Source organism: Pipistrellus hanaki (genome assembly GCF_964339955.1).
Source record: "Pipistrellus hanaki genome assembly, chromosome: 16".
Classification (NCBI taxonomy): Eukaryota; Metazoa; Chordata; class Mammalia; order Chiroptera; family Vespertilionidae; genus Pipistrellus; species Pipistrellus hanaki.
Window position 1 is genome coordinate 23,593,043 of NC_140518.1, and position 1,153,433 is coordinate 24,746,475.

General features: G+C 44.1%; 11 protein-coding genes, 1 long non-coding RNA gene and 1 pseudogene across 17 annotated transcripts; 6 read left to right on the plus strand and 7 right to left on the minus strand.

Moving 5' to 3' along the window:
* Positions 1-38,247: 38,247 nt before the first annotated feature.
* AKAP1 (A-kinase anchoring protein 1) lies at positions 38,248-69,348 on the minus strand. 2 transcript variants are annotated; one of them, XM_084862557.1, is made up of 11 exons: positions 69,200-69,348; positions 50,206-51,898; positions 47,498-47,631; positions 45,752-45,878; positions 45,467-45,594; positions 43,321-43,498; positions 42,452-42,602; positions 41,936-42,003; positions 40,400-40,473; positions 40,098-40,160; positions 38,248-39,609 (listed from the first exon to the last, which is right to left on the minus strand). In XM_084862557.1, the coding sequence occupies exons 2-11, from the start codon at positions 51,872-51,874 to the stop codon at positions 39,535-39,537; spliced, it is 2,667 nt and encodes an 888-aa protein (XP_084718683.1). In that variant the 5' UTR covers positions 51,875-51,898; positions 69,200-69,348; the 3' UTR covers positions 38,248-39,534. The 2 variants fall into 2 exon arrangements, with proteins under 2 accessions (XP_084718683.1, XP_084718684.1); XM_084862558.1 differs by lacking the exon at positions 69,200-69,348 and adding an exon at positions 68,635-68,654.
* A 30,801-nt stretch (positions 69,349-100,149) lies between these two features.
* Positions 100,150-128,352, minus strand: SCPEP1 (serine carboxypeptidase 1). The gene is made up of 13 exons (XM_084862591.1): positions 128,219-128,352; positions 126,263-126,411; positions 122,500-122,589; positions 120,244-120,399; positions 119,823-119,897; positions 118,113-118,185; positions 113,429-113,466; positions 111,963-112,091; positions 111,248-111,341; positions 109,815-109,928; positions 107,330-107,467; positions 104,887-105,050; positions 100,150-100,748 (listed from the first exon to the last, which is right to left on the minus strand). The coding sequence occupies exons 1-13, from the start codon at positions 128,283-128,285 to the stop codon at positions 100,686-100,688; spliced, it is 1,350 nt and encodes a 449-aa protein (XP_084718717.1). The 5' UTR covers positions 128,286-128,352; the 3' UTR covers positions 100,150-100,685.
* Positions 128,353-131,212: 2,860 nt separating this feature from the next.
* COIL (coilin) lies at positions 131,213-145,986 on the plus strand. 2 transcript variants are annotated; one of them, XM_084862562.1, is made up of 7 exons: positions 131,213-131,498; positions 133,992-135,051; positions 135,178-135,261; positions 135,982-136,029; positions 139,012-139,081; positions 142,424-142,518; positions 145,017-145,986. In XM_084862562.1, exons 1-7 carry the CDS (start codon positions 131,254-131,256, stop codon positions 145,101-145,103), a joined length of 1,689 nt encoding a protein of 562 aa, XP_084718688.1. In that variant the 5' UTR covers positions 131,213-131,253; the 3' UTR covers positions 145,104-145,986. The 2 variants fall into 2 exon arrangements, with proteins under 2 accessions (XP_084718688.1, XP_084718687.1); XM_084862561.1 differs by having other exon boundaries at positions 131,217-131,498; positions 133,914-135,051.
* A 5,113-nt stretch (positions 145,987-151,099) lies between these two features.
* TRIM25 (tripartite motif containing 25) lies at positions 151,100-173,370 on the plus strand. Its single transcript, XM_084862560.1, has 9 exons — positions 151,100-151,786; positions 157,451-157,546; positions 161,229-161,462; positions 163,872-164,028; positions 164,634-164,699; positions 165,425-165,451; positions 166,165-166,248; positions 166,328-166,426; positions 167,026-173,370. The coding sequence occupies exons 1-9, from the start codon at positions 151,196-151,198 to the stop codon at positions 167,556-167,558; spliced, it is 1,887 nt and encodes a 628-aa protein (XP_084718686.1). The 5' UTR covers positions 151,100-151,195; the 3' UTR covers positions 167,559-173,370.
* LOC311610973 lies at positions 151,832-152,858 on the plus strand. The gene is made up of 2 exons (XR_014793045.1): positions 151,832-152,760; positions 152,815-152,858. It is a non-coding gene; the product is annotated as an uncharacterized lncRNA (long non-coding RNA).
* A 4,756-nt stretch (positions 173,371-178,126) lies between the features above and the next one.
* LOC311610971 (uncharacterized protein C17orf67 homolog) lies at positions 178,127-233,176 on the plus strand. 2 transcript variants are annotated; one of them, XM_084862622.1, is made up of 4 exons: positions 178,127-178,448; positions 222,249-222,349; positions 230,684-230,820; positions 232,746-233,176. In XM_084862622.1, exons 1-3 carry the CDS (start codon positions 178,376-178,378, stop codon positions 230,798-230,800), a joined length of 291 nt encoding a protein of 96 aa, XP_084718748.1. In that variant the 5' UTR covers positions 178,127-178,375; the 3' UTR covers positions 230,801-230,820; positions 232,746-233,176. The 2 variants fall into 2 exon arrangements, with proteins under 2 accessions (XP_084718748.1, XP_084718749.1); XM_084862623.1 differs by lacking the exon at positions 178,127-178,448 and adding an exon at positions 220,729-221,395.
* DGKE (diacylglycerol kinase epsilon) lies at positions 182,340-205,907 on the minus strand. The gene is made up of 11 exons (XM_084862564.1): positions 205,435-205,907; positions 197,759-197,918; positions 195,533-195,652; positions 194,157-194,300; positions 193,922-194,079; positions 193,261-193,312; positions 190,748-190,861; positions 188,845-188,916; positions 187,305-187,432; positions 186,942-187,053; positions 182,340-186,370 (listed from the first exon to the last, which is right to left on the minus strand). The coding sequence occupies exons 1-11, from the start codon at positions 205,887-205,889 to the stop codon at positions 186,191-186,193; spliced, it is 1,695 nt and encodes a 564-aa protein (XP_084718690.1). The 5' UTR covers positions 205,890-205,907; the 3' UTR covers positions 182,340-186,190.
* On the minus strand, positions 190,879-471,961 carry LOC311610962 (RNA transcription, translation and transport factor protein-like; annotated as a pseudogene). The gene is made up of 2 exons (XR_014797098.1): positions 471,921-471,961; positions 190,879-192,666 (listed from the first exon to the last, which is right to left on the minus strand). The product of XR_014797098.1 is annotated as an RNA transcription, translation and transport factor protein-like (transcript).
* On the minus strand, positions 388,999-389,878 carry NOG (noggin; the record flags this gene model as incomplete). The annotated part of the gene is made up of 1 exon (XM_084863126.1): positions 388,999-389,878. One exon carries the CDS (start codon positions 389,876-389,878, stop codon positions 389,165-389,167), a length of 714 nt encoding a protein of 237 aa, XP_084719252.1. The 3' UTR covers positions 388,999-389,164.
* On the minus strand, positions 460,184-847,802 carry ANKFN1 (ankyrin repeat and fibronectin type III domain containing 1). The gene is made up of 21 exons (XM_084862549.1): positions 847,761-847,802; positions 800,200-800,471; positions 679,976-680,016; positions 606,120-606,254; positions 589,116-589,317; positions 586,462-586,672; positions 572,470-572,664; positions 570,664-570,777; positions 525,213-525,310; positions 522,723-522,813; positions 516,068-516,175; positions 510,826-510,925; positions 509,987-510,119; positions 509,403-509,519; positions 502,314-502,529; positions 491,694-491,860; positions 488,927-489,077; positions 487,230-487,398; positions 477,074-477,240; positions 470,386-470,599; positions 460,184-461,126 (listed from the first exon to the last, which is right to left on the minus strand). Exons 1-21 carry the CDS (start codon positions 847,792-847,794, stop codon positions 460,291-460,293), a joined length of 3,771 nt encoding a protein of 1,256 aa, XP_084718675.1. The 5' UTR covers positions 847,795-847,802; the 3' UTR covers positions 460,184-460,290.
* A 115,322-nt stretch (positions 847,803-963,124) lies between these two features.
* PCTP (phosphatidylcholine transfer protein) lies at positions 963,125-984,731 on the minus strand. The gene is made up of 6 exons (XM_084862619.1): positions 984,521-984,731; positions 973,019-973,136; positions 969,999-970,078; positions 967,301-967,472; positions 966,154-966,221; positions 963,125-964,496 (listed from the first exon to the last, which is right to left on the minus strand). The coding sequence occupies exons 1-6, from the start codon at positions 984,662-984,664 to the stop codon at positions 964,431-964,433; spliced, it is 648 nt and encodes a 215-aa protein (XP_084718745.1). The 5' UTR covers positions 984,665-984,731; the 3' UTR covers positions 963,125-964,430.
* Positions 984,732-1,008,458: 23,727 nt separating this feature from the next.
* TMEM100 (transmembrane protein 100) lies at positions 1,008,459-1,014,295 on the plus strand. Of its 2 annotated transcripts, none has more exons than XM_084863084.1 (3): positions 1,008,459-1,008,727; positions 1,011,425-1,011,596; positions 1,013,221-1,014,295. In XM_084863084.1, the coding sequence occupies exon 3, from the start codon at positions 1,013,286-1,013,288 to the stop codon at positions 1,013,691-1,013,693; it is 408 nt and encodes a 135-aa protein (XP_084719210.1). In that variant the 5' UTR covers positions 1,008,459-1,008,727; positions 1,011,425-1,011,596; positions 1,013,221-1,013,285; the 3' UTR covers positions 1,013,694-1,014,295. The 2 variants fall into 2 exon arrangements, with proteins under 2 accessions (XP_084719210.1, XP_084719211.1); XM_084863085.1 differs by lacking the exon at positions 1,008,459-1,008,727 and adding an exon at positions 1,010,763-1,010,978.
* Positions 1,014,296-1,138,591: 124,296 nt separating this feature from the next.
* Positions 1,138,592-1,138,873, plus strand: SMIM36 (small integral membrane protein 36; the record flags this gene model as incomplete). The annotated part of the gene is made up of 1 exon (XM_084861780.1): positions 1,138,592-1,138,873. One exon carries the CDS (start codon positions 1,138,592-1,138,594, stop codon positions 1,138,871-1,138,873), a length of 282 nt encoding a protein of 93 aa, XP_084717906.1.
* Positions 1,138,874-1,153,433: the final 14,560 nt, after the last annotated feature.

The following is a 1,153,433-nucleotide window of genomic DNA, read 5'->3' on the forward strand; positions in this document are numbered from 1 at the left end:
GGGTATCCCACTTACAGAACACTTTTTTTTTCTTCCAAATCAACCTCACAACTTAGTATCCCAGGAGCAGGTGTTATTATCCCCACTTTACAGATGGGGGAAATGGAGTCCAGAGAGATAAGTGCCTTGCCCAAGGTCATACCCAAGGTCATACCCATCGTGCGGATGGGGCCAGGAGGAAACCTTCCCCTGGGCCGCTTCACTCCAAGTCTAGCACTCCTTCCACCCCGTGGCCTTGAGGTGGGCACCGCTGGCAACATCCTCTCACTGAGCCGAGCTCTCTGCAGAAGGAATTATTACCACCTCATTTCAGAGGGGAGGAGGCCAGGGACCAGACAAGGAAGGTAACTGGCCGAAGGTCACATGGCAGAGCCAGGAGTCAAACCCAGGCAGGCGGACTCCAAAGCCAGACCTCTTTCCAATAATCTACACAGGTATTCCTGCGAATGACGCTGCTATGAGCATTGGTTTACAAAGACCCATTCGAGTCTCTATTCTCCATTCTTTTGGATACATATACTCAGAATTGTGTGTTTTTATTTTTTATTTTTTTAAATATATTTTATTGATTTTTTACAGAGAGGGATAGAGAGTTAGAAACATGGATGAGAGAGAATCATCTATCAGCTGCCTCTTGCACACCCCCTACTAGGGATGTGCCCGCAACTAAGTCATGCCCTTTATAGGAATCGAACCTGGGACCTTTCAGTCCACAGGCTGACGCTCCATCCACTGAGCCAAACCGGTTTCAGCTTGTGTGAGTTTTTAAAGACAAATCAAAACTCTACTTAAATACCCTCTGTTTCCAGCTTTTCAAGGGGACAGGGACAGGCAGGTAAGCACTACCAGGAGTGGGTGGGTGAGAGAAAACATTTGGAAGTCATATATCTGAGAAGGGCTCTGCATCCCAAATACATAAAGAATGCTCACCACTCAAGAATAAAATGACATGAGAGATGCAAATCAAAACAACAATGTGGTACCATCTCACACCTGTCAGAATAGCCAACATCAACAAACCAACAAACGATAAATGTTGGCGAGGTTGCGGAGAAAAAGGAACCCTCGTGCACTGTTGGTGGGAATGCAGACTGGTGCAACCACTGTGGAGAACAGTATGGAGTTCCCTCAAAAAACTGAAAATGGTTGTAATAATATGAACAATAAAGATTGATTTAATAAATAAATAAATAAAATATCACAGAAACAAACAAACAAACAAACAAACAAAAACTGAAAATGGAACTCCCATTTGACCCAGTAATCCCACTTCTAGGAATATATCCCAAGAAACTAGAAACACCAATCAGAAAGAATATATGCACCCATATGTTCATAGCAGCACAATCTACAATAGCTAGAATCTGGAAACAGCCTAGGTGTCCGTCAGCAGATGATTGGATCAAAAAACTATGGTACATTTACACAATGGAATACTATGCTGCCATAAAAAATAAGGAATTCTCATCATTTGCAGCAACCTGGATAGAACTAGAGAACATCATGCTGAGTGAAATAAGCCAGTCAATGAAAGAGAAATACCACATGACCTCACTCATTTATGGATATTAAAGAATATTATAAACTGATGAACCAAAAGTCAGATAAAAAGACAGTAAAGCAACAAGCAGTCTGTCAAATTACAGCCGGGAGGGTAGGGAGATCTGGGGGAGATAAGAGATCAACGGAAGGACTTGTATACATGCATATAAGTACAACCAATGGACACAAAACTCTGGGGAGGGAGGGTATGTATGGGAGGGGGGACAATGTTAAAATATGTACACATATAATAATTTAATAAAAAAATTAAGAAAATAAATAAATAAATAAAAATTAAAAATAAATTTTAAAAAAAAGAATAAAAAGACAACCCAATTTTTTTTTTTTTTAATGGGCAAAGGACCTGAAGAGACATTTCCCCAAGGAAGGCATGTACACAAAGGACCCATAAGCACATGCGATGCTCGGCATCATCAGCCACCGGGGACCCGCAAAACAAAACCGCAGCTACCACTTCACACTAGCATGACGATGGCTAGAATGGGGGAGGGGGGAAAAGTGTTTAAGCCAGCCCCAGCCTAAACCGTGTGCTCACCATTCCCGGGTGTTAGTAACAGTGTTTTTACCACAGGTGTGTAAACATGCACAATACGGTGCTTAGGCTTTCCCCCCACCCCACCCCCTTTTTTTTTTTCTATTAAGAATTAATAGCCGGGACCGGTTTGGCTCAGTGGTAGAGCGTCGGCCTGCGGACTGTAAAGGTCCCAGGTTCGATTCCGGTCAAGGGCATGTACCTTGGTTGCGGGCACATCCCCAGTGGGGGTGTGCAGGAGGCAGCTAATCGATGACTCTCTCTCATCGATGTTTCTAACTCTCTATCTCTCTCCCTTCCTCTCTGTACAAAATCAATAAAATATATTTTTTAAAAGAATTAATAAACTTTAAAAAGCAAATATTAAGTTCTACACTCTCCCTCCCCCCCCCCCCCCCCAAAAAAAAAATTTTTTTTTTGAATGGTTTAACACTTCTCACCTTGCTGGAGAGAAGCTCCCGTTCAGCACCGATGAGGTGGGGGGTCCTCGTGGGGCCTGGGCCTGACACCCCCTCGAAGCCTCGAAGCCACGAGTGCGCGGGGCCTCTGGGGGCTCCCCTGCTCCTCGTCAGGGGTCCCGGCCCGGTGGCCTCACCGTTTGGTATTCCCGGAAGTCCTCCGCCACAGGCCGAGGCTGGTACGACCGGCTCCAGCGAGGCGTCGAGAGGCACCGGACCTCGCCGTCAGCGGACCTTCCGGTCAGCGGCTCTTCCGGTCAGCGGCCGCTCAGCCCCCCGGCTGGCACGACGCTGGCTGCCGTCGCTGCTTTCCGGCCTGTCGCAAAAGGCAGGTGCAGAATTATACTATTGATAGATACATGCACCCATCATGATGTGCATATTTTGCTCAAGAAGAGGTTTTCTTAGACATGGGCATGTGGGTGTCTGTTGTACTCATCCCTTCCTTTTCAGAGTTGAATAGAATTCCAAAGCATGAATCTATCACAACTTAAAAAAAAAAAAAAGTCAAACTAGAACAGGTGTTGATGATGCAGAGAAATCAGAACCACCATACACTGCTGGTGGGAAGGTGACATGGTTCAGTCACTTTGGAAAACAGCTGTCATTTCCTTAAAATGATTCAACATGGAGTTACCATGTGACCCAGCAATTCCTCCTTTAGGTATCTACCCAATAGAACTCAAAACAGGTGTTTAATCAAAAACAGGAACAGGAATATTTATAGCAGTATTATTCACAGTAGCCAAAAAGGTGGAAACAACCCAAATGTCCATCAACTGATGAAAGGATACACAAAACATACTTTGGAATATTACTTAACCGTAAACAGGAAGGACATCTTTGCAGCCTTTATTCATAAGCTTTGGTTCATAAGCCTTATTCATAAGCTCTTGTCCAGACGTGGAGGCAACTAAGATGTCCTCCAATAAGTGAATGGGTAAATAAGCTATACCTCCAGACAATCAAATATCATTCAACCATAAAAGGAATAACTCTCAAGTCATGAAAAGATGTGCTACTGCTGGGACCAGTTTGGCTCAATGGATAGAGCCTCGGCTTGGGAACTGAAGGGTCCCAGATTCGACTCCGGTCAAGGGCATGTACCTTGGTTGCGGGCATGTCCCCAGTGGGGGGTGTGCAAGAGGCAGCTGATCGTTGACTCTCTCTCATCGATGTTTCTAACTCTCTATCTCTCTCCCTTCCTCTCTGTATAAAATCAATAAAATATATTAAAAAAAAAAGACATGCTACTATGATAAGTGAAAGAAGCCAATCTGATAAGGATACACACTGTATGATTCCACCTACAAGACATCCTAGAAAAGGCAAAACCATGGAGACAATACAAAAACCAGTGATTGCCAAGGGCTGGTGGTGGAGGAGAAATGAATAGGTGGAGCACAGAGGATTTAGAGAAGTGAAACTATTCATATGACTCTATCAAGGTGGATGAATATCATTATACAATATATTTGTCAAAATCCACAGGAGGTCAACACCAAGAGTGAACCCTAATGTAAACTATGGACTTTGGTTGGTAATGAGGTATCACTGTAAGTTCAACTATTGTAACAAATGTACCATTCTGATGCCAGATGTTTATAGTGGGGAAGGTTGTGGGTGCAAGAGGGGTGAGCCAGGAGGGTATATGGAAACTCTATACTTTCAGCTCATTATTTTCAGTGAACCTAAAATTGCTCTTTAAAAAATGAATGAAGTACTAACACATTACAACATGGTTGAACCTTGAAAACGTTAATGCTAGTTGAAAGAAGCCTGTTGCAAAAGACCACGTATTATATTTATATAAAATGGCCAGAATAGGCTAATTTATCCAGACAGAAAGTAAATTAGTGGTTATTTAGCACTTTAACTGATAAAAAGTTCTTTCATAGGTCTAGCTGAATCTCCCTCCCTATATGTTCACCCCTTGATCTCATACAGATACTTTAGAGTCACGAGGAGCAGACCTAAATCTTCTGACATGTTTCTTTTCAATCTTCTCTTCTCCAGATAAGTATCCTGTCTGTCAATCATGCCTCAAATAAGTCCTCACCATCTTGCTTACATTGGCCAACTATGGCCAGAATAATGCTGTATAACAAACGTATCCAAAAATTCAAAGGCAAAACAAAAAGCTTAATGACGTACTGCTTCAGGCTTGGCAAGTCTTTGCTCCAGGCTTCAGGGTGGATTCAGGTCTGCTTTTCATCTCTCTCCTCTTCCTTGGACTTCACAACACTTTGTTTGTTTGTTTGTTTGTTTGTTTGTTTTTAATGACAAAAGGCAAAAGTGCAAGGGATTGTACTCACCTGTGCAAGCATATTCCTATTTTTCTCCCTTAGGTCCATGGCCTTTGCCACCACTGCTTGACTACTTTTTTATAAAGATTTGCTTTCATGACTTGTTTTGCTTAGATTCTTACTGAGAGGAATTCACACTCTCTGAACACATGCTCACTGTCCAGATAGCTGACCAGATGTGCACCAGGTGTCTTGGGATCAAAAGCATGCCACCAATAATTCACTGGGGAAATAACTGACAAGGGTCATCCTAGGGGAACTTCAGTTAAATGGGGGTCCATGATGCACATCGCTGCTTGAGAGGCAACGATATTTGGCCCAATGGCAGTATTGCTCTAAGTGCTAAAAGTGTCCATGCCAGTTCCCTCTTTGAAATCCTTCTCTCTCCTCCCACACAGCCTTTCAGTCAGACTTTGCCTTCATCACCCCCACACATCACTGAACCAAGGAGAAGCCTTTGTCTTTTCTGTCTGTGGCCTTTTGTCCAATGAAGCCACCCATTACTGGAGAAACAAGCACAACATGAGCCAGAAAGCCAAGTTTCTGAGCCCCACTCTCTGCCCCTCAGCAGATGGGTGGTACATACAGGTGATTTAACTTACTCCCTGAACCTCAGTTTCCCCACCTGACCTATGGGCATGGCCAAAACTACTTGCTGTGCAGTGATGAGGACTGGTTGAGACAAGATAACATCCAAGTGATTCCTAGACTGTGAAAGACCATTTAAATGTTAGTGGTATTATTTACCTTCTCCCATCAAGTACGGCTGTGTTGTGGAGCGTAGAGGGTTAAGGATTCAGGAACCAAAAAGTCTTTCTACAACAAAAAAGAAAAATAACACCCACTCCTGGATGCACTTGAAGGACAGATTGCTTAGGATGGGATTGCAATTGGCTCTCCAAGTGGGAGAAAATGATTGCCATCTTCATCAATATTACTGCCGGCAAAGACTACATGCAACTCCATCAGGTAATTGAGGTCCCGAATTTAGTTTCTATCCGTCACCAAGATGAATAGGAATGGCTTCTGGGGATTAACTCTTTGTAGCTTTCTAATGCACAATGAATGCACGGAAGACACACATTCACGTTTTAGACAGGGACATTTGCAAGGTAAAGGTCTCTTGTCTAGTTTGGCTAGTTCAAATGTTAAAAAGGTCAAGGACATAGGATTCCTGTAGAGTTGTCAGTTCTGGTTTGACTGGAAGAGTTTCAACTGTCTGAACCCTTACACAGCCAGTTCCAAGAGGTTTTTGTTGGTCAAAAGGACTGCTGGGACCAAGAGCAGTGATGACTGGGGCAATTCACCTTAGTTACTATAGAAACAACAACAACAACCCACAACACAGGCACACACAACTAAGACACATAACAGTACCACTTTGTTGTTGTTAGGGTTGTGGCATTTATTTCATTAATTCAATAAATATTTACTGAATTCATATCCTGTGTCAGTACCATAGTAATAGAAAAAGGGGGAAAACTTACCTGTATCTCAACAGATACAGACAAACCATTGGAAAAAATATCCCAACACCCTTTTATTTATTTTTTAAAGTATATTTTATTGATTTTTTTTTAGAGAGAGAAAGGGGGAGGAATAGAGAGCCAGAAACATCGATGAGAGAGAAACATCAATCAGCTGCCTCCTGTATACCTCCTACAGGGGATGTGCCTGCAACCAAGGTATATGCCCTTGACCAGAATCGAACCCGGGGCCCTTGAGTCCGCAGGCCAATGCTCCATTCACTGAGCCAAACCGGCCAGAGCCCAACACCCTTTTAAAATAAGAACACTCAACAATCTAAGAATAGAAGAAAACCTTCCTCTACCTTTATAAGAGCACCTATGAAAAACTGTCTGCTAACATCATACTTAATGGTGAAAGACTAAATGATTTTCCCCCTAAGACTGGGAGGTAGACAAGGAAATCCACTCTTGACACTTCTGTTCAATTTTGTACTAGAAGTTCTAATCGGGGTGATTAAGCAAGGGGATGAGTGGAGAGGAAAGAAATGCAGATTGGAGAAAGAAGTAAGCCTATCTCTATTTACAGATGACATGATCATACATACTGAAAACACTAAAGAATTCACACACACCGAAAGAATGTATTAGAGCGAATAAAAGAGCTATAAGATTAATATACAAAAATCAGTTATATTTTTATACATTAGCAATGAACATTCCAAAAAGAAATTTAGAAAACAATTCCAGCCCTGGATGGATGGCTAAGTTGATTGGAGTAGGTTTGATTCCAGTCAGGACATATTGTAGTTAGGTTTGGGGTTCAATTCCTTATCAGAGCACATACAAGAGGCAACTGATTGATGTTTCTCTCTCACATCTATGTTTCTCTCTTTTCCTCTATAAAATTAATTTTTTAAAGGGCATACCATCTGGTAAGGATTAAAAAAAAACACAATTCCATTCACAATAGCATCAAAAATAATAAAATATTGGGAATAAATTTCACCAAGGAAGTGTAAGATTTGTACACTGAAAACTGCAAAAGTTTTATTGAAATAAATTAAAGAAAATTAAATAAAATGGAAAGACATCTTGGGTTCATGGATTGGAAGACTTAATATAGTTAAGATGGCAATACTCTCCAAATTGATGTACAGTTTCAATGCAAACTATCAAAACTCCCATTGGCTTCTTTGTAGTAATGAATAAATTTATCCTAAAATTCATATAGAACTGCAAGGGATTATAAATAACCTAAATGGCTTGAAGAAGAACAAAGTTGGAGTTCTCACAGTTCTCAAGTTCAAATTTTACTACAAAGCTACACTAATCCAAATTGTGGTACTGGCATAATATAAGTACATAGGTCAATGAAATCAACTTAGGAATCCAGAAATAAGCCCATTTGCATATGACCAATTAATTTTTGACAAGGGTACCAAGATCATTTGATGATAAAATAAGGAAGGGTCTTTTCAACAAATATTTCTGGGACATTTGGGTATGCATATGCAAAAGAAAGAAGTTAGACCCCTATGTCATACCATAAGGAAAAATTAATTCAAAATGAATTGAAGACCCAAATGTAAAAGCTAAAACTATTGAACTCTTAGAAAAAAACATAGGTGTAAATTTTAGCTTTTTAAATGTAACAGCAAAAGCACAAGCAATAAAATAAAACATAGATAAATTAAACTTCATCAGAATTTTTAAACTTTACATATCAAAAGACACTATCAAGAAAGTTTAGTTTAGTGGATAGAGCGTCAACCTTCAGACTGATTCCAGTCAAGGGCACTTACCACAGTTGCCCCGCCCAGGCCCTGGTTGTGGCTCATGCAAGAGGCAACTATTTGATGTGTTTCTTTCACATCAATATTTTTCTCTAGATTTCCCTCTCTCTAAAAAAAAAAAAAAAAAAAAAAAAATGGAAAAATATCCTCAGGTGAGGATTAAAAAGAAAAGAAAGTGAGTGAAAAGATAACCACAGAATAGGAGAAAATATTTGTAAGTCATATATCTGATAAGAGTCTGGTATCCAGAATATATACTGAGTGGCCAGATTATTATGCTCTAATAATCTGGCCACTCAGTGTATATCCTATATAATAAAAGGCTAATATGCAAATTGTCCCCTCGACCAGGAGTTCCACCAGCAGGCAGGCCAGCCAACGGCCCATGTCCCCTCCCCCTGGACAGGCTGGCTGGACCCCACCCATGCACAAATCCATGCACTGGGCATATATATATATATATATATATATATATATATATATATATACTGAGTGGCCAGATTATTATGCATTCAGAGATCATAATAATCTGGCCACTCAGTGTATAAGTCACCCTTATAACTCAACAACAACAAAAATAACACAATTTAAAGATAAACAAGAGACCTGAATATACATTTCTAAAACACACACACACAAAAAAAACAAAAACATACAAATAGCCAACAAGCACATTAAAACATACTCAACATCAATTAGTCATTAAGAAAATTAAAATCAAAATCACAATGATTTTATCACTTCATACACACTAGAATGGATATAATAAAAAAGACAAATAATAACAGTGTTGATGAGGATGTGGAGAAATTGAAACTCTCATAATTTGCTAATGGGAATGTAAAATGATTCAGCCACTGTGGAAAATAGTTTGGCAGTTCCTCAAAAAGTTAAACATAGAATTACCATATGTCCCAGCAATTCCACTCCTTGGTCTATACCCAAAAGAATTGAAAACAAATGTTCAAACAAAAATTTCTACACAAATGTTCATAGCAGCTCTATTCACAGTAGCCAAAAGGTAGAAACAACCCATATGTCCATCAACTGATAAATGGATAATCAAAATGTAGTACATTCATACAATGGAATATTATTTCACCATAAAAAGCAATGAAGTGTTAACATACACTGCAACATAGATAAAACTTGAAAATTGCTAAGTGAAAGAAGGCAGACAGAAAAGGATACATGTTGTGTGATTCCATTAATATGAAATGTCCACAATGGGTAAATCCATGGAGACAGAAAGTATATTAGTGTTTGCCAGGGATTGGGAAAAGGGAAGTGGGGAGGTGACTGTTTAATGAGTATGGGCTTTCTTTGGAGGCTAATGATTATGTTCTAGAATGAGATAGTGGTGATGGCTGCATAACATGTATACTAAAAATCACTGAATTGTATACTTCAAAGTGTTGTAAATGGTGAATTTTATGTAATGTGAATTTTATCTCAATTTCTTTTTTTAATGTAAGATAAAAAGTTAATGGCAGGTCATGATGTTTGCTGGTGGAATCAGTTTTGCCAACAATAAAGGGAATCAAATTCTTCATTGTATATCACAAGGGCCCTGTTATTAACCCTGTCATGACTTGATCACACACAGCTCTCTCCATAAGACGGTAAGCTTTATGAGGGCAGGGATTGTCTGGACCCCAGAAGTCTATGACAATGCCAACAAAATGCTGAACACTGTGGGGCCTCAACACTCAGAGAAGCCACATAGACAGCCAATCAACAGTTGATGAAGGGGAAGGGGGGTTCATCCCAAATACATGATTTGTCTACGGCCATACCACCTGGAACGCGCCCGGTCTCGTCTGATCTGGGTAGCTAAGCAGGGTCTGGCCTGGTTAGTATTTGGATGGGAGACCAAATACCGTATTTTCCGGTGTATAAGACGACCCCCTAATTTTACAGTTAAAACATAGGTTTAGGCCTATATTCGCTGTATAAGACTACCCCTCACTTCCGAGGCAACACCAGTTCTTTTTTAATTAAATTTTTAATGAATGACATTTTTCGAACATACCATAATATACCATACATTGATACGCTAAATGGAAGGTCTCTTCACAAATGGCAATGCCATGAACTTGACCGAGAAATAAGAAATCCAAAAGAGAACATTAACAATAATGGCATCATCTGGAAAGAAAATTACATGAAGAACTTGCAGAAAACGCTTGTTTGTGACTGACTGGGATGATAAGAGGTTTTTCTAGGCAGAGGAGCATTGTGAGCTTAAAATCCTTCAAAATCCTCATCATGTTCTTCTTCTGACATCATAATTTCATCAATGACCTCTTGTGGTACATTTGTAAGACAGTCATCATATGGATCAAATTCCGAATCAGATGGTGTGGCTTCAGCTTCGGCTTCCCCTTCATCTTGCCACAAGAAGTCATCCTCCATACAGTCCAAAGAATTTGATATGCCACACTTCTTGAAAGACCTGATTACTGTTTCTTCAGTAATATCATTCCAGGCTTTTATGACAAAGTTACACAAAACATCCAATTGTGGCGCACGCATGTTTCCTCCTTTTGTGAATAACTTTTCGCCACTAACCATCCACTCATTCCACTGTTCTCTAATGCGATCTTTAAATGGCTTGTTTAGGCACACACCCAGTGGCTGTACCAATGATGTCAATCCTCCAGGAATAACTGCCACATCTGTGTTTATTCTTGCCAGCCTGTCTTTGTGCTGATAGTTAAATGAGCCCTGAACATATCCCACACCAGTAGGCTACGTTCTTGACGAAGTCCACCTGGTTGCCTACTCCATACATTATCAAGCCATAGCTTTACCCCTTCTTCATCCATCCATCCTTTTTCATTCATATGTACAAAAACTCCAACAGGGAACTTGATTTTCAGCATTGTTTTTCTTTTAAAAATAATCATTGGTCTTAGTTTGGCACCATCAGCTATACATGCTAGTACCACTATAAAACTGGACTTCTCATGTCCTGTTGTTTTAATTAACACTGTTTTTGGATTAACAGTTTTATTTCCAACCATATTGAAATTCATAGGAGTTTCATCCATATTTCTGATCTGACTTAATGCATAGCCATGTTTTTTGCGCTGTTGTATTACATATTGATGGAAAAGACTTACTTTGCCGTCAAGATCTGCAGGTAATTTTTGTGCAATTTTGGTCTTTTGCCTCAGTACCAGATTGTGCCTTTCCAAGAACCTAGTACTCAAGGATACAGTGGCCTTAAATCCTTTGCTGATATCTGGGTTAGATTTGGCCCACTGAAGTGCAAACATACGTATTTTGTTTCGTGTCACTACATAACCATTTTGATGATGCTCAAGAACCATGTCTGCTACATGCTTTTTGAGTTCTGGCCAATAAGGGGTGCCTCTTCTTAATGCACACTTACTCCTTGGCATACTCTTTAATGCATCTTCATTTGCTTTCCAGTCTCGGACCATCTTTTCTGTTACTCCATATTGTCTTGCTGCAGCACAGTTATTGTGTTCTTTGGCAAAGTTTACAACTTTCAGTTTGAAACTGGCTTCAAATTTCCTTCTTCTTGCTGGAGCCATGATGGGTTCTTTTCTACCAGCCATTTGTTGTACACCCACTAATCTTTTAGGCCGGGGTTATACAGTATGGTAGCTTCAGCTACACACAGAATGTTCTATTACAGTACCTTTTAACTCACTGTATGTGTCCTGATACAGCAGCTTTGGCTACACAGAATGTTCCTGTCCTGCAACTGTATGTACCACGGTGAGCCAATCACAACAACCAAAGGTTCAAAGGTTATAATAGACCGCCTCTCTGACTCTGGCCAATCTGAGCAGGCTTTTTACTAGAACACAGTGTAGCTTCGGGTACAGAACATGTATAATTTGCATGCATAAAAAGCCTGCTTGGATTGGCTGAGTTAGAGAGGCGGTCCGAGCAGCCTTGCAGTGATTGGTGCGGGATCGAGTTGGAAAATTCGTTTAGCGGCATATCCAGATGATTTTCGGGATCGAGATGGAAAATTCATTTAGCGGCATATCGAGATCTTTTCGGGATATACTCAGCGTATAAGACGACCACCGATTTTCGGTTGATTTTTTTTTTTCTTCCGTTTTAAAGGTCGTCTTATACACCGGAAAATACGGTACATGATTTCACAGAGAAGCAACCGAATTACTTCTTTCTCCTCCCATCCTCCAAGCTAAAGCATCAGGAGTGAAAAAAACAACTCCTCCCTAGTCACCCAAATGAATGCCAAGGTTACCGAAGGGAAATCAGGTTGATGATTGAAATGTGAAGAACCATCCACTCCACGCAGTGGGAGCTGGGAAAAGCAGGGTCAGCCATTTCCATGGAGGAATCAGGCAGCTTTTCAGAGGTTATGATGACAGAGCTTGGAATGCTCATTTCAGAGCAAGTTTGAAAAAAAATAAATAAATAAAAAGCCAAAACTGTATCTCATCACCTGACATTGTCAACCTTTTCTCCTCCGGGCTTGGCGAAGCTCCCCTCTCAGATTCTCAGACACTTAACTCACCTTTTCCTGCACCACCGTGAAGATACACCACCCTGGGGTGTGGGCTAGAGTTTCAGCCACGTGGAAATCTCCCTGTTTCTCGCTCAGCCGGGGAGCCTTCGGGTTCTGTACCTGGTTCGGTCCCACAGCCTCTGCAGTTCTCCAACCACACCTGTCCCCGGGGCCTTGTCTGAAGCTGTGCCTTCTTCCAGCATCACCGGTCCAGCGGCTGACCGTTACTCCTCTGCGACTCCGTGAGGATTCCTCTCTGGAGGGATGTCCTGCCGGGTCCCAGGCTGAGTGAGACCACGCCTTGTCCGCGCTCACAGCCTCCTGTGGTCAATGTCATAACCCACCCACTTCCTGTGGTCAATGTCATAACCCACCCATAGTTCCCTCACCAGACTATGAGCGCCATGGAAGGAAAAGAGCTCTGAGTGAACTGCCTTAATTTAAATTGATAACGAGTAAACCCTAGAGTATGTTTCCTCTTCCGTAAAACGATGGGGTTGGGTCAGATCATTGATGTGGTTTGAATGCAGCCCGCAGACCTCCTTGGTGCGCCCATTATTTGTTGTATTTAAGCAATAATTTTTAAGTCTGGAACATTTATCTTAAAATCTGGGTTTCTGTACTTCTGAAAACTCAGGCAACTTGGCGGCCTTGGGCCCGCAGTTGTGGATGGAGCAATCAGCCCCTCTCTGTAGGTGGGGCACGTGCTGGGCCTTCACTCATTTCGGCTTCTGTAGGCAGTGGACCTGCGCCTGATGGTCTATATGCCTCCTCCAGCTCCTAGGTGAGTCTCTGCCGATCCATGATACAATTTATTTTCCTCTCCTCCATCCAGTCCACATCATCACCATTGTTGTGATATTTCTTTATTGATTTTTAGAGAGAGTGGAAGGGAGGGACACAGAAACACTGATGTGAGAGAGACACATTGATTAGTTGCCTCCTACAAACGCCCTGACAGGGGCCAGGGATCGAGCCTGCAACCAAGGTACATGCCCTTGACCGGAATCAAGCTCACAGCCCTTCAGTCCACAGGCCAACGTTCCATTCACTGAGCCAAACTGGTTAGGACTCCTTATGTTTGCCTCTGCCCCACTCCCCATCCCTTTTGTCTTTCCTTGTATTTTAAGGCAGCTACCACAAGCCTACCCGGTTATTTCTGAAACAATTAATCACCAGATACAATTGAGCCATCCTTAGAAATAATTTATGCCCGCTCTATAAAAAGCCCTGCCACTTTTAGGGTAACAGAGCACCCTCCTCTTTCTCATCCTGGAACGAGGAGCAGCGAACTCCGATTTCAAAAGCGCATTTCTAAGGTAATCCAACTGAACACAGGCTTCTTAAACGCACATCAAATGCTTGAGCAAACCCTACCTATATATAACCATTTAGGCAATTTCAAACACACTTCCATTGCATAATTGCGCGAGGACTTGGGTCATAAAACATGCTGCTGCAAACTTAAGCAAAATCACCGCAGATGATCATGTGTAAGAAAAAGGCCTGTTGTAAGGTAGACCTGTCATCCGCTTCTCCATGGATTTCCACCTGGTCATTTCCCACCAACCGGGAAAACACCCAGCCATCTAGCTGGGCCTGAGCAGAGTGGCTCGTAATGCTGAAGAGCCTGAGCTTAGTCCAAGCAGAAATCATTATCTGTCTTATATTAGTGAAAAGGGGCCATTGTTTTCCTCTGGAAACTTGCTATTTGGCCTGTATTCCCTACTGACAGAGTTTAGAACGGTGGTTCCCATCCCTGGTTGCACATGAAAAACACCCAGAGGTTTTTATTATTTTTAAAAATATATGTCTATTAATTTCAGAGAGGAAGGGAAAGGGGGAGAGAGAGAAACATTAATGAGAGAGGAACATTGATAAGCTGCATTTTGCAAGCCCCACACAGAATAGAGCCTACAACCCCGGCATATGCCCTGACTGGGGATTGAACTGTGACCTCCTGGTTCATACCGTGTTTCCCCGAAAATAAGACATCCTCCGAAAATAAGACCTACTTACAGGTTTCCTTCTGAGTGAAATATAAGGCATCCCCCAAAAATAAGGCCCCCCCCTAGGCTAAACATGAGAGATTTGGTCCACTGATTCTGAAAGAAATGGAGTCACAAGAAATTCACCAGGAAATTCAGGAATTGGATTGTTATGATGATGTTCCAGAAGATGATGACATGATTGTCATTGAATAAATGAGTAAATTCTTGATACTGTAGGATTCACAGTTTGTCTGGTTTGTGTTGACAACAACCGTACTACCGTACTGTATACAGGTAATAAATTTCCTTTATTTTGATTTAACAATAAATGTGTACCGTATTCTTCTTCATGGAAAAATAAGACATCCCTGAAAATAAGACCTAGCGCATCTTTGGGAGCAAAAATTAATATAAGACACTGTCTTATTTTCGAGGAAACAGGGTAGGTAGATGCTCAACCCCCGAGCCAAGCCAGACACACCCAGAGGTATTTTTTTTCCCCCCACCCTGAAAGTTTTAAAGAAAATGCCAAAGTCCAGACAACACTGCAGACTAATACAGTTAGACTTCTAGAGAGGAAGAGATTAGCATTTGAATCGGTAGGCTGAATAAAGACTGCCCTCGACAAATTTAGGTGGGCATGATCTAACTTACCAATGGCCTGCATCGAACAAAAAGGCTGAGGAAAAGTGAATTTGCTCTCCTTGCTTGAGCTGGGTTATCCATCTTTTAAAAAATATATATTTTATTGATTTTGAGGGGAAGGGAGAGGGATAGAGGGAAACATTGATCTGTTGCCTCCTGCACACCCCCCTACTGGGGATGTGCCCACAACCAAGGTACATGCCCTTGACTGGAATTGAACCTGGAACCCTTCAGTCCGTAGGCCAATGATGCTCTATCCACTGAGCCAAACCGGTTAGGGCTGGGTCATCCATCTTTACCTGCCCATAGACATTGATGCTTCCACTTCTCAGTTCTTTAGGCTCAGATTGGGTCTCTAGCTTGCAGAGAATGGATCCTAGTTCACATGTGACAATTCCTATTAAAAAATGTCCTATTTTATGTATAGGTTTATATATATCCTATTGGCTCTGTTTCTTTGGAGAACCCTGACTAATACAGGCAGTTCCTAAGACAGAGCAGAGCCTCTGTGGAGTTTGTTATCAGATATAGACACAGTGGGGCACCAGGAAGCTGCCCAGACCTCAAGGTTCCCTACTTAAACGATGACATCGCTCCAAAACACTGCATTCACAGAGAGACACTAAAAGGATGGAGGAAGATGCCATTAGCCCCCATCCCTACACGTAGATGCCACACCCTCCTGCGCTGCTGGGAGTGATCATTGGCATAACCATTTAGGAACACTGTGGCAGGATTTTCTAAAACGGAACCCACCTCTGCCCTATCCAAAAGAAGTGAGGGAATATGGCCACCAAAAAAGCGCATACAGGAATGTCTTCGCCTGTTTGGGCTGCTCTAACAGAAAAGCCATAGACTGGGTGGCTTATAAGCAACGGAAATGTATCTCACAGTTCTGGAAGCTGGAAAGTTCAAGATCAAGGTGCCAACAGATTGGGTGTCTGGTGAGAATCTGCTTCCTGCTTCATAGGCAGCTGTCTTCTCGCTGTGTCCTTCTATGGTGGAAGGGGCCGAGGATCTCTCTGGGGTCTCTTTTATTAGTTTATACGTATTTTTTTGATTTCAGAGAAGAAGGGAGAGAGATAGAAATATCAATGATGAGAGAAAATCATTGATTAACTGCCTTCTGCACACCTCCTACTGGGGATCAAGCCCAAAGCCTGGCCATGTGCCCTGACCTGGAATCTAACAGTGACCTTCCAGTTCATAGGTCAACGCTGAACCACTGAGCCATGCTGGCTGGGATGGGGTTTCTTTTATAAGGGCACTAATTTCATTAATGAGGGCTCCACCCTCGTGACTTAATTATTTCCAAAGACCCCCACCTCCAAATATCACCACATTGGGGATTAGATTTCCACATAGAATTTGGTGGTGGGGGCATAAACATTTAGACTATAGTAAACAGTCACACCAGTTTATTCATAATAGCTCCAAATAACTGAAAATAACCCAGGTGCCTGTCAGCAAGAGAACGGGTAAATAAATTGTGCGTATTCGCATAATGGAATGCCACATAACAATAAAAATAAACCACTGCTACAAGCAACAACATGGATGAATTCAGATATTACATTCAAGAAAAGAAGCCAGACACAAAAGAATATATACACTGTACTTATGCCATTATATGAAATTCAAGAACAGCAAAGCCAACCAATGGTGATAGAAGTCATAATGGTGGTTACCTCTGTGTGGGTATTGACGTCCAAAGCATATGAGAGAATCTTCCAGATGCTGTAGAAATCCAGATGTGGGTGGTGGTTACAGAGGGGTATACATATGTAAAAATCATCAAGTTGTATACATAGGATAGTGCACATTCGCTCAATAAAAAAACGAGAAAATTATTCTATTCCTTTATCAGATTCTACTGTCTGAGTGAGCTATGAATGAATACATCAAGCAACTGTCTTGGGAAAAGCACACACATTGCATCTTATTATTTTTTGTGCTAATGGCCTTAATTTTAAACACGTATGCATTTGAAATGCACCAGAGTTGACATTTCTTTATGGTTTAATAAAGCAAAGCTTCAAGAAAGGGCGAAGGTCTGGCCCTCCCCAGACCTCTGGGAGGCCCCGTCGTGGACAAAGCCGCAGGACGAGTGAAGATGGCAGGAGTGCGCTCGGGACTCCCGGCGTTCCGCCTGGCAATGGGCAGGGTTTGGCCAAGTAGGGCAGGAAGGCAGCCTCAGGGTGACCAGTCTGGGCACTGAACCCTGTCTGCCTCCTGCCTGGAAGGAAGCTGCAGCTGCCCAAGGCCTTCTAACACCCAGGGGCACCGCTTCTTGACAAGGCTCCCAGGGTGCCCAAGGCCCAGGCGGTTTTGTCAGGGTGAGAACAGTTTCAGCAAAGAGGCCCGGGGAGCTGGAGAGCACCAGGAAAATGCCCAAACCAGGTAATCAGTGCATGTGTCCCAAGCAGTCACACTCGGAAGGAAGGGCCCCACAATCAGTTAATACTCCGCTGTCATCGCCTTGAAATTCTTTATTGTTGAGCAAGGGGTCCACATTTCCATTTCCCTCCATAAAGCTGATAGCTGGTCCTGGAAGTAGCAGAGTCTGGTGTTAACAGCTCAGTGTGCAGACTCAGGGTTCCAGTCCCAGGTTGGCCCCCAGCTTGGGTAAGCTGTTTTACCGCGGTACCTCCATTCCCTGTCTTTAGGGGATGTGGCAATACCTCTTGATAAGGTGTTAGAAGAATGAAATCAGTCTTCAGTAGCAGGCCTGGTGCAATATAAGCACTCAATAAAATTTCGTGATGAACGTCCAGGTGATTGAAGGATGATTGAGGCAGAAGTCTCGCCCGGCCCTGCCTCCAAAACGCCTGTTGTAAAGGCAGGAGCCAGAGAAAGAAGCTTGAAGCTTAACTCTCCCGAAACAGCATTAGGTCAAATGGCAGCTGCTCCCTCTATTACACCTCAGGAGAAACGCGTCCTCATCAAGTCACGAAAGCCTGGTTTCAACCACAGAGGGAACGAAAAATAGTCTGCAATCCTGAAAAAGCCCTCAGCATCGGGCACACCTCTGATTGGGGGCTTCCCAGGAGCATGGCCAACAGGGGTGGCTCTCTGGGGTCCTCTTTGTGGCTTCTGCAAATAGACTTTTGTTTTTAAAAACAATCGACTGATGTGGAAAAACGAAAAGAAACTCGAGGAGGGGCAAGAATACTTTTTCCTCTCCATTCCTTCCCACGAAGTGGTCAGGCCTGAGACATTCCAGGACCCCGCTGTTCACACATTCATTCGCCAGTGGCGGTCTCGGTTTCTGCCCGTGTGGAAGGGGAGTCCACAGCGGGGATCAGGGACGCAGATGCTGGAGTGAGACTCCAGGTGTGTCTCAACCCCACCACTTGCCAGTTGTGTGGCCGGGGACCAGCTGCTGGGCCTCTCTGTGCACACTTCCTCATGCACACGTGGGGAAAATAAATGGTACCGACCCCCCTGGATTCTTGTGAGGATGAAGCGAGATCATATATGCAGGGCATATAGAATAGTGCCTAGCACGTAGGAAGTGCTCAGTAAGTGTGAGCTGCGGACCTGGAGCCTACAGCAGCCAGTCATGCGGAATCACAGGGAGTCATCACAGTAGTAGCTGCTGTTATGGCTGCTCAGACTGCCCAGGCCCTCTGGGCTTGTGAAGGGTCCCTCTTGAAGCCTCCAGAAGGTATAAGGCTCATGTAGAACACCGGTGATTGTTCGAGGCCTAGGAACGGCTTCAACCTAACATCTTTTCAGCCTCCTGAGGGCAGCAACAACAGAGCTCAGAGTCCTGTTCGTGTCAGAGTGGGGAAAGCTGACCTTAGAGGTGAGTCCACATTCCTCGTTGATATATGAAGAACCAAGGCTCAGGGGACGCCAATGACCTGCCCAAGGTCACACAGAAAAGCAGGGGCTGAGCTGGGAAGTCAGCTCAGGGTTCATGTTTTCCTGCAGCCCTACCCTGCTCCTACGGCTCGTTCTGCCAAACTTGCGGCTCCTCACACAGCCCACCCCACCTCTCCATCTCCCCGGTGAGCTTTCTATCAGGTTACGGGCTCATCTAATTCTTGGCCACATCCTGCTGAAGACCCATTTTTCTTACTGAATCAGGCCGCCAGTAGGTCCTGAAAGCCCCATAAGTCTTCTATGGATGAGCAGATCCTTTAATCTATTATTCTACAGTCCTATTTATATATATTTATCCATATGGCTATATAAATAGGGCTCTGAGACATATACGTGGCAGGTTATTGCTGTAGCATAGTTGTTCTCCCCAAGAGGAAAACAAAAATGATGTATGGCTGAGGCTCTTTTCCATGCAGAAGGCTCCGGTCTGATTTATGAAGAGCGAGGTTGCAGCCACACGCTCTGAGGGTAGAGAATCTATTGCAAAGTTATCTAAGAACAGGACACTCTCAGCTCCAGATGCCAACAGGCAATGGAGGGTGTGGCGGGAATGCAGAATCTTAGAGCAGTTGTTTGTAGGGACTTGCCCTATCCCATTCTATTAAGTGGGATTCCTTTGGTGGCAAATTTAAGTAAAAAAAGGGGAGCTTGTGCCAAAACCAGTTTGGCTCAGTGGATAGAGCGTTGGCCTGCAGACTGAAAGGTCCCAGGTTCGATTCTGGTCAAGGGCATGTACCTTGGTTGCCAGTAGGGGGTGTGCAAGAGGCAGCTGATAGATGATTCTCTCTCATCGATGTATCTATCCCTCTCTCTTCCTCTCTGTAAAAAAATCAATAAAATATATTTAAAAATTAAAAAATAATAATAATAAAGGGGAGTTTGTTGAAAGGATCCTGGGTGTCTCCAGGAACTGAAATAAGAATGTGTCTGGACCACCAGCATCTCTCATTCTCTCTCCACCCCTCTTTTCCTCCCCCCACCATCTCTGTTTCTCTCTGCCTTGGCTCTTCTCCTCTCTCCCTCCAGCGTTTGACCCTCTCCATATGGAAGAAAACATGGCCGCCAACAGCTTCCAATTTTGCCTCTTAGGGCTTCCACTCACGGACTTGGTTCCAAGCACAGAAAACCATGAATCGGAACCCACGTGCCCTGCGTGGCCCAAGGGTCATGAGCAAGATCATGGGAGACCAGAGCAGCTGCTGCAGGAGGACCGTATGGAGGGACCGGGCATAGGAACTTGTCCTGTGCCTTTGGCCTAGTCACTGTGTGAACTCAGAAAAGGCCCTCCAGCATCCTTAGTGCAAAATGGGGCTAGTGAGCAACTCCATAATGCAGAGACCTGAGGTTGTCTTATTCCCTGACGCAGCCCCAGGACTGAGTCAACGTTGTGCACATGGTTGTGCTCCATGGATATCTATGGAATCCATAAGTGAATATAGAGCTCCCTCGAAAGATAGTGAGATAGTGAGAGCTAACATTCAGAGAGCACTTAGGTACGAGGCACTGTGCTAAGCATACTAGTACACGTTCATATACAAAGTGCATTTAGAATCATGCCTGAGGTGTGTGCACACGTAGGAGAAAACTGGGGTCCCAGAAGTTAAACAACTCGCCCAAGGTCAGTAAATGGCAAAAGCAGGATGGATGCAAAGCCACGGTTCTGTGAAGCCACGATGTTGCCCTGCCTGTCACGGACACCCTCTAGTCCTGCCATTTCCGTGGGTGGAGAATGGAGCCCTGTGAACACATCTGGGCTATGGAGCGTGCGTCCACTCGTGTAGAAAGCACCGTGAATGCTTCATACACTGAGTAACTATGCTGATCACCAATGCATGCACGGCCACAGCAAAATGCATTCTGTGTCCCGGCACTTAACGAAATACAAACTCCTTGTAAATCATCCCTAAACTCACAGTGGCCCAGGATCATGTCGTATTTTCTCAATCACCCAATGCTGCAAGAACATCTGTTTTTAGGGGTCGTGAAAATTTAGTTTTGAGTGGAAACACTCAGATTAGGAACCTGATTGAGGCCCACCTCCTCATGTCACAGATGAGATCCGGGCTGGGGGTTGGGGAGCGGGGAGTCACTGGCCCAAGGCCACAGAGATGGGGTACACTGCCTCCTTCCTTCCTGACCATACCAGGTACTGGTGATTCTGGGGAGCCGCAGGGAGCCACACTGCTGCAGAGGGGATACACTTCTTATGAGAGTAAGTTGGCATTTCTAAGTGATGTGGAGGGGGTGCACACCGATCACCCAGCAACTGCACTGAGAGGATTATGCCCTAGAGAAGCAACATACATGAATAAGGAGCCATATTCGAGATAGTTCACTGGAGCTTTAAAAAAATGGAAAGAACGTAAAGAAATAATTTTTAAAGTTTTAAGGAATGAAAATAGCATAAGTGACCATCAAGAAGAGAAGAAAGCCTGGCCAGTGTGGCTTTGTGATTGAGTGTCAACGTATGAACCAGGAGGTCATGGTTCAATTCCTGGTCAGGGCACATGCCCAGGTTGAGGCGTGCAGGAGGCAGGAGGCAGCCGATCAATGATTCTCTCTCATCATTGATATTTCTATCTCTGTCTCTCTCTTCCCTTTCTCTCTGATATCAACAAAAAATATATTTTAAAAAAAAGAAGAAGAGAAGAGAGAAACTGAAGCACTCAATGACTTTCGATTCACGGTTAGAAAGAATAACCCATGCCCTGATTGGTTTGGCTTAGTGGATAGAGCATCGGCCTACAGACACAAAGGGCCCAAGTTCAATTCCGGTCAAGGGCATGTTCCTTGGTTGTGGGCACATCCCCAGTAGGGAGTGTGCAGGAGGCAGCTGATTGATGTTTCTCTCTCATCGATGTTTCTAGCTCTCTATTCCTCTCCCTTCCTCTCTGTAAAAAAAATCAATAAAATATATTTTTTAAAAGAAAATAAAAGAATAACCCAGTTGCATCCATCTATAGGAATGAGTCTTGTGATGGGAAAAACAAGGTTGTCTTGTGGTAAGACCTTAGTCTCATCCCCTCTCTAGGCCTCAGTTTCTTCATCTGTAAAATGGGAACTGTGACTAGACCCGTGGTTTTCAAGTTGTGTGTGGCGAAGCCCCAGCAAAGCTTCACGGGTTCTCCAAAAGCGTTTGATTCCCGTGTCACCTTCCAAATGTATTTTAAACTCCTTGACAACTGCAGGGGCTGCATGCGCATACACTCCAGTGGGCTCCGTGGAAAAGGTTAACCCCCTGCACCCCAGCATGGCGCCAACTGGACCGCCTGCTTCCCTCGTTTCCCACGAGCCCCAAGCTTTCCCGGTTTAATTGGAGCGCATCCTGAGACCACAAGGCGAGCAGCTGGTAAAATCCTTTGCCATTTTCAACTGTTTAGCTGAGAGCGTCAAGGTTTTTGTTTTGTTTTGTTTTTTTCCAATATTGGGTAACCCAAGCAAAACAGTGATCATTTGTATGTTCTGGAAGATGTTCCTTGTCATCCATAATTACAAAGGCGTGGGCGTGTGTTTTTCGGTTTGCTTTTCAAACGGCATTGTGTAACGCAGCACAAAATTTTAAATAAACTCTTTCTGTTGGTAAATTTGCATTCACAGGAAAGTCATGAAGATAGTCCCGAAGCCTGGCGGGTGTGGCTCAGTGGTGGAGCACTGACCTGTGAACTCGAGGTCAGGGTTCGATTCCCGGTCAGGGCACATGCACGGGTTGCAACCTTGATCCCCCAGGGTGGGGTGTGCGGGAGGCAGCCCATCAACGATCCTCTCTCTTTGAAGCTTCTATCTCTCTCTTCCTCTCTGGAATCAATAAAAATGTATTAAACAAACAAGCAAACCAAAAAAAAGTCCCGAGATTTCCTGAATACCCTTGACCCTGTGTCAGTTTCTCCTAAAAGCTGCCGCTGTGCATGACCATGGCATGTTTATCAAGACGAAGCAACGAAAGGGGTGTGTTACTGTGACATAAGCGCCACATTTCACGAAGCTCTCGACTAATAAAATACCCATTTAATCTATTCTGCATGGTGGAATTACAGGAAGACCCTGGGGAGCGGGGCCGGGGGCGGGGGAGTTGGAGGGGAGAGGAGGAATACCCTGGGTTTTTTTGGGGTTTTTTTTTTTTTTAAAGTTTGCAAACTGGAGGAGCTGTTCTTTTAGGCCCCAAAGCTCAGCCTTGGGGACATAGGGGGTTGGTCCTGCCAGGACTTGCCAAAGAGCTCAGTGCCCTCAGTTCTCAGTAGGGGAGCATCCCGCCCATTTTAGGTTATTCATCCTGGACAGATGGGATGCTCTTCTCCAGCACAAGGAGCCAGGTGTCTGTTTATTCATTCATCCTTTTGACAACTACGGAAGCACCTGCTATGGGCCGGGCGCTCTAGGACAGGGGTCTTCAAACTACGGCCCGCGGGCCACATGCGGCCCGCAGAGGAGTCTGATCTGGCCCGCCAGGTTTTTTGGGTAGTGAGCGCAGCCGAGGTGTTACAGTGGGAATTAGTAGTTCATATAGTCCGGCCCTCCAGCTCTCTGAGGGACCGTGATCTGGCCCCCACTTTAAAAAGTTTGAGGACCCCTGCTCTAGGAGCTGAGAATACGGATGAGCATAGTAGACAAATCACTGCCCTCGGGGAGCTTCTGTTCTGGTGGGGAGACATGTAACTAAGAGAGAGGAGTAAACTGTATGGCGCACTAGAGGGTGGTGCATATAAAAACACACATGAAGTGCTGGGTGGGATTGTGGGTAAGAAAGGAGAAGTCGTCTGGGGGAAGAGTGTTCCAGGCAGAGGGAACAGCAAGTGCGAAGCCCCTGAGGCGCTCCTGTGGCTGGAGGATCAGCAAGGGGGCCAGGGTGGCTGTGGGGCACTGAGCGGAAAGGAGAGGCCAGGCAGGAGGCTGGAGGGAACACGGAGGGCTGCTCCTAAGAAAGCCCAGAGCCTTCCAGAAGTGACAGCTGGGGACCGTGGGCAGCACAGAGGCTCTAGGCCAGCAGTGGGGCTGAGCTTCTGTAGAGAGAGCTTTCACGTGAGTGTGAGCACACGGGCACCCCGGGAGGCCTGGAGGACACCCGGCAGAGTCTTTGTCCTGGAGCGGGGCGGGGCTGGCCTGGACACTGCGTGGTGGCTCTGGGACTTCTGCCCCAGGTCCCCAAGGAGCCACAGACACAGGCGGGCATGTTGGCCTGCCCCACATGCCCAGGCTGCCTGTGCTGAGGGGGCGAGGGGGTGTGGGTGAGGCAGCACGCAGCCCAGGGCAGGGCGCCATGCTGCCAGCGGGTGCCGATCCAGGGAACAGTGAACCCTGCAGCCTTGGGACTCTGGAGAAAGGAGGGGAAACCTGGAGGAGGGAAGAACTTCCTGCACTTCATGGCCTGGGGGGCGTGGAGATGTTGTCATTTGAATATTAAACCCAAATATCCTCCAACAGGTGTCTGGGTAAACAAAGTGAGGTACATCCATTCAATGCAGCTCAGCGACACAAAGGAGAGACCACAGATACGTGCAACCACACGGATGAGTCTCAAAAAAAATGTGCTGCGAGAAACCAGGCGGAAGAGAATACACACTGTACGGTTCCATCTACAGGATTCCAGAAAACACAATGATAGGAAGCAGGTTATTGGTTGCCTGGGCCGGGGAGTGAGGCGGGGCTGGGACAGGAGGCAACACAAGGGGATCGGCTAAACTTTGGGGGGAGCAGGATGCGCTCGTTACCCTGGCTGTGGGAATGGGGTCACAGGTGTGTACGTGGGTCACAGTGTACCAGTTGTTCACCTTAAACATGTGCAACTTTACTGTATGCCAATTACATATCAGTAATGTTAAACATGTAAATACATACGCCCCATAAAGGTAGGTTGTCAGAAAGAAAAAAAAATGAAAGATGTGACTAAATTTTGTAGCACAAGATTTTTTTCTATTCTATTTTGTAGATAGTCTATAGCTATATATTTAAAACATGATGGCATCTCTATTTTATGCATATTATCACCTCACTAGTGGCCTGGTGCTCAAAATTCGTGCAGTGGGGTGGGTATCTCTCAGCCCAGACTGCATCTTCTCCAATCTGGGACCCATTGGGGAATGTCCCAGGGATTGGGCCTAAACCGTCAGTCTAACATCCCTCTCGCAATCTGAGACCACTGGCTCCTAACCTTCACCTGCCTGCCAGCCTGCTTGTCCCCAACTGCCCCCACTTGCCAGCCTGATCACCCCCAACTGTCTTACCCCCCTGCCACGGCAGCCTGCTAGGCCCCAACTGACCCCCTCTGCCAGCCTGCTCAACCCCACTACCCTCCTGGCCTGATCGCCCCTAACCACCTCTGCCTCGGCCCCACCGCCTTAGCTTTGTCCGGAAGGACATCCAGGTCTCCCGGTCTAATTAGCATATTATCCTTTTATTAGTATAGAAGTATAGATACATGGTTATGTACTATAAGTATACTCTTCGTATTGTACTTATATTACATATGTGTTTGATTTTATGTATTTTCTATTTTATCTTACATGATGGTTATGCCTTTATAACTCTATTTAACACACTGTACATAGTTTATGCATATTTGTTATGTATGATTTTGCACTGACACATTTTACATGAAAGCACACGTGTGCGTGTTTATGTAGATAACACCAGATGCTGGCTGGGGTCCCCTGGCTCCCAATTGTGGGGTGACCCTGATTCCAGCCCCCATTCCATAGGTCAAAGCTCTGGCCCAGTGTCCTCCCACCCCCAATAACTGGGAGCTCTAGATCCCCAGCCTCCTCCTAATCTGCTCTCAGCCCTGTCTCCTGGCATCAGTTCACTAACCAAACACACTTCTCTCCCGTCCCCACACTCCTAGCAACTTCAGAGACAAGGCTGGTGCCTAAAAGCCACAGTATCTGTGAACACTGACGAGAGCAAGCAGCACCTCATAGCAGACACAGCGGCACAGTGCTCCTCGGGCCACCAGCCTCCCTCCGGCTCCCGCCTTCCCGTCCCTCCTCTTTGTCCCCTCCCTGTTGGACCGTCTTCTCTGCCCCCCATTCTTCTCTTCAGAGAAGGGCATTTCCTTCTCTCACACTCTCAGCTGCTTTGCAGAACAAAAGGCTGACAGCTTTCTCCTGCCTCCTGCACATATGTATATACAGGTTTGCCACTCCACGGACACATGCACGCGTACTTACATGGTAAAGAACTGGACCAAACTGCTAACCCAAAAAGCAGAGCCTGGCCGGCCCCACCCCCACCCCCACCCCACCATCCTCCCTCCCCAGGGGCCCTCCAGATTCCTCCCTCCCCCCCCCCCCCCCCCTCTGAAGTGTCTTTCCTTCCTGTCCTAACTGTTGCTCTGTGTCCCCTGCTCTCTCCCTCTGGGGGCTGCACTTCCTGAGTAAGTAGCAAGCCAGCCGGTTTCAAAGGCTGGATAAACAGTCAGTAGAAATTAGCGGGAACGTTCAGAGAGAGGAACAAACACTTCCGACGTGAGCTGGGGATGGAATCGTAATTGCCCGAGAGGAGCCGCCGGGCGCCAGGCTGCAGGAGACACAGAAGCGGGGATGTTGACAGTGGCGGAGACGGGCAGGTGCGCCGCGGGTTTGATAAGTGGAAGGGCGAGAATTCTAATGGGAGGAAGAAGGTGAGGGAGAGGGGAACTGGCACTGGGAGAGGACAGCGCACGAGGAGTCCTGACGGCAGCCAGCGGAGGACATGCCTGGATAGGGAGTCCCAGCCTCACCCGCACCCCCCAGCCCAGCTCAGAAGGAAAGGGCCCCTGGAGGCAGAGGCCTGGCCAGCAGGTGTTTGGCTGGTAGTCTCACCCTGGAGCCGTAATGACAGCCCAGGAGGCGTTCCCTGGTGGCTCCAGGGGATGAACAGAGGGGAGACCAGCAGTTGGGTCTTCAATGTGGAGGAAAGGATGGGGCTCCCTGGTCCAGGAGGAGGTAGACCCCACCCTGGAAGAGCCCCCAAAAGCAGACTTTTACAGAGAAACATCCAGCACATGCTCCTGTCCTCACCCCCACCCAAGCAGCAGCTGAAGGACATAAACAAAATACTTACCCAGCGCCCGCTGCCAGAAACTTCACACGTAATTCCTCCCACATTTGAGGCGGCACCATTGCTACTGACCCTAGGTTACAGATGCACAGACGGAGGCCCAGAGGGTTAAGTAACTTCCCTGAGAGCCTGGAGCTCTTAGCTGATATGCCGACCGCGTCGTCCCTGTGGACTGCCTTCGCAAGTTGGAAGGGTTCAGCCTTGGTGGTCAGATGCCTTGGTGTTCAACGGTCTAAAACCCTGCAGGATACGGCCTTTCCTCCATATGAGCTCACACCACGTCCTACCAGACCCAGCATGGATTCCCCGGAGTCTGAGCCGGGATGGGCCCCACACGTCCAGACCTCCTCACCATGGTGGGTGGGCGGTCAAGGGCTCGGCCCGTGTTTCCTCATTTAACCTCCTCCCGCTCGGCCTGGACACACCTCCCCCAGGCTTAACGGAGATCTGAGGTGGGCCTTCCTGGCACAGCGCTGTGAGGGGCTGGAACCCCGAGAACAAGGAAATGGCCATGGAGTGACTTCCTGGGCGTTTCCTCCTGTTCACTGAGTTTTCACTGACCAAATATTTTTGAGGGCCTATGATGTGTCATATGCCAGTTTCAGAAACTTAAAAAAACTTACGTCTTGCTTTCAAGGGACTCAATAACCAAGAGGTGATGTCACGGCAAAAGGATAGGCGGAGGCTGAAGGTGTGGTTTTGGAAATACTTTCTGGAGCGGGGACCTCGCCATGAGTTAGGGAAAGAAGGAAGAGCCAACAGTGGAGAGAGTCCTGGGAGGCACAGAGGTCAGAGACCTTAAACTTTCTTCTTAAAAAAAAAATTATATATATTGTATATAATATATATGTGTGTGTGTGTGTGTGTGTATAGATATATATATATATATATATATATATTTGTATGTGTATATATATATATTTATTTCAGAGAAGAAGAGAGAGGGAGAGACAGAAACATAAATGATGAGAGAGAATCATGGATCGGCTGCCTCCTGCATGCCCCCCACTGAGTGGGGATCGAGCCCACAACCTGGGCATATACCCTGACCAGGAATCGAACCATGACTTCCTGGTTCATAGGCCGATGCTCAACCACTGAGCCACACAGGTGCAGCAGGACCTTAAACTTTGTGCGGTTTGGAAGGACTGGCCCAGAAGGCCGAGGGTGGGGTAAGCACGGAGGCCCACCCGGGGCTCCCCCGCCTTTCAGGACGCATCAGTGGTCTCCCCTGGTGATGAAGCCGACTGTTACCCGCATCAAACCTGGAAATGAGATGAAAGAAACCTCCCAGAGCGGTTTCCCTGAAAGAAATGGAGACGCCCTGCCTCCCCCAGGAGCCTGCGCCTTCCTGTCGCTAAGTGGCTCTGTGTTCTGTGCGTTCTCAGGTCCGCGGACACCTCATAAATATTCATGGCCAGGAAGTCAAGGGGAGGCCCACCTGCCCCAGGAGGAGACATCTGAGGCTCCTGACTTCATCCTCCTGCCTTTAAATGTAAGTCAAAGCCCAGGCAGGGCTACTCCTTCTAAAACCCCCGCTTTCCTAATTTGTTTAACAAAAGACATGTCCATGCTCTGTGGCCTCTTAATTTCTGTAGATGTTAAAGTGCAGAGAATTAAAGAATCAATGGGCAATTAAGGAGGCACTGGCAGGTTCTGGCCAAGAGCATATTATTTATTTATTCAGCCAGCCGCGCTCATTTTTAAAGCCTTAACTTTCCGTTTTGTTTCTGACATCAAAAATAAATCAAACTAAACCGTACACGTAGCAGGAAAAAAAAAAAATATTTGCATGATGCATTGCCCCTATGAAGGCTCGGGAGCCACCTGCGAAAGGGATTTTTGTCTGTCAGGGGGGGAAAAATAAAAGGATGCGAGTTCATTCTGGCACTGGCCACCCCTCAGAACACAGATTGGATTGGAAAGATAGAAATAAGGTTTTAATTCGCTAGTGATTTTTCCACCTGGTCTCAAGCTTCTTTTTTTTTCAGTTCTGAGCATCCATTTTCCTGGATCGTCTTGAGAGGGTTGCGAGATTTTAGTCCATTAACACAGCGGTGCTTTGGTGAAATTTCAAAACCGGCAGAAATAAACAGCCATTAGAGGGCACAGAGGCTGCCCAAAGGCTCCTGGACTGGGACCTCTGCCCTAAAGTGGGGGTTCGCCAGTGGCACCATCTGACATCCCTTATCTAAAAAGAAAAGTACAAACCCACCAAGTCTCTTGTTCCTTAACTGCTCCCTGATTTGTAGTTCTGCCCACATGTGGACAATTTGGAATTGTTCCTTCACTCTCCCCTCCCCCACTGTCCCCCCTGCCCCTCCAGCAAGCCCTCTGTGTGCATCCTACTCGCTCACCCAAGCTACAGCGATTCTCAAACTTCAGTGTGCAGTAGAACCACATGGGCGGGCGTTACAACCCTGTTTCTGATGCAGGGGGTCTGGGGTGTGGCCTGAGAATGTGCATTTCAGGTAAGATCTGAGAAGGAGAGAACCCTTTGGAGAACCTGTGCTAAAGCAGGGAATGTTTCCAGAAACTTGTGTTATGGCGCCATCTAGTGGTTCGAGACCAGAGAAGTTCAGGGCTAGTGTGGAGTGTGTTTGCTTGTATCTGGTTATTTTTTTAGGTTAAGTTTTTTATTGAAACGAAAGGATCTCTTTTCACCCTCTGAACCACCACAGGGCAGCACTAAGACTGGAGGACAGATCTTTTGAGGCCATAAACTCTCCACAGAGCCCCCCAATTCGAGAAACGCTATCTGAAAGGGTGTGACCTCTAAATGGTGTTCCCTTACCCAGCCTTGCCACTTTTTAGAAAAAAAACCAGTGTGACTGCATTTCATTTAACCTGCTATATAGCCACAGTATTCTTCTAACATGTAACCATTCGTCTTCTCATAAAGTATGTATTTCCCATTGACAACACGGCTCATCTTGGACGAGAAACATTTCAAGAGCTCGACAGCCCCGGTGGCCAGTGCCTGGTTTACTGAACGTGTTCTCTCCACGTGGTGTGCAGTCCCCCCGAACTCAGCGGCGAAGGAAGCGTCCAGTGATCTGCATGTCAGCATCACTTCTGAGCTCCTTCCACCAGGGCCCTTACTAAGTGCTTGACGTGCTTTGTGCCGGTTCAGCCTCAGGTCAACCCTGCTGTGCTCTCAGAACTGAGGATGCTGTAGATCGACCGCTTCCACGTCCACATGTCCACATGGCCCGGAGGACACAGAAGGAAGAAATGGGGCCAGCGTCCGAGCTGGGTTGCTGCAGGCGGTGAGGCTCCGGCAGGGGAGACAGAGACTGGAAGCTGACACCCAGTCCACAGAGACGATGGGGATGAGAATTTAACGCTGAAGCAGATTCGGAGTGAGGATAGGAGTTAGACTGGAACTACACGTCTGGTTGGACAGGGCTCACTGGTGGCAAGCAACAGACACCGTTTAGGGATTTCCCGGAGGGGGACTGGGCAGCCTGGCAGAACTCACAGGCCCTGGGAGGGGAGCTAACTGGGCAGCAGGCGTTTAGAGCTGTCTCTCTGGACTGGGGTTCTCCCTCCCAGAAGCACATCGGAGTCACCTGGTGAGCCTTTTAATGTCTCAATATGCAAATAACTACTGAAGCTGAACATATTCCTACCCCGTGGGCCAGCAGTGCCAGGTGCAGGCCCAAGAGAAATGAAAACAAATCCACCAAAAACACAAGAATGAATCATAACAGCTTCATTCATTTCGGCCCCAAAAGAGGCCTAAGTGAACATCCAAGAATGGATAAATAAGTCGCAGTGCATTCATACAGCGGAATGCACACAGCCAGACACCATGGTGAGCAGAAGCAGCTAGCATCCTTAGTGGATGAGTCCATTCACACGACAGAACAGACAAAACTAATCTGAGCGATAAAAGAACCCTGGTCGCCCTGGCCAGTGTGGCTAATGGTTGGAGAGTCATCCTGTACACCAAAAGGTTCGATTCCCAGTCGGGGCATATTCCTAGGTTGCGGGTTCAGTCCCCAGTTGGGGCGTGTAGGAGAGACAACCATATCCTCAAGTGAGGATATAAAAATTTTTTAAATAAAAGAATACTGGTCATTGGGGAGAGGGTAAGACTAGAGAAGGGCATGAGAGAAGTCCTGGGGTCCAGGAAATATTCCTCTATCTTCATCTGCTGATTACCCATTATGAGTAAAAATGCATCTCATTCCATACTCAAGATCTGTGCACTTTATGCAATTCAATGTGTATATATTATACGACAAAGCTAATTTTTAAAAAATATACCTCACTGCTTCCTATACCACGTCACTGGTTGGCTGCATCTCTGTTCTAGTCTTCACACTGGGACCCAGGTGCATGGTCTAGTCTGGACCTGAATGTGGCTGACGCTGGGCACATGAGCCACACGCTGCCTCTTGCAGTGTCTGCCTTGGGACGCACGCCACCTCTACCCACCTGTCCTTGACCATGCCCAAGCTCAACAGCACTAAGACGTACAATCCTCCTATGGGGTGGGAAGGCGGAAGTCTGGCAAGGAGACAGGCACTCCAGCAGGGATGCTCAGCTAACAGCTGCTGCAGTGTCAGGGCAGAAAGGACGGTTCACATGTGCAAGGATGCATGTGTGTTCTGAGAACAAAAAATTCAGAGAGACACTCCAAAAACATTAGAAGCGAATCATAATTACGAACTCAGGAACAGGTACACAGCAAACAGATGAGCAAGGAAGCTGGTGAAAAAGAAGGTTGGGCCAAAACATTTTTTGATAGCATGACTCAAGTTTAATGTCACCATTAGAAGATCCTTGAGAGAAAGGTTTATGTGAGAAGTTTGGAATTCTGAACTGTATTCTATATGTTCCAACAAAACCCAGGAGACAGAGTATGTGTGTGTGTGTGTGTGTGTGTGTGCATACTTATAGGAAGGACAGAAATCTGGCATTCTGTTGAGTTTCTTAATGTTTAAGGAGGAAGGACACTTTAAGTGAAACTGAGAAGTATAAGTCAGAGTTATCAGAGTTATTGGCACAGAAATAAGATGTTAAATGATAAATTTACTAGAGGGGAAATTTTTAATCAAGCAAATAAAAAGAAAAAAATTAGAAAATAATAGGAAAATAAACTAAATGGCAAATAATACAATAGTGATCACAATAACAAGTTAAACTCACCTATGGACTTCGCAGATTTCACTTAAAAAATAATCCTAGCCCTAGATGGTTTGGCTCAGTGGATAGAGCATTGGCCTGCAGACTGAAGGGTCCTGGGTTCAATTCCAATTGAGGGCATGTACCTTGATTGCAAACTTCTCCTGAGGGCCCTCCCTGGTCGGGGCTTATGGAAGAGGTAACCAATCAATGTGTTTCTCTCACATTGATATTTCGAATTCTCTCTCTCTCTTCCATTCTCTAAAAATCAATGGAGAAATATCCTCGGGTGAGGATTAAAAATAATAATAATAATAATCCTAGCCCTGGCCAGGTAGCTCAGCTGGTTAGAGCATCATCCAACACACCAACACTGTGGGTGTATCACAATGATTTGGTGTATGGGGACGTAACTCAATTGATTTCAGAGAGGAAGGGAGAGGGAGAGAGAGAGAAACATCAATGATGAGAATCATTAATTGGCCACCTCCTGCACGATTGAGACTGCAACTGGGCACATGCCCCAGACCGGAACTGAACCAGGACCCTTCAGTCCAAAGGCCAACTCCCTAGCCACTGAGCCAAGCCAGCTAGGGCAACAAAAACATTTTAAAAATAAAAAAGTAATCCTAGCAAAATGTTTACAAACCCCTCAACTAAAGTGACAAAGAAAAAGGATATAAAATTCAAAACAAAGCACCAAACAGGATACCAAAGCTATTTTAATGCTGATGAGGAAATACCTTTCATGAGCCCTTTCACAAAAGAAGCTGGAAAGAGTAACTGGAAAACATGACAATAGCAGAATCATTTAATTTTCTTACAAATGAACAAATAGTACAGCCCCTCCAAATGCCCCCCTCCCCCAAAAAAATAAAATAGTGAGAGAGAATCCAAGATGGCTGCACAGGTAAACACCTAGCCACAGCCACACACAACAATTTCAATAAAATACAACTAAATTATAAAATGGACATTACCCAGAACTACAGGAAAGTCGACTGACTGGAAATTCTACAACGAGAAGCAAGGAGAAAACCAGAAGGAAGGACGGAGGAGCTGTAAAAGCCTAAGGTACGGAGACACACAGCGCTCGGAGAGGACGGAGCTGGAGAGGAGGGGCGGCTGAGTGCCTGGCTGGTGTTCCCTAGTGGGAAGGAGACAAAAGCTCCGGACTGTGCTGAACCCCAATTACGACTGCTCTGAACCCCAGTTCTAGGCCAGACCCCAGGGACCCAGGCTCAAACAGAGGGAGCTGGGCTGTAAGGTGGAACCCCGGGGGAGCGGTGAAAGGCAGAGCCCCCGTAGGCGCGCACATTGCACACAGAGAAGGGATGGTTAGCTGTGCCGTGGGATTGCCCTGACGGGAAGGAGACAAAAACTCCAGACTGCTCTGAACGCCACCTCCAACTCCACTTCCAACTGAACTGAACCCCAGTTCCAGGCTCATTGGGGGAGAGCCTAGACTGTTTGGGTAGCAGGCAAAAATCAAGGGCACCTTTCTCTCAGAGGTGCTTGCAATGAGTACTGAAGGACCCTGGGGATTACTGAGACTCAGGAACCTCATAGGGCGGGGCTGATGGAAGCCAAGGCTGTAGGCTCCACCCTGAAACCCCGCCCCATCAGGGAAGCTGCGAAAATGCCGAGACAACGAAATAGATCACAAACAAAAGAAATGGAGGACAAAAAGCAACTGGATATAGAGTTCAAATCTACGCTTATAAGGTTTTTCAAGAATTTCCTAGAAAAGGTTGATAAGACCTATGAGGATATGAAAAGGGATCAATTAGAATTAATAAGGAATCAACAAGAAATGATAAGGGATCAACAAGAAATAAAGAATACATTGTCTAAAATAAAAAATATTATAGAGTCCTAAAAACAGAATGGAAGATCGCAAGAATCAAGTCAAAGATTTGGAACATAAAGAGCCAGAAGACACTCCTCTGCAGAAGCAAGAAGGCAAGAGAATCCAGAAAGTTGAAGATAATGTAAGAAACCTCTGGGACAACTTCAAGCGAACCAACATCAGAATTATGGGGGTCCCAGAAGATGAGAGAGAGCAAGATATTGAAAACATACTGAAAGAATAGTGACAGAAAACTTCCCCCACCTGGTGAAAGAATTAGACTTACAAGTCCAGGAAGCGCACAGAACTCCAAACAAAAGGAATCCAAAGAGGACCACACCAAGACAAATCATAATTAAAATTCCAAGAGCAAAAGACAAAGAGAGAATATTAAAAGCAGCAAGAGCAAAGCAGGTAGTTACCTAAAAAGGAGCACCCATACGATTGTCAGCTGATTTCTCAACAGAAACCATGCAGGCCAAATGGGAATGGCAAGAAATATTCAAGGTTATGAATAGTAAGAACCTATAGCCAAAGATAATCTACCCAGCAAAGCTATCACTCAGAATCGAAGGCCAAATAAAGAGCTTCACTAATAAAAAAAAAGCTAAAGGAGTTCATCACCACCAAACCAGAATTATATGAATTGCTGAAGGGGGGGCTTCTTTCGGAAGAGAAAGTAAATAAAGATAAAAATTATGAACAACAAATACGTAACTATCAACAAGTGAATTTATAAACCAAGAAATTTTTTTAAAAAATCTGATGAACAATATTAACTGTTGAATATAATAGAATCAGAGGTATGGAAGGGGAGTGAACTGACGATTCTTGGGGAAAAGGGGAGAGGAGGATGTGGGAAGAGACTGAACATAAACTGTGCACCTATGGATGAGGACAGTGGGGAGTGGGGAAAGGGCAGAGGGTGGGGTGGGAACCTGGTGGAGAGCAATGCGGGGGGGGGGGGGGGGAGAGAAACAGGAACATTTGTAATAATATAAACAATAAAAATTTATTTAAAAAAATAAGAGGATGGAGGGGAAGGACAAAAAACAATAAATTTGAATAATTTACATGCCCAATTTCATAGATTACATAAAACTTTATACCAAACCAACATGCATTATTCTTCAGAACACTAGCCATGATCCCCTTCCCCAAATTATTCTGAAATTCATCTGGGAAAATGTGAGAACCCAGCACTTCTTCAATGACGTAAGAACATGCAGAAAGAAGGCTGTTAGCATTTGTGTGCCTGCAATCAGAGGACTATACTAGTTTTAGGATGGTTGTCTCAAGCCACCTGTGGCTACTGAGCACCTGAGCTGTGGTTAGTCTGGACAGAAGGCTGGAAGTGGGACATATGCACACCAATTTCAAAGACTGAGTAAAGGAACTCATTAATATTCTTAATGTCCATTACATATTGAAATGAGATAGAGGGTCACACTATTATTAATTCCAGCTGCTTCTTTTTCCTTTGTATTATGGCTCCTAGAAACATTTAAATTACACTGGAGGCTCTTATATTTCCATTGGACAGCGCTGGTCTAGAAATACCCTGATTCTCCATCTTCTTGCCCAAATGTGTCCACACTTCCCAATGGAGACTATGCTTTCCCTTGAGACCAGCATCATCCATTAGAAGGCTCACCCTGTTGGCCTTGATGCTACAGGTGTTTTCTGATCTGGTTTACATTACTAAGATTTTAATTTTTCATATAAGCAAAATGACTGATCTCTCCTGTTGTAATGTTTTGGGGTTTTTTTCATTCAAAGTTTCAAAACTTTCCCATGAGCCAATCATGTACCCACAGTGGCATTTATCTGGGGAGACGGGCAAGCACTGTCCTCCTCCTGAGGCTTCAGAGGAGCCATGGCTGAGGGAACCCGGCAGGGCAAAGCCTGGCTCTGCGCCTCAGCTCAGCTCCTTCCAAAACCCACTTTCTACCGTCACCACCTTCCACCTCCAGGCCAGTCTGCCTTGCTGGGTTGTCATGAGGACCAAGTCTACCTATAAAACAGCAGTGTCCGAAACAGTGAGCACTTCATAACTCTGGCTATTAACTTGTTTTATCCTAAGCCTGTGATGGTTAGAAATCCCGCTATGTGGCATAACTGAGGCTGTTTGAGGTGTACCAGCACCCTAGAACCAGCCCCCCCATTTCTAGCAGGGCCCCGAGGGGAGGCCGCTTACACAAGTATCTGAAGGGAGAACAGGCTGAGAACTGGAGCCTCCTCAGGCCAGCATCCCACTTCCCTCCGCCAGCCCAGGCCACCAACCTCTCTCCAGCAATGGCTTTTCCCGGGAGTTTTCAAACACACTTAAGCTGTCCCCTGGGTGGTACACAGGTCATTGATTCAAAGAACAAGTCTAAAAAGTATGTGCCAGAATGGCGGAGCTGGGCCTCTAGAAATCTGTTCCTCCGTAAAAGTGACCAGATTGTCCTAGCCAGTTTGGTTCAATGGATAGAGATCAACTGAAAGGTCCCGGGTTTGATTCCAGTCAAGGCAGGTACCTCAGTTGCAGCTCCCACCCCTGGTCGGGGGCATGTGAGAGGCAACCAACTGATGTGTCTCTCTCACCTTGGTGTTTCTATCTCTCCCTCTCCCTTCTACTCTCCAAAAATCAATGGAAAAAATATCCCCGGGTGAGGAGCAAAAAAAAAAAAAAAAAAGCGACAAGATTACTGGCAAAATGGTCAAAATCAACTTTTCTAGAACCATAGAAAGTAATAAAAGGCCCACATAATCGGAGAAGTGTTTTTTCAGAGTACAGGCCTTCAGCAACCTCCAGCATGTTCAATAAACCGTCCCCGGAAGGCTCAGCTGAAAGTACCTGAGACACATGGCAGCCCACCTCCTGTGCCCACTGCTTTCCCCTCTCCATGGGGCCTTTATCCGGGGATGCCGACTCCATCGCTTGTCACCCAGGAGACATCCCAGAGGAAGCCCCTGGCTTTAGTCTCTGTTCATCCACACACCCCCCTCCCCGCCCATCTTCCTCCCTGCACCCAAACTGTGTGGTTCCCTCCATTAAAACCCCTCCACGGCTCCCGAATATAAGTCCAAACCTGCACACCAGGCTTTACAAGCTCTCCCCAAACTAGCTTGAGGTCTCCCATAGTTCCTCGCTGCTCCAGTGGTGAGGGCTGCACGGAAAAGGCCAGGGCCTGCTGTCACACGACTTGGCTGAAGCACTCCGATCACCGCCGGGGCTGGGAGCTCCTGCGGCCCCTCTGCACGGCAGGCCCAGGTCCGTGATTTCACCTCACTGGCACCATTCACCGCCTCTTCCTCAGAGGAGGGAAACTGGCTTTAACCACGGGTTATCGAAGCTCGGCAGAGTTCCTTCAGTGTGAAGGGCCCTGGGGCTATATCAGCTCCCCAGAGACCCCAGGGGCCTGAGCCTGCCTTTGAGGAGAGACTAGTAAGTCAAGATTTATCATCTGCTCTCGACATGTATGTATATTTTATATCATTCTTAGCACTACATGGTAATAACTTAGTAGACCTTTAAGAATGTATAACTAGCTCTGGCTGGTGTTTCTCAGTGGTTAGAGCATCAGCCTACACATAGATGGATTGTGAATTTGATTCCCAGTCAAGGGCATACACTAGGGTTGCGAGTATGCTTCCCTTCCACCCCCACCTCACCCCCACTCCCTGTCAGGGCACATGTGGGAAGCAACCCGTTGATATATCTCTCTTACACTGATCTTTCTCTCTGCCCCCCTTTCTTTCTCCCTCCCTCCCACTCTTTGAAAAGCAATGGAAAAAGTATCCTCTAGTGTGGAATAACAAAAGAAGAAAAGGGAAAAAAAAAAAGCATAACCAAAGAATTCTGGAAACCAGCACTTTAAACTCAAACTCGGCTGTTTGAGATACTCACTGGGGAAGCCCAGGACGCTTGCTGCCACCTTGTGGGGCATGGAGGGAAAAGGTCAGGTGGAAATTTCTGGCTAACACGTCTTCAAAGAACCATAGCTCTCCAGCCCCACCACCCTGCAACCACCCTCTTTACTCCCCAACCTTTTTCACCATGGAACAAACGAACTCAAAGCTCTAGGGTATACAATTCAAGATTTATATAAGCTTAAGTTACTTATTTAAAATTGCACAACGCGGGAGAACAGTTTAAAAAAGAATCAAACACACCACTGCAAGGTAATTCAATGAGCTGCTTTTTTTTTTTCTTTCTTTTTTTCTTTTTTAAACAAATTTGTACAGAAAAAAAAATCCCCGGATCACAATCTGTATCATACAGTCACCCTGTTCAGTGTTCGGGGCACCACGGGAGCCCCAGCGGAGGAGCTGATGGGAAGCTGGACTGCGGAAGTGGAAAAACTTTGAGTTCCCTTTGTTCTCCAGTGTATCTTGTATAAAATATTACATTTTTAAACACATATTTACATTGCACAAATAGAAAATGGTTACAAATCACAACCAGGCTTGGCCAGGTAACAAACACTTCCCTTCTCCCAAGGACCAAGGCCGGAGAGAGGTCTGATTGCTTTGTATTTACATATGCATTAAAAAGTCTGCCTTCTTACACACGTAGGTGAAGTTTATAAAAACTGGGTTAACATCATAAATTCATTTATGTCAGCTGTACAAATAATCAATACCAATTAGTCAGTTCATGTCCTGCTCCCTGAAGAAAGATTTTGAAGCAAAAGAAACCCTCTCAAACAAGCAACACATCCCTTGGCCTGTCTGCTCCAATCAGTTTGGCTTGGGGGTGATGGGGAGTGGGAAGGAAGAGGAGAGGAATGGGGGAGAGGGGGAGTGGGAAGGAAGAGGAGAGGAATGGGGGGAGAGGGGGAGTGGGAAGGAAGAGGAGAGGAATGGGGGAGAGGGGGAGTGGGAAGGAAGAGGAGAGGAATGGGGGAGAAGGGGAGTGGGAAGGAAGAGGAGAGGAATGGGGGTGACGGGAGTGGGAAGGAAGAGGAGAGGAATGGGGGAGAGGGGGAGTGGGAAGGAAGAGGAGAGGAGTGGGGGAGGGGGGAGAATGGGAAGGAAGAGGAGAGGAATGGGGGAGAGGGGGAGTGGGAAGGGGGGAGAATGGGATAACTGGTTGAGACAGTTTTCCTTCCACATTTTTTTTAACAGCTTAGAACCAGGTTAACCCGATTGGCCTGTTAAACACCATCCTATGGCTTTAAAAAGAACCCACAGCTCCTTCCTTGTCTCAGAGACAAAACACCTTTCTCAACATGACTATCGTATAATATTTTTTTAAAGAAAAAAAAAGAACTGTCTGAGGAAGACAACATTTGTTATTTTGATGTAAAGTCTTTGCCTTGAGTGTCAAGCCCAATTTCAACAGTGCAAAAAAGACTCGAGCGGCTGCGGCAGGGTCAGAGGCTTGTGTAGTAGCTGTCTACCCACTGAGCAAGTCCTCGCTCCACCAGCGACCGGTTTATCAACACCACCTGGAAAAGAAAGTCCCCTTGAGATCTCTGCCCCCGGCACCCAGGGGCCATGCTCCCTCTGACAGGTCCAGGCGGCCACCACAGGCAACACGTGCACTAGTAATGGCGGTGGGGTGTGACTCCTTTTCTGGGCCAAAGGGGGTGTTTACTTCTGTATCCTACTGGCATGAGGACAGGCTTTCCAATGCATGGAGAAACCTAAGCTTTAATACCATGTGATGAGGAGAGGAAAACGCGATGGGCAGAAGGTCTAGCAAGGCCCACTGACATTTTGGGCCAAATACTTCTCTGTGGGAGCTCTCCTGTGCACTGTAAAATGTTTAGCAGCATCCCTGCCCTTGACCCACTCCCAACTGTGTCAACCACCAAGGTCTCCAGACATCGCTAAATGCCCCTGGGAGACCTTGGTCTGTAGCTACATCCTCTGACTAGCTCCACGTTGATCATCACTGCTGGCCAGTGATGCAGGGAAATAGGACAGAACTTACGTCATCTCCTACCACGCTCCACAGCTGGATCAGAGGAATGCCAGTCGGACTGTAATTCGTCACCTGAAAACAAACAGAAAAACGAGTCTGTTTTGAAGTGACCCCATGTGCCTCTCTGTGAAGACAGCTGGAGCCCAGGGCAGGGACCACAGGAAGGCAGGCAACTGAAAGGCCGGCTCTCAGGAGGCCCAGATGCTGGATGAGTGATGCCGGTGGGTTCTGCAGAAGCTGGGAGGTTCCTCAGACAGAGCCTGCGTGCCTGCCCCGCGCCCCCCCCCGCCAATGCCCCACCAGCCACACACCTGAGCCAGCAGAGCAGTGTTTCCAGTCATCTCGCTCACAGCTGCATCCGCCTCGGGCGAGAAGTGCTCATCGTCTTTAGAAGGAAAAGCAGCATTTAGACTCTCACTGAGGCCAGGTGCTCTTGTCACCTACACACGTCTAGGTGTGTTCCAAGTAAAAGGCCTCACATACTGCCACGGAGCCTGAGACCTTCTGGTGTCAAGAAAGCCCAGGTCTCTGTACACACTCAAGGTCCCTGCTAGGTGCTACCCACATACAGAGGACCAGATGGACAGGAACTCTGCCTTCAGTGGAAACACCACCACCGCCGCTTATCTGGGGGCCGACTGGGCCGAGCATGTTGGATACGTCCTCCCACTGGATCAGTTAACACCTTACGAGATGGCAGGTGCTACCCTACTTTATAGGTGGGTACATGGAAGACAAAGGCAGAAGGTCAACCAGCTCTGAGAGTGGTGCAGGTGGAATTCAAACCCAGGCAGTGGCCACACAGCCCAATATGGGCAGTAACTATAGAACAGCAGGCAGGACACTGAGGCAGCTTTCTTCGTCAGATTATAGAAGTTAGTCAAATTATAGAAGTTACATGCAAAAACACACCCAAGGCAAGAGATGGTGAGGAAGTGAGAGGCAGGTTTACGAAGGTCTGGGAATATCTTATGGAGGAGGGAGCCTTTCGGCTGGGCCTGGATAAGCCCTGAGACGGACAGAAATGGAGAAGAAGGCTGGGCGTGGGCAAAGTAATAAAGAGAAATAAAACTGAAGACCCTGCCCAGCATTCTGGCCAACAAGACCACAGCCAGACTGTAGTGCTTCTAAAGCATTTCACTGATTTAAACAAGAACAAGATTAGATGGGGCAAACCTGGAAGGGAGGAGCATGAAATCAAGGGACTAGAAAATATAAAACTCCTGGTCATACGTAACTGCTACCTGACCAGAGTCCACATCTCAGTTTCTAGATTCATGTAACTTCCTTGGACACTCCCATTTTCCAGAGGGGGGACGAAGGAATCGAGGCTAAGTAACCTGCCCAGGATCACACTGCCAGTCCCCTTCCCTCAGGCAATGTGATCAGTCAAAGACTCCACAGGGGACAGGTGTGTGGCAGTGTGATCCTCACAGTGCCCGCAGAAACTGAGGCCCAGCTGAGGAGTGCCAATGGCCTCAATGCCTGTCCTCAACCCCAGGTGCCAGGACTCTGGGTCTGGACTGCATCTGGAAGGCATCTGCAGCAGAAGCCTCTCTAAGCTGGAGGCCCAGGTAAAGTCTAGAGCAGTGGACCTGGAAGGGTGGTCCATGGACCAGCAGTATTAGCCTCATCTGAGAATTCAGAAATACAAGTACTGAGGTCTCGGCCCAAAGCTATCAATTGATCAGAAACTGACAGTGCCAGCAATCCATGTTTGCATAAGCCCTCCAGGTGAAAATGAGGCTCTCAAATTAAAAGACATACTTGCAACTTGGCGTGCCCCCCCCCCCCCCCCCCCCCCCCCCGCACACAAACACACCCTGCCAGAAGCCCACACCTGTTACCTGACAGGGGCATCACGCTATCCAGAAGGACTTCTGCTCCCTGGAAAGGCAGGGTCACAAAGTCAGACCTAGAGCAACAAGAAAGGAACATGTTGAGCACGTCCCTGAAGGCTGACTCCACTCCAGGCTGGTAGTTACCTTGTTAGTGCCATGAGCCCAGCCGCCCAGGGGGAAGCAGAGCAGACATACCTATGATGGTTCAGCCCCCACACACCTGAATGCAGGCTGCCAGTTCTGCCACAAGCCTGACCTCAGAGGGTCTTCTTGCATTTAGCTCCTAAAAAGAAGCTGCTTTGCTTTTGCCATATGATACTCAGGGAAATTCTTCTAAGATAGGCCTACCTGGTTTAGTTTGGCTGAGGTGAGCAGTGGAGTTTGTTTATATCAGACTGCTGAAGCAGAGCAGATAGCAAGAAAAAGTAACCCGTGTCCCAGGCTTAGTAGAACTGAGCCAACCAACAGAAATCCGTCCCCTCCTAAGCAGGGTGTGCGCCTGAGCAAGGAGCCTGGACTCACCGGATTTGCCGGAGCACGTCCACTTTCACTCTCTTATATCCCCCGTAGTCCACGTAGCGAATTTCGACTTCGTTTGTGTCCTCGTAGGAGGCCACCACTTGTGCTCGCCACCAAGCACCATCCGCACCAGGGGCTGCACAGATGACTGTTACTGCAGGAAAGGAGAGAGCTGTGGGCAAGCCTGGGCCATGCCAGGGCACCAAGGGCTGCCCAGTCAATGCTACCCGCCTGCCCACATTGCTTCCCAGAGGCCTGCCCTTCCAAGTACCAGGGAACCTGAAGAGCAAGGAGTCCCTGAAGCCTCCCCAGAGCTAAGACTGGCCTACAAAAGCACCTGGATGTGGGACATTCAGCCTAGCAGGGTGTCATCCAAAAATCATCCAGACCAAAAGCATTCACCTACATCCATGTACTCTGAAACTTACTGGAGCCTCACATGGACACAGATGAACCAGAATAAAAAGCAAAATACAGCCCATCCAGTGTGGCTCAGCGATTGAGCATCGACCTATGAACCAGGAGGTCACAGTTCGATTCCCGGTCAGGGCATATGCCCCAGTTGTGGGCTCGATCCCCAATGTGGGAAGTGCAGAAGGCAGCTCATCAATGGTTCTCTCTCATCATTGATGTTTCTATCTCTCTCTTCCTCTCCCATCCTCTCTGAAATCAACAGAAATATATTTTAAGAAAAACAAAACAAAAACGCCACTCCACACCATGGCTCCATCAACCAGTACAAACAGCAGCTTGTGCTAGCCAAGCAACTGAGCCTACATCATGAAGTCAGAAATGCTGGTCCATGAAAGATCCAAGGAGAAGAATAAGCCACCCCAAAAACCTTTCCCCGGCCTGAAGCCTGCAGCACTTACTTTCTACCGGGGTGGGCAGGGTGGGGATTCCAGGCTGAGAGTAGCAGAGGTACATTTGCTGGTCCAGGCTGCGCAGTGCATGGAAGGTAGGGTGCGTGTGTTGCTGCACAAACAGGTGCCCTGCATTGACCTGGTTGACCACGATCACTTCCACAGTGATGCCATCTGGGAGCATGAGCTGTGGAGAGGAGAGGGGTAGCAGGCACTTCAGTAATCCTTCTCATGTTTGGGTTAAGCCATGAGGTCCCAGGACAAGTCTCTGAACTGGCATCTCTTTGAAAAAAGCATGGCAATCCAAAGCACATGGCACACAGCTGGCAGGGGTTCGAGGAAAACTACTTGAGCATGCAAGTGCTTAGACGCCACTATGGCCCTTGTCCTGCTGTGCCATGAATAACCACTAGAGGCGACCTCACACAGGGCTGGGCAGGGAGGCTCCCAGGAGCAGGCTCTGGAGGCCGTGCTAGGTTTCCCCCTAACTGACCAAGGTCCATGGACCAAAGCTTCCCCAGCCCCCACCTCTAGCATTCTTGAATCTCTAAGACCCCAGGAAGGCCAAAGGGAATGAGGCAACCACTGAGAGCAAGGTGTCAAGGTGGACAGGCTCTCAGGCCCTGCAGCTAGCTCCTCAGGGCCTACAGCTGACCCCAGGAGCTTATGGTTTGACAGCATCTCTCTATGCTACCTTTCTGTCAACAAGGGTCCACTGTCAAAGTCTTCAACAGTCTGAGTCATATTTGCTCTTCTCTAGGCTCCACAGACATCCTCCCAACTCATTCCCACGCTGGGATTTAGAAGGTAGGTTTGCTCTGTGGCCAGGCCCCACCTTAAAGGCCCTGAAGAGGCCAAGACTAGTCTCTGAAAGAACTGTCCACACGTACTAGCTTTCCCGATGCTAAGCTACAGAAACCATCCTGGTGCTGTGGACACAGCAGTGCATCTGGTCCATCCTCCACCCAGGTGGCACAAGAGGCGTGACTAAGAGTCCTGACCTCCACCCCTCCAGTCCCACTGAGCCACCTAGAGAAAAAGGGAAGGAAGCCACACCAACCACTCAATTATCTAAAAATAAAGAGTGGGTCTGGGGCCAAGCCTCCTAAGGAAAACACTGATTCAGAAGTCAAGGGTGGAGGTTCAGCCCACTCCCAAATATCCATGGGAAAGAAAAGGGCAGCACACTTCTCCCAAGGCACAAGGGTCTCTGGAGGGGGCAAGATACAGAACCAAGAAGTCCACTGTCCGAAACAAAAGCCAGGCAGGAAATTTTCTTGAGGCAGCATGTTCAGCTCATGTGTGAAATGCAGTCCAGCCACGCGCGTCACAGTGACGGGCTGGTCAGTGAGAACTGTATAGACAATGCTGGTGTCTCACACAGCCCAGGTGTAGTAGGCTGTACCATCTAGGTTTGTGTGGTTATTACTCCGTGTTCACGCCAACAATAACACACCTTTCTTGGACAAATCCCTGTCACTAGGTGGCACACGACTGTAGCCTCAGTAAGATGAGGCCCATATAGGGGGGAGGTACACTGTAGGACATGATGACAAGCCCCAGAGATGCTTCAATTGCCCAGGACACAGGGACCCTTGAGATGTCAGCTCCTTCTCTTGCCCAACTCTCAGGGCAACCTCCAAAGAGCCACATGGCTCTCTGGGCCTGGGGGGTGGGGGGATTACTGCTTCTCCTTTATTCTCTAGGTACCTCCTGGGAAGCGGGATGGGGAAGGGACTCCTTCCTCGGGGCCACCGCTAGATTTGCCTTACCTAAGGGAAAGCCCATCTTGAGCCCTCAGCAGGGGCCTCATCCAGACACTGCTCCAGCTCCAAGGAGTTCCACACCAGCCTGGACCCGCCTAGTCTCCTGGGTGGACTAGTCCTTTCTAGGCAAATGCCTTGAACATAAAGGGTGCCCAGGTGGCAGAGCCAGGGGAGAGTGGTCCTTCCAATCAGGGACTAAGAGGCCCCTGGCTAAGAGGCACTCCAGCTCCTAAGCCTTCCCCAGAGGACACAGGCTAGAAGCAGAACAGACCAATGGAGGCTAGAAGTGAGAGGGCAGAGGCATCAAGGAGCTCTTGGCCATGGTCTTGGGAGTTTCTTGTTGGGGGAAAGGGATGCAAGAGGTCCTGGTCCCCCAGGAGCATGCTCACCCAGGAAGTCATTGGAAGAGAAGGCAGTGCCAGCGAAGGCAGGGGGGGAGCATAGATATTGGTGAGGTTCAGTTCCTTGAACTTCTTCCCAATCAAGTTCAGCGCCTTGTCTACATGATGCTGAGAGCCTAAGAGAAGGAGGAAGGAGGAGTCACAGCAGGTAAGACAAACAAAGCAAAACCACCCCCCATTCCACAGGAATTCTCCTAGAGTTCACGTGTGCCTTTAAGGTGTTAACTTTTGCCTCAGAAAAAAAGGCAGCTAAAGGGCTTGAAACCCACTGACCTTCTATGTGGCAGATCTGGACATTCTGGGTGTAAGGCAGGGCGGAGATGTAGATCTTGGCACCAGATGTTTGCTTCAAAAAACTCACATACCGCCCCTGCTTGCCAATTAGCCGACCGACTAAGTGCTGAGAAAAAGAGTTAGTTAATGGGAAACCAATTCCTCCAAAACCACTTCCAAAGACCTACCTTTGTTTTTCACAAGGTCAAACTCAAACATATTATCTGTTAACATGTCAGCACTCCTTTCCCTGGCACTATTCTAAGCACTGGCATTTACTCACAATACCAATGAAATGGATACCTTTTTAATCTCCATTTTACAGATGAGGAAAACAAGCCCAGAGAGGCTAAGTGACTCACCCAACATCACACAGCTACTAAACAGCTGCATTGCAAGTCTGGCTCCAGGACTCAGCAGTTCCCATTGCATCCCCGACAATGTGGTCTGAATCCAGAAAGCTGCAAAGGCAGCATTTTCTTCTTCCAGATCCAGACTAAGAGATGTTTCAGCACAGGGTGCATTTACAACTCTTCCACCTCCTCAGGTCTACTCAGGACCAAAGATAAAGAGTCTCGATTTGAAAATAAAGGTCTAAGAAAGATCCTTTGGGCTCCTGCTGCCAACTGACAGCAGGCTGGCGCCTTCAGAGCCTGTAGCTCACCGAATGCCCAGCACACCAGAGTTCAAGGCAGAAACAAGCAGGCAAACTTAGCCATGACATAAGAAGCTCTGAATCACTCCCAAACGACCCCACCCCCATGGAGCTACTAGGGGCCTGGTCCCTCAGCACCCAGAGCTGCTCTGGTATGCCTTTTGCAGCCAATGAAGGAGAAGAGGGCACGGTGGTTATCAGGATCACTGGGGGAGCAAACAACCGAGAGAGCCAGTACCATGACTCTGAGCTGCCCACCTGACCCCAAGTTCAAAGCCAGCAAAGTCTCCACATGGCAGGAAGCTACATGCCCCCGGAAAATAAAGTGGGTCAATTATTTCTGAGCCCAGAGATAAACATCAAGACCGAGCTAGTAAGTTATAAATCAGAATAGCAAGAAGCTAGAAACCACTTAAGCACCCCGGAATTGGGAGTAGTGAAGTAAATTGACATTCACACAATGAATAATGCAGTTAAAATTTCATTTTCAAAGAGTAGCACAGAAAAATTAAATTGTTAAATATTTAAAAGCATTAATTAAAGCAACATAATCTCAGTTGTGTTTAAAAACCACAGGGCACAAACAAGACGAGAAGGAAATAAGCCTTTCCAGTCATTCTCGGGGGTAGGATTAGAGCTGATTGTTTTCTTTATACATTTCTATACTTCTCAAGTTTTCTAAAATATGGATTTATGCTGTTCTCAATTACAAAATACTTTGCAGTGGAAAGCTTGGGCAGAGCACAGTGAAGGACTCCTTGCTGGTCCATGTCCTCTACCTGGTTTTGCTAGCCATCTCCAAGCAGATCAGAGCCCCGAGACACACACACACACACACACACACACACACACACACACACACACAAAACCAGGGGAGGTTAGAGGCCTGGAGTTAGAAGAGGATAAGAATAGGATACTCACAAGGCAGCTGGAGAAATTCCATTTTGCAGGAAGTTCTTTGAACCGTGGCAAAACAGCACTCCCTTTCCCCTAAGCCTTGGGCTCAGCTGCCACTCCAGGTTGACTGTCCCTCCCCTGAACCCCACACCCAAGCCCAAGGAACCTGGGAACTTTGAGCTTGCAACCCTTACCTTTGGCACCTCAATCTCCCAGATGATGAGGTCGACCTTCTTAGGATTAGAGCCTGCCTGGGCATTCTGGAAACCGTCAGTCTTCCTGGGTCCACAGCAGCCGTCCACTGAATCCATGCTGTTCCCGTCCGAGCCTGCAGGGGAGGAAGCAGCATGCACAGACACCCAGACACCAGCTCAGAGCAATTAATAACGCACAACTCCCAAACTCACATTCCTGGGAGGCCCAAGGCCCCCATCCCCCGCCCCCTCCTCAAGCTTGGCAGGTGACTGTCAACTGGAAGTCTAGAAGGCTCAGAACAACCCCAATGAAAGGAGGGCTGGGGGTGTAGATACACCTAATTTTAGCTTGTCATTTACAGTCCAACTTGCTTAATTGGCAGCCACACCCAGCCACAGCTGCTGGAGCAGACAAGTGGTGAACTGGGAAGAAAGACACTGGCTCAGGAAGGGGGGAGTCCTGAGGGTGGGGGAAGGGATGGGCCAACAGCTTCACATGTTTCCAGGAGCCAGATATTAGATGCAGGCCTCCTCCGAGACCAACTGGTCACAGCCAGTCCACACCCTTCTGAAAATGCCAGCCCCTCAGACCAAGGGTCCCTAGGTCCCAAGGCCCCTGGCCTAGGCTTACAGTCAGTGGCCTTTAGCCAAGTAGAGCTAGAAAAACTCCCCTGTGGCTGGTATGTCTGAAGGCCCCATTCTTATTCCCTATCAGAGCCCTGCCAAAAGTGGACACAGAAATGAGGCCCTCCTTTTCCCCTGCTTAGGCCTGACTTGTGCGACTCTGAATGCTCTTCTGAGCTCATGGCGGGTCTCTAATGCCCTTGTTCAAAGACTGAACTAAAGTTCACTCCTAAGAGGAGAGGGTGGGCAGCAGGAGCCTAGCACTGACTTGGGCTGCTCCACTCTTGACCAACAGTGTGCCAAAGGGACCATCAAAGAAAAACAGAGGGCCGGCCTCACTTAAGTGGCTCTCATTTAAATATGGACAACTCTATTGCCAGAAATAGAGGACCCCTGAGATTCTACTAATTAGGTTATCTCGCACTGGTTTCTCCAGACCCCGGGCATAATCCCATGTACTGTCTGAATGCAAAGGAGTAAAGCTTAGGAGATTCACTCCCAGCTAAGTCACCATCAAACTGACCTCCTCCTCCCTTAACACAGGGTGGGGAAGGTGATGGGCCAACAGGTCCACATGGCCCCTGGAGCCAGACAGGAGATGCAGGCCTACCCGGAGAACAATTGGTCACAGCCAGTCCATACCCTTCTGATAATGCCAGCCCCAGGCTCTACCTGACAGAGCAGGACTGGATAGTTCCTTCCACCCCATAACACTCAGAGGTGGCTCAGACCACACCAGGATTCTAGCAGGCTTCACTCAAAGGCCAGCTTACAGCTTTCTCATGCTCAAGGCAGGGCTACCATGAGAATGGGGGTGGGTCGGTAAGACACAGCCTGGTACTTGGCACAACTGAGTGCTCAGTGATTGGCACTACCAGGCTTTTATCTACCATCGACAACGTCCCCAGGCATCACCATTCTCAGTCATAGCCTCCTCTTCCACGAGGCCTAAACTTGGAAGCCTTCTGCATAGCTGTTATCAATCTAGAATTGGCATGACAAGGCCAGAGGGCTTGTTAATTAACCTGAGGGGCAAGAGGCAAAGGGAAACCCCTTTATTCTTAAAACTTTCCACCCATTTTAAAATGCCTTAAAAAACAAACAACTTTTAACATCCCTAAAGTTAGAGTGCATCTTACAGTCTCTGGCCTTCCAAATTCATGATCCGCAGCATTTTGATTTTTTTCCAAGGTACATAAAAAACAGTAGTGTCATAATCAATAGCACCTCAGAGGTGGTAAAATGTAATGTGTGGAACACTCCTGAATTCCAAAGAAAGAGTCCCAACCTGCCTCAAGGTGAAATGATAGGAAAAGGTTTCAGGGCAAGACAGTCAGAGACCCTGAGGGGAATGCCTCTTCCCAAGAGATCAATGAAAATGCCCCAGGGTGGATGAAAAAACAGGGTCAGGAGCTGCTGACCTGGAAGTTAGCGGTCTGAACTGTCTACGCTGGGGTCAGCACTCGAAAAACCCAGTGGGCACTTCATTACCCGAGTGCCCTTCTTTCCTGGGGATGGACCTGCAGCTGCACAGAAAGAAAATGGCTGAGGCGTTCTGCACAGAGTGACAGCAACACGCAGCAGAGTGCGAGCCTCCCACAAGTATGCAAAGCTGGGGCCAGTCACTGGGCACTTACCAGGAAAGAGCTTCTGGAGAAGGAAAGCAGGTGAAGACATGGGAACAAGCATAAGGTTAAAAGGAAATAAACCATTTTTAAAAAGCTCACACCTACTCTCGGTACTCAAGGGAATTAAAGCTAAGGAGGACTCTCTCCGTTAAAAAATAAGACAAAAAAACATTAACAAGTTAGGGTTTAAAAGAGAAAAAGAGGCAAGGCACACTTAGGTTAATCGGTCAACCCAACCTAACTTTGACTGATTTTGTCAGATGGGCTAGGGAAACAAGTTACAACTCCCATGGCTTTGGGTTTAAGGCAGCCTGAATTTTCAGTTAACCACCAGCTCTCCACTGTGCCCTTTTGCACGCTGATTGGGACACAGAAGTAGCAGAGAGAGGCAGGCTTTCCTACTATATAAAGGGAGAACCCCCATCCTCCGAGTGAGGAACACCCAAGACCTCCTACCTCCCGAATGATCTGCTTCCGCATCCATGGTCCATCCATCCTCAGTCCCCACGTCTGACAACTCCTCCTTCAGCACCCCATTGCTGAAGGGCACAGTACTTTGTGGCAGTGGGGAGGTGGTAGCCTTGTCCCTAGGGCTTGAGTTGGTCTCTGTACAAGAGTCTTCGAGCCCTGACGTGCTGATGGAATCTGAGCACTGCCCGGAGGAGGACTCTGAAGGGACACCCTGGCTATTGTCAGACATGCAGGTGACATAGCCAGCATCTTCCACCAGGACGGTTTTGTTGTCCAACGACTCTCCGAGGGGGGCGGCTGGTGGTGGGCAGGGGGCCAGGGCGATGTGGTGCACAGAGTTCTTTGGCTTTGTGTCCTTGGTGGGGCTAGACAGAGGGCTGGTCAGGCAGCTCACATAAGTCTTTGGTGGTGGTGGCAGGTCCTCTGCTGGCAGGCCTGGCAAGGGGAAGGCAGTATCTGACGGACCCAAGGCTGACTTCAACGGGTCCAAAGCTGACTCCAGTGGGTCTAAGACTGCCTTCGCTGTGGTCACCTCCATTGTGGCCTGTGTGGACTCCAAGGCATCTTGCCCAAGGGCAGTTTTCTGGCAGATTGGGGCACACCTCTCCTCCTCCTGCTCTTGGAGCTGACCGGCTGAGGCCTGATACATGCAACCTGCCATCTTGCCCACAGTGGTGACCAGCACTTCTTCAGTTGCATCCAAGATCACTTTGGAGATGATCTGGTAGGCAGCTTGCTCAATCTCTTCATTTTTATCCAAGGTCTCCTTATTTTTATCCAAGGGCTCCTCTTTGCTCAATTTTCCATCCCAGACTTGGCCACCTCGGACACGGGGTGCCAGTGTTTCATCCTCCTTGGCCTGCTCCACATGAGCCAATTCATTAAAGCTACTCATCAACTTCCCTGCTGTGTCCCCCTCGACCTGAGGCGGGCTACTCTTCCTTTCCTCTCCCCCTCCTCCTAAGGAAGTCATGCTGGGCGCCTTGATGCTCTGTAATGCAGAGGCATGCTCCAGGGACAACACACCTTCTTCTAGCCCACTTTCTCCCAACACTGCATCGCCAGTGCCTTCAGCCCCCATTTCTCTTGCCTTCTCCACAGGGCCATGCTTCTCTGTGGGAGCTGCAGACTGACCTTGCTGGCCCCACCCTGCCTCGTTCCTGCACACCTCCGTGGCTTCGTGGGGGAACTGAATAGCCTTTGGGGATGCCAGGGCACGCTCCAGAGGAACAAGCTTGGCTTCATCACCTGTTTGGGCTGGTTCCACCCTTGCACTATCATCTCTGCATGCTCCTGGTTGAACTCTCGTGTCCGTAGTGTTAGACAGGCTGCCTGAGGACTCTGATCTACGACAGGCTGGATGTGACCGCAGCAAGGCCGGGGGCTCTGTGGAAGGTTTGTACACAGTGGCCAGCTCCTCTTCTGCTGGTTGTGTGACACTGGGGGGTGTGGTCACTACCGCAAGACAGGCATCTTCCACAGGGGCCAGTTCCTCGATGGCAGGGCCGGCCCTCAGCTCCACAGGACTAGCCTCCCCCTGTTTGTCATGGCTACTAGCGTGTTCTTTTTTACGAGAGAAAAACCACCACCAGCCAAGGAGTGCTAGCATTCCAGGCAATGCCAAAGGGAAAAGTGAACGGAATTGGATGGCCATCCTGGAGGCTTGTAGTAGTCACACCTGGGAACAGAAGGAGAAAGAGATGCCATGAGAACCAGGTAAGAGGTTCCTGATGTGACTGCACAGGAAAGACAATAGACAGGCTACACCAGAGCTGTTGGCTCTCCCTTTCCCTGCCTCTGAAGGGATCACCATCTCTTCACACCATGACTCTGGGTGAGCCGCTGGAAGTGGGTGGGCAAGAAGAGACACCCTCTTCTGCTCCCTCATCCACACACACTCCCTTGAAAGCTACTGCAGAGTCTTGATCCTGAAGACAACAGAACCAGCATAGGTGGAAAAGGCAGACATACCAAGCTGTGTTTGCAGGTGATTTGGGGAGCAGGGGAAACAGTATATGGAGCAAAGGGGACGTGGAGACCTAGGTCAGTTAGAGCCAGAAGAGGAGAAATGATCATGGCCTAGAAGAAGGCTGCAGAAGATGACAAGTATGAGGATTAGTTTAGATATATAGTAAGTGCTTTGTAGAGCAGGGTGAGCTCTCATTAGAGGTATGTAACAGACTTATTGAGAATGCTTGCATTCAGTGCCTCCCATGCCAGCAAATTTTATTCTGTATGCAAAAATTTTAAGTCTTCTTAAACCCTCAAATCCTTCATTGATATGGTGAATTACACCTTAATTTGGATTTGTGCTTAATTGTAAATGCTTTACCAACTCTTACTGGTTGTATCTACTTATCTAAATGTTTTCTGGCAAAAGCAGAGCAAACAGCTCCCCAAGTGAGCCTGATGATCAGCAGAGGCTGGAAACACCGCTCCAGGACTTTGCATCTCAGAGCACAGTCTGGACCAGAAGCATTGAGCATAACCAGGGAACCTACTGGAAATACAGTATCTCAGTCCCTTTCCGACCCACAGTACCGCAAACTGCATAACAAGCCTCCAAGAAGATTTACAAGCACATTAGAAAAGGTGATAGGAAAAGTGTTTCTCTAAATTACAGGGGTGGGCAGGTCATCTCCAGAAAGTCCCTTATCTTTAAGGATAAACCTTCCTGCTAATACAGTATGTGAAGATGAAGCAATGAGACTGGAAAGTACAAAGCAGAAGCCTCGTTCAGAAGGCACTGTAATATACCCTCCAGGTGAAAAGCTTCAATAATGCTGTCTAACAGCTTAATATTCAAATGAGGAACCTCACTAGATACTTGTCTTATCTAATCACCTAATCTTCAATACCTGGTTTGGAATATATTACCATCTTAAAGGTTTAAAGAACTCAAGGTTATACAGTTAAGGGAATGGGACTCAAGTTCTTCTCCACATTAAATCCAGAATCCACTGATTAATGGATCTGTGGTGATAAGACATTTTATGGGCCAAGGAAAGGGAAAGTTTGTACTGCTCTTAAAACTTTATGACCGTACCCTAAGACCCCCAAATTCTCACACTTGAAATATTTTCTTAAAAAAAAAAAAAAAAAAATTAGCCAAAACCAATTTGGCTCAGTGGATAGAGTGTCGGCCTGCGGACTGAAAGGTCCCAGGTTGATTCCGGTCAAGGGCATGTACCTTGGTTGTGAGCACATCCCCAGTGAAGGATGTGCAAGAGGCAGCTGATGGATGATTCTCTCTCATCAATGTTTCTAACTCTCTATCTCTTTCTCTTCCTCTCTGTAAAAAAATCAATAAAATATATATTTTTTTAAAAATTAAAAATCTGCATAGGCAGAAGTCTGTTAGGAATATTCACTGGAGTATTATTTGAAAAAAAAACTCATAGAAAAAATTGCTAAATATATTGTAGAATCTAGGGACAAATCATTGTTAGAGAAGGAAGCTGACTGTGTACTGACTTGGAAAAACTGCTGTGATGCCAAAAATAATAAAAGCTGTAGACTACCATATGTGTGAGGTCTGTGTCCATATAATTATCCCATGCAAAAAAAACTGGGATTCTATTGAAAAAATGGATAGTCTTCCTTCTTTTTGTGAAGAGGTTTGTTGTTGTTGTTTTTTTAATAATTTCTCAGTGGTTCTCCAATTTAGCTGCGCATTAGCACCACTTGGGATGCTTTTAAAATCCCAAGTTGGCACCCAAATCAATTAGATCAGAATCTCTGAGGGAAAGATCCAGGCACCAAGTTTGTTAACCGAGGTGACTCCAACATGCAGCCAAGTTGGAAAATCACTGTTTTATAACAACTTGCACACACCCAAAAAGTGTTAGATTATGGGATATTTGCTTTGTGTCTGTTGTTCATATAAAAATAAATATTTAAGAAGGAAAAGAGGCTATGGGGGAAGGGTGCTCTCAGGAAAAAGTAGTATACAGGAGATATAGCCTATTGTCGGGAGATTAAGTCCCACCCAACAGGTCACATGCAACAGGAAGTAGGGCTGGGATCTGAACTCAGATTTTCTTCGTCAGTAAATTTAAATATCTGACTCCTTATTAACTAGACAATCCTATTTCAGCAGGCTGTATACTTATGAGTCCCATAGTGTTCTAGCAATTCTCTGATCTCAGAAAAAAAGATTAAATGGAAAAGAGCAGATAGGAAGAAGAATCCTATGTCTTAACAACCCATAGGTGGCAGTCTCCCATTTTACACAGGAAGGGCCCAAGGCCATAAACTCAAATTGGGGTGTGTGTAAGGGAGGCAGTTGTTATCCAAGACACAGACTGCCTCTCAAAACACTGGGATACACCCACACACACACACATTGGAACTAAAAGTTGAACCAAGGGGCCCAGCAGTTGATCCACCCCACCACTGGAGATTGAAGAAACTGGCTGTAAAACATACATACATAACAGCCTGGCTTTGGTCCTGAATCCCAGGAGACCAATACCGCATTCCAGACAGACCCTGGCCTGCCATGTCACTGGCCTCCCACCACTTCACGTGTTCTGCTCCTAATCCTGATTCACACTCAACACAGAACCAGCCGCCTGGGGCCACTATACATACTTCCTGCCTGCTGCTCTGTAGCTGAGACACCGCTACCACTCACCCACCTACTCTTCCCTGCCCAGCTTGTTCCTAGAGACTGAGGCTCTAAGCCCCCAGACCTACCATGTACAGCCCCCCTGCTAACAGGCAGCTGTAGCTACTCTGCTAATTACAGCTTAAGAAACTTTCTGTACCATTTCCAAGCCAGACACCCCTGTTATTGTGCCAGGAGGGCCTCCTAGAAAGCATTTAATACTGCTATCCTAGTGCCATGTTGCCCAACCCACAGATTTCTGACAAGGTCCTACATGGGTCCCCAGTGCCCACCATTCACATGCTGGACTAGAGCTGAGAGACCTTCCCTCTGCTGAGGAACCAGAAGCCAGTTGCCACCATTCTTCCAAGCAAAGCCCTTCTCTCCACGACTGCCTCTGGGGACAGAAACTGCCCACGAAAGGAATTGAAGTACTCTGGGCACTTGAGATAAGAGGTAAGAGATCAAGGAGGGGATGAAATGGTTTATTTTTCCCTTGCCACTAGGGGATTGTGATTAGATATGAGCTTCTCCACCAAACACAGAGCCAAGAGCCCTTGGAATAAGTAGCCCACACCACCCAAAGGTGATGTGAGAGCCTCGTTGAGTTTCACTGAAGGCACCTCACAGGGAGCTCCTGGTGACTGAAGCCCTACTTCCTGCCCGTCAAATAAAGTTCCTCACTTCCTTCCCCCCCCCCCTTTCAATTCCTAGAGTCCTACCCTAGCCAATCTCATCTCACTCAAACAGACCTCTCTGAATTGGTAAGGTGCCATTTTCCTTGACTTATGTGAACACTGAGTCCTGGACTTGTGGTGCAGGATGTACCAACCTTTCCTGAATTCTCAGACAGGGCTGCCCCTTGTGCACGCACACGTTTCAGCCGAACGAGGCTCTCTGGTACCTTCCTTCCCGAAAAGACTCTTGAGTTCCTCTCTCTGCCCTCTCTCTTTTTTAAACCTGTACTTCTCAAAAATGTAAGTGGCATTTGAAAGTAAAAATCTAAAAGCCTTCACACTCACAAGTAAACTGAATGAAGGTGACTGCCTCCCTCCCCCACTCCGGAGGCCCAGGCCTCTCAGGAAGGCCGGGCCCCCAGTCAGGGAAAAGGATGCAGAGCCTGGGCTTAAGGTTGGTGGGGAGGAGACTTGGCTAGTTTGAATCTGATGGAATGAAATAGCTGCCTGCTTATTTTTAGCAGGCCCATTTGCCCGCAAATAGATGCACACTGGCTGGCTGCCCAGTGGTCACACAGAGCTGAGGACAGGCATGTGTCACAGCCCCATAAGACCTTAGTGCCCACCTACTCACTCCAGGTTCTGAAAGGATTCCTTCTTTGTCCCAGAGGAACCTGCAGCTTCTCAAAACAGCTTACCTCTGGAGAAGAAATTGCTTCACTCCCAACCCCAATGACCAGCTGGGGCATTGCAATCTAGGGCCTTCTACTAAACAAGAAAACAAATCTCTGGGAATGGTACAAAGAGTGTTGGTTCCAGTGAGTCAGCCTATTTGTCTGCAGCTATTATGGAAAAAAAAAGCTGCAAGTAATTAATCAATGGGAAAGTCTATCATAAAAATAAGAACTTGGTACAAAGAGTCTCATAAGTCCAGTCTGAACTTGGGCCTGGTCAGTGAAGTCACATCCATTGTGTGTTCTAAATGGACTTTTACACAGGGGTGGGCAAAGGTAAGCTTGCATAGAAAATAATACAGTAATAAATGAATAATAACACAAGAATAAGCTCTGTGTTTTGCATACTCACAAGTGTAAACCTACTTTTGCCAACCCCATCTGGTTGAAATTCGAACATTTCTTCCATTATTCCAGGGTTATGTGTTCACCAACAAAAGGAAGCTCAAGACATTCCATCTCCTGAGAGCTTCTTGCCAATGGAGGTAGGCGCTTTTCCCCTTGAAGGGGGTCTTCTAAAGACAGGGAATGATCCAGAACCTGAAGCCCAGCACTTGCTGCCACTGCATTGTGAGAATAACATCAGGCTACGGACGAGACCAAGGCTCCTCCATCCCTTCCCACAACCCTAATACTATGCCCCTCACTTGCAACCCTCAAGTTTGCTGGAGGAAGACAAGAGTGCCTTTTGGGTTGAGTATATGCACATAAATGTGTTTAAGTTTCAGCAAGAAAAAGCTTCTGACCACTAGAAGCTCACAATCCAGATGGAAGAGCCAGTGTCTCACTCACACATACACACATATCAGTACCACGCTGAGCCCAGGTGCAGAAACAGGCAAAGAGAACCCAAGGAAGGTTGTCTCAAAGGCCAGAATTCCCTTAGGTTGCAATGGGGGGTTAATGACATCAATTAAGGTTCTAAACCCAATGTATCTTTGGGAGTGAGAGCAGAACAAGTCCTGGGAGCAGAGGCTTAAGAGCTGGCCGGGGGCCAGACAAAGGGAGTCTGACCTTTACTGTCAACGCAAGGGGCAGTTGCGACATGGCCAAAGCAGAGCAGGTCACAAGAGGCAAAGGCCTGGCTAATCCCCAAGTGGCAACTGAAGTCCAATATTGGCAGCCACTTAGTCACAGGGAGCTACTGAGCACTTGAAATGTGACCAGTGTGACTGAAGAACTGAATTTTATATTATATTTAGTGTCAATTTACTTTAAATAGCTATATACAACTGGTGCTACCTAGTGGACAACATAGTGCTAGAGGGTGTTCCCAGAAGACCTGAAGGAAACACAAGGGCTGCAAAAATACTGAGAAAGCTAGTGCCTACCTTGCTGGGCAATGTTTGGTCCTGCCACTGAGGGTGGGGAATGATGGCAGGCTGGGCCACTCACCCTCAGCAGCATGGCTGGGGGCCCAGGAATCAGAGTGCTGGAGCCATGCCTCAGGTGTGTTGGTCTCAGCCCAGTCTCGGTGTTCACAGGGTTGTTACCTTCATCCTTAGGGTGTGTGAGTGAGCTGTGATTCATGTTGGCACCCTAAAAATTCCAAATTAGCTCACAGTGGGGCTGTGAGGTCCTCCTGCCAGGGCTATCCCCCACACCCTTCATTGTGATGGCCCCACAGAGCAGCCTGGTCAGCCACCCTCCCGGTCCTGGATCACAGAACACTCCATGGCCTATTCTCCAAGAGACTGGAGGCTTCACACAACCATGTCTGGATGGGCGGGCCTACTCAATAAAGCCTTTTCCAACCAAAATGGAAACCAGAGCCTGGTACCAAGAATTCCAAGTAAGTAGAGTCAAAAGTGAAAAATCCCATCTCTGAAGATAGTCTTCAATTAAGAGCCCCTCCTCCTCCAGTTCAATTAAAAATCAAACTCCCAGTTTGGAAAAGTTGGTTAAAGAGGAAACACACAAGGGTGAACTTCCCAGCCTCCCTCCTTCTCTGCTGACCACCCAGGGCAGGTCCAATCTCATTAGGCTTCAAATGATAAAGGGAAAAATCAGCACCTCCTACAAAGGTCTTTCCATTTCTTCATTTGGGGGCTAGGGTTAAGCTTTTTTTTTTTTTTTTTTTTTTTTTTTTTTTTTTTTTTTTTACTATGGTGATAAAGCAGGTGCCACCAGTGTTCCTGGGTACACAGAGTTCCCGCCCATGACCACAGAGCACTACACAAGACTACCAAAAAGATATGACATTCTGATCAGACAATAAGCTTATCTAAAAGCTAATAAAGATGACATATGACTTCAAAAGGAATCAGAAAAGATGGTGTGAGGCAAAAACCCTTCATAGCACCATCTCAGGGGACAAAGCAAAGAGGTAGACACTGATTTTACAAACAGCAAACAGTGCACTATAACCAATTCAGATCACATAAAGGCATAAGGAATTTCTATTCACCAAATATGTATTGGTACCTACCGGGTACAAAGCACAGTGGGACACAGGAATGAGTCAAACAAACACACTACTTTTGAGGCACTTACAAGTCCTTTTGAGGCAAAAAAAATACCAATGACTTCTCCTCTGGGTAAGCTTATTACTGCCACTGACCAACTGACAAGTTTGGTCCAAGAGTCAGGCAAGTGTCCTGGTCAGATTGGGGAACAAACATGAACCAGGCTGCCAGTTTCTCCAGATTAAGATGTTCTAATAATGCCGTGGGATGGGAGATGAGAGGAAGCCAAGGGAGATTTGGTTGGTCCATTCAATATGCAGACTTTCATTCAATACCCATTTTCACTTCTACCTGCCTCCCCAATCCACATCCCTTCTCCTTTAAACTCTCCATAAAATAAAGCCAGATCTACTGGCATGCCAGAGGGTTATGAGGGCCTAGTTGTCCTTGCCAACTTTCTAGCAACCTTCCTGTCTCTGGCCACACCTCAATCCAAGCCTTCAAAGACTTGTCCTTGTGTATAAACCAGCACACTTTCTCAGCAAGCTACTAGAAGACAGGCTCCACAAAAACAAGGGGGTAAATCAAGAAAAGCTAATAAAGATGACACATAACTCCAAAAGGAATCAGAAAAGGGAGGGATAGGCATGGATCCAAGAAGCAACACAAGAGAAAGGGAGAAGGAATTTCCAGGATGAAGGGGAAGCAGAGCTAGGGATGGTGGTACATCCCAGGAGCAATATGGAATGCTAGTACCTGGTATGTTTAAGCAAATGAGAGGAGCTTGACAGCAATGGCTAAGGCTCAGGGAAGAGTCAGAGAACCAATGTGAAAGACACAGAAAACAAAGCCAAGCAAATTAAGAGGGAAGAGGATGGCAAGAAAGGAAATATGGAAAACTAAGAACTTTTCAGCTATAAGCAGTATCTATACTAATAAAAGGATAATATGCTAATTAGACCAGGAGACTGGCCATCTTTCTACTGTCCAAGTTCCTTCCAGACAAAGCCACGGTGGTGGGGGCAGAGGCAGAAGCGGTTAGGGGCAATCAGGCCAACAGGGAAGGGCAGTTGGGGGCCAAGAGGCCAGCAGAGAAGCAGTTAGGAAACAATCAAGCCAGTAGGCAGGCAAATGGTTAGGAGCAAGCAGTCCCAATTGTGAGAGGGATGTCCAACTGCTGGTTTAGGCCCCATCCCCTAAATCAGCAATTGGATATCCCCCAAGGGGTTCCAGAATGGAGAGGGTCCAGCCAGGCTGAGGGACACACATCACTACCACCACCACCCCTGCACGATTTTATGAACCCGGCCTCTAGTTTATATCATAACAATGCATACAACCTCTATACTGAGGATGAGGGAAGAAAAATGTAGGAATGAGCCAAGTCCTTACCTTTCAAAGTAGAAAAGCAAATCAGATAAATAAAAAGGAAGATGGAAAGAAAGGAAGAAGTATACTATTTAGAAATACAGAGATAGGGAGGACAACCAGATGAAAGCAGCTGCTTCTAGAAGAGAACAGGACAGGAAGGAGAACACTCAGGACAAATGGCTGTTCTTTCAAACCTGTGAATAGTCAAAACTTCTTACAAGCAATACTTTCATATAAAATTAACCCTTTGCACTCCGAACCATTCTGGACATCGGCTACCAGCTACTCGACGCTAACGGCGGAAACGTGCGTTGAAATAACTCAATTCCCCATAATCACTAATAAACTGCAATGTCCCCTGAGAGGGGACATCTGAGTGATATGCTAGAATTCCGATGTCCCCTGAGAGGGGACAGCGGAGTGCAAAGGGTTAATATATTCTTAAGTATTAAGTAGCAATGGATATTCTATTACCATACAGCTTTTAAGTTTCTTTAACCATCATAATAAATATATATATATCATCTCATCTATATATAAATTTATAATGCTTTATTCCCCATAATAACTGGTGCAAATTTTGCACCTCCCCTCCCCCAACTGCCCTAACAACAGTAATAATCACAAAGAGAATAGGCTTATTAATAGACCCTTTGGAGCAAGGCATCTGGTTCCCACACCAATGAGGCCTAGCCAGCATCAGGTAGCAGGGCCCCCTGGGCCTAGTCATCTCATAAAGATCTGAATACCCAGTGTGAGCCAGGTTCTGCTGAAGATGCAAAAGCCTCATGCAAAGGTGGAGGGAGGGGTGGTAGATAGGGAGTCACATTTCAGATCTCAAGATACTACAAAGATGCAGCAAGCAAACGTGATAAACCTGCAGCCTCTCAAGCTGCTTCTGAGAACTGAGCCCTAGGCATCCCTTGTACATGATGAATTAACTATACTCCTGGGCGTGTAGTACTGTACTAGTTGGGAGAGTTGAGAAACAGTCACTTGGCCATCTTCTGTGTTCTGCGGTTTAGACGAGGAACCAAGGTGGAGAAAAGCTGGATAAAGAGCATGTGGGAGAGGGGAAGCTTTAGACAGAGAATGCCCCTCCAAAGAGGTGGCAGCAGAGCTGGAACAGTAAGGGGCAGCCATGCCAAGCTCTGGGAGGACAGGGAAAGGAGAGGGGAAGAAAGTTCCAGGCAGGGAGAACATGTGCCAAAGTCCTAAAGCAGGAACAAGCTTGGCTGACTCAAGAGGCAGCAAGAAAGGGAGGTGAAGATGAGGTGGGAGGGCTACTGACAGAGAAACTGCTCCCCAGCCTCACTGGGCAGACGCAGTGCTGAAGGTCAAGAACCCAGAGGTACAGGGTCACCAAACTTCCTCCAGAGAGGGAAACCAACTTGCCGCAACAGCCAAGTTTAGTTTCTAGACTAATAATCAGAGGCTGATTCCAAATCTATGCCAGAAACAGGGTGCCTCTGTGGCTGGTAGCACAGCAGGTGCACCCTGGGTGAGTAAACAGGCCCACTTTTTACTTCAAGTTCTCAGAAAATACATTTGTATGAAGCCCTGGGGTCATACCACTTATTAGCCTGGTGCATGGGAACAGGGATACACACACACACACACACACACACACACACACACACACAGCCTCACATAAGCCCTTGCCACTTCTTTGAAATACATTTTGCAAAAACAACCTCGCTCTCCAGCCAACATAAACCATAGGCAACAGAAGGGGCCTTATATGGCTTGAAGCTTTCTTAATCAGAAACAGATAGATGGGCTGGACTTGGCAGCTCCAAGTTAGAAGAAAGGAGGAGCCAAAAAAACAGGGCGGGGAAAGAAAGGATTGCAGTGTGGAGCAGAACTCATTTGTCAAACTCCTTTTTCATATCTCATCACTCTCCTTCTAACTGGCTCCCTGTAAGAATTCCTCCTGAGGGACATTTGCCTCCTTTCATGCTCTTATTTTGGTTACAACAGTACTCAAGCTGCCAGCACATCCAGTTTTACAGAATTTTTTAGTGTAAGTTTGGTGTCCTGCCCTTGGGTTGGGTGACTTCCATGAAAATAGGTTGATTTCCTTTAGAAATTGGCTGCTGGGGCAACAAGTGGTGTCATTCCCCTGGACAGCAGTCCTGAGTTCCCCCGCTCACTGGGCTGCCTCGGTCACATGCCTGCCTGGCCCAGGAGGCAAGGCTGGGCCCCAGCCAAAGATCCAAAATAGAAAAGGCAGCCCCAGGGACCTCTTCAGCCTACCTCTCCCCCACCGCCACCAACACCCCATGATAGTTTCTAGGGTGGCTTTATTCTCTTTTCTCCGGATTAGAAAGCAGCAGCACTCAGGACCTGCTCTATACAATGAAGCCACATGCACTTGGCCCTCCTAAAGGATACCAGCTGCCCAAAATAGCATGACAGCACAGCTTGGCCAGGTGGGCCTCAGCAAACTCAAAGGACAAAGCAAGGAGGTTTTTTCTCAGCACAGCCTTTTCTCACCAGAAACAGAGCTCAAGGCACATCAGACTGCAGGCCTCCTTCCAAGGCAGCTTGGGGCAAATCCCTCCTGCTCCTTTCTCCTTGGAAGGCAGGAAGGAGGGGCAAGAAGATTTACAGAAGACTGGACTGAGTGCCTTCAGAAGGTTCAAGGAGAGGGGAGTGGGAGTAGCAATGGAGAGTGGGGCTAGGGTTGGGCTTGAACAAATCCTGCTGCCTCCTCCAACAGGACCAAGCTACTGACAGGTAACAGCCTGTTGAGGGCCAGAGGATGGTCTCCTGTCCTCCATGTGAGGTCTGAGAGGCCACATTATTATTAGCCAGAGAATGATGAGTGACTTCAAGGTTGTCTTCTCAACCAGAGAACCAAACTAAATCAAAGTCTTCAGAGCATTTTCCAAGCCTTTAGGCATAGCTACTGTCTACAAGGCTGTCTTAGTCACAGTCATCATTTGTGCAGCTCAAAGGCACGGGATGGTTGCATAATTCTGATGATAAAACATGGCTTTGGAAAGAAAAAGCATAAAAGAGCAGGATCCTGAACATCAGTTTCCTGACAAATGAAAATGTCCTGTAAAATGGGATACAAATATCTCCATCATGGGGCTGAAATGTGGCTGAAATGACTCAAAATACTTCCTAACAGTCTGACTCAGACTGTGGGACGAATAATTGTAATCTTTTAAAAATCCAGTTTCGTTTTCTGGATGAGGCTAAAGGGTTAAGGGGGCAGTAAATAAAAAACAGCCTCTATGCATGGTCCAAAGCCAGCTCAGCCCTGTATCCTGGGATTGCACCCCCCTCCCCCAACTGCCTTGCTGATAACAGTAATAATCACAAAGAGAATATGCTTATTAATAGACCCTTGGGGCCTCAGCTTCCTCATACACAAAGTAGAAATACCTAACTTCACAGGGTTGAGAAACAATAAGAAGGGAACAGTTCAGAGAAAAACCTTCTATGATGCCAGGTATACAGTAAATGCTCAATAAGTGTGTAATGCATCTTATGCTGTCTGGCTCAAAGAAAAGAGTGTTTCTCGTATTATATACCAAAGGTCGGTCTGTAAGGGTTCAAACTAAGTATGTCCAATACGAGAGAAGGGGGCATCTGAAACTAAAGCCCACTCCCCAGAACTGGCCCCACACCAACATTTCAGGATTCCTACCCTACCGCAGCTTTCCCACCACCTTCTGTAAAAACAGGCCTCCTAACACTGGCATGGGTTGGAGGGATGGAAGGAAAATGAGTTTGTAAGGTCTCTGAAAACTGTTTAGCAAAGGACCCACACTGCTATCCTACAGGAAGCATTCAGGTGGGTGAAGGACAAATAGGTCAGTTGAGATCTGAGGACAAGCCTAAGAGACCCAGCAAAGACCGTTATGATAATAAGCAGGCTCTCAAACCAAAATGGCTTTCCAACAGCTTAGCACTTGGCTCTTTGCTTCATACATTCCCAGATCCCTCACTACACTCCTCAAACTGTTTCATAATTGATCACTGCCCTCCAAACTGGCAGATCATAACTTCACGACTTGCCATGGAGAGAGCTGATAAATAATTTGTCACCAAAGCTGTTTGGTTTGTGGATTATGAAAAAGAACTAAGCCGGGACCGGTTTGGCTCAATGGATAGAGCGTCGGCTTGGGGACTGAAGGGTCCCGGGTTCGATTCCGGTCAAGGGCATGTACCTTGGTTGCGGGCATATCCCCAGTGGGGGGTGTGCAAGAGGCAGCTGATCGATGACTCTCTCTCATCGATGTTTCTGGCTCTCTATCTCTCTCCCTTCCTCTCTGTACAAAATCAATAAAATATATTAAAAAAAAAAAAGAAAAAGAAAAAGAGCTAAGACCAGTGCTGTCCAATAGAAACTTCTGGGATGATGAAAATGTCCAATAATGCAGCCCCTGGCCACATGAAGCTACTGAACACTTGAAATCTGACTAATATCACCAAGAAATTAATTGTTAAATTTTATTTTATGCTTAAAGCTTAAATTTAACTAGCTACACATGACTAGTTAATAACACCCTAAAGACAAAGGCAGTTCTAGACCCTCTCCTCAAAGGATCAATTAAGATGAGACTAGGAAGAGTGTAAAATATAAATATAAAAACATTTAGCACAGTAATACCTTAAAGTTAAGAGAACTTAAAATGCACCTAAAACTGGATTGGTTTTTATTAAGTCTTTGACTTGTGCTATCCACTAAAGCAAGCATCCTAGCCCAAAACCACTCCTCCCCATAAAACAACCCTGCAGGCCACTCTATTCTTCCAGGAGCCCCCAGGCACTTTAGTCTAACAAGGTCCCAAAGAACATAATCTGAATGCCTTTAATGCTGACCAACCCTGCCTAAAATCACATCCAGGTTTCCCCCCCTGAAAGCTGTACCAAGCCCTCACCCCTCCAATCCAGGGCTCTTGCCAGCTACACCTAGTGGTGATACAAGCCTCATCAGCCTGCAGCACTGTATACTTTTACTTCCAGAACTCACTTGGGGCCCCACTTTGTTCCTAAGTGCATGGGCCTCAGTGGCACCTGGTTCGAAGAAGTCAGCCAACCAGTATTACCGGATGGGGACAGAATGTTTACTATCGACTGTTGTAAACTATCAAACCGAGTTATAGAAACATCCAAATGGTGGGGACTGGACAGAACAAAGACTATTAGGAGGAGGAGGAAAGGAAAGCAAAGGAATAGGACATCTTGAAGGTTGCTTATTGCTAAAAGCCAGTCCTCAGAAGGCTGGATGACAGACACACTCCTTCACTCTAATAATCTGCTTGGAAAGCAACAGAAAGATTAGGAGTAACGCCCATGGTTTGGACTATGCCTTGGTTCTTCTCACAAAAGCCCTCTAAGGGCCCTCCCTAGCTTAAGTCCAAACCCACACTTACCAGTTTCTCTACGCCTCAATTCACCCACCTCACTTGTATTCAGAGGAATGAGGATGAAAGGAATAGGGAGGTGTTTGCTCACAACTCCCCCGACACAGTAGCTACCAAGGAAAAGGCATCCTCTAAATTTTAGTTTCCACATCCCCAACCAATTACTTCTCCAGCCAGACTCTGTCCAACTCAAAACACTGTCATTGACCATGTTTTCCACTGTCTAGGTTTTAAATTAGGTAGGAGGGCCAGCAGGTTTGCTACATACGATGGATACGTAATGTTAAATGATCATAAAAGTGAAACCTGAGTGAGGCACGACCAGAAAGGGATGTGGAAAAAGCAGAACTTGCCCTAGGAAGCAAACATAAGGATTAAAGTGCTTCCCATATAGATAAGCAATTCAAACAGTATAACTTGATTTAAACAGTCAAGCAGCCTTAACTTCAAGTAGGGGAAAGACAGGTAGTTTAATCTAATTGCTTTGCCCATGCACTCTACCCGCTTGAGAGGCCTCCACTCACACCTTAAATGGGACAAGAGCCAAGACCGGTTTGGCTCAGTGGATAGAGCGTTAGCCTGGGCACTGAAAGGTCCCGGGTTCGATTCTGGTCAAGGGCATGTACCTTGGTTGCGGGCACATCCCCGGCAGGGGGTGTGCAGGAGGCAGCTGGTCAATGTTTCTCTCTCATCGATGTTTCTAACTCTCTATCCCTCTCTCTTCCTCTCTGTAAAATATCAATAAAATATATCTTTAAATGGGACAAGAGTCCCATAGGATTCAGCACCACCCAGAGCAGAGGAATACTCCTCAGAATGGCAAGCTGAAAGTATTAATTTGTACACAAAACTGTCGACTTCCCCACAGTAGCATAACAGACCAAGCTGCAGAGAAACCCTTCCATTCTAGACTCACAGGGAAGATTACGAAGGAGTTGCCTGGGAGAATGAGCTGGAAGGCACCAGCTCACCACGCACAAGGGGTGCCCACTCCTTAAAGCCCTGAAAGGAGTATTCAATCAAGTCATATTTGTGGTAGGCTAGAGCCAGGAGGCTGGCTGACAATGTGGGGAAACCAATTTGTTTTCCTTTTCCTTCCAACCAAGTTTCCAGGCCAGAAGCCGGGGGAGGGTTCTTTTAATAAAATTCAAATCACTCAAGTGATTCAAGAGAAAATGTCACTCTCGGAGATTCTTCAAGAGGGAATAAAAAAAAGGCTTGAGAACCCATCATACACAGTGTTGGATTTCACAAATATTTCAACTTGTCTTTAGGGTGAGGAGAGAGAACACTGTAAAGGCCAAAACTAGCCTTCACCCAAGCTAGGACACGAGTCCAAAGCCCACCAATAATTTGGGTTACCAGGTAGAACAAAACAAATTGCTTTAAAATATTGATGCTCAGCAACCTTACACTGGGGACACATCCACTTGGCACCTGAGCAGGTCACTTACAACAGACACTCTCACTGGCACCCTGCAGTGTCCACGTGTCAATGTATTTCCTAGATACAGCTGGAAAGGAGGAACTGATAGTCACAAGACTCCAGCAAGACACAAATCCATTAGACCTCTCACTCACATGCTTGAATGGGATCAGTTACCTGAAAATTCTAGGCCATCATCTAACAATACTCATGACAATAGGGCCCATTTAATTCAGGTTGGCACTGAAGCTTCAGTGATTTGCATACCTGTAGGATCCAGAGGACCTCACCGGGCCAAGTGACAACTTCATCTGCGAATACACAAAGGAACCACTACCCAGAACCCACAAAACTAGTTAAGAGGTGAAAGAGGAAAGATTCAACACAAGTCAGAAAGCTCCCAAAGCATAACTTCACGAGCTTCCAGTGCTCAGAAAGTCTTAAATAAGCTGCTAAACCCCTTGAATGCCAAGAACAGAGGAACCTAATATATGGCCCTACATGCATGCTGCTGCTCTTCTCTTCGTTTCAAAGATGCTCTGTACTTTTAAGAGCAAAGAATATGGGATGTTGCTTATTAAAGTCCAAGTTTTGCTTTCTAAATAGTTTTTAATTTGGGAAGGATTTAGTTACCAGAGCACGCTAAGATTACTGTTTGCCAGAATTAATGGCTTACTGTGAACAGTTACTTCATCAGTAATTGCAACAAAAATTGGGGGGAGGGGCTAACAGCAAACCAATGAACAGATAGAACTGCACCGTATCCAGCAGCCCAGATTTCCCTGCAGCAGATACATTTTTTTTACATTTTTTATTAAATTATTATCTGTGTACATATTTTAACATTGCCCCCCCATACATACCCTCCCTCCCCAGAGTTTTGTGTCCATTGGTTGTATTTATATGCATGCATACAAGACCTTCGGTTGATCTATTATCTCCCCCAGATCTCCCTACCCTCCCCGCTGTAATTCGACAGTCTCCTGCAGCAGATACATTTAAACACCAAGCAGCATGAACTTCAAGTAGGGGAAAGACAGTTTAATCTAATTGCTTTGTCCATGCACTCTACCCGGCTTGAGAAGCCTCCACTCACACCTGGAATGAAGTGCACCGGGTTTGTGTTAGCAGCGGCCAACCGGAGCATCACCGCTGGACAGGAAAATCGCGAAAGGCCCAGGGCTTGCTCGCAGTCCGGGGTCGATTCCGCACCGCCCACCACCAACTGCTCCCTTCTTCCCGTGCCTCCTGGGGGGGGGGGGGGAGCAAATGGAAGGAAGCGTACCCTAGAGCACAAAAGAGTTGAACAGGAGAAAGGGTGCCCCCTGAGTGGGTTAAGGGCCTCTCCAAGCATATTGAGACCGGGATCCACGAAACTCGCTCGGTCCCTCCAGGGGAGCGCGACACGTGACCTATGTGCCCGCGGGGCAAGAAGTCGGCGGGCGCAGCGGGCGGGACCCGACGGCCTCCGCCCCTCCGGACACCCTTTAAAGGTGTTGCAAATGCTAATAATCCTCTCGAGACACACCACGCTTTAGACTTCAGGACCCTAACTCAGTTCTAACGGTCCCTCCGCCCAAAACAGGGATCCGATCACAACCGGTCCCAGAGAGCCCATCTTCCCGCTTTAGCAAACAGAACCCCTGCCCTGGGCTCCCCACACTGAACTCCCAGGGCCTTCAGGAGGGGAGCAACCCAGAACCAAGCCAAAGGGCCCAGAAGTTGGATGAGTGAGGATCCTGAAGTGACCGATTCCACTCCAAGCCCTCAGGAGGGAGAAAGGGGTTGCCCGCGGGCCTTGGGGTTACCTCTTCGCCCTTGTGAGCACCTGGCCCTGCCCACAGCCCGCTGTGCCACCGCCTCTCCCAGCTCAGACTGGGTACACACGACCTTTGAAAAGTAAACGCGTGTGAGTTAGGCGACCTTGGGTGGGACACGCTCCGTCTCCCAGGAAAGGCGTGCGCGTTCGGGGAAAGTTAAGCTACAAAAGCGGTGGTGGCCCCGGGCATCGCGACCTCACTCGCCCCCGCCCCCGAGGAGGGAGGGTGACGTGCGTGGGGGACCCCGCGCGGCCACAGAGCGCCGCCCGGACCACGCACACGCGACCTGTCAGCGGGAGCCGACGGGCTAGACAACCCGGACCGGGGAGCTGAGGGGGCGCGCATGCGGCAGAAAGGAAAGAAGGGCCTGCTTGACAGCAGGCTGCGGGCCGGAGCCTCCCCGTCCGCACTCAGGGTCCGGGGCCTCCGGCAAGCAGAGCACCTGGAAGCGCATCTGCACCCCAGGTTCCCCATCACCCCGACGGCGACGGCGTCGTCCTCCCGCCCCGGTGGGTGATCCCCGGAACAGCCGCCCTCCTCGGCTCCAACTCACCAGCTCCACGGCCACCGTAGGGATACAGAGTCCTCGCCCGCCGCCGCCCCCCCAACCCCCGCCTCAACCCTGAGGCCCGGCCCCACAGAGCTGCGCTCCGGCCGCTCCCCCACGTGCTCGCCCAGGCCGTTGGAACACAGAGACATTAAATACTGAGGACGCGCAGCGACGTGCCCGCGGCGCAACGCAAGGCCCCGCCTCCCGCCCTCCGCCCTCCGCCCTCAAAGCCCCAGCTCCGGCCCCGCTCACCTGCGCGTGCGCGCCGCGGGCCACTCCGGCCTGAGCCTCTCCCAGCGGCGCCAGAGGGGGCGCGGTCTGGAGCGCTCCGCCGACATCCCGCGGACGCCACCCGCGCAGCCGGGACTTGCTCGAGCTCTCGCGAGATTTTCTGTAATAGCGGCTGAGCTCGGGATGCGGGCCGGGCCGTAACCTTAGGAACCCTGAGAGCCTTCGAAGCTCTGCTTCGCAATCCCAGCGCGGATTCTCCTGAAAGGAACACTCTATGGCCTCTAAGCAGTCTGGAGGGGTCAGTTAGGCCATTTATTTGCCTGCCTCGGCACCGAGAGCCCCCTGGAAAAGGCGGAGGAGCTGAGCTCCCGGTGCTTCTTCCCCTTAGCCATCATTACCTTGCAATACATAATCAGGTGACCTTAATAATTGCTGAATTGCATAATGGGAGTACCTGGTACCACTCTAATGCAACTTCCTTGCCCATGTTCACAACTTGGCAATGTCGAAGTGAAACAAACACTTTCCTCTAAATGGGTTTGGGTTTGGGAATACTTCCTGCAAAGAAATAGTCACCGGGAGTCACTGAATTCTTCAGGAAACTTGAAGAAAATACATTGCCCCTGACAAATCCACAGGGTGGGGTTCTGCTGGCCAGGCCTGCTCTTAGTCCTAAGATTAGGGACTTTAAGTGAACATTTATTGAATAAAATATAAAAAAAGAAATCATGCTAAAAAAAAATAAACCATTACTTGGGAGAAATGCTTAATTTTTACTAGTGGTTAAATGCAGATTTAAATGACAGATATCATTTATTGCGTTTTAAGTATAAATTCATATATATATAAATTCACATATATAAATTCATATATATAAATTCTTATATATATAAATATATATTGCAATTGCAGGGTGTAATTTATATATATATATATAAATTCATATATATAAATTCATATATATATATAAATTCATATATATAAATATATATATATATATATTGCAATTGCAAGGTGTAATTAGTGCCATGAAGGAAACAAATAGGAAACTGAAATAGAAAAATAACAAGAGGAGACCTTTTTTAGGTCCTGAGGTTTGAAATGGCCTTTGGTGAAATTTAAACCTACTGGATGAGAAGATGCTGGCCTTGCAAATTGTGCACTTGGCTCTGTCTACCTACTATATACTTCATTTATTTCATGACAGTAGGCAGAATTGAGGGCATGGCACACACAGGGCACTCAGTAAAAAAATATGATTAGTGAATAAATGGGAAGACATTCAAGAAGGTTTAGTAAAGACTGGCACAACATAATTTCTGTTTTTAAAAGGAATCTGTAGCTACTGTGGAAATAAAGAACTAGAGGAAGACAGGCGTAGAGTCAGGGAGAACAGTTGGAAGGCTGCTGCAGTGGTCCGGGAAAGAAAAGATGCTGACCTGAGCTCAGATCCATGGCAGTGGGCATGAAGAGACTGCTTTGGACTAAAATATATTTTTTAAATAGTAGCAACAAGGCTCGCTCATGTTGTTGTAGGTAACAAGAACAATGCTTCCTCCGGCTTGAGTTACTATGTGAAATGGAAAGCTTTTAAGTTTATTGAGATGGGGGAGACAGTGTCAGGGAATTATTAGTTTCATTTTGGACCCATTAAAATTGGTACCGTTTTGTGACATCCAAGTGCAAGTAGTAATTAAGTTGGATATGCAAGACGAACTCAGAGAAGTGGTCTGGGTGGGAAATAAATATGAATATGTATTTAAAATCATGTAAAAAGTGAATATTTTTTAAAAGACAATGTCCTGATGGTGGTGGAGGTAAGACATGTCTAAAGAAGAAACTGAGAAAAAGGTGTATATTTGTGAGGGGGCAAGCGGAGAGACAGGTAAAGTCCTAGAAGCCTTGGTAGGAAAAAATGGGGAGAGAGAGGTAGAAGAAAGAGGGAGTTGAGGCAAGGATGTGGTTATGAGAAGGAGGGACAGAAAACAGGGGACAAATGAGATCAATATGTCAGGAATATCTTATGTGTGAGGACATGGGCAAACCCTGCCAGGATAAAAGGGATGAGGGGACAATGAAGATGTGGAATACTAGGTAAAATACAAGGCACAAATCAGCCCAGCCAGTGTGGCTCAGTGGTTGAACATCCACCCATGAACCAGGAGGTCACAGTTCAATTCCTGGTCAGGGCACATGCCTAGGTTTCGGGCTCTATCCCCAGTAGGGGCGTGCAGGATGTAGACAATTGATTATTCTCTCTCATCATTGATGTTTCTATCTTTCCCTCTCCCTTCCTATCTCTAAAATCAATAACATATTTTTTAAAGTTTAAAACAACTAAACCTGGCCAAAACCGGTTTGGCTCAGTGGATAGAGAGTCGGCCTGCGGACTGGAGGGTCCTGGGTTCGATTCCAGTCAAGGGCACGTACCTTGGTTGCGGGCACATCCCCAGTAGGGAATGTGCGGGAGGCAGCTGATTGATGTTTCTCTCTCATCGATGTTTCTAATTCTCTATCCTTCTCTCTTCCTCTCTGTAAAAAATTAATAAAAAATATATATTTTTAAATATATTTTATTGATTTTGAATCTAAGGGAGAAGGTACCCACGTCTATATAATCAAGAAGCTCCCTCCCTGATGAGTGGAAATGGTCAGATCAGAACCCAACACTATTATTCCTCTAAACCCTATAACTCACAGCGCCATTCTGACTCTTTACCCGCCAAGAAACTTGCTGATAATTCTCTCCAAGGCGAGAGGCTGTGATTGATGTATGGGAGGCACTGGTCCACCCAACAGGTTGATTTTTATGTAACTGGCTTTTCCGTTTTTTACGTCTTGAACATCTTGTGAATGTTTTTCATTTAAGTGAACTTTCAGTTCTAACAACTCAAACATGAGGAAATCTCTGAACCTGTCATGAAGCTGAGGGAGGGCTTGATATAGGACCCTGAAGGAATTTCACGGAAGCATCATGTTGGGATGTTTTAAAACGTTGTCTTCTCTTGGAAGCCCCTTCAACTTCAGGGGGTACATACTTGAGAAATATCCCACTTTTCCTACCAGAAGCATCCATAGAAAGAACTTATTTTTAGTGCTAACAAACATGACCTGCCTTTACTCCTGCTTAACTGAGTAAACAAATGGAACTAAACCCTTCTCTCTCTACCCACTCCCTGTTCCCTAAACTGAAGAGGCATTTGGTTCCGGCCCAAGAACATGGGTGTCTACAGGAAAGAATAAATGATCTACTCCTAGAAAAGTCAGTGGAAAGAGTTGGGGAATAACGACACTAATGGCTAATACTTAATAAGCAGTTAATGCCCAGCACTGTGCAAAGTACTTCATCCTAATCCTTCACCAATCTCAAAAACCAGATACTCTTGTTATGCTATATTCCTATTTTATAATGCTTAGTTACACACCAGTAGTGGCAAGAGTTGAACCCAAGAAATCATGGATTAACCAACTTACCATACTGCTGCTCGAGGCAGACCTAGAGATCTGGTCCCTCCCAACTACCCTCCCTTGCAGACCTGGTCTCTCCCAACTGCCCTCCCTTTCTGGCCTGATCACCCACAACTGCCCTCCCCTGCCGGCCATCTTGTGGTGGCCATCTTGTGTCCACATGGGGCGGCCATCTTATGTGTTGGAGTGATGGCCAATTTGCATATTACTCTTTTATTAGACAGGATACGCCAAGAAACACCAAAGATTGCTGGCAAACCACCAGAATCCAGGAAGAGGCAAGGAAAGAGTCCCCTCAGGTCTCAGAGGGAGCAGGACCCTGATGACATCTTATGCTAATTTGTTATAGTAGCCCTAAGAAACTGATACAGCACCCTTCTCTCTTGAACCCATAGATACCAGTTAGTAAACAGAAATGTAAAGTCACTCAGCAGGTGATCAAAGGGGGCTGTCCCCTTCCTGCCCTCTGGACCCAAGATGATATGGCTCCACCAGGCAGAGGCCCTATGGCATTGGTGAAGGGCCTCAAATAGGTACTACCATCACCACCACATATTTCTTAGGAATTTTTCAGCTATATAGTATATTTAATATCTTAATTTCAGTTCTGCTCAGTGGGTGCTGCCATTTCCCAGAGCCCCCTCCACTCTTCCCAGCTTCTTCCAATGGCCTTTCAGTTTGGAAGTGGAGCCTAAGAAAATCTGTAAACTACTTCAGGCGGGGTGCATGGAGTTCTACCCAAAACCAGTGTTGATCCTTCAACTATAGCCAAGCTCATGGATGAATAGAAACAATGAAATAATCAGAGATTGTTACCTTCCTCAGTTGGCTCCGTGGGAGATATCTCCTGGTCCAACTCTTGGGATCCTCCCAGGGGGCCCCTGGACCATGCTGGATGCTTGGCTCTGGATGTTTGAATTGCTTGGACCCTATGAGAAAACTGCAGCTGGAACCGGTTTGGCTCAGTGGATAGAGCGTCAGCCTGCGGACTGAAAGGTCCCAGGTTCAGTTAAGGGCATGTACCTTGGTTGCGGGCACATCCCCAGTAGGGGGTGTGCAAGAGGCAGCCGATCAATGATTCTACTTCATCGATGTTTCTAACTCTCTATCCCTCTCTCTTCCTCTCTGTAAAAAATGAATAAAATATTTAAAAAAAAAAAAAGAAAGAAAGAAAGAAAGAAAGAAAAGAAAACTGCAGTGAGCCCTCTCTGGCAGGGTTTATAATTTGCTCTGCACTTATTTTGTTAGTTTGCATACGTTTCAGTGCGTCATTGCAGGTGAGGTGGCCTGAAACAGCAAGATCTAGAAGTCTCAGATAACTGCAAGGAGATAGTCACTTCCCTGGGGATGGGGCTCAGCTACTGCACCCAAATTTTCCATCTTCCCCACCCTCCACCCATCCCTGCCCTCTCTCTGGAACCATTTTCTTGCTCTATCCATTCTAAAATATGGCATATTTCTTAGTAATCTCTTTCTTTTTGTGATGAGGCACTCCAGTTTCCCACAGACTGAGGGTTCCACTCAGGTCTGCCACTGCTCAGAGTGGCATTGTGCAAACTGGGCAATAGGCAGACAGAGGTCTGTGCCCAGCTTCATGGTGAGCAGAGTGCAAAAGCACAGTCTAGATTTCAGTCCCTCCATGCCCTTGGACTGGATGTCCTTGAACAAGACATGACCTGCACCACCCTCCATGACATTCCTGCAATTCAGAGTTTGTCCTAACAAAGCTGGTGCTACCATGGCACAATCAGCCAACCAGGCCTCTGGGGGTTTTGTGCACCACGCTGCATTGGCTTCATTCATTTAATTGCTGCCAAAGCCTAAGGTCTTGCCATGCTCGGCACAGATCCTTAAAAAAAAAAAAAAAAAAAAAAAAAAAAAAAAAAAAAAAACACTTGTAGCCTCAAGTAACTTTACCTAGCCTCTCAGTTTCCCTGTCTCTAAATAAAAATAGTAATAGGACCTATTCGTGGGGTGTGGAGATTAAATGAAATAATCCATATAAAGTATTTTACACAGTGCTGAGCTCAACAAATAAAAGCTATATTCTATTTTAAGGGCTTTTATCAATCCATCAAGAGCAAGTCAAGATTCATTTAACCAATATGTATTAGCAGCTATTTTGTGCCAGGCCTTGTGGTTACCAAGGCGAGTGCTCCCAACCTCGTAGGAAAGGCAGATGTGAACACAGGTAAAGGCCATGTGCAGCGGGGCCAGTGCTGTGACAGGGGTGAGTACAGAGAAAGGATGAGAAGGGATAAATGTCAGTGAGTTTCACTCTGCTTGTGCCAAGCTTGAGTGTATAACTCACTGGTACTCTTTCTGCATTTGACATTCACCAAAATAAAATGCCTTGCTCCAGTGATATAGTGTTGCACAGCAAAACACCCCCACACTGAAAATGGTTTAACACACTCGCTGGTTATTAGCTCATCAGGATGTGTTTTTTGTTTTTGTTTTTTAATATATTTTATTGTTTGTTTTTGGTTTGTTTGTTTTTTACAGAGGGGAAGAGAGAGTGATAGAGAGTTAGAAACATCGATGAGAGAAACATCAATCAGCTGCCTCCTGCACATTCCCCACCGGGGACCTGCCCGCAACAAAGGTACATGCCCTTGACCAGAATCGAACCCGGGACCCCTGAGTCCGCAGACCGACGCTCTATCCACTGAGCCAAACTAGTCAGGGCCATCAGGATGTTTTGTTTCAGCTCCATATATTGTTGGCTGGGTGATTTGACTGAGATTGGAGGATCCAAGATGGTGTCACATGTCTAATGCTTTAGCTTCAGTTGTAGGAACAGCTGAGCTGGTCAGGCATTTATTTCCCTCTTCTTTTGGCCTCTCCAGCAAGAAAGCTGGGCCTCTCTTCATAGGCCCAGACCTAGGCTGCATGACTCAGGTTGCATTCTATTGGTTAAAAGAAGTCACCCGATCAGCCCAGATTCAAGGGAAGCAGGCTCCATCCGCTTCCAGATGGCAGAAGAGGCAGGGGGTTGTGGGCATGGTTAACCTACCTCATCTGTGCTATCATGTTCCATTTACAGCCAGCTTATGACTTAGAAGGCATCCAATTGGTGAGACTCTGTGGCTGCTTCAGAATCAATGATGTAAAAATGCAGTGTGGTGTGTGTATATATAGCAGTGGTCAAACATAGGGTTCAAACCCTTATTTCAGTTCTAACTTGCTGTATAACCCTTGGGCAAGTAATTCAACCTCTCTTCCCACCCTTTCCTCATCTGTAAAATGAGGGGCAGTAAGATCTAACTTGCCAGGGTTATTTTGAGGATTAGAATTCGAGGACCGTGCTGGCTCATGGTAGGTGAGATATTTGAGCAGTGCTGTAACACGGCTGCTGATATCGGGTTTCTCCCCTTTCTTCTGAACACTGGTATATTTGGACATGTTGCTTCCACCTGTCATGGGAGCATCCAGAAGAGCTCAAGTATTGTCAGTCCTTCCCTGGAAACCTCAGCAGTTATACCATGGACTTGGGGCTTGGCTTTGTGAATTTGTTCAAGCGTTTGGAAAGCAATTTAGTAATTATTAACGAGAGTCATAAAAAACGTTCATATCCTTTGACCCAGATTTCCAGAAATAAAAACCACATTTTCAGAAAATTATCCCCATGGAATTGACTCAAAAGAAAAGCAAAATCCATACACATCAAGTCCTTCATTGCCATTTTCTCTAGAACAACTAAAAATAGTGAAACAGCTTAAATGTTCAATTGTATGGAAATGGTTAGCTAAATTACAATACAAATAAATACTTGCTGGAATATTATATAATTCCTACAATGGCAATTATTATCACTACAGGATAGCATGAAAATTTTTTAAAATAAAATGCTAAGTGACAAATTCAGAATCCAAAGATTTCTTTACATGGACAAGGACTAGAGCCAGAGATGGCAAAACAACATTTATTAGTGTTTGGGAATTAATTTATTTTCTTTAAAAATATTCTTTGTGCCAAGACCGGTTTGGCTCAATGGATAGAGCGTTGGCTTGGGGACTGAAGGGTCCCGGGTTCGATTCCGGTCAAGGGCATGTACCTTGGTTGGGGGCATATCCCCAGTGGGGGGTGTGCAAGAGGCAGCTGATCGATGACTCTCTCTCATCGATGTTTCTGACTCTCTATCTCTCTCTCTTCCTCTCTGTACAAAATCAATAAAATATATTTTAAAAAAATATATTCTTTGTGCCGAAACCGGTTTGGCTCAGTGGTAGAGCGTCGTTCTGCGGACTGAAAGGTCCCAGGTTCGATTCCGGTCAGGGGCATGTGCGTTGGTTGCGGGCACATCCCTGTAGGGGGTGTGCAAGAGGCAGCTGGTCGGTGTTTCTCTCTCATCGACGTTTCTAGCTCTCTATCTCTCTCCCTTCCTCTCTGTAGAAAATCAATAAAATATATTTTAAAAAATATTATTTGTTATTTTAAATTAAAATCAGAAGAAATATTTAGACGAGGCCATCTGGGGAAATTGTTTATTAAAAAAGAAAGGCCACACACACACACCTGAAACCCATAGGATTTTATTAACCAATGTCATCTCAATAAATCCAATTAAAAATAATAAAAATAAAAAAGAAAGGCCACAACATAAATGCCAGAGAATAAACTGCAAAGCTTTTAAGAGTACATGTGGTTGGCCCAGCCAACGTGGCTCAGTGGTTGAGTGTCGACCTATGAACCGGGAGGTCACGGTTTGATTCCTGGTCAGGGCACATGACAGGGTTGCGGGCTCAATCTCCAGTTGGGAGCATGTAAAAGACAGCTGATTGATGATACTCTCTCATCATTGATGTTTCTATCTCTTTCTCCCTCTCACTTCCTTCCTCTGAAATCAATAGAAATATATATATTTTTAAAAAGAATACATGCACTTAAGCTTCTCCCTGGAGGTTCTAATTCAGAGTCCCAGATAGGGCCCAATTATTTATAGTTTTTCAGAGCTCTGCAAGTTAGTTTCATGTACACCAGGGTGAGACCCACTGAGATAGACACTCGTTATCCTTTCAAATGATCTAGTAAATACTCTGTCTGATCAGAAATAGCAATACAAGGAAAATGTACATAATTAGAATGTTTTCCCTCCAATAAAATATGTTCCTACTGGTAGGCCTCTTCCATTTTCCATGTATTTAGTTGTACTCTGATAAATTTCTAGCCAGCGTACATAATCCAGAACACAGAATAGACAGCTTTCGGTAAACATGTGTGGTTCTGTACAACGTAAGGGGGAAACATGGCATAAGAGCTGGTGGCCTGCCAAAACTGGTTTGGCTCAGTGGATAGAGTGTCGGCCTGTGGGCTGAAAGGTCCCAGGTTCGATTCTGGTCAAGGGCGTGTACCTTGGTTGCAGGCACATCCTCTGGTGGGGATATGCAGGAGGCAGCTGGTCGATGTTTCTCTCTCATCGATGTTTCTAGCTCTCTATCCTTCCCCCTTCCTCTCTGTACAAAAATCAATAAAATATATGAATGCTGGCATTAATTGTAGAGAGTTATTGTTAAGGAAGATGAGAAACAGAAAAAGCCAAATACAGCTTGTTCTACCCAGCTTAGCTTCCATAGAATATAGTGAGACAGTAGATTCTTGGAGGAAATCCTGGAATTAACCAGTTTTCATGAGGAGTATGTTTCCTGAGACCATCATTTCCCAAAGTGTGCTCTTTGTAAAAAGTAGCTCCTCAGAAGGCTGGAAGGTATTGCTTGAAAAAAGAGTTCCATGATGTCAAATCACTATATTGTACACCAGAAATTAACATCACTAATGTAGCCCAGCCACTGTGGCTCAGTGAGTGAGAGTCAAACCATGAATCAATAGGTCACTGGTTTGATTCCTGGTCAGGGCACATACCTGGGTTGCAGGCTCAATCCCCAGTAGGGGGTATGCAGCAGACAGCCAACTATGACGTTTCTCTCTCATTGATGTTTCTATCTCTCTATCTCTCTCCCTTTCTCTCTTTCTAAAAATCAATAAAAACATGTTTTTAAAAAATATCACTGCCCTAGCCAGTTTGGTTCAGTGGATAGAACATCGGCCTGCGGACTGAAGGGTTCCAGGTTCCATTCTGGTCAAAGGCACATGCCTGGCTTGTGGGCTCCATCCCAACTAGGGGGCATGCAGGAGGCAGCCAATCAATGATTCTCTCTCATCGTTGATGTTTCTATCTCCCTCTCCTTCTCCCTTCCTCTCTGAAATCAATAAAAATATGTTTCTTAAAATAAATAAAATGGAATTCTCCCTTGATGACCAGTGTTTGTGTCATACTCAGCTGCTTACATTTCTTTTCTTTTTGTTAGAGTCCAGCATATCTGAGTTCAACATTCAATTATATTTCATTTTCTGAACTGAATTTCTCTTCCACTTAATAGCAGCATCAGCCAAAACCGGTTTGGCTCAGCGGTAGAGGGTCGGTCTGTGGACTGAAAGGTCCCAGGTTTGATTCCTGTCAAGGGCAGGTACATTGGTTGTGGGCACATCCCCAGTGGGTGGTGTGCAAGAGGCAGCTGGTCAATATTTCTCTGTCATTGACGTTTCTAGCTCTCTATCTCTCTCCCTTCCTCTCTGTAAAAAATCAATAAAATATACTTAATAAAAAAAAATAGCAGCATCAGCAGCTGACTTTCTTTTCCAAAGGAAAAAAAGCACTGTGGTTACTGTTATTCTTGTTTAAATCACCCAAGAAAAGGTTCTGCATGCCCAACCACGAACAAAGAACCACAGTCACGGTGAGATGGAATATTGGTCATTCATCCAACTATTATTCACACACTCAGGTCTTTAAGGTGTTTGTCCCGGCAAAATGACAAGTGACTGCATGTCATGAATCTTCAGAGTCACTCAGAAGTATTTTAAGTGGTGCCTGGGGCACTGACAACGCCAAGGTTGGTAATTCATTACCTGTTCTGTTGCCATCCTTTAGCCACCCCTTGTCCCTCATGCCTTTTATTTTACTAAACCACTGCTTATCGTCATTGCCTTGCTCCACGGCTTTCGTGTGCCAAACTGGACACTTGTGGGCTGCCTTTCCAGGGCATATTCTGAGTGGGTGTGTCAAGTTCCAGGTCCCCACCCCTTCCAGTGCTCCTTGTGTCTTCAATACTCTGCACCAAGTTAGCTAGGATGACCGCATTAACCATAAGGCATTGAGCATTGGATGTACTGACTCATGGAAGCAGTTTTACATACCTCTGCTTGCGCCAGGGAACTACACCAGGAGAAAATAAAGGCATCTGTGAGATAGCTTGCATTATTAAATGATCTCAGATGAGCCGTCCTAAACTCTAACAAGTTGAGCAAGGTTTGACCACATTATGGCCATCAGATGAAGCTGTGGTTCAAATGTTTGATTCAATGGCACTTTCATGCTCGCTTCAACTCATTAGACCCCTTGCCTATCATTGTGTAGAGTGCATTTAAATCTGTTTTAAATTTTTTAAAAATATATTTTATTGATTTTTTACAGAGAGGAAGGGAGAGAAATAGAGAGCTAGAAACGTTGATGAGAGAGAAACATCAACCAGCTGCCTCTTGCACAACCCCTATCGGGGATGTGCCCATAACCAACGTACATGCCCCTGACCGGAATCGAACCTGGGACCTTTCAGTCTGCAGACTGACACTCTACTGCTGAGCCAAACCGGTTTCAGCTAACTGTTTTATAGAAGCAGGAGCAGCACACTTTTGTTGTTCTGGGTGATTACGGGTTTTATCATCTCTCCTCTGAGGATCTATTTTGACCAGTTCTCTGACTTATTCTGTGTTGAGTTCTTGATTGGGAGCCCACTGTTCCATTGTAATAGTATTCCTTTTTGAAAATGAAATATATGTTTATTTTTCATTCAATAAATGTCTTAACTTTTAAATGGTCCACTCTACCACTGAGGACGTCATGAGAGTTCTGCCCAGATTTGTACACTGAGGTGAGTGTGTGTGTTACAGATACTGAGGGACGAGGTGTGTGGAACAGATATGATCCTTGGAGAGAATAAAGAAAGCAGGCACAAATTTAGGCATAGGCCTTGGAGCAACCTGTGCAAATGAGGGACCTTAAAGCTGAGCTTCATTAGCCTAATGGGAAATCTGCCTCTGCTCTCTCTCCCAAATCTCTCCTGGGGTGGCTCCTTTCTCTCAGTCTTTAGTATCGATATGTCAGGAATCCCACTCACCCTGGATCTCTCCCTGGTTCCTCAAACAGCATCCAAATTGGCCACCACTGCCCTAGACCCAAACAGAAGAGGCCCAGGCCTTGAGCGTTGGAGGACCGCACACATCATGAACACAACAGATAAGGAACGTAAGGATGCCCATCAGCTGGGATTTGGCCCCCAGTGTAAACTAGTACAAACCCAAGAATTTGCTTTGTTACATTTTTAGTCCTATGTCCTTGAAACAGAAAGGGACTGAGACCAAATGCCATGAAGATTTGTAGGTTGTGCTGCTGCTAACGAGCTAGACACGGCTTCAGAGTGTGAGGAGGAGGAAGCACTTAAGAATAAAAGACAAACCAATTAACATGTCAAATCCTTCCTCTCAGATGGCATGAATAGACTCTTGTATAACAAGGTATTACCCAGCTGTACATGGTTCTGCTGTTGGCAACTGTTGCAAGTGACAGCCAAAAATATTTTATGACATTAAATAATTCATATTACTCTTAAATTTGTGTGTCTGCAGGTCTAGATGGAATAATCATGAAACATTATATGAATTGGCAACTGGATGGACAAATATGGCAACTAGATGCATATCGAAGGCTAGAATTATGAATTTTAATTAAAAAATGTAATAAGATGTGAGTTTCCCAAAAATGTAGATCTAAATATCAGCTTCATTTAAATAATTTTGAAAATGAGTACAAGTCAAGATCATCACAGAGACAGAAAATTCAAAAGTGGAGCTCAGAGAAGAAATAGAAAGCAGACTGCTTACATTTCAGAAAAATGGAAACAATGAAAGTGAGCAGACTTCTGCTGAGCATGACCCACATAAAATTTGCAGACAGGACTTTCAAATTATTTAATAAAGATTTCATCACTAATCAAATGAAAATGAACCAAAAAAACTCTTCCGACCCACAATGTGAGAACCCTGACACTACATATTCTTCAAAAACCAAAGGCCGAATTATTGATTAAATCAATGAGGACCATTTAAAAAAATTATTTATAACAAAGTTATGACTCAGAAAGCCAAATGCAATTCTGACCTGAAGAAAATTGCATTTATAACAGCTGCCCCGGAATGTGAAGACTAAAAACCTCTGAGCTGCACGATGCTTATTGGATTGTGATCCTGACAAGTGGCCGTCACATCCTCCTAACGGTGGAAACAGGTCCCTAGAGAATGCAATCCAACTCAGATGAATGATTACCGTTTTCCCATGGCAGGAGCATGGCAGAAAATTTAACATTTAATTTTGCAGCAAAATGATTTTAGATGGAGAAAGAAATTGTAGAAATGGCTTTTATATGTTTTTTTATATCCTAAGTCCAAAGACATATATTTTGTTACTGCTGTGACATCTTTACCATGAATCCTTAAGATCAGTTTTAGTCAATTAAGTTATTGGTGTCTGAAAACCCTTCCGTTCTTGCTTCAGTGAAACATCTGTGGCTCAGTGGTTGAGCATCGACCTATGAACCAAGAAGTCATGGTTTGATTCCTGGTCAGGGCACATGCCTGGGTTACAGGCTTGATTCCCAATGTGGGGGCATGCAGGAGGCAGCCGATCAATGTTTCTCTCTCATCATTAACATTTCTATCTCTCTTCCTTCCTCTCTGAAGTCAATAAAAATATATTTAAAAATAAAATAAAGTGAAACATCGTATGCACACAAAAAATTCACATACTATTACTAGAATTCATTTTTAAGAGATTGAATAAGCAGCAAAACAATAGTATTCAAAAAGGCAAACAATGTTCTTATATGATGTATGGTGTCCTTATAAAATAATATTAGTGTGCAATTAAATATATATATATATATATATATATATATATATATATATATATATATATATATATATTGATTGATTTCAGAGAGAAAGGGGAAGGGAGAGAGAGATATTTGAAACATCAATAATAAGAGAGATTATTGATTGGCTGCCTCCTGCACGCCCCACACTGGGGATGGAGCCTGCAACCCGGGCACGTGCCAATGGCCAAAATCGAACCCAGACCCCTTCAGTCCACAGGCTGATGCTCTATCCACCGAGCCAGACCAGCTAGGGAATGGTCAAGCATAATGATGCATATGTTCTAAGCTCCTGGTGTCCCCTGTGATGCTGGCAAATCCCGCCGCCGGTGGAAGTTACAATCAAGGCCTGTGTGTCCAGTGCTGATACTTGCATACTTACAGTTTGGCTCACACATCTCGCCTCTCTCCTTAGGGGACCATTGCTGGTCCACAGCCACTTGGGAGCACCCTCGAGTTAAGCGCCACCTGTTCTTCCTCCTAACAGTTCCCGGCCAGCGAGTTCAGTCAGAACCTTTCACTTTCACATCCAGCCCGAGCCAGGGAGCTGGGTGTGTCCCCCAGACACTTGGCGGGAAAGCTGGTTCCCAACCGTTAAGAAGCAATTAAAGCAGAGGCCACCCCTGTGGAGAGAGGAGGCGGGGGGGGGGAGGGGGGGGCGCTTTCTAACAGCATAGCATCCCAACCACCACCACGCAGGGCCTGGCCAGAGCAGCGGTGGTTGTAACTATGGCTTGATCAGTATTTCGAAGTTCTGCTTCACCAAATTTCCAGAGGGCTTCTTGCACACCCCACTCTTTGCAATGATGAGTCAGCCTCCCTTGAAACCAGAAAACAGGTGGCAAATACAGGCCTATTACATTAAAAAATGCAGCTGGACTCAACCAAGAAAAATTGAAAGAACAGTAAATGATCCTGTGCTTTTGTCTGACATATTCACTTTTTTAGGGCTTCAATTTTGCTCATTAATGTGCAATGAGAACTTTGAGTCAGAGGAAATACAAATGTAAAATTCTTCTAGATGGTAACCATTTTCTTCCAGTCATTCATAGTTATCTCACCTAAATCTCATAGCAATGAATTTTTTTTTTTTTTAAGCAACTCGCCCCTATTGAAAAATTCCAAAACATCTAATTTGGAATTTTTTTATTTTTTCTTTTATTGTCTTATATGTCTTATCTTTTGAAAAACTTTTTTTTAAAATTGATTTCAGAGAAGAAGGAAGAGGGAGAGAGAGAAATATCAATAATGAGAAAGAATCATTGATTGGCTGCCTTCTGCACAACCCACACTGGGGATCTAGTCCACAACCTGAGCATATGCCCTTGACTAGAATCGAACCTGTGATCCTTCAGTTCACAGGCTGATGCTCTAGCCACTGAGCAAAACTGGCCGGGGCTGGAAAACTTTTTGTTATGGGAAAATTTAAACATAGATAGTTCAAAGAGCAGATGGTTAATGTAGTGAACTTTATGCATAAGCATCATCCGCCAAACCAACCAGGAGTTGTGGCTAACCCTGTCTAATCCACATGCTCATCCACTTCTTCCATATTTTAGTTGTTTAACTAGTACTTTTATTAAGGTATGTCTTTATTAAATGTATACCTTTATTATGGTAAAATTTATGTACAATAAGCTGGATTCATTTTAACATACAACTTGATGAGATGTTTAACATACAATAGATAAAAAACACCTTGAAGCCATCACCATTATCAAAATAAAAAACATTTCTATCATCCTCCAAATTGTTTTGTGCCCCTCTGCAGTCCATCCCTCCCTCTGTTTCCAGTCTTAGGCAACCATGATCTGCCTTTTGTTGTTGTTGGTGTTGTTAATCCTCACCCAAGGATATTTTGTGTATTGATTTAAAATATATATATACTTTTATTGATTTCAGAGAGGAAGGGAGAGACAGATAGAAACATCAATGATGAGAGAGAATCATTGATTGGCTGCCTCCACTGGGGATTGAGCCCACTACCTGGGCATGTGCCCTAACTGGGAATCAAGCTGTGACCTCTGGGTCATAGGTGGACTCTCAACTACTGAGCCATGCCAGCTGGGCCATTGATTTATTTTTATTTTTTAGAGATAGTGGAAGAGTGGGAAGAGAAAGAGAGATTGAGGGGAGGGGACACAGAGAGAGAGTCATCAATATGAGAGAGACACATCAATTGGTTGCCTCCTGAATGCACTCCAAACAGATACGTGCCCTTGACTGGGAATCAAATCCAAAATCCTTTGTTGGTGCATGGGCTGATGCTCTACCACTGAGCCACACCGGCCAAACATGATCTGCTTCTATTCTGACAGTATGTATTCCCTCCTGATATTATTTTGAAGCAAATGTCAGATAGCTTATTTTATCTATAAATATTTTAGTATTCATCTCTAAGAGATAAAACCTCCTTTTAAAAAGGATGATAATGCTATTATGATACAGCATAATCAACAGTAATTCCTTAAAATAAATTATCTGGTGCAGAGCAGGTGCGTAACCTGCACTCTAGGCAGACGTCCCTAAGGGCTGTGGAAAGGGAGAGAAGGGGAGATGGTGAGCAGATCAAACAAGCTTATCAGCTGCTAGCTGCTCAGGAGCGGTCTCCCCATACTCAGTTGTGTCCTTTGCTACAAGCTGAGTACCCTCCGCCAAGGTTGCCAAATTTAGGAAATAAAAATACTGGGCACCAGCTCTGCGCACTGAAAGAGGACCTTCTCCGCACCAGGGAAGCCCACCCACCTGAAACCAAGATGTTCCGTAAGCGAGTCAAGGCCAAGATAATCAAGAAGCAGCCATAGCGGGCCATATCCAATGTCTTTGCTTTTTTTTGTTTTGTTTTGTTTTTTTATTTTTTTTTAAATATATATTTTATTGATTTTTTACAGAGAGGAAGAGAGAGGGACAGAGAGTTAGAAACATCGATGAGAGAGAATCATCGATCAGCTGCCTCTTGCACACCCCCCACTGGGGATGTGCCCGCAACCAAGGTACATGCCCCTGACCCGGGACCTTTCAGTTCACAGGCCAACACTCTATCCATTGAGCCAAACCGGTTTTGGCTCTTTGCATTGTTTGACCAGTCCCAGATCCAGGAGTTTAAGGAGGCTTCCAAAATGATCGACCAGAATCGAGATGGCTTCATTGTCAAGGAGGTCTTGCATGATATGCTGGCCTCTCTGGGGAAGAACCCCACGGAGGAGTACTCGGAGGGCATGATGAGCGAGGTCCCTGGGCCCATCAACTTCACCATGTTCCTGGCCATGTTTGGGGAGACGCTGAATGGCACGGAGCCCTAGGACGTGATCCTGCCTCAGGCCCTGGTACTCCTCCTCCCCCAAAGTCTAGATATAGAACTGTCATGAGCTAGGGGTGTCTAGAGGGCTGGTAACTCGAAAAGCAACGCTCCTTCTGACCCAGGTGGGACTGGGTATAATGAACTCCAAGTCCCCAGAGAGGTAGGACTTCCCGCATTCCCCACCCCTCGTACACCCCATCCTATTCTGCCCAGTGGACAGAGACTGGCTTCTGAATCTCTCTCATGCATTTCCACCTGGTCTGGCTTTGCAGAACCCAAGCTACAAGTCCAAGTCCCCTCTGCTTTTGTGACAGGTTCTGAAAGGGAACAGGAGAAAGCCTAATTAATCTGAGAGACCCAGGAGTGAGCTTTTCCTGACGCTTCGATACGAAGTTGTTCTTTGGGTTGAGAGATCCAAATGGCTGTTGTGACAATGTGAATCGGGTTTCATTCTTCAGCCACCGTCTCAGGAATGGGAAAAACAAAAGCCAACTCGCTCTGACGCGTTGTATCAGATGTCAACATGATCTCACCCAGCACTGTCTTCATCGGAGTTTATTTTGGGTGTAACACACCTTAAGAACATGTTGATGAGCCAAAATGCAAACCCAGCTGTCTGGGAGGCAAGAAGACCTGATGCTCTTTGAGTCTGAAAAAAAGGAGCCCTCTAACCTGCTGTCACAGGCGCCTGCACCTGGCAAACGGCATCCCATTGGATACAGATGCTGTCATTGTAATTGTATTTATTTGTTTGTTTGTTTGTTTGTTTGTTTTAAAATATATTTTATTGCAGAGACCGGTTTGGCTCAGTGGATAGAGCGTCGGCCTGCGGACTGAAGGGTCCCGGGTTCGATTCCGGTCAAGGCATGTGCCTTGGTTGCGGGCACATCCCCAGTGGGGGGTGTGCAAGAGGCAGCTGGTCTATGTTTCTCTCTCATCGACGTTTCTAACTCTCTGTCCCTCTCAATTCCTTTCTGTGTAAAATCAATAAAATATATATATTTTTAAAGATATATATATATTTTATTGATTTTTTACAAAGAAGAGAGAGGGATAGAGAACTAGAAACATTGATGAGAGAGAATCATCAATCAGCTGCCTCCTGCACTCCCCCCACTGGGGATGCACCAGCAACCAAGGTACATGCCCTTGACCGGAATCGAACCTGGGACCCCTCAGTCACAGGCTGACGCTCTATCCACTGAACCAAACCGGTCTCAGCTGTAATTGTATTTATTGTGACCTATGTCGTACATCCAGAGGAGTAAAAAACATCCTACATATGTACAGTTTAATGCAGCATTATGCATTGGATACCCCATAACCAGCAACCCCTGTGGACCTCCCCTCCTCCATCACATCTCGCTCCACCTCCAGACATGGTCACTATCCTGACTTGTAGAATAACTTTCCTGCTTTTCTCTTTTTTGTTAATGCTGTCTGTGCACTGCCAAGCAAGCCTCTGTTTTTAAACTTCATATGCATGAAAGTATATTGCATGTGTTCTTTGTGATTTGTTCCTTCCTCACAGCGGTTCTCAGGCTAGCGATGGGTCCAGGATGGAGGATTCAGGAGTATGCTGTCTTCAGGAAAATCACTGGCCTTGGAGTCTCACGGACCAGCTCTGGCCTCCTAGCTCCACCCCAAAGGCTGTCCGTTAACTCTGCCTCTTGTCCTTTCCTCCTTTGCAAAACTGAAACAAACTGAACCTCGGACATGAGCACCTCGAGAGCAGGAGAGGACTTTGTTTGTCATCCTGTTCTCCGCAGCTCTGAACCTTGGGTGAATAAAGGAGTTGTGGTGAGATGGTGCATGGAAGGACCCACTAATACAGTACCTGATTCAGAGCAAGTAAAGCTAATGTCATTATTGTTATCAGTGATGTTTGAATAGGCATCCATAGAAACTGTGAGATAACAAATGTTTGTTGCGTTCAGCTGATGTGTTTGGGGACAATTTGTTACACAGCAGCGGGTAAGGAACACTAACTCGCTGTCTCTTCTGGGATGAGACATGCTGGCAGTTTGCAGAGCGTGGCAGGCAGGTGAGAAGATGCACTGTTCAGATCCCCTTGAGGAATGGGCTCAGGCCCAAATGCAAGGAACACAATTAACTGACAGCCTTTGGGGTTCGGCCCAGCTTTCAAGATGTAATCAAGCTCTTCCCGGAGTGCTCTTCCCAGCCAATGGGTGAGCTGAGATAGTGGGGCAAGGACCCACCAGCCAGAAACCAATCATTGTCCCACAATAGAGAGAGATGGACAGGGAGTCCGGAAGGCTGGTCAACTTTAATTGCTCTGAAAGGTCGGAGCTAATCACTCATTGTTTAGTTGGTAGCTGAAGCAGCCTCCACCTGTTAGTCTTATGTAAATTCTTGCTGATTGGCTATTATTGGAATTTCTTGCCTAAAGGATATGGGTGTATCCCATAATGTTAAAAAAAAGGGATAGCAAGGCCAGAGCGGGGTGTAATCCCCCCTAGAGGTGGGCTCCCGCCTCGCCCCCAATATTCCCAAATTAATACTTTACTAGTCTCTTTCATTTGTGTGCAGCCTTCTTCAGAAACCGAACCCTGAACCTGAACCCTGAACCACATGGGACGTGAAAAGGTGTTCCCACATCTACCCATTTCTGCCCAAAACACGCCCCCTAGGTGGTCTTTGCTTCAGGGCTTCGTGTTGGGCTGGCAGAAACTTGGACAGGTCTGCATGGAGTCTCATGTGTCCATGAACATCACTCCCCAATAAACCTTTCCATTCTCAACTCCATCTTAACGTGTGCTTCCCAGATACCCCTGCTGTAACCAAGGACCACACCGGCTTCATAGAAACCCAAGCGTCCTCATTGGCCCAGACATATACAGACCTCGCTCCTTGCTAGCTCTGTGACCCTGGACAAGGTACTCACCCCCTCTGAGCCTTTTTTTCTCACATGTAAGATGGATGATAAAAAATGTGGGGCTCGCCGAAACCGGTTTGGCTTAGTGGATAGAGCGTCGGCCTGCGGACTGAAAGGTCCCGGGTTTGATTCCGGTCAAGGGCATGTACCTTGGTTGCGGGCACATCCCCCCAGTGGGGGGTGTGCAAGAGGCAGCTAATCAATGACTCTCCCTCATTGATGTTTCTAATTCTCTGTCTCTCTCTCTTCCTCTCTGTAAAAAATCAATAAAATATATTTTTTAAAATGTGGGGCTCAAGTGAGATATTTATAGAGTATTTATAGAGTATGTCACAAAATGCACAGTATGCAGTGCTAGAAAAAAGATTGCATACCAACTAGTGGCTTTACATTGTCCATAAAGTTTTATTGGAAATTAGTTCAATACATTGTCTGTTGTATCTATAGTAGACCTTTGACATTCATGAGGACTATACCCTGTTATCTTTATGAAACCCCAAACTACCAAGTGCCACCATAGCACATACTGCCACCCATAAAAAAAAGTACAACTCGAAATTCTACATGACTCTTTTAGACCCTTAACAGTTCTATAAATAAGGAGTTAACAAAAAGAAAAAAGAAAAAAAAAAAAAAAACAAGAAAAGGAGTTAAAACTTTATAAAGCTGTCAAGTTATGCCAAAGCAACTTGGTGAACTATTCCTCTTGATTGCCTAAGACTTGATCACATCAGAGGGCCAAGCCGCCTCTGAGCACCACCCTTTTAATAAACCCAGACATCTGAAATGTAACCTGTCCAAACCGGTTCCTCCCAGTCTGCCTCACCTCGCGAAATAATTCCAAGCCAGAAAACGGGAAGCCATCCATGACACCTCCCTGTGTCTTAGTCCCCACTTTTAATCCAATGTCATGTTTTATCTCTTTGTTCTCCCTTCAAATAAATACCCTAAACCCACCCGCTTCCCATCTCCACCCAGTCTTTTCTCTCCCAAAGGCCTCCTAATTGGCTTCCTTTTCTTTCTTCTTTTTATTGATTGGTTGATTTGAATGAGAGATAGCAAGAGAGAGGGAAACATTGATTTGTTGTTCCACTTATTTATGCATTCATTGGTCAGTTCTCATATGTGCCCTGATACCCTGACCGAGAATCAAACCCACAACCTTGGTGCATTGGGACGATGCTCTACCCACTGAGCTACTTCCTCTTGCAGTGAGAACAAATACCAAACGACTTGTCAAGGCTTAGAGGCTCTGCTCCTACCCACTGTACAATCTCACCTCCTCTTCCCAAACACTTCCTCCCATTTCAAGCTCGCTCTTGTCTTAGGACCATCCCCGGGCGCTTTCTGTGTTTAGAACTCTCCTCACCAATTCTTTGCGTTGCAGGCTTCTTGGCCTCCTTAAGATCTGAGCCTGAACGTCACCTGCTAACTGCTGTCTATATTAGGTTCCATCCCTCACAGCCTCCTCCAATTTCTCTCAGCCACACAGCCAGTCATTTCTTTTGCTGCATGCATCTCTGTTTGTCAGGACGTATTTGTCTTGAAAATACGTTTCCCTCGGTTTCTTTGAATGCAGGGGTCTTGTCTCTCTTGTGCATTTAGTGCCAAGTCCACTGCTGGCCACAGTACAGGCTTGGTGAGTATCCGGTGGATGAATTTTCTAAGTCAAAATATCATTTTTATTTTTAACAATGATTCCCTCCTCCCCCCCCCCCCCATTGCAAAAGCCATACCTTGTCATTGTAGAAAAGATTAGGAAGTACAGATTAAAAAAATAATACATGCCCGGCTGGTGTTGCTCAGTTGGTTAGACATCGTCTGATGCACCAAAAGGTTGCTGGTTCGATTCTCAGTTAGGACACATGCCTGGGTTTCGGGCTCCATCCCTGGTGGGGGATGTGCAGGACATAGCTCATCATTATCCTGCTCTCACATTAATGTTTTTCTCTTTCTTTCTCTCCCCCTTCATCTCTCTCTTTTAAAAAATAAATTTAAAAAATAATAATAAAGTGCCACCTTTATCCAGGCTGTACTATCTCCTGTGTCCAACAGTAGTGAAGATTTCAAAGCAGAGCTGAGGAAGGGGATCACAAGCCATAACCCCCAAAAAACAACAATTCCATTTTATTCTTCATTGCTTTTTTTTTTTTTTTTAATATATTTTATTGATTTTGTACAGAGAGAAAGGGAGAGAGATAGAGAGCTAGAAACATTGATGAGAGAGAGAGTCATCAACCAGCTGCCTCTTGCACACCCCCCACCGGGGATATGCCCGCAACCAAGGTACATGCCCTTGACCGGAATCGAACCCGGGACCCTTCAGTCCCCAAGCCGACGCTCCATCCATTGAGCCAAACCGGTCTCGGCGCTTTTTTTTTTTTTTTTTTTTTTAATATATTTTATTGATTTTTTACAGAGAGGAAGAAAGAGGAATAGAGTTAGAAACATCGATGAGAGAGAATCATCGATCAGCTGCCTCCTGCACACCTCCTCCAGGGGATGTGCCCGCAACCAAGGTACATGCCCTTGACCGGAATCGAACCTGGGACCCTTCAGTCCGCAGGCCTATGCTCTATGGACTGAGCCAAACCGGTTTCAGCTCTTTGCTTTTTTTCTGGCCAGCCCCCCATTTGTTTGTCACCCCCTCCCCTTTTCCCTTTCCCCCACATTCCTCACCTGGGTGGCAGGTGGTGGCCCAAAGAGGACTTCCCTCTTCCCTGGGTCTTTTCCTCTCACTCCCCACTCACCCCTGGACACACACCAATTGCTCTTGGAGTCTTGCCCAGGTGAGCCACCCTCTTTTCTTACCCAGCCCTGTCTCTGCTGCCTCCCTTCAGCCCAGGTGTCATCTTAGGTTTTTTATTCCAAACCAGTGCCATCCTCCCCCTGCTTTGAATCATGGTTGATATATGAGCTCCCTCTACCAACACACCCCGTCATGGAAGCTCCTTAGGAAAAGAAGGACAATGGGAAAGTCTAAGCTAGAGCTGCGGTGCCCGTGGGAGTGGGGGTTGGGGAGGGTTCGGCAGCCTTTGCCTGCCCTGGCCTTTCCCCCACTTTCTCCCCTTCTCAAGGTCACTGCTTTCAAAGGTCTCGGCAAGCCTGTCCCGGGTTCCCATTTTTCCTTCTGTGGGTTTCCAGCTCCTTTACAGCAAAAGGGATTCGTCTCTGGTGAAGGTTGCCAGAGGTGGGGGCTGGAATCTCTGAGAAAGCAATTACCTTGAAGAGCCTTCCCTGGAGAACAGGCTCTTTCTCTTCCAAATGAGAAAACTCGCACTTCGCACTTCGTGCCAATTAGTCCAGAGGGCACTTGGAACTGTACCAGCTGAAATGCTAAAGGCTCTTAAAGGGAAAGTGAGCAAGGAACAAGGGCAGACTTCTGGGGGCTGTGGCAGCAGATCGGTGGCTTTTAAAGAAAAAGCACAAGGCAATAATGAGCCATTACCCTGGTGCTGTGGTCGGCAAGCTCCTTAGTCAACAGAGCCAAATATCAGCAGTACTACGATTGAAATTTCTTTGGAGAGCCAAATTTTTTAAACTTAAACTTCTAACACCACTTCCTCAAAATAGACTCGCCCAGGCCGTGGTATTTTGTGGAAGAGCCACACTCAAGGGGCCAAAGAGCCGCATGTGGCTCGAGAGCTGCCGTTTGCCAACCACTGCCCTGGTAGAACACACTGGAATACGTTGTCAAAACCCACCACCAATGGAAGTTAAATATACAGAACTCCCCCTGCCATGAGTGTAGATTTCATTGTCAAGTTCTACAACCAGCCGAAACCGGTTTGGCTCAATGGATAGAGCATCAGCCTGCGGACTGAAAGGTCCCAGGTTCGATTCCGGTCAAGGGCATGTACCTTGGTTGTGCAAGAGGCAGCTAGTCGATGTTTCTCTCTCATCGATGTTTCTAACTCTCTATCCTATCCCTTCCTCTCTGTAAAAAATCAATAATAAAAATATATATATATTAAAAAGTTCTACAACCATCTCATTTACCCTAGAGATGAAATCAGCTATTCTGAAACAGACTCGTAACTGTTCTAAAAAAAGACTCCACCTCAGAAACCTACTAATATCCATATGTAAATGGCTAATTTGATAAGATTAGTTATGTCTCCTAATAAAAGAACGGCTGAGGGTGGTTGCATGTTTCTTAATCGCATTGGTTTGGACTGCACTACAGGATTTCCTTTGAGCCAGGTCTGCAACCTCTGTTTGGCTTTGCCAAAAACAGCACTGCACTTGGCTTGCTTTGCCCAGGTGAACAACTGGAGAAGTCCAGAGGTGTCAGACTGGAAGGAGGAAGCTTGCTTGAGTTAACATCTTGTCATGTGCAAGCACGAACTGTGGATGGCCTCTCCAGCTTCCTTGAGGATGGTTGTGAACGCACCTGAAGCTTCAGTCCCCAGTGAGTTAGGAGAATTGGGGGGGGGGGGGGTTGGGGGGGGGGGGGAGAAGGAACTTGCAGAAACTGGCCAGGCCCATGGTTTGGCAGAGAAGACGGTGAGGAGGCAAATCTGGTCCCGGGAGAGTTCAATACACCAAAGGACATCAAACTAAACTATGTCATTGATGATGATATTTCATTCTGGAGAAAGACACCTGGAATCAGCTATTTGCTTTTGAGTCTGCCCCTGACGCTGAGTGCTGACAAATTCTAATGCCAGGATTGCAGGTAAACGTCACAGCAACATAGTGCACTCCCTTTGCTGCCCTCTGAGATGGCCAGTTTGAGGAACAAAATAAAACCTGATTCCCCAGGCCTAACATTTTGTAGGTCTGAGACCCAAAGTATCTGTGTTTCACCAGATTTGATTCACTGTAACCAAAGAATATTCTAACAGTCTTGACTGGGCACTTTGCTTTTTCCTTTTTAGATTGGCATTTTTATTTTATTTTATTTTATTTTATTTATTTTATTTTAAATATTTTTTATTGATTTCAGATAGTAAGGGAGAGGGAGAGAGATAGAAACATCATGATGAGAATCATTGATTGGCTGCCTCCTGCATGCCTCTTACTGGGATCAAGCATGTAACCCAGAGATGTGCCCTTGACCAGAATCGAACCCAGGACCCTTCAGTCTGCAGGTTGATGCGCTACCACTGAGCCAAACCAGCTAGGACAGCATTTTAAAAAATATATATTTTATTGATTTTTTACAGAGAGGAAGGAAGAGGGATAGGGAGCTAGAAGCATCAATGAGAGATGTGCCCACAACCAATGACATGCCCTCGACCGGATTCGAACCTAGGACCCTTCAGTCCGCAGACCGATGCTCTATCCACTGAGCCAAACTGGTTTTGGCCAGCTAGGGCAGCATTTATATTTTAAAATATTCTCTCAGTTGTTTCTTACTCAGGGCTTGACTTGATCTTTAGCAAATTAAAGAAAACTGGTTATTCTTCTTGGAGCAAAGTGAAGTGTTTTCCCAGAGAGATGCCAAATGCCACTTTATTTTTGGTAGCAGTTTTCTCAAGAGTGCCTTTTAATCGTTCTTGGAGTAGGGCTGGCAATCTCTGGAAACAAGATAAACTGGGAGACCTTTACCCTGCCCCAACTCCTCCTTTTCCTTTACACTTGAGGCAACTAAATTGGACGCTGGGTGTCATGAATCCTAAAGTTTTACTTGGAGTTTCCAGCTGCTGACATTGAAGTTTTCTTTGGTGTTGGGATCAGGGATGCTTAGGAAGCCAAGCCTAAGGACATGGTCTCAAGGTACACTTGAAATGCTTTTCCCCATGGCAGCAATTCTCCCTGGGTTTATGAAAGAGTGTAACAATGCCATTCCTAGTTTCTAAAACCACTCTGTATTTAGTTAGCATTCGGTTTGTCTGTACGTGGTCGAAAACCCAAACCACCAGGGGCTGAAGATAGAAGTTGGTCTTGAGATGATGGAAAACTGGTGGCTCCGCTTTTTAATGTTCTCAGGGACCATGGCTTCTTCTAGCTTCTCTCCTCAACACTTCTATGCTTAGATCCTTATGCTCTTTACTCTTAATGGTGGCATTCACATTCTAACCAGTAAAATGGAATTGGGGGAGGGGGGGAGTGTTAAAGAGAAAGGTATCCATTGGAGGTACTGTATCTAGTTGCTGCCAGGGGAAGACATCTGCTTATATCCCATTGGTTAGAACTTAATCACATGCTCATACTTAGCTACAAAGCCAAAGGAGACTGGGAAATGTAGTCCTTTTCCCCTAGGTGGCCATGTGCCCAGTTAAAAAATTTATTTCTAGCCCTGGCTGGGTAGCTCAGCTGGTTAGAGCATTGTCCCAATATCTCAACGTTGTGTGTTCAATTCCCAGTCAGAGCACATGCAAGAATCTACCAATGAATGAATAAATATGTGGACCAACAAATAGAAGTTTCTCTCTCTCTCTCTCAAAATCAATTAATAAATTTTTTTCCAGACCTAGCTGATTTGGCTCAGTGGATAGAGCGTCAGTCGGTGGACTAAAGGGTCCGGGGTTCAATTCCAGCCAAGGGCACATGCCCAATTGCAGGCTGGGTCTCCAGTGGGAGGTGTGCAGGAAGCAGCCAATCAGTGATTCTCTTCATATCATTGATGTTTCTCCCCCCCCCCCCTTCTTCTTTGAAATCAATAAAAATATTTTAAAAGCATTTTTTTTTTTTTCTCCAAACAGAATAAAAAAGAACCTTGTTTGGAGCCCAACAGGAGGTCCCTTTGCTCCACCAACCTTCCATAGTGCTATATTAAAACCTTCCTTTCAATCCTGCCCATGTCCAGTCTTATTGATCTTCATTCCTAAAGATTTCCCCCCTGCCGGGATCAGTTCCTTGGCCCTCCCACTTCCCTTTCCTCATTCTCATTCTCATTCATTAATCTAATGTCTTTATTAGAATCTGTAAAACCCAGGAGGGGAAGCTGAGACAGCAATTCCAATATGCTTCTGGGATTATTGCTGATTTTGCAGCGTTAAGATTACATTGGGTACCCATGAAAAAGGGGTCACCTCAACCACAGCATTTAACATGACCAGAGTAGCAGGCATATTCAGCAAGTGACTATCCCAGTCATTATAAAGCCAACCCCACATGGCTTACTTACAGAATGTATCAGCTGCTTCACATGAGGTGTTGACCAGGCATTTATAGGGCGAGTCAGACAGGCCCCTTGGCAGAGTAAACAGACCTGACAGTGGCTTTCACCCAGTCCACCAGGCTGGCTGTTTCCTCAGGAATAGCATGCTATGTGTCTGGGTATTACACAGCTAATTAAAGAAGTAATTACACTGCATACGTTTGAAGATCTGATCAGCTTTATTGAACGATCCAAGAATCTTGAGCCGCATCCCATTTAGCAAGTAGAGGGGCATTCTAAAGTAGAGGAACTGTACACTAGGGGAGGGTTTTGTCCACCGAAACTGAGGAGGACAAGAAAGTTATTAGCAAAACAAAAGAAAGGATTATTTCAGGCAAGGTTACCTTCCCCTAGGGGAAGGCAGGGATCTTATCAGGCAGATTACCTCAAGTTCCTTTAGGGAAAATTACTGGCTGACCACTAAGATTATTGTCCTGGCCCAGCTGGGGTGGCTCAGTGGTTGAGCGTTGATCTGTGAACCAGGAGCCTGGGTTGTGGGCTCGACCCCCAGTAGGGGGCCTGGGTTGTGGGCTCGACCCCCAGTAGGGGGCGTGCAGGAGGCAGCCGGTTCATGATCCTCTCTCATCACTGATGTTTCTATCTCTCTCTCTTCCTCTTCCTTTCTCTCTGTAATCAGTACCGAAATAAATAAATGAATAAATAAATAAATAAATAAATAAATAAATAAATAAAAAAGATTACTGTCCTGAAGATGGTGGAATCTGCAGTGAGGTAACTATAGAGTTTAGGGTCAATGTCTTGGGCTTCAGCACAAGTGACTAAATTGGGGCCTGTGGTTTTCTCTTTAACAACCATCTGTGATTGTCCAGTAGTGAGTTGTGGGTCCTACATCAACCCAACTATGTCCTTCCACTCCGAAGCACTCAAAACCAAAGACACTGCCCCTACGTTAGTCACTTTCACAGTCCGTTTTAGTAAAGGGCTCATCCCTTTACTAAAGGGTCCACAGTCCATCCCTTTCCAACGTGGCACCTACACATGTTGCCTTAAACCACACTTAATCTCCAAACAAAGACAAGACCAAAATGATGCATCTGCTTGACAGGGCACAACTATCCCTCTTACAACCCAAATCACTCTAACAGAGCATCGAGGCCCTTTCCTGTCTCTGGAAGATGTTCCTAGCTGACTCATACTCCCCTTCTGACATCTTGCACTTCAATGCTTACATATAAAATTATTTACTACAAGCACATCTTAAATTAGATGATAAAAGGATGAGGTTAAATTTTTGGTTAACATTTATTAAAATACATTCATATCAAAGAAGAAAGAAATGCTCATAACTAATGCAATCCTCCTTTCTATAACTGGTCTCAAGGTCACAGCTAGCAGGTATAGCTACCATCATCCACTACTTTTTCCGTATTTCTTTTGCCCTCAGCTAGTACCTCAGTGGGTCATAGTTCCTTGCAACGAAGAATGACCCATACCTTTTGTGAAGTATCTGGGAAATTAGCAGTTTAAATTGTGGTGTCATTTTCTATTAACCTTAATCAGAGGATGTGGGAGTTCTAAAGTGGTACCCCAAAGGATCTCTTAGATTTTCCTCCTTACCCCAATTGAGTAGCAGCAACCCAATTTTTCCTTGATAGTCAGGCTCAATCACCCAGCCAGTACTTTGTCTGTTGATTCAATGCCCAGAGGCCAGATGGCAGCTTCAAGTTCCAATTCAAGGCAATCTTTGCTGTCTCCCTGGTAAAAGCATTGCTCCCTCTGTAACTAAGACCTCTAGACCAGCAAAGGCTGAAGTTACAGGGATGGGAAGCAAACATTTGACTATTGGATCCCTAGGGTGAATAGGGAGGGAAATGACTTTGTTATCCCTTGATTCCTGGACTCCTGAATCCAGGCTTTAGGAGAAGCATGATGCTGATTTAGAGCATGTACCACACACCGGAGGACACGGCCCAGCCCTGCAAGGTGTCACTGCCCAGCTGGCACTGCAACTGAATCTTTGGAAAAGCATTCCATCACCTGTCAAGGCAGTTGCTTCATGTTGACGGGTGATGTGTAAGACCAGGGAATGCCAAGAGCATGAGCCCATGGCTGTATCTCATTGGCCCCGAATACCATGATGGTGGGTGAGCCCTTCGGTAAGGCCACAGATGGTAGTTTTAGCAGAAGCGCTGAGGGCAGGGAAGACAAATCCCTGTCCAGAGCAAGTGTCAGTTCCAATAAGAACAACTTGCTGCCTCTCCCATAATGAAAGTGGTCCAGGGTTATCAACCTAGCGCCAGGGAGCTGGCTGAGCCCTTCGGGCAATGGTGCCATATCAGGGGCTCATAGCTGTCTCTCCCGTTGGCAGACTGGGCACTTGGCAGTCGTTTCAGCCAGGTCAGTCTTGGTGAGCACTGGTCCATGTTGCTGAGCTCATGCACAACCCCTATCACTGTCCCCATGGCCGCTTTGTACATGAGTCCACAGGAGCCGGTGGGGAAGGAGACTGTCTGATGGCTACAGAGCGGCTCATCTTCCTCTGCCCTTTGGTGAGCATTCAGATAGAACACAATATCTCTAACTCTGCCATTCAGAATGGTCTGCTCTTTTACCTCTTCCTTATACCTTCTGACTTTCCAGTTGCGTTCTTTCCCAGTCCAACTGCCTAGCTGAACCATGATTTGGTGCGGACTCTTTCTTCTGGCCATCTCTCCTCCCAGGCAAATGAACAAACAGGTGCATTGCTCCAAGTTCTGTCCACTGGGAGGATTTCCCTTCATCGCCATCATTCAGGACTGTCCCAGAGAGGGGCTTTAGTGCTTTGGCTGTCCACTTGCAGGTGCTGCATACGGCTCAGGCGGCACTCTCTGTAAACCAAGCCCAAGCCTCTTCTTTCTCAATCAGCTGATCATAGGGAATTTCTATGAAGCCACGGGTGTGAGCTGGAGGATGCAATGTAGTAGGAAGAGGCGCCTTGGGCAGGTCTGGGAATTGGTTACAGGATCTTAGAGCAAGAGATTAACCTCAGGCTGAAACAGGTTTGGCTCAGTGGGTAGAGCGTTGGCCTGCAGACTGAAAGGTCCCAGGTTCGATTCCGGTCAAGGGCATGTACCTTGGTTGCGGGCACATCCCTGGTGGGGGATGTGCAGGAGGCAGCTGGTCGATGTTTCTCTCCCATCGATGTTTCTAACTCTCTATCCCTCTCTCTTCCTCTCTGTTAAAAATCAAAATATATTTTTTTTTAACAAGAGCGAGATTAACCTCAGGAAGGCATGGAAGGGCTGCCTCTTGGGGAAAGAAAGTTTGAGGTCCCTCACTCCATTGGGATGAGCCCATATGAACCATCCTAATGCTCAAATTTGCATTCCTTCCCAACCAATACCCTACCTAGTAACAAAAGAGCCCCTTTGAGGTTGGGAATTCAATTTGTGTTGCAAATCAATACCAGAAGGACTCACAAGACTCAGTAACTAGTTACACTCATAGCCAATGTGGTTTCCAGCAAAAGATACTCAGCAGCAACAGCATAGGTGAGTCCGCGAGTGCCTGCACCTCTGCCCCAGGAAGCCCCTTTTAGTCTCAGATCCGAAAGAGTGGCTCACGGAGGTATAAGTTGCTTTTACCACATTCTACAGGAATGACTTGGTTTGGTTTTCAAAATCTCAGCCCCTCATCCGTAGGAGGCAGTGTTCCTCAGGGCATCACAGACATGATAGATTCCTTATGGGGACCTGGAGCCACAGATGAAAACTTCCAAGTCCCAAAGGCATTGCCTTAATTTTAAAGAAATGTTGGGACCCTTTGACTACACAATCATGCTTTTAGGGGATTTACTGTAAGAAAATAGTAAGGATGTGCATAAAAATATAACTGCCAGGGTGAACCACCAGAAGCACTGTTTAGAGTAGCAACAAACTTAAAAACTGCTTATAGAAAAACAAGTGGGCATTTGGTACAGAAATTACGATGCATCCGTAAAATGGAATTCTCAGCAGCCATTAGAACAGTTGTAGGATGACATTTATTGACATGAAATGGTGTTTATGACATTCTGATTTGTGAACAAAGTAGACAGTAAACTGACTTAATTTTTGAAAAAAAAAAAAATGTATATATAGCAACAACAAAAAAACACTGCCAAGGATATACACTAAAGTGCGTACCCCAGAGAAGGGAGTATAAGGGTGTTCATTTTGTTCTTTGTTTGCCTGAATCCCCCACTCTACTTTTTAAAAAAATAAATTGCACAGCTTGCTTTTATAATAAGCAAAAGTGAATGCGGCTCAACACCTTCATTCTGATTACAACAAACCCATTTAGAAAATCTTAAAAATCTGCTGTTGATTTCTGAAGCAAAAATTACTTCCAAGCTGCCACAGAGGCGGTGAGGTTATTCTCTGCAGAAAGAAGCTGGCAGGAGCCTTCACAATCACAGCCCAGGTCGGAGTCGAGGGGACCATGGTGCTCCCACAGCTTCGGGGTGCTCGCTTCAACTCCCGTGCCCTGAGGCCACGCCGCTCACCTGCAGCCAGTCCATCCTACTCTTGCCCCGTCACCAGCTTCATCATCTTCAGAGCTGTGTCCCCTTGGTCAGAAGGCACCTAGAACCAAGCAGGATCAGAGTTAGTGCGACCAGCTCTTTTTTATTTTTATTGATTGCTTACAGAGAGGAAGAGAGAGGGATAGTCAGAAATATCAATGAGAGAGAATCATCGATTAGTTGCCTCCTGCACCCCCCCCCCCCCCCCACTGGGGATGTGCCCGCAACCAAGGTACATGTCCTTGACCGGAATCGAACCTGGGACCTTTCAGTCCGCAGGCCGACACTCTATCCAATGAGCCAAACTGGTTTCGGCGCGCGACTGGGTTGTTCCTGGGGCCAGCTTCAGGGGTGACATCCTGAGACCCGGCTCCCAGGAAGAGCGCCCTGCTGCTCTCTGACAGCAGCCTGGAAGGACGGCTGCACCCCTTCACAAGAGGGTCGTTTCTGTGAAAGGACGGCTGTGCCTGACGAAAGCTCTTCAGGGCCTCAACCTGTTCGGTGGCAGGTGCCCGAAGTCTGTGTTTAGGAAAGAACTTTGTCCATGTGAGACTGAGCTGTTGATTTGCTGTTCATAAAGGCTGTGCTTATGGTACTAACAGCCCCAGCCTGTTCAAAGGAGAGGGAGGATTCTAAACATTTTACAGGATTCTCTGGGTAGGACACATCCCAGAATGGGAAGAGAGTAGAAACATGGCCCCAGAGGGAAGCGAACAGCAAAACCCACACAAAGCAAAGGAGACCCTTTGCATGGGTGGTATACCCGCTTTTATATGATATTCCACCTTGTTTTGTTTTTCCCTTAGAGTTTTTGAATAATTTCTGTTTAAAAAAAAAAAAAAAGTCTTCCCGCCCTGGCCAGTATGACTGGATTGGGCATCATCCCCATGCACTGGAAGGTTGCCAGTGCGATTCCTGGTCAGGGCACATGCCCAGGTTTTGGAAGGCTGGGTCGTGTAGGAGGCAGCTGATAGATGTTTCACTCTCATGTCGATGTTTCTCACTATCCCAACTTCCCTCTCTAAAAATCAATCAAGAAAAATGTATTTTTAATCTCCTTCCCACACACCACCAAAAGGGGGAGGGGCAGAGGCCTAGGGTAGAGAGTAGATGGTTCCACGATTCTCTATGCCACATCACCGTCCCCGACAATCCTGCCAAGCAAGGCCATGGAGGCATGGTGGAATTTACCAAAATGACATTCAATCAACCAAAGGGGAGGCGGTTGGGGGACGATTTAATAACAGTCTCCGAGAGCTATTTTAAGGCTGCCCCCAACTGATCTCTTGTTCCTTTTGTTCCAAACCAAGAGGAAATGCATCTGAACGCCAGCTCAGAGCAAGCCTGTGGTTAGCTCCTCCTCCCTTCCCCCCCTACCTGCCTCTGCGGGGACCCCTCTCTCAATAGCGTTGTTCTCTAAGTCACAATGTGTGCTCAACACTGAAGGCACGCAGGCACTCAGAGCCTTTCACAAAATGCCCTCTTAACCCGAGCCTTGTTAATGCTCGCTTCAGATGGTTTCTTCCTTCTGGTTTCTTTTTTTTTTCCTCTCAAATATATTTTATTGATTTTACACAGAGAGGAATTGAGAGGGATAGAGAGTTAGAAATGTCGATGAGAGAGAAACACCGACCAGCTGCCTCCTGCACACCCCCCACTGGGGATGTGCCCGCAACCAAGGTACATGCCCTTGACCGGAATCGAACCCGGGACCTTTCAGTCCGCAGGTCGACGCTCCATCCACTGAACCAAACCGGTCCCAGGTCCTTCTGGTTTCTTAAGGAAGTTGCTGTCTCTTTCCCTCGCCGCTCAGTCGTTTGCTCCAACCTCTCCCCTCTTCAGAGCCTGCCACTCACTATCAAGGATGACACCCATCATTGGCCCAACTCGTTCCATACATGTCAGTCCTTTATCTGTCTCAGCAGCAGGAGACATCACTGGCTCCTCTCGATTTTGAGGATGCCACATGTCCCTGGCTCCCTCTTACTTTTCTGGTTGCTTCTTTCTCAGGCCTCATTTGTGGATCCTTCTTTTGCCTCCTATCTCTTTTTCTTTTTAATTTATAAAAATTTATTTTTTAATGTGAGAGAGAAACATTGACTTCTTGTTCCACTTATTTATGCATTCATTGGTTGACTCTTGCATGTGCTCTAACTGGGAATCGAACCCATAACAGAGCTGAGCTACCCAGCAAGGGCCTTGCCTCCCATCTCTTAAGTACGGGTGCACCCAGGGCCCTGCCTCTCGCCTTTTCCATATTGGATTCCAAAATCTCTGTCTTCAAGGACAGACATCTGACTCCAGATGCACACGTATACAGGCAGTTACCAAGACCTGCCCATTCTCCCTTAAATTCCTCCACATCGCTCCCTTCTGGCTGACCAGAAAAGCCTCCTAGATTGGTGAGCTTCCTTAGTCTTGTCCCATGCCCTCGGCTGCTGGGATGTTATTTTGTAGACAAACCTAGTAATTTCATGCCTTGGCTTAAAACCCCTCGATGGCATCCCATCGCTTTCCGGAAAGGTCTGAGGTCCTTGCCGGGGTGCGCAGTCTCCCTCCCCAGTCTCATCTCTGCCCAGTGTCCCTCCCGAGGCCTCGGCTGTCAGAAGGCTCCTCTGGACCTGCACACGCTGCTCTCCTTGCCCCCACATTCTCCTTTGCCTAGCTAACTCCTGCCCATTGTTTAGGGGCCGGGCTCCCAGGACCCCCAAGCCTGGGCTGGGCCCCTTTCCCTGGGCCAACCCCCATCTTAGCATTTCACCCCATGTCAGGAGGGTCTCAGCCCTCGACCAACTCCTTCCCTCTATTCACAGAGGGTCTCTGCCTGCCGGACCTGCATGCCCACAAGCTCCTTGAGGACGGAGATGGTGTGCCATCCATGCACTCGCGGTGCCTGGCAGTTCAGTGGATAAAGGAAAGCAAAGAGAAACTTCCGTTTCTCTTAGAACTTTCAGCATTTTCACTTCTGGAAAGTTCTTAAGAGGAAACTAAAGGTCAGAGAGGTTAAGAATATGTTGTCTGTGCAAATACCATGTAATTCAGTTATATGTGGAAAATAAGGAACAAAATAAACAAGCAAAACGGAAACGGACTCAGAGACAGAGAGCAGATTGGTAGTTGCCAGAGGGAAAGGGGTCAGGAGACGGGGTTAAAAAGGTGAAGGGACTAACAAGTACAGATTGGTAGTTACAGAATAGTCATGAGGATGTGAAGTACAGCACGGGGAATATAGCCAATAATATCGTAATAACTCTGCATGGTGCCTGGTGAGGACTGGAAATTTGGGGGGGGGGAGGGCGGCAAGATAGCTTGTAAAGTACGTGATTGTCTAACCACTACGCCGAACACCTGAAACCAATACAAAATAATATTGAAAGTAAACTGTAATTGGAAAAAAGTAAAAAGACTACGTTGTCTGTGGTCAAATATGTAAATAAATAAAGTATTGTGGGACCGAGTCTAGCAGATACCCCTGCTCCCCTTCCTCCGTATCAGGCTTTCTCAGCCTTGGCACTGACACTGGGCTGCACAGTTCTTAGGTGTGGGGGCGTCCTATGCATGGTGGGATGTTGACCAGGGTCCTGACTTCTACCCACCAGGTGCCAGCAGCTCCCTCCCCCTAACTGTGACAACCAAAAATGTCTCCGGTCATTGCCAAAGTCTGTGGGGACAAAACTGACCCCAGGTGAGGACCAGTAATGTCCCTAAGGAGTAGCTTGTGGGAAGGGGTCTTTGTCCCCACTCCCGCCCCAATCTTTCTCTCTCTCTCTCTCTCTCTAATATATATTTTATTGATTTTTTTTACAGAGAGGAAGGGAGAGGGATAGAGAGTTAGAAACATCCATGAGAGAGAAACATTGATCGGTTGCCTCCTGCACGCACCCTACTGGGGATGTTCCTGCAACCAAGGTACATGCCCTTGACCGGAATCGAACCTGGGACCCTTCAGTCCGCAGGCCGATGCTCTATCCACTGAGCCAAACCAGTTTCGGCGGGAGGATTTACTCTTTTAAATGAAAATTTCCAGGCTTCAATGAATGAAGCGCTAAGGGCAGAATTTTGTTACAGACCTTGAAACACTTCCTAGCCCAAAGTGCTTCGTGTAAGACCAACGCAGGCAGAGCACCCAGGCACAATCAACCGCCCATGGCGTCCCTCAGAAGGATTGAAATCTGGAACAAAAGCAGCCTCTCTCTCACCATGTGTCCAGCTTTGAGAATCCAGTAGAAAGCCAGGTTCTTGTGGCTCTTGACAAAAGCAGACGTTTCCGAAGATGTAGGGTTAGTGTACAGGGGCTTCCACTTCAGCTGATTGAACTTGGGCAGTTCCGTCCACTTAAGTTTCCTTAGCCAGGCCTCCTGACCTGATAGGAGAGACAGAGAAGGGCCAGGCATTGGCTGTGGGGTGGAGTTGAAAAAAATCTAGGTCCTAGTCCCAGCCCAGCCTACAATGACAACTTCCCTATTCCTGTAATCCCTACCTCCCCATGTAATCTAGTCCTACTATAATATATAAGCAGCTGGCTTATGGGGGGCTGCAGAGCTGATTTTTGTGAATGACCTGCTGCTCTCCCACACTGCCGGCAGAACTGGAATAAACACTCACGTATGATTAAAAAAAAAAAAAATCTAGTTCGTATAACTTGGCTTTTCCCAAAGCATAATAATGTAAAATGCAAATCAAAACCACAAAGAGCCTGGCCAGCGTAGCTCAGTGGTTGAGTGTCCACCTATGAATCAGGAGATCATGGTTCAATTCCTGGTCAGGGCACATGCCCAGATTGTGGGCTCAAACCCCAGTGTGGGGCATGCAGGAGGCAGCCGATTGATGATTCTGTCTTGTCATTGATGTCTCTATCTCTCTCCTTTTCCCTTCCTCTCTGAAATCAATAAAACATATTTTAAAAAAAACAAAACACAATGAGATACCATGTCACAGCTGTTAGAATGGATATCATCAAAAAGACAAGCAATAACAAATGTTGGAGAGGTTGTGGAGAAAAAGGAATCCTCATTCCTTGCTAGTGGTAATGTAATCTGGTACAGCCACTATGGAAAACCATATGGAAGTCTCTCAAAATATTAGAATAGAGCTACCGTATCACCCAGCAATCCCTCTTCTGGATATCTAGCTGAAAAGTTTGAAAACATTTATTCATAAAGATATATGCACCCCCATGTGCACTGCAGCATTATTGAAAATGGCCAAGACATGGAAACAACCTAAGCATACTTTAGTAGAGGACTGAATATGTGGTACATATATACAATGGAATACTCAGCCACAACAAAAGAGGAAATACTGTCCTTTCTGAGAACATGGATGGATCTTGAGAATATCATACTAATCCAAATAAGTCAGATGGGAAAAGTCAAGAACCATATGATTTCACTTCTATATGGGACATAAAACTAAAAGCAACAAACAAAAATTCATAGACACAGACCACAATATGGTGATGATCAGAAGGAAAGGGGGTGAGAGGGGGTAGAAAAGGGTGAAGGGGGCATAAATGGTAAGAGAAGACTTGACTTTGGGTGGTGAACATACCATGCGATATACAGATGATGTACTATAGAAGTGTACACTTGAAACCTATGTAATCCTATTAACCAATGCCATCCCAATAAATTTATTTTTGGGGGTGCTTTTTTTTTTTGTTGTTGTTGTTCTTTTTGACTTATTTATTTATTTATTGTTTAAAGTATTACATGTCTCCATTTTTCCCGATTGACACCCCTCATCCCAATAAATTTAATAAGTTGTTTTTTAAAAGGGGAAAAAAAAACTTAACCTTGTAAAAATGCAAGTTCTGACTCAGTAGGTGTGGGTGGGGCCTGAGAGTCTGCATTTTTAGCAAGTTCCAGGGATACCCCGGCCTATGGAGAAACCAAACTGCTGCGGAGCCCGGCCAGTTTTTCCTTTCCCTCTCCTGCCGCTGGATGCTCTGGAGGGAGGCCATCAGGGACCTCTGGAGGTGGCAGCTGTCAGGAGGACTGAGAAGTCTCGGGTGAGACAGAAATGTGGGAAGAAACACAGAACCTTTTCATGTTGTCCTTAGCGCCCTTGGCTCACAAGTCACAGGAAGATTCGGTCCTGCTGACGCTAAGAAACATAGCACATCCAGCAGACCCCACGCCTGGCTGGCCTGCTGGTTCCGAGCACCTGCCCCTGTGCTTCTACTGGCCCTGCTGACCCCAGAAGTGGGCACACGGGGACAGCCAGTGCGACAGTGGCTCTGCAAAGACCACTTCCCCCGGATCCTCATTTTACAGAGTCCTTAGGGTTTAATCTTAAATCACCCTGCAAGGTTTTCCCTCAGTGAAATAGTCCATCTGCTCTAGAGCTCAGAAAAAAGTCTTCTTTTTTATTTTTGTGGTAGGGATAGGTGCTGTGTTTTTCTTTAACTATAACTGAAGAGCCTCAACAGTTGGATGGGCCTACACTTCTCAGAGGGGTCACAGGTGGCTCCAACCACTTCCAAGAATCAAGGTTGGGGGTGGGTGGATGGATAAAACAGGAAATGGCCTTCTTCCTAGAACCTCCATGTCACCAGCCCCAAGACGGATGTTCCTGAGACCAGTTCCCTTCCGGCTCAACCTGAAACACCGCCTCCACGTGCCCCTCAAATTGGGTTCCTACCCATGGTGTCCACGATGAGGTCAAGCTGTCCGTTATACACGGTCACGTTGACCCCGGCTTCCAGCAACTCGTCCACCACGCTGATGGCTGGCTTCATGAAGTCCCCCTCCATGTTCAGGAAGACGTTGGTGGCCTGGCCTGCACATGAGGAAAGAGAAAAAAGCAGCGGCTTGAATCCACCAGAATAGGAGGGACCTTCTAGCCCCAGAGCATTCTGGGCCCTGGCACCTAAATGTCAGCCTGTGCAGCACCCAAAAGACTGAACACACAATGCTTCTTCACCCACAGGGACCAACCGGCCTGGGTCTCCCTGCCCTGAGCTGGATGTATAGAAGGCAAGCATGAACAACACATGCATGCTCTGGTCTCTCAAGTGTGGTGATGACAGCAATGGCATTTTTGTTTGTTTGTTTGTTACTCCTCATTCAAGGATATTTATTCCATTGATTTTCAGAGAGAGAGAGTGGGAGGGAGGGGGAAAGAGAGAGAGAGAGAGAGAACACTGATTGGTTGCCTTCCGCATGGGTCCTGACCAGCGCCAGGGATGCAGCCTGCCTTGACCGGAATCGATCCTGGAACCCTCCAGTCCCTGGGCTGACGCTCTAACCATTGAGCAAACCAATTAGGGCTAAGTTCTAATTTCTGAACAAGGGAGGCTACCCTAGTGAGAAACCAAATCAGACCCAGACCCATTTAGAGCTCGCCCTCAGTAATCCCTGTGGAGGAAGAATCCCAGGCAAGAGGAGAAGGTGACCACATGGAGGACTAGCCCCCAGCCAGAGGAGCTGGTCAGTGCAGATTCCCAGTGGACTCCTGACCACCACTAGCTCCTCCATCATCAGAATACTGAGCAATAACAATAGCGTATGTATATGTTTATTTTTATTCGCTAGTCACTGTACTTTATAAGCAACATCTCATTTCCTCTTCACCACCACCCTGGGAGGTAAGGTCTCTTGACTTGTACCAAGGTTAAAGAAAACGAGGCTCAGAGAGGCTACAACATGTGTCTGGGTTGAAACAGCCACCCAGTGGCAAACTGGGATAGGAAAGTAGGCCTGGCTGATTCCAGAGTATGTAGGCTTCACCACAAACCAGAACTCAAAGAAACTGGGAGTACTGGGCAAGGTCACTCTGTCCTTTCCAAACCATACATAGACACGCCGGAGCCAAAGAGAGTTTGGCTGAAAAAACAGTAGTCACTGGGCCCGTCCACCCGACGGCCCACCCTCCCACCATAAATGAAGATAAAATGAAAGGCTGGGCCGAAACCGGTTTGGCTCAGTGGATAGAGCGTAGGCCTGTGGACTGAGGGGTCCCGGGTTCGATTCCGGTCAAGGGCATGTGCCTTGGTTGCGGGCACATCCCCAGTGGGGGCGTGCAGGAGGCAGCTGGTCGATGCTCCTCTCTCATTGATGTTTTTAACTCTCTATCCTTCTCTCTTCCTCTCTGTAAAAAAATCAATAAAAATATATTTAAAAAAAAAAAAAAAAAAAGAAAGAAAAAAAGAAAAGAAAGGCTGGGGCTGCAAACAGGCGCTCACAGGAATCTGAGCTGGACCTAGCCCCCTGTGGTTGCTCAGGTTTTCTTCCCAGTGCCATACAGCTCCCCACAGCTGTCCTCATCCCTTGTGGCACTGACACCACATTCTTTTTGTTTGATCACATTAACGTCTTTCTTCATTTCTAGAAAACTCTGAGGAGATGAGAACACCTGGTCTAGGATGAGCCTTCAGCTCTCTGCAGGTGGGGAGGATGGCCCGTGTCCCCTGAGGACGTCAGGCCAGCGCCCCCGAGCCTCAGCAGCTGTCACAGGGCCACCCTGGAAAACCTCCAGACCATCACTTTGGGGGATCAACGAAACTCTCCCCAGCACGGAGTGTTTCCTCTCCAGGACCTAGGGCGTTCCACTTCTCCCGGCCTTTCCACAGGACTAAACAGGTCCTTACCAAGATTTCCACCTGGCCTGGTCTCTGAGGACCCCAATATCTCCTTACTATGGCCTTCAGGCCAGAAGGCAGTACACACCTGGACCACATCTGGCACCAGGAGGAGGCTGGCCAGAGAACTGGTCACACCCATCCAAAAGGACCTTTGTCTAGAAGTCACACCTGTAACCAACTGTGGCCTCGGGCATGGCTTTTCTAAATCTCAACGTGCTATTACGGGAAAATTCCAAACTGATAGGAAAGGGAAGGAAAGAGCGTACTCACACCTGGCTTCAACCGTCATCACCTCATAACCAACCATGGCGTTTCTCTCCCAACCCGCCCCTGACTTTGAATCAAATCTGGCATGTCATTTGCTGGTTTTTGGGGTTTTTTTTGCTCCTCTACAAAATGTGGACAATAACACCGTCCTACCTGCAACATACGATCATCACCACCAACGAAACCCACTCTACCAAGGAAGGCCTTCGAATGTGCACCTTTCTTCCCCTCCTCCCCAACTCCACAGGTGGCGCCCAATTAGGTCACATAAGTTACCTCCCCAGGAGCAGTCCTTGGGGATAATTTTGAGCTTCGTCCTGATGGGCCCGTTCATGAGCTGGTTCAAGTTGTCCCGATTTAGGTGTCTCACGTGGCGCTGGTAAAGCTGAACTGAAACAGACGTACACGGTGAGTCAAATGGGGTGGAAATGGGACCGAGAGGACCTTCCCAAGCTGCTGTGCGAGGAGGGAGGCTTTCGGCTGGAACATGAAAAGTGTCACCTTGATCCACCCCAGATGGAGGAAGAAGGCAGAAACACATTGAAACTGGAGAGGATTCGTTAGTGTTGGTTGCTGCGTGTCAAATACTTTGGGGCCTCGGAGAGTAGCCAGCGTGGACAGAAGAAACCAGCAAGCAGTGGCATCTAGAGGACTCCTGCAGCCTTGATCCACCTCTTTCAGAGGAGGATGCCACATAGGGCACCCCCCCCACCCTGACGCTGGGGCAGCTGAAAGACAGCGCAACCCAGCCTGCAGGAGGACTGGCATTGCCATCCGGGGTGCAGAAGCTGGTGTTCGAACTTCAAACATACTACGTGAGAGAAGCCGATGTTTTATAGACTACCCGTAGCACGAAGCCACTTCTACGAGAGGCCATGAAAAGGCAAGTCTAGACGAACAGAGAGCAGAGGAGGGGATGCCTGGTGGTGAGTCAGCCGCACACAGACATGTGGGATCTTTCTGGGAAACGGTCTGGAACTGGATTGTGGTGGTGATTGCACAACTCTGTGAATGCACTAAAAACCACAGGATATACACTTAAAACAGGTGAATTTTATGGCATGTGAAATATATATATATATATATATATATATATATATATATATATATTCCTTTCTATATTTTATTGATTTTTTTTTAGAGAGAGGAAAGGAGAAGGATAGAGAATAAGAAACATTGATTCAGCTGCCTATTGCACACTCCCCACTGGGGATGTGCCTGCAACCAAGGTACATGCCCTTGACCGGAATCAAACCTGGGACCTTTCAATCCCGCAGGCCGACGCTCTATCCACTGAGCCAAACCGGTTAGGGCTGAAGTATATATTATTGAAGCGTTACAGTCCAGTGATAGATGGTGACTAGCCTTACTGTGGCAATCGCTTTCTAAGGTGTACAGATGTTGAATCACTGTGCTGTACACCTGAAACTAATGTAACAGTGTAAGCCAACTATAATTTAAAATTAATAAATAAGTAGGTGGGAAGAGAACTTGTATGCACATATACATAACCCATGGACACAGACAATAGGGTGGTGAAAGCCTGGGGCGGGGAGTGGGGGTGAGGGTGGGCTAGAAGGGGTCAATGGGGGAAGAAGGGGACATAAACGATACCTTCAACAATAAAAATGTAATTTAAAAAATAAAAACAAAAGGGTAAAATAAAGCTATGAGAAGAAACTGGGCCAGCAGCTTCCAGGCTCACTCACCTAGGTGGCTCTGGGTGAATTCCAGGCTTGACTTCATGGTGGACATGGGCGCAGTTTTAGTTAGGATGTTATAGAAGTTCACCCCGTCCGTGTTCTGAAATACAGAAGTACATTTGGCTGTTTGCTCTTTATTTCTCCATTGTCAACGCTGTAGAACAGAAAGGCACCTGGCCCTCCATTGTATCCAGGGCCAGCTTTCTCTGAATCTGCCTGGACCAGAAAGAAATGCAGCTCAGGAGGCTCCGTCAGCCCAGCCTTGGACGGGGGGTGAGGGGGAGACTGAGGTTGGGGGTGGAATAGCTCATAGGAGCCAAGCAAAGATGCTGCAGGATAAACATCATTAGCTGTGTCTTTTTTCCCCCCCAAGAAATATATTTTATTGATTTTTCCATAGAGAGAAAGGGAGAGGGATAGAGAGCTAGAAACATCGATGAGAGAGAAACATTGACCAGCTGCCTCCTGCACACCCCCTACCGGGGATGTGCCCACAACCAAGGTACATGCTCTTGACCGGAATCGAACCCGGGACCCTTCAGCCCGCAGACCGACGCTCTATCCACTGAGCCAAACCGGTTTTGGCATGAGCCGTGTCTTAATGTATAGGCAGCACGAGCTAATTTTTGGAGCGCCTCAGGACAGACCTCCCAATCCTCCCCACACCAGCCAAGGGCCCTTTATTCCTGGGAAAGACACCCCCGAACGTGTGCCCTGTTACCTGTTCAACGACCATTTCCGCTTTTCCCCACAGCTGGGTGGCCTCCTTGTAGAGCCCCTTATCCACGGCATCCAGGACCTGCTCTGCCACCTGTGACACCTCCGCCAGGCCTTGGTCATCGAGAAGAGACTGCAAGGCAAATGAATAGCACAAGGGCCCACTTGGCTTAGAAACGCAAGTCTGGCGTTGCTCCAGTTAGGGCTGGGTAACAGAAAGAGTGGGGAGGAGAAAGGGGAGCTTCTACACCCGAAAGTGTCCAAGTCACATATCTATTATGGAAGAAACACAACAAAATCTTAACTGAGTCTAGATGGTGGGTATATGGGCGATCGCAGTGAACTTTTCACTTTCCTGCATATTTGAACATTTAAAAATATATTTTTTATTGATTTCAGAGAGGAAAAGAGAAGAAGAGATAGAAGCATCAATCAAACCTGCGCCCTTGACTGGAATGGAACCATGGACCGCCGAGGCTCTATCCACTGAGCCAAACCAGTGAGGGTTGAACATTTTTATAATAGTTGAGGGGAGCCTTAACCGGTTTGCTCAGTGGGTAGAGCGACGGCTTGCAGACTGAAAGGTCCCAGATTCGATTCCTGTCAAGGGCATGTACCTTGTTTGCCGGCACATCCCCAGTAGGAGTTATGCAGGAGGCAGCTGATTGATGTTTCTCTCTCATTGATGTTTCTAACTCTCTATCCCTCTCCCTTTCCTCTCTGTAAAAAAAAAAAAAAGAAGAAAGAAATCAATAAAAAACATATTTTAAAAATTAAAAAAAAAAAAAAAGTTGAGGGGATTTAAAAAGCTGTGTTTCTTGTACCTGAAGAAATGGGATATCTGTGCTGATATATATATTTTTTAATATATTTTATTGATTTTACATAGAGAGGAATTGAGAGAGTTAGAGAGCCAGAAACGTCGACCAGCTGCCTCTTGCACACCCCCCACTGGAGATGTGCCCGCAACCAAGGTACATGCCCTTGACCGGAATCGAACCTGGGACTTTTCAGTCCGCAGACCGAGGCTCTATCCACTGAGCCAAACCGGTTTTGGCATGTGCTAATACTTCTTTAAATTTGTCACCAAGGCCAGCTATAGCTTAAGGCAGTGTTTCCCAAAGTGTGGTATGCGTTCCCCCAGGGGTACGGGAAGAGTTTGGTGGGGGTTGCACCGGAGTTTGGTGGGGATATGCACTGCACCGTGCTTAGCTGCGCCTAATTCTACGTTCTCATGAGTACGAGGGGTACTCAGCGTTACGAAAATTATAGAAGGGGTACACCTATGTCAAAGGTTTGGGAAACACTGGCTTACGGTATCCTATTTGATATGGACCAGAAGTCCCTAGGGAGCAGTGTCAACCACACAGGCGCACTCCGCTAGCTCTGTCCTTCCTGAGGACAGAGCCAGAAGAGGCCTGCTGGGCCGCTGACGATGGAGGGTGCAGAGGTGAGGCCCCACCTACTTACCATGCTGTACAGGTACGGTCCCCAGGAGAGCACCGAATCTAAAGGAAACCACACGACACAAAATAAGTCAGTCATGGCTCCACACTTCCAAAAAAAATAAACCTAACTAGCCTTCTTTCCAAAGCTGAAGGAGCCAGAAGAAAGAAACCATGGCTGTACATCCCAGAGGCCCTTCGCGCACCAGGGCCCGTGCAGGAGAGGAGCTGAAGTCTCGGTGGCTGGGAGGAGGGACGAGGGTGCGGGGGCCCGTGTTGGCACATTCATTTGGCCTGATCCTGGGCCAGTGAGTGAGTCAGCCAGAGATGGCACCCCCACGGGCAGGCTGTTGATGCAGCGGAGGCTCTTATCTGCACACTTCAAAGCCGTTGGACAGCTTAAAATATTCCCCCGCCCTCACATTCCTGCTCTGCTTCCTGCTTGCTCCTCCAATTTGGGGACACTTGCTTCTGCCAAGATGCTAATTAAGGAAGAAGACTAATGATTTCGTAATTCCAGTGTCTGTGTGCTATACTGCCGATCCATTCATCTCTGTCCCACAAATGTATGGAGGACTGACAAAGGGCCTGAAGCCAGGAAGGAGCGTTATAAGATATAAATATGAGTAAGACTTTCAAAGAGAACAGGGGGGCTTGGTTTAGACCAGTTCACTATCGCCACGATGCTAGGTTAGGCCGGTGCCATTGAGACATGTGCCAGCCAACAAAGCACCAAGGATCACACATTGTACAGTCCATTTAAATATGTCACTCCTTTGCTTGAAAGCCCTCTGCGGTACCTTAAGGCTAAGCATCTCCATCTCAAAGTATGTTTCAAAGAACCTCCGTTCCACAGAATTTTAATCTAGGTGTTAAAAGAAAGCATTCTTTGGTGAAGTAGCTTTGGGGTTATGCAAAATAGAACACATTTCTTTAATGCATGGCTTCTCAGAGCCTTTGATGCGCTCCCGAAACTGAAGGAGGCGGAGCCAGAACTTATTTGGCCACAGAGTCCTTTGGATAGCACCTCATCGGTCTGGTATTCTTGAGTACACCCTGAGAAATGCAGGCATGCCAGGCCCTCCTGAACCTACCATTGACCTCTCCGGTCAACCTTTAAGCTAGTTAGTGCCTTAGTTTCCTGAAATGCAAAATTGTCTGCCGTTTTCCAATGCGTCCCACTCCCTGCTTGATCTAGGCCAAGAATTGAGAAACTTTTTCTCTGAAGGGACAGATAGTCAATATTCTTGGCTTTGCAGGTCGCTGTTGCAATTACTCAACTTTGCTGATGCAGCATCCAAACAGTATGTAAACAAATGGGCGTGACTGTCCCGATAAAAAACCTATCCACCACAGCAGGGTGGCAAGGCAGACCTGACCTCCAGGTCATAGTCCGCTGACCTCCGCTGCAGACCTGAGATGTCCAAGAGGGTTTTCTGCAATGATGGAAATGCTGTGTCTGGGCGGTGCAACACCATAGCCACCAGCCACACGTGACTACTGGGCACTGGAAATGTATATAGTGCAACTGAACAATTAAGACTTTTATTGTGGCCCAGTGGGTCTGGCGCAGTGGTTGAGCACTAACCTAAGAACTAGGAGATCACGGTTTGATTCTTGGTCAGGGCACGTGCCCAGATTGCGGGCTCAATCCCCAGTGTGTTGCGTGCAGAGGCAGCTGACCGATGATTCTCTATCATAGTTGATGTTTCTCTCTTTCTCTCTCTCTCTCTCTCTTCCTCTCCCTTCCTCTCTGAAATAAATTTTAAAAAAATAAAAAAGAAGGAAAAAAATTTCATTGTATTTTAATTAATTTAAATTTAAATAGTCATGCCGAAACCGGTTTGGCTCAGTGGATAGAGTGTCAGTCTGTGGACTGAAGGGTCCCAGGTTCAGTTCCGGTCAGGGCCATCTACCTTGGTTGCGGGCACATTCCCGGTGGGGGGGCGGGGGGGGGTGCAGGAGGCAGCTGATCGATGTCTCTCTCACATTGATGTTTCTAGCTCTCTATCCTTCTCTCTTCCTTTCTGTAAAAAATCAATAAAAAAAATTTAAAAAAAAATAAATTTAGCCAAAACCGGTTTGGCTCAGTGGTAGAGTGTCGGTCTGCGGACTTTGAACGGTCACAGGTTCGATTCCGGTTAGGGGCATGTACATTGGTTGCAGGCACATCCCCGGTAGGGGGTGTGCAAGAGGCAGCTGGTCGATGTTCCTCTCTCATCGATGTTTCTAGCTCCCTATCTCTCTCCCTTCCTCTCTGTAAAAAATCAATAAAATATATTTTAAAAAATAAATAATAAAAATAAATAAATAAATAAATTTAAATAATCACAAGTAGTTCTATGGCTCCAACACTGAACCGAGGACATGGAACACACCTGTATGTCTTTCCCAGCACCTGACACAATACCTACTACCCAGCAAGCCAGTCATGATTGTTTGTGAAATTAACAGCACTTCTCCCTCAACAGGGGAGTACTTCTGGGATGAAGGGGTGATACTTAACGTGGTCTGGAAGGAGGGACTAAGAGCTGGACAGGAAGAGTCATAAGGGGAGGTGGGACATGGCAAGGTGGAAGGATTTTGGACAAGATGAATAGCACTTGTAAGGCCATGGTCTACGGGAGGAAATGTAGTGCAATGGTTAAGTGCAAGGATTCCAGGGCCTGCTGCCTGGATTTGAGTCCTGGCTTTAGCTGTGTGACTCGAGAAAAATTGCTTAACCTCTCTGAGTTTCATCATCTCTAAAATCGGGATAATAACAGCATCGATCCCATGGAGCTGTTGTAAGGATTACACGAAGTAAACACTTGCAAAGTGCTTAGTGTTGTTGTGAAACTGATGAGACCCCAGAGGAAGTACGGGCTGTAATTTTGAGTGAGGCATCTGGCAAGAATCCTGCTAGATTCTTGGGCTTCCGATCAAGGTATCCGCTGCTTCCTTGATGTCCTAGGAGGTCCATCCAGGAAGGACCAACAAGCAGCAGCCCTCCTCTCAATGCTGACTCACATCTCGGTTATGCCATTGTTCCCTGGAGATGCCAGAATGAGGGCAAGAAATAACCATTCTAAGTGGCATCAGGATGTCCTGAGTCCATTAGGGACGTGGCTCTGTAAACGCATTTACTCCCATGTAACGACCACCTCAGTCAAGAGATGGAGCACAAACAGCCTGGAAAGGTCCCTCATGTCCCTTTCTAGCTTATTCCCTTCCCTCCTCCACGGGCAACTCTCTCCTGATTCCTAACTTTACAATTTGGTTTTGCCTGTGAAAAGTCAGTTTTTGGTAGTTCTCCACCAGGGATAATTCTGTCCCCTAGGGGGTATTTGATAATATCTGGAAATACTTTTGATTGCCATACTGGAGTGGAAACACTGGCATCCAGAGGGCAGAGAGGGTCTTACACTGCACAAGAACTCTCCCCACAAAGAATTATATGACCCAAATGTCTACAGGACTGAGATTTTGAATCCTATTTTTAGGGTAAACCCACTCAGGTTTATATATGATTCTACTGATTTCAGAGAGAGGGAGGGAGAAGGAGAGAAAAATAGAAATATCAATGATGAGAGAGAATCACTGAGTGGCTGCCTCCTGAATGCCTCCTTCTAGGGGAGCGAGCCCACAGCCTGGGCATGTGCCCTGACCAGGCATGTGCCCTGCCCATGACCTGGTTCATTGGTCGACACTCAACCACAGAGCCACACCGGCCAGGCAAGGTGACTATTTTAGATGTCTGAAGCCACACCCCGGATGTCTGCAACATAAGCAACTTTTATTTGTGCTCCCTACAAGGATGCGGATGCTCAAGTTGTGAAACTGTGCACCTGAGTTGCAGCACCCGATGCTAACCTTGTCTCATCAACATGAGCAACAGGTGAGACGTTCGCCCCAATGCTCATGCTCACATCGGGGGACAAGATGATAAACAGGCCCGGGGTTTGATTCCTGACCACGCCCCTCATTCTGTGTGTCAGAATTCCATCCCCCCCCCTCGGGCCTTTAGAACAAGCGTGTCAAACTCAAAGGCTAACGCGGGCCAAATAAACAAGGGTTAAGTTTATATGGGCCACAAAAAAACAAAAGCTTCAATTTTCATAGAAATGTAGGTTTATTTTGAAAAGTATAGAAAAAAATAAATAAAAAAAAAAGAACAAGAGCCATGATCAAATTAAAGTTTTCTCCCTGGCACTTGGCATCTCTCCTTGCTGCTATCTTTCCTACTTCGGGGGAAATCTCGTTCTCAGTGATTACTTTCAAAACTGACCCAAGGTGATTGTCAGTAATTCTAGATCTGACAGGAGACTTACTTCCTCTCATAATTGTAAATAACTGCTCACACCGTTATAGTGGCTGGGTTGCAAAAATACTCGTCATGGGCCGCATGGGGACCGCGGGCTGTGAGTATGACATGCTCGCTTTAGAATGTCTCCAAACTGTAAAGTTGGACTCTTTTGTTATAAGAATCAAATAAGAGTTAGATTAAGTTCAGTCCATAGCAGTCCCAGGTGGATGCTAGGTAAAGGAGTTCACCTCCCCAAATTTCTTGGATGGCCCTGGGGCATACACACATATTCTGTGTTCACTTCTCCGAGGACTTAGAGAAATTCCGTTGCCTTGTTCTTTTATTGGGATAACACAGCCAGCCCAAAGTTCCAGGGAAGGGTGGGGAAAGGAAGTAAAGGAATGTCTACAAATTCCATGCTTACCTACAGGGGAGATCCAGGAGTCGCCCAGAGCAACCCCAGAAAAGTTGCACTTGATGGTCCCTTGCTGAATGGCCTGCAAGAGGAGGAGCGAAGAAACATTCTTGCCAAAGGGACTCCACAGGAGGGGGCCCCGTCTTCCCGCACCGCCTTCCTGAGCCCAGAAAACGTCTGCCCGCCCTTCCCGAGCGTCCCAGTCCCCGAAGACCTCCGACACCCTCCAGAGGACCAGAGCAACCCCTTCCTGACAACCTTTGCAAAGTGAGTGGGAACTGTTGAGTTTCTCTCTGCGCGTTTCACAAGGGCGTTGGCAGGGGGTGTGCGCGGGTCTGGCGCATCCCCTATCATTTTAGGAGGGACACTGCCCCAAGGTCCGATTTCTCAGAGGGCTCCTTGGGCACAATCCTCACTGCCCATGCTACAGTCACGGAAGGGCTGGGAGAAGACCTTAAGACTAGGAGCTCATCCTCCTTTGCCCTGCGCCCCCCACCCCCCATTTTTCATTTAACAGTAATACAGTAGCAGGAAATTGGAAACAATCTGCATATCATAGGATAGGCTAAATGAATTATGACCATTTCCATGGTATATGATGTGATTTAAAAAAACAACAACGAAGCCCTGGCCAGTTGCTCCGTGGTTAGAGCACTGGTCTTGGGTTCAATTCCCAGTCAAGGGCATGTACTTAGGTTGCAGGTTCCCCAGCCCTGGTTGGGGTGCGTGGAGGCAACTAATCAATGTGTCTCTCTCACGTCAATGTTTCTCTCTCTGTGTGTCTCTCTCCCTGTCCTCCCTCACTTCCACTCTCTCTAGAAATCAATGGGAAAAATATTCTTGGATGAGGATAAAAACAAATAAACAAAAAAAATAGTTCTTTATAAACTGATATGAAGACATCTCTAAGCTTATTGTTGAAGTAAAAAGAGACATAGTATAGTATATAGTGTGTACTATCATTTGTACAGAAATAGGAAAAAATAATACATGTGAATTAGCTTTCACAGGCATGACATACCTCTGGAAAAGTACAGAAGAAACTAATGACAGAGGTTGCCTTAGGGAAGGGGGACAGAGGCAAGGGAGAGAGTGTTACATTACCCCTTGTATAGTTTTGGAATTTTGCTGTTGTTTTTTAAATATATTATTATTATTATTATTATTATTATTTACAGAAAGAAAGGAAGACAGATAGAGAATTAGAAACATCAGATGAGAGAGAAACATCAATCAGCTGCCTCCTGCACCCCCCTTCCCCCCCCACTAGAGATGTGCCCACAACCAAGGTACATGCCCTTGATTGGAATTGAACCTGGGACCCTTCAGTCCACAGGCCGACGCTCTATCCACTGAGCCAAACTGGTTAGGGCTAGTTTTTGAATTTTGAATGTGACTGCACAAGATATTCAGATATCTAAAAATAAGAGAACAATGAATATCCTGACTTTGAACATTGGTCATGAAAGTGAAAGAATTAGCATTTTTTTCTGGTTTTTCCAGAAGGAACTTATTTCAATTTACTAACTTGTCCCTGATGATGAGGACAAGTTCCACTTCCTGGGGAACAGCAGCTACCAGAAGTGACAGAACCACAGGAGAAAAGCATCATTTGAAAACTCCTAAGGAAATTACTGACCTCCGTGAGCATTAAAAACGGATGTTAAAACAATCCGTTTCTGTGTGAAACCAAGACGACAATGTCATCTTCCTTGTTACCTTATGAAGTTCCAGAGCAATGCCAGCAGCCATTTTTCCTCCGTAAGACTCTGAGAAGATGTAGAACGGGATCGTCTAGCAAGAAAAGCAATTGACAGAGAACGGAACATCTTCCTGAATATCTTCTTACGCACAAGAATTAATTTCAAATTTCTAATGCACGTCACGGCCTGACAAATCCGCTTTGCGTTGTCCCTCTCCCTCCCCACCTCTGATTACTCTGTTTGCTTAGAATACTGGCCCCAGGGTCACCCCTTCAAGCTAGAAACCACCTTGAGTGAAGAGAGAAACCAAAGCCCACAACCCGATCTGGGGCGTAGAAATGAAGGAGCCGGGGGCTGTGCTGGGAGAAGGTGGTTCTGGTGGGCACAGTGTCACTACCACTAGCCCCTTGCTCGGCTGTTCCCGAGGCTCAGCTCACCTGGAACTCCGGGCGGCAACTGAAGAAGGACTGCAGGAGAACCATCATGTCCGATGCCACCATGGAGAGGTCTTTGGCATATTCGCCGTCCTTGCTCACGTAACTGAACCCGGTGCCCACGGGGTTGTCCACGAACAGGAGATTGGCAGACTGGAGCTGCGTGCCACAGAGGGAAAGCAAATGCTCGTCAGGCAGGCAGTCACCAACGATCTTTTGTGTCGTTGTTGTTGTTCATCTTCCCCCTAGGATATTTTTCCATTGGAAGGGAGGGGGAGAGACAGAAACATCGATGTGAGAGAGACCCATCGATGAGATGCCTCCTGGACGCGCCCCAACCAGGGCTGGGGATGGATGAGCCTGCAACTGAGGTGCGTGCCCTTGACCAGAATCGAACCCGGGCCCTTCAGTCTGAGCTATGCTCTATCCACTGAGCCAAACTGGCTAGGGTACCGATTATCTTTTGATCATTCTGCATGAGCTCATCAAAAACAGGAGCGAGGAGATCAGTGTGCTTCTGATCCTCTTGCTAAAAGGGATTTTTAAAAAAATAAAGGACAGGAACATAGACAACTGTGGCCAAGAAAAGGAAAGGCAAGAAGGAAAGATTAGCGTATACCTGGGATCAGAGCATCTAAGCTGTCACGTTTCACACCATATACACATGTCCTAAATGTAACACATTAGTGCAGGTGGAATCGAGCAGCAAGTCTGAGCAATAGCTAACAATACATCCAAGGTCTGAACACCACACACCCGTTTTCTTCAAGACAGAGCCAACTTCCACACTGGCCTGGAGTCCCTGTATACTATGAGAAGAAAACGTATCCTAATATCCTCTCTAAAGAGTCTTAGAGATATAGAATGTTACATCCGGAAGGATCCTTAGTGATGACACAGACCAGCCATGTCCTTTACTGATCAGGAAATGAAAGTGCAGAAAAGGCCCAGGACTTGTCCGAGGTCACCCACTTGGACAGCATCAGGACTGAGATCCAGGCCTCCTAGTTCCTCATTCAGGCTCTCTGCCCCAGTCATGCTACCCTCTTAGTTATGGGAGGCTTGGGGAGGACAAGCCAGTAGGCACTCTGCTACTGCAAGTAGAAGTGGAATTTCAGTTGGAAGTGAGTATAGGATATTCCAGGCTGAGGGAACAGCATGTGCAAAGACCCTAAGGCAAGAGTAAGTAAAAGGAAGGCCAGTGTGGAGACAAACAAGAGAATCAAAGGACTCAGAGGAAATATCAAGGAAGAGGGGATCCTGCATTGAGTCTTAAAGAACAGTAGATGTGGACATGGTGAGCTAGGTTGCGAATGGATGGCCACAGGACTGAAGTCCAAGCCATGCAGAGGTAGAGTACATGTGGACAGATGCTGAGAGATGTGGCTGGAGATAAGCAGAAGCCAGCTTATGCCCACCAATCTGGATCTAATCTCCGGGGTAACCAAAAGATGGTAAACGAAGAAACAATTTGCATTGGAGAATTTCACTCAGGCAGCATGTGAAAAGTAGACTGGGTGGGGAGAGGAGGGACACTTTGAAAGCAGCCACGTAGCAGGGAGACAACATTGCAGCATCTGGGTGGTAAGCTCTGGGTAAAGAACAGCAAATACAGCCGAAACTGGTTTGGCTCAGTGGATAGAGCGTAGGCCTGCGGACTGAAGGGTACCAGGTGTGATTCTGGTCAAGGGCATGTACCTTGGTTTCGGGCACATCCCCAGTAGGGGGCATGCAGGAGGTAGCTGATCGATGACTCTCACCAATGTTTCTAACTATCTCTCTCCCTTCCTCTCTGTAAAAAATCAATATAATATGTTAAAAAAAAAAAAAAAAAAAAAGGAACAGCAAATACAAACAATTCTGGTAAGAATATTAGCAACATTTGGGTATTAAACATAGTGCTACTCCATGACCTGTCAATTCTACTCTTAGGTAGATTCCCAGAAAATTGAACATAGGAGCTCAAATAAATATTTGACTTAAAGAAGTCAAGAGGCAGGGGTGGAGGAGAGGAGACAGGGGAAAGGATGAGAGCTTGTAGCCAGAGGGTGGGACCCCGAGTCAGACTGCAGAGACAGCCAAGGTGTGGGTGGCTAGAGTGGCTTCTGTGGGCAAGTGGAGAGAAAGGTCATGAAAACAAGAAAGATAGGGGGTAGGAGGGGGGTGGAGGTGGGGGTGCAGAGGGACAGGGCTGCTAAACCTGTGACTCGGCCCAGCATGGGGTGAGCCCGGGGTGAGGCCAGGCCATGCTCACAGTACCCAGGTAGTCTTTCGTGGTTTGAGATCACAGTCAAGCGGTCCGATTTCCTCAAAGTTACCAAACCCAGTGCTGGATCCGCCCGGACCACCCTGAGGAAGAGAAAAGAAACAAACATTAATCCTGAGAAAAGGTTAGTAAAATCGTAATCATGATGACGACGACGCCCACACTCCCTATGAACGATTTTTATGATTCAGCGATGGCTGCGCCGACCCTGCACGAAGGCACAATTTACCTGGCGAACCAGGCACTTCCGCACGAACTGAGCCCCGGGGAGCGGCTGACATCTTTCAGAAAGGGACACACCCGGGGCGTGCGGGAGGCGGCCGATCAATGACTCTCTCCCATCATTGATATCTCCAATCAATGATTCTCTCCCATCATCGGTATCTCCCTCTCCCTTCCTCTCTGAAATCAATAAAAATACGCTTTAAACGGTACAGACCCGGGCCAAGAGCCCCCACAGGGAACTTTCCTACCTCTGATCCCCCAAACGTGAATCCTGGCCAGCCATGGACTCACTGACGTTCGGGCACTTTGCCTGGCTCTTCCCTCAAAGACGAGCACTAAGGCCCAAGAAGGGGACATGGCAATGACAGGGGCTCTACCAGGACTGGACTCCGGGACTTGTGACCCTCGAATAAAGGAGAACTGCCCATACCCCCACTCTGCTTTGGATGCTCTATTGTGGCGTTGGGAGGTGACCACCCCAGCCAAGGGCACGGGAGGCTGGCTGGAGGACATGCTGCTCTGTGTGAGCACACCTGACTGCCAGACCTTCGTCTGGAACTCTGAGGCGGGGTGCTGTCGCGGCCAGGGACACCCCAGGGCGCCGAAACACGGTAAATGTGTCAGTGAGCCAAGTGACATGCTGAATGGAACAGCTCACGGCTCCACTCAGACGGCGTGACCCGGATTCTCAGAGACCTGCCCAGAGCAGTCGGCGCACGATGCCACAGTGGGTGGCGAAAATAGATCTTTTCATCTGAACTAGTAATTTATTTGTTCTTTAATCATAACCTTTTCCCTCTCCCTGGGGCCTCTGAGGAAATGAAGGGGAGATCAGTTACTTGGCCGGGGGATATCCCTCCAATAGCATCTCAGTTCCCGGGGTCATGCTAACCAAAGGGCACAGAGAGGACGCACATAGGGCAGGGGTCCCGGGGGAAACAAAGGCAGGCAGAACATAGACAGGGCCGAAACCGTTTGGCTCAGTGGCTAGTAGGGGTGTCGAACTCAATCAGAGAAGGGGCCAAAATCTAAAATCCAGCCTAAATCGCGGGCTGAATGGTTTACTGAACAGTCATAAACTGACAATGTCATAAACTGACAGCGGAGTGCAGTGATGACAGCGCGGTGCGGGCCACATTGCAAGGCCTGCGTCGGCCTGCAGACTGAAAGGTCCCAGGTTCGATTCCGGTCAAGGGCATGTACGTTGGTTGCGGGCACATCCCCAGTAGGGGGTGTGCAGGAGGCAGCTTGTTGATGTTTCTCTCTCATCGATGTTTCTAGCTCTCTATCCTTCTCCCTTCCTCTCTCTAAAAAATTAATAAAATATATTAAAAAAAAAAAAAAAAAAAAAAAAAAAGAACATAGACAGGGGCAGACTCGGCAGTTCGAGCAAGCCTAGGAACAGAAACCAACCAAGCTGAAAACGAAAATGAAGTGTTTCTGAATACAGAGCGGAAGGCGTGGGAGACCCAGGGAGGGCCCGCAATAAACAATGTGTACGTGCACACCGAAACGGAGAAGGTTCAGGTTGCTGGGCACAAACAATGAGGAAATCCATCAGATAGGGACAGGCATAGCTATGACGCAGGCTTGTAGCACACAGATACTCCTAGGACAACTTGCCTTACTGTAAGGTGACCACATGTCCCGATTTTTAACAATTTGTCTCGCGTCCCTCAGCGTTTTAAAAAAGTCCCGATTTTTGGAAAGATTCTTTTAAACCTTCTGGACTTTTTTAAAACGCCGCAGGACATGGGACAATTTGTTAAAAATTGGGGCTGTCCTGCCAAAAGCGGGATGTCTGGTCACCTTACTTATTGGCAACCTATTCTTTATGCCCCCTCCCCGTGGGGGGGGAGGGGGCCTGAATCTGCTTTGTAATAAATTACTTTTACTTAAATCCTCTGGTCCGTGGAGCTCATTCTTGGGCGTCACCAGACAGGACCCCGGGAACACAGCTCGGCTCGCCGTTCTGGTTTATCAGTCACAAACTGGACCATGGACCATGAGGAGAAATCAGGTGCCAGCGAGGGCTCCCTCCTCCGGGAGCTCCTGCCCTCCCTGAAAGGGGACCCCTGCTTTAGGGACAGGGAGTTCAGGCCCCCAAGCTGCTGCTACAACTCCTGACTTTTTACACGTTGGCAAGTTAGTCAGATAAAACAAGGACCCTGCTCCGCCATCAACCACAGGGAAGGTTTGCACCTTCTAAGCTCAGTGGTTTTCAAATTGCAATTCCAGAAACCCCCAGGAAGTGCCTGAGGGCAGCGCGTGACCGAGGGGAGGTCCAGAGGGTGGGGCTCAGCCCTGGCTCCACCCCAGCCTCCGCACTTCCGCTTTTGCTCCTAAGCAAGCTTTCACTCGGGGATGGGGAAGTTCTGCTAAATTAATGAAAAGTTGTAACAAAATACCCCGGATTAGACAGCAAAGCCCAGAAAAGGGAAGTGTTTTTCTTGCCATCGCTCTAAGCGGCAGGAAGGCATCGGGTACCCGGGTCCCGTGAATGGCGGGCCTGGGCTTGGCAACGGCAGGGCTCTCCCCAACAACCTGCCACCGGGGTGGCCAGAAGTTCACATATGGGTGCTTCTGTGGCATTTTCATAGCTGCACCCTTGGCTGAGCCTCACCTCCAGCTCATCCAAGGAGCTGCTTGGGTAATCATGAGAGAAAGGCCCCTCCTGGCACACTGTTCATCTTTGCTCTATCTCACCAGGCCAGCATGGGCCTGGGGCACTGGGAGGCTGCTTATGATGACTGGCATTTTTTTTTGCAAGAAGTGACATTTTCATCCTACGCAATTGAGGACCAGGGTGCCCTATTTCGTGGTGAGCAACCTGGAGCCCCCGCTGGGCCAGGCCTACAGTTTCCAGAGCCTGAGCGAGACCATGTTCCTCCACGCCTCCCGGGAGACTGGTCTTCCAGGTGGGTGTGGGCCACCTCTGGGCAGATGTTTTAGGAACGCAGGGAAGAATCCTCTGCCTGCCTCCCAATGCCTCTTAGCCAGCTCCATGCCTTCCATCCTGCAAGCAAAGCTCGGGATCAGAACGCAGACAACATCCAGGGAGAAGGAAAAGGCCCAACGTTCAATGCTAAGATACGAGAGGCTGAGTGCTTTCAAAAGACGTGTTTTTCTGGGGGCAAGAAGTTAGGGTCTGGAAAAGGATTGGGAAACAGGGATGGGAGGAGCCGGTCAGGGGACCTCAGCCTTTGTTTTGGAACTGCTCAAAACACTTTCTATCAGTGTATAGTCAAATCTGTCTTCAGAAGCTTCTGGTAAAGGTTTCTGCCACTGCCTGGGCTCAAACAAACAAACAAATATGGTAATAGAACCCCTCACTCTGATTTGCCCTCCTTGGAATACCACGGCCTTTGCCTACTTGAGAAGGGTACCGAACCCCTGACCCGAGGAGACCCCTGGCTGGCTGCTGGATCAGTCCTTGATCACCGGCTGAGCTGTGAGCCCTTAAGAGCAAGCAACATGTTAAGTGAGGGAAACGTGGCCTCAAACCTGGCCAAGCAGCGAAGCCACTTTTACCTGAAGCCACATAACCAGGGGCAGTTCTGTGAAGTTCTTGCAGGGGCTGGTGGCATAATAGAGCCACCAGAACATGTGGGCATCCTTCCGGACCGTCACGTAATCCCATACTTCTTTGCCTTCGTCTGGGGGCAGGTCGACGGTGGCTCCTGAAACAGAAGCACAATTTGATTTTTCCTGAAGGATGTCTAACGTCCGGATAAATTCCAAGTCCAGTAAAGGTGGCCATGCCAGACTAGAGACGACTTGGTTTATATTTTATTTTATTTTTTTTAATATTTATTTTATTTTATTTTTTTTACAGAGAGGAAGGGAGAGGGACAGAGAGTTAGAAACATCGATGAGAGAGAAACATCAATCAGCTGCCTCCTGCACAACCCTCACTGGAGATGTGCCCGCAACCAAGGTACGTGCCCTTGACCGGAATCAAACCTGGAACCCTTCAGTCCACAGGCTGATGCTCTATCCACTGAGCCAAACCGGTTTTGGCTTGGTTTATATTTTAGGCAATGTACTTCAATATATTATGAAAATAAGGGGGGAAAACCTTCAGTTACGGAAAAAAACAAAACAAAACCCAATTCCTGGCCAGGTAGGTAATTCAGTTGGTTAGATAATTCAGTTGGTGTCAACCCAATATGTCAATGTTGCAGGTTCGATCCCCAGTTGGGGCACATACAAGAATCAACCAATGAATGCATCAATGAGGAGGAAAAGGCTGACTTGGGGATTACCCTTGGTGACTGGAATTTTCTACCTTTTACTTCTTCCTTGCTTAAATTTCAAGCCTCTGTAGCAAGTAAAAGAACAAAAAACTGGTCTTGAGAAGAGAAAGAAGTAGATGAGGAGACAATGCTCTTTGAACTGATAAGGCTAGAGATTAAGAAAAGCAAAAAGTGTCTTGAGGAGAAAAATTGAACTGCTAGGATATTACAGATATGGCTATAAAAGTCTATGTACAAATAACATAATAATTCAGTCTCCCCAAAACCAGTTTGGCTCAATGGATAGAGCGTCGGCCTGCGGACTGAAAAGTCCCAGGTTCGATTCCCGACAGAAGCGTTTGCCTTGGTTGCGGGCACATCCCCAGTGGGAGGTGTGCAGGAGGCAGCTGGTCAATATTTCTCTCTGTAAAAAATCAATAAAATATAAGAAAAGAAAAAAAAAAGAATTCGGTCTCTTTGAAAATGACAGATAGATAAAGGTGGGGTCCCTTTTGACCTATGCCCTCTCTGACCTGATCACTGTTAACATTTGGGGTTCAACATACTTGACAACATTTCCCAGACACAAACTGAAGGGCATATGATCCCCATATTACAAAAAAAAAAAGGAAAAAAACAGTTGTTAAGCAACTTGCCTAAGATCATAAGGCAAGTTTGTGGCCAGTAGAATTCTGTTGATTCAGATCAGGAAACATTTTTTTTGTTGTTGGGCGGGGGAGAGAGAGACTAAAAATCTGTTTGCAAGTCACCCTTTAAACACGAATTTGTTTTTGCCAAAAAGGGCCTTGATCAGAGCAGACATTATTTTGTCTGCTCTGATCAAGTAGAGCGGAAAAGGCCTTCTCTCAATGAAACGGCCCATTCGGGGTAGGATTTTTCAGTCTTTTTGAACAGCCAGTGACGGTGGCGAGGAGGTGGGTGGCGTTAAGATCGCGGAAACCTCATTTGATCAGCAGTTTCTCCAAATCATACATTTCCCACAACCGTTTCTATCTAGGATAGAAGGGAGGATCAGACCACCCAGAGCCAAAAAAGGGGGGGAGGGGAGGAGGGAAAAGGGGGGTAGAAAAGTACTTTCAATTAGAAAACAAACCAACAGAACTAGTCGAGAGGTTCAAAAGCACAGAGGAAAAAGAGATTTGCTTTCAAAGGCACAAACGTACTAGCAGACGCTCATCCCTGGGGAGAGAAGAAGGCACCGGTCCCTGAGACATCCTGTGCCCGAACCTACCAGCGCTCAGGCCCAGAAGCAGCAGCAGCGGAAGGGACAGGAGACAGACCCGCGGTGCCAGCTCCATGACGAATACCGCGCTGCAGCAGCAGCAATAGGCTGGACCTGGTGCCCCGGCACGTGACTGCGGTGGGCGGGGCCTGGACTGGGTCGGGGGCGGGGCCTGAGTGGGGGCGGAGATTCGGTGGTCTGGGGGCGGGGCGGGGCGGGGCCTGAGCAGCGAGGCGACTGGCAGTGTCCGGGGCGCCCTCTGCAGAACAAGACAAGCCCTGGCATGGTTCTGGGTGGCATGTTCTGCCTGCCCCTCCACATGGTTCTTTGCCATGTTGGGAGGACAGAGCAGAGAGGAAGAGACGTTGAGTGCATTTGACCTCAGTTGTGCGGCAGAACTGAGACGCTACAGGAAAATACCCATGAAGACCGTCCTTCCCGCCCTGCCCATCTCTTAGTTTCCCTATAAAAGCCCTGGCATTTCAAAAACTGCTGCGTCTGCCTCAAATCAGATGAAGCTGATGTGGGATTCCATTTTCAGAGATTTTTAAAAATTATTTTTTCTTATGAAGTTATGTATATTATGAACATTTTGGAAAGCTGAGGAAAAAATGTTAGATCCTACATAACCATTGTTGGCATCTGTGATATTGTTTTCTCCAGTGTTTTTAAAATACAATAATAGCCCTAACCGGTTTGGCTCAGTGGATAGAGTGTTGGCCTGCGGACTGAAGGGTCCCAGGTTTGATTTCGGTCAAGGGCATGTACCTTAGCTGATTTATGTTTCTAACTCTCTATCCCTCTCCCATCCTCTCTGTAAAAAAATCAATAAAATATATAAAAAATATAAAATACGATAAGTTATTTGTTTATTTTCTCTTAATAATTTGTCATCAGCATTATTCTGTGTTAACATCATCTTCACAACAGTTAATTAATTAATTTATTTATTTATTTATTTGTTTTAGAACAATAAGACTTAGTGCAGTATATTCTGCTAACCCAGAAGCACTGTTGACGTGGCTTTGGGTAAAGATGCACATGTAAAACTGCTTACATTAAATTTCAAAACAAAACAAAACTTGGTCTGTTTTGGTTGAGAACAATAGGAATCCAAAAAGACCTTTGATTCCTGGAGCTTCCAATTGAAGAAAGGGCCGGATGCTGTTCTTCCCATACTTCCACATCCAAGTCGCTTTCATTGGAAGAACTCAGAAAACACTGCATTCCACATTGTATCCTTTCTGAGAATTCTATAAAACGTAGGTTTGATATCCTAGCATAAGGGTGTGTGCTATAGAGTAGCTAAAAGCCGTAAAAGGGAGACCACCACTACACAAAACAAGTGTCCAAGTGCCCAAGGCGAGGGCTTCAAAGGGTATCATGTCCTTCCCCGAAGCTTGGTTTGCTCCAGCAATGACTGCACTTGTCAAGAGTCCAGCAGCAGTGGGTCCCACACTGCTCAACAGGATGCTTGCAGACATGAACCTGCCATCTTTGCGATGCCCAGGGGTGAAGAGGGCCAGTAATCCAGTGGGGACATGAAAGAAGAGGGGCGATGCCAGTGCCATGGTGCCACGCCACAGCACATCTCCGGGGAAGGAGCGGAAAGGAGAGTTGGGGCACAGGGTTCCTTTGCCCCTGGAGCGGGAGGTTCAGCTGAGGACCTGCTGCCGGAGCCCAGCCAGCCTCCACTGCTGCTGTTCCCCCTCTGCTCTGCTCTCCTTCACAGCAGTCATTTTAAAGAGGGTGTTGGAGGTTTGGGAGGGGGAAAAGAGAAAAAGAGTGCTAGGGATGTTTTCATATGTGTGTGTGTGTGTGTGTGTGTGTGTGTGTGTGTAAAGGTCATGTTTATCTTAGGGTGTGCTGAATAACTCATCCACTGAGCTAGGAAACAAGAATATGCCGGGGCTGTAAGATGGTCAGGTTATACTTCTAAGTACTGGTTCTAAAGTGCACGATGAAAAAAATAAATAAACTGCACGATAAAAAACACAAAACAGAAAAACAAAGTACAAGTGACAAGGCCTCTCTCTGTCCTGTTCCTGTCCTTCCCCTCTGCCTCTCTTAAATGGACAGATGTTTTTATCTGAAGCTCTGTGAAATGGCAGAGTCTTGCCGGTGAAGGGAGAGGGCACTGAGATTTGGGCCAGAGAAAAGAAATAGGTAACCATCTTAACATAGGTGGTCCTTTACTAGTCCAGTGACCTTGGTACTTAACTATTCTGAACTTTTAATCTTCAAAATGGGAATAGTAATAATAATAATAATAATTCATAACTTTTTCATGAAAACTAAAGGAGTTAATATGTAGGAAAATGAAATGGAATTGAATGATGTAAAATTTCTGATTACAGGTTAATAAGAGGGCCTATTTTTATATATTTTAAAAATATATTTTATTGATTTTTTTACAGAGAGGAAGGAAGTATAGAGAGCTAGAAACATCGATCAGCTGCCTCCTGCACACCTCCCACTGGGGATGTGCCTGCAATCAAAGTATGTGCCCTTGACCAGAATCGAACCTCTATCAACTGAGCCAAACCGGTTAGGGCTTATATTTTAATGTTAATGGTGGTAGGAATTAAGCTGCTAAGGACTTTAAATTCCACTTTTAAGAGGGTGATTAATTTTTTTAATGTTAATATTCACAATACACTAGGAACGCCATCTATGACGAAAAGTTTGTCAACCGAATGTATTTGGGAGTTTAAAAACATTCTTTGCGTAGACTAGCTAATATCTTAGAAGACAACTGCTGAGAATTGCTTTATCAGAGAATTTACACGGAGAGATGCCCAAACTGACACTCTACATAGCACTCGGTAGGAAAGGATAAGGGGATTTTATTTATTGGTCTGCTTAGCCTGGACTGAACTGAATTGAATCCACACCGCTCGGCGGCGTTGCCATTCACGAAGGCTGTAATAGCCACTTGCCTCCCATAGGTGGCGCCCGGCGGGCGGCTGCGGGGGGCGGGCCGCCCGAGCACGCCTCCGGGGAGCGCAGGGGCGCGTCTCGGCTTCCGTAGAGCACCGAGCAAGATGGCAGCCTCCGAGACTGTTAGGCTACGGCTCCGATTTGATTACCCGCCGCCAGCCACCCCGCACTGCATGGACTTCTGGCTTCTGGTCGACTTGAACCGGTGCCGGGTAGTCACGGATCTCATTAGTCTCATCCGCCAGCGCTTCGGCTTCAGTTCCGGGGCCCTCCTCAGCCTCTACCTGGAGGGGGGGCTCCTGCCCCACGGCGAGAGCGCGCGCCTGGTCCGCGACAACGATTGCCTCAGGTGCGCGCGGCGGCCCAGCGGCGCCGCCGGCTCTGCAGGCCGCGCGCGGATCGGGGTGGGTGAGGGGTGGGCATGGGGACGGGGTGAGACCCTGAAACCGCGCACTCCTGGCCCGCAGAGATTCTGATGAGTCGGGGAGAAGGAGGGTCAGGAAGGCGCCTGGTAACGGGCATCCCTCCCGAGGCGTGGGATGCGGCTGGATGGTGGAGCGAGCTGGGAAAGCTCTGATGCCGCCTAGGGGCAGGGCGCGGGTTCCTTCCCGCCGTGGTCTGCTAGCGCTCTTTTTATTTTTATTTATTTATTTATTTATTTATTTATTTATCTTTATTTATTTATTTTTAATGTATATTTTATTGATTTTTTTTTTTATAAAGAAGGGAGAGGGATAGAGATAGAGAGAGAGATAGAAACATCGATGGGAAACACCGATCAGCTGCCTCCTGCACACCCCCCACTGGGGATGTGCCTACAACTAAGATACATGCCCTTGACCAGAATCGAACTTGGGACCTTTCAGTCTGCAGGCCCACGCTCTATCCACTGAGCCAAACCGGTCCCGGCTAGCGCTCTTTTAAAAATATATATATATATATTTTTATTGATTTTTTAGAGAGGAAGGGAAGGGATAGAGTTAGAAACATCCATGAGAGAGAAACATTGACCAGCTGCCTCCTGCACACACCCCCACTGGGGATGTGCCCGCAACCAAGGTACATGCCCTTGACCAGAATGGAACCTGGGACCTTTCAGGCCAACGCTCTGTCCACTGAGCCAAACCGGCTGGGGCTCACTAGCACTCTTATTCAGCTGGGCACCGCATTAGGTGCTCCCGGTGCAGACCTGCCTGAGGCCAGCCATCCCCTGGCGGCTGGGTGCGAGAGCGCCAAGCAGAGGGAGGGACCAGCCGTGTTCTCTTCCTAACGTGCAGCCTGTGCAGCCCCCCAGACTCCTGATGGGAGTCATTCTGGGTCTCCCTGGCCGTGCTGTGGCTCACTTAGGTGTGTGGACCTTCTGGGTTGTGAATAAGAAAACAAACGGTTTAAATATGCCTTGGGAAATTAAAAAAAAAAAAAATGCTGCTTTGGTACTCGCTGCAAGCACCTCTGAGAGAAAGGTGCCCTCAAGTTTTGCCCACTACCAGACAGTCTAGTCTCTCCCCCAATGAGCCCAGAACTGGGGTTCAGTGCAGTTGGAAGTGGGGTTCAGTGCAGTCTTGAGCTTTTGTCTCCTTCCCACTAGGGCAATCCAGTGGCACAGTCAACAGTCTGTTCTCTGTGCACAATGTGCGCGACTCTGGCGCCCTGTTTTTCGCCGCTCCCCTGAGTATCTGCCTTATAGCCCAGATTCCTTCCGTATGAGCTTGGGTCCCCAGGGTCTGGTCTAGAATTGGGGTTCAGTGCAGTTGGAACTGGGGCTCAGCACAGGAGCTTTTGTCTCCTTCCCGCTAGGGCAATCTGGCAGCACAGTCAACAGTCCGTCCTCTGTGCGCAATGTGTGCGCCTCCGGGACTGCCTTTCGCTGCTCGGCCTTACAGCCTAAATTCCCTCTGTATGAGCCTGGGTCTCACCCAGAACTGGGGTTCAGCACAGTCCGGAGCTTTTATCTCCTTCCTGCTAGGGAATGCCAACCAGGCACTCAGCCGCCCCTCCTCTCCAGCTCAGTCTTCTCCCCACGTGCGCACAGTGTCTCCGTATCTTAGGCTTTTACAGTTCCTCTGATTTTCTTTCTGGTTTTCTCTTTCCTTCTAGTTGTAGAATTTCCAGTCAGTCAACTTTCCTGTAGTTCTGGATGATGTCCACTTTATATTTTAGTTGTATTTTTTGAAATTGTGTGAGGCTGCAGTTAGGCGTTTACCTATGCCGCCATCTTGGTTTCTCTCCTCAGATACATATAATATATTTTAAATGTTTTTATTTCAGGGAGAGGAATGAGAGGGAGAGAGAGAGAGACATTGATGATGAGAGAAACATGGATCGGCTGCCTCCTGCAAGTCTCCTGTTGGGGACTGAACCTGCAACCTGGGCATGTGCTCTGATCGGGAATCGAACCAGCCACCTCCTTGTGCATGGGACGACATTTAACCAACTGAACCACAAAGGCTGGGCTATATTTTTTATGATAGAATCCTAGAAATGAAATTGCAGATTTAAAGGGAATACCTTGCATTTTGATAATACTACCCAGTTTAGCAAATGTTAGGGACACAGTAGGTAGTCAATAAATAAAAGCAGTCTTTTGAAAGATGACCATAAGTGATGCCATATAAACCATTTTGTCAAAAGAGTCTTTGTTCTTCAGCGATTTGATGATCTTTCATTGACTGATGGCAGTGACAGTTTGCAGTCATCTCAGTATATATTACAACGTCCTGGAGACATAGTTACTCACTTGTTTTCTCTCTTGTTCTTTTGATAGAGTTAAATTAGAAGAGAGAGAAGTCGCTGAGAATCCTGTAATAGTCAGTAATGGTGATAGTACTCATTTCTTACCTAGAAAAGCAAAGAAGCGGTCACTTAAGTTGGAGGAGGATGAAGAAACTGGTGACAGAAACTCAAAGAAGCATTGGAAGAGGCGAGAGGACAACAACAACGAGGACACTTTGGATCCAGAGCCAAAAGCTGTCACAGATCAGAATGGGAGGGGGAAAAACAAAAGGAAATACAAAGCCACACCTGATGTAGTAGATGAGGATGACAAAGAGACCAAGAGAAAATCACCAAAGAAACGTGCATGTAGAAAACGGACGCAGAATCCCAGGTCTTCTAAGGCACAGACAGTGAAAGAGCGAACAGCAAAGAAGTGTAGTCCTCCGAAAGGTTCTCCTGCTCGAAGCAGTCTTGTGAAAGCCAAGAGGAAAGGTGGTGTCGACGAGAGGAAAGGTGGTGTCGACGAGAGGAAAGGTGGCGTCAACGTCCCTACAAAAGATAGTCCCAGTTCCTCCTCAGAGTCTGAGTCTTGTCATGATTCATCCAGCGAACTTTTGAGCAATGTCATCATGGAGGTCAGAAAGTCCTCAGAGAAAGTATCAACTGCATTATCAAAGGAAGGGCCCTCTGTAAAAAACACAACTACAAACAAAGTAGCTACAACAATTGCCTTTAACTCTGCCACCGTCGAGGACAAGACAACCAGAGCCTCGGACTCCAGCTCAGGCTCGAGTTCAGATTCAGATGACCTTAGTGACGCATCCAAGAGCTCCCTGGAGAAGACTGCAGGGCTCTTGAAGCCAGGGGGCCTGCTTGCAGGCAGGGGTCGTCCGGGGCCGGGGCCTGCAGCACAGACTCTGAACGCTCCTGGATGCAAGAACTCTGACTCAAATGGTGGCAGACAGACCCCTCCGGGTCCTCCCAGCGCGACTGTTCCTACCAGTTTGGGAAGAGGTTGGGGTAGAGGAGAGGACCTTCTTTCTTGGAAGGGAATTCGGGGTCGGGGCATGCGGGGGAGAGGTCGAGGACGAGGACTTGCTGTTCCCCTTGTTTTAAATAAAGACGCCGAATATGAGAAGCAGCAGCATTTAAATGAAACAGTAACAAACTCTTCTACTATCATCCAGGCAAGTAGTCTTTATTGTGTTTACCACTTCCCCGTTCCCCACAGAGCATGTCTGGAGTTGATGTCATGGGTTCACACTTTCTCACCAGTAACCAAGTCACATAACTAATAAGTACTGTTTTTTCAGAATCCAGTACGGACACAAAAGGACTACAGTCTGTTACCACTCCTAGCAGCTGCCCCCCAGGTTGGAGAAAAGATTGCATTTAAGGTATGTTTTAAAACAACAGTTACAACAAAAATATTATTTTCCCTCCAAGAAAAATTACTCATTAGAGTATATTATATATATATAAATAAACACACACACATATATATGTATATATATATATATATATATACACACACATATACATATGTATGTACACACGTGTATGTGTGTGAGTGTGTGTGTACATACACACGCTTCCTGCCAGATCATATCTTTCATGTTCTCATGCCTAGTATGTAATAGTGCCAGTAATTGTTTCTTATTTTTTATTTTATTTATTTATTTATTTTTAATATATTTTATTGATTTTGTACAGAGAGGAAGGGAGAGGGATAGAGAGTTAGAAACATCGATGATAAAGAGTCATCGATCAGCTGCCTCTTGCACACCCCCCACTGGGGATATGCTCGCAACCAAGGTACATGCCCTTGACCAGAATCGAACCCAGGACCTTTCAGTCCCCAAGCCGACGCTCTATCTACTGAGCCAAACCGGTTTCAGCGCCAGTAATTGTTTTTTAAATGAATAAAAATGGCTTAGGTTAGTGTCTAGAATATAGCAAGTGTTCGATAAAAGAAAGCCATACGTATCACCCCTTTCCCCAAACCACTGGAATCCCTGTTTTGCTACAGATTTGTGGTCAGGCTCTGTGTGTTTTCTCAGGGATAGGGACCATGGGACTTATGTATTTATGGACTTTTTTGTTTGTTTGTTTGTTAGCTTTTGGAATTAACAGCCGATTATTCTCCTGATATCTCTGACTACAAGGTAGGACTTTTTATTTAAGAACTAGAGGCCCAGTGCATGAATTTGTGCATCAATGGGGTCCCTCAGCCTGGCCTGTGGGATTGGGCCAAAACTGGCGCTCAGACATCCCCCGAGGAGTCCCAGATTGCGAGAGGGCACCCCACCAAGTGCACGATTGGGTCTGGGAGGGACATGGAAGGTTGGCCAGCAGGGGGTGGGGGATGGGGAGAAGGGGTAGGGAGAGGAGGAGACTGTGAGAGGGCTTCAGGGTATGTCTGGCCCATCTTGCTCAGTCCCGATTGGCCAGACCCCAGCAGCAAGCTAATCTATCAGTCGAAGCATCTGCCCCCTGGTAGTCAGTGCACATCATAGCAACTGGTTGGCTGGTTGGCTGTCTGCCCCCTGGTGGTCAGTGCACATCCATAGTGAGCAGCTGAGTGGCCATAGTATATCATTAGCATATTACGCTTTGATTGGTTGAATGGATGCCGGACACTTAGCATTTTAGGCTTTTATCATATAGGATAATTGTCAGTATATTAAAGAAGCCAAAGTCATATTTAATACTAGAGGCTCCATGCGTGAAATTTGTACACAGAAGCAGAGGTCCCTCAGTCAGGTCTACACCCTCTCGCAATCTTGGACCCCTTAGGGGATGTCCTACTGCCGGTTTAGGCCCAATCTCTGCAATCTGGGACTGCTCACCTACCTGCCTGCCTGCCTGATTACCCCAACTACTCTGCCTGCCTGCCTGATACCACCTAACCACTCTGCCTGCCTGCCTGATCACCCCTAACCACTCGCCTGCTTACCTGATCACCCCTAACTGCTCACCTGCCTGCCTGATTGGTCCTAACTGCCTCTGCCTGATCGCCCCTTACTGCTTGTGCCTTGGCCCCTGCTGCAGCTACTTCTTCCAAAAGGATGTTCAGAATGATATCCAGAAGGTCGGTCAGCTGTCCGATCTAATTAGCATATTACGCTTTTATTATTATAGATTGCCAGTATGAATAATGCAGTTTTATTTTTTTGAGTAAACAATGCTGTAAAGTAAAAAATAAAAATATTACCGAACTGTAAACTTTTTAATAACATCACTGTGAAGTCTCCTAGTGTTGTTTTCCTTACACTTGGGAAGAATATAGAATGAGAATAACAAATTTAATTTTTTTATTCATTTCTTAAAAATTATCTTAGACACACAGATTTATTTGAGTACTCTTCTCCCATATCCTAAACATTGAAAGAAAATAATAAATAGCTCTCAGCCAGAAAATTGGATTGTTTTCATCATAGGAATATATTTTACATATTTGTGAATTATTGGAAGAAAATGTAAACAAACCTGTCTTGGGCAAATCAAAATGTTTTGTCTCCCTACATAAGTAACTAATTTAATTCTGTGATATATGAGGAAATGGGAATAAATATAGAATCAAGACATTTCATAACTCTGCAAACTGATTCTAGGTGGTATTAAAATTTACATTAAGTGGTTGTTAGTCATCATAGTTATTACCATAGAAAGCTATTTACTTTATTTCCTAGTAGTTTTAGAACTTTTTTGAAATTGCTTTCAAAACCATTTTGAGAGAGAAAATTAGTCCCACTTTTTTGCTTTGACCATAAGTTCTATTACCTGCTTGATCACTGGCTTTATTATTTTATATATTTTTTAAATCCTCACTGGAGGATATTTGAGAGAGAGAGAGAGAGAGAGAGAGAGAGAGAGAGAGAAAGAGAAACTTCAGTAGGAGAGAGACATATCAACTGTTGCTTCCTGCACGATCTCTGACCAGCTGGGGTTGAAATCTGTAACCAAGGTACTGCCCTTGACTGGGAATTGAACCCAAGACCCTTCAGTTCGCTGGCTGATGCTTCAGCCACTGAGCCAAACTGACCAGGGCACATCGCTGGCTTATTTATTAAGCTTCTCTTCAAAGCTCAAATCTCCCTGCCGCATTTGTACCCATGGGATTTGAATTTATGAAGGTGGCTGAGGGAGAGCCAGAGAAGCCAATGCTAATGAAAGAGGAATTTATTTACATTTCCCAAGAGAAGGGGCAGTGCCACACCTTGCAGTGACACAGAGGAAAGCGCCTGGGGGTGGTCAGGAGGCAGAAGCAGGAGTGAGGAGAAAGCCTAGGCCAGAGCCTCAGTGGTGTCTCCTGGGGATAGACAGGCAGGGTGCAGGATACAGTCTAGGATTGGCTCATTTCAGTAATGAGCAGGCTTTGGTCTGTAGGGCTATTCCTCGTGTGATACCTGACCCTGGGGTGATTAAGATTAGGGAAAATAGCCGAGGCCGGTTTGGCTCAGTAGAGCGTCGGTATGGAGACTGAGGGGTCCCAGGTTCGATTCCAGTCAAGGGCGTGTGCATTGGTTGTGGGCGCGTCCCCTGTGGGGGGTGTGCAGGAGGCAGCTGGTCAATGTTTCTAGCTCTCTATCCCTCTTTCCCTTCCTCTCTGTAAAAAATCAATAAGATATATTAAAAAAAAAAAAAAAGATTAGGGAAAATAGGGGTTTGGTGTGTGGGGGTATCATTTCCCCTACATGGTGATTTAACAATTTTTTTTATTGAGATAAAATTCACATAACATAAAAATCCACAGTGTATTTTTTATTTTTATTTTTTAAATATATTTTATTGATTTTTTACAGAGATGAAGAGGGATAGAAAGTCAGAAACATCGATGAGAGAGAATCATCAATCAGCTGCCTCTTGCACATCCCCCACTGGGGATGTGCCTGCAACCAAGGTACATGCCCTTGACCGGAATCGAGCCCAGGACCCTTCAGTCCAAAGGTTGACGCTCTATCCACTGAGCCAAACCGGTTTCGGCAAAATCCACAGTTTAAGCCAGCGGTTGGCAACAGGTGGTGAGGTCTAAAAGGTTGGCAACCCCTGGCTTAAACCATTTTAAAGTATACAATTCAGTGGTTCTAATATATTCGTAATGTTTTGTGTGTTGATCTTTCAACTTCAACTTTTATTTTTGAAAGGAAGGAAAAATCTTGAGCCATAATCCAGAAACCCAGCAAGTAGATATAGAAATCCTTTCATCCAGACATGGTGAGTCTTCTAGAAAAGTATTTGAAAATGTAGGCTTTCCACATCTCATTGGTTTCTAAGTAGCTGTTTGCACGGAAGCTGCTGTCTTTATTGGCCTCATCCATGATCAGCTGGTGCTCTCCACCTCCTCTGTCAGCACAGAACGGCCCGGGCTTGAGCCCCACTGGTGGAATAGAGCACATGTGTCAAACACAAGGCCCGCGGGCCAAATCCAGCCCGCTAGGCCTTGCAATGTGGCCCGCACCGCGCTGTCATCACTGCACTCCGCTGTCAGTTTATGACAGTGTCAGTTTATGACTGTTCAGTACAGTAAACCATTCGGCCCACGATTTAGGCTGGATTTTAGATTTTGGCCCCTTCTCTGATTGAGTTCGACACCCCTAGAGTAGAGTGTCCGCTAAGAGTTATTGGATTTTTTCCCCAAAGCTCTTAGGCAAGTTGTTCTTATTACTGTAATTATATAATTTCATAAAAATTACATACACCGATGAAAATTGATGTCAGAAAATCCTTTTTTTAAAACCTAAGTTGAATGCTGATGTAGAAGTGTTGCTAAAGAAAACTTGCCGTTAAGTTTTGTGTGGTTGGGTCAGCTATATAAGAGATTGAGAGGAATTCGGTAAAAATCTGGGAAGCTTTTGCACTTAAATTGCCTTGATAGTTTTTGCACTTTTGCATCACTATAAAAAAACTCAAAACTGGAAATTATGCAAATTGCAGGCATACATTAAGGATATGACTTATAAAAGAAAGACGCTCTAGTTGGTGGGCTCCTAAGATCTGTTCAGCTCTATTTCAAAAGATTGGCAAATGAACACATTTGTGTTATGAAATCAAAATCAAGTATCTAAAATATTTGCATATACACAGTCCACACATTATTCTGCCTTATCCCTGATTCACCCTGTTCATTATTGGTTCTGAAATCGTGGAATGACAGAGCTTATACTGTATATGGCTCAACTTGTGTTGTGTTGTAGGGTCCCTGACCAGAGACCAGGGGAGATCCCTTTTCTTTAGCAGACCCTAAGGCAGTTAGTTTCTATTTGTGTTTAAATAAGATAATAATGTAATCAAAACTCCAGTACACAGAAGTTAGTCAAAAGGGTTTTGTTAATCCTCACCCGAGGACATTTTTTTCCTTTGCTTTTCAGAGAGAGTGGGAGACAAGATGGAGGAGGGGGAGAAAGAGAGAGGAGAGAGAAAGTAATATCTATGTGAGAGAGACACATTGATTGGTTGCCTCCTGCACGCTCCCTGCCTGGAGCCGAGGATCAAACCTGCAACCCAGCCTTGCTGGTGTTTCTCAGTGGTTGAGCCTAGACTTATGAACCAGGTCACAGTTCTATTCCTGGTTGTGGGCTCGATCCCCAGTAGGGGGCATACAAGGAGGAAGCCAGTCAATGATTCTCATCATTGAAGTTTCTGTCTGTTTGTCTGCTGTCTCTCTCTCCCCATTCCTCACTGAAATTGATAATTAAAACAAAGAAGCAAAAAAACACCCTGTAACATAGTTATTGTCCTGGACCAGGAATCAAACCTGTGACCTTTAGGTGTGCAGGCTGACAGTCTAACAATGGAGTGACACCAGCCAAAGCCAAAAGGGTTTTTCAACAAAGTCTCTTTAGGCTATTAAGTAAATGATTAGATGTAACCTACACTGGTTTCCCAGCTTCATTCTGATAAGGTTTCATTTGAAGAAATCCCTCTTCTTAGGAATGGTGGACAAAGCAATTTGTCCATGGTCAAATTCCAAGGCCTTGGTTGGATCATTGCTTCTCAGGTGATTGACAGTGATGACATCTAAATAGAACTTTTCTTCTGGGGAATAAGGAATGCCTTTATCTTTTCCAATAGAAATACTGGTAGTCCTTGCTTTGCATAGTTCTGATATCCATGCACTTCAGTTACCCTGGTTTAGTTACTACCACCAGTCCCTCAGTGACATTGAGTGTGTGTGTGTGTGTGTGTGTGTGTGTGTATATTATTGTATTTTATTGTTTAAGTATTACAAATAGTAGTACATATATCTCCTTTTTTTTCCCCGTTGACCTTCCCCCAGTCTTACCTACCCCCTGTCACATGCTCTCATCCCATCCCCCGACATTGAGTATATTAATGAGAGTAATTGCATAAGGTGCTGCCAGCTCTTTAGTCCACAAGTCACTACATAATAACAGATGCTCATCATAATCAGTGACTAGCCACTTTTTTCAGTCTTGATGATCGATCACTGTGCTTCTGTTACTCGTTTCCCGTACACACAGCAAGGTGTGTGCCTTTGCTGCTCCCTGTCCCTCAGTGATAAACCCACACGACACTTACAAAATGGGTAGTTGAAATAAGGGGTTGGTCAACAAAGATGAAAGCACAACAAAGAAACAAACAGTGACATCCAAAGCAAGTTTGAGATTATAGAAGAAACAGCTAACCATAGGAATAGTGATACTGTGGTTTATATGAACTTCTTGACTTAAATGAGGAGGGTATTGGTGATGAAGGTGTCCCAGAAGTGATATCGACCAAAAATTTCCCAAACTTCTCAAATTTCTCAGAGCTATTTCATGACATTAAAAACTCAAGGAATAAAGTATTGAAAGCTGAAGTGAGTATGACAGTTCTGCAAGTAATACAAAAGATTCTCTCTATCATTGTTGCCTGACAAGAAGGTAAGTTCTATTCAACTACCCTTGATAAGAATCTTACAAAGAAGCCATGCACTTTAATTCTCAGTGTTTCTAATGTTTTAAATTACAATGTGCTACATAAATAGTAGTATTACTTTTAATTTCCTCATATAGCGAAGATTTTAATGTTTTGACAGAATTTTGTAAAAATTGTGGATCAATCGTATGGTAATTTTCCCCATGGATTACTTTATTGTTTTGCGTGATTTCAGCCTTTTTTTAGGGTCCCACACTACCATGCAAAGTGAGGACTGCTGTATTACTAAGTAGTAAGCATGTGTAATTTCTGAGGACATAGCAAGATAGAAGTATTTGCAGAATTCAGATTACATTCCCTTGTTGAAACATAACAGTTACTTTTTGGGATTATCTTGTGGTTGTACATTCTTTACTGGGAATACTAGTGATAGTGTATCAAGCTCGTCCTCCCACTTTCCTTTGATGAAGGAAATACTATCCTCGAAAGGAGCTCCCGTCTGCTGGTGCGGGGTTTTCTCAGACTCCTGTCATGGAACACTCCATGTTGCATGTGCGTACCCAGCCTCCACATCAATGCAGTTTGTTTGCGATGGTTTTTCTAATGATGTATGTTGCCTGTAGAAGAATATTTTCACTACTGCGGAGTGACTTACTGTCTCTTTTTCCTAACATCTAGTTTCAACTATGAAAGAACCCGGGAAATTCGATTTAGTTTATCACAATGAAAATGGATCTGAGGTCGTGGAATACGCTGTGACACAGGAGAGAAAGGTAGGCGTGCTTCTCTTCTTGGGATTGTCGAGTCATCTATTCTCTCTCAATTGATTACTGGTGGTCTGTCTGGAAGACTTTGCAGCTTGCTGAACTGCCTATATTAAAATCATGAAGGAGACCCGGCTAGTGTTGCTCAGCAGTTGAGCATGGACCAGGAGGTCAGAATTCGATTCTCAGTCAGGGCACATGCCTGGGTTGCAGGCTTGATCCCCAGTGTGGGGTGTGCAGAAGGCAGCCAATTGATGATTCTCATAATTGATGTTTCTATCTCCCTCTCCCTCTCCCTTCCTCTCTCTGAAATAAATAAAAACCTTTTTTTAAATTAAAAAAATAAAATCATAAAGGATCTGGGTCTTTAGGATGTCTGTCCTGCCTATAAGATGGCATATTAATGCCAAGTGTTCAGTTAGGGCATCATTTTGGACCTTAAAGAGCCTTTATGACAAGATGCACAGAGTCTAGATGTGCATAGTCATCCTAATAAAAGAGTAATATGCAAATTGACCACACCTATGCTATACCCACAGTCCATGCCCACCACCCAATCAGGAGTGAATATGCAAATAAACCCAACCAAGATGACTTCAGCCACACAGAGCAGGAGAGAGGCTTGGATTTCCCCAACAATGGAGGAAGCCAAGCTTTCTGCCAGCCTCGGCCTCCACTCAATACTACAAAGTTTCAATGATAGAAGATAAATAAATCCCAACAAAAATGACAGCAGCCACAGAGCTTAAGAGAGCAGGAGGCTTGAGTTGCCCCCAGAGATGGAGGAAGCCAAGCTTTCCGCCTGTCCTGGCCGGCCCAGGTCTCCACTCCAGGCTACAAAGTTTCAATGATAGAGGATAAATCCCAGATACCAGGGCCTCTGCTTGGGTCACCAGGAGGCATGGCAGGCCTGCAAACCACCACAGGCACCTGGCCCAGGCCACCCATGCCCCAAGGGAATCCCCACCCTGATCCGGGACACCCTTCAGGGCAAACCAACTGACCCCCACCCATGCACCAGGCCTTTATCCTATCTAATAAAAGAATAATATGCAAATTGACTATCACTTCAACACAGAAGATGGCTGCTCCCATGTGGTCAAAGATGACTACCCCCATGTGGACACAAGATGGTCACCACAAAATGGCCAGCAGGGGAGAGCAATTAGGGGCAAGATCAGGCCAGCAGGGGAGGGCAGTTAGGGGCAATCAGGCTTGCAGCCCTGGGGGGCTCTGGAGGCAGGCCTGTGGAGCTGCTGGACCCACCTGGGTGCGGGCCTGTCTGTGCCAAGCACCTGCCACCCCAGTGGGGCTGAGGGGACTGGGCACTGTCATCTTGTGGCTGTGGGCATTGCCATCTTTAAGGGCATGGCAGTCAATTAGCATATTTTCTCATTTGCTGTGGGCATTGCCATCTTTTGTGAGAGTGTGATGGTCAATTAGCATATTCCCTCTTTATCAGATAGGATGCTACAGATATTGCCTTGTAAGTTTCAGTATTGCAAACTCATAATTTATCTGACATATAGAAACACTAGCCAGACTTTACTCTTTGATTTGTCTCTAAGATAGATGATACTCTTAGAGATTTATTCCAAAAACATATTTTTTGGGTCTGTGGTAGGATCATCAGATTTGGCCCAGTCAGTCTTCTGTACTTCTTCATTTGCAATATACTCAGCCCCATTTTTGGGGTTGAAATGTATTCTTGGAAACTGTTGGAAAGTTAAGCCTTAGAAACTTGCTTCTCCATGCCTTTTTAGAGGTCTAAAGCAGAGCCTGTAATTAACTTTTTTGGACACTAGATGGCTCTCATCATTCATCCACATGGCCAAGTGCTCAAATTTGCTTTCTATTAGTAAAATGTGAAATACCTCCTGTTTTTGGCAGCATAGCAGAACTACAGAGCTGCACAAAACGGCATCAACAGTCTATTGATAACCTGTCCACAGAAGCTTGTTAGGCAAATCCTCGTGACTCTTTGTAACCAGCTACTCCTCACTCCGTGCCAACCCCCACAACCCCTGCTCTAAATGAAAGAGGGTTGAAATGTGCTTAATGTAAAATTTAGCTGCTTTTGAGGTAAACAGGTTTATGCACTAAATAAACTCAGTTTATTAGGACTCAAATTATTTCAGGACTTCAAACATTCTGCATAAATGGAAATTTACTTGACTAATGTTTTTATTTATTTATTTTTAATTTTTATTTTTTTTAATATATTTTATTGATTTTTTACAGAGAGGAAGGGAGAGAGATAGAGAGCTAGAAACGTCAATGAGAGAGAAACATCGACCAGCTGCCTCTTGCACACCCCCTACCGGGGATGTGCCTGCAACCAATGTACATGCCCTTGACCAGAATCGAACCTGGGACCTTTCAGTCCGCAGACCGACGCTCTACCACTGAGCCAAACCGGCTTCGGCTGACTAATGTTTTTAATTGACTAGAACCTATATGATCTCATAATGAAATCTCTAAACTGAATATTTTGTATTTTTCTTCAGATCACTGTGTTTTGGAGACAGTTGATTGATCCAAGACTGATAGTTGAATCTTCGAGTAACAACACATCAAGCACAGAGCTTGCCTGACTCTGACCTCTCCACCTTGTAGTGTATAAATGCCTTGTTTGTGAAAGTGACTATAACCTGAACTTTAAAAAAAAAAAAAAAAAAGATTTGAAAGTTATTTCAGTTTTCTGTCTTTGCTTTACTGCATAGGACAGAATACCTACCTCATCATTGAAAATAACATGGATGTGTTGCTTTCTAGTCTTTTTTTTTTTTTTTTTTCAGGTTTAATTTTAGTAACAAAAATTTTTAAAAATGACATTCCCTATAGGCATTGTTACATTCCGATATGTATTGTTTCTTCTCTTTTTTATTTTATTTTTTGACCATCAAGTAGCCATTGTCAGAAGCAGTTGATAATATCACGCATAAGAAAGTGCTGCACATCTTGTCTCAGTAAGTTTTATTAAGTAACATTTTAAAACGTGAAAGCATGTTACTTGAACTAATTTTTTACATTTGAGTTCTATTAAATGTGGAACCTCTTAAAAATTTCAAGTATTTTATCCTTATAATTGTCAAGAATTAATAAGTAGCTGGGTTTGTTGCAGGCAGTAAGTTAAGAAATCCTTTCACATTTTTCTCAACTTTAAAGTGGAGGATTTCCAGCGCCCCATGGACAGCAGGAAAGTAAGACCTGCAGTGTGTGCCTGGGCAGAACTGTGCCAGCTGGGTGAGGGTTTACTAGGGGCTCAGACCAGGAATGTGTTACCTTGCTGCAAGATCCCGGCACCTGGCTGAGTGCGCTGCAGTGAGGACCGTGAACAGAAACTTCCTCTCCTATCGCTGTTCCACACAAAGCTATAACGACTAAATATATACTGTGAAACTGCTTTCTTTTAATAAAAGATCAGAACCCTCCTTCAGCTTCGTGGATTTTGAAATAAAACCATATTGAACTAAATGTTCACGCTGAGTCATCACATTTAATTGAGTATTGCAAATCTCAGTTTGCTTGTTTTTTACGACAATGCAAGAGGTTAAAGTTTTCCAGAACAAGAAGGGTTGCCTTGAGTGAAGAGGCCGATGTTGCAAAGTTTGGTCAAACAGTCTGCTGTATCTGGGAGCTATTGGACAGTGAAGCTGCTGTCCAATTTTATTTATTCATTCATTCATTCATTCATTTATTTGCTGTCCAATTTTAATATGCATGACATTGATGTGCGTCTAAATGTGGTTACTGATTTGTGATAAGTGTTACGTACTCCAGAATAATGGGACCTTGACATTGGGGTTCTTGTGTAGCATACTTTCCAGAATTCGGGGAAACAAGGTTTCTAGTAAACGCCAAAAGGTACATGAACAAATGCCCTGCTTGTGGGCTCAATCCCCAGTGTGGGGTGTGCAGGAGACAGCCAGTCGATGATTCTCTCTCATCATTGATGTTTCTCTCTTTCCTCCCTCTCTGAAATAAAAAATATATTTAATTAAAATGCATGTGAAGCCGAGACCGGTTTGGCTCAATGGATAGAGCGTCGGCTTGGGGCCTGAAGGGTCCCGGGTTCGATTCCGGTCAAGGGCATGTACCTTGGTTGCGGGCACATCCCCAGTAGGGGGTGTGCAAGAGGCAGCTGATCGATGACTCTCTCATCGATGTTTCTAACTCTCTATCTCTCTCCCTTCTCTCTCTGTACAAAATCAATAAAATATATTAAAGAAAGAAAAAAAAGGAAAAATGAACAGAGCCTCAAAAACCTGTGAGACACCAACAAGCATACTAACATTACAGAGTTCCTACAGGAGAGGAGAGAGAGAATATTTGAAGAAACAACAAAGGAATAAAAATAGAAGGCAATAATGGAGAGAGAAGAACAGAAAAGATGTAAGGCAAAAATATATAGCAAATGGCAGATGTAAATCCTTATCAGTAATTTAATGTAAATGTTCCAATTAAAGGCAGGAATCGGTAGAATGCATCAAAAACATGATCTGACTACATGCTGTCTGTAAGAGCCACACTTTAGATGCAAAGCCACAAATAAGTTGGAAATAAAAGGATGGAGCCCCGGCTGGTATGGCTCAGTTTGTTGGGCCTGGTCCCACACACCAAAAGTTTGCCAGTTGATTCTGGTCAGGGCACATTCCCAGGTTGAGGACTCGATCCAGTAGGGAGCGTGAAGGAGGCAGCTGATCCATGTTTTGTTCTCTCTCTCTCTCTCTTTCTCTCTCTCTCTCTCTCTCTCTCACACACAGACACACACACACATACACACACACACACACACACACACACAAAATATCTTGAGAAAATAAAAGGATGGAAAAAGAGATGCCTGCAGGCAGTAGTCAGTAACAAGATAGACCACATTCAGGTAATAAAACAAGTCTTCACAAATTTTAAAAGCTTGATAAAACAAAGCATATGCTTTAACCACCGAGGGATGAATTTAGTCTACTACCGTGTTTCCCCCGAAAATAAGACATCCTCTGAAAATAAGACTTAGTGCAACTTTGGGAGAAAAAATTAATATAAGACACTGTCTTATTTTCGGGGAAACAGGGTAGGTCTTAGTAAATATCTACTGCGTGGAATTTGAAAGACATAAAATATGTCCCTCCTAGTAATTTTTACTGTTTAATCAGCCCTTCTAAACATCTGGAAACAAAAATTCACAAACATTCTTTTTGTTCTTGCTGTTAATCCTCACCCAAGGATATTTTCCCCATTGTTTTTTAGAGAGAGTGGAAGGGAAGGGGGGAGACGAAGGGAGAGAAACATCAATGTGAGACAGTCACATCACTTGGTTGCTTGCCCCGGACACCTTGACCTGGGCTGGGAATCAAACCTGCAATCGAGGTGAATGCCCTTGGCCCGAATCGAACCTGCGATCCTTCCAGTCCACAGGTCAATACTCTAATGGTTAGAAAAAACTGAGAAAAACTGGCCAGGGCCATTTTTTAAACAATACAGTATAATGCTTAGAATTTTAGTAAAGAAGATACATTTAAAAAGTCATAACATGCAGAAATAGAGACCAAATGGAATAACATAACTCACATTTCATCAGCTTCTAACTTTATAATTTCCCTTAGTTTTATAATTTTCCTTGATTTTAATTTTTGCAAAATTATAACCTCTGGGGTCTTAAGTGATTTTTGAAATTAAACAAAATGTGTATGTGTACACAAAAGTAAGACTTTCGGGTAATGCAGAACACTTGTCAAGAAAAACCATGACCGAGTTTAACTTTACTCAGAGCTTCCTTGGTTTAGAGTTGAACAGGTTGATAAAACCCTATGAAGGCTTAGCATTCTTAGCCTCCAGTGCTTGGAATAACCCGTATTTTTAGCTTGTGCATCTCTTTTATCTAGTAAGGCTAAAGTTAATGCAACAGATAACCTTCTGTGGGCTCTGCTTCATTTTGCATGCCATGCAGGCCAACAAGATATTGCTAAGTGCCCTGGCTGGGTGCCCTGGTTAGTTGAAGTGTCATCCCGTACATCAAGAGGTTGCGAGTTCGATTTCCAGTTAGGGCACATACCTAGGTTGCAGGTATGGTCCCAGGTCAGGACAAGTAAGGGAGGCAACTGATCAATGTCTCTCTCTCTCAAAAAACAAAAACAAAAACCAAACAAACAAAAAACCACAAAAAAACAAAGCCCAACCAGCACATATCCTCGAGTGACAATTTAAAAAGAAAGGATAGCCGAAACCGGTTTGGCTCAGTGGATGGAGCATCGGCCTGCGGACTGGAAGGTCCCAGGTTCAATTCCGGTCAGAGGCATGTGCCTTGGTTGCGGGCACATCCCCTGTGGGGGGTGTACAGGGGGCGGCTGATCGATGGTTCTCTCTCATCAATGTTTCTAGCTCTCTCTTCCTCTGTAAAAAAATCAATAAAATATATTTTAAAAATAAATAAATAAAAAGAAAGGATATTGTTGAGCTTCTAGTTAAATCTGGAGCCATGATGGATGCAGTTTCAATCAACAACTCAACTTTAAGTAGAGCCATTGAGAGCTGTAGACTGGATACTGTCAAATAATTGATATTGATGCTAAATTCCAGCTGCTCTGGATGTGGTTGTTTGTGTAAGACCTGGAGACTGGAAGCCACAATGATTATGTGGAGGGGGAGGCTCAGTTAGAGGTAGACTTCCAAGACTTCGCGATGGCTTTTCAGAAGAACAGAGAAAGCTCACGCATTGGAAGCTGCTTTTAAGACATGGCTGAGGGGGCTGGTGGAGCAGGCTGTCAGGAAGGACAGGCTAAAAACTGATGGACAGGAGATGTCCAAGTGGAATTTCTTCTTTCCACAAACATTCTGGCATGAGTCAGCAGGCTGCCTCACCCAAGAGAGCCGGTTCAGAGGGATTTTATGCTGTTTATTTCCTGGAAACTGCTCCATCCCTCCCCTTGAGGGACAGCATTTCATAGGAGAAAATGCTTGCCTTCTGGAGTCAGATAGTCTGGATGCCAATCTCCATGGTCTCAGGTTAAGTTATTTAGTGTCCCTAAGCCTCAGGTTTCTCATCTGTATTGAGATAATTATACCCACCTCAAAGATTTGTGAGAATTAAATGAGACACCATGTATATACATCTTCATTTCCTACACACCTCACCTTCTGTCTTCCTCTTCCCTATACAAGCAGCAATGTGATATGAAAAAAGAACAAGTGGGCTCAAGGGGCCTGGAGGAATAGATGTAGGGGAACTAGGAATTAGGATGTGGAGTAAGCAATCCTGAGCCAGAATCCCAGTCCTATTTTATATAAAATTCATGACCCTCGCCTGTAAAATGTATGGATATAAGGACTTCTGTCTTGTGGGGTTTAGAAAGTCTAGAAGAGATTATAAGGATTTTAGAAACTAACATATGTGACTTTTCTACCACACAGCATGTGCCCCATAAGTGATATATATTACTTTAGCAGTAGTCTATGACATTGACATTTTTGTTTTTGCTGCTCACCCTGTCTCCAATGCGAATTCCAGCTAACTCCTCTTTAAACACGCACCCTCCCTCCCCCCCGCCCAATCCCCTCTCTGGAACACTTCCATTTCTTGCCTCCTGTACACCCACTTTCCTACTCCCTGGCCAGAGTGGGGGCGGGGGGGGGGGGGGGCAAAACAGAGTTAGAAGAATGGAAATAAATCTAAGCAAACAATTAAAAAAAAGTGTTTAAATTCCAACATTATTGTTATTTGAGTGTATGTGAGAGAAAAACCTCTGTGAAACTGGGATGTCTCCAAACCCTAGTCAAGTTGAACTGGAAGTTAAAAAAAAATAAAATCATGTTATATCGCGGTGGCATGGAAAGAAGTCACCCAGTTTAAGCATGAGCGTGTAACTATGGGCTCCAGCCTTCAGGGATCCAAGGAATGCAAAGCGCAGGACCAGGGAAGAGGAAGGAAGGATTAAAAAAAAAAAAAAAAAAAAAAAAAGGAAAAGGAAAAGGGGCAGTCGTTTAACCGATCCTACAGTTGTTTCATTTATTTTATTTTATTATTTATTAAATATATTTTATTGATTTTTTTTTTTTTTCACAGAGAAGAAGAGAGGAATAATCAGTTAGAAACATCTATGGGAGAGAAACATTGATCAGCTGCCTCCTGCACAACCCCCACCGGGGATGTGCCTGCAACCCATGTACATGCCCTTGACCGAAACCAAACCTGGGACCTTTCAGTCCTCAGGCCGACGCTCTACCCACTGAACCAAACCGGTTTCGGCTACAGTTATTTTTTAAAAAGTCCTGTCCTGATAAAGCCCCCTGGCTCGCGGAGCGCTGGGGACGTCGCAGGTCCAGGCAGGTCCTCGAAGGAAAGAAGTCGTGGCGAGCGCTCCGGGGCAGGAGCCGGACTAGCTCTGGGCTGGGCTCTGGGCGACCGGGGGTTCTCCACCCGACGCCGCGGTTTCTCCATCAGATACCTGGAAGCCCCGAGCGTGCACACCCGCTATTCCCCATCGGTCCGCAGCGACCCCAAACCCCCTCTACCCTCCGCCCCCTACCCTACCCCCGGCCCCGCCCCCCCCGCCCCACGTGACTTCTGGAAAGGCCGCGGGCCCGCCTCCCACCGCTCAGTTTCATTTCCCGGGCCGCCTCGGGGAGACCGTGCCGCACTCCCTCCCGGTCCCCGCACGGCCCCTCAGGCCCCCCGAGCAGCGAGGCCATGGCGGACCTGTCCCTGGCCGAGGAGCTGACGTGCTCCATCTGTCTGGAGCTCTTCAAGGTGCCGGTCACCACGCCGTGCGGCCACAACTTCTGCGGGTCTTGCCTGGACGAGACGTGGGCCGTGCAGGGCGCGCCGTTCCAGTGCCCGCAGTGCCGCTCGGCGTTCCCGGTCCGGCCGCAGCTCCGCAAGAACACGGTGCTGTGCACGGTGGTGGAGCAGTTCGCGCAGGCCGAGCTGGCCCGCGCCAAGCCGCCCGACGGCTGGGCGCCGCCCTCCCGCGCCGCCGCCGCCCCCGCCGGCCAGGTAGCCTGCGACCACTGCCTGAAGGCGGCCGCCGTCCAGACGTGCCTCGTGTGCATGGCCTCCTTCTGCCGGGAGCACCTGCGGCCGCACCTCGACAGCCCCGCCTTCAAGGACCACCCGCTGCAGCCGCCCGTCCCGGACCTGCTGCAGCGCAAGTGCCCGCAGCACAACCGGCTCCGCGACTTCTTCTGCCCCGAGCACGGCGAGTGCATCTGCCACATCTGCCTGGTGGAGCACAAGACCTGCTCGCCGGTGCCCCTGAGCCAGGCCAGCGCCGACCTGGAGGTAGGGGCGGGGGGGGGGGTGGCCGCAGAGGGGAGGCCTGCTGGGGCTGCCTGCAGGGGGATGCCCAGGGCGCCCCCCCTTGGGCATCTCCACCTTCGCTGGGTCACACGGGCTTTGCTGAGCCTGAGATCTGGGGCAGCAGACACAGGTGATGGTGCCTGCCTTAAGTGTAGTTTAGACCTTGTCTGATGGTGTTCATAGAAGGGGTTGAACCCTCTCAAACAGAAACCCGGGAGGGTTGCCTCTGTTCCCTCATGAAATCCTGGCAACAGCCAGGAGGGGGTGTTATGCTTAGTTCCATTTTTCAGAGGAGATGGAGCTCCACGGACGTTAGTTTAGCCCGAGGAACACAGTAAGGGGCCAACCCAACAGTGTGACAACGGTTCTTCCTCAGGTACCAGCCTCCTAACCGAGTCTACAGAGTCCAGGGCATGGGACTCGCGCGGAGGGTTGAGGTCATGTGAGCAAGAGTCACGGAAGAGCTGGAGAGCTGCAGGGACGGGAGGATCCCTGCGAGTGGGAGGGCTTGGACAGGACGCGGCAGACCTGTGGGAGGCAGACCTGTGGGAGGGAGAGCCGGCTCTGGCAGCACAGTACCTTCCATTCTGGCCGTGTGACTGGGAGGCAGGATTTGGCCCCGGGGCCTGACTCCGCAGTCAAGTGAGGAGGTGGGGCCAGGTTGACTTCTCAGGGGTTTTCCAGGTTTGGGATGATTTTAGTGGCTCCGGAGGGCCTGTCAGAGGAAAAGGTGTCACCAGACCACCTTCGGTTATGTCAGTCTAAGCTCCCAAGCGTGCCTCGATGTCCTTTCCTTCTCCCAGCACTGTCACGGAGAACACGGACTGTCTTCGCGTTGTCCAAGCAGACCTGAGCCTTGGGGAGGTGTGTAGCGGCACCAGGACCTGGGTGCAGGCTCTCACTATTTCTCTGGCCACAGCCCTTCCCCCACCTGGCCTGCTCCTCCCAAATCTGGAGTCAGACGCGCTACCGTTGCGCCTCGAGGTCGACATGCTTCTTCCAAATCTGAGCTGGGTTCTCAGAAGCTGGACCTCCAGGCCTTGCCGGGGGAGTTCACCCTCCGAGGCCCAGCCACCTGGGTCTTCTCTGTTCCTCACAGGAGTCTGCTTGGCCCGTATCGGCTGTGGTTTAGGGCAAGTCTCCGCAGTTCTCCGTTCAGTGGGATCGGTGGCATTCCGTGGCTGGGAGGCCGCGGAGAGCGGAGAGGAGCTGTGCGGGAAGTGCTTTGTGGGCCAGGTGGGCGTGGCTGGTTGACGGGGCTCCGGGCAGAGCTGGATGCGGAGACCCGGGTTTGAATGCTGGCTGCGTCCTAGCCGGGAACCGGTAAAAGGGGATAATGACAGTACTCATCCCAGAAGGTTGTCGGGAGGATTAAATGAAGCGGCCTCTCCGCAGGGTGTTACATTGAACGCTCATTTCTGTTACTGCCCCACCCAGCCGGGAGGAGAGCTCGCTGGGCAGAGTGTCAGGTTGCCCAGATCTGTGCCTCGGGAGGGTGCCTGGGCCTGCCCCTGGAGACTGGGACGGCCGGGCTCCTCCTGGCCAAGGGCCCTTCTAGAAGTTCTTATCTATCTAGGGAGGCAGAAGGCAAGTAGGGGCAGGAGGGCCCTTCTTCTTCTTCTTCTTCTTCTTCTTCTTCTTCTTCTTCTTCTTCCTCTTCTTCTTTTTTTTTAATATATTTTATTGATTTTTCACAGAGAGGAAGGGAGAGAAATAGAGCTAGAAACATCGATGAGAAGAGAAACATCGATCAGCTGCCTCCTGCACACCCCCTACTGGGGATGTGCCCACAACCAAGGTACATGCCCTTGACCGGAATCGAACCTGGGACCCTTGAGTCCGCAGGCCTAAGCTCTATTCACTGAGCCACACCGGTTTCAGCAGGAGGGCCCTTCTTAGTCTGCCTCCGACCTACCCCTCTCAACTTCCAGGGCCCAGAGCTGGAGTTTATTTGTATTCCATACACGTTTTCATTTAAAAATATATATATTTATGTTGATTTTTAGAGAGAGGAAGGGAGAGGGATAGAGAGATAGAAACATCAATGAGAGAGGAACATCATCAATCAGCTGCCTCTGACAGGCACCCCTACTGGGGATCAAACCCGCCACTGGGGCATGTGCCCTGACATGGCGGCCTCTTGGTTCCTGGGTCAATGCTCAACTGCTGAACCACACAGCTGGACACATTTTGCTTCATTTTATTTTAAAAATATTTTTATTTTTATTGATTTCATAGAGGAAGGGAGAGGGAGAAAGAGAAACATCAATGGTGAGAGAGAATCATTGATTGGCTGCCTCCTATACACCCCCTACTGGGGATTGAGCCCACAACTCAAGCAAATGTCCTTGACTGGAATTGAACCCGGGACCCTTCAGTCCGAACGCTGTGGCTCTATCCACTGAGCCAAACCAGTTAGGGCATGGGTTTTGTTTTTGTTTTTTATGATATATTTTATTGATTTTTTTTTTTTTTTTTTTAACAGAGAGGAAGGGAGAGGGATAGAGTAGAAACATCTATGAGAGACAAACATAGATCAGCTGCCTCCTGCACACACCCTACTGGGGATGTGCCTGCAAACAAGGTACATGCCCTTGACCGGAATTGAACCTCGGGCCCTGCAGGCCCTACAGTCCTCAGGCCGATGCTCTATCCACTGAGCCAAACCGGTTAGGGCATGGTTTGCTTTTTGATTCTTGTAATAGGCCTGTCCCCACCACCTCCACTCTCCCCCCATTGTCCTGGCTGAGTCCTTTAACCACTCTCCTTTTTTTTTTTTTTTTAAATACATTTTATTGGTTTTTCACAGAGGAAGGGAGAGGGATAGAGAGTTAGAAACATCGATGAGAGAGAAACATCGACCAGCTGCCTCCTGCACACCCCCCACCAGGGATGTACCCACAAGCAACGTACATGCCCTTGACCGGAATCGAACCTGAGACCCTTCAGTCCGCAGGCCGACGCTCTATCCACTGAGCCAAACTGGTTTCAGCAACCATGCTCCTTTTCCAGCCCTGCTGCTCTGCTCACTGCTGGGGGCAGAGCCAGCCTAGACAAGAGTAGTGCCACAGCCTTGGGCAACTGGCTTGTCTCCCTCACTCACACGGGGCGGTCTCAGGATTCCGGTACCTCCCACGTGGAGGATCAAGTCCCCAGGCTGCGAAGGGATCCTTAGAATTTCCTTGAATTAGGGAATTGTTGTGGCTCTTACAGTCCTTGGGCCGCTTTCCTTTTGTCTGGGGCGGTGTGGGCCCCTATCCTCCAACAGGGGACTGTTAGGTCTGTGTGACTCATGGTGGATAAAACCTTTCAAAATACAGAGTTTGGGAGTTCGCTACTCAGCGTGGCTCTGGCTCTCAGAGGCAAAACGGCTGGAGGCCTCTCTCCCCCGCGGCTAGAGGTTTCTTCCAGCTCTGAGACCTGCTGGGCGTGGTCTGCGGGGGCCTGGCCTTCAGCCTTTGGCCCGGTTAGTCTCGGCCACTCTGAGAGGCCAGCTCAAAGGGCATTGTCTCAGAGGTCGAGCCTGAAACATCATTAGGGACTGGGGCTTTCAGGTCGAGTTAGTGTGGCCTTGGACTCTTTCAAGGTCAGGTTCAGCCCCGAATATCTCTAGTGGAGTGGGAGAGGCAGGAAAGAGGAAGGGAGGGTCAGAGTGTGTTGAACCAGCTAATTAGGGGAAGTAAAATGTCCCCTCCCTTCCCCCACACCTTCACTCCCCTTCTCCCCCCTAGACATTGTGTGTGCTCGGTTTGGACGCATGTCTGTAATTGAAACACTAGGATCTTGTAACACCAGTTAATAGCGACGTAATGTCAGTCAAGCCACCTAATTACTCTGTGCTTCAGTGGCCTCGGGCAGGTAACTGCAACTTCACGGTTTTGCACTTAGCTTCAATACAGGCAAAGCACTAGAACCATGGTCGGCAAACTGCGGCTCCCGAGCCACACGCGGCTCTTTGGCCCCTTGAGCGTGGCTCTTCCACAAAATACCACGGCCTGGGCGAGTCTATTTTGAAGAAGTGGCGTCAGAAGAAGTTTAAGTTTAAAAAACGTGACTCTCAAAAGAAATATCAATTGTCGTACTGTTGATATTTGGCTCTGTTGACTAATGAGTTTGCCGACCACTGGCCTGGAGCAAGTCTTGCAGCAGGCACATAATAAACACTACCTGTGATTGTGACGGAGGTGGTGGCTATTTTGCTCCCCCTTTTTATGCCCCAACATTTCACCTGAGCAGGGAGGTAGGGACTAAGATATGAAAATTTATAGAAATAGTAAGAGGCCGCCGAAACCAGTTTGGCTCAGTGGATAGAGCGTCGGTCTGTGGACTGAAAAGTCCCACGTTGGATTCCGGTCAAGGGCATGTACATTGGTTGCGGGCACATCCACTGTGGGGGGTGTGCAGGAGGCATCTGGTCGATGTTTCTCATTGATTGTTTCTAGCTCTCTATCCCTCTCCCTTCCTCTCTGTAAAAAAATAAATAAAATATATTAAAGAAAAAAAAAAGAAATAGTAAGAGGCCTTGGATAATATTATCTTCCTTTGTGTGCAATTTATCTTTGTTTCTGCTGGTGGCTAGGGGCCTAGCAATTCTGAATCCCCTTAATTCAGTGTCAGGGACTGAGCTGGCAATGGGCTGGTCTACGGCTGGCTTATTCTTTATTCTTAGGGTGTGGCCCTTGCAGGTCCCCACCTGTGGGGTTTACCGAGTGAGCTCTGGACTCTGATTTTGTTCCCATGCCTCCCTGAGCTGACAGGCCCTCCCAGCTGCCTTCTGGAACTGGCAGGTGCCAGGCTTATCTCTGGGTGTTTTTTCCTCCTGGATCTTGGCTCTGTAACCCTCCCCTGTCTGCTTTCCTGGTTGCTTGCAGCGGGGAGGGCTGCTTTGAATGACCTCATCTGCCTGAAGCTGAATCAGCTGTCCCAGCTCGCTCTGTCCCTCTTTGTGAGCCTGACCGCCCCGCGGTCTTCCTTGCCGTAGTTTCGTCACCTGTAAAGCGGGTGCTGGGGACACAGCTCATCATCACCCAAGCTGACATGCAGTTTACACCTCACTAGTGGGCTGAGGACTCCTGTTGTTTCTGTGTCGTTCACGTTACTCCCACCAGCCCTGCGAGGCGGGAACAGTTGTATCTCGTTAGTGGCCAAGGAGACCGAGGTGAGAGGCAGTTGGACAGCTGGGAACTGGAACCCTGACCTGTCTGGCTCCAAATCCTGTATTTACAGCACCGTCTCCCTAAAGCGATGAAGCAAGGTAGTAAATATGACAATGCTTAAAAGAGCTAACAAGCCGAAACCGGTTTGGCTCAGTGGATAGAGCGTCGGTCTGGGGTCCCAGGTTCGATTCCCGTCAAGGGCATGTACCTTGGTTGTGGGCACATCCCCAGTAGGGGGTGTGCAAGAGGCAGCTGGTCGATGTTTCTCTCTCATTGATGTTTCTAGCTCTCTATCCCTCTCCCTTCCTCTCTGTAAAAAATCAATAAAATATATTTAAAAAATAAAAAAATAAAAGAGCTAACAAGCAGGCAAGACGTGGGGTGGCGGAAACACCGCCTGAGAGAGGCTCAGGGGATGGTTCGGGGTGGGGGCTGGTGGGGGCTGGGCCCAGGGGTTCGGTTCTCTCACCCTGTGTTGTTTTCTCCGCAGGCCAAGCTGAAGTATAAACTGACGGTCATGTACGGCCAGATCAACGGTGCGGTGAGAGCGCTGGAGGATGTGAGAGCCAGGCAGAAGGATGTGCGGGTGAGTGACAGGGCTCTCCACCACCAGCCCCGGCCCTGGGCCTCCCTCCGCCTCCAGGAAGGACAGGCTCAGTTGTGATCTCCACGAGGCTCATGGTGGGTTCATTCTCGGCGTCAGAATTAAACGTCCACCTTGTAAAACATGCCAGAAACTGTGTGTCCAGGAGAGAGCCTTCACAGACCCAAACAGGAGACTAGCTACAAGCCCAAGGTTGGGGGATTCATTAAAAATTCGTGTTGAGCCCTGACCAGTGTGCTCAGTGGTTTGAGCATCAGCCCACACAATGAAGGGCTGTTGGTTTGATTCCTGGTCCAAGGCACATACGTGGGTTGCCGATTCGATCCCTGGTCTGGTTGGGGCATGTGCGGGAGGCAACCAAGTGATATGTTTCTCTCACACTGATACTAGGGTGAGGATTAACAACAACAAAAATAATAATAAAAATTAGTGTTGAAAACGAGTAATGTAGACAGAGATTATGATTTATTTTATTTTTTGTTAATCCTCAACAGAGGATATTTTTCCCATTGCTTTTCAGAGAGAATGGAAAGGAGGGAGGGCAAGGGAAAGAGACAGAAGAGAGTAAGAGAAACATCAATTTGTTGCCTCTTGAATGCACCCCAGTTGGGGCCAGGGATGGAACCTGTAAGCCAGGGATGTGCCCTTGACTGGAAATCTTACCCGTGAACCTTGGGTGCGTGGGCCAATGCTCTAACCAATGAGCAATGCTGGTCAAGGCGAGATTATGATTTAAGTGGGAGAAAAACAGGGAGCAAAAAAGTGTAGGCCCACTGGCGTTGATCTCTTTGTAAGAAGGGAGTGCCTTTGTTTTTCAGGACTGGTGTCGCAAATTGCAGCAGACTGAGCTTACAGCAGTGGTTCTCAACCTTTCTAATGCCTCGACCCTTTAATGCAGTTCCTCATGTCGTGATGACCCCCAAGCATAAAATTATTTTCGTTGCTACTTCATAACTGTAATTTTGCTACTGTTAATGAATTGTAATGTAAGTATCTGTGTTTTCCAATGGTCTTAGGTCTTAGATCTCAATCTGTGGGTTGAGAACTGCTGCTGTAGAGCCTAAGATCGTCAGAAAACACAGATATTTTCGTTACAATTCATTACTCCAACCTCTGCCTCTGTCTTCACATGGACTTTTCCTCCCTTGGTGACTTCTCTTCATTCTCTAACAAGGACATTTGTCATTGGATTTAGGACCCACCTGGTTAATCCAGGATGATCTCATCTCAAGAGTCCTACCTTAATTACATCTGTAAAGAATTTTTTCAAAATAAGAAGTCTAGGGAAAGGATAGTTGGGTAAGTGTTGGAGTGATAGACTCAGGGATAATTTTTTCCCCTTCTAATTTCCACAATTTTTATAAGGCTGCATTGCGTTTATGTCAAAAGAAGATTTGATTTTTATTTATTTATTTTATTCTCATATTTAAAAAAATATTTTTATGGATTTCAGAGAGGAAGGGAGAGAGAGAGAGAAAAAAAAAATTAATGATGAGAGATAACCACCGATTGGCTGCTTCCTGCACGCCTCTTACCTGGGACTGAGCCCACAACCCGGGCATGCTCCCTTGACTGGAATCGAACCCAGGACTTTACAGTCCACAGGCTAATGCTCTATCCACTGAGCCAAACCAGCCAGGGGGAGGATTTGATTTTTAAATACCCTGACCTGGAGCTGCAGCATCCAGTTATTGTGGCAGCTGTGGTTTAGGGAGACAGGGCCTGGGTAAGAATATCAGCTCTGTTACACATTAGCCTGCGATACGTTGGTCCAGTCGGCAGATCCGTGAGCCTTTGTTTTCCCATCTGCATAATGGAACCATGACTTTCTGAAGGGGAGTGTGAGGCTTAGGTGAAAGGAAGCACATGAAAAACCTGTATGGGTTTGGGGGGGGGGCAGGCTAACCTGCTGTAACAAAGATACCCCCAAAATCCAGAGGTTTAAATAAGATAGAAGTTTATTTTGCTCACTGGGATAGTTCAAGGCTGGACACAGCCACTCAGGCTGGTGGGTGTGTCTGCTCCACGGGATCATTCAGGGACTCACGGTCTTTCCTTCCTGTTGCGTCACAATTCCTTAGGGTGTTTTCCACATCTGTTTGGTGGAAGCTGAGTCACCATTCCTTCTCTGTTCTAGCCTGCTAGAACGGCCACAAGTAAGAGGAGTGTTGCATCTATCACTTCTGCTCATACACAATTAGGAGCAGCTTAGTCACGTGACCAAGCCTCACCACAGGGAGGCTGGGAAATGTAGTCTGTGGCTTCGCAGCCATGTACCCTCCTGAGACTCCAGGATGCTCTCTTACTGAGACTGAGCACTGGGGGCCATTCGCGGCCACATTGGAGATGGCAGGGTAAGGGAGTGGGTAATGAAATAACTGAATTTCAATTCCCCATCTCGTGTACATTTCTGTTTCATGTTGAGTCTGAGCTAGAGCACTGCTGTGCCATAGAAATACAACGTGAGCCTTTTCTGTAACGTCAGATTAATTTTTACGTCGCGAGAAATTCATTTTGATAATATATTTTATTTTTAACTTAGCACATCCAAAAAAATGATTATTTCAACACAGAGTCAGTGAAGTGTACTAAGGAGATATTTCGCAGTCCTTTTGTACTCAGTCTTTGAAAGCCAATGTGCGTTTCACACTCACAGCACATCTTAATTGGGACGTTTCAAGTGCTTTATAGCCACACCCGGCAAGTGGCTATGGAATTGGGCAGTCAGTTCCTGAAGGTGATACTCTCTAGAAATTTTCTAGAGCAGCTTCATATCCTCTCTTTAAAAAAGAAAAATTACCCAGGAGCTGCTCCCCAGCTTAAGAAAAAAGAAAAATGTCACCGATGCAGCTGAAGCCCTCACTCCACACCCCTCCCTTTTTATATCCCCCTTCCTCCCTTCCGGAAGTAACCACGATCCTGGATTTATTTGCATGGATTTCTTTATACTGCTTTATGTTGGTGTGCCTCCCTTTGGCAATAAACGCTACTGTCCTGTTCGCCTCTAAGCTTTCTGTGAAGAGCATCCGTACTGTGTGTCTTTTTCTACAAGTTGATTTTCCCTCATGAAATGTAACGAATGTATGAAATGCATCGCCCCACTTCATTAATTCTCATTGCTGTTTGATCGTGCATCCAGTGTACATGCAGCCTGTATAGTCAGCCTCCTCTTGCCAGGGTTCTGCTAATTCAAACAGTGCTGCGTGTGAGTGTTCTCGTGTGCTTCTGTGGGGATTTTTCTGGAGTATATTCCTTGAGTCAGCCATTGGGTCACAGGGTCCGAGCATATTCAAATGCATTAGAACAGTGGTTCTCAACCTTTCTAATGCCGAGACCTTTTATGGTGACCCCCAACCATAAAATTATTTTCGTTGCTACTTCACAACTGTAATTTTGCTACTGTTAGGAATCGTAATGTAAATGTTGGTGTTTTCCGATGGTCTTAGGCTCTACAGCAGCGGTTCTCAGTCTGTGGGTCGCAACCCACAGGTTGAGAACCACTAGCAGGGTCGCCTAGCGGTTGGTTCTCAAGGAAGGTTGAGAACCACCGCACTACACATTGCCACATTGCTCTCCAAAGTGGTCGTGCCCCTTTGTGCTCCGCGTGGTCCCACGGGCGTAGCTTTGCCGGCCTGATGGATGTCTTCTTGTCTCGGCATCTTAGGACGCTGCGCAGAAGAAGATGGAACAGCTTCGACAAGAATACCTGGAAATGAAGGCGCTCATTGACGCCTCCGAGGCCAGCTCCACGCGGAAAATAAAGGAAGAGGAGAAGAGGGTCAGCAGCAAGTTCGACACCATTTACCAGATCCTCCTCAAGAAGAAGACGGAGATCCAGACCGTGAAGGAGGAGATTGAGGCTGCCCTGACCAAGGGGGGCGAGTTTGAGTTTCTGGAGGTGGGTCTGGATGAGGCCATTGCTGAACCCTCTTCCTGCCCCGCCTGATGGTGTTGATTATAGGGGCAATGGGGCCTCAGGGAGTGGGGGTCTGTGAGAGGTCATTGAAAGCATCCCTGACACACAGGCTGTATTCGTTTTATTTGTTATTTTTATTTATTTTAAAAAATATATATTATTGATTTTTTTACAGAGAGAAAGGGAGAGGGAGAGTGAGTTAGAAACATCGATGAGAGAGAAACATCGACCAGCTGCCTCTTGCACACCCCCTACTGGGGATGTGCCCGCAACCAAGGTACATGCCCTTGACCGGAATCGAACCTGGGACCCTTGAGTCTGCAGGCCGATTCTCTTTCCATTGAGCCAAACCAGATAGGGCTGCTGTATTCGTTTTAGATGCTGTGTGACAACTCACCACAAGCACAGTGGCTCAGATCATACGTGGACTGTGTCACACTTCCCGTGGCTCAGGAGGCTGGGCATGGCTGAGGGGGCTGTCTTCTGAGGGTCTCTCACAGGCTGCGTTCCGTTTGGAGCTTCCTTGGTGGTTGGGAAACCCGGTTCCTCACGGTGCAGGACCAAGGTCCCCGCTTTCTTGCTGGCTGTGCGCGCTCAGCTCCTAGAGGCTGCCGCAGTTCCTTGCCACATGGCCCTCTTCCAACTTGGCAGCTTCCTTCAAAGCTTGTGGGAAATTCTCCCTCTCGGAAGGCCCAGTCCCCCCTGATTAAGTGGCCCATCAAGGAGACTCATCTATTTTTTTTAAAATATATTTTATTGATTTTTTACAGAGAGGAAGAGAGAGGGATAGAGAGCTAGAAACGTCGATGAGAGAGAAACATCGACCAGCTGCCTCTTGCACACCCCCTACTGGGGATGTGCCCGCAACCAAGGTACATGCCCCTGACCGGAATCGAACCCGGGACCTTTCAGTCCGCAGACCGACGCTCTACCACTGAGCCAAACCGGCTTCGGCACATTTTTTTTTTTTTCTTTTCTTTTTTTTGGTATTGCCCTTACCCAGAAGTTTTGGCTTCCAGTTAAAGACATTAGTACATTATTAAAATGTTTTTTGTTTTTTTGTTTTTAAAAAATATATATATTTTATTGATTTTTTACAGAGAGGAAGGGAGAGAGATAGAGAGCTAGAAACATCGATGAGAGAGAAACATCGACCAGCTGCCTCTTGCACACCCCCTACCGGGGATGTGCCTGCAACCAAGGTACATGCCCTTGACTAGAATCGAACCTAGGACCAAGTGTTTTTCCCTAAGGCAGTGGTCGGCAAACTCATTAGTCAACAGAGTGGCAAACCGCAGCTCGTGAGCTGCACGTGACTCTCGAGCCGCAGTTTGCCGACCACTGGTTAGGCTGTTGGCTCCGTTCAGTGTGGCCCATCCTGTATGGCCACCTTGCTTCCGGGCATGTCCAGCCCTTGCAGAATGCCTGGCATGCAGTGGGCGTTCTGGTGAGCCCATTGATTGGGTGACGTGCTCCGACCCCTCCTAGGCCCAGCTTCCTGGTTCAGGTCGGGGGAGGGTAGGGAGTGACTGGAGGATGTTGGTTTCTTCTCATTCCGGTGTGTTGGAGTAGCTGCCTCGAGCTCTCTGAGACGGGTTCTGAATCCACATTTAGGCCTCTTGATATTCTGAGACCTGACTCTTATCTCAAAGTTTGGGATAGCCCGGAAGTCCCTTCCTTTTCATCTGATGTGCCCTCGCTGAGTCCTGCACCTTGAGACCTCCCTGTCCATCCCAGAACCTGTGTTTACAGCTGGTCCTGAATCTCCCGCGCTGGCCCAGCCACAGCTGGAGGAGTAGAGGGAGCATTTTCTTTTTCTTTTTCTTTTTTTTTTTTAAATATATATTTTATTGATTTTACACAGAGAGGAATTGAGAGGGACAGAGAGTTAGAAACGTCAATGAGAGAGTAACATTGACCAGCTGCCTCTTGCACACCCCCTATTGGGGATGTGCCCTCAACCAAGGTACATGCCTTTGACCGGAATCGAACCCGGGACCTTTCAGTCCGCAGGCCGACGCTCTATCCACTGAGCCAAACCAGTCCAGGCGGAGGGAGCATTTTCCATGGCCGTCAGGAGACCTAGGTCCCAGTTTTGCCCCTGCCACTGATTGGTAGAGTTCCTGGCAGGTCACGTGTCACCTCTAGACTTCCGTTTCCCCATCTGTCAGGGGAGCAACCTCTGAGGGCCCTTCCTGTTCCAGATCACTGTCTTAAAAGTGGCACTTGAACGCCCAGCGACCTCAGGCCTATAACTGGGAAGGCTGATGGGACTCCCCACTGCGGGGTGGGTGGGGGTTGGCGCAGGGCAGCTCCCCCTGGGGTTCTGGAGGCTGAGCCCAGGGCCTGGCTTCCCGGAGCCACCTGCGCTGACCCCCTGGCTTGTTCCAGAAAGCGGCAAAGCTGCAGGCTGTCTCAACGAAGCCAGTCTACGTCCCCAAGGTGGAGCTGAATCAGGAGCTGATAAAGGGCGTTTACCAGAGCACTGTGGACATCAAAAACGACCTGAAGCGCTGCCTCAGGAAGTCCGAGGAGCCCATCACCTCAGGTAACCATCAGCACCCGCCCCCCACGGAGCCCCACGGAGACCCCTGAATCTGGATGGGTCCCCTCGGCATTTTGGGGTACAAGAGAGGGCCTTGATCCCGAGCATTGGGACTTAGTTTCAGGGGGCCTGCCAGGAAGACTCCCAGTTCCTCCTCAGGGCAGGCTTGGTCCCATGGAGGAGCATAATCGGTGGATGAATTAGCCACCCCTGCTACCTCCGTGGTGCCTGGTCTGGGGAGCGGGAGGGGCGGAAACCCAGAGGGAAGGAGCTCCAGGCACCTCTGAGTCATCACGATGAGCAGGGGCCTCCTCCCGCTGTGCGCTGGCAGACGCTGCAGCTCAGAGAGGGGGCAGAGGTCACAGAGCTGGGTGCTGGTGGGAAAAGACTGGACCCCAGCTACATGTGAAGCCAGAGGAAAGAGGGGACGCCCCAGACTGGTCCTCCTATGACCCGTCTTCTAGCCCTTGTAAAGGATGGGAGGCGAGAGGGGATGGGATGTGGGGGTTGCTGTCTTTGTAAACCAGCTGCCGCCCGCCTGTGGCAAAGCTGGCTTTTGGGGTGTTTTGGAGGAGCCCCATCAATGAGCACCTTCTTTGTTGGCACAGGGGAGCCTGCAGAGCACGCCACGGCGCCCACGCCAAAGCCCACACGCCCCGTGAAGAAGGCCCCGAGTAAGTAGCCCCACGTCCCTGTGGCAGCAGCACGGCTGTGGCTGGCGGGGCCGGCTGGGACAGTCGCCGGTGTCGCCGCTCCTGGCCGATGGGCACAGCCCCGCACAAATCACTGCGGAGCCTGGGTGCTGGGAGGGGCTGTGTGTGCCATCTGACCCGTGAGCACTGGATATTCGAGTGGCCTGGAACAGCAGCTCCGGAGTGGGGCCCGAGAATGTGCATTTCCTATGGGCTCCCCGGGAGGCTGCTGCTGCTGGCTGGGCCGACACTCGGAGGACCGCTGTCGTCTTTGCTAAGACGGTTTCCAAGGTGGTTCTTAAGGACTGTTGCGATACTTGGCCAGCACATTGTTTTTGCTGACTCTATTTTTGCTTTTTTGCATTTTTCCTTTTACGGAGATACAATTTACGTCCAGTAAAATGCGCAGATCTTAAATACAGTTAGAGGAATGTTGACCAGTGAATTCGTGTATGGTACTGTGACCTACATCAAGATAAGTATTTCCGTTACCCCGGAAAATTCCATCATGCTCTTCAAGCGCCAGTCCCTCCCCCACACCAACCACCATGGAGTTATTGGCCTGTTATCTTTGTCAAGTTAAACCATCCTAGCTTTATCAGGATGGGTCACATTCACGCAAATGAATGTTAGTATGGTCTTTTGAAAGTGTCATTGTGTTGTGCTTTACAGTGCCTTAATTCTGGAATTTTTTTTTTTTTTTCCAGAAGAAGAAAAGAAACCCAAGAAAGTTCGTAAGTTATGCGTTTCTGCTCTGTTTCTTTCTTTTTTAAAAATAAACTTTATAAACCAAAACACAAGGGGTTCAGTCTTTTAAAAAAAAATATTTTATTGATTTTTTTTTTTTTTACAGAGAGAAAGGGAGAGGGATAGAGAGTTAAAAACATCGATGAGAGAGAAACATTAATCAGCTGCCTCCTGCATACCCCCCACTGGGGATGTGCCCTCAACCAAGGTACATGTTCTTGACCAGAATCAAACCTGGGAATCTTGTGAGTCCGCAGGCCGATGCTCTGTCCACTGAGCCAGGGCTTCTTTTTTTTTTTTTTTTTTTTTTTAATAAATCTTTATTGTTGAAAGTATTACATATGTCCCTTTTCTTCCCCCATTACCCTCTCACCCCTCCCCAAGCCTTCACCATTTTTAAGTTTTTAAAAAATATATATTTTTATTGATTTCATAGAGGAAGGGAGAGAGAGAGGTATCAATGATGAAAGAGAATCATCAATCAGTTACCTCTTGCACGCCTCCCACTCGGGATTGAGCCTGCAATCCGGGCATGTGCCCTGGCCGGGAATCTAACTGCAGCTCATAGGTGGACACTCAGCCATTGGGCCACACTGGCTGGGCAGAAGTGACTCTTGAAAATCAGCTTAGAAGGGAGTAGAGGCCATCAGGTCACTCTGTGCCAGGTCCCCAACATATGTTCCTCCTCCCTCATCCCCAGCCGCTGCTGCTGTCTCACCCAGCAAGCTTCCCACCTTTGAGTCCTCGGAGCAGTTAGAGGATTTAAAACAAGCTGGCTCGGAGGGTGAGTTCTTGTGGACAAGGGGCAGTGGGAGGTCTACTCTGAATTTGTTCTGAAAATGGCTCTCTGTTTCCTCACCCAGCTGCAGCCAAACCCACCACAGCGCAGCCAAACTCGGCGGCTCTCAAGGCCAAGGTGCTGGAGAACTTCTTAGCCAAGTCCAGACCTGAGCTCCTGGCGTGTGAGTAGTACCTGCCGGCAGTGGCTGTTGCCGGAACCCAACCGGTCCCGCTGCCAGCTCTCTCCTTGGTTTTCCTTTTGACTCCCTGCCATTCCAAAGCCTTGCCACCTGCCGTAACTTCTCCCTCTCCCGCCCAGCTTCTGCCTCACAGAGAAGAGCTCAGAAGGGGCCTCCCTCATCCTCTCACTGCCGTCTCACGTGACTCCATATTCTTTCTCCTTTCTCTATTCACTTCCTCAAGGCCGGTTCCTCGGCCAGGACTCTGGATCTTACCCCTCTTGCTCTCTCCGGAACTTGATGTTCTTAGTTAGACCTCAATAATGGATGGATGGATGGATGGATGGATGGATAGATGGGTGGATGGAAGGATGGATGGACAGATGGATAAATGGATGGATGTGTGGCTAAATGGATGAATGGATGGATGGATGGGTGGGTGCATGGATGGATACATTAGTAAATAGATGGATAGATGGGTAGATGGATGGATTTGGGAATGGATAAAACAAATGAATACTACTACCAGTTTGAGGAAAGGTTTAAAAGTGAGAGCACCTGGGCCCCTTGTAACTGATTGCTTGGGGTGATGGCTCTTATAGATGCTGTTAAGGTCATCCTGGACTACAACACCGCCTACAGCAAGGTGGCTCTGTCGGAGAACTACACTGTGGCCTCTGTGGCCGAAACACCCCAGTCGTACCGGCCACATCCCCAGAGGTTCACCTACTGTTCTCAGGTGCTGGGCCTGCACTGCTACAAGAAAGGGATCCACTACTGGGAGGTGGAGCTGCAGAAGAACAACTTCTGCGGGATGGGCGTCTGCTACGGCAGCATGGCGCGCCAGGGCCCCGAGAGCCGGCTCGGCCGCAACAGCGCCTCCTGGTGCGTGGAGTGGTTCAACACCAAGATCTCCGCCTGGCACAACAACGTGGAGAAAGTCCTGCCCACCACCAAGGCCACGCGGGTTGGCGTGCTTCTCAACTGCGACCACGGCTTCGTCATTTTCTTTGCTGTTGCTGCCGACAAGATCCACCTGATGTACAAGTACAAGGAGGACTTTACGGAAGCTCTGTACCCGGCCTTCTGGGTGTTCTCTGTGGGCGCCACGCTCACCATCTGCTCCAACAAGTAGGCAGGCCCTGGACACTCTGGCCGACTGCCCGGGCGGTGCCCAGGACTCCAGTGAAAAGGCTGCAGAGTGGACTCTGGGAGATCTTCCCTGACAGTCCCCAGGGGTTGCCAGGATGGGAGGGGAGTTGGTGGGAGGGTGGGGAGATGGGATAAGGGAGGAATTGGGCCAGGGAAAGGCGTGGGGGTGATTGTCTTGTGGGCAAGGAAGCGTTTCTACGTCCTGTTGCCCCTCAAGGCAGGCTCACCCCCTCCCCTGGTTCTGGTCGATCCCCAGGCTGCTGGGTGGCTGGACAGGGCTTTGGGGGTAAAATCCTCAGAGCCCCTTTCCTTTCGGAGAACAGCTCAGGCCACTGCAGTCCTTTCTGGGGCCCCTTGGTGGATGCCCCTATGCTATCTTCTGATCTTGGTGTTTTGATTACTCTCTTTAGGGCTACTCAACTCTCTAGAGTAGCGACTTTCAATCTTTTTCATCTCATGGCACATAAGTTAATTGCTAAAATTCTGCCGCCCACCAAAAAATATTTTTTGCCAATCTGACAAAAAAAAAGATATAATTTTGATTCATTCACACCGAACAGTTACTGTTCTATTGGCTGTTGTCATTTTTTTAATTTGACAATCTCAGGGAAAGAGGTCCGTGCTCCTGACTAAATAGTCAGGTATTGCAACTGTTTTAAAAAGTTTTAAAACAGTCTCGTGGCACAGCAGTGTGCTGCAGCACGCCTGTTGGAAATCGCTGCAGTAGATTGAAAAAAAAAAAAAAATTCCAAGTATTTGAGTTGCAATATTATTCACCCTCCTTTCCCGCCAGTACCCACAAGTGAGGACTGGGGGTGAACGCTCAGGTTCCTGGTTATATTTTGTGCTTGAGGGCAGGTCTCCACCCAGGACCAGAGTTTCCCCCCAAAAGTGGGTCTCCTTCCTCCACTGCAAAATAGCCTCCCCTCCCTTCCTGTTCGTGTCACCCCTTTGAGATGTTTTAAATGTTTACTCCCAACAGGAACCTTTTCTGTCTCCAGCCATGATCTGAATCAGCTGATGTTGAATTTCTTCTTTTCCTTTTTTTTTTAATCCTCACCCAAAGACATGCTTTGAGAGAGGAAAAGAGACATATCGATGTTAGAGAAAAACATCGATTGGTTGCCTTCCAAAATGTGCCCCAACCTGGGACCGAACCCACAACCCAGGTTGTGTGCCCTGACTGGGAATCGAACTGGCAACCTCTTGGTGCACGGGACCACACTCGACCAACTGAGCCGCTCCGGCTGGGCCTACGGTATAGAATTTCTAATTCAAGGTCAAGGTGACCCAGGTGCCGTGTGAATGGAAACCTCTCCCAGTCCCAAGTATTATGAGAGGCATCTCATGGCTGTAGCCACAGAACCTTGCTGGAAGCCTTCTCCCCACAGCTGAGGCTTTGAGGCAGGGATTCCTGACATCCTTGCCAGAAGTGTGTGGCTTTGGTCTTGTGAGAGTGCCTTCTTATTGGCACCTCTCCTTGGGATAGCTGCCTCTTCCCAGGACTGCGGGATACAGAGCTGGCATAGTTGAGCAGCTAGCTAAGCGCCATCTCTGAAACCTGTTCTTATAGGAGAGGTTGTATGTAGCCGCCTCAGGGACCATACTAGCTCATCTGGGGTGACTACCTACAGCTGGGATGATCTTCTAGCAGATCCCATGGGGAACACAACTTCCTGTTCATCCCCGCCACAGGCTGCTGGCCCGCCGCGGGCTCTTGCACGAGTCGGAGGCCTGTCGCTGGCCCTCGCCCCTTTCGACGTCTTCTTCCTTTGAGCCAGTCCTAGATGCGGGCACGGACCAGGCTAGGGCTCAGGAAGACTGTCAGGGTCCGAGCTGCAGACTCTAGCAGGAGGGGCTGTTTTGCTGCAGTGTCTCTGTGCAGTGAAAACAACCCTGGTCCATGAAGGGGCTGGAGGGAATGGCCGGCTGGAACTTCTGTACGTCCTCATGTCAGGATGTGAGTGGGAGGAATTTCACCCCTTGTGGTGAAATAAGTCCTGCTCTGGGTTTGCCCCACAGAAGAGCTTAGGCCAGGCTCTTTGTGTGAGGTGACCAGACGTCCCGATTTTTAACAATTTGTCCCGCGGGAAAAATCGGGACTTTTAAAACGCTGCGGGACGCAGGGCAAATTGTTAAAAATCGGGGCGTCTGGTCACCTTATCTTTGTGGTATGAAAAAGCGGTCACCATTAGGGTCTGGGGACCCCAAGCCTTTTCGTGTGGCTCTTTGAGAAGGTAAAGCCTCTCTGGCCTTGTGCTGGCACTCCCTCGTCAGGCCCAGAGCACGGGGTGTTCATGACAGAAGTGTGCATCTGTGTCATCTCCCACCAAGGACTGTCACTTCCTTGAGGGAGAGACTGTCTCTATAGGGGAGGCTTCCCTGCAGTAGCTGACATGTGGGTATCCGAGGTTTTCTTCCCTTGCTCCCGGGAAGAAAGGTTCTCTGATGATTCTTCTCTGCTCTCCGAGATGGCCAAACGCATCTTCATTGACCTTCTGAAACTGTAGCCTTGTCTGGAGCCAAGTCATACTCGGGGATCAGCGGGGCTGAGAGGAGAATGCCCAGGATGAACCCAGGGTCCTCCTGTGGCTCCCGCCCGCAGAAATGAGGGCCACAGAGAGGGCTTTCCCCGGCCATTGACGGGGGAAGGATAGGGAAGCACACGTCCCTCTGGTTATAAGAGAGGCAAGAAGGTAACTCAAGCTCTGGGCAAGGGGCTTTGGAGATGTGAGTGAGGCGCACACCTCGCTGTCTCCAACCTTCCATCCCCTCGCCTTGTGGGGCTACTGCCTGACCCTGGAGTCCCAGGGTTGGAGGAACCTTTGCATTCATCTGACTTCTCGCTTTGCAGAGTAAGTCAAATGGGGAGGTATGGGTGACGCTTACTGTTCTCGCCAACCCATCCTGGAGGAGATGCCTCCTGCCCGCGTCCTGGCACCCCAGGGAAGTGTCAGAAATTTCCAGAGACACGCACGTAAAAAATACATCCCAGACGTGGGTGTCAGGGACTGTCTCGGCCACTCTGGCATGACAAAGCAAAGGTGTCAGGGTCAAGTTTCTGTACTCTTCAAGACCGGTTGGCTAGTTCCTCCTGTCTTAACGACTCTGAAATCGATAATGGATAGGTTACCGCTTAGCTTATGCTGACCCCCATTGATTTTTTTTGTTACCTGAGCTGTTATTTCTTGAGCTTATTTTATTTTAGCTTTGATTCTTTACGAGATCATCAGGACTATAGGCATGGGTCTTTGGAAACTTGCAAGAAATACGAGGACCATCGCTGGCTGACTTGCCTTAGAAGCTTGGGATGTAGGAAACCTGTGTTTGGTGTTCTTTCTTGCAGCTCCGTGTGTGTAGACAGGGTTACCCATCACACTGGCGTGAGTGAATGAGATGCCCAGGGGCCTCTGTTACCCAGGCCCCACCCTGCTGCTCCCAGATGTTGAGATGTCAGCAGACCTATAGCCCATTTGAGACTGGCCGTGGGTGAGAATTCCTGATAGGATGTCTCTCTGGGCTTTGCTTCAGGATAACCCGAGGATGGGTGTAGGGAGAAGGGGTGGGGTATGAATGGATGGGTGAGCCACAAGCCGGTAATCAATGAAACGGTTACGGGATGGGATAGTTCATGAAGATATTCTTTCCACTGTTGCATATTTTGAAAATTTTCATGATAAAAAGTTTTAAGAATGAAATAAAGCATAGCTCAGGCCAGTGATAGGGCCCTGTCGGGTGATTTTTATCCTAGTTCGCAGGGGTATGAGTTGTGGGTTTGAGGTTGTTATATCAAGTCATCCCCTCTTATCTGTGGGGTATATACATACTTATGATAAAGTTTCATTTATAAAATTAGGCGCAGTAAGGGATTAGCAATAATAACATAATGAAAGAGGCCAGTTATAACAATATTCTGTGATGAAAATTATATGAATGTGCTTTCCCTCTCTCTTAAGTATCTATCTGATAACCAATCTGGTAACTGAGAAGGCTACTAAGTGGTGAAGGGATGGCTTACCTACCCAGGCGGGATGGGGTGGGACTTCATCATGCTACTCAGAACTGTGCACAATGTAATACTTATGAATTGGTTGTTTCTGGAATTTTCCATTTAATATTTTCAGATCACCACTGACCATGGGTAACTGAAGCTGTGGAAGTGAAACCATGGATAAGGGGAGACTATTATAATAAAGAATTTGACTGGCCTTTGTCCCTGGTTTCCAGAGGGGAAATTCTGAATCCTTGGCATTTCCCCAGGAAGAGGTGTAGGAGCCCCTTTCACGTCCCTCGTGGTTCAGGGTTCCGGTTCAGGATTCGGGTTCTGGAGAAGGCCGCACACAATGAAAGAGACTAGAAAGTTATTAATTTGGGGACTGGAGGGCCAGGTGGGAGCCTACCTCTATGGGGAGGACTACTACTCTGTTTCCCCGAAAATAAGACAGTGTCTTATGTTAATTTTTTTCTCCCAAAGTTGCGTTAGGTCTTATTTTCAGGGGATGTCTTATCTTTCCATGTGCTATGTCTTGTTTTCGGAGGATGTCTTATTTTCGGGGAAACACGGTACCTTGCTTTGGCCTTGCTATCCTTTTTATTTAGGTTATAAGATACACCCATATCCTTTAGGCAGGAAATTCCAATAATAGCCATTCGGCAAGAATTTACATAAGAGGAACAGGTGGAGGCTGCTTTAACTAAACAAGTGTCTCAACTGAACAATGAGTGATTAGCTCCAACCTTTCAGAGCAATTAAGGTTGACCAGCCTTTCCGGCACATCTCTTTTTATTAGTAACAATGATTGCGGTTTCCAGCAAAGAGGAGTGTCTGTCATTCACGAGCTCCTTGGGTCACGCCTGTGTTTATGCTAGTTGAGATGACCCGGGATGGGGCCTGGTCATCAGAAAGGCCAACCATGAGTTTAGAAGGTTGGGACTTGGAGCCAGCCTGACCTCCACGAGGCGAGAGGGCCAGGAGATGGATTCAATCAGTTATGCCTTTGTAATGAAACTCCGAAAAAAAACCTCTGGTGACTGAAGCTCTGCCGAACACAGCCATGCATCCCGATTCCACGGCCGTGGGGAGGGTGGAGGGTTCAGAAGCTCTGCACTTGGGTCCCTCCGAGACGTCACTCTGGGTCTCTTCCTTTGTCTGGTCTTGATTTGTATTGTTAATAAGCAAACTAATCGTTAAGTGGAGCCCTTTTCTGAGCTCTGTGAGTCCCAGTGAATCATCCAACCTGAAGGAGGTCGTGTGCTATACACGGGATGCTTGTGTAGCCCCAAGAGCCAGATGTTGAAACCTAACCCCCAATGTGATGGAAATGGAGGTGATTAGGTCCTGAGGGTGGGGCCCTCTTGGCTGGGATTAGTGCCCTTCATACAGGAGCCTGCAGAGCCCCCTTGTCCCTTCGGCCGTGTGAGGACACAGGAAGAGACACCAGATACAAAACCTGCCAGCACGTGCAGCTTGGGTTTCCAGCCTCCAGAACTGTGAGAAATAAATGTTTGTTGTGTAAGCCACCCAGTGCATGGTGTTTCTGTGATAGCAGCCTGGACCAAGACGTCATGGGGACCTTCTGGGTTTGTGGCCAGTCAGTCAGCAGTGCGGGCGGCCTGGAGACCACTGAAGTGCGGCTGGTGTCTGAAGTGAAGACAGTCTTGTTGGGACTATGACCATCCGCCTGTGGAGCCTGTCTCCGGGCCCAGGAGGTTCAGAATGGGGCGGGGTGGGGGACTTGCCACCTTGAATAGGTCCTTCGTGGCCCACCCGTCAGAATAAAACACTGTTCTTCAAAGGAGCTTCCCGTGTTTTCTCTCCTGTGTCAAGTCTCCAGGGTTTTGTTCCCTTCCACCCACACCGCTGGCAGTTGTTTCTCCCTCACTGTCCCTGTATCCACAAACATATTTGGTATGTCAGTTATAGGCTGGCCTTCCCACTCAGAGATTCTACTTAAATTGTCATGGGATATTCTTCCGTTCCAATAAAAAGCTCAGGACAGGAACTGTGACTCCTCAGTAGAAGTAGCAAAGCTACGAGTGCAGGTGCGTCTGAGGGGCTAATCGTTTCTGCTGTTGCCGATCCTTTCTTCCATTGTTTTTCAGAGAGAGTGGAAGGGAGGGAGGGGGAGAAAGAGAAAGAAACGAATGTGAGAGAGACGTCAATTGGTTGCCCCCATACCTGCCTTGACGCAGGCCAGGAATCGAACCTGCAACCCAGGAACGTGCCCGTGACTGGGAATCCAACCCATGACTCTTCAGAGCTGGAGTCAACACACTAAGCAAGGAACAACACTGGCCAGGGCAATGAGGGGCTATTTTTTTTTTTTTTTAATGTTATTGATTTCAGGGAGGAAGGAAAAGGGAGACTCATTAATTGGATGCCTCCTACTGGGGATTGAGCCCACAACCTGGGTATGTGCCCTGACCTGGAATCGAACCATGATCTGGTTCATAGGTTGATGCTCAACCACTGAGCCACACTGGCTGGGCATATTGTGGAACAATCTTAATTACTAGAAGCAGACTTTTTAAAAATATATATATATGTTTTATTGATATAACACAGAGAGGAATTGAGAGGAACAGAGAGTTAGAAACGTCGATGAGAGAAACATCGACCAGCCGCCTCTTGCACACCCCCCACAGGGAATGTGCCCGCAACCAAGGTACATGCCCTTGACCGGAATCGAACCCGGGACCTTTCAGTCCGCAGGCCGACGCTCTATCCACTGAGCCAAACCGGTCCCGGCTATAAGCAGACTCTTAAAAAGGCAGGTCTAGCCCTGGCCGGATTGGCCCAGTGGATAGAACGTCATCCTGTGGACTTAGAGGCCCCAGGTTCGATTCCGGTCAAGGACACAGGCCCGGGTTGTGGTCTCGATCCCCAGTGGGGGCATGCAGGAGGCAGCCGATCAATGATTCTCTCTCATCATGGATGTTCCTATCTCTCCCTCTCCCTTCCTCTCTGAAATCAATAAAAATATATATATTTAAAAAGGCAGGTCTCAGAGGACGGGTAGACACATATGTGATAGGATTCTAGGTCCCTTTCAGGTGGCTGCCTCTATAGGGATTCCTCAGGAGGTTTATGTCCTAGCACTTTAATGTATGGATGGAATGTGAGTCTAGGATGTGAGAAGGTGCTTCACTGCTAACTTGCTCTCACACACCATTTTCTTTTTCTTTTAAAAAAATATATATATTTTATTGATTTTTTACAGAGAGAGGGATAGTTAGAAACATCGATGAGAAAGAATCATCAATCAGTTGCCTCTTGCACACCCCCCACTGGGGATGTGCCCACAACCAAGTACATGCCCTTGACTGGAATCGAACCTGGGACCTTTCAGTCTGCAGTCTGATGCTCTATCCACTGAGCCAAACCGGTTTCGGCTCACACACCATTTTCGAATGTTGTTTCCAACGATGTGTCCAGGTTTCCATTGCACCGGCTTAGCAAAGCATCGGTGAAGGCCCCCTTTGTCCTCATCTCACCTGTCTTCCCCGAGTGTCCCATGGCCTTGAAGGGTCCCATGCCAACTCCGCTTTCTCAGAGGTGTCTCCATGAAAGGGAGGTTTCTCACTCTTGTACCCGGGCCCGTGGCTTCTTCTCACTGGGCCCTGGCAGCGTACCACTGTGCCCACACTCAGGCTGGTCCAGCCTTGACACCAGTTCTTCCCAGTAGGCCTTGCCCAGGCCAATTCTGGGGCTAGGAGCCCAGTAGACAGATGACCAGGCGTCCGAATGCTCTGTCCGTGTTTGCTCACCACCAGGATCCACCCCTTGCTGGCTGGACTGGCCCGTTCTGGGACTGGATCTCGGTGTTTTATTTATTTTTTTAATTAAAAAAATATATTTTAGCCGGGGCCGGTTTGGCTCAGTGGTAGAGCCTCGGTCTGTGGACTGAAGGGTCCCGGCTTCGATTCCGGTCAAGGGCATGTGCATTGGTTGCGGGCACATCCCCGGTAGGTGTGCAAGAGGCAGCTGGTCGATGTTTCTCATCGACGTTTCTAGCTCTCTATCCCTCTCTCCTCCTCTCTGTAAAAAAATCAATAAAAAATATATTTAAAAAATATATTTTATTGATTTTTTTACAGAGAGGAGGAGAGAGAGATAGTTAGAAACATCGGATGAGAGAGAAATATCGGTCAGCTGCCTCTTGCACACCCACTACTGAGGATGTGCCCGCAACCAAGGTACATGCCCTTCACCGCAATCTAACCCGGGACCTTTCAGTCCGCAGGTTGACGCTCTATCCACTGAGCCAAACCGGTTTTGGCATAGACCTCAGTGTTTTAGAAGCCTCGGTGGCTGGAAGCAGGGTCAGAAGGTCTATCCTAAAATCACCTGAAAAACAGGTCCGATGGCAAAGAGTGGAATCCTAGACTTTTTCTTCTGGGCAGATACTCCCCTTGTCTGAGGCCAGAGAGCCTGGGTGAACTCGGGTCATCGATGAAATAATCCAAGTGCAAACACGTCAGACTGGGCTGCTCAGTGGTTATCAAATGTGTGGGCATGGAATTGTTCATCGTCTTCCATTGTTTACATTGATTTATTTTTTTTAATATATTTTTATTGATTTCAGAGAGGAAGGAAGAGGGAGAGAGAGATAAAAACATCAATGATGAGAGAGAATCATTGATTGGCTGCCTCCTGCACCCGAGGGAAGGAACCCTTGATTGGGATCGAACCTGGGACCCTTCAGTCCAAAGGCCGACACTCGATCCTCCGAGCCAAACCGGACAGGGCCATTGTTTACATTTTAAAGTCCACGGGATCAGTGGTGATGTCTCTGCTTTCATTTTTGATGTTAGTTATTTGTGTCCTCTCTCTTTTTTTCCCCCTTAGGTTAGCTAGGAGTTAACTGATTTTATTTATTTATTTATTCATTTTGAAGAATTGGTTTTTGAATCATTGATTTTCTCCATTGATTTCCTGTTTTTCAAATTCACTGATTTCTGCGCTGCTTCTTAGTGCTGCTTTTCTTTTGCTTCTTTTGGATTTAATTGGCCTCCTTTTACTAGTTCCCTAAAGTGGGCCCTTAGGTTATTGACTTTAGATCTTTCTTCTCTCTTTTCTTTCTTCTCTTTTAATATATGCATTCAATGCTATACATTTTCCTCTAAGCTCTGTTTTCACTGTATCCCACAATTTTTCAAAAAATGTTTTTAACTGATTTTTTTTTTTAAGAGAGAGAGGAAGGCAGGAGAGGGGGAGAGAGAGAGAGAGAGAGAGAGAGAGAGAGAGAGAGAGAGAGAGAGAGAGAGAGAGAGAGAGAGAGAAAGAAACATTTTGCCTCCCACACCCACCCCGACCAGGGATCAAACCAGTAAGCTGGGCATGTACCCTGATCAGGAATCGAAAGGGCAGCCTCTACCTCTTGGTACAGGGAATGACACTCAGTCAACTGAGCCACACTGGCCAGGGCCACACATTGTGATAGGTTGTATTTTCACTTTAATTTAGTTAAAAATATTTAAAAATTTCTCTGGAGATTTCTCTTGACTCATGTGTTCTTTTGAATGATGCTGTTAAATCTCCACATTGTTTTGGGGGGTGGTGGTGGTGGTTTCAGTTATCTTTCTGTTACTGATTTCTAGTTTAAGTCTACTGTAGTCTGAGAGCAGCCGTTGTATGATTTCTGTTAAATTTGTTAAGGTGGCCCTGGCCAGCTTGCTCAGTGGTTAGAGCGTTGGCCCTAGGACCGAAGGGTCGAAGTTCGATTCCCAATCAAGGACACATAGCTGGGTTGTGGGTTTGATCCCTCCTCCCCCTGTAGCGATGAGTGTGGGAGGCATCCAGTTGATGAGTCTCTCACATTGATGTTTCTCTCTCTCTCTCTCTCTCTCTCTCTCTCTCTCTCTTCCTCTCTCTCTGAAAAAAAATAATGGAAAAAATATCCTCTGGTGAGGATTAACAACAACTGGTTAAGGTGTGTTCTCTGGCTGGAATGTGGTCTATGGTGAATGTTTCACATGCGTTTGCTGCTGTTGGAGGAAGCAGTCTTTAGATGTTTGGTTCTGAGGTTTGGTCTGTCCTTCGTCTGGGGTTTCCTGCCTGTTGGTAAGCCTTGTACTTTCTCTTCTTAGTCAGAGGTGACAGGCTGGGCCGAAGGAACTGCTGTCCGTAGGCCTTGGCCGTGTGGCTGGGAGGTAGGGGTGGGGGTGGGGAGGTCAGGGCGGGCCCTGTAGCCCTGGGATTAGTCCTCAGGCTTTAAGTCTCCATGCTTGAGTGTAGCTTTCCCAGTGTTTCTCAGCTTTCCCCTTTCCTCCCCCAAGTGGGACAGGAAGGCTGGGGTGGGCTGGCATCAGGCATTCCTTTACCCGGGTCCCTCGGGCTCTGATAAAAACCCAGCCAAAACCTGTTTGGCTCAGCGGATAGAGTGTTGGTCTACGGACTGAAAGGTCCCAGGTTCGATTCCGGTCAGGGGCATGTACATTGGTTGCGAGCACGTCCCCGGTGCGGGGTGTGCAGGAGGCAGCTGGTCGATGTTTCTCTTTCATCGATGTTTCTAGCTCTCTATCCCTCTCCCTTCCTCTCTGCAAAAAAAAATCAATAAAATATATTAAAAAACAACAACAAAAAAACAGCAAGCTGGCACCGCTCACTAGCTCCTCTTGCAAGCAGGCCTCATTAAGAATGGAAAGCGCTGGGCATTTCAGAAGCGTTTCTCTCCCTCCTCCCACCGGAAGCTGGAGGGGAAGCTGGAGGGGATTTCCTCCGGATATGGACTGTGGGAACCTGGCGGAGCTCTTGGAGGTAAATCTCACATCAGGGTGGGACCCCCCTGGGAGTTTGTAATGCTGAGTGGTTCGCCCGGAGCCTCTGCAATGCGTCCGGGGTTCCTACTCCAGGCCTTGGCTCTCGTCTCCGGTGAGTCTCCGCTCTGGGAAGCCGGATTCCCTCCATTTGTCTGTCTGTCCATCCAATCTCGGGAGCGGCAGCTTGCCTGTGCCCTCCTCTCTCTCACAAATCGAAGGAGAGCTGTGGAATTTTTCAGTCTGTCCCGCTTTTTGCTGATTGGTAGGAGAGAGCTTCTATGCTCAGCTGGAAACCGGATCTCCGTGATTTCATGGTCATTCAGTTCAAAAGGCTTTCCGCTGCCTTCCCTCCTGCTTTGACCCTTTGGTTGTTCACTTATTTACTTCATTTTTTCAATGACAGTTTATTTTTTTACTTTATTTTTATTTTTCAATAAAAGTTTAGAGTCAATATTGTTTTATTTTAGTTTGAGGTGTGCAGCATGGTTAGACAGTTATATAATTTATGAAGCGATCCCCCTGATAATTCTAGTGCCCACCTGGCACCATACATAGTTACTACACCACTGGAGGCCTGGTGCACAAATTTGTGCTTAGGTGGCGTCCCTCTGCCTGGCCTGCCCTGCCCTGATCAAGGCCTGGGGCTGGGCAGCCTCAGGAGGTTGGCTGTGGGAGCACACTGACCACTATGGGGTAGCTCCTGCATGGAGCATATGCCCCCTGGTGGTCAGTGCATGTCATAGCGACTGGTCTACCAACTGTTCAGTCATTTAGTCATTGGGTCACTTAGGCTTATATATATATATACACACTGAGTGGCCAGATTATTATGATCTCTGAACACATAATATTCTGGCCATTCAGTATATATAGAGTATTGACTCTATTCCCTATGCTGTAATTTACACCCCCACTCATTAATATATATATATTAGAGGCCCGGTGCATGAATTCATGCATTGATAGGGTCCAGCCAGCCTGGCCAGGGGGAGGGGACATGGGTGGTGGGCCAACCTGCCAGCTGGTCGAATTCCTGGTTGAGGGGACAATTTGCATATTAGCCTTTTATTATATAGGATATACACTGAGTGGCCAGATTATTATGCATTCAGAGATCATAATAATCTGGCCACTCAGTGTATATAGATTATTGACTATATTCCCTGCATTGTACTTTACACCCCCACTCACTGGTTATTTAGAAGTGGTTTGTTTTTCACATATTTGGGGGATATCCAGATATCTTTCTGTTATTGGTTTTAAACTTGATTTCATTGTGGTCTGAGGATATACTTTGCATGGTTTGAGTTTTAAGTGTATCAAGTTTTGTTTTGTGACTCAGAATGTGACCTAGCTTGGAAAATGTCATACATGCACTTGAAAAAAAATGTGTATGCTGCTGTTATTGGGTGAAATGTTCTATGTCAGTTGGTCAAGTTGGTTGATAGTGTTGTTCAAGGCCTTTATAGCTTTACTGATTTATGTCTACTTGGATCAGCTCTTGTGAGAACAGTGTTTAAATCTCTGACCAAAACTTGAACTTTTACCAGTCTTTATTTTAGGTAATTGGAAGCTTTCTTAATATTAAGTGCATAAATATTTAGGATATTTATGTCCTTTTGGCAAATTGACCTCTTTATCATTATGAAGTGACCCTTTTTATCTCTGGTAATATTCTTTGCTCTGAAAACTACCTTGTCTGATATTACTATAGACATAGTAGCTTTCTTTTGATTTTCATGTATGTTCCCATATGTACATATGAAATTAAATTTGGTTATTTTCTCTTTTTTAATTTTAAAATATATTTTATTGATTTTTTTACAGAGAGGAAGGGAGAAGGATAGAAAGTTAGAAACATTGATGAGAGAGAAACATCAATCAGCTGCCCTGCAACCAAGGTACATGCCCTTGACCGGAATCGAACCTGAGACCCTTGAATCCCCAGGCTGACGCTCTATCCACTGAGCCAAACCAGTTAGGGCTGGTTATTTTCTCTTGTTAATCTGCCTCACATCAATTTGATAATTCGATTGGTTGAAAAAAAGGAAAAGGTTTTCATCTTGTGCATAGCTTAGTACAGTGGTTGGCAAACCGCGGCTTGCGAGCCACATGCGGCTCTTTGGCCCCTTGAATGTGGCTCTTCCACAAAATACCACGGCCTGGATGAGTCTATGTTGAAGAAGTGGCGTTAGAAGAAGTTTAAGTTTAAAAAAAAATTTGGCTCTCAAAAGAAATTTCAATCGTTGTGCTGTTGATATTTGGCTCTGTTGACTAATGAGTTTGCCCACCACTGGTTAACTTGTAGAATAGCAAATAATACTATGCTAACATTTGAAAAAAAGAAACACCATAGCTCTCTCAGTTCATTTACTGTTGTTCTGTGAAGTTACTGGTGTTCCACTCTTGAGGATAAGGGAATGTTCATATGAAAAAAAAGCTACTCAGTTTGAAATTTTATATTCATCTCTGTCTATGTGAAAAGATTCCTGACGTAGGTAATAGCATTTGAACTGCAGTGCCCATATCTATGAATAACATTGGATTACTTACCACCTGATGCTACTGGGACGACCAGATGCAATAACCCTTTAAAAGGCACAGAGAGCAGTGCCACTTGTTTAGAGAACAGAAACTCAGTTCTTAAAATACCCAACCACATCAGGGTTTCTTTAACATAAGTGGCTTCTTTTTTGTTTGTTTGTTTGTTTGTTAATCCTCATCCGATGATATTTTTTCCATTGATTTTTACAGAGTGGAGGAGAGAGACGAGGGGGAGAGAGAGAAACATCAATCCAAGAGAGACACATCGACTGGTTGCCTCCCACACATGCCCCTAATTGGGGGCCGGGAATTGAGCTCACAATCGAAGTGTGTGCCCTTGACCAAGAATTGAACCCAAGACCTGCGGTCCGAGAATTGACGCTCAAACCGCTGAGCAAAACCAGCCAAGGCTTCTTAAAAAAAAAAAAAAAATCTCAGAAACTTACTTACACTTTATAAAGCTCTCATTGCTTATTTGTAATAAGTGATGCCTCTTTATACCTAAAGAAAAGGCTAAAAAATAAAAAAAGGCTGAATGCAATTCATGCTGTTTCCTTTCAAAAAGTTTTAAAATCTAAATCTAAATTGAATGCTGATATAGGAAGTGTCAGCTCTCTTTAGTTAGAAATAGATGCCAGCAAAGAAATCGTAAAAACGTCTATGAAATGTAAACAAGCTTCTGCATGTATTTCCCCGCTGTGGGTCCCTGCACGTCTGTTCTATTCCAGGAAAGGCCCTTTGCTCTATTACGGAAGCCGCACCTGGTAGGTGGGGTGTTTCTGTTTTGGTTTCCATTTCTTAATGAGTCACAATGAGATACTAATCGTTGTGTCTAACTGCTTACTATAGTTCAAGTCAGAGATCTCTGCCCATTCCAGCAAGGCACCCAGTGGCCTTGCATCTATCACCTCTCAGAAGGTAGCCGATCACCAGAAAGGAAACACAGCAGGCCCAGCTTGCACACGTTTAGATGACAAAGGAAGATGAGTTTTGTTTTCATGCTGCCAGCAGCTGGTCTCTGGCTTACTGCGGTCCCCCGCCCAGGCTCCTGCCCTGGTCAGCTGCCTTGTTCTCTAAGCATTTGAGTTTATATCCCCGAGGTGGGCATGAACTCCAAGCTTATAAAGAAAATTGAGGCAGGCTGAACAAGGAACAGGTCCAATGTTAAATAGTGGCAGAAGCTGGGTTTTTAACCTGGATATTTCAATAAATTCTATACTCCTTCCACTGTACCAACTGAAAATGAGATAAATGCACCTCACTTATATGTTTCTCCTGTGTGTCATTCATGTGAGTATATACTCTGCGGCCTTAGGCTACAGAGCCATCCAAAATAAACTATTTTTTTGTCCACAAGTGAACCAGCATTTGCCACACATCATGTTTGTGCAAGGACCCTCTTCCGTGAAATTAATTCAGAGCCACTTTTCTCATTGTGGTGTCAAAAAACATAGGATCATATTTTTTAAAAAAGTTTTTATTTTAGAGAGAGAAGAGGGGAGAGGGAGAGAAACACCGATGGGTTGCTCTCTGTATGCCCCCTACTGGCAACACGGGCATCGAACTAGCAACCTCTTGGTGCATGGGACAACGCTCACCCAGCTGAACCACACAGGCCAGGGCAGGATCATACTTTTTAAGAGTTGCACTTTTCATTTTATTGAAAAACAAACATCTTCAACATTTCAAATGCTTTAATTCACATTTCTGTCTGTAGGCAATGACCACAATGCAGACCCAAACACAACAAAGGCAATTAGCACAGGGAGTTACGCGATAGGTACACAGCATGTGGCCGGGATGTGCACGAGGCCAGCTGGTGGCTGACTTGGGGCCGCACAAGCGTCTCATACTGATGTTCAGAGATCAATTCAGTCAGTTCTCCTGCAAGAGCGATCAGGCCGGGGGCCCAGGCTGCTCTAACTGTGCATGAAACAGAATTACAGGTGAGTGCCCATTTGCCTGCAGATCAAAGTAAAGAGAAAGAGCCCAGAGCTGGAGAAATGAGAGCAAAGTCCTATGAGTCATTGTCAGCCAAGGCACAGAGGCCTTTTCTTATTCCAGGAATTTTCTCCCAATCTCCTCATCTGACCTGGATGCCAGCTTGCCTGGACAATGCTGGAGGAACAAGAAAAGCAACCTAACTACTATGCTTTCTTTTCAAATTTCTAAATTTTTAAAAGAAATCTACCTATATCTCACTGTCCACAATTAGGCAGAATTAAAAAAAAACAAAACACCTGAATATAAAGTGCTGGTTCTTGCTTCAATATTATAATTTCAAGGGAAAACCACCCAAAACTCTCACCCATTCTATTGAGCTTTTCAGCTGAACAATGCAGATTATGTATTCGGATCCACAGGATTCTGTAAATTAATATAACCTTCAAAGTTTAGTTGGTGCCAATTTAAAATTCCGAAATGTACCTTAAATACAATTTCACTTTATATTACAAATGCAAACTATCTTTGCTTCGACATGCTGGTTGTATTAATTTTTACAGTGCAAAAAGGACTTTACAATTTCTGAGTCACAGTATATTTTACAACTCTTAAGTAGGCAAACACGTTTCAAAAGCAAATACTATACATGTTTCTGACACACCTTAAAAGATAAAAATAAATACTTCTGACTATAAACTTTTTATAAACATTAGTGACATGAAGGTTCACAGCTAATAGTTGCAGAAAACCTAAAACGCACTTAAGGTCATGTACTCTTCCCATTCGACACGTCAGTCTAGTTTCTATTAAACGTAACCAAGCATGGAAATGATCACCATTTACTTATATAAGGGATCCATAAGAGCTGCCAGGTATTCAGTATTTAAGCCACTACGTTTACCAGGAGTTAATGGGTGAGGATAATAAAAGATGAGAGAAGTCAAGACAGACATGGAGATATGCTTTACTTCATAAATTTCTTCCTGAGAATATAGAAGCTATTTAAAAAAAAAAAAAAAAAAAATCAAGCCCAGCCAGTGTGGCTCAGTGGTTGAGAATCAACCTATGAACCATGAAGTCGCAGTTCGATTCCTGGTCGGGGCACAGGCCTGGGTTGTGGGCTTGATCCCAGTGTGGGGTGTGCAGGAGGCAGCCAGTCAGTGATTCTCTGTCATCATTGATGTTTCTATCTTTCTCCCCCACTCTCTTCCTTGCTGGAAAAAAAAAAAAAAAAAATCAAGACAATTTCAAATGGAACAGGAAAATCTTGGGGCAGATTATCTTTTGCAATGTGTAGAATTAACTGGTAATGTAAATAATCGCTACCCTAATATATAACTTGCAAACATGAGTCTTGTAAATAGTAGATTATTTAAAACAAGACACATTCCTATATGTGTATTTGAAAGTGAATTTAATAGCGTACAGGGGTGGACAAAAGTACGTTTGCACTAGTTTATATGGAAAATAATACAATAATTAATAAATAATACAAGAATAAAGTTTTACCAACTCGCAACTATAAGCTTACTTTACTTTTGCTCACCCATATTTGTAAAAGGTAATATGTGTAACAATTCTGATTATGAATTAAAGAATAAAACTCATTATACTCCAACATGATGTATGAATAAAGTGAGACCAGATCCGCTCACAGAAATCTCTCAGTCCTAGACTTTAACATTTCTGATGAGATTTGGGAGTTAATGCGAGCAGAATGAAGTATTTTACATAATGTACTAACTATTGTTTCAGCACTAGGTTGTTCTTGGGCCTCACCTTAGGTGACTGAAATTTAAGTTGAGAGTAATTCATGGTGAGAGATTCATAATAGATCCTTAGGGAGAGCTAATGGTGTTTTGGGGGACACATTTTAATCTTTCAGAGATTAATGTTCTGAAAGACCAGTAAGATAGGCCATTTGTTAGAGAACACCAGGCTGGAGGCTCAGTGGGACGGCTGAACCCCAGAAGGAGGGAGCAGGTTGGTTGGCAACAGAAGAGCACCCCCTAATGGATAACCATGGGACTAGCCCTTCAGTAAGGTTTTGGCAATTGAGGGTCAAATAAAACAGTGAAACAAAACATTCAGTTTTCCAAGAGTAGTTTGTCAGTGCTTTCCCCACCCCTTTTAAATTGTAGAATATTTCTGAAGAATGAGAATATCTGTCAGGAGAATTAATTTATGGGTTTTAGTTACTTAGTCAATAGGCTATATTTCTGATTGTGACTAGAATTTATGTGATCAATAAACTTATTAAATAAAGCTATATACTATAAACACTAAACACAGGTTACCACAATAAAGAAAATAAATAAGTAAAAAAAATACATCTCTCTCTTAAAAATAAATACAATAGAAACATTTTTAGCAGAGGATTCTGTCATTGCCCCGAGGGGAAATTCTGTTAAGTACTTTGGCTACAAAAGGCTACTGTAAGACGACCACTTATTACTCATTATTAAATAGGTTTTGAGAAATGAACGTGACTAGTAAATTTTCTACATTTTTCTTGGATTACATCGTCTTTTAATCAAAAGAGAAGTGAGTGGGTGAACTGTCCAGCTTGGAAACCATAACTTTGAATCCGAAGTACGTATCTGATGTTAGTTTTTATCAATTTGCCTGTGTGGTCCTCTCTTGGCTGCCTTGGGTTCTAACAAGATGCTGAATTTCAGCAGCTCAATGTGGTCATTACGGGGGTTAACCAAACATTTGGGGTCTGAAAGTGCTCCTGAAATACAAGTTATAACAAAAATTTCAAGTATAGTCTTTCCTTTCCTTTCCATTTCTCTTTTTAGGGTTTCCTGGAAATAAACACTGTGGACCCACTAGATGCTAGGCTCTAGGAAATCTTAGGAGGCACACGCTGCCTGAGGGCCCAGCCTAACACACTGGCTGGAAACCACCCATTTCCTTTCAAAAAAGCAAGTTAACTTGGAACAAGTTATGGTGTCACCACATTAAAAATTAAGATGGAAGTGGTTTTCCCACCCACATCTTGTTGGATGTATACTATGTCCATCAAACGCGTGGTTCAAGAGTAAAGAAGGAGAGATACCCCTTCCGTGAGCCTCGCTCTCAAGCATAAAGCCACGAAAAAGACACGTCACCTTCATGTACAGTTCTGTGACTTTTTAAATGAGAACCATACGATCAAAGTGTCTGCTAAGAACAAAAACAAAAAATAGGCATTAGTAAACAAGTGGAAGCTTGGCTGTTTTTGGAATGATATTTACAGAAGTGCATACTCATACTACTGGTGAAATGAAGACTTAACAGTTGATGGAGAATGTCTACTTTTGGATGAATATGTTTTTACTTGTCTGTGAGCATTCTATGGTAAGTTTTCGTTTCCTCATCCAGCTACTCAGTATCCTTGATATCCTCTTGATCCGAGTTACTAGAGATGTCATCATCTGTCTGTTCCCCGGAGAAATACAACATCAGCGCGTGTGTCTTGTGAGTGATGGTGACGGTGCAGGGCCCTTGGGCCCACGGCTCCCCATCCACCTGCATTGGCATCATCGAGCACTTCAGAATCAGCTGGTATCAGGGAACGAAGAATTAGAATTAGTCCCCAAAAAGCTCAGAAAGGTCTTCCTTAAAACATCATCCATAGTCCTTAAACCTCCTTAGCATTTTATATATATATATATATATATATATATATATATATATATATATATATATATATAATTGATTTTAGAGAGGAAAGGAGAGGGAGAGATAGAAACATCAATTATGAAAAAGAATCAATGATTGGCTGCCTTCTGCATGCCCTCTACTGGGGATCCAGCCTGCAACCTAGGCATGTGCCCTTCGCCAGAATCAAACCTGGGACCCTTCAGTCCGCAGGCCAATGCTCTATTCACTGAGCCAAACCAGCTAGGCTGGATATATTTTTATTCCTTGCTTGTTTAAAGGATTCTTTTCCCATGAAGACTTTATTTCTTCAACTGGACTGAAGGCCCTATTTCCTGTTTCTTCCCCATCCCAGTCAAGCCCCTCAAGGAGGACTAAACAGCACAGGAGTAAAGCACTGCTTAAGGAAAGCTACAGATCCGGGGCTTAGAAATGGACGGACCGATTAGCCTGTCAGTGCACTTTCACCTACCCGCACTGTGTGTGCCTGTCCTATCCGAAAAGGGTTTGCCAATTTCACTTGAATCTGAGCACAATGGAAAGACCCATACACTCCAACGACTTCCAGTAAACCATCGTCATGCCTACAATTAGGAAAAGGAAATATGGATTATACGATGCAATAAAACAAAATCAGCCATGTTAGGACAATTATTTTTTTTTAACATAGGTGGACCATCAACTTATTAAATATTTGTATTAATGAGGTATACAAGAAAGAAAATCTAAAAAAAAAAAAAGAAAAAAAAATCTGAGGAAAAGAAAGTCTATGAAGAACAGACTGCTTAAAAGCAGAAAACAGTGGCATAAAACAGCAGATCGCAAATGTACATACCTGGCTAGGGGGTAGGTCTCATCTCCCATCCCTTCCCATAATCTGCAGCCACCGCCCCAGTATCCAATGTTCAGAACAATAATACCTTCCAGATTAGGCAGTTCTACTCGCTCACCATCCAGTTCTAGCTTTAAAGAAATCCAAGCAGTTAGTTACTACAGGGCACACGATTTGCAGACATATCCACCTAGAATTCACGTCCACTTTCATATACATGAGATGTGAGAGATGCATGTGTAAGAGAAGACTACTTCCTCACTCACGGTAACCTGGCCTCCCACATCTGTCCAATGTTTACTATGATAAACGAATGATAACAAATGGATTTTCCCCACAAGGTCATCAATCACATCCTTTTTGTGAAACCCCATTCTTTTACTGTTTTGCAATGTGGCTTGCATGTCTTTCTTCTCTCTAGACCAGCAGTTGCCAACCTTTTGCACCTCACGGATCACCAGTGGCCCTCAGACCAAGGGTTGGTGACCTCTGCTCTAGACTATAAGTTAGCGACAACAAGGGGTTTATCACTGTATTCCCAGTAGCTAGGACAGTGCATTTTGTAGGTGGCTTCACTAATATTTTTGTATAAATAAAGGATCAGACAAGAAAAATAAAGTGCTACCTCCTGTGCTTCACTCTACCAACGCTATCACAGCCTAAGACAAAGGAAATATGATAAAGCAGAAGGAAGCTTTTTTAACGGGCAATCCTGCCCTTCCTCTGTGCTGTGGCTGCAAAGGCTGTGAGCTCTTCCCTTTTTACTTATTTTACTAGTTGTTGGTTTTCTGTATTAATGTCTTTGTCAGTGCTGTTAACCATTACAAATTCTTTTTGGAAGCAAGCAAGGAATATATACGAGTCTTTGCCATATTATGATATTAGGGATATTGTAGCAGTAAGCAACTGTTAATATCCTATTTTTACTGCTCATATATTTTTATTTTGTAAGAGAGATGCATTACCACCATAATATGAATTAAAATTTGGGTTAAACCTCCCCCGAGAGTCCATGATGAGTCAGGTACTATGTTAAATAACTTCACAATTGTCATCATGTATGAATGGAAACTGTTTAGCATAGAGTTAAACAGACTCTGGAGTTATATAAACCCGGGGTCAAATCCTGATTTTACATGTATCTTTGTAATTATTTTATTTAGTGGGATAATGTGTATAAAGCAGTTAATAAAGTGTCTGGCACACAGTAAATATTCCGTATATATTAGCAAAATATGTCAAAAATTCAGCATTTCTGCCGGGACCGGTTTGGCTCAATGGATAGAGCGTCGGCTTGGGGACTGAAAGGTCCCGGGTTCGATTCCGGTCAAGGGCATGTACCTTGGTTGCCGGCATATCCCCAGTGGGGGGTGTGCAAGAGGCAGCTGATCGATGACTCTCTCTCATCGATGTTTCTAACTCTCTATCTCTCTCCCTTCCTCTCTGTATAAAATCAATAAAATATATTTAAAAAAAAAAAATTCAGCATTTCTGTTAAAAAAATGTTCATTATCCAGATAGCATCTAAACTTTAAAAGCTTACCTCAACTTTTTTATTCAGATCTTTACATTCTTGCACTAAACAATCTTTGGTTCCATAGAATAAGTAAACAGCCTATGAGAAATAAACAGAAAATATGATAGTAAAGCAATCTAATAAGTCCTGTAAGCAAGAAAAAGACACAGAACCAAAGCTCCCTGCCCTGAATGCTGAGTCATGTTTCCTCAGAGTGGATTAGCCACTGTGGGAAGAGGGGCACCATGACATGCCTGCCCTGAGTGCTGAGTCATGTTTCCTCAGAGTGGATTAGCCACTGTGGGGAGAGGGGCACCATGACATGCCTGCCCTGAGTGCTGAGTCATGTTTCCTCAGAGTGGATTAGCCACTGTGGGGAGAGGGGCACCATGACATGCCTGCTCTGAGTGCTGAGTCATGTTTCCTCAGAGTGGATTAGCCACTGTGGGGAGAGGGGCACCATGACATGCCTGCCCTGAGTGCTGGGTCATGTTTCCTCAGAGTGGATTAGACACTGTGGGGAGACGGGCATCATTACTTTTGGGTTCAGCCCGTTTTTCAGGGGGAATATGAGATAGAGGTGGCGTGTGCCTAAATAGTGTTTTCTCCTGGCTTATTAAAAAACAAAACAAAAAAACCCCTAAAATTTCACCCTGGCTGGTGTTGCTTAGTGATTAGAATGTTGGCCCATGCACCTAAGTGTCTTGGGGCTTTTTTAAAAAACATTTTTTTTTGGGATAATCCTCACCTGCGGATATTTTTCCATTGATTTTTAGAGAGTGGAAGGGGTCGGGGAGATACATCAATGTGAGAGACACATCAATTCGTCGCCTCTTGCATGCTCCCTGACTGGCCTGTAATCAAGCCAGCAACCAAGTCATGTGCCGTTGACCAGAATCAAATCTGAGGCCCTTCAATCCACAGGCCAAATCAGCTAGGGCAGTGTCTCGGGTGTGATTTCTGGTGAAGGGCACATACCTGGGTTGCAAGTTTGATTCCCGGCCCTGGTTGGGGCATGTGGAAGGCAACCAATCAATGTCTCTCTCTCACGCCAATATTTCTTTCTCACTCTCCCCCCTCCCTCCTTCCCTTTCATTTTCTCTAAAAAAAAAAAAATCAATGGAAAAAATATACTTGGGTGAGTAAGGATTACCAACAACATCAAAGCTACATTTTATGAAGAAATACTCCATTAAAATTAAAAAATTCCACCTTTCCCAGGAATTTCAGATTACTTAAGGAAAGTAATACAGATAAATCCAGGAGCATTTTGTTATCGCTTTTGAATATAAAAAGGGTGCAAAGTTGATTGGAGGCACTGAAAATGTTAATTACCAATGATATAAACAGCAGTACTTACTTTGTACCTTCTTTAATAAAAGGAAACCATTTGTAAAAAAGAACCAGGAACAAAATTGTTTTGCATTTATTTTTCCTATCCTATTGCTCAATCACCAATAGTCATGAAAAAACTCCAAGACCAAACTTCCACCAAAGGAACCACCTGTACTAGGAACTGGAGCGACGCCGGTGGCTAAAAGCATGGCACTCAGACTGCTCCCTCTCTTACCTTTCCTGCCTTTCCCAGTTTTTTCCATTAACAACTTCACCTAAAATGTATCCTGCCTAAAATTTCTTTCCAGTATCAGTTGCTATTTAAGTAAGATAAGCTATTGTATACTCCACTTAGTTGCCTCCAAGAAAAATATGCTGTAAGACATTCCAACTTTAAATACAATTTTTTTTTTCCATAATGATAAAATACTTTAATCAAATACACTTAAGGATATAATTTGACAAAAGAGAGCGGGCCAGTGTTTCCCTAAGTTAGTTCTGTCTGAATCTACTTGAAAGAGTGCAGGATATAAGGAACTATTGATTTTTACTGTACCTTCGGTGTAAGCAGGAAATGTTATTTTATCCAACACACCTTATTAAGAATTCTGCTAGAAAACAGAGATGGCGCCTTCTCGCGATGAGCGTGAAAATTGAGAGCCATCAGAGCGTCAGGTCCGATAGAAAAGTAGTTGTTCATGGTGAATTCCTGTGGAAAAGGGTTAAGACTTAGCAAGAGATTTGCTTCAGTCTAAGCCTGTGTCATGTCTTCAAGATGTAAATCTGTTTCTATACTCTTTATGACAACACTTTCTGCATTTCCTGCCCACATAGAGCTATTTTATGCCATCCAGTATGTTTAAAAAGAAAGCTTCAGTTCAAAGGCTGATAATTATAGATGCGAGTTTCCCTTCCCATGTCTGTTTAATATGCCACATCTCAGATCTCATCATCAGAGTGACTCTACTTTGCCCCTGGGCTTTTTCCACTCCTATGTTCGTTCCTGTTACATTTGCTTCTATTAATCTCAACCCAGGCTCCTAGCAAGCATCCCTTAGTTTATCTGACCTCCCGGCCCAGCCTGGACTCCTCAGCCTACATCTCCAGCTCTGTCTCGTTCCTGAGAATAAGCCAGAAGGTCCAACTTGGTGTTCAGTGCACCATAACCTCAAGGTTAAGAAGCTAAAAATCTAATTCATTTTCTTCCTACGCAAACCTGTTATTTTTTCTATCTTAATGTGATTTCCATGAACCCAATCATGAAAACTAGAAACCTGGTAGTAAATATGTACTTTTTCTCTTTCCCTAGTACCAGTCAGATGCCAAAGTCTTGATCAATTCTACCTCAAAAGAGTCGATTTTCTGGGATTCTTCCATTGAAAATGTGGCATTTGATTTTGAAAGACATACTAGGCCATACATAGTTGCCAACTATATACTAAGTAGGTGAGAGGCTGAAACCTTAAAACGTTCCTCTTTCACTTCCCCCAGTCTGTGGTCTGTCTTTGGATCGGCAATAATTGCCCAAACAGCTACTATGGCTCCATTGATTCGTGTCTGTGGCTCTTTGAGCTCTTCTCTATGTAGCAATCGAATTAAGAACTGCATCTCCTGTGTCAAAACCAAGAATATGCTTGTCTAAAGCGACAGGCACCCCCCCCCACCCCCCACCCCCCCTTTGTCTGATGCTGAGCAGCAGCATCCTGTGTCAGGCTCCTGGGCCAGAATGAGTGTGACATTAAACATTGCCAGGTAATCATCAAGATACTGAATCTGGTCAGCCAACATCGTTCCACCAGCTGTCAAATCAGGATTGTTTACACCCCAACTGGTCAATGGCTCTGCATTTTTAGCCGAATTTCTGTATTTTTTGTATTATCAGGAACTGGGTCCCTGTGTTTTGCAGCATTATCTCCACATTCAGTCTAACAGCTAAACCAAGAAGCCAGCCAACTGCTTCTTATCAGTCTTGAATCTTGAAAGGACAGCTAACATCTGAGATGCTTTTCTAAGAACTTGGGTCAGTCACTGCTGTGGATGTCTCTTAAGTTACCTGTCTTCAGTCTTGTAGTATTTGATTTTCTGGTCTTCAAGCCAAACAATAAAGTTTCTACATTCTGTTTCATCTTTGTAATTGAAGCCGCAGGGTTTTGGTAGTCGAGAGCCATTAGCTTGTGTGGGAACACGGTCCTGGCTCTCGCTCTGCTCCCCAGAAGGAGAGGTGAGGAACGGCCCATGAACCGGGGATGCGGTGAGAGCCAGAGCATCTTTTTAAAAAGACACATCTGCTCTCTCCGTATGATTTGCTATTTGCTAACCATGATTTGTACCCTCTGGTCTCTATTCTTCTGTCTGGAAAGTACTGATCCTTTCTCTGTTGATCTAAATTGTATTTACCTTTTTAAAAAAAAATATATATATATTTTATTGATTTTTTACAGAGAGGAAGAGAGAGGGATAGAAAGCTAGAAACATCGATGAGAGAGGAACATCAATCAGCTGCCTCCTGCACACCTCTTACTGGGGATGTGCCTGCAACCAAGGTACATGCCCTTGACCGGAATCAAACCTGGGACCTTTCAGTCCAAAGGCCAATGCTCTATCCACTGAGCCAAACTGGTTTCAGCTGTATTTACCTTTTAAGGATCAACTCACATGTGGCTTCCCCTGTCTGAGCTTCCAGGGCAGAACCAAGCACCTTGCACTCCTTCCGCCCACAGCGCTGTACTGTCCAGCCTGGGAGCTGTGCCTGACTCCCAAGCACGCGGGTCTCTTCTGCTCCATAAGCAGCTCCCTACAGAGCGGCCCTCCGTCCCTGTGCCCCGCCAGTGCCACATCGCACGCTGTGGAGACTCTCTGTCATGCTTGCTGAAAGTACTCCCAACTGAAGCCCTAAAAATATACCTTGAGTTGCCTGGCCGGTGTCGCTCAGTGGTTGAGCATCGACCTATGAACCAGGAGGTCACGGTTCGATTCCGGTCAGAGCACATGCCCAGGGGTGTTGGAGGCAGACATGGATGATTCTCATCACAGGAGTTTCTATCTCTCTCTTGCTTCCTTTCTGAAATCAATAAAAAACAACAAAACAAAACAAACACCCCCACATACCTTGGGTTTTCTCAAGTTGTAGTATCCTTTATTTGTTACTTGAACTTTCCATCTGAAAAACAGAGAAGTTAAAAAAATTCATTATTATTTCCAAATGAACTGCCAATTAACTACAATTATAGCAATCAACTCTGTATGCCTGGGAGATGAGGTCCTTCTATTAAAACAGCATTTGAGACCTAGCTGCTTTGGCTCAGTGAACAGAGCATTGCACTGCGGACTGGAAGGTCCTAGGTTTGATTCTGGTCAAAGGCACATGCTTGGGCTGTGGGCTCACTCCCTAGTAGGGGGCATGCAGGAGACAGCCAATCAATGATTCTCTCTCATCGTTGATGTTTCTATCTCTCCCTCTCCCTTTCTCTCTGAAATCAATAGGAATATTTAAAAAATAAATAAAATAGCATTTGAAAAATTAAGCACATCTGTGCATATGCAAATTTTGAGGTAAGTATTCAGCCTAACTTGTGACTTCTGTTCTTATAAATATTATAAGCAACAAAATAAAATACCATCATCTATGAGTAAGTACAACTAACATAATCTTTCACTTTTAAATTACATTTAACTTAATAGCTTATACAAGACTTCATTTATAAACCAAACAAAATTCTCAAAGCTCAAAATTCTATTTTTTTTTGGGGGGGGGGGGAGTGTAACTTACCTGTCCAGTTTAATTCCATCCGCTTCCATCACATTTCTTAAGACCTGGGCGACTGGGATTTCGCCCGTGTAACTTGTGCCCCAGCCCAAAGTGTTGGATAGATCGTTGCCTGTTCCCAGAGGCAAGACGGCAACTTGCGGGATGTACTTTTCCTGCCCCTGGAATATGGAAGACAGAGTTTAGATTTTCCTCTTCTATTTGCACAGCAATAACATTTGTTGTTTGAGACTGGTACCTTAATCTTCATTTCATCAACTGCATCGAGGACCCAGCCCACAGTCCCATCCCCTCCACAAACAAGCACTCGAGCTGAGTGATACGGAAGAAGAGTACAAAGTTGCAGGGCTTTGATGGGGGGAGTTTTAGTTACATCGAAAACCTAAAAATGAAAGAAAAGAAAACAATTATTTTTATCCCACACTGTCCTCCACTCATCAGATGGTATAGACACAGTTAGATAAAAGACTGGCTGCAATGCACTGATCTGACGTAATATGCCAGACTTTTCTTTTCCTTCACATCCTTTTTACTGAATGTATAATGTTGAAAGGGAAAAATACACATTGGAAGGAAAAACAGTGCATGTCTGATGGTTGCACAATTGGGTTGTTTAGTTTTTCAAAGCAGAAGCTGCTAGCACGAAACCTCAGTTTCAATGGCGCAATCCTTTTATCCTTATTTTTTAATTAAGGTATAATTTGCATTTAATGAAATTCCCCATTTCAAGTGACCAAGTCAATGATAGTTAGGAAGTTTACTGAGCTGTGCATCAGCACTTTAGAACTTTTGTCGCTCTGATAAGATCCCTCATTGTCCACGTGCAGTCACTTCTGATTTCCTATCTCGGTGACCAGGAATGTACTGTTTCTACAGATTTGCCTTTTCCGGGTAGATAATAAACCAAATCAAACAGTGTGGGCCCCTTGCATCCGACTTCTTGGACAGTTGGGCTGTTTCTACTTTTTGGCTATAGTGCTGCTATGAATATTTGCATAAAAGTCTTTGTGAAACATGTTTTCATTTCCCTTGGGTAGACTGAAGCCAGGCATGTGCTCTGACTGGGATTCAAATCAAGACCTCCTGCCGGGACCAGTTTGGCTCAATGGATAGAGCGTCGGCTTGGGGACTGAAGGGTCCCGGGTTCGATTCCGGTCAAGGGCATGTTCCTTGGTTGCGGGCATATCCCCAGTAGGGGGTGTGTAAGAGGCAGCTGATCGATGACTCTCTCTCATCGATGTTTCTAACTCTCTATCTCTCTCCCTTCCTCTCTGTATAAAATCAATAAAATATATATTTTTTAAAAAAAAAACAAACAACAAAAAAAAACAAATCAAGACCTCCTGGTTCATAGGCCAATGCTCAACCACTGAGCAACACCGGCCAGGCTATATGTTTAATTTTTTAAGAAACCTCCAAACTGTTATCTAATATGGCTGTACCATTTTATATTTTCACCATGAGTTCCTTTCTCAATGTACTAGAATAGTTTGATACTTTTATAATTATTCTTTCCTACAATCAGGTGAATACTGGTTGAAAGAATTAATAACCATTACAATTTAGGGAAAATGAAAAGATTAACACAGAAAGGAAGGTTTTCTCTTTAGATACCTGGACTGGGTTTAGAAGAATCCTGAATTCTCCCAAGAGTCCATCTCCCATGTTAGTTCCACTACGAGAGTTGGCCAGGACTATTAATGGAGTCCATTGCTTCCCAAGCTTAGAGGCTAACTAAAAAAAATTAAGGCGAATGAAAGGGTTAAATATCTCATCTGTACATTGTATTGTGTTCAAGTCAAGTCTCCTTCCATTACCACTTATCCTTTCTATAGTTTCCCCCACCTACCCTATTTCCCAATTTTTCATTTCTTGGAAATAACAGTACTGTAATCTGCTGAGAGAAAAACAACTATCCCAGAACAATAAATACAATATAAAAATCAAAGAACGGGACAGGACCTTAAAGATGAACTAATTTAACTTCCACTTAACATACAATTCTCTTCTACATTATTCTAGCTAAGTCCTCCGGTGTATGCTTAGATACGCATATAAGAACTCACTAACAAGGCAGCCCATTCTACTGCTAAATTATTAGACAGTCTTGACTTAGATAGAGTTAAAAATCTGTCTTCCCATAATTTATTTATTATTCTAATTTTATTTGTTTTCCCTAAAATGCTGTGCTCAAACATCTGAAGCATATTATCTTTCATTAGTCTTGTCTCCTAGACAATGCATTTCAAGTTCTTTTAACCATTCATAGAATGGACAATGACTTTCTCTGCTCTTTTACCTTGACTGTCCTTTTCTGGATAAAGTCTAATATATTTTAGTCTGCAAGTTTGTTTTTTTCAAATGGGTACTCCGATAGATGAAAGAATCCAGATTTGTATAATGCCCAAAGTCAAATGAAAATAATGTTTTTCTAACTTAACCATTTATTTCCTCTCCCCTTCTCCTTGTGGATGAAAAAACAAATGGAGATGTTTTGTGGTTTTTCTTAGCGATTCTCACTCCTTATGATCTCAGAGTGAATTCAAATACATAGGGGTTGTATATTTATTTACTAAAATCCTCACCTGAGGATATATATATATTTTTTTATTGATTCCAGAGAGAGAGGGAGAGGACAAAGAGAGAAAAAACATCAATATGAGAGAAAAACAGTCATTAGTTGCCTTCTGTACATACCCAGACTGAGATTGAAGCTGTAACCTCGGTATGTTCCTTGATTGGGAATCAAACCAGTGACCCTTCAATGTATGGGAGACACTCCAACCAACTGAGCCATGCAGTTGGGCACTTAAAAATATGTATCCCAGCCTGGCCACTATGGCTCAGTGGTTGAGCATCAACCCATGAGCTAGGAGGTTCAAGTTCAATTCTTAGTCAGGGCACATGCCTGTGTGTGTGGGGGACATGCAGAAGGCTCGATCTCCAGTGGGGGACATGCAGAAGGCAGCAGATCAATGCTTCTCTCTCTGTTCCCCTCCCTCTCTATCTAAAAAAGAAATCAGTAAAAACGTATTTTAAAAAATGTACCACAACATTAAACATAATATTTTTAAATTTTCAAATTCCCTTTTCTTTTGCAGTAATATTGACAAAGATGACATTTAAGATATAAAATCCTAACTTGGAAAAGATACAATTTAATTTTAAAATAAAATAGTTTAATCATTTTGGCATATTTATGTAGAAAATCAATGCCAATATTTATAGTTATTCCTTCAGAGCTACATAACGACTGATACATTTACATCAGTTTTCATACACATACTGTAAAGTGCTATTAGCAGCTTCAATGTTCAACATAATTCGTGAGACCATATAATGAGCAATGTAAATGCATCTCTAGACACCCTGTGTAAAGTTCTCAATGGAAAAATTCTTCTAGAACAATATGTGAGGAAATCTACATTTTCTTTTCACTGGCAATAATCATGAATCCCAATCCTAGCTGTTCATCAGAATCACCGGAGAAACTTAAAAATACATGGATGGATTCCTGGGACCTACTTACTAAATCAGACATGGTCAGGAAGTGGGTTCAGGAACCTGTATATTTAGAAAGCTCCCCAAGTGATCCAGAAGCAGTGGATGATTTAGAAACCACTTGCATCACTGATGATTTAGAAACCACTAATATAACATTTCCTTTTAGACATGAAAGAACTCAAGAGCCCAAATTTGTGGCACACGTGTAGGATCTGGGTGGGGATTTATGGCTTACCATAATGATCCTTCTCACGTACACATAGTTGTAATGGTCACACAATGACTTAAACCACTTCCTGGAAATCAATTACATAAGGACAAATGAACTCTGATTACCATTGCATAATCTGTTTTTTTGTCTTTACGCATCTGATTAATAGAGGTTAAGTAACTGGGTGGAATGATGAGGTTTCTGAATTCTCCAAAATCACACTCTTCGTTCTTTAGGCTACTTCTCATACATTCGTCATGGACAGTTTTCTGACACCAAATGCACCTGAGGGACGGAAGAAACAAAGAGAATAATAAATAACGTAAAACCATAGTGTACTGATCTGCAGACCAATCATTTTTGTCAAAAAACCTAAAACAGTAATTCCATCCCTTTTGAGCATAAAATCTGGCAAGTGAAAGATTTATAGTTGTACCTACATAGTGAAAATACAGCAATAACGTTTGAACATACTTGGCAGTTTAACAGTGGTTTTTAAAAGACGGTTTAGGGCCCCTAATTTCCCTTCAGGGTGTCTGTGAGGTTAAAATTATTTAAATAATAATAATAATAATATGTTATTTTTACCCTCATTCTCTCAAAAGTGGAGTTTTCCAGAAGCTGTATAACAGATGCTATGTCAATAAACTGATGCAGAAATAGATAGGAGACTCTGAGCTGACTTCTAAGCCAAAGAGATGTACCCATAACTAACATCACTCTTCTCTTTTGATTTTCATTTATTTTATTTTGATAAAAATGCAGTTTTTAGCCTGGCCAATGGCTCACTGGTTGAGTGACCTATGTTGACCTATGAACCAGGAGGTCACAGTTCTATTTCCATCAGGGCACATGTCCGGGTTGTGGGCTTGATCCCCAGTGTGGGGCGTGCATAAGACACCTGATGGATGATTTTTTCTCATCACTGATGTTTCTCTCTCTTTCTCTCTCCCTCTCCCTTCCTCTCTAAAATTAAAAAAAACAAAAACAGTATTTGTTATCATGATCAATCTTTTAAAAATGAATATTGAAACAAGTTCTCAGTTTTCATTTATAACATGGTAAATATCAGATCTGATCCACATAAACAAAAGCCGATCTAGAACAACTGTTCTGTGCATTATTCATTTGTGCTTTGACTGAAGCGAGTTCATGAGGCCTACAGTCCTTAGTGCTTGAATGCCCCACTGGCCTGGGTCCTTGAAGCATTCCTCAGGGTCCAGTGTGAAAATATCTTTACTTATATAACCATCTGTGAATATTACAACTACAGTAAAACAATCCATTTCTTGGTGGCTGTTAATATAAAATGAATCTATATGTTTGCATTTGAAATACAGACAGAAGACATGCACATTCAGATGTGTCTTTGTTTGCACCAGTGAATAGTGCCCATCAAGGCCCCGGGCTCCTGTCATTAATCCGCTCAGCAGTTAATCCTCCCCCAGAGATGGCAGCTCTGGCTGTCCAGATGACTGCAGGCTGGCTGAAAATAGACGTCATAGTTAAATGAATAATTTAAAAAAGGACAATTACCCTTTCACCCCAGATCAACAATTTAGCCTTCTATTTTAAGATGTTGTTTTTTTCTCGGATGTTCAGATTTGCCAAGTAATTACCGCTATTTACTGCTGAAAGAAGAGTGATCTGCATGACCTGTTAGAGAAAACTGTACAATAACTTGTCTGATAACCTTGGTTGATGCTCGCTTTCAAACTAGAAAAGATGGTTTTTGCAGCTGAGGTACTGTACCTCCGCCCACTTTCTGTTAACTTTAAAAGAGTATGTTATCATTGAAAATAGCAATCTAAAAGGACACTCACTGATCTATTTCACAGTGGTTTCCTCTGGGAAGGAAAGTGGGACTGAAGGATGACAACATTCACTTTTTACTCTATATTTTTTTGTAAATTGCCTGAGTTTCTAAAAACCAGAATATCTTCGTGTACTGGTATACATTTTAAAATTAGATGATATCAGCTTTTTCTTGAAAAAGACATAAAATAAAACTCATCCAGAGATAGTCACTCTTAACTTTTAGATGTGCTTACTCTCGATTTTTACAGTGCATAAATGTTTGGTGCTCAGGTTAGGGACATGCTGCATATAGGTTTGGATAGTACTTTTTTCCTTCCCACATTGTATCATGAATATGGCCTATGCCATGAAATATTTTTTTTAAAAACATGGTTTGCAAAGAATGAGTAATATCACATGGACATATATTATTTATATGATATCATATGACATAATTTATTCAACCCCTTTTCTGTTTTCCCTCCCAAACAGTTTATTTTTCTAAGTATAAATAACATGATGAATACAATGAGGCTTAAATATAAATGAAGCTATTTTTCTGGACTCTTGAAGTCAAGTTACAGAGTCACAAGCCACGCATTTTCCTAAGGTTCCTGTGTGTCTGCCCAATATGCTTACCAATGCACGAAGGTGCCCATCATATCTAACACTTGCTAATACTGCTCATTAGGACTTAATATTGGGTCGGCAGCTAAGTAATTGCGGGTTTCACACATATATGGCTTCAGTTGAATTTTAGGTTTGCAGACGTAGTACAAATGTAAAACACATTTTGTTATTTGATAGTTGGCTATTCAGCTGTTAATCAGTAAAAAAAGTTTTTTGATCTGTTTTGTAGTTTTCGTTTGGCGTTCGTTGAAAAATGGAAAATCAAAAGGAACATTTTCGTTATATTTTGCTTTTTTATTTCCGCAAAGGGAAAACGCATCGCAAGCTCATAAAAAGTTATGTGCTGTTTATGGTGACGAAGCCTTAAAAGAACGGCAGTGTCAAAATTGGTTTGCCAAATTTCGTTCTGGTGATTTTTCACTCAAAGATGAAAAACGCTCTGGTCGTCCAGTTGAAGTTGATGACGCCCTAATCAAAGCAATAATCAATTCAGACTGTCACAGTACAACACGTGAGATCGCAGAGAAGCTTCATGTATCACATACATGCATTGAAAATCACTTAAAACAACTTGGCTATGTTCAAAAACTCGATACATGGGTTCCTCACGAACTGAAAGAATCACAGTTAATGCAACGCATTAGCAGCTGCGATTTGCTAAAGAAACGTAATGAAAATGATCCATTTTTAAAACGACTGATAACTGGCGATGAAAAATGGGTTGTTTACAACAATATCAAGCGGAAAAGATCGTGGAGCAGGCCAGGTGAACCAACTCAAACAACATCAAAAGCTGATATTCATCAAAAGAAGGTTTTGTTATCAGTTTGGTGGGATTACAAAGGAATTGTCTACTTTGAACTCTTACCACCCAACCGAACGATCAATTCTGATGTCTACATTGAACAACTAACGAAATTAAACAATGCAGTTGAAGAAAAGCGGCCCGAATTGACAAATCGAAAAGGTGTTGTATTCCATCATGACAATGCAAGGCCACACACATCTTTGGTCACTCGGCAAAAATTAATGGAGCTTGGTTGGGATGTTTTGCCACATCCACCATATAGTCCTGACCTTGCACCATCTGATTACTTTTTGTTTCGATCTTTACAAAACTCCTTGAATGGTAAAAATTTCAATAATGATGATGATGTCAAATCGTACCTGATTCAGTTTTTTGCTAATAAAAACCAGAAGTTTTTTGAACGTGGGATTATGATGCTGCCTGAAAGATGGCAAAAGGTCATTGATCAAAATGGGCAATACATTACAGAATAAAGTTATTTAGTTCCATGAAAAAATTGTCTTTGATTTTCTTTAAAAAATCCGCAATTACTTAGTTGCCGACCCAATATGTTTTGTTTTGTTTTTTTATAATTTGATAGACAAGGAAAGTACTTTGTTGTTTTCATTTGGATGTCTTTGATCACCAGGTGAAGTTGAATTGTTATTTTTGGCCTTTTGTTAGTTGATTCATGCCCTATAGTTTAATAAATGCATGCATTTTTTATGTGTGTAGGATAAACATTTTCCTATCATATTTATTGCAAACTAGTTTGCTTTCTTTTAAAATTACTTTTTAATGTACGTAAGTTTATTTTTTGATAGATCTATATTTCTTTTTGTGGTTTATTCAAATGTTTTTATGCTGTGAAGACCTATACCCCTGCCACCTGATTTTGTGAAAACAACTATACCCAGTGATTTATGTATTGTCCACGGCTGGCTTTGTTCTACATCAGATAGTAGAGTTAAGTAATTTTGACAGACCATATGATCTGCAAAACCTAAAATAATGTAGTTTTGGCTCTTAACAGAAAAAGTTTGCCTACTTCTGTTCTAGAAGATGATTTGCTATTTTTCACTGTTTCAGTTAATTAATAAAATGCATAAACACATACCAATAGAACATAGAAATATAAAGGGATGTAATGAAGAAAGACCTTATAAATAAAAAGGCACCTTACATTTTCTTAATGAGACAGAACACAAAAGGAACAAAGGTTCATTTAATAACTGTAATGAATACTTAAAAATATAAACTAATTTTCTATTTAGTTTAGAAGAGAGGTGAAAAGATTTAAAGGAAGTAGAAGCAGGAAAAAAAAAAAAGGGGGGGGGGGGAGGAAAAAATCTACAGGAAAGTAAGAATCCAGCACAATGTGTGGCAAGAAACAGATGCTTACTATGTGAAAACTGAATAATGACTGAGCATAAATTAAAGGGCCTTTGTCATTGGTCTGCGGAGTTTAACTGGGCTGCAGGCATCACTTGTCATTACTGCCCTTTGAAACGCTAACTTGTTATACCGCCTTCACAGTTCATTTAACATTGCAGCTATCCCAATAGGAGCCCCCAGCAGTACTTGATAAAATCCAGAGACAGGCACAGTCTGGCCTGTGTTTAAAAGTTCTCAATAGCCCTGGCTGGTTTAGTCAGTGGATAGAGCATCAGCCAGGGTAGGGTCCCAGGTTTGATTCCAGTTGGGGGCACAGGCCCAGGTTGTGGGCTTGATCGGTAGGGGGGGGCGGGCATGCAGGGAGGCAGCTGATCGATGATTTTTCTCTCATCATTGATATTTCTATCTCTCTCCCTCTTCGGGGGAAAAAAAAAAAGTTCTAAATAGATATTTATCTTGTTTTTCTTTCTCAAATATTTCATTCCCACAGAAGGTCATAGCTGACTGGAATCCTGAATAAAATCACTGGCTGAAATAAGTCAGAACATGGCAGAACATGCACCACTTTGAGGCACTGTGCTCTTTTCTCCTGTGAACAATAGACCCTTCCTAAGTGACAGAGACCATTTCTCCCACGGGTGAAGGGTTCTGCATGCTTGGACAGACTGCTCAGTGCCAGTAAGAACAAGGTAATGAGGCAAAGGAGATTTATCAGCAGAAACATTCACTGTGCTCAAGGGAGTGTGGGGAGGGGACACAAGATTTAAGGATAGAGGCTCATGATTAAAAAAGCTACATAAATATACAAGTGGTTCTCCAACTTTAGAGTTACCTGCAGAGCCTGTTAAAGCCAAGAATGCTGGTCCCCAGCCCCAGTTTCTGATTCAGTGGGTTGCCAGGAAAAATAGAGGTTTCTCAGTTAAATGTGAATTTCAAGTAAGTAATTTTTAGGAATAAGTATGTTCCAAATACAGCAAAAATTTTTATTTTGTTCACTAAATCTGGCAACTCTAGAATTTGCATTTCCAACGAGTTTCTAAGTAATGCTGCTGCTCGTGGTTGTGGGGACTTGACTTTGAGAACCAGGATATTATGTTATCATCCAGAGGGAAAAATTCGAGGGCAAGGATTCCGAGCGAAAAGGGCTCAAGGTGAGTCTTTAAGGATGCATAGAAGCTAGCCAGGAGAAGGATACTTAAGACTGAGAGGAAAGAAAGCCTTGAGAGAAAAACAAAAAGGGCAGGACAAAAAAGGACAGCCTGCCTGATGTTGCTTACTATACAGAAAAGTTGAATGCAGGCGGTGGTAGTAAGGTTAAAAGGGCGGACAGGGTCCGGAGAATAGGCAGGGCTGTGTTAAGCACTTCGAGTTTAGACCGAAAGACCTTCAGTGCACGTGATGGGAGCAATGGAAGAGTTTTAAACAGAGCAGGTACTCCGTCTGCTCCTTCACAGATCAACACAGTGCTCTGATCCTCCACCCTGATGATCTTTCTAAAAACACAGTTAAGATACTTATGGCAGCCACTTTTATCTAATTCTGTACCAACACAAAGGAGGGAAGGAAATAAAACAATACTAAGTTCATGTCTTCTTTCCAGTTAATCTCAGCTCTTGAAGACTGAGGGAGAACCATAAAATGTAAAGGGAGAACCATAAAATGTAAAGACATCGGTAACCTAGCTAACATGGATGCCAAAAGGACAAGAGACCAAATAAAAATGAGTGGTAACAAAACTCTAGTTGTTTAAAATATATTTTTGGGGAAGTTAATTCTTAAGTCTAAATCTGATGGGTAAAACTAAAAAAATAAGATTTAAAAAATAGGTGTTGAATACTGCCAGTGTGGCTCAGTAGTTGAGCTTTGACCTATGAACCAGGAGGTCATGATTCAATTTCTGGTTAGGGCACAGGCCCGGGTTGCAGGCTCAATCCCCAGTTGGGGGATGTGCAGGAGGCATCTCTTTCTTTCTTTTTAAAAAAATATGTTATCAATTTTTTACAGAGAGGAAGGGAGAGGAATAGAGAGTTATAAACATCGATGAGACAGAAACATCGATCAGCTGCCTCCTGCACATCTCCTACTGGGGATGTGACCGCAACCAAGGTACATGCCCTTGACCGGAATCGAACCTGGGACTCTTTGAGTCTGCAGGCCGAAGCTCTAACCACTGAACAAAACCGGCTAGGGCAGGAGGCATCTTTCAGTTCTCCCTCCCTCTTTCTTTCTGAAATCAATAAAAATATATTTAAGAAAAATAGGTGTTGACCTAACAATGCTCACACTAATAAAGAAAAAAAAAAGGATTAGAAAATAACAACAGATATCAAAAGTCACTTGTTGTTTAGTGCCACCTTTCTATATCAGTTCTTAAACATGGTTAGGGGCCTTTCTGCGTGTCAGAAATGAAACCCATCACAATCAATGAAGATGTCCATATTTAAGGCTGAGACAAGACCTTAAACCCTGTCCAGGGGATTAGAATTCTGTTTTTCTACTGACTACAATTCTCTCAACCGTATAATAAGTAATGATCTGCAAAGTACCATCCCCTTTTATTACCAATCCCTAACACGACCTTTACCTAGTTTCAGACAATATTTGAGAACAAAAGTACTATGTTGTTCCGTGTGTATTTAAAGCCATTAAAATATTTCTGGCCTCGTCAAAGCCACTCCTCTGAGACACTACATGTCCTGAAAGACCACCAGCAAAAGGAGTACACCTTTAAGTGTTATGTGTCACCATAGCACCGATACCTACATTCGAACAAGGAAGCTGAAGTGCTGCTTTGGAATGACACTTGTCTTCCTTGTTACATTCGTAATACAACACTGAGAATGAATCCCTTTTACGACTCTAGGGAAAAGTTCACTTACCCGTACTTCATTGTTTCCCCCTTACGTAAAGTGGAAATAATAGCAACAAAAGCTAAACTCAGGCCACAGCTCTTAGAGACCTCTGGATGGAAGTTGAGAGCTTACAAAACGGCAGACAAAAGCTGGCTGAGGCGTGAGGCGCTATAGCATCATCATCTCAGCATGTGACTATGGCAAAGCTGCCCTCAATGTTTATTAGCGTCGTGCTTCCTCCCGGTGGGCACTCTCAGGCCATTTGCAGAGATCAAATCAGGCCTCTTCATCCACGCCCTAAACCCTGACTCCCATCTATCTGTACCCACAAAGGCCATACCTGTAATCGCAGAGCTTGGGCTGGCTGCCGCACTGCTGCGTGCACACCACACAGCAGCTGCACAGGGGCACGTTGCCCCGTATCCAGTGGTGGGGCATGGCGTCCAGGGCCTTGGCGTCCGGCTTGAGCACGATCTCCTTGCACGGGAAGCGCCGGTCGGCCTTCCGGAGGCAGCCCTCGTCGGCGCGCAGCCCGCAGCAGTTGCAGAAGGCGCCCCGCAGGATGTGCTGCGCGCACACGCAGCAGTAGGTGGGGTGGCCGAACAGGTCCGTGTCGTGCCAGCCGTGCTTGCTCTTGCGGAAGATGTCCCTGCGGTGCAGCTGCCGGCGCGACCGCTGCAGGCTGCACCACAAGGTGATGCACACGGGCAGCAGCACCGAGCACAGCGTCCACAGCACCAGGTGCCCGTCCGCCAGCAGGCCCGAGGAGGGCTCCGGCCGCTCCTCGCCTTCCATCGTCTCCCGGGGCGATTCCTAAGGAGAGAGATGCGGGCGGTGCGCTTCGGGCTCCGGTGCCCGCCCGCCCTCCTCCTCCTCCCGGCTTCCAGGCGGCACCCGAGGAGGGGGACGCGCACCTTCCTCCCCCGTGCGCGGCCCGGCCCCAGCGCAGGAGCCCCGGTTCTCCAGGCCCCGCGGACCGGCCCGCCGAGGGGGCGGCGCCCGCGCGGTCACGCTCCGCCCCGGCCTCGCCCTGCGGCCCGCGGCCTCCCCTCCCCTCCCCGGGCACGGGCGGCGCGATGGCGCACGTGGGCCGCGAGTCCGTAACCGTCAGGTTACCCCGCGCCCCGCCCGCCCCGCGCCGCCCGCCCGGCCTCTGGGCCGGCTCCCCACGCACCCAGCGGCTCCAGGCCCCGCTGGGCTCCCCGCCGCCCCGGCCCGCCCGCCTGCCGCGGGCCCCGCGCCCCCGCCCCTTCGACCCCGGCCTCCGCCCTCCCGCCCTCGGGCTCTACCTCGCGGGGGCCGGGGGCCAGGCCTTGGGCGCCCTCCCGCCCTCGCGCGGCCCCGCGCAGGAGCCCTTTTCCGGGCTGCCCGGGGCGCCGGCGTCAGCGGAGAGGCCGAGGCGGTCCCCCGCACCCGGAGGAAGGTGGGCAGGGGCCGCGGCGGGGGCACAGGGCGGGGCGGGGGTGTGAGGGATGACGCACAGCCTGACAGGCCGGAGGGGGCGGGGCCTCGGGGAGGGGCGGGGCCTTGAGAAGGGGGCGGGGTTGAGCAGAAGGGGCGGGTCACTGGGGGCGTGGCTTAGGGAGAACTTTGGGTGGAGTAGCAAGAAGTGGGAGGCCTTAAAGAGGATGGATGGTGATTGAGCCCTGTTAAGTCTGCAACCATAGAAAGTTCTAGTAGGAATGATTTACAGTATGAGTCAAGCTTATCTCAGACCTTCAACCTCCCCTCTCTCTATCTGGTGGAGGTGGGAGGTTGGCACAGTTTTGATTGCTGGGAGAAAACTGGCAGTTTTTAAATATATATATATTGATTTTTTTACAGAGAGGAAGAGAGGGATAGAGAGCTAGAAACATGGATGAGAGAGAATCATCAATCAGCTGCCTCTTGCACACCACCTATTGGGGATGTGCCTGCAACCAAGGTACATACCCTTGACTGGAAATCAACTTGGGACTTTTCAGTCTGAAGCCGAGGCTCTATCCACTGAGCCAAATGGGTTTCGGCAAAACTGACAGTTTTGAAAGTGTCATCCTCCTATCTTATATAATGAAAAGGTAATATGCAAATTAACTCCAACAGTGGATCAACCAGAATGACCCTCGACCAGTCACTATGAAGCATACTGACCAACTTTAGGTCCCTTTCCCCAGCTGGCAGGCTCCAGTCGCCTAATGGCGAACAGGGACCTGGAGGTGGGTGGCTTCAGGGGACAGGGCCGGCTGTGGGCAGCCATGGATGATGGCCCTGATCACAGGCCAGGCTTAGGGACCATATACGTGCATGAATTTTTTGCACTAGGTCTCTAGTATAATAAAAGGATAATATGCAAATAGACCGAACGGCAGAAAGACCAGTTTCTATGATTCACACTGACCACCAGGGGGCAGATGCTCAATGCAGGAGCTGTCCCCTGGTGGTCATTGTGCTCCCACAAGGGAAGTGCCACTCAGCCAGAAGCCAGGCTCACAGCTGGTGAGCGTAGCGGCAGTGCTAAGGACCCCTCGAGGGATGTCCGCCTGCTGGCTTAGGTCTGCTCCCTGGCCTGCAGGTGGACCTCCCCTGAGAGGTCCTGGATTGTGGGAGGGCAGAGGCCAGGTTGAGAAGACCCCCTTCCCAGGGCTCTAATGTTGTGTACCAGACCTCTAATATACTAATAAAATGGGATGATCCAAGTCAAACATGGAGAGAGGTCACCTGAGCTCTTATTTGTTAAACTCATACTGGCAGAAGGCTTCCTGTGTGCCAAGCGAGCACTGACTGAGGGGCTCCAGCTCTCACAGAGTGCCAGGCCTGTGGAAACGTGTCTAACAAGCATGTATCAGCCCTGTGTATAAAGCCCCGCTTCCATCTTGGCACTTGCTTAGCTCCTGGCTGAGTTTATCATCCCCACTTTACAGATGAGGAAAACCAAGGCACAGAGTGGTTGAGAAACGTGCCTGATGGTCACAAAGTCCGTGGGTGTTGGAACTGAGATCACTTTGTTTGAACTTGGCCACCCAAGTTACCTTCCATTTAAATTAAGCCATCCAGCTGGGACCGGTTTGGCTCAGTGGATAGAGCGTCGGCCTGCGGACTGAAAGGTCCCGGGTTCGATTCCGGTTAAGGGCATGTACCTTGGTTGCGGGCACATCCCCAGTAGGGGGTGTGCAAGAGGCAGCTGATCAATGATTCTCTCTCATCGATGTTTCTAACTCTCTATCCCTCTCTCTTCCTCTCTGAAAAATCAGTAAAATACATATTTAAAAAAAAAAAATTAAGCCATCCAAGTGAGACTTCCTTTATTTGGTTATTTCTCTCAGACACTTGCCCCAGGGTTCTTGTTAAAGTGCAGATTTTGATTCACTTTTTTGCGGGGAAGAGGCCTGAGGGTCTGCATTCTGAACAGGTGCTGCTGGTTTTGCTGGTAGAGTGTGTAACAGTCTGGATTGTGGAGGCTGAGGGGAGAGTGCGGAGACATGGGAAAAGTGTTAGGTGGCCCGGTAAGGCCCTCACGTGTCTCCGTCCTCTTGTGCTGGTCAGTTCACTTCTCTGGGCCTCAGGCTGTTCACTGGTAACGTGGGAGGTTGACTGAGTTCTCCGAAGCCTACCTCTGTTCTGACAGCCTGCACTGTAAATGGAAATGCCATTGTCTTTTATGAATCCTAGTGGAGGCAGAGGCTTTAAGTTGGTTTGGACTTGAAAAGATAACAAAAGAATGCACTTTTTAAGAGTGAGATTTAAAAAAAAGTCCTGTTATAAAACATTTGGAGAATATAGAAAAGTAAAAAGGAAGAGAAACACAATCATTCGTCTCTCAGCCCAAAGACAACCTATGTTTGAACATTTTGGCCTATTTTCTTCCATTGTTTTCTATGGAAACATTGGTTTGCTTTGTTGCATGTGTACTATTGATCACATCGTAGATATATTCTCTGCCTGGCTCTTTTTAAATTTAAACATTACAAAATGACTTTTACACATTTTTATAAATTTGTATTTAATGGTTGCATAATATTCCATTCTATGATAGTACATAGTGTATGTTAACCTTACCTCTATTATCGACTATGTAAGTGGTTTCTAACATTTTGCTATTATATATAACTCCTCTGTTTGGGGGTTTTCTTTAGAGTCTCACATTTTGCTAAAGGTATGAAACGTTTAAAGCTTATGGAAAAGTTTTTAACAAAATAGTCTCTGTTTGCCAAGAGAAAATCATCAGGGAAATTTATGTGTATAAGGACAGATTAATAGAGATTACCGCATGTGGGGAAAACACTCTTATTCCACACTGAATTACTATTATTAAAGGCAATAGTAATAATAATTCTTATTATAGCCATGCAGATCCTAGGCTCTGTGCAAAGTTTATCATCCTCATTTTACAGATGAAGAAGACTTGCTTGATGTCACACAGCCAGGAGTCATCTGAGTTGGGGCTTTGAACCCAGCCAGTGAGATGCCAAAACCCATGATGCTCATGACCCAGGAGGTATCGGAAGGTGGTCTTGGATCACCGGCACCAGCATCATCTAACCAGGTCTTGACCAGGTGTCCCCAATTAGAATTGTGATGGAGCCAGGAACCTATCTGCCTTCTTAATAGTTCCCCCAGGTAATTCTCTTATGTATTTATTAAAACTTTTTTTTTGTTTAAATTGTGAACTATACCACATATACAACAGATTTTTAAAAAATATATATTTTATTGATTTTTTTACAGAGAGGAAGGGAGAGAGAGAGCGAGCTAGAAACATTGATGTGAGAGAAACATCGATCAGCTGCCTCCTACACACCCCCAACTGGGAATGTGCCCGCAGTCAAGGTACATGCCCCTAACCGGAATCAAACCCAGGACCCTTCAGTCCGAAGGATGACACTTCATCCACTGAGCCAAACCGGTTTCGGTCACATATATAACAGATTTCATAAAACATATGCATAGTTAAAAAATAATAAAATAAACACCCGCGGACCCATCACGGAGGTTAACCTATTGGACATTGGGAGAGGAGGAAGAGGAGGGGACAGGATGGGGGGGCTGGGGAGAAGTGGGCTGGGAGGAGAACAGAGACCAGGGGTGCCCTGGTATTGCCTGCTGCAGGGGGCGCTGAGGAGCCCTGGCTCTGGGAAGAGAGGGCACACAGCAGGAAGGGGCCTCCAGAACAAGGCCTGACAGCGGGCACGCTAGCAAGGAGGGGGCCATTCACACAGCTGCTGCCACTCCGTCTGTGAAAACACTGGCTCCAATTCAAAGGGAAAGGGGAAACTTGCTCAGAAAAACACAACAGACACTCACACACCGAGTGATTGTCAACATGCTCAACTCCTGCACTTGCCCGAAGGGCGATGCCATTGGTGTCTGTGTCCCAGGCTCCTTCAGTGGCTCAATCTTATCTCTGCTTTGCAAGGCCGCTGGGACCGAAAGAGGAACAATCTGCTTCACTCAAGACAGGGGAGGACCGCGATGCTTGACTTTTCCTGGCAGCCTCGGCCCCCGGAGGATTGCCCCGGGAACATCCTGAAGCTTATTCGCGAGCCATCAAGGCACCATCGAGTCACCCTACCTTCTCAGTTACTTGGAAAGCAGTGTCCCATTTTAAAGGTGCAATTTGATAAGTTTTGGCAAATAGGTACACACCTGTCTGATCAGACAGACTTAACGTCTCCCAAATACATGCTTTCTGCTGGTTTTGATCCTGGGAGTTGAAAACATAATATTGCAGTGCATTCCAACGGGGGAGGGAGCCACCAAGGGGACGGCCAGACGGTCACTGAAACCTTTGCTCAGTGGGACGGAGCTGGAAAGGGAGCCGTGACTTAGCGAGGCCCGTTCTCCTTGTGGGTCCACATCGCTTTCCGAAGGGCCTTTTTGGGGATCAAAACCATGCAACCCAGTATAAACAGAAAACTCAGATCCAGGCTTCTGAATTGCTGCATCACAAAGTGTTAATCGAGGTTTTTAAAAAGAATGAAGCATGTTTAATCACATTGCCACTCATACTTAATATGTGGGTAACAGCAAAATGATGATGGTTGTGAATAAATAAGTTATTATTATTTTTAAAAAGAACATTGGGCACCAAAACTGGTTTGGCTCAGTGGATAGAGCATTGGCCTGCGGACTGAAGGGTCCCGGGTTCGATTCCGGTCAAGGGCATGTAACTTGGTTGCGGGCACATCCCCGGTAGGGGGTGTGCAGGAGGCAGCTTGTTGATGTTTCTCTCTCATCGATGTTTCTAGCTTTCTATCTCTCTCCCTTCCTCTCTGTAAAATATCAATAAAATATATTAAAAAAAAAAAAGAATGAAGCATGTTTAATCACATTGCCACTCACTAGGAATATCATACTTAATATGCGGGTAACAGCAAAATGATGGTTGTTGTGAATAAATAAGTTATTATTTTTAAAAAGAACATTGGGAGCCTCTCCTGGGCCCACCTGATGGGCTACCCTTCCTCCCCCGGCAGGAAACAGCTGTCCTCATTTGTGTGCTCTTCATTCCATGGTTTTTCTTAATATTTCCCCACCCCTGAAAGTATCCCTAAAAAATATGGTTTTGTTTAGAATAAACCCAGACTCACCCCAGCAGGAAGTAGCCGTGAAGCCTTGCATACTAGGAAGGCTCTCGGAGGAGGTAAGCTGAGTGGGGTCTGGGTCAGAGTCTGAATCCAGCTTCCCTGACAAGATCCCACCTGGGAAAACAAAAACCAGTGGGCAGGTCCTGGGACAAGTGGGCAGGTCTGTGGTTGGAATGCCAGATAAAAACATGGCTGGGAGAGCTCCCTGGGACCTCCCTCCAGTTCTCACAGAAAGGTTAGCATGGCCTGCTCTCGGGGAGAAATGAGGATCTTCCGCTGATCCCGGGGTTAGGGAAGTGGAACCGCACCAGCTCATGGTTGTCAAGATAAACAAAACCTGTAATCGGCCCCAGGCTCACCTTATGGAATTACTATTATTAAAAACTATAAAGGAATTATATGTCGACAGTCTGTGCTCAGTGTGTCTGCACCCTATGGTGCCCCAGCCCATGGCGCCTTGTGCCTGTCTGGACCACCCGTTCTTTATGTCAGAGCACAGTGGTCATCCTCGGGTTTCCCTTCACCACTCGCCTGTTTGTACCTTCTGTTTCCTGGGCCTCGTGGCTTCTCCTTTCTTGGTGAATTCTCTCTCTCTCTTTCTCTCTCTCTCTCTCTCTCTCTCTCTCTCTCTCTCTCTCTCTCTCTTTGTGGGGCACATCTGTCAGTAACTTTTAGAGTGAGGGCACACGGGAGGCATCATTTGAGGCCCTGCCTGTCTATACATTTCTTTATTCCGCCCTCCACACCTGATTGTTTATCTGGTATAGAATTCTGGGTTGGCAATGATTATAATACTGCATGACATTGAACGTTCTCATTGTTCCATTTCTGCTGCTCTTGGTGTTGCTGAAGAGATGTCTGAGGTTATTTCTTATCCCTGGTCCCTTGAGTGGGACTGGTTTTCGCTCTCTGGAAGCTTGTAGAATCTTCTCTTTTCCTCTGGTGTACTGACAGTCCAGAACACCTCCTCTGCGTTGCCAGGTTTGCTGGGTCCTCCCGGTCCAGCAGATCACGCCCTTCAGTTCTACAATTCTTTGTTGACTCCCTCCTTGCTGTTGTCTGTGTTCCTCTTTTTTGATACTTCTATTGTTGGAACATGAAACCTAGACAGCCCTCTCTACTTCTCCCTTTTTTAAAAATATAAACTTTATTTTCAGAGCAGTTTTAGGTTCACAGAAAAATGGAGTAGAAAGTACAGAGTTCCCGTACATTCCCTGTCCCCACAATGCACAGCCTCTCCGCCATCACCTCGGGGCACCACAGGCACAGTGCCACAGCTGCGGAACCTTCCTGGACCCCCAATCGTCACCCAAAGTCCCTCGTGCCCACTCTTAGCTCTGTGTGTTCTGTGGATTTGGACAAATGCACCCACCAGCCCAGTGCGATACAGAGGGATTCACTGCCCTAAACACCCTCTGAGCTCCACCTCCCCACCTCCCTTCTAACCCCTGGCAACCGCTGGTCTTTTTACTGTCTCACTCGTTTTGTCTTTTCCAGCGTATCGTCTCGTTGAAATCACACAGGATGTAGCCTTCTCAGATGGGCTTCTCTCACTGAGTAATATGTATGTAAGGTTCCGCCATGCCTTTTCAGGGGTTGGTAGCTCATTTCCTTTTAAGTGCCGAATACTATTCCATTGTCTGGATTTGCCTGTTGATCTATCCACCTACCGAGGGACATCTTGGTTGCTGCTGAGTTTTGGCAATTATGAATAAACTGCTGTAGACATCTGTGTGCAGAGTTTTTGGGTGGACATAAGTTTTCAACTCATTTGGATAAAGGTACTCTTTAAAAATTTTTTTTCCTTATTTCTTTTTTTGTTGTTGTTTTTTTTGTTTTGTTTAACAGCTCTCTCTTGTTCTCCCCTTTGCTCTATTTTCCTAAAAAATTTCCATGAATCTTTTAATTTAGTTTTTAATTTATATTATGGCTTCTAATTTTGAAAAAATTCTGTGTTGATTTGTTTTGTGAATATTCCTTTTTACAGCATCCTGTTTACATTTTATGAAAGCAAAAAAAAAGATCCCTCAGAGGATATTGGTGGTGGTGGTGGTTGTTTGCCTGTCGGCCTGCATCATCTCTGCCCCAGTTTGCTTTTTTCTTTGGTCCCTTTTGTCTTCATTCTCCGCTTCCAAGGCTTTCTCAGATGTCTCGTGAGCCTCCAGGTGGCTCTGATGCCCCTGAAGGTTTGAGGGCCGTTGCTAGACTTTCTCTTATCTCACGGGAGCTTATCGCAACTGAGCTCCCACAGAGAAAAACAACACACATTTCAGTACTTTTCCCCTGAAGAACCAGAGCTGTTCTCTCCCACTTAAAGGCCCAGCACTCCCGCCCCCCCCCCCAATGAAATGCAATATGACAGTAGCCTTAGGGGTGATTTCACCAATGATTCCGCCCAGGCCCCCCTCCCCTAGGGTGTGTATGTGTGCCTGTTTAGGTTGGAGGGCCGCCTGGCACCGGCGTCAGGAGCCTGCCGTTGACCTTGGCTCTCCTTACCTGCTGGGCAGGCTCAAGTTGAGGCCAATGTCCTGGCCCTGAGCAGAAATGATAGCCCCCTGGGGAAGCACGCCGCAGGCGGAAAGGCCCCCGTGCGAGGCCAAACCATCTTGCCATTGTGTCTCTGCTCCAAACAGGAAAGTGCGTGTTTGTGTAGCACGCTGAGGGCACGGAAAGGGAAAGAGAACCGAAGGGCACGGGGTGTGGACACCAAGGGGGGGTGGGGGAGGGGAAACCCACTCCTATTCAGAAGGGCCCGCACTTTCTTTGCAAATACAGATGCATTTTTATTTCAGCAACATGTGAAATTATATATCTTAATATGTATGCGATTAATCATTTGGTCATTACAAAGATGTTTACGGACTTTCTGTCACGTGTCTGAGAATGGGGTGGGTATGCACGTATACATAAGGATGATTTCACCAAGAGAAGAAGGAATGGTAATAATAGCAACAACAAGAGTGGTTTCCAAGGGTTAGACCCTTACCAATTCTGTCAAATGCTTCACGCATGCTTTCTCTCTTTTAAGTCTCAGAATCCCATGGGGTAAGTTTTATGAGGATTACTATTCTTTTCTTTATAGATGAGAAAACAGTGATTCGGACAGTTTGCCCAATGTCACGGCTTCCGTGTAACACAGGTAATAAATATCAGAGCCGGAATGCAAGCAAGCCCAGGTCCATTGGTGACTCAGTAGCCCATAACCTTGACCATTATACCACACGACCTCTGGGGTAGATGTGTATTCACTTAAAAAATATATATATTATCGATTTTTTACAGAGAGGAAGGGAGGGATATATATATATATATATATATATATATATATATATATATAGAGAGAGAGAGAGAGAGAGAGAGAGAGAGAGAAACATCTATGGGAGAGAAACATTGATCAGTTGCCTCCTGTGCACCCCCCACTGGGGATGTGCCTGAAACCAAGGTACATGCCCCTGACCGGAATCGAACCCGCAACCCGTCAGTCCCAGGCTGACGCTCTATCCACTGAGCCAAACCGGTCAGGGCGTGTACTCCCTTTTGAAGGAAGCTTCCCTCAGGACCCTGTGATTAACGTAGATGCCATAGCTCCAGATTTGGACACACTCACCATCCCAGCAGAACCCCCTGTGTCAGTTAGCTGTGGTCAGGGTATTGCTGTGTAACAAACCACTCCTAGACCCAGTGGCTTAGAATAACAATCTTTGAATCTCCAGGATCTGCAGGCTGGTGGTCGCTCTACTTCAGGCTGTGGTAGTCAGGGGTCCACTGAGCTGGGCAGGGCTGGCTTGAGAGGGTCTCCTGTCAGCTGCACGTTGTGTAGACCTGGTTCCTTGCTTAGGTGCTTTCCTTGTGAGTCAATTCTGAGGCTCAGCTGAAACCGGTTTGGCTTAGTGGATAGAACGTCGGTCTGTGGACTAAAAAGTCCCACGTTTGATTCCGGTCAAGGGCATGTGCCTTGGTTGCGGGCACATCCCCAGTGGGGGTTGTGCAGGAGGCAACTGATCGATGTTTCTCTCTCATCAATGTTTCTAACTCTCTATTCCTCTCTCTTTCTCTCTGTAAAGAATCAATAAAATATAAAAAAATTAAAAAAATTCTGAGGCTCAGCTCGAAGGAGCAGTAGCTACCTGGGGGAGCTCTTTGGGTATCAATGGCAGCGCTATAGGAGGGCAGATAGACTTCATACCCCTTCATCAGACTGTCTGTGCCAGTCTGCTACCCTCCCATTATCCAAAGCAAGTCACTTGGTGGAGCCCAAGGTCAAGGGGCAGGACTGCCAAGTCATGTGGCAGACAGCATGGGTATGCAGAGGTGGTGGTGAATGGATGCTAATGATTCAATCTACCATAGCTGCCCACACAGTATGCTTGTAAATTAATGGGTGTAGGTGTGAGCATGCAATTTATGGAGGTACTATTATTAAAAACTATAAAGAAATTAGATGTACCTTATAAACATATAGAGTTTCTATGCTCGTGGGAGAGTCAGACAATTAAAAAAAAAAAAGACAAAAACAACTACGTAAAGGGATGTTAGAATTGATTTCATTGACTCTGGACACATTATAAGTCTCTTGGGACAGATTCAACATCTTTCTCTTGTTAAAAAAAGATGTTCCCTTGTCCTTGAAGTTTATTTAGCTCACAGAATTTGAAATCATGCCGAAACCAATTGGCTCAGTGGATAGAGTATCGGCCTGCGGACTGAAAGGTCCCGGGTTCGATTCCGGTCAAGGGCATGTACCTTGGTTGCGGGCACATCCCCGGTAGCGGGTGTGCAAGAGGCAGCTGGTCCATGTTTCTCTCTCATTGCTGTTTCTAGGTCTCTATCCCTCTCCCTTTCTCTCTGTAAAAAATCAATTTTATATATATATATATATATATATATATATATATATATATATATATATATATGAAGAATTTGAAATCACATCTTATTCTTCTAAAACGGTATTCAGTCCAGCAACGCCACGAGCTTGATGTCAGCTCTATCACTGTTTAGGATAGTTAAAAAAGATGGGAAACCACACAAGGGAAGAGATTAGTTATGTTAGGGTGCTGTGAATACGGATGGTAGCATTCTTCCTTTACCTTTTCTGAAGTGTCACGTGGGTAGTGCAGCTCTCCTAGGCCTGAGCATCTGACGACGACGATCTTCAAGTTAATTAAAATCATAGGAAAATAGTCTTAGGCACCGTAGCACTCTCTCTTTCTACATCCAGTAGATTCTCAGGGATTTTGCTGGCAACTTTGAGAACAGTTAACCTTAGGGGCCTTGAGTTTCCTGGCCTTGGTTGTGCCTGGTTCTGCTCTTTTACTCTGCCACCTTGTGGATTTTTTGGGAAATTGCATCTTCTGCTGTGAGCCCTACTGACTCCCCTGATTGATCTGGCTGCTGCTGCTCTTCCTGGGAGAGAGAGGAGGGGTGGAAGAGAATTCTCCCCACCAGAGGGACATCACAACAAGGTGACTTTGCTTTTTCAGTTTTTCCATAGCACTCCCCTCCCCCTTTGGAGCGGTGTCCCTCAGGGGCCCGGCTGATGGGCATTTGAATGGCCCTGCCAGTACCACACCTGAAGGGCCGTTCCCCTGGAGACCTTGATCCATAATCCCAGGGTGGGATACAGGCCCCTGACTTTCTCCAGTTCTGCCTCTCCAGTGCACGAGAGGTTCCTCCTTTTTTTCAAATTAGGAAAGTCATTGAATCTTACTTAGAGCTTACAGTCCAGTCAAAGAGACAGGTTTTAAAAAATATACAAATAAAGACAATATTTACACATTGTGGTGAGTGCTGTGAGATAGTAATGGTGGTGGGGTAGGGTAGGGAACTTTCATTGAGTTGGCTGGTAAAGGTAAGCTTGCCTGAGCAAGAGACATTTCTTTCTTTCTTTTTTTTTTTTTTTAAATCAATCTTTATTGTTCAAATTATTACAAAGGTTCCTCATTTCTTCCCCCCTCCACCAGGTTCCCACCCCACCCTCCGCCCCCTCCCCATCCCCCATTGTCCTCATCCATAGGTGCAGTTTATGTTGTCTCTTCCTCCCTCCCTTTCCCCGATAGTAAATCCCTTTTCAGATAGTAAATTAGTTACTTAGCATTTTCTCATATCAATGATACCTCCACATGCCCAATGATACATTTCACACAAAAGACATTTCCAAATAGGTCAACCAGCCTCATCCAGGCCCCACCCAAGGCACTCACAGATCAACACCCCAGCCCTATACTAACTCAACACATCCAGATCTAAGCCTTCATCACTTGATTCAGCAGACCCTCAAGTTCCCATAAAAGTTTCCAGCCATGTCTGAGAGGCAGCGTGGGGCAGGGGCAGGCGAGGAGTGAGCTGTTCCGGGCCTGGATGCTCTGGGCCTGGCCTCTGTTGCTCTGGTTCGTTCCACAACCAGCTGCTCCGGGTCTGGTCACTGCCGCTCCCGACCTAGTTGCTCTGGACTTGGCTGCTGCTGATCCGGGCCTGGCCACACCCGACCCGGCTGCTCTGGGCCCGGCTGCTCCGGGCCTGGTCGAGCAAGAGACATTTCAAACTGAAACCTGAAGGATGAGACGGATCCAGAGGGAGGAAGAGCATGTGCAAAGGTCCTGAGGTGGAAAAGAACTTGTTAGGTTGAGAGTAACTAAGTGTGACTAGATTGGCGTGAGCTGGAGGGGAGTTATCTGAATGGGGTTGGGAAAGGCAGCAGGCACAGGTGACACAGCTCCTTTTTTTTTTTTTTTTTTTTTTTTAATAATTTATTGGGGTGACATTGGTTTGTAAAACCATACAGGTTTCAGGTGTACAACTCAACAAAACATCATCTGCACACACCATCTTGCACCCATTGCCCAAAGCAGGGTCTCTTTCAATACAGGGTCTTGTGGGGCTCAGTAAGGATTCTGATTTTGTGAGAAAATAAAGAAGGATTCTTTTCTATCTCTTCAAAATAGTTTTTATTCAACAAATGTAAGTAAATGTCATATACAAAAAAGATTGACTAGTAAACCTCATTCTGACAAATAAGGCATTTCAAACTTTAACAAAAAACAACAACAAACATCTTTTGTCCATTTGACTACACTTTGGTTCCTGTTGCCTTCAGTAGGTTTACTCATAAAATTAGTACAATACTGCCCCCTTATTGGCAGTTTTACTTTCTGAAGTTTGTTACCTATGACCAATAGTGGTCCCGATATGTTAACTGGAAAATTCCAAGATTAACTAATTCATAACTTTTATTTTCTTATTTAAAAAAAATATTTTTTAATTGATTTCAGAGAGTAAGGGAGAGGGATAGAGAGATAGAAATATCAATGATGAGAGAGAATCATTGATCGGCTGCCTCCTGCACGCCCCCTATTGGGGATCGAGCCCACAACCCAGGCATGTGCCCTTGGCCGGAATTGAATCTGGGATCCCTCAGTCCACAGGCCGACGCTCTATCCACTGAGCCAAACCGGCTAGGGCTATTTTCTTATTTTTTAAACATGTAAGATCAATTTTTCTCATTAAAACTTTTATTTTATTTTTCAATTATAGTTTGCATTTAACATTCTTTTATGTTAGTTTCAGTAGTACAGCACAGCAGACATTCATAGAGGTTACAAAGTCTAGACCCATGCTGGTTAGTGTGGTAGCAATGAGCCACATGTGGCCACTGAGCATGTGAAATATGTAAGTGTGGAATACATACCAGATTATGAAGACATGCTACAAAAAAAAAAAAAAGAAAGTAAAATAACTCATTTATAATTTGTTGATCTTAATTGCATGTTGAAATAAGAATATTTTGGATATTTCATGTGAAATAAAACATAATAGAAAAAGTTTCATGTGTTATTTTACTTAAAAAAAATGTGGCTACTAGAAAAATGTGAACTACACATGTGGCTTCCATCTGATCACATTATGTTTTTATTGGACCGCGTTGATATAAACAAAAGTTACTGAGTGAAAAAAAACACTTTGTAGTAAAATTACATTGGACACTAGAAATTTCTAGTTTCATCTAAGCTGTTTTTTTTCTGGTTTACAAAAGATTATGTTTATTTGATAAGACGATCCAGTTGGTGTTTGATCCAATCAAAAGGAGGGGAAAAAAAAAAACCCCAACAAGTTGACAATGTACATTAAAAAAACCAAGATGTTTAATGTGACAAATATGTTTCTAAAATAATGCCCCTAAAATTCCTCAGTTTTTGAAAACTGTGTAAACACAGAAAAACATTAATAGCCACAGAATACATAAAACCAAACATCTAATTTTGGGCAAATTAACATACGAGGCAACTTGGCTAACAATGTATGATTTTTTTTTTCTTGCTTCCAAGCCCTTCAGACTACCTCTATATCAACAGAGTGGGCAGAACATTTGGATTTCATATCAGTTACACAGCATTAGCATAAACTCAGACAATACCGAGAGAGGATTGTTTTCTTTTGAGCTGGCAAAGTAACCACGGAACCGTCAGATCCCTGCTGTGAATTAAGAATTTTATCCCCCCAAAAGTCACATACTGTCCAGGCATAGTTTTGTAATACATTTAATAATTCTTTTATGTGATATTGTTAGGCAATTTATTTATTTTTTAAAAAAATGTTTTATTGATTTTTAGAGAAAGAGGAAGGAAGAGGGATAGAGAGAAACATCGATGAAAGAGAAACATCATCGATTGGCTGCCTTCTGCAAACCCCTCTCTAACCCCCACTGAGGATTGAGGCCATAACCCTGTATGTGCCCTAACCAGGAATCAAACCAGTGACCTCTTGGTTCATGGGTTGACGTTCAACCACTGAGCCACACTGGTTGGGTAGTAGGCAATTTAAATTGAAAGGACTTTAGCTAATTGACATTTTATTGTCTTTGAAAAAATAAATGGCATGGTATATGGCTACTTACAGTTTTATGACAGAATATTGCACGAGGCTCTATTTCAGCATCCATAATGTGCGCACCTGGATATGGTTTCACCTGTCTGAACCTCACTTCCTTTATGTGAAAGGGAGATGGAGAATGGTGAGTAGTACTAGCTGCCATGTGGTTCATCTCCCTCCTAATCGCATCCCACAAGATAGGTACCGTCACTCCTTTTTACTGGAGGGGAAACACGTTCAGGAAAGGTGACTTACCGAAGGGTACATTTCAAGAGAGAGAGGTGAGGCCAGGACACGCATCTTGGTCTTTCTGGCTCCAAAGTCAGCAAAAACAATTTTCATCCTCATGGCGCCCCTTGCTAATGTCCCTGCCTGCCTCTGAAATGACTGGGAAAATCAAATTAGATTGGCCAAGGGGCTTTGGAAAAAATGCCCTAAGATACGCAGATGTCAGAGATGCTTCATTCTCTGTGAAACAGGCACATACCCTGAAGCTGCAGGTGAAAACTCAAAACTCCTGGATGAGGAACACAGATCTGTGGAAGTGACACGCGTGTCGCATGCTGCTTTCTCGAATTCAAGCCCTGCAAGTCCTATTACGGACGGATAACTTCCTGCCTCAGGATGAGCATTCAGAGGAGGATATTTTCGTGGTCATATTATCATAAAAACTCAGGGTCAGATGCACTTAGCATCACACTGGTCAGCGCTGCCAGTCAAAGCATAAACAAGCCTGGGGCCGGACCCGGCTTCCTTCAAATAGGCTGGCTAGCGGGGTGCGACTCATTCTGAGCAGGCGGAGCGGGGAACGAGGCAGGATGAAGACATTCTTTGTGTTGGCGCTCTTGCTCACCTTCCTGACCTCCTCAGGTGAGCATTCACTGCAGACACTCAGTCTATTTCTAGGCGGGTGTGATAAACTGAAAAAAGTCTAGTTTATGTTTTTCAGGTATTTTTTTCTTCTTCATTTCAAATAAGATGTGTATTGTTTGTATAAGTACATATTAATGGATAGTAACTCAATGTTTTTTTTTTTGTTTGTTTGTTTTTAAGAGCAGGCTCCCAGAATTGGTATCCTTAGGGATACATTTTATTTTAAATATTTAGATGTGTTTGAATACTGATTCTCAAGAAAGCTGATAAATCTTTGAGTATGCCTTCTTTTAGAGTTCATATGAGATCACAGAATTCGGTAACTTTTATTTGATGATGCCCTTTAGAGTTTGTGTGTGTTTACGAAAACATAATATAATAATTTTTATTATCATAATATCTTCTTTGAGAGACCATGCCTGATGACTAAGTTGAACATAATCTTGTTGTCACGGGGTATTTTCCAATAATAGCTTTAACTTGGTTTAGTGTATTGAGGATAAAAAAAAAAAAAAAAATCCCACAAGGCAAACCTACGGGACGAGAAACACATTGACTGGAGAACTGGAGAGAAGACGTCTTAAAAACCATGTCATTAACACCACTTACGAAGGAACGGGCCGTTGCAATCGGTAAAGATGCCCAAGCTTGCAGGGCTGGCTCTGAGGCAGCCGTATTGGAAACCGTTTAGAATTCCGCTCCGAGCCGCCCGGAATGCCGCGTCCCCTGGGACAGGCCCCGGTGAAAGAACTTTTGTGTTTTGCCTGACACTGAACTTGCTAATCGTTTGCCTTGCACTGTGAACTCGTGTGCCCCGAGAGTCCCTAAGGCCCTGTCCTGACTCTTCCAGGGGCCTCCCCGATTCTGCCGGAAAAGGAGGCCAAGCAGCTTCTGCGGTCCAGGCGCCAGGACCGGCCGAGCAAGCCCGGCTTCCCGGACGAGCCCATGCGGGTGAGTGCTGGGCTCGGGCTGCGCGGAGGGAGAGTGCCATCCATCCATCTGTACGTTCCTTCAGTAGGAAACCAGAATGGGTGCTGGCCCCAGCCCAGCGGGGTCTGCAGGAGGCAGGTTCTGTTTGACCCAGAGTCAGGTGTCGGGTGGCCTCACCTCCCACTCTCGCCCCCTCTCCTCCGGAGGGGCCAGCTTCCGTGCTTCCTGTTCACACAGTATTCAGAATGCAATCAGTCGCCCTAATCAGTTCGATTCCCGTCAAGGGCGCGTTGGACTTTGTCTTGTGTTCAGTGGAGGATTTTCCAGGAGGGGATGCGCCCACAACCAAGGCACATGCTCCTGACCGGAATCGAACCCGGGACCCTTCAGTCCGAAGACCGACACTCTATCCACTGAGCCAAACCAGCTTTGGCCAGATTGGGGCTTTAGACAGAGGCTTTGGGAAGCAATTAGAAGAGAGGACTCTGGATTGAAGTCTGAGGACACGGTGCTCAGAGGTGGACAGGGTGAGAGGAACCTGAAGGGGCTGCGAAGGAATGCGGGGAGATTTAGGAGGAACCAAGAGAGGGTGGGGGTCAAGCATGGGGAAGAGGGTTCGGAGGGGGGCGGACCTGGGGGTGAGCAGGATGCCTGGCGTGGGGGTCCTTGGGGCTCCACCTGGCAAAGGCAGGAAGAGGTGGTTCCCCGTGAATCACGGGGCCTTAGGCTCCTAACTCCTTGGTCCCCGTGTCTTAGGACATGAGCCCTCGTGGCAGTTCTACCTGCCAGCCCCACCTCCCCTGTCTTCCACTTTGACCTTGACTCTGGTATCTGGGCTACGTGGAAGGTGGCCACAGAGGTCCTCTGAGAGCCAGGTTGGAAGGCCTGATTGGCACAGGGGACCTGTCCAAGGGCTCTGAGTGGAGGGTGATATGATTGGAGCTGGTTTTCCGGAGCCCGTTAGAGTCTCAGGACACAGCCTGGCCTTCGCGTGCCCATTCAGGGAAATGGGGCATGACGTTTTTGGACCAGCGATTGCACCTCCTTGCCATGGTGCCCAGGAGACAGACAGGTGGGCCGGGACAAACCCACAGAGGTAGTGATCTCTGGGGACGGCGTGTGCCCTTGGGAGCTGAGCCCGGAGACTCGTGTGCTCACCGCTAACTTTGAAATACCGAGAGATGACGAGCTGGGTAATTTAATTTTGCTGCTTCCCTCTGAGGGACTGTGCAAAAACAAAGGCCTTCTTGAGAGGAAGAGGCCACAGATGAGGGTGAACGCACGGTGCTCTGGGGAGGTATCAGGAACTAATTCAAAAGGAAGACAAGTGTGAAGATTCGCAGTAGTCTCACCCCAAGAGCATCTGCTAAGCCGTGTTCAGCATGTTGACACTTGGTTTAAATGTGGGCAGGTAGCCGAAACCGGTTTGGCTCAGTGGATAGAGCGTCGGCCTGTGGACTGAAAGGTCCCGGGTTCGATTCCGGTCAAGGGCATGTACCTTGGTTGCAGGCACATCCCCAGTAGGGGGTGTGCAAGAGGCAGCTGATGGATGATTCTCATCAATGTTTCTAACTCCCCATCCCTCTCTCTTCCTCTCTGTAAAAAATCAATAAAATATATGAAAAAATATAAAAAAATAAAAATAAATGCTGGCAGGTGCTGGCCTCTGAGGGGTGGTAGGGTTTCCAGAAGTAGGTTCAGGGCTGGGACTGGCTGGACCAGATGTATTTCGCTGATGCACGGCATCAGGTGCTCTTTTCTGAGCACGTGGTGGGAAGGTCAGAACGCTATGGGGAAGGGCAGGGGCTGCCCTGCATTTGGGAAGAAGGGCTGGCTTGCACCCAGAGGAGTATGAGCATCTGGTTGGCACCCTTGATGGAGGAAGGGAAGGCCACAGTGGGGATGGGGAGAGAAACCAAAGGGGAGACGTGATCTGGGGAAGAAAGCAGCTGAGAGGAAGAGGCTGGGAGGTCCAGTGGTGGGGGACGAGAAGAGGGGTCAGAGAGAGAAAGAGGCAGGTGGGAGAGTAGGGGCTCAGAGGCACACTCCTGAGAAATTCCGGGTGGTAGGAAGCAGCTGATCCATTGACTTTATGGCAACGCCTGACATTGAGTTTGAGGTTGTTTTCTGCAACCCGCAAATCTGAGGAAAAGTGTGCTAGATGCAGCAACCTGTGTTAGTGGTTCTTCGGAGGAATGAGAGGTGGTTGGTGTGTGTGGGTGAAGGTGGCTGAAGAAAATTGAAGGAAAGCACTCGAGTTGGAAGCTGTGGTGGTGGATAAACGAGCTATGAGACGAATTCAGGAGAAACATGGCCCCCAAGTCTTCAGAGATTTTGGGGACTAGGGGACTGGACATCGTAGGAATGGGATGGGCCCTCCCGGAAGACTGGGATATTCCATCGGGACATCCCAGCTGGGGACATGTAGGGTTCAGCTCAGTTAGCTTCAGGTTCTGATTTAGGACTCACTACACTGGTTTCATGAAGACATCATGTGTAACGAAGCCTGAAGATCCTAATGGAGGGAAAAACATTGCCGGGGAAAAATTGATGGAGACAGAGCTGCATGGAAAGAAGGGCTGGCTGTGTGTTTAGAGGGAGGAAGGTGGAAAATTATTCTGAGCGTTCCCTGAACATTTTCTCAGTCATGACTGTGCTTATGTTTAATTTTCAGAATTTTAGTTTAAACTCTTGCTGTTTCAAATGTGGGCCCAGCCCAGAACTCTGGGAAATTTATGCTCCAACCACCCAGAACTTCTCACTGGTTTTCAACTAGGCCCTCCTCTCTGCGCTCAGCATCTTCTATCTCTGATCTCAGCATCTTTTCACAAATGATTCCCTTTAAAAAATATTTTTTGATTGATTTCAGAGAGGAAAGGAGAGGGCGAGAGAGACAGAAACATCAATGATGAGAGGGTATCATTGATTGGCTGCCTCTTGCACACCCCACACTGGAGATCAAGCCCGAAACCCAGGCATGAGCCCCGACCGGGAATCGAACTGTGACCTCCTGGTTCATAGATTGACGCTCAACCACTGCACCATGCTAGCCGGCCGGGCCACAAATGATTCTCTTTGCTTGCAATACTTTTTTCCATTAGTTCTTCCTCTTTATATTCTCAATGTCACCTCCTCTCTCTCTCCCCTGGCCTCCTAATACTCACACATAAAACAATACTATGTATTTTATAGGTACATCTGCATAGTTGTACATGTCTAGAAAAAGGTCTAGAAATACAATTAGTTGAATGTTAAGTATATTATCACATTGAGGAAACTAGGTGTGTTTGGAGTGCTTCGCTTTGCAAACCTGCCTTAGTGCTCGTTTCTTCCGCTCCTGTTTACCTGGCTCACTCTTCTTCATTTGTAGAAACTCACCTTCAATAATGCCTTTTTTGAGAGGCCTTCATGATGCCCCCGCCCTCCTGCCGTGAATCAGAGCATCCCTGTGGCATCAACTCACAGCACAAGATTGCTGCTTTTCACTTTGAAAAAAATCTGTCTCTCCTCCTCGTCTCCTCTAAACTACTTGAGCAGATGGACTGTTTCTCGCACTTCTGGGTCCCCAGCACCAAGCACAATATTTGACATTTACTAAATGCTCATTATACTTATTTCCATTCCTTTCCTTGCTTCCCTCCTGGGGAGACGTTTGACAGGACATAACTCTACTGCAGAACCTGGAGACTGTTTCCTAGAAATCTCTTCTATCGCCTCCCTCAAATTCATTACATTTCTCATAACCGTCTCAAATTTTTAGGGAAGAAATTATTTGCCAACTGCTGGGGTGAAGCATGGAAATTCTTCAAAAGGATGACATCTCAGCTAAAATTATGTCTTTCGTAAGCACTTGTGCGTCCTGGGAATAGGCTTTCCATTTTGGCCTGTCTTCCTTTAAGGAATGTTCTCGTTGGGCAAGTATAAATCATATTAGCTTTATTGTGCGGAGCCTTTGTGAATTACTCTTTCATGTTCAGCCCTTGACACATGTGTGCAGTCACTCCATTACCCTTTTGTTCCCCGTGATCTCAAAGACCAGATCGGAGTGACTGAGATCAGTAGGTTGCGCGCATCACTGACCTGCCTCCTTTCAGGGCTGAGCAGGCCTGCAAGTGTCGCGGTGAGGGTAACTTCAGAGCCACCCTTCTGTCCCAGCGAGCACCTGCTTTCCCCGATGAGCAGAATAACTCATCCACACGCTGCTGGGCCTTCAGTTCCATGCAAACGCCTGAGGAAGGATTTTGTCTTCTTGAGAACCGTTTGCTCTTTATTTATTTATTTTTTAAAATATATTTTATTGATTTTTTACAGAGAGGAAGGGAGAGAGGGATAGAGAGCTAGAAACATCGATGAGAGAGAAACATCAACCAGCTGCCTCCTGCACACCTCCTACTGGAGATGGGCCCACAACCAATGTACATGCCCTTGACAGGAATCGAACCTGGGATCTTTCTGTCCGAAGGCCGACGCTCTATCCACTAAGCCAAACCGGTTTTCTCTTTAATAGATGAACTGTTTATGATTCTCAGCTTAGGTCAGGTTCTGGTGGATATTTTATTTTATTTTAAAATATATTTTTATTTAATTCAGAGAGGAACGGAGAGGGAGAGATAGAAACATCAATGATGAGAGAGAATCTTTGATTGGCTGCCTCCTGCATAGCCCCCAGCTGGGAATTGAGCCCACCATTCAGGCATGTGCCCTGACTGGGAATCAAACAGTGACCTCTTGGTTCATAGCTTGACGTTCAACCACTGAGCAATACCAGCCGGGCAAGTATATAATTTCATTATCACACCACTCCAGTGCCATAAAAAGGGACCACTTTCAATCTCTGCTTTAATTATGGTTAAATTACTTACTTCCATTATTACCCTTGGCATTGACCACGAGAGACAGATATTGGTTTTTGCTTTGTTTTCAAAATTTTTTTCCCCTCGAAGAAAGGAATCTAAGAAGAAATTAAAATTTATTTTCCATCTAGCTCTTCTTTCTTGATCCAGGAACATTTGAGATGATCATTAATGTCGGGTCATTTCTAACTCAGCCAACACAATTGTTGAATTTGTGGTTTTCAGCAGATTTGCAGTTGGGCTTTTCATCTTTGACTAATGATTGCTTGTAGGCCTTTGTGGCATATTTATTTTCCTAACATTTTAAATAAATAGTGAACTGTCATGGAAACCAGTGCTCGTTTCTCTCTCTCTTCCTCTCTCTCTCTGTGTGTTTTGGTTGTTTTTCTGCAACTATGATTTCAGCTGCTACTCAGGAGTGTGAAATACATAAGTACATTTGGACTGAGCTATTGCAATGTGCCGATTGACACAGATGTTGGGGGGTCCTTCCAAAGAGGATTTGCTAAGATTATGGAGAAAGAACAGTCAATTAATTAATTCACTCACTCACTTTTTTTTTTTTTTTTTTTTTTTTTTAATATTTCTCCAGTAAGTTTTATTGAGGTCCTATTATGTGCCACCCACTAGGTACTTTGGTCATTGCTATAAAAAAGACAGGTGGATGTGGGCCGAGTGGGACCAGAATTAAATGAGTAAGAAGGCAAATGAAGGTATACTTACAAAAAGTGTATAGCCCAATTGGCATGGCTCAGTGATTGAGCATTGACCTATGAACCAGGAGGTGACGGTTCGATTCCTGGTCAGGGCACATGCCCAGGTTGTGGCTCAGTCCCTAATAGGGAGTGTGCTGGAGGCAGCCGACTGATGATTCTCTCTCATCATTGATGTTTCTTTCTTCCTCTCTGAAATCAATAAAAGTATATTAAAAAATAAAATAAAAGGTGTATCCATGCTTATCATTTTGTGATAAGTCCTGTCTATAGCTTTTCTTGAAGGAACAATCTCACTTTCTTCATTTTCGAGAAGATGTCTGCCAAACAAGCACACAAAACACTGCTAGTTCAATCCTTGACACCAACAATCATCCAAGTGCTTTTCCCCACGAAGACCATTGTACTTGGCTATGCAGCCTGCATGCTTCCTGCTGTGTCATGACTTGGTTCAGTGAAACTGACATTTGAAGAACATTTTACATTTATTTATCTACTAGAGGCTTGGTGCACGAATTTGTGCACGGGTGGGGTCCCTCAGCCTGGCCGGTGATTGAGATGTATTGGAGGGCTGGCTGGCTGGTGGGGAGGGACCACAGGAAGTTGGCGGCTGGGGAGAGGGACCACAGGAGGTTGGCTGGCCACCCCCCCAATTGGGGCCTCTGTGGAGGGGGCAGCTGCTCGAAGGAGAGGCCGTGGGAGGTTGGCCAGTGGACCCCCGATTGGGGCTGGGAGGTTGGCTATGGGAGCACACTGACCACCACAGGGCAGCTCCTGCATTGAGTGTCTGCCCCCTGGTGGTCAATGTGCATCATAGCAACTGGTAACTTGTCACTTGCAGGTTTAGAGGGGCAAAAAGGGGTATTTGGTACAGAACTTTATAATTTAATTGAATCCTGGCAACTCGGTGAAATAAGTGCTAGTGTCTCCAGATGGACAAATTGAGTCTGGAGTAAAGCAACGTTGGCAGAGTCTGGCTTTGAACCAGACGCTGACCCAGACCTCTTAGCCTCTCCACCACATTGCCCAGCAACCGGGTAACATGGGTTCCTTCAGCCCACTGCTTACAGGGAATAGCTGAATAAGCAAGGCTATGTGTTGGGAAGTCTTTGTTCCTTATTTACAAGACTCCACAGTGCCTTCCTGTTCCTCCCACTTATTATTCTTCTGGCCAAACACTCCCCAGAGAGGGCAGGACAGGGCAGAATCCAGTCCAAAACTCACAACCTCATTCAGCAAGCTCCCGGGGTATCAGTGCTGGGTTCCGCGAGGAGCCTTCTCACCATCCACTCCCACCTTGGCTGCCCCAGAGGTGTCCTGCCCACAGGACATGGGGTGCATTTCAACGAGTTAAATAAAAACATCCATGATAACCAAAACAATTCAAACTGCATGGGTCCTAGGGGAAGGAAAAAACAATTCAGGAAAATTGGACACCTTATCAATCATTTATTTGCACCGTAATTAAACAGTTCTTATTTATTTTTCTTTTCTAAAAATATTTTAAAAATATATTTTAAACGATTTTTCGAGAGAGGAAGAGAGAGAGAGGGAGAGAGAGAGAAACATCGATGTGCAGAGCGAAATATTAATCAGCTGCCTCCTACACGCCCTCTACAGGGGATTGAACCCGAAACCCAGGCAAGTGCCCTGACTGGGAATTGAACCGGCAACCTTTCGATGTACACAGGACGACACCCAACCAACTGAGCCACACCAATGAGGGCAAAGCCTGTTTTATTTGATAATAAAGTACCCCGTTTCCCCGAAAATAAGTGTCTTATATTAATTTTTTCTCCCAAAGTTGCGCTAGGTCTTATTTTCAGGGGATGTCTTATCTTTCTATGCGCTAGGTCTTATTTTTGGAGAAGGTCTTATTTTCGGGAAAACACGGCAGTACAGCAAATTCAGCTTCCTTGTGGTTATCCCTTGCGTTAAAAAAAAAAAAGATGATTTTTATCACAAATGCATGCAGCCATAACTAATCTATTATTGTGCATGTCTTGAGGTTTATAAAAATGGTGCCACATTATAAATGCCTTACTGGATTTGCTTTGTGTGTGTGTGTGTGTTTTTTTTTTTCTCAATGTGCTATTTCGAGGACTCATCTATGTTGTTGTATGTAGCTAAATGGATTTCTAGGTATATACAACACTGCTGAACAATATTCCATGGTGAAACCCTACTTTAATTTATTTATCCATTCTCCCGTCAGTGGTATTTGGCATGTTTCCAGTGTTTTGCTGCTACAGACTTACTGCTGCTGTGCACAACCTTCTGCACAGCTCTTGATTTAAGAGTTTCTCTGGCCTCGAAGTGATCAGCGGCATCAGCACAGGCTTGGAACTTGTGAGAAATGCAAATTCTGGGGCCTCAGACCCTCTGAAATAGAATCTCTGGGGGCGAAGCCCAGCAGCCCGTGTTTTCACAAGCCCTCCAGGTCATCTTGACGACAGATAGCGTCTGAGGAGCACAGGGCCGGGGTGTGAACGGGGAGTGAAGTTTCTGGATCTCAGGCAGCCATTTGTTTTCCACAGTGGCTGGTCCATGTTACCCGCCATCAGTGTAGACGTGTTCCCACGGATGCACACCCTCTCAGCACTTAGGGCTGTCAGATTTCCTCCTTTTGCCCACCGAGTGGGTCTGTGGTCTCCACAGAGGCCTGGGCGTGGCGGTTTCTCCTCCCTCGGCCTGGCGGCTTCCTGTCTCAGGACCACAGCCGCCCTGAGCATCCGCAGCTCGCGGTCACCTGGATAAAGGCTCTCTTCCCGGGGGGTTTGTTCTGACAGGAGTACATGCACCACCTGCTCCGCCTGGAGCACCGCGCCGAGGAGCAGTTCCTGGAGCACTGGCTGAACCCGCACTGCAAGCCGCACTGCGACAGGAACCTGGTCCACCCCGTGTAAGGGGCTCGGCGTCCGCTCCGGTAGGTGGGTTCCCTCAGGCCTTCTGTTTCAGGGCGGCTGCCGTGCACGGGCTCAGAGGCCCCCCAGAACACGCACCAGGGAAACAGCCGTTAGCCGGTCATGTTGAAAGAGCGGGGCCGGGGAGATAGGGGGCAGCCAGGGTGCAAGGGGCTCTGGGAGACACACAAGGGACCCTGACCCTGATCAGCTCACCAAGAGATCCCAAATAGGGGAGGGACGTGACCCTATTTGCTGTCCAGAAAAGGCCATTCTGGAATACAAATCGGACAGGCGTGGTTTGTTGGGGCCTGGGTCTGTCCAGGTGGGGGCAGCATCCTTGGGCTCAGCCAGTGACACCCATCGTCAGCATCCCCGCTGTCACCAGGATCAGCAATTTTTTTCCTGCCTTCCCATGGTCCTCCAGGCTGGGACTGTGCCTGGCCCGTCTTCCCTCTTCCTCTGGGCTTAGTCTTCCGTCCCCCTGAGCAGGCCTGCTCCCACCTCTGCCTCCCCCCCCGCCCCCCCCATCCTGTACCGGGTTCCTACTGAGCCTGTGGTTTCTTCCCTCACTGTCTACATCCATCCCCTTCCCCCTCTCCGAATCCTATTAGATAAAGTAGCAAATCCCTTCGGAGGTTAAGCCTGGTGAATGTCATTCCTCCTCGGTCACTTGTGCGGACAGAGCCGGGCAGGGTGCAGTCGGGCAGACCGCCCCCTCTGGCTAAGAGAGGTCCTGTGTCTTTGTGGTAATTTTGTGCTACTGGGAACGGGCTCGGGGACACGCCCCTCTGAGCATCGCTCTCTGTAATTGTGGGGGTGCTCTCACCCACGTTCTCTCATTTGATCCCCTTAAGACTCCTGTGTCCTTTTAGGGTGTGCATTTTAATCTGGTTTTATAGAGGGGCTCACTGAGCCTGATTAAGCTACTGCCTGGTGCTGGGCGGTGGTTGGTATGCCAACCTTCTGACCACTCCAGTTCTGTGCACTTATATGGACGGCAGTGAGGGGTCCTGTGTGTGTGTGTGTGTGTGTGTGGTGGGGGGACATGGAGTCCCTCTGAGGGGCTTTAACAGACAGAGGAGCATCTGCTGGGAATGGCACAGAGGTTCTGCTTTTGAGGTGCCGGTGGAGGCCTCCCTGTTCCGGCTCCTACAGCCTCTGGAGCCTGCTCCTCCCCTTGCACAGAGACCCTGGGCCTCCGGCACCCGAAGTCCGAGCTTGGCTTCTTCCAGAGAACACAGCCGGGAGCAGTTAGGAGCTCAGACTCTGGAACCGGGCAGGCTTGGGTGCCGCTTTCCGTGTTTCCGCTCTGTGGCCTTGGGCAAGTGGCCTAACCTCTCTGAGCCTCCATTTCTGCACCTGTAAATGGGGGCAATGACGATATCTATGGGGCCTGGCGCATAGTCAGTGCCTCCAATCATTACCGCTGCACAGGCCAGGCAAGAGGAGGGGTTTGGGGGTGAGTGAGCACCAGGGCAGCACCCTCGGAGGGGCCACTGAGACCTCTGCCTCTGGGTAGGACAGGCCGTGCTGGTGAGCTGGAGTGAGGGTGGGGTGGCTCCTGAAAACAGGATTCTGCAGAGGCCCCCCTCCTAACAGCTCCATTGACGCGAGGATGCTGGAGGCACCGGTCAGCTTGGAATCAGGAGGCCCAGAGCATTCAGATCGAGACTCCACTTGGGGAAAACTGCCCCGAGGCTCTCTCAGGCTCCTCACCTGTGAAACGAGGACAGTGAGAGCTCCTCCCTCACGTGGCGGATCTGGTTCTGAGCCTGAGAAAGTCAGTGCCTGGAAAGCAGGCTGCCTGGCATGTCCCAGGAGGGGCTCAGGAAGTGACAGCCATCCCCCCTCCTTCTAAATCCCGCTCTCTCTTCCTCCTCCCGGCCCCTCCTCGCCCTCCATCTTCATCAGCATCATGCTCACTGTGTCTTCCCGTTCTTTCCAGGGAGCCCTCTGATAACGCGGACCTGGAGAATGGAGGAACAGGAGGCGGCTCCTCCTTGCATTTATTTCTTTCAGCTGCGGAAACGGATGTCGATCAGACCTTACGACCTGTGGCAGAGATGGCTGTGGGGGTCGATGGCAAACGCGCATGCTGCTTCATTTTATTAATCTGCATTACTCACCGAGACCACTGCTTAGAGTAGAGTGATCCCTCCCCCTACGCCCCCCCCCCAGGGGCTTCCTCCCCGCTGCAAGGGTGGGCAGCACCAGGGTCTCCCTGGGGCAGAGGGAGCTGGGCCTGCAGAGCCCGGGGCCTTCGGGAGGTCTAGTTTGGCAGCGTGGAGCACCGACTGGGGCCCTGGAGGTGTGTGGTCACCTATTTCCTCCTTCTCTTCTGCTCTAATAAACATCCGTGTTCAACCAGCTTTCTGTGTGTGGTGTCTCCTTTTCTCCCTCCCACTCCCCCACCCATTGTTTATCCTTGCGAATCCAGAATCAGAAAACTCACCGTTCTCGGAATACACGAGTGGATGAAAACACAAACACCCAGCAATTTTTCACAAGAGCAATCTTTTTTTTGGAGTGTCAATCCTCACCTAGGATATTTTTTCCCCATTGCTTTTTAGAGAGGGTGGAAGGGGAAGGAGGGAAAGAGCGAGAGAAACATTGATGGGAGAGAGAAACATGGATTGGTTGCCTGCTGTACATGCCCCAAGCAGGATCGAACCCATAACCTAGGTATGTGCCCTGGCCAGGAATAGAATCTGGGACCTTTTTGGTGTACGACAGGACGATGCTCCAACCAACCAATGAGTGTCTCTCCCCCCCCCCCCCCCCAGGCCAGGCAGCTTTTTTCCCCCCTGCAAAAAGCTTTATTGTTTCTATTTGGGCCAATGCAGGGGAGAGGGCTCCGGGAAGGTTACAAGGCTGCCCCCTGGTTTCAGGGAGAGGCTCAGGCAAAAGCCAGACCCCAGGGGGATGCAGAGGGTCCCCTCAGAGGCCTGGGCTCCTAAGGGTCCTGGTGGTGCTGGAGGGTGAGCCTTTTGAAGGGACACTCGCCCAGCCCCGCCTGGGGGCCGGCAGCCTGGGAGGTGTCCAGTGTCGCCCATCTTGATGCATTTCACCTGCTCACCCCGGAAGTGGTTCTGCAGGAAGTCACGGAGCTGAGGGGCTGTCACGGGTCTGCAGCTCCCAAAGGTCAGGCTCCTCTCCTAGGCCAGGGCGGCTTCCATTTCGCCCTGAGTTTTGCCCACTCCTCCTAAGAGGCCTCGGCACGTCCTGGAAGAGAGTTTGCAGCGTTAAGAGACTCCAGTGCCCTTTCGAGGCCCACAAACGGGAGAGGCACATCCTGGCGGTGGCCATGAAGCCCAGAGAGAGGTAGGTGCCGGAGGCCCCGGATGCCGGCTGGCCGGTCGGTGAGCGGCAGCCCTCACCTCGGGGGAATCATTCTGGCCAGTTTGGGAGCTCACGGTTGTTTGGCAATAAGGAATCAAGGTCAGAAAACGGTGTCTGGTCTCGGAGGCTGAGGATGGTGACAAGGTTCCGGAGGTGGTGACTGGAAAAGAGGTGGAGGGAGGTCAGAGGTGGAAGAAGGAGCGTCCCTGGCTCTGCTCCGTCCAAACGTGGCTGAAGCGAGAGACAGATGGGGGGTGAGGGTGTGGGGGGGGCACGGCTGGCATATGTCTTTCAGTGTCGTCCATTTTGTAGTGTGGGTCAGTCCCTGGGTCCATTTGTGGTGACTAATAGCACCACACTGGGCTCATCCATTCGTAATTGGATGGACATTTGCATTCCTGTCACCTGTCGGCTATTGTGAATGGTGCTGCTGTGAACATTCGGGTACACATTTGGGTTTTGAGTCTCTGTTTTCCGGAGTGTATCTAGGAGTGGGATTGCAGGTCATAGGGCAATTCTGTGTTTAACTTTCCGAGGAACCACCAAACCGTCTACGACAGGGGCTGCCCCATGTTACATCCCCACCAGCATTGTCCGAGGGTTCCAAGTTCTCCTCGTCCTTGCCAACACTTGTTATCTTTGTAAATTATGGCCATCCGGCCCTACCCGGTTTGGGTGAGTGGATAGAGCTTCTGTCTGCGCACTGAAGGGTCCCAGGTTCAATTCCGGTCAAGGGCACATGCCCAGGTTGGGTGCTTGATCCCCAGTAGGGGGCATGAAGGAGGCAGGCAATCAATGATTCTCTCATCATTGATGTTTCGATCTCTCCCTCTCCCTTCCTCTATGAAATAAAAAAAAATATATAAAAAAAATAAATTACAGCCATCTGAGGGGGTGTGAAAGGGGTATCTTATTGTGGTTTTGATCGCACTTTCCTAATGACCAATGATATCGACCACCTTTTCACAGGTTTATTGGCCACTTATGTATCTTTGGAGAAATGTCTATTTAAATCCTTTACCCATTTAAAAATTCAATTGTTGCCTTTTTTTGTGGTTGAAGGGGCTGGTGCTTTTGTGGTGGCCAGGAGCAGAGCCTACTTGAAGGTGGAATCTTGGACAAGTAGCTGGAACTGTCCGGTCTCAGTTCCCCCTCCTGTAACACGAGGACAATAATAGAGCTTACGATGAGGGACGGTTGTGGAGATGAAATGACTGACTGTGTGTAAAGCGCTTGGAACTTGGCCCTGGCGCAGAGTCGGTTCGTGCTATGCAACTGATAGCCCCTGTTACACAGGACATGAGACTAACAATAGTAACTCACCAAGAAATCACCAGATCCATAGCTGCTGGGAAGAAAACACGCGGGTGATGCAAGAGAGTGACTGGAAGGCTATTTTGGGTTGGGTGGACAAGGAAGGCTTTTCGGAGGAGGTGACACTTGAGCCGACACCGGAATGACAGGAAGGAGCCAACTGCGTGAAGATCCACGCACAGGAAGAGCATTCCCGGCGGAGGGAACGGCTCGGGCCCAGGTCTTAAGACAGGAACAGGCCTGGCCAGTTCGAGCAACTGCTGGAAGGAAGGACGGGGCCTCTGGGGTGGCGGTGGGGGCTGGGCTCTCCTGCGTGGGGATCCTGGATGGCAGTGACAACAGGAGAGCCGTGAGCTTTGGTGTCAGGAGGCCTGGGTGCCATGTCTCTGCATATGAGCTGGGGAACTTGGGACAAGTTACTTGGGAAGGCCCTGTTGCCTCATGGGTAAAGTTGCCCGGCCGGTGTGGCTGGGTGGTTGAACATCGACCTGTGAACCCGGAGGTCACAATTTGACTCCCGGTCAGGGCACATGCCCAGGTTGGTGGGCTCCATCCCCAGAGTGGGGCGTGCAGGAGGCAGCCCATCCATGATTCTCTCTCAAGGATGTTTCTGTCTCTTTCCTCTCCCTCTCCCTCTTCCTTCTTCTCTGAAATCCATAATATATATATATATATATATATAAAAGTGGGGCTGGCTATACTTACCTCATGGGGCTGCTCTGTAGCTCACATGAGATAGTATACAAAGAGGGGGCACACATTTGTGATGTAGTAATCACAGGAGTGTGGCATAGAGTATGCTCAATGACAGTTTAGCTAGTCACCGTGTATTGAACCCCCCCCCCCCCAAAAAAAAAAAAAAAAAAAAAAGAGTGTGGGTGTGTTTGAAAATACCTGCTCACGGGGTGGTAGTAGAGTATGAGCTAGCACTGTGGTTTATGCAGCCCTCTCAGCCTCCCTCCCTCCTTCCCCTTTCCCTTGAGCCTTCCTTCCTGAAGTTGCCTGGCTGGTGTGGCTCGGTGGTTGAGGCTCTGAAGGTGAATGGCACTGTCTGTGACATCAATACCACCTCTTTCACAGGCTTCTTCCTTCCTGGGCAGTTAAAATGGCTGCTCCCTCTCCCGCCGCAGCCCCTTGTCCCCGGGGGAGGTGAGGAGGGATAGAGAAGAGGGTCTGGAGCCCTGGAGAGATACACGAAGAACACGCCAAAGCCAGACGGCCTGGGCTCTATGCTGGATCCACCATCCAGCAGCCACGTAACCTCTCTGTGCCTCTGCTTTCTCATCTGTGAAATGGACGTACTTACCTCCTCTGGTTGTAATGGGGGATTCAGTAGAGGTCATTTTAATATAGGCGAAGTGCTAGAAGAATGCCTGGCCGATAAGCGCTGGGTAAATACGTGCTTATTAAAATCAGTACAATCCATAAAAACATTAGCTTCGAGACTTGGACAAGCCATTGGGCAGCCAGAGCCTCAGTTTCCAATTCTCATACATTGGGGCTATTTTAAGGCTGCAGAGGGTTAACATGTGCCACTATGGTGCCTGGCCCAAAGGAGTCTCTCCACAAAAGCCGGTTCCCTTCCTCTCTCTCAGCTGTATGTCCTGCTGGGACCCTGCCTGCCTTTCTTCACAACTTCTTACGACCAAAGTAAAAGGCCTTATCTAAAGAAAAAGGCCTTTGCCGAAACCGGTTTGGCTCAATGGATAGAGCGTCGACCTGTGGACTCAAGGGTCCCTGGTTTGATTCCGGTTAAGGGCATGTACCTTGGTTACGGGCACATCCCCAGTGGGGAGTGTGCAGGAGGCAGCTGATCGATGTTCCTCTCTCATCGATGTTTCTAGCTCTCTATCCCTCTCCCTCCTCTCTGTGAAAAATCAATAAAATATGTTAAAAAGAAAGAAAGGAAGAAAGAAAAAGGCCTATTTGTAGGCCAGGGCTAGCACCCTGAGGGTTCAGAAAATCTATGCTCTGTGGCATTGGAAAAGGAGAGAAGCAATTGGACATGGTGTGTGCGCGCGTGTCTTTGCGTGTTTGTATGTGCACGTATGTGCGTGTTTGTGCGCGCACGTGTGTGCGTGCCTTGGGGCAGGCGGTGGAGACCCAGCCCCCGCCACGCCCCTGGCCCACGCGGAGTTGCTGATCTGAGAGCCACGTTCTCCCACCCCGTGAGGGCGGGGCGCGGGCGCTGCGAGGGCCCGGCCGGCCACTAGGGGTCAGTGTGTCTCCGCCGCAGGCGCCGCCAGCCGCTTACCTGACTGGGGCCCGCGCCACTGACAGTTCCTGACAGTTTGCAACCGAGTCTCCTGCTGCCCAACATTTAAAAAAATAAAAATTAATTAATGTATCTTTGTCCGTAGCAGAGAAGGGATCCCAGACAACCGAAATAACAAGCGGAGACTCTCTCTGCAGGAAAATGCAGAAGGTGGTTAAGCTGTCCCGCCCTTCGGCATTCCTGGGCCGAAGGAATAAGAATCCAATTGTGGTTTCGGCTCTGGTTATCTTGGTGCCACCGAGGGTGCCACGGGGGAAATCTGCTGAATTCTTCCTTTTCTATTTTCTGCCTCGGCGGCGAGGAGGAGGGCGTTAATGCCGGCTGGCAGCGACATGAAACTGAGATGGATGGTAATGGGGTGTGTTCACAAACAAGGGCAGGAAATAAAGTGTCATATTTTCTGGAGGGCGAACCGCTCCCCGGAGACAGAGCGGCAGGATTCTACCGAGGAGACAGAGGAGGAAAAAAAAAAAAAAACACAAAAAACCCAACAACCTCTGCATAATTTTCTCTGTCTGTCTCTGTGTCTCTCTCCTTCCCTTTCTGGTGCCTCTTTGGTGAGACATAAATTCAGTCTCATCTCCGGGTTGGCTAACGGGCAAATAACTGGGCCCCAGAAAGGAAGAAAAATAACCCACTTAGATTCCTGCTTCAATGCTTCGTTATTCCTCTGTCGCAGGCCTGAGTCTGGAGATAAGGTTTTGGGATTTGGAGGCAGACTTCCTACGATCAGAGTGGCCTGCCTGGACCCAGTCCCTGTCCATCCTCAAGCCCACCACCTTGCCAACTGCATGCCCTGAAGTGGGCCCTCACTATTTCCCATACCCTGCACGGCACCACACCACCTTCTCTGATTCCTTCTGCAAGGACCAGAGACTCCCTCCAGCCTCACACACCTCCTCCCCTGCTGTCCCTTGGGAAGACTTATATCATGGCCTCTCCCAACAATTCTCTCTCTCTCTCTCTCTCTCTCTCTCTCTCTCTCTCTCTCTCTCTCTCTGACAGTAATAATAATAATATCTAACATTTATATAAAACTTACTATATGTCAAACACTACCCTATTCCATATTACCCTCTAAGTTACCCCATAAGAGAGGAAATTCCCTATAATGCTTGCTCTCTTGGAAGGCCTGGCTGCTGTCTCATTCTTTATATGCCTAGCACCTGGGGCGGAGTGCCTGGTACATTGATTGCATGGAGGTGCTTGGTATATGTTTGTGAAGGAATAAACGATGATGCCCGGACCTTTCTGCTAGAAATGCTAATGGCTAATGTGTACAGAACACATTCCCTTGTCCTAAATGCTTTGTATGCTTCCTCTCATCTAATCCCGGCAGCATCCCTGTGAGATTCGAACTAGCATGTTGTCATCATCCTCGTTCCCATGTCACAGATTTGGAAGTTGATTTTCAGACGAGAAAACGGGTTTGCCCGCAGACACAGAACCTGGCAACCACAAGGCAGGGATGTACCCCGTGACCGGTGCTTCGGGCTCTCTGCCTGCTTGGATGGCCCACTCCCTGGCCCCTGGGTCCCTAGGATGCGCTTCACACTTGCTGACTTGTGCTCTTCTTAACCAGGGGTGCTCCTTGAGGCTGGGGCTGTGCTGGCAGCTGCTCTGTAGCCTTCAGGAGAGAAAAATACCAAGTGTGTGAGGGAGGGGCTCGAGTCTTCTGGAAGAGGGTCCTTCGGTTTGGATTTGGTTGGACTGAATGAGTCCCCATGGAGCCTGACTACTTCTGGACTCTGAAGCCAGGCTGCCTGGCTTCACATTCCATCTCTGCTGCCTACTTAACTGGGCCCATCAGCCAACCTCTGGTCCTCAGTTTCTTTACCTGCAAAATGGGGATAATAGTAGCACCTGCCTCTTAGAGTTGTTGTGAGGATTACATGAGTTAACGACTTAGGTTGAGTGGTGCTTGGTACCAGTATCTACTCCTCGTTTGAGACACGTGGTTACAGAATCGGCATTCTTTGCTGCCACTTCTGAACGATACGTCTGTCCCACGCAGCTCACCAGAGGTCCGTGGGCCTCAGAGCTCCCTCTCTTCGTCTACAAAGTAGTCCCTTATGAAAAACAAACATGACCTCACACCAACAACCTTGCGCCTTGGAGATGACAAGGGGGGAAGGCGAGCATTTGGCATGCTGCCTTAGCTATCCACTTCATGTCACTTATTAACAACATATGAATCGACAAGGGATGCCCATATAAGGCCTGGTATTCAATACGTTCGGTGTATGGCTGCGTTGGGTGGACATACGCTCACAATTAATGCAGCCAGCCGCTTCTCCGGATGGCTATAAATACTCTAGGAAGAGAAACCCAAGACCAAAGGCCCGGGACAGCCCGCGCCGTCGGCACCAGCTCATGCCCTTCCTGTGCGGGATGCAGCATGACTTGATCCTGGCTCCTTCCTGAGAGCGGGTGACCCCACTACGGCCACATTCTTGTCAGCGTGCCCAGTGGTGTCACCAGACACCGCGTTTGCTCAGACCGGAATGCCTGCCATTGAGCTTTCTTCAGGAGGTGCACCCAGAGGAGTGTGGGTGGGGTCCTCAGCCTGCTTTGGGGGGGTGGGGGGGGGAGGGGACTCTCATAGTGACCACGCAGTCTGCTAATACGTAGGCAGCACTTGCTGTACGCTGGGACCCTGTGCCAGGTGTGGGGATATTGGTGGGTCCATGCGGGGGTGCAGCCTAATGGGGGACAACTAGTAACAAGAAGGGCCGTGAGCCGAAACCGGTTTGGCTCAGTGGATAGAGCATTGGCCTGCAGACTGAAAGGTCCCAGGTTCGATTCCGGTCAAGGGCATGTACCTTGGTTGCGGGCACATCCCCAGTAGGGGGTGTGCAAAAGGCAGCTGATTAGTGACTCTCTCATTGATGTTTCTAATTCTCTATCCCTCTCTCTTCCTCTCTGTAAAAAAATCAATAAAATATATTAAAAAAAGAAAAGAAAAAAAAAGAAGGGCTGCGATGTTGAGCGTTGCCAAGCAGAAGGCCAGGGTGCTAAGGACTTTCCATGAGGCTCGGGGTGTGGGTGTGGGGTGGGGTGTGGTATGTGCTTACTTTGGTCTGGAGATCAGGGAAGGCTTCCCAGAGGAAGTGCTGTTTAAGCTGAGTGGCGAGGCAGGAGCAGGAGGTGGCTAGGCAGGCAGAGGCGATAGCCTGTTCCAAGCTCGTGCAAGACCCCAAAGTTGAGGAGAACACAGCAGGAAGCCTTGTGGGGCTGGAGAAAAGAGAGCAGCAGAGCAGGGATTGAGGTGGACGGTCAGAGTCCATTGTGGAAGGGTAGGTCATACAGAGCTCTGGTAGCCATGGCCAGGGGGTTGAGGATTTATTACAAGAACAATAGGGGACCGTCGAAGGGGTTACTCTCTCTCAGGGTGACTCTCTAAGATTTGAGCATTTAAATGCATGACCTGGCCTTTGCCCTTCCACCTTTACATTCTGTCTTTCTCAGTGTCTGTAGTGTTCTTTGCTGGTTGCAAGTGACTGCTTTCTGTTCGCTGATTCTTATTTTTCTTCCTCTTTATGGCACACGATGCTGGGTTGCTTGTACAGTTACAGCGCCGTTTCCTGTATATTTCCAGCTCTCCGTTTTGTGGGGTTATTTGTCATCTCAGCTAACTTGGCTTTTCCTGACTATTGCAGCCATAATGTAAAATATTTGTTCAGAATATTTGAGTAATTTTATATTTGAAACACGGTAATGGTAAACATATGAAGGCGATAACATGAGTGTTGAAGTCAGGAAAAGGATGAACAAGATCATAATTGAATTTTTTTTAGATGCTGACCTAATTAGGGTCATCAGCTGTCCTTGTTTTCCTGGGATTGTGTTCCTGGGATGCAAAACTTTCAGTTTTAGGACCAAGAAAGTCCCAGGCAAACTGGGACGAGTTGGTTTGCCTTGCCAGAATGCAACTAGTTCATTAGCCGGTCTTATCAAAGTTGACTGCCGGATCTGACTCTGAATCTTGGCTCCAGTAGTCACTCACCAGTAAAATGCCTGGGACTCATGTAAAATTAGAAAATAATAGTAATAAATAATAGACCCGTTTTTTTTCTCTCTCTGATAGGTTGTTATAGAGATCACACACACGTAAGTCTGTAACAGGACTTTGGGAACAGTAAGTACAAAACAGAGGTAGTTAGTTCTGTGAGACAGACAGTGGCTTAATGAGCCTCATGTGGAAGGCATGGTGATGATGGGAAAGCCCACTGTGGAAAGCCAATGGATGGGCTCATTAAAAAGGTCCGGGTGGCCGAAACCAGTTTGGCTCAGTGGATAGAGCGTCGGCTTTCGGACCGAAGGGTCCCGGGTTCGATTCCGGTCAAGGGCATGTACCTTGGTTGCGGGCACATCCCCAGTGGGGGTGTGTGCAGGAGGCAGCTGATCGATGTTTCTCTCTCATCGATTTTTCTAACTCTCTATTCCTCTCCTTTCCTCTCTGTAAAAAAATCAATAAAATATGTTAAAAAAAAAAAAAGAAGGTCCTGGTGAAAAGTCTGGGTGGCAGGGACATGCATAGCAAGTGCTCAGTAACATTTGCTGAACGGACAAGTTAATGATGAACGTTGGAATTGAGAGCCATGACCAAAATAAAGCACACAGGCCCGGCCTAAGCAGGTTAATAGCAACAACAACAGTTTGATACTCAGGTGAGGGGTTCCAGTGAAGAGGCCCCGGGAGACATGTGTGGGACCGCACCAGCACGCCTTGCCTGGCTGTAGACTCCCGGCTGGTCTGTGACCTCTCATTTCCCTCCTCTCGCCTTCAGGATGAGATGAAATAACACCGCCAAGTGCTCAGCACAGAGCCGGGCACCTGGGAATCCCTCAGTCAATATTAGCTATTATTATTAGCGGTGGAAGTCCCTAGTTGAAAGCAAACCAACGGTGGCTACACGGAAGATGGTGATTTGTGTTTCTTCATCTCCACGGAGACACTGGGAAGATCGGGAAAGGAGGTCTTGAAAGCTCCCTCGGATCCCAGAGCCCCTGGGTCCTCTCTGGGGGTGGAGGGATGCCTGTCGAGACCCCTGGCTGCCTTGTCTTTGACTCCTCTGGGTCGGAGTCTCTGTTTCAGCCGATCCTTTAGCATCTTCATGTTTTAGGGAAGGGCTAGCAGGGACAGGAATGAGTGTTCCCCCAGGAGCTTGCTCTTTCCCTCCAGAATCTAAATGCTTGTTGCTAACAAAGTGTCTTTCAGACACAGAGGCACCGCATGCCCAGGGCCGTCCAGCTCGGACTTCACGTTCCCCACCCCCCAGCATGTTATCGACGGCGATTGGAAAACATTATCAAAACAGGCCCCCTCTGTGCCTGAGGTCGTGGAAGACTATCTGTGTGATACGTTTGCAGGGTCACTGGAAGACCCTCTAATTTTCTGGGAAATGACAAGGCGTCTGTGGCCACGCTGTGTAAAATTTCCTCTTTTTATACCCCCGGTGACATGCCTTGGACTATTTACTCGGAGTCCGAGGGGTATATTTACCACTCAGGCAGCATCACAAGCCGTCAAAGAAATCTACTCAGAGTAGGATGTGTTGGGTGTCTCGCCTTTCTAAAAATGACACTCACCTCCTCTTTTTTTTTTTTTTTTTCCCCTCCTTTTTTTTTCTCTCTTCAAAATAAATCTTTTTAGGCGCTATGTTCCCAGTGCAAACAGCTCAGGAAAGACACTGGTAGGGAGTCAAAGTTTAAGTCAGGGCAGACGCCTTGCGTGGAAACAGGACGCAGCCCCACAGCTTTGCCAAGAAGGGAAGCTGGCTGTGTACTGGGTTCCCTCCCAAAGCAGGGCCCTGATCTATCGATCTGCTGAGTCAGCACCGCGTGTGCTGGGGCCTCGGCGTGTTATTCCCAGCAAACCTGGGACAGCCACACGATACAGAGCCGTGGCCTCCAAAGTCAATAGCCGAAGGAATGCTTTGGGGAGAGATGGGAGAGCGTGTTTTTCCAAATTTAGAGCGCACTCCCATTTCGTGGGTTCTGCCATGGGTATTGAACTTGAACATGAAGTCCTGGCAACAGACAATTTCCTGATTCAGAACGAGACACTCTCTCGGGGAGCCTGGGAAGGTGTCTTGGAAGTCCTTGGTCTCTTACAAAACAGCCTGTTTGAGGATTCAAGTGTGAACCAACCAGGACCTTCCATTTCCCTTGAAATTCATGTGGCTTTGAGAATCAAGCAGCAGTGTGTGTGTGTGTGTGGGGGGGGGGGGGTGGGGGGGTGGTGGTGGTGGTGGTGGGGTGGCTGTAGAGGGATGGGGGGGGCGGTGGTGGGGGAAGGTTGTGGGGGTGAGAGTAGAAAAGAGCTCTGGAAAAAGTGCATTTGAGGTTTCTTTGACCTGAAGACATTTGAACATTAGTTGGAATCTGCCAGCTCCCAACAGTCCACGAATCTTGCAGACTTTGTTTTGGGTCGGATAACAAATCCCCAAGAGGAGTTCTCGGAGAACAGAGTGGGTATGAGGCCGCTTCCCCAGGGACACAAGGACAGCCACCCAGGGCTCTGCCTGCCTGTGCTCATCCAGGCCCGGTCCCCAGGCCTGACTCTGTCTGGTCTCAGACTTGCTCCCTGGGAGGGAGCTACTGCGGGCTTGCAGTGATGTGGGGCATGAGGCAGAGTAGCATAGCGGTTGAATGACCCCTTTCCCAGCCCCTGTAATCTTCCTAAACCCTCTAATCATGTCACTTTTAGGCTTACGATCGCTTAGCGGCTGCTCTGCAGTGATAGCTTCAAGGACGTTGTACTCAGCATGCCTTGTCCAGTCCTGTGTGGCCTCGCCCCGCCTCCCTTCCAGTGGCTCCCCATGCTGGCTTCTTTAGCCCAGCTCAACCAATTTTGCCACTCAGAAAGCACCATGCCCTCTCTGACTTCTTTGACCCAGTCATTTGTTCTGCTTGAAACATCTTCTGATCTCCCTCTCCACCCAGGATCCTTTCCAGAGCCCACTTCCAGGTACCTGGCGTGGGCACCCTGAACTTACCCCGTGGTAGTGTTCACCATTCTATGCACTGCAGGGGTCCATGTATGCCAGTGGGAGCATGTTTTATTCACCAGAGTCTGGGGACAGCCAGTGGTCCTGGGGGACATGTCAGGTGGGGAGTGAAGACTAGATGACACGCCCTAGGGGCTGTGCACCGGGGTGGGTTCCATGTACCATATTTTTCTGTGTCTAAGATGCACCCCCCCAACTTTTCCAACCCTAAATTAAAAAATCAATAATCTTAAACATGTTGCTGGTTTTCCTCTTAAGGCCTTCTTCTTTTTTGGCATCTTAAGGAGTTGTTCTTCCTGCAGTGGGAGGAGGTCCACATTGTCTCTCTGCAGCTCTATTTCCATGCTCTTTTGCATAGCTGATCATATTCAGTTTGAATTTTGCAGAGTAAGACAACAGCTTACCGGTATCTATCTTTTTATTTTTGACACCTTTATGGGCTCAGTACGCTTCAGTCCCTGTTGCATCTGAGCACTCTTTACCTCCACCTCCTATTATGGCATCAGCTGACATCAGTAACAGTGAGGCTTGTGATTGGAGGAAGCCTGTCTGACTAGGTATGGGCAGCGAGGCATCCAGCAGTCTTTCTCCTCGGCTGACATCTGTGTATAAGCTGCCCCTCGATTTTAGAAAAAAATAGTGTCTTTATTCATAAAAAAATACAGTAAATCGCTTGGGCTTTGGGGAAGTAGAGGATTATTATTGGGAAATGAGCAAGATGATGGGAGGCTATAGAGGGTAGGAAGGACATAATCCTTCACGTGAACCCTTCGGGTCTATAGTAAAGTCATCAAATTCACAAAATCACCACTGGGTTTGTATTTCTTGTGGAAAAATGCTCAAGGGACCTAAGGCTTTGTCCCAGTTGGCTCAAGGTCATACTGATGATACCGTGGACATAAATGAAGACAGGATTCAAATTGTGGGGAGAAAGTCTGGATTCACGTAGATTATAAAATTGGGGGTTTGAGCTATGGCAATACTTGTTTGTCTTTCCACTGGTCTGTGAGCTTCTTGGGGGTGGGGTGGGGGAAGAGTATGGCTCATTCATCTATGATTCCCCAGCGCCTAACTTAATACCTGGCATGTAGTACGAAGATCTCAGTAAACAGTTGTTGGATGGATGGATGGATTGATAGGTGGATGAATTGGTAGAAGGATGGATAAGAGTATGGAAGGATGGATAGATGGAAGGGTAGATGAATGGAAGGATGAATAGATGGATGGAAGGAATAGAGGAATGGACAAATGGATGGATGACAATTCCTAGGATGTAGCTAAACTAGTCATGATTTTCCTTCTGCCTCAGATGCCTTTCCTCATCCTTCTCTCCTCCCTTCCCCATCTGGCTAACTTGATTATGGAATATTTCTCCTTACATACAAATATCCAACCATTGTGTTGTACACCGAAAACTAATACAACATATGTCAATTATACCCCAATTAAAAAATAAACATGAGGACACAAGTGAGAAAAAAAGAGTGATTTAGGCAGAGCTTAATATTTGCTGCCTTCACCTGCATTCTGAACCAAACATCCAACCAGAAAAGCGAGAAAGAACTCGGTTCTTAGGCTGCAAAGTGCCCCCTGGGGTTTGAGAATTCATCTGTACCTGCCCCTGGGCTGGCCCTCAATCCCCGGCTCCGAAGAAACAAGAATCTAAAAACGTGGAGAGAGGGCGATTTCACAGTCTCCCTGGGAGTCCCCTTTCATGGCCCAATAAGCCCTTACAGTCAGGAAGTCGTTTCTTGGTCTGATCTACGGCTCTTCTGCTGCATTAAACCGTGCTGGTCTTAAAGGCCCCGGGCTTCCTGGATGGCACCTGGCTCCGGCTTTCCTGGGGCCCAGGAAGGTAAATGAGCCGCCTTTAAAGGCCTGATTCAGGGCAGATCTGTCTTCCACTGTCTGATGTCTGGAGTGCTCCTGCTGTTGGAGTCTTTGATGATTTCCTTGCTGGCCGGGGCTGCCTGCCCCACAGCGGGAAGGCCGCCCGAGCCCGCGGGGGCCTGGGGATGGTCTCTGATGAGGCTCTCTGCGGCGTGCTCCAATCCTTCTCCCTCCTCGGAGGCCAGTGCTGGGAGTGTCCGTCATTTTGTTCTTTAATTGCTTTACTAGCCCACCGGCTCCAGCTCATTCTTCACGCCCCTCTTTAGGATGCTCCGGCTGGAGGGGGGCTCAATAGAGACCTCGCCTCCAGGTCAGAGACTGAATGCGCTTTCCCTTATCTAACCACTCTGACCGCCATCGCCCTCCCCCGCACCCCTTCCAGTTTTGAATGAAGCGCCTAGACCCGAGAGCCCTTGTGATATTTGTGAATGGAGGTATGAATGAATGAATGAATGAATGAGATAGGGCATTATGGTGTACCAGACCAGACGATGGCATTTTGGCTTTTCAGTTGCTTCCCTGTTTAGCAGTGGGTTTTCTGGCTCCCACTAACCGGGATCTCAAAGCACCGTTAATAAGCAGAGAATATGCCAGTCACCCAGCACAGGGGAGCCCCTGCTGGGTCTGGGGAAGAGTTTGGGCCAAATTTTGGGGTCAGCACTTAGCCACGAACCTGGCAGGACACAGATCTGAGGGGACTTTTATGATTAATTTGTGATTCTCCTCTGCTTTTTTGCAGCTTACCAAACAAAATGAAATACACTTAGGCAAATCTTGAGTTTCTTCTTTTTTGTAAGGTGCTTTCAACTCCTTGGCTTTTCCCACCCTGATCTCCTCTCTCTCGGAAAAAGGAAGCTGTCTTTAGATATGATGCCCTTTCTTGAAATTCACATGAGCTCCTACAGGCCTTCCTTTGTAAACTCAAGGTCATGATTGAGTTTTCAGGCTGATGGAAAGTTGCCTTCGCTGTAGGAAGTTTTCTCCATCTGAGTTTTTTAAAATTTTATTTCTTTTTAAAATATATTTTTATTGATTTCAAAGAGGAAGGGAGAGAGAGAGGGAGAGACAGAAACATCAATGATGAGAGAGAATCATTGATCGGCTGCCTCCTGCCCATCCCACACTGGGGAATCGAGCCTGCAACCCAGGCATGTGCCCTTGACTGGAATCAAAACCGGGACCCTTCAGTCTGCAGGCCGATGCTCTATCCACTGAGCAAAACTGGTGAGAGCTCCATCTGCGTTTTATCCTTCTTCCTATACTTGATGGTGCCGAGGAAAAAAGACGACCTTCCCTAACAAAACATGCATCTTTCAACGGCACTCATCATCCTCTTTTCCTTCGTGCCTTCGTCGCCAAGCATCTCAGCGAAATCTCTGGCCCAATGGTGTTAGTTTTCCTTAGTGTAAGCTTTTTGATTCTGGATCTTCTGCCCAAGATTTAATCATTCTCTATTTGTTGAAGGTCTGACTTGAATCCACTGAAATCCAGGGAATTCCCAGGCAACTTGGGGGTGGGGATCCGGGACGGTTGGTTCGTGTGAGAGCTGTTCACTGAGGAAGTGTGAGGAAGTCACACAGTGGCCGAGCTGAGGCAGTTCTCTTGATGGCTTTGAGATCTCACCCTGAGTAGTGAGCTCTGGGAAAGGTGGGAGGCCATACAGAAGCCCTAGCTGATTTGGCTCAGTGGATAGAACGTAGGCCCGAGGACTGAAGGGTGGCAGGTTCGATTCTGGTCAAGGCCATGTACTTCAGCTGCAGCTCAATCCCTGGTCCCAGTCGGGGCACATGCAGGAGGCAACCAATCTATGTGTCTCTATCACATCGATGTTTCTCTTTCTCTCCCTTCCACTCTCTCTAAAAATCAATCAATGGAAAAAAATATCTTCGGGTGAGGATTAAAAAAAAGAAAAGTGAGAGAATCAAGTGATTCTCAAAGTCTCCCATGCTGGTCAAAGGGAAGGAATAAAGAGCCGGTTGAGGTTGTGGGTGAGGTGAGTGGGTTTATAGACTGAGGTTGCCCAGGAATTCTCAGTGTATATATACAGTGTACATACCTCATGTTTGATATATTTGTTATACAGTCATTTTCTGATAATTAAACTTCTTAATATAACCTTGTGGTAAGAGTGCTTTTCCCACATTCCAGAGATTACCAGGAGTCTGACTCGGCCCGGCCCCCCCCCCCCAAAAAAAAAATCTTGTTGTATTGTATATATTTTTAGAAGGAGGTAGAGTAAAAATAAATAGATTAACCAGGAGTGTTGGAAAAGGGGGTTGGGTGGGAAAGGAAAAAAAAATACCATTCAGAAATAGACCATGAGACTCATTACCTGGATAAACCAACGTGAGACAAACTTATTATTTAAGACAGGGGTCATACACTGCTCTACCGTAGGGGCCAGGCAGGTGACACACACAGGCGAAGCAGGCCGGCTGGGGACTGTGGTGACACGGAGAGTGCGTGCCCTATCCAAGGAGGGCAGCTGTGACTTGGCCGCCTCGGATCGCTGGCATGTGGGATCGTTGGTGCGACTCAGGGCTGCCAAGTCTGCTGAGCTTTTCTGAGAAGCAGGGCTGCCACGTATGCTTGCGTAGGTTGTACCCTGCACAAGGGAGCTCAGCTGATGGGGCAACTGGAGACTGAAATACAGTCCAGGCTCCGCTCGCCAAGCGCCGGGCCAGGACACATGCCTCTGGGAGTGGAGTGGGGCTGGATTTCAGTCCCTCCCCCCCCCACCTCCTTCAGCCTACCTTGGGGTAGTGCACCGTCAACTGGGGTGACCTGGGATGGAGAACCCCACTCACATCGTGAAACTCCTGCTTCTCTGTGCCCTTGGCGGCCCGGACAGAGGTGCGCTTCCTAGACTCAGCCCATTACGTGCTCCTCCCCAGGAACTGAGTGACAGCAGCCCAGAGAAGGAGAGAGGAGGGGAGTGGGGGTGGCACCCGCTGTGCTTAGGTGTGTTTGAATGGCGATTGATTTAGCACGTTTGAACACACGGGGCCGCCCACCCGAACTCGTTGGCATGCTGATGTGGTCTCCAGCTATCCACCCTGATTACTACTTCCTCCAAGTACAGGAGGGGGACTATGAGATACTCACCTGCTCTAGGAACCTTCGCAGGAGCGTAGGTTTCCACTTCCTGAAGGTCCGTCCCTAAACCGTGTTTCCCCACAGTGGGCACCAGAGCACAGGGCAGTGAAAGCTCTCTTTCCCAGGAGGTCTGCACTCGTTCCCGGTTCTACCGGAGTCTGGTCTTGGAGGGAGCGTGCCGGCCCTGTGATCAGGGCCAAGTTTTTATCATGCAGACCCTCCGCTTCCTCACCTAAACAACGGGAATTTGGGTGCTGGTCCTCCTTGTCTCTCAGAGATGCTGTAAGGACCCAATCCAATGAGATGATGGGTGAGGAAGCACTTGGCAAGCTCTGCACGCCATATAGCCTTAAGGCACATGTGTCAAACACAAGGCCCGAGGGCCAAATCCAGCCCGCCAGGCCTTGCAATGTGGCCCGCACCGCGCTGTCATCACTGCACTCCGCTGTCAGTTTATGACATTGTCAGTTTATGACTGTTCAGTAAACCATTCGGCCCACGATTTAGGCTGGATTTTAGATTTTGGCCCCTTCTCTGATTGAGTTCGACACCCCTACTTAAGGTATTATTATTATTATTATTTTAATGTTTAATTGATGTTTTACAGAGAGGAAGAGAGAGAGATAGAGAGCCAGAAACATCGATGAGAGAGAATCATCAGTCAGCTGCCTCCTGCACACCCCCCATTGAGGATGCGCCTGCAACCAAGGTATATGGCCTTGACGGGAATCGAACCCAGGACCCCTAAGTCCGCAGGCCGATGCTCTATCCACTGAGCCAAACCGGTTTTGGCAACATAAGGGATTACTGATACAGTGGCTGAGACATGGGAGGTCGCTGCTGATATTTCAACCAGAGATGGAAGAATCTGGCACAGAGCAGGCCCTTGATTATTGTGGAAATGCCGATAAAAGGACTTTGTCAGCCACTGCCTCCCCACTCTGTCCACTGCCCTTTCTGTGATAAGAAAATATTTGTGTTGCACCTTAACATTATTCTATTGGACCCTCACAGCAGTCCTATGGGGGATGGATTATTGTTTCCATCTGCCTGACGAGAAAACCGAGGCTCGGGAATTGCTGTGTCATGCCATTTGGATGTCTTCAGTTTGACCGAATGTTGTTGATATTATAAATTGCCCTTCGAGATGGCTGTCAATTCATCCTCCCACCAGTGGTGTATCAGTATCTCCCCACTTCCTCATCAACACTCAGTGTAGACAGATGTATTAATTTTTGCAATCTGTTGGGTGACTCGTTGTTTTAATTGGCATTTCCACCGATCATTAGTGCTGTTGACCGCATTTCATATGCTAATTGCTCACTTGGGGTTTTCATTTTGGAGATCATGATTCCTATTCTTTGCCTCTCCCCTTATTATTTTAGTCTTTTTTTCTCTTGTTTAATTTCTTAGTGATGTGTAGGTGATACATATTCTGGGTACCAGTCCATTTTTAGTCATGTGAATTGAGCATCTATTATGCAACTTGCTGTTTAACTTTTTTAAAATTTGCTGTACAGAACTTTATAATTTTGCTTTGGTCAAATGTTTTAACCTTTTTGGATTATCTTTTCCCATCTTGCTTTAAGGATATTTCCACATGCCAATATGTTAAAGATATGTCCCTCTATTATTATTATTATTATTATTTTTAATAGAAAGGTTTTCTAAATATCTAGTCTTTAATACATCTGGGATTTTTCTATTCATGGAGTGTGTCAGAAATCTCCTTTTCATTTTTCCATAGGGTAGCTAGTTGGCCCAGGCCCAGTTATTGAACAACCCATCTTCTTCCCATTGATCTTGTAAGGTCACCGTTGCATGTAGTGAGTCTCCATTTATTTGTGGGTCTGTTTCTGGGCTCTCCATTCAGTACTGTTGGTCTGCTTGTCCACACTGATTATGACACTGGCCCAGAAGGGGGGCCCAGGAAGTGTTAATTTCCCATCCCTCCTCCTTAGGGTTCCTTGTTGTTACCACCGGGAATGTACACTTGTTGGTGTAGTTCAGCCTCTGCCTTGTGTCCTAAACAAGACAACAGAATTGCTGTACTGAGTTCTGGGATCCATTTTGTCACAAGTAGAGTCTCTGTCCACATGTTACCCCAGCTCCGGACATACAATAGCAGTCAGTAAATATTTAGAAAATAAATGAAATAGTAGAAACTGGATGAAAATGCATCGACAGACCAAATGCCCCAAGCAGGGCCTGTCTGTGACCTTCTTGCAGAAATAGCACCATGCTTATCCATGCAACATGTGTTTGTGCAGCTCCTACTATGTTCCTGGCAAGCCAGCGCGATATGGCTTCAGCCTTCGTTGAGACAGACATTCAATAAGTTGGTTTGTAACTACACACTGCAGAAGTGCCATAGAAAAGAAACCTGGACTCTTAATAGAGAATGATGTTATTAGCGGGTCAAGAGGGCCTTTTCTGGGGAAGCAACGTATGCATTTAGAATAAGTAGGACCACATCAGTCCAAAATAAAAGAGGATTGTGCTAGACAGAGGGAAGAGCACATGCAAAGGTCCTGAGGTGGAAAAGCGAGATGTGTAACAGTGATGCTTCTCATGTTTTCATTCGCACCTGGGGGCCTTATTAAAAGGCAGATTCTGATCAGTAGGCCTGGGATGGGGCTGGACTCCCGATTTTCCAACCAGCTTCCAGGTGCCGCTGGTGCTGCTGGTCCAAGCTTGCGGCTCACACTCAGGGGAGTGCCGTGTTGGAGGAACTGAGATTTCTTCTCAAGGTGCGACAGAGTATGGTGAGCAAGGATGAAGGTCAGGAGATGGGACCAGGACCAGGTCATGTAAGATCATGGGGACCACCTTCTAAATGTAAGCAGGAGAGTCACACAGTCTGATCTGGCCATTGATAAGATGCTTCTGAAAACTCGTTTAATGCTCTGTAACGTTGCTGAGAGTGGTGAATGCTCACACACCATTGCTGAGGGTGAATTTGACACACCCTTAGGAGGTGACAATCCTGGACTTGTTCCTTGACCCAGAGACCCCTAAGAACTAAGAGGCTGCTAGATAGAGGGGTTTAAAGTAGTGACTGGTAAACCACATGGCGGGAGGCCACCCTCCTGCCCATCTTCTAACCTGTCCACCCTCAGATCTGCTGCTATGTTTCCAAAGGAGGCAGTGAGGTATGCTGGGAGGGGAGCCTAAAGACCCATGGGGAAAGCTCGGCCCTACTCCTTGCCACTTGGGTATCTGTCCAACCTTGGGCACGCCCTCAATGGCCTGAACCTCAGTTTCCACACCTGTAAAATGGAGATGCATAAACCTCCCGGGCAGGCAGGGCTCTTGGGGAGACTGGAGATAATATGTGATAAGCGTGACCATTCAGCAAACATGATATGTTTTTCCTGATAGCTGTTCCCCCAAATCCTGAATGTAGGAAACGCTCCCAACATGCCTCCTTCTGCACCAAGTTCAAGGACTTGAGGCAGCCAGGACCTTCTTTATCTTGCAGTTCGACTCACAGAGGATTCTCTTGTCTTAAGTAAGCCAGTAGGATCCTGGGTTAGACTGGCAGAATATGGGCAAAAAAAAAAAAAAAAAAAAAAAAAAGGAAATATTTTCTTTTTGAAAGAGAAAATTCTCCATTGGGAGGGGGGGAGGGGGGGAAATCAGCTGGTTCCCTGCTCAGGTCTGTGCTGACCTTTTCCTCCCTGTCTTCTGTCTGTGTGTCTGTCTGTCCCTGTGTCTCTACTCAACAACAGGATGTCCTCCTTCTCCCCCTCCTCTCCCTGCAAACAACCCGGAGCCGCTCTGTCTGCCGCGCTGTGCTCTGTTTAAAGGGACAGACACCCATTTCTCACAGGAGAACCGTTAGGTAAACAATAATATATTTTTTTAAGCCCAGAAAGTGGCTGAGCTTACTCAGTGCAGAGTGAACGTCTCCCACGTTCCCCAGCTCACGTCAGGACAAAGGTCTCTGGAGGAAGGAGGCTTCCTTTCTTTTCTTTGAAAGAGTAAAAGAGGACAACAGGAAACCTTGGCGGGGAGGGGCTGGGAGGCCTGCGGCTGGCAGGCAGGAGCCTCATCTTGGCCTAGAGAACCTCGGGCGGCACCCCTGGCCAGAGTGGGCAGGACAGGACGCTCTCACTTCCATACACCCTGTCCCCAAATGCCCCTCCCATTTGCTGAGCACTCCAGCACTGTGGAAACGTCCCCGTGACGTGACCTCATAGCACCCTCTAATGACACCTGGGGGTAGGCATGATTACCCCCACTCTCCAGATGAGAAAACTGAGGCCCGGAGCATGAATTTGCCCAAGGTCAAGGTACATGCTAGGACTCATAGCCAAGACCCCAAAGTTCATTGCCGAACCACCCTCTACATTGACTTCCTGGCTCCAATCGTTTGAAGGGACTTGACTTCATCCCATGGCCTTGTGAGAGAGAAAAGGACCCCTTCTTTAGGTTTTGGGGGCAGGATCTGGAGGAACGAGCAGCTCTAGGTCGGTGGTCGGCAAACTCATTCGTCAACAGAGCCAAATATTAACCGATTGAAATTTCTTTTGAGAGCCAAATTTTTAAAACTTCTTCTAACGCCACTTCTTCAAAATAGATTCGCCCAGGCCGTGGTAGTTTGTGGAAAAGCCACACTCAAGGGGCCAAAGAGCCGCATGTGGCTCTCAAGCCGGCTTCTGACTCCACCAATAACCACGGCTCTAGGTTATTGGTGGGGTCAGGAATAGGGCTGAGGTTTCTAAGACTCTGACTCAATTACCCAATGTTGCTACTTTCCATCAAGGAAAATTCCAAGAACAAGATGCGGGTGGCACCACCATTCTCTCGTGTGGATGCTCCACTCCGCGTGAACTCTCTCTCCTGCTGCCCCTGCCGTTCAGCACCGTCTCCATCCATGGAGGTCCTTGGCTGCGCCCCATGTTTCCGTCTGTCTGTAACAACAAAGGAGTAATTACCAGAGAAAGAAAGCCACGGAATGTGCTCTCAAACCAAGCAGAAGGGGAATGATTCTGGCCTCTTGAAAACATAGGGACTGTCTCCTGAAGGGGATACGTAAGCGGGGAGAGGAGGTGTGGGGAGGGGAGTAGAACGCCTCTGGCCGTGGGCAAAGGCAGCCCTGGATTTAGACCAACTTGCTGGTGTGGGTCCATGAGCAAACCCATCCCTGGTTACCATCATGGTTTCTTCATCTGCCACCCTGGCTCTCCAGGGCTGATGCGAGGAAGAAGAGCTTATAGAAGGCTCCTGTGCCCTGTCTTCTCCATGGAAGGGCAGCATTGCTATTTTCACAGGGAAGAAAGTGAGGCTCGGAGAAGTCCACCAGCTTGCCTGGGCTCGGCCTGGCCCCCAAGTGAATGTGCTTCACCAAACCGCTAAGTGACACGGGGTAGGTGACTAGAATGTACTGGGCACGCGGTGTGGGCTCAATCAATTTGACCCATTGCCTTGATTCCTAGTCTCCAGGGGACAAAGAACACATGAACACGTTAACGATGGAAGCCCTGGCCATCGCCCTTCAGGAGGGGTCTAAAGCTCGGGGAAGGCAAGGGAGGTTTTGGGACTCCGCCGCCCTGTAAATTGAGGCCTTGCGTGAAATCTGGTCTCAGAATGGAGCTGCATATTATCATCGTATCAACTATTTACTCCCTAAGAAGCCCAGGGAAGGGATAGAATCGAGCAGAGGGCATGATCCCAGAAGACTAGTGCATTGATAGTGATGCCCACAGGGACTGGAGTGCAACCGTGCTTGCTGCGGGCAGGCCCGGGGCCAAGCCTCTCACAGCCCTTTGCTTCTTCCAAGGTAAAGTGAGGCTGTGAGTGTGATGTCTGCTTCCCCTGCAGGCCCATTCTTTGCCCTTCTCTCTATGCCTGGAGGCTGGATCCCTACTGATAGCATTACCTGAGCTTGTTAGAGATGCTAACAGGACATCAGAGGCCCAGAGAGCGGAGAGGCCCCCCCCCCCCCCCCCCCCCCCCCCCCGCCCGCAGCTCAAAGTCCCTTGGCAGCAATGGCCCCTATGATGGGCTCCTCCCTCGTCTCTAGCTTTTACCTGGGCCTTGGAGCTGGGGGAGGTAACAGCTTCCTTCCGTCACTAAGTTCCCTTCAAATCTCCCTGCCCAGTATGCCCTCTGCTCCTCGTAGCCCCTGCAGGGATGCTGCCAAGGGCTTCTGTCTCCATTTCACAGAGGAGGGGGCGGGGCCCGGATTCACAGATCTTGCCAAAGCCACAGGGCTTGTGAGGGGCAGAGGGAGGAGCCAAACTCAAGTCTTCCCAAATTCACCACCCAAAGAGGCTGGCAAGCGGGATGGACCCATCTGGACCTGCCTGGGCACCTCATATGTTGCTTCTGAAGCCAACTCCTGGGGTGGGGGTTGGGGAGCACGTGGGGTGGGAGGTCAGCCAAAATGGCCGTGCATCCTTACCCTGTGTGACCTGTGCGGAGACCAGATCAGGTCACTCTGCCTGGCGCATGGATTCCTGCATGAACTGACCCACCAGCTGTCTACTTCCTTCCTGCATGAAGCAGCAGGGTTACTGGGAGCGGGGAGAGCGATCAGATGCCAGGCTCTGCTGCCCAAAGCCATTGCTGCTATTGCTCACGTTCTTAAATGATTTTTATTTTTAAAATTTTTTCTTTATTGTTGAAAGAATTGCATATGCATCTCCTTTCCCCCCCACATTGACCCCTTTTCAGCCTGCCCCAGCCCCCTTGCCCATCCCAGGCCTTCAGCACCTTCTTGCCTGTGTCCATGGATTATGCATATATGCAGCGTTTCACAGTTACAAAGAGTTTCCCTCTTGCTCCCCTGTCCCCCACCCTCCTCTTCTCTTCCTTGTGGCTAACTGCGAGACCGATGGGCCCTGTTCCCACACCCCACTTTCCAGATGGGGATACCGAGGCCCTGAGAGATGCTGAGCTGGCCTGGAGGGCAGCGGGTGATTCGGGGGTGTGGCTGCTCTGAGGGGCTTAGCACCAAGGGGCCGGTGATGCCTGCTCCAAGAGCCACTAGCCTGGAGGAGCAATGGCGCTGGCACGGAAGACCTAAAGCTTGGGCAAGGTCAAGAAGATGGGAAAGAGGAAGGAGGGGAGAATCAGCATTTTTTTTTGTGTGTGTGGGGGGGAAGCAAATATAATATACCTCCAATAACTGACCCCTAGATATTAATATACCCATTGTCCAGATGAGAACACAGAGCCTTGGATGGGTTAAGTGCCTTGGGACTGGTATATAGTATTTACTGGGATATATGCATTTGCTGAATAAACATGTGCTGACTGACTAGAGTAAGTAACGTCGCCCGGCTAATCAGAGTGAAGCTGGAATTGGAATCTACGGCTGCCTGCCCCCAAAGCCTGTGTGTACATCAGTAACACTGTCTGTGCCAGAAAGAAAGAAAAAGGGAGGAAGGATGGAGGACTAAGGAAAGCCAGAGAGAGACAGGAGGTGCTAGGCCGGGGGCTCGAGGGAAGGTGCTCGAGCATTGCGGTTGAGGTGGTGGGTTCCAATCCCCGCCGCTACTTTTTAGCTGTGTGATGTTGGGCAAGTAGCTTAGCTTTTCCGTGCCTTATTGCTTCATACACAGCTGGCGGGAACAGTGGTCCCTAAGCTGGTGTGGGCCTATTTGCGGGGACTGTCACCCTCTCTGTCTGCATCAGGGCGGGGCTGGCCCTTGCAGACCATTGGTCAGGCTCCTGTGACATCAGGTTTCTCCCGCAGGGCTTAGCCAATGGGAGGCACTGGCACAAGGTTGGATAGGGCTAGAGAGAAGCCAGAGGGCTCCTGCCCCCCTCTCTGTCTTTGGGCCTGGCCTCCTCGGTCATGGCTTTCTCTCCTGCTGGACAGGGCCGCTGTGACCCCAGCTTCTGATGACCCAGAGGCCACACCACCCTCCTCTGTCTGCTCATCCCTCTCCGGGCTGTCTCACCGGCCTTGTTTGGCTTCTCTCCTTGTATGTCCATCACCAAGAAAGCCAGTCCTCTCACTAAGGCCCCCTCCCACCCCTTTGAAGGACACAGCGTGGTTTCCCTTATTTATTTATAAATATATTTTATTGTTTTTTTTACAGAGGAGAGCTAGAAACATCGATGAGAGAGAAACATCGATCAGCTGCCTCCCACACACCCCCTACTAGGGATGTGCCCACAACCAAGGTACATGCCCTTGACCGGAATCGAACCCGAGACCTTTCAGTCCGCAGGCCGAGGCTCCATCCACTGAGCCAAACCGGTTTTGGCTGCTTTCCCTTTTTTAAATTGGTGCCTCCTGTGGTTTATGTGAGAATTAAACAAGTTAATCAACACCTGAGTGCTCAGCCCAGGCTGGCTTCTATTCTCGTCATCACTGACGCCGCAGGTTGTCCAGCCTAACTCCCAGGTTCCCGAGTGGTCCGCTCCTCTGTGGCTTTTTCCACGTGGGGCGGAGCCTCCACATCCACAACAGTGACACGACTGCGGCCGCTGCGGTCGCCAGTCCTCACCTGAGCACCCATGCCAGAGGGTCCCCGCGCTGGGTCTGGCCCTTCAACGACCCCGCAAGGCAGCCGTTGTCATTCCCCAGGTGGGGATGGGGGCTCAGCCTCGGTGCTGCTGGCTCCAGGTCCAGGAGTGAAAAGGAGCTGGTGGGCGGGGGAGGGGCGAATGCAGTCAAGTTTTCTGTACTAGAGGAGGGGGCTTGGGCCGTGTCCATGGGACCTCCTGCTTTCAGAGTTTCTTTCTAGATGCTGCTGGTACTAGTAGCCAGCTATGTATGTGTATGAGCCTGTGAGTGTATGTTTGGCGTGTGTGTGTGTGTGTGTGTGTGTGTGTGTGTCTGTATGTTGGGGGGCTGCTCTCCTCCCCCACGAGCTACCTTTCCTGGGTCCTGCTGGCACTGGTGTGACCTTTGCCACCCTGTATAGTGAGGGAAATACCTTGTCTTAACCTATGTCTTTATGGGTTAGTGGAGGGTGCCCCTCCCTGAGGTGGGGGTACAGGAGGTGCTGTCCTCGGAAGGAGAAATTAGCAAGGAGTTTCTCTTTTACTGATTCGGGCAGAATTGGGGGGTGGGGGGTGGGGGAAGGATAAATAGCAAATAAAGTGCCCCATCATAGAGACTGTCGAGCACATTGTGGTAAGTCCATTCCGCAGGGCGCCAGCAGGCATCAATGGCCGACAACCCTATTTGCTGACGCGGAGAGACACCCACAGCCTGCTGGGCAGCGAGGACAGCAGGTTGGAGGTCTGTACATCAACTATGACCCTCTCTGTGCTAAGCTGGACACGGGTCCGTGTCTGCGAATAGAAAGCCAGGTGGCCGGGGGGAAGTGTAGCAATAATAGACTAACCTGAGTTCTCTCTGGCAGAAGAGATTTCAACTTTGGTTTTTCAATGTTCCTGCATGATTTGGCTCTTACAAATACACAGTGAACAAAACACTCTTATTTTTTTCCCTCTTTATCATTAAAAAAAAAAGTTCTTTATTGGTTAATGTATCACATATTTGTCCTCAACCCCCCATTCCAATCCCTCACCCCTCCCCACTCATGCCCCCACCCCCCTATTGTCCTTGACCACTGGTTAGGCTCATATGTGTGCACATAAGTCCTTTGGTTGATCTCTCCCTTTTATCCCCACCCTCCCTTTGAGGTCCAACAGTCTGACCCATGGCTCCTTATCTCTGGGTCTGTTCTTGTTCATCAGTCTATGTTGTTCACCGTCTCCCCCAGATGAGTGAGATCATGTCCTACTGGAAATATAAGAATAAAAAATTAAACAAGCTATAATCGTTATGCTGAAAGGCATATGAACCAGTCTGTAGTGAGTTTCTTTCTGGGCCACCAGCTCTTTTGAGACCCCTTCTTATTAACCGAAAGAAATACACTCAACAATTTTCACTTTTAAAATCCACGCGTGGAGAACAAGGAAAAAGCCACAGACTTGTGCCTGCTTTCGGGTTTCTCAGCCAGCATGGTGGAGGTGGGGGGCGCTAAGCTGTCTCCGAAGGCAAGGACAGAGTCCTGGGCTTTCTCTTCCTGCCGAAGGAGAGACGTGGTCAGGCAGGTGCCCCGGTGGGAAGCAGACAGAGGGTGCAGGCGGGGGTGGTGCTTCTCGGTGGGACAAGGCCTTGGCTGGGAGGTGGGGTGGGGCGGGATCTGGCACGGGCGGTGGGATTAGCCCGGGACAGGTGGAGGAGCACCGCGTTCATGCAACAGGAAGGGCAGCCAAGTGTGCAGAGCTCGTAGGTGGGGTGGCAGGAAGGTGAGGGCGGCCTTTCCTGGTCGCCTCTATTTTCTCCGCTCAGTAGGAGGCGAGGCCATCCCATGAGGGTGAGAGGTCAGCTTCCCGGGGCCGGGCCTCGAGGGGCCTGGGGGCATTTGGGAGGTGCCATGGGGGATGAAGACAGGCAGGTGGGGACCAGGGGAGGGATGGCCAATCTCTTGAGGCCACCTGCTGTTCCAGGCCTTTCCTTTGGCGCCTGTCCATGCAGCGGAGTGCCTTTCTCTAGTGGAATTCTGGTGTCCGGAGCTGGGATGGAAACAGCATGTTGTTGGGTTGACTGCAAAGCCGAAAGGCTTTATGGCTGAAGTGTGACCAAGGGACAAGAGGATGGGGGGCTGGCGGTGACAGCAGGGGAGTGGGTTACGTGAGGAATCATGACCCTCAGGGCGACTAGGGAAGGAAGGGTGTCAGCACGCGGGAGAGGGGGGTCTCAGAGAGAACACAGGTGGGCACTGCAGGGGTCAATGAAGAGGAGGGTGGCTCCCATGGCTGAGAAGGAGATGTTGATGGGGAGACATCAGGGGCGGGTGTTGGAAGGTTCCTGTGGTGATCATGGGGGGAGGGGGCCGAAACAGAGAAGAGTCAAGGTCCCTGGGTTGAGGCCAGGGTGGTGAATGGGGAGGTGGAATGAGGGATGGAGGGGAAAAGGGGGAGCTAGGGGCCCTCGGGGTGAATAAGTGTGGGGGAAGTCTGGGTGGTAGTGAGATCAAAGCAGTGAGGAGAAATGGGGAGGGGCAGGATGGCGAGGAGGAGATGTTTTTTTGCTCAAGGTGGGAAGGTCAAGAACAAATGAAAAGGGAAAAAGAGCAGGTTCTGGTTTCTGGAATGCCCGAGGGGAGCCTGGAGACCATGAAGCACATTTCATAGTGGGGGCAACTGAGGCTGGGAGAGGTGACGAGAGAGGCTCATGGCTGATGAGTAGCAGACGCCATCGCCAGGACACCAGGCTGGTGCTTCTTCACGGGCCTGAGATCGGGAACCGCGAGCCTTTGGGGGCTACATTGCTGCTTGTGGGTGACTTCCACTCAGCGCTGAGATGTGGATGAGATGTTTTATTTAACTTTATTGATTTTAGAGATAGAGGAGGAAAACACCAGTGATGAAAATTTATTGCTCAACTGCCTCCTGCATGCCCCCTGGAGTCCGAGCCCATAACCCCGGCATGTGCCCTGACCAGGAATCTAGCTGTGACCTCCTGGTTCACAGGTTTAAGCTCAACCACTGAACCACACTGGCCAGGGGTGGATTAGATGTTTTAGCAGCCTCATGCTCAAGAAAAAGGAGGAGAAAGAAGAGGAGGAGGATAAGAAGAGGAAAAATATCGTTTGTAACCAGAAATACTCTCTCTACCTTGACCGCATGAATGTGGGGAGCTCAAGTTGAGATGAGAGTTTTTCCTCTTCGGGAAGAAAGACGCTTAAGCAGCCATAATGCTTCCCTCAGTCTGAGGTTCTGTCAGCACTACACTCAGCATCAAAGCCATGGCTTTAACCCTTCTCGGCTTGTGCTGTCCAATCACCTAGCCATGAGCCACAGTGAAGTGAGAATGTGCTCAAAGTGCAAAACACATTCTCGATCGCAAATACTTAGTATGAAAACAAAGACCAAATGTCATGTTAATAATTTTTGCATCAAACACATGTTGAAATGATAATATTTTGGATGTATTGGGTTATGTAACACATATTATTTTTAAAACCCTCACCCGAGGATATATTTCCCATTGATTTTTTTTTTAGAGAGAGAGTGGAAGGGAGGGAGGAGAGAGAGAACGAGAGAGAGGAACATCCATGTGAGGGAGACACGTCGACTGGTTGCCTTTCGCACACCCCCCTGCTGGGGCCAGGCAGGGAGCCTGTAACCGAGATATGTGCCCTTGACCTGGAATTGAAGCCTGGACCCTTAGGTCTGAGGGCCGACATTCTAACCACTGAGCAAACCCAGCCAGGGCTATACTATACATTGTTAAAGTCAATTTCACCTGTTTCTTTTTAGTTTAAAAAAAAAATGTGGCAATTAGCCAAAACCGGTTTGGCTCAGTGGATAGAGCATCAGCCTGTGGACTGAAAGGTCCCGGGTTCGATTCCGGTCAAGGGCATGTATCTTGGTTGTGGGCACATCCCCAATAGGGGTTGTGTAACAGGCAGCTGATTGATGATTCTCTCTCATCGATGTTTCTAACTCTCTATCCCTCTCTCTTTCTCTTTATAAAAAATCAATAAAATATATTTTAAAAAACGTGGCAATTAGAAAATGTCAAAGAAAAGATGTGGCTTTTGTCTTTCTGTTGGGCAGTGCCGTTTGGAGTCCAAAGCAGCATGGCCTAAGGCCTGTGTGCTGGGCTTGAATCCTGGTGTTGTTACTGGCAAACTGTGTGCTCTCATTTGAGACACTTTGTCTCTCTGGCCTTCGTTCTCCTCTTCTATGAAATGGGTGTCACGTGACCGTGATTCCTGCCCCTCACCATGAACGCAGGAGGATCTGATGTATGTGGAGGGGCTTCGTGACTGGGAAGTGCAGCCCAAATGCGTTTTGATCAGCATTAGCTGCAGCGGCAGCAGCAACGTCTGCATCACGTCTGCATCACCACCACCATCACCATCACCACCACCACCACACAACCACCATCTCCATCACCACTATCTCTATCACCACCACCATCACCATCATCTCCATCAGTGTTGCCTCCTCTCTCAGCCGAGAAGATGAGGCCACCAGGGCAGGAGACTCATCCCAGACCCAGGGTTGAACACAGCCCACAAGAATGTCAGCTTTCAGCTCTTTCCAAACCCTGTGGCTGGATTGGAAGTGACTTACCCTCTGCCGGCTGCCAACAGCGCTTTTGTCTGCTCAGAGCGAGCAGGGTGGGGCGGGTCCCTGAGAAAAATGTGCCGTCCACCTAGGACTCCTCCGTCAATACCACGCTTATGCGTGCTCTCAGAACAGAATAAGACATCCAGCCTTTCATTCCCCACTTCCCCCAGAAAAGCATTTCTGTTGCATCAGACCACCAAAGCATTTCCCCTCTCTTTTTTTGGCCACCAAATATTTTTATGATTTTCCACATAAACAGCGGGGGAAAATGCTAGCAGCCACTCAGGCGGCAGTGGCAGGCACACTGTGTCTCCCGGGGGAGTCAGGTATTAAAAAACAACAACACAAGACGAATGCCCAGGGTGTGTGTGTGTGAGGGGGCAAAGGAGGGGTAATGAGCCTGAGATACAAGGATTTCTATGAATTCTTCTTGGGAATGCTGGGGTAATTATCTAGCATTCGCCCTGTGGCTTCAGGCAGCCGGCGCTCACTTTGGAAAGATTCAAACATTTGCAGATGAAATTAGCCATCGGTGAGGTTAGGAGGTGGGTGTGGAGCACCCCACCCATCCGAGGGCTAACCCTGGGGCCTGCGGAGCTGCCCGGTTCCGGCTCCTTCTCTGGCCCCCCCGCCAGCCTGACTTTCTGCCCCCTCCCCCGGGAGCGAGACTCACCATACAATCGGCGACCTGCCTCCTGAAGGGTACCGTGTGGCCAAGAAGAGCTCGAGGTGACTCTCGGTGATTTGCTCTCTCTTTCATTCTTCCTGATTTCCATCCCTGGTCAGCTTTCCCAGAGACATAGCGGGGCCTCTCGTAGCCAGCCAGCTGCTCTGTGCTGAGAGATTTAAAATCCTTCAATTGATGCTGACTGTGTCCAGAACAATAGGCGTCTGAACCTGATTTATGAATCTTCTGGGGAGTGAGGGAGACAGGCTTCCTGTCCGGGCTGCTGACTGCGATGACAACGGGCTGGCGTGGACCTGGGTTCTCTCTGGGCGGAGAGGCCTGGGAGTGGCGGGCGGAGGACACTTCCAACCTGCGCGAGGCAGGGAGGACTCCATTGCAGAACGGGGGGAGAGGTGCTGAAAGAGGACTCGGAGGGATGAGGGTTGATTTAGGGAAGAACCCACGATGGGTGATGGCAAGAGACATAACAGAGACAGCGGGTGAGACTCCTGGTGGATGCTCAGCACGGTTTATTCCGTTATCCTTGCTTTGTGGGCGGAGCTCTCAGGTTTCCGAAGGATGGCAGCCATACATGCAGGGCTAAGCATTCCTGCACAGAGGGCTGGATGGAGTAGGTTGTGGGGAAAGGCCTGGACTCAGCTCTAGAAAGTCCGGGTCAGGAGGACAGAGCTTCATGGCAGCATGGGGAACTAGACTGAGGGGCAGGACGCGTGGCAGTGCGCGGCCTCAAAGCCAAGCACCCTGCTCCGTGGGGAAGAGGAGAGTCCGTTAGTACAGTGGTCAGCAAACTCATTAGTCAGCAGGGCCAAATATCAATAGTACAGCGATTGAAATTTCTTTTGAGAGCCAAAAACCGACTTCTGTGCACGGGCCACGAAGTTTCAGTCCCACTGTACGTGGTATTTTGTGGAAGAGTCACACTCAAGGGGCCAAAGAACCACATGTGGCTCGCGAGCTGCAATTTGCCTACCACTGCTGCGTTAGTATTGGAAGGTTGCAAATGGAAGACAGAAGAGAAACCCATGTAGCCCGGTGCTTCTGAGAACTGGCTTTCGCAATCAGATTGTCTGAGCCCAGATCTGAATTCTGTTCCCTGTTGGCTGTGAAATGTGGGGCGAGTTACCTAATCTCTTGAAGTCTTGGTTTCCTCGTCTCTGAAGTGAGACCTATTCTGTGGGGTTGCCATGAGGATTAAGCGGGAAAAGATGCATGCCAAGTTCTTAGTGCAAAATAAGAGCTGAATAACATTTGACGTCTTCCTCGGTGTCACCCTCATCCTCGTCTTTTTTAAAAAAAATAATTTCTTTATTGATTAAGGTATCACATATTTGTCCTCAACCCCCCATTCTAGTCCCCCATCCCCTCCACTCGTGCCCCCACCCCCCTATTGTCCTTGACCACTGGTTAGGCTCATATGTATGCACGTAAGTCCTTTGGTTGATCTCTCCCTTTTATCTCCACCCTTTATTGATTGTTGATGGATTCTGCACAGCCCCAGAGGGCAGAGGAGCAAATGGTCGAAATTGTGGGGAGGCCGATAGTGGTTCAGCTCAGAAAAGAACAGTCTGACTGTTAGAATTGTAGATAAAGGGAATAGGAAGGAGGGAGGGAGGGAGGAAAGAAAGAAAGGAGGTAAGGGTGAAGGAAGGGAGTTCACACCTGTGGACGTTAGTGGGCAAATATGCCGTGAACAGTGATGTGCCCAATGAAGGCAGAAAAGTCTGGGGTCAGCCCAGCCCTGTCAGGGGTATCAGAGAGCAAGGTTCCCAGGCCACCAGTTGTTGAGAACAAGACTACGTTATCGCCTCCTCCCCCTCCCCTCTCCCGGGGTGGCTGGCTCTTACCCCAGGGCTGGCCTGGAAAGCCGGTAAAGAAATACGAGCTTGGCTTCAACAAAAAAGATAAATTAAAAAAAGGAAAGAAAAAGAAACTGTCTCCTGCCCGAGGATCAAATACAACAGGGGGAAAAACTGGTACAACATATTGAATAAAATATATTTACGTTGCCCTTTTAAATAGCTTTTGATTCAGATTCAATGAAAACAATATATTCAGCATAAAAGAAAGAAAGAAGGCATTCTTTAAAAAAATATGTTTAAATTGATTGTAATAGAGAGAGGAAGGGAGAGGCGGGAAGAGAGAAACATTGATGTGAGAGCAAAGCACCTATCATCTGCCCCTGACTGGGGAATGAACCTGCAACCCGGGCATGTGCCCTGACAGGGAATCTACCAGCAACCCCTTGGTGCTGAGGACAGTGCCCAACCAAAGGAGCCTCGCTGCTCAGGGCAGGTAGGCATCCTTGAAGGATGGTCCCTTGAAACTGCTCTCAGTTCAGATCCCTTGGGTAACTGAGCCCGGCACTTCCAGCAAGGGAAGGCCCTGCCCAGCCAGGAGCAGCCCGGGAGGGCAGGGGCACCTTCCTCCTACAGCCTCCTGGATGGCCTGTGCCCTACCCTTGCTTGCAAACCTGCCTGCCCCTTTATACATCCCTCTTTCCCTCTAGTTTGGAGGCACGGATCTCTTCAACTTCCTTCTCCCTCCTCTCTCAAAGGCTACCTGGTTGATTCTGAATCTATCCCAACCATCTCCTTCTTCTGCTTGTGCCATCACTGCCCCATCCTGGCCTCCCTCCTCCCCCCTCCCAGCTCCTGCAGCAGCCCTCCCAGCCTGATGTGCTGGCCTGGGACTCGCTGTGCACACACAGCCCCAGACCCCTGGGCCAGCCTTGACCTCTTCAGCCTCTGGTCTCCTCACTGAACAGCCCCCTGACAGCCTTAGGTTTCTTATTTGCAGAATCAGGTGTCTATATAAATCCAGCGGGGCCTAGCACAGTCAGTGGAAGGGCTGATTATAGGGTTATTATTATTATTGTCGTCAGATAGGGGCCCGGGGAATGGAGCCAAGCCCTCCGTGCAAGCTTGAGGATAAGCCTTGCAAGAGACACCACAAACTGTGATTGTAAGACAGGGCAGGGGAGGAGAGGGATTGGAGGGGGTGAGGGGGGCGGGGGGAGGCGGGCCATGTTAACGAAGTTCATGCTAAAGATACTTGGCGGCAGTGAAGCCACAGGCCTGTGGCCGGGCGCCAGGCCCAACCACGGGCCTCATTTCCATACGCGGGTCAGCCTGTGGCATGTTTATAGCCCTCGTCTCCGCAGAGCTGTGTCAGGGAGGCCCGGCCCCCCAGGGCCGAGGGAGGGAGGGAGGGAGGCAGGCGCTGGCTGTGGCAGGTGGGCTGCGTGCCTTTGGCCGGGCCAGCACGGTTCCCATCAGAGTCAATTACCGCGGCCGGCCCCTGACGTGAGGTCAGGAAGCAGGCCCGGGCACCTGGGGGATGTGTGAAATGATGTAGGTGAGATCTATATGGGGGGCTGTCCACACATCGCCGTGTGGTTATAAATACACACGGCTCCGCTCCGCACGCAGCTATATATGAGATGTAAACACGCCTGCGGCGCAGGGACTGTGGCTGCAGGGAAAGCCTGGGGCCTCCTCGGGTGATCTTAGCAAGTGCTTCCCTCGCTCCTCCGCTGCGCAGGGCGGCCTCACCTCCTTGCCCTGCTTATTAACCGGGGCTATTGGCGAGGAGGCACGCGGAGGAGGTGCAGAGCTAAGCAATGGGACTGGGGGGCTTCTTTATTTATTTTTTAAAATTTATATTTAAAAAACACATGTTTTTAAAAACAATATATTTTATTGTTTTTTTGACAGAGACGAAGGTAGAGGGATAGAGAGTTAGAAACATCCATGAGAGAGAGATATCAATCAGCTGCCTCCTGCACGCCCCCCCCCCTGGGGATTGAGTCTGCAACCCAACTTGAGCATGTGCCCTGATGGGGAATTGAACCATGACCTCCTTGTTCCTATAGCTCCAGGCTCAACCACTGAGCCGTGTTGGTGGGCAGGGCTTCTTTATAGATAGCTCTTTCTCCCGCTAGGAGGCATCCTTCTCTTCCTTGTCTTCCTCCCTCATCCCTCTAGAGCTACCTGCTTGAGTAGATTCTAATGCAGCCATCACCTCCTCTTCACTTAGGCTATCAGCACAACTCCCCCGCTCCCTGTCAGGGTGCAGGGTGAGGTGCAGGTTAAGGGAGGTCAGACAGGTTTTGGGGTAAAGGTGAGAGGCATCCAGTTTGGGACCAGCTGAGTGTCAACGTGTGGCACACATTAACTTGTGAAATGAGTGAGAGAAGGAACCGAGGTCAGACTCTGAGTGTGGCTCCTGGCCTGACCCAACCTCCAGCGACTTGCATTAAGCTGGACACTTTATAGTCACAGCTGCCAGGATGCTCCCCTCTGCCCGGCAGGGCAGGTGCTGTGAAAAACCCAGAGTTGGTAGGGGAGGGCTTTTGCTTGGGGTGACTTTTAAAAATAAACTTTAAAAAAATATATATATTTTATTGATTTTTTACAGAGAGGAAGAGAGAAGGATAGAGAGTTAGAAACATCGACGAGACAGAATCATTGATCAGCTGCCTCCTGCACACTCCCTACTGGGGATGTGCCTGCAACCAAGGCACATGCCCTTGACCGGAATCGAACCTGGGACCTTTCAGTCCGCAGGCCGACGTTCTATCCATTGAGCCAAACCGGTTTCGGCTAAAAATAAACTTTTAATGGAAGTATACCGTAAATGCAGAAAACTGCAAATGCTACACACACAGCCAGAGGCCCTCTCTGCATGCAAGGTCACCCCACCTTTGCAATAGCACTCGGATCAAGAGCAGACATTGCCAGCGCCCTGGAACCTGGCTCTGTGATGGAGGGTGGACGGCGTCCTGGTCGCTTCCTCTCCTGCTCTGGCTGAGAGCCCCTGACCTTCCTTCTCTGTGAATGGTCTTGCCCTCAACAAGCCTGGTGTGGGTCAAAGACCAGACTCCCAGCCCAAGGATCTGGGCTGGGTCAGCAGTCATGAATGGGAGTAGGCGCCCCTCCCCTGAACCATGTCTGCCCTTCTCTGTCCCCAGCATTTCCCCAACTCTCGAGAACCCTGCTCTTCGCAGGGACAGGGGACTCTGGCCTCTGCCATGGGACTGAGTGAGAATTCATTGAGTGGCCTGTGGCTGGCCGGCCAGGCATCTGCAGCACCAGGCCCTGCCTGAGTGGAGAAAATCCGAGGCCCGAGAAAGTCGCTTTTAATCTCCATGATGTTTGAGGCACAGTCATTATCAACTTCATTGTGATAAAAATAGGAATAATTGCAGTGACTTATTGAGCACTCACTCTCAGCCAGGATAAGTACCGGGGATCCATCATGCCTTTAATCCGCCTGTCCACCTTCTGAGGTTGCTGCTTGCGTGTTTCCAACGGGGGGTGTAAGTTTCCTCACACTCTAATCTACAGGCAGTGAAATTATACATCAAAGACAATTCTTGATAATGGATTTAGTCTTCCTTGTGAGCTTTCTCTTCTCCAGGAAGGTGGAAAGGAAAAATATCTCTTAAATTTTGGTTCAATCAGATAACTTAAGTCCAAGCCAGTAGCTAACAGTCTTTTTTTTTTTTTTTAATATATTTTATTGATTTTTTTTTTATAGAGAGGAAGGAAGAGGGATAGAGAGCTAGAAACATCGATGAGAGAGAATCATCGACCAGCTGCCTCCTGCACGCCCCCACCAGGGATATGCCCGTAACCAATGTACATGTCCTGACCGGAATCAAACCTGGGACCTTTCAGTCCACAAACCGACGCTCTATCCACTGAGCCAAACCGGTTTCGGCACTAACAGTCTTTTATGCAACTATCCTTCAGCTCAGATTATTCAGATACCTGGTGCATCTTCCACGATGCTTCTCCCTCTCTCTGCTTCTCTCCAAGATGGCACTGGGGGAAGGTAGAGGGCCTGGCGTTGATGTCTTTGCAAGGGGAGTGGGCATGCTTATCACTGAGATGGGCTCCAGGCCAAATTTGATGGAAGTGATTCCAGAGCAAGTCTGCCCTGTAAAATGCATCTTTTCCTGGAACCAGTATCCAGGAGAGGGCAGCACTGAGGCATGGGGCATGGGTTTCCCAGGAGAAGGTTGGATCTGGGCCTCTAGGCAAGAGAGACCAGTGACTGAAGGGTAAAGTGAGCTGCAGGTGACAGGCATCATCAGCCTCTGGACTGTGCTTCTCAGACACTCTGTAGGGAGAACCCATGGGACCAAGCTACCCTACCCCCGCCCAGGGGTGCCTGTGGTCAGTGTCCATCTGCACAGACCTGATCTTCAGGCAGGTGGAGAGCTGGGGCTTTTACTTTGGATCTATAGTTGCTAATCTAGAAGTAGATCCTACCATCCAGAACCCTGCTGAAATGTGGGCCATTCTCTCCTGAAACTGAGGCTTGAGATATAAAGAAAGACAAAGGCCAGTTGATGCCTCCACAGCCTAAATAGGACCTCATCATTTGTCCCGATTTTGGGAAAGAAGTCACGTCCATCTTTCCACCTTCCCCACCAGGTATAAAGCAAGGAGGATGACATGCATTAGCCCTTGAGAACCTGGTCCTGAATTTCTCTTGATACCACTGCATCTGTAAGAGAGAGAGAGAGAGAGAGAGAGAGAGAGAGAGAGAGAGAGAGAGAGAGAGAGACAAAATCTCCAAGGTATCAGTTAATTTTTCCTCTGATGAAGGAGAGACCAGGAGCTGTCATGGTATTTGTGGTACATGAGTGCTGGACAGGCAGCCCTGAACTCAGAGAAACCAGCTGCACCTGGATGGGATTACAGCCGGAGGGCTGCTTTGCCCCCTCTGGAAAATGCAGTGGCTGAGGCTCCTGTACACTGCTGGAGGCTGGGCTCTCTCTTTACCTCTAGCCACTACCAAGGGAGGGCGACAGAGCCTTAGGCTGGGCTTTCTCCTGCTCCTGAGTAGGCAGAGCACAGATCACTTAAGGCTGTGCATGAAACAACCTCAGTGCATGACTGGAGTCTGGCCATGGAATGTCAAGATACACAGGCCCCACTGTTCCAGGCCAGGTCTCTAGGGACAGGGGCTCCAGGGAATGAATGCTGCACATTACCTCCTCCCCAACAACCTGGAGCACTGTGCACAGGCTGGGGTTGTGGAGGGTACAACTGGGAACTGGGATGGAGTTAGCCCCTCGGCTACAGAGTGTGACTCCAAAAGACACTGTTCCAAGGTGAAGCCAGAGTCAAGAACTACCAGATAGTGGAACAATGCATTACTGTGAAGGGGCTGAACAGAGAGGCAACAAGGAGATATCTGGCAAGATGAGCTGTAGGTTTTGGAAGAGTGGGGAGGAGTCAAAGACTTCAGTGTTCCCTGATGTGTTGAAATGAGACATGCACTGAGGTGTGGTGGAACTTTTTATAAGGAACTGACCTGTTTACATCATCCATCCATCCATCCACCCACCCACCCACCCACCCACCAATTTATCCATCAATCCACTCACCATCCATATATCCATCCATCCATCCATCCATCCATCCATCCATCCATCATCCATCCATCCACCCATCCATATATCCATCCATCTATCCATCCATCCATCAATCCATCCATCCATCCATCCATCCATCCATCATCCACCCATTCACTCATCCATATATCCATCCATCCATCCATCCATCCATCCATCCATCCATCCATCCATATATCCATCCACCCATCCATCCATCCATCCATCCATCCATATATCCATCCATCCATCCATCCATCCATCCACCCATCCATATATCCATCCATCTATCCATCTATCCATCCATCCATCCATTCATCCATCCATCATCCACCCATTCACCCATCCATATATCCATCCATCCATCCATCCATCCATCCATCCATCCATATATCCATCCATCCATCCATCCATCCATCCATCCATCCATCCACCCATCCATCCATCCACCCACTAAAGTACTTATCCATTCAACAGCACTTACAATGTGCATGGCAATGTGCTGACAGCACTGTGGATATAAGTAAAATAAGGCCAGCCCCTCCATGGTCTCTATCCCTAAAATACATCCAGTCTAGGGCTCACGGAATAGCTCAGAATGGCACCACATCTTGCATTAATACCCTACAACATGCTGCCTCTTGTATCCAACTGGGTAAGAATAAGTCACTGTACTTTTCAATACCTACCACAGATGCTGCATTAACTGTTTTGCATACATTATTCCCTTTAATGTTCACGACAGCTCTATGAGTGAAGCTATATCTGGGAAGTTTAAGGGCTTTGCTGAAATTACTTCCCATGTTAGTGAGGGATGGAGCTGGGATATAAACTGAGATCTGACTCTGTAGGACATGCTCAGTCTACCCTGCCCTGCTGCCTCGATAATCAAAGGACCCGGACAGCGGCTTTTAAACTCCTAGGAGGCATGGGTCAGTGTCTGTAAAGCAGAGTCTTTTTATCCCAACCTGGAGTTTCTACAGTCAGATCTGTGGGGTAAAGCAAATATACCCTCTCATCGATGAAAGAAACTATACTCTTTATCCGGTTCACATACTGGATTTTCAAATAAATTACTTCATATTTTATAAATTTGCTTATCTAGAGTAACTTAGAGGGTTGCTGTGAGGATTAAGTGAATTAACACATGTGACACACTTAGGCCTGTGCCTCTTATGCAGTAAGTGCTCAATAAGTGTGAGCCGTGAGCATGTCCACAATTTTGTTTCCACAAAGGTTTCCATGGCTAGCATACTTGCAAAACGAATGGTGCAGCTCTTTCTTGTTAGAGATGAGGAAACCTCTTAGAGACGCAGACCCCACCCCTGGTTGCTCAGTGAGCTCTGTGGCCACGGGCCTCAGCCGTCTGCAGTGTCAGGCATGCTTCTGGCCGGGGAAGCCAGGCTTGCTGGGCGGATGATGGCCTCTGGTGTGGAGTTACTGCCAGGAGCTGCCCCCTTCCTTCCAGCTCGCCTTGGAACGACACCTGGAACAACGGCCAGCTCCCCTTCTCCTGGAATAGGTGTCCACTTTGTGCCTGAGCTGTGGTCCCCATTCCCTTCCACCCTCCTCTGGGCCCTGGCTGAACTCCTTCAGAGCAAGGATACTGTCTCGGTGTCTCTGAGTCCACAGGGCCTGGCCCCTAGTAGGTCTACAGTAGGTCTTCTTGGGGGATAAGAGGAAGTTGCTCTGGCACTAAAGAAGCAACTATGTGGCCTGTGATGCCGGTATAAGACAAAATCAAAGGGAATGAATCGGCGTGCATCTAATACTTAGGATTCTCCTTCATCAGAGTGAATAGCCAGAGATAGTTGCTCAATGACTTAACAACAGAAGGCAGGGTGGGACAAGGGTGTGGAGACCCCACAAGAACCCCAAGATCATTCGATTTGAACGGCTTCTGTTAGCTTCTCTTTCCCCCAGAATTTGAGGTTCTTGAGGTCAGAGAGCATCACATGCTTGTCTCTGTGTCTTAGCAGCATAGCATGGGGACAGGCACGCGATGGGCAAGTCCATACATAGCTGTATTCTGGAAGGCTGCCGGTGGGATCAGCCTTGGATCCCACCAAACAGACCTGTTTTCCAAGCTCATCCCTGGCCACTTCATTATCTTCCAAGTCCTGTCCCCACTCACCAACCCCAACCCCTAATAGAAACGCAGGGAGTCAGGGCTCTGGAGAAGGGGTGGCCTGCCCAGATTTGATCAAGACACAAGTGAGAGGCAATGATTTGTGAAGAAATCCTGGTCTCGTCTAATGGAATTTTCCCAAAATAAATTCATGTAAACAACTTCCCACAAAGAGGCAGTCAGGGGAGCTGGGTGTGTAAACAGCGTGAACAGTCCCAAGTACTATGGGCTCCAGGGGTGCCGTGTCGTCTGGAGGGGGCGGGGGGCTGTGGGGAGACTCCCTTTAGCAAAACACCTTTGGCTCCAGGCCTTCTGACATCATAATGTCAGCCAATTCATTAACTTAAAAAAAAAAAAAGTCCTTATTTTACTATCATGCCCAAAACATAGCAGAGCCACTTTGTAGCGAAAAAGGACTGCAGAATGGATTTTGCTTCAACACTCTCATCCCACTTCAAAACCAGTCAAACTGGGCAGGAGAGGATCTTTGTGCCTGGAGGAGGTGGGGGCAGGAGTGGGGCGGGTGGAGGAGATGGCAGGGGAAAAGTCCCCGGAGAAATAGAAAATGACGTCTCTCTGGTGCTCAGTGATGGAGATGAATAAACTCACACAGTTCCTAGAATTAAGATGAAAATCTGCTCTGAAGACACTCAGAAGGACACTGAAGTCTTGTGGCCTGGGCATTTCTGGCCACGTCCAAATGGAGGATGGCTTTGAGCTGGGCCGTGTGCATGGCTGTGTAGACCATGCTTCCGGAGGGAAGTGTGTGCAGGGAATGTGTGCGGGACACACCTTTCCCCAGACATTTTCCCCATCGAGCCTGACTGTTCCAAACCCCGGCTGTTTTTGGGTTCTTGGTTTGGAGACTTTCCCTCCCTCCCATTCCTGAGGCCTGGAGAGAGAAGACCTGTATTCAAGTTCAGGCTTGGGCACCGCTGTTAGGCTACCATGAGATTTTTAGCAAATCACATTGCTTTTCTGAGCCCTCAATTTTCCCATCTACTCAGTGGGAACCTGGGTGGCACTCCCAGCCCTGTGAATCTCAGGCAGTTGTGAAGTTCAAGGCAGGAAATGGTTGTGATGAATCCTATCTAGTAAAAGGGCAATATGCAAATTAACTGTCACTCAGTCACAAAAGATGGCGGCACCCAGTCCTCTCAGCCCCACCAGAGTCCCCCAGTCCCAGGGAGGGTGGGTGGCCGCTGAGAGTGGGCAGTGTGAGTGGCCTGGCAGAATGTTTGCTGCATCACTGCACCGACGAGGCAAGTGTTCTGCTCCCAGCTACAGATGGTCCTCTGGCCAGGCCGGGGGGCGGAATGCTTGCATGAGAAGGAACTGGCGAACTGAACAGAGTCGAGTGGACCCTGACTCCTGGGCAAGGTCAACTCCAGGCAGCCAGAGGGTGGAAGGGGTGGAGGATAGTGTGACAGGAGGGGCTGGTGGTGGAGGCACAGGGGTGAAAGTTGGCTGAAAAAGAGAAAAGAAGCCCTTTATCGGGAGTTCCTGAGAACAGGGAGGAAAGTTGTTTGCATTTCCCAGCCACGGATGGGCCTCTGGGCCACAGAGAGCCTCTGGGCAGTGGGTGCGGAGTGGCCAGGCCCCGCAGAGAGCTACTGGCACACAGATTCATGTGCAGAGCTACTAGTTTGTTATAATGAATTTGATTCTGATTTTTGCTTTAGCCCCATCTTGGTGCAACTGGATGTTCATGAGAACCTGACTGTCTTTGCAGTAGTTGAGAGATAGTGGGAGGAACCAGGATGCCACTGGGAGGCAGGAAGGGGCAGAGGGAAGGGGATACCAGCAGCCATCTGCTGGGCTGATGTGCACCGTTCCAGAGAGTCTCAGGACTCTGCCAACCTGCTCTTGTAACCAAGTTAGTAACCTGCTGGTCATGGTGAAGGTGCTCACTGTGGCCGACTGGTTTTGGGTCTTAATTTTTCACCCCCTGGAAAGGATTGTACTTCCCTACTCTGTATAATGCTCTCCCACTGTGGAGAGGGGTCACTTCACTTGATCATCTGACTTGTTTTGGCCAACGAGAAACTAAAAGGGTGTTCAGAGGCTTTATATGTGCTTGTGTAACTTGGCCTCTTTTGCCTTGAGAAGAACATGTCTCAGTAGCTGCTGGGGCAAGAAGGCTATGTGGCCACATGGATAGATCTACATGTAACCCAGAGTCTGGAGTTCAAGCGCAGCTGACCCCCAGCCCCAGCCCATGTACAGACCTGAGAGTGCCACAAAGAAATGCTTGTTGAAGGTCATGAAGTTTTGGGGAGGTTTGTTATGCAGCATTATCTGACACACTCATACTGGGACAACACAGCCCTCACTCTGTACAGTTCCAAGGCAGCTGAGATTTATAAGTGAGGACCTGGTTCTGCTCTCTGTGAGTTTCAGTCAACACAGGACCATGCAGAGTGAGGATGGCCTGTAATAATTTATAATAATACATTTTCCTGTCAATAAGGTGTTCACCCTAAAGAACACCAGATGCCTGTGACAATGTAGGCAGGACACAGGATGCTGTGGAACTCGACCAGCGAGAGCTTGGCCTCTGAAGTCAGGCAGACTCATTTTTAACCTGACTTTGCCACATTTAAGCTTTGTGACCTAGGACAAGTTTCTCCTTGAGTCTTGGGAGCTTCATCTTTGAAATTCGGATAATATTTTTTTGGGGGGAAGGGACATGAAACATGGTATTAATATTTTCAAGACAGTGTCTGCCATCTGGTGAATGCTCAGTAAACATACTGATCAATTTTAGCTGTTATTCTGAAGGCGACATTATGTTTGTTGGCTTCCATAAAGCAGTGACTCCATCAGGGCCAAGCATAGTGAAGGATGCAGGTGACCGTAGGGAGATGTTGAGACCATCTGCTGGGAGCATTCTCTGAGGGGAAGGTCATCTTGTCCCTGCACCGGGATGCGGGGTGGGTGTGAGCTCCAGGCCGTGGGCTCAGCTCTGGCACCTGGGTGAGGTGATGATACCCCTCAGCTTTCGTGAGTTCTAGTCCTCCATCGAACACTCCATGTCTCACCTGTCACCTGATGCAGGGCGAGCCCCACTGCCCCCTGAAGGGCCTCTAGGAAATAGGGATCCTTCTGCTGAAAGGAGGAGAGGAGGGCTGAGGAAAGGAGCAATTTCTTCTGGGTTAGGCCTGTGGATTGGAGGCCCACAGGGCTGAGATTATGCCTCAGCCATTGAGTGGACACTCCTTTTTTTCCCCTGGGCAGGGAGAGTGCATGGCCTTCTGGCTACAAACGCTCCTGGATATGGATGCTTTGGGCCACAGCTAACGATGACAATGACGATGACAATAATGATGTGTCCTATTTCAGAGCGATGCAGTTTCCTGTGAAGTGCATCATCTGATTTTGGGTCCTCCAGCTCTGAGGAAGGCAGGATAGGATTTTAGTCCCAGGATCACAAAGGCAGCAAGGAAAAAAAAAAAAAAATCTCCGTCCACAGACTCAGGTGTGCGGATACACCACTTCAATGTCGACTTGAAGCTCCCCTTGTGTTGTGGGGGAGTACAGTTCAATTCCTGGTCCATTCTATTTCCCTGTGAACCCCTGTACCGCCCTGCAGAATTTCCCTTGGGTTTTGTCCAAGTTCCATGGGGCAGGTCTCCACTGAGTTGTCCCTTGTTCTCTCTGGCCCTTGGTCAGTGAGGTCACCATTGTGTCTGCCATTCCTTATTCTCAGTTGCAAGAGTCTTGGCTCCCTCTCAGCTACCTTCTGGGCCTCTCTCGGCTCCGCAGGGAACAGGCATTTGCTCCCTTGCCACTCTGGTGATTCTGAGCTCAGCGTGGCCACATTGGTCCTTTTCGCAACACGCCACCCAGCCACTCCACTGTGGGTTGGCCACCACCTCCTCCTGGGCTCCATCTAGGAAATGAGGCACAAGTCTTCTCTATTCTCAGATCCCACAAACCTAAAGAGAAAGAGCCTGTTATTTCCCCATCTCACCCCCACCGCAACCAAGGGCTCATTCATCATCGGTTTCTTCTCCAATTGTATTAACGAAGGCAAGGTGAGATGCGGATCCCTAAAATGTATGCTCGTTCACAAGTGTATTTCTCGGTCACAAGAGATCAAAGATGAGTGTTGTTCATCTCTAGGTACCTACCATCTGCAACTCCCTCATCCTCAACCTGTGGCTCCCAGACTTGCTGGATGTGTTGGCATCAAGCTAGGGGACCACGCAAGCGCACAGAAGACTTGAGCTTGGAAGGTGTTCCTGGGCCATGTCCGGAAGTGCCACGTATCCTTGCTTATCATATTTCTGTTTGCGAGAGCTCAGTTGCGTGGCTGCTGAGGTGTCTGGCAAATGTAGTCTTACCTTGCCCGGGACCAAGGTGAATGGGTTTGGTAAACAGGTGTGACCTGACCTGTCTCTGCCATATGGCTACTTCTTTTTATGGTGTTGGGGGGGTCCTTCAGTCAATCTTGGGCCAAGCAACCCGATTCTGACTCATCATGTAGTTTCTGTGTCTATCTATTTTTGAAACTCAAAAGCCTTTTCTTTGCTTCTGCTGTAGCTTTCCTTCCCCGAAGAAATAGATGCTGCAAAGTCCAGTTTTGTAATGGACTAAGGGAGCTAGAAACAGGAACTGCCAGAGGAAAACACATCAATAAATATTTCGCAATCTTAGGGGAAAGTGACTTGTTGACGAGACTGCACAGCCAGTTAAGTGATGGATCTGGGTTTTGATCCAGAACCCAGAGCCTCAACCTCTTTGTTGGGGGATCCCCAACCATCTGGCAAGCCAAGAATCCAAGAGAACCCCAGTTCACCCATACTCTGGTGTGTGCTGCCTGGACCAAAGACTTGATGGAGTAGGGATGAAACAGGTGAGCTCAGAGACCGGAGGACTTCCGGGAGCCTCATGTGGGCATCTGCCTCCCAGTGGATTGATGCTGATCTTACCTGCCCTTCATCCTCAATTTCATCTGAGCTTACTTGCTCCTTTCTAAGTAACCTCCTTCCCCCCGCCTTTAGCAACCCCTCCTTGCTCCCCTGAGCTCCATCTCTGTAATGAGCACTGTTTTGTGAGCTTTTCATGGTGAAGGGCAAAAGGTACAGTCTTTGGTTTGGACAAACTAGAATTTGAATCCTGGTATGGCTACTCAAGAATAGGGTGGGTGATGGGCCAAGCAATTAACTTTCCTGGGATTCATTCCCCTCATTTGTAAAGTGGGGAAATAAAACCAACTTCCCAGGATTTGTGTTGAGAATTAAGTGTGGAAGGGCCTCTGGGTCCTCACTGTCCTACAGCCAATGTCCAGACTATTCTTCACGTGTCCCCACCTTCTCCTTCATCTCCGAGTGTCTCATTTTCCCACAGAGGCTCTGGGCCCCAGCCCCCAGGACTATTTTAGGGCACCTCTCTCTCTTTATTTTCTTTCCTGACTGGGTTGTCCTTTTGCCAGCTCTATTGGATTATTCCAATCAGCACTCTAACAACTGCTTAATTTCTTCCACTTTTTAAGGGAAGGAAAAACATCTCTTGACTCCTTCCCCTAATCCTGCTCCAGCTACTGAACTTGTCATACTCACCTGCTGCCCCTGAATTCCCTCCCAGTTCAATATGACGTTTGTCCCACTATTCTATGAGGCTGTCTTGCCAAACTCACCAATGGCTGACATAATGCCATCCATCATGGCTCTTTCTCTGTCTTCATCTTAGCTATAGACCCTGAGGATAAATCCGGCCTTTTAAAATCATTAGTTTCTCCTGGTTTTCCTCCCACTTTGTGCTGTTCCGTCTCAACCTCTTTTGCAGGCTCTAGTTGGGGACTCTGGTCCCGAGCTCTCCTCTCTTCTCTCTCTACAATCTCTCCCTAAGTGCTTTTGTTCATTCTCATGACTTGATGCATCTATGTGCTCTACCAGATGAATAGCTCCTAAATTCTATTTCTTCGGAATTCCAGATTTCCATAGGAAACTGGTGCCTGTCGTCTCAAAAGAGGGCTCTGTTTTGTGAGAGTTTCTCCATCTCAGTTAAATGTTATCTTCATCCTCTTTCTCCCTCACCTTTCACATCCATTCCATCACCCCAAGTCTTGTTGATTATATTTGCCAGTGTATCTCCAATGTGCCCACGCCAACCCCAGCCACCTCTTACTTATAATCACTTCCAGCAAAGTGAGCGTTTGAACATGTAAATAAATAATATCTGGACAATATGCTGGCTCCCAAAGCAGTTCAGTGGCCTCTGCCTGCCTTTCCAACATTAGCTCAGGGCCCTTTCTCTCATCTCCTGGCACTGCAGCCACCCCGGCCTTCTTCTTCTTTCACTTCCTGATGGCAGCGTTCTTGGCCACCTCAGGGCCTTGGCACGCTATCTCAGCTCATCACCTCATTCCTGCACATCCCTTCAGTCTCGCCTTAAATGTCACCACCCCCAATCTAATCCCAGTGTCTCCTCTTAGTTCTTTTATTCTCTCCATTCACACTCTCCATTTTCTCCATCGTATTCATCACTGTCGATGATTATGTAATTATTTTTATTTTGACTTAGTATTAGCAGTTTGCCTCCCCAGCAGACTGTGAACTCTGTGGGTCAGGGACCGAGTCTCCTCAGTTCCCAGCTGCAGCTCCAATCATGGCACACAGTAGAAACTCAGTAAATAGTTATTGTTGGATAATAGTTCCTAGTGGATGAGCCCTTTCTCTGTGTCAGGCAGTCTTCGAAGCACTTTGCTGAATTGTTTTATTTAATCCTCACAATACCCTATGACATAGGTCTTATTTGCCACTTTATCGATAAAGAAATTGGTAATTTGTCCAAAGCTGCCCAGCTAGGAATTATTGCACCTTGGGTGTGAGCTCCAGGCCCCAAGTTCTTCATTGCTTTGCTCTGCCACCACCGAAGAATGAATGAGCACAGTAGGCACTTGGGAATTGGAGCTGCCTAGGCGGTGAGTTCCACTTGCTTCTCTTAGACTGAAGAGGAGGAGAACTTGGGACCTGTGGCTCCTCACCCTATGCCAAAGCACCCCTATCATACCTACCTCCCAGTCTCCTCCAGTTAGTAGGTCAGAGCATGCTGGACCCTCAGGCAGGTTGGGGTTGGGAGAGGCCCTGGACTTCAAGGCACTGGAGAAGATGGGCCAGGTTGTTGTTGAGAAGGTTGCCTTGGAGATGAGGATGTTCTCGATGTTAATGCAAAATGGAAGGGGGTGGGGTGAAGGGGGGTGGGGAGGTTGCCTGGCATGTTCCGGATACTGTGGTGCAATGCTCCGCTATCTGGGACCCTTGGAGAATGGACCATAGTGGGAGGATGAGCAGGTTTTTAAAATGGCAATGAATGAAAAAGTGACATTTGCACATCCTGAATCCCAGCGCAGGGAAAGCAGCTGAGAAGTTGCTCAGTGGTTGCAGTAGGTGGGGGTGGAGAAGCCACTGGCTATTCTGCTCTGCCCACCCTTAAGCCTCTCTTTGCTCAGGCTGTATCCTTTGTTTCAAGTTCCCTGAGCCCACACCCCCTGCAGCCCCAAACCACATGCAGAGTCCTCTCTGCACCCTTTCTGTACCCCAGCCCACCACAGCCTCTTTGGGGCAGGGGTTGAATTTATTCATCTTGTGTCTCCAGGTTCTCAAATGCGCGTGGTGCTCAGTAGGTAACTTGAATCCATTAGACTCCTCCTGCAGGTCGACTTGGCTACTTTCTCCTCTGTGTTACCTTCCTAAACAGAACACACCTTTATCACAATACCTTGCCCAATGCACTTAAATATTTCTTTAAAAAAAGTTATTTATTGATTTTAGAGAGAGGAAGACAAAGAGAGAGAGAAGGGAGGATGAAGAAGAGTGGAAAGATGGGTGGGGGAGGGGAGAGAGAGAGAGAAGGAGATGGATTTGTTGTTTATGCATTCATTCTGATTGAACTGGCCAGGGCCTTAACAATTTCTTTATTTTTCTGCCTCCGCAGTTAAAATGCAAGCTCCTTGGAGTCAGGAGCCATGCAAAGATCATTTTTGTATGTCCAGTGTTCAGCACTTCTGTTAAACAAATCTATAAATGAATGAACAAGTCTTCCTTTTCCAGTTCCCATGAAACCCAACTTCTGATGAGCACTTCCCAAGCAGGTCTGACTTTGAGGCAGTGCCCCCTAGAGGTGGGGAGGTGAAAAAGCAAGTGAAAAGCAGGAGGACTGGCACAGGAGAGGATTTCTCCTTGGAAACCTCAGACACACATCCCAGTTGGTGTCTGAAGACCAGGTACAGCTTTAGAGGATCAGACACATGCAGTTGCTGCCTACATATAAAAAATTGCGTTGAGTGTCCAGTCACTGGATTATATTTATTTCACTTAAAAATAATTCTTTATTATTGAAAGAATTACATATGTCCCTTTTTTTCTTCCATTGACTTTCTCCAGCCCACTCCCAGTCTCTACCCCAGGCCCTCACCACCCCATTGTCTGTGTCCGTGGGCCATGCATATATGCATACAAGGTCCTTATTTGGTTACCTCGCACCCACCCACCCTATTTCATTTTGATGCGTACAAATAGGCATTGCTTTCATTGCACAGATGGAGATCCAGAGGCTCAAAAGTGAAATATCTTGCCTGTCTTGTCTTTTAAAGTGGACGGAATCAGTTTTTTTTCCATCAGGGAAGAATGACAAATAGATCAGGTTATGTTCTCTTCCTGACTGCCGGGCTTCTTATAACCAAGTCCTTTTTTAAAGGCAGTATTCTTTTTTTGTGTTGCAAGCCTACCTATGACCAAGCTATAATACAAAGTCCAAAGACAGAGGTGAGGTTTGCTAGATCCTGTAGCTGACCACCAGGTGGTGCTGTTGGCCCAACATATAGTCTTACAATATTGGGTTTTGGGGGAGTGCTGAAGTTCCGCAAGGAAAAAGCTTCCACTGTTGTAGTAAGTGCCACCAGTTCTTGAGCTCTGCCATTTACCCAAACTGTGTCACTTCAGTTGAGACCCCAAAACTGCCTAAGGAAATTGTCATCCCATTCATTGGAGCTTTAGAGAATTTGAATAATTGGAATGAAGTTCCCAGAGTTACACATCGAAGAGCCTGGATTTGAAACCAGGTCTGCTTGATCCCAAATCTTCAGATTCTTGGGGTACAAAGGAAGCGTGTCCTGACCTCTGTCTTAGCTAGCACAGGCAGAGATGGATTGTCTGGGGAATGCCTGTGCAATGCCAGGTCCCTGGGCTAAATTTTAAGGGACCAGAGCCCACTAAGGGCTCTTGGGGGTTTGTGGACTCCACCACCATAGAGCACGGTGCCATTTCTGTTTTTTCAGAAAAGATGCTATTCATGGCCTTTCCCCTCCTCAGGGGATTCTCTAGGTAGAAATAGCAAGCTTACCTCAGAGTCATGTGATCATCCATTGTCACCCTCTGGAGAGTACCCTTTGCATCTTCTGGTTTCTGAATTTATGAGTCAGCTTTCCTTTTCATCCCCCTCATTTTTCAAGGAAATACATATTGATCTATATGACAGTTGTACTTGCGTAAACTGATAAATTCAATAAGTGATGGGGCTTCACAGACAAAGGGAGATCCAGTAGATGCACATACCATTTATCAGTATAAGAATATTAGTACCTCATTCAAAAAGTGACTGCTCAGCCGTCAACATCCTGCAAGATCAGTGGGGCTCTGGCCTGGGAACAGTCACATTGGCCATGATGCACACTTTTGTGAATGGCCTTGGATGTGCTAGCGATGGTGAGTTTGTTATTTCTAATTCTCAAAATAGCCTGTGAGGAAAGTATTCTTATCTTTATGTTATAGATGAGGAGGCAACACACAACTTCTTGGTTCAGAGCATGGGTTCTGGAGTTGAGTACCTGGATAGAAAATTGTCTCTTACGCCCAGCTGGTGTGGTTCAGTGGTTGAGCATGGACCTATGAACCAGGAGGACACAGTTCCATTCTTGGACAGACCACATGCTAGGGTGTGGGCTCAATCCTAAGTAGGGGATATGTAGGAGACAGCCAATCAATCATTCTCTCTCCCTCTCCCTTCCTCTCTGAAATCAATTAAAAAATATATTAAAAAAAGAGGAAACAAAGAAACTTAACCTCTTCCACTGACCTACAGGCCCAGGTCAGCCTGACACATCTCTGTACTTTCCGGGGCCTTACCCAGCCTCCTCTTCCTGCAGCCGCCAACCCTGGGCCCACAGGAGCCACCTGGGTACTTGGGAGGGGAGGGCCTGGCAAAGATTAGCCTTGAGCCAACCGTTTCAGGGTGCCTTTGGGATTGGGACATTGAGCTCCTGTTTCTCACCCTTCACATTTCCTCTTTTCTCTGGAGCTCCCAAGCTAAGGTTGGGGCCAAGGAGAGTGGAAGCTTAAGGGACATAAGCTTTCACTCATGAGAAATAAGAATGTTCAAGTAAGTCAGAATGAATGGAGGTGTCCCGTGTCCCAGGTGGAAGCAGCGAGTTCCCATCGCTGGAGGTGAGCAGGGAGAGGCTGCATTCGGGCTCATTTCCCATGTGGCATGATGGGCACAGGGCAGATAGCACTTTCAAGGGCCTATGCACATGTTTTAATTTCTTTTAAAATCAGAAAAAAGATAACCTTTAGGTTGAATAAAATGTTATATTATACTAGAGGCCTGCTGCATGAAGATTTGTGCAATAGGCCTTCCTTCCCCTGGCTGCCAGCACCGGTTTTCCTCCGGCACCCGGGACCCAGGCCTTTGCTCTGGCCACTGCCTTCCATCTTTGCTCCAGTCAGAGCACCGCACCTGTAGCTCCCTCTGTCCCCTGCCCTCCCCCTCATAGCAGGTGTCCTGCCATGCCTGGCTGCTCCGTGCCTGCATGGGTGCTTCCCAGAGGCCCGGAGCTGCTGGGGGGTGGGGCTGCTGCCATATTTGTCATGCTAATTTGCATACACACTCTTGATTGGCCACTGGGCTTTGTGAAGTGACAGTCAATTTGCACATTTCTCTTTTGTTAGTGTAGATAATCATATACCATGTTTCCCCGAAAATAAGACATCCTCTGAAAATAAGACCTACTTAGAGGTTTCCTTCTGAGTGAAATATAAGGCATACCCCGAAAATAAGGCCCCCTCTAGGCTAAACATGAGAGATTTGGTTCACTGATTCTGAAAGAAATGGAGTCACAAGAAATTCACCAGGAAATTCAGGAATTGGATTGTTATGATGATGTTCCAGAAGATGATAACATGATTGTCATTGAATAAATGAGTAAATTCTTGATACTGTAGGATTCACAGTTTGTTTGGTTTGTGTTGACAACTACTATACCGTATACAGGTAATAAATTTCCTTTATTTTCATTTAACAATAAATGTGTACCGTATTCTTCTTCATGGAAAAATAAGGCATCCCCTGAAAATAAGACCTAGCGCATCTTTGGGAGCAAAAATTAATATAAGACACTGTCTTATTTTCGGGGAAACAGGGTATTTGTCTCTTTACCAAATGCAGTGGACAAATATGGCTTCTTTATTTTTCAATTACAGTTGATCTCCAATTTGATTTTGCATTGGTTTCACGTGTATAGCATAGTGGTTAGACAATCACATACTTTATAAAGTGATCCTCCCCGATAGTGCCAGAACCCACCTGGCCCCACACACAGTTGTCACAATATTATTAACTCTATCCTGGGCTGTACCTTATATCCCTATGACTGTTTTGTAACTACCAGTTTGGACTTCTCAATCCCTTTACCCTTTTCACTCAGTTCCCCAACCCCCCTTCCCTCGGGCAACTGTCAGTCTGTTCTCTGCATCTATGAGTCTGTTTCTATTTTGTTTATTTATTTGTTCTTTCGATTCCACATATAAGTGAAATCCTGTGGTGGCAAATATGACTTTTAATACTTGTTTGATAAAGGAAGAGGTTCATGAAAGCAAAATGGCTCCAGCCCATGAAAGTCCTCCCGTGGCTCTGGCTGGACTCAGTAGGGGGACAGGGATAGGGAGAAAGGACCTGACTGTTGGAAGAGGGCTGTCACCGTCCCCAGCTCCTTCACTCACACATTGACACTGGCCTCAGTGTCTCCTCACCCTGGGATACGTGTCCTTCAGAGGACGAGGTCCTCTTGCAAGAACCCCCGGGCAGCTTGTCACTGATGGCACCTGAACCCCGCGCACCATTTTTGGGCATTTGTTGAAGACTCAATCACTATAATAAGGCCTAAACCCCTTGCGAGAAAAGAAAGGGGCCCAGCATTTCCTGAGAATCACTTTCTTTTGGGCACTTTGCAAAGGCCTTTTATTTCCACATTTTACAGGTGAGGAAAGCGAGGCTCTGAGAGGGTAAGCACCTTCCCAGGTTTGCTGGCTAATCAGAAGCTGACACAGGCCTCTGGGAGCCCGTGCGGTCTGATTCACAGCTGGGTATCTTTCCACTCACGGCCCTGCCTCCAAGTTCCTGGATAGTATGTTGTTGCCGAAGGAGAAAAAATACACAGATGGGAGTCCGTGTGGGGAGGGCGGGCCAGCGTTGGGCTGGAGCTTCTCATCCTGGGTTTTCAGATGCCAGGGCCCCAGTGTGGCTGGATTGAAAGGAAGCCGACTGGGAGGTCGGCATGCCCAAAGCCTTCATTCATGCTGAAAGGGGAGAGGGCCGTGGCCTCAGGAGGCAGGCACGGGGCTCTCCTGTTGCCTCTGCAGCCGGCCGCTCCGTGGCCGGGAGAGGTCACTTCCTCACTCTGGTTGTGGCATTCTGGGAGTGACATGGAGGAGGTGGACGTGATCTCCGACATTCCCTGATAGGATTCGCCTGCTCCTTAGCCTTGCTGCTGCCTATCTCCCCAGCTAGCTTGGAATTCCCCTCAAAGGCAGGGAATCTATTATTATTATTTTTTAAAAGTACATTTTTTATTGAGATCAGAGAGGAAGGGAGAAGGAAAGAGATAGAAACATCAATGATGAGAGCGAATCATTGATTGGCTGCCTCCTGCATGCCCCCTACTATTGGATGCCTAAGGGGTGGCAGGCTCTTCTAGATGTCAGGGACACAGAAAGACAAAAGCCGGCCGAGTCTCTCTCTCCCTGTGGAGAGGCCATTCTCCACAGATGGAGGATAAATGCAGTGTCCCTCGGTCTCTGCAGGGGATTGGTTCTGGGATCCCCCGCAGATACCAACATTTGTGGATGCTCAAGCCCCTCATATAAAATGCGTAGTATTTGCATATAAACATACACATTCTCCCGTATCCTTTACATCATCTCTAGATTACCTATAACACCGAATGCAGTGTAAATGCTGTGTAAACAGTTGTCCTAGTGTGCTATTTAAAGAAAGCAGCAAGAAAAAGTCTGTACATGTTTAGTGCAGACACAACCATAGTAGGCATAACTATTAGGACATATTAGCAATAACATAACATTTTCTTGGGGAATATATATATATATATATATATATATATATATATATTTTTTTTTTTTTTAAGAAGTTAATGTCATATTATTTTTTTTGATTTTTTAAAACTTTTTTAATTAAATTATCTGTGTACATATTTTAACATTGCCATATATATATATATATATATATATATATATATATATATAAAATATATTTTTTATTGAGTTTTTACAGAGAGGAAGGAAGAGGGATAGAGAGTTAGAAGCATCAATGAGAGAGAAACATCGATCAGCTGCCTCCTGCACATACTGGGGATGTGCCTGCAACCAAGGCACATGCCCCCGACTGGAATCCAACCTGGTAACCTTCAGTCCACAGGGTAGGCTGGGTGCTCTATCCACTGAGCCAAACCAGTCAGGGCCTTGGGGAATATTTTTTATCTGTGGTTGGCTAAATCTGCGGATATGGAGCCCAGGGATACAAAGGGCTGATTGTACATATATATGTAAGAAAATTTCAGTCAATGATAATGAACATTTGGCAGGGTGATATATTAGATAAAAAATTTTGATCCCGTAGTCAGGAAGTGATTCTATACTGCAACCCAACATACATACAACACACACACACACAAAAGATGCCTTGAGAAATATGTTGAGAAACGGTACTTACCTTTGCTGCACGTGAGGTGCTCTATGTTTTTTTTCTGTTTCGGTTTTAATTATGCTGATTATGAGCCACTAAAGACTGATTTAAAAAAAATGTATTTTATTGATTTTTTACAGAGAGAAGGGGAGAGGGATAGAGAGCTAGAAACATCGATGAGAGAGAAACATCGATCAGCTGCCTCCTGCACACTCCCTACTGGGGATGTGCCTGCAACCAATGTACATGTCCTTGACCGGAATTGAACCTGGGACCTTTCAGTCTGCAGACTGAGGCTCTATCCATTGAGCCAAACCGGTTTCGGCCTAAAGATTGATCTTTTGATCTGTGAGTGGACTGCAGTCCGCAGTTTGAAAAACCCTGGGACGTTGGGGGGCTGGTGGTGGGACACCCGGCACTGTTTTAGAAAGGGCGGCCAGAGAAGGAGCCTCAGGGGAAGTGAAGCTTGAGCTAACGGAGCTGAGAAGGCGAGAGCTAAGTGAAGAGCGAGGGGGGAGCATTCCTGGCAGAGGGGAGAGCCAGTGCAAAGACCTCGAGGTAGGATGGAGTTTGGGATAGATGTTCTTGCACTGTGTGTGTGTGTGTGTGTGTGTGTGTGTGTGTGTTTTACATGGCCCATGTATGCTAGTACCAATGAAAATATCGGTCTGCCCTAGCTGATTTGACTCAATTGGCTTGTGGACAGGAGGGTCCAGTCAAGGGCATCTACCTTGGTTGTGGACACATCCCCAGTGGGGCATGTGGAGGAGGCAGCTGAATCAATGTTTCTCTCTCATCCATGTTTCTAACTGTCCATCTCCCTTCCTCTCTGTAAAAAAAATTAATAAAATATATTTTAAAAGAAAAGAAAAGATCAATCTAAGAGTCTACGTAGAAAATTTCCTCTGTGAACTGCGCCTCTTCGCCTCCTATTGCTTCTGCAGCAGATCACCCCGAGCTCAGTAGCTTAAAACAACACAGACTTATGCTCTTACAGCTCCACAGGTCAGAAGCCCAAAAGGGCTTGGCAGGGCTGGGCTCCCTCTGGAGCTGCGAGGGGAGAACCCATTTCCTTGCCTTTTCCAGCCTCAAGAAGTGGCCCCCACTCCTTGTCCCATGGCCCCAGCTCACTCCAACCTCTGCTTCCATCATCACAACTCCTCCTCTGACGCCGGCCCTCCTCTTCCCTCTTACAAGGACCCCAGTGAGCACCTGGGGTTCAGCAGGAAAACCCAGGATGACTGCTTGTGAACTTTAATCACACCCACAGAGTCCCCTTTGCTGTGAAAAGTAACATAGACACTGGCTCTGGGGATTAGCACATGGGCACCTTTGAGGGCAGGGGGCACATTATTCAGCTCCCCACACCATGTGAAGCCATCTCGGGTGGGCGATTGGGGAACCCACCACTGTTAGGAGACTCCTGCTTTGTCCAACCTGCTATACGCCCTGGAAGCCTGACCCATGTTTGCCAAAGGGTGGAATAAGTGAAAGTGTCTCCTTCCTCATGTCCTCCTGCCACCCTTCTTCTCATTACCCCTCCTTCCCTGCTCTTCTGGAAACATATCTGCTCACAGGAGCCACTGGGGCAAGAGATGGAGGGGCCAGGGCTCGTTGACTCGCAGTGGTCTAGAAAACACCCATCCTGCCTGGTCTAGGTGGCTCAGTGCATTGACCTATGAACCAGGAGGTCGCAGTTCGATTCCCAGTCAGGGCACATGCCTGGGTTGCAGGCTCGATTCTGATTGGGGAAGGCAGCCTGTCAGTGATTCTCTCTCACCATGGATGTTTCTATCTCTCTCTCTCCCTCCCCCTTCATCTCTGAAATCAATAAAGATATGTTGAAAGAAAAGAAAACGCCCATCCTGTTCTGCTCCCATTCTCGCGAGACTTCTTGCACATCGGCTGCATCTGGAGGGACTCTGGAAATGGCAGATCCGACCCTCTCTGTCAGTAGAGGAGGAAAAGCATCCCAACCCCTTCACTTCTGTGGCGTCATTGAGTGTTTTTAGTCATAACTCACTTTGATAGGATTCAGAGTACACGATCCTCTTTTCTTAGCTTATCCTCACTCTGTTGGAAAAGGGCATCAGCCCTCCCATTTCACAGATGAGAAAATGGAGGCCCTGGAAATCAGGAAGGAAAAGTGGGCCTGGAATACTAGTGTTCTGATTTTTCACCCCAAATCCCGTCCTTAGGCGATCCAGCTTACTTTTTATTTATTTATTATTATTTAAAAAAAAATATTTTTATTGATTTTTTACAGAGAGGAAGAAGGGAGAGAGATAGAGAGTTAGAAACATCGATGAGAAAGAAACACCGATCAGTTGCCTTTGCACACCCCCCCCCCCCCCCCGGGATGTGCCCGCAACCAAGGTACATTACCTTGACCGGAATCGAACCCGGGACCCTAGAGTCCACAGGCCGATGCTCTATCCACTGAGCCAAACCGGTTTTGGCTACTTTTTATTTTGACGGGTGCCAAGTGTTTGTAACCCCAGAGGGCTCTGGAAGGGCTGGCTCCAGGGAAGAAGGACCCATTGCGTCTTGTGTAGTGCCCAAGAGCAGCGGTGAGCATCACAGGGACAAAACTTAGTTCCACATGTGGGGGGACACTCTAAGAATCAGACTCTCCAAACTAGTGGCATTGGCTGCCTGAGGAGAAACAGGGACCCCATCCTGGGAGCTTCTGAGCAGGGACTAGACTTGGAAACTCTTAACCTTATTTAGGTAATCTTTACCTTAAAGGGTTAGCCACAGGCCTTGGAGGCCCCAAGAGAGCAGACCCCAGCACTGAACTCTCCAGGATTTTTCTCATCCATCTTGTGCTTTGGAAAAGGAGGAGTGGGGAGAGCGTGTGTCTGTACAAAAATGGGTCTTACAATGCGGGGACGGATGTAAAAGGAAACCTCCAACAGGGGCCCTCCCTCACAGGAGATAACCATCGAGTTACATACATTTTAAATGGCATTCTCTGCATCTTAGTGATTTTCACAGAAAGACGCAGCTTGGAGTCCTTGGCATCTGTTTCTCCTTTTAGGACAGAAACCAGGAGACTATTTACATATTCGTAGGGCCCTATCGCCAATTAAATAATTTCGGAACCTCAGGCCTCCCTGACCCCACCCCACCCCATCTCCCACCCCCTACCAGCCCTCTCGACATTTGGGATTAAATTTCTTGGCAGACGGCGCTTGCTGCTCTCTTTGGTGATTTATTTATTCAGTTGGATTATTTTTCATCTATAGCCTGGGCATTTCAGGCCTCGGCGTCTCCACCTTCCGATCACCCGGAATTGACCCTGCGTGGGGACCTTCCCCAAACTGGGCCGTGGGGCTGTGGGGCCATGAGGGGAAGGCATTCCTGCAGGGCGCCTGGAGGCTGCCCATATTGTGTCATCCCTCCACACTCCTGCTGCCTCCCCCTCCTCCCCAACTGTGACAGAGCTTCCCCTGGGAGATGAGGGAGCACAGCTGGGTGATGTCACTAGGAATGCACAGGGGCCTGGGTAGCGGCCAGAAGGTGCAGAAATAAGATGTCATTGTGAGCCATTGGATGGCCCATTTCATCATTTGCCTCAGGGACAGGCTGGTCCTATGGGGGCTTAGGGCGCTGGCTGAAATGTCTGAGAAAACTGCCTCTGTTGGAATGCGCCTCACAGGCCTCCCTCCTCACTGCCCACCTGGCTCACTCCTCTGCCCACGGGGTTTCTGTTCCCGAGATGCAGCTACTGAGGGGCTGGGAGCAAGCCCTCTGAGCCTGCTCCAGTTCTGTGACCTTGGGCAGGGCCCACAACCTCTCGGAGCCGCCTGTGAGACATCCAAACAATGGGGAACACACTGGGATCTGCCTCGTGGGGCTTGGGGCATGAGTGAATCAGCACCTGTGGAGCCCCGGCACCTTTCCCGGCACATCACAGGGATGTAATGGCTGTCGGTCATTAGTAGTAATTTGTAATCTTTGAACTCAAGGGTGGAGTCAATTTAGCTTAACAGATCACTGAGTCTTTTTTTTTTTCTTATTTGTTTTATTAAATTATTATCTGTGTACATATCTTACCATTGCCCTCCCCGCTCCCATACAGACCCTCCCTCCCCAGAGCTTTGTGTTCATTGGTTGTACTTATATGCATGTATACAAGTCCTTCGGTTGATCTCTTATCTCCCCCATATCTCCCTCCCCTCCCCCCTGTAATTTGACAATCTGCTTGTTGCTTTACTGTCTCTATATCTATCTTTTGGTTCATCAGTTTATAATGTTCTTTATTATCCATAAGTGAGTGAGGTCATGTGGTGTTTCTCTTTCATTGACTGGCTTATTTCACTCAGCATGATGTTCTCCAATTCCATCCAGGTTGCTGCAAATGATGAGAATTCCTTCTTTTTTATGGCAGCACAATATTCCATTGTGTAGATGTACCATACCACCCTGAACGCACCCGATCTCATCTGATCTCGGAAGCTAAGCAGAGTGGGGCCTGGTTAGTACTTGGATGGGAGATCACTGAGTCTTGCCTTTGTGTCCTGACCAGGCACCAGGAAGGGGGAGCAAGGCTAGAGGCAGGGGTAACCTTGGACTTTAACCTCACAGGGCCTCCTGGATAAATCCGATGACTTGTCTAGAAAGTGAGGATGATGCACATCTCAGGGTAGCTGTTGAGTAGAGAAGAGAACATAGGGGAAGCTCAGGCAACAGAGCAAAGACGCCATACAGTAGAGCTGTTGTTATTATTTCTATTAATATAGTAGTCTACTAGTAATAATAATCATAATGATGACAATAAAACAACACTTATCATAACGAAACCCAATTCCTACATGTGACGAGCTCAGCGTCAAGTGGGAAAGATGGACCTGCAGACAGAGAAACAGAAGAGGGCACAGTGGCGGTTTCTAGCGCAGTGGACGCTGGAGTCACCTGAATTCAGTGCCTTCTTCTCACCCAGCAGCCATGTGATCTGGGCAAGCTCCTGCCTGTCTCCCTGCCTCTGTGTTCTCATGTGCAAAACGTGGATGATGAGAATATTTACCTTGAAGGGATGGGAGAAGGTGAAATACGTTAGGGAATGCAAACCCATCGTAACGTACTGTGCTTATGCCATGGTTAGCACCATTGAAATATTGGCTTCAACTATCATCAGGAAGCAATTAGTCCTGTGTATGGGGGGGTGGGGAGTCTCCTGAGGAGAGGTAACATTGATGTTGGGTTTTGAAGGTTAAAAACAAGTTAAAAAAAAAAAAAAGTTTCCAGGTGTGAGTGGGAGGCACTCCAGGAAGGCCTAGGCATTCCAGGCAAAAGGAAGAGTCTGAGCTCAAACATTGGCTTGTTTAGAACACGAAGAGCCCAGCCAATGACTAGAGTGTAAGGGAGAGTGAAAAAAGGTGGGGCAGGATGAGGAGGATGGAGTCAGATGATGAAGAAGCTGGTTCCCCAGGGGAAGGGGTTGGGATCCCTGTTCTTGGAGATGGCAGCGGATCCGTGTTTTACAGAGAGCAGTCGGGCTGCAGTGTGAAGGATGGATTATAGCTGGGGCTCTCCATCCTGGCTGCTCATTCACCTGGGGTGCTTTAAAAAAAAAAAACACAACCCAACAAAACAAAACAATGTCAAGGTTCTGTTCCTGACCAAGTAAATAAGATGGGATGGGACCTGAGCAAGATCCAGCTGTTCAGCCCAAGGTGGGGGAATCCCTGGATCAAAGGGAGAGCATCTATGTTTTATTACGTTTTAACACTTCTCAGAAGCGCTAGGACCTGAACCAGAATAGCAGGGTGGAGCCAGAGCCAGAGCCAGAGATACAGGAGGTGGTGGTGGTGGTGGTGGTGGCTGGGAACCCACCTGTCTTTCCTCAGAGCCATTGGCCTCATCTCTGGGACTTGGGACCCTATTCTGGTGCAGAAGGCAAGATCCAGCAGTTGTGGGCGCATGCATTTTGACAAGCAATCAGGAACATGAGCTAAGCCAGGGGAGATTCCCCAATTCTCCCCAATTGGTTGTAACTCCATCCTCCTCTGTAGATAGTGCTAATTCACCAGACTCTCACCCTGGGGCAGGCTCTGATGTCCCGGGTTAGTTGTCCTGGTAGGGTGGGCTGGGTCTGGATGGGTGCTGGCTCAGGGGTGGGCCTGCTAGCCTTTGAAATCAGAACTGATTGTTTTTAATAATATCAAGTTTTAAAATTCATTTCTCATGTTGGTGCTTTGGAAAACATTTCTCAGGCAGGCCAGGGGGGTCTGCTTTTGGGCTCCAGGGCTGGCCTGCCGAGCCCAGAAAACTGGCCTAATCCCCTTTCACTTTCAAGGAGCACAGACACACGCCATTCATATGATGTCATGGCTAGAGGCTCCCTTTCTTTAATGACTCTTGTTATGGCTAAGCCGGGACTGGGCCCTGCCAGGCGGCCAACCATGGGTCTGCTTGCTGCTGTTCTCCCACTGTTTCTGAGTATTGTCCTTTCCAGTTTGTCTCAAGTCCCTTCCTATAAGCCTTCCCGGGGATAGTTCTGGGAGCAGAGTTGTATGTACGTGTGTGTGAGCATGTTCGTGTGTGTGTGTGTGTGTGTGTGTGTGTGTGCACGCACTCGCGCACACACGTGCATGTATTTGATAGTTCAGAGAAAGGGAAACTCAAGTGGAGAAATCTACTGAAGACTGAAAGCAGATCAAGTGTGGCATAAATGCTGGACTGGAAATCAGGAAAGGCAAAGTCTTTAAAAAATAAATTTGTGATGAAAAGCTTCATTCTTTTTTTAAAAAAATGTATATATTTTTATTGACTCCAGAGAGGAAGAGAGAAGAAGAAGAAGAAGAAACAGAAACATCAATGATGAGAGAAAATTATTGATTGGCTGTCTCCTGTACACCCCCCACGAGGGATCAAGCCTACAACCCATGCATGTGCCCTGACTGGGAATCGAACCGTGACCTTAACCACTTAGCCATACTGGCTGGGCAGGAAAGGCAAAGTCTTATTTCTGGATTGGTCACTCTTTCATTTGGACCTATCGCCTCTCGTCTTTGGGCCTCAGTTTCCCTCATCTAGAAACTATGAAGTCATCTGGTCTCCAAGATTCTGTTCTGTTCCACTATCTTATGGCTTCCCGAGGATGAGTTTTTAGCCAATGATTGGATGTAGTTCCAGAGGGCTGAGCAATTTATAGAATGCTCCTAGAGTTATGATGTAGGTAGGAAACTGGCTTCTTAGGGTAACACTCCAGAAACACGCATAAAGAATGAGGGAGAGGAGGCGGACCAGCGTTGGGTGATAGCTGGTATCTGCTGGTTAAGATCTTTGCCTCCCTGACACACTCCTTGCACCATTCCTGTGAGGGAGCTGTTAGAAATCTCTCGGCATAGATGGAGAAATTGGGGCTTGGGGAGATAAGAAACTTTCCCAAGTGAAGGAAATGGGATATGAGCCACACCTACCCTACTCTGGAGAGGAGTAGCAGCCGTGGCAATAAAGATGACTGTGTGTGCTGCGTGTTTACTACATTTCAGGCTCTGTCCTAATTATCTTATTTACTCTGCGTTACAACCAAATGAAGCTGGTGCTCTCATGATCATGACTTACAGAAAAAAATTAGAGGCTCTGAGAACTCCTTGCTCAACACAGAGCAGCCAGTCTAGTGGCAGGACTGGGATTCATGTCCCAGGCTTTCTAACGCTATCACCTCTGGGCAAAGAATCATTCCCCTTTGAGACCACAGGAAGGAACTAATTGGAAAGTGTCAGAGTGTCCCCACACGCTAACTACGGGGCCTGCTTTCACGGAAAACTGTATCTCTCATAGCCCCCGCTCAAGGGACAGGTAGGTAGGTGGCTAATGTATTCTGGATCCCAACTCCCATCCCAACACTTCAGCCTCACAGGATCAGACCAGAGGGTGGGTCATTGACACCCAATCTAGAACTTCCCAGGGCCCTGGGAGGTGGCTTAGCCAGATTCCTCCTTGGAAATGCTGAGCAAATGAGGCAGCTGGCAGAGGGAGCTGAAAGTCTGTGATATACAGAGAAGGTGGTGAAGCTCACCGGGCCTTCTAGGAACAGAAGTTACGGGATGGGGAAGAAGCACACAGAATCGAAGGAGAGTGCTGGTTAGCTGAGAGCAAGAGAACAGCACATGCAGGAAAACCTGGGTCCCTGGGGTGCCCACGTGCCCACCAGAGGGAAATGGTCAGTGGCTAACAAAAGGAAGACAAGCTCTCCTTTCCCAGAAGTGACCACTTCAGTTCTGAGGGGGCCCAATTCTTGCATTCCAAATAAGAGTTCTCCTTACAGCACCCATACCCCTCCCCACCCCCCACACCTTCCTAATATTTAGGAGATTTTTCTGATCCTGCAATCAAAGAAGCTTGACACAAGTCAGCCTAGCTGTGGAGTCTGGGCAAAACAGACTAGAGTCCTCATTTTAGTATTATACTTACTTGGGTTTTTAAATCTGCTCTGCTCTATAATATTGAGGTAGATTACAACTCTGTCCCACAAAGCAAAACAAAACAAAATAAAACAAAACTCTTGTATATATGGTATGTGCCTGACACATAATAGGTGCTCAATAAATATTATATACATGCTCAATAAGTTATTTATAATTCTATACATTCTCTACAACTGTCCTATAAGGCAAGATGGCCATTAATCACATTACAGATGAGGAAATTGAGGCTCATGGCGTTAAAGTGACTTGCCCAAGGTCCCATGGCCTGAAGAAAAGATGCAAAATTAGCTCTGAGCATTGTTAGTGGCTAACACGCAAAAAAAAAAAAAAGAAAAAAAAAGAAAAAAAAAGAAAAAAAAAGAAGACGTGATCTGTTAGGACCTATGTTCAATCACTTTGGGCCCCTGTGGAGGTGCTACTTCGGAAGTCTCTTGGACCCTGGCTTGGCGGTGGTGATAGAGGGCGCTCTTCCCCGTGAATACCAGGAGAGGGGAGGCTGTGGTGTGAATGCTGGCCTCCTCCCTCCCTCCTTTCTTCCCGAGGGCAAATTACAGGAGAAAATAACAAAAATTATGGGCCACCTTTTATTGTCTGTGTAAAACAAAATAGCTCTGTCAAGTTCCACGAGGGGATAAACAGTGAATTACTCTTGGGACTTAGACCACCTGCTTAAGGGAAAAACGTTCACAAGTGAAAGAGCATCAATTTTAACAAAGAAATGATCGTTGCCGGCATTTTTGGGGGAGCAGCACTCCCCGATGATGTCCTTGCACCATTCATCCTGAAATTCAATGCCAAGCCAAGGACGTTCAAACAGGTGGGCCCACGGGTGGGTTGCTCACCACAGCCTTACATGTTTTGGGTGGAATTCACTTAGTGACTTGGTGCTGAGTCCCTGGGAGCACCCGCCCCACCTAGCTGTTGGGAACGTGAGAAACAAGCCCATCTACAGACAGTTGGTGGCCTCATTCTCTCTTCCCACCAAACAAGCAGATTCTGACTTCTAAGGGCACCTGTGCCCACTGCCCCTCTGTGAGCGCATTGGAGCCAACTGCCCAGGGCCCAGGCACCTGCCCGGGGGCTTCCCCTGCTCCTCCAGCCTGCACTCAGTGTCCGAGCCCTGGCTCCGGGCTCCAGGCTCTGTGTCTGCTCTGGCCCTTTGCCTCTGGCTGGCAGCCTGTCCCTCCCTCCCCTTCTGGCTGGTTGACTGGCACCCGGCCCTGAGCACTGCCTTGATCTTACCGTCACTTGTGGCTTCTGATAAGAGACGTGCTCCCGCCCGATGCGGGCCCAGCCAGGGAGCCACCAGCACCGGATTCAGGACGTGAGCTTCAGAGTCAGCGCAAGCCAGGCTCCAGGGCTAACGTACCAATTTTTAGCTCCGTGACCTTGGGCCACCCGAGCCGCATCCGTTTCCTTGCCTGTAGAGCGAGGGCGATGAGATCTACGTCTCGGAGGTGTGGAGAGGGTTAACGCTGGCTTGGTTGTTAATGCAATGTGACATTTTGAGTGTGTGTGTGTGTCCATGGGGCGCCAGGAGTAATACACAAACACCGTGTCTCTATGGCGCCGTGCGGTCTCTGTGCTTTTCCCCCAAGGCACAGCCTCATCATAATCATTCTGCGAGTTACGATACTTTTCGGTTACAGATGAGGAAACTGAGGCATAGAGGGAGGAATGAGGACACCTCCTGTCACCGCCAGCTACGGGGAAGGCTGGATTTGAACCCAGGCCTTCTGACTCCCCTTCAGGGAAGCAGCACCGGCGGCCGCTTTGATCTCCCTGAGCTGCTGTCCAACAATATGCCAACAGGAAGGGAAGACAGGCGGCGAGGAGCTGCTCCCCGGGGCCCCCTCCCAGGCCGGCTGGCGGCCGCGGGAGGAATCCGAGCGCCTGGCTTGCGCTCATGCTTGAGGAATGTCTTGAGAAGTCGGCCTAAGCCCTCTGTATCTGACTCATCATCTCCCCGTCTCCAGGAGTGTCAGAGAAGAGCTCCCTTAATCCCTCCTGTCCTCGGTCCCAGGCTTTCATTTGTCAAACTAAAAATATTCCCTCCGGGAACCTCCTTTTGCCAGAGGCCGAGGAGATATAAGGGGGATGGCGGTTCGGTGTCACTTCCTGACAGCGCCTCCTTCTTGTCCCTCCGCCAGGGGAACAGGGAAGCGGAGACGGGCAGGGGCAGCAGGAGCAAAGGGGCCTCTGTCATTCTTGGGCTGGGACCAGCCTATCCACCTTCCTCCTGCAAACTGGCTTCCCTTTGCCCTCCTGTCTCAGGCTCCAGACAATAGCCCGTCAGCCTGACAGCCGGCCCTGGCCCCGTCCCTCGGGCTGTGGGCTGCGTTGTGATTCATGCCAGGTGAGGACCGCAGCGTGCCAAGTTCATTTCCTTTGCAGCCCCAGGGGAGGGTGGCTGGCACATACTTGTCTGTAAGGTTCGTTTACCGATAAAGGGATGTAGAGCTTGACGCTAAAGGAAAATATACTGTCCTGGCTCCTCAGGTAAAGCAGACAGAACGGAAACTCTGAACAACTCCGTGTGGGACAATGGCTCTTTTGGAATGCCATCGAGGTTTATCTCCTGTTTCTCTTCCTCCTTTCTTTTCTTCATTTTGTCACTCCTGGCAGCCTCTTGGTCCTCAGGGCTGATCCTGAGTGCCCATGACCTTGACTTGGCTCCCAACCTTGGCTCTAAGCCATTGAGCTGCCTCCCTGAGCCCCTCCCTGCCCCAGGGTGCCCACCTGCTCTCTAGAGATAGAAGATGCAACCAGAGGAGCAGGGCCTCGGGATCCAGGCTGGGGTTCAAACTCTGGCAACACTCAGCAGCTAGCCCGAGGAAGGTACCTCACCTCTGAGCCTCAGTTTCCTCATCTGCATTAGTGAAGAGTCATGCCTACGATACTGGACTGTTGTGAAGATCAGTAAGATGGCACAGAGAAAGTGAGTCATACAATGCCTGCCACACAGTAGGGACTCAAATCATTGTCATCAGCATCACCCAGCAACAAATACCATTGGAATCAGACTTGGTCCTTTTTCTTCTATTACTGTTTTTTTTAAAAATGATCTTATTGGTTTCACAGAGAGGAAGGGAGAAGGGGAGGGAGAGAGAGAGAAACACTGATGAGAGAACACTCGCTTGGCTATATCCTGCATGCCCCCTACTGGGGATGGAGCCTGCAACCTGAGCATGTGCCTTGACTGGGAATCCAGCCAGCGACCTCCTGGTGCATGGGACAACGCTCAACCAACTGAGCCACACTGGCCCGAAGCCCTGCTTCTAATCTCAGCTCTGGCATTAACTAGCTGTTTGGCCCCAGGCAGGCCCCTAACATTTCTGAGCCACATGCGCTCACTTGTGAAATGGGGAGTTTGGGCTTGATTTCCTCTGGGATTCTTCTCAGATCTCAAATGCTGGGGTCCTGAAGGTGCCTGAAAGTAGATGCTCATGGGAATTTTTGTTCTGTAAAGAACAGGAGAATAATGTAACTGCTTGCTGTGGGTTCTGCCTTCCCACCCAATTTATACACTGAAGCCCTAACTCCCAATCTGATTATCTGGAGATTCTGAAGATAAATGCTTACAAGGTAATTTAGGCTAAGTAAGGTTGTAAGGGTGGGGCTCCAATCTGATAAAATTGTGGCCTTATAAGAAGAGGGAGAAAGAAATCTTTCTCCCTTTTCTTCTCTTCTTCCTTCCCCTCCTCTCCCCTCCTTCCCTCCTCTCCCCTCCTCTCCCCTCCTCTCCCCTCCTCTCCCCTCCTCTCCCCTCCTTCCCTCCTCTCCCCTCCTCTCCCCTCCTCTCCCCTCCTCTCCCCTCCTCTCCCCTCCTTCCCTCCTCTCCCCTCCTCTCCCCTCCTCTCCCCTCCTCTCCCCTCCTCTCCCCTCCTCTCCCCTCCTCTCCCCTCCTCTCCCCTTCCCTCCCCTTCCCTCCCCTTCCCTCCCCTTCCCTCCTCTTCCCTTCCCGCCTCGCCCCGCCCGCCCCGCCCCGCCCCGCCTCGCCTCGCCTCGCCTCTCTCCCTTTCTTTCATGTGAAGCACAGAAAGGCAGCCATCTGCAAACCAGGAAGAGAGCTTTCACCAGAAACCAAACCCTGCCGGCACCCTGATTTTGGGCTTTCCAGCCCCAAGAACTGTGAGCAAAGCAATGTCTGTTATTTTAGCCACACAGTGTGTAGTATTTTGTTGTGGCGCCTGAGCTAAGACATTGCAAAAGGAGGAGCATCTGGGAGAAGAGCATGAGGCAGACAGCAAGCCCTGGATGAAATTTATTGAGCCCCAGAGGAGTGGTGACCTGCTGCTGGCAGAGGGAGAAGCCACACCCAGCCAACCATCCAACTTCACAGCAACCGGAACACTATCATTAAAAAAAGCAGCTCCCCTCTCCATCATAAACAGTGGTTAACCCAGGCTCTGGAGTCAGGCATGTCCAATTTGAGCCTGAGCTCTGCTGCATGCCAGCTGTGTGACCATAGGAAAGTGTACTGCTCTCTCTGGTCTCATTTTCTTTTCTGCCAAATGAATCGCTGCAGCCACCCCTCAGCTGTGTAGAGTAAATGTGGTCATGTATCATGGTGCATGGCTCAGTGCTTTGCCTTCCCATCCAATTTATACACTGAAGCCCTAACTCCCAATCTGATTATCTTGTTACATGTTGGCTGCTGCTAGTAATAAGGTCATAGGATCAATAACTAATGAATAATAATTTTGCTCACATGACTCGCTTTACCTGCTTGAGCTAAAAATAAGGCCATGCTTCTCTTGTTATTAGAATTAAAACTGATCATAGGCCCTGTCTCCCCTATCAGAACACACTCCTCTCCTTCCTTGTGTCTACCCTCTCTCATACGCTGCAATTCCCCGATGCTTTGTGTGAGACCCAGCTCTTCTATCAGATGCAGGCGTGGCCCCTGGAGGCCGGTGGCATCCTGGCTGCCCTAAGCTCACCTCTTTCCCATAAGGTGCTAGAGCAACTTGTCCGCCTGTCATAGTCTCAGTTCTGGCTCTGGTTGGGGTAACAGCCCCCCTCTCCTCTCCCACTGCAGGTCTCCTTCTTGGAAGGCTCTTCGTGTCCTTCCTGCTCAGGTGACCTCACTGCACTGTCTTAATTCTTCAGATGTTTGAGTAGCCTTGAGTAACAAAAACACCAAAAAGACATCTCGCTCCATTGGGAGCTGCTGGTCACCTATGCAGAGTTGCCTGTTCCCTCACCAGAAGCTTTTTGAGTTCCACACACAGCACGGCCTTTGACAAGCCTCCCAAAGCCCTTTCTCAGCGGCAGGGAGGTGCCTACTTGCTCTATATGTCTCTGTGCCTCCAGACTACTCAAGCGGTCCTGTTCACAATAGGGAGATCTGCTCTAATGACAATAGTAATTCCACATTTCATTGTATCTAAGATGGTACAGAGTGTTAAAAAAAAAAAAAATCCTTAGTAAACACATCATGAAAGAGAAAAAGAAGCTTCCAATTCTCTATAACGTGCCATCCCTGAAAGACCTGTTGGATTTCAGAGATGTTAAAAATGTGAAATTGGGTGCATCTTGGAATCAGTGAAATTATTGACAATAATATTAGGTGATATTTCTTGAATATTTACCATGTGCTGGGCACTTGTTTTAAGAGTTTTCAATGAATTAATTCATTTAGTCCTCAAAACAGGTCTATGAAGTAGAGTCTATTGTAATCTCCATTTACAGATGAGAAATATGAGGCACATGTAGGTTATCTACCTAATAAAAGAGTAACATGCTAATTGACCATACATTCATGATGCCCACTAGCAAATCAGGAGTGAGTATGCAAATTAACACAACAAAGATGGTGGGTTAGTTTGCATAAACAGGCGCTGAGCAGCTGGGAGGTGGGGTGGGATGTTTGCATTGTCACCATGAAGACGATGCAGGTGTTCCACACCACCCCAGCCGTTCCAGGCCTCTGGGCAGTGTGGGAAGGTGGAAAGGCAGCTCTGGCCAGAGCCAAGGCACTACTGGCAGCCAGGGGAAGGAAGATTCTTGCATGAATCTTCATGCATCGGGCCTCTAGTGTAACATAATGCCACACAGCTAGGGAGTTGTGAGATTTAAGCTCAGGCAATTGAATGCCCTTTTATTAGACTTGAAGCAATAGCAACTTTAAAATAGGATCTCCCTCTGCCCAGCCAGTTTGGCTCAGTGGTTGATGTCGGCCTAGGAACCAAGAAGTTGCTGGTTTGATTCCCGGTCAGGGCACATACCTGGTCCTGAACACTACACATTAGGTCCCCAGTGTGTGGTGTGCAGGAGACAGCCTATAGATATTCCTGTTTCATCAGTGTTTCTATTTCTTTACACCTCTCACTCTCTCTCTAAAAATCAATAAAAAACATATATTTTAAAAAAGAATCTCTCTCTCTCTCTCTCTCTCTCTCTCTCTCTCTCTCTCTCTCTCTCTCTCTGTCACACACACACACACACACACACACACACACACACACACAACTAAAAGTCCTTTCTTACTGGTTCCTCCAAGGGCAATTGTAATACTAATTTACATTGAAGAGTAAGAGCAAGAAATTGGGGTTTGAATGGTCTGCTAAGTGCTCTTTAGAGAGGATTTCGGTGCTGAAATCCATCCAGGGAGATGAGATGGTCCCCCAGCGTACATACGCTCAGCACCTAGTAGAGTACAGGCTGTCAGAAGACCAAGTTGCTGAAAAAAGAAGTGCAGTTGAACTCCTCACTCCCTGGCTCTGCCCAGTGGCCTTTTCGGGGGCCGGGATCCATTCATCCTTCACGACGTGGCTCGTTACTGGAAGCCGTCCTCTCGGACCCTGTTGGAAGGCCCTCGGTTGCTAGTAACAGGAAACCCAATTAAAAGCAGCTTCAACAAATAGGGCTCTTTTGTGTTCTCCCGTGATGAGTGCCTGGAGGAAGGCAGTCCAGCTCTGTGCGCCGTGGTGGCTCAGTGGTGCCAACTGCTACTCAAGTTCTTTCAGTGCTGTCATCTTAGCTTGTCGACATGCTGCCTTATGGTTTTAAAAGGGTGTCTACACCTCTAGGCACTTTGTCTGCGTGCCAGGAAGAAGCAGGGGGGAGGGCAGAAGGGTATTGTCTTTTTACTTGGGAAGGAAACCCTCCCCAGGAGAGTTCTTGCCACTATTTGGCAGGAATTGGGTCACAGGTCCAAATGCTTAGGTCAGTTCCTGGCCAAAGGTGATGGGATGACCGTGACTGGCTTCGACCTGTAATGATGTACCCCTTGGAAGTGGTGAGGGTGTTTCCCCTGTCCAAGATCAAGAGATCCGGGACTGCTATCTGAGCAACAGCGAAGTCAGCAAGTACGGATGGTGGATGGGCAGGCAGTCCCCAGTCTGCCACCTACTCCTTTCCCCTTACTCTCCTATAACAATCTCTTCCCAAACCCACCCCCACTCTTCTCTACTTACTTAGGCTCAGGAAAAGAGGGTTCTGGGCTTGCACTCCCATTGGCTCTGTAGCCCACCGGGATGTAAGAACTGTGAAGGGAGGGACCAACTCTGCTGTGCTCCCACGTCATCCCCAGGACTTATCACATGCCTGATGCATACGTAGTAGGCGCTTGGTCAATACTGGAGTGAATGGATGAATGAATACTGGCCGGGAGCCTGTGTGCCCCGGGCATTCACTCTCTCAGTAACCAACACAGACAGATCAGGCCTCCTACTTGTCCCTCCAGTGGTGTGGGAAGGCAGTGTGTGTGTGTGTGTGTGTGTGTGTGTGTGTGTGCATGCGTGCACACTCACGGCTCCTCCCTGCCTCAGATTGAATTACTTATAAACAGGCCTACGCCAACCTGGCAGAGGCTGCGTTTCAGCACAGCAGTTCTCATAATTTCCCCAATTCTTTTGATTTGGCAAAATCCAAAAATAAAACAAAGCCCCCACCCGCCCCCACCCCACCCCGTCTTCCGCTCAGCATGTCTCTGGAGCCTGGTGCCCCGCCTGGAGCAATGGGATCCGGATGCTGGGATGTATCTCCAGAGCCTGTGAGTCTGCTTTTCCTCTCTCCACTCACTCCTGCCCTGGCCTCGGCTTCCTCCTGGCCTCTCCCGGGGGCTGGTGTGCGGGGCTGGCACTCAGAGTTCCCAGGGCTCCGGCCCCGTTCTGCAGGGGCTCTCTCCCCATTCTGCATCCTGGGTTTCTCCTCCCAGGATGTCTATTGGACAAAGGATGGAGAGCATTTCCCCCTCTGATTTTAAGAGTCTCATTGACCCCAATGTCTCCAACCTCTAGACTCTTAAAATGTCTCCAACTTCTAGACTCTTAGTAAGCAGTGTGTGGCTGGCTAATTTCATTCAACTTGATTCTTAGACACCAGACTGTGGGAAGTTCCTTATACTGTTATCTCACACGTGTCTAGGATTTGATTCAGATGAATTTGTGAGCTCCTCATCTATCAATTTAGGGTTAGATTAGATTCTCTTTGCGGTTTCTTCCAACACTGACTAGGTAGAATAGTGAGTGTTATTATTTTTCTATAACAGAGGAAACAGGCTCAGAGAGGTTAAGGGAAAGACTCAAGGTCACACAGCAAGTCAATAGCAGCACCAGGGCTAGAACTGAATTTCAGTTTGATGGGCTTTTCATCATACCACCCAGCCTTTCATGTTAGCTTCCAATGAGTTCCCGCTGGACGTAGGCACAGAACTCAGTCTCTCTCTCCAGGAAGTTCCCAACCCTCTCCCAGCCCCTAAAATGTTGGCCAGACTGGGTATGTTCTCCAGCCAATGCCGTGGTGACAGATGTCGTGTGGATGGGCCCTATGACAAACAGCATCTGGAACGTGGAGCTGGCATAGGCAGTGGCCTGGAACTACTCCCTCACCACCCACCCCATCCATGCCTCCTCTGTGTTAATTAAAGCGATCCCATTCCCAGTGCCTTCTTTTCTTTTTTTCTTTTTTTCTTTTTTTCTTTTTTTAATGCCTGGGCAAACACCAAGTATAGTACTCTACTGCTAAGAAGGAAAGAATGAAAGGCTGGGAGTTGAGAGAACAGGGTTTGAGGCCTGGCATGGCTACTCACGAGAAGTGCTTTCTCACATCCTTTAATCTTCAAGATCTCAATGTTCTCTTCTATAACATGGGTGTGTGTGAGCGGAGGGGACTAGATGGGCTCCAGGATCCTTTCTATCCCTAATATGCTTCAGTATGCCTTTGTGATGCCATTGAACATAGAAATGGCACTGACATACGTGGAATGAGGAGCAGACCATTATATATGCTGTTTACTTCTATTGAGTCTGGAAACCTGGGAAACCAGAAGGAGTCTATGAGGTGCACCCTAATATCAGTTGTTTAAAACAATGCATGATGTTCATGATCAGCATTGGCAGAGAGTGTGGATGCTAAGGGAACTACATGGAGTGCTTCCTATATGCTGGGCACGACACATCTTTTTATCTGATTTAATCCTCACAATAACCTCACACGGTGGAACAGGCTCTCTCTAATTCCTCATTGCATGTTCCTTTTGTAACACCACACTGCTATTAATGGCATCTACATTGACCAAACATTTATGGATGTGTCCAACACCAATTTAAATATATGATTTCATTGGATCCTTACAATAATCCTAAGTAAGTTAATAATAGTTCACTATTCTCTGGATGTAGAAATGGAGGCACAGAAAAATAAAGCCACTCGCTCAGCGTCCCGCAGTTAATGAGTGGCAGAGCCTGAATTCTCACCCAGTTCTGCTTGGTGGCAACCCCCATGCTGGGTTCTTTTGCCTCCACTTTGCCTTACTGGTAGCTAATACCCCTCAGCAGGATGTCCGCTATATATCCTTGTGCAGAGTTTTTCAACGTGTGGTCTGAAGACCAATTACATCAGAACCTCCTGGTGCTCTTATTAAAATTGCAGATTCTTAAGTCTCTCTCCAGACCTCCTGAAGCTCTCTCTGGAGGTGGAACCTGGGACTGCATAATACCAAACTCTCAGTACGTCTCATTCCCATTAAAGTTTGAGAAACACTCAGTTGGGGAGTGCATAAGTCCTACTTTCATTAAACAAAGTTTTCCATGAGCATAGGAGATCCAGGGTGTTGTGAATGTTTCCAGCATGGAGCTAAGCAGTATTATTACCTTACCGAGACACACATAATCGGGGCACTTTGCAGTGGTTTTCTGGAAATGGGCTTTCATTGTGCATGAGGCAAAGTCTAGTGTTTCAGTTAACCAAGACTAGGTTATGCTTCAGTTACAAGCTGCCTCCAAATATCAGTTGTTTAAAAACAATAAAGATTTCTTTCTTTCTCATACTACATGTCCAGGATGGGTCTGTAGGGTGGGAGATGAGGGGCTGTGGTCATCATTTATTGTCTCACAGTGTCTGTGGGTGAGGAACTCAGGAGTGACTCAGCTGGGTAATTCTGGCCCAGCTTCTCTCATGAGTTTGCAGTCAGGGTATGAGTGGGCAATGTAGTCATCTGAAGGCTTGACTGGGGCTGGAGTATACATTTAAAAAATGGCCCACTCACATGAGTGTTTGCAGGAAGCCTTAGTTCCTGTCATGTGGGCATCTCCACAGGTTGCTTTTGAGTGTCCTCATGACGATGTACCTGGTTTCCCTCAGAACAAAGGTTCTGAAGGGGAATGAGCAAGCAGGAAGCTGTGGTGTATTTCATGACCTCATATTCAAAGTTGTGCACCATGACTTCCACTTCATTCATTAAAATGGAGTCGTTAAGTCCAGCCTTCACTCCAGAGGAGGGAAATTAGTTTCCAACTATTGAGGGAAGCTGAAGCAATCTGTGGTCATTTAAAAACAAGCCCAGGCCGAAACCAGTTTGGCTCAGTGGATAGAGCGTCAGCCTGCGGACTGAAAGGTCCCAGGTGCGATTCCGGTCAAGGGCATGTACCTTGGTTGCGGGGACATCCCTAGTAGGGGATGTGCAAGAGGCAGCTGATTGATGATTCTCTCTCATCGATGTTTCTAACTCTCCCTTTCTCTTCCTCTCTGTAAGAAATCAATAAAATATATTTAAAAAATGTATTAAAAAATAAAATAAAATAAAAACAAGCCCAGTCTACCTCTGGCCACAAATGATTTACATTCTTCTCACATGCAAAATATACTCACTCCTGCCCAAGGCCCCAAAGTATCATTTCATCAGAGCATCCATTTGAATTCTAGAATTTTGTCATCTAAGTCAGGAGCTGATAAGGATACTCAGATGTAATTTCTTAAATTCAGCTCCTCAAGAATAAGAAGACCTGTGAATACACGCAATGTATAGTGATGGGACAGGTGTAGGATAACCACTATAGTCATTTCTGTCTAAAAATGGGGAAAATAGAAGACACAAAGACTTATGACTCCAGGGTGAGTCTGAAATATAGCTGGACAAGTGTTGAATATTCTTTGATTAAGACTTGGGCTTATTCCTGACTGGGAATCATTCTCCATGGCTATGTGCCCTGCCCTCTGGGGTCTTGGTTCTTCCTCTGAGTCATCCTTCCTTTTCCATGAAAGGTTGTTTTGTTTGCAGCTGTGTAGTTTTCTCAGCCTGTTTCCTGCTAGAATTTTGGGATAGAGGTTCAAAGATCATTTTTTTAAAAAAAATCTTCACCTGAGGATATGTTTTAAAAATTGATTTTAGGGAGAGAGGAAGGAAGAGAGAAACATCGATGTGAGAGAGAAACATGGATTGGTTTCCTCCTGCATGCACCCCAACCAGGGATAGAGCCTGCAACCTAGGTATGTGCTCTGTCTGGAAATCAAATCTGCAACGTTATGGTATATGGGAAGACACTCCAATCAATTGAGCCACATAATTTTTACTTTGTACTATTTTTGTCCCTTCCAGTTTAAATTGTCTGTGTTCCTACAAATAGAATTTTCTTAAAAATGTTTTGAGTCCCCTGAAAATATTGGGTTCACTCCATTAGACGAAGGCCACATCTAGAAATCTCTTTGTGATAAGCCCACGTGTGTCTGCTGAAATGCTGAGGGACATTCTTAAACGTCTTAGAAACTATTGCTCAACTGAGAGTATCTGCAGGCACATATTTAAACTTAGAATGATTTTTTGTTTGATTGAACAGCCCTCTGAGTTGCCACCTTAGAGCTTTTTTTTACTGTCTTAACAACGGCTTTATTGCCACTTCCTTGGCTTCATCTTCTGTATGTTTGCCTTGCAGGGCTCCGGAATTGATTATTTATGGAAGACAGTTCTTAATTTTATCATTGTTTGCCATCTTGAGAGGTTAAAAATTTAAAGATTATCAAATCCTGTCTCTTTCATGCTTAATACTTCTTCTTTTAGCCTATCTGTCTCCTTTCACATTTTGGTATAAGCAGAAGCCAGGTGGCACTTTTAACACATGGCTTAGAAATCCCCTGAGCTAAACCCAGTTCCTTAGGTACATTTGCTTTTCATATAACTGCAGGTGACAGTGTTGCTAAACTTTCTATTCCTATAGAAGAAGACCCCACCTCCCTATTCCTACACTTTCTAATAAGATTTTTCTCATTCTCCTTTGCCCCGCATCTGCAGTCTCCTCAAAGGTTATCATGCCTCTGCAAACAGTACTGACAAAGCTTTTCAAGCTTTCACCAACACTCATATTTCTTCCATCTCTGCTTACTGCTTGATTCTAAAGCCTCTCTTACAGTTTTAGATATTTATTATGGCAACATCTTATTTTTGGTACCAAAATCTATGTTAGTTATCCTTTGCTGTATAGCTAATGACTCTAAAACTTCACCAGGAATCCAAAAACGACTTTGCCGGATGGTTCTGGTCCAGGGCCTCTCATGAACGAGGCTGCAATCTCTTGGGGCTGGGGGAACCACATCCAAGATGGCTCATTCACATGGCTCTTGGTGGGAGGCCTCCGTTCCTCATCGCATGAACTTCTCCATGGGCTTCCCCCAGGTTGAATGATCAGAGAGCGAGTTAGGGAGTGAGCACTGAGGAAACTGCACTGCCTTGTAGCTTTGGAAGTGACTTTTGCCGCATTCTGATAGAGACCAACCCTGATACAAGGTGGGAGAGGACTACTCAAAGGTGAGAGTGTCAGGAAGCAGGCCATCATTAGGAACCATCTTGAAGCTGGCTACCATATGACTCCATTGAATCATCTCTTTGGCTTTGCAAAAATACTTCTGTGTGTTGCACTCTGAGGAAGGGAGGGACATCTATTTTTGTTATGTTTTGTGACAGGAACCTTGGTTTCATATACAATTTCAGCAGCATTAGTTCTTTTTATTTTTACGCAGAGGCTGTCATTTTCTAGGATCTAGGCATGAGACTATGAGGGAGGCTGGCCAGGAGACACATCCAAGAGGCAGATGCTATGTTAGTCAGAACCACGCTTCCTCTGAGCATGAGGATTTGCTTAAGCTGCTCTTCTGCCCAACTCCTTGTTCTCTGAGGGTAAGTTATTTCTTCGGAGTTCCCCTAAGCTTCTCGTGTGAATAAGTAAACCCTTGATGAGACTCCAGAATATTCTAGAGAACTATCTGAGTTCAGGATAGTGTGCTAAGGTAACCTAGGGAAGAAAGAAAAATAGAAACTGCCCTGGAAATTATCTACGCAGACCCATAATCCTCTGCTGACAGGGGCTCTGGGGTACATCCTGTGAGTACAGAAGCCGTGGCATTCACAGTTAGCCAGTAAGAGTCCATTCTGGCAGCAACTAAGAGTTGACTAAGATTCTGGGCTGCCTGTACCGGTATCCAATCCTTAGATCCTCATGCCTTTGGGACCTCCTCCTCCAGACTTAAGGTTTCTGATTTATTTCCAAGCCCAACCATCTTTTTCTGGAAAGATCCTAGGTACTCTGTGTGAATGAATACACCTGTTAATGACCCTATGACCCTCTTTTGGTGCTGTTTTTTTTTTTTTTTAACCTGACCCAATTTTACTATTTACGATGATGAAATCTGATTATGCTTTACTAGTTCAGCCTTAGATTGCCCTCTACCAGAGCCTGTATAGCACCAACAAGGGAAAAACTCTAAGTGTTCTGAAGAAATTCCAACTCAAAGCTTACCCACCAATACACAGACAGGTATAAGCAAGTAGAAGGAGGCTACTCACCTCTCCAAGGAGGGAGAGATGAGCACTGCACTTCTGAGACATGACAAGGAACTCTGTGAGCAGGGCTGACATGACTTAATTGGTAAGTATTCTGTCTAGACATGTGCATCAAGTGTGATGAAGAACCCGCCAACAGTCATCAGAACTACCAGTCAGTACCAACTTTAATTGAGTCCCCTAGAAAGTACTGATGGAGTGAGCAGATGTTTGGGCCATCATAACTAGTTGGACTTTTAGTACTGTAAATAAGAAATGGAATGACTTGAAGGCATAGGAGGCACACTCATCTCTATTTCTCTCATTTTCTTTTCTCTCCTGAAATTAGGGCTTTCAACTAGAAGGAATCAGGGTTCTTTACCATTCATGAAATGAGACAAGATTTGGTATCTGGGACCAGGGTTTGTGATAATAGGATGCCTAGGTGTGGAATGCCTGCCATAACAAACAAGATTAATATATAATATATGAAGAAGGATTGCCTATCTGATCAAAATAAATTGAGGGAGAAAAATCCTCAGATAAAATGATATAAATTAAATGAATGAAGCAAAAAACCTTATGACAGAAGTTCTTTTAAGAAAATAATTATTTTATTCAGGAAAATGTATAGATAAGTAGTTTGGGACTGAAGATAGACCCCCATAGAAATAATATAACATGAGTCAAGGGGAGGAAATCAGTGAAAAACTCCTGCTTGTCAGTAAAGAACAAAAATATGGAGCAGGCAGGAGAGAGTTGGGAAGAGTAGGAGGTAAAGAGAAGACACTATGGCAGGTAGGTGAAGGAGGGGTGAGCCATGCTCATTTGGAGTTGTGTTTCTGCTGTGCTCATAAATGCCTCATGCTAGTGCTTTCCTCTAGAAAACAAGGATAAGAGCTTGACTTTAAACTTGGGTCAAGGTGATGTGGGAGGGAAAAATGCAAACAAGAAAGCCAGATGATCCTGGCCTGAGACATGAGTGAAAGCTCAGAGCCAGCCACTCAGGCAAAGGTAACAGGAAACTGAGGTGCAAAGAGGGAAGCAGAGATGCTCAGGAGCCTGTGCACCAACACATGGAGTAGAGAAACAAGACACCTGGTGGGATGGTGCTTATCTGGCAGGATGTGGCTGGTTTAAAAGACAGTTCTTTTTCTTTTTTCTTTTTTTAAAATATTTTTTTTTATTGATTTTTTACAGAGAGGAAGGGAGAGGGAGAGGGAGAGTTAGAAATATTCATGAGCTGAAACCGGTTTGGCTCAGTGGTAGAGCATCGGTCTGCGGACTGAAAGGTCCCAGGTTCAATTACGGTCAGGGCCATGTACGTTTGTTGTGGGCACATCCTCGGTAGGGGGTGTGCAAGAGGCAGCAGGTCGATGTTTCTCTCTCATTGACGTTTCTAGCTTTCTATCTCTGTCCTCCCTCCCTTCCTCTCTGTAAAAAAAAGAAAAAAAAAGAAAAAAGAAAAATTGATGAGATAGAAACATCGGTCAGCTGCTTCCTGAACACCGCCCCCACTGGGGATGTGCCCGGAACCACGGTACATGCCCTTGACCAGAATCGAACCTGGGACCTTTCAGTCCTCAGGCCAACGCTCTATCCACTGAGCCAAACCAGTTAGGGCTAAAAGACAGTTCTAATAAAGGCAGAGAGGAGTGACCCAATATATACAAGGAGTGTGAAAATGGATTAATTTGGAGATGTACAGAGTAGAAAATTTTGGTGATGAAAAAAGAAAAACTATAATGATTTCTGCTAATATTTATTCACATTCTTTTTCTATTGATAGGCATCATCACAGCACTTTGCATGTCCTATTTCATTTAATTTTCAGAATGATCTTAAAAGGCAAGACTAGCATCACTTCCATATTTTGGATGGGTAAAGCAATAATCATAAAGGTCATGCAAGTTGTTCAAGGCTACCCAGATAGAAGATGGAGTGAGACTAAGACCCAAGAAGACTGCAGAGTCTCAGCTCTTATAGATGTGAAACTAACTTGGAGTAACAGGAGATATAGGTATTTTTTGTTGTTGTTGCTTGTTAATTAAAAAAAAAAATCTAATTCTCAAGTACAGACACAGGGCAAAGAAATCATGAGAACTCCCAACTTTTCAGTCATCTGCTGGGGTGGAGGTTTTATTATCTTCAAAGTCCAGTGCTTTGCAAAAGCCTTTTCACTTGCCCAGCAAATAATATTGTCTCTGAACAGTTGAAGGAGACAAGGAAGAGAACTGTCCCTTTGAGTTTTGTTCACTGAGGGATGATTTTACTGTTCCTGTGGGGATCATGGGAAGCTTGGGAGGGAAGTTTTGTCATCTTGGAGGCTGTGGTAGCAAAGAGAGAGGACACTGGCTGCAGTTAAATATGTGCTCCAGACATTAGGAGCATAAACATATCAGTTTTGCTGGCATTTGAAAGAAGAGAATAAATCTGCCTTAGTGACTGGGAAGACCAAGGGTGATTGGTTTCAGACAGTGCTGTCATCAGAAGCTCAAACCAGGCAATCAGGGCTACTTTTCTCTCTCTTGCTTTATCCCTTGACTCCATATGGGAAAGGCAGTTGCCTACAATTTCAGATTTATAACTCAGGTGGGAATCTCTTAACCCTTATCTCTCTCAACCTCAAATTTTCCACCCATGCCAGATCTCTTTAGTTGGCCTTGCTGGGTCTTGTGCCCACCTTTAGACTAATCACTATTGCAAGGTGGATCCCATACTGTGATGTGACCTAGCCTGGGCCACAGTTTCACCCTCTGATGGAGGTTGGGTTAGGGATGATGGGTAAGGAGAAGTTCCACAAAGGAAATAGGGTCCCTGGGCCAACATAGTGATGTTCATCATAACACATTTTGAATGTTCATAGAGAAGTCTGGTCCAGTAGCCAATGACCTCACAAAGGAAGGTAGACTGTTTCTAGAAAAAAAAACACACACACACATTATAACACTATAGTCAGAGTTAATCCCTATGAGGAGAAAAGTGACTAAAGCCACACTGGAGCCATGCAGGTTGCTTTATGATGAATTTTAACTTTATAAAACTCATGGCTTAAAGGACCCTAAAGATGGGCACCAGAGTAGAATGGGTCTGCAGGAATAGTGACAACGAGGCTAAGGCTCAGAGCAAACTCAGATTTGAAGAGGGAGATATTCTGAGGACAGTAAAAGGTCTTTGGGGCTCTGTTTAGTGAAGGAAAAATAATGCAAGTGTAAATTCATTGCTTGGGCAAGGGGAAATATGTTAGCTAAAAAGACAGAGAAAGTAAAATAGAAGTTGAATATATAATTTTCCCATCAAGGATGTCAAACTAGAAAGTGAAGAACAAACACTAAGTAGAGACAGTGATAGCCCACCCAGTGGTCACTTCCTCCCTCCTTGTTGGCAGATGGCTGATTTTTTTTTCCCCGTCAGCTCCTCCCCACCACATATGAGGGATACATTTCGTGTAAGTCCAAGACAGTTTTTGTTTCATTCTCCCCATCATTGGCTGCTTAAGGATAGGCAAGAGATTTACTTCTTATCAATGAGATGTGAGAACTGGTCTGCCAGGGTTTCTGAAAATGTGTCCTTGCTTCTAAGAAGAGAGATGGAACCACCGGTCCTTCTTTTACTACTGGACTTTGTCAGGTCTGCCTGAGGTTGTTGGGAATGTAACACATCTTGCAACTATGAGAGAATTCAGTTGACAACCTGAGGATGGCAGAGTGGAAAGGTAGAGAGGTATCCTTGAAGATGTAATTGAAATATTGAAGTAACCAATCCTGAAGTCCCCCTACTCAGCACTTGTAATTTTATGAAAGAATCCATTTTGTTTATTGTTTTAGCCAGTTGAACCTGGGATTTCTGCTCCCTGCAGCCCAAGACCTTTTGACTGGCTCAGAGCTCAAGAAAGGTGAGGAGATTAGATAAGAAGGGGCTAAAGCTGATTCAAATGGATCCAAGTATCTGACCCAATGACTCACATCCCGAGGTGTAGAAAGAACTTTCCGGTGGGATTGGGAAGTCACTGTCAGTAACTTTCAAGTAATTGTGGAGAAAGAAGGTGGTGCCAGAAGCAGGAACTGGGCAGAGATTACACTGATATTCATAAAAGGGAAAAAAAAGATTGTTACTGGAAACTCCAGACAAGTGAATTTGAGGTAGATCCTTAACAACAGGGAAGCAGAATGGATAAAGAAGCAGATGGTGGGTGAGCATTTAGGAAGGAATGCAGTGGTCAGTTGAACGCAAAATGACTTCATTGAGTACAAGTTATTCCAAACTAACCTCATTTCCTCTTTTGATAAGGTTACTATGTTTGCGAATCAGGTGTATGCCATAAACATTGCAGGTCTTGATTTCAGCTTAGGGTTAACAGTTCCTCTCATGGTTTCCTTGTGGCTAAGATGGTGAAATGTGGGTTGGATGCGAGCAGTGGTTTTATGTATTTGCAGCTGGCTCAACAGCTGAATTCAAAGAGTGTTGAGTATTGGATGGATGTCACAGCCCATGTGCTAAACTCAGTCAGGGTGGTGGAGAGAGAAGTCACACGTTGGCCTGAGCTTGGCTGGGAGTGAAAGTCTGACACTCTGGGTGAGACAGCTCTGGGACGGGCAGGACAAGTGCCAGCAAACCTTCAGCTTGTTGCTCAGAGGCCCCGAGTAAAGCTGGGAGGATCAAGTAGATACAGGAAGGGGGCAGACATGGGAAGGGTCATCAGGAAGACCTAGAGAGGGGGAAGCAGACAAAGAGGCAGGTTTCAGGAGGGAGGAACAAGAAGGCAGAAGCAGCTGAGCAGACAGAGGGAGAGTCAGGCAGTACCATGGGTGGGTGTGTAGTGAGCCCTGCTCTGTGTTCCACTTCCTCACTTCTTAGAGGGGCCGTTTCCAACTCATGACAATGGGTGTCAACCTTCAGAGCGTGTTTTTGCTGAGTTCTTAGGGCCCCATCCTTGATCATGTCTGATTTATCACTAGATGAAAACTCAGGAGGCATACTGATCAAAGGTGTAGATGTCACAAATCTGGGAGGGAGAGTTAATACTAGAGGTGACAGAATGAGGACCCAGAGTGATCCTGACAGGTTGGAATGCTGGGTCAAAAACAATAAGATACAACTTAGCAGGCTTAAATTTAAAGTCTGGCATTTCCGTGCAAAAATACAAATGGCAAAAACATAGAGTGGGAGAGATTGCTTTGGCAGGAAATCGTGTGAAAAATATCTGAAGCTTTTAAATGACCACCGGCTCAGAGTAAGCCAACAGTGTGACGTGATTGCTAACAATCCAACACAACGTGTAGTAGAAGAATGGATAGAAATCCAGGGCTCTTGTGGAGGAGCGGTCTCATTCTATACTTGGTCAGGTGACATCTAAGGTATCATGTTCAGTTTTGGGCACCAGATTTTGAGGAGGGCATGGAAAAATTAAAATGTACCCAGAGATGGGCTGTTTAAGATAGAGCAAGTCTCAGAAATTGTTTGATGGGAGGAGAGGTTGCAAGATCAGGAAGTTGGTCCAGTCTCTGAGGTAGGACTGAACCAAATGGTAGAAGCTATAGGTCAGCTAATGCACATACATAAAAAGAAAACTTTTCTGATCATTAGAATCAAGAGAAAGAATGTCAGCTATATAATTTCACGTGTGAGTTTAAAAACCATGAGCTTGTTTGTGAGGTGAGCCATTGCTTCCATGCCAGTGATACAGTAATTATTTGAAATGATCATAAAATTATATACTAATATGTCTATCCCCAGTGCCTAGAACATTTCCTGATAAATATTCGTTGGATGAGTGGGATGTGAGAGAAGCTGAGTGTCTTTCCCGAGGTCACATGGATGGATTTCCAACTCCATGACATGCCTTGGAGCACGCTCAGATGCCATAGGCTTTTATGGAAAGCCAGGGTGTCCCTGTCGACAGAGACCATGTGACCACTAGCAGGCACGCACCAGAGGACTTTCTGACATGGGGTAATAGGGTGGGGCTAGGGGGCAGGGGACATCAAAAGCCCTTTCAATGCAAAGGTTTCACCCGGAGTATTCCTAACCCAAAGAACTCTAAATTGTTCTTGAGAGCACACGCAGGATGAGGAATCTGTCGTCACACACGCCCAGCCAGCCTCTGTGGTCGATGGTATCTTCCCCTGGAATCCTTTCTCCCTGCAGATCCCTATCTTGGGCGTGGGAGTGTATATCTAGGGCCTCTATGCGGACACTCAAGGTAAAATGTGCACATGCAAAGGCTCGGGGAAGATGGAATTGCAGTCCTCTAGATGCCCAAGGTGTGCTTTTGAATTCCGTTGCCAACCTCTATGGAGCAAGCAAGTCCTCTATCCTGGTTTGGGGTGGGAGGGAAGTCCTTTTGTGCAGGTGACTGCAGAAATAGAGGCCCTCGATCATCTTAAGTGAAGTCAGAGATGGGCTCTTTCTGGACAGACCCCCAGGATGGACCCAGGAAGCTTCTGCTTGTTCTCTTCCTCTTCCTCTTCCTCTCAGTATAAATCAGGACCAACCTAAAGGTCCTCACCCCCTTTTATTGTGCTGGGGATAAGGTGATTGGGCCGAAGGTCATAAAATCAAGGTTCAGCTTATCCTTGTGCTCAGTTCTTGCTTCCTCTCCAAGACACATACAAAGCAGGCCTCCGGTTAATGGGGATCTAGGGGACCCTCTCTTCCGGTTGGTGCAGGCTTTGCTGCCTGTCTCCTGCTCTCCCCCCACCCCCCCCCATCGTGGTGTCCACCGTCTCTACTAGGTGGAGAAAAAGAGCGGTTACAAAATGTACGAAGCCCCAAATCAAAAACACAGGCCGAAAGAGAGCACAATCCAATTCTAAATGGAACTCGAAAACTTGAGAAGTAATTGAAAGGGAACCACATTAAATACTAGAATGTCTAATGGGGCCCATGTGTTTTGCGCAGAGAGAGAGCGCGCGAGAAGGGGAACAGAGGAAACCAGGGAGACAATAAGTCTGTGCGACTTGTTCTCATTAGGGGCGCAGCGCTGTGGAGCATCATTCGTTATAATCTGGTTAAATCTCCAGCCCGGCCCGGGCACCTCGGCCTGCCGAGGGGTGTAAAACAAAGGGCTCCGTCGTGATAAACGGGGGTGGGGGGTGGGGTAGAGGGTGGTCTCTCCCTTGGAGGTTCACGCCAGTCACTCGTGAGGGTCAGGGGTGTCCATCACTCTCCTGCCAGCTCTTCTTTATGAGCCCAGCGCTGGGCTCCAGCTAGCAGATGTCTGCACATTTCGGGGAGGAGAAAGGAGGGGGATCGAGGGAGGGAGGGAGACTCCTCCCCCGCCCCCCCCAACCCCTCATTGTCTCCAACTTGTCTGTCGCCTAATTCAGTATCTCTGTCTGCCGCCGAGCTGGATGGGGAGAGTTCAAAAGAGGAAATAAAAACAATCCACAGATCAGAGCTCGGGAGAGATCCGCGTGGCACCCAGAAATCACTGGCACCCCTCCCGCTCCCCTTTGAAATGTGGACGCCCCGGGATGATGGAGTGGGTTGTGCTGGCGCTCCTACATACCCGCAGCGCGTGGAACACGCACTGGGGGCTATTTTTAAAAAAGGAGAAGGCAGCCAGAGGTTGGAAGGGGTGTGGATGGGAAGGGGTCAGGTTCAGGTTTTCCCTAGCTGCTTCGGAGTTTAAGGTGATGTGGGGGGTGATGGGAAGGCCCCGAGGTGAGGCCAATGGACACTGAGGGCCAGCCCATTTGTTATGGGTGCCTCACCCAGGCCTCTGGCCAAGCTCTCTAACGTGAGAGGGCGTCCTTTATCTGTTTTGTGTTCTTTCCTTGTACCCCACTGCCCAGCCAACCAGCTGGCCTGCTGGAGCCCGGGCAGGGCGACTGTGGTCTATAGAGCACCTTGAAGAGCACGGTGCCCCCCGGAGATAAAGGCTGAGGGTAGCCAGGCCAATGACACTGTCCTTTGGCCAAACGCAACTTGGAGCTGGGCACTCAGCTTGTTCATTAAAAGCCAAGTTGAATTCCTCCTCCTGCTTGACCCTCCTGCCAGGTGTCTTTGTGCAAAACACGAACCACACATCCTTAGGCTCTAGCTCGGGCATGGACACACCAGTAGCCTTATCCCTCTGTGCTGGTGGGGTTGAGCCCCAGTTAATTCTGCAAACAAACATTCCTTGTGTCAGGTCCGAGGTTGGCCATCTGCTGGGCCTGTTTCATTCTGGTGAGAAGGAGCTGTATTTCCTGGCTTCGTCTCCAGCCTCAGGTGGCCACATGCCATTGGATGCTATTGGCCAGGGTGGTGACCAAGGGAGGGACTGGGTGAGTCTAGGTGACCTGCCCCGTGACTAATAAACAACAAAGGCACCATAACTCCTAAAGTAAAATAAACGCTTCACTCCATGTTTCCAACTCTCTATTGGACTAGATGCCTGTGCTCTGTGTGGTATATTCGCCTGTTGACTTGTCCGACTAGATGCTTCCTCTACACTAAATGGTTAATTCTGTTCACTTTTATATCCAGGTGCCCTATACCAGGCCAGACTCAATAAATCCTTGCCTCTTTGCATGCAAAGCAAAGTACATCCTGCTGCTTTGGCTCCGATTTAGCTGAGTAATTGTAACTTAATTCATTGATCATTTTTATTGAGCATCTGCTATGCTGGCACAGTGTGATGTGCTAGGGATGTAAAGATGATTAAAATCAGTGCCTGACCTTAAAGCATTCACACTCAGGGGTCAAGTGAGATGAGGGCTGCATAGGGCGAACAGATAAGGAGCCTACCCTGCGGCAATGTGGTAAATCCAAGATTTCTTATGCACTAGTTACAGCGGGGTCCCAAACGAGGGGCCTGTCCAGGTTGAGACAATCCTAACAGCAGCCCTGGAAGGTCTATCCTGGTGTTCGAGCATAGAGAGGCAGCCTGCTTGGAAAATTGCTCTGAATATCATATGCAACAATCAGACCAGTGCTCTGCTAAGATAGGACTTGTGTGCTTTCTCCGAAGACTCTCAGAGTTCCCTCTCAGTTTGGATTTTTTAAATCCAAAAAGCCACCGTGCTTCTTGAAAGGCAGCACCAGGACATAGACCACCGGGCACTTCATTAGTTAGAAAGCCTGATACACAGATGTCTTTAGGTCAGAACAGGTGAGTGTTTTCCTGCTGAGAGGTCAACATAAAGACATGGACTGTAACATCTTTCACATCTCTAAGGCCTCCAGATGGCCCAGCCTCGGGCTTCTGCTCAATGAAGGAACATGAGAATAAGGAACTGACAAGCAGTATATGCTCCCATAAGACTGCACACTGAGCTGCAAAGAGGCTAAGGAACAGAGGTTTTCTCTTCTGCAGAATGAAGTGGTTTAAAGAGATGAGGTGGGTCAACCAGGAAAATTTTCCTGGAGGAAGTGGGTGCTGACCTGTGTCCTTTTTATAAAAAAAATATTTTTATTGATTTCAGAGAAGAAGGGAGAGGGAGAGAGAGATAGAAACATCAATGATGGGAGAGAATCATTGATCGGCTGCCTCCTGCATGCCCCCAACTGAGGACCGAGCCCGCAACTTGGGCATGTGCCCTGACCGGGAATTGAACTGTGACCTCCTGGTTTATAGATCGACGCTCAACCAGTGAGTCACACCAGCTGGGCCTGACCTGTGTCTTGATTGATAAGATTCTGGCTTTGAAGAGCAAGGAACGTCTCCTGTAGGGGGGTCTCATATACAAACCTTCATTTGTACCATGTGTATATACACACCTAATCAGAGTTTTTATTGACTCACATGCTGGTTGCAAGTCATCATGATCAGCCTCACCTTGTCTGACTTCCTTTCTTACACCTTTGGGTGTAAGGATTCAGCCATATCGTCTTCTAACCTTTATGTAGCACCTACTGTATGCCGAGCACAAAGATGAGAAAGATGTGGTCTCTCCTGTACAAACCCAGAGACTTGGGAATGAGCCACTCAGGAGAGAAACAAGAGCTTTCACATTTTTAATTTTACTGGCTGCATCTCACTGATAATTTCTCAAGGATAGATAAGGTTTAGCAGAGTTGAGAGCACCAGCTCTAAAGTCAGGTTATCTGGCTCCATATCCCAGCATCACCCCTTGTTGCTGAATGAGCTTGGGCAACATACATTTGTCTCCAAGCTTTGGGGCTCATCAGGTGGGGCTAATAACATGCCCTCCTCAAAGGGTTGATAGGAAATAATGCATGCATGATGCGTCCTATGCAATAAATGCTCAATAAATGTTAGTAAATATTTTTCTGTTTTACAGTATCTTCAACAGTTCTCTGAGTTAAATACTAGAAAGATTATTTCTGAAGTAAAGATTAGTTTAAGAGGCACAAAGTCCTGTGATTCTTTTTTTTTGCGCCTTATTTATTTATTTATTTATTTACTTACTTACTAGAAATTATACTCCAATATGTGTAGTAATTCTATAAACATTGATTGAGCACCTACTCAGGCCCTATATTAAATAATGGAGATGCAGAGAAGGGAAAACCCCCAAGACATGTGGTCCTTGCTCTTAAAGAACACAAAGTTCCAAAGGGAAGGCAGAGGAGCAGAGATTCAATGTCCTATGGTAGAGATCCATGTAGCAAGGATGGGGACACCAAAGCGGGTGGCCAATGAGGTGGAGTGGGCAGAGGGGGCTTCCCCATGCAGGAGCTGCTGAGCTGCATGCGGAGGAAGGAGGAGGAGTTGTTTTATGCCCAGATTCATCCATAGGGTTGGAAGCACCCACTTCTCATGTCCATCTTTCAGCCATGCTGGCCGGGAGGCAGTGCACAGCAGCATAAAGAGCCAAGAGAACTGCATTCCACTGCAGCTCTGAGAGTGACTTGCTGTGGGACTTTGAGTAAACCACTCCCCTCTCTGAGACTGAGTAGCTTGTTGGCATAAGTATCAGGAGCCTCTCAGGTTGGACTCATTCGTTTGATCCAATAAGTATTTATTAAGTGCCCACCATGTGCCAGACATGGTTAGGTACCAGGGAATCAGTAGTGGGCTGGCCCCATTCAGGAGTGCCATTTCTGCTCCAGCCTCATTCATTCATGCTGAGCTCAGGGTGCCCTGGGCATGCCATGATGAATAAGTCCCGTGAGCTCTGCCCTCACTGAGCTTCCAGTGCCGGGAGAGGACAGGAAGCTACCAGTCAGGTAATTACAGTTACCCCAGCAGAGAGTTATGTGAGGGAAGTGCAGCATGCAAAGAAAATGTACAACAGAGCCCGGTTGGTTGGTGTGGCTCAGTGGTTGAGCATCAACCTATGAACCAGGAGGTCAGGGTTCGATTCCTGATCGGAGCATATGCCAGGTTGTGGGCTTGATCCCCAGCGTGCAGGAGGCAGCCGATCAATGAGTCTCTCATCATTGATGTTTTTTTTTCTCTCTCTCTCCCTCCCCCCCCCACCTCTCTCTCTCTCTCTCTCTCTCTCTCTCTCTCTCTCTCTCTCTCTCTCTCTCTCTCCCTTCCTCTTCTCTCTGAACGAAATAAAAATACGTTAAAAAAAGGAAATGTGTAACATAGATAACTAGCATCATCTAAGATTCAAGAGAGGCTGCCCTGAAACATGCCTTCTAAACTGTGAGCTGCAAGTCGAGGAGGAAGGGAGAATGTTGTGGGTGGAGGGAAATGTGTGAACGGTGGCTGCGCAAGAGAACACAGAGCATTTAAGGAATGGAAGGAAGCTCAGCCTGTCTTGATATAAAAGGGAGGGTTGCTAGAGTTGAAGCTGGATACTGGATACCCAGAAGTGCAACCTCAGAGACCTTCATAAGTCAGGTTAAGGAGTGGAGGCTTTATCCTGAAGAAGTCAAAGGGGCGAGAGCGAGAGAAAGAGCGAGAGAGAGAGAACACGCACAGGAGAGGCGCTCTCCCTGAGGCTGCCCTTTGAACTCTGTGGTATAAGATGGACACTCCTAGCCAGGGGGAACATTATAAAAACATAAAGAGGCTGATATTTCTTCATCATCGCGGGAGACAATTAAGGACAACACAGACCTAATGAGTCAGAGAACAAACGCGGTGAATCAGAGGGACGTGCGGAAAACAACATGCTTTGGGACCAGAGGGTTAATGTTCTCCGGGTGGTTCCCGCAGAGGACTGGTTTGCTTATTGAACACTTGATCTTTAAGTGGCCTTTGGGGACTCCTCACCATGGCCCAGGTCCCCCTCACCAGTCTCTGGAACCATGGTGGACTAATAATGCCAGGTTCATAACAAATTAATTCAGGCCAGAGGGTTACCCTTCTAAGCCTGGGGCCTTACCCATCACCAAATGTCAAGCAGAGGGACGTGGCAGGGAACAGAGTGCAGGGAGAAGGAGTGGATGGTGTGGGTGGAAAGGATTTCAACTCTGCAAGGGCCAGGTGGCTGACTGGGCTGAAGCCTGAGAAAGGCTTGCCAATCACCCACACCACCACCTGCTCCCCACCCCAGATCTGGTCCACCCCGCACTTGAAGGTTCCCAGGGGTGGACTTTCTGGGTATGTTAGCTATAGAAGAGGGGTAGCCCTCTACAACCTAAGAGAAGGTCTCCAGCTAAGCCAGTTCCAGGAATTAGTTTATTCATCTATTATCCCCATTCTTCTTTTTGCAAAACATTAGTTTAGATAGATTGAGATGAGGGTGCATAAATTTTAATTGAGGCAGCAAGTTAGGAAAGATCTACAGCCTGAGGCTGAGCCATGGGAAGCTTGAGTAATGCTGAAAGGAACTAAGGAAAGGTTCATTCAGTCAAGAAATGTATCAAGGACAATGGCAAGTGGTATTCTCCAAAAATGGCCACAGCAGTGTTTCCAGGCCCACATAGCCTTCCAGAACATTGTACTTCCCATTAAAAGGCAGAGACTGTTTCCCCTACCCATGAGCCTTTGCCAGTGCTTAATTAATAGACGATTGAGGAAGGGATGCCACAAGGTTGGGTCTTAAAAGGCACTATGGCCTCGCCTGGCTGTCTCTAGGGTGCTCCATATTAGCATCCAGTCACCTTGCTGTAAGAAGCCCAGAACCAATGGGGAAGCCACGTGGGGGTGGTGTGACTGACAGCCACACGGAGATCTCAGCTGCAAGTGAGCAAGGCTCTGTGGACCAAGGAGTGAGACAGCTTTGGAGCTGCCCCACTGAACACTGAGTGGAGCAGAGATGAGCTACCTGTGTCGAGTCTTGATTGACTGCAGGCTCGAGAGCAAAATGATTTCATTATTGGTTTGAGACACTACGTTTTGGGGGTAATTTCCAATAACTGAAAAAAGCCCAGCTACAAAACACTGGAGAATGACCGCTAACATTTGTACAGCACTTTAGAGTTTACAAAAGGCACTCACATCACCATCTCAGCCAGACCTCCGAAGGGCCCTGTGAATTGGGGGCTATGTCAGCTTCACAGAAGGGGAGCAGAGGCTTATAGGGACTGACTGGAAGGCTAAGAGGCAGTTGGCTAGTAACTAGCAAAGGAGCCAAGTGGAGCCTTCGTTCTCAACTTCTCCAAGTTCACCTGACCAAGGCCCAGGCAGAGAGCTGGGCGGGCTGTCTATCTAGAAACAGCAGACAAGAGCCTGCATAAAAGCCTCTTCCAGATAGTGGAGGTGAGTTATGCCTAGAAATAACCATCACACTACAGGGTACACCAATAGGCTACCAAGAGATTAATTAATTAATATAATAGTTATTGAGCCCCTGTCATGTACCAGACGTAAGTCCCCGCCCTCCTGGATTTTCATTCCAGTAATTTAGGTAAAACGAGGTCATATGGGTGGATCCTTGTACAACACGACTGATAACCTTATAAAAAGGGGAGATTAGGACACAGACACACACAAAAGGAAGCCTGTGTGAAGATACAGGGGAAAGATGGCTGTCTACAAGCTAAGGAGAGAGGCCTCTGAGGAAACCCATCCTGCTGTCATCTTGGTCTCAGATTTCCAGCCTCCAGAACTGTGAGGAAACAGATTTCTGTTGTTTAAGGGACATTGTTACGGCCATCCTCGTAAGTGCATCAATTGCCGAGGCAGTTTGTGGTGGGTCTAGACTACTTCTTCCAGGGCAATGGCAGGGGTGACATTTGAACTGGTTTTAAAGGGATGAGTCTGGAGATACGAGGCTTGGGTAAATGCAGGGTTGGGGGAGTTAACTATGGGGGGGTGCAGTTTACAGGATTAAGGGCATCACAAGCCACGGTGTTATATATCCCTGTTGTATAACCCTGTTAAGGTAGAGGTGAGGGTACTTACCAGTGGAGGCCAGCCTGTCCCAAATCTACTTTTAGATTCTGCAGATCACCTTGGCTTAGCCCATCACTATTTAGGGGATAGGCACTTGAAAGTCCCTACTCCCCATCTATACAAATATTAATAAGTGGATTTGTTCCAGGATAAGGGCATAATAAGACCTGGAGTTTCTTTGCATGCAGATCTGATTGCTGGGAGAAGAGAGATCCATTTCCTAAGAAGTCCATGGCCTTCTGAGAGGAAAAACAGTGATGCCATCCTAATTCCCCTAGTGCAAAGTAAAGTGCTCCCAACCAAGTTCCAGTGGCCAAAGAGGTGGCCAGCTCCCTGCAAATAAGACTATTTTAGGAAATGGCAAGTCTTTCCTGAAGCCCCGAGTCACCACATGGTTTCGGGATTCCCATGGAGGTCTGGTCCCGCAAAGCTTGTGGTTGGCACTGATGAAGGCACCTCTGGCCCTGTGTTCCCAACACAGTGGTAGGCTCTGCAGGCTGGAGAGGGAGTATGACCTGCAAAGAATTATCTTGGAGGTCACCCTGGACATGACAGTGGTGTGGGCAGGGACCTAGAACACCAAGGACATCCTGTTAACTATGGACCCATCCTCAACAATCCTGCTATGGTACCAAGGAAACTGACAGCGACAGTGCACTGGCCAAATTCCACAGCTCTGCTTGCTCATGTAGACGGGGCCTGGGCCCTCTGGGCTGAGTGAGTCCCAGGGCACTCGGACAAATGGGGGCTGGGGTTTCCAGAAAGCGATCCAAGATCCCTGTTGTTGAGACATGGGGTGCTTGAGCTATTAATTGAAAAACAACACAAAATAAAACAAAACAAATGAATATGAGCTGTATTCTCATATGTAACCTTCAGCATGTGGACCAAGACATTAGTCATACACAGATCAGGGCTGGGAGGGATCGTTGGCTCTCCCAGTCCCTGAAAACCTCTGTCCTTCCACTACCCACCATTATGTGCAGAAAACATTGGAGTTGGACTCCGGTGTTGCTTACCGGAGTGGGAGTTTCTGGAGCAGGGTGATGTATGGCTCACGTGGACCACCCCTAGAGCCAGTGCAGGCAGTAGGGGCTGGGGCACGCTGTCCAAGTGACATTGATCAGCACCCGCTGTCTCCAGTCGTGTTGCTTTATCTTCAAATGGCTACTCTCCTGCCACCAAAAGCTGAGCCCCAGGATCACCTTACAGAGTGGTTCTCAGAATCTCCCAGTCAGGGATAGCCTTTCCTGGACACTCTCTCCCCACTGTCCAGATGGCAGGGGCTCTGGGACAGAAAGCCAGGTGGTGCGGCACTCTGCTCCATGTGTGTGTGTGTGTGTGTGTGTGTGTGTGTGTGTGTGTACTTCCGTGTTTACTTAAACTCCTTTTTTTTTTTTTTTTTTTTTTTTTTGCCACTGCCTGATTCCTTTGTTGGCAAGTCCCTCTGTCCCCCAGAACCAGGTGAGGCTTCTGCTTGGGGGAGCTGGGGGGAGGGGAGCTGTGTGCTTGCTCCCTTGGCTGGGTTAGGATACTGGCTTTGGGTTAGGACACTTGGCAGGGGTTAGGATACTAGGAATCACCTTCCCATTTCCCAGAGCTCAGGGCTTATTCAAAGGAAACCGGGCCCTGCCAGGACAGAGGTCAAGAAGGAAGGAAAGAAATGGTCAGGGGGTGGGATGGCCCCCTGAGATGATCTGGCCCTATGAGTAACTGTTCTTGCTATGGGCGGGCATTTGTTATCTCAGTTTTCCATGAATTTCATGTGCTTTCCTGAGTGGAGTTTTGTGATTTTAACCAGCTCGGCATCAAAAGAGTGGCGAAGCTCACCTACTTTTGATAAATCTTGTGTCATCTCTTACAGTAACCATTTTCTCCCTCTGGACGTTACATTGCGATGTTGAGGCTTTGCGGGCCCCTCAGCCCCCTCCCCCACCTCTTTACTCAGCTGTCTCCCCCGCCTCTATCTAGTCTGGATGGAGCTGGGAAAATGGGTGTCTATCTGGCAGGGATGACAACACATCTTAGCCCCATGCTGGCTACCCTACGTTCTATGTGCATCACCTCATCAAATCCTCCAAGCAGCTTACGTGAGGTGTGGGACTTTGCAGAGGAGACTGAGGGCAGTTAAATAACATGTCCAAGGTCATGTAGGGTAGACCACATCCATCTATGAGCCTAGATTCATGCTGTGGTGACTGCAACTCCAGTGCCATGTTCTTAACCCATCAACTCCACAGCTTGGCCAGGCATCAGGTATGGCAGGAGGTGCCCGCAGTGGGGGCCATCGGGGGTGTGGTGTTGTGGGAGGGATACAGAAGGTACAGTGCTGGGGTCTTTGTGTCTGAAGAGACTGAACCCACATCTCTGCAAAGGGAACCTGATTTCTCTTGTAGCCTTTACACTGGGCCTGACCCAGGCCCTGTTCACCAGTACGGATGCCCTGGTTGTCCAAGTGTACACAGGAGGCAAGAGTGAGTCACCACTATCTTCCCCCCATCCCCCTTCTCCCCCCTCCCCCCTGCACAATCCCAGCACCTTGAGCAGCTTGGGCATCCCTCTGCCTACACAGAGCCTTAACTTTAAGTACTCCCCACTCCCCCCACCTTCCTTCTCTCCTGTGGTCTTCTCTCCATTCCCCATGCTCACCTTCCTGGCTGAGGCTGTGGGATGGGAAGCCGAGACAGAGGTTGGATGGTTAGAAACCTCACAATCGCGTCTCCCTCTTCTTTGGAAATCGATGTGTTTTCATTGGAGCCAAGCTGGGCGCTCAATCACGTCTCATGTGTGTGGGTTCTCAAATGCAGGGTAGGTGAGCTGGGCAGATGCACAACCTTCCCTCTTGCAGGCTGGCCTGGAGGCCAAGAGCTGTTCCCTGCTCCCACCTGCTTGTGGGCTAGGTTGCAGCAAGAGGAAGGTCAACGTGCAAAGCCACCTTGGAGAGCAGCCGCTGGGAGTGGTGACCCTGGCCTCCGTCCCTGGCCTCGCCTCTCAGGAGCTCTAATAGCTAGTGGGGTGTAACCATTTACTCTGCACACCTCGGGGCGGTTCAGAGGGCGGGGCCTGGCTTCTGTGGGGCGATGGCACCGCTGAGATCCAGAGAGGGGAATGACTTTGCCAAGGCCACTCCAGGCCCCAGCGTGCCTGGCTCAGCACTGGGCTCTGCACCCCTCGCTGCCAGCTGGCCCCTGCCCAAGGAGGCAGTCCCCTTGGCCTCCAGGCCAGCCTGTCAGGCTCCATGGAGGAACCAGGAGCTGGGCGCTCTGGAGATGTGCCAGATACAGGGGGAGTCCCTGCCCTGCAGGGCGTGTCAGGCTCCCAGGCTGCTGGGATCTGCATGGAAAAAAAAAGCCACAAATCACTTACCAAGTACCTGGGTGACCGGGAAATAGTTTATGTAGGCCACGTCAGCGCAGTGCCCCAGCTGGGTCAGTGCTGCAGCCAAATCTGAAATTAGGCCAAGGATTTACCTGGTTTCACAGCTGCGGCAAACTGCCCTCAGTACATTTCATGTTCTGGCAACACGTTGTGGGAAGTCGCAGGACAAGTGGGGCCTTGGCGCTGGCTTCTTGGGCAAGTGGCTGCCCTTCGCAAGCCTTGCTTTCCTCTTCTGGAAAACGAGGGCCCAAGTGCTCCCTCAGGGGTAATCTACGCAAAGTGCTTAGCAACAGGCCTGTGTATAGTAAGGTCCCCACGTGATTGTTGGTATTTCCTATCGGGACCCTGGAAGGATAAAGTGAAATAGAAGACAGGGCCCTAGCTAGTTTGGCTCAGTGGACAGAGCGTTGGCCTGCAGACCAAAGGGTTCTGGGTTTGATTCCTGTCAAGGGCATATACCTTGGTTGCAGCCAGGTTCCTCCCTGGCCCGGGCCTTGGTCAGACTGAGCTCATGCAGGAGGCAAACAATTGATGTGTTTCTCTCACATCGATGTTTCTCTCTGTCTTGCCCTCTCTCTTCCACTCTCCCTAAAAATCAATAGAAAAATATCCTTGGTGAGGGTTAACAAAACAAACAACAAACACAAAACAAAACAAAAAAGAAGAAGAAAAGAAATAGAAGACAGGTGCAGTAGAGTGATACAGTGCATGGAACTCCCCTTACTTCCCTTCCCTTTCCAGCCCCCCTTTTCCTGCCCTGCCCCCTTTCCCATCCTCAGCTTGCCACCCCACCCACCTTGCTCTGTCTTACCAGGCTTGTGGAATGCAGAGGCCTGTAGGACTGATCCTGCCTGGGAAGGAGACACTTTCGTAGGACACATGAAAGCCTAAAAGACCACCTACCCCAGAGATTAAATGACCAGTCCTTGGTCTCAAAGGGGGAGGGCTTCCTGCACCCTCACTTCCTACCCCAGATCCAGGAAAAGCTCTGGCTAGACCAGCAGGTCCTAACCAGAGGTGATTTTACTGTCCCCCTATGCCCACTCCCTGAGGACATTTAGTCATGTGTGAAGACATTTTTGATTGTCACAATAGGAGGGTTGCGACTGGCATCTGAAGAGTCGAGACCAGGAAAGCTGCTAAATATCCTACAATGTGCAGGACAGACTCCCCGCAAGAGAGGATGATCTGGGCCTAAATGTCAGAGGTGCTGAGGGTAAGAGACACTCAGACTGAGGATGCTCACCCACAGGCACAGAACCTCTACCAGAAGCCAGTACCAGGTAACATTGGGGTGAGGGGAAGAGGACTGAGCGCAAAGTGTCATTTCTACTGGGAGAAGGGCTGGTGGTGGCAGGGAGAGGTGGCAATGATGAGAGGAGAGGCAGGAGCTGAATTTTGAGTGTTATAGGCTCTCCTGCGGAGAAGGCTGGGGTCACGGGGTAAGGAGGGTCCCCCTTCCAGCTTGGGCCAATGCAATGGGTTCCTGGGGAAGTGTTCCCTGTTCTTGGCAACGATTGGCGCCAAACAGCCAGGGCACCCGTCAGGATGCAGAAGCCGTGCTTGGCTGGGTGACTGGCTTCGCTGCATGGCATCTCTTTGGCATGGAGATTCTGTGGACGCAGCGAATTAATCGCTCATTGTTCTGTGCGGGTGTGACTCTGCTCCTGTGCTTTGTTGTTTTTAAGAGTCCACTAGAGGGCATATCAATGCTGAGGTCTTCTGGCAGGTTGGACAAATGACATTTTGTGTGAGCTTAGCCCGCTAAGGCTGCTGGCCCTGGGTGGTGACGGGAGTGAGAGGGGGTGGGTGACAGAAAATGGGGTTATTGATTCCTGCCCCTCCCTACACCCCCTGCCCTGCCAAGCGAAGACAGGAAGGTGATTTGTGAATTCATGGAGACAGCGAGCTGCGATCCTCCCAGTGATGACAGACACCGTTCTCAGGGAAGTTGAGCTGGGAAGGAGGACCGGGAAGGCGGGAGCAGAGGCCAGGAAAGGAATCTGACAATGGTGTGACCCTCTGGGAAGGGGGCTCCACCCTTCCCGGCCCCGCCTCCCCAGGAGCTAACTGGTCACCAGAGCCTGGCCTGGTGTGGTCAGGAGGCCTTCACCCCCTGGACTGACAGAGCCGACTGTGGCTGCGCAGCCCCTGGAGGTGTCCAAGAGCTCTGAGCGCAGGAGCCAAGAGCGCTTCTGAAAACCCTCATTTTGCATGGCCGACCGACCCAGCCCCAGCCTTCTTTTGTGTGCATACCAGCCTAGAGCCTGGGCAGAAAAGCCCAGAGCAAGGAGTGATGGACCCAAAGCAGGCTAGGGGGAAGGTGGACAGAACGGTGTCTTTCTGTTGTCCTCCTTGGATGGCAGGCAGGCGAAGGGGATGTCGTCTAGGTGGGGTTGAATGGTGTGGGGAGCTGGGAGCGTGGGGGGGTGGGGTGGAGAGAGGGAGGGCAGTGGTCTGCCTTCAGGAGAGCGAATCGGAGGTTTCTGGGGCTCAGGCAGGAGAACAAATATCCCTTCAGGCAATAGCTCTGGGCTAAGTCAAGATCCAAACTTGCTGTTTTTAGTGAATATGATAGTCAGGTAGGGAATGTAAGGGAGCATTTGCCCTTGGACTTGTATTCAGGGCTAGCAGGCTCATTCATTTTTCTCACTGATACTGCCCAGAGGGATGTAAGCAGTGGACCATATATTTGTACATGAAGAAACCCGGGTCCAAAGCCCAGCTCAGCTACCAGCTTGCTCTGTGACCTTGGGCAAATCACTGAACCTCTCTGAGCTTTGGTTTCTCATCAGTGCACCTCAAAAGATGATTATGCAGAAACAGTGCATGAAAGTGCCCAGCCCAGGACACAGTTCAAAATAAGTGCCCAGTAAATGTTCATTTCCTCCTGTTAGTAGTCTTTTATTTTTTAAAAATATATTTTATTGATTTTTTACAGAGAGGAAGGGAGAGAGATAGAGAGCTAGAAATGTCGATGAGAGAGAAACATCGACCAGCCGCCTCTTGCACACCCCCTACTGGGGATGTGCCCGCAACCAATGTACATGCCCTTGCCCGGAATCGAACCTGGGACCCCTCAGTCTGCAGAACAACACTCTACCACTGAGCCAAACCAACTTCAGCTTGTTAGTAGTCTTGAGTCTTGAGTCTATACAGAAGTCACTTGGTCACCAGGAAAAAGGTAAGAGACCAATCCGGGTTCAAGGATAAAAGTAGAACCAGCAACCCGCAACCAGTCAGGTTGCCTTGGTGCCTAATAAGAGCACTAGTGCCAGTACTAGTCTAGGTGGTGGTAAGATACTTATCGAAAATCCACTATTTTACACATTTTATTTCATTTAATCTTTGACAACTCAGAGAAGTCCAGCAATCTTTCCAGAGTTGCACAGAAGGGATTTTAAGGGTGTGTGTGCATGTGTGTCTAAGAGTCTCTCAGACCTGCTCAAAATGAAAAAAAAGCAACCACTGCCCTGGGCTGTTCTGAAATGCAATTGAAGCCCAAGGCAAACGGAGAAATCAGCAATCCTGACCCTGTGTCTATCTGAAATTTCGATATTCTGTTCATCATGGGTTCTTTGCATTCATTTTGATTTTTAAAAATGTCGAATTCAGTCTTATTCATCTTAATGGCTGAGTGTTTGGCACCTCTGAGGCAAGTGCCTCAGTCTCTGACCCCAGTTCTGTACACTGCCTTTTCACTCCAATACTTCTGGGTGATATGACTTGGGCATTATGACTCAAATATGCAGTGCAGTATAACGTTTCCATCATGATATCATACAGAGTATTTTCATTGCCCTAAAAATCCTCTGTGCTTTATCTAATCATCTCTTCCTGACCACACCCACCACTGGTGACCTGATCTTTTTATAATCTCCATAGTTTTTGCCTTTCCCAGCACTTGGAATCCTAGGGTATGGCACCTTCTCAGATGGGCTTCTTTCACTTAGCACTATGCATGTAAAGTTCCTCCATGTCTCTTCATGATTTGATCGTTCAGTTCTTTTTAGTGCTTAATAATCCTTTGTTTTGATGTACCACACTGTATTCACCCATTGCTTACATCTGTTTTTAAAGGAAGAAAGAGCATAATCTGTTTTCTTGGCAGTCCTTTTTGGACGTGACAGAGCAGATAGGAAAAAAGGGTACACACCTCTTGCCATCTGTGGTCAGTCTGTGGTCAGCCTGTGGGAGCCTCCAAAGGAGGCCATGGAGTCTCTGTCCCTCCTCCGGGAGCAGTAAGTTTGCTCTCACAATAGAAAGAGGATTGACATCTTCTGAGGTTTGTGGACTGCAAATGACTCTGATGAGCTGCCTCTAAGTCTGTCACTGACTTCACCCACTCTAAAATCTTTCCACTACACCCACATCAAACATTACCATCCTCTGTGTACTGTGTAGCTCTTTCAAAATTTTAGGCAAGAAAGCTCAGTTGTGGTAACAAATAAAGCCCCAAATTCAGTGCTTAAATCAAGATTTATCTCACACATCCCCCTTACATCCCAATGTGAGTTGTGCGAAACTCCACACCCCATTAGTCAGAACTGGTCACGTGGCCCCTATTGAACTGCAAGGGAATCTGGGAAAGATGGGAGAGCACATGGCTACTTAGTGAGAATTTAACATCTCTGTCACAGGGGCAGAAAATGAAAAGTAAGAATCAGGCAGTCAAGGAAGCATTATCTGTTTAAAAGCAGCCAATTTAAAAGACTGTTCAGTAGCTCATGTGTTATGAGCTTGAGAACAGGAATTCTCTTGTTAATTTTTATCTGCATTTCAGTCCTGTTTTTTATTTTATTTATTTATTTTTTAAAAATATATATTTTATTGATTTTAGAGAGGGATAGAGAGTTAGAAACATTGATGAGAGAGAATCACCGATCAGCTGCCTCTTGCACACCCTCCACTGGGGATGTGCCCGCAACCAAGGTACATGCCCTTGACCGGAATCGAACCTGGGACCTTTCAGTCCGCAGGCCGACGCTCTATCCACTGAGCCAAACCGGTTTCGGCTGCATTTCAGTCCTGTTGATGAAAACAATGACATATCTTTGCAGAGAGTCTTTACTTAATGTTAGTCAAATGGAGCGACTACCCTTACTCAAAACCTTTTTTTTTGCAACTTCTCTCTGAAAATTTCCTTTTCATCCAGTTAACAAATTACACAAGAAGACCAATTGCATTTTTTTTCCTTGTCCCTTGTCCCTCCAAGTTAGATTTTTGAGGAGACTTGAAAGTAAGACAAACTGGCAATATGGGCCAGAACAAGATGACCAAAGGCACAAATAAATAATATGGGAGAATATCTGCACATCACACTGTACATATACAGAGGTTCAAAAGATAGTAAGAAAATACTCTCACTTAATTTCAGTTTATTCCTTTAAAGTTTCACCTGTTTTGTTTGTTTTTGTTCATTTTAACCCAAAGAACCATTACCCAGCTTGAGTGATCTCTACCAGACTTGACGTGTGACCTTTTTAAAAAAAGAAATTAATTACATGATTGAAAGAAGATACTGGTGTGTTTAAAAAGAATTTATTCCGTACTATGCAGGCAGTCCCAAAGAAGTATGGGGACTTGGTTATTTGGTATGTTCTTGAAATGTGGCCTCCTTGGAGTTTAATTTTGAAAGATGATCCTACTCTTTGGAGGCTTAAGGACCCATAGGTTTGCTTAAAAATATTTCTTATTCCCAATAATCTTTGATGAAACCTTGAACAACCTTAGATTTAACCCACCCTCTTTCCTAACCTGATAACATGGACTTATAGAAGCTGGAAAGGAAGTTGAAGACGGCCTTCTGATCCAAGAGGAGATCATTACAAAGAAATAGCTTAGAGATACCACTGTGCCGAAGATGGGAAGCCTGGCCCTAAAACCTGGGCCCTGATGCATGCATGTGCTATCTTCCTTTAGAAATGTCTTTCATATGGGAACAGCCCATCAAATCCTCCTGCCTCCCTCTCATTCAGGTGCTCCTTCCCTCACAGGTTCATGGCTACGACAGCTCCTCGCTGCTGTCCTTGTCTCCATCCTCAGACACCTATTCCAGATAAATCATCCTAAAACTCCTACCTGATCATGCCACTCTTGGAGGAAAAACCCTTAGAAGTTCTCTGTTGCCTGACAATTCGAGTCCAAACGCCTCAGCTTAGCTTTCAAAGCTGCCAAATGGCCCTACCGTACCTGGTCAATTTTATTTTATTCTGCTTTCACACACACACACACACACACACACACACACACACACGACTCTCTTCTCCTCCACATCCTACAAACATGTCATCCTTGTTTCGTTGTGTTTATGCTACTCCTGAGGCCTGGAACACAGCCTCAGGTCCTTGTTATAGAAATACTTGTTTTTGCACAGTGAATGGATTTCTGGTTTGTCATTTAATGTCTCTGTGCCTGTTGGTAAGCAAATTCTGCTTCCATAGTTCTGGATGTTCCAGCCTCAGACGTTTGTTTTGATTTGTGAGTGGTCTCTCATGGCCTGTAGGCCCGATCCTTAGTTTTATATGTATTTTTTGCCTCTTAGTTGCTGCCAATAAACCAACACATAAATCCATCAAAATAGTGCCTTTAATATAGGTATCATCTTTGATAGAAAGTGTGCTTCTGCATTTTTAAAATTTGTTGTAGACTTCAGATGATTGCCAACTGAGTTTTCTTAAAATCAGGCCTACTTGTATGTGTCAAACAACTCCTTGGACTTCCAGAGTGATATATACCAAAGCCCTCTTTAGGGTTTTATATCACACATCCTCAGGGATTTTTTTTCTTCTTCTCATTTAACTACTATTGTATAGGTTTAAGCTTCAGCCAGTTTATATACACCTGAATATATATGTTCATATACACCTGAATATATATGTTTTGTTCTGATGAGAAAGGTTATGCGACTAAATGTTTTGGCTTGACAATTAGTCTTTGGACAAAGACATCTTGGCTAGTTAAATAAGGTCACCTTGTTCTCCTAAACCGTTATACTAGATGTGGAGAAGGAGAGCAGTCTGGTCGGACAGGATGTCCTAACTGGATGTGCAGATGATTCTCAGAAACAGTTCACGGAATGTTAGGGCTACTCATGCATCTGGCTTGATTCCCTTGGAACAAGTTAGTCTGGTTCACTTCTCATGATAGCAGGGGCTGCAAGATAGCTATGTCTTGTGACTCGGCATAGAATGTAACTCTGTTGAAAAGGCCCATCTTATTGATTCCAGTGGAAAAGGAGAGTGTGGCAAATTGAATTCTCCCAAAATGGTTGCATATCCCATCTCCCATGCTTGTCTTGTAATGTGACTGACACTTCTCCCATGTAGAGGCACTGTTTATGGACCCTCCCTTTGAGGTGGGAGTGTTGTGACTAAGACATAAATAATACCCTGTTTCCCCGAAAAGAAGACAGAGTCTTATATTAATTTTTTCTCCCAAAGTTGAGCTAGGTCTTATTTTCAAGGGATGTCTTATCTTTCTATGCACTAGGTCTTATTTTCAGAGGATATCTTATTTTCGGGGAAACACTAGTATGTGGCTTTCAAGGCTTGGTTCTTTATATATATATGCACTAGAGGCCTAGTGCACAAAGTTCATGCACTTGGGTGGTGGTGGGGGACGCGTTCCCTAAGCCCAGCCTGCCCCTCTCACAGTCCAGGAGCCTTCAGGGGATGTCCTACTGATGGCTTAGGTCCGCTGCCCCCATCACACCACTGCTGGTTGCAGCTGCTGCGAGGCCTGAGCCTTGGGCCTTAAAGCCGCTGGGGCTCATGGCTGCCCGAGCCCTGGGCCTCGCAGCCACTGTGGCTTTGTCCAGATGGGTGTCCCAAAGATGTCTGCCCTAACTAGCATATTATCTTTTTATTAGTCTATATATATGTAATTGATTTCGAGAGGAAGGAAGAAGAAGAGATAGAAACATCGATGATGAGAGAGAATCATTAATTAGCTGCCTCCTGCATGTGGGATTGAGCCCGCATCCCAGGCATGTACCCTGACTGGGAATGGAACCATAACCTCCTGGTTCATAGGTCGATGCTCAACCACTGAGCAACGTCTGCTGGGCAAGACTTGGTTCTTTTGGAAGGCTCACTCTTGGAACCCAGCCACCATGATGAGAGGAAGCCCAAGCAGCCACATGTAGAGACTACACGTAGATGTTTCTGCTGACAGGCATTGCTGAGGTCCCAGCCTCCAGACTACCTTAACTATCAGACCTCGGAGTGAGTGAGCTTTAGGATGATTCCAGCCCCTAGTCATTAAGTCAGCTCCAGCATAATCTTTCCCAGCTGAGGCCCTAGACATCATGGAGTAGAATCAGGCACTCCGCTGTGCCCATTTAAAATTTCTGGCTAAGAGAACCCATGGGTATAATAAAATGACTGAAATTTCTTATACCACTAATGTTACTTATGTAGCAATAGTAACTGGAACAGAGAGCTACTGCTCTGAGTGCACAGAAAGGATTTGGGGAGAAAGAGCTCACCAGGGAATGAGACTAGCAGTTACAATGACATCTGGATTCTTCCAGCACCCCAAATTGTCCGGGTCCTACCCTTATGACCTTGAAACATACAGATTCAATGAAAAATAGAAGAAAACTAGGGAATTCATGAGACTTCTTTGACCCTAACCTATCGAGGGGAATTGGTTGAGGCTGTAAGGTTACTAAAATATATATATTTTAAAAATTGATTTCAGAGAGGAAAGGAGAGTGAGAGAGAGATAGAAACATCAGTGATGAGAGATGGAAACATCAATGATGAGAGAGAATCATTGATCAGCACCTCCTGCATTCCCCTCCCCTCACCCCTCCAAGGGAATCAAGCCCTGCCCGGAAATGGAACCATGACCTCCTAGTTCATAGGTCAATGTTCAACCACTGAGCCACACCAGCTGGGCCAGGCTGCAGTTTCAATGGCCTCCCTCATGAGCAAGAGCCAGGGAGAGTGTTCTGGCTCAATGACCTCCATGTATTCCAGGCTGGAGACCTCGTGTACACTAGCTGAATCTGTTCATTTAGGGTACAAAGAGGCTCGCAGTGCTCTCCTTATTGCTAGCATAGCCAGGGGAATAAGACCTTGCTAACTATGTAAAACTTGGGTTGACATTTGGGATTGTCTCTGGAAAATTCTAAGTAGCTAATATAGTGAAAGAAAAGAAATAGCCTCAAGTCAGTCATGTGGTGCTGACTTGACACGTCACTGTCTCTGCCTCTTCTAGGCTGGAAGGACTGAGGGTTCTGCGGGACTCAATGGGGTGTGGATGCAGCCAAAGCCAGTGTACTTTGTCTCCACTGTCCTCCTCTCAGCTCCCCTCCTCAACCACCTTTGAATGCCTCACTTACGGTGAATTTGGGTGAGTGTCACGAGATTAAATTCCACGAAATAAGTCACCACTGCTCTTAGAAGGCTGAGGAAAAAGTAGTCTTCAAGAGCCAGCTCAGGTACAGTGCCTCCCAGGGAACCCTTCCTGAGTCCTCCGCGCCCTGCCCCCCTGCCCTGCCACCTTTCCTCCTCTGTCTGTGCAGCCTGTTGACTTAACTGTCTCGCCCAGTGGACTGTGAGATCCTTAGGGTGCTTTCTTTAATCTTTAGATCTCCAATGCAATCTCAGTTCTGAGCACACCCTACTCAAGAACTATTTGCTGAGAAAAGAAAGGTGCGAAGGGGGATATTGTCAACATTTAGTTGATGTATATCTTTCAGAATTTTTCTCCCTATGCATGTTCCTCCCCCCCCCCTTTTTTTTTGCATAAATGCAATCATAGTGAATATACAATGTAGGCATCCTGCTTTTTTTCATACCATGAGTTCAGATGCATTCCCCCTCTTGTAATATGTCAAACCTCCATACAACTAATAATAACAATACCAACTCCGTTGATTGCATATCCTGCTGTGAGCCAAACATGGCGTCAGGCGCTCCATACACAGTCCCTCATCTCTTCCTTCCAGTTTGCAGGTTGGCTGTCATCAGCTCCATTTTACAGATTAAGAAACTGAGGCTCAGGGAGCTTAAGCAGCTTGTTAACAATAACTGGACTGATGGAGACTATATTGGCCCCTCTGATTTCAGTATTCATATTTCTGCTATTTTACCATCCCTCTTCCCATCATTTTAAGTGACTTCATAGTACTGACTCATTTGTATGGACGGGCTATAATTTGCTTAACCATTTCCTTATTTTTCGGCCATTTAGGATAGTTACTAATTTTATATATTATAAACAATGGGCACTGAACATCATTGTATAACAGACTTCCTCCCTGTTTTGGGTTATCTCCTTGGAACAGAGCCCCGGAAGTGGAATTGCTAGGTTAAAGGATAGGATTGTGTTTATGGCGTTTGATACTTGCTGCTGGATTGCCTTCCCAGAGGACTATGTTTAGAGTAACGGGCTCACTTTATAGGCCCAGGGGACGCTCCTCCCTTCCCCAGGATGTCAGGTTGCCCTCTAACCACTAGAGGGTGTGAAAGGATATTGCTCAAGTGAGAAGAGCCTGCCCCTTCTAGTAAATCCCCCAAATTTGCTTGAGGAGCCCTCAGAGTTGCCTGGGAGAGAGGAATCAGGGATTGGGGGGGAAGGGGGGGAGGGGTGGTGCTTAGTTAGTAGCTCATTGCTGTAAGGATTGACTTTCCAGGGTTTGCACTGAAGACAGGATGGTTTTTGATGGGACTCCGAGGAGGGAGCAGTAAGCAGCGCTGCAAAGGCCCAGGGTTTGAGGTTGGCCATGCTTCCTTCTGCTCAGAAACATTGGACGATTGACCTCCCCTCCACTCCATGAACCTCCCCTCCCCTCTGTTGACTTTGAGCCTCAAATCTCAGTGTCAATTAGTCTGGCAGCAGCTCACTGACAGTGGAGAGAGTGTGCTCTACTCACCTTTGTAAGGTCCCCAACAGCCAGCACTTAATAAGAGCACAGTCAATGGTGACTGCATGAATGGATGAAATGAGACCAGAAATTAGGAATGGACATGGGGAGGTTGGCACCGACTATGGCGCTGGCTCCCAGTTCCCACAGATGGTTTATTGAAGGAGGAGTGTTGGCTGCTGCTTAACTCTAAGACAGGGGTCTTCAAACTACGGCCCGCGGGCCACATGCGGCCCGCAGAGGAGTCTGATCCGGCCCGCCAGGTTTTTTGGGCAGTGAGCGCAGCCGAGGTGTTACAGTAGGAATTAGTAGTTCATATAGTCCGGCCCTCCAGCTCCCTGAGGGACCGTGATCTGGCCCCCACTTTAAAAAGTTTGAGGACCCCTGCTCTAAGATGTTGATGATGACATACTTAGAGATCATCCTGCCCACAGTGCAGGGAGAAGAGATGTCTATATTAAGCTCCTGACAAAGGGTGTGCACAGTGGGGCTAAGGTAAGCACAGAAAGGTGGGAAAGCTGGCTTGCCTCAGATGTTCCTGGAGAAGCAGTTCTTAAAACATATTCCGTGGAACATTAATTAATTTGGACATTTCACAGATGCCAGCTAAGAAATGGTTTGGTAGTTATATCAGTCAGCTTCTGCTGCACGAATGCTGAGTAACACACCAACTCCAAACTCAGTTGCTAAAAATATGTTTCTGGTAAGCCTGTGGAGTTGCTAGGGTGCCTCTGCTCCACAAGTCTCTTACTTATCTGAGACCAGAAGGCTACCCACGGCATGTTCTCCTTATGGTGATGGGAGAAACAGGGAACAAGCTTAGCTCCATAAGCGTATTTCAGGCCTTTTTCTCCATCATGTCCATTAACATCCCATTGGCCAGATCAAGTCACATGGTCAAACCCAGCGCTAGCGAGGCAAGGAAATACAGTCCACCTATAGAGGCAGGAAATGTAAAGTCACAGTGAAGAGTGTGGACATTGGGAGGGGTGAAGAACTGGGAGCAATAATGCAATCTACCACTGTGGTCATCTTTAGATTTAGGAAGCTCTGATGGATCTGTGTTGTTGTTGCTGGTGTTTTACTGCAGGACTTCTCAGAATCTATACAGATGATCCAACCTAAAGCCTTCACTTTAAAAGAAGGAAACGTACGCCCAGAGAGAAAAGAAATAGACCAGAAATTACAGCCACTTAGTAGCATCTCCTCAGTGAGACCCCAGATCTTGTCACCATCAAATTAGGGCTCCCTCCCTTGCCCCATGGTACTGGGGTGGCTTGGCCATACTGGGTAGGCAGAGAGGAGGCAGCAGGTGCAAGAAGGAGAGCTAAGAAACCACACAGACAGGAGGACAAAGCAGTGCTCCAGGAACCCTCAGAAACATCACTCTGAGAGGGACAGGGGAGCCACAGTCAGTCCTAGTCTTGAGGAAAACTGTCCAGTGGACAGAAGGTACTGGGGAGTTAGGTTGTTTGTTTGGGGAACATTAGGCAAGTTATTTAGTAGCTTTCCTAAGCCCCAATTTCCTTATTTGTGAAACAGGGCCCATAGACATATCTGCCTCATGGGGTGGTTAAGTTAATACTTACAAACAGGACAAAGAATATAATAAGTACTGAATACAGGTCAGCTCTTATTATTCATTACTATTATTACTAATTAATATTATTATTATTTAGCCCATTTCCTTTACCCTGAGTTTCCCTATTCCTGAATTTTCCACCCAATTCCCCTTCTCAATATCCCACTCTTGATAATAGCCAGCTACAGCTAGTCTCCACTAAGATACATCAGGATAATAAGTATTATTTAATTCTAGAGGCCTGGTGCATGAAGTTTGTGAATGGGTAGGGTCCCTAGGCCTGGCTGGCGATCAGGGCCAATATGTGGGGCAATCAGGGGGCCTCCACTGGCACCCACCTTCGCTGGCCTGGGGCCTGTAGGCTGGAGGCAGCTCCTACATTGAGTGTCTGCTCCGTATTGGTCAGTGCACATCATAGTGAGCAGTCATTCTGCTGTGTGGTCTATTTGCATATTAGGCTTTTATTATATAGGATTAAAACCGGGGACACTGGAAAAGTTCAAGGTCCCAAGGAGTGGCAGGGGATTGGGTTACATTTTAGAAATAGGACTCCTGTCTGCTGCCATATCAAATCTCATTCCCTGACTGAGCATCTGTCTCTTCAGATATTTGGGTGGAAATAGGTTCAGCTTGACTAGGATGAATAATTCACCTAAATTATGGTTCTTAACTCTGGGTGGAGATTAGAATCACCAGAATGATGCAAAACAACAACAAAACCCCTGGTGCTGGGACCCACCCTAGACCAATTAGATCTGAATCTCTGGAATGAGGCTCAGATCAACAGGAGTTTAAAGCTCCACAGGTGATTCTAACATGCACCCAGTTTTGACAACCACTAACCTGAGGCTTTGGATGGGCCCACGGAGACTTTGGAGTGAGACAGTAACGAGTTTGCATCAAAGCCCTGTCATCCATTAACTGCATGATGTTGAGCAAACAACTTAGCCTCTCTGAGCCTCAGTTTCCCTCCCTATAAAATGGGAATAATAATGATCTTTCTGAGATTTTATGAGAAGCCAATGAAAACGTATGCCATGCACCGCATGCAGTTAGCATGTAGAAGGGGCTCTAAGTATTTGTTAATCCAATGACTGAGAGCTAGAGCCTCGCTGGGGAGCAGAGTGGGTGATACCTAATCCTGGGCCAGGGCCATCTGCCTTCTTCCTTGTTGCGGTTGCTGACTCCCATGCTCTCAGGCCTGCATCCTCTGGAGAAGGACTGAGACCTGGGGGGTGGGGGCCTCGCTCCAGGCCTCCTCAGTCTATTTACTGATCAGAAAGCACCACGTCTGTGGGAGAGCAGGGCTGAAACCCAGTCCATCTTCTGATGGCCAAGACTTGTGCCCACAGAGCTGGGCCAGCTCAGGGAAACCACCTTTCGTAGTCATTCCTCCTAGAAGGGGCATCTTATCCTCAGTCACACAACATGCTGGACAGGCTAGCGGTGGTCCTGCTGCTCCCTCTCACGCTGGGACAAAGATGACAGGAGGAGCTCACGCTGTCTGCTGTGCCAACCGGTCATTCTAGCCCTGACTGTGATTGCCAACAGCCCACTGGGCGGAAGGCAGGATCAGTGAACAAAGATGGGGTAGCTGTTTTGAGCCCAAGTGTCAGGCTGTAGCTGAGTGGTGGTCTAGTAGGAGTGGATTCTGGCTAGGTTCATGCTTAGCCTGTGCCAGCATCCATGCTTTTGTTCTCAGAATTTCTGAACAAATTAGGGTATTTGATTAAGCAACTGAGTTTTTCTGCTCTCATAGCCTTCCATTCAAAGGTATGAGCATTAGGATAGACACTTTCTTTTTTAATTTTATAAATTAATTTTTTTTTCAAGTATTCAATTGAATATTCCTCTCAAGATAAAGGCTACTTATTAAAATTATTAAATGTTGCTAGGCTTGTGTGGCTCAGTGGTTCAGCATTGACTTACGAATCAGGAGATTACTGTTCAATTCCTGGTCAGGGACACATGCCCAGGTTGTGGGCTGGATCCCCAAAAGGGGGTGTGCAGGAGGCAGCCAATTGATGAGTCTCTCTCATCATGGATGTTTCTACCTCTTCCTCTCCCTCCTCTCTGGGGGGGGGGAAATATATATATATATATATATATATATATATATATATATATATATATATATATATAAATAAAATTATTAAATGTCTTAAAAACAATTTCAGGTGTATAAAAAGTTACAAAGAGAGGTCGCCAGAGAGTTTCCCAATATCCCAATACCTTTTTTCCAGTCTCGACTCATGCCAGCATCTTACATAACCGTGGTGCATCTGTCAAAGCCAAGACGCTAACATTGGTAAAATGCTCCTCCATAAACCACTGGCTTTATTCTGATTTTGCCAGATACCCACTGTCTATTCTTCCTTCCAAACCAGAGTAGCAGGAGTCCAGTTGTGTTTCATCACCATGTCTCCTTAATCTTCCCGGGATAGACACCAGTTTGAATCATTTTTATCTCAGCAGTTAAGAAACCCCAAGAGAGCCCTCCTGCTACCTGCAACACTTGTTCTCTCTATCTTCTGCTCCGCGCCACCCGTCTAGAAGATTTTGTAGGTTGGACTCTTTGTCGTTTGTATTATGGAAACAATAGGTCTGCTGCAATGTGTTCCGAGATATTGATACGTCCCACTGGGGGGTGTGGCTCAGACGAGAATCCTGGCGTGACTCATGTAATCCTCTGGACCAGTGTGAGGTAGGTGTTGCCATGCCCCTTCTTCAGATGACAAAGCCACGGCTCAGAGACATGACTTGGGAACAGCTGGGGAAGGCGGCGGTGAGATTCTGGCCCAGGCCTTTTGAATTCAGTCTGTGATCTTTCCATTTCATTGGGGAGGGGAGGGAGGGGGGGAGAAAAAGAGGAATTAATGTTAACAAATTAGCTTTGAAAGCATAACAATTAGAATTTAAATTTTCAGAGTTCAGTTTCCCACCAGGAGTAGCTGAAAATCAAGATTTGAGAGCAGAAAGTCAAAATATATTTCTTGTAAGCTAGGTTGGCAATAAATACATTTCTTTTTTTGTTGGCATGAGAGTGAAATGGGTACCTGCCTTGCTAAGTTGTCTAGAGAAAGACTTGAAAATGCTCTGTATATCAGAGGGCCATATAAGTGTTTGTTACTTAGCTCAGAGACACTTAAACTGGGAAACCCATGGATGAGTAACTCACCGTGTGAACCGCTTATATTTGTAAGGAAAATTTTGCATGTGTGCACATATCTGATTTTCTCAAGGGAGCGAGCACATAGCTTTCATCAGATTCTCAAAGATGTGTGTGACTCAAAAATGATTAAAACCACTATTCCAGCCCAGCCCTTATGAGAAGAAGAACAAAGTAATAATTTCAGAATCTGAAGTGCCACCTACATTCACTCTCTGCAAGAATCTTTCTATGTCATGGAACACCAAGGAAGAGGTAATAGGAAAATTTCCAGAGGAAGGATGACTAAGTAAAGATCCCCTCTTCCCAGTGGCCATGGACTCACTCTGGGGTTCATATATCAAGCTGAAGGAGAAACTGAGAGAGAGAGAGAGAGAGAGAGAGAGAGAGAGAGAGAGAGAGAGAGAGAGAGAGAGAGAGACTGACTCTCATTCTATCTAACCGCTCTGAGTCCCATAGTCTTTTCATGAAGGCATTGCTGCTTGAGCAGATGGCAGAAACTCCATCCCTTTCAGAGTGATGAAGTGAGATTGCTCAGACAAATGCTTTCAAAGTCTTGAACCTGTGAGGTTTTGCTCCGAGTTCAGGAAATAACAGGATATAAATCTGCCTGAATCATCTCAGCTCACGCAGATTCAATGCCTGGGCCACAGTGGCTCTGGCAACATCTTGTTCTTTTTGTGTAATGACTTTTGATGCTGCGGATTTAGACGGATTAGGCCATTTGGGGCAAAGAGGGGGAATATTAATATACAAAATTGTTAAATGTCAAATAAAATCCCTTAATAATGTGTGTATTTAAGATGAGTATGCAGGCACTTTGAAAACACTGCTAGCACCAGCTCAAACATTTGAGAAATCCATTTTGCAAGTTCAAACAAATAATCCTCTACCAATTATGCTGTACCTGTGCGAGTCTGATGGGAAATTCTGCACAGTCTCAGTCGGGAGTGAAGGCCCATTCTCTTATTGTTGTCAGTGGCATGGGCACACCTAATTCTTCACCCAACTGGCTGATGCTTAAATCCCACAGATCAGTGTACAGCTCACAAGCAAGAGTTGGTGTTCATATCTCCCTCACATAGATTACCTTCTAGTTGATCTTACTTGTTCTAAAGGCCAACGTGTGTCAGAAGATCTGGGCAGTTCCCACCCTGAAGGTCCTACGTTTTGGTCTTATAAATGCTTGCCAGTAATTACCTGGGATTTGGAATGACTCGGTGGGGTGAGGTGGAAATAGAGAGGGATCACATAAAAAGTTGTAAGTAATGAGAATGCCATGATTTATTCTATATCATATCATTATCATATAATAACATTATATATTCTAATAAGTGCAGGTTGAAAACATAACCTTTGTTTCATTTATTGTACAATATTATAGACTACAATAGGGGAGTTTTTTTCTTTTCTTTTTTTTTCATTTATTAAAAAATAATGTCCTTTTATCATAAAGCCAAAGACAGGCACGTACAGAAAAGTCTATGAATCAGTATAGATCCTGATAACTCCTCTGATAGAGGCAATATTGAAAGACTAAGGGTCTCAGAGGGGTTAGATATGCATAGTGTCTTGTGGGGACAATGGGGGTAGATAGTCAGGGAAGGCATTTTTGGAGGTGATAACATTTGAACTGAATTGTGATAAAGGTGTAAGGTTTAAAAGTAGCTTAATTCCCATCCTATAGTAGATGTTGGCTCAATAATAATCCTATATAATAAAAGGCTATTATGCAAATTGTCTCTTCGACCGGGAGTTTGACCAAGATTTCAACCAGGAGATCGACCAGGGGGCAAGGCTGGCCGGCCAACTGCCCTCAGCCCCTCCCCCCTGCTGGCTGGCTGATCGGCCCTGATTGGGGGGGGGGGGGCAGACCCTACCTTTGCATGAATTCATGCATCGGGCCTCCTGTCTTGTTATAAGGACAATAGAACTATGTTAAAAAACATTTAGGGGCCCTGGCCAGTGTGCCTCAGTTGGTTAGAGCGCCATCTCATGCACTGAGTCTCAGGTTCAATTCCCAGTCAGGGCACATGACCAGGGGGCAGGTTTGATCCCCAGTTAGGGTGCATAAAGGAGGCAGCTAATCAATGTTTCTCTTTCTTTCTCTCTCTCTCCCTACCTCTCTCTAGTAGAATCAATAAAAAAGAAAAAAAAAAAAAAGAAAAAAAAAAAAAGGAGAAAACTCCCCCCATTATTTAGTAAATAGAGGAAAGAAGAAATAGCTTTCACACCGTCCGTACTACCACCATAAATTTTGCATGCATTTTGCTGCATTTCTTTGTCAACCTTTCCCCCTGGGTACAGCGTCTCCGTAGCTGCTGTTATGATGTCATACCCACTTGTATTCATTGTGAAAAATGAGTCAGTAATAAGAAGCATTTTCCCATATTCTCACAAGAATGGGCAGATGTGAAGTAGGTGGAGATGGGGAATGAGAGGTCTTAGGGAAGGAAGAATGAGGGCAAAGTTTAAGTGCCCAGTGGTATGTTTGCTGGGAGTCCGCTGTGGCTGCGCCTTGGACTTCGTGGCATGTCTGAAATGGTCTGCTAAGAAGCTGGAGTTCCATCATGTGGCTGATGGAGAGCCATTGGAGGTTCTGGGCGAGATGGTGACATAAGAGTTTGACCCTCTTGGTATGAGTAGGGGGACAATGGGGGTTAAGGACACATATGTAATACCTTAATCAATAAAGAAAAAAAAAGAGTTTGACCCTCTCTAAGCTGGCTTTGGAAATTCTACGATTTCCTGGGGTCCTTGAGAATTTCGGGGGCTTCTGTGGAGATGAGTAAACAATTCATCAACCAATACATAGAGCAAAATCATCGCCTAGCATCTGAGTGAAAATGTTAATGTATTTGTAAGTACTGCTTCTTATCAATTACAATAGGACAGGCCTGTTCATCATAAGACTTTGTTTTAGAAGCTTTGCACATCACTATTTGATATCAATGATCTGTTGAAATCTAACCCCAGCTTCTTCTTGCCACGCTTGATCTTCTGGTTCATGGATGGCGAATAAGCTTACATGCTAACATCTCCAGTGGTTGGCTGCAAATATCCTAGAAACGATGTTGAGAAGAACTCTGAAGGAGTGTCTGATCTTAGTGGAAAAGTGTGTGCGAGTGAGAAGTATGTCATAAATTTGCCATCATTATTCTCTCCTTCAAATGTACCCTTTAGATGTCTAATATTTATTTTCAAAGATCTTTTAAAATTATAGTTGACATTCAATATGTTAGTTTCAGGTGTACAGCAGAGTGGTTAGATGTCTTATATTTAATTTTAGTATGGTCCAAGTTGCTATAATATAAGGGAGCCAAACCAAATTGGGTTCAAAGAAATAAGCAGGTGGAAGGAAATCCCTATTAGTGAACATTTCCATAAATTACTTAACCCATTGATCTAAATCCATCCATCCATCCATCCACTTATTCAACAAATCTTTATTCTGCTTCTGCAATGGGCTAGCAATGTGCAAAGTTCTGTGATAAGAAATGATTCTTGTCTCCAGAATTCAGAATCGACTAGTGAAGCAACTGAAGAGATGGGTAAATACCTTACGGCATGTTTCAAACCAGGCCTGAACACAATGCCATAGCACAGAGGTGGAACCTACTGACCCCCATTGGAGTAGGCAAGATGGTGGGGGCAAAGGTGGGACTGTGGCTTACTCACTGAGGTCAGACCTCCATGAGGACAGGGGCCAAATAGTCATCATTGCGTCCCAGTACCTAGCATAACGCCTGGCACGTAGTAGGTGCTCAGCATATTTTTGTTGAATGAATGAGGTATCCCAGGAGTAGAAGGAACTCCCCAAAGTCGTCTAGTCCATCCACCTGCCTCGGGGCTGAGCCACACCCAAATCACCCCAAGTGCTATTTCGGGTGCAGTTATTCTTAGCTGGCCTCTGACAGCTGGAAGGAGTCAGAGAAGCAGCCTCTCCTTTGAGGCTTCAGGGGGAGCTCTGTCTGATTGAAACAAGAGCTGGGAAGAGAGGGAGGCCAGTGGGTCCCAAGCCTGGAGGTTGTCTGGAGGTGGGCAGTCTTTTCTTCCTGGGCCATCGTGAGGTTGACCCAAGAAGCTCATCTCCAGGAGAGGCTTGGAGACCTGATCATCGAGGTTCCTGAGGACCTGGGGCAATCTTGGGCTCTTGCCTGGGGACCTACCAAAGAAAAGGGGAAATTTTTAAGGGCTTCATCAGAAATACCTCACTCGCAGCCTCCCCTGAGGACAGAGGTCTCCTGAAACATGCAGATCCTTCTCCTTCCATGACCACTCAGTTCCCGGATTCCCTGCCCCCCGCCTCCACCAAGTACTTCAGTGAGAGGGGAGTTTGAGGCTGCGGCTCCTTAAAGAGGTCTTTTCTCCCAGGACCTGTTTTTCCCCCCCAGATATTTCACAGTGGCTGGGGAGTGTCGGAGCCTAACACAGTCAGGCTGTACCAGGAGCCAGAGCCCAGAGCATTCTAATCTCATGGGAGATAGGAAGAAATGATTAGGGCGCATTGAATGGCCCTGCTGTGAGCATTCTGAGCTGGACTGGTCCTGGGGCAAAATCAAGGGCAAGTTCTAATCTCATTTTCAGGTAGGGGAAGGGTAGAGAAGTGACTTTCTGGGGCAGTCTCTTGGAAAACAAGCATAAACAGGGAACAATGGTACCATTCCTTTCTGACCTACTCAACCTGGTGCCAGATACGAAATGAGTGCGTGCTGTGCGTGTGTGGGTGTGTGAGAGAGAGAAGGGGAGAGGGAGGGAGAGAGAGAGATTAAGTATAACCTTGTGAACCTTCTTAGGAGGCTAATGCTTGCTGTCAAATGCCCCCTTCCCAATAGGGATAAATCTGCCCTCTTTTCCTTTGTAAAAACCTGTCTTCTCAATGCAATACAAAAAGGGGCTCAGTGAGCTCATGTCTCCCTCACATAGATAACCTACACGATTCCTAACCTCTGCCCCACCCCCGGCACCCAAAGCTCTTTAACTAAAAATGAAAGTCACAGAACAAGATCTGGAGACCTCTTCTGCCCCTGGGGGAGTAGGGACAGAGGGGTGACCATTGGCTGAAGGCGAAGTCAGATGCACCTGCTTCAGTGACCATAGTCTTGAAAGGCGAAGTCAGATGCACCTGCTTCAGTGACAATGACACTAATGTTAAATACTTTATTTACTACTAGAGGCCCAGTGCACAGATTTGTTCACCGGTGAGATCCCTCGGCCTTGCCTGTGCCCTCTCAAAATCCGGGACCCCTTGGGGGATGTTGGAGAGCCGGTTTTGGCTTGATTCCCGCAGGCCAGGCTGAGGGACCCCACTGGTGCACGAATCAGTGCACTGGGCCTCTAGTATGCATATAAGATCTTACATTAATCTCTCCCTCCCCTCCCCCTTCCCTCTGAGATTCATCAGTCTGTTCCCTGTTTTCATGCTAGTGGTTTCCACTCCTGCATTCAGCTTCTGCCCCCTGGTGGTCAGTGTGCGTCATAGCTATCGGATGGTCAGATGGTCGGACAGTTGCTTAGGCTTATATTTATATAGATGAGCCTGAAGTGTACCTCAAGCATGTCAAACTCACGGCCCATGGGCCACATGTGGCCCACAACAAATATTTTTGCAGCCCAGCCAATATAATGGTATGTAAGAAATGTTTTAATAAAAAATTTGTAACTTAATTTTTACAATATTCTGTTACATATAATTATTAATAATGAACTACAACGTTCGCTAATGACTGATTTTTATAATCATGTTGCATTCATTTCCCTTATGTGCCTTATGCACAGGCACACCATTTCTCTCCACTAATACTAGCAGCAAATGTTTTAGCAGCCGATTGCCAAGTCATTAGTCTTGTACTGACTTGTTTGGTGTACTCAACAGGAAATATTTCATTTTTGGAGAAGAAGAAAAATAGGTTTATTTATGTTATGCTTATTAATTTGTGCAGTTATTCAGTGTCTGGTAAGTTAACGTTCAAGAAAAAATATTAATTTTTATTAAAATGTTCTATTATTTTACGTTAACGATTACTCATTTATTTCAGCCCTTTGCATTCAGCAAGTCTCAATCGAAATAAACCTCTGTTTCTATGAAAATCGAAGCTTTGTTTTTTTGTGCCCCACATAAACTTAAACCTTGTTTATTTGGCCCATGCTAGCTTTGAGTTTGACATGCTTGGTGTACATACAGTAAACCCTCCAAGGTCAGCGTTTCTGAAGATCTAAAATGCTCATTGCCAAACCCTCCCTTGTCAGACCTACTCACAGAAGAACCTTAATATCCTTGCCTTTGTCCTTTCTTTGCTCTTGAAATGGCACTGGGCACGTCTGCCACTGACAGACTCTGTGCCTGTGGGAGGAGCACGCTCCCTCTTTGGGGTCAGATCTCCTCTTCATATTAGGTTGAATCATATGAAATTGCTATTAAAAAATTAAAAAAAAACCCAAAAACAAACTTAAACCCAACCAGCATGGCTTCAGTGATTGAGTATCAACCTATGAACCAGGAACTCAGGGTTCAATTCCGAGTCAGGGCACATGCCCAAGTTGTGGGCTCGATCTCCAGTTGGGGTGTGCAAGAGGCAGCCAGTCAATGATTCTCTCTCATCATGGGTGTTTCTATCTCCCTCTCCCTTCCTCTCAGTAAAAAGTGAATAAAAATATTAAAAGTCCTTGACAGTGATAAAGAGAAAAGAGAGGAGAATTAACCACTTTGAACCATTCACATACTAGCTCTGGGGAGAAGAGTTGACACACAAAAGAGTGAATTCCACAAAACAATGGATTTTTCAATGGGAGTCTGTGTATACATCGTTTTATGTTTATGTGCGTTTGGGGCGTGGGGTAGAATATGTTAGCTTTCATTGAATTCTCTTAGAGTTCCTGACCTCCAAAAGGGCACCACTACCCTTGAGAGTTGAAATAAAGGGTGGGGTGGAGCAGGGTGGGGGAGGTAGGTGTCAGACTCCAAGTGCAAAGGCAGGATCAGGCTGCAGAAAGCTAACAACTCACTGGGGCATTGCCCTTGTGTGGTCTGGTTTCATCAGAAGGACTTCATGCCCTGCATGACCCAGCCGGGTCAATTAATCTCTAAGAGGTGTTGGTTGGAATATTCCAGAAAAACAAAACAAAACAAAACAAAACAAAACAAAACAAAACACGCCATGTGATGCACCAAGGAGCCTGAATAAATCAGAAAACATTCTAATGCAGGAGCAGGGGATGGGGCCCAGAGGTTCAGGGCTAAGTGTAAGCGGAAAATGCTACAGCAAATGTGTACCCCGGGGAGTGGTCAGCCTCTTCATTTGCCTCCCTTCTGTCCTCCATCCTATTCGCTCTTCCTCCCTCCTTTCTTCTTCAGGTCCAGTTTGAGGGAAGAATTGACTCCATCATGACTTTGCAGGGAAAAGCCGAAGTCAGGGTGAGCCTAGTCTCCGGCACAGAGACCCTTAGCCTTGATGGAGAATGCAATGGTCAGTTGCTTCAGTGAGCCCCCTACGATGAAAATTAAGTACTGGTTTGAGCCACTGGGAGAGGCTAGGAGGAAACCCTAAGATCCAGCACCAAGTCTCTCTATGCATTGTCCTTCTGGGATTGGCCTGGCCCATAGGTGGGCAGGAAAATACCTTCTTCCTTCTGTCCTCAGCCCCCAACCCCCCCGCCCCTCCACTCTTTTATGTCTGGAAGGCCAGCAAGCGTTTCTTGAGCTTAAAGCTTTGATCCTTGTGAAAATGAAAATCTCTGTGGGAGGGTCACAGTTTAAACTGATAACTGGTTATTTACACTTAGTTGTGAATGAGTATCATTTTTTCCCCTCCAATGGAATTAAACCAACACGTATTCATTCATCCTGCTTGAGATTGGATTTGGGTGGGAGCTGCCAGCAGCAATGGTGTATTCGAAGAGAGGCCTGGCGGGCCACTTAGGGGCTCCTGAGCCTTGTCTGGGCAGGTCTCCCCTGGGCTTCGGGATCTAGATCTCTAAGGCTGCTCCCAGTACAGAAAGGAGTGACTGACAGCCGGCTTCATGGGCATGCGCCCCGAGCCCGCGCACAGGGCCCTGAGTTGGTTTAGTGCTCTCCTGTTGCTGTCTTATGAAGGATAACTTTTGAACACAGGGCCCACGTTTTCATTTTGCGCTGTGCTGGCAAAACATGTAGCTGGTCTTGGTGGGGAGGTGGGACTCAGGGAAGGGACGTGAGGACAACAGTGCTTCAGTAGAAGCTGCTCCCCGCCCTCCACAGGCCTGCTCAGGACTTGCCTCCTGCGAAGGCCATTTCTGAATGAGCCCACCTGCCCAGATCACTCAACTCCGGCACAAGTCTGCAGACAACAGGCCTGCTTGGCACGTCTTTGGCTTGATGATGCTTAGGGAGGAGTCGGGTGGCTTCAAGTGTGTGTACCCACTTCCCTGCTCGCCCCTCTTGGGGTGCCTCTCTTTTCAACCCGCCTGGTGGGAAAAAATGACTTTGAAATCACACAGTCCTGGGCTTGAGTTCCGCCGACCTCATCACTTATAAGGTGTGATGAAGGGAAGATGCCCTATGAGGGTGCCTGCCTCCCACCCGCCTCCCTGGGTTGCTGAGAGGGCACAGTGAGATCAGATGAAAGGCAGGCAGCAAATAAATGAAGGGGTCTTTCTTCTTGATTCTTAGAGCCTCATCTCCTCACCTCTAAAGTGGAGAAATCACCCCTAACCTCTAAGTGGTCAGGCACAGGGCATTTAGATACCTTATCAGCTGAAAATACGCAGCCCCCACCCCTGTCCCAGGAAGCAGTCCCCTCCTGGCAGACCAAGAGTCATGCCCAGCGGGAGTCGCACAGGTGGAGTGGGCAACTCCAGGGGATGAAGCCTTGTGAGTGTCTAGCTTCTATTGAGCCATTTGGGGTGGAGTTACACTTTCACTTGGCAGTCTAGTAATTGGGAAGGACAGAGAGAGAGAGAGAGAGAGAGAGAGAGAGAGAGAGAGAGAGAGAGAGAGAGAGAGAGGAGAGGAGAGGAGGGAAGGGAAGGGAAGGGAAGGGAAGGGAAGAGAAGAGAAGAGAAGAGAAGAGAAGAGAAGAGAAGAGAAGAGAAGAGGGGGAGGGGGTATAAAAAAACAACAACAAAAAGGCTCCCAGGGATCTTTGGACTTGGAGTGGCTCTGTGGAGACCAGGGGGATGCACACAAATCGGAAACACGTGCACCAGGCTTCCCTCTCAGCATGCACAGCTCCAGAATGAAGGCACCAAACCCTCAGCATGCTGTTTCAGGCCTGGCCAGGCTTGGGCTGGGGAGGATATGAAGACAGAGCTGCACCTGTGCCCTCTTGTCCGATCCTGGGTGAAAGGGGAGACGATGGGAACAGTGGCTGGTTCTACAGACTCTTGGGCTCCGGAAGGTCTCGAGACCTTGAGTCCCTCGGGATCAGGAGGCCAGGAGAAGCCTCATGGGGCAGCGGAAAGGGCACCAGCTTTAAAGTCAGGCAGACTTGGGTTGGCATCCTGGCTATGCCTCTCAGCAGCTGTGTGACTTTGGGTAAGTTACTTAAGCCCTCTGTGCCTGAATTTTATCATCTGTCATATGAGGACCAAGATCACTATCCCAACGGGCTTCTGTGAGGATGAGATCAAACTGGGCATTTTGTTTATTTATTTAATGACGAATGGATTGGGTCCCCTATACATCTTTTCTTTCCAGAAAAGATATGACAGCTTTCTAAAAGAGATTCAGGGACTTGTATGCATGCATATAAGCACACCAATGGACACAAGACACTGGACGTGATGAGGGCATGCGACAGGGGGTAGGGGAAGGTCAATGGAGGGGAAAAAAGGAGATATATGTACTAATATATGTAATACTTTAAACAATAAAAATATATAAAAAAGGTTCAGTACATTAAAAAAAATCAAGGCAAAAAGGCAGTAAGAGTTGGACAGAAATATGGATCTAGGAGTGGGCAGCTCAGAGCCTTGCACAATGATTAAAGTCATTTCGTACATTTGTCTGGGGGCTTCTGGTTGGTCACAGTGAAGCAGAAAGCATCATTTATAAGATTCATGTTGTTTATTTGAAAAATGGTTTCTCGGGAAAGCAGCTTTCTTTGGCACAGAGGCCTCAGTCATTTTTCCCAGGGGCCCTCTTAAAGGATCCTGGGTTGGGAATAAATGGACAGCAGCTCGTTGTTGCATTAGGCATTCGTGGAAGGTGTGGGAAAGAAGACAGGGCACCTGCCTTGGGTCTCAGCACATAGTAGGTGCACTCTCGGATGGTCTGCACCTTGTGTTTGAGGGAGATTGTCTCATTGCAGGAGAAGGACTAGTGATCTAAGTGACACTTTTACCCCACTTCCCTGTTATCTGTGGTTTGGTTTCACCTCTTGCAAACCCAGCCTGCCCCTCCTCTTTGGCTGCCAGTCTGATGCCTTTGTGGGGGCACCTCCTGGTGCCTCTGAGATGGGGGACGATGCAGACCCAGCAGGCTGCTCTCAGGAAACCCGAACCCTGCTCCTGGTACTCGGCGTGAGTGGCTTAGTGACATTCCATGTCTCTGGGTTGTGTCCCTGGGAGGAAACATGTGGCCATTCTCTAATAGCTCAGTCCCAGCTCCCTCCTGCCTCCTTCTCTTTGTCTTTCCTTCCTGAGCCAATGAAAGGCCGAGTGAATAAAGCTTTCCCTTCTGATGGGAAAACTCGCTCCGGCCCTGTAATGAGCTAGAATAATTGACTTGTCGATGAAAACCGAAGCTGTGGAATTGATGCGTAGTGTCAAAACAGCCCCGACCACTTTGGTACCAATTCATCGCTGCTGGAGGGGAGCCGTTAGACGGGAGCCCAGTGAGAGAGGAGCAGACAAGGGTGGACACATAAAAAGGTTTGATTGTGCTCAAGCTCCCCAGCAGGGCTCTCTACCCCATTGGGATCTGATTTCTATGCTCCAGATCGAAGGGCCTGGCTAATAGTTGCTTTCCCCACTTTCTCATGAGGGTAGAAATAACCTGGCAATTGCCACATCGTGGTTACTATTTGAACGTGGATGTTAGTTTAATCCGGAGTTACATTACTCTTTAAATACGTAGGGACTTGGCTGAGGCCTTTGGGTACTTAGGATGCCATGGACAGAGAAAAATGGAATTAGAAAAGAAAAAGGATTCTCGGCCTCCCTTTCCCTACCTAACCCTCCCACGTCCATTCCTTCACCTTCTGACTGCAGCTTCTGATGAGCAGGAAGTATTTTGACACATATGGACGGGCGCCATGGGGTGGAGGAGAAAGCGCAGGGAGTTCAGAATCAGATCCACAGAGGATGTTCAAACCCTGGCTTCTTCTCCAGGAGCCATGCAAAGTTGGCTGATTGTTTTAAGAACTCCATCTTCTCTTCTGTGAAATGGAGCTGTGGACACCTTCTCCATAGAACTGATATAACGATGAGATGAGATATGGTGTATGTGTAAGGCTTCTGTCATAATACTATCAGTATTTTATGAAAATACCACTAGCCTTTTCTCAAATATATTCCTAAAGAATTCTGAACGGGTCTATTTCCTGTAGGATGATTCTGGGTCCTTTTATCTTGATCAGTTTCTTGCAGAACTAGAGCAGACGGAGTTGGGCTCTGCCCTGTTGTCCGGAGGAGAAGGGTGCTTGAACCGTTGTATGGGCCAAATGCCACTGCTTAACTCTGCAATTGGTTTTATCCCTCCAAGGACTCAAGGTGGCAGAGAGCACATTTTCATTTGAAAGATTAGGACGCAAACTCAGCTATAGGGAGCCACTTGTCCTGGGTCACACAATGACTCAGAGCCCAGTTCCCACCTCGTGGCTTCCATATTCCCAGATGCCACTTACTTCTGGCGATAGCAGGACACGTGGCATCTCTCTCCATCGCCACTCGGAGGCCTGTACTTGGGACTCCCATTGTGTCATTGTTGACTTGTTTCTCAGCTATTTATTAAGTGTTTACTTCGTGCCATTCACTCTGGGAAGTGAAAAGGAGCAAGGCAGGCCCCTGTTCTCAAGAAGCTGACGGTTTATTTGGAAAGACAGGGCCCAGCTGTCGTGGCTCAGTGGTTGAGTGCCGACCTATGAACGAGGAGGTCACGGTTCGATTCCCGGACAGGGCACATGCCTGGGTTGTGGGCTAGTCCCCAGTGTGGGGCATACAGGAGGCAGTCGATCAATGATTCTCTCTCATGATTGATGTTTTTATATCCCTTCCTCCCTGAAATCAATTATATATATATATATATATATATATATATATATATATATATATATATATATATATATATATATATATATATTTTAGAGGCCTGGTACATGAAATTCGTGCACTTGGGGAGGGGGGATCCCTCAGCCTGGCCTGCACCCTCTTGCAGTCCGGAAGCCCTCAGGGGATGTCTGACTGCAGCTTAGGTCCCACTCCCTAAGGGCCTAAGCCATCAGTTGGACATCCTTAGCACTGCTTCGGAGGCAGGAGAGGCTCCCACCACTGCCGTTGCATGTGCTAGCTGTAAACCAGGCTTCTGGCTGAGTGGCACACCCTCGTGGGAGCACATTGACCACAGGGAGGAAGGGGCAACTTCTGTGGTGAGTGTCTGCCCCCTGGTGGTCAGTGCATGTCATAGCAATGGGTTGTTCCACCACTCGGTCAATTTGCATATTAGCCTTTTATTATATAGGATAAAAAAAAGACATACAGGAACCTAAACATTTTTCCCTCAATAAAGAAGAACAAAGAGGAAACATTTGGGAAGGAGTGTTGCATGCATCTCTTTTGTCCCTTAGCTGTCAGGGCACTGCCACGCACATGGATGGGACTATGCACAGAGTAGGTGTGCAGAAAATGTCATCTGAATGAATATAATCTCTCTCCCCCGAGTCGTTCACCAAATGCCAGAATTCCCACACTTGGTTTCCCTGAATGTAAGACATCATGTCATCAGTGTACAGTCAGCCCCGGATTGATGGTCCGGGAGCCTGCTCCAGAGTCAAAGCTGTGGCTGTGGGAGCCAGAATCCAGCCTTGGTCACAAGAACAACCACAGCCAGGAGCTGTAGAGGCTGACTCAGGGCCAGGACGTGTCTGCAGTCACTGAAGCCTCATGACTACTGAGGAGGTGGGCATTCACACTCTGCTTATCTATAGATGGGGAAACTGAGACACAGTGAGGTTGTGGGTCCACATCTCCATGCACACAAGAGGGGGGGAGGGCAGACTCAGGCCAGCCCCCAAGGACAGCCTGATGATGCATGGACACCTGCCCAGGAGGCCACTGGGGACTTGGGTTAGATGGTCCCCTGAGCAGTTTCAGGATGGGAGGAAGGAGCAGGAAAGTGCCCAGAGTTCTCAGGGATGGCCCTGTCACACCCAACACTCCAGCAGCCCCATGCCTGCCTGCCCTTTCCACATCCTCTCTGATGGGCACCAGTCAGGACTCATAGTGTGGCCTCCAAGACAAGACAGGCTCGGAGGAGCCCTCTCTGGCTAAGTGTGCACTTCCTAGGTCCAGGAGCACTCTGAGAATTTCTGGCAAGTGAATGGCCTCAGAGTGGCTTGCTGTTTACTTTGCTGAGAAGAGATGTCTTCATCTTTCTTTCTCTGTTTCATTTCCCTGCGCTTCCTCTTTTGATTTCTCAGACTTTTCTACCTCATTTCCCCCTTCATATCCTATCTCTCTTCCTCTTTCCCAGACTCTGCTCTTTTTTCCTCCTTCTCTTCTCATGGATTTGGAAGCATTGTCTTTTATACACACATATAGATTCATCTATAAACACATATATGTAGTCATATGTATATATGATGTAAAATTGCTTCACTATGTATTATATACTAGAGGCCCGGTGCACAGATTCATGCACTGGTGGGGTCCCTCAGCCTGGCCTGTGGGGATCAGACCAAAACAGGCATTCTGACATCCTCCGAGGGATCCCGGATTGCAAGAGGGCACAGGCCAGGCCAAGGGACCCCACCAGTGCAGGAATCCATACACTGGACCTTCAGTATGCATATAAGATCTTTGGTTAATCTCTTCCTGCCCTCCCTCCTGCTTCCCTCTGAGATTCATCAGTCTGTTCCATGTTTCCATGCCTGTGCATTGAGTGTCTGCCCCCTAGTGGTCAGTGTGCATCATAGGTACCAGTCAAATGGTCAGACACTTAGCATATTGGCCTTTTATATATATATATAGATGTGTGTACAAACGTGATATATGTATGCGTGTATGTGTGTGTGTGTGTGTGTGTGTGTGTGTGTGTGTAACCATATACACAGATACATGTATAAAACCAGTGTAATTACACTTTTGAATATATTCCTGTGTTAAGAAAGTAGGAATTACAAAAGGTCTGGGAATCAAAGTCTGGCTAGGGAAGTTCAAGGGTAGGCAGCACAATGGTTGGGGAGAGGACAACTCCACAAAAGCGTGGGCTTTTAGTGTTAGAGATGGCTTGGGCTAGTTTCTTCTTGCAGATACAAAGGAGCTGTATGGCCCTGAGAAAATTACCTTATCTCTCTGTTTCTTCTTCATGTGGAAAATAAAACCTACAGTATTATACAGGAATATATTGATGCTCAAATGAGAAAAATATATTAGGAGAAAAACAAATGTGAGCCATCATTTCAGTGATGAGTTTTTATTTTTCACTCCTCTCCAGTTTGAAATAATTGTGTGTGTGAGGGAGAGACAGAGAGAGAAGAGGAGAGGATGGGAAACCTTCCCTTCATAAAAAAAAAAAAAAAAAAAAAAAAGAGAGTGGTTTTCCATAATTCCGGTTGGATTGCTCACTCTCACTGTCTAAGGGAATAATTTCTTAATTTTCTTTTAACTCATGCCCAGCTGAACATTTGTCTAAATTTCAGTAATTTGTATAACTAAAACAAAACCTGGTTCTCTTTTTCCGGAGTATAATTTTTTTTTGCAACACCCAGTATGCCTTCTCAAACTCCCCGTCCTGGAATGTGGAATAGCCCGGGCCTTGAGGGTAGAGAATTTATCCTGAATGGTCCTGAGACCTTGGCTCAGTTGCTCATCTCCCTTCTGGGAGATGCGTGTCAGCGATGCCTCCTGGGCACCTACAAGGCCCGCGTGGAGGAGCTGAGGTGGCCAGAGTCAAGCATCTGTCATCCAGAAGGGGGTTTCTGGCCCGGCTCAGGTCAGCCCCACAGCACAAGCAGGCATCCCTTGGTGAGAACAGCTTCTCCCTGGGGACTGTCTCCTGGAGATTTAGTGTGATATTTTTTCTCACCCTCAGGAATCTGGCCAAACTCCAGGGCCGCCTATCATGAGCAGTCTTGTTTGCTTGCAATTTACGGACTTGTGAGGGGTAAAGGACTGGCTTTGACTATTCAATCAGACGGGTGGGGGCGGGGAGCTGCCTTAGGCCAGAGGCTGGACTTTTCCCTCTCCTCAGGAACCAGGGCCTTTGCCTATGGGATTCAGTGGGAGTGTGGGAGTATGTCAGGGGGGAAAGGGGAGTGTGTGTTACTTTTCTGGGTGACTATTTAGTGCCAGCCGCTGTCTTATTCAAAGTTCTATCATGCTGTGTGGAGGCACAATTAGCCCCATTTTACAGATGGGGCCATTGAGGCTCTGAGAGGGTATATAATTGAGCCCAGCCATGTGCTTAGCAAGATTTGCACCTAGATCTGTGGCCTCTGAAGCACAGGTGGGAATAAGGGAGGGAGAGATGGAAGGAGGGAGGGAGAGAGGAATGTTTCCAGGGGGTAACAGAGCAAATTTCTGAGGGTCTAAGGCCCTTCTTCCCTGTTCACCTATTTTCTTGAGTAGAATGAATTTGAGGAGATGGTGATAGTAGCGGCCTGACTCCTGATTGTGCCAGGTGTCCTGGGGTTTTGGAGCCTGTGATTCCGGGGCCGGCCATGCAGGATGGGCCTTTCTCTCCCCACACTGCAGATGGTCATCCCTGCTAAGGGTTTGGAGAGGGGGGTTATGTCCCCGCTGGTCTCCTTTCTGACGTTCACAGGCCTTTGTCCCTTGTTCTGGGATGCCCGGCACAATGGCCATAAGGTAAAGCGAGAGGAGGCAAGAAGAAGGAGTAAAAAAGAGTGTGGCTTCTAGAATCTCACCTCTCTGGGCTTAACTCGTGTCTTGCCATCTCCCAATTATGTGGCTTCTGCCAAAACATGTTAGACTTTGGAGCTTCCGTTTACCCCTCTGTAAAATGGGGGCGATAAGTCTTCTCCGCCTAAGAGGAAAGAGATGGGGAGTGGAGGAAGAGCCTGGGGTGGAGTCCAGCTCAGGGGAGAGACTCAGCAAATGCTGGAGATTTATTTATTTATTTATTATTTATTTTTTTGGGGGTGGGGAGAGAAGACGTGAGCTCTGGAGATCCATTAGCAAAGCGAAGTCTCACCCTTCCCCACCCCCCAGCTTTCCAGACTTAATAGCAAGAGCCACACATCTCACAAACACTAAACTCCATTTGGAGAGAGAGAAGGACAAGAAAGGGGAAGAGGAGGGGAAGAGGAAGCTCTGCAAACAGTCATCACCAGAGTGATGCTCAGAGTCATCCTCTCGAAATGGCTTCTGGGTGAGGAGATGAGGCCTCAGTCATAGATCACTCCCAGAGGCTCCTCCCAGCTCCGCGCTGGCTGCAGGGACCCAGTTCGGATGCGGGGAGGGGATGCGAGGCCTCTGCGTCACTGGTCACTGGCTGCAGGGGCAGGAAGAGCTACTAGGTGGGGGGAGGGGGGGCTCCCCACACTGTCTGGAGTCCAGGGGCGTTCCAGAGCCAACGAAACAGAAACTCTCCAAGTTCACAACTGTGGAGAAACACTTACCCAGTTTGTTTTTAATCAAACTCCCCACGCTGACACTTGGGCTCCATTCAACCATTTAAAAAGTTCCACTAGCAAATAAACACTTAGCCAAATATTTGCCCTTATGTGTTTTCAATAGTAAATACCAGCTATATTGCTCATCTCCTTATATCACCCTGACTGGGCCCGCCCCTCGTTGCTCTGAGCCCAGTGGCCTCTCCGAGGATGGGTGGGAACCCCCTGCTGACCTCCCACCATGGACCCAAGATCAGTCGCCTTGGGCCCCAGTGAAAAAATGCACCCCCCTTCCCCTCCCCACCACCACCCAATCCAGTAGGACAGACCTGTTTAAGTTCTTGTGTGGAATTTGTACCAATGTGTGGCATAGCTCCCAGGCCCTAAATGTAGTCCTGTTCCCCTCCTCTTGTTGGCCCTGCTCTCACCTTCCACAGCGCCCAGCTGCTGGCCGGCAATCATCAGCATCCCTCTGAGGAGTGGGCTTAGGAATTGGAAGAGCAGAATGGGAGTGAGAGCGAGGGAACAGGGAAAGGGCTTCAGTGTTCATGGCTGCAAAGGGTATTTGGGACTTTAGTTACACAAAATACAATGCCACACTGATGCACACACAAACACACACAAAGACACCATCCCACACAGCCACCATGGTATTGGGTAGCATCCCTTGGCTGCAAGCAACGGATTCTTCTATTAAAATAAGTGAGAGGCGATCCTAAGAGAAAAGGCTAAAAACCCAGGTTGGGGAAGGACAGTGCTGCTCCTGCGAAGAATGTCCTCCTGTTGTTTTCAGTCTCTGACACTTTGCTTATGAGTCAAGTTCCAGAAAGGAACTTGCTGGTTGGTCTTGCTAGGGTCCTGTATCGCTCTGTTGACCAGGGAAGGACATGACACCTTTATCAACAGTCCCCCAAGGCTCCATGGCATGGCTTCTCAACTCTTTCACATCCCAACACACATAATGAGTGATATTTGTAAGACATGATGGGATGAAATGATAAGGCCACTTAGGGCTGGATGTCCCTGCTGGGCTGAGAGACTCGGCATCTCAGCACACCTGTACCCATTCACAACAATTGTTGGGAAACTCATCTGTTTCGTAGAAGGAGAGGCAATTCCTCAAAAGGCAATCGGAATGCTGTCAGCAAGAGCAAATGGCAAGGAGGCTGAGCACCCACCCCCTCGCCAACATGCTCCAAGACCTTGGTCATCATCCGTAAAGCAATCGGAGCTGCTCTTCTGCCTCGGCCTATGCCATAGGTCCTCTTCATCTCATTCCAGCCACAGCGCATTCAATTTCCCCACCTACCTCCTCTTTCAGTAAAGGGATAGCAAACAAATGCATTTGTACCTCTGCTCACATACCACAAACCTGTCCTTCAAAAGACGGTGGGCACTTGAGGGCCCAGTCTCTGATTCACTGGTTTTCATTGGCACCTAGGACATAAATCAGTCTCCAAAACGGACCCCACACTTAGCTGAATCCTGGGCTCCAGGCAGACCACTCCCAGAGCTCCAAACACACTCTGCTGTTTACAGGTCTATTTGGGGTCGGTCCTTCTTCACTGATAAGAACTCTACTGAAGGAGACTCTTGATGCATATTAATAAAATGAGTGGCCCGGATGGTGTGGCTTAATGGTTGGGCATCACCCTATGAACCAGGAGGTCATGGTTCAATTCCCAGTCAGGGTACATACCCAGGTTGCAGGTTCAATCCTCTATGGGGGATATGTGGGAGGTTGCTGATGAATGATTCTCATCATTGATGTTTCTGTCTCTCACTCGCTCTCCCATCCTCTCTGAAATCAATAAAAGAAATATATATACAGTATATGTGTATTTTTAAAAATAAAATGGATGAAGAGAGAGCTACGGTGGATTCTCCCCAAGCAGTAATCAGGCCTAAGCACCAGATAATCCAAAAAGGTTCATAGTATTCCTTGTTTCTCAAGTCTTGACATCTGGAATCTCTTATGAAAACTTGATCTAGTCTGCCATATTCTTGGGCTGGCAAAACCATAATGTTGAGGGTTTCTGCCAACTGATAACCTGTGAGAAATTCAGGAAGAACTACTCTGAGATGGCCAGATGCATAGATATAGGAAAGGGACTTGCTTTATGAGACATTCTAATGAAGTCTCAAGAATGGAGAAGACTGACTGAGGGAGAGTTTACCAGTATTAGGTAATTGCACTTTGCATTATTTTGTTGAATCTTTTCAGCAAACCATTGAGGTCATGTAATAATTCCCATTTTGCAAGTGAAAACACTGAGGAGTGATTTAGAACTATACCTGAGTTTGTTTTAAAATAACAGGTGTGAGGCAGAGCTGGGACTCAATCTTAGATTTTTTATGCTCTCTATACCCCCTTGGTCTGTCCTTTCCATAGGATCAGTGATTTTTTATTTTTATTTTTTTGGGGGGGCGGGGGGAAGAGACAATTTTGCATGTTGGTTGGTAACAAAATTAATTGACATGCCATCACACTTCTTGCTACATGAGAAAAAGAAGCTCCTATTTGGTTAAACTGCTGTTATGTATGGCTATGATAATCCCATATCCTATATAATCCTATATAATAAAAGCCTAATATGCTAAGTGTCTAGTCGTCATTCAACCAATCAAAACATAATATCCTAATGATATGCTAAAGCTGCTCAACCATTCTCTATGATTTGCACTGACCAGCAGGGGGCAGACACTCTGACTGGTAGGTTAGCTTGCTGTTGGAGTCTGGCTGATCAGGACTGAGCCAGATGGGCTGGACACACCCTGGAGCCCTACATTGGTCCCTCCCCATCTGGCTAACTTCTCGCATCCCTCCTCAGCCCCAATTGTGCACTGGTGGGGTCCCTCTGCCTGGCTTGCACCCTCTTGAAATCTGGAACCCCTCGGGGGGTGTCAGAGAGCTGGTTTTGGCCTGACAGCAGAACAACCAGTTGCTATGATGCACACTTACCACCAGGGGGCAGACTCTCAATGCAGGAGCTGCCCTCAGGTGGTCTGTTTGCTCCCACAAGGGGAGCCCACTCAGCCAGAAGCTGGACTCATGGCTGGCGAGTGCAGTGGCAGTGGCAGGAGCCTCTCACACCTCCACAGCAGCACTAGGATGATGGACTGCTGGTTTAGACCTGCAGTCAGACATCCCCCAAGGGCCCCTGGACTGTGAGAGGGCACAGGCTGGGCTGAGGGACTCCCCACCCCCTTGAGTGCATGAATTTTGTACACTGGGCCTCTAGTAATATAATAAAAGTAATGGGTACATTTGCACTATATACATAAATGGTAGTTATTAGGGTAACATACAAATGCACTTTTAAAAAGCACTCAACATTAAAAAACCTATATTTATCGATGAGATAAAGGAATATTTTAAAAAGGAAATTCCGCATTGTTAATCACCTAATTAATTAATTAATGTGTATGTGTTTTTATAGAAGACATTGGGCATTGTAAAAGGGTATAAAGTAAAAAGTAAAGATTTCCCACCGCCATCCCTTTAATACTTTTCTCCAGAGATAACATGTGCATTAGCCCCCCAATTTTTTTTATGCATGCATAGAGGTTGGAACTAGGATAAGGCAAGGAAGTGCCTAGGATGCAAAATTTAAGGAGGTACCCACTCTTAGGTTTCTGCAAGTTCAGAGACAATACTTCTATGAACCTGGAGGGAGCGCCTCCTTAAATTTTGCTCACTAGAGACCTCACTTGAATCATTCTAGTCCTGTCCCTGCTATGCATTGCATATATTTATGTGGGTGCTTGAATAGTTTTTTGTTGTTGTTGTTGTGACTTGTTTTTACTCAACAATTTGTCAGGACCTATTAGTATCAATTCCTATAAATCTATCTCAAACTTTTAACAGTTGTGTAGTATGAATGAACCATAGCTCAGCCATTTCCCTACTGATGAACATTTAAATTTAAATTTTGCTATTACAATATGTATTAATCAGCTTGCGCTTCTATAACACCGTATCATATTGACTGGGTGGCTTAAAGAAGACATTTACTTTCTCACGTTCTGGAGGCTGGGAAGTCCAATATGAAGGTGCTGGAAAATTTGGTTCTTGGTGAGGGCTCTCTTCCTGGCTTATAGACAGCCACCTTCTCCCTGTGTGCTCACATGGCTTTCCTCAGTGTGCACTCATGGAGAGAGCAAGAGCTCTCATATCTTCTTCTTTTCTTATAAGGGAACTAATCCCATCATAAGGGCCCCATCCTCATGACCTCATCTAAACCTAATTACTTTCCAAAGGTCCCACCTTCAAATACCAATACTTTAGGGGTTAGGGTTTTAGCATATAATTTTGGGGAGACACAAACATTCAGTTCATAACATAACGAATGCTGTGAAATAGATAACCTAGGCCATAAATACTTGCAAGTGTTCCTAGGTGATATATTCCTAGAAGTGAAAATACTGCATAAAGGGGCCATTTTGAACTTTGAAAGCTGTAACCAAAGTTTTGCACCAATTCACATTCCCACCGACAGTGCAGAAGGATATAATGGGAGGCACCTTACATTGGAATTATCTGCAGTGTTTCTTCCAATAGCCAGATTTCTTGGTACTTATGATTTCCTCGCGTTAGACTGATGTGCCGTTTTCCAGCAGTTTACTGATTAGACCCAGTAATTAGACCCAGGGGCACATGTACTGCTTTCTGGGTCGGTCCTTTCCCTGCTGTGGAACTCAGCTGGGCATTGATTGCTCTGGGTTTTCCTACAGGCCTGGAGGGGGGGGGTAGGTTGGAAATGGGGAGCCAGGCACTCTAACAGGCTATGCCATGGGTTAAGATCTCATCGTTGCTCTCCAACCTCTCCAAAGGTCACTGCAGGGTCACGTGAATCCTATGGTACACTGGGAGGTGACAGTTATAAGTACCAGCTTCTTGAATGCAGAGGAGATTGTTGAATCTCAGTTTTTATATGTTGGAAGTAAATAACTTAATGTGGAATCGTTACTAGGTCACCTTGATGAAGAGGCAGCGTGCTGGACCCGATGACTGAGATTCTTGAAATTCTCCTCCTTCCCCCTCCTCTCACACTTTCCCTACAATTCTGGATGTCAGTTCCTGTCCATCCACCTTCCAAATCAGGAGTTGGCAAACTCTGGCCCATGAGTCATGTCTGGCCTGCAACCTCCTTTTGTAATAAAGTTTTATTGGAACACGGCCACGCTCATTTTCAGATCGTCTGTGGCTGCTTTTGCAACTGCAGTAGTTGCAACAGATTGCATGGCCCGCAAAACCTGAAATATTTACAATCTGGCCTTTTACAGACAAAGCATGCCGACTTCTGCTCTAAATGTCTTTAGAGTTTGTTCCCTCTTCTTCCCTATGAGCTCATCACATCTCGCCTGGACTTCTGTAGTAGCCACTAAGCTCATCATAGACGAAATGAGCTTCCTTAAACGCAACTGTAAGGGTGGCAGGCCCTCAAATACTTCCATTTCTCTTAAGTGTCTATGGGTTGAGGGTCTTGCCATATAAGGCCCAGTGAGTCTGCAGGCTGTTTGTGGTCATCTCTCCACTCTCATTTACTTATGTGCCCTACAAATGCCCAATGCTCAGTTAGTTCCTCTGGAGAATGGAGCAAGTAACACCTCCCTGGTGTCTCAATCCCTATGGGTTATTGAGTTTCCCAAGCATCCCACTCACTGTCTGAGCCCATTGCCTTTTACCCATGCTGGTCCCCTTGCACAGAGGGTCCCTTCTTGTGCAGCTTGTCAACTGCTACTTCTTCAGTGATGCATTTTTGACTCCCTCATTAGCAAAGATATTTGCTCCTTCTTCTTTGCTCCCAATAAACCACTCAGGGCGGCCTCCACTGTAGCACTTACACGCGTCATTTGTAACTTTGTGTGTCCCTGTCCCTCCCACTGATCTGTGAACTCCAGTGGAGTTCACAGATCAGTGGGAGGGACAGGGACACACATAATTACAAATGCCTGGCCCCTACAGCTGCTAACGAAATGTTTGTTGAATGAACAAACACCAATACTCATTGAGCTCTTGCTCTGTGTCAATGTGTCTTACAGAGTCTCTACAAAAGCCCTCTGACATAGATACTGTTATATCCCCACTTTATAGTTGTGGCAACTGGGGGCATAGAGAAATCACATGCCAAGGTCACAGAGCTTGCCAGGATTGGAACCTGGCAGTTGGGCTCCAGAGCTCAAGCTCCAACTCCTGTGTAACAGTAAGCCAATGAATGAATGAGCCTGGCTGGTGTGGCTCAGTAGTTGAGCCTCTACCTATGAATCAGAAGGTCACTGTTCAATTCCAGGTCTGAGAGAGCAAGTTGGAAGTGGCCAGGTGTTATGTGGCCTAGCCTTGGCAGTCATTTCCACAATAGCCTATGGCAGTGGTTCTCAACCTTTCTAATGCTGCGACCCTTTAATACAGTTCCTCATGTTGTGGTGTCCCCCAACCATAAAATTATCTTCGTTGCTACTTCATAGCTATAATTTTGCTACTGTTATGAATCATAATGTAAATATCTGTGTTTTCTGACGGTCTTGGGCTCTACAGCAGCGGTTCTCAACCTGTGGGTTGGGTCGCGACCCACAGATTGAGAACTGCTAGCAGGGTCATCTAGAACATAAGGCTCGTCATCACTTCCTGGTGGGTAGCAGTGAAGGTCATTTGGGAGAAGGTTTGTAAAATGCTTCTTTGAACTCACAAAGCACTGTGGTACAGGGTTGTGGAAAATGACCACCCAATAGAAGAGATCAATGGGAAGTTCTCTATTTCTTTCTTTCTTTCTTTTTTTTAATCCTTACCCGAGGATATTCCCCCCGCCCCCCCATTGATTTTTGTACAGAGAGTCGGGGGAGGGGATGGGGAGAGAAACATCAATGTGAGAGAGATAATTGGTTGTCTCCTTGCCTGCAAACGGGCCAAGGCAAAGTTCACTATTTCATCAGGAAATATAGTCTCGATGAATCTAGGCGGACTTCATGAAAGACACTTCATCCTTTATTTCTGGGGCTGTCAAACTCCAATAAATAACACTTGTTGAGCTTCTACTACATCTGTATGTCAGGAGAGGCACAATCCTTTCATTGCAGTCTTTCAACCATGCTGGGAAGTGGGATCCATACACCACACTGTAGGGAGAGGAAACTGAGGCTTGGTGAGGCTAAAGAGCTTGCTATGAAAATGGGGGAGGTGGGGTGCAACCCTGAAGGATGACAACAAGGAAGGCAAGTGAGAGGCGGGCTTGTAGGACTTGAGCCATGTCCCCACCCTTCCCATCCATATCTGGAACCTGAGTTGTCCTTGGGGCTGGGTTTTGCAGGCCTGTGGCAAGGGGAGGGTGTCGGGGAAGGAACAGGGCCTCTCCTACCTTGCACATCCCCACACCCTTAGCCCTCAGTTGACGAGGGGTCTTCCAGTGCGTGTGTGAGTGTGTGTGCATGTGTGACCAGCCCGGCAGCTGCTGCCATCCTAAAGCTGGGGATTAGGGTGACGAGGCCCACAGAGCCCTCCGGGGCTGGCTGCAGGCCAGAGCCACACGGGGCCGTGGGCTCCTGGGAGTTTGGATCCCAGGCCATTCTCGGAAAAGCATTTGCAGTGAGGCCACTCCAGGTGCCAGGCCTGGCCATCAATCCCTCACTCTTTGGAGCAGCGAGTTTATAAAGTAGCAATTAAATAAGAGCTCTGTAAGTGCTTCTGGGAACTGCCCCGAATGCATTTTCCAAACATAAATAACGGGGACCTCCGCTCCGCGAGGAGCACATGCCCAGCGGAGAGGCAGCCGCGCCAGAAAGAAGGGAGCCCTGTTGTGCCGGCAGCCAGGCTACGTGTCCCGGTGTGCATGCGTGCGCCGTGTAGGTGGCAAGCTCATTTGTCTTGCCTGTCTGGGTGGCATGTCAGCCTGCCTGGACGTGTCGTGGTGAGAGGCTGGTGGCCGTGACTCACTTTGCTAGGGGAGGCGAGAGATCACCGGGCTGCTCCAGAGATAGTGGTAATGATCGCAGAAGCAGCAGCGATGACAGCGTATATTCACTGAGCACTTATTACCCGCCAGGAGCCCTCAGCTCCTGCATTACTGACAGGCGGGAGATGTCCTAGGTGACAGAGCCTGTAACATCTTACATCTCTCAGGCCCTCATTATATGATGAGCTCTGTTCCAGTTGTACGTGAATGAATTGACTTAGTCTCCCAATAAAAGTGGAAAGTACGTATTCTTCTTCTTCTTCTTCTTTTTCTTCTTCTTTTTTTTTTTTTTTTTTTTTTAAAAAAAAATATATATTATTGATTTTTTACAGAGAGGAAGGGAGAGAGATAGAGAGCTAGAAACGTCCATGAGAGAGAAACATCGACCCCCTACCGGGGATGTGCCCGCAACCAACGTACATGCCCCTGACCGGAATCGAACCTGGGACCTTTCAGTCCGCAGACCGATGCTCTACTACTGAGCCAAACCGGTTTCGGCCGTATTCCTTTTTTTATTTTTAATTTATTGTATTGATTTTTTATAGGAAGGGAGAGAGATAGAGAGTTAGAAACATCGATCAGCTGCCTCCTGCATACCCCCCACAGGGGATGTGCCCACAACCAAGGTCCATGCCCTTGACCGTAATCGAACCTGGGACCGTTCAGTCCGCAGGCCGAGGCTCTATTCACAGAGCCAAACCAGTTTCGGCAGAAGTACGTATTCTTATTATCCTGCTTTGTAGGGGAGAAACGGAGGCACAGGGAAGTTAAGTCTCTTGCTCAGAGCCAGCATTCGGGCTCTTCACCCCTCCTTGGGCCGCATTCTAGCACCATACCTGAACCCTGGTACCACACACCACTCTGTCTTCTCAGTTCAGGGTTGATGACTGTCAACTGTCCCAGTCCAAGGCCTGAGCAGCTCAATCTGGTTCAGAGAACAGCATGGGACTAAGTCCTCCCCACCTGCTCCTTCCCCTCAGTGGGCCCTCCTGGTCCCATCTCTCATGATTCGTGATGCATGGATAGGGGACTAGGGAGCCTCCACCCTCTGCATCCTCCCATCCACATTGCTGGCGCCCCTACCACCACGCCAGCTCTGCTCTCTGACCTTCATGCCTTTGCTGGTGCTAGCCAGTCCTCCTGATGCCCTTTCCCCACCTGTCCACTAGGAAATTAAAAAATGCCAAGGCATTTTAAGTCACAGAGGAAGGGACACCTGATCTTAGGAGAATTGTGACCATCAAATTCCCCCACTCCAGCCAGATGAGTACATTGCATATGCTTCTTCTTTTTTAAAAAATTATTTTTTATTATTGATTTCAGAGAGGAAAGGAGAGGGTGAGAAAGACAGAAACATCAATGATGAGAGAGAATCATCAATTGGCTGACTCCTGCACGCCCCCTACTGGAGATCGAGTCTGCAACCTGTGTGTATGCCCTGATTGGGAATTGAACCGGTGACCTCTTGGTTCCTGGGTCGACACTCAAATTCTGAACTACACCTGGCTGGGAACACAATCTTATTCTTGTTCTTTTAGATGTTGGTGGGTGGATGAGTGGAGCTAATTTCCAGCAAAGGAGGATATTCCAATCATGCCTGGTCCTGGGTCCCCCAGGGCTCCAGCCATGACTAATCCTGCCCCATTAGAGAAGCGAAAGCAAGATGACTGATTGGAAATGACGTCAGCTCTGCTGTGTGACCTTGGCCAAGTCTCTCTACTTCTAAGGGCCTTAGTTTTCTCATCTATAAAACAAGAACAATGATATATTCGTGGCAGGGTTCTTCAGAAAGTTCAATAAGGGATGGAAAGCAGAGGCACCCAGCACACAATGGGCAATTAATCCCTAGTGCTGAAATGGGCTCTCAGGATAGCAGAGGGTGGGGGTTACCAGGATGGCACCACGGATAGCCCTTTGCAGTGCCTGTCTCTGTAGGTTTATGAGTTTTGCTCATAGTTGCGGCCCATTGCTCTCTGCAGAAGCCTCTCACCACCCTAAGCCCCTTCCCCTGCCTCTGTCGGTGATAAAAGAGACTTCGCCCTCAACTCCCAGTCACGTCACCACGAAAGGTGGCATTTCGTGAATGCCGTCTTCCCGGCCGTCTCTCACCCGAGGATCCCATCATAAAAACCCCCATCAAGAATCTGGCCCCTGTTCATTCTTGAGCGGGCAGTCAGTGATTTCCCTGTCTTGGACTGCATCGGAGTTGCCAGTGATTAAGAAACTCATATATTTTCACACTCATTAAAAGAAACATGATATTCACTTTTCCAAGAAAAGCCATCCTTGTTTGTAGACCCTGTAATATATTGGGAACGCCTCTTAATTGGCTTCTAGGACTCAGTGTCAGAAGTCAGACCCAAGTTTGTTTATTGACACAAGGAAAAAAATAAAACGTCGTATAATTAGTTGAGTGACTGACTCTAAATTCAGTAACTCCCATCGGTATGTGGCCTTGTCAGGGTTTAAGATTCCATTTTGGGTTATGAAAGAGGCCGGGTCCGAGGCAGTCCAGACGCGGCTGCACTGCACCATAGCTATTGTACAAATGGGCTCAGTGTGCTGTTTGTGTTAAGATGGAAAACTTTTACATGTTTGATTTTTATGCAAGTCAATTAACTTGTTTTTTATAACTGTAAGGGCTTGCTTTGCAAATAAGATTACTTACCACTATAAATTATGGGAACATAGGGGCCTATTCAGACAAAATGTTACACACCCCTCACCCGTGCACCAGGCTGCATGCCGGCTTCTGCAGGGGGGACAGCTGAGGCAAATGGACAGGGAGGTGAAGGAGGAGGGAGGGGTTATTTTGGTGCATTCTAAGGGGCCCTTCCAAGAGGGATGCAAAGAGGGAGTGAGTGTGTGTCGGGGGCCGGGGGGGGGGGGGGGTCTTGGGGCGGGGACTAGGGAGCGAACCAGAATACACTTCTCTGTGCTTCTTCCCCCACCTCAACTCTGCCTGGTTGCAGAGATCTGGCCAAGGCTGTCCCTTACATGGCAACAGAAGAATCAATCTCTCTCTCTCTCTCTCTCTCTCTCTCTCTCTCTCTCTTTCTCTCTCTCTCTCTCTTTCTCTTTCTCTCAGTGTTTGCTTCTTGATGACAGTACATCCTCTGAAGTTTAAGTTTAGTGCAGGGCTATGTCCAGGCTTTATCCTCACGGTCATCTTGTCACCCCTCCTGCAATGGTGGCCCTTGCCTATCCGGGTATCCAGTGAGCAACCCACCCCCTCCCACGATGCAGATGGAAGGGGCCAGGCCAGGGCAGGGCAGAGGTAGGGAGAGGAGCAGGCATTCCTGCAGGCCATGCTCAGGGGTGGGGAAGGGGTGAGGAAGGTCCAGGCAGGCTTGAGAAAGAGAAGACTCAGTCCTGGGGGCCTGGTATGGACTCCCTGCCTGCATCTCCTTGGTGGAGGGCAGCGTAGGTCTACGCAGGAGGCTTTTTGGGAAGTGATGCTGGGCCTCTTAGTTCTTAGGCTCCTTTGTGAGCCTGGATGGATTCCTTCTTGCTCTGAGTCAGGTTCTTTCTCATCTCTCCATGCAGGCAGAAACCCAGGCCTGGCCTGCCTCATGGGGTGGGGCTTGTCATAGTTGATTCTCAATGGGGAATTTTGCACCCAAAGCCTCATGGACATTTAGCAATTTATGGAGATGTTTTGATTGCTACAATGGAGGTGGTGGTGGTGGTACTTACAACTAAACAGGGATGCTACTAAACATCTTATAAGCACAGGGTAGTCCTCACAACAAATAATTGTCTGGTCCAAAATGTCCATAGTGTCAAGTTTGAAAGAGCCTGAATACTGGAATTTTCCTGCTTCTCTGAGGCACATGAGGAATCGGAGACCTTTTGGAGGCTGACCAGTCTTTGGGACAGGATATAAGTTGTGGAAGAGTCAATGCAGAGTATCTCGTCGCTCAGGAAAAAAAGAGGACAGGATTTCCTCAGAAGCAACAACAATATTATCCTTTACAACACATAGGAGGTTGCAGTGGACTTGGTGTTTTGGGGTGTATGTTATGCCATGAGGGCCCCATGGAAATCTATGGGAGTAGCTCGGAAAATGACAATAATTAGAGTATCCTAAAAAGGACCAGAATTTTCATTATTCCTATTCTGCTGATAAACAAAACAAAACAAAACACAAAAATATCTGGGGCTTAAACATATGAAGTCACTGGTCTAAAACCACATAGACACGCCTCCCGTGCCGGACCTTTCTCACATCTTGATGAAGGAATCAGGACGCATATTATCATATTATGAAACCATGGACTTGAGCAACAGTCAAGTGTCATTGTCAAATGTCATTGTCAGGCATGACTTCACCGCATTGGCAAACACTTCCCAAGGGGAGGCCTTCCTTCTTAAGATAATCTCACGGTCCTCCACACACCTTGAGTACTTTGTACCCACTCGCATTGGGTTGTAGGTCGTGGCCTCCATGTCTGTCACCTCTATTGAAGCGGGGCTCTTTGAGGTTAGGGACTATATCTTAATCGTCTTGACAGACGTCTTTTAGCTGTAGTTTCCTCTTCCGGAATGTAGGAACAATGGCTCCTACCTCACCAGGTAGCAGACCTTCATTAAATGTTTGTGGAACACCTGGATGAAATAAGAACACTGAGTTTCCACCCGCCACCCACCTCACCCACCCACTCACCACCACCACCACTACCACCACTTCATCCTTCCCCCTGCTGTCTTGATGTCACATTTGGGAGTTAAAAAGCAGAGGAAGCAAAAGACTTGGGAGAGTGTGAGAAGCATTATTGGACTCTGAGGATTTTACCTTATTTTTTTTTTTTTTTAAAGCCCAGCTGATGGAAAACCGAGGATCACTGGTATGAAGGGGCATTAGCCTTTGGGTGTCCACTGTTCATAATAAATGGAAACCAGGGGAGACATTTCAGTTTTCAAATGAATTTCTGCTCTGGATCTTCAGATTATAAAAGAAGTGGCTGTCCTCACAGAGATGAACATTTAAGTGGCCACTTGGTAGACCTGGAACCCACAGATCTCTTAGTACCTGCCCTCTACACTTGTAGATGGCAAGCTTCACATCTGGCCTGATGTGCTCTGCTCAGTGCCACTCATGATGCATGTCCACTGGATAGAGACTTCAGAAAACTCTTCTGACATCTTGGCTGTAGTCTGTGCCTGATGTAATTAGGCAATCATTTTTATTCTAGATGCTGTGGGATCATATCATAAAAGATACGTTCTTCATATTATCAGTGTTTTTGAGGACATCCCACTCATTCATTCATTTCTACCAAAAACTTTTTAGTGTCTTCCATGCAAACAGCTGTGTCCCCCTGGGCAAATTAACCTCTGTGAGTCTTAGATTTTTTTTTCTTTAAGATAGCAGGAATAATAAAACACTCATCATAAAGTACCCAGTTTCAGGCATGTGGTAGGTACTCAGGAAATAATAGGTATTACTAGACTCCAAAAAAGCTGTGAATCTCATAGTATCAGCAAGGCATAAAGATACTGAAATCAATCTAATCAGTAGCACACAAATCAGTGTTAACTGATGCCTTAGTGCATATTGAGGATTCTAAACACAGTCTCTGAATGATCTTGGAAGGCTCACCAGAGAAGGCGAGACACAAGTCTCAAGGTAAACAGCATCTTAGATCTTAGAACATCCAAGATTAAGTACCTCTTGCCTCCAGTCTGCCACATAAAATTATTATTTTTCTCAATTTTGAGTTGAAGGAACTGGAAGTAAGTGAGAGTCTTATACCCATGAGTCAGATACTATTCATATGATCTTTTCACAAATGAAGAAACTGAGACATAGAGAAGATAAGTCTTTCCTAATGACACACATCAATCAGTAGTGGACCTCAAATGGAAGTGACCAGCTCCACAGACTAGGATCATAACCTCCACATTCAATGGGAACAGAGGCTATTGTGGGAAGAATATTGGATTTGGAGCAAGTCCAACCTGGCTTCTGGTCTGTGCTCCAGCATGTGCTATCTTGTCAATCCGGGAAAGACACTGACTTCCTGGCCCCTGTTTTCCTTATCCAGGAGCTGGAAATGATGATGATATCTACTCTGTGGGATACTCAGAATGATAAATATGTATTTGAAGAGTTTGTCATGGTTCCTTAGAAAGAGTAACTTATACTTTGGATCTCCATAAGTTCTCAAAGTTCATGAGAACTTTTGCAAACATGACTGTGGAATTTGCTCAGGTGCGCACTGAGTTATGCAAGGGAGAGTTTATTTATTTATTTATTTATTCATTTATTTATTTATTATTTTTTTTTTATCTCCTTTCCATAGATGAGAAAAGTGAGCGGGAGAGGGGGGAAAGGGTGATGGGAGCTCTTTTAAATTCTCCATTTATTTAACACTTACCAGCTTAGCAACTGTTATGTTTCAGCATCACGTTTTATTGAGGAGGTATAAGGCTTGTCTCCATTTTTTTCTGTATGAAGAACTGAAGCTCAAAGAGACTATAACTTGCGAATGTCATAGAACAAATCATAAGCAGTGTTGGGATTTAGAACTAGGTACGTGTGGACCCCAGACATGCCCATGGTAGAGTGATTTACCCCAGGGCCACAAGGCAGTAGAAGGCACAGCCAAGGGAGGCTCCAACTCTAGTCTTTCAAGTTCAGATCCAGTTCTTTCTCACCCCAACATGTGAGTTAGGCCTTCAAATAAGTTTGAATTCCAAATTCTAAGCAAGTGATGACTTATGCAAAAGGTTAAAAAACCAGAACCTCTGAGCCAGGAAAGATCACCTTCCTTGAATAAACGTGGGAAATCTCTCCATGATAATATTTGCTGTCTGTAGGAAACCTTCCCAGACAGAAACTGATCCTATCTTCTAGCTAAAGTGATTTGGAGATGCCCTAACTACAGAGATTTAGGAAGTAGACCCACCTACAAGGGAGTCAATGAAAAGGGATCACTGACTTTGGCAAGTACAATCTACCACGAAAGTCTGAGACTGATGGGTGTGGCTCTGGGATAAGAACCATCAGAAGGTCTATTGGGATTTTGGAATAGAGAGGATGACCTGAAGCCAGAGACACAGGATTCAAGTCTTGGTTTCTCCACTGTTGGCTGAATCACTCAGCTTCTTTGTGTCTAACTATCTTCCTCTGTAAAATGGGGACAATAGTGTCTTATTTTTTTAATTGCTACGGCAGGACTATTTGAGACTCTAAAGACATAAAAGGATGATTAAATTGTATTGTATAATATAGCTGATTTTTTTTCGTTAAAGAAAAAGTCATGGAAAATAGTGAAATGAATTGGAGAGTAAAAGTATTTTCTGTACTACTAGAGAACATACAAAACCCAATGGATTTGAACAACCTGGTCATTAAGAAAGTTCAGCCCTAGCTGGTTTGGTTCAGTGGATAGAGTGTCAGCCTGCAGACTGAAGGGTCCCATGTTCAATTCTAGCCAAGGGCACATGCCTGGGTTGCAGACTCAATCCTCAGTGGGGGACGTGCAGGAGACAGCTGATCAATGGTTCTCTGACATCATTGATGTTTCTATCTCTCTCTCTCTCTCTCTATCCTCTCCCTCCCTCTCTAAAATCAATAAAAATATATTTTAAAAAAAGGAAGTTCAGTGCATCCTGCTTGAGGTACTACCTTATGAATATGATGATGATATTAATAATAAAAGTATAGTATGTTGCTGTTTGTAACACACTTCCACATATGGTTCTTATTTTTAATTCTCTGAGTGATCATGCACTTTCTACTTTCTGACCTTTTTCAGTGTTGTTACTGCTGCCTGGAATCTCTCTTCCCTCTCTTTGCCAGATTAGCTATTTATCCTTCAATATCAATTTAAGTATCTCATTCTCAGAAAAACAGTTTCTGACCCACTCTACTCCCAAGCTGGGCGAAGAGGCTTTCTGGGTGTCTTCTGATTCTATGTAACTCATGTTGTAACTGTCTGTTACGTGTATCTTCCCATCCTTTTTCCGTAAGCTGGTGTTGTTGCTTGCATATCTCTGGATTCCCAATCTAGAACAGGGCTAGGCACTTGGATTCCACTCAATGGATATTGCTGAATGAATGAATCAATGAATGAATGAATTTGGTCTCTATGACAATTGCATGAGGAAGGTAGATAGGGCTGGAAGGCACCTAAGAGCTGGTCCAAGCCAACACTCCCCCTCAGATAAAGGAACCAAAGCTCCCATACTAAAATAACAGTTCTGAAGTCACCCCTCTATTGGTGGCAGAGTCACACTGGACACAGCGCTTTCACTGGTTCAAGAGTGTTCTTTCTGCTCAGCTGGGTGTGGCTCAGCGGTTGAGAGTTGACCTAGGAACCAAGAAGTCACCGATTCCATTCCCGGTCAGGGCATATGCCCTGAATATTAAATTAGACTCTACAAGGAGTTAAGATAGGTGTCTTAATCCTATCCTGTTACTAGCTGTCATCTTGAGCAGATCACTTCCCCTGTTAGGACCTAAATAGATATATAGTATAACTACGATTTGTATACATGATATAAGGTTCAATTTCAGGATGATGGAGAATTACTTTATATAATCTTTAAGGTCTCCTCAAATTCTAAATGACATAGTTCCCACATCAGTTCCAGTGGCATAATATTACTTTATTGTAATATGGTATCATATGCAAACTATGGCTTTGTGGAAAGATCAGTTGTAGCATGGTAGTCAAGAGGTCATATTTGCCCTGGCCAGTGTTCTCAGTGGTTAGAGCATCGGCCTGTGTACTGAAGGGTTGCAAGTTCAATTCCTGGTCAACGGCATTGCAGGTTCAAACCCCGGCCCTGGTCGGGGAAAGTGTAGAAGGATCTCTCTCATCTCTCTCTCTCTCCCCCCCCCCCCCCCTCTCTCTCTCCTTCTTTCCCTTCCAGGGACTGAGAAGGACTGACGGGATGATGGCGAGCTTCTCTGAGGGGGCTGCCAGTCCAGACCTTTCTCCTCTATACCTTGAGCTCTTTCTACCCTCTGTGTCCACCTGACCCAGCAGGTGGGCCTCCTTTCCCAACCTGAGGAGTGTGGTGCCTGTGGAGAAGTTCCAGGGTGGGCGTGGCAGTGCCTATCTCTGAGAGCCGGCTGGGCTCGGGCCTGCAGGGGGGACATGACTGATGCCAGGCCCGCGCTGGGTCCCTCTCACACACTGTCAGAGCTTTGGAGACTGTGGAAGTGACACAGTGGGATATCACAGAGAGAGAGAGAGAGAGAGAGAGAGAGAGAGAGAGAGAGAGAGAGAGAGAGAGAGAGATATGAGAGAGATCCTTCTACACTCTCCCAGACCAGGGCCGGGGTTTGAACCTGCAATGTCCTTGACCAGGAATTGAACTAATAGTTTTTTGAATAAAGCTGCATTGAGGAACACAATGTTGTTAGAAAGTGGTTTTCATCTTGGGGAGGGGGGGCCATCTGGTGTTGAGGGGGTGTTGCTAGGATCTGGTGCCAGCTCCAGTGCTAATCAGCTTTGTTACTTGGGGCAAGTTTCTGCCCCTCTCTGGGCCTTGGTTCCTCACTTCAGAGGTGAGAGAGCAGGAAGGATGGGCAGACACGCTGCTCTGATGTCCCTTTCACTGGTCTTGTCTAACTCCATCCCCGGTTCCTCTTGGTTTGAGTAGGCCACAATCCCTCTCTGTCCCACCTGCTCCTCACAAGACAGCAGCATTTATGAAAGAGCATCCCTACCTGGAGTTCACAGTCCTTTCCAGCAAGACTCCGTGATCTCTGCCGTTATCTCTCCCTGCTCTCCCTCTGTGTCTGGGCGGGGACAGCCTGCGCGCTCTTTGGAGTGGCCCACGTTATTAATAACAGTGACTTCTGTTTGCTCAGGGCTTTAGAGCTTACAGAGGCATGAATATTATCAGTCACACAGCTGGAATGGGGTAGAGCAGAGAGCTCAGGTTCAACTTCAAAGTCTCTACTTTTAAAACCCCCACATTACCTGTGTCTTCAAAAGGCCTCCTTACGTTGAAGTTGGAATTAAGTGATGTTCATTAAACAAACCAACACATTCTTGTGGATCGGGCTTAAAAGAGAAAAAAACACGAAGCCATACCCAGTCACACAGTCACTCATTCGCCACATATTTTTTTTGAATGCCTACTTAGTATTAGGCACTATTCTGGATAATATTCCTGGAAGTCAGAATCAAATACAGTAGCTGCCCTCAAGGGGCTTTGAAATTTAGAGACAGCCAGATATGGGTTTGTACAAATTTAGGGCAATGTTGTAAGCTCTGGACAAAGGTTCAGTACGCGAGATTGGAAAGAGTATGAACCCTGTTTTTGAGTCCTGGCTTTGCCACTAACTTTTTAAGAGTCCTTGGGTAAGTTACCAAATCTCTCTGAACCTATTACATAGCAAATGTCATACCACATGGATTGGTTATTGTTGGAGTTTAAATGATCTAATGCACATAAAGTACCTAGGACAATGCCTGTCATATATGGGCAGTTAAGATCTATCATTTATTATTATTAATAATCATTAGCACTGTGGGAGCACAAAACATGGCTTGATTAATTTCACTTTGGCCACCGGCTAAGGAGGTATCATGTGAACTGGACCCTGAAGTATGAGTAGGTTTCCCCCAGGTGGAATCCTGATTTGGGGTGATGGGGCAAAGGTGGGGCAGGGGGCATTTCAGGTAGAGCAAACAGTGTCAGCAAAAGCATCGAAGGACTGGCGAGTTTAGGCAGCCATGAGCAAGTTGATGTGACTGATTGGCGAGGGTGAGGTAGAGCTCAAAATGATGGCAGATTATAGTGGAAGGCATGTTAGGGTCATAGATGGTGGGCGACCTTGGGTGCCATGCTAAGGAAGTTAGTCATGATTCGATAGCAAAGAGGAGACTGGAAGTTTGGAGTATATGCTAGGGAAATGGCAACGCTATATGCTATATGCTAGGGAAATGGAGATGGGACAGGCTAGCGGTGAAGACATGGCCTATCAGGCTATTCAAAGGCCAAGACAAGAGATGATGAGGCCTGAGCTAAAGCACATGGTGATGATGGGGATGAGAGGTCACTCAGGCTAAGAGGTAATCAGGAGGTGTGGGTAGGCATTTTGTTAGTAAGGAGAGGATACTCACGAGAGGTAGACCAGGTATTTGGGTGGGGAGGGGGCTGTCTGAAAAGCTGGGTGAATGGTTAGGCCATTGCACAAGAATGCAAAAACTGAAAGCAGTCAGATGGGAACGTTTAGGAATAGGGTTAGGATTCAACTTTGAACTTGTGTTTGATACGGTGAAGTCCAGACGGCAGTTGACTCCGCAGGTGTGGAGCTCAGGACAGATGTCTGGCCCAGAGCAGAGATTTGGGTGCTGGCTCTTCAGGCAGGCTAGCTCCCACTGTGGGAGGCCCAGAGTTTTCCCTCAGGCAGAGAATATGAAAGGAAAAGAGGGGACCTGACCAGAATCCTGGGAAGCATCAATCTCCAAGGGTCCAGCCAGAAAGTGGAATCACACTGCACTGTCCCCAGGGATCTGAGTGGACAGGAGACACAGCACAGGGACACGCAAGGTGCTTGCTTTTGAAGGGAAGAGGAAAGGCAGCGGCAGAGCCCTGGGCACTTGGGCAACCTGTCGTGGAATGTGGCTTTGGGGGAAGTTGTTCAATCTTGGTTTGAGGAGCACTTGAGCCCACAGGTGAGTTCTCAGCAGCCCTAAACTCCCATCAAACTGTCTCTATTAATCTTGGTCTCTAACTTGACCTTTGACATTGCCCCGGCCACTTCCCCTCTGTGGGCCTCAGTTTCTCATTTTTCATGGTGGTGGCCCTGAGTAGACAGATGCCCTTTAAAGCTCTCCATCACTGATAGTGCATGCAGGCACTCATGGGGCCTTAGACCAACCTGGATATGATTGTCTCTCTCTTAACAAGTTCTCTGCCGCTGAAGTGAGATGAGAATGATACCACTCAAGACTGTTTTTGGAAGGTAGTCACTTCTGACAGATTCCTGATAAAGGACCAATAACTAACTTGTCCAGTGTGGTTGCTCATCAAACTATGAATCCAGTGGTTAAGCATCAAACTATGAATCAGGAAGTCACGGTTTGATTCCCCAATGTGGCCTGTATGTGGGTTGTAGGTTCAATCCCCAATGGGGGGCATGCAGGAGGCAGCTTATCAATGATTCTCTCTCATCATTGATGTTTCCATCTCTCTTCCCTCTCCCTTCCTTTTTAAAAGATCAATAAAATAACATATATTTTAAGGACCAATAACTAGAATGAGGAATTTATGGAATTGGAACAAATTAGGGCTAATTATCTAGGCTGGATTCCAGTGTAAGACCAACTCCCCTGGCTTCCCACTTTCCTTCCATCCTGAATCAACCTTAGCTTGCCTTTAGTTATTGGCATCCATTTTCTGGCTTATAATTTAAACAATAGCAACAACAAACCTCCCCCCAAAGCCCAAACAAAGACAACTGGCACTGAAAAAAACACACACCCTTTTTGTCAGCCAAGACTATCATAATATAAAATCCTTCCCCAGTGGAAGAGTTTTTACCTCCAGGGTAAATTATCCTTCAAGCCTCAGTTTCCTTATCTTATCTTTAAAACGATGATCAAAATTCTGGCTATGGGCTCTTATGTGGGTTTGAAAGAGATGATGGATGTGAAAGTGGTTTTAAACCATAAAGCGTTAGGCATGAGTTAGTCATTGTTTGATTTTATTATTCCCTGGATCAAGTCTTAACTGTTCAGCAGATAAGCTGTCTCCTCTTTTTAAGGATTTCAGATGAGGGAAAAGCAAACCCTCCACCTACACATGGAAAGTCTTCTCCGAGTGTTCTCCATGGATTTATTCAATGCTATCTAGCTTTGGATGGGAAATCTTTCCTAAATATTCCCTTCCTTGATTTGCTAAAAAGAGTTTATCTCAGTTTAATTCAAGCCCCCCCACCGCCTTCCCCAGGAGACAGGCACCTTCAAAGTCAGTAACCTCATAGTCAGTAATCCCCAGAACTGAGAGTCACTTTAGGGTTATTGGAACAGCCCAGGCTCTGTGTGCTGTGTCATATATTCTTAAATTTCTGAGCATGTTCTTAAATTTCCCCCAGATCACTGTTTAACGGGGACTGGACTCTGAACTCCTAGGATCCTCAGAGCTCCAGAGAGAACCTGGCTGATCCCAGAAAAGTGATCAATTACTATTCATTTGTGCAGTCATCTCTCTATAAAACTAGTGTCTATCTGTGCCCAAAATTGTACCAGTGCCCAGGGATACCATGCTGAGCAAAATGGAGAGAGGTGACAATCCATTGGAAGAGTCAGAACAAAGAAATACCTGAAAATTAAAAATGCCAATTACGAACGGATACATCCTGTGAGGAAAAGTCCTGAGAGCTGAGAGAGCATGGATCAGAGGGGGTCTGGCCTGATTTCCCCAGGAACAGCATCTAAAGACAGGGGAGAACATTCAAAGGGGAAGGGACAACACGCCAGCCTAAAGGTATAGCCTGTGCAAAGGCCCTTAAGGGTGGGAGTGGGGGAGGGGAACTGGGTGGGGGTGGTGAGCTTGGTGCTGGAGAGAACCTTAACTGTGTGGCTTGAACTCAGAGGCAGGCGAAGGGAGGCCTCAGTCTGGTAAGGATTCTGGCCTTTATCCTCGGAGCCATGGGAAGCCATTGAGAAATTTTATGCGGGGAGTGACAAGACCACATGTGTGTCTTAAGGTCACTCAGGCTATAGCGTGGATAATGGATTGGAGCTGGAGCCAGCATGGAATCAAGGAGACTGGCTGGGATTATCAACTCAAGGAGCACTAAACCCTTCTGCTTTTCCCAACATCTCTCCTGGGTTCTTTTGCTGTCCCTTCCACCCATCCACCCACTGTCCCATCCATCCATCCATCCATCCATCCATCCATCCATCCATCCATCCATCCATCCAATCATCCATCTACTCACCCACCCACCCACCCATCCATCCATCTCAATGATAAACTGAAATCTTCTCCAAACCTGTTTGCATCTTGGCTCCACCATCAGTTAGCTGTGAGCTCTTGGGCGAGTCACTTAAGCTTACTGTTTCCACATCTGTAAATGGGAGGGGGAGGTGGGAAGAGGGATTATTAACCTTGCTTGACTAATCTTTCCCCCTTAATTTAATAAGTTGAACACCAGTCAGGAGTTCTTAATAACACGGGCCAGGAAAGAGGCTGCCAAAACCAGCGACTGTAGGGCCTATTTGTTAGTGCGGACTACCACTATCTTCTTATTCTTATCCCATAGACTCTCTGAGCAGTCTCCAGATGTGTGGTGGGTTTCTAGAGCCCAATCCTGACCACAGAGAAAAGTGACAGCGCTGGAACTGCCATTACTGATGCCACCAGCTACTGCTGCCTCACCATCTGGTAGGAGCTCTGTGACATTGTCCTCTGTTCAACTTCTGTGAGCTTCCGATTTGTTTTCCTAGCTGTGAAACACACCTACGTACCTTAATCCTTCCAGTCAATATTTGTTGAGTGATCCTATGGGTCAGGCACTGTGCTAGTCTCAGGGGACACACGACAGACCTGTTTCCTTTCCTTGTGAATTTTCACATCTCATTGCATGTAAAATTATGCTCATGAAAGTGCCTTTCGAATCCTAACACTGCTTACACTTATAACAACTGTAAAGGGAGGATTGAACTGAAAATCTGGAAACGTTGCTTTTGGTGCCAATTCTGTCCCAAAGTAACTAGAACGGAGGCAAGTCACTTGGCCTTGACAAGCTTAGTTTTTGCAGTCAAATGTGAAGAATTTTAAAACCATCCCAGTTTAAATGTTGTAATTCTATCATCTTTTCCTCGAAATCAGCATCCCCTTCTCAAATTTTGTTTATGGCTTCCCTTCCTTTTCTCTCATTTCAGAGAATCAAATTTTTCTGTTTACTTTCAGGCCCTTCCTTATATATAATCCCAGGACCCCAACTGCAAATGCCTATGAGAGTTCCAGTAGGTCATATAACGAGTGAAGCGTACAATAGGGAGAGGTAGGCACTGTGGCAAAGTAAAGGGGGCATGTTTGATTTAAAGGGGACAGCTTCTTCTCAGCGCCAGCAAATTATTGCTTTATATAAAAAAAATGCAGGCTGGATCTAACTTCTGCTTCCCTTTAAAACATCTTAGTTGTGTCCTTTCCTCTCCCTTCCCCTTGATCACACTGTCCTTCAAAACTAGATGACAGTTGCGCTCTCTTATGTGGCCTTCCAGCCTACAGTTTTCCCTTTCAGATTTTTTTTTTACACAAATATAACCCAGAAGAAGCTTTCTAACACATCCCTTCCTCGTGAACCTACAATGAGTCACTTTACTAGTATTTACTAAACACCCTGTCAAACATTGTACTGTGTGCTGTGAAGATGTAACAAATGAATTACAATTTTAAAAAATCTGTCATTTAAAAATTCCCAGAGCCTAGGAGAGGGTTTAATCATTGTGTTACAGACCTTAGATTGATGCCTATGGCAGGCTCTCTTCCCACAAAACACACACACACACACACACACACACACACACACACACAAACACATTTCAGACACACTCTGCAGAACCCTTTCCTAAGCATAGCAGGTTAAGGAGTTCCTTCCCAGAGAAACTGCAATCCTTAGGGCTCAGGTGATGAAGCACCGAGAAGGGAGAGGAGTCATTCCAGCCAGGGAGAGGTCTCTATGGAGGAGGTCTACATCACACTGGCCTGGGTTTGAGTCCAGGTGCTTCTGCTTACCAAATGTGTGTCCTTGGGCCAGTTATTGACCTCATTTCCCTCGGGTGTATGATGGTGAATAATGAGTAATGGCTCTTCGTTCCACAGTGAGGTCCCAAATATGAAACACCAGCTGGTAGCATCTTGCGGGCAGTGTCAGCATCTTCTCTGCCCCTCGGCCTCTCCCAGGTTTCCTTGCACACCTTACTTCAGACCTCCCCCTTACTTCACGCCCCCATGCAAATATATCTGTAGAGACAATATTGTGGGGCTTTTGAGGTGATGTCAGGGCCTTCTGGTCTGCTGGGGGAAATCTTACTGCACTCCAAGAGTGCTTGATTATCCCTGCCTACTTCTTTTTGCTGTCTCTACGATCCATCCATCCATCCATCCATCCATCTCAATTATAAATTAAAATTTTCTGCAGGATTCTCAGATTCCTCCCTCTTCTGGACAAGCCTAGAACCTGTGTGTGTGTGTGTGTGTGTGTGTGTGTGTGTGTGTGTGGAGTAGTGGGTGGTGAAGGATGCTCTTTTGTAAGAGATTCCTCTTCTGTGCATGGTCCCTTGCAGGCCTGAAACATCAGGGACCTTTCTGACCTCTCCTTCAGCCCCCACACCCAATCAATCACCAGGTCCTTTCCAGGCTCCTGGCAAATGATCTTTGTATTCATGGGCATTGATGTTCCTCAAGTATTCATCTTACTGCCTCTTCCTGGACCACAGCCAGGTCCTCCTCACCTAACATCCCAGGAGCCACTATCTATTTCCAATCCATCCTGGACACTGGCACCAAACTTGAATGGAAAAAAGAGTGTATCTGCTCATTTTTGGGGCCTGGGTATAAAATACAGGGTCTGGCCTGTAGAAAGTGCTTGTGATAGATTAAAGGTGGTCTCTGATGCTGTGTGCTTCCATTGAGAGGTGATGTCTAACTCCCTTTCCTTGAGTTTGGACTGGTCGTAGATAGTGGCTTACCCTATAGACTGAAGTAGAGACAATATTGTGGGGCTTTTGAGGCGATGTCACAGGTCCTGGGGGGTAGGTATGGTGTGAAGGGGGTCAATGGGGGGAAAAAAAGAGGACATCTGTAATGCTTTCAACAATAAAGATAAATGAGAAAAACACTTTAACATAGGATGAACCCAAGTTAAGTGAAAGCAGGCGGTAAGATCTGAAAAGCAGGCTGAAGCCAAATTACGGAAGCCAACTAATGGCACCAAACTTTATATTTCAGGCAATAGGGAGCCATTGAGAGCTCTTGAAGAGGGCAGGAACACCATTTGAGCACTACTGCCAAGGAATTATTTCTTTATCCCATGGTTTTTGAGCATTGTCCTGGTTATCTAGTAGGCCTGGGTCCATCCTATGTTCAAGTTTGCTTGAGCTGTTTTCCAAGGACCCACATTCTTTACCTCTTCTGCTTCTTCCCTCTAAAGGCCCTTTCCTCTCACATCCCCACCACCATAGGCTGACATTCAACTTGTTCTTTGCGACTTGAGTCAGATGCCTTTCCTGGCTGCCCAGACCAACAGTGAGCCCTCCCCATATGGCCCAGGTTTGTTTATCTTCTCTTTCGTCACTTACCTTGCTCTTCATGTCTTACCTCCTCCATTCCATTATAAACTCCTTATGTGTGTGTTGCGGAGGGGGTGGGGTGGGGTGGGGAGTCAGAGGGACATGGGGGAGAAGGGTCCTGGCACATAACGGAGTGTTCAGAAATGTTCTGTGTGGCTCCCCAATGGGGATCTCTACAGAGCTACAGAAAAAGCAGAGGTGGTAGCATCGGCTCCAATTTTGAATGATAACTCTATCACTTACTGTGTGGCTTTGGGTAAGGTGCTTACTGTCTCTGAGCTCCAGCTCCCTTCTTTGGAAACTTAGAGACCTTGGATGAGGATGGGTGTAAAGGGCTTACCTCAGCGCTTGGCAGACCAGACACCCTTAAGAGCTGGCTTGTGACTAGAGATAGCAGGACGGTTGATCAACTCCCCCGATGATCAATGGTCATTGTGTCAATTATGGAAAGAACTCTCCCCGGCCAAAGTAATAATAGTAACAATACCAAGATAAACAAAAGAATATAGAAAAAGCTAGCCGTGCAGAGGCACGACGGAGACCCCTCAGAGAACCACAGCCACATTAATCAGCGGGATCTTCAGCAAATCCCTCCTGAGGCCTCAGTCTTCTCATCTGTAAATGGAGGGGTGGGCATTGGAATCTAAGCTCCCCTTCCAGCTCTGGCATTCCAAGAGCATTAAAGAAAAAGGATGAATCACTCCTTCAAAATACCAATATGGGCTGGGCCCTCCCCCTGCTGTCCCCATTCCGCCCCGCTAAGAGCTCTTAATACAGGGCCAGCCCCCTCCTGCAGCTGCCACCAAACTTCAACCCTCTTTCCCAGGAGTCTCACCAGCAAGACTGATAATGGACCCCTGGCCTTCTCCATCTCAACAGGCAACCAGATCCCATTCCCAGACTCCCCTCCCCCTGGGGGCTGGCTCTCCGTGGACATTTGGCCTCAGTATGCTTGTGCATGAAGTGTGGGGCCTGTGGGAAGAGCGGAAGGAAGGAACAAAAGGAAGAGCCACAAGCAGAGGGTTGATGAGTGAATTCTTGCAGTCAGGGCTGGAGGGCGGGGAAGGTGGGCACCTTTCTACTCTCCTCCAGGATTTTGAACAAGCGGATGTGTCTGCACCAGGAAAGAGTTATAAATCTCCATCCCGAGGAGGCAGGGTCCCGGCAGCTGCAGACATTCATGGACACAGGCTGTCAAAGCCTCAGAAGACACCAAGATCCGTTTTCCTTCTCCTCACAGGAGGAGATGGGCACTAGGTGACCGCAAAGGACAGTGTTCTTGCCTCTCTGCCCAGAGCTCTCCACTCCTTTCCGTGTGGATGCTATTATTAGTATTATCAACATTAATAATGATAGAGACGGAACCGGCTGTGCATTAGTCACAGTGTTGGGGGAACCAGCACCTCCTGGGCTCTCTCCCGGGACCGCCTGGGTCCGGCTGGACCCCCCTCTCCCCCCCGCCTCCCTCCACAGTCTGGAGTGGCTCCGCTCGCTCGCTGGCCTTGGAGTCTGTCTGTCCGGTGGTCTGTCTATGGCAGGGTCACCTCTGCAGCCAGCCGGGTCCTCCTAGCTCACACCGGCTCCTGATCTGAAAGCCGAGAAGCTGGCCGGCTGCGAGCAAGCGGGTTTTCCAAGTGGGCAGGGGTGGGGAGGAGGGGCGGGAGGGCGGAGGGCGGAGGGAGGGGGCGTCGCGGAGGGGGAAGACCTCGCATTGTAATCCAATGACATTGCCAACGTGGGGGCGGGGGCGCTGGCCTCGGCTCGCTCTCGGAGTTTTGGCTGCCCGCCCAGCTGGGAATAACTCTCTTCGCATAATTCGCGTGTTTACCAGGCATGAAAATTCTTGCTTTTCGGCCCCCCCCAACCACCCCCCCCCGCCAAACCCCCTCCTCCCCCCTCCCCGCTCCCCACCACCACCTCCACCTCCACCTCTCGCAAAAGTGAAACTCTTGTCTAAAAAAATATTGGCCCGGGGCACAGAAAGTTTTGCATAAATTCATAAGTGATGAATGGCTGATTTTTTTTTAACGTTATTTGGGTATTTGTCAGGCCTTCACAAATATACATGGAGGGGGGACGGCTGGTTCGTAAACTTAAACATCTCAATATCCCCTTTCTTCTGGAAATAAATTACGTTTGTTTGCCCCGGCTCGGAGTCTTAAGGTAGCCGACATTGGGAATATTTTAAAAGCCATCATCCATCGAGCATGTCTCCCAGGCGCCAGGAAGATTAAATGAAAGAATCATAAGATGGAGGTCTTTAACTTTTAATCCTTTTACAATGAAGCCTCAGATAGCGGCGGGGGCAGGGTGCCCTCTCCGGGGGGAATAATGCCGTTATTCCCCGGCTCCCGGTTAATGAATACCCTCACGTCTGTCCCGAGGCTCAGGACGGAGGCAGCGCCGCCGGGGAGGGGGCTGCGGCTCGCGGGCCAGGCTATTGAAATGAGGAGCCGCCGAGGCTGCCTCGGGAGGGAAGAAAGCGCCAGGGCTGCGGGGACCGGGCGGGCGGGCGGGGCGGGGGCACCGAAGCTGCGCTGGGGACAGGGCGCAGGTCTGAAATAATTAGCGCAGCTTCGCCTGGACTCCGAGGTGGGTGGGGGGGAGGGGGGAAAGAAGGAGGGGGGGTGGAGAGGTAGCAAAGGAGAGCCACTTTGGAGTCCAAGATAAATACAGGGAGCCCCAGCGGTGTCAGGCCCACGTGGAGCCGCGCGGATGGGCGCCGCCGCGGACTCAGGCGGAGGGACGCGCGCAGTCGAGCGCCCGCCCCAGGAGTTGGCTTCCTTTAGGGAGGGGGTGTGGTGGGGGTGCGGGGGGATGCTCTGCAGGTCCCTTTAAGAGGTAACACGTCTTTTGCCCCAATCTAACCCAGAAGCTCAAAGACCTGGGTTCTGATTTCTCCTCCCTCCCCACCCTCCAAGTGGAGTCAGCATCCAGAGCTGGGGTGCGGGGGGGGGGGGGGGGGGGGAAGGAGAAGGGTGCACCCCGTTCCCCATGGCAGGACCTAGTGATGGCTTTCCCCCCCGCCAATCCAATTGGGACCTTTCCGAAACCCTGAGTCTTCCTTAGGTCCTGCGGGGGGGGTGGGGGGGGGAGAAGGGAGTGTCAAATCTCCCAGACATTAAGGCTGAGGGCCTGGGATTTTGGGGGTGGGGTGGGGAGGAGGAGGAGGCTGTGAGTGTGGATTCCTCATCTTGGAATTACCATCGTAATTTCCGAGCGTGCAAAGGGTTAACCTGGGCTGAATATTGAGGTGGGCGGGGGGGGGGGGGGGGGTGCGCGAGGCAGGACGGGTGGTGGGATCTGGGTGGGCGCGCTCTGATCTCTCCCCCCATTCCTCGGGGGTCAAGTTTCAGCGGCACTCCGCCCCTAGGGTAGGTGTGAAAGACACGTGTCCCCATTGTGAAGGGCCTGTCAGGCAGGACAAAGCGGCCGCCCACCCTCCCCCCTCCCCCGGCCCAGCCTGGGGTCAGCTCCAGGGGGCCGGCTGGGTGTCGAGGTCACGACAGGCCCAGGCTTCGGTGATACAGGGAGAAAAAGCTGGGAGACTGGGCAGAGGCCACGTGATGCTCTAGTGAGGGGCCGGGAACACCCCCCCCCCCACCATGAAAAATTGAGTGGTCACCTCCATCACACCCCGAGAGGGAATGAGCCCGTTCCCCTCACAGGCGTCATAAGCACAGCGGCACCCCCTGCCCGCCGCCCCCCCCCCCCTTACCCCCCACCCTCCCATCAATCACCAACACAGAGAATCGCAGTGTGGAGCCAGTCGATTTTAGTGGTTTTCTTTAATCCTGCTCTGCACTTCTTTCTCATTTTACTACACGGGATATTATAAAGAATAAATAGCAGATACTCTTAATTTACAATGATTAGTCATTCCATTTGTTCTCTATATTTACAATAACTGTAAAATAACATTGAACTCTATAGCTTCTCCGAGGTCCAAGGAAAACCAAAAACACTTTCCGAAGAATGGAAAATAGCTTTTTTTTCAAAGTCCTTCTACAAAAGTTCTCCCCTCTCTTTGTACTTTAAGAAAAAAAAAAAAAATAACTTTCCCCCCCTCCCTGCTTCGCCATGCGAAGGGCCCTGGAATATAAATAGCAGGTTAACATTATTAGCAACAACCAGAATAAGTCTCTCTCTTTTCTCTCTGTTCTTTTTTTTTTCTCCTTTTGCTTAATTATTTTTTTTAAAAATACAGTAGAAGCCGGTAACTTTTGAACGTATAATACTGACCTTTTAATAAGTAAATTAAAACTGGGACCGTATATATACACACAGATATACATTCCTACACAGTTAAACAGTGCATTACATGAACCAGAAAGCTAGGTCTCTGTAGCCAAAAAAAAAAAAAAAAAAAAAAAAAAAAAAGTTCATTGAATCTCCCTCCTGAGAGGGTGGTGGTGGTGGAACTGGTTGTAACGGTGCGGAAGGGGGAGGGGGGGAGAAAGGGGGGCGTCGGTGGGGATCGATCAAGTGTCTGGGTGCGGGCTGGGGGGGCCCCCCCGAGTTCTAGCACGAGCACTTGCACTCGGAGATGATGGGGTACTGGATGGGGATCCAGCCGCAGCGCTGGCCCCCGCGCCGCTGACAGCGCCACCGCAGCACCGTGAGGTGCACGGACTTGGCCGGCTTGCACACCATGCCCTCGGGCACGGAGCACGAGCGCTTGCTGAAGCAGCTGCCCACCTTCACGTAGCGCGGCCAGAAGCGGCTGCCCAGGTCGTTCCAGGCGTACAGCACCGGGCAGAAGGTCTGCGACCACAGCCACATCTGCAGCTTCCTCCGCAGCTTCTTGCTCAGGCGCTGCTTCTTGCCCGGGGCCAAGCCCTCGGAGAACTCCAGCCCTTTGATCTCGCTCGGCATGGCCCCCGACGGCCGCTGCCTCAGCAGCTGGTCCAGCTCGGCCAGGTCCTCGGCGCTCCCGGCCGACGACCCCCCGCCGCCCCCGCCCCCGCCGCCGGGCCGGTCCTCGGGGGGCGAGGTGGCCATGAAGCCCGGGTCGTAGTGGCCCCCGAGCAGCGAGCGCAGCAGCGTCTCGTTCAGATCCTTCTCCTTGGGGTCAAAGATAGGGTCCGGGTGCTCGATGAGGTCCACCAGGGGCAGGTTGTCGCTGGGCGCCGGGCGGATGTGCAGATAGTGCTGGCCGCCGGCCGGGGCCGCCCGCAGCCCCAGGACCACCACCAGGGCGTAGAGGGTGACCCCCAGGCTGGGGCAGCGCTCCATGCCGCCGGGGCGGCCGCCGCTGCGTTCCGCGTCCCCGGAGGAGAGCACGCCGAGCCCGCGGCGGAGGCGGCGCCGCGCTCCCCGGCCTCCGGCCGCCGCTCACCCGAGGCTGGGCAGGCGCAGGGCCGGCAGCATGAGGCGCCGGGAGAGCCCTTCGCGCGGCGCCGGCAGCTCCCGCCCGGGCGGGAAGAAGGCACACAAGTTGGCCGCCGCAGCAACTCCTCTCCCGGCGGGTCTATTCGGGCCGGCGGCCGCGGCGGGGCATCCGAAATCCCTCCAGGGCGACCGCGGGCGCAGGGGCGCCGGCTCCTCGCTGCTGCTTCCCCGAGCCGGCGGCGGCGGCGCTGGGCGCGTGGACGAGCCGCTCTCCCCTCCTCCTCCTCCTTCTCCTCCTCCTCCTCCTCCTCCTCCTCCTCTCGCTGCCCCTCGCTCCGCTGCTGCTCGGTGCGGCGCCGCTGGCCGAGCGGGTCCTGGGGGCACGTCCCTCCGGCTGCTCCGGGCTCCGCGGCCGGCTCTGCCCGGCGGACTCCAGCGGCGGCGGCGGCGGCGGCGTCCGCGCACGTTGGCACCGGTTTGTCTGTCTCGCTGGGTCCAAGCCTTTAAATTTCCTGCACTTTCAGCTCCATCACCATGGAAACCACGGACTCTCTCGGCGTTGCCCCCTCCCCCTGCTCCCCCCCCAACAACAACCCCACCCCCCACTCCTCCACCCCCGCCGAGGAGCCGGAGCGGCACAGGCTCCCGGGGAAGCCGCCTGCACTCGCGTCGGCGGCGGCGGCGGCTACGGCAGCGCCCAGGGCTGTGCCCCGTTGGACCGAGATGTCCCGGGAAGCCGACAGGCCGGCTGCCCGCCCGCCCGAGCTCACAGGCGGCGGCGGCGGCGGTGGCGGCGGCGGCGGCGGCGGCGGCGGCGACGGCGGCGGCGGCGGCGGCGGCGGCGGCAGCGGCGGCGGCGGCAGCGGCGCTTGGCAGGTCTCCGCGCAATTTTCTCTCTCCCCCACCACCCACCCCCCTTCTCCTCCTCCTGCAAATGCACCGCCCCCCTCCTTTCTCCTGGAGCAATGCAACTGGGGCTCTAGGCGCCCCGCCAGGGCCAGTCCTAGGGAAAGCTCACGGCCGCTGCTGGAGCGGGGCTGGAGGGTGCAGGGCCGGGGTTAGGGGGTCCACTCGGAGGGTTCGCACTAGCCGGGCGCTCTGCGGAGGGCGGGGAGGTGCTGGGGGCTCGCGTCTCGGTGCAGTTCGGTGCAAAGGATCTCTCCATGTGCCCGGAGCTTTATACCTGGGCGCGTCTCGCTTTTCCTCTCTCCCGGGCTCCTTCAAACTCCCCTCCCCCAGCACACACACACACACACACACACACACACACACACACACACGAGCGCGAGCACGCGCGCACGCACACACACACACACACACACACACGCACGCACGCACACACCACCACCACCACCACCACCACCACCACCACCACCCCGCCCTCGCCCTCCCCCTCACACACACATTTTGCTCTGGGGGAGTCAGGGAGCGCAATTCCTAGGAAGCACTCCTGCCCTTCTGTTACCCAGGCCCTCGATGGGGGTCCGCTCCTCCTCCTCCTCCTCCTCCTCCTCCTCCTCCTCCTCCTCCTCCTCCTCCTCCTCCTCCTCCTCCTCCTCCTCTCCCCCCCCCCCCCCTGGCCGGGTCCTGCACCCTGAGTGGCCGAACTGTAGGGGCGCGACAGGCTTGTCTGCAGCTCCCCGAACACGCCGGGCTCAGCGCGGCCGCCGCTCGGCTCCCTGGGGGCGGCGCGCCCTCTGCTGGCATGGCGCAAGTCCTGCACCTGGCGCGCTGGCATGGGGGGGGGGGGGGGGGGTGGTGGCCCTGCGAGGTGGGTTTGAGGGCTACCCATCTGATCAGCTCTGTGCCCTTGTCAGTGCTTGCGTGTCTATCCCGGTGCCTGCTTTTCTCTCATAGCTCGCCAGGACCTCAGTGTAAATAAACCCTGAGATTGCTCCCCCCACCCCCCGGGGTCCCTCAAATGCCACAAGAATAGTACTGCGCTACATGGGCATCCATGGGCAAGAGTGCAGATGAGAAACTTCAAAGGCGAACTGGTAGTAAGGGGACCTGAGTCCTGGCGAGGCTCCAGCCTGATAGGAGTATGTGGACCTTAGACAAGTCACTTTTGTGGCATCACATCCCTTACTGTCTGCATTAGTGACAACTACATTACTCGTATCGTCCTGCCTTTCTGTGATTCTAAATAAACCCACCTGATGCTTTCCCTTCTAGAAGCAGTTTCTCTCATGGGAGACGGATACGGAAGTGACACTTCTGGTTAATTTTCCCTTGGATGAAGAACAGAACCCAAGCTTCAAAACTCAAATTCATTTTTCCTTTGTGGTGGATGTGATTGGAGTCTGGAAAAAAGCTGGAGAAGAGAGATTAGGAGTGAATGACTCAGTATTCACCAGTATTCCATGGAGTAGAGTTAGGAGGTCTCCTTGGGACAGCGCAAAAACACTCTCCTCTCTTTCCCCAAGGATCTCGTTTTTCCTCTCAACCTGTGCTGTCCTACACGTCCCTCCAGAAGTTTGTCATCTGTCTATGGAAGAAAACACATTGTTTCACAGTCTTTCTGCAAAACTTCAGCAGTTGGGAGGTTTGGCCAGTTTCAGCTGAAAACATTCTCTTAAACGTTCAAGTCTAGACACTATCTAGAATTAGACTATGAAGGTACTGCCTTAGAAGGAAATCTCGCTTTGATGGAAATACGAACACCTCGTTGGTTGTTTGAATTGAATGGATTCTGAAATAATGTGTGACTGCAACTGGGAGCATAGTAGGCGCTTACACAATGCTCCTTTCTTTTTTGATGTGCTTTAGGGGGCTGGCACTGGTTTGTTTTCTTAGGAAGATTAAATGTTCCAGAGCAATTTTGTCACTGCCGTGAATTCACTAAAGAAAATAATTTTTCAGTAACGAGTTCAAAGGCTAATGTCTAGCCCGGCCCTCCCGAGATGGTAGGTTCCAATTAGGGATGTTTTATTGTGCTGGTCTCTGGTCCATCAGTCTCCTCTCTCTCCCTCCTACTGCAAACCACCCATTCTTGTTTGAAAACCAACCCAGATCCTTCAGCCCTTTATTTAGGTTGGCTAGATTTGACTGAACAGAATAAAAAAGCCCCCCCTTGGGGGATGAAAAACAAACCATGTTAGACAAAAGTTTGGGTAACCTGTTTATAGAATGTCCATGGGGTGAAGACCAGGGAGAAAAACACAAAGAAGAAAGGACTCACTGTCGATCACCGCCCTCCATGACTGTTGTAGTCTAGTTAAGGGGGATATGACAAGCTCACGAAGAAAACATTAAAAAAGCGCCAGGAAAAAAGTCTATTCTCTTAACAGTGTAGACTAGTGTTTCACAACCTTTGAAGAACCCATGCCCACTTTTGAGAAACATTACAGTGTCATGCTATGCTCCGAATGCTGTTGGAAATTTGATAGTACATGATGATGACCCTCCCAAAGTCAAAACATTATAAAAGCTATCCCATGTTCATACTGCACTTACCCTTCTTCACTGTGGGGTTCTGAAATGGCCCACTTGGGGGACCTTACTGTCGGTCCCCCACTCTATCTATGCCCATTATACTTAGGTACTGGGTGAATTGGGGTATGCTGTTAGCAGAGACAAAGTAATTGTCTCTAACATTACTAATACGAATAGTAATACTAATGGTAGAGCTGAGCTTCAGCTGGGCCTCATGAAGAAAAAGGGTAGATGTATCTGCGAAGGGAGAGGAGGAGATGAACAATTTGAGTCTGCGTGCAGCTCAGCCACTCAGGGTGCAGGTCCCAGGCAAGGAGGAGGATGAGGGTAAGGAGCAGGCACCACTTCCTCCTCGATCCCGGAGTAACAGATGGGAACACTGTATCAAGGATACAAGGATCTGGATACAGAAGATCTGGATGGAGGAGGAAATACCACAATCAGGGAAATTCAACACAAAGACCACCTCTGGGTCCCGTGGCTCTCAGTGGGAATGTTGGCCCTGCCACTCCCCAGCTGGGTTACCTGCGTAGCAGCATCTTAACCCCAACGTCCCATTTCCTCATCTGTCCGAAGGGATTGGCACACACCTCTCAGAACGGTGCTCTGGAAAGGGGAGGGAGGGCATGTTTAGCTCAGCACAGCACAGCACCCGGAGCAGAGGGTAGAGCGGGCAGCAGCCTTTCAGCAACTGTTAGTTCTTCAGGGGACCCCACTGCCCTCAACAGGCCAACCACCATCTCAGGTCCAGGCCACAGAGGCCTGGAGGGGCTGGGGTGCTGTTGAAATCAACTGCCACACCTCCGGGCCTGCTTTCTGTCCACTCTGCATAGGCAGCTGAACTGTTCCCCACCTCTGCGGGCCCTCGGGTTTGGGGGAGGGGCACTGGCATTTCTTGGGGGGACTCAACAGCCGACCCATTGCAATGCTTCTGCGGCTCCATTGAAGAGGGAGCTTGACAAGCAGGACAAAGAGGGCTGTATTTCTTCAAAAGGGAGCTGTGGGGTGGGAGATGGACCAAGGGAAGGATGGCTATCAGCTCAGCTTTCGGATCAGGCCCTCGCTGTGGAGGGCTGTTTGGACTTTAGGGGAGATGGGCTAGGGGCTTGGGCCTTGGCAACCTGTGTAGGAAGAATCTAGTGAACCAGGTGAGTGTTCTTATCCCAGGACTTCTGTCCCTCTCCCTGTAAATGCTCTGGGCAAGGGACACGGAAACACTCCTCTGAACAACTGCTTCGGCAACTCCAGGTCAAGGCAAGAGGACCCAGGATGCTTTTATGCTGGTTCTAAGAGCAATTCAACACTCTCCCTGCCTTTTTTTTTTTTTTTTTTTTTTTTTTTTTGCCTTTTTCTTTCTTTTTTTGTTTTTGTTCTGGAAACATAAACTTGAGGCAGCCTGGGTGATGTACAAAGAACATGAGGCTGGACGTTGGAAAACCTGCAAACTACCGCTGTGTGACCTTGGGCAAGTCACCTTATCTCTCTGGTGCTCCCCCGACACAGAGAAGACAGGATAGCTGCCATCCTTTAGGCCTGGCATCACCCCAGGCCCATGAAAACCACCACCCTCTGATTCTGACTGTCTCTCAGGTCTCATCAAAGTTGAATCGGATGGTTTTTTTTTCCTCACGGAGACCCAAGGTAGCACTTTTTGAAACTGACCCAACTTGGCAGAGTGAGGAGAAGTCAGCCACAAGGCTCGCCACTTTCCTCTCCTGACTGGTGGAAGGATGAGGGAGTGGAGGGGACTTCTGAGGCCAGACAGAGGGTGCTGGATGCCCCATGGCCTGCCGGGGACCAGGGGAACACCGGCTGGGTCAGCTTCACCATACGTTCCAATTGTGTGTGTGTGTGTCCTGTTGGTGATGGGATTCTAGTTAAAACAGTGAAGTTCTGACTAGCATAGGCATTTGAGGGGTGCGGGGTGCAGAAAGGAGGAGAGAAAGAAGGGAGAGGGGAGGCCGGTAACTCCCAACCTTAGGCTGGGGTGGGGAAATGGGGAAAGAGATGTGAAATGCAGCTCCAGGAACAGAGACAGAGCTAAAGGCCAAAAGGAGGAAAGGCGCTGGTTCCAGCCCCGCAGCCCAGCAGCCCAGCCGCCCAGCCGCCCAGCCCTGTTCCTTCCCCAGCCTGGCTCCCCGCTCGCTCCGCCCGTGGCCCCCTCCCCGCCGGCTCCACGCTGGGGAAGGGGAGCCGACTCTGGAGCCTGGTGGCTCATTCATCTCCTGATAAACTGTTTATCTGAGTTTTAACGAGGGCGCCTCTCTTCCAGCCCTGGAGACAGGAGCCTCCTCATGTTTAGCCGGCCCTGATGTGGGGGGCCCAGGCGGGTGTGGGGGCGACGCCAGCAGGCCTGGCGTCTGCCCTTTCGGAGGAGCCTGCAAGCCCTGCCTCTGCGCCCGGCCCTCCGCTCTCAGGCTCCGCGAGCTGTTTGCTCCGCTGGAGTCTGGGGCTCGGATGGACCCGAGGCTTTCCTCTGGAGAGGAAATCTTTGTGCAGTCCGGCTCTCTCCAGACACACACACAAGCACACAAACACGCGCACGCACACGCACACGCACACGCACACACACACACACACACAGCTTGGTTCTGAGTTGTGGACCCTGGGGCCCAGTATTGCAAAAGGAAAATGAACCACATGATGCTCCCCCATTGCCCACAGGCATGCTGAAGGGTTCCCATGGTGGGCCGCTCTGTGCAATGAGGACTGTCTCCAAATTAACAGAAATATAAACCCTAGGTGCTCTAGGGCTGCGCCCCACCGCCCCTTGCCCTTAAGGACCCACATAAGTGCCCACTTGTGCGGATCCTGATGCATTTCTTTTCTTTCTTTTCTTTTCTTTCTTTTTTTTTTTTTTTAAAAAAATATATTTTATTGATTTTTTACAGAGAGGAAGGGAGAGGGATTGAGAGCTAGAAACATTGATAAGAGAGAAACATCGACCAGCTGCCTCTTGCACACCCCTTGCCGGGGATGTGCCTGCAACCAACGTACATGCCCTTGACCGGAATCGAACCTGGGACCTTTCAGTCGCAGACTGACGCTCTACAGCTGAGCCAAACAGGTTTCGGCCTGATGCATTTCTTGACACATACAGGAATAGTGAGCACAAACACACTGGGGTGCACACCAACACACACTGTGCACACACTCCCTATGCTCCCCCCCACACTTTTATGCTCTCCCCCCCACACCCCCTATGCTCTCCTCCCCCCTTCACACACACACACACACACACACACACACACACACACACACACACACACAGAGTGCCCTTCTGCCTCTCCCTTTGTCGTCTGGGCTATAAAGGTTTCTGGAGACCACCCCCCTTAGCCACCTGCTCTGAGGAATTACACAGCCTCCCTCCTCTCCTCTTCAAATACACAAGCACCCATCTGAACATGGGCTCACATTCCCCCCACATCCCCTCATCCTTCTGCCTCAGATAGATGTTTATTGAGATCACATGGTCTGGTCTCCTTTATCCCCTCCGAGACTCAAGATAACAAGGAGATAGGAGCTCAATGGAATGAAAAATAAAGTTAAAAGCCACCCCCATTCCAAGTGGTTGGGGTGATTCACAGGTTCCAGCCACCGAATCCATCCAATGCCACTTTCTTCTGCCCCTGAATTTTTTTCTAGTCCCTAACTCTGTCTCCCCACCACCCACCCATTGGTGCAGGCTTGGAAATCTCTCACTGTGACTGCCTACTGTCATCCATCAGTCTAATTCACCCACCTCTTCACCAGGCCTGTGCCCCGAGGAAGCCTTCATCTGCTTGCTAAGGAGTAAATACAGTCCCTTCTCTCTTTGAGGTAAAAAGGAGAAAATAAATCAAAGATGACAATTCAGGATGTCAATTGCCATGACGAAGCATAGGAAGGTAGAGTAGGATGGAGGATCCAAGAAGGCTCACCAGGGAATTCACTGTCCAAGTTGGGTTTTGAAAGACCAGTGAGAGCCCAGCTGGTATGGCTCAGTGGTTGAGCATTGGCCTTTGAACCAGGAAGTCTGGTTCAATTCCAGGTCAGGACACATGGCAGGGTTTCAGGCTGGATCCTCAGGAAGGGGCATCAGCCGATCAATGATTCTCATTATTGATGTTTCTATCTCCCTCTCCCTTCCTTTCTGAAAGCAGTAAAAATATATTAAAAAAAAAAAAAAGGAAGACCAATAGGAGGTCACAGGCTAGACAGGTGAGGATGGGGGGTTGGCTGGATCACATCTAGGGCATTGGAGTGGGCTTCCACATAATACAAATTCTGGGGCCAATTTGGCAGTGCTAAGTGTTGAAGCTGGAGGACTGGAGTGTGGAAGACGAGGGGCCTTGTATGGAGGGCCATTGAGGGCCTGAAGCAGTTTGAAATCCAATTCAAATTTAGACTTGAATTTAGAAATACTTGAAAGAAACCTTGGAAGCTGTATTAATATGGTGATTAGAGGTCCTAAATATTTTATGACAGTCACTATTCCAAGACAAACTTGATTTTGATCAAAATCTAGGCTGCTCAGTCCTAGAATCCCTGCTTCTCATCTCTATGTCAGGGATATTTTGTGTGTGCGGAAAAATTCCTAAAAATATGTTTATAAATCATTCATTGTAACGATTACCCCTAAAGAATGGGATACACGAGTGGGATGAGGAAGGGAGAGAAACTCACTTTTTTCTTTGTTTTATCTTCATATAAATCTGTTTTTAAAACAAAGAGGAAGTGTGATCGTTACTTTTGTATTTAAGGAAAAAACCAACAAAAGATTAAAATCTGTGAATTTAGAGGAAATAACTTGCCCTAAAGTTATTATCAGGCATACTTTAGTAAAAGATGGAAATGGTATTTAAAGTTGTATGTGTTGAAGAGTTTTGAAGCCAGCACGAGGCTACAGGTCAGGGCCAACTGGTGTACTTGCATGATCTCTGTTTCAGGTTTGGTTACATGGTTCAGTGCTCATGTAGACGGTGAAGTGAGAGAGAAGCCTGTGTGAGGGGCTTTTGTGTGCAAGTGTGTGTGTGTGTGCCCATGCATCTAAGTAGGTGACAGACACCGTTTTGTCTCAGGCATGGACAGAGAAATCAGATTGCCTTCAAAAGTAATACCCATGTCAAAACCACCACTGGGCTGAGAAACAAAACAAAACTGAAATGCACCAAGAACCAATCTCATGCTTGATCAAAACTCTGCAGCCAGGAATGAGCTTGGAGTGGGGGCTGGGTATTGGAAGTACTAGGTGTACCGGTTAATAATGCGGATTTTTTTTTTCAATAGATGGAGTTACACATATGTTGATATATATGCGGTTTGATATGTATGCTATTTTGTTATATTGCTCCTTCAGATGACCACTTGTTCCAAGCGATGGCACACGCACTTTCTGAGCAGCACTTCAAAACATACGAAGTGGAAAATTGGGTCTCTAAATGGTCTGCCTCAAAACAAGAAAAGTTCTATTGGGATGGTATCCACAAATTACATCAAAAGTGTTTTATTCTTTGAATAAAACACTTTTGATGTTTCTCTTGAAATTATTGTGTTTTCTTTGATTACAAAATCCTCATTATTACAGTTAATAATGCAGATTAACTATTAATGGGTTAATGCAGATTAACTATTAACTGACTAATAATTTGGATTAAACATTAACCAGTTAATAGTGTATATTAATTATTAACTGTTTAATAATTTGGATTAGCCATGACAGGTTTGGCTCAGTGGATAGAAGTTGGCTTGTGGACTGAAGGGTCCCGGGTTTGATTTCAGTCAAGGGCATGTATTTTGGTTGCAGGCATATCCCCAGTGGTGGGTGTGCAGGAGGCAGCTGGTCGATGATTCTCTCTCATCAATGTTTCTAACTCTCTATCCCTCTTTCTTCCTCTCTGTAAAAAAAAAAAAAAAATGCAGATTAACTGTTAACGGGTTAATAATGCGGATTAACTATTAACCAGTTAATCATGTGGATTAACCATTAATCAGTTAATAATGCAAATTTTGTAATAAAAAAAACACAATAATTTCAAGAGAAACATCAAAAGTGCTTTATTCAAAGTAATGTCCATCACTAGCTACACATTTCCCCATCTTTCAGGTGATTTGTGGATACTGTCCCAATAGGACTTTTCTTGTTTTGAGGCAGACCATTCAGAGACTCAATTTTCCACTTCTTCGTATGTTTTGAAGTGTTGCTCAGAAAGTTCGTGTGCCATCGATCGGTACAAGTTGTCATCTGAAAGAGCAAGGTCTGGTGAATACAGTGAGTAGGTTAATAGTTCTCAGGCAAGATCTTTTAACGTGCCCTTAACTGGTTTTGAAGTGTATGATGGTGCGTCATCATGAAGCAAAATTACTTTGCTGTGTCTTCTGGCCCATTCTGGTTGTTTTATGATCAAAGTGTGGTTAAAATGGATTATTTGTTGTCGGTAGTGATCAGTATTAATGGTTTCACCTGGTTTTAGAAGCCCGTAATATACCATACCTTCCTGATCCCACCAAATGCACAGAGCATTGTCTTCTTTCCGAAGCGATTTGGCCTTGCAGTCAATGTTGATATTTGACCTGGATCAACCCATGATTTTGTGCATTTGGGATTCTCAGAATAAATCCACTTTTCATTGCCAGTCACAATTTGATGCAAAAAAGACTTTCTTTCGTGCCAATGAAGCAACATTTTACTGATGACTTTTCGGTTTTCCATTTGTCTTTCTTTCAGTTGATGTGGCACCCATTTTCCTTCTTTTAAGATCTTTCCCATTGGTTGTTAATGATCAGAAATCGTTTGCTGAGCAACATTTAATCTTTCTGCAAGTTGTTTTTGAGTTTGACATACATCTTCATCCAATAATGCTTGTAATTATTGGTCTTCAAATTTTTTTGGTTGACCTGGACATTCTTTGTCTTTCACATTGAAATCATCACTTTTGAAGCATTTAGACCAGCGGTTCACTAGTATGTTGAGATGGAGCATGTTCACCACAAGCTTCCCTAATATATGATAACTTTCAGCAGCACTTTTCTTCAAAATAAAGTAATGAATTGAAACTTCCCACAAATGCTCTTTTTTTTCTTCATGAAATTTGACATTTTTAAGTGTAAAAATATCTATGATGTTAACATGTTCAGCAAATTTGACAGATGAAGTTTTGAAGCTTGTTGTCAATACAACAAAATAGAATACATATCAAATCACATATTCACTGAGTGGCCAGATTACTATGATCTCTGTACTCATAATAATCTGGCCACTCAGTATGTGTGTGTGTGTGTGTGTGTGTGTGTGTGTATATATATATATATATATATATATATATATATATATAGCCTGGTGCATGAATTCATGCATGGGTGGGGTCCAGCCAGCCTGGCTATGGGGAGGGGACATGGGTGGTGGGCCAGCCTGCCTGCTGGTTGAACTCCTGGTTGAGGGGACAATTTGTATATTAGCCTTTTATTATATAGGATATACACTGAGTGGCCAAATTATTACTCATTCAGAGATCACAATAATCTGGCCACAGTATATATCAACATATGTTTAACTCCATCTACTGAAAAAAAATCTGTATTATTAACAAGTACACTCAGTAAATCACCTAAGTTGAGGGTTTTCTCTCTCAGTTTTATAAACAAGAATGCAAGTTTAATAGTTAGGAAGTTACCACCTGACTTACAAACATTAACTTCTCTGCATCACACAGAAGGAGCTTCTGAAGTAGGGACAGCTATCTACCCATTTTTTAGATTGGGAAATTGAGGCCCAGAGAGGCGAGGGAGCTTCCCAAGGCCATATTTGCCTCAAAGACCATCTCAAGAGGCAGGGCAAGACTTCTTAGCTCAGAGTTACGGGCCCAGAGGTCTTCCTAAGGTATTGATCTTTGATCTTCATTGGTTTATTACTGCTCTGTTGATCTGAATCCATATTTGACTTATTTCCAAGGTCATCCTCACCAGCCAGCAATAGGGAGACTCGCTTTGGGCAACCTGGTCAAGTCAGGGTGAGGGTTCATTTCATCTTCCCCTCCCCCACCCCGCCCTCAGTCCCACCCTCCATAATGGAGCATGACTGTAGTAAAACGAGGCTTTTGATCAAGCTTCTTCACACCACTTTCAAGACAAACAATGTCTCTGAAACCCCCAACTGCTTTTATTTTTCTTATATCTAAGGTTTCACCTTAGTGCCTTTGCCAAGCTTCATTAAAAAATGTCCTCCATTAAGAAAAAAACAAAACCATGGCATTTCATTATAGTAATTTACAAAACAAACCTACAGAAAATGAAAGAGAGGCTTCAGAGTTATATAAACCTCCTTACATTTCTCAAAGGGGTTCCATAGATGAAAATAATATCATTAGTTTCTATATAGAAAAAGTTAACTTTCATAATGAACAAGGGATATTGATCCTGTCTGAAATAAATAAATAAATAAATAAATAAATAAATAAATAAATAAATAAATAAAAATCAAAATAAAAGGGGTTCCTATAGTCCTCTAACTCATCAGGCATTCTCCACCTACCACAAAAATTTCCCATCTTTTCTCTGGCATAGTAAATTAAGATCTTAAGTAAATGTATTAGGTAAAATACAAATAAAACTAAATAAAACAGTGACTGGTTTTTTACCAGCAGGTGTTAGGATCCATCCTCAGGTTTTCAATGCAGGATATTTCCAAGGTATGATCCCTTACGTATAGGATTTTAGAAAAAAATAATTTTGTAAATTATTTGTATACATAAACTTTTAAAGAAATGTTTCCACCCAGGATAGAGAGAATGGATAAGGTTAGAGAAGAGTCCAATGCCTGGGCCCTTGGGTCTCCTCCCCACAAAATGAATCCATCACACTACAATTTCAGACAAAGGTTTCTCTCCTCACACAAAGGCTTAACCATATTATTAACTAGTTAATGTAAAGCTTGATTAAACTCGCAAAGATAATCCCCAAAATGCTGGGAGAAGGGCCCTTGCAGTGCCTGGAGGTGGCAGGGAGGGCGGTGGGCCTGTAACGAGGAAAGGTTGTGGTTCCAACCTCATTTTCACTTTGCATTGTTTCAGAAGTGAATTGCTGAGGTGGGTCAGCAAAATACATTGAGGAAAATGCAAAGCTGCCTCCCTCACCTCCAGGATTTTAGTCACCACAGATGAGCCTTTAGATGTAGTAAGAGGTACCCTTATTATCATGCCACAGCCGGGAGGTGGAGAGAAAATCCTGGCAGATCACATTTTATAAAACTTTGCTTTTCTTTCAGGCCCTGGCCTGGGAGGCTAGGCAGCAACATTGGAGGCTAAATGTTTATGGCTCAAGCTTCCTCAATAGTATGAACGTTTACATCGGAAGTAGTCTCGTTGTTCTGTGTGTGATTCCCATAGGCTTCTTCTAAACATTTTGACAGTCAGGGAAGCCTCGGGACACTTGTCCTCTCTTAGGGACTACAGGGTCACGATTGGTTGTGGGGTGGGGGTTTGGTGAGGGTCCCGAGCGAAGTCCTCACGTGTCATGAACATTTCTCCAGATCTACTACTGAGAAGTAGGACTTGCAGATAGGACGATTCCGAAGGCAAGATAGCTTCCTGCCGAAGTGCACCAAATAGCCCTCTCATTTTCCCCCAAGTCTTAGGATTCCTGAAGGAGGAACAGGCTAAAGCAATCTTGTATATAGAAAGGGAATTTCTTATGACTCTCAGGAGTCTCCTGCTTGCTCTCACGATAGAATGATGACATCGGCTGCCTTTTCCAATCTGATCACAGTCTACCTTTTCCCCATCACCTCTTTCCACTCTGCTGTTCACCTTAGAGTTAGCTTGTATAGAACTCTTTGGAGGGCTCTACACATTACTTAACCCTTTTGAAAATTTGTCTGCAACCTTTTGGATTCTGCTCAAACATCGCCTCCTCTGTTCTCGATTCCTTCGGGGTGAAATTAGTCCCTCCCTCCCTCAGATTCCACACCAAGCATGTCACACTCGCAGCCTGTGGGCCGCATGCCTCGTTTGTTTGGCCCATGTTAGCCTTTGAGTTGGACATGGTTGTTCTACACCATTCTATGCCCTCCTCTAGTTTACTGGTGACCAGTTTGCATTCTTGGAAGTTGTTTGTCTTGAGTGCCAGACAGGGAGCTCTTTATATGGGAGTTCATCTCTGTATTCTCAGTACCTAGCCTTGTGTTTGCTATGTAGTAGGTGCCTAGTAAGTGAATGAATCTCTGGATTTGTTGAATGGCTTTTGGGGACCATGATGGATCCTGGTAGTGGATGGAAGGAAATCCTGGTGGTGAAAACTAATGTCCATGTCTTAGTTAATGCAGCAAATCTAGGCAGTCATAGCTTATAATGTGTGATCTTTTCTTAGACATCATATCCCTTCTAGATATCTGGAAGATAAAAGACCAATTTGACTAAAATAGATGCTTTGTTATTTAACTGGTACACACCGATGGTGTGCCCATGCCGAACTGGGCATGGCCTTGTTGCTGTACCAACACCCTCAGTAGCCTGAATGCTCTTTGGCAGCAGAAGCAAGCCAGGGCAGGGGTTGGGGTGAAGGGTGGCTGGCTCTGTCCCAGGAAGCTGCAGCTTGGGATGGGGGTCGGAGCATGGTTGAATGATCCCAGCTCATTCTGGGGAGGCACAGCTGCTGTGGCATGTCAGGCTAAACCCAGCCTACGCCCTTGGAAAGAAAGATGGTGGAGTCCCCACCCCCATCCCTGAGACCCCCAGGACCCAGTGGGCATTGCAACTCTTTTCTCTCCCTTCTACTCCACCTCTCCCAGTCCCTACTATCTTCTCGGAGAGGTGGCTTCAGAAGCTCTTCCCAAAAGGGCCAAAGAGCACTGATCTTTTTGAAGACAAGGCTCCTCTGGGTGTCCGACTCCTCTTTGTGTAGCCAAAGAGCCTCGCACACCATATGGCACAGTGAGCACTCCCTGGGGGTGCCTGGATCAATGGCCAGGTTCACTGTCAACACCGCTGAGGTGCGACTCCCTAGACATCCTTTAGGTACTCTGAGCTGTCATTCTGCGGCCGCAATTGTCCAGATCACCAGGCCAAAAATGCCCCTCTGGGTATGCTTTCCCCAGCCGGCATGACGCAGCCCAATGCAAGAGCTTCTCGGGCGGGCTCCACACCACTGGGGTTCCATCCACCTGGCAGGAACGGCAGCGCTTTGAAGAAGAAGTGGATTAAGGTATTGGATTACAGTTTCTGTAGCCAGGCTCAGGGCCTGAGCTGAATGTCCTGCCCCAAGTAGAGTGACTTGGCAGAACAGTTCAGGCTTTCCTTCGTCCTTCCTTGCTTGCTTCCAGTCTCCATAGCCCTCAGGGCGGGGGGAGGGCTGGCAGAAGGGGGACCCTCACTCCCGATGATGACCTAGATCAGCATTTTAGCAACGCGTAAATGGGGCCACATTTCTTATCTTATGCTTCTGCCCCTGTTCTGTGCTACCCTATGGCAATGGGAAGAGGTGGGTAAGAATAGCCAGCTGGTATTATGAGTGAGTGACAGCTGGGGAGAGGCAGCAGCTCAATAAGAAAATTGATGTTAATCTCTTTCTTCTCTACCTCTTCTTCCTTACCAGTTACTGAGTTCTAGCCATGTGGTTAGTAGAGTGCATTATATATATATTTTTATCTCATTTAGATGTTTTTGAGGAAAACATAAGTTAGGATGCTAAAATTCAGGGAAGTCAAATATTATAGAAAGTGGCACAGCTTAAGTCTCTGCCTAAGCTCAAAGCTGTGATCTATTTTGATGGCTTCTTTTTGTTTAGTCTGGAATTCTGCTTCGGTACTCCTCATACAACTAACTAATATAGGGTGGTGGTGGGAGAGATAAAAGTAGAAACAAATGTGACTCATAGAATGGTAGTATAAATTATTATTATTATTATTATTATTATTATTATTATTATTCCTCACCTGAGGATATTTTTCCATTGATTTTTAGAGAGTGGAAGAGAGAGAAAGACAGAGAGAAATATCGATGTGAGAGAAGCACATTGATTGGTTACCTCCTGCATGTGCCCCAACCAGGGCCTGGGCCAAAGAGGAACCTGCAACTGATGTATGTGCCCTTGACCAGAATCAAACCCAGTACCCTTTAATCTGGCTAGGGCTAAATTATTAATAGCTGCAAGTAGAGATGGTCAAGCTTACAACTAGTGGGACTTATACACACTAATTTGGATACGGTGATTGTATTCTGGGGAGAGCAGGTGAGATACTTGGTGGGTATTTGTAACGTATTATTTAAAAGGAACTATCAAAGCAAACATGAAATAAATAAAATCTTTGCTGCCCCAATCACAATGAGATACCACTGCATACCCATTAGGATGGAAAATGAGAGTTGGCAAGGATATGGAAAATTGTTAACTGTGCACTGCAGGTGGGAATGTAAAATGATGCGGTTGCTATATAAATCAGCGCGGCAATTCCTTAAAAAACAAAACTAAACCATGTGACCGAGTAATTCCATCTCTGGATAGACACCCGAAGAACTGAAAGCAGGGACTTGAGCAGATACCGGTATACCCACGTTCAGAGCAGCATTCTTCACAATAGCCAGAAGGTGGAAATAATGAGAGTTTTCCTCAACAGAGGATCGGACACACAGAATGTGGTAGGCACATACATCCAACGGAATATTAGCCAGCCTTCAACAGGAAGGAAATTCAGACCCATGTTGCAACATGGGTGCACCTCGAGGACACTATGCCAAGTGAAATAAGCCAGCCACAAGAGGACAAAAGTTGTATGACTCCACTTATAGGAGGAACCTGAAGTATTCCTGTCCATACAGACAGGAAGTAGCATGGTGGCTGCCACGAGGAGGGGGAGCGGGAAGAGGAAGTTAGTTTTGAAGAGGGATGACCGAGTTTCAGTTTGGGAAGATGAAAACATTCTGGAGACGGACAACAATGGAACTGTACTTAATGCCACTGAGCGGCACATCTGCAAATGGTAAAAATGGTACAGTTTACAATGTAAGCTGTACATTATGCATATTTGACCACTATATATATATATATAAACCCTTTGGTGTCCAGCATTACAAACAGACCCCCTCAGGTGCCACCTTTCCTTGGCTTGACCCCCATCAGGGACAATAGATGCCGAGTGAAAGGAGAAACCCCCCTCCCCTGGGCACGCTCAGTGGGCAGCTTTCTGGACTCAGGTGGGCAGGGGGGCTCCGTGCCAAGCGAGTCTCTCCATCCTTTCTGCTGTGGCTCAGCCGAGCACTGGATGCACTCAGGCTCCGGGGAAGGTCATCTGAAACTCAAAGCAGGCCTTCCGGGGGCCACACAGGTTGAAGGATGCTTTCCTGGTCGGTGCCGAGGCCGTAGCTGACTGCAGCCAGCCCCCTGGGCATAGTAACAGCCCTGTCCGCTGAGGCCAATCTGCCCACCTCAGAATCCCAAATTAGCACCTGGCCCCTGATAGGGCAGCCGTTGGTTGAACGTTTAAGTGAAACCTTGACAGTCCCAGGGAGTTGAGGGAAGGCCCCGGGCGGCGCTCATAGGATGCTCTTTCTTCAGAGGAATTCGATGGTGTGTACAGTGTGGTGTCTGCAGTCCAATCCCGCGACTGCAATTAGGGGCCTTTCAATGGAGGTGTCAGCCACACTCCGAGTCTGAACGGGCTCACCCATGAAATTCATAATGGGATAAAAGTTCCATTCTGGGACTGACAACTTCAAATGGAACTGGTTGTAATCTTTTATTTATTTACAGGGTTGTGGGAGTGTGTGTGTGGGGGGTGGTTGTAAAAATCCCACCTCCCCCTGCACTCCCCCTGTCCTCCCCCGTCCCCGCCCCCAAACTTCCAAGGATAAAAAAACCGAGGCTCGGGATTACATTCGGAGGGAAGTGAGGCTATATTTAAAGATGCTTTGGAAAGTGTGGCTCCACGTCTGAGGCAGGCAGTTCTGAGCGACGGCTTCATGCTGCCGCCTGGCCCGGGACATTCCAAAGGATCTTATGGAGAGACCTTGTGCTAATGGGTTGCAATTGATCAGTTCCAATTTCTCGCATACCGGGGCCAGGTCAGAATCCCCGGGGCTCTCAGAGAGCAGTGGTGCCCTGGATGGGCTCCAGCAGGCAGAGTCACCGTGTCCGCAACTCAGCCTGGTTCTCCCCCAGGAGGAGGGCTGTCCAATCCATTCCCCAGTGCCCCTTCTTTTTCATCTAAGTTTACCTAAGTCATGATTCCATCAGCTGCCCCTGGGTGGATCTTTCAGTAAGTTCAGTTTGTGTCTTATTTACACAAAAGCCTCTGCCTTTTCTTTCTTTCTCTCCCCCACCCTGGCTCCCTGCGGAATGAATGGAGCCAGGAGAGCCAGGGGTGGTGGTGGGAGCGGGACACGGATTTATTTGTAATTACAGTAGGGTACTCTCACTCCCGACCCGTCCCACCGTTCTATCCATTCACAGGCTCAGGCCAGGGCTGGCGCCAAGATCTCCAAGTTGCCCTGTGTTTATGTCATTGAGACGAGGACAATATTTCAGTGTGGAGCCAAGCCACAGGGATCCACTCTATAAAACCCGCACTAAAAATAGACGCTCCAACCCCTGCCCAGCCCCCTCCCCGCCTCGGTGACTCCCCCACGCCTGCCCCCAGCGCTCCTGCACCCAGCTTCAATCCGCAGGGAGACAGGCGTGCCAAATCGGCCAAATCTCGCAGCTCTGGGGGCCTGGCGAGCTCCTTTCTTCCCCAGGAGTTTTAAAGCAGAATAAAAGGCGTCAATTAGCAGCCTTTAGAGCTGACAGGGCAATTAAAGCTAAATTGCAAGACAGAGGGAGAGAAGGAGAGAGGGAGGGAGGGAGAGAGAGAGAGAAGAGAGAAGAGAGAAGAAAGAGAGATTTCGAATGTATTTTTGGTGACAGCTGCGTTTTTGAGGAAGGGTGAACCTCTCTGGCCACAACTGGCCGTTTGGATACACTTTCACTTGTGACGTGATAGTTTCAGGGAACACCGATATGCTCAGTTTATTGCACTTTTCATGTTAGATCTGAGTTGCTTGGGAAAATTAAAACAAACACAAAGCCCAAAAAAGATCTTGCCTTTGCGAACTCTCCCAACTGGCCTGGGTCCCAACACACACCTTTCTTTGCAAGGTACTCTTAAACTGCCACATGAAATTGTGAGGGTGGGTGCTTGGGGGATGGGTGGGTGGAGCCACTGCAATAGTCAAGGGTGCATCCCCCTTGGGGGCTGTCTCCCAGAGCTTAGAGCTGGTGACTTGATCATAACACCTTTGCATGCCTTCTGTTGTCAGGCCAAGAGTCCAAAGTTATAACACTTCTGGGAAGGAGTCTTTTCTTTTCTTTTTTTTCCTACTCCCCAGTGACCTTCCTTCACAGTCAGGCTTTGGTTTGGGATCTGGGAAGGCCTGAAGCTGTCTTATGCGGATGGGACTTGTAACAAGGGCAGTATTGATTTTGATTCACTGTCACAACACAGCAGCTAGGGGAATAGATTCAAGAGGTGCTGTGCACCGGGATGGGCACAGGAGAACTACAACATAACGAGAGAAGCCAGCCTGGGGAAGCTAAGAGCACCAAGGACACTTCTCAAGCATCTCCTCCACCCTCCTCCTCCCCCATCCCACGGAGGAAATAGTAAATACAGTTCCCAAGAGAATGGTCTCAAAATCAGCCTTGCCTTGCTGAACTTCCAACTTCAGTCTCCCATCCTATCCCTGTTATCCCTTTCTCTGTACCCGCCCTTAACTCATTACAAAGAACAACACTGACTGGGTTCCTGCCATGTGTTAAGGACTTCCCGTGCACCCAGTGTGAGGCCGGTGCTGTCACTGTGCCCATTTCATGTAAGAGGAGACTGAGGCTGAGAGAACTTCAGTAACCTGTTCAAGGTCATCCAGCTGGTGAGTGGTGAAGCTGGGATTGGAACCTGATCTGCGTCTTAAGACGAAGCTCTTCATCTTTAAGATATAGAACGTCTGTACAGGGCTCCCATGGATCTTAGGGAAAACTTGTTAGCTTGGGATCCGGGCTCCTTTGAATGGGGCTAAGCTTTGAAGCCCGGAGTAATGGGGACTTGTTCTTAGGGCACCGGTGATCCTATCAGGACCAAGTTCAAGACGCTTGGATTGGCAGTTTTCAGTGGAAGGGAACTGAGAGTGGCATTTAGTGGAGGGTGTCTCAAGCTAGGAACTCCTGGAGTTGTGAGAGTGTTCTCAGGAGCATATCCACATTATTTATTTGAGACAGTATCTGGCTCAAGTCAAGCCCCACCATTTGTATTGAGCAAGGTGAAAGGACAAGGAGGGTCACAAGCAGGGGAAGTCAGACCATCTCTGCTTGGGACTGCTTCTGCTAGCTGGTAGAATTTTTTAGCTGGATTTATAGGTCCACTTGCACAACTTGATTGAAGCCCCTTAGGGCAAGGGCTGAGTCTAGGGGCTTTATTAAATATTTGATAAGTAAAGATGTAAAACCAATTTAGGAGTGGTTACAGGTAAATAAACCCTTGATATGCTAATTACAGACCACAGTTACCTACACTCAGTAGTATTAATATTTGGCCACAGTTCAGTCTCCTAATTGCAATTGCTTAAATCAAATAAAATTGCCTTTCTGTGTGTATCCCGAGTTCTTCTCTATTCGTTCCACATTCAGTAATTTTTTAATGGGGTCTGGGCTAGGCACAGTTCCAGATTTGAAACAAAACAGACTAATTCCCCATTCCTGCCCTATGAACCTGCTCTGTTCCGATGCTGTATTGCTGTGTAATTGGGGTTTGATTTGGGGACATTTGGATGGTGAGAGGCCCAGTTTTGTTTCTCCAATTCGGAGGCAATTTCTGCATCTAATTTTTTTGGTCTTTTTTTTTTTTTTTTTTTCTATTATGCCTAAATAAATCTTTTTACCTTAACATTTTTTTAAATTTAAAATTTGCAAGATAATACATTGTAAGAAATAAAATACTAGTAATGCAGAAGTATAAGAAACTCACTACAGACTGATTCATATGCCTTTCAGCATAACGATTATTGCTTGTCTCATTTTTGACTCTTATAAGTACATTTCCAGTAGGACGTGATCTCACTCATCTAGGGGAAATGGTGAACAACATAGACTGATGAACAAGAACAGACCCAGAGATAAGGAGCCATGGGTCAGATTGTTGGACCTCAAAGGGAGGGTTGGGATAAAAGGGAGAGATCAACCAAAGGACTTATGTGCATACATATGAGCCTAACCAGTGGTCAAGGACAATAGGGGGGTGGGGGCATGAGTGGGGAGGGGTGGTGGATTGGAATGGGGGGTTGAGGACAAATATGTGATACCTTAATCAATAAAGAAATTTAAAAAAAGAATAAAAAAGTAAAAGCATGAAAGTCTCCCCATCCCTCTCTAGTGGCCAGTGTTAATGCTTTGATGGTTTATATTCTTCCCCCATAGTGAGGATTTGTTTTTCTTAGGAATATATAAATATATATATGAGAGTCATACAATATGTAAATATATTCATATATACACTTGGAGGGTACAGGACTGGGGCAATTCAGTCAGGGGGCACAATACCCATCACTGTAATTTTATGATCTGCACTGTCATCATCTTTTATAGGCCCCATAAGATATCATTATGAATAGATATTTCAAAATAAAATTTTAATAACTTTCAGAAAAGAAGAGTCAAGCACCTCACAGCCCTCTCTCCTTCCCTGAAATCACGGGCCCAGGACAGCCTTGAACTCTGTTTGAAGACCTCCATTGATGTTCTTTTTTATTTTTCTATTCTTTTTCTTTTTTACTGTTTTTTAAACAAAAGTGTTTGACCCTATTATTCATGTTATTTTGCAACTTTATTTAACAACATGGATTATGTGTCCATGGCAGTGCAAATGAAACAGCTTATTCTTTTTAATGGATGCATGCTGTTTCATAGCATGAAGATATCATGGTGTGTGTGTGTGTGTGTGTGTGTGTGTGTGTGTGTGTGTGTTTTAACAGTTTTACTAATGAGTTTAAATTTAAAATTCACATACTCTTCAAACCTTACAGAGTTGCTGTGAAGATAACATGTCCCCCATCCTCAGTGTAATATGGGAAAGTGTTTTGTAAAAGATATGTTGATTTGAAAATTGAAGATTCAATAGATCTCTGTAGGGAGGACCACTGCTTCAATACAGAGGTGAGAGCAGCTTGTACAGTATTTAATTCTATGCATTAGTAATGAACGTTTTGTTTTTCTCCACTTTTTTTTTTTGTTATTGACAGAGCTGCAATGGAACAGCTTTGATACACGTTATCGGCTCATTCATGTGAATATTTCTTTTAAGAAAGATTCCTAGAAATTAATTGTTGGATCATAATTGTAATCATGATACTGCCAACTTCCCTGAAAAAGTGTTCCAATTTGTACACCAACCTTCCGGTGCCATTTACCTATGTTACAGCGGACATGCTTTGCGGGAATTAACCAGTGCGATAGGATCACTGACAGAACCACTAGCCATGTAGGAACGACAAAGCAAGACTTCCTAAGGATTCAGCCTTGGTTAGGTCTCCCTAAACAATCATTCCCAGCAAAAGTAGAGCTGAGCTCATAATGTTACACATGGCGATTTCTCAACCTCTATGGAGATGCTTCAGAGGAGGTGTCCTTGGCTTTTGACAGGTAGTCTACTTCAGGAGAAAGGGCACTGGGCTGAGAAGGAGGGATTAGAGGATTAGATCCCACTTGGTCTTTGCTCCCTATTGACTGTATCACCTGGAGCAGGTCACTGCCTAGGAGTTCATGAACCCCCATTCCCTAACCTGCCACAAAGCATCACAGCACATACTCTTCAAACCTTACAGAGTTGCTGTGAAGATAACATGTCCCCCAACCCCAGTGTAATATGGGAAAGTGTTTTGTAAAAGGTATGTCATTTTGATCATTGAAGATTCAATGGATCTCTGTAGGAAGGACCACTGCTTCAATACAGAGGCAGAGAGCAGCTTGGATAGTAGTTAACTCTATGCATAGGTATTACATGGTAATAAAAAGAGACCCTGATATCCAAGTGCTTTGGAAGAGAGGATCTTGGGTTGAGTATCTAAATCATGCTTCTTCGGGCTTCAGAGAAGCTTTTGAGGACTGTGATGAGTACTGAGGAGCTTCTGGGGATGTTTTGTAATAGGGCGAGGCGGGTGGGGCAGGATGACAGGATGGTGTGTAATCACCCAAGACCATTAGGTTAACTTTTCTATCTGCTGGGCTTGGTACATAGTAGAAGCTTTAGATACATTGGGTGGATGCATGAATAGTGCTCACACTTATAACCCAACAGCTTGAGTGTCCTCTTTGACAAATGGAAGCCCCTTACATGTTGCTCTCTGATTTAATGGCAAGATGCAAGCTAATGCATACCACTGCATGCTTGACTTATGGTTAGGTGACATTAATGCTTCCATTTTGCTTAATCCACCCTCTGTGTCCTGATCTTCCCTTTGTGACACAGTTCATTCCCCATCTTCCCCCCGATTTTTAAAAAATGTTTGCATAAGGGAGGATCATGCATCATCTTTGCAGTAAGGCACAATTATGTCCTGAATGCAATTTCGCCGTGTAGTGGTTGTATGATATTGGACACAGTGTTTAACCTAGCTCAGCCTCAATTTCCCCATCTGCAGAACAGGGATGCTAGTGACGGTCTAGAACTCCTGTGAGGCTTAGATGAAATGATGCAGGGTGCTATTCTGGTGTTCACGGCCTAACAGAAAGATGCATTTTTAGATCGTTATCCTTTACATTATTTTAGTTGAGCATCAATAACAATAACAAAGTAATCTTCTGGTGGTTGTTGCTTCCAAACTCCTGTAACTTCTTACTCAAATTCCCTTCTTACAAGATGTCATGAAACTCTCAGGAGGGGAGGTAGCTTCTCCAACAGCCCAGCCTGAAAATGGTGGACCTACACCAGGCTGCATCCCTCAGGCTAATTCCATCCTGCTTCTCTGACTTGGCTTCTGTTCCGCCTTCAGAGGCCCACGGGCATTTGTCAGGTTCTGAAGTAAATGCTCCCCCTCACCTGGGATGGTACAAGAAGACATGGCCTCTTTGCTGGCCCTATTCCTGCTGAGTTCTGCCTGGATTCTTCCCTCGGAGCCCTGGGGACAACCAGGGAGTGGGGAGGGTGTGAAGCTCTTAAGTTAATAAAGAGGAGTGAGCCTACATTTTTGAAGTCTGTGCTGGGAGATGATCTCATGGGGGACAAGTCCCTGGGGAGGAGTGAGGTTAAAGACAGCCAGACTAGGAGTGACCTCTGGACACTGGCCTCTCCCTTCTGGCCTCCATCCATCAGGGCTCCTCTCTCCCAGCGTCTCCAGTCTCCTGGGGGACGGCTGTCTCCTTCTTTCTTTTTTTTTCTTTAGCATCAGAGAAGATGACTCAAACATTGCCTGAGGGCACAAAGGCGTCCACAAATTGGTCCCAACCCCAGCTAATGAGGAAGGCAAGAGAGGAGACTGGCAGGCTGTGTCCTGTGGCTTTGGGCTGTGAGAGGGTGGGAGAAGGCGGCAGCTGGGCCCTCCTCTGACCCCACACAGCTCCAGGGCCCAAGGCCTCCTGCCCTGGGCCTGCGGATTGGGCTTTTCTAAAATCTCTTCTGTTCCAAGCCAGTAAATAAACAGATCTCTCTCCAACCTCCCTCCCTCTTTTCCATACACACACTTTCCCATATTAGATCGAGCCGTGTAGTGGAGAGGTTAGCAGCACAGACTCCAGGGCCTCAAAGATATTAGTTTCCATCCCAGCTTGTCCACATAGAGCTGTGGGACCTGGCGTAAACCACTGGATGACTCTTAGCTTCAGTTTTCTCATTTGTGAAATGGACAAACTTCCGCTCATCTTGGAGAGGTGTGACCAGGAGGTGAGTAGGTTCAGACAGGTGAATGGCCCGGAACACGATCCTTTAGGAAGTTGTGTCTTTTATTATTTTAAAAACCTTCTTCTCCTGACTCCCTTTCCCCAACAACCTCCCACCCTCAACACATACATATGAGAGAAAGCAACCACAGCATGGATGTAGACCCAAGACCCTTTCTTTTAAAACTGATCCTTATATGACTTCTCACAGTGTAGGAATCCTGCCCGAATTGCAACATTAGCATCTCTCACTGATTGAATGCTTACTGTCAGATTGGCTCAGCCATTCCCACCCATTACATGAGTGTCGGGGAGGGGAAATAGAAGCCAAATAATGGCCAAGAGCCCCGTGAAGCCTTCTAAGTTAATCCCTTTCCCCATTGCCCCACAATCTCTTCTAATTTAAGGTGGTTTCCTCCGTTGATAAACTCAGCTGACTTCCTTGTTTTTCACGCCCGGCTTGAAGTCGGAAATTATATTGGTAAGACTCGTGATGGTGGATGTTATTAATGTGCTTAATGGGCACTCAAGGCAGTTTAAAGATCTTAGCCTTTGCACTGTGCCTTTATCCCACCCTGGGGGTAAATAATGGAGATGCTAACACAGTCTGTAAAGGGGAGAGAACAGAGGTGGCCTGCCTGCTTCCCAGGCCGGGATGCTTTGATGGCCTGTCTGCAGGCAGGGTGATGAAATCAGCTTTCCTCGTTTTTACATCCCTTTCAAAAGGCCAAGTCTCCCAACACAATGCACATTTCCAAGTCATTTTTAATTTGGCATGAAAATGTCTCCTTTACCCTAGACCACAGCCAGCAGAGTTAATGGGAAACACACATCTGGGCAGCTGTGCTTTCCCAAGTGGGGAGGTGAGCCGTGGGGGCAGGCGTGTGGAGGTGATTAAAGATAGCGCCTCCAGGCGTGTGGAGGTGATTAAAGATAGCGCCTCTCAGCCCCCAGCAGACTGTGGGGATTTAACCCATCGCACTAGGATTGTTCATTTTCATCCCTCTCTATGGCTCCTAGGAGTGGTCATAGGGTTCCCTTCTTTTCCCCTCTGGAGTAATGGGGGTTCAGTTAACCTTCCGGTGGTTCTTCGTTTCTGGTCCCAGGTGAGCAGGGGGCAGGGTGGGAGGGACATTCTCTCTGTGTTCTCTACTAAGCCAGTCTAAGCTATTCCTGGCTGGTCTCTCTTCTGCTGCAGGCACTCCTCAGGCCTGACCCTCTCTGCACGAGTGCAGAGGATGGGGCATTTGGCAGAGGATAATGGCGTAAGCTTTGAGCACATTTATGCCAAGCTTTCAGGATTCTTTGTGGCTTGTTCCCTCCCCTGACCAGATTCTTGGTGTGTGAATTCAATCAGAATGAATTTGTATCTAAGACCAGGACACAGAGATCCTGATATATGTCAATAGTGACTCTGTCTATGAATGTCTAGTGTGCCAGAGAAGGGTTCTCTTACTTCAGTTCATCCCATCTTTACTTTGGCCTCAAGTTTTAGGCATATATATATATATATATATATATATATATATATATTACCATTACCATACTATAGTTTGCATATTCTTCTTCTTAGTTAATCTTTCAGGGATTAGGTGTAACCTGAGGAACAGCGAGGTCTGTGAATTCCTTGGGATTGTCTGCAAAAAAATGTGTATGCTCATGGCTTTCATCAGATTCTCAAAAATGATGTCTCCAACACTAAAATTAAGGTGATTATACCATATAGTCTAATTTGCCTGGGACAGTTCCAGCTTACACCAGTTGTCCCGGTGTAATTGTTAATAGCAACTCTTTTCACTCATAAAAGTGTCTTGGTGTGGCTGATAAAATATAGTGCATCCTCATTAAGTGGAGATTCTGTATTTGCAATTCACCTACTTGCTAAAATTCATTTGAACTCCCAAAGCAATGCACACGTCACTTTTGCAGTCATTCGTGGCCATGCAGAGAGTGGTAAGAGATTGAGTCGCCTGGTGTGCCCATTTTAGCTGAGGTCAAAGAAGGTAATACTTAGCCTTTTTGTTTCAGCTCTCAAATTGTGTTCTTTCTAGGGTCTATTTAGGGCTACCTTTTTTACATCTGCACCTTTCGTTGGGGATTTTACTGTTTAAAATGGCCCCCGAGTCCATTGCTGAGGTGCTATCTAGTGCTCCTAAGTGCCAGAAGGCTGGGATGTGCCTTATAGAGAAATCACATGTACCAGATACGCCTCCTCCACGTGTGGGTTATGCATATAGTGCTGTTGGGTGTGAGTTCAATGTTACTGAGTCAACAACATATATTGAATAGGATGTCTTAAACAGAAACACACATAAAACAGAGTTATGGGTTGATTGGTTGACAGAAAACAGGCTCACAGGAGCCTAACCCTGTCTGTGTTTCCCCAAGGAGCAATGGTTCTGTCTTTGATAATTCAGGTTTCTTTACAAATCATAACTGCCGTGAATAATAAGAATCAATTGCACGTGGTCACCCTTGCTAAAATTCATTGTTTTATGATGATAACCAGACAAGCAAGACTTGGCTCCAAAACCTTGCTGTGCTTGTTACCAGCTATGACACCTTGAGTAGTCACTCTCCTCCACCCCCCCCCCCCAACCCGCCCCCCTGGCAAGCATCAGTTTCCTCTCAGTAGGATGAGAATGGCCACTTGGGTGTCCTTCCCTCTTTACCTTAAGTTGAAGAGCCTGTCAGTGCCTTGGAGAAGCAGGCCTTCTGTGGAAGGCAGTTCCAGATGACAGTGGCAGGTCCCTTCCTGTGTCTGAGACAGACCGACCTCTCTGTGACAATAACTGGAGGGAACCTCTCCTGGGGCCTCTTTGATGGGGAAGGAGGTGGTCATGGCACACCGCAGTGGGATCCATCCCCTTCTTTATGGCCGCCTCCTTGCAAGGACCATCCACCAATTTGCAAGGAGCCCAACCAATAGTCCTTCTATCCCGGGAACATCCTGGTCTAGTTTACAGGTACACTACCAAGCCAAGTGAGGAGCACCTAAACGAGCCAATAAAAACCAGGGGGACAAAAGGGTGGGAACTCTCATGTGCTGAGAGCCCACAAAGAGCTGGCCATTGACCTGTATACTTCAACCAAGGACCTATTTCCCACGACAGTGTTCCTGGTTAGGTATTATTATGTCTGTTTGAAAGTGGATGTGGAAACTGAAGCAAAAAGAAGACTTCGGCCCAAGAACACTCAGTAAGTCAGTGGCAGCGTGAGCAATTCAAACACCAGTCTTTCAAACCTCATCATTTTCACTTCTCCTTTTATTTTCCAGTAAAGCCTGCCTGCTCTTAGAGGGGAGGGGCTAGCTTTCAAAATGTCAGGACCTCATTCTCCGAGGGAATTTTCAGAAAGAAAGCAGATCCTATTGTATAATGGAAATCCCAACAGTTGACCCTTAAACAACATGGTTTGAACTGCACTGTCCACTTACACATGGATTTTTCAATAAATGTTGCGACTGTGTTTTCACTTCCTCATGATTTTCTTAATAACATCTTCTCTCTAGCTTAATTTACTGTAAGAATACAGTCTATAACACATATAACAGACAAAATATGTGTTAATTGACTTTATGTTATTGGTCAAGAGTAGGCTATTACTAGTTAAGTTGCAGGGAGTCAGAAGTTATATGTGGATTTTTAAAAATATATTTTTATTGATTTCAGAGAGGAAGGGAGGGGGAGAAAGAGAAAGAAACATAAATGTGAGAGAGAATTATTGATAGGCTGCCTCCTGCACACCCCCCACCAGAGATGTGCCCGCAACCAACATACATGCCTTTGAATGGAATCAAACCTGGGACCACTGAGTCCGCAGGCTGACGCTCCAACCATTGAGCCAAACCGGTTAGGGCATGAGAGAGAATTATTGATTGGCTGCCTCCTGCCTGCCCCACACTGGAGATTGAGTCCTCAACTGGGGCATGAGCCTTTGACCAGAATCAAACCTGAGACCCTTCAGTGTACAGGCCAATGCTTTATCCACTGAGCCAAACTGGCCAGGGCAATTATACATGGATTTTTGACAGTATGGAGAGTTGCTGCTTATAACCCCTGTGTTGTTCAAGAGTGAACTGCAATTTCTCAGGAGCCCTGGTTTCCAGCATCCCCTTTGCAAACCTTCCTGTAAGAGCAATAGTGAACCTCCAAATTCATCATTTCCCTGCCTGGCACTAGGACCTGCTGGCTGCTGTCTGGTGAAGGTCATCCTCTTAGCCCTGCTTGCTTTTCGCTGCTTTCGAGCACCCTTTTTCAGAACAGGAGTTCAGTTGCAACTCTCTCTTTTGCTTGGCCCCAGGACAACTTTTCCACTGTCACCACCCTGTAGCCTCAGCTGGCACAGAAATTCCAAAATAAATGAACGTGTTGTAAATGGGGAGAAAATATTGTGTCCTTGCGGTGTTGATGTTGATTGCAGCTCGGCGGCTCAGGCAGCGATGACCACAGCTCAAGCTGCATATTTCTTTACCCAAACACGCAGAGGGCCAGCCGAAGCCAGGAGCTCTGCAGACGACTCCATTCAGTATGCACTTTAGCGTCTAGAAGGTGTGCCTGTCGGGGCTGACAAAGTGCCATTGATCCGCAGCCCCTAGCCAGGCCAGGGACCCGGCCCGTCAAAGTCAGGCTGAGACCAGCCTTCCAGCCATGATGCCCGATGATAACACTTTGGCAGGAGACGGCCCCCTGGAGCAGTGTGGTGCTGGCCTTTGGAATGGCCCTCAAGTCTGGGTGTGATTGGGGCTGGCACAGCACAGGCTGTAGCTCACTGAAGCCCTGTGGTAAGAGGCTTCTCGTACTATGGGTGAGGCCTGAGGTTGCTTGTTGGGGTCTGGCTGCAGACTCCCAGGGGGGCTTGCAAGTTTGACCACCCAGTGTCAATTTGGTAAGGACGTGAATAAGAGGAAAACAAAACCTCCTTTGAAGGGGACCATGGGTAGGCAGAGGGAGAAAGTGATTTGTTACAAGGATTTAGTTTTTCCTCTCTGTCCAAAGATTAGGCTTGAATTTTCCAGGGAACAATGGGGATTTCTTGTGTAGGTCACATTCCAGAGAGTTTTGAAGAAGACAACTGTTAATACTTTCTGTCTGTTCTTTAAGACATTGCTTCCGCTTCCTAATCCTGTGATTTGGTGGTCCAGCCAATCACAGTTTCTCCTATCCCTGGATGCAGGGGCAGGACATATTCTTGATCTGCCAATCACAGAACTCCGTTTCCCTCAGAGGAATAGACATTCGACCCAAGCTGGACCCATCAGAATCCTCTGTAACTTTTTCTTTTTTTCTCCCTAGGTCTTTGGATTTGGAGAAGGTAGTTTGGTTTTAGGTCAGAGAGCTAAAAGGATATGAACTGAGGCTGGCTGGTGGGCATCTTCTTTACAATTTGGGAACACCCATTTGTAAACTAGGAGAGAATGAGACAATACACAGGAAGTTGGTACCAAGTAGTGGGAAGGAGTGAGAGAGGGTCCTGAGGTTCATGTTTGAGTTCCTGGATCTAGCTATTCTTGAAGCTTCTTAGATTTCTGGTTAAATGGGTCAATTAGTCCTTCTTTTAATTCAAAAAGTAGGACAAATAAAAATCCTTCTGAGGGGGCCTAGATGGGAGCCAGGAGAGACATGATGAACAATCATTTTATAAAAATAATTCATGGCAATGGTCTTTAGTCATCTATGCCTTCCCATTGATTTGTTCAACATACATTTATTGAATGGCCTCTATGTGCCAGTCTTGTGCCAAGACTGAGACTATTAAAATGAATAAGGTAAAATATCTTCCATCAAGGAGCTTGCAGTCCAGTTGGAAAAACAAACAATGATGATACAGTGTGAGATAATACAGTGCAAAGATTACAGTACAATGCTAGGGTGAAAGATTGGTGCTCTGGGAATACAAAGGAAGCCAGTTCACCCAGGAGGAAAGGGAGATCAGGACAGACTTCCCAGGTGAGTCAGCACCTAAGCTGCAATAGATGCAGGTGGGAAACGGATGAGCAGTAGCTAATCCTTGGCCTGCAGCTCTTATTCTGGGGTTGGGCCTGGAGGGATAGGGGATGAGACCAGCACAGACATTATAGCAACACATGACTAGGTCATGAAGCCCTAATTGATGACTAATCAGGAGCTCTAGACATTCATAGGAGGTTCATATACTCTTATCAGGAGAATTATGATGAGCTTTGCAGGCTCATCCTAATTAATCTGCTCGCTTCTCAATCCTCCACTACATTCTCTCCATTTCTTTTGGCCACTAAATTTGCTATCTGCTCTTTCTAACTATGCTTTTGAAATATTTTAAATCATGCCCCTTATCAGTCAAATAATGTTGACGAGGCACTCACAATATTTGTAAATAACTCTAAATTATATATATAGCTGTTATGGAAATATATTAATCAATGATAAAATATATTCAGCAATAGGAAATCTAAAAGAATAAACATCAAATGAACAGTATATTAAATGTCTTGTTAACAGTACTAGCTAAATATATTAACCACTATACCTTCGAGTTGAGGGCCATGGTAAATGAAGGTGAATTTATAGCCACCCATTTTGCAAAAAGTCTTGTTAATTTGATAATTTTCTTATCAGATTTGGTGGTGCAGCTGTTGGAGAACTCCGACTAGACGCAGGAAAAGGGGGAAGTGTCCTTGCCCATGTTCTCATTGGTTGCTGTACTTGTTCCATCAGTGTTGTCCCGCACTCACACTTTCTTTGCAAGAATTGTTTTAAGCCATTTGTCTATTTTGTGAAGATGAGTTTGGTTAAGATCAGGGAATTGTCTTATTCCTTTTGGTCTGCTGTAACAAAATACCACAGACTGGGTGGCTTATATAAACAATAGAATTTCTTTATTTTTAAAAATATATATTTTTATTGATTTCAGAGAGGAAGGTATAGGGAGAGAGAGTTAGAAATGCCAATGATGTGAAAGAATCATTGATTGGCTGCCTTCTGCACACCCCCAACTGGGGATTGAGCCCGAAACCTGGGCATGTGCCTGACTGGGAATTGAACCATGATTTCTTGACTCAGAGGTCAGTGCTAAGCCACTGAGCCACGCTGGCTGGGAAGAATTCATTTCTAACAGTTCTGGAAGCTGGATGTCTGAGATCAAGGTGCTAACATGGTCTGGTTCTGGGAAAGGCTCTCTTCCGGGCTGCAGACTGCTGGCTTCGGGCTGCATCCTCACATGGTGCAAGGGAAGAGGGAGCTCTCTGGGGTCCCTTAACAAGGGCACTCATTCCATCTTCATGGCCCAATCACCTCCCAAAGGTTCCACCTCCAAATGCCTTCAAGCAGGTTGTTCTAACTTTAGCTGTGCCATTGGGACCAAACTGAAAAACCTGACACATAATTCCAAATTCAAAAATTTTGGTGGGCTACTTTGAAACGTAGCCATGTTCAGCATCCTGCTCCGCCTGTCTCATTTCCTCCCTCCCTGTATTGGTTAGGTTCTCTGAGATGCAGATGCTAAGAAGGTTTAGATCAGCCATTTTCAACCTTTTTCATTTCATGGCACACACAAACTAATTACTAAAATATCACGGTACACCAAAAATATATGTATTTTGACTATCTGATGAAAATATTGGTGTAATTTTGATTCATTCATCCTGGACAGTTATGGTTATGTGGGCTGCTGCTGTTTTTAAAATTTGACAATTTAAGGGAAAAGAGGTCAGTGCCCTTGACTAAATAGTCAGGTTTTGCATGTTTTAAAAATTCTTGCGGCATGTTGGCTGAAAATCGATGGTTTAGATTTATGGGGAGAAATAACCGTGAAGAGAAAAGAAATGTTGGAAGATCTGTTAGACCATGAGGCAGTCTGACAACACCTGTGAAGAGGAAGGAGAGTTGGATAGGTTGGGTTTCAGACTGTAGTTTTAGTTCCGACAATGTTTAAGCTAGGTCAATGAGCAGTCCTTGACCAAAGTCTGCATCACAGGAGTCCTATGTTTTACAGGAATTATCTGCCTTGGTACCCCAGCCATGCATACTCTTTGGCTGAGAGTCCCTGTGGGATGTATGCATGGTTTTAGTACACACGCAGGGATGCATTCAGAACTCAGCAGCTGGAGCCATCAGTCAATTATGCCTTGAGTAACAGAAGATCTGAGAGGCACACTTCACGGTTTCCACCCTTCTTCCCTTCTCTTTCTCCCTTTCTTCATTTCTTTCTTCTTCCAGATAATATTTTTGGAGTGCTGTTCAGGTTCCAGGCTAAGTGCTAGGTACTGGCAATATATAATGAATAAGACAGACGCTATCTCTACTCTTATGGAGCTTCATTAGTCATTCTTCTTTATGATTATTTGTATGGTTCTGTTGAGAATGAACTCAACTGAAAAGTCTTTTGAGTGGTGGGCGGGAGACTAATCTAGCTCTCCACCCTGTAACCCACAGAGTTTAGACAATTGCTTGGCACATCGTTAAGATAACTATCTATTTCCTAAGCTCCAAACCAGGCCATTATTATTTGTGAATTTATTTACAAAGAAAGTCATAAAAAAAACCCCAAAACCTGTGAAAGTTAAATCACATTTGCCCAGTTGGCATGGCTCATTGGTTGAGCATCGACCCGTAAACCAAAAGATCACAGTTTTATCCAGCCAGGGACACATGCCTGGGTTGCAGGCTCAATCCCAGAAGGAGGCGTGCAGGAGGCAGCCAATCAATGATTTTCATCATTGATGTTTCTATCTCTCTTCCTCTCCCTTCTTCCCTGAAATCAATAAAAACTTATTTTTTAAAAAATCACATTTCGTTATAGTTTTAATCAACCCCTTTTTAAGAACAAGGGCAAATTCATGAAATTAGACTGATCCCAGGAAAGCCAGGACTTATGTTAAATATAGCAGGCAGGTTGATTTAATCAGATTTGTTTGGGTGCAAAAACAAAGATTCATTCAAATTATTCATAGGTTTGTCATAAAATTACGTGTGTATGGGAACTCAGGAAAAGTTCTTCAGTTGGCCTTGGGAAGGTCAAGAACTCCAGCAGAATTTGGGCCACACAAGGACTGAGTGTGGAATTGTAAGATCATTTGGAATCCTGGGAGGTTCCAGGAATGTTGGACTCAGCAGAGCATGGATCATGACTGATGTTCCATCATTTTCATGACTCATCTCTTCTTCATGGGATGTTCTCCTCTTCCTACAGACAGATTTCCTCAACCTCTCTCTTTTGTATTGTCTTGACTTCCTAGTTTCTGGACTCTCATAACTTCATCTGGCTCATGCATTATGGTCCCTCTGGTTTATTTCTCTCAAGACTTATCTTCTGCTGCTAAAGACTCCACTCTCCTGCCATTTCTCAGTTCAAATTCTAAAGAGGAAAAATCTGGTTGGCTCAGGTCTTGTTTTATGACAGTCTGAGATGATCAGTACTGAACTTGGGACCCTTGTTCAGAAGTCCACTTATGGTCCAATCAATTGGGAAGGTTGGATTGAGTTTCATATGACTCCACATATACTGCCCAAGGCTTTCTCTTTTCCCAGAAAATTGGCATTCCAGTTTCCCTTGGAAAAGAACCATTACTTTTGGTAGAAGATATGCCATTTAAAAAGTCTTGTATTAGTTCGCATGTAGTCACGATGAATGAAATAATGTTATTATATACCTGCCAATCCTAGTCCTTTTCATATAAACTAATCCACCGTTTCTATTTCCCAGACTGATGGAGGAGGAGTGGATGCAAGATTGATAAAGTCCACACCATCTGCCTCGCATTCATTATTTCATTTGATGATGACAATAGGCCTAATGAGGTAAGTACTATCCACATTTTACAGATGGCAAAACAGACTCAGAGAGTTTAAATAACTTGCCAGAATTAGCAAGTAGTTGACCTAGGATTCAAATCCAAGTGTTCAACTCTATGTCTGTACTATTTTTTTTTTTTTTTTACAACAACCTACTTTCATGTCCTCCCATGTTCAACTACGTCCAGCTCAGAAAGCACTCAGAACACTCCCTTTTCTACCTTGCTTGGCCTGGAAACGTGGGGTCCAAGAGCGTGTGTGTGTGTGTGTGTGTGTGTGTGTGTGTGTGTGCTGTCTGCTCCCCTCTTCACGTTGTGTTGGTTTCTACTACACACCTCCCTCTGGCTGATAGAAATAATTTTTGATCAGAGGCTGTCAGAGACCTGAGTTCAAGCCTTGGCTCTGCTACTAATGAGGTGGATGATTGGGGGCTAGTTTCCCCCCCATCCCCCAGGGGACAAACAAGGACATTTAAGCTTCTTTCAGTCTTGATAGTCCATGCCCAAAGGACATCTTTTAACTCTGTCCACTTCTGAAAGCTCATTGACTTTGGCTCATGGTCCCTTTGAAAACTCAGTCCTTCAAGGTGGATCAAAGCTCTCTCCCTGCTTCCTGGTGGTATGAACCGCCATATATGGTATCAGGAAACCTGGAGGATGCTGGCCTGGAGCTAAAAGGGCTTGAATTTTGAGTAAATGTTACTTTCCATCTGATTCAGGTCCTTTCAACGTGGGAGGAATGTGAAATATAACTGAGTGGGAGAGAATAATTCTCCACAGTCTGAATTCATTTTCTCCAGCTGTTTTTCAGGACCATGCTTTTGATTCACCAAAACCCCACAGTTTCACACATATCATCTTAGCCTCATCACATACCCCTAACCCCCGGATGCAGAAGTCTACTCAGTGGGAGTCCATCATCCATTGCTTTCATTCATTAAACATTGAGTGCCACCATATAATTCTGGATGCTAGGTCTGTAACAGTGAACAAAACAGATATGGCTCCTTCTTGCCTACTGTTTGCCACCTGGAAGGAAAAATAATCAATAAACAAGTGATAAATAGATGATTCTAACTTCTCAGGCAATTCTTCTTTAGAAATCTCATAGGGAGTAAATCACATGGTGCTTGTATCTTTTTAAAAAACTGCCTTTTAGTGTTACGCATTACAAATAACATCTCATTGTAGAGAATTCTGCAAACATCCCAATGGATTTCTCACAGTCAAATTCAGTTATAGTGAGATCTAAAATATTCGGCATATAGTATATGTTCATTCAATATCAACCCTTTTACTAAGAGTGAATAAATAAGTGACAATTTGGATCTTGAATTAAACAGTGGAAGAAGGAAACTGTTATATAGACAGTTTTGAAATAAGTCTTTTGCTCCATTCAATTATTAGATTATTTTTGTATTATTCCAATTATTCATTAAATACTTAATTAAAGACTTACTATGTACCAGGGCTGCCGGGTTATAAGGGTATATGGTAACCAGGACAAACATAGTCATTGCCCCTGAGGAGCTGTTTTTAAATTTTTTTTGCTCTTCCTTTCTTCCCTCTCCCTCTCCCTCCTTCCCTCCTTCCTTTATGTATCCCCCTTTCTCTCTCTCCACCAGTGAACTTTCGATGTGGAATCATGCTTTAGTAAGCATGATTTCAATGATGCTTAAAATGGTGTGGGGAAATAATAAACAGAGACAGAGAAAATCATGGCAAAATTAAGGGGGAGGAAGCATAGTTTTCCTTTCTTTCCCCCTTTTCCCCTGTGTGATGAAGAGCCCATAATTAGAATACTATTATTGAAGTGACTCTTACATAGAAAGGATAGAGAGAGTACTTGTTGTATTGGAGCATTAATTACAACCACGTGGGCCAACAGCCTGCCATGGAAATAATTCTGTTATTTACGTAGCTCTTTGCAGCCATGGATGTGCCGTCCTGGACACTGACCTGCTCTCCCTTGTGCAGGGATGGTGGCCAGGGACTATTTACAAGTCTCTATATCCTACGGCTGCTCTAAACAACTGGTAACCGAGGCGATGAAGGGGCAGGGGCTTTGCATAAATAGAAAAGCAAATGTATATTTGTCGGTATTGCTCTCCTCTCCTTTCTTTTATCCTCTTTCCAAAAATAAAGTGCATTGTTCCCAGGGAGTGGAATTTGAAGTGGCAGCTGTCTGCCTGGCTGACTCCTTCCCAAAGAGCCGAGCTCAAGGAAGTAACCAGGGTTAACTCGAGTTTGTTCCGTCCTCTACCGACACAGGGATCCAAGCTGCCAAAATAGCTGCATTCACAGGGTGTGTCGTGCACAGAGCCAAGTATGCCCATCGCTCACACGCTTACGAGTGACGCACAAGCTGTGAGGGTACCTGTGTCCTTGAGCTCCACACAAGGGTTGTTCATTGGAAACCTCCCCCCGCCCCCATAGTACCATTTGTAAGGAATGGTCTAGCACAGTGCTTCCATCCACTGCTCTCTCCACATGGGCTGGAAATCATTTCTCTGGGTCTGGCTCCACAACAGTTCCAATGAGGTTTGACTTTGATTTTATGTGCCCGTGAACTTGGGGGAGAGGGGCAGCCCGAAGGAGGAACGTGGGCATGCACACTGTGCTATGCGGGAGGGCTGGCTTTAAGAATGACTTACAATTCACTGGATGACAGCTGATTGTCCAGGAGAGGGGACATGTTATTCAGGAGAATTCTGTAGGCAAAATACAGGTGCATAATCTGGTATTAAGTTAAATTGATATGACCCGATTCAACAAACCCTGAGTAAACCCTTTGATATCATTAGTATACCAAGAGATCTTTGTAAAAGAACCTATCATTTCTTCCAATGGCTGGTTCAGTGTTTTATATGAGCAGGAGTGCCTTCGAGGAATATGATGTCTGCAATCCAAGGAGCATCAGTCTTTGGTGGGGGGAGAACTATTTCCTAGAGACAGCATTATAGCGTGGGAGAAACCATTCCAAGCATACTCTATAACAGGCACTACCTAATGTGCTAGGGGTTGGGGATGCTGGGGCAAAATGGCAATAAGATAGGTTTCTACCATGAAAAGGCACTTACTTGGTTGAATGGCAACCTCCCATTCAACCTAATATATATCTCCTAATCCCCAGAACTGGTGAACGTGATCTCATTTGGAGAAAGCGTCTTTGCATATGTAGTTAAAGATCTTCAGATGACATCATTCTGCATTATCTGAGTGGGCCCCAAATCCAATGACAGGTGTCCCTAGACAAGACACACAACGGGGAGACACCCAGAGAGGAGAAAAAAGCATATGAAGACAGAGGCAGAGGTTAGACCTATGTAGCCACAAACCAAGGAATGCTCGGAGCCAGCAGAAGCTGGAAGAGGCAAGGAGAAAGTCTCTCCTAGGGCTTTTGGAGGGAACGTGGCCCTGCCAACCCATTGATTTTAGACTCCAGGCCTCCAGAAGGGGGAGGGAATACATTTCTGTAGATTTAAGCCACCCAGTTTGTAAACATTTGTTACACTAGTCCTAGAGAACTACTGCAGGGAATAAGCTAATCACTTATTCTGGAAATGTGTAGTTGGAAGCTAGTTTCTTCTAAAGGCTCAGAGGCCTTTCTAGTTCATTCATTCATTCATTCATTCATTCATTCATTCATTCCCTCCACAAACACTCAGCTCAGGGCTACTAGATGCTGGCCTCTGTTCTTGGTGCTGAGTAAACAAAGACAAGTGAGGCTTAGCTTGGCCTTGCTGGGAGCTCAGGGAAGCCAACAAGGACCCAAGAGAGAGAAAGGCTCTCAGAGGTGTGCATGATGGGAACACAAAACTAGGCTGGGTTCCTCTGTGCTTTTACAGGGAGATAGGCAGTTTACACAACAATGGCCTGTGCCCTAAGGTCTGGATGTGCCCCAAACCAGGGGAAATCTGCTCCCACAGAAAGCACTTCCGCAGGGTGAGCAAAGATTTCTGTACACTAACCTTAGACTCAGTTAAAAACAAAAAGAAAGGAAGAAAGACGGTGGCTCATAATTTATGGGGCCCATGGGGAAGAAAACAAAAGGGTCCTTTCTGGAGCAGACTGATGTGTGTGGAGTTTATGTACAAAGCTCCCTCCGCCATTGCCAGCCTTGGTTTGGAATCCTTTTGAGCTGGAGATGGGAAGTGGTGGTGGTGGACAGAGGTGGAGCCGAGGGATGGTGAGTTCCACCAGAGGAAAGACATCCTCATCAAGAACTGGGCCTGAGTTAGAGTGAAATTCCCCACACATGCTACTTTGTCTCTCAGACTTGCTTTAAATACAGTCACTCGTTTATTCATCCATGGAACACTGATTTACTCCTGTGAGATTAGCAAGGTAGTTCTGTGCAAGGGGATGGCACTTAACTGGAAAGCAAGAAAATTCTGAAAGGAGCTGATTAATCATATGGGGACAGAGACACAGACCTTGACACGGAGGACCAATGCAAGGCCAGGGTTAGCCCCAAATGCAAAATGAGTAGACAGACATAGTAATGCTATAGACAGTAAAGGGAGGTTATTAAAGGGAAGCCTGACCAGGAAAGGCTTTCTGGAGAATGAGTAGCTCAAGGTGGGTGTTGCTATATGGGTAGGATTTAGCCAGATGGGAGCAGATGGGGTTGGACACTCCTTCCTTTCTCCCTTTCTCCCTCATTCTCTCCCGTCCTTCTTCCTTCTCTCTCTCGAGCCCGGGGAAGGAAGAGAATAGCATACCCAAATGTCTGTCATCACAAAGGATTGTCATCCAGGGGGAAGGCAAAACTGGTGCTAGCTGGGATATCAAATTCTGGTTACAATAAATCTTGGGAAACAAACATTTTACATCGTTTTATTAAAAGTAGAAGATGTAATTTGTGGTCAGATAGTAGAAGCCTGCTAAGGTGTTTGTGATCCTAAAAGCAGTGGGGCCATTGGTTGTTGTTTTTTTCCTTTTTCAGGAGATAAAAATCTATTTCCATCCTAAACGTAATAATGCCGGAAGTAGAAAAATTATGGAAAAAAAGAGAAATAAATCACCAGTAATCCTCCCTTAAAGAAATAATTACTGTCAGTATTTTTCCTGCATGTAATTTTAAAAATAGTTGTGGAAATCACATATAGATTTTTTTTTTAATATCCTGCCTTTTAATCTCACCATTACAACACAAGCATTTCCGGATGTTATTTTAGTTCCTAATGCTGGCGTCCAGGAGATGTACATTAATTTACTTAATCTTTCCCCTATGGTTGAATATTTGATTTACTAGCATTCTTCATTATTGTAAATCATGCTGGGATGAGCTTCTTCGTGTAATAATCTCCTCCCATATTTATGATTATTTCCTTTGGCTAGAGCCCTGGATGGGGAATCATGGAATCAAAGGGCATGGACATCTTTAAGGTTCTTTGAACATCCTGCCAAATTGCTTCCTTGGGGGCTGTTGAGCTTTGGAAGTACATGATGAAAGATGAGTCTCATAGCGGAGGCCAGGCAGGGCCAGGCCAGAGAGAAAGAGCATTCCAAACATTCTCGCGGGAAGAGGCATTCCGGAGTCACCGAAGCCGCAGCCCTGGTGATATGCTGCCCTGATATGAAAGCATTGCTGGTGGCCCTGCCATTTTTAGAAAGCCACTTTTCAGTTCTTCCCTACAAGGACAGTTGTGCTTGGGACACAGGGATCTTTCTTCTGTTCCTCGAGCATGCCCAGCTCACGTCCACCACAGGGTTCTTGCATTCGCTGTGCTCCTCCCCAGGGAAAGCTCTTCCCTCAGAACTTGTCATGTTGGGTCCCTTCTGGTCCTTTAGGTCTCAGTTCAAAGGTCGAATGCTCGGAGAGGCCACCTCTGACGACCTGCTCTAAAGGAGCAACGTCCTCTGCCTCCAGTGGCTTCTATGGAGTAGACTTCATTGACACCCTGTGTCAATGTTCAGTAGCTATTTGTAGAATGACTGGATCAAGGTCATTCGCTTATTCATTTCATCTACAAATATTTTCTGAGGGCCACTTTAAAGTATTCCCATTAGTTCAGCCAGTGTGGCTCAGTGGTTGAGTATCAACCAATGAACCAAGAGGTCTCAGATAGATTCCTGGTGCTGGCACATGCTTGGGTTGTGGGCTCCATCCTTAGGAGGGGACGTGCAGGAGGCAGCTGATCAATGATTCTCATCATTGATGTTTCTATCTCTTCATCTTCCTTCCCCTCTAAAATCAATAAAAATATATTTAAAAAAAATAAATGTTTGTGTTAAGCCATCAAGTTTTGGAGTTGTTACATAGCAACGGACAATTGAAATGCACATATAGCATTGTATACCTTGGAGAATGTCTTTCCCTCTTTCGCTGTCCTCATCACAGCTGTGATTGTTTCTCACCTGGTTATTTATTAATGACTGGAGGCCCGTTGCATGAAGAGATTCATGCACTAGGCCTTCCTTTCCATGGCTTCCAGCACCAGTTTTCCTCCTGCACATGGGACCCAGGCCTTTGCTCTGGCCAGAGTCTGCTGTTTTTGCTGCAGGTTCCTGCCAGACTCTGCCTTTTTCATCTTCACTGCAGACTCCAGCCAGAGTCTGCCTTCTTCGTCTTTGCTGCAAACTCCAGCTCGAGTCTGCCATGTTTGCCTTTGCTGCAGACTCAGGCAGAGTCTGCAGTCTTTGTCTTCACTATGGCCGGAGTGCTGCTCCTGTAGATTCCTTCGCCCCACTCCTCCCCTGCTCTCCCTCTCATAGCAGGCATCAGTGTCTGGAGCAGCTGGGCGGCTGCCATCTTTGGCCTTCTAATTTGCATATTCCCTCCTTATTGGCTGGTATGTGTATTGGAGTGATGGTCAATTTGCATGTTTCTCTTTTATTAGTGTAGATTCTCCTTTTTAGTTGTCTGTAAGCTTTATGAGGACTAAGGCCACATTGGCCATGTCTTTTTGGTTTGTCTTTTTGACTCACCATGTATAGTGGACAGTTATCACTTCAGGGCCACCAAAAAATGTTTGGGGAGTCTGACAGGGTGTGAGCTTCAGAAGAGGCAGGGTTTTGCCTCCCAGCAAGTGGAAAGTCAGATACTCTCTGTTTGCTCCCCGACAGCCAGGGCCTAGTACGTGTCCTTGGCCCAGCCAATTGGATGTTCCAGCTGGGTCTTTGGAACTAGTGATGCAGACAGAGAAGCAGGAGAGGATAGAATTCATTCTAGTGGTTCTGAAAGTAGCATCTAGTGTCCAGTGGCAGAAGCCTTGAAACCCTAACCACTTCTGAGTTAGAATTGTGTTTGGGCTGCCTGGCTTCCCTTAGTCCCTGCCCAATCATTTTACAAGTTGGTTCTCCAAACTTATTGGTAATCTTCTAGGCTACTTGATAGCTATCCAGAAATTTCATTTCTGAGTGAGCTAGAGTTGTTTTCTGTTGTATGTGTGGAGGATGCTGAGTAGTTACTTAGTACCCAACATTGTAATGAAGGCACAGAAGGTATTTAATATATATTGTTAAAGGAACGAATGTGCCAGGGACCCAGGTGGACATCAGGGATTTCAGGATAAATAAAGCTCTAATTCAGAGAAGCTTATATTTTACTAAATTATACCTAAGCAAAAACAGTAATTGCAGGTAAGTGCTGCAAGAGTGATAGGTACAAAATTATGAGAACAAACTGTATCTAGAACAGGGAAGGGAAAGGGGCTCTCTATGACTTATATTAGTGACTATAATTAAATGAACAGTAAATGTTTATTTATTTATTGAATGGATAAATAAATAAATGTAATATTGAAGTAATGTGTATGAAAAGCTTTGCCAATTATAAAGTGCTACATACATGGAAAATGCTGTTTTTAGACTAATGCTTAATGTCTGTATTAGTTAGGACTATTTATATTGCAAATATCAGAAATCTCAACTCCAACTGTCTTAAGTAAAAAGACAATTGATTGGCCCATATAATAGAAAAGGCCAGGGAGTATGACAACTTCAGGGGTTTAAGTCTTGTTATTAAGACCTCTTTCTCCTCTTTGAACTTACCTGCATTGGCTTCATTCTTAGGTTCTCCCTACCTGGTGGTTCCTAGACATTTAAGACCTCCCTATCTCAGGTTCATGGTCAGAAGAAACAAACAAACAAGAAACAATTTCTGGTTATTCAACCATAACTCCTTGGGTTGGCATTGAATGAACAAGATTGGCCTACATTGACTGATATGGCCCTTTTAAAATCAATCACTGATGGAGAGAGATATATAAAATGCTGGGATTGGCCAGACCTGGTTTATGTTTCTATTCCTGGAATTGGGGTGGAGGTCAGCCCTGATGCAGCCTCTAGTGGTTAAGACGATGGCATTGGACCCAAACTACTTGATTTTGTAAATTTTGCTTCTACCACTTCAGAGTAAAGTACATATTTGTTTCTATTTTGGCTGACACATTTTTTTTAAAAATGGAGATAATAAATACTACTGACATCACAGAGTCGGTATAAGGAGTAAATGAGTTAATATATGCAAAATGCCTAGATTAGTACCTGGCACATAGTGAGAGCTTACTGCCTGTTAGTCATCTTTCTTAGCAATTATTGTGTAGGCCAAGACTAGGGAAGGAATGGCTCTCAAAGGAAATTCATGGAACCATTACCAGAAGAGAGTATGAATGAATGCTCGAAAGGCAAAAACAACAAACGTCTACTACGCTTCATCCCCAAGTTCTCACCAACAAGCCACTGGAGGTGAGCAGCCAGTTAGCTCTTGGTGCCTGTCCTGTCCCCGCCATGAGAAGTTCCAAGCACAGTCTCGCTACCTAATCAGCACCCCAGCGGCGCTGACTGTCTCCCTGGCAACAGTCCTTGTTTTCTCCCCACAGGCTTTAGCTTTGGGGCAGTCTTAGAAAATCCATGCCTGGGCCAGCCCGAGTGCATATTAAACCATTTCAAAATGTTGGAAGAGGAAGTCTGCTTGCTTAATGTGTAATTTAGCTGAAAGAACTGGAACAACTTGCATTTGGGTATGTTCCTCATTTTGCAAATGAATGTTATTTTCGTAATGGGCCATAAATGACTCCCTCAGAGTTATTCTGGTCTATCATATTAATGTGGATGGTGGTGCTTTAATAAGAGTTGACTTTTGACTCTTTGGGCATGCACGATGCTTGCTTGGCTCCTCATATGCCAAAGCATCAGCCATTCTCCTTCTTGTGAGCTGATCTTCCTTATTCACTACTTTCATGGGATGAGCAAGAACATGAATAACACAACAACAAGCCCAAAGCTATGTCAATGGCTTGAAGTAACAAAGACCTGGTTTTTAAGTCCTCACAAAATTCCAGTTGAGGAAGCATAGTGTTTATCTTGTCTAATTTTGTGTGAGGTCTCTATGTCTCCATCATTCTTCACGTCTCTCTGGAGACATACTGGAGAAATTTTCCCAATTCAATTGGTTTCAAGATGGAGGTGTTCTCACCATGAAATAACTGGGTAAGAAGGAAATTCTTCTCATGGCAGGGACAGGACAGGCAAGAACTTTTAGTAGAGAAGTGGTTTTGAGCTAGGTTCCTGGAAAGAAAACATAAATCCTTTAAAAAAATTTCTTATAGGAGTGCTGGAAACTCTATAGACAAGTCTGTGCTCAGAGTCCAATACCTCTGCTTGGGAACATCTGGGTGGTGGTTGTGACAATCTATAGCTGGAAACCTGTGTCACACCCTTGCTTCTGCCCAGAGCACAGCAAGACTCAAGGCTTCCTTTGATCTCTGAGTTCCATGGAACTCCATGTGCTGAGTTCCGTAAGTTCTAGACTCACTTCTGGAGGGTAACCCTAGCTCCCTTGTCTTCCCAGTACCTAGTCCTCTTCTCTCACTGTCCAGAGGGTGATACTTCCCCTATACAGTAGTTCTCACCATCTCTTGCCTGTGCTATTACCTCCTTCCTCAGCCTTACTCTCCTGTAGGACAACCACTTACTGTGCATATTCTAAGGAAGACCTCATATAAGATGTTACATGGCTGTGTTATAATATGTGTTAAGCTCTGTATTTGTTCTTGGTTTGGAACATATGGTCACATCATTCTCCCCTCATCAACCTTGTTATTGAACAGGCCTCCCTTGCTGCTCCAAGTTTCCCATCTGAGCTCGACAATCTCATTAGCTGTGCATTTTGAGGCAGGTTACTACTGTACCTCTCTGAGCCTCATAGTTTCCCTCTGTAAAATGGGCACAAACATATGTTCTTCAGAGGACTTTTTAAGAAAATTAAATGCGATTGTGTCTGAAACACACCTAGCACAGTGTTGGGCTCAGCACTCTCAGTAAATGGCTGCCCTTGCTATGTTAGAGGTCATTCTGTGGAGGACACTGCTGCTCATTCTCTTCTCCTTTTCTAAGCTCCCTCGGCCCCTTCTCTCCCCGCCCCCCCCCCCCCCCCCCCCCCCCCCCGCCTTCTTTTTTCTTAGCCTCTGGGTCTCCTCCACCTTTTTCAATCCCACCCACAATTCTGAGAGGATGGAAGAGGATAGAATTGTTTATTTTGAGACTAAATTCAACATTGACCCTCAGAAAAAACAACCCCTGCAATACGCTCTATTACCACATAAGCGCTACATTTAAACAAAGCCTTTGGGCCTGAACTGAAAATTACCGTCCCGCTGGGAGGCATAAACCAGAGGGGCTGCGGGTGTGAAAGAGGGACGAGCAGCAGCTGGCGGGGCCGGGCTGGGCTACAGGAAGGAGAAGCCCAGCTCCTGGCTGTATGCATTGATTTCACGTGGAAAATTGGGCCCCCCTTCTCCTTGCACAGACAGGGGAAACAATAGCAATCTGTTAAAATGTGGGAGGGCAGGAAAGCAACGACTATTATAGATTGAAATCAATAAGAGCTCCATTCAGCGAGCCTTCTACTGGGGCTCACTCAGATGAGATAGCCAGAAAATGGCATGTGGCTATGACTGCAACCATTAAACCAACCAAACAAAAACCCAAACAACAGTGGAGCTGAGGAATCTCCCTGTGACTGGGAAATGATAATCTGAGTACCGAGAAAAGCAGGCATTTATCGAACACTTATTATCTACTAGGCTAGTGGTCGGCAAACTCATTAGTCAATAGAGCCAAATATGAACAGTACAACGATTGAAATTGCTTTTGAGAGCCAAATTTTTTAAACTTAAACTTCTAAGGCCACCTCTTCAAAATAGACTCGCCCTAGCCTGTGCTATTTTGTGGAAGAGCCACACTCAAGGGGTCAAAGAGCCGCCTGTGGCTCGTGAACCACAGTTTGCCTATCACAGTACTAGTCACAGAGCTCAGTGAGAGCTTTCCATATACGAATTTGTTTAAACCTCATGACTGGCCTATGTGGTAGGTACTGTATTTATTTATTTGTGACTTTATAAAAGTGTAGTTTTAGGTTCACAGCAAAATTAAGAGGAAAATAGAGAGATATCCCATATACCCCCTGCTCCCACACATGCACAGCCTCTCCCATTAGTAATACTTTCCACTTGAGTGGGTAGATACTATTTTTATCTTTATTTTTACATGTGAGAAAGCGGAGACACGGAGAGGTTCAGCAATTTCTTTAAAGTCACACAGTTTGTGGATTGAACCCTGGCATTCTGGCTCCCGAGCCTACATGCCCGATCCCCATGTTGATTTGCCTGTTGCTGTGTAAGATGCACTTAGCTGATGGCTTTGAACAAACAGATGTGAAACTGGGTGGCTCTTTCCAATGGACCTGACGCCATGTTGCCTTAAATGCATTAGAGTTATTTGCACGCCTGTCTTGTCATCCGCTGAAAAACTGTAGGATCCTCCAGGGTCTTTTCATTTCATTTTCCTTTTTGGGCCTGCACACTGTGCCTGGCACATAGAAGGGGCTCAGCGAATGCTTGCTGTGCTCTGAGCAGGGAGATGCTACATGAGGTATACTAACTGTGAACGTGAATTAGACACTTGGCAAAGATGGAGATCAGAGAGGGATGGAGAGGCTGGAGAAAGGTCCACGGAAGAGAAAGGTAGTGAGAGAGGCCTTGAAAATTTGAATAGAGCGATGGTTGGAGAAAGGGAGTTCAAAATGGGGAGACCACATGGGCAATGTGTACAAGTGGGAAGGAGGATGGCGTGGCAGATGCTAATAGGGAGACCTGGTGAACCATAGTGAACATTTGGACTTGGTGCAGTTGGCCATCACCTGAGTTGGCAGAGGTTTTAAGTTTGGGGGAGCATGAACAAGACAGTGCTTTCAGACCCATGGGGGGCCAGTATTGCCTAGTGGTTAAGCACTTGGAGTCTTTTTAAAAAATATATATTTCATTGATTTTTTACAGAGAGGAAGAGAGAGCTAGAAACATTGATGAGAGAGAAACATCAACCAGCTGCCTCTTGCACACACCCTTCTGGGGATGTGCCCGCAACCAATGTACATGCCCTTGACAGGAATCGAACTTGGGACCTTTCAGTCTGCAGACCGACGCTCTATCCACTGAGCCAAACCGGTTTCGGCCACTTGGAATCTTGAGGTCAAAGCCAAACTCAGCCATTGCTCAGTTGTGGGACCTTGTGTAAGTCTCCAGGCATATATGCCTCTCAGGATGCTGAGAGGATTTAAAGACATAATGTGTGGACAGTGTCTAATGTTGTCCCATAGTCAATGTTGTCAGCTGCCATTATCTATCAGAAGGCTCAGGATAGAGGATGAACTGGATGAGGGTTTGAAGGCCATGGTTGTCACAATAAACACAGTAATAAATTCTGCTACTTATGGAACTTTGCACTCACATAAAAACCCTAAAGGGATGAGTAATGTCCATGTGATTGCATAGGAATGATCACTTGGTTTGGGTTCACATGCATTCCAGGCCGATGGACTACCCCTCACCATATCTTATTGATTTCGATCAAGATGCGAAGAAGGAGAGGATTTTACTGGTGGAAACATCCTTGGGCTGCAAATTGGCAGGCATCAAGTAAGAGACCTGAATTTCTGGAGGCCTCGAGTAATTCCTTCTGCCTTTGCAGAAACATGCAAGCCCCCCTGCCCCCCAACCCCCACCTCCAGGAGGTTCTGCCAAGGTCACCCACCCTTTTGTCTCTCTAGAACAGGGTGGGAACGTCTGACCTAAGGTCCGTATAAGCCCCTGAAATCATTGGGTCTGGCCTGCCAAGGCATTAGGCGTGAGTTAATTAAATGTTTGACCAAATAGAGCAGGCTAATTTTCAAGTTGATAATTTTGTATGGCCCATGAATGATGTTATAAATATCCAAATGGCCCTTGGCAGAAAAAAGGTTTCCCACCCCTGGTCTAGAATCACATCTTTATCTCCATTAACTGAGAAGCATTGTGTCAAGGTTAACTTTCTGTAGCTTGTTTTATATTTTCATTGCCATATCCAAGCAGATTTATAGCATGGAGTGTTCCTTAATTTCTAGGACTAGACATTAACTCCATGAGGCTAGGGGCTTTGTCTTGTTCACCATTTATCCTCTTTACCTAGAATAGTGCCTGGCACATAGTAGGGGTGCATTTGTTGAATGAATGGATACACTTCTTCAAACTACACACGTTCCTGGGCATTCTGTATCCCTGGCACACATCCAGAAACTGGCAGCTAGTGTTGTCATCGCAGTAAGCTTGCTTATTTTCTCAACCCCGCTTCCCAGTGTCTTTATTCCACAGTGAGACTGTCCATTCTTTACACTCAGTGTCCTGGGGTCTTTAGGCACCTTTATGTCTCCTTCCTGAGTTTGTAAAGGGTGTTACTTGGAGTAGGTGCTCAGTCAATGCGAAGAGATTGATTTGTTGGTGTGGCGTGTGTGTGTTTGTGTGTATGTGTGTGCAGGTGGATCCAATCGTGGTTTCCATGCCAGCCCTCCTACCATGGAACTGGAGGATGTTTGCTGAAGTTAGTCAGAGTGGCTGGGACTCAGGACTCTTGGGTTCTCTTCCTATGATTCATGGGCATTCTGGGGAAGTCTGCGAAGCCTTACACTGCGGTGAAAACTGGTACTTAAAAAAGAGGATGACTTGGTTCCTCGTTCCCTTTTGTACATTTTTCCACTTGCACACAGGCTCCTCCAGGAAATTTTGGATCTTTAACCATCTTTAGAGCAAGTCATTATTAGTATTTATTTTGGCTATTTTTTTTTTTTTGCATCAACTGGCTACTAACTAGGCATTTGTTCATAACATTCCATCATTCATTCATTCGTTCATTCATTCATTGTTTAACTGTCACTTACTCTGCCCCTACTATGTGCCAGACACTGGCCGGCTCTACAGAGATGAGACACATCTGTGTCTTTGTGTAGCTCCTTGGATGAGGAGATGGAAAGTGCCTGAGAGCAGAGATGTGGTGGAGAGGTGTGTGAGGTTGGGGGAGGGAGAAGTTCAGGGAAGATTTCCAGAGGTGGGAACATTCTCTGAATGGGGGCCCACAGGTGCCAAGAATCATGCTAAACATGTTGCAGACATTATTTCACTCATCCCTCACTGATCTATGAGGTAAGTGCTGCTATTCCTGTTTTTCTGTGACTTTGGGTAAATTACTGAATGTCTCTGAGTCTCAGTTTCCTCATCTGTACAATGGAATCTGTAAAGCCCCAGAGAGCTGTGGTGAGGAATACATGTTTACAAACATATATAAGGTACTTGGCAACATGGTAAACTGGAGTAACTAGGTGGACTCCTAGGTGTTGCAATAATAACAAAGAGGAGATGAGGCCTGGAGGGGATGAATGACTTGCCCAAGTTCCCAGAGAGAGTATCAGAAGTAGAACTAGGATCCTGTGCTCTTAAGGACAGGCCACACTGCCTTGCATGTCTGCTTGGGAGTCTGCAATGGGTATAGAGAGTTTTTCCTGGATGGAAAGCTCTATTATTAAAAGGTTTTCAGCAGCAGTGGGGGCCACAACATATTTCTACGTTGTAATCCCATTCATAGTAAATATGCCGGTTATCTATCTGGTCAACCTCTGAAACGGACATAGTCCCCACCTTCCTTTGTTTCCAAACATCCTAGCTCTTGCTGTAAAGTTTCCCCTTTCTTTTGAATTACCAGGGAATTACCTAGGGTGGAAACCATGAAGCCTTAGAGGACCAAGGATTCTCACAGCAGAGCTCCTGGGTGGCAGAAAACAAAGAAGTCATTCCTAGGGGAGGAGTCGGGGAGGGGAAGCAAAGAGGAGAAAAGGAAAATAAAAAGCAGGCCATTTCTGGCTCTGATGTTGTTCGCTGAAATAATTTTTTATCCTCTGTACGGAGTCACCACCCAGCTCCTCCTGGAGCCACCTCCCGGGGCCGTTGTAAGAAGCCCTGATAAAGATTTATGTGGTTTGTTTTCTTTCCCCAAGCCTTTGAAGATCAACAGAGGAGGCAATGTTTATGGTTGGTTGGTTAACCCTACGGCTCTCTAGGGTCTCCTTCTGCGACCCCCAGGCTAACTCTCAAGGCAGGAGGCGGCAGGCCACGGCTGCCCCATCTGGGGAGCTGGCTGTCTAATGGCCAGGGTGGGAGGGAATTTCAGACCCAGTAGTCCTGGAGGCTTTGCTCACCACAGCCAGCGTCATCACGGCAGAACGCCCCCACCATCTTCGGAATAGAACCAATTCATCCCACAGGGGAGTGAATTCGAGAAAATCAGCGTCAACAGGAGGAAAAAAAAAAAAAAAAAGAGGTTGGGGTGATGCTCGTCAGGTTGGGTGAAGTGAGAAATGAAAAGATTTGGCCCTGAAATTGTTAATCCTGGTCAGGTGAAGGCAGAATTGTCCTGGGTTCTCTGGTTTGAGGGACGTTATAGGAAGATATGTAGATATTTAAAAAAAAATAAATGGATCTCTGCTTTGTTTTTTCAAACTCTAATATTTTCCTGGCACTGCTGGTTAGAATTACTTGCTGGGTGTCTTGAACTCCATTTCTGAGACACAGCTGAAAACCGTGGACAGCTGGCGGGAAGTAGACACCTTGGAGATTCGAAATATTTGGTATGCCTTTCCGACCTTATTAAAAAATGAATCCGTTTGTTTTTCTTCACATATTCCTCCACATCCTAGGATAGCTACTGGAGGAACATTGGAAAAACATGTCTTGTTGGAGTTATGTTGGTCAACAGTTCAGAGAAGGAGAGGGCTTTCGTTCTTTGTCTCATACAGGAGACTCTGGATTTATAGCTCCAAATCTGCCCTTCTTGTTCAGGAACCAAGGAACGAGCAGCAGACTCTTCGTTCCCTCTGAGTAACAGTGGGACTTATTTGAGAAATTAAACTGGAAAGAGATGTTGATCCATATATCGATTCATTGGTTTACTTTTGGTCAGCAAACTGGCCACAAGTTACTCAATAAACTTGAAAATCATCACTAAGATCTCAGCTGTCTATATTAAGGGTGTTCATCTCCCACTTTTTATGGCTCAGAAAACTGAGGCATGGCAAGCTTGAATAATTGGGCCACTCAGCATTTCTGATTCTTTTCTCTTCTCTAGGTTGCTTTCCCCAGAATGTCTAGTTGAATAATCTGAAACTTGGGAGCCAGATAGTCCTGAGTTCAAATCCTGTGTCTTCTACTTTCTTTAGGAAAGGCCTTGGGCAAGTTATTTAATTTCATGGAGCCTCAATTTGTTCATCTGTATAATGGAAATCAAAACAACAATCACAACTTCGCCAGGGTTGTAGCCAGCATAAACACAGACAGGGTGTTCAGAGCCCTGTGTGAATAGTTCTCCATATGTAGCGTGGATTTGGGCATTATTAGGTTGAAGACGTGATCCTTTACTCTGGTCCTAGGGTCTGAAAGGAGTGCTTCAAGTTCACCAAGGAGCCTAATTGGCCTTTCAAAGGTTAAGATCCTGCCTTGGGTGCCGTGCTCTCTGTGTTGGGCAGAGGTGGTCTTGAGAGCAGTCAGCTTTGGTTTCTCTACCAGGAGGTAGAAATATTTAACATAACAAGGTGACCTCATCAGGGGCATACCAGATGCTATCATCCATAAACAGCCATTTATTCAAGCCGAGCAGGCCCCACATGCCACAGGTAAGCTGGGGAAAGAGAGATTGAATTGTTCAGTTCTGCAGGAGTGGAGGAGGTCGAACAGAAAAGCAACACAACCCTTACTCATAACTTCCAATTGCTGCAAGTGTTTTTTTTATTTTTTTATTTTTTTTAAAGCAGGTTAAACAGGTTTTTCATAGAAAGGTGCTGAACAGACCCAAAGCAGGACAATGACAAAATTTTCTTTTGCATAGATCCCTCCTCCTCCTTTCTGTCCCCAAACTCTCTCCTCATCTCAATCCACCCTGCCCCTGTACCCACATTTCAGCAACTGTCATTGCTCTTGCTTCCCATCCCTGGAAAAAAAAAAAAAAAAAGAACATGAAACATATAAGGCACAAATTAGGCAGACTCAACCGCATAAAGGCACACTCTTCCCAAATGAGCAAAAATATTCCCACTTAAAAATGTATATAAAATGTTTATGAAATGAGGGAGATTTAGAAGTTATTGTAGGAGCTGCCAAACGTATGTTGGAGCACCTCTGATGGTTTTCCTTTGCGATTGCCATTTAAAATATGGAGACATGTTCTTGCTCCCTCCCTGGAAGGCCCCCCACTCCTCACCCAGGCCCAGCTGCACACGCACACAAGAACCCACATATATATGCATGCACGCTCTGACCAAGGAATCCAGCAAAACACGGGCTGTTCTTTATAGGCTGGGGAGCTTGTTGTTTTAGTCTGTTGTTTTCATTTCGTTGCACCTGCACCCCTTGCCCGAGCCCCCCGCCACATTGCCCCTGCCTCGGCCAACAACACGGGGATGTGTGTTTCTGAATAAGCCATGCATTATTCAATCTGGTTTCCTCAGGAATTTGGTAGGAAAACTCTGGATCCCAGTGAATTGAGCTTAATTGGATCCTTCAGGTCTGAGCATGTTCCACCTGCCTTGGTCCCCATCAGTCCCTTTCTCCCCATCCCCCACCCAGGAGCTGTGTGCGTCTCTATTCTTAGCAAGAGCAGGTCAATGAGCTGGGTATGTGGGTGGTAAGAATAGTCTGGGCTGCCCGACATTCTGGTGGCTATAGAGTGGGCGGAGAGGGTATGTTCCAAGCTCCAAATTGATGAGGACCTACCCCATGTTTTTGATGTCCAGCCACTACAGAACCCTATTTGCAAATGCCAAGTGACCTTGTCAATATGGTACAAATTATGAGTAGCAGCAGGGGGAATGTTGACTTCTGCAACTTGGGCTTTGAAGGGATTACTATGCTCTTGGTGCAATCAAGGGCCCTTGGTGTCTTAAATCCAATTTCCATTTGGTGGGTTTCTGAATCATGGCAGAGATAGCATTGCGAAAACAAAGCAATGGCTTCTTCCTGGTGGGGGGATAAGCCACTCTAAAGTCAAAAGACGCAGGAAAAAATCATCCATGGTTGTCTTGCCTTAGTATGAAGGTAACTTTCCTTTCTTAACCAGAGAACAGAGTGAAGGTCAAGAGATCAGCATGGCTGGTTGAGCATGGAGAACTCACTGCTTTAGCTTCAGGTGGCATCATTCATTCCATTGTTAGACAATTGTAATAATCTGAAATATTTTCTGTTACGATTACATCGAATTTCTTGCCAAACCCATTTTTTTTGGTAATTATATTAGTCATTTATGCATAACATATTATTTCAAAATTTAGCTGCTTAAAGACAGCAAACGTTTATAGTCCCAAGGAGTTCGTGAGCATTAAAAATTCAGGAGCAGCTCAGCTGGTTGGTTCTGGCTCAGAGTATTTCATGAAGTTGTAGTCAAGTCTATAGTTAGGGCTGCATCCTTTAAGTTTTTTTTATGTTTTTAAAATGTGTTTTTATTGGTTTCAGAGAGAGGAAGGAAGAGGGGGAGAGAGAGAAAGAGAGAGAGAGAGAGAAACATCAATGATGAGAGAATCATTGACTGACTGCCTCCTGCAGCCCCTTACTGGGAATCGAGCCCAAAACCCAGGCATGTGCCCTGACTGGGAATCGAACTGTGACCTCCTGGTTCATGCTCAACCACTGAGCCACACCAGCCTTAAACATCTGAGTTTTGACCAAGGGTTGGAAGGTCTGCATGCAAGATGGGTCAGCCATGTGGTTGTTGGCAGGAGTCCTCAGTTCCTTACCAGGCAGACCTCTCCATAGGACTGCTTGAGTGTTCTCACGCATGGAAGCTGGCTTCCTCCAGAGCAAGTAATCCAAGAGAGAGAACAAGGTGGCATCCACAGTGCCTTTTATGACTTAGTCTTGGAAGTCAACACATTGTCACTTCTGCCACATTTTCTTACTTAGAAGTGAGTCACTAAGTCCAGCCAACATTCAAGGTGAGAAAAAATAGCCTCAACCTTTTGGAGGGAAGATTATAGGAGACTTTGTAGACATATTTTAAAATGTCTACAGACATAATTCTCCTAAATGATACTATAGAAAATAAGTCTATTTAATTATTGCAGTCATCCTCCAGATATTTGATTGTAGCCATCGTATTTTAATACATCTGTCTAAATATCCTCAATTCCTTTGACTATTCCATGCATACCGTGGTATATGTCCATTTACCATCCTTGTACAGTGTGCTAATGAAGCTAAAACAATGTACCTGGGGTTGAGCATGAAAGTAAATATATGAATGCAAAAGGCTATGTAATTTTTAGAGCTTATTAACTCATGCTTAGTACAGTGCCTGGCGCATAGTAGGTATTCCATTAATAATTGCTATTGACAGAATGAACCACTGGATGATTAGATGAATAGACTTATTTCTAGTAAAATACCTAGAGATTGCATAAGTTTACTTTTTTCCGTCTTTTTTTTTTTTATAATAGAAGCTTTTTATACCTTTGCTTAATTGTAACTTACTAAATTAAATGCCTAAATCAACTTTATTTATGTTTTTACAATCCTTTGCTCAGCTAAGATTCTCCCATTTTGTTCTTGGATTTTTAAATCTAAATATGGAACTTCAGTCTCTACCAAATGGCATCTGCTGTTTGAGATCGTCCTGCATCCTGAGTTATCATCTAAACTCTCTCTTCTACATTAACATTGTCCAAAAATCTAATCTAGGAGTTGTACATAGTAATTGATTAACTATTGCTTCTTCAGGCTGCCAAGTTATTTCATCTGTATATGTATTTTTTCTCTGCCACCAGGGCTCCTGACTTCCTGTCTCTCCCTCTCACTGGGCTCTGCATGCAATCAGCTCTCCCCAAAACACCAAACCGCCCATAACTAGGTTGTCCTAACTGCACTTAAATCTAAGCCATCTTCCACAGATGTGGCTCTTTCTCCTGGTAAAGACTTTGAAAAAGGGAGATTCCACTGCCTCCCACAGGCACCCATTTCCAGAGTCCACCCTCTGGATGCCAGGAGAAGAGTGGGAGAATGATGTATTGGCAGAATAACTGGGGTGGAAAGGATTTATTCTTGGCCTTTTTAATGGGGACCAAAGTCTTTTTTGGGTATGAGTGGGTGGAGGGAGAAGTGGGAGTGGGGAGGATGAGTCTCAAAGTCTTACCATGCAGCACAGAGGGCCATTTTGAAAACCAACGTGGAGAGTGGAACTTTTCTCATAGATGTCAGGGTCTGGGGCCAATTAGGATTGAGTGCATTTGGTTGAACTCAAAGACATAATGGGAAGAATCTGAGTTTTCTGCGTTCAAATCAGACTTGGTAAAATTCTGGTCTCAGTTTATTTTTATCTTGATCTACTTAATTATTGTTTAAAAAGAGAATACGTGCTCTTTTTAGCAAGTCAGATTGTCCTCTCCTAGTCTACACTCTGAAGTTATAGCTTATGTTTCTTTCCATATTTATTTCTATGTGTGTTTACACAGCATATTTATACATTCACAGAATTTTAAAAATATATATTTTTTATTGATTTCAAAGGAGAAGGTAGAGGAAGAGAGGGATAGAAACATCAATGATGAGAGAAAATCATTGATTGGCTGCCTCCTGTATGCCCCAATACTGGGGATTGAGCCCATAACCAATACATGTGCCCTGACCGGGAATAGAACCATGACCTCCTGGTTGTGGTGACACTCAATCACCAAGCCATGCCGGCCTGGCCATTCACCGAATTTTAAAAATTTACTTATAGCAGGCTGGATCATAAAATACATTTTACTGTCTCACCCTCCTTCCCCTTCTTTCCCTCCTTCTTTTCTTCTCAACCCACATGAATCTTTCCAGGACAATATAAATGGCTCTTATTTTATTGATTTTAGAGAGGAAGGGAGAGGGAGAAAGAGATAGAAACATCAATGATGAGAGAGAATCATTGATCGGCTTCATCCTCCTTGCCCTGTACTAGAGATCGAACCCGCAACCCTGCCATGTGACCTGACTGGGAATCAAACCAGGGACCTTTCAGTCCACAGGCTAACACTCTATCCACTGAGCCAAACCAGCTAGGTGCTCTTATTCTATAATTGTACCATAGATGCAGGATAATTTGTCCAACTCTTCCACTATTTATGGACACTCGGCTTGTTTCCGGTTTATGTTGCCATAATCAGCAAAGCTGCACTAAGCATCTTGAACAAATCTCCTTATCTACTGGGGCTTTTCTCTCCACTGGATAGATTTCCCAAAGTGGTATTTTGGTTTTATTTGGTAGCATGCTTTACATTATTTTATGCTGGTTAAATGTGTAATAAACAATGTACTTGCCCTCTCTCGCTTAAACCAACTCCCTAAGGTATTATTCTATTTGGTTCAGGCAGTAGCTGATTTCCCAAAGTGGCCATGTGGCTGAAGTAAAACCCAGGAAAATGCATCCATTCACTGTTTGGGTGAGGGTGTAAGATAGGCTGATTTCTATGGGCCAAGTTTGAACATTAGTCTCTGTGTGTTGGTGAGAGAGTGTGTGTGTGTGTGTGTGTGTGTGTGTGTGTGTGTGTGTTGTCTATGTGTTTTTTAAATGACACAGCTTAAATGCAAGAGTAATATCACTCCATGTTAAATAAAATGAATGAATGGCAATACTGAGGTGTGATATAGTAGAGATGGCATTGGATTGAAAGTCAGAAGACCTGGGTCTGAAATACCTACTTCTCTACCTGCTAGCTATATTCTCTAAGAGTTGAAACCTTCAGAAGAGAAATGGGCACCACCGCTATGCCAATTTTACAGGCTGTGAGAAGGAAGAGAGAGGTCACATGGTAAGCCCTACAACTCTCCATATGTGGCTTAAATGTACTTAGTGCAAGCAAAACACTCCAGGGAAGATGTTGTTCATTTTATTTTATTTTTAAAATATATTTTATTGATTTTTGTACAGAGAGGAAGGGAGAGAGATAGAGAGTTAGAAACATCGATGAGAGAGAGTCATAGATCAGCTGCCTCTTGCATACCCCCTACTGGAGATATGCCCGCAACCAAGGTACATGCCCTTGACCGGAATCGAACCTGGGACCCTTCAGTCCCCAAGCCGACGCTCTATCCATTGAGTCAAACCAGTCTCGGCAGATGTTGTTCATTTTAACAAGCAACTAGTGAACAGATAAAGTCTCCGGAGGCCACCAGGACCTTATGCTGGAGGTCTACCAGAAACTCAGGAGACCAGATCCTAATGACACCCAACAGCTAGAGAAGGGCTGGCTGGGTCTAGTGGGAGATGATATCAGAGTCTTGCACTCAAGAGGGTATTTTAAAACAGCCACACACACAAAGCTGCTCAAACATTTTCTGCACTAGAGAACCCAGATGTCACCTGGCTGACCAGGATTACTGTCTTTCAGAGAGCTATTTGGATTTGTTATTGGGTGTAAAGGTTCTTTTTGATAGACTGAAGCCGTTGGCTGCAGGTCTGTGCTGAGGAGCCCATGGATACTTCTCAGGTATTTTCTTCTTTCACGAAGGCCATCAGTTTAATGGTGTGCCTGGGACTGTCCTGGTTTAAAATGGAAAGTCCATGCCCTAATCTTGGGCACACTGGATGGCTTTGCTCTCTCTCTCTCTCTCTCTCTCTCTCTCTCTCTCTCTCTCTCGGATGACTTTCTCTGGGGGAAGTCATCTGCCATACCAGGAGGACACTCAGCAGCCCTCTGGAGCTATATGCCTGGTGAGGGACTGAGGCCTCCTCTCTTTATTCCTGGATTGCTACAATGGTTTAAAGAAAAAAAAATAGGTCATAGTCATTAATGCTGCCCTCCATCCTTAATTCCTTGGGACAGATTCTTGATTCTTTAAGGCTGCACTTCTCAAACTTTGGTTTTATGGAATAAAACCATATTCTGTGAACTGAAAGGAGAGTATTTTTTTTTCTAGTGAAATTAAATTGAAAACCAAATAAAAATTTCCCCACTAGCAGAAAAGAAGAAATTAAGATGGCAATAGAATTACATATCCATTTCTAGTCCTTCATCCAAATATGACTTCTCACTTACCTGTTGTCCCTTACCTACAGTCTTATGATTAAAAAAAAAAAATCCTCATCCAAGGATATGTTTATTGATTTTAGAGGGAAAGGAAGGGACAAAGAGAGAGAAACATTGATGTGAGAAACATTGATCAGTTGCTTCCCATATACACCCCAACTGGGGATCAAACCCACAACTTGGGTAAGTGCCCTGAAGAGGAATTAAGCACACAACCTTTTTGGTGTACAGGATGATGTGCCCACCAACTGAGCCACCTGGCCGGGGCATGATTTTTAAATATGTAATGAAATGATATTTTAAATTAAAAATATATGCATGAATATGATGGTATATCATAAAAAGCTGTGACTTCCAATGGACTTCATGGTGTAGAGTAACCTTAGGGGCATTGTAAAAAGGATGCTCTTGATGGCATGTTATATAAGGACCCTTCAGAAAGTTAATAAAAAGGAGGACTCATGTGTCCCAGTTTCCTAGAGACCTTGGTAAGCCAGGGTCCCAGGGTCTGTCCAGTGAGTGCCCACTCTTACTATCAAAAGTCTTTTAGTTTGAATGATAAATTATATTTTCATCATGATTATGGGGAATCTGGTAGGAGAGATATTATTTTTTGTTTTTTTGCTAAAATTTGCTAGATCATGCCAGGCATTGATTTGACCAATGCTCTCCTTTAACCTCATGACCATCAGTACTTGCTATTAGAGTTAAATAACCCAAGTCCTAGAAAGATTAAATAAAACTTCCCACATTCAAAAAGCCACTAGGAGGCAGAGTCAGGATTAGAACCTGTGTCTGGCAAGTGCCAGAGCCTGTCTTCCTCCTTCTGTATTAGCAAGTGGTCTGAGAGGTTGAACTTGAGTCCCGGCTGCCTAAAATGCTCAAGAATTCCAAGGAAGCAGACGTAGCCTCAAGTGGCCAGCGGGGCTTCCTTCTGGGGAAGCTGTGTTCCTTGGGTAGGACAAATGAGGTGTCTGTACTCATCTGAGTATTTCAGGTAACCCTAAGGGAGGCCCTGTCCATCCCTCATCAGTAGAGCTGCCTGTTTACAGGCTTGTTGAGATTTTTTTCCTTCCAATTAACGAATTCACTAAGCCTTCGTCCCACATCACCCTGCCAGGTGGGTGTTTGGGGGTAGATAGACTGAAGTGTGAGTCCAGCAGCCTGCCCTGGGGTGAGAAGAGAAAAGAGCAGATCTGTGTGCGCCTTAGCAGCCGGCAGCTCTCCCTCTGCTGTGGCCTGTTCTGGGACTGTGGGCCAAAGGAGCCTTGGAATTGCTTAGACCTGCCTCTGTGCCTTTAGCTGTCCGGGTAAAAACATCACCTCTCTGGAGGCCTGTGCTGGAGCACAAACCCACGTATTGTCTGGCCCCTGGCAGGCTGGTCTGTGGAGGGGACACTCTAAGAGCTCTATTTTAATCTTTTGGAGCGGGGCCAGGGTAGGAATTCAGCTGCCAGCACCAGGCTCCCCACCCCCATGCTCTCACCCCAGCTCCCGTACCGCTACCCCCCCTCCTGGTTTCATTCGCTCTGACCTCCCATCATGAGAGGTGCTGGTGTTCTTTTTTTTTTTTCCTCCCTTTCTCTTTTTTAAACTACCAGGGCTCTTTCATTGATTTGACCTCCCAAAGTGAGGCAGACCAGGGCTCCTCAGTGGGCTACTTGGGGCTCAGAGCTGGCATGAGGCCAACCCTTGAATCCCTGAGTTTTACCTCCAGATGTGTGTGCCTCTGTGCTTGTGTGGATGGGTGTGTTTGTGTTGTGTGTGTGTGTGTGTGTGTGTGTGTGTGTGTGTGTGTGTATGTGTGTGTGGTGGGGGGAGAACTGAATGTGTTGGTGCATGTATGTGAGTTTTTTGTATCTCCATGACTTTTCTCTCCCATTGAAGAAAATGATAGGATCAGAAAATTGAAGGGGTAGAAGCGAAAGGAAAGGGTGGCTGGAGTCCACACATCTCCTCTGTTCCCTCTGCCAACAATACTCTCCAGTCAGATCATTTCCATTGTCTCCCATAATGGGCCTTCCTATGCGTCCCCTGAGTCATGGGTTTGTTTCTCTGGGTAAGAATGAGTCTTGTAGAGGGGCCACATGGTAGACTGGGTGTGGGACTCCTTGAATTCCAATCCTAGCTCTGCCACTCGCTGTGATATTGAGCATGTGATTTCCCTTCCTTTGAGCCTCAGTTTCCCAACCTGAAAAAGGTGGATGATAATGCTACCAACTTTCACAGAAAGTAGAAAGTAAAAGATTAAATGGCATTCAAAAATGACTCATAATGTTAGCTCCTTTCCTGCCTACCTATCCTTTCATGGAACAAGCTCTAAGGCTTGGTCCATGAAGAAGAAGCCCCCACTGAGAAGGAGGGGCCATACTGTTCCGGAAGGGGTGGAAGAGGGCAGAGGGCGTGGAGTTCTGAATCCCACCCAGAACCTCCCATCTTCCCTCACCCCCATTCTTCTGGCCTCTGCCAATGATGTGCATTTTCCTCTCTGCACCAGCCTCCCAAACTGACTCATTACCTCGACAGGGTAGCAACTTCCAAAACAAAACTTTTTCAACCAAGGAAAATATAACTATGGGGAGGAAAACATTTCAATATCAGGCCTCCTGGGACCCGAGGAAATGTGCTGAATGTTTGTCAGAGAATGATGCTATCCTGACTTCAGGGACTTTGCTGAGGGCAGAAGGAGAACAATGACTGGCTCTTGGCTCCAGCCAAGCCAAAATGGCCCAAGTGAGGTCCAAGCTGGTGCTCAAGTTGCCCTAGACTTAGAAGAATCAAAGTGTGTCCAACATGGTGCATCAAAGTAGGTCCCCCATACACAGGGGAGGGGCATGCTCTGTCCCATACCAACCCCTCATCTTCCCTTCCACCCTAGAGGAGATGCTCATTGCAGGCTTGCTGTCTGGCAAAGGGTTTGCTTGCTTCCCTCCTGGATTCTGGGAAATGGACAATGCAGCACATTCCACACTTAATTATAGTGCCCCCCAGAGTTGTGCAGTGCTTTGACCCTTTGCAGGACAGTCCAGAGAAAGGATTTTAGGGTAGTAATTGGGCAGGATCTAAGAGCACAGCTGGTGGGTGCCTATTCTGTCAATCACTGCACTAAGTTATAGGCCACAGAAGGCACTGATATTAGATACCGGCTAGAGGAAGTCAGGCACCAGGTGCACACTCAACTAGATCAGATGTTCTAAGACTAAGTTAAGAGCAACTGCCTGTTTTCCCCTCCATCATCTTCCCAATACGTTTTACAACTCCTGGCACAAATACTTGTTAAGGAGTGCCCCCCTGGAGTTGTGCAATGCTTCGACCCTTCCCAGGATACTCCAGGGAGGGGGATCTTAGGGTAGTGATCAGGAAGGATCTAAGAGAACAGCTGGTGGGAGATGCCAATACCAAGTCAGAAAAGGTCCAAGGGATAGTCCAGATCTCATTCACTCACTGTGATTCCACCATGGACTGGATATCCATGGACTAGGGAACTGAAATAAATGAACTGTTTTCTGTGAGAGGCTGATGGAGGGTGAAGCCAAAGGAGGGATTTTTTTTTGGGGGGGGGAGGGGTACAGAATATTGGGAAGGCATGCTGCACATGGATTGGTCAGTTACTTTTCTTCTCCCTTCTCCTTTAGCTGCTATGGGATCAATGTCATCTCCTACTTACCTTCCACCACCTACCTTCTCCAACAAGAGCAACGACAGCACACAACATCTCCATAACATAGAGAGAATCCCCCTCTTAGAAGAATCCTGCCTCCTCCAATAGGTTCACAATGTGAGTATTTTAGATTTGTGGAATTTCATAGCTGAAAAAAGATCCTACACATTTGATGAAGTGTCTTTATTTGGAAGTTCAGAGAGGAAAATTGTCTCTTTTTTGGATTCAGAGTGCCTGCCCCTGCACTAGAACATAGGCATCCTGGGAAAGTGTCCATGTGCTTTGTTGTCTTGTTTGGCTTCATTCATGGGTATAAATGTCCCTTCATGTCTGTCTATGCAGGTGTCTGTTCCAGAGAAAGATCTTTCAGTGGCCAATTCAGGTAATGTTTTTCTATTCTCACAGGACCTAAGTCAATGGCACAAGGCCCCCTGGAAAGTCAAGAGTCCTGGGCCCTAGAACTCACTTTCCTGAGCCTCTAGTTCCTTATTTCTAAGATAGAGATACAACTTCTTGTTCTGAGTACAGCACTGTTTGTCAAGCTAACATAGGGTGGTGCTTGTAAAAGGATTTTATAAACATACTACAGATGTGGTGCACAAAATTCGTGCACGAGGGGTGTCCCTCAGCTCAGCCTGCACCCTCTCAAATCTGGGACCTTTCGGGGGATGTCCCTGTGGGAACGGGCCTAAACCGGCAGTCAGACATCCCTCTCACAACCTGAGACTACTGGCTTCTAACCGCTTGCCTGCCTGCCTACCAGTCTGATTGCCCCCTAACAACTCCCCTGCCAGCCTGATTGATGCCTAACTGCTGCCCTGCCAGCCTGATGGCCCACCACTGCCATGACCTGAGTCCTCCGCTGGGCCCCGCCTCTGCTGCACATGCAGCCATCTTGTGATGGCCATTTTGTGATGACATTAGGGTGTGATGTGTGAGGGCATGACAACCACCTAGGCTATTATTAGTATAGATAGAAAATTGCAGTTACCAAAAGCCTGGTGAAAATGATGTGTACAAAAGTGGCCTTCTGCCGAAACCGGTTTGGCTCAGTGGATGGAGCGTTGGCCTGCGGACTGAAGGGTCCCAGGTTCGATTCCAGTCAAGGGCATGTACTTTGGTTGCAGGCACATCCCTGGTGGGGGGTGTGCAGGAGGCAGCTGATCGATGTTTCTGCTTTTCTATCCCTCTCCCTTCCTCTCTGTAAAAAATCAATAAAATATATATATTTTTTAAAAAAAGTAGCCTTCTTGGACACTGGGGCAAGATGTCAGTATGTTTGATACTTAGAGGATGTAGCAGGGATAAATGATTTGCATATCAATCTCCATGGTGCTCAACCAGGGGGTATGGTTTTAGGACTCTCACATAAGTGTTGGCTGTCTGGAAGTGCATCCTGTACCATAAGAAAAAATAGGTTTCTCCATTGGCTCTTTGCTTCCTTCTGGGGGTGGATCCCAATCAAATTCTGGAGATGGTGTGTGGAGTGGGTGAGGGAACTTTTCAGGAAGCCCTAAAAGAAGTACTTCAAAGTACTCTGAAGGGACAAACTAAGCTCCTTCTGAGCTATTTTAGAGACTCTTGTGCTGGCAGGCATTTGGAAAGGCCTTTGAGTCCATTTCTTTATGGCAAAGGTAAGCAATTTATGAGGGTTAATCTGACTTTAAGTGATCTCTTCATCAGTTTATCACTCACTTAACAGTTATTTTGTCAGGAGCTATGAAATGTGTTGGGAAGATGATGGCCAAATAAACCTAGGGGGTTGACTTAGAGCATCTGATCTAGTTTAGTGCACACCTGACTTCCTCTAGTATGTTTATAAAACCCTTTTACAAGCACCACACTATGTAAGCTTCCTCTAATACTAGTTCCTTTTGTGGCCTATAGCTCAACGCAATGATTGACAGAATGGGCATTAAGACACAACAAGCATTATTATTATTGACAGAACAAGGGACATTGTGCAGATTTGAGAATACCGTATGCCACCTGGAGAGAAAATCTATATTCACATTCAAGAAATCATTGCAAAGATCTAATTAACTTGGCGGATAATATTGGACAAGAGAATTTCTTTGGGATGTGCCTCTCCCGCCCCCTCCACACCTGATACCATAAATTGGTAAGAAACTCCTGGTTTAAATTTGCTTAATTCCCTAACATTATTATTATTGTTAATATCATTATAAAGAAATTGGTTTTCATTGGCATATTGAAATACTGGGTATTTGCTCAGCATACCTTATCAAGGGCCAAACACTCAATACAGGCAAACCTTTTAGCAGTTTGAATTTGAAAGCCCTCCTCTTGCTCTATACCCCATTCTGTCCCTCCCCCGCAAACCTCCCCAGGAGTGTTCGTAGAGGAAAGGGGATATTAAAGAAGCAATGCCATCTGTTTGGTTTGAAAAAGAAGGTAAACTTTTATTTAAAGACAGAGTTAGGAAAAGAAAGTAATGGTTTACTTAGAAAGATGACAATTTACGTAAGGAAAACAGCACATTGGGCCAGGACAACAAAACAGCCCTCTGAGGCTGTCAGGAAAACCGACCACAAACATGCCAATACAGAGCTGGATTGTGTATGTGTGTGTGTGTTTAAAAGAATTCTGTAAAAACGGCATAAGACAAATACGTGGTCTAAAGCAGCATATTTCCTGTCCTGGGGAATTAGGAGAACCTTTGTGCAGGTTCTTGGGATTGAAGTAAATCTCTTGGTAGTGGTCTCAAACACAGAAGAAATCTTAATTCTCAGCCAGAGGGAGCAAGGGTCAGGAAGAGCTCTGTGGGTGTGGAAATAAAGGGCTAAATAGAGATCGGAGGGCACATGCAGAAATGCACTGAAGACATTTAAACATGCACGCAGTGGAGGAAGGAGCAAGGTGGAGCGGGCCAAGCTCCCTGTGTGCAACTTGGTGAGCGTATTTGCTAGTGCAGCCTGCTGCTGCATTTTCAATGGTTGGCAATAACCAATTATGCAAGAGAAATAACCCGAATGCTGTTGACCGATCAAGGGCCAACCGGTCAGACTTTTCTGATAGTTGTTAAAACAATAACTCTTCCAAAGTACCAGTGAGAAGATTTTAAAAGCTCAGGCTAAAAAAATGTTTGTCTTATTGAGACTTGGAAAAACCATCAGTTAAGCCAAGTACTGGCAATTCTATTAGTTTATTATTTAATTGACATTTCTCCACACTGAAGACATAGGGCTTGAAAACTGTCCTTTAAGCAGCAAAAATTCTATGAAGAATCAAAAATATTTTTTTTACTTCTTCACCCTTTAATTAGATTTCAACAACATCAGGTTAGACAAAAAGTACAGTAGTATTACTTAATGCTTAGGAAACAAAGTCATCCCCTCTAATAGCTAAGATTTCTTTTGCTGACAAATTTTCTTTCAAATACAATTAGGCAGGTAAGAAATTATCAAAAATACTTGCCATTAGAAAAATTATCTTAATTCTTGTTAACCTCTGACCTCTTGTTATAAATTGGTATGCTGGAGAGGCATGCATTTTTTTCCAGTATTGTTTTTCATTGAGGGTACTGGCCATATCCTTTTTAAATTTCCCAATAGTTTGTAAAATACTATAAAATATTATTGTTTCAAGATCAAAAGTCACATTTAACACATAGTACATCATGATTCATCTGTACATTTACAGAGGTTTAAAGCACACAAAATTGTGCAGATAACATACTGAAGTCTAAACTTTTACATATACTTCGTTGCATTCATAGCAACAAGATACAATAGATTCTGAATAACCAATAATCAGCCAAATTACTATGTACACATTAGGCAGGAAGCAATTAAACACTGCCTAATAGAATGTCACTTAAATTACTTTTTCTATGAAACACCCCTTCCCCACAATACACACGTGCACGTGCACGCGCACACACACACACACACACACACACACTTCTTTAATTCTATTTCCATCACAAACATTACACTGGTGCTTGTGACCACATACAGAGGAAACCCTCAAACATCTGGTTTGTTACAGGGAAAGAAGTAACACAGCAACTCAGAGTGACTTAACACAATAATTTTCCAAACTTGGTTTTTCTAAATCAGCTACTGGATGGTGGTTGCTGTGGAAGCATATTTAGACTTTCATGTCATGGACTGGAGGAAGAGGAGCAAAGAGCATTAACTAACAACTTTATAACATTTGCCACTAAGTTAAATATTGGCTTTTGCCAAAATGAAAAAGTGTATATATCTGGAGGGGAAAGACCTTAAGATAATATTTAAAACAACAACAAGCCTCCTACTTCCTTTATCAAAACAGCATATTTTCACAGTCTGCTTTATATACTGTTAAATAAAACCAACTATCCTTTCGATTAACCATTAAAAAAATTCATTATTAATGGAAATAAAAGAAATAATTGAAAAAACTCCCAAATATAACTACTGTGTGCAGATGTAGTGGAAAAACCAGAGACCTGAAATATGGCAAAATCAGTGCTTCATTAAACAGTCAATGGATTTTTCTAAAAATACTTTTTGCTAATGGCAAAGTTCAACACCTCAGAAAAACTCTGAATTAACATCTCAGAATAAGTTTCCAAACGGTACAACATAGTTTCAAATACACTACCCTTGTTGTTTGTAAGGCCGCACTGAGGTTTAGCTTAACAGTCATGAGCCATATGTTTGAACATCTTAGGAGAAGTGACCCACAAAGAAACAAGTTTTTTCCTTGTTCACCCTGCTACCTGTGAAGAGGTATCACTGCTTTCTGGATAGCTCCCTTAAAGCTATCACCAGGAAAAATAATTCAGATTTGCTTTATTGAATCATCTGAAAAAATATTTAGATTTTATAAAGTGAAAAGGTTGCACTTTCAATTCTCTGAGAGTGTTCTCTTGTTAATCTATAACTACCCTCTCTAATGAGTATGTTATCTTATATAAAAAAGGCTTATATGCAAATCAGCCGAACAGCAGATGACCGGTTACTATGATGTGCACAGACCACCAGGGGGCAGATGCTCAATGCAGGAGCTGCCCCCTGGTGGTCAGTGCGCTTCCACGGGGGGGGGGGGGGGGAGGGGCGCTGCTCAGCCAGAAGCCAGGCTCACAGCTGGCAAGCAAAGCAGCTGTGGCAGGTGCCTCTCCCTCCTCAGCGGTAGTCGGACATCCCTGGAGGGCTCTTGGACTGTGAGAGGATGCACATTGGGCTGAGGGACACCCCCCGTCCCCAAGTGCACAAATTTTGTGCACTGGGCCTCTAAGTAGTTCAATAAACAAATATAACAAGAGATGCACACTCCCTGTGGTAGCTCTGCTATACAAAGTTGAGAGAGCTGTAGGATAATAGCATCATCTTTCTAACAAGTGTCAATTTTAAGAAGCCTGTGAATTCTGTATGCTGTTGACAGAACTAGGGAAATAAAATGCACTGCAGATCTTGAGTTGATAGTTCTTCAAGAGAAAGTGAGTATCTCTTGGGTAGAGTATGAAGAACAAGAAGAGGCCAAGGAGTTGGGATTTTTCCGGTATGCCTCCTTGTCTAAAACTGTCTTCAAATGAAGAGTTCAACCCTTACCAGGGTGCACATTCATGAGGCAGGATAACAATGAATGAGAGGCCAGTCCTCTTTACACTTGTCTGGCATGATCTCCTGGCAAGGATAGGGTAGGTGTTTGCCAGGTGGCTCTCAGACAAGGTCTTTTTAGGGGAGCACAACAAGGCTTCAGTCATTGCTTTTCATAAAGTGCTTTGGGATCCTTCAGGAATGGGGGCTGGAGGAATATTATTACTAATTGGCTTCAACTTTCAAACCAAATGGAGCCATTTTCTCCAGAGTAATTATTGCTTTGAGCATCAGTGAATGTTCTTAAAACGAAATGGGTCTCATCTTTAGGTACCCACTTCTTAAAATACTCATTCCCTGGAGTGAACATTTAAAATTACTCTCTCCCAGATATCCTCCCCAATTAAGAGGATGTCATAGCCTTTTAAATGGTTGCAAGCATACACATCAAAGACTTTCGTTTTCCAGGCTGTTATCCTTATGATTAGACAGTGAGAGTGAAATCAAAGGTGTCTGGCCCAACATGTGCTGCGTCGGCCCGGCTGAGGGGACAGGCTCCTGCCTCTGCTGAGACATTGGTGAGATGTATGGTGATGATGGCTATGCTCGTATCAGACTGTGAGCTCCTTGTAGCCTGGGAATGCATTTTATGCTTGATTCTTTTGTTCTCTGTAGAACTTAGAATAGAGAGTGATGGGTGGGAAGGTCTCGGTCAATGATTTTTGAGGATTTTCACAATGATGAGAGCTGGCTAAAACTGGTGAGAATTAAGCATGCTAGAAAAACCATGGAAAAGAAGACGTGGGATAGGAAAGTTTCCTCCAGAGGTTCCCAGGTTGGACTTAAGAAGAATTAAAGTCAAATGTTCATCATATCCCAAATAAAATCAAACCAAACCAAACCATAACAAAACCAAACAAAACAAACAAAAAATCTTTGCATATTGTAAAGTTTCCATAATGAGAAGACTGGCCAAGTGAATAAAGTTGACTGTGAATTAGAGCACAATTTCCACTCACAAGAATGAATTAAGTTAAACTAAGCTCAGAAGGTACAGGTGGAGGGAAGCTATTTGAACAAATAGCTAATTACTGAGGCTAGACCACCCACTTTTATATCTGAGTACTGTAGTGCTAGGACAATGCATTTTCAAGTTGATTAAGCAAGCCCATTTAAACCTAATGTGCATTATTCATTTCACGGGTGTGCATTTATTTTTCTCAGAGAAGTTGAAGAAATAACCCTGTGTCCTCAGTATAAATTAGTGCATTTGAATTTAATGCAATCTCACTCCATGAGTCATCATTTGATCTAGTATGCCAGAGCTTGCTGACCAATTGAGGGGCCCACAGAGAGGTCAGTCTCTGCTCTTGCACCCTGTTATATGCCTCCCTTCTAATTTACAGTCACAAACTTCTTTCCATGCCACCAGACATGTCATGATCAGAGAATCATTTGGTTTCTAAGCATCTCATTTCACCCTTGTTGAACATATATAACCTACCTTATAATCTATCTTATAATTAGGAGTAAAAAAACAAAGATGCAGGTGACTGTCTTTTTTTTTGTTTGTTATTCAATAGGAATAAAATGGTATGTAATTTTTTAAAATGAATTTCTCCCAAATTTGCGTTTTAATTAATTAGCTTAGATGTTCATTATATGAAATTTGAATTTCCTGGCAACAAGGAGCTCTGTGATATTGGAAACCTATTAGATAACAGGTTGAGAAAAAACGTTGAATTTGGAATTAGAAGTAGATAGATGATCGGACAGTAGATAAGTAGCATAGACAAGAGTTGGTCTGTGCCAATTCCCAATGAGAGAGCCTGCTATGAAGAGGATGGTTCTGGGTTCTGAACGTAACTCTGAGACTAAACTAGCTCTTCGACTTAACCACTCTGGGCCTTCATTGCATCACCTGTAAATGCAAGGACTTAGACTAATTTTATGGTTCCTTCTAGCTCTGACACTCCATACACATAGAATTCACTCAAAAAGAAGAAAACTGCCTTTTAAAATTCTCCCAGGCATGGAAAAGGAGTTGCAGTGATTCCAATCAGATTCTTTGGGAGGTTGACTGAGTATAAAATCTCTTTTTAAAAAAAGACTGAGCTCTGGGCTTTAGTTTCCTAATGACCATAGGCCATGGATCAAATCTGTACCTTCGCACCAGGATAATGATGTTTAAATCAAATGTTTCAAAAATGGACGGGACCGGAATAACATTGTGAACAGGGGATTTCATGTGACTTCCCTTGAGGACAGATGGTAGAACGGTGAGCATAGGAGTAGGGCCGTAAAGAGCAATATTTAATCAAAATGCTGATGGAGTGGAAAAGGACCACTCAGAATATCAGGGAACTGAATGGGTCTTGACTCCAGGACACGAGGGAAGGCTCATCAAGCCTTGTTGAATATGCAGTGTGATTTCTCTTTGATTTTGGTTTCTCCTTTGTGAGAAACGCAGGTGGGAGGCACTGAGACCAAACCAGGATTTTCAGGTGTCTTTGAGCACAGCCTTGGAGCCAGTGGCGGGGTCTTCCAAGGAAAGATTTTCCCTGAGGCCAATGGACCAGCTGATGTCAGTGTAAATCCACCTTTGGAAAGGGTGGATTAAAAAGAGGAGGCAGCAACCCAAGCCCAGGACAATCTGTCCTGTGGCTTGCGACGTGGGGGTGAGTAGATGTGTCTGTGTGACTGTAAAGACTTCATCATTGCCTGGCCACATTTGCAGGGCACTTTCTTGTTCAATGGACAATTCCATCGTCTAAGAAATCTGGAGCGGATCCATGATCATTTTCAGAAACACAGCCTCTGTGGACTTAATTATTTGAGGATTGTAAAGAAAATACATTTTTGCTCATGTCTTTCTCCCATCTCTCATCTTGACTACAATCCAGGCTTTCACTCCACTCAGCCCTCTTCTTGCACCCTGGAATAATATACAGCCCCTTTCCGTGCTTGAATGGGAGCTGAGTGTGCAGGAAGAGTTACTTCCTGCCTTATTCTATCTTTGCAAGGCAGGGCTAGAAGAGAACCATCCTCTACTTTTGTTTCTGGTGGTTTCCACACAGCGCTAAGTGAAGAAAAGGCTTCCTTAACCAGGTCAGTGCTGACAGGGAACCCAGGGCAAATCCACTTGACCCTGTGCCCTAGAGGTACAACCTGGGCTCCTTTCCCCCAAACTCGTTTAAAGGTTTGGCATGGAGACAAAAACAACACTAGACTTATTTTCATCGATAGGACTCCTCCCATCAATCACAAATTCAGGAAAGAGCCCTAAACCCAGGGGTCAGATTACAAAGCCAGCTGCAGAACTGAGGGTGGCTCCTTGGGCTGCCCTACCTTAGTCACAGGTGCCACCGAAAAGGAGGCGTGTCTGAACTGTTACGTTCATACAAAAGCTCCTCTATGCTTTTTTGTAGGCTGAACTGAGAATGACACTGGCAACTCTCGCCTTTACCCCAACTCTACTCTTACATGGGGAAAAAAAAAATGAAAAAAAAAAAAAATGGGGGAGCCTTGAACCTGCAATCTTTGGATTTTTTTTTTTTTTTTTTTTTTTTTTTTTTTTTTTAACATCTGAACCATTTGAAAATGGGTGGGGCCATGGTGGGGGCAGGCTGGGTGATTAAAAATGCAGGGACTTGCCCTGGAATGATGCACAGCTGGATGGCGGCCTCCCTAAAGCATGCTGCTGAGTATTTCTGACACCTGGGAGGTGGTCGGAGCCTCAGGGCTCCTCTCGGGGCGGGTGGGGCTGGGCAGGCGGGAGTGGCGCCCCGGAGGCGGCCTCAAGCTGGCCCAGGACTTTGCGTCCATGTCCACCAGGGCCTCGGGGTACGGCTCCACGTAGATGCGGTGCACGGAGGGCCTCGGGTCCTGGAGGATGCTCTGCCGCCCCTCGGGGAGGCTCGTGGCGTGGGTGAGAGCCAGGCCCCGCTGTGGGGGCCCATCGGCGGCTGCAGACGATCCGAGCCGCTCAGCCTCCCCGGGCTGCTGGGCCGGGTCGCAGGCCCGGGCCAGGTGCGGCGTGTACACGCCCTCGGAGAGCGAGAGCGACTGCGTGGTCTCACTGTGCATGCGCAGCCAGCGGTGGTGCCGGCTGAAGCCGCCGTAGTGCTGGTGCTGGTGGTGCTTGGCCGGCTTCCGCTTTCCCAGAAAGCCCAGCGGCGGCGGCCGCGCGCCCGCCGCCATCTTGGCGTGGTTCTTGGTGGGCCCGAAGCCCGTGAGGCTCAGGCCGTGGAGGAAGTCAGCACACACGTGGTCCGGGTCCGGGCCCGGAACCTGGCCTTGGGCGTCCTGGTCCGACCCCGTTGAGGACTTCATGTCGTGCACCTGCAGGACGTCGGGGGCGCTGCCGCTGAGGCCGCTCAGAGCCTGCTGGGCGATGTCGTGCGAGGACAGGTACACCAGGTCCAGGTCCCGGGGGCTCAGGGCGTCGCTGGAGTCGTAGTCGCTGTCGGTGGGGAGGAAGACTTCGGAGCAGCCTTCTTCATCAGAGCAGGGCTGAGAATCTGCTGAGGTTGGGAGAAAGAAAAAATGCTTGGCTGAGGATGCACCTTGTCTTATTTAATGCTTGCAACTATTCCTGTTTTGCTGATGAGAATATTGAGCCTTAGGCTTATTTAATTTTCTAATTCATAGAGTTGGTTAAATGACAGAATAGGAACCCACATGCAGATTTGTCTCCCTCCAAAGAGCTGCTATACTGCCATAGAGTCCATGCACAGCGGTTTGAGAACCCCTCTTCCCCCCTCTCTTCCCAGCCTAGAAGGGCCCTGTGCATCCTTGAATGGTTTGCTCTCACCTCTTGAAATCATAGTAAGCAATTTTGAACCATTTTCGTTTTGCGGGACCACTACATCGAGAGATGTAGTGGGCCCCGTGCTTATGGGGAAGGAAGGAGAGGAATTCTAACGGGTTCACCTGGACAGCATCAGGGAGAGAACGTGTCCTCATTCTCCACAGACCATTTCATTACCCCTTGGGCATGTGTAGAGAGGATGACACAGATGGATGTTACTCGTTTGTCATTACCTATCCTTCAGATATGTTTTTTTGTTTTGTTTTATTTTTGCTAGAACTTAAAAGGGGGAAAGGAAGACAAGGAGGCAGTACAGTGGCTGAAGTCCGGAAAACCTGGCTTCAAATCCTAGCCTTCCTCCACCTGTGTGTCTTGGGGGAAGTTACTTACCGTATTTTCCGGCGTATAAGATGACTTTTGAAACGAAAAAAAAGTCAACCGGGCTTTTTCAGTGGTCTGAATTCAGGTCTCAGCAGAGGGAACAGAGAAAAGAGGACGGATAGAAAGCACCTCACTTGGAAATCTAGGATGGCACTTACCACCGCCCTAGCAGGCTTTTTACTAGAACACAGAGTAGCTTCGGGTACAGAACATGTATAATTTGCATGCATAAAAAGCCTGCTTGGATTGGCCAGAGTCAGAGAGGCGGTCTATTAAAAAAAGAACTGGTGTTGCCTCGGAAGTGGGGGGTAGTCTTATATAGTGAATATAGGCCTAAACTGATGTTTTAACTGTAAAATTAGGGGGTCGTCTTATATGTCCGGTCGTCTTATACGCCGGAAAATACGGTAGCTTCTTGAGCTTCAGTTTTCTTATCTGTAACATGGGGATGATAATAGAACTTACTAAGGGTGACTGTAACAAGTAAATTGATTATATGTATAAACACCACGTTGTAAGATGTTTAAAAGAGTGGTGGTGGGGGGGAAGTAAGGCCAAAACAAACAAACAAAAACAAGCAAAATCAGAGATAAAAACAAATATTGAAGTGCATGCTGTGATGACCATAAGGGAGCCACAAGTTTAATTCTATAGGTGATTGTCATTGCATGCACTAATTATGTATATGCTTTCCCCCAATCAGGTTGTATATTTCTGTAGGGCAAGGGCTGTCTTAAAATCCTTTGAATTTCCCACAGAACTCAGCCCATAATAGGTACTTGATAAATATATGCTAATTTTGAAAACATGCAAGTGCTCTTAAGAAGAACTCTCAAATCTACAAATCTGAGACAGTCCCATAAGATTTAAAAATGGACTTTAGAAAATTTTTAAAAATATTATTTTTATTGATTTCAGAGGAAGGGAGAGGGAGAGAGAGATAGAAACATCAATGATGAGAATCATTGATTGGCTGCCTCCTGCACAGCCCATCCAGGCAATCCATGCAAATAAGATCCATGCAAAGAACTGGTAATTGACTTTAGTTGAACTCCTCTATTTATCTGATCACTGTGTCTGTTCAGCTTTCCACTTGTATTCTTTTGTGTCCATAATAGTCATAACAAGAACTGTGGGCCAGTCATTATGCTAACTGTTCTAGGCACTTTATCTTATTTAATGCTTACAACTATTCCTGTTTTGCAGATGAGAATATTGAGCCTTAGGCTTAATTTTCTAATTCATATTGTTGACTGAATGACAGAATAGGAACCCATATGCAGATTTGTCTCCCTCCAAAGAGCTGCTATACTGCCATTGGCCTTAGCATTTGCATGGCTTTCTATGGAAGCTTCCTGAGGAGTTGGACTTGGCTCATCTAACCCACTTTGTTCTGTTATATTAAGTTCTTAGTAAGAGTGTCTTGACATTGCTGCTGCTAGAGAATCCTTAGGTCTTGTATTAACTTTCCTGTGGCTGCTGTAGCAAATAATCACACACCTGTGGCTTAAGACAACAGAAATTTGTTCTCCCACAGCTCTGGAAGCCAGAAGGCTGAAATCACGGTGTCTGTAGCAATGCAACTTGGAGGCTGTAGGGGAGAACTTTCTTGCCTCCTCCAGTTTCTGGTGGCATTCCTTGTGGCTGCATCACTCCAATCTCTGCATCTATCTTCATGTCGACTCTCTTCTTTTTCTTATAAGGACACTCATCATTAGATTTAGGGTCTACCTGGATAATCCAGGTTGATCTCATCTTAAGATTCTGAATTACACCTTCAAAGACTGGTTTTCCAAATAAGGTTACATTCACAGGTTCTGAGGATTAGGACAGGAACATAGCTTTTTGGGGCCTACCATTCATTCCACTAGAAGCCTGTTAAGAAAAATGACTATAATTAGGAGCAAATGCTGAGGAGTTTGTGACACTTTTTTCCTTTCCCTACCACAGGTTAAACACTCTGAAAGGAGTTTGCACTTTGACCTGTCAACCTACAAATAGTCAACATTTATTGTTTTCAGGAGACTAAAGAGTATATGAAAGCGTGCTTTAAAGGGCTGATATTATAATATTTCAACAGACTATCATGTTTTAAGACTTAGTCTCTCAGGAAGATCCTGTGCTGATTTCCCCAGGTGGAGTTGGTTGCTTATTTCTCGTGGCTTTTATAGCATTTTATTTATATCTCTGTTGCTGTATTTATTAAGGTTTATTATAAATAGTGTATTAATCTACCTCAGTGAATTGTGAACTCTATTGAGCATACCTGTGTCTTATCATCTCTGCTTAGCAAATGTTACAGAAGTCAGTGAGTGAAGGAAAAGACTAAAGGAGGAGTCAAGCCAAGGGAAATGTAGGATCTTCTGTATTTCCCAGATCATCTAATCTGAACTTGGACATGTGAGCAGACTGTGAGGACCTCTTAACTAGACTGTGACTGAATCATCATTGTATTATTAGCTTCTTGTGCTACATTTGGTACATTCAAAGATCTCAGTAAAATATGTTGTGTTGAATTGAAACTGAAACCAATATTGAAATCTGGGAGCATAAAGAGTGGTAAAATTTGGCCTCTTAAATACGGAAAGCGGCCCAAAAAGAGCTAAGTTACTTAATTTGCCATAGAAATTCCTGAAAACAGTCACCCAAATCATTTAGTTTTATATTTGACTTGGTGAGTCAGCCCAGTTATAGCAGAAAGAACAATTGTCTTAAAATTAGGTAAACCTGGACCAAAGTCCTGTCTTACACTTTGCTGTGTATGTGATCTTGAGCAAATCACTTAGCCCCTCAGAACCTTTCTTCATCTGCAGCCTGTAGGTAATTATGTTGCCTACATTCCATAGGTTCTATGAGGATTAAATTAGTTTGTTAAAAATACTTTAAGTGCTTTATAAACAGAAGGTGTCAATATTATTGATATCCTTTCCAACTTTAAATAGAGAAAAACTGGAAAACAAATCAAAAGGTGGCTCATTAAAATACAAATCAATAATCTGATAAACTTCAAGATTTTGCTGTGAGAATGCTGTTAATAATGAAAGAAAACAATAATCTCTTGTATGGTGTTTTGTGTTGGCGATGACCTAGTCTGGTACTGTATTTCTCAACCTAGATTTGGCATTGCCTTAGTAAGTGATGTAACTTCTTTACTGTAGCTTTGAAGAGAAAGGGAGCTAGGAATAAATCAAGAGAAGAGCTTGTTATAACTGTAGTAACCCAGGAAGGAGATGAAAAGGGGCTTGGGTATGGAGTGGTAAATATTATCTTACTTGTTCATGGACCCACACTCGGGAAACACTGTTCCAGTGGGAATCCAAATATTTGACTTCCATGGTGGTTGTATTGTTTATTATAAGACTTAGTGGAACCTATTGCTTAGAGTGGGATACCCCTCCCAGAACAATCTCTAGGATGCCAGCCAGGGCACTGAGGAGTTTCCAAGGACTTAGGCCACTGCACTCCCTCCCTTCCTGGAAAAGAATGCAAAGTGCAGCTTCCATCCCCAGATCCAGCCCTATGCTCCATTAAGCATTGGTGGTGCCTTGCCCAGTTGTTATTTTAATAAGCCTGGTTGTGCTCCTCGGTTTCCTTTAGAGGGCCCACTGGGCAGGCTAGCACTGGTAGAACCTTGGTTTCCCTCTGGTTGACCCAGGAGCTGTTTGATGAAAGTTCTGCCCATAGTATTAGCGCTGGCTTAGGAAGCTTGGCTTTCTTGCCATGGTAATGGGTGTTGCAACTCCTGGGCTCTGTGGCCAACAACAGCAGGGTAGAGTTGATGTGGATTTTGAGGGCGTTATGGAGAGATGACATTTCAGGAAAGAATAATGGACTTAAAAGCTATTGCGTTTCTCTTAAAAGCAGGGGACATGGCAAGACAAAGAAAGGAACAATAAGCAGCATTTGTTCTAAAAATGTATCTTCACATTTTTAATGTATTTCTGTCCAAATTTTTTATTTCTTTTGTGCTTCATTGATTCTATTCCCACTGTGTTTACGTAGAATTTAAACAATTTATACATAAACAATTTATACATAAAGAATTTCAATAAATCTCTCATCAGGCATTGGGTAGAACCTCCAGGGTTTGTTCACTTTGTAATTTTCCAAGAGAAATGGCATCTTCAGGATTCTGTTGAATTTTCAAGCTGTTTAGTTTATGCCATCGTGTTCTTAACGTCATCTGGAAAAAGGCTACCAGGAAGCTCAGGATAATCTTCAAATGCATCAGAAGGAAACAGCGCCCCACTCCCCTCTGTTGCCTCACCCATGCATCAGTAGGAGAAATAGCAGTATCGGAAAAAAAAAATTACTGCTGCCTGTGACCACTGTACCCACAGAAAAGGAGTGGAAGAGAAACTACCCATGTGATGGACCAAATCATTCCATCCCCTGCCTTGCACTCCCTTTTCTAGGAGCCAACTTCCCCCTTGGGTCCTTGGGAGATGCTTAATTTTAATTGACTCAGAGGAGTTCTACTTCATGTTTGAAAACCACACAGAAAAGAAAAGTAAGTTAAAGAGTTCCACTATTCCCTCCTTCCCCCAAGTCCCCCACTACCCATTCCAGATCTACACAGACAAATCCAAGGTATTCAATGGCCTTAAAACAGAATCTTGGCCTGGCACCAGAGGCCAGGCTTGTGATAGACTCTGTAATTCCAGCAGGTTCCTCAGAAGTTAAGTGAACCCTACCCACACAGAATGGAATTATTTGCAAACTTTATCCTGTAAGCAACCCAGTGGGGATGTTCTTCTAGATTGGACTTTTTTTTCCCCTTCATAAATGGTTTCCAAACAAAAGTCATCACCTTAGTGGAGATGATAGAGTATGCAGGAATATATTTCATTGCTCAGAAATGCTTTTGTCTTTATGAGGGGGTAGGATACTAAATATTTCTCTCAGCTCTCAACAGTTTCCCTGTCACTGAGTTCCATTTTTCATTTGCTACCCTCCACATCTTTGTGTTTTACAGCCCATGGAATCTTGGCTTCAGAGAAATAAATGGGCCCAAGAGAGAGTTATATTTTAAGAAACAGAATGATGATCGCTCACATTTTAAGCTAATAATAAAATCTGAATGTAATTGGCCAGATCCTCCCAGCAAGGAGTGTGTATAACCCATCATCTGGCCAATGTGAAAGTTTGGCACTCCTGTGGCCTAGGATAGGCCACCCTCATTCAGCCAGGGGGGAACCACTTAGGACCCTTGGTCCAAGAGAAGATTAAACATTGGGAAAATTCTGTGAGCAGACAAAGGAAGGTAAAGGAGAATTGAAGAGTTATTTGTAGAACTAAGTGAATTGTGGAATGCCAGAGGACAAGACTAGCCTGCCTTTAAGAAATGCCCTTTCAACCCAATACCTCTCTAGCTACTGTCCTTCCTCCTTTTTCATTGCCAAGATTTTGAAGAGTGTACTCGCACTGGTCCCCCTTCTTCACCTTCCACTTGCTCCCCTATCTGTTTCTTTTTAGTTTCTAGCTCATTCCCTTCATAAACTGCTATCATCAAGATTACTGATGACTTTCTTTTCAAAACAAAACAATAGAAACTTTTCAGTTTTATTTAACCTTTAATCATTGTTTGACATGCTTTAATTTTTGTGACACTTCTCTCTCTCCCTTTAATCTTCTTTCTCTGGCTGGTCCTTCTTGGTCTAAGATGTCTTGCTGTTCCTTCCATAGTCTCCTCTTCTTACTATACCTACTCTCTCTAGGGAATCCCAAGTATTTTTTTGTAGCTACATTTTCATATATAAATAATTCTTAAATCTACATTAGTCCAGCTCTCCTTCCTGAGCTCTAGACCACGTATGTCCTGTCCCTATGTCCTATTTTCTCCTGAATGTTTCCTATTATGTGGAATGTCCCAAAACTCTCACATTCAATGTGCCCAGTCACCCAAGCTTGCTCTTCTCCTGTCTAACTCCCTCCCTCCCCCCCCCCCTTTTTTTTTTTTTTTGCAAATGGCATCCTGATATCCTGAGGCAGTCATGCCAGAAAACTTGGTATTTCCTCGTTCATAGCTTCCTCATTGACCTCCCGCTTCTAATATTGTTCTTCTATACAAATAACAGTCAGCGTTGGTTTTAAAGAGTAATTCAGATTATATAAATCCTTGCTTAAAAGTTTCCAATGGCTTTTCATGACAAGCAAAATCCAAACCTCTTTCCATAGCCCTTCCTGATTTGGCTCCTGCCTTTCTCTCTGCCCCTCTCTCATTGATACCCCTTTGTTAACTCTGCCTCAATGACTTTGGTCTTCTTTCCATCCCTCACCCATTTCAGAGCCTTTTGTTGTTTTGTTGCCTAAAATATTCCAATTCCAGATTTTTGCCTTACTGGCTCCTTTTTTTGTGGTTGATTTGAATGTAACTTTCACAGACAAATCTCTGCTGATCATCCCTGGGAATTCATTGCTCTCCCTGCCCATCTGGATTGCTCTTTTGTAGTATACATTGGAATTTTCACTATCTGAAATTATCTTGTTTGTTTGTTTTCATTGTTTGTTACTCTGCTTAGAACAGAGACTTTGCTTTGTTTATTACTATATCTCTGTTACTTCAGAGAGTGCTTGGAACATGGTGATTAACCAAAAAATATTTTTTTAAGTGAAAAAAAAAAAAAAAGCACAATATACTTACATCCTGACTGCTTACAGTTCTTTGCACTACAATATAGTTGCACATTCTGCTTTCTCTACTTATTTTCTCCGCTTTTCCCTTTATTTTTGGTTCAATTACTGCTATCCTTCAGTACGTGACTTTGTTACCTCCTCCAAGAAGTTCTCTTTGATCTTATGACTTTTACACCTCCAATAGATTCTATAGCACCCTCTACATACCCTTTTCAGAGTACATATGCAATTATCTGAAAAAAGTTTTGTTAGTTCATTAGACTAACATCTCCTAGGGATGATGTTTTAAGTCAGTGGGAATCTGTAAAAATACACTTGAGAAACTGTACTTAAAGTATTCTTTTGTGGCCCTAACTGATCAGTGGATAAAGTGTTGGCCTGCAAACTCAAGGGTTCCAGGTTCGATTCCAGTCAAGGGCATGTACGTTGGTTGTGGGCGCATACCCAGTGGGGGTGTGCAGGAGGCAGCTGATCGATGTTTCTCTTTCATTGATGCTTCTAATTCTTTATCCCTCTCCATTCCTCTGTAAAAAATTCAATAAAATATATATAAAAATATTTTTTTGTGGAATTACTTGCTGAATCATAGAACCCTTTAGTAATATAAATTAGCAGTCTCTAAAGTTCTTCCACTTGCCCAGTGTTGATTTTTAGACAATGAGGGTTTTTTTTAAACATAGGAGCATACACAAACTTACTTATAGAAAAGACTCTTATCCTCATTAAAGTTTTCTATTAGAATAATAACATTAAATATGGTTATACAATTGATTATTATATACCATGCATCTCTGACATAGATTATCTTATTCACAAGTAACTATATTATTTTCATTTTCCATGTGTGGAAACTGAGACTCATGTAGTAATCTGTTCAAGCTTCTGTAGCTAGTAAAACAAAGCTGGAATTTGAATCCAGGTCTCTGATTTCTAAGCCCAAGCTCTTTCTACTACACCATGCTGCCCCCTATGGGACAAGCCCACGTTTCAGTGTTGTTTATTAAAAATATCAATTATTATGGTAAGGCTTACAAAATGGGAACTCTTATAAGCTAAAGCAGCGATTTTCAACCAGTAATAGGTATTGAATATTTTAAAAATTCTTGTGATACACTGGTTGAAAATTGCTGAAATATAGAATTAAGAAAGATGCTTTGAAAGCCGTTACTTTAATTGACTAAAAAAAAAAAAAGGTACTAATTTCAGCATGTCCTAGGAAAAAGCATTATATTGCTTTTGACTAGAATGCTTTCTCTCTGTTTATAAGCATATTTTTTGTAGAGATTTGTGGTTAGCATTTGCTAGGTAAATTAAAACTTGATTTCCAAGAGTAGAGGTGACTTGATAGATATCTCTTCCTGCTTGTTTGTAAGTTGTCTGTTGCTTGCTGTATCCATGGTGGTGCCAATCTACTTATATGGTCTTAGTCTCCAGATTCAAGTTTATCCAGGGTTTCTCTCTTTTCCACTTCCCACCCCAGGACACTGGTGCCATGTGGGTAAGAACTTTACCCTGAACTCTTAATCAGGTGGACCTACTTCTTGCCTCATTCTTGTCAGCCCTGTTTCCTAGAGGCTGGGCCTGCTCTCCTTCTTTACCTGGTTTTGGTCAGATTCCCTCACTAACTTGGCCTGCACATGGCACTGCAGCCCTTTCCACTCCATATTTCTGAGGCCTCATCCCTGCTCTGTGTCCTTTTGTGTCTCAGAAGCTTGGGATAGAACTGGGCTGAATCTTTCCTACCCTAAATGGCGTTGACCTCAGGTTACTGCCTTTGTTTCCTTTTCCTCCATTGTTCCAATTTTGTTCCCTCTATGCCTTTAGACTCTTAACACTAAGCAGTGTTTCCTGTTGCTTGATGGGACCAATGCCTCAGCTCAAAAGAAAAATATCAGTGGAGACAGGATTGAGAATATGGTGGACTGAAATAGGTAACTTCAGATCATATTACTTACCACTCACTGCCTTTCTTCTATGCATTTCCGGTGACGGGGATGGTGATGGAAGACAGTCTATATGTGATGATGTAGAGCTCATCTTCTTTAGATTCTGCTCATCTGAGGGGTCTATAAACTTAGTGATGGGTAAGCCCGACATTGATTGTTTGTATCTTGCATACTGTAGAGCATCCATGATCCATCTCATTTCACGCCAAACTTCATCTATTTGCTTTGAAATAAAACGGTAAAAGACATTGTTGTCAAACCAGTATTAAAAAGAAGTTTCCGCCGAAACCGGTTTGGCTCAGTGGTAGAGCATCAGTCTGCGGACTGAAAGGTCCCAGGTTCGATTCCGGTCAAGGGCATGTACATTGGTTGCGGGCATATCCCCAGTAGGGAGTGTGCAAGAGGCAGCTGGTCGATGTTTCTCTCTCATCGACGTTTCTAGCTCTCTATCCCTCTCTCCTCCTCTCTGTAAAAAATCAATAAAATATATTAAAAAAATACATACAAAGTTAAATTAAAAATAAAATAAAATAAATAAACATTACTTATTAAAAAAAAAAAGAAGTTTCCTTGAGGGTCCAAGATGATACATTTTGCACTGCATTGGTTTTGATCAAGAGTAAAATATTTTCAACATAGGTTTGCTAAGTTAGAAAATACTTCTTTATAATCACTCATGTCTTGCATACTTACCTAAGAAGCTATATAATTTAGTTCAAATAGCAAAAGACCTGGATTCCAGCTGAGATCCACCACTTATTAGCTCTATAACAACCTTTGCTAAGTCACTTCACCTCTTTGAGCCTTCATGGCCTTATTTGTGAAATGTGGACAAAACATCTCCCCTTTTATACCTCACAACACTGCTAAGATGATTGAAATGATGAATCTGAAAGTGTTTAGTAAAAAGTACATATGAATGTTATTCTCAGCATAATGAAATATTCCTTATAGGGCTTTAATCTATACTTAAAGATATTCTTTAAATAATATCCATAAATCTGGTGCTCCCAACAGAGTAGAGTCTGAAACTGTGACAGTCAGCCATGCTCAAAGTGACTCGTTAGTGAACTAGTGAATGGCACTGCATGGTTGCTAGCCATTTTCCCTTGCTTTCTAGTTCTGTTCTGCAATGGAGTGATAGGACTTGGCAGAATATTCAGGGCTGGTGATAAGTTTGAGCTTCAGGCTTTGTTACACAGTGAGTTGGGCAGGAGGTTCAGCAGTGGGCAGGCCCAGGAGGAGGCACTAAATGAGAATCCAGACAAGATTCAGACCAGTTTTCTTGATGGAATTGTTGCTCTCTCATCTGGCTTTCATTGGTCCTATCTTATATAACATACTCCTGTCTTAGTGTTGTTTTAAAAGCACTACGTGACTGTGGACAGTTGTTAGAGTGCCTGCTAAGGCAGGGACTGTGCTTTTGTATATGTTATTCTTTTTTAAAAAATATATTTTATTGATTTTTTACAGAGAGGAAGGGAGAGGGATAGAGAGATAGAAACATCGATGAGAGAGAATCATCAGCCAGCTGCCTCCTGCACACCCCCTACCGGGGATGTGCCCACAACCAATGTACATGCCCTTGACCGGAATCGAACGCAGGACCCTTGAGTCTGCAGGCTGATGCTCTATCCACTGACCCAAACTGGTTTTGGCTGTATCTGTTACTCTTGACCATGCAGAATAAAATAGGTGGGTACTCAATAAATGATTGCTCAGGGAATGAATGAGTGATTACCTATAGATTTCTACCATCAAACAGAGTTATTATGAGGATTAAGAAAGATGATGTGGGTGAGTGCACTTTATAAACTGTACATGTTATAAAATTTTCAATTGTTGCAATGACAATAATAATTATTGTAATGAGCTGAGTGTGGCCTCTCAAGAGATATGTCCATGTTCTAATTCCTAGAATATGTGAATATGGCATACTAGAGGCCCAGTGCATGAATTCGTGTATGGGTTGGGTCCCTAGGCCTGGCCAGTGATCGGGGCCAATTGGAGCCATCTCGCCTAGTCCTGATTGGGGGCCTGCCGGCCAGGGGGAGGGATGGGAGAGCTACTGTGGGAGACTGGCTGGCTGGCCAGGGAGTGGGAGGGGCCATGGGAGGTTGGCCAGCCAGCCCTGATGGGGGCAAATCAGGGATGGCTAGTCAGGGGGAGGGACCTGCTGGAGGGAGGGACCGTGGGAGGTTGGTCGGTGGCGGGGAGGGACTGGGGGAGGTTGGCTAGCCACTGGAGGTTGGCTGTGGGAGTGCATTGACCGCCAGGGGGAAGCTCCTATGTTGAGCATCTGCTCCCTGGTGGTCATTGCACATCATAGCGACCAGATGTTCCACCATTTGGTCAATTTGCATATTAGCCTTTTTTTTATATATAGGATAATAAAAGAGTAAAAATTACTTTATATGGCAAAATATATGATTAAGTTAAGGATTTTGAGAGGAGGAGTTTATTGTGGATTATCTGGGTGGGACCTAATTCCAATGATAAATGTCCTCATAAGACATTCCTACAAGAGTGAGGCAGAGGGAGATTTGTCAGACAGAAGAGAAGAAGGCAATGTAGCTACACAAGCAGAGGTTGAAGTGATGTGGCCACAAGTCAAGAAGCTGGGAGAAGCAGAGAGCAGATTGTCCTGTAGAGCCTAACTAGGGCGTGTGGCCCTATCAACACCTTGATTTCAGATTTCTGGCCTTCAGAATAGAGACAATAAATTTCTCTTATTTTAAGCCACTCTGTTTGTGGGCATTTGTTACAGCAACCACAGGAATCTAATTACAATTATTAATAGTCACTACTTGTTTCTTTGGATAAGATTGTTTCTGCCTATTGCTGAGGATGGATAGTGAGATTTAGTGTAAAAAAATTTTAAAATTACTAGTATGTGTAGAAACAATGTTTATTTCTTAAATTTCCTTAGTAAGGAAGTGAAGAGGTATTAACTGAAGAAAAATTAAAAGCATAGGTACAGAGAAACCTGTAGACTGAATTTAACAGACTTAGCTAAGTAGCTTTAAAAGAAGTACAATTTTCACCCATTTTACCTTATACTGTTGATCTAAAAATAACTGACAACATAATCCCCCTGATTTTAAGGTCCAAATTCAGCTTCTAAAGACTTGCTGACATGTTTTTAAAAAGAAAGACCATGAACTCCCTACGTCTATTGGTTAAAAATTCTGCATCTATTTCTCACCCTGCCTTTTAAAAATTTTGGTTTTCATCCCATGAATTACACCCCTTTTTCTGTACTCAGGCAAGATAATATTTTTATTAAAATGTAAAGGTGATTGGTTTTCTCAGAGCACAGTTACAAGGTGCTTGAGGGGATGATAGATTGGCTATATTTAATGAGCTGTGTTTCTATTACAGCTTAGGAGCATTTGAAGCATTACAGTATATAAATTATAGCCTAATTGCCCTTTAGGCTTTAGCAGCTAAAACTACAGCGAACTTCAAGTCTCTGCACTTTGACATTTGTGCTGCGTGTGCTGTCTATAAAGCCTGTCTACCTTATCTGTGATTTTCTGCACCTTCCTGGTCCAGCCCTTCCCTTTTCTGGCCACACTCCTTGGCTTCTTTTCCTCACTGTATTTACATAGACTCCCTTGCTCTTTACAATGTTTGGTTTGTGTAGTAACTTCAACACTGTCTTAGATCTGGAATCATATAAATGTTCTCGCTGCTGGCGGTTGCCTCTGCAAGTTACGGTGTGTGGTGGGCTGAGCTGTTAATGCCACTGCATGAGTGGCTACAGCTGGTTTTCATTCTGAGAGAGACTGAGAAGCCCAGATAGATAAGGGGATAGGTAATATCACATTGTCTTCTGTCAGTTAAGGTATCCATGCTATATGGAATGAGGCATCCCACTGAAGGCTAAGGGTGCAGAGAGGTGGTCTGATTTTATCCTGGCCAAGAATTGCTTTTTTTTTTTTTTTTTTTTTTTTTAACCCTTTGGTAATTGGCTTTTATCCACATCTATGTGTACCTGGCTGGGTGGAAGGAGTATGTAGAGGGGCTCTCAAGTTACCTACCTGCTTTGGGAGACCAGAGCAGGCTAGAACTTTGAAGAATTCCTGGCCTGGCCTTCCTTTATCCATCCCACTTAATGGTGCAAAGAAAGGGAAAGAGAAAAAGGCAGTGGAGCCCAAAGCTGGGTGACGAAGAAAGGAGCAAGGACAGTAGCATCAGGGAGTAAGACTGCGGTGGGGAACTCCTGGAGGGGTTTGAGAGTGACAGCTGCAGAAATTCAGCCTTCTTCGAAGAACCGATTGAATTCAGGGAGGCTTACATGGAATAAAGCAGAAACCGAACCTAAGGCATGGTTAAAAATTGCTTCTCTAAAAATATTTATGGTGGTTATTATGGTGGTTAAAGAAGCTATGAAGTGTTAGAGTCAACCAGGCCCTTAGAAGTCATCTAGTCCAGCCATTGCCAACCTTTCGGACCTCATGGACCACCAGTGGTCCACGGTTGGCGACTGCTGATCTAGTCCAATCCTTTCATTTCACATGTGAGGAAATCGAAGCCCCTGAGGATCAAATGAATTGTTCCATACTGAAAGGTTTATCAGAAGATTACAGACTAAAAATGTACGTTGATTGACTTCCTGTTATTATTCTTATTCTCTTCCACTGTACCTTATATTAGGTTCAAAAGATAAGCCAGTCTTTCATATTCTCCTTATGCTTCATTCTCCCTACACCCCCCACCCCCACCTTTTTCTGTGTTCCACTTTTACTGAAAATAAAATAAATGATGTAAATGTTTTGAGTTTTTAAACAGTACATTCTCAGGTCAAGAGAGCAAACAACTTCCTAAAAGGTTTATTTCTTTAGTTTGAGAGGTCACCTGAGATATCTCATTGACAGGATGAGAGGACTTGGATAGGATTTGCCTGCTTACCACTTTGCAAGTATATTATAATATCTTCTTCCTGAGTACTTAATAAATTCCAGGTTTTACATATTTATATTTCAAAGCATTCTCCCTTCTTATTAATGAGTGAATAAATGAATATATAATTTATTAGATACTTATGTGCAGGCATTTTGCTGAGTGCTTTACATGATTATCTTGTTGAATTCTCTTAGTAACATTATGAGCTAGTGTTGTTATTATCATCTCTGTTTTACAGATGAGGAGGTTGGGAGTTAGAGAAACTTATTTGCCCAGTGCATAGTATTTTCTCATCTTAGATCATCATTATTTCTCACTGGATGGTTCTAATAGCTTTGTATGTGATTTCTCTGTACTTTGTTTTCTCCTTAAATCCAGGAATGATATGCAAATTATGTAGTGAGCATGGCCATTGAGAATGGGTGCTTAATATAAACAGCAAGTATGGCTACACCTCTGCACACAGGAGGACTATCCTGCTCTGCTTGAATCTATCCTCAACATCTATGAGAACCTATAATTTACCTTCTCCAAAACTTTGGCCAGGTCCCTACTGTCTGCAGAATAAAGTGCAAATTTCTTACACTGGCTTTTAATAAAATCCTTGTAGTCTAATCTCTGCTACTTTTATTTTTTCCCCCGTTTCTTACCACCCTTCACTCAATTTATGTCCCAACTTATCTTGACTACTCATCATTCCCAAGTACTATTTTTTTTCTGTACTTTCTGCCTTGTCTGTTTATACTTTTTCTTTGGATTCCCCAATCACCCAGGCTATTTGTTAGTTTGGGAGGAGCTAGGTAGTTTAACCTATCTCCCTAGGCCCAGCTCAGATCTCAGATATCAGTTACATGCTCTATGGTAAGCTCTCTTATACCCACAAATGTAAGTTCATTTTGTTGATACAGAACTTTTTTAAAAATTTCTCTTTTGGCACCTAACTCATTTTACAAATTGTATTTATACACATTTCTTGTCTTCCTTAATGAATTTTAAACACTCTAAGGTTAGGGACCATGCCTAATTCAACTTTGTATTTCCCTTACAGTGCCTGACAACTGGATGTTAAATAAATATTTATCATAGTGATATTTATTACAGAGCTATTGTACTCATTTTGTGAATTGGGTAACTATAGGCAGAAAGATCGTAAGATTTGTCCAAGGGATTTAGAGGCAAGGTAAGACCAAATTCACATTTTCTTAGTGACTAGTTTAGTACCTCTAGCACAAGACCCTAAGGTGGTTACTGTAAGGTCTTTCCAAACAAGACCATGGACAGGGTATACACTTTTCTAACCTCTGTAGCTACACATTAAAGTGTCAGAGTGTCAAAATGTTGTGAGAAAGAAGTTCAAAGCATGAGGAATCTTAAGTCCAATGTGATTTGGGTTAACATAAAATAGTGGATCATTTTCTTCTCTTTTTCTTTGGGGTAAGAATTAATACAATGTTTCTGTTGGATTTGTCAGTGGGCTACTAGGTAAGAATAATATTCTGATCACTACTTCTTGTGGCAGTGATTTTTCTCTCTCTATGGGAAACCACTGCTATCCGCCACAGTGGCTGATGCAGCTCTTAGCAACGCTGTGATTTATCTCTAGCTTTTTCTTAAGCCTTTGTTTCAAAATGCACATTTCCCTGACTTCTGGATTTTCACCAAATCATCAGGCTCCTTGCACACTGTGGTCTTTAAATTAGCCCAGATGGCTGTTCTTTCTCATACATATTTCTCATCCCCACCCTGCCTTTTCTTCCTTCCCTTCACCTCAGAAGAAACAAACTGTTACCTGAATGAAATCTAAAACTTGCTGGTGTCTTTGTTTGGCAGCTGCAACCTCGCTGTCTGAGATCGCTTCCCTCAGGGACTGTTGGGTATTCAGAGAATCCAGCTCCACAACAGCAGAAAGGCGGCAATACAGACTAATAAATTTCTCCCTGTAGCTGCAAAAGTGAACTGGAAAATGGACAAGCAAAATAAAACATGTTAAGATCTGGTATCAAAATAGAGAAATTCATACCTCAGAGAAAACAAGTTGAATGAAAACATGATTTATTAATCCTATCAGTGGAAAATATTAAGCCATAAATAAATTATAAATGCACTTTTAAGGAGCCAGTTGTCTGGTTTTAGTCAGACAGTATTCCCTTTTAAGGTTTACCAAGTCCTGGAAAGGTATGGGGAAATGGGGTTGGCTCAAGCTGTAGTTTATGATGCTCAGCCCCTAAAGTTGGGGCTGAGGATATATACACATATATATGTGTATATCATATATAAATTATTTATATATTGGAGAAATGAATTTGTTTATCACTTTAAAGAAAAAAGCCAAGCAACAATTTGAAATTTAGTTTTGATTCCCATGTCTGATTTCCAGTATGTATTTTGTATGCTTCTCTCCAAGGCCAGAAGTCCCAGAAGATAGGAGTAATGTTTATCTCAGGGTATCTTTTGCCGGTCTGGTGAAGTTCCCTAAGGATCCAGTTTAATGGGTTTAATCCTCTTCCTGCCCCTCTGCTCCTCTGGAAGGATGATAAGAGTGGAAGCCTTAACAGACCATATTTTTTTTTCAACAGACTTGGCCTTCCTCCCTCAAAAGACAGTGGGCCAGAGGCCAGGGTCAACAGTCTAATCTTCATGTCCATCATGGAGGAGGGAGACAGGAGTGTGGGACTCAGCCTGCTGCAGACAGCCTGAGATGGTCAGATTCTCCATACTTCTCTGACTGGCTATGATCACGTAACCATTTTAGATGCCAGTGGAATGAGGAATGCATCCTGATTCAGATAGCGTAGTACCAATGTCTTCCAGGCATCGTTTAATTTGGAGACTCACTCTCTAGAAACCTCACTCTATGTACTTATGACCTATATCAGTATGTCCCATGCTTTGGAAAGAATGTTGTTATAATGCAATAAATAGGTGGAAACATTTTCATTCTGGCTTTCGATGAGGAAGTTTAGGAAGATCTAATTACTTCCCTTAGGCCTCTTCACTGTTGATTCGTGCGACCTAGTAAGGAAGCTAAAAACCACAGGACCTTAAAATGGGGCATCTGGTCATCTCTGCACCTCAGTGAGGAAGCCCTACTTCTCTGCATGTTGAGAAATCTCTATGACCCTACATTTCCCTTCTTACAGCTGCCTGCTTCCTTACTTGATTTCCTCTTAGAGTGAATCTCAGGTAGGTGTGAGGGTAACCTGCTCTGTTTGTTTTTCCTCAGGTGGAAGTGGAGGAGAAGAATGGGGTGAGGGCTTCAGTGGCCCATTTTTACTCCAGCTGTGCACATTTCAAGGACGTATTTTTTACTCAGGTAGCCTCAGTTTTGGTGGTTGATTTTTCTCTCTCGTGTCAGATCCTTCCTTTCTATTTCCTCTATTCTAGCACTTGTCTTACACACAGAAGAACTGATTTCATATAACCTCTTGGTAAATAACCAACTATTGAGCTCCTCCTAAATGATCTACTTTTCCCAGATTAACAGCCATAGAGCTCCCTCTTGACTTCAGGATCAAATTTCAACATCTAATTGCCATAAGGAAAGTTTCTTGCAATCTAGGATTTGAATTTATCTTCAATCTTTCATTTTGCATCACCTTCCATCCCCCACTTCCACTCACATTGACCCTAGACTTTGGTCAGGCTGAACTTATATAAGTCCTTTTGTACTTATATGCTTTTAAATATGCTTTTTCCTTGTCCTCAAATCCCCTTCTCTAAGTACCTCTGGGTCAGCTTCATCTGATACTTGAATGTCTTCTCAGTGAAATCTTCACTGACACCTACCTCTTCCCCTCCAAGCACAATTAGAAATTAGTTTCTTTCTCTTTTGTACTCCTAGAGCACTAGTTTCCAAATATATCAGGACACTTATCCTACTTTATTGTAATTACGTGTTTACTTGACTGCCTTGGTATTAAATCGATTTCTTTGAGGGCAAGAACCAGGCCTCCTATTAATTTTCATTTCCTCAAAACTTGGAACATTAGATCTTCTCAATTAATGATTATTGACTGAACAACAACAAAAATGCACAAATCTGAAGAGGGCAGACCTTTCCTCCTAAGTTTCTTCTTTCCCTCTCACTGTGCTCTTGATTTTCCTGTTTTAAAGGATGTGTTCCATGTCGGTGATACTTACTGACAGTCTTCAGGAAAGAGTCACCGTTACTTGGTAGCTTACTCTTAGCACTTGTAGCTCCCTGAATGTCTCTTTATACCTTTCAAGGAGGGGTTACATCTTGTTAGTACTTGACAGATGCCCTCTCATTGGCTGGGGAGTGAAGAGAGTGAGGTGTCTCACAGGCTGCCTTTTCAAACCAAGTTGTTAAGAAAAAAAACCTCCTTTCCCTTCTTTCTGAAATGTGACTTGGAAGATAGGGAGAGGGACTAAAGAATTTCTTTAAAAGAAGCACTATATCAGTTTCATCTAAATTCTAAAACACTAGGGAGTCCACAATTACCTCTTGTGTCTTCTTGTGGTAGGTGTCTTGGATCAGTGGGTGGTCTCAGAGTGCCCACACCACCCGTGCCACTCACCACAGTGACCTACGAGGACACTTCATATACAATGCTGCACTTTCCTGCCCTAGTGGTTTTTATCCAGAGCCTTTAATGTTACTTTAACAAATTTTACTTTAACATAGTCTTTTGTGGTTTAGCAATGATACATTTGGTAGCCATCACTGAAGAGGGGAAGATAGACGGGAAGCTTCTAATTCTTTTATAATGTGAATCACATGCATTTTACAGACAAAATGGTAAAGGGTAAGTAATGCATTATCTGGGCCACATTACTAATTTGTTAGTAATTTACAAAGTAAGTCTCAGTTTCTGTGGCGTTGTCTCTGTCTTTTCTCAATATAAGATAGTGACAGACTATAAAATGCAGTTGGCACCAACGTAAGAGGCCATATTGGAATATAGTAGTGGAAAGTACTCAGGCTTAGGTATCAGACAGAACTGGGTTTGAATCATTGTTCTGCCGCTCACTACCTGTATGATCATGGGCATGTAACCTCTGGGAGCCTCCGTTTTCTCATATCTAAGTCAGGCATAATAATGCCTCCCTAGGATTAAGTAATATAAAATACATAAAGTGCCCAGCACAACATGTGACACATATAAGATATGAAATAAATGTTTATTCACACCCCTATCCTATCCTTCCAGGAAGAATGAGACATTGGGTAGATTATTAGAACAGGATTGAGATGAGAATGTTCTCACTAAAGATCTCTAACTCAGTATAAGTTCTAATCAGTCTGGGTCATATAGCCTAGTTTGGAGGCTAAGGAATCAGCAAAATTACCTCCTGGGTCACTTTTAGTTCCATGATTCTTTGCCAACATGTCAGAAAGAACTTGGGCACAAGATGACCCTCTAACAATTCCTGGTAGTAAATGAGTTGACAGTTGAAATTTAGGAATGATATTCTAAATCATGAAAAATGGGCATCAGGAATGAGGATTGAGGCTGTGCCATTTCTTGTAAGCCTGTGGCCTGGATTCCATTAGGCTCAATGCCTGGATATCCCACAGGCACCTCAAAACTCATCATTTGTCAAACTGAACTCATCATCTCTCTCCTCCCCCAAACCTGTTCCTCCCCTCATAATTTCTATTTTGGTAGATGGCAACATTATCCATCTCAGCACCTTATTCAGACTCTATGGCTCCTCCATCTTGCTCTTCAACCACATTAAATCAATCACAAGGTCCTATTGATTTTAACTCCTAAAATCCTCTTGCCTCTGCTTTCCTCTCTATACCCCTATTGTGGCAATGTGGGTTTGGGTTCTTATCATTGTCCATATGGACAACTCCACTCTCTTAAGTGTCTCATTGCCTCTAGTCTCAGCTCTTTGTGTGTGTGTGTTTTGGTTCTCTTACAATCCATCCTTCACAGACCTGCTAAAAAACAATAAAATTATATTATTCCTTTTCTTAAATCTTTTAGTGACTTCCCATTGCCTATCGAATAATGTCTAACATCTTTAGGATGGCATAAGTAGCTCTTGGTGATTTGGACCTTTTTAATTTTTAGTTTCATCTCCTGTCACTCTTCAGATGCCTTAAGCATCTGTCACAATGAGCTACTAAGAGTATACTTAGTTGGGCTCCATTTCCCCAGGTCTCCAAGCCTTTGTGCATGCTGTTCCTTATGCTTAAAGTGATTTTCTTTTTCTGCTCTGCCTTTTCTTTCATTTTTCTGGATATTTGTTTATCTTTCAAGGCCTGGCTCATATGTTATCTTTGTAAGAAAGGATTAGGTGTCTTTCCTCTGAAATTCAACAGTCTATCTCTTACAACAGTGCTTTCGTTGTATTGGGACTGTTGGTATGGATGTCTGTAGCCTCTACTGGACTCTAGGCTTCTGATAGGAAGATTGTGTCTTACTAATGTCCTTACGTCCAGCCCCAGCATAGGACTTGGCATAGAGGAAACTCAGTAAATATTTATTGAATGAAGGATGTAGCCCAGCACTGAAATATGAAATACATACCGGGCTTCAAATTAAAAAAAAAAATCTCCCAGTTTTCCAGTTTTTTAATCTTGGAAGTCCAATCAGTATGAATCATAGACCCAAGGAAATCAATAAAAATTAGCTTTCCTAATCATAGGACTGCTGTCAATGTTGACTGCACATAGGGTCAAGGCAGGGCAGCCTCCTTAGTGCAGGCTAGGCAAATTCTCAAGAGGCCACATCCCTGGACAGTTTCTAAGGGCTCATGATTCTCCTTTTCCTTTTGTTTCTGGAACAGTATAAATAGTGACCTTTGTCAGCCCCCAGCACATGCTTTATTACTGCAGAGGAGTGCTGTCCTGCTTTTATCCAAAGGATAGGGGAGTGTCAGCCCTCAGGCTGTGGAGGGGGAGTAGGTCTGAACTGTACCTCTTTGCCTCAGCTCAGCCCTGCTCACAGAGATCTCACATCCTCCTGTGTAACAGTCTCTTTCCACCACAATTAACTCTGTGGAGAAACACTTTATGGGTCTGCCCCAGCCTAGTCTTTACTTCAGGATGCAGAGGGCTAAGCTCTTTATTGTTTTGTCCTTGCTAGATCTATTTAGTGCTGGAATAGGCCCAGATGCAGTTTTCCATAGCTGGTTAGCAAGTTATTTATGATTCACTAAGGCCACTGGCAGAAACATAGTCAGTCTGCCAAATCTCAAATACTTCCATTGGGGCAGGGATGGCTTACACTAGTCAAACTGAGATATAGTGTAATGCTTATTCTATTATAATTTACATATGTCCATAATTTGCACATTTTCAAGCTTTGTTTTAGTTTCCCATGTTGTCAATATAGTTTTATAAGTTCCGGTTGAATGTCCAACAACGTTCTCTTTCTCAGTAATGCTTAGTGTATGTGTTGACCTTTTACTTTGTATCTTTCTAGGGAAGAAAGGAGTCCCTACTTCTAAGAAAAAAGTAAAAATTGCTTAGTATTTTTCTTAGAAGGGCTTAGGCCCACTATAGCAAGTTCTTAGACATTGCTATAGAAGATGTTATTAAATGCTTAGTGGGCTGTGATAATCTATCTCTGGGGAAGCTCTGATTACTTGGGGATAAGATTCTTATTAAGGCCCAGCAATATTTTAAAAATTGTTGCTGGTGGTGCTGAAGTACGGTAAGCATTGTCCCATTAATTTCCTGTTACTGCTAACATTTCCTCCTGATCCCTAGAAAAGACTAATAGATTAATGTATGCCAATGGAACCAAGCCCGTCCAAGTGGTCTTTCCTGGAAGCTTACATGGTGTTCATTAATCAGCTGGATCACCAATGATATAACAAAGGGGGACCAGGAGGGTAAGAAGGTATGTTTTAATATGGGAAAAAACATTAAAGTTAGGAACTATTGAGACCCAGGCTTTGATTGGTGGCCTGGGGTTCATAGGTAAAGAATAGTATTTGATGGTCTTACATTGCTTTTAATATTAAGAAAAGTGGGCAGGTCAAAAAGATAAGCACTGTTGGATTCTGTTACTGTGCTAACCAAATCCGTAGTTCTGTAAATTCCTAAAATGTCTTTCCCTCTGTTTTCTAGGCAGCACTACTTCAAGTGTGGTGCATGGACTGGCAGCATCAGTGTCAGCTGAGAGCTTGTTAGAAATGCACATGTCCAGTCCTTTTCCCAGACCTTCCAACTCTATCTCTAGAGGGGGGCTTCAGGAATCTGATTTATTAGCAGGCTCTCCAAGTGATTCTCATGCACATTCAAGTTTGAAAAGCATTGTTCTAGGGCAGTGGTCGGCAAACTCATTATTCAACAGAGCCTAATATCAACAGTACAACAATTGAAATTTCTTTTGAGAGCCAAATTTTTTAAACTTAAACTTCTTCTAATGCCACTTTTTCAAAATAGACTCGCTCAGGCCATGGTATTTTGTGGAAGAGCCACACTCTAGGGGCCAAAGAGCCACATGTGGCTCGAGAGCCGCAGTTTGCCGACCACTGTTCTAGGGTGTCATATCCTAAAGTGTGTTTTCTGTGGTTTTTTAGTAAGTGCCATGCCAAAAATGAACCCAGTCATTGTCAAATGAATTTGGAAAATGCTAGGTTAAACACAGTTAAGCTTTTAAATTTTGTGTGTGTGTGTGTATGTGTATGTGGGGGACAGGGACTACCAGATTTTGCAGAGCTTTTTAATATGTTACTCTACTGCTCACAGTTCTCCATTGGATTTACACTTACAGTAAAATCTAAAATTATCATCATGGCCTGTGATGTACTGCATGGTCTGGCACCTATTGACTCTAATCTCATTTTCTATCTCTGTTGCTTTTGCTCACTACAATCTGCCTACAATGATCTCCTAGCCTAGTGGTCGGCAAACCGCGACTGAAAACTGACTTCTGCACATGGGCCATGAAGTTTCAATCGCACTGTATGTGCACGCCTGCACGTGGTAGTTTGTAGAAGAGCCACATTCAAGGGGCCAAAAAGTAGCATGTGGCTCGTGAGCCGTGGTTTGCCAACCACTGTCCTAGCCAGACACACTCTTACTTTAAGGCCTTTGCACTTTCTGTTCTCATTGCATGAAAATTTGATCTCTGTTCAAATGTATCTTTTGCAAAGAGGCCTTCCCAGGTCATCCTGTACAAAATTGTATCTCCTGTTACTTTACTCCAGTCCCATACCGTGATTTATTTTTCTTTATAGCCCTCACTACTGTCTGACATTTACAATATTATTTTTTTGTTGATTGATTTACTATTTGTATACTACACTAGAATGAACATTCCATGAAGAGTTTGTTCAGTGCTGATTCTTCTAGAATAGTGCTTGGCACATAGCAAGTTACTTAAATATTTATTAATGAACAAATGAATGGCTAAAGTGAACCATAAAATAGAAACAATACTAGGACAAAATTTGGCTGCTCAATAGCAATGCATGCACCTTCCAGAAAACAGAATAGAGAGGAAACTTGTAGGACTTGGTTTTGGGAATCATATACCGTTATGATTGATACCAAATCATTGAGTGTTCCCACCAAAGCCATTGAGGCATGGGGAAATGAATTTCATGTATTTTTCTCTGTAATTATGGAACAATAATGATCATTCCACACAGGATGGACTCCTAGTTATTTCTCTAAAGTGTTTTCCTTAGTTCATTTCCCTGTTAATTATCAATTATCTATCCCTGGGAAATCATTCATTTTCATGGCTTTAGTTGTTATCAATAGATATTGGTCAATTTCTGGGTTTAGTACCCAGCTTCCTCTCCTGTGTTGCTACTGCCAAATACTCAGATACTGAGCTGAAAACATCACTTTTTTTCTTCTCATACTTCCTGTAATGGCAGCAATAATCTTACAGTTTTTGAGGCTGAAAACTATGGGGATACTTTAGAAGTTTCTAGAGTTTACCTGTTCTCATTCAAATAGTTGCCCTATCTTACTGATTACTCCCAGTGTTATATCTTAATAAAAGACTAATATGCAAGTTGACTGAGCAGCAGAACAACCGGTTGCTATGATGTTCACTGACCACCAGGGGACAGATGCTCAATGCAGGAGCTGCCCCCTGGTGGTCAGTGTCTTCTGCAGCTGGGAGTGCTGCTCAACTGGAAGCTGGGCTCACAGCTGGGCTCTCACCGGTGGTGGGACCCTCTTCGCTTGTGCTGCAGTCAGACATCCCCCCAAGGGCTCCCAGGCCGGGAGGGATGGAGGCCAGGCTGAGGGACCTCCCCTTGAGTGCACGAAATCTGTGCACCAGCCTTTAGTATATATTTGGTTTTGTTTGTATCCTAACACTGGACTTTTATAGTAACATCTGAACTATTCCCCCTCAACCCAGCTTCCAATCCATCTTAAACAGATTCTTCAGCCTGAGTCTTAAGATACTGCCCAGTATGGCCATAACATCCATATAGCTTTATGGCTATGATGTCCTCATTATTTTTCTGATCTAGCCAGACTATCTTTTCCTCACTCTTTGTGAGTTCTTATATTCTCATGTATTTGCTCATTCTGCTCCACCTAATAAGACAGTTTTATTTTTTCTTATTTTAATATCACTTATTGCTGGTGATTGTGGCACATTTTACCTCATTCAATAATTATTTGTATTCTTATTTTACTCCTACCACTAAATTAAAAGCCTAGTGAGGACAGAGCTTTTGTCTTACTAATCACTGCATCTCCACATTAGGCCTCAGTATATATACTTAGTGACTTGAATTGAAATACCTTGACCCAAATTATATTTCATAACAGCAATACAGTTATATCATGGACTAATGTTCTTTGGATGGGGAATTCATTAAATAATTATATTTACACCCAGTTCTCTTGGGAGTGACATGGCCAATCATTTGACACAGAGAGGTACAGAAAGGTTAAGTGATTGTCACTGCCATACTGCAGACGACCCAGGACTCTCAAGCCCCAGTTTGCAAGTCTGATTCAGCCTTCTCTTAATAACTTTTCCTTCACTGGAAAAATAATAATTGCTGTTCATCAGCTTTTGAGCCTTTGAACTACTTGGCGCAAGGGAAACTGAGAGGCTTAATCCATTCATCCTCAAAGGATAAATTCAGATTCAGATGCCCAAGTCTTAGAACGAGACATCAGGCAGTTGCCTGGTCTGCTTCTAAATCTGGTGGCTCGGGAGCAATCCCAAAAAGAGTCTGCCTCCATTCTAGCCACTAGTCACTCACTCTTCCATAAATCCTACAGTTTATTTGAACCCATGAAACTCTTGCTAATTGCCTCTTATTGGCCTGCTACAAGATGCAGCATAGGGAAGAGACAAAGCCTCCCTATTCACATTCTCAGTGGGCAGCAGGGGTCTCTGCAAAAATAAGGAAAGGGGGGCCCAAGCTGTTCATTTCTGAAAGTCATGACAAGATTTCACACTATTCAGAATCTCACATTATAATTACAGTATTGCCTCTTGGGAGACACTGTCAGTTTATCAAATGGTCTATTATAATTTTTGAGTGTATTTAATATTAAAGTCTATTTAATAAATCAGCACTATTTAAAGTTATAGACTTTTTTTCTTCAAAGTGATATACACTCTACATTTTAATTTCAGTATTTTTTTCCCAGTTGGAAGGAGCGAGGAAGGGAAGGAGAGAGCGGGGGGGGGGGGGGGGGGGATGATGTGCTTTTCATGGAAACATCAGTTCTTGTATTTATGTTTTAAGAAAGCAAAGGGGAGGCAAGAACTGCAGCATGATAACTGAACTTTCTGTTTAGAATTCCCTCCTCTCCATTGGGCCTTAGCTGGATTTCAATAATTATTGCTCAGGCACATAGTCTTGGAGCTTTGCTTTCTCTCAGACCTGTACACAGTTCTAGGAAGGGTTGTTGCCAAAGCCATCATGTGATTTATTGACCCTCCACTGGGACAAGGGGGAACAGATATAACTTTGTGATTTTATTATAAGGAGGTTGGGTTAATATTTCTAGGTGAAACAAGCTACTATACCAAGTTCAAACATCTGAAGAGGGAGGTTAAGAAACCCTGAGTGTGGGGTGTAAGGATTATTCTGTCCTGGGGCTGTACAGACGTCGTCTGAGGCAGGGAGCAGGAGAAGAAAGGACACATTGTGACCCATTTCCAACACCTCCTGTGTGTAGAGGCGGAAGTTCCTTGCCTGCAGAGGGACACGCGCGGAGGAAAAATAGGAGAGTTACAACATGGCACTTACATAAACAACACCAAACTGGCATAAAACATCTAACAAAATTACACGACTTCAAGCTTGGAATTTTTATACAACATAAATATTAGGGTTCAGTCCATTTAATAATGCTATATAAAATCAAGATTTAAGGCAGTAATGTTCCACATAAACTCTGAAAACAACATTTATGCTTCTTATAAAAGTAGAAAATGATTGCATTCTGTGGGCTTTTCAAAATGATGAATATAATTACATGAAGCAACAAAAATGGATTGAATTAAAAATCCACTAGTTTCAATTTAAGTTGGTTAAGGGGGAAAAATGTAGTTTCTGGCCAAGGACTGAGGAAATTTTACAAGAATCCAAAAAAAAAAAAAAAAAAATGTTGTATGCACTCTTAGGCAGTTAAGCAGCCTTCTCCCAACATGTATATGTAGCCCAACAGTCACCAATGAAATATGAGCTGCTTCAAACCTGCTAAGCCTAAGAAACCCTTTAATAGTATCTACTGTCACAAGTAGACCTGGTAGTTTTTTTTTTTTTTTTCCTCAGTACACGGCCACCCCTGGAATAATTCATTTGCTCCCATAGAGTCTTTATGGCATCTTGTGTAATTTATTCTTTGTCAGTGTTGGCTGTTAGGACTAGCCTTGCAGTATTAACTTAGAATCGGAGTAATAGCCCAATGGAAGAATACTCTTGGAGCCTGTACGCTATCCCCCGCCTCTATGGGTCAGAGGCCAATACATGGTTGTCTCTCTGTTATTTAAAAAAGGACAGTTACTGCTTTAATAGTCTTCCTGTTTACAGGGTAAACTTGTTTCATTTGTTTGTGTGTGTGTGTGTGTGTGTGTGTGTGTGTGTGTGTGTGTGTTGGGTGGGAGTAGAAGGTGAAGGTGGGCCAATAAATAAATAAAAGAATAAATAATTCAATGCTACATCATGTTAACTTATTGGACAGAGCTAATTAAACTTTTACTGTTCTCTTCTATGCCAACAGCTTTTATTGAAATTGCTTGTTAGCAGAGGTTAAAATTAAAGACAATAATTTTGACAGTAAATTCTCTGTGGAAAGTTAACACAGCATAACCTTGGCCATTGCTATAAATTGTATTACCACCGGTCTTCTTAGATAAATCATTTGTACATCTAACTGTAGGCTTACTTATTTATGTATTTATTTTCTTTGCTTCATGCTATCCTGAAGTTGAAACTTAGTCCCGTTTAAGGTGGGCTAGCCAATGATTTTTCCTTGCTTGACCAGACCATGTAGTAAAGTGGGGTCTAGGAAGAAGTCAACACAGAGAAGCTACAGAAAAGGGGCAGAAGTGTAGTCTATGTCTATGTGTAGGCATCAAATTCGAAGTGCTTATATGTGCAAAGTGGTCTTAAAATGAATGAAAAAATGAAATATATATATATATATTTCTCTGTGTTTTATGCCACAGTGCAGTTTTCATTCGCCACAAAAGGAAGGTAGAACGTTAAAGACTAGTACCTGGTGTAGAGGTATATTGATCTGCTTAAGGAGAGCTTTCACTGCCATCTGGAGCTCGTAGAAGAACAATTGCATGGGGCAGTCAGAAGTATGATCCACACTTTCCATAGATTCAGAGCCAGAAAGCTTTTGGACCCATTCCCACTCCTCTCTGTATGTTGAGTCAAGTTAAAATTAGAAATATAACAAAAGTTCAGAACACAGCTCAGAACATTTTTAGTGTGTATGTCCAGAACCTGGGTAACCAATTTTTGGTGGTTAAAACTTAATGCAATTTATGCTATTTGAACTTTTAGCCACCCTAATGGAGTTTAAAATGAGCTTTTTCTAATTTCAGCTTAGTTCATCTTCCATACCACCTCTACCTCAGGGCAACAAGTCTAATTTGTATCAGTTTTTAATTTTTACCTTTTGAGATTGGAGCTTTTAGATATTTTGTCTTTATTTTCCTTCCCCTGAAGAGCCTGTGTAAATTCTAAGACCCTCCATCTTGCCACAGGTTAATTAAGCAATTGAGTAACCACAGGACTCTGGTCCAACTCAGGCAACAAATCACGTGGCACATTTCAAACCTGGCCTGTGGTAATCATGCGGACTATTTTGGTTTCTTTCCCCTTCCAAAAGTAGGAGGAGAATCACAAACAGGAACACCAGACAGTTCTAATAAAAGGAACTAGGGAACACACATCAGTGCTTCCATCCCCTTTCAAGTAGTCATATGTGTCATATGCGTCTTTATTCTGTATGCTCTAGAATCCTTCCTACTGAACTTTCCCAAATGTCATGCAGAAGGGAAGGGAAAGAATGGTATGGGAGAAAAGCACATCTGGTTTATCCCCCAAAGGCTCCTCTTCAAAAGGAGCTTGAAAAGATCAAGGTAAATGCCTCTTGGGTAACATTGTTTCCACAGGTATTTTAGTACAAGTCTCTAAACATATTCAGTTGGCTGGGTTTCTTCTAACTCTTCAGGGAACAGTAATATGCTCTCAGGAGCAGGCTAGAGAGGAAAGGAAAGCCCTCCTCTCGGGGGATGGAAAGAGAGGAGGTGCTAACATATGTTCCCACTCCCATGAAAACCCTCTGAGGGCTCTCCCCAATGGATTGTACCAGCCTGGCCTCCAATCTGTGGGTCAGAAAATGAAATTGATTGTGACATAAGCTTTTCATCAGAAAACACTCTCTCTTAACCAGCTACCCTCTTAGAAAAGTTTCTGTTTTTAAGATATCTGTTTCCTTTCAATTCCCACACTGGAAAAGACTATGGAAAATTTACTCTTTATCCCAATAAAAGAAAAAAACTCAAAATTAAATCTCACTTCAGTCTGGGCATACTGTTGGCTTCATAAATAATTGAAATCTCTGAGAACCTGCTTGGGAACTGTTTCTTTCTCTCATCGTGGATATTGAAAACTAACTGAGGGGGTCTGAATAGCACAAGTATATACAAAACCTGAAGGAGAACATTGCTAAAATAGCATCTATTGATATAATCAAATCAGAAAATAAATTACTGGTAGGAATACCATGAAATATCTAGTGGTTAACCAGTTTAATTGCTAAGGATGAGGGAGATGGAACTGGCAGAGTGAAGGATACTGGAATCTCCTGTAAAAATGAAACTTGGAGTCTTGGAAGGGGGAAAGTAGATGGTATAAGCACTAAAATATAGAGTCTAAGCCTTTAAGACACAAATCAAGAAAATGGATGAAAGTATTTGTTGCTGAGTCAACTTACAAATGAGTGTTATAACCTCTTGGGAAGGTCTGAGATCACTAATGCTGATTGTAGAAGTGACCACCAGATGGCAGACTTAAAGTCTAGGTGTAGTTGATAAGTGAAAGAAGAGAATATGGCAGCTAGTGAGTTCTTTGAAGAGACTATCATCATCATCTTCATTGTGCTCAACTAGTATTTAATAAACATTGTGAGACACACTAGTTAATCAACTTGCCAAAATTTTAAACGACCAAATTAGAGTCACCTTTGGTTAAATAAATCCATAGGTATAATTAGAGTTGGGGTATCTAACTTGTATTCTAAAGCCTGAAAAACTCTGGAGAGCTCTTTTTCTTATTCTTTCCTTTCCCTTTAAACAGTTGTTTTTTTTTTTTTTTCATGTCAAGCACAATTCAGTAGACTTTCAGAGACCTGCTAGAGGCTAGTTGTAAAGCTGAGCCAGATTACCAAGATTGGGCAACCTTCCCAAAACTAACAGGGCAGTTCACCCTGATGCCAAACCATAGAGGAATTTCCAGAAGCTCAGGCCTTGTTACTTCTTTTCTGCCCTGGAGAATCATAAAGAGTATAGAAAAAATACAGAGTCCCCTAGGCCAGAGGGTTAGGGGTGGGGAGACTGATGGTGGAGGGGCAGCCCTTTAAGATTAAGGGGAAATCAATGCTTTATTAGAACCCAGTTCCATAGTCATATTAAAAAATAATGACTTATTAGATTGTGAAGAAAAGATTTTGGAAATATCTAATGTTGAAAGTAGAGGACACCTACTCATTAACCAGTTGTGCATCAGTGGTTTTACCATTAATAATAAAGAGAGAAAAGTGAAAGGATAGTGCCCTCTTTAGATGGGCTCAGTTCCTTCACCAACACCACCGCCCGCCTTATCCTGATGCTAATATGCAGCTCTGTCTCTCCCCCTGAGGACATCTCACTATAGAAACTGTACTGGGAAGTTCAACACTTCCTTTTCCTCACACCATCACTCAAGCCATTGTTTCATTAGGAGGAAAATCCAAACTCCTCTAAACTTACTTGGAAATGTTATGGTTTTCACGGATCTTCACATGGCAGAGAATGTTGGGCAACTTTTGGGTAACAAGAACTTTGATCTGATCCACAGAGCTACACAGCTTTAGGTAACCCAGATATAATCCAGGAGAGAGACGTTGATGACTCCTTTTGTGATAGGAGAGAATATCCTGTTGGGTGAAAAAAAAACCAAGCAGAAATAAAAAACTAATTGAATGGCGATCTCAAAAACTTTTTCTTTCTTAGGTGCAGCATGTCATGAATCAAAGGTGCTGTAGCTAAGAAATTAGGCGAAACACCTCAGATATCATCGTGAAGGTTGGGGACAGACCATCTTACCTACAGGAGACTTGTCCTACAAGTCAGGTAATCAGTTATTAATATATTCTACATGCTTATTTTCCTCATTTCTGAACTGGGGGTGGTGTATGGGCTGTGATTAGCAATGTACTGGTGATAATGGAGGCAGGTATAAAGAAAACTAGAATTTATAATCTCTGTCCTTGGAGGGCTTATTGTATAGCTGGGGGAAAACAGAAATTTACAAGTGTAAATGCTGATAAAGCAGTACAGGAAGCCTCATTATTTCAGGGTAATTGGTATCAGGAAAAGTCTATTTTAAATAACATCACTTAAATAGGATGAAGATTTTATAGTAAGTAGAAGAAAATATATAACTGATTATCTTGAAAAATGAAACAGTGCAATACAATAGATTTATTTATCTTGTTAAAATTTAAGTTGTAGTTATGTATTTGAAAATGAAGAGAGAGTCAAGTATTGGTTCTTTTTTGGCATATTTTTTTTAGACTAAATTGTCTGATAGCTGAAATGCTGTTTCTTACATTTGACTTTTAAAACAAAGAGGATAGTTTTTTCAAGAGTTTGTGAAAGTTTCATATTTTTCCCCTCTGGCATTTAAAATATTTGCTATTTATGCCATTCTCTTATAAAATACTGGTTCTTTTTATGTTCTTCAATTGTTAACTGGTCTATTGTTGAACTGTAACAGGCTTTGCATGTGATTTGGTTAGTTTTCCATATCATCTTCATTAGCTTCACAAAATTCTGTACCTGTACAAGATTTAAAATTTACCTTATAATAGATTTGCATTGTATTATCACATCACAATATTCCACAGGCAGCAGAGACTGAATGAAGTTGTTGGTTTAACAGGAAGTGCCAGCCTGTTTTAGCACAGAGGGATGTTTTATATGTTGTAAGTTCTCTAGTGAACTATTTAGGGTGTGACTTTAGCTTCCTATATGACTGAAATAACTGACATATAATTGGAAATACAACTTCCCTGTCCCCCATCTCAGTAGGTATGACTTTTTAAAACATTTGGGCAGCATGGGAGTTAAACAGAATTAAGAGTGGTGAGTTAGGTAACTGATTATAAAGATTCCTATAGGCCAAAGATTAGCCTGATTTTCAAAATGAGTAAAAAAAAAAAAAAAAAAAAAGAATGAATCATCGCTACCACTAAATGTAAGGTAGGTGAAAAAGAAAAGGAAAGCAAATGTTATACTTGCATAAAATTCTATGTGGAACAGAGAGGTATTGAAGTCTCCCTTGGCCACCATACTCAGAAAGGGTAGTCTTTCCTCTATAAAATTAACGATTTGCGATACCTAATATATGCTATTGTGTATCATTTCCTTTGTCCCATCCTGTCAAGCATACTAAATTCCAGGCTCTACAGGAGACATTGGGGTTTCAGGTAACTTGCTGTGATCACTACTTTTGAAGAGGTCAAGAAAATGAATAAGCAATTATCACAATATACTGAAATGAATTTTATAATAGAGACATTATTGGCTTACAGAGGAAGGAGTACTTAGCTTATATTTTTCTTCTTTTATGCTCTTTTTTTTAACAAGACTATGAAATTAATGGTGTTGGCTGTTTTTTTTTTTTTTATTGCTTTGTGTCCTTGCTATCCAGTGCTAATGCTATATGTAATAAGTACTCAACATGTGGAAATCAGAACAGAGAATAGCAGAAGAGGAACAAAATAAGAATGGCCACAGTTGGGGTCATAAATGGTCACATAATTAGCAAGTACAGAAAAGGAAAAAACTAATTTTTAAGATATTTGGTGAAAAAAGAGACTAGAAAGAAATTTGGTTTCATTTGATCAAGAAGGAAGGCATTCTTATTAATATCAGGAGTTCCATACAGTTTAATATCTTTTATCTTGTTTCAGAACAGATCATAGATGAGTAGTTGACTAGAGGAGTGTTAGTCAAGGTGAAATTTTAAGAAATGAATAGGTAATCAAAGAGAGAAATGGTTAATGAGAGGAGGAAGAATGGAAGTGTTCAGATGAATAGAAATGGATGATATGCACCCAAGAGGGGGGTGGTACTTGCTGAACAAGCAGATGTGGCCACAAACTTACAGGTCATTATTTTTGAGAAGTGATGGACAACTAGGAAGTCCCTAAAGACTAGAAAAGGGCAAATACGCCTATCTTTGAAACAGGAAAGGGAGAAAAAGCACAGGATGACTCTAGTAATTAAAGACTGCCAACTTATTGATCTTTGAGAGAAATGAAAAAGAACCATCAAACAGTCAATTTGCAGCCAGTCAGGAAATCCTGAGACACTAGATCAAGAAGAAGTCTCCAGTAGAATCTGTTTCACTAGCTAATCTGTGAAAAGTAGAGTCTTTACCATATTACTTTTATAAGCTAAATATCTGAAATGAAGATTTGTGAATGATGGAAATGGTGTGGGAATAGTAGACATATTGAGTGATGGACCAATAAAGACTGGCCCTAAGGACCACTTTTTTCAGCTTATTTATTGACATTCTAGATAAAGAAATAAAAAATGTGTATCAAATTTGTGGGTCCCTAGTTTAGTGTGGTTTTGATTTTCTGGAAAATAGCAATAAAGCTCTGAATGACCCCATGCATTGGAAAAATAAGCTTATCATAATTAGGGTTTAAACTTAATAAGAAAATGTGCTTGTAAAGACCCAAACCCCAGTACAAATATAGGATGGGTATGAGTGTAAGAGAAAAAAAATGTGGGGGTCAGACTGACCACAGATAGAATGTGAGCTGGGAACATACTGTGGTTATGTTAAAAACCAACACCATTCTGGGATGGAGTAATTTACTCTTTCATTCAATTTTTTTTTTTTTTTTTTTTTTTTTTTTTTACAAAAAAGACAGTTACTGAGCATCTACTATGTGTTTTCCTGTCTTTACATAGTCATTTTATCCTTCATTAGTTAGAATGTTTTGGGCCTGAGAAATGCATAGGAAGACAAAGAAGCTATCCTATTCACATAATCTGAAATACACTAGAAAGACCCCTAAACCAAATCAAATGCCTTTGGGTTTACACATTGCCTCATTTGACCACTAGACCACATTTCTAGCCTCTGCTTCCACTACAGCGCCTTTTCATCCCTTATCTCCAGCCAAGATGGACCCCTTTTTCATTCCCCGTGCATGCCCCAATCTCTTATGATTTTTTTTTTGTTGGTTCATGAAGTCACTCCTTCTACCAACTTGAGCACTTACTACACATAAGGCCTTGTGCTAGGGTGTTAATGACATCAAGATGAATAAGACATGATCCTTTCATGGAACTACACATAAGCAAATTCTTCTAACCCAAGTGATAAGGGCCATGAGAAAAATGTGTAAGAGTCCTTGTGGACCCAAGGGAGGGTGAGATTGACTTTTCTAGCTTCTGCCTCATTTCTTTTACCATGCTCTGTATTTAATTCTATTAAACTTCTTCCTTTCTCCCTCCTACCTTTCCTCTCTTCCACCTTTTTCATTCCCCTTCTCCCTCCATCTTTCCCTCCCCCATCTCTTTCTCTCTTTTTATTTCTCCACCTGGTGAACTTAACTTACCCTTCATGGCTCAGCCAACTGTCACCTCTTCTACAACGCCTTCCCTGATATTTCCAGGTAGAATTAATGGCTGCTTTGTCTGTGTTCCCATAGTACGCTGTTTGTGCTGCTATCAAGCTCTCGTTTAATTCTGCCTTGTATTACCTTGATTTGTTTACAAGTCTGTCTGTCTCCCCTGACTGAACTCCTTGAGACCAGGGACCTTGACTTACTCATTTGTTTTTTCTATAGCACCTAGAAGAGTTCCTGGCACCTACTTGGTGCTGAAAAAATGTTTATTAAATATGAAGTGAGAGGCCAAGAGGGAGTGGGGTCTGGGGCAGGGCCTCTGGGATAGAATATGCTGTGCTAGTGCAGTAACTAAGAAGAGTTATATATCCAGTTGCTCTTCATTGATCAGATAGCCTAAGAGCTTGTTAGAAGAATGATATAAAGTTATTTTTCCAATAACCACAAGGTTTTTGTTTAGTTGGATAGGGCTGTGGTTGGCAAACTATGGCTCTTTGGCCCCTTGATTATGGCTCTTCCACAAAATACCACAGCCTGGAAGAGTCTATTTTGGAGAAGTGGCATTAGAAGAAGTTTAAGTTTAAAAAATTTGGCTCTCAAAAGAAATTTCAATCGTTGTACTCTTGATATTTGGCTCTGTTGACTAATGAGTTTGCCAACCACTGGGATAGGGGATGAAAGCAGAATTGCCCAGGGATAGCAGAACTCATTAAATGGTGGCTGGTGGTCTTTGTGGGCCAGTCCACGATCATTGGACTACAAAGAATTTAAATTTTCTGAATTATTTTTCTAACTTTTAAAAATAAAAAAGATTTTTATTGAAAATTCTGAACTTTTTTAGCTTTTCTTTAAAAATTTGAAAATATTTCAGCATTGGGACCACTTTCCTCTAACTGCAGTTATCTGAGGCTGAATAAGGCTGTTCTTTAAATGATCTCAAGATTACTGTAATCTCTGTTACTTTTATATTATTTTTTTATTGTGATATAATTCACATCCCATAAAATTCAACATTCTAATGTGTGAAATTCAGTGGTGTTAACTATATTCACAAGTTTGTGCAGCTATCACCACTATATAATTTCAGACTATTTTCATCACTTAAAAAACACACAGTAACTTTGCTGTCATTCTAATCCTATCACTTCTTCACCTGCCTCTGGAACCATGGATATACTTTGTATGATTTTGCATATTCTGGACATCTCATATAAATGGAATCATGCAGTATATGGCATTTCATGTTGACTTTTTTTTTTCACTTAGCATAATGCTTTTAGGTGTCATTCCTATCATAGCATGGGTCAGTACTTAGTTAATTTTTGTGGCTGAGAAATATTCCATTCTATGGATATGCCGCTTTTGTTTATTCATTCATTCATTAGTTATTGGGCATTTGGCTACTGTGAATAATTCTGTTGTAGACATCAGTGAACAAGTTTATATGTGAAGTCAATTGTTTCTTATATCCAGCCCGCCTGGCTCATTTCCATTAGTTTCCCAATTCCAGTAGTTTTTGATCCCCATGTTAGAGGCTGCTTGAAAATGAGCTAGAAAAAAAGAAGAAGAAGAAGAAGAAAAAAAAGCAGACAAGATAGTAGGTCCTGTGCATCTCAGGTGTAAGAAGATATTGAGTCCCTGGAGTTAATAAAGAATGCCTAAAAGAAGGAAAAGCAGAGACGGGAGATAGAAGACAAGTTTCGTTGTAGCTTTTCTAGGATCAAACTTTTTAAAAAGGATCCAGAGAAGCAGCATGGTAGTATGGGAACACCAGCCTAGGAGTCAGAGGACGTCAGTCTTAGTCCCTTCTGTGCTGCTTTTTGGCTGCTATGACTCTGGCCAGTTATTTTTCTGAAATCCATAGCTTGATTTTTGAATTGGTCACAATAAAATTACCCACTCAACCTCATTGGGCTTTTGTGAGGATTAAATGATGTCATAGATGTGACAAAGTATAGAGATTAATATTCAGAGAAAACTTCACCTGTGAGGCTTTCAGTTAATTGAAGTGTTCCTGAAACTGTTCCATGGTCAGAGTCACTCAACACATGAGAGGGGCCTCCCTATTGAAAATGCTCTCATTGTCAGTTTGTTCAGAGGGACACTAGCCTGTCTGTAATGACTCTCTTCCTTTCCAGGCAAGTATGGAAAGGGTTTCTCTCTCTCTCTTCCAAATATATGAGAGAGGCCTATTATCAAGTCTGGGACTTGAGAAGGTTGGGCATTTGAGAAGGGTGGACCTGAAGTTTCCCTGGGGCACAAGGGATTAGCAGATTAGTTATGGGCCCAGATTTTGTTAAAGCCTGTATCTGTTTTTGAAATCCCCACTGTGGATCAGTCAGCCTCTACACAAGTTTTTCTCAGTTCTTATGAAAAGGTAGAGGAAGGGAGAAAATGCTAAAGGGATGACTGAGCCAGTGCTTAGGGTCCCCTGGGACAATAGGGATGAAGATATGGATTAGGTGTGTCCTAAGGAGAGCCTAGAATTACTTGGATTTTTTTTGAGTAAATAGGTAATAAAAATCACTAACATTTATTGAGCAGTCATTTTGTGCTATCCTTGATGTTTCATATATTAACTCATTTACTTTTCATTAGAACTCTATAAAGTAGGTTGTTGTTGTTGTTGTGTGTTTTTATTTGCCCAGAGGAGGAAATGTAAGAGGTGAGAAATAAGTAACTTGCTCTAGTCACCTCTATATATCTAAAGAGCCAAGGTCCATCACGTCCAAAAACGATCAAAGGCTCAATGGAACACCAGAAGTCAGCCCTGCAGCAGCAACCCAGCACTGACTGCCAAGGAAGCTGTGTATCAGGCCTGGAGAGAGGCCCGAAGAGAGAGACAGGGTTTGATCCACAGCCTCCGAGGCAGTCAGTGCTGGCCACCAAACACTGGAAGTCAGTCCTGCAGTCAGTGCTGGGTTGCTGTGATGATCCAGCACTGACTGCTGCCAGTGCAGGCGCGGTGACCCAGCACTGACTGCAGATAGGACTGTGGATCAGACCCAGAGAGAGGCCTGAGAAGAGAAGCAGAGTCTGATACGCAGCCTTTGTGGCAGCTGTTGATCAGCCATCGCCCCTCTCTTTCTCTCCTTGCTTTGCCAGCAGCTGGGCCTCTATTTCTTTTTGGGCCTCTGGGGGGGGCTGCTAATCAGCCCTGCCCCTATGATCAGGCCTGGAGATGCTGACTGGCATAGAAACCAAACAATGAGAACCAAATTAGGGTGAATTGTGAGGAGCCAATGGCTGCCTAGGAGGCAGAGCTTTTGATGCTGACTGGCATAGAAACCGGCCAATCAAAACCAAATCTGGGTGAACTGTGAGGAGCCAATAGCTGCCTAGGTGGTGGAGGTTTGATGCTAATTGGCATAGAAACCGACCAATCAGAACCTACTCTGGGTGAACTGTGAAGGCAGAACCTAAGGTTGGGGCCGAGGAGGGGTTTTAAGGCAACAGCTGTTTGGTGCAAGGTGTAAGAAAGCGATTCAATTTTTTAATGACAGGTTTAGCAGTATAGTGCATATGGCTGGCTATCAGTCCAGATATAGGAATGTGTTTTTGTCTGCCAAGAACATCTCATCCTGCTGAAAAAGACCCCCCCCCCCTCCCCCGGCCCAATTTAAGCAATCCTATCATATATAATCTATCTATACTACTAAAATGATAGTATGCTAATTAGACTGGGTCAACCAGCCATCCTTTAGATGTCTGACTTCCTTCTGGACAAAGCCATGGTGGTGGGGGATGAGGCAGAGGAAGTTGGGAGTGAGATCAGGCTGGCTGGGGAGGGCAGTTGGGGGTGAGATCAGGCCTTCATGGGAGGGCAGTTGGGAGCGAGATCAGGCTGGCAGAGGAGGGCAGTTAGGTATGATCAGGCAGGTAGGAAGAAGCAGTTAGGGATGATCAGGCAGGCAGGCAGAGAGGTTAGGGGAAATCAGGCAGGCAGGCAGGTGAGTGGTTAAGAGCCAGTAGTTCCAGATTGTGAGAGGGATGTCTTACTGCTGTTACAGTGATCAGGCCTAAACCAGCAGTAGAACATCCTCCAAAGGGTCCCAGATTGGAGAGGGTGCAGGCCCGGCTGAGGAATGGCCCCTCTGTGCATGAATTTTGCGCACTGGGCCTCTAGTCTATATAATAAAAGCCTAAGTGACCTTTATAGCAAAACAACCAGTCACTATGATGGACACTGACCACCAGGGGGCAGACACTCAATGGAGGAGCTGCCCCTCATGGTTAGTGTGATCTCACAGGGGGAGCGCTGCTTAGCCAGAAGCCAGGCTCACGGCTGGCGAGTGCAGCAGCAGTGGCGGGAGCCTCTTCTGCTTCCACAGCAGCACTAAGGAGCAGCAAGCAGGTGGGCGGTAAGGAGCGAGGGGTCCCAGACTGCGAGAGGGATGTCTGACTGCCAGCAGGCGGACATCCCCCAAGGGGTCCCAGACTGCGAGAGGGAGCAGGCTGGGCTGAAGGACCGCCCCCCACCCCTCACACCGAGTGCATGAATTTCATGCACAGAGTCTCTAGTATAACTAGAAAAGGAGTAAGGAATCATACCCAGTCAACCTGATTCTAAAATTGTATCTCTGAATGTCATATGATGTAGCAGAAAGAAGCCTAGGCTTCCAGTCAGAATGCCTGGTGGTCATCAGTCTACTAACCCTGATAAGAGACAGTGATTTGTGGCCCAGAATTGTGGGAATTACCTAGTCAACTTGGGCAATCACCACAACCTATCTCTACTTTTATGTTGACTTGGTGGGGCCACCTCCTGACATATTTAATCTTAAATCTGGGAGTGATTGAATGCCAGCCCTAGTAGTTTTATCCCCCATTTCCTCTCCAGTGTAAGACCTATTTGGGAAGGGAGTGAAAGAGAAAAATATAGAGGAGGAGAAAGGTAGTGGAGGTGGGCGGGAATGACATCAAGCAGGAATGTGCCAGTCAGCGGGGGTAAATTTTCCACTTGGATCTGGGTGGAAACCTGATCTTGCCTCTATTTTTGGTCTCCTCTAACAACCTTTCGCCAGATTGGAATTTTTCTGCACCTGTAACACATTTTTAATGTAATAAGTCTAGGAGAAACCAGGTATTATATCACGCTGGGGTCTGTGCTGTGTTTCAAGGAGGGAAGGTAGCCCAGAGCCCAGTTTATCCCTATAGGGGATTAGTGTATTAGTCACCCTGTAAAAGCTCAATTTATTATGATTTTTAAAATGTTTCTTTTAGCACTTGCTTATAAAAGGTGAAGAGGGGAGCCACTAATGTGTCTGTGTTCCCTGCCTCCACCTTTTCACACACACCCACCCTCTATCAATTTCATATGAACTCAGATTCCATAAAATCAAATACAGGGGTTTTGACCAATTAGCTTACCTTTGCTCCTTTGGACTTTGTCCATGTTTGGGCTGGTGCAACTAATGGGAAGGTGAACTTACTGTAGTAGCACTCCTCAGTGGGGAATGGAAATATGTGGTCTTAGCTGTTTAGGGTGATCATAGGGGCCTCCTGGGCTAAGGCTTGGATTTGGCTTGTTAATGTGGGATTGAGCCCTTTATTTAGCCATTACTACAAATTGGCTTTCTTGTGAATATATGTCATGGGTTGCAATAGGGCTCAAGGTGGATGTTTCTGCCAGCTTTGCCATCTAACTGGACAGTTCTACAGAAGTCGTCCCTGTCACTAGATATTTAAAGAAAGCAAGTGAGAAAAAGATAGCTTGAAACCCATATTCATGTAAGAACATGTGAGGCAGTTTGGTGGCATAGAGAGAGGGTTGGACTTGAGCAGATGTGGGAGCGTATCCTGGTTCTACCATCAAGGTTAAGAGTTCGATCTAAACTGCTTGAATTTGAATTTTGGTGGTATTCAGTTTTCAGGCAAGTCTCTCATCTTTCATTTATCTCCCATTCCCCACTCACTGAAATCGTACCTTCTGCCCTGGAATATGAAGTAATGTAGCGTGGAGAAGCCTGCTTACAATCAGAAGATCTAAGTTCAAGTGTTGGCCCTATTGTTTTCTAGTTGTGTGCTCAGTGGCAAACCCAAGTTTGGTGGCACTTGAACCTAATGCAATCTTGGGTTCTTTCCTTAAGGGAAAGGATACACAATTATGAATGGGAAATTGTTAGGATTTCTGCCAGGACCTTGAGGGGGCTTTTGCAAGTGAAGAGCTGAATGATACAGAACCTTCATTAGCTTCATTAAATCTGCCTGTCACTTCATATCATCAAGCCTGTTATTTGATTCCTAAAATGGATTTAATCATGGCTGTCTGTCTTCAAGGAGTAGTTTAAGGAACAAGCAAGAGTAAATATTATGAGTGTTTTTGTTCAAAGTGATACATAGATGCACATACACACACACAAGTACATATATAGTATATGAATATATTATTATTGTAGTACATTCAGTTATTGGTTTAATGTTTTGATTATACTATCTGTAAATTCCTACTCAAATATTTGTCTCATTGTTTCTTTTTGGTTCATTGGGTCAGGGGCATTCTCAAGGTGCCCATACTTGAATTCCAGATTGGGAAAGTGTTAAATAAAATAAAATAAAATAAAATAAAAACAATCTTCTAAATTTTTCCAATATGTGGGATATAAACTATGACATGTCTCTGGACCCTCTCTACTCCATCATTGCATATGTAAATGAATTTTGGTATATTTCATTAGAGGCTCAATAAGTGTATTTGGAACTTCAAACATATTAAGAAATTGAAAAGACTACATACCTGGATGGTTATCAGTAAAATGTCTAAGGCTGTTGGCTCCTCGGGTGTTGACAGAGACTTCCTCTGGCTTTGCAGCTTTGAGATCTGCATCCATTTGCCATTAAAAAATGAATAGAGCATCTCCACCTCTCTGATGGTGACTATGAGGATGTTTCCATGCCGGTCTTTAATGGGCTCATAGTAAACTCTTCCCAGATTGTGTGTTCCAAGTAAATTCTAGAAGCAAATAAATTTCTGGTAGCTTATGTGATGTACAAACAAAGCAACATAACTGCAACAAAGGACACTAAATAATTATCTGATGTTTCTGAGAAGCTGTGTGTTGTTGTTTCTAGCAAACTTAATCCTAGAAAATGTGGCATCATAGAAATGTACTTAACAGAAGCTCAAAGAAAATGTCTTCACCATAAGCCTGCAAAGATTATAGCAAGAGACACAAACATTATGTTTTTTAAGAAAATTAAATACCTGTAAATATCTCTTTCCCACATAGACACACCAGCACATAAACCTCAGTCACTGGCACTTGAAGAGAATCCCAGATGTTTTAAAGAAAAATGCCTGATATTTCAAGTATGCTGCTTGTGGAGTTTTCAAGCGATCTACAGTACACTGGTGTGAAGTGGGGTTGTTTAAAATGAAGAAGTGAATTGACAATGTAGCACATTGTACAGGCCCCAAATGACTGCGTTTTCCCTTCAAGATACTTTAATTGAGAGATTGGTCTGTTTAACTTAACTGCATTTCAGGGAGTTCTATTTATTTAAAACTTTGTTAAAATTGTTCATGAGCTAGGTCAACTGAGGCAGACAATGCTTTCAGAAAGGTAGGAAGGGAAAGATGCTACATTAAATGTGGAAGGGCCCAGGCAGATGTTATTAAAATAAACTGTCACAAATATGAGGTTTTGAAGAGCATGGGAGGAATAGGATAAAATACCCTTTTACTTTTAATATCTATGGTTTATTAAAATTATAAACCATCTCAGAACTTCTAGCTGTTATTTTTGTGAGCTTACACAAACACTGATGAGATAACCTATTAGCCAAAGAGCAGAAGTAGAACTGGAATTTGTAAAAGTAACAAGGATGACCTACCCAGTATCCACATCTACCAAAATATTGGAATATTCCCTCACGGGTAGAGACTGTGTCTTAATTTTTATTATTATTATTTTTTTTTTAGTTCACAAGGATAGGACATATAAAGAAGAAATTTCACAAATGATTATTGACATTTGAAAATAGAGTTGGCAGGATTACTGTTTTTAACAATGATCTAATCACTTAGATTATTCTTTTTCAATAATTGACTTCCAAATCACAGAAAAGTAACTGGGTAAGGCTTTTAAAGCCTGTACTCTGTAGCAGTTTGCTGCAAAGTAATACTGGCCAACAGCAGTGGTATGCTGGTAAACTGTCTATATAAAAAAACAACTGATTTATAGGATATGCCAATTTCTATAGTGTAAATACTCCCACCATAAGCTGATTTCAAGCTACTATGGTTTGATAACAGGCTTTCAAAATTCCTGAATATTTAACAGTTGGCTTTCCTAAGCCAGCGCAGGTTGGCTCCAGCACACCACTGCTGTTAAGCCTTTAGTTATATTGGTGTTGAATTTCAGGCCTGGCTGCTATTCATTAACTCTTAAACTTCTGAAAAATTGTTTACTCTCTTTGGCCCTGAGTTTCATCATCTAATATTAAGGATCTTTATAGCTCAGATATCCCTTATCCTAATCCTTACTTTATAGAGTTTTGGGGGGATTACATGAGAAAATACTCTGAAAACTCTCAAGTTTGATACAAGGAAGGTCTGGGCTTTCTTTACTGCTCTAATTAGAATCCCACCCTGGCTTTCATTTAATCATTTTCAAGGCTCAGTCCATGTTTCACCCTCTCTGAAAGGACTTTTCCAACTCTCTCAGGTAGAATTTTCCACCTCCTCTTTTGTCTTCTATTATTTCCTGTACAAACTTGTGTCTTAGCATGCCTCTGGTCCCCTTGCATATGGATGGATATATATGTCATGACATCTTGGTGGTTTGTCTCTGTGCCTCAGGGTTCCTTGCACTGTGCCTGGCACATAGTAAGAGCTCAATAACTTTTTGTTGACTGAATTAACATATTATCATTAGGACACTGGAAAATACAGTTTACTTAAAACCAAAGCAGCTGGGTAGATATTGAATGAGATGGTCATTTTAAAAGTTGTTATTATCAGTGGTTTATTATTGGCTTTGGACAGTGGTCGGCAAACTCATTAGTCAACAGAGCAAATATCAGCAGTACAATGATTGAAATTACTTTTGAGAGCCAAGTATTTTACACTTAAACTTCTTCTAATGGCACTTCTTCAAAATAGACTCGCCCAGGCTGTGGTATTTTGTGGAAGAGCCACACTCAAGGGGCCAAAGAGCTGCATGTGGCTCGCGAGCCACAGTTTGTTGACCATGGGCTTTAGATCTGATGATTAATAGGGTAAAAGTCTTCCTGAAATTCTTTATTGATATCAGATTGAGTTGGATAGCCAGTTCTAGGGAGCAACCAATTTAAAAGCAGAATATCCTTATGAAAAATAAATTGCAACTATTTTCTAAGGGGGCAAATTTGAAGTTCTTTATGACCTAATGGAAAAATAGACCACTTTGGTACCTGTCATGCAATAAACATTAGGAGATTTGAGAACCCTGATGATCCTACAAGATAAGGAGGAATAAAAGCCACTTGATGGCTCATAGGAATGCATCTTGGTTATAATTGGAATAAATCACAGGCCTGTCAATAGCGTAGACAGATGCACAATATTTAGAGACCTTTGGTTAGTTTGGGGTGACACAAGAAGTTGAGGGAAGTCCAGAGTGGCAATGTGAAGGCCTAAAAAAAAAAGAGTAAAATTTTGGGCAAATTTTCCTCCAGCTGGAAAAATGAAAATGGCATAGTATTAATAAATTGTTACCTGGCTTTTACGCACTAACACTCATTTTAAAAGCAGTGGATTAGAAAAGTTTAATGTAATCCTATATACAGTGTCAGTTTATTACTATATTTTGAGAATAAGTAGTTTGGACACCTCTTAATGTAAGAGCAATGTACACTTCTGCCTCTTGGGGCCTCTGTCATTTCCCTAAGAGTAGGAAAAACAATGTGGGGTTATAGCCACTTACAGGCTTTCTCTTTTATTTTTTAAGTCCAAATACTGGCAGATACTTATCTCTCCTCTTGCCTAGGTAATATTAATCAAATTAAAGTCACTTCTAAATAGCTTCCAAATGATGCAGAATAGAATTTTACTTTGTAAAGAAAAATTATAATGTGGATAATATCTTCTATTTGAAATTTTTGTCTGCTTTTATAAACGAACACATAAGATAATGAAGTATTGGAAAGAATGCAGGCTTTGGAGTTATATAGATTTATATTTCTGTCCAGACTCTGCTACTTCCTGTTTGTGTGATGTTAGGCAAGTTATTTAACCTTCTGTTAAACTAATATCAGTAATAGTACTTTCTCATCAGGGAGGTGTGATGAGATTAAATGAGATATAGTTTATAAAATTCTTAGCACAGTGCCTGCCACCTGTTCTTTTAGATAAATGAAAGTTGTTTCATGATTTTTTTTTTATTTCTAGAGGTCGGTGCATGAATTCATGCATGGGTGTGGTTTCTTGACCTGGCCAGCACCCATCTGGGCTGTGGGAGGTTGGCAGGGGGAAGGGACTGTGGGAGGCTCAGCCAGTCTAGGGGAGGGACTGTGGGAATTTGGCTGGCCACAGGAGGTTGGCTGTGGGAGCGTGCTGACCACCAGGGGATAGCACTTGTGTTCAGCATCTGCCCCCTGGTGGTCAGTGCGTGTCATAGTGACCGGTCATTCAGTCATTCGGTTGTTCAGTTGGTTGCTTAGGCTTTTTTATACATGTACATACATATATACACACATATACACATATATATACACATATATACACATATATACATATATACATATATACATATATACATATATACATATATATGTATTATAGCAAAGGATCTCACTATAGAGCAGAAACTGGAAAACAAGGCAAGAATACACAGTGGTTGGTAGGCACTGTGATGAAGGCAAGTCAAGGTGCTATGGAAACAGATGATGGAGAGAAAGATGGTGATGAAGACCTTTGTGTGCCTTGATAAAATGGGCCATTCTTGGAAGAGTAAGGGAATGGCATGGTCAGAATCTTTTGTCTATGCCTTATGCCAACCAAGCTATTTAATAATGCATTTCTACTTTCCTTAAGAACATTGTAAAAAAAATGTTAGGTCAGTAAAGAGACAAAATATTAAGTGAGCATCAGTTTCCCCCAATTTATTTTTCTTCCTCTTTTGAAAAGTTTTTTTTATGCCTGTAACTGTCCCCTTTGTCTCCCTACCCCCAAAACAACAACAACAAAACAACAACAAATCAATTGGCTTCAATACAGGTTGGGGCAAAAGTAGTTTTAAATTGTTCTTATGGAATATAATATAATATAATAACCAATAAACAATAGAATTAAATGGGAAGTGAGGAAGTAAGTGGAGAAAGAGTTTCAAGAACTTTGGGTCTAAGAAAGAGAAGAGAATTTTGTAGTTAAAGGGATATGTGGGGTTGAGGAATGGATTTGAGGGGAGGTTAAATTGGAGACATGAGTTATGTTTAAATAAGAAATCAGAGCATTTGAGGGAGAAGCCTTTGGTAGGAGGAGTGAGACTATTTGTTGGAATAGGAAGTAAGAGAAAGTAGGGTCAATGCAAGGAAGCTTTTATATTTGGTGATTGAAAATAATTAATTCCCATTTGTTAATGAATTATACAGTGAAGTCATCAGCTGATGTGGGTAGGAGTGTGGGGAAGGTGAAGGGATGTGGAATAATGGAGATGGTTTTAAATGGTTGTTTTATAGTTGTGAAAGTGAATTTAGTAGAGAAATAGAATGTGATCACTAGGTAAGATTATATGTTGGAATTGTAGTAGTGAATTTAACATAAAACCAGTTAACTTCCCCCCATCTTGTTGGTGATTTTTTTCTATAGCAATATACAACTACTCCAGTAGAGACATGTTGAATTCATCCAGACTTGGGATTTTTCCAAATAAATAATATAGAAGGAGACAGTGGCCAGAAATTTAGAATATTTTCAAAGGAGTGATTATGATGGGCCAAGGAATCTAAGCTAGACAAGGAGGGAAATGCCTCAGAAGGTGGCTAATGCATTCATTATGAAAAGTTGTAGGGCCAAGGAAATCCAAGAGCTATTGCAATGTGTGTAGTTGCGTAGGGAACGCTGACGATCATAGCTTCCCTCTAGTTCCTCAGCATCTAACTGCACTGGCTTTTTTTTTTTTTTAAATATATATGTTATTGGTTTTTTTACAGAGAGGAAGGGAGAGAGATAGAGAGCTAGAAACGTCGATGAGAGAGAAACATCAACCAGCTGCCTACTGTACATCCCCCACCGGGGATGTGCCCGCAACCAACGTACATGCCCCTGACCAGAATCGAACCTGGGACCTTTCAGTCCGCAGACTGATGCTCTACCACTGAGCCAAACCCGGTTTCGGCTGCACTGGCTTTTGACAGTCTGATTCTTCCAGTGTTACTGAAATCAGATGAAAGTGTTTTAGGAAGCCTTCAATAAACATACAATCAAAAAGCCTCATTTGAAATCCTAAGGTTATTCAGTCTGTGATCCAAGCATGTCTGGACTGTATGGTGGGCTAATGAGAGAGTCCATCCAATAAGGGCTCTGAGCCTCCTGGGAAAGAACTTTATTCTAATGAAGGAGCAGTTTGAGGTACAGTGAATTGGTCTAATTCAAACTGATCAGTGATGAAAGGAAAAAAGTGCTTCACATTGAGCATAGTCATCATGGCCAAGCTCCAAGAACTTTTTCTTGAGTTGAAGGGAAAGATTCTGCAATCAAGAGAGTTGAAATGGAGAGCACTGTTTACTAAAATATCTGAGGCCAGTGAGGACACAAGGCAGTAAACCACTTATGTAATGGAACATAGCATGGAACATTCTTAAAAGTAAGAGCTACTTTGCAGAATTACTTATAATAGCAACACAATAATTATTATTATTGCAGGAAGTTGAATTATTGCGTGGATCAAGAAATGAAGTTCCTGTAATTGCAGGTGGTGGTGGAGCTGTAGAATTTTTTTTGTTTTGTTTTGTTATGACCCTATTTTTATGCCTTGGCTAGGATAGCCTGGCCAAACACAGCTTACATAGATTCCTGTTATGCATATTTCTGGGGTTGATGTAACTGATAGCTTTGTAGGTAGATGCTCATTACTGTTAAAGGCTCAGAGATCTCTTAAAGACCCCAGTTCCATGTAGCAGATTTTTTTTTCATTTTAGGAACCACAAATTCAGAGAATGTCAGAAAATAATGAAAGGAAAACCCAGAAGAGCTTGGTTAGAACTCAAATTCTAGGAGGGACTCTGTAACCTACAAAGATTCTTGTAGGGATTAGAGACCTGATCTGATTAGGTTAATAGTACAGAAAGATGAAAACATTCATGGTTATAAGTAAGCTTTTAAGAGGTTTTATTTGTTTGTTTTGCTTTAAGCAAGCAAAAATGTATGCAAATACCTGTGTTTTACAAAAAGCATCAAGCCAAGAAACACTTTAAAATATCTTCTTCGTCTCTTTCTCCATCTCCATACACTCATAAAGACACAGGATGCCAGAGCAGCAAGGGCTCTTCAAGTGATCTACTCAAACTCCTCTTACTTTGCAAGTGATAAAACTGAGGCCCAGAACGGAAAAATGAGTTGGCTTATTATCAATAATATCAAATCCAGAACTCAAGTCTTCTCACTTCTTGTTTGGGGGTCATTCCTAGACTCTTCAAGAGAGACCCCTACTCCTCTTCCTGCTAAAGGCACAGGTTCCCTACATGAGCAGGTGGGCAGCAGCGCAAACTGAGAGTCCTTCATATGCTTTATAGGGTTCTGAAAGAGAAAGGATCTCACTATTTCCTTTCTGGGTCAGATTGGAATGGAATTGACCAAGTTTTCTCAGATTTCTGTCGAGGTCTGGGTTGAAACCTGGCCCCTCACCTGTAGTTGGGCTGTTGCTGCGAGCATCTTCTGCCGAGTTTGTAGTACTGTGGATGAGGACATGGAGATAGGCACACTTTGCCTTAACCACCTTATATCTTCCCACATACAAGACAGCTGCAAAAGAAGTCACGAGGTCATATCATCATCCAAGCCAGTACATGATTTAGGTTGTGGCATCAAAGCACAGCAGGGAGAAGGAAATCTGACTCCTGATGTTTGTTCTCCAGTCCATTTTCAGATATGGGTGAAACAACTTTTTGATCTCTGTCCAATTGGAAAAAGATCTGAATGTTAATGAAACAGTCAGATCCACAGTTTAGTCTTTGCCAAACAATCCCATAACTCAGAATAGTGGAGACACAATCTGACAGGATGCAAGCTTCTTTGCTTTGAAAATGTAGCGTAGACACTGTTTTGGCATTTTGTATGACATAGGGCATCTCACAACTGAAAAACCTTTGAGGAAATTTACTCCCACCCCAATACTTTGATCACTGGAGACCCCTTAACTTAGGTTTCAGAGATTTGTGTGCAGTAACATTGGTGCAAAGTGGGAGTAAATAAAATCAAACTCAATATACCTTTGTGAACCACAGAAAATCTTGTGTGATGGAACTGGTGTGAGAGTCATCTATTTCAACGATCGGTATTTGATCTTCATTGGTGACTAACATATTGTCTTTGTAATAAAATATAACGGCTATGTAGAGTCCCCTAAAAAGAAAAGGCAAAATAAAAATTGTCTTCCACCATTTTCCTCTACCAAGCCTGAATCATGGTAAACTTTTTTTTGGACATAAAAAGGATAATTTAAAATATACGTATGAGCATATTCTTGCTAAGAATCACAAGTTCACTGATCAGAACTCAGATAAATTACTATCTTGTTTAAATTCTCAGGAGAAAAATGAACTTCATATTTTTAAAATATGTGATAGATATATTTATTAAAAAATTAAAATATGGTAAACATACAATGAACTTCTGGTATATAATATAGTTATTCAATATTTATATAACTTATGAAGTGATCATCATGATTTAAAAAAAAAGAAAAATCTTGCCATTTGCAACAACATGGATGGACCTAGAGTGTTATATGCTAAGTGAAATAAGTCAGACAGAGAAGGACAAATACCGAATGATTTCACTTATATGTGGAAATCTAATAAAGAAAAGTGAACAGAACAAAACAGCAATAGACTCATAGAGATCAAACTGATAATTGCCAGATCAGTGGCGGAAGGGTGGAAGGATGGGTGAAAAAGGTGGAGGGAAATAGGAGGTATGAACTTCATATTCTTTTAATAACAAAAAAGTAATTTCAACTTAGTTTCTACTCAGAACCAAAACCAGCTGATTCCCGAGAAGTTAAAACTTTCTGAAAAAACAAAAACAAAAAACAAACTATAGTACCCACCGTTTCAAGGTCTTCACAAACTTGTTTGAGGAATGGAATAGGTGTTTCAGGCTCCTTGAGACTGACTGCTTGCGGCCTGTGGTTTGTAATTTTGAACTTTCTGGAACACAGGAAAAAAAAAATAACAGTATAAATTCCATTGGCAGAAAACATTCCCAGTACCTTCTTTCCACCCTCCTGCCTTCTATTCCCCTGTCTCCTCGGTGTTATCCTCAGTCTCATGTAGGGATTCAGCTCATTCATTCCTACAAGAAACTTTTGTATCTTGAGATGCCAGTGGTTAACTCAATGAACAGATCCTCAAAAATGTTGGCTATGAGTAACATAACTCCAGGGGAAACCACTGGGATGTTTTGTTTATCCTCTCTATATCAGCAGTTTATTATAAGGTGGGATAGTTGATTAAATTTTTTTCTTTATAAAATTAATATAGGTATATTACAGAAAGTAGGGAGAATGGAAAATAAAGAACAAAATCCCACCCATTTCATCTTGCCACTTTACTATAACCACTGGTAGCATTCTTGGGAGGTTTTTCCCCCCAGCTTATGTGAGGGTTACAAACATAGCTGTAGGCTTAGGTATGATGATTATCCTTATTCAGGAGAAAATTTGAGACAGAAAGGGTAAGTGAGTTGTCCAAGATAAAAATAATGCCAATACTCAGAAAAACGGAGCTATTCATTCACTGAATAAGTATTTGCTGGGACACTACTGTGTGCAAGGTTTTGTGGCTAGAATGGTGAGCAAATCACCCATTGCATCTATTCAGCTCTTCTATTTACAACCTGGAACTCTCCCTGACAAAAGCAGTAGAGTTACTTGTAAACATGGAGCTGAATGAGATGATCACTGATTCTAATTCTTATCTTAAATGTAATGAAGGGAAGCTGAGATTGGGCCATCATCAAACTTGTGACAGATCTGTCAGTGGGGATGAGAATATGGTCCATATTGGTGCTGTTAGACATGGAATCCTGGGCGATGGCCCATGGCTGAGGCCCAGTGTGATTATGCCCATGATCCTATAGTAGAAATTGGGAGTGAGCTGACACAGGCATTCATGCCAGCTTCAAGCTTGAGCTGGAAACTGTTATTCCTGGCAGAACAAAGCAAAAGCATTTTTTCTGACTTGAACATGAATTAGGCTGGTTATATCCTGCTTGAAAATGATGCTGCTGGGACTTCCGGTTAAAGCAGCATATTGAATGTATACTGCTTTCCAAACCTCACAAAAAGTAGAGCACAAAGATTGTAAAAATCTATAAAGACAAAGACATAAATCTATAAAGACAATGAGATGGGACAGGAAACAAAAGCAAGTGAATTTTGGTAGCTGGAAAGCAGATGGACAGATGGATTCAGCAGACTTGGGAAAGATGAGAAGTAACTTGACTTACCCTGTGGGCACTATGTACTGCTGGAAGTTGGGGGTGAACATGGAGCTAAAATCAGCGGGATGTGTTTAAGTCTGTTTAGTAAGTAGTTAGACTTCTAGATATCCTCTGCTACCCTATTTAGGTAGACAGACACCCCTTCCCCTCTTCAGAAAAAAAAAAAAGTCATATTCTTTGCACAGAAACAGGTCCTTAGAGTGGGAAACACAGGGTACAGTTAAAAATGGGGGAAGGAGGTGTTTCTTACTAAAAAACCTGTGGATTAAATGAAAATTTCTATATAGAATACAGTATTTCCCCACTGGGCTCTTGGAACACTGGTATTCAAACGTATTTCCCCCAGGCAGGATACTGGAAAGAAACTTCTCTGGAGACTGACTGGCCAAAGGGAACATACCTAAAGATCCTGACATTGGCTTCACTGCTAGATCACGTTACAGTGAAGCCTGTAAGTAAAGAGCCTTAGTGCTCAGAGCTTCCCAATAGCTATTGAGTTCTCTTCTATTTAATCTGAGCACATATCTAATGATCACCAGGTAGTTGCAAGGAACAGATTAACAGGAAAGACAGAGGCCAAACCCAAAGAAATAGGAGAGAATTTTAGAGGAGAGACTATGCTGAGAAAAAATATAAAATGAAACAAAGCCTATCATTAATAGCCTGAGAAATAAGAAAAGACATTGCTTCATAAAAATGATAGGAATCTGGAAGAGAAACTTTCAGAGAATAAAACAGAGCATTGGAAATTAAAAATATTTTATCAAAGCCCTGGCTGGATAGCTCAGTTGAGTAGAGCATTGTCTTGATACACCAAGATTGCATGTTTGATCCCTGTTCAGGGCACATACAAGAATCAACCAATGCATGCACAAATAAGTGGAATAGCATATTGATGTTTTTCCTCTCTCCCCTCTCCTCCCTCTCTTCCTTTCTCTCTCTCTCTCTAAAAAAATACATGTTATCGAAGTCTGAAAGACATAATAGAAAGTCTAGAAAATAAAGTTGGGGAAATTTAAAAGCACATGGGATGGAAAAGAGGAGAGGGAGGGGGAAAAAGGAAAAAAAATAAATGGCTGGTCTCTGAGGTTTAGCATCTGAATAAGAGTTCTTGTAGGGAGAATGGAGAAAAGGGAGGGAAAGAAACAAATAATAAAATATCCCCAAATTCAAGGTGTCTTCCATATATAAAAGGATTTGCCAAGTGTGCAGCACAACAGACAACAGTAGAGTCCCAAAAAGGCACATAATAGTGAAATTTTAGAAGACTGAGTTTAAAAAGAAAACTTAAAACCTTAGAAAGCAAAAAAAAAAAAAATAAAATAAAAAATAAAAAAAATAAAAAAAAATAAAAAAAAATAGGTGTTCATATAAAACTGCAATCAGATAGAGAGCTAGAAGACAGTGAGGTCTGAAGGAAAATTATTTCAACGGCGAATTCCATACTTACCTAAATCTTTAAATAAATGTTAAGTAGAATAAATAGAATAAATCTTTAGACATTCAATGTATCCAAAAGTTAGCTCCCAAGTATCCTCTCAGGAAGCTGCCAGAGAAAAGGCTTCCCCAAATGAGAGACTAATCCAAGAAAAAGAAAGACATGGGGGGAGGAAGAAATCTAATCTTGGAGAGTGGCTTGAAGAGTCCTCAATATGGTGGTGAAAGGAGATCTTAGGGTGACAGCTGCACACCAGATACAGAGGCAGCCAGTAACCAGTCTATATTTGAGGAGGTCAGAGGGCTCCATGAGGAGTTTCTTTAAGAAGGTGCAGTTGAAACAATAGTTATGTTATCTTATTGTATTGAGAGAAAATTGATACAACTGGAGAATAGCTGAGCATCCTATAGGACCACTGTTCTTTGGGATGCACTTTGGGTACTGTTTAAGTATCCAGAGCATATCCTATATATATAAGCCCAGTGACTGAATGGCAGAACAACCACAGCCCCTTGCCCCAGCCTGTCCCACCCCCGATTGGCTCTCATCGGGGTGGGCTGACTGGACCTCACCAGTGCATGAATTTGTGCACCAGACCTCTAGTTTCAATATAAAAAACAATCCTCCTTTTTGGGAAGTTCTACTTTATGTCTTAATCAGTTTTTCCGTTAGTCAACATATTTACATCCATGTGAGGAAATGCATGCACATGATAAAAGTTGATGGAAACCATAGAAATAATTGGGTTGTTTAGACAATCATTTCTTGGCCAGTGGATAGTAATCCAATAGTAATGGGGAGAGCATCTAAATCCTTAGGTAATACAAACAATATTTCCTTATCTTCATGAGTAGTTCTATCTTTTCCCCTCTGATAAAGATCAAACAAAATGTGGCTTATGAATTGCAAATAATTATCTATTCTATTGCTTTATTACCTTTGCCTGCCATATAGGAACCAATGGGCAGGAGAATGATGAAGAGGCAGGAAAGGAGAAAATGAAGAAATCATAGATTCTTATTTTACTCCTTCAGAAAAGATTTCCCTCTGCTTCCTCAGGGATGCTCACAGAGGTTTTTTTTTTTTTTTTTAAACTAAGAGATTCTAGCTGAGTTTTAAGTAGATGTTAAGATGATCATACTTGCATGAGTGCACCTTGCGTAAGGTGGAATGTTGAAGGCTGTGATCTGGGTAAAGTTTTTCTAGAGTTCTGGGAATGAATTCCCTCTGGGGTTTCCTTCTCAAGCTTCTCCCATGCATATTTACCTCTCCTAATGAACCATTCATTAGAACAATATTATTTTCTTGCAAATGCGTGTCCTCATTTCTAGTTATAGCCAAAGTTTCTACAGTTTCATACTTATACAGTAATTGGGAATAACATTTTGTTTACACCTCATCATAACTCAGCTAGCATCTCTTCATCTCAACCATTGATTTTTTTCACCTCCCAGGTCCAGCAGTGCCCTGAATCTAGGGAGTGCAATGTGGTTGGCGATCTGGTGGGTGAAGGAGCATGGAAAATGTAAACTTTATGGAGGCTTTAATTCTCCAAATAAAATTAAGTGCCTGTTCCATGAATCATTACACAGATCAGAAACCTAACGCTGTCCCATTGGAACAGTCCAAGTAGAAGAGAAGCTTTCAAAAGCTCCTCGAGAGATTTTCTGGGTGTAGTTGGCGGGCCTGTGGAAGGTATGCTCTACTTTGTCTTGAGCAGCAGTACAGGGGAAGATTAAAATTCAGGGCGAGGTTAAAGTCCAGGGCCCAGTCCTGATGTAAGGACAGGAGACAAAATGAGGTGTGACGACAATGAGGCTGGACATGGAGACAGAAAACCTCAGTTGCTATCTTGATTCTGTCTTTTCCTAGCATTGTGACCTTGGTCAAATAATTTAGCCTCAGTGGTAATTGCCAAAATGAGGGTGGAAAGAGGTAGTGGATGTGAAATTGGATGTGAAATTGGATGTGTAAACTTTATTGGAAGTATACACAAAGGTTTACTATTTTTGTTGCTGCTATAAATGGTTGTGCTTCCTCAGGGATGCTCACAGAGTTTTCTTTGGAGGTGAAACTTTTTAGGGTGAATAGCCTCAAGACCTAGCACACTGAAGAGTTTTGCGAAGGGACAGTTCAAAGGGAAGGGAACTAATGGCAGCTGTTGTTTTTCTTGTGTTTGTTTTCAAACTATTCTTATAAAGAGAGTTTGAGAGAGAAAGGGAGGAAGGAGAGGGAAATCTTTTCTGAAGGGTTAAAGCAAGATAGTGCTGTAAAGTGATTCCAGATGTACAAATATTAATATCTCTCTCTCCCTGATGAATGAGAAGGTATGACCCAGTTAGGAAACTGCTAAAATTACCGGCGCCACCGAGACCTCAGTCGATGGCCCAGTGCAGATTTTTATCCTTACCTCGGCAACTATAATGCTGATGAAGGGCTCGGACCTGCTGCAGCAGACCTTCCAAAACTTCACTCTGTCCCTTGTGTCTGGGCTCTCTGTCGTCATAGTCTTTCCAGTCTATTGAACAAAAGAAACAAACAGAGTGAAATTTTAAAGCAGAGGAGGCCTCCCCACAGCCCTGCCTCGGGAGCTGAGCTTTGCTCATGCTGCCCACAGACTCTGTGGATAAGCACCCAGCATTTGCACAGCTAGGAAGCAGTGCCAAGAGTTTGGAGGCTGCCATTGTTCAGGGCTCTGTGCAAAACAGTAATTGTGGTTGGTTTCTCATGTTGGGCAGTTTTAGGGCAAAAGAAAATGGTAATGGAAAGCCAAAAGAAAATGGGGAATTTGGGAATCCAGTTTCCCCTCCCCCAGCTCCTTATCCTCCTTTTCAGCACCCAGTGTCCTAATCAGTTCCCCTGCCATCTCTCTCCTTAGCACCCCAGGTCTCAACTGGATTTCCACAGTAGGAAAGAAAGGGGTGGGAATGTGCAGACTAGATGAAATCTACAGTCCCAATGCTTTTATTGTAGGTTTCACACTTTTGGCCAAATTGACATTTATTTCCAAGGAAAGAGCCCATGTCAGATGCCAAGAAATGGAAATCTACATTTTGCTCTAATGAATGTCTGCTTTGGTTAGCTGGCACGGCAACTCCTGCACATACTCTGAGCCACCAACCACCCTGTCTGCTCAGTCTCTAAATATACAGTATTAGCTTACATGGCAAATTTAAATTGCAATACCCACTGAGATTTTTCTCCCCCTTCTATTTTCATTCCATTTGGCAATAATGATATCAAGAGTAATAACCAGCATGGGACTAATGTCAAGTCTGTAATTCTGCTGTCTCCAACTCTGGATTTTTTTTTTTTTTTTTTTTTTAAAGCAGGTCAGTCAGTCATTTCATAGTCCATCCCTTCTTCTCTCTGTTTTCCTTCCCCCAGTTTTACTTTCTGAACCTTTCAGAAACAAACAATTGAAGGCTCTTCTTTGTTAAAATGTTTTTCTAAAACGCTAGACTTTTTTTTTCTTTCCCCCCCGCCCCCCTAGAAAAGTCAGTTCTTAAGTATATTGGAAGCTTAAATTCTAGTCGAATGATTTTCAAATTCCTTCCCCCTAGTTTATTTTAAAATATGGAATCTCCCTTGTTTAGGTGCCATGACAGTTAAAGTTAGGTAGAAGTCTCCTACACTGGTCCATCCAAGGCCAAGTAGTACAGCACATTTAGAAAGAACTGACAAGTCCTGGAGGCAGATTCACATCCAATAGACTTGGATGTGAATCCTGGCCCTTCTGATTCCTAGCTTAGTGACTGTAACTGAAGTAAGTTACTTACTCTCACAGGGTCTCTACTCTGTAACATGAGAAAGGAACATAGTGTCTACCTTGAAGTATTTTGTGAGGATTAAATAAGAGGACTATGAGATAACTAGCACAATGGTACATAGGAGGCATTGTATAAGTAATAACTTAAAAGAAGAGTATTTATTGGCAGGGAGTTAACTCCTGGAGTAGCAAGTATGTAAACATTCTTACCTTATCAGATGATCCCCTATGAAGAAGGAGGCCTCAGAGATATCCTAATCCTTCCTCTTTCCCACCCTCTCCCTTGTACCCTTCTCCATTTTACCTCTCACAAGACAGAGGCCAACAGATACCCATTCCAGTTCTACATTACTCAACTCTGGTGGCATGGCCAGGACTGTCACATAGTCTTATGACCCTCTCTATCATGCTTATTTACTTCCACCCTGCACGTGTTTGTTTTTCTTTTGGGAAGGAGGGTCAGAGCTTGGTTGGCATCTGTGTGGTATGGTTAGTTATGGCCAACTCTGGAGACAGGGAATTGGCATAGGTGCTTTCTGTAGACTCTGATCCTTGTGGGCAGGAACTGTGACTTAATTTCTCTTTGTCTCAGGTTTCTTCTCTATAAAGTCAATTTTTGAGTCTCTTTTTATTTGAGATTTCAAAGAAGTAATGAAAGAGATTGGTTCCCTTATTATCTTTGGGCACATAGAATACACTCATTAAATGCTGATGAGGCATTGTGAGTAGCTGTGTGAAGGTGTTCAGGTAGAATGGACTAGGAAAGGGCTTTTATTGGGAAATTTGGAAAAGTTTGAGGAAATTAACTCCAAGTATTATTTGTAGTGTCCCTGTTGTCTGGTCACAGTGAGAATAAACATTATTCTCATGGATTTCCAAAGGTCTTTATGAGTTTGTTCCCCTAGCTGAATAAATATATCTGAAATCCTCATGATAAGATGAGCAACATAGTTTGCTTGAGTAAGACTCCTGGGTGGCTGAATTACTGCCTGGCCCCGAACATGCTAATACATTCTAATGAGTGTTAATACTGCTGTCAATGCAAGGGGAGGTGAAATGGACCTGGCTCTTTCAGCCGAGTCCTATTACATCAGAGTCGAGCTCGAGCTGATGACTTTATGATACATTAGAAAATTGCTAATGCTAAATTGCAGCCCAAGTGAACGCTGGACACCATGCCAAGGTTTTTGGAAAGAATGAGTTTTTCTCATAGATGTTTGGAAGGTTCTGACGACTACATAAAATAGGAGACTTTAGGGATGAGGAAGAAAATTGAAAATATATTAAGAAATCAGGAACCTGACAGGAATAAACTTGGTGTGGTAAGAAAAGAGCAGATTGTGCCACATAATACAGTTCACTGTTCTAGTAATGAGACACTTCAATTGCAACACAATGCAGAGCTTACATTCGCTGGCGATATCAGGGCTTTCCTGATCGTAACTCAGACAAGCCTGTCTGGGTCCTTTTCTCTTATTATATAACATAAGTCTATAAAAACACATTAAGGCCTTTTGTAAAAATATTAAAAAAAGTTTATAGCTTACTGGAACATATTACCCAATTTCCAATTACTCTATCATGTTAGAATACATTGTCTTCTGGTAAATATTTGAATACTGATACATGTTACATCATAATGTCATATTCTGTTTGTAAATAGAACCAGAATGTTTTTATATTGTTCTTTCCAAATGATATGGCTTGTCTGCAGCAACTGTAATGACATGTTTGCATTTTAGCTCTTTGCCAGATACCCCTACTAATCCATTGTGCTGTTTTTGAAAGCACTGCCATTTTGCTATGTTAATTAGCAAGCAATAAGTGAATCTTCCAGTCTTGGACAACTGTTCTTGTCATTTTGGAGAGAGCTCTTCACATGAGTGTCCGAATAAAATTTGTTTTTGGAACCACGCATGTGATGTTTATAAGTAAACACATCCACATGCAGATCTGAATTTGCTCTGGGTGTGCATTTGGAGTGGGTTTCCCACTGCCCTACCTTCAAGTGAGCTGAGGCTAGCTTTTTTTTTTTTTTTTTTTTTTTTTTTAAATTTCTTTTCTGTCTCTTCTATCACTCCATTTCCAATAATACATACGCATTTCCTTTTCTTCTTGGAAAGAGATCTGTTCCCTTCTTATCTTAATATTTCAGTATTCCCAGTTTGTATTTCTGACAAGTCTCCAATAAGAAAGATGTCTAAATAAGACTGAAATATTTAAATAATTAAATGCTAGGGAATTCAGGAGCCTTATAGAATCTCTGGTATCAGTGATCTAAGGCTCTGTGTGACTTGGATTAGCTGTCTGAATCCACCAGAGATAGGAGTCAGGAATGGTTGGCTGGCTCTCAGTTGGTTTGTCTGCCTGATAGTGGGGCACTAGTTTGCCCTGGTCTAGATAGTGGGTCTTGAGCTGTTTGGGCTTGGATCCTGGCTTAGCCGCATACCAGACTTATAACCTTGAGTAAGGTAACATCCTCTCTGGATCATTATTTCCTTATTATTAGAGGAGAAGGAGGATTTGGACCTGACTTCAGTGCTTGCTAGTTTGGTGATGCGCGGCTCTGTGTGTGTATTTGCCTCTCTGTGTTAATAGTTCTCTCATCAGTAAAATGAGTCTAAGAATAAAATTCAACTCAGTAGGTTTGTTATAAAGTTTAAAGGAGTTACATGATAAATTCTTAGATCAACACTCAGCATATAATGAGTCTTAAAAATGTTAGCTTTGATGCTGCTAGTGATATTGATGCTGCTGCTTATCCACAAGATGGAACAGTAATGACATTGTTGTGAGGATTAAGTGAGATACTGAATGGGAAATCCCACTGATTTGTGATTGATCCTGGGTGAAGAGTTACATAATAGTTGAAAAATATATAAATATAAAAAAGAAAACTCATAACTCAAATATCCACTATTAAATTTAGAGAGTTCTACACAGACACACCTTCCTATATAATAAAGAGGCAATATGCAAATTGACCATCACTTCAACACACAAGATGGCCACCCTATGTGGACACAAGATGGCCAGCAGGGGAGGGCAGTTGGGGCAATCAGGCCTTCAGGGGAGGGCAGTTTGGGGTGACTGGGCCAGCAGAGAAGGACAGTTGGGGGTGACCAGGTCTGCAGGGAGGGCAGTTTGGGGTGACCAGGCCAACAGGGAAGGGCAGTTAGGAACAATTGGGATGGCAGGGGAGCAGTTAGGCATCGATCAGGCTGGCAGGCAGGCAAGCGGTTGGGAGCCAGCAGTCCTGGATTGTGAGAGGGATATCCGATTGCCCAATCCCAGTAGGGATCCCAGATTGGAGAGGGTGCAGGCTGGGCTGAGGATATACCCCCCTCAACCTTGTGCACGAATTTCGTGCACTGGACCTCTAGTCTAATTTTAGTTAAACTCACAGTTTAAATGTTGTATAAAAAATCTTGCATTTTATTACATAAAGCTTATACTGTAAGAATTTCTTCAACACAATGAATGTATTGTAAAACAACATCTTGTTCTGTAGTATAGATACTATATCAATTTATTTAATCATTAAGTTAATATCAAATACTAGAGGTCTGGTGCACGAAATTCATGCAGGGGATGTGTGTGTCTCAGCCCAGCCTGTAACCTCTCTAATCTGGGACTTATTGAGGGATGTCTGACTGCCTGTTTAGGCCCGATCTCATAATTTAGGACTGATGGATCACAACTGCTCGCCTGCCTCTGCCTGATTGCCCGTAACCACTTTTGTCTGCCAGCCTGATCACCCCCTAACTACTCCACTGCCAGTCTGATCACCCCCTAACTACTCCACTGCCAGCCTGATAGATGCCTACCTGCTCCCTGGCTGGCCTGATTGCCCCTAATTGCCCTTCCCCTGCCAGCCTCGTCACCCCTAACTGCCCTCCCCTGCCAGTCTGGTCACCCCTAACTGTCCTCCCCTGTAGGCCCGGTCACCCCTAACTGCCCTCTCCTGCTGGCCAGGTCTCCCCTAACTGCCCTCCTCTGCAGGCATGGCCCCCTAAACTGTCCTCCCTACAGGTCTGGTCCCCCCTAACTGCCCTCCCCTGCAGGCCTAGGTTCCCCCCAACTGTCCTCCCTTGCAGGCCTGGTCCCCCACAACTGCCCTCCCCTGCAGGCCTGGGTCCCCCACCCCCCAACTGCCTTCCCCTGCTGTCCTGATCCCCCTCAACTGTCCTCTCCTGCAGGCCTGGTCCCCCCAACTTTCCTCCTCTGCCAGCCTGGTCGCTCCCAATTGCCCACAACTGCCCTCCCCTGCCAGCCATCTTGTGGTGGCCATCTTTGACCACATGGGGGCAGCCATCTTGTGTCTTGGAGTGATGGTCAGTTTGTTTATTACTCTTTTATTAGATAGGATTTGTTCTCTTCACCACACATGATATTTCACTATATTAATACGTTGCTGCACTGCATATCTTTGTCCATAATTGTTTGCCTGCATCTATTTCTTAGGTTAGATTCCTAGGTGTGTAATTATGGGTTAGAAGGAAATGAATGTTCTTATGGTAGTTGATACAGATGTCAAATTGTGTTCCAAAATGAAGGTAGCAGTTTGCACTCACAGGAAACATGTTATACCATTTTTAACTATCACATTCCTGAAGATCCAAAAAAATTTTACAATATAATTTAGACAATAGGCTCTTTATGCAGAAAAATATATGATATGTTTGGATATTTTTTTTCTGGTTAACAAAGAGTTACCAGATATACCAGGCATAAATGATTAATCTTCAAATAATTTGAGGAGGCTTTGCTGGGTTTTTCAGCCACCTCAGTAGATAGTATCAGTTATATTTGTGGCAGAGTGCAGCAGAGTGCCTGTTTGTAAGAAAGTTTTTCTTCTGATGGAATGTAAAATTTGCTAGGTTCCCATCATGAAAGGACTAATAAGAGCAAAAATAGGCTCTGTGTATTGTGGGCCAGCCAGTGCCACGGTGTCATTTCACTATATCCCCACAAAAGCCCTGGGTAAGGCTATGATCAGACCCATTCTATAGATGTTGAATTGAGACTTCGAGAGTGTAAGTAACCTTTGAAGGCCATATGGTTAATGGTCACCAAATTTAGTCTTGCTGGTTACATATTCTCTTTCCTTTCATTCCACTTAGTTGCTTCCCAGAGGAGCATTTCTGCAGACAAATCATTCATTATGTGGCCCACGTGCTGCCCTGAGTTAGTCCCCTGCAGTGGAGAGAAGGAACGAATGCCAATGGCATCCTGAGGATAGAGTGGGAGTTGGAGCCTGTTGCCAGGCTTGAGGGAGTTCACTACCACCACCTACTAGAAGGAGAGGCACATGTTGGCGTCGTGGTCTGAGCAGGTCCCCATCCTTTCATGTTATAAGCCGAGACTTGAACAAAGTACTGTTGGCCCTGCAAAGTATCGAAATAGAAGAATGCATCGGGAATTTTATTTAGTCACTTTTACCCTAGAAATAGATTTTCATGTCTGATGAACTCCTTTATCCCTTGAGCGCAAACTACTCCACCGCCCATACTGTAGCTTTCTAGCTTTTCTTGACTATTATGCTTACGTATGATAATAAATATTTTGGGGGTGTCCTTTTGCTTTCTTATTTCCCAAGAAATACATATATAAGTTACTTTTTTTCTGGCCCCTCCAAAACACATAAACACCAATTTTTAAAATACACAGTTTTATAAGGTTTACCAAAAGAGTACTTTTTCACCCTCACCTTTTCCTCACCTTCCCCTCCCCCAGAGAAGACCCCCATCACCATTTTAGCTGATCAACTTGCTTTATGAAACTAACAAGTTTTAATGATTATCTTTTCAGATTAGTCATTAAAGGTCTGCTTCATTCTTTTAGTTGCTGCATTGTACTTCTCTGTGGGGCAAAATACAGCCATTTATTTAACCGGTCTCCACTGGTGCAGGTTTGGATTATTTCCACACATTAGGCCACAATAAACAATGCTACAATAAACATCCTCAACTCATCTATCAAAACTTTTAAAAAGTTAATTATTTGATATCACTTCCACTTTAAAACTGTTATTAAAACAATGACATATTCTTTCATGTCTTCTGGTATTATGAGTTAAGGAGTTATTTTTGTTTGCTTATAATCTTTTAAAATGTTTTGTATGGCTTTATGCTTTTGCTTTGAGGAGTTTGTTTTTCCCCCAGTGAACCCAAAGGGGCATTTTAGAAGCCAGCATTTGATAAACCATTGACTGCAAAAATTGTAAAATGGTGTTTGTAGTTAAAAAAAACAAACAAAACAATCTCTGAAGAGCCTTTGCTAGGGGTTTAATAATATTGGGTTTGCTCTAATACAAAGTTAAAATTTTTTTAACATTAAAAATGGGTTTCTCTAAAAATGTGTGTTGCTTTGTACCTCAAGGTTATGGAGACTCTATAGATGTGTAAATCTACTTCTACACGTTTATGTGATTAGGATACTGTCTGCATTGTTCTCATTGGATGACCAACTTAATTCCTATAAAAATTAGTTCAAATATTAGAGAAATTCTCTGTGGAGAGATTTCCATTTTTACCACCATAACACTTTTTCTTTTCAAGCAATGGAAATTCCCTAGGGTTCTCTATGGCCCTCTTCCATCATGTGAGCTGTAGGGTTGGGAATTAGTCATTCCTGCCGGCTGCCATCTGCTGATAGCATCTCTGGGGGCCACCCACTCGTGTTTGTTTTTTTGGGTAATTCACAGTTTTGGCCTCTGGTGTAGATGTGTGATTAGAACTAAAAGTCAGGATTCTGTGGTGGTGACCCAACCACCAAGCATTTTGTTGAATGATGTGGTTCAAACTCAAAGACATGTATCCTGGTGCACCTTCTTAATGCTGGGTTTCAGGATTGTACTTTACATAGAACTGTTTTAATTGACTAACTTTTAAGAAAAACAACAATAACAACAACAAAATTCTCCCTCTACCTCTCACATGTGAAGATCCTAAGGTATTATTTAAATTGTGCCCCTCTCCCCTGGCCCAAAAAAATTACAGGTTGGATTTAAATTTACTTAAAATTTTTTTTTCCATTAAAAAAAAAAGATTTTGATGATCCAGTTTTGTTGCATTTTAATTGTTAGAGGAAATATAGGGTTTGTTTTCGTCTGAACTGATTTGCTAGGTGTTTTTATATTTTGCATTTTGTATGCTTTTATGGTTTATAGTTCTATAAATAATTAACACTTAAGTTTAGATTGGTTGAGTAAATAAGCACAGTTTGTTCTAGTTTTTCATTTACAGTTTAAATTGGTTCAGGTTACTGAGAAATGTAGCGCCACCATCTATAGCTTCTTTTTTGAGAGAGCTGATTTTTTTTTTTTTTTTTTTTTTTTAATCAAGGGAAAAGGATTTTTCTCAGGAAATTGTGTGACTCCAATTGATGACTGATCTCAACCAGGCTGTGGGGGTGAGGGTTAGATGAGGCTGTTATTTTTACCATCAGACAGGGAGTCAGAATTGGATCTCTCGGAGCCTTTGATCCCCCCTGAAGATTAGACTGAGATCCAGAAAGCAGCAGCTTTCAAGGCTTGTGTGAGGCCAGTCTTTTTCTGATCTCTGTAGAACATGGCAGCTTACAAAGTGGTTCATGCTGTCTGCTCACTTCGTTGTGGGGTTCAGATTATGGATACCAGACATATCACGCTTAATGAATGGCAGTTGTTGCCAGAGGACTGGGTGTTGTCTGTTGCTTCCAGAGTAAGGCATTTGCTACCAAAATCCCTGCACAAAAATCAGGGGCAGGGGAATGGGAAGTTTAAGGGGGGAGATTTGGCATTTACCGTTGTAAGCCCTGTAATTGTGCATCTCAGGGTCTGTAGGTCTTCCATGATGATTTCCCCAGCCAAAGGACAGAAGTCTTTAGACATACTCCATTCCACTGGGAGGGAGAGAAGGAGGGAGAAGAAGGAAGAGAGGGAAAGGGAGAGGAAGAGAGAATGAATGAAATTGTCATTAAGAAATATAGATGCTCTAGCACAGAATCTCTCTCACAAAGAGTAAGTTTTTTACCCTCTTTTTCCTATATTGACACATCTAACATTCTCCTCGACATGTCAGTTTCCAAGTTCACAATTATATTTTGTAAAACGAGCAAAAACAGTAATTATTCAACAATGATCAATATACCTTAAGTACTTGTGTGTGGTGTGTGTATGGACGCACATTTGCTCAGGCACATTACATGTACAAGTTCACTGTATATAGAAGATAACGTATTGTATTATATGTGAGAAGGCTTCATTATGACACTGCATTCTGTTTATTCCCCAGGTCTGGTTTCTGCCTCACTATTCTGCTGAAAATGCTATTTCAAGGTCCCAGTGCCATTCTCATTCAAAATAAAGAAGCCTCCCTTCACTTCCTCCCATAAAACCTGACACCTTCTCCTGGAGTCATTCTCCTTCTTGAGTGTCTCATACACCATTCCCTGCTTTCCTTAAACTTTCTGATATTATTTCCGAGGATTTGGGATTTGTGGCTGATCTCTTCAGTGCTCCCCTCACACCTGACATCCTCAAACTGGGTGTTCATTCAGGCTTAAATCAACACCCCAATTCTAATACTCCATTTCACTGTGAGACCATGTTCTTTCATCACATTTTCCACTGGCTGAAAAAACCATGATGGTCAGGAAAGATAAATTTTGTATCATTGATAAAAAGTGGCTTAAGGGACAGTTTACAAATGGCAGGATTTAAGGCAATCCTAAATGAAGCAGGTGATTAAGTCACATGGGAGACAAGGCCTGCTGCATGTTTCTAAACCTCATGATGACAAGCTATAGACTTTAAGATTTAAATTACATTCGCTATGACACTTAAATACTTCAAAATTAAGCCAAGCTATTCTTAAATTCTGTTGCTTCTCCCGAGTCACAGATCTCTCTGCTTTAGTTACAACCCCTCTACCTCTTTTCATTATTCTCCTGGGAGTCTGCCTTGCTCTTTCCCAAAATTACGAGTGTTCCGATCATCCACAAAACCTCTTCTTAGGAAATTTTGCCACAATGGCTTCCCTTATTATTATTTTTTTTACAACCTTCTTTCCCATTGGTTTTAGTTGCACACTCTCTTCTGCTTCTCCTTCCTGATTTCCACATTCCAGGCTCTCCCAGGGTTCCCCTTTTCTTCTTCCTTTGATGTGCTTTTCCTTGGGGGTTTGGCTCTTCTTTTTACTTCTCATACTTGCCACAGGTAATGGCCTTAGCCACTGTTATGGCTCCAGCTGTGCCTCTTGGAACTGTAATTCTAGGTATAACCCCTTTCTGGAGCTTTAACTTCCTCTTATAAGTCTCCATTCCACTTGAGTACCCCTTAAATACTTGCCAAGATATGTTTCTCTTCTTGTTTCCTCAATTTTAGCTCATGGTACTGACACATATCTAATTCCCCAATCTCAAATCTCAGAGCGTCCTTGCCTCCTCTCCCTGTGCTCCCCCCCCCCCCCCCTATTCCTTACAATGAGTAGGTTACTAAACCCAGTAGGTCCAAGTTTTCCCTCTTCCCCTCACACTGAAATTACTGAGGAACAGGCCTTTATAATCATGAGCATTAGCTCAGCAGTTGATTTTTTTTATAGGCCTGATAGATCAACTGATAAGCTCTCCTAATTTATTTTTCTGTTCATCTTTTCATCCTCATATACAGTCCTCTTACTATGTAGCCTGAATTATAGTTTTAAAATGCAGATCTATTTATTTCATTCTTCCACTTAAAATCTTTCATAGTGCTTTCAAAATAAAATGAATTTTTACCAAGGCATTCAAGGACTTTCATAATCTGGTCCCAACATTACTCTCTTGTCTTCATCTTCTTCCATTTCCCAAAGCAAATTCCTTGTTATGTAAATCTCAGTTACTTGATTATTGTGTGTATTTTTCTGCCTCTGTCTTTTGCTCATCTTCCAACTTTTGCTTGGTGAAACCCTACTAATCCTTTAAGAACTGGCAAAGTCAACTCTTAATTCCTGTGCAATAATTAAACACTTGTTTTTGTGCTCATAGAGTTCTTTATTCATATAAAAACAAGGTTTATTAAATACATGTTATGCTTTATTGTGTCTCTCTTTTTCTTATTAGATCTTGAGAAAAGGAAAAGAGTCACTTTTTTTCCCCTCTCTGGTATGTGGATCTGTGTATGCAGTACATAGATGGTGCCTACTAAATATTTTACACACACACACACACACACACACATACACACACACTGGAATAGACTGCTTTTTTCCAACATGGAGATATTTTCTTGTTCTGTCTCTTGCTTTTGAAGCTTTCAGGCATATTGTAAAATCCATTAAAATCAAATGACTACACAGTTATATGTTAGCTTTCAAATCAAGAGTTATAAATCTCTATCTCTTTATAAATATGTACTCTAAGACACACATATATATGTTTTTTTATATGTTATGTGAATAATTGTTTTCAAAATGTTTTATTCTGCTTATTATGAGCTACTAGCTCTTGAAGTAGTCTCTGAAAGTCACCTGGAGTGGGTTTGTATTCAGAAAATAATCTTGAATATAATTTTAACTAAAGGAAAAAAAAATCATTGAGAAGTTATCACAAACAAAACAGAATGAAAATTAGTAGCAAATGTATAAAGACATCTATAAAGAGCAAAGAAAATTCTTGAAACACAGATATCATTGATTGCCATTGAACATGCTTGATTGATTGATGTTGTGGAACTCCAAGTTCAAAGCTAAGAATTAAGAGCTGCTGATTCCAGGCTAAGGATTCAGGGTAGCATCCTAAAGAAGAGTTAGGGGTTAGGGGGAATGATACCAGATTATTTGGCAAGTGATTAATGAGAAGTTGCTCAAAGATACAATCTCTAAAATTTCTGAAGAAACGTGACTTATTTTTGAATAAGAACTGTTTATGTTTTATTGAATATGTTTTACAGAGCATGTCCCAGGTGGAAAAGAGGGCCTGACTTCTTGAAAATCAGAATAAAAACATAGAAGCAGGCTTGTCAGGATGTGTGTGTGGTCCTGCTTTTATAGTTAATGGAATGTTTTAAGCATTTATGTCTAATTAGATCTTATAACACATATTAGAAGCCCAGTGCATGAATTTGTACATGGGTGGGGTCCAGCTAGCCTGGCCCCAATTGGGTGAATTGGGGCTGGGCCTGTCAGGAGGAGGAGATGGTGGGGGTTGGCCGGCCGGCCCACCACAATTGGGGCCCGATCAGGGCCAGGCTGGTTGGAGGAAGGGGCCAAGGGTGATTGGCCAGCGGGCCCTGCCATGGAGAAGGGCTGTCTGTGAGTGGTGGGCTGGCCCTATCCCTGAATGGGGTAAGAGGTGCCAATCGGGGGTCTGCGGCCTGGGGAAGGGGCCACGGGTGGTTGGCCAGCCAGCTGGCTCTGCCCCTAAGAGGTGGGGGCGGGGGCCGATCTGGGGTGTGGCTGGGGGTGGCTGCAGGAGGTTGGTGGGTGGGCCCCGCCCCCTATTGGGGTGGGGAACAATCAGGGATGGGCTGGCTGGGGGGAAGGGCCATGAGGTTGGCCAGCCAGCCCCATCCCTTGATTGGGTCAGTTTGGTGGCCACAGTGGTGTCATAGTGACTGGTCATTATGGCTGTTATGGTTGTTGGCTTTTTATATACATAGATGAATTTCAAAGGGGGAAGGGACTAGGAAAAGATAAGACTCACTTGGAAAGAAAAAAATTATCCATTTTGGAATGGCCAACCTATTCTGGGACAACCAATAGTCATTTTTCTCTATTTATTTTCCTGGGTTCGTGGACTCTTCTGTCATGTAAAAAGGAGCTTCTGATAATCTAAGAATGAAGAGGGAACAGAGTAAGCAGGAGCCACTTTGAGAGCTAACTGGGATTTCTAGGAAGGCAAGTTAGCATGGTCTCTCTGGAAAGTTATGTGTAGGTTGTTTAAAGACTTAATATTAAAGCCATGAGAAAATCACATAAAGCCTGCTCTAAATCCCTGGAGGTCTGGAGCCATGTATATGAAGTTTAAAGCTATATAAGATTTATCATCTCTATTATAAAAACCCCTTGGTGGTGACGCTGTCATGTTGTAACAACCAAAGACTGGTCACCAGGAGGCTGAGTGCACGGGCGCCGGCGGGGACTTGATACCAGTGTGGGTGGGTGGGGCCGACAAGCGGGTGGGTGAGGCCGTGTGATTTCCCGTGCTGGGCTTCTAGTTTTAAGATAAAGATCAGGCAACTGTTTCTATTTAGGTCTAGGAAATAGAAGCAGGGTTTCATCATGCAATGGCTCATAACAGTTGAACATGAGCAAGAAAGGTACCAGACAAATCCTAGGTGTTAGTATTTCTTAAAATTTGGCTCTGGCTCAAACTGTGATGTATTATATTTAAATCAAATAACTATGGATATTTTAAATGTGACACTGTTATTTTAACAAATATTTCATTTTTATCTAAGCTTTACAATGTAGAATCATTTGGGCAGGAGAGTTCTAGCTGAACATGACCATTTTCCTGATGGCAGCTACATAAACTGAAGTTCAAAAGCATAACATGAAAAAGAACTCCTGAAGATCTGGGCTTGTCACCTGTACTGTGAGGGGGAGATGTCACAGACTCAAAGGCAGGGAACTCAGAACTAGAAGTGTTAGGATGTACAAGCTGAGAACTTAGTCTAGCGTACAGGTAAATAGCAAGTCTCCTGTTGTAGACTGTGTGATTAATATACCCTGCTCTCTCTGGAACACTCTTAAGTATCAGGCCAGTTTTCTGAGATGTGATAACTATGTATACTAACGGTGTAAAGAATGTCCAGTTAATTTCATCTGATTAAAAAGTAAACCCCAAACCTGTTATTAGCCAGGTTCTCCCTAAAGCCTCTAATGCCTCAAAGCCCACAGTTGTTTTATCGTGTTTATACACCGGGAGGAGCACACAGTAAAAGTTATCCTCTTGCCTCTTGCCCAGGCCCCACCCACACCCTCCATTCCAGCCTTACCAGTCAGTCACTGGGTCTCAGACCCATTGCTTATGCCGTTTTCTTTTTTGATACACTACCCTCTGTCCCCAAATCTCCTTCCTCTTCATCCAAACAGACCTGTTCAAGGACCTTTCCATTCGATAGCTTCTCCTGGGCTTCCAAGGGAAGCTCCTTTGCCAATTTTTCTATAGCAACTTCAATGTTTTACATTGCACTTGTGTTATTGTTTTGTATTTATTTTTTAAGACATCTGTCTCCTCTGTAGTCTATATACTCTTTGAGGGTAAGGCCATGTCAAATTAATACCAGTATCTAAAGCACCTATCAGAGCACCCAGCCTATTCCAGGTGGCTCAGTAAATGCTGGGTAAATTGAGTGCTTGATTCTGGACTTTCAAATATTTAAAGTCTAAGGTAGACAGACATCTGATGCTGGTACATAAAAAGTAAGAAAACAGTGTCAGAAAAAAACCCCACATAGTCAAAAGAGAGCAGAAGTTGCTTGAGCTGCCCAGTAAGTGGTTGAGATGGAGATTAACTACTGGCCTCCAGATTCCCAGCATCTCAGACTCTTCACTTGCCCAAACTGTCTCTCAGGAACCCCAAAAATAAAAGTTTATTTCCTATTCCCTATCAACATTTCTATGGAACCAAAACAGCATTCTTACTGGCCACACTCACCCTGGCGCCTTAGCTAATGAACGGAATTTGGCTAGACTGCCTAGCCCAGCACCAGAGCATTATGAAATCTTCCCTCGATTCATCTAATTGTGTAGTTTCTAACCTTCCAGGCCAACCATAGCACAAGAGGAAGAAAGGGAGAGAGGGACGTGCCCAGAAACCCAAAAACAGTCATTTCTAGCGATGAGAAGATGTGCCTTGCGGAAGCATGAGCCCGCTCAACACTTGTGGGTTTTAAATTGGGAACTGACGTGAAAATTCTGGATGAGAATTCTGTTTTAGCTTGGCAAAATAGGAGGTCAGAGCTGCTTGCATTTTTTATTTTAAATTCCCTTGGTAGTCCTAGGTTCAGGAGCATGCATTACATTCAAACAAAAATCTTTATTGTTTGCATAGTACATGGTCTTCTAGTTAATTAGAAAAACATTTTTCCCACCAAATTAAATTTCTCTAGAAAAACAATGATTTAAATTAAGGGCAAAGGCCTTTTTTTTTTTTTTTTTTTTTTTTTTACACTAGTAAAGCCTTTCTGACCCCACGACTCCTAGAAGAGTAAAAGCAAAGTTGGAATTGGAAGGTTGTATTCAATTACTTATTTGTCAGATTCTGCCACCCCACAAATAATAAGTGCCCATCTGTATATATTGTATACTGTTTTAGTTTTGCCTGCCATATGCTAGAATGACACAGATACAAACAGGAAGCAGGGGTGTCTAAATATTCAGGTTTTGAGAAGTACATAAAGCGCTACAAGTAACCACAGAAAAAGGTCCCCACTTGGGTCCATTTGCTTCTTTATGTCTCTCCTAATAGTTGATTCTATATGTCTCTTACCTAAACATATTCTTTCTCTTGATCCCATTGGTTTTTTTAAGTGAAAGGCATCATCATTTACATGGCTCTTACTATTACTATAGGGCTTTCTTTCTTTTCAAGCCTAGCATAAATGTTTGTTGAATGGATACCAGTCTTCAGAGGCCCAGTTGCTGCCAACCTCATGTCTCCAATGAGATCCATGGTGCTTTACCTCTCATTACTTATCTGGTCACTAGGAATATCTTCAAACAAAATTACCTCAGTAATGCTGATAGTTTGGGGATGAGAAAGTTTGAATGATCTGCACTAGTTGAGTTATTGTGAGCATAAATAATCCACAGACTCTAGGTCATATAGGAGTCACTATTTTCTTATATTTATAGGGTATCTGTCCAGACTCATTCACTGGTTTGGGGAAGGTGTCAGATTTATCACAAAGTAGTGTACAAAATCCACTTCTTGTGTCACCTCTGAGACCAGGTGGTATGATAAGGGTGGCTTTCAGAGGAAGCACAAATAGGGAAAGGGAGGAAGTCAGAGCTTTGCTCCACATTTATATGCGATAAATGCAACCGGCTGCTGGAGTTGACCCATATAGCTCACAAGAGTTGAATGTTAAAATTTCAGAATTCTGCGAACTGTTGGTTAATACAGCCATCATGAAAAATTAAATTGTATAAGCTTAAAAGAAATTATATTAAATTATATTAAAGATAAATACAGTAAGTACCTAAAACTCATTTCTATTTTTATGGCATTTTATTATTAATTATGCCCTTGGGCTTATTGATATCTATTGTATCTGTATGGTACAAATGGCATATAATGATGTACTACTGAATATCTCTTCCCAGTCTACTTAGTGACATCAGGTTGGTATTGGCCATGGAAGAAATATTACACCATAGAAATGAGCAAATACTATAAACCAGGGCTTGATTTTTCATTTTGTGGACGGTCTAGACCTGGTATCAGCAGACTACAGTTCCATGAACCAAATTTGGCTTGAGATATTGTATGGCCCAAGAGCTAAGAATTGTTTTGGTTTTTACATTTTTGAAGAACTGTAAAAAAACAACAACAAATAAATATACACATACACAATGAAAAATATGTGACAGAGACTATATATAGCTCATGAAGCCTAATGTATTTACTCTCTGGCCCTTTATAGGAGAAATTTGCTGACTTAAGAAAGTGATGGAGAAAATATTGATAAAGCAGATTAAAGTTAAAAGTTTCTGTGGCTATTAAATAATGAGTAGCACAAAAAATTGAAGAAAAATTTGGCTAGTACTTGAAAACTGTTACTTGATTCAACGAAGAATGACATTGACAAACGAGTGAAGTTCCAACATAAGTTTTGTTGTTTCCTTTTAATTTTACATCCTTAAAGTAAATGAAAATACCAAGTAACATTTACATTGGAACTACACTCATTGTTACTTGCAGCTATAGGTTGACTATGGATTTAAGAGTTTGATAAAAATAAACATTATGGGAGAATCAATAGGCTATAGGAATTTACCAAAAAAGTGTGTGTGTGTGTGTGTGTGTGTGTGTGTGTGTATATATATATATATATATATATATATATATATTATTATTATTTGTAAATTGTGTGCTGTATTTTCTGTCAATGAAATTTATAAAAGATGTGTATGTATATGCATGCATATATATGCACATAGACCCTCTGACCCCCATAGAGTCAATTGTTAAATAGTTACCACTAGATAAATACTTGATAACTGCTCAGATGGACTCTAAGGGTGAGTGTATCCTGACCAGCTGGGTAAAATGTTTAAGGCATGTAGATTATTTGGGCATAATTTAGGTAGCATTTTGTTGCCAGGACACAAGAATCAAGTATGTGGCACTCATTTAGGAGGCAGGAGTGGCAAAGTGGAGGAACCTGGGGGCAGAATTTCAGTTACCAAGAAGGCACTTAGTACAGGTGCCCAGGTTCCCACATAAGTCAGTTTTACTTAAGCCACTCTGGCAGAGCACAGAGCCTGCAGGGTGGGGAATATAAACTTGATTGCAACAAAAGGATGGCAGAGTCAGGGGCCAACCACCAGGAACCCAAGTGTTGATTGCATGGATGGCAGGACATTCCAGTCCTTACCCCTGATGCAGTGAAAGACCACTGCACCTAACCAGGATTCTCTGTAACTTATCATTACTATATGATTTATTATATTTTATTATACATTACTAGAGGACCATTGCACAAAGAGATTCGTGCAATAGGCCTTCCTTCCCTTGGTGGCTTCCAGCACCAGCTTTCCTCCAGCACCTGGGACCCAGACCTTCCCTCCTGTCAGAGTCTGCCTTCATCGTCTTTGCTGCAGACTCACGCCGGTGTCTGTCATCTTCATTTTTGCTGCAGACCCCAGATTCTGCAATCTTGTCTTTGCTGAGGCAGTTTGTTCCTGTAGATCTCTTAGCCCCCCACCGCCCTCCCTCTCATAGGCATTCTGCCCATCTGGCCACTCCAAGCCTGGAGCAACTGGGTTGCCGCCATCTTTGGCCTTCTAATTTGCATACTCACTCTCATTGGCTGTGGGCATAGTGGAGGTATGGTCAATTTACATGTTTGTCTATTATTAGGTAAGATTATATTTGATTTTATGATTGTCTGGCCACCTTTAGGACACTGTGGACTGAAAATAGAGACTTTAGTCATTAGTTTAGAAAAACTTCTTAATTTTCCTTGGAACATTGTCATATCCTTGGTCTATCCGTTGTCTAGACAAATTTTTATTTGCTTTTTAGACTACTTTTTAAGAGAAAGTATCCATATAATAATATTTGTTCATTATAGATGTACAAGCTTTTTAAAAGCTGCAATGGATAAAGTTTAACAATAGCAGGGATTTAAACCAAGTGACAGAGATCTGAAGGCTGGGACTCCCACCTACCAGTCCTCTGAGACTACACAGCATCTGACATCTTTTCAGTGGGATAAGAGCTCTAGTCCTGGCAAAGCTTCCTGGGATGCTGAGATTTTTGTTTTGTTTTGTTTTGTTTCCAGCAGACGGATGCCCTTCTTGTCTGCTAGGAGAGAGTTCTAGCAAGCAATTTTACATTTCTAAAGAATACCAGGCTGGGAATTATAGGATCAGCTATTTGATTTATATACACAAGGTCCAAGATATGTAGCTAATTTACAGCTCTCTGAATCCTATTGGGCTCTCATGGAATTAAAATAACCAGCCACAGGGGAAAAAGCAAAAACATTCTAACTTTCCTGCCAGATGAGAACCCTTCACTCAGAGGAAGCTCTCGATTTGGCTTTTCTTTCATTCTCTTACTGTACCCATTTTTAACATACCATTTTCCTCATTACAGATTGAACTCATTGAGGATAGGACCCTTGCCATGTTGATCTTGGAGACCCACCCCACTCTCTTGGAGAGTATGGAGGAGGGGGTCAGATAGAGTGGGTTTGATTTATGTGTGGATCCTGATGATGCAGGGGACAATCCTCAGCCATTTTGCTCCCTGTAATCTACAAATGAAGGACTCTTTAGCTGGGCATTTAACCTATTTTCTGAGCCTTATTTCCCACTACTGTCAGCATTTAACCTGTGCTCCAAGGAAGGAAAATTGACACTTAATAAAAACCAACGAGGTTCTTTTACAGATAAATTCCTCATTCATTTCTCACAATATTCCTACAAGGTAGGCTAAGTCATTTATTCAATAAATCCACCAGTTTAACAAGTGGATAAACTGGGAATTAAAGCCAGGTCTGTGTGAACCCAAAGCTCACCTATAACTTCTTACTGAGTTTGAGATAAAATCCTCAATCCTTATCCTGGCCCAGCAGGCTCTCGATGGCCTGGCCTTCTCTACCTCTTGCTTCAGTTTCAGAGTGCCCACTATTCTCTTTCTCTCTCCAGTTTTTAGGTCCTTGAACATGTTAGGCCCTTTCCTTTCTCACACTTAGTGTTCATTTCACCAAAAATGTTATTCCTCCTCCTTTCTCATTTTCATTCCATTAATTATCCCTTTCTTTTCCCTTCTGCACAAAGGCCTTCTCTGATCCCAGGGTAACATCAAGTCCCTGTTATATCTCTTGGAACACCAAATATTGTTCCTTTATAGCATAGTAATAACTATTAGTAAATTACCTTTTTAATCCTGTGAGCTCTATAAATACAGTGAATACGTATATAGATTCCCCAATACCACATGCCATAGCATATAGTAGGTTAGTAAATACACATTGAGTTGGTGTCAGATTATTGATCAGCCAGGTTCTGGGATATGGAGAGGCAAGTGATGTGGTCCCAGGTCTCAATAAGGTTACAGTTTACTATTATGGTCCTTTTTTACAGATGATAGATGAGGACAGGAGATTTAGAAAGGCCAAGTCTATCTCAGACCAAAGTTCTTTCCCCTTCACCATGCAGACATTCAAGAAATAAGTAATCTTTCCAGCCTAATGCCTCAATTGTCTCTTCTTGTCAAAAACCTTCTTATTGAGTTTAAGAAGGGGAGCAGGGAACCCCCAAAATAGACCTACTCAGGTGAAAGCCTTAGTGTCCTTCAACTCCAGGTCATTCTCTCTGATTTCCCAGAATAATTAAATCTGTCATTTTTTCTGGCATTGATACTCTGTATTTTGTAGTATAATGATTCATGCACATGTATTTTCAACTCCACTTGCACAATATATTGCAAATTGATTTCCTTTTAATTATTTAAAAACGCCATTACTCTCACTCTTGTTCAAGCTGCCATTGTTTCACATTGGTATTCTTACAATAGTTTCAGAGCTAAGCTAGTCTCTGTGACTCTGTTCATATCCCCACAAAACCACTGAAGCCAGAACAATCTCGTCAAAGCAAAAGTCACATCACAATACTTTCCTTCATGGAAACCTCATAAGTGCACTTGGAATACAACCCACACTCGTTACCTTACTATAGTGTACAGAAGGGGCTGGCAAACAGACCTGCTGCCCAAATCCAGCCTACCTTCTGTTTTTGTACAGCCTGTGAACTAAGAATAATTTTTACACTGAAGAAAGAAAATAAAAATATTTGGTGATGTGAAAATTATATGAAATTCCAATTTCAGTGTCCACAAATAAACTTTATTGGAACACAGCCTACTTATTCTTTACATGTTGTCTCAATGGCAGAACAGAATAGTTGCAGCAGAGACCATATGGCCTAGAAAGCCTAAGATATTTATAATCAGACCCTTTATAGAAAGAGTTTGCAGATTCCTAGTCTATGAGAAGTCATGATCTGGCTCTTGCTTACTTCTTTGTAACCCCTCTCCTATTTGACACATTTTGCTTTTATCTGTACTTTCTGTTTCTCTAACATAGCAAGTTATTTGTACCAAACTCATCCTTTTTTTTCAATTATTCTATTACTTTAATTTTAGCATTTATTATCTATAATTATTTATTTATTAGTTGTTTATCAAAGAAAATATAAGTTCCATGAGTTTATCCCCCCCCTCCCAAAAAAAATCATATTCTCAGGGCCTAGAAAAGTATCTGCACATTATAGACATTAAAAAAAATCTGTGTTAATTGAGTATTTCATCTTGTAATATTTATTGGGCACTGTGATTTACTTCCAAATATTTTATTATTTATCCTCATGACACATAACAGTCCCATAGGGTAGGTAGTATTTTTCTCATTTTACAGATGAGGAAACAGACTCAAAACTTTTAAATAACTAACTCAAGGCCACACAGCTTATTAATGCAGAATATGGACTTGAACCCTTGGGTGTTTTGTCTGCCTCCCGAGTCCAATTCTTCAGATCAGACACTGTGTCTGACTCACTTTTGCATCCCCCACAGTTGGCCAAGATCATGCCTTGCATGGAGTAATAGTTCAAAAAATAAATGTTGAGTGACTATAATGCCATTCACTTTTTCTTCCTCCCGAGACACTGATTTTCAATTGATCATAAGAAACAATAGTGTGTTTTTTCACAGCATCTACTCTCTATTGTTTAAGAGTACATCTTAAGGAGTGGCCATGGATTCTGCCATATTCTTCAAAGAACAGTGGCTATGGGTACCTCATGTGCCCCAATATAGGGTATTACTAGTTGATGCAGAGCTAAACCAGGTGTTTTCTGATAACAGGAAAAAAGAACTATTGGTCAAGGGTGGGGTTGGCAGTTTTTCCTTAGAAAATTGCTCCAGTTATTTTTCAAAAAGATTATAGATTACCTTTTAATATATGGTATGTGTATTTAACCCAATAATATCACTTCTAGGAATATATCCCAAGAAACAGAAACACCCATCAAAAGGATATATGCACCCCTATGTTCATAGAAGCACAATTTACAATAGCTAAGATTTGGAAACAATCTAAATGCCCATCAGCAGATGAGTGGAATAGAAAACTACTGTACATCTACACTAGGGGTGTCGAACTCAATCAGAGAAGGGGCCAAAATCTAAAATCCAGCCTAAATCGCGGGCCGAATGGTTTACTGAACAGTCATAAACTGACAATGTCATAAACTGACAGCGGAGTGCAGTGATGACAGCGCGGTGCGGGCCACATTGCAAGGCCTGGCAGGCTGGATTTGGCCCGCGGGCCTTGTGTTTGACACATGTGATCTACACAATGGAATACTATGCTGCTATAAAAAAGAAAGAATTTTTACAATTTGCAGCAGCATGGATGGAACTAGAGAGCATTATGCTAAGTTAAATAAGCCAGTCAGCGAAAGAAAAATACCAGATGATCTTGCTCACTAATGGGTAATAAAGAACATTATAACCTGATGAACAAAAAGATAGATACAGAGGCAGAGATGCATCAAACATATTGTCAAAGTACAATAGGAAGCCTGGGGAGGGTTGGGGGTTGAGGGGAGGTAAGAGATCAACCAAAGGACGTGTATGCATGCATATGAGCATAACCAGTGGAAGCCAGACACCGGGGGTGGGGAGGTAGGGATGGGGGTGGGGTGAGGGCATGTGGGGGGGGGGAGGGAGGGTAGAGGAGGCTGAGGAAAGTCAATGGGGGGGGAAAGGGAGACGTGTATTACTATTTGTAATACGTTAAACAATAAAATAAAATTTAAAAATAAAAATAAAATAAGATATGACATGTGTAAAATATTATAAAAAAAGAAAAAGAAAAGAAAAGGCAGGGGGCGGGGGGCAATAAAGAAAAGAAAATCCTGAATTAAACACAAACAATGGTTTTTAGGAAATTCTTAGTGGTCTTTGGGGGACACTAAGAAAATATCTATTAATATTTGTTGGGCACTGCGCTTTACTTCCAAATATTTTACTTCATCTTCGTAACAGTCCCATAGGGTAGGTAGTATTTTCCTCATTTTCTAGATGAGGAAACTAAGACTCAAAACTTTTAAATAACTAGCTCAAGGCCACACAGCTTATCAGTGCAGAATATGGACTTGAACCCAGGGGTGTTTTGTCTGCCTCCGGAGCCCATGTGGAGAGAAAGTGAAAAATGGACTAGTAGCCATTTTGAGGTCTTTTAAGCTTGAGAGAGCTCCAATTGTGAAAAGGTTGCAGAAAGTATTTTTCACATTTGAGTTGTACTGAGGGAACCTAAGGCCAGGCTCCTGATTGGCACCTCTGTCTCCTTTCCCCAAGGACAAAAGTTGTCTCCAATACTGTGATTTCCTTGTTGTGGTTTCAAAAAGGAGAGAGGACTGAGGATAGTGACCATTGTGCAGATCAGGAGATTGTACTGATGCTGGGGGCCTGGGAGTCGCATGAAGGTGTTCTGTATTTTGATATCAGCGTCATGGGCTCTGGTGGCCAAGATAAGTACTGATGTAAAAACAAACAGCAGTGTGAACAGTCACAGAAGACTTGTGTAAACTGCTGGCATATAATTTGAGCCTGGTTCATGTTATGTAAATAACCTCACTGGTGCTGTCTTCCTTCTCCTCTCTTTCCAATAGCCTTCTCCTAGCCCTCCCCAGGTCTGAATAAGACATATCTTTTCTCCCCACCACTTTCTCTGTCCTCTGGTTGGAGACACTAAGCTGAGGTGAGAGATAGGATGGACAACCTGGGAACAAACCAACTCCAAAGCAAGAGTGGCTTCCCAGGATCCATTGGAATTTGTGAGAGAAAGGAAAGAAAGGGGACCACCTTGGGAGCAACCATCCACAGTCCTCTCTTTGTGTCTTACCAAGGGGAATGTTCTGTTTGGGGTGTGTCCCTTCTGTATTTGCTTTCACATTCTACTGTAAATTACTCAACAAGGGTGCCTTATTGATCCTGAAAAATCCAATCTTTAGATTTTCCCATCAAGGCAAGAAGTCTTCCAGAGATTCTCAGGGACACAAAGAGCCCTGTCTTCTGCTCCCAGGCTCAGCTGCTGCTGCTGTGTGGATGATCAGACTGGCTGATGCAGAGAGCACAAACCTCAACATGTTCACACAATATGTTCTTTGCCTGGGGTCCAGGAATCCCAAATGAGCTTCTGGGCATCAGGAAAATCCCTTCATATTGTAAGCAACATACATGTATACTTTTTGAGATCCCAATGAAGACTTATACATCATAGTGTACAATGTCTATCCTGGCTGGAGCTATTTGAAGGGTCTAATTACTTTTCTTAGGATAGTGCTATAGTTATGTGTTGTTTTTTTTTTTGTTGCCTTTGGTATATACCCTGTTTTCCCGAAAATAAGACAGTGTCTTATATTAATTTTTTTCTCCCAAAGTTGCGCTAGGTCTTATTTTCAGGGGATGTCTTATCTTTCCATGCACTAGATCTTATTTTCGGAGGATGTCTTATTTTCGGGGAAACACGGTACTTACATCTGATGTCTCTATATTTGCAACATTTACAAAACACATTTTAATCAGTAGCTTGGATCTAAAATGTCTAATGTTGAGCATTTTTCAGCTCATTTGTTCAAACTGACAGAGTACCCCATGCCCTTTATCTTGGTCTATGGGAACTAATGGCACATAGTAGGTGTCAATAAAGATGTCTTAAGTAAATGAATGTAGCGATTCATTTAATAAAGAAGACTGTTAATTCACAGTTAAAAAGAAAGAACCAGGCATATATATATATATATATATATATATATATATATATATATATATATATATATATAATTTTTTTAATTTTAAAAGAGTTTATTTGAACTAAACTGATGACATTTGCTAGGAAACAAGATCTTGAATGCTCCCACCAGGCTGTTGTTTTATAAACATTCTAGGAAGGTCAACCATGTGGGGAAGATGGGGGAAAGGAGCTCTTAAGATTTTGTAAAGTTTTTTTTTTTAATCTATTCTAAGATAACAAGGTAGAGCAAGAAAATAATTGGCAATATTTAAATCTTGGGAGGAAGGTACTTGGTCCATAGACTGTAAGAAAAAGAATTAAGTGGGCTTATTGGAGAGGAATACATATAATAGGTTCTCAAAAAGTAAAGATAATTGAATTTATTGAATTTTGTATCTGTTGATCCAGTATCCAACCCAAACCAATTGCTGGTATATTTAGGATAAGAAATCAAATTCAACTTTAAATCTACCATTGATTGGCTGATTGATTTATTAGACTTGTCACTTACATCTTACCAGAGACCCAATGTTGTAAAGTGCTGGGATGCAAATATGAATAAAGCCTAATCCTAGCCTTCTAGACAAATACTGTCTTATGGAAGAGAAATCATTACAAGGTTATAATGCAATATTACTGCTATGATAGGAGCAGGATAAGTCTGGGGAGAAGGTGGTCAGGGATAGCTTTCTGGACAAGCTGGCTCTTGGTAGAGTCCTACAGGATGTGTAGGTCTGCCATGGGAAGAGAGTGGCCAAAGGCATTCCAGACAGAGGCAGCTGCTTCTGCAAAGGGATTTCTGGTGTGGTTAGGGAACTGCAAGGGGCAAGACAATTATGGGGACTGGAGAACTGGTGAGATGAGATGGGAAAGTGACTTTAATCACAGATGAAATTCAATAGGAGTTCAATGTCAAGTTAATAAGGGTCAACAGTTTGAAGTTCTTTTGTTGCTACTCAATGATCAGGTCATTAATGATCAAATTTGCATTTTAGAAAGATCAGTACCTTGGAGAAAAACTAGAGAGGGCAAGGCTGTAGTCAGGGAGACCAGAAAAATACTAATGCCATGATCCATGGGAGATAGGATACCAGATCAGGATTGGCACTATCTTCACCCTTTATGAGTAGGAGGAAATGGCCTGACTTCCTATTACCAACGAAGAGACAACTTTTCCTATTCATTGAGGCATTTGTGAGCCAAATTTTTATATAAACCCAAATATTTGGCATCTCAAGCTCTCTTAGGAACTGGTGAATACTGGAGTTCAACTACATTTAAAAAAAAATCTAAGAGCTATTAGCAACACTGTATACTTAAAAATTTCCAAATCAAATATCGTGGTCATATCAGAAACCATGTTCTCTCTCCAGGTGTATGTAACTGGTCTCAGCTTTACTCCAAGTTCAATTGCAAACAGTAATGAAAACATTGACATCTCATTGCTCATTTAATATTTATGTAGCTGTCACCATCTCAATTTTACACATGCAAAACCTCAGAGTTGGTTGGATTTGAGGTGAGCTAAAATCCCCTTTGACAGTAAGTTTTTTTTGGGATGCTTTCATCCTTAAGTAACTTTCAAAACAACACTCAGATAGTGGCAAGAGATCAAAGAAATGCTCTGTTACCACAGGGGCTGCTGAAACTGTTATTTCCCCCACAAAAGTTCTCCCTTTATGGAGAAGTAGATCAGCCTTATTAGGGATTAGAGCAAACCTCTATGCAAAAGCAGACCCAAGCCCAGTCAGATGTACGTTTGTACTGTGGACCCTCTGCAAGGGAATCCAGAAGAAAGAAATTGGGAAAGGAGTAATAAAGGAAGGCATGACTGTGGCTGGTACTTGTCTACTTCTCATCATGGGAATAACATCTTACAGTTTTATAACATTTTTAGTTTGCAATACTTTCTTTCACATTTTCTTATTTGCTTTTCACAACAACCCTGTTATGCATTTTTCTTATTTTTAGAGGTGAGGTCACTGGCTCTGTAAGACTGAGTGCGCTGTCCAAGGCCACACACTGGGAATGAATGAGAGGGTCATATTTCAAACCCATGTCTGTCTGGGCTCAAAGTCTAGTGCCTCTTTCCTTCATAGTTAAGTGACACTATGAGTTTGGGAGAATCACTGGCCACATTTGTTGGTTTTAAATTGGGAAAACAGGGGGGGGGAGCCAGGGTCACACAGCTTGTATTAAAAGGTAAGGAGAACAGTAGCTATAGACAAGGAATCATAGTAGTACACAGATTTATAAGTTTTTATTTTGGGAAAGTCTGAGAGATGATCTTTCTGAATCTTCAGTAGCCATCAGATGAAGGTATACTTCCATGGACCAGCTCTGTTCCATAATGAAGGGTATGGTATTATGCCTTGTAATACCAAGGGGCCCACCTCCTGGTGTACCCACCAGTCCCCCTGCAGGGCCCTAGAAAAAAATGTAGTATCTATATTTTTAAAAGGTGAGATTCATTCCTTTAAATGTCAAATTCTCATTATTGCTCAGGTTCTTCACCTTTAATGACAATAATTACTATATTTTGATGAGACTTCCAGTTTATAAACACCTCCATGTAGTTCCATTTCCATGTATGAGCCAGTACTTTTTTGAGCATCTTTAAGATTGGAAGGCACAGTGCTGGATGATGGAGATATAAACATGAATAAGACATCTTTGCCCTAGAACTCACAGACCAGCAGGCAGGTGAGCAAAGGTTGTTGAAGTTCCAAAGGCCAACAAAATTAGGAGAGGGACAAGATAAGGAAAGGGTTTGATTTAGAAGATTTAGTAGGATTTTACACAGAGCAGGACTTTCCGGGGAGAGAGACTAAGGGTTGAAAACATTGGACATAATAAAGTAAAGATGGGATGCTTTCAGTAGAGGAAGCAGGATGTGGAGGTGAGGGATGGCTGATATATGAAAGTCCTTGAATGCAATGCTACAGGGTTTTATTTTGTGGGAGCAAGTGAAGGCTTATGGACAGAATGACATAATCATAATTTGATGACCAGTGTTGGTATAAGGAGGATCATGGGAGACATTTAAATCTCACTAACGGTGCTGGGTTAGTTTTTACTCTTATGTTTCTGGTAAGGGTGCTGAGTCCTAGAGCGTTTAGTGACTTCCCAACAGCTAGAAGGTGCAGGTATCATAAGTCAGCTGTATATTTCCTGACTTCAACCACCTGCCTTTGTGACACCTGGTGCAAAACCTTTGTTTTCTGAACATCCTATGATTTATAATATTTGGGGTAGTCTGCCTAGCTCATTCACTGCCAGCATTGTGCACAGATAATTTAGATTTCCCATGAAGGTCTGGCATATCTGAAAACAGTGACCTTTCTATACTTTCTTTTTTTTTTTAAATCTTACTTTAACCCAGTCACCAAGATGAATCTCCTGAGAGTGATTGCTGGATGGTGTCGACAAATGCTTGAATCACATAATCTGACTGCTGACAGCAGATCCCAGGGAGCTCTGCTGCATGGACCCATTATGGCTCTAACTCTCCTAGACCAGGGCCAGGACTCTGGGAACCTGGGAAACTCCAGTCCTAGACCTGGAACGTGGCCTCTTTAATTGCAGAAAACCTAGAGGATTCTTCTTGAAGTTCACCTGTCATTGAGCTCCAGCAGTGAATGAAAGCAAAAGCTAGAGTCCAGGCAGAAGCTGTCCACTTTACAGACTAGTCTTCTATTTTTGATAGAAACTAAAAGTCCTACTAGAGTTAGGTCATGACTGAAATTGAGCATTTCCAGCCTCTTAATGGTCACTACTCAATAATTTAAAAAAAAATTGTTTTGAAAGGGAAGGCCTCACATCAATATGTTCATCGTCCTCGTTGTTTACAAATGTCCTTACCATTTGTAAATTTTTTAAGCCTCAAAATAGAAAAGTAATGAACATCTCAGTCTTCAGGGTTTTGATTTTTAAAAAGCCTGTACAAATAATAGTACTGATCAGTTAACTAAAATTTTTAGTAGCATACAAAGAGAAGAAATAATTGAAAATATGTGTGTATATGGAGGTAAGGAGGTACAGCTAAATGCTCTCTGGAACTGGAGAATGAAAAAGTAAAAGTTTATTTATTTTAGTATTTACTATGACAAAAAGTCTGGCCTAAAACTGCAAAGTTCAGTAATTCTGCTGAAAATAAATTTGCAAGTAAAAAAACCAAGGAGACCCAATAAACCATTTAATTGTTACAGATATAAATACCATATATTAGCAAGATGTAATCTCATTATGCTACAAAGAAATTTACTTTTAAAATGTATAATTTGGCCACAAATTATCTGACTAGTATTAAGAGACTAAATATTTTTAAATGGTATGTGGATTTGTATATAAAGGTTTTATTTTTCAGAAGATGTTGGAAATATCTGAATTTTCTAGTTGCACCCATTTCATCTATTGAAAGGGATAAAATTCACGTTTAAAAGTAGCAGATCTGATATCTTTCTTTTAAAAATAGTGACATCAATATGGAAAATATATGAACACTACAAAAGGTTATATCCCCTTAGCTTGCTTCCCAGAGGCAACTGCTGATATCAATTTTTGAATCTTCTTCCAGATATTTTCCATCGAGATAAAAATAGAGAATATACTCTGACAAACCAGGCTGACATTGTTCCCTCATGAGGAAGATATGAGAGGTACCTGGCTACTTAAGTTGTTAAATGACATAATGGCATGAAAAATACTTGACAAACTTTGGAAGGATCAACAAATATTAATTCATCACAGGGTCCTTAGCCTAGAATTCATGGACTTCTATGAACTCTAAGGCTTGGCTTCAAAGTGTCCATAAAAGTCGTAGATAAGATATACTAGGTAGGTGCATAAATGCATTTTTGGGGGTTTATTTCGCTATGTGTTTTTCCTGCGCAGGCAGAGCCATTGTGGCCATGAGCTATTCAAAGGGAGAATTATACCAAAGTGGGTTAGAACCAGTGTTTGGAATTCCATTGTCTTGGGGTTGTGCCTTATTCATTGAATGTGCACAACATGAATGAGTGGAGGAAGATTGTGAAGCAGTTAAGAGTTATTTGTGGGACCTTCTTACTCCTTTTATCTGTGTCTCTCCCTCCTGCTCTGGCCTGTACCCAGAACAGGGTCTATATATTCCTCACTGGGTTACCCCATTCCTGTGAATAAGCCTACCTTTTTACACCATTGTGCCAAGTTTCCAGATTATCTCCCTGCCTTCTTTTATTATCAAAGCATTGAACCCAGCTGTCACAGAGGAAAGTTAAACTTCTAATTAAAAACTAAAGACATCTAATGGTAAGTGATGTCAACGTATGAATGATGTCTAATTGCATAAAGACATGCATAAGACTACTTATTTATATTTATGTATTTAATTTAGTTATTTTCCCCCCTAAGGCATTTTAACTTAAGAAGAGGATGCAACATAGGATATTACTTTTAAAAAATATATATTTTATTGATTTTTACAGAGAGGAAGGAAGAGGGATAGAGAGCTAGAAATGTCGATGAGAGAGAAACATCGACCATCTGCCTCTTCCACACTCCCTACCTGGGATGTGCCCGCAGCAGCCAAAGTACATGCCCTTGACCGGAATCAAACCCGGGACCCCTCAATCCACAGGCCGATGCTCTATTCCCTGAGCCAAACTGGTTTTGGTGGATATTACTTTCTATTATAGTGTTTCCAAGCTTATTTAATGCAAACATTATCCTCCTATCTAATAAAGAGGGAATATGCTAATTGACCCTCATGCTGTCACAAAGATGGCAGTGTCCACAGCCAAAAGATGGTGGTGCCTAGTCCCCTCAGCCCTGCTAGGGTGGCAGGCGTGCAGCTGCTCCACACGCTGCCTGCCTCTGGAGTTCCCCCGTCCCCTCAGCTCCCTAGCTGCTCAGGGCCGATTCAAGGCACAAGCAAGCCTCGGATGGCAGCTGTCTAGGGCTGGCCCAAAGCGCAGGCAAGCCTCAAATGGTGGCTGCCCAGCTGATGCGCAAGGCACAGGCAAACCTCAGGTGTCAGTTGCCCAGTTGTCCAGGGCCATCCGAGTCTCAGGTAACCAGGGCCAGCCGAGGCTTGCACTGCCAGCAGTGGCAGCAGCAGAAGTGTGATGGGGCGTTGCCTTCCCTTGATCACCAGGTTGCCCCCCACCCCTGAGGGCTCTTGGGTGAGAGGGGGCAGGCGGGCTGAGGGATCCCCCTCTACAATGAATGGATTTTCATGCATTGGGCCTCTAGTCTATAATAATAAAAGCATAATATGCTAATTAGACTGGACTTCTTTCAGACAAAGCTGGGACTGCAAGGGAAGCCCAGGTCCTGGGTGCCTGCCAGTAGCTGGAGGGAAGCCTGGGTTCTGGGTGCCAGAAAAAAGCTAGTGCTGGCAGCTGGGGGAAGGAAGGCCTACTCTTGCATGAATTTCTCACCTACTAGAGGTGCATTGGACATCTAGTAGGTGATAAATTCCCATATATGATGCACATTGATGAATCCAGGGTCATGCACAATTACCTGAACCCTACGTATAATCTCACCTATTTTGTACTCAAAATTTATCAACATACAAGTGAGAGAGATTAATAGTACACGGATGACCTTGAGCTCCACATAACATTAAAAAAAAAAGAATTTTCTGACAACTTCACTACTCCAACTTCGGTATCATAATCATTATTTAGACTTTACTGCATACTTGGTAGCTGATCATCATAATACTGGTGTCCAACAAGAATATGAGTCTACTTAAAGAGGAGATGCTAAATTTTAATTCTTTGGGAACTGGAGCTGCTTTAGATAATACTCTTCAAATTATAGTGTATTTGTTCATTCCCTCATTCATTTTTCATCCATCCATTAATCCAGCCAGCTATTTATTTGTCTAGGCTAGGTATTGGGAGAAGGTGGTATGGGCCTGTCATACAGAGGGAACAATATGTACATGGGTGTGAAGGCATGAAATTACAGTATATGGTAAGTCCAAGGTATGAGGTTATTTGCTACATCCAAGGTCTTAGCCTTAGGATGCAAGATAACAATTGGTGATAGATAAAGCTGGAAGGGTATGTTGGGACCAGTATGTGAAAGATTTTTTGCATGTTAAGGAGGGTGGAGCCTTATAGTCATTACCATATAAATCTGGTTGTGCCTAAAGGGAATCCACATAAAGAGTAAAATCAGACTCTTGAATTTATGTGTCTTAAAATCATGACCAGAGTCCTGGAGAAGGAGGGACAATGGGCTACTCCCAGGCTCTGTTGGTTCCCAGGATCCACTTCAGGAATGCAGGGATCTGAGACTGAGGTGTGAACCTCTGATGTCAGCAGAATTAACAAGGATCTAAAATGCCTTCAGCAGGGAGATCAGAGTTGAACAAGCTTCTCTTATTGAGAATTCTCAACTTCTGCAAACTCAAGAAATCTCACCTCTGTTCTACAAATTGCTCAGATTATGGGCTAGGTGCATTAACCCAAGGTTCCTAGCCTCGGCTTTAGGTCTCTAGTTTCTGGGTTTTTCTTTTTCCCCTTGGGAAGTAGTATGCTTTTGTGGAGATAATAGTGAGTTGGGAGCAGGCATATATGTTTTTATCTCGGCTCTAATAGTTTTGTGACATTGAGCAAGTTCCTTCACCTGTTTTGGTCTTGGTTTCCTCAGTTTTAAAAGAATAGGTTGAACCAGATGATCTTTGCTTTTCTTTGGTTGTTAACTTCCAGAATCCTGGGTTTTCTTTGATTAATTATACAAACTTTATATAACTCTTAGTGTTTTATGATTTCTGTTCTTGCTTTTTAGATCTCATCACATCACCATTTTAAGTAAAACTCTTTTCTAAAATTTATTTTTTATATAGGGTGTCCCCTCAAAATACATACACACACTTTGAATAATTATACAGTGTTTATTAAAAAACATTTTATTTCCAAAATTGAACTATTAGCTGTTAAAGTGCATATAATTTTTTTGTATTTTAAAAAATGTAATTTTTTTTTAAAAAAAGGTCTAACCCTCTTATTTTTTAGTACACTTTTTGTTGTTGTTTACTCTTTAACATTTTAAAACAAAGGGCCATTCTTAAGACCTTTTTAAAAATTCCAATTCTTTTGTTAATTTTTACTGGGTTTTGATTTTCCAGAATTAGATAAATTGGATTCCCTTCCTCTGACTAACAAAGCAAATAGAATGCAGGGGTATATTTTGATTCATTGAAATAGCCATGTAGGAAAGATAAAACCTCTATGAAGTGCATAACTGAAACTATTAAGAACCCTACTCCTTGGAGAAGGAAAATAACATGGACTTGGGAGAATTCTAGAAAGGTCCTAGTTATGGTAAGATGTCTCAGGACAAAGGAAAAGGAAAGTCTTTTGTTTGGGTCTTCAATTTCAAAACTGGCCCAGCTTCCCCTTGCTTAATGGTTATTATACTCTCAGTTATTTTAAATTACACTACTATATTATTGAAGTAACCGTGGATTCATTTTTATGATTCTGAAAATAGCAGAAACTTTGCCTTCTTATTTTAGGAAGTAACTGAGATTCGAGGGGGTAAGTACTTGCTCAAGGTCAGGCAGCTGATAAGTAGAGGAACTGGGAACAAATTGAAATGAATGAGGAAGGGAATTGTGGTTGCTTGTGCTTAAAAAATAGTATCTGTTCTCCCTTTATTACATCAATGTTTTAGAAGAAAATTAGACATAATAAAGAGTATTAAGGTTATTTAGTGATTTGGGGAGAACTTGGCTTAATGAAGAGGAACAAAGGTCATAAAGGCTATTTGACTCTTAAAAGAGTTGCTGTTGAACTTCTGTAGGCTCTCTTCATCATGGATTGGGATTTATTCAGATGGCACTAGGAACAGGCTTTTAAATAAATGAGACTAAAATAAATTCTCCTTCCCATGGGTATTCCCCAAATTATAGGCATTTCCCAAATAATTTTATAATCATTATGTATGGAAATCATTCCATTTGCAGGGTTTCTATTTGAAGAAGAAATTTATTTAAAAAATGAGAAACACAACATTAACAGAGACAAAAATAAAATGAAAAATTTGCTAATGATCAGTGGTACCAACAAATTTAATAGGTTTGCATTTTATATTCTCTTTTCCACATTTAAGTTCATGATCTGCTTTGCATGAATTTTTGTACAAGCTTTGAAACTTAGAGTAAAGGTCCTTTTTTTTTTTTTTTTTTTTTTTGCCTCTGGATATCCAATTGCTCCTGCACCATTTGTTGAAGAGGTTATCTGTCCTCAGTTGAATTGCTTTTGCATCTTTTCCCAAAATCAGTTGGCATATTTGTGTTACTCTAATTCTGGGATTTCTTCTATTTTCACTGATCTGAAATCTCTAACTTTTCACCAATACTACACAGTCTTTATTACAATAGCTATACAATAAGTTTTAAAATTGAGTAGACTAATTCCCCCTACTTTATTCTGCTGTTTTAGAATTATTGTAGCTATTTTAGTTTCTTTGCCTTTCAATATAAATTTTAAAGAGCCTGCCTATATCTACAAAAAAATCTTGCTTCCACTTTGAGAGGTAATTTTACTGGGTATTGGATTCCAGGTTGGGTTGACAATTATTTTCTTTTAGCACTTGGAAAATATTGTTCTACCTCTGCCCAGGTTTTCTGATGAGAAATGCACTATCATTTGAATTGTTTTTCTCTTGTAGGTCCGGTGTTGTTTTTTCATGTTACATTAAAATATTTTTTTTCCCTTTAGTTTGCAGCAATTTGACTATGTTGTGTTTTGGTGTGGGTTTCTTTTGTTTGATCCTGTTAATGCTTTGCTTAGCTATCTACATCTGTAGGTTTATGTCTTTTGTGAATATTGGGAAGTTTTCAGTCATTATTTTTTTTGGTACTTTTTCAGCACTGCCCTCTTTCTCCACTCTTTTGGGTACATTAATGATATGAATATTAAATCTTTTGTTATCATCTCGCGGGTCCCTGAGGCTCTATTTATTTTCTTAGTCTGTATTCTCTCTGATTTTCAAATTGGATAATTTCTATTGCTCTATCTTTTAGTTCACTAATTTTCTTCCATCCCTTCATTTTGTTCTTAAACACTTCCACTGAGCATTGTATTTTGGTTACTGCATTTTTCAGTTGTACAGTTTGCATTTAGTTTTTCTTTAAACTTCTGTTTCTTTGCTAAGGTGTTCTATTACTTTGCTTAGGCTTTTTATTTTTTCATTTGTTCCAAGCAGGTTTGTAATTGCCTGTTGAAATATTTTTACCACAGCTGCTATAAACTCTTGTTGGAAAGTTTTAACATCTCTGTTATCCTAATGTTGACATCTATTGTTTGTCTTCTTTCATTCAATTTGGAGTCATCCTGGTTTTAAATGGAAAGCTGGACATTTTAATATTATTTTATGAGACTCAGGATATTTTTTAAACCTTCTGTGAGAGCTGGCTTTCTCTTACACCACTCCAGTGTTTTCAGTTGTATTTAGCAGGAGGAATAGGAAAAAAATATGTCTACTCCATCTTCCTATAAATTTAAATTATTTTTTGGTGAAATTTTAGGATTATTGCAATCCATCTGCTGCTTTCTTGGAGTCTCATAGGATGGAGAAACAAATTATAAGATGCAGATTTAAAAAACAATTCTAAAAACACTTACCTTTTTGTATTTTTAAGTAACATGATCTCATGACATCCTCCTATCACTTCATTAGTCATTTTTTATTACTATAGTGAAACCCAGTCTGAAAGGGAAGGAAAAACTTTTGTTTTTGTGTTTATTTAACCATTTTCACAGAATCAGCTATACTGATCTTTCAGGAACTGATTTACCTCTGTAACCAAAAAGGATACCAGTACTATAGGCTGCATCATAGTTTAGTTCTCTTTTTTTTTTACCTGGCATAAGTATTTGTGAGATATATAAAAGAAATGAAAGCTTTCACTAATCATATATCTAACTTTAATACCTGTGACCTCTTCTGTTCATTTATTTATTTAACAAAATCTGGGTTGAATCTAGTTTTTGAAAATAAAGAATCTGATCGGTCTTTTTCTCCACCATAAAGATAATACAAGAGAATATCCCTGCTGGATCCAAATAAAAGCTCCCATCATTTTCACAGATATCTTCATCCTAATCCACTAGCAGTTTATACCTCTGTTAATTCAAAATAGGAATTCAGGTTTAACTATAATGTCTCAAAGAAAAAAATTGAGGAAATTTGGTTGACAAACATACAACTATACTAATAAAAGGATAGTATGCTAATTAGACTGGACATCTTTCAGATGTCCTTCCAGACAAAGCCATGGTGATGGGGCCGAGGCAGAGGTGGTTAAGGGGTGACAGGGGAGCAGTTAGGGGGCAATTAGGCCAGCAGGCAGAGGTGGTTAGGGGTATCAGGCCAGCATGCAGAGTGGTTAGGGGGAATAAGGCAGGTGAGTGGTTCGGAGCCGTGGTCCCGGATTGTGAGGGATGCCCAGCAGTCGGACATGCCCTGAGGGGTCCTGGCTTGGAGAGGGTGCACGCCAGGCTAAGGGACACCCTCTCTCCCCCATACCATGCACAAATTTCATGCACTGGGCCTCTAGTAGGAAGATAAAACTCCTTTAACATCTATGATAATTTTCATAAAGGGACCCAGAATATTATGATGGGCCAACTACTTTACCAATATAAGGAACTTAAATGTTTAGCTATTTATGCTTACTAAAACAATCTTCTAAGAGGTTCATATTATAATTAAAGAGAAAAGCATTGAAGAAAGCATCTAGACATTTTGTTGAAATCTGTCTCTGAGATTATTCCAGTTTAATTTATTTCTGATACAGACTTATGGGACTAAAATGATCTAGAGCAAATATAAACTTAAACTTCTTGTAAAACTGTTCTAAATTATGTTCCATCTTGCTTTTAGTCCTCTGATACTTCAGCAGTTCTGAGCTGGGAGTGGTTGGATTCCCTTAAGTCAAGCTTATGTTTCAGAAGCCATAACCAAATCCAAAGAACCTATTGATTATAAGTGACCTCTGACCCACTACTGTAGAATAATAAAAGCCTGAATATGTTATAAGTGGAGTTCTAATACGACGTCCTGAGTGTGCACTTTGAAGGAATATATATCCTGACTTTATTACTTTCTAGCTGTGTAACTTGGGCAACCTTTTAATTCCCTTCTCTAAAAAATGAAGAGAAGAATAGACCCTATCCTGTAAGATTGTAGAAAGAATTAAATGAGATTAAAACTCACAAAACATTTAGCTTGGCACATACTAAGAGCTCAGAAATACTTGCTACCATTGCTGCTACTACTAATACATAGTACATTTGTCTCATAAACCAATATAAGGGATATTGCTTTGTTCAAAATACCTTGTTTGGCAGACTGTTTTTATAAGATACAAATTTTCTTTATAGAATAATCAAACCAGATTTCACCTTTCCAGATTTCATGCCCATGTTCAGGTTTGAAGGCAGATACTATAAGACACCGTCAAAGGTATATTTTTGGAACTCTTGAGCTACAGAATCATCCACCTTTTCTCCCCTTTTTTTCTTGCCATATTTATTTGGTAAACTTCTTGGGGGTAATTCAAATTAGCATCCATTCCAGATCAATCTAGAAAAGGTTGGTTATTTCTTATTGGGCAGATACATGAACCTTGGCAGTTTTAGAAACCAGAGCTAAAGTGATATTATAAAGTTCCAGTTAAATCAACACAGTGATGTGCTAGTCTTATGATGACTTTCATGAAATTACCTCTGAAATGCTAAGTATTTTCCCACTCAGAACCTCATTTTAACTCTATAACTTACACCAAAGATCACACTGTAGCTGCTCTTAGTCTTATAAGTCTTACAAAAGCCGTTGGCCAAAAGCAATAAAATTTGACCTGACCTAATCCTAGAGTTGCAATGGATAATGTGTGTATTTTTCGTTCAATAATTTAATGTGCAAATTAACTGCATGTGTCACATATTCCCCATCTCAACTAGAGAGCTTTTATGGTTCTAGTGTTACACAAAAATTAAATATGTAAACACTCTTGTCATTTAAGACACTTCAGTTTGCTGATAGCTTAAATAAGCATCACAAAAGGCTCCTTTAGAGAAATGTGTTATTTCATATAGTATGAGAGTCTGCCCCATGAAATTCACCCTCTATGGTCACAGAAATGATAGCAACAGACACTTTATTCTTTCTCACTGTAAGATTTGAAATAATTTATCCATTTTAGCTTACTGTATTATTCTCTCCTGTCTGTCAATACAGGGAAAACACTGTAAATGTACCGAAAAATTTTGTTCTTTCAGATGTACCCTTCTTAGGCATTTTCTGCTCCTGGGCATGGGATGAAAAGTGTCTCTCTACATGTCCTTACTTCTTCTGCTATTCCTTCATAATAGTCTTCTGTCTGGTATGCCTCCTTCCATTGCGTTTTCTTCTCTTGACTCATTCTATTTCCTCTGTATCCCATGAACTTTATTTTTTTCTTTTGATCCTTTTATTAAATTTAATGTTTTGAATAGATCCACATGGTTCATAAACCATGAGGTAATAAAAACGAGACTGCTATAAGTCTCCCTCAATTCCTTGTCTGCCACCTTCCCAGTTCCTAGCTTTGCTCTCTAACCACAAGTACCCACTGTTCTTAGTGTCTTATATATCTTTCCAGGATTTTTTTTATTAGACTCAAGCAAACATATAGATCCCCTCATTTTGCACAAAAGGTAGCATACCAGTATTATATGTACTCTTTCAAACTTTTTTGAAAATTTATCTTGGTGATCTCTCCATATGATGAGATTTCACATTCTAATTGCTGCTGTGTATAGATGTGTGTGGACAATTTATTTAACTACTTCACCACTAATAGATATTCCACTCTTACCAACTGCATGTGATGCAGTTTACTCTTAAAAACCATGCCAATATGAATAGTCTTGTACATATTTTATTTTATACAGCTGTAAGTATATCTGTAGGGTAAATATTCATAATAAAGATTGCCAGGTTATTTGCATTTGTAATTTTTTATTAAATTATGTTATTGATTTCAGAGAGAGGAAAGGAGAGGAGAGAGGGATAGAAACATCAGTGATGAGAAAGAATCATTGATTGGCTGCCTCTTGCACACCCCCTACTCGGAGTTGAGCCCACAACCCGGACCATGTGCCCTGACTGGGAACTGTGATCTCCTGGTTCATGGGTCAACACTCAATCATTGAACCACACCAGCTGGGCTGCATTTTTAGTTTTGGTACATATTGCCAAACTGACCTCCTAATGGTCCTAAACATTTAGTTTTCCATCAGCATTACTTGAGAGGGACTGTTTCCTAGAAACTAAATTCTTGAGTGTACCAGTATGTTAAAACTTGTGTTTTCACCATTTTGAAGGGTGAAAAGTGGTATCTCAGGTTAGTTTTAAATTGTATTTGCTTATAATGAGAGAAGGTGAACTTCTTTTATATGCTGTGTTTTTCTATGAAAAATCATTTCCTCACTTTTCTTATAGATTTCAAAAGCTGCTACTAGTATATATTAGAAAGAGGACTATGACTATTATATGAAATTTATATCTCTTTTAAATTGTTTATACAGTTGTTTTTGCTGAAGATATATACATACATAATACACACACACACACACACACATATATATATATATATATATATATATATATATATATATATATGTTGAATTTATTCTAGATCATTTTTAGAAAATAGTTCATCTTATTTTCCTTGAATGGTTCATCAATTACTGTACTAAAGGGCAGGATGAACTTCCCTAAACCATGTGCACAATTTTAGAATTTAAAATACGTTGTAGAATAGCCTAAATCCTTCATCAATGGGCAGCTTTTCTTTGGCAGTGAACAGTTTGATCTAAGTTGTCCTGATGAATTGTTTGTATTCATCAATGTAGTCCTGAGCACACACTTCATTAGAAGTGAAAGTAGTTGATTAGGAGAGAGACAGCCCCATCCATTTATTTAGATTTGGTTCATGTGTAGTAGCCCTTCTGTGTGCACTGTGTTCATCATTCATGGCCGTGTCCCCATTGAACACATAGGGAAAGGAATGATGGATCTTCAACCTGTTTAGATGCCATTTCTCATTAAACTTTGAGCTCTGTGACCCAGTATGCTTCCCCCACTTTTCTTAATTTTTTTTCTTTGGGGGTGGAGTGATAGAATTGGATAATTTTAATATTACTTTCCATGTCCACATTTATCTGTTTACAACTTTGTGACTTGACGTGATAGAAAAACCAAGACTGATTTTAAAATGGGAGGAAAATCTAGTAGAACTGTCATTTAAAGAAATATTGTAAAATGCAGGAAAACTCTTAAATACTGATATGTTCATGGTAGCAGCTTTTATAACAGTAAAAAATTAAAAGCAACTTGAATAGCCAATAATCAAGAAACAGTAAAATGCATATTAATATATTCCATGCAATATTATGTATGGATTGAAATGGTGCTTCAAATTAATGTCACAAGGGTTTGTAAAGGTAAAAAAGAAGGTAATAGAGCATACTCATTAAAAATAGAGGCTCTGGGATCAATAACTGGTTGTCATGCCCATAGTAAATTCCTCTTTTGCCTTAGAGTCCTCATTCACGAGGAAAGGATAACAGTCTACCTATTCTGTAGGGTTGCTTGAGATTTTGAAGAAGCAGTGCTTGTAATGCCTTGCCCAATGCCTGGAGTGGTATGGCCTTGACAAGTGTTCACCATTGTTATTAAATATGTGATCTCTACTATGGATATGTCAAAATCTACCTTCTTGCAGTAGATTCTTTTGGGATGTAAGATTAAGGGTGAATCATTTGTTTCTGTTTAACAATTCTATTCTTTGCAATGTTCTATAATTATTATACTAGTTTGTTTTTTTTTGTTGTTGTTGTTCCTCTATCCTTTTTCATCTCCAGAAAATTTTTGTCCTTTGCTATCCTGCTCTGTGTCTTTAGGACACCCTTATGGACTGCATCCTTCAAGGCCCCTTGCCCTTGGGCTTCTAGTTGCGTTTAGACAGTGCCTCTGTATGGTGGTGAGTGTGTTATTTCACAAGGCAACTCCTGACTGGTGCCCCTACCCCAGCCTTTACCCCTCTTCCTTTCCAACATAGAAATAATGACAGCCTCCCAAAGTTACCAGTCCTTTTAGTATGTCTTGCTATCCCTTGCACAATCTGTAAATAAGCTTTCTGGATGAGTGTGCTTCTGTTTTCTGCTGGGACCCTGGCTGATAGAGGGGAGTACATTATTTTTATAATTGGAAAATTTTATTTAAGAATCACAGAGGACCACCATTGCCTCCCTCCTCCCAAAAGAAAGCACTCTTCACAGCATGGAGAGGCCCCCCAGCTTCCAGACTTGAGAGTGATTATTTTTGTTTCATTTTTGAGCCCTCACATGAAATTAGGCTTCAGGCTAGAACACCTATTTCTTAGAAAAACACACTTTCTCCTGGAGAGAAATTCTAGAAAGCAGTCGCGGACTATTGACAAACTATAATGCTGCAAAGGGTTCTGGCCAAAAAAGGAATCGAGAAAATCTATGAGGGGAGAGGGTGGCCCAGAAAGTGGTGCATCATCTGCAGTCCCAGCCCTGTGCCCAGTCAGGCAGCCACAGACAGAGCTGCGCCTTGAGCGGAGACCTGCCTCTGTGGCCACTGGAAACTCACCAGCCCCTGTGGCGTCTGGCCTCAGCAACTGCCAGTCTCCCAGGGGGTAAGTGATACAGTTTGTTCAGTCTGGGGGTGGGACGGTGGTGTGAGGTGGTGATGGGGATGGTTGTGGGGGGTAGCAAGAGGGGGGCTTGGCATGCCACCATGCACTGCTCCACTGTTAAATCTCGATTGGCAGGCTGACTTTTCCCCAGGAGGAAGTGTAGGGAGGAATCTCACAGTTGCATGGCAATAAAGAGCTGCCTGGTGGGCCTCCCTCTCCGCCAAGAAGCTTCATGGCTCCAAAGTTCCGGAGGAGTGTGTGAGGGGGAGGAGGAAGGAATAAGCTGCGCTACTCAGCACTGATGTGATCACCTTTGCAGAAACTTTCCAGTGGCAACTGTGTTAAAGACAGCAGGCTTTGGGGGAGCCAGCATAGCGCAGCATGAAACAAAGTGAGAGGAGGGGTCTGGGAAGAGAACTAGGGACTACTTAAAAAGGAAAGGGATGAGAGGTGAGATTCAATAAAAGAGGGTGTTGGACAAAGCCTGTGAAAAACTCCAGCCTCAACACTTTGAGTCAACGACAGGCCTTACTTTCCTCATACTGTGAAGTGAATTTTATGTTGGTGAGCTTTGATTTCCCACTAACCTCCAAGTCCCATAAACAAGGGGACTGTGTTTATTGTGACTCACAATGAAATAATTGAGTACTTACTATGTATATGTTGAGCCCTGTGCCAAGTACTAGTAATACAGAGATGAAATAAAAGTCCCTGCTTACCTGAGACTTACAGTCTGATGGGAGGGACAATACTAGAACCACGACAACGTATTCACAGCCCAGTTGAGTGTTAGAGTCACTGAGTATGAAAAAATATCTCTGCTTGGGTCCTCACCCTCCAGAGACTCATATTTGATTGATCTTGGAAGCGTTTGATTGGAATGGATTCTAAGGTGATTCAAACATGCAGCTTACTTTGAGAATCCCTGTTTTAAAATATTCTCAGGGTTCCATGAAACATTATTCCCATGAAACATCCAGTGATAGTCTAATAATTAAATTTGAGAGATAACTTATTGGATATATTAGATATTAAAGACTGAGAAGTTCTATAATAAAAGTGAAAGTAGTTGAAAAATACTGTTTCAACTTAGATAAATATGTTTGCAGGTTGTGAACATTACTTTGAAGAAAAGGTGAAAAGCACAATGAAACTTATTATTAAATACCAATCAAGTCTGTTATAAGAAAATGCTTCTTTGAAGAAAAGAGTTTAATAGAAACCTGAACAATCCGTGGGCAGGGAATGGGAGAGGCAGTGCTCCTGGCAGAGGGATCACTGTGTGCAAGGGCCCTGCGATAGGGGAAATGTTTTGAGAGCAGAAAGAAAGCCTGTGCTCCTGGAACGAAGGTGGTGAGGTGAAAAATGGAAGACAAGATTTTTGCCTTCAAGGAACTCATACCATAGGGAAAAATTCACGTATTCCAAAGTCCTTATTACTTTATGGATCTGTGATTTTCCCAAATATAACAGGAAGAAAAAGAAATCAGTGTCAGGAATAATCTTTCACCAGCTGATACAAAATCTCAGTTTCATGTTTGTCCCTAGGTAAAATTTACACAATTTTTTTAAGCAGCAGATATGCTTTCATAAGTATGTTGGCTTAGGCTAATATTAGCATGAGGTCATGTTTACTGAGCATACAGTCTGGGGGAAAAAAGGAGAAGTGACTTGGAGATTGGATCAAGATGCTAAACTGACATACATTCTTGCCACCCTTTTTCTCTCCAAATCCTTCAAAAAGTAAAGTATTTAAAAATATATCCATTAGCTAGAAAACAAAAAAGTGAGTCTGAAATATCCATTTCCCTCCTTGTTTCCTTCTTAATCTCTAATAACCACTAATCTGTTCTCTATTTCCATATAATTTTGTTATTTTAAGAGTGTATATGTCGAATAAAACCATATGTAATCTTTTTGGATTGGCTTTTTCACTCTGTGTAATTCTCTGGAGATTTATCCAGGTTGTTATGTGTGTCAGAAATTTGTTCCTTTTGATTGTTGTGTAGTATTCCAGTGTGAGAATTTACCCAGTTTGTTTAATTATTTACCAATTCAAGGACATCTAAATTGTTTCCAGACTTTGGTCATTACAATTAAGGATGCTGTTAACATTTGTTTTCATTTTGCTGGGATACTCAGTAGTGTAATTAGTAGGATGTATGGTAACTGCATGTTTAGTGTTTAAAGAAATTGTCAAACTTTTTCTGAGAACCTGTATTATTTTGCATTTCCACTAGCAGTGTATGAGTGACATCATACTCATTAGTAAAATATTAGATGCATGTTGACAAAATAAGGTAAGAGAGAAGGATATCTACTATCCCAGTTACTATTCACAATGTAGTAGGAACTAGAATTTACAATGATTCTCGTCAAAGTTAGATACAGAAAAGAAAACTATTAGAAAGGTAGGGATGCCGAAACCGGTTTGGCTCAGTGGATAGAATGTCGGCCTGCTGACTGAAGGGTCCCGGGTTTGATTCTGGTCAAGGGCATGTACCTTGGTTGTGGGCATATCCCCAATAGGGGGTGTGCAAGAGGCAGCTGATCTATGACTCTCTCATCGATGTTTCTAACTCTCTCCCTTCCCCTCTGTAAAAAATCAACAAAATATATTTTTTTAAAAAAAGGTAGGAACAAAATGACACTTAACTTTCAGTTAATAAGGGGGAAAATTTATGAGATATAAGACATTCTACTGGGGGGAAAAAACTACTAAGAGTGTAAAGTAAAGCAACCCACTAAAGTTTTTAAAAAAAAAAGTAATAATAAACCCATAATAGCCAATAGTAGAATATCTTAAAAAGAAAGTTCACTCATGATAGTAACAAAAACTAAAATATATCTCTCATGAAACTTAATAGTAAGTGTAGAAGACCCATGTAAAGAAAATTATTAAATTTCCTTGAATATATAAAATTCAGCTTGGTTAAGAAGATCTGATGAATGGGAAGCTTCACCAAATTAATTTAGGAATATGATAGCCCAATAAAATTTTAAAAATTAAACTTGGCAAGCCAATTCTAAAATTCATTTAGAAAAGAACATGTCCAAATAACAGACATTTTTTGGACAAAATTACTATGGGGAGGGACTTGCCCTACCAGATGTTAAAATGTAAAGTTATTATATGGGATTATCATAGGTGTAGACAGATCAGTAAGACAGAGTATGTGAATGCACAAATCTTTCCACTTCTATTTAACAATCCTAGAAAAAACACACGTATTCTGGAATTGTTAACTAGAAGTGGAAAGACTTGTGCATTCACATAGAGACACATATAAGCATGCCTTGTTTTATTGCACTTTGCTTTACTGCACTTCTGAGATACTGTGTTTTTTTGCAAATTGAAGGTTTGCAGCATCTTTACACTGAGCAAGCTTATTGACACCAGTTTTCCAAAGGTATTTACTTGCTACATGTCTCTGTGTCACATTTTGGTAATTCTCCTAGTACTTTGAACTTGTACCATTATTATTATATTTATGGCGATCTGTGGTCAGAGATTTTGATATTGTTGTAATTGTTTTGGGGCACCATGAACTGCAGGCCCACATAAGATGGTGAATTTAAAATATGTGCATTATGACTGGTCCATGGTCTTGCCTTTCCTCAATCTCTCTCCCTCTCCTTGGGCCTCCCTGCTCTCTAAGACACAATGTTGAAATTAGGCCAGTTAACAACCCTACAGTGGCCTCTACCAGTAAGTGTCCAACTAAATGGAAGAGTCACATCTCTTACTTTAAATCAAAAGGTAGGAATAAATAAGTTTGTGAGGAAGAGATGATGAAAGCTGAGAGAAGGCCAAAAGCTAGGCCTATTGCACAAAACAGTTAAACAAGTTTTGAATGCAAAGGAAAAGTTCTTGAAGGAAATTAAAAGTGCTACTCTAGTGAACACACGAATGATAAGAAAGCAGAACAGTTATTGCTGATTTGAAGAAAGTTTTAGTGATCTGGATACAAGATCAAACCAGCCACAACATTCCCTTTAACCAAAGCCTAATCCAGAAGAAGGGTCTATCTCTCAATTCTGTGAACCTGAGAGAGGCGAGGAAGCAGCAGATGAAAAGTTTGGAGGTAGCAGAGGTTGTCTCATAAGATTTAAGGAAAGAAGTCATCTTCATAACATAAAAGTGCACGGTGAGGGAGCAAAGTGCATATATAGAAGCTTCAGCAAGTTATCCAGGCGATCTAGCTAAAATAAAGTTGGCTACACTAAACAACAGATTTTAAATGTAGACAAAACCACCTTACATTGGAAGAAGATGCCATCCAGCACTTTCATAGCTAGAGAGGAGAAATCAATGCCTGGCTTCAAAGCATTGAAGGACAAGCTGACTCTCTTGTTAGGCGCGAATGTAGCTATTATCTTTAAGTTGAACCCAATGCTCATTTACCATTCTAAAAATCCTAAGGCTCTTAAGAATTAATTCTAAATCTACTCTGCCTGTGTCCTATAAATGGAACAATGCCTGGATGATAGCATATCTGTTTATATAATGTTGTTTATTGAATATTTTAAACTTACTGTTAGGACCTACTGTTCAGAATAAAAGATTCCATGCAAAATACCGGTTAATAATGCAGATGCTGTAATAAAACATGATAATTTCAAGAGAAACATCAAAAGTGCTTTATTCAAAGTAATATTCATTGCTAGCTACACATTTCCCCCATCTTTCAGGTAATTTGTGGATACCATCCCAATAGAATTTTACTTATTTTGAGGTAAACCATTCAGAGACCCAATTTTCCACTTCTTCCTACATTTTGAAGTGCTGCACAGAAAGTTCGTGTGCCACTGATCAGAACAAGTGGTAATCTGAAGGAGCAAGGTCTGATGAATATAGCAGTGGGGTTACTACTTCCCAGGCAAGATCTTTTAACGTGCCTTTAACTTGTTTTGAAGTGTGATGGTGCGTCATCATGAAGCAAAATTACTTTGCCATGTTTTCTGGCACATTCTGGTTGTTTCACGATCAAAGCGTGGTTCAAATCGATTATTTGTTGACAGTAGTGATCAGTATTAATGGTTTCACTTGGTTTTAGAAGCTAATAATATACCATACCTTCCTGATCCCACCGAATGCAGAGCATTGTCTTCTTTCCAAAGCGATTTGGCCTTGTAGTCAATGTTGATGGTTGACCTGGGTCAACCCATGATTTTATGCATTTGGGATTTTCAAAATAAATCCATTTTTCATCTCCAGTCACAAATGCAAAAAAGACTTTCATGCCTTTGAAGCAACAGTTTACTGATGACTTTTCGGTTTTCCATTTGTCTTTTGTTTAGTTGATGTGGCACCCATTTTCCTTCCTTTAAAATCTTCCCCATTGCTTGTAAATGATCAGAAATTGTTTGCTGAGCAACACTGAATCTTTCTGCAAGTTGTTTTTGAGTTTGACATCTTCATTCAATAATGGTGGTAATTGTTGGCCTTCAAATTTTTTCTATTGATGTTTCTTGTCTTTCACATTGAAATCATCACTTTTAAAGAATTTAAACCAGTGGTCACAAGTATACAATAACTTCTTCAAAATAAAATTTCCTGCAAATGCTCTTTTTTTGGCACAAAATTTGACATTTTTAAGTATAAAAATATCTATGATATTAACACCTTCATAAAATTGATATATGAAGTTTTGAAGCTTGCTATCAATACAACAAAATAGCATACATATCAAATCACATATATATCAATAGATGTGTAACTTCATCTATTGAAAAAAATCCACATTATGAACCTGTACACCTGGTGTTACTGCCCATTGACAGTGTGCCAGGTTACTCAAAAGCTCTAATAGATATGCACAATAAGATTAAAGTTTTGATGCCTGCTAGCACATCTACTCTACAGCCTATGGATCAAGGTGTAATTTTGATTTTCAAGTCTTATTATTTAGGAAATACATAAAGCTATAGATAATGATTCCTCTTATTGATCTGGAAAAAAATAAAATGAAAAACTCAGGAAAGGATTTAACATTAAGAGCATTCATGGAAATGGGTAAAAATATCAACATTACAAGGAGTTTGGAAGAAGTTGATTCTAACCCTCATGGATAATCTTCATAGTGGAGGAAGTAATTATGTCTGTGGTGGAAATAGCAAGAGAACTAGAATTAGAAGTGGAGCCTGAAGATGTGACTGAATTGCTGCAGTATTATGCTAGAACTTTAACTGATCAGGAGTTGCTTCTGATGGATGAGCAAAGAATGTGTTCTGGAGATGGAAGCTACTCCCAATGAAGATGCTGTGAAGATTATTGAAATGACAAAAACAGATTTAGAAAATGCATAAACTTAGTTGATAAAGCAGTGGCAGGGTTTGAGAGGATTGACTCCAATTTCAAAACAAGTTCTGTGACAGCTAAAATGCTTCCAAACAGTGTTGTATGCTTGCTATAGACAAATCGTTTATGAAATCGTTGTACTGTTGATACTTGGCTCTGTTGACTAATGAGTTTGCCAACCATTGCAGTGTTTCCCAAAGTGTGGTACTCGTACCCCCAGGGGTACGGGAAGAGTTTGGTGGGGATATGCACTGTACTGTGCTTAGCTGCGCTTAATTCTACGTTCTCGTGAGTACAAGGGGTACTCAGCGTTATGAAAATTATAGAAGGGGTACACATACGTCAAAAAGTTGGGAAACACTGGGTTAGAGCATTGGCTTGTACACTCGAGAGTCTTGAGTTTGATTTGGGGTCAAGGGCACATATCTGGGTTACAGGTTCGATTGTTGGCCCCAATTGAGGTGTGTGCTAGAAGCAACCAATTGATGTGTCTCTTTCACATCAATGTTTCTCTACCTTCTCTCTCTTTATCTTTTCCCCCCCTCTTTCACTCTCTTTAAAAAAAAATCAATGGAAAAAAATATCTTTGGGTGAGGATTAACACCACCAAAAAAGTAAAACAACCTATGTTCATGAGTAGAAAAAATGATTAAATAATTATGGCACCTATATCTAGGGAGTAAGAATACTATACAACTATTAAAATGAGTGAAGATTAAACACTGTACATGGGTTATTGAGTTTAAAAAAATCTAGTTGTAGGATTAGACAGTGTGATAATATTCATATTAGAGTCCCCACAAACAAAGCTGTATTTCCTTAGGCATATACATATAGTATATGCATCAAGAAAGATTTGTAAGGAAATACATGAAACTCATAACAGAAATGAACTTGGTGGTTAGGGATGAGACATTGGGGGAAGGGTAAATCTCTTTTTATTTTTAATCTTTATTGTTCAGATTATTACAGTTGTTCCCCCCCCCCCCCCCAATAACTCCCCTCCACCCAGTTCTCACCCCACCCTCTGCTCTTACCTGCCCCCCCACTGTCCTAATCTATAGGTGTATGATTTTTTTCCCAGTCTCTTCCCACACCCCTTTCCCTCTGAGAATTGTCAGTCTGCTCCCTTTCTGTGCCCTTGATTCTATTATATTCACCAGTTTATTCTGTTCATCAGATTTTTTATTCACTTGACTTTTAGATTCACTTGTTGATTGATATGTATTGGTTGTTCATAATTTTATGCTATGCTGGGTAGAGTAATCTTGGTTGTAGGTTCTTGCTTTTCATCACTTTGAATATTTCTTGCCACTCCCGTCTGGCCTGCATAGTTTCTGTTGAGAAATCAGCTGACAATCATAGGTGCTCCCTTATAGGTAACTGTTTTTTGCTTGCTGCTTTTAATATTCTCTCTTTGTCTTTTGCCCTTGGCATTTTAATTATGATATGTCTTGGTATGGTCCTCTTTGGATTCCTTTTGTTTGGGGTTCTCTGTGCTTCCTGGACTTGTAAGTCTATTTCTTAAACCAGGTGGGGGAAGTTTTCTGTCATTATTTCTTCAAATAGGTTTTCAGTATCTTGCGCTCTCTCTTCTTCTGGCACTCCCATAATTCAGATGTTGGTATGCTTGAAGTTGTCCCAGAGAACCTTACACTATCTTCATATTTTTGGATTCTTTTTCCTTTTTCGGTTGGGTGTTTTTTGCTTCTTTGTATTTCAAATCTTTGACATGATTCTTGCAATCCTCTAATTTGCTGTTGGATCTCTGTGTTTTATTTTTTATTTCAGTCAGTGTATGCTTAATTTCTAGTTGGTCCCCTTTCATATCCTTGAGGGTCTCACTAAATTTATCGGCCTTTTCTAGAAAATTCTTGAAAAACCTTATAACCGTGGTTTTGAACTCTATATCCAGTCATTTGTTTTCCTCCATTTCTTTCATTTGTGACCTGTTTCTTTGTCTCCGCATTTTGGCTACTTCCCTGAGTTGATAGAGTGGCTTCGTGTGCTAGGTATCCTATAGGGCCCAGTGGCTCAGCCTCCCCAGTTACCTGAGGTGGACACTCTTGGTGCATCTTTTTGTGGGTTGTGTGCACAGTATTATTGTAGTTAAGCCTTGATTGTTGTTGGTATTACTGGGAGGAATTGACATCCAGGCCAAATGAGGATCAGCTATGTCTACAATGGGAGAAGTTCCGTGCTGGGGGACCCTTATGAGACAAGACTTGTTTCATTGGGGCTTTGGAGGTGCCCAGATGCAGCCCAGCTGTGAAGCAATTCAAGCTGCTGTGGGGTCTTGGGCCTTCTTTTGGATGTTCTGGGTCTCACTGACTCAGCTGCTGTTTATTAGGTAAGTTTAGAATTCAAAGAACCAGACCATTCATATGCAAACGCCTCTGGGCCCAACTTGGATGGGGTGGAGTCTCAGGACGGAGCAAACAGCATTGGCTTCATGGGGCAGGATCCCAGGGTGGAGCAAACAGAAATGGCTTTCTGTCAGGCCTGCCCTAAGAGGCCCTTGGGTCTCAGTGTCCCGCAGTAATCACTGCAGACACCTCTGAGAGAAAGCAGCCCTTGAGCTTTGTCCCCTGCCAGACAGTCCGGTTTCTCCCTGTATGAGTCTAGGTCCCCAGAGTCTCACCAGAATTGGAGTTCAGAGCAGTCAGGTGCTTTTTTCTTCCTTCTGATTGAGAAAGCTAACCATGTACTAAGTTGCCAGCCCCCTTTGCGTGTGTCTCCATACCTCTGCGTCTCAGTGTGCTTTTCTCTTTCCTTCTAGTTGTAGAATTTCCATTCAGCCAGCCTTCCTGTGGTTCTGGATGATGTCTTTTAGTTGTAGTTTTGAAACTGTTGTGTGAGGCAGTAGTTCAGGTTTATCTATGCTGCCATCTTGGTTTTTCCTGGAAGGTTAAATCTTGACATTTTAGATAACCCTATATTGTATTGTTTGTGGGTTACATTTCTTCTCTAAATGAAGAATATGCACACACACACAAAAAAAGCTGTGTTTTACAGCATATCTTATTAGTGGAAAATTTTAAGGTGGTTCACAAGATGGGAAGAGAGATGGGGAAGGGCACCATTCAACCAAGATACTCAGATTCACTGGAGCACTTATTGCAGCATCTCAAAATTGGCAAACCCCGTAATGGTACTGCTTCAGGGCACACTCTTAAAAAGTAGAAAATAATTTATCCTGTGGATAGAAAGCAGATGCCGAACTGCACCTGTTGTAGGATTCTGTTCTATCCACCCTGCAAAGAGCAGCAAAATCACTTTTAAAGGTGTTTTCTACTTTGGACTGCAGAGAAAAGATATATCCTCAGCAAATGAGAGCATCAGGCAGGTTACCCAAGGCAGTGAGGAGGAAATGCAGAACAAAGTTCTGGCAATTGTCCAAAGCATCTGAAGTAGTTCTAGCTGTACTCTGCAAACTATGAAAATTGTTGAGGTGGGACCAAAGGATTCAAGGGCTCTTTGAATCTAAGAAGAAACATCCAGAAACAGTAGTCCTCTTTGCCCTGTTTCCCTGCATTCAGAGGAGCTGCAGGCAGAAAAATCCTGTGGGTTTCATTCAAAACTGTTTCCGGGGTTTTAAGCTGAATTTGACAGCTTTCACGTCCAAATAGTAATGACAATGGGCCTGGCGCATGGCCCCAGGATTTGAAGGAGGCTTATAAAGAGCTGCTCTTAAAAAGATTTCTAGATATCAACAAACTCTTAAAAACCCCCAGCATGTTTATGAGTTGAGTGTCAACAAGTGAGAAACAGAAGCATCAGATCTTCTTTCAAACACTGACTTAAGCACAAATGGGGAAAACATCCAGTTATCAAAATAGGCTTGAGGTTTTTTGCTGAGACCATAAATTCTGGGGAGCAAGTGTGAGATGTTTTTGCCAAACCTTAAATACTGCAGGGGTAAGCCTTCCCTCTAACCAATTAGATAATTGTCTTTTCATTCTGTGGATTTCTCATTGTTTCTTCTTAAAGCAAACAAAATAATTAGCCTTGTCTTAGGATAATTTTGCTGATATTCCCATAATGAAATAATTATCTCAGCCCTGAATTAAACACTGTCCTTCTCTGGGTACAGTAGGCCACCAGCTGTTTTAAATAACTCCTGAGAGGGTCAGGTTAAGGACTCAGTTTATGACCTTAAAAATTAACATAAAGAAAGCTACTCCATAATGCAACAGACAATCTATTTATAATGCTTAATTAATCTCCTCCAGTCACCAACAGAGCCCACTTGTGACCTTTTGTTTCAACTTCACCAAATGTAAGTCTCCTGAGATGAGAGGTGTTAATAAGTGAATGCTGATAGAATTTGCTGGCATCGTGGACAAGTATTAAAGAGCTGACAGTCTGGATAAATTAGCTCCTGATAGATTACTAATCAAGTGGAAGAAGCAAATGTCAAGTTGGGCAGCACTGATGAAACCCTTCATCAAACCCTGAGCAGGAGAAATACAGAAAGAGAGGAAAATGGTCATGTCTGACACTGCTGGCCAAACTTTGAATCTCCTGCAGACTTGGCAGTTGAGAGAAAATGTCAGAATTGTATCAAAAGATGGCTGTGGGAAGTCATTCTGGGTGGCTGCCTTTAGCTGTTGTTGCTAGTACTCCCAGGCTGCAATTTTCAAACTGTGTGCCGCAACCATTTGTAAAAGTTGCAATACCTGACTAATCAGGGGCACTGATCTCTTTTACCTTTCTTTGTAAAAAAAAAAAAAAAGAAAGAAAGAAAGAAAAGAAAAGAAAAGAAAGAAAAAAGACAGCCAACACAATAGCTGTCTTGTGTGAATGGATCAAAATTATACCTTATTTTTGGTCAGATTTGCAAAAAGTGTGTGTGTGTGTGTGTGTGTGTGTGTGTGTGTGTGTGTGTGTATATATATATATATATATATATATATATATATATATATATATTTATATATTTATATATTTATTTTGGTGTGCTGCAGACTTTCAGTAATTAGTTTATGTGTGCCATGAGCTGAGAAAAGTTGAAAATCACTGTCTTAGAATGATACAAAAAATCCAAAGTGATAACCAATTCAATGCTGTTTTAAGGAAGATACTATAGACAGAGTGGAATTATCTGGAAGTTCCTCAGAAGTTATAGGTGTGGGGAGAGCAATGTCTGCAGACATAGGAGCAGGGCTTGGGAAGGAGAAAGGAAATACATATGCCACTTGAACCTTTCTGTGGCCCAAAGGGAGCAACAGTGACCTGACCACAGAAATTCTGCCTTGTGGCCTGACATCTTGGAGTAAGCGTGGAAGGCTTTGCCAGATTTTAGAACTGTCCAGGGTGTTTCCATATGTCTTTATCAGTCAGGAAAGTAGATTTCTTTATGTATACCACATTCAAGCACCAGTGTAAGAGATACATCTGGCTCTGCTGTGAGCCGTAGGCAGGTTCCTTAACCTCATTGCCTCCATTTTCTCATCTGCAAAGTGAGAATTTAACAGTACCTACCTCATAAGGTTGTTGTGAAGATTAGAGTTAATACATATAAAGGCTTCAAACAGTGCCTCACATATAGTAGGCTCTATGTAAGCCTGGACTGTTTTGATGGTAACATCTCTGTAATATCTTTCTCCTCTGGACTCTCCTGGTGCTGCTATAGCAGTCAGCTCAGACTGTTATGACCTCTTTCCTGAGTAGCTTCCTAATTAATTTTCTTCTAAATTCATCTCTTCCAATACTTCATACATTGTATTGCCACTTGAAATAGTTCAGTCTCTGATCTTGTCTTTATCTTATTCAGTGATCTGCAGAGTTCATCAAATAAAGTCCAAACACCTTCATCTTGCTTTCTAGCCTCACCCCACCCTTACCTCCTGGACGTAGTTTCACACTCGAATTTGACATTTCACTGCACCTTGTTAGGAGCCCTCCCCTCCCCTGGAACCATGCTATTTTCTATGCCTTACTCTCCTTCACTTGTCTCAACATGTTTTTGCTTTTGTACCTGTGCTCACTGTTCTCTCCACGTGGAGTTTATCTTCTGCTTCAAATCCTAGCCATCTTTGAAAGACAGGCCCAAATGCCACCTGTACCCTGGGGCCTTCCTGAGCCTGTCATTTCCCCTTTTCTGAGCTCCAGTGATCTTTATTTATTACCAGAGGCCCAGTGCATGAAATTCATGCACTGGCAGGGTCCCTAGCAGCTGCCAACTGCCAGCCAGATACTCTCTTCCTTCCCCTGGCTGCCTGCTGCTGGTAAGGCCTCCATCCCTTCTGCCCCGCTGGTCCTGCCCCTCGTCAATCTCCCGGAAAACAGGACAATTTGCATACTACACTTTTATTACATATGATTGGTTTTTTTAGTCCCCAACCCTAGTTACCTATAATTATAGCTATCAATTTATATGTCCTCTATTTAGTATGTTACACATTCCAGCCTCTAGGTTTCTTGGAGCCAGGTTCATTCTTTAGTATGTCATCCTCAGACCTGTCCCCAACCCAGCAGGTCCTCTGCAAACAGGATTGGAATATTAATTGAGAATCCTGGAATGACAGCCTGGCCTTTCTGTGACTTATTCTCAGTCACCTTATTGTTCTGTATGTGGAAATATTTTCAACTCCACTTGGAGGGAATAAAATAGCCCATCAGCAGGAAAACAAACACAAAATGTACAACTGATCCTCAAACAATGGATTGTTGTTGTTTTTTTTTAAAGAAGGAGTAATGAAAAAAATATCTGAGTTCAGTACCTTTATATCTGGTCACTACAGCTGCATTGACACTAAGAGGCTCTTGGAAGCTGACGGTGAGTGATGTGCTGCTGGTTACCATGAGGCAGACATTGGTTGGCACCTCAGGGGCTCCTGAAACAGAAGGAAAAACACAAGGATCTTAATATAACAAATCCTTTTCAATGTTCTTGCCTCTTCAAAGGATAACCAGAAACACACACTATGGAAACATTTGTTTGTAGAGCCTAATAGCTTTTGCTTTTGAACGTTTTAATTAGAAGTCTCAATGGCCTTTATTTGTTACCATCGTGGTCTTATTTGATCATTAAAATATTATCTAAAGGGGTAAATAATACCAGTTAAGCCTTCCCAAAGTATCCTGGAAACATAATAGGAGGTTAGCTGGACCAGCGGAGAGGAGGCTAGAAAGCGTTAGCAGGTACTATTATATTTTATTAAGTACTTCTGTGTAAATCATCTTGGGGGAGACTTTTTGCAACCCTGTTGGGCAGAAAGGGCAAGTAACAGCATTCCCTCTTTTTGGGTGAGGAAGCTGCAGCCCAAAGAGGCCAAATGACTTGTTCAAGGACATATGGCTTTGGGTGGCCAATTCTGGACTCTTCCCAACATGGGATGTTAACTCCCCTTGCTCTCTTTCTGCTATTACACGGTTGTATTTTACTAGGAAAGAATTCATATGCAAATGTCATGTCTACTACTAGATTTATGATGGTGTTAGGTATTCCTTCTAGGTGTTTTGTGATTTAGAAAATTAAAAATTGGTATCAAGTCTAAAATCATGATTTCTTCTAATATTAATTTGTCCTGAATGAAGCACAATAGTAAGTCTATTTATTAAAACAATGGCTGGATTTTTTTTAACGAAGAAAAATCGGCATTGCTTAAGAGATTGTTAATAATAAGAGCAATTTTTCATTCATGTCAGTTATTTGCTTCAAGAGAAAGGATTAGGCCTTGTTTAGGGCTTAGTATTCAGTTCTACTACAAAAAACAAGACTTTCACTGCCTTGGTCTTTTATCACAGCTCAGGTTACTGGAGCAGAGACAGATAATTTCCACACTACTGAACTGACCTTTTCCTTATATTTAAAATTTCAATATATTTCTATTTTTTTTTCTGTTTGAATAAGATTTTATTTTGGAATTAAAGTTTAATATTTTATAAGTTTGAGTTTGAATTACATACATATTCTTTTATATAAGAGGCTGCACAAAGCAGTACCTTCCAGTGCTAGTATTATCCAGAAACAAGACTTGTTTAAACTAACAAAAAGGAATGGTAATAGAGAATGGACGTGCAGACAGAAGCATAATTCATGGGTTGATTGACTGTTCTCTGCAGCCTGTATTCACTGAAGGTCGGTTTACATAAGCGCTATATAAAAAATGCAGTAGGGAGTCGAAAACAACTTACACTTGAGCCTGAAGCAGAAACTGGACAAATAGGCAAACAAATATTTTTCCACCTCTGCATCCCAAAATATAGTCACTTAGGGCATCAGACCATCCAGGTCATTAGGCATTGGGGCGTAACGGGTGGAAAGTGCTAGATGAGTGTGACATGGTGGAGGGAGGCCAGCAGTACTGAAGCCTCATGGCTGTGGCCAGAGAACCTATCAGGAGCCAGAAAATCAAGCAAGACAAAAGATCCTTTTACAACCTCCCAGAGCCCTTGCTCCAAACAGGCTGACAACGGCCATCCATGACCTTGTAATGATACAGAAAAATCAGTAAAGGAAGGCCTGGCTGTCTCAAACCAAGGTTTGGTCCAGTTAAACATAGAGGTCCTCTGCTTATACTCACTGGCGTGTTCGAAGCCTGTTTTCATGCGTCTGTAGAGCCGGTACCTCCACTCCCAAGCTTTCAGCTGTTTCTCTTTCTCTGTGTTGTCCAGATTGAATCCTTCATTCTCCACCTGAATAGACAGTTCACTCACCCTCTCCTGGGCTTCCTGTACCAGTGTGTTGAGGTGCATTGCTCGACTTTCCAGGCTGACAACTAAACAGAAAAAAATGGGTGACTCCTTTTTCTTGCTGGGAAAATGCTGCTTCACGAACAAAAGAGATCTGAGAGTCCATGATAGGTTTTAAAAAATGCCCAACGGAAATGGGATCCATCCATATTTGTTACTAACGTTTTGTTATGATAAGGTCTAATTAGTGACATTTACAACTAGATTAAACGGTAAATCCATCCATTTAAGATAGTCCCTCTTGTGACATGCACCCCATACAGCTGCTTAGCAGTTAATTAGAATTCCACTGTCAAGTGCCCATAAGGACTGCTTCTCATCCAGATTGCATGCATTTCCATGCTCTTCGGAGGACACTTATGAGTTAAAGCTCTGTAGGGCCAGGAAGGCCCTAGGAAAAGTAATTGATGAGTCAAGCTACATTCTGCCAGAGTTGTTTGTTCTTTATATTTTTAGAACTTGATTCAGATTTTTTGCTCTTATCACTTTCTGCCCAGCTCATAGACATTTTTGTATGCATATCCTAGTGGCATAATCCTGTTAGTATTATTCAATTTATTTATTGCTAACAAAGTGTTCTGCTGCTGCCACAATAGATGTAGTGAATTCTGATAGCTGACTTGAGTGTGATCAGACATCGATCTCTGATTGTAGGTATGGTCTCTAGAGATGCCCATGCCCAAGAGAGAAAGCTGTCTTAGCTCTTTTTGCTGAGAGAACTTACACAGCTTGATAGTTCTGTTTTACTCAATGCATGATAGTCTTTATTTGATTCATATCATGTTGTTGACCCAATCTGCTCTCATGTGAGTGAATGTTCATGTCTGTGATGCTTCACATTCTATGTCAAGCTAAGAGGCTGCTTCTTGTGGTGGCTGTCCTGCATGTGAGGGTCTGCCTAGTTTGTCACTTCTGATCTGGGCATGTGGTAGGGGATCAGATCATGAAACAGACCAGAACAGGTTTGGCAGTTCTGTTACCTATCCATTGAACACTACCTGTGACCAAAACAGGATTTTCCCCCCAGGTGGATGGGGAAGAAATCGAACTATTTCATTCTTCTAATGAAGGGGGAAAATATGATGAAGATAACTGAAGTGAAAATTTGTTAGGTGTATTTTGAAATGGAAATTAGGTGGTTATATATTCATACTCTCTGTGTTCATAGGCATGTTTGCATTAATTATAGGAAATGAATACTAATTTATTATTGCCCCTGCTCACTATCAGTCTAAATTTATTTACCGATGAGGTCAATGAAAAATGAGTTGAGTCCTTTTTTCCTTTTTCTTTCTTCTTTCTTTTTAACATTGCTATTTAGAACACTTGAGACTGTGTTTTGCTGCAGATTTGTCATGGTTAATGAATGTTGCTGTAGCAGTCAATCATGTACTCTAAATACTGTCACGCTTTTTTTTTTTTTTTTAAAGCCTCAGTCATGAGCCATGACAGAAAAATAAACAAATAAATATAAAGCTAAAAAACTCTTTCACTGAGCAGCTACCCTACGCAGAATCCCCGGGGAAGGCTAAAGGAGGCCAGAATAAATGATAATATAAGTGCTGTGGACCTAGGGAAGCAATGATGGGGTATGAACAGGAGGTTCTGGAGAAAAAAAATACACATATACACACATGGGCGCATACTCCAGTGGAAAAATTGGCAATATTAGTGGCCTCAAGGTGCAATTTCCTGAAGCAGTGAGATTGACAAGTCAGTACTAAATGCTGTTAATTTAACTAACTTCAGATTAATGGTAGAGTCTGCTATGACTGAAGCCCTCAAACACAGTCTCATTATAGCCTTGCTGGGAAGGTCCTAAATATAGGCATTGACAGTTTAAAACAAATTCGTATACATTTGTGTATTTTTAGACATAGGTTAGGCGTCAGAGTTTGTGTCACAGTTTTCAGGTTGATTAATTGACCCAGTAACTGCACCCTCTACCCAATCCCCCCCCTTCTTCCACTCTAAATTATAGAGAAAATGGGGGAATTGTCCTTGCTAAGTCATTCAGTGAGCTTTTTATTGTAAGCCTGATGTTTGAATTGCATGCATGCGTCAACACTTGGGTGATAGACACATGATTTATAAAAATAAATTTTTCTAATACTATAAAATCCCCCCTATTAATTTTTATATTCACAACAGTTATTACGGGTGTGAATTCCAGGTGGCATTTCAGATGGACAGCTTCTCTTGAGCTGTGTTTGGCTCCCCTGATATTTTTCCTGCTTTCCCTAGTACAACACACTTTGTTTTCAGACTTTCCCTCTCCTCCCAGGTTGTAGACATGATGTTATTTGACTTATAGGGGTAAAGGGATTCTATATCTTCAAGATAAACACTTTGCCTTTTCATAGACTAACAAGGGAGATCCATAGAATTTGATGACTAGGTAAGTTTTCCAAACTCATCTAAATCCCCGTGCTTTTTTTTTTTTTTTTTTTAGGGAAACTTTATAGAAGGTCCCCTGCCTCCCCATCCCAGGCTAAATCTCCATGTACCCCTGGGAATATGTGCACTTGCCTCTGTTGTTAGAGGTAATCCCACGCATGAGTGGGAGAGGCACTGACTGAGCCAGAGGTTTCACCAAACAAACCCTCTTTTTTCCCCCCTATGGACTTTTCAATGACTTAATAAAACACTTTCTTTTGAAATATTTTTTTTATTGCCTACCAAATCAGCTGACTCATAAATTAATCATTTTCTCCCTATTATTAATGACCTTTTAATGACCTATATAATTGCCAGTAGAAGCATCTGTTCAGTAGGAGATAACCAACCTAACAAAATGGGTTAATACATTCTAAGCAAAAGTAAGTAAAAATGATAATTATCTTAAACTGTGTAGTTTTATCTTAAGTACTCGTGTGGTAGGTTAGGCATTTGATCCTGCTGGAAATCGCATTCCTGTTTCTGCCTCCCCAGGATGAGGACCTTTGCAACTTCTTTATTTTAAGGTGAAGAAACTTAGACTCAGGGAGGTGGAATGATTATCCAAGATTTTCTTAAAAACTCAGTGAACTTACTCTAAACCAAGTAGAATGCAAATTAATCTATTATTTATGTATTGCCATTTTCTAACAGCTACCTGTTTGTCATGAGATTGGTGAATTCATTTTGGTTGATTGGTTGACATAGAAAATAGAAAGGCTGTGTCTATTTTATGATTGATTTTCCTGCCCATCCACTTCTCTTATTTTTGGATCCATTCTCCCTTCGCTTCCACCCTCTGAATATTTCCCTCTTGAGTTCAGAGCTCCTGAATCTGTTTGCAAGCTTGGGCTTTTTCTCTCTTACTGCTGTAGATTCCTTCTCTAGCCAAACAGCAATCCCTCTGCACTGCCATAGCCAGTACAATAGAGGGTCTGTGAGTGTGCGGGGAGCAGGCCGACTGGGGCAGGACCACTTGGAGGCTCTTGAAATAGGCTCCTTGCTATTGTGGGGTTTAATTATCAACAGCATTTCTACCACCCAGTGTTTCTGAGTGGGTATTTGTTATAAGACCTGCCCAGCTAATTAACTACCGGGTAAGAGTAGGGGGATGGGCAGGCACTTGGTGTTCAAAGAATACAATTACGATTACTGTTTAAACTCTGAGATAAATAGTGATCAGACACCATCAGAATCTAAACTATAGATCACTAACTACTTCCTTGCCTCGCTAGTTCTTAATTTTTCCCTTGCCCTGCAATTAGTAAATTTGGGTCTGATTGATAATTGTTAAAAGCTTGAAAATATAATGTGGGGAAAATGTAAAGTAATTTCAATTTTTTTTTAGGTATGAAAGTGATTATATTTTTAATTAATTTTTTTTTCAGTTACAGTTTATATTCAATATTATTCTGTATTAGTTCCAGGTTAGATAACCATGTACCTTACACAAAGTGGTTCTCCAATATTTCTAGAACCCACCTGCAACCATATATAGTTATTACAATACTAGAGGCCTAGTGCACAAAATTCGTGTACTCGTTGGGAATTGGGCGGGCGGGGGGGGGGGGGGCGGGGGCGTGTCCCACAGTCCAGCCTGCGCCATCTCACAGTCTGGGAGCCCTCAGGGGATGTCTGACTGATGGTTTAGGCCTGCTCGCCATGACTATTTTGTGACTACCAATTTGTAGTACTTAATTCCTTCATCTCTTTCACCCATCCTCCCTAACCCCCTCCCATCTGGCAACCATCAGTGTGTCCTCTGTATTTGAGTCTGTTTCTGTTTTATTTTTTTCTTTAGATTTCACATATAAGTGAAATCATATGGAATTTGTCTTTCTCTATCTGCCTTAGCATTATAACCCTCTAGGTCCATCCATGTTGTCATAAATGGTAAGATTTCATTCTTTCTCTCTCTTTTTCCCCCCCAAAATAATATTTCATTGCATATATGTACCACTTCTTCTATATCCAGTCTTCTATCATTCACTGTAATGTTATTTACAATAACCAAGATATAGAAACAACCTAATTTATCACTAATTTAATTTAATTGAGACTTTTAGGGAACAACTCATTTGGCTTGCTTGGGAGAAAAAAAGAATACATTTGCCCATTACTAATGATATGCCATGTTTCAATTTAGCGCTAACTTTTCTATTGTTATTAGCAATTTTCTTGTTTTTATTGTTCTAAGACAGGCATTTCGTCTAGTGCTCAAAGGATCCTTACAACTACCACATTTTCCGGCGTATAAGACAACACTGTGTTCTAGTAAAAAGCCTGCTCAGATTGGCCAGAGTCAGAGAGAGGCGGTCTATTAAAAAAAGAACTGGTGTTGCCTCGGAAGTGGGGGGTAGTCTTAAACAGCGAATATAGGCCTAAACCTATGTTTTAACTGTAAAATTAGGGGGGTCGTCTTATACGCCGGAAAATACGGTAGCTTGGGTTGCCTTTTCCTATAGTCCCTTGGCCCTATATGATTTCCTTCGTGAGGAGAAGTCATCAAACTAGCCTAGTCCTTTTCACTTTTAACATTAACTTAAAGATTTTTGTTTAGTTTAAAAAAGTTTCCTTATCCTGAGCTAGTTAAAAGGCTATAAGGTCCTTATACCACTGCCCCTTATGAATATATGACCCTAATCAGTTATGCTGGAGCCCATGTCTCATCACTAAAAGTAGCATAATAATGGCACCCCTCTCATAAATTGTAATAAGTTAGTGATGATTTATAGAAAAGACTCAATTAGAAGAGGCTTGTATTTTATTATTATACCCATTGGCATATGTTATGCTTTTTTAGAGGCACACAAAAATAAATACTTGATTTTATAAAATAGCTTTATGTTCTTACATTAAAAAGAAACCTCGATTTATCCAGATAAAAATTTTCTGTTCAGTTACTATTCAGAAATATGTTATAATAGTAAGTGGTATCAATTTCAACACTATCTGTTGTTTCAAAGGATAAAACAAGGTTACTTAGGTATAAACCTTGTATTATAAGCCAATATCCTTTGGGCGAACAAGAATAGACAGTTAATAAAATTTATATTTGCTGATTGTAAGTGACAACCTTCTAACAACCTCACAGCTGACTTATTTTTAGGTAGGAACATCAAAGAAAGAATATAGAAGTAGTTCAATAATTGAACATCTTTAAGTTCAAATATTCTCACACTAGAAGCACTCATACCATAAGTTTTAGTTTACCCATCTTGCTAAGGTTCAGGACTCAAAATTCATTTTGGCTTTACTTATGTTCAGATTTTCCCAAGGACTTTGCTAGTGGTTCCAAAAATGTTTTGGAGGTTAAAATTTTCATTTTAATTTACCATAGAATTTTCTTCTCTTAGAACTCATTATATCCTGGACATGAGGTCTGGAGTTTCTCTCTGCTACTTTCCAGCACAATGTGTATTCACAAAGTCCATATTATATAGTTTAGGTTGCAATTGTAGTTCTTTAAGAAGCCAGGGCCAATGACACAGAGAGGGACTCCTGCCAACTATCCCAAGGGGCAAATGGACATTTTTTCTTAAAACAAACACACAAAACTCTTGTAGAACTTATTTAGGAAATACAAAGCATATTACCCAATAATGTTCATAGGGAGCTTAAGTATGAAAGACGATAATTTATCTTCTAATTTTTTTAGTGCTACCCTATAGAATATAGTGTGAGCCATATCCTTTTAAATTTCCAAATGACATTAAAAAACAAAGAGAAATAGATGAAATTAATCTTAATATATTTTAGTTAACTCAGTAGAGTGAAAGTATTATTTTAACATGTAATCAATATAAAATTATTGAGATACATTCAGTGTAAAATTTTCATTTAGAATACATTTGGACTGATACATTTCAAGTACTCAGTAGTTATAGTGGCTAGTAGCTCTTGTACTGGTAGTGTAGATTTGGAACATAAAATTCTATAAACTTTAAAAAGTGCTTTTTTATTGAGCAATGTTTTCATAGCACAAACTATACAACAAATGGATAAAATATTTAAATACTAGATACTCTTGGCGTGTTTTTGTTGTTGTTGTTTTGTTTTTTTGTGTTTTTTTTTTTTTTGAGTTATACTGGCTACCAATGTTTTTGACCATTTATAATGTGCCAGGGAAATGTTTTAAAGCTCTTATTACATTTAATTCTCAACAATCCTAGACAGGTAGTGGGGTATCCAGTTTCCAAGAGGACCTAAAAAATCGTCTCCTGGTGTTCACATGCTCCTACATTGTACCAGGGTTGGTCTGTGTGGTCAACAAGATTAAGGAGAAATGAAAATTGATCATTTTGAGGTTAAGTTATAAAAGTCACTGTTGCTTCCATTTAGTTTCTCTCTCTCCAATCATTTGCTCTGTGGGAAGTCAGCTGCCATGTCAGAGAGCAGCTTTATGGAAAGGGAGAGGCCCATGCAGAAAGGAACACAAGTCTCTTATCAATGGTCACTCTGAATAAGCTTGGAAATGGGCCTTCTAGATCAGTGGTCGCCAACTGGTGGTCCAAAAGGTTGGCGACCGCTGCTCTAGATCAAGCCTCAAGAGGCTTGGAATGATTATGTTGCAGCAATTTAAGGGTAGGAACCTAGACTGTGAGTGTGTGCATATACACACCCATATGGTCAAAGATATTTTAGTTTGTGATGAGAATATATTCTGTATATATTTAAAATTGAAAAGCAAAAGCATGAAAAGACAATTTAAGAACAGGTAACTATAGCTCAGCCTATGGCCACCTGATATCTAAATAATTATTTGGAAACATAAAGATCAATTCACTTCATATTCAGTGAAATCATTGCCTTAAAGATAAATAATATATTCACACCCTTAACTATAATTAGCCTTGGGATTAATTCAGTTAAACACATTTATTGAGTGCCTGTTTTGCTAGGGATATTGTGATGAATGAGATATTTTCTGCTCATGTAGAGTTTACATTTTAATGAAGGAGAGAGAAAATATCAAAAACAGAGAGATAGCATATAGTAATAAGTGCTATGCAAAAAATTAAAACAATGTGATTAAATAAAAATGAAAAAAGTGACTTTGGACTTAGTGGTCAGAGAAAGCTTCTCTTGAAGATGTTATGTTTAAACTGGGATGTTAAAGAGCATGTGCTGATAAGATTTAAAGCTTTTCAGCCTTCCAAACATAGGAAATATCAAATCTGAAGACCCTCTGGTATGATATGGCACATTGAAGGGATAGAATAGAGTCTGGTGGGGCTGGTGTATCATGGGAGAGGGGTGAGCAGTATGAAATGAGGTTCAAGGAATAGGTTTGTATGTCAGGGTGAGGATTTAGCCACCTATTTTATTATCTTACTATTTTTGCCTGGGGCAACCAGTTCTGAAGATGTATTTTAATCATTTTTAAATAACTGACAAAGATTTCTGTGATACCTAACATTTGCACCTGGGTTTCTCTTTATTAAATCATACTAGAGGCCGAGTGCACGAAATTTGTGCAGTTGAGGGGGTGTCCCTCATTCTGGCCTGTGACCTCTCACAGTCTGGGGGATGTCCGACTGATGTCTTAGACCCACTCCACACCAAAGCTGGAAGTTGGATATCCTTAGAACTGCCACGGAGGCGGGAGAGGCTCCCGCCAATATTGCTGTGCTTGCCACCTGTGAGACCAGCTTCTGGTTGAGCAGCTCCCCTTGTGGGAGTGCACTGAGCTGGATTGGGCTGAAACCAGCTCTCCAACATCTCCCAAGGAGTCCCGGATTGCAAGTGAGTGCAGGCCAGAACCCTACCAGTGCACTATCAGAGCCGGGAAGGGACCACAGGAGGGCTCCAGGGCATGTCTGGCCCATCTTGCTCAGTCCCAATTGGCTGGACCCCAGTAGCAAGCTAAACTACCAGTCAGAATGTCTGCCCCCTGGTGATCAGTGCACGACATAGTGAGTGATTGAGCAGCCTTAGCGTATCATTAGCATATTATATTTTGATTGGTTGAACAGAAGACTGGATAACCAGACACTTAGAGTATTAGGCTTTTATTATATAGGAGGATATTTAACCATGGAGTCCATACCAATAGATTATACTATGTTCTACTTGATCCTATCAAATTTACTGTCCACATATTTTAGTGAAGCAGATAAAAATATCTTAAGACTCATTCTAGAGATGTGCCTAAGGCTAGTTCTTTACATATTCTTAATGGTTGCAAATCTTTGTCCTTTGAGGGCAGATTTGATTTCAGGAAAACTCTAAATCAAGTCTGATGGAACATGGAGGGTGATGACGTTGGGCAGTGCTGTTTTGGAATAAAAATCAGGTGTGACTCTAAGCAACGAGTCAGATTTTCTCATAAACTGGCTCTGAGGACAAATCCAAATGTGTTCAGAGCAATGGCAGCACTGTTGGAGCAAGTGTGGGGTCTCCCATGAGGACCATGTTGAAGGATAACATTCGTTTGGGTTGTAGACTTTCTGGTGTGTTTGTTTATATAAAGCTGGCTTCATTAGTTTATAGTCACACCTCTTAGACGTGCCCTGAACCAGTCCCAGCACGAACCCCCAACTACTGCAGAAGCGAGGGGTGCATCCTGACAAGTCTGCCAAAATTGTAACACCGGTGTCTGTGTCCTACTCAAATGACAGTTACTATGCAGTTGCATTTTATGAAGTAACCAAACATAACTCATTCTGGGAGACATTTCCTAGTCCCATTTTCAGTATCCAAGAGAAAGCAAGAGAGAGGAGTTCACAAAGCAATGCAGAGAGAGGGGAGAGGGTTTGAAGAGAAGGGAGAATGCTAACCCTAGGAAGGGCAGAAAGACTAAGAGTGAGGAGCATTCCACCATTCTTACCTTCATATGTTTAAACTGTGTAAAAAGAAAATCAGGCTACATCTACAACCAAATTCTGCAACAGGTACCCCAAATATAAATTATTGGAAAACTTAAAGGTTTTTTTCATACATTTATGAATATCACAGTGTATTTGTGTGTATGTGCTAAAATTCGATACCTGTACTTCCCAGCAGCAAATGACAGGGCTTAAAATTATAACTGACAATTTCTGAATACCTACTATGTGCCATGTACTGGGATTAAAAGGCGAGACAAAATCCATGTGAGTGGGATTTGCACATGGTAGATATGCCAAAAGATAATACCTGGCTTCGTTATGATTAGTTATTTACAGAGCCTAAATGATGTCAAATAAATAGCAGCCTCAGAAAGGCTAGGATTCACTGATGATTCACCAAATTCCTCTGGAGACTGTTGGACTATGATTTGAGGGTATGAATTAGTGAGGATAAGAGAGGGTTTATGACTAGGGACTTTCCCAAGCAGAGACAAGTCTTTCTCATATACTGCTGTTCAGTTGAACATGATAGTCATGGATACTGGGACAACACCGAATGGATGAACTATCAAAGGCACAGCCTCCAGGTATCCTGAAGTATCTCTGCACATTAGCTTTCCTAACTCCAGTCTTTTCAGATTCTGTTTCCTGAACTTGGCACACTTGGGATGCTATTATAATAGTGACTGAAGTTTTCTTCTAGAAGGAATAAGTATTACTTTGTGCTGCTTGCCTAAAGATGAGAGTAACAGAAAAGAGTCACCGAGTAAAGATAGTAGAATCATCTAATGAGCAGGTGGGAGTTCTAAATACATTTAACCTTGGCAGTGTACAAGTTTGGGTGGCCACTTCTGGGACTTTCCCTGTGAATAAGAAAACGTACGTGGTTGAGTTTCAAGCCATGTTTATAAAGAACACCTCTCTCTAGTTCTATGATTGAGGCACTAAAGACTAGAAGACAGGGCCACATCAGTGGTTAGGAGTTAAGTTTCTAAACTCCTCTCTGTCCTTGTGATTCCTGTTATGAAATGGGGAGAATTACAGAGGACTTTCTTCTGAGTTGTGCTGGATTCTTGATTGGCATAGTAGAAAGAATACTGGGCTAGTTTTCAGAAGGGAACACATGGGGAGAAGACAGAAAAGTGACCCTATTAGAAACCCTGCACTCTGCTTTGAAATACTTGACAAGCATTGGAAGAGGAACAGATGGAGAATCAGGGAAGGAAGGAGTTGAGCATCTATGGTGTGATAAGAGTGTTAAGCTTTTGTACAAATACCAAAGAATTGAATACTTAAAGATCTGGCTTCAAATCATGTCTTTACCACTTATTAGTTTTGTAGCATTGGGTGAATTATCTGACTTATCTTATTCCAGTTTTTCTCATTGAGATGGGAGTTAGTTTCCTTATTTTAGCCAGCAAAAACATTTTTGAAATATGTAAAACACTCTAGGAATTTTGACTTCATTTTTATTTTTCTTCTCTTATACCCTGTCTCTGGAGTTACTGGGGAACAATTTGTAGCAGGTATTTGCTTATTTGGTTCTGGCTGGCAAAGTGGTTTTTCTTGTGGGCTGTCTCATACTCATGCACAATAGCACTTTCTTTTGTATTTGGTATATGAAATAAATTAGAAGTTTCTGAAAACAAACTGTGTTCTTTTATCCTGCCTCTCTCCTACAGGAATGGCACCTTAGTGCATAGAACAGGATTTTAGCACACACAGAGAGACACAGGATCCAGTGGCCACAGCTTTCTGTTATTGGTTGTTTGGAAAGGCAGTAAATTTTCATAAACAGACCTCAGGCTTTGGTGTCCCACAGACTTGGGGTTGAGTTTTTGGTATCTTTGGATCAGTCATTTAGCCTTTCAACATAAAAATTCCCTCTTTGAAATGGAGTTAATAACACCATCCTGAAGGGCTAGAGTGAAAAGTGAAGATATATATGTGGAGGCTTCATAGATAGTCAAGATTTCTTTGCCATTTTTACACCTGAGGGAGTCTCTACCACTATGTCTCTGACTTGTTGGGTGGCCAGATGACTTAGGTGTCATATTTCCCAGAGGTTAAAACCTGGGTTGATCTCTCACTGTCCTTTCCAACTTTGTGGTTATCTTTCTCAAGGGAGTGAGTAAAACCAGGGATCTTTGAACACTTTTTCTTTTGGTTTAACAAGATATCTAGTATTTGGATTCTCTTATAAAGAGATTTAATTATGCACAAAGAGGCTTGAGGAGAGTTGGGAGTCTTACTAGTTTAATGAAAATGGAGAATTCTTTGTAGCGTCTTAGGTAAGTAGGACTAATGTTTCATCCAGCCCAGTGCAAGCAACATCTGAATGAATGGTCTCCTTGTTCCTACAGAATGGGGCTCAGTCTGTATTCTCTATGTTCAGACCCACTGATTCTTCTTCCACTGCTTTCTCACTGGATCTTTGGGTCAGACGTTATTGCAACATAAACTGGAAGGTAGCAAATAAGCCCTTTTGATTTCTTCGATCCTTACTTGCCCATCCCTGCAAATTCTCCAGTCCACTAAAAGGAAGCAGCACTTTGATGATGCGCTCTTACTGAAGATGAAGAGCCCCAAACCCTCACACTCTTTGACATGGATGTGGTGAGCTTAGCATTTTTAAAATAGTTTTCTGATATATGGATCTGTCTCTGGACCTAGTCTTTGGGTGGCAGGAGTGTATGAAATTTAGAGCCAGAGACGTGACCTCTAATTACATATTTGCTTGCTTCTCTTTCAGCCTCTGGGTCTCACCACTTGGAAGTAAGTGAATCAGCATTAGTGAAACTAACAGTTTGATGAGTTTACTTTTTTCTTTTAGGAAACATAAAAACCGTGGCTCAGAGCCATTGTGGTCACTGGGTCAGAGTTTGCACCAAGGGGAATGTGAGTGCCTATCCCAGAAAGTTGCTGCGAGGATTAAAGGAGTGAATACACACAAAGTGCTCAGAATAGTGCCTGGCACAGGGGTAGGGTTGTGTGATTTTATCCCATCCACTCCTGGGCAGGGTCTGCCTTTGGCCAGTATCCTCAGCTCGACTCCAGAAAGAAGGCACTCATAACACATTATATGATTCCATTGATATAAAATGCCCAGAATAGGCAAATGTATGGAAACAGGAAGTAGATTGGTTGCCCAGGGCTGGAAGCAATGACAGGTTAAGGTGATAATTAATGGTTTTGTTTTTTTGAGGGGTTGGGGATGCTGATGACAATGGTCTAAAATTGTGGTAAGTTTCACAATTCTATGCATATACTGAAAACCAGGGAATTGTATGGCATGTGAATTATATCTGAATAAAGCCGTTAAGAAATACATCCAGAATTCCACCCCTGCTTACCATCAGTGCCATTAGCATGCTAGTTCAAACAACTGGCACCTGTCTTTTGGTTCACTAAAAATAGACTGCTAACTGCTCTTTTTAATTACCTCACCACTGTCTATTCTCCACAGAGCACTATAGGATCTTTGAAAATGTAAAGCAGACTGTATCATTCACCTGCTTCAACTGCCCCATTTGTCTCCTCATCACACAATCAAAGTGAAGTATCTCACCATGGCCTGAATGATCTGTTGACTTCTCCCTCAGCGACCCCCCTCTCCTGTGTTCATTTTGCTTTAGCCATATCAGCCTCATGTTCTTCAAATATGGCAATCTCATCCCTGCCTGCCTCTGCATCTTATATTTGACAAACTAGAATTTGACCCCACACCTCATTTTTATGTTGTCCAGGACTAGACTCAAATGTTATTCCATCTGAGAGGCTTTTCTTGACCAACCCTACTTAAAATAGTTCCCATTCCATCAACTTTTAGCCACTCATTCATTTTATTTTCTTCATAGTATTTATCACTGTTGGAGTTTATATTTTAACCCTTTGCACTCCGCTGTCCCCTCTCAGGGGACATCGGAATTCTAGCATATCACTTGGATGTCCCCTCTCAGGGGACATTGCAGTTTATTAGTGATTACGGGGAATTGAGTTAATTCAACGCACGTTTCCGCCGTTAGCGTCGAGTAGCTGGTAGCCAATGTCCAGAATGGTTTGGAGTGCAAAGGGTTAATTTAGCTTTTTAATTGCTTATTAGAAGTCCCCTGTACTAATTAAGTTCTATGAGAAGAGAGATTTTTGTCTTGCTCACCACTGCAATCTTAGTACCTAGAACAGTGCCATCCTCAGTGTTTGAATAAATTAGTGCAACCAGAATACTGATTATGAACATAAAGACAGTAATCACACATATACTTCCTCTTTTTCTATGCATATTTACTGTTCTATAGCCTCACTTGGAGTATTTCACATTTAGTTATATTCTTAGGATGATGTTCCCTTGAGGTTCTTTTTCAATACCATTCAGTGTATTCTATTTAGAATGTAACTTGATGCCTAGGCTGATCAGTAGTTGCATGAAAGTCCATAAAAACATGCAAAGTATTTCAGAACTTATGCTTAGTCACTCATTCCTACTCCAAAGGTGAGCAATGGCTATTTCAGTGGGGTCTAGCCTTAAAAGAACATGTTTTAATTTTCAGGTTTACTTACAGTGTGGACTTTCTCTGGCTCCTGTCCTCAGGAGAATCCTAGCAATGGGCACATTGTTGGTCATGATGGCAATATCCAGAGGCGTCAACCCCTCACTGTTGGGAGTGTTGAGATCTAGTTCTTCTGCTGTGTACTGATATAGAAGGATCTGCACAGCATCCATGTCCTGCTGTTCGACTGCTTCAAACATGGCTTCGTTGCCCTGGAAGTTCTGGAGAAGAACAAAAGCAGGTTAGTACAATTTCATAGACTAGTGTATCTTAGTAGCTTAACATTCCCACTTGTAAGTTATATAATTTTAATTTATCCCAAGGTCTCCAATGTAAACACTGTGTTGGATCTTCCTTCCATCATTTCTAAGGGACATTGAACAGACATGTACATTTAGATGCACTGATGCAAATACAGTAGAGCATGGATAGTCTACAGATAAGAGCAAACATCAACTTTTTCAACCCAGTCTTCACTTGTTTGATAGACCCTTAAAAAGTGCTCTATGAAAAAAGGGGCATGTGTCAAATAAATTTGGATTAAGCCAAGTTACCCCATTATTTTACTCTAAGACCTCTCAGGGCCTTTATTTTGACTCTCCAGTATGTGGGAAATATGACCTGTTTCTAGTATTTGTTCATAAAATGTATTTTTAGTTGCATTTGTTTGAACTGCACCTGGAATAATGTTACACATAATCCAGTTTGGGAAATGCTGGCAGAGAGAGCATAGCAATGGTAATTTAAATTGTGACTAGCTTGGATTGAGAATACACTTTCTCTGTCTCAGCCCCTCTCTTTCCACCCCATATCTTTACTATTGCTCAGACCATCATCTTCCCTTGCTTGGACTATGGTAATGACCTTCCTGTCGCAGTCTTAGTCTCCTTCAGCCCATCACTGATACAAGAGTAGTTAATCTTTCTAAAATTTACATGACATGTTGATTCCCTATTTATAATATAATCTCTAATAGCTCTACACTGCCTGCAGACTGGTTCCCCAACTCATAACTACTTTGTACTACCCCCTCCTTTTTCTCAACCCAGGGAGGGTTTCCAGGGCTAGGTGGCAAGTTGCTTTGGGATCATAGAGAACCAAAGGTTTAATACAATACCCATAAAGACAACATAGTTCTTTCAGACACATATTTCTGTAGCTCATGGGAGAAGAGTGACCCATTCACATTTACACATCTATCTGGTATCCTTTCCAAGAGTAGCTCGGTCTTTAAAATACTGAAATATTGTTGTCTTGACCTAACATAGGAGTCATGTAATTAAACTGTGTAAGGTCTTCAGTGACCAAGTATTGAATTTAGATTGGCAGGTTTTTTTTTTGGCAGGTTTTGTTTTTAGTCTCATAAAAAAATGATTCTCCCTATCAAAAGCTGCAGGTCTGCTTAGCTGAGTACATAACACATGACGGAAGAAAATACAAAGCGATTATGCAAATGCTCATTTTGACAGTGGGCACCCAGGGAATAGTTATTTTGGCATGCAATTCTCAGGACTATCTCCTGAATGGAAAGTTTTGTCAACAATCTGCCAAACTGAAGAGCCTCAGAGACTTAGGCCATAACTCAGTCACAACCAAGCCCTCCCAGAAGATGAGTTTGAAATGGGAAAACAAATGAGTGCAAAGTTAAAATGCTGCCCTGTCCACAGTTGTGCATTTGTGATTCTTAGTATGTCTCATTTCTCATGTGCCATATTTGCTCTCACTCTTAAGTCATTTCCTCCCCCATGCTTTTGCTGGCAAACTCTAGTATGCTTCTATCTGGAAAGGCTAGGGCTCATTTCTGTTTTAAACTCAAACAAATGGTGCCATTACCCCCTGCAGAAATACCCTTGCTGAGCATGTTAATGTTATGCCCTCAGCTTTTACTGAGGGCCAATATAAGAAACTACTACATGAGAATGTTTGTAACATCACCAATACTATTTTTTTATTCTCCATTACATAATTCACCATGACAGCTTATAAAGGCCAGAGGATTTAGCAACAGAAACATATTAAAGTCTCCTTATAGACTGGTTATAGTATCCCATTAGCTGATAGCTGAAAGTAAATCATTGTTTCCCTTTCTGCTACGACTGTATAGGTATTCAGAAATAAATGTAATGACAAAATTTAAGTACTATATTTGCCTAGGTTTTTAGTATATCTATTTCTCTTTCCATTCCCACCAGTTTCTTTTCTATTTTATCCTTCCATTCTTTACTTCCTCTCTTCATTCATTTTTTCACTGTTTCCCTCTATCTCTTTCTGTCTTATTTCCCATTATATAATGCATATGCATTTTTTTTGCTTGAATTCTGTCTCAAATGCCATTAAAAAGCATATGGAGTATACATTATAAATAAATAAAATATTGCTTATTGATCAATATTTAAATGAGCAATAAATCTATTTAATCTCATACTCCCTATTTGCTGCTTTTGGTATATTAGAGAATGGAAAAGGGAGAAAATTAAAAAAGAGAAAGGGGAAATGGAAATATCACAATCACTCATACTTCAGCTAACAACATAGATATGTGCAGCTCCTGTCTTACCTGGCACCCAGCATCTCTAACATTACAAACATGAAGTTCTGAGGTAAATGTGGATCCAAACACAACTGCATAAATCAAACCGAGGCAAGAATATAGAGTTTTCTTACCACTGAGGTCTTTCTGAGACTCAGCCGGTCAGTCCTTGCTCTAAAGTAGGCCTCATCAAACGAAGAGTGGCTTCCCTTCAGTTTCTCAGAGAGGTTCCTGTACAAGCGTTTGGCGGCATTGGGAGATGACGGGGCGCTATGTTTTTTTGACTGAGAAAGATGTAAACTCTGCATTTGTTGGGTCATTTTCACACGACAGTTCCTAAGAAGAGGAAAAGATAATGTATCATTTACACAACATAATTAAAATTGACACAGAATTTTTATCTTCTCTAGTAACCATCTAGAATCCTACTAAAACCTTATAGCTGTAAGAGACCTTCAAAGTCACCAAACCAGCCTTCATGTTATAGATGAGAAAGCTGAAACTCAGAGAAAGGAAGAAGCTTGTTTATGGCCACATAGTTAATTATTGGCAGAAAGGAAACTCTATTTATTTACTATGTGAACATCTACATGCAAACATATATATGTCATGAGCCTCTGCTTCACATCTTTTTGTCTCTCTCATTTGGAGGAAGCATCTCAATTCTATAACCCAGGGAGTCTGTTCAGTTCTTCTTGGGTATATGTAATTGGTTTCGTTCTGCTTACCTCCTTCTAGACCAGTGGTTCTCAACTTTTTCTAGTGCCACGACCCTTTAATACAGTTCCTCAGGTTGTGGTGATCCCAACCATAAAATTATTTTTGTTGCTACTTCATAACTAATTTTGCTACTGTTAATGAATCTAATGTAAATATGTGTGTTTTTCTATGGTCTTAGGCAAACCTGCCAGCGGTTTTCAATCTGTGGGTCGCAACTGTAGAAGAAATGCTGCTGTAGAGCCTAAGGAGAGGGAGAGGGAGAAAGTTCAATGTGAGAGAGACACACGTTGATTGGCTGCCTTCTGCATGCTCCCCACCTGGGCTGGGAGTGAAATTGCAACCCAGGTACATGCCCTTGACTGGGAATAGAATTGCTGCTGTAGAGCTCAAGACCATCGGAAAACAGGTATTTACATTACGATTCATTAACAATAGCAAAATTACAGTTATGAAGTAGCAACAAAAATAATTTTATGGTTGGTGCTCACCACGACATGAGGAACTGTATTAAAGGCATTAGAAAGGTTGAGAACCACTGTTTTAGATGCTGCTCTCTGTTGGCTGTATAAGAAAACCTGGTATTCTTGCAGAATCCCCTTCTCTCGAGGTTTGAATTATGCCTGGTTTTTTGAGATCTGGTGAACCAACTCAGTGCCCAGGGGTTTAGGGGATTTATCCCATAGGCTAGTCCCTGTTCACCCCAGATACTATTCACTACCAGCATTTTCTAAGTAGTACTTGACTGCTGTTCCACAAATATCTACACAGGTCCCAATGTAGTACTTGAAGTCAGTTTCCAGGTGAGCCAAAGCCATTTCAAAAGCCACCCACCATTATGTTGGATACTGCTATTGAAATATATGTGCTACCAAGGCTGCTGGCATGCATACACATATTGGATGAATACATAAATGAAATTACCAGTCAAGGAAGTAATATGTAAAATGTCCCCACCCCTGATGCAGCCTTTGGTGCACTGGGCCCGGGTCTATCTAAGAGTATGCTGCTGTATTCCCACCACCTCCCCTCAAATCTCCAGTCCTTGAATTTTTATAGCCTTATGGATCCCACAATTTGTAACTTGTAGAACCTCTTTTATTGAACTGTTCACAGGACTGACTTTAATGATTTCCCAATTCCTACAGGATGAAATATAAATTCTTTAACCTCATAGATACTGCTTCTCTCTTAAGCATCATTTACTATACCGCTTCTCTCTTAAGCATCATTTACTATACCTCTACATTTTATATTTCAGTCTTTCTGACTCCTTGGGGTTTCTTAAGTAGATTAAACTTTTTCCTGCTTCTGGGTTTTGTATGCACCACTTTGTACATATTGGAATTCTATCGGTGTCTTTATAACCTAAGAAACAATAGCTGATGCGTAAAGTCTGTGCTCAAATAGTCTTTCACATCCCCAGGGAAAACTATGTAATTCTTTACTCATTCAGTTAGGATATGCTTGTTATAACAACTATTTTCTTGTATCACAACTGTTTTTTTTTTGTTTTTTTTTGTTTTTTTGGCTTTCTGTCTCCTGATAGACTATATGCATCTCAAAATAAGCACTGCCAAATATCCATAGCACCTAAAATGTACCTTCCTCAGAGTAAAAGGAACATAATACATATTGGGATATGAATTATTACTCTTCCACCTACTGTGTGAACTTGGGCAAGTTACTTAACATGTCTGAATCTCATTTTTATCATTTATAAAATAAGGATAAATAATAACATCCACATATTTTAGTTGTGAGGATTTGTTGAGATAATGCATGTAAAGAGTTTAAAGTACAAGGTAGTTTATGGCAGCTGTTATTTTTGTTATAGAAGATAATAGATACCTTAGAAGATTAATAGATACCTTAGAATATAGAATAAATGAAGGAACATATGAGACTGTTGTATATAATGTATTAAGGAAATACCCAGAAAGCTAATTTCCTCCTCATGCCTCTGAATTGGGTTCCATGTCTACTAGCAGCAACAAATCTTGATTAACTTACACTTTCACAAATGGAAGTCCATCTTCGCTACATTGTTACCGTATTTTTCGGCGTATAAGACGACCTTTGAAATGAAAAAAAGTCAACTGAAAATCGGGGGCAAAAGACCAAAATTGCACAAAAATTAACTGCAGATCTTGACGGCAAAATAAGTCTTTTCTTTGAAGTTGAGGGTTGTCTTATACAGCGAATATAGGCCTAACTGTAAAATTAGGGGGTCGTCTTATACGTCGGAAAATTGTCTTGCTTACATTTCCTCCAACACAAAAAGACTTTCTAGTGCCTTCTAAGTTCTAAGGTGGTCAGACCTATTCAGAATTAGTCATGCCCAGTCTTACCTAATAGTCTCATTTAAATTTGGGAGGATGATATAAAGCACTGTCTGTAGTGTGTATGAATGTATGAATGTGTTTTCATAAATCTTTAATCTTTTAATTTATACAAAAGCAAAAATGAAAAGATTAGGTTATTTGACATGTTTTTCTATTTACAAGTCCTTTACTTTTAATTTAATAGCAACTATAGTGATTCCTCTATATCTTTTTAGTTCTACAAAAATTCCAGATTGATATGCAACCTGGCTCACAAGAGGACTGACTAAAACTCTTTCTTTCTGCCCTTTGTCTGTAGCCTTTCTCTTCAAAATTAATGCCCAGTTAGTGCCATCTGTCTTGTCTACATCATTATCATTCCCAAAATAACTCTACTTTTTTTTTGTATCTGACACAGTGCCCAGGAGTCCAGTAAATAAGTTATTTTCGATTGATCATATTCCAGCTACTTGCTCTACAACTGATGACACCTACCTATTGGCCCCTTTTGTCTTTGCTCATGTCCCATCTGTTCTTTTTAGTTAAAATAGATTTACTTTCTGTCTCTGACTTCCTTACCATACTCTCCAGCTGTCCCTTCCTTCCATTCTATCCTTCAGCATATTTTTATTCTTCTAGATGTTATCTGTTATGTATTTTTCTTCCTCTGTATTTAAAATTTTGTATGGTTAGAAATACCAAGAAAGACAACTTCCTATTATCTGTTCTCATAAACAGGCATGCCCCTTTTAACTAACTATTTTTTTTTTTTTTTTACCCTTATGGAAAGAAACAAGCATTTGAGAAGCATTATAGCTTTGGTTTTGATTATTTGGCAGACCCAAGCGCGAATCCTGATATTGTTATCTATAATCTATGTTACTTTGGACAGTCACATAAAAATGTAAATTATTTGAGTTTGTGTAATCACAGTAGCCACTCAATAAACAACAGCAATTATTAAAGTTACCTCAAATCTTCCCAAAAACAGACACCAAAGTATATTGCAACAATTTAAATAGCTTTCTTATTTTAAACAATGTTTTGAAATCTGACTTTATGTATTTATTATACTATTTAGTTTTTATTTTGATAGATAAGTTTAAATATTTTAATATGTGTTTTAGTAACATAGTAAAATAGGAAGAGCAAATAGAACTTCAAACTATTGAAGGGAAGAGAGGATTAAAGATAAAAAGTATAAAACAAAGAAGCAATATAATAAGAAAACAATAAATACACATGTAAAGTAAAGTAGTAGGGTTAAATTAAATATATCCGTGAGCACAATATATTTACATGGTTCAATTTTTTTAATAAAAGGCAAAACAGTCAATTGAGATTTTTAAAAAGCCATTTACAAGCCATACACCTAATAAATATTTCACAGAAAGATGATATAGAATAATAGTATGACAGTGGAAATAGCGAACTAAGGACCTCTAAATTTTCTAAAGAACTAAATTTTTTCCTCCACAAAAGAAATGAGAACACTACTAAAATTGGTCAGAATTAACTTTTTCAGAACCATAGGAATTAACAAAAAATTTGCAGCAATCCAGGAAGTGTTTATTCAAGAAGAGTGGATAAATTCCGTAAGAATAGTAAGCTTAGTGGCATCTTTACCTTGCTTAATTTCCATATTCCCCCACCTCTGTGGTGGCCTTGAAGACCAAGAACCTATGTTCATCGTAAAACAAAACAAAAATTTTTATAAAGTAGCCTGGCAGCCACTGGTGGTGCAGAATGATGATGGAGTTCCTTCAAAACCCCATTTTCAGAGAACTGTCATTATATGACCTGTTTGGTGTTTCCTTGGAAGAGCCCACTCACAGGGCTTTTCTCTATTTGCCCTGACTTTGAGCTTACCAAGTACAAAATAACCTTTTCCTCTGGGTATCTGTAAAAAATAAAATTCAGCAACTGTTTAACATTACAGTTGCCCGAGGTGGTGGATAAGAGTGGGGCAAACAATAGACTAATCAAAAAGCTTAAAGGAAAAGCTTATATGAATGTACATGAAATACTTTGAAAAGCTCTGACACATTCCTGGGGCTTTTTCAGACCTCATGCATGCCCAGGGTTGGGAGCATTCCCATGAAACACCTGAGAAGGTCCTAAGCTCTCATATTGCCTGACTTTGAGGCACTGTGCAAGCAGGAAGTGAAGGCTAAGGCAGAGCTGTCAACTGCCTACTGAGTATTGAAGGTGTGCCCACAAGTGCACACAGAGCCCCCATGCAATGACTGGGAAACTTATTAGTTCCAGGCACTTAATATTTTTGTTCAATGATTAGCTGACCACTAAACTAACCAAGAAGAGACTTAGTAGCCACATATGACAATAAATACAGACTTTACAGATACAGTTCTAAAAAAATCACTAAACCTTGAGGAAGGGCAATAATCTGATTTCTAGAGTTGCTGCATTGTTATTTAAGATGTGTTTTCAACAATAACAACAACAACAACAAAGTTAGGCATGTAAAGAAACAAAAATCTTTTCCATTCACAGGAAGTAAAGCAGTCACTAAGCAAGGCCAGATGCTGGATTTATTAGACAAAGACTTTAAGTTTCATATCTTAAATATTTTCAAGGACCCAAAGAACCATGTCTAAAGAAATAAAGGTAATTATGAGAATGATATCTCACAAAATGTTCTAAAGAAAGATGTTTTTCTTCTAAAGAGGAGACAGATATGTTGAATGAAGGTGGGTTGGTCTTTGCAACATGACTATAGGATCAGACTTTAGGATATAGTTAGCCAGGTAAAGACATTCTATGGGAAAGTTATTTCTAGTTTTATATTTTCTTTTTTTGCATGTTAATAATTTTTAAATTCCCAGATCTTTAACGAAAGTCATGTTAAATGTTACAACTTGCCAAACATTTAAGGAAGAAATAATACCAATTCTACACAAAACTCTTCCAAAAAATTGGCTTCATTTTGAGGCTATCAATGCCCTGATAGCAAAGTAAAAAAAAAAAAAGGTATTTCAAGAAAAAGCTATCACCCAATGTCTCTCGTGAACAGAGGGGGAAAACCTCCATAAAAAGTTAGCAAGTAAAATCCTGCAATACACAAAAAGGATACTACTTCATGATCAAGCATGGTTTACTCCAAGAAAGCAAGGTTGGTTTAATAGTCAAACATCCATTGATGTAATCACTACATTAACACACTACACGAAAAAAATATGGATATTATAATAGATGCAGAAAAACAGCATTTGACATATTTCAATACCCAATCATGATTAAAAACAAAAACAAAAACAAAAAGCCCAAAACTTTCAGAAATAAAAGGGGTCTCCTCAACCTGATAAAGGAAATCTATAAAAAGTTATAGTCAACACTATTTTTAATGATTAAAGACCAAATGCTTCCTTTTGGGTCAGATTCAAGGCCAAAATGCTTACTTCTACCTTTTCTATTGTACTGGGCATTTGGCCAGTGAAATAAGGCAAGCAAAAGAAAGGAATATAGATTGGAAAGAAAGAAGCAAGATACTCTTCATTTTGCAGGTAACAGGAAAGTTTTGTAGAACAAATCTTAGGAATAAATACAACAAAACGACATATACTTAAAATTACATGGCATTAATGAGTAACATTAAAGAATACCTAAATAAATGGAGAGATATACCTTGTTCATGCATTGGATGAGAAGAATTATTAGTATTAGCATTCAAAGAAGAATTAAAACCTTTCTTCAATTCCAAAAAAATTCAAGAGGAAGGCACATTTCCAAGCTCTTTCTATGAAGCCAACATTACCCTAATCCCAAAATCAGATAAAGACACCACAAAGAAAGATAATTACAGACCAATATGCCTGGTAAACATAGATGTTAAAATCCTCAACAAAATTCTAGCAAATCGGAACCAGCATTACATTCGAAAGATCATACACCATGACCAAGAGGGATTTATTGGGGGAATGCAAGGCTGGTACAATATCTGCAAATCAATAAACATAATACATCACATCAATTGACGCAGAAAAAGCATTGGACAAAATCCAACACAGAAGGGTACCGGGAAACACCTCGCTCGTCTGCTTTTCCCCCAGCATACATCCCATTGCTCCTGTCTGGGCTGGAGGCAGGAACAGGACCCACTCACTCTGTGGAGGAAGTGCTACAAGAGGTCTCCCTGGAGGAGGAGGCACCCCCCATGCCTCAAGCAAAATGGGAATGGAGGGATAAAAATCTCTCAGCAAAATAGGAATAGAGGGATCATAATTCAACATAATAAAAGCCTTATATGACAAATCTACAGCCAACATCATACTCAATGGGCAAAAACTAAAACCATTTCCCCTAAGAACAGGAACAAGACAGGGATGCCCACTTTTACCACTCCTCTTCAACATAGTGCTGGAAGTGCTAGCCATAGTGATCAGACCAGTGATCAGACCAGAAGAAGAAATAAAAAGACATCCAAACTAGAAAAGAAGCAAAACTGTCATTATTTACAGGTGACATGATGTTGTATATAGAAAATACTAAAGATTCCATCAAAAAACCCAAGACTTAATAATAAATGAATTTGGCAATGTAGCAGGATACAAAACTAACACCCAGAAATCTATGACTTTATATACTATAATGAACTCACAGAAAGAGAAACTAAAAAAATATATATATCATTTAACATTGCACCAAAAAAAATTAAGATAAATAGGAATTAATTGAGGAGGTAAAAGACCTGTACTCAGAAAAATACAAGATTTGCAAAATAAAAGATAGAGGAAGGCATAAACAAATTAAAGAATATATTGTGTTCATGGCTTGGTAGAATCAATAGCATTAAAGTGTTCATTCTACCCAAAGCAATTTATAGATTCAGTGCAATTCCCAGTAAAATACCAATGGCATATTTCAGAGACCTAGAACAAATTCTCCAAAAATTCATATGGAATAAAAAAACAACAACAACCCAAATAGCCGCAGCAATCCTGAGAAAGAAGAACGAAGTTGGAGGGATCACAATACCAGATATAAAGCTGTATTACAAAGCCACTGTTCTAAAAACTGCCTAGTACTGACACAAAAACAGACATTTAGACCAATGGGACAGAACAGAGAACCCAGAAATCAACCCAAACCATTAAGCTCAATTAATACTTCACAAAGGAGGCAAGAGCATACAATGGAGTTAAGACAGTCTCTTTAATGAATGGTGTTGGGAAAATTGGACAGATATATGCAAAAAAATGAAACTAGAACACCAACTTACACCATACACAAAAATAAAATAGATAAAGGAGTTAAACATACATAAGACGGGAAACCATAAATATCTTAAAAGAATCCATAGGCAGCAAAATATTAGACATAATGTCATAGCAATTTCTTTTTTACTGAATCAGCTCCTAGGACAGTGAAAACTAAGAACAAAATAAACAAATGGGACTACATCAAAATTAAAAGCTTATGCTCAGCAAAAGAAATCAACAAAACAACAAGAAAGCCCACTGTCCCAGAAGGGTGTCTCCTGCACAGCAGCTCTTCCATTGAAGACACAGCTGGTCCTCACAGCCAATTGGCCTGGAAGTCAATTCCCTCAATGATACCAACGGCAATTAAGGCTTAACTACAAGACTGTGCACACAGTCCACAAAGGGGTGCACCAAGAGTGTCCACCTTAGATGACTGGGGAGGCTGAACCACGGTGACCTATAGGACACCTACCACACAAGACCACTATCAGCTCAAGGAGACTTAGCAGCTACCCAATACACAGAAACAACAGGGAAGCAGCCAAAATGTGAAGACAAAGAAATTTGTCGCAAATGAAAAAAAATGGATGAAAGCAAAATACTGGATTCAGAGTTCAAAACCACAGTTATAAGGTTACTCAAGAATCTTCTAGAAACCTCCGAGGAACTTAGTGAGACCTTTAAGGATCTTAGTGAGAATGTCTCTCCCCCCCCCCCCCCAAAAAAAAGATGAAATTAAACATATACTGCCTGAAATAAAGAATAATATACTGCCTGAAATAAAGAATAATATAGAGATACAACAACTCAACAGTAGACTAGAGGATCCCAAGAATCAAATCAAAGATTTGAAATATGAGGAAGTAAAAAACACCCAAACAGAAGAGCAAAAAGAAAAAAAATCCCAAAATATGAAGATAATGTAAGGAGCCTCTGGGACAACTTCAAGCGTACCAACATCTGAATTATGGGGGTGCCAGAAGAAAAGAGAGAGCAAGATACTGAAAACCTATTTGAAGAAATAATGACAGCAAACTTCCCTTACCTTGTGAAAGAAATAGATTTACAAGTCCAGGAAGCATGGAGAACCCTAATCAAGAGGAATCCAAAGAGGACCACACCAAGACATATAATTAAAATGCCAAGGGCAAAAGACAAAGAGAATCTTAAAAGTAGCAAGAGAAAAAACAGCTGCAAGAGAGTACCCATACAACTGTCAGCTGATTTCTCAGCAGGCCTGAAGAGTGGCAAGAAATATCCAAAGTGATGAATAGCAAGAACCTACAACCATCATTACCCAGCAACGCTATCATTTAGAATTGAAGGTCAGATAAAGAGCTTCACAGACAAGAAAAAGCTAAAGTAGTTCACCACCACCAAACCAATATTATATGAAATGCTGAAGGGTATTCTTTCAGAAGAGGAAGAAGAAAAAGGTAAAGATAAAAAAGTATGAACAACAAAGTGACAACAAATACACATCTATCAACAAGTGAATATAAAAATCAAATGAATAAAAAATCTGATGAACAGAACTGGTGAATGTAATAGAATCGGGCATGGAAAGGGAGCGGGCTAACAATTCTGGGGGTGGGGGAAAGGGATGTGGGGGGTGCGGGAAGAGATTGGACAAAGAGCTTACACCTATGGATGAGGACAGTGAAGTGGGGGAGGGAGGAGACGAGAGCTTGGGGTGGGGTGGGAACGGGGTGGAAGGGAGCTATGGGCAAAAAAAGAGGAACATCTATAATAATCTGAACAATGAAGATTAATTTTTAAAAAACTGTGGTACATCTATGCAATGGAATATTATGCTGTTGTAAAAAAGAAGGATCTCTTAACCATTTGCAACAGCATGGATGGACCTGGAGAGCATTATGCTAAGTAAAATAAGCCAACTGGAGAAAGATAAATATCACATGATCTCACTCATTTGTGGAATATAATGAACAAAATAAACTGGTGAACAAAAAAATAGATCCAGAGACACAGAAGCATCAAACAGACTGTTCAACCTCAGAGGGAAGGGGGGTGGTAAGAGAGCAACCAAAGGACTTGTATGCATGCATATAAGCATAACCCATGGATACAGACAGGGTGGGGTGGGGGGGGATGGTAAGGTTGGGGGTGGTGGTGAGGGCATGTTCTGGGGAGTGAGAGTGGCTGGGGAGAAGTCAATGGGGAAAAAAGGAGACATGTAATGCTTTAAACAATAAATAATAATAATAATAATAATAATAATAATAATAATAATAAACTAGTATTGTTAAGTTGTTAATTCTTCCAAATTGAGAGTCAATACAATTTCAAAAATTCTAGCAGGATTTTTTTTTTAAATTAAGCTGGTTCTAAAATTTTTATAAAAATAGAAAGTATCTAAAATTTTTAGTCAGAAAAACTTTGGGAAAAAAACAAAGTTGGAAGACTTACATTACCTAACTTCAAGAGTAGCTTTAAAGCTATAGAGATCAAGACGTGCTATATTGGTGTAAAGATAGCAATAGAGATAAAGACAGTGACATAAAGTTAGATGAATGAAACAGAGCCCAGACACAGACCAAACATAGATGACCCATTGGTTTTTGACATAGGTGTCAAGGTAATTCAATAGGGAAAAATAAACTTTTCAACTCCCCCACCCCCCCCAAAAAAAAACCCAAAACAAACAAACAAAAAACCCTCAACCACAACTTTACATCATGTATAAAAATTAATTTGAAATGAAAATAACTGCAAAAGCTAAAACTATACAACTTCTATGAAAAACATAGAATATCTTTCTGAACTTGAATAAGAATGATTTTTTAGAGGAGGCACAAAAAGCATAAATTAGAAAATAAATAGATAAACCAGGACTTTACGAAAATAAAGTATTTTGTTCTTTGATTTCAGCTACCCTGTTGGAAGATCTTTAATACACCTGGAGCCAAGCTATTATATAAGGAAAGAGTGATTGTATCCTGGAGCAGCATTTGCCAACCTTTCGGACCTCACAGACCACCAATGGTCCAAGGACCACCAGTTGGCGACCGCTGTCCTGGAGAATCCAGGTCCAAAATGGCAACATAACCTCTGAAGTGTGGAGCCTCTTCAGGTTTACTTCAAAACCGCCTGGTCAGCGGGCCTTGGCTGCTTGCTCAGATAGAAAGCAAGCCTCGGCTGCTGCCCTCGTCTTTCTCCTAACACAACCAGCTGTTCAAGTGAATAAAAAATGGCCGCCATCATGATTGTGGTGACAGTAGCTCTGACTCAGCCAGACCTATGGAGGGAGGCTCCCGCTTCACTAATGGCTACCATGAGGAACTGGGTAACATGATCTAGAAATGGGAAAAACTGGACCAGTAAGATAGGAGACTGGAAGTAGCCAAGAGGTAATTCTTCATTCCTCTCCTGTGGACTGTTTTGAGGGCTTCTTGGAAGCAATCATATACGGACAACCACATGTTTTTGCTTGTGAAGCCTTGCTAATTCATTGCACTTCAGCCTATACTTATTTTTCCTCCTTCCTTCACTCATTTCCCCCTTTCCTTCACTCCTGATGCCCTGAAGTTGTATATCCCTATAACCAATAGAACATTCGCAGTCAGCTTTGCCACTGGCTTTGTTTTCACAGGCTAAGATAAATCTAAGAAAACCATTTGAGAAAGTCAGACTATTACTATATTCTCATTTTACAAACAAGGAAACTGAGGTCCAGGGGGATTAGGTAACTTGTCCAGATCTTACAGGTAGTAAATAGAGAAGGCAGGATTTGAACTCTGACTTCAAAGCCCATGCTCTCGGCAACTCGGATGTTATTCTGCCTGAGGGTCTGGCTGCCTGTCAGTTTCTTCTTCTAGACCTTGATTCTGAAGACAAGATCTTGCCCTCATGAGTTTTGGCATGTCCAAGGTCTCTGTTTCACAGAGATTACTTGTGGAACTTTTGAATTGCATTTGTACTGTGGAAAATGATCTGAGCCAGTTTGGAGGAGAAGCTGTTGTAAGACAAAGCATATTAAAAACAGGAGCTCTAGGCACTTCTGACAGCTGGGTAGACAGATACATTCAGTGAAGGGGACATTCTGACTAGGACAAGATTGCTTTTCAGGCTGTGGTGTGAACTAGGGACCTTCAGACTTCAACCTGCCTGTGACTACACAGAAAAGAAAGTGTGACGCCTCCATCCTCCATCTAACTCCCCCCTACTGGTAATATGACAGATACGTCTGATTGCTAGAGGGTAGCCAATGCTATTACACTGATATACAACAGGTGGAAGCATCCTTTCAGGTTTCTGTGCATTAAACAATATTATGTATTCAGTTATTCAGTGACAACTTTTGAAAGGTCACTGTGACTTCACAGCAAGAAGACTAGATTTTGAAGTTTGAAAGCATGTTTATGAGGAAGAAAATAGAAAAAATTAATACCGACTTTCTAGGTCAATAAACTCTCATAGATGTTCTACTTCATAATTTACATATCCTATATAGACCCTGGGGATTCAAAGGTGAATGAGATAGGATTCCTCATAGTACGATAAACTGTCTTAGTTTGCCTAGAACCGAGGTGATTCCCAAAATGCAGAACTTATAGTGCAAAAACTGGGGAAGTCCTGGACAAATTGATTATGCAACCTTGCCCCAGGAGTTCATAGGATAAAAGGGAAGACAGTTATTCAAGTGTCGCTATGAAATAGTGTGACATGTACAATTATGGGGTAACTAGAGGCCTGTTGCACAAAATTTGTGCACTGGGCTGGGGGTGGGCAGCCCTCAGCCCAGCCTGTCCCCTCAGGGGATGTCCTCCTGACAGCTTAAGTAGGGAGTCCTACTGACGGCTCCCATGGGAAGCGGGCCTAAGCCATGGTCTGGCCTCCCTTTGTAGGAGGTCGGGCTGATCAGGGGAAGGCACCATTCCCATCACACTGCTAAATGCTGCCACTGTCAGCCGCTGCAGCCACCAAGGTGTTTTCATCAACACGGACTCCAGTCCCTTCACTATGAAAAAATGACAACTTTTTTAAGGCATTTTCAAGATGTGTCTTTCATAGGATATGACTTTTTTTTAAATTTTTTTATTCTCACCCGAGGATATGTTTCTATTTATTGATTTTTAGAGAGCATGGAAGAGAGAGGGAAAGACAGAGAGAAATATTAATGTGAGAGGGACACTTCGATTGGCTGCCTCCTGCATGAGCCCTGATATGGGCCCCAGCCAGGAAGGAGCCTGAAACTTAGGTACATGCCCTTGATCAGAATCAACCCAGACCCTGCTGTCGGCAGGCTGAGGCATTATTCACTGAGCCAAACTGGCTAGGGCAGGATATGACATTTTTTAGCCCCTCTAGCAGCAGACCTTCGTGTTTTCCTCCAGGAGTGAGGTGGGAAAACCTTAGATCACCTTCTTGGATTCTTATTACTTAAATAACCAAGAACACTGTGAGTGGCTGTGTACAGGGTGCTTAGCCAATGAGCAGTCAGAAAAGGTGTTTCCTCTGCAGCTCACATGCAAAGGCCGCCACCTGTGTGCATCCACTGGGGTGGGGCTGTGGTCTGAGCCGCACCAGTTGTGACTATAAAGGTGTCCCAGAAAAATTTGCATATTAATATGCAATATATATATGCAATATATATGCGTGTGTGTGTGTGTGTAGATATAGATATAGATAGATAATAATAGCTTTTACATCTATAGCACTCTATGTGATCCAGGAACTATTTAGAATAATGCTTTTATGTATATCAGCTCCCTGCATCCCATTATAGCCCTGTGAAGGAAGGACTGTTATCCCCATTTTACATAGTCAGAAATTGAGGCATACTAGAGAGCAGATTTGGGATTCAAACCCCAGAAAATATGGGTCTAGGTCTGAGATATTAACCTTTAAACACTGCTCTCAAATGCCTAATGCAAAGAAGTAGCACGCAGGGATGAGTGATTAACTTTGTGGGTAATAGAGCTGGTGATGGGAGTAGGTGGTGTGAGGAAATGAGTTAGAGAAGGTGTTCCCTGAGCGGGATTTGGAATAGGAAGTGAGGCATCAATTAGCAGGAAGGAAAGAAAAAGTCATCCAGGTACAGTATCTTAGATGAGGACATAGAGATGTGAAATGCCATTGTGTGGCTGGTAGGTCAGTGTCCACAGTAGTGAGTTTCGTCCACCATTCCAAGACCTTGGGAAAGCAGCCTGGAGAGATAGCAGTGCCTGGCCATCAGACTTTGTATGCATGATTAGTATAGACTTCCGCCGGTTCACAAAGGGGAAGCACTAGGGAACTTTAAGCAAGATCTGAGATACTCATTTCCAGAGAATTATTCTGATAGCACCTGGTGGGTTATTTGAACGGGAGTTGAGTATAGTGGAACGAGTGGTGTTTCATACAAGTATGAAGCTCTTGAAAAAGTCCCTGTAACTTCAAATGCAGCATATGACAATGGGGATAGAGAGGGTGGAACAGATTTTTAAAAAGAAAAGAAGCAAAAAGGACCAAATTTGGTTAGTGATTGGATGGAGGGGCTAAAGGAGTCAGGGAATCTGAAAATAACTCCTTTGAGCTTTGCTTGGTTGACAGATGCATAATGTCCCACCAATAATTGAAAGGTATGTGTGGCAGGGGAAGGAGTATAGGAGGAAGAGAGGATTTAAAAGGGGAAAGATAGTGAGTTCAGCTTTCCCTAGTGTGACTCTCAAGGGTCTAGAGGAAGTTTAGCTGGTATAGTCTAATCCAAGTATTCCATAAAAAGAAGGAGTTTGCTTGTTCTAAAGGCTACTTAGTTTTCTGATTAAGGGTGAAACAATTATGAGAGTAGTTCCTGGAGAAAGTTATGAAATAAATAGGAAGCAATAGAATTGATATAATATTAAGGCAATATTGGGTTTCCGCTGAGACAGAAACATTTTAATACATTCATTTATGGTAAGGCATCAGTGGCTTAATTATTTTTTCTCCTAAGATATTTGTACTTTGTAAAAGACAGAAGTACTTAAGTGAATTCCTGATGAAAGAATTTCGGGTATCTTAATCCTAGAGATGGGGCAATTTCCCTCCCTCCCTCGCTCCCTCCCTCTCTCCAAATCATAGTGCATTTATATCTGTAGTTCCATGTATAAGGGTATGGGGGTAATTTGAACAATTGAAAGTAGTCAAATTCTAGACATGAATTTTACTCAGTCATGAACTAAGCCCCAAATATTTGCATGTTTGTTCAAAACATTTAAGATCTTTTGGATCTTGGCATCATGAGAATAGAAAATAAGTTACTATTGATCAATATTGAAAAATTATTTACATGGCTTATTTGTTTGAATTTGAAGCTATTTTAATGCTGTTTTCCAGCTCTATTCTCCCCTTCTAATCCTTTACGTGCGATCATGCTTCCTTCAGTGTGCTGTATATCCCTTGCATGGGGAAGGGGCATGCCTCTCCTCTTCCCCACTCATCTGTGGGTTTCTGATGCATGGTCTCAGTGTGTATACAACGGTCTTGATTATCTGTTGCACCCTTTAACAGGAAAGCTTTTAAGAAGCATCTCATGGATATATTAATTGAGGTTAGCATGACTTCTTTGAAACTATTGGGAATGGAGGTCCACGGAGAATAAGACCATTTTCCAAAGATACAGGCTGCTATCCTGACATCTCTAGCCACTAGAAAATTCTATCTCCTTTCTGTTAGAATGTCAGGAGAATCACCCTGCACTTGTGATGGAGTGGCCTGAGGTTACTTTCTACTAGGCAAAACGTCACCCATCTCTCAGATTTCCTAACTTTGGTTTTTATTTAGAGAAGCATGCTGCTCACTGTTCCAACATCATCCATCTCTGTCAGCATCTAATACCACAACTTCATCTGAATGGCCAGTGATATATTGCAGATAGAGTGCACCAAAGACATGAAACCATGTATGACATTTATATGGACTCTGAGCCCACCAGAGATGGATTGATACTGCCATAAAGTCATGTAGTAGCCAAGCAAACAAAAGTCTAGGGAGATGTGGTGGTAGTGGTAGGAAAGCAATAGGTTTCTCCATTCAGACTCCCCTCTATAGAGGTTGGCTTACATCTGACTGAGGAAATGAAGAGGATCAAGTGAAAATAGGGGTTTGGGGGCCCAAATAGGAAAAAACAACCTCGATTATCAGTGGTACTTCTAGCAGCCTTGGCTGGGCTAAGGACCAGCACAGGTAATTGGACACTTGGAACCACCCACTTCGAACCTAGTGCACACTGGCTACCATCTATCGATATCTTCATGGAATGAAGAAAGGATTTAAGGAACATGGGTGCAGAAGTGCAGTGGGTCAAGGGAGGGTTGGCATGCAGCATGTCCACTGTATGCCCTTGGCAGGTATCCTCAACATCACAGTCATCATGTCATTTATAGGCACACTGACCCAGGATGGACAGAAGGCTGCCTTCTACTCTGTCCAGGCTGCAAGCTGCATTCAAGATAGCAATATGTCTGGGTTTATACCCACGATTATCAGCATGATGGGACCCATCTTTACCTGATCCAACAGGTATTTTGTAGGTACTCAGGCACCCACTTAGAAAATGATCTTATGCAATGAGAGAGCAATTTATTTTTCATAGCTAATGCTAATCGGTTATGCAAGCACATAATGTCTTTAAGCTTGCTGCAAACAAAATGCTCAGTGATCCGAAGTGGGGGCTTCCCCACCCCCAACCTTGCCTCTCCACATGGACGTGTGTGCAGTGCTATGGACCATTCTGTGCTCATGTGCATTCTCCATGGACCACCTGCAGCTAAGCTCGGAAGATGCAAATTTTTTATATCATGAAACCGCAGCAACATATACACGTTTAAAAATTAACCAGTAGCTAAGAAAGCCCACATTCACACGGAGAAAGACAATAAATTTGACTTACCAGTTTAGGTTGTTTGAGGCAGCAGAGGAGCAAGTTGCTGGTGATTGTCCAGTGCTTTCATTCAATAAATCACATTGACTTTGCCTTCTCCTGTGGCTCAGCCTCTGCACAAAGCAAGCGAACCTCCTTCCTATTCTGTGTAAGGAATAAAATGGGAACAGGATCACTACAGGCAAGAGCTGAAGTCCATGATCACTAAGCTACTCTTAGTGCGAAATGAAAGAGCAAACGATGCACACAGAGAGGAGGGGAGAGGGAGACAGCTTGGCTCAGAAGCTAGATGTATTTCGGGACTGCAGCCTCGGGAAGGCTTGATTTCTCAAGCTCTTGTGCATGTAGTAAAAGGATGCCATCCCTTCAGTGTGCCTCAGTCTCTTGTATCTGGGTGGTTCTTTAGGAACAGAATGCAGGGACAACAAGCTTCATGGCAAATAAGACTGAGTAGGAACCAGCTGTCACTCAAGGATGAGCTGTGGGACAGCGAGGCAGCCAGTTAGCTTTGCACTAGATCAATTGCAGGGAAAGAAATACCGGCTGGCTTTTGAAAGCCTGCAAGTGAACTGCAGCTCTCTAGGGCCAGTCACCCCCTTATTCCCACAACTGCCAGAAGCACCCAGGTGGCAGCCAACCCCCACCTCAAGGCCCCTGTGCAATCCCTGATCAGCTCCTGCAGAAGCAAGGGATAGTTTAAGAAAGCTCTCAATCCAGTCGGGATTTCTCAAAGAAGCTCGACCTTTTGTCGGAGCAGGTTCTGAGCAAGTAGTCCGCAGACAGGGGGCTTAGGATATGGAGAGCCTCAGTATTTAGAGGAAGATTCCAGCACTTCCTGCAGGCAAGCCGCCTATGGGTGCACCTGGCTCCTTTCACAGCAGTATGCATTACATGACTAAAAAGACAGAATGAATTTCCTAGAAAGCCACTAATGTAGGCATTTTTTAATGTTTCTCACTAAAGTAAAATGGCAAGAGACTTTCACAGGCTGCTTATTGCGTTAGGGAGACATTGCAGATTGAGAGCACATATGAATACTCCCCTTCCCCTCCCCCACCACGTCCCTAGCAACAGCTTTAAGACTCTTTCTAAAGCTCTATTCAGATCTCTCTCTCTCTGCCAAATGAAAGCTTAGCTGCTGGGATGACTTCAGAAATAATTGTGGACCCTTCTACTAGGTAGCGACTGGGCTGTTATTTATACCTGGAGTGGAATCAACTCCCCAACTTTGAATGTGACTCTGTGGGTAATCAGTTTCTTGGTTATGAACAGGAGGCTGGGGCACTCATCTTTGTCCTGGTTAATTAGAATCCTGGCAGGCTGTATTCCTGAAATCCCCTCCTTTCTAGGGATAGCATCTCCCTGGTCCCTGCCAGGTGCTGTTCTGGAATCTGAGCAAGACCCAGTGACTCCTAAAACCCCCTGTCCAAAGGAAGAGCTCAGTTTAGCTTTTCACAAAGGTCTTTTTTTTCCCATTAGAAAGTCAGCATCTTCCTCTGAAATACTTTCTCTCCTAGGACTTATTCAGCATTGCTACAAATTATTAAATTTGGGACTATTCATGCCCTTGAGGTTAAGAAGGCTGTTCTCCCCCTTTCCCTTCCCCCCCATCAAGAGTTAAGGAAGAGTCAGGCTACACTTTCTCAGTTTAGCCTAATGATCACCAGGTGACACTTTACCATTATCTGTAAAAAAAACCCTTTGATTTACTTAGACATCTGCTGGGGTAAGGCAGGTGACTGAGTAATTCTTCTAAGGTAAAGGGCAGCCTCACAGGGGTCAGGAATTCATTATACTCCACAAACCTAAGGGACGATGCCCTCTGTAATTGCTTGTTGGAGCAAATGGTCAAGTCTGAGTCATTTTATAAGCCCTCATCCTTTGCAAAGGAGATCCATCCACCCATTCATGCATGCATGCATCCATCCAACCATTTATTCATCCCTTCTTCAGACATTAAGTATTTACTAGGTTAGATACACAGAGCCAAATACTTTAATGTTACCAAAAGCCTATTGATGAAATATAAACTCTATGATATATTCTAGCAAAATTCTTCATAACCTGGCTCTGCCTACCTCTTGCCTAATTTCTTGCTGCCCCTCTTACTTAACCTCCATGCTGTCTCTTTAAATGTTTTTCAGTTCCTTGGATACACCATACTGACCTAACTCTAAATTTCCTAATATGAGAGTCTTCTTCCTGAATGCTCTGTTCCTTTTGTCCAACGAACTCATGTGCATCCTTGGAGTCTTATCTTAAACATCACCTCTCGGATATTTTCCTAGCCCTTGGGCTGTGACGTTCCTTGCTTTGTGGTACTACAGCATCTTTTACCTTCCCATCATTATTTTGTTGCAACAAAATACTGTAAGAGTTTTTAACACTCTAAGAGTTCAAGTGCAAAGTCCCCCATTCACAGTTCTGTTTCCAGTGCCTCGCAGAGTTCCTGGCACACAGAACGCATTCAATAAATATTTAATGACTGTTTTGTTGAAGTGCTTAGCATGTATTTGTTGAATGAACCAACCACCTCATAGAATAAATGGAGTATGAGAATTGAAAGGAACCCTAAAGTTCACTGAGTACATCTAATTTCTCTTGCCAAGTGGCCATCCCGTTGGAGGCTTGCCTGGTCTGATTATTCCTTCTTGATTAACCACACTGATTACACACTTGCTTGTCCCCCACCTCCCAGCACTTTTACAGCATGTTCTTGTTTTTTGTTCTCCAGCTGTTTCCTGGAGTCTGTCTCATCTCTTACAAACTGATTTTTCTCCACAATTCCTAGCATAAGCCTGCAATTATTTGATGCTTGATTCATTCGACAGCAAACATTTGAACAGGGAGTTAAGTGATCAGAGACTTGCTTTAGGAAGATTACTCTGGTATTAGGGAAAGATGTGTGCATTGGCCACAGGATGACAGGACTCTAATAATGACCAGAGCAGAGAGAGGATTTAAAAGCAGCCTTGCCTTTTCTTCCCATCTACTCCTCCCCCATCGCCCCACCCTCCATATCATAACACCAGTGTTCTCCTTTGGAACATTGAGAATGTTTCATACTCAGCACTTCCCCTTCACCCAGTTCCACCCCCCACAATCAGTTTACTTGCTTAGGTTCTTCCTGAACATGTCTCACTGACTATAGCTCCCCCAAAGAGAAGGCTTGCTTTTTGATTATTTTGTATCTTCCTCCTCTAGCCCTTAGAGTTTGTATCATGCAGATAGTAAGTGCTCAGTAAATATCAAGAAAGAAAAGCACGTGATGAAGCACAATGGTAAGAAGTGGGTACACAGAGCAATGAAGCACCTTTTCAAAGGTAAAAGAGATCCATTTCATGAGAGAGATGCAACATATAGTATAGGACAGAATTAAATAAGTGCCATAAAAAGGATGAGCAGTGTGCTGAGGGAGCACAAAAAACACATTCCTTCTGGGATGGTTAGGAGAGATGCACAGAGGTGGTTGCATCTGAACTGGATGAGGAGGAATGAAGACCTCCAGGGGTTGAAAAGAGGGAATGAAATAATGCAGAGTTCCTGGAATATTTGGGAAAGGACAGTGGTCCAGTTGAGATGGAGTAAATGGGGATGGGGATGGTGGGGCTGTAGGTGACCGGGATTGGAGCAGGAGAAGTCATTGGAGATGATTAGATCTCTCTGTACTAGCCACTGTGGACCATGAACTGAATTATGAGAACCTGGAAGCAGGAAGACCTTGATGGTGAGGGCATGTGGAAATGTAAATTAGGAGGTGAACATGGGAGGTGGTCAATGGTGCAGGCGAGAGCAGGGGAGGAAATGAGAAAGAAGCTGACTTGTAAAGTCTTAACCTGCGTGATGGCAGATGATGGTGACATCGATAGGTCCCAGTAAACAAGCCGATTATTTAGGCAGCCGTGTCATGGTCTGTACACCTTTTGAAGACATAAAAGAGCAGGAGGCTGAGCCCTGGCAGACACATGCATGTGCCTAATCTGCTTTGAAGAAGCCATTTAATAGCGGCTGAAGAAGTCATTTCAGGCTGTGACAGATGAACTACCTCAAGAAATACGCAGGGCCATCGGAGGGAGCTGGGGGGAGGGAAAAGGGGGGGGGGTGCGCTGCCCGGCAGGTGTGGTTTCCTGAGAAAGGAGACTCCTGGATTAAATGTGAGGGTTTGCAGTTTCTCACCTTGGAACTGTTTAGCTCACGGGAAAGAAGCCTAGTTTGAGATGGGGGTTTGAGTCCTCAAGCTGCCCCTCACCAGCTATGTGACCTTGGGCAAATGACTGTCTATCCTGAGGTCTCAGTTTTCCCACTTGTAAGATGAGGGAGTTGGGCCAGTGAAATTCAAAGGTTCCTTTTATTTTACTGTCCTCTGATTTGTGAAGTGCAGTATTTGGAATTTCAGAAGACCTGTGATATTAGGCCAAAGCCCACCAACGACTAATGTTCGCCCTCTCCTGCAAAGTCATGCCCATATTTTGAGACTGTCCATATATCATTGCAAATGCATGTCTGCCCTGTGGTTATTTCCATGTGGTTTGTTTGTAAGACATAAATTTAAATTGATCACTTTTTGATGACCATTTTCTAACAATTTTTCACTTTTTTTTTTTTTTTTCAGGAAAGGTTTTTTTCTTCGGGGTTACCTTTCCATTGGAGTCTCAGAATTAAATTATGGGAAGAAAGCAGCAGTCCCGTACTGTGGTCAGCAGAGTCTGGCCAGCCTACTTCCGCTCCCTAATCTCCTGACCTTCCTTAGGGCGAGGCTGCTCCGTAAGGGCTCTGATTCTTTTTTCAAAAATAAAATGTGCTACTTATTGAAAGCTGCTGAAAAGAAGACAAAAAATAGGAAAAGAAAACTATAACACCCCAGGGTGTATCTGAATATGCTTATTATGTGTGAAGTTGTTAGTAATGAATGTGAAACTCTTCCTCCTCCTCCCTCTCCATTTCTAAGCCCCAAAGAAAAAAGAAAAAGGGGTTGGGGAGGGCATGGGCTATTCAGTCCCAAAGCAGACCTTTTCAAAAGGTGCAGTCTGTTCATGGGCAGGGTATTTCTTGATTATTTTGTTTAAAGCACCAGTTGACCTTTCAAACTAAAAGTAAAGGTCCCAAAATATCCGGAGAAACCCTCTTTTGGTCCCCCCCCCTCCCTAAGTCTTGGAGACTAGACTCATGACATTCATAAAGACTCTTCGAAAAGAGATGGTTTGCACGACTGCTGGCGTGATTTGATGACAGAGTGTTTACGAACCATGTGAGACTTTCCAGCGGTGCATTTTTGAGAAATGGAATTCTCTTAAGGAGCTTACAAACACTTCACTGACGGCTTTCCAAGAACGGCCTCACACCGCCTCTCGGCAGCCTCTCGCTGCAGCACCGATGTGATAATCAGGGTCCCTGTTTCTGAAAAGTCTTCTTGTTCTGCCTGCCACCCTCCTTTCAGTCATCATTAGAATTCTAGGCTATGAATCCCCTATTGTCTGTGTGAGCCTGGGATCCCCCACACCATGCCGAGGGAGGAATGTGAACCTCCTAGGTCTGGCTCTAAGTCTCAACCTTCTCCAGCAGGTCACAAAGCCCCATTTATACACAGCTCCAAAGTTTTATCATAATTCTTTATCTGCTCAGCCCCATATATCCTCTAGGGCAGTCAGGAGACATTTGGTAATGAAGCCCATTTATCCTCATTTTCTCAATTGGCACACTTAAAGTTCTAATATTTATGTTCACACTGTCCTAATTTTGTACGTCAAAGCTACTACCCGAGACAAGTAGCATTGCTGAAGGGTAGCTGAACAGCACACAACAGTCCACCAGAGTCTGATCCGTGGTGTGGTTTGTCATATTATCTACCAGTCATGACATCACAAATCATTACTGGTAATGGCCCTGTGGAAAAATAATCACAAATGTTGCCACTTATCAAACACCTCCTGTGTGCTGTGCAGCCATATCACTGAGCTCTCACACCCTACAAAGAAGAGCAGCCACTTTTTAATGATGAGGGAGCTAAGGTTCAGAGAGATTAATTAACTTGTTCATGTGCACTCAGGGCCTGAGCTGAGACTCAAACCCAGATCTCTCTGTCTGCAAAGTTCAAGACATTTGTGCCTCTATCTTTTGCCTCTTACCAGAAATACAATTTGTGAATTGTTATAAATTACTATAAAATACATGTTTTTCATTACAAGCATATGAAGAACTATGAACTTAGGGATGTTAAAATGTTTTGGCCAACACAGAGATCCGCTCTGATAAGCATTAACAATCTTAGGGCAGAGTAAGAATTTGTGGCATATATTTCACCTATCAATAGGTGGCAGTATTCACCTAAATCTATCCAGGAGGAATTAGTACAGGTCACTTCTCCTTAGAGCCATCCCCAAGGCCATCTATATTCTTTGATGCACTGGGTTTTATCATAAAGAATAGCACTTACAATAAATGGGTTGCTAACTGGATCTTGATCGTGCCTCTGTGTAGTGAGAATTGGACTGAGGGAGTGTGGGGGAGGAGGATGAGCCATTGAAGAGATGTTGGGATGACATTCATTTTGGCCATTTTCCTGGTGAGGATTTTCTTTTGCAGTTCAAAGCCCAAGATGATTTTTGCATCTTCACTATAAGAAAGTCAAATTTCTCAAATAATTTAAAATGAAATTATTAATGCTTAGGATTTGAACATTCATAATTCAGAGGAAGAGTCTACTCAGATCAGAACAATAAAGCAATTGGCAGACTGCCTGTTTTCAACACAGTGTCAAAACCCTTTGTATAAGTAACCATCAAACCATATGAATCTTTACCAGGAACCATGAAGACTGAAGTCAAAGTGGTCAAGCTGATGAATTGAAATACTAAAGGATAAATGACTGCTGAATTTTCAGCAGACTCGTCCTCTTCTGTCTCCTATTTCTATGTATTCTCTTCCTCTTTTTTTGTATGTGTGAAAAAAAATTAAAAATATCTCTTGTTAAATGTATTAGCACATAATCTATTTTCTAGCCTCCAATAAGAGTCTGTCTAGTAGGATATACTTTAATAAAGTCAAGAAAGCAGATGCAGTGGTAGATACAAGGATAAGCTGAAATATTCATAGATCTATCTTAATGCTGACCTTCCCATTTTCATTTGGAATACTTGGAACTGATCATTACCAATAATGGCCAAGAAGCACTTAGAAATCAGATCAGATGGGGAGTCTTAACTCTCAGAACTAAGAAGTAGATTCAAGTAAGAGTCTTAGGAGACCAGTTTCTCACAAAAGAATTTAGATGGGTGAAGGTAAAAGTCTTTGGAAAATGCAATATTAACATTTTCTTTTATGCTCCCAATAGAAGGAGCATCTTCTCTTCTCATTGTAGAATTTATAACTTCCTTAGAGCTATGTGGGGTTCCAATTTCCTTACTGGATTGAGATCTCCATGAGGACAGGACTCAGGTTTTGCCAATCTTTGACTCTGCCTCTCAGCTCAAGGATTGGAGTTCGTGCATAGATGATGTTCAATAAGTGTATGTTTTAAATTAGTACAACATAATTACTTCTCATACTTATATGAGTTAAAGAGAACTCAGAGGGATGTATTTTATACTTTTGTTCCTAGGTTTAAAGAAAAATTGCAGCTTAGGTATTGGATACTACAGACAGGTCACATTTCTTGCTCTCATCTTGTTCTTCCACTTAAGGACAGCACTGCCAAAGGACACCCCGCCCCTGGGACCATTAATTAACTGCTTTTACATCCTCGGAAAGGCCACCTTGTTTGGTGGATGCTTTGGCTAAATGAAGGTTAAATGCAGGCAAAAAAGCTGTTACAAGGGACATCCAGTGATCCACATCTAGTGTATTCCAAACACTCAGGTTTCCTGCCTGTGTGGTTTGGAGACCTAACCTGCATTAGAAAGCTGAATATTACAATGCTGTTTCCTAATGGTAGCTATCATTGTTTCCCACGTTAGGGCAAAGGTAAGCACATTCATCTTCAAAAGCTTGCAAAATTATATTCAACCTGTTAGGCATATCAGGAGATATAGCCATGCTCAGGAAATGAATTACCCAGCTGAATATCACGGCATAATGAAGCTGTCAGCAGCAACAGTGCAAGTGTAGATTGTCCGATTATGTGCTGACTGTGCTGGCTATTTAGGGACACACCAGGAAAGAAATTGTCATAGTTTCTACCATATTCTCTGTCCCCTCGTCAGCCATGGTGATAAACCTAGTATCCCTAGAAGCACACAGAAAACAACAATAACAACAAACCAGAAAGAGCATCCTCTTATCCCTACCATGCCTGGCGTCTCGTCCCTCCTGTGATTCAAATCTGTCATTTTTTTTTTTTTTTAATGACCATGACAACAAGGAGGGCAAGTTGGGATTATAGTCCTTCAAACATTTCACAATGGATTTCCTTGGCCTTTACTAACTTCAAAATAAGCAGCTGTCCACCAGCAAGCTTTAACTATGTGGGTGGATTTTACACCTTCCCTATGAGTCAGAGAAGACGACAGGCTGAGCCAATTCATTTGGCAGAACAATCAGTAAGTGACATGTAGTGTCAAGACATCCACTAGAATCTTCTCAAGATTCTCCTGGCTTTAAAGCAATACTTTAGCTTTCTGTCCTTTAATTGAGGGGGGTCAAACTGGATCTTGAAGGCCATTTCCAGCTCTAACATTCCGGCATCAAAAGGTTACAAGAACACGTAGCTCAGAGAAGAGTATCTCTGTCATAAAGACAAGATGTTCTATTTCCACCCAGCTAATTGGTTTGTATTGGAAATTTCTGATACTTCAGAACCAGCATATGTGACTTTTCTTTCCTTAGAGTGCATGGAAATCTACCTGAAACGTGCTATTTATCAGGAATGTTTGCTTAAAAAAACAACAACAACACTAATGTAGAGGTGCCTTACTCATTAACAGACTTTGGATAAAGCCAACACAATTTTTCTTGTAGTGGGACTGGTTTTTTTTCTACACGCTTACCATAGTGCATGGGAGTATTGGTTCTTTGATTACCCAAGTAGTCCCACTGGATGGGTAGTGATTTGCATGAGTAATCTGGGTAGTGTTGGTGGTCAGTCATGACCGAGTACATTCTCCTCTTTCCACTCTCATTTCCCCACCCCTCCTGAGTACCAGCCAAACTGAATTTTCATAAACTCTGTGAGGGATTTGAGTCCAAGTCCAATTTAAATTCTAGGCCCTAAGACTAAATTTCAGAAAAGGTGCTGTCATAATCAGTTAACTGATGAGTAAATAAATCTTTCCCAGATTTTTTTTCCCCCATTAACTCTGTGACCGAGAGTCCCTTAGATGACATTTGTGTGGCGGGATTGGGATCCAGTCTCCTGCCAAATGCTCACCTTCCTACCTCCGCAATTGATCCAATGGTTTAATCTCCATAACTTCATGATATCAAATCTTAGTACAGAAGAGAGAATTCTTTGTAATTAATCACAGTGAGAATTCAGCATGCCAAGGTAAAGAGCATGTGAGGAAGCTGCACTGGCACACTCAGACATAATCATAGAGATCTGTGCCTGTGTGATAGGACCCGGCAATTATAAAGGCAGTCTACCTTGTCACTTCAACACTGAACTGCAAGTGCCATTTTACCCTTTAATATTATTCTCAGCTGCAAGAAAAAGCTTCTTCCTCTTTCTCCTAAAAATGCCAGATCAAGACTGCTATACAAATGTCAGGAGCATCTGACCAAAAGCAAACAGCAAGAGGCATTGAATGAACTGGAGAAGAAAGAAAAACAGGGAGAAATAAGGAAGTTAAAGAAGCTATACTAATACTTTTTAAGAAGGCTCTGGAGATTCATCTGGTTGAATCTGAGCGTTGCCTCTGTTATTCCATGCTTACTAGGGCAGACACCTGTCATGGCCCTCTTACTTCTGGCCCAGTTCTTCTGTTCAGACTTCTGTGCCACTTCCCTTTCTTCACTCTGCCCCAGACTCTGAACTCCCCTGAAAGCAGGCCCCGGACGGGCTGAATGGGGTGCTCTCGCCACTTTGTCAGACTGCTCAGCAGAGCTTTTTTAAGAACTGCATATGCCAAGTACTCAGTGTAATTCTTCTATGGCATTGTCAGACCTACTGGATGCACCTCGCAGGAGAGCAGAGGCATTGAATGGAATTAGAAGCTCAATGGCTTATTCACTTCATTCATTATTGGGGGAGGGGAAGGGGGGGGCGGTCCAAGACTTTGCTCAGAGGGGATTAAAAGGACTGCAATAGGCGCCTTGAGTCTGGGCCGCTAGTCCAAGGAGTTTAGGCTCCTCTTGGTTTGAAAAGGAGGTCACACAGTTTCACTTGGTTCTTAGATCCTCAACACTCAATCTCAGTGTTTCAAACACAGCCAGAGCTAGTTATTCATTCTCACTGCTCCTCCAGTGATTTACCTTCAGCATCAAGGAAAAGGAGGGATTTTTCCATGACAGTCCAATTCCAAAATACATTTACTTCTCAAACTTAAAAAAAAAAAGTCACCAAACACACACTATATATTCATCGTCTCCTCCAGAAAAATGAGAGAAAATCCAGCACTTAGGAGCATTTACACTTCATCAACCAAATATTAATTTAGTGCAATGTGGCATATGGACAGGAGAAATTGTGGTTATTTTAACTGATTGAATTAGGACCAAATAGGCTGAAGGCAGTTTCACGTAGCCCAGTAAAACACATTTGCCCTTGAACAAGAAGAGTTTATTTTGAACTTGGCAGCATTGAGTAGTTAAGAGTGAGAAATAGATTCCTGTCTGAGATGGCATCAGGCATCACACAGGACCCCAGAGTTAGAGTGAAATGGTTTGGAGTTCTGCTTGAAAAAAGGAATCACTGATATTTTCAGTTAACCGATCTTCTTTCTCCACATCTACTCATTTCATCACATAAAAAATCCTCCCTATTGCCATTTTATAACCACACCCACTTTCCTGCCACTTCCACTCCTCCCTTAACCCCTGACAACCACTAATTTCTAATCCATTTCTATAAATTTGCATTTCAAAAATGTTATATAAAAGGGAATAATATAGTATGTATCCTTTTAAGATTGGCTTTTTTACTCAGCATAATTCAGAATTCATTAGGGTTATTGTGTGTATCAAAAGTCCATTCCTAGAGAACCAAGATGGCAGCATAGGTAAATGCCTGCACTCGCTGCCTCCCACAACACATCAAAATTGCAATTAATATACAGAACAACCATCATTCAGAACCACCTGAAAGCTGACTGAGTGGAAGTCCTACAACTACAGAAGTAAACAAGACAGCACAGTGAGACTGTTAGGAGGGGAGCCTACAATGAGAGGGCTGGTCCAACATCCACATGTTTAGCTTTTTTAATGGGTAGGGGGAAGGGAGATCGTCTCTGTGGAGGATGCCAGAGAGGAGAAAGGGGTCCCAGACTCATAGCCCAGGGTTTCTGAGAGGGGAAGAGAAGTCCCCATAACTACAGCCTATAAAACCCAGCAGGAATTGTGGCTGAGAGACATGGAGGCTACTGGAATCTCAGATGTTCTTTTTAAAGGGCCTGTGCATTAAGTTATTTGGATTTGATACCTCTGAGATCCAGCATCAGGTGGCTCTGGGGGACCCATATTCATATGGGGAGAACTGGATTGTCTGGCATTGGGGAAGGAACCCAAGGGCGGCTCTCTCCCAGATAGGGGTGCTCCCAAGGGTCATTGATCCTGGACTGGGACCTCCTCTGTCACAGAGCTGACTGGCAGTCAGATCAGCACGGGCCACTCAGTGTGCTTCTCTCTGCTGATTCCCGGAGACCCCACCCCATCCAACTTGCAGTCCAAATGAGGCAGTTTGCAGCAGCTTTTCTAAATGAATGGTCTGTCCTGGCTCAGGCTTTGCTAAAGTCTCTCAAACAAGCTGAGAGACAGCATGCTCCAAACCTATCAATAAAAGGCTCAAGACCCGGCACTAGAACAAACCTGTCTTGCTTCACAGCTGGTCCTCCAGTTCTGCACAGCAGCCCTCCCCCTGTAGTCACAGCTGGTCATTACAGTCAGTGAGCTGGAGGTCAACTACTCCCATAGACACCAACAGCAAACAAGGCTCAACTATACGACTGTGCACAGAGCCCACACAGGAGTGCCCAGTTCAGGTGACTGGGGAGGCTGAGCCACTGGGCACTACAGGACATCTACTACACAAGACCACTCTACCAATTTAAGGAGACATTGCAGCTCTACCTAATACATAGAGTTTTACTCTACCCAGAAAAGCTCTCATTCAGAATTGAGGGTCAGATAAAGAGCTTCACAAACAAGGGAAGCAGCCCAAATATGGAGACAAACATGTCAGAAATGAAAGAAATGGATGCAAGCAAACTATTGGATACAGAGTTCAAAACCATGGTTATAAGATTACTCAAGGATATTGATGAGACTTTCAAGGATCTTAGTGAGAATGTCAAAGACATGAAAAAAGGACCAGTCAGAAATTAAGCATACACTAGCTGAAATAAAGAATACTTTCTAAGGTTTCAACAGTAGAGCAGAGGAGTTAAAATCAAATCAATAACTTGAAATATGAAGAGACAAAAACACCCAATCAGAAGAGCAAAAATAACTTAAAAAATGAAGAAAGCGTAAGGAACCTCTGGGACAACTTCAAGCGTATTAACATCTGCCTTATAGAGAAAGAGAAAGGCATTGAAAATCTATTTGAAGAAATCATGACAGAAAACTCCCCCTACCTGGTGAAAGAAATAGACCTACAAGTCCAGGAAGTGCAGAGTCTTAAATACCAAGAACCCAAAGAGCCCCACACCAAGACACAATTAAAACGCCAAGACATAATTAAAAAGACAAAGAGAATCTTAAAAGCACAAGTGAGAAGTAGTTAGTTACCTACAGGGTGTGCCCATTTAACTGTCAGCTGATTTCTCAACAGAAACTGCAGGCCAGAAAGGAGTGGCAAGAAATATTCAAAGTGATGAATACTAAGGATCTACAACCAAGATTACTATACTCAGCAAAGCCCTCATTTAGAATTGAAGGTCAAATAAAGAGCTTCACAAATAATAAGCTAAAGGAGTTCACCACCACCAAACCAATATTATATGAATTGTTAGAGGGTATTTGTTAATAAAAGAATGAAAAAGGATGAAGAGAAGGAGAAATATGAATAATACAAAGGCAACAAATACACATCTATCAACAATTGAATCTAAAAATAAAATTAAATGAAGAAATCTAATGAACAAAATAAATGGGTGAATAAAATGGAATCAGAGGCATGGACGCATGGCACAGACTGATGAATCTCAGAGGGAAGGGAGGAGGGGGAACAGGAAGAAATTAACCATAAGGTTAATTTATGGACACAAGGTGGTGAAGGCCTGGGGTGGGGCAAGAACCAGGTGGAGAGGCACAATGAGGGGGGAAAGGGAGATATCTGTAATAGTCTCAACAATAAAAGATTTTTTTTAAAAAAAAGTCTGTTCCTTATTAATGAGTAGTATTCCTTGGTACAGATGTACCATGGTTTCTTTAACCATTGACTCTATCGAAAGATATCTAGCTGGTTTCCACTTGAGGCTATTATGAATAAACCTCCTATAAACATTTGTGTTCAAGTGTTTATGCCCAAACTAGTCTTCATTTCTCTGAAATAAATGTCTAATAGTGCAATTGCTGGAACATATGTTAGTTGCATGTAGAGTTTAAGAAACTCACACTTTTACCCAGAGTGATCATACCTCTTTACATTCCCACAACCTGGGATTTAGAGTTTGATGAAATGGTGTCTGAATTCTAGCACTTCCATTAACTTTGCAAGCTTGGACAAGTTGTTTAATCTCCCCAGTAAGTAATGTTAGGAGCACCAGTTTCTGCATCTGTGAAATGGGAATAATGATACTTAGCTTATTATGAAGTTATCATCTGGATTCAGTAAGGTGATATAAACATTTGATCCAGGGCCTGGCTGAAAGCAGGTAAAATAGAGTATATTTGTGATTTGTGTACCTTTGGCACTGCCTAGACTGTTGAAGAGTAGATTAGTAGATTTCTGACTTGTGCACCTGCTTATGACTTAACAATCCTGTAAACCATTGATGCCTACCAAGCCCCATGGACTCATTGGATTTCTAAGACTGGCCACTTTCTATCACTTGTTTTCTGTTACCAACTGAGATCCAAAATAAAAGTGATATGCCCTCTCACTACCCCGGTTTGGTGTTTATGTTCTACAGAAATGGATATCTGGGAAGGATGTGAACTCACTAAGCCTGGAGGCACGCCATCTTTACGTGGGAACACTGCTGTGGCAGTTAACATGGGCCTGCTGACTCTGGTTTTCTTCTCCAGGGATGATGTGGAAAACTAGATTAGAAAACCCTTATTGTATTTTAGAATTAGTGGTCTCAGTTCTTTTAAACTTAATATGTGCATGAACTTCTGGGGCCGAATGTCAGGACATGACTAAGGTGGAGAGACCCATTTCTAAGGCCCAATATAGAAGCTCAGAGGGGAGAGAGGCTCTTTGCCTGGTGGGCGCACAATCAAATATTTGAGGACTCTATTCCAACACATTGCCATGTGACATAGCCCTTTCTCCCGCCGCCCAGGGCCTGCAGGAACAGCAGTGGGAGATGCTGCTGTCGCGGTTGCCAATGCACAGCTCCTTGAGCTTGTGTGTCTGACCCACCAATTCTGACTTTGAGGCTTTTGGTTTGATTCATTTTCTAAAAAAACAAAACAAAACAAAAAACACAACAACAACACAATTTCCCGTGTCAAAGGGAGGGGAGGAAGGTTAAAAAATATCATTATAAATGCTCCACAGATTTTTTGGGACATCAAATTGCTCTGACAAACCATTTTTATGAGTTAAGTGTAAAGGAAACAGAAACATACGGATTAAATTTCCCTTAAAATACACATGGGCTTAAAAATTAAGGGGGAGAGAAGGACTTGGCAATGTGGGTTTCAGGCTTTGCCAAACCCCAGCTCCTGAGGAATAACTTGAGATGCTTGACAAACCCAAAAAGCAGCTGGCTTTGCCCTATGCCCTCATTGAGCGACATCTAGAGTACTGCGTGATTGGAGGCTCTATAAGTGAAATATGCTTATCTGCAAACTCATGCTCTGATTCTTCAGGTTGCCCCATACAGTCCCTGTTTATAAACTTCTCCCTAAAGGACTAGTCTTCCTGGAGTTCTTGCATCCAGGCAAAAAATCACAGTTCAGCATTGTAATTCCCACATCGAAAACATGGAGCTTGATGAAGTATGAAACTAGATGGTCCATGGCGGCTTCCTTGAGACAGAAAATTTACCCATATACACCCAACACCTGCCTTGAGAATAAAACAGAACCATTGGCTCATTAAGTTCTGTAATAGATTAACAGACAGATGGCAAGTAGACACTCCCCATGGAGCACTGAGAATTCATAGGGGTGTGTATGAACTTAGCTATAGTATTTATTCATTCATGCATTCAATAAACAAATGCTTATAGAGAGCATAAATGTACTATTGCAACTGCAATGAAGAATAAAAATGAAAGGAGTGAACATTTATTGGGATTTACTATATGCTGGATTTTGTGCTAACCCCCTACCATGCAGTATCTCATTTAATGCTCACTTGAATTCTAAGAAGTTGGTACTATAACTATCTCCATTTTACAGTGGAGGTGGGAGGCACAGAGGGACTTAGAATTTATTTATTATAGCATTGGCTAGAAAGGGCAGATCTAGGTTTCAAAGCCAAGACTGATGTTAAAGACACTGTTGCCTTCAAGAACCTTAGCGTGTCCTGAGCAAGCTCAGCCATATTCAAATGCAAGCATAATCAAGAATGATCAATGTCCCAGAGACACTCATAGTATGGGGGGGATTACTTTCTACTGAGATTAGAAAGGCTTTGTGTAGGAGGCAACTTTTACATAAGATTTTAAAGGATGAGTAAGATCTGAATACCAAAGGAGAGGTCAGTAATTTTTTACTGGAGAACATTCCAGAGAGGTCCTGAGAGAAGGAAGCCTAGGGAACAGCAGAAGGTACTGCGGAGGTACAATGAAATCATACCAAATGCACTTTGAATCAGGCAGAGGCAGTTATGTGCCACCAACCAAAGCAAAAGCAAACAAACCCTCCAAAATAGTTTAAATAGTTCAGGCAATGTCATTCGCATTGCCTAGAAAATGAGTACACGCTAGGAGGAGTGTGTTATTTTCTCGCTTGGTTCTGACTCAGAACCTGTCACAGATCTAAGTGATTCTAGAGATGCAAGGTGTACATTAGTGCATAGCACGGCCCCTAACTGTGTGAGCTGGTATTCAGGCACAGCCTGCTCCACAGCTGGAGCAAGAAGCACACTAGGCTGGTGTTGCTGAGATGTACTCATTTTGACCTACACGATTGTTACCCTATTTGCTGACATTAGAACTTAAACCTCCTTTATACATGTTAATCCATTAGAAATGCACCCCTGAAATTAGAAGGGTCAAGTTGTTTAAAATGCTTTGAGTCGATATGCTAAAAAGGGAATTCTAACAAATTATACCCTTGCCGGTGTGCCTCAGTGGTTGAGCATTGACCTGTGAACCATGAGGTCACGGTTCCATTCCTGGGGGCACATGCCTGGATTGCAGGCTTCATCTCCAGTGTAGGGTGTGCAGGAGGATACCGATCAGTGGTTCTCTCTCATCATTGATGTTTCTTTCTCTCTCTCTCTCTCTCTCTCTCTCTCTCTCTCTCTCTCTCTCTCTCTCTCTCTTTCCTTCTATAAAATCAATAAAAATATACTTTTTAAAATGAAAATTGTGGCCGAAACCGGTTTGGCTCAATGGATAGAGCATCTGCTTGGGTACTGAAGGGACCCGGTTTCGATTCCAGTCAAGGGCATCTTGGTTGCGGGCATATCCCCAGTAGGGGGTGTGCAAGAGGCAGCTGATCAATGACTCTCATTGATGTTTCTAACTCTGTATCTCTCTCCCTTCCTTTCTGTACAAAATCAATAAAATATATTTTTTAAAAATGGAAATATAATGCAGAAGTTAAAATTGTTACCAATGCGTGAAAATATGTATTTTTGTATGCATATAATTTACATATTCACATTAAATACATCCAAAAGGAAATATCATGCCTTAAAAAAAACCTATTTATTCACTTATGACAAACCAAGCATAGAGTCTTGACAGTTTCCAAAATTCTATTATTAATAGCAGGGCTTCCAGACGCAAGGGAGGGAGAGTCAGGCCTCAAGCAGTGAGGTTGAGAAGATTTATCACAAAAGATGTAGGGAGGCTGACTTGTAAGAATAAAAAACTGAAGAACACTGAAGGGGCATAAATAATTAAATCTTCAACAAAGTGTAATGTGGTACGCATTGACACGATGTGTCAGAAATATCGAATAACACTATATACCAAGCAAGATATGATCATTTTGGAAAGAGTAGATGATATAAAAAACACAAAAAATAAACAAGGAAGAGCAAAACATCATCCATAATACTACCACAAGGAGAATCTCTATCTTTTGTGTATTCTTTCCATATGCAAACAGATTACATATTTACATTGATTTATACCCTATACCTGTGACGCTCAAACTTTAACATACATCAGGCCCACCAGGCTATTAAAACACACACTGCTGCGGGCTTACTCCCAAGTCTCTGATTCAGTGGGTCTGGTGGGGCCATAGGGCTGGGTGGGGCCTGGGATGGACATTTCTACCGCGTTTACAGATGCTGCTGCTGGTCCAAGGACTGCCCTCTGAGACCTCCACTGCTGTATGTAAGGTTTTGATTCTTGCCATCTTCACTTCACATTGCATCAGAAGCATCAGACTTATTTGAAAATATCTCTTTTCACTGTTGCAAAGTATTTTAGCATATGATTTGCTGAGCACGCCTTTACTGTTGAACAGTTTTCCCATCCCCATGAATTGGAGGTTGTATTTATTTTAGAAAACACTGCTAAGATGAGTACAATGCACCTCTAGCCTTGAGACAGGTCAGGCACAGCCTTGGGTTTAAATGCTTATGGTTACTTTGGGCTCTAGGTCGCAATGCCCAGACCACCAATAGGCAGAGTCCTGGCTAAATCATTTCAGGTGGGCAGTGAGGACCCAGGAAGCCACACCAGCTGTCACTCACGCCAGGCAGTCCTCACCGCCTTCTGAAACGGGCCAAATGGATTTCTTTTGAAATCGTAGGAGAGAACCAAGTCACGAGTCTAGGCAACTGACATTTTGATATGCACCCAGCTAAACATCTCGTTTCAGAAGCCGCTTGATAAGTTTATGGTTCCAAAGAAACCTTTGACGCTCTTGGTTAGCAGGCTCTGACCACAAACAGAATCGCAGTGCGGAATGTACTGGCCCTCCTGCCTTTTTCTCAGCCTGGGCAATGAGCAACAGAAACAGTTAAACTGCCAGCAGCTCCAAACAGTGGTTTCCGCCCTCAGCGACTGCCAGCCCCTCGGGCTTACCACACGCAGCCTCAGAGGTCTGGCTCCCGAGCGCCTCTCTGCCCAGACGCCATAACAATGAGCAAGGAAAACTCGGCCACCACAGAGCTTCAGAGGCCAAGCAGGCACGGCAGCCTCCACCCTGCAGCGGTTCCCCTCCCCCGCGCCTGGGCCTCACTCCTCATCTTTCCCCTGCCCGAATCATACACCAAAATCTAGCATCCTCGTTCTCCTTCGTTGTCTCCCACTGTCCCTGAAGAAGAATTCCAAAGAGATGCTCTGAAGCCTCATGTCATGGTGAGAAACCCCGGGACACTTTGGTGCTGTTCCCTGTGGGTGAGCCCAGGGAAAGAACAGTAACTAGGGGAGCACCTGTTGCTTGAGCATTGGCTATAGGTATGCGTTATCTAATTTAATCTTCACTTTGGCCTTAGGGGCTCAGGACTATCACCTTTCCCGTTTACCAGTGAAGAAATGAATGGAGGGCAGAGCTTAAACCACCTGCCCCATGTCACTCAGCTGGGAAGTGGTGGAGGCAGACTTCCACCCAAATCTGACTCCAAAGCCCATGTTTTTTTTTTACCACTATTGTCATCAGTTTCTTTTAAGAAGATACCTACTATTTGTTAACTCTGTTCATCTGACTCATCTAATTGCCAAGGAAGGCATTACTAATGATCTATCTATATATTTAGTAACTAAGAAGATTGTTTTGGTAATCAAATCTCAGAGTACAAAGAGACTCTAACTCCAGAGTCAGAAGTATATATCTAAGAGAATTAAGATGGCAATGAAGGTAAACACCTGTGCTTGCCGCCTCCCACAGCCACATCAAAATTACAACTAAAAAACAGGTCAACCATCATTCAGAACCGCCTGAAAGCTGACTGAATGGAGATCTTGCAACTAGAGAAGTAAAGAAGACAGCACACCAAGACTGGTAGGGAGTTAGAGGCGCTGAGCGGGCTGCTCTGGCACCCACATGCCCCCGTTTTAAAACTGGGAGGGAGATTGTCTCTGCAGGGGCATCCCGAGAGGAGAAAGGGGTCCTGGCCCCACACCAGTTCCCCCAGCCCGGGGTCCCAGAGCAGTCCCCATAACTACGGGCTGTAAAAACCAGCAGGAATTGTGGCTGAGACACACAAAGGCTGCTGGAGCCCCAGTGGTTCCTTTTAGAGAGGGCCCGCACACAAACTTACATGGTCCAGCTTCTTCTAAGCTCCAGCGCCGTCTGGCACCAGGGTAGGAACTCGGGGGCAGCTTTCTCCCAGACAGGGGTGCTCACAGTGGTTGTTATTCCTGGGCTGGGACCTCCCCTGTTGCAAAGCTAACTGGCAGCCATGTCTGCTTCCATCAGCATGGCCCACACTGTTTGCTCCGCCCTAGTGATTCCCTGAGACCCTGCCCCATCCAATTTGTAGCCTCAGACAAGCTTCAGGTGGGTCAGCATGCCTCAAACCTGCCAATAAAAGGCCCATTACCCAGCTAGCACGAGCTTGCCTTGCTTCACAGCTGGGCCCCATCTTGGCCCCTCTAAGCCCAACACAAATAGCTCCTGCTGGGTGGCTCAGGCAGTAGCTGACTTTGCATCTCCCTGGAGGCCCTAGAGCCAGTGCACTTGGTGGACAGCATCAGACCATAGCATATTACAACTCTACACATCCATGAGCAACATACTTAAGAGGCAGACTCAGTGAGTATCCAAGTACTGCTCCATAGGGATTTTTTCTGCAAAGCAGCTCTCCCACTGTAGCTGCAGCTGATTCTCACAGCCAATTGGCCTGGAGGTTAACTCCTTCCAGAGACACTAACAGCAATCAAGTCTCAACTACAAGACTGTGCACACAGCCCATACAAGGGCACACCTTGTATGGGCTGTGTGCAGCTCAGGTGACTGGGAAGCCAAGCCATTGGGCCCTACAGGATATCTACATAAGGTCACTACCAATCCCAGGACACATAGTCTACCTAATACATAGAAACAAACACAGGAAAGCAGCCAAAATGTGAAGACAGAAACATGCCACAAATGAAAGAAATGGAAGCAAGCAAACTATTGGATACAGAGTTCAAAACCATGGTTATAAGGTTACATAGTGAGAATGTCAAAGACATGAAAAAGGACTAGTCAGAAATAAAGCTTACGGTAACTAAAATAAAGAATAATTTACATGGATTCAACAGTAGTGGATTCTGAGAATCAAATCAATGATTTGGAATATGAGGAAGCAAAACACACCCAGATAGAAGAGCAAAAGTAAAAAGAATAAAAAAATATGAAGACAGTGTAAGGTGCATCTGGGACAACTTCAAGGGTACCAACATTTGCATTATGGGGGTACCAGAAGGAGAAGAGAGAAAGAGCAAGATATTGAAAATGTATTTGAAGAAATCATGACAGAAAACTTCCCCTACCTGGTGAAAGAAATAGACTTACAAGCCCAGGAAGCACAGAGAATCTCAAAAAAGAGGCCCACACCAAGACACATCTTATGTGCTTTTAAGAGAGAGTCTTAAAAGCACATAAGAAAAGCAGTTAGTTACCTATAGGGTCTACCCATTTGACTATTAGCTGATTTCTCAACAGAGACTTTGTAGGCCAGAGCGAGTGGCAAGAAATATTCAAAGTGATGAATAGTAAGGACCTACAACCAAGATTACCTAGCAAAGCTCTCATTTAGAATTAAGGGTCAGATAAAGAGCTTCACAAATAAGAAAAAGCTAAAGGAGTAAATAACCAATAAATCAGTATTACATGAAAGGTAGAAGGGTATTCTTTAATAAGAGGAAGAGGAAGAAGTAGGGGAGGAGAAGGTGGTGGAGGAAGAAGAACAAGAACAAGAAGAAGAAATAAAAATATATGAACAATACAATGGCAACAATACATATCGATCAACAACTGGATCTAAAAATCTAAATATGAACAAGAAATCTGATGCACAAAATAAACTGGTGAACAAAATAGAATCAGAAGCATGGAACAGACTTCGGAATCTTAGAGGGAAGTGGGTCGGGGATGGAAAGAGATTAACCAAAGATCTTACCTATGGGCACCGACAGTAGGGTGGTGGAGGCCTGGGACTGGGTGGAACCAGGTGGAGGGGAGCAATGAGGGCAAAAATGGGGACATCAGTAATATTCTCAACAATAAAGTTTTTTTTGTTTTTGTTTTTGTTTTTAAGAATCGTGTTAAGAGTAGAAAATAATAAAATGGGCATAAAGAAGGAGAAGACTGGAAAATTCATTGGCCTCAACCCAATTCCTGTTGGACATTGCTGGTGTGTAGTTTCATCATGCACTGTTTCTATTAAATTTTCTCCTGTAGATTTATAGTGAAGGATAGTGAAATGAAAGGAGGTGCTTATAAACAAAGTTGTCCTAAGAGCAATAAGAACACAAGATTTATTTGTACTGACTAGTGATAGAAGATATACCACTTATTATGTGGTTATTTCATTGCTCCATACAGAAAGGATAATTGAATGAGATATGTCACCACTGTACTCATGAAAAACTGCAGCAATCATTTTCCCACTGGTATTTGATCTCAGGGAAGAAACATCTTAAAACCCACAGGCGCCCAGAGGGAAGAATAAAATTTGGATTATAGTATCTATTAAATGTTATATAGAAAAGGAGAAGTCATCCTTATTTGAAAAGGTGGAGCTCAGCATTAAAGCCAAGGAAGATGATCTTTAAGGAAAGTCTTTTGACTGTAATCACCTTGCCATGAATGGAAGCTTGTCATTCCATGACAGTCTGTAGTCACTCTTGGTTGTTAAAGCTACAACTCATGCAATTGATATGATGGGAGGTTTATAATAAAAAAGTACCAAACGTAGAGAGGTCACAAAGTTCTCCTATCAGACACCCTTAAAAAGTTCAACATTCTATAAAAAAGGTATAATACTAAGTGACTTAATCTATTGTAGCTACCATTTTTAAAGTGACACACCAATAAAAAAGATTTATATATATATATATATATATATATATATATATATATATATATATATATATATATATATATTCCAGTTGTGATGCGTTCAATAAGTAAGTAAATAAGGTCAGTTCAGATAATGCTGAATCCTTTGATAAAAATAATACAGTTTGATTGGATAGTGTTCAGATTGTTGAAACTCAGAGGGTGACGCTGCTACTGCTGGTCTGGGGAGCACCTCTGAGAACAGGGAGAAGAGAATCTGCCCTGGCTCCACCCTACAGAGAGAGAAGCCTTTGCCAGGATATTGTAAGGGTACTGCCTTTCTTCCTTGAATTCCTGCCAACTTGCCTCTCTGCTGAAATGATGGAGTCATGATGTGACCTGAAAGAACGGCCACCTGAACTGGGCTCCCTTCACACCGGGCCTGCTTCACACCGGGCCCACCTCACACCAGGCCCACTTCTTCACACTGAGCCCACTTTGCACATATGGTGACATGGGGATTTCCCAGTGGATGGCTAGACACTTGAAGTCCCAGGGGAGGTCATTCACAGATAAAAGCTGGAGGAAGTGGATATTTCCCAGTAGTCTTCTTTCCATCAATAATGGGAAAAGAAATTGGCTTCTTGGTTACTTGGTGTATTTTAGAGATGGTGCAAACAAGCTTGGTCATTTTCTGTAGCGGGCCCAGGAACTGGACCACCTCCCACTGTGGGAAAGATTAGGCTTCCTTGCTAAAACGGTGACTGCTTTCTCAGATCTTCCCACCAAGGAGCCCTGTGATCGGCTCCCCAGCCCCCTGGAGGCTCCCACCTTATCCTGTGGGCATGGCTTCCGGAAGTTTCTCAACATATCAGATTAGGAGGAGCTTAGAATCAGAGTTCACCCAGTAATATTTTCATCCAATTGAATGGGGTGAGTTCTGGGGCAAAAAAACTGCTTCTGTTTCTGCCAGACTTGGGCTGTCCCTGGATGACACAGCCGGGAACAAGCAGGTCAGGCCCTTGCTCCGGTTTGAAATGCTCTGTCTTGAGCTGTTTTGCTAACTAACGCGAGGCAGCGTGCACAGTGCTGTGCGAGGCCGCCCTGGCTGTTCTCTCACAGAATCAAATTCTCAAGCGTCTGCGCTCCCTCCGCAGGATGGAGAGAGCCAGGCTCACTTCCAGCCTCGTGTTCTCAGAGCAGACCGGAGGCCCACACAATATCAGTCTGCTTTCTTCTTTGATAAGCTTTCTTGGCAAAGTGTGAGGACCTGAATGACCATGTGGCCCCTGAGAATCTTGACATGGGCTCTGCCTCCCATGCCTCCAGCTCCTCTTTGGCAGTGGCAACTGGGCCTCGGGGCTGTGATGGATCACCTGTTTCCAGGGGCGATCATGCATTCTCTCTATGATTATGGACTGGGGGAGGGAAACAGCCAGAGATAACCTCCCAAAAAGCTCACCCAGAAACAAATTCCACTGTTTGCTTTGGGAAAGCATCATTTTTATTTATTTATTTATTTTTAATATAGCTATTTTGCCTTTCTAGATGAGAATGAAATAAATGTTTGTTCCCTGAGCACATAAGGCCTCAGGGTGGGAGAGGTGGACCAGCACTTTGCTAATCAGGGAAGAAAACAAAGCCGGAGTTTAAGGAAAAGACTATTGAATGTGTCTTTAGCGGATGCCCACCTTGCCCAGAGACCCTGCCAGGCGGCTAAACCACATGGCAAGATGTTCTGCCGAGAAGACTGAGACGGGAGCTTGGTGAGCCTCCGGCACCAAGGCCTTCACACAGCTCCCGGAGCCCTGGAACGGGATGGCACCTGGGACAAGAGAGGGTAAGACCCAGCTCTTCCCCTCCAGGAGCCCAAGTTTCAACAAGTGGCCTAATGCACATTCAGTCACTCATTTGATGATTATTTCTTTAAAAAAAATACTTTTATTAATTTCAGAGAGGAAGGAAGAGGGAGAGTAAGATGATGAAAGAGAATCACTGATCAGCTGCCTCCTGTATACCCCCTACTGGGGATTGAGCCCATAACCTGGGCATGTGCCCCTGACCAGAATTGGACTCAGGAGACCCTTTAGTCCAAAGATCAATGCTCTATCCACTGAACCAAACCAGCTGGGGCAATTTGACAAGTATTTCTTGAATACTTAGAATGTGCAAGGAGATTGTTTTGGTAAACATATCTCAGAGTAGAAAGAGACTCCAGATAAGGGACCAGAAGTCTCTCCTGTGCTGTCCTTGGCAGATCCTTTCCCGCCCTCTGACCATATTGAGACAGGAAGCTGAACACTGTGCAGCAGCTCAGCCCATTGATTGTGGCTCAGAGGTTCACCGTGTGTTGCACCGAGTCTGTTATCTGCCTCCTTATATCTCACCCTGAATGAAGCCACAAACTCAACAACCTTGCCCACCCAGTGAGGCCCACTCTCCTTTCCCCCTAAAATAACCACAGAAATGCACGCATGCAAAAACCCTGACAGCTGTTGGATTTGTTTTCGGTTCTGTTCTTGGCAGCAGTGGTGGTATGTGTGATACCCTGGGATAAGAAGGTAGAGAAGAAGGTGGGATAAATGTCTGACCCAATGCCCAACACACAGCCCCTGGCACACAGCAGGGCTTCAGCAAATATTTATCAAAGGGATGAGTGATACATGAGTGACTAGATGAGTGACTAGAGTATGAATTACTAAACAAACTATACATTTTTTATGTTGTGGACTATGTCTGGTACACCTAGTACCAAAGACAGTACTCGGCCCACAGTAGAGGTTCAAAAAGAAAGAACTTCTTGCCCAGTTGGCGTAGCTCAGTGGCTAAGTGTTGACCTATGTACCAAGAAGTCACGGTTCAATTCTAGATCAGGGCACATGCCTGGGTTGTGGGCTCAACCTCCAGTGTGGGATGTGTAGGAGGCAGACAATCAATGATTCTCTCTTGTCATTGATGTTTCTATCTCTCTCTCCCTGTCCCTTCCTCTGAAATTAACAAAGAATAATTAAAAAAAATAAAAATAAAGAACCTCTGAATGGGTGGATGCATGAAATTAACAACCACTGAAATATAAGTGCGTACTAAATTTATTTGTGTCAGAACAAATGAATGAATGAATGAATGAATGAATGAACGAGGAAGCTTCACTAGAGACAATTATTCTGCTTCAGCCAGAGGGACAGCACAGTTGCAGTGGAGGTGAGAAAAGCATGACTCTTTAATAGGGCTGCTGCTTGCCTTTTCAGCATGAGAGGCTCTTTCCTACTGTTGACTCAGCAGCCCAGGCAGTGTGCCGTGATCCTGCGGTCTTTTCTGACACGCTGGGGTGAGCTAGGTGAGATGGCAGTGTTTTGTTTTGCTTTTTAATTACCCTCTGCTTTCACTAGAGATTCGACATTTATTTGGTTTGCTTTCCAGTTGCTTAAGGGAATATGGATGTTAAACTAGAAATGGTTACAGATGCTAACAGAGAAGCTGTCTAATCTGGTAACAGAGAAAAGAAAAGTCTGGAGAAAATGAACAACACATACTGATGCCTGGGCCCTAGACCTCCTAGAATTGCCTGGAGACCCATCGCAGACAGAGAAGAAGAGTAGATGCTCCATTTCTCCCAAGCGGTGTCCTCTGGGACCCAGCACACTCCAGCAGAGCAAGTCTGTCTCCCCCAGGCACAGGCCTTAGCTTTTAACAGCCGACACCATGAAGAGGAGACCGCTTCTTCTTTTTTTTTTTTTTTTTAAATATATTTTATTGATTTCTTACAGAGAGGAAGAGAAAGGGATAGACAGTTAGAAACATTGATGAGAGAGAAACATCGATCAGATGCCTCCTGCACACCCCCCACTGGGGATGTGCCCGCAACCAAGGTACATGCCCTTGACAGGAATCTACCAGGACCTTTCAGTCCATAGGCCGACGCTCTATCCACTGAGCCAAACCGGTTTTGGCAAGAGACTGCTTTTGATCGCATCACCTCTGTTCCCTGGAAGGCAGCCCTAAGATGATACAAGATCAAGAGAACTGAACTCTGGTTCGTGTTCCCTCCTGCGACCGTTAGATCTCGGCTTCTGAGATCTTGTACTGCCCAGGAAATCAAGTTTTACTTTGTCCCTGCAGGAATATGACTCAGCCTCTGCCTCTTTGGGAAGGTGTGCTGGTTTTCATGCCAGCGATGAAAAGGAAAAGAAGGTACAAGGGATGCCCACTCCTTAGCAGTGTGCGTTCCCAGCCACACACTCCGAGATGCCACCTGAAGAACAAAACCTGGGCAGTGGCTCTAAAGGAGATAAAGAGTTTGTCATTGCCAAAACCGGTTTGGCTCAGTGGATAGAGCATTGGTCTGCGGGCTGAAAGGTCCCAGGTTTGATTCCGGTCAAGGGCATGTACAATGGTTGTGGGCACATTCCCTACCGGGCTGTGCAGGAGGCAGCTGGACAATGTTTATCTCTCATCAATATTTCTAGCTCTCTATCCTTTTCCCTTTATCTCTGTGGAAAATCAATAAAATATATTTTTTTAAAAAGATAGAATTTGTCATAAGCTGTGGGAGAAATCCAGGGAGCCACGTGACCTCTTAAGCGAATTAACCCCTTGTCCCTTGTTAAATTGGGGTCGTTTGTCAAGTAATTTTTAGGGCATGTATTTGGCACTAAGAAGATATTTAAAGAAATAGGTGAATAGACTAGAGAAGTTCAGCAGATGCCTCTGGACCAAATGTCAGAAGTCACAGCCCTTCCTTGCCTCAAAGGAATGCAGGAGAGTTTCTGCATCGCCCCAGGGAAGGGCCAGCAGCAGGCTGGGTGGCCACACCATCTGGCCCCTCTATTTGGTTCCAAGCCCTCCAGCAAAGGTCTAGGCCAAGTTGGGCAAGAAGGGAAGGCTACCCAAGGCCACTACAACAGGCAGCTGTCCAGTGTCCAGGTCAGCCCAGTTAGATGAAGCCAAGGTGAAATTAGCTGGAATAAAATCAGGACCTGTACGACAAGGCCTTTCAATGTGCTTTGGGCTATTCCATATCTAGGCAGCAGAAGGACAGTCCTACCCAGTAGGAGAGCCCATGTTCTTGGTCTTGATGGTCTTGATCTGCCTTCCTTGGACCTTATTGGTCACTTCAAGCAGGCACTTCCCAAACATCCGAGTTTCCTGAGAGTGAGTCCTCTCAAAATAGAAAATTGTATGTATTCACTCAGTTAATACATGAAAACACCAAACACTACAGAGGGTAAGTCAGACGAGCAATTTAGGAATACCTAGAACAGATTCTGAAGAAATATTGGAATGGAACTAAAATACACAGAGACCCTTGAAATCATCCGGGGACATTCTCCTATAAACATTTGCAAGGCATTATGTGCAGTCTCATCAGGGTTCTCTGGGTTCTGGTCCTTTCTCAGGATGGAATGTGCTGAAACAATCCCGACTCTTGTTTACAAATTGGACAAAGAGCTCTTAAGAGTGGAGGGGTATGGTTTTGAGATATTATCTTTCGATGTTTCTCTAAAGTAGGTTGAGGCATTTAAATCCTCATATTGAGTCAAGGTTCTCTAAGCATTACAGCCCTCAGAGCCTGGAGCCTGGAGACAGGCACTGGGAAAGCTTGTCTTCTTGTCATTCATTTTCACCGGAGGAGAGGGGAGGGGGTGATATCAGCCATTGTTCAGAGAGCAATTTTGATAGTTAGATATTCCTGCAAACATCTGCCAATCAATAGAAATGGAGGGAGAGGAGCTATTAGAAGGCATGGTGCAGTGACTAATGAGACTAGTTACCATCTGCCTCCGCTGGGCTGCGAGGGGGAAATAGAACAGCTTTGCTTTGAATTGCTAAGACATCCTTATGCAGAGGGCCAGGCAGACTCAGCTCTTTATTGGACCTTTGGGCTATTTCCGTTGTGTGTCTCCCCACGTAGGAGGGATGGTGTGGGTGGGGAGGAAGCTCCAGGTTAGACTGCAACTCAAATGTTCCAAGAGAACCTAGTTCCAAATCCTAAAATGAGAAAATAAAAGTTGCTACATCCAGGCACATATAAATATATTTTTCAGTTCTCACTCGAATATATGTTTATTGATTTTTAGAGAGCGAGGAAAGGAAAGAAAGAGGAGAGAGAAACATCAATGTGACAGAGAAACATCCATTGGTTGCCTCCCATATGCGCCCTGATCGGGAATCAAACCTGCAACCTGGACGATAGTCCAACCAACTGAGCCACCTGGCCAGTGCCTGGCATACATAAATTTGATCTAAAGAGATACAGGTTGTATGTAGCTCCTAAGTCAATGTCATGGGCGCCACTGGCCTTTCACACTAACCTTGTAGTTATCCTCATGGCATCCTTGTTTCACAGATGCAGAAGACGAGCTATCCTGAAAACTGTTTCTGTTTCTGTTTAAATTGCTGGGTTAGTGGTGAAGCTGGTGCTATAATCCTACAGTGTCCAAATCTCGGTCTTCTCATCTGTGAAATGGGACTAGTTCCATCTGCCCTGCCTTTCGCACAGGGTTCGCCAGGCCGCAGGAGACCGGGTGTGTGAAGGAGCTTTGGAAAAGAGAGCACGGATCCACTCTAATGCAGTAGGACGGCAAGTCAGTTTCTCCGTCAGGGCTTTGCTTACTGGAGGGTGACTTCAGAGCTTGGGACTCCCCAGTGCTTATGGAGTGAGGAGAACCACCCGTTACAATGGGGCCAATGTGGGCTTGATTCCTAAACAATGAGGTACCAAAGCAATGCCGAAGGGGGTAGGGGAGCTGCCCCATGGAGGGGCTCCAGGCGCCAGAAGAAATGAACTGTCTCCCTGCTTTTGGATGCCAAGAACGAACCCTTAACGCAGCCGCAGTGCAAGTTTGATGGGGAAGCAGCAAAGCAGGGAAAGGCCTGAGTGAGCAGCACTCTGGTGAGGAATAGACACCGGCTGTAAATATTCAGTGCCCCTTGAGCTTCCTTATGAGAGAACTTGCTGTCCTTTGGGCCCCAGAAGCAGAGACTACAAAGGCAGGCACAAGTCATGCAACAGAAGAAACAGGAAAGCTATTCTTGAACACCAGCAAAATGCCTTTTCTCAAGATCTTCGAGGCAACCTCCGCCAGCCTCTCTTCTGTTCTCACAGCATCATCCCAGATACTGCCTGGGTAAGCACCGCTTAGCCCAGCTCCTTCGCTGTCTCTCCTGAAAGACAATTGTCCTATCCAGTGGCCTTCGCAGCAGAACACTGCGTTCTCTTGAAACAATGAGGACACAATGCAGGGCCTTTCTTCGAGTCGGGTCCACCTTCACAGAAACGGAGACACTACAGTAACTTGCCGCAAAGCTCCATTGTGTTAGCCCTGTGTTCTGCCCACCCACAGAAGGCTGGCTGACTCCAGGATCACCTCCCGGCAACGCTGAGCCTGCTCCGCACGGCAAAACAAACGCTGCATTCCCTACAGCCTTGCGAGCTGAGTTTTCTTATTGGCCTGTATCCCATTCCATGTTTGCTAGGAGGAGTCTGAGAACTGCCCGCCCTTTGTAAGGGACCTTCTTCAAGCTGGTGGCCAGCATGGCTCTGTGAGAAGAGACCTAAGATGAGTGGCTTTAGGCGTGAGTATAGGACGGAAAGCACCTCTGCTTGGTGTGAACTGTGTCTTGCTTGTGGTGGCCACCAGAGGTAGCAGCTACTTCCTGAAGGCCAGGCTCTTAACAAGTGCATCACCTGTCCGATCACATGTCATCATTAAAATGAACATCTTAGTTTCTGCTTGGGCACCATAGACATGTTGGGCTCTGTTCTAGGCACTGTACAAACACTACTCAATTCCATACAGCAACTATGTCTGAGGTAGATTTTACTGCTTATATTTATTTATTTAATTAAAAAATATATATATATTATTGATTTGTTTACAGAGAGGAAGAGAGAGGGATAGAGAGTTAGGAACATCGATGAGAGAGAATCATCGATCAGTTGCCTCTTGCACACTCCACTGGGGATGTGCCCGCAACCAACACACATGCACCAGACTAGAATCAAACCCGGGATCTTTCAGTCTGCAGGCTGATGCTCTATCCACTGAGCCAAACCGGTTTTGGCAGTTTTACTGCTTTTATTCTAGGGGTGAGAAATAGAAACTCAGGGAGGGTAAGCTCTTTGCCCAAAGCCAGCAAGCTATACACCCAAGACTTGAATTCAGGCTTGTCTGGTGCAAAGACAGGGCTTGTGCTGAGGGGCTTCACTGTTAGCAAGAAGGTACTTAGAGATGGAAAGAAAACGGAGGCCACATCAGTCTGCCTGTGCTGAGAGCCAGCGCTGTGACTTCGGGGAAATGATTTATGTGCTGTGCTTCCTTTCTCCTTTGTAAAAAGGGGAGAGGGAGGCCTGGTCACCTGCCCCTCAGGGTTGTGCGGATCACATGCGGAGATCTGTTGAAGGCCACAGGCCTTACAACCATCAGGGGTTATAGAAGCATTGCTGGTGAAAAAGTTACCACCCCAGAGAAAAAGGAACCCTCTAGCATTGGTGGGATTGCAAAATGGCGCAGTCACTACAGAAAACAGTATGAGGCTTCCTCAAAAAATTAAAAATAGAACTACCTTTGGACCCAGCCACCCCACTTCTAGGTATTTATCTGAAGACATCCAAAACAGTAATTTGAAAAGGTATATGTGTTCCTATATTCACTGAAGCATTAATTACAATAGCCAAGATATGGAAGCAACCCAACTGCCCATCAACAGATGAGTGGATAAAGATTACACACACACACACACACACACACACACACACGCAATGGCATATTACTTGGCCACTAAAAAAGAATAAAATCTCACCATTTGTGACAGCATGGGTGGACCTAGAGGGTATTATGCTAGGTGAAAAAAGTCAGTGAGACAAATACCATATGATCTCACTTATATGTGGAATCTAAAGAACAATATAAATGAACAAACAAAACAGAAACAGACTCATAGATACAGAGAACTGACTGATGGTTGCCAGATGGGAGGGGGGTTGGGGAGCTGGGTGAAAGGTGCAGGGATTAAGAAGTACAAATCTGTAGTTACAGAACAGTCACAGGGATGGAAAGTACAGCATAGGGAACACAGCCCATAACATTGTAATAACTATATGAGGTGCCTGGTGGGTATTGGACTTACCAGGGCGAACACTTTGTGAATTATGTAAATATCTAACCACCATCCTGCCTGAAACAAATATGAAATAATAATAAATGTCAACTGTAATTGAAAAAAATACAATAAAAAAAGAAAGGAAACGATCAACCTATAATATCAAGGGGCTTATCCTTGGAAAATTTTGATAGAAAGAGGTAGCAAGGATGATGACATCTTGCCTATGGTTGGTGGGGTGCTTGGAGGAAGTGGCTGGTTCTATTACACATGGGTCTCTATCTCCCCCATCCCACAGGATCCTACACTGTGACTACTCTTCTCCCACCGAGGGGCGGGGATCGAAAGATCTTTGGACTTGAATCTTGGCAGTGGCTTGCAAGTCCTTGATCAATGGAATCTAGTGGGGGTGGGGGATGCTATGCAACTTCATGTTAAATGAGCCTAGATCTTAAAAAGGATCGGCTCCCACCTGGCTTGGTACTTGTCCTTGGAATCCCGCCACCATGTGGGGAGGAAGCCCCGGTCACAGGGGAGGCCATGTGTGAGTGTTCCAGGCCTCAGCTGACAGCCAGCATCCATCTCCAGATGTGTGAGCAAATGTGCCTCCAGATAACTCCAGCTCTCAACCTTTCCATCTTCCAGCTGAGGCCCCAGACATCACGGAGCAGTGACAAGCTGCCCCCAATATGTCCCATCTGAATTCCTGAACCGCAGAAACTATGCTGGAGAATGAATGATGATCATTCTTTCAAGTCGCTGGGTTTTCAAGATGATGCTGGGAGGCGGGAGATGTTGAATCTGAGCCAGCCTGGGACTCCAGGCCTAAGGGATGGACCTGCTGCAGGCCGCAGGCACAGAGCTCGCCAAGCCGGCTGCGCGGGTGTTGGTGTTGGATAGGTGCCTTCTCACACCGGAATGCTTCTGACAGGGAAAGGGGGTGTTACTAGGAGTTACTCTGGGGCAGCCAGTGGAGATGTGGGTGTCCTGGTAAACTGAGACTTAAGAGACTAGGTTGACAGTGGGGAGATCAGTAAGAGCTGGTGAGGATTCTGATGGGCAGGCAGAAGCCAGCAGGGGGACTTTTAGGAAGGACGGTCTGGAGACCTGGGCAGGGAAGCTGGTGTTGGTAGCGGTGACATACAGTGTCCAGAGGCCAGGTGCAGAGGCGGGCTTCCCATCCAGGGTCGGGAGAGGGAGGCTCAGTCAGGAAAGCTAAAAAGCTAAACAGGAAAACACATTATACTGCTCCCAGCTGAGACCTCTGTTAACCCAGAAGGTGAATTTCAACTAATCATTTTGTTCTAAGAAACTCCTGAACTAGACGTGGAAGATGGAGAGAGGCATTTTGGTGTGTGTGTGTGTGTGTGTGTGTGTGTGAAGAGAGAAGGAGGAGGTTCCTGAGAGAGAATGGTTTGAAGCAGACCTGAGCTGGGGTGCTGCTAGATCCTGACCTCAAGACCCCAAAGATTGCATGAAAGGTGGGGTACCACCTCCAGCTCAGCAGCTCAAAGGAGTAAGCCTTTAGCAGCCTGTCCAGTCTCTGCTTCGTACCCTTTAAAGAATAGCAATTTGTCTGCAAGGGAAAGACCACACACAGTCCCCAGCCACACCCCTGCTGTCACCCTAAATGACATGGGCATGGCTCAATTAAAATTCTGTGAGAAGGGAACATATTATAAGGACGGTGTAGCTGTAGATTTCTCCAAGAGATGACTTCGTCGAGTAGTCAAAGATTCCTTTCTATCAGAACATAGTGCAATATTTATATAGGCGCAGAATAAATAGAATCCTGACTTGGGCTTTCTATGTTACACAGCTCCCTCCAGGTCACTGGGGCTCTTTCTGACATGCTTCTGACAATCACGGCCATTGTTCCCCTCTGGGCAGCCGAGGGGAACGTGCGGGCCCCTCTCCCTCATCCCACTAAGCTTGTCTCAGGGCACTGAATGAAGTCTCTCTCTGGGCTGCCTGGGAATTAATCCCTGTTTGTTTCCGAACCTTTCTCACTGCTATATACAGCAACACGCCGAAGCCCCTGTCCTGTGACCAGATCTTGGCTCTCTCACCACTATTGCTGCCTGGGCATTTAGTGAGTGCTTATATTAGGGAGCACTTTATACCTGGTGGCACGTCACACGTATAGAGCTGACACACAAATTTCACAGAATGTTGCTAATATGATTCATCCCGCTTTTACTCAAGTGGCTTCCATCCCTCTATCCTAGGCTGTGCTTTCCAGGCCTGGGCTGTTCTATTCGATTAGGCAAAATCCAATCAAGATAAACAGAATCATTAGTGCTGATTGGATGCATTAGACCTAAGAAGGTTGTGTGCTTATTTGCGAAGGAAAAGAGGGAAGAATGAAAGCTCTTTGAGTGTTTTTGACATTGGACCTTTTAAGACAAATTTAAAAGCTGAGTTCTAATGAGAAAGTGTAGCATGCTTTTCAGTGTGCTAAGAATGGAATTTAAGTCCATCGCTGGAATTTTACAAATCAATCTCTCTCTTTTACACACAGACACAATTTCCAGATCTCCCTGGGAACTCTTATCAATGACCAGATATCAGTTCCCTTATAAGGAGATGGACACACGGAAGCTCCGAGGGCCCTGGAAGTGAGACTGCCAGAGCTAACAAGAGCACGGAAACAATGCAACTTTTCTGCAGTGGCTCTTTCACATAGCCCCCCGCTGCAATCTCCCGGGGATCTTTAAACAACAAAAATGCGGCTTCCACCCTGAGATATTCTGATTTAATTGGTCTGGCGTGCAACGTGGGCATCAAGGGTTTTTTTTTAAAAGCTCTCCTGGTGATTCTAACGCGCAGCCAATGTTGGGAACCACTGGTTTAGTGCTCGAATTTATAGAGGTGGAAATTGAGGCCCAGAAAGGAGAAGTCAGTTGCCTAAGTTTACCAAACTTACAAATTGACTCACTCAAAACCCACGACTCCTCGCACAGTGTCCTATGGATGTTCCCAAAAGATTTATGTAAACCTTACAAAACAACCGCCACCGCCGCCCCCGACCAGAGCTCCTCAGCTGCCAGCAGAGAACACGTCACCCAGCTCTTTGTGTCTGCGGGACGGAGCTCTAAATATGAATTTCCCCGGGGAAGTAGCAAAGAGCAAGAATAAAGGGGGGAGGACCAGGTACGCTGCTTTACCCCTGGCTGCCACGTCAATGGCTGTCTTTGTGTTGTCTATTTCCAAGCTCTAAAAACAAAAGACTGTTTGGAGAAACACTGTGATGGATGCCCAAGTTCTTATGCTTCTCGGGTAAAAAAGACAGAAGGTCTGATAATATTGCTAATTTCAATATCAGCACTTCCAATTTCTTGGAAAGAAAATGGCTTTTAAAACGCCACAGGAGAAAAAAGAACATTGCTCAGCATGCAGAAGTATTGTTCGCTCTCCATGGGATTCAACTACCTTTTGCTGGGAAAGTAGAAATTATGGGACAATGGGGAGAACAATGGATGTGATGCAATGATCAGTTCTTTAAAGTGAGAATAGTAGAATTTGTAGTGTGCCCACAATCTCCTCCCCCAACGCAAGATTTTTAAAGCTCCTTAAGGACAGAAAGCACACTTCCCTTGCTCACGGTAGCCTGCGGCCCGCGAGCTGTCAATCACTGTGAACTTGAACTATTTCACTGAAGAAGAAAATCTAAGGGATGCATTACCATGTCTGTAACAAAAGTCCCACAGCTTTTACTTTAACAATCAGACACTGTTCATTTCCAAGCTTTTACAAAATCCACATTAAATAGAATTTTCACCTTTAAGCTTCTTGTTAAACATTTTTCAAAGTAAATGTAGAGCCCTAGCCTGTTTGACTCAGTGGACAGAGCATTGACCTGTGGGCTAAAGGGTTCGGGTTCAATTCCAGTCAAGGGCACATGCCTGGGTTGTGGGCTGGATCCCCAGTGATTCTCTGATTCTCTCTTATCATTGATGGTTCTACCTCTCTTTCCCTCTCCCTTTCTCTTTGAAATCAATAGATATATTTAAAGCAATAAAATAAATGTAGAATTTCACTTTTTTTTCTCTCTCATTTAAGGCAGTTCAAAACACAGGAAGTCGGTTCAAGGCACCTATTGGGTTAGTTAGGAGATCGGGGCTTTTGTAAATTGTTTTTGCTTATTTGTATTTTGTCACAAAGCACCTTTTAAGCTTTCTCTAAGTCTTTAACTCAGAATTATCATTGCCAATCAATCACCCATTCTCTAGATTTTGAACTAGGACTAGTTTTGAAAGGACTGGTGGTGTTCCAGAAGCATATTGAGTGTCACTCTGCGTATTCGTAACACAGTAACGATTTCCCTGCACCGGAGCTGTATGTGGGGTCCATCCTGAGCGCCGTCCTGTTTGGACGGGGCCAGATGAAGAAAGAGGAGGCATGAGAGCAGCGACATGCCAAAGTTTACTTTGGGGACAGCAGAGGATAAAATGAGACTATAGACATTGCTTTCTGTTATTTTTATCTCCAAGATTAGAAGAGAAAACCATAATGAAATAAACATGTACTTAATACCTAATTTGGAGATTTTGGAAAACTGAGATCCAAGGAGGAAGAGCGGGCCTGAGGGAGGGGGGCGGGGCAGCAGGGAAGGAAAGGTTCCTGGGGAGCCATCTGACCAGGCTTGGGACTGTAGGGCACTGTGGTTATCTGTAAGAGCTCTAGAGAAGCTGGCCAAGAAGCATGTAGGTGGGATAAGACTTCAGCAAGAAATATAAGCTGCTTTCATACATTTTGATATGTTTTTTATTGATTTTAGAGAAAGAGGAAGGAGAGGAGTACAGAGCTAGAAACATTGATGAGAAACATTCGTCAGCTGTCTCCTGCATGCCCCCTACTGGGGATAGAGCCCACATCCCGGGTGTGTGTCTGACCTGGAATCGAACCTTGACCCCTGGTTCATAGGTGGATGCTCCACCACTGAGCCACACCAGTGAGGCGCCATTGTTTTTGAAATTTACTTCTTACACTGTCGCTTATGAAAACTACATAAAATTCAGGCAAAGATGTATGTATTATTAATAGCAGTGAAAAATGGGAAAGAAAAGCCGAAGTATTGAACAACAGAGGAACGGCTAAGAAACTTATGAGCCTGTCATAGAACTGAATATTCTACACTCATTAACTAAAGATATTTACAAAGATTTGTTTATCACAAGGAAGATGAACATGCACAATATTAAATGAAAATGGGTACGCATATTTATAACTTAGTCATGCGGAATATTTTATGTAGATTGTATCATCTAAACGCAGAAACACTGAAGGAAAATGCCAAAGCGTCTGTCAGCTGCAGAGTGCCAGACATGTGTCCTGTAGGAGTTAGAATTCACTGTCCTTTGTGTCAGGGCGATGACTCAGGCTGTTAAGATGCATTAACAGCTATATCTAGAAAAAATATTTGGGCTGTTGCACCAGGGCCCCGATCCAGGCATCATCTATCAGTTTTCCCTGGCAGGGAATTAAAGGAAACAAACTGAAGAACATTTTCCCAGACAGGCGGGGCCAAGTGTGGAATTAATATCCCTTCTCCACGGTATTCCACTCAGCCCTTGCATTGCCCTCCTTCAGCCTCTTGTTAAGAATGTAACTCTTGGATGGCTGGGTGTAGACAGGTCCCAGGTCACTCCGGGCTGGAGAAGTACCTGTCCTAATACTGCAGCAAAGCCACGTTTCTCTGGCTCATCATCAGAATTCTTGTACCTCTACTCTTCCCAAGAACAATAATAGCTCCCATTTTCTGCATACCCTTTTTATGTCAGGTCCCGTATTTGGGACCTGTTAAAGAATTCAACACTCTCCGAGTTAGATATTACCATTCTCATTTTACAAGAGGGACACAGGGTAAATGACTTGCCCAAAGGCACTTGGCCCATGAATGTCAGAGGTGGAATGTGGGCGCAGACATAACCTCATAACCTCCCATGAGCCATCTTGCAAGTCCCAGGTCCCAGCCTGTCTCTCTAACATCAAGCCTTCCAACATCCAGAGGTTTGGGCCATACGTTGCTTGTATAGTCACGTGCTGGATGTTCCCCTGCTTTCGTGGTTGCTGTCACAGCATGTGCCCCAAGGGACAGAGGCTGAGAACACTGGGCTGATGCCATCTTATCCCAGACAGAGGCAAGGATCCTCTGGGTCTCCCTGCTCCTACTGCTCAGGAACCGGAAGGCATCCCTGGCTTCTTGAGGTGATGTGCGACTCTAGGTTGAAATAGTTGTCAAAGGCATTCATTCATTAATTCATTCATTCACTCAACAAATATTTATTGAGATATATCCTATAGTGAGCATTGTTCTGGGCACTGTAGATTCAGAGGTGAGTAAGGAAAAATGGTCCCTGACCTTCTGAAACTTATGATCTTGTAGGAAGTCAAAATAAACTATTGTATAAACAAAGGCAATGAAACAATTTTAGGAGGTGGTAAGTGCTAAGGAAAAAATTAAACATTACAGAGCAAGTTAAGGTGGAAGTGTACTGTAGCAGGAATAATAAGGAAAGACATGTTCGAAAGAAGAAATGGGTAATGAGTTGGAGTCAGCTGTATGACTGTGTGAAGGAAGAATAGTCCAGGAGATGAGGGAGAAGCCAGTGCAAAGATCCTGGGAGTGAAAGGAACAGCAGCTCAAGTCAGAGAACAGCAGCTGTCCATCTGGCACAGAGGGAATGAGGACAAACACTGGGGGCTGAGGCTGGAGGGACAGGTGAGGCGTGGTCACTATGAACATTCTGACCATGGCAAGGAATTTGAATTTTACTCAGTGTTTCAGGAAAGCATTGGCAGTTTCTAAGACAAAGAGGGGCGAGCTCTGATTTCAATTTTAAATGGCTTCTCTGGTTTCTAAAAAGTGAAATCTGCGCTGTAAGGGGGTCAAGAGTAGAAGCAGAGTCACCAGCCGGGGGCGCTGTTGCTGGGGTCCAGGAAGGTACGATGGTGGCGACAACTGCCTGCCTGGTGAGCAGGAATCTTTTCTCCCGGGATGACCTTCTCCTACTGAGCAACAGTACCATCGTTTTTCTCTCATATCTCTGGAGACTGGGCAGGACTCAGAAAACCCTCTATCACAATCCTACAACCCTATCTGCTTCTTGCTGGTCCTCAGGGCAACTACAGGGGCGTGGGCCTGAGCAAACTGCCCGCCCTGTCTCAAGTTTCTCTGGAGTCTCCTTTGTGGACCCCCACTGCCACAGAGCCCAGGAGACTCTACTACGCAAAGATGACTCTCAGTCTCTAAGCAGACTGGGGCCTGCATGTCCACTAGGCTCTTTGGGTGCCTTAGTATGTTTATATGTGTTCAACTCAAGCATGGGCATGCCGGTAAGGCAAAGTTCAATGGCTGTTAAGGGGGAAGGACGACTCCAAAAGATTTCTGGACATCAGATAGCTCCTCCTAAACAGAGCTTGATGAGTTAAGTGTAAATGAATCAGAAACATGTGCAGCGGATTTCTCTTTGCAGGCCCGTTGCATTTCCCTTTCATTTAAAAATGAAAGGCAGGGGTTTGGGGGATGAGCGAAGGCATGGCTGAGCTCTGCAAAGACCTGAAGGAGAGCTTCACAGAATGGAGGGCCCCAAACGTGGTGAGATCTTTGTTCCCTGCCCTAATTTCTTTCATCCCCGGGCCGTGAGAGCTGCTTGATATATGTGGCATTCCGCTCCATTTTCCTCGCAGACACTGCGTTCCTGCGAGTCCTTGTTTCTTTGCCAAAGGCCTCATTATGCTGTGGGTTAAAACTATGCTCACCAAAGGCCTTTGGACTCACACATCCCAGGAAGCTCGCATGTTCTCCCAGGATCCAGGCTTTTGATGGTGAGAACTGACTCCATCTTTTTTTTTTTTTTACTGTGCTGCAGGCTCAGAGAGTTGAGAGAAAACACCGGATTGGCACCATTCAGAAACCCATACCAGCTCTGTGACCCTTGGCCAGTAGCTATATCTCAATCGGAGTTGTCTCTTCTGGAAAATGGGGACAACTTATCCTGTTTCCTTCAGTTGTTTGGGAGGCTGTGAAAATTGCAGAGAGCATTTAGATAAAATGGCTGCTTATAATGAATGTGTCAGAAGGGTGAGGACAGCTTTAAAAAGGAACATCCAACCCTGGCTAGTTTGGCTCAGTGGATAGAGCGTTGGCCTGCAGACTAAAGGGTCCCGGGTTCAATTCCGATCAAGGGCACATGCCTGGGTTGCAAGCTCCATTCCCACTGAGGTGGGCGTGTGCAGGAGGCAGCCGGTCAATGATTCTTTCTCATCATTGATGTTTCTATCTCTCTCTCCCTCTCCCTTTCTCTCTGAAGTCAATAAAAATGTACTTAAAAATAAATAAATAAAATGGAACATCCAGCACTGGTTGGTGTGGCTCAGTTGGTTGGGCGTTGTCCTGTACATCGAAAGGTCACTTGTTGGATTCTGGTCAGGGCACATATCCAGGTTGCAGGTTGGATCCCTGGTCAGAGTGTGTACAGGAGGCAACGCATTGATGTTTCTCTCTCACATTGATATTTTTTTTTCTCTCTCTCCCTTTCCCTTTATTCTCTCTAAAATCAATAAAAAAGCACATTAAAATGGAATGTCCAACTTATCTGGAAGTGATATGGGGTGGAGAGGGCAGTGAAATAAAATTGTTATCTTCTCTCTTTTTCTGAGAGGGGTGAGGTTATCATCTAAGTGGAGTGAGATAATTAGAGACCATTTGGCTGTCCATGACTTAGAGCCCTAGAATTTTAGAGCTCAGAGAGCTACTTCTTAATCACTTTATTTCACACTCAAAAAATCTGAGGCCTAGGAGGGAAATAACAGTCCCAAGGTCACATAGTTACCTCACAAGAAAATGCTCTGGTGCCTATGGCTGAGAGGATAAGCTCCATTCTTAGCAGCTGGAGCATCACAAGGAAGGGGGTTCAGTTGTTTGTAAAGCATTTTCTGAGTATCTTGTATTTTTAATTTTAAAAACTCTGCAGGGCTTAGCACAATTCCTGATATGCAATACATACTCAATAAAATTTTGCAGAATGAGTAAATGAGTCAAGAGAATGATGTGGGTGAGGGAGGAATGGAAAAATCAAAAGAAAGCATGGTTTCTGCCCTGGAGGAGCTTATGTGGAGACAAGATGTATATGGAAGAAACTCAAAACACTGCAAATGAGAGCAAAGAAATTCAACATGTGTAATTCTAAATAGAAGAAATAAAGCTTTTCTTTTTCTTAATAAAGATGGATATTTTGACGGAGCAGGAAAATTCATAGCTCCAAAGCAAGCAGGACACATGTTGGTATTCACGTGGTAAACCTGCAATTTTTCTCTGTCATTAAGCCCTTCTAAGTGGCCCATGTGTCAGGCCAAACAAGCACTCCCGGGCAACACTCTGATTCCAGCTCTTGGTGCAGGATGCACAGGTGACTTTGCAAACAGGGTCAGCCCCGACGTGCCCATGTTACTTGGTATATGGACAATAGAGAGAGGGTCTTCCTTCCTATTGGATTCTGGTCGGCATGTCCATGTGGAGTCATCGGTGGCCTTCTTCTCAACACACAGAGATACTAAGGGTGATGGACAGTAGGAAGTGGAGCCAAGAGAAAGAGAAGGGAGTAGGTGTGATGAGTCACTGTAAGTCTCTGGACTAATCCATGCCTTAAGTCCATGCTTACATGAGCCAATGCACTCTTTTTCTCCAAAAAGATTTCTGTCACTTTTATTTTTAGAAGTTGAATACAACGGGTGAGGAACTCTGTAGGCTTGTTAAAATTGGGTGGGGAAGTTGAGTTGATGAAGGTGAATGGATCATTTGTGGGAGCCAGTGATATATGGAAGATTTCAAGAGTATGGAGGAGGAGTTCAGGGTTGAGTAAGTCATGCAGGGGAGTGGGCAGTTACTGCTGGTCTTATCTGGGAAGTAGAAGATTCTTGCTTACCCTCCATACTCATCCTATATCACCTCTACTGCTGTCCTCAGTAAAAGATCCACCACTGAAATCCAAGAATGGACTAAGCAGAAGTTCACAAAGTGTGTCCTGAATACCACATGTAAAAGGACTGTCAAAATACATTTACTTTCTTCATTTCTGGACCTTTAAGGACCCTAATATTCTTGGAGACTCTCTAAGAGAAAGCTGGATTACACAATATTTCCTAATCATTTTTGTTCAAAGAACTTTTTTTGTGTTATATCCCTTTGCTTGAAGAAGCCTCTCGTAAAACATCCTTTATTCAGTCTTGGGTTAAAGCACCATTTGCCCAGAATGTAGCCAATTACTGTAACCTCTCTTCCTTCCATAAAGCATTGGTGATTCAGAGGTGGGAAGAGTGGGAACGCATGGTGGAGAGGCCAGAAAGATAGGAGTAGTGGGAAGAGAAGGAACGAGGAATGCTGAGCCAGTTCAGAAAGGAGGATAAGGGAGGTGCTGACAACAAAGTGGAAAGACTAGGCCAGAACTATCCTGATGAGTCCTTTTCCTAAATCAAGGAGTTATTCCTCTAATACCCTTGAGCCCAGTGAATTTTGTGGCTCTAATTACCTCTTAAATGCAAGCAAAATAATTAATTACAGAGTCAAAGAGTATTTTTCCTTTTAGCACTCAACCCTAAGGAAAAAATTGATTATGTTTAAGAGGTATTGATGCAGCTGTAAAAAAGACGGACCTCTCACCCTTTGAGACAGCATGGAGGGACTTGGAGAGTCTTGCGCGAAGTGAAATACGCCAGTTGGCGAAAGACAAGTATCACATGATCTCACTTATATGTGGAATCTAATTAACAAAATAAGCTGATGAACAAATAGATCCAGAGTCATGGAAACATGGAACAGATTGATAAACCTCAGAGGGAAGGCAGGGGAGGGAGGGCGGAAAGAGATTAACCAAAGAATGTATATGCATATATGGACACAGACAATAGTGCAGTCAAGCCTGGGTTGGGGGTAGGAGCAGGGTGAAGAGGGTCAATGGTGGGGGAGGGGAGGAGAGGATAGGGGGACATCTGTAATACTGTCAACAAACAAATAAATTGAAAAAAGTAGTGTTGAATAACATAATGGATGGTCTTCAAAAGCAAAATTTAAAAAAGACACAGAAACATCCTTCATATGGCTGTTTCATCTATTAACGTTCATCAAACCAAGGACACAGAATAAAACCACAGCTCTTTGTTAGAATATCTAAAGTGCCCTTACCGGTTTGGCTCAGTGGCTAGAGCGTTGGCCTGTGGACTAAAGGGTCCCAGGTTCGATTCCAGTCAAGGGCATGTACCTTGGTACCACTAGGGGGTGTGCAGGAGGCAGCTGATCAATGTTTCTCTCTCATTGATGTTTCTAACTCTCTATCCTTTTCCCTTCCTCTCTGTAAAAAATCAATAAAAATAAAAAAAGAATATCTACAGTGAAGTTAGGCATGTAGCTCACACAATACTGAGGTGATCGTAACCCATTGGGACAGAGGGCAGCTAAGTTCACCCAGTGGAAACCACCAACATGCGCAGAGTGGACGATCACCTTACGGAACGGTTAGTGAAGAAGCTGAGACGAGGATCCTGAGTGAAGGTATGCAGGGCAGGGTCATCCGGAAAGTAGAAGGAGAAAATAGTAGGAGAGGGAGACAAGGAGAAGGTAGGACGGAAGGGCTGTGAAACCAGCATTCAGACTATTCTGACTCATGATTCAGCAAGGATGTGTTTGAAAGCCAGAGAATTAGATCCAAAGGAGGGTCAAATTCTCACAGAGTAGCTGCCCGAGAGGGCCTGGTACAATGAAGCCTAGCTCTGAGGCCCCAAGTCAGAAATTGAAGAAATAGAGAGCCTACGGCTCAAAATGATTGTATTTCCAAATGGAAAAGAAACTCCCTGATGCTCTGGTAAACAGTTATTTACGATGACTCAATTAAAAAATATCAAGAAAACCAAACTTCACTGTTTACTAATTTAAAAAGTTCCATACTCTGGCTGCTCTAGAGAAAAGCCAATGACTCAACACTTGTCACGTAACACCTATGTTTGTGTGTGTCTGCCCCATCGGATACTGCGCCCTTTGATTGGTCACATTGTCTGTACAATGCTGCCCTTGGCACCCAGGCTGTGATGGTCCCAAATCCCTAGCCACAGCCATCAAACTCAGATATTATTGAACATTACACCATTTGCTCAAATCTTGGGTTTCTTCTCAGAATACCAGGGAATCTTCCATCCCCATAAAACCAATGAGCTATGTCAACATTAAAAAAAAAAAAAAATAACATTAAACTAGCGTGAAAAGGAAGCCGTGGAGCAGAGAAGGAGGCAACAGAAGCTGCTCGGGGCGCTGTGGCTTGGATGGGCTATTAGAGAAAATGCCCAAAGCGTGTAACAGCGGGAACTGGAGCCCCAGGCCGAGGGGGTAGCTTTTGGAGAATAATGCTGTTTACTCCCTAAAACGAAGTCTTGGGAAAGGGGAAAGGAGGGTACTAGCAGTTTTATGGGTCCCCAGTGAGAGGAACCATAGGAGACAGACTGTGAGTCACGGAGAGAGTTTTGACACCATCGCCATCTCGTTAACTGCCCACCACAATCACTTACAAATGAGAAAACCAAACCCATGTGGACTGGTATCGCTCTATTATCAGAGAGTGGCAGCCCTAAGCTTGGTGTCTAAACCTCTAGACTAGTGGTCGGCAAACTGCGGCTCGCGAGCCACATGCGGCTCTTTGGCCCCCTGGAGTGTGGCTCTTCCACAAAATACCATGGCCTGGGTGAGTCTATTTTGAAGAAGTGGCATTAGAAGAAGTTTAAGTTTAAAAAGTTTGGCTCTCAAAAGAAATTCCAATCCTTGTACTGTTGATATTTGGCTCCGTTGACTAATGAGTTTGCCCACCACTGCTCTAGACTCCCAGTCAGTGCTCTCTCTGCCTCCCGGGGCTGAAGGGCTGCAAGCATGAGAGAGCTGGCTTTCTATCCCAAAAAGCGGGGTGACTGAGGGGCTGAAGAGCACAGGGGACAGGTGCTCGAGAAGCTTCCCAGGATCAACAGAAAGAGAAAGGAGGAGGAGACAGCAAACACGTCGACATTTCTCCCAGGGTCCTAGTGAGCTCCCGGAAGCCAGAGCGGCAGGAAAGTCCCCAGAATCCTCTGTTCGGGAGGCTCAAGATGCATGCAAAGTGCCGGTGCGGGGCCAAGCAGGCCCGCGGCCCGCAGCTCAGCTGTGCAGGTTTCGGGCAAAAGGCAATGATACGGAGGGATCGCTCTGCCTAGGAAGAGGCTCCCCCACGCTGCTGCCTTTCACACAACGCAGATCTGCTGTGGCCCCTTGCCCTCGCTCTGTGGCTTTCTCCTTGTGGGTGTGACCCACAAGTACCCACCCTCTCGGAGGTGATGCTCTTTCCCCAGAATGCCCCAGCACCTGCCCCTCACCCGCTGAGGACAGCTCCCAGGGGAGCCAGGGTCCCTACTACCATCTCTAATGGGATTCCAGAGTTGTCTGCCCCCGGCCCCGAGGGGAAAAACGTCCCCGACAAACTTCCCCTCCGTGCTTCCTGGCTCTCTTTGATCTTTTCCAAAATGCAGTGTCACACAGTCGAGGTCAGACTACACTGCGGGTCCCTCCCCGGCTTCCGTACATTGAGGAGCATTAGAGGCCCGACGGGACCGAGGCAAGGTACCAGGGCAGGTAGGGAGGGACTGTGACAAATGAGCGCGGTGTCCGGAGAGCCCGTGCAAATAAACAGTGGGATGCCTGGGGGCACAGCCCGGAGGCCTCAGATCTTTCTCTCCCTCTGTTTTTTTTTTTTTCCTTCTTTTTTCTCCCCCTCCCAAAACAGAAGATTAAGTTTGCTGTGAACATGAGCTGATGAAAAGAATTCAAATAGAGCTTTGATGAGGACCCGGGTCAGACCCACAGGAGAGCTACAAATTGCTTGTGGAGACACCCGTCTCCTTTATAGAAAGTTAGCGTCGAGCCCACATATCTTCTTTCTATAAGGTACTAACTTGTAAATTAACCTTTAATGGTGTATAAATGATGTTCTGAAAGAACTGCTTATGCAGCTATATTTATGATCTAGAAAATGGCAAATATTTACAAGATTATAGGTGTTAATGGTCTGTCAAAAATGTTTGTATATTGTACATACATTAAACCCCGGCATCAGACCACCCTGGTATGAAAGACCACCACTCTCTCGTCCCATATAGGGTTTCACTTTGATTCCATATATGCCAATCCCTATAATTAGCCTGTTCCCTAATATAGATCGAGTCCACTTTATAGGGAATTCTCCCGATAGTTTTCATTTATCTGAAACCCAGGACCCAGGCCACCTATGTAAACTGTTTGCTAAATGGCCCAGGATGGCCAATCGATCTTCTGTCAGCCCTTCCGAGGCTCCCGGGCAATGGCCTGTGAACTTGTCCGTCTTGTTTCTGCGCGGGCCCCGCCGTAGCGCCTAAATGCCCCTGGTTGGATTGCTTTCCTGAAATAAAATAAAGCACACACTCACGCTCCCATGATTTGGCCTCTCTGCTGAAGTCTGGTCACCCCAGCACTCAATGGACCTAAGCCACAGACAGAGCTCATTGCAAAGGGCAGCTTGGTGTTATGACGACACCTTCCCTCTCTCTGGTGTTGACATCAGCCATAGGGGACGATCTCCTTTGTCCTGTAATAGTTAATCCCATCTTGGCTCCCTCCTCGGAGAGGTCTAACTGCGTCCTGTTCCCCAGGGCGTGAGGCAGGAGGGAGACAGAAACGGTTGCAGGTTGTGTTGAGACGGTCCTTCCACTCTGGTTTATTATCTCGCTTGCACATTTTCGTTAATGTCAAACTGTTTCCACGGCTGTCTCCAGGGGCCCGTCTCCCGAGGCATTCACTGGAGTCTGTCTGCCTCGTAGGAATTCAGAGGGTAAGCTTAGGCTCACGTGTTCCCAAAGGAACTGCCTTCCCACCTCCCCCCATAAAAACACACACAGGGATGTGTTTGTCAAAGTCCTGACGTGAAAAGACTTAGTTTGGATTTTTAGAGATTTTGAAACAACCACTCCCTCCTACTCCCCTCCCTACCCCACCCTCAGAAACAGAGCAGGGAAATCCTAAGACCAATTTTCTTGTAAGCCCTTTATTGAGGCCCGACCACACACACACACACACACACACACACACACACCTCATTTTCTTGAAAACAAAATAGGTGTCTGTGTGGCTGCGGGACTGAGACCATTGAAGTCTCAGCAGAGATCTGAAATGGAGCCGGGGGATGGCTTTGGGCCCCCAGAGAGGAGAATAATGGCAATGAAGGAGTCAGAAACTCTGTGTTGGGAGAAAATGGAGCCACTGGCCCTCTTCAGCCTTCCCCTGACATGATTCTCAGAACTATCAAGTCTTGGACCCGCCTAATATTTGACAAAGATTTGGTTAAACTATACAGGGACCTCTTACCCTTTGAGACAGCCTGGAGGGACCTGGAGAGAATTATGCTAAGTGAAATAAATCACCAGAGAAAGACAAGTATCACATGATCTCTCTCATATGTGGAATCTAAGGAACAAAGTAAACTGATAAACAAAATAGATCTAAAGATACTGAAGCAGGGAACAGACTGAGGATTCTCAGAGGGCAGGTCGGGTGAGGGCGGGAAGAGATTAACCAAAGAATTTATATGCATACTAGAGGCCCAATGCACTGATTTGTGCACTGGTGGGGTCCCTCAGCCTGACCTGTGGGGATTGGGCCAAAACTAGCTCTTTGACATCCCCTAAGGGGTCCCAGATTGTGAGATGGTGGTTCTTGGGTGACACACCCTGGAATCCAGTTCCCTCTTCTCTGGTTCCAGGTTTGTCACCTGAGAATCACAGCTGCCAACTCACTGCAGCAAGGCAGCTCCTGTGTTGATCATCTGCTCCCTGGTGGTCAATGCACATTATAGCTACCTGTCTGAGCATCTGTCCCCTGGTGGTCATTGTGCATCATAGCAACCGGTCGAACAGTCAGACAGTTACTTATTCTTTTACATATAGATATGTGTAGCCCATGGGCACAGATGATAGTATGGTGAAGGGCTAGGTAGAATCATTGGGATAAATGGGATCAATTGGGGGAAAAGGGGACATCTGTAATACTTCTGACAATAAAGATAAAAGAATACACCATACAAAATAAATAAATGGTATTAGGATTGACACTTGGAGAGCTCAGACCTAGAGATTCCATTGGGATTGTTCTGGAAATCTCTCCACCTTGAGACACCTGTCAGATCCATGAGGCTAAGGATTCCCTATCAGGGATCCTGGCTCTCTGGGGCCCATGCCCATACTTTGTGACACTCATGAGTCATAGAACTAACTGGGCTCTGACTGCAGAGGACAGATGGTGAAAATACACCTCTTTTAACTCAGATGCTATCCACTCAGTATGCTGATGTTGGTTTGTTTGCAATGGCATTTTCTGCCTAATAACAAACGAGGAAATTATCCTATATAATAAAAGGCTAATACGCAAATCGACTGAATGGCAGAATGACCGGTCACTATGATACGCACTGACCACCAGCGGGCAGATGTCCAATGAGGGAGCTGCCCCTTAGTGGCCAGTGCACTCCCACAGGGAGAGAGCTGCTCAGCCAGAAGCTGGATTCAGGACTGGTGAGTACAGTGGCAGTAGCAGGAGCCTCTTCCACTTCGGTGGCAGCACTAAGTACCCCTCAGGGGATGTCTGCTGAGTAGGCCTAAGCTGGCAGTCGGACATCCCCCGGACTGCGAGAGGGTGCAGGCTGGGCTAAGGGACATCTCCCTATTTCCCTTTCCCCCCTGCTTGTTATTCAGGTGCCCAATGAGAAAACCAGAAATAAACACAGAATGCAGATCCTAGTTAGATTCTGATCTCTGTTCAGCTGCCTTTATGTTTATCTAGAAAAACCAATAGCTGAATGACCAACTGCACTCTATTTATATGCTCACAGCACAGGGGATAAGTTAGTGTCCTCTTTCCCAGGAAGTGATCCTTTTAAAGCGGGAGCTTCATATGAGGAAGCCTCCTGGGCACCTGGCAGGTGAGGTGGGGCTCTGGCTGCTCTGCAGGGTGAAGGGGCGGGGCCTGGCACAGGGGCTCCAGCCACCCTGTGTTTGCTCCCCCTGGCAAGGCTGGCAGGGCCTGAGAGGGATTCATCAATTGTTTAAACCTCCTCCCCCCTCACCCTGTTTTTTTATGTTATGGGTTTGGCAAAACCCCAGACATACTTTACCAAGTGCTTTTTCCCTTCATTTTTTAATCCCATGTGTATTCCAAATGCAATCCGTATGTTACTGATTCATTTACACTTAACTCATCAAAAATGCTGGTTGGGATGAATTAGTCGATGCCCAAGGAGAAGTATGGTTCCCTTTTAAAGAAGATGTTAGGAACCTTTCCCCTGCTCCACCCCCGTTTGCTAAATGTAGTTCAAAGTGAATCAGCGCCCCCGCCAACCCCATCCCACCCCCCCCACCCCAGCCAATTTTTAATAACATGAGAAAAGGCAATTCCAAGGAGCACTAAATTTGGGGAAATTCTTCATTCCACTCTCCCTCCTTTAAAAATCCTTGTGTATTTTAAGGGAAATCTAATCCATATGCCTCTGATTCATTTACACTTAAATCATTAAAATGTTGTTTTGAACAAGCCACTTTGGTGAACAGAAATGAGTCTGAGTCTTCTTTTATTATTATGTCTTCAAGTTCTTTTCTGCAAAACAGGAAGTCACATCGGGAAAGCTGAATACCCAAAAGTTTAAATTTGGCATGATCATCCTTAGGCCACCATGGTGTAGAGAAATCTATTTTTGGCTACTCTCACATGAAACTCGGTGCAGGGCTCTGCTCGGATGGCAGATGCACGCTCCTAATTGCATGTAATCAGCTAAATTGCATTTGCGAATAAGTTACTTCCTTTAAGTAATTTGAATGGAGCGTGTGTGCGTGCATGAGACTAAATCTTCTGGACCCTCCATGTACCTGGGAAGATGGGACTGCGAGAGGAACTGCATGCTGAGAAATAGAAGAGGACCGGCCTGAAGTGGTTTATGTGTTTGCCACAATTAATGGGAAACACATGGAAGATAGTCTTCTTCAACGAGTCCTGGTTAAAGACTAGTTAAGATCACTGAACCAGTGTCATCAAGCTCAGTGACAAACGAGGAGCCAATCGCTACCATTCCTTGATTTCTCTTCTTTGTGGTATTTGGTGCCAGTGGACTTGTATTTTAAAAATCCTCTTTGTCTCTTTCCTGCATCTCATGGGAAAAGTTATTCTGGAAACACCTACTCCCACCTTTTCATTGTACAGAGGAGAACACAGAAGTTCCAGGCTCATAGAGAGATAGCAGGCTGACCGCTGTCTGGGGGAGGGGGACTGGGGTAGATGGAAGGATTGAGAGGAACAGACAAAAAAGAGACAGAACTAACTCATGGACATAGACGAGTGTGGTGATTGAGGGGGGAGGGGGAGTTGGGAGAGGCTACAGGGGGTCTAAGTGGTGATGGGGGAAAATTAAATAAAAAAAAAACAAAAAAAACAAAAAAAACAAAAAAAACCAGGCCTGGAGCAGCCGGGTCTGGTGCGGCCAGGCCAGGAGCAGCGGCTGCCAGGCTGGGAGCGGCCAGGCCCGGAGCAGCAGCTGCCAGGCTGGGAGCGGCCAGGCCCGGAGCAGCCGGGTCTGGTGCGGCCAGGCCCGGAGCAGCGACTGCCAGGCTAGGAGCGGCCAGGCCCGGAGCAGCCGGGTCTTGTGCGGCCAGGCCCGGAGCAGCAGCTGCCAGGCTGGGAGCGGCCAGGCCCGGAGCAGCCGGGTCTGGTGCGGCCAGGCCAGGAGCAGCGGCTGCCAGGCTGGGAGCGGTCAGGCCCGGAGCAGCCAGGTCTGGTGCGGCCAGGCCAGGAGCAGCAGCTGCCAGGCTGGGAGCAGCCAGGCCCAGAGCAGCGGCTGTCAGGCTGGGAGCGGCCAGGCCCGGAGCGGCCGGGACCGGAGCAACCGGTCCCAGAGCAGCCGGGTCGGGTGTGGCCAGGCCTGTAGCAGCAACAGCCAAGTCCAGAGCAACTAGGTCGGGAGCGGCAGTGACCAGACCCGGAGCAGCTGGTTGTGGAACGAACCAGAGCAACAGAGGCCAGGCCCGGAGCAGCCAGGCCCGAAACAGCTCGCTCCTCGCCTGTACCTGCCCACGGCTGCCTCTCAGACATGGCTGGAAACTTTTGCGGGAACTTGAGGGTCTGCTGAATCAAGTGATGAAGGCTTAGATCTGGATGTGTTGAGTTAGTATAGCGCTGGGGTGTTGATCTGTAAGTGCCTTGGGTGGGGCCTGGATGAGGCTGGTTGACCTATTTGGAAATGTCTTTTGTGTGAAGTGTATCATTGGGCATGTGGAGGTATTATTGATATGAGATAATGCTAAGTAACAGATTTACTATCTGAAAAGGGATTTACTATCGGGGAAAGGGAGGGAGGAAGAGACTGAACATAAACTGTGCACCTATGGATGAGGACAATGGGGGATGGGGAGGGGGCGGAGGGTGGGGTGGGAACCTGGTGGAGGGGGGAAGAAATGAGGAACCTTTGTAATAATATGAACAATAAAGATTGATTTGAAAAAAAAAAAAAAAAAAAAAAAGAGTTTGTGACAAAACTCCAACCAGAAAATTTGACACCCTAAGTGAAATTGTACCTGGGGCTTAACATGAGGACATGTGGCTGAATACCCACTCCCCCATTTGCTGGCTGGTCATAGGCCTGTTACTTAGCCTTGCGGTGTCTCTGTGCGCTCACGCTGGGGATAACAGTAGTACCCATGCTACAGAGCTGCTGTGATGAGAACATGAGACACTCCAGCTCGCAGGGTCTAAACACAGGAGACCCTCCACCAATCAGAGCAGAGGGATGTGCCTGCTATTTGCTAAATAAGGAGACCAGTGGGCTCTGCAGTCCCTTCTCTCCTCCATCTTTTTATTCCAAGTCCTGCCCAGTGGTGGACAGGTTCTACACATGCCCAACTCTGCAGGGAAACCACATGAGGCCAGCGCAGTCCCCACTGGGAGTCAGAACAAAACCCTCCCCTCCTGTGGGAATGTGAAAGCAACATGGAGACAATTTAGAGGGGAAAATGGACCACTATAGTAATCATTGATGCATGTTGTTACTGTTTTTAGGCCTCCAGGCTACTGTTGTCTTTAAGATATGTCTATAAGGCCTAGTAGGGCATGATTGCTTCTAGTTTGGACTTTGGGTGGTGAAAATTCCTAAAAAGTTCACCTCTCAGGTAAAGCCATTAGAATTCCATTAGAACTGTGAGATGGCGATTCCACGGCAAATAGAAACACGGAGTCATTTCAACAAAATTCTCACATGAGAGTGCACACAGAGGCAAGGGAAGAGAAGAGTTAATTTGGTGAGCCTTTCCCCGAGCTCGCCTCACGCTGGCTAAGACTCTGAACTTCCAGGAGGGACCTTCACTAGCCACGTCTCAGTCTGCTGGAGAAGCTGGTGGCCATGTGTGGCTTTTTTCCTGTCTTAGGCGAGGAGTTGTAGTGAGGTCCCCAGAGTAGCATCTGAATAGGGGCAGGGCAAGCGCTGACAAAGTGCTCCTGGAAGGAGGAGCAGGGAGAAGACAGATGACATGGCCCGTGTGTCCCCCTTCACTTCCCAGATCCCTTTCTGGAGCTCCACATGCTGCCCGAGAAAGCCTATGGCGACCTGTTTCCTAGGTCCCGGGTGACACATCCTTTCATATCCATTTCTTAAACTGTCCAGAGGAAATTGTGGCTATGCCTGTTTCCCCGGAGCCAAACATCTGCATGGAGGGGAGGAGGGGAGGAGTCACCTGAATAGTCCCCATGTCCTCATTTGCTTGTGGCCTGGAGGGTCGGCGGCAGTGAGTAAACTGGAAAGGTTTCTGAGGAGGCCATCATCCTGGGAGAGAGGCTGCGGGGCCAGGGGAGGGTTTTACACAGCAGGCCCTGAGCCTCTGGGACTGACCCTCTTTTTCCAGAGTCATGAGCAAGAGAGAGACTGTTAATGTTTAAGGGCCAGCGGATAAATCAGTCATGCAGCACGTTGTGTTAATGGGGCCCTGTTGGTTGCTGCTCCATTGATAGCCAGAGGCAAGCAAGAAATGAATCCTGAAGGTGCTTATGGGCTCCAGACTCCAAGGGTCTCGACTTCTAGTGCCAGTGATGCTTAGTGAAGAAGTGACATCTCTGCCCCATGACTACTGCATCATCATCACCATCATCACCACCAACACCACCATTCTCATAAAGCTATGGTATTCTTAGTATATCCAGGCACCAAACCAAGGGCATTAAGTTATCATTTCATTATCTATATATATATAAAAGGCTAATATGCTAAGTGTCCCTCCTACCATCCGACTGGTTGCTATGATGTGCACTGACCACCAGAGGGCAGATGCTTAATGCAGGAGCTGCCGAGCTACAGTGATTTGGCAGCAGCGGTTCTCAGGTTATGCACCCTGAAACCAGAGAGGAGGGAGCCCAGTTCCCTGTGGGGCCGCAACTCCACCTTTGGCTGTGGCTTATGTTGTGGCTGGTGCACCAGTTTACTGCACACTTACATTTGCGTTCCACACCCTGTACAACAAAAACTTTGCAGAGTGCCCTCTCGCACTCCTGGACCCCTTGGGGGATGTCGGAGAACTGGTTTAGGCCTGAAGCCCACAGGCCAGGTTGAGGGACCCCCACCTGCCAGAGGGACCCCAGTCACTCCGCAGACACTGGGGAGGTACCACGGAAGGGTGTGTCTGGCCCATCTTGCCCAGTCCCGCCCTGCCAGCCACTTTCTAATTAATTTCCTTTCAATATGCATGAATCTGTGCACTGAGTCACCAGTTCTACAATAATTATTTGAAGTTAGTACATCACAATCTCAAAGAGAGGGAGAGAGAGAGACAGAAGAGAAGTATCAATTTGGTGTTTCACCCATCCATTCACCCACTGGTTGACTCTCAAATGTGTCCTGACTGGGGATTAAACCCACAACCTCAGCACATTGACACGACACTCTAACCAACTGAGCTACCTGGCCAGGGCTCTGGAATTTTTCATTAAATATTTTAGAACCACAGTTGCCTGTAGGTAACAAACCATGGAGAGTGAAACTGCAGATAAGGTATTATTCTTTGTTTGTGCATTCTATGGGTTTGGATAAAAGACACTATAAAATCATACAGAGTATTTTCACTCCTCTAAAAATTCCCCCTGCTTCAGATATTCATCCCTTCTTCCTTCCTAACTCCTTGCAATTACTGATCTCTTGACTATCTCCATTGTTTTGTCTTTTTCAGCCTGTCATATAGTTGAGATCACACAGTATATAGCCTTTTCAGGTTCTAGACAGTTTTCACTTGATTCCTATCATAATTTTGTTTCCATTTCTATTCGGCTGTGGAGAAGTACAGCATTACGTGGTGACCTATTTGTAGAGACCATGCAGAACCTTAGAGGTGCACGTAGTTAGGTTACCAATGTAACCCCTTGCTTCCCCTAATTGTTCTCACCTCCTCTTTTTCACTCCAGATGGTCTCAATCATTATTCTTATCTTACTATACTGCATGTATTTCAAATTCATAAGAAAAACCTTTGGAAAAAAACGGAGAAAAGTAAACACACGAATAAGCACAGGCAGCTGGCCTGGGAATATGGCTAAAGAATTCCTTTGCAGATGTGCTGCCCTCATTTTTCTTCAGTGAAAGAGCATAATAACAAGAGACCCAGTCTTGGTGGCATAGCTGAGTAACTTTAGGGAAGTCGCTTTATCTCACAGGCCTTTTGTTTCTCTGTCCCGGAAGAAGTGAATATATAAAGAAGTTTGCATTCTCTCAGCATCTATCAGCAACCCATAAAGATGCTCAAAGCCAGATGGGAGCTAGTTTGGGAGCCTGTGCTTGGGGACTATGCCACAGAGTGTGCGATTCGCAGTGAAACAACTGACAACTGAAGGGTATTCTTTAAGTAGATGAAGAAGAAGTAAAAGGTAAAGGTAAAAACTATGAACAACAAAAAGATATACAAATACATACCTACCAACAAGTGAATCTAAAAATCAAGTGAATAAAAAATCTGAAGAACAGAATGGACTGGTTAATATAATAGAATCAGGGACATAGAAAGGGAGTGGGCTGACAATTCTCAGGGGGAAGGGGGTCTGAGAGGTGCGGGAAGAGATGGGACAAAAATCTTACATCTATGGATGAAGACAGTGGCGGGGGTAAGGGCATGGGGTGGGGTGGAGAATCAGGTGGAGGGGAGCTATGGAGGGAAAAAAGAGGAACACCTGAACAATAAAGATTTATTACATAAAAAAGAAAAAGAAATACCTGACAGCTAATTGCCTTGAGCCAGCATGGTACCTTCCTATTCCCCCAAGGAGTCAACTTGGCAAATTCACCCAATCTAATGGGAATTTCTGAAATTCATTCTTAATATCCCAAAGAGTGGGCATGTATAAGCATGCAACATATATTTGTTTAGTAAACAAATGAAAGGATGAATCCAAATTTTGGATATTTTTCCTTTTAAATACACGTTATTTATCAAAACAGCATCTATATGCATACACATTGCTCTATATCTACAACTGTTACTACTGATTCAGTATACCAATAATTCTTGAGGTCCATAGGGATTCCCAGTCTTCTTGCTATTGTATCTCCCTCTAATTCTCCAACCCCACAACTAGGGAAATACTTCTAAATATTTATGATGGTACTTTGGAAGTAATGTTTCTAGTTATTTTTTTATTATCACCTAAACACCTATCTATTCATGTTATAAAAACTAAATTGTTGGGAAAATTTTATGGTGTAAATATTTCTTTTATTTTTATTGATAGCAATTTATGGGTAAATATTTTTGTATGTTTCTAAGGGAATGCTTCAGATCTTTTCAGATCTTTAAAGGGGCTCATAAATCAATACAAAGCTATAGACCACTGATTGGAGACAGATTTAGCTTCTCAATAGAACTTCCTGGAATTCATTTTAATAAGTTATCCTCATCCTTTACTCCCTTTTCCTATTTTTAGTTACTTTCTTCTTTTTTTTAAATCCTCATCTGAGGATATTTTTTTCCATTGAATTTTAGGGAGAGTGGAAGGGAGAGGGAGAGAGAAACATCGATGTGAGAGAGATACATTGATTGGTTGCCTCCTGCATGCCCACTGACCAGGGCCAGAGATCGGGCCTGCAATGGAGGTGCATGTCCTTGACTAAATCAAACCCGAATCCTGATCCTTCCGTCAGTGGGCCATGCTATAACCACTGAGTCAAACTGGATAGGGCTATTTTTAATTTGTTAATGTTCATGTTCTAGGAATCTTTTGTAGAGACCCACAAGATCTCTTCCTACAGAAGTTAAAAGTACCAGTTACTTTTCAAAAATTTTAATTCTGATAGAACATCTTAGCTTTCAAGCTTAAAACAAATGAGGTCAAGTGGATGACTTTCAGCATCAAAGTAATAAGTGGAAATGAAAACTGCAGTTTTGACATGGACGTCTAATTTGAAAACGGGGACATTGGAGAGAAACTGTTTGGGCAACAAGAGATTTACATTCTCTGCCAATTGCAAACAAAAGTCTTTGTTGATATCAATGCAAGGAAGTCAAATGTTAGCATAACTATAATGAAAACTGCCCTGGAAACAGAGCCTTCAATTTTTAAAAACCACCTACCTACACTTTCATAGAATTTCATTCATTGCACTGCACTGGCTGAGTAACAGATCATGCTTTTAGGAGCTCCGCTTACAAGCTACAGTTGAAACATTATTTCACGCCATTGGAAAGCAATGCAAAGCTCCCTTATGGAGGGAGACCAATTAATGAAATACTGAGTAAACATGTTTGGCTTTATTTGGAAAAAATGACTAATATTTTATTAATGAGACTATCTTTTCTTTTACATAAGATTCTATATGGCTCTGGTAAGCAGCTCCATTTTATTTAGACAGAAATGTAGTATAAATACATTCACTAAATAAAATAATGCATCAGGTTTAGTTTGCCCTCCAACTTTCCCAAAGGAAAACAATTGTTCATATTGCTCAAGAGTGATAAACTTTTAAGTGAGAATCAAAGATGGAGATATTATTTTAAATACACGATCATACATAATTGTCTATTGTATTTAGAAGGGAAACCCTGGCCTGCATATCATATTTCCTAATCAACTGTTGGCTTGCCGAAGCCAAATAACTTAACTCTTGAGGGCCCACTCTCCCCTTTCACTTGAGAAGAGCTGTAACCTGATGCATTGCCCCGTTTGTGGGCCTGCTCCCTCCAGATGCTTTAAGAAAAAAAAAAAATGCACTGTGGGCAGAACTGGTATTGAGCAACTGTTTCTGAGTAATAATACCAAGCTCTCTATATTAATGACATAAAGATTTATATTTTTGGACAGAAACATGTCAAATGAAAGAATGATGAGTTCTGCCTGGGCTGCGTGGCTCAGTGATTGAGCATTCACCTACGAACCAGGAAGTCATGGTTTGATTCCCGGTAAGGGCACATGCCTGAGTTGTGGGCTCGATACCCAGTGTGTGGCGTGCAGGAGGCAGCCGATCAATGATTCTCTCTCATCATTGATGTTTCTCTCTCTCTCTCTCCCTCTCCATTCCTCTCTGAATTTATTTAGAAAAAGAATGAATTCTTGGCAAGCATGCTCTCACTTTCGCTTACTGTGCCCATGGCACTCATTACTCATTTATTCTGCCATTCTGTTTCATGAGCTGCCACTTGACCTGATGAGTGTTTGAGCTACAGTTTCAATGGATTGTAGGTCACATGCAAGATGAAACAGATTCACCATGCATTGTGAAGCAAGCAAAATCTAGCAAGAGAGTTCTGTGGGATGTTGTAAGTAGGTATGTCTCAACAACGCCTGGGTTTTAAGTGAAGGGTAAAACGAGGCTTTGTGAATCCTACATTTTCAAGGGAAATAGAGAATGAAGAAATCCTGGGTTATGTTGTCTTTTCTGCTCCAGTTTTATGAATTAATGGGCCTTTTGTTCCTATGGAGCTGCTGGGGGAAGGGAGGAGGGGAGCCAAGCAAATGGGGCTCTGATGTCCTAACCCATGTTTCAATCTCCGTATAAATGTATACAGTAAACTATTGCACAGAATTTTCTTCCCTAGAAAAATGCTAACATGGTGTAAGCAGAAAATCCAGAAGCACTGGAAGCAGCCCTGGTGATTAATCTCAATAAGGGCTGTGGGACTATTGGCTTCCTTATGGAAAAAGCCAAACTCCTCATTTATCTCCATATGCAAAGCCAACAGGCTCACAGCTCTTAGTGAGCAACCCACGTCCCCACCTCCCCGCTTATCCACCAGGGCCCTCGTGGGTCCCGCTCTGGAATCTCTGTCCTATCCCAGTGTCTATTTGTCTGTCCCTGTGATCATGCATACTATCCTACTGGCCGCAACTTTAAAAGCCTATCTGCTCATGGCAGGTTCATCCAACCTTTGTCCTCTTCAGAATGGCCTTGGGAGCTTTGTGCTTCCATACAAACTTTAGAATCAGCTTGTCAAGTTCTGTTATGAATCCTGTTGGTGTTTGGATTGGATTTCCTTTGAATGTACAGATTAAGAGGTAATTTACATTTTTATAATGTTGAGACTTTCTGTGCATGAACAAGATATATCTGGCCACTCATCACATCGACTCCTGTGTCTTTCAAAAATCTTGCCTTGTGAAAATATCAAATGTTCGGATGATCTTTAGCTACGGGTGAATTATTTGCTTGGTGACACTCAGTGCTGCTCTAGCCAGACTGTATGTGACTCGGGCATTTTCGGTTCCGTTCCATGCTGTTCCCACCTGGAGGTGCTCTCCTCGCTGCCTCCCCAACGAGATCAAGTCCCACGGTCCACAGTGTTAACCTGCTTGGGGCTCTCTTTCTCACTCTCTTACTCATCTTTCCAGTGATCACATCCTTATAAACCATGTGTACTTTCATCCTTGCCTCAGGGTCTGCTTCTGGAAAATCCCTGACTCGTATTAAATCTGCTTCCAGGCCAAATGTAATAAAATTTAATTCTCAGAACCTGAAAGCAAAAACAAAACGAACAAAAGACACCTTCCGCTTTAACTTCCAGGTGGGGTCATTTGGGGGAGGAGTATATGGGCTTTGGGGCCTGATAGATGCTTAAGTCTAGCTTCCCAAGCCTTTCACTGTATGGCCCCTATACACCTCTGTCTTTCACCTACATGGAAACAATAATTGAAACCTCATAACATTGTTCTGATCACTAAATGATGTGCTAAATCTTACATTCATTCCACAGATATCTATTTTTTTCAGGCATAACTCAGTAAGGGACAAAATTAAGTAACTGGCCCCAACTGGTGTGTGACAAATGGAAACTATGGTTAATTGTGGTACTAGGATGAATGAGAGGCAGAACAAATCTTGGCGACCTCAGGACAAACAGTGACCTTTGGTAGAGGGGCATGCATCTGTCATAGGTGTACAACTGGGCTCTTCGTGCTGTGTCTTGGGGTGAACCTTTGAAGGCAGACAGATCTGCGTTCAAATACCCTGTGTATCAGCTGAGTGACCTTGTAACTTCCCTATCGGGGATCATGACGCCTAAAGGACTGGTGAGGAGCCAATGAAACAATGGACAGGCAGGCCAGGCCTTCAGCAATGTTCCTTTAAAAATCTTCCCTCCTGAGGAGCTCCTGGTTGCTGCCTACTGAGTACATGGTATCACTTTCCCCTGACAAGACAACATGTTGCATCCAAGGATATTTAGAAAAGTATGATTGGTAGACACCATTCTGTCCAATTCTCCAGAATTCACAGAATTCTGCCTTTTACACATTTAATTTAGGATTTCGCTATCTATCGTCTAGGAAAATTTCCAGAATGTAGCTTTAGAGAAAAACCTACGGAGGCCAAGTTTGAAAGCTGGGGGATGGGTCAATTTTTTCAGTCTTAAGCAATCTTAAGAAGACAACTGGCCCTAGCTGGTTTGGCTTAGTGGATAGAACAGCCTGCAGACTGAAGGTTTCAGGGTTTGATTTGAGTCAGGGGTACAAGCCTGGGTTGCAGGTTGATCCCCAGTAGGGGGCCTGCAGGAGGCAGCTAATCAATGATTCTCATCATTAATGTTTCTCTCTCCTATCTCTCTCTCTCTCTTTCTCTCCCTCCCTTCCTTCCTTCCTTCCTCCTCCCTCCCTCCTCTCTGAACTCAATAAAAAATATATTTTTTTAAAAGAAGAAAAATATAATTAAGTGTGGAAGAAAGAAGATGGGTTTTAGAGTCAGATGGCTTTGATTTTAATTTCAGTTCTGTCATTTTCTAGTTAGATGTGATCTTGGGCAGAATGCTTAATAACTGACCTTCAGTTGTTTGGTATGTTTTTTTTTTCTCCCAGTAAAATGCTGAAACAATCCCCTTTTGCAATATTAGCAAGATTAAATCGGGTAATTCGGAAAACACATGTGTATAAAATGCCCAGTTTAGTGCCTAGCACACAGTCAATATTCAATGACAGTAAATGGTAATAACTGCTATTATGCAGCTAGTGTATAACTTGGAAATATTTACTTTAGCCTTTCCTTACTTAAGGCTTACTAGTCTAAGGTATGGAATATCTGTGGGAAATCTGTCTTCTAATACTGTGGTGCTCAACCTTTAGAAGTTTAATGTTCAAACAACCTGCATTTTTATATATTTTATTTATCTACTAGAAGCCCAGTGAACGACATTCGTGCATGAGGAGGGGGAAGGGACCCTCAGCCCAGCCTGGGCCTTCTCCTAGTAGTAGGACATCCCCCAAGGGGTCCTTAGCCCTGCTGCAGCGGCAGGAGAGGCTCCCACTACTGTTGCTGAGCTCGCCAGCTGTGAGCCCAGCTTCTGGCTGAGCGCTGCTCCCCCTGTGGTGGTCAGTGTGTGTCAGAGCAACTACCCTGTTTCCCCAAAAATAAGACAGTGTCTTATATTAATTTTTTCTCCCAAAGTTGCACTAGGTCTTATTTTCGGAGGATGTCTTATTTTGGGGGAGACACGGTAGTCTTCCCCTGTTTGGTTGATTTGCATATTAGCCCTTTATTTTATAGGATTAAAACCCATAAACTTCCTTTCCTGTACCAAATTCAGGTTTGTACCAGAGAACCACATCAGGTTTTTTTTTTTTTTTTTTTTTTTTTTTTTTTAAATATTGTGCTGCTTGCCCATGGGTTTCAGCAGCTATGACATCACTGTCTGCAAAGCAGCATATAGTTATCAGTGACCTGAGCAGCTCACTGTATTTTCCCTCCACATTTTATAAATATGATCAGAAAGTGGAAAAAATATATGGTTCTAGTGATAAGCACAGATTTAAGAAGGAAATCATTCTATCTGCTGAAAGCAGCAGGTCTTTAACCTTGGCTTGGCATTCTATCCATTTAAGCTGGTTAACTATGGTGAAAACGAAACAGAACTCTGTAATGAGTAATTGACACTTGGCGCTTGGGCCTTAAAGGCAAGGAATACCGGGGGCTTTTATAATATTCTTTAAATTCTTGAAATGAAAGCTCCCTTATAATCTGTATGACTATTGCTCAATATTCACAGATTAGGCTTTTACATCACTTTTAGCGACGTACTATATTTACCAATAAGAAACTGCCTACACTTCTCAAAAGCCTAATTGAGAATGGGAAGTTCCTTGGTTTTGTTATGGAATTATAACAACTCCCGTGGTAACACGGATCATACCAGCTAAGTCAAAGTTCTGATGGCCAATTTCCCATTTTGATTCATAAAATCTGTAGCATTTATCATTAATTAACTTTATGTAGTAGGTGAAGTTATTCAAAGCATGAGTTCCACGGGGTCGGAGGGAAGTGGGGGAGGGCAGCAGCAAGGTGTCAGGGCAGGAGAGATTACAAAAGGAGTTTGTGTGTAAAGAAATAATCAGAAAAGATTGGAAACCAAATGGGCACAGCACAGCAACAAACCTAGCTGGCCAACTTTGTAAACGGAGCCGCCTCTATTAACATGAGCCTCAGAGATGGGTCAGGGCTGACTGGTGCAATTATGTCTCTGCAGGAATTTGATCTCTTTGAGATAAAAGGTCTGGGTTCAGTCTTCACTGAGGCCTGTGCCCATGATGCCCCAGTGAATGAAGTAGGTTTGCTCCAAACACACTGATTAGGAAGCAGACCCTTGTCTGGGTAGTCTATACCCCAAGTGATGTTTCCTATACAGTTAGACATCACCTTGCTACTGACTTTCCCCCCTCCTTTGATTAGAGGTGGTGGTGGGGAGTATAGAAAGGAGCAGCATTGATTTCAGATGCCTCTTTTTGGATCAATAATGTGTTCTTCCACAGAGTGATGATCTCCTGACAGGCAGGACCACTTTCACCTGATTCAGGGAAGAGGCCCATCTGCTTGTTTCTCTCTCTGACCTTTAGTGGGTTGATGCTGCCTGTCTTTTCTTTTAATAAATTGCAACCCAGCTCTTCTATTAACAGAATCCATTATGCACGACTTAGCGCTGTAGAAAAACGACAAAGACCAGTTAACTGGCACAGCTTTTGCAGGTTTGTATGAAAATTTTAGCATAAAAGGGAGATTCTCCAGTTTCCTGAGAGGCACTTTTCTCTTGATACTGCCTCTCAACCCCCGCTTCTATTTAGTCTTCATTTTAATGGCATCCTTAAAAGGGACTTGGATGTCTTCTCCTTTAAAACAGTGTAAATAAAATGATTTATTTTGGTAACAGATGAAACAGTAGTACTTTAAGTGTTTGCCATCAGCTTTACAATGTTACTGGCAAAATTGAAGAATCACAGGGAGTCACAGTCCACATGGGATTTAGGTTTCAAAGGTGGTGTGTAAAATGTACCAACTGTCCAAGTTACCAGTGCAAATTCCTTATAAACTATGGGATCGTCTTATAATAAGCCCGGAACAGCCATGGCGGCAGTAAAGATCACCGTGATCACCAAGTAGCGCAGGTATTTTGTATTTTGTGTTTAGGTGCCCTGGTGTTAGAAAAACAAGAGCGTCTTTAACTCCTGGGATCACTCCAGGCTGTGAGACCTTCACCCATGAGAATCATAAAGAGGGTGAAATGAAGGCCTGAGGGACCAGTAGCTCGGGCTTCTGGTAAAGGATGACTGACTGGGAAGGGGGCCACCATTGCTCACAGTTTAACCGTTGATTTTATTTTGCATTTTGCTGAATATTGTACCGTTGACTTTACAGATTGCAAAAACAATGAACCATGGACTATTAGAATTTAAAAACAAAAGTGATTTTTTATTTTTTTTCTGGAGCCAAACCCAGCAAATTTCAAGAAGCTATAGACAAGTGAACAATCAGCAAATGTTTGGTAATTCAGAGATTTGGGAATCCTAGGGAGATTGATTTATTTACCCACTACTCCCTGCTAGTATTTTTTTTAAATGTTTTTGTTGATTTTTTTTTTTGAGAGAGAGAGGGAGAGAGAGAGGAAGGGAGAGAGATATAGAGAAATATCAATGAGAGAGAAATATCAGCTGCTTTCCTGCATGCCCCCTCTTGGGGGTCGAGCCCGAAAATTGGGCATGTGCCCTGACTAGGAATCAAACCTGTCACCTCTTAGTTCATGGATTGCTGCTCCACCATTGAGAAATACTGAATGGGCCCTGCTAGACTCTTGTTAGAACCACAGACGTAGCAATTTTTCTGAGATTCCCTGGATCCATTGATGTTTAGCTCTTCCCTCTGGCTGCATGCAGTTTGCCTGCATTTATGAAATGACTCAGCATCTAATTCCATGTATAAATGTCCAAGAAACATAACAATGAGTGGTAGCATTACTCACTTATCTTTCTCAGGACCCCAGGTGGAGGGACCCTACATGAGAAGGCCTGGGAACTGTCATAATGCAATCACATTGAGTCACGGAGAGAGATTACTCTGGGCAGGAGACTTTGGATAGGAGGCTGAGAAATCTTAAAAAAGATACCAACCCAGGAAAAATGACTAAAGGTGGTCTCTCCTCATTTGGAGGCAAATGTTGTGGAAGAAGGTATTTTCTTAGTTATTCTCTGTCTTCACCTTGTCGCCTCCACTGGAATATGAGCTCCTGAAGTGCACAGGTGTGGCCTGTTTTTATTCAGGTATTATATTTCCACCTAGCTTACCTCACTCAGTACTAACCAATTATACATGCTTGCTGCACATTTTAAAAGTATGTTGAAGGGTATAGGTTATGAGCAGAGAAGGAAAGGCAATCTCATTCACAGCAATTTAAGTTACCACTGCCTTCCTGCCACATTGTATGTGTGCTACTCAGAACCTCCCTCCAATCAGCATCTCCCTGCTTTCTTAGCTACCGCCCCACCTCATCTCTGATAGCTGATAGTCTAGGGCCATGGTCGATAAACTGTGGCTCGAGAGCCACATGTGGCTCTTTGGCCCCTTGAGTGTGTGTGGCTCTTCCACAAAACACCATAGCCTGGGCAAGTCTATTTTGAAGAAGTGGCATTAGAAGAAATTTAAGTTTAAAAAATTGGGCTATCAAAAGAAATTACAATCGTTTTACTATTGATATTTGGCTCTGTTGACTAATGAGTTTGCTGACCACTGGTCTAGGGTAGGGCTAAACTCTGGGGTCCATTGACTTCATCACAGTACAATGAAGTTTTATTGCAATGAAAATGTATCCAAAAGCACTGAATTACAGAATGTCATAGTTATAGAGGTTTTCTGTTTTAATAAAAAAAAAAAATTCTTTAAATACCCCTGTATACAACTGGAGGTTAAAATTGTAATTCCAGATTTAAGATGGATATGTATGCATAATTTCACAAAATAAGCCCTTTAAACATTGGTTCTCATGGTGAGACGGTGGCTCACAACCATCTTAATCTCTTAGTCAATCTATCTACCTGAGAGCCTCTTGTAGCTGTGGGGTTTTAGCAAGCTGGTCCCATATTTCTGGCTTCCAAATCACAGCATACCTTCTAATCTTTATTCAACTATAACCTTGGCCTCAGATCAAGATGTGCTCCTATGTTGTCACTGTTGTGGTCCTTCTCTCAGCATCAGATCCTCTAATTTACTGTCTTTGGGTGGTTGAGTACCCAATGGTGACATTTACTCACTGTGACTCCTTCTAATTGATTTAGATTTTGTTATTGACCCTCAGCCTCTTCATTCGAGCTTTGCTTCTAATATGCCTCATCTGGCTGAGAAGTTGACACCATGCACTGAAGGTGCATTCATGTCCTACCCTTGCTCACTGATCTCCTAGCTATGCATCTTTGATATCTTGTCAATCACTTGGATTCTGGAAGATGGTCATTTGAATCTGTTCCATCTGATGCTGACGTGATCGCATTTAGGGGGAAAAGATACAATGGGAAAGGTTCAACTGGTTACCATCCACCAAATTTGGATTAGGTCTGGTTACAAAATTCTCAAGGTGAGTTTATAATGATTATCAGCGACATTAGCACTTTCCATTGTTTGGCTTCTTTTGTACAACATTCTTTAAGATTTATTCATGTGGTTGCAGGTAGTTGTAGACTCTATATTCTCATGGCTGTCTACTATTTCACAGTGTATATACCACATGCATTTTTGTTTGGGTGTCTACATAATAGAATTGCTAGATTATAGGGTATCCCTATGTTCATTTTTTAGGAGATAATGCCAGTTTTCCAAAGTGACTGTACCAAATGCATCATCTACCAGCAAGGTATGAGAATGTAATTGTGCTACACCCTCACTAGCACTTGCATTTTCTGTCTCTTGCTCTAGCCATTTGGTGGGTGTCATTTCATTATCTTTTATTTTGATCCAGATATCTGGAGTATATGATGGAAATTCCTTGGAGGTACTTTAAACTGGTATCTCTTCATGATCTGGGCAGTTAGCTTTTACAGTGTCTTTTAAGTAGCATTGAGTCTCTCCCCATCTACTTCTCTCCTTTTAAGAGACAAGATGCTTCATAAATCAGGAATAAAGTTACTTGAGCCACTTTATAGTTACTTTATTTCAGCCTTAAAATTAACATAAAGACACAATAACCTGGTGCTCCTTATTTAAATTAACTCTAAAATAGTAAATAGTCTTATTCTAAACCCTACTCTAACTTGGAGACTTTAAAAGATCTCATTGTACCAACAAATTGTCCTATAACTTCTATAATGGCCATTGATGAAAAGCAGTAATAGCTGACCTCAAAGCTACCTCTTTGTGTGTTTTGGTGTCTTAAAACCCACTTTGACCCCCCTGGGGGATGAACAGCGATCCCTGCCTCTATGTGTGAAATCATGGACATCAGTAAGAGAAGCATAGGCTATACATTCACTGTCTCCATGGGTCTATCAGAACTGGGAAAACATGATCAAGCCACATGTAAAAATTAGAGAAAAATAAAAATGAGTATGTGATCAATCGTTAGATGCCCTAATTATAATTGCTAGAGTCATTGATAATATTTTATTATGCTGTATTATGCATTTTTGTTTGTTTCCACACTAGACATAAGGCCCATGAAGACAGAGACCACTCCCATCTCCTTGATGACTGTATTCTCAGTGCTAGTATAGGGCCTGATAGTGTAGTGCTCAAAAACATTAATTTATGAGATCAAATGACAAGAAGGTAAAATATGAGTTAGAATATGTAGCTAGGGAATAATGTTAAGATTTAAGTAGGCACAAAAGAGAAGGAAGGTTTTCTGGATGAGAGTATGTACCTTTACATTTGTATTTCCTTTTGTTGCTATAATCCTTTGGGTGTTTTTAATTCACATAATTATCTCAATTAATTCCCCCAGAAGACCATATAAGTTTATGGGACTCGATGAAATTAATCAAGCATTCAAAAGATCTAACCTTGTTTACAAACAAAATCATTAACTTTAGAGACTGCAAATAGAACATTAAAAACAAAGAGGTAAGTGGAGGGATGAACTCTCCAGGGGAGCTTCTGTCTGGAATTGGGACAAGAATGGTGAGGATCAGAGAGGCAGAGGAGTTCAGCACCCGTGGTTTATTGGGAATTGCAAATGCTTGGCCTCAGGTGGGAATCTGAGGCTGGGCTCCCTGCTTGAACCCAGGAAAGAACGTGAGTCTTCTTAGCTTGTCAAAGGAGAAACAAAAAGGTGTATTGCCCCTTGCTTGGAACTACAGTTATGGCCTAGGACAGTGGACGGCAAACTTTGGCTCACGAACCACATGTGGCTCTGGAGCCTTGGTTTGCCGCTCTGTTGACTAATGAGATTGCCCACCACTGACCTAGATTCCAATAATTACAGGCTGTTGTTGTTCCTTGTGATTAAGCCCCTACCCAGTGATCAGCAAACTCATTAGTCAACAGAGTGGCAAACCACAGCTCACAAGCCACATGTGGTTGGACTGGGAGTTCTAGGTGGGGTGGAGTAGAAGTACCACCACAATCTTTAGATAAGGAGGAGAGAAAAGAATGGTCTGGAAGGAGGAAGAGAAAAAGAGGAAGGTCTCAAAAGAAGTAAATATACATTAAGTGTTCAAAGTATAAGGGTACTTAATACTAGGTAAATGTAAAGAGGAATATAATGAACCATAAAGAGAGAGAGAGAGAGAGAGAGAGAGAGAGAGAGAGAGAGAGAGAGAGAGAGAGAGAGAGAACTATAGTTCATTCTCATAACTGAACATAAAAAATTTAAATAGAATGGGTACAAATTGTATTACCAATGTATTTTCAAAGACTACTAGGAATACATACAATGACAGTTCAACACAGAAAATCAATGAGTATATTCTATTACACAAATAGATTAAAGGAATAAAACTAAACTATTATTTCAATAGATGCAGAATACTTGATACATTTCAACACACAATCTCGATTTTTTAAAAGATCTGTTAGCACCTATTGTATCTGCAAGGTGGCAATCCATGTAAATGTACTGCACATCCCTTCCCGTTCCCATGTCCAATGATGTCATGTTGGTTATTGGAGACTGGCCATGATAGGAGTATTTACACCAAACAAATCAATAAATACCACAAATCAAGGCTTGATTTCATGTTTTATTGGTTGTTTTGAATTTAACAGAGGATATAGAAAATAGTAATGATGCTTATTAAGCAAAACGGAGTGTTGTGTCTGTAGCTGTTATACTCGGACTAGCATAGACACTCAAGGAAGTGTTCCATGGAATTAAACACCGTTACCCAACTTAACAAAGACATCGTTCAAATTACAGATGAGCAAGTGGATCTGTAACATGCATCTTGGCTGTTTCACTTTGTCCTATTCATTAAGATAAATAAAAATATCCACCACATCTACGTGTAAGCTATACTTACTCATCTGCTGCAGCTGTAGGGTGGCTACAGATACAGGAGTTCAGCAAAACTCAAGGAAAGCATTTTGTGAGAATCAGTCGGCCAAATGAATTCTTATTAATTGCATATTTTATTATAATTATTATTTTATTACTTGTAAATTGTATGCCACACAGCCATTAATCAATACACTTTATAAGTATATTATGTATGTAATTATTTCTCCAGAAGAAGCCTGGAAGGACCACATTGAAATTACATAGGAAATGACACTGTTGGAGACAGAAAATAGTAGTCTAGTAATTTATTAATCCTGGAGAATCGGGCATTGCTAGGGAGAAGAGGTAAATGAGGAAAAAGGCAACACAAACTAGGAATTTTTTTAATAGAGAGCAGTGGCAGGAGAGAGGCAAGGTTTTTGCGCCGTTACCAGGAGGGATATGGGTAAAGAAATCTTTGTATATTTTGCTGTGAAATGTACTTTAGTAAAAATTTACATTGTTTTCATCTGTTTAGATGTTTGTGCTTCTTTCGAATAAATACCTAAACTTAGATGGTCCATGAAGCCGTTGAATTATGTTTAGATTACACAACGTAATTTGATAATGAAATTATGTGGAGTAAATCTGGGTTCACTGTAAACAAATTAGGCCAAACTCACCTTAGGATAGGGTAGTCTCACCAATATGCCTTGAGAATAACAGCAAAAGCACCAATAATACAACTGTTACTACAATTAAATATTGTTTTTATATGATTGGTAATCATTCTGTATTCGTTTTATGTTTAATGAACTTAATAACAACACCTTTATGAGGCAGACAGACATAATATATCTTCATTTTACACATCAGAAAGCAGATCTGGGAAGTGGAGTAACTTGCTCAGAAGCACATAGCTAGCAAAGTCTAGTATGATCAGAAGCCAGGCACTCAATTTCCGAAGGTGGCCCGGTTAGCGTGTTAACAGTGCTAAAGCTACAAAATCACCAAGCAGTAGCAATCCGGAAATGTTCTTCATTTCTAAGAATTGATTTCACTGATATCACAGACATTACTCTAAAGATAGCTCTCTGTCAGGCGGTTGGAAAGCTGCCTGTATCTGATTTCGTGGTCTAATTCCATAAAAGCATTTATTGAGCATCTGGTTGTTCAACAGAATGTCGCAGACATTCCAGGAGAGACGAGATGAATAAAACATGAGTCCACCACGGAGGAGCTTAAAATACAGATACTCACTGCTTTTATCGCTCTTGTAAATGAAGTCAAGAGACAAATCAAATATGTCATAAAACTGGGGCAGGATTTAAAATAATTCAAATTCAAAAAATGCTCCTAACAGTTTTCACCAATATTTTGTAACTAAGAAGCATCACAGGGTCGAACACAAAGGTTTGCGTTACATTCAAAACCAAGTGCATAAATACACGACTGGAAAAAAAATCTGCTTTTATGGCAGCCTTTATATAACACATCTGGAGGTTTTAGGGTTAACCTCAGGACTAAAGCGCTAGTAAAATCTTCGAGGTGCTCGCAGGTTATAGTGATAGAAATATCAGGACTGGAATGAGACGAGAGCTTTTGGTTCTGGGCGCTGTGATAGTCAGCCATCGTGGCAGTAGTCTCTGAGGTTCAGGCTGTGACATTAAAAGGGACATTGAAGACAGCGACGGGGACAAATGAAAGACAGCTCAACCACATCATAGGAAGAATGTCCGAGGGAACGGGAATGTTTAGCCTGGACAAGGAAGACTCAGGCAGGGGTCCTCAAACTTTTTAAAGTGGGGGCCAGATCACGGTCCCTCAGAGAGCTGGAGGGCCGGACTATATGAACTACTAATTCCTACTGTAACACCTCGACTGCGCTCACTGCCCAAAAAACCTGGCGGGCCGGATCAGACTCCTCTGCGGGCCGCATGTGGCCTGCTGGCCGTAGTTTGAAGACCCCTGACTCAGAGAGTACATGGAATCAGGTTCCAGAGAATTTGGAGGATTGCTATATCAACCTCGGAGCTGCCTCAGAAGGCAAACCAGCCAGTCCTCCTGAAGGTTATCTCAGGTTAGCAGGAGAATGTTTGCAGGTTGAGCTTAAACAAACAGACTTGGCTTCCCTGGGCTCCAGGAAGAGCTCTCAGGGAGGGTGTTGTGAGGAGGATGGTGTGGGGTGGACTGTGGACCTGCCCCGGGTGGAAAGCATCTTCCAACATTCAATCCCATGACCTCCAAAGGCACAAACAATTCCCGAAAACTTTAAAACATATGCACACAGGAAGAAGGCCATAGTTTCCCCAGTATGCAAACACTATGCAATGAACATGAGCAGTAATTATCTTTCTATTTCTGTTAGAGGCAAGTGACACGAAAGGAGAAGAAATAAGTGGCCTGTACAGTTGCCTGGGTGCACAGAAAGCCAGGAACTACGGGCCTGAGTGCCGGATCCCACTCCAGGGAGAGCAGGGGGCTGTGTTGATATAAAGAAGTGAACAGAGAAGAAATACAAGGTTGATGCTGGGTGCAACTTTAATCCTCACCTGAGGATATTTTCCTATTGATTTTTACAGAGAGTGGGAGGAAGGGGGAGAGAGAAACACCAATATGAAAGTGACACATGGATTGATTGCCTCCTGCACGGACCCTGACCAGGGCTGGGGATCGAGCCTGCAACCGAGGTATGTGCCCTTGACTGGAATCAAACCCAAGACCCTTCAGTCCTAGGGCTGATGCTCTATCCACTGAGCCTAGGGCTGGATGCAACTTTAAGTCCTTCAGCACAGTGCCCAGCAGTCATAAAATAAGCAAATACAGAGGCAAATCCTTTCCTGAGCTGATGTCTAGAAACAGGACAAACGATTGTGGCCTAGGTAAATGCTGTGTGGAAGCCCTGCCTCTGGAACGCGGGCCACGGGCCTCGCTGCAAGGCATTCGGCCTTGAGGAAGAGGAGGGAAATGCAGCTGGAATGAGTGCAAGAATTCTGGGGCAGTGATCTCCAGGTAACTTACAGAAACCAACTTGATGTCATTGGCAAGTGGACATGAAGAGGTGGAGTGTTTAGAGAGCATCCCACCAGGGTCAGAGGCAGCCCCGGGGCCAGTGGAAGCAGCTGGGGTGGTTAGCCTGGACAAGGCTCCACCTTGCTGACTGCAGGGGGAAGAGGAAGGGACTGAGACCCAATCCAAGCCGAACTCAGTGGAGAGTCAAGAAAGCTTCCAGGGATCAGACCTTGCCTGGCTGACAACGCTGCACAATTTATTAACAATTGTTTCTCCCCGCACGCCGCACCCCCCTCCCCCAACCAACCAGCTTCCACTAGTCTCAGGCATCCTTCCTGACTTATTTCATTGACATTTCCTTCTTTTTCTGGAGTGGTCCGAGCCCCAGGGAATCTCTCTCTCCTCCCTTCTCCCTCCCCTCCCCCACCAGAGGGGCATTGAATGAGAGCCAGAGTGTTGTCTGCGTAAAGAGAAATTGCAAAACCACAAATTGCAGAAAATCGTTACTGCCAAAACTCGAAAGGAACACACAATATCACCAGGCCTCTTAAAAAGCAATTGCGCATTTTACGGGCCTCTGGATAATTCAGGTCCGCTTGGCAACTTTCTCACCCATACCACCCAGAAGACGATCCTCCTCCACCAGAGGCCATGGCCCCAACGTCTATGTGTGGTTGAAAAGAAACAAAAAAAATGTGGGTTTGAATTTTCACAGGGGCCCAATGCGGCCCAGTGCGGTTCTGTTTCCTTCTGTGATGCAGTGTTAATGTTAGCTCCCAAGGTTTGCCTTCAGTGTCCCAGGGGCTCTCACTAAAACAGCGGGAGACTCCAGTAGTCTGATCAAAAATCCCTAAAAGATACAAAACACTGTTGGATGGGAACATCTTTCCGAAACGTCATCTGATGCTTTGATGGAATCAGGAAGAGCGTTTTCCTTTCCCCTCCTCCCACCCGTAATAAAAATTCTCAGAAAATCTAAGGGGTTAGTAACATTCCTTCAAAGCATCCAGTTTCTCAGGGGTTGATGGGGGCTCAGACAGGAGCTCTCTGATTTTTGGTCCTGAGTTGCCTTCTGTCACCTGCCCTCTTTCTCTTTGGAGGTACATCTACATCTATTCCTTCCTGACTGGACTGAGACTAACCTCCATCAGTGGCCTGGGGATGTTATGGGGCCATACTCTTTTCCAGGGCCTTTGCTTTGAAAGCTTCCTGCCATTCACCTAGATCAGGGCTCCTCCGAAGCGGGTGCTGATGAGGTTGTTTCCATTTGCGTTGGTTGTATAATGCAATCATCATTAGGAACAATGTCAGCCCCAGAAGGGGCTGATTCAGTCCGGTTGCCAAAACGAACCCAAGTCACAGTTGCCTGGTGATTTTATGTGTTCCCGTGACTGCACGGGTCAGGCCACGTTTCTACCAGTTGCGCAGAGATGAGGAGAAAGAGGCATGTAGACCCACTTGGATAGTATAAACTCCTAGGTCACATGTTCTTCCTCTAATATTTACTAGTATAATAGGCCACCAACCACTTTGTATTTCCTGGAGAAAAATAATGTGAAAATAAACCAATCATAAATTCACCCCTCTAAGGTGAAATGGCTGGCCTTCAAATCCGGGACAATAAAGGTGCTTTCGACTGAAATTGTGACAAAGAGATCTTGAGGTAATTGTCATAAATGTGTTTCTGGTTGCGTGTTTGCATAGAATGATTTAAAATGCTGCTTTCAATTGCCATCCATGATCTAATGTTTGCCATGAACACACAGCAACTATTCTTTAGTATTTAAAATTAAATCCTTCAAAAGCAGTAGTAAACCTACATAAGCAGAAACTGTGTGATGAAAGAGCTAGGAAATAAACAAAGTAAACACAGACATGTTCTCCTGAACAATTTTCACATTCAAGAGAGAAAATAAGGTCAAAGGTTAACACTTGTACAAATAACATACTTGTGATAGCGCTACTCATAAAAGTCTGACATGAACCCATCCATGTAAGCTGCTTAAAATATTCATAACATGCAGGTGTCTTGACAATGCAATACAGACCAAAGCAATATCATGCAGAGACCGACTTTCTACCATATCCCCGGGAATGCATACTACTTTGATGTTATATTTGAGTGGTTTAAAGGTGAATGTTTCTTGTGCTGATGATTGAATATCTGTGTGTAGCACTGGGATCAATTTATTCTACAGAGAATATAAACTTTATTTTTATTAAAAAGAGGCAAGAAACATTCTCATACGCATTTCCAATTATTCCCAATCACTTAGGTCAACCTCTAGAATACTTAAAACTCCCTGCTCAAACCCGGTGTAATTTTATTGGGTCTTTAGAATCGAGGGAATTTGGAATTTGGAATTTGGGTACGGACACTGGGAATGCCAAGAGTGAAGAGACATAACAGATTCATTCTAGAAAGAATACTGGTTTATGGAGCAGCCTCAATGCAATGCACATCGGAAAGAATTATCAAGATAGCGGCAATGCTATTCAACCTGAAACAGCCTGTGACTGTGAGGAGCAGAGAGTAATAAATTCGTCAGCCATAGGAGAGAACCTGAATATTCAAATGTTTGCTGTCTCAGGGTCACAATGTCTAAAAGAATATTGTCTAATTTTTCCTCTGCACTTTATTTAAAAAATATTTTTAAATTATTTTTATTGATTTCAGAGAGGGAGAGGGAAAGAGAGAAAGAAACGTCAACAATGAGAAAAAATCATTGATCGGCTGCTTCCTGCACACCCCCTACTAGGGATCGAGCCCACAGCTCAGGCATGTGCCCTTGTTGTAAATCGAACCTGCAACCCTTCAGTCCATAGGCCAATACTCTATCCACTGAGCCAAACCGGCTAGGGCTCCTCTGCACTTTTCACTAGCTTCTTAGATGCAATATAGTTGCAGCCCTGATCAAGTGCAATCTGCTTCTCAAACGGTTTATAAAATGCTCCACAGTGCTATACAAATCAAGAGCAGGGGAAGGTTAGTTCCAATCGTGGCTGTGTTTGTGAAGCCGGACTTTAAAAACAGAACGATGTGAGAGGGAGCCTTAATGATGAGGAGGTTTTCAGGATGACTGTGGAGAAGTAGACATTGCAAGGAGGAAATGTACTTACATTTTGCTGCAGGTGAAGTGTCTGTCTTTGAAGGGTAGCCTCTGAAACAAAGAGAGAGAGAAAAGTGCATTACAAAACTGTACAGTAACCAATTCAAAATGAAAAAGACAGTGAATTGCCCTTGAAGGCCCAGCCACTTACTGGGAAAAATGAGAAATCTAGAGATGAAAACATATTTATTGGAAAACTTCTTGGAGGTACAAGAAGCTTTAGCCCAGAGAGAAAACATGGGAGTAACGGTAGTATCTTATTTCAGCTCCCTGCCTTGCACATCCTAGAGTTTCGAGATTACTGGAGGCTGGCTTGTCTCCCAGGTGTGATCCTGGTGAGAGGAAACCTGAGATCCTAGGGCCTCATTCAATGGCTTAGAGCAGTGGTCGCCAACCTTTTGGACCTCACGGACCACCTGTTGCTGACTGCTGGCAAGAATCATCCTACTCTTGCTTCTGGTTCACACGGACATTGAACATGTTCTTATAGGCCCAGTTCTGAGACATTGTTCCACTAAATGAACTCCTCCTAAAGGTTATGATTTTCTCAATTCATGCTCATTGGGAGAGTGGACACGTTTCTTTTCCAAGAAACAGAGAGTGTTTCTGGGGAGCAGTGTTTCCAGAAGGCAGTGTAAAGAGAGAAACAATTAGACTGTCTGTGCTTGAGAGGCACTTGACAATTGTGTAGGCCAGTGGTTGGCAAGATGATTAGTCAACAGAGCTGAATATCAACAGTACAATGACTGAAATTTCTTTTGAGAGTCAAATTTTTTAAACTTAAACTATATGGGTAGGTACATTGCTATTAACTTAATTAGGGTACTTCTAAGCTGGTCTTTGCTAAAAAACGTCCTCAATCTGTTTGAGGCATGTGGCTCTCGAGCCATGGTTTGCCGATCACTGGGGTAGGCAATTATTCAGTGGGGAGTAGGTCCATAGAAGGATGTCAGGAAGTCCCTGTGATTGACATGAACTTTTCTCATTCTGAGACTCAGGCAACTGCAGGTCATTTCCAGGACTGACCACTCGGTCATTGGGTCCCCAGACCTAGAAAAAGTTCCTGTCATGCTACCCACATGGCTCTGGATAAGTCAGCTTGTTCACTTCGGTGGGCAATGTTCTTCCCAACTCTGACATTTGTAGTAATAGTGTAACCAGCAAATTGATAGAAATTATGTTGGTGGCTACTTCAAAGAATCACGGTAAGGGTTAAAGAAGATAATATACACTGAGTGGCCAGATTATTATGATCTCTGAACGCATAATAATCTGGCCACTCAGTGTACTCATGTATAAGGGAAAGCTTGCAAATCTTGATATGTCAAGGGACCAGGAGATAGTGGCCCCAGCCTCTGGCTAGTAAGTATTCTGCTTCTTTCCAACTACCCACAATGCAGTTCTTATACATGGAAAAACATTATTTTAAAATCCCAACTCTGTGGTCAATCTACACTGAGTGGCCAGATTATTATGCGTTCAGAGATCATAATAATCTGGCCACTCAGTGTATGTAAAGTAGTGACATAAGGTGGCTCATAGTGGGTACTGGGTAAATGCTTCCTGGTGTTGTTACTGTTCTTGTTATTATTATTTTTAAAAATATATTTTATTGATTTTTTACAGAGCTGAAACATCTATCGGCTGCCTTCTGCACACTCCCCACTGGGTATGTGCCCCCAACCAAGGTACATGTCCTTGCCTGGAACTGAACCTGGGACCCTTGAGTCTGCAGGCTGATGCTCTATCCACTGAGCCAAACTGGTTAGGGTTATTCTTGTTATTATTATTATTATCAGAAGGCCAATTTGGAAAACCAAAGAAGATAAGTCTATGACACCGGAGCTAGAAAAGTGGCTACGGAGAGAGTCTTGCTTGGGTAGGAATCCTACTCTTGGCAGTCAAAGCCGTAACACTGTCCCACATTTCTCTCTCAGACTGCCTCATCTTATCAAGAGGGCAGGGAATGAATGTATTCCTTTTTCTCTCTCTCATCTCCATGCCTCCCACTGCCGAGTATAATTGAGTCAGAGCATCATCCCACATGGGAAAAGTCCCTAAATGCTTTAGCAAGCCCCGTGGTTCCTCATTTACTATCATGGTTGGGGGTGAGGCTCTTAGACTTACCGACTGCTAAATTACGGAACTGCTGGGCCCAGGAAGAAAAGGGGTGATTTTTCTTTCACAGGCCTTTATATGAGTTCTTTATTCAGATACATTTTTATCGAGCTGACCCTTTTAGCTGAATTCTACAGTGTGGCTTAGCAAGGAGTCCTACGCGGCACTGGCTGGAAGAAATTTGGAACATCGATCTGACCTCCCCGCCTGATACACACAGGCCTCCCACTCTGACCCCTCCAAACTCCTCTGAAATTGTGTACCCTTTGGCTCCCTGGAGGGACTTGTTGCTAGGAAACAAATGTAGAATGCTCTCACCTAAGAAAAGTTTTCACTACTGCCTCCGATAGTGGGTTCTTCTGTAGCCATGAAAGTATCAACAAAGAAAACAATCTGTTATCCATCCACAGATTCCCTGGACAAGAGCTCTTCACTGTGGCAAGTTTCACCACACTATCATTGATTATTTTGAACATTACTCAGTGCTGTCCTTGAGACTGCATTATGAAGCTAAATGCGGTGGTACCGATTTTTCTTGGGGTACAAAATAAATAAAGCCATTACTGACAATGGGGTGGTGAGGTCTCACAGACTATAGAGGGACATAAAAACTCACCTTTGCTCTTCTAGGCTGATTTCTACATTAGAAAAAGAAAAGCCTGAATTCTTAAAGGAGAAAGAGGGTCCTTAAACTTACTAACTCATTTGCTAAGTGTTTACTGAGAGCCTGGTATGTGGAGGACACTGAGCTAGATCTGAATAATACATTCATTCCCTGCCCTTGCGATAATGTCTGTCTGCTTGGAGAGACCAGTAGACAATTTGGAGGGAGCATATAATTTACTTACTTATTTAAGATTTTTTAAATTAATTTTTAGAGGGAAAGGAAGGAAGGAAGGAAGGAAGGAAGGAAGGAAGGAAGGAAGGAAGAAAGGAAAGAAGGAAGGAAGGAAGAAACGAAGGAAGGAAGGAAGGAAGAAGACCGAAGCTCTATCCACTGAACCAAACTGATTAGGGCAACAGTTAAATTTTTAAATTAAATATATAATTTTTATTACAGAAACTTTGGAAAATACAAAAGAGCATGAAAATGAAAAAAAAAAAAAAAAAAAAAAAGAGCTCACAAGCTCACAGATTTATTTTGAAGCATATAAAGAAGTGAATGTTGCCCGGCCAGTGTGGCTCAGTTGTTGAGCATTGACCTATGAACCAGGAGGTCATAGTTCAATTCCCCATTCAGGACATATGTGTGGCTTGTAGGCCCAATCCCCACTGGAGAGAATGCAGGAGGCAGCTGATCAAGGATTCTCTAATCATTGATGTTTCTATCTCTCTCTCCCTCTCCTTTTCTCTCTGAAATCAATAAAAATATATTTATAAAAAGAAGTAACCATCTTACCCAACACTCCAGCCCCGTTTTCTGGAGATAATTATAATTGATAGTGTGTGAAGATAACATTCTAAATTGTTGTTTATGCTTATTTAAACACACATGCATGCATCCACTTTTGTACATATTCATATATTATTATATTTTTTTCAAGAAACAAGGTTATGCTATATGATTTTCTATAACATGGAAATTATTCTCTTGATATTTCATGGCCATGCATTCTAAAATTGGTATTTTTGGATCTCCTCTTTCTTTAATGGCTAACTAGAATTCATTCGTGGACATGACCTAATGTATTGAATCGAGCCATACTTATGAACATTTAGGTCGCTTGTGAATTTTTTGCTATTCAACAAGTTTGCAGAAAGCATTTTGAACATTTATTTTTGGACTCACGCTCTTACACGGTAGGGTAGTTCTTAGAATGCCGAGTACTTTATAATAGGGTACATTCAGCTCACTACTAGATGGAGAGTCCAAATTACTCTTCAAGTAGGTCAAGCTCATTTATCCTCTAACAATAGGATGCATGCTCCACATCCATTTTTCGCTTCGCACTCATAATTTCTATTTCTTTGAGATTTTCCTCTTTATGGCATAATTCTCCCATCTGAGCAGCAAGACACTTAATTCCAAGAACTCTTTCTTTTCCTCGGATTCCTCCTTTGTAATAAGTTCTCTGGTCTCCCTAGGAATTTACATTCTTTTCTTCTAGCGTTCTTTTTATTTCTTCCCTTAAGGGTACTCGCAAGAGTCATCTGTTCGATTATGTTGTTGTTTCCTCCTCAGTCTGCTGACTCTCCTGTAATGCTTTGTGCATTTTCTCTTCGCCACTGTTACTTGCCTGCACACACCCAGATGTCCTGACTCACAGGAGAGGAGGGGTCCTCAGCTCACATGCAGGTAGGCTGTTGGGGTCTCCTAAGTAATAGTGGGTCTGCAAGAGGTGAACGATAAAGGGAGGCTCTTTCCTTGGTGAATGGGCTAATAGGCTCGGACCCTTCAACAGAGTGGTCTGAGGGAGGCCTCCAAGTTCTCTGGATCCTCCTAGCAAATGCAGAGTGTAAGCTATCTCCTCTGGACATAATGGACATATTCGTTAGTTATGGCCTTCTCAAAAGCCAAACACAAAGCAACAGCAACGAGTCCAAAAAATGACTCCCAAATCAACAAAGAAATGTCCATACTGACCCCCAGCTGACACGCCAGAGCAAGCACAGACTCTAGTCTTTAGGTCGAGGACACTAAGAAACCCCCAGAAGTGTGGCTCCCCCAGAAAGCATGCCGGGAATATTATTCATTGTATTCTGCATTTCATATGGGGATATGTTGGCAAAATCATTTTATTGTGCACACTATTCAAATAATATGTTAATTATTAATAGCAAATAAAGTAGATGGTATTCTTTTGGCCAATAATGCATTATCAAGTACCTATCATATTTAAAATGTGTTCCAGGTGTTAGACATATAACACGGATAAAATGTGGTGATTATTTTACCACCGAGATGTTTATAGTTGGTCTATTGCATGAGAAACTTAAGAAAATGTTTGAGTCCAAAATTCCAGGGACATGCAGTAAATACTATGGCAGTGCTACACCTGGGATAGTATCAGGAAAAGAGAGGTTTTTCCTCAATCAGCTTAAGTTAGATTTGTTATCATTGATGTTTCTATTTCTCTCTTCCTCTCCCTTCCTCTCTGAAATAAATAAAAAATATATATAAAATAAATAAATGAAATAAAATAAAGCTACATAGCTAAGGCTCACTCTGATCATATCTTAAGGCTCCACTTATATTCAACCCTTTCCTCCACAACATCATTAAAATATTATCTGGTTCAAAATATTTTCTATTTCCAAACAATTCTTTTCAAATTTCTGTCATCTGTCTAGAGACTCATAAAATCCTTTCATGCCTCACAGGCGACTGTCCAAACCTTTATAATTAAATCATAGATTCCTAAGAATTAATTATTCAAATGTCAAACAGATGGGTTTTGGCAAGGAACAGAGTATGTTTCAAATCTGCTGCAGATAATATGAAAGTTGATTGATGGCCAGTGCTTGTATATACCTAGCCATCAATTTTAATGAATCATTCCTTTGAAGTCACTTACAAAAACTGATGAAGTCCATATACATAAAATCTGAAAATCACACTGAAGTTCCATCTCACAAAAGGTGGCCTCAGTTGATGCTGCTCTAAAATGCTTCTAACAGAAGAGCAGTGGCTCAAATTCTACATGAATCAGAGCATGAGCTCAGGCAACTTCTTATTCACCTACTAGAAGCCTGGTGCCCAACTTTCGTGCACTGGGCAGCGGGGGCGTGGAGTTGTTCCCTTGCCGTCAGGGACATCCCCCAAGGGGTCCTTAGTGCTACCCTGGAGGCAGGAGAGGCTCCACCGTCTCTGCCTCTGAGCTCACCAGCCATGAGCCTGGCTTCTGGCTGAGCAGTGTGCCACCTGTGGGAGCACACTGACCACCAGGGGGCATCTCCTGTGTTGAGCTGGTCAGTGCATGTCATAGGGACCCTCTGTTCTGCCGTTGGGTTCCATTTGCATATTAGGGTTTTATTATATAGGATTTATCTCTGCAGCATCTAGCAGAATACTCAACCCAATGGCTCACCAACAGATGGCAATTAAAGAGATAAACCTCCAGCTTTCTCCAGCAACTGGAGTCTGTGTACTCAGCAGCTATTCATGGATACTGCCTCTACCACCCATACCCATGTCCAAGATCAGCTATGGAATTTGTGGGGCTCAGTCTACAATGAAAAGGCAGGGCCTCTTGCTCTGAAATTATTAAGAACTTCAAGTTAGTGACAACAGAGCACGAAACAAAGCACAGGGTCCCATGAGACAGCATCAAGTGCCTGCCCACGGAGCTGGTCCTGTCTGTGCCCAGCCAGTGTTCTCAACTTCTGATTCCTTGATGCATGCTAATTGTGCCTGTGCCAACCGAAAAGCCACACTCAAGCTGTCCTCGGCCACTTCTTTCCTGTCTCAACCAGACCCCTTCTTGGTGGGTCCATGCCCTTCCATCCTCCTTGTCTTTGTCCCTTTCGTTGTGCTTTCTGTCCCTGTTCTAAGGAGAGAGCTCACCTCTGTCTCCTCCTCAGTCCCTCTTCTCACCAGCATGAAGACGAGGCTTTCCCATCTGCACCGTCCTCTCCAGGACACGCCACTTTTGTATCTACTTCCAAAACACAATAGCATAAAGGGGGAGGATATATCCACCCTTGAGCCCCAGGGACCCTTCCAGAACACTCGTTATGTTGCTCTTGCCCACGTATTTAATGCACCTCCTTTTCCACATCCACTGCTCACGTGGCTATCCTCTGCCTCCCTTTGCCTCTGGCATGCAGTCTCCAGATTCCCTCTCCTCTCCCACCTTCCTTGGTCATGGTCACGTTTGCACTGATGACCGCTCTGGTGCTCTGACCCTGCAGTGCAATGATCTCCACAAAGCCACTGATCTTTATTTCCACTCACTCCCATCACTCCCTGGCTAACTTCAAATGGCATTGTTACCTGGAACTACCCCACTTACAAGATGTACGTTCTAACCACTGGACAGCTTGAACAATATAAAAAGCAAAAGCCAACAAATAACAACAAATCAACCAACCAAACAGAAAAAAACCACAGTTCTATTACAGTTTTAACCATCGCCTCCAGTCTTTTTTTTTTTTTTCTATGCAGAGAAAATTGAAATGGGAAGAGTTTGTGATGAGTCCTAGCCACAAAAATAGAGGGTATGGGTTTGTTTGCCAGACTAGGTCTGTTTGCCAGAGGGCGCTATTTAAACTGGAAGCTGAGATGGAGCAGCTCATCAAAGAGGAGAGGGAGGATCATTGTAGGCAAGAAGGCCCATTGTGTGCCAAGGTCTCAGGGAGAGAAGAGCGTGTCTTGTTTGAAGACCTAAAAGAAAGCCACTGAGTAAGAATACAATGAGATGAATTACCGGGGTTCAGATCCTAACTTACCGACTTCAGCCTCAATTTCCTCCTCCGCAAATCAGCCATTACATTAGCCTTCCCCTAGGATTGTTGGAAAGATTAAATGTTCCTGTACAGAGAACACTTAAAATAGCAGCTGGCACACAGGGAAACACTTAAGTGCTTGCTTAACACAGGGAGAAGGTATAGAGTCACACGGTCTCTGTGGAGGAGAGAAATCTCTCTGTCTTCGTGTTTTCCCGGTGGAGACAGCATCTACACCACCTCCAGGAGTGACGGGTATGGAATGAGCACATCTGGCCTCTCTCTCCACTCCCTTACCTTCTCCTGTGTCCAGGAAAAGGCCGGCTTCCTAGACTCAGGGAAGGCAGAAACCCACTGGGCCATCTCTCCATAGTGGGCAGGTTTCCTCTGCTAATGCTGCAAGTCAGGGGTCTGCTCTCTCAGACCTGGCTGAGATTGGACAGCTGAGTCATGGGGTCTGACACCAGGCCAGGTCTCTTCAGTTAAGAGGAGGGCAGTGGGAAGCCCTTCCTTTGCTTCGCCTCTGAAGCTGCCCAGGGGCCCTGTATTTTGGATTTGTTGGATGCTCCCCAGCTATCAATCAAATTGGCACTCTGACACCATTTAGTGAAGAAGAGGGTAAAGTTAGACTCTCAATCCCCAATAAGATAGTGCACTATCTGGAAATGTTAAGATTAAGCGCAAACATTTGGAGAGCAATGAACTCAGATGGGGGACGGTAGAGTTGGGTTCAGTTATTGTGACTGGCATTCGCAGGAATGGGCAGTGCCAATCTTTGTTTCTAACTTGCTTCAGTGGCATTGGCTTGCCGTAAATGTGCTGCTGAGGCCAATATTGGGTAATTTAAACTTTAAGTAGCCAAATACACACACACACACACACACACACACACACACACATACACACACACACATATATATATATATTGTGCTAGATTCCATCCAGAGTAGAGGGTGAGTGGGTTTGGCCATCAGGTTTAGTGCCAGGCACTGAGAACTCTAGCTTCACTGAGCCAACCTGGGATAGTGTATCTGGTTGGGAATTGCACAGACCCAAGGGGCTGTGGGAAGACTAGATTCCTGACTCCTATAGCCTGCCCCTCAGGCTCGGGGCTCCCTGCCAATGGTCCCAAATGGGCTTTCTTCCATAAAGCTTATTTCTTAAATAAGACAGCATTTCTTACAGCCATATCTATTCATGATATGTACTTAAGGAACTCTGACCCGGATATCATTTAAAGAGAAATGGTTTCATTATCTCTAGGCATTGGGCTAGGAGAAGGAAAGACTTTCTTTCAGGGAAATGGTGAGATTTGAGAGGTGAGGTTGGACAGATAGGGACTTAAAACTTTTCGAATGCTCTTGAAGTTGAAGTTTGAAAAACGGCATGGTTGTGGCTTTTAAAAATTCAACAAAATCAAAGGAAGAAAACCAAGGAGACCAATGCCCTAAAGCTGTGGTCGGCAAACTGCGGCTTGTGAGCCATATGTGGCTCTTTGGCCCCTTGAGTGTTGTTCTTCCACAAAATACCATAACCTGGGCAAGTCTAATTTGAAGAAGTGGTATTGGAAGAAGTTTAAGTTTAAAAAAGTTGGCTCTCAAAAGAAATGTCAATCATTGTACTGTTGATATTTGGCTCTGTTGACAAGTTTGCCGACCACTGCAGAGGATGCCCAGAGGTGGGGGACGATTAGGAAAGTGCCACTGGAGGGAGAGCCACGCTGGGTGGTTCCATGACATTTGGACTGGAGTGTGAGGGAGGAATAAGAAGATTTCGGTGGAATCCTTCAGGGATTATTTCACTGGTGCCAAGATAGCACGGCTATTGCGGCAATGCAGCAGGCTCAGGGGACTGCCATGAGGGATGGCATGTGTCAGTCCTTGGACAGCCCAGGGAGAATGACAGAGCCAACCTAAGTGAACTGTACCCTATACTCCAGGGGAATGCAGGCAATGGCCTAGGGACATGTTTTGATGATCATGATTTGGGAAGGAGGTGCTCCTGGTTACTAAACATCTGACAGCACACAGGTCAGCCCCCACAACAAAGCACTATCCAGTCTGAAATATCAGTAGTGCTGAGATTGAGAAATTGCCTCAGGGAAAAGCCTATAACATTTGAGTCCAGATGGAGAATTATCCAACTTGGGCAATGAGACATGGACAAGATTTGTTTGAATGGTGGATAGTTTGGCAGCTTCTGAAATTGCTGACTTCACATCTCCTCTTAAGGAGGATCTCAAAGGACCAAATCTGGAACAATATCAGGAAGAAAACAAATGACTGGGACTGAAAGCAAAGAGGAAGAGGAAGGCAGACTCTGGGATCCAGCCAACGGGATTAGCGCCCACATATGAAAAAGGTAGGGGAGCCAAGTCAGGAGGTGGGGCATACTTTCGAAAACTGATGCGTTTGCTTGAAAAGAGCGGAGAATAAGAGAGGCAAAGGGAACACTAGAGGCATTTGCTAACGTAATAGGGGATGGAGGTGGTGGAGATGAATGCTCTTGCTACCCATGAAGGAGCATAATTCACTCACGGTCTGGAGACTTAAAAATCAAGCAAGGCAAGTTTGGGGGGAAGAGCACAAGGTAAAGAATGCATTTCCCATCTTAGCATGCAAGCTGCAGCTGCGTTATCAAGAGCTTTAGTGAGGGTCTGCTGAGGACAGGTGTCCACTGAGCTAAATATGCAAGCAAAGGAGCTCCATCACTCAGAAATAGGTCAGCAGCAGTGCTTCTCAAACTCACAGGCATTAATTAGACTCACCCAGGGAGTTGTCAGAACCCGGATTGCCAGATCCCACCCCCAGGGTTTCTGATGCAATAGATCTGGGTGGAGTTTGAGAATCTGCATTTTGCCTAAGCTCCCAGGTGCTGCCGCATTTGGACAATCACTGGTCCACAGAATTCCAGTGTAGGAAGCAAGGACAGTAGACACTGCTTCCTGGGATCCTGAGACACGTGGAGACACACAAAAAAGTAGAGCAAGACATTGAGACTCTGGGGAAGGCATGAATGTGAACCTTGCTTAGACAGGTGCCTTGCCTTCCTGAGCACCCTGGTCCAAGCAGGAGAGGAAGCTGAGTCATAGTAACGAGTCCCAGTAGGCTCTGGCCAGTGTGGCTCCGTGTTAGAGCATCGGCCCTCGCACTGAAGGGTTCTATTCCCAGTCAAGGGTGTGTACCTGGGTTGCAGTTTCACTCCCCAGCCCCAGTTGGAGAGCATGTGAAAGGCAACCAATCAATGTGTTTCTCTCACATTGGACTCTCTCCCCCCCTCCCCCTTCTTCTCTGCCTCTCCTTCTCCCTCTCCTTCCCTTTCACTGTCTAAAAATCAATGGGAAAATATCCTCAGGTGAGGATTAACAATAACAACAAACAAAAAATGAGCCCAACCAGGATTCAGCAATGGGAAGAAGGGCAAAATGTCAGGCTCACACCTGTGATAGAAATGGAAAAAGATTAAAATATGCAGCATAGAACCAAGCCACAAGAAGGTCAGAAGACGAGGACCAGCATTGCTATTTCTTAATTTTGCAAGAGCAAGAGTGTCTCCAATGCCAGTCTCTGAGAGAGGACCCAGGATGCATGGGCAGATTCCCCAAGGACATGGAAGAACGGGGTTACAGTGAACATGACATCTTGGCACAATTTTCTACACTCAACCGTTCATGCTCCCAGGTCATGGGTCTTAGGTAGCCCTTCTTACAAAGCTGAAACCAAGAACATTCTTTTTCCCTCCAACTTTTTCCATCAGCCCTTCTCCCCAGATAACACTCAGCACTCTGCTCTGATCCATGGCTGATAAGCACGATGGGGGTTCGGCACTTTGCATCCCTTCTGCCTCTTTATTGTTCACTGAGCATATTTTCTATCAGGAGGAAGAGGAGTCGAATAGTCAGATTCAGGCCCCAAACTCCATCCTGCTGTTCCTCAAATCAAGTAAACCACAATCTATTACCTACTAAGGGACTATCATGCAACCATTAAAAAAAAAAAAAAAGACTTTACGAAGAACTGTAATTACATGGAGGAAATGCTTATCGTAAAATGGCAAGTGAACATAAAACAATCAAAGTGAAGATGCATATAGTATCACAATTACATGAACACATAAAAATAAGTGAAGTACTACGCACAGATGGAACTAGCTGGAAATGCATTAAAATATCCACTGGGGCTGTTCTTAAATAGTGGGGATTTTCTCTGAAGTTTTTCACGACTAATTTGAATATCAGATATAACCGGAATCATAAACTAACAATTTTAAGTTTTTTTAATGCAAGTGTTATTACCATAAGAAAGTCATGGAGAGCCTTATTTCTAAAAGACAGGAAAAGCAGATAGGTAAACAAATTTGGAAATGATGATGGTGTGGGTGGAGATGTGCTTTGAGATGGTTGAGAGACTTGGGACTGGAGGGAGAATTTACAATGAGGAGCGGGTGTGGTTATTCCTCCCATAGGGGAGGACTCATTAGCCAAGAGACTCACATTCTTTGATATTTCAGGACCAGCATATATTTGATGTTCAGCAATAAAAAAGATGTCAAGCAAAGCTGGGCTAATATTGCTAACCGATTGCAGGAGTGTGAAAGTTTTAACACTCTATGGGTAAAATGAAAATCTACAAAGCTGGGAATTGCTCTAATGAATAACACATGGGAAAACAGAATGAATCAACTATATATATATATATATATATATATATATATATATATATATATATATATATATATAAAATCAGAAATCTCCCTTTGAAAGGATGGCTGCAGTATCACTTTCCATTGGAAATGAGGAATATAAACATTGTCAAAAATACACAATGTCACATGAATTTGAACAAAAATATTTTAGCTTTCTGTCAGTCGACTAGAATAAGTTTAGCTTTTCATTTAAGCATCGCAAGAAACGATCTAACAGAGCCTGAGCAGCTCTTCAGAAAGCAGACATGATAAAAAATTGCAAACAGATGATATGTAAATAAATATTTGCATCCACTGGTATAAATATTTAAAAGTGCTGACAATGCCCAATTATCTTGTTTTAATTGATTCCCATAGAAATGAATTTTTGACAGTTGTACTTGGCCAATTAACACTTCAGTGGCTCAGCGAAGGTCTTTAATCATAAGAGTGCATTTAGGGCTAAGCCTCTGGGTAGTCACTGGTTTGTACCTTGGAGAAATAAACTCTTTATTCAGTCACGAAAATACAGTGGTTTGTGAGAGCCTCCTGCTGCAGCCAAGGACATCTTGGTCCAGGAGAATGCAGCCAGAGAAGGTATAATGTTCAATTGTCGAAACAAACGGTGCTATGACAGTGGGTAGGGAGGAGAGAAAGGGACAAAGCTCACATGGGGTGTTGGACACTGGCTTTGAAATGTCTAGGTGATGGCAGTGGTTTCCAATAAGTTATGTGCGATCCTAAGTAGTGCTTGCTTTTCTGGGAGGGACAACTGGGGATTCATTTCAGAAAAGAAGCCAGGCAAAGTATGAAAGCTCACCCATTTCTTGGCCCTTTCCCTTCCCATGTATATCTATTCAATGCCTTTGCAAGTGATATAGTTTTATTTAAAAGTGAATATCCCTAGCTAGATTGTTTCTATCTTTTATTCTGAACCAATATCCAAAATTTTAAAAATATATCTTTATTAATTTTTTTTTTTTTGAGAGAGAGAGAGAGAGAGAGAGAGAGAGAGAGAGAGAGAGAGAGAGAGAAACAATTTTTTTTTTTTTTTTTTTTTTGGAGAGAAACATGGATTGGCTGTATCCCTCATGTTTTCTGCCAGGTATTGAGCCCACAACCTGAGCATGTGCCCTGACTGGAAATCAAATTGCTGACCTTTTGGCGCATGGGATGATGCTCAACCAACTAAGCTACACTGGCCAGGGCATCATACCCCATGGTTACCTACTCACACTCTTTGTCAAATATTTCTTGCTCTCCATCTCCTAAGTACATGGAGGGTTGCCTTCCTGGCTCTTTTGTGGATACACAAGGTCATGTGACTAGCTCTAGTTCAGTGGTTTCATCCCTGTGAAAACCATTCTCTTATGCTTCTGATATGTCAGCCACTACTAGGTTCTGGGGACCTTGTGAACACATAATTATAACAGAATATTAAACAACGTATGTGTATAGAGCTGTGGTATCACAGAAGTGAACATGGCTTGGTTGTTTTAGTCATTGGATCTGGCACACAAGTTGTGAGATTTACCAAATAAAAACACAGGACATCTGGTTATATCTGAATTTCAGGTAAACAACAAATAATTGTTTTTATTATATGTGTAACTCAAATATTCCATGAGACATGCTTACACTAAAAATGTATTTGTTGTTTATCTGAAGTTCACATTTCACTGGCATCCTCTATATTGTTTGGCCACCCTGGCTGGTGCACCGGAAGTAATTAGTAGATGAAGTTATGTGGGGTCAGTGTGGGAAAGTTACCAAGGCCTCAGGAGATGTTGGAGTTCGTGAAGAAGAGTTGAGCAAAAACACCAGGAAAAATGAGGATATTCGGAAGTAAGGGTATGGGAAGAGGTGCATCAAAGTTGGGGGATCAAAACTGAATTTCTGATTTCACATTTTTCTGGAAGTTAAAGCCAAAGTAATGAGAACCAGAACAGAAATGATGAGAATGATCTCTGCCTAGTGGAAAAAAGGAAAAAAAAAATTACTATTTTCAGGAAATACTGTCTTAAAAAAAAACACCAAAAAAACAAAACAAAACAAAACAAAAAAACCATGAGAATCAGCCAAAAAATATTGGAATCGATGAGAGTTCAGTAAGATCATTAAGTATGAAATAAACATTAAAAAGTCAGTAGCCTTCTGTAACAGCAATAAGCAGCTAGAAAATATAATGGGAAAAGATTGCCTTTGGAGTACCATCAAAAAGATGAAGCAACTGCAAAACCATGAATGTGCTGGACTTACATGAAAAACAAAGTTAACACTATCAGAGACATAAAAGCAGATGAAAAGACAGGGACTCATGCCATGTTCCTATAAGAGAAAACCTAATAGCATAAAGAGGTAAATTTTCTCAAAATTTATTCATGGGATGAATGAAATTGGAACCAAGATCTCTGTAGAATATGCATGGAACTTCAAAAGGACACTAACATTTACCTGAAAGAATAAACTAATAAGAACAGCTAGGGCCCTGCTGGCATGGCTCAGTAGTTGAGCTTTGACTTATGAACCAGGAAGTCACTGTTGGATTCCCAGTCAGGGCTTATGCCCGGCTTCCGGGCTCGATCCCCTGCAGGGGTGTGCAGGAGGCAGCCAATCAATGATTCTCTCTTATCACTGATGTTTCTCTCTCTCTCTCCCTCTCCCTTCCTCTCTAAAATAAATAAAAAAATATTTTTAAAAAAGGAACAGCTAGGGAAATTTCAGAGAAAGTATTAACTAAGCATATAGCTAACCTGACCTGACATTAAAACATCCCTTCCATCTCTGTTGCATTTTGGGGAAGAAATAAGCAGAGGAGACAACAGATTGGAGCTGAGCGCCCAGAAACAGACCTAGTGTCTCCAACACCTACTTGTGAGAAGATGTGAGAGAAAACAGATCAGTGGGAAAGAGGAGAATCACTCAAGAAAAGATGCTAGATGCTTGGATATCTACTTGGGGGGAAATATAATTTTCATCTCATTGGAAACAGTAATTTCCAGGTGTGTTAAAGAATTACGTGTGAAAATTAAACCAAACGTGAAGAAAATGAGGGCAAATATGTATCTGATCTTTGAGCTTTAATCATTTCCCCCGTGTGGTTAAAGGACGTTGAGCCAGTAAATCCAACCAATCAGAAGACGTCAGGGGTTTTTAATGCAGACTGTCTGTCCTTTGCACAGTGTTTGCTAACAGGGAGGAAAGAGCGCCTGGAGGCTAGTTAGACCATCACCATCAGCATCATCCAGACCAGAGATTTCAGGAGTCTAACTACAGCTTGGCGGTGGGAGAGATTATAAAGGGATATAGAAACCTACAGTAGCTTCCCTGGGAATGTGCTCTGAATACTATGCGTCTAGACACAAAGGAATATGCCAGGGATATCTCTGTCAGATGGTTTGTATCAATAAAAGGGTAGTTTTTTTGTTTTTGTTTTTTTTTTGTTTTTTTTTTAATAAAACCTATTTTATTATTCCCACGGACAAGACCTCCCCACAATTCAGGTCTTTTAGACTCCATGCCTAGCATAATCAGATTCAGTGTTTCCCACTTGCTATGTTTTCTTTTCTCAGTTGCTGGAAATACGATCTAAGTCCGTTTCACTGTAATCGATAAAATATTGTACCGTGTGTATGGAATCAGATGTCTGTGTTTTTATAAATGCACCTTAGAGAGGGATGGGAATGGACCAAACAAGGCAGACTTGTTCGTGCTTTTAAATATAGATGCGCAGCACGAAACAGCACGACTGGCCATAAAACGAAACCCGAACTCTGAAAATGAGATTGTAGTCGCTACATGTGTACGTGGTTTTCCTGGGAGACAAATCTTCTTTCATTTGGACAAACATATACGAGGGTTTCCTATGGTGGACGAGGAAGTAACTGCAGCCACGCGGGCCTTGGAGGGCAGAGTAGCTGGCCAACCACTGGCAGGATTTCTACCCTCACAGTTCCCACCAAGCCACACTGCTGATTGGCTTCCGCTTCTTCCTGAAGTATTTAATATTCTATGAGGCCATCACCATTGGCCTAGGGTACTAGAGCACATGTGTCAAACACAAGGCCCGCGGGCCAAATCCAGCCCGCCAGGCCTTGCAATGTGGCCCGCACCGCGTTGTCATCACTGCACTCCGCTGTCAGTTTATGACATTGTCAGTTTATGACTGTTCAGTAAACCATTTGGCCCGTGATTTAGGCTGGATTTTAGATTTTGGCCCCTTCTCTGATTGAGTTCGATACCCCTATACTAGAGGCTTGACTATCTAGGCAGCAATGGCTCAACATGTGTCAGGGCTCTCCCATTCAAAACTGAAAGGCACTTGGTCCAGTGAGACTAGATCTGACTTGGTTGAACTTAAGGTCCTGGGCCCTGGCAGAGTAGTTCAGTTGGTTAGAGCAGTGTTTCCCAACCTTCTCTCATGATGAGAATCACCTGGTGGAGTTGTTAAAACACAGATTCCTGAATCCCAACTAAGAAGTGCTAAACTAGAATTTTTGGGAACATATAGGTAAAATTGCATACCTAACTTAGTGCTCTGTATATAACATCTGTGTTAGAGCACTAGTTAAGTATACAATTTTACCTATATGTTCCCAAAAATTCTAGTTTAGCACTTCTTAGTTGGGATTCAGGAATCTGTGTTTTAACAACTCCACCAGGTGATTCTCATCATGAGAGAAGGTTGGGAAACACTGGGTTAGAGCATCATCCTGACACAGCGAGGTTTCGATCCCAGGTCAGGGCACATGCAAGAATCAACCAATGAATGGATAAATAAGTGGAACAACTAACCAATATTTATATTTCTTTCTCTCTTTTAAATCAATCAATACAAAAATAAATTTAAACCTTAAAGTCCCACATTTCACTCCCTCTAACAATTTCTTTTGTTTTGTTTTGTTAATCCTCACTAGAGGATATTTTCCCATCGACTTTTAGAGAGAGTGAAAGGGAGAGGGAGAGACACAGAGACAGAAACATCGATGTGAGAGAGATACATCAATTGGTTGCCTCCCACACGAGCCCTGACCAAGGCTGGGACTTGAGATTGCAACTGAGGTACATGCCCTTGATGGGCATCAAACCTGGGACCTTTCAGTCTACAGGCCAGTGCTCTGTCCACTGAATAAAAATAGCTAGGGCAGAACAATTTCTTGATTGATTATATGAAGGGAATAATCATTCTTTACACTTACATGCCCCCCAAATGGAGTCATCGTTACAAACTGGGGATGGCCTACTCAATGCCAGTTTTTCTCGTTAGGCATCCACTTTCATGCTAATAAAACATGGAGGAGGAACTAATTAAAATCTAGTGTGATGTATCTACCTACTCTTTGTAGGCAACATCTGAGCGTTTTTGTTTCCCCCTTTGTTTTAGTAAGATGTGCATGGAAACATCCACCAATAGAGAGGTACGCCCTGCTGTTGACTGGAAGTCGAAAGCTATAGGCACTCACAGAGCAAAGAGAATAACCCGCTGAACCTGGCTGCTGTCACAAACCCTACAGTCTACCTGGTGGAGAGAAGGAAGTAGGCTCACAGTTACTCATTTTGCTTAGAACATAGAAGTGTGTGCTTCCTTCGGGGTCTTCATACAGAGCCAGTTGTTTAAAGATTGGGTGTTTGCCATGATGCACAGGGTAGTAGATAATGACACAGCTGAAATGAGGAAATTAGAGGAGGAGGCCAAGAAAGGGGAGGTGGGAGGAACTGAATTTTCCTCTGGTACCATGACTATGTAAAATAAAGTCCTCAAAAACACACTCACTCCTCCTCCTCCCAACTTCTCTTGAGGGCTTATCTACAAGAGGCAGGTGGATCCTTGAATACACAGAGATGAACTAAACACGACCTTTCATGCGCACAGAGTCCAATGAGGGAGAAAAACCTGATTTCCAAAGGACAAGTCCATTTTTTAAAGTCGTAAGTACTCTGTGTGGTGAGCAAAGTGCATGGGAGCACAGAAGGAGGACACCAACCTTCGTGACCGAGTCTGAAAGGCAAAGGAGTAAGTACTGCCCAGCACTCTCAGGGAAGCTGTTGACATGCGCTGACTAAATATCCATTCCAATACAAAAAGAGGCTAAGAGATGTAACTCCTGTGCCTGCCTCTAAGATTTTACGTCGTCTTCTGTCTTGCTCCTCTCATGAAATGTCATCTCATGTCTCTCTCATGAAATGTCATCTCATGTCTCTCTCATGAAATGTCATCAGCTGCCTGCATGACCCGTATTCACAGAGACAACCAGGGGCCACAGGAAGAGGGGAAGGATGCCTAGTTTATACTGAGCTTCATCCTTCTACTTATGACTGACAGAGTAGAAAATGCAAATTCAGTCTCAGCCTTTGTTAATCCTACCTATAGTTGGCTGAATAATTGCTCCCCCAAAATATCCGGGCTTGAATCCCTAGAACTTGGAAATATGTTACTTTCCATCATCAAAGGGACAATGGTAGGGAACACCTGGTCCACGGGTCATATAAAGCCAGTGAAATCCTTTGGTCTGGCCCTGCCAAGGCATTAGGAATGAGTTAATTAAATGTTTGACCAAATATAGCAGGCTAATGTTTAAGTTGATAATTTTGTATGGCCTGTGAATGATGTTATAAATATCCAAAAGGCCATTGGCAGAAACAAGGTTCCCCATATCTGATATAGAAGGAAATGTGATCATGGGAGTGATGCAAGGAAAGGACCACAAGCCAAGGAATGCAGGTGCCTCTAGAAGCTGGAAAAGGCCAGTCCTCAGAAGGAATGCAACCCTACTGATGCCCTGATTTTAGATTTCTGGTCTCTGCAACTGTAAGTGAATACATTTGTGTGTTTTTTTAAGTCACTATTTTTGTGGTTATTTGTAATAGCCGCACTAGGAAATGAATGCACTAGGATCCTCGTGGGCAGAAACGAAGGTCTCAAAGCCAGTGAGTTCTTAGAAAGTCTCAAAAGGCACCCTCTTACATCAGTTTCATGGGACCTTTGATGACACTTTCAGAAAGGAGAATGCCACATAGCTCCTCATTTTGCATGTGTCTTAAGGGGACACAGAGCTGGGCTGTGTCAGACTGGGGTAAATGAGACCTTAGTTCTATGTGTGTTTCCCTCCTGGACCATTTTTCTGACCTTGGGACCCCGGTTGTATCTCCATATCTGATGTCAACTATTTTCCCTCTACACAGTGAACTTAGAGATTTTTGCTCAACTGGTACCACTGCTCCTGCGCCCCAATGGGCAAAGCCTGATGCTGTGGAGCCAGAATGCTGTTGGAAGTGCTGACTGACTCCTAGTAGCGCCGCAGTTTGGACCAACCACTTAACCTCTCCTGACCTGTAAAATGGGATAATAGCCCAGATCATTCCTGACTCACCGGGTTGTGGAGGATCAAACGTATAATACATGTGAAGGGGCTTTATAAATTCTATAATGCTATTCACATGTGAAGAATTATTACGTTTATGCGCTCCAAAAGGCTGGCACGGCCCCTCTCCCAGGTGACTCAAAAGCATATGTGATTTTATTCGCTCCAATAATTTTATTCTTATTAGTACTTGTTCAGTATACTATGTGGGCATGCACAATGCACAAAGCATTTATTCTTCTTCTGGATACAGTAACTGCACACCCCGTTCCCTCCAAACGTACCCTCGTAAAAAAAAACAAATAAGACTCATGAAACAAAACAAAAGCAAGGACAGGGGTGACGGGTGGCATTGGTCCTGAGAGCCGTGTGTCCTGGAGAGCACTCACCTATCACTTTGCGGATGAGCTGCTTTGCGGAAGGGACAGCTCATTCTTTTACCCAAATAGCCCCCTACACACACAGATCTATTGGCCTTTCTTCTCTCTCTCTCTCTCTCTTTCACTTTAATTTTTAACGTGGTTTCCCAACCCTCCACTTCAAGAGGTAAATACAATTCTGGCAGGGTCCTGGTCTAATTTAGTTTATTAGGGCTTTTACTACAAGTTTTTAAGCACTCACTGATTTTCAAAAACATATTAAAATGGCCATGGCCAATCTCGAAGATTGGTACAAGTCCACATTTCCCAAACGACTTAATAGTCTGCAACTTGTGCCAGACAGAGAATGAGTTCACCATTCTCTTCCCCGCCACCTAAAGGCTGGACATTGTTTTCTGCTCTGCGCTGGGAGGAAGCCGTTAGCTCTGCCCCGCTGGTCTCCTCCCCGGTATTCCCTCCTCTGGCTTTTATAGGCCCCGCTGTCCTGGAGGGCATGTTAAGTCCCCAAAGAACTTCTTTGTGGGCCATTTGGGGGACTCCCAGCTCTGCCCCGGCTCGTTCTTGGAAGGCGGAGCTCCCAGGAATTTTTCCAAAGGTTGGTATTTGGGGCCGGGGACCCTATCCTATGGCAAAACAGTTACAACTGGGAGTTATGTCTCTACGTCTTTCCCCCCTTCTCTTTCTCTGTCTCATTTCCAATTGCCAATGGCAAATTCAGCAGATGTTTATGTACAGCAAATAAATGAAAGGCTAAATAGGTGGGCACCTTCTCATGCCAAGTTCTGTGGTGAAAATTGGAGGATAGAGGCGAACACACACATGTATGTACCACAGAGCACCCTGGGTGACGACTGGGATTAGAGTCCCGGTCAGGCCCACAGAGGTACAAAGGAGACGTGGTTCACTGCATAGACAGGCACTGAGGGAAACAAAGGCGGCTGATTCCCTAAAACAAGACCAGTTCACCCACCCATGAAACTCTGCTAAGCAAACATGGTGTCTGAGATACAAATGATGCTTCTTACTGGAAGATCGTTACTATTACCAAACTCACCCTGGGGCCAGGTCATTTCACTGCTAACCTGAGACAAAGCACACAGCATCTGCCAGCCTCTGGGGGCTGATCTAAGCATCAATGAGGATCATGAGAACACTTTATATGAAAAATATTTGAACCCTTTCTAAAATGCCACGGAAGCTCCAAGGAGCATGTGTATATCCCCTATATAATTACAGCTACACATCTAGTGAAGCCTTTAGAATACCCAAACCAAAGTTACTGTTTAGGTTCTTTCATGGAGTAGACATGCATGCATATGGATGCTTACATATGTATATATGTGATATAGATCTAAATGCACATACAAGAGAAAGGAAGCCATGGGAAGGTAGCGGGCAATGGGGTGAGCAGGGAAGTCCCAGGGGATGAGTCTGTAGCTGTGATAGGCGTTAGGAGTTCATTCTCAGGAACCAGACTACTGAGCTACCACTGACAGCTGTGTCATCCTGGGTGAGTCATTTTACCTCCGTCCCTAAGCCTCAATTCCGTAATCTGTGAAATGGAGACACAACAGTGTCTGCCTCATCAGGTTGCTGAGAAGATGAAATAATATCCTATAGAAAGTACTTTGTAAAAGGTCTGGCACCCAATAAATGCTCAATCACTGGTAACTATACTGTTCTAATGGGAATTATTATTTTTTTTTTTTTAACATTGAGAAAACTCCTATGTCAGAGACCAGGATACCCAAAGAATAGAAATAGGGTCTAAAACTTTCCAGATGAAAAGACATCCACGTAGAAAAGATGGAAATTCTTTGCGATGTCATGCTGTAGGGGTTACTGACTTCACACAGAATTAGCATTCTTTTTAAATAACAACAAAACATATCACTCGTTCCCTAGACTAAAATAACCAACCGGCCCTGGGGGAAGGCATGTATTATGTTAGCAAATTGGAATAGAAACTCCTTTGAAAGCTGCTCAATAAAGAGCCCTTAATGCGCTCTATGTAATGGAGGGCCACGTATTTCGTAGTTAATGAACCCAGAAGCCAAAGCCAATCGTGTGGCCTGAAAATCGGCGCGCGTTCCTTGATGCTACAAGGTAAATTAGCGTCAAGTCCTCTGTCGTGAAACTTTCAATAAAGGACCGATTATACCAGGCATTAAGCCTTTCTCTAATTACAGCTATAAATATAGATAATCAAGTCGTTTTGAGTACTAACATCAATTTCACTGTTTATGCTCTTGCCATGCTATATATTTAGCTGTTGACTTTTAACTTGAAGACATAAGCAGCTGGTGAAAAATATCCTTAGAATACTAATTATGTTGTCATGGGGGATACGAATGAATGTTGCTGGGAGGAGAGTTAATAAGGATTGAAAAGAGTGGAATTGTTTTACCAACTAAAACACTATAGACAGGGAGAACCTATGGTTTTGTTTCCTAAATTAGATGCTACCTAGTGTTCTCTGGCTATTTTCAAAAGTGTCATCTCAACAATGAAGTTCTTTTTAAGTGCTTAGTTGCCTGTGCACGCCTGGGGCTCGGACCCGTTACACCAGAATCATGGGGTGTGCACGTATGGGTTCTGTGGAGAGATAGGAGTGCGGTTACAGAGGAGGCTGTGAATCACCTCCCCCATAAGCAGGGATGAAGAACACAGACAAGCTCACTCACCTAGTTGCAGGCAGGCCCAAGATGGCAGTCCTGGTAAGTTAACTCTGCCTATTCGACTTCCATGTCAGAGGAGGGGAGTGATTTCAATCCCACAGGAATGGTGGTCCAAGGAGCCATCAGAGGGACCCTCCTTCCTCTCTTGGGGAAGGTCAAATAAGGGATGTAGAGAGACCAAAACAATTCTCACCAACACTCCATATAGGAGAAGAGTGGAAGATTACATGAATCCTATATTAATCACTTCTTCCTCTGTGAATCATGGTTTTTTTAAACACTCTATTTTTTAAACAATTATATACAGCTATTCAGTCACACAAAACTATTTCTTTATTGGTCAGGCATCACATGATGGGGAGATGGGGATGTTCTCAGTGCACTGGCTTTTGTATGAGAGTGCACAGTGAATGCTGCTCAAACTGAGGCCAAGTCAGGGGAGTTGCTGTCATCTCTAGGTGTGGGGAGAAAGGGAGGACTGACTGGTCTCTGAACTTAGTAAGTCTCCATCCACTAAGCACTGGTCTCTGAACTGGGCATCTTACAAACATGGTTTCATGTTTTCCTTAAGAGAATTCCCAGGGAGGCTGGTAACTTGATTTTACAGAGTAAGCAACTGAGACTAGGCTGGGTAAGTGACTTGCCCAAGGTCACAGAGCACACGAGAGGCAGAGCAGATGGAAACCCAAGTCTCAGAGGATCTCCCTTCTTCACCTCCAGCTCCTTCCAGGTTTCTGTGTTCCCAGCTGGCGTAGTGGCCGCACAACCAAAGCCCATCCTACTGTCCCTAGGAATGTCTCAATGTTTGCCTGTTTCTCCCCCTCCCCCAGCCTTGGCTTCTCTCGTTCAAGTTGCCAGGACCACCGAGCACAGCACTTCAACTAGACAGGGGCCTCCTCAGCCAGCATCCAGAGGGCAAAGGCGCCCTGGCCAGCAGAAGTCTGTCCTGCGGCCTCTGGTTAAGGAAACCCAAGGGGTTTGCTTCCCAGCTCCCTGAGTTACTAAGAGCTCACAAAGTGCAGTTACACCTGCCCATGCCCTCATGGTGCAGGCTACTCATCAGCATATAAAAGGCTTGGGAAGTTCTGAGGCAAATGACAAATAAATCACATTATCCCTTTCACCCCATGCCTTCCAACTAAACCAAACGCCCCGCCCCTGGATTGCTCTTCCCACCAACCCTGAGGATAATGTCCCTCCTGATCCTTCAAGGTGGAGTTCCAAAAATACATAGCTCCCCAGCCCCATCCTCAGCGAGTGTGATTTAGGAGAAGTCCAGAGAATTCTAAGCACCTTCTTAAGCATGTATTTTAAGCAACGTATAGGTCATTCTCATAACTGCATGCTGAATTAAGAGACAAACCTCAAGTTGGCACTGTAAATGTGTTTACACCAGCAAAATGGGACTACGCTGTCATTACTGACATTGGCAATTTCTATCCCCAGTGACACAGTTATAGTGGGGCATGTTTAAATGACTGTCCTCCAAACCGCAACTTGCTTTTGCATTTTTGAGGGTGCTCTGCTGATTCTCTCGGTGCCTTCGACAATTCCAGGGTATCTGAGGCCCCAGTGTGTAGACTGCTGTGTCTAGGCAGCGCGGACCCAAGCCCAGGGCACCTCAGTCTGCATCTTTCCCTTTGAAGACACCTACAGCCTTTCCGATCTTTTAACTTGGTTACAACAAAGTGGGCGAGCACCTGTGGGGGACCTGTGAGATAACCTGTCACCCCCAAGAGACCAGTTACCAGCTAATGCTAAGGACTGGTTACACTGGCACACAGGACACATTTGGAAGTAGGAGTTTCTTTACAGGCTGTTTGGTTTATAATTAATCCCCCTGTGCCTTTTCTTAAGTGACAACGAAAGCACAACTAAACCTTGAACCTGACTGGAAATTATTGCCTTGGAAGTAACGTACATAGTAATAACATACGCCCCCCTTCAAGAAAAAATAAAATTCTCAGAGGCTTGAAAACAAAAGCAAGAACATAACCTGAACTGGCAGCTCTGCTAAAATCAGGAGCTTAAGCAATGACAAAAATAACACCGACATTGTAGAAAGTAATAGTTTCACATCTTTATTCCTGTTGTTGCAGCAACATGTACTGCAGCCTATAAAAAGCATTTTTTAAAGCAACTGTTATATTGGATTTTCAACTTTGGAGGCAGTTTCTGATTGCAGCAAATAAACCCAGACATAAGGATGGAATCACCCACCTGGGGCTTGAGCACCAGCCGAAAGAGGGAAACTCATTGTGGGCAGATGATAAATACACGCCCCGGTAACTTCCTTTCTCAGGGCACATGGCCCAGGAATCACCAACTTACTCTTGGCTCTTGCTCCTGAGGGGCCAGGTCAAGCCCCAGGTGAAATGGTTTTCCACAGGACATATACCCAACATGAAAAGATGGGAATCCAACCCCAGCTAATGCTGGGGAGCAGCACAGTGCACACAGTGGCCCGGGGTCAGGCTCCCTTGAACGTGGGGCCCATCAGGTCAGCAAGGTCATAGAGCTCTGGCACGGGTCTGTGGAGGATGGGGATCCCTTTGGGAAAACCAAACCAGACTGCTCAGCTCTTGCTCTGCCAGTCATTCTGGAATGACACTGTCATTCACCGAGGAGAGGAGGGCAGATGGTCATTTCACCTGAGGGCAGGGGCCAATCCGTACCTCCCTATAGGCAAAGCAGACAAGAAGGGCCTGAATTCCCTGGAACTCCCAGCTGGTCTTCTTGGAAGTACTAGGCTTGCTCGTTTTGCACAAGGGGAGGAAGGGTTGGGGTGGTATTATTTAGGGGAATATCAAGTGTTCCATACTGAGCAAGAGGTGTGCTGGGAAAATTCACAAACCAAAGATAGGAAATATATACACTAGAGGCCTGGTGCATGAATTTGTGCATGGGTGGGGTCCAGCTGGCCTGCCCTAATAGGGAAGGGTGATTGGAGGTGGGCCAGCTGTGGGGAGGGGGTGTGAGCAGTTAGCCAGCTGGCTCTGCTCCTGGTCCAACTTCTGGTCAAGGGGACAATTTGCATATTAGCCTTTTGTTATATAGGTTACTTAAGTATCTATGGCCACACAGGACATGAGTTTGAGCACAAGGTTTTTCCAGCTCTGTGCCCACCTCTATACTTTGCTGAGATCTCCTCCCCTCTCCTCAGAGAAGAGAGGTGATCTAGTTCAGGGCCTCATGAATGCACAAGGCTTGAGGAAGTGCTTTGGGTACCTTGGGCCAAAGTGCCCGCTCGTCCCTGCCATCTGATGTCTTCTGAGGGACAACGATGTTTAAAATATGAGAGACGAAGCACAGGTTTTGACACAGTGACCGCAAAGAATGGTTAAGACATTCTACTTTCACAGAGGAGGATAAATACCATGTGGTTTCACTTCTATGTGGAATCTAAGTCACAAAACAAATAAACAAACAAAACAGAAACAAACTCATAGATACAACAAACAAATCAGTTAAACTGGTGGCGGTTAGGGGAAGTGGGTGCAAAGGGGGAGGGGATTAAGATATGCAAATTGCCAGTTAGGAAAACTGGTCACAGGGATGCAGAGCACAGCACAGGGAATGTAGTCAGTAATACTGAAATGACTATGTACAGTGTCACCTGGGTGCTAGACTATATTTGCAAGCTATATCAATACCTAATCATTATGCTGTATACCTGAAACTAATGTGATATTGATGTCAGTGGTCATTGAAAAACATTTTTTGAAAGGATTTTATCCTATGTTAACAAAAGACATTCTGCTGGGCTATAAATGGAGTCTCCCCAACACCCTGTGCACGTTGAATGGGTTCCAGCGTAGAACAAACACGCCAGTCCCATGCATTCCCAAGCACACATCCATCACATCCAAACTTTAAACTTGAATAAATAGATCTGTCTTGCAAAGTCCAAGGTATTTATTACTGGGATCACCCACTTCAGGAATTTAAACAATGCTCAGACCAAGGAAAAATGTCTTACGCGGGGTTTTAAACTCCACTTCCCCTCTCTGCAGCTGGCTAGCTGACCTGGCATGGGAGCCAGTGAGCCTAGCCACCTCCACGCCCCCCCTCCCTGCAGTCCCATACTCGGCCCGCTTTAACCCCTCCCTGTCCGACCACGCGGATTTGCATCATTTATAGAAAAAATGTGGTGGGTGGGTTGGTGCCAAGCTGGCTAGAGTCCTCCCGGGGGACTCCCAGCAGGGTGGTAAGAACAGAACCCCTCCCACTCACACACCCAACCCTGTGTGCTCTCCCCGCCCCCGGTCACATCACACCCTGCAAAAATCAAATAAATAGATTTAAATGAGAAGATCATAAAAAGGTATTTCCTCGCCTCTCCTTCTCCTGGCTCCCCACCCCCACCTCCACCCGCTATCTAATAATAGGCTATTAATCCCAGCCCTTGCAGACTGTCTGAAGTGCGGTGTGCGAGCCGGGGCTGCATCAATCAGAGTTGTGTGTCTGGTTATTCCAGGCATTCCCTGTTGGCACAAAGAAAGGCTGGTTTGTCCGCTCCAGCCCCACTGCAGCTGAGATCCCCGGTGATTGATCACTGAGCGCGTGGGCTGGAAACTTCTACAGCGGGGGCAGCGGGAGCAGGCAGGGACCAGTGACCAAGGAGGGAGGGAGGGAGATGGGAGCTGGTGCCCGAGGGTGGGGAAAGGTGGACGTGGACAGTGTCAGGGTGTTGCATGCAGTGGGGCACTGACCCTTGCCTACTTGCCCGATTGGCTGGGACGCCATGGACTGAGCTGTCCGTCCCTGAGGATGACCCATGACAATGTGTGCAGCGAGTCCCCCAAACAAACCAGACAAACCAACCTACTGCCACACAGCACCCATCTCACAGCCACTGATCTTCTTGACAGCACAAAGTTTGGGCCGAGGATTTAACCGCACAAATAGTCATGAGTGGCAGTGTCTTCACTCCCGGCAAGTTATATGCAGGTGTTTTTTTTTTTTGTTTTTTTTTTAAACCTCCCTCATTATAAAATAATAACTTAGTAGACTAGATAGAACTCTAAGTTCCTTCCCTGCCCTATCTTTAGCACCTTTGGCAGACTTAAAATGACGAGATGAAGGGCAAAGAAATGATGGAGCATGTATTTTGACATCTTTCTTTGTGGAGCTGAAATCCTGCAGACAGCAGGGGACCTCAGTGTTTCTTAGAGAACAATGGTAGAAAGAAGTCTGGGTCTGCACACTGGAGAATGCTTGTTTAATACGAATGCGATACAGCTTTTCTTTCTGCCATGACTCTCCCCCTAAGAGGTGGGCTGGGCTGCCAGGGCCTGGCAGAGGAAACTATGGCACACGGAGAGGTAACTAACTCCCTCCCACTTAACAATCCCAGTAAAGAAGGCCCACTGGAGCTGGTGTGTCTTACAGACTTATTTCGACCCGAGTACAACCTGCTCCTGCCGCCACCTGCTACATCCCCAGGGTTCAGCGTGGCTTTCAGATGTGGACATTCAGTCTGGGGGCAGGGAAGGATAAAGGGGACCGTCAGCCGGGGAGATTGATCTTTGTTAATCCTTGTTCTCCAATTTGGGAATAAATGAATAGATTTGGGAGGGGTCTGAACACCCCTGGAGGCTCCTTTGGGCAAAATCTAAGGCAGGGGTGGCAGGTCTGGTGCTCCGGGTAATTATAGGCTCCTTAACAGGAAAGAACAGCTGATCCACAGGGCAGAACGCGACCATGAATCACCAAAGATGATGGCGAGAAGGGCAGAGGCCATCCCAAGGCACAAGGACACTCCCAAGGAGGGGGATTCACACGAGGGCATGAGGTCTAGCCAAAGAGGCCCCAAGCAATCCGCTCAGGATCACTCCCTTAGGCAGCCCAGAAGCCAACCTCAGCCTCTCCACCCCGCCTCTAATCCTGCTGTCCCAGAATGTGACTGCCCTGGGCACCTGCTGGGGATTCCAAGTGGCGTCAGCTCCATTGTCCCCTGGCTGAGCTGCCAGAAGGCTCTGCAGACAAGTGTCCCTGGAGGGCTGAGGGGCACCCGAGCCTTTGAAGGACCGGCTGCCTGTGGTCATGTGGACCAGGAAGGCAAAGAAATATGCCTCTAGGAAAGGAATGTAGTTCCCCCCATCCACCAACCCCATGCACTGCCCACAGGTCAGGCTGCCCCAAGGATCCTTGGAAGGCAGCAATGGAGCCAGAGAGCAGGATGGGCACAGAGAACCTGGAAGGTGGGTGGCACAGAGAAACAGTGGCTCGCTCACCTGCTGTTCCCCAGGACTCGGGTATTTAAGGGAAAGGAGAAAGGAAGGAGTCTATTTTGGAGAAAAAGGAGCATTTGGGGCAGGTGGTGGGGAATGTCAGCAGGTCATTAACATCTGGGAGAAGAATACCTGAAATCTGTTTTTCTACATTCTCTGGGTCATTCTTTCTTATTATTTTTATTTATTTTTTTTTGTTAATCCTCACCCAAGGATATTTTTCTCCATTGATTTTTAAGAGAGAGTTGAAAGGAGAGGGAGATATACATAGAGAGAAACATTGATGTGAGAGACACATTGATTGGTTGCCTAAGGCATGCGGCTCTCTTAGGGGCTTGGAATCAAGCCTACAACTGAGGTATGTGCCCTTGACCAGAATGGAACCTGTGACCCTCAGTTCAGTGGTGCTCCGTGTAATTATAGGCCCCTTAATAGGAAAGAACAGCTAATCCACAGGGCAGAGAGTGACCATGAATCACCAAAGATGATGGCAAGACAGGCAGAGGCCATCCCAAGGCACGGAGACACTCCCAAGGAAGGGGATGCACACAAGGGTGACCGGTGAGTCAAACTGGTCAGGGGCCCAGGTCATTCTTATATATTCATTCATTCACCAAATATCTATTGAGCACCTTTATGTTAGGCATTGTCTCGGGTGTTGGAGACATAGCAGTAAGGAAAACAAAGATCTTTGCCCTCCTAGTATCTACAATCCAGAGGAGAGTGCGAAGTACATGGCAAGTTGGAAAGGGCTGAGTTCTACGGGGGATTATAAAGCCCCGGGAAGGACAGGGATCTGTGCAGAATGAGGTAAGGTAGTAGGAAGGTCCAAGAAAGCCTCATGGACAAGGCAATGGTTATGCAAAGACTTACAAATGGCGAGGAAATGAGCCCAGTCAATATCTGGGGGAGCCAGATTCTGCACAAAGGGAATAAGAAAGTCAAAGGCCAAAGGCATGAGTGAGCAGGAGGAAGAGCCAGATGGCAGCCTGGCAGAGTCCAGGAGCCATGGGGAGGCTGGCAGGTGAGCACAGCTGGGTAGCAGGGGGCAGACTCACAGGTGCACTAACCTGGAGACAGTAGTCTAAAACTGGGTTCTTAGAGCTGCTGATCAGACACTGACTACTGCCCAGCCCGCTGTGTTGAAGACCTCCATTGCAATGATTTTATTTGGGGTCAGATGGAGGCTCAGGGAAATGGATGGAGTAGGCTGACCAGCATTTGTCAGTGGGATTCTTGCTCTGGGACAGGCTCTGGGCTAGATGCTGGCTATGTAAACCACAATGAGGCAGCCTCTGCCCCTCGGGACCTTTCCTCACAGTGGCAGGGACTGAAATCCCACCACACCACATAGCACTGGCCAAGAGCTTGCTGCAGGCAACAGAGGCTATAAAGTGCTTGGGGAAGGAGCTGTCCCTCTCTGTTGGCCTGGTCATGGCCAACTTCCTGCCATAGGCCTTGCCGGGCCAGTAGTGTTAGGTGTTGGGTCGTGCCTTTGAGACAGCATGGGACAGGGGCCAGCTGAGAAGGTGCTCCCTCGCACACACTCGCTGGAAACCCCAGATGGAGCTGCTGGGCCAAACCATTTGTCCCAACAGATGTGCCCCATGCTTCTGTCTCCAATTTCTCGGCAGCAACCTGGTCTCTCATCCTGGACTCGGCCTCTGGACCCTGAGCTGGCAGCTGCTGTGTCCTGTTTCTCACTGCACCTCCTGGCACTGGCCTAGCACAGACCTTGGGGCCTCCAAGGCCCTGCCTTTCCCATCTGACTTTGTCACTGGTTTTGCTGCTGATCTGGAATCTGTTGGATCCCATTCTTCCAGCACCACATCTTGATAATTAAGATGCTAATGAAGAATCAGATAAGTGAGAGGGTGAGAGGATGGAAGCACCAGGAGTTTTGGAGAGGATGAGAGTATACCCTTCTCCCTAAAGTTAAAGAGTAAATGAAGGAATGGCATGGCATGGTCTACTCAGGACACATCCTTCCAAATCAGACAGTTGTGGTTTTGAAACTAAGTTCTGCTATGTTTACTAGTAGGGTCTGATCAGCGGCTAAGTGGACTTCATCACATGAAGAGCTATTTTTCTCACTTGTAAAATAAGGATAATAACACTTATGCTACTGAAGAGTAGAGAGAAAAGACAAAATCAATATAAACTACCATGATGTGACAAAAACATCATAAGCATGCAACTAAAACCAGAGCCATGTTTGTTTTTGCTATTGCTATGGACTAAATATTCATGTTTGCCCCCAAATCCATATATTAAATCCTAACACCTACTGTGATGGTATTTGGTTACTGGGTTTGGTGATTAGGGCATGAGGGTGGAGCCCTCAGGAATGGAATTAGTGCCCTTATAATAGAGACCCTAGAGAGTTATCCTGTCCCCCTTCTGCCATGGTGAGGACACAGTGAAAAGCTGTCTGTCTGGAAACCAGGAAGGGAGTTCTCCCCAGTCACCTAACCTGCCAGAATCTTGATCTTGAACTTCCCAGCCTCCAGAACTATGAGAAATAAATTGATATGACACTGTGTTACAGCAGCTTACTGTTTCTGATAATAACAAATGAAAAAGGATGCTGGGGGTAAAATTCTGGAAGGTCTTGACCAAGGAGGTGAAATCTAAGAGTGACAAATAGCCTCGCCAGGGCAGAGAACTTCCTAGGAGTTTCCTCCTCAAGTGTTGGTCTGGGCAGAGTTTGAATTTCACTCTCATGTTCCCCCGTGGTTTCCCGTCTTCTCATCTGTCCTGGTGTCTGGGCCTGGACAGTCTTAATGGGTCCACGGGAAGACTCAGATTCAGGGTGATGTGACCCAGCTGCCGGCCACCTCTTGTTTCAGAGACTTGGCCTTCTCTCAGACAGATGCCAAAATGAAGAAAATAACTTTTCCTTGGCCGTTTCCACAAAGTGAAATGCCAGTCCCCAGCCTTTGGATTGTTTCCCCTTCTGTTCACCCCGCTGTTTATGGAAAATGAATCATGTAACTCATTTACACACAAATGGAGGGTTAGTGTGGGGATAAACAGCACAACTTCCTGGAACGTGCAGGCTGCTCATTGCATTGCTGCTGTAACCATGGCTGGAGACAGTTGGCTTGCAGAGAGCCTACAGGGGGGTGCGTGCCGCTTAGGTCAGAGGGAAGATCAGGCTCCTGGCCCGTCGACCAGGCGCAGCAATGCTGGAGACAGGATTCTGTCTGCACATTGCTCTTTCCCTGGCATCCATCACAACCACTCACTCCAGTCTCTCTGACTCTAGTCCCTCATCTCCAGTGAAGGCAGCAACAAGGACAGAGGCCACAGGGGTGGGGCAGGGAGGGGAATGGGGGGTGGGGGTGGAAGGGGAGGATGTAAGGCAGTGCCTTGGAGTATTGCTCCCTTCCTAGGAGGCCTCAGAGTGAAGCCCCCAAGGCTATGTTTCTTCAAGTGCATTTCCTGGTGACAGTCCTGCTTCCTTCAGGGGCTTGGACTGAGTTTCTTACTCCTTAAAATATCTTTCTTGGGTTTCACAACTCTTGATCCCCAGGAACTCCCCCTGCTCTCTGCTCTCTTCCAACTGTAGAAGATAAGCTGAGAAACGATCTCTATTTCCAGCAAGTGCAATCAGCAAGAGGAAACGGGAATGTGTGTGTGGTGGTGAGAGGAGCTAGAAATATACATATGGGGACATGATGATGTTTTAGGACATTTCAGCAAGATTGGCCTTTTACAAATCTCTTCAGTTCCCAACGACACATCCAGCTCACACATCTCTGCCTGCTGCAGACTTTGTCTCTTGTCCTCTATGTTCTCATAACTCTCACCACTCCTTCTGCATTTGCACTTTCTCATAGCTCTCACAACTCCTTCTGCATTTGCACTAGTAATTATTTGCTTAGGGATCTCTCCCACCTCTGGGAAGGTAGCCCTGTAAGAACAGGGAGCCCATCTTATTCCTCATGGAACCTTCAGCAGCACCTGGAACATAGCAGGAGGTCCGTAAATGTTGGGTGAATGAATGAATAGGTGTTCTCTTGGATGTATTTGCCCTGCAGAATGATTTTTTAAAGGTATAATACTTTCATTTTTGTTTTTCAAGTTGGAACAGGAAAGGAGCACAGATCCCAGAGTCTCAGGACTCAAAGTGGGGTTTCATCTCAGCATGGCTGGTGCTGATCCACATGGTTTTTTCAGACAGGCCAGATCAAACAGTTCCTGCAGCCTAAGCTTCCAAGTAGGTCTTAGATGGACCAAAATCAATGAGCCAGCTCTATCAGAATGACTGAGCATGGTCTCAGGGAGCAGCCCTACTCTCCCCTGTGGCTCCCAGCGTAAGTACCTTCAGGGTTCAGCACTCAGGCTGCCAATAGAGCACATACTCACCACCAGAGTAGGGTCATAGGGCAGCTCCCCTCACCATCAATTTGTTATCATCACTCCCGAGAAGCTCTTAACAAATTTTGGCAATGTCCCCAAGGGGGGTCTAGGAAGCTGGCTTTCTCTCTCTAGTCAATGGTTGTTTCACTTTTCTCCTCAAATCTCCCGCTAACCCCGCAATGCCCCCATGGTTTCCTCCCCTTTCCGTGGATGCACTCCCCCCTCCTTCATAAAGAAATGAGAAACTCCCCATGGAGACTCTCCCCTCCTGCAAGGTCCACAAACCTCCGAACCTCCACACTCCGCCTCTGCCCCTTTGCCTCTATTACAAAGGAGAGCACAGCCCTCCTCTGATGCAAGGCCAGACCACCAGACCGATTCCGGATGTTGTCCCCTTGCCACTCTCTCAGGGAGCCATCGCTTATTCACATTCTCTGGATCTTCTCTCTCCCCCCCCCCCCCCACGCCCTTTCTCCTGAGTCCTTCCCCATAATTTTCAAGCAGGCTCTGTTGTTACTCTATTAAAACTGAAACCAAATAAGACTCCCTTGAGACCACCATTCCCCCAAAGTAACTATCTATTTGTTTTTCTCCATTGCAAAAATTCTAGACACAAATGTCCCCAGTCTGATACCTCCAAGTACCTGTTCACTCCTCAAGCTCTCCAGCAGGCCTCTACCCCCTAAACACATAGCTCTGGCTACCCTGGCAGACAACTGTCACTTCTACTCAAAGGGAGATCTAGTTTGCAGTTCACCGTTGGAGAAATGACAGTAGCTTGGACCAGGAGGGTCACAGTGAAGGGTACGTGAGAGGTGGAGTAACTCTGGGTAGATTTTTTCAAGTATATTTTTATTGATTTCTGAGAGAGAGGGAGAGGGAGAGAGAAACATCAATGATGAGAGAGAGTCATGTTTGACTGTCTCCTGCATGCCCCTTACTGGTAATTGAGCCCACAACCTGAGCATGTGCCCATGACTGGAACTGAACCTGGGATCCTTCAGTCTGCTGGCCAAAGCTTTATCCACTGAGCCAAACCAGTGAGGGTAGAATAGATTTTGAGGGTGTGGCCAACTGCACCTGGTGAAAGGCTGAATAAGCATTATAAAATGGAGAGAAATCTGAGATGACTCCAAGATTTACAAGTCATTCAGCCAAACAAACTCCAAGGGCAGAGCTTTGAAGAATGGCACATCCCTTCAGTCCTCTAGACTCTATGAGGGTAGCTGCTGGTTCCCCCTTCTCCCTGCTGTTCTCCAATCTCCTTGCCCAGTGGGCTCTCAGTGCTTTTGCTTTCATGAATGAGTAAATCTGAATATGTGATGGTATTGGTTTTCATTAGACTATTTTCAGCTGGAAGTAATTAAAAACCTTGACTCAAAGGAGCTTGAAAAAATAAGCAGTTTATCATGTCATGAAGCAGGGAGCAAGAGCTCCAGGGCTGGCTGGTCAACCTCACATCTCTCTGCTCCTCAGCCCATCACATCCAGCCCAGTCATGGGAAAAACAGGCAGCGACTCTCTCAAGAGTGAGAAAATCTTCCCCAAGAGCCACATAGACACACACTGAGAGGCCAGATTATTATATTATGTTATGCGTTCAGAGATCATAATAATCTGGCCCTCAGTGTATGTGTGTATGTTATGTGTGTATATGTTTGTGTGCGTTGTGTGTGTGTGTGTGTATTCTCATTTAATTCTAAGCTCATTCAATTCACTAAGTTTATGTAGTCTTTCTTTGTAGATTTCTCTCTATATATCCATTTCTTCTTTTCTTCCTTCTGTTAAAAAAATAATTATTGATTTTTCCAGGGTGTGCCAGGCACTGTATTAGTTTCTGGTACACCGTGGAGGCTTCCCAGGAATTAGATTCAATGACTTGTATATGGACTCACAACACCTAACCAGAACTAGAATTTGAACACAAGTTGTCTGTTTTTAAGTTACAGGAGTTTATGCTGTAGGAGAGGGCTAAGAGATTTCAACTAATATCATTAAAGACAGCAGTCCAAAAGGTCAGGGGAGTGGTATAGAGTTTGTTCTCAATATATGCCTATAATTGAATGAAAAGCCATGGTGGGGATTTAAGAGCGGAGGGCATGATCACTTCCAGCTGGGGTTGCTGGCAAAGGTTTCGCGGGAGAGAGTGGCGCTCACTTGAGTTTTGTAGGATGGGTAGGCCTTTTGATTAAAGACAGTGATGTGAAAGGGCATTCCAGTGGCTTAAAATGTTCCCAATGCATTTGAAGGAAATGTTTCAAATGCTGTTGGCCACAGTGTGGGCTCTGCCTTGGGAGCAGCAGACAGGTAAAACGGAAAGAAAATTGTTCAACTATGGAATGTAAGAGCAGAGAGCCATCTCAGAGAGCGACCCAACCTGGGGGTCAAAGGGCTTTGATTTCCAGGGTGACCTCTGGTCGGCTGGGAGTGACTGCATGGATGATTGTGCAGCTCATTAGTGCTCAGTGGGACAAAGCCCAGAATTAATAAAAAATGAATTCTGAGGGCAGGAAAGAAATGGTGCTTGAATGCCACTCATCATTACTGATCTTGTCCAATCACTTCATAATCAAGGCAACTATAATGCAGGGAGGGAAAGCAACTCTTCCTAGATCTCTGGGCTCCCTCCTACTCAGGGCTCCCTTCTAGCACCATGTAACCAGAACAAAGACCACCTGACTTCTTTCCTTGTGCTTTTTCCCTCCGCACTACGCATCAGATTCTGGAAGACTTCATGTCTGGGAACTATTGTGGAGGCAAAAGGAAAGCTCTGCACATTTTCCCATGGACAGCCTGCATGGACAGGCATGTGAGAGTGGACTGGGCAGATGGGCATGGGGAAGGCAGAGGCAGGCAAAGGGTTAGTGAATTCCAAAGCAGGATTAGGAATCATGAATTAGAGCAAGGGGGTGGGGTGGATGGACGAGTGTGATTACGACAGAGGAGAACCAATTCTGGTTGTTATTAACAATGCTGACAATGTTGTTCATAAACAGGATCAGATCACTGTTGTAGAAAGTGATGTTGAAAAGAACATTTCCCCCCCGAGAAAGCCCAGGCTAATCCCATGTTTAAACAATCCTTAGATGCTGTAGTCCAGGCTGAAGTTAGCTGTTTCTCCGAGTGCCAGATACACATAGGAAGATGAAAAGAAATGAGTCGCAACATCTGAATGTTTGGGCTCTGTGACGCCAGCCGTCCTGCACAGCTGATTCAAAGGCAACGAAAGGGCATGGGCTGACGGCGGGCATGGGTGCTGGGTAGATCCCAGCAGAGCTCTGAAGAGTCTGGGCATGCAGAACACCTTACCCAGACAACACTCATGTGTATCATTTTGGCAAATCTACTCACTTGACAAGGAGATGAGGTATAAACAGCATCATCCTATCTCATAATGAGCGGTCTATGTAACAACAGTCTATATAATACAGAGTAACTGTTGATATAACAGCCGGGACAGTGATGTGGAACACTAACTCTCTGGGGAATTTTGAAATATTTTCTAGAAGATATTTGTACTGGGAAAAGCACATACTTGAGGATGATAATTGGATGGAATAGACGGAAACAGATACTGGATGACTTTGGGGGAAATCTACCTTTGGGCTTATTAATCTTAATAAGCTTAAATGGTAAAACAGCCTGGCTGCGGAGGCTCAGTGGTTGAGCATCAACCTATGAACCCAGGAAGTCATGGTTCGATTCCCGGTCAGGGCACATGCCCAGGTTTCAGGCTCCATCCCCAGTGTGGGGCGTGCAGGAGGCAGCTGATCCATGATCCTCTCACATTGTTGATGTTTCTGTCTCTTGCTCCCTCTCCCTTTCTCTCTGAAATCAATAACAAAATATAAATAAATAAATAAATAAATAAATAAATGGAAAGACAGGCACATAGTAGGTACTCAAGCAATATATATTTTTCATCCCACCATACTGATACGGCATTTAAAGTTCAGAAGGCAGCTCGAGTGAGAGCTCCACTTCATTTGATGGCCATCAAGTTAGGTGAGCTCTGAAGCATGAACTGCCCAGTGCCACCCAACTAGCAAACGGTGAGGACCAGGCTTGAACCTATGCCTTCTGGCTCTTCTTCCAGTGTACTTTTCAGTGCACCATAATAATGAACATATTATGTATACTGCCATTTCTTCTTAACAGGCTATAATTTTGGCAGTCTACACTGAATTTTATTTTCCACTGTGGCTTGTGCAATAGTTACCTCCACTGAGTATTTTTAACTGACAGAACAGATTTTTATTGAAAAAAAAAACACCAATTGATGCATTATCCTGAGAAGTGGGCTATACTTCATAATAATATCTGGCCCCAAGAATAACTTGGGGATCATAGACCATTTTCAACTTGGAATCTAGGGGGCATCGTCCATATGAAAGGGTACTGCTTTTAAATAAAGAGGCTTTCAAAACGTTCAGACTGTACATAGTCAGAAAGATCTGCCTCCAATTGTTTATTTTTTTTTCATTTCAATCAATCAATCAATTCATTCATTCATTCATTCATCCAGCCATTAAACATTTATCATGCACCAAGGACTGTGCTTAGGAGCTGGAGAATAAGAGGTGTTGTTATAGTCTTCACCCTCAAGGAGCTCACAGTTTGAGTAGAAACAGACAATGAATTATGAATGATGATAGATCACCAAAACAGACACAGTGTAGATGGACAGGGCATTGTGGGATGTTGAGGAGGGGTGTCTGACAGAGACCAAGAAGCAGAGAAGTGGGCAGGGAGGTATTTCCAGAGGCTCTGCCATCTGGGCTGAGATGCAAAACATGATTAGACATTATCAGGGTTTAGAAGGGGGTGAGGCACAGGGAGGTCTCTCCAGGCAGAGGGATCAGCAGAAGCAAGGTGCATAAGAGTGAGAAAGCAAGGTGAGCGGCCTGTAGCCACAGCAAAGGGGAATAAAAAGATGTTGGTGGGAGACCGACCATGAGAAGCCTTGGAGTCCAATATCTTCCTAATTGGTACACATGGAGGAATATTTTAACGCCAGTCCTGCCAGCTACTGCTGATGAAGATTATGTGATTATGTGCACAAACCCCAACACCTCCCCCCTCACATACTTATGCCCCACAAATCATCACATTAGGCCTATATACACTGAGTAATGAATAATCAACAAAGGCTGTTTGAAATTGCCAGATGATTTCTTCTCCAGCTTATTTATTTGTTTGGCTTGTCTCCTAAGTCCAGTGGACTCATAGTCGCAGGCATTAGAAAGCAAAGGAAGGCAGGCGCTCTTAGGCCAAGCAAGCTGGACAAAGTCCCGTGGATATCCAGGCCTCCTGGCACTGCGTGCCTCACACCCCTACAAAGATGTAAACAGCATAAACTCCCTCTAGACCTTCAGGAACAAACCTCCTCTTAGTTCCTCGGTCAGTGGGGTACATCTTTCCAAGGAAACATAGGTACAGAGGATGAGTCTAGCAAGAGTGGACGCTGGTCAGGGAAGGAGACCACAAGTGTGTGTGTGTGTGGAGAAAATGTGACTCAGAGGACCATAAACCTTGGGAGCTGAGCATTTCAGGAAGCCAGTTAAGTAGGCGAGGAGCCAGCCAGGGCTTGCTACATTACTACATGGATATTATTTACTGTGTGTATTGCTCAAGGTTGGATAGTGTCAGTTCTAAACAGTGGCCAGAGTCAAAGAGAAAAGCCGTATGTGTAGTGGAGGTAATACTGAGTCATGTCTACTTGGCTCCGCTCTTAGAAAAATCTCTGAAAAATTTTATAGGCAAAATTGGCATCTCCGATCCAAAGTGGTTGCCCATTCTTGTTTAGTCAAAATTCAAACGTGTTTTTATTTTTAATTTTTTAATTTAGAAAGCTAAGCTTTATTGTTGCTGCTTTTAATTTTCCCCCAAAGAAATATGAATGATATGACAGTAGCTCCCAAGAGCAACTCTATAGTTGAGGATCATATATGTTTTTAAAAGAGAAATAATGGAGGGGAGAAAAACCTATTAATTTCTGTTCTGATGAGGTGAAGCAGCAAATTTAGAACATCAAAGATCTCTGCAGACTGAATATAATAAAATTCAATTTTCATAAAAAATGCTATAGATATATCCACTCTTTCACTTAATTTAATAAATTAGTGTGTTAATAGCATGCAGTTTTGAGCTGCATTGTGTCACTCCATCTCACCAAATGTATGTGTTGAAATTCTAACTCCCTAATTCCTTATACTTTGTTTTTTTAGAATATATTTTTATTGATTTCAGAGAGGGAAAGAAAGATAAAATATCAACGATCAGAGAGAATCATTGATCAGCTGCCTTCTGCACGCCCCACACTGGGGATCGATCGAGCCAACCACGTGGGCATGTGCCCTGATAGGGAATTGAACCAGGATTTCCTGTTCATAGGTTGATGCTCAACCATTGAGCCACACAGACTGAGCACCCCCTATACTTTAGGATGTAACTGTATTCAGTGACAGGGGCTTTAAAGAGAAATTTAAATGAAAATGAGATCACTAGGATAGGCCCTAATCCAAGATGATGCATGTCCTTATAAGAGGAGGAAATTTGGACACAGGCATGTGCAGAGGGAAGACAACATGAAGGTACAGAGAGAACACTGCCCATCTACAAACCAAGGAGAGAGAACTGGGATGAATCCTTCCCTCAGGCCCTCAACAGGAACCTGCCAGCACCTTGACCTTGGACTTCTAGACTCCTGAACTGTGAGACAATACAGTTCTGTTGAAGCCATTCAGTCTACAGTACTCTGTTATGGCAACCCCAGGGAGCTAACATAACACATATACTATTCTATCTAGATGTACATTTACCATGGGACCATTTATTGCCTTCCATCTATCTGCTGCAGCATCCTGATTTCTGTTAGAATGACCTCTCCTCATTTTATGTCCTCTTGATGGGACTGCAAATAAGACCCCCACCTTTACAACTGAGGGTGGGGGGTGGAACTGTGCCCCAAGTTGGGCCAATTGGACTCTCTCCTGGGACTTTGACTCTTTAAAAGAAAAAATATATATTGATTTCAAAGAGGAAGGGAGAGGGAGAGAGAGATAGAAACATCAATGATGGGGATCGAGCCTGCAACCCAGGCAGGTGCCTTGACCAAGAATCGGCCCATGACTTCCTGGTTCATAGATCAATACTCAACCACCGAGCCACACTGCTGGGCTAGGAGTTAGACTCTTAAGTAGAGCTCGGATGAAAATACTGATAGAAGCTCATTCCTGGTGTTGAATGATGAGGCCACTAAACAGAGTCAGCCACAGGGAACTGCGTTGCTGGGCACATCCTGCTGTTTTGCAAGCAGGGTTGCCTAGCATCCTCCTGGATTCTGAGAACTGGCCCCAAATCTTCCAATAAATTGTCTTATCTTAACTCAGGAAGACATGTTTTCTATAATGGGCAGTGATTATCCTCCTAATTCAGTTCATGGAACTTTTTTTCCTGTGAACATATCCAAATGAATAAACTTTTCATTTAAAACCCTTTCCTTGCTTGGTTCTCTTTTATTCTCCTAGGTTGGATTTAGAGAATCCTTCCATAAATGTTCCCTGAACACATACTATGTGTCAGGCTTGTGTCAGGGATTTCATCAGGCTAGAAGATGATCCGTGTAATGTGAGGAATTATCGAACATTTATAAGTTAGACATTTCCTATATTATTAAACTTAGGCTATATACATTCACATCAGCAGCTCCCGTTGAGTGGAAAACTCCATCATGTAAGGAATTTGAAATCAGAACGTGTGTACGTAGGACCTACTGTGTGCAAAGGTACATGTCAAATACAATTCACAGGTAACAAAAAAATGCTTTATATTGAACACCAAACCTTAAGAAAATGAGGAAAATCCTCTCGAATCCTCTTCATCCTGACAAGGCCACCAAGGGGGGTTGTTGTGTTTACACGATGTGACACACTTGAGGCCTGATGTTATTTCATCCTCATGGCAAATGTCAGAGGAGGCTACCATTGTAACTCGCACTTCACAGAGATGAACACTGAGGCTGAGAAACCTTCCCAAGTCCCTCAGCATCCTTTACCCCTTCAAGTGGCACTCAGATCCCTCTAATTCCATTTGCCCTTTGCTACCACTAACAGCTAACCTATCAGAGGCCAAAGGAACCCTATTATCCTCTCAAAACAGCCAAGGAAACAGAATAATAACCTTTCACCCCAAGGTGCTGGGAGCTGCAGTTAGGATGAGGATGCCATGCACCATGCCTCCTGCCCCTCCTGGGTTTAGAACTGTATTTGACGGTTCAATCCTTCCTCACTTCCCAGGCAGCATACCTGCCTCACGCCTAAGCCTGGGATGTGAGCTTTGGCAGCCCAACACCAAGACCAGAATTGCAGAATAAATCAATGTGCATCTGCTACGGAATTCACCGCGATGGGATTTTACACTCACCATCACTTGGTGCCTACACTTACCGGACAGAGGCCCATCGGCCACTCCCATCAATTATGAAATTTTCCAGTAGACAAAACATGAGAGCTCAGTTCCATGTTTTCCTGGGATTCTTATCTCCTACGAGCATCAGTAACCAAATCAAAGTGGCATTGACTAGCCTGGCAAATGAATAAACCTTTACTTGCCTGCAACTTCAGTTGAAGGCATCAGGCTCTCTCAAACAGGCAGCTATTTGTGCAAACAGGCAGCTACTTGTGTGAACTAAAGAAAGGAAGAATGAAAGAAAGAATGAAAGAAAGAAAGAAAGAAAGAAAGAAAGAAAGAAAGAAAGAAAGAAAGAAAGAAAGGAAGAAAGAAAGGAAGGAAGGAAGGAAGGAAGAAAGGAAGAAAGGAAGGAGAGAAAGAAAGTGAAAGAGAGATAAATTGGCAAGGAAAAATAGCGTAACAAGGACCACACTGATCCCACATTAGTTTCCCAGTGACTTGCAGAGTTTGTAATTTTTATCATTTACCTTTCTCTCCACTACCCCAATTCCTAGGGGAGGGCTCATTTTTTATTCATTCTGAAAGTTTACCATCAATCATCCTCTTAAAGAGCTTGCCAGAAACTTGGACAGAGCCTCATAATAAAATTGCAGAGACAGAGGACTAATTGATTTCTATAAATAATGTTTAGCTGTAAAGATATGAAAGGTGGTTAGAACCACATGTATTAATCTCCTTTTTTTTTGCTCCATCTGTGTCTGCAAAAGCAGACTGTACCTTGACAAAGTACCCTGACTACTTTGCCCTGCATACACACAGCAGGAGATTAACACCAGATGGTTTACCCCTCCCTCCTCCCACTCCTCCCCTTCTCCCACTCCTCCCCTCCCCTTCCCTCCCCTCCCCTCCTGCCCTGCCCCACCTCCTCTGGCCAAAGCCTCTCATTAAGCCTCCCCACCTCCTCAGTTACTATCTCATTTCGCAATTGTGAAATTTCACTTCCATCACCATCCCTGCTCTGACAACAGGCAGAGAAATGGGACAGACATCGTCCCCTAATTTCTCTCTGCGTTTGCTTCCACCTTTCCAGGAGGCAAACAAAAACACAACCCAAACCCCAAAAGTGAAAGCTTTTCATCAGACTGTGAGACTGACAACATTCAAGGGAAACAGTCACTGTTGGTGCTCAGGTCTCATTAATGTGTGTATCTTGGAAGGAGGGAGGTTAGGGAGCCCTCACTCCCGGGGACGCTCTCACCACTTTGCACAGAAACACCCAGCGGTTACCACTTGTCAACATCACATAAAATGGGAACAGAATTATATCTGGGGGAATGCGTGCCGGCTGGACAAAGATAATGCCATAAATCTCACAGTTATTTAAGAGTTGCTGGAGAAATGGTGAGAACTTGCAGAGGCGCCATCTGCTCGGGCCCACTGCGATACCCTGAAACACACAGCGAACTCGAGACGGCCGGGGCTGAGTGATAGATACCCGAGTCTAAATAATAAATATTAGGTCATTACATCGGAAAGGCTGATTCATAAGGGCACCCTCTTAAGCTGGTCCAGTCAATCAGCTGGTCCTAATCCCAGCTAACCACAACACAAAATGTCATACATAGCACCGAACTCCATTTTTCTGGCTATAGATTGAATACAAAATGAATGACTACTTTCACTTGGGAACAGGAAAACTGTCCCACTAGACAGAATTCAACAAAATTGGCCCATTTCTTTTTTGCTTTTGCTTTCTTGGGGGCCTAGACTGCTGCCAGGTGATGGCAGATAGATATTGTCCATAAACAAGAGTCTTTTTAATGGGGCGATGCAAATGATGAAGTTGAGTTAAATAAAGCGATTGTAGACCAGCTGGTGTGGCTCAGTGGTTGAGTGGTGACCTATGAACCAGGAGGTCACGGTTCGATTCCCAGTCAGAACACATGCCCAGGTTTCGGGCTCCATATCCCCAGTGTGGGGCGTGCAAGAGGCAGCCCATCAATGATTCTCTCTCATCATTGATGTTTCTATCTCTCGCTCCCTCTCACTTTCCTCTCTGAAATCAATTTAAAAAAATTAGAAAAATAAAGCAATTACACATTGACTGATTTCTGATCACATCAAATATCTGATAATTATCATACTTGAAATATGGTCATAATTTCAAAAGCTTTCTCAGATACGTTCTTTTTCCTTTAATGTGAGGCAGATAAAACTCTATCAAAGCTTTTATTTTAAGGGGGAAAAATAATTTGTTTTATAATTTTAAGTCTCAGTAAAGTTAACCACCCTTATAAAAAGAAATCACTTATTTTTAGCATGAACTCCTTTTCTAACATTCCCATCCCCCTCCGCATGTTCAGTTATCTGTCTTTACCCCCTTGAATGGACTTCCTTTATTCATGGCAGAGTTTTCCCGTTTCAATGGTAAGCACCAGGAAGGTAGGCACTTCTGGTTTCATTTTGCCCAGGGCTCCAGTGGCTTAATGAAGGCTACTAGCTCTATTGCCAACCAGCAGTGTTTTGGACTTGCTGCGTTTTATCTACCATTTCTGTCACGGTCTAAGACATAGGCAAGGGAACAGTTGATTGAGCCTATGCAAGTTTACTTTCTTCTCTAAAAGGTTTTGGGTGAGGGCAGGCTCATGTTGAAATTGAGCTATCATGCCATTTGATATCAGTTATTAAGATGCTTCTAGGAATTAGGCAAGGTAACCCTTGAGGTATATGCGGAGGGGAGCTGCTTGGTCTGTGAATTAGTAAGGGTGTGAGGACACTGCATGGCTGATTCAACCCCTGAGCCCATGGTGTTCATTCTGATGGCTGAAGCATTTCATGCAAGTGAAAAAATTAGCACATCTGCTCATTGGATCAGTGGAAGGAGCCGCCTGAGCCCTGAAACACCATGGCCGGTGGGTCTGGTGAATTATTCAGCATTCCAAAAAGCTGGGGAGTTCTCTGAGTAGGCTGGTTGGAAAGTTAAGAGTGCCAAGAAATACATGGTACTGTATTTATATTACCTGCAGTTGAAGAACTGTGTAACCAGTTTCCACTGCTTACAGCAACAAACTGAAGTCTGAATCCGGGAGCCCAGAGGAACCCCTAAGGATCGAGCTCAAGGTCGGATTCCTCGTGTCCAATCAAGTGAAGCCACCATTGCTTTTGGACCTGTAGGGTTACACCTATAAATGCACCCTCAAACACAAGATTAAAATCTTGAAGTAGTCAATGATTCCGTGTTGGGCTTGAATGCATCGGTAGGTTTATAGCAGTAGACTCTTAGTAAAAGGATCTACTTAAGTGCACCAGTGGAAACTTAGGGATCAAAGAGAATGAAGATAATCTGTGGCCTTTCTGAGTGCCAGGCCAAGAAATAGCCCTAGCAAGACACCCTAGTGCCGGCACACCCCTATAAGTCCTGAGAGAGGAAGGAAAAGCCTCCAGGAAGACCCACAGGATGTGATCTGTGGTGTCTAAGAAAAAGAAAGCACTGTTTTTCAGGGTGTTAGTGATGATCATTGGGGGTATAAGGTGATGGGGTCAGTCTGCCCCCCGATAGACATCTCTCAGACAGACCCTTGCACATCAAGCTGAGTTGGTCAGATAAAGCTGCTGCATCGGCAATTCTCTGAGCACTTGCATTTCCTCCTCACCTCAGTGTGAGGAATAGCTGAAGGCTAAGATTTAGTGTCCCTTTTCTCCCCATCCATGCCTCTTTGGTCATGCCGTCCCTAGGTGACCAGGCTCCTCTCTGGTTCCCAGTACCCTGAGGTTACTTGTGTTTTTCCACCAGAATTGTTCCTCCCAAGAGAATCTTTCAGTCCTGCTGACCTCCCTTAGCTCCACCTACCCGATTCCTACCCCAGGCACCTTGCTTTGCCTTAAATATGTCAAGCCAACCTCCAGGTCAAGATCTTTGAACTTGTAGTTCTGCAGCCTGGAATGCTTTTCTCTCAGTATCAGAAAAACTCATTCCCTCACTTAATTGATGCCTCAGCCTAAATATCACCTCCTCAAAGGGAACTTTCCTAACCACTGTTATAAACACACACACACACACACACACACACACACACACACACCACAAAAACAAAAAACAAACCACCACCCACCCATCACTCATCATCTCCTCACATTGCCATTGTTTCTGTTTTCTTTGTAGCACCTATCACACTAGGCAACAGTCATGCTTATCTATCTTCCCCACTGTCCCTAATCCCCTTTATTATTTTCTTTTAAATCACGAGGGCAAAGAACTTGTCTTGCTCATTGATAAATGGTACCTGACTTGGTAGGCTTTCAATAACTGTTTATTGTTGAATAAATGAAAGAATACAGTGGAATCAGACAACAGAGTGTGACCAGTTTAGAGCAGTTGTTCAGCACTCTGAGGGTTGTGTCTCACATCTACCAGCCCTGAGAAGCCCCGTCCCCTGGTCCCCCTGGAAGAAGGACAGCTTGCTTGGCTACATCAGAAGAAATCAGGGTATTACTTGGTCTCATCCTTAGAAAGCACCCAATATGGGAGAGGTGGTACTAAACTGGGAAAGAGCAATCTCACAACTCTGAAGATCAGAGGTCATCCGGGGTCCTGAGTTTTCCAGCTCCTAATCTCTGAGCAACTTCCTGATCTATTTCTTCCACTGTCTATACCATCTTCCTCTGTAGGCTGTTCTTGACCAGACTGCACCCCTTTTTAGTCCCCCAACCCTCTTCTCCTGAAACTTGAGGGCAGTATGAACAAGATTTCATCTAAGTACTTTGGGTGGAGAAACACTATTCTCATCCAAACCCTGTCATGTCACGTAATGATTGAGAAACAGAGGGTCAGAGAACTGAAATGGCTTGGCCAAGGTCCCACTGCTAATGAATGCCACAGCCCAGCCCAGAGCCCAAGTCTCCTGATAACAAGACTGGTTCCAGCTCTACACTCCGTGCTACAAATAATAAACAGCCAATACACCCCAGGCTGCTCATCCAACAATCAACTTAATTTCACAAACACTGATTGCATGCCCAGAATGTACATGGTCCTATAACTGGTTAGAACCTGGGGTACAACAATGAAAACAGTAGAATTCCTGCCCCAAATGAGTTTACTGAAAGTGGGAATACAGAATGAAAATTATTATAATACATATATTTTTGGCATTGAAATATTGATTGATAGGCAATTAGTGCAATAATCAGATTAACTATAAACAGAGCCTTCAAGCACCTTCTCAGAGTCTTCTTCTCCAATAGTTATGCTTAGGTGTTACCCTGGATATAATTTTGAGAGAGAGAGAGAGAGAGAGACAGAGAGAGAGAGAGAGAGAGAGAGACAGAGAGAGAGAGAGAGAGAGAGAGGAATTGTGCTGCCATTTATCCCTTATTGGCACATATCTCTGCTTCCTTCAAAACCTTAAACTGCTGGGCTGGTGTGGTTCAGTGGTTGAACATTGACCTATGAACCAGGAGGTCACAATTCAATTCCAAGTCAGGGCACATGCTTGGGTTTCTAACTCAGTTCCCAGTAGGGAGGTATGCAGGAGGCATCCAGTCGTTGATTCTCTCTCATCATTGATTTTTTTTTTTATCTCTTTCTCCCTCTTCCTTCCTCTCTGAAATCAATAAAAAAAAAAAAAAAAAAAAAAAAGACCTTACGGGGAGGGTCCCTTTCTGAAGCCTTCACAGAATGGGTCTCACTAACTCTAAAGTTCTGGGGTGAAACTAAAGGGCTGAATTATTTCTACCACTCAGTATGCCCCACTGAAACTCTTCCCAGAGGTCCATGTTCAACTTCTGCATTTCTGTAGAAACTGTTGATCACTACTAACTCGGTCAATAATAAACATTCCCTCCATCAACCAAAGGCACATTGGAAGTTTTCTGAGTTAGTGATGGGATTCAAGTACATGCACAATCAGTAGGGCACATGTCAGTCTGTCCCAGCTATGCCTAATCCTGGTTCAGCATTCAGAGATGACCTCCGACAAGAAAACTTCATGCCAGACTTTATAAATCTTTCTTTTCCATCATCAGACAATATAGTCCAAAAAGAGTGAAAGGGAAGGAGAGAGAGAATGAGAATGAGGGGAAGAGAGAGAGAGAGAGAGAGAGAGAGAGAGAGAGAGAGAGAGAGAGAGAGAGAGAGAGAGAGAGAGGTGGGGGGTAGGGCAGAGGGAGAGAGTGGGAGAAAGAGAGGGAGAGAGAGAGAACACCACTGGGCAATTATAGGGGCAGAAATATTAAGCAAGAGTTGACATTAGCATATAAACAAGCAATTCCTAATTTCCTTATATTTACAGAAAAAATCAAGGATATAAAAGAAACCAGAAAACAAGGTAATAACTTGCCTCTAGAAACCTCTTTCCTCCCATCGTTCCCAGTCTCCCACCTCCCCAAAGACAAAGATACACTTTTCAGCCCCAAACTACTGGTATCAAAACTTGCCAGGTGCAGAAATGAAACCAGCTTTCCCTCTGCCCAAGCCAGGATGCACCCCAGCTGTAGCCCAGAGTTCACTCTCCCATTCTCCCCACATTTCCTTGACCATTGTCTGCAAGACAATTGTCTCCAAACCCCAAGGGCTGATATTGAGAATAGTTTTCCTACCCTGGTTTGAGTCGCCTCCATGAGAGACCCCGGGGGTTTGAGCTCTTCAGCAGAAACAGAGCCTGGGGGGTAGAAGGAAACCCCTTCTCCCAACTTCCACACAGTTCCCGTTGCCAAGGGAACCCTGGCTTTGTCCAGGGAGGCTAAGAATGGCCGCCTCTCCCATGGCCTGGCTCCAGGAATGGCCAAATAGCAGTGCAGGGTCCAGAGCAGAGGGAGGGGAAGTGCCACACACAGGCTTTGGACAAAGAAATCACTTTCAAAGGGAGAAATGGTGCAAATGAAGGTCTTCAAAAATGCCTGGTGGGGAGGGAGGAAGTTTATGGCTGCTGCTGCTATGAGCAGATTTGAGTTGTGCCCCTTTAAGGAGTGGGATTCGAATAGGTATCTCAGAGGAGAGAGGGAAGGACAGAGACAGGGAGAAGAGGGGAAGGTTGAAATGAGTGTGTCTCAGTCTCCTTTGGTGGAGACTGTGCTTTAATCAGATAAGCAATTAATGAATTGAGTTGCTTAATTGAAGCTTTGGACTGGACTGTTTTGGCTGCTGGATTGGTTGAAGAGCTGTCTCTTTCCTAGAAGTCTGGTAAGGAGATGGGAGCATCATTTTGCTGGTCCAGCACAGTTTTCATTTTGATTTGCCCTGCATTTTAGGGGCAGGGGCTAACTTTCCTTTTCAGAACAAATCCTCTGAGGCACATGCTTATTTCAAAACCTATTTATCAGGTTGGACAGTAGTTGGTAGAGTTTGGATGGATCTCAATTCCTACCTTACTGCCTAGCACAGTGTAGGCGCTCAACAAAGCATGCTCTGTCAAAATGGCTGTAGGAGGACAACTTGCTTCTGGTGCTTTGTCTTCCCAGCAAGAGGGGGATGAATATCTGAGAGATAGAGCCACTGAGACTCAGAGGTCATGGCTTACCTGTGGACCAGAACTGAATAGTAGTAGAGGAGGGACTCCATTCCAGAGCCCATTACTTTTGACCACAATGTCTAACTGCTTTTTAAAAATAGAGGACTAGCCTGGCCAGTGCGGTTCAGTGGTTGAACATTGGCCCATGAACCAAAAGGTTACCGGGTCGATTCCTGATGACAGTGCATGCTTGGGTTGGGAGCTTGATCCCCATTATGGGGTGTAAAGACAGCCAATTGATGATAGTTCTCTCTTATTGATGTTTCTATCTCTCTAGCCCTCTCCCTTTCTTTCTCTCTAAAAATCAACAAAAACATGTTTTTTAAAAATAGAGGATTCAACAGAACTCTCTGTCCAAGTGTTACTGTATCTGGTTTGGGCTACACCTAGGGCAAGACTAGTTACACTGAATCATAATACAGTACGAAGAAAAATTTACACACACACACACACACACACACACACACACACACACACTTCCCTGCAAGGTGGTATGATTGTTACATTACTTATCTTCTCAAGCTCAGCTCTGACATCAGGAACTTCCCATCACTATCCTCAAGCTCAGCTTCCATAGCACTTTTTAAAGATACTTCTCATAATACTTAGTACCCTGATTTAGTCATTGGAACCTGTGTATGTGATCATAGGGATGGTCCTCTACTAGAATATAACCACTGTGAGTGGAGGTACCAGGCTTCATTTCGTTTTTTAATCTCTTAACCACCAGATAAGGTGCCTAACACATAGTAGGTGCACAGTACACACACTCCAGAACTGAAGAGCAATGAGCCCATTTGCAAATGCTTTTTTGAGTGTTAACTCTAATCTCAGGGAGGATTTAAGAGATTTTGAAGGTATAGAATCTGCCTGCTTTGCAAAGTTTAAGATCTACATAAGGTACAGGACTGGGCCTTCGATTTACTTGAGCCTATTGCCGTAGTGTATCTGAGAGCGCTGGAAATAATAGGAGCATTTATGTTATGGATAAAAACAGCTCTCTCAGTGGTTTTGTCTGTCAGATTGTGGCTGTAAAATTCTAAGAGCCCTGACCTGCAAACAGGCCCAGAAGGGCTGGAAGAGACCATGCTTATTTCTTCTTGGCAGTACCCTTGGCTTTTTCAGCCTGTCTCCTCTAAAGAAACCCTAGTTAAGTACACATTACCTACTGGTAAGAGGACTGGAATGAGCCCTATTATGGCAATTTCCCTACTCTATGATGCTCCCTCTTTTTTGCAGAAACACTAATCTAAATCCATTAAAACCCACTATCAAAATATATAGTTGATGCATAACCACAAAAACAGCAATTTGGACGTTCTTATCAGCTTGGGGTATCTGGACCCACAGTTTTCTCTCATTCTCTCTAGGGGATGCTGACCCTCTACATTCTTTGCGTGGCTGACGGCACTAACTTGTCAACCAGGAGAAGGTTCCAACGAAGCCAGCAGGGTCCCCTCCTCACTGTGCCTTCACGATGGAAACAGCAGGTGAAAAGTGCTAGGTGCCAAAGAGAGTGGTGGAGGACTACTGACCTCAGGTCATCTGAAGGTTACAGATAAAGACTGAGGCCCAGAGTTGCATATTGAGTGAAAAGAGATCAACTAGACTCTAGAAACTCCCAACCATGTAATTCTGAATGGTCTTCGGGCCTCAGATCCTCTCTCCTCTGCCAGCCTCCCCCCGTGACCCAGGGACCTCTTCAGGCTGATCTTTCCATCTGGCCATGTCCCTCCTCAGAGTAAGATGCTGCCATATCTGTCTGTGGTTTTAAGATCAAGTCCAATCTCATAGGCTTCTTGTGACCTGCCCTTCCCAACTATGCCCCAGAGACTCCATTCACTTCCCAGTGTCACACTTCCTTTCTTAAATACCTTGAGAAGTTGTTTAATTTCACCATATTGTTGTATTGCATTTTCCTTGGCCAAAATGTGACTCAAGTGCCAGCAATGTCACTGACATTGCTCCCAAATGACTTTCAAGATCTCTCTGCATGAGACCTTTGAGTTAGGCAACGTGGAATGGAGTTTTGGTGGAAGAAAGGATGTTATGCTCCCATGAAAGGAAGGGGCAGTGTCTTGATAGTCAACACTCATCATGGGTACTGTGCATTCTGGAGTGAGACTGTCATTAGGGGAAGAAGACATAAAGGAAGAGTGAGGAATTAGAATTCATTTGTACCCAACACTCAAGTACATTCATACTTTCTGGGAACCAACTAACTTCTATTTGAGCTGATACCATTACTGTACATTGGAGTCTCACAGTTAAAGGGGCCGGATAAGTGAGATAAATGAGGGCAGTAGGCCTGTGTCAGGCAATAGGAAGGGATGGAGACTATGCTAAAATACAGACAAAATTCTGTGTAAAGGGAATAGCAGTAATTCACTCTAGCTGCTTAGGGACATGTGGGATTGTAGCTCACAATTGCCAGAGCTTTTTACCTTTTAAAAGATAACTTGGAAATGTGGAAAACTTTCCAATTTAAAAATGTTGATACCACATGTTAACAAACATTGTGTAAGGCAAACAAAATACATTAGTGGGCCATATTTAATTCATGAGCTGCCACTCTGACTTCTGCCCTGTATGGAACTTTCCAGAGTCTGTGTATAGGCATCTACAGGTGGGGGGTTTCTAGCTATCATCAATAATCCTGACCACAAAACTTAGGTAAAAACCATCCACAGGGCAACAGGGCGGAGCCATAAATGATCTCAACGTACTACTCAGCGAAATAGAAGGTGCTACAGTGGTTGAGTGGAAAAGAATGGAAAACAAAATAGTGGAAGACCTCACTCCTTCTTAGGATGTGTATTTGTTGGAAGTGGCGATAGGACTGATCAGTGCTCCTATCCATCTCTGAGAGCTGGACAGCTCCGAGGCGTGGAAAGAAGGGAGTTGCCCTATGGCAGATTGGATGCCATGCCTGGTGTAGACACAGGCATGACTCAGCACAGGTTCTTTTCTCACTGGCCTCAAGCATACTTTCCCCAGCTCTTAGCCAGAATGCATTAAAAGTTTCACATTTGGGGGGGAGCTGGCAATGGTGAACTCCCCTTCTCTAAGGAAGACCTTTCTTCACTCCTGAGCACCTTTAGGGGCACTGGTGTGACCACAGGTGCCCCAGCTGTTCACAATGAGGACCCTGTGTGTGGCTCTCTCTGCTTAACCCTGAGAAGAAACCACTCCTACCTTTTGAATTCCTTTTCATCCTCACACATCTTCTGCTACCTCAAGGCTATGATACCATGATCATACTTCCCAAGAATCAGTCTTTCATGTGCCTTTCAGGTCTTCCCTTCCTTTGGTTGATTCAAATCTCACCAATTATTTTTCTACTAAGTCCATGGTTCCTGAGACACCATTTCATATTTCCACAGCCACCAACCTCATCCAGCTGCTCCACATTCCAGATCCTTCTGCTATGGCCTCCGAAGAAGGTTTTCCTTGCTTCATTTCTCCCCACCTGCCCCTGTTTTCATCATGTCATCCGCTTCCTAATATTTATTATCTTTTTATTAAAGTACACCAACATGACCTTAAAAGATTGTTATTTTTTCACTGGCTCCATGCAGAGCCTATCCAGTTACCTTCGGGCCATAACAAGAGAATGAATTTTGGAATTACAGACCCAAATTCACATCATTTGCTCCCTGTGTGATCCGAACAAATTGCCTCCTCTTGACTTCAGTTATCTCATCTTAAAATTGGGATAAATAATACATACCTTGCACAGTTGCTGAGAGAATTACATAAGCTAATATTTGTTATCTCATTATAAGTACTCAAAAAATGGTAGCAGCCATTAATATTTTTCTCCAGAAAGGAAGCATGGGGAGGGGGAGAAGTAGGGTTGGCATCTGTCAGCCTGATGACAGCTACGTCAAAATAATCTGAAGCAAGCTAAATAAATGATGGAAATTTGTACAGTTTTATGTATTCCGCTGTAGCACAAAAGAAAATTATCAAGAGAGAAAGTGAAAATTCACTGCTACTAAGTTCCAGCAATTTTATCCTCTGAACATGTTAGCTCTTATCTATGATTTCCCACACAGATCTATGGCTTTGATCAAAGAAAGTCCATGCAAGGCCCCTGTAAACAGCTAGATCATGCTCAACCCAACTGACTGCACGTGCAGATGGACTGTGGTCACCTCCCTCTTCACCGTAGCATTAAGCACAGTGGACTGGAGATGGGCGAGTCCTCTAGGGTCAAAAGCCTGAATGAGAATTAACTCCATCTAAGTCTTACCTGTGGGACTGGGAGCAGGATACCCAATCTCTCCAAGTCTCAGTCCTTTACCTGCAAAATTAGGATAACCATGCCACCTGTGTAGGGGGCATTGGGCGAGTGACTCATTCAAAGGGCCTTGCCTATTTTACTTGTGCGACATGTTCCCGCTCATTCTCTTCCCATTATTTAAGTGGACTCCAAGTTCACATCCTCTAGGAAATGCTCTTGATCAAGTCCTCTTGAAGCTTACTGCTTTATCCTCTACCCTCTCAGTGAATGGAACATTTGTAATTAAAACTTGTGATTTAGAGTTACAAAGAAGAGGTTTTGAGTTGAACAGACTTGGTTCTGAAATCTGGTTTCAATACTAACAAGCTGTGTTCCCTAGCCAAGTCCAGTTTCTTGATCTATATGTTAGGGACAATGAGTCCCCTCTGAAGGGTTCTTGTGAGGATTCAGCAAGCTAATCCAGGCAGTGGACCTGGTAAAGAGAAAGGACCCAAGAAAGATGAGCTGTTCTTACTAAGGTGGAAAGTACCAGAAGTGGCAACAACAGGAGGGGGTTTCGGTCCCACCTTGACACAAATAAGTTGTATGATCTCTCCATTTCCATAACTATTCGCTTCCCCTGTCCATACAAATGAAAGGCATACCACCTGCCTTGTATCCCAGGAATTACATGAAGATGAAATAATGTCATGGCTGGGAGGGTTCTTTGAAAAATGAGAAGCACACGTTTTACACACTGCTGGCATGACAGTTGTTTTGGACTCTGCGTTTGTGTGCGCGCGCGCACGTGAGGATGAGTGTCTGGAAGCTCCTGGAAGGCAGGGAGGAGTCCTTCAACCTCTTCTGCGCCCATTCCACGGTTTCTATTTTAATTCTGCCGCCTGCTTGGTAGACATTGCGCGCTTGTTCCGCACCCATGCCTGCCCTGCAGGACAGGCTGAAATAGAAGCACCCACCCTTGCGTGTGGGCAGCGTTTTGCCAAGGCCAAGCTCCAGCTCCGAGGTCCGAGGGCCTGCGCCGCCCCAGCCAGAGGGGAAAGATGAAGCATGTGTAATAAATGCTCTCCAGGCGGTGAGGGAAAAATCACCTAACACTCTTGTGGCTTTTAGAAAAAAAGAATAAAAAAAGAGTAAGAGAGAAGGAGGAGGAAAAAAAAGAAAACGCTAGGCTTTTTAAACAAGTGGCCAGGCTGTTTGTCATCTGTAAAATGAGGCGATGGAAAAGCACGGCAGGGCAGTGGTCACTGGGTCTGCTTCAGGGATTCGTGCCTCAGACGGCGGCTCCAGCGCGCCCGGGCTGTCCATCTGCAATTGCTTTTTCTTTCACCAAAACAGAGAGCTCTCACTGCGCTGACGTTTCCCACCTGGCTCAGGAGTTTTCAGACCTGGCCTAGGTGGTCTCTAAGTAAATATTTTCATCCTCGCTCACTCACCTCCTCCTGAGGAAAAGAAAATCATCCCCACGCTCAGCTGGAGGAGAAAGCACCCAAACCAAACAGCGGGCTATTGGCACCACTGGAACCCTCATTCCAGGGACTCCCGGGTGGGCATGTGGTTTCAATCAGACTGTCCGGGCTGCTTGTCCATCTTCTGAGGTGTCTGGTGAACAGGGACTCGGAGACCAGTTTGGACGCCTGTCGGAGCACTTGGGTGCCTGTGCCCATGGACGTGGGGATTCTCGCCACCTTCCACTGGTTCTAGAAATCCACCTGCAGGCAGAAAACTAAAAAATGGTCCTACCCCAAAGTGCACATGATACTGCACCCTTGACACTGCCTGTGGAGCCTGAGCCTTGGAGATCATTGCATAGCCAGTGGGGCCAATGGAAACCCTCCTGCTGCGGGGCTCATTCCTGGGCCCGTGCTCGCGGCAGCCCTTTGGTTTGGGCTCAGTGGTATTTTTCAGAAAGCATGTCAGTGTTCCTGCATGTGTGCCAGGCACCATGCTAGGCTGCAATGATGTAGAGATGAGCGTGACCTCTGCCCTCCAGGGGCTCACAGCTCTTCTGATGAAGATCCCCATCCAGATCCAGATGTGCAATTACAAAAATCATTGTTTCCCGGGGTTTCTGTAGCAGATTCACGCAGTCTGGGGTAATTCAAACAACAGAGACTCATTTCCCCCCAGTTCTGGATGCCAGAAGTCTGAAATCCAGGGGTCAGCAAAGTTGGATCCTCTGGGGGCTCTACGGGGAACCCATTCCTTGTCTCTCTCCCAGCTCCAAGCAGCTAATGGTGACCCGTGGTGCTCCTGGGCTTGTAGCTGCGTCACTCCATCCTCTGCCTTCATCTCTGCCTGTCCTCCTGGCTGTGTCTGTGTCAAATCCCCTCTCCTTTCCACATCTACTGGATTTGGGCCCGGGCTCCATCCATGATGACCTCATCCCAAGATTCTCACCTAATTACATCTGCAAAGACCCCATTTCCGAAAAGGTCCTGTTCATCGGTACTGGGAGTTAGAATGTGGACAAGTCTTTCTGGGGGATGCAATTCAACCCACAAAGACCAAATGTGATGAGCGCTATAAAAATAGAGTCCAGTCCTAGCGGGTTTGGCTCAATGGATAGAGCACTGGCCTGTGGAATGAAGGGTCCTGGGTTCAATACCGGTCAAAGGGCACATGCCTGGGTTGCAGGCTCAATTCTCAATGTGGGGTGTGCAGGAGACAGCTGGTCAATGTTTCTCTCTCATCATTGATATTTCTATCTCACTATCCCTTTCCCTTCTCCTCTGAAATCAGCAAAAATATATTTAAAAAATAAATAGAGTCCAGCCCAGGATGTGACTGCAGCTAAGAAGAGGGTGGTCCTGATGCAGCTGAGGTGAGAGTCAGGGACACTTTTAAAAACAGGTATCTGATTCCCAAGGGCAGTTTGGAGGACAGGTTAGAATTGGCCTACCAGTGGGAAGCTTTAGAAGTTTCAAAGTGCCCTGCAGAGGATGACTCCATCTGGGGCATTTGAATGTTGACGGGTTCCATGGATCCCCTCCCTGCAGATCCCTCCTCATTACCACTGCCCATGAGGCCCAGGAGGACGGCCAGTGCACAGAGGCACACTGTCTGGAATCTGAAATAGCACAGCCTCTACCCCCCTGTGCAGAGATTCTCACCTTGGCCCCCCACCTGAACCACACACAAAACAATAACAACAAAACCCCGCCTCATCCTCCTTGACTTTTTCTTCTCCTCATTGGACTCCTGGGTGTCCCCCTTCTCTTCCTGTGAATCCAGCTTGTTGTACCCAACACAAAGTTCATTCAGATTCATTAGTGTCATCTTTCTCAGCACTCCAAGGCTGGTGACTAGAACCTACCTCTAGGCAGACCGATCAAACAGAAGAAATTACGGGACTGTGTGGCGTGTGAATTATGCTGAAGACAGGAAGCAGATCATGTAGAATCTGCAGAAGCAGCTGCGCTTCGGTCAAACACAAACTGGAAAAGGCAGGACAAAGAGAAGTAGCCCTCACCTGTCTGTAAATATCGGGAAGAATGTGCTGTTGGAGGACCATCTTGGCTCTCAAGGCTTAAAGCCTTTAGCATTAGGAGATATAAGCAAAGATGGATGGACAAGTGGAAAACCTGAATAACAGAGTGCCTTCCTGAGGTGTGGGTGACTGTCCTTAGAGCTGGAATGTTCTGAGTCTGAATTTCATGCTACAAACCTGCCTGCAGGTGTGCTCACCTTTCAGGCATACGGTATAGATGAGGAAAATTCTTATGCAGTGTCCTTTGAGCTATTAGTGGTTTAGAAAGGTTATGTGCTTACAAGGCATCTCCTACTAGGCCAGAGGAATGACTTACTTCTCACGGAGTGCACATGGCCAATGGCTAAGCTTGACATAATCTTTGTGGGGCAACTCCGTAAGGACATTTCAAGTCCACCCAGTCGATGAAATTATTCAGAACAGCATTTATGTGGCTTCTTCTTTAACTCCCATGAGACTAGATGATACTATTCTAGATGATAAAATAAGACCTAGTTATAGAGAATGGGGGAGTCTGCCTGGCCACCATGGCTCAGTGGTTGAGTGTCAACCTATGAAACAGGAGGTCATGGTTCTATTCCAGGTCAGGGCATATACCCGGGTTGAAAGCTCAATCCCCAGAGTGAGGCATGCAGGAGGCAGCTGATCCATGATTTTCTCCCATCATTGATGTTTCTATCTCTCTTTCCCTCTCCATTCCTCTCTGAAATCAATAATATATATATATATATATATATATATATATATATATATATATATATATATATATATAGAGAGAGAGAGAGAGAGAGAGAGAGAGAGAGAGAGAGAATGGAAGTGTGACACAGGTTTGGTAATGCTTTTCAATAACAAGATCCGAGCTCTCTTTCATGTGAAACAATTCATGAATTGGTGGACATTAAATACTTGCACATCCAAGCAAAGATCACAGCACAGGGAATACACACTGCACTGAAAATCATTTACTCAGAGAAAGCCTTCCCCCACCACACCCTGAAAAATGTTTTTCAAATGGTCCTTTATCTGAAATAGCCCACCCCTCCAAGAACACTATATGGCCGATTCAGAAGACCACATCCCATGCATTCTTGTTGCCATCCCAAACTCGTTATTTATGTGTGGCTTTGGATGGTCTTCAGAAGGTTTGTGGAAGCATTCACACGAATTCAATCCAAAACGTCACTCTGAGGCTGGACCATTCTTTATGTGACAGCCCTGGCATCCCCAATCATTTCACAGTCAAATCTCAAGCACATAACCTCCCAAAGGAAAAAGAGGGATAAAAGAGGGTGGCGGGGGGAAACAGCCAGCGGCCCCTGTCCTCAACAACTCCTTCTGAAAGGCTCTATGGTATTCCATATTAGAGGCTTGGAAAACAACCATACGACTGTCAGCAAACAGCAGGAATTGTACTGGCAAGATTGGCTTGCGGTGGCTCTGTCTACAGATTGTGTTTCTTGTCTGCCTGCCAAGACCCACTGTCCCTGATAAATGTAGCACTGAGATGGCCAATCAGAGAGGCGGATTGTACCACACAAACCAACCCTCTGGAGAAGACCAGTGAGGCCAGGTCTAGAAAGCAAGCAAAGATGGTGGATTGAGAATGAGAGAATCTGGGGGATCACTTTTGGAAAATCAGAAGCAGATCAGTGCATAAGCATGGCTTGCACATCCGCTATAGGTAATGCCACTGGTGGGGATTGTGAGGACAGAAAGAAATACATGATGTAACCTTTCTACTCCGTCAGCTTCCAGTCTATGTGGGTAGCTAACAGATACCCTATGTGGGAACATAAAGTGACAACATAATTTTAAAAGCTGAGTTGATGCAGAGTGATAGCAATAAAATATTAATGGGGAGCATAAAGAAGAGATAACTTCCAATTTGTAATATCTAGAGAATATATACATTTTTATTTAATTAGTGTCTTATATAGCACTAGATCTGAGTGCCCTAATATTAACACATTAAATTCTTTTCTTAGTCCTATGACGTAGGTACTGTTAGAATACCTTTTTTTTTTTTTTTTTTTTTTTTTTTTTTTTTTAAGATGAAGAACAAACAGAAAGGTTAAGTAGCCTGTGTGAGGTCACACAGCTATTAAGTGTGTGCAGAGCTGGGATTTAAGACTTCATGGGAGGGTAAAGAACTTAGGTTGGACCTTGAAGGTAGCTTGGAGTTTGAAAGGCAAGAAGATAAGAAGGCCTTTCTTTCAGCTGGTGGGACCACAGGCCATTGTTGAGGAAGGGAGTGGCCTGATGAAAGATTCATTCTTCTCACTTCTGGGTGGTTGATCTTAGGGTAAAACACAGGGACATAGGAAAAGGAGGCAGAGAAACAAATGGAAATACTGCAATGAATTAGCCAATACCTTCATGTTGAAGACTACTATGAAGTATAGGAGTAATTCTTCTATTTTTTTCTCTAGTTTTAATGGAATCAGGATTTCAGTACTTTGATGGAGAGATAAAGTCCCTCACCATACTAAGATCATCCCTGCATTTTTAAATACAAATCTGCATTAGGAAATAATTTTTAAAACAATCTGTATTAGACACATAGCATTCTCAAACACTACCTAGCTAGGCAACCTACAGTGTAACATCACAAAATAGAACTTTGCATTCTCTTTTCCTTCATCGCAATGGAAATGCCTTTTACTTCACTTTATTTCTCAGATCTATAAGTTTGGTTTTTTTTTTGTATGGATGTATGATTTCATTATGTACAAGCCTAAATTCCTCTTTTTCTTCCCTGTCCTCAATAGGCAATATGACACCCAGTTTTTCCAATCGGGATTAATAAATATAGCTACAAGCCAGCATCAAGCAGAAAAGGCTTGAAATGCGTGCATTGGAAGTTTCTAAAAGCACTCAGGCTCTAGTAATGGAAGAGAGTTCTAGAAAGGTGTTTGCCTCATAAAAAACTTCTTTAACAGTGAGAAATTGGTGCCACATAAGCATACAGTCCCTTATGATTTTAGGGTTTGTGTCTTACGGAATCAGATCCCCTAAGGGAATAAATTCAGCCATAAAATTCATAGGTTGTATCCAAAGGGATAGACATATTGTTTCCTGAAAAACCCAATCAATCCTTCTCAAACCCTCCAAGATTTTCATTTATATCTCGATGATTCCTATAAATACATGCAGCCTGCTGGTTCTTAAATATTTTATTTTTGATTCTCTTTTTCCCACTAAATTGCAACTATTTGTAGGGCAGAGACTGTATCTGATTCATCTGTGCATGTCTACAACCCACCATATAGTTGATGTTTCTTGTATAAATGATCTGCTTTCCTTTGTAGGCACAGTTGTGGTGGATTCCAAGTCTTTAGGTAATTTATCAAGGGTGATTCTACTTTTTCAAAGCAACAAAAGTCGTATCTTTGTGACTTAGCCAAGGCAAGGATTCTGTCATAGAGATCTGACATTGAAATATATTTATTTGGACATGGTTAATATTTTTCTTTTGCCTTTTCCCAAAGGTTAATTTATTGTTTATTCTACCCATAGGCTTTATCATGAAAGCAGAGAAATATCTAGGACAGTGGTCCTCAAACTGCGGCTCGAGAGCCACATGAGGCTCTTTGGCCCCTCGAGTGTGGCTCTTCCACAAAATACCACGTTCAGGCAAGCACGTACAGTGTGATTGAAACTTTGTGGCCCATGTGGCTCTCAAAAGAAATTTTAATCATTGTATAGTTGATATTTGGCTCTGTTGACTAATGAGTTTGCTGACCACTGATCTAGGAGACTGCATATGTCTTTCATGCATCTTAGCATCTCAAGTTCAACCCTTGTCCCTCTCTTCTGTAGATTTGGCATAGAAATGCCATTATTCATTGCCTCAGAAATACTAGGAACCCCTGCTTTTGTTCTGTTGCTTCTTGCCATGTCAAGCATGGCATCTTCCATATAATCCTGTTTTGCAGGTTATTTGGACTTTTTCCCTCTCTCTCTGACAAAAGTCCTATTTCAACTCTGTTGATCAGCTCAGAATTGTCTGCCAAACACATCCTTCCCAGTCTTTGTGAAGTATACCAAGATCCCAGCCAAGGCTCTTTGTTCTGGTACCACAGGCCAGAGGCCAGGAAACTAATGTTTCCTCTTCAACCCCATCCTCAGCCATCAAGTGCCACATTCTCCTTTCTTTTCCAAATACATAACCTTCAAATGGCAGAAGAGATATAAACATCTTCTATGTCCCTCTTACAATTTTCCATCGAGCACCTGAGGTTTCTAGAGACCCATCTCACCATTCATTCTCATAGGAGCCAGAAGAAGGGGACAATAAAACATGAGGTTCAGCCGAAACCCATTTGGCTCAGCGGTAGAGTGTCAGTCTGCGGACTGAAAGGTCCCAGGTTCGATTCCGGTAAAAGGCATGTACGTTGGTTGCGGGCACATCCCCGGTGGGGGTTGTGCAAGAGGCCGCTTGTCAATGTTTCTCTCTCATCGATGTTTCTGGCTCTCTATCTCTCTCCCTTCCTCTCTGTAAAAAAAAAAAAACAACCAATAATATATATATATATATATATATATATATATATATATATATATATATACACACAAAACAAAAAAAACATGAGGTTCAGTGGCCTTACCTGGCGTATTGCCGCATGCCTTCTACTGTGCTGTCCCTACCCAGCTGCCTCTGGAGGGCACGATCCAAACTTTACCAGCAGATCACTTCTGCTGAGAATGGTAACAGAGTTCTTTTACATTACGTTTTCTGCAAATCTCCTCTATTATTGTTATGCATAGGTTGGTGCTTTTTTCTCCTTTTTTAAAAAAAACAAAATGTCTTTAAAAAGGCTCCATCACAAGAATCTCTTGGTGGAATTTCCCCTTTTATTCTCATTCATATAACTTTGATGTCTATTTCCATTCAGGACTTTAGCTTATTTTTCAATCTGGTTGCTTTTTTCCTGAATTAGTTTTCTACTCTGTTATGTTCATTGTCTAATAAACTACAATAGAATATAACAATGTGATCTGCAAATGTTTTCCCTCATTTTTAGCAGTCACCACAGCTTGACTATACAGCCAATAAACTTTTAATTAATAATGTCAGGGGAAAGAGAAACACAGTTCTGAAGGTCAGAAGGTTCTAATCCATGGGAATAATGTCCCAGCTTCAAGAAGAAAGAGCATCTAGCTCAGAGTCACAGAGAATAACTGTTTTCAAGCCTCACTGATAGAAACAAGTCAATCTCCTTCTCATTCATTTTCCCTTTAAAAGAATCTATGTAGCCAAGAATCTTTGTCTAGTTTCTCAATAGCCGATATTGAAATATTAAGGCCAATAATAAGCTCTGTGATGTTGTAGAAAGAATACAATGCAAGGAATCTAGAGCACTATGTGATTCGGGCTATGTATTTGAACTCTGAATCTCATGACCTGATCTATTAAACGGAGGCAGAAAATATTTTCTGTTTTTTACTGGGAGTTTGTGAGGGTCAGACATACACACATACACATAGACACGTATGTGTACATGAATAAAACACATACATACTTTATAAACTGTGTAATGTTTTACAAATACTACATTTTAGGTAATTATCATAGCATTTTAAAACTAGCTTGGCATCCTAGAGCCCTTATAAAAAGAACAAGCTAAAATGAACAAACCTAGGCTCTGTGATTTCTGCAGCAAAGTTAGCTATATAACACTAGAGGCCTGGTGCACGAATCTGTGCATGGGTGGGGTCCCTTGGCCTGGCCGGCGATCAGGGGCAATTGGGTCCATTGGGTCAGTCTTGCCCAGTCCCTATCGGAGTGATCAGAACCAGCTGGACTGGGGGAGAAACAGAGGGAGATTGGTAGGTCGCAGGAAGTTGGCTGTGGGAGCACACTGACCACCATGGGGCAGCTTCTGTGTTAAGCATCTGCCTCCTGGTGATCAGTGCATGACATAGTGACTGGTTGACCGGTGGTCCAGGTGACCAGTTGTAAAGGTCACTTAGGCTTTTATATATATATATATATATATATATATATATATATATATATATACACACACACACATATATATATAGAGTGAGCAGGTCATTTGTTGTGTTTCTGAAATTCCCCCTAATGTGACATTGGGACAATGATTCATCCCTGGCCTTCCTCCAAAAAGGGCTGCTCTCTGGCCAAAGGCTCCACCTAGTTCCCTAATGAATGACACCAGTTACCCTAATGGTCCATCTAGACAACACAAACAGAAGATGAAACAGTCATGCCAATATCTAGTCAGGGCACATCCTACATGACAGTTGATTGAGGTAGAGATAGAAGGAACTGACATTTCATTACACTAGAGTATTTTATACTATGCTAAAAATTTTTACTTTCTAGTATTTTATAATAGGCTATGACATCACTTGAAGTAGAGCCTAATATCCTCTCAGATTATAATTCTGGACAGCCATACCATCCCTCATGAATTAATTTCCTGCCTACAATTCTTTTATTATACACTTTAACCAGCACTGCAGGTTCCATCCTGATTCATACTGATAAGGCTTCTGAGTCAAGGGGAAAAGAAGATTGACAGGTACAGCCACAGGCCCATGGCATCGGGTACAAAGCAATTCTATGGAACCCAGAGCCCAAATCTGTGAGCACAAAGGAGTGGGTGCAGATATGTGTCCATACACACAGACACACTCAAACATGCAGGTATATACACCCCGAATGGCATTGTGGCTGAGAACAAATACACTTTGCTACTTCATTTTTAATGCTGGCATTTTTAAAAATATATATATTTTATTGATTTTTGTACAGAGAGGAAGGGAGAGAGATAGAGAGTTAGAAACATCAATGAGAGAGAGTCATCGATCAGCTGCCTCTTGCACACCCCCTACTGGGGATATGCCCGCAACCAAGGTACATGCCCTTGACCGGAATCGAACCTGGGGCCCTTCAGTCCCCAAGCCGATGCTCTATCCATTGAGCCAAACCGGTCCCAGCTAATGCTGGCATTTTTCAGTAGAGCAGAGCAAAGAAAAACTCATGAGGAGAAGGAAGTGCAGTGAGGGGTTTTATTACTTTTGTTTGAAGTCATCCATGGTGAAGTTGATTTTAATTTAAACGTGGGGTTAGTTTCACATGCAAAGTCCGACACTTAGCAATTAACCTTTCACCATGTAAAAATTGATGAGCTTGTGTACTTGGAGAAAGGCTGTTTTGTTAGCTTTTTACCTGAAAGAAATGTACCAGGCAACTCGAGGACAGATGAACTTAATGACAATGACAAAAATGGGCAAGTATGTACCTCCCCCAGCAGATGCCATGGAGAGTTTTGCTTTCCTGGGCCCATATCTACAAAGGTAAGCTCAAAAGACTCTTTTCTAATGGTTTCTCACGTGGAAATAGAATTTATTTTCCTGTTTTGTGCCTGGCCCTTGCACCAACTTAGTGATTTTTGGAAAACCATTCTGTAGTAGCATCCTCACGACCTTTCCTACTGACCACCTTCACCTTCGGGGTATCAATGTGTTCTGATTTTAGGGAAACCCATTAGAGAGGGGCCTGCCTTTATCAAATAATGGGAAGTTAAAGAGTAAATATTAGTAGATTGAATCTTTTCTGAAATGCAGTTGGAAACTCATTATAGTGGAGCCTTCACTGTTGCAAGAGGTGCGCTGAGAGCAGGTGGGCCGTACAGAGGAGCGCAGCTCCACCCCAGGCAGCCTCACAAAGACTGCCGTGGGCAGTGGGACAGGGTGGCTGCCCACCCCGAGAGCTCCAGAAAAACCCCAAGTTGCTTTAATTACAAGTTTCCTTATTTATTCAATGGAGAGTGTACGCATTGCCTCATTGATCTGAGAGGATTTGACATCTTTATATTAACTGAGAATAAGGAAACTGGGCCCAGCTTGCATGGAGTGAGCTGTGCCTGCACGCCATCCCCATGGCTACAAATATTCCAATTGCAAAGCCAGGACAAACTACCAATAGGGACCACTTGCAAAGAGCTCCAGCCCTGGATAGCAATTAAAGCCATGATTTCCTACATCGAAAGAGATCCATAGTTAGACTTAAAAAATACACACACACACACACACACACACACACACACACACACATATTTACTTTAGAGAAGAAGGGAGAGGGAGAGAGAGAGAAATATCAGTGATGAGAGAGAAACACTGATCAGCTGCCTCCTGCACACCCCACTCCAGGGATTGAGCTCGCCACCTAGGTTTGTGTCTTGATTGGGAATTGAACCATGACCTCCTGATCCATACGTCAATGCTCAACCACTGAGCCACAGTGGTTAGGCTTTTCAATTGCGGGGGGAGGGGGTGTCCCATCATTAGATTTAAAAAAAGTGCTTTTATTTATTTTAGAGTGAGGGAGAGAGAGAGAGAGAGAGAGAGAGAGAGAGAGAGAGAGAGAGAGAGAGAGAGAGAAACATCGATGAGAATCATCAATTGGCTGCCCACTGCACATTCCCTACTGGGGATTAAGCCCACAGTCCAGGCATGAGCCCTGACCAAAAATTGAAAGGAGACCTCCTGGTTCATGGGTGGACACTCAACCACCAAGCCACACCAGATGGGCCACAAATGGATTCTTAAAGTTGGGATATACACATTTGTAGATTTGAGGGTAACATATGCATCACCAGAAGAGTCTTCACCAAAGATTCGCCATAGCATATTCTTAATAGCGACTTGCCCACCTAATTCACATCTCTTCACATGGCCTAACTCTGCAGCACCACCACTGCGGTGAACTCTGGCTACAGTCCCATTCTGGAGCAACAAACTATTGATCGCATAGTGTGGGAGTTCCAGACTTATTGACCATGAATGCCCTCAGACGGGTCCAAGATCGAAGGCCCTGGAAACAGATCAAGCTCTACGGAGAGACTAGCACATTTTGTAAGAAGATACACTTCTAGAGTCAGAGATTGAGATTTTTTTTCTCTCTAACTGAAGCAACTTAGTTTCAGAGACTTCCAATTCAGGATCAAATGCATTCTATGCACTTTCATTTGGACAGTCCTTGGGGGCATCTGAAATGGAACACACTATTTCAAAAGCTACCTCTGGAAACCTCCTGAAGATTCTGCATTTATACATGTCAAAGCTATACAGATGCTGTTGATTTTAAGACCTGGTGTGTAAAATACTAAACTGCCCTAGTTGGTTTGGCTCAATGGATACAGTGTCGGCCTGTGGACTGAAGGGTCCTGGGTTTGATTCTGGCCAAGGACATATGCCTGGGTTGCAGGCTCAATCCCCAGTCGGGGGCGTGCAGGAGGCAGCCAATCAATTATTCTCTCTCATCATTGATGAGTCTATCCTCTCTCCCTCTCCTTTCCTCTCTCTAAAATCAATAAAAATATATTTAAAAAATAATAAACAGCATCATGGATAGGGAATGGGGAACCACTGTCTCACACCCTAGCTACCAACACTGAAAATGTTCTACTGCAAAGTGTAAACTTCTTTCTGCGCTTTATCTGTCTGCACCTCTGACAGTTCTCTCCACTGACTCCTCAAGCTCTTCGGTGCCATGGAGGTTTCACTGTTAGAGCACAGAGCTGGGTGCCTTCTAGCCTCTCCCTCCCTGCCTCAGCTGCCACCGTGAGTCTGAGACAGATACCTCGCTGCTTTTGTGAACAGGTAGCCCTTTAAGTAGCTCGTAGAAGAAGAAGAAGAAGAAGAAGAAGAAGAAGAAGAAGAAGAAGAAGAAGAGGAGGAGGAGGAGGAGGAGGAGGAGGAGGAGGAGGAGGAGGAGGAGGAGGAGGAGATGGAGGAGGAGGAGGAGGAGGAGGAGGAGGAGGAGGAGGAGGAGGGAAATGGAGTTAGAATCTGACAAACATCCAGATGAGCTAGCCTCCCAGGACTCCATCCAAGGCTTGTCAAGTCGCTATACAGAAAAGCAGTCTTTTGGAGGCCAGTAGCTTGCCAGCCTGCACATCAACTCCGGGAGAGGGCAGAGCACCAGCTGCCTGCACGCCCTCTTGGGCTGCATCTGTGAGAGCAAAAAGGACTCTTCAGTTTTAGCAAAGTGAACGCCCCCCTTCACCCGCTCATCAAAATGCCACTCGGTTGGCTTATTGAAATATCCCCCAACCCGGTAAGCCTGCACAACTTCTCCCTTGCTAACCTCTGCCCAGGGAGACGTCAATAAAGAAACAAAATGCAAATAAATTAGCATTCATCACTGCTGATCTAGTATAAATATTTATAAGGGGAAGATGCGGTGATTTTGAGTGATACCATGATCCCGGCCCCCACATACACCGTTAAAAACAAACAGTGCTTGCGAGATCGCGCTTTGCTTCTTTTTTTTTTTTCTTCTTTCCATTTCACATCACCATAATCACCTAATAAATATTTAAATGGACCCATTTGCTGTAACTATAAAAGAACCGTGTAAACTTGTTGTCATCTAGACACATTAGCCGTGGTGGAGTCAATGAATTTCAACAGTCACTTAATATTGCAGCCACTAGCTACCTTAAAACTGCCAGCCACGGCCTGCCAGGAAGCTACTGTAACAGCCCAGCCCACTAACTCTGAGCAAGACACGAGCTTCATTATGAATGCTAGCATTGCCGCTCTAATTAGGCCTGGGAGAAGTTTAACAACCATCCTACAGTCTTGCTGCTGACAAATATAAAAATAAAGCCTTGTTCGAATTAGCAATGTGAAGTGAGAAGGTCTAGAAGCACCAACTGTCTGACCGGCCCTGGAACAGCTCTAATCTATAGCGAGGTTATTTTGGTTCATAAACTGCTAGTATGTTACCTGCAGGAGGTCCCCCCTGTAAAATGAATTATAGTAAGCTATATGTGATAATTAACCATGCATTAGCAAATATCTTGAAACAGGGAGGCTCTGTTTTCTCTGTATTTTGACTAATAAAAGCATGAATTTGTTCAACAAATGATCATTTAGGCTGTGGAATTCTAACCATATTGGAAGGACAGAGTGAGTAATACAACATTGTGCTGGTCTAAGGGTTTCCTTACCCAAACAGGCTGCTTAATAGGCAGGCTCCATACTATGATGCTATTCACAGACCGAAAAACCACAGCGTTGAGAAGACAAATACAATATACATTTAAAATAATATGAACCTTGTGCTCTTACTCACTTTAAAATCACCCTATATGTGACAATTAAAAAAACACACATATGCAAGTCAAGTTCTATTTCAGAAAACAACCTTACATTTAATTTAAAACAATTTAAAAACAACGGCCGCAACATTGCAACAATTAAAAATATATCATTGTACTTGCTTTTTTTCTTTTTCATAGAGTGGATTCCTAAGAATTGTCTGTATGAGGTTTCACTTATGCTCTGCAAATCAAAGTTAAATCACAACAATGATAAAAGCGACATTTTTTGAATTATTTATTATTTTCTGAATTATTTAAGTCACCATCCAAAAGAATACAAGGAGCCCAGTTGGTAGGAATTGATGACTTGGAAAGAAGTGTTTAGGGTACTGGGCTGATGGTGGTGGGGCTCTGGGAGGCTGATGAGAAGGGGTGTCATGTCCAATGGTCAGTGAGAACAGGGGGTCCAGGTGCTTCTACTATAAAGCTGTGAACAGGCTGCCAGCAGTAGGAGATGGAGATAGTGCTTTGAAATTTAGAGACTTTTCTCTTTTCCCACATGATACCTCCTGCTTTTTCATAAAAGGGAATATTTCTTCTTTTTTTTCTCGTCTTCTAACCTTGCAGTTAAAAATGCATATTTATATGCAGTATATATAAACACACGCACACATACTTACACAGACCTAAAAATAATCCAGACAGACCACGAAGGCAGATTTTATCCCAAATATGTGACCAATAGTTCTGCTTTAAATAGTCTCTCCCAATCCATCAATAAGTTGAGGTTATCCTTTTCTAAGCAGTTTCAAGAGTTTATATGTTTATACCTAAACTCTTTCCAGGAGATATTAATAGACGGTATGCTAAAAGGGTCATGTGGTCAGATATATATGAGAATCTCTGGGTTAAGTAAAGTGACATTGGTTTCTTTACCACAGGACTTCTCAGAGCCTTGACTACCTACCACCGTGAGGCATTGTGGCCCAGGGTAAACACTAGGCACACATAGCCAGTTCTCATTGGAAAGAGAACCTAGCTTTATGAAGAGTTGCCCAATGATGCAAAAAGACGAATAGAGATGTTGACACTGAAGATCTTCTTAAAAGCCAGGTGGGTTGAGGGATAGTCTTCAGGGTATCTTCCAGGACAGAATTCCCAACATCCAATGAGAGAACATTTAATCCTAAGTGGGGTTGAGGGCTTTCTGCATTTGTCTAAGGGGCTATCCTCTTAAAAATATATATATATATATTTATATATATATTTCATTGATTTTTTTACAGAGAGGAAGGGAGAATGACAGAGAGTTAGAAACATCGATGAGAGAGAAACACCAATCAGCTGCCTCCTGCACATCCCCTACTGGGGATGTGCCCGCAACCAAGGTACATGCCCTTGGCCGGAATCGAACCTGGGACCCTTCAGACCGCAGGCTGATGCTCTATCCTTTGAGCCAAACCAGTTTCGGCTAAGGGGCTAGGCTCTTAATAATCAAAACACCCCTCGATTGCAAACTGTTCACCCACTCCAGTTTCTCAAGGAAAATCACAAGGCAAACATATTTCATTATCTCAACAAATAGTGTCCACATTACGTCAAAGCATTTTTACTCTTATCTATTGAACACCTACCAGGAAGGAGCATGTGGGTGGCCATCTGCCTCCGTGAGGGAGGTGAATACACACCCTCCCTCTACACAATCTTTCTAGCTAAGACCAGCCTCGCATCCAGGTGTGATATGTAATGACTGTCTCTTTGAATGAGAGGTCTCTCTCTTAACCTCCCAGGATACTGGGTGGTTAGAACAAAGATGACAAATGCCAATGGGAGCAGAAATATGCAAATAAAGGGAAGATCCTGGTGGGAAAATGGAAGATCGCTGGTGTTAAAACAAACTACAAACTTCATTCTGTGAATTTTGGGGTTTGGTGGTTGACGTAGGAGCCTGGACAGAATCATTGCAAAGAGAATGAACATCTTCTCGGCACTGACAAATATCTTTGGAGACTGATGTCACAAGAATTATCCCCATCACCTGGTTCCTCAGTTCTTCCCTTCTCTCCACAAACACGTGTTGCTGAAAAATGTCAGAATTTCGGTTTGTGTCCCGGAGGGAGAGTGGAATTGTATCTATAGGTGACTGGAAATGCTCAGTTCTGGCTTCCAGCTTTGTAAAGTGTTTGTGGGGGTCTGAAAATGCGTGGAAAACAAACAAACAAACACGTGTGTGCAAAGTGGATCCTGAGTTGTATCCCCTCATCTCATGGTAGAAGCTTTGGCTTAGAATCAATCACATAGACCTGGGTTTGATCCTGCCTCTGATGCATATGCTATCTAGACACCCTGAGCCTCAATTTTCTAATCTATAACACCGTGATAACAAAATAATGTATGCAAAGTGGTGGACACACAGGAGGAGCTGAGTAGGTGATGGTTATCCCTCACGCCTTGTCTAATGCCACCCAACAAGAGATGCATTCCACAGTGGTAGCCTTGTGCTCTGACCCAGGCGGACCTGAATCCCGTGCCCCTATTAAGAGGTGGGGGAAATCGCAGACTATAGGCTTAAATAATCAGTGCTTCTTCTGAACATTAGCAGAGATGCGCCAAGGCTTTGTGCAAAGCAATTTTTGTGTGCATTTATCCTATTTAATCTTAACAACCTGCCTATGATTTGGAGATTCTATTTTTAGTTAACCGTAGTCAAAGTTAGGAGGGGAAAAAAAGGAAAAAATGGGTCCCCGAAGATAAGAGTGGTTTCTTTCACCCCATTCCGCTGCCATCAGGACGGATCTTAAAGCCCTGTGCTGTTTCTGCACCAGTTATTCCTCAGAAGGGTGTTAGGGATGGGGCTTGGGAGCGAGTGCTAAGAGTGCCCCCTTTTGGTCCTGGACAGCCTTACAGCCAGTCTGGGAGAATTAGGTGTGGATCCTCCTCAGGCTCTTCCCGAGCACATTCAGGGCTATTTGTGTCTTGTACTGTTGTGTCCCCTGGTCAGTCTGTATGTGGCTTTTGCATTCCTTAATAAAGTAATAGACATGAAAGAATTCTGCGGCTGACGCCAGCAGCCACAGAGAACACCAAGTCTAAAGTCAGCTAAAGGTAAACATATGGAGCCATCCAAGGAATGTAGCAATAAAAATTGGAACATATGACAGAGCCTCCCCTCCCCCCCTCTATTTTTCTGGGATAATTGTGTCAAGGAGGGAGTGAAAAGCAGCTCTCCGCAGACAGCGAGCCTTCCTTGTGATCTGCTGTCCTCTGGCAGGGGGACCAATCAAAGCATCTTTCAAGAAATAGTTTGCTTCTTCCCCCTCCCTCCCTCCCCCCGACTGAGTGTTCAAGTACCAAAAACTCTCTCAAATCAAATCCAAAGACAATTATTTATTTTCCAGACTTAATTTAATAGCAAAAACACTCCCGGAGGACTGAATGTGGTATTTGACTTTTTATTTGGGCCACTCTGGGCATCACCAGCGGCTGTATTCTCCAAAGTGTGACTTTGCAGTGAGCGCCCACAGAGCTATCCAGGGGCGCTGGCTGGGATTCCTCGCTGCCCTCGCAACAGCGGCCCGGGGGCCTGGCCAGACACAGCACATAAATAACGCGTCTCAGTGCAAGATTGACTCGGTATTTCTTCTCCGTGCTGCGTCCTTTTCATTCTCGTGGAGGAAAAACATGACCCCAGCCTGTCCCCAGACCACCTTCCCAGCCTTGTCTGACACCGAGGTGGCCCTCTCTGCCCCTGTCTGACACCGAGGCCCCTCTCTGCCCCTGCCCCATGGGATTAATTGATGCTTCTGCTTTAGTTCCTGCCTTTGCCTCAGTCTGAAGCATCCATGTCTCTGCAGACACCATCAGATATGAAAACATGTGCTACGGAGTCTGAGTGATGGGTTCAAGTCCTGACCTCGTGGCTTACTATCTTGACGTTCTGGAGAAAGTGAGCTGGCTTCTCCGGACCTTTCCGTGTGTTTCTTGATCTGTGCAATGGAAACTATATAGGACCCCCTTATTTTATAAGGAAATGATGGTTTAGCCAATATCTGGCACATGGTAAGTACTCAATAACTTTCCGTTATTATTAGAATTATTATTACTCCCACTATGGAAATTCTACTCACTCTTCATGAGACACACAAAGCTCATTTCTTCCATGAGACCTACACGGAGTCTCTGTCTCCCTTCCCAGCCTTCTTTTTATTCAATTACTCAATTGTTCTCCACCTCCTCTTAAGTCTTCAGTAATGTATTTTGCTATTTATTAGTCTGACTTGAAGTCATTTCATTCCATTAATAGCCATTTATTAAGCACATACAATGTGCAAAGCACATTGCTGGATGCACAACGGACCCAACGTAGGAGCTCCTTCCAAGGAGCCAAAGATACAAGGAAAACCATGGCCAAGGCTGCCCAGGGTGCAAGGTTGAAAATGTGAGATGGTATGAGACAGATGCAAAAAAAAATGTTGTTGAGGAGGGATGGATATAAAGGAAGGAGAAGTCATGTAAGTTGAGGTGATCAGGATATGCTTTATGGAAAAATGGTGTTTGCTAGATCCTTTAGGCTTTGAGTATTTAAAGATGGGGGAAAGGGTAGGGAAGGGCAAAGGTAGAGAGATAAGTGACTGGCTGTTTGCATCTGTCACTCTAACCAGGATATTAGCCCAGGAAGCCCAAGACCACTTCAGAAATCGTGTCACCTTGCCATCAGGCATGCTAAGAGGTCACAGCAAGTCCAGGAAAGGGAGCATTGAGTAAAGCCAAGGAGACTGGCAAGATGGGGAGGAAATGGATGACCCATCAACAATGGAACTGGTAAGGGAGTGGTTGGTACTCTACAACACCCCAGGAAGTATTCCCATCCATGTAGACCAGTCCAAGGGGCAAGGTGAGTGCGTGTTCTTTAGTGGCTGGTGCATCAGGGGTCCAAGGAGTTTTCCTGGCCTCTGAGTGGGGCAATAGAAGGTGGGCTCTGCCCTGGGTCCGGAGCTGGAGCAAAGGGTTAGGGAGGGTTTAGAACTCGTCCCAGAATGCACCAGCCCAAGGGACTTTGAGCGATAGTGATTTAAGTAAACCAGTTCCTCGAAGACAAAGATGCTTGGGCTTCTACTGTGCCGAGAGCACCCTACTGAATGTCTGGAACACTGCGGCCTGAATGTGCCTGGGGACTACCATGGTGCAAACAGAAGTATAGGTTCCAAGTCATCAGACCTGGACTGAGCGAATCTCCCAGCACTGGCAGCTTCAGCACTCTCATTTGTCAAACATGGCAGTTCATAGGTCTTATATTAGCATCAAAAGAGATCATTATGTAAAGGGTCTGGGATGTGGCTCCCAGACCAGCATTACTGGCACCAGGTGGGGACCTGCTAGAAATGCAGCCTCAGGTCCTGCTCCAGACCCTCTGGATAAGAATCTGCATTTTAACTAGACCCTCCAGGTGATGTCTATGCGCTTGACAATCTGTTAAAACAGGACTGGGATACTGGATGACCAATGTAGGTGCAGCTGCTGGTGCTGTCCTTGCCCCAAGGCCCCCGTCACCAGGTAGGACTCACCCTTGCCTAGACTCAGAGCAGTGGAGATACTTTCGGGGGTTCTTACCGGTGCAGGGTCTGAGTGGGACCCACTCTGCCAGGGAATGCCCCTCACAAACCGGATGGGCTTGCAGTGACTTGCGCAGTGTCCTGAGTACCAGTCACACGCTCACACACATTACGTACACTGGGCCCGCTGGAAAAGCCTAACTTGAACTTGTCCATCTATGAGCAGCAAGGACTCTCTCGATGCCTCATTACTTCTAGCCTCTCGCTCCACTCCTTTGGTTTCCAACTTAGCACATCTTGCAGTTTCACACGTTTACATTTGCTTTCTACTCAGTGTGTTGGTAACTGCCTTCATTCTCACTGCATCAAGGCCCGCATTCTCTGCCACAGTGAAAATGCTCTGTGTGCTGTTGGTAAATCTTGGAGAGATTGCTCTAAGCCGGCAGAACACAGGTCATTGAGCATCCTTCTTCCTTTCTGCTCTGGCATATCACCTTCCCACCATCATCTCCCCACCTCCTCAAGCCAATCCATTCCAATCCCATTGTGTGTAGTATTGACTCCCACACCCTGAGGAGCTCAAGGCGGGAGTTGGGCTGCATCCCCAGAGTTCATGGATTGAAGACACAGCGTGTGGCACAGGTGGAAAGAGTTAATCTCGGGTTTTAAATGCAATGTGTCGATTTCATACCAGCTAAATCCTGGACCACATAGTTAGCCACTTGTTGTGCGACCTTTGTGTGTTACCCATTGGGCCCAAGCCTCAGTTTCCCTGTGTCCACAGTGGAGAGATAGTTGTACAGGATGCAGCAACACAATCCAAGTGAAATGCTTAGCATCGTTCCTCGCACATAATGAGTACTCAGTAAATGTTTGCCATTAATATTAGGCTCACCTTATACAAAGAAGTTACTCTCTGCCCTCCTTTTCCCATTTAATAAGCAAACAGACAGCTCAGACTTGGCCTGGAGTCCCGGTGAGCTCCACCCAAATGGAAGCCAAATGGTGCCTCATAATCCCTGAAAAAACAACAGGGAACCTCCAAACTACACACCCAGAGGAGCCAAGACCAATGCTTGAGTGCCCATTAGTCCCTGTCTGGCTTTCTATAGGAAATATGACCTCTTTTTTTCAGTGACTATAATTTGTGGATTAATTAGACTATTTGATTTTCTTTCTCTTTCTTTCTGATGGCCCGAGGGCCTCATTAGCACCTCCAATAGCCTTTGGTCAGGGAAGGAAGGGGCAGTGGTCAATTCCAATAGTCTGAAGCAGGAGGAGAGAGGAGAATGAATTAAGCTTTCTCTCTGGGATCCTGAGTTTGAGATCCTGGGTGGACAGGGATGATCAATCCATCCATTCACATGTCACATGTTTACCAAACCCTAGTCATTTTGGGGGAGAGGGGGTAGAACAAGCAAGCTTCCCGTGGGGGCACCAGTATGTAGGCATAGACAGACAAATCCACGATATGCAAGTCCATGGCAACAACAAAGCAGATCCCAATCACGTTTCCTACCTGAGCTTTAGTTTCTTCATCTATCAAACGAAGAATTTAGACTGTAGTAAGATTTCAGGCTTTCATGGTGGGAAGGGACCAGAGAGGTCTCTTGTGCTAGTATTATTTCCTATCAGAAAATAATGGCCTAACAGAACTTTATTCTCTCTCTTTCCCCAGAGACAGGATTCTAACTACCTCTTGAGATAGCTCATAATCATATGAAGATTATACTTTACTGAAACTCTATCTCCCTAGAAGTTCCTTATGTTGGTATTATTTCTGAAAGCTGGCCAATTCTCAGAAAGCCGCTGCTCAGAATGGCCAATTTTCCTAGCGGTAGATTTCATCTAGGCCAATTTGCGGCAAGCCAGTCTGTTCAATGACCAAGCCTGATTATCAGCTGGTAGGTCCAGTGCAATAAGGCTGTGTTATTTTCACAGTTAAAGCACTTCTGTATCAATGATAGATAAGCACAGATCAATGTACCTTCTCCAGAGTCCCCACTACTACCGTACCCCAATATCCTGGCAACTTCCCAAAGAAATTCCTTAACCTTCCCATGATCCAGAAACCAAAGGCTTAAAGCATAGATCAGCAAGAAAGTCCTCCAGGGCTCTCTGCCAGCCCTATGGCCAATACCCCTTCTGCCTTGTCCTTGCTTGTTCTGTACCTATGGCTAATATTTTCATAGCACCCCAATGAATAGTCTCTCCTCTCTCTGGACAAATCGACTACATCTACCTATCTTCCTGTAAATATTTGGAGACAACTGTCCAGTCCACTAACTTTAAAAATCCATTCTCAGATTCTGCTCCACCCCTTTTTTCCTGGAATTTTCTGAGCGTGTTCCATTTGGCCACTATCCCTTGTTGGTGTGGCATTGCTGGTGGAGGCTAGACTGCACAGAATGGAGAATAGAAGTCCCCTTACCCTATGATGGATACTTTCCCTCTAGCAATAGAGCCAGACATAATGTCAATTTCAAGTAGCTTATTGGAGATAATATTCTGAAAAACCAAAGACATCCTACCACAAGACATTATGTGACTAATGTCCAGTTCATGATGAAGCTGCTAAGTGCTCTTAGCTCATAGTAGTGGAGATAATTAACAGCTATCTGCTGACTGTTTGGAGGTTGTTCAACTTGAGGACTTTAGAAGCAGAGAAAATAATTACAGGTGGGTGAAAGCACATGAGCAAGAGAGAGAATGCAAGAACAACTCCAGGGTGATTTGGGGAGAAAGTGAGTAGAACACACCATTTGCGTGTTCAAGGAAATAAAGAGAAATTGAAAAGGGTGGGAGTGGGAATCTAGACACTATTTTGCAAGCAATGTGGAGTCATAGAGATTCTGAGCCGGGTAGGGAAATGGTCAAAGTGCGGTTCTAAGAAGAGTAATCATTATGTGCTCCAATAAAGACACCGGAAGGGCAAAAATATAGGTTCAAATGTCAGGAAAATGGGAAAGAAAAAGAAAAATTAAAAAAGCATTAAAAAGTTAGAAAAAGTGTGGATGGATGATGAAATGGATGATAGTAGAGGGAGTAGGTTGGGGGAAGGGTACAGGAACAAATAAAATGTTACAATTTTTCTACAGGGAACCTGAAGAGTAAGCAGCATTCTGAGGGAGACAGGATAGTCAAGAATGGGAGCTCAACCCAGCTGGTGTGGCTCAGTGGTTGAGTGTCAACCTATGAACCAGGAGTCATGGTTTGATTTCTGGTCTTGGGCTTAATCCTCAGTGTGGGGAGTATAGGAGGCAGCCAATCAATGATTCTCTCTCATCATTGATGTTTCTCTCTCTCTCCCTTTTTCTCTGAAATCAATAAAAATATAATTTAAAATAAAATAATCCTGGGAATGGTAAATTAATACACAAACCTCCTGAATTCAGTGTGATGGTGTATTCCTCTTAAGAGTGTCAAGAAACAGTTGGAATTGTGAAATATTATATTCTAGGAAGTTCTGTAGCAGAGTAAATCACTCATTTTGATCAATGATCTTTCTGATCTTTGATTTTCTTGCTGGTCCAACTGTTCCCTGACAGAGCTGGGTAACCAGGAGGGAGTATTTCCTGAGGCGGGAGTGTCCTAAAGGTTGGATTCCATTGGAAACAGCTTTCCTAAGATTGCCAAAGGTCATTAGGAGCGTTCTAATAGGAATCAAGGTCAGCACCAGGAAGAAAAGGGCATGAGTCAAGTACAAAGAATGATGACAGGATGGGAAAATTTGGTTTGTGGAATTGTGGAATGGGGTGAGATATAGAAATAGATTAAGTTAAGCGGTGTCACTCAAGGCTGTGAATGGAAGGTTGATGCTGGGGAACTCCTTTTTTTTTATGGAATGATAATGACAGTGATGAAAACACTAGGTGATTAAAAAGATAGCAGAGAAATGTGATAGAGACGGCGAATCGAACCCGTGTTGAAAGAATGAATACATGTTGATGATGGAAGAATGCAGCATCGTTTAAGAATTAGGCTTAGGGACAGGAAATCTAGGTAGCTATTTCAAGCTTAAATGAATGGATGCAACATCCCTGTCAGTAAGGAAGAAGGATTTGACTAATACAAACTGCACAACTGCATGGAGTGAAATAAGTGTTACCATTTAGAGAAAGCTAACTGCCTGGTGTGATGATAATAGTTTTTCATGTTATTTCTCTTTGTTGCAACCATCCTGAAAAGATGAGGAAACTGAAGCTTAATGGGATTAGATAACTCAATCAGTGACAGGTTTAGAATAATACAGTTCATGCTTTTCTATGTACTCCATACTTACTAAAGCACTCAATGTCTGTTCAAATGTATGCACAGAGAGTGCAGGCAACATTTTATTGAAGTACTGTCGAACTTACAGCATAGGCCATTACTCTCGTGTCTAACTGAATTCATGCCAACAACATTCAAATGTGCTTTAGCTTCTTCTATGGAAGACAAAACTAAATATGAAAAAGTGGGCTTTTCTTGCTTGTCACTTTCTTGCTCAGGATTCTTCTCTACCAAGTTTCTTTAAAAAAACTATTTTATTGATTTCAGAGAGGAAGGGAGAAGGCAAGAGAGATAGAAACATTAATGATGAGAGAGGATCATGGATCAGTTGACTCCTGCACACGCCCTACTGGGAATGGCACCCACAACCCGGGGAATGTGTCCTGACTGGGATTGAACTGTGACCTCCTGGTTCATAGGTCAATGCTCAACCATTGAGTCACACCAGCTGGGGTCTACCAAGCTTCTATAAAGAGTTGTGACCTTTCTGCCTGCATTTCAGCATTTTCTACTGGCCTAATGTACTCCCCCTCACCACTGCACCACAGTGCTTTCTGGGAGGTCACCAGTGATTACCAAGACTCAATCCAAAAAAAGTGAAAGAACTACAAGATGAAGGAAGAGTCTGAAAAAACTATTGTCTTGGAACACCACCTGCCCTGGGCTACCCCTTTTCTAATGGTTTTCTCCCATGTGACTGAGTTTTAAGTTTGACATGAACCTCACAAGGGTTACATCAAGGTGTGTTGTCTGGACTGCATTGCTTTCCAGGAGCTCTAGGGGAAAATCTGTTTCCTTGTCTTTTCCAGCTTCTAGAAGCTGGCCTCAACTCTGTGGCTTGTGGCCACCTTCCCCCATCTCCAAAGTTAGCAGATAGGTTGGGTCCTCACATCTCTGACTGTGCTTATGTCATAATTTCTCCTCTGATACTAATTCTTCCGCCTCCCTCTACAACTCTGAAGGACCCTTAAGATTACAGTGGTTCTACCTAGAGCAGTGGTTGGCAAACTGTGCCTCTCGAGCCACATGCGGCTCTTTGGCCCTTGAGTGTGGCTCTTCCACAAAATACCACGTGTGGGCGCGCACGTACAGTGCAATTGAAACTTTGTGGCCCATGCACAGAAGTCGGTTTTTGGCTCTCAAAAGAAATTTCAATCGTTGTACTAATGATATTTGGCTCTGTTGATTAATGAGTTTGCCAACCACTGACCTAGAGCATCCAGAATAATTTCCCTTTATTAAATCAACTGATTATTAAAATCAACTGACTGATTAACGATCTTATTCATCTGCACACTTAATTCCTCCTTAACATATTCAAGGGTTCTGAAATTAGGACATAGACATGTTTGGGGAGGAATTATTCTGCCAAGATCTCTTCGTGTGGTTTTTCAAATGTGTATATTTGGAATTCACCCACCTCTCACACAATGTATCAGAGTACCAATTTCCTCACCTCCTCAACAACACTTGGTGTTATCATGCTTTTATGTTCTTGTCAACCTGGTGTATGAAAAATGAACCACTCCTGGCTCATAGTAGCTATTCGAAGTTCTTTTTGACTGACTAACTGAATGAATGAATGCTTTTAAGTTGTATTTCCCCTGTTCCTAGCTAAGTTGAACATCTTTTCACATGTGCATTGACCCTTTGTACTTTTTTTTATATATATATTATTCTTTACTTTTGCCCATTTTTCCTTGGAGGTATCATTTCCTTACTAATGAGATTTCTTAATTTAGTTTTTTTTTTTTTAAGTCATCATCTAAAATCAGTAACAAGAAATAAGGAGCTGTTTCTGAAGACCCATTCCTCATTATATTTTTCTCTGTTCAACTAAAAGGTAGAGAAAATATGAACATGGATGCAGCATGGACTTGCAGTTGGAGGTGCAGGTTCTGGGCTTGACTCTATTGCTCGGGTAAGGTCACTTCTCTTTGGGTTTGTTTCTATCCAAACAATGAGATTTTTGTACTCTATAACCTCTAAAACCCTTTCCTGTTCGGATAGCCATCACTATGCAATTAGGAAATAATTCATCATTTCTCTCTGGGTACTCTGTGAAGTTTCAATGAGCTTCCCACCCACATCTCTCCCATGCATGTATCCATTGGGTCTACTCAAATATCACTCAGTTACTACTCAGACACTGTCTTTCCCTGGGGCTGTGTGGCTGTCTCTCTTTAGCATATAATAACAACAATAACTTACTACCATTGCTATTATTTTGGCTAACATTTATGGAAGCCAATATTAATTCTCTAGACACTGTCTCCTTGCAACAGTTCCATAAGGAGGATAGCAATAGGGTTCCCACTTCACAGGTGAGAATGTTGAGGCACACGGAGGCTATGTCACTTGTCCAAGGTCCCACAGTACATCTCTGCACATGCACTTGAAGTTTATGCAGCCTGGATCCACCAACTTTATTTCTATACTAGAGGCCCAGTGCATGAAATTCATGCATGGGGAGGGGGGGTGGGAGATGTGTCCTTCAGTCCTTCAGCCCAGCCCAGCCTCTCCATCTGGGACTCCTATCACAATCCAGGACTGCTATCTCCCAACCGCTCACTTGCCTGCCTGTCTGATTGCTTCTAACTGCTTCTGCCTGCCAGCCTGATCACTACCTAACCACTCCCCTACAAGCCTGATCAACACCTAACTGCTTCCCTAATGGCTCAATTGCCCCTAACTGCCCTCCCATGAAGGTCTGGTCCCTCCCAACTGCCCTCCCCTACAGGCCTGGTCTTCCACAACTACCCTCCCCTGCAGGCCTGGTCCCCCCCCAAACTGCCCTCCTCTGTAGGCCTGATCCCCATCAACTGCCTTCCCCTGAAGGACTCGTCCTCCCCCCCCCCCCAATTGTCCTGCCCTGCTGGCCTCATCTCCCTCATCTCCCTTCCTCTGCCAGCCTGCTCACACCCAACTGCCCTCTCAGCAGGCCTGGTCCCCCCAACTACCCTCCCCTGCTGGCCTGATCACCCACACTACTCTTCCCTGCTAGTCATCTTGTGGCAGTCATCTGGTTCCACATGGGAGCAGCCATCTTTGATCACTCGATGGCGGCCATCTTGTGTGTTGGAGTGATGGTCAGTTTGCATATTACTCTTTTATTAGATAGGACAGTATAGGCTAAACTAAACAGAACCCTTTCCTTGCTTTCTTTTAACAAAATTAGCACCATTTCCTTAAAGAAGACAATATGGGGATTCTTGTATTGAGTGTGCATGTATGGGCTTAAATTAACTTGTTTTCTTTTGTTTTGAGGGTTTGGCACAGTTCTCAAGTACTCGGCTTAGGCTGAAGATTAATTACGCAAAATGCCTAGAGATAAGGTTGGGTCCACCTCACCTCCAACCAGTGGTGAGGAAGGTGTGGTGAGAAGGGCATTGTGACACACACCATTACTCAGTGTATCACTTACTGAGGGCAGGGTGACAGTGTCCCTGACAGTATCAAAGTTTAAGTTGCCCATACAGTTTATCTCAATTAATTCCTCTCTGGGAATTTATCTTACATAAATATCATAGAAATACATTTATACATATATGTGTGTATAATATATGTAATGCATGTGTTATTATTATACACACACCATAGACATTGGTGCATGTATGTGTACACATCTGAAACATGTTTATAAGAGTGAGAAAATCTATACTCTAGTGATAGGCAAAAAATGAAAAAAAATGTTTAGAATTCATAAAATGTATTCATTATCTATAGTAATTATAGAATGAAACATTGTGTAATAGTTTAAAAGCATTAGGTATATCTATACATATGGGCATAAAAAGTTCCCCACAACTTATTCTTAGGCAAAAAAAAAAAAAAGTTAGTTGCAAACCAAAGCATATTAGTATAGTATGATTCTGTTTACAAATTTAAAATAATCCAATGCTCTTGTGTGCATTTAGTCTTTATTTATTTATTTATTTATTAAATATATTTTATTGATTTTTTACAGAGAGGAAGAGAGAGGGATAGAGAGTTAGAAACATCAATGAGAGAGAATCATTGATCAGCTGCTTCTTGCACCACCCCTACTGGGGATGTGTCCACAACCAAGGTACATGCCCTTGACCGAAATCGAACCAGGGACCTTTTAGTTTGCAGGCCGATACTCCATCCTCTGAGCCAAACCGGTCTCAGCTGCATTTAGTTTTTAAATAGTCTATGTGTACCCCTGTACATTTTTAAAGAAGTTATCTGCAGGACATACATCACTTATTTCTGGAAGAAAAGGGAATGAATTTGGCTCGGGAGGGTATGGGTTAAAACAAAAATTGAACTTCTTATTCTATGCATTCATTCTGCTTGGCTACACTATAATCATGTATTTCTTTAGTAATTAAAGAAATAAAAATGGGAGAGAAAAGAAAGGAGCAGAGGCTGTGGAAAATGGATTTTCATAGAAACCAGACTCGCTCCTCATATTAAAGGCTCACATAAACAGTAAATCGGATTAAAGGAGCAGCCACAGCGAAGCTCCATCTTCTCCACTGGAGAGCGAGGCCATCTTTTAGGAAGTCGACTCCCTCAGGAGTAAGCTCACAATGGTCTTATGCCCAGGAACAAGCTCTAGAATTATGTAACGCATAACTTTTCCCGGATTGGTAACAATTACTTCTCTGTGTCATCAAAGACGCTAGCCTGCATTGTAAGAGCCATTGCCCTAAATGCCTGTATAATTTATATAACACCAGAACCATTTTTGTGTCCATAAAACCCTGCACGAATGACTTTAATCTATGAGGCAAAGACAGTTTCATCGGCAGTTGGCCGTTTGGGGGTTTTGCCACGCACTTAAGTCAAAATATGTAGCCCATAAGTCATATCCTCGATTCAGACCACAGACTCGCCCTCATTACCATTTGAATCCTTGGCTCAGTGGGCTGTGTCCTTGGAGCCGCAGCCATTCCGCACATAATGATGTCAAGCACTCTCCAGATTTAATGGTATAAATGCAATGAATGATGCCACCAGGGCTTAGCCGTCTTTCCTAATGGGCTCTTTCTCCCACATCCAGAGTGGAACCAGAGGTGTTTCTCTATTGGGTTAGAGGTGGCTGGCTCCACATTTTCCTCTTGATCTGTTTTCTTTGCTTGTCTGTTTTTGTTTCCCCCCTGGATATATTTGTATCAAGGGATTTGCTTCCTAATAATCCAGCTTTTCAACAACACATCTTTTTTTTTCCAAAGGATGAGAAGTTTTGGTTTAAATATTTACTTGTATACGATACTTCGGGGTATGCCACGCATAGTCTCAGCGAAAAGTACTATAATCGAATTTCAAACAGTGGAAGAGACGCACAGAGATACACAGGAGGCTGTGAGCTGGGACCAAGCAGGGTTTGAGCAGGTCTGAAGGATACATGTCTGGTGAGATTCGGGGAGCAGCTCACCAGATTCTTTATAGACCAGGGTCCAGAGAGAACCCACGGGGAAGTGGGGAAAGTGGGCTAGGAATGGGCAATGAGCCAGGAACACAGAGGTTTAGATTTTCTCCAAGTCAAAGGAAGGAAGAAAAATGGATTCTCATTTAAGTTCAAAAGGCCAGTGGTCAAGCTACAAAGGGGCAGGGGCATGGGCTCAGATGAATGAGACCATGAGCTGACCCCAATCCTGAGAAATAAGGCAGACTTACCACCAGTAGCTCGGGGTCCTAAGGCCTGTCCAGTCTGTTCCTTAGGCTCCAGAGCTCAAGGCGGCCCAGCTCTGTTTAGACTCCTCACCATGGTTCCCAAGCAGAGACTGGGAGCTCTGTGCTTCCTCTGCAAACACGGCCGCCGCAGTGGCAGGCCAGGCTGAGCCACTGGGTCACTGTGTGTGCAGGTCACTGCGTGTCTGGGCAGGAGGTGAGGAATCTGACATTTTAGGCTGGGGTTTCTTCCCATTCCTTTCCTGGGGAATGTATTGGGGCTACTGCTTTGTTGCCTGTGGCATGGTTTAAAGGAAAAAGTTTAAAGCAGGTATCACTGGACCCAGATTTTAGTCTTGATCTCATTAATTCATCCATTCCACATATATTTATTGCACACCTATGATATGCCAGGCACTAGGCCCTGGGGTTTTAAGGTAAGCTAAAGAGAGAAAGTCACAATGACTCTGCAACCCAGTAGGGGAGATAAACCTTAATCAACTAATCCCACAAGTAAATATACAACCACAAATTGTGATGTGGGATGAAGGAAAGACCTCAGGGTGGTGAGCATTTATTAGAATGGGAGGGGAGTGAAGGAGGGAATACCTATTCTAAGAATTCAGGAAGGCTCCCCTGGAAAGTGAAAAAAATCAGTAAGAATTAACTAGATGTATTAATAGAAAGATAGCATTTTAGACAGAGGGACTAGTAAGTGCAAAGATTCTGAGGTAGGAGAGATGGTGTAGGATGTTTAGGGATATGGCCCAATGGATTAGAACATGAGGATAAAAGGCAGACTTGTTTCATCTGAGGTTGAAGCTCTAGACAGGGGCCAGCTAGGCATTTAAAAAAAAAAAAAAAAAAAAAAAAAAAAAAAAAAAAAAAAAAAGAGGAAACTTCAATTGACCAATAATATTGTTAACTAGAGGCCCGATGAATGACATTCATGCACTGGGGTGGGTGGGTCCTTCAGCCCAGCCTGTGCTCTCTCATAGTACAGGACTCCTTGGGGGATGTCCGCCTGCCGGCTTAGGCCCAAACCAGTAGGTAGACATCCCTCGAGGGGTCCTTAGCACTGCCTCAGAGGCTAGAGTCTCTTGCCACTACTGCTGCGCTCACCAGCTATGAGCCCAGCTTCTGGTTAAGCAGCTCTTCCCCTGTGGGAGTGCATTGACTACCCAGGGGCAGCTCCTGCATTGAGTGTATGTCCTCTGGTGGTCAGTGCACATCATAGCAACCAGTCGTTCTGCCATTCGGTCAATTTGCATATTAGACTTTTATGATATAAGATACGAACTTTCTTTGCAAACAAGTACACAAAGCTAACCAATCTTTACTGGCCTTTGAATAAAGGGAAGTTCAAACCAGTGAGGTGGAAATTCTGTATTGCTATCAAGGAACTATTTCACCCCAGCTGGTTGTTTTATATGACTGTTCACAGATATTCCACACTCTCCCTTCCTAGGGACAAAATTGACATGATGGGATTGTACTTCCTACCTCCTTGAAGTTAGGTTTGGCCACATAAATAGCTTTAGTCAATCAAACATAACAGAAACTAAGTACAGTATATTTATGTAGAAGGATTTAATAGTTGGTATTCAAGTTAAACCTTTTCTTTTTTTTTGTGCCTTTGTGATTATGGAGTTGCATTTTTAGATCAGTGATTCTCAATATGGGGTGGAACATTGCAAATGTCTGCAGACAGTTTTGGTTTTTACAACAGAGGGGGTGGTGGAAGGGTGCTGCTAGCATATAGTGGGTAGAAGCCAGGGATGTTGCTAAATATCCTTTAATGCACAGGACAGCCCTCACAGCAAAACATTCTCCAGTCCTAAATGTCAACAGTGAGGACACAAAGAAACCTGGGTGTCAATGGAGCCTCCATCCTGTGTCTCAGACTAACAACAATGAGCAAACCCCCTTTGCTGGTGGGCATTGAACGTGAGCTTGAGTGAAAAACAAAGCTTAGTTGTACTGAGTTACTGACAAGTGCACGGTGTTTGTTATTCCAGAATAAGCTCCTGACTCTGGCATCCATTCTGACTAATACAGTGGTGTATACAACAATTACTCATATTTTATAAATCAAGAATCTGAGACTCAAAGATGCCAAGTAAGTTTCCCAAGTTGGGCAAAGCTGAGGCTTTTACCCAAATCATTTGGATTCCAAAGCCTCTATATCAACAACTCTATTAATGATTAACTAAATGTTAAGGATTCTGTTCACAGACCCCAGAGAAAATGGGGTCTGGACTGAGAGCCATTGAATCCCTTCTGAGGGAAGAAAGTGGCCTACAAAATTGCTCTTATTTTGCTGATAGCTATTTGTTGAGGGAATTCAGAAATATGTTGAGAAACAGGTTTAGCTTTTAATGGGAGATACTATCTCAAAATGTTAATATTTTGCTTTAGCTCCGCATACTTCCTTGTACATATATGAACTTTTCCCTGATCTTAAATCTAATAACTAGGCAACATCCCATTATTGCCAAAAACTTAGAATTGTGGGGCACTGTTCATTTGCCAAGACTCTAGGTTTTGGGTTCAAATGCCCGTTCTGCCCTGCACTAGCTTGATTATTAAGCTACTTAACCTCTCCATGACTCAAGTGTCCTCATTTGTAAAATCAGATGGAGTAGTAATAGTTATAATCTCATAGGGTTTTCATGAGAATTTAACCACCTAATATTTGCAGTGATTGGCACATAGTAAACACGATATAAATGTTTGTTAAACAAATGAATTTTTTTTGTGTGAAGAAATGAAGTGAGAAAGGAAGAGTTAAAAGAAAAGGTCTATTTGCCATCTAGGACAACTCAGTGTTCCGAGCATGTAATCAGCATGCTATTGGAATACAGTTGCAGCCAATCTATTTGGGGTGAATAGGAAAGTCAGAGAAAACTCTTCAAAGGTGCTACTACTTGGGCCAAGACTTAGGGAAGTAGTAGGAGTTAGCAGGGAGGGCAATGGTACATTTGGGCAACACGGAGTAATTCCTTGGGGTGACTGGCTCAGATGAGTGATAAAAGACAACACTAGTAAGATCTTTGGGGATATGATAGTAAAGTATTTTGACTGTAGCTTGGAAGCCTCTCAACAGATTCTATGAATGCAACTCCTTAAACGTAGAGACCACAGAACCAGGCACTGAGGTTGTAGGACACTGGAGCAGACAGTGAATCACTGCTCTGAGTTCACTCAGATGCCACCTTCGATGACCTGCCTTTGCAAAATTTATTGGTATGACCCTTTCAAAATCCATTGAGAGTCTTAAAAATGGCGATTAGCCATTTACCTTTCTAAAGGTAAGTGAGAAGATCTGAAACCACCAAGCTAGAGAGGCAGAATACCCAGTCTTCATTCATTCCCAATGATCTTGGGCATCCTGAGTCCGGACTTCAAGTAATTCAGGGCCGATCCTATAAGCCTGGCTTCCCTATTATGTGCTCACAGCATGACCAGTGCCCAAGCTCCAAGGTGTCACTCTCTTGCAGCCCCCAACCCCCCACCAGCTGCTGAGCTGCCTTCTGCCAAGAAAATCAATGCCTTCCAACTTTCATCCAGAAATGAGGTACATGATCCCTGACATTGAAGGAAAGGAGAAATTCGCTCCTGGATTTTATTTTGATTATTTGTTTTGGAACAGAGCCTGAGGCATGCAAAGTTATGTGATGCTCTTAGGGACAGCCCTAGAGTTAAGTGGGATTTCAACTATAAAAATCTCTCAGCTTCATCTCCCTCCAGTGGATTTCTGGGAAAATGCCCACTACTTCAGTTACCCAGGTGGGTCCCCAGTAATAATCATTGTTATACTTAGACATAATCAACATTTATATTTCACTTTATACATTCCCTGTGTTCTCCCTTGAATTATCTATCTATCTATCTATCTATCTATCTATCTATCTATCTATCCATTCATCCATCCTTCATCAAAATCCAGAGATAGGAGACAGTAGCATTAGATGGCCTTCAGAATGATATTTTTTTAAGGAAAAACAAATATTATTAATCCTGACTGAGAAGATAAAAAAACTGATGTACAAAACATGGCAATACTTGTCAAAATGCCATGATTAAATTATGACAGTTCTGGAATCGGAAATTGGGATTTAAGATTCAAATCATCTATACAAGCTGCTATAAGAAAAGAAACTCATTGATTAATTGGGTATTATCTATCAGTTAAATCAATTCCCCTGAGCCTATGCCATCAGAAAATTGCAAATTAAAATGGTGAGATACCATTACACACCTATTAGAATGGCTCCAGTCAGACTGACAACACCAAATGCTGGTGAGGACATGAACCTCCCATCACTGCTTGAGGGAATGCAAAATGATGCAGCCACTTTGGCAGACACGGTAAACACATTTTTACCTTTAATTGTGCTCCCTGGTATTTACCTAATGGGGAACAAATGTGTGTTTACACAAAAACATGCATAGGATGTGTATAGCAGCTTTATTCATAATTGCTCAAACTTGGAAGCAACCAAGATGTCTGTCCTTCAGTAGGAAAGTGAATAAACTTTGATATATCCAGACAATGGAATATTCTTCAATACAAAAAATAAATGAACTATCAAATCATAGAAAAACTTAGAGGAATAATCTCAAATGCATATTATTAAGTGAAAGAGATGATCTGAAAAGGCTACGAACTATATGATTCTAATGATAGGAGACCCTGGAAAATATAAAACTATAGAGATAGTAAAAAGATCAGTAATTGCCAAGAATTAAGAGGGGAGGGAGGGGTGAATAGCAGGACACAGGTAATTTTTAGGGCAGTGAAACCACTCCTCATCATATATAAAAGCCTAAGCAACCCTTTGACAGTTAGCTATGATGTGTCCTGACCACCAGGGGGCAGACGCTCAACACACAGGCATGGAAACATGGAACAGACTGATGAATCTCAGAGGGAAGCAGGAGGGGAAGGGTAGCTAGAGATTAACCAAAGATCTTATATGCATACTAGAGGCCCCATGCATGGATCCATGCAATGGTGGGGTCCCTCCACTGGGCCTGTAGGGATTGGGCCAAAATCAGCAGTCTGACATCCTCCAAGAGGTCCCGGATTGTCAGAGGGCACAGGCTAAGCAAAGGGACCCAACCTGTGCACATATCAGTGTGCCGAACCCTAGTGATACTATAATGGAAGATACATATCATTACACGTTCGTGAAAACCCAGCAGGAGTGAACCATCATGTAAACTGTCAATTTTGGGTCAAAATTTATAGGTTTATCAGTTTTTAAAAATGTATTTCTCTGGTGGGAGACGATGATATTGGGGAAAGCCATGCATGTGTCAGGGCAGGGGGCACCGGGGAACCCCTGTACCTTCCACTCCCCCTAGGGCTGGGGAAAAGAGATTAGCAGTTGTGAGTATGCAAAGCACAGAATTCATTCTTGTACTATGATTTATGAATGATTGCATTCTTTATTTGTATTATAATGGTAAGGATTCTTTTGCCCACTCCTGTATTGCTGGGCTGGGGAGGGGATGGTGTCAAATCACTCTAAAATATAAAGTTTATTAAAATGAAGGAAACAGCATAGGGAAGAAACAATTGCGATGCCCAGCGCTTCATAAAGGCAAGTGTCTTTCTGAGGCCTGCCACATCCTGTGTGAGTGCATATAAGACCCATGCAGTTACGTTGAACCAACATCAGGTGACGTGACTTCTAAAAGGCAATTTAGAAGTCACGTCACCTGATGTTGGTTCTAAAGGCAATTTAGAAGTCACGTCTCCTTCTAAATTGCCTTTTAACTCCAGCCCTTTCATTCCACGAATGAGCCAGGAAGGAGACAAAGAGGCAGCCTCAGAACAAACAGTGCTCCCAGCGGAGGCTCCCCATGGCCTGTTCCGTGCACAGCTTATTTGATATCAGAACTACATCAGGATATTCACAACTGCCCGGCAATTTACAATTGCCAAACAGCTGATCTGTTTCCTCTGCCAAGAATATCCCTTCCTTCCCACCCCATCTCCTGCCCCCCCCCCCCCCCCCCCCCCCCCCGCTGTGTACCTGGTGAATTCTTACCTACCCTCGGTGACTCATTTCAAATATCATGTTCTTGCTGCAGATTTCCCTGCAGACCGAGGCAGAATGGGCTGCTGTTTCCTGGGTATGTCCTGCACGTGTGTGCTCCCACCCCTCGGCTAGCTGGCTTTATTTGCTGGTTTTATTTTAGGCAGCTGTTGACACGTCTGCCTCTCCCTGTAGACTGGGAACTGTTTGGGAGCAGGAGCTGTTTATTGCCTTTGCATATCATCAGCCTGGGACAGGGACGCAGGGCTTGGCACAGCGTGGACGCTTGATCATGCTGCTTGAATGAAACTGGATTCTCTTGTCAGCATGTTGTCCCTCTGCCAGGCAATTTGGAAAAAAGGAATCACTTTCTTCTCATGGAGGGACAGGCCCTGCCATGGGTGTGGGCAGAGCCCTGTCACCTGTTTCTCAGGGAGGCCCTGGGCTGTCACTGCTGAGGACAAGTCTTCCGCCGGCAGGGGTTCTCCGGGGAAGCTGCTCCGTGCACTTCCCTGCAGTGCCTTCATTTCACAGCTGAGCTGCGCCCTCGGCTTCAGCCTTTCCTTGACTTAATAACTAGGAACTGCCACTGACTGAGGCCTGTGTCTTTTAAAATATATATATTTTATTGATTTTTCACAGAGAGGAAGGGAGAGGGATAGAGAGTTAGAAACATCAATGACAGAGAAACATCGATCAGCTGCCTCCTGCACACCCCCCTATTGAGAATGTGCCTACAACCAATGTACATGCCCTTGACTGGAATCAAACTTGAGACCTTTCAGTCCGCAGGTCAACGCTCTATCCACTGAGCCAAACCAGTTTGTGCCTTTGATCCCACTCAGCTCTGAGAACTAACATTAAAGAGAGTAAGAGCTCCAGATTTGGTAGAAGGAGGGGATGGGAGCACATGACTGTGCGTTACTATGTACAGGCTCTTTCTGACTCATTCCAGTTTGGTACATAACTACAATGCACTTTCACTGGAATACAGAGTTGGATGCCTTTTTCAAGGGTTGGAGGTGGACTCCACGGGCATCCTTGGTGATGAATGGCATCTGGGCCCTTATGGACAGAAATTGGCCTACAAGGGAATGTGCATTGCTGATGTGGGAATAGCATCTTTCAAAAATTACATTTTAATCAACATACCTGCTAGATGTTTGCAGTGCTTCTCAAACTTTTGTGCAAGGAGCAACCAGTTTGCTTGTTTGAAATGGAGATTTGGCAGTCCCACCACCAGAGAATCTGACTCATTAGACTCAGGGTAGGGCAAAGCGGCCTTTTGAACTACACTACACTCTGTGTATTCTGATATGAGTGGCTGGTCAACCAGTACTTTTCAAACTATTTATGGTGAATGGCCAATTTTATTTTTATACCCCAATCTTCTACAACCAGTACCTCTTCTCTCAGCTCCGGAGATATGCAATACACTGCACAAATCTGACTCTCTCCAAAAAGGTTTATGTCTTCTTCCATGAAAAATAGCTACTAAACATATTTGAGATGGTGACCAATGAAAACCTGCTATAAATATCACTCTTTCTAAAAATTATACTTTAAAAAACTGTTAAAGAAGCCCAAAACACTAATTAAAAAACACATATGCGTCCCTATGTTCATTGCAGCATTATTTACAATAGCTAAGGTATGGGAACAACTTAAGTGCCCATCCACAGATGAATAACGAAATATTACTCAGTCATAAAAAAGAATGAAATCTTGCCATTTGTGACAACATGGATGGATGTGCCTGGAGAGTATTGTGCTAAGTAAAATAAGTAAGAGAAAGACAAGTGCCATATGATTTCACTCATATGTTAGAAACAAACACATAGATAGAGAACATTTTGATTGGTGCCAGGTGGGACAGGTACTGGAGGATGGGTGAAAAAGGGGGAAGGGTTAAGATGAGCAAATTGCCAGTTTTAAGAAGAATCACAAGCATGTAAAGTACTGTATAGAGAATATAGTCAGCAATATTGTAATAACTATATATGGTGTCAAAGGACACTAGCCATTGGAGTAATTGTTTTGTAAGTTATAGAAATGTCTAATCACCATGCCGTACACCTGAAATTAATAAAACATGGTATGCAACTATAATTTAAAAAATAGAAAAATCATTTAGAAAATAAAAACAAAAGAAGAAAAAGACAGGTGGCTTGAAATTTCAAATTTCAAATACTACCAACTCTTCCCGATCTAAAATCCCTATTCACTTGAGATTTTCAAAATGTGCTCATCGAAACGTGGGTGAAGGAAGAAAGCCAGAAAATTAAGCACTTAAGTAATTTGTGATCTGACCTATCCCTCTTTTCCCGCGTTGAGTGAAAGGTTCCATTGTGTCCTGTTTGACTAATAGCCTCAGCACTTACACAGAAACCACTTTCTCCCTAGTTAATCCACTGTTCACAGCAGCTCCTGGGGTAGGAAGCCGGTGCACAGAAAAATAGCATGTCACTGCGGAGTTGGGATAAGGTGAGACTATCCATCCATCACAGTTCCTTTTCCAAACCTGCCGGGCAAATTGCAAAGAACAGCTTGACAGGTGAGGACGCGCTGCAAAGCAACAGCTCTCTTGCCTCTTCACCTCAGAGGCATGTGAGCCAGGAAACAGTAGAACAAATGTATTCATTGCTACTTCTCTTGGTTATAGAGATGGGGTGAGGCCGGGGGTTTGCCATGAGGTGTTAAAAAAAAAATCCTAATTTCAAAGCTTCTGCTGGTTCTCTATGCACTAAAGCTGAAACTCTTCATTCATTTATTTAATAAATATTTTTAAACAGAGAGAAATAGAGAGTTAGAAACATCGATGAGAGAGAAACATCAATCAGCTGCCTCCTTCACACCCCCTACTGGGGATGTGCCCCCAACCAAGGTACATGCCCTTGACCGTAATCCAACCTGGGACCCTTCAGTCCACAGGCCGATGCTCTATCCACTGAGCCAAACCGGTTAGGGCTTATTCAATAGATATTTAGAGTGCTTTCACCTTGAGCCAGGTACACCAGGTACTATTCTAGGCTCTGGAGACTCAACAGATAATGCAAAGCCCTCGCCCTTAGGGAACATCATATTATGGAGTAGGAGATAGACACTAAATATTTAACTAAAAAGTGTATCATATGTCAGAAAGTAATCAATGCTATGAGGAACAATAAAGCTGGCTGGCTGGTGTGTGTGTGTGTAAGGGAGGAGAGGTAGACAAGAGAGAGAGAACAGTGATGGCTGCTTAAAGTACTTTGGGGCTATTGTCTGGAATCTGAACCAAAGTCAAGTTAATTTGAATTCAAATTTCAGTTTCATGACCATATGGGGTGGGCACAGGAGGGCTGAAGATTCTGAGAAACAAGTTACACATAAGAGAACAGTAACCAACCATAGAGCATCGAATAATAACGTCCCAGTCATAGGTCAGACCCTTGCATTGGTCATACCCTACTTTCTAGCTGGTATGGGAAGAGGTGTGTCTGTTGGAAAAAGAGACAAATGTGGGTCTATCTTTTATTGGGCATTTAGCACAGACCAGGTTCCTACCATAAATATCCTTTAATTTAGTGTTGACTAGAACCTTGGGAGCAAACTGTTATTATGGCCACTCTGCAGGCAAGGAAACTGAGTCAGCTCTCCCAGGCCACAGAATTAATCAACAGCAGGGTTGAGATTTGCATTGGGCCTTTCTGATTCCAAAGGGTGCAAGTTCTTTCATTTACATCAGGATGAACTCCTGGGGTTTGGCTAGGAAACTCTAGGCCAAGAACGACTTATGTCTCTGGGGATCTAGTGACTTATGTCAGACATTGCACAGAGCCAGCATTTTGGATTCCCACCTCCACCGTGGGCACTCCTGTAGCTCATAAACTGTCTCATTGCCTGCCCATCCTGGTGCCCGCCCCTGGTTCTCATAAAGGACCCAGCATTCTTTGCATTCAGGGCATAGGTCCTTCCTTCAGATGCAAAGCCTGGCTCCCTTCTCTCTGGCCTTGCTAGCTTTCTAGGACTCCTGTCCAAAGTAAGGTGTTGAGCAACCAGCTGTGTAGACCGGGAGATCAGTCCACCCTGATCTCTGGAAGGTCTTGTCCTGGTGTTAGTTAATCAAAGAGGTTGAACACTGCTCTTTTTTTAAAAAAATATATTTTATTGATTTTTTACAGAGAGGAAGGGAGAGAGATATAGAGCTAGAAACGTCGATGAGAAACATCGACCAGCTGCCTCTTGCACACCCCCTACTGAGGATGTGCTCACAACCAATGTACATGCCACTGACCGGAATCGAACCCGGGACCTTTCATTACGTAGACCGACTCTCTACCACTGAGCCAAACCGGTTTCAGCTGAACACTGCTCTTAAAAGAGTTATTTCTCCAAATGAGCAACATTCCTGATTAACACCCAGATTAGGTAAGTGTTGAGGAGACTCCTATATTTAGCATGTGAATTCTCCTTCTTCCATGGTTCATGGATCTTTCTAAATCTAAAGGGATAGTTTCCATGTCTGTAATTAGCGCATCATTGCATAAAAGTTTTAAGTGATGCATTTGGTACTCAGAGCATCATTTAACCCTCACCGCTGTTGTTTAAAGTTGCTCGAAGTTCAGTTTTGAACTAGACAGTCTGATTATGATAGTAATGATCGCTTGCATCTGAGGTGCTTCATTCATTCTGAACACTATCTACACTGTCTCATGTGGTCCTCCCAACAATCACGTGAAGATCCATTTAATAGGAGAGAAAATAGATAGTATTTAACCACAGTCACTTCTGCTAGGAGGCCACATAGGTTCTCACTAATATTTTCTATGCAAAATTGTGCAACTATCAGTTTCCTAGAGTTTCCATAACAAAGCACTACAAACTCAGTCTCCCAGTTCTGCAGGCCGAGAGCTTGAAATCAAGGTGTTGGCAGGGCTGGTTCCTTCCAAAGGCTGAATGGTGGTCTTTCCCGTGTCTCTCCTAGTGTTCTGCTGGCAATCGTGGCATTTCTTGGCTTGTAGATGCCCTTCCCTGATCTCTGTCTTCATGTTCCCATGGCATTGCCCCTGCGACCCTGAAGATGGAGGGGCTGCACACAAGGACGGGAGAACAGTAAACCCTGGGAGTTAAAAACGAACTCCAGCCAACAGCCAGCAAGGAAACAGGGTCTTCGGTCCCATGACCACATGGAACTGAATTCTACCAACAACATGAACCTTGGAAGCCAGTTCTTCCCTAGACCCTCCAGACAAGTCACCAGCCAGCCAAAACCTTGACTTTGGCCTAGTGTCCCTTTCTGAAGAACCCATTCAGACCCACCTGGTTTCTGACCTCCAGAACTGTGAGCTAATAAGTGGGTATTGTTTTAAGCTGTTCAATTCATGATTGTTTGTCAGACAGCTTAGAAAACCAACACACTGCCTTACTCTCTGGAGCGTCCACTGTGATGCCTATAAGGACAAGGGAAGGAAAGGAAAGTGGGAAGCCCTTATTGGTTCCTCTGAGCAGGCAGAGCAACAGTGCACACCATTCCCAGCAGGCTCAGCCCTTCCTCCCTGCCAGCTGGGGGAAGGGAAGGGGGGTTTGTACAGTAAGGCTGCCTTATTTTTTCTTTTGTAAACACATGCTTTAGGATGATGTTATCTTTTGTCTTCTTTTATGCATCTTGCTGCAAGCTCTGAAGGTACATGCTATTTGGAAATGTCATTGAACAAGGTTGGTTGCCATCAATGCCATATTTTAATTTTAATTTTACAAATAATCTAAGGGCAGGGGGCTACTGTTTCTATATACTGGCATGAAATTTACATGTATGTTTGCAGAAGGATTATTTACCAGTGAAGGTAGTTACTACATTTACCTCTGGGGCCCTGGTTGCAGCAATAATCCCCTTATATAAGTGGCTGTCTCTGGGAAATTAACCACATCTCCTCTGACTGCTTGGCGTTGGGCCAATCCTGAGCATCTCTCTCTTTGGTTGAAGTAATTCAAATTTGGATGCTATCAATGCGGGGAAATGAGCTTGCTCCCAGTTTGCTGCATCAGGAAGCCAGCGCTTTGAACACATTGTTCACTTCCCTTCGGGGAACAACATCTCTTGATTAAGTGGAAATATTTTTCAACATAGAACCTGCTGCTCCAGATTTGCTAAAACTGGTGCAACAGTCTATTTCCATTCCTGTGTCAAATGCTGGAGTCAAAAACATGTTGAGTGCTATGAGTACTTGTGTCGAGTTAATGAGGAGTGAGCAATATATGTAGACATATAAATATATAAATATTTAATTATATATATGTACATGTATAATAAAAGTGCAATATGCTAATTAGACCAGACGTCCAGAAGGACGTCCTTCCTGGGCTGCTGCTGTGAGCACCAGGGCTGCGGCCAGGGCTGCTGCCTTGGTCCTCAGAGCCCCTTGCATGAATTTTGTGCATCAGGCCTCTAAAATATACGTGTGTGTGTGTGTGTGTGTGTGTGTGTGTGTGTGTGTGTGTGTGTCATTTGCTTGGAAGAAAATGAAGTGTTTGAAAAATAAATGTTAATGGCTAAGCAAGCCCTATTTATTTAAACAATATTTTTGCATGATTACTTGCACCATTCAACTCATGACTTTGCTATATTGTGCCCATAGTTTTATTTTGTTTTGCGATTCTGATGATCATGCTTTTGTTGTGTCTGACATTTCCGGTGAATCATTTGTTAACTTCTTTGTTGGGCTGGTTGCAGGGCTTTCATGATCTCTCCTCTTTGGGGTTCCACCATAATCTACAGAGCTGAGTCTTTTATTTGCTGCAACAAACATTTTCTGAGCTACTACATTCTAAGCTCTGAACCAGTGTCAGGGAGACAGGAATAAACAATGCAGAGTCTTCCCTGAAGATGCTCATGGTTTATGATGATAGTTCTCTGGTGTGTCCCAGGGATGGAGCACCACTATTCCTTAGGCGTGTTGCATATACCTTGAAGTATTGATATGATGCACTAAAATAAAGTAAATGCTATAAGATTTTATGACAAACCAGATATGATGTTATATTAGAGTCTAGTATAGACAAGGGTGTAGGTACCAAAGACTTAAGAAAGAATGGAGGGGAAACAGCTGAAAAAAATCTACATATGGGAATAATTCTACATCCAATTTTTTTCCTGTAAATTGGAAAAGGGTCATTGCTATTTTAGTTTGCCATGGTTTGGAGTCACTGTTGTATTAAAAGAAGTTAATAGGTAAACAAGTTGAAGATGGTGCATTACAAGCCCTTGCGAAGTTTACCTTTTTCTGAAACATTGTGATCTGCCTGTATTTTTCTCTTCCTCCCAAAATTTCAGTTCCTCTTTTTTTGCAGATAGGTTATAAAATAAACAACTTTAGCATGGTATCCAGCCCTCTGTGTTTTAACCTACCCACTACCCAGTCTCCCATTTCATTCCCCACATTCTCTGCTCCAGCTGCTTTGAACTGCATTCCATATCCCATTCCCACCCTGACATGCCCAATAATCTCCTCCTCCATGCCTTTTTCCATGATGTTTTTTTCTCTGGCAGTCCCATCTTACCAAGAAGCAAGCCCAACTCAAATCCATGAGTCTCTCCCAGTTATCCTCCCCTTTTCAACAACCAAAGTGAATTCTTTTATCCCTATTTGTATATGTCTACCCCTATCAAAGCCATGCTAGAAGCAGCCAGAACTGCCCTACTACCATTAGTCATTTGCCTCTCTTGTCTCCTCCTCCAGGCAGATTAAGATGTGTGGTAAAGGAAGGTCTCTCTTGCAGTCATGGTAGAAGATGCCACTTATTAGTCCCAGATACAATCCTACTATCATGCTTATATTGGGATGAGGAAATAGAGGGTCAGGGCGTGGTAACCCAAATGCTAGAGGTGACCCAACTGGTAGACAGCAAAACCACACTTAGACTCCAGTCTATCTGCTTCCAAGGACTGTACTGCCATTATACACACTCCAGAGCATTCCTTTACTCTCATCATCTTCACAAGGATGTGGGCAGGGATGTGTCTTAATCTCATCCCTGAGCCTTAACCTGTCAAACACACAAAATATATCTATTGAACTAAACTGAATTTACATTAGATGAAAGAAAAGAGATATCACTTTCTCTGGCTCTTACCAGCAAAGTTTAAAATGATTGATACTATTCAATATCTGTGAGTAGGTGAAAGAAAAAGAAAACCTCTTTTAATTCATTGCTAATGGGTGTGCTAATTAACACTTCTATTTTGGAACTGTCTATAAGAGTAAAAACATGCATGCCCTGACATGCAATTCCACTTTTAGAAACCCCTTCCAGGACACCAGCTACATGAGGCCACTCCACCAAGCCCAGAAGACATAGCAGCTCTGCTACACAGGGAGGTAGCCAAGATGAGGAGACAAAGAAACACTGTCCCAAAGGGAAGAACAGAGCAAAACTCCCCCCCCCCCAAAAAAAAAAAAAAAAACTATGCCGAAACCGGTTTGGCTCAGTGGATAGAGCGTTGGCTTGGGGACTGAAAGGTCCTGGGTTCGATTCCGGTTAAGGGCATGTACCTTGGTTGTGGGCATATCCCCAGTAGGGGGTGTGCAAGAGGCAGCTGATCGATGACTCTCTTTCATCGATGTTTCTAACTCTCTATCTCTCTCCCTTCCTCTCTGTAAAAAATCAATAAAATATATTAAAAAAATGAAATAAAATCAAAACAACCAATCTACTAGGAGCAAAGTTCAAAACTCTGATTATAAATATCCTCAATGAATTCAGTGAGAATTTCAACAAAGAGAGAGGAAACATAAAAACAGAAATCATAGAAAACAACCAGTCAGAAATGAAGAATACACTACCTGAAATGAAGAATACATTACAGGGAGTGAACAGAGGAGTAGATGAAATTCAGGGTCAAATCAGAGATTTTGAATATAAGGAAGCAAAAAACACCCAATCAGAACAGTGAAAAGAAAAATGAATCTCCCTAAATTAAGGTAGTGTAAGAAGTCTCTGGGACAACTTCAAGCATACCAACATTTACATCATGGGGATGCCAGAAGGAGGAGGAGGAGAGAAAGAGAGAGAGTAAGAAATTGTAAACCTCTTTGAAAAAGTAACAGAAAACCTCCCTAATCTGGTAAAGGAAATAGGCATACAAGTCTAGGAAGTGCAGAGAGTCCCAAACAAGATGAACACAAAGAAACCCACACCAAGATATATCATAATTAAAAAGCAAAAGGTTAAAGACAACAAGAATCTTAAAAGCAGAAATAGAAAAGCAGTTAGTTGCCTATAAGGAAACTTCCACAAGATTGTCAGCTGATTTCTCAACAGAAACTTTGCAGGCCATGAGGGAGTGGCAGGAATTATTCAAGGTGATGGAAAGCAAGGATCTACAACCAAGATACCCAGCCCACCCACAAGTTGAGAAGCACCTTGGAACCATGAATGTCTCTCCTCACCTATCAGAATTGTGGCAAAACCTGGAGAGCTGTGTGAGAGAAAAATCAAATGTGTTTCACAGGTAAAATAGGGTCTTGACCCTGGTGAGGTAGCTCAGTTGGGTGTGTTGTCTCCACACACCAAGGTTTCAAGTTCACTCTCCAGTCAGGGTACATATAAGAAACAACCAATGAATGCATCAATAAGTTGAACAACTAATTGATCTCTCTCTTCCTCTCTCTGTCTCTTTCCCTTTCTCTCTCTAAAATAAATTTTTAAAAATCTTAAACGAGGTACTTTATTTACACAATACCTTCCTTGGTTTTGCTCTAAATGCCAAACCTAAAAAAGAAAAGAAGGAAAGAAGGAAGTTACACCCCTTAGGCAACCTCTGTACCAACTGCTTGGTTGCCATGACAACACCTATCTGCTGCACATTCTATTCATCTGTTTTCCTTTTCACCATTGACCATGCAGACCTTTTGCCTTCTGGTGTCTCCCAATGGTAAAACCTAACCAATACATGTCTCTCGGGGTTGTGCCTATTTTTAAAAATATATTGAGCCATTTTTAATAAAAGTCAACATTTCCTGCATCTTTTGAAACTTTGCAAGTTGGGACAGCACAGGGCCTGAACTCTCAGCAGGCTATAATAGGCTTAGATTTGATACCTGATGATCCCTTCCCTGGAGCCCAGGCTATCCAGGCGGTCACTGTTTCCACGAAGCAGCTTCTCTCCTTCCTGGCACCTGCCTGAGGACCCTGGAATTGGAATCCTTTTTGTCAATGAATAATGCATCAGTAAGGATTCACCTAAGTATGCCAGTGACAGTGCTGTCAGTTGACTGTTCAAGACCAGGCAATGGTATTCACTCCTAACTACATTGAAGCCTTCTGAGGTGGCCTCCACTAGCTGAGGTCCTAGAAGTCTCTAATATAGTTGTGCTCAAATGGGTAGACTGGACTGTCCTTTAGCACCCACTGCTCGGAGTTCCTGCAGTGGCAGAGGTTTATGCTCTCTGGTTGCCTGATTCTCCATTCTCCTGGACAGCTCCATTGTCATAGTCTCTCTCAAATCAAAATATGGGAATCTAAAAATAGCTCAGGCATCACTGCACTGACATAATGCTTCTGTTGTCTCAAGAACAGATTCTCCGTCAGAAGAACAGTTTCAAAAGCCAGTTAGGTTTAAGTTCAACACTATGTGTGAAATGACTTTGAACTTTTGTTTCTCTCTCTCTCCCCCCTCTCCCTGGACAAAGAAGTGGTTTTAAGAAGATCTGGATAGGGCAGAAGAGTAAAAGGTGGGCCACAATTCAGCCTGGAATTATGAAGCCTGGCTTGATTTAACATGTGCAGAGTCATCAGTGCCTGGGATAGTACCTGACACATAGTAGGCATTCCAAATATATTGGAGGGAAGATGGAGAGATAGTAAGCTTTCCAGTGGATATGCTTTAGTATCTCTACTTTGTTTTATTGAGTGCCTACAATGTGTGATGCATTTTCCTAAGCTTAGCTGGGTTTCTTCCATTCACTTATTGCATTTATTCATCCCCTGCATGCCTACTTTGCTTTCCTGCAGTCACCATTTGCATGGGTGATTTTAGCTTTTTGATTGACAGCTTGTAATCTCATCACTCACCCAAATACTCTTCAAGAGCAAGGTGCTGCTCTTATCATTAGCAGTCATCACAATGTCACTGATATCTAAATATGACAGAAAATTTCCCACTTCCATTTCACATGGTGTAATATGGAGTCTCTGCAATTGGCCAGGAAAAAAAAAATTCTACAGTAGCTCTTTCCATAAGCTGGTATGATCCATATCTTCCCAAATGCACCTATACCCTAGAGAACTCTGTGTGGTAGGCACAATGGCAGACTGTCCTCCTCTGATCCAAGTTCACTGAATGGTACCATCTAACAACCAGAAAGCAACTCACCAATCAGTAAGTCGCTGTGTTGCTTCATCAGATCCTGGTCAAGCCAATTCACCCCCCAATAGTGTAATACTGGGCATGTAATAGGCATTCAATAAACTTTTCATGGATGAATAAATGAATGCACAGAAAATAAATGAACAAACCAGGCACCAATTTTACAAATAAAATGGAGACTTGAAATACTGGGCTCTTGTTCTAGCCACTAAATCAATCAGCAAATTTTTCTCCCTCTGGATGACCTAAATGCATTGCTCTTCTGTTTTGCTTTCATGGGAATTCTGATAAGATTCAGTGCCCCTCCTGTGCTGGCGCAGGAATTGCAGAGAAAATGCCACAGGTTTCCTCCACCCTCTGACCACAGAGCCCACAGAGATTCAAAAAATATCAAATCATCCAGACAAAATTTGCAAAAGCAAGAGGGAATTTTTGTTGTTTATATTAAAAGAGAAAACCCAGGCACAATGAAAAGAGATTTTATTTTTCAGGTGAGAAACCTTGCTCCTTTCTGGACACAAATATGCAGTCAGATTCTAGGGTCCTAGTTTTGTTCTATGTTGGCTATGGAATCATGGTAACACTTCTTTAATGTTATGTTTTCAGAGCTTTATATTGGTCTTTTGAAAATTCATATATGTAATACATGTTCACTGAACAAAATTCACATGAAGTAGGATTACATATTAAATGAAAGTCCCTCTCCCATCTCCCATCTTTGTTTCACCTTTTAGCTCCCCAAGGAATAGACAGAGGTGGGGATTAGCTTGCACAGTGGTGACTGGGAAGTGCCCTTGCTCACCAGAGCCGTGAAGGAGCAAAGGAAGCAGGACTGGGCAGAGGGAGAAGTTCAAATGTGATGTAGTTCCCTAAAGGCTACAGCTGATGCATAGGGGAACTTGGGCGCTGAGACAGATTGTCTTGGAGGCAAGGGCCTTTGCACGCCACCCCTTCCACCACTCACTAGGAGTGGGTTGCCCATCAACCCCTGCAGAAGAGGGTGCAAAGTTGTAGGAGGCAGCTCCCTTCGGCTCAGGGCAACTCCTGGGGAGGGGAGGCACTGAGCTATGAGCCACCAGCAGCTAACACTTCCAGTATGTGGGGAATATGTGCCCTGTTTTTCTTTCCTTTTAAAAAATGTATATTTTTATTGATTTTAGAGAGGAAATAAGAGGGAGAGGGAGAGATAAAAACACTAATGATGAAAGAGAATCACTGATGGGCTGCCTTCTGCATGCCCCCTACCGGGGATTGAGCCCAAAAGCTGGGTACCAGTATGTGCCCTGACTGGGAATCCAATTATGACCTCCTGGTTCATAGATTGACACTCAACCACTGAATCACACCAGCTGGATTGTGCCTTGTTTTTTTCAAGGGAGAATCGGGTGGCACACTACTGCAATACACTGCATTATCTCTCCAAAGCCACTTTCTAGGTCTCTATGAATACATAAAACACACATGCATGCATGCACATATCTACACACGAGGAGAAGTATAGTACCAGAGTTAAGGACATGAATTTTGGAGTTAACCTTAGAAATTTACAGTCTCTCTGGGTCTCAGTTGCCCCCTTGATTCAAGTGGAGGATGGTGACACCAGCTCTCACTATTGAGGATTAAATGGGTGAATGAATGTCAAGTTCTGGGAATGAAGGTTGGCCCATAAGAAGACTTAGCTATTTGATTGTGTCCTCAACAATTACCATGGGCATGCTTCTCTGTTATTCACACAGATGTATTTCATTCCTTTTAGTATCTGAGTAGAACCCTTGAATATTGAATATTGTGCATTTGCCAATTTCTTTAGCAATGCCCTTCTATTGGGCATTTGAGTGGTCTCTGATTTCTCACAATTACAAGTCCTGTAGCAATGAACATCCCTGTACCCTATCTTTGTAAACTTGGGAGGCGGCCTGTAAAATAGACTCCTGAAAGTGGAACAATTTGTAAAAGAATAAGCATATCCAAATTTTGTCAGACACTGCTCATTGGCCTCTGAAAAGATTGTCGTTCTAACCTGGACCTCAGCATCATGAGATGTGAGTGTCCTTCTTCCCTTTCTCAGCCTCTGCACCCACTGCACATCTACACTGGGAATTAAAAATCATTTATATGCTTGCCAGGCTAATGGGTGAAATAATGGATTTCCTTGTTTTAATTTGCATTCAACTAATCTTTGAGAAATGAAGCCTTCTTGTTTTTTAGCCATGCACGTACAGATGCTCCTTGATTTATGATGGGGTTTGTACTTGTAAACATATTATAAACTGAAAAAGTTCAGTAAAAAATGCTTGTAATATACCCAACCTATCAAACCTCACAGCTAAGTCCAGCCTACCTTAAACATGCTTAGAACACTCACATTAACCTACAATTGGGCAAAATCAACTAACGCAAAGCTGATTTTATTTTTAGGAAGTATTAAATAGCTCATGTACAATAACTTATGGGTATTGCTTTCCTACCACTATAAAGTCAAAGAAGTCCTGAGGCAAATTGTCATAGGATGGGACTGCCTGTACCCGCATTTGTGATTTGCCTTAGTGTTCTTTTCCTCTGGATTCTCTTTGGCAACGTGTTTTTTATTTATATATTCACTTTGGACAGCTTGTTCACTTGTCTGCATCTTTTGAGGTGCCTCTCAGCTTATAGAGGTTACATTTCCACATTCTCAAATCAGCCAGTCCTCTTTCCAGAACCTAAGTTCAGAATTCTGTGTCTGTAGGAGGTGTAAAGAACAGCTACCACAAGGTCAGGTTCAGATGCAAGGCCCACATACTCATCAGCACAGCTAGTTCTTTATCAGCCCCGAACACTCCACCTGCCTGCAGCAGGCAGCTTCTTTTTGTATCAGCCCTGCTTTCCTTTCTGTAGTCCACTCCTGATTAGTAAAATCCAAGACAATGTCTAGTCTCCAATCTCATCCTCACAGCCTCTTTAGATCTTTTCCCTGCTCTTCTTTCTGATTCTGCTTCTTCTTTTCAATTCTTTTGACTAAGCCAACGTTGGGGAGATAACTGGGGTAGAGGTCAGCCTCCAGGAGGGACAGTTTCTTGTGCCATCATCTACCTGTGGTCACTTCTCTGCTGGCTCCTACTACTGGTGTCATCCTGCTAAGCCCTGGCACAAATAATAATAATAATGGCTACTTTGCTTGTGTGTTGCTGGGGCCAGGACAATGGGGAGGCTAAATGGAAGTGCTCAGGTTTTCAGACTGGTACAGTGAACTGAGGCTAGCTGATGCTGGTGTGGAGACACTGGAGGAGTGCATGGTTGTCACACAGCATTAGTCTCTGCTGCCCTCCCCAGAGGCATGGAGGACCTCCCCAGTAGCAGGCACATCTCCTTTTGGGCCCTGTTAAGGGAGTACACATCACTCCTTTTAGGAAACATACCTTGTGTCTCCCATCCCTCATATAAATGTCATGCTTTATTAGCAAGGATCATCAGAGTGAGCTGGCCCTCTTCTGTGACCCCCTAAGTGTCACAAGGAACTCGGACAGGGGTTCAGTCAATCTGAAACACAGTCCCATCAGGTTCTGCTAGTGTGGTGTCCAAAGCGATGGACATTTGCTGTGTCCTCTGAGGGAGATGTGGATGGGGGAGAACTAACACTCACCAACTGAGCTTTACTCAAGAAAATGACCCTTCCTCCTCCTCCTGCACAGGTATGGGGACCTGGGGAGGGTGCTGTCCCACACAGTTCTGCAGAGACAACGGCTTTGCAAACTTTGTAGAGGGATGGCCACTCTCCATTCCAAAGATCTGCCTCAGCTCCCTTCTCCTGCTAGCTCCACAATGCCTGTGCAGGGTATCTATGATTCTGTGACTCAGCAAGAGAAGGCGGATGGCGAGAATGATAATAAAAGATGGTAGTTATTAATAGCAGCTGTCGAACAGTTTCTGGATTTCGGCTTTCAGTATGACAGAGTAAGTGCCTGGCAGACCAATCTTTGCAACAACATCCACAAACTTTGGACAGAATATAAAAAGGGCAAAATATACCAAAGGCTCAGTGTTTGCAAAGTGTCTGGCAGGCGGCTAATGGATGAATCATAACCTGTATCTCCTGGGACCTGAGGAAACACCACCGAGAGAGGCTGCCAAATGTAGTAAGTGCCTCACGGTGGGAGAAAAAGCACATCTCTCATTGTCGGTGCATGTAGGCTCCAGATCCCCAGGAGAAGGGGACAGGTGTGAACTGAGAGGGAGATCAGCATTCAATCTGGTTGTCAAGGTTCCAGTGAGTTAGGCAGAGAAAGAGAGGAAACACTTGTAAGGAGTTACACAAAATAAGCCAAATATGTAAACAGTTCGAGGAATTCCAGGAAGGTTAAAAAATCAAATGCAGGCACATGACAGAGGTAGAATCAAGACAAGGGCAGGACCAACTATGAGGAAGCAGGCTAGGGTCAAGGGTTTGAGAGGTTTGAATGACAGGTTGGGGTCAGGGTCACAGGTTCCAGGTCCATAGGTTACCCTGTGATGATGTGATACATTTTGCCTGTTTACAAAGAGTCTCCTAGCCATGCAATCCCAGGTTCTTTACTTCAGAGGAAAGCACGGAAAAGGCTGATTCAAGCATTGCTATTAGCTTCTTCAGGTAAAATAGAAAGACCCAATGGTTGGCCAATAGAACAGGGATGCATTGGTCCAATTCAGCACCAAGGCCAGCACAAGGCAAAGTTTCTCCTCTCCCCAATATGATCTACCCATGTCGAAGATATTGATATAATCCATGGTCTGCGTGGATGAAATCTCCTTGTCTGGCTACTTTTAATTAGTGTTAGATCAATGTTTTATTTCCATCTTGATAAACAGAGAGAGGGCACATAAATACAGGATCTTAGCAGAGATAATTTTGTCTCCATTTTCTGCGACATTATCGCCTTAGAGGTACCCCAGAAATCAAATCTCTGGGATAATGAAAATTCTTATTCATGTAAGGTTTATGACAAACTGAAGATAAATGCTATCTGATGATGTTTACTTAACAGAGGTTTTTTTTTTTTTTTTTTTTTTTTTTCCCTTGTCTCCCTGCTTTCCCACACCAAAGTATCTCTCTATTATAACTGAGCAGGAATATGACTATGATACATGGCCTTGGCTCAAAATTGCCTGAGGTATCCTCATTGTTGTAAGATTGAGGAGAAAATTCTACATCAGATTAACTCTCACTAGACCCAAACCATAGAGATGGCTTTTACAAACCCAGGGGACCGCAGAGTGCCCTTCCATAGCCCCTTTTAAATGAGCAAGACTCCGGGTACCAAAGTATGCTAGACATTCCACTTCCCAGCAGCATGTGCCAACTATCTTGAGCAGCCCATCCCAGTCTGCCTCTGGTTTGGTCTCTAAGGCCCATTTCCCTCACCTGTCTTCCATTTGACTCCCTTGCTTTCAGAAAGGGCACTTCCTGCTGCTCCTCTAGCTCGATCCCTGGCTGCCTCTTTGACTGTGATTGCTCCTCATCACTATGACCCTCCTGGGTTTGATGATGTCAATTGAAAATTCTCATCTCGCCCAGTCTAACCCAGCTCCTAGGGTCTTCCTATGGACCACAGGCCCTCATTGGCCACATTGTCTCCACAGTGGAAATGGTGGGACCTGGAGAGACTGATCTTTCTAAGAAGTAAGGCTGTACTTCTTTCCTTTGAGTAATAATGGAGGAACTGCAATAGAAGAGGGGTAGGCATCCCTTTGAGTTCCCTCATCAGAGTCCTTACACATTTAGGCGGAGATTGTTCTTTGGGGAGTGGTGACTCTCCAGCCATAGGAAGGATGGGATGGTGTAATATGTTGCAGACATGCTCCTTTCTGAAGAAGGAGGCACGAGAAGGCTCTGCCCTATTGTTACAATGCATAGTGAAGAAGGAAGAAGACCATGCCCTGACCTGAGCATCATTTCCAGGCCTCCAGAGTGGGCATACTGGTTTCATTATCAGCATTCAGCTGGCTTTGTGGAAGAAGAAAGTATTTGGAACAAGATCAACCTGCGTTTCAAGCTTACCCTGCTCCTGAGACTTTAGGACTCAGCCTCCTCATGTATAAAGGGATCATACTGACCATTTATCTCAGCTTCTGTGTTTGTGTGTGTTCATACACATGTGCATGTATATGACATATATATATACATGTATGTATGCATGCATGCATATGAACATGTGTGTACATGTGCACTTGCCTGAATATTATTATTATTACACTGTGCCAAGTACTGTTCCAATCACATTATAAACGTTACCTCATTTAGTCCTTTGTGCAATACTAAAGGCAGGCACCATTGTTACCATCCCATTCAGACAGAAAACTGAAGAGCGAGGAAATCGGGATGCTTTGGAGGGATGCACAGCCAGTAAGCCACGAAGTCAGGATCCAAATGTGCAACGTGGCTCCGACCTGGTGCTCTTAACCACTGTCCTCTGCTGTCCCCGCGTGGTCCCCCCAGACACACAGAACTAGATGATACTCAGCAAATGAAGGCAATTGTGACGATAACAGCAATTATCTGCTCACCACACACGGAAGGCAATTCCACAATGCGTTGTCAATTTATTAATTCAACTAGCAAATTATGTAAATGTGCTGAGCAGTTGCAGAATGCAAATGTGCTTACAAAATGTGAAAAATAAATTAAAGCCGTTATCTCTCCATGCACTGCTGTACCCTCTCTCCCCCTTGCAGCCAGAGCACCTGGTGCCCCGTGGGCATTCAGTGAATGCTTATTAATTTGTGTCTCACACTGTCTGGTTGTAGAACATAATGATATAAATATTACTGTTAATATTACAATTGTCGCAAGCGAGAATTCCATGTGAAAGAAAAAGTGCTACTGGAGCAGGCACATACAAAGGTCCAGACCGCATGCCCCTTCCAAAGTCAGGTAAGTTCCAAATTCTGCGCTGACATAGGGCAGGCAGAGCTGTTCTGTCCTGGCATGGCCCAAGGGGGATGTTTTCTCTCTTAGGAACCAGCATTTTCTGTAAAATTTTCCAAGCCATTTCTGCCTCATTCTTGTTGGCAAGTTGGCCCAATTCCAAAATTGGGCAAGGGCACGGCAAGCCCCCACTTGCCCACACCTGCCATGGGCACTTGGTACAGTCTGCTTCAGGATCTGGGTTAACCTTTGTCAGAGAAAGCTGGCAGAACGAGGACCAATATAATCACTAATGCGCCGTGTACCGGGCCGCGGTGTTCCGACTCCCCATCCCCTTTCATGTCAAATTCACTGCCTGGACTAAGTGGCCCTGTGACAAAGCCATCTCTTTGATCAGCTTTGGCTTCCTGACATCTGTGCTCACAAAATGAATGTTTATCCCAATTAACATCGCTCCTTCCTATCCTCTGACGGCAAAGTGTGCCCTCCTCTCAAGCCACCCCCACCCTCCCATTGATCTAAGTCAGGCCTGATATCTTTCCATTTGGAAGAACTCAGCTTGGCAGCTTGGCGGCTGAGGCATGTGTAGTTTAGGACACTTTGGAGAGAAAGGGTGAGGATTTGAAGATGTGGTGGCATCTGCTAGCATCCTCCAGTGTGGGCAGGAAAAGTACCCTTTTTGAGCACCTGCAATTGCTAGTGTGTAAAGTAGTCCACGTGTGTTTTTTCATTTTACCATCATAGTAATCTGATAAGTATCACTGGCTCTGTAAAAGGAGGAAAACGAAGAATGTGAAGCTCATGGGCTATGTGACCAGCCCGAACCCGGTGCTCAGTGACTCCGGTTTTATCGCCTCCACACCTGGGATGATCAGTATCTTTTCCTCATACACTAGACATAGTACTGAGGTTTGAGCTCTGAGTCAGTTCTCTGATACCTTTATTGTCTTTGATAAGTAGCATATCTTTTCTGATCATCTGCAAATCAAGATCTCCCAGCAACGCCTCGCTGGCGTGGATCAGTGGTTGAGCATCGACCAATGAACAGGTGTCCAGGATGCAGGTTTGATCCAGGAGGCAGCCAATCAATGATTCTCTTTCATCATTGATGTTTCTATCTCTCTCTCTCCCTCTCCCTTTCTCTCTGAAATCAATAAAAATATATATTTAAAAAAATCTTTGCTTACCTGACCACTTCTTGTGACTGGGATTTGCATAGGATAATATGCCTCCCTAATGTGGTGGGTTATTGTCATGTGCATAAACAGCCTTTGTTCCTCTGTGGCCTTCTCTGGGCCCCTCCCTGACCTTTCCTGACTCCAAAAGCAACACTTGGGTCTGCTTTGCCAATAACAGCCTTGTTTTCATTATTTAGGGATAATTTGGTCCTGAAGTTGGAAAAGAAATAACCATTGAACGTGCTGTCATGGGAATTTCAAAGATTCCATTTTTCTCGGGGAAAGAAGAAATGGGAGCCAACAGAACAGCAATTAAACCCATAGTTTAAAAACAACTGCTACGAAGGCACAGATGATATCATGCAATCATTGGAATTTCTCCTGTTTTCTCAGGCTCACAGAGCAGGCAGGGCAGCCCTCTGAAATCTCACGCCAGCCAGCTGTCAGCCTGTTCCGGGAGCTGCCACTCCCTTGCATCTCTTTGGCAAAGTCTTCTTTCCCACCACCCAAGTCTGTTGTGCTGAACTTCTAGCATAACCAGGAAACTATGAAGGGGCCTGGTGCTGCTCCATCCAGCCAGAGCTCCTGTGGAGTTAAAGGGGTCTTGCTCCCTATGGCAGTTTCCTGACATGGAGACTCACTGGTCACAGAACAGGAACCATTAATTGAATAGTCTATGACCCAACAAATTATCCATCCAGCTCTTCCAATACCAGGTGGGTTAATACAGCCTACAGAGGACAAGAGAAACTTAAAGCCTATCTAATCCACAGGTCATGTGCTAAAAAAGGAGGCTAACTAGAGGCATCAGATCGGGGCTAACTCACTGCTAGTAGCTGGCCATAGAGGCACAACATCTAATCTTATGACAAGTATGCCCATCTTGAGCAAGAGATTTCCTGTGGCCTAGAGTCCCACTACCATTTTAGGAAGAAAGTTGACATTTCCCTGAAAAGTTAATCAAAGAATTGCCATCTGACCCACCAATTCCATCCCTAGGTACATACCCTCCAAACTGAAAATAAGTACTTAAATAAAACATTGTACACAAATGTTCAAATACACAATAGTGAAAACAACACAGTTATCCACCAGTGGATGAATGGACATGCAAATTGCGCTATACTCACACAATGGGATATCATTCAGCCATTAAAAAAAAAAAATGAAGTACTGATTTGTGATACACTGTGGGCAGATTTTTAATACATTGTGCTAAGTGAAAGAAGCCAGGCACAAAAGGCCACACATTGTATGATTTCGTTTATGTAAAATACCTAGAATAGGTAAATCCAGAGAAACAGACAGAAGATGGGTGGTCATCAGAGGTGGAGGGAGGAAGGAATGGGGAGTAACTTCTTAATTGGAAGGGGTCTTTATATTGGAGTAATGAAAATGTTTTGAAGCTAGATATATGTGGTAGTTGTGCAACATTATAAGTGTACTGAATGCTTCTGAATTATTCCGTTTAAAATAGGTACTTTTATGGTATGTGAATTTCATCTAAATGTTAAACCCCCCCCCCAAAAAAAAACCACAAAAAAACAGCCTACTACCAAAGCCTACAATTTCCTATGAAATGCATTAAAATATTAAACAATAGAGGCAGATCATTGAATGGACAGATATCAACATGTGATAAAGCATGAAGAATAAAGTGTTAATTACAAAATCCAGATGGGTGTTCACTGCTAAATTCAATTTTCCATTGGGTTTCACAATTTTTATCATGAAATAATAGAAAAGTCATATAGTGGTACTGGCCATCTCATAAGGGAGTTGGAAAGCAGGGACCCAAATGCCAGTCTCCAACCTGGGGCTTCTGGGCTTGGTCCCGACCAGGACATATTTGGGAACTTGTCAGGAGAAATGAGCTGAGCTTATCCACTGCACAAGTTCCTCTCTTCCCCTTCTCACCCATCTGCAGGTAATGTCACCTCTTCCTGATAATATCTGCCGTTGACACCTGCTTCAGCCAGAACCTGTACCAGGTGACTTACATTAATTGTCTCCAATCCTGATAACACCTAAAGTAGCTTACAGAGGATTAACCTTCCGTAATAATAAGTAAAACCAGACACAAAAGGCACTTGCGTTTCATGTAAGCCCATTGTACAGGAAGTAGAAAAACAGACAGGCAAATGACTATGATTGTATGCTGCTCAGAGGGAGCACAGTGCTCACCTTGAAGGGCAGTTGAGTAAAGGGCTCATGGGGGCACTTCTGGGCTGCGTGCTGGGGCCATTTTATTTCGTGAGCTAGTGTCAATTCCATGAGTAAATTCCCATTGAAAATCCACTGGGCTGAACCATGTGCTCCTTTTTGTATGTATAAGATATATCAATAAAAGTTTAATAAAACTAAATCAATGAAACAGTTAAATAGATTTAATCAGTAAAACAAAAAGCTAGTCTGTTGAAAAGATTAATTTTAAGAGGATGGGATTAAGATGTGCAAATTGCCAGCTATAAAAACAGCCCTAGGGATGTAAAGTACAGCATAGGGAAAATAGCCAAAATGGTTGTAATGACTGTGTATGGTGTCAGATGGGTGCTAGACTTACTGGGGTGATCACTTCATACATTATATAAATATCTAATCAGCATGTTATACACCTGAAATTAATATAATAGTGTGTCTCAACAGTAATTGAAAAGTTTTTTTTTAAATTGGAGAAAGAACACATTCTAGTTAAACTATGTATAAAGGATTTAGGAATAAGAAAAGACGTAATTGCCCATGCAGAGAGCGCTGCAATTCCACAGCCGACTCCTGTACACGGATGTATCCAAATCAGGAATTCCAAGGCCTGAAACCCTCGAAGAAATGAATGCTTTCCCAAGAAAACAATGACACTGAGAGTGCAGGATAGCAGCAGCCTATCAGAGACGCTGCTGCTGTTGGGAGCCCAAACAATAGCTGAATTCATAACCCTCTTCTCTCCTTAGCCTCTGGAGGAACCACAGCCACACACACGGCCTAACCAATTAGTGAATGGCTGGGGGCCTCTGTGAATGGCAGGCCCCTTGTTCTGCAAAAACTATAAAACCTGCCACAGAAAGAAGGTGGTCAGACTCACAGGGATCAGAGTCTAAACCCATTTCTTGTGAAACTGCAGAGCCCTGGGCTAAGACCTCGCCTTCCAGAGCAGAGATTAGAGTGATGTAGCCCCAAAGCAAGGATTTTCCCCAGGGCCTTCTGAGGCAGCAAGGTCCCGGCAGCACCTGCATGGCAGGATTCTGGGCTCCAGAAAATGAGAGAAGAGATTTCTGTTGTTTCAAGCCACCCAGGGTGTGGTAATTGGTTACCGATAGACGTAGGAAACTAACGCAACCTCCACACTCTCAGTTAAAAGCAGACCCCAGTACAGTGAGCAAACCCAAGATCCCCCCACCTGCTTCAGAAATGTGTCCTCACTCACTGGGTGGTCAGGAGGCCAATCGGCCTAGTAAAACCTCGTCCCTGGGACAATCATGGCTGTCAACCTCGGCCTCAAATGTCCAGTCTCCCTTGGCCTTCTGCTGCCCATTGCCCTGGCTGATAGAAACCTCTCTCTTCCTCCCTCCCTCTCTCTCTCCTTCTGCTGCCAATTTCATTCAAGCAACTGCTCGTTTTCTCCTGGGGACCTACGCAAACACTGATTTTCATGGTTGGTCTAACTGCTGATACCCACCACTTAAATTCAAGTCCAATGATCTCATAATGAGTCACTAAGAATCACTTATTCCAAACACGTTAGCTCCCTAGCTGGGATTCAAAGAAGAGGATATTAATTCGAGATTTATTATTTATTCTAGATAGGAAATTTCATTGAGAATTGTCTAATCTAAAATCACTATAGATCACCCAGTTTCCAAAGTGGGTGTTTTGGGGGAAATGTGACAGAGGAACACGTTCATTCGCTCCATATTTACTTAGCACCTGCTTGCTACCAAGTGCTTTGTTGGGTGTAAGAAATAGATGTAGGAATGAAAGGAAAGAGCTCCTTGTCTCCTGTGTAGTTGGGGAAAGGCCATTTAGTTGAAGAATTCGAGTACATGATAAGCATCCATCCTCTTGTGGTATAAACAGGGCTCTTAGGCGTCTCAGGGAGGGAGGGAGGGTTTCTGGAGGTGGGGTGGGGCTTGTGCATGACAGTCTCATTTGTTCTTCTAGATGCAGCCTCCTCCTTTCCCACCTGCTCTGTGCTCTTGGAGGTGTCCTCTATGCACAACATCCTCTGGGGTGTGTGCCCCTGGCTTCCAGGTGGTTTCAATGAATGAGAGGCCCTCAGAGGCTGGGGGAGAGTTCCCTCCTGTCACCCTGCAGATTGGCAGCTATTGCATTGTATTGGCAGCTATTGGTAGAGGCCGCAGCTTCTATCTGGAGGCCCCCTTCTTGAGTCTGAGCATGTTCCAGGAACTGCTTCCTCCTTCCTGTCTCCAGCCATGGCTAGCCTTGGGCTACCTCACCCTCCCATCTTGCTTCCCTTCATCTCGCCTGCATCTGTAAATAGTCTCACCATGCAGCATCCTTTAACCATTGATGGGAGTGTGCTGCCTATTTCCTACTGGGATGCTGATGGACCCTGGGGATGCGGCCCAGATGGGTGACCTTGGAATTATGTCTTGAAAAATAAGTGAGGTTCTACCAAGTGCCCATATTTTCCCTTTTTTATTACTGATGTACCACTAAGGATGTTGCATTCATTAAGACATAGATTATGTATGCACCACCTTAAAATTCTCCTGTTGTTCAGAAAAATGATTTCAAACTTGGAAATAAGTAAAAGGATAATAGGGTGACCTGTGATTGTGCAAGGATAGTTTCTAATAAGCCCATCTAATAGGTGGGGTGGGGTCTCCCAGGCTGAAGTAAGAATATTATCAAGGCTCGGGGAGGCCTGGGAGCCCCTGCCCATTTGGGGACTAACAAGTGAAGCTTCTCTTTTTATGGAGAGGCCTGGGGTGGTGGCGGGAAAGGAGATTGGGATGTTGAAAGGCGGTGGGTTCCATGCTAAGGCTTTTGCATGTTGTCCTCTGAGGGATGAGAAATTCAAAAGACACTGACAATGTTCCATTGCCTTGAGCTTCCAGATACCCAGGTCTTTCCACCAAACCTGTACTTCAGGGATCTGAGGCTGGTGTGGACCTGTGCTCTGAATGTATGCTTTATTGGTTTGGTACTCCTTCTTGCTTGCTGGTTAATAAAATTCACTCTCAGACTGGGAGCTGAGAAAAGCTGTTGACTTTTAAAAACATCAAATCACTTCAAAGGCTTTTTCTTCAACTAATGCATTATATTATGGGAAAAGGGAAGATTGCTCTTTTGATATATCACAGTTTCATTCGCTTACAGAAAATTTTACTGAACGTGACAGTCTTTCACAACCTCATAAAAGGAGAGCTAAGTCAGAATGAAGATTCTTAGCTCAGGTCTCAGGGAAAGGGGAAGGGGGGGGCTGGGGAAGAGTAGCAGAGGCCTGACGATGGGGGTGAGAAGGAAGAGGCATCGAGGAAGAGAGAAAGGTTCAGAGCAGTGCTGCACAGTAGAAATGTCGCATAAACCAGAGACGCAGGCTCATGGGCAATTTTAAATGTTGTGGAAACCACACTAAAGAAGTAAAAAGAGGTGCAAGCAACCCACATGTCCCTTGATGGGTGGATGGACAATGTGGTACATACACACAATGGAATACTATCCAGGTATAAAGGAAGGAAATTCTGACACGTGCTACAACGTGGATGAACCTTGAGGGTATTGTGCTTAGTGAAATAAGCCAGTCATGAAAGACACATGCTGTATGATTCCACTTACAGAAGGGTGCTCGCCAGAGAGTGAAGGAAAGAACGGGTGGGGAACTGTTTCATGGTATAGAGTACATTTTGTAAGATAAGAAGAATTTTAGTGATTGGTTGCAAAATAATGTGAATGCACTTAACACTACTGAACTGCACACTTACAACTGGCTAAGATGGAAAGTTCCATGTTATGTTTATATTACCACAATTTTTTAAAATTAAAAAGAAATAGGTACAATTAATTTTAGAAATATACTATATTTTAAGCATTATCATTTCAAAGGGTCAATTAATAGAAATTTATTGAGATAGTCTACATTTTTTAAATACTAAGCTGTTGAGATCTGGTGTATACACTATGGCACACCTTGGTTTAAACTAGTTACATTTCTTTTTAAATATATATATTTCAGAGAGGAAGGGAGAGGGCGGGAAAGATAGAAACATCAATGATGAGACAGAATCATTGATCAGCTGTCTCCTGCACGCCCCCTATTGGGGATAGAGCCTTTAACGCCTGCATGTGCTCCAACCAGAAATTGAACAGTGACCTCCTGGTTCATGGGTCGAAGCTCAACCATTGAGTCATGGCGGCCGGGCTGAACTAGTGCTCAGCAGCCACATGTGGCTAATGGCCACCATGTTGAATGGTGCAGGACCAGGACACTAAACCAGGAGGGGGCTCAGCTGGGAATATTGTCTTTTCCTTACAAGTGCACCAATGACTGGCCCCATGGCAGTATTTTCTTCATGACCTCCTGCCTTTGAGGCAGGACCAGGCATGACTGAGACCTAACTTTTCTGTGCAGCATCCGAGGAGGGGGATTCTAAAAGCCACTCCAGAACCCTATGCTACAAGAGACCAGAAGAAACCATGGAGCCCACCCCACTTTCCTGGGGAAATCCCTTGCTGTGACTGCTTGGCCCTCCATCCAGAGCTCACTTGTTGGTACATCAGTGAGGTGTGGCCACATATAATGGACATCAGTCAGATTCCCTCACTCTGTGACCTCGGATGGGTGTATAACATCGCAGAGCCCAAGTTTTTTCCTGGTAAAGTAGAGATAAGGATGGCGGCCTCTTATAAGGCTGTTGTGAGAAATAACTCAAAATGCACACACAGAGTTTCAATCAAAAGTGATTGGTGCAAGGTGAATAATTAGTCATTTTGTTATAAAAATCATCATCATCATCATCATCATCATCGTCATTATCATCATTACTCTGGTGCATTCTAGCTGTTCAGCAGTGTTTGAACGTTGGTTTAGACTTTCAATCATTCCCAAGCCAATGATAAATGAGTTCATAGCGCCATGATTAAGAACACTAACTCAGAGTTAAACTGCTTGGGCTCAAATTGTCATCCTGACACTTTCAAGTGGCATGAGACTCTTTTCTCAATGCCTTCACCTCCGTGTCCCCTGGCCCCCATCACAAGGCTCCGTCTACCCTGCAGCATTACCTCCTCATGTCTCAATTTTCAAATCTGTGAAATGAGAATAATAATACTCAACACTGCATAAAGTTGTTGTGAGGATTCGATGCACTCGTGTAGATGGAAGACTTAAAACATCCTGGTGCCTACCTGGCAAACCTTTGGGAAGCAGAAGCTGTTATTTATGCGGATGTGCAATAAATAAAGCAGAAACTCTACTTGCTCTCCCAGAGGATAATCTTGGGGAAAAGCTAGACTTTAACGCAATAATACAGTAAATAAAAAGCTAGACTTTAACGCAATAATCCTGGCCAGTTTTCTCAGTGGTTACAGTGTTGGCACACAGACCAAAGGGTCCAGGATTTGATTTCCCATCAAGGGCAACTTGTGGGTTCCCCAGCCTTGGTTGGGGTATATGCAGGAGGCAACCAACTGATGTGTCTTTCACACATCAACGTCTCTCTCTCTCTCTCTCCCTCTCTCTCTCTCTCTCTCTTTCTCTCTCTTCCTCTCCCTCTACCTTCCTTTCACTCTCTATAAAAAGCAATGGGGGGAAAAATCCTCCTTTGAGTATTTTAAAAATTAATAATACAGTCAAGATTGGGGGTTGTTATCATATGAGAAGTCCTTACTAAAATCTTGCTTCAACTCATTGCTACAATCTAAAGCTTCTTGTTTTCTCCACAGACAAAGGCTTAAGTTACTGGCTGATAGTGAGCACACTCGTCTGTCCAACCCCGGAAACAGCAAGGCCACCTTTCCTTCTCAGACCACGGCCCCACCAGGAGACACTGGCCCACCAGTTTCAGAAGCAGAACTTCTTCTTCTTTTTTTTTTTTTAAATATATTTTATTGATTTAATACAGAGAGAAATTGAGAGGGATAGAGAGTTAAAAATGTCGATGAGAAACATTGACCAGCTGCCTCTTGCACACCCCCCACTGGGGATGTGCCTGCAACCAAGGTACATGCCCTTGACTGGAATCGAACCTGGGACCCTCCAGTCTGCAGGCCGACGCTCTATCCACTGAGCCAAACCGGTTTCGGCCAGAAGCAGAACTTCTGTTCAGCTCGCAGGCTGAATGAGTCCTAGCGCCCCTAAAGAACCTACATTTCTCAGACCTGCTCTCACATGGGCAGGAAAATCCCGCTCCCCAAGTACTGTCACTTGCCACGGGCGTAGGTCTGGGTGGGCTAGGGCATGCTGGGCTTCTGCACGGCACCCCTCTGGCTTTTGCACAAGTGATTATGGAATAAAAAAGAGATTAGCACTGCAGCAATTTATGGCGAGCCACACAGGAGGTCGGAATAGCACCGCTTAATCTCCAAATTGGCCAGATAGCGGAGAAGAGGGTATAAAAGAAGAAGTAAATTGTTGGTAAAATTGTCCTTATAGGAGGTAGGGAGGCTAAAAGGCGCTTTTACGGCTCTTGTCTGATAAGAGCTGGCGTTCGGCCCTGGCTGCCCCTGTCATTAAAGCCCATGCTGTTGGGAGGAGTGCACACATTTCCATTTTCCTCCCTACAACTCGGTTGATCCTCACCTTCCCAAGGAGCAGCCTCCCCACCACCCCCTGCCTGCCAGGCCTCAGCCTCGAAGCTGCCTGGGAGAGAGTTCGCCTGGATGCAGGCTCCCTCAGGGGCGGAAGGGCTTGGAGTCCATGCTGGGCTGGTTTCCTCTTCCATGGCCTTCCCCATCCTCTGGGAAGCCCTGGCACAGGACAGAGAGCTTTGCGCCACCCCACCCCTTCCCTAGCACATACAGAGATGCAATGGGGAGGCTGCTGAGCTTGTGTGAGGCACTGATGCAGAAAGCAAGCCCTAGAAGTTGCAGAATTGCCCCAGGGAGACTAACACTGCCTGGCTTCATTGGACTCAAAGGCCAGCTTTAAAAAGGGACTAGTACCTTTTTATAACTCTTAATTTAGAGCGGGGAGGGAAGGGAAGGGAGATAATCTAATGTGTATAAGGCTCTAGATAAAAATAATACCAAAATAGCTGAAGCCGGTTTGGCTCAGTGGTAGAGCGTCGGTCTGTGGACTGAAGGGTTCCAGGTTCGATTCCGGTCAGGGGCATGTACATTGGTTGCAGGCACATCTCCGGTAGGAGGTGTGCAAGAGGCAGCTAGTCGATGTTTCTCTTTCATAGATGTTTCTATCTCTCTCCCTTCCTCTCTGTAAAAAATCAATAAAATATATTTTAAAAAATAATACCAAAATAACTGGATGTTTATCTACCATGTTACTGATAGTTTTGGACACTGGAAATATGTCTCAGAAAACAGTTTGTTAATAGGACGGAAAAGCCACAACAATGTTCATATTTTTTAGCCTCTCTAATGTCAATGTTAAAAATTCATTCCCCCTCTGATTTTTTTTTTTTAAGAAAGGGAAGTAAAACTGCCCCATGCACAGACATATTCACAGTGGCATTACAATTATGGAACAACTAGAAGCAGAGGGTATTGTGCCCTCTGAAATAGCTAACAATCCCTAAACAGATTACAGCATAGCCATTGAAGGGATCAATCCATTTAATCCAGCCACACAGTTAACCATCCATGTGAAGGCAGGACTGGAAGATGAGGAAGTATTTCTGGAATAATACTGGGGCAAGAAGCAGAGTTCGGGACTATCTCTAGACTGTGGTGCCAACTGTGTCACAAAAGGCAATGGAGGATTTCCACTCAGTGTGATGCCCCCAGGATTGAGCCCTTGCCACGGGGTTGGCTACTTGAGGCCCCTAGCCACTCCTCTCCAGGCTGAGCAGCCTCACCTGTCTACCCTGCAGGGCCAGGGCACCAGGAAGGTTGGAAGGCAGGGCCTCAGTGAGAAGATTCCCTGGATGCAGGGTTCACATTTCATGCACACCCTCCCCCGCCCCCCTCCCCCTCGCCATAGCAACTTGGGAGCTAGGGCTCTGACCCTCCAGGATAATAGCCTTCAGTGCTGCATCCCAGCACCTGCTGACGGCTCTCCTCCTAACCAAATCCCAGCATGAAGTGTCTCAGATACCCCCCCACTAGTCGCACACGGCTGCTCAAAGTCTGCTCAAAGCCAAGTGCCCCCCCACCCCCCGGCTCCCCGGCTCTCCCCCGCTCCCCCCGGAAGGGAACGTGTATGCATTCACTGCAGACATTCGAGCATTGAAATGTTCAGCACCAAGCGCTCAGCCATAGCAAAGCTTCTAAAGAGAGAAGCGAGGGTAGGGAAAGCAAAACAACCAAGTCTTCTGATAACCAGAAAGCAAGCAAGTTCAGGGCCAGGTGGGCTGGCGCTCTGCACACTGTAGAGCGTCAGTAACAAAAGCCCAGAGATACCAGCCGGCTTGCAATGCCGAGGCAACCGAGGGCTGGCTGCACCGGAGCTTTCAAGCAAAACAAATCCTCTCCTGTCCTTTCTCAGCTTCAGTCTATCCAAGGGGTTCCCAGAAAATCCCAGGCTTGCTTAAAAAAAAAAAAAAAGAAAAAGAAAAAAAAGAAAAGAAAAACACACACAAAAAAACCCCCACCAAATCAAAACATTGAAAATATTCCCCAAAGTTCAAGATGGCATCAGCCCTGGCATCCCTGAGACACCTGCTTCTCTGCCCCGGGCTGAGAAGATGCACGAGAGCCTGGGCTGTGCTTACCGGGCTCCTGTACCTGAGAGGTTAAGCTGCCTTGGGTTTGGTGCTGCTCACTACAGACAACTCGAGCTGAGAACCAGAGATGCCAAAGCCCCCCTTGCCCCTCTGTGGCTAGCGGGATGTGAATGCGGGATGTGGAAGAGCGGCAGGTGAGCTGGCAAAGGCATGGAGAGCGACGCATCCACAAAAGAAAAGTTGGGAAAGAAACCCTCCGGGGGAGTCTGTTCACCCTGGACAGCTCTCTCGGGCTGAGGTGTCTTTCTGCCTCACAGCCCACTCTCATAGATGAAGAAGAAGAAAAGAAATATTGCCCACCTGCTGCTCACGTCTATTACCATCAGCGGGGAACGCGCGAGTGCCTGTGGGCACACGCCTGCACCTCTTTGGGAAGAGGGGGGCAGATCCCGAAGGCACTTGTGAGGCATCCCTCCCACTCCAGCCACAGAGCCCCAACCCACACACACACACGCACGCCCACCTCCCCGCGAGCCCCCTCCCCAGCACTCCTTCCCCAGCGGCAGAGAAAGCATCCGTTGCTACTCACATGTGGCAGCTTCAGCCTTCCTTTACCTCTTCCCAGCCTGTGCACGGGCTCCGATCTCCGAGGAGGCAGCTGCTGCGGCTGCTGCGGCGGCGGCTGCTGCTTTTCCTGTGGCAAGTGAAACAAGCCTTCATCGACAGAGATGGTTTTCCTCCGGGCTGCTTTGTCTGAGATTCCCCAGATGAATGCCGCCTTGTTTATGTCATTATCCGAGTTCGATAGCTCCCCGGGCGCAGGCAGGGCTTTGGGGCTGTCCTCTCCCACAGGCTGGGCTTCTGCGGAGAGAAACAACAGACCTGAAACTGACAACTGATCAACTGATCACATGAACACACACTCCAGGGGATGGCAACCCAAGACTCCGAGGTGGCACGTTCGCTCGCAACGATACCGTGCACAGCCGTGGGTCGTCTGTCCTCCCCTGGCACTGCGAGCCCGGCCAGGTGGAAGAGGCATTAGCTCTGAACCTAACGGCTTCCCCAATGGCTCCAGGTGAAGCCATGTGGGCATTCCCAAGTGCGAGATCACAGCAGGATCCTGCCGCTCCCAGCCATGGTCCACGTTATTGAACCTTTATCAATAGGAGGTCGGGGGTGGGGGTGGGGGGGGGAACAATAGCATTTGGAGGTGGAAAGTTCCAACTGTCAGTCAGGCCACAGCTGATATCCAGGGAAGTGAACTTAGGTTCAAATGTGAGCTCCACCTATTGGCTGTGTGGTTTGGGCAAAGTCCTTAACCTCTCTGGTCTCTTTCTTTATCTGCCCATTAGGGATAATAACACTTACCCTACAGCAGAGCTGCAAAAAGTAAGTGAGACAAGCTGGTATAAAGAACTCATGAATACAATGGGTGTCCGTAAGAGAAAGAAAGGTCCCTTCACCCTGGAGTAGTAGCTGCTCACTTTGGGGACTTTTCATCTCTTCATGAAGAACCTTGTGATTGTACTAGACAATATCAGGATCATTCCAATGGCCCCTGTCACTCAGCAAAAACAGATTATGATATGACATATCTAGGTAAGCCAGAATTTTCAGGTCTCAGTCATGCCAGAATGCAGGAATGTCCATTTCTCAGATACAGGAAATAGAGCCGCCGGTTCATCAAAGTCACTCAGCAAGAAGACTCTCCCTTAGAAACAGTCTTGTGAGAATAGAACAGAGATCTACTCTCATGCACACTCTTCCTTTAGGAGAGCTGCGATGGCTCAGGACTGAAAGATTTTGACCAGGGGACCCTCAGTGGAGAAATCTGTATTCTCTTCAAAGAGTAAAAGAGGGTGTGTCTGAGAAACGAGAAAATCCAGACTGTGACCACTCGAGTCCTAGCTTCTCTCTTCCCCACGGACGTCACTGGTGTCTAGGGACTGCTCATTACTGGCACATCTCCCATTTCCCATTCTCCCCAAAGCAGCAGAAGAAAGCTTGAACAAGTGCTTGTTGCTGTTGGGGGGCGGGGGGGGGGGGTTCCTATCACACGGAGGTCGTTCCAGGGGAGCCAACATAAAGAAGACCCGGGGTTGGCAAAGGGTGTAGCCCTGTCTCCCATGATCCACCCTGCCCTGCCAAGGAGTGAGAAGGGATGTATGTGTTTAGGATGTATGCTCAGAGCACATGCCACTGCCCTCCACGTGAATCAGATGAAGAAACAAATGTGGAAAGCCTGGGCCAGAGAAGTTACTGATAGAGTCTCCTGCCACCGGACTGATGACCTTTGAAATATGAAGATCATATGGGGGAGGCCAATAAATAACAAAATGGTCAATAAAGTCCCAAACAGCTTGCCTCTAAGAGCTTAGACATACTCAGAAAGATCCCAGAAACATAGAAAGACCATGTACTGAGGAATGGGTACAGTGTCCGCTGCTTTGTTAATACTCAATGACTGTTAGCATTTTAAAAAATATATATTTTATTGATTTTTTTTATAGAGAGAAAGGGAGAGGGATAGAGAGTTAGAAACATCGATGAGAGAGAAGCATCGACCAACTGCCTCTTGCACACTTCCTACTGGGTATGTTCCTGCAACCAAGGTACATGCCCTTGACTGGAATCGAACCTGGGACCCCTGAGTCTGCAGGCTGATGCATTTTTATCCACTGAGCCAAACTTTTTAGGGCTGACTGTTAGCATTTAATATACTAGTCACCAAGAAGAAAGGACATAAAGGAATTGTTTTCAGTTTGAGCTCATTAATTGTACCAGATGACACTAACATTTTATGCATCTTGTCTCATTCAATTCTCAACCTGATTTCTGTCCGTACTTCCTGATGGCATTACTTTCAACTATACCCAGAATCTGACCACCTCTCACTTTAAAAAAAAATTTTTTTTAATTGATTTCAGCAAGGAAGGGAGAGGGAGAGAGAGATAGAAATGTCAATGAAGAGACATAATCATCTATCGGCTGCCTCCTGCACATCCCCTATTGAGGATCAAGCCTACAATCCAGGTATCTGCCCTTGACTAAAATAGAACCCGGGACCTTTTAGTCTGCCGGTTGACACTCTATCCACTGAGCCAAACCTGCTAGGGCCATCTCTCACTTTCTTCATGGTTACTTACCTAGTCCAAGACTCCGTGATCTCTTCATGGTTCATTTCAGTAGCCTCATTAACTGTTCCCTTTTGCCCTTTCCCGCCCAGTTAAATGTCAATAGAGTGCGATCTTTGAAAACCGAGAGCCAGACAATACCACTCCTCTGCTCAAAACTCTCCAAAGCTTCCTCCCTCCTTTAGAAAAGAAGGCAGTGTCCTTTTTGGACTCCAAGGTCCTACAAGGTCTAGCACTCTGCCTCCTCTCTTCTTATACCTCTTTGAGCTCATCTCCCATTACTCTCCCCCTTACTCCTAATGCCCAAGACATGCAGCCCTCTTGCTGCTCTTTGAACACAGCATGGGACCCACTCCAGGGCCTTTGACCTTACCATAGTCTGTACCTGGAGAACTCTATCCTCATATACCTACCTGACTTACTTCTTCACTCCTTCAGCCCTCTTTCTAATGCCACTTTCTCAGTGACACCTTTCCTGATCATCCTATTTAAAGTCACTCTCTTCCCTACACTCCCTTTCTCCCACCTGTGTTTTTCTCCATTGTATTAACCACCAAGTAACATATTATATATTTCCTTTTTTTTATCATGTTGTTTGTCTCCCGAAGTCTGTCCCTATGAGAATGTAAGCTTGAGGAGGGTATACTTCTAAAACTTTCTTTCACAGCTGCCCACAGCCTAAAGGAGAGCCTGCACTTAGCATGTGCTCATTAACTATTTCTCTAATTGAGGGATAGAACTGAAGGGATTAAATCTTTTGTCAACGGTCACAGAGTTAATACCTCACAGAGTTGAACTTAAGCAAAAATTCCTGCTTCCATAGCTCTCATTCTTCCCACTGCACCAGCAATGCCTGTCAAAATGTTATGCAAACTGTTATAGACTGTCTACTGAAGCAATGTCTTAATGTCTAGTGACTATTGGGTCTAATGCTACATTTCAATGGCATCCATCTATGTCTCTGTTATTGTTTGCTAACATTTCTATAAACAAAATATTTTTTTTGAGCTTCAAGTGTCTTTTACCAACATTCTTTCCCAAGTGGGAAGAATAGCCACTTTATTTCTTTGAACAGATTTATTGAAATCAATGTTCTGGCCGAAATGAAAATTTTCTTTATGGCAGATGTCCTTGACTGTTCATTTTTAAAATAAGAAGCAATCTCTAACACTTTCTAAGTTTCTTTTGTGCATTGAATTATTTGATAAAAGAAAAATAAACAATGCCCTGAAGCAATTGAATTTTTGAAACATATTTTAGAAGTGGTGGTTGGGGGACAAGAGACTCTGTGAATAGTTTTCAACAATATGTGGGAACATGAATTCGCTTTTCATTTGTAACTTTCATTTGTCACTTGGAAGATTTCTTTTTTTTTAAATATATTTTATTGATTTTTTACAGAGAGGAAGGGAGAGAGATAGAGAGCTAGAAACGTTGATGAGAGAGAAACATCGACCAGCTACCTCTTGCACACCCACTACTGGAAATGTGCCTGCACCCAAGGTACATGCCCTTGACCGGAATCGAACCCGGGACTTATCAGTCCGCAGACCGACACTCTACCACTGAGCCAAACCGGTTTCAGCTATTTCTTAATGTAGACAAATATCTCCATCAGGAAGACAGGCTATCCTCAGGGGCAGTACATGAAGAGACCCTTCCCTATGGGGGACGCTGATCAGGTGGCAGAGGTCTCTGGCTTAGGAATCAGAAGTCTAAGTCCCATTCTCAGTTCTGCCCTTGACCATGGAGGTGACTTTGGGGAAAGCTCTTCAATCCACTTAGCCTGTGTTCTCTATCTCCATAAAGAAGAGGTTGGATGAGCTGATCTCTTTTCTCTCTTCCAGGATTAAATTTTTGTTAGACCATGTGCTCTGTCTCCAGTTGTGAGGGTGAACATGCTCCATACGGCAACCCAGTGATGGATAATTTAGTTTAAGAAGGTAGGCTCTGGTTATAAGCAGACCAAATCCAGCTGGCCCATGCCAGGATGTATTCATTCATTCATTCATTCATTCATTAATTCACTCATTAATTTTCTTATAGAGTACTTATTATACATCTGCCACTCTGTCATATGTCTGAGTATACAAAGAAGAGTAAAACAGTCTTTGTATTAAAGTTGTTCATAAAGATCCATAATTGTTAGTATAGAAAACCCAAAGATAGTTATGATGCTCTGACGGTGGGGAAAACAGAGAAGGGTCACTTGATTAAGTCTGGGATTTAGGGGTAACCTTTTGAAGGAAATGACCTTTGAGCTAAATCTTGGAAGAAAAAAAAGTTGTCCAGGAGGAAGGTAGAAAGGAATGAAATGGATAGTCCAGTTGGAGAACACATCACCTGCTAAGGTGAGAAAGCTCTCAGAATTTGCCCATGTTTTATCAATTGAGATTTTGGGGTAGAAATAATGACTTTATATCTCACTTCTCTTGCTCTTCTCTAACAATTTAAAAGGTCTTTATTCATCACAAGGATGGAAAAAGAGATGTTTGAGTGTCAGAGTCTGTTCAATAGCATTGTATACAAAAGAAGGCAAAGGAAGTGAGATCTGGAAATTATCCTTCCATGTCTTTGCTAATGTCACCCTTGTGTCCTGCCACCTGCTGACCCTCACCATTCTGCTGAATAACACATCCTATGTGTTAACGTTCATCGAGCAGAGATGTCATGGGCTGAGTCAACCTTGCATGAGGAAATGTTTTATCATGAGGATGGAGGAGACTGGTACCAGACTTCCTGGACTGGAGTCCTGGCTCAGACTCACTTTCTTCATCTGTAAAATGGAAGATAATAATGGTGCTTACTTCAGTGGTTTGTGAATTAACTGACATAATCCACATAAAGCTCTTAGCACAATGCCTGGCATGGGGAAATAGCTTGATCAATTCTCACGGATTAGTTCAGGCATCTGCACTTGCTCAGAAATCCTTAAAGTAATTTAGTGTTGGGTTCATTGATTATATGCACTCTCCATATTAAACTAAGAAAATTGGAATTAAATTGTTATGCTTGAACTACATTGCAGGAATCATCATTGCTCAAGCAATATTAAAGCTATCCTATCAAATCTTGGCAGGCCAATTTTCAGTTACTGGGACACTGGCAGATAAGACTAAGACATGTGCTTTGCCAGTGGATTTATGAGATAAGACTAGGGATTAATTGTCCAGGATACTTCTTTCCATAATGTCACTGGATATTGGCAAACCCTTTTCCATTTGAGTCTCTTACAGGTAAGAGTTAGGGATCTGACTTCAACTTTATATGCCCAGTGTTTAGAACAGTATGTGGCTCTCACAAGTGCTTTGACGAGCCTTGCACTGGCCTACAACTGAGACCTGTAGATAACCCACTGCACATGTTCACTGACTGTTCATCATTGCAGAGGTTCAGGGCAACTCTGTATCTATGACACCAAGTTGTTCTTATAGAACACTAGAGGCCCGGTGCACAAATTCATGCACCAGTGGGGTCCCTCAGCCTGGCCTGCAAGATCAGGCTGAAACCAGCTCTCTAACACACCCCAAGGGTTCCTAGAGTGCGAGAGGGTGCAGGACAGGTTGAGGAACCCCACTGGTGCATGATCGGGCCGGGGAGGGAAATGGAGGTTGGCCAGTTAGGGAGGGACTGTGGGAAAGCTCCAGGGCATGTCCAGCCTGTCTCACTCAGTCCTGATTGACTGGACCCCAGCAGCAAGCTAACATACCTACAGGTTGGAGTATCTGCCCCCTTGTGGTCAGTGTACGTCATAGTGGTTGACTGGTTGACTGTCTCCCGTCTGCCCCCTGATGGTCAGTGCATGTCATAGTGAGCAGTTGAGCAGCCTTAGCATACATTAGCATATTACACTTTGATTGGTTGTATGGCCAACTGGTCAACTGGACACTTAACATATTAGGCTTTTATTATATAGGATAAGTCCAATGTAGCTAGATGGCACTTAGATGCATTCCAAGACATTGAACCCTGAACCCAGGTATATCATACTTTTCCATGTATAAGACACTATATTTTTCTAAAATCGTTAGACTGAAAATCTGAGGTGCGTCTTATACACATAAGTTAGCCAAGGAGGGATCTGCACAGATGCATAGTTGCCCATACCTTGTCAAACAGGCTTCCTTCAAACACAAGCCTTATTGTTACTGATGTCAGCTGATGCCATCATTGGAGGTGGAGGTGGAGAGTGTGCAGATGCAATAGGGACCAGAGCATTCTGAGCCCATAAAGATGTCAAAAAATAAAAAGATAAATACCAGTAAGTGATTGCCTTACTCTGCAAAATTCAAACTGAATGTAATTAGCTATGCAAAAAAAAAGCATGGAAATAGAACTGCAGAGAGACAATTTGGATCTCCTCTCATTGAGTGTATGATCAGACAGTGAAGAAAACAGGAAGAACAACTCCTTAAGATGCAAAAAAAAAAAAAAAAAAAAAAAGTCTTAAGAGGAAAACCAGCAAATTGTTTAAAATATTAATTTGGGGTTGGATAAATGGGGGGTGTCTTATACATGGGGGTGTCTCATACACACACAAAAAATATGGTATATCATAGAAATGAGGCTTAAAGAGGTAATTTTTGTCACCAATAGGGGATTTTGTTGAAGTTTCAGGATTCACTGGGTTTAAGAGACTTGGTAATCATAACCTGGACTTTTTAGGATCTATCAAGAACTCATGATGGGTAGACAAAAATCCCACTGCCTTTGATGTGAGAGCATTCTTGTTTGTTTTTAATGTTTTTATTAATTTTAGAGAGAAATGGAGAGGAAGAGAGAGATAGAAACACCAATGATGAGAGAGAATAATTGATCAGCTGCCTTCTGTACGCCCCACTGGGGATCAAGCCTGCACCCGAATGCATGTACCCTGACTGGGAATCATACTGTGACCTTCTGGTTCATAGATTGATGCTCAACCACTCAGCCACGCCGGCAGGGCTGTGAGAGCATTCCTCATAAGGAACTAAGGAGACTGAAAGTCGCACTTACTGAACAGCCCCAGACTGATCTCTTCCAATATTTTTCCCAGAAAAATATACCCTTTCAGGTAATTTCTGTTAAGTATGACTTCCATAAGATGTACATGTCAGATTACTCATGGTCATCCAACTTTTAACCTCATACTCTCCTGGACAACTTAAGATACTCAATGCATGTCCATGGAATAATTAAAAGCATGAATAAAAGACTGTTTTCGTTGACGTGATTAAATAGGGGACTTTTTCCTTCTGTCTCCCCAAGAGAGAGAATATATTCAACAAACCAGAGGCCATTGAGGATGCATTTTGGACAGGAAGGGCTACTGACTCTCAGATTTCAGGTTGTGGCTGGCGCCTCCGGTTTCATCAGGATGTTACATTCATGGTAACAGCATCCGCTGTGCTCCTATCGAACATCCACTGACAAACACAGAGCCTCTGCTCCCCCAGGACCTGCAGAGGACAGAGGGGCTCCAGCTGGCAGAGACAGCACAAGCCCATATTTCATAACAATTACTTCGGATACCAGGAAAGGTGGCAAGAAAAACTATTAGCAAGTTGGTGAAAAGATTTATGGCTTGGCAGCTCAAAGGTGTGACAGGTTTCTCCTCTGATGAAAAATCACTTCATTGGAGGTGAGAAAAGGGCAGACACCCTGCTCAGCAACTGGGCATCCATCAAGTTCGCTTCACTTTTGAGCAACCCTGAGTCTCAATCGAAAAATGTCCCTTCAGCTCCCTGGGGCAAATGATTTTTTTTATTTTTCCCAGAGAATATTTCAGGATTCACAGAGTTCAACATACCATACTGTTGATATCTCGAGTTAATTCTCAGTCCTCGTCTGACAGGCCAATAACAGTTGACCTTGCTGAATGACCTTTTCCTTCTTGAACCATTTCCTTTTTTTTTTAAGGACTTCACTGTGTGTTGATTCTCCTATCACCACACAGGCCACTCTTTCCCAGTTTCTGCCCAACCTTTTACACTGGGGTGCTCCAGTTCTAGCTTCTCCATCCACATCGACTCCCCTAGCCCTCTCACCCAACCTTGGACCATCAAACACCACCTGTACCCTGTGGGATATACTCTTTCCTACTTCACCCAGCCACACTGACTCTGTTCCATTCCTAAAAACTTGAAGCAGGCTCCCACCTTTGGCTCTCTCCTCTGCTTAGAGCACTCTGCTCTGCCTATATCTGTGACTCATTCCTTTGCTCTCTTCAGATGTACCCTCCAATGTCCACCCTCAGGGACCCCATTTAAATACCCTCCCCTCTCCCATAGCAGAAGAACCCAAGTTCTCCTTTTCTTCCTTGTGGAAAGAACTGACTATGAATGGGTGGGGGGTTGAGGAAGAGCAGAAAGAAGAGAAAAATACAGAGAGGGAAAGGGGGTATACAATATTGCAAAACGTCATCCAATCACCATGGAAACCAGGAAATGAGGAGGGAGAGGAACCAATTTCATGGTGGATTTGGGGTGCACTGAGTGTGGGGGTCTGGAAGGGCTCTGAAATGGAGATTTTCAGCATTCAGTTATTTTACAAAGTAAAATTCTTCAGGTAACTATGACACAAAGGAAAACTGGAGGCAGTCCTGTGGCTATTTCATTATCATGATCCCCAGTGTGTGCATAGCTCTTTAGAGTTTGCAATTTGCTTTCCTACATGTGAACTCATGTGACCTTCACCACCCCATTAGGTCATCTGGGCAAGCATCACCCCTCTACATTACAGAGGAGGAACGACTCTTCATGCAAGCTTACAAGAAGGGGAAAGGGTGAGTGAAGGCTATCAGGAGTGCCATCCTCAAATTCTTTCATACACTTTCTCTCTCATTCATTATTTTAGGATCTTAACTTGGGATTCTTAACAATTAGACAGACCAGAACCCTCTAAAGTTGTAGGAAACATTGGATGTGTGTACACATACATTATCTTTCCCCCCTTGATTGAAGTTTCCATAACTTTTATAAGATTCTATGTAATCTGCAACCCCAAAATGATCAAGCTCTGTTCCTTAAAGTGTTATACCTGGGTCACTAATAAAAACAACAGCAGCAAACAACAAAAATATCACTAGTAATTATTTGTTTTAAAAATACAATAGTGCTTCCTGGACCTCACCCCAAGTTATTCAGTTGGGACTTTTAGGAAAAGTCAGGAATCTGCATTATTAGCAGATATCCCTGGGAATTCTTAGGAATGTTAATAATTGTCAACCAACCTCCATCTCTGCTATCTATAATTGATATAAAGTGAATTTCCAAGTGCATTTTTAAACTCTGACCTACGGGGCTGTGAGTTATGGAACTCTAGCCATTGTCAGCAGGGAGATTGCCCAGTCACAAAGCAGTTTTCCCACCACAAAGATTAGATCAGCTCTGAGGCAACTTCCTAGGCACAGGGAACCCAGCAGGTCTTCCCTGGGCTGCTGCCCACCGGGAGCAATGAGCACAGGGCTATCCAGAAAGGCCACGGGCAGCCCTGATCTCCCAGGTGTGTTCACCATCTGCCAGGCTCATTCACAAACTTGAGCATCCATTCTTGAGCAGCCCTAGCCACATGTCAGACTTGGAGGTCAGTACCGGTCATCAGTGGTAGGCCGAAGAGGACCCTTCTTGGGCTCTTCTGGAGTCTACCTGGCTCTTGAAAAATCCGGAACAAGGGTTGGCAAACTGTTTTGATAAAGAGATACTTTAGGCTTAAGGTGCTAGTTGGTCTCCATTGCTATTACTCAACTCTGCCATTGTAGCTTAAAAGCAGTCCCAGACAATATGTAAATGAGTGAGTGTGGCTGTGTTCTGACGAAGCTTGACTTCCCCAAATTGGCCCACTGGTCCCAAGTGGACGGACTTGGGCCCACCAGTCCCACTTTGACAAACCCTACACTGGAATCAAAATAGATGCCCAGTCTTCTTGATCCTCTATATTGATAAAAGGAAGCGTGATGTAAATAATCTAAAGTAAGTGAAAATGACCATAAATCCCATCACCCCCCTCACTCTGCATAGAGCTCTGGAAAGCATTCCACTCCTCGTGCTGCTGCTGATTTAGTTTTCTAATTATGTTTTGTTCAGGATGATATTGATATGGGCTTACACTCTCTGAGCAGATCCCCCCTGGGGCTCAGGAGGAGGCCGAGGGTTGTGGAGAGCAAACTGAGCAAAGCAGCCCTTGGATTAAAATTAGCCCCAGATAATGGAGGAAAGGCTGTCTATAACCTGCCAGTGGGAATGAGCCATGCCCCTGTGAGTGGCTGAAGGTTTATTAAATTTGAAAATGGCACCTCTTGCCTTCATATACCTGGCTCCCAAAGGCCTGCGTCTGAGCAGGTGGATGTCACAAGGGCAGGGAGGTCTCCATGGAACTAGAGGAAGCGTTTTTCCTGGCTCGCACATTCCAGAGCTGGGAGCATGCAGTGCTTGCTGGGAGGATTAGCTCTGTGTCTATTCTGCGTTAGGCACATTGTTAGCTGCTTTATATATACTAATAATAACAGCTAATACTGACTGAGCACGTGCTCTTTACTAATTGTTCTACATGAGCTGTATCATTTAAACCCCCAATGTCCCCAAATTAGATACTATTAGTCCCAGAGTTACTTAATATAGGTGGTCTGACTCAACAGTGCATACTTTTAGACATTTTGTTCAATTGCCCCTAGTTGTTCATTTCATAGGAAACCTCCTCTGAGGGTGGTATAATTAGTTGCACTTTATAGGTGAGGACCCTAAGAACATAAGTGAATTTTCCTCAGCTACATACAAAGTCAAGCGCAGTCCCAGACCCAGGTCTGCCTGACTCCAAAATCCATATTCCTTGTACTATCCTCCTGGGGTTCTAGGCAGAGTCTTTACCAACCTAAGTCTCCATGCCCTCTCCTGCTACCTCAGCTTACAGGAAGGGAGTTCAAATAATCCCATGATTTCAAAACAATGCACTTTAAAGATGATAAAGTGCTAGATAATTGTAACTTATTGATTAGACATAATGAACTTTGGAGTTGAATAAATCTGGATTCAGGTTTGGAATGTGTCACATGCCAGCTGGCCGACCCTGGTCAAGTTCCTGAGTCTCTCTGGTTTTAAGTGTTTTTTTATCTGAAGAGTTGGTATAATAATAATAATAATAATAATAATAATAATAATAATAATACCTAATTCACAAGATTGTTGTGAGGATAAAATACTATTAGATCTTGATACCTAGAGCCCCCACCTGTGTCATTCCTTCTTCATTTTATACTAGAGGCCTGATGCACGAAATTCAGGCAAGGGACTCAGCCCTAGCAGCCCTGGCTTTGTCCAGAAGGTTGTCCGGAAGGATGTCTGGAAGTTTGTTCAGCTATCCGGTCTAATTAGCATATTACACTTACATTATTATAGATGGGTTTGAGAAATTGAAGAATACGGAGGTACTAGAGCAAGGAATCCGGGACTCCAGAAATATAAGGGCAATAGAAAAAAAAAATAGCTCAGAGAAAGAGATGGGAAATAGAACTCATGTCACAACGCCACCTCCTTGGATTGCTCCTTTCTTCTTGTAGGTGCATCCACAGCTGCCATCATATGAATATGCTGGCAGATGCTATGACAATAACTCCCCTGTGTCCTATTAAGTGGTCTAGTTACATTGATTTAGAAAAGCATATAGTCATAAAAACTAGACATAGCATTTGGAACCAGCCAAGGAGGGAGTGCTGGAGAAAAGAAGAGCCGATGGCTCCAAGTCACTCCTAGCCAGCTGGCAGCCCCCCAGGACACGAAAGAGGAGATTGGGGAATCCTGGTGATTTATGCTGCCTTTGTCCCAGGTGTAATACGGTAATTGATTCGGAAGGCAGAGACCCTGACCTATACAGTGTGTTCCAACATCTCCTTGCAAATCAGTTCACTGGACTTTATATCATGCTCCACCATTACAGAAACTAGAGGGTGATTTGCTTTCCAGGCCAGCTCTTACGTGGCCGAACTGAGGAGCGTGGCCCCAAGTAGTAAACACATCGTTAAGATGAATGGCAATTCCAGCCTTTGTTTCCCTGGGGAAATGCATTTCCTGTCCCAGAGAAGAGCTGAATCACCCACTGCAGCGATGTCCACCACACAGTGTCACACTTTAGGGAGGCAGGGAAATTAGAGGGTCAGAAAGCCTGCGATAACATCTAAGGGAGTGCTAAACAGAGGAGGTGCCGTTATTACTGCTGCTGTCTGGTGATGATGATGGAGGTTACTGGAGAAGAGGACGGTGACATTGCCTTTCCACTGCAACCAGGGGAGCCATTGACCACCGTGGGTATGTGGTGCTGCTTTTAAAAATATATTTTTAGTTGATTGAGAGAGAGAGAGAGAGAGAGAGAGAGAGAGAGAGAGAGAGAGAGAGAGAGAGGGAGAGAAAGTATCAATGAGAGTGAAACATCCATCGGTTGTTTCCTGCACACCCCATCCTGGGGACCAAGCCCACAACCCTGGTATGTGCCCTGACTGGGAATCAATCCCAAACAGCAACCTTTCGGTGTGCAGGACCACGCCCAATCAACAGTGTGCTTTGAGAGGAGGAGAGGGGAGCAGTCATGTGGATCTCCTTCTCCCTTTGAAGAATGCCCTCTGTGGAACCCTGTTGCAACACTGCTCTTGGGAGGTTAGTGTGTTTCTTAAATGCAAACTACAATGATAATGGCCCCTTCGCTGAGTACTGGCTGTGTGCTAGGCATTGTGATGTAAGGCTATTGCTTTAAGTACTTACAACAACTCTATAAGGTAAATATTACCACTACCATGTACTGAAATTTAGGCTGCACCAGATTTCCCAAGCAGCCCAAGGCCACCTAAGTAGTAAGTGATCGAGCTGGTGGTAGAGCCCAGGTCATTTGACTTCGATACTATCCTTTTTCTACTATATCATAACTTATTTCCTTAGCCTTTCTCATTGACATTTTCTTTCTGTCTGGGTCGGTGGGAAGAGCCATTTGCCCTGAGCTGCATTTAGAGACTGCTGAGTTTTGTTAACACCTGGCTCTCCCTTTCTGACCAGTTATCAAGTGTCATCATCGTGTGGCCCCCACAAGCTCTCTTCTGTCGCAGACCTCGAGGTAAGGCTTGCAACATGAGTGTGCTTTGTGATAGTCCCTGGTGAAATGAGTGGCCTCGGGTAAGGTTTCAGGATAATTCTTTAGGCCATTGTTCTATACTCACTTCCTTTACCAGCTGTCAATGTAGTTCAGATCAGGTTCTTCTTAATGGGAGGATCCATTTCTACCTCCACCTTGCCTCCCCCCACTCTTTACACACACACATACACACACACACACACACACACACACACACATACACACACATTTCTACATTGCTTTCAGATGGTACCTGATCAATTAGCCCTTTAAGGTCCTTTAATGACAGAGGAGAAAGAGAGACACACATGGAAAGTGAAAGAGATGTGGTTTATGATTTAAGGACCAGGAGCTTCTGCTTTTGACTTTGCAGTGTGTGCCCCTGGTTTTGAAAATTTGCAGAAAAAAATTTGATTAATACAACAAATCAATAAAATGGATGCCTCATTTCTTCTGACCTAGAATCCTACAGTTGCTTATTTTCCTCCATGGGAAGGAAAGTGGACATGTCTCTCTCTTGAGTATTTGCAGAACCAATAGTAGCTTATGCACCTGCTATTCTAGTAATTCCATATTTATCCCATTTTTTAATATAGAGAAAACATGTTCTGTTCAGAGTCTGGAGGCACATGATGTCAGCATTTCCAAGTATGATTGCCATATTAGCCTCCAGTTCATGTAGCTCTCTGTTTCTTGTGTTCTTACCCACCATGCCTTGTACTAAACTATTTTTGTTTGCTTTTGTGTGGTTTAGCATTTGTTACAAGTGATGAGCCAATAATAATAATTACTATGCACTAAAGTTCACATAAGGGTTCACTCTTTGTGCTGTACATGCTATGAGTTTTGACAAATGTTTAATGAAATACATCTGCTATTTACAGTAGCATACAGAACAATCTCGCTACTCTAAAATCTCCTGGGCTCCACTATTCATTGCTCCCTCCTTCAGCCCCAAGCCCTGGCAACCACTGATTTTGATATTTTCTCCATGGTTTGCCTCTTCTAGAATATTATATCTTTGGAACCATACGTTTTGCAGCCTTTTCAGAGTGGCTTTGAAAGTGTATTTTAACTTTCAAAATTCAGCGAAACTAGCTCTCATGTTCACTAGGAGTGGTCTGCCAATGTTTGCTAATGCTGGGAGCTTTCTGAACAAGGCAGGATGGAGAGTCCTGATCTGGCTGCTGCCACTGAGTCCTGGGTTGTTGCAGGAATGCTCGGAAAGGGGAAGTGGTTTGGTATGAGGAGCTGAGTAGTTAATAACTTTCCCAGTTCCTTGATCATTTGGCTCATTCAAGGCCTCTCTTTCTTGTGAAATGTTTCAAATTCACCCATCTGTGTGTGTGTGTGTGTGTGTGTGTGTGTGTGTGTGTGTGTATAATTTCAGAGAGGAAGGGAGAGAGAGAGAGATAGAAACATCAATGATGATAATCATTGATTGGCTGCCTTCTACATGCCCCACACTGAGGATCCAGCCCACAACCCAGGCATATGTCCTGACTGGGAATTGAACCGTGACCTCCTAGTTCATAAATTGATGCTCAACCATTGAGCCACACCATTCGGGCAGTAATTATTATTTATGTTACTTTATTATGCTTTAAATAAGGTAGCATAGATTCTTCTCTAATCAACCCAAAGAGGAAAATGGCATTCATTTCGTCATAAGCACGCATTTTGTTTATAAGTATTTGTTATGTCCCAAGTGCCTTTGCATCCTGTGATTTGCCTATGATGTTTCATTTCATCCTTAGAAGAACCCTTTGCCAATTTTTAAAACCCCGTCTTGTCAATGAGGAGCCATGGGGCCAGGCTGGTGATACACTTTCTCGGCCATGGAGGCACTGGATCTGAAAGAGGCCGGTGTGGAGACTGGCCTGGGTCTTCATCACTGCTTACTGGTTGCAAAGTTTTAAGTATTGGGTCGGCAACTAAGTAATTGCGGATTTTTTAAAGAAAATCAAAGACATTTTTTTCATGGAACTAAATAACTTTATTCTGTAATGTATTGCCCATTTTGATCAATGACCTTTTGCCATATTTCAGGCAGCATCATAATCCCACGTTCAAAAAACTTCTGGTTTTTATTAGCAAAAAACTGAATCAGGTACGATTTGACATCATCATCATTATTGAAATTTTTACCATTCAAGGAGTTTTGTAAAGATCGAAACAAAAAGTAATCAGATGGTGCAAGGTCAGGACTATATGGTGGATGTGGCAAAACATCCCAACCAAGCTCCATTAATTTTTGCCGAGTGACCAAAGATGTGTGTGGCCTTGCATTGTCATGATGGAATACAACACCTTTTCGATTTGTCAATTCGGGCCGCTTTTCTTCGACTGCATTGTTTAATTTCGTTAGTTGTTCAATGTAGACATCAGAATTGATCGTTTGGTTGGGTGGTAAGAGTTCAAAGTAGACAATTCCTTTGTAATCCCACCAAACTGATAACAAAACCTTCTTTTGATGAATATCAGCTTTTGATGTTGTTTGAGTTGGTTCACCTGGCCTGCTCCACGATCTTTTCCACTTGATATTGTTGTAAGCAACCCATTTTTCATCGCCAGTTATCAGTCGTTTTAAAAATGGATCATTTTCATTACGTTTTTTTAGCAAATCGCAGCTGCTAATGCGTTGCGTTAACTGTGATTCTTTCAGTTCGTGAGGAACCCATGTATCGAGTTTTTGAACATAGCCAAGTTGTTTTAAGTGATTTTCAATGCATGTATGTGATACATGAAGCTTCTCTGCAATCTCACGTGTTGTACTGTGACAGTCTGAATTGATTATTGCTTTGATTAGGGCGTCATCAACTTCAACTGGACGAACAGAGCGTTTTTCATCTTTGAGTGAAAAATCACCAGAACGAAATTTGGCAAACCAATTTTGACACTGCCGTTCTTTTAAGGCTTCGTCACCATAAACAGCACATAACTTTTTATGAGCTTGCGATGCGTTTTCCCTTTGCGGAAATAAAAAAGCAAAATATGACGAAAATGTTCCTTTTGATTTTCCATTTTTCAACGAACGCCAAACGAAAACTATAAAACAGATCAAAAAACTTTTTTTACTGATTAACAGCTGAATAACTAACTATCAAATAACAAAATGTGTTTTACATTTGTACTACGTCTGCAAACCTAAAAATTCAACTGAAGCATATATGTGTGAAACCCGCAATTACTTAGCTGCCGACCCAATAGAATAATCCATTCACCCACGAGAGAACACAGTCTGTCTCCCTTGACACTCAGCGGAATTTAGAAATATGCACACACATATTCCCCTAATGCCAGTGGGATGATATTGATAACCTGGGCCAGAAAACAAGTCTTCCTTGGACAATACTGTCTCAAGCATCACTTGACATTTAGCATCCCTGGACGCTGCCCACCAGTTGCTAATAAGACTTTTCATTAATGGTGAAAAATACATGCCTCAGTTCTATCTCATAAATTGCATCAGAACAGCTTGAGGTAAAGGCTGGCCACTGGCATTCAAACAAAAACAAAATCACAAACAAAACCTCCCAGGTGGCTGAAAGGACCAGCAGAATAGTTAAGAGACTGGGCTTTGGAGTCATTCTTTCTAGGTTCAAGTCCCAGTTTTGTTATTTACTAACTGTGCAACTCTGGGCAAGTTGCAGCATCAGATCTAGGTGTCTCAGTTTTATAAATTATAGGTGATAGTGTTTACTCCATGAGATTGTTGTCAGGATTACATTAAGTTCATATATGGAAAACTGACCGGCTGATATTAATAGTAAATCTCTCTTCTTGTTGTTGTTATCAGATCCTATAGCCTTATCTTCTTACTGATTTTTCTCTCCGCTAAGATGTTGCTTATTTTTTGGTGGTTTATTGACAAAAGATAACCCTTTGATCAGCAAACTCAGCCTTAAATGCCCATGAAGGGAGAAGGGAGAGGCAGGAATGAAATGACCTCTGAAGGGAAGTCGCCTAGTAATGAGTTACCTTGGCTGTTACCTGCCTTTCCCGGTGGGAGAGAGGATTGGGTGAACAGCACTGAAGGGAGGAGGAGTCATTGAAACCCATCAGGACGGGGCTGCTCTGTGGAGGATACAGCCTGGTAGCGTAGAAGTGAGACCAGGCTTCAGATCTGGGCTCTGCAGCCTCCTTGCTGTGTGATCTTAGGTGTGTTACCTAAACCCTCAGGGTTTCCTTTGTGTTTGTGTGAGTGAAGGTAAAAGAACCAGCAATTCAGTATTATTGTGGGGCTAAAATCCGATATGTGTGGAGTCCTTCTGGGACTGAGAAAATGCTCACTAAGCATTAGTTCCCTTCCTTCACATGCCTCTCTGAAGCTTTTCTCATCTCTCCTAGCTCTCACCACCTCCCCCACCCCCAAACCCCCATGGCTCCCCAGCCACCCCAGAGGCCTGGAATGGTGCAGTTACAGCCCATAGTGCTGGATGGACAAATGCACAGGCACTGAAGTGGCTTAGAATTGTTTAAGTGCTAATGAGGCGCTCCTGGATACCAGGAGGAAAAAGGCAGGGATGACAAAATGTACATAACTCATAAAAGCAATTTTTTTTTTAATAAAGAAAGGTACTTTTCTCTTTCTTATTTAACTCAGCGAGGCGTTCCACTGCCAGGCTCCAGCTGGGCCCACTCTGGGCCATCTTATGGGCTGGAGCCTAGAGAATAAAAAGGAGAATTCCAGGCGTCAGCTAGGGAGGCTCAGCCCAAGTCCTGGCCCAGGCTCCAGTTTCAGACACTGAGGCTGGAACTCAGAGTGTGACAATGCCCAGGCCTCTGTGGGTGGGTGTCAGTTTTAAATAGAAGAACAGCCTGAAACTGGCTCCCAAGAAACCCTGGGCAACAGCAAATAAACACAGCGTGAGTCCTTGGTTCGTAGTGTCCAAGTCCCTTTCTCCTGCGCTATCTCATTTGATCCTCCAACAGTTCCAGCCAGCCAGAGCTTAGCATCTTCATGTGACAGATGGAGATACTGATGCTCCCAAGAAGTTAAATGTATTTGCCCTGGGTCATGAAGGACTACCAGGTGACTTCACATGCAATATTCAAATCTCAGACAGCTGACTTTAATTCCTCTTTTTAATGGCCCCATTCAGGAGAGATTTCTAAATCGGCACAGAACATGTGCAGAAGTCAGTACCACTTGTAAATGGTTTCCCCTTTCTCTCCTGAAAACACAGGGAAATCATCCTTTTCTGGCTCCCGAGGCTGGGTCATGTGACTCATGTTAGCAAATAAAACATGTGTCACATGCAGGCAAAGGCATGTCATGGCCAGTGAGAGACTCTAGGTGAGGAATGGAGAACCAACAGCCTGCAGGTCAGATCCACCCCACTGCTTGTTTCCGTAAATGACATTTTATTGGAGCCCAGCCTGACTCATTTGTTTACATGTGATCTAAGACTCTCTTCATGCTCCCTCAGCAGGCCTGAGGAGGTGCCACAGAGATCTCCCAGCTTGCAATGTCAAAAACATTTACTCCCTGACCTGGCCAGCATGACCTCTGTAGTTATGATGGATAAAGCAGGGAAGCCGCCCAGTAATGCACCTACAGAGCATCAACCTATGAACCAGGAGGTCACTGTTCAATTCCTTGCCCCAGTTGTGGGCTCCATCCCCAGTAGGGGTTGTGCAGGAGGCAGCCAATCAATGATTCTCTCTCATCATTGATGTATCTCTCTTTCTCTCCCTCTCCTTTCCTCTCTGAAATCAATAATAATATATATATTTAAAAAATAAAACAAGCAAGCAAACAAACAAACAAAAAACATTTACCATCTGGTCCTTTGAGTTTACCAAGCCCTGTTATAGACAGTTCTTCTGTTTCAGGTCTACTGAGGTTCTGAGTGCCCCGATGATACAGGTAGAAGGTGGTCAGAAGATCCTTCTAACTGGATTGCTTAGCTACTGGGGGAAGAACAGTTGGCCTAGAGAGTTGTCCAGCCCCACTAGAAACTTTGCCGGAGTTAAAAATAAATCTCTGTTGTGTTAAGCAATTGAAATTTTGGATCATTTTTACTATGATGTAATCTGACCTCTCCTGACTGATATACAAGTTGAGCTCATAAATGCTTAGGATAAAGGGCACGTATACTGATTAGAGCCAGTTGGGGTCAGGATGCATTGACAAAGTTGGATATCAGGTGATGGAAATGGACATGGAAGGAGCGGATGGGTGTTCCTGCTCTGGGGGCTGGTACATCCTGTGGTTTCAAAATAGAAAGTTCTGGGCCAGAGATTGTGGGCGAGTTTGCATTGTGGACAATTCTGCCCACCAGGTTTAAGGCCAAGGGAATTTCCAGGTATAACTCATGGGTTACAAATAGTCATGGTTTCCTAAAATTGTTCTGTCAGTTGACGTTCTGCATAGTGATTTTGAGGACTGATATGTTTGGGAAAAAATGGACTCTCATTTCTGGGATGTTATATAAGCTAATCCTGGGGGAATGTTCTACTCAGGATCAACTGTTTAACTCTCTGTAATGCCTGATGCTGAACGTTGAGTGACAGGTGTTGTTAACGCTAATGTATCTCTGTTGGAGGGCCCCGCTGTGCCAGGTTTAGTTGTAATGGCACGTGATTCTCAGTTCCAGTGTCGCATAATAAGTAAGGGCTGCTTTGGTGGTTTGAGAATTCTTGCAAATGAACGGAGAGGCTGGCTCCAAAAGAAATGAGCATCTCTTTGGCATCTAAGTGCAGCAAATCTCCAACTCAGTGCCATTTCTGTCCAGATACTAGAAATGGGTTTCTATACAGGTTGGAGTTTGTTCAGCAGTTTCTCAGGGACCTAGAACACCCGGATAAAAGAATGATTTTGATTATAATGTGTTCTGTCCCATTACATGTAACACAATAAGACCAACAGGGCCACAGACACACCTTAGATGTGTTCAGTGACAGTAGGAATGGGCACCATGGTTCTCAGAGCCATGGATTACTTGGTGGGTAAAACAAAAACATGTCCCTCCTGGGACACTCATTAGATTTGTAATGTCTACCTTCTCTTACAAATGCTCCTAGCCACCCCGGCAGGTTTTGCTCAGTGGGTAGAGCATCTGCCTGCATACTTAAGAGTCCCATGTTTGATTTTCATTGGGGGCACATGCCTGGGTTATGGGCTCGGTCCCCACTGGGATGCATGCAGGAGGCAGCCAATCAATGGTTCTCTTTCTTGATTGATGTTTCTCTCTCTCTCCCTCTCCTTTCCTCTCTGAAATCAATAATAAATATAATTATATATTAAAAAAAAACAAACAGAAAAAACAAACAAATACTCCTAGCCATTGTCCTGCCTCTAAGGTTTGTTCCAGAAATGTCTAATGTAGGTAAGTGCAGAATAGTTAAGAGGAGGGAGAGGGTATGAGTATATTCATTGCAGAAGGCTTAGTTTGGGGAGGTATAGAGAGTGGGAGGAATAGAATGAGCTCTGGTTTTTTTGTTTTTTTGTGTTTTTTTTTTTTTAAGAAGGGCTGCTATTAACCAGTAGAAATAGTGCTGACAAGGACCTTGAACATGTTCAGGAATCCCCTCCCCTATATCCACTGGTTTATAACGAGAGCAACTGCTTCTTACTCCCTACCTTCCTAAAAGAAGAAACCAGAAAATGGCCCAGGAAATAAAATGTTTATAATGTACATACATATTTATACTATATCTTAGACTTAACAACTAAGAGAGCAGTAAAGAATCAAGCAACCACCTTATGTCCTAAAAACATTTCTGCACAGCAAAAACACCATTAATAAACATTTCGGAAGACAGAGAGGCATGTGACTCAGCGTACAACCAGGGAATACAACTCGAGACCCAAATTCTTGTCAAGAGAACCATTGAGGTATCTTGAGAGTACGGTGGCCTCGTTAACACTCGATTAAACTTAGTTTAATATCGACAGAGGACTGCTTTTCTTTTTTTCCAATTAGGGCTATCTTCCCAGTTATGATAGCAGATCACAAATACCCTCTTTGGGTCAACAGAATCTTTTCCCTACTTTCTTAATATTTTATTGATGCAGTCTCATCCTCTGTGCCCAATCCGAGATTCCAAAAATAGCTCCCGCGTCTGAACTTGGCCATGGCTGGTATCAAACTGTAAGTGCTGGAGCCAAGTGGGGAGCAGCCTTGGGACAGTGGACCAAGGAAACCTGACCTTCCCACAGCACCCACCTGTCTCTGCACTGCTTCCATGCGGGAGGGGCAGGGCCACATGGGAGCAAGTGTGCGCACTCCACTGCAGGCCTAATTTCATTAAAAAGGGGAAACGGAACACTCAGCAAAGGGGATGAGAGTCAGGAGGAAAGATCCTGTTTCTATGACAACCGGAGGAGCACACACACAGCATCACAGTGAGAGGTCTGAACTGAGGCGGGAGTGTTGACAACTTCACCTAAGACCTGTTCTCAGGTCTTCCCTGACACCATTATCAGTTGCCCTTTATCTCCCTGTAGTCTTGGAGTGAATGGGGACCCTGTAACCTCCTGCTAACAAACAGTGGTGGCCTGCCACTATCACTTGGCTTTCACTATTGTAGACGGAGATAAAAGATAAGAGTTGCTTGTGGTGTGTTTTTTGTTTTGTTTTGTTTTGTTTTTTGTTTTTCAAATTATTTATCAACCCAAGCATCTGGATTCGAGTACCAGCCTGTTACTTCTCTGACCCTGGGGTTTTTCTTTCCTACTCTCACTTCCTAAACACACACACACACACACACACACACACACACTGAATCTTCACTAGGTCTTTGGTAATGTATACCTATGGCAGCTGCACCCAATCGTATCACCCAAATGCATACTTGGTTTATGGCCAAAATGGCACTGCAGAGCAGTAGGACCAAGATAGGTTTTTCAGCAAATGATGCAATATAAGTTGGCTATCCATGGGGGGGTAAGGGGGGGAGAGAAGAGAAAAACAGCCTCTACTCATACTCAAAATAGACCCCGGAGAAATTGTGGATCTAACTGTGCAAAGTAAAACGACAAAGTTTCTGGAAGAGACAATAGAATATTTTCGTGACTTTGAACAGAGGAGATGCCTAAAGATAGATATCCAACTGTGTCAAAACGGTGAGTTTCCAGGTTTGCTACTGAAGATTTCACTGTGAAGGTAATAGAGAAAAATGAGGGGTGAGCCAGGCAAAACAATATCCTCCACATTCTGTTCATGCTTTCAATCTGAATTTTTTAATTTTATCTTGGCTTTTCAGTGACGCATGAGCTACAAGCACAGTGACCACAGATCTGTGGTGGGCTCACGGATGTGCTTGTCTGGCGAGTACCCAAGGGCTGCTGCCAGGCTGATGACCACACTTGGAGAACCACGGCTCACACTGCACCACAGCATTGTCTTGGTATTTCCTCACCCCAGACCGGCGTGAAGTGGCTACAAAGGGATCGCTTCCCCAGTTCCCAAACAGTAAGTGAGGCTACGTTCTCTCTCCCTGACTTTTCCCTGTCCTTTGCCTTCTTCCCACAGTCCCCTGGGCCCCGATAGGCTGGCCTGGTTTTGTTAGTGGTGATAGTTTGTTTGTTTTGTTTTCCTTTTCTTTTCTATTTCTGGTGTCTGCAGTATTGCTAAAGCCAGAAGATGCTGGCCCTGGGTGTTCCTTCTTTTCCCTCTATAGCACATCTCCAACCTTGCAAAGGAGCATTAGTGGCAGGTGACATTCCAGGGACAGAGATTGGCTTACGGATAAGAAACACAAGTTAGTGTTTTGAATCCTTATACACACTTTCATAATAAAAAAAAATCATCGATGCCACTATTGAGGATCAAAGAAAATTCTTTTCCTTTTCAATGGATCTGAACAACTCTCAAGTTTAGAAAATATGAAAGAATAAAAGCAAGACCAAGCTTAGAATGAGGCAAGAGCTAAGAAGACTGTAGTGAGGCAGGAGCAAAGCTCTGTCCTGTCTCTCTGGGGGAGGGACCTGTCATTCAACACCAAATCATTCTGGGCCAATGAGCAGGGAGTCCTAAGGGACTGGCATCCCCTGGGGACCCTGTCCTAGCAGAGACCCAGGGCCAGGACCAGGCATTGAGTCAAAAGGCTTCTCAGGCTCCCAATATAGAGCACAGGAGCAGGCCCCTCCACCCCGGAGACCTGGGGACTGCCACTAGCCACGTGGAGAGCAGACCCCAGGCAGCTGACATGTGTTGAATAGATCAGATGGGACGTTCTTTGGGGGCCAGTGCCCAGAAGGTGAGGAAGGAGAATGTCCAGTGCCTGTGAACTCAGAAAAAGGCCATCAAGCAACAGCTGAGCTACTTGACAGAATATTCAGATGGAGTTGTCCCTCTATTGTGGCTAGAGGCGTACCTGCCCCACAGACCCACCTGCCTCCCACGTCTCTGGGAAGGACGAACTGGATTCCAGCGCTGGGAAAGAAACACAGCGGAGAGCAGCAATGGGGCTGAGGGGAGGATGAGGATTGCTATGGAAACTACAGGGCTAAGAATGGATTTCAACTATTTCCTCTGACATTCCAGTCCAGGAAGGGAGCTCCATCACTCAGAAACGCAAAATGTGAAGTCACATGCCTCCTTCACAGCCAGCTCCTTACTCAGGCTGTGTTCCTCCTGGGGTAATGGAGAACTTTCCCTTCCGTGTCCCAGGGCAGCCATACAAAGGCAAATGCAATGACCCAGGTGAGAGCGCTCCCTGGCCTCCTATACACACATAAGGTTGAGGTCTGGACATGACCTTATTTACACTGTAAGCCAGCTTTAATCCTACTGTTCCAATCACGGTGAGAACAGAAAAATTAGCACTCAGGGCTTTTCAATTGAATCCCACCTTAGTGCCTCCATCGAGGCCTCCCGCAGCCCTGCATTCAACTTCCTCTTGAGTCAGATCCATCTCAAATCATTTCCTCTTTTCAAATGAGAGAACAAGTTAATAATAGTGTTTTGCATTTAGGCATAGAAACCTGCTCCTATTTTGTGTTTGGAGAGGGGTGGAGGTAACGCAGCCTCCCGGGCCTTTGTTTTGAACGCTGTGTGTGGCTGTTCCCTTTGCGTACGCTGCTGAGGCTGGAGTCAAGGTTAGCTGGCAGAGGAAGGTATTTGTGGGAGTTACTGTATTTTAAACCACCCCAGCACCACTCCCCAAGTGAGTGCTGCACCAGGAGAGAGTCGTGGACATGGAAACACAGTGCCTGCTCTTGGATCCTGGCTACTGGTCTTAAAACTGGCAGACCAAACCCCCTCCCAATCTACCATGTCACTGGAACTCAACAAAAAGCAAGTTTTTGCTATCCTCTGAAAATGTTCTGGATTTCACCATTTCACTTCTGCCTCTGCAGCTCATCTTTCTTCCTGTTTGTATGTGGCTCCTGACTTTTTGGCTTTGTTGCCTGTTTTCCACTCTTTTCAAAAAAAAATATTTTTATTGATTTCAGAGAGGAAGGGAGAGGGAAAGAGACAGAAACATCAACGATGAGAATCACTGATCAGCTGGCTCCTGTATGCTCCACACTGGGGGATCAGGCCTGCAGGCATGTGTCTTGACTGGGAATTGAACCATGACCTCCTGGTTCATAGGTTGACGCTCAACCACTGAGCATCACTGGCTGGGCCGCTCATACTCTTTGAACTTGATGGTGGGCAGACTTCCATGGTACATTGCTACCCTCCCTTCTAGCCATGTACTCGTTCTAACTCTGCCACCAGGGGCCAAGCTATTGCATTAGCCTGCTTTGTCACAGCTGCAAGAGGTCTGTCTGTCTACCACAGTGGACTCACTCAAGTTAAGGTCAAAATGAGTGGACCTAGACCATAACCATGTGAATACTGCCGACATCTCATATATCAAGCAAGCACTGTGGCAGAGATTTCCACTCACTCACTTGTCCACTGTTTAAATCTCACTCTTGTTCAACCCACAGTCACTCTTCAGCAACTGAGAGGCCATGGTGAGCTACTGCCAGCCTGGTCCTCACGGGAACTGGAGGAGTTCCAGGAAGTGTCAGTGTTCAAGATTTCAAAAACCCTAGCAGACATTGAATTTTTATCCAAGATGAGTCTGCCCAGGCATACTGGAACTCAAGTTTATTTGCCTTTGATAGGGGAAATGCTGATTATTACTAATGAGCAGTTACAGGGTTAATAGGCAAAATGGAAAAATGAATGGCTTATCCTCAGTAAGTAGCATTTGATAGCCAAAATGTCTCCAAATAGGAGACCATGGCAATTATGGTGGGGAGTCCTTTGGAATGAGAAGGCAGCAATCTGCTGACTAATACGAGGAGCAGCGCAGTTATGTGCCAGTTGGCCTCTTGCGTGCAGCTGCCAGAGTACGTTGGCCTTTTATGTGACCAATGGCCGCAGAAACCTTCAGGGAACGTCCTGATCTGGTGGTCCACACAGGGGATGTGAGCATTTTGTAAATTCTTGAGTTAACTGGAGAACACAAAGGCTTGAGCCTTACACAAACCTAACAAATGTCAAGGGGAAACTCATTCTGTAAGCCTGAGCCTTGTAAAAACATGTTCCCCTGGAGCGAATATCTTACAGAAACTTCTAAGACTACAATCCTTGCATAGCCCAGATACATGCGTCAACAGAAGGCGCCTGCAGCGGGGTCCAGATACCAATGTCAACCAAAGCCTGCAGCTCTCCCTCGGCACCTAAAAAGCCTTCTCCTTCCCCCATTCGGGGCTGGCTTCTTTCTCAAACTCAGCCCATCTGCACCCAGAGGCCTTGAATAAATACCATTTTGATCACACTGCGCCTTGAGTTGGTTCTGTGCGACCCCAGCCCAACTCGGAACCTTTCAATTCTATCAATAGCATTTTAGGTGACAATGTAAGACATCCACCCAGATGCTCTCTCCACGCCAGGAAGGTTCCAAAAAACTTCTCTCCAGCAGCAGGACTGATTGATTTGTAAATAATCAAAGGGATTATTTCTTCTAATGTATATGTCATTTTGTCCCAAGGTTTAAGAAAGAGCAGATATGTAGATTTCTTACCTGTGAATGGTGTTTATGGATTTATAAGTTCTGTTCATATAAATGACTTTATTTTAAATCACTGCTATGTTGCAGGTAAGTTTTATCAGGTCCTTTCTGGAGATGAGAGTATTGAAGTTGCAAGCAACAAAGTGGCTGGTTACATCAAGTAGACACATAACTATTTCCTAATAAGCATGCTACATTTTTAGCTTAAAGGCACATTGGGATTTTGCTACTGAAAATCTAAATCTGGGCATTTCAGAATGATTTGAAGCTCTAATGATTTTGTTGAGGTAGCTAGAAAGATAGTTACCAAACACAATCTGATTTAAAAAAAAAAAAAAAGCAAGTAAAGAAAACACTTAAGGACCTAAGGCTTTTCAAAAGATAGGAGGCACACTTTTCATTCCAGCATTTTCTTTTCTTTTTAATTCATCCACATTTGCCACAACCTTTTAAAGCAGAATGTTTCTAAACTATGCCTCAGGAACATTAGTGTTCTGTGATATGTTAATTGCTATTCTGAGAAAGGAGAAACATTTTGAAGTGTAGTAAGTTTTGAAAATACTACATATCATATCTTTCTATCAAGAATTAATGCATTAAGCCCTGGCTGGTTTGGCTCAGTGGATGGAGCATCGGCCTACGGACTGGGGGATCCCAGGGATTCCAGTCAAGGGCATGTGCCTTGGTTTTGGGCACATCCCCAGTGGGGGGGAAGGGGATGCAGGAGGCAGCTGATCGATGTTTCTCTATCATCGATGTTTCTCTCTCATCGATGTTTCTATCTCTCTGTCCCTCTCCCTTCCTCTCTGCAAAAAAATCAATAAAATATATTTTTAAAAAATTTAATGCATTAAAAGTTCTGAGCACCTCTGTAGTAGAGACATCCATTCAACTTTATTAACACTTTCCAAAATTATTTGATCATGGAAAGACATTTTGTCATGGAATTCCTGTTACCAAAATGTGGCATTTATGTATTTTAGCACAAGGGTTAAGCATAGTGGTTCATCCAAATAAAAAGTGGAAATTTGACCCTGGCCAATGTGTCTCAGTTGGTCAAGTGTTACTCCATGCACCAAGAGGTCGCCAATTTGATTCCTGTGTTCCAGGGTTGGAAGGGAGCCTCTCTCTCTCTCTCTCTCTCTCTCTCTCTCTCTCTCTCTCTCTCTCTCTCTCTCTCTCTCTATTTTTCTCTTTCCAAAATCAATTAAAATTTTTTAAAGTAGAAATTTGTCTTAGATTTATTAAAAAAAATAATAATAACAAGGCTAGACAGAGAAAGTGGTAGCCATGATATTTTCTTATGGCAGCTCTAGCAAACTAATATAATTACTATCTCTAAATCAGTGGTTCTCAACCTTTCTAATGCCGTGACCCTTTAATACACTTCCTCATGTTATGGTGACCCCCAACCATAAAATTATTTTTGTTGTTCCTTCATAACTGTAATTTTGCTACTGTTAATGACTTGTAATGCAAGTATCTGTGTTTTCCAATGGTCTTAGGCGACACTGCTAACGGTTCTTAACCTGTGACCATTGGAAAACACAGATACTTACATTATGATTCATTAACTGTAGCAAAATTACAGTTATGAAGGAACAACAAAAATAATTTTATGGTTGAGGGAGTCACCACAACATGAAGAACTGTATTAAAGGGTCACGGCATTAGAAAGATTGAGAACCACTGCTCTACATGAACATCTCTGGATTACAGTAATTTCTAACCATTCGATGGAGAACAGCCTCTTTGAAGAAGGTATATTGGATAACCTTTCTGGTTGGGTTGCAGGTCCTCAAGACCTTGCCCAGGTTTGCTGATTCACTGGGAGGACTCAGCATATGCTCATATGTTCCGCTAAAATCTAGTATGGGAAAGAGAAACATGCCTGAGGTAAAGTCCAGAGGAAATCAGGAAGAAGTTTCCAAGAGTTTCCTCCTGATGGAGTTATAAGGGATGCGCTTGGCTTGCGCAACAATGAGTTATGACAACACCTGCGCAGTGTTGTCTGCCCGGGAAGCTCATTAGGGACTCTGTGCCCAGGGTTTTTATTAGAGGCTGATCATGTAGGCTCTCTCCGCCTAGTGTGGACCAAAATTCCAGACTCGCAGAAGAAAAGCAGGTGTTCCACATAAATCATGTTGCTGGCACAAATAGCTTTAGGCACAGAGAAGCACTGTTATCAGTTCGGGAAATGGCGAGAAGCCACCAGACACTGGCCCTTAGTTTGGCCTGTCAATAGGACTTTGTCAGGATGGTGGTCTCCAGATTGCTGTGACTTCTCTGCACAATGGCACATGATTAAAATAACAGAAATACTGAATGAGATATATATTTAAAACCTTTTAAAGGACACCATGGGTCTGAAACTCTAAGAAGCAATGTGCAGAGACCAAAAATCAAGTGCCAGTTGGTCCCTGGAAGGTAAGGAAGAAACAAAAGCAGGCTTTGTGCTGGAGGTTTCTGCTGGGCCCAGGAGAATGAGAGCTTTCACAAGGACGCAGAGTGCAGGGAATAGGAGGTAAAATCCAGGGCCCCCTCCAGGAGGGCTGCTTAGAAGAATGTTTGTAGAGGAGTTAAGGGGGCCTAATATATGGTGATAGAAGAAGATTTAACTTTGGGTGCTGGGCACACAGTATAATACACAGATCTTGCATCACAGAAATCTACACCTGAAACCTATATGATGCTATTAACCAATGTCACCCAAATACATTTAATAGTCAAAAATAATAATATTGCTATGAAAAGTTAGCACCTGAAAAGACCACATCATCTTGTTAAATAAGACAAATGGGAAAAAATAAAACACACACACACACACACACACCCCACAAAGACATTAAGGAAACTACCTGAAAACCTACAGGTTTCTACCTTAGCATTCGATGGAAAGGGAAAAGTCCCTCTTTGAATTTGAAACCACAAGCCAGGTCTCAGACATGTTGTTCCCCAAACTCAAGCTATCTTGGTGATATATAAACCCTCAAGTATATAATTGCATGTAGAGTTGGTACAGGGGTATAGTGCTGCTAGGCGAGTAGCTAAAAACACATGAATTTTCTCTGGAGAAACATGACTTCAATCTAAGTCTTTAAAGTTAAATATCTCCAGATTTGTTCCAAGGAAAATGAGCAACTCACAGCCAAATGTCATGAAAGGCACATAAAAACAAAGCATTATGTGAACATCAGCAGACACAATGATAGTTGAATCAGATTCACAAATATTTTAGACATTGGAATTTTCAGATGCAAAATATAAGTTTTATGTTTAAGAAAATAAAGAGGTTTGAAATGAGAATTAAAAATTTAAAAAAAACTTAAAAAATATGACTTAGCATAATGGGAAGCTTAATAGAATTTTTAAAAACAAAAGCCATGGCAACTGAAACTAAGACCACAACAGAAAATGAGATACAGCCCAGAGGAAAATTAGTGAATAAAATATAGATATGAAGAAATTATTCAAAACATAACACTGAGAAACAAATGCTGGGAAAATGTGACTCTAAACTAACATAAATAGAAATGATAAAGAAAAAGGTTAAGTCAATATTTATTAAAAATCCAGAAGAAAAAAAAAGCCATTTCAGGAAGAATTCCAGAAAGAGAATGAGATAAAGGCATTATGTCAAGGGAGTTTTCTAGAATTATTTAAAGACAGTAAGCTTTAGATTCAGCTGGATAACCTTCATGACACATAATGGAATTACAGAAACAAACAAAAAGAGGATCTACAAAATAAAAGTAACTACAACAAAAAATAAAAACAACAACATCAAAGTGTGCTGCAGCAAAAGCAGTGTTTAGAGGTCAATTTATAGCACTGAATACATTTATCAGGGAGAAAAAAAAAAGACATTTCCAATAATGAGTTGTAGGAAAAATAAATGTTTCTAAAAGATTCAACATGCTAGAAGAAAGGCTGAATTGCATTTGCTATCCTCTATATAGAAAATAATATTGTAAAATCATTGTCATATGAAAAGGTGATGGAAGGATATACTGCCAAATAGGAAGGAGAAACTATTGTAGAGAGACACCAGACAGTTGATTCATACAAATGTTAGTTTACCATTATATGCATGCTGTTTGCCAGAATTTTTAAGTTTATAATTTGTTATTACCTCTGAATAAATATTGAATTGACCACTTAAATTTGCACTCACAATTTTGTATTATTATTTTTTTTTTTTATTATTTATTTTCCACAGAGAGGAAAGAGAGAGATAGAGAGCCAGAAATGTCGATGAGAGAGAAACATGGACCAGCTGCCTCCTGCATACCCCCTACTGGGGATGTGCCCGCAAGCAATGTACATGCCCTTGACCAGAATTGAACCTGGGACCCTTCAGACTGCAGACCAATGCCCTATCCACTGAGCTAAACCGGCTCCAGCTGTATTATTTTTCTTAAAGAAACGCTCTGCCCTCATACTATATGAGCTTCAGGTTCTTCAAAATTTGAACCCGCCCTTGACTAACATGAGAGTTCTTCTGTAGAAATGAGAGATAACAATGGTAATATTAAAGTGAGCCCACTAGGAGGCAAAGCTGCCAAGCTGTGTCTCAAGAAACTGGATGGTATAGGATAAATACCTTGGTGAACTTACTCTAGTTTAGCATCTGACTCAGCGTCCTACAGACTCAGACTTGATTTTGTTAGTACCTCATCAACAGATTCATCTCACATTAGCAGAGCTCATAAGACCAAAGTATATAATTAAGATATCAATTTATTTATGGGGTGAGATTGTAGTGATAGGGATAAGGAATACTTGAAGTATCTCTGTTTAGTACTTATTCTTTCGGTAGAGGACTGCACTAGAAGCTAATATATTAATTTTTAATGAAAGATCTCTGATAAAAGAGCTAGAAATACTTGAAACTGTTCGAAGGGTGTGTGCTTCCACTGAAGGCAGATTTTCATAGAAAACCAAATTCTAATCGTAAGTTTATGCATATGAAATTAAAACAGAGAGAGAAGAATTGAATTTTTAATATCAGACTAAAATTCTGTTATGAATGTTTCTGTCAAATTCTTACTGTTAAGGGTACCTCCTCCACCAACAGTTCTTAGACTTTTTTTCCCTTCTAAGTTTCTATGGCCCCTTTCAGTTGATAAATACTGTCATGTGTAAGATGAACGCACATCATAGTCAGATCTGTTATACATCAGTGTTTCACTCTCAGGAAAGCATAGTTTTCTCTAAACAGGACCATTTCTCCTGGAAATTTTAATTATAGCATTATTTATTATTATGTACTGTAGAAATGGCTTCATGTATGACAGTAAGAACATGACCAAGAACATTCTGCTTACTTCCTCAATGCAGAGTGGATAAGAGTTAGCATGGTAGAAAGTATATTGCCACACACAGAATCCTTAAGTTAGATGTTAAATGGAAAAAAAGGACACAGTACATTCCCCTGATGAAAACAATTAGGCAAGCTTTAGAATTGGGATCGCGTATGGACAAGGAGTGAAAAGAAATATTTTCTTCCTTTATTAAGAGGTCTATTAATATGGTTATCATGCTACTAGTATTTTGATATGTACGAATCCAAACCATTTTCTAAAATCTCTACTTCCTTCTAACCTTTTTGTGGCATGGCACAGCAGTTATCTAAATTTCAAAGATATGAAACATAATGAAGCTCAATTCAAACTCTCCCAAGAAACTGGGTTCTTACTGATACCCATTCATTTGCTTATTACCTATTTTTAGTGAAGACCTATTATGAGTCCAATACCACTTCAGACACATATCTTGCAGCTGAAAGAATGGGCATTCTACTAAAGCAGAAAAGGGCAAATTTAGTTAGTCCCAGAGGCAACAGATTGGAATAGAAAATTGCCAGAGGTGGGGAAATAAGATAAAGGATTTTGAAATGTGGCCATCAAGTGGTTAAAGTTCATTATTGCACCTGAAGATGTTCTAAGAAGTTGGATCTGGCATAAATGCAAGATCCAAGCCCCAAAAGTCACAAATAAAAATTCTGACTCAAAATAATTCCTCCACAATTTGTGAGGCTGTGATCTGACGGCAAAGAACCTGAGCTAACAAAATAATTGATTTAAAAAAAAAAAAAAAAAAACCTGTCAAATATACGACTTGTATTTTTTCAATATAGGTCAGCCTTAACTGTTAGTTAAAGACAAAACGTGGAGACGCTACTAGGAAACGTCTTGACTGGTCCTAAAATATTACCCAATTTAAAATGTATTTTATAGGGGTCTATGTGTGGGGAAAGGGGGTGCAAAGCCATTTCTCAGAAGTTTTCCTGCCAGAGGAAAATGCCCTCTGTGACATGATGTTGGAATTCATGTGTATGGGTGAGAAGCTGGAGCAGAAAGCCAGCCAGACATGTAGGAGGTGCCCAAGTTGCCTCAGTCCCCTGAAGGATAGCTGTTTGAGAGCTTGAAATTTTTTAAAACAAAAGGAGGGGTGTTCTAGCCACACCCCTGACTTCTGAGAGTTTTATAGACAGAGAGCTTCATTTGCCAGGGAAGACAGGGTCTTGGCATCACCTCTCCTGTCCATGTTGCCTTCAAAGGACACTGATGCTTCTCCTTTATCTTTCTTTACATAAATGGGGGGGGGGGGAGTGGGGCAAATGATGCTTATTTTAAAAGCTCATGTAAACAAAACTATCTCTATAGCAAAAGCCACCTCTTCTCCCCTACCCCATGCTCAGTGTTTCGGCCCAGCTTTTATCAGCTTGATTTTTAGCTCACGAAAGACCAAATGACCTTGACAATGAGATTTTTCAGCAGCTCAGACTAATGTCCTCAGAGCAGCAGGTGAACAAAGCAAACCCCCGGATGCAGCCTTTGCAAAATCGGCTTGACAGCACTCTCCACTTTCTGGGGCAGTTGGAGAATGAAACGGGAGAAAGCCTGGAGACCTGCTAAAATTGCTTACAAAACTGCCCTGTGAGTCCTTCCCTTCAGGGAGAGGGTAGGGGAGAGAAATGTTCCACATCGCACAGAAAAACGGGGCCATCTATTTGAGAATTCAGTGGGAGGTTTTCCGTGGGAGGGATATTAAGTGATAAGTAAACAGTCCGGGTTCCTCCAACTCAAATCGTGCCTAACAACAGGCTTCTCGGTTATCCTGACTCACTCTAAATCTGCATTGCTAGGCAGTCCCTATTTCCTGCTGAGCTGAGCTCTCTGGGGTTCAGCAAAGCGTGGAATGGCTTGGAGTAGGCTGGCCTTGGGTTAGAATCTTAGCATCTCTCCGTGTCTTTGGCTGATTATCTGGGATGATGCCGTTCTCCTGGAGAGAGAGGAAAGCCAGCAGACCGAAGTATAAGATGGCTTTACTGTCTTCAACTTGGCCCACAGGAGTGAGGACATCCCTGTCCATGTCATCTCTTACAGTTTTACACCATGTTCTCCCCCCTGACTCCTTATGATCCAGCCACGGTACCTGTCAGCACCTCAAACACTATAGGCTCTCACACCGCAGACTCTCATTGGCAGCCTGTCCCAGAGCTGTAATTTCATACTGAGTTCTATGATTCTATGCCTGTGAGCTCCACGAGCAGGGATGTGTCTGTTTTGCTACCACTGAATCCTCAGTTCTGGCATTTAGCAAAACACCCCAAAAACTAATAGCTGCATCACCAAGTGACCATCATTAGCCTCGACTTCCTACTTTGTAAAACTGTAACTGTCACACCAGGCGCATAAGGTTTTACCAGGAGTAAATGTGGGAAAGTGTACCAGAGTCTACAAAGCACCTATCAGTGCCCCCCTTCCACTCCTTAGCTATCTCCAAGCTGGTTCCAGTCTCATTCCTCCATTGCTTCTACTCTTGCTAAAATCACCAGCGGGCCTGTTGACAGATAAACCCAGAAGTTCCCTCTTAGTCCTTGTGGCAGAGACCACAGCGCTCACCAAATCCAATATCGCATGTGTCCCCTACATTTTCTCAATCTCCTTCGAAGTGGACAAGGTCATGTGACTACATGGCCATCTGCATCAATTAGAATGCTTAGCCACACTATGCATTTTGTGGTTATTTATTCCTCCAGCTTCTGGAAGCAGCTCTTCTCATTCTCTACCTCTAGGACATTCTCAATAGCCTGGAAGGTCTCCTCCGTATCCACCCACATTTCATCAAAAGAGAGTTCCCTAGGGTTCTTTCTGTGAGCTCTATTTTCCCTCACTCTCCATGCTTTTCATGAATTGTTTTGCCTAGGCCCATGGCTTCACAATCAACTTTATCCTGACTCACGAGAACTCTATATTGCTAGGCAGTCCCTCTCTCTTGCAAACCAAGCCCCTATGCTTAACAGACCCTTGGACATCTTTCCTGGATGCTCTCATAAGCATCTCAAACTTAGCATGCCTTTTCTTCATATAGCTTTCATGAATCTAAACATCAGAATGTACTTTCTAATGCGTTTGTATTTTGCTGCAATGGCCAGAAATCCATCTGAAACTGGTAAAAACTAAGACATGAACTGGTTCATATAATAACTAGGATATCTAGGGGATGGAGCTGGTTCCAAGAACTCCAGGAATCCAAATGTTGTTTTTATATCTGGATTTTTCTATGTCTACCCCATATTCTCTTCCTTCTTTGTGTTAGGAAAAGTGGGGGGAGTGGGGACAGAAGGGCATGACATGACATTACCCCCATCCAGTCCATTATCTTCTGCATCCTCAAGTTCAATCAGAATGATTTACATTTTACTCTCTTTTTTTTTTAGGTTGCATATCTGTTAAGCATATGAGCATCAACTTTTTGAGCTTAAAACTCCCAGTGAAAGAAGGAAGCTACTTTCCCCTGGTATCTGTATATACAATCTCAGGGAGGAGCCCTGAGTGTTCCTGACAAGTCCCTTTATGTAAGGGTTTGGTGAAATAAGATGGTCAGAAACACATCATAAACTCTCCAGTAGAGCCAGAGAGCCTGGGCACTATAATTGGCCAGGACGACACCATGACCACAAGGAGTGGAGACTTCTCTTCATTCATCATCCACTCACTCATTTAACAAATATTTATGGAGCCTATCCTAAATTCAATCCCCTAGGCCAGGAGCCTGAGAAGTGGTGGTAAACAAGATTGACAGAGCCCCTGCCAGTCTGGAGCTAGCAATTTAGTGGAGAAGACAGGCATTAAAGAAATGAATATGGAGCCTAAACTGGTTTGGCTCAGTGGATAGAGCATCGGCCTGCGGACTGAAGGGTCCCAGGTTCGATTCCAATTGGGGGCATGTACCTTGCTTGTGGGCACATTCCCAGTGGGGGTGTGCAGGAGGTAGGTGATTGACGTTTCTCTCTCATCAATGTTTCTGACTCTCTGTCCCTCTCCCTTCCTCTCTGTGAAAAATCAATAAAATATATTTAAAAAAAGAAAGAAATGAATATGGAGATGTAAGTAAATGTCCCTGTGATAAGTGCTGTAAAAGAGAATTGGAAGACTAAAAAGATGACCTGAGGATAAGAGGGAGGGTTTCAGTACAGAGGAGGAGTAAGAGTAGTCAAAGCAGCCTATCCTGTGTGGCTCAACGGTTGAGTGTCAATCTATGAACCAGGAGGTCATGGTTCAATTCCTGGTCAGGGCACATACTTAGGTTGCAGTTTCATCCCCAGTGTGGAGCATGCAGGAGGCAGCTGATCAATAATTCTCCCTCATCGTTGATGTTTCTATCTTTCTCTCCCTCTCCCCTTGCCATTCCTGTCTGAAATTGATAAAAATGGTAGTCAAAGCAGAGGGAACAGAATCTGCAGATGCTCTGAAGTTGGAGGTCGAATGTGTTTCCTGAGAACAAAAAAAGCCCTGTCCTGGGTCCTCCACCATGGGCTCTCTGAGTAGCAAAAGAAGCTGGAGAGGAAAGCAGAGACCACGTTGCCTTGTAGGTATTGTTCAGGGGTCGTGAGTTTTTCCTATGAAAATGGCAAGCTGTGGAGACATTTTAATCTCTGGCTCCAAAGAGCAGAATTGAGAGCTCTTTGTGGACTTGCGCTGGGTAAGTGTCCTGGGGGGGTCTCAGGAAGACTCCCTACTCATCATTGCCATCTGCACATTCAGATGGAGATGTTTAGTGGTGAAACATTTACTTTGATTGATTGGCTTCAGCGCTCCCAGGGAAAAGGGGGTTTTGCAACACCAATGGAGTCGGCAAAAGGGAGATGGAGAGCTGGTGTGTTACAGTGAAGCACAGGCCCCAAGAATACAGACTTGGGTAGAAGTCCTGCTCATTCATTGAATGGATATGACCTTAAGCAATTACTTGGTTTTCTTGCTTAACAAAGTACTCAGTTTTCTTTCTCAGCATGATAGGGATGATAAATCTATTAGTTAGAAAGCTCTGACCTGTAGATTGCAAAACCCTGATTTACCTGACTTCTTAGGTAGGGCAAGTAGGGTCTGTGAGTTGATACTAAACATTATCATGACCCCGGGTATTCTTTTCCTGTTTTCTCTCTGTCATCCTTAGTGCTCATCGAACTCCTCTCATTGCCGTGGGAGGGCTGAAGCAGTTCTAGGCATTATACACAGGCATGCCAATGACCAGTAGGGGGAAGAGAACATATTCTTCTGATGTGCTTATGTCTAAGACAAGGAAGAAAATCTTCCCAGAACTCACTGTGCAGCCTATTCTTCATGCCTCATTGGCTAGAATTGTGCTGCATGCCCATGCCCAGCCAATCACTGGCCAGGGCGGTTGCACACTGTAACTGGTTTAATTCCATCATGATTCTGCCCTCAGACTGGAACATGGGCCCACTTGACCTGCAGTATAAGACCACACGAGGAAGGTGGATAGTTCCACTAAAACTGTTAAAAATGAGGAAGATGGTGATGAATTATTATTGAGTAGGCAACATGGCAGTGTCTAATATTTTAATGTTTATATTTCAGAGTTGTGGTCCATATTTGTGATGTCTGTAATAAATAGTAGCCAGTGCTACATTTCTAACAATTTCTTTGCAAGCTCTTTAAATCTCTATGTACACGTTGCTAACGATTAAAAGGAACCCTCAAGGATCTCTATTGACTAGCCCAATAGGAGGTACTGTTTGTTATTAAACATGCTGGAATAAAACGAAATGTTTTTCAAATGTGTGGAATTGAAACTTTACCCCGATCCAGTCCATTATCTTTTTCGTCCTCGAGTTCAATCAGGATAAGTTACATTTTACTCTTTTTTTAGGTTGCATATTAGTTAAGCATATGAACACCAGAGTCAGACAAATCTCAGTATCCAGTCTTGCCTCCATCATTTACTGTCAATGCTAGTTCAACTTTCTAATATTCAGCTTTCTAAAATCTTTAACACACAAGTAATAACATTATCATATTATGAAGATTGAGAAAGATAAATAACATAAAAATGTGTGGATCACAATGTGTATTGAGTAAATATTAGCTCTATTTATTGTTATCTAGCTCAGATAGTGATCAAAAAGAGAAATTGAGATAATGCATTTATGGCAATGGCATATAGTATAGTTAATAAATAGTGTGTATTATGTTTTCCATAAGCCAGAACAGTAGCTGCCTTTATTAATGCCATGAAGTTTTTTCTACATTTTGATTGGTGGAACCATGCCACTCCAATCATGCTACAGGTATTAATTTTTTAGACAAAACACATGGTTAGTGTTTCAAATTACTGACTACTCCCTTCAGGGCCTGTCATGTTACACTAAATGGTCTGGTGTGGTCATTCACCAAACTAATAATTAAATGCTGGAATTTTGCTAAAACAAGTTACAAGCAAAAGATATTGGTCTTCAGCCTATACCCAGAAATGGGTGTTTTGGAAACTATACACTTTATCCTTTTGAGAAGTTGACTTGTCCTTAATCCCCCCTAACTGCCTTTATTTATGGAATTCCTCATTCCAGTGGGCTCTTGTGTTCACCGTAAAAAAAAAAAAGCGTAGTTTCTTTGCATTTAATTCATACCGACAATAACAACAATAACAAAATATCTTTCATAAGGGGTTTCAATGGATTCTGACATAATTAATGCCATTCTGACATAAACTGCTTTCAATTACTGAGTAGAGAAGGCCTTTGTGGTAAAGAATAACACACTGGTTGTGCCAAGAGGGTTTTTAGAATGGAATGAAAGGAAGATGGGGTGGGGTGTTTGCTGGAAGAACTAAGGTCAATAATGGCTCTCCAGTTTTCAGTTGAAAGAGAGGTTGGTGTGAAGCCAGAATGGGAATGGAACTAAAGTTTCAGTCTTCTCTTCCTTTATTTTTGCACCTTCAAACTTATCACTGAGCCGTACTGCCCAGTGACGTCCTGGGAAGCAACCACCAATCACTGTGATCTCATTACTAAGAGCCTCATGAAAGAATATTTGCCTCAAATATTTTATCTATTAACATATTCAAGGCAACAACACTAGGAGTGATTGCTAGTCTCTTCTAAGAGATTATTAGGACCAATGCCATAATGTCTCACTCCTTAATTTGCCTCATCATCATCATCGGATGTGTAAGTCTCCCCTACTATCTATCCATGATCATCTGAAATTTCAGCATCATCTGTTCTGCGAATATCAGGATTGAAATTTGGTGAACATCTCCCAAGATGACCTCTTGATGATTTATGCCTTTGTTTAATCCCTTCCTACAATGAATAGAGCTGATGTGGCTAGCCATTAGGATGTTGCAAACAAGATGAATTGTGGCTTCCCATGTTAGATTGAAAAGACATTAAAGCTTTCATCTTGCTCTCTTGGATTCCTTGCTTTGAGAGGAAGCTAGCTGCCAGGTGTAGATGTGCAAGCAGCTCTTTGGAGAGGCCCAAAGGCAAAGACTAAGGTCTTCAGCCAATGGCCAAATGAATGAATCATCTTGGAAGCAGATCCCCAGCCCCAGTCAAACATTCAGATGACTACAGCCCTAGCTAACATCTTGACTGAAACAGGATGAGAAGCCCTCAGCCAGAATCACCCAGGCAAACCACTCTTGAATTCCTGGACTACAGACACTGTGAGATAATAAATGTTTAATGTTTAAGCCATGATGTTTTGGAGCACTTTGTCATATAGCAAAATAGAGCTAATATACTAAATCAGTGCTCACCTTCCCATTCTTCTCAGATGCTACCCTATGCTTCCTCAAGCTCTTGATCTATGATCAATAATTTCCCAAATCCTCAATTTACCCTTAACTCACTTAATAAGCCCTTTGTCTTAGTTGAGATGTGGTTGTCTCCAAATGGCATTCCTTCCCCTGTAGTGCTATACCAGGATAGTTTCTGCTGCAAAAAAGGGGTGATTCATAGTGGCTTACACAATAGAGACATCGAATTATCTCACAGAGCAAAAGGTCTAGAGAAAGTTGTGTGTGTGTGTGTGTGTGTGTGTGTGTGTGTGTGTGTTTTAACTTTGGGGCAACATCTCAATGATGTCCAGGCTTTTTCTATCCACTGTTAGTTTTAAAACTAATCCACTGTTAGTTTTCACTCAACTAACCTTAGCATATTGACATTTTGTCCTCATCTTTATTGCCCTTCAGTCACACAATGGCTGTTATAGACCCAGGCATTTTATCCATACCTGGAGTAAAATAAAGAGGAAGGGCAGATGAGAATGAACTCACCTCTAAAATAATACAAACTTCTTGGATTCCTTGCTTTGAGAGCAAGGAATAAAACAACACAAATTTCTCCAGAAACCTCCAGAACATTTCCATTAACACCTGACCAACATTTCTAATACAGCAATATTAGACATACTCCATGATATACTCTGTCCTCTTCCACATCTCTTTAAAATGTTAATACTATTTTAATATGTATTTATTGGTCTCTTGTCTGCCTCCCCTCATTGGAATGTAAGCTTCACAAAAGCATAACTTTTATGTGTTTTGTTTGTGGGGATGTCCTCAGCACATAAAACCATGGTGATACATATGCAGGTGATAAAAATACACATTGTTTAATGAATGTCCTTTGGCCATAACTATATCATAGCTACCCTTAACTATAAAGAAGGGTAGGCAAAAAAGTACTGGAAAAGGTGACTAGCATTGACTTTATCATCTTAGACCAATCATTATTCATCCTGAGTACTGGATACATGATTTTTAAGCAAAAATGAAAAGATAGGGAATTGGCTATTAACTTAAGAATCAACAGAGTCCGACCAAAGACATCACAAGTAGGCTCTCCCCTCTCCCTAATAGCTGAATAATCTTTGCCCTGAGAGTGACCCAGATATCCTCAGAGGCAAGACTCACCCATCACTAGGTTGGAACTGTCCCTCAATGATTTTCAGTCATGATATCACTCATGGTACAGTTAGCTCAGGAAAAGAGAATGAGGAAAATTTTGTCTTATGTTAGTCACATACAGACCAGAGTTGAACCATAGGGTCTGTCTTTTTCTAACAGGCTTGACCCTGGACAAAGCTCTTTGTTTTCTAGAAGTTGGGCTTCTGCATCCACCTGGAGAAAAATGGGACCTACTTCTAAGGTTATTTTCCTAATTGAATGAGAACCACGTCTAGAAAACACTTCCATATATTTAGCTGTGCGTTGGCTCCTCTGCCCCCTAATAACTGTACAGATGTGAGTAGAGTTTAATCTTGACAATAATCCACTGTAAGTTGGCAGTAAATGCTCTAAAGAGAGGCAGTGGATGGACCTTCAGGGCCCATAATTCACTGCATCAGTTAAATGAATGACAATAATAATACCCCCTTTTGTTCTTCACATTTTTGTCAAAGTATAAATAAGACTTTTTCAGCTAATATTTAACTTTTAGTTTCACAAGCCCCAAGTCAATTTATTTGTTTACCCAACTTGTATGTTCATGCATTTTGTTAAATTCAGCAAATTTGCTACTACCGCAAACTGCTGGCAAAAATGACCAAATTTTTGCCTTCATGCTCCAAATTTAGTAATAGATCACGACACTTAGATATTTCTTAAGGGAGTATTAATTGTAGGGGGAAAGTGATGGCATCTTATTTAGGTTGTCTGGAAATTCAAAGAAAGATTATAATTTATAGTTACTATGGTAGCTAATTATACCTTCAAGGATATGCCAGTTGCTGGTATTTTTTTAAAAGGCTTTGATCATAGATGAGACCCTTTATGGGGAATCAAAGGAAATAAGAAAGTGGAATTTGCAAATGTGCCATTTTAAAAGATGCCTGGATACTAAGACTGAATTTCTTCTTGGATAAAAAGTCATCTCAGATCGGTTTCTGCAAGGTGCGAAATTTAAAGTTCATATCCAAGTTCTACTAGCAAGGAGATGAAATTATAAAATGCTCACCCTTGAGTTTTCATCTGACTTTTTACTATGTGGGCCTCTTTTACTCGAGGAGATAGACATCATTCATCAAATTTATGGCTTGTAAGCTCAAAAGACTTGGCCCAGGTTACAACAGGACAAGAAAGATCTGAAAGAATATGCTCTGACATAGAACTAGTTTTCCTGCAAAACACTGATGAGGTTAAGATCTCCTGAGCTCAGGAGGTGAGGAGGGTGGGAGAAGAAGAGAAGAGAGTTGGGTCTAGAGGGCTCTGCACTGTCTTAACCCTTTGATAGAGTCCAAGTCCTGAGAGGGGTCAAGGAGAGGGATTTGATTTGTATTTGCTTTCTGATTGGGACTTGGGAAAGTCAGAAAGATCTAGGAAGTCCTAAGCTAGGCCCTCACATCTTGTATGGCCCCAGAATGTTGGGAAAACATTTGAAAATCCTCCTGACAGGAGAGAAAAAACTAAAGTAGTGGTATAAAGAGCCAGATGGATTGAGAATGGTGGAGTTTTTTAACCATGACTGGAGAATGACCACCAATAATCAGATATGACCTCTTTACTCCCCCACTCCCATTGCTTCATGTTTTAAAAGCCTCTTTGGATTTAGATACACAATTCTAAATTCTAACTTGAATGAGTTTAAAATCAAATGCCTCTAAAAACGTAGTGATTAAAACTCCATTTCCAGTCATATAGGAATTAAGTAGAATTCTAGAAAAATAATGGTTACCCTGCTTTTTGCACAGCTGGATTCATAGCTACCAAGAGTAAACATCAATTCCAGTGAGCCATTCATATCCATTTAGAAAAGAAAATAATTTCAAATCCACAGCCCAAAGTCCTAATGTTCACCACATTATTTCAAAACATACTAGCATGTATGGCACCCAGGCAGCTCATACTCATCCTCTTTATTTATGCAGAGATGCTTCCATCCTCGCTGTATATCCTTTCTACTATCTCTGCTGCAAGTACCCATGATTTATAGAATGAAAACTGGACTCCTTTGTATGTCATCCAAAGTTCTCAAAATCAAACACCACCCTACCTGTGCAGCCCTGCAGAAAACCCCTCAGTGTGGTCTAAGTACAACCCCAAAGGAAATGCCCATCCTGATCCTATAATGTCACTCTACCATGTCTTTCCTGTGTTTATTCTCTTACTTTGCATTGTTGCCTCCACCCAACTCTTCCTTAATATTTTATTTTTTAAATCATCACTCAAGGATATTTTCCATTGATTTTTTTTTAGAGAGAGGGAAAGACAGAGAGAAATATCGATGTGAGAGAAACACATCAATAAATTGCCTTCTGCACATGCCCTGACCTAGGACCTGGCCAGGGAGGAGCCTGCAACCGAGGTATGTGCCCTTGACCAGAATCTAGCCTGCGATCCTTGGGTCTGCAGGCCAACACTCTATCCGCTGAGCCAAACTGGCTAGAGCATCTTTCTAAATATTTTAAAGCATGTACTTTGGAATCTTATCAGACATGGATTTTTTTTCAGACATGGATTTAAGATTCCAATATTGATTCTTCCAGTTACTTGCAAGAATACCCTGGACAAGGTTCCTCTCATGTACACTTATATTAGACATTAATGTATGGGGTGATTCTGAGTTATAATTAGCCAATGAGTGGAAAATTAGTTAATGAATGGTACCTAGAACATGGTAATGCTTTAAAAAGGGAGGGAGTATTATTCAAATTAATGATCCAAAACAAACCTTTCTGATCTTAAAATCATTATTGATTTATCTAGCTCACCAGGAAGGTCATGAGTTCTCTGGTGGCAAGAACATTGTCAAAATCTGCCCTGTGTTGCACTTAGCAGGCATTCAGTAAGTGCTGATGGGAATGTGTGTTGAGATTAATATTCAGAGCTCAGTTTAAACTATCTGAGTTTTAAAATATCTGACAAGTTCTCTCTGGTACCCCGGGCAGCATTAACAACTCCTTATGCTAGGAGATGCCAATGCTTCCATATGCCTGTTATTTCAAATTGCCTTGTTACATGTTGTTTATATGTTACTTTCCAATTGTTCACTTGCCACTTATTTAAATGCCCCTCAATAAAAATGCTAGATAACATTTTTAAAAACGTATTTTTATCATCTTGTTAGCTCACACTTGAACTTAAAACTACCTCTAAACTTAAAAACAGATCCTGGGACATAATAGAAGGTCAACTCAACACTTTCTGAGTTATGCTGAAAATTTCAAATCATTTTTCCTAGTTGCAGTGAGTCAATAACATCATGTCTATGCTTCAAGGGCAAAGTGGGGTGGGGACAGGGAAGTGGCAAATTGCTGTGCACAGCTGAGCAGGGTTGTCGGTGACCCCACAGGGCAGCTGGGCTCAACATGAGAGGCGAGCTTTCACTTTTGATCTTCCAGATAACATTTTAAAATATAAAGCAAAGAGAATTTGAGATAACGGGCATGCTTTCCTTTCAAATATGCCATCTGGAATCTGAGGCCCATGGATTAAGAATCACAAGACCTCCTTACTAAATAAAGACAGCCAGACTCCCGGGGAGCCAGCAAAAAGGGATACAGAGCACAGATAAGAGCAAAAGTTACTCCCGCAGAAAGAGCAAGAATGAGCTCAGGAGTTCCACTCCCTTGTCCACAGGAGGCCACATCCTACTAACTTTTATTTTCATCTTGCTTCCTGCGCCATCACCAAATATTAATTGTCCCAGTTCCCTGAGGAAGGAGATGGGTGGGAGACAGGATTATAGGAGCAGCCCCATTTGAACCAGGATTGGTGATCTTTTAGGACCAGCTACTCATGCCTGCAGGTAGCCAGCTGAGATGGGAGCTTAGCAAAGTTGTTCTTGGTCCTAGTGGAGAGTGCACAGCCTAAGTGAGCTGTGCAGAATGAGAAAAAAGAAACAAACAAACCCTATAATTCTATTGTGCCTGCAGTTGTAACTATTCTCTCAGTGGATCTGAGAGATAAATTCCTTCAGGCTCAGGAAGAAATTGGTAGGTACATCCCTCCACCTTCCATCCCACGGTCACCTCTCTGAACACCCAACCTGTTCCTTCTGCACAAAGTCTTATCATGCAACTGAGCCACCAAATTGTATTGTTTGATGATATAAATGAAAGCAATCAGGACAAGAACCTAGGATGCCTACCAGGATGATGAGACTTTCTCCAGAATCTGTTCCTGCAATTCCCAGTGCTTTCCACAGAGGGAATGGAACTGGAAAGGAGAACTCCAGGGTCATCTCTGATGAAAAATACTCATGTGGATCATGTGTATGTGTTTGGGAAGAGGTATGATCAGCCCAGTCACATGACCTTGGTTTCAAGGTTATGTTAAAGTACCTAATTCTGAGATCTGCAACAGACAACCTGACTATATAAGAGGCTGCTCCACTAATCTCAAAATTAGCACAAATTGTGTGGCTTGTGTGTAAATGGTTATCAAGCACCCCCCCCCCCGTGTTTCAATTGTGCCTCAGTTTCTCTACCACGATAGCTGGGGATACTTTCGTTGCATGGCCTAGAGTTTTAAGGTTTCATCCTAAGCCCATAAAAAGTGTTGAAAGAAGAACTAGAAAAGGGCTCAAAATGTCAGGAAGAAGGAGAGTGGAGGGAAAGAGATATATAGAATCGGCTCACTCATGCTTTCCTCCGCTTGATCTTATGTTGGAAAAGCTCACAGTGGGTGGATATTATTAAACGTATGTTTTCTAGACACTCACCCATCTATGTGAGCACAGGGCTTACTGCATTAGGAGATGAGGTTGATATAAAGAGTAACAGATGGGGAAAGAGTTCAGGAACCCAACATTCTGTTGCTATTTGTGTTGAAGTTTATTTTCATTTAATTTCCCAGACCCACTAGGCAGTTAAGCTCCAACAGGTGATGTGGCTGCAGTTTGATTCACAAAGGACTTAACCTAGGAAGGGAGAAGGCAGAACTTGCAGGGATCATCAGGTTTCAGCTCATTCTCTATACACTACTGACCAACAGCCATACCCACAATGGCAGCCAAAGAAAAAGACTTGTGATTATAGATGTAAGGTCATCAATAGTATGATCTTGACTAGGCCTTTAGATATCACTGAATGCCTGACCCCACCCCCCCACACCCCGCATTTGTGACCATGAACTCTGATGGCCTGGGATAGCTCCCATATATCCCAATTGCTCTAGCAAAAATAATAGCATCTCCTGTCACTTTCAGAGGTATCCTGGTTTAGTCAACAAATTATCTAGTCACCTATTCATTTGGCAATTTGGAAAGATGAGGCCCAAAGAGGGGAGGGCAATTAGTGACAGTGGGTATAGATTTGGAATAGGTTATTGGTTGGTTTGGTATGGCCAACCAGAAAAAAAGCAAAACAAACAAACACAACCCAATCTCCTCTGCCCATTACATTTAAACTACTTATATATCTCTATCTACCTCTTCACTAGATGATAAACTCCTCAAGGCCAAAGTCTGTGTCTTTGCATCTTATTTCTCAATGTCAAGCACACCTCAAGCACTTTATAAGTATTGGTTTTCTTTCTTTATTAACATACTTATATGCGCATTATCTCATTTGATCCTCCATAGGCACTACACAGTGGATAAGACTGAACAAAGATGAGAAAATTTAAAGCCTGGGATATTAAACAGTGGGTTTGTTAATAGCAAAACCACCAAATCCCAGATCTTCAATGCTTCTTTACGTTGCATTATAGTAGTGGTGGAAGGAATCTAAATGTAGAGGGAATGTTTGCTTAGAGCAATGGAACCCCTCAGAGCCAAGGAAAAGGTGGTAGACAGAGAAACATCTCCGTGGGCTCAGAAATTGACTGTTGTTGCAGAAACCGGTTTGGCTCAGTGGTAGAGCGTTGGTCTGTGGACTGAAAGGTCCCAGGTTCGATTCCGGTCAGGGGCATGTACATTGGTTGCAGGCACATCCCCAATAGGGGGTGTGCAGGAGGCAGCTGGTCAATGTTTCTCTCTCGTCGACGTTTCTAGCTCTCTATCTCTCTCCCTTCCTCTCTGTAAAAAATCAATAAAATATATTAAAAATAAAAAAATAAGAAATTGACTGTTGCACCAGCAAAATTGTTTTCAGGGCCTTGTATTTTATTCCAGTATGGCTGCTCCTCTGAGACAAGGAAGCCCATCATGTGCCTGTGGTGGGTGGAAGAGGAGGTGTGGTCATAGCCTGGGATGCCACAGGACAGAGGTTCAGAGGGGATGGACTAGAGTAGGACTGGACCTATAGTGCAGCAGTTAGGTCGGGTCAAGCTAACAAGGGTTTTCCCCTCTTGAGAACTTCCAAAAGATGTATCCAGGGCCCCATTCAAGAAAGGATCAAGACTGGCATTTTCCTGGTTATTTACTTTAAACAAAATTAAAGCTTAGCATTTTGGGGGAAAAAACTGTATTTCTTGGAGACAAATATATTTTGGCGCAACCCACATCCCACTAGAACTCACCACACAGAGTTTCCAGTTCCATCCCCAAGGCCACAGCGCCACTGTACCATGCAGGGTGACATTTCATTTACTTAATTTCTACTTTTCAAAATCCTCCCATTCTAGCTCCTGTAGCAACCAGTTGGCTTGTATTCGTTTGCCTGGACATTGTCTCTTTTCCTCACAGCCACGAAGTCAGTGCATTGGTTGTTCACTTCCATGAAAACTTCTTTTTTCCCCCCAATAATGAAATAAACTTTACCTGACTTAGAGCTGTAGATGCCCCCAGGGATCATTGGGAGCCTCCTTGACTTCCTCCTGGCCCGGATGTTATCACTATTCAGTCGACCATAGGACACCCTAGGAAAGAAAAGAGATGCACGCTTGTTCAGGTGGGGAGTTGACCAAATGGCAGAGATGCATCTTCCCTCTTGACTCAAAGTGTGAATTATGGCTTCTCTCTCCTTCCCCGCCCCATTCCCAATAACCTTCTAGCAATCCGGCGTAGAAGGATTCGGAGGAACAAGAAAAGAATCCCAGCAAAAGCTCATGCCGTGAATCAAATTTCCATCTTCCACAAATGGTAGTAAGAATTGTTCATCTTCTTGAAGGGGACTAAGAACAAAATATCTGCAGTATCCTCCTGAGCAGTAGAGGGTCCTGTGTGTACACACTCGAAGAAGGCCTTTTTGTGCTCGGGTGTCTGACCACAGTCAGGAGGAGCACGATGTGTGGTCACCATCCCCACGAGTATATCTTTCATATCAAGTAGTCCTCATGGTTCATCTTACTGCCATGAATGATTTCATGGAGGCAACAACAAGGACTGAAATAAAAGCTAATTGTTCTTTCTTTCTTTTTCTTCTTTCAAAAGCAAGAGACTTGGGGGGGGGGCGGGGGAAACCTGCAGACTTTCACTCATATCCTGAGTTGGCTACTTCCTGCTTGTGTGACCTTGTGACCTAACTTCTCTGAGTCTAGGTGTCCTCAGCTGGAAATCGGTAATAACACTACTTATTAACTGGATGTGATGAGTATCAAGTGAGATAACACAGATAGATGCCTTCAGCATATAAATACCAATCCATGGCAACTGTTATTTTTATACTAGTTTTTCAGTGTAATCAAGTGTGTGATGGCCACACCCAAGCCCAGACCCTTCTGTGTTCTCATTACTTTCTCCTATTTAACACTTGGTCTGCACAGGTGACAAGGAGTTTCATCAGTAGTGGACAAATTCCCCTGAGTGGTTAAGGAGAGGTGAGGAATGACAGAAAAGCCACCTCCACATAGAAGACAGTGATGATTTAGCTAGGCCTCTCAGGGTTACTCTGAGAAGGCAGGGATGATCCCAGCACAGTCACCCTCATTCTCACTGCAGGCTCAGAGTCAGCACGTAATTATGTGGCATCTCACTAGGGATGTTACGGACAGTGTACATGAAAGTCTACAGAAAACTAATCAGAGTGTCAAATCTGTCCCAACCCTATTTTTAGAAATAAGTTTTCCTTGGAATACAGCCATGTCCATTCATCTATCTATTGTCTATGGCTACTTTTGTGCTATAATGATGGAGCTGAGTAGTTGCAACAGAGTCCTCAAAGGCTAAAATACATATTATCTGTCCTTTAGAGAAAAGGTTGGCAGGCTTATGTGCTTAGCCTTTGGACCTAATACCTTGCAGATAGTAGGTGCTCAATGGTAGATACTCTTGTTGAATGGATAAATGAGTGAATGAAGACTCAAATACCAACTCAAAATTTTTAAGCATTCAGAATGGAATGGAGAGATGGGAAAAAAAATACACCAGACTTTGAAATGGGACTTAGGTTCTTGTTCCTACTCTGCCCCTGATTAGTGTGTGTGGCCCCTAGATCAGGGGTTGGCAACCTTTAAGACATAAAGAGCCACTTGGACCTGTTTTCGAAGGAAAAAAAAAAAACCTGGGAGCAGCAAAACCATTGCAACATTTTAAAAAAATATAACACTGCATACATTGTTTCTTACCTTAATGCTATATACCGGATCGTGCAGAAAAAGGATTTTTTCACTTAACAAAAAGAGCCGCATGCGGCTCAGGAGCCGCAGGTTGCCGACACCTGCCCTAGATCCATCATTTCCTATCTCTGCATCCCAGTTTCCTCATTTTTGAAGTGGGAACCCCAAGCCCATTTAGGGCTCTCATGAAAAAATAAAAGGAAATCACAAAGGTAAAAGCATCTGGCCCATTCCTGGCACATAACAGAAGGAAATCCATGTGAGAAGAAAAAGCAAGAATAACGAGAAATCCTTTGCTCTGAATCAAGGATCTGCCCTGTCACAGAGAAGTAAACAGAGTAATTCATACATTTAATTGGCAGATGTCATGGAAAACACTTCAAGGAGCATTCTACACAGAGACTCCCAGGCTAGCTTGTGTTCAAACAAACCAGACAGCCAACCCACAGCCTGAGCCAGGAGCCAAATATTTCAGACACCATCACGGCTGTTCCGCCTGCGGCTGGCGCCAAGCCACAGGAAGTCTTGGTGTTGGCTCTAGAGCCTGGAGAGGCTACTGCGATTTCTTGATCCTCTCGGTAGACCACTGCCCAGATAAGGGGCATAGAGAGAAAGAAATGGATCTCCCCCTCTATCACAGCTACTGCTATTCCAGCTAAACAAGAACATGGGGCTCTCTGAGGGCTGCCAGGAGTCAAGTCTGAAGACCAACAAGCCTTTTGTATCCATTTGTTCCTGGGATGGGTCTGGGGGTGGGTGGGAGTCCATCCTAATGTTGACCTTGGGGGATGCTATGCCACATCTCCACCCAGATCTCATTTTATGGTGTGGCCAATTTAACGTGGGAGAGGAGACGCAACGGCTGATGTGTGGACTGAAGAGTCATAAATTCAAAGGAAAATTATTCCAGAATTATAAGCCCCACTTAGCAATGTCCAAGGGTAATAGCCATTGCTAGGTGTCAGGGGTTGGATTTCCAAAGTTATTTCAGAGGCCATTTGTAGGACAAACATCTTTTCATTTCATGGGGATGGGTAAATATTTTTAAATGGGGGTCTCCTAAAAATGGTGGGATTCAGCCAAAATCCCCAAATGGTGGCAACCCTGAACACCCAAGTCCTCTCTTCCCAGGACAGTTTATTCAGGAAGTCTAAAACCTGACAGCACATGATTTACACGTTATCTGCACAAAATACAACCAGACGCACTTCTTGGCTTGAACTTGGGACCTGAAGAGATTTCTGAAAACCCTTTGATTAGGAGGCCTTGGCTAGGACATAATGAAGCTAAATTCCAAAGTTCCCACAGACTGTAAAGCAGAAAGAAAAAAAAAAAAAGAGGATGTTTTCATGAAGACCCAAAACCCGGACTTGCACGCTTCTCTGTTTGTAACAATAGCCCAGGAACCCGTGTGTGTGTGTTTTGTCCAGAACTATGGAAAGGCCAGCAAATAAAAGGGCTGGATGAGGCAGCACTGATCCAGCCATCAGCATATACAGGGGATCTCTTCTCACGTTTCTAAACACCCAGAAAGAGAAATAACCTAAGACCTGCTAGGATTGCGGTGAGAAAATGGAAAGTCAGTCTGAAGTCCCCCGAGTGTTACCCTGGCACACCCCTTCCCCAGAATACCTGTTGCCTGTGACCGTGTACCGCTGGCTTTTCCAAGGTCCCTTCTTGTAGGCGTCCGATTTCCGAGGGTTTTTCAACAACAGTCCCACCAGTTTTTCTAAACATAACATCCCTCAAATTTCCCACCCAGAGCACATCATCAAGAATATTTTCAAAAGCTTTGAAAAGCCCTGTCCCTTCACGTCTATGGGCTGCTGGCTGACAGTGTCTGGTGGCCCTCATTCAAAATGAATAGTGGAGCTGCTGAAAATCTAGACAGTAAGAGGACTCCTGCTGGTGTCACCATAACCTCAGGCCTAACTTGGAAAGACCTCTTGCCAAGGCCCTTTCTTTCCTAACTTCTTGGGTTTTAGACTTTTGTTCAAGATCTGTGGAAACTGTTTTGCCATCAGTAGAGGTATTGGCTCGTGTAGGCACAGGGTAATTTAAAAAAAAAAAAATACTAGCATCTATTCTCATGAATTCATGAATTTTTCATCCAAAGTTAAGTGAAATGTTCTTCTGTTTGGCAGTGTTTAAATTACAGGTTGGAAAACACTCCAAGAGCTTGAAATTCAAGCTGATGAGATAAAAGACAGGATGAGGAATAGAAGTGGCCATTGGCAGTCATTCAAAATGGGATAGTCTTTTCTGTGCGAGGTGTTGAGGCCCATTAACATAGCGCAGAAAAAAAATAATTGGACTCCACCAGATTAGGATAGAAGCTCATAAGTAGTTTTTGGTAATGACCTAGGTTTTCGGTTCTAGAGTTAACTCATGGCTGTTCTGTGTTTGAGAAGTAAATACAAAAAGTAAAAAGTGCCAGCATGGGCCAATGATGAGAGTGTGCCATGAAACAATAATGATTATAAATCCAACTGCATTGACTATATTTCTTATTTTCTGCATTATTGATGCTCTGTCTTTGAAGTATTGATCCTGGCAAGATTGTTCATTCCAGGACTAGTTTATTCCTAGAGATAGCAAATGACACCCCTATGAGCATGCCTTTACTATACAAACCAACCAATCCAGATTCTCCATTCCTGACTATTTCCTTTATCAAATTCTCACACACCAAGAGAACATGCCTCCTGCTCTAAATTGCCCCAAGGCCAAGTACCAGACTGCTAGGGACCACCCATATAGCCCATAGCCCACTGAAATCATTCAAACTAAGCTGACTCAGCAGACATATCCTGCCTTGCCCATTCCTCAATAAGGGCTCTGGCTGTATTCATCTCTCTCTACCCCTCTGTCACCTGGTCAACTTGGCTGCTTTCCCATGTGGCCTTGCATAGAACACTGTGTCTTTTGTTTATAAGGACCTGAGAGTATAAATTTCTTCTATGATAACCATTTTCATGTCTGTGTGTCTTACCATACATTTTTTTGTAATCCTTACCTAAGGATATTTTCCCATTGGTTTTTACAGAGAATGCAAGGGAGGGAGAAGGCAGGGAGAGAGAAACATTGATGTGATAGAGACACACCAATTTGTTTGCCTTCCATATGCGCCCTGACCTGGGCTGGGGATCAAGCATGTAATCAAGGTACATGCCCTTGACCAGAAATTGAACCCAAGGCCCTTGGGTCCATGGGCCGAGCTGTAACCACTGAGCAAAACTAACTAGGATTTACCATACTTGATTTAAGTAAATCCTAGGTATGTTTTTAGAACACAACTTTGTGCAGTGGAGATGCAGCTGAAGAAAGACCAAGAGTAGAATGATGGAGGAGAGGAAGGTCACTGGGTGTCTGGAGCAGTAAGGACCAGATAATAAATTGTAAGAAGGCATCTGTAATGCAAAAGAGGAAGAAAGCAGCTGGGCTGGAAGAAGCTAGGCTTCTCAATGCTGCGGTGCATATGGAGAAGGGAAAGGAAGGGCTAGAATGAAGATGGCTGGAAGAGGTTACATCTTTCAACATGAACACTGAAAGCCTTCCAACCTGAGCCATTGAGACTTTGAAGTGGGATCAGCCAAGAGGAGGAGGAAGAGGGTTGGGGGAGGAAGTGGATGAAGTGGTGGAAGAAAAAGAGGATTAATGCCATTCAATTATTGAAGCATGGACACACCTCTGATTTGTGGCATCCAGAAATCAGAACTATCTAGTTCTCATGCTCTGAGAAATTCAGAATTTTTCTTGATTCACAGAACTGGAATGAAGAGACAGAGGTGAAAATCGAGATGAGTATTTTTGTTAGTTAGACATGTCCATATTTAACCCAAGCCAGTGCTGCTAAGTGTGCTCCCAAAACCAGTATCCTTCGCATTGTCAGTTTATTTCTCTTCCAGTCTTCCAGTCTCTTAGACGCCTCCATAGACAGACATACAGACAGACACACACACACACACACACACACACACACACACACACACACACTGCTCACCGTGCTCTAGGTGGCAAAGTAAACAAATAGGGCCACTTTCACAGCCTGTTCTTTAGTTAAGTGCATACAGCACACCTCCCCAACTTGGTAGCGAGGGCACATTTTCCACTTGTTACACAGCTGCTGAGACACTTTAAAAATAAAAATTATGGAAAAGATTGGCACCTTGGCAAGAGCCTTAAATGAGATGACCTCGAAGGTTGCTTTCCTTCTCTTTTCATCATTCATATGAGAGAAAATGTCATTTCAGGAGAGTATACTGCAGGAGGCTCTCAATTATTCACAGACGTATTAATTTTCCCAGTAGATTTTTCCATCTTGATGAAATGAGCTCAGAGAAGGCTTTGCAGCCCTAAGTAACTGGGTGCCTCTCATTTCTTTCTCTCCATTTATTCACCATAAAGGACAAATCCCTAACACTATTTGGCTAAACACCCTCAAGATTCCCGCTCTAATGTTATGAATGTCCTTTATTTTAGTAATCAGAAATGTATCATCAAAACATTTTAAATCCCATCCAATTCTATTTTCAAATGTAATTGCTGTTATCAGTTGAAGATATATTCTTTGCAAATATTTTGCTTAAATAAACACATACATAATGTGTGTATGCCTGTGTGTGTCTATAGACAAAAGAATTGTGGCAGACAATGTCCTTTGACAACCTGACAGCCATGAACTTCAAACTTCTACTTTCCCACTATAAAAACCCTTTTTTTTCTTTTTTTTTCTTTTTTTTTAAGGTAAAGAAGTTAGTAGTGGTTGAGCTTTGATCTATAAACCAGGAGATCATGGTTCGATTCTCTGTCAGGGCATATGCCTGGGTTGTGGGCTCAATTCCCAGTCAGGGTCTTGCAGGAGGCAGCAGATCAATGATTCTCTCTCATCATTGATGTTTCTATCTTTCTTCCTTCTTCTCTGAAATCAATAAAAATATATTTTAAAAAATTAAGGTAGAGGAAAGAGATATTTTTGTTGGTTTAAGTTTTTTTTTTTTTTGGTTGTCTTATTTTTTTTATTGAGATATAACTTGAATACTATAAATTTCACAGTTGTTAAGTTCAATCAATGCTTACATTTGTATGCAGTTGTCAAACCATCATGCAGGTTAAGATATAGATTATGTCCATCACCTCAGAAAGCCTCATCATGACCCTTCCCAGTCAATATCTCCTCAGGGTAATTACTACCCTGCTCTCTATAATCCTAGTGTAAATTTATAATCCCATGTGGTAAATTTCAGGAAAAAAATTAATATTGCATATAATCTTTTGTCTGGCTTTGTCAGCATTTCTAGGAGATTAATTCATGGATTGTGACATGACTCAGTGGCTTATCTTTTTCATCACCATGTGGTTTTTATTGCATGAGTATGCCACAACTGACCCACTCTCTTATTGATGAACATCTGGGATGCTTCCAGTTTTGTGATATCACAAATAAAATTGATGAGAACGTTCCATGACATATTTTGTTGGGTGTAAGCACTCATTTCTGTCGTTATATATCTAAGACTGAAATCACTGGGTTATAGATTATTTGTAAGTTTAGCTAGTAATTTGTAATTTTAAAAAGTGGCAGAACCAATTTACATTCCAAGCCATTCAAATTACATCCTTTAGCCCTAGCCGGTTTGGCTCAGTGGAGAGACCAAGGGTCCCAGGTTTGATTCTGGTCAAGGGCACGTATCTCAGCTGCAGGCTCCTCCCAGTCCGAGACCTGTTTGGGACACATGCAGGAGGCAACCAATCGGTGTGTCTTTTCCTTTCTCTTCCACTCTTTCTAAAAATCAATTGAAAAATATTCTCTGGTGAGGATTAAACAATAAAAGCAAAACTACATTCTTTAATTGTGTCTGTTGGTATTTTCCTATCAGTCATATCAAAGTCTTGGACCTAAAATGTAGAGTGCAACAAATTTTGCCTTTTGTGAATAATTTATATTTTATTTCATTTCTAACTGATTATTGTTGGGTATGAGGTGTATATATAAATATATAAATGTATATAAGTATATATGATGACTTAATATGTAGCTGGATATCTTATGTAATGTATAAAGATTCTAGATAAATTACATAATTTCAAATATTATATGTAGACATATTATATACATAGTATTATATGTGTATTATATTATACTAGAGGTCCGATGCACGAAAACCATGCAAGAGTAGGCCTTCCTTCCTCTGGCTGCCACACCGGCTTCCCTCTGGCACCCAGGACCTGGGCTTCCCTCACAGCCCCAGCTTTGTTCCAGAAGGTCATCTGGAAGGATGTCTGGTCTAATTAGCATATTACACTTTTATTATTATAGATAGTACATGCATGTATACACACATATACATAATATGGAACCCAGATGCTTACAAAAGTATTTTACATTTTGATAAATTTTAAATAGAGTATCTCTTAAACTTTTAGATATATATTAAGTACAAAATTGAAGAGCTTATCTCTTTTATAATATTTAACATTTTATTGTGTATTTTTTGTATTATACCATTGGCTAGACTACCGATCACACTTTTGAACCGAAGAAGTGAGTTGGTTTCTTGTGAATTTATTGATAACAAAAAGTGCTTACATTTTTAACATAATGCATGCTTAGCATTTTACTTGTATTTAGGTCAATACACTCAATTTTAACAATATAAGGTAGGTATTATTTTACAGATGAGGAAGCTAAGAGGTCAGGCAATTTCTCAAAGGTTCCGAAGCTATTAAGCATTGAAATATATTCATGGTTTAAGCTCAGATTCTAGGCACTTATTTAATAATATTTGGCAGGATCTGATGCAGACTAAATCAGGGCAATGACATTTAAATTTGTATATAAAATATATTGTAACCTGAATTTTAAAGGCTATTTTTATTTTTTTCTGCCCAATGTGTGTGTGTGTGTGTGTGTGTGTGTGTGTTTTGGTTTTTTGTTAATCCTCTCCTGAGGATATATTTTTTCCCACTGATTTTTAGAGAGAGTAGGAGGGCCTGGGGATTGAGTCTGCAACCCAGGTACATGCTCTTGACCAAAATCAAACCCCTTCAGTCCATGGGCCAACACTCTATCCACTGAGCCAAACCAGCTAGAGCTCTGCCCAATGTTTTAAAATATATTTACTTAGCTTTTTCCTGCATCAGAAAAAATAAAGGAATGATGACTGGTATAATCCCTTAATATGATGGCTATGACTTGAAACATGAGATGATGTCTTAATGAACCCAAATTCTTTAGTTCATAGCAATACTGAATAACGGTACTAAAACCAATTCCTAGATTCCTGGAGTTCATGGGAAAAGGATAATTCAGTTGAAATTCTAAAGATATCTGGTAATTTTTTTAAGGTTTTCATAATATTTTTATTGATTTTAGAGCATAGGGGAGAGGGAGAAGGAGCTAGAAACATCAATTATGAGAAAGAATTATTGATTGGCTGTCTCCTGCACATTCCCTACTAGGGACCAAGCCTGAAACCCTGGTATGTGCCCTGTCCGGGAATTGATGCTCAACCACTGAGCCACACGGGCGGGGCTTAATGATTTTTTAAAAAACCACTTCAAAACAGCTTAAACACTTCCTGGCTTTATGTAGTTTGCTTGAAAGTCATCTCCAAACCCATGTCCCACAGTCTTCAAGTCCAATATGCACAAATCCTTTCCTCTCCTCCCTCCCTGCCCTTAAGTGTCTCACAATCCAGTAGGGGATGTTTTATGATCTGACCAGGGAAAGCTCCATTTCATGCAATTCCAAAGAGTTCAGTTTGAATCATCTACATTCGTACTCTTGTCAAAACTGCTGGTGAGAACATGGACATGCATAGATGCATAATGTAAGGGGCCTAATGGACATCTGTTTCTGTTTACTTTCTAAGTTCTATCCTTAAATCCTCTTTAGGAACACAAAGCCATGTACCTAGACTGAGGTAGTCCATGCTGAGTACCTACCCTGTTTCCCCAAAAATAAGACAGTGTCTTATATTAATTTTTTTCTCCCAAAGTTGTGCTAGGTCTTATTTTCAGGGGATGTCTTATCTTTCCATGCGCTAGGTCTTATTTTCGGAGGATGTCTTATTTTTGGGGAAACACGGGTAGTAATTCCACCATCCAATTATCTTAGACTTCAGAGTGGAAACATTTAATTCATATCCCCTCTTCCCCCAACCATGGCAGCTTTCTTAAACTCTTTATCCATTTGATTTTATTTGGTGGCATTGCAAACCAAAGCAGTCAGCTTCCCTCTGGAATATCTCTCCATCTTGCTGGATTCAAAGTTTCTGAATGTTTTAATGCCAATGACCTTTATCTTCCCTGCATTTAATCATCCCTTCTCATGGTGTGGCCATCAGACATCTTTTTAGCTGCAAGTATAAAGCCAAACAACTAACAAATCTCGGTCTTTCTGTGGCTTGCAGAAAGGTTCCATTTTCTCTCATAATAAGCAACAGAGGAGCATGTGAGCAGTTTATCATTAAGGACTCAATGTCTTCAGCCTCTCTAGCCCACTATCCCCAGCATGTTGACTTGGCAACTCATGTTGTCAGAATGCCATCTGCATCTCCAGGTATTACACCTGGATTCAAGGCAGGAAGAGGGAATGCCACACCAACGGACTCCATCCCATTGAGTCGGAAAAGGAAACGTCTCCCCCAAACCTGAGCAGATTACACTTAACGCCTCTTTGGTGGCAACTGTGCCACCTGCCTCCTTCTAGAAGTAAGAGATTCTGGGACTATTGCTTCCCTGAACAATGTAAGTTATCCAAGGAAGAATCCATTAAAACCTTACACAATAGGTTGGTGAAGGCCTGGGTTGGTGGGAGGTAGAAGGGCTCAATGAGGGGGGGGTGGGGAGAGGGAGGGAATGACAGGACATATATAATACTTCCAACAATTAAGATTTTTGTTGAAACCATACATTATACCCCTTTTGGGCACCTGAGGCCTACTCTCCCTCCCTTACCCTCAGCAGAAAAGACTTTCTCTCTAATTCCCAGTTGCCTAAAAAATAAATTCATTTTATTCTTGTCATTTAAGCTTTATTTTTTAAATGTCAAACGACCTGAACTGAGCTACAGTTGGATGTGTGATTTGCCATTATGTATTCTGTGCACAAAACTTTAATTATTTGAGAGGAATTTTTTTATTTTCAAGTCTAAATTTTTTATAGGATGCCAAAAAACATGTAGACCCTAAGGACTGTGTCTGTAGTGTTCAGTATATAAAAGTGCCCTGAGCAAAGACATCTTGGAGTGCTACTTATAAAACTTGTAAAATATTCTCAGTGAAGGGACCAGAGAGATGATTTACCCCAGGGACTGCAAGCTGCAATCTAGGTCAGTACAAGCAGGTGATGTCCATGAGTGATGTCATTCATAAGGAAAGAGTAAACTATAGCAAACTAGACAGTGTTATTACTAACCAATCAAGCAACAAACTAAATACAGAATTCCAACCAAACAAAGCGTGTAGATTGGGACTGTTGGCTGCTGACTTCTGATTCTAAGACTTAGGAATGGTGTGAGTTACCTGGGGTTTTACTAAATACAGCTACTGGGCCAGAGTCCCAGTCCACGACTCCTGTGGTCCCATTCAATGCGTGCTTTGTCCTACCACCATGCTTCATGTTTACTGGGTATCCTCTGACCCTAGAAAAGGGGAACTTTGAGGACATGCTATGTGCTAAAAACTCTTTTTATATGTCATTGTGTTTAGTCATCAACATACATTTGATATTATCAGTAGCCTCGTTTTTCAGGTGAAAAAACTGAGGTAGCAGTGTAAAGTACTTGTACTCAGACCCACAGGTTGAGAACTGCTAGCAGGGTTGCCTAAGTACTATACACATCAGATCATGCATACCACTATATTATACATATATATATATATATATATATATATATATATATATATATATATAAAACCATATATATATATGGGTGTGTGTGGATGTGTGTGTATTATATATAGTAACATATATTACACCTAATATACAAAATACTGTATGTTATCTACCATAAAAATTAAAATATATATATATATAAAACCAAGATATAGGACATCTTGCTCACATGAGCCTCAAAAAGTCACTGAACATCTATCCCCCACTTTCTTTTGGGAGAAACAATAATATTAGCAATAACTGTGATCATATTTGCCCTACATATCTCAATGGCTTGTTGAAAATTAAAAATAAAATAATCTCATTTTGTACAAGATATAGTTTAGCAAATCTATAATAAAAAAGCATAATATGCTAATTAGATCAGACAGCTGAACGACCTTTTGGATGCCCTTCTGGACGACCTTCCAGACAAAGCTGGGCTGTGAGGGCTGAGGGCAGCCACCGCAGCTGTGAGAGCCGAGCCCCTTGCACGGATGTCGTGCATCGGGCCTCTAGTCTAATATAAAATAGTAAATGTATGCACTGCATACCAGTTAAAATCATGGTCTATGGATCCAGACTGTCCAGTTGAAATCCTGGCTCTGCCACTTCCTAGTTGTGTGATCCTGGGCAATCTGCTTAATGCTCTGAGGTTTCTCTTTCTGGTCTATAAAATGGGGCTTGGACTAGTAGCTACCTCTAACAATTGTTTGAGGTTTGAATCTATCCAGGCCTGTAAAATTTTCAGAATAATGCCTGCCTCCTCTAAGCACTCAGTGTTAGCTGCTACAGTTACACTAGAAAGAAATCATTTTCTAGCTAGCTGATAAAGACAGCTAGATATTCATGCATATGCATTCATATCCAGCTATATGAGAGTTGCATTTGTGTGGTTATATATAGATGCAGAAAAGGATTCACAGCTATATAGCCAGCGAACTCGGTAGCTCTGCTATTTTTATTGCTTCTTCATGGAATGCACTTCTTCCACAGACATACGTGGGAAATTTGAGAGTGTGGTTCCACCAATCTACTATAGTTAAGTTCATATTGCAAATCCCATAAGTATCACTAACTTCCATATTGCTAGAACTGAGTCCTTGCAAACGCAGCCACCGCTTGGGCAGAAAGTAGCAGCTGCCCAACAGGTGTTGAGAAATATGAGAAACAGGAGGGAGGGGGACCCTAATTCCCAGAAGGGAACTGACTCGCTTTATTGAGAAAAAAAGAGGCCAAGTAGCATAGAACAAGTAGTACCGTGCTGAAAAAACCTGCGAGGCATGCATTTGAAATGGAGGTAAAACAAAAGGTTTACCCCTTCCTGTGAGCTGAACATTTCCAAGCTGCTGTAGACCAAGAGGAAGCTGCTTCATTCTTAGCACTGCCTTGGATGGGAAGTTTACAGTCTCCAAGGGCTTCGGTGTAAACCTCCTGACAGGAAGCTCTGCATCTGTGCTGAGCCTCCTGCTGCGGGTCCCTCTTGCTGTAAGTTAGGGGTGTCGAACTCAATCAGAGAAGGGGCCAAAATCTAAAATCCAGCCTAAATCGCGGGCCGAATGGTTTACTGAACAGTCATAAACTGACAATGTCATAAACTGACAGCGGAGTGCAGTGATGACAGCGCGGTGCGGGCCACATTGCAAGGCCTGGCGGGCTGGATTTGGCCCGCGGGCCTTGTGTTTGACACATGTGCTGTAAGTCAACACAGTGCTTGTGCTGGCTTATTCCCCACGCTGAGCGGAGGGGGGAGAGTCCTCCTCATGCTCAGAAAGCATCTTTTTATTCCTTGGAGATGTGATGTCTTCTTCAATTGGACTCTCTTCTTTAGGTACTGTGTCATAGGACTTCCCATCGATCTTTAGCCAGTCATTTCACCTCTCAGAGCTTTATGCATAAAGTATATAAAATGACTGATCATTCATTTCATCTAGGACATTTTGGATTCGGTGTGCCCAGCATTGAGCTATATATACTGTGGAGACTATCTAAAAGAAATATATGGCTCTCATGATACAGGAAACTTTGATGGAGCTTTAAAATGTTAAAATATTTAATAGCAAAACAGAAGAGCATATAATAGACAGCTTGATTAGTTGTCTGCCTTCCTTACCAGAATTCAAGATATCTTATCCTATGCAGTGTTATATTTTAGTGACTACCCCTTAGCAAGGTACCTGTAGCATAGCAGGTACTGACATATTTTAAAATAATTGAATGGGTGAAGGAATATGATTTACTACTACATAGGAACTATAAAGGCATTAATTTTACTTTTATTTTTTAAAATATATTTTATTGACTTTTTACAGAGAGGAAAGGAGAGGGATAGAGAGTTAGAAACATCGATGAGAGAGAATCATCTATCAGCCGCCTCCCGCATACCTTCTACTGGGGATGTGCCTGCAACCAAAGTACAGGCCTTTGATGGGAATCGAATCTGGGACCCTTCAGTCTGCAAGCCAACACTCTATCCACTGAGCCAAACCGGTTTTGGCTAAAGGCATTAATTTTGAACTAAATCACTCTACTAGCATAATCCTATATATATAATAAAACCCTAATATGCAAATCGACCAAATGGCAGAATGACCAGTCACTATGACACACACTGACCACCAAGGGGCAGATGCTCAATACAGGAGCTGCCCCCTGGTGGTCAGTGTGCTCCCACAGGGGGAGCTCCACCCAGCCAGAAGCCAGGCTCATGGATGGTGAGTGCAATGGCAGAGGTGGGAGCCTCTCCCGCCTCCACTGCAGGCAGGTGGTAAGGAGCAAGGGGTCCCGAACTGTGAGTGCCCTGAACTGTGAGAGGGATGTCTGACTGCTGGCTTAGGCCTGATCTCCGGCGGGGGGGGGGGGGGGGGGAGGGGGGAGTGTTTCAGGCTGAGGGGGGACTCCCCCCCCATACACACACACACACAGTACATAAATGTCGTGCACTGGGCCTCTAGTGAGTAATCTATAATAATAAAAGTGTAATATGCTAATTAGACCAGATGTCCTTCCGGATGAAGTCAGGGTTGCGAGGGAAGCCCGGGTCCTGGGTGCCAGAGGGAAGCCAGTGACAGCAGCCGGGAGAAGGAAGGCCTACTCTTGCACAAAATTTGTGCATTGGGCCTCTAGTTTTAATATAAAAACCAGGTTGAAATACTACATAAAATCTTACATAATTATTTCTTATACATAAGTTAAATTATTTCTTATACATGGGTCTGGATGGATGAATGAGAGGGTTGACTGAACAGAGAGAAGCTAAGAGTTTTCCAGTCTAAGGGAGAAGTGTGGTGAGGTGGGAATGAGGGTTTGAGGACATGAAGAAATTCTGAGGCTGCCCCAAAATCCCAAGAGATGGACAGGGTAGCACTTGGGGGTATTCTGAGAGTAGTCTTTCTGTCTCCATGTGCCAGTGTTCTATCCTTTCTGGAAACCATGAGTCTTTCTATCAGTAAGTCAAGTGCTTGGGCCTGCTTTCCTGGGAGCAGAGAAAAACTTGCATGGGTTGCATTCACTTGTTCATGAGTTCCCCTTGTAAGGTCTGGGTGAAGTCAGAGGCCAAGCATGAGTGCCATTGTCTAGCTGGTGTGGGATGTTTGCATCGGACCACGGGGGCTGGTGGAAGAGATTCTTCGATCCAGTCGCAGTTCTCCGGCTCATTTTCCTTATGCACTGACTGTCTAGACTTTGAGTTGGAAGCGCATGTGACAGACTGTATCTGTCTTCCAAAATCTGACAACTATAAGGGAATGGGATGAAGATGGAAAGTTAAAGAAAACACCATGGACTTGAGTCTTCATTCTGGGGCATGGATGAGACCAGCGATTTCTCAAAACTCTCACAACAGCCTTTTACTTAGGCGCTGCCATCTCTGTCTTATAGATCAGAGAGGCTTAGTGATTTCCCTAAGGTCACACAGCAAGAAGGAAGCGACAGAGATTAGATTGAAATCCAAGCCGGACTAATTTCATTATCTGGGAAGTTCTAATAGAAGCCGAATATGGTTCAAGGGGTAGAGATGGATTATTATGGAAGTTTAAAAAAAAGACTTCAAAGGTGGGATGGGTAGCAGGATGAGAAACAAAAGGGACAGCACTTTTTGTTATTGTTTTAAATAGCTGGATATATGGGGCAGAGGCTAAGTTTCAAAGCAAAGCCCTCGGTTTGTGGGTTCATTGGGCAGGGCTTAGGGGCAGCTGCCCGGCATTAGTTGGAAATAGCCAAGCCAGGCTGGAGTGATCCCCAGCCCCCTCTTTCCATTTGCAAAGGCTGGGTGTGCCTTTGAAACTTGGCCTTCGAAAGCCTCGTTTCTGCCCAGCTTGTCAGAGGCAGACAGTCTAGACGCGTTTTGCTACCTCTTCACTAGCAAGCATTTTAAAAGGTGCTTCTAATCCATTCAGGCCCCGCACACTGACAGGAGTCTGCACATTACCATAGTTACCAAATCAGCAATCAGTCTCTCCATCCATTCCCCCTTCTGTACAGAACACTGAACGAGAGGACGCACCACAGCAGGTGAGCTGGCAGCCTTTCCCTACTCCGCTCCCAACCCTGCCCCCACCCCCAGCTCTCTGTTCTATTAGGACCTTCACACCGTCAATTTGTGGAGATAAAAATAAATCCATGAATGACCTAGAACAATAGGGCTGATGTCTCAGAACATAGGGCACAGCCTCATCAATCAGCCAGTAGAAGCGCCAGGAGAGCAGAGGATCAGCACAAGGTGGCTAGTCATGTATGTGACCTTTCAGAAACGTAGGTCTAAGGGTGCCTACTCCCCTTCCCCCCACACTGCACCCAGATCTGCATTGATTCCAATCTTCACTACTGAATTAACTCCCTGCTTTGACATAAAGTACTCAGGAATTGGTCCACAGTCCATCCTTCCAACCGCATCACTCCTTCAACCTTAAGACTTCTCTGTTCCCTCCCAGACTCTTCCTAGCTCCCTCAGATCATGTCTGTCTGCTCACTTTTAAGCCATATCAGTTTGCTGCAATTATCCTTGGCTTGACTGCCTCTTCCACCTATAAACAACTAATAGACAAGAGCAGGAAGCTACATTTTACTCATTTTTTAAAAATATTTTATAGTAATGAGCACCCTATCTGGTGCATATAGGTGTGCAATAAAATTTGAATGAAGCCGAAACCGGTTTGGCTCAATGGATAGAGTGTCAGCTTGGGGACTGAAGGGACCCGGGTTCTATTCCGGTCAAGGGCATGTACCTTGGTTGCGGGCATATCCCCAGTAGGGGGTGTGCAGGAGGCGGCTAATGGATGACTCTCTCTCATCAATGTTTCTGGCTTTCTATCTCTCTCCCTTCCTCTCTGTACAAAATCAATAAAATATATTTTTTTAAAAATTTGAATGAAGTATGATTGACATCTCTCACCACTACTCCAGACCATTCCTAGTAGGTGTGCTCCATACTAAGACCCCTGGCCTTTCTGAATTCTTTTCACTTTGCCTGAAATACCTTCAACCCTCCATTCCTCAGACTGGGATTCCACCTGAAGAAATAGTAGCCCTCCTGCACGTCAACTTAAATGTAGCATGTGAAGCTCGCTACGAATCTCCATGGCTGGCCTGACTGTCCTCGATCTTGCATTGGCCAAACGTGTCTATCTCACCCATACATTGCAGATTTTTCCAGGGCAGGAACCAAGTCTTGCCCACCTTTGTGCTCTGTCATCTCGATGTGGAGATGAATCATAAAACGACCAGCTGTCACTCGAAATAATTTTCAAATGACCTTCCTTCTGGCTCCCCACAGAAATAGAGCTTGAGTCCTCCCCGCACTTCACCGAGCAGTGAGGCCTTGCTCTGACAGCTCACTCGCTTCTCGCACTGAGCTGCAAACTGCAGGTGTGGCAAGTGATGTTGTCTCCACCCAGGACGAAGGCAGGGCTGGCTTGACAGTGGCCACCCTTTAGAGCAGCAACCCGAGATCAATCGCTGCCCCCGTCCTTGCCAAGCTGCGAGCAAAGGGTTTTTTCCCCTCTGCCTGTGAGAAAAACACGAGTTTCTCCTTAGACCCACCTGTGGACTACCATGACAGAGAGGGAGGTAAGGAGGCAAGAAAAGAAAAGGTAGAGAAAATGAGCAAAAAGGCATGGAAACATACATTCCCCCAAACCTTCAGGGAGATTAAAGCAGAGTTTTGGATTCCATCGGCCTGTTCTTTAATTACTACTAAGCCACCGCATGATCTTAGGAACATGACTTGATTTTCCTAAACCGCTGCTTCCTTATTTACAAAGGGTTGGAATGGGGATTAAATGAAATGTTATTCGTATTAAATAAAAAGCTCAGTAAGTATTTTTGTCATCGCCAAGTTGCCAGGATGAAAGGATTACACCATTGCATCATGTTGTATTAGTGTCTTCAGTCAGGTGTTTTGGGATTGGACTCCAAGATGAGATTTGTGTGTAAGTCAATGATAAAGGAAGTGCTCTCAGGAGGGAACCAGTAGGGGAGCAGAGAGGCAGGACTGGGGAGGCAAAGAGTCTGGGCCAGCCTTGGGTTTTAGGCAAAGCCTCGACTCAGCTTCAAGAAGACCCTGAAGTTCAGAGGATGTCCCAGCCCTTGACTTGGTTGTCTGCAGCCATTAGCTCATGTCACCCAAGCAGGACACACTTCCGGTCACCCTGGTTTTTGAAGCCTGAGACAGCAGCTCCTAGAGGTGTCTTCCCAAGAGAGTAAGAGGTCCAGGCCTTCTGTAGCAGAGCACAGGCCAGCCAGCAAAGGGGCCCTGGCAACAGCAGGAGGCAGCTGATAAGGACAGGTGGCTGGGACCCTGTCCGTGTCCACCACACTGTGACGGACACATTCTAAGCCCTTTCTCACTCGTTGCCCAGTTCATCCAACTGCAGCCGTGTGAGAGCTTTCAGGGACCACGCGTGTGTTAGGAAGCAAAAATATGCTGTCACTAATGAACAAATGCATATTCCCAGAACGTTGGCCTGAGCTTTTCCCTGAAAGCTCTTACGTGGCTGCAGTTGGCTTAGAATGTGTCCCTCACAGTGTGGTGGACACGGACAGGACAAGAGTGAAGCAGGGTGGAGATGGGCCTCTGAGGAGGGCCTGCTGTCTGTTCCAGCCCTCATTCCTGGAGTGGCTGCTCCTCCCAGTTACGATGGGAGGACTCTGCCCTCTGCTAATGCCAAGGAAGTCCATGGAGAAAAACACCAGCACCAAGCCTATCAGTCCCAACACACCTTTCACTTCCTCAAAGCACATTAACGTTCATGCATTTGGTGATGTTATTTCATGTTGTACTTTAGATAGTTCTGGAAGTCTGGTCTTGAGGGAAGGCGGAACCAGCAACAAGGTCAAGAGTGAGAGCAAGATGGGCAGAGAGGCCCCTCAAGCCAAACGCTGGACTCTAGTAGGGCTTCCTGACTCAGGCTGCACATTAGCACCAGCCAAGGAGGATCCAAAGTCCCCGCACATCCAGGCTGCGGCCAGAACAATTCAGTGAGGACATCGGGGGTGAAACCGAAGTGTCAGTAACTGTTAGAGCTCCCAGCGCTTCCAAGGCGCTGACAATATGAGAATCTCTGTGCTGAAGTGAGCCACCCAATCAATCTTGGCGGCCACGGCTGCTATGTAAGGATGGGGACTGTACTTCACAAATGATTGCGCATCACTGCAGTCCCCTGGTATGAGTTGCAGGAGGGATATATGTGTACATGTGCCCAATGTGTCCACTGTGCAGGGAGGGAGCTCTCCTGCCAGAATTTGGGAAGGGAAGAAATGTGCTTAGGAGTCTTCACATTAGAAAAAAAAAATGCTAGAGCCCTGGCTCAGTGTCTCAGTGGGTTAGACTAGAGCAGCGGTCGGCAAACCGGCAAACCATGGCTCATGAGCCACATGCTGCTCTTTGGCCCCTTGAGTGTGGTTCTTCCACAAAATATCACGCATGCACAGTGTGATTGTTTTACTGTTGATATTTAGCTCTGTTGACTAATGAGTTTGCCAACATTGGACTAGAGCATAGTCCATATACCAATGGTTGCGGGTTCGATTCCTGGTCAAGGCACATACCTACCGTAGGTTGCGGATTTGATTCCCAGCCAGAGCATGCATGGAGGCAACTGGTCAATGTTTTTTTCTCTTTCTCTCTTTCTCTTTCTCTTTCTCTTCCTCTCTCTCTCTCTTTCTCTCTCTCTCTCTCTCTCTCTCTCTCTCTCTCTCTCTCTCTCTCTCTCTCTCATCAGTAAAAACATATCTTCAGGTGAAGATTAAAAAAAAAAAATACTAGAGCTGGATTTAAAGGATTAGTGAGGATTTGAGACGTGGATGATAAGGAAACAGCATGTGTATGGCCTGGAGGAAGAATGAAAGACATTGGGTTCCAGCATATGGAAATGGCTTGGTGTGGCAAGGCCCCTGTGTGGGAGCACATGAGCAAATGAGGGGTGTGAGGAGTGTGGCATAGTCTGTGCATCTGGACCCTTTGGCCATGGGGAGAGCACATCTCCCCATGAGAGCGCTGAGAGCCTAGGAAGCCTTGACCCTCACCTGTTCCCTCAGGCCAGCATTCTGGCAATATGGACAAGAAGGGGATGCATTTGTTCATTAGTGACAGCATATTTTTGCTTCCTAAACACACACACACACACACACATACACACACACATACACACACACACACACACACACACTGCCGTCTATTAAAATCAGTCCAAATGTAATGCCCCACCCCTAATTTTGGCAAATTCCCAGGGATATTGTACTGAATGGTCATTTCCATGTCCAAACTCCTTTTTCTGCCAAACCCCAAATCTCACGTCAGCTGACTCCCTCCTGCGTTGCTCTTTTCCTTTGGGCTGGTACCAGCATAGATGAGGATTTTGATTTCCACCAGAATCTTTCATGCCAGGCGTTTGTGTGTTTAAGCGGACTTTTTGAAAACTGAGATGATGAAGGGTGTTTACATGACAGAAAAACAAATAATTTAAAATGAGAGTTTCAACATTTTTGCCTTAAAAGTCCTTGGGCTGTGCCTCCACAGAGAATTTCTCTAAAAGTTTCAGCCTCCCGCTCTGTAGTTCAATCTCTCATCCCCCAACGCGCCACACACACACTTTTAGGCTCGCTCATCTTAATTCCCTAACTTAATTATGCAGAGCAGTTCAGCTGTTCTGAATTCTCCACCCCCTGCTATTGGGTTCTAGGCTTGTTTTTACAAATACAATCTCATGAAAGTGCTAACACGAAGGTTCACCCACCCTCAGACTCGTTGCTTGTCAGCACAGAAGACATGGAAGAAGCTTAGAAATTTCTGTCTTTCCCCTTTCCTTCTCCCACTGGAAGGAGAGAATATAGAAACTCATTTTCCCATTGATCAAAGTTACGATAGCCCACTTATTAGAAGGCAGTATTAGCTATAGTTCTTGTTTTAAATAACTTTCCTTTCAATTCCATTCTATAAGAAATATCATATTGTCCACAGAGAAGGTGAGGCACTTGTGCACAAGTCTAATACGATGAAGGGAAGGCAGCATGAGTTGAGCGCCTACTAAGTACTAAGTATCCCATATAGATTAAGTTAATCTGCTCTATCTGACTTTTAAACGTTATTATTATGAAATGAATGAGAAAACAAAGAGATTCAAATTACTTTCTCAGGATTATCTAACTACCATGCCATAGCCGCATGTCTTAAGCTGTTCAGTTTTATTCTAATTCTTCATATAGAAGTTGAATGCAAATATTAGCCTTTCTCATTCACTCATGAAGCATTCAACAAAGTTGTCAGGATACTATAAAGAATCCTTATGTATCCCACATTCAATTTTCCCCAATGGTTGATTCTATCCTATATAATAAAAGGTTAATATGTAAATCGACCCAACAGCAGAACCAGTTGCTATGACGCACACTGACCATCAGGGGGCAGACGCTCAACACAGGAGCTGAGAGTGCTCATGGCTGGCAAATGCAGCAGCAGTGGTGGGATCCTTTCCTTCCTCCTGCCTCCACTGCGGGGCTAAGGGTGTCCAGCAATTAGATATCCCTCAAGGGCTTCTGGACTGTGAGAGGGTGCAGGCTGAGCTAAGGACCCCCTCACACACAACTCCCACAAATCTCATGCACTGGACCTCTGGTATCTTATATCAGCATGTTTATCATAATTAATGAATCAATATTGATACCCTATTAATTTAAAAAATGCATGCTTTGTTCAGATTTTCCCCCAGGTTTACCTAATGTCCAAGATGCCATCCAGAATACATTGCAGGGATGTCATGACTCTTTATGCTCCTCTGTACTGAGATGGTTTCTCAAGCTTTGACTGGTTTTTAATGATCTTGAAAGTTTTGAGGACTACATTTTATAGAATGCCCTTCAATTTGGATTTTTTTAATGGTGTTTTTTTTTTCTGCTTACATAAAGGTTACGTGTTTGGAGGAGGATCAAAGAAATAAAAGAAATAAAGCTCCATTCTTACGGTGGCACCTCAAGGGCACACAACTTATCACTGTTGGATATGGCCTTGATCGCCTGGCTGTAGTAGGTATTGCCAGGCTTCTCCACACACAGTTACTACTCTCTCCTTTCCGAATTGTACTCTTTGGAAGTCCAAGGGATTGCATTTAGATGAGAACTGTAAGAAACTTAAAAAAAAAAATAAATAACACATGGACCTTTTGAGTTACAAAACACACACACACACACACAGAGAGAGAGAGAGAGAGAGAGAGAGAGAGAGAGAGAGAGAGAGAGAGAGAGAGATTACTTAATGTATAAGGGGTATGAAGCACTAAATCTTTAAATCACATTTCATCATCATATCCCCTGGCTAACATGAACTTGTTCTGTTACAGAGAAAATGAAATTTATTCCATCACTCCTTTCGGGGGATGGTTTGGTAGGATAAAGGATATACGTTTGGCAACAGAGATTCCTTTAAGAAATGAGCCCTTCAATGTTCTTGAGATTTGATCCAGGAGACATTTCCTGAGTGCCTTCCCTGTGCAAGGTACTCTTCCAAGTGTGGGGGAGAGATGGCAGGAGGGGTCCAGAGATTAATAGCACCTGTTCAGAGCTCCTCATCTCACAAAGGAGAGAAGATGTGCACCCAAACTGCTATACTACTGGGAACAGAAAGCTTAGGGATCTTTAGAAGAAGTGCTCAGGGGCCTGAGGAATAAGAGATTCTAATAAAGAGAGGAGAAATTAAGAAAGATTTCCTGGAGAAAGATGAGATTTGACCAAGTCTTGAAAACTGGATATGATTTCATTAAATGGAATTGGTTCATGCTAAGGAAACATCAGGATCAAAGACCTTAAGATATTAAAATCATAAAGCTGTTTTAGGAATAGAAAATGAGCTGGAGACTGGCTGGCATGGCTCAGTGGCTGAGCATCGACCTATGAACCAGGTAGTCACTGTTCGATTCCGGGAAAGGGTGGTGCTCAAAATTCACTTGAGTGTGGGGATACAGGCATTGGCAAGTGCTAAGTGTGGGACGTTCAAAAAGAGATAGTGAAAGGCTTTGCATGCTCACCAGTAGGTCTAGACTTTAGATTGCAGAAGGCATTTCTACATATGGGAGTGGTCTGGCCAGCATTATGTTTCAAGAGAAGTAGTCTGGAGTATGTTCTAAGGATAATTGTTGAGGTGAGGTGGAAGAGCTTAGCAGCAAGAACATTTTGAAGACCAGGGTTAAGTGTTGGTAGATACAAGAGGTAATACAAGAATTAAGTAAACAATAAGTCATTTACTTAAGGGAATAAGCCAGTACATGGTGTAATGAATTTTGGATCATTCCAAGTTTTCTGTGGTAAGAATCAACAAAATCTCTTATCTCTTTTGTGGTTGTTTTTTGTTTGTTTTTTATCCTTCAAAACAACTTCTTGAGGTAGATGTTATCCATCTGCATTTTCCAGATTGAAAGAAAAAAAAGAAAAAAGAAAAAAACGTGGCTCAGAAAAGCTAAATATCATGTGCAAGGCCACACGGTGAGCAAGTAATGGAGCCTGGGTTTGAACTGTCATCCAGAGTGACTCAGGAGTCTGACCTCTCAGGACATTCTGCGTCAGAGCTAAGTTTATAGATGGTCTCACATGTCTGTGTGTGAACCATCTATTTATGGGTCACCCAGAGAAAATGTGTAATATCAGGCTGACTTCACCCTGCCACCCAGCACGTTCCTGGAGTACCTCCCAGCTGGTGTCTACTCAGGGAACAAAAGCTCACTTCAATATTAGCCCAAGTCAAACCTAATTAGAAAGGCAAATCCACTCGCAGTCTTCCCAGTCCTAAATTGGTGGAACATGCCAAGTAGTAACTTTCCTGTGTTTTCTGCTACTTTGGTTTCTCAGTTCGAGTTCTGATCACCCTGGGTGATGCTCTGTCTAAAAATGGGCCCATTTTCCTATTTTGTTTCAAGGCGAAAATCCTCTATGAATTGTCAAATTACTGGTTATATCTTTAGCCTTGCACTGGAGTGACGGCACCAGGACACTTGATGCACTGAACTGAAAGACATGTAGTGAAGGCATGACTTGTGTCAAGTTACAGGGAACTGAGATGACAAAGACATGGTCCCTACACTCAAGGAAGCACAACCTAGAAGGTACCACATGATTTGTATTTAAATAACTGAAAACCTTAGTTATCCTGGATACTAACTCAGGCCATCTGATGTCTACTTTATGTTAACTCTTCCAAAGTGCCTGGTTGGACCAGGGTTTTATTTATAGCCTTGGCTCTCTTGATATTCTGGGCTGGACAATTTCTCTAACGTGGTGGGGTAGAAGAGCCTACCCTGTGTGTTGTAGAATGTTTAGAAGAACTCTTAGTCTTTACTCACTGGATATCAATAGCAACACAACCCTTCCCTCCAAGTTGAGACAACAAACTGCCTCCAGATAGAATCAAATGTCTTCAGGGCCTCCCATTGAAAAGTATGGGCTAGTCCACACAATTCCTGTCCCATCTGGGCTATCATCCCTACCATCTTGGCTACATATACAGAGCCTCACTATGCTTGCTTAGTAAAGCACTATGCTATGTGTCTGTCATGTATCATCTCAACTCTAGATAATGCAGGGAGAGAGTACCATGATAACTTTTTTTCAGATGGAAGAAATTGTGGTTTACTGATGTTCAGAAACTCACTCTGAGTCATAAAGTAGTATAAGGTAGAGCTAGGACTTACAGCCAGTGGAGCTGCTCGAATATCATGACAGGAAGCTGACCTCTGTAAATGCAACTGGTCATCTAATATATGGAAAGAGGGAAGCTCTTCACTGGGAAGCAAAGAGGGCCAGGCACACCGCAGACAGCTTTTCATATGCAAGACCAAATTTAATCCTCACTCAAAACCACAATTTCATTCCCATTTTACTGGTCAGGAAACTGAGGTTCAGACAAACGAAGTGACTTTCCCTCAAGGTTCCAGTGCCCATGCATGATGGAGTCTACATTCAAACCCAAGTCTGTCTGGCTCCAGAGAAAAAGACATTATCCCTACTTCTCATAAGTCTCCCCAACCAGCACTCACCCAAGGCACGACCTACACTTTCATCCCAAGTGAACCTGCAAAATGGGTTCTTTGGGCCAAGGATCCATAGCTCTGCCTTGAGCATCCTCCACTGCACCCCCACCCTCCAGGCCCCTGTCCCAGCTTCCATCCATCCCACTGAAGGGGGTCAGTCCTCTGTTTCAACAGCCTCCTGGGCTCCGCACGCCCCATGCCAACCCAAATAAGCATGTGGGTGTTTGGTGAGTGTTTTTTCTCACTGGGAGGCCCCGCACATCAGAGTGTGGATTTTGGTTTCAAGTCTTTCCTACCTTTTGGCCAACTCTTCTCTCACCTACTGCACTGGGCAGTCCCGCCTCCCTCTAGCCTCGCTCTTTGCCAAACCCTGACTCTGGCTGGGAAACAGAAGGCTGCATGCTGCCCTCCTTGGATGTCGCCCTCTTTGGTTCCATGAATAAGCCAGCAGGAATGCTTCAAGAAAGCAAAGCCATCATTTTTCCACCAAAGGAGAAAAAAAAATACACTTTTCGTGGTTGTGCCCGAGTGAAAACACCCCAGGCCTCCTGCGTGGTTGGGTCCCTGGGCTCAAAATGGGCACCAAAGAGGACTTCAGAGGTGAAATCATTCTGTCTTTCAATTCCTCTGTGTTTACCACTGGGACATGGGGGGAGAAGGCCGGACTCCGATGCAAAAGTGGTTTTTGACCAGCAGTCATCGCCCACATCAATGGGAATTAAACTCACATAAAAATGAATAAAGGCAGCGAGTGGCCTTAATAAGGAAGAGACAACCCTTCCCACCACAAAATCCTTGTCATTTCATTACAAATGAGAGTCCATTAGGGGCTGTGTTTCCTTTCTGGGCCCGAGGGCTAAGAGGTCCAGGAAACCAGCTTGTGTCGCTATCAGCACATCTTCTAACTTTTTGATTGATTCTTCAAGCACAAAAGCTCCCAAGGACAGTGTGGAATCTTGGAGCCGCCAAAGGGGAGAGGGAGAAAGAGTGTGTGTTCATGTGGACACTGGCCCTCCTGTAGAAACTGGCATATTTGCGAACACCCCATGCCACCATCAAAGTGGAAGACAGGATGTGACCAGGCTCTCAGGAAAACTTGATTGAGTATTCAAAATCCCTGGAGCGTGTGTGCAATACACATTGTCCCCAGCTTTAAAAAGTCTGAGTTAAAAACAATCGAGGAGCAGGTGAGTATAATAGAAAGAACATTGACTTGAAAAAATCAGTCAAACCTAATTAGAAGGCAGCACTAATCACCACTTGACTACACAGTGGTGTAATAATTGAAGAAAGCAGTTGCAAAATTTTATTTGGCGTGAAGGAGATTTAAAACGCGTTTTAACTTAAAATGGTCTTAGTAGCGCCAAAATGTTGCTTCCTTTTTGAAGCACTGAATTATGGTGTTAATAAACACCTCAGCGAATCTTACCTGATGAATTTAAGGCATCCTAGGCAAACCAAAAGGCCATTCTTGGGGAAGATGAAGCTGAGGCGCAGAAGAATGTATCAAGAATGCACTAAGAAGTGGCAAGTTGAGAATTGGAACCTAGCTCTCTGACCTTGAGTGTTCCTTATACCTTTCTGAACTGGGAGGCCTCATCTGGCCAGTGCTCATTGTAATACTGTGTGTGGACTGCAAGTTTATTACTCAAGTGACAATGCTAAGCAATGTTTCGGTTTCCCATCCTCACTTTAGTGCCAAATAATTTTATACACGCCTGCAATTACCCCTTTCCTTACTTAATTTACCCAAAGCAAACAGCATTAGGCTAGAAGTTACTCTTTTCTTGTGTGAACCAGAAAAATCACCCGACTCGGGTAGAGAACTAGGTTGGGTTCTTGATTCCCACTATCTGCTGGGCGACCACCAGGACCATGGCTCCACACAGCCCCAGGGTTACCATCCTCTTCCTATTCCAGGTCCGGGAGCACAAATCCATGGAATCCCATGGGAATGGTTGGGCAATACCGAAGCCCTGACAACTCTGATCAAGTCAGCAAACCTTTAAAAGTCTGAGATTCCCCCTTGAGGGCAGCAGTGATTTTGTCTACTTTTCAAGTATTAAATGAGTTAATGAGTTCAACTCTTTCTAGCATAGAGTTCTCTGTCTATATAATGCCTGACACAGCACCTGGACCACTGCTGCTTGATGAATATACACTTGATTTGAATCAAATTGAAATCACTAGTTATTCTTTGCAAATAGAGAAAACATTAGTCTAGTATATAATCTCTCATTTGTGGGTCCTTGAGGTACCAGGACAAACATGTGGGAATAATTGCACGGGTGGGACGATGCAGTGGGTGGCTTTGAAAGCCAAAGCACAACATGGGAGCTCTGTCTTTTCAGACAGAAAGTAAGGGTGTGGGCAGGTGAAGATGGTGAGAAGTACTGAACGGGAAGCCAGGGTGGGGATGGGAGACAAAGTCTGAGCTTGAGCTGAAACTGGTTTGGCTCAGTGGATAGAGCGTTGGCCTGCAGACTGAAAGGTCCCAGGTTCGATTCTGGTCAAGGGCATGTACCTTGGTTGCGGGCACATCTCCAGTGTGGGGTGTGTAAAAGGCAGGTGATCAATGATTCTCTCTCATCGATGTTTCTAACTCTCTATCCCTCTCTCTTTCTCTCTGTAAAAAAAATCAATAATATATATATATATATATATATATTTTGTTTTTTAAAAGTCTGAGCTTGAGGAAGAAGGAGCGTTAGTGAAACTCTACCTCATTGGTCTCTCCATGATGGTGAAACCTCCCCCCAAGGTTAACTCTCAAGTTTGGGATGAGTGTCCCCCAACCTACCCATGTTCCCGGGATGAGCTGGACTCTACCCCCCACACAAGCCAGTTGCTCCTTATGGAGCTAAGAGGCCAGCTCCAAGAAGTGGGAAGCAGGGTTGGAGATTAAGATGGATCAGTGCAATGGCGATGACTCCTCTGGGGCTGGTAATTCAAGAGATGGCCCTTGGAGAGGACAATCCTGTATTAACCCAATTAGGCTGCAGAAATAAAGGCTAAAGAGGAATAAAAGTGAGCGAGGTGCCTTTTGTGTCACAAGAGGAAGACAAGTGGGTTCTGTGCTGAGTCATAATCGAAGCCTTCCATTAGCCAGCCCATTAACACGGAAAGAAGACCCAGGGCCCAACTGCAGTCACGGACTCAGAGATACAGTCAAGCCCGCTCTGTCTCAAAGCACCCCCTGCCTTTTACTAAGCACCCTAAAATGAGCCATACCACTTACTTTGACAACTACCCCTGTGATAGCACTATCTTTTATTTGTACATCGGTTGGAAGTTTAGAATGAGCTTTCACCTGATGACTGCAGAGAAGCTAGAAAGAGAGCAGCCAGGACAGACCGCATGGCCGCTGTGAACAAGATCTATAGGAAAGGATTTACAGATGTCTCCTTTGACCCACACACATCTGGGTGGGATATCTCTATGACTCCCATTTTAAAGAGCAGAAACTGATGAACAGAGTTTAACAGGTTGCCCTGATTCACGGCTTTTGAGTGGGAGATCCCAGATTTGAACTTGGGTCTCTTTCCCTGTAGAACACTGTCACTTACCTGTAATATCATTAAATCCTCAGCAGCTTCCAAAGCAGAGCTTATTTGCTTTCTTTGTCATTTGGGAAAGCTAAGACCCAGGAAGGTCCCCCAGGCCACACTGCAGGTGAGACTCCTAGGACTCAGATCCAGTTTTCTGACAAGTATGAGGCCCATTTCATTACACCACAGCTGTTCTGATGTATTACAAGACACCTTGGCACAGACAGAGCAGGGAATTCGCCAACTCTGCCTTCGTGAATGCATGTACAGGCACTCACATACACACACACACACATATATTCACACACACACTCACAGAGGAACATGCTACCGTGAACATCCAGAAGAAAGGAAACTACCAGTAAAACTGATTGCTAGACTCCAAAATTCTTTGGAATCCTTTGAAATCATAGGGTAGCGGGGCCATTCCCGAAAATGAAGTAAAGCTGGTGGCAGGAAATGTCCAATGTACTTATTTCATTCTCATGAAATGCAGTGCTTTCCATAGAGGTCAGCAGCTTGCACAACTGGCTGCAGGCGGAGGAGGAGGAAGTCGTGCGTGGGCTAGCCCCTCTGAGAGTGCCAAGATCCCAGCGATAAGCTGGGCACGCAGAGGCCCCCTGGCCACGCTCTGGGTAGGGGAGCCCAGGCACAGGGACAATGACCAGTGGCCACAGAACACCCAGATGCCACTCTCCAGGGCAGAGAGGACAGTCATTCTGTGCTGTAGTCTCCCTCTTGGGGAAGCCAGTGTCCCATATCCTATCAGTCCTATCCTAAACACAGGTCTTCGCTAAGAGACAGAAGCATTGTAAAGTCTCTTGAGTAAGATGCATGCTCAAAAAAGAAGTGGAAGAAAACCTTTGACATTGTAAAGAGCCCTGAAATTGTTCTCAGAGAGGCCTGGATTGAAATCCCATCGTTTTCCTCCTAATAGTGTGTGCACTTAGAACCTCCGGCAAGCAAGTTTACCCTCCCTAGCCACTGAAACCTTTCTATAAAATTGAGCCACTATTTTAGAACATTGAAAATTTTAAAAATATATATTTAAAAGACCAGACAAATAATAGGGACTTAGTTGTGATTAATTTATAATCACATTCTTATTTGTGATTAATTCATAACTCTGCCAAATAAATATTACTGTGCCATTTTAGAGATGAGAATCAATACCGAGGTATTGTCTGCATTAAAACTGCACATCCAGGAAGCCTTCGAAGGTCCATACATGTGCATACTCATGGGAGGTGAAGTTGGCGGCAAAGCCAATGAAGGCAAAAGAAAGAAGTCAGTGAACATCTGAAAGAAAAAGGGCATAAAACATACTGCGAGTGATCGATAGATCCAATATTGGACAGATGCAGGGCTTATAAAAAGAGTAATTATATCATTACAATTAATATTTATTCCTCAAAATGATTTAAGACCAAATCCCTGTGTGAGAGAGACACAGGCCAGGTGCTTGGGGATGCAGAGGTAGGGGAGAGAGAGCAGAACAAATTTTCATTGGGCATTCACTATTATCAATCACTACACTAGGCACTTTAGTTTCATTATCATACTTGATTCTCTAGTAACTCTCTAAGGGTAATGAGACTACTAATTGCTCCCCTCATTATTCGTATTCCCTCTGCAGCTGACTATTGCCACGTGACCAACTTCTGCCACCTCATTCATCACCCTCTTAAAAGGAAATGGCTTGCCTTCACTTCTTCCTCCATCCCATGAACTGAAATGTGGATATGGTATTGGTGCACCAGCTTTAGTTATGTGAACAAAGACCTCTCAGGCAGAGGGTCTCAACCAAGGGTGAATTTTGTCTTCCCAGAAGACATAGGCAGTTGTCACAACTGGGGAGAGGATGCCACTGACACCTGTTAAGTAGAGACCAGGGATGCTGCTAAACACTCTATAAATGATGAGACCATCTCCCTACCCTCAGCCTGCCTCCTCTATCGCAGTGTATCCATTTTGTGTGCAAATGGCATTTTCCTATTCAAAGATGCTCTCTGCAGTCAGCTATCTTCTATCTGATTTTCTTGCTAGTCCCTCCCTTCATATCGAGGAGCTCTTATTAGGCAAGATTAACATACAATGTCCAGCCTGACAGGGATGTGTGTCACTGCCTTTAGACAGACTGCCAGCCCACGGCTTCCTTTCCTCCTCCTATAACTTACATGTGATCCCAGGAAGTGTGATGATTCATGTTGACCAGGCTAGGGTCCTCCCACTCAGTGCCTGTGACCACGGGAGTCTTGGGGAAACATAAAACCTACAGAATCACAGAACCCTACACTGGCCTAGTGATGCCAACCTTCATCACAGATGCAGTGTGGGGGTCTAGAAATGATATTACATGAGTAATAAACCACAGGGTGTATGTAGCTTCAGTACATACAAAGTGATGTATTTCATAATCCTTTCTTCACAAGAGCCCACACTCAGTCTTGAACAGCCCACCTCTTAACATAGGGAGTGGGGTATTACCCAGAGCACAGAAAGGAGCCAGTCTATAAATGCATCTCTTTTCAATCAGGGGTTTCATCCAGTGATCTGATCTCCACTCCAGCTCTCAGTATCCTGAGATATGTGACACCTTCCATGAGCAAGGAACAGTCCCCAGATGGAGAAGTCACTCACCATCTCAGCTCCAAAATATCTCTTAGATTTCCCGGGCTCTTCCCAAGCCCCAAACTCTAACATTACACACATTCTAAGAACCTGAATCAGACTATTTAATTCAACCACAATAGGAATCATCTAAATGCTCTAAAATAAAATAGGAAATCAGAATGCCACAGGATTTCAATTTAAGCAGGCCAAAGCCACATTCTAAGGGAGCCAAAGAAGGAATGAGAGCAAACAAGATGCAGAGAATAGTGGGGTGCGAAAATCTCCTGCCAGGACTGTATTGCTGTCAATCTCTTTCTTAAAGTCTACCAATATTTTAAAAATATATTTAGGTGTTCCTATCTTGGGTGTGTGCATATATATATATATTAGAGCTATCTCTTCTTATTGGATCGATTCCTTTAGAATTATGTAGTGACCTTCTTTGTCTCTTTTATGGCCTTTGTTTTGAAGTCTATTTGCTCAGATACAAGTATTGCTACCCCGGCTTTTTTTGTTTGTTTTTATTTTCATGGATTTTTTTTTCATCCTTTCACTTTTAGATTGTGTGTATCTTTTGTTCTGAAGTGTGTCTCTTGTAGACAACATATATATGGGTCATGGTTGCTTATTCAACTACTCTATGTCTTTTGATTGGTATATTTAGTCCATTTATATTTAAGGTTGTTATTAATTGGTACTTATTTATTGTCATTTTATTTCTCTCTCTCTATTTCTTCTTCTTCAAGCAGGCCATTTAACATTTCTTATATACTGATTTGGTATAATGAACTTCTTTAGTGATTTTTTTTGTTTTATTTTGTTTTGTTTTGTTTGTGTGTGTGTGTGTGTGTGTGTGTGTGTGTGTGTGTGTGTGTGTTTGTCTGGGAAGCTCTTTATTTCATCTTGTATTTTAAATGATAGCTTTCCTCAATTGAGTAGTCTTGGTCATAGGTTGTTGGTTTTCATCATTGCCAATCCCTTCTGGCCTGAAGTGTTTCTGTTGAGAAATCAATTGGCAGCCTATGGGAGCTCTTGTGATCCCCATTTTTAATGATACTCATGAGAAGATAAATTTTATGTAGTGGGTGGTTACTAGGTACCATCAGCATAAACCAGATTCAGCCACTGTGCTGTCAAGGACACTTGGAAAAGGGGAGTGTCCTATGTTCCACACTGTCTGCTTTTCTGGACAACTCTCAACATGGGATTCAGCTGCCTGAGTCTAAGTCACCACCTGAAACTGTAGAAACTTCTTACTCTTTATATGACACTTATAACTCCCAGTGGGAAACAGACAGAGGTAGTAGTACATATGCAATGGGTCACCACCCTTATTTCCATGCCCTTTATTCCACACTCCACTAACACACCATCTATATGGTACTATTAGGCTTTGCTAAAGGTTTGGAGAAATAGCCATTGTTTGGAGAAATAGCCAATTATATGTGAACTAGAGGCCCGGTGCATGATATTCATGCATTGGGGGTTCAGGGGTCCTTCAGCCTGGCCTGTACCCTCTCACATTCCAAGGGGTCCTTAGCGCTGCCATAGAGGCTGAAAATAATAATCTGCTTCGTGTGGATATTTACTGCTGTGTTGTTGACAATTACCTGAAAGAGAAGTAGGGGTGTTTCACTGGGCTGGGAAAAGTTTATCTAAGTCAGAAATCAGGTCTAATTAAGCAATTTTATTCTATATTTATAAAAGGCTAAGTTGACTCGTGAATGAACGATACATATAAAGCTCTCACTGGTGCCAATTGCATGCATGTGTTTCAATCTGTCATTGCCAATCATGAATTTGGTTAACACTTCTATTATTGAGAAAGGGTAAATGGCAATATTAAAATATTCTAATTAATTTCCTTTTACTGTGCATGAATCCACACTCTGGGCCACTAGCCTGTAATATCTTCATATTATTGGGCCAGAAATAACACTGTAATAGAAAGGTTTCTTGAACTAACTGCTATTAGAAGTTGGGGGGGGGGGGGGAGAAACTGACCAGTTTAGGGCATATTCAAACCATTGAAAATTTGTGTTTTAAACTCCTATGATTTTGTATTGCTTGACGTCTGGCAAAATGAAACATTTTATTCTAAGACTGAAGATGTGTGTGGGTATACATGCACATATATGTACAATGTTTGTGTACCTTAAGCAGCATCCTAGGCATCAAACTATTATTTTCTGATAGATACAGATAGGAAGCACATGGAATCAATTTCTAAGCAGTAGGATCAGGAAGCAAACTCAGAGCTCGGGCATTTCAAACAGCATCTCGGCATCCAGCCCTTGTGTTTCTGGAAAGCCTATGTGCATACAAATCAATTTTTAATGTTGAATCATTAATACAATTTCTCAAGTATTGGATGACAGACCCATGGTGAGTAATTAGTAAGTATTGTTGGTGTTGTGGTTTGCTGATTCAATTCCTATTCACATTACAAAGTTGTTACCACTTTGATGACAAAGCTGACAAAATATTAAACTGCGCCTTCCTAAGGCTAATTGTTTATTTTTAACAACTCCTTGAAAATGATAATGACTGCCCAGCCCCTGTGGCTCAGTAGTTGAGCATCAGCCTAAGAATCAGGAAGTCATGGTTTCATTCCTAACCAGGGCACATGGCCAGATTGTGGGCTCGATTCCCAGTGTGGGGCAAGCAGGAGGCAGCTGATCAATGAGTCTCCCTCATCATTGATGCTACTATTTCCCTCTCTCTTCTTCTCTGAAATCAATAAAAATATTTTTTAAAAGAAAATGATAATGACCAACACTTATTGAGTATGTATTATGTGTCATGACTATACAAGGTACTTTATATAAATTGTCTCATCCCATAACATATATGGGTTAGCTCATATTTGTCCCATTTTAATGAGAGGACAAAAGCATAGGTGTAGACCTCATGCTTAACAACTAACTTGATGAGTTGAGAATTTTAAGGAGGGCTTTTATATTTCAGGTGATTTAGGTTAAGAACAGAGAATCAATACAAATTCAAAGGTACACTCATGATTTCCTGAGTGGCAGAAGTAACTGAATTAACCTTCATGGAAATTGTGTTAATCTCACTGTGTTAATGAATGTTTTGATTTAATGGAAATGTTTGTGAAGATGATCCCTACAGATTATCCAAATAATGAGTTCCTGGTGAGAAATGTAAACACCATGCATCTACCCAGGAACAACCCAATTTTTCTCAACCCCAGACATTTTCCTCTGGGTTCCAAACATGGGCATCTGCCTTTCTATTTCACATCTCCACTGGGATGCCTAATTGGTGCATCAACTTTAATATAAAGTATTTAAATAAAATAAAACTTTCATTTCCCTTTGAAACTGGTTTTCTCCTTTCTTTCTTTTCTTTCTTCCCTTCCTCCTTTCCTTCCTCCCTTCCTTCCTTCATTCCTTCCTTCTTCTCTCAAACATCCAATACCACAACTTACTTACTCAATCCAGAAACATGCAATTATCCTTAATTCCTCTCTCTTCTTCACATTTCTACATCCAATTGCATGTCATGTAGGTCTTAATCTTAGAATCATTACAGAACTGCCCATTTGTCTTCCTATCTTTCCAAACCAATGTCATCCTTCTGACAAACTATGCAACAGTTGCCTAACTGGCCTCCCTGATTCCCTCCAGCTCTCATCCGTTCCATTTACCCCACAACATCCAAGGGGACCTTCTACAAATGTGAATCAAATATTCTGGTTCAAGATAGAGGATTGAACATGTTCATTTACTTCTTTTCATTTTTAAGTCCCCTTTGCAATAAAAAATGGGGTGGGGGATTCATTTGCCTCCATAAAAACAAAGAAAATGAGGGAGAGTCTTCAATAATAGGATTTTCAATCTGTATCTGTGGACAAAAATAGATGGAGGCATATTGGCTGGCGTAGCAAGTTAGAAGAGAAAGCTAAACACTGGCAGAACTCCACACAGATTCCTGACTCAAAACATCAGGCATATGCTGTTTGGGAGTCTGGTCATAAAGAGAGTTGTGAAAATCTGTACACAGAAGTTAATTCCCCTATTCTTTTCTCTACTCCTATGTCCACCATGAAAATAGCTTCTATCTGCCGTGGGGGGAATAAAATTAGTTTTTATCTAAAAATTCAAAATAAAATGTAAAATATTAGTCAATCAGTCAGGGTGTACTTATAATCTGGTATGTATGGGTCCCTCCAAGTAACAGCAGAACCTCAGCCTATTAAGCCTGACATGAAGCCTATAAGTGAACAAGTTCCACTCCCAGTTTTAGAACCACTTAACTCAAGATGAACCAGAAATTTGTACCACAACTGAGGTGAAAACACAAATATATGCCATAGAGAGAAAACAAACACTGAATAGACTGCCCACTTGGGACCAGAAGGTGAAACAGGAAAGAAGCAGGAGTCTTTGATTAGCTGTAATTAAGAACCAGCATAAGAGGTCAGGTATAGAAAGGAAGGTATTCGCCCAAACTGGTTTGGCTCAGTGGATAGAGCGTCGGCCTGTGGACTGAAAAGTCCCGGGTTCAATTCTCGTCAAGGGTATATACCTTGGTTGCGGGCACATCCCAGTAGGGGGTGTGCAAGAGACAGCTGATCGATGATTCTCTCTCATCGATGTTTCTAACTCTCTGTCCCTCTCTCTTCCTCTCTGTAAAAAATCAATAGAATATATTTAAAAAAAAGAAAGAAAGAAATGAAGGTATTCGCCAACAAGGTCACATGAGACATAGTCATTGTAGAGAACTTAGAAGAGTTGGCGAAAAAGCCAAGCAAAGCACAGATGGCATGGTGGGGTAATGGGAGAGGTGTGCACTTAAGTTTTAGACCAGAGTTTTAATTATATCACTCCCTCTTACTTACTCTGTGACCTTGGACAAGCTACTTATTTAATCTTCGTGAGCCTAAGTTTCTTCACCTCTAAAACAGTGAAAATAATTCAAATTCACAGAGGTGTTATGAGGATTAAATGAGGTAAGTATTATAGAGAACCCAATATGATAGCTGATCCCAGACAGTCCTTAATAAATGTTCCTATTCCTTTCTTTTTCTCCTTTCTTTATTATAAAAGATTGCTAGGGCCTGGCTGACATGGCTCAGTGGTTGAGTGGTGACCTATGAACCAGAAGGTCACTGTTTGATTCTGGTCAAGGGCACATGCCCAGGGAGTAGGCTTGATCCCCAGTGAGGGGCATGCAGGAGGCAGTTGATCAATGATTCTCTCCCATCACTGATGCTTCTATCTCTCTCTCCCTTTCTCTTCCTCTCTAATATCAATAAAATATATATTTAAAATAAAAAGATTACTAGGTTATTGTTAAATAACAAAGTAGTGAAAATGTGTCCTGCAAACCAAATACACCCAAAGTATGAATCAAGATGGGCACAAAAGACCTATACCCAGATATTGCCAAGCAGGTTAAAAGAGGGGTTATAAATCAGTTCAAGATGATCTGAAGTCAGATGCTCTGAAGTCAAAGGAGGGAACTTAAAACCAGTAGAAATCAGAGACCAGCATCTATAGGGGTAGGAGAATTGCTGGAAAGAAGCAAATCATATCCCAAGCCCCACACCTAGGACTAATACCAAGCACACAGAATTTTAGGAGGAAACTGGTGCTCTTTGCAAACCACATAGCCAAATTTACCTTAGATGGGTCTAGTACACATGATGGAAATGATTGAGAATAGGAATAAGGGGAGAGCTGGGGGCCATGAGAATCTAAAAATTAAGGGTTTCACCTAGTGGTGAGCTTTGACCTATGAACCAAGAGGTCATGGTTTGATTCCTTATCAGGGCACATGCCCTGGATTACAGGCTGAGTCCTCAGAAGTGGGTTTGCGGGAGGCAGCCAATTGATGATATTCTCTCATCATTGATGTTTATATAGCTCTCTCCCTCTCCCTCTCCCTTTCTCTCTGAAATCAATAAAAATGTATTTTTTTTAAAAAAAATAAGGTTTTTATCATGGACAGGCATCTGGATGAAGTACTTAGCAGAGAATAAGAGCCATCTATAGTGACTACAAGTGCCAAGGGATGGGAATGGGGGAAACAAGGACTGAGTGAACAATGCTAGTGGGCCAAACTTGCATAAATCTCAGAGTCATCAACAGAGGATGCTCATAGGATGCAGTCATGGGTCTAGGCAGTGCACTCCCAAGGAGCAGCAGCTGGGTAGGTATTATCATAATATTGATCAGACAACTTACTAGGGGGGAAAGCTACAAGGCATATTCACATCCAACTGTGATGTCAAAAAATTTATCACCTTGTTCCATTGACATTATCATCATCATGACCTCGGATGTACTACAACGGGAAATTGTGTCCTTGAGAGATTCTGTTAAGGGCAACAGCCTTTGAAGAAACTGAGGATATAGGATTCATTTTAACCAAGAAAGGAAGGTTAAAAAAAGCATTGTGGGAAAGTTCAAGCTCACATGTCAATCAAACAGGAAAATGGGGTTATGCTCAGTTTTCAAATGTCTCCTAGAAGATGGCAGGAGAATGGGATTCAGAGGAGATGAAAGGAAGAGAGAGGCCTCATGGTAGGCCGCTGGGACACTGGGGCACTGTATTCCTGAGGGCTGGAGAGGAATTCTTTTCTCACTGGAAAGGGTCAAATGTGGTCTGGGCTAGTGAGTGGTGAGCACCAGCCAGGTTCTAACCATCTTTCTAAAATTTTCTTCTTACCTCAGGCTTCACATTCTTAGGGAAATCATTGCTTAGGGAAACCATTGCTGATCCCACAATCTGGATAAGTTCCTATCTGGGGAGAACATATGAGCTTCAAGGGAGGTCTCTGGGTCAATTAAGCAGAGCATTTAATTCTTTTTCCAGGGGGGCACTGATCAGAGTCTGGACCCCCAAAGTGAAACAATTGTCTCTGTAGACACAAAACTGTTCCCCTTTGATGACAAAAAAAATTTTTTAAATGAATAAATAAATAAATAAATAAAATTACATAGATTTTTCCACAAAAGATAGAAGAGATGGGAGGCCTGTCATTACCTCTTCCCTAAGGTGGAATATTTTGATTGTTAAATGATGCTGTCTGGGATATTTTTAAATTTCTCAGTTAAAATGCTTTCTTTGGTTAACTGTGCCATTCTGGAAGGACATGGTGGTGAGGTCACAAATAAAGGCAGACAAGTCTTCTTCTCTTGGATTCATCAAGCGTTGAGAAGGAGTCGGCTCTAATAGGAGGCGAATATCCTGTCACTAAGTAGGTCTTGGCTCCTTCATAATTAAGGATATTAAGCAGAGTTGATGATCCAGGAACGTGTCTGGGGCTAGAGCGGTAGTTGTTTGTATGACTCAGTACATCAAACATGTCTTAGCTGGGCCCATCCAAAAGAAGAAAGGAAATACACACACATGCACATGCACAGACACCCACCATACACCACACACACATAGCCCTCTCAAGAGGCCACCCACAAGCAGTGATGAATTTCCAAGACCCAAACTAACTGCCTTGGAATTCAATTAAATTGCTCTTTATTGCTAAAAGCTCGGGATGTGTGAACTGGGCGTCACTGCTTCCCAGAGTTGTTGAGAGAGGAGGATATTCCCAAGGACCCAGGGTGCCCAGCCAAGTCTGGAAAAGGTACAGGCTGGATATGAAAATAAGAGCAGTATTATTCACAAGTGGTTGCTTCTTTTTGCTTAAAAAATGTATTTTATTGATTTTTTACAGAGAGGAAGGGAGAGGGATAGAGAGTTAGAAACATCGATGAGAAACATCCATCAGCCACCTCCTGCAAACCCCCTACAGAGGATGTGCCCACAACTAAGGTACATGCCCTTGACCAGAATCAAACCTGGGGCCCTTCAGTCCACAGGCCAATGCTCTATCCACTGAGCCACCAGTTAGGGCAAGTGGTTGCTTCTAAATCGGATTGGGATGCTCCTGAGAATGTTGGAAATATCCAAGATCTTTCAAGATGCTGGGAATGGGGATATAAAGGACATCAAAGTGATAGGAAAGAGATTTCATAGAAAAACTGAAAGGTAGGAAAAATATTCACAAAAATAGAAATAGACACTAATTAGTGACTTCAAATATTTAAAAGGCTTGTGATAGTTGGATAAATACCTCAGTTATATAGCTGAGGTTCAGGTCATGGACACAGAAGCTAAGAGATAGCTTCAGCATTGGGCAAAAGTGAAGAGTCAAAACATAGAACAGCCAGGAGTTGTTCCTTGGAGCTCACAGAAATGTAAGACCAAAACTAAATCCAAATGATGAGGACAGTGCCCATGGAAAAGGGTTCTGGGACTAAGTGCAGGGTATGTGTAAGGTGTCTGTAAATCCCAGTTTCCCAGGGACAGTCTCATTTTATCCCTATTGTTGCACCTCAGTGTAGTATTTGCTTTGGAGTTTTAATTTTTAACCAAGTGTTATTGTTAATATTTGCGTTAAAACAAGTTGGGATGGATGTGAAGAACTACACTTCGTACACCCAGCTTCTGTGAAGTTCTCATTTATAAATATAATGTGATGTATGGGCACCAAACATAGTCTCAACCAGTGATTATGTCTGAAAGATAATCAATAATAACTCATCTCTCCTCTCCCCATTTTTTCCCCCAAAAGGAGATCCTGAGAACAGGATTCACATGCATGTAGCTTATTTTGGATTTGAAGGAAAACACAAGTAGAGGAGTAGTAATATAAAATAAGATGGGGAAGCAGCAAATAAAGGTGCAGAACCAAGCGAGCTACCTCTGAGCAAATGAAGCTTACTCAAGCTATGCAAATCCCAGGAGTCAGTGTAAGAGGCTTGCCTCCTGATTTTCCCATGACTGGTGTGAGTTGGCAGAAATGCATATGCTTTGATTAGTCATCGATTGGGGATTTCTTCCAAGGAGCATTCATTGTCTAACTCTAATGCACTGCACTGCAGACATTAAATCAAGCTTTGGCTATTGAAAAAATAAATAAAAAATAAAAAAGAACAACCTTAAAGATGTACAGGCAAGTGCATCAAAGTGATAAAGGCAAAGGGTTATGGATTGGATGCCAACAGCATTTCATGTAGTCCTGCTCATATCCAAATGATACTCATCATCTGTATCTTATAACATTTGCTCTCGATTCCCCAGATCTTGAACCAGAACTAGCAGAAGTTAGTCTAGGTCCATGATCAGCAAACTGCGGCTCGTGAGCCACATTCGGCTCTTTGGCCCCTTGAGTGTGGCTCTTCGGTCCCTTGAGTGTGGCTCTTCCGCAAAATACCATGGCCTGGGAGAGTCTATTTTGAAGAAGTGGCATTAGAAGAAGTTTAAGTTTAAAAAATTTGACTCTCAAAAAAAATTTCAATCGTTGTACTGTTGACATTTGGCCGTGTTGACTAATGAGTTTGCCAGCCATGGGTCTAGGTAGTTTGCCTGGACTGAGATGACTGAACTTTTGGTTACATCTTGATGTGGCTATTGTAGTATATGGTATCCCCATAAGGATACTCCTTATGGAGTATCCATATGTAGTATATGGATACTCCATAAGGGAGCAACAATCCAATGTCCTTATGATAATCAGGGTCAGTTACCTGTGGCAGTATAGTAGCTCATTATTTGCTTGTTGGTCTATTGAGGAACCCAAAACAACCAAATGAGAGCTGTGATTTTAGGATTAGTGAAATGTTTCCTATGGCCCTTGTAGTAGCACCCAGACCATGGAAACTAGAAGCTTTAGGCTAGTGGTGACAAGGAACACAAATTACCCAAATGAGTAAATATCAGTGATAGGAGCCACTTCTACTGTGACCTTTGGCTTCCAGATCTATACCTATAAGGTCCTCAGCAACATTAACATATATATGACATCTCAAAGGACAATACCCCAACTCTGATACCTTTTGGAAAACGTTCCAGTATTTTATCAGGCCAGTAGCTTCTGAGTCGTACAGATTATGACAGGCTTAATGAGTCCCTGGATCAGATGCCTGTGTGGGTCTTAATCAAAGTCAGAGTCCAAGTTTGACCTGAGATTGTCAAACTAGAGTGCCCTTGGCTCTGTTAGCATGTGGCCTATACCTGCTGAGAACTATGGATTGTAAAATTGAAGATAAACATGTGACAGAGACCGTATATGCCCCAAAGTTTAAAATATTTACTTCCTAGCTCTTTACACACACACACACACACACACACACACACACACACACACACACACACACAATTTGCCAGCCCCTAAACTGGACCACTGATGGCTAATGTTGGTTTAAGAAAATACTCATTTCTACTAAATAAAATGTCATTTGGAACCCAATTCAATTATAAAACAAATAGGTAGAAACCGCTTCTGTGGAAGGAATAAAAGATTTTAAGTGGTTGGCTTAGAACCCGGTTTCCTCAGCTTCCCCTCTCATTCTCCTAAAGCCCAGGTCCCTCTGTAGAATCTTTGGGCTCAACAGAACACCGTTGAACACATTGAATTTAGAAGTGTTAACCCTTCCAGTGTTCATATTCTGATATTGTTTTTCGTATTGGCCAAGGCTGCTAAAGAACTCTCTGGCCTCCCAAGAGCTGAATTTTGTTCAGTAGGATATAGTCTATTAATTATTAACATGCCCCCAGGGTATGACAACCAGGGAGCTCCAACAAAGTCACAGAGCTGTGAGCAAAGCAACTCGATCTTTTGCCCTCTTCCCCAGCAAAGCTTCTACTAGCTTCCTGAAAGTGTCACCCCTAAAACCGGCCTTCCTGACGCTGAAACTAACCCCGGGTGGGAAGGCGAACACCTTGTCAGAGGCAGGGTTGGCTTTGGGCCAGTCTTTTCAGTTTGGGGGGGTTTCTTTTTGAACATGAGAAATACGGTTGTGCTTATGCTTTTCTGAAGAATTTGAAAACACATAAATGAAGTCAATGGGCAATTCTTCCTGGACTGTGTTAGGAGTTCATTCCTTGCCAAAACCAGAGACAAACATCAATTCCCCATTTAGCTGAGGCCCTCCTTTTTCATTCTCAGGGATACGTTGTGTAACCTCTGAGAGTTATACAAAGGCTTGGTTCACTGTCTTGCTGGCATATTGTTTATAGAATGTGCCTCCGAGGTAATGGCCTATATCTCAAAGCCATAATATGCCCAATGAGCCAAAGCCTCTTCTTTCCTGAAATCCAGAAGGGAATGGGGTGGAACTGATCCTTCCTTCCCAGGACTATTCCACATCCTGGAGGTTCTAAAGCTCTCCCAAGAGTCCATAAATTCCCAAGGGACTTGCATTTTCATGGCTACCATGGCTCTGATATCCTACCTCTATTAAACTCTCATTCATCTACTCTACTCCAAGGCGTTGTCAAAAACAATAGGGCAATAAGCTTGCAAATAGTGCAGCCATACATGGATTTCTCCTTTCAATTTTCAGTATTTGCTTTATGCATTTTGAGGCTATGCTGTTGTGGGCATACATATTTAGGACTTTTATGTTTTCATTACCTTGTGTGATTTTTTTATTATTATTATTCCTGATAATACTTGCTATGAATTATTTCTTTATAATATAGTTATCTCACTCTTTTTTTGTTAGTATCTGCATGGTCTATCTTTCCCCCCACCTCTTTATTTTCAACAATTGACATCATTATGTTTAAATTGGGGTCTCATAGACAGCAACGACTTGTTTGTTGTCTATTCTGACAATCTCTGTATTTTTAAAAATACATTTTATTGATTTTTTTTTTACAGAGAAAAAGGGATAGGGATATAGAGTTAGAAATATCAATGAGAAAGAAATATCGATCAGCTGCCTCCTGCACACCCCCTACTGGGGATGTGCCCTCAACCAAGGTACATGCCCTTGACTGGAATTGAACCTGGTACCCTTCAGTCCACAGGCCCACACTCTATCCACTGAGCCAAACCGGTCAGGGCCAATCTCTGTATTTTAATTGGTATGTTTAGAAAAATTGCATCTAATATGATATATCCAAGTGGTTGGAATTACATCTATTATTTTGCTAGTTTTTTTTTTTTTCTATTTAGTTTACCTGGTTCATTTTTCTTTCTGCTTCTCTATTTTTATGGCTTATCTTGGGTCTATTGAGTTTTATAATGATTTGATTTTATTTCCTCTCTTGGCTTATTATTTCTACCTTTTCACTTGAAATTTTTTGTGGTTACTCTAGGGTTTACAGCATACGACCTGCATTAGAGTTTACAAAAATGTCAGTGTATGTGTAGCTTAAAGTTATATATAGACTATGTTCTATATTCTTTCCTTTAATTTTTGCTCTATTGATGTCATAATTCATTATTTAACTTTTACATTTGCTATAAACATAATACATGGCTCCTATTTTTGGTTTAGATAGCTAACTTGAGAGCAATTAAATCTTAGAAGAAATAAATTTCATTTTCACTTCATTTATTTTGTTTTCAGACCTCTTCGTTTCTTTGTGTTGATCCAAGTTTCTGTCTCATGTCATATTTCTTCTGTCTGCAGAAAAATTCATTTTCTTGTTGTCAATGAATTCTCTGTTTTTGTTTGTCTACTTAAGTCTTTGTATCTATTTGAAGTCATGGTTCTGACAAGTAGTCTATTGTAATGTTTATCTTTTTTAAAAAAAATCTTTATATAATGTGTGTATTTGCCTTTGGCTATCTTCAAGATTTTCTTTTTGTTCAGTGGATTGAACATGATATGAAAGACTGTGTGTGTGTGTGTGTGTGTGTGTGTGTGTGTGTGTGTTTAGATCTTGCCCTGTTTGGGTAATTCTGAGCTTCTTGGGCTTGGAGTTTGGTGTCTGTTATTCGTTTTGGAGTGTTTTAATTATAAATGCTGGGTTTGATGTTGCCGTGTTCAATCTCAATGCAACATCAAATTCCCCCAGTGATACTTTAGCCAGGGTGTGAGCTAGTTTGCAAAAGGGTTTATCTCATTTTCTGCTCTCCCATCAGTTTTGCATCATGCCTCAGAAAAGAGCTCCTCTCTTCTGTTCCTCTTCTATCCTTCTCTCAGCAGAATTCCATTATCACTTGTCACTTGACACTGGTTAACCTGCTGAGGGATGTTCTGATTAAGCCTCAGTCTTTGGCATCACACCCCAGGACCTCAGAGCTGGGACTTCCTCCTCCTCCAGCTAGAGCCTGTACCCTATATTATTCCTGTTTTTTCTTCAGCTGTAGTTTTCTTTCTTTCCCTTCCCCTTCGCTGTGGATTTTCACCAGTGTCCTGATGGCCATGACCTTTGTTGTCCTTCACCCCACAGAGTTAGGCTTTTGCTCAGTAGTGAGAGGAGAGAAGGGTCTCCATAGAGTGTAGTCACCCTCCATCATTGGCTGCTCTTCCCTGCCCCCACCTCTGACCCTGAAGGATCACTTTCTCAGCACTCTCTTCCATCCTTTCTATGAGCACCGAGTAGAATTCATGGAGAGAAACCCTGGGGAAAGTGCAGCATTCCCCAGTTTCTGTGGCTCTACAGTGGTCCAAGTGCATCTTCCCTGGGTAGGTCAGCACCAGCATCCATCCAGCACTGTTGACCTATGTCTCCCATTACAATTTGGACCAGTTGGTGGTCCAGAAATGTCAGTGCTTCCATAGTGTCAAGAAAAGTCATGAATGTATCTAGCTTTCTTTTTATGGTTAAGTTGAGAGTGATTTTTCTTTTCAGCTCTCTAAATCCTCCAGCAAATGCCTGACATCAAGTACTTTTTATGTTTACCTATAATTAATTCTTTGAGGTTTAAAATAGTTCCTCCATGTTATAGTTACATAAATGGGTACAGAATAGATCCATGTTCTGGTAGGCTGTTGTGGGGTGTGTGGGTGGGTGTAAGGAAGCAGAGGGCAGAGCAGAGGCAGGGTGGAAACTTCCAGTGTGTTGTGCCCAATTCACTGTAGGTCCATTTAGCTGAGGAGAAAGGATGAGGATGAGGACGATAGTGATGGTGATGAGTAATGATAATGATATCAAATAAGCTATTGAGGTATTAAATTATATCTTATTTTCTGCATTCTTAAATTCTCTACCACAGTTTTGCCTTTCCCCATTTTGGGCAATGGTATTCAATGCCTTACGGACAGAATGCCAATTTTTAAATCATCATATTTTGAGTCCCTGAATTTTGTAAGCAGGGACAAAGATCAGGGAAAGATCTGGAGTAAGCAAAACCAATTTTGTCTATTCCTGAAATGAGATTAAATTAGCCTGGGCTGGGGGAAGGAAGCTGACTCAGAATGGGTAGCAGGAGAACTGAGATACAGCTATTCAGAGAAATGGGCCCTGTCCCTTGATTCCCTCCTTCAAGCTTTCAACCTGGCCTAGAGGCAGACAGAAACTCTAAGTGTCTTTGTGATTTCAACACTGAGACAGCTGGTTCCTCCACTTCTGGGTGGGGTCTGAAAAAGCAGTGGGGGCCTTATGGTATCCCTCCCTCCCCACATCTGAGCAAGGGCCAGGAGAAGTAGAATAGGAATGGCACAGTGCCTCTAGACCCATTGGACTGAGGCAGATTCTCAGAGTTCGCATTCACCCCTTGGGAACCTGGAAGCAATGCAACAGTTTCCTATGGACCTTAGGAACCACAAAGCAAGACTCTTAGACGAATCCAGTGCATTTCTCTGGTTCAGCAGCTCAGCTTCTCCCGAGTCCCCAAGGGTGGCAAGGAAGCAGATGACATGGAGCAGAACTTGAAGCAGTCTTTGAAATGACATAGCAGTGATCTGCTTTGATTCAGGACTGAAGGCCAGACCCAATTATATCCTTCTAGGAGGTGGATACCAGTATAGACAGTTAATGACCTACGATGAATAATGTATCCCCAACACCATTCAAAGGCACCACACAAGTCCCTAGAAGGAAGATGCACCCTGAAGAAACGGAAGTTGGATGGCAACTGAGTTGACTTGATTTCTTTTCTGTCAAGTGGTAGAATATGTACTCTTGTGAGAAATTGAATCATGTAAAAATAGTAAGTTACATTTCTTGCCAAGTGATTCTTTCCATCAAAATTCCTACCTGTTAAATTTTTAATAGCATTTTTATTGCACTTCAGCTATATTTCAGGTGTTTAGCTAAGCATATTATATCTATATTCTCCTATTTAATCCTCTCAACAAGTTTGTAAGGTAGATCCTATTATCATGTGCATTTCAAAGATGAAGAGTCTGTGGCTTAGAGAAATTAAATGAATTGTCCAAGATTTCATAGCTAGTAAGTGGCAGAGATGGAACTCAACGTAGGTCTTTACAAGCACAGAGCTCATACTTTTAACCACTAGAACTTAATAACTACATGTATACAGGGCTAGAGGTAGGTTTTCTTTTCTTTCTGCAGTCTAGAGTATAAAAATGTGTTTCCCAAGACACTGTATTTCTTTCTATTACATTGCACTCACATTTCTGGTCTGCTTGGAAACAAAATTATCACTTCAAATAGTATTCTTTTGGATAAAACTAATGAGTTATAGCCCTGGCCGGATAGCTTGGGTGCTTAGAGCAACATCTTGATACACCAAGATTGCAGGTTGTATGTTGCAGGGAACATAAAAGAAGCAACCAAATGAGTGGAATAACAAATCAATTTTTCTCTTTCTCCCTCTCTCTCTCTCTAAAATCAATATATAAAAATTTATTTAAAAAAATATTGAGCTATAAACAAATGCTTTACAGAAATTTAAAATACTATATGCATTGAGTATCATAGCTAAAGCAGAATTTTAGATCATATAGTTCTCTAAACCAAGCAGCATCATTGGCTGGAGATGGATAAAAATGCAAATCTCTTGATCTAAGTCCTGACATACTGTGTCACAAGCTCTAGAAATGGAAGCCTTCCATCTGTGTGTTAACAAGCTCTCCAACTGATTCTAGTGAATAGTAAACTGAGAACCACGTTTCTAGCTCAATGTTGTGCATATAACATCGGAGACCTACGGTGCATCAGAATCATTATGTGTCAAGGAATAAACTTGGAAAGATTGGTAGGGGCCAGATCAAGTTAGAGGATTTGAGCATTAACCTGTACCTAAGGTTGAGGTATAGGGTAAGGCTTTAAGTAAAGAAAGGAATACTATTGAATGGCATTTAATTATTCATTAAGTGTACTTATCTGTTCATTCATCCACCAAATATTTATTGAGCACTTAATAAAGTGTGAGGCTCTAAGTTATGAATCTGAGATATCATCCTATCAAAGTTTGGGTGGACAATAATAACCATATGGGAGGCTAATAAAAAGGCTATTATATTCCTAATTGGTTTCACTCATTGGATATTTTACTCATTGGATAGAGCATCAGCCTGACAGTCAAGTGCACATTTCTGGGTTGCAGGCTTGATCCCCATTAGGGGGTGTACAGGAGGCAGCCAATCAATGATTCTCTTTCATCATTGATGTCTCTTCTCTCTCTCTCTCTCTCTCTCTCTCTCTCTCTCTCTCTCTCTCTCTCTCTCTCTCTCTCTCCTTCCTCTCTGAAATCAATAAAAATATTTTTAAGTTATTATTATAGGTTCATGGAAGATGACATGAGCCTGAAGAACATGGCAGTGGGGGAGTGACTCAGAGATTTTTGGAACACAAAATGCATTTCTATAAAACTCCATTGGTACCTAATTTTGTATCAGAAGGTGGACTAAAATGACTCACCAATTTAGGCAAATGGGAAGAGTAGGGTGGTACCATTAGCAAGACCGGAAATACAGGAGAAACACATGCCATGATGTGATGACCAAATATAGTACTACATGGTATGGGAGTTTCGTCACCTAATAGCAATGGCATCATCTGTTATGGGGCCACACAGTGACTTGAGTCAGGGCAGAAGGTAAATTAAATCCATTGAAAATATTTTTAATGCCTAGAAAAAATTACTTTTACATTAAACTGAAATACTGACTGTAGCTTCTACTCACTGGTCTTATTTTGACTAGCATCTCAGAACAAATTTAATTTGGAGATTTGCCTTCACTGAATTCCCAAAGAAATGTGTGCAAAGTGTTTATATATCTAATCCTGTTGACTTCCACGATCATTTGTCTTCATTTCTGAGACTGCAATTTGGCAATGATTCTTCACACCCTAATTGTTCCCATTTCCATTCAGTTCTTGACAGTCTTAATGATTAAAAAGCAAACATGTGCATGTATCAATAAAGCTTGCAGTTGAGAAACTCTAGAGCCACCTTTTTTGAGTCATCACTCCCTTCTGTAGCCATTTTATAAACATGCCATTTTTATCAGGCTTAAAACTAAAAAACAAACACACAAACAAAACCTTTATGCTGGCCCTTATTGCACTGTAGGCTATTTCTTCATCCTTTGGCTCACTAACATACATTTCTCTTAGGTTTCTATTCATACCCAAAGGTCTGTGTCTTACTGACTCAAGAATATCATTACCACAAAGTTTTCTTACAAAACAGCACAAAGTAGACCCCAAGGCACCAATTCTCTTTCTACCCCTACCATCATTTTACTGTCCTCGTCCTCTCTCAGCGAGAGTGAAATGAACAGTTAAAGGTTTGCCTTTCACTTTGTCTCAAAGGTATGGTTTGTTCCTAAGTTTCTAGGGCAATTTTTGCTGTCTCATTGCTTTGGGAAGGCTATGGATACTATTCAATAGCATACACATCTGAGAAACACCTGACTCTTAGTGCTTTTTCTTCTCTTTGAATCCAATATTCTTCTCCAATATTAATATTGATACATTTTCATCATGGAAGAACATTTGCAAAAGGAAAATATCAAAATTAGCCATAAATGTACCAGCTACATACACACAGAAGTAGCTTGTACATTTTAGTACATTTTCTTCCTGAATTTCTTCTGTGCACGTATTTTCACAGTTATGATCAGATAACTTTTTATTTCCTTCTACTTTATTTTATTTATTTTTACTTTACATGACTTCCAGATCATCTCACTTGCTTCAGCCAACAATTTACTTTTTTAAAAATCCTCACCTGAGGACACGTTTAGAGAGAGGAAGGGAGAGAGGAAAAGATTTATTGGTTGCCTTCTGAAAGATCCCCAAGTAGGGATCATACCTGCAACCCAAGCATGTGCCCTGACTGGGAATTGAACTCAGAACAATCTCCTACCAACTGACCCACTCAGGTTGGGCAACATTTACATTTTAAATGAGGACCACACCAGCTTGCTTCCTTGTAACCACCTCCAAATAAGAAATACACTTTCTTTTTAGCTAAATACTTAATCACATTATGATTATATTTTAATTACTCTAGGAATAGGTTTATATACATAAAAAAAAACAACAAAGACTGAATTGCTTGGCTAATATATTTACATCTCCAGCTTGAGCTTTTCTCCTATTTCAGTATTGCACCCCCTTTTTTTGCCTCACACTCCCCATTTGCTAATTATTGGTCTTAAAAAACAATTTGGTGGAGGCTGAAAGGAAGTAGAAGATAATAATATTTGAGTTCTAGGCATTATGTTCAACAATTTGCTAACACATTTCATGCTATAAAATGAATATTATTACTCTCATTTTACAAACGAATAAAAACTTAAAGGTGCTCTGAGAAGTTGCCTGTAGAAAGGCATTCAAATCAAATAATGAAGCTGTTCTTTGATATATATGCTGTCTCCAAAATCTCTTACAGTCTTTACACAGTTCAATGTCCAGTGGATATAATACAGTGTTATAGGTGCAAACACACACACACACACACACACACACACACACACACACAGCACACACACAGACCATCATGCATTTTTGCCCGGGTACTTTGGACTGTTTGAATGCAACTTCTGTTTTTAAGCTGACTCTAACCAGTTGCCTTATCCTATATAATAAAAGGTAAATATGCAAATTGTCCCCTCAACCAGGAATAGTTCAACCAGGAGGCTGGGCTGGCTGGCCAACTGCCCACAGCCCCTCCCCCCAGCTGGCTCCATCCCTGATCTCCCTCCCATCCTGATTGGGGGCAGGGCTGGCCAGCCAATTCCCTGCAGCTCCTCTCCTTCCCTACACCCCACCCTCGCCAGCCTGACCTAATCAGCCCCAATAGGAGTGGGCCGGCCGAAACCCACCTGTGCATGAATTTGTGCACCAGGCCTTTAGTATTTAAATAAAGATAAGAAAACACAGGAAAGGTTATGATGATACCTTTGACAATATTATTGCTCATTTGGGATTAGTGCTTTTTCTCAAACGTGAAACTAAGTTATGCCTCATGTTCCAAAAGCTTTATCACATAAGCAGATTAATTTTAATAGAGCTTTTTGGCACATACTGTTATTATGCAAATACATTTTAAATCACCACTTTAGAAGGAAACAATCTAATTTTCTTCTCCCTACCCTTCTTTTTAATTTTCTCCATGCTGGAAACAAAGAAGCTAATATTGAATATATGAAGGAATCAGAACAAATAGGAAACTAAAACCAGGGCTTTTAAACCTTCAAATTTGAAGAACCAAACTATGGGACCAAAAATAAGCCAATAATACAAATCAACACAAAGTAGCTAAAGACTTAACAGTGATGGGAGAGCTGTAAGTTATATCCCATGGAAAAGTTGCTATTTATTCCTTAAGGCTTGTCAAAGTTAGTGAAGTAGGGATACCAGTTGACACTGCTAGGATTCAGATCCCTTATTATTTAAATATATATATTGTATTTGTATTTAATGGAAGTATATATGTAATAAAAATGCCTCTATCCAGCAATAAAATATCCTGCTATGGAAAGTACTAAATAGGGGCTATGCCATCTGGTTGGGAATGCCCTGGAGGGGAAGCAAATACTCTGTGAAGATTATTCAAGCCTGGCTGGGGTGGCTCAGTTGATTGAATGTCATCCCATGCACCAGGAAATCACAGGTTCGATTCCTGGTCAGGGCATAGGGGCTGTGGGCTTGATCCCCAGTAGGGGTCGTGTCGGAGGCAGCTGATCAATGTTTCTCTTTCATGGATGTTTCTCTCTCTCCCTTTCCCTTCCTCTCTCTAAAATCAATAAAAACATATTTTTTAAAAAGAAATAGCTTTAAAAAGAAAAAGATTATCAAAGGCCAAAAAGGTCTCTTGAAATTTCTTCCGACCCTAATATGTGTAATTCACACATCTGTGAACAAACAATGCCAGTTTTTGTCTTATCACTCCATCAGCCAACTGACCTTAGTGATTCCAGCCCCTCCATCATTAAACTTCTAGATCATGGACCTGCAAACTACAGCTTACATGTCGAATCTTGCCGGCCACGACTTTTGGTACAGCCATTGGCTAAGAATGGTTTTTACATTTTCAAATAATCAGAGGAATACCAAAAGAAGAAGACCATGTTATGGCATGTGAAAATTATATGAAATGTAATGCCCAGTGCTCTTAAGTAAAGTTTCATTGGAACACAGCCTAGCTCACTTATTTATGTATTGATATGGCTACTCTTGTGTTAGAACAGAAAAGTCAGATAGTTGTGATGGATACTTGATAGTCTGCAAAACTGAAAGTATTTATTATCTAGGCCCTCACAAAAAATGTTTGCTGACCCCTTCTTTATATTGTAAACTTCTGAGAGCAAGGGCTGTGGTCTTTGCTGTTTATCTTTCTAGCCTCAATATTTGGCTCAAAATGGTTTCCATGTTGTAATTGTTGAATGAAGGACGACTGTGTTCAGCATTAAGAAAAAGTCATCAGATCTGCTTATAAATAACTAGAGGTCTGGTGCATGAAATTTGTGCATGGGAGAAAGGGGTGTCCCTCAGCCTGGCCTGCACCCTCTCCAATCTGGGACATCCCTCTCACAATCCAGGACCACTGGCTCATAACCACTCACCTGACTGCCTGATTGCCCCTAACCATTTCTGCCTGCCAACCTGATTGCCCCCTAACTGCCCTGACTGATTGCCCCTAAACGTTTCTGCCTGCTGGCCTGATGGCCCACAACTGCCCTTCCCTGTTGCGACCCGCCTCGTTCATGCTGCACAGAGCCACAGGACCCCCAAGACTTCACCACATGAAGCAGCCACCAGACCCCACCTCTGCTGTGTGCATGGCCATCTTGTGGTAGCCATCTTATGGCGGCCATATTATGATGATGTTGCGCGAGGGTGTCATGCAAGGTCATGACACCACCTAGGCTTTTATTATATAGTATTTCTTCTCCTATAGACCAATAGATATCTCTATCCTTTCTCCCCCCAAAAATAGAGGTACATCCTATGTGAATAAGAGACTCAACTGAAATTAATAATGAGACATAATGTGATTGCATGACATAATGTTTATCTTCTGTTCTGATTGGTCATACCACCCTTGGATAAACTACAAGTTTGTCCATAAAAACTTAAGACTTATCCAGACTTTAATAAATTCCAAAAATACCTTAAGAAACTGTCTTTTCTTGTCTTACTTAGTTGGCAAATTTAATGCTCCCAGGAGGAATAATTGTGGGGAATTATTCTCTCCTGTCAACACAGAGAAAAAACCAGCTCAGCAATTCAATAACATTTGCTGCAGGTTAGAAGAATGTCAACACCTTGCTCCTCCTTCCACACAAAGAGAACATTAATACACTAAGTCACATTAAAACACACACACACACACACACACACACACACACACACACAACACCTCTCCATCATTTCATCAGCAACATTTCAGAAACCCATTTGAGAATGTTAACATGGATAAAATATGCCCATGCTGATGAACTTTTAAAAAACTATTCGTCGCCCAGCACTGATGAACCAACTGGCACTTCTTGTAGCAGAATGTTCCCAAGTCGCCTCCCTGATCTAAAGCTGTCAGGAGCAAGGCTGCAGACTTGCATTTCTTCCTACAGCTCTGTGCCCTAATCAAAGCAATAAATACGGTTCCCTCCAGGGAGAAGTAGGCAGGAGAAAAAGAATCTCTTCTGATCCAACAGTCCCACAGTGTAGTTGTAAGACTGAAATTCAATTCCCATAGGACAGAGGGAGAACCTGGGCACACAGATAGAAGAAGAACCAGAGACAGCCAGTGGGGGGTTGAGGGAGGGAGACACTCCCACAATCACAAGGCTGGAGCGGAAAGTCAATGAAATGCCCTCGTAGGCAGTACAAAAATCTCAATAATTACTTAGATCACAATTTAGCTTATGGAATGGGCCCACATTTTTATTCATGTGTTTATTTAAAATTCAACGTGGTTTTTTTTCTAAGGAGAAAATATGGCTAATAAAGTTATTCTACAGTTATTATATAATTATTATGGGTAATGTTACCCATGGAGAATAGTAAAAAGAAGAAAGTTACTATGACATCTTGTCTTCCACCAAGAGGCAGTCATCATTATTAGTGGAATATTATGTAAAGTATCATTTTTTATACATAAATAGATTTAAAACCTTATAAGAACATGCAGTGAGAGTTTTGCATAAAAGCCTTCATTTTAATTTGACTTTAATTGAAAGGGGGAAGTGCAAAGCAATCTTATTTTTTATTTTCTTAAATTAGCTTCGTAAGGCTGATGAAAGATATGAAAACTAGTTAGCAGTTGGAGTCATTAGGTCATTATTTTTTTAAATAAATTTCCAGTTTCATCCAATTAATTGATTTTACCTTGCATACCTCCTTTGCTTCTTTAATTGTTAAATATTATTTGTACCATTATTTTATTATATTTTGTCGCGAGTAATGCATTTCATAAATATGATTTACATAATTGCTCATATTAGTTTTAGGTTTAAAAGTATGCAGTACATACCACTAATATTTTCACTGTGTTTTCTTCAGTCCTGATTGCATTGTTTTTGATTCATGCTTTTGATGAGCTGAATTTGTCACCACTGTATGTGTGTGTTTGGATGCTAAATGTTTCATGTTTGAATATATGGAATTGTTGTCTTTATATATGAAATACATCTTGACTTGATTCATTCTTTTTGGTCACACCCTCAGAACTTTGTGGATGACTTTTGCACCTGGGTGCTTTCCTGGAACAGAGTAAAGTCGCTCTGATTTTCCTCTAGACCCCTGAAGGCATTTGAGTTTATGACACCTGATGTCAGTCCAGTTCCTTCCTTATTAAAAAAAAATACTGAAGCTAAATAATTTCAAGATGTATTCCTACCAGTGGTGTATTAAAATATTTAATCTTTGCTATTCTGTTAAGTTAAAAATTATATAGCGCCATTGGTTCAACTTGCACATCTTTAGTTCCTAAGATGAGTTGAACATCTTTTACTAGATTAATTGAGAACTGACTGTATTGGTTTTTACAAGCAATAAAATATATAGAAACTAGAGGCCCAGTGCATCAAATTTGTGCATGGGGAGGGGGGGAGAATCCCCTCAGCCCAGCCTGCACCCTCTCCAATCCAGGACTTCTCAGGGTATGTTGGACATCCCTCTCACAATCCTGGACTGCTGGCTCCTAACTGCTCACCTGCCTGCCTGCCTGCCTGCCTGATTGTCCCTAACTTTCCGCCCCCCCCCCCCAACCTGATCACTGCTAACCACTTGTGCCTGCCAGCCTGGTTACCCCCAACTGTCCCCCCTGCCTACCTGGTCATCCCACACAGCCTGTTCGGTCATCCATTTGGTTGTGATGGTTGCTTAGGCTTTTACATAGATAGATACCATATTCTGCCCAACCGCGTTGCTCAGTGGTTGAGCATCAACCTATGAACCAGATTACAGGTAGATTCCCAGTCAGGGCACATGCCCAGGTTGCAGGCTTGATGCTCAATTGGGGGCATGTAGGAGGCAACTGATCAATGATTCTCTCTCATCACTGATGTTCCTATCTCTCTCTCCCTCTTAAATCAATAAATATATACATTTTTTAAAAAGAAATACCATATTCTATATATTTATCATATGCAGCAAATGTCATACACATGTGGATATGATTCTTTGCAATAACAAAGAATATTAGCTATATAAATTAATATAATAATAATGTAACTGGATCAATTTCATGAAGACACTGTATGAAGGTTAGTTAGGGTGTCATGTTAACCTGGCAAGATCAATCTGACCCTTTCAGGATGACTTTGGGTTTTACTGGTAACAAAATATGTAGAATATGATAAACTCATTTCAAAATGGAAAGGACTGCAGGATCTTCTAATTCAGTGGTTTTTTTAAACAGGAAAAAAATCTTTTTTAAACAAAAAGGATTTATATTAAAATCAATTAAATAAAACAAGAAAAAGTGGATCTGCTCTAAATACTGGTAAAATGAAATAGGCCAAGTGAGAATCGTTGCAGCCTGCTTTCCCTCTTTTTGATTCCCGGATGACTGTGGGCCCTCTGGCTCACAGTTTGAAAGCCAGCAAAGGTGGCAGATGGTTTTATACTCTGAGCCGCTCCTCTGCTTGGAACACAGAACAAGGACAGATAAATCATGCAGAGCATGTGCACTGACCACAGTGGAATGAAGCAAAGAAATTAAAAACAAGCAGGTCACTAGAATATTCCCACTCTTTGGTAAATAAGCAGCCCATGTCTAAATAATCCAAATGTCAAAGAAGAAATAACAAAGAATATTGAAAAGCATTTTGAACTGAGTAATGATGAAAGCGCAGCTATCAAGGCTACTATTGATAAATCAGCAAAGAAGTGTTGACAAGGATGTGGAAAAATGAAACCTTACTGTACCATTGGTAGGAATGCAGATTGGTGGAACCATTATAGAAAACAGCATGGAGGGTCTTCAAAAAGTCAAAAATGGAGCTGTCTTATGACCCAGTGGTTTTACTTCTGCATATACAACTAAAGAAGCCCAAAATACTGGTGTGAAAGAATATATGCACCCCTATGTTCATTGCAGCATTATTTACAATAGCCAAGATATGGAAGCAGTTTTAGTGCCTATAATAGATGAATGGATAAAAAAGCTATGGTACATTTACACCATGGCATACTAGTTGGCCATAAAAAAAGGAAATCTTACCATTTGTGACAGCATGGATGAACCTAGACAATACTATGCTAAGTGAAATAAGTCTGATATTGAAACACAAATACTATATTATTTCACTTATATGTGGAATCTAAAGAACAATATAAACAAACAAAACAGAAACAGACTTAGATATAGAGAACAGCTGATGGATGCCAGAGGGGAGGAGGTCTTGGGTGACTGGGTAAAAAAGGTGAAGGGATTGAGAAGTACAGATTGGTAGTTACAAAACAGTCACAGGGGTGTAAAGTACAGCACAGGAAATATAGTCAACAATATTTTAAAACTATGTACGGTACCAGAGGAGTACTGGAAATATTGGGAGAAACACTTTGTAAAGTATCTGATTGTTTAACCACTATGCTGTACACCTGAAACTAATACACAATAATATTGAATGTAAACTTCAATTAAAACATAAAAGTACAGCTATTAAATGGTGTGTAATACAGCTAGAGTAGTGCTAACGGTGAAATGTAGTCTTCAAGTGCATGTATTAGAAAATATGACAAGCTGAAAACCAGTTACCTAAGTATCAAACCCAAGAAGCTGAAGGGAAAAAAATAAATACAAAAAAGTGAAGAAAAGAAAATTATAAAAATCATGTAAATAAATCAATGAGATAGAAAATAAACTTATTAATACATGAATATAAAAACCAAAAAGTGGTTCTTAGAAGAGACTTAGGCAATTTATAGACTTCTAGCAGAGCTGATTAAAAAAAGAGAGAGAGACATGGGGAAAATTCCCAAATATGAGCAATTAAAATGAGGATGTCACTACAGATGTTGCAGATATTAATAAGCAATAAAAGGATACTTTAACAACCTCATGTGAAAAACTTTGAGAATTTTAGTCAAATAGACACATTTTTAGAAATCCCTAATTACTAAAACTGAACCAAGAAGATATATAAGTGTTAATAATCCCATAAGTAAATTGAATCTAGAATTTAAATCCTTTCCACTGTATATCTTAAAGCCTATAAATCTTTGCCAATAAATTCTTCCTAACATTTATGGAAAAGTAACAGCAATCTCTCACCCTTTCTTCCAGAGATTACGGGGAAAGTGTTTGGTTGTGGGGTGAATGGGAAAATTCTCATCTCAATGTAAGAGACCAGCATAACTTGATATTAAAACTTGACAAGAGTATTACAAAAAGGGTGGGATTGAAAAAGCAAACAAATAAACAAAACATTTCTAATGCACATAGGTATAAATAGCTTAATCTAAATATCATTTATTTTAATTCAGCAATGTATAAAAGAATAATAAGCAATTGGGGTTTATTCCAAGAATGCAAGCATCCCAGTTATATTTTGCAACAATAATGTTTTATAACAGATCACCCTAAAACTCAGTGGCCAAAACAATCAGCATTTGTTTAGCCTACAGTTCTGCAAGTACACTTTGTAGTTCTATTCTTGGCTGGCTTCCTCAAAAGTCTCTAAACTGTTAGTGGGAGTGTAGATTGGTAAAAGGACTGAAAAAACTATTTGTAACATACCTACTAATGCTGAACACATGTATAGTCTATGAACTAGCAATTCCACGCTTAAGTATATACCAGAAAGAAATGCATATATGTTCTCAAGAAAATGCACAAGATTTTTATAGCTGTACTATCCATAATATTTATAAGATGGAAATTGTCAATCTACCCATCAAATATAAAATGAATACATAAATTGTGGCATATTCATAGAGAATTCTATTTAACAATGAAAGAATTGTTATAAGCAATGATACCTATTGTTAAACAAGAAAACCAGACCTTCCTCTACCAAAAAAAAAAAAAAAAAGGAAAGAAAAGAGTATCATTTCATTTATGTTAAGTTCCATAAAATGAAAAAATTACTCTATGGACTTGGCAGTCAGATTAGTGGTTACCCTTTTTAAGATGATGACAGGAAGGGGCTGTAAAGGAGAAGTGATCTACTCATAATATTCTGTTTCTTCATCTGGGGTCTGGGTATTTGGTGTGTGGAAATTTGAGTTGTACACTTAGGTGTGCTTCTCTGCATATGTTATGCTCAGTTTTTAAAAGCTAATTTTATATGGTTCAAAATGTATAGAAAATATAGACTCTAGAAACATATAGAAAACATACAAAAGTATGCCGTTAGAGGTTGAAATAACAAAGCATAGAGGGAAGACATTAATATATCTTGAATGTATACAGCTCTTCAAGGATGTCTAATCATCCTTTACTTGTCAATTATAAAAATAATTGCCAATATGCACCTAAAATATATAAATAACTCCCACAAATCAAAAGAGAAAGGTAGGCAATTCCTCCTTCAAAGGGGCCAAAGACTTCAACAAACTGTTCACAAAAGATGAAAGCCTAACTCTAATGATAAACAATATTTTAAAAGTTCAACTTTATTAGTCATCAGGAAAATGCATATTAAAACCAATATGAGAGTCTACTATATATACACACCAGAATGACTCAAATGAAAGCAATTGTCGATACGAATTGGAAGCAAGGTAGTGGAGCATCAGAAACTTTTAAACATTGCTAATGGGAGTGTAAATTGGCAATACGTGGCAAAGTTGAAGATGCACAGACCCATGTAGTTCATTCAGCAGTTCCACTCTTAGATGATAAACAATATTTTAAAAGTTCAACTTTATTAGTCATCAGGAAAATGCATATTAAAACCAATATGAGAGTCTACTATATATACACACCAGAATGACTCAAATGAAAGCAATTGTCGATACGAATTGGAAGCAAGGTAGTGGAGCATCAGAAACTTTTAAACATTGCTAATGGGAGTGTAAATTGGCAATACGTGGCAAAGTTGAAGATGCACAGACCCATGTAGTTCATTCAGCAGTTCCATTCTTAGATGAATTCTCTAGAGCAAGCATGTCAAATTCGCAACCCGCTGGCCATGAGTTTGGCATGCTTGTTTTAGAGAAATACTCACACACGGGTAGAAGAAAACAGAAAAATTATATTATATACACTAGGAATAAATGATGGAAACATCCAATGTTCCTCAGGAGGAGAACAGATAAATTAGCTGTGGTACATTAAAATCCTCCCATCACACACTCAATTAGAGTCCAAATACTCAACCAGGTAAAATCAGGGGCTAAGCTCTGAGGTTTTGCAGTTCTTAGGATCCGCTGTCTGATTTTGCAGAGCTTTTAAAAACTGATTGCAAAGAAATTCTGAAACAGCAGGGTCAGGGACGGTGATCTGTATCAGAAAAACAACCACCTCTTGCTTTTCTAGCCAGCTTTAGAATCACTAAATTAGAGTATGATGCTAATCAGGCTGGCTTATGTTGCTGGCCCACTAGGTCAATGAGTTTCATACAGGCAAAAACTTCTGACCAATGAGAACAAGTTGTATCCTTAACAGCTTTTCTGCTATCAAAAAGTGAATGTGTGAGTAGAATTCATTATTCCTATTGAAGAAGTACCTCAGACCCATGTCCCACAGAAGGTCTGACAGAATCACATCCTCCCTTGAAAAGCCCACAGGACTTGCATCTTTGTCAGATCTTTGACTAAATGCGAGGATGGCAATTGGCATGCAAAGTACAACTGCAGTTTTTAAAACTTTATTTCAGGGTTCTCATACAAACTTAGTCAAACTGAGAAAGAATCTTCAAAAATGCACAAAGCCCTGAATATATAGATCCTAAACCGCCTTATCAGCTTTGGCTCAGTGGATAGAGTGTTGGCCTGTGGACCAAAGGGTCCCGAGTTAGATTCTAATCCAGGGCACATACTTTGGTTGCAAGCTTCTCCCTGGCTGGGCCCTGGTTGGGGCACATTCAGAAGGCAACCGATGGATGTGTTTCTCTCACATCAATGTTTCTCTCTGCCTTTCCCTCTCTCTTCCACTCTAAAAGATCAAGGGGAAACGCATCCTCAGGTGAGAAATGAATGAATGCATACACACACACACACACATAAATACCCGAAACCAATTTAACTTATGAATAAAAAATCACACAACAGCCCTGGCTAATTTGGCTCAGTGGACAGAGCATCAGCCTGCGAACTGAAGGGTCCTAGGTTTGATTCTGGTCAAGGGCACATGTGCAGGTTGTAGGCTCAATCCCCAGTGGGGAATGTGCAGGAGGCGGCCAATTAATGATTCTTATCATTGACGTTTTTATCTCTCCCTCTCCCTTCCTCTCTGAAATTAGAAAAATATATATATATATTTTTTAAAAAGAACAGAATATCTAAGCAAAGTATGAACTGTGTCATATGGATGCATTTTAAAAGAAGCTACCATTTATTAGATGATCATTGTACAATAGGCAGTCTGATAAGCACTTATGTCCATGATTTTGTCTAATCCTCCAAAAAGCCACATGCCTATGAGATGAATATCATTACTGTCTCCTGTTTTATAGATGGGAAAACAGACCATGATATTAAAGTGATATGACTTGATCAAAGTTGCCAACTAGTGATGAGTCATATAAATCTGGGGCAGGATTGCATTATGAGAAGGTCTTAGGTATTCTACCTTTATGGGTCCCTTCCTCAACAACACACTAAAAGTTATGTTTTACTACTGCAATTTGTGGAGAAATGAATGGAATACAGGCTAGATTTTATTCCTTTTTTTTCTTGTGATAAATCTCTAGTCAAACTAAGAAATAAAAAATAGAGAATGTATGAATTATAAATATCAGGAAAGAGAAATGTTACCACAGATCTTACAGAAATTAAAAAGAATAACAAAGAAGTATAACAAAAACTCTATGTCCATAAATCCAACAATGTGCATTAAACAGACCAATTCCTTAAAAATCACTCAAGGAAAAAAATACCTATATGGCCCCATATCTGTCAAGAAAATTGAACTTATAGTTTAAAATCCTCCATCAAAGAGAGCTCTAGCCCCAGATGGTTTCATAGGCTAATTCTACCAGAGTTTTAAGGGGAAAAAAGAAATTAATTTTATAAAATCTCTTCCAGAAAATAAGAGAAGGGAAAACTTCCAAACTCATTTAATGATATCAGAACTAATTACCCTTCTACCCAGATCAGACAAGAAAAAAAAACTGTGCGTCAATCTCCCTCATGATCATGGACACAATAATTCTTAATAGTACAAGCCTCATATAATACCCTGTTTTAAACAAATATTTTTTTAAAGAAGCAACAAAAATAAATAAATAGTAGTCTTCTGTATTTATTTACCATTTCTGGTGCTTTTCAAGTCCTCCTTTAGATAAAAGTTTACAACTTGTTTCATTTTATTTCTACCTGAAAAACTTACTTTGGCATGTCTTGCAGTACAAAACAACTGACACTAAATTCTCTCAGCCTTTGTCAGGAAGTGTCTATTTTACTTTCATTTTTAAAATATATTTCCATTAGATATGAATTCCATATTGACAGTTCCTTTCATTTATTTTTTGATATAGGAATTTGAAGATGTCATTGTATTTTGACTTGAATTGTTTCTGAAAATAATTAGCTATTAATTTTATTGCTCACCTTTATGTAATGTCTCACCACATACCCACTCCCACCCCAAGTCATTTATAATTTTATTTTTCTTTTATGTTCTCTTTTCCCCCCATAGTTTGAATATGTTGTTTCTAAGTATGATATTTATCATGCTTAGACTTTGCTGGCTTTTAATGTTTGTGATTTGTTATTTTTCATCAAATTTGAAATGGTATTATGTAACAAGTTTCATGTTACTTTTTTCCAGACATTTTTCTACCTCCTTCTTTTCCTGGGATTCTGATTACATGTACATTATACTGTTTGGGACTCTGATTACTGTATATAATACTCCTTGAAATATTCTCACAGAGCAATGATGTTCTGTTATGTTCTTGTTGCAGTCTTTTCTCTCTTTGTTTGATGTTGGGCATTTTTTAATTGAACTGTCATGAAGTTCACTGATCCTTCTGCAGTGTTCACTCTGCTGTTTGGTCTCTCTAATGTTGTTCTAGTTTAACATTTTATATTAAGATTTATAATCTTTTGGAGTTAACTTTTACATAGGTGCAGATTGTCAAGCTTGCCTTTTATTTCCTTTTCTTGCCTTATTGCACTAAGACTTCTAATAACATTGAATAGAAGTGGTAAGAGCAGACATCTTTTCATTTTTCCTAGCCTTGTGGGAAGGTCTTTTATCATTAAGAATTATGTTATCTGTAGCTTTTTTTTGTACATGTTCTTTAGCAGTTTGAGGAAGTTCCCTTTTATTCCTAGCTTGCCTATAGTTCTTATCCTGGAACTAGAGGCCCGGTGCACAAATTCATGCACCAGTGAGGTCCCTTGGCCTGGACTGCGGGATCGGGCCAAAACCAGCTCTCCAACATCTCTTGAGGGGTCCTGGATTATGAGAGGGTGCAGGTCAGGCCAAGGGACCCCACTGGTGCACTATTGGGGCCAGGGAGGGATGTGGGAGGTTGGCCAGCTGGGGAGGGACCATGGGAGAGCTTTAGGTTGTGTCCAGCCTGTTTCATTAAGTCCTGATTAGCTGGACCCTCTCAGCAAGCTAACCTATCATGTCATAGCGACTGGTTGACTGTCCCCTGGTGGTCAGTGTATGTCATAGCAAGTGGTTGAGCAGCCTTAGCATATCATTAGCAGATTACAATTTGACTGGTTGAACAAATGACCAGATGACTGGACTCTTAGCATATTAGGCTTTTATTATATAGGATAAGTGTTGGATTTTGTTGTTGGTGGTGTTTTATTTTTTGCATCAATTGATATGATCTGATCATGTACTCTTTCTTATTTAAACTGTTGATATATACAAACTAATGACTATAAATATTTACTATAAAGCAAAAAGCAACTGCAATGTATTAAATTATATTCATTTTTCAAAAAAATTCTTAACCAGCCTTGCATTCATGGAATAAACTCTTCTTACTGATGGTATATATATATATTTATTTTTTTTTTTTTAATTATTTTCTCCCGAGATGCAAATCAAAACAATAATGCAGTACCATCTCACACCTGTCAGAATGGCCAACATGAACAAATCAACAAACGACAAGTGTCGGTGAGGTTGCGGAGAAAAAGGAACCCTCATGCACTGCTGGTGGGAATGCAGACGGGTGCAGCCACTGTGGAGAACAGTATGGAGTTTCCTCAAAAAACTGAAAATGGAACTCCCATTTGACTCAGTAATCCCACTTCTAGGATTATATCCGAAGAAACTAGAAACACCAATCAGAAAGGATATATGCACCTATATGTTCATAGCAGCACAATCTACAATAGATAGGATTTGGAAACAGCCTAGGTGCCCGTCAGCAGATGATTGGATCAAAAAACTATGGTATATCTACACAATGGAATACTATGCTGCCATAAAAAAGAAGGAATTCTCATCATTTGCAGCAACCTGGATGGAATTGGAGATCATGCTGAGTGAAATAAGCCAGTCAATGAAAGAGAAACACCACATGACCTCACTCATTTATGGATAATAAAGAACATTATAAACTGATGAACCAAAAGATAGATATAGAGACAGTAAAGCAACAAGTAGACTGTCAAATTACAGCAGGGAGGGTAGGGAGATCTGGGGGAGATAAGAGATCAACCGAAGGACTTTTATACATGCATATAAGTACAACCAATGGACACAAAACTCTGGGGAGGGTGGGTATGTATGGGAGGAGGGTGGGCAATGGTAAAATATGTACACAGATAATAATTTAATTTAAAAAATTAAAAAATAAAATAAAACTTTAGAATTCAAGAAAAAATTATTTTCTCCCTTTCAGTATTATTTCAATTATTTTTTATTTAATTTGAGAGAGAGAGAAAGATAGAGACTGACTTGTTGCTTCACTTATTTATGCACTCATTGGTTACTTCTTATTATGTGTACTGACTGAAGATTGAATCCGAAACCTTAACATATCAGGAAGAGGCTCTAATCAACTGAGTTACCCAGCTAGAGCTTATTTATAGTTTTAATTTTCTAATTTTTTTGAGAATTCTTATATCTATGATAATAAGGGATATTAGTCTGTGTTGTTTTTAGTTATTTTGTTTTTTACTTTTTATGTCAGGTTTCAGTGTTAGAGTAATACTTGTCTCCTAAAATGAGTTATTTTTCTTCTTCTTAATTGTCTGGTGGATATTGTATAAAATTAGTGTTAATTCTCCTTTAAATGTTTGGTGGAATTTTTCAGTCACCATTGAGACCTGGAGATTTCCTTTATAGTCATTTGGCATGTATTTTAAAAATTGTAACTACTGTATTTTACAACTCTGGAATTTATATTTTTTTATAGTTCCCAAATCTCTCCTGAGGTTCATTTACTTTCATCTTTTTAAATAAATCCTCACTATGATTACAATCTATAATAATAAAAGCATAATATGCTAATTAGACCGGATGGCTGAACCATCTTCCAGACAACATTCTGGACAACCTTCTGGATGAAGCCAGGGCTGCCAGGGCCAAGGCAAGCTGCCACAAATTCTGTGCATCAGGCCTCTAGTGATATATAAAGTCCTTGTCTGCTTGTTGAAACCTCTGGTTCATCTGTAGGTTAATTTCTGTTGTCATTTTTTGATAAAAGATATTATTGTCTAATATGTCTCATAATATTTTATTATATGAAACTGTGTATAAAATTGCAGTGAAAATTAAATTATACTCCTATCTTGCTTGGTTTATCCCAGAGAGTATAAACTCTTTATTATGTGTGATAGCTAAAGCTGAGATCATGATCATTCACATTTAACCATGTAATAACTTGTTCTGAGATTCATCCCTGGCATAAAAAGTTGAACACATTTCTTATTAGCTCAACTCCCAACTTCCGGCTCTGCTACTGTAGGTACTACTAATTAAGAATTTGTCTCTCCTTATCAATGTTTCATCCTAAATCCAGGAGCAGGGAGGGTCCAGCCGCAGTATCACCATTGGATTTAAACTGCCTCAGGCTGACTTTCAAAGCTCAGAAGAGTTGTAGAAAAGGTACAAGTTCTTTTTAGATTTTGGTTTTGCCTTTCACTGACATTTTTTTTGCAACAAAATTATTAAAATCATTATTTCAAGCAAACTATTAGTGCTTGTGGCGTTTCCCGGATTCTATTCTGTCTCATCTGCTCCCATCATTATCATTAGTTCCTCAGGTTTTTCTGGACCCAGTAAAGGCCAAATTGTCTTCCCCTCCTGCCTGAACCCTGACCCAACAATGTACCTTCTTCCCAGAAGCAGCACTTGCAGGGTACTTGCTACTCATTTATGAGCTATGCACTCCCTGTAAGTTAGTTCAGGGCTTCCTTTTATGCCTTCTTCTTTAATAGATAGGTAATGTGATGGTTACTGTTATGGGTCAATTTGACTGGGCCACAGGATATTCACATATTTGGTCAGATATTATTCTGGGTGCATCTGAGAGGGTGTTTTTGGATGAGATTCACATTTGAATCTGCAGACTGAGTAAAGCAAATTGTCGTTCTTACTGTGGGGGGCCCTCACTCAATCACTGAAGGCCTCAAAAAAAAAAAAAAAGAAAGAAAAAGGCTGACTCTTTCTTCATCAAAAAAGAAGAAACTTGTCTTGCTTGACTGCTCTGAGCTTGGACATCAGTGTTTTCTGGCCTTCGGTCCCAAACTGAAACATTGGCTTTTTGGGGTCTTGTGACTCCTGACTTTCAAACTGTAGCCTTACACCAGTTCTACGGGGTCTCCAGCGGCCCGACTGAGGATTTTGAGCCTTCTCAGCCTCCAAAATCACATGAGCTAATTCCATATAAATAATTACACGTGATGAAGAATTAAAGGAATAAACATACCTAGGTAAAAAAAAAAAAAATAGAGAAATGATGCATAGATAATGATATAAGAAAGAGTCACATTTGGTTAAATTACCATGCAAATTGGATCTCAATTAATGATCAAAACTTTGAGAGCTTCAAAGCCACATTTATGTGGATTATAGGGAGAAGAACTGGAAAATGGAGCTACTTTCAAATAACTGTAAGATTGTCCTCATCTGAGGTATTAGGTTTGTTCTTTGTTGTCCAGAGAGAACCTGATTGAGCCAGGGAGTATAACTTTAGGGAGACCTATTTTAGCCTCAATTAATTCATTCTACCAATATGCTTTGAGAAGTTAGTACCTGAAGGCACTGTTCTTGATACTTGAGGTTATGTCAATGAACAAAGAAAGCGAAATATCCCCCTCCCCATGCCCCACTATCCCTGTCTAGCAAAATAAATCTAAGTACAGAGAAGTCTTAAAAAAAAAAAAAAAATCAATGGGAAAAAAAACCTGAACTCTCATAAGTGGAAAAAGTGACTCTTAAGTGATTGAATCCTATGGCAGTTCTTGATAACTACTGTTTACCATATTTTTGAGGAGATTTTAAGTAAGGAGACTTTGAATCAGATGACTTCTTGAGTCTCTTCTCATTTAGAAAATCTTTCAACAATTCAAATGATCTATAAGCAATATCAAGATTTTGCTACAGGCAGTCACTGAGAATTAAAATGGATTCTTGGGTGCCAAAAGATGATGTCATGGTTATCAATCATTTGGTTTCAACCTCTCCTTGTGGCGTGTCCTATATTCTGTCTTAGCTGAAAATCCCTTCCTCGCTCCTGGGCCCCTCATTCTAAGTTAGGTCCTCTTATACTTCATCTTCTTCACCTCTGACTTTCCCTGTACAGCTCCTCTCTCAAAGTGTACACTCTCTCTGTGTGTATTTGCGAATTGTCTACACCTCCAGTAATCCACCCAATTCATGAGAGTAGGAACTGTGTCTGTTTTCCTCACCCCTTGGTACAAAGGATCTAGCTCAGACCGTGACACATGGTTGTGATAACTATTTATTTGGTGGCGAATGACAAGTTAACTGAGGAGCTACCTGGAGAACAAGAATTGTTAGTCTCCAAGTGCTCAAGAGTGTTGAATGACTGGCTTCACTGGGAGGAGCCACAGAGAAAGGAGGAATGTCCCAAGGGCTGGGTCTCTTCATAGATTTCTCTATATTCTTCAACACCTAGAACTCTGGAAGGCGGGAGCTAGGACCTTACTATGTGAGGCCTCATTTGACAGAGCAGAAACCTTGAACATAGGAAGAGGAGCAGGCTATGAATATGCATGAACCCATGGATACACAGAGAGCATTTTAAGAGCTATTTTCAGAAATATTTTGGAAAAGACAGACACAAACAAACAAAAATCAACCCTCTCCAACTATCCGACTTAAGTTTGACATTTCAGGCTCAGCTGTTGATCCAAAAGTGGCTGGAGATGGGAGAGAATGCGTTGTGTGTATGTGTGTGTGGGGGGGGGAGCAGGGGGGGGATGTGAAGGACGGGGGTCCTGAGCCAGTGACCTCCGCGGGAGGCCCAGCCCCCAACATGAACAGAGCGCCCCCTCCCCACGTGCACAGGGTCCCCTGGGGCCCGGGTGCTGAAGGAGCCTGTGGGGCCTGCCCGTGCAGAGCCGAAATGCTTACAGCCCTCTGATTGCAACGGTCACCACAGTAACTTTCCAAAACCCCCCACGGTGTGGCTGGGGGAGGGGAAGCCCAAAATCCCAAATATAATTTAATTTCCAGAGTAAACACTTTCATGTAAAAATGGCCAAGGCTTTCCTGGAGGCGAGGCGGCTCTCTCAGGCATTACCACACTGCCCCCTTGAGATTCTGCGGAAACCCTGCACCGGGGCGCCCCAACTACAGTGAAGGTGAACAGCGGAGGAGGCTGCCCAAGGATCTGGGATACAGAGGAGGGACTTGACCATCCTGGAGCACAAATGAGAGGGAAGAGGCCTAAGTGGCTCTGTCTCTCCAGTGGGCTGAATGCCAATAACGGAAACATTCACTGTTAGCAATGTTTCACTGGGTTTTTTTTTTTAAATCTATTTTTATTGATTTCAGAGAGGAAGGAAGAGGGAAAGAGAGAGAGAGAAGCATGAGGAGAGAGAATCATGGATTAGCTGCCTCCCACAAGCCCCATACTGGGGATCTACTTTACAATCCAGGCATGTGCACTGATGGAGAATCGAACTGTCACCACTTGGTTCATAGATTGACGCTCAACCATTGAGCTAAGCACGCCGGGCTCTTTCCTTGATCTTGAAAGACCGATGAGCAAAGTGCGCCCTGAAGTGCTCAACATGGGGGATACCCATCAGCCATCTAAGAGCTAAAAAGGGGAACCCACTCTAACCACCTCCTCTAGGATCCTGCTCTGAGCCCCAGCCTGGTATAAAGGTGGTAAACCTGTTCAACATTTATTGAGTGTTTACTACATGTCAGTGCTGTGCTGAGTCTATTACTTTTTTTTTTTTCTTAATGAATCATAATGCCTGGTAGAAGGTACCATTTTCTGGACTTGACAGTGAACAAGACAGACTGGAAGTCTAAGTAACTTTCCTATAACTATTGGGTCAGTAAATGGCGGGGCAAGAATTTTAGCTAAGATCTGTGGGACTGTGCTGTGATGTCAGAGAGAACCAGACTTTGGGCCAGATTCTTCCTGCCTCACGGTTCATTTCTCCTGTGCAAAATGGAGGGACTGCATGAGATCACCTCTGAGGGTGAAATCTCTAAGCTTCCATGAAGCTATGGTATTGATAGCTTCACAAGAATTGGTTCAATAACGATGAGCAAGCCAGTTAAAAAGCACTGAAAGGAGACATGAAATGGGAAGGTTCTAATGGGCAGTGCAGGGGTGGAGGTCAGCTTTGCCCAGGGCAAAAAGTCTATGTGGATGGAGGTCTTGAATGAGGAGCTTGGTTCAGGTATGTGTCCTGTAATCACAGCTCTCACCTGCTGACACCAAGTGGCCTTGAACAGATAGGCTTGCTAGCTGGTCCATCTTAGAAAAAAAAAAATCTGCCAGGCTATAATTTGATCAGTTCCATTTATAGCATTTATAGGTCAGTATCCATTCTGATGGGAGTTCATTTGAAGCTAGTGGGGATGCAGTATTTAAAAACTGTGGAAGTCAATGAACTTGGAAAGCCATTTATCTCCTCATCTCTCAAGTCTGTCTGTTCCCTCCAGGGCTATGGAGAAGACAGTAGGCCCAGTAGCTGCTCGTAATGAACTGCTGAGCTTGAAAATTGTTTCTTATAACAATAGTTATGACATTGAGCCCCATCTCTTTCACAATATTAGTGTAATGATTGCCAAAAAAAAAAAAGCCAAGTTCTTGTATCAAATATTGTAATATTAGTAATGCTTCAATATTTGATACCTTCAGTGTTCTAATTCATTCTCCCTCTCTTTCTCACTTCACACACACACACACACACACACACACACACACACTGATCCATTATATATGCAGTGCTCTACAGTCCTACTCTTGAATCTGAAGTATGAGTTTATTTTAACTTTGCTCTCAAGAAATTCTTAGTCTATAGCATAAGAGAACAAAAAATTACATTACACGCTGGTAAGGGTCATGAGAGCGCTATACAGGTTGCTATGAGGCTCACTGCCCAACTTGGCCTGAATGAAAAAGGTTAGGAAAAGTATTAACAGGAAGTGACAAATCCAGTAGAGTAGGTGAGAGTGGAAGGATGTTCTAGCCAGTGGTTGTCAACTTTTCTAATGCCGCAACTCTTTAATACAGTTTCTCATGTTGTGGTGACCCCCAACCATAAAATTATTTTTGTTGCTACTTCATAACTGTAATTTTGCTACTGTTATGAATCATAATGTAAATATCTGTGTTTTCCAATTATCTTAGGCAACTCTGCTAGTGGTTCTCAACCTCTGGGTCACGACCCAAAAGTTGAGAACCGCTGCTGTAGAGCCTAAGACCATTGGAAAACACAGATATTTACATTATGATTCATAATAGTAGCAAAATAGACCCCGCTAGTGGTTCTCAACTTGTGGGTCATGACCCAAAGGTTGAGAACCGCTGCTGTAGAGCCTAACACCATTGGAAAACACAGATATTTACATTATGATTCATAATAGCAGCAAAATTACATTTATGAAGTAGCAACAAAAATAATTTTATGGTTGGGGGTCACCACAACAGGAGGAACTGTATTAAAGGGTAGCGGCATTAGAAAGGTTGAGAACCACTGTTCTAGGCAAAGAAACTATAATGAGCAAATATGATGCAGAATGGAACAGTGTGATTTAATTAGGGAATTGCATTAAGTTGTCTGACAGCCAGAAGGATGCCTGTGTGAGAATAACAAAACATAAATTTGGGGAGATAGGAAGGGAATGGATCAAAATGATTTTGCAGCATGTCATAAGCCACTAATTTCATCCTAAAGGTATTCTAACCTAAAGGCATTTGGAAGCCACTGAAGGATTTTATGCAATGAAACCATACTTAAAATAAAAAATATTTTAAAGGCCTCAGTACCCAGGACCTGAAAACAAAAACAAAAACAAACACACACACACACACACACACACACACACACACACACACACAAGACTGAGATGGAAATTAAGATACCATGACAGGGAGAATTATGAGAATGAGTAATTAGAATTTTCTTTGGCTATTGACAATTTCTGAGTTGTCTCATTGTAAGATGGCATATATAACAGAATCTGTACTTGATATTTTTATGTGTTTACAGAGTGATGATGGCACCTAGAAATAAGCTTCTTGGGGTTAAAACACTCTCTTATAAATGGCAAAAAGTCCATCTTCTCTGTATCCTCTCCACATTGACAGGACACGTTCACACACCACACACTTCCCAAGGCCCTTCTCATTTAAGTTTCCCTCTCTGCAGTTAGCTTGTCTGCAATCAAAACAATTCCTCCCTGAACTATAGTCAGGGTGAACCCCCCTTCTACCCACCCTCTCTATCAAATCCCAGCATCGTTCCCCCATTTTTGTCTGGAAGCAAAAGCCACTGAAAAAGCAGCTAAGACGAGTCTGAAGTCTGTAAGAAGGAGAGCAGTGTAAACTGAAAATAGAACCAGAAGGCTTATTTGCTCTTTCCCCTGAGTTCTTCTGCAGACAAGAAATGGTGATGCAACCTCCCTGGCTGGCCATAAATTGTCCAATTTCTTCACACCTCCAAGCTGACGCCAAGCTGTCATCACGATCTGGTCTTGATCTTCCCAGTCTGGTTCTTCGCTTTTTAAACTACAGCCTTGACTCTTCCGAGTCTTTTTCTGATTAACTTGGAATCTGGCTTTTCTCAGGCAAACTTCTGCCCATTCAAGAATGGATCTGACAACACAGGGTTTCCTGGGACTTCCAGCAACTCCATGAAAATCAGGCAATGGAAAAACCACAGAACTTAAACCAAACAGTTCCCATTTGCTCTGAGATAGGAGCCACTCCTGGACAACATCCAACTGTACTTACTTAATTGTCAGTTCACTGAGGGCTTTCCTGGCCACTTTATTTACAAATGCACCCTGGCCCTCATTTCACATGCTCCACCCTCATTCTTATATACCATTTTATTATAACTTATTTTAGTTATTGCTTGCCTGCCACCCATATTGGTGTATAGAACGAGATGTACAGTGAATATACAAACTCACGCCTACAAGTAAACAGAGAGGAAGATATAGATGTGTAGGCAGGTAGGTAGGTAAGTAGACATGTATCTATATGGGTGGATAGGAAGAGACATAGTGAGACATTAAAAACATTAGAACAGACTCACCCAGAATGAGAATCATGTTGTGAATGCAATCTAACAGTTACTTATGGAATCACAGAAGAGCATTTGGAACTCAGACTCTTCCAGGACACCTAGACTGTCTCTCACACTAATTTAAACCTCACCTGGGATACCAGGCTGGCCCCCATAATCATATACCCTTAGAGCAGCACCAGAAACCACAGACCTCGCGGCCATCAGCCTTACCTGGGATGGTGAGAGAGGAAACCGGAGGGCTCTCCTCAGAGGCAGCACTGAGGGGTGGCTTGGGAAAGTTGTGTCACGCCCCATCTCTAAGACTCATCCAGGAGCAAGATAATCTAAGTAAAAACCCTGGGGAGACTTCACATATTCTGGGACATCTCCATGGTTACCCAGCCCACCGCAACCTTCTCACCAGATGGCCACCGCAAGCTGTGGAAATTCTAGAGCCACAATGTTCCTCTTTTTCTGAATGACCCACAACCTACAATCTAGACTTCACTCTGGCAGCCTTTGGACTATCAATGGCTCAAGTGCTTAAACCTTCTGGGCACTTTGGAAGCTTTCATTCTGAAAGGAGGCCACTATTTCAATGGCTTTCCTTCCAGAAATCTCCCTGTACTATGAATTCTAGTCTCTCTCTCTCTTCACACACACACAAACACACACACACACACACACACACACACACAAAAAAAAAAAAAAAAAAAAGTTATCAGCTATTTTTTATGGCCTTAGTGAGCACATCATTCACCTCTGGTGGTTATGGAGTCATGTGGAATAATTATCTATACGAATACAGAGCGCTCCTTACACAATGGAGAGTTGCAATTACATGAGCTTTTTTTTCTTCTTCACCTAAAGGTGCACAAAGGTAGAGTGTATTCAATTCCCCCCTCCTCCCCTGACCCAGAGAATCTACATCTACATATTCATATTGTGGGCAACGAGGATGTTGCTATGGTAATGATTATGGCTTTATATTAAATAGCAGGACGATCAGCAGCAAGAAAACTGGCTTTATTTACCAGCAGCAAGAAAACTGGCTTTATTCAGTCCCCCTCCTTCCCTCCCTCTGCAACTCCCCTGCCTGAGTTCCTTGCTACAAATATGATTTAGCTGTGACCCTGATCGGAGTGGCCACAGTTGGCAATTGCGGGCAGTACAAGATTAAACTAAAGCCTGTTAAGTCACTGCTCCCACCCTTTACTCAGAGGCTTAAAAGAACATACAATTAAAAATTTTAAAAAGTCAAGGGAGGTTTCATTTCTATCTCTGCTCTGTTGTAGATGCTTTGTGAATTTGTACAGCCTTTTTTTTTTTAAACCATGAACTGCAACTTCCTTCCCAGCAGGATGACAATGTTCGACCAAATGCCTTCCAGATCCCCTCCGGCCCCAACATTCTGTTTGCCGTAGTGGAAACAGTGCAGAAACAGACCTGGATTTTAACCCTGGAGAGACACCCCTTCTAAGCTCTGGCAAGCTTGCCTCTTGGAGCTGCTGTTTTCCTTCTCTTTAAATAGTTCTTAATTACAAGTTTAATTACTAAAGTCGGGGCTAACGTATACAGAGTGCCTGGTCCACATAAGATGGTTGACGAAGAGCACCCTGGGTTATGGGTCGAGTTAGTCTTTTTTCATTCAGCAAATACCACTGAGGGTCTGTGAGGGTCTGGGCTATGATGATGAGCAAAATCACAGTGGTAAGCCTTCTCTCATGGTGCTTGCAATCAAGGGGGGCGGGGGGAGAAAGTTGAGACAAATGCAAACTTGCAGTGGTGACAAGCACTAACATGGAGCCATTGTGAGAGCTCATACTAATACTAGAGGTGTGGTGCATGGATTCATGCACTGATAGGGTCCTTTGGCCTGGCCTGGGCCCTCTTGCAATCTGGGAGGCACTCCAGCTGGGGAGGGACTGCACTAGGGCTCCAGGGCATGTCTGGCCTTCTTGTCCAGTCCCCAATCAGCCAGACCCCAGCAGCAAGCTATCTACTGGTCAGTGTTTTCCCCCTGGTGGTTAGTGCAAGTCATAATGATTGGTCAAACAGTTGAACAGACACTTAGTACCTTAGGCTTTTATGTACAGATGAGATGCGATAAGAGGATTTAACCTGGTCAGAGAAGTCAGAAGGTGACCTCTGAACAGAGAGATGAAGGAAGCATATAGTTTAAGGGCATGCCGAAACCGGTTTGGCTCAGTAAATAGAGCATCAGCCTGTGGACTGAAAGGTCCCAGGTTAAATCCTGGTCAAGGGCATGTACAATACCTTGGTTGTGGGCATGTCCCCAGTGGGGGATGTGCAGGAGGCAGCTGATCGATGTTTCTCTCTCATTTATGTTTCTAGCTCTCTATTTATTTCTCTCCATTCCTCTATGTAAAATATATATATATATATATATATATATATATATATATATATATATATATATATATATATTTTTTTTTTTTTTTTTTTTTTTTTTTTTTTTTAAGAAACCAGGGCTGAGTGTTCTAAGCAGAGGGGACAGCAGGTACCATGCCCTGTGGTAGGAAGGAGTACAGTACAAGGAGTACAGTCAGTGGTCTCAGAGAATTCACTGTGACCGGAACAGAGAGGTTTCATAACATTAGTTTCAGAAGAGTTCAGTTATAAATAAGCTATGAGTACATGATGAACACTATCAAAATCTAGTCCTTTTAAAAGATTTTTATTGATTTTTAGAGAGAAAGGGAGAGGGAGAGGGAGAGAGAGAGAGAAACATCCATGTGAGAACAAAACAACAATTGGCTGTCTCCAGCACACCCCCTATTGGGGATTGAGCCTGCTACCCAACATGCACCCTGACTGGGAATTGAACCAGTAAGTAACATTTTGGTGCACGGGACAATGCCCAACCAATTGAGCCACACCAACTAGGGCTCAAAATCTAGACTTAAAGGTTTTGATGAGGTAGTATGTATTGATGCATGAATGATTTAAGGGTTCAAAATATTTACATTCCAGCCCTGACTGATGTGGCTCAGTTGTTTGGGCATCATCCCGGGCATCAAAGGTTGCTGGTTCAATTTCTGGAAAGGGCACATCCCCTGGTTGCAGGCTGGATCTCCAGTAGAGGGCATGCGAGAGGCAGCAGGTTCTCCCTCTCTCCCTGTTTTTCCCCTCTCCCTTTCCCTTTCTTTCCCTTTCCCTCTCTAAAATCAATTTTAAAAAAAACATATTAAAAATATTTTACATTCCAGACTAACCTAGAGCTAGAAGTCTTAATCCAAAGACATAAATCTAAAGAGGGAAAGTTTCAGGCAACAGGATGCAGGAGGCAGAGTCTTTTGGAGGAAGGGAATTTTCTAATTTCTTCTAAAATCACATTGAGTAAGGAGAGTAAAAAATGGTTGAGTGGTTCTCAAACTTGGGCACGCAGTAGAGTCATGCTTATAAAAATACAGACAGAGACCTTGGGCCACATGTAAGATTAGTGTTTGGTGGTTCTGGGGTGGGGCGCGTGTGTTTGCCTCTCCAGGTGCTGCTGATCGGGGGCCACATCTGGAGAACTACTGTTCTGAAGTGTGGCTTATACTGAAGGGACAGGGCCGGGTGGTGCATCTGAATGAAGGGTCCTCTGGCGACCCAAAGACTTTTTCTCAGGATGGGAGGATCCTGTCCAGTGAATCGCTCATGTTTTAAAAGCATTTGGAGAAATTTAAAGGAAGTACATAGAAGCCGTGATTGAAGTTCCTTCTCTGACCGTTCCCACAATGAAAATCCTGGAGGTGCCTCATGGTGCTCAGGGAAGAGTGTTGCCTTCCAAGTTCACTGTGTGCCTGGGTCTCAGGTTCCTTATCTATCGAATGACAGTGTTGAATTATCTTTATCTCCTAGTTCCCTCTTGGACCTAACCTCCTCAGACCCATGATGTAGCTCTGCCTTTGTTTCTGAAACTCTCATGAGAGATTTGTTTCCTAGGAAAGCACATCTAGGCACCATCTCCAGCTGCCTCAGGCCCTACCCCATGGAGGGACCACGTGGCAGTCAGTGTAAAGGCACGTGGTACCACCAGTATTCTCTGGGGAACACATGGAGAGACAGAAAGGTAGCAGCTTCCCCAAGGGGAACAACTGTCTCTTCAAATTCCCAAACCAGTCACACTGAATGGTGATCATGCTTATACGGCCATGTATAGCCCTCTCCCCCGCCTCCCAAGTGCTCAGCTTATGTGACAGCCCTGATCAAAACACATGGGCAGTTGTAAATCATACTCCAATGGCCAGGACCTAGCAAAACACGGTAATAGTGGACATCTCGCAAAACTCTGTTAGGCTGCCAAACATATCAATGATGGAATATTCCCTTGTGTCCAGGTGGCTCAGACAAGACATCATTTGATAGAAGCTTGAGTAAGTCATATTCTTAGGAATTACCCACGGCCAGTCCTCAAAGGGCTCAGAGCATAATGCATCACAAACATTTAGAAAATATACTGAAACTGAGTCACAGACGATCATTTCAGCCAGACACTCTCACCTTTGGGAGAGCTGCCAGCAAAGAGGCAACACGGAGGCGCTTCAGGAAAGAGACTTTTAAAGAACTGGGACAGGGATGAAGGCAAGAAGGACAATTTGCTATCTTTGGTCTTCAATCCACGTTCCTGCACTGGAAGTTCTTGTTCCTCTCTCCCTCTTCAAGTGTGCTGAGCCAGTGACCATTTTAGAATAAGAAAGAGTCTGGACATGAAAATTAAAGAAAATGAACAGTAATAGTGTCCTTGGTACAATAGAGTGTCTTCAACAACTAGAAAATCGCAGGTGGCTGAGACACAGGCCCCTAGGGGTCTATGTCCCTGTCTGAGAGAAACATTTGAAACCATAGCCCCAACAGCGAGATGGCAGAACTTTAGTGTGTAATACTAGTAAATGCAGAGAGAAAAGATAGTCACCCAAACTCACTGGCATTCTATTGATTCAATGGCAAATGTCTGATTTAAAAAGGTTACAATTTCTCTCTTACTCTTTGCAACATGCAGGGACTTGACGAGCATTATGCTAAGCGAAATAGCCAATCAGAGAAAGACAGGTTTCACAGTATTTCACTCATATGTGGAATCTAATTAACAAAATAATCTGATAAATTGAAAAGGGGTTCAAATTTAAAAACATTTATTCTCAAAGATATATGTACCCCTATGTTCTTTGCAGCACTAGTCACAGTGGCCAAGACATGAAAACAACTAACGTGTCCTGCAATAAATGATAGTGTTATGCAATGAAAACTGGGATACTACTCAGCTGTAAGCAAATATGAAATAATGCCATTGGCAACAACATAGATGGATCTTGAGAATATCATGCTAAGCAAAATAAGACAGAAAAAGTCAAGAACCCTATGATTCCACTCATATGTGGGATATAACATTAAAAGCAACAAGTGAACAAATAATACAAACAAACAAAAACTCATAGCCACAGAAAACAGTATGGTGGTTCCAAGAGGGAAGGAGGCTAGGGGTAGTAAGGGTAAAGGGGGTCAAATATATGATAACAGAAGATTTGACTTTAGGTGGTTAGCACACATGCAATATACAGATAATGGGTCATAGAATTATCCACTTAAAGCCTATATGACCTTATGAACCAACATCATCCAATAAATTTAATTTTAAAAAGAGGTTTAAACTATCCCTTTTGTAATGGAGGTCAGCCTGCTGGCTCCAGGAAAGGGAGACAGCAGTCTCAGGCTGAAGTCTGTGTCACTATAGGGGAGTTTCTAGGAAGACAGCCATGAGCATATGTAGGCCGTTTCATTCTGAGACCTGAGCAGGAATCCTGAAAGAGTGGACCATACATTGGCTGCACCAGGACCACCTGGGGTATTGGTTAATAACTCAGAATTTTAGACCTCTCCTTTAGTCCAAAGAATCAAAATGTCTGGAAGAATGAATCCTTATAGAAATGTGAGAGAGACAAAGGGGAGCAAAAGAATCATCAGCATCTATTTCCACCAACCCCTCTGCTGTTTCCTCTGTATTGAGAAGATGCATGTAGTATGGGGACCAGAATTTGTAGTGTTTAAAAGATAAAGATTTTCCTTTTATTCCTAGACAATCTATATACCCTATCTAATAAAGAGGAAATATGGTAATTGACCCTCACACTATCACAAAGACGGTGGTGCCCACGGCCAATAAAGAGGGAATATGCTAATTGACTGTTATGCTCTCAAAGATGGTGGTGCCCACAGCCGCAAGATGGTGCACCCAGTCCCCTCAGGCCCCCAGCCTCCCAGGACCAGTCTAAGGTGCAGCAAGCCTCAGATGGTGGCTGCTCAGTGACCCAGGTAATCAAGGCTGGCCAGGGCTTGTGCTGCTGGTAGTGGCAGTAGCAGAGGTGTGATGGGGCGTTGCCTCCCCCTGATTGCCAGGTCGCCTCCCACCCTTGAGGGCTCCAGGATTGCAAGAGGGGGAAGGCTGGGCTAAGGGACCCCCTACTCCAGTGCATGAGAATTCTCATGCACTGGACCTCTTGTATATATATAAAAGCCTAAGAGACCAAGCAACTGAACGACCGAATGACCGAACAACTGGTTGACTGGTCACTATGATGTGCACTGACCACCAGGGAGCAGACACTCAACTCAAGAGCTATCCCCTGGTGGCCAGTGTGCTTCCACAATAGGAGCACTGCTCAGCCAGAAGCTGGGCTCACGGCTGGCAAGCAAGGCAGCAATGGTGGGAGCCTCTTCCACCTCTGTGGCAGTACCACCTGACAGTGGCACTGGCAAGTGCAGTAAGTCCCAGATGAGCGGGAGTGGTGCCAGGCCCCAGCTCAACCTCCTCCCCTGCCATCTGCTGCTTCGCACACTACTGCATCCCCCGAGGGGTCCCGGATTGTGAGAGGGTGCAGGCCAGGCTGAGGGACCCCAGTAGTACACAAATCCGTACACCAGGCATCTATTGTAGTAAAGCATAAATACATACTGGTAGGCCAGGGGTAGGGAAGCTTTTTTCTGCCAAGGGCCATTTGGATATGTATACCACCACTCACAGGCCATACAAAACTATTAACTGAAAAATTACCCCGCCATATTTGGTCAAACAATTAATTAACTCACCCCTAATGCCTTGGCAGGGCCAGACCTTTCACGGCCTGCGGGCCAGATGTTCTCCCAGCCCTGTGCTAGACATTAGACAATAAATATACTCCATTTTCTACTATGAATTTTAATAGTATGCAAGTTTCAAGTATGAAAGGTGTAGAAATAGGCAACATAAGTCACAGACCCCTGCGTGTAAGTGATCACGTATTCAACATACTAGGGAAAATAGGTTTACATGTATGCTGAATACTCAAGAGGCCGCATATTGATCAAATTCAGCTGCAGGTAACAAAATCACTGTCGCTTTAATGAGCAAGGGATTTGATACAGGGAGTTGGGAGCTTTCCAAATTGCTGGAGCGCTAGCAAAGCAAGCCCCATGCTGGGCGTGCAGGAAAGACTTTCAGAACCACGGCAGAGGACCAGCTTGCTAAGGGTGGCCAGGCATTCAGGAAGATGCCAAGGGAGCTGTAGCTGTCAGTTAAATGGATGTCTCCCTGCCCACTTACCTCAGTTCCAGATTCACATCTTGTGCACAAATGCATCTAATTGTGACCCCAAATTCTACCTGGAACTCTAGAGTAAAGGAGCTTGGGAAATGCAAGGTTTAGGTGGTAAGCCAGAAGTCAGTTGGATCAGACACTGAGGGAGACAGGACTGATACGCAGGATTTCCTGAAGCTTTTTGAGGCCACAGAACCATTTTCTCAAGAAGCATCCTGGGAGACAGTGTTCCGAGAACACGCTTTTGGAACTGCTGACCCAGTTCTGCCTCCTCATTGATGGAGAAGAAAACTGATGCCCAAGGAGGTTGGCCGCTTGGCTGACACCACCCAATGAATTAGCAGCAGAGCAGGGACGGGGCCAGGTCTCCGCATCCGGAGCTGTCTAGCCTTCCTGCTTACAACCCTCTCTGCAGCCCTTCTCTCCATCCCAAAGGCGTCTGCCAACACGGACCGTGTGGAAAGTGGTCCTTTGGAACCAGAGGCAAAGAAAAGGCTCTTAAGGAAGCTTGGACTGAACTCCTGAATTATGCAACAATAGAGCAAGCTAATAAGCTCTCCTGAACCGCCAATTAAGTTCAAGGATAATTACACCCTGGAGTTAGGAGAGCAGCTGAGACCGGGAGCACTACAGGGACTGTCAGGAACCGAGTTGCTTTTTAAACCTGGCTTTTTAAATGGTTTCATTCTCGCTCCTTCTGGGGGGACAGGAGGAGGAGGAGGAGATGAAAGTCATTTGGTCTCAGCTGCCTTTGCACAGCCTGCCATCGATTAAGTGAACTCTTCCCTGTTTTGGCTGAAGGGAAGCCCACTGCTCCTTCCCTACAAACCAGATTGGAAGAAAAGGCGCTCCCAGCAGACAAGAAGCTTTTCCTGTCTTTGTACAGTTTTGACGGCTTTTTAGCCTCTCCTTCCCAAAGTCCTATTGTTCTCCTGCAGCAACCAGCCAGAGGCGGGAGTGGGCTCCTGTTGTCCCAGAAACCTTTTCAGCCACCCACTCTTATCCCCATTGTTGATATTCTTGGTCTTCCTCCGCTCAGCACTTGCAACTGTGCTTTGGGTGGCTTCATTTGTTTTGATGCGGTTATATCATATTCTCCTAAGATAGCTCAGGTTATTAAAAAATAAAAGCAATGTTTCAGCGGTGGGAAGGAAAGCCTGTGTCGAATTCACAGTAACGATGTTATTGCTCCCATCGGAATTCGGAATGTCATCAACCCAGCTTCGTTTTCAAGACGACTTGAACAATTTCATGCTGCAAGCCCAACATGATAAATGGGTCAAAACTGACAAAAACAAAGCTAAAAGGGAAAATCACTGAGTAGCCAGAAAATCAGGCCCAAGCCCAATGTGTTCTTAGTCTAGCAACAAAAACTGCATTGCAGATAACTGTGAGAGGTAAGCAAGAAAACTAAAGAGCTAACAAGGCAGCTGTCAGCCCTGGAGGCCCAGAGGCCCAGAGGCAGGACTTTTATTATTATTATTATTATTATTATTATTATTGATTATGGTATCACATAATTGTCCTCATTCCCCCCATTCCCATCCCAAACCCCTCCCCACATATGCCCCCACTCCCCTGTTGTCCATGGCCACTGGTTAGGCTTATATGCATGAACACAAGTCCTTTGGTTGAGCTCTCCTACTCTTCCCTACCTTCCCTCTGAGGTTTGAGAGTCTGATCACTGCTTCTCTTTCTCTGGGTCTGTTTTTCCAGCCTGACCCCCAGCCACAGCAGAGTCAAACCCCTGGGAGCTGTGGAAATCCTGATGCCCAGGCTGAAGCCCCGAACAATTAAATTGGGGCCTCTGGGGTTAGGCCTACACATCAATATGTTTAAAGCTTTCCAGGGCGTCCCCAATAGTCATTTGGGATCCCAGGGCTTTGCAATCACAAATTATTGTCAACAGCAGTTCAAGTAATGCCAATTTTACACTTAATTCAACATGTTACATCTATTTGGTATGATCAAAACACAGACAGTAGGAGACATGCCTGAGATACTTTCCTAGCATAAAACTCTTTACACCAAGCAAAAAGCAATTTCACATCTCATTTAACGTTCCCATTAGCCCCCTGACTCACGGCCCTATTTGTAGATGAGAAAGCTGAAGCTGAAAGCCTTGGGTGAGATGAAAAGAAGGGGGAAAACCTCTCATCTTGCCCAGAGGGGCAAAATGCAGTGAATTCTTATCAAGAACACTGCACGTTTCCTTTAAACCTCTAACTCCCGCTCTAAGGCAGGACCTTCTGGTTTTGAAGCAGGGTCAGGGTTCTTGCTGCCTCCTTAGTAAGACCTGCTGGAGCATATCTAAGTAGACCTCTCTAAAATGTAGGTGTGTCAGTCAGCTAATGCTATGTAACGAGCCACCCTAAAATTTAATACCTTAAGAAATTAATTTGTTAATGCACACGATGCCATCAGCTGGGCATTTTTGCTGCACTGAGCCAGGCTTAGCTGAATTCATATAGCTTTGCTCATGCTTCAGTGGTCAGCCTGTGGGTGGGCAAAGGGGTGGCTGAATGCTGAACTAGGATGGCCTCCTTCACAAATCTGGTGTGGGTGGGGTGACTAGATGTCCCATCTCTCATTATTCAGCAGACTGGGGCTTGTTACCATGGTGGCTGGGCAAGATTCTAAGAGAGTGACAGACACATGCAATACCTCTAAAGGCTTGGATGCAGCAGTGGTATAGAGTTGTTATTTGCATTCAACTTGCCAACAGTTTAGCTCAGATTCAAGGAGAAAAGAAATAGCCTTTGTTTCTTTAGTGAAAGAAAATGCAAAGCCAAATTGCAAAAGGCCTTATACATGAAGCTAGGGAGCATCTTGACCAGTTTGTTTGGGTTTTTTTTGTTTGTTTTGTTTTGTTGTTGTTGTTTGGTTCTCTCCCACAGGAGGGATATTAGCATCTATTGTTGTGATCAGTCAGGTTGATTTACATTGAATATTGTAACGAACAAGAAAAAAACTTTGGTTTTTTGGATTGTGAACAAGAAAAAAACCTTGGTGGCTTTTTTCTTGTTCACAATCCAATCCAATAAAGGCTGGTGCAGGGAATTTTTCAAGGCCCCTGCTTTGATTCCACCTCTTCCAGACCCTCAAGTTTCCCTATGAATATCCCACAGGTAACCATCAGGAGAGAGAGAAAGAGGGCATGAGAGATCACACAGATTTCAGAGCCCACGCCCGGCTTACAGTATTTCCATCGGCCTGAACTTGGCTCAGATTTCACTGACCATCTAACTGCAAGGAGAAACTTCCTTGGTGCCAAGGAAGAAAATGAAATGTTTGTCTTTTTTTGTCTTTATTTTTGAGGCTTCAGCCCAAAATCCAAGGCAACAAAAGTTCCATTTCATACCCTGTCCAGCAAATTTCGTGTTTTTTTCCTCTATATACCAAAGCAGCTGCGAATGCTGTGCTTAGATTGCTGTTTTTCTTCTTCTTTTCTTGCCTTTTTAACCCTGTGGAGATGATTACCTTCGTGAAACATCCTGTTTCTTTAGATGGGGGAGTGAAAGGGGATGAAGTAAATGCCCCAGACTCACTATCTGTTTCTGGCAGATATAGTCTAGGAGTGGGCTTGTTTTTGCATCTAAAACTGCCAACCCTTTACTGTGGACATCTGTGCCTTCCTTGAACTTGTACGTGTGCCTGCGGGGCCACGTAGGGCTGTACTTGGATTTTGCTCCTTGTTGAGCAGAGGGAGCATCTTCTGCCTCCTCCACACTCCGTGGTAGTTCCCGACACAGTATCCCTGTACTTACCGAGCCACAGAAACTCCCAGAATGAGGCCTGGCACACTGTAGTCAACTGTACCATTTCTGGCCAACTGTCCAAACTTTCTGAACCTCAGTTTCCTCATCTTTCACACTGGGATTTATGATGAGAGCTCCCATGGCTGTAAAAGCACTTAGTACAAAGTAGGCACTCAGTCATGGTATTTCTCTTCTTCCTTCTTTGCCCTCATCCCCAGGTAGCATGTGAGTGCCATGGGGAGAGGGGAAGTGCCTAGAATTGGATAGTGCTTTTTGATGATGCTTCTGTGAAGAGACGAGACTTGTGGACACACACAGGGAGCAGTGCTACACAACCGGTCTCTGGGAATGTGTAGACGTGTATTTGGGAAGGCAGAGTTGGATTTTTTTAAACCCATTTTTCATTGTTTCAATGAACTGTTACAAACAGTAGTAGAGCCTGCCGGTGTGGCTCAGTGGTTGAGTATTGACCTATGAACCAGGAGGTCATGGATTGTTTCCTATTCAGGGCATATGCCCAGATGGCGGGCTCAATCCTCAGTGTGGGGCATGCAGGAGGCAGCCAATCAATGATACTCTCTCATCATTGATGTTTCTATCTCTCTCTCCCTCTACTTCCTTTCTGAAATCAAACACACACACACACACACACACACACACACACATTAAAGCAGAAATACAGACAGAGAAGTTTAGGATTTAACATGAGGACATGTACTGTTTTCACAGTTAGAAAGAGTAGATTTTTCCAGCATGCAGCCTCCCACCGGTAGGAGAAGCTCACCTAGATGTCACCTCCATTCCAGAACCTACCAGGCTACCCTACACTGTAAGGTGACATCCTATTAATACATTTGTAGCAAAAGGATAACTCATCTTCCCCTGGCAGCCAGGTGTTAAATCATCACTAGATGGCAGTAACATCTAACACTTAATTCTCTATGAACTCATCAAAGCATTTGGCCTTTCCTGCTTTTGCTTCTCTATAGCAGGCAAACATTGTTTCAGCATGAAATAGAAGCAGCCTTAAGCTTGTCCCATCCTCATTTTGCACTTGAATTGGAGAACTGCAAGATATCAGAAAGAAGGAAATGGCCGTTCCTCAAGCTACCAGCAGCAGGCTTCTCAAGGGGCTTTCAGAGTTCATGTCAAGAGACTCAATCCTGCCCTGTACATTGGATGGAAATATAAGAATCTAGAGCCCCCTATACTTGACAAAGAGTCACAGACTTGAACCAATACTCTTATTCTTTGACAAGAGGTGAACGGACATTAAAAAGAAAAAATATATATATATATTGTGAGGATGTAGCCCAAATTCCAGAGTTAAGAGTCATCTGGTTTTCTAAACTAGCCGCTTCTTAATCTCACTTTCTCACCCAGAGCCCTCCTTCCCCTCTCAGATTCATCTGTACAAAATCATTAGAGTAGGATGACAGGAAAATGTCAAAACATTGAAAGAGGTTGGCTATAATATGAAATCAATGACAGGCTATGGGTTCACCAAAAACTCTGGGGCTGAGGATCCCGGGATGTTTAGAGAAGGAGTTGAATGAGGCCTTGAATTGGTCCCAGAGAACTTACAGGCCATTTGTGTCTCTAAAGCCTGGGCCTCCTTCAAGGAACTGGAGTAACTATAAAAATCAGGTCTGCCTATCTATGTGATCAGGAACCACATGACTTCAAGAACGTCTAACAGCTAATAAATATTGACACCAAAGCTTCTCTACCACGAAGTAGCTCTAATGACAGATTATCGCTGCTTGGGACTTGGACCTTCGAAACCTTGATGCCTACAGTATGGTCAGGTGAGGTGTGAATGGAGTAGGAGTTGGCTTGAGACATGCAAACTCAGGTGGGACAAGGAATAGTTCTTGAGGTGCTAGAGGTCAGGTGATTTCCAGTGTCCTTAGGCTATTTCTGTCTCCATCTTCACATTGGAAATGGACATAACAAGTTGCACCCAGTAAGTGGAACCTAAAATCAGTCTGGTGGACACTGACCAGACTAACAGGCCAGGTAGACACTCTCTCCAAGGTCTTATTCTAAGTAAGAAGACCCAGATCAATAAAGGTCATTGGAGCTAGAATCTCCAGATTCTGGACAGATGAACTAAACAAGTAAATTGGTTGAACTAAGGAAAGGGCATTAAGGCTGCAGCTCTATTCTGCTGACTGGGTGAATATAGGGGAAGAAGAAGCAGAGGATTCTATAACCCAAACTTAGCCAATCCTTCGCGGTAATCAATCCTGCCAGTAGATCTCAGATCTAATTAGTAGTAAGCAGTGTGGGAGCCCTTCAGTCATCTGGGGTCACCGCGTCTTGGGTCTGAGCATAACATAAAACCAGTCTGGAATGAGAGTCACGCTGCATTATCCGTCTCTGTCAGGAGCCAAGCCTGCAGCTGGAGAGCATCAGCAGAATCAGCTGTGAGCAGCTGGGGACTCAGAAGCAGGGAAAGCGAGGCTAGGGCTAAGGCAGCACTGAAAAGGTTGTCTTTCTTAGCATGTCCACAGCAGCTGTCTTGATAATAGCCTGAGCTAGAATCCACTAAAAATATTTCCTATCACAAAATATTACTATAATATATGACACTGATTTGCAGAAGTGGAAGGGAGGGGAAACTGGGACCAACCTTTTACCTTGAAGCAAAAATCCAAAGCTGCTGGTTATTTCTTGCATAAGCTTCTATTTTTTATCTTTAACTTTCAAATCTTTCCAACTCTGTGAATAAAAAAATATCTGGTGATGAGAAGACAAGGAGAAGGAAAAGAGATGACCATGGAGGAAGCTTTAGCTGCACATTGATATAAGCACTTCCCAATCTCTATTTTTCAGTCATTTTGGGGGATAATTTTTAAAGGATTTTTAAATTTGCTTCTCCTTCTTATAAAATTTAGCTTTGGGCTTTTGCTATCACATTAATGGTAAAGACAACATATTCCAACAATGAGGGTTAATATTAAAGTTTATAAGCAAAGTAAGAGTATTTGTAGTATGAGGGTAGACATTCTATGGGATTATAGCTCCTTATAGAAGAAAAATTAAATTATACTCCTCTTTGACCAGCTTAGAAGTTAACTTATAAAAATTTTAGTAACTTAACATTATATCTTCAAAATGACTCTGGTCTTTTACGTTCGAGTGTGAATTCCAGGAGGGCAGGGGATTTTGTTTCTTTTATGAACTGCTGTCTTTCTAGGGCATAGAACATGGTGAACACTGAGGAAATGTTGTGAATAAATTAATTAATTTGGGGCTTGAAGGCCTCACACCTGCTTATCTACATCCTTATTTCCATTTCAGCACTTCAGCAAGGGCTCAGCTGTTGCCTTGACTTCATCATCTCCTTCTTCCTTCCACTCAATCAATCATGGGGGGTCTGGGTTACTGACAACAAGAGAAGGGCTTTCTGATTCTGAGCATCCCATTTGATTCGCTCTGATCCTCAAAATCCAATGGAAAAGAACAACAACAAAGGATGTGAGTAAGGCCACAAAAATTACTGGGAATACCGCACAATGCACGGAATAAGGGGTAGGGGACAGTTGTGGAAGGACATGACTCTCCTCCCAGACTCTTGTTTTCATCACAAAGAGAAGAATGGAAGGATATATTACTTCCCTTTAGGACTTGAATTTTGTTACTTTAGTTGATGTTCACACTCTTTGTCAAAAACCTTAAAAACCTTATTATAACCATCTGTATAGTTCATACCTCCATTGGAATGTTCCCATTGACAAAGGGAGCCACTGTGCCCCTCCCACAAAAGGGTAATTGTGACTGTGGCTCCTTTCAGACTGGGATCATCATAGGTTGTTTGGTCACCTTTGTCCAGCATCAAAGGGGCACAGTCAAGGCAGTGGTTCTGCCAAACACAGTCAAACGCCCTGAAATGTTTTTCAACATTGGGAGTATGACAAGATCCCAAGCACATTTGGCTGTGGCTCCCCTTAATTGCTGAGCCCAAGCAGAAAATGTAATCCATCTGCTTCAGAGTCGTTTTCCCCAAACTTTTCCAAATTCTCCTCAGTGAGATCTATTCAACGTCTTTGTCTTCGTGGGCCTAGCTCCTTCCTTCTCACGTTTTATTTCTTGGAACTAGGAAGCAAACGGAGCCAAGAGTCACAGGACTCGGTTTCTAACGCAAAACCCAATAAAATCAGGTGCTGGAGGTGGAGGTCAAGGATTACAGCTGCAACCTATCCGAGGGGGAAATTATGGAAGTCTCCAGGACAGATGTGTCTTTACAAGGCCAGAGAACACTGAGAACAGATTTCTTTCCACCTCTTATTCAGCAGAAACTGGGAGTCAACAGCTCACCTAACTCCAGCGTCATACTGGGAACATTGGACTTGGAACATAAGTAGACTCGCAAGATCCACCGAAGACCTTTAAACAAGACCCTGAAACTCAAAATGAAACAAAAGGGAGTCAAAATCCTAACTCCTGGCTAGTTTCGTGACCTTAGGCAATTTCCTTAAATATCTCTGAACATAAGCTTTTCCATTGTAAATAAGATAATAAAACCTTCCTGGTATTCTTATTGTGAGACTTGGGTAGGATTATAGAGCTTAGTATAGTGCCTGCCTTTTGTATTGATGGCTATTTGTATTGTTGTTGTTGTTGTTTTATAACAGCTTTATTAAGATACTAGAGGCCCAGTGCATGAAAATTCATGCATTGGAGCAGGGGTCTCCTCAGCCAGGCCTGCCTCCTCTCACAGACTGGGAGCCCTCAAGGGCAGGAGGCAACCCAGTGATCAGGGGAAGGTGACACCCCTTCACACTTCTGCTGCTGCCACTGCCAGCAGTGCAAGCCTTGGCCAGGCCTGGTTAACCTGAGCCTCAGGCGACCCTGGGCAGATGGGCAGCTGCCATCTAAGACTTGCCTATGCCTCGGGCCAGCCCTCGGTGGCTTGGGGATGAGGACAGGTCAGACATCACCACATGCTTACCACATCCCTGGCAGGGCTAAAAGGACTGGGGGACTCCAGTGGGGCTGAGGAGACTGGGTAATGCTATCTTTTGTGATGGTGTGACAGTCAATTTGCATATTCCCTCTTTTTTTTGATAGATTAATCCACATACCATATAGTTTACATATTTAAAGTGTACATGTTAATGGCTTTTGTTATATTCAGTTATTCAACCATCCCCACAAACAAGTTTAGAAAATTTTATGAACCACCTACCCAAAAAGGGCAAAAAAAAAAAATCAATAAAATATGTAAAAATAAATTAATTAATTAATTAAAATAAATAAATAAATAAATAATTTTTTAAAAATTTAAAAAAGAAAAACTTCCTACCATTAGCAGTCCTTCCCCATTTCCACCTCAACCAGGCCACCACTAATCTACTCTTTATGGATTTGTTTATTCTGGACATTTCCTATAAATAGAATAATATACAACATGTGGTCTTTTGTGGCTGACTTCTTTCACTTGACATGTTTTTAAGGTTCATCTATGCTATAGCATGGATTGATACTGCACTTTTCTTTATTGCTGAATAATATTCCTTGTATGGATATACTACATTTTACTTATTCATTCATCAGTTATCAGAAATCTAGATTTTTCTTATTATCCAGTTATTATGAACACTGCTGCTATGAATATTCATGTTTGTGGTGGACCTGTTTGGGTTACTACCTAGGAATGGAATTTCTGGGTCATATGATACCACTATGTTTTATCTTTTGAAGAACTGTCAGATGTTTTCTAAAGTATATGCACTATTTTTCACTCTGTTTAGTAGTGTGTGAGGACTCTACCTTTTCTATATTCTCACCAATATTTATTATCTATCTCTTTCATTATAGCCATTCCAGTGGGTATGAAGTGGTATCTGATTGTGACTTTAATTTGCATTTCCTTGATGACTAATGATGTTGAGCATCTTTTTTTGTGCTAATTGTACACGTGTATATCTTCTTTGGACAAATAGCTATTCAGATTTTATCCCATTTTTTACATTAGGTTTTGTCTTATTATTATTGATTTGTTCTTTATGAAAGCCCCTTACCAGATATATGATCTGGGAGTATTTTCTTCCAGTCTGTGGGCTGTCTTTTCAATTTTTTTATTGTATCCTTTGAAATAGAAAAGTTATTAATTTTTATGAAGTCCAATTTATCTGCTGCTATTGTTGCTTGTGCAAGCAACATATCTAAGAAATCACTGTCAAATCAATGTTATAAAAATTTCCCCTATTTCATTCTACGCTTTTTATAGTTTTAGCTCTTACATTTAAGTCTTTAATCCAATTTGAGTTATTTTTTCTATATGGTGTGAGGTAGGCACCCAATTTTCTCAGCATTCTGTGTTGAAAAGATTATAACTTCCCCGTTGAATTTTTGACATCCCATGTGGAAAACAATTGGTTGTTAATGAGAAAGTTTATTTCTGACTCTCAATCCTAAGTCATTGGTCTACATGTTTATCCTCATGCCAGTAACACATTGTGTTGATTAATGTAGATCTGCATGCAGTAAGTTTTGAAATCAGGGACTTTGAATTTCTCAGCTTTTTTCTTCATTTTCAAGATTGGTGTTTTTTGTTGTTGTTTGTTTGTTTTAATATATTTTATTGATTTTGTACAGAGAGGAAGGGAGAGAGATAGTCAGAAACATTGATGAGAGAGAGTCATCAATCAGCTGCCTCTTGCACACCCCCCACTGGGGATGTGCCCTCAACCAAGGTACATGCCCTTGACTGGAATCAAACCTTCAGTCCCCAAGCCGACGCTCTGTCCATTGAGCCAAACCGTTTTTGGCTGGTGTGTTTTTTTAATATACAAAATTGGGTCATCTGAAAATATAGTTGTACTTCTTCCTTTCCAAACTGGATAACTTTTATTTCTTTTCTTGCCTTATTTCCCTGGTCAGAACCTCCAGTACAATTTTTAAATAGAAGTGGCAAGAGCAGACAACTTTGCCTTGTTCTTGACCTTAAGGGAAAAGCTCTCAATATTTTACCATAAAGAGTGATGTTTGAGATGCATCACCCTAAGTGATCATGTTTAAGAGACATGCTCAAAGCTCACTGGTGAGAGCAAGTGAATAATCGTTAGGAAAAAAATGATGTTATTTGCGGGCTGTCCATGGATGCCCTTCATCAGGTTGAGGAAGTGCCCATGAATTCCTAATTTGTTGAGTGTTTTTCATCAGGAAAGGGTGTTATTGTGAGCACATAAAAATGCAGCTGTTCTCTTTTTTCCCTTTCTTCTTTCCCTTTTTTGATTTCTTTCCAGAGCTTGGTAGAACGCAGGGACAGCATCAGGAAAAAGGAAGCCCTGGGCTGCTGTGCATCCACTCCCCGAAGAGCCCCATGACTTAGCATCTGCCACCTCCTCCCTCCTGTCTGCATTTCTGACCCAGAGGTGCCCTTGTTGTTCTGACTCAGACTGCATCCCTCCCACTTTGATCTTCTTTGCTGGCCTACTGTCTCCTGGTTCTGGGTTCCTGGCTTTCTGTCACTCTTTTTCAGGGTCAGATCCCTTTGCTACCTCTTTCCTAGACTCATTTGGCAGCTACTGGTGTTTGGAAAGCTAATAGCTGTTTTTCAGGCAGTAGAGTTTCCTTTTCACTCCTGTACCCCGTTGGATTCCACAAATACTTCATGAGAACTTTTTAATGACAGTCACTGTGCTTGTTCAATCATGATGATACTCATAATAACCTCATGGTGTTGTTCTCGGTTTGGTCCTATTTTAAAGAACAGAAAACAGAAGCTCCATGTGGCTAATTTGTTTGAAGTTACATACATACCAAAATTTGACTACAGATATGTTTGACGCAAAAGAGAAGGATAGGCATACAGCAATCACTAAACTAGAACTCAGGGCATCAATTGCCATGTTGGGGTATCCAGGAAGAGCTACAAAGTGGTATATCTCATTTCAAAGATAAGGCTTCTATTGCTCTGACCTTTGACAACTTGTCCAGCCCCATCTTTCAGAAAGCACAGGCTCCCCGACTCAAGACATGCCAAACCATGTCATACTACCTCTGTTCCTGTACATTTTCATATGATGGTATCTCTGCCTTAAAAAAGAAAAGAAAAAAAAAACTATCTCTTCTATTCAACTGCCAACTTCTACATGCTGGGCCAACTCCTATGAATATTTCAAGACCCAACATAGGAATCACTTCCCCCTGGTTATTGTTTTTGACCCACCCCAGGCTGTGCTCTATCAAATCCCATACATACCTGTGTCATAGCACTCATCACTCTTTCCCCACAACCAATCCCTAATGAATCATGAATGCCTTCAAGGTAGGGCTGTGGTTAGTTCTCCGCTGTCTCCCAGGACTCGGGATAGTTCCTGACCCAGTGTTTCCTGGATAATTAATTGATTATTTAAATAATCAATTAAATAAATTGAATTAATTTAGAATGAGCTCCTGTAGACAGATGTTCTATCTGGTAGGGAATTTAAACCATCTCTCTACCCAAATGGATTAAAAGCTGAGACAATTTCTTGTTCCCTACCATGGTGGACAATCTGATCCTAAACCAAGGGGCTTAAGCCTGTGAAATGAGAACTTAAACCAGTGAAACCACCTCTCTACTCCATAAAACACTAGGTCAACATCAGGGCAGATGATGATCCAAAGGAAGAAACCAAGGACCACACGTACACATAGGACAAGAACACCCCACAGCTCTTAGGCACTTATCAACGTCGGGACCTCCCAGCAGTATCACAGACCACATTTGGGTGAAAAAGCATGAGCCATCCATTTCTTCAGCTCTTCAACAAAATGATCATTTCACTTCTGACTCAATGCTGGCTCAGGGGGAAAAAAACAACAACAACAAAACAGTTACAAGAAGAGAGGTTTTCTGAGCTCTTTGTGGCAATTCTGAGAACAAAGCTTTAACATAGCCGCCCTTCGCTTTCTCCTCTAAGGAAGGGCTGTGAGGTCAAGCCCAGGATGACAATGCCCATCAGCCCCCCAGGGATTCTTGGCATTAACCTTGCCAATTTTGCTCTAAGCCCTGGCACACTTTGGGCTGAAGGCACACATGTTATTTTCATTTAAGCGTGAATGCTGAACCACTGAGTGTTAGGTTTTGGTTTTTTGTTTTGTTTTGTTTTGTTTTGTTTTTCTGGGCTTTTCATTAACTCTGTCTACAAAATGTGGTTTTCAGAAATCTTAACTCCTGGTCATTTATCTAACAGAGCATACTGTGATCTGTAAGCTCCATCTCTCTTGTAGCTTTCACATTCTATTAAAATGGGATCTTTTACCAGGAAATTTACTCAGACGGGGGAGTTCATTTGAGGTTGAACCTGTAAAGTGGCCAATTATCCCTGAGCCATTGGTTGCATACGATCTTTACCCCAAGGTTTGGAAATAAAGACAACATTTAGCCAGCGTTCTGCTCCAAAGCTAATGTTTTGGAAAGAATAACAGCATGTTGGGAATAAATTACATGGTCTTTAGTGCATTTTAGTGTTGCTGCCTGCTAACATGCAGTGTGGTGTGCCAACTCATGAGAGAGCGCCGGTCTTCTAAGGAATCGATTTCTGAATTGTGGCGCTTCTGGCACCCGCACTGTGCCGTTGAACAGACTGGAGTACAGGGCTGTGGGCACTGGCCTAGGGGAAACTATGAATCACAGAATTGTCCTTCCATTCTGATAATGTCCAGACCGTTAGCTCACCCTGGATTATGGCATTTTGAGGGTTTTCATCTAGGACTATCCAGATTCCCACTTCACGGTTTATACTGAGCCCAAGACTGAGCAATCAAATATACCTAATACAAGTAAACTAATTCAACCTTACTCAAAGACCTACTAAGCCAAAGGTCTTTTGCCAGGCCCTCTGAAAGAATACTAGTAGGATGCTTGAAAAGACCCTTGATTCCATTTTTATGAAATGTCCAGAAGAGGCAAATTCACAGAGACACAAAGTAGGTGAGTGGTTTCCCAGAGCTGGGAAGATGGAGGGATGGGGGAGTGCCGGCTTAAAGGTTGTGGGGTTTTGTTCTGGGTGCTGAAAATGTCCTACAATTGATTGTGGGGAGGGTTGCACAACTGTGAATATATTAACAGCCCTTGAAATGAGCATGCTAAATGGGCAAATTGTACGGTATGTGAATGCTGCCACAATAAAACTGTTAGAGGAAAAGAAAAAAGAAAAAAAGAAAAACAAACTTGCCCTCACCAAAAGAGAAAAGATGTTAATAATTTCAGGTGGAAAAGAAAAAACTAAAGACAGAATGCTGGGGAGTGGAGGGGGATTCCAAACAGCTTAATTTCCTTCCAGCTTGATAGGATTTTCTTTCTCTTGAAATGGTCATAATCTCTCTCAGCACATGTTCGGGTCTTAGGGAGTAGGAGAGAGGGACTTTTGGGAGCAGGAAGAGAGAGTCTAATAACGGGATGAAAATGAAACCCCTGGGAAGATGGCAAAAGATATCGTGGGAGCAGAAACATCAGCCCCGGGCTTCCTGGTGGGGTCCCAGTGCAAGTTGGGACCTCCTTACACATGATCACAAGCAAGGGATTTTATTCAAGGGGGAAAGAAGAGAGGGTTGATATGCTTCGGGCTGGAAGGCAGCTCCTGTGACTAGAACCTCGCTATTCGAAAGACAATTTCACTAGAAGATCGGCATTCCCTCCCCCAGTCAGCCTCCCACGCTCCTGGGGTAAAGGGCTCTGGGCTGGAGGAGCTCTCAAAGTCAGTCAGCAGGAACTAGCCCTATAGCAACTTGGAAGCCTAACTATTGCCCCATGCATAAACCACACAACCTGTTTCTCAAGCCATGCAAGCTACCGCAGGACTTCTTCAGGCAGCAGAACAAATTCTATTTCATGCATAAATAATTTATCTTTGATTAGGCTGGACTTTGTTTATTTTTATTGATTTCAGAGAGGAAGGAGAGGGAGAGAGAGACTGAAACTTCAATGATGACAGAGAATCATCGATTGGCTGCTTCTGGCATGCCATACTAGAGATGAAGCTCACAACCTGAGCTTGTGCTCTTGACCAGAATCAAACCCAGGACCCTTCGGTCTGCAATGCGACCCTCTATCCACTGAGCCAAACCAGCTAGTGTTGAGATGGACTTACTTAATATAAAAAGATCCATCACCAACTTCACCTTCACAGCCCTCCCTAACCCTGCCACCATTCAATTCCCCTATCCTCTCAATTTCAATATTTGGTCAAAAGAAAATGTATCAGGTATGTTTAATATAAATAATTTCAAATGTGAGAATACTTTTTAAACTTTGAAGCTAAGTGAAGTATTTTAAATGATAAATTGCTTTTGAAGGCCAGGTTAAACTTTCAAGCAATGCTGTATATATGCATTAAAAGTTTTTTTGTGTTTTTTTTTTTAAAGAAAAGCTTAAATGAGATCTTTTCAAAAGATTATTCTATAAGAGTGAGGCCCCGAGTTCCAGGTTTGGCTTCCTCTATAATGGTGGACTTCAATGTCATCTCTCAGACAGCAAGGACCTGCCACAAATTTGTGCTGTCCTTAGCTTCTACATTCCTTTTCTTCCTTCCTTCCTTCCTTCCTTCCTTCCTTCCTTCCTTCCTTCCTTCCTTCCTTTTCTTCCTTTCTTTCTTTCTTTCTTTCTTTCTTTCTTTCTTTCTTTCTTTCTTTCTTTCTTTCTTTCTTTCTTTCTTTCTTTCTTTCCTGATTTCAGAGAGGAAGGAAAAGGGAGAAACATCAATGATGAGAAAGAATCATCAATCAACTGTTTCCTGCATGACCCACACTGGGGATCAAGCCCACAACCTGGGCATGTGCCCTGATCAAAAATCAAACTGAGCTCCCAATGTATAGATTGATCTTCAACCACTGAGCCACCATGGCCGGGCCCTTAGCTTCTATATTTCTTGTCGCTGGAACAAAAGCCAAGCAGAGGGCGAGTTAAAGAGATGGCGGAGCATGGGGCAGTGAGCCCAACGCTCTTGGAAGTGCCTGAGACTGGCTGATAGTTTTACCAGTTCTACACTCAGGGTCTTTGAGGATTGTGGGTCACACCAAACTGAGGGACGTGGTGGCCCTCTCGCTCCTCTGATCTTCACTTCCCTGCAAGAGCCAGAGAGAAAGGGATCACGCTCCCAGCACACGCCGCCATCCACCTTCTACGGCAATGCAGGCACTGGCATTGGCAAGCAGCCACATTTCTGGTGTGGGACTTGAACTCTTGGCCTTCCAGGCCAAGGGAATGGTGCTACCAACGGAGCGACACAGGCATGTTTCCTGAGTCAGTGACCAAACAGATGCAAAGGTATGTGAGGCATTTCTTGCCCCCACCTCGCCCACTTGGCATGGCTGCTGGCACAGCCAGGGGTGCCCCACCCGCCCAGGGAGCAGCTTCAGGAGGGCAGGGCTGTTGGTCAGCCAGTCAATGCATTTCTTCACGTTTGGCTTGCCTCACTTAAGAAGAAATGGGATAAAAACTCACTTGAGTTTAGTTTTTGGGTCCTTTTTGGTTTCTTCTCCTTTCTCCTACCTCACAGCTGTATTATTTTTAATGGGAGCTACTGACACATGGCCGAGTAGACAAATGTACATTTCCTTCGGCTCCCAGGCCTTCTTCACCCTCTAGAATGGATATGAATAAGCTCACACTCAAGAATAAAGATAAAACGATCAGGTCACCAGTGAAAGGAAGACAGGAAAAGGTCTAGGTCCTCCACACATGGAGTTGTCTATCTCCCGATAAGAAATGTTTCAAAGAAATGTGGGACGACGTAGGACAGTGTTTCCCAAAGTGTGGTACGTGTACCCCCAGGGGTACGGGAAGATTTGGTGGGGGTACACGTTGCACAGAAGTTTGGTGGGGATATGCACTGCACCGAGCTTAGCTGCACCTAATTCTACGTTCTCATGAGTACGAGGAGTACTCAGCATTACGAAAATTATAGAAGGGGTACACCTATGTCAAAAGTTTGGGAAACACTGACATAGGAAAACGTGCACTCTTGTCTAGGAGGAGTCACATAAAGTGGACGCTATATGAGCAAGGATCATAAAAACCTAAAGCAGAATGTGAATATTTCCTTGGTTAAACTTCTATGGTTATAGAATTGTTTAAATAATGTCTCTTTTTTTAAATTCTCACCCGAAGATACACTTTTTGATTTTCGAGAAAGAGGAAGGGAGAGAAAAAGAGAGAGATGTAAGAGAGAAACATCAATCAGTTGCCTCCTGTACTTATCCTGACCAGGGACTGGTCATGTGCCCTGATCAGGAACCAAACCCTGTCTTTTTGTGCACAGGATGACACTAAGGCCAACCGAGCCACCCACCCTTTTTTTTTTTTTTTTTTTTTTTTTAAATAGGAGAGCAAAGAAAAACTGAGTAACAAATAATATATTAACACACACAGAAAGCTCTACTGCTTTCTAGTTTGGTATGTTAATAACTGGCTATAAAACAAATCTTCAATCTGCCATTCCTTTCTTCCTCCCTGGCCAGGCACGCCTGTTCTCTGCCGCACTGGGAGTAGTGATGTGCTGTCACTCCCAGCAAGCAATGATTGCCAGTCCCACTGTGGGGAGCAGCAGAAACTGCCACGGCTGCCCCAGGGCACAGGACTCAGCATCTTCCAGGTGTGTCTGAGAACACTTAGCCACAAAGGTCCTTCTCATATCTCAATGACAGGGCTGCGAATTCACTATTTTCCCTCCCCAGTTCACTCCCAACAAGATGGGCTGAGAAGGACGTACTGACACAGGTAACTGACCTGGGCATCCTGCCCTCCAGGCCAGCTAAGGCTGCATGTCAATCACTCCATCCACTGCCTCGGCCTTAGAGGACGTAGGTGACCATTGAGAACTGGGACTTCCGTTGAATGGGTTCCATTGGCGATGTGGGCAATATGACCTCTTTTTCAAAGTGCTTATCTCATACTTTGTGCTCTCCCTGCAGATCCTGGGCAGGTAAAGAATCCACTCCCACCGAAACCGGTTTGGCTCAGTGGATAGAGCATCAGCCTGCAGACTGAAGGCTCCCAGGTTTGATTCCGGTCAAGGGCACGTACTTTGGTTGCGGGCACATCCCCAGTGGGAGGTGTGCAGGAGGCAGCTGATCGATGTTTCTCTCTCATCGATGTTTCTAGCTTTCTATCTCTTTCCCTTCCTATCTATAAAAAAAATCAATAAATTAAAAAAAGAAAAAAAGAATCCACTCCCGCACTCCCACACTCTAGGACTCGGTTATAACAAGCTACAGTGACAAAATGCCTGGGCTCAAATCTCAGTTTCTATCGTTGGTTGGCTTGGACCAATGAGTCAACATCTCCCGGCATCATTTTTCTTCTTTGTAACATAGGAGAAATCCTAGTACGCACTCCACACGGTTGGCATGAGGAAGAAATGAAGTGCTGCTTACAACGTGTTCCCATGGTGCCTGGCACATAAGGTTGGTAGTTGTGTCTTTTAGTATTCTCAGTTTGTTCCACTGACCCCCAATGCTTCACTTTGTTCACCTCAAAGTGAGCTAAAAGCATCTGATGGGCCTGGCCGGTGTGGTGGCAGATCAATGATTCTCTCTCATCATTGCTGTTGCTAGCTCTTTCTCTCTCTCCCTTCTTCTCTACAATCAATAAAAAAATATATGTGAAACGTAAAATAAATAAAAGCATGTTGGTGTAGCTGCAAGAGCAGGGAAGCTAGAAGCAGATCTCTTTTTTATTTTTTATTTTTTACAGAGAGGAAGGGAGAGAGAGAGAGAGTCAGAAACATTGATGAGAGATAAACATCAATCAGTTTCCTCCTGCACACCCCCCACTGGGAATGTACCCGCAACCAAAGGATGTGCCTTTGACCGGAATCAAACCTGGGACCCTTCAGTCCGCAGGCTGGTGGGTCCCATAGCGGACTGGTCCGCTATCCACTGAGCCAAACCGGTTTCAGCAAGAAGTGGATCTCTTCCATTTATTAGCTGAAAGGCATGTTACTTTGCACGTCCGCATTTCCTTCTGTGTCTGTAAAACGTACTAGTAGATAGTGATACCCACAGAGCCCCTGGGAAGATCCAGTGTAACCGGATACAGGAATATACTTGATGCTCACTAAATAATGGTTGAGTGAGATTAGGTTTGGGTCACTTACCCAGCCTGTCTTCTGTTAGCTTTTAGCTTAGGTTTCAACTACAGGAGGAGGCATCCCACCTTCTCTCAGGCCGCTTCCAGCCCAGCCCAGCAGGACAGGGAGCCAAGGCATTAGCGAGCTTTTGGCAGGCGCTGGGCAAGGAGTGTGATCACAAGACCACCGTGCAGAACTTTGACAAGCAAATGTGCAAATTATGCTATTCAAGCTGGAATATCACCCGAGTGTGTTTTGGAACCGCAGCGACCACATCCAGCTGGCCTGGGGAAGGAAAGCTGTCCAGCCAAAGCTTTTATTATTTTTATTTAAAAGTGTGAATCATCAGACCAGCAACCCTTTCCAGCCAGGTGCTGTATTCAGATCCCACATAGCATCTACTTTTCTGGCACTGAGCAAAGCAAAAGGGTCCACGAGAAATTAACTGCTTTGGGCCTGGGGAGACCTCAGAGGTCAGCATCTTAAGCAAGGTGCCCTTGGAACATCACTTACACCCTCTAGGACTCGGTTTCTTCCTGTGCAAAGGAGGGTAATGATAGGAAACACTGCATAGGCTGCTGTCAGTATGGCAAGCCTGATGCAAGACACGTACTGAATGTGTGTTTGCTGTAATAATAATGATTGTACTAAGGCCTTTGAGATTTCCCAAAGGCATAACATTCTCACCTCTGCACTAATCAGCTTTTTTTTTTTTTAAGAACAGACTTTATATATAATGAATGAAATGATGATACAGAGCTGTATGGAATACATAACAACTAAGCAGGAGTTCTATTGTCTCCATGGCTAGAAGGAACTCTATGCTGAAGAAAAGGTTAGAGCTATGTTGCACAGGAAACTAAAGAATGGAAGTAATGAATAGGAGGGAAAGGCCATCGTGGGGAAGGTGAACAACCCGGTGAAACCCATCCAGCCCATCTGGCAATGCCGGGCTTGCCTCTGGCAGCTCGGCTGGAACTACACACACTCAAAAGGAATGCCAAGATTTTCAGATTTTGCTGAAACTGCCCGATATCACTTGCTTCATGCGTCAGTTCTTGTTTTTACTCTCCTAACCTCTCGGTAACTCTCATGGCCTGGCTGCTGTCCTAAGCTAGCCTTGCCCCACTAAGTCAGCACATGCTTTGGGCTTGACTTTTTGTTTTGTTTTGTTTTATTCTGTTTAAATATATATAAGATATTGATTTCAGAGAAGAAAGGAGAGGGAGAGATAGAAACATCAATGAAGAGACTCACTGATTAGCTGCCTCCTGCAGGCCCCCTACTGAGGGTTGAGCCCACAGAGCATGTGCCCTGACTGGGAATTGAATGGTGACCTCCTGATTTATAGGTCAATGCTCAACCACTGAGCCATGCCAGCCAGGTGGTCTTGATGTTTTTGACCCCAATTTCTCTACTGACCATCGTTTCCTCCAGTTGACTCTCAGCAGGTTGATCCATGTTCCTGGAACCCCTTTTCCAAATACTATAGCCATAAGGAGCCCCTACAAGTCTCATAAGCAGGATGTGGACAAGCTGTCATAGGTGCTGTCATGTTCTGGGGACAAAGGAGATCAAGTTCACTCCCATGATCGAGGCAAAGGAAAGCTCAGTAGAGTCACTCTCAGAGAAGGGGCTTTCTAGAAGCACCAATCATTTGGTGGGACAGTACTCCTGCCCCTGGTTGTGCCAGGGGATGAGAAAACCAGGGCCCTGGGTCTTACAGATAGGAATGGGTTCACACCTATTCCCAGAAGTCTGCCCTGATGACTCGCATGCAACTTCTTGGGTTTGCTGGGTCTTCCCAGCACTTAATTACCATGACTTTGCTTTCTGGATTGGGCAACATCCTCTATATGCTAACCAGAAGGTAAATTTCTAGGTAGTAACATCTTCATTCTTTTTTCTGTGTATCTACAAAGCTAAGCTCTATACTTGATGTGTATGGAGAAAACAGACATACACAAGAATCATAGCAAAAATAACAACATTAAAAATAGAAACATGCTCTGATTTGGGAAAAACAACCTGAAGTCAGAAGTTGTAAATTCTTGTCCTGGCTCTACAACTGACACTTGTACTGAATATGCTGAGACACCTCGATATGTTACAACATTTTCTAAACTTCCTCCCCCATCCATAGAGATGATGAAACTAATGCTACCTACCCTAAGGAGAATCATCCTATGCCAAGAGCTATCAGACATAAAATCATATTTAGAGAACCTTTTCCAATAAAGGAAAAGTAAGACTGAACTCAATCTCATTTTAAGGAGCTTTTGTTCGTTTGTTGTTAAGGGGGAATGAAGACTCTCACGGGAGCAGAAGAAAAAATGAAAAGAGCAACCCCTATTTTGAGAACTGTAAGAGGATTTTACATTATCTTTTTTTTTTAATGTCAGAATTCTGTTTTCTTGTTGGGAGACAGAGGGAAAAAAGAGAGAGTGTTATTTTATAGTCTTTTTTAACTCAAGGTTGGAGGAGACTGATGATGTAACCTTCAGACTTGGTTGGGTTCCAGGTGTCTTTGCAGAGCCTAGATCAGTGTTTCCCAAACTTCTTTCATGATGAGAATCACCTGGTGGAGTTGTTAAAACACAGATTCCTGAATCCCAACTAAGAAGTGCTAAACTAGAATTTTTGAGAACATATAGGTAAAATTGCGTACCTAACTTAGTGCTCTGTATATAACATCTGTCTTAGAGCACTAGTTAAGTATACAATTTTACCTATATGTTCCCAAAAATTCTAGTTTAGCACTTCTTAGTTGGGATTCAGGAATCTGTGTTTTAACAGATTGTATACTTAACTAGTGTTTTAACAAAATTGTATACTTAACTAGTGCTCTAAGACAGATGTTATATACAGAGCACTAAGTTAGGTACGCAATTTTACCTATATGTTCTCAAAAATTCTAGTTTAGCACTTCTTAGTTGGGATTCAGGAATCTGTGTTTTAACAACTCCACCAGGTGATTCTCATCATGAGAGAAGTTTGGGAAACACTGGCCTAGATGTTCCTTGGATACCACTCCTCACCAGGTATCAAACAGGACAGTGTTGGAGCAGATGTCCAACAGTGAACTTGGTCTGGTCTGTTAGTCTGAACTGACCTCCAAGAAGCTATATATTAAATGTGCCAAAGGGGAAAGTATATTCCCTTGTTTGTTTTTGAAGAAGTGCAAGCTATGGCTCCTTCTAGGACTGACCTCCCAGCATTTTTCTTTATTTTTCCCTTCTCTTCAGACATCTTCCTATGGGACATTGTCATCTCCATTAGTGATGGCAGGATTCAGTACGATGCTACTAAGAGCTTTGGACAGAGAGAAAGAATACAACTTGCTGGCTACTATGAGTAATTTGGAATAATGTGCTGACATCTAAATTCTAAGAGCCTTGAGTTAACATGACTCTTTGTCGCTTGCACTCCTCCTAACTAGGATAAAGCATAAGATCCAGTGGCCAGTGCAAAACATTGAACCAGAGTCTAGTGCACATGTGTCAAACACAAGGCCCGCGGGCCAAATCCAGCCCGCCAGGCCTTGCAATGTGGCCCACACCGCGCTGTCATCACTGCACTCTGCTGTCAGTTTATGACATTGTCAGTTTATGACTGTTCAGTAAACCATTCGGCCCGCGATTTAGGCTGGATTTTAGATTTTGGCCCCTTCTCTGATTGAGTTCGACACCCCTAGTCTAGTGAGTGCCAACCACCTGCTAGGCTTTTCCAGGCCTTTCAGGTTAACTCATTTCATCTTTACCACAATTCCTGAGACAAGTTCTATTACTTCCTTTTTATGGATAAGTAAACTCATCCTATCTAATAAAGCTGGAATATGCAAATTGACTGTAACTCTACAACAAAGATGACTGAGTCCACAGTCAATAAGGAAGAAATATGCAAATTGGTGCTGCAAGGCGAGAGGCTAAAAACAGCTTGGGAGTGAAGGCAGTGTTGGCAGCCAGGGGAAGGAGGGCCTATTCTTGCACAGATATTCACACATGGGGTCTCTAGTGTTCAATAATTTGCCTAAAACCATGTGGTTGGTAAGTGGCAGGGAGTGTTTCTCAGAGGAGGTAAAGTTAATCCAGGTTCTGACAGAGGCAAGATGTAGCAACTAAGGGAGTAGGAAGGGCATTTTCATGCATCAGGTTTGGCAATACATACATCAGGGGTGGGGAACCTATGGCCTGTGGGCTCTATAAGGGCTGAAAAATCATTTGGTCTGGCCCTGCCAAGGCATTAGGGGTGAGTTAACTAAATGTTTGACCAAATACAGCAGGCTAATTTTTAAGTTGATAATTTTGTATGGCCTGCCAATGATGTTATCAATAACCAAATGGCCTTTGGCAGAAAACAGGTTCCTCAACCCCTGACATAGATGAAAACCTGGATCAGAAGACCAAAGACTCATGTTCCAAAACAGGTTTTAACATTTATGGGCTGTGTGGTGCTGGACAAATCACTTCACATACCTAAGTTTTAGTTCTCTACCTCGTAAGATTGTTGTAATCTATTACTTTATGATGTATTAAATGATTTACTTGATTTAATAAATGTAATATATGTAAATGGTGTAATATATGTAAAGTACCTATTAACATAGGAAGCCCTCAATAAATTGTAATTGCCATCACCCTCATCATTATGAAAGCCATTACTCTTTCCAACAGTGTAATTGTCATTAACACTAGTATCTATTTTGTTTACTCTCAGCATTTTAGGAAAATATAAGAAGATATAATGGATATGAAAATGCTTAGCACCAAAAAATTAGAAGTTATTTTAGTCTTGGAATTTATTTTATATCTGAGGGAGTAAAAAATGTAAATTTGAAATGTAATTTTCAAATATAATAGATTAAATGCAAGGGAATTGCTGGGTTGTCTTGAAATTGGTCTTATCCAGAGTCTTAAATGAAAGATGACTTAAAAGTGAAAAAGCAAACATGTTTCACCAATCTATCCAGGTCTTGATGTTTGTATATAAAGGTTGGCTATATAGGTATGTCTCAGTTAAGCACTCATTTCATATGAAGCTTAAACAAGAATGGCAGTGAATTGTCCTATAGCACATCCTACAAAAAAGGGTGGGGGTATCAGTCAGTGATTTACTGTCTTACAAATGACAGGGCTCTCTCAAACCTATGAACAGTAAAGATTCAAGAATTCTCTCTATGTCCGAGGAGATGGGGAGGGGGAAGAGAGTCCATCTCCAACCCTAATTGTACCCGTGGTTCTGATTCATATGTCAGTCTTGCCAGTCCCTATGGCTAAATGGGACAGAGGCTACGACACTGCAGAATGATGACTGTTTTGCCAGTAGAAGCCTATGAGTGGATTAGTTCTGTAAACACTTCTGAGAGCTCAGCCCTTAATGTACACAGCTGCTGTGAACTTGGTGGTTGCCTAGGAGCAGTCACAGCAATGATGCTGAGTGATAAAACAAAAACAAAAACACACACACAAAAAAAACACCATAGCCCATCAGCATGATTTTGTTGCCTTAAGGATTAGACTATCATTCACAACTCACTTCTGTACACTCTATTATAGCCCGATTCCTGCATCAAAGGAAATTTCTGGAAATCAAGAAGAGATTGCTACCATCAAATTATCTTTCCCCCTCATAGCTACTTTTCACATGTTCTGGTCATGTAGAGAAATTTCATTGTCATTACAGGAGATAAGTGCACCAAATGCATTCTGAGTCATTAACAAAGCAACATTCACCCATGATCTGTGTGGGACTTGGGGACAGGAAAGGTTAATATTTCTCAGAACTCACTGAGGAGTCCCTGTCTCTTCCACAAATCAATTTTAGATGATGAAGCTGTCAGTGTTTTTCTATTCTTGGAAATATATGAAATGGAAGGGACTATTTTATATTACTGTGCAAACACTCTGGGCACAGGTAGGATGATATTTCCAAGTATACAACGACTTAGTAAATAGTGAATGAGATCCAGTAGTGGAGTCAAGTTCACCAATAGGTTATGTCTCCAATAGGCAACCTACCCTGGCAAATTGCTACCTGATGGGTGAATGGTGGGGTGGGGCTGGTGCTTCATAGTTCCTGAGCTTTCAGGTGGTAGTTCCCAGGTAGTGGTAAATGTTTATCAAGTAGTAGCTCTTCCCAGTCTACAAAAGTCCTGATTTGTGGCACGTACCAATTTCTGTGGTGCAAATATTCCTGCCACAGATGATGTTAAGCTACTAATGTGATGTCACTGAACTTAAGGTTGGGAAGAGATGCACACAAAAAGCTCTTGAGAGATAGTGGGTGTGTGATGTTTGCTTATTTCTCTGTGTGTGTGTGTGTGTGTGTGTGTGTGAAAGAGAGAGAGAGAAAGAGAGAGAGAGAGAGAAAGAGAGAGAGAGAGAGAGAGAGAGAGAGAGAGAGAGAGAGAGAGACTGACTGAAAGGTAGAGGGAGAATTTCACATTTTTGTCAAATTATAAATACTCTTGTTGGGTCTTTGAAATCATCCACATGGATCTTTTTTCCTTCTTTCCATTACTTGACTTTGGTGTTCCTATAGCTTTCTCCTTGTTATCCATGTAGTGCAAGAAATGCTGCCCTTATTCTGATAAATCCCAAATTTATCTCTCCATCTTAAAATATTATTTTGTGATCCAACCCCATATTTCAAACACTTGGTAGAACACCTCTCTCAAGAAATCATCTGTGCTCCTAGAACTTAGCATATTGTGGACCAGTCATTTTATTGCTAGCTTTACCCAGTGGCCAGATAAGTTTCTATTGAATGAGTACAAAGAACATTTTACATAAATGTTAAAGGCATGCTTTAAAATTAAATACCCATTGCATTTTGAAGTTATTTATTACATGTTCTTACAAGCTAATATCTTCTTAAAGTATGATACTTTGTAAAACACTGTGTAATATGAAACGAGAATTCTCATGATCCGTCCACAATTAACATGCCCAATACCGAAATCTCCATCTTCCTTTTCTCCTCCTTAACACTATCACCTCCCTTTTCTGCCTCTTTTTTAAAAAATATATATTTTATTGATTTTTTACAGAGAGGAAGAGAGAGGGATAGAGAGTTAGAAACATCCATGAGAGAGAAACTCGATCAGCTGCCTCCTGCACACTCCCCACTGGGGACGTGCCCGCAACCAAGGTACATGCCCTTGACCGGAATCGAACCTGGAACCTTCAGTTCACAGGCCAATGCTCTATCCACTGAGCCAAACCGGTCCTTTATTCTTCTACCTTAAACTTCACATAATTCATCAAGTCCTATATAGACAGGAATGAATATATATATTCATTACATAGAACATATTTAATTTAATCTACTTAGTATATAGTAAACATACTTCATGATCTCCCATTTATACATTAAGAATGGCTCATTTAGGACTTGTGATTCCTCGCTTTCCCAGCATCCTATTAATCAGGATGTGGTAAATGCCTGCTGCCACTCTCTCTTCGGACTACACTTATGGCAGGCATCACTTCTTTCTTATTGGAGACTCTCCTGATGCGTCCAGATGCAGTTATAAAATCCTCCTCAAAGCAGCACTTCATAAAGACACGACTAGAGTTAATAAGCAAATTAAAGCCCATTTGTCATCTCCTTTCTCCTTCTCTACCAGATGGTACATAGATGATTTAGGTTGTGTCTCCAGAGACAGGTCACTAAAGGAAATCTAATTCTGTCACGTCCATCTTTAAAAATCTAGGAGTACCCTCTTGCTTACAAAATAAGGTAACAGATCACAGGTTGGGTGTATAAGGCCCTTTAGAAACCAATTAAAATTTTCACATTTATTTACCGTTAACGACCAAAACATTCTAATTTTTTATGGCAACACACCATCCCATTCCTTTAACCTAAGGTCTCTCACGCTGCCTTTGCTTATGCCAGTACATCTTTCTAAAATTCCCTTCCCTGCTCACTAGCTGCCTGTTCAACTCCTATTTACTTAAATCTTCTCCTAAACTTCTGAGGGGAAGAAGTAGTTGATCCTTTTTTCTGGATCTCCAAGAAGACTTCCTTTAACCTTTCATAGAGCATACAGCACTTTTTATTAATTTGCTTTTAATTAGTCACACAGATATCTATCTGGGAGAGCATTCCAGATAATAGCTAGGTCCTAATTCAATACATAATACCTAGCAGGTGTTCAATTACTATATGTTAAAGGAATAAATACAGCAGGCCACCCTCCCTTCTCTTTGAAATGTTTGCTCACTTCCCTTTAGTCGTCAATTCAACAAAGACATGTTTTTATTGTCTCCTATGTATTAAGCGACATCCATGGCAAAAAAAAAAAAAAAAAAATATGTAATTTCTGCCAAAGCACTGTATCTAAAGCAACAGGAACCGAGTGAGGACCACTTTAAGTAGCTTTTATGCAAACATTTAAGGCTCTGCTCCCTTCCATGGGTGAAAGGAACTGTAAATGAAGTATTTGGTTTTCAGAGAGTTATGGCACAATTCTTGGCTCACTTTGATAAATATTGATCTTGTATAAATTACTCAGGAGAGGCAGCCGATGGTTCTCTGAGCAACACACACACACACACACACACACACACACACACACCACTAACCTTTATGCAAAGACATAAATCATTTATGAATAGAGCCCCACATGCCCTATGAATAAGTCCCTTGGATTCCAAGATGACTGATACTCAAGTATTTTTCTCATTTGAGTGCAGACCCCAATGTAAGCAAGCAGTCGGACTACACGGAGTCACAATGCCCTTTTGTTCGCTGTAAGGTGAGAGATGCATTAATAGACTTTCAAGGGTAAACATCGCAGGTTTTATAAAATAAACACCCTTCAATGTGACTGCACACGTGTGTCTTTAATAAAGCTGATGGCAAGGGGGTCGCTCTTTCGAAGCATCTCGTGTCATGTTCATTCAACTTGAAGTCTGAGGCATGGGTGCAAAGAAGAGAGCCGGTGTCTGTGGGGGGGGTGGGATCTTGGAGAATTCGTTTTCTTTGACTACAGTTGAATTGAGGCTTTGGTTTCATCTGGGAAGCTGTGAATAGCACAATAAGGGGTCTGTGTGTGGTGAGGACTCCTTAAAAGAACCAAAGGGCGGCAAACATTGTTTTCAGGGATTCTTGTGGCGCAATTAATAATGAGTGTGTTTAACCCCCAGGGACTTCATCACCGAGGGACAGCGGGAGGAGAAAGACGTCCTGACAAATTGCTTGGTGGTCTCTGGGCAGGAGCTGGAATTTGTCATTAGAGCTCTCACAAAGGTTTAAAACGCTGAGACTTCTTGGGAAAAATAAAGGAATGTGACTTGGGCATGTTGGGACCTTTATTGATGAGACTTTCCCCATCTCGAATGTGTTTTGCCCTCCAATCCCAACTTTTTTCACATTCTGTGCATTTTCCCCCCTCCGTTTCTTTCACAATTGAAGTCGCATTATTACCCATGACACAAGAAATTCCCGTTTTTGGAATTGATGAACAGAAAATATTTAATGAGGGTTCAGAGACATATAAACGAGGAGAATTATTGCAGAATAATTTATAAAGGAGAAAGTGGGAAACCAGCAACATGCCCACAATAAGTGGGAGATGGCGAAGTAACCAGAGGACTGCCTGCAGAAAAGCTGGAAAAATTATGTAGAGAACATCCATCTACCTACCACCTAGTTCTACAATTCACATCGTGCTGCTTTAGCTTTATCAGAATTGGTGTTTTAAAAAAAAACACAAAATTCTGACAATATGCCAGTAATCACTAGCAATTATACGTACAATGGTAAGTTGTCTACAAATGGTTATGAAAATGTAAATACTATACCATAAGTTCCATGAGGTCAAGAACCATGTTTGTTCATCTCTGTGTAGCCAACATGCTGCTTGGCACTTGGCACAGAGTTTGTTCTTGGCACAGAGTTGGCTCTTGATCAATCTTTAGTGCATGAATGGGTGACATGATCCCAAGGAGTAAAAATGGGCTTCAGCTAAAAAAGCTAATATAGTATGCTCTCTCAGAAGTTAATAATAGAGGAGAAAATGCTCCACAAATGGAAGGACAACGATTCACCAAGGATCGGTATACCAGAGGACTGTCAGTTTGGTAAACAAGAATAAACCAAAGCTAGTCTTCCTGTGTGTCTAACACATACTACAAAGGGGTGTGGAGAAGTGAAAACTGACCTGGGAAAACTCCTTAGAGATGAGCCTGAAGTCTTCCGTTTTGGTTAGTGATCAATTACACTAGTGGAGGCTGACAGAGCTGTGGGTTGGCAGAGTTTAGGTATTTAAATTTGGAAAGTGAGGTGGAAAGGAAATCGATTGTAGAAACATGTGGCTTAAAAAAGATAAACCAGACTCACACAGCATGAACAGAAAAAAATATATATATGGCAACAAGTAATAGTCCCACTGTGGTCTGAGTGTTCCTCTCAACACCGGGAGCCATACTAGTGCTTAGTGCAGCGCTTTTCAACCGCTGTTCCGCTGCACACTAGTGTGCCGCGAGATGTTGCCTGGTGTGCCGTAGGTGCAGACAAGACAAGAATTTTATAATTTTTCACTATTTTGTTTACTTAATATTTCATAATAAAGTAATTATAAAATACTTTCTTTGTGTTTATTTGATTCCTATTCAAGAGAATTACTTTATATATAGTCAATATAGGCACAGAGTTAAATTTTTTAACATTTTCTAATGGTGGTGTGCCTCGTGATTTTTTTCATGAAACAAGTGTGCCTTTGCCCAAAAAAGGTTGAAAAACACTGGCTTAGTGAATAAACTCGAATGTGTCTACACTGCAGCAAGCATGTCAAACTCGCAGCCTGCAGGCTACATGCCTCATTTACTTGGCTTGTATTAGCCTTTGAGTTTGACATGCTTGGTCTACAGCAGTGGTAGATAAACTGCGGCTCTCGAGCCACATTCGGCTCTTTGGGCCATTGAGGGTGTCTCTTCCACAAAATACCACGGCCTGGGTGAATCTGTTTTGAAGTGGTGTTAAAGTTTAAGATTTAAAAATTTGGCTCTCAAAAGAAATTTCAATCGTTGTACTGTTGATATTTGGCTCTGTTGACTAATGAGTTTGCCAACCACTGGTCTACAGGAATAGAGGAGGGAGTTTGGGTGGTAAGGGGCTAGAAGAGGTTTGTAGATTAGAACCATGGGGAGTGGACGAGCTGTATGAGGTAGAGGAGGGTACAGGAGAGCAGATCCTTGGAGGTCTCATCACAAGGAGAGATGTTTTTTCTATTATTTTTATTGTCTGGGGGAGATGATGGATGTTGTTGGCTGAGCCTGTGGTGGTCATTTCACATCAAGCCACCATGCTATGGACCTTAAACGGGGACAGTGACATGTCAATTATTTCTCAATAAAAGGGGACTCGGGGTGGTTCGAGCGTCTCCCCTTGCCCACAGATGGATAATGTGGGAGTGGAGAGTCTACTTCCTCCCAAAGAATAAACACACGTAAACTGCTGATTCCTTCTCCCTAGTTATGTGAGTCAGTTAACCCCGACACAGAGATGGCAGTGAGCGTTTCCCTGGCCAAGCCGCTGGGCTTTGAAATTCTCCCCCTGGCTACCCCGCCCCATGATGTCAGAGCGGGCAAGTGTCCGGCCAGCCACCCCGCTCCCAAGATGATGAGCAAAGGGGAAACGCATGCTGTCTTTGCTCAGGAAACATCTGGTCGATCTGCTCTTGTCCGCCGGCAGGTCTCTGGCTCTGTTGTAAGGCAGTGGAACAGAATAGGATGGGAAGACACGGAGCTTCAGCGATTACTCAACCCTGCCGGCAGCACATTAGAACCTGAACTGGGATGTGAGGAAACGGTCTCCCTGGCACGGCCCCTCCAGGGCCCCGGCACCATGGCCACACAGTTCCATTTCCTAGCTTGTCGTGGAAAAGCCAACGCTGTTGATAAAAGCTTAGAGTCGCTGGAGTGGGAACAGGAGCCCAGCCGAGTGGTGGAGGGTGAATTCCGCCTTGGATGCTTTTGATGGCCCAGTGATGACTCAGTCCACCCAAGGGAGACTATCCTTCACTTTCCCTGGGAAAATGAAACCCCATATTCACGGGTAAGCGGAATCCACGACCACAGATCCAGCCCCTCGTAAGCTACTTGACATATAACAAGAGTTGCTGTATGTCCTTCACGGAGCTGAAAGGACCGCTTTCGTCCTGCTTGCTTTCCACCGGCTTCTTCTCAGTGTATGAACCTCTAGAGGGGAGTCGGGGCAAACAGGGAGTCGGAGAAAAGGGATGTGGTGTGTGGTCCCCACCCCCCCACTGCAGTATCTGTCCCTGGGGGAAGCCAAGTTTAAGCAGCTTCTTGGGATCCCAGCAAGGAAATGGAAAGGTCTTCCCCTCTGGCTTTGGTCCCCACCTCCCTCCCCTCCCCCAGTTCAATCAGTGTCACCCTTCAAGTGTGTGGACCTTAAGACGGTCGGTGTAAGTCCTCCAAAGGTGTTGGGTCAGAATGGAAAAACATAACAATGCTAAGTAATGAAATAATAAATAACCGAAAGGCAAAACAATTCCAGCTTTAGAACATCCTGCAAATGTGTTTGTTCCCAAGTTCACTCTACGGTGAGACTTAGGTGGAACACGAGATTACGCAGACGTGTTCTGAGGCCCATCTTTCTGGCATGGTGGCTGCTCCAACAGTTTCCTTCCTTCCTTCCTTCCTTCCTTCCTTCCTTCCTTCCTTCCTTCCTTCCTCCCTCCCTTCCTCCCTTCCTCCCTTCCTTCCTTCCTTCCTTCCTTCCCTCCCTCCCTCCTTCCTTCCCTCAGCAGATAGTGTGGGTCTTTGTGTGTTCTCTACCTTGAGTACATAAGCATTTGAAAATAAGTGGCATCCCCAAAGAGGGTGCAAAAGATACGAGACGACCCTCCCAAAACACAGAGCCACTTCCAGAGAGAAACCAAAAGCTAAAAATGGACAATTCCCCTGCTCCCCCAAAAGCTGCCAACATTCCTGGGACCCCAACAGCAAATGGCACGCTTACACTTATGTCATCACATCTTAGCCCAAATAGGTCGCAACCAGCGTGTCTGTCTGACCCTCTTTTGGGGGTCCCCAGCCTAAGAGCCGCCAAGCCACGTTCTCAGGACACCGAATAAGACAAACAAGAAGCAAAAAACTGTCCCCATGAGAGAAAGGGGGCACACACCAGTCACAGTTCCAAGACAATATCCTTACAAATGCTTTTTGGCTGCTATTATATATTTGGAAAAGTGCAATCAATTTTACCTTCCTCTCTCCACCACGTGTCACAGACAGAAGCAGAGATGGAGCTGATGCCGGTAAGAACTCTTACCGTTTGCGGGCTTCGGACAGGTTCCCAGGACTCGTCTGTGGGCTCCAGAGGGAGTGGGGTGTCCCAGCAGGGCTCATCCCCATCACCAGAAACTGCAGCCAAGGAAAAAGAACTTCTCCGCTACCCTCTGTGCTGAGTGTTTGTCTGAGACACCGTGTTCTCCAAGGCACCTCATAAAGGGGGAAGCTCATTTAGGTTAAACGTTCTCCGCTGTGGCCCCTGCAATCATGGCTATACTTTGACCCCTGACCCAGGCGGGTTTCTAAGTCAGGCCCAGTCTGACTTCTCCCAGTTTGGGGATCCAGTCCAGAAAAAGAAACGCTCAAATCAAGTGTGAGAGCTCACAATGCAGAAGCGGCAGAGCTGGACCGAGCGGGGATACCCATGACCTTCAGAGTAAGGAGAGCAGCAGCTCAAGGGCGCCCTGGGTCCCTAAGAGGGCACCACCACCACCGGCTGCTCCTGGGGGACCCTGGGGTCTCCTTTGGTTTCCTCTTCTGACCCCAGAGCTGTTCAAAGCCAAACTGAGCCTTATTCAAAGTTTCAAGAGTTTATTTGAGCAAATGACAGTGTGAATCAGGCAGCACCCAATCAGATGGCCTGAGGAGCTGTACAAAATGAAAGACGTCCTCAGGCAGAAAGGAGGGGAAATGAGGGAGCTACACCAAGGAACAAGCAGATTGGCTATTGCAAGGGGACTTTTCTTTCAGGGATGGCAGGGGGTCTGATCAGGTGGATTCCTGAGTGACTGGTTTAAGATTTCCTGTTTCTAAAAGCCAAACTGCCACTAAGTGAAGCCTTTGTTTGGTAATGTTGTGCTTTGCATAAGCAATTCCCTTTTTTGGACCAGTTGCCTTGGTTTTAGCAGCAGTTAGCCACAAACTCCTGCCAGTGGTCAGCAAACTGTGGCTTTTGAGCCACATGCTGCTCTTTGGCTCTTTGAGTGTGGCTCTTCCACAAAATACCACGGCCTGTGCAAGTCTATTTTGAAGAAGTGGCGTTAGAAGAATAAGTTTTAAAAAATTTGGCTCTCAAAAGAAATGTCAGTCGTTGTACTGTTGATATTTGGTTCTGTTGACTAATGAGTTTGTCAACCACTGTCCTAAACTATTGCATGTGTTCCTTTCCTGGGGTGGCGACCCCATTTTCGTGGCTTATGGTCATAAGCCACACATTGCATCCTCGCTGGACTGCCAGTTCCCAGGGGAAGAGTCCCTTCTTCATGTTTGAACTCTGCCACCCAGCGCCCAGCACCGAGCCTGGTGCAGCCTGCAGAGAGGGACCTTGAACAGACACTCACGACCTGCCATTCCATTCTTATATCTCATGAAAGAGAGCACCCGTTATGTGTATTTAAACAGACACACACACACACACACACACACACACACACATATTGTAAATAGATTAACAATCTAAGTAATTTTTCAGAAGCCCTTCTGTTTTGCTGGTTCTAAACTCTGAGGACCTAAACAATGTGCTTCTATCATTTCAAGCAAAAAATGAAAATGAAAAAAAAAAAAAATCTTTCTGTAGTTGGGAAGGAGTGCAGATAAAGAAAGTTTAGAGAGAAAGGACCTGCTTACATTTTTTTTTTTTTAGGTTTTTCCTTTTCCTTTCCCTTTTCTGACTCCAAATTGGTAATAAAATATAACCTGTAGACACACCAGCCAAGACAGCCCTTCACAAAAAGGGACCTTCGTTCTTTAAAGGAAGGGCCCATGGGAACCTAGAACACACACACACCCCCCCCAAAAAAAAAAGATGTTTTGGGGGAAATACTGAAATGGGAATTTTTAGGGGTGAAAGGACAGACTTAGGAAATTTTTGAAATTAAGAGGACCATGGAAGAAGCACAGGGCTGCAGAGCAGCAGAAGGTATTATTTCCATAGAATAGGGGAGCTGAAAAGCTGCAACAGGTACATTTCCATAGGATGAAGGAGCTGGGAACAGCAGGTCTATATTTACAAAATAAAGGGAAGGAAGCCCTTTATCCAGAAGAAGGAAAAAGCCCAAAGGGAATAGGAAAACAATGAGGGGAGGAAAAACCTTTGAGCCCAGGAGTTACCTTAGTAACAGTCTAAAGGAATAGTAGCCAATCAAAGGGGATATCAAGCACCAGGATCTGCAACCTTTATAAGCCATAGGGAAAAGGAACTCAGTGGGACACTTCCCCCTCCCCACGTGGGAGTCTGTACTTGTTCTTCAGTAAATTTCCACCTTTGCCATACCACCTTCTCTCTGTGGATTCATTCTCCAACCCCAGAGGACAAAGAATCCGGAACATCCTGCCCAGGGAACACTGCGTATTCCAGTTCAAAAATTCTGCTTCGCCAAAACCGGTTTGGCTCAGTAGATAGAGCATTGGTCTGCGGACTGAAAGGTCCCAGGTTCGATTCTGGTCAAGGGCATGTACTTTGGTTGCAGGCTCATCCCCAGCAGGGGGTGTGCAAGAGGCAGTTTGGTCCATGATTCTCTCTCATTGATGTTTCTAACTCTATCCCTCTCTCTTCCTCTCTGTAAAAAAAAAAAATCAATAAAATATATATCTTTTTAAAATTCTGCTTCAATAACTTGAATTAAATTACTAAATATTAAATTATTATTTAATGTAATCAGACACCTGCATATTGGATGGGTTTGTCTCCTCTCCTGGGTGTCATTTGGTCAATCTTTCAATCACATATTCACTCACTCAGTGACCCTCCGAGTGCCTTCTTTAGCTGTCCTGAGAAGGCAGTAACCAAAGCCACTTAACTGTTTCTATTCACAAGATACCAGTGGTTTTTTTTTAGAGCCACAGACATGGGGAAACCAAGTGAAACACGGTGCTAGAGGAATGGCAAAGTATTTGTAACTTTCTAATTCCAAAGGGGGCATCCAGCCCCTGTGGAGAGGGGTACCCTGAAGAATCTGGGGAGCCTTGAAGCACCAGCTCTGGCTCAGGGGTTCTCAGCTTCCCGCATAACCTCACATGCCAATTTTGTACAGGACTGTCTTCTCCAAATTAGCAAGAATATTTGCCAAAGAATCAAAATTCTATTAGTTATAGCAAACTTTGTGACTTTTCTAACTGCCTTACCTAGAAACTCAGTATTCTTAATATTCTTGCAGTTCTTAGCAAGGTATGAAACACTGTTTAAAACCGTGGTTTGCACACCATTTCATGTAGATTCTCTGCTCCAAGGCTAAAATCTCAGTGCTTGTGTTTCAGTGGCTCTATACATAAAATTTCAGCTTGACCTTTTTAACATAAGGCACTTTAGTGTATCATTAAATTCCAGCTACACTCAGGATAATGACATTTTAATGATACGGTGATGAAGTATCACTCAATTGCATAATTCTACCCATATGACAATGACTAGGGCAGGGTTAGGCACATGATTTAAAGGGAATCATGGGATGGTGTGGGTTTGATGGAAAGAAATGTTCTTTCCCTCTTTTGGCTCAGCATGAGCCTGGGAAGATGTAAGCCTACCTCTTGCAGTTAGCAGCAATCTAGCACCAAATACAGCCCAACATCAAAAGTAATTTGAAGAAGCTAAAATCGGTTTGGCTCAGTGGATAGAATGTTGGCCTAAGGACTGAAAGGTGCCAGGTTCGATTCTGGTCAAGGGCATGTACCTTGGTTGAGGGCACATCCCCAGTAGGGGGTGTGCAAGAGGCAGCTGGTCGATGTTTCTCTCTCATCAATGTTTCTAACTCTCTATCTCTCTCTCTTCCTCTCTGTAAAAAAAATCAATAAAATATATATTTAAAAAAAAAATAAAAAATAACTTGAAGAAGAGAGCTGAATTATAACATTAATTTGAGCACCTGAATCAACCCATACCTGAAATCCTTCTTCACATGGCCTTGCAGGTAAGTGAGCCTAAAATTCTTTTTTTGTGTGTGTTTTTTGTTTTGTTTAAGTCTATGAGTTCGGTCAGATGTGACTTGTAAACCAAAGAGAGCAAAGTGATTCATTCTCACAGAAAGAACCAGGTGGTAAGGAAGCTGCACACAGGATAAATAGAAGCCACTCTGTATTTATTTGGTCTTCAATCACTTTCCTTCCCAGAGAGAAAACGTGCAGTCTGAGATATCCCGTTTCAATAAACCCCTGGCTTCTGGCTTCACCTCCCGAATGTCTACGCCTGTTTGAGGTTGACACTGTCACACACAGTGCTTAAACGATTTCTGAGATCATCAAGGCTGTGTCACAGGATATCTGGCCCAACCAAAATTCAGAAGAAAACATAGAAATCTTTGGGGTGGTGGGTAGACAACTTGGGGAGGATTCCTGAGAAAAAAAGGTCAGAGTCAACCAAGTCGCTCATTAATATGTCCCTGGCTGTGGACCATGATCCTGTCAACGTCCCCAAACGTTCCGGATGGGAAATCTGTCATATTGCCTATAAGGACACTTTATCACAGGGCCGTGTGCAAAGCATCTTGGCTTTGGTTAACTACCAGAGCCATCCAGATGCTCCATTTCCAGTAAAACGAAGAGCTAGTGAGGTGTGGCCAACCTTTCCCCAGTGGCATAAGGGATAGAGAAACACCCAGGCATGGGTGATGAGGAAAAAATGGTTGTCACGTCATAGTCATATGCTTAGGCAGGCCTACAGTGTTTTTCAAATCAAAGCAGCTTGTGATCCCCTAGCTGTGGAGATGGGCAGAGACTGTTATTGGATTATCCCCTCGGACCCCAGCCAAATCAAGTCACCAGACTTAAGGCAAAGGGACATACACAGCCTCCCAGTCTTGGCGCACTGTGAGCCAACTCTGCAGGGAATGCAACTTCCAGCAGCCCCTCTGGAGTCAGAGTCACAAGAAATCCAGTTCTGGGCAGGAGCCAGCTTGCCTGGAGGGGGCATTCTTACTAGTGTGTGTGTGTGTTTTTTGTTGTGGTGGTGGCTTCTCCACCCACCCATCCCCTTCCAAAGGCACAATGGAGTGATTGTGTTCCCTACTGAGGACTTCCCTTTTGAAAAAACAAACAAGCAGAAGTTTCCCTCATCTGACGCACATTCAACCGTGGAAGGAGGCAGCCAGCGGGTCCCAGGGCAGCGAGAGTGGGAAAGGAAGCCGGGCGTCAGGCACACGCGGAGGCTGGGGCCGAGCTGGAGAGAGTGCCGGCCTCTGAGGACGGGAAAGTGAAAGGAAGGCTGAGGATCCGTGGGTTGTGGCTCTTCCGCAGATGTCGGTCTGTGGGCACAAGGTTCCCAAGGCCCTTCCTTAGGTTTTCTGGCGGTAGATCTGACAGGCTTTCGCCAAGTCTTTCAAGAAGTTAGGGACTCCATTCTGCAAAGCAAAGGATACTGTCACGTCTAAGTTCTCACAGCAATCACCCCCAATTCCCAGGCACGTGGCTCGGGGAGACAAAGGCGACTCGGGAAAGAAGGAAAGACAACAGCTGAAACCGGTTTGGCTCAGTGGATAGAGCGTCGGCCTGGGGACTGAAAGGTCCCAGGTTTGATTCTAGTCAAGACCATGTACCTTGGTTGTGGGCACATCCCCAGTGGGGGGTGTGCAGGAGGCAGCTGATTGATGTTTCTCTCTCATTGATGTTTCTAACTCTCTATCCTTATCTCTTCCTCTCTGTAAAAAATCAATAAAATATATTTCAAAAAGTAGAAGGAGAAGGAGGAGGAGGAGGAGGAGGAGGAGGAGGAGGAGGAGGAGGAGGAGGAGGAGGAGGAGGAGGAAAGACAACAGGGCCTAGACCAGATTTCAAGTTGTCACAGGCAAAAGCTAAGATCCAGGACGCAGATGAGACTAGACTACAGAAGCCACTGTTGCGAGACACTGCCTTCTACTTTGGCTCTTGCTAATGAAAGCTAAGACATTTCAAAGACACTGTTTCTTGAAAAGAAAAAGAAAACATGAGAAATGGGATGGGGCTGGGTTGTCAGCTCCTCTGAAGAAGTGGAAGGACCCGTTTTGCAGAAGTAGAGACTGGTGAGGATTTGGGGGCATGAGGCTGGATATACCAGTGGTCAGCAAACTGCGGCTCTCCAGCCACATGTGGCTCATTGGCCCCTGGAGTGTGGCTCTTCCACAAAATACCACGGCCTGGGCGAGTCTATTTTGAACAAGTGGCATTAGAAGAAGTTGAAGTTTAAAAAAATTCGGCTCTCAAAAGAAACTTCAATTGTTGTACTGTTGATATTTGGCTCTGTTGCCTAATGAGTTTGCCGACCACTGGAATATACCCACTATTGTTTAGTGAGTGTGGGCCATTGTGCAAGACTTTCCACAAACCTTGTCTTATCTACACCCACTCTACGAAGTAGGTAATACCCAGGCCCTTTTAAAAGGGAAAAACTCAATGGCTTCCATCAATTAATTACACAGAGCAGGGCCTGGATTCAAATTCACTTGGGTTTGACCCAAAGCCTCTGAGCTTTGTCCCGCTCCCAGGGGGTCTGATGAGCCCTCCAGCAGGTTAGTAGGGCTTGTACACAGCAGGCAGACTGGTCCTGGTGAAGCAGGCGCCTAGGCAGTCTCCAGGGATCGGGGCGACCATTGTGGTTCCCTCTCCTCACAGAGCAACAGAGCAAAACCACAGGAACAAAACCGGGGGCTTCCCCCAGGCGCGGAGCCGTCAGGCTGTCTCCCCAGCCAGGCCAGCTCCTCGGAAAGCAGACACAGGCTCCAAAGGCACCATTGTCCGCACGGGGAGCAGGCTATTGTCCCGAGGTTCCAGAGAGTGATCCTGGCGGGGTCTCGGGGCACAGGCAGGGAGGGGCTGGCATTCCAGCGAAGGATTCTTTGTCTTTTGCCCCAGCTTCATCCTGGGTGTTGGCAACCCCGGTCCCAACCGTGGTCACTCAACCACGCTGCTTCATAAAAGAGCCTCATTAGGCCTGAGACAGCGTGTCTCTCCGGCCTGACAGCCCCACGGGCTGTGTCAACATTTGTCAGACACACTTCCCGCCTCGGCCTCCTGGGAGCTCACCTTGGCAGCCCAGTTAATGAGCCAGGACGGAATCTGGCCACCTGGGTTATCGAAGTAGTGCATGAACACTAGAGGGGGAGAGAAAGCACGAGTCAGCAGGAGAAAATCGGTCAGAAAGGTGCAGCCACAAACCCTGGGAACCTCCCGCTTCAGGGTCGGACCCAGAAGGAGAGAGGGGAGGTAGCAGATAACTTGGGTAGATTCTCTCCTCGGCCTTGTCTTCCAGGGCATTTCTACATAAACATTTTTGAAAACATAGCCAATGTACATTTTGCTGCTATTTATGAAGTACCTGGCAAGTGCCAGACACTTGGATGGAGTCTCATTATTTCTTCATTCACTAACCCAGTGGTCGGCAAACTGCGGCTCACGAGCCACATGCGGCTCTTTGGCCCCTTGAGTGTGGCTCTTCCACAGGAATACCACGTGCGGGCACGCACATACAGTGTGATTGAAACTTCATGGCCCATGCGCAGAAGTCGGTTTTTGGCTCTCAACAGAAATTTCAATCATTGCACTGTTGATATTTGGCTCTGTTGAATAACGAGTTTGCCGACCACTGCACTAACCTAACAATTGTAAGGAGTTGGTGAAATTAAACCCCAGTGTATACTGGGTAAAATGGAGACTAAGAAGTGTGGGTTGACTTGTCAAAGTCAACTTGTTAACAGGCATCAGAACTATGGCTTGGGTTTTGTCTCCAGTTCAAGGCCCTCTCATGCCAATAGGGCAGGGGCCCTGTGCCCCACTCTCTGCCCCAGCTCTTCTCATGGTTTGAACTTGAGTAGGCAGGCCCTGAGACTCTGAGTTTTTGCTGAGAAGGAGCTGTCCCCCAAACATTCCTATGGGTTCTTTGCCCCACCCACAGGACCCACCTGGAGTCAATGCTGAGCCCTCTGGTGGACTCTGATGTTCTATTTCACCCGGACAACAGTCAGTAAAGAGTGGATCAGGTCAGATTTAAACATCCACCTTGTACTCCAGCCAAGTTTTCTGGATGAACTGAATCTCTCCCCATGTTTGTCTTGCACCCCTGCCCGTTCTCTGACCTCAGGGAATGAGGATCATGCATTTATATGCCTCACGATCAGCGTGCCCTTCGCATGGGTGGCCCTGGCCGGTGCGCCCACATGCACCCTGGCTTTACCTTTGCTCCCCTTCTTGCCATCGCTCTCAATCGCCAGGCTCTGCTTGTACCCCTTCACCTGGATCACGCCCGGCCTCTCAGCAAACTGTGGCACGGAGGCGCTCTTGGCCAGGACCACGTAGATCTTCCGTCCTTCCACGTCCAGCTCTCGCCGCTGCCGGATGTAGACATACTGCAGTGCCAGTCAAGGCATGACATCACACCAGCATCTCAGATGGGCAGAAGGAAAGCACCCCAAACCAGAAGCCAAAGGCGGGGTTCTGTTCCTCCCATGGTCTCCCTGGAACTGTTACTTCACCCACCTGCCCCATCTCCTTATTCAGTGGTCGGCAAACTCCTTAGTCAACAGAGCCAAATATCAACAGTACAACCACTGAAATTTCTTTTGAGAGCCAAACGTTTTAAACTTAAACTTCTTCTAAGGCCACTTCTTCAAAATAAGACTCACCCAGGCCGTGGTATCTTGTGGAAGAGCCACACTCAAGGGGGCAAACTGCAGCATGTGGCTCACAAGCTGCAGTTTGCCAATCACTGCCCTGTAGCATCTATTTTGATCCTGAAAAATCACCATGAGTTCAGTACAAATACCCCGATCTAACAGATGACATTACACCGGAGAGGTAAAGACACATGCCTCTGGTCCCAGCGTTCTGCTGAAGTGATGAAACCTGAATCGGAACCCAGATCTGGCTTCAAAACCTATTTAACTTTCATAGGTCAACTCTTTGCCTGTATACTTTCCAATGACAGAATTTTAGATTTAACACTATTAAGAATTAAATGCCTAAGACAATAAAAAAAATCACTCTCAGTATAACACAGTTGCACTTACTATAATAGCAACAACCACAGCCCCATACACCTCAGAGTCTCAGAAGCACCCACAGTTGTACCACTCGTCACTCAGGCAGCCCGAGTGATGGTCCATTGCCCTCCGTCTCTAAGTCATGGGGAATAAAGTTTTCAAATGTTTTAGGGAAGAAATGGTGTTGCCTTTGGCTCCGGATCTCCTCTCTCCCACTTCACAGCAAATACTGCCCCACTTTCTCCCACAACTTACTCAGCTCATGTGATAGATGGCACCTGACACTCCGCTGAGGAAAAATTAACTTGATACACATAATGATTAAAATTTGGCGGTTGGGAGGTCCACCATGCCACGGGGGCCTATGACTGGAGAACAACCAGTTCACCCAGGGACCCAAAAGGCCTTTTCCAAGGTCACACAGGTCACGCAGCAAACCAGAGGATGGCTGCATGCACAACCTGGGCTCTTTCTCTCCAAAATGAATGTTCCTTACCACTGCACTATTCTCTGTTTTCAAAAATGTAACAACCCTTATTAGAGTGACATACTGGTATATGCACATAGAAAGACTAAAAACAACTCCTGGTATCATGTGACACAGGAAAGCCAATGAAATATAAGTTTAAGGAGTCCTGCGTATTCACCGCTGTGATTACCTACCCAGCAGTGACCCTGTGAGGTCAGAGAGGCAGGACCATGGCCTGGTCGAGATCACCATCTCTGGAGACAGCTGGACCTGGTCCCAGACCTGCCTTTTCCACCCATCAGCTGTGTGAACCTGAGTCAAGTTCCGAACTTCTCTTTGCCTCAGTTTCCCTCACTGTGAAATGGGGATGATGTTGCCTGTTGACTGATGACTCTTGTTGGTAGGATTAGAGAAAACTACATAAAATCTAAGGGGTTAAGTAACCCACAATTTGTTGAAATACATGCCACGTGCAATGTAAGCTATCTAGCAGGATGTGGGAACTGTGGCAAAAAATAAACCTTTATGGAGTTTAAAATCTAGTTGGGGGCCAGGAAGACACAAAAGCACACACAGACAAAACACACAGAACACACCCATACACTCCCTCTCTTTTTAGGGAATAATTATTTAGGAACCAACTGACTTACAGAATGTTAGGGCTAGATAAGATCCAGTGATCACATAATTCAGTGGTTTCCACAAGTTACGTTTTCATCAACGAGCCCCTTTATATGGAAATTCAATGTGTGAAGTGCTCCACTGCTATGATTAAAGAGAAAGCTTGCCTGTCCGTCATCCTACCCCCGTACCTCTCACCCAGCAAAAGTCCCATCCCACCCTCCCAGGCTTCTTAGGACCTCCGAGTGGTAGCTCTAACTCCCCACATTCCATTCAACTGCATCATAAGATACATAAGGAAATTGAGGAGAAGAAGCACATAGGCAGTGTCCAGAGCCAAGAGTGATGGAGGGACCACTGTGGGGTCCATAAAACATGAAGAGGTCTGAGGAGAGCTGGAAGTGTGGGGACTCTAGTCCCCACTGTGCCACTCATCACCTGTACGGATGCCTCTGTCACTTTACCTTTCTCTAGATTGGGGAGTGTGTTAAACTTGATTAAAAGGTCTTCCCAAGTCCTCAATTCTTCAAGCAAAACAACTTCGAGCCCTAGGAAAGATCTCAGGAAAGTAGAGGCTTCCCTCCAGTGACCATAGTTACAGACGCTCCACGTGGTCAGGTCCAGAGATCCCACCCGAGGTTTCCAAAAGCTGCACAGGGTGCAATAACAGGTGTGGCAGATGCTTCTGCAAGGATCAAAGACAATGGTGTCCACACTTGCTGGACAGACCACCACTGGACAATGGACCCGGTGCCCAGCAATCCTTAGAAAGTCAAGAAACGGTGCCCCCTGGGAAAGGATACATCCCTGTTGGACATGGGAAACGGGTACTTCACTTCCCAGTAGACCACAGTCTCGCCGTTGCATTCTTTCTCGTAGAGTTCTAAGGAGAACAAAAGAAGTTAATATTTCTGGAAGCCTCTTTGGTTTCAATTAACACGAAGCCTACGTAGGATGAGCTCGTAGAACATAATAAACCATTAATGCATACAGCACAGAATTCTAAAATAGTCAGGCCCGTTCATTACCACTGACAGCTTGTTGCCTAAGGACACGGTCCAGTGAATATAAAAGCAGAGTCAACATCAAGGAACCCAACAAAACTGGTCTACTCAGAGCAAAAACAGGATTCTCAGTTAGAGAGCAATGAATCAGACAAGAATAAACCCTTCAGGTTTCAAGATCAGGGTAACCACCAGATGTCACTAGAGTACCAACAATTTTGCTTTTAAGACCTTTTCCCCCTCTAGATTTTAAGACATGACCACTGGCTGAGGACAGAGTTGCTTAGTCTAGCACCGTGGTTGGCACACTGCAGCTCATGAACCAACCACATGCGGCTCTTTGGGACCTTGAGTGTGGCTCTTCCACAAAATACCACGGCCTTGGAGAATCTATTTTGAAGAAGTGGCATTAGAAGAAGTTCAAATTTAAAAAATGTGGCTCTAAAAAGAAATTTCAATCTTTGTACTGTTGATACTTGGCTCTGTTGACTAATGAGTTTGCCGACCACTGGCCTAGTGCTTTTAGCTGGAAAAGAAAGGTTCTGGAGAAGGCAGTGTCCTTCCTGGACAAAGAGAAAGTGGTGTCATTGTGGCGAAGTATCTTGCTTCTCTCCCTTGTTTCTGTGCACTATGCCACAGAAATCTCCTGACTACCCCATCATGCTCTGGTGTGCAAACAGCAGCCGCTCTTGGAGGGAGATAGCAAAGGAATTCAATTATATGTATCCCCTCTCATCCCAGATGTACTGCAAACATCTCCCTAACATTATAGAGGAAGCCAAGCCAAGGTTGCCTTGAGAAGCAGATGAGGAAAAAACATATTGTTTAACTCAGTTTTTAAAAGAAAATCTAATAGCCGGGACCGGTTTGGCTCAGTGGATAGAGCATTGGCCTGCGGACTGAAAGGTCCCGGGTTCGATTCCGGTCAAGGACATGTACCTTGGTTGCGGGCACATCCCCAGTAGGGGGTGTACAAGAGGCAGCTGATCGATGATTCTCTCTCATCGATGTTTCTAACTCTCTATCCCTCTCTCTTCCTCTCTGTGAAAAATCAATGAAATATTTTTTAAAAATAAAAGAAAATCTAATAAAGTGCTTGCCCAGCCACTGGTGCCACAGGGATGGAAGACAGCCCTTGAAAGGAAGGGAAGAGATGGACACCTGTTGCTTTCCCATGCTCCGTTTGTGAACTAGCATCTCACTGCTTCTTCAAGGCATCAACTTCCCCTCCTTCCCAACTATGTGGTTTAAGCAAAGCTGGCTCAGCATCAATCCCAGGGCTGGAAAAGTGGCAAGACATGCCCATGGGAGTTAGTTCAGGGACCTCGGGCTAGGGTCTTTGCTTGGCCACTCAAGCAGGTTTAAGCTGAGAAGTGGCTTAGTAAAGGCCCTCAGGGAGCTCACAGAATACCCAGGAGGACCAGAGTTAGGTTTAGATCGCAGGATTGTTCCAGAGAAGCAAGTCGGGTGAACCAGACACCATGACATGAAAACCAAATGTCAGAAGCTCTGCAACTGTCTGCCCCAAAGTCAGGATGCCTTTGCTGGGACCATCCCCAGAAAATGGATTCTACATGCTGCCTGCTTCCTCACGCTGCTCTCTCTCAAACTGAAGACACACATGTGCACCTCATGAGCCACTTCGGTGACTTCGGAATGGCTTCTAGGGAAACCGAGACAGAGAAAACAGTTTGTCTCTTGGATGGGCGAGCATCACAATTCCCCCTAGATACGAAGCATATCTGAACACAGTAAGTGACCCAAAAGCATGAGAAAGGGCCACGGGAAATAAGCACGTGGTCCATGCTGAGCCGATGAGAGCCAATCCTGGGCTCCGGCTGCCAGCAGCAGGAAGTGGGGTTCTCCTTCCTGTTCCTCTGGGGTTAGCCATATGGTTACTGATGAGCCTGGATCTTCTGGTGGCATCTTTGCATGACATGACATAGGAATCTGCCTGAGGATTCAGGCGGAAAAATGGAGTCAAAAGATGGAGAAGTGAGTCAAGTATTGGAGGCAGCTCTCCTGGAAGCCAGACATCCGTGGAGTTTTCAATGCCACGAACCAGTAAACATTTTCCTTTTCTTACATGGGTATTCGTTAGCATTTTCATTACTTGCAACCAGGAAACCTGATGACAAGGGTCTTTCAGAGTCTGTGTGCCCCTTGGCAACTCCGTAGTTCTATGCCCCTGTGACCGAGATGGCAGAGGTCTCTCCCAGCTCTATGGCAGGGGATCCCCTGTTTAATGCCTTTCATAACTCTCCATCACCCATAGTGTACAATCTAAGGACTGCAGACTGGCAGCCAGCCTAGGCCTTGGGGATCTGAACCCTCTTCCCACCCTAACTCCAGATTCTGCTGCCCAATTGCTCACAAGTTGTACATATCATGCTGTTTCACATTTTCCTGACTTGACTCATGCTATTCTCTGGGCATGGAATGCCCTTGCACCACTCATCCCCTTACCCTCACTTCCTCACATACAGTATTCTTGGGTTCCACTCCCAAAACAAAGCTCAGACACCACCTCCTCCAAGAAGCCTTCCATGATACGTAGGTATACAGATGACAACCAACTTACAGAGAGAACAGAGTGGCCCGCTGAGCAAACTGGAGAGTGGACCAGTAAGCGTGCAAAGAGCAAGTCCTGAGAACAGCAAAGGCACCTTTCAGCCCAGCGCGTAAGGCGTTTATGCCAAACTTTAAAATGAAACATAACAGAGTAGAAATTAAACCTGCTGCTTTCCGCTTGGTAGAATAAGTAACAATAGAGTCCACTTCCTAGTTGACTTTTTAAAAAATAGTGGGTGTTTACTCACCTTTGACATACTGGTCCCACTGTTTTCTGTAGTCTAAGTCCATATAGACGTCCGCGAGCAGAGCCGGCGGGCAGTCCTCCAGAACTCCGAAGACTTTATACTCATACAGTCCCGTCTGCTGTAGAAACAGAACAGGCAGAAACAACCTATTGATTCCCAAGTTGCGAGACAGCTGGACGGCACAGCGTGTGAACAACAGCTGAGGATGGGGTTCATGCCACACTAGTTATTGAGCCCCTTCCCGTCATCTTGGTGACATGATGATGAAGAAGCAGATGACTCACTGCTTGGTAGAAAAGAGATCCTAAGAGAGTAAGAAAGTGGTTTAGAAAACAGTGCCATAGTCCAGAGAAGACAGTGATCTGAATGGGATGGTAACAACAGTAATGGGGAGAGGTCAGTGACTTAGGGATATATTTTAGAAGTCATGACAATTGCGGTGGGGACAGACTGGCTAAGTGAAAGAGAAAGCAAAGAAGTGAGGATAACTCTCAGAACCTTTGCTTGAACAACCAGGCAAATGGGGAGCTCCTTTTTGTAAGGAAAAAATAAAACAAAACACTTGGGGGAGAGATCATTTGTGGGCTGTGGGGTCATCAAGGGCTCCACCTTGAGTTTGGGGTGCTTATTAAACATGCAAGTAGGGGGTGTCGCATAGACAGCTAGCATTCAGGGGACAGGTTACTGTTTTGGATTCCATGGGGCCTAATGAACCCAATACACCGTTTTATCAATCCTAAGACGGAATTTGTCAACACTGCTTCTCTTTTATATAAAGCACTTGTGCATAAAGGGGAAGAAACATCAGTTACAGATCATATTCATCCCTTTTATTCAGGAAAAAAAAATAGTTTCTAGATTCCAAAGTACAAGAACCCTCGTCTGCGAGGGTCCTGGGCTGCAGTTGGTCACTACACATTTGCACTCTCCCAATGGCAACTTGAACTTCCTAACCCGTCACCTTGCCTAAAGGCTCTAATTTGAGGATTAAACCAGGGGCCCTTAAATGTCATTGCAAAGGCAAACCAACAGAAAGCAAGCCTTTAGAGCAGTGTTTCCCAAACTTCTCTCATGATGAGAATCACCTGGTGGAGTTGTTAAACTACAGATTCCTGAATCCCTACTAAGAAGTGCTAAACAAGAATTTTTGGGAACATTTAGGTAAAATTGTATACTTAACTAGTGCTCTAAGACAGAACATATAGGTAAAATTGTATACTTAACTAGTGCTCTAAGACAGAACATATAGGTAAAATTGTATACTTAACTAGTGCTCTAAGACAGAACATATAGGTAAAATTGTATACTTAACTAGTGCTCTAAGACAGAACATATAGGTAAAATTGTATACTTAACTAGTGCTCTAAGACAGAACATATAGGTAAAATTGTATACTTAACTAGTGCTCTAAGACAGAGCACTAAGTTAAGTATACAATTTTACCTAAATGTTCCCAAAAATTCTTGTTTAGCACTTCTTAGTAGGGATTCAGGAATCTGTAGTTTAACAACTCCACCAGGTGATTCTCATCATGAGAGAAGTTTGGGAAACACTGCTTTAGAGCCACTCAACGTCCATGTGCTAACGTCATGTTACTGGGTAATTGTGCCTAAGCGAAGCCATCCTCTGCAGCGCCATGCTGGAAACTCATGTGAAGTCAAGGGGGTAAGCATGGTGTATCTTTCCAGACATCATGAGGCCTGTTCCAGGGTCTCCTAGCTCAGGTGGCATAACCCAGGGGTGAAATACCCAGTTTAGGAATTGCAGGCACGTGTGAAAATACCTGGCAAGGAATAGAAAGCCAAATTGCAATGAAATCCAGAAGGATTTTCCAGCTCCAGAAGTAATTGGCTTGATACCAAGGGCTTCCTGTCAGAGAGTGACAAACTAACAGACCTGAACGCCCTACGTGCTGGGCCATGGGTGCCCCAGCGGAAGGACAGACCTGGGGAGAAACCTCTCCTTCCTGCCCCGCCCCTCACACTCACATCTGGAAAGGTAGTGAGGGTGTACCCCTCGCCTGCATTTAGACCCACACATGTTTTCATCACCGTCGGAAGGAAGACAATTAGCTCCTTGTTCAGGAATATTGAGGGCCCTGTTTTCCACACAGGCTGAGCAAAAGGGACAATTAATGTCTTGAGATCGTTATCTCCCCAACCTGACATGGGTTAGCTTTAGCGATCTGGGTAAATGAAGACAAACTGTTTCCTCACACTGGCTCCTGGCCCTCCTGAGTGGCACCACAGCCCTGGTGACCTCAGTCCTGCACAGAAAAGAAAACAGAAGCCCTGCAGGAAGAGGAGAATAGAAGGCGGTGATTGACGTGAGCACCGAAGAACGAGCTATTGTGACGGCTTCCTTTACACGCTCCCTTCGAGGCAGCGCTGAGAAAGGCCAGACCTCACAGGAACAAGATACTCGGTAACACCTTTCCTCGTCTAGCAATAGAAAGTTCTTTTCGAGTGCTGCGTGGCCCCACCCAATGTCCTGGGTCAAAACACTTTTTTTTTTCCCACCCATTATTTCTTTTTTTTTTTTTTTTTTTTAAAAAAGGATCTCAGCATATATACTCGTGTTCTTATTTTGTCTTTTAAAAAATACAGTGAGCCCTAGCCAGGTTGGTTCAGTGGATAGAGCCCAGCCTGCGGACTGAAGGGTTGTGGGTTCGATTCTGGTCAAGGGCACATGCCTGTCAAGGGCTTGATCCCCAGGAGGGGGTATGCAGGAGGCAGCCAGATCTATGATTCTCTTATCATTGATGTTTCTAAATCTCTCTCCCTCTCCATTCTTCTCTGAAATCAATAAAAATACATTTTTTTAAAATACAGTGAATGTTTTTAGCATTGTAGAAATAATTCATATTCATTATAGGAAAATTGGAAAATGCCAAAAAAGAATGAATGAAAATGGCATGTGACCCCCCCATAATCCATAAATACCTATTGGTAATATGGACACATTTCTTTTAAGTAAATAAATACTTCTCTATGTTACAAAAATGGTAATAATGATATAAACAGCTTGTCTTCTTATTTTTAACAATATTATATTGAAGCTCTGGAGAGGTCACACCTAACTTAGTTATTCTTTTAAGTTATTTCTGTTTCCAAATATTTTTACAAATATAAATACCGCTGGAATAATCTATTATTTCATACAGACCAAATTGGTCCATAATTCTAACTTTTTCATTAGGAAAGCTTCCTTGTAGATAAATTATATTAACATTTTAAGGTTCTTTATACTTTAAATAAATGTTTTAAAAATTATACCAATTTATACTCTCCCTAGTAGCAAAGGATCATCTCACCAGGATTGGGTACCACTGTTTGTACAATTTGACAGAAAAAAGTACAAATCTTAGCTTAATTTGGGCAAAGTTTTACTATTGATTTTGTTTTTTAAAAGTAGAGCTATAAGCTCTCTATAACATTTGTTGCAGTTACATTTCTAAACTTCCTAACATTTCAATAAATTAATACAAATGAGATTACTCAAAAGGTTTTAAACCGCAATGAAGAATGGCTCCGTTTTTTCAATCACACTGGAAAACAACACACTATCTACTTGTCTAATGCTCCACTTATAGAACATTTAACTTCCTATGCTTCACATAGTAAAAGAATTACTCAGTGGGAAAGCATCGGTCAATATTTAATGTGAGATACAGTTACCAGAAGAAGACACCCCCTTCTTTCTTGCTAAAAAAAAAAACAGTCAATAGTATTGTAATACTGATGTCTGATGTCAGATGGATATGAGCCTTCTCAAGGTGATCGCTCTGTAAGTTATATAAATGTCTAATCACCATGCTGTACACCTCCAACTAATACTGTATGCCAACTGTAATTTTAAAAAAAATTTAATTATAAAAAAACAATTAAAAAAAGACTCACATTACAATTAAGAAAAAAAGAACCCCCATCCTGGCCAGTGTGGCTCAGTGGTTCAATTTCCTGTCAAGGGCACCTACACTGAAGGCTTGCATGTTTGATTCCCAACCCCAGTCAGAGCGTGTGCGAGAGGTCCCTCTCAAATCAATGTTCCTCTCCCTCTTTCTCCTTCCCTTCCACTCTCTCTAAAACACATTATGTAAAAAGTAAAAGTAGACTGATAGAATAGTGCTGATAAGATATGACCATTTACAGGGAAATATGATTATGTGTAACTTCATCACAACAGTACGGAAGTATATAAGTATTGCTAAAATGCGTGGCCAAGGAAGAGAAGTGAGAGATAACGGACCCTGTCAATGAACATTAAGTAGAAGTATATTTCAGTTTATATAGAGATATCTACAACTCCACACATCCTTTTATAGAAAGTGCTGCCTCCTTCCATTTAGTTAACTCAGAAAAAAAAAAAAATTACAGTCTTGCTGGGACCCACCACGTCCTTAGCCTTGAGAAGAAATCAAGCTCGGGCTGGATTTTTGGCTTGGAAAGTGCTTCCTTTGGAGACCTGTCAACAGCGCTGCAGCAGCCATGCACTTCACATTTGAAGTCTTCCCATCACTGGGACCTGCTGCCTGTTATTTCAATAATGCCAGCGATTGTTTCTCGCAGCAGGATGCCGTTTCCTGACTTATATTCATTATCTCATGTGCTCTCTAACATAGCTCTGACTGCCTTATACACTGAGTGGCCAGATTATTATGACCTCTGAATGCATAATAATCTGGCCACTCAGTGTATATCCTATATAATAAAAGGCTAGTATTGAAAATTGTCCCCTCGACCAGGAGTTCAGCCAGCAGGCAGACCAGCCAACTGCCCATGTCCCCTCCCCCTGGCTAGGCTGGCTGGACCCCCACCCATGCACGAATTCATGCACCAGGCCTCCTCGAATGTGTGTGTGTGTGTGTATATATATCTATATCTATATCTATATATATATATATATATATATAGATATATAGATATATATATAGATATATATATTAATATATATTTTATTGATTTTGTACAGAGAGAAAGGGAGAGAGATAGAAAGCTAGAAACATCGATGAGAGAGAGTCATCGATCAGCTGCCTCTTGCACACCCCCTACTGGGGATATGCCCGCAACCAAGGTACATGCCCTTGACCGGAATCGAACCCGGGTCCCTTCAGTCCCCAAGCCGATGCTCTATCCATTGAGCCAAACCGGTCTCGGCTTTTTTTTTTTTTTTTTTTGAGTGGCCAGATTATTTTGTGTCCAGAGATCATAATTATCTGGCCACTCAGTGTAGATAGAAACATTGGTGTTGCCTCCGTCTTTATACAAAGAACTGCAGTGAGGCTAAATCATGTGCCTGAGTTCTACAGCTAGTACTTGGGACAGAAAGAAGGTGACACCGGCCGCTCCTACTGCCCACAATGTCTCCTTCTTTAGCTCTTCTGTCCAGGCCACTGTTGCAGACCACATGCTAATGCTTAAGGTAAACAAGACCCATCACACAACATTTTACAGCCAGAAGGGGCCTTAGAGCCTTCATGTAAAAGATGTCAGTGATTTGCCAAGCATCAGTCAACAACACTGTTAGTGGCAAAGCCTGGATGGGAGGGAACCTGTTCCTTCCGGTCCCCAAGCCAGTGCTTCTGCCCCAGACCACCCAGGATGGACCTCCCACAGAGATGCTCCCTTCAGTCCCTAAGCCCAGTGTGTGTCCAATGGGCCTCCAACCACCCCAAGAGGTACTTTGTAGATGCTCTTTGGGGGGTTCAGATAAGGGCCAGGGAAAGCTGGGAATGGAGAAAGGATGAATATGATCACTTTCAGCAGAGCAGGGCTGTGCTGTCTTCCTTTGTGTTATTCCAAAGAGTCATGAAAATACAGAAAACTGTAGCCAGAAACTATAGCCTGGTGCTCACGGCCGGGGCTCAGAGGCACAGCAGGCCTAGCGTCTAAGCTCTCCCACCGACTGGCCTTGCTCTTCTCAGCGGCCCAGTGGGTCTAATGGGAGTTCCTACCTAAGGACATGACTATGACGATTAAATTAGATGATCCGCCTAAAGTTCATCCCATAAAAAGTAATTAGTGTTCGATATGACACTCTTTTTCCAGACTGAAGAACTCAGGATTCAGAACTGCAACATAATGCATGTTTTCGGGAAAAGGAATATCTATGAAGTACCTACTCCAAGACGGCACTGTGCTTAATGATTAATAGCCACAATAATCCCTCTAAGTCATCATGTTATTATCTTTACTTTATAAAGGAAGACCTGGGGTCGGGGCCGGGGGGGGGGGGGGGGGCGGGGGGGGGGTTTGTTTGAGATGCCCTGTTATTCTGGCTAACTGGTCTCCATATCAAGCTGCTGCATTTCTTTCTTTCTTTTTTAAAAATATATTCTTATTGATTTCAGAGAGGAAGGGAATAGAGGAGAGAGAGAAATATTAATGATGAGAAAGAATCATTGATCGGCTGCCTCCTGTATGCCCAACACTGGGGTTTGAGCTCACAACCCAGGCATGTGCCCTGACTGGGAATTGAATCATGACCTCTTGGTTCATAGGTTGATACAGCTACTGAGCCACACTGGCCAGGCAAGATGCTACATTTCTTAGCAACGGTTATTCAAATGAATGCAAGACAACTGTTCCATTTCTTTTCACTTGCATTCACAGGGTTAACATATGTTGAGGAACAGAACTGCCAATAACGGTACACGTATTTATCCCTAAGCATAATAAATTCTGTAAGAGCTAACATGTGTATACATGAGAAACATCAAAATATCACAATGTTTGCATTTGACATTGTGGAGAATCAATCCTTGGTGGACCCCCAGCCCCTCTACCCACCCCTCCACCGACCTCACTCGTTCTCTTCAGTTTATGGTGTTTATCTACATGTACATCACTAACTTCCAGAGAGCCCTGATGAATCCCATTTCCCTAATCCTGCGAGCACACCCTGTGCTGTGCACTGGATTTTCTTTGCTTTTCACAGAAGAGCTCATTCCTATTCCTCAGGGATAATGCCTACGGCTGTGGAAGCTGTCCAACGCCAGCCACTCTGGCAAGCAACAGACTCAGATGGTAGGAAAAGTGAGCATTTCTTGCCAGTTCTGATGGCAAGAGCCAAAGCTACAGCTGCCACTGGGAAATGTGCACCAAGACTGCGTGGAGACGGTGAGCTAAATCTGATTCACCGGTTTAGATCTCTCTAAGGAAGCAAGGTAGGTTTCATCTCTTAGGATTGCAGATAGCTATATAGAAAGATCATGAGAGGTAGCTTACTAAATACCACACACACTGAGCTGAATGCTTCATATGGGTTAGCCCAGTGGTCGGCAAACTGGCTCATGAGCCACATGCAGTTCTTTGGCCCCTTGAGTGTGGCTCTTCCACAAAATACTACGGCCTGGGTGAGTATTTTGAAGAAGTAGTGTTAGAAGAAGTTTAAGTTGTAAAAATTTGGCTCTCAAAAGAAACCAGTTTGGCTCAGCGGACAGGGGTCTTCAAACTATGGCCCGCGGGCCACATGCAGCCCCCAGGGGGGTCGGATCCTGCCCGCCAGGTTTTTTGGGCAGTGAGCGCAGCCAAGGTGTTACAGTAGGAATTAGTAGTTCATATAGTCCGGCCCTCCAGCTCTCTGAGGGACCGTGATCTGGCCCCCACTTTAAAAAGTTTGAGGACCCCTGGGATAGAGCATGGGCCTGCAGACTGAAAGGACCCGGGTTCGATTCCAGAAGGGCACATACCTGGGTTGCAGGCACCACATCCCCAGTAGGGGGTGTGCAGGAACAGCTGATCAATGTTTCTCTCTCATCGATGTTTCTAACTCTCTATCCCTCTCCTTTCCTCTCTGTAAAAAAATCAATAAAATATATCTTTTAAATAAATAAAAATAAAAAATTTGGCTCTCAAAAGAAATGTCAAGCATTGTCCTGTTGATATTTGGCTCTGTTGACTAATGAGTTTGCCGACCACTGGATTAGCCCACTTAATGCATGGGAATAACAGGAGATATACCAATTCTTCAGACAAAGAAATGGGGACTTAGAGAAGTTGTGAGAAATAACCAGGGAAAGGCAAACCTTTTGAGAAAAGGTAGAGACAGGAGGTAGATTGGTGGCTGGGAGTGGGAACAAGGTGACTGCAAACGATCAAGAGGTTTCCTGTGGGAGCGACACAACTCTTCTAACATTAGATGGTGGTGAAGGTGGCATAATTGCATACATTTACTAAAAATCGCTGAATTGTACTTAAATTAGTGGATTTTATTGTTTGTAAATGATATATCAATAAATGACCCCTCCATTAATAAGAGTTTATAAAACTCACGGAAGGTCACTCAACTAATGAAGGCCGAACATGGGCATGAAGCCAGTACTCTGACAGCGGAGTCCATGGTCTATGGTCCGGACTCCATGGTCTCTGCACTCTCCGAACACATCATTAGATAAGTCATATGCAGTCTGAGTGCCTGTGGCTATATATAGGGTCACCCGATAATTTACCATTCCAGCTGGCACACTTTGGAGAGTGGCAGTTGTAAAAATTTTCTCCGGGGACAATAGGTGTAAACTGGGCCTGTGGTGGGTTATTGGGACATTATCAGTAAATATAATCTGAAAGTATATCAAGCATCTTATCGAACCCCAATGGCATGAAACAAGAACTTCATTATAAGAAGAAAAAATTGAAAAACACACAAGCACATGGAGGCTAAATAACATTTATACTAAACAATGAATGAGTTAATGAGATCAAGGGCAAAATCAAAACTTTCCTTGAAAACACAACAACCCCAAGTCTCTGGGTGTTCATAAGAAAAGATGTACTAACTAAAGCTTGGAAGGAATTCTCTCGCCGGAGGGAGGTACAGGATGGGCGTCAACCTGGAAAATAAATGAGGCTTCAGCAAAGTGGGCCAGGCGGCCAGTCATGCTGGGTGTTGCTGAAGGCCAGTGAGGGTTCTAGGAAGGAGCTGGTGTGTAGCCTGAGCCAATAGGGCCTCCACATTTCAATACAGATAGAGGTCAACATGGCTAGGGGCAATGGCCCTCCATCCTGTCCGCTGAGGCTCAATGGCACGCCCATGGGAATCTTAGGATGCTCCAAACTTGTGAAAGCTCACTAATTTACATCAATGTACCATGACTGTCTTCATCCCCAGAACAGGTGGGAGCAAGACATATAGAATGGTTAGTAGGGATAGGAACTATCTAAATACCACTCACGCCCCCCCTACAGGACAGAAGTGGTCCCTGCTACATAACAATACACAACGGAAACAATACACAATACAAAGCCAGTCACTCTGCCTCAGCTTACAGGCAATGCATACATACTATGGGATAAAAGATACAAAAGCAAAAAGGCACAGGCCCATGGGGTAGGGCAGTGGTCAGCAAACTCATTAGTAATAGAGCCAAATATCAACAGTAAGATTGAAATTTCTTTTGAGCCAAAACCAGTTTGGCTCAGTGGATAGAGCGTTGGCCTGCAGACTGAAAGGTCTGAGGTTCGATTCCGGTCAAGGGCATGTACCTTGATTGTGGGCACATCCCCAGTGAGGGGTGTGCAGGAGGCAGCTGATCTATGTTTCTAGCTCTCATATCTCTCCCTTCCTCTCTGTAGAAAATCAATAAAATATATTTTTCAAAAGAGAAATTTCTTTTGAGAGCCAAATCTTTTAAACTTCTTCTAACACCACTTCTTCAAAATAAACTCGCCCAGGCTGTGGTATTTTGTGGAAGAGGCACACCCAAGAGGCCAAAGAGCTGCATGTGGCTCGTGAACCATAGTTTGCTGACCACAAAGGCAAGGAGTATGGGTGGCTAGAGGACAGGAGCAGTATGCGTGAGTTATGGGAGATAAAGCTGGAAAGATGAATTAAGACTAAACTAGTTTCAAAGATGAGTTAAGACCAAACTAGTTTATGGTGAAGGCCTTGAGAGGGAGGGTTGGAAGAGGTCCATGTGGGGAAAGGGGACATTTGTAATGCTTTCAAAAATAAAGATTAAAATATAATAATAACATTTTTTTTAAAGACCAAATTAGTTCAGCTAGTTCAGGATAACCTGTGGGCAACATTTGCCTTGCTTCAGAGAGGCGCTATGGAAGCATATTTATGACACAGCAAGACAGCTGAGTTCTGATTCCAGTTCAAATCTTGAACAAGCAACTTAACATTTCCATAGATTCATTTCCATACAGGTTTTTTTTTTAAGTATAAACATAGCACCTAACATTAGGGGTGATGTGAGGATTAAGTACCTGCAAGGACTTAAACAGTGCTTGGAACATAAGAAAGACGAAATGTACTCGCTGTTACAACAGTTATTATTAATTCTGCAATCAGCAATGCCACTGAAATGGGAGTGATAAGATCATAGCCTCTTGGGTGTTTGGACTGTCGTGTGTAGGATGGAAAGCTGGGAACCAGTTAAGAGGTCACTGCAATTCTAGGTGAGAAGTGCCCTGAAAAGTGACAAACATGTAGGAAGGTACATGTAAAGGGGAAGGAAATAGGCCCGATGTCAGATATGTCTCAACAATCGAATGCACACACCTTGGCAAATGCCCGGATGTGGCTGGTAAAGGAAAATGGAATAATCGAAGAGAAGATAAACGGATCTTGTCTGAAAACCTGTCCAATTTTGCACCAAGGTAACTGTTGAAATTTCCCTAGGAAATGAATTCTGTCTGCCCTAGACCTTGAACTTGCTCACCTTGCTACACCCAGTGGTGTATGTAGCAAGACATCCAGAGCTGCTCCTCTCTGCTCTCACACTATAATCCTCTGGTCCTCTGCCAAGAAACCCGGATTTCACTTACCTTGCCTGAGGATGACCTTTAACCTACTGTCATGAACTGCTATTACACAGAGCAACTGAGGACAGGGCTCAGGTGCAATATGATCCTCCCACCTGGAAGGCCCCTTGTTCCAAAGGCCTGCAGGAACGCCTGGAGGCCTGCTTAATAACCAGCTCCATTCCTCCAAGGCCTTCGGTGAATCTTTCCCTCGGAAGCTTCAGACTAAAGTTATTAAGGGCAACTTACAAGGAAGGGGCAGCAGCCAAAAGAAGCAGGTCCCTGGAATGGCTAGAGCTGATGGTAAGTCCCTCCTCAGCAGCGACACTCCTCTCCCCACACACCAGCCGCCCTGCACATCCAGTCTCTGCAAAGTCCTTTCTTTTCCACCTAGATTCAAACTCGAGGATATCCCCACACACACACACCTCCCCACACACACACCCCTGGCACCCACTTGGAGGTGCATGAGGCTAAGAATCAGCAGACCCACGTTTGCACTGGACAGTTCACTTCTAACAGACCACACCCCCATGGGGCCTCTGACCTAAGGCTGAACTCTGATGGCCTCCCCACCCCCAGAAACTGGACCAGGTCAGCTGGAGGCGCCGCCCAGGGCTCGCTCGCTCCTCCCAGGTCCAGAAGGCAGCCAGGGTCCGGATTTCCGCAGCTGCAGCCCCTCGGTTCCCCCGGGGAAGGCTGGCCCTGGCACGCACGCGGCAGCCCCGCGGTGCTGCAGCAGGCAGGCCGCTACCTGGTCCAGCAGCCGGTAGATGCTGATGCCCAAGGTCTCCATCATGAGCTGCCACTCGGCCCCGGCCAGCGCGGGCTGCTGGAGCTCGGCACAGGCCTCCCGGAACTGCTCCAGGGAGAAGCCGCCGGTCACCGCGGGCTCCATCCTTCCGCAGCCACAGCTCCTCCGCCGGCGGGAGAGGCTGTCCAAAGGCTGGATGGAGGGGCGGGGGCGGGGCGCGGTGGCCCAGCGTGATTGGCAGGGAACAGAGAAGTAATCCAGGGGAAGGCGGGACTTAGTGGGGGGAGGAGTCTAGAATGGGGCGGCCCCCAGGAAGGGGCGTGGCTATGGAAAGTGGGCGGGGCTAAGCAAGAGATGAAGGTGGCTAAAAAAAATGAGAAAAACTGGATTGAGCTAGGGAAAGATTGGGGGGGAGGGTGACTATGGAAATGGGGGCTTATTTATAGACGGAAGGAAGAAGGAAGACACTAATGTCACCTCAGAAACATCCCCTGAGTAACCCATCCCATACTCCTTGAAAACCTCAGGGGTCCTATGCTAGAACTATATATTTAAATATAATTTCTATTCTTTCTGTGACGCATTTTAAAACATTATTCTGAGAAGAGGCCTATGGGATTCTCCAGAAGACCAAAGGGGTTTATTCCACAAAAGGGGTCAAGAAACCTAGTCTATAGGGGATCCCCCCAAAATACATAGACACACATTTCAAATAATTATAAAGGTAATGTTTATTAAAATACATTTCACTTTCAAAATTGAACTGTCATCTGTCAAAGTGTGTGTACATTTTTGGGGGACCACCCTGTATATTGGACCTACAAGGTAATTTGCCTGCCTAGAGGGTGAACGATGATCTAAAAGTTATTATTGTAAGATCTGGAAACCTAGAAGCATGGAACAGACTGTGGAATCTCAGAGGGAAAGAGGGGTGAGTGGGAAGAGATCAACAAAAGAACTGTATGCATATATGCCGAACCTGTGCACAGATAATAGGGTGGCGAAGGCCTAGGGGGCGTGGTGGGGAGAGGGGAAGAGGGTGGTTAGAAGAGGTCAAAGAGAGAAAATAAGGGACATAATACTCTCAACAACAAAGGTTTTAAAAATAAAAGAAATAAAAGTTATTATCGTATCCACCAAGGATTTCTGCATTTTGCATAAATTTACATTTTTTGCAACTCAAGGACCTTTTTGTTCTCTCAGGTCCCTTGGCTATTACTATAGTTCTCACCACCAGATTGTACTTGGCTTTGAATAAAGTAGGTAGTTCAAACATCCAAACAGTATAACACCGCATTAGTGCCAATAAACTCTGGGAACCCGTGCTTCCTCATCTGTAAAATGGGCTAAAAGTTGGGCAACCAGTTAGAATTGAGGAGGTAACTACATGAGGTAAACATTAAACATGTAATAAAAGCTCTGACATAAAATTTTCCGGCCAAAGTGTAAACAACAGTTGAAAAACAACTAGAAAAGACCTAGAGTAGTAAGTTTGAGGATACACAAACTCCCTGTTGTGACTGAGTGATTGATCAGTGTTGTAGTGTGTATGTGTTTTTATTGGAGTACTAAAAGCATATCTGTTCTTATTTACTAGTAAAAACTACAGAGCACCAAGGAAGTGAGACGTGATTGAAATATATGGTATCATGGATAAAAACATCTGGTAAAGATCAGTACTTCTCACTTTCTCTAGGCATGTTTTTCATGGTATAGAACTAGTTTGGTTGGTGGATTCCCAAGATCCAGTCATGATTACGAAAACTAGCTTTGCAGTCTGAGTTCTAGTCACTTTAAGAACAGGCAAATTGCTTTAATTTTTTTTTAATTTTTTAATTTTTTTATTGAAGTTTACTTATTTATTAAAGTCTTATTTCTGCCCTAACCGGTTTGGTTTAGTGGATAGAGCATCGACCTGCGGGCTGAAAGGTCCCAGGTTCGATTCCTTGAAAGGGCATGTACCTTGGATTGCGGGCACATCCCCAGCAGGAGGCAGCTAATCCATGTTTTTTACTCTCTATTCCTCTCCCTTTCTCTCTGCTAAATGAATTTTAAAAAATACTTTAAAAATCTTATTTGTTTTTTAATACATTTTATTGATTTATCAATACTTTATTAACTTATAAAATTTGTTTACTTCTTTTCTTTTTTAGAAAATATTACTCCTCTCTTTCCCTTCAAACCCTATGTATAATGAGTCAACAGTTTTTATTATTTCTACTGCCCACATAGCTTGAATTTGTTTACTTCTTTCCTTTTTTAGAAAATGTATTTTTATTGATTTCAGAGAGGAAGGGAGAAGGATAGAGAGTTAGAAACATTGATCAGCTGCCTCCTGCACACCCCCCACTGGGGTGTGCCCTTGACCGGAATCAAACCTGGGACCTTTCAGTCCGCAGGCTGACACTCTAGCCACTGAGCCAAACAGGCTAGGGCTAAAATCTTATTTATTTTTTTAAAATTGTTTGCTCAACAGTGATAGAAAAATATTAGTACCTATCTCAAGGATTTGCTGGAGGAATATGAAACTAATACAAACAAAAGCACAATGTAAAGTGAAAGTGAACACTTGTAAAATGTATTGTCTCAATAGGTAGCTCCAAACTCTGCAGCTGACTTGATTTTAACCTGTTTCTTTGGCCGTCCACATCATTCCTTTTTGCTCTATTCAACTCCTACTTCTGAATGCCTGCTCCTGCTAAAATGCTTAAGGGTTTTATCTCGCTGGGACAATGGAGAGCCGGGAGAGTGATTTCACTGTCCCTGGGCTCCAAAGCTTGTAAAATAATAACCTGTAAGTCGGTTAATGATGGTTTAAGCCTGCAGAGTACTCATTATGAACCAGAAACTATGCTAAGTGTTTTCATTTCATCCTTGCAGTGCCTCTCTGAAATCAGTTCTTTTATAATCTCCAGATTTCACATGGAAAAAGACACTGAACTTTGGAGAAGGGATGTCACTTGCCCAAGGTCACAATTCCATTAGAGTCTAGAGCAGTGGTTCTCAACCTTCCTAATGCCGCGACCCTTTAATACGGTTCCTCATGTTGTGGTGACCCTGACCATAAAATTATTTTCATTGCTACTTCATAACTGTAATTTTGCTACTGTTATGAATCGTAATGTAAATATCTGTGACCCCTGTGAAAGGGTCATTCGACCCCCAAAGGGGTCTGGACCAACAGGTTGAGAACCGCTGGTCTAGAGCCTGTTTACTCGGATTCTGGTCAGCTCTTACTGATGCAGGACCCATACACAGGAAGCAGTGAACCTTGCTTCTAATCCAACTCTATCTGTAAAGGTTTTCACTCCTAAAAGACCTTTTATGAACCACGATAGCCATAAAACTATAAAATTTAATACTGAAAAAGGACATAGGTATCACCTTTAGTTTCTTCTCATTTATTTATTCATGTACTGGTTGTTTGATATTTCTTAACCATTGATTGATATTTATCACAAGTGACTACATTAATAGATTAAAAATAAATAAAAAATTGAAGGCAACATCTGAATCTTCCTTAAGTATGAGGTTGTACGCTTTATGGCCATCACAGCTCTCATGGGGTACAAAGATGCATCAGATGCAAATGCTCAGTCTTAGTTTGCCATCTACAGGAAGAAAATTAATCAGATAAATTATTTTATGTATGTGTTACATATGATCTAATCCATCACTTCTAAAGATAAGAGAACGTAGGCACAAAGATAAAATATCTTGGATAATAACTCGGTTACTCAGTTAGTCAAACCATGTTGTCACAGATCCATCAAGACCTAGGGTCCCTAGTGCCTTTCACCTGCTAATATGAACGAAATCAGATGAACACAGCAGGTGTTAGGAAAGATGAGTTTTGCCTTGTGGGGCATCTACTTTGTGTGAACCTTATTAAGTGAAACTGACATTTAAGAAAACTGCGTTTGTCGGGATCCTGGAAGGGGTCAGAGAATAAAGTCATCATCCACCTTCCTTCCAGGGAGGAGATTCCAGAGAGAGCTGGAAGTATTGGATTACAGGTCCCTTCCGCTGCCCTGACTAATCAGCACGGGGGATCTGAGTTCAGCACTGGGGCATTTCACACCCAGCGGCTAGGGTTTCACTTGGGCTGTGATCCCCAGACTGCAGACCTGCACTCTCCTCTTCAGCGGCATCAATACTGGTGCCTCTTTTTTGTTTTGTTTGTTTTGTTTATTTTTTTCTGGACACTTGGAAGCCTCTCTTAGAGTGAAGGTCCTCGGTTTGGACCGAAGCCAGGCTGTCTTTCTCTGGGAATGTAGACTAAGGCTCCTCGTGACTTTAGCAGACTTCATTTAGACCAGTTCCATCTGGGAAAAAGACTCCCTCGGGTCCCCTTTACTCGCTATCTCACTAGGATTGTGTGTTCATGAGAACAAATCAGATTTGTTTGCAAATTTGAAAACCTTATAATGATAATCGTCTTTCCTTCAAATCTTACATATAATGAGTCACCAGTATCTCTACTGCCCACATAGCTTAAATTTGTTTACTTCTTTCCTTTTTTAGAAAATATATTTTTATTGATTTCAAAGAGGAAAGGAAAAAGAGAGAGAGAGAGAGAGAGAGAGAGAGAGAGAGAGAAATATCACTGATGAGAGAGAATCATTGATCGGCTGCCTCCTACATACCCCACAACCCAAGCATGTGCCCTGACAGAAAATCAAACCGTGACCTCTGGTTCATAGGTCAATGCTTAACCACTGAGCCACACTGTCGAGGCTGTTTACTTCTTTCTATCTGCACTGCCCACCATCACCGAAGCCACCATCACCATCCCCTTGACTGCCCCGTGACCTTCTAACTGGTTGGTCTCCCTGCTGGAATCCATTCCCCACACAGACAGACAGAGAGAACGAGCTGTTTTAAAAATGTCAAATGTCACTCCTCCGCTTACAATAAGAGTTCACAGGCTTCATGTTGCGTGAAATAACACTCAAACTTCTCACCACAGCCTACAAAGTCATGCCATCCTACTGCCCCTTCGTGACTCTCCATCCCCACCCTCTCTTCCCTCCCCTCCTCACTCACCAGGCTCCAGCCTGATGCTCTTGAGTTCCTGGGTCATGCTCAGTGCTTCTTCACCTCAGAAACTTGGCCCTCTTGTTTTCTCTGCTTCAACTGCTCTCTGCAGCCTCTTCACTCATTTTTGTCCTTCTGATATCAGCCGGAATCTTCCTTCCAAGGACTCTACTCCTGCAGCCTCTTTTATTTGCGATTTCAGTCTTTTGTTTTCTTTTCCTGTGTAAAATTTGGTTGCCACTTGTGATTGGATCTGTGCCCCAGTGGGGGCAGGAGGAAAACAATAAGAAGTAAACTCATAAATGTGAATTGCTTTCCTCACTGATCTTGATCTGTAATTAGTTGAGCATTTGTCTCCTCCACCAGAGCATAATAAGTTCAATAGCAAAGACCTGTCCATCCTCTCACCTCTTTCTCCACAGCCCCCCCCCCCCGCCCCTAACTAACTCATGCCTGGCACATAAATATCTGGTGAGAATCAGTATTAGGATTCTGTTGATATATACACACACATGTGTATGTGTGTGTGAGTATATATGCACATACACATATGTGTGTATATATATTAGAGGCCCAGTACATGAAATCTGTGCACCGAGTGGGGGATGTTCCTCAGCCCAGCCTGCAAACTCTTCAATCTGGGACCTCTCAAGGGATTGGGCCTAAAAGGGCAGTCGGACATCTCTCTCACAATGCAGGACTGCTGGCTCCCAACCACTCACCTGCCTGCCTCCCTAATTGACCCTAACGGCTTCTGTCTACCAGCCTGATCACCATCTAACCACGCCCCTGGCAGCCTGATCAATGCCTAACTGCTCCCCTGATGGACTGATTGCCCCTAACCACTCTCCCCTATTGCCCAGTCACCCCTAATTGCCCTCCCCTGCAGGCCTGGTCCCCCTCAAATGCCCCCCCTGCAGGCCTGGTACCCCCCCTCCCCCAAACTGCCCTTCCCTGCAGGCCCAGTCGCCCCCACCTTCTTTTGCTTTTATTTGTGCTGTGTTCTCTTGGTCCTAACTCCTGCTCTGCAATTTACCCACCTTTGCATAGACTTCATCTTTAGGGAACCCCCCCCCCATTTTTTTTTTTAATCCTCACCTGAGGATATGTTTTTTAAATTTATGTTAGAAAGAAAAACTGATGTGAGAAATATCAATCTGTTGCCTTCCCTTCAATATCCACCAGGGGTTGAACCCAAAACTTAGGAACCCAACCACCAGCCTGATCAGGAATCAGACTCACACCTTTCTTAGGGGGGTGGGCGGGGGGGGGGGGGAGTATACAGAGGATACTCCAACCAACTGAGCCACCTGGCCAGGGTTGGACTCCTTGCAGGGGTCTTCAAACTACGGCCCGCGGGCCACATGTGGCCCGCAGAGGAGTCTGATCCAGCCCGCCAGGTTTTTTGGGCAGTGAGCGCAGCCGAGGTGTTACAGTAGGAATTAGTAGTTCATATAGTCCGGCCCTCCAGCTCTCTGAGGGACCGTGATATGGCCCCCACTTTAAAAAGTTTGAGGACCCCTGCCTTATTGCTTAACTTTTTCTCAAATTATTTTCTATTATTAATTATTTTCCTATGAGACTTGAGAGAACTCTCCAATTTATCTTCAGCTTCACTAATTGGTGTTTGTTTGTTTATTTGTTTTCAGTATCTAAGACAGGACTGTCATTCCTTCGTCAGTAGTTGAACAGGGCAACTACAGTTCTAATTTTCACCTACTCTTTCCAGATCTCAGATTAGTCCTTCTTCATGACTGTCAACTCTCATTTTGGAGATGAAATGTCTTCTTAAATCTTATTGAGGAAAGATTTTAAATTGTATTAAAATGTTTGCTCTTTGCTTATAATAGATGTGTTTTCATGCCAGCTAATAAGAAGCAACAAGCAGTGCATGGAATGGAAAGAGGTGTGAAAAATACATGAGAGTACAGTCCATTCCTTCTTTTAAAAAAAAAAATATTTGATTGATTTTTTACAGAGAGTAAAGGAAAGAGAGAGTTAGAAACATTGATGAGAGAGAAACATACATCAGCTGCCTTCTGCATGGCCCCCCACTGGGGATGTGCCCACAACCAAGGTACATGCCTTGACTGGAATCGAACCTGGGACGCTTCATTCTGCAGGCCGACACTCCATCCACTGAGCCAAACCGGTTTTGGCGAGTACAGAACATTCTGATTTTGGGTACTGGTGAATCATTTTTAGCTGCTGATATTAATGAGGAAGTATTATCAATGTTGGCTCTAACTTCTGACATATCTTCATGGAGAATATAGGACATAAAAAGAAATAAAATAAAAAAAAAACAGCAATGGGAAAATTGAAAGCACTCAATGTGCACTTTATAAATATACAAAGATATTATGGGACATCCTTGCAATGGAACATCGTGTAGCCTTTCTGATGATCCAGTTACTGATGTGGAAAGATGTCTGCCACATTTGGATAATGTTAAAAGTCAGATTGTAAAAATTATATAAACACAGAACGATCCTATTATTGAAATGAAACAACATAATTATATATAGAGAGAGAAAATTGAAGATGCAGGGAAAAGTTGACAGCTCTATTGAAAGAGAAGTTAACATTTGGCCGAAACCGGTTTGGCTCAGTGGATAGAGCGTCGGCCTGCGAACTGAAGAGTCCCAGGTTCGATTCTGGTCGAGGGCATGTACCGTGGTTGCGGGCACATCCCCAGTACAAGGTGTGCAAGAGGCAGCTGATCAATGATTCTCTCTCATCGATGTTTCTAACTCTCTATCCCTCTCTCTTCCTCTCTGTAAAAAAATCAATAAAATATATTTTTTTAAAAAAAGAAAGAGAAGTTAACATTTGATTTTCATTCTCTACTTATTTTTCTAATTTTATTATCTAGTTATAATATCTAATCTTTACCTGACTACACCAGGTTTTCCTGGTGTCATTAAAATGGAAAAAAGAGAACACCATGATTCTTTAAAGTGGTAATTTGTGTGTTATAACTTGCAATCACACGTGGGAAAATTATGATCTTTTTGTTCAAAACAATTAAGTTTGCTAACAATACAGATTTGTAGTTGGTAGAGGGTTTAGAGGAGAAATAGAAGGAAGTAAAGTGACAAGGCTGGTGTGCAGCTGGGCTGAAAGGTTTCATAACAAAGGTTATTTTTATTTCCTTTCACTCATTTATCCAAGAAAACTTCAGAAAGATCCAGGTGCATAATTGCAATTTGGCTGTTATCTATATTATAAAATGCTTGGTATTACGTTATATGGAGAGTCAAAACATATGCTTTTACTAGGTAAAGGATATTAAAAATAATTGAGTGCCTATTTTTTTTTTTGGTCAGGCACTAACATATACTTTATATATTGTAGTTGCTTATTTAAAATGTATTTTGATAAGTTGCATCAGACATTGTAGACAGATTAATACAATCTTCATAAAGCTTTGACTAAAGAAAAGTCCAGAAAATTTTAGAGACACTGACAAAAATTGTATAGCTACAGGCCACTTCATAGTTTGTTAAATGCTTTCCGACTTCTTGCTTCATTTTATGCAACATCCTGTGAAATATATCCCTCTTTTAAAAATGAAAAAACAAACAGACTAAGTCGTTTATGGAGTGTGATGAGTTATTTGCTCATCCAGGTCTATGTGTCTGAGCATATTGGTTTCACTATGCTATCTCCCTAGTAATATAGAACCGAAACCAGACAACAAATGGGTCTGGGCTGCCTGGCCCAACTTGAGCCAATTAGGCAAAGACAGGGCTGAATTATACATGAGCATTTATTCCGATAATGCTTGCAGTATGAGAGAGCAGCAGGTCATCCACAAAAATCTGCTCTACCCTCCCCATAAACCAGCTGCTTCTATGGGGTAAAAGAACAAAGATTACATGGGAGAGTAGGTATTACCAGCAAGGTATAATGGTTATAGATTATAGGCAATGCAGACTGGGGGCTGCAAATGGTGGCCGCCTCTGGGACCTGATTACAGGCAACGAGGTTAACCTTTCCATGATGACAGGCAGTTCTCAGAAAAGGAGAATGGACTGACTGCATTTCTAGGTTAACACTTATGTCCCAGGGCATACCGCTCTCAGCCAGGTAAGAATGACCTTTCTTAGACTTTTCAGAAATAAATAAATGTGAAAACAAAAGATGTCAGCAAATACCATGAAGAACCACAGTGATGACAATGACCAAGAAAAAAAGAAAACATCTCCAGAAAGCAGGCTGGAACACCTGGAAATATGTGATATATAGGATAGAGATTTCAAGATTGTAGTGCTGAAAATACTCAGTAGGATGCGATAAAATGCTGACAGGCAATTCAGTGCACTCAGAAAAGCAAATCAATGAACAAAATGAGTATTTTACTAAGGAAATTGAAATTTTAAGAAAGAAACAATCAGAAATCCTGGAAATGAAGCATGCAATTAAGGAGATTAAGAGTGACCTGCTGAGTCTATAAAACAGAACCAATCACTTAGAGAAAAGAAGTAGTGATATGGAAGATAAGAATCAAGAAATGATGAAAAGGAAAGGGAGCCATAAGCTATGGGTTGCTGGTAGTTCCAAACAGGGTACTCAGGGCCAATCACAAACAGCATCTGACATTGTCCTGCACTAGAGATGGGGAGTTGTAGCAGATCTACCTAATATGAAGACACAAATCCAAAGGAGTCAGCCAAAATCGGGAGATACACACACACACACACACACACACACACTCACACACACACAGCCCAAAATGAAAGAACAAGAAAATTCTCCAGAAGAAGAGCTAAATGAAATAGAGATTTAAAAAAAATTATCAGACATAGAGTTCAAAATAATGATGGCAAAGAAGCTCAATAGCATGAGAAAAAATATAGTAACTATGAAGAATGACAGCTCTAATAAAGAACACAGTGTGCCCAGCTGGTATAGCTCAATGGTTGAGCGTCAACCTATAGATAGGAGGTCATGGTTTGATTCCTGGTCAGGGCACATGCCTGGGTTGTGGGCTCATCCACAGTGAGGGGCATGCAGGAGGCATCTAGTAGGAGATTCTCTATCATCACTGATATATGTGATATATGTCTCTCCCTCTCCCTTCCTCTCTGAAATCAATAAAAATACATTTAAAAGAATAAAACATAATGGAAGGAATGCACAGCAGATTAGGAGAAGTCAAGGATCAGATCTGTGAATTAGAGGATAGGGTAAGAAAAAGCCACTCAGAGAATCAAAAAATAAATAAATAAATAAATAAATAAATAAATAAATAAATAAATACAGGAGGACAGCTTAAGGGAGCTGTGGGACAACATGAAACGTAACAATATTCACATAATAAGAGTGCCAGAAGGGGCAAAGAGTGAACAAGGGATTGAGAACATGTTTGAAGAAATAATGACGGAAAATTTCCCTACCCTGGGGAATGAAAAAATCATGCAAGTTCAGGGGGCACAGAGAGTCCCAAGCTAGAAGAGTACAAATAGGCTTCACTTTTCCTCCACGTCTGTTCAAACATCTGTTTTTCCTCCTTTAGAATGTCATCCCTTCCCTCTCCATCCCAATAGGTCCAATCCTGCTTCTCACTAGAGCCCCAGCTGAAGTGTCACCTCTTCCTAGAAGCCTTCCCTTTCATCTGAAAATAACTGCTCCTTCCAGAGTCTATTCATTCTCTGAGGGCACTTGCATTTCTACCATGTGTACCTCGGTGAAATAAAAGTTTTATTCTCTTCCAAAGCTCCTTAGAAGTGTATGGTGTGTCTTTATTTTTTTATCCCCATATGATTTCTATTAAAATGTCTTGCACAGAGTAGGTACTCAGTAGTGTTGGCTAAATGAACTATTGAATGAAAAATCAGAAAGTGGTTTATCCAGAATTACAGCCCATTTGTTTTCACCTCTTAAAGGAAAATATTTTAGTTCTCACCTCTCCCCAAAGAGCTCACCCTCCTCTGCCCTGCCTCATTGTCAGCATCAAGTCGAGGTGAGTCCTGACTACCTTGTCCTCCAGCCACACCTGCCCTTCAATGCCTGACAGGGAAACTCATGAATTCTTTCATGCCACCAGGGGGCCTCATGCTGCTATCTGAGTCCCAGAAGAAACACCAGGGAATGGCTTACATTGTAATGACTCACATGAGATTCTGTGTGGAGAGAGACACATCTGTCCTGGATGTGAGAACTCAGTGAAGAGTCTCCATTGAGCCCACTCCTCCCCTTCTCCCTAGACCACTTCCTATTGGCTACTTCTGGGTTCTCCTGGGAGGTATTTGCCCTGTCTAGGGAGCTTTGGTCACATTAAAGGGAACACGGCCCTGCAAAGACATAGTCCAATGCACAGGGATAGTCTTAGTCAAACCCAGACATAAATTATGATATCACAATAATCTCATAACATGTGTATTTATTGGGCACTGTTTGTCTTTTCAAATGATTTTCTAATATATCAATTAGCAGATGTTAAATGCATTCATAAGCATGATGCAGGCATGCATGTATTAAATGATAACCTGGTCTCATCCTGGAGCATGAGAAAATCCCTAAAACTAACAGGAATTTCCCTAAAACCCAGATATCCCAGAATGCACAGGAACAATGTTTAATCTCATCCTGTGGAGCAGGTCTCTGTCCAGGTGAGAACCATAGCCACACAGAAGAATCTGCTCTTCCCACCTCACTGTCTTAATTAATCTAAGTAGGCTTGCCTAGAGAAGGTGATCAAAGTCAAGTCCATTACACAAGTGGTCAAGCCAGGATAGCCAGGTCACAGATTCTCACACTTATTTCTTTGAATGAGAGAGAGGGAGGGAGGAAGGGAGGGAGGGAGAGAGAAGGAGGGAGAAAGGAGAAGGAGAAAGAAACAGCAACTGAAACCGGTTTGGCTCAGTGGATAGAGCGTTGGCCTGCAGACTGAGGGGTCACCGGTTCGATTCTGGTCTGGGGCATGTGCCTTGGTTGCTGGTACATCCCCAGTGGGGGATGTGCGGGAGGCGGCAGGTCTATGATTCTCTCTCATCAATGTTTCTAGCTCTCTATCCCTCTCTCTTCCTCTCTGTAAAAAATCAATAAAATATATATTTTTTTTTAAAGAAAGAGCAGGAGGAGAGGGGAGAAAAGAAAAAGATATTCCTGTCTTCAGAAAAGTATTATGGTTTTGAACTTGGAAATTATGGTTATAAATCCCACCTCTTCTGGGAAACTAGTCAGATGATCTTGAGAAGTTAAACCTCATTTTAAAAATGTGGTATATTTTTAGAAATTATTTTGTAAACTATAAAGTTCTACACAGTTGCAATATTGCTATTTATTATAATATTTCATGCAGCACTTCACTCCTTTCTCTACCCATTAATCCAACATGTCATTTAGCATCAAGCAGCCCCTTGTTTTGATCAAGGCTTTAACCAGTCACTGTGTTTAACCTTGACATTAACCACAAGGCTTTCTAGACCCAAGATAAACTGGGGAGAGCACCTGTTCCACAGATGAGTCATGACTTACATTTCCTCTATCACAATCGTCAGTGCTTTCACATATACTGCAGTCAGTGTAAAGGTATACTTAATATGGAAATTCAATTAGGTGCCCTCAACAACAGCCAACAAGGAGAGTATGACATTCCCTCCTCCCTCCCCTGCCATTACAGCCAACCTTGTCCTAGGATGTCCACAGAGAGGAAGACCAGGGAAGACATCTAAAGAAAAACAATAGAAGTAAATTCCTGGGTCCTGGCCTTTGAACTTCCAAGGGTACCCCAGTGATAGAAGGCTTATCTAAGAAATGTCAAGGGAATTTTGTTTATACTTGATTTTTATATCACTCCCTGACTTCATCTGAGCAAAACAGACTCCACTGTACCTGATGTTACCTGATTTCTCCACCCCACTGTGAGGTTACAACTGCTAGCACCCACCCAGCTCTGCAGAGAACAAACTGCAGCTCAGAGAAAGGGACTTAACTCAGTCAAGGTTTCTCATCAAGTGAGGTCTAGAGACTGGCCCTTCATCCAGCTCAGCCTCTTGCAAAAGCCTGCAGAACACACAGAAACTATGAGATAATAAGAGTTTGTGGTTGTAAGTTACTCAGTTTTTGGAGTAATTTTGTCATCCAGCAATAAATCACTAATACTATGCTATTGTGAAATTTCTTCCCTGTGATTCTTGGTGTCCATTTCTGTTGAGTACAGCCCGAGGAGTGGAGTCCTGGGCTAAAAGATAAGTATGTTCGGCTTCACTGGTTGAATGGATTTACTCTCCTACCGACACTATAATAAAGAGCTGGATGCATCACATCTTCATCCATTTGTTTATACTTTGCCTCTCTTACATTTTAGTAATCTCGTTGCTTTGAAAGCATATCTTTAGAAAAGGGAAGCAGCAGCAGAACTTAGGATGTGATCGGGCAGAGCAGGCTAGAGGTTGGAGAAGAAATTAGAGTGGAAAAATAAGATTTATATATGGGCTTGAAGCAGGCAAAGAAACAGAAAATAAATTCTCAAGGCAGTGTTCTGAAGACGAGGAAACCAGACTAGAGAGTGGGCGTTTAGCTGTTCTCCAAACATTATGCTCTGAGTTTTGCATGAATAATCTCATTTGATCCTCACAACAATCCAATAAAGCAAGTACCATTATTATTTCTATTTTTCAGATAAAGAAAGGATCCGAGATCAAACTCTAGAACCTTCTCAATACACCATTATTCTCTACTCCCTGGCACACCATAATCTTTCAATACCAGATTCGTGAATAAAAAATGTCTTATCAGCAATTGAGCAACACTGGGTCAAGAGTTTAAGCTAAAGCAAGAAGGAGTCAATAGTTTTGAGAAACTAGGATAACTATTAAATCTTTTGGTATCAGAAGCCAGGTATTCTTATCACTACCTCCATATATTTGTGGCATTTTACAATCCTATTGTGAACATGGGGATGCCTTGGGACCTTGATTGAATCTTTTCCCACCAGAGCTAATGCTCCCATTCTCAGCCTCCTTGAGTGTCCTGTGTGGAAAATTCAAGACTCAGGACATCAGCCAGCCTCTGCCCAAAACTGAGGCAGGGTGTGACCAATGTGCATAGCAGGGAAGCTTAACACACTTCAGGGGTAATCAAAGAAGTCTTCCTGCAGGTGGTGACTTGATAAGGCCAGGACCGGCAGAGGAGTTAGTCATGTAAAGGGAGAAAGGAAGAGCAGTCAGGGATACTCTCAGAGGGTATCATGGCTGAAGGATAATGGGTCCTGGAGAAAGCTCCCCTTCAGCCTCTCCACTTCCACTGGGTTATTGTAAGGCTAAAATGAAATAACTTCTTAAGGGGATTTACCAGTTGCAAAACTATGTCCAAGCAATGAGGCTCATAATTCTGACATCCACAGGACTCAAATTTAGGAGGAGAGGATCAATTGTTATAATTGAGCAGAAATGCTTCCCTTCAATCTATAAGCACTATGAGGGTCATGTATAAGCAATACTATTATAATGAAACTCTTCCTCCTCATCATCATAAGAACTATCTTCCCCGAAGACAGTGTAGCATTGAGGATAAGGATAAGGACTTGAACTCTAGAGACAAAGTTCCTGGATTTGAAATACATCTTTACTGTTTATGAGCTGTGTGTTTCCATACACACAACTTCTCCATGCCTCAGTTTCCTCATCAACAAAATGGGAAGAATAATGCTACACCCCTTAAGGTAGTATTAAAATTAATTAACTCACCAGGTATAAAGCCCTTTATATCAATGACTGGTATTCAATATATTACCTAGCAGTACTATTATCTATCTTAAAATTTATTTTAAGTTCATTTTAAAAATTAATTTTCCTAGCTTATATATGTCTTGAGTTTGTGTGATGTACAGAAATACTGAACCTACACACAAAAATCAGTTTAAATGGGACAGTAATAGGGAAATAGCTGTTTACCTCATGAGTGAAATTGCAAACACTGAGAGAGAATGAGTTGACACAGAAATTTTCACTCGGCCATATCTGGCAGGAGCCTACCCCTTCCATATTCACGTACCTAGCAATGCTTTATTTCCTCAGTCAGAAGTTATGTTCAGTGTATCCACATCCAAATGTCTGCATTTCATAAATAGCCCTGATGCTATCTAGATCACTGTTATAGGGCCAATTGGTGTTTGCCTAGTGCTCTTATGTACACAAAGACTATAAGAAAGAACTTTGGAAGGAGAGGAATATACACTGAATGGCCAGATTGTGGTCATAATAATCTCTGAAAGCATAATAATCTGGTCACTCAGTGTATATCCTATATAATAAAAGGCTAATATGCAAATTGTTCCCTTAACCAGGAGTTCGACCAGTAGGCAGTCTGGCCAACTGCTCATGTCCCCTCCCTCTGGCCAGGCTGGCTGAACCCCACCCATGCACGAATTCATGCACTGGGCCTCATATATATATATATATATATATATATATATATATATATATATATATATATACTGAGTGGCCATAATCTGGTCACTCAGTATATAGATGTGACCTGGGTGCTTATACAGGAATCTGTTACATGAATGCAAGTCACACAGCTGTGTGGCCGCTCCTTTCTGGATGGTGTGGCCCGGAGGAGAGAAGCCCAGAGGAAATGCGCACTCCATGGGACAGGAGCCTCCTGGCAGCCTCTGGGAAGCCTGTTTGCTTCTCCAAAACCTGTCAAAATTCTCCCTCCCAAAGCCTTGTTGGTACAGCAGGACCTGCTTCCTGTTCCCAGAGAGACTCACCCTTGGACTTTCCTATCAGTCTTCCCTAAAGTTGGCTGCTCCTGTGTCCTGTCCCATAAACTGTGAACCGAGGTCTCGGGCTTACGTCACGTCATGTCAGCCACAGCGGAGTAAGGCTCCGCAGGTGGCAGTCCTGGCTCCTGCTGCCTCACTTCCAAATTCAAGTGGTTGTTTATGAAACGATCAAGCTGCTTTGTGTGTTGGCTCTGGATCCATGAGAGTGGAAATTAGGTGCGCAGCCACCACAGAGCTAGGACCTCTCACTGAAGCCGCAGAAAACCTTTGCACCGCAGACAGTCTCTAAGCCAGATGCCTGTGACTCTCTTCACAGGGAAATAGATGAATATCCACAGTAAGAGGTCAATGGCTTTGCTGACAGATGCTGCACCCGGGAGTACTTTTTTATTTTTTTTTTCAAAAGAGGCTTCCTACAGCTGTCCTGGTAGCTTGGATTGTAGTGTTAATTATTGCTCCACCTTGTCTTGTCTACATTCTCTGATATTATAAGCTCAAATAGGACTTTTTAAAATAGAATAAAAGGAAAAAATAGTAAAGGCCCTAGGGACAGGATCCTGAGAACTGACAGATGGGACTCTCAGAGGTCGGAAAGGCCACCAAAAAGGAAAGAAGATTGAAATCCAAGTTTCCTGACTTCCAGTTCATGGCTGTTTTCATTGCACAACCAGAGTGGGGCATCATAAACGTTAATTTTGTTATGGAATTGATCCAAAGCCTGACCCTGGGACCCTAGGGAAAAAAAGATCAAGTCATATCAGTGCTGTCAAGAAAATTTTCCAAGCTCAGTGTAACTTAGGAAATAAATAGCAAGAAATAAGGCCAGGGAGAGAGGTTCCCCAGAGACTACGGAGCCCATTAAACTGGAAGTCACGCACAGTTATCAATGGCAGATCTGCTGACCACTGCCTTTCAACGTGAACTTGATGCCCCTCAGTGTGCACGATGAGAGAAACATTGTGTTCTCATTCCCTTTGGGTCATGTTAGCAAGTTTTACAATTGTTTTTACAAAGACAATGCCCAGTTCCTGTAAGCATGTCAAACTCACGGCCCGTGGGCTATATTCCTTATTTATTTGGCCCATGTTAGCCTTTGAGTTTGACATGCTTGCTGTAGAGTGTATTTCAGTAAATAATAAGGATACAGCAAGGTATCACCTTGTGCATGAGATAAACATTTTTATCTAGCGGAAGAGTGCAGGAAATTTGTTCTCTTCATTGACATGATCAACCTACAATAAGTTCATAAATTAAATAGTTCTATTTTGAGCTCAGTTCGCTGAGGAAATGGTTCCATTTCCCATTACTCACCCACATGGTGGACCTCAAAGACTTTCTGTGTCAATAAAAATGCTTTCAGTGTCTTGAGCTGCAATCGGTGGACCACCATAGTGATTTTGTGGAAGAGTAAATGCCTATTTTTTTTCTGGAAAAATCATCATTTCAAAATCCAAGAGTTTATTTCCCGTTGAGTAGAAGCTCCTTAGGAGGAATGGAAAGTCTGCACATAATCTGAACGCAGACACAACATTGCATGGGGATTAGGAGGGTAAACTTTGGAGTCAAATAGGCTTTGGTTCTTTCCCAAATGGAGACTTTCCAAGGCAGGTCCCTTAATTTCTTTCTTTCTAATGGGACTACCTGGCACTACCTCTTGGGTTATTTGTGAGTATTAAGTAAAATAATAAATCTATAAAAGGTGTATGGCCAACGTCAATACTCAATAAGGCTGCTGCTCCAGGTCTCCATAGTCATGTACCTACTGCGGCCTTCACGCCCATCACCCAAAGCAACCTGAAGCATCCCACAGCCTCCAGCACTCCTGTAGCAGTTCAAGAAGGTCCCTAAGGCTGTAACCTGGTTATCTACGATCTCCCCCAGGAATTTGGAGACACAGAGCTGACTCAGATGTTCCTTCTCTTTGGCAATGTCATCTCTTGCAAGGTGTTTATGGATCAGGCCACCAAACAGAGCAAATATTTTGGCATCATGAGTTTTGACAACCTGGCCAGCTCATAGACCACCATCCAGGATGGGCATGCCTTTCAGATCGGCATGAAGAGGCTGAAAGTGCAGCTGAAGCAGCCCAGAGACCTGGGACACCCCTACTGACCACACCCACAGCCGCCAGGGGGGTGGGCTTGGCCCAAGGTGAGGGGCCTTTCACCCCAGGAGGGTTTCCCCCATTTCCAACTGATCCAGGACTTTTCCATAAATTAACCCCTTCCCCAAATGTGAAATGCTTCTAAGGAGGTCACCATTTCCTCCTGGGAGATCTCCTTTCTCCCTTTACCCCCCATGACCTTGGTGGCTTCCCAACATAAATCACAACTTTTCATATATATATGAAAAAGAATTTTTTTAAAAAAATGTTGATTTTTCTGATCAGTACAAAGAAGAACAATGGGGGTGGGTGGGAATCAAACAGTGGGTTTTTGTGTCCTAGCTGGGGCTGGGAGGGAGATCCCAAAATGTGTTGATCAACCTGGAAAAAAAGAAAAACACATAATAAAAGAAAATTCTTTAGCCTAACTTGTTTTGATATTCCTGAGTTTGACAATTATTCCAAGACATCATCTAGTGTGCCTGTGTCCTGTGTGTCTGCATGTGAAAACGTGTGCTCCAGGGCTGAGAGGGGACCTCATCTGTGGCTTGGATGCCCCCCAAGCTTCCGCCAGGCCTGGCGTGTAGTGGCGTGTGTCCTGGTCCATGTTTACTGGCTGTAAATACCATTTTTATACTCTGCACTGAAGATCTGCATAATTTGTACGATGTACTTTGTTTCTGCTAGTAAGTTCATGAAGCTTCAACTTGCAAAACCAATTTTTTGGAACAAACCAACACACACACACACACACACACACGGCAAGAGAAGGATTTAGGGCAGTGGTCGGCAAACTCATTAGTCAACAGAGCCAAATATCAACAGTACAATGATTGAAGTTTCTTTTGAGAGCCAAATTTTTTAAACTTCAACTTCTTCTTATGCTACTTCTTCAAAATAGACTTGCCCAGGGTGTGGTATTTTTGTGGAAGAGCCACACTCAAGGGGCCAAAGAGCCACATGTGGCTTGCAAGCTGCAGTTTGCCAACCAGTGACTTAGGGGAAACAGTAGGTTGGTGAATTTTGTGACTGGAGAGATCCTTGTCCCTGGGGTGTGTTGTGTTTCGGGTGAGAAGCTGCAAGCATCATTTTCTGTCTAAAAAACCTCTCTTTGGTTTAAAATAAATAAATAAATAAAAAGTTGCTTTAATAAAAGTTTTACATGTTACAAAAATATTCAATAAATACTTATGTTTGTTAATTAGAAGGAACCTCTGGCTAGATCTACATGGTATCTATCCGCCATTCAAAGAATTCCAGCAAAATAAATAATTGAATGTTTAATGAAATTGAATAATTAATGTACATAGCACTAAACATCTGAATGTTTTTAAATCATCCATTGGAATAATCATCTGAGTTTTCAGGTTTATATCTGCCTTCAATGCAGAGTCATTCTTTCAATTATTTGTTCATTTACTTGGCAAAGACTTTCTATAAACACACACACACAATTGGTGATATTATCCCTCAGAGACTTATGGGGGACTTTCCAGTCAACATGATCTTGGTAAAGTGCAATAGGAAGACGTGTTTACGTTGCATGAGGCCCCAAATGACAATTCTAAAGAAATCTATTGCGGATTTGTATTGCCTCTTTTTAAAATCATTAACTCGTGGGGCAATATAAAATTAGTTATTGGCAAGACAAAGGCTGCTTTTCCACAGGTAAAGTGGGGAAATTGGAACTTTCTTTATGTTCTCTTCAGCATGAGCAGTACCTTGGAACGGTGATTCATGGGAAGAGAAGACATTTTCATTCCCAGAAAACATCTCCGGGATGCTTTTTTTTTACTCTAGGCACTGTATAGAAAGAATTACATAGCTATGTTCTTATTTTCAAGGAGTTTAAAATGGAACTTTAAAATTGAATCAATATATTCCTTGCATAGTCAGTAAAATTAAAGGTTCAAATTAGAATGCTTAAAATATTTATGTTCTTGTCTATGCAAACAGTTAGCAATCTCAAATCTTCCGTGTATACTGCACCTGTGTCTGCAATCGTCTATAGACACACAGAGTGAAGTGAATTATAAATTCATTCATAAGTGGGAGATTCGCCTGCGAGCCTATGATGGCATTATTTGGCAAGTCAGACAATGCTTCACATACTGGCAGTTGGGTAGTAACACCACCACTTTCTATAGTATTTTGCCTCTTCAATGGAGAAGTGGATACCTATGCTAACAAAATCAAGTTCATGACCTCCACTGATACCTGTTCCTTGTCCTGGCCTTCTATTTCTGTTGACAGTATCATTAAGTTATTCATCACTGAGGCTTTAAAACCTTACAAACCCCCCTCCCTTGGTCTCCACCCTTTTGACATTCATTGCCAATGTTTGCTGAATCCCCCACTGCAGTGACCTCCAACTGCTAGGGTCGCTGAAAGAGGAACACACAGGCCAAAGTGGTAAGGGATTATAAATTTAATAGATCATCTGGATACCAGATGGGCTGAGCCCCAAAATGGTGCCAGCCCCCAAAGACAGGGAGGCAGAGGTTTCTAAAGGACTCTAGATGGTTATTTTTTTCTGGGCAGAGACTTGTCTGTGAAGGTCCGGATTCTGGGAAACTCCGAAGGGGAGAGATAATGGTCTTAGCAAGTGGAATGCGGTCTAAGCAAGTAGAATGTCCATTGTGAAGTGGCCTAAAGGTCAGTTCCAAGGGGAGGGGATATCTATTCCATTATTTGAGCAGACTTAACACAAACCTGCACGCATGACTCAATATCAGGCCCTGACTCCTCTCACCTAGACAAAGGTTTTCTAACTGATGGCTGTCCCAACTGTATTTTCTGCCTTTCCCTTTTGACTTTCCCATAGTGCATTTCAACCCTCGAATGCCAGGCTACTTTTGATAATGCACAGAGCTGACTACCATGCCATGTTGCTCAAAACTACAATGGTTTCCAAATAAATTCCAAACTCGATGTCGAGGCAATCATCTCACCATAAACCATTTCCAGTCTTATTTTGACTGCTCTGCCTGCCCCTTGAGATCTAGGATTCAGCCACGTAGGCTGTTCAAAGCTCTGTGCCAAAGGACTGGCACTTTTCTGAGCTATGTTTATATATAGGCTGTCCCTTCACCTAGAATCACCTTCTCTTCTTTCCTACTCATACCGACTAATGCTGGTCTGCCATGAAGCTTTCCTTCCCACCAAGAACAGATTTGATCTTCCCTGGGCCTCCGGGAACAGTTGGTTATTCCTCCAGCAGAAAGATCGTAGACATTGGTGGCCCGTGGCTTTCCTGTCCTAGACTGTAAGTTCCCTGAGAGCAGAGATCTTGCTTGTTTACTATTTTGTATCTACTGAGCGAGAGCATTGGACAAGTTTCTGGTGCCTGGAAGGAGTACAATAAATATCAGTGGAACCAAAATGTTCCTGGGAGCTGAGGAATGGCCTGGGTGACTTCTGAAATGTCCCTACAGCCCTGGCACCGCCCACAGACTCCATTGGTACCTGGCTTGTGTCTCAAATCTGCTTAGTAATAAAGCTCTACTACAATTCCCAGATGTCTATGGGCAACATCAGGGTTCATCATCTTAGAAGCCTAGAAGCAAGTGGGACCCCCTTTTCAGAACGCTTTTCCAAGAGTAAGCCTAGTGAAAATATGTCAACCTCCACCCAAGAAAATGGGCTGTAGGCTAAAATTAGGATATTCTAGTAACACTTAATCTAATAAAAATGAATAAGCAACAGAGACCTCATAATACAACATAGAAGAGGCCCCTGGACTTGAACCCTGGCTTTGCCTCTTGCCCTAGTAGTGGATCCCAGGCAAGTATTGAACCCTGCTGAGTTATGGTGTCTTCAAAAGTAAAATTAAAATACAAATATTGGAGATAAAGCTGTATTGCGGGTGGTGCCCGTTAGACGTTTGATCGGTGTTACATGGTCCTTTTCCTCTTCAAACTGAGCCTGTGGGCTGGGTCAACTCAGAATGAAGGAGCCCAGGCCCTGGAGTTAAACCTGGGGACAGTGACATCTTCTCCACCCCAGTTCTTTCTCCAAAAGATGGACACAGCAAATACTACTTGTTGTGAAAATATACTGGATATTCCTCTTACCCAAGAGCAGAGCTTAAAATCTATGGTTTCAACTGCATTTTTGATTATTTGGGAGAGGGCCAGTACTGATATACCCACCCTGTGTGAGTCATTTGAAGACCAGTGCTAGACAACTGGGATCAGGTCTGAGGTTTATTCTGCTCGACGAACGTGGAATAAAGAAAAGCTAACTGACTCTTGCAGAATGGCATAGATCACTAGTGTTTTACAAGAGGCAGGGCAGTCCCAAATCGCCCAGCACCAAATTGATGATGAAACCAAGAAATGATGTGCTGATAAGGAGTCGACTGAGGTCACACGATGTGCACATCACTTCATGGACAGAACAGGGGACATTGTCACCAGAGGCCAATGGGAGGTCGAAATGCATCCTATCAGATATTAAGAGTAGCAAATGGTCAGTCATGGTTGTCTTTTCTCTTTCCTTCCTGGGAAAAGACAAGTGTGGTGGGCTTCCTACAGGCCCCTGAGTCCGTGACCCCCTAGCCTGCTGGGGGAGGCTGACCCAATGCCACGCCCTTGTCTTGGGAAGCTGTCAGCCCAATTTGCTATAACTCTTTTACCGCTGATCTTCCTCATCTTCAAAGAATAATGTACAAAAATGTAAAGGATTATGCAAACTGTTTGGAAATGTATCAGGAGCGTAGCACTGTCAAGCAGAGGTTCAGATTTTGAAACAAGAAAATCAATTCTTCTCATCTGAGGCCAGAATGACAGTTTTTGTTGAAGTGAGAGATGATTTCCTTAGCCCTCCCGAAGGTCCCACTGTGTCCTTTGATTTCAGTGACTCTTTTTTGTTGTTTTGTTTTATGTCATCTTTCGTGGTGACTCAGAACAAAACGGGTAAGAGAATTGGACCCGGATGTGCACCTAAAAAATGTATGTTTTCCTGTCTAGAGACACATAGATTTTATGAGTTTCTGGAAGCTGGAAGTTGACCAGAAAAATAGTAAAATACATTTTATACCTAAGGTATACCTATTGTTCCTCTTGGTACTACCAGATCTCTCTTTAACATCCTAGATCTCAAAGCAAAGCGCCTCAGGGAGGGGAGCAATAATAGCATGACTGCTCTCCAAAACGAACACACAAGCGCAGATCACTTTCCCAAATGTCCGTGGTTTCAGAACATAAATGCAGACACACCCTGAAAAGAAGCCCTGGAACGGACAACCCTGGCCAGCTGCCTGCATCTCACTGAGTCCAATTGGGCTGGGAGAGGGCTGAGATCAAAGGCACACAGAGGCGGGCCAGGGGGCCAGGGGGACCTGGCACCTTCAGGGCTGCTGGAAAGGGGCCCGCCCAACCACACCAAGCGAAAGCAAACCGAAAGTCCGTGGGAGCCAGTAATCAAATGCACATGGCATTGCTCCTCACAGAGTGTTTCCCCCCGAGGAGCAGTTTTCAGGTCTTCAAAAGCATATGGCTCCGGGGCAAAATCAGAATGTCTACCTTTGGGACCAGAAGGTGAATTAGCTTCTACTGGAGGGAAATAGGCCCGATCTCCTCTTTGTCATGGTTTTTGCCATATCCCCTCCCCTAAACAACTCTGTTTCTAAGTAAACCGAGGTTTGCCCAGTTTGCAGGAGTTCTCTCTGGAACAGCAAGTGTCCCAGGTTCTGTTGTTTATGGTGTCTTAGGTGGAAGGTGGTCTAGTCCTTTCCATCCTTATCTGCTAGCTGTCCTCTGATGTGGAGCAGATAAAACTGCTCCTCTGCTGCTAGGGAGACTGTCCACAAAAAACAACAAATGCCCTTTTCACCATTAACCCTTCTCATTCTCCACTCTTATTACTCACGGGTTTCAGGGAAAGAGACTTATTTACCGCCCCACTCCCTATCCTCCACATGTGTTCCAAACCCACACCCACCTAGAAGTCCAGGAGGGGAATGATAAAACCTTTCTGCAGGTCCCAGGTATTACAGAGGGAGAGTAACAGGATGGGGCTGTGGAAAAGGGAAAACCTGAGAAAACGAAAGCTTGGAAAGAGAACAGAGAGAGAGAAAAACAAAGAACATTCTTTTCAAACTTGGTTCCCTCCTTTTAAAAAATATGCATCGTATCCGGGAACTAGAACACAGTACAGCAGCCCTGGAAGAGATTTCCTCTCGCCAATTTCTCTCCGGTCCCTTAACTGTGTTTAAGCCTGAGTACTTTGTTCACGGTCCCTAGAGCAGTGATTTGCATCTCCCTGGCTGGGCTGCTGCTGGCCAGGGCTGGCAGCTGTCTCAGTTCCATTCTGGCTGGGAAAGGTAAGGATCTTTGCCTTGCTCTTTGAAAGGTCTGGGGAGAGAACTGCTGAATGCCTAAGGAGGGGTGGAGAGAGGGGGTCAGGGATGGAACCCGTGGATTGGAAACTTTCTGAGAAGTTGTCCAAATGTCAAGGGATCTCCCGGAGCCCTGTGCTTAAAAAAAAAGAAGAAAAAAAAAAAAGCCAGAAAGCTCTGCTCTCCCTTCTGAAAGCAGGCTTGCAGAGAAGGCTGGCTGCATTAGGGATGAGGTTTTTCACTGGGAGAGGGGCTGGGGGTGGGGGCAGGTGTCCCTTTAGAAGTTCCCAGGAGTGTTTGATATCCTATTGGCACAGGGTAGAAAAAAGGGGTGGGGGTGCATTCAAAGGCATCAGGCACCGACCACTGGGAATTGGCTTTGGATTTCCATCTAAAGAGGTTAAAACTGCGTGCGCCTCCACGCTGGAGTGGTACTGCTTATCCTTCAGGTGCCATTTCTGCTTGATCCCACGGCTTCCGACTTGTGTGTGTTTATCACTGCAAATCCCCAATTATCTGCTTAGGCTCTGGAGATGGGCAGCTGTGCGTCTAGGCAGGAGAAGGAGGGGGAATATGACACCTGAGGTCTAAGAGGCTGAAGAAAGCTCTGCTGTTACAAGCAGTGACAGACCTGCCTGCAGGCTCCGGGGCTCAGGGATATGCTCCCTGCCCCTCACTGTAGACTCAGCCGCAGGCTCCCCAGGGGAAGAGGTGTCTCTGGCTTCTCTCGGGATGGTTCATGTACCATTGACTTTGGTAATGGGGCAATGTGAGCTTCCGCAGGAGAAGGTGATAGTCTGACCTTCAGTGGGTTTATCGGGCTGGTTAGGGGAAGGCAGCCCATGCTAGGAAGTAGATAGGAATTGCCCCCAAAGGCCAGTTTGCAGTGGGCAGACTGCTGGTTTTATAAGAGAGTCTCCAGAAGCTCTAATTTATGTAGCCAGTGACCCCCCTACCCCCTCCCCGAACAACGATGGCCAGTGCTGACCTGGCTGGCTCTAAGTATTCCTTATCTTCAACACCATGCCACAGCCTCTTCCTGGGTGAGGGGACTCATCCTCCCAGGGACTCATCCTCCCCAGCAGGCTGGGACCCCTCCCCTAGGCCTCTTCAGGGACTTGTCAACTTTATGTTTCAAAATGAAGGAGCCCAAGTCCTCCCTGGCTCCATTCTAGAAAGAAAAGACCCTGGTCCCTCCTGCTTTGTGACAAAATCGGCAAGGTGGCCGGAAGGAGCAGAGGTGAGATGCCCCTGAGTGCCCACGCCCTCTGCCAGCAGTTAGAGAATCTAACATCGGAGATTTGAAAAAAGGGGGAATATTTCCTGAGATTTAATCTAGGTGGGTAGATTGGCAAGATTTGTTAAAAAGAAGTTATCGAAACTTGTATAGATTAAAAAATGAAGGATGGATAAGTTTTAGCTGTACAAGTATAGAGGCCAGCTTATAATAGTCTCCCAGTATTATCCTTTTTGTTTTTTAACCTCAAAATAATAACCTGGAGCTTTAAGATGAAAACAGCTTGTCTGATAAAGAATAAACCGATAAGGCCATTGAGGGAGAGGGGTGGGAAGTGCATCTTTAACTTTATTGTTTGAGAGGGTGAGGTGTTATGCCCTAGGTGTCTGAATGTTTAAAATATCTTGCTTCTTAAAGAAGCCACAAATCCTCACAGGGCAGGACCCTGTGACAGACCCATGAATCAGAATATACCTTTAACAACCCCTCACCCTCCCCCCTTGTGAATTTTATGCTCATTAAAGACTAGGGTTCAAGCCAACGAGTTCTCTCTTTCTGTGTGACCTTTGTCAGATTACTTACCCTCTCTGGACCTCATTGATAAACTATCGGTAAACTCAGGTATAAACTCACTAGTAAGCCAGGGAGCAGACGTGTTCATGCGGGCATGCTGCCCGTGTCCAGCCCATAGGAGAAGCTCTGCAAATGACAGTGATGACGATAATGTCAACACGGCCAGAGTGACCTCCTCCCAGAGGTAGTAAGTCATCACGTGGAGACCGAGATAGTGGCTAGTTTTCCCTCTTAGGGCAAACATCTGTATCTCTCATTGTGTTTCTAAACGAATTAACAACAATCAAGAGGGTTTAAGCTGCCCATGGCCTGCACACACAAGTCAAGGAAGATCACTTGGGAACTAGGAACCCAGATTGGTTTGCTGGCTGAGAGGCTGAATTCAGCTGCCTGAGGACTTTGCAGCTGCTCCTGCCACCCTACAGGGTCTGTCCCCTCCGCTGGGTTTGCAAAGGGCAAAGCGGGCTCAGGGGTTTTCTTATGAAAATGCCTGAAGCGCCCGAGGAAGGCCTGGCTGGGGAAAACATGAGTAATGCAGCCACAGTCTACTGAGTCAGTGCTGGGAGAGAAATAAAGTAAAAGCTGGCTCCTGTCTCTAGGGACTGGGGAAGGATTCGCACTTATCATGTCACTGAGAGGGAGGGGGAGAGGGAGAAGGGGGGTCAAAGTCAAAATCCGAATCAGCTGGCAAGGAAAAGAAAGAAGTGAGGGGGGAAAATGACAGGGAGGGGCCATCAGAGGGGGAGGAAATAAAAGGAGAGGGAAAGACAAGCGTCATTTAGGAACAGAGGTAGAGTGAAAGGAAGAAAGAACTCTAGGATCCGAAACTGGCCATATAATTCAAGATTTTTGTTTCTTTCCTTTTTCCCCAGAGAAGATTTGTTTCAGTGACGGACATGCTGTCACGGGCTCTTTTCCCAGAAGCTGACCAGAAGAAGCTGAGGCTCTGAGGTTTCTCCCAGCCCCGCCCCCACCCACCCACCACCACCACCAACCAAGTAGAGTGGTTTCCCTGCTAATGGATTGCTTCTCCCTGAGAAACGGGTAAGTAGTTTGGGGACAGATCTTCATTTTCAGTTTAGGTTGCATCTCAGCTTTGGGGTGAAGATTTTTTTTTTTCTTTCAGAGATAATCTCAAAAATCCTTTTACTGGCTCAGCCAATATTTAGGGTGTCATTGGACAGCAGTAATTAATTTGTGACTGAAATTTTTATGCAAATAGAGAACTCTCATATATTTAGCTTCACTGCTCAGGGTTTGATCTGAACTTGAATTTGTTCTCAGTGAGAGCTGAATAGGACCCAAGTATTAATATTAATCATTGAAACAGCCTCTGTAATCTGCATAACTTAGCTCCTAGCCAGCTTCTGATGGACAAAGAGGAATGACTTAATGTGTCCGAGCAGCAGACAAGAGTTTACGCTGATTTCTCACAGACAGCATTTCAGCCAGATGCTTTTGATGGAGTCTCGGGTTCTGTGCAGAAATGTTCAGATTCAAAATATTTACAGATGCGCATCGTGTGGGGACAAAATGAACTTGTAAAACTTTCCTGAAAACCTAGCTTCCCCCCCCCCCCGCTCCCCCCCAGCACGGTACACATCATATCAACAATCCTTGTTGAATTGAATGGTAAATTTGAAAATTACCCTAATAGTTGATCCTATATCTAATGCATAAAAGTGTCCAATGATAGCCTCCAAAAATTGATTTTCTTTCTTAATTTTTCTCTTTCCATTCTTTTCACATGGATGGGAGGATATTGCCACATTTGAGATCCACACACCTTAGCCTTGTTGTCACTAAAATTTTACGGAACCGCATCCACACCCAAGTCCCAGGACACATGGTGCCCTGTGCTTAGTAGTCACACAAGAAAGACTGGCTGACTGTCTGGCTGATGTAGAAGGACCTCATTGGTACGCTGGCTTCTGGTCTTGACATTAGTTCAGTGGGCAGTGAATGGGTGAGAGTTTGGAAAGAATGCCTGTTATGCCCGGAAACATTGGCAGGGTCTGAGTTGCTATGAGCCGTGGAAAGAACTGTGCGGAGTATTGTTTATAAAGTAGCCTCCTTGAGGGAGGCCTCTGGATTCGGAAGGAGGTTCTCCGGTGTGCTTAGAGGAAAGAGAAGCAATAGGCAAGGAGGAAAGGCTAGTAAAACATCAGTCCACCGCCAGGGTCTGTTAAACACTGCAAAGTGCTTCCTGCTTTTTACATCTTTGTTTCTTTATGGTGATCTGCTTTATCTTGCTTTCTGCCCAATGCAAAAAGAATGCAAAGAATTAGAAATAGTGCTGAAATGGGTTTGGCTCGGTGGATAGAGCGTCAGCCTGCAGACTGAAAGGTCCCAGGTTCGATTCTGGTCAAGGGTACATACATTGGTTGTGGGCACATCCCCGGTAGGGGGTGTGCAGAGGGCAGCTGGTCGATGTTTCTCTCTCATTGAAATTTCTGGCTCTCTATCCCTCTCCCTTCCTCTTTGTAAAAAATCAATAAAATATATTTAAAAAAAATAATAATTAGAAATAGAATTTTGGGTTTCTTTCCACGTGCATTTCCCCCCTGCAGAAAAGGACACAGCGGTGTCTCCGCAGCTCTTTCTGTTCCTTGCAGGGGTCGCTGTCCTGCATTTATTTCTCTGACATCTCCCGTCTTCCCCTCCACAGCCTCCACCCTGGTGAGAGCCCCGAGGTCTAGTCTGTGAACTCAGCTGGGAAACACCGCTGTAAAAATGACCACCGAAGAGCCTGTCAAGGAGATTCTGGGAACCCCAACACCTCCCAAGCCGGAAACAACGGAGAAGAGCCCCAAGAGTGAAGTCGTAATCACCACAGTCCCTGTGGTCAGCGAGATCCAGCTGATGGCCGCCACCGGGGGCGCTGAGCTCTCCTGCTACCGCTGCATCATCCCCTTCGCCGTGGTGATCCTCATCACCGGGATAGTGGTCACAGCCGTGGCTTACAGCTTCAACTCCCACGGCTCCATCATCTCCATCTTGGGCCTGGTCCTTCTCTCCTCAGGACTCTTCTTGCTGGCCTCCAGCGCCTTGTGCTGGAAGCTGAGACAGAGGCACAAGAAAGGCAGGCGACGCGAGAGCCAGACAGCGCTCATGGCAAATCGGAGGAGCTTGTTTACTTAGGACTGAAAGAGACCGAGTGAGGCCTGAGGCTGAGCATCCTGCCTCCCCTGCGTCAACCAGTGCACCCCCAACTCCTGTGGGAGAGGTCGGACTTGGCACAGGAGCGGACGAGGGGAATGGGAGTGGGTGGAGGAGGGGTGGGGGCAGGTCCTCATGTGGGAGAAATGACTTGTATCTTCTCTAATGACAAACTTAACTCTAAGGGCTATTTCTCAGATTGCAGAATAAGCTTTTTCTCCACCTTAAACCTTGTCGGGGTCATGGGAGGTGTGCAGCATGAGACAGCATTTGGTTCACCTTGGAAAGGAGCCAAGAAAAGATGGGAAAGCAATTGGATGGTTCTGGCACACAACCCACAACCTAGGTATGTGACCCGTCTCCCTGTGAAATAACCCACAGGCATAAGAAGCTGTATCACAAACATGTGCTGCCGAGAGTCTCCATGGCCTTGGACTTGGCATACTTCTATAAAATTCTGTGATAACTTCTTTTTTCAATAAGTTGATTGTCTGGCACCTGTTTTACTTGTTGTTTTTCAGTAACTCATGACTGACTGGTGGTACTTTCTCTTGAAGAATAAACTAATATTTTTTATGTTTTAACATTGGACAATGTTAGATGATTATAGTGATGTATCCAAAGTAAGAAAGAGGTGAAAGGTAAAACTACTAGATGACATAGGAGAGGGGATTAAATTAATATTAAAATAACCCAATATAGCACTTTTGATGATTTTTATATAAAAGTTTAATGTACATTTCATTCGAAATAATAAATACTCATTGCTGCTGACACTTCTTAAATGGCTGTTTCGGTTGCAGTTATTTTATTAGTTCCAAATTGCCCGTCTCCCCTTGCCTCATCTACAAGTGTCTCTACTCTATTTCTCACAAGTGGGCATGTTGCTTCCTCCTAACTCAACTAAAAGATTTTTTTATGTTATCTTATTATTATAATTTAATCCTTAGCCAAAGACACCTTTATTATTATTATTATTATTATTATTGATTTGAGAGAAAGAGGAAAGGAGAGGGAGAGAGAGAGAGAAACATCAATCGGTTGCCTCCTCTAAGCACCCAAACTGAAGGTCGAACCCTTAACCTAGGTATGTGCCCCGACTGGGAGAAGACCCTGCAATGCTTTGGTGTACAAGACAATGCTCCAAACTACAGGGGAAACCCAGCCAAGGCAAGGATTTTAATTTTTATACATCCTTTTTTTCATGACTTCTATAGAATACTGTTAATTATTTTTACTAGATAGTAAAGATTTTTATGCCAATACAATTAGGAAATCAATGCCTGGAATTTTATAATGTGTTGTTCAATGCACGTTGCATATTTATTGGGGAATCAGTCATTAACTAGTTGCTTACGATATTTTTGAGCACCAACTATGTGCCAAGCTTTGGGTAGATTCGTGGGCTGCTTAGCTGTGGTAGTTCTAAGGTTACTGCTCCAATTCTGTGAACATGGAGCTATTCCACACACGGTGAGGACTCGGCCCCACAACGCTGGCCAGAAATATTCCTGGTTCATGGAGTTTACACTGCATGTAGCTAAACATGTACACAGCCCTTTTTTAAAAAACCTTGGAAAACAAGTCCAGGTTAAACAAACCTAGCATAGCCCTTTGGATGAAAGGTATTCTATCAAGGAATTGAATTAAATATGGCAGGCACCTCTGGTTCTGACCGCTCCCTGGTACTTGGTAATTTTGCTAAGGGAGATGCTTTGATGGCTTAGTTACTCCTGGCGTTGAAGATCCGATGGTAGAAAGAGTCTGGAGTTGTTGATTACAGTAGAGCAGAGAATGATAATCTTAAACACATGGAAACCAACTCTCCTCTGGATAAAATACAAGAGTATGGCATTGTGTTTGTTTCAGTGGAAGCGAGTCTGTGCTTTGACCTGCATTTTTTCTGCTCTAAGATATTCAAAGGCTCCCAACTGCTTGCTGAAGAAATTTCCCAGGCAAGGTTCTCCAGGGTCTGATCCAAACAGATGTATCCAGCTTTCACTCTCCCTGCAACCCGAAAACTTCTTATGAGTTTAGTCAGACCAGACTGGTCACGCTTCCTGGATCAGGTTTCCGTTTTCCTCCACGTCTGTTTAAACTTGTTTTTCCTCCTCCAGATGCCATCTTTTCTTTCTCTATCCTAATAGATCCAATCCTGCTTCCCACCAGAGCCCCGGCTGAAGTGCCACCTCTTCCTAGAAGCCTTCCCTTTCATCCGAAAGTAACTGCTCCTTCCAGAGTCTATTCATTCTCTGAGGGCACTTGCATTTCTACCATGTCGGTGGCATAAAAGTTTTATTCTCGTCCAAAGCTCCTTAGAAGTGTACGGTGTGTCTTTATTTTTTTAACCCCATGTGATGCCTAATAAATTGTCTTGCACAGAGTAGGTACTCAGTAGTGTTTGCTAAATGAACTACTGAATGAAAAATCAGAAAGTGAGTGATTTATCCAGAATTAGAGCCCATTTGTTTTCACCTCTTAAAGGAAAATATTTTAGTTCTCAACTCTTCCCGAAGAGCTCACCCTCCTCTGCCCTGCCTCACTGACAGCACCAGATTTAGGTGAGTCTTGACTACCTTGTCCTTCTCCAGCCATACCTGCCCTTCAATGCTTGACAGGGAAACTCATGAATTCTTTCATGCCACCAGGGGGCCTCATGCTGCTATCTGAGTCCCAGAAGAAACACCAGGGAATGGCTTACATTGTAATGACTCACATGAGATTCTGTGTGGAGAGAGACACATCTGTCCTGGATGTGAGAACTCAGTGAAGAGTCTCCATTGAGCCCACTCCTCCCCTTCTCCCTAGACCACTTCCCATTGGCTACTTCTGGGTTCTCCTGGGAGGTATGGGAGGGCTTTGCCCTGTCTAGGGAGCTTTGGTTACATTAAAGGGAACACAGCCCTGCACAGAGATAGTCCTAGTCAAACCCAGACCTAAATTATGATATCACAGTGATCTCCTCACATATGTGTTTATTGGGTACTGTTTGTCTTTTCAAATGATTTTATATATATCAATAAGCAGATATTAAATGCATTCATAAGCATGATGCAGGCATATATGTATTAAATGATAACCTGGCCCCATCCTGCAGCATGAGAAACTCCCTAAAACTAATAGGATTTCCCCTAAAACTCACATATCCCAGAATGCACAGGAACAATGTTTAATCTCATCCTGTGGAGCAGGTTTCTGTCCAGGTGAGAACCATAGCCACACAGAAGAACCTGCTCTTTCCACCTCACTGTCTTAATTAATTTAGGGTCTTGCCTAGAGAAGGTGATCAAAGTCAAGTGGATTGTACAGGTGGTCAAGCCCAGGAGAGCCGGGTCATAAATCCTCACACTTACTTCTTTGTACCACCACCAGTCAGAGAGAGAAAGAGAGAGAGAGAGAGAAAGAGAGAGAGAGAGAGAGAGAGAGAGAGAGAGGAAAAGCAAGAAGGAGGAGGAGAAGGAGGAGGAGGAGGAGGAGGAGAGAAGGAGAAGGAGGAGAAGGAGAAGGAGAAGGAGAAGGAGAAGGAGAAGGAGAAGGAGAAGGAGAAGGAGAAGGAGAAGGAAAAGAAATGAGAAGTAGGGGAGGGGGAGATGTAGGGGAGGGAGAGAGGAGAGGAGAAAGGGAAGAGATATCCTTGTTTCCTGGGAAGTATTATGGTTTTGAACTTGGAAGATATGGTTATGAATCCCACCTCTTCTGGTAAACTAGTCAGATGATCTTGAGAAGTTAAGCTTCATCTTTAAAATAAGGTTATTTTTCTAAGAATTTTTTTGTAAACTACAAACTACTACATAATTTCAAAATTGCCATTTATTATAATATTTCATGTGACCTCTGTTCCTTTCTCTACCCATTATTCCAACATGTCATTTAGCATCAAGCAGCCCCTTGTTTTGATCAAGGCTTTAACCAGTCACTGTGTTTAACCTTGACATTAGCCACAAGGCTTTCTAGACCCAAGATAAACTGGGGAGAGCACCTGTTCCACAGATGAGTCATGACTTACATTTCCTCTATCACAATCGTCAGTGCTTTCACATATACTGCAGTCAGTGTGAAGGTATACTTAATATGGAAATTCAATTAGGTGCCCTCCACAACAACAACCAACAAGGAGAGTATGACATTCCCTCCTCCCTCCCCTGCCATTACAGCCAACCTTGTCCTAGGTTGTCCACAGAGAGGAAGACCAGGGCAGACATCTAAAGAAAAACAATAGAAGTAAATTTCTGGGTCCTGACCTTTGAAGCTCCAAGGGCACCCCAGTGATCGAAGGCTTATCTAAGGAATGTCAAATGAATTTTGTTTATACTTGATTTTTATATCACTCCCTGACTTCATCTGTGCACAACAGACTCCACTGTACCTGATGTTACCTGATTTCTCCACCCCACTGTGAGGTTACAACTGCTAGCACCCACCCAGCTCTGCAGAGAACAAACTGCAGCTCAGAGAAAGGGACTTATCTCAATCAAGATCTCTCATCAAGTGAGGTCTAGAGATTGGCCCTTCAACCAGCTCAGCCTCTTTCAAATGCCTGCAGAACCCACAGAAACTATGAGATAATAAGCGTTTGTGGTTGTAAGTTGCTCAGTTTTGGAGTAACTTTGTCATTCAGCAGCAGATGACTAATAGTGTGCTATTGTGAAATTTTTTCTATGTGGTTTTTGGTGTCCTTATGTACACGTTTCTGTTGGGTATAGCCCGAGGAGTGGAATCCTGGGCTGAAAGATAAGTATGTATTCAGCTTCACTGGTTGAATGGATTTACTCTCCTACCGGAACTACAATAAAGAGCTGGATGCATCACATCTTCATCCGTTTGTTTATACTTTGCCTCTTCTTTATTGTAGTCATCTGGTTGCTATGAAGGTATATATTTAAGCAAAGGGATGCAGCAGAAGAACTTAGGATGTGATTGGGCAGAGCAGGCTAGAGGTTGGAGAAGAAATTAGAGTGGAAAAGTAAGATTTATATCTGGAATTGGGAGAAGCAAAGAAACAGAAGAGAAATTCTCAGGGCAGTGTTCTGGAGACTAGGAAATTAGACTAGAGAGTGGGCATTTTGCTCACAATGCTAAGAAAGGCATTTACCAAGCCCTCGCTGTTCTCCATACATTATGCTGAGTTTGGCATGAATAATCTCATTTGATCCTCACAACAATCCAATAAAGCAGGTACTATTATTATCTCCATGTTACAGAAAAGGAAACTCAACCTACAGATGAGTCACAGATGAAGCCAATAATTGAGAGCACACAGTTCATGGAGTAGGATCCGAGATCGAACTGTAGAACCCACTCACTTCACCATTATTCTCTACTCCCTGCTACACCGTAATCTTTCAATACCCAATTCTTGAATAAAAAATGTCTTATCAGAAATTGAGCAACACAGGGTCAAGAAGGAGTTTAAAGCAAGAAGGAATCAATAGTTTTGAAAAATTGGGATGCAAACCATAGATAACTACTGAAGTATTTACCATTGGAAGCCAGGTCTTTCTATCATCACCTCAGTATATTTGTAGACTTTTACAATCATCAAGACACTCCTATTGTGAACATGGGGCTGCCTTGGGACCTTGGTCGCATCTTTCGCCACTAGAGCTAATGCTCCCATCCTCAGCCTCCTTGAGTGTCCTTGTGGAAAACTCAAGATTCAGAACATCAGTCAGCCTCTGCCCAAAACTGAGGCAGGGTGTGACCAAAGTGCATAGCAGGGAAGCTTAACACACTTCAGGGGTAATCAAAGAAGTCTTCCTGCAGGAAGGAAGATAAGGCCAGGAGCAGCAGAGGAGTTAGCTGTGTAAAGGAAGAGAATAAGAGCAGGCAAGGATACTCTCAGAGGGTACCATGGCTAAATGATGATAGGTCCTGGAGAAAGCTCGCCTTCAGCCTCTCCACCTCCCTGGGTTATTGTAAGGCTACAGTGAAAGAATTTCTTAAGGGGTTTTATCAGTTGCAAAATTCTGTCCAAGAAAAGAGGCTCATAACTTCAAGTCATAGGGCTCAAATTTACAATGAGAGAAGCAAATGTTCAGGTTTTAATTGGGCAGAAACACTTCGATTTATGAGCACTATGAAGGTCATGAATAAACAATCTTTATTAATAAAAGCATAATATGCTAATTAGACGGATATCCTTCCAGACAAAGCTGTGGTGTGCAGGGACTGAGGTATAGGCAGCCACCATGGGGGGCAGGAGCCAAGCCCCTTGTATGAATTTCATGCATCAGGCCTCTAATCCTGCATAATAAAAGCCTAATATGCAAATCAACCAAAAGGCAAAACTACTGGGTGGCGGGGAGCTGACCTAAGCTGTCAGTAGGACATCCCCCAAGGTCTCCCAGACTGCGAGAGGGCACAGGCCAGGCTGAGGGACTCCCCCCCTGCCACCCCGAGTGCAAGAACTTTCATGTACCAGGCCTTTAGTATTATTATAACGAATGCCTTCCTTTTCATCATAATAAGAACTATCTTCTCTGAAGATAGTGCAGCCCTGAGGTTTAAGCCTTAAACTCTAGAGACAAAGTACCTGGACTTGAAATGCATCTTTACTGCTTATTAGTTGTTTGTTTTCATACAAGTCAAATTCTCCATGCCTCAGTTTCCTCACCAAAAAAAAGAATGGGGCCAAAACCGGTTTGGCTCAGTGGTAGAGTGTCGGTCGGTCTGCGGACTGAAAGGGCCCAGGTTCGATTCCAGTCAAGGGCATGTACATTGGTTGCGGGCACATCCCTGGTAGGGGTGTGCAAGAGGCAGCTGGTCGATGTTTCTCTCTGATCGATGTTTCTAGCTATCTATCTCTCTCCCTTCCTCTCTGTAAAAAATCAATAAAATATATTTAAAAAAAAAAAAAGAATGGGAAGAATAATGCTACTAAATAATGGTACTACCCCTAGGGTAGTACTAAAAATTAATTAGGTTAATAGATATAAAGTCCTTAATGTCAATGACTGGTACTCAATATATCACTTAGCAGTATTATTATCTATCTTAATTTTAAGTTAATTTTTAAAAATAATTTTTCTAGCTTATACATGTCTTGAATTTTTGTGATGCATAGAACTACAGACACTACACAACAGAAATCAGTTTAAATGGGATATTAATAGAAAATTAGCTGTTTACCTTGTAAAATTGCAAATAGAGAGAAAATGAGTTGACACAGAAATTTTTATTCAGCCATATCTTCCATATCCACATACATACCAATGTTTGTTTCCTCAACCAGAAATTATGTTCAGTGTATCCATATTCAAATTTACATATTTCATAAATAACCCTGATGCTATCAAGCTCCCTAATAGAGGGCCAATTAGCATTTGCATAGAGCTTTGATGTAGACATCTCGTTCTCACTTGCATTGCTTTGCTATCTACTTCCAGAAGCTCTATGAAATATTAGCCTCATGTGGTAGATAAAGGCACGGAAGTTAACCGTGGAGAGGTTAAAGGGTTTGCTTGTATTCAAACTCTTTGTACACTATAGACTCACTCCCAGATTCAGGTCTTCAGTCTTTCTGTCTGTCTCACCAGTGCCTCACTCCCCCAGGAATTCAGAGTTTCTACAGAATGCCCTTCCTTGGGGTTCTATGGCCCCTGGCCACACAGCTAAAGATGGTTTAACAAGTCTTGAAATCTGTTATACCTATAGCATCGCTTTATTGTTCTTCTTAATTGGACATAGACATTTTTTAAAAAAGTTTTACTGAGATTAGTAAATTGAGATTTTCATCAACATCTGAAATAAATTGTAGAAATCATGCAGAAAATATAACATGTTTATACAATGCACATTTTCCTCTAACCAGCTCTGTTGCTTTTGAGATTTGTTTGTTTTTAGATGATAAAAGGTTACATCTCAATGGAGATTACATCTCAGTGAAAAGACAACCAGTGGTTCCCAGATGCCTGGCCCAGTGCTCACTGCATCAGACTCCTGTAGCATCGCTTTATAAAGATGCAGATTCTCTGGTGCTGACCCCAGAGATTTTGGTTCAGTAGATTCAAAGTGGGACCCTGGCTTTGTGTTTATAAACAGAAACAAATAAATGTCCCAGGAAATGCAAATTGATAACCACAATGATACCTTTTTATTTCTTCATTGACTTATGATAAAGTGGAAAATTGAATAAGGTAGAGTTGGTAAGGGCAAGAAATCACATAATATGGTTATATTTAATTAAAATTTAAAGGTGTACTGATAGACTTCATCCCAACTTCTGGAAACGTATCTGAAAATCATAGATGGAAGACAACTATAAGTATATTTATTTCTTCCTTGCCAGCATTTGCACATGCGCGCACACACACAAGCACCATTGAATGAATTATGGTACATCACACATTACATCTACTATCCTATATGATAAAAGGCTGATATGCATATCAACCAAATGGCAGAACGACTGGTCGCTATGATATGCACTGACTACCTGGGGGAAGACACTCAATGCAGGAGCTGATCCCTGGTGGTCAGTGTGCTCCCGCAGTGGGAATGCACTCAGCCAGAAGCTAGTCTCAGAGCTGTCAAGTGCAGAGGAGGTGGCAGACGCCTCCCCCCTTCCTCAGCAGAGCTAAGGAGCAGTGAGCCAAGTGGTAAGGCATGAGCAGGCAGGTGGTCAGGAGTGAGGGGTCCTGGATTGCAAGAGGGCACAGTCCGGGCTGAGGGACCCCTCCATTCCCCCTACCCCGCCCCCCCCCATGCAGGATTGTGTGCATCAGGCCTCTAATGTAGTTAATAATATGAATGAGGCAGATTGGAATGTACTGATATTTATTTGAAAGAGTATCTGCAATAGATTATGTGAAAAAGCAAGTTTTAAATGTATATCTAGCACACAATATGATTCTTAAAGACTAAACTGGACATTTGTTTGAGCTTACTTAAACGGAGAAAAATTATAGAGCACATGGTAATTGTTAGGAGCTTTTACATCATTGGGATATTAAGTAGATATTTTTTTACTCTGTATTATTTGAATTATGATAAAAAGCAATAATTCACTTTAAAAGGACATAGAATGGGAGGAGGAAATTAAGTGGTACTTGGAGAAACCTTGCAAATAAAAATTAAGAGCTGCAATTGATTCTGGTGCGCAACAGGGTTAGGGAATTGTCCATTCTGAGCCCAGGTGCCTCTCCATTCATTCACCCATAGCTCACTCCTTTGCCCTGTATTTACAAAGCACATGCAATGTGTTAAGCACATCGAGGCAAAGGGGATGCAAACAGTAAAAAGAAGTGTCTTGTGACTGTATTAAGATAAGTCTGGTTGAGGGCGTTCAGGCAAAATCCTAACAAAGCAATAAAAGCCTAAAGGATCCCAACCTATCTATTAATGTCATCTATATTTGGTCTATTTCAATACCTCTGATATTAAGATCCAATGGGAACAAAATGCCTACGGTCCTTTGGAATAAATTCCTCTAAGAGCCTTAACTGTAAAGGAATGCCACATGCTTTCTGTTGGCTTCCCCTTCCTTTCTATGTGGATCTCAGGTTTTCACAGGAGATCGCATTAGCTATGTTTTGGTCTCATTGAAGTAGTTGGACAACATTGGTAAACGAATGAATCATGGACGGAGACGTGGCTTGGGGGGATGAACACACAATGCAGTGTACAGATGATAGGTTGTAGAACTGTGCACCCAAAACCTGTATAATTTTGTTAACCAGCATCACCCCAATAAATTCAATAAAAAGGAAAAAAGTCTTTGAGCCTATTTATGCAGGAGTCAGACACAGCCTGAAAATCCCTGCGGACAACCCGGAAGAGTAGTGGAGACAGCCGAAGCAGGGGCTGTTGAGAAGGCCATCCACCTGTGTTGTTCTAACACCCATGGCTCTCGGGTTCTCAAGTGCTTTCATTGGGAAGTGGGGGCCATGTGCAAAGAAAATAGAATTACACGTCTGCTCCTTCTCGGCCTCCTATCGAGAAAAGCAAACACCGCTGATTTTTCCATTTCAAGTTCAAATACAGAATGGATTGCTTCTTGTTTTGCTTCTTGTTAATGAGAGCTGGGGACTGGCAGCCTGCCAGTCATAGCCCCATGGTGATCACATTGTCCCGTGGACCCAGAAAAAGAAATAGACAAGGGGCAAGCAGGAGAGCCAGAAAACACTGGATGTTTGGAGACGGTGTGACAGTGATTGTTGGCATTTTGAGTGCCTGGCACAGGTTGCCTTTCCGTGCACAGGGGCTCGTCCAGAGAGGGAAGGGAGGCTTGCGTTGCTTCGCTGCCCTGCACCCAGGCTCTATAATAAAAGCGCTTGCATCAGAGGAAGGCTGACAACACATTTTCGCACTCTCACGGTTCCAGCTTAATCATGGCAGGAAGCTTTCCTGCTACTGGAAGAACAAGTTGCGTCACTGGGAACATCTGACTCCGGGATCTGGTGTCAATCACTTTGCCTAAGGTCATTAAAAAATTCTAGGGTGTCCGCTTACAACATAAAGGCTTTGCCCGAGCGACAATTAAGAGGAAACACATAGCATGATAAATAATTGAACAGGTGGATTAAAGAAACGGCTTTCCTGTGCAGAATGGGAGGGGTGACAGACAGTTGGAAAGCCAGCCCGGTGGCCAGCGTCCTCCACAGCCCACGGCTCTCATCAGTTGGACTCCTTCTCTCTCTTTCTCTCTCTCTCTCTCTCTCTCTCTCTCTCTCTCTCTCTCTCTCTCTCTCTCTCTCTCAACTTTGCCTTTCTGGTTGTTCAAGGAGTCTCCTGAGCCTCATGGAATCAGACAAGCTGCAGAGAAAGACACCAGCTCAGGAGGCACGCCTGCCAGTGACTGTGGCTGCAGGGAATAGGGAATCCTATTTTGGAAGTCCCTTGCAAGGGACAAACTCTGTCGGGGGTCAGATGGCAAGTCTGTCTGCTGGTTTGATTTCAGAAATACTCTGCGTGGCTAGCTGGTGCCAAAACACCTGCGAAGCACCAATTGGGTGTCACCTTGTCAGCCAGGATCTCATGTTGGGGTTCTAAGCATGCTTTCTTCCCTGACCAAGAATATAGTTTACGTCTCCCCAAAAGAGGACACGGTACTGATTTCCTAGGTCTTTCGCAGCCGTCTTAACAGCTTCGCCTATTGAGATCCTGGAAATATTTCACACCAGGGAGTTCTCATAACCTTGACTTGGTGACAGCCCACCAGTAGAGGCTCTGGCAAAGAGGGGGAAGGAATGAGGAAAGAGGAAAGGAAGGCAGTGACTTTTGCACACAAGCCGCCATCCCCATTTCTATTTGCAGCCCGGCGGCAGTATTTGAAGTTCCCAGGGAAAATAAAACCCCTGTTGGAACTCCCGCTACCATGGCATATTTTTAAATGGTTACGAATGGAGTCTGAGCATTCGGGCCGGCAAGGCCCAGGATTCCTGGGCCACTGTGTGGACGGTTCTGGAGATTCACCAAGTGGGCAGATCCTGCTTCACCAAGCGAGGTCAAGGAAGTTGGGTTCAGAAGAAAGGCAGAAAGAAAAAGCAGATGACCCGACTAAGTGACTCCTTCCTTCTAAAAAAAAAAAAAAAAAAAAATTAACCACACCAGAATTGTGGGGAGGCCGAATTGGAAGACAAAATAGGTTTTTGAAAGAAAAAAAAATTATAAGGAAAATTTCAAACATATACTAAAATGAGAGAATGGTACAGGTGCCCATCTCCTGGCTTCGTTCACAGTGATCAACTTAAGGCCAGTTTTGGTTTCATTTGTAACTTCCCGCCAACTCCCATTCACTACCTAATTATTTTGGAGTCAATTATAGACATCATGCACCAGAGGATTGGGTAGGGGGAACAGGAAGAAAGAAGGGCAAGAGAATAGCCAAAAAACACATATGCATAACCCATGGACACAGACAACCATGTAGGGAGGGCCAAAGGGAGAGGAAGGCAGGGTCTGGCTGGAGTAGGGTGAGGGGGTTGGGGGATGTCTGTAATAATGCCAACAATTAGAGTAAGATATAATTCAAAATAATAAAAGGCCAATTTTATAAGGTTTATGACATGGCTGTATAGATTAGTTAGTGAAGTTAAATACTATAGAAGACCAATTGGGATCATTCATTGTTGCATACATTTTCTAAGAAAAGTTTAAACTTTCCTCAAACTTATATACTAACTAAAAATGGGTTTCATATTAGTTTTGTAAAACTCTTCTTGGTGATGCTGTGTGATGGCTAGACAGCGGCTGTAGGCAGATACACAGCAACCTATGGTCTTGCAGAAGGTGAAGCTTTGGAGAAATAAGGGTAGCATGTAATTGAGAAGGGTGCTGACCCCAAGGATGGGTGCAACATGCAGTGTGAGATTACAGGGGGTATGGAGGAGCCTGGAGATCAGAGAGCCTCTGCTGGGTACTACGTTACTACGTAGTCTGGTCGGCAGCCAAAGCTGCCCTTTGATCTTCATCCTTCATCCTATTATTAATCTCCCCAGAGAGATGCCCTTTCCCTCCTCACGTCCACAATCCAATTGGGACTCACAAAAGAGCAAGGAAGCCTGAGGGTGAACTTCTGAATATACTTACTATCCCAGGAAGGGCCACAGCTCTGTCTTCTACTAGCCTCTACTTCTTCAACTATGACAGTGGTTGGCAAACTCATTAGTCAACAGAGACAAATATCAACAGTACAACAATTAAAATTTCTTTTGAGAGCCAAATTTTTAAACTTAAACTTCTTCTAACACCACTTCTTCAAAATAGACTCATCCAGGCAGTGGTATTTTGTGGAAGAGCCACACTCAAGGGGCCAAAGAGCCCCATGTGGTTCATGAGCTGCAGTTTGCTGACCACTTAACTATGTAAAGTGCAGAACATTTGGGGCAAGACATTCAAAATGGTAGCAATGTATTTTCAATGGATTTAGTATATGCAAATGCAGATTTAGCAAGGACTTCAGTTTTGATGTTATTTGAGGAATTTTTGTTTGACTTGTGTAAGGATTCATCACTGGGTTAATCCTTTGCAGTATTTAACTTCCCTTGTTCATTTAATTATATTTTGACAAATGAAAACTAAGTGATATATCTGATATATTTGATAGATGAAAACCAAGTGTACATATCAGGGTTGCCTATATTCAACTCAATAGATTTTTTTTAAGCTCTTACTACATACAAAGCACTGTAGTAAGTGCTGGAGGAAAACAAAAGTTGGATAATAAATCATTGAGATCAAGGAATTTGCAATGAAAGGATTCGTAGGGCAAAAATACACATGGCCATGATGCCTCTATAAGAATAATTCAAGAAAAGGGAACAAATGTGAGTGACAAAAAAATGTTACTGCTTTTATCATGATGTGATGAAGATGCAAAGGAGGTCACTTCGATAAGAGTGAACCTTAGAATGCTTTGAAGCTAGATACATTAATTTTTTATAAAAACATTTTAAAATATATTTTTATTAATTTCAGAGAGGAAGGAAGTGGGAGTGAGAGATAGAAACATCAATGATGCAAGAGAATCATTGATCGACTGCACACACCTTACTTGGGATAGAGCCCGCAACTCGGGCATCAAACCATGACCTCCTGGTTCATAAGTCAATGCTCAACCACTGAGCAGCACGGGCTGGGCTGGAGCAGAATTTTAATTAGGAAGTTGGAGTTGAGGGGAAGCATTTTGGGAAGAACAAAAATCAAAATAAAAGAAATTACGTGAGAAGAAATGGGACAAGTTCAGGGAAATGCACACAGCCCAGGTCGGCTGGAATGTAGGTTACCTTTAGGAAGGAGATGAAGGGAAGGTTTAATAGGCAAGTTGATTGCATCAATGCCAATCTCAAAGAGCCTCTGAGGGAGTTAAATGCACAAAGCCTGAATTGAGATTGACTGCAGTCCCAGGGAGCCCCAGCCAGCAGCAGGGTTTTATGTTGAGTTTGCTGGGAAGGTCACCTGCGGGTTAACTGTTCTGAGAATCTATGATAGGACCTTCCATTTTCAGTTAGTTTGTCTCATGATGGGCAAGCCTTGTCTTCATTCCACACCCCTGGGCCTAGGGCACTTGCCAACTGAAAAAGGTCTCCAAGTGGAAAGAAGAAGGGGGTGGGGAGCCTGTGGGATGGGATGCCCCCTGGAAGCACTGGATGGACTGACTGCTCAGCTCTGGGCTCCCGCCCCTTCCAGGGTTATGAGAGCTTTTCCTCCTGGAAGGGGTGGAGTGAGAGCTGATGATGCCAATTGAATGGGTTACAACGGGGTGTCTCTCCCTTCCTGGAAGGTCTGGCAACATCTCTCTTACCATTGTGATTAGGGAGAAAGCATTCGCAAGGATGATTATCTAATCAGGGAATTAGCCTTCGTTCATGAGGCAAGTGTTAGAGGACTCTTAAAAAAATCAAACAGAAAAAAAGGCCCACATCAGGAAACAGTGCCAGTAATCACAGCCTGGATGATTATTATACACAAACACTATTAAGATTTGGAGCAATTATTTGTAAACAACCATCAGATGAAATTCGGAGATATTCATCTTCAGCAGTTACTCTATTAAAGACACAGCCACTTTCTCCTACTTGATTTTTTCCCTTCAAGTCAACTGCATTGTCTACTCAAATTTTCTCAAAGTATGGCCTAAGGGTCATCTGATTCCAAATTCCCTGGGTGCTTGTAAAAATTTAGATTTCTGAATACCACCTTAGAACCATGAATTTCTACATGGGAAAAATCCATGACCTCATTGGGGACTCTGGTTCTTTACTTATAAAGCAATCCAGGTGAATTTTAGTCACATGGAAACTCAAGGATTTTGCTCTAGTCCTTTTCCCATGCTGCTGGTAGAACTATCTTACAAAAAAAAAAAAAAAAGAAGAAGAAGAAGAAGAAGAAGAAGAAGAAGAAGAAGAAGAAGAAGAAGAAGAAGAAGAAGAAGAAGAAGAAAATATGGACAAAAAAAAGAAAAGGAAATATACCTTTTCTCTCTAATAAACTATTCTATTAACACCAGATTGAAGTCAAGCGAGATGACAATTCTTTATAATGTGGAAAGACTACATGACTGTTGAATTTTTTGTTACTTTTTTAACTTAAATATAAAATTAGTAGAATTAATACTCCATATGTGAATCCACCATAATACTGTATAATATTTGTAAGGAAGCTCAAAAATTTTTGATGGGATGCATGATCCAAAAGGCTTGGAGACGGTGGACTAGAGTCTATAGCCCACATCATTGAACTTGTCTAGAGGAACCACTTCCCCAGATTTCTTTCCCACCACTGTCCTTTCCCTCACATCCTATGCTACAATCATGCTGAACTTTCAGCCATCACTCAATAGTGTCATGTCCTTTCCTATCTCCTTGCCATTGCTCTTCCTCACTCTGTGCCTGTACTGCCCTTTCTACATGGCAGGTTCCCTCTCAATGGAAGCAAACCATAAATAAGCACTTTCCTCTTCGTGACCTAAGGAACATGGCACATATCTTCCCCTGGCTTTTACTGCGCATGACATTTCAAATGAGCAGAGGAGCAGTGTGTCTTTTGTCAGTGTAACAGCACTGAATACAAATATCGTGAGTATTTGGGGTGCTAGAATCCATAGGGCTTTTGAGACTGATCATTATTAAGAGGGTGAGGGAGAAAAAGAAATCCAACTTGGCATCCAACGTCTTGGCTTGGGAACTGGATGGATGGGAGAAGCAGGGAAAGCAAGATGGGCCAAAGCAGGAAGTGAATGATGACTTCCCCTGGAAAAGGTGAGTCATGTGTCTATGCTTTAACTCCTTGAGTCAATTAGCAGCATTATCTCTTTTTCTTTTGTAATTCATCCTGTAGCCAAATACCCAAAGTTCTTTCAACATGCTCTCTGTCTGGTATCTATTTGGAAAAGATCTTCGGTCTTGAGTTTACTCCCACCAAGAATGCCTGGACAGCTCTTCTTAAGATCAGACTATCACTCTAACAAGAATTGCAGTCCATAAAGAGGAAAATGGAAAGACTCTAATTCCTACAGTACTATTCCCAGAAATCTTTAAAGATGAATTAAAATTTACCAAAGGCTGTTGTAATCACAGGGCAATTGCAAAATAGGAGAAACCAACTTCAAACGTATGGTTATAAACAGGACTGTCTTTATAGAACAAAGTCTGAAGCCAACTCCTGCAGCAGCCATGCTGGTCCTTGATACCAGGGCTCACAGCAGAAAGAGTGATTATTTAGCATCCAAGGAGAGCCCACCATCAAACAGATGCTGGCCCTGGCCCACAGACTGCCCTTTGGGCCAAAATCACCTTTCCTGACAGCTGGCTCTATTAGCAGGTTTTCTGCCTTAAAATCTGGTGGGCCAAGCCCATCCCATTCTGGCTCTGCTTACCCAGAGCTGAAAAGAGTGCAACCCTCCCTCTCCTGGCGAGTGCATCTTTTCCTGTGACTCCTTCCTGTTGTTGCCATGGCATCTGTGCATGCCACACCCAACTACAGCTTGTCCACCTGCGTGTTTGTCTGTCTGCCTGTCTGTCCTTGCTTGTGAGCTCAAGCTCCAGGAGGATGGAGCCTCCCCTTCTGCCCTTCCTCTCCGTTGAGTGCAGGCAGGCTGTGTAAGGGCTTTTGAGACTGAATATTTTTTAGAGGATGAGGAAGAAAAAAGGATCCAACTCGGCATCCAGCAGGAGGCTTGGGAACTGGAGATGATGGTGCCACTCACAAAGACAGGGTGCCACAGGGAAAGCAAGCTGGGCCGAGGCAGGATAGGTAAGTGATGTGTTAGGACAGGTGCTTGTTCAATGGCCTCTTTGTGGCAGCTTCAAGGTTGCTTTCAGCTGCTGAGCCTCAGTCAATACCCTAATGGCAAGTGGCATTTAATGAATATTTGTCCTGTTAGCTCACAGTTTTGTTGGAGGTGGGGGGGAGTCATAAGCATATTAGAAGATCAGACACTAGAGTCTCCAGTCTCCAAAGGAGTCATTTCTGCTGAAACCGGTTTGGCTCAGTGGATCGATCTTCCGCCTAAGGACGGAAAGGTCCCAGGTTCGATTCCGGTCAAGGGCGTGTACCTTAGTTGCGGGCACATCCCCAGTGGGGAGTGTGCAGGAAGCAGCTGATTGATGTTTCTAACTCTCTATCCCTCTCTCTTCTTCTCCCTAAAAAAAAAATCAATAAAATATATTTATTTTTAAAAAGGAGTCATTTCTTTCTCTACATTGAATCTGGCTCACTACGTTTCCCGGATCGCCCATGGAAGCTGTGGTCTGGTTTTGCTCTTCCCCATTCCTCTTCCCACAGTCTGATGACTTTTCTTGCTAAAGCAGTCAGAGGCGCTCACGCTCCCTTCCTCCCATGCTCCAGCGACACTTGTCCTTCCCTCCAGTCCTCAATCGTGGGTCATGGGTTTGGGGACGGAGGCCTGAGGAAGCACATGGAACCCTGGAGGCTGAGGAGGGAGTCGCTTGTGCCCGCTGAAACAATCACAGGATCCAGACTGGAGACAGAGGGGAAGAAAAAAAAAAAAAAGAAAAAAAAGGCCAACTCTGCCCCATTCAGCTGGCTCTCCATTCAGCCCGGGGTGGAGGGGGATGGCTGCCGGTGTGTGAATCTAGTCATCAGCAGTATTCCTGGAAAACCGGCCCATTGTGGAGCTTTCTCATGAACTTCATCCACCTGTCATGCTGGGCCTTGGAGGGGAGCCAGCCCGGAGAATCGGCTGCAGGATACTGGTGTGTGTCAGCGCCCCGACCCTCCCATTCCTGAGCACAGATGGGCTAGAAGACCAGACTCCTCGCTGTGCCATTTCAGCTCGAGAGGCCACAGAAACACTGGTCGAGGGAGGGGGCGGATCAGAAGGGATGACGGAGTGTGTAAACTCTCCGTGGGCCCCTCTCTGGGACCGAGGAATCAACACCGCAGGGAAATGGCCCTGGCTGTTGCTCAGACACGTCTCTTTGTTCTCCCTGACCTCATGCTGCACGCAGAAGGCTGAGCCTCAGATCCAGAGGATAATGTCTTGTGCTTCCCACCTCCCTGTCACCCTCCCCTTGGCCTCTGTGGTCAATTGGTCAGAGGACCGGCTGCAATGACATCAACTGGCTCGAATTACATAAAGCTTCCCTTCTCAACTCCCAGACTCCTGGATTTGTGTTTTGTGTTGTTTTTGATTTCTAAACGATTTCCCTTTTCCCAGCTGGGTCCCCCCGCCCCACCCCATCTCCGTCAGTTTTCATTTCCTATTTTCCATTAGCAGCTTTCGGGCAACGAGGTGGAAGAAACATATATTCTCGAGGAGCTTTCACTCACGAAGACATTGGAAAGAACTGGTTCTAGAAGCCAAGGACTCAGGCTGAGGAGGGCATACCAAAGCAGTGTCTCCCTTCAGTCTTGGGAAGAGAGAGTTTTTAGGCAATTCCTCCTCGTGGTGAGATTTCTCACAGTCAACCCCACCACGGGGGATGCAGGTGGGAGAAATAGACCCTTTCCTGGATGTCTGGGTGCTGGGGACAGACCACCTACAGGTGTCAGTCACAGATTTGAAACTAGCAAGCCACAGGCTAGAGAGTGTCAAACTGTAACAGTCACTGGACACTTCTAAGATGCTGGAGACCGGGGTGGGGGCTGAGAGTCTGCATTTCTGGAGAGCTCCCAGGTCACATCGGTGCTGCTGGTTTTGAGACCACACTGAGTAGCCAGGCTAGCCGTACCTGGCACATTGCTTTCCAGAGCTTTGCCCTGAGGAAATAATGGATCTAATGCTTTACTGGGGCAGGAAGTTTTCATTTAAGGAGGAGGATTGTGTAATGGAAAGAGGAGTAATTAGGGACAAGGAAACCAGGGCTGCATTCCAAGTTACGCAACGAGCTAACTGGGTTCGTCCATAACCTCTCTGAGCTACAGTAAAAGAAGGAAGTTAGGAGAGGTTGGATAGACCCCAAAGTTTTCATATGGGATGTGTGTTCAGAAAGATTCTGGCCCCTAAATATACTGCAAACAGCAGGATAACCTGGGTGGTCTCATCCTAGACAAACGAATCATTTCCATTTCACCTTTTGAAATTTAGAGAATGTATCAGGGCAGAAACTGAAAGACCAATCAGGAAATCCTCTGGATCTGATGGTGTCCAAGGTCTCTTCTTAACAGTGACAACAATTCATCTCCGTGATGAGCATAACAGGGAAAAAAGGATGGATTTTCATTGTGTATATTATTTCTACCTGTCATGGTTGGTTTTAAAGCTAGTTTTAATTGAGGGAAGAAATTGTCTCTCTCCCTAAAAATATTAAGGAGAGATAGGACAGCAACAAGTGAGGCTATTGGGAAGATGTCTCTACCCACAAGCAGGATAAATGACCATGTGATGCTCTGAGTGACACCTGCCTCATGTTTCATAGTGACCCAGCAGGGGACAGGAAACCCACTTACATCAGGATCATTTGAAGAGATTCTTAGAGGGCCCATTAGAAGGTACGAGTGGGCTTCCTAAGGCTCAAAGATGTGATTGACTGTCTTACTTGAACCCAACTTCATGTAATTTTAATTCATGCTTTTAATGCTTGTTCTGAATTCTTTTCCTCACACCCTTCTACTTGACTTCTACTATCCCTTTGATTTATCTAAGAGTCCATGTGATTCAATGTCCCTTCTCTATTAAGCTAACATTCTCTTCTTCTGGGTGTTGGCTCCAATTACATTGAGTCAGAGATTCAGTGGGGAGGCTGGACAGCCAGATTTGGAATCAGGAGAGGAATTCTCAAGCATCAAGGTGCTCTTGGAATGGAATAAAACACAGCCCCATTTCCTCTGAAGATTTTTAAAGTCCTGAGAGATGGAGTCTGATTGGCCAAGGGTAGGTATCAGGAGGTTTGAGAAAGGATCTGATAGAATAGCCTCCAGGGACAGCTTAAGATTCCATACAGAAAAGAAAGGAATGACTTCTACATTTAAAATCTGAATAAGATCCTATACAATGGGGATGGGTCACCTTCAACAGTAAATTAAAGTGCTGTCAAGAAGGGAAATGAACAGGAAGGGGATTTGTTGCTGGTGAATAAAAAAACGTAGGTACCATGCCCGGACTTTTAGTCTCCTGTCCTTCAAATCAAGATAGATGCTCTCCATTCATTTGGGCAGGCATTACTAGCTCCGTTCTTTTAATTCCCCTCTCTTGGATGCTTGATACTGGATACCGTGCACCTGCTGGTGCATTGGAAAGAGCAGAGATTTGTGACTCGGTAAAGGTTGTGTAAGCCTCTGAGCCTCCTTTTTTTATCACTCATAAAATTGGGACATGCTTCACATGTTTCTGTGAAGATTATAAGTGGCAAGATACAGTGCCTGACACAGAGTAGTCACCCAACAAAATATTGGTTGCCCCCCACCACCTCTTCTCTAGATAATCTGCCGGGTAATTTTCACCCTCACCAAGGCAGAGAGCCCTGCCAGGGCCTTGTTCTCCACGTCAGAAATGTTTTCCATTCTTACCCTTTCTACGCAGATGACTTACTTGGCATGCCTCTGGCAGTTAGTACTACCAGCTGAGACTCCTCTATCCCTAATGGAAATAACACGGCAGGTGAATCCTCTCCTTCTCACCATGCTCCTGCTCATGTATTTTTCGGTCCAAATTCCAAATCTAGCTGCTAAATTTACCATGCGCATGTCTCACACTACCTTTCTGAGTGACGTGTGGTCTTTCATAAAGCCACAGGGCTGCTGTCTTTCTTTCTTCTGAAATGGGCTCCCAATTAAGTTCACTTTCTCCTCTTGGGGATTCCATATCAAACTCCTTACCTAGGAACTGGTGTTAGTGAAAATATGGCCTATGTTCTTTCAAAATCAATCATCATCAGAATCAGTACCATGCATTTATTCTATGGTGAAAGCAACAGAATAGGAGATACTTTGGTTATTAAATTCTTATGATAATAAGTGGGTTTTAGTGTCTATTCATGGCCAGGAGCACTTTGGTTATTATAGAAATGAATAACACATATAGTTCCTGGCCTCCAATAGCCTACAGTCTAGTGAGGGATGAGACACATATACAAAGAGATCAATTACGCTTCAGTGTCATGAGTGAGGACACAGTGTTGGTGTGAGACAAGGGAAGGAGCTTTAAACTGGATCGTGAAGATGGGGAGTAAACTGGACAAAGAGATGGAGAAAGATGGTCTACACTGAGGGAAAGGTGTGTGTGGGGAAAAAAAAAACACACAGTATTGAGAGAGTACAGAGCACGGTTAGGGAATTGCAAGTAATTCAGGGTCTCTTGAGTACAGAGGGTTAAGTGGTCGTGTGAGAGAGGTGATCCTGAGACAATAGGGCAAGGATCAGTCAACTCCAGCCTCCAGGAGGACCACCTGGTTTTCCAAGGAATGTTTAACAGGAACACAACCATACCCATTCATTTACACTGTGTCTGTGGTTGTCCCCCTGCAGGATAGCAGAATCGAGTGGTTGCCACAGAGACCATTTGGCCTGCAGAGCGGAAGATATCTACTACCTGGCTTTTACAGAAAAAGTTTGCCAGCCACAGCCACAGAGGTATGAAACAGAGCACAGTGATCTTGGGAAGCTACACTAGAGAATCTAGACTTTATTCTGCAGAACAAAGGGAAGGCTGATGAAGGATGGTAAGCAAGGGAATGGCATGTTTATCATATTTCTGTTTTAGGAAAATCCCTTTTGCTGCATATGCAGGATGGATTGGAAGGGCAAGTCTGAAGGGAGGGGCACCAGTTGGAAATGTATTGCAATCATCTAATCAGGATTGTGAAGCTTGTGGCCTGAACTAACGAATGTCCAAAACTGTGATAGAATACACTTATGGAAGACAGTAGGAATAGCATTCTCTTTTCTTAGATTCTCCTTCTGTGGCCTCTCCTCTTATTTCTCTCTTCCTGTCTCCTTCCCTCTCCTCCTCCACACTTTTTCCAGCATGACCCTCTTCCCCTTCTTCAAACATCCCATCACATTTGACACTATACTCCTTTTCAAGCTCTAAGCAGCAAGCACTTCAGGAATCTGCATGTCTGAACTTCTATAGCTGTGTTGTTGCTCTTGTGGCTTATCTCTTCCCAAATTTAAACCATTGACGTGTGTCCCTATGAGACCTCATGATCTTCCTTCTCCTCTTTCTCATCATAGTCTATTCACTTGAGTCACTGCAAGTTTTTGAAACCTCTCAATATTTCACCCAAAGGACCATGTGGCTGCTGCCCCAGCATGCAGCACTCATCATCATATTCAAACTTTTGAAGTTTTAAAGATTTGCCTCTTTATACTAGTTTTTATGTATGATGGGACTGAAATTGAAACAGACTAAATTACTTGTCCAAAGCCACAGCAAATCAGTAGGAAACGAGGTTTCCCAGATCTTGACCTTGGGAAGGAGACAGGAAGGGAGAAATAAAAGAGGGGAGGTCATGGAAGGAGAATCTAAGAAAAGAGAATGCTCTTTCTGGTTCACTATACCTAACAGCTGTAAATTCTTTTTTTTTTTTTTAATTAATCCTCATCTGAGGACTTTTTCCATTGGTTTTTAGAGAGAGTGGAAAAGAGAATGAGAAACAGAAAGAGAGAAACATTGATATGAGAGAGACACATCGATTGGTTGCCTCCCATATGCAGCCTTGGTTGGAGCACTGGGGATCAGCCTGCAACTGAGGTATATGCCCTTGATCAAAATCAAACCTGAGACCCTTCAGTCGGTAGGCCAATACTCTATCTACTGAGCCAAACTGGCTAGGGCTAATAGCTGTAAATTCTTGTCCCAAATTAAGGAGATAAAATAGCAATCACTGTTTCTGCTCTGTGATCCTGTCCAATTTGATCACTTGAAGTAAACAGCCATGTAGCTGTCCCAGTGACTTAACTATAAACAGTTTTCTTAAGAAATTCTACTGGGGGAGGGAGGGTCACGGTGTAGGGGGTTGTTAGAGACCTAGGGTGAGGGGAGGTGGAGGGATTGAGTAAAAAAGAAAAAATTTGTGTTTTTCAATCAAAAAATTGATCCACTGAGCCGATCAATTGCTTTCTGATGCTGAGATTCAACTAGTAGTGTCAAAAACCACCCAGAAACTGTAATTATGAACTAATAAAGAGATTACTACCCAGGCTGGAAGAAAGAAAATGACAGGCAATATTTTTGCTTTGAAATATAAAAGTGTCAGGGATTTTATGATTTTCATTTGATTTCAATGTCATATCATTGTGCTTTTTAAATATCCATGTTTTCCAGATAAATCTTTCACCTCAAGAAATGATCTCTGTGGTTAAGTGTCAACCCATGTACCAGGAGGTCATTAGTTCGATTCCCAGTCAGGGCACATGCCTGGGTTATGGGCTTAATCCCCAGTGGGGGTGTACAGGAGGCAGCTTATCAATGTTTCTATCTCTCTCCCTCTCCCTCTAAAAATCAATAAAACAATTAAAAAAAAAAAAAGAAATGGTTTCTTGTAACCCACAAAAATACCACATGTTTATCACCATCACCATCATTTCGATGCTATAAAAGAGTCACATGTGACATACTGAAACCAGATGCTGTCATTTTTATAGCAATGAGTTTAAAAAAGATGTGAGTATTGCTAAAAATCTTGGTCCTTCTAGACAGTTCCACAAGCAAGGTCTCAGGAAAGCAGTCACCAATGATGGGAAGTGTCAGGCTACCAAGGTCAAGGTCATTGACCAGAAGCAGGCACCTCCAGGCCATGATCTGATTGTGGTCTTCTAAAGCACATTGTCCAGTATGGCAGCCACTTGCCACATGTGGCTTTTCAGTTTAAATTACTTAGAGTTAAATAAACTTTAAAAAGACAAGAGCTAAGTGTTTGTGTGGATGCGGAATAAAAGGAACTTTTATGCACTGTGGATGAGAATGTTAATTGATATAACCACTGTGAAAATCAGTATGGTGGTTCCTCAAAAAATTGAAAATAGAACTGCTATACTATGCAGCAATTTCACCTCTGGAGGAAATAAAATCACTAACTGAAAGAGATACCTGCACCCCTATATTTACTAAAGAATTATTCACAGTAGCCAAGACATGGAAACAACCTATCAACAGATAAATTGATAAGAAACTGTGATACAGATATAATAAAATATTATCCTATATAATAAGAGCCCTTCGACCAAATGGCAAAATGACCAGAACAGTCAAGGCTCCTTGCCCCAGCCAGCCCCGCCCCCACTTGGTCCTCATTGGGGTGGGCCGACTGGACCCCCACCAGTGCACAAATTCGTGCACTGGGCCTCTAGTCTGCTCACAAAATAAATAAGGAAATTCTACCATCATTGGACCTTGAGGACCCTACACTAAGTGAAATAAGTCAGAGAGAGAAAAACATTAACTGTATGATCTCACTTACATGTGGAATCCTAAACAAACTCATAAAAACAGAACTCAGATTGATTGTTGCCAAAGGTGGAGGTGGAAGGCAGGGGAACTGGGTAAATGTGGTCACAAGATACAAACTTCCAGTTATGAGAGAAATAAGTTCCAGGGAATGTCACATGTCAACCACAGTAAACTGCACTGTATTTGGAAGTTGCTAAATCTTAGAAGTTCTCATCACACACACACACACACACACACACACACACACACACAAAAAAAAGATTTTTGCAAGTGTATATATGATGCACATTCACTAAACTTATCATGCCAATCATTTTGCAATATATACACACATTGAATCATTATGTTATACACCTAAAGTTAACACAGTGTTACATGTTAATTATTTTTCCAAAAATGTGATAACATTTTAATTTAATTTTAAAATGTAATCCTAAATAAAATCATACTTTTTGTAAAAAAGACTTCCATTCCTTTAGTTGTATTGGCCACATTCCAAGCCTTCAATGACCACGTGTAGCTAATAGCTACTGCACTAAAAGGGGCAGCTATAGAGCCATACAAAGTTCTATGGGGAAACATGGTTAGAGAAAGGCAGGCTAGGGAAATGAAATGAACAATTCTTCAGGGAGAGAAACCTTCATCAGGCTTGGCCACAGCCCAAGGAATGAATCAAGGCAGCATGGCACCCTGGTAACTACACCAATAGGCTCCTGGTTCCCCTGCACCTTTAAGAGTTGCAGCCCCTAAAGGCAACTGTGACATCGTGTCTATGAGAAGAGGCTCAAAGTTACTCGGTGGAAAGATGCAGAACCAAAATGGAAAGCTAGACCTTTTGACCTAAAATCCCCACATGCGCCCCATCATTTTCTCAAGGAAAAGGGCAACAGTGAAAAGCTCCTATATAAACAGCACGAAGTGAAAAGGAAACAAAAGGTTTGATCAGGACAGAGTGCATTTCACAGCACAGTTTAAATCAGACACAGATGTGTGTGTGTGTGTGTGTGTGTTGTTTTTATTATTCAGAGGCATCAGTCGCCAAAGGGTGAAACAAGATTGTACGTAAGTGGAGAGGAAATACATTGGCTCATTTTGTTAGAATTTAATTCCATTTCCATGTCTGCCTCCTTCCCTTGGGGGGCATGATGATCTGATTTGATGTTGAAAAGATTAAGCAAAATAAGATTAAAGGCAATATTAGAAAAGAAGGTGGTGTCAGATTTTTTTTGTGTGTTTGTTTGCTTTGCCTTTGGAGGGTAGTGTGGGATTTTTTTTTTTAAAGGAAGAAACTTGGAAGTTAAAGAAAACAAAACCACAGAATTAAAGATGTCTGTCTAAAAAACATAAAACCACTCCATCTGGGTTATTGCATTCCAAGGTTTACTTCTCACAAGACATGTTTTTCCACTCTCGTGGTTTTATATTTTGTAAATAATTTTCTAGTATTTCCTTTAGCTCTTTTTGGGGACCCTGCCCTTTGTATACAGCTATCTATCGAATGTCCTACTTGAATGTCCCATAGGACACCTCAGTGTCAATGTCTCCAAATTTGGCTTCATAATCTTTCTTCTAAACAAAACAAAACATCTGACTTCTCTTCTAGTACATGTCATCTTAGTAAATGACAACAATTACCTAGTTGCTCAGACCCAAAGCCATTCTCGACTCTTCATTTCTTCATTCCTTTCATCTTTAATCAATCCCCGAAGCCTGTCCACTCCCTCACATCTAAGTGCAGATGTGAACTCTGAAATAAAATTTTAACTCTCAAGTTAGAAGTGAGGACTAGAAATACCATGTGGAATCACTGGATATAGGGTGGATAAACCATGAAAGTGGTTCTCCTGGGCACTGAATACAGATGGGGAGGGCAGAAGGCTCTTGACCATACCCAGAGACTTGCCAACATTCAAAGAGCAGGCAGAGGAGTAGCTGGAAAAAAGAGTTTGGAGGAAAAACAACCAGTGAAATAAGAGGATGTGGTATCACAGAAGCCAAGGAGTTTGCCAAGAAGGTGGGAGAGAGAAATTGAACTGAATAGAGTTGGCTATTAGTGAATATTGTTTACTTATTAATAACTGAATGAATTTAGTTACATTTTAGGGTTTACAAAACTTACATACATTCACCCACTTTTATCATTATAATCTTGGGAGGCAGCTATGGTGATACTCATTTCAAGAGAGGAGTAAACTGAGGAAAGCCCAGTTTCCCCACATATTTGCTTAGCATGAGTTTGAACACGTTAGTTTTGTTGGGTTTTACCCAATTAAATAAAGCATTCCACCAATGCTTAGTTGGGTCTAAGTTTCCTCTGCTCTAGAATGGAAGAAAAACACATTTAGGAGCCCTCTGGTTCTCGAATGCTCTGGTATTGAATTTTGTTGAGTATCATGAGTGAGAAAGGTTGGGAGTCTCTGCCATGAAGACAAACATGTGGGCAGCAGAGAGCGGGATCTGAGCTCTCTGTCATACATTTGTCCACTGCATGTTGTTGGAGGGTCTGTTCACAGCAGCACGCTCTGTGATGAAATCTTCCAAATTGCTCCATGAGGTGCTGACAGCATTATCTTTGCTCTTCTGCATGTGTTCAGTGATTGTGAATAAAGATGCAATAATGCTGAGTCAGCCTCCTTTGCCTCTTCCCAGGGAATCTCATGAAGAGCAAATCAAAATTACATGACTAGCCCAGCCAGCATGGCTCAGTGGCTGAGCATTGACCAATGAATTGGGAGGTCATGGTACGATTCCCAGTCAGGGCACATGCACGGGTTGTGGGCTCGATTCCCAGTGTGGGGCGTGCAGGAGGCAGCCTATCAATGATTCTCTCTCATCATTGATGTTTCTGTCTCTATCTCCCTCTTCTTTCTCTCTGAAATCAATAAAAATTTATATTTTTAAAAACTCCCTGTCTACAAATGAGAGATCATTTTGAGAGCCACTGCAAGTTCTCTTAGTTATCCAATTTCATTTTTTTCAGACCTTTAACCAGTTTCTAATCTTACTTTGAACCTAAGTAAGAAATCTAAGAAATTTGGGAGCATCTCCCAGATGAAAATTATATTTCTAAAACATTTTAGGTTTATAACTATCAGATAGCATATTCATTATTAATGCAAGTCAATTGGGTTAGCATGCATTGAGAACCTGCTAAGTACGTAGGCCTCATGCCCGACATTGGGAATAGACAGTTGGATCAGATAAAGTCCTGGACTCAAAAGACTCAACCTACCAGCTTAATTTGAAGATTCATGGTTGTATGTAGAAACAGTAGTATTACCATGCCTAATAATCTCAGCCAAGGTACCATGATAATACATTTAATTATTTCCTATGTTTCTCATTCTTTTATTTGTCAGCCTCTCCCAAGATATATCTTTCTCCCAGACTACCAATCAAGTCTGGCCAATGGAGAGGACAGCAAGAGATGAGAGATTGGCTGGAACGTGGTCAAGATATTTATTTCCATGGCTCCTCATTTGCAGAGTTACCGTTTCTCTGTAGACACACACACACACAGACACACACACACACACACACACACACACACACACGCGCGCGCAAGCAATTTTATTCAAGCAGATTTTAACCATAATATTCTGCCTGGTCTTGTATCTAAACTGCTTTGACTTTGTCTATAAATCTATGACAATCTCTTTCAACCAAGACAAATGCTTCCCTTTTTTGTGATGTTTACTGTTTGAGAGAAAGACGAGATCCCTTCATCTTACCTTGTTAATGGGGTCACCACAAATTACTTCCAGTACTTGCAGGCCCTTTTCACCAAAGCAGATCCAGTTTCCTTTTCAATTTGGAGTAGACTGAAGGCTCCATATTCTATCCATGGTTTTTGTTGCAATATAATTGAACATGGGTGCCCCCTCCGTGTAATTTTTCACTCCATATCTGCCTCCCTATGTAAGCCTGCATGCCCAGGGCCTCAGAGGTAAAGGATTCAGACCTGGCAGGGGCCTGAGGACCCGCAAAGCTCTCCCCACAATTTCATTTGTTATTTCCTGGGCTTCCCTCTGCCTCCTCCCCTAAGTTCCTGGAGCCTCCTCAGGTCTGTACCATGCCATACTCAGATCTGACATTCTGTCCTTTCTCTCTTTACCACAAGAAATCCAATCATAAGAATGGTGTGGTGTTTAACAACTTTATGCGAAACATGAGTGTGTCACAGAAGAGTGGTCACATGATATGCCCATCATTCTCTACCAACTCTTTGGTTACCAATTTCCTGCTGTGTTGCCTCTGACTTCACACATGCTGTTACCCACTGGCAGGTGTGTTTTAAGCTCCCTCTCCTGACCTCACTCCACTGCTTCTCTCACCAGGTCATCCCACCTTGCCCAGATAGGAATGCCAGTTAACCTGTTCTTCATCTTGTTGGAAGCTCACTACCTTTTTTGAAAAAATATGTTCTTATTGATTTCAGAGAGAGAAAGAGAAAGGGAGAAAGAGATAGAAACATCAATGAGAAGAATCATAGATCTGCTGCCTCCTGCATGCTCCACACTGGTGATTGAGCCCACAACCCTGGGCATGTGCCCTGACCTGGAATCAAACCAGTGATCTCTTGCATATCTCAATGCTCAACCATTGAGCCACATTGGCCAGGCAAACCACACCACCTTTTTTAAAATTTTTTAATCACCACTCAAGGATATTTTCCCATTGATTTTTAGAGAGTGGAAGAGAGAGGGAAAGACAGAGAGAAATATTAATGTGAGAGAAACACATCAATTAGTTGCATCCTGCACAAGCCCCAACCAAGGCCCAGGCTGGGAAGGAGGCTGCAACTAATGTATGTGCCCTTGACCAAAATCAAACTTGGGAAACCTTGAGTCCCCAAACCGAAGCTCTATCTACTGAGCCAAATTGGGTAGGGCTGAAGTTGTCACCTTTTAAAAAAAAAAGTCCTATCAGAGTCCTCTGCTTGTAGACCCTTCTTATTCTCTTTCTCTATCTACGAGATGATCTTCTTAAAGTTTATTGAAGTCTTGTAGACATTTGGAAATTACTAAGTCTTTGATAACTTGAGCAAAAAAATTAATGCGAAGATGATTTTAGTGAATTCAAAATGATACAGAGAAGGAAATACATATAACAAAAGTACACAAATCTTTTAGACATTTAATAGAAATTAAAAAATAATAGATATAAAGATAAACTGTATTAAAGGAAGCTTTTACAAAGACCATAAACATCTAAGTTGAGGAAAGGAGTCAATGAGATTAAAAGAAGTTGAGGGTACACGCAGGGAAGTCTGTAGAACAGTTCTAAATTTCTATACTATTAGAACTTATAAAAGATATATCATATTCTTATGTATATCTACTATTCCTGTTTTGGTCAGTTGTAGGCTCAGACCCACCAAAATATTTCAGCTGCTAAATCACAATAGCCAGGTCAGTGAGATGCGTTTAGTGTTGGTGTTGGAGAAAGCCAGTTACTTCATAGACCTTCATGAGACTCACTGCTGGTGAAAACATTGCCCATTCTCCTGTCACCCCTTTTCTTGTCTCTTGTAGCAATAAGAGACTCCCAAGGGTGAGCTGCCAATGTAATCATCCCTGAGTCCTGTTTCAACACGATTACAAATAGTGGCCCATATTATTGTTTACATCACCCAGCAAAAGGGCACGTCCATGGGGCTTTGACATTATTATTAATCTCACTGATTTCCAAAATACTATTAGGAGTAATGATGTTTACACGAGAATCATGACTGTCTTCAAATCAGTCTCCACTTCATCATAAACCTCATGTTTCACCATTTGTCTGCAAGTTTATCCCACAATATTTTGAAAGACTTGACTAATTGTAACCAATGTTTGTACATTGCTAAACTCTTCCAGACTGTCTGTAAGATCTGGCTTTGTGCATCACCCGCCAGCTTGAAATAAAATGACAACTGGGTGTTTCTTTTATAGTGCACTGAGCAACATCAAACACTTATCTAATTAATATGACCCTGGTAAATATTTTTATAAGTGATCCAGAACAAATTAGCAAGGTAAGGTCAAAATATCCTTCGGGATTGACCTATTTGGACATCTTTCCCATTTTTCTCTCTTCTGGGCAGTGTGGTTGTTTTCCAATCATGTCTCACTTTATTGGCTAAGAAGTAAACAACATGAAGCTTCTTACCACTTTAAACTGTTCCAAATATTAGATCTCACTTGAAATGAAGAAACTATATTTTTTAGACAGAATAAGGTTCAGTTCATTCTGTTCTGAGTTTAAAAGATGATAATAAGTATGTACTCTCTTATCCCAATATTCAGAGAATACACCCATTGCTTAATTTTCAAATTCTGAACTGGAGTATAGACTCTTCTGGGACACAAGTATAATGGGTTTCATAAGAACTTTTATATTTAGGATGACAACCCTAGGTTTTCCATAACCAGCCTGTGCTACTCTCCAACTTCAGGGGGTTTTTTTGTTTTGTTATTTTTGTTTTTTAATGTTTTTATTGGTTTCAGAGAGGAAGGGAGAGGAGAGAAAGATAGAAACATCAATGATGAGAATCATTGATTGGCTGACTCTAGCACGCCCCACAGTGGGGATCTAGCCCACAACCCGGGCATGTGCCCTGACCAGGAATTGAACTATGACCTTCTATTTCACAAGTCAATGTTCAACCACTGAGCCACGCTGGCCAGGCTCTGTCTTCAATTTTAAATAATCAACACTGTCAAGAACCTTGCCCTCAGCTGCAGAGACCACAGGGCCAGCACAGCACGAAGGTATCAGAGGTGAAACTGTTGGACCAATGGTTGAAAGTTGGCTCTCAGTGAACCAGAATTGAAACCCCCAGGAGCCCATAATCTAATCCACCTGCCGCTGGGGTCAGGCGTTCACACAATCAGGCCCGCCGCTGCTGCACAAAAGGCCGCCGTCAGACGTCAATCTTTCTATCGCTAACAGGAAGGTCTACTTCCAATGTGTTTACAAGTCCAGCTTTGAAAAATCTGGGCCCAATCCCAGACTGACTTCCTCTGTGATAATTGCTAACATAACACTACAACACGGCGACCTTGTTCGTGGAACCCTTATTTCAAAACTCCAGCATCTACCCAGCTAGCTGCCTCCCTTTCAGGGGCTTCTGTTTACGAAGATGCCAGAGGCTGTGCTTCTTGGGACCCCAGTCAATCCATGGGCCTCCCTTCCCCAGATGAAGTGATAAAGTCTGGACCCCATCTCCTCATTGCCCAATCTACGCTGTACCTGGAAAATACTGAAATCGGTTTGTTTCCATAAAACAAGTGTAAGGAAAGCAGATTCTGGAGTTGAAGGGTGTGTGATGGTGTGAGCTATGGAAGGTTAACCAAGTCAGCCAGGAGGGGCCTTCTCTCTCTACCTTGGAAGCAAAGCTTTGCAGTCATGATGGGGGAATGCATTGTGATAGGGGAGGCATCCTTGGGAAAGTGCTTCCATTGCACACTCTACACCTTTTTCAGAGTATTAACTGGAGGGGATTTTTCTTGTCTCATCTTCCCATTAAACTACAGCTTCTTGGCATAAGAACTATTCCATTTCCTCAATTACTAACACAATTCCTGGCCAATGGCAGGTACCCAATATACGATTCTCTAAAAAAAAATAATGACTCTGAAGGATCCGAGGTTTAGGACACTGTAATTCTGGACATTTTCTAGAACCCAAAGAAATTTTCAAATTTAATATAATTTGTGTTTTAAATGGCTGACTTCAATATAACCCTGTTACAATATACACACAATACAGTTCATTAGGGAGTTAGTTGATGGTATCAGAAATTACACATTTCTGGTTTTATCATCAAAGGACAATAAAAATGCATCTTCCCATCCCAGAAAGTGCTCTTCTAGGTGCAAATACATCCAGTGGCTTCTGACTTAAGTCTGAAAAACTCATAGAAAGAGCCAGATAAGACTGTGATGATTTATTTTATGTATTAACTGAGAGGGTGGGTTGTGGGTTTGTTTTGTGGTTCTTTTTTTATAAAATGAACATTTAAATTGGTGGATTTTGAATACAGCAGATGACTCTCCTATCCAATATGGGTGGGCCACATCCAATCAGTTGAATGCCTTAATATAGCAAGAACTGATCTTCTCTGAGCAAGAAGGAATTCCACAGCATACAGCCTTCAGCCTTGAACTGCAACACTGGCTCTTCCCCAGATCTCCAGCCTTCCAGTTCACCTTGCAGATTCTGGACGTGCCAGACTCCTCAAAATAAATCTCTTTATATATGTATATCCTTTTGGTTCTGGTTCTCTGGTGATCCCTAACTTGACTCGGATCCATAGGCATATTCTACAAGCTATCATCCAACTACTCTGTAGCCCAGTGTTTTTCAACCTTTTTTGGGCAAAGGCACACTTGTTTCATGAAAAAAATCACAAGGCACACCACCATTAGAAAATGTTAAAAAATTTAACTCTGTGCCTACATTGACTATATATAAAGTAATTCTCTTGAATAGGAATCAAATAAACACAAAGAAAGTATTTTATAATTACTTTATTATGAAATATTAAGTAAACAAAATAGTGAAAAATTATAAAATTCTTGTCTTGTCTGCACCTACGGCACACCAGGCAACATCTCGCGGCACACTAGTGTGCCGCGGAACAGCGGTTGAAAAACGCTGCTGTAGCCCATTTTCCCCTAGAATGTTACACGGGGAGATTCCTCACACTGCTCGTTTGCACAGTGATCTCACTTCTTTTTTGAGTGTGGAGTAAGATTAAACCAAGGGTGTTCTCATGGCCATGACATCTAAACCAAGCAGTGGACTAGGTGTCAGGAGACATTGATCTCAGTTACAGCTCTGTCTCATTCTGTCTGTGATATTTGCCTACCTGTTCCTCAGTTTCCTCTCTGTACAATGAGGGGGTGAGAGCAGGAAAGAGATGGGGTCTGAGCAGCTGTCTCTTTAACCTAGAGCCCATGGCTGGGTTGTAGGACATCGGTGAGCCTCCTGCAATTATAGGCAAACACACATATGCTTATTTTTTTGACAGGTGGTTTGTCGCTTTCAATAGTTTCAAGTAGGTCAGGGAACTGCAAAAAGGTTCTGGACTTGTACTGGCCATGGCTCCTTCTAGTTTGGAGTACTCATAATCCTCTTCGCTCACTATGGGTGGTTTATAAATATACACTTATACAGTGATTCTACATATCTATTTACATGTATATGTGCTTTATATATGCATAGATACATATAAATGCACATTTATATATATACACATGGCTATATATGCATAGATTATATAAATATACACAAATATGTGTGTATCTGTATATTAATTTAAGTTAAATTAAGTTTTATATAAGTGTACTAGTATACACATATTTGTGTTCAATATCATATTCATGGAAGTATGAAGTCTGTATCATTCACAAAAGCTTGGGACTTGTGTAGTGGGTAATGTATAAAGACTTGGAAAAATTGTGGGCAAAAGTTTACAAAATTCTCTGAAAGAGAAGGATGATAGTTCAAATAAAGAACAGTTTGGGGGCATATTTCTTAGACAGTCCCCCCTGGGGTCTTTATCTCAAAAGAAAAAATCTAGGTCTGGGGACTAAGACTGCCAAGTCCAGAATGACTGCATGTGGGGGAGCCCTGTCTTGCATGGAAACAGCATCTAGAAAGAGTCCTATTTGTCTGTGATAGCTAGAGATAGAAGTGTCTTTGAGTAGATGCTCCGTATCAGTGTGAGAGGTGGGACACCATCCAGAGCTTGATCTTTCTGGTACTAGCCTGGCTTGGAACCTCAGGAATGTGGAAGGGTGTTGTGGGGCAGAACATGAGAGAGATTGCTAGCTTGGGAAGAGAGGAAGGTTACTGGAAGGGGTGGTTGACAGTGTGAAATAGGAAGTTGAAATGGAGACGACGGTGAGGCTACCGCTGTGGCAACCGGAGCTGAGGTGAGCAGTAAGTCCAGGCATGCCATTACTCATGAGGGCGGTTATAGCCTGATATTTCCACACACTGTAGTAAAGTGGCCATCTGACCACCTGGCCCCGGACACGTCGGGGAGGAGTCACTCGGGGGCATGGGTGAGATTCCCAGAAGCATTGCCTTTGAAGAATGACCTCTCACGGGCTGGGTGACAGCGGCGGCAGGAAGTTACTCAGATGACAGCAAAAGCATCAGAGAAATGTGGCTTTGGGGGACCTTGTTACATCCCAAATGTTCCCAGCGTTGGTTTTCCGAATAGCTGACATTATTGCACACATTAGCACCCACGGATATGCCCCACAGTCACTTTCATTCCCATGTTATACTGGAAATGCACTTAGGGTCATTCACCGGATTTACAACCCAGGACCCAAATTAGAACGTTTATGTCTAACACCCTTCCACATTCCTGAGGTTCCAAGCCAGGCTAGGACCAGAAAGATCAAGCTCTGGATGGTGTCCCACCTCTCACACTGGTACGGAGCATCTACTCAAAAAGTCACGCAGCCTTTTTTTTCCCCCACCCATGAGAGGAAAGCAGGATTTATCAATGGAATTTCAAAGGTTTAGAAAAAAGTCAGAAGAGAAATGGGAAAATAACCCCATCCCATCCCAAAGATTGCCAGGGATAATGACAAGGGTAAAGGTTATCTTCATCAATCTTGTGTAATAATTTGTGAAGAGTATCATTTGTAAAGGGCCACGGGGGTGCGAACATCAAAGGTGTCTGTCACCACCCTGGCTGGGTGGTTCAGTGGGTTGAAGCGTCCTCCCATACCCCAAAAAGGTGGTGGGTTCAATTTCTGATCAAGGCACATACCTAGGTTGCAGGTAAAATCCCTAGTCAGAGCACCTACAGGAGAGAACCAATTAATGTTTCTCTCTCATGTTATGTTTCTCTCTTTCTCTCTCTTTTCCCCCCTCCTCTCTCTCTAATAATCAATGAAAACATATCCTTGAGTGACGGTTAAGGGAAAAAGGTATCCATCGCCAATGCTCTCCAGGCATCATCAAGCAAACACTTTGGCATTGAAATCCTTTCTGAGGAAGAGACTAGACTGGCTCGTTTAGTGCTGAGAACCTCAGGAGCAGCATCTGTTTTCTATCACTTACTTCTTCAGAGAGCACTTTCCTCACTAGAGACAGCAATGCATTTTCTAGTACAAGGCATCTGCCTTAACTTTTTATTCCCTTTTCCCCAAGTGGGAATTGGCTCTGAGCCCACCTCTGTGCCCACAGTGCTTGACAGCCCCTCACCACCAAGGAGAGCAAGGGCCAAGGCCAAGGCCAGGACTGTACCAGATCCCCCTCACTTGGGTCTGGCTCATGCCAGGGCCATGGGAACTCTCAGTAATGAACAGGGACACCAACCAAGTCTGATGACAAGGCAACAAACCAACCAAGCAGGGATGCTTTCCCCAAATGAATTCCTGAAGTTGGTGTTCCATCCTCAGAGGCTTCCCTGGTGGCAGAACAGACAGGCGGATGCTGTTCGTCCATCTCCTACAAGGGAGGGGACCAGATTGTGGTCTGAGGGCACAAAGTAGGGAGTGAAAAAACAGAGGACTCTCTTGACCTGCCCCTCCCCCACTGATGCCTCAGCACTGGTCAGATTTCCATCACAGAGCCAGCTTTGGGGACTGTCAGAACTCTTACTGTAAAAATTGGAGTGAGTCTTCTGAGAGTGTCTGAAGAGCCTAATAAATCTAGAAACTTAGCCCCTGAGCAACCTAGAGCAAGAGTTTAGGCTCCCAAGTATATTCAGAAGCCTGTATTCAGAAATACTGGCTTTGTTGTTTATTTGTCTAGTGAGCATTCAGTATTTTAACTACAAATCTGATTCTGCCTTTCTAAATGGAAGATTATATTTCCCCCCTCACACACACACACACTGAGGAAAGAGCTCAGCATTTCCTGGAGCCAGTGGGTGTGTCGGTGAGAAAAGGCTCCTGTGAGGGAGCCAGAGACGTGGGTGGCTGGGGAGGAGGCAGGCTGAAACCAGAGATCCATCGTCCCAGGAGGAGACACAGCAGACATCGCTCCCATCTCTAGGCTTAGAGATGTCTTCAAGGGCCACTTGCATTATAAACCTGTTTCTTCATCAACAAGGACAACATGTGCTTGAGGGAATAAAGCCTATAGTCATATGGCAGTGTATTGACAAGGGGATGGAAAAATAAAGGCACTGATGAGTCCAGAATCTTTTTTGCAGACAGAACTCCGAGGCACGCAGAGGGCAGATGGGCTGTCCAGGGACTTACAAGTGGAAAGGAAGGATGAGATCACAGATTGGTGGATTCTCTCCAGATTCTGTGCCCTCCCTGGTCTGAGGCCCATACCCGGATTCCCCTGTGATTTCCATGGGGAAGTGATCTTAGCGGGTGTCAGAGGAAATGTCTCAGGGTCCAGACCCATGATTCTCAGAGGCATGCACCCTGACCTCTCAGACATGAGGCACCTCTGGACCATGATCAAGAAGGAGGCGAAGTCTAGATTCCACAATCTTGTGCCAACCTTAGCTCAAGCTCAGCTCTGAGTGGAGCGAGAGCAGAGGGAAGGGAAAAAGGAAAGAGAGAGAGGAGTGGGAGAGGGAAGGAGCCGAGATAGGGAGCAGAGAAGGAAGAACAGTAAGAGGAGGTGATGAGATGGAACCCAGGAGAAAAATACAAAGGGAGAGAAGTGATGGATGGGGGGTTACTATGTAAGAAATAGAACTGAGTGTATCTTTTTGTTTTGGTTCAAGGATTCCAAAGCTGAGCATCACATGAAATCGGCTGCAGAAATCATGGTCAATCATAGTATGGTAACTATGTATGGGGCCAGGTGGGTGCTGAGAATATCGGGCAGAGCATTTTGAAGTGCCTCTGAAGTTAATACAGAATCATACTGAATGCAAAGTATAATTGTCTTAAATTTAAGAAAAAGAATAAATAATAAATAAAAACATCTGAACACAAAAATTAAAAAAAGAAGAAAAAAAATGATACTTTGATCTTGAACTACCAGCCTTCAGTACCATGAGAAATAAATTTCCGTTGTTTGAGCCAAATAAAGAGGAGTAGGAGAGGGAAAGAAGACACAGACTCTGGGGTCACTGCATCCAGAGATACCATCTGCATCCTGAGCAGGCAGGAGGGCCACGCCCTTGCCATCTGAATGCTGAGAAGAAGGTGCCCTCATTTCCTGACCTTTGACAGACCCCTTTCTAGACACTTCATACACTGTACTAAGGGGCTTCCCAGTCCCCATGCAAACTCAGCTGGTTGTGGGCTTGCCCAAAATGCAGCAGACGTGGATGTTCTTCAGTGACTTCTCAGCCAGAAACTCCACTGAGACACCACCAAGCCTCTGAAACAGATGTGCATGCCAGTGACCTTTGTACTGCCAGGAGCTGCCCCAGCTCTGCTTGCTGAGGTCTGCGGGTGCCTTTGAACTCCAGATGGCCTCCAGATCCTGAGCTAGTGCTGCGAGCCACAGCGTTCAACCAGAAATGCCTGGGCTGCATAAACAGAAATAGCTCCAGAGACAAGGAGCTGCCACTCTCCCAGATTCTCACCACGGTTCACCCTCTGGCTCATGAACACACAGGGCTGGTGGGCAGGGATGCCAGCTAGCAATCCCGACCACCTCTGGATTCTGACACATCTGGGAACGCTGGGCCAACCCCTGGGTGGGGCCCACCAGGGATCTATTGGCTTGAGGGCTGAGAGGACCCCTGGGAAAGCATAGAGAGAGCCAGACAGATGGGCTTTACCCGAAACAAAGTCCCAGTGTCCAAAGAGGACCGGGGTTTCTGAGTCCAGACCCGGGTCTGCCATTTGGCTGCTTTCCCACTGAAGAGGGGTTCTGTGAGCAGTGAAAGAACTGTTTACATGGAACGCTGTATTGGTAAGCCTCCAGCAAATGGTCAAGTACAAGGCCGGGAGGCAGCCCTCCTCAGCGAGAACCCAGATGCGGTGGAAACGCTGTGTGGGAGGTCCTCAGATTAAGATCCTAGATGTTAGACCTAAAATTAAAGTCCAGTATGATCTGCTGCCTTGACATCTGGGGAAACTGGGAGAAGTCGCTGCCTGAGTGCTTTGGGTCAGAGTCTATTTTGGATTTATTTGCTAGGATCTTTTCAAAGTTCCTGGTAGTTCCAACAAGGTCTGGAGTGATGCTATACATATCATTAACTACATCTTTCATTTTAGTCATAAAAAATGAAGCTGTCCTTAAATAGAAATCTTCTCTAGGGGAATTTAAGATTTTGACTATAAATATCAATGAAAATGGCTTTTAAAATGTTCACAACCCCCCTAGATAATATTTATAACTACCAGAGACAGGAAAAGGGTTCATTTCAGAAGAACTAGCCATAGGTAAATTACCAAACAAGGCCTATAAAATAAGATACAGTTCAGTGTTAAAGGAGTGACTTTTGTTTTTTTTTAAATGCACATGATTCTAAACTCCACTATTTTTCAAATAAAAATTTTTAAGTTCAGTCAGAGGAATTAAAAACAATCTGATCATTTTTAATGACTTATAGAAACAAACTTTAAAAAGTAAGTAAAACATTTTTGTTGGTAAAAATACTGGTCAACTATAAGAAATGAACACCTCAGTAGTAAAATAAGCACACATAAAATGAGCAACAAACACAAAGGAAAAAAAATCAATCTCATTAGGAATCAAAAGAAATGTGCATTTAAATAATGAGATGCCATATTTTTTTTCCTGCAAGCAATCTGGCAAACTTTATAATTTGGAAATAAAACTTCAGAGCTGAACAAATTCTGGCTGATAAATAAGATTCACAGGGTGTGGCCTGGGAATTGTTGTCTGGATTGAGAGACTGAGAATCCAGAGTAGCCATTTTCCACCCCAAAATTTTAAAAACAGAGCACAGTAACTATTCAGCCTTAGATTTCTGGGGCATACTCTTAAGTGGTCCATCTCTACCACTTAGTCTTTAAAAACTCCACATAACAGAAACTATGTAGGCCAGATGGGAGTGCAAGAAATATTCAAAGGGATAAATAGCAAGAACCTACAACCAAGATTACTCTATCCAGCAAAGCTATCATTCAGAATTGTAGGTCAGAAAAAGAGCTTCACAGATAAGAAAAATCTAAAGGAGTTCATCACCACCAAACCAGTAGTATATGAAATACTTAAAGGTATTCTTTAAGAAGAAGAAGAAGAAGAAAAAAGTAAAGATAAAAATTATGAAAAACATGTACATATCTATCAACAAGTGAATCTAAAAATCAAGTGAATTAAAAATCTAAGAAACAGAATAAACTGGTGAATATATTATAATAGAATCAGGAGCATAAAAAGGGAGTGGATTGATAATTCTCAGGGGAAAGGGGGCACGGGGCTTATGGGAAGAGACTGGACAAAAATTGTACACCTATGGATGAGGACAGTCGGGGGGTGGGGGGAAGGTAAGGGCAGAGGGTGGAGTAGGAACCGGGTGGAGGAGAGCTAATGGGGGGGGGGGGGGAGAGAAAAGGAGAAACAATTGTAATAATCTGAATAATAAAAATTTATTAAATTTATAAAAAACAGTTACATTCTACTTTATACATACTCTGCATGTATTTATTTTAATGTGCATATTTATTCAAACAATATTTTGATTCCAGATATATGTTATATTTTCTTTCTTTTTTTTTCTAGCAGCTTTATGTAACCCCTGACACACTTCTAAGAACCTTAGGGATATATGTGAGTAAGGAGTCAGGATACTTGGATCATCCAGAATGATGGCAGAACTTTGGGTAGAAAGAAAGAGAGTGAGCGAGGTGCCCAAGCTCAGTGAAGAAGAGGAGATGGTCAGGAAGTTGGTATCTGGAGGTATGGAGGAAGGACAAATCATGGGAAAGCCGGATGGCATAAGAAATGTGAATTTTAAGCTAAAAACTCCAGGACTTTGCCCCCATGTTCCTTCTCCCTGAAGGGAAACAGGAAGCCTTCATTTTTGGGAAGAATCAGGAATCACTTGAATTGGACGTTGGCAAAATGTTCCGGAAAGGTGTGATGAATGCAGGACTATGGAACAAAGACTTCATGATGAATAATCAATGCAGAATTTCTGAGCTGTGTTTAAGACTCTATTTCATGACAGCTCATGAGACCAGTTAAGGGCAGAATTATTTATCTTAACCATAGGTTGATTTTTATAAGAGTTGACATCTCTTTGCACTTGGTGAGAGTCCAAAAAAGGACATAGGTCTGAAGAGAAGGCATTTCCCCTCCCCACATAGGAAGTGAGTTGAAGGAATACTCACAAGAACTCTAAGAGGTAATCGGGGAGTTTCTCCAGCACACTAGGAGATGGAAAATCCTAATCCCAATTTCTATGCCAGACAGTATGATAGCATTGTTTTAGGTTGGAAAAAAATTTTAATCGGGTGAAACAGAACACCCACTTCAGTCATAAAACACCCCAAAAGAGCACCTGTAGAATATTCAACTTTATATATATGTAAAAAATGAATCTTAAACTAACTTTTTCCAGACACTTATTCCCCCAAGAACCTGATCCTTTAATACTCCAATCCATAAAAGACACACACGGGATGTGTAAATACACAATCCTTACTGGTTTTCTTTCTCTGGAGAACCTTGACTAATAAATGGGGTGACAAGTGTCCCCTTTGCCTTTCCCATCCCCAAGAATGGGTAAGGATCAAGGGCACAAACCCTTATTCTGGAGGGTAGAGGGTAAAAGTCAAACTGTTGAAAACCTTTGGAGTTTTCTTTCAGTTTCATGTGTTGAAATGCATTCTTGGTCTTCTTTAGAAATCTGTTAGATTGCTTCTCTTTTCGGTATACCCCCACTGTCCGCATGTCAGCAAGGGCAGGGGTTATCATTCTCTCTTTGAGAGGACAGTAGGGTGAGGCTCACGGGATAAGGAGCCACTTAGATCAAGATTACTAAGACAAAAACCATCCTCACAGTTGAAAATAGAATTATGTCTACAAAAGGCAATATAAAATCCTTCAGGTACAATTAAAAATAAGGGCCAGGCCCTATCTGGTTTGGCTCAGTGGATATAGAGCATTGGCCAGGTTCGATTCCTGTCAAGGGCATGTACTTTGGTTGTGAGCACATCTCCAGTGGGAGGTGTGAAGGAGGCAGCTGACAGATGTTTCTCTCTCATCAATGTTTCTAATTCTCTGTCCCTCTCCCTTCCTCCCTGTAAAAAATCAATAAAATATATATTTTTTTAAAATGAGAGCTAGACCACCACTGTCTTATGCCCTTGGAAATAATATAGCACACCACCAGTCCTTTTTTGCTGAGTACCTTGATTCTTTTGGTATTATGACCAATACACAGAATTGAGTCTTGTACTATCAATGAGTTAGCTAGATTAACCAAGAGAACAAATAGGAAATAATAGTTGAACAGCAGGGAGAAGCACCAAGGTAGGCGAGTCTGGAATTTTCCAAGGAAGACTCCTCCATATTCCTTCTGCATTGGGAGACATCAAACAGAGAATAAATGTGGAAGAAAAGGTCAGATATGGGTGATAGGGCAAGTTCCCATACCTGAGAAGGTTAGGAGCAGATAGAAGCCAGAGTGAAACATCGAGGTTGGAGAAGCAAAGAGAAGTACAGGGGACAGGGCCAATGAATGGAGCAGTAGGGTGTTCTTGGATGGATATTTGCAAATATCATTTACCCACAGTTGGCTTTCCTGGATTCTGCCCCCACCCCAATCCCAGCATGTTATGGTGTGTGGCCAGGTCAGCCCTGTATAAAGTTCTAGCGGGCGGATGTTCATTTTTTTTAAAATCATCTACTCATTTCATTAAATTCCTACTCCTTTTGGGTTCATGCAAAGACGTAAGTTCTCCAGGGGTGGGGTTCCAAGGGACTTTATCACTCAGCTAGCAGCTTGGCTAATAGTATGCAGGATCAGATATCAAGCAGTAACTATTCGGCTATAAGATACGGGCTTCCTGTGTTTGGAAACGGTAAGGAAATTGTTCATTCATTCTACAAATATTTGCAGAGAATGAAAACATGGAAAAGAGCCATCATGGAAGTTCAGATAAAATGCTAAGGGAGTTCAGAGGAGGAAGCTGACATTTGAGCGGCGACTAAACCCACCGAGTCGTGTGTGTGTGTGTGTGTGTGTGTGTGTGTGTGTGTGTGCGCGCGCGCGCACGCTCAATTCCTTTTTATAAGGACTGACATTTGCACCAGTCGCACTTCCCAGATCACAGGTAAAGCACATCTTGCCTGCATTTCCTTAAATGGTCTCAAGAGCATCACCAGGCATAAGTCAGGAGAGAAGTAAGCATTTTTGCCTATTAATAAAAACCATGAGTTTACATAAAAGCTTTGCATCAGAGGAATATAAAAAATGAAATGATAGGAAAACGGCAAAAATTCTTTCATATCTTGGCTAGTATGTTTCTATGTTCATTGACTGGAATTAATGTGGAATAGACATCGACTCCAATGAAAGAGGAGATCTTGTCATCCCTTCTGAGTTCCTTATCAGCTGTGTGACCTTGAGCAAGCCACCCAATGTTTCTGAATCAGTTTCCAGTGACGACTGCAAGGTGGGTTCCCAGCGCTGCTCTAACTTTCACAGTGGGAGTCGTGTGCATGACATCTCAGCTGAGCTTCCATCCAGCTACAATCACTTTACTTTTACAGTTGTTAGTGTTGGTAAATGTTGTAACTCCTCCCCAGTGTGGGGCATGCAGGAGGAACCAATCAATGATTCTCTCTCACCAGTGATGTTTCTCTCTCTCTCCCTCTCCCTTCCTCTCTGAAATCAATAAAACTATATTTTAAAAAGTAAATGTCGTATGATTTAGAACAAAGTAGCTTAATTGCCTAATCATTTACAGAGGGAATCACACACATTCCATCAACTGATCCTCTCAGCAACCATGACTGACAGGACAGGTAGGAGCAATTCCATTTCAGAAGCAAGGAGAATTCAGTCCTTTCCCTGAGCTCACATAGCTAAATGTGGTAGAAGAGAAAGCAAACCTGGCATTTCTGATGTATAGAGGCTGAGTTCCAAGGTCAAAGACTGTCTAAATAGAAGGACATAGACCTTACTAACACAGGACTCTTACTTCAGCCTTAAGCTGCCTCCCTTTCCACCTCCACCTCCAAAGCCTAGCATCATCCTTTATGCAGGGTAGGCTCTTCATACTGAGTGGCCACTCAGTGTATATCCTATATAATAAAAGGCTAATATGCAAATTGTCCCCTCCACCAGGAGTTCAACCAGTAGGCAGGCCGGCCAACCGCCCATGTCCTCTCCCCCCTGGCCAAGCTGGACCCCACCCATGCATGAATTCATGCACCAAGCCTCTAATAATCTGGTTACTTGAGGGAGCAAGAAGGGATATTTTTTATTTTTTTAACCTGGATAAAACAGAAAGGGTTAGGTTATGCCCAGCCCAGGTCATTCTCCAAAGTGGTGCCCAGAAAGTTCTTGGCCCCGGCCCATGAGTAATATTTTAATCAACATTCTGAAGATTCCCTAAAGTTAGCAAGTGTAGGCTCTCTGGATTGCTGGGGAGGAGAGTGAAGATGTGTCCGACCTTGAGGTAGGAGGTCACAGAATGACCTGCAGCGAAGTCGTGGGAAGCTGGCTAACTTCTCTTCATTGAGATTAGACAGCTGTTTACTGAGGCATGTTCCGCCTGGCCTAGCCTTAGAAACAAGCCATAAATGGTATGATTCTCATAGAAGACTTCGTTTCTTTGTGCCTTTGCTCTTTCGTAGAAACTTGTGGACACTTTCTCTGAAAATCAGTCCCTGTGTTCTGCATCAGTGTTTCCAGTTACATTCAAGTTCATAAAGTTTAACAACTCTGAATAATAACTTTTTTGGCATGGCAATTCCATTCAACAGCAAGGGGAAAGAAATAACACTTTCGAGCTTCCTCCTTCTAGCAGGTTCTTGGCCCTCCTCTGTTTTGTTGGCTATTTTATTCTCAGTCCATAGCAGCCCTCAATACATACGCATGGCACAAACTTAGGAACAAATGGTGTTAGGGCACTATGACTCTCCTTATTCTACTTACATTGCCCAGGTTACCAATTAGAAAACTGATTTCCTACATTTCATGAAAATACTTATGCAAGTAAATTTGAGAATCAGATTCTCCTTTATACAGAATGTTTCAAAAATTAATGAATTTCTATCTTTTTAAAATTTTTCCTGCTTTTCAGGTAGTAGACATTGGCAATAATTCATTTCTTCTAAGCATCCTCACTGTTGCATACGTGTAAACATTATGTGCACAACCATTAGACCGAAAAATAGCAAAGTATACATCTTCTAAGAATTTAGTGCCTGAGAAGCTTGGATAACTTACTGATCCAGAGCAGGGAATAGGTAAATAATTTGTGCTGCTACTACTTCCTACTGATGGTGTACAGATCTACAACCGGGAACACAGCCATGAAAAATGGCCAGGTCTCTTGCAGTCTTTGCGATGTCCTATGTCTATGCTCTGCTGCATTCTCTTGGAAAATAATGATATTCATCTTTACTGGAAATTACTTCCTCTTGTTGATATAAATTACGTGATCAAGTGCTTAAATAATTTTGATGACTAAAGGACATAATGGCAGTGAAGTGACAACCTTAACTTTGACATCCCTCCCTTGCTCAGCCTGTTAGGACCTTCACAGTGTTTTAGTGGTGTTTTTTGTGCTTGTTTTTCTTGTAGGTTTTTGGTGGCATGGCCACTCACATAAACACAACACACACAGATTCTTATATTCTTATCAGTGTAGTATCACAGCCTGGGGCTTTGTTTGAGCACCCTCAAATTTTGTCTCTGCCCATCTCCAACCAGCAAGCAATGACTGAGAACTAACAAATGTAAATGATTTATATTCACATAAAATTTATGATTTCCAGAGGGTTTGTAGTCAGTCCTCACTTCACCATGTAAATAGGTTCTGCGGCTTTAAGCTACACGAGGTATGACAAAGGCAACTTGACTATCAATGATGGATACACACATGAGTTAAGTTCCTATGGCATCTCATCAGCACTATAACAAAACAATAGCATTCCAGGACCTGTGGCATTTAGACATCCTCCTATTTAATCCTCTCTGGTTGTTCCTTACGAAAGGTTTGACATTGGATGTAAACATCTCAAATACACAAGTGAAGACAATGGTTTTTGTTTGTTTCACAACAAACATTTTTGATTAATCCTCACCTGAGGATTTTTCTTCCATTGATTTTTTTTTTTTTTTTTTTTTTTAGAGAGAGTGGAAGAGAGGGAGGGGAGAAAGAGAGAGAGAAACATTGATGTGAAAGAGACACATGGATCGGTTGCCTCCTGCACACACCCAGACCTGGGCCAGGTTCGGGTCTGCAACCCAGTTAGATGTCCTTGACCAGAATGAATATGGACCCTTCAGGCCACAGGCAATGCTCTAATCACTGAGCAAATTTGGCAGGGCAAGACAACATTTGGTACTTGGATTTGGAGTTCCATACCCTGTGCTCTGCTCCATCCAGCTTCCCCTCCACTGATACAAATCTTTCCTTTTTTTTTTAACCTGTATTATTCAGAAGAATTATTCTTTCCCACGGGCATCCTATTTCCAAACTGCAGTCCCATTTAGCAGCTCTGGTCTCTTAACTGCCCTGCTGGGCAGATTCCAAGTCTTTCTGCACTGAGGTCAAACTTCAAATATGTGTCCTTTCCACGCTCAAGTTGGGGTAAATGTACAACCATGGGCTGATGCCATGCCAGGCTGTGTTCCTTTTGGTGTTCCTGTCGGTGAGGGCTCTAAGCAAACATCCCAGCAGAGAATGTGACAACAGAACAATGCTATACACCAACTGGGTCTTTTCTCCAACAATGACCCCTCTCCAGCAGCTGCCTCTCTTCTGCTTCCTTATTGTCTTGCTCTCCAATATTTTGCATTTACACTCTTAAAGTTTATTCTATTGTCTCTCCCCTCCCCCAATTTCCTGCATGCTTACATTTTTAAAGCCACTTTGCCCACCCAATAAATGTTTATGCTTTTAGACCTGGAGCACCCACAGGGAACAAAATAGATAGTAACTTTGTCCACAGAGAGTTTATGTGCTACGTTCTCTGATGGAGTCCTTGGGTTTTAAATGCTGCTGTTGCCAGAAAGGTTGAATCTATCTGTGTTGTGTCTGGGACAAACCTGTGTCTGTCTAATTCCTGTCTTTAATTTGCAAACCGCTTCTCCGTGGTCTGATAACCCTAACAACCACCTGGCCAGCTTTCTCTGTTGCCCTCTCTGTGGCTCCCGTTTCTTCCGATGACTACTTAGCATAGATGTACTAATAATGTAATAGCAGTATATATCTCTATTCTCTCTCCCAATTATTAGTATATCTTGTTTGCTTGGTTTCTATTTTTAATGCCTTTTTTGTTTTTAAAAGGAACTGGCATCATAAAGTATGTTTAAATCATTAACATGAAATGAAATAGCAGTCAGGCACTAACAAAGAAAGGAAACCCAAAGCTTAGGAATCTGCAGATATTGATCATAAGACATTTCTCTGGATTCACATTGGCCTATGACATCATTGAAAAAGTGCATAGCCCATGAAGCATCAAGTCCTTTTGCCTGGTCTTAAATTTGTCTGTGAAAAGCTTTTGTTTTTTCCTTATTATTTTTCTTCTTTCTCCTTTGGTGTGCTTCATGGTTTCTCATAAGTTCCTCAATAATAGTCTTTCCTGCCTTGTTCCTTAGAAGACGTGTTCTTTAAACTGGTCATTAAGCCTCAGATAGGTGCTCCATATTTTCAGTCACATCCAGGATCCACGATTCTCAGTGGTGCAGTGGAAAGAGCCACGTTTTGATTTCCTAGAGAGCTGAGTTCAATCCAGGTCAGCACCATGCTCTCTGCTTCCTTACCAATAAGATGGAAGGGGTGGCATTCTCTAGGACTGGCTTGAAGTTCAAATGGGAGAGTATATGTGATTGACAGAATAATTCTTTCCTCTGTCCCCACCATCCCAATATGTCCATGTGTGACTCCCCAAAACCTATGAATATGTTAGGGTACATGGCAAAGGGAAATGAAGATTGCAGAAGGAATTAAAGTTGCTAATCGGTTGATCTTGAGATGGGAGATTATCCTAAATTATGTGAGTGGATCCAGTGTAATCACATGAGTCAGTGTCAGAGTAATTTGAAGTGGGGAAAACTGAACCATTGCTGGCTTTTGAGGTGGATGAGGCCACAAACCAAGGAATGTGGGCAGCCTCTAGAAGCCGGGAAAGGCCAGACTCTCCCCTGAATCCTCCAGAAGGAAATGCATCCCTGCCGACACCAGGAGGTCCATTTTGTATTTCTGACCTCTGGAACTATAAAATGTTTTCATTTGTATTGATTTGAACCACCACCTGTATGGTAATTTGTTGTAGCAACAATAGGAAACTGGGGTAGATAGAATACTCCCCCTCCTTCAAGCTGCCCACATCCTAGTCCCCAGGAACCTGTGAATACATATACCACCTTAGATGGCAAAGGGGAGGTTGCAGATGTGATTACGGGACTTGAGATGGGGCAATTACTGTGATTATCAATCGCTTCTACTGTCATAACAGCAATCCTTGTAAAAGGAAGGCAGGGGTATCAGAGTCAGAGAAAGACTTGTGATAGCAGAAGCAGAGGTCAGAGTGAAGGGTCATGAAGCTCCAACAAGCAGGAAAGGACAAGAAAAGAGACCCACCCCAGAGCCTCCAGAAAGGAACACTTTCCTGACAGCACCTTGAGTTTATCCCAGGGTGACTCAGAACTTTGTAAGATGATAAATGTGTATTGTTTTTAAGCCACTAAGTTTCTGTTACAGTCATAATAGGAAACGGGTACAGTATAAATCCCCCTTTCCATTTCAATATCTCCCTTAACCTTCCTGTGACAGCAAGCTTGTCACGCTCTACTCCCTGAGACCCCTGAACTCTGCAGTCAAAGGTCTGCTCTTACCATCCTCTGAGGTGCACCCCTGCCAGGGAGCCCAGCCTTCCCAGGGGCAAGTCTGCGCATTGACAAGCAGGTCATGGTTTTCACATCTGGAACTGTGGGCTCTGCCCTCAATCAGGGTTAGCCTTTGATGACTCTATCCTTGCCCTTGTCTATGCCCCCTTTGTTGCCTCAGACAAGTTCTGGAAAGAAGAAAGGCTCCCTGTTATCAGCATATTATCTCTTGGCACAATTTTTATCCATTATTTTCAAGAAGAACATCACCCCTTCTCCTTGGCACCTCTTGGGCGCTCTGGAATGTGTCTAGAGGTCTGAGTCTTTTGTCTTGCTGATCTCTTTCTTCCCTCATCATCTTGAACTTGTCATGGGTAATGTTTCAATGGATTTCAGATTTTCAATATTTAGCCTTACAGCCCTTCACCTCTTCCCCTTTCTTTTCCTCTGTTTGTTTCCATGCATATCTAGAGACTTCAGTATTTTTTTTACTCACTTGAGAGCTTTTCTTACACCACCAGAAAATTCCTCACTTATGATTATCAAGAAAAGAGACGACAAATGACACGCTTTTGAGCTTCCCCTTTTATATATTTGCATTCTTTCCTTCCTCTAAAACATGCCTTGGCTTTTAAGAAATTAAATGAAATCATTTTGTAGTTAGAAATTACAGTGGCTTTCACAACTTTAATTGTCCATTAACAATGAAAATTCTACTGCCAGCAAGCACGTACAAATTACTATGGCTTCATCCTTTTTTTACTCTGAAAATATTTCAATCTATTGTATATGTCTTAAAAATATTTTATATACAACTAGGATCCTAAGATGCTCAACATATTAAATTTGAATTCTTTTGGCTTTGTCTACTATTCTTCCCTTGGAGTTCTATTTTTTCATTGTAGCATGTCAGAACTTGACCTGCGTTCCTTCTAAATCTTGGCTTGAGTACCAGGACAGAAAATGAAACCAGCTTCGTGCATCTAGATCCCACCTCATCAGTGACTTGTCTGTACACATATTCTCAGTAGCTGGCTTAGCCTTGCCTGGGAGGGAATAGAATAGATATTTTACCATTGCCTCCGCTCTTTTATCTATTCTACTTATCTCATGCTCCTCTCCTGCATTCCTATCTTGAGACATGGCTTAGGTCTGTACTTCATTCTTAGACACTGTCTCTTCAAATATTCCCTTTGCTTGTGAGCACACCCCATACTCTGGAAACATCCATTCTAAAGAGTAGGCAGCATACAGAGACAGAGTCTGTTTGAGACACGTGGTCACTGAGATGAATAAGCACGGATGTGCTTTCTAGCAACTAGACAAGAACAAAAACTAACTGAAAGTAGTTAGTGTCCCTTTTCCTCAGGAATAAACACAGCTTCCCTGTCTCCTTGCTTCAATGCTTCCACCTGCAGCTGTCAGCGCTCATCCCCCAGGCTCTGCTGGACATGGGGGAAGAGGGGAGGCTCAGGACTTCGCTTATTCCCAGGATCCTGGCTTTCTGCTCTTAATCTTTCTCCACTAGGTCCTGAGAAATCTCAGTGCCCCCATCTGCTCCCTCTTTCTACGTTACAACATCTATGGCTGCTCACTCCTCCCTCTGATTCCTAGGGCTCCAACCATCTTCTCACGTTCACCACACACCTATATAGATAAACTCACTTCCTCTGCACACTACCTGGAGAAAGAGGCAGCATGACCCAGACTTTTCAGCAAGTGAGTAGCTGGATGGGATTAGAACTCTCCTCTACTCTCCTCCCTACTGACTCTATGCTCTTCCCACTTTTAGGTTTGCTTTTGCTGGAGTGTTTTATTTTCCAATAGGGTATTTATCCAAGAAACCTGTGCTAGGTATCTTCCATTTTGCTCTCAGAGAAGTTTCTCCACCCTGGTGTCTACAGGCAGCCTTTACACTTGGCCTTGTCTTCTGGCATCCTGTTGGGTTCAGCCAATGGGGAGGCCTGGCCAGAGGCTAAGGGTGAGAAAATACAGGCTCACAGTAGTTGCATCCCCACTCCCTCAGCGCTGGGTCAAAGAGGGGTTAGTTGTTGTGTGTGTCCACCCAAGATCTCAGCTTCTGCTCAGCATCTCTCTCCTACAGCTCTCTGAGCTCAAAGAACCAATCTCTCCTCTTACCCCTCAGGTCTAGATGTGGGAACAGCGCCCAGCTATTGTTAGCTCTTGCCTGTTTCTCCAATCTCTATGGATGTCCCTCACCTCCACCCACCCTTTAATACATAGTCGTTTTATTAAAGTTTCCTCAATTGCTCCCCTGAGGATGCCTCCTATTTTTTACCAGAGCCATGCCTGCTACAGAGGCTTGTGAAGGGGTTTCTATTTATGCCTTTCAGCCACCAGGTCCCTTTTCCCTGAACTCTTTTAATGTCCTCAGATTTGCTCATGGGCATATTTGACATCTTATGAAATGTGTTTGCTGTGGTTGAGCTCCTGAGAAATGAGCAGGACTCCTGAAGGTGATCATTGAGCCTCTGGAGAGGAATTCCACCACGTTCAAGGAGGAAATCCCATCCCCAAACATAAAGCACAGGACAGTCATTCATGGGCAGGATCCGTACTTCAGGGTAACACAAGATGGGTGGGTCGGTAAAGGAGGCCCCTCCTGGACTTGCCTTTGAGAAAGCCAATGTTGGTACTGTGTCCACACAAGCCCTTTTAAGTCCCTTAATGAGAAATGGACATCCCACTGCCACAGTGAACACCTTGAAACGTCCTTAAGGAACGTCTCCAATGACCAACCAGTGATCTCAGGAATTCTACGGGATTCTCATGGGCATCTACACCCCATCATCGTCCAGGGCCACATCTTTCTCCTCCCCACACTCTGTCTAAGCCACTTAGAAACACTGTCACTGAATCCATCTCCTAGCAACACAGGGCCCGTCCAAGCACAGGGCCTGGACAATGTCCATCTGCCATGACTGTGACGCACTCTTGAAAAAAACTCTGCTACAAGACAATTACCTGGTTTCCCCATTCTGGCTCAGATAACTCCAATGTTATTGTTATTCTCTCAACAACTGCTTCAACTTCCCTCAGCTTTTCCAAGTCCTCTATTTCCTTAGATCCACCTTGAAAATCTATACTGTTGGCAGGACAACGGCTGTTATCCTGTTTTCACAGAGCGATGAGGAAACAGATCGTGATTTAAGTTCTCTGAGCTCCTGTTGGCAGGACTGGGATTAGACATTTGGTCTTATGTCCCCTGCCTTCCCGTTCCCTCCTTCCCACTGCGTTAACCTTCAACTCATGACATTTGTGTGCATAGCTTATCAATGTTCTTATTGAAAGCGCCTAACAGTATTTTAATGGTGTTATTCTTACTACTGTCATGGGAAATTCCAAATCAATTGTGTCTTAAAAAGGCTTATAGTCTTTAAGTTAAACTTTATTTACCAAGCATTGTACCATTAGAAGTGCAAAAATATTGTGGTTAAGAGTTTCAAAGTGGCCCACAAAACACTGCCACAGGAGAGGAAGCAGTTCCAGCAGGAGCCCTGAACCCTACATTTTACTACTATCTACTCCTTTGCCCAGAGCGTGAACTCTGCACAGCCCTGATGAGCTTGGAGCCTCTCAGGAAGAACTGTGAGTTCACTAAGGATGAACGGCTTCATGCCAACATCCAGAAGGGCCCCACAGCAGCCTTTCCCAGGACTGCTTTCCACTAAGTTGCATATCATAAGTAGACAACTAGCCTCCTTGAGTTGGGCCCAAGCTTCTTCCTTTGAACCTCCCACCCACAAAGCTGTCCAAATCATGTGCCCTGGAACCAAGTGACCAAGCAATGCATGCCCCTTCAGTGATTGCATGCCCCTTCAGTGATGGAACAAAGGGAATTAAATGTTGATGGGACTGGTACCTCCGCTAGAGATGCTCGCTGCGTGTGAAAGATCTCTGCAGGAGCTGCAAAAGGGAAAGTAGCTGTGCCTGTTTTCATTGATTTTAGAGAGAAAGGAAAGGAGAAGGAGAGAGAGAGAGAAACATCGATTGTTGCCTCTCATATGCACCCCAATCAGGAATCGAACCAGCAACCTTTTGATGCTCAACCAACTGAGCCACTCCAGCCAGGGCACCACCCTTTATTTATTTTTATTTTTTTTATTTCACCATGCTCAGCATTAGAGAGATGAAATTCAAACAGCCCCCAGCCTCCACACCCCACTTGGAATACCAAGAGCTGAGGAGGGTCCAGACTAACTCTCTCTCCATATCAGTTCCAACAATGGAAGCACAGCTCTTCAATATCCTCTGCCCACCAACCAGGTACCCAGCACCATCCTCAGCCCTGAAGTACAGATAAATGAGGTTCGATCTCTATCCTTGAAGAATGTGTATTCGAGATGGGGCCTCAGGTAGCAAAATAATAAAGGGGAAAAGGGCCATTTTTAACCAAGATGTTACCTAGAAACCTTCTTCTCCCTTATTGTTTTGTTTGACTTGCTTGAGCAAAAGTGAGTGTGGATTGAGTTGGAGAAAAGGAGGTGCCAGGGCAAACATAAGAAGGTCAGAATAAGTTACATCGATGGAGGCGCATCTCCAGGAGCGGAGGGGGAGGGGGAGCTGGTGATGCTGACACAGTGCCCGCAGCACAACTGGGAAGCAGTATCTAGTATGTCCCCAGGGAAGTGGCTGAGGCTTTCCGGGAGGAGAGATCTAACGTTCGCTTTGACATCGCTCACATTGGTGAGATGGACACTCCCTCCACTCCTCCTTCCAGTAAAACCCACTCTGCTCATGGCGGGGTTGGGGGGGTGGGGGGTTTGTAAATACAAACATGCATTTCCTGTGTGAGGTAGCTCAGAATCCCGGTACCCTGGAAGGCACTCATGTGATGTCCACAAAAATACAATCATCCAAGTCCCATGTGACCACCTGGGGACAGGGATGTGTGGTCTGGACCTCTACCAAACACCCAATTGGAAATTCAAAAAGATTGTTCCAGTTTTTAAGGGAAAAACAACCTTTGTCATCTGTGCCGCTTTGAAAAAGAAATAAAGCGAAATGTTAAAGGTATTTTAGTGGAGGTTGGGAAATACTATGAGAGGATTGGACAAAGAAACTAAGGCAAGAGGAGAGGGAGAGGAGGGAACATTTGAGCAGGGTTTGAAGGATGAAGATTATTTCACCGGATTGGGAAGGAAGGGAGGGTGGAAGGAAGAAAAAAGGGTGTTGTAGGCAGAGATAATACTGTATGCCAGGGTATCTCCACTGGGCACTCCTGACATTTGGGGCTGGATAATGCATTATGGGAAAGAGTAATCCCGTGTGTTTTAAGATACTTAGCCATTTTCCTGGCTTTTACCCACTGAATACCAGTAACACCATCCCCTGGCATTGTTACAATAAAAAATGCCTCCCGGTATTGCCAAATGTCCCATAGGGGACAAGGTGCCTGGCATATTCGGGGAATGAAGTTCCACGAGGCTGAAGCCCAGTGTCCGCAGACATTCATGAATACAATAAGGCAAGAATAAGATTGGCCAACAATCCATGGCCAGGTAGTGCAAGGGAGCTCAGTGCTCACCATCAACTTGACATTGCTCTCTATGTGTGGCGATTCAGGTGGGCATTTTAAGCATAAATGGCACCATCCAGTTTTGAAATGATAACCAGAAGCAATATGAATAATGACTTGACCCAAACCGATTTGGTTCAGTGGATAAAGTGTCAGCCTACAAACTGCATGGTCTCAGGTTTGATTCTAATCAAGTGCATGTACCTCGGTTGCAGGCTGCTCCCTGGCCCTTGGTCTGGGCTTGTGCAAGAGGCAACCTATCGATGTGTTTCTCCCACATTGATATTTCTCTGTCTTTCCCTTGTCTCTAAAAATCAATAGAAAAATATCCTCAGATGAGGATTAAAATAATAATAATAATAATAATAATAATAATAATAATGACTTGGAAGGGCAGAGCCTGGGGTCGGAGAATTCAGTGACACGGTTGATATGTTAAATAAGAAAACGAATACAACCCCTCTGCTTCCCAGTCACTCTGACTGCAGACGAGTCCGTGACTCTTATCCTAAGGGCGTCCACGTAGGCCAGTCAAACACGCCTGGCCTTGCCACAGCCCCGGGCGCGGGTTCTTCTGAAGGCTGAGAACACCTGCAGCTCCCCCCACTCCCCCTTATTTTAGCAACAATTCTGGAAGCAGCCAGAAGCTTACACCCGGAAGCCCTTTCAACTGTTTGTTGTGTTGTTGCTAACGGAGCCTGAGGTCTAAAAGGGGTTCCTGGGACGTGTTGACTAGTTATCTGCTACCCGGGGAGCCAGGGACACAGCGTGCGTAGGGGCTGCCCGGCTTAAGAGCCAGGGTCAGACCTGGTGGTTATTTAAAGCCTCCGCCAGCAGTGTCAATGTCGCATTGACGTTTTTGAAAGATGCTTTAAGGGGCCAGGAGTAATGGCTGGCTGGTTCTGATACTTAACCTTACTAATTTGGGATTTGGGCTGAAATTATAAACAGCTGTTGCAACATCTCCAGCTTCCTAAGCAAATAAATAAATAAATAATAAATAAAATGAGGGTAACAGGGAATTTGCCTTTGGCCTGTTCAGGGTTTGGGTAGTTGAGTGTTCTCCTTTGGGAATGAGGCCCATGGAGAGTAGGCTTAGGATTTCTATTACATTTGGGAGAAATGTTTTCGATTGTGAAGAATCCAGTCCAACAAATGTGTATCAAATGTCTACTGTGGTCCATGCAACTCAGAGGGCTTACTAAAACTGCCAAAGTTTTGTAAATTCCAAAGACAATCACTTCCAAATATGGTGCCCCAAAGAATCCATTCTTCCTAACCTATTCGGTTAATCAGCTATATGTGGGGCGCATTCTCTGTGCAGACACAATAGTCTTAGATATAAGTACTCTTATCTGTTCTCAGAGGAAGGAACATTTAAGCAGAGGTTGAAGGATGAAAGCCATTTCACTGGATTGAGAAGGAAGGGACAGTGGGAGGAAGAAGAAAGGGTATTCTGCATAGAGATGAGCGTGTATGCCAGGGTTTCTCCACCTGGGCACTACAACTCTTTGGGCTGGCTAACTCATTATCGGAAGGAGCAGTCATATATGTACCAATGAATTTACTAGCTATTTGGAAAAACATACATGGAAACAGATTCCTATATTACCTGGCAGAGTGGAATAAACTTTATAATTCGACAAGACCCTTTAAAAAAAACAAAAACAAACAAACAAACAAAAAAAACCTTGAACAAGACTGACAAGAAAAAACTGGAATGGCTTAGATTAGTGGTCGGCAAACCGCGGTTTGCTGCTCTATTGACTAATGAGCTTGCCGACCACTGACCTAGACTCTCAATTCCAATAATTACAGGCTGTTATTGTTCCATATGATTAAGCCCCTATCCCAGTGGTTGGCAAACTCATTAGTCAACAGAGCCGCAGTTTGCCGACCACTAGCTTAGATGAAAAATGCTTTCTATTTGCTTCCAATGGCCACATAACTGATCAACACCATTTAGTGACTGAAAGCAGTAGCCATGACTTATTTCACAATTTCCAAAGGTTAGAGGTCCAAGCACAGTGTCGATCGATGGGTTTTCCACTCAGGGACTCTCAGTTTGAAATGAAAGGATCAGCTGGGCTGCTCCTGGGCCTCCAGCTCGGGTGGCTGTTGGCACAATCCAGTTCCTCCCTTGATGTCCAGGACGTTTCTCTCAACTCTGAAAGGCTGCTCTTGGGTTCCGGAAGTCACTCTCAGGCCCTTGCCACTTGGCTTCCTCCATCTTCAAAGCCAGCAGCAACAACCACCAAAAACCGCTCCCCCATCTGCATTTCCTTTTTCAGGAAGAGCCCGGCCTATTTTTAAGGCATACCCGATTAGGTCAGCCCTACTGAGGAGACTCTCCCTTTCCTAACGTTAATTGTGCCATAGAACATAATCCGATCCCAGGAGTGGCTTGTACATCATATTCAGCCATCCTATTCACACTCCAGGGGAGGGGATTATACAGGATGTGAACACCCTGTGGGAGGATTCTTGGGGACCATCTGAGAATTCTACCTACCACATATCACTAGCGACTCATCAGCATCTCCCTGAGCTGCAGGAACAACTCCCTTCCTGTCACCAGCCCTGCAGGAGCATGTGTCTGGCAGGCTTCATTGGTCTTCCCTCTGCTCCCCAGCCAAGCCTGTCCATCCTTTCTGGTGGTCGGATTGACACCAGGTCATGAGGGTGACCCAGAAGATACACTAAGGGTCTAACTGTGCCAGGTATACTTTATACATATTGTCCCATTTGTCCTCACCATAACCTGTATTGCATCAAGGGTTCAGGTGTTTTATGGCTGCAAACTGAGGCTTTAGTCATCAAAATCATACAACCAGGGAGACTCAGAGCTAGAATTATTCCCAGCTTGGTCTTTATGCCCATTCTCTCTCCACTGCACAACTGGAAAGTTGCCATGGTAACACCTGCCCTCCCACTCACTCATCCTCCAATGCTGCCCATGCCTTCTGCCCATGGTGTAGAGCACATGTGTCAAACACAAGGCCCGCAGGCCAAATCCAGCCCGCCAGGCCTTGCAATGTGGTCCGCACTGCGCTGTCATCACTGCACTCCGCTGTCAGTTTATGACATTGTCAGTTTATGACTGTTCAGTAAACCATTCGGCCCGCTATTTAGGCTGGATTTTAGATTTTGGCCCCTTCTCTGATTGAGTTCAACACCCCTAGTGTAGAGAGTTCTAATTTTAAGTAGATGGTCCCAATGTCAGCGTGTGTCTTTAATGTTGATCCTGAATATTTCTTTAACACATTTAGAATTCAGAGAGCGCAACCAGAAAATAGAAGAAAGGCTCATTTTTTCTTTGGAGATTTATAGTTTTTATCTTCCAGGAACAAAGTACTTTTATCCAGTGCATATAAAAGGTGCTAATATAGTCTTATCAATACATGTAGGATTTCCTGACTATCCCTTCTGAGAGATGAGAGATCTTTTGAAAGCTGTGGGAATTTCCTGTGAGGCTGCGAGATTCACACCCACGCAATAGAAACTGATTGTGATCATTCCTTCCTCATGTTGATATATTTTTCTACTTGTGACATGTTTTTCCTTAAGGAGTTGACATCTTTATAAAGAAATACAGAGCTATTGTTTAGATGAGCTATATTATCAGTGTGTTATCTTAATATCTCCAAAGAGGATCATCTAACGTAAAAAAACGTAAAAAAGTGAGAAGGTATGGAAGGCATACTGGGTGATTCCATGAGGCTGCTCAAGTAGGAGGCCACTGCCTTGGGGCTCTGAGCACTCACAGACCATTTCCCGCCCTGAAAACGGAACCAGACAGTATGTCCACATACCTATAGCCCATTTGACCCACAGACATTTTAGTTGGGAAGTTCCTCTCAATTCAACAGAGAGCAGTTAACCAATAATTGAGTATTGCCAGATGTTTAACTTCATAACTACTTACTGTTTATAACGTGTCAAACAGAGTCTATATGCTGGGTATCCAGGGGCCAATAAAAGACTGCCATCACCCCCACATAGCGGTTTAGTGTCTGAAAACATATACCCCATCATGAGGATAGAAAATCACTTTCATCTTTGTGTGAATACATCTGGTTGATAACGGCCACCTGAAACTCCAGTGGAGAAGGATCCTGAGACCTCTGGGTACAGAAGGGGGAAGTGTGGTCACTTAGCAATACTTGCCACATGGGAAAACAGGGTAAGTACCAAAAGCATGCAAGCCACACACCCGCAAACCAACCTGTTCCTGTGGCTGCAATCTAATGCTAAGAATCCAAGCAGGTTCCAATTGTCGCATTGTTCACGTGACCAAGTTGTGTTTTCCCTATTTTCCCTAGTAATTACCATTGTGTTTAGCAATCAACAGCACTGATTTACGCAAGTGACTTTCAAGTCAATCACTCGAGCGCTGGAAAACAATAGCTTTGAATGGAGTTATTTCCGGGGAGAATGTTAAACGTTTCCGAGTTCAGCTATCCAAGGAAAGGCGGCTCCCTGCATGTAAGGGAAGAGGATGAAAAGTTTTCTGGCAGCTGGACCAAGATAAAGTGCTCAGACAAGTGCTATAGCGGCCTGGGAGTGAATGGGAGTAACTGGCTGTTTCCTGCCTTAAAAAAAGGGTACTGTTGGATGCATTCACCCGCCTCACGCAGTGTGCTTTTAATTACTGACATAAATCCTGATAGAGTCCCCAAGGGATGAGAAATAACCTTTAGCCATTCTGACTGCAAACAATAGCAAGTCTGCAGAGGAAAGGTAGCCAGCGCAAGTGATTCCAAGGGAACTCCTTTATATCCGATTTATTGTCTAAGCTTCACACCATTGATCGGTGGCCCACGGGTAAGGTTTCCAACCCGAGATCCTTCAGAGACAAGGGCAGACTCTCAAGTCCCATGCTTCTGCAGACAGAAGGCTGGAGCTAAGCCTGGGAAGGGATGGAAGGACGGATTGGACCCAACAGTGGAAGTGCTATGACCATAATTGTAATGGAAGGCGGAAACGGCCCCTTATGTAGTACATACTGTGTATGGGTGATTGAGATCTTATTCTAAACGTAAAGAAGATAACTTTTAATACACATAAATGGCTTGTGTAGGTGCTCAAAACCATAGGCCAAAAAAGGGAGACAGCACCTATGACTCCTATTTGTGGCATAAGAACCCTACAAGGCAGTTCTCAGATGTGCATGCAAAGAGAGAATCGAGTCAGAAACAATTAGGTCACCTGAAATCTGGTCACCAACTCAAACAGGGTAAGGCAAAAAAAAAAGTAGAAAGTTCAAGTTTGCAGATAAAAAATGGCAAGGACCCATGAGAGGCCAAGCCAGACCCTTCTACCTCTCATCATTCCAGACCTGACTCCTAGAATGCCAGCCAAGACCATAGGGTGCCTCCTCATACCGTGTGACCATGAGAGACAGTCAACATGCATTAGGTTCTAACAGCTTAAACGCTTCTCATGAGGCTGTCACTTTTTTTATATTTGCCTTGATTTCAGAGAGGAAGGAAGAGGGAGAGAGAAATAGAAACATCAATGATGAGAGAGAATCGTTGATCAGCTGCCTCCTGCATCCCTTGTACTGGGAATTGAACCCACAACCCGGGCATGTGCCCTTGACCAGGAATAGAACCTCCTGGTTCATAGATCAGTGCTCAACTATTGAGCCACACCAGCTGGGCAGGGCTGTAACTTTCTTAATGGGAATGATTAAATTGAAGAATAAGGTCAAACTCACTTCCCCATTGCATTTGATCTCAGGTGGTTGAAATTTCTCCTACTGAAAACTATGGCTAGAGATTGGATTTATTGTTTTCTTTTCAAAGTGCTAATTCTTCAAAAATATAATCAACAACCAAAAAAAGGCAAACCGATTTGAAAGAGAAAAGAGTGGTGTGAGCTTTGCATTTCTTTCGAGTTCTTTCTCCTGTGCCTTAGCCAAGACCCATTAAGTTGCCTTTTATTTTAAGTAGGAATCCTGTAGCAAGTTATCCCCATCTATCACCAGTTCCAGAGAGACATTTGTTTATGAAAAGCGTTTATTAACTGGATGTAATTGCATTCTCTTAAGAAACATGGTAACCTCAATTTAGGAACTCTCTGTCCATTTATGTAATCTGTGACATGAATTATGATAAACAGAAACTCTAACTCTATGGACACAGATTTGAACTAGTACCCTACCTTTGAAAAGAAAAGAAAAACATCCTCTTCCTTTAGCATAGAAATTTGCAGGATGCACATGCCTTTCTAAATTTCATCACATGTAATCCTCAGCGTGATCCCCAACAATATAAATTAAGTAAACTGGGGCTCAATGACTATTCAAGGTCATTCGAGGCTAGGACTCTAATCCAGTGGTGTGTGTGTGTGTGTGTGTGTGTGTGTGTGTGTGTTTTGGGAGGACTCCAACTCTGGAGCTTTTCCCACCAAACCAGAGAGATATGCAGACATATCTACTATTATAATCCCTCTCCCTGGGAACACAATGAATGAAGTGGGCATCGTAGACCAAAGTGCTGATTTTCATTTAACTGAGAGCAGAGAGAGAAACATGGATTTGACGTACACGTCAGGGATTCGAGTAAGGCAGAGAGCAGAAGCAGGGCACTGAGAGCATGGAGCTTTGGAGGATGGGGGCAGCAGAATCCTCAGAAAAGAATAGCTGGCAAAATGGAATGCACCGGCTCTTCTGGCCTGGAAGACTATAGAGAAACCTATGCAGACCCTGGCAGAGACGTTTTAGGTTGTGTCAATGATTGTAGTAATTCTGGTGCAGAGCAGCCAGCCAGCCAAGGTGGGTGGGCCAACCACATACCTTCTCTTACTCTTAGACTCCAGAGGGATATGTCCTAATACCTTTAAGAACCACAGGCCCTCATTCCCAGTCTCCCCAGCTGTGGAAGGGGAGGGAGGAGAGTAGACAGAGTTCCCAGGCAGCTAGAAGGTAATATCACTTGGAAGTCTTCACCTCTTCAGCCATGTTCTATTCTGTACCTGAGAACCAAGGCCTGGAGGTGATCATCTGATAGCAGACTCTCTGCCTACTGGGAGGGCCATATGGGCAGCTATGAGTTCCCCTGTCCCTGGGCAGACCCAAATGACCACTTGTATCTCTGATACTTTGCCCAGGGGAGCCTAGGATGTTATCTCCACCCCAATGGAATTAGGCTCCAGATATGAATATCACACCATTTCTTCCCCATAACTTCAAATGTTTCTTAAATGATCATGACTCCAAAACTTTAGTCCAGACCCTTCTCCAGTGCTCCAGACCAGGGGTCAGGAACCTTTCTCTGCAGAGGGTCACATAAAGTCTCTATGACACAGTCTTACTTTAAAAAAAAACAAAAAAAAAAAAAAAAAAAAAACAGCCTTTGAAAAATATGAAGGGCATTCTTCTACTGGTCCTACACCAGGTTTGACCCACAGGCCTCAGTTTGCTGCTTTGCACCTACCTCTACATTCCTCATTTCTCCCTTTTCGACAATCTACCACATTCTTTTTCTTTTGTTTTCTTTTCTCTTCTTTTCTTTTTTTCTCAAAAGCAGGAAATCTTAAAATCTCAGAGCAGCATGATTTACAGAGGCACTAAATGTCACACAGGGACATGCTAAGTAGCATCTAGTATTTTGTATTACTTATCTATTGTTATGAAGCAAACAACCCAAAAGTTTGTGGCTTAAACTCAGAAGGAACATGTATTATGTCATCTCCAACTGTTCTGTTCTGTGGGTCAGGGATTCAAAACCGGTTAGCTGGCCAGTTCTGGCTCAGAGTCTCCCAGGAGATTGCTGTCAAAATATTGAGCAGGTTGACAAACAGATCCTAAAATTGATTCTAGATGTTTGGCATTTCCATATAGACAAAACAATCTATAAAAGAACAAAGTTGTAGGAATTGCACATCCCAATTTCAAAACATACTCTAAAGCTCTAGTTATCAAGATCAGTGCGGTGCTAGACCATAAGTAAGTTCTTAGATTTATAGCCCATTGATCTTTGACAAGGGGCAGGGCAGTTCATTATGGGAAGGGTAGCCTATTCAATGAATGATGCTGAGAAAATTGAATTTAGACCCTCACCTCCATGACATATGAAAGTTAACTCAAAATAGATTTTATATATAAGCATAAAAGCTAAAGCAATAAAACATTAAGAAGAAAATATTGGAGAAAATCTTTAGAACCTTGAGTAAAGCAAACATTTTGTAGATATGGCATCAAACAAATACATTGGATCTTATCAAAATTCAAAACTTTGGCACTTTGAAAAACAATGAAAATGAGGAGTCAAGCAACAGACTGAGAGAAAATATTTACAAAATACCTACTGATAAAGAACTTGCATTAAGAATTTACGAAGAACATTTAAAACTCAGAAAGACAAATAACCCAATTATAAAACAGATCAAAAGATATGAATAGATGTTCCACCGAAGAACATGTACAATTGTCTACTACACACAGGAAAAGACACCCAATGTCATTAATCACAAGGGCAATGTAAATTAATACCATTTCAACTCACTGAAATACCTATCATAAATAACACAGACAATAACAAATACTGGCAAGAATATGGAGGAACAGAAACATTCAGACATTGCTGTGGGAATGTAATGATGCAGCCACCGTGGAAAACAGTTTGGCAGTTCTTCAAACAAGTAAACATAGTTATCACATGCAATTTCACTCAGAAGTCTATACCCAAGAGAATAGAAAACATATGTACACACAAAGACTTTACATGTGAATATTTATAGAAACTTCAGTCATTACAGCCCAAAACTGGAGACAACACAAATACCCAAACAACCAGCAAAACAAATTGTGTCACATCCATTTAATGGAATACTATGCAGCAAAGAAAATGGAACAAAATACTGATACATACCATAATATAGATGAACCTCAAAAACATTATACTAATGAATCTATTTATATTGAATGTCCAGAAAAGGCAAATTTATAAAGGCATGGTTAGGTTGGCAGTTGCCCAGGGCTGGAAGAGAGATCGAGAATGGTTCAATTTTCTAATATGTAAAGTATACTCCAATCACATTATTACAGGGCAGGATTCAGTCACTAGAAAGCTCAAATGAGACTACAGGATTCACTTTCAAGAGGATTTACTCACATGGTCAGCCAACTGGTGCTGGTTGTTGGTGGGAGACCTCAGTTGTCTTCACCAAAGGCTCTTCAAACAGCTGCTCGAGTGTCTTCTCCTAGGGCAAGTGACCCAAAGAGAAAGAATCAGATATCATCTACCCTCTCTATGAACTCTCCTGGCAGGTCAGAGCTACAGTAGTCAAACTAAGAAATCAAGAAAGGTTCAGTTGCCAGAAGGGAGGGGGCTTGGGGGGTTTATGTGAAAAAGTGAAGGGATTAAGAAGTACAAATTAGTAGATAAGGAATAGTTGCAGGGAAGTAAACTATACCACAGGGAATACAGTCAGACATCCCCCGAGGATTCCTGGACTGCGAGAGGGCACAGACCAGTGCATGAATTTCATGCACTGGGCCTCTAGTTATAAAATGATATTTAATATAAACTGTAACTGGAAAATAAAAAAATAAATTCATACTAGTTGTTAAAAAAAGAAAGATGTCTCAGATGAATTTCTTAACTGACTCAAACTTTCTCTGAAGGCTTTTAATTAAAATTACATAACAAACTCTTTTTGTTTGTGTTTCTTAAAAGCAAATCTCTTTGTTCTGGACTTGGATTTCATTGTCTCATCTATACAAATGAATAATGAAAACTACATGTTTTTAAAGTGAATAAGCTGGAGCTGCTGGTCCATGGACCATACCTTGAGTAACAAGGTTCTATACCACCCACCCCACCCCATGCCACACCATCATACTCTGTCCCCAGGATCCCACACAAACTTTTTCCCACTGACTTGATTCATAAAAATAGGCCTCTTGGGAAAGTCTGTCCCACTACATCATCTATATGCCCAAACACTTCTGAGTAGAAATAGTTCATCTAAAGAGAGTTCCTACAAAATACAGATACATGTATTACTTCAATTTGTTTTCACACTAACCCTAGTTATTACCAGTCTCATTTTATAAGAGCAAACTGAGGCTCAAGTATTACATAACTTGCCAACATCGTATGGCCAGCAAGTAGCAGAACTAGGTCTTGAACCCCAGAAGTCTGCCTAAAGATTCACACATAATTGTTTTTACATTATTCTGAGCTCAGTGGGGGAACACAGTTTATACACAAACTGAATCCACATGGCTGGGACCAGGATGGAGCCACCCTTGTTTGGGGCGGTTGTGCATCTCCAATACTGAATAATACAATCAGTTTAGCAGCCAGGAGAAGAGAACGTGAAGTTCTCCTGACCTTATTGTCAGCACCATGAGACTCCCGAGCAATCTATTAGATTTTTACTGACAAGGGAAAAATTGGAGACATGGCCAACTTGATAAAACAGGGAGGATTAGGAACAAATTTTAAAGAGAAAAGAAATCTTTTAGGAATTAAAAATTAGGTAAACTATAGTATGTAACAAGAGTTGGAGAACTATGACCCACAAACCAAATATAATACACTATAAAATTTTTGAAAATAAAACTTGATTGTAACATAACTACATCCACTGCCTATAGCTGCTTTTGCAGAGTTTAGTAGTTGCAACAGAGACCACATGATCTACAAGTCTGAAAGGTTTTACTATCTGGCTCTTTAAGAAAAGTTTGCTGACTCCTGGGTACACTCATTGGAAGCAGTTGACAGGTGTCTGGTTAGAATAGGACATATAGTGCATTGGGCAAGAAAGTGCCACAGAAGACAGAAGGTAGGTGACTCCTCCATCTTTATAGGAAATCATGAAATGCACCAAAGGAAGAAAATGAGGAAATAGATTATGCTGTGGTCAAGAAAAGACTTTTGTTTGCCCTAACAAGCCATGACCAGCTTTGTAAGATCAGACAAGCAAGTGTTGGCCAGACAGGTTGGTGACTTGTACCTTGCAGCTCTAGAAACGCTGGGCTGAAACCGGAGCGGCAGGGAACGCTGGAGGCAGCTCACCCAGCCCTGCAGGTCCTGGCAGTCTGCAGCCCCTTCCTAAGGAACCCATGCCAATGTCAGAGAAGGACAATGGGAACAGAACAGAAGCCAGGAATAAACATCCAGTCCTCGGTAATTCAACAAACATCTATGGAGTGGACACAGACATCGTGTTGGCAATAACAGCAGGGGCAGAAATAAGAATAGCAGCCACATAGGGCTTTGTGCCCGGTTCTTATCCCCTTTAACAGATACAACAATTCGGCGCTATTGTTTTCTAGATGAGGAGGCTGAAGCTCAAAAAGCTTACCCAGGTGGTCAGGGCCACATTGATTGGAAGGATAGGGAGGTAAGGGTGCCAGGTTTTTTTCTGCTCTGAATGGGGACATGTCAGTAAATCAGAAGTGCTAAAAGGAGAGCTTAGGAGCTAGGAAGAGGACTTAGGAGTCCCTAACTGCCTCATCTACATCAGAACAGGGGGGCCTGACTCCCCAGCAGGTACAGTGTAAAAACCCTTCATTGTTTGCTGACAGTCACTCTGGGGCTTTCAGTCCTTTGTGCATTTGTGTTTCTTGGGTTCTGAAAACCACATAGGACATCTAGGACCCTGAGGCCTAGTGAGAAATCCCAGCAACCACAGGCCCTGCAGAATTGCTGACTTGCCGCTGATGACTGGGTGGGGCTCTTTGTAAGACAGAGAAGTACTAAGAACATTGTGGTCCTGCTAAGTTTTTAAACCAGAGAACCCTGCAATCCTCGGATCTAGGTGTTCTCTGCTATTGGCTGTGGCTGTCTATTGACGTAGACAAAGGAGAAGTGATTTGGCCAATGTCACACAACTAGTAAAGAGCAGATTCTAGTCTAGACCCTAGATCAGCGGTTAGCAACCTCGTTAGTCAACAGAACCAAATATCAACAGTACAATGATTGAAATTTCTTTTGCGAGCCCAAGTTTTTTAAACTTAAGCTTCTTATAATGCCACTTCTTCAAAATAGACTCGCCCAGGTCATGGTATTTTGTGAAAGAGCCACCCTCAAGGGGCCAAAGAGCCACATGGGGCTCATGAGCCACAGTTTGCTGACCACGGCCCTAGATGAATTAACTCCAAGTTCAGATGGTTCCGAATCCTTACCCCACTCTATCACACTTCATTCTCGGGGGGGGGGGGGGGGGGGGGGGGGGGGACTAGGTCCATAAAGTGCCAAACAAAGACTGTAACTAGGAAAACTAGTCTTTGCTACATGCAACGAAAATGCTGTCTGTGTGTGTTCAGCTAAGCAAAGATCAGGCTGCTGGCCAGTGGGAGAGAGAGCTGGAGAGAGAGCTGGAGAGAAAGCAGCTTCTTTTCCCTTTGTGTAAGAAGCCACAGAGCAGCTCAAACCAGCTTTTGAGAACCTTCTATTCAGCAACAAGCACATTGTTGGCTTGATATCGGACACGGGGAGGGAGCAAAACTTACACCATGAAAAATCTACAGATGAGGTGTCATTCCCAGCCGTCAGCTACAGCCACAGCACAGCCACAGCCACAGCCACAGCCACAGCCACAGCCACAGCCACAACCCACTACTGGAAGTGAGCTCATCAAAGTAGAAAACCTGACGCTTCGGTGGCAGGGGTAGTCTACGCAAGTTCCTCATCTGTCTGAGCAGAGGCTGCAATGTGAGGCTACCCGCCAGCTTCCCTTTCCCTTACCGCTGCCTTTCCCTTCTTCCTCTCTTGACTTCGGGCTGTCCTGGGGAGAGAAGTTGCCAGAATGGCTCTGGTTCCAAGGTAAAGATGCCGGCGGGGTGTCATGGTTTTCCCATTTTATTGGGCATCAGAATCACCTGGCGAGTGAGTTACACTCATTGGATACTTTTCCGGGAGCTCCTGATTCCATAGCCCTGGCTGTGGCCTGAAATGAACATTTCTAACAAGCTCCCAGGTGATGCTGATGTTGTTCATCAGAAATACACTTTGGAAACCTCACCGGCTTGAACCTCAATGTTCTGCACAGTCTGCATTGATTTAGTCCCCACACAAGCACAGCAATTCTTGACCTCTCTCTGAGACAGTGAGAAGGAGCATTGCTAGACAGTCACAATTTGTTCCCCAAATCCACAGCCACTCCTGCCTTTGACTTTATTATTCTGAGAAGCTGGGAAGCTGGAGAAACTACATAAATGCTGTGTTTACTGGCCAAAGAACCACATGTGGCTCTTGAGTCGCAGTTTGCTAATCACAGATCTAGGGGAAATGTCAGAATGAAAAAATAAGAGAGAAATATATGAACACGAGAAGAGAGGGTGCTTTGACAGATTAAAGATGGCTAAAGATTCTTTGCTACTCTTCCAGTTGAGAGGTTGAGTCCAAATATCCTCCTCTTGACAGAGAGCAGAGAGCTTGGTCTTGTTACTTACTTGATAAATAGAATGTCAGAGATGTGATATTCTGGAACTTCCAGTAGAAGACGTGCAACTTCTATGTAGGCCCCCTATACTACTACTCTGGAACTGAGTCACCATACTCTAAGGAAGCTCAAGCAGCCGTGTGGAAAGTCCCATGTGGAAAGGTACCAAGGACCCCATCAATAGCTTACCACCAACTTGCCAGCCCTGTGACTGAACCATCTTGAAAGTGGGTCCTTTAGTCCCATTGCAGAAGCTTTAGTGATGGCACATAAAGCAGAAATGAAGCCCTCCTTTGCCCCCATCAAGCCCTGCCTGAATTTTAGGCTTGTGAGCAAAATAAATTATTGCTATGGTCATAAGCCACTTAGTTCTGAGATGGTTTATTACATATCAATAGATTACTGGGGACTGCCGAAACTGGTTTGGCTCAGTGGATAGAGCGTCGGCCTGCGGACTGAAAGGTCCCAGGTTCGATTCCGGTCAAGGGCATGTACCTTGGTTGTGGGCACATCTCCAGTAGGGGGTGTGCAAGAGGCAGCTGATCGATGTTCCTCTCTCATCGATGTTTCTAGCTTTCTATCCCTCTCTCTCTTCCTCTCTGTAAAAACTCAATAAAATATTTTTTAAATAGATTACTGGGACAGCATTTAACTGATAAGAATTTTAGAAATAGAGATGAGGAAAAAGAGAGAAAACAATAGAAGGAAAGGAAACTTTCCAAATAATAATACAAGAAAAATTCCCAGGACTGGGTCTCTAGATTTAAACCAAAAGCAAAATAAAATACTGAGTACCCAACACAATGTATTAAAAGTTTCTATTCTGAGGCACATTATCATAAAATTTCAGAATACTAAGGATAAAGAGATCATCCTAAAAACTAAAAGAGAAGGAAAGAAGAGGAGGTGAGGGAGCTAATAGAAATAGCAGAGATCAGTTGTTCTTATCTGCAGGGCTGGAAGCTAGAAGGTAATAAGAAATGCTTCCAAGCTATAGGGGACGTGGGAGTGGGGGTCAAACCCAGAATTCTATGCTCAGTGAAACTATTAACCAATTGCAAGGGGAGAATAAAGACATAAGTTTTGCTTGCAAGTTCTCAAAGACTTGTCCTGCCAGAGGAGAGTTAGTCAGGATAAATGAGGCCTGGGCCTTCAGGAAGCAGGGATCCAGCGGAGAGGTGCAGGGATTCCCGGGGGCAAGTGAAGGGAGATTCCTCTGTGCCGGCTGAGCAGCAGGCCCCTGCAAGTAGAGCCAGCAATCCAGTTTGAAGAATTGGGGGCTCTCTGGGGACAGGGATAGGTAGAATCAATGCCTATGTTTGCCCATGTTGAAAGGAGTTTTGCAGTTCTGAAAAATGATTTAGGTTTCAATGAGTGATGGCAAATGAATGATTATGCAACAATAAAACTTTAAAGAAGCCACCCATCCTAAGAAAAGCAAAAAGTTATAGAGTAAAGAAATATAAATACTACCGTCTATAGACTTCACTATGATAATGTTTACATGGTCACAATAATGTATACACAGATTATTGAACCCAACATTATGAAATTGCAAAATCCTTGTACTGTAAAAATGTGGGAAAGATGGAGGGCAATTCAAGAGCAATGAACAGGTGTTCTGCCATGGTAAGGAATCATTAGCTAATATCTTTTTTTTTAATATGCTTTTATTTCTTTTAAAGAGAGAGGAAAAGAGAGAGAGCTAGGAACATCAATGAAAAAGAAACATCAATCAGCTGCCTACTGCATGCCCCCTACTGGGGATCGAGCCTGAAACCCAAGCATGTGCCCTGACTGGGAATGGAATCTACAACCTCTTGGTTCATGGATTATTGCTCAGCTACTGAGCCACACTGGCCAGGCCATTAGCTAATATCTTACGTAAGTTGAAAAATCAAAGAGAGAGCAGTTTAAACATGTTACTTGAACATAAAGCAATATATTTAGGGCTACATGACTGATTCCAATTTTTCTGAGAAAGAATGTGTTTAGAGAGAGAAGGGGACTAGGGTAAGGTAGTGAGGTGCCTGGGCTCAGGATTGATGTGCACAGCTCTGGGAGTGAGTGCCATCTTGTATTTTGCATCCTAGACATTGTGCCTCACTCTAGTCCCAACTACAGAGGAAAGTGCTAGATATCATGAAGAGTTGGTATAAAGAAGATGAGGGAAATTCAGAGAGATGGGGAGGAGGCTCAGGGCTGTGTAGGTCACACACTCATGAATGGACTGAATGGGACACCCTTAAATCAAACCTGAATAGATGGGTAGGCTTTTGCAAAGTGGATAAGAGAATGGCATTCTAGGTTCAATAAACAAATGCAAAGGAGCAAAGGCAGACATATGAAGTTGGGAGGTGGGTGGATGAACATAACTAGGAAGAGGAGGGAAAATGGAACAAGAAGAATTTAATGGAATCATATTATGGATCAGATTCTAAAACACTGGGTTGGATTCTGAATACCCCGTTAGACTCTAAAAGGAATTTTCTTTTAAAGCAGAATTAATTGAGGAACACCCTACAGATGAGCCTTCCTCTCCGGGACCTAAAAACAAAATCCAGAAGCTTCGATTTGTCAGCATCAGTGGGTTGATAGCACTGGTCCATCAGAGGCCTTGAGACTCTTGGCATGAGGGGTATTAGACAGGCATAGGAGATGCTTCCGCTAGGAATTGCTGAATATGAGTTTTATGAGTTTGTCCAGTGGGGCTGAGTGGTTGGATGCCTGCTGAGGAGAGCTTTGTCCCCTGACACGTAGAAAGTACAAGCTGTTCAGTGCCATGGGGCTCTCCCTGCCCCAAAGCCAGCTTCCCCTGAGTCCCTGGGAAATAGATCAGGATGTTTAAACCAGAGAGACCCAGAGTTCATGATGATTGAGATATCATTGTGAAAGCAAACAAACAGCCCAAGCTCCTCTGAAGAAATGGTAGACAATGTTTTGTTTGCCTATTGACTGGCTTAGCATAATATTTTCTCAATCTTGGTCCCGGATCAATTTCTGACAGTACAATTGGAGGCTGATGCAGAAGTGCATTGTCTACAGGGCCAGCTGAGGAAACTGGGAGCTTGGGCAGTGGCTGTAAATATCCTCTTGGTATTTCGACTTGTTTATTCTGAAGTGTTCTCTAGGGGCCGAGAGAGTTCTGGGACACACTGGCACCAGGTCTGCAGTGGGAAAGATCTGTTGCCCAGATAAGGGTTGGGGTCCCGCCTTGGGATGTGCCATGAAGAAAGGATCTGATTTAGCCATTAAATCCCTCGAAGGGGTGGTGAGTGGGACTGTAACAATGGGGTATTCAGAAGAACACTTGGTAGGCAGGAAAGGGATGTTCAAACACAAATGTGACAGAGGCTTGGGGGACTTGGAGTGTCACTCCCTCTTCTTCCAGGGACAGCGATGGAGCCTCTCAGTAAGGTGACAGAAATAGATTCCTGCTTCCCATGACCCAAGAGATGGTGGAGAACAAACGCTAATGCTAAAGCTAGAGGATAGCAAAGCCTGCTGAGGACTTGTCCTCAGTACCAACCTCATCCTGGTCCACATGCTTCACTGTGGGTGGTCCAGCCTGAACTTAGGAGGCATGAGCTCATTGATTCTCTTTGTTTTGAAGTGTTTTTAATGGACTTGAGTACTGCAGGAACAAGGTCATTGAGAGAGAGACTGAGAGAGGGAAAGAACTCAGCACATTTGAAAAAAAGAAAAGGATTAACATTTGTAGAAACAAACTTATGTAGAAGGAGGGAGAACTATAAATAAAGATTAATTGCCTGGCCAGTGTGGCTCAGTGGTTGAGCATTGACTTATAAACCAGGAGGTCACGGTTTGATTCCTGATCAGAGTATGTGCCTGGGTTGTGAGCTCAATCCCCAGTGTGGGGTGTGCAGGAGGCAGCCGATTGATGATTTTCTCTCATCACTGATGTTTCTATCCCTCTCCCTCTCCCTTCCTCTCTGAAATCAATAAAAATATATTTAAAAAAATAAAAGTAAAGATTCACCAAAATTTACACCGGGTGGCCAGAAGGATTTACTCAGATTCCTGCTACAATGTCCAGTAAAGGCCCAAGGGATACTCTGAAACTAACTACACACACACACACACACACACACACACACACACACACGAAGTAAGTTAAGGGATCCTTCAGTGTCTGCGATTCTTCAGTCTGAACTCTCTTGTTTGTATTTAGTGTGGAGTGTTTTCCCTAAAGGATATCCTGTTTGAGATTAGTATTGGCTGGTTCCTCTTCACATCCTTAAAGAAACATCCAGGAAAATGAAATAAACCCCCACCCCTTCAATTGCATGCCAAATGATTTGTCTAGAGGTCCAGGAGAGAGTTGCATGAACCAACATGTATTCTTGTCTCCTCTTGCAGGTTCCTGCTATGACCCAGAGTCCCTGACAACTTTCCTAGAAAAGGAATCTTGATCATCAAGGGAGGTGGTGTGGCATTAGAACTGTACCAATCTTAGACCAGTTCCCAGCTTGGCTCCTAGGTGCTAAGATTTACGCCTGTGCCTCAGTTTACTTGCCTTGTAAAATGAGAATAAATGTGTATCTCCAGGCTATTGGGATACTCAAACAAGCAAGTGTATATTAAAGCACCCTAAATACTGTCAACAATAAAGGTTTACTAAATAAATAAATGAAAATCAAAGCACCCTCCAGTTTACAATGAACTTTAACACATTATTATTATTATTGTACATATGTCTTTAATGAATCTGAAGATATTATATTGATGTTATATAATTAACAACTTAAAAAAATAAAATGATGGGAAATATTATCTTTTTATAATTTAACTCAGCAATCGTCTTTATTTATATGCTAAGAAAAGTCATCTTTCTTGTCATTATCAGATTTAAAAGGCCAAATTTCTCAACAAATATTTCTATTGCCTCTTTTTTCAGCATCAGCCTGAAGTGATATTATAAAATACCAAGTGCCCTGAACATGGTGTGGGAAGTGGAGATTCAGGGTGAGAGACACAGCTTCAACGTGACCCAGTCAGTTGTACGTCGCTGGTTTAAAGGTTCTGCCTCCTTTATGTCTTTTTTTTTAAAAATATATTTTATTGATTTTGTACAAAGAGGAAGAGAGAGGGATAGAGAGTTAGAAACATCGATGAGAGAGAGTCATCGATCAGCTGCCTCTTGCACACCCCCTACTGGGGATATGCCCGCAACCAAGGTACATGCCCTTGACCGGAATCGAACCCAGGACCTTTCAGTCCCCAAGCTGATGCTCTATCCATTGAGCCAAACCGGTTTCGACATGCCTCCTTTATGTCTTAATCCTGACTTCCCACTCTGTTCCGAACATTAGCTTAGACTTTTGCCGGCGCTCCCTAGGATTGTAGCAGTAACCTTTCTGCCTTCTCTGCCCTCAGATCTCCATATTTCCTTTCCACAGGAGCACAGCTGGAGAATATGTTGGTTGTCTACCTCTCACTGTCTTCACCGTTCCTCGTGCTATCTCAGCTGAGTCTCATCGAACTACTTTCACTTCCCTGTGAGGTTTTGCTGGAAATGAACCTTCAAAATCCGTCATCTTTGCTTCTCAGGTCTTAGGTCGGGTTTCCCCTCCTCTGGGAGGTGTTTCCAATACTCCTTCTGTGCCAACCAACTGCTCCCAACTCTTGAAGTGATTATAGAGTCTGTGGTCATTTTTTTTTTTATCATAGCTCTATTTCCTTGGCATTGCAATGGTGTATTTGCAGATTTTCCCTATGGTATCATAAAGAGGGGAATTATGTCAGGTGTCTTTTTCTAAGACCTAGCACAGTGCCTAGCATAGTAAAGGTTTCATGTATGTTTCTTATGAATAAACAAATGGGCAAAAGAACAAATTCTGAGTGGCTTGGCCTGTTGAGTATTGACCCAGAAACCAAGAGGTCACGGTTTGATTCCTGGTCAGGGCACATGCTGAGTTTGGGGCTTGGTCCCCAGTTAGGGGGCATGCAGGAGGCAGCTGATTAATGATGTTTCTCTCTCTCTCTATCCCTCTCCCTTCCTCTTGCTCTAAAAATCTATAAAAACATACTTTAAAAAAACAAAAAACAAATTCTATGAGCTAAAATGAGTTGCCAAATCGGTGCCATTTGCTTTTAGGAGATTTTTTAAATATATTTTATTGATTTTTACAAAGAGAAAAGGAGAGGGATAGAGAGTTAGAAACATCGATCAGCCACCTCCTGCACAACCCGCACTGGGGATGTGCCCACAACCAAGGCTTGACCCAAATCGAACCTGGGACCCTTCAGTATGCAGGCCAACACTCTATCCACTGAGCCAAACCGGTTTAGATGCTTTTAGGAGATTTTTAAGATAAGGCCCGACAGTTCTCCTTTTAGGGTGCTATGAAATTGCAGAGTACGCAGAGACAGGGGGATGAATGAGAACGTACCTGCACCCCATCTGCTCCTCTTTTTCTAGGCTGAAAGTGGGGTGATGGGGGCCGGGCAGAAGTAATTTCTTTAGAAAGGGAGGAAACAGAGTGAAAGAAAAGTTGCTGTTATTGAGCACTTATCACATCCTCAGGACTGACAGGCAACCTAAGTATCAATACATAATTTTATCTTCGTCATAATCACGTGACTTTGGTGTTTTTAATGCCCCTTTTACAGAGAAAGAAACTGAAAATTGTGGAATTTAAACAGCTTCCCAAGAGCACATAATTTAGATATGACAGACCCAGCACTTGGACCCAGGTTCCTTTATCCATGATTCTCCAGCTAGAAAATGAGTCCTGTCCAGCTGGAGAATCTGACCATGAAGTGGTGTGAGGATCACTCAAAGTGAGAATGTATACATGTGCCATATCTTCCTGGGGCCATTCTATGGAAAGATGCTTAAAAATACTGCCTTTATATTCAAAACCACAAAATTAAATCACTTAATTTGTACAAGTATTTAAGATAAAGAAAAGCCTCTAAGCAAGTCTGAGTGGAAGCATTAGAAGCATCTCCTGTACCCATCAAATACCCTTTATGCCAAGCATCTCAAGGGCCCCTATGGGCCAATACTGTCAACCCACTGATCCTGACAAATCGAAGCTCCTAGAGCCATGGTCGGCAAACTGTGGCTCTTTGGCCCCTTGAGTGTGTCTCTTCCACAAAATACCATGGCCTGGGCGAGTCTAATTTGAAGAAGTGGCGTTAGAAGAAGTTTAAGTTTAAAAAAAAATTGGCTCTCAAAAGAAATTTCAATCCTTGTGCTGTTGATATTTGGCTCTGTTGACTAATGAGTTTGCTGACCACTGCCCTAGAGAAAGGCAAGCGACTGTAGGGTGCTCTTAAATTAGTTTCTTTTGCTTGAGAAACTTTTTTTTTTCTTTTTTGGATCAAGAATCTAACTACATATTAAGAATCCAATCCATTGTTTTAGAATCTATGATCTTTATATGTTTTCAGAGTGAGGGATGATTGATTGCTTTGGGCTGAACCGCCAGAGCTGCTGCATGGGAACGTGGAAGAAGGTCTGGACTACTGTCAGGAAAGCTGCCGATGCCGCCAAGAGCGAGAGGGAGGCCAATGACGCATCACTGCAGCCTGTGGGGCCATGCGGCGGAGGCCCCAGCAGTGACACACGTGGTCCAGGGTGGGAACACAACACAGCAGGAGCCCATCTGGTTCAGATGACATTTCCAAACCCAAGCACAGGACCCATCTCCCCTTCCCCACTGCGGCCCGGGAATGTGCGATCTTGCCAAGGGGACTGAGCAAAGCCAGGGGTGTCTGGGCCATCCGGAATGAGAACCCTGAGGACAAAGTGCAATGTCACCTTCCAGGCTGAACGCAGATGCTCGGTTAACAAATAATACTTGGGTGGAGTTCTTCCTCAATTTATATTTCAAGGGTCACTTAACCTTTGAACAGTCACAGAATTGTCAAGGAAGCCCAAGACTTTAATTCTAAGTCATATACATAAAGCATATGCCATATTTAGTCTGCATTAAGATACTGAGTAATTGGCCGGGACCGGTTTGGCTCAGTGGAGTGTCGGCCTGCGGACTGAAGGTCCTGGGTTCGATTCCGTTGAGGGCATGTACCTTGGTTGCCGGCACATCCCCAGTAGGGGGTGTGCAAGAGGCAGCTGATCGATGATTCTCTCATCGATGTTTCTCTCTATCCCTCTCTCTTCCTCTCTGTAAAAAATCAATAAAATATATTTAAAAAAAAAAAAAGATACTGAGTAATTGTTTTCACATGTTAGCATCTCTGATTTGCTATGCCTCTTAAGACCGATGATATGTCATAATCTATTGGGCTATGTGGGGGGTTTTCTTTATTAGTATCACACTAAATAATAATGTGTTTGTCATTGATGTCTTCTTGAATTCAAATACATACTGTGCTTTTACTTCCTGGTTTCCATATAAAACACTGTACATGTATGTAAGTTTAATGAGTCTTAAGCATTATAAGCTGTTAAACTTTTATTTTTTTACATGTCCTTGATCAGAGTTAAAACTGATACCCTTGGTCCGCAGGCCAGTGCTCTATCCACTGAGCCAAACCGGCTAGGGCTCTTATGTAATCTTTAGATGAAGCTCCATATAGAAGAGAAATAAAAGGTTGGGGCAGGAATAGGGCCCCTTACACATATTAAGGCTCACTGAGCATTCCCTGGGGACCCCTGAGGCAATTCGATAGCGTATGGCAGGTCAAGTAGAAAATAATGGATGAAGGTATAAATACAAGGTATTAAAGTTGTTATTATTGCCTATTTCCATATCTACCTCCAACTAAATGCCAAGAACATGAAGTTCCTATGTCAATAATAAAGTGTTATGTAATTATTTGAACCTATAAATAATATAAATGCATAACTTTGATACATTTTAAAAATACAAAAATAACAGAAAAATCTGTATGATCTAGAGAAAGCTGTCTTTAGAACTAAGTTATTCAAAATTAATAGCTGTAAATATGTAAATTAATACATACTTAAGTGTTTGACACAAACAAGTGGAAAAATTCCCAAGTGAAGTAAAATATAGGAGTTAATAAAAAGTAAAGGCAGAAATTACATGTAAACGAAAAGAATACAATGCATGTATGAGTCTTTGAAAAAGAACAGTAACTAAAATAGGTAAATCACTACCTAGACTTATCCAGAGAAAAGTGAGAAGGAAAAAGAATTTTTAAAATAAACACATAGGAAAAAGAAATGGAAATAATTGTAAGAAATATTTGCAAAGATTTATACAAAGACACTTTAAAACCTGGGGGGGGGGGGGGGGGGAGGGATGAACTTTTTAAATCAAAAATAGAAACTGCCAAAATTGACTCAAGAAAGGAAGAAGTAAACAGAACAACTGGGAAAGCTGTAAAAAAAAAAAAAACCACAGTGTTTTATAAACCATTACGGAGCCCAGCGTGAGAGGTAAGATCGATATTATTACTATACAGCCATCATAATAACAACATAAAGAGACAAAGTTGGCACTTAAGGCCCCATCTAACTGATGTATATCAATGCAAAAGTGGTAAAATCAATATCACAGAGAGAATTTTGCAGCACATTACATAATAATATACTGGGACCACCTGAGGCTTGCTCAGAAACCCAAGGACACTTCAGTGTTAAGCAGTTGTGTTACAGAAACCGGAGAAAAACCAAGCAATACTTAGAGAGATGGAGTTACATTTATTATGCGCGGGTCCAGAGGAAAACGTCTCTCAAATTCTGGGCCCCCACATGGAGGAATTTTCCCTATTGATATGTTTTTACCTTCTTTGTCTCCCAAATATGGGGTGTTTGCAGCCTCCTTTGCAAGTTCTTAAAGATCCCCTATGTGCTGGGGCCTTGAGACCTCAACCAAAGGTTTGGCCTGGTGCCAGCACTGATAATTTCATCCAGGGAAGGTTTAATGGCCTCTCTGAAATGGGAGTAGTCTTATTTTCCTTATTATTTAAGCAAGCATTTACAGATAGCAGGGTTAAAATTTCAAACAGCAGTTTTTATATAAGATGGTTACTTCAGTTGTTCTTGTAAGTCACCACATTAATAAGTCAAAGTCAAAAAGCATAGTCTCATTTCAGTAGATGCTTAAAAGTCATAGTGGGGACTTCTTGAAGATGGAAGACAATAGTATCTTAATCTGTACTACCTGCTTAATGGTAAACCGTTATAAATATGCCCAGTACAGGGGGGAAAAGCTGGGAAGGCCATTATCAGTGCCTTTGTGTTACTTCTTTCTGGAAATACTTTACAATGCATCTGACACAAGGAAATGATTTAGAAGTGAAAAAAAATTAGAGAAGAAAAAATGGTCATTGTTTATGTATTGTGCCTTTATACTTGGAACATCTAAGAAAAGCAATTGAAATACATTTTTTTAAATAAAAGAATAAAGTAAATGGTTTGATAACAACAACAAAATATGAAAGATTTAAAGTCTGATTTATAATAGTTAATGAACAATTAAAATAGGATTGTCCTTAATTAGAAATATTTGGGATTTTTATTTTAAAATGTTAAAGTTCATCTAAAGGACACAGAAGACCGAAAGACCCCATGTTGAAAAGAATTCAGTTTCCCTAAAGTAGCCTACGAAGTCATTGGAGTCAAATCCAGTCATGTTATAGAAACAATTTATCTCATAACATAAAAGTGTTTACTAATCAGGGAGATTCTGAAACAGATGCACAATGAGTGAGCATTAGTCAAATGTTACTTTTAAAATTATATAGCTACATTAATTTAAACTAGTGTTAGTGCTGAAAAGACAGATAAATCAGGGTGGTGGGTCGGCCTGCCTGCTGGTCCAGCTCCTGGTCGAGGGGACAATTTGCATGTTAGCCTTTTATTATATAGGATATACACTAAGTGGCCATATTATTATGCGTTCAGAGATCATAATAATCTGGCCACTCTGGGTATATGTTTAAGCCACCCAGTCTGCACTAAGACAGTCATCCCCAATGCCTACTCAAACATTAGAACCCTCTGAGTCTGTTAATTTTCTGAAATTGCTAGAAAAAAAAATGTTTTTATAATAAATTGCAACATGGGTTTTAGAAGTGATTATATCTTGGAAGCCTGGTAAATCATTTCTGGAGCAGCTTCAGTCCCTCATCACTTCCTTATGCTGCAACTTCTGCCAAAAAAAATTACAGAATCTCAGCTATCCAGCAAGAGTCATGCACTGAGCATATCAGCCAAATCTGAGAGGCAGAGAAAATGCCACCTCATTTAACTAATTGGTTGGACTCTGGGTCATAAAGTATCAGAGATGGAGCTCCTGAGACACCATCATGTCCAGCTCGTTCTCCTGATTCATGCTCTGCCTGGCTCCACACTGACTCAGAAACCAGACGTGCAATAGAGAAAGAATCCAGACAAACAGGGTTTGACATCCTCAAAAACAGTGAAATCTCAGCTCTTGCATCTGCCCAGCTGTTGAGGAAACCACAACATAAACAGCAACAAACACAGATTATGACCAGGAGCTGTCCGTGCCTGAGGTCCCACAGAACAAACAACAACGAAAGAGAACAGAGCGTCACAAGGATTAGGTCACTGGACTCTGTGCTCCACGTGGCCCTCCTTGATGTCCAGAGAGATTTGTGGAGCCTGACCACAGAATGCACTCTCCACCCTGCCCTAGTGATGGTAAGCCAGCCGAGCCCAGGCCACTTGGATGGCCTCTCATATATAAATGGATTCACTGCACTCATTCAGTAGTTCAAATACCAGATTCTCAACTATTTCTCCAACTTGGTTTCCCTTTCCAAACCTGACCCTGATTGCCTTGGTTCTATGGCTTCTCTCTCTGTTCACGGAACCAAACTCAACCCTCAAGCCTTGTGCTTAACACAGGTTCTTGTGAGGGGAAAATAAACTTTCCTCTACCCTCAGGTTTCTTTGGCTGGTCTAACATTCAAAGAGACATGAGACAGATTAGCAAGAGAAAATAACCAAATTGAATACACACACACACACACACACACACACACACACACACACACAGGTGTATGGGAACCCCACCTATGTGAGGGAGTCAGAGACCCCACATGCACAAGAGGTTCAGAGACAGAAAGGGAACATGGGTAAAAAAAAAACAACCACATTCTGAGCGAGGGATGTCAAAGGGTCATCATAGAATGATAAGAAGAGCAGATATTTAATAAATAGAAGTTTGTCCTGCCCTATATAGGTGGGCAAAAAGAGATTATGGTTGATACTCTCTTATAATGGGCAAGACCCCTAATTCAAGTTCTTCTAGGAAATTAAAGGGAGGGGCAGAAGTTCCTCTTGGGCCTAAAACTAAAATTGCCACAGATGCACATCTTGGGGTGACTAGCTCTGAACACCCACATTCTCTAGGACTGACTTCCAACTTCCCTCCATACATCCACACCTGAATTAATGCCTGTTCCAAAGAATTTTAAATAAACTTTCCACTTAAATCCAAGATCATACCAGGGACAAGCCCATCATGCTGCAGCAATACAGAGGTCGTCCTTTAGACCTGGGTTAGAGTGGGCTGGGGTATGTGAGGGCGATGAGTACAGGATGTGCTAGGATATCAGAAAAGCCATTTGGGATCAACTTGTGAAGACCCTTGAAGGCTAAGATGTTGAATTTTATCCTAAAGACACCTGAGAACTAAAGGCTTTTGAGAAAACAGAACTCTCCATCAGACCTATCTATACTTTTAAAAGTCCCCTCTGGAGATAGTGTGAAGAATAAATATGCATGAGGCCAGAGAAAAAGCAGTAGGCAGGTGAATGTTGCCATAGTCATGGCAGTGAGGATGGAGAGAAGTGAGCAAAATCCTAACAAAGCAGGAGAAGTGAATTGGACAGATGCAAATTTTGAGATGTTTTGAAAAAGAGAGAAGCCTAGATTGGTAGGTATAATATGTTTTATTGTCCCCTTCCTCACCTCCCACCCCAAGAAAAAAATCCAGGTCCACCCAGACCCTCAGAAAACAATTTTATTTGGAAATTTAGTCTTTGCAGATGTAATTAGTTAAGGGTCTCAAGATGGTATCATACTGGGTTTGGGGTGGGCCCTAAATCCAATAACCGGTGTCCTTACAAGAGCAGGAGAAACAAAGAGAGGAAGGCATGTGAAGACAGAGTAGGCAGAGATTGGAGTTATGTGGTCACAAGTGAAGGAATGCCAGGAGCCACCAGAAGATGGAAGAGGTAAGAAAGGATTCTTCGCTAGAGCCTCCAGAGGAGCATGGTCTTTCTGACACCCTGATCTCAAACTTCTGGCCTCAAGCATTGTGAGAGAATAAATTTCTATTGTATGAAACCACCCGAACTGTGGTACTTTGCTATGGTAGCCCTGGGAAATCAACACAGTAGGGAGGCAAAAATGAGGGGTAGAAGAGATTTGGCACCAGCAATAGCTGGGAGAAGGAAGCAAAAAATAAAATTAGCTAACAGAGCACTTATTACCTATGAAGTATTGCATTAAGCTCTTCACAGGTTATCTGACAGTGTGGCTCAGTGGTTGAGTGTCGACCCATGATCCAAGACGTGCCCAGTGTGATTCCCAGTCCGGGCACATGCCTAGGTTGCAGGATCGATCCCCAGGAGGGGGCATGCAGGAGCCAGCAGATAGAGATCTCTCTCTCATCCATGTTTCTATCTCTCTATTCCCTCTTCCTCTCTCTCTCTTAAAAAAAAAAAAATCAATTGGAAAAAAATAAAAGGCTCACAGGTAAGTTTCATTTAATTTATACAACAGCCCTATTAGATAAGTGTGACTATTTCCCCCTTTTTTCTAGATGAAGTAACTGAGAATTCACTAATTTATCCAAGGTTACATTACTTGTAATTCAATTCAAGATTTGAGCCTGGCTCCAAATCTCATTATACCTCCAGACAAGCAGGAGACGGAGATTGGGTTAACGCGATTGCGTCAGTGAGTCTCTGAAGAAGAATCATGAAATCTTAAATCTAAGAGATGATTTAAAGACACATTACAGGGGGAAAAGGCTTTGGAGCAAACACAGGCACTTGGATTTGATTTAAAATAGTCCAAACCCATTGTCTTTTGCCACTTACTATTCTATGCTTACTGGGTAGGATTAACAGCTGCCTCAGAGCACACAGCCTCCCAAACGAGGGTGGGCATGGGTTGTGGGGCAGAGTTTGTGACATCAACAGGGAACCCTGTCCTTACCACATGGGCCCTGGGGCCTGGGTTCCAGGAAGAAAGGCCTCCACTAACCAGAAGGAACTGCTCCCATCTGCAAACAGTCCTCTGTGCCTAAAGTCTGGCCAGTTTTGTTTCTTTTGTTTTGTTTTGTTTGTTGAGTTTTTGGTTTGGACTTTTTGTGTATTTTTTGTTCGTTTGCTTTTTGCTGCATACATGCCCACAATGACAGATAAACATGAAGCAAATGAAACAAATTATGAGGTAACCTTGTGGTGAGGAAAGGCAGGAAGGAGAGGAAAGGGGATTGAAGGGCCCTGGTTGGGAACACACTACTCACATGACAGTGGTGCACACAGACATTCACGTGCCCGCTAAATGCACATATTAGAACGCAATGTTCATACATACACAAGAGCACGTGCGCATGGTACTCATGCACTCAACACACACACACACACACACACACACACACACACACACACACACACAGGCATGCACACATCTGCCTGTCCCTTTCCTCCATGGCTACCCCAGGCTTGTCCCCGGGGGAGGGGAGTTTCCTGATGCAGTCACTTCTCTGAAGGAAGAAACAGCGTCTGCCTGTGGGGACGGGGGAGGGTAGGCAGGGTGGAGCTCCAGCTGAGTCCTAAGAACCTGGCACTGTGCATCCTCCCGCTCAGCACTTCCCGCCTGCTGGGCTGTGCCTGGGAACATGCTGAGAGCCACTCTCTCTGGGTCAGCACGGGCACCTTCTAACGGGCTCAGAGGGAAAAGGTCGGTATTTGAGGGAAGCAAGAAGGAAGAGGTTGCCTCGTTCCACCAGGGGCTGACCAGCAGCTGTCATTTTAATGGCGGTAACTGACAGGAACAGCTTGGTGGCATCATATTTAATGGGAAGAGAACTGCTCACCTCACGCCCTGGTTGCTATGTACAGCGTTCCAGGGAGGCCATAACAGAGGCCATGAGAGCCACTGCTCAGGGGAGAGGCAGAGGGGGTCTGTCCCCAGAGAAGGGGGGCTTGCTTTGGTCCTTATAGGAATTTACGAGGTCTGTAGTGTGGGGTTGATGGAAGTGGCCCGGGAGGCAGGCAAGGCCCCTGTGAATTGCTCACGTATCCTTCACTCTACAGAGCTCCCCTAAGCAATTATTGAATTGGGGCAAACCATGTAATTAAAGAGCCCAGGTCTCCTGTGGCCATATTTAGACATAGTGGGAGGTTTTCTGGCACTTTTTAAAAAAATAGCCTCAGCCTCCATTGTATCCCCTCTGGGAGTTCACTGACCCAACAGCAATCAGCGGTCCCTCAGAGGAGGGTGAAAAACGAGCACCATTTTAGATGAAAATGAAAGCTGGGGCAGGATTCATTAGCCTTGAGGGAGAAAATAAGCTTATACTGTAAGAAGAAATAAGTGGGAGTTCAATACTTATTTTCATTGGTTCCCACCTCAGACCCGGCCTGGGAGAGAGGAACTGAGGTTTTCCAGAAGGTGTAGCTACTATAATGTTGCTGGGTCCTCTTCGGAGGTCAATGTTGACAACTGAAGTGGTGGCCAAGCACCCAGGTCAGGGGACTAATGAATCAAGGGGCTTAAGGTCAAGAGATCAGCTCTCAGGAGCCCTTCAAGCAAAAAGGAGCCAACGGAGACGGTGGTCAGCAGGCACGTGGAGTGCTGGGCTGTGGTAATAGCAGCGAATGAGCATTCAGAGCTAATACTGCAACATGGAGGTCCTGGTTCTCCATCCGACAGAGGGTCACAGTGTAACGTCAAATCATAACTTTTCTACCTCCTCTCCTGCTGCTTCAGGAAGCCCAGTCTTTTATCGGATTCCTCTCCACAAGTAATTCTGAGAATTTCTGAGGCACAGGTTCATCCGTTTGCTCCTCATCCCCTCAGTCCACCATCCGAGACCGAGTGTGCTTTTTTGTAGAAGACTCTTCAGAATATCACTTTATTTGCCTCTCTCAAAGGCTCATCTCTCCAATAAGGGATGCAACACAATCCCTTTATTAACAAGCACAAGCAAAGAGGCCGCTCTGTAATGTAAAATATCACTACCCTAACCACGAAGGTCTGGGGCTCCAGCAGAAGGGAATCACAGCAGGCAAAAAGGAAAGTACTAGTAAATGCTAGATCATGGATATGGCCAATCCCAGTATCCACAGTGGTCACCCATCCCTTCCTTTCTGGTTCTCTACCATGTTTCAGGGGGTTAATGAGACTTGCATGGACTACAGCTCCCTTTCTTGTTTAAAAGACAGTCCATTTGAGTCATAGCTGGTTTGCCCGGTGGATAGAGTGTTGGCCTACAGACTGAAAAGTCCCAGGTTTGATTCTGGTCAAGGGCATGAACCTCATGCCTGGGCCTTGGTTGGGACACATGCAGGAGGCAACCAGTCAATGTGTTTCTCTCATATCGATATTTCTCTCTGTCCCCTCTCTCTTCCACTCTCTCTAAAAATCAATGGAAAAATATCCTCAAATGTGGATTAAAATAAATAAATAAATAAATAAATAAGTAAATAAATAAACAAATAATAAAAGACAGTCTATTTGATGTAATTGTTAATAAATTGGATCTATTTTTATCAGCAAAGTTTTTATCTCCATTTATCTCACTTTATAATAATTCCTATCTCGATCAATAAAAAAGGGCAAAATATACCAATACCAGGAGTGTAAAAGTGGACATTGTTACAAATAACACAAATATTAAAGGCAATATAAAAAAATATGGTAACTAGCTTTATGCCAATACACTTGAAAATTTTGGTAAAATGAATAAATTTCTTAAAAAATAATAAATATATTTATATTATGCCAAATAATAGTTTCCAAATTAAATAAAAAGATATAGAAAATATAGCTATATATATATATATATATATATATATATATATATATATATATATATATGGCTAAGTAACCATTGCATTGGAAACAACTGAATGGATGACCAAACAGGCTGTGTGGGGTGACCAGGCTGGCAGGGGGGTTAGTGAGGGTCAACCAAATGACCAAACAGCAGGCTGAATGGGACAACAAGGTCCACAGAGGGGGCAGTTGGGGGAGACTAGGCTGGTGAGGGGAGGCAGTGAGGGGCAACCAGTCCGGTAGGGGGGTCAGTAAGTGGTGAGCAGGCCGGCAGGGGGGGTGGGAGGGAGCAGTTGAGGGTGACTACACCTGCAAGGAGGAAAGTTGAGGGTGACCAGACCAGCAAGGGAGGGCAGTTAGGTGTGATTAGGCAGGAAGACAGGTGAGCAGTTAGGAGCCAATGGTCCTAGATTGTGAGAGGGATGTCCGACTGCTGGTTTAGGCCCGATTGGACATCCCCTGAGGTGTCCTGGATTGGAGAAGGTGCAGGCTGGGCTAAGGGGACCCCCCTCCACTGCTGGAAACCAATTACTATTTCACTAATAGAGAGATGTGGACAGGAAGCCAGGAAGGCTATCAATAACATTCATTGGTCTAACCACTCACCCTTTAGTTGAGACATTGTTAGCTAAAGCAGCCTCCACCTCTGTTTGTCCTATATAAATTTCTGTTATTTCCTGCCTAAGTGCTATGGGTGTTTCCCCATAGCCTCCAAAAGGGATAGCAGGGCCAGAGCAGTGGGCAGTTCTCCCACTAGAGTTGGACTACCACCTGGCCTCCCATATCACCAAATTAAAGTTCTTCTAGTCTCTTTTCATTCTCCAGAACTAGAACCCTGAACCAGGACCCTGACCCACGTGGGACATGAAAGGGGATCCCACACTCCACCATGCACGAATTTTGTGCACTGGGCCTCTAGTATTCAATAAAGTTGAGTCTTAATTATAGATAAGACATATTATAATTGGGGGAAATCACATTGGTTGGCTTTTGAATGAACCTATAGTTATTTAGCAGTTCAGAACCTTGAGGCAGGAGGCACTCACCTGTTTGACTGAAATCACTTTTCATCTCTTTGACTCATATACCTGCAGAGAACTAGGGGTCCCTTTGATGGAAGGCCCAGAAGCCTATCCATCTTTGCACCAACAAACGCCTTGTCTATGCTTTGCACGTAGTAGGCACAGTATAGGTGTAATTCAGGGCTCCATAGTCCCTAAAGCAACACTAAAAAATTGTGCTTCCCCACCTCCTAACCATCGAAGCGGAATGTTTTCTGCAAACACGGAGGTGCTGAGAGTGAAATCTCTCATCAGAACCACTGCCCAGTGACTTGACTGTCAGCGATAGCTTCCTGCCCGGGGAACTAATAGGAGAGCTGCCCTTCCCCAGGTCCCCCCCCCCTCCCTTCTGCTGGTCCGTGTGTGTACTCTGTTCTTTCCCTTCTCCTCCGCTATCTGATTTGGCTCAGGATTATTCTTACTGTTTCCCATCATCCGCTTGCCTTTCTCTCCTTGGGAATACTGGCTAACGAAAGTTGGAATGAATGCCAGGCTTTCTCGGTGATCTGAAATGTTCAGAGGCTGGAGTTCTGTGGCTGGCATTGGTATTAGTTTTAAAGAAAAACAACAAAGAGTTTTAAATGAAAAGAGAGAAAGTAATGCCCACTTCCCCATCCATTCTAACTCTGGCAAAACACACATCTTTTGTTTCTGATTCAAAATAGGAGTTCCCAGGCGCTCCCAGCTTCCTTGGGAAAATCCCCACAGCTCTGGGAAGCCACTCTCTCCCACCCCTGGGAGGTGGCTCTTAGGGAGGCTGCAGAGAAAACTGTGAACAACAGAATATTCAAGGCCTGGTGTGTCCCTTATTTGCATAACTTAGAAATTATTTTGCATATTTTATAGTTATATCTAATTATATAAGGACAGTTACACCACCTAATTATATTACAAAATTTACAAGTTATTTTCTATGATGAATTCGGAGCAACTCCGAAGGGTCTAATCTACTTAGCCCTTAACTCTGCTCACATTAGATGTCTACTTACCCTAAGAGAGGGCCAGCCTGTGGGAATTTCCCTCTCCCGTGGGAAGCCTGAAGGATTTCTGGATCCTATGAAACAGTAGCAACACTTCTGGTCCCCCTCTCAGAGGACAGTCAGATAAGTGGACTTTCCCTCCAACTCCCCTTCTGAAATGATAACCAGTAGGTGCTTTGTGTCCCCCAGACTTCCAGCTCCTATTAAGTCCTGAATTCATCTGCATTCATTGGTTGATTCCTGTGTGTGCCCTGACCATGGATCAAACCCACAACCTTGGGATATTGGGGCGACGTGCTAACCAACTGAGCCTCTCAGCCAGGGCTCTGACTTCATCTTAATGTTTGCATACCACTGGGAAAAGGAGAGTTTAAAGTGACAGATGGTGACTATATGTGTCCTCTGCTCTCTTTGAGTTTGTCCATTGGGGGTCTCATTCCTTGAGGAGAAGGAGGTACAATGGATAGACAGACCCCACTCAGATGGTAGGAAGACAGGTTGTCACATAGGCTTCCTCAGCCCTCTTTTCCTTTCTTCTTCGACAGGGAATTTTGCTACAACTTTCAATCGCCTCGCTCACAAATGAAAGCATAGTGTGAAATGTATGTTTTTAAAGATATAAGTAGCTCTTTTTTATTTCTTTTTTTTTTCACATTATACAAAATAAATCAGTCTCTATGCGGTCTCCACTTTCGGATTCGGACATCAGGGTTCTCTCCTGAGAGTTTTCCGTTCATTATTCAGGAATTTTTTCTGTATTTTCGTTGTCATTCCAGTTTATTCCTGGGAGCATGTCCCTGCAGCATCCACTTACTCTGCGGCCATTTTTAATTTCTCCATAGGTAGCTCTTCCTGAAGAGCTTATCTTCTGGACAAAGGCAGACTAATTCAGCCCGACTAGTGGTCCCTGTTACCTCCTCAGGGATCGGGCCTTCTCTCGGGGCCTCAGATTTGGGGGAAGGAGGGTGGTTAGCTCAGGGCAGCGGGGAGAGGACACTGGGATTTCAGGAAAGGCACCGAGGGGATTTGGAAGCCGTGATCCTTTTTCAGCTGCTCTGGAACCGATCGTACACTTGCTTTGGAGCAAAGGGACTCGGAGCTTTCCAAAGGGCTGAGAGGTCTTGGAAAGCGCATCCGCCGCAGGCTACAGAGTCCTGTCCTCTAGAAACTTGAAATAATACAAACAAGGATTACGGAATCCCCACCACGCCACTTGGAAAAGGGATGTGGCCAGAGCAAAGGAGATGCTATGGGTGAAGCACGTAGCATGAGACAGGGTGAAGGACCTGTAGCAGCAGCCCTCATTGTCCCCATGGTGCACATTACGAGTTTATTTTCCTAGGCTGTCCCTCCTCAGGGGCAACAAGGCCTTGCTAATGTGTCAATACCAACTCTTGCAGAGTCATCACTGTCCCTGCCCTCTGCTAGAACACCCGCCTCATTTCCCTGGGCAGGTTCATTCACTCACTCAACACAAATTCTTGCCTACCTCTTAGGTACCAGGCTAAGACCTACTAGTACATGGGAGGTCCAAAGACGGGCAAGATGGGGTCCCTGCTCTTACAAGGCTTACAATCTAGTTGGAGAAATAGACGCATGAAAATCCACTCAAACGTCAAGCAGAGAGAGAACAGGAAACACAGCCGTGTCATGAAGCATAAGGTTAGGAGTTCCTATAAAGCCGGGTGGTGGAGCTGTGGAGGGAACAGTCAACGCGAACTGGGAAGGAGCAGTGGAAGGACTGAGAAGAGGCTTCCAGGAAAGGAGCAGGAGGAAGTGGGGATCTTGTCCTGCCTTGAAAAGGGAAGGAGGACTCAGTGTCCACCAAGCCATAAAGGGGTAAGGGGAGAGGTCTCTCCAGAGCCCGGACAAAGTGGGGCCAGCCACAGGGCCATGAGTCACCCAGAAGTGTCAGTACAACAAGCAGTGTGTGAGCCTGGAGCCGGGATGGCGGGAGTGCAGGCAGGAGGAGGGCAGGCAGGAGGAGGGCAGAGAGGGCTGGAGCCCCATCATCAAGGTCCTTGCTTGCAGATACTCCCACCCCTCCCCAGGCAGACAAAAGGAGGCTGCCGGCCAGCCAGATGCTAAGGAACAACATGAGGCATGAGATAACAATCTATGAAAGACAGAAACCCCATTATCCAGGCCTCCGGTGGCGGACACCCAACAGCCAAGAGGCACTCTAGCACACACATGTCCAGTTCTACAACTCAGGGACCTGGACTTCTGGACCTTTGTTTTGGCCCAGGGACAGGGTTCCAAGAGCACGCGATGCTCACTGTCAAAACTCCCTGCCGAAACTCCCTGTCAGGATGGAAGAACGCTGCACATCTGGGAAAGGTTAGGGTCAAATGTATAAACCGGAGCGAGTGAGGGGAGCGCAGTGGAGCGGAGTGCAGTCCTGACACTCTGCCCCTGACGTCAATGGCTGCCTGGCTGGGCCAGAGGCGGCTCTGGGCAGTAGTCAGGGATCCATTAACTCTGCCAGCGCCTGAGTGTTTATGTGGAAAATGTGAGGCCAGGAAGTTTCTCCTAATTATGATTTGGAGGTTGTCAAGTAACTATGCGTTAGCAGTTGGTTTCTGTCTTTCCTACCTTCCTGCACCACTTCCCCCTATTTGTAGAACTTTCTTTCTTTCTTCCTTTTCTTTTTTTCTCTTTTTTTTTCTTTCTTCCTCCCCCCTTTCTCTTTCTCTCTCTCTCTTCCTCTCTCTCCCTTCTCCTCTCACCCCTCCCTCTCTTAATAAGAAAGAACTATATTAACTTCTATACCTTCTCTGAGTCGCTTCTTCCCTCTGCATCAGCAATTTGCAACCTTTTTCATCTCATGACACACATAAACTAATTACTAAAATTCTGGAGCACTACAAAACAAAATATGGACCTTTTTTTGTCTACTTGACCACACACAAAAAAAAGTTATAATTTTGATTCGTTCACCCCAGCTGGCTATTGCTGTGTTGGCTGTTGTCATTTTTTCATTTGACAGTCTACGAAAAAAGAGGTCAGTGCCCATGACTGAATAGTCATGGTATTGTAAGCTCTAAAGAGTACTGCTACAGACCAGCCGGTATGGCTCAGTGGTTGTGCATCGACCTATGAACCAGGAGATCACGGTTCGGTTCCCGGTCAGGTCACATGCCAGGGTGCAAGCTCAATCCCCAGTGTGGGACATGCAGGAGGTAGCCAGTCAATGATTCTCTCTTATCATTGATATTTATATATCTCTCTCCTTCTCCCTCTCCCATTCTCTCTGAGATCAATAAAAAAAAAAATTTAAATATTTTTTTAAAAAATAAGTAAAATAAGGAGTCCTACAACACACTGGCTGCTCTGCATTGCAGATCTTGCAGCTGATTCCTCTGCACCTCCCCACCCATGGCTGTGGGCCCACTGGGGAATGAACTCTCAGAGCTCGTGGCCACTTATAACAGTGTTTTGACGATCGCCCTTCCTTTCTTTCAAACTTCAAGGAGCAGGCACCATCACAGCCGGTGCCCAAAGCCAAATCAGAAGGAGACAGGAAACGGGGCCAGCACCATCCCTTACCCCCTCAGGTGTCAATCAAATTGAAGGAAAAGTAGGACAAAGGCCAAAATTTGTATGTGGGAAAGTGCTCAAGGTCTGGAATTTCCCCCTCACTTCTTATCGCTGTCTCATTTCTAACACGTCCAAGGCCATTACCATCCACCCAAAAGAGCAACTTGGTAGACACGCTTGGTAGATAATGCTACTTATCCTATTGAATTCTGGGCCACGGTGAGGCACCCAAGCGTTCTTTTGCCAACACGAGTGGGAAAAAATCATAATAAAATGAGCAGTTACCCACATACAGATAGATCATTGACTTTAAAGTATTGATAATACATGTTAAACCCAAAACTGTGTTTGTATCAACTCCACTGCTTTCTCCCCATCACCCAGCTGAGCATGCTCTTGCCCAGAATTACTGCTGAGAAGCTTGAGGGAGGAAGAGGAAAGCAGGAAAATATAAGATCATTTTAATTATAAACTGAAAGTAAATAGGCAAATGAAAATAAAAATATATATATAGTTACATATTCTATAATAATTTACATTAAATGTCACATATTAAGTAAATAACCTTATATTTTTTACATTTGTGAAATGTAAAACGTATCAAGATTCGGAGAAAGAAAGGCAGGCAGACAGGGCATTTCCACCACCTAGAAGTTTTCAAACCTGCGTCAATCAATACATACCACCAGAGGTAACCACTATTCTGACTTCTTACACCAGAGATAAGTTCTGTCTGCCTTGTACAGCATATAAATTTGAGTCATACACTATACATTCTTTTGTGTCTGGCTTTTCTTGCTCAACATATCATTTATAAGATTTGCATTTACATTTAGCAAGCTGTAATTTGTTCTTTTTCCTTGCTATTTATATAGTATTCCATTGTGTGGCTCTACCACATTTATCCATGCTACTATTCAATTAATTAATTTTTAAAATATTATTTTTCTGTTTAGAATTATCCAGACTACCCTTTCTTTTCAATCAAATCCTAACTCCATGACAGTAGACTCTACACTAATGATTCACAACCTCAGTTATGTGTTGGAATTACTTGAATAACTTCTTTATCTTGCTTATGGATTTTTACTATATGTAGCGTGATCTCACTGGGATTAGGGATACTCCTGTGATTCCTAAGAATACTGAAGGGTTTATTTATTTTGATTGAGACCAGAGGACTTAAAATGTAATTGGATTATTCTGTGTGTATGTAGCATGGTACAGATATGATGATGACGACCATGATGCTGATGATGCTGATAACAGAATTATAGGTTGAAGTCTTGTATACCAGGCATTGTGCTACATACCATATAAATGCAATACAAAGCCGGCTCACTTTTGGAATCCCGATACCTACCATAATGGCTGGCACATACTAGGTGCTTAAAATATAGTGAATGTGGGCATTTATTTGGGTCCCCACAACACCCTTTTGGAGTAGGTATCATTATCTCCATTTTAGAAAAGAGAAAGATAGAGTGTCAGGAAATTTTAAATTTTCCCAAAGTTACCCAGTATACACATGGAACAAAGTAGGATTCAAGTCCAGGTTTTAAATACCTAATAATCTATCTTTGGATGAGTCTTAAAGATATGGGTTTTCTAGTGAAGGGAAGAGGGTGGAAGGAGTATAGTGTTGATTCCAGATGGGAGTTTGGGTGATGAGGGTAGTAAATTCTTAAAGAAATTCAGAAACAAGGAAAGTGTGTGGTGCTCTCATTGATTATCTACTACAGATAGAACATCTTGATAACTGGTATCAAAGAGATGAGGACACGTATTCATCTTCATGAAAAGGTATTTCAGTTGGTCTTCCTATAAGTGAGAAACTGAGGCTTTGGGACATTGAGTACCATACTGAGCCAAGAGTCAACAGTCAGTTGTGCAGCCACAGTTCCAGGTGCCTTTAACTTCAAAGTGAATTCTCTGTTTTTGTTTGTGTTTGCTGTTTTTAAATATATATATTCTTTATTGGTTTTTTACAGAGAGGAAGGGAGAGGGATAGAAAGTTAGAAACATCGATGAGAGAGATACATCGACAACTGCCTCCTGCACACCCCCTACCGGGAATTGATCGCAACCAATGTACATGCCCTTGACCAGAATTGAACCCAGGACCCTTCAGTCCACAGACCGACGCTCTATCCACTGAGCCAAACCAGTTTGCTTTTTAAGGAGAGGGAGGGAGGAAGGGAAAGTGAGAGCAAGAGAAAAACATCGATGTGTGAGAGAAACATTGATCATCGATCAGTTGCTTCTTATACATGCCCAACTGGGGTCAAACCACAACCTAGATATGTGCCCTGACTGGGAATCGAACCCACAACCTTTCGGTGCATGAAAAGAGGTGAAGGTGTGGCAAGGAATGGAGATTTGGCAGGTTCTGATAACAGCCCTACAAGAACATCATAAAAGATAGAACATTAGACATTGAGATATTTTTTTTTTTTTAAATAACAGCTTACGTTCATTGAGAACAGATGCTGTGCTAAAGAATGTTCCATGCATCATCTAATTAAACCTCATAACCACCTCTGAAGAAGGAACTATTTTGATTCGCACATTATAGATGAGTCACTGAGGCTTGGAGGGGTCAAAAAGCTTATCCATGATCACACTGTTATTCAGTGGCCAAGCCAAGATTAGAGGTCAACTATTTGCCTCTGGACTGCATACTCTTAACCCCCATGCTGCTCTGAGGCTTGAGGACAAGCTAGGAGAACAGAAGCCCTGGGAGCAAAAGCAAAGCCCTAGGATGCTATAAGGTACACCAAAGCTAAAAAGATGCTGGTGGTCCAGGGCTAACCTACCACCTGGATGTTAAATCTGTGCATCCAAGGTCATGACCTAAAGCTGAGATAAAGTACATATTCATACTTTAAAGGTTAATGTCCTTTAAAGTTAGAATTGGTTGGGTAACCAAGAGAAGGCCGGTGATAAACTAAAGAATATTGTAAATCTAAACCACTATTTGATTGCTATGAGATTTCAAATTGCAAGCATTCAAGCCCTAGCCAGTTTTGCTCAGTGGATAGAGTGTTGGCCCTGGGACTGAAGGGTCCCAGGTTTGATTCCAGTCAAGGTCATGTACCTCAGTTGCAGGTTCGATCCCTGGCCCTGGTTGGGGCAAATGTAGAGGCAGGCAATCGATGTGACTGACTCACATTGATGTTTCTCTCTGTGAGTCTCTCCTCTTTCCTTTCATCTCTCTAAAAATAGATAGGGGAAATATCTTCAAGTGAGAATTAACAAAACAAAATAACAAACTAAAGGCATTCCCTTAGTAGAGGTGGATGGTCTCGGTCACTACCTGTGCTCTCAGACGTATTCCCAAAAAAGAAACATCCATCCTACCCCAGCCAGACTCTCTGCTGAGACGTGGATTTGTAATGGGAAGCCATCATAGCTGCTGCATTCCCAAGTATTTCCTAGGGTTTATCATCTTGGGGTAGATGACCTTGGGGAGGACATTGTTGCCAAATGTCTACCAAGAGCCTGCCTGAGTGAGACAACTTTCGGGAATGATTTTTAGAAATAAAAATACATGTTTAATTAATTTGATTATAAAACTAATACACCCTTAGTGGAGAAAATTCAACTACAGAAAAGTATGAAGGAGAAAGGAAAGGCCACTTGAGAGTCTAGCATGGGGGCATGCAACCAACTGACATACCTTGATGTGGGGGTGAGAAGACATAAACCAAAGCACTTATATACTTCTATGCATAGCCCTCGACACAGGCAACAGGGTAGTGAAGACCTGGGGGTTGGTAGGGGCTGAGAGGAAGGAGGTCACGAGGGGGAAATGAGAGATATCTGTAATACTATCAACAATAAAAATATATTTAAAATAAAATAAATACACTACCTGCCCTTTGCTTCCATAGTTAAGCAGCGAGTGCCTTAAGGGGCAGGAGCATGGCTATCCGCCTCTCATGCCAGGGTCTAGCTCTATACCCTGCCTAGACTACATACTTTTAAAGTGGCCTAAATGAAATTGAGATTATTTGTATTATTAATTATCTAGTTAAATGGAAGCAGAGAAATTCCTTCTACAATAAGTAAAATTTAAAAACCTTTACTGGTCTAGAAATGTCTACATCTTTTTAGTTTTCCCTAAAATTCTAATAAGCTTTCTCAAGGAATTAAAAAATTTAGCAACTATCTTACAGACAACAAGATAAACAGAACAGTTAGTCCAAGTAGAAATAAAAATAATGAACTTTCAAACTATAAACTGAAGGAAGTTTAGCAAAGATGGAGTAAAAACAGGGATAAGTGAGAGAAACTGGAAATGCCAAATTGCACAATTTTTAATTATTTCAAGGGTTAATGCACATAAATGCCATGAAGTATACATTTAATAAACTAAAAGAAGTTGCACAGACATATTGAGAAAAAGATTAATAATTTACATAGAACAAACATGAACAATAATGTATATATTTTTAGTTGAGAGAAGATAAATGTTTCTCATACTTCCAGAAAATATTTAGATTAGACCAACTAAAATATTTAAGACTAAAAGGAACGTTACAAAACAATGATGAAAAGAATAAGTGAATGGAGGGATAAGCTTACAAGAAGGTTTTCTCTTAAAAACTACATCAGTCATACACCAGAAATCAAATATAAGCCCCAAATCATTGAAATGCCCACATTAAAAAGAATAAAAAAGGAAAGACCCATACAACTCACACACACACACACACACACTCATATATACACACACACAAAGCAAAGAAGATAACTTACTCAAAATATATGGGAAAATTTCAGCTCTCCATACTTTATGGAGATGCAAACCAAGTTTGTAAAAATATACCACTCATCTGCAGCCAGAACTTTCAGAATGGATGGGTGGGACCGTGAAATAGCAGTAAGTAGTTTCATGTGGCTGCTGCACAGGGGCTGCGGGGCAGGAAATAGGACTAATACTTTCTGTTTTTCCTCTCTTCCGAAGCTTCCTGGCTGACATCTTATCTGCGCATGTGTTCTGCAGCATTATGTAGATGAAACCAGATTGTGACTGTCCTCAGATGCCACTGGAAGGCTTTAGATTTCATTCCCTGAGTAGGCAATGGAAATTCATTCAGAGGTTGTTAAGTAGAAAAACAGCATGGTCGAATCTGTATGGTTGGTGGATTTGAGCAAAGCAAATATGCCGGAGGGTATATTGAGATTCAGTAAGTGTTCATTCTGTAGTTACTGATTGGGTATTTGATATGAGCAAGGCTTCACTCTCCATGCTGAGGAATAAAGATAAAGAAATAGGTAATATGAATGTTATTGTCCAGTGGTATTTCTGTAGTCCATAGAGACCTTAATTAAATGAAATGAGAAGCCCAAGAATCTGAGAGTATCTGACTAATCTGAGCATCAGCAATGGTTAGGTGCAATCCTCTCATATTTACAGAAAACGAAGATGAGGCTAAGAAAGGACCAGGCTACTACCTTGAGTTTGGCAGCCATATATTCTGATGTGGACAACAATCCTAAACCAATGATATGTGTGTTGATGAGAGAGAGAGAGAGAGAGAGAGATGCGATTGATGTAATCAATCACTTTAATTGAATGAATGGGGGAACATAAACATATGACAAAATTCAACACCCTTTCATGATAAAAGCACTAAAAAAAAACTACTAATAGAGGGACATTAGCGCAACATAATTTAAGTCATATATGAAAACCCCACTGCAAACATCCCATCAATGGTGAAAGACAAAGTTTTCCTCTGAGATTAGGAGCAAAGCAAGGATGCCCTCTCACTGCTTCTATTTAACACAGAACTGGGAATTCTAGTCAGAGCAATCAGGCAAGAGAAAGAAATAAAACATATCCAAATTGGAAAGGATATAATCTTATGTGTAGAAAACCCTTTGGATTGCGGCGCGCGCGCACACACACACACACACACGCGCGCGCGCACCTGTCAAAACTGATAAATGAGTTTAGCAAAGTAGCAGGATACAAGATCAACATACAAAAATAAGCTGCATTTCTACACACTAACAAAGAACCTGAAAGAGAAATTAAGAAAACAATTCAATTTACAATAGCATAAAAAATAATAAAATACTACCCTTGCTTGGTGGCTCAGATGGTTTGAGTGTCATCCCATACACCAAAAGGTTGTGGGTTCAATTCCCAGTCAGGACACATACCGTATTTTCTGGCATATAAGACGACTTTTGAAACGAAAAAAAGTCAGCCGAAAATCGGGGGCAAAAGACCAAAATTGCACAAAAATTACCTGCAGATCTTGACGGCAAAGTAAGTCTTTTCTTTGAAGTGGGAGAATATAGGTCTAAACCTATGTTTTAACTGTAAAATTAGGGGGTCGTCTTATACGCAGGAAAATACGGTACCTAAATTGTGAGACTATCTCCTGATCAGGGCACACATGGAAGCCACGGCAGTTACCAGTTAGCATTGCCAGTTCGCCTCTCATAATATGCCAGGGAGGATTTTTAATCCTGTTTTAAAGACAAGGACATGGAGCCCAACAGGCATTAGCCAGCTGGTCTAGGAATCCTATATAATAAAAGCCTAATATGCAAATTGTCCCTCAACTGGGAGTTTGACCAGGAGTTCCACCAAGGGGTGGTGGCGGCAGTGGAATCAGGGGAAGGGAGACCCTTCCAGTGGAAAGGAGGCACCCCCGGCCAGCAGTCACTAGGGACCCTGGCCATGCACAAATGTTGTGCACTGGGCTTCTAGTATGTACATTAAGCTATGAGGTGAAACCAAATCCATGTCTCTAAGGCCTGGAGTTGTATCCCACTAGTTGGGGCCTTCCAGTTCACAGACTCCAAGCAGCAAATCAGAACTCAAGATATTACAGTAAATGCCCAAAGAATAAAAAAAAATTAAAATTTAAAATTTAAAAAAAAACAAAACATTAAAACCACAACAATGTGAATTCAAGAGAAGAACTCAAAACACTCTGAAGCCACTTAGCAGAGGAGCAAATAGGAGCAAACAGACACACATTTAACCATGTCTGATGAAAGCTACCCATTCTTACAATAGTGTAATTAAGTTGGAATCAGGCTCTGAATCACTGAGGAAAGTTTAAATTAAACTTTTTAAAATTAAAGTCTTTTATCTCTAGTGTAGGAGTAAAAATTATAAGAAATTTCAGAAATGTTTCTAACAGGTTCTTAATATAAAAGAAGATTTGGTGCTGAAATAAAATGTATCCAATAGAAATTTACTATATAATATGTGCAGTCTGCCTGGGCAACTTTCTTGGCATTGGGATACAATTCTTAGTTCACTGGTTAGAGCGTCAGCCTGCAGACTGAAGGGTCCCAGGTTCACTTCCACTCAAGGGCATCTACCTCAGTTGCAGGCTCCTGGCCCTGGTCAGGGACATGTGGGAGGCAACTAATCGATGTGTCTCTCTCACATTGGTGTTTCTCTCTGTCTCCCTCTCCCTTCCACTCTCTCTAAAAACTAATGGGAAAAATATCCTTGGGTAAGGATTTATTTTAAGAAAGAAAGAAAGAAAGAAAGAAAGAAAGAAAGAAAGAAAGAAAGAAAGAAAGAAAGGAAGGAAGGAAGGAAGGAAGGAAGGAAGGAAGGAAGGAAGGAAGGAAGGAAGGAAGGAAGGAAGGAAGGAAGGAAGGAAGAAAAGGAGAGGTTGTGTTCCACCAGGACTAGGAAACCCAGAGCCCATTTGGACCAAGAAAGGAAAGACTGTGGGGGGACAGGTGCCCAGACTTAGTCTCTAGCTAAATTGATTTCAAAGAAAAAGAAAGAGTAGTGGGGGGAGAGATATAGAAGCATCAATGATGAAAGAGAATCATTGATTGGCTGCCTCTTGCACGCCCCCTACTGGGGATCAAGCCCATAACCGGGTCATGTGCCCTTGATATGAATAGAGCCAAGGACCCTTCAGTCTGCAGGCCAACGCTCTATCCATTGAGCCAAACCAGGTAGAGCAATAATTGCCCTTTCTTAATCTTTTCACCTCCCCAACTCAGGCTTGGCTTTAGTTGACCTGTGAGACGTTCACACTCTCTTTGCATTACCACCTCTGCTGTGGAACTGCCCCCGCTGCTGTTCGCAGGCGCAAAGGAAGCATCTGGGATGACATTGGGCCAAGTCCTCCAGGTCCACTGATTTCACTGCCTGGAATCAAGGTCCCGCTTTCTTCTTAGAGGCCCGCCCCTCCTCTTTCCAGCTGCCAAACAAACAGACGGCTCCCGCCAGTGTTCAGCAACTGTGGTCTTTGGGTGGTGCAAGAAGTCAAACTGTGTCTTGGTACAAGCTCCAGAAAGCTCTGGGAACCCTCTTAGGAGAGGTTAGGAGGGAGGGAGTGGGGTGAGGGTAAGCTGTTGGATCCAACATCAAATCCCACCTCTGGCTCCTTGGAACAAGGGCTGTCCGATGAAGGCCTCTCAGCGTGAGCTGTGTGAAACGGGAGACCCCACTCGCTTTCTCATCCCACTCCACACAGCAAGAGAATGAATGGCAAGCATGGGGCAGGTCCTTCTGAGCCGGATGATTTAGTGAAGCTGGGGAGGAGGGGGATTTGGAGGGGGGAGTGGGCTAAGCAGGAGACCTTCCACCCCTCTGGTATGAAAAGGACGGTGTTGACAGGGAGGTGGAGGCTCTGTTTGCAGGCTTTTGCACTCTTTGCTGTATGTAGAGTCCGTGGGGAGTCTTTGAAGAAAGGTTCCCCCTCCTCCCTCTCCTTCCAGGGCCTGGGGAATGGTCAAAATGCAGTTGCTGTTTGGCTCTCCACTTTCAGGGAAATGTGAGCTATCTGGGTTTTTTTGTTTTGTTTTGAAGATATTTTTATTGACTCCAGAGAGGAAGAAGAGATTGGAAACAGCAATGTTGAGAGAGAATCACTGAGCAGCTGCCTCCTGCTCGCCCCCTACTGGGGATCTGAGGATCGAACCCACAACCTGGGCATGTGCCCTGACGGTGACCTCCTGGTTCATAGGTTGATGCTCAGCCACTGATTCACACCATCCAGGCTGAGCTGTCTGGTTTTTATTACTCTGCTCTTATCACATCAGCCTATTCTTTATTGGAAGCAATTCCATTTCCAAGAAACCTGTTTTATTTCTCCTCTGTTGCAGTCTTCCCCGGGGCCTTCCTCCTCCCTCTCCTACTCCCACCCATATCATCTCACCCCTAACCCCACCTACTAGGGCATCACTCCTTCCCAGGCTAGGAAATCAGCTGCTCCATGATGCTAGCTGACACCGGGCTTAGCCAATGGAAAGATGAATGCTGGGTCAGTGGCGGCAGCAGATGGCAAGATAGTTCTCTCTGCCTTTGCCACGTCCAGGTCACTACCTTCTTGCCTGTGCTGTTAAAGGGACCAGGGACTTCACTCTATTTCGTGTTCATAAGTCAGCAACTTGGCCAAAGTGCCTAGTGCATTTGCAGGTGGGCCTCCTTGTGAGATTCCTGGAAGACCACAGTTGAAAGGGAGGATAAAGCAAGAATCTGATGAATCCTTCTGCCGCCTCCCTGAGAAGGGATGGAGGTGCACCAGATGCTGAGAGTGGCAAAGGCAAAGAGTACTATCTTCTTCTTGTCCCATAGTTCCCTGGGCGTGTTCTCTGCCAATGGGTGGCCTGCTTCTCACTCAGGTGCTACTTAGTGAGACCTCTGGGGCCTCACACACTTCCCCTCAGTTCCCATGAATGCACTTTTTCCTCTTTTTATTTCTTCTTCTTTCTCCCTCACATTTCCTCTCCCCCTAGACATGCAGCTTGTGAGCCACGGTTTGCGCTCTCTTGACTAATGAGTTGGCTGACCACTGCTGTAAGGCATTACCCTTACCCAGAAGTTTTGACTTCAGGTTAAAGACATTAGTGCATTATTAAAATGTTTTTTAAGTGTTTTTCCCTAAGGTCGGCAGACTCATTAGTCAACAGAGTGGCAAACCGTGGCTCGTGAGCCGCAGTTTGCGGACCACTACCCTAGGTTTTTTCAGTTTCACCATCTTTTCCTGGAGTCTTATTCATAATGACTGTGATTGAAAGGCTGCCTAAATCCCCCTCCCCAGCTCTCACCAGGCCATGCGTGTGAGTTAGATGGAGAGGTTTGTACTAGATAGAGACATCCCTTTTCGTAAAATAGTCAACCCAGACTTGGAGATTTTCCCATAGACTGTGTCACACACACACACACACACACACACACACACACACACACACACACGAGGCCCCAGCCTCATTCCCTTCCACTATCCCCAATCCTTTTTCCATCCCTCCTCCTCCTCATCAACTTGTCTGATGGGTCTTAGTCATCCAAGCGGGCCATCCATTTTAATAGACCCCACCTTCCTTAGACAGCGGGTGTAGGATTTTTTGTAAGTGTTTAATTACAAAGTATGTTAAACATTTAGAAAAATACTGATAACATTTGTAGATTAAGATGTTGAAATGTTGCCATTTTTGTTTCAACACCACCACCACCCACCCCACGCCCACCGCAAAACAAAATGCTTCCCATACAGCGCAAGCCCAGGCCCAGCCCTTTCCTTCCCTCCCACCCTCCCTGAGGTTAAGCGGTATTCAAGAATGATTGCATCATTCCCGTGCGTGTTTTTTACCTTCGTTACATATGAACATTTCCACAAACAATATACAGTATTGTTTGGGGTGTTTAAAAATATTTGCTCAAGTGGTGCATTGTGCCGGATGGTGCGGGTGAACTTTATGAGCAAGAACAACATTCATTACCTCACTCTGGCTTCTCTTTCTCCCAGCCTCAGCCCTGAGGCCAGTGGCCCAGCATCTTCTGAATGAATTGCATGAAAAAATAATATCCTCCAAAACACTGAGAATCAAAGTATGCTAGTATTTTATATACTTTCTTATTTTTTAAAAAAATATATTTTATTGATTTTTTACAGAGAGGAAGGGAGAGAGATAGAGAGCTAGAAATGTCAATGAGAGAGAAACATCGACCAGCTGCCTCTTGTACACCCCCTACTGGGGATGTGCCCGCAACCAACGTATATGCCCCGGACCGGAATCGAACCTGGAACCTTTCAGTCTGCAGATCGACGCTCTACCACTGAGCCAAACCGGTTTTGGCTACTTTCTTATTTTTTAAGCCATGGCCAGGTAGCTGAGTTGATCAGCACATTGTCCCAATACTCCAAAGTTGTGCGTCCAACCCCTGGTCAGGGCACATACAATACTCAATCAATGACTGCATAAATAAGTGGGACAACAAATCAGTATTTTCTCTCTCCCTCTTCCTCTCTCTAAAATCAATCAATAATTTTTTTAATAATATATTTTTAAATTGATTTCAGAGAGGAAAGGAGAAAGAGAGATAGAAACATCAATGATGAGAAAGAATCATTGATCAGCTGCCTCCTGCACGCCCCCTACTGGGGATCGAGCCCACAGCCTGGGTATGTGCCCTGTCCTGAAATCAACCTGGTGACCTCTTGGTTCCTGAGTCAATGCTCAACTGCTGACCCACACCAGCTGGGCTACTTTTTCGTTTCTAGAAACTTCAGTGGGTACAGATAACTCTTCCAACAGGAGTACATTTTTTACTAGAAGCAGGGGCTCAAAAATGCCTCATTAAGGTGTCTTCCAACTCAAGGCATAATTTATATTGCCCTTCGTGTGACTCGTGATGACTATGATTTCAATGGGATCTCCCGAGACTGACGTTCTCAGCTCATATCCTTCCACTCCCAAAACTGCTGACTTCATGGATGAGGACAGCCTCTCCTCTCCCACCTCCCTGGGTCCATCCCTCCAATACCTCATTGTCTCTGGAGCAGGCGAGGACACCCGCAGTCATGGGGTTTCATGGGTAGGGTCCACACCCCACGGCACTTTTTTTAATCTGCCAGATTGTAAAGGAAGAGAATTCAAAACACCATAAGTTCTGGACTCCCAGTCACAGCTTCCTGTACTGCAGAAACCTCACCCAATGTGATGGTGCTGGGAACAGTTCCAACCTCCTTGGCTGCTCAAACTTCAGTAAGCAGTCACATAACTCATCACCCAAACTCTTACAGTGTCAGAGTAAAAGATGGCACTGTCAATAATGATGCCAGTTAACAGGCATAGAGAAAGGCCACGCTTGGCCCACCAGGATGTCTCGTCACCCTAAATCAGTAACCCTGGGTCAAAGCCAACAGAGTGTCTCCCTCCTCCTAGAAGGTGACTCCTGACCCAGAGCCTCCGGGAATGATCCCTTGCTCCTCCTCCCAGTGCAAGTCTAAGGATGGTTGGGTCCATTCGCGAAAAAGAATGCGAAGACCTAATCGTCACATAGTTGGGAGAGAAGAGACAACTTTTCAGTGGAGAGTAACTCGGTTCACTTTTCTTTCTTTCTTTTCTTTTCTATTTTTTTCTTTTTAAAAAAATATATTTCATTATTTTTTTTACAAAGAGGAAAGGAGAGGGATAGAGAGCTAGAAACATTGATGAGAGAGAAACATCGATCAGCTGCCTCCTGCACAATGCCCCCTGGGACTGTGCCTGCAACCAAGGTACATGCCCTTGACTGGAATCGAACCTGAGATCCTTCAGTCTGCAGGCCGACGCTCTATCCACTGAGCCAAACTGGTTCTGGCTCAGTTCACTTTTCATTTCTCTCTTTCATTCTCCACAGGAATGAAATTAGGGCCAGATCTTCCCCCAGAGCCCTCTAAAAGTTTGCAGGGAAATGACCTCATACATCAGATCAGTACAAATCAGTAGAGAAAGAAGATGTCATTGGTGGTTTCAAACTGTGGCTCTGCTGCAGAGCTCACTGGGTGTCAACTGCAATGCTTGCTGGGTGGCTTTATATTTCCACTAAGAAGAAACATGAGTTTTACTATTAGATGCACGTGGGTTTGAGTCCCAGCTTTATCACCCCTCTCCATGTGACCTTAGACAGATTACTTGTCTAAGTCTCGCGTTATCCTTCTCTAAAAATGGGGAGTGAGGATAATATCAATCTCACAGGTTAGTTCGAAGTTTTCAGTGAGGTAATGAGTTTAAAGCCCCAAGGACAGTGTATGACACATGGTAAGTGCCTGGCAAATGTTAGCAATAATGATGACTCATACCATTTAAATCTTCGCTGTATTTTTCAGCAGCATCTCTCTCTACTGCCACACCTATACTCACTGTCCAATCAAACTGGCCATCTAACTTCCCCCAAATGCCTTGCCTTCGCCAGCTCTATAGTTTTGCTCCTGCTCGGCCTGCCAATTGAAATACTTGCCTCTTTCCTCTCTATTCCTATCCTCTTGGCTCAGCATGGCCACACTTACCCCTTTTCCCCCACTGACTTCACCTGATACACTTCCAGGGAGTCTTCTAAAAGGTAATTTCTCCACCTCTCCACCATTGTCTACCATGCATCATAGGGATTAGTATTTTCCTAGTAAACTATAATATCATCAAGGCCGCATAGTATGTCTGATTAACATTTCTCTTCCCCACAGTGTTTAGCCTTGCAAATGTGCTCAAGAAATAGTTCTTGACTAGTGAAGCTTAGAACACAGTGGCTAACAGCTAGAGTCACACTGACCTGGGGTTCAACCATAACTTACTAACTCTGTGGTCTAAAGGGAATGATTTGCCCTCTTCAAATCTTGATGCTCTCCTTTGCAAGAGGGGCAGAATGCTGCACAGACAGGGTTGCGGATCCTTGCTGCAGGCCTGTGCCACTGGTGAACATTCAGGAGAGCAGCCTTAGGTTGGATTTATACTTTAGTCACCGCTCCAGTCAAGTTTAGTTATCTTCAGTAATACGCTTCCAGAATGAGGCATATCTAGTCCCTGGTGCTTTTAAATCTTTTATTGTATATTATTTAAATAAATGCCATAGATCTATGTAAAAAGGCCTGTGCTATAGACTCCACTCAGGGTCAAGTCTAACGTTTAACTTCCCACAAACTGTCCACCAGCACTTCATAAGACTTAAGCCCTTCTTGCTTTTCTCAGAAGCTGAAGCAGAAAACAGCCTTGCTTTCACTCCAATTAGGGAGGGAAGTGACTCCCGGACAGGCTTTTGGATGTATTCTCCGTACACACATCTGGCTACTTCAGGTTGGGATACTAAGCAGGTCCATCCTTGCTATTGTGTCCACACAAGCAGGAAGATTAATTTCACTCTAGACAACTGAGATCAAATCTCCAATAGACTCTCTCAACACTGTCCAACTCTCCTATAACATTCAGACCTGCCCTCAACTGTCACTGCTGAGCCATCCCCTGCACACCATTCCCATAGCAGCTCTACGACCGGGTCACTTTCAGCCCAGAACCCCGTCTCCAACTTCACAGCAAGTTCCCATCCCATGGGAGCCCCCTCATAGCCCCATTAGCAAATCCACAGATCTGACTGCATCCTTCATCTCCTTCTGCCAGTTACCACCCAGGTATCCATTCTCATCTCAAAGGCCAATTTCTCAGTTAAGTGCATGGGATCTTGTCACCTCAATGACTGACCATTTGGTCTTTTCCTCCCTCTTCTGGGTCATAAGTCACTGTTTAAATTGGAGTATTTCTGTCAACTTATGAAAACAAGCTCTAGCATCTCCCATTAAAATAAACAAAAAACACTCCCCTGAACTCTTATAACCTTCCAGCTGCTGGTCCAGTTTTCTGTACTTTTTCATTTGTTTAAGAGTTGCCTACAAATATTGTGTCCACTTAATTGTTTTTAATTTACTGTTTACTTGCCACACTCTGAGTTTCATCTCTACCCCTACACAGAAATGACACTTGAACAGGTCACCAGCAATCTCCATGTGGCCAAATCCAACAAACACACTTCTGTTCTCATCTCAGTTGATTCCAGAGTAGCATTTAATTCAGTCAGCCATTCCTACTTTGTTGGAACTCCCTTCTTTTTTAAAAAAAATTTTTTTTTTTATTTCAGAGAGAAAGGGAGAGGAAGAGAGAGATAGAAACACAAAGAATCATGAGAATCATCCATCAACTGCCTTCTGCTCACCCCACACTGGAGATCAAGCTCATAACCTGGGCATGTGCCCTACTGGGAATTGAACCTTTACCTCCTGGTTCATAAGTTGATGCTCAACCACTGAGCCATGCCAACCGGGTGGAATTCTTTTCTTGAATGGCTTTTGTGACACTCGGCAATTCTAGTTTTCATTGTATCCCATTGGCTAGTCTGGGTCCATTTCAGCCATATAGAGATCATTCAAAAGGATGCAAATCTATAAGGTAAACTGAATCCCAAAATGATCTTGTGGAGTGGAGCTATCTGCCTAACCTAGAGCCACCCACCTGCCTCTAACCCATTACATGAATGAAAAATTAAGCCTGTATCTTGTTTGATCCTTAGTATTTAGGACCCTCCTTTTTAAAATTTTGGTTGGCATCCAATTTACATAGCCCATCTATATACTAAGAGAATTATAATTTGTCATCATAGCCTTGAACTTCCCTCTAAATCCTGGACTTAGAAAATTATTTGATTCGTACTCTTGAATTTCTCTACCAAATCAAATTGAACATTTTCAAAACTGAGCTCTTAGTTTAACTACCAAACCATTCCTCTCCCATACCTTCCTCTTCTCAATAAGCAGCTAGAAATTGAAAGCCATCTTGATCACTCTCTCACAACCCCAATTCCATTGCTTCCTTTTGCTTCCAAAGTCAATGTGATACACTCCCACTTTTTTTTTATATCTATTGCTACCACCCTGGTTCACCCCACTATCATTTCTTTCCTGTGAAAACCTTCATACTGGGTTCCAACATTCTCCCTTGATCCTCCAATCTATATCCACACATAAACTGAAATAACTCTTTCTAGAATAAAAATAAAATAACCTCATGCCCTTCCACTAAACCTTTCAGTGTCCTTCCAATGCACTCAAAATAGAACTCATACTTATTACCCACAGAGGCCTCCATGATCTAATCCCTCGTCCCCGTTTACCTCTGGAACTCCATTTTGGGCTACTCTTTGTCTTTATGCTTCATTTCCAAGCCACACTGTTCATGTTTTAGTTTTCACACATACGAAAGTGTGTGCTCCTGATGATCAGTGTGTGTCATAGTGACCGGCTGTTTCCTCGATTTGCATATTACGCTTTTATTATATAGGATCAGTTTCTGATGTTCAGCATTCCTCTGTCTTGAGTGCATGTCCCTATGCTTCTTGCATGGCTGACCTGTCTTAACCTGCAAATTCATATCTTCAGAGATGCTTCCATGATCATATTAAATAAGCTTCTCCCTCTCTCCTTGTTATTCTCTGTTGATGTGCCCTGCTTATTTCCTTTAGGGACCTGGTCACCATTTATTATTATAGATGTACATGTGGTGTGCATGTGTTTTTCTATCTCCCCATGGGTGCCAGGATTCTGATTGTTTTATTTACAAATCAGTTCCCACTCTCAATATTGCTAGGCACACAGTAGGCACTCAAGGTTATATGAGAGAGAGTGTGTGTGTGCGTGTGTGCACTCACATTGTTTATCTATAGTTAATTGAATGAAAGGATGTCTCAACCAGACAGGGTTTACCCTGGATATCTCCCCATTAATTCTAACCAGCTGGAAGTAGGTTACAATGAACATTAAGGAGAGCTTCAAAGGGGAAAGAGATTACACTCCGACTATATGAATATTAATGAGAGATGATTGGTCAGTGGAGAATGTATCTGAGAGAAAAGAACATGATACCTACTTAGGAACATGGATTACTGCTCAAACCATCATTTCATTCCAGTAATAGGAAAAGTAGAACAAGTCCAATGCTTAGAGGCTAACTGTTTGAGATGTAAATTGAGAAGAAAGGAAAGGAGGAAGGAAGAATAGGAAGAAGGAAGTTAGGAGGGAGGAAGGGAAAAAGAAAAGAAGGCAGAGAGGGAGGAGTAAGGAAAGAAGGCCGGGAAAAGAAGGAAAAACAAGATACACAATGTTCTAAATTGTTATTCCTATGCAATCAGGAACAATGCATGACCAGGGAAGAGAGAAATCTAATAAAACACTTGGAAAACGTCATTGCTGGAACTAAAGTGATTTGTGCTGGTCTTTGAGAACAATCTTACTGAATAGTTGGCCTCCAGCACCCATCCCTGAGGACAAAGACTGTGTGTGTGTATAAATTATTCATGTCTTTTCCAGCAAGAACTGGTCACACCACTTTCTTCTCCTTTTCCTGGCACTGCTCTAGGAGTCCTTGCCCACCACAGGCTCCCCCTACATTGCACAGGACCTCCCAAACCTATGGCTGGCTTCACAACTGGCCACTATTTCCCTGGAGGTGCCATGTCTGATGTGTTTCCCAGATTTTCTTCCAAAGGGCAGAAGAACCTTGAGAATGAAGGTCATGAGAAACCAAGGTCTTATTCACCATGTATTTTACATGAATTAGAAAGCCAATCCTTCAGAAAACCAATAAGCAAAATATTACTATCCCCATTTTACATGAGAGGCAAATAAGGCTAAGAAAAGTTATAGCCTGCCTGGCCAGAATGGCTCAGGGATTGAGTATCGACCTATGAATTAGGAGGTCACAGGTTTGATTCTGGGTCAGGACACATGGCCAGGTTGCAGGCTCGATCTCCATTGTGGGCCATGCAGGAGATAGCCCATTGACGATTCTCTCTCATCCTTGATGTTTCTATCTCTCTCTCCTCTCCCCTCCTCACTGAAATCAATAAATATGTTTGTTTGTTTTTTAAGTTATAGCCTTTTTCTCTGTCACACAGCTAATAAGGGGTGGTGTCTGGTTTATTTGATTCCAAAGCACATAATCTATTCTCTATACATGGAAACTCTCAGCTACAAAGCAGAACTTTTTAGATAAATGAAATGGCCTCATAACAGCCAAAGTGATCTTTTCAAAGCCAGTGGTTGAGCATCAACCTATGAACTCATATGTCATGGTTCGATTCTTGGTCAGGGCACATGCCTGGGTTGGGGACATATGGACAAGAGAACAAGAAAAGAAAACACGTAGATACAGCCTATTTGATTGAATTCTAATAATGTTTCCAAATCAAACATGCTGGACTTTCATGTTTTGGGCTCTAGAAAATTCTGAGCCTGGAAAGAACTGTTTCCATTGTGATCCAGAAGAAAACTACTATTTGGAACAAGGCAGACTGGACTCTTCTGCCCACTTGCAGAGTAGCGTCAGATTAGAGGAGAAGGTATTTATCTAGAAAAAAACAATAATCACTATATTGAACCTCGTTGTGAATGCCCATCCCACCCCACCTCAGGCTATAATCTGGAGGCATATGCAAAACTGAAGTGAATTGCACAACACAATTAAATGAGAAGAACTTGAATCTCAGCTGGCAACCCAGGGAAGATAACAGGAAGAGATTAAAGACAACCCCAAGATAGATAACCTACAAGAAGGAAGGCCAGCCCTTAGACAATATAACCTTCATGTAACCACCCAGTAGCCAGGAATTGTAGGACAATGATATCTCCTGTTCAGTCTTGTTTTTGTGGGTTGTTTGTTTTTTTTGTTTGTTTGTTTTTTGTTTTTTGTTTTTAATATATTTGTATTGATTTTAGGGAGGGACAGAGAGATAGAAACATCAATGATGACAGAGAATCATTGATTGGCTGGGGAATCAGGCCTGCAACCCAGAATCGAATGTAATGTGCCCTTGTCGGGAATTGAACCTGAGACCTTCAGTCAGCAGGCCGAAGCTCTATCCAGCAAACCAAACCCACTTGTAGGGCTCTTGTTCAGTTTTAAGTTGCTGTCTATGTGGTGCTGGGCTACCATCTCTTTCAGTCTGGCAGAGCTTCAGTGAAAAAGGAAAAGAAAAACACCAGAAACCAAGATTGAGGAAGCACACCGCAGCACAGACAAAGACACAGAAAACCCACAAAAATTCACAGGTGGGATTCTTCAACAACACTTTCTGATTTGGAATTGAAAATCAAGGTTGATTCCAGAAGGGGAGGGGACTGAGTCATCCACACAGCTGACCCTTGGGTTACCCGTGAATGATCTACTTCTACACAATGGAGAAATAGGTCTTCCACTTGACGGCAAATCTCCCGGAATGTTAAAATGTTATCTCGTCGTCTTTAACTTTATCTTACCATTGTCTGATTTGTTTAGCTTTTGCTTGGGTCCCATGCAGGACTATTGTGTTCTCTTAGTGTATTATTATGGTTGCATTCCACTCAAACAATTGTGTCTACTGCAGGCCCATGTTTATGAAACACAGACAGAGTACCAGTGATGTACCATCGGAATAAAAGTTCATACAAAAGGGAGCTGGATCTCAAAGGAAAAGAACACTTAAGAGGATTTCCCTTCAGCATTAATTTCTCCCAGTATGGAGCCAATATGAAATAACAAACCCACTTTATCAAGACCAAGAGTTAAATACCAAGAAACACACTTATTCCACAAATATTTCTTTGCCATCTGTTATATGACTGACATGGCGAGGAGGCAGGGTCACAAAGATAAATACCAAATGGTCATTGTTTAGTGAACGAAAGAGAAATGAAAACAAGAATGAACGCCTGTGTGTACACAATATGAAGACAATATAAAGAATAGCAAAGGACTCTGGCTTGGGAAGATGCAAAATATTCAAAAGAAGGTGACAACCAGAGCAAGTTTGGAAGAGTAAATGGGGGCCCACCAAGGCAACAGGAAGGAGGGAAAGGGCATTCTGGGAAGGCAAGGGCATGAACCTATGAGCAACTGACCAGGAAACAAAGGGACGCTTGATAAGTGGGGAAATCAACAGGAGAAAATTAAAAAAAAAAAAAAAAAAAAAAAAAGAGGCATCCTTGGGATTGAGAAGATCCTCACATGACTGAGACGTTCTGCCTTTAATCTGAAAGATGGAAGTCCAGCAAAAGTTGATGAAAATCAGAGTGATTAAAAAGATATGTTGCTTTAGAAAGATGGGGTGGGAGGAATAGAAATGAAATATTGCCCGGCTGGTGTGGCTCAGTGGTTGACCATCGACTTATGAACCAGGAGGTCAGGGTTCAATTCCCATTCAGGGCACATACCTGGGTTGCAGGCTCCCATCCCCAGTGTGGGGCAAGATGAGAGAGAATTATTGGCTAATCAATAATTCTCTCTCATCAATGATGTTTCTATCTCTCTCTCCTTCTCCCTATCTCTTTGAAATCAATAAAAATATTTTTTTAATGAAATGAAATCTTGAAATCAGAAAATCTGAGCTACAATAATGACTGGGGGGTGGGGGGAAGCAGCAAAATTATATCATTATTGTTGGCTTGGCCTGAAAAGGATGCTCTGCTTTGTTCTCCAGCCCGGATGCCTAAATCTACCACTAAACTTGCCCAAGAGAAGAGAAGGGTGGAGGGGGTCTCTCCCCCTCCCCTTTTTATTTTGTTTTGGTCCTAGACAATTTCCAAATGAGGGGTTCTGTGTCCAAGCAATTATTTCTGCTTTCCTGACAATGTCTACATTAATTACCTCTGCAACCTCTTCGATTCCCATCTCAATACGAAACAGAAAATCTTCAGCCTCCACTAAGATTTCCACGGCCCAAGGAGGCCCCCAGGGTTGGGTCTATCTATGACAGCGAAGGGATGAAGTCAACTCTGAGGTTCTCAGTTTGGAAAGCAACACTGTTTTCAAATCCATGTGCTGAATTGATTTACAGGCCTCACCCCGACCTCCCTCATCACCACCCCCCACCATCTCTGACCTTCTCTGCCCCAGGCCATCTCTGGAAAAGCCAAGCCGTATTCCTATCATCTTTATGCGCTAGCTGTCCAAGTGATCTGCTGCCAAGTCCCAGTGGGGCTTAGAGATTCTCGTGGGGGGATTTGCAACACTTTGTTGTTTTTAGATCAGATGTTCTGGTTTTGGTTCCTCTTCCTTCTCTCTGGCCTTGGGAGAGAGCTCAGCTTTCAGTCTGAAGCTGAGTTATCAGTTAAACACCTTGTCCCCCAAGGGCTGTGTTGGAGTCCTTTTGAATGACCTTGGAAACAGTCACTGTTGACTCGTCAGATGGCCAATGATGAACTCAGTGAACATCTGCTACAGCTGGGCTATATGGACAGATGCTAACTTACATAGGATAAAAATTTAGGTTTCAATATTGTAAACAATATTTTAAACAGAAAATTAGTTATGATCTGTTGGATGAAATTAAGCTGATTATTTTTCTAAATTATCTAGCTTTTTTTTAAATTAAGCATGTTCTGTTTTTTAGTGTCTGTGTGCATTTATCTCGTGTACCACAACTAGAGGAAACTTGAAAAAGACGACTCTTATCAATACTTCCCTTTTTTCCTCAGCATAAATATTAATGTCTGTGTGTTCTTCTTCATGCAATTTCAAATAGTGCTAGAAAGACCCAGAGCAAACATGGAAAGAATCCCCAAAATGTGCAAATGAGGCCACTAAAACCCAGAGAGACCTAGCTGGTTTGGCCCAGTGGATAGGGCGTCAACTTGTGGACTGAAGCGTTCCTGGTTTGATTCAGGTCAAGGGCACATGCCTGGGTTGCAGGCTTAATTCCCAGTGGAGGGTTGTACAATGGAAGGTTGTACAGGAGGCAGTCAGCAGTGAGTCTCTCTCATCGTTGATGTTTCTCTCTCTCTCTCTCTCTCTCTCTCTCTCTCTCTCTCTATAATAAAAATATTTTTTAAAAAGCTTGAATGTTACCTAGATGTCATTTTCTCTGTCCAAATCTTTTTAGCTCCATTCCTTGTAGAAAGAGGAGGAAGAAGAGGAAGAGAAGGAGGAGGAGGAGAAGAGGAAGGGGGAAGGGGAGGGGGAGAAGATTATTCATTTATAGCAGTCTTAGTTTACAACAAACAGTACAGAGATTTCCTGTTCTCACACATGCATAGCCTCTCCTATTAGCAACATCACTCACCAGAATGTCACTTTTTTTTTTTTTTAATGAACCTATACTGATACGTCATCATCACCCAAAGTCCATAGTTCACCTCAGGGTTCACTCTTGGTGCCGTACATTCTATGGGTTAAGACCAAAATAATGGCAATATATAGTATTCTGCCTGTTCATCTTCCCTCCCCCACCCATGTCTTTTCATGGCTTTCACCCATTTCTTTTTTTGTTTGTTTGTGTTTTGCACTGAATCTCTAGTTCTCTGACTGGACATCACCACCAACTTGGGTCTGCAGATGAGCAAGTCATAGTTGGGACTCTGACGGCTGTGCCGGTAGGAACTCTGTTGGCCAAGACCTCCGTGCTGGTAGGAACTCTGTTGGCCAAGACCTCCCCCTTCTCCAACACAGACTCCAGGTGGTCCAGCACGCAGACTCCCCCACCATCCCCATGGGATGAGCCCAGAGTGGGGGCGGGGGGGGGGGGTTGGATGTTCCTGCATTCCCTCTGCTTTTTCTCTGGAGGACCTCGAGGCATGGGAGACACCTCTCCCTGTGGTGCTGTGCCAGCCTGGGGGAGGGGCGGTGTGGCTAGCCTGTTCTCATATGGACTGTCTCATCTCTATGGAACAGGGGGTGCTTCAGCCTCACCCTAGGTTCCAGGGCTCTCTCAGTGGCGTCTCATCAAAGGAAGAGTGGTCAGTTGTGCTTCTTGTGAGGGGAATGAAGTCAGGAGCAATCTACGTTGCCATGTTGGTGATGTCACTCCCGAATACTATTCTACTGCCTGAAGGGATCAGTTACTGAAGTACCTCTTCATTGCTTCCAGACTTCAGAGACTATAAATGAAGCTGCGATAAATATCTGTGAGGAGGTTTTATTGTTGCTGTAAGTTTTCAACTCCGTTGGGTACATACCAGGGAGCGCAACTACTGGGTCATATGGTAAGAGGATGTTTTCTAAGAAGCTGCCAAACCACCTCCCAACGTGGCTGAGCCATGTCGTGTTCCCACCAGCAGTGAGTGCGAGTTTCTGTTCTCCCATCCTCGCCAACAGCCAGTGGTGTCAGTGCTCCAGTTCCGGGCTATTCTATTAGATCTGAAGTGTTGTCTTCTTGTTGCTTACGTGTACATTTCCCTGACGGAGCACCTTTTCATATGCCTATTTGCCACCTGCGTATGGTCTTTGGTAAGGTGTGTCTGTTAAGATCTTTGACCCAGGTTTTAACCAGGCTCGTTTTTTCTTCATGTAGAGTTTTAAGAGTTCTTTGTATATCTGGGATAATGGTCTTTTTTTTTTTTCTTTTGCCTATATTTCTACACATGCCAAGTACATTTTTTAAAGTACATTGGCAGAAAAAGCAAGAACAATTAGGCTACTGGTTGAAGACTTCTGCGAATAAGCCCTCCCATTTATGATGGTAGTTTAGTTAGGATAGAAAAAAAATTGTAATTGGATGGATTTGTGTGTTCATAGATGCAACTAACACTTGTCAGGCATTTATTATGTGCTTGCCCTGGGGCAAGACACTGAGAATAACAGATAATACCATCCAAGTTCTTACAGATGTCACAGTTTAGACACCGAGACACACAAAAATAATGGGTAATATGTGCTCTCATGCTGGGATGTGAGGCCTTCTGGAATGCAGAGGAAGGGAGGTTAAAAGTGAAGAGGACTATTTAGGGCTCTGACTTATGGTCAGGTGTTCTCCAGAGGAGGAAAGGAACGGGGGTTTCAGTCAGAGGCCAGCATGAGGACACAGACTCAGGAGGAAATGGGTGTTAGTCTTTCGGGGCAAAGCAAACAGAGGCTGATTTCTGCCACCCCTAAATTGTCAAGCCTGTGGTGTAGTCCCCTAATCTGTTTAAGATTGGCCTACTTTTTCTGATGGTAACCTGGTCTGAAGGGACAATTCCTGCTCAAAGGGTGCCCTCTCTTGGTCAGAGGTCACACGAGGCATTTCTCTACAAGAAAGAAATACTACGTATTTCGGATTAGAATTATCTACCTGCAGCCTCAGGCTAACCTATGAAAATACAATTTCCTGGACTGGTTACTTCAGCTAGCAATATGAGCACAGATGGGGAAAATTCAGACTGAGGGAAATTAAGATCCCACAGTCTGAGTGACCTTTGGCCTCTGGGCCTCTGTTCATAAAATTAGTGGATGGCACTAGGTGATCTTCGTTCCTTCTTTTTCTAACATTCCGTGTCTTCTAAAAAGTATGAACATCAATGTGATGATTGCAAGGGGTGGAATAAGGGTGAAGGGGTGTGGGGGGTGGAAGAGGGTATAGGGGGGCAAATGGTGATGGACAGAGACTTGGGTATTGAGCACACAATACACTGTAGAGATGATGCGTTGTGGAATTTTGCAGCTGAAACATGTATAAACCGTGTTATCCCAATAAATTCAATAAGAATAAAAATATGGCTCATGCCAAAACCGGTTTGGCTCAGTGGATAGAGCGTCGGCCTGCGGCCTGAAGGGTCCCGGGTTTGATTCCAGTCAAGGGCATGTACCTTGGCTGCCGGCACATTCCCGGTAGGGGATGTGCAAGAGGTAGCTGGTCGATGTTTCCCTCTCATCGACATTTCTAGCTCTCTATCCCTCTTCCTTCCTCTCTGAAAAAAAATCAATAAGATTTTTTTTTTAAGTATGGCTTATGGTTGTGGGTGGAATGTAAAATGCTTGGTACTTAGACCGTATCTGCAGGAGTTCGTGGCTCTGTGCGCCCTGGAGAATCCCCACCAGGAAAAGAGGAGAGTGTTGTTTCTGGCTGTGGCAGCTTTGGCCTCTGGATTTTCCACAGCAGCTGGAGATAATCGGCCCAAACCATTTCCCCTTTCTCTTCTCCTCACACGTTTGGCAGTACAATGCCTACAGGAGGTGGCAAATATGTAAATACAGCAGAATCACAATTCATTCTGGCAACCCACTCCCACCGCCATTTAAATTATGAATCTGCCAAACTGCACCTCAAACAAACAAAGGACACTTTTTGAGTACATTGTGGAATCCAGAGGCCATCTTCCTCCCAAATGATTCCATTTCTCAGGCTTTCAATAAAATGAGCTTAAGGTGAGGAGAGAGCAGACCCCCGAAACCTGTGGTATCTTGGGATCTGGACATCCCCTGCAGATCATGGGAACAGTTCCTGGAAATGGACAAGGAGACGGAGTATGAAGAGGGGAGAGAAGTGAGATTGAGGCAAACTGGGAGTGGTCATGTGGGAGGAAAAAAAAGTGGTTTATTTTTTCAGTTGTTGCCAAAGAATGTCATTGGTGATATAAAGAAATGGAAAATGAGGAAACTCTCATTATCATCCAAAAACCACTTGTCCATTTCCTGTTCCGCGTGGGAAGGAAAACTGAACCATGACCCTCAGACTAGCCAGGGTGTGGTCTTCTGGTGCCCTCTACTGTCGGGGACAGGGACTGCAGCTGCCTGCACTGAGGAAATGAAGACAACCCAGAATCTGGTCTTAGGCCTGAGACTCAATAAGTAAGTGTTAAAGGATAAGAAAGGAAAGACTGAGAGACCTTAAGAGGGAGCAAGGAGACAGGAACCAGGGGTTGAGACCATGCTCTTTTGAAGAGTCCCACAGAGCTGAAAGATTACATGGATGAAATGTCTAATGGAGGGCTGATATATATATATATTCTTATTGATTGCAGAGAAGAATGAAGAGGGAGAGGGAGATAGAAATATCAATAATGAGAGAGAATCATTGGTCAGCTGCCTCCTGCATGCCTCCCACTGGGGACTGAGCCTGCCACCCAGGCATGTGCCCAGAATCAACCCTGGGACTCTTCAGTCCTCAGGCTGACACTCTACCCACTGAGCCAAACCAGCCAGGGCAAGGGCAGCTCTTGAAAACAAATTGGTTCACAAAGAATGTTTGATGAATGAAAGAGGGAAAAAGTGAGAGACGAGAGAGAGACCTTCATTAGCCAAACAGTGTTTCCTTCTAGCCTGTCACCTTAACAGAAGTGTCTAATGCTATATAACTCATTTTTCACAAATTGTATCTGTCCTTCAGACATTTTCAAGAGCCTTTGTGTTTGCACTCCTACTAAGGTAACAAGGAGTGCTGTGTTTTGAGTTTTTATGGAGTCTTATAAATTCTAAGTTGTTTGATAAAGTGTTAGCTGTGGCAAGAGCCATTTAAATTCAGAGACCTTATAGGGTTCAATTCCTAGTCAGGGCACATGCCCGGGTTGCAGGCTCAATCCCCACTGTTGGGACATGCAGGAGGTAGCCGATCAATGGTTATCTGTCATCATTGATGTTTCTATATCTCTCTCTCTCCCTCTCCCTTCTTCTTTGAAATCAATCAAACAACCAATCAATAAATAATAAATTAAAATATAGATAAAAATTAAAAAGTATTGAAGGTTAAGCCTTCACCATCTAAACGGAGGGAGGGCACAGTTCAGCCTATAATGCTAGTCTAGGCCCTTTCTCCTCATTATAATATTTTCTGTAACCCCTTGTTGAGGAGGTCCTTATCAATCACCATTATCTCACAAGAAACAGTTTGAGACTTTATGAAGCGAGGCAAGAGACATCTTCATGAATGGTTCCTTCATCCCTCCATATTCAGTACTAAAGGCCCAGTGTGCGAATTCATGCATGGGTGGCATCTCGTCAGCCCTGCCCCCCTATCAGAGTGGGGAGGCTGATCAGGGGGCTGGGCTGATTCTGGGGAGGGGCCACAAGAGGTGGTGGGGGGGGCGGCAATTGGGGCCCCAATCTGGCCGGTTGGCTGCCTCAGTGCATGTCATAGCAAAAGGTTGGTCTGGTCACACCAGTTGTTTCAGCATTCTGGTCACTTGGCTTTCATAGATAGATAGATAGATAGATAGATAGATAGATAGATAGATAGATATAGATATCCAGATGCATAGGCAGTATGTCCAACATGCCATGTCCTGGGCAGTTGCCAGCTTTTGTTTGAATGAAACAAACCTCGTGCCATCTCGAAGGGGTGTACAATCTCATGGGTGTCATACATCTCACAAATGGCGTAACAATGCTTAGCATGTGTCGGAGGGGAGCCAGTGATGGAGAATATGAAGCAGAATAAGGAGGAAGGGAGCACCCCAGGCAGCGAGGGTGACTGTTTCACAAGGGTGGTCATGGGAAGCCTCTCTCACAAGGTCACGTTTTTGCAATGACCCAAGGAGGTCGAAGAACAAGCTGTGCTGACCAATGGGAGGAAGAACACGTCAAGCAGACAGAGAGCAAAAGCTAGATCCTGAGTGGTTTGCAGGGTCCCAGGACACCAACTCTGCTGAAGTAGACCAGGAGATGGGGAAGCATTTGGAAAGAGAGGACGGAGGTGGGTTAGGGCACCTGTGATGTGCCTACCTGCCGGGGTAAGGATGCTGGCTTTTCCTGGAGGGAAGTGGGACATCGTTGGAAGGATCTGAGCAAAGAAATGATATGGTCTGACTTCTGCTTTAAAAGGTGCACTTGGGCCCTATCTGGTTTGGCTCAGTGGATAGAGCATTGGCCTGCAGACTAAAGAGTCCCGGGTTAGATTCTGGTCAAGGGCACATGCCCCGGCTGGGGTTCTCAATCCCCAGTAGGAGGTGTGCAGGAGGCAGCCGATCAATGAGTCCCTCTCATCATTGATGTTTCTATCTCTCCCTCTCAATCTCCCTTCCACCATGAATTCAATAAAAATATATATTTTTTTAAAACAGTGCACTCAAGGTGTGTAAGCGAATAGCCTAGGCAGAAAACAGTGGGAAAGATGGAGTGACAGACTAGAAATAGTCAAGACAGGAGGCAACGGAGGCTCGACGCAAAGTGGATGGTGTGAAGATGGTCTGGGAAGGTTTCCATTCTTGATGTCTTTTGCATGTAGAGCCACTGGGGCTGTCTGCTATTCCATCTGGTGCTCATCTCTCCCGCTGGGCTGCTTTGGGCATCCTGAAAATTAGCACCATCCAAGTTTCAGCTGCCTCCGAACATCCTCTATATCTTGGCGCCAAAGATGCATCTTAAATCCACGCGTGTCCTCCCAGGTCCAGGCCACATAACAAAATGAGTGAGCGCACTCGTTACATAAATCCTACATAGGAAATTGGGAAAAGTGGTCATCGTTAGCTGCCTAGACTCTAATCACGGGTTCTAAAAAGCCGAAAGCCAACAAGAATGCAGAATGCCTCCAGATGGTCTGATATGCAGATAAGAAAATACAGACTGTCCTCATGGGTCTGAACATTTCTAACTAGAAAGGGGAAAGAAACAGAAGAAAAAGAAAGCAGCCAGGGGGAATGATAAAATCTGCTACCCTTAAACACAGATGACTAGCATGGTGCAGTATTTTTTTATTTATTTATTTATTTATTTATTTATTTATTTATTTTTGGTAACACTTCATGTCGGTACTTTCAAAAGCAAGCTTAAAAAAACGCTTTCTCTCTCATGCTCAGTTAAGAAGTGGCATCTTTTGAGTTTTTTTTATTTAAGATGAACTTAGCACAGTGCTACTCATCTTGTTCTTCCCTGATTTTTGTTCATATAGTCTGAGACTTTAGATCAAGAATTTTTATTAGATAAAAAAATAGTATTGCTGTTGCTGTTACTAGCATTATTTTTATTGAAAACCGACCATCCCTGAAGACAGTGGTTCCCCATCAGTCTTCTCAAACAAAAGCTGGGTGTTTGTGTGTGTTTTATTTTTTTTTTTCCTTAATAGTTTACTGATTTTCAGAGAGAGAGGATAAGTGAGAGGGTGAGAGAGAGAAACATCCATGTGAGAACACTACATCAACTGCCTGCCTCCTCCACATCCCCTACCAGGTATCGAGCCTGAAAGCTGGGCGTGTGCACTTGACTGGAATCAAACCAGCAACTTCCTGGTGCATATGGTCCACTGAAAAATGGCCTTTCACGAAGGCCACACCCCAATCCCTGGAACCTGTGAATGTTAGCATATATGGTAATTTTCACAGATGCGACTAATTCAGGATCCTGAGATGGAGAGACTATCCTGGATTATCTGGGTGAGCTCAGAATGTAATCGCACCTGTCTTTATCAGACGGAGGCAAAGAGATTGTACACGCACAGAGAAGGCCACGCGAAGAGAGAGCAGAGTCGTGTAAAGACGCTTGCTTTGAAGATGGGAGGGATGTGACCACAAGCCAAGGACTCCCGGGCCGGCTCCAAAAGGTGAGAGACAAAGAAGAGACGCTCCCCTGGCATCTCTGGGCAGAGGAAGCCTGCCAATGCCTCGATGTGGGCCTTCTGGCCTGTGGAACGGTGAGAGAATAAACCTGTTCTGTTTCCAGTCACGACGTTAGTGTTCACTTGTTACAGCCGCCACAGGAAACGAACATGCGTCCTCATATAATGAACCTCCATCACCAATGTCAGGGCCTGCAGTGTAGGTGTCTGATACCTTACCCCAGACTGTTGCTTCTAAACATACTGCTTTCTCTCCTTTCTCCATCGAAGTCCTGAGCTGGTGTGTCTACCCTTGGGAAGGACATGTATGTCATCATACTTGTCCACTAGACACCACTTCACTTTACAGTCATGTAGCCACCCCCTGACCACCCCACTTGCATCAGGGCTTTGGCTCTTGCTCGGCTCACTTCATTCTCTCCGTGCACAATGCCATGCTTCTTGGCAATGTCAACAATACTCTGCCCCTGCAGACTAGAAGATATGCCCTTCGCTCCATGTCAGCCATTCACACTTTCATGGACCTCCCTAGATCATGTCAGTCCTGCCCCTCTCCAACCTCTCCCCCGCTAACTTCCCCAGGACAGCTCTCTCATTTCTCCGCTCCAGCTCTCTTTGACCACACAGGGACCACCCTATCTACACATATACACCCCAAATGTCCTCATTTCCCTCTTCCCACAGCTTCCCCGCTTTGGACTGCTCCCTCGCACCCCTACTGGCCCTTTCTTCTGCTTTATAAACCTGATGAAGCCTCCAGGGTGCCTCACCAGGCTCTCTGTCTGCTTGGAACCTGATGTCTCACTTTAAGTCCATAACAAACTCCAGTGGGGACCCAGCAATCCTGCCCTACGTCTCCGGGACATTTGTTTCTCTTTCCCCAAAGGAAATACTTCAAATGCCTTCTCATTTCGAATACACCACACATTTCTGTCCCTTGGTCACCGCTAATGACTTTGACTCATCCCTGAATGGGGGGAAAAGCAAGTCAGGAATCAGATGAAGCCAACCTCATCTTCCTACTACCAAAGCTGCTCTATGCCCATGAACTTTCTGTTCTCTCCTGACACAAGGGAAGACATGTCCCTGCTCCTAGCTGGGACCCTTCCTTCCACGTTTCTCCCGGGTCTCATCCTTGCTCAAGGAACTTGTGCCTGCAGTTTTTCTTTTTCTCTTCTGTTATCACTCGCCCTTCCTTAAATGGAGTGTTCCCTTTGGCTGACATACATGTCTCCATATCACTCATCGAAATAGAAAAAAACAAAAAACAAAAAAAACAAACTATCTTTCCCTCCCGTGCTGCCCTCCAGCTACTCTGCATTGCTCTGCAGTCTGTCACAGCCAAACCCATGCTCCAAGTTACCCATGCTCACCTTCTCTACCTTTTTTTTTTTTACCTTCCATTCTTTTCTTAGTCTAATTTTTGAGTTGCATTTACCCCCCACCCCTCCATGAAAAACTCCTGTTTTCATCCAGGTCTCAAAACTCTTGGCCAGTCCTCTATTCCCCTGTGACCCTATCACCTAGCAGCCTTTAACCCCGCTGGCCACTTCCTTTTTTAAACCCTCTCTCCCCAGATGTCCACAATACCATGTGCCCGTTTTTCCTCTTGCCTCCCTGGCCGTTCTTCCTCTGCCTCATTTGTTGGCTCCTTCTTCTCGGTTCAACCTCTAAATATTGGAGAACTCTGGGCCCTGTGCTTAGCCCTCTTCTCCTCCTGATCTATACTTCCTCCCCATGTCATCTCACCCAGTTCCATGACTGTGAATACACCTCTGTAGTGGCAGCTTCAAAATCTGCACTGTAACACTGATCTTCCTGCTAAGAGCCAGACCCAGACCCAGAAATCCACTGTCTCCACAGCATCTCAGATTTATCTAATCCAAGAGAAAGAGCGAGAGAGAAATATCAATGTGAGAGAGACACATCTATTGGTTGCCTCCCACACTCACCCCACCTGGGGCATGGATGAACCTGCAATGCAAGGAATGTGCCCTCTGACCGAGACCTAAGTCTGTGGGTGCTCTAACCAATGAGCCAAATGGGCCAGGGCCTGATTGGGTTTTGAATGCCCAAGAGCACATAGCATAGGGCATTCAATAAATTAAATATCTCTGTAGTCATTTAATTTATATTTCAGTCAGTAGAAAAGAGAGATGGGCAGGTGAGAGGGAGAAAGAGTGAGAACAAGAGAATTAGAATTCCATCCCCTCTCTGAGTTTCACTTCCCTCACTCCTGTGATGGGGCTGATCACTCCTCTTTCCATTGGTGCTAATGGGCATGTGACGCAGTTTCGGTATGGATCCCATCCCCAAGCTCCTATGCCCCTTGCTCCTTCCAGCATATGATGGGTGCACAATACAAAGTGTGAATGAATGAAGGCATGACTATGCCCTGACTACCTATTCCAGTTCAGAAATGAGGCTTGTTCTTACCCGTGTCACCCTCACCCGCCAATTCGAAATGACTGCCCTGATTTGTTGCCCAAGTTTTGTTCTTGTGTGTTTTTTTTTTTAACAATCTCCGCTTTGGCCACTAGATGGCACAAGAGGAAAGTTCATGAAAGACGGAAAAAAAGGAAAGATGCTGTAGAGAGGTAGGCACCTGGGGTGCAAAGCAGCCCCCCTGGGGGTAATGAAGCAAAACAAATAGCCAGCATTTCACCAGACACACTGAAAGGAAGCCAAGCCTCCACAAGGCTCAACTTAAATTAACCTTTGAGCACTGGTAGATACAAAGACCAAAAAAACAACAACAAGCTAAACAAAACACCCCTCTGCAGATAGTAATAAGATAGGGTTCCAAACAACAAGAGCCTGGAACAAGATATGCAGGGGCAGCTGGAAGGGAGTCAGCTGAACTGAGAGGAGAGAAGGCCAAGTGAGAGGAGAGAAGGCCAAGAGGAGGCCAGACCGGACCAACCACCAGGAGGGAGGGTTCAGGCTGTTGCCCAGAGAAACCTGGAACCAATGTGAAAGCTCTCCCTGACAGAGCAGAGCTGCTGGACTTATACTTCAGTTTCATTTCAAGTGTACGCAGGCAATTTTCACAATTCCTTGTGGCATCTATTTATAGCCGTTGGAGAACTTTCCTAAATTACTGTGACACGGAAGAGCCTGTGCCGTACAGCCATCAGCTGATGGTAGAAGTCGAGAAGCCAGAGTTCAGGGTGGGCAACAGGAAGTGGTGAACTGGTACACCATGCTGCCTCCAAAAGCCTTGCTGGAACCCGGGAGCTCTGTGCGAAAAGCACCCGACAGGTCCACTCGCTGAGATCCTATGTTCACCGAGAAGCCGGATGATTATAAACAGACTGGACAGATCTGCCTTCAGGGAGGAGAAGCTGTGCTCATTCCAGTCTAGGCCCTCCTGACCTGTGATGGCTGTATTTTTCACTGTAACTTAATACACTGGTATTCTGTGCTAAACATCAGTCTCCCAGGAGTTTGGTAAATGTGAATTGCCACCAGGAAAACGATTCATCTTGACAAAGTGAACCAATGAAACACTGGACTCAGAATGCAGATGAGTTGAATTCTGTGTTGAATTCTGTGTTGAATGCCTTCCAGGACATCTCTTGGCAGCCAGCCCAGGCTCTGGTGGCCTGTTTTCTACACATCCTTCTTACCCACTTCTAATGCCATGGCTCTCCATCCTACGTGCAAATCATAATGATCCAGTGCAGCTTCCCATAAGCCCATCCCTCGAATTCTAATTCAGTCGATCTTGGGTGGATTTGGGAATCTGTCTTCCTAAGAAGTCCAATGGATTCCAATGAGGTTGGCCCTATTCCTGGGGGATTTGGGAATCATTCATCTTCTTAAGTGTAATTGCACAGGTCAGTCCAGAACCACAGAATCATGGAATCTATTCTTTGGAAAAGGCCTCCAGATCAATAAGAACTCCTTTCTGCAGCATCCCGAGCACTGGGCTCCCAAGGAAGCTGGCCTTCAGCTGCTGGGCTTAATGGGGATAAGAAACTGGCAGACCTCTGCAAGTGTTGGCCTTTAACCAAAAGAGCCCCATTAGCTCTTGGGGAAATGGCCCTGTCTGACCACAATGCATAGATGAGACCAAGGCCAGATGCGTAATTGGTAAGGCCAGTGCAAAATAAGCAATTCTGAAAAACTGCAGGATGGTGACAGCAGAGCCTTCACCCAAGTGTGGGGCCCTTCTGAGCACAGAGTCCTGCCATGACCTTGGCTCCATCCAGAACTATTGGGCCAGGACTACAGCTGAGGGGGGATGATGACTTATAAATCAAGGAACATCTGTGTTTTTATTTTCAATCAGCTTATTTTTCCCACCTTTATACAGTGGCCAAGGATCTCTTTAAAATGCAAATCCACCCTCAGGTGTGGCTCAGTGGTTGAGTGTCCACCCATGAACCAGGGTTTGATTCCCTGTCAGGGCACATGCCCGGGTTGTGGGCTTGATCCCCATTAGGGGATGTGTAGGAGGCAGCCGATCAGTGATGTTTCTCTCACATCGTTGTTTCTACTTCTATCCTCTCCCTTCTTCTTTCTCTAAAAATCAATCAGAACATATTTTTTTAAACACAAGCTCAGCTAAGATTTAAAAAAATAAATGAATAAAATGCAAATCTGATTGCATCACTCCCCTGCATCACGTGATGCAATGGCCCCCCACTGCTTCATGATCAAGAGCGAAGTCCTTGGTATGATCTGACCCTGCCTATCTCTCTCCCCTCAGCTCCTCATTCTTTATACTCCTGCCACATCGACCTTGTTTCATTTCCCCCAATTCTCCAGGCTTCTTTCTTTTCGGATCTCTCACAAACGCTGTTCCTGTGGCTAGAAGAATCTTCCCTGCCCGTCCTCACCAGGCTACCTCCTGCCTGTCCAGGTCAGAGGTTACACATCTCTTCCTCATGGAAGCTTTCTCTGACCTGCCTGGGGCCACACTCTCCTGTTCCCCTCTCCTTGTTCTTTATACATGTTATGCCCACTGTTCTTAAATGGTGTGATTATTTGTTTAATATCTATCTTCCCTGATAGACTAAATGCTTCTCTTATTATTGCTTAGCCAGGTGCCTGGAACATGGGAAGAGCTCAAAAAGTATTTTGCATTAATGAATTTAAATATTTTGTCATTGTGTTCATTCTCACCCAAGGATATTTTCCCATTAATTTTTAAAAAAAGAGGGAGGGGTGGAGGAGAAAGAAAGAAACATCGATGTGAGAGAGACACATTGATTAGTTGCCTGTTATAATTAGTTGCCCTGACCCGGCCTGGGGATTGAGCCTGCAACCGAGGTGCCCTTGACCGGAATCAAACCCAGGACCCTTCAGTCTACAGGCTCTATCCACTGAGCCAAACCAGGCAGTGCTGAATTAATGAATTTTAAAAGCCAACAAATAATGAATGAGTGAAAACGCCAGACCTTGGGTGTGCTCCTCCTATTAAAGAAACTCACTTTTTTCCCAAAGCCCACATACTGATCGTCCAGTCACTAGGGGTGTCGAACTCAATCAGAGAAGGGGCCAAAATCTAAAATCCAGCCTAAATCGCGGGCCGAATGGTTTACTGAACAGTCATAAACTGACAATGTCATAAACTGACAGCGGAGTGCAGTGATGACAGTGCAGTGCAGGCCACATTGCAAGGCCTGGCGGGCTGAATTTGGCCCGCGGGCCTTGTGTTTGACACATGTGAGTCACTCCATGTACAGAGGAAAGGTGGCATTGAAATCTCCCTGTATAAAAGGTGGCCACACTTCACAGTCTTCCCAGGGCAATCCAACCTTTGAATAGTGTGCTTATTAACAGCACTCGCCTTGCCCACCATGCTGCCTGTTTGGAGGGTAAACTGTATGGACACCAGGCTCTGGTGACCCTTGGGTCCCCTCTTCTCCTCTCTTTCTCGGCACGGCTGAACTGGGGAGAGACAGCATCTGTGTCTCCGTGGCCATAGTATTAACAGCCAGAGCTTAAGTTATTAAACCGAGCAGCTTTTATCTGGGAGGTTTCTGGGAGCCCGGGGGATTAATGTATTTTTACCCCAGAGCCAACGTCACTATTCCAATCAGCTAGGGTTCATTTCCTGCAAAGAGACCGGCCCTGCAGCCTTTCTCTAGACTCACTCCCCAACTGCAAGAGGCGCCATGGGGTTTTACCTGGAGGTCGACCCCGTCACCCTGAACCTAATCATCCTGGTGGTGAGCTACGTCATCTTGCTCCTGGTGTTCCTCGTCTCCTGCGCGCTGTACGACTGCCGAGGCAAGGACCCCAGCAAGGAGGCCCCGTCCGAGGCCGCGCCGGATGGCCAGCCCTCCATCCGCTTGGTGGTGATGCAGCAGAGCGCGCCAGGGGGCCCCTGGGCCAGGGGGCCCGACCTTCATTTTGGAAACCCCGCTCCCCTAGAGAAGAAAAGCACCGTGGTGTGAGGCTGGCCGAGCGATCGTGGGGAGAGAGCACAGGACATTCTGGACAAGCCGTTTCCCAAGGGGCTCCGGCCCTCTCAGCACACGGGTCCTGCTGGGCCACCTGAGGGGGAGCCTGCCTCAGTGTCTGCTTCCTGGGCACCCTCTATGGAGAAAGCAACTGCTTAAGGTAAGATACCCAGGGTGGCATTTGGGCACATTCCCCAGATGCTATTGCACAGGGAAGCTGGCTGCTGGGACCTTCCCAATGATGCAACTTCTAGAAGAGATTGGCATTTGAGTAGGGGGCTGAGAAGAGACTGCAATAGTGTGTGTATGTGTGCGTATATTTGTGTGTGTGTGTGTGTGTGTGAGAGAGAGAGAGAGAGAGAGAGAGAGAGAGAGAGAGAGAGATGAAGCATGAGACGAGCTCGAATCTATCCTACCTAGCGAATCCTTCCTTTGACCATCAACCACTGAACCTTTGCAGACTTTAGGTTATTATTATTCCTATACATACCAGCTCCCCACCTGTTCCCCACTGCGAGCCACTATGGGAACACAGTAACTGCAGAGCATTGTGGTTAATCGACAAAGCTTAGAGCCTGGGTTCAAACTCTGCCTCCTGCCCTTCCTGGCCGTGTGACAGGCCAGAATATAGGCAGGTGGCTCTGGGCTAGAGTAAGGCCTGCAGGCTGTTTGAATTTAAGTGAGTTAATTCACCAAAAGCACTTGAGAGGGTGCTTAGCACATAGGGTTAGCTGTTTTGTTGATTGTGATATTATTCCCCTTCATTCTTCTTGTCAAGAAGCTTAAGTTCCATTGCCAGGCTGGCATAGCTCAGAGGTTGAGCATTTACCCAGGAACCAGGAGGCCACAGTTCAATTCCTGACCAGGTTGCAAGCTCAATCCTCAATTGTGGGGCGTGCAGGCCTCCAAGTGATGCGGCCCCTACTTATTCTTATTGTCTCTGCCAATAGAATAACAGTGGCTTTCATTTTGGTGAAATCCTACCATATGCAAGATCCTTTATGTATACTATTGGAAACCTTCACCAACATTAATATTATACTCATTATTAAAATATATATTCTTACTAGTGAGCTGGTGCATGAAATTTGTGTATACATTAAAAGGGAATGAATTAGCCAAAACAGGTTTGGCTCAGTGGTAGAGCGTCGGTCTGCGGACTGAAAGGTCCCGGGTTCGATTCCGGTCAAGGGCATGTACCTTGGTTGTGGGCACATCCCCAGTAGGGGGTGTGCAAGAGGCAGCTGGTCAATGTTTCTCTCTCATCGATGTTTCTAGCTCTCTATCTCTCTCCCTTCCTCTCTGTAAAATATCAATAAAATATATTTTAAAAAATAAATAAATAAATAAATAAATAAATAAAAATAAAGGGGAATGAATTAGAGGAAATATTTTAATATTGCTATTTGCTCTTTCTCTATAATAGAAGTGTCAGAGATAAAAGAAAATTAGTAAAATGTATATGAAAATCTTTCTCCTGTGAGAGTCTGGGGCGCTCCATGGGAACCAGAGTCAAGTCCCTGCCCACCCATGTGCGCCTTGAACCCAGCTGGCACCACCCCCATTGGGCAAGATCCAGATTCGGCCGGCTCCATCCCTATCAAGCCCTGCTGGGTGGGGGGGAGGGGGAACGCAGCCTCAGGTCGCCTGGCCCGGTGCCGAGGCAGGGGGCACAACCTGAGATTCCCCTGGCCTGGCATCAGGTGTAATGTGCAGTGTGAAGTCCCCCATCAAGCCCTGCATGGCGGGGGGCAAGGCCTCAGGTCCCCCATCAAGCTCCACCAGGCAGGGGACGCAGCCTGAGGTCCCCCATTAAGCTCTGCTTTGGTCCACTCTACCCCACTCTCCTGGCCAAATTACAATGACTTATTTTGCTTCTGCTGGAACTCGTGGTCATTTTATTCAGAGGAGAAAATCAGAAAGACCACTTGATTATTTAGCAGACATTATGGAGCAGTTGCCAGATACACAATTCTAGCCCAGGAGAGAGAACAAACATGGGTTTGCGACTGTGCTTGAACAGCTGTAAAAAGCCAAGAGCAGGAGCCACACGTCTTGAACTGAGTTCAATCGTGCCTCCCACGTGGACCAGCTGTGTGGCCTATGCTTCCCTGAGCGTCCATTTCCTTATCACCAAACTAGCTAGCTCAAAGTGTGTCTATCGCATAGGCGAGCAGAGAGTTCAATAACACAAGAATAAAAAACATCAGGCGGGTAGCAGATTCCTGGTGAATTTCCATTCTCTCCCTTCCTTCCCTTGATTTGTAAGTATTTAGTTTGTGTCCTTCCCACAGCTATCATCCAAACATGGTATTTGCTTTCATAAAAACTGTGCCCAATGGAGAACAATGAGTTAAAAACAGGGAAACAGGGTACCCTAAGCCCATAAAGAAGCAGAAAGAAGGCAGTGTTTGAAAGCGCAAAGTAACTTCTTGGTTCTAGCTGACCATTCGCTGACCAGATTTGAAGACATTAGCTTGAATGTCACAGCTGTGCAACTAGTAACTCCGCTGGGAGACAGGGATTTATTTCCAAAATAAGAAATAAATCACAATGTTTTCAAACACAGGCAGGTAAGAGTTAGGGCTCTTGAAGGAGCATGAGGAAGGCAATAAGGGGAAATCTTGACCCGTCAGACACATACACGAAAAGAACGCACATGAAGATTACAGTAGATTCCAAGGAACTACCAGAAGGTGGGAAAGAGGCCTGGAACGGATCCTTCCTGGTGCCTTCAGAGGGAGCACAGCCCTGCCCACACCTTCATCTCAGACTTCTGGCCTCCAGAATTCAGAGACAATATACCCTCCTTGTTTAAGCCACTCTACTTGTTTGTTGAACTTTGTTAGGCCAATCCTAGAAAACAAATTCAGGGACTAAAGGGCACGTCTAGAGCACTGGGGGATTTCCAGGCCCTTTGGGGTAAGTGACGGGTTCTTTGGGATGTGATGGTGTGCTGACTGAGGCCCTGGGCAAAGGCTAGAAGGGCAGGCTTTATCAGGGCTGCCTCCTATACAGACCCTGCCAAGCGGAGCAACTCTTTGTTGTGTTTTCTTTTTTGTTTTTCTTTTTTTCTTTTTAAATACATTTTGTTAATTTTTTTACAGAGACGAAGGGAGAGAGATAGAAAGCTAGAAACATCGACGAGAGAGAAACATCAACCAGCTGCCTCTTGCACACCCCCTACCGGGGATGTGCCCGCAACCAATGTACATGCCCTTGACCGGAATCGAACCTGGGACCTTTCAGTCCACAGACCGACACTCTATCCACTGAGCCAAACTGGTTTCGGTCTTTGTTGTGTTTTCAAAGAAGGTGGAATAGAATGGAAACCTCTTTAGGAGGAAAACTGCTTGTTAGGGGTGTCGAACTCAATCAGAGAAGGGGCCAAAATCTAAAATCCAGCCTAAATCGCGGGCCGAATGGTTTACTGAACAGTCATAAACTGACAATGTCATAAACTGACAGCGGAGTGCAGTGATGACAGCGCGGTGCGGGCCACATTGCAAGGCCTGGCGGGCTGGATTTGGCCCGCGGGCCTTGTGTTTGACACATGTGTTAAATGGGTCAGAGATAATTGTGAGGAACAGAAGTGAGAAACTGTTCTATAAAGAGGCACAAGGGTAAGTCAACATGGAAAAGATGTTATGAGGCCCAATGCAAACCTATGGGGTTGAAGCAAACACACACACACACACACAGAGTTAGCAGAACCTAGAGATTCTTACTTAGTCCCGAGTTTACCCTTTGGTTCCATAGCTGCCCAGAATCCAGACAATCCCAGAGTGACTCAGCATACTGGAGGCAGAAAACCACATGATTGGGCTTTGTCTCTCACTGCTTTAACTTTGGGGGAGCATTGAATAACACATCCCCTCCATTAGGGGAAACTGCTCCAAGAACCCAAGGGCAGACAGACATGGTCCTGTAATTGCACAAAGTATCAAGGACTGGCCAATCCGGGCACATGCCCGGACTGTAAGCTCAATCCCCAGTAGGGGGCGTGCTGGAGGCAGCTGATCAATGATTCTCTCTCAGCATTGATGTTTCTGTCTCTCCCTCTCCCTCTTCCTCTCCCTTCCTCTCTGAAATCAAAACCATATTTTTGTAAAGAGTATCAAGGACAAAGAAATAAAAAGTAAACTAAAAAGGGTGTCGAGGACAGCCTTCTTCCCATTACTTCATCTTCCCTTGAAACAGTAGTGGATGAAATAGAGAAAGGAAGAGAACATTTATTATCTCCTTCTATTTTAACAGCTCATTTGGACTTTGACCTTCCAGATAAGGTCTTTGTGATATGGGGGTTAAGAAAGATCCTACCACCAAGCTGGTGTGTCTCAGTGGTTGAACAGCAACATGAGCACCAGGAAGTCGCTGGTTCGATTCCTGGGGTTGTGAGCTCAATCCCAAGTAGAGGGCCTGCAGGAGACAGCTCTCTCACAGATGTTTCTCTCTCTCTCTCTCTCTCTCTCTCTCTCTCTATCTCTCTCTCTCTCTCAAAATCAATAAAAACACATTTAAAAAAAAAAAAAAAGAAGAAGAAAGAGCCCTAACTGGTTTGGCTCAGTGGATAGAATGTCAGCCTATGGACTGAAGGGTCCCAGGTTTGATTCTGGTCAAGGGCATGTACCTTGGTTGTGTGCAGGAGGCAGCTGATCAATGTTTCTCTCTCATCGATGTTTCTAACTCTCTATCTCTCTCCCTTCTTCTCTGTAAAAAAAAATCAATAATATATATTTTTTAAAAAGAAAGATACATTTCACATTCTCCCAAGAGAATGAGAAGTTGTCTGCCCATATTTGTTCAAGGCTTCTCTATATCCAACTGTGATGGAATTAAACACCAGCCATCTGCTGGGAGCTGCTGGCTCTTGGTTGGCACAGCTACAGCCTGGTGGCCTCAGTTGCAGGCCTGCAAAGCCCCGAAGACCAGAAAGAGGAGAACTTGGTTTGAAAGGATGAAGGGGACCAAGAGAGAGAAAAGCAGGCTCCTCCGAGGAGGACTTAGAATTGCCCAAGAGCAGTTCAGTGGGAGAAACGTGGCTGTGGAATTTGGAATCTGAACTGTTTGTCAGAATCGATAAAGCCATTCTTATCATAGAAATTTATCAGAGAAAAGTTGCTTGCCATGTGGAGGGGAGGGGAGAAGAGAAAAGCTAATATTATAATAGAATTTTAGAGAAGAGTTTGTGTGTTTAATAGTCTTTATAACCATGCTCAGGAGAAAGCCAGGACCACACAAGGAAATAAATGGCTTTTTTAATAGCAGCAATACTAAACACCTCTGATCATCAAGAAAGTCTCCCTTGCCCTAGCTGGTTTGGCTCAGTGGATACAGCTCCGGCCTGTGGACTGAAGGGTCCTGGGTTCAATTCCGGTCAAGGGCACGGGCCCGGGTTGCAGGCTCGATCCCCAGTAGAGTGAGTGCACAGGCAGCCAATCAATGATTCTCCCTCATCATTGATATTTCTATCTCTCTCCCTTTCCCTTTCTCTCTGAAATCAATAAAAACATATTTTTAAAAAAACGAAAAAGGAAAAAGGAAAGTCTCCATTTATTGAAGTTAGGTCTCTCTCTTAAACTTTACATTCATTTCTCTCCTTTTCCCCTTTTGGGTTTTATAAAGAAGCAGTACTTATATCGTGGCTAGAGGCCAAGTGCGTGGATTTGTGCAGTGGTGGAGTCTCTCAGCCTGGCCTGTACCCTCTCGCAATCCGGGACCCCTCAGAGGATGTTGGACTACCAGTTTTGGACCAATCCCCACAGGCCAGGCTGAAACCGGCAGTCCGACATCCAAGGGATGTAGTAGTTCATGAAATGGCAGGCAGCTAGGGAGGAGCCCACGCTGTTCCACTCATCCCAGCTCCACTGAGCCTGCTGCCACTGCCACTCAGTAAGCTCACAGAGCATCTGCTCCGTGGTGGTCAGTGCGCGTCATAGCTACCAGTGGACTGGTCATTCGGTCGTTCACTTGCTTAGGCTTTTATATATAGATGTGTAAACATGTCCCCCCACTCAGATTATATCACAAGGTGGAATTAAGTCTGGTGATAACAGTTGGTTCAAACCCATGGAAGCATATGGGTTATCATGCCCGTGCACTGTGGACAGCGCATCGATGAGTCACCATCAATTGGGAGGTGTGCTTCCAGTCATTTGTTACCAAAAATAAATTGCCTACCTTTGTGAATGATTTGCCTGGGTTTATCCAGGGCATGAATCGATCATGACGCCATTATCACACATGTATTTCACTGTCGTTGCCTGTGCAGCACAGATGCAGGTGGAGTTACATCAGTGTGGGAGCCTACTGACTGCCATCCATCCACTCAACAGGTATTTGTAAAGCACCTACTTTGTGCAAACCTTGTCCCAGGCCCAAGAGATACATGACACACAGGACATATGTGAGATCTGTGCTCAGGAAGCTGGCCAAATAGCAGGAAAAACTACAAAGCACTTTGCATAATATTTTCTGAATCTCCCTCAACTATATGAGGTGCTATCATTTTCTCTATTTTATATGTTTTTGGCAGCTCAGACACTAAAAGCCCATTCTTTGAACCAGTGAACTCCAAATACCTGTGAGCATGCATTCCTTTCAGTGAGGAAACTTAGAACTCGCCTGTGTGTGTGCTTAAACAGGTGTACATATATATTGAAATAAGCATACAATTATACATATTTAAATAATACATGCATTCAAATAAGTGTAGATTCATGCATTATATAAAAACATGGGCAAGTCTCTATAAAGTGCAGGTACATTATGTGGGGCTCCTTGCGCCTCACCTTGGAGACCACTGCTCTCACACTCTACCTTGCTGCCTCCTGACTTTGTCTTTGTGTAATAGGAACAATCAGCCCCCAATATCCTGGCCCCAGGGTTTGCTCTGGATGAGTGGGGATGGGAACCCCATCTAAGAACTTGATCTAGGAAATATTTTTTATATAAAATGAAAAGTAGTAACTTTCCAGTTTGGACTAGATCTCTGTACTTCCAAGGATGTTTTGGCAGAATTCCTCGATCCATTTTTTTCTTTTTTTTTCTTTTTAGATTCCAAGGTAAGTTGTTCTGTTAATTTGTAAATCCTACTCATTTTCTTTAAAAAATAAATAAATATATATATATATATATATATATATATATATATATATATATATATATTTAAACATATATATATGTGTGTTTTTCTTTGCTATTTTTTAAAATATATTGATTTCAGAGAGGAAGGGAGAGAGAGAAACATCAATGATGAGAGAGAATCATTGATAAGCTGTCTCCTGCATGCCCCCTTCTGGGAATGGAGCCCGAAACCCAGGCATGTGCCAAAGTAAGAATCAAATCTGAGCCACCCCAGCCAGGCTCCTACTCATTTCTTTTGAGTCCTTTTCTGTCTGAATCTTGAGTAAGTGTCTTGTATGTCTGTTTCAGCTCCCCCGAGGCCCAGCAGGAGACTGAACATAGTAGATAATCTCCATCCTTTGGTGATGACGTTGTTGGGAAAAGGAAGACTTTTTGCTTCAATTGTGAAACAGGAATTACTCTCCTGTGGCAACCATCTGTCCCAGACACAGCAGGGAGGAGGTGGGGCTGCTCTGATGTCCCTTCGCGTGAGGACTAGCAAAATGCAGCTGGTTCATGGTCATGTATGAAGCAGCCGCGATGATGTCACAGATGTCACTCAGTGGTCTCCACCAGCACAGCAAAGGCTGGGAAACTGGATCAGCAGATATGAGTCCTGCTGCCTCTCTACCCATTCTGGACCCCTGTTGGGTGCCCAGGTCCTTCTCTGCCATGAACTGGACCTACATGGACGCCGGGTATTAGACAGAGAAGACATGAGAAGTCATAGGCCTATAGGAGAGTTTTTATTGCAGACCAAGTAGCCATTGCTAACAAGGAGCCATTAAATAAAACAGTTCCTCAAAATAGCTTACAAAGCAATTACAGTAAGCATGGGAGCCTTCGAACACAGTAGCCAGTATTAGCCCTTGCTAATAGAGTCGCAAACACCGAAGCCATACCAAGCAGCACTGATGAGAAAGAATCATTGATCAGCTGCCTCCTGCACGCCCCATGCTGGGGATCGAGCCTGCAACCCAGACATGTGCCCTTAACCAGGAATTGAACCCGAGGTCCTTTAGTTCCTAGGCCGATGCTCTATCCACTAAGCCAAACCAGCCAGGACAACAACACATCTTTATACCAACGTAGACAAAAGAGGCTTCGTTCCAAACAGTGACGTCGATTCTTGGGCTACAGAAAGGCACGCCTGCCCAATGCCTACAGTAAGATTGCTGTGTCCTTGCTTTTGCACCTGCGCATGGCAGATTGGCCTTGAACATCCGGCGTACTCTGATTAGGGTTCCCACACCCCCATGCCACTCAAATCACCCTAACTTCCTCTTCTGCTCTTTACTTTTTCCTCCATGGAGACATCTCTACTGAACCCCCAGGACAACGCCTGCCAGTCCCTCCTTGACTGCCCATGTCTATGAGCCCTTGGACTCTGTGCTTGGCTGCATCCACATTCCTCATTCTCTGTTCGCCTTGGCACAGAACCGGGGGGCTGCTGCTCCAGGTTCCAGGGGTGACCCTGCCGCTAACTTCCTGGGAGGCATGGCACCTCTCTTGCTCTACAAAAAGAAAGCCTTGACGTGAATGAACAACCTCCAAGGTCCTTCTGGCTTTGGCCTTTTGGCCTTGCACCCTTCCTCTTTCCTAACTCTTCCTCCCCTCCCTCCTTCCCTCCACCCACCTCGCTTTCCCCAGGCCCTGGAGAACGAAGCATGAGTGACAGGAGGACTTGTTTGGAAAAGCTGCTGTGGTTGTGACATCTTTGCTGATCAGGGAGCAGCAAAGGGGAGCTGAGCAGAAGGGTGAGTCTCTTTCCTTCACAGGAGGCTTGCACATACCCCATTTCCTGACATGTTTTCCATCTGACATTTCAAATTACGGTCCCCACGTGGGTGCTTCTTCGCGTCGGGCCTGTTTTGCACCCTCTGGAAGGAGCATCTTCCGTGACAAACGGTCTCAGTTCAGGCATATGGTGACGCCCTGATTCCCTGGTTGCCAGGATGTATGAATACACTTATTGTCCCCAAATGTAAAAATAATGAACTTACCACTGTGCCTGGAACGCCGACAATGCGAAGCAGATTTGATTTATTGGAGCCGCGGAGACCGTCCTTAATGTGTAACAGAACATTCATTGCCTTTTATTTCCATCCAAAGTGAATTTCCAATGACTCCCCCTCCACCCCCACATCCAAAAACCTTGTTTTTGAGATGGTTGCAGTGAGTAGGAATTAAAAGGTCCTTTGTTTGTTTGTTTGTTTGTTTGTTTTTAAGTGGATATATTAGTTAGAAATTGTGCTCAGCTATGACCAACAAAAGACACTAACTACTGTGGCTAAAACATGATGGGGACTTGGTTCTCGCTCCCGCAGCCTAGAGTTGGGAGGAAGATGGTTCAGCCTGGTACCGTGACCCCCAAATGTCCCCAGTGTCCCTGGCACCTTTATTTCTGCTCTGCCAGTTTTCCTTCATGATCTCTATCCTTGGGGGTGTCTTCTTCTTACAAAATGGCTGCTGCAGCTCCAAGCCTTGCGTCTAAGTTCCAGCAGGGAGAGGAACAGGAGGGCACATGCCAATCAAGTCAGCTGAGACCCAGGCAACTCCTATTTAAGTATAATTGGCTAGAAATCAATCAAATGTCTGCTCTACCCCATCTGCAAGGAAGCCTGGAAGATGCAAAATTTTGCTGGTGTATTGACATTCCCTGCCCCCACCAACACCACCAAAAATATAAATTTAAATTTAAAAAATTAGGTTCCATTAGAAAGAAAAAAGGAGAGAATGAACTTGTGGTGGGCAAATTTGGGACTGTTTTTCCTTCTAAGATTAATACAAGTTTATTCTTTTGTTTGTTTTTAAATCTGAGTACTTCTTTTTGTAAAATATATATATATATATATATATATATATATATATATATATATATATATATATTATTGATTTCAGAAAGGGAGAGGGAGAGAAATAGAAACATCAATGATACGAGAGAACCTATTGACTGCCTCCTGCATGCCCCTTACTGGGAATCAAGCCCGCAACCCAGGCACGTGCCCTTGACCAGAATCGAACCCAGGACCCTTGAGTTCACAGGCTGACGCTCTATCTGCTGAGCCAAACCAGCTAGGGCTAAAATTAACACATGTTTGTAAAGGTTAACTTGAAAACTATGACAAAGAAAAGAAAGAAATGTTGATTTTAACTACTCCAATAGCATTTAGTGTAATTGCATGCTTATTTTGTATTAATATTCATAAATATTTTTCTGATTATAAAAGGATTTCCTACTCACTGGAGGAAACTTGGAGCAAAGTATAGAGAAGAAAATAGGAATCACCCACAAGAGCATTACCCGGAGATGGTCACTGTACTCTTTTGTTGCATTTTTGCCAATTGTATGTATATTTTACATGTTAATAATCCTAGTGTATATATACGGTGATACCTTTTTCACTTTCTAAATAAAATAAGTGTATTGACATATGACCCTACCTAGTGTATCCCCGCTCTCTCATAACCCAGCATTCCCAACCACGGCTGCAGCGCTGTTTGGAGGGCGCTTGAAGCAGCAGAGAATGAAGAGCACGAACTGGTTTCCTCTCACTCTGCTTCTGGAAGACCATACGGCAGATCTGGCTCACTTCTCACTCTCACTCTAAGACTGTATCGCAGGCTCTCCTTTCCGTATTTTTCCATCTTGAAAAATGCCAAGCGTTTGTGCCAAGAGTTACAATGATTCTCCGGGGAACAGGCGCTGTCATGCCCGTTCTGACCTCGTGGCTCACAGGGGTGGGTTCTGCCCTGACTTCTAAACTCATAAGCTCTCCTAAGGCAACAGCAAAGAGAAGCAGGAAGGCCTGGCACCTGCTCAGGGTCACGGTCAGTACCAGAACCCAGGCTTTCCCACTCTACTTGAGATGCTGTGGATGATGCAACTCACTTGGTGGAGTTATGACTCCAAAAAAAATACACACAACCAACTTTGGGCCGTCGCTAAAGGCAATAATGGAAGCCTAGAGATTTACAAAGTAAAATGTTTCATCCGAAAAGCCAGGATAATCACAACTGTCCTATCTGCCTTTATATGTAGTTGTGACAGCCCAAAGAAGTTGTCCATTAAAGCACTTCCCAAACTCCGCATGTCGCACAAATATAAGGTTCTACTGCTTTATGTGTAATTCTAACAGAACTTGTTTGTTCTACTGCTTTTTGTTAAGAACCTATTTTCTACTTGCTTGTTTGTTCTACTGCTTTTTGTTAAGAACCAGTGAAGCGGCTACAGCCATAAACGAAAGGCCACGTTGTGATGTTTAAGGGCTCTCTTTTGCTCCATTTCAGAGAGGATGTGCCCGCAAACTCCCCTACTTAGCATCTAAAGCTCTCCACAACTGGCCCTAACTTCTTTCCCACTGGACTCCCATCTACTCTTCTACTTAACACCTCCCATCTATTAAAAAAAAATTCAATCAAGTAAATCTGAAGATCTAATTGGATTTGTTAAGCTATTAATGAATCAGGCAGCCTCCCACCTAGTAACTAGAAAGATGCTCTGATGGGTTTACAAATGGAAGGTTTTTATAGGAGGAGGGTGGGGCAAGGGAGCTATTAGCAAGAGAAAAGAGGGGATTATATTGGTGCTGGGATATCATCTTTTTCTTGGGAGGGGCGGTGATCATCCAGATTGCCTCTACTTTCTTTAGGGGATGAAAGGGCTCACGTTACAGGTTACCTTACTGATGCTTGGCCGACCAGAAAATTCCAGACTGGTTGGTTAAGATCACATTTTTGGGAGAGGCTGAAACAGCAAATAGGTCAGGTGTTAAATATATGTTTGGGCTCTAGCCAGTTTGGCTCAGTGGATAGAGCATTGGCCTGTGGACCAAAGTTTCGATTCCAGTTGAGGACACCACATTTCTTGGTTGCAGGCTCCTATCTGGGGGAGGGGGGGGAACCACCTGGTTGGGGCTCCAGCAGGAGGGAAACACAGAAAAAATCGATGTGAGATTTCCCTCTTTCTTCCATTCTCTCTAAAAATCAATGGAAAAATATCCTCTGGTGAGGATTAACAAAAAGCATATGTTTGTTTTTAGCACACGTGATGCCATTGAGGGGCTGTGGTTTTTCTCTCTAACAATTCTAACCAAAAGGCTCCAAAATATGTTTGGCACTTTCCTATCTTCATGTCTCCTTGCTTGAAGCACCTTCCTGCCAGAATCTGTCAGAGCCTAATACAGGTGGAGGGGGACCCATCCTCTAGTGCAGTGGGTCTACGGTGCCCTCGCAAACCTGATGCTTATTGGAGATCCCTGAGCTCTACGTCCAGATGATTCTGAGGTGCAGCCAAGTCTGGGAACCCCTGAGAGCCCAAACTCACTCGCCCAGAGCAGGACTTTCCTCTGTACCATCCAAAGACACGGACTTCGGCGTCTGCGTGAACACTGTGGGCTTGAATTCCATGTTTAAGCAATGCTGTCAAAATTTCTGCCACGTGTTGAGGCAATATTATCTTCTTGGAAAATCCTACTTTTTGACCTAATTCTAATTATATGAATCTCCCCAAAATAAGCCCAATACCTCTTCCCAATAACAGTTGTTCAAGTATCTAAAGATAGACATCGCCTCCCATTCATTTCCCTCACCGTGCCCCCTCACTCCTAAGCCTTCAACTAAACAACTCTAATTCCTCCCAGTGTAAATCATAATTTACCACCCTCCTCATAACCCTTGCCATAATTCCATGAGGTAGGTACTGTGCATTATATCCGCTGTACAGATAAGAAAACGGAGAGTGTGGGAGGTTAAGTATCAGGACTTGGACCTGAATCCATCTAACTTTATTTTTTAAATATATTTTTATTGATTTCAGAAAGAAAGGGAAAGGGAGAAATAGAAAGAAACATTCACGATGAGAGAGAATCACTGATAGTCTGCCTCCTGCATGCCCCACACTGAGGATCAAGCCCCAAACCTGGGCATGTGGCCTGACCGGGAATCAAACCATGACCTCCTGGTTCATAGGTTGATGCTCATCCACTGAGCCATGCCAACTGGGCAAGTCCATCTAACTTTAAAGTAGATGGCCTTAACCACTTTGCTATTCTGCCACCCCTATGTTCACTCTTCTTTGGACAGTCTCCAGTTTTGATATCTCTCAGATGGGACACAATGTTAGTTGGACATGACTGCCTGGCACAGAGTGCAGAGTTCTCTTGTAGTTAACACAGCCCAAGGCAACCTGGGTATTCCTGGCAGCTCCATCACATGGCTGACTAAAGCCAATTAAAACTCCTGGTCTATTTTCACCTGGACTGCTATAAAGTTGGGTATTATTTACATGTTATCAATTGTCTATCATGTGTAAATCAAAGAACCATGAACTATGGATATAAGACTAGATTCAACATTGGATACGGCACACCCTGCTCTCAAAGGAGAAAGTGAAAGGAGAGGCAGGGGAGGGTGAAGAGTGTGAGAGGTGATGTCACTGGTTCCCAACCCTATCACTGGCATTGAGGCGCTGTCAGGTGGAGAGATCTTAGGGAGACTCAGTCCTTTTCCAACTGTGTGACTACTGTCACTTTGTGACTATGTAATCCCTGCTGACAGCAGAAGGGCAGGTCCGAGGATTATAAACCCTGTGTGTCTTCTCATGTCCCTGTAAATCTAATTTATTTTAAACTTGAGTTAAAGACTTTTCTTCTATTTGTGCTTTTTGTATCATATATATATATATATATATATATATATATATATATATATATATATATATTTAAACTTTAATATAAGTATTTTATTTTGGCCCTGGCCAGGTAGCTCAGTTGGTTGTATTATCGTTCCAATAGGCCAAGATTTCGGGTTTAATCTGTGGTCAGGGCTCATACAAGAATTATGTGTAGCTTAATATTCAATGAATATAAATATAGGTGGGACAGAACACCCCCCCCCCCTCCTTCTCTAAGTCAATAAAAAAAAAATTAAGTCTTTTATTTTGTTGCTTAACCTGATTCTGTAAGAATCAAATTCCACAATGCCAACACTGCCAAGCTTTGACCCTCCCACAAATGGAATTGAGATGCCTTCTGGGTCACTGAAAAGGTGTTAAGTGTGACCTCACACAGGGAGTATTGCCATAGAGATACAAGCTCAGGCTGGAAAAGGCCAATGTCTGTCTTGTTCATCACTGGCTCCCAGAACATAGCACGAGGCTTAACACAGAATGAAGGCTACATCAAGCCTTGTATAAATCAACTGACTCGTTAAAATCCTTGTACAGTTTCAAACCATAGCCTATTAGAATATCCTAGCTGGAAAGGACCTTAAAAGTCATTTCACTCAACATCCTCCCTTCATAGCATCAGAAAATGAGACACAAATAGGAAGAATTATTTACTTCATCTACTTGGGGTGGGGGTGGGGGGGTGGAGACAGCTCAATGGCCCAGGCTATTTCCTAACACAGAGCACTTTCCACCACATCA

Bases quoted from the DNA above. Each gene is read 5' to 3' on its own strand.
- AKAP1 (XM_084862557.1), bottom strand. From the start codon at position 51,874: ATGGCCATCCAATTCCGTTCACTTTTCCCTTTGGCATTGCCTGGAATG. The intron at 45,879-47,497 runs GTAAGGGTTGCA...TCTTTTTCTCAG, and splicing joins GGGAGATTGAGGTGCCAAAG to CACTTAGTCGGTCGGCTAAT. The intron at 43,499-45,466 runs GTGAGCATGCTC...TCCTCTCCACAG, and splicing joins CTCTTCCAATGACTTCCTGG to CTCATGCTCCCAGATGGCAT.
- SCPEP1 (XM_084862591.1), bottom strand. From the start codon at position 128,285: ATGGAGCTGGCACCGCGGGTCTGTCTCCTGTCCCTTCCGCTGCTGCTG. The intron at 118,186-119,822 runs GTAACAAGGAAG...CTCCTCTTGCAG, and splicing joins TTGCTCTGGAACTTCATAAG to GCCATTCAGCAAGGGACCAT. The intron at 112,092-113,428 runs GTAAGTAGGTGG...TTTGCCTTGCAG, and splicing joins GACCGTACCTGTACAGCATG to TCTCTTCTCGATGACCAAGG.
- COIL (XM_084862561.1), top strand. From the start codon at position 131,254: ATGGCAGCCTCCGAGACTGTTAGGCTACGGCTCCGATTTGATTACCCG. The intron at 131,499-133,913 runs GTGCGCGCGGCG...TTCTTTTGATAG, and splicing joins CGCGACAACGATTGCCTCAG to AGTTAAATTAGAAGAGAGAG. The intron at 139,082-142,423 runs GTGAGTCTTCTA...CCTAACATCTAG, and splicing joins AATCCTTTCATCCAGACATG to TTTCAACTATGAAAGAACCC.
- TRIM25 (XM_084862560.1), top strand. From the start codon at position 151,196: ATGGCGGACCTGTCCCTGGCCGAGGAGCTGACGTGCTCCATCTGTCTG. The intron at 151,787-157,450 runs GTAGGGGCGGGG...TTTTCTCCGCAG, and splicing joins AGGCCAGCGCCGACCTGGAG to GCCAAGCTGAAGTATAAACT. The intron at 165,452-166,164 runs GTAAGTTATGCG...CCTCATCCCCAG, and splicing joins AAAGAAACCCAAGAAAGTTC to CCGCTGCTGCTGTCTCACCC.
- LOC311610971 (XM_084862622.1), top strand. From the start codon at position 178,376: ATGCTGAGTGGTTCGCCCGGAGCCTCTGCAATGCGTCCGGGGTTCCTA. The intron at 178,449-222,248 runs GTGAGTCTCCGC...TGACTCTTCCAG, and splicing joins GGCCTTGGCTCTCGTCTCCG to GGGCCTCCCCGATTCTGCCG. The intron at 222,350-230,683 runs GTGAGTGCTGGG...TTGTTCTGACAG, and splicing joins TCCCGGACGAGCCCATGCGG to GAGTACATGCACCACCTGCT.
- DGKE (XM_084862564.1), bottom strand. From the start codon at position 205,889: ATGGAAGGCGAGGAGCGGCCGGAGCCCTCCTCGGGCCTGCTGGCGGAC. The intron at 194,080-194,156 runs GTACCAGTCTCA...TCCATATTCCAG, and splicing joins TTGATGAAATGAAGATTAAG to GGGCAGGAAAAGTACATCCC. The intron at 187,433-188,844 runs GTAAGCTTTTAA...ATTTCTTTAAAG, and splicing joins ATCTGAATAAAAAAGTTGAG to CTAGAACTGGATGGTGAGCG.
- ANKFN1 (XM_084862549.1), bottom strand. From the start codon at position 847,794: ATGATCCCTGGGGGCATCTACAGCTCTAAGTCAG. The intron at 606,255-679,975 runs GTAAGTACATTT...TTCCTTACACAG, and splicing joins CACTTCACCTGCAGCAAAAT to AATAGGAAGGAGGTTCGCTT. The intron at 489,078-491,693 runs GTAAGTTTAGAG...CTCAACATACAG, and splicing joins GAAAACCATAACATTTCCAA to AGAGGAGTGGGAATGGGTCC.
- PCTP (XM_084862619.1), bottom strand. From the start codon at position 984,664: ATGGAGCCCGCGGTGACCGGCGGCTTCTCCCTGGAGCAGTTCCGGGAG. The intron at 967,473-969,998 runs GTATCCTTTCCC...CTGGCACTGCAG, and splicing joins TTCCCATGTCCAACAGGGAT to TATGTCTACATCCGGCAGCG. The intron at 966,222-967,300 runs GTAAAGCCAGGG...CTCCCCCTCTAG, and splicing joins TGGCAAGAAGGGGAGCAAAG to TGTTCATGCACTACTTCGAT.
- TMEM100 (XM_084863084.1), top strand. From the start codon at position 1,013,286: ATGACCACCGAAGAGCCTGTCAAGGAGATTCTGGGAACCCCAACACCT.